General features: G+C 39.4%; 6 protein-coding genes, 4 long non-coding RNA genes, 1 other non-coding gene and 5 pseudogenes across 26 annotated transcripts; 10 read left to right on the forward strand and 6 right to left on the reverse strand.

Annotated features, from left to right (window-relative positions):
- Positions 1-46,502: 46,502 nt before the first annotated feature.
- Positions 46,503-48,127, reverse strand: LOC143656771 (zinc finger protein 280A-like; annotated as a pseudogene).
- A 63,348-nt stretch (positions 48,128-111,475) lies between these two features.
- Positions 111,476-143,296, forward strand: LOC143657898 (uncharacterized). Of its 2 annotated transcripts, none has more exons than XR_013163015.1 (4): positions 111,476-111,581; positions 138,902-139,241; positions 139,916-140,169; positions 143,162-143,296. It is a non-coding gene; the product is annotated as an uncharacterized LOC143657898 (long non-coding RNA). The 2 variants fall into 2 exon arrangements; XR_013163016.1 differs by having other exon boundaries at positions 143,196-143,296.
- On the reverse strand, positions 112,150-145,173 carry LOC143657900 (uncharacterized). Its single transcript, XR_013163018.1, has 4 exons — positions 145,087-145,173; positions 138,109-138,227; positions 112,942-113,071; positions 112,150-112,291 (listed from the first exon to the last, which is right to left on the reverse strand). It is a non-coding gene; the product is annotated as an uncharacterized LOC143657900 (long non-coding RNA).
- LOC143658096 (U1 spliceosomal RNA) lies at positions 145,079-145,242 on the forward strand. The gene has a single exon (XR_013163121.1). It is a non-coding gene; the product is annotated as a U1 spliceosomal RNA (small nuclear RNA).
- LOC143657899 (uncharacterized) lies at positions 145,177-157,967 on the reverse strand. The gene is made up of 3 exons (XR_013163017.1): positions 157,852-157,967; positions 156,665-156,914; positions 145,177-145,239 (listed from the first exon to the last, which is right to left on the reverse strand). It is a non-coding gene; the product is annotated as an uncharacterized LOC143657899 (long non-coding RNA).
- An 86,484-nt stretch (positions 157,968-244,451) lies between these two features.
- On the forward strand, positions 244,452-246,201 carry LOC143657725 (adenosylhomocysteinase pseudogene; annotated as a pseudogene).
- Positions 246,202-252,302: 6,101 nt separating this feature from the next.
- SELENOK (selenoprotein K) lies at positions 252,303-258,571 on the forward strand. Its single transcript, XM_077128980.1, has 4 exons — positions 252,303-252,531; positions 254,819-254,909; positions 257,783-257,866; positions 258,481-258,571. Exons 1-4 carry the CDS (start codon positions 252,513-252,515, stop codon positions 258,569-258,571), a joined length of 285 nt encoding a protein of 94 aa, XP_076985095.1. The 5' UTR covers positions 252,303-252,512.
- Positions 258,572-265,859: 7,288 nt separating this feature from the next.
- Positions 265,860-291,830, forward strand: ACTR8 (actin related protein 8). Of its 2 annotated transcripts, XM_077128990.1 has the most exons (14): positions 265,985-266,098; positions 270,327-270,514; positions 272,035-272,205; positions 274,078-274,188; positions 274,811-274,915; positions 275,191-275,364; positions 280,688-280,781; positions 280,994-281,126; positions 282,630-282,783; positions 283,550-283,645; positions 285,926-286,066; positions 286,993-287,257; positions 288,039-288,202; positions 289,691-291,830. In XM_077128990.1, exons 4-14 carry the CDS (start codon positions 274,117-274,119, stop codon positions 289,832-289,834), a joined length of 1,542 nt encoding a protein of 513 aa, XP_076985105.1. In that variant the 5' UTR covers positions 265,985-266,098; positions 270,327-270,514; positions 272,035-272,205; positions 274,078-274,116; the 3' UTR covers positions 289,835-291,830. The 2 variants fall into 2 exon arrangements, with proteins under 2 accessions (XP_076985104.1, XP_076985105.1); XM_077128989.1 differs by lacking the exon at positions 270,327-270,514 and having other exon boundaries at positions 265,860-266,098.
- On the reverse strand, positions 287,758-307,297 carry IL17RB (interleukin 17 receptor B). The gene is made up of 11 exons (XM_077128998.1): positions 306,980-307,297; positions 305,068-305,092; positions 304,154-304,294; positions 301,401-301,528; positions 300,829-300,955; positions 298,933-298,980; positions 297,296-297,438; positions 296,813-296,878; positions 296,157-296,256; positions 294,947-295,045; positions 287,758-293,755 (listed from the first exon to the last, which is right to left on the reverse strand). Exons 1-11 carry the CDS (start codon positions 307,037-307,039, stop codon positions 293,226-293,228), a joined length of 1,467 nt encoding a protein of 488 aa, XP_076985113.1. The 5' UTR covers positions 307,040-307,297; the 3' UTR covers positions 287,758-293,225.
- A 45-nt stretch (positions 307,298-307,342) lies between these two features.
- Positions 307,343-360,042, forward strand: CHDH (choline dehydrogenase). Of its 2 annotated transcripts, none has more exons than XM_077128996.1 (8): positions 307,343-307,548; positions 349,655-350,417; positions 351,159-351,310; positions 352,152-352,281; positions 353,306-353,440; positions 354,873-355,015; positions 355,586-355,688; positions 356,321-360,041. In XM_077128996.1, exons 2-8 carry the CDS (start codon positions 349,700-349,702, stop codon positions 356,737-356,739), a joined length of 1,800 nt encoding a protein of 599 aa, XP_076985111.1. In that variant the 5' UTR covers positions 307,343-307,548; positions 349,655-349,699; the 3' UTR covers positions 356,740-360,041. The 2 variants fall into 2 exon arrangements, with proteins under 2 accessions (XP_076985111.1, XP_076985112.1); XM_077128997.1 differs by lacking the exon at positions 307,343-307,548 and adding an exon at positions 312,211-312,236 and having other exon boundaries at positions 356,321-360,042.
- Positions 360,043-360,492: 450 nt separating this feature from the next.
- CACNA1D (calcium voltage-gated channel subunit alpha1 D) lies at positions 360,493-773,511 on the reverse strand. Of its 8 annotated transcripts, none has more exons than XM_077128982.1 (47): positions 773,054-773,511; positions 770,722-771,031; positions 766,958-767,063; positions 540,668-540,807; positions 521,979-522,121; positions 517,655-517,807; positions 516,078-516,274; positions 509,357-509,460; positions 471,393-471,562; positions 457,230-457,317; positions 456,888-456,947; positions 455,865-455,891; positions 451,662-451,822; positions 450,430-450,655; positions 450,091-450,298; positions 447,444-447,564; positions 444,254-444,368; positions 443,673-443,742; positions 442,722-442,788; positions 441,812-441,956; positions 438,844-438,973; positions 435,878-435,937; positions 433,183-433,289; positions 431,448-431,535; positions 430,749-430,856; positions 430,604-430,656; positions 429,278-429,424; positions 427,202-427,403; positions 424,962-425,120; positions 423,526-423,636; positions 409,884-409,967; positions 401,609-401,737; positions 399,299-399,364; positions 397,383-397,474; positions 396,293-396,452; positions 395,604-395,731; positions 395,364-395,460; positions 392,810-392,912; positions 391,359-391,460; positions 386,041-386,171; positions 374,030-374,140; positions 372,966-373,333; positions 370,850-370,999; positions 368,285-368,448; positions 365,529-365,650; positions 363,628-363,948; positions 360,493-363,091 (listed from the first exon to the last, which is right to left on the reverse strand). In XM_077128982.1, the coding sequence occupies exons 1-47, from the start codon at positions 773,118-773,120 to the stop codon at positions 362,798-362,800; spliced, it is 6,465 nt and encodes a 2,154-aa protein (XP_076985097.1). In that variant the 5' UTR covers positions 773,121-773,511; the 3' UTR covers positions 360,493-362,797. The 8 variants fall into 8 exon arrangements, with proteins under 8 accessions (XP_076985097.1, XP_076985096.1, XP_076985098.1 ...); XM_077128981.1 differs by having other exon boundaries at positions 441,812-441,959; XM_077128983.1 differs by lacking the exon at positions 409,884-409,967 and having other exon boundaries at positions 441,812-441,959.
- LOC143657726 (ATP-dependent (S)-NAD(P)H-hydrate dehydratase pseudogene) lies at positions 547,775-599,105 on the forward strand (annotated as a pseudogene).
- Positions 773,512-800,388: 26,877 nt separating the features above from the next.
- On the forward strand, positions 800,389-801,592 carry LOC143656772 (DNA primase small subunit pseudogene; annotated as a pseudogene).
- Positions 801,593-873,161: 71,569 nt separating this feature from the next.
- LOC143657901 (uncharacterized) lies at positions 873,162-893,124 on the forward strand. Of its 2 annotated transcripts, none has more exons than XR_013163019.1 (3): positions 873,162-873,701; positions 892,382-892,476; positions 892,955-893,124. It is a non-coding gene; the product is annotated as an uncharacterized LOC143657901 (long non-coding RNA). The 2 variants fall into 2 exon arrangements; XR_013163020.1 differs by lacking the exon at positions 873,162-873,701 and adding an exon at positions 873,982-874,234.
- A 65,139-nt stretch (positions 893,125-958,263) lies between these two features.
- On the reverse strand, positions 958,264-959,139 carry LOC143657903 (trimeric intracellular cation channel type B pseudogene; annotated as a pseudogene).
- Positions 959,140-1,038,181: 79,042 nt separating this feature from the next.
- Positions 1,038,182-1,119,505, forward strand: DCP1A (decapping mRNA 1A). Of its 5 annotated transcripts, XM_077128995.1 has the most exons (11): positions 1,038,808-1,038,917; positions 1,040,408-1,040,528; positions 1,041,393-1,041,433; positions 1,043,881-1,044,008; positions 1,072,457-1,072,523; positions 1,080,403-1,080,541; positions 1,096,402-1,096,515; positions 1,107,810-1,108,574; positions 1,113,404-1,113,469; positions 1,114,657-1,114,875; positions 1,115,568-1,119,505. In XM_077128995.1, exons 4-11 carry the CDS (start codon positions 1,043,927-1,043,929, stop codon positions 1,115,646-1,115,648), a joined length of 1,533 nt encoding a protein of 510 aa, XP_076985110.1. In that variant the 5' UTR covers positions 1,038,808-1,038,917; positions 1,040,408-1,040,528; positions 1,041,393-1,041,433; positions 1,043,881-1,043,926; the 3' UTR covers positions 1,115,649-1,119,505. The 5 variants fall into 5 exon arrangements, with proteins under 5 accessions (XP_076985108.1, XP_076985107.1, XP_076985106.1 ...); XM_077128993.1 differs by lacking the exons at positions 1,038,808-1,038,917; positions 1,040,408-1,040,528 and adding an exon at positions 1,038,182-1,038,258; XM_077128992.1 differs by lacking the exon at positions 1,040,408-1,040,528 and having other exon boundaries at positions 1,038,317-1,038,917; positions 1,096,408-1,096,515.
- The last annotated feature ends 11,497 nt before the right edge of the window (positions 1,119,506-1,131,002 follow it).

Consider the following 1,131,002-nt stretch of genomic DNA (forward strand, 5'->3'; position numbering starts at 1 on the left):
CCCTCTCCTGCTAGCCAAGGGCAGGGGCTATGGTTTAACAGGCTTGTGTGCTCCTCCATCCCTCCCCTGTCCTATTCCAACCCCATGCCCTAACATGAGCTCTGTGTACAGCAAACCCTCACATTTCATCCACTACGATGATTGCGTGTGTGTGTGTGTATGTGTATGGGAGGACTATGTCTCAGTCTAAGGGTGTAACGTGAGTGTGAGTGTGTGAGTGTGAGTACATTGTGGGTGTGTGCATGATTGTGTGGGTGAGTGTATATGTGAGCACTTGTCTGAGTGTATGTGTGTGGCTGGCTGCATGTGTGAGTACACATGTTGAGTGTCTGCATGTGAGTGTGTGTGAGACTATATAGATGAGTGCATGTATATGGCTATGTGCATGAGGGTGCCTGCATGTGTGATCACCCATAACATTTCCATTTCCTTGTCTGAAAAAGCCATCTGTCCTAGAGTAAGGTAGACCTGACATTTGATTGTGGGGATTCCTTTAAACCAATATCTACTCACCACCTTTGCCCTGGAGAACAGTGGCCACACACTCACATGGCCACACTCTCACACGCAGTGATGTAATTTCTTGGCAACCAATCTCTCTGGATAGGAGAAGAATAGAACGATCATATGAAATGTGCAGCCCTTAAATGAACAGTTACAACATATGCTAAGGCAACTATTCTGGCTTCGTTTTACATTCAAAACATCGAGCCAAATGGAGAAAAAAGAAGTATCCATGCATAACACACCTTCTCACTATGTAAATCTAAAGTTGCCTGTTTTATAGAGGGCAGATTGCCTTCTGGATGCTAAGAACGTAAGAAAATGTCTTCCCAGGATTGGATTAGTTTCTTTGGGAATATTTTAAGAAATAGCAAGATTTCTTAGTATCCATCAAATGGAGAATGGTAAAATTAGTCATGGTTGACCATATAATAGAACTTTATGTCGCTGTTATAAAGGAAGAGGCAGACTTCTCTGTGCTGATATGCCTACGTGGCAAGCTGTTTATGATAACTGGAAGCATTAAGTAGGAAAAATAACTGATTGTAGAACAGTATGCATAGTGTGAACCCACTTCTGTTTTTTATTTTAAAGCATAGGTATGGGTGAAGGTAGAATATAGGCATAGTTTTAGATAAGTCACTGCATTGTTTGTGAGTGTGTAAACATGGAACTGGACAATCACAACTAAACTGTTAATGCTGGTCCTCTCAGTCCATTCGGACAGTGCAGGGTCCTCTCATTAGATGACCATTCCCTTCAATCATGATCTCTTCCTGTTACACTCATTGGGAAGGAGTTGACCCCTCATCATATGATAATAGCCTAATTTTTCAAGTATTCTAAATGGCCAAATAAATGTGGCCTTTTCTTCTGTAATAGAGCTTTAATAATCAAATGTTTATGGATAAATGTTTGAAGAAGTATGGGGCCTAAGCACGAACTAACTTAAATAATTAAAGTGCATGTGACAAACTTATTCTCTAGGATATTTTGGTGATTTGAAACTGTATGTACCCCAGAAAAACACGTCCTTCAACCTAATCCATTCCTGTGGGTGTAAACCTATTGTAAGTTGAACCTTTTGATGAGGTTACGTCAGTTAACGATGGGTCTTAATCCTATTACTGTGACCTTTATAAGTGCAATGGAATTCAGACATAGGGGGAAAAAAGCCACAGAGGGAGTAGTCAGAAGCTGAAATCAACAGAACCCAGAAGAGAAGGGAGAGCCCCGAAGAGGCCACCATGTGCCTTGCCATGTGATAAGCTAGGGACCAAAGATAACCAGCAGCCAGCCCCAGAATGCCACAGATTTTGGGGAGAAAGCATCGCCTGACAATGCCTTGATTTGGTCTTTTCCTAACTTCAAAACTATGAGCAAATTAATTACCATTGTTTAAGCTTAACCATTGCATGGTATTTGCTTGAGCAGTCAAGGAAACTAAAATAGATGTGAATTAAAGTGACAATATCATTTAATCCCCAAAATTACAAACCCTTTGCAAATCTTAATTTAAGTAATTCATCTTAGGAAATAATCATGAGCTCAAAAATATTTAGCTGCAAAAGTACTTATTATAACATTGTTTACAATAGAAAAAATAAGAAACAACTTAAGTGCCTAAAAACAAAGTATTGGTTAAAAAATTCATGGTAGACTTATGTAATATTATGCTGCTATTAAAAATACTACTGATGATACCTTAACTAGAAAAATCATAATCATGCAAAAAATAACTCATTCATACATATTTTCATTATAGCAATTCAATGGTCTAAAACAGTTCTTGGCAAACAAAACATAAAATAATGAAAACCTCTTGTGTTTCTTTATCAGTAAAATCGCTGTTTCTCTTTCTCTTTTTTTATTCCATTACTTCTTTTAAATTATAGAAGCAATGTATGAGCATAAGTTTTAGTTTTAAGAAAAGTTCAACCAGTACAGAAAGGTAAAAAATGAGATGTAAAGTCTCCCTCCTCTCCATACGATTATTAGCCATTTCTAGTTTTAGTTCTTCCATGGTTTTCAAAATGACTTTAAATAGTATATTCATATTTGTATATTTTAATTTATTCACTTATTCATCCACTTTGCCATTTTTATGGTGCCCTTCCCATGCGCAGGTGCAGTTACAGATGCTGACAATGAGCAGGAGTGTGAGAGGAGAAGCAGAAATAACCACTGGCATAGCCTAAGTATAAAAATTCTATCTTTAAAAATGTGAAAAGAATAACAAAACTTCCCAAAGAACGTAGAACACTCACCAGAAAAATGTTGCCAGAGAGCAGATGAAAATTCTAACCAAATATTTCACCATGAATTTTAAAAACAGATGAAGCAATCTCCCTCAGAGCTGGAAGACCACAGTGCAGAAATTTAAGAATTGGGGAAACATATTATGAGACAACAGGAGGAGATGAAGCATGAGCTTGCAAAATTCAAGAAAGAATTAGAAGTAAAAGATAAAGCTGCCAAAGAAATAAAGATAAAATTGGAAGGGATATAAGGGATTTAAATACTGCAGAAAACAAAATAAAGGATATTCGGGATAGAAATTATAGAAGCAAACAAAATAGAAAGGAAATAAAGAGTTAAAAAATATTAGCAAGAAAATAAGCAGGCACAGTAGATCCAACATATGCATGATGGTAGAGTTCAAAGAAGGAAACAAATACAATGAGAAGAAAACAAATATTTAAAGATATAATTCAAGAAAATTCCTTGGAAATATAAAAAAAAACGCTTGAGTTTATATATAGAAATGTCATACTGTAGTACAGTAGGGAAAGTTTACTCTAAATGATTAGCTCTCAGACATGTCCTGGAAAAGAAACTGGGCTTTCAAGATAGAGCATCATTTGGGTACCTAAGCAAACAGATCACGTTGCTAATATGGGGGAAATCAGGCTGATTTCAGGTATTTCCATAATAATATTCAAGCCCAAAAGGTAATGGAGCTAGATTTTCGAGGTAAAAAGTCTAGGTCAAGTATTTTATATCAAACCAAACGCACTTTCTTGTGTGAAGGCTACAAACAGTGGTGAACAAGGAAAATTTCACAAATGCAATACAAATGAGATCTTCTTACAAAACTATCAAAAAACGAATTTGGCCAAACAAGAGATGCCTGGAAAAACTATCGCAAAAGGACTAGACGTGAGTGTTGAATGTATTTAACATTAAAACTAAGACCAAACAAATAGGGTGACAAAACAGAAGATAAATGCTATTTATGCCAACAATGTAGAAATGAGGCACCTGAAATATGGGAAGGTAATGGGAGAAAGGAGAAGGGAGGTAGAGAACTTTGCTAATCAGATCCAGCAGAGGGTCAAATGATATCCTTTAAAGACAGTGAATCTTAAAATGTAAGTATTGGCATATTTAATAGTATCAGGGTAAACACCAAAACAGTTAGTATTGTTGCCTAAAATTGGGTGGTGGGACAAGAGAAGAGGAAGGGGAAGAAGAGAAAATGTTAATTTTACATTTGTTCTTAGTAGGTTATTAAATAGATACTGCTCAATGAAATAAGGGACTAAGAATATTTTATAAACTTAAAATTACAAAGAAACTGCTAGAACAAAAATCCAAACCTTTCTAAATAGTGAAAGAACTGCATACTGGGGTGCAAGGGGAGCTCACCGGTAGAATCCTCACCTGCCATGCGGGAGACCAGGTTCGATCCCCAGCCCGTGCACTTCCCACCCCCGCCAAAAAAAAAGAAAAGCATTCACCAAATGGTGCTGCAGTAACAGGATAGTCACATGGAAAGAGAATGAACTGTAACCCTTACCATACACCATGCAAAAAAAAAAAAAGACTGCACACTAAGTGACATAAGCTAGACACAAAAGCACAAATACTGTATAATTCTGCTTATATGAAATATCTATATTAGGCAAAGTCACAACAGACACAGAAAGTAGACACCAGGTTACCAGGGGCAGGGGAGGAGTCGAAAAGGGGGGAGTAAAGTTACTGTTTAACGGGAACAGACTTTCTGATGAAAGTGATGGAAAAGTTTTGGTAACAGATGAAGATGATGGTTGCACACATTGTAAATGTTACAATGCCACTGAACTGTACACTTTAAAATGGTTAAAATGGAACTTCTGAGTTATTACCACAATAAACATTTAAACGTAAATAAATAGAAGAACTACACAGAGAAATCAAAGCAAAAAAAGGGTCATAAATTGAAAGGTTTATTTCAAAAACTACCATATGGACTGAAAAGAGAACATAAAACATTATGAAGAAACTAAGATCAAATACATCGACACATTTTGATGGTTTTAATGCTCCTTTTTAAAATATTTTTGTTTTTGTTTTTTTAATTCTCCTTTTAGAAACTAATTTAATATTGGATTTAATATTGGATAACAAAAAGCAAAACTTAATCTTAACATAGATGCAAAAATATTTTAACAAAATATTAGCAAGTTGAATCCAGCAATATATAAGAAGTGTAAAAACATCATGACTAAGGAAGGTTTATCGCAGGAATGCAAATTGTTAAAAATCAAATAATGGAATTCACCACAATAACAGAATAAAGGAGAAAAACAAGCAAACATGTGATCCTCTTCTGGAAGAAAAAAAAATCAACGAATTTTAAGATATAATTTTGAAAACTAGGAATAGAAGAGAATTTCTCCAATCCGATCAAGGTCATATACCTAAAAACCTACAAACAATGTCATATTAATAGTGAAACATTCAACACATTCCCCTGAGTCTGGGAATAAGGCAAGGAAGGATGTTTACTCTTATCACTTCTATTCAACCTTATAGTAGAATTTGTAGCCAATTCAGTAGGCATTTAAAAGTTTGGGAAAAAAAGAAATAAATTGTTTATTATTTGTATGTGTGTGCATAGAGAACCCTATAGAATACTATATATATATATATATAATAAACTTAGTTTAACTAACAAGTAAACTTAGCAATATCACAGACCCAAAGTTAATATAAAACATCAATTGAGTTTCTATATATGTTACAACAGTTGAAAATGAAATAAAAATACATTTATAATAGCATTAAAAACATCAGATAGGTAGGGATAAATCTAAGAACAGATGTGCAAAACTTCTTTTTTTCTATACTGAAAACAACAAAACATTGTTGAGAGAAATTAAAGAAGATCTAAAAATTAGAGATATACGTCAATATTGTCAAATATCTCCTTGCCCAAAACTTATCTCTAAATTCAAGCATAGACTCAATCAAAATCCCAGAAACTATTTTTACAGAAGTTGACAAGCTGGTTCTAAAATTTATAGGGACATACAAAGAGCCTAGAACAGCCAAAACGATGCTGAAAAAGAATTTGGAGGACTAACACCATCTGACTTTAAACCTACTATGAAGCTACAACCATCAAGACAATATTGCATGGTGTAATCATAGACTAAAGATAAATAGAAGAAATAGAGAGTCCAGAAAATGATACACACTTATGTGGTCAACTGATTTTCAACAAATAATCCAAGATAGTTCAAAGTGGAAAGAATAGTTTGCAACAACTGGATATATGAATGGAAAAAAATGAACCTCAACCCTTGCCTCACACTATACACAAAAATTAACTGAAATGGATTAAATCTAACAGCTAAAATTATAAACCTTCTAGAAGAAAACACAAGATAAAAATCTCTATTACTCTGGTTTGGGCCAAGAATTCTGGGGCAGAACACAGTGAAACACTAAGCATAAAAGAAAATACTGATAATCTGAACTTCGTCAAAATTAAAAATATCTGCTCTTTGAAGGACACCTTAAGAAAATGAAAAGAAAATATCTGACAAAGAACTTGTATTTAGAATATTTAAACATACCTACAACTCATATTAAGAAGATAATTTTAAAAGAGGCAAAAAAATTGAAACTATTTCACCAATGAAGATTTACAGATGACAAATATGTACATGAAAAAGATATCATCATTAATCAAAGGGAAATTGCAAATTTAAAACCACAATGAGATACTATTACACATCCACTAGAATTGTTAAAATTTAAAAGCTAGACAAAAACAAGTTTTGGTGAGAAGATGGAGCAATTGTTATTCTCATGTATTAGTTATGGCAGGATAAAAGAGGACAATCATTTTGGAAAAATTTGGCAATTCCTCCTACATAGACCTAGTTCATGACCCAGCATTTCCACTCCTAGGTAATTACTCACGAAAAATGAAAACAAATGGTCACAATTGTACATGGATGTTCATAGTCCCAAACTAGAATCAATCCAAGGGTCCATCAAGTCATGGATAAATAAACAGTGGCATATTCATATAATGAAATGCACTAAAAATTAACTCCTAATACATGCAGCAAACGTGAGTGAATTTCAAAAACATGCTTGAGTGAGAAAAACTGGACACAAAAGGGTATATACTGTAACAATTCCAAAATATATGAAGTGCAAAAACACATCTGTGAGGACTTCTGGGCCAAGATGGCAGCTTAACAGTGTGCGCATTTTAGTTCATCCTCTAGAACAACTACCAAATAACCAGAAACAGTACAGAACAGCTCCTGGGGCCACATCAGTGACAGGACACGCAGCATACCCCAGTCTGGACCAGCTGGATTGGCTGTGAGCCCCCCCAGAACCATGAGTTCCCCAAACCGTGGTGGCCAGCACCCCTCCCCCACAGGCTGCTTCCCAGAGGGGAAAGGAAAGAGACTTTACCAGCAGCAGGGGCTGAGCCCAACCAAACACCAATTGTGGAATTAATTAACAAATTTTGACTACTAAAAATAGGTCCCCAGCTCAGGTGAACCTGGTCAAAGCAGAGGTCACTCATTTTTGCCCCTGTGCCAAGGGGACAGGGCTGACAGAAAAAGAAGAAAAAAAGAAGGAAACAGAGGTTTTTGTGGCTGTGTTTCTACAAAGGCTTGACTGCCTTTGAATAGAGTGGCAGGGCTTCTCAGCCTGCAACTGCCCCAGGCATAGGCAGAAACAAGCTCGTTTGAGCACTTGTCTGGAGCCTGTGCCTTTCCCAGGGGAGGGGTGAAGCCCAATTCAGGTGGAATCCCTCCCTCAAGGAATTCAGACACGAGGGCTTGGTAATTTGAACCCATTAAAACCAGCCTACAACCTCTTCTCTGTCTCCACCACGTCCCTAGCAGGGAGAGTCTGCCAAAGTTAAAGGTACCACATCAGCTTATGCTGGTGGGACCTGCAGGCAGACAAGTACCACATATTGGGCAGGATAAGAAAAGCAGAGTCCAGAGACTTCACAGGAAAGTCTTTCAACCTGCTGGGTCTCACCCTCAGGGAAAACCATGACTCTTTCCTCCTGATAGGAGGCCAGTTTGGTCTGGGAAAATCTGGCTGGGGTCTATAATACCTAAGTAGACCCTCATAAGTATGGGAGGAAAAAGGCACCACACAACCAGGGCAAGAAAGAAGAAAACAAGAACTGAAAAATTCTCCTCTGTTAAACAAAACTTAAGCTAGAGGTCCAGATAAAGCTGAACTGAATGTCAAAGAACAGATTAACAACAAATTCATCCAGCAAGAAAACCCTAGGTAAAAGAAGTGAAAGCAATCTCCAGAATAAACTAATTAAGGTAATTAAATGCCTAGATGCCTACAAAAAATAACAGATCACACTAGGAAAATTGAAGATATGGCCCAGTCAAAGGACCAAACCAACAATTCAAATGAGATACAGGAGCTGAAACAATTAATTCAGAATATACAAACAGACATGGAAAACCTCATCAGAAACCAAATTAATGAATTGAGGGAGGATATAAAGAAGGCAAAGAATGAACAAAAAGAAGAAATGGAAAGTCTGAAAAAACAAATCACAGAACTTATGGGAATGAAAGGCACAGTAGAAGAGATGAAAAAACAATGGAAACCTACAATGGTGGATTTCTAGAGACAGAACATAGGATTAGTGAACTGGAGGATGGAACATCTGAAATCCAGCAAGAAAAAGAAAATATAGGGAAAAAATGGAAAAATATGAGCAGGGACTCAGTGAATTGAAAGACAATATGGAGAGCATGAATATACGTGTTGTGGGTGTCCCAAAAGGAGAACAGAAGGGAAAAGGAGGAGAAAAACTAATGGAGGAAATTATCACTGAAAATTTCCCAACTCTTATGAAAGACTTAAAATTGCAGATCCAAGACGTGCAGTGTACCCTAAAGAGAATAGATACAGATAGACATACTCCAAGACATTTATTAATCAGAATGTCAGAGGTCAAAGAGAAAAAGAATCTTGAAAGCAGCAAGAGAAAAGCAATCCATCATGTACAAGGGAAGTCCAATAAGACTATGCGTAGATCTCTCAGCAGAAACCATGGAGGTGAGAAGACAGTGGGATGATATATTTAAATTATTAAAAGAGAAAAACTGCCAACCAAGAATTCTATATCCAGCAAAATTGTCCTTCAAAAATGAGGGAGAAGTTAAAACACTTTCAGACAAAAAAATCACCGAGAGAATTTGTGACCAAGAAACCAGCTCTGCAAGAAATACTAAAGGGAGCATTAGAGACAGATATGAAAAGACAGAAGAGAGAGGTGTAGAGAAGAGTGTAGTAAGGAAGACTATGAGTAAAGGTAAAAATAAGGAAAATTAGATATGACATATAAAATCAAGAAGGCAAAATAGTAGAAGAAAGTACTACTCGTGCAGTAATAACACTAAATGTTAATGGATTAAACCCCCCAATCAAAAGACACAGACTGGCAGAATGGATTAAAAAACAGGACCCATCTATATGCTGTCTCTACTCAAAGGACATGAGGACAAGGACAAAACAGACATTTGCACACCAATGTTTATAGCAGCATTATTTATAATTACCAAGAGATGGAAACAGCCAATATGTCCATCAACAGACGGGCAGCTAAACAAACTGTGGCATATACATACAATGGAATATTATGCAGCTGTAAGACAGAATAAAGTTATGAAGTATGTAACAACATGGATGGACCTTAAAGTCATTATGCTGAGTGTGGTTAGCCAAAAACAAAAGGACAAATACTGTATGGTCTCACTGATATGAACTGACATTAGTGAATAACCTTGGAATATTTCGTTGGTAACAGAGACCATCAAGAGATAGAAATAGGGTAAGATAATGGGTGATTGGAGCTGAAGGAATACAGATTGTGCAACAGGACTGAATATAAAAACTCAGAAATGGCAGCACAATACAATTATGTTAAAACACTGAATGAAGTTGAATGTGAGAATGATAGAGGGAGAAGAGCTGGGGGCATAAATGAAATCACAAAGAAAGACGATAAAGATTGAGATGGTATAGTCTAGGAATGCCTAGAGTGTATAATGATAGTGACTAAATGTAGAAATTTTTAAAATGTTTTTGCATGAGGAAGAACAAAGGAATGTCATTACTGCAAGGTGCTGAAAATAGATGGTAACTAATATTTTAAAATTTCAACTTATGTGTAAGACTAAAGCAAAAAATGTTTATTTGGTACAAAATTTATATTTTGACTAGTGCATCTCCTAATATAACTTATGTAGATGGTTGGTTGAACAACATAAGTACATGGAACCTTGGATAGGACATGAGATTTTGTTGGTTTGTCCAGAGTGATGCCCTGATGAATCCCAGAGTGATCTGATCAGTGAGTGGAAAAGTATTTGCCAAGAATGGTGAGAATGGGGGAAAATTCAACTTCTTCAAGTTGAATTCTTGATATTCTCACAAGCAGTGTGGACAACCAAAGCTATAGGCTGAGCCCCCAGTCTTGGGGTTTGTTCCTATGAAACTTAACCCCACAAAGGATAGGTCAAGCCTACTTAAAATTAGGCCTAACAGTCACCCCCAAGAGAACCTCTTTTGTTGCTCAGATGTGGCCTCTCTCTCCAGCCAACACAACAAGCAAATTCACCACCCTCCCCCTGTCTATATGGGACATAACTTCCAAGGGTGTGGATCTTCCTGGCAACGTGGGTCAGAAAACCCAGAATGAGATGAGACTCAGCTTCAAGGGATTGAGAAAACCTTCTCGACCAAAAGGGGGAAGACTGAAATGAGACAAAGTGGCAATGGCTGAGAGATTCCGAACAGAGTGGAGAGGTTATGCTGGAGGTTATTCTTATGCATTAAGTAGATATCACCTTGCTATCCAAGATTTAATGGAGACACTGAAGGGAACTGCCTGAAAATGTAGAGCTGTGTTCCAGTAGCCATGGTTCTTGACGATGATTGTATAATGATAAAGCTTCCACAATGTGACTGTGTGATTGTGAAAACCTTGTACTGATGCTCCTTTTATCTATCTTGCCAACAGATGAGTAGAACGTATGGAATAAAAATAAATAATAGGGGGAACAAATGTTAAAATAAATTTAGTTTGAAATGCTAGTGATCAATGAAAGGGAGTGGTAAAGGGTATGGCATGTAAAAATTTTTTTTCTGTTTTCGTTTTATTTTTCTGTTGTCTTTTTATTTCTTTTTCTGAGTTGATGCAAATGTTCTAAGAAATGATCATGGTGATGAATATGCAACTATGTGATGATATTGTGAATTACTGATTATATATGTAGAACGGAATGAGCATATATTAGGAATGTTTGTGTTTCTTCCTTGTAATATATTTTTTTAATTAATAAAAAAAAAAAAAAACACATCTGTGGTAACCAAAGTCAGAAAATGCTTGCCTCGAGTTGAGGGGGGTGAGGAGCATGGGATAATTGACAAGAAATGTTACAAGAACACTTTCTAGAATGATGCAAATGTTCCAGATCTTCTTTTGAGTGGTGTTTGCATAGGTGAATATTGTTATCAAAACTCATAAGATTCGGTGGGCCACAGTGGCTCAGCAGGCAGAGTTCTTACTTGCAATGCCAGAGACCCAGGGTTGATTCCCAGTGCCTGCCAATGCAGAAAAAAACACCCCATAAGATTGAACATTTAAGATCTGTGCATTTTATTATATGTAAATAACATCTCAATTTAAAAAAATTATGGCCATTAAATTACCTGTATGGTGGTGTTCAGCAATTAAAATGTCATTTTCAAGAGGTAGCAATGAGCTATCTCGCATTATGATAACTGCCTTTTTGTCTTATAACCATTTGTTACTTTATGAAGTCTTCATAAATGTGATCAAATAATAAAAATGACAACTGACAGGGTAGAGAAAACATTTGTAACTCATCTCTCAGACAAAGGGCTAATTGTGCTTATACATAAGAATTCTTAAAAATAGTTCTTAAAATTACCATCAATTATCAAAGTAAAGACAGCTTTATCTATGAGTAAAGTGCTTTTGTGTATGTGGATTTCTCTCTTGGATATAGCTACTTTGTTTCGGGTTTTACTTCCATTTCTATAATCATAGTTTAGAAGGAGGGAAGGAGATGAGAAGGTAAGTTTAGGGAAGGGAAGGAGACAGAGGGAGGGAGGGAGAGAAAGAGTGAGGGAGGTAAGAAGGTTTGGAAGGAAAAAAAAGAAAGATACAGATATGTGAGAAAAAGTACAAAATCTAAATATATTAACATATAAATAATAAGGACTGGAATTAAGGGAGATTTTTTTCTTCTTATAGATTATCTATATATTCTATAATGATCCTATATTACTTTCTACTCATTTATAGGAAATGCTTTCATGCAAATGAAAACTATTTCTGGTGAGCCTATTATATGTATAAGTACTTTAAATAATTTTTGTGGAATTCAATTTCTGAGTTGAAATTTTATTCCTTCAACAGGCAATGCTCTCATTATTCATCTATCCCCACCCACAGAACATGGATGAATTCAGAGAGCTTCATGAACTTTTTACTTATAAATGCTGCATAATTATATATTCCAATAGCAGAGAATATTTTTAAAAGTTCATTTAAATCTTAGAGTTGGAGTTTTCTTCCATACTTTTCACCAGAAATGATACCCATATTATTTATTAAAAAGATGTAGAAATGAATCCACTGGCACTTTATTTGTCCTTTAAGGAGAGCTTTAGACATAACAAGGTCTAAGAGTGGCTTCCAGGAAGCCTCTTGGTTGCTCAAGGTGGCCTCTCCCTCCCTAAACCCAACTCTGCAAGGAAAATTGTTGCCCTCCGGGCCATGTAGTACAAGCCATTAAGCATTGAAAATCTCCCTGGCAACGTGGGGCATGACTCCCAGGGATGAGTCTGACCCTGGCACCATGGGATCCACAATGCCATCTTGACCAAAAGGGGAAAGGAAGTGTAATAAAATAAGCATCAGTGACTAAGAGAGATCAAATCGAGTCAAGAGGCAATTCTGGAGGTGTTCTTACACAAGCTTCAGTTAGCTAGTGCTAATTGCCATGGTTAGCTGAACCCCAACCAACATCACTCCTCTTGACTCTTAAGAACACTGAGGGCTTAAATTGAGACTCTATAAAGCTCTCATGCACTAGGTTTGCCTTCCTGGAAGATATGATTCCCCGAGGGTTCCTAGGCCAGATAAATCCTGAAACTCAGAGGGACCAGACTCTCCAAGATTATCAATTAATTTCATTGAGAAAGTGTGGACACTTTCTAAACATGAAAAAGTCAGAATGGGCATTGTCTAAAGACTGGGAGAAGGATAAAAGGAGAAGGCGGAGGTATAGCAGAGAAAATGGGATTTAACAAATGAGTATAACTGCTGAATCACTATATTAATATCCCTTCTAGCCTTCAGTGTTTTGCAGCAAACTATAAGGAAAAATCTGAGAGTGGAAAGGTAGCCCATGACAAACTTGGGGATCTGTTCTGTAACTATTTGTTGAAGTGTGCTTTGAAAATTATTGCTTTTTTCTTTCTTTGCTTTGTATATGTGTTGTACTTTATAATAAAAACATTTTAAAAGCCTTTATATTATAAATTATTTCAAAGATGCACGAATATAGAGAATTCTTAGTGAACCCCATATTACCATCATCTAGATTTAACAAATATTTTGCCATATTTTCTTCATCTTTGAAAAAAATAAATTTGAGACATTATTACATTTCAGCCCCAAATACTTTAGCATATGTTTCTAATATTTATTTTATATAACCACTAAACCATTTTAACGTCTAATAACATTAACAATAATTTCTTAATGTCCTCTAATATTTTGACCATATTTAAATATACCCCATTTATCCCAAAAATGTATTTGCGGAGTTATTTGTTCAAAGTAGGTTTCACCTAAGGTCCAACTGACCCTTTCATTTCTAAAGTCTAGTTTTTTTAAAATCTAGAACAGTACTTACCATCATCATCACTTTTCAAAAAAATATTTTTGACTTGAAGAAACTTGGTCTTTTATTCCACAAAATATCTTTGACAATTGTTCTAGTTTGCTAGTTGCCAGAATGCAATATACCAGAAACAGAATAGCTTTTAAAAAGGGGAATTTAATAAATTTCTAATTTACAGTTCTAAGGCCAAGAAAATGTCCCAATTAAAGAAAGTCTATAGAAATGTCCAATCTAAGGCATCCAAAGAAAGATATCTTGGTTCAGGAAGGACGATGAAGTTCAAGGTTTCTCTCTCAAGTGACAAGGCACATGGCAAACACAGTCAGGGTTTCTCTCTCATCTGGAAAGGCACGTGGCAAACATGGTATCAAAAGCTAGCTTTCTCTCCTGGCTTCCTGTTTCATGAAGCTCCCTGGGAGGTGTTTTCCTTCTTCATCTCCAAAGGTCGATGGCTGGTGGACTCTCTGCTTCTCACGGATATGTCCCTCCTCTCTGCTCTCTCTGACTCACTCTCATTCTCCAAAATGTTTCCTCTTTTGTAGGATTCCAGTAATCAAGACCCACCCGAATGGGTGGAAACAGGTCTTCACCTAATCCAGTTTAACAACCACTCTTGATTGAGTCACATCTCCAGGGAGATGATCTAATTACAGTTTCATATATACAGTCCTAAATTAGATTAAAAGATTAGAGATTAGAAGAAACAGCTGCCTTTACAAAATGGGATTGGGATTAAAACACGGCTTTTCGAGGGTACATACATTCTTTCAAACCAGCACAATAATTTAAAGAATGACTTGAGAATACCGCCCAAAGAACTCAATGCAAAAATCACCACCTGTAAATATATCAGATTTCTATTTTAACATCTAAATCTTGCAAAATTTGATCTTGGACATTAAGATTTTAGGGGAAGAGGAGGAGAGGAGCGGGTAGGGAAAAATGGGACGTAAGAAAAATATCATGAAACTAGCCTATAGGTAGACTGATCTATATCTCCTCATATTTTGTTATTAAAGCCCTGACTATAGGAAGGAAGCTGCCTTGTCTTTGGAACCTCTTAACCTGGAAGAGATACCACAATTTCCCTTCTGGCCTGGAGGAACACAATCTTAATATAGCTTACAGGAAACCTGACTTGGACTAGTTTTAACAGCCCCGGAAAGAGTTAAAATGTGAAAGAACAGCCCTTTCCCTTTTGGAAGCCTATCTTACCACAGAGATAAAACATTTTAAGCTAATGATGTTTACAGCAAACCAGATCTGGTTGAAGCAATCCACCGGACTCCAGTTAGCAAGTTTCGCTTCTTATAAGGTTCATTTATCTTAGAATGCTCAACGACTAAAAATACACTGACTTCACATTTCTCTGATTTTAAGCTAGAAAATGAGCTCTTCTCCCAGCTGGTTAACTATCTTTAACCCCCCAGGCTGCTACAATATTGTGTGTTAATTCACTGCATTACAAATTCTCTAATATTCAACAACAACAACAACAAACAGACTAATGTTAAAGTAGAAAGAATGTTGCTAGAGAGATTTTTATATGATGCAACTGAGAAAGTCTTCCATGAATAGAAGGAAGAATTCTTAAATCATCCAATATGCAATTATTGAGCATCTATTGAAGGGGTCACGTACCCATCTGTAAAATGGTCACAGGGGCCTGGTACAGGGTGTGGCTTTCTTGCCAGGCCTGGGTCACATGTCCACCCTGAGGTCAGAGGTAGAGTCAACATCATTCAAACCCAATGCTGAGACAGAGCATTCCCCAAGGAAAACCAGAGAGCAGCTGCCAGCAGAAGGGGGCATGGAACCTGTTAGGCAAAATCAACAGATAGGCATCCAAAGAGACAGGGTTAAGTGAAAACAGAGCTCCAAAAACATAGAGAAGTGGTCATTATTGGTTTGTGTCCCCTCTTTCCATCTGAATGCCTGGGTCCCCTTATAGTTTTTAGTTAACGAGGCTCTGCCCTTTTCCCAGTGGTGTACCCTTCTCTTAGGACCCTGGGTTAATGAGGTGGGTTGGTCTATTAGGCAAGCCTACCTCTTCCAGGGAGAAAAACCTTATCACCAACTAAATACATTTCATAAGGACCTTAAGGGAATGACCTTAATGAAAGAGGTTTTTGGTCCCAATCCCTGAAAACATGTCAGAGTCAGCCATCTAGGCTGTTGAGTTTAGCCTTTTTGGGGAGAAAATCATGTATTTCCTGATTTGTTCATTCTAGATGTCAGAAGACAACATAGGAAGCAGTCATCTGACTTTTCAGAAGAAAGATGAAACAAAGGCAAGGAGTTTCAAATCACTAAACAGACCTGCCTCTCCAGCAAAAAGAAATCCCTCTCAGAGCCTTCCTACTCCATTGAGTCTGCTTAGTCCTTGCCTTCTCCTCCCCTCCTGCATGCAGCTCAGAAGCACCAGGAAAGCTGAACAAAAGCATAATACAACACAGAGGTTCCTCAGGCCCTCCCAGAGTCACCTGTCAAAGCTTTCCAGTAAGAGCTACATGTGTGCTGAAATATGTGTGACAAATAATAAAAAGGAAAATAAAACACGGTTTGCAAGTAGATGTGTATATACAGTATTTGTGGAAGCATGGCTTTCCACTTTGGAGATTCTGCTAATCCATCACCATGACACTAATGTTGTAAGAAACAAATCCGTTAGGCGGCGACCATCATTTTTTTAACAGACCACTCTATTTCCAGCAATTGCACTAACAAAATAAGGACATAGCCCAGCCTGCTTGCAGAAGACACAAACTCACAAAGATTTTGCAATTGTTCCCCTATACACTCAGAGCTTGCTCCCAGGAAGTAAAGGTGCAGAAGAAGAGAAATGACGAAAGAACATCCAATATGCAGATTCTTCCAGAGCCTGGCCAATGTCTGCAAGGTGTCAGCTCACCAGGTGCCAAGTTTGCCTTTGTCTTTTATAAAGCTGTGCTCATTTTGCCCAGAAAGGCTCTGTTCAAAAGGGCTGGGTGTATGGCCTTGGATGTCAGGTTATTTAAGATACCAAAACACATGATTTGGATCACATAGGCCAGAGTATGCTTTTAAAACTGCTTGCCAAAGGACACTAAGAGAGAGCTTCCTGGCTCTTTTCTTTTTTTAAGTCTCTCCCGTATTTGTGATCGCACCAAAACGGAATTTCATTCACTCATTTGATGGTTATCTCCTACATGGTGGGAACTGCGTGTGGAGTATGGAGACCCACAAGTTCTTGTCCCTGCTCTCAACAAAAGAGGAAGACACAAACTATCGGCCGTCATAAACATAATTAATTAAGTACAAAACCAGAAATAAGGAGCTAAGGAAACATAAAGGAATAAATGATTTTTATTTTGTAAGTTTTTTTTTTTGGCGCTTGACTTTGAAGGCTAGCCAGGAGTTGAGGTTGTTATTGTCTTCTTTTGCTGTCTTATTTCAAAAGTAATGTATTTATATTGTAGTACTAGATAGTTGGTCAATAAAAAAAAAGATAAAAGAAAAATAAGTTAATGTGGGAAATTATCAAATCTGATAAAACCCCTGCCTGGAAAATCAAATTTTAATTTAAAACAAAGTGCTATTCTTCTGGTGCAGGCCGTGGTCCTTTCCTTGAGTGTGTTCCGTGACAGCGTGCTCACGTACGTAAGACAACGTCCTAGCACACTATGTAAAACATCAAGTTGCAAATTCTTGAACATGCGGGAGGAATTTAGAGATACTTGAGGAGCAATCTGGGTATAAAACCTGCTAGATCTTTACAATTATTTTCCGGTCCTTTAGTTGCTTCATCCACCTATTTCCATAGCATTTTTTTTTAGTGACTACCATTTATCCAGTCTTTCCAAAATATTCAGCCTCATTTTTGTAGAAAGATTAATGGTCTTCATTTTCACCCACTTACTTCCCCAATTTACCTTATATTGAAAAACAGAATTAAACTCATAAATATAATAACCAATGCACCCAGCCTTCAATGAGTTTTAGAGCATACAACTCAACCAGCCACAAGCAGTAAAGTCACCAGCAGCTAAAGCATTCAGGCTGCCACGAGCTTCAGTCAACAATTTTTCCATATGAAATTTGTCAAGTCCAGCAAGTTGATTAAAAGTAATTTTTACCAAATATGGCAAACCTCATTCTATGTAATTTTCTTCGGCTGTTATAACAAATTGCCACAAGCTTAGCAGCTTAGAACGACACTCATTTATTATCTCCCAGTTGTGTAGGTCAAAAGTCCAGTGGGCTCAACAGCGTTCTTTGCTTGGGGTATTACAAGACCAAAATCAAGGTGTCAAAGCCAGCTGCACTCTTGTCTGGAGGCTCTCAGGAAGCATCCACTTCTAGGCTCATTCAGGTTTTGGCCAAATGTGGTTCCCTGCACTTGTAGGCTTCAGGTCCCTGTTTGCTCACTGGCTATTAGCTGGGAACCTCTCTGAGCTCCAAAAGACCACCCAAAGTCCTTGGCGTCTTCAAGCTAGCAATAGTGGGTCAAATTTCCCTCATGCTTCAAATCTATGACTTCTTTTCTACTACCAGAAGAGAAGTAGCAAACTCTTAACTTTCAAAAGGGCTAATGGTCAGGCCCACATGGCTAATCCTATAAAGTCAATTGTGCCATATGCTAGAACACAACCATGGGAGAGACATTTCATCCTATCTTTGGTGCTGGGGATTAGAACATGGAATCGTGGGGGCTACTTTTAGAATTCTATCTATCATTGTAGATAGAATTGAAATGGAGATAGAAGGGAAGAATTTTCCAGGCTAAATGAAGAGCATAAGCAAATGTACAGGGGAATGACTGGGCAGACCCAACTTGGGGAGCAGCAACACTACAACCCCTTTCAGTTCCAGCCATGATGTACCTCACCGTCTATGTTTCCAGATAAAAAATGACAGAAGAAAGTGAGGTAACATGAGAAATCCAACTATGCTAAGATGTCTAAATAATATTTCCATGGGTTGCATCCTAGTACTAGTTTTAAAAATGATGAGCTAAGAATCTAAGAAAGTGGAACCACCTTCTTTCCCCAGAGAATAAGAGCAAATACCTAGAAACAACACCCAGGGAAGAGATATAGTCAAATTATCTTTTCTACTGAAAAAGAATAATGTAATTATATCAAAATATATCCACTTTCTAGCCATTCAGGTAGAAAAAAAGTTTAAATTTTAATTTCAATGCTAAGGATACAGTCAAAATTTGTTAGGACCAGTGTAAATAAGTAAGATCTATTAAAGACGTAAGTTTGAAAGATACAAAATATGATACACGTATGCATGCACTTCATGCCATTTTGGGATCTTTTTCCAAGAAAATAACCCTAACGAAAAAAAATAAAACTATGCAATGAAAATGTATTTTGCAGGAAATATGCTTTAGCAGAAATTGTCATGACACCTTAAGTTTTAAACTAAAATACAAAATTTTACCTATACTACTGTTACAACTTCAAAAATTACTTTAGTGCCTAAACAAGATTTGGGAGAAAATTTTAAAAAATGAAAACCATTTGTTCAAGCAGGATTGTGTGTGAACTTTTTCTTTCATTTTGATTTATATTCATAGTGCTTTAAGGTTGTTTGTGCAATAAATAATAGTGATAGTAAGCTTTAAAAAAATCATATATGAGCTTCTAAAGACTCTGACTTGCTGTGAATGTCACTGCCCTCTCACCAATTTTAAAAGGACCAGGGACAGCTAATCAAACAAAATATAGATTACAAGTCAGGGCCATCGGAAAATGAGCCCTTCCCTCAGAGCCCAGTGTACTGAAGCAGCCCAACAAAGGGGACTCGTTAAGCATGTTTCCCTTCTATGTCTTGTTCATTTTATTTCAGGGCAATAAGCACATGTGGTATTGAAAATCACATCTTCTCCCATGTGGAGCAATGAGGACTACAAGGAGGTGAAGAGAATCAATACAATTCACAATTCCTGGAAAGAGAAAAAAGTTGGCTGTTTGCAAGACTGTGTTGCAGTGGAGAGGGACTAAAACCTCCTTAATCAGTACTGTCATCTAGAGAGTTACAACTTAAAAGAGGTTTTGTATTAAATGAATTCACACATCTAATCTGGACTGGGCAAATGTTAAATTCAACTGCTGGGAAGTGATTTTAAAGCAAACAAACTAAAAATCATCCCATCTAGCCAAAAGCTGAAACAAGTTCACCCGTCCCTCCTGTTGCATAAATTTCATTATTTCCAAATACACAACAGTGTCTACCTCTTCCATTCAAAGATGAAAATCGTTCTGATTCGGTTTTTCTAGGAACTGTCTCTTTTCTTCATAATGGGACTTATGCTACAGGGCCCAAACTCCCCATCTGGAAATTCACGAGCAGACACATTATGGTAGAGACATCATAGCACCCATTAAGGTCAGCACCTGACATGCCTTATCTCTATTGGTTTCTAATTCCCTGTTTTTATTTCCATCTTGGGAGGTAAATATCATGAGGAAATAGTTCTATTACCATATTTTAAATCCCTCCACTAGTCAGCAGCACTCAGGGAAAAGTCATGTCTCCTCTAGTTCTGAGGAATCTATTGCAAATCCTTTAAATTGTCATATTATCCTCTCATTTGCCTCTATTTTAGATAAAAAAAATTAAACTTTCATTCAGAAGCATAATTGTTTTAAAGGATGTCAGGGCTTTGTGTTAAACAAATTTACCTCAGCAAATAGAATGGGGATCTGGAATTTCAATTGGAGAGTTAATGAAATAACTATAACTTGGCTAGGTGAAGGAACCTACATCATCTCATTTATTTAAATGGATTTCTCTCCTTTGTTCAGTTGTCATGTATGTAGTTGTGTTATTTCACCAGTAAATGTCTTAGCTTCACATAATGAATCAGAAAAACATATTTGTTTTAAATCAGACAAGGACTTTCTATATACATGAAAAGGAAAACTAACGTGATTTCCTTCAAAGACGGTGAGAATTTACATATTATGAAAGAAGCAATAATACTAATCTGAATTTCTAATCCTCAAAAGAATCCCCGTGTAATATTAAATTTTGTTCTGAATAACTGAGATAAATTAGTTTAGAGTTATGAGTTGAAGAAAACCAATGCCCAGCCCAGTGCCTGGAAAGCTCCAGGTTGAATGAATGAATAAACAAATGAGCCAATTAACTGTGGTAGGTAACCTTCTAAGGTGGTTCCCAATGATCCCTGCCTCTTGTTATTCACACTCTTCTGTAATCCTTTTCCCTGGAGTGTGGTCTGGATATGTTGTGTCTAATACATAGAATGTGGCAAAAGTGATGGGTTGTCAATTCTGAGATAAGGGTACAAAAGACTTTGACTTCTGTCTTGCTGGTACTCCGGCTCTTATCTTCTTGCCTACTTTGACTAAGCATACTGCCACGTTTTGAACTGCCCTATGGAAAGACCTGCATGGTAAAGAACTAAGGATGTTCCCCAGCCAATAGCCAGGGAGGAGTTAAGGCCCTTAGTCCAACGGCCCATGAGAAACTGAACCCTCCCAATCACCATGTGAGCTCGGAAAGTGGACCCTCCCCCAGTTAGGCCCTGGGATGACTGCCGCCCCACACCTGATAGCAGCCCACGAGAGACCCTGTAATAGTGGACCCAATTAAGCTGCACCCGATTCCTGACCTACCGAAACTATGCCATGATAAATGCTGTTTGTTTTATAAGCCACTGATTTGAGGGTAATTTGTTATGCAGCAGTAGATAACTAATACACTCACCAAATCAATTTATGCATGGCAGATCATCTCACTCATGGACCAATGGAATTGAACTGAGAGTTCAGAAATCAACTCTCTGTTTGTGGCCAACTGATTTTGACAAGAGTGCCAAGTCCACTCAAATGGGAAAGAATAGTCTCTTTAACAAATAGTGTAGGGAAAATTAGATGTCCATATTAAAAAAAAAATGGAGATGCACCCCTACTCATACCATATAAAAAATCAACTCAAAATTGGATCAAAGGGTGCACGGTTATTTCAGTGGTTAGGGTGCATGGGTAGTTCAGTGGTTAAAATGCCCACCTTTCATGCAGGAGACCCAGATTCGATTACCGAACCACGCAACCCCCCAAAAAAGATCGAAGACTTAATTATAAGAAATAGGACTGTAAAATCCTAGAAGAAAACATAGGGAAGCATCTTCAGAACCTTGTGTTAGGCAATCGTTCCTTAGACCTTAAGCCAAAAGCACAAGCAACCAAAGAAAAAATAGATAAATATTTGTGCATCAAAGGACTTTATCATTCAAGTAAAAAGACAATCTAAACAATGGGAAAAAATATTGGTAGCCATATGTATGATAAGGGTTTAATATTCAGAACATATAAAGAAACCCTACAATTCAACTATAAAAAGACAAACAATAAAATAAAAAATGGGCAAAGACTTGAATGCACATTTCTCCAAAGGAAATATACAAATGGCCAAAAAAAGGACTGAAAAGATGCTCAACATCATTAGCTATCAGGGAAATGCAAATCAAAAGCACAATGAAATACCGTTTCACTCCTACTAGAATGGCTACTTTCAAAAAACAGAAAATTACAGATGTTGGAGAGAATGTGGAGAAACAGGAAAACTCATTCATTGTTGGTAGGAATGTAAAATAGTGCAGCCATTGCGGAAGATATTTTGGCCGTTCCTCAGAAAGTTAAGTAAGAATTACCATATGACAGCAATTGCATGGTATATACTCAAAATAATTGAAAACAAGGATCTAAACACATATTTGCACATCGATGTTCATAGCAGCTTTAGCCGTAATTGTCAAAAGATGGAAGCAGCCTAAGTGACCATCAACAGATGAGTGGTGTATATCCATACAATGGAACATTATTCAGCCATTCAAAGGAATGGAATTCTGATACATGTGACAACATGGATGAACCTTGTAGACATCAAGTTGAATGAAGAAAGCCAGACACTATTGTATGATCCTACTGATATGAAATAATTAGACTAAACAAATTCACAGAGTGAGAAGCTAGATATAGGTCACCAGGGGCCAGGGTGGGGGCAGGGAATGGGAAATTAATGCTTAGATTGTACAGAGTTTCTGTTTGGGTTAACAGAAAAGTTTATAATGAACGGTAATACAAAAACTATGACTTTAATTAGCAGCACGGGAATTATATATTTGAAGGTGGCTAAAAAGGGAAAATTTTAGGTTGTATATATGCTACCAAAATAAGGGAGGGCCACAGTGGCTCAGTAGGCAGAATTCTAGCCTGCCATGCCGGAGACCTGGGTTGGATTCCCATGCAAAAATTAAAAATTAAAAAAAAAAAGCAAACCATAGTAGTGTACAAAACCAACAATGAACCTTAATGTAAACCAGGGACTATAGTTAATAGTACAATTATTAAAATGCTCTTTCATCAATTGCAACAAATGTACCAAATTAAAGCAAGGTGTAATTAATAGGGTGCTATATGGGGACACTGTTATTTATGCATGATTTTTCTGTAAACCTACAACTTCTCAAAAATAAAAATAAACAAACTCCGGGGAAAAAAATGAGGCAGAAAACAACAAACCACCAAAAAAAGAAAGAAAGAAACCATGAAGCCCCATCCCTGTCTCTGAACCTAGCTCCGCCCCCACCTCCCCAGCCTCAGGGTAACCGCCTCACTACTTCCAGTTGGGCCAAAGAAATCTTTTCTCCCCCAACCTTGGGGCAAGCGCTGATGCCTTCCCTAAGCCCGGGGATAAAAGGGGCTTAGATCAATGGAGTCCCCACCTCAAAATTAGGTCACCCCTAACCAAACTACATCTGGGAGGAAGGGAAGCGAAACTCCCAAAGGAAAATCCGGGTGATGGTCAATGAGCACCACGTATTTGCTGTGTGAAACAGGCTACCCCTGCCTTCCCTGTGCCTAGGCTTCTTCACCCTGACCCCAGAGGGTGATGCACCTCCTCGGGGCAGGAGGGGAGGGATGGGGTTGCAAGTCACCGCCCTGTGACCGCCACAGCTCAGCAATCGGAGCTGGTGCCCAGCAAGTGCTCGGGAAGACCTCATGCAATTCGAGAACAAATGAATATTCCGAACTGGTTAATAATGTTCCCCTGTATCCTGTCTCAGCATTTTGTGGGATCTTGACCCTCTGCCTCCATCGTTTTAAAAGAGCAGGGATGGTGCTTCCAAACCTCTTAGAGCTGCGCGGAGAGTTCACGCACAAACTCTGCGGGAGCCCCAAAACTGCCCGGGGAGAGGGGCGGGCGCTAACCCGCAGGCTCACTGCTGCCCTCCTGGGGCCCTCTGCCCAGCTCTTCTCCCCGACCTCGAGGCCATGGCCGCTTCTCCACGTGTTTGGACGCTTTGGCGTTTTGCTTGACAGGAATGACGGGGTTTATAATAAAAGCCTGGGGACGGAATGCAGAAGTAGTGGGGCGAGAGTCGCACCATGCCCTGAAGGGAAGAGGTCCCAGATGGCACGGGTTAGAAAAACCATTAACAAGGAAATAAAGGAAACAGCGGGTTCATTAGCAGCAGAGCCGTGACTCGAGATAGGGAGCAGCCGTCCGGGGTCCGCGGCGGTAGACGCAGGCTGCCGGGTTGTCAGCTCGCACCCGGAGGCACCGACCTGGAACGGCTACCTGGGCAGACGGCTGGGGCCGTATAGGACCATCCCTGGCGCACAGCCCTTCCGGTGCCCTTCCCGCCTCGTCATCCCCCTGAGCAGCCCCCAGCCAGGACTTAGAACCCTTAGCTAGGATTGAACGGACACCCTAGCTGCTGCGATCTGCTTCCTGACTGAGCTGACATTCAGGGGCAGAGTGGCATTTGGGAGGCAGGGGAAACCGGTTAAGATCTCAAAAACCAGAGTTAGGCAAAATCTGGCATACAGCTCTTTTCCTTTCTTTCTTTCCAGTGTTTTTCTCATTGTAGCCTCCTTACCTCTGCCTCAAAGCTCCATTAATGCATTTAGTTGGAGGAAGAATTGACCCGAAGAAGCCTCATTGCGTTGCACCCAAGAGAGTAATTGAACTTCCTAATGGTGCTAGGAATCCCCTCAGGGCTCTGCTTTTAACCTGGGAAGAAAGCAGAGTCTTCCACCTTGCTAACCCTCCTCAAAATGTATACCCAAGGAGATCTGTGGGACCTGGACTGCCAGGCTGCCAGCTGTGGGGCCAGGCCTGGGACCTGTGAGCCCTCAGCAACTCCTAACGCGTACCACCTTCCATCAAGTGAGAATTCACCAGAGCCAGGCCCATGCCAGGTGGGCAAAACTACTATTAGGCCCATTTTACAGAGAGGAAAGTGGGCCCAAGAGAGTGAGGGACTCGCCCAAGGTCCCCTATTTAGTAAGCTGTAGAGTTGGTCTGGATCCCCCATCCGTGGATCTCCAAATGCTCTTACACCTGGTCCCATGTTCCTCAAAGATTCTCTTGGTTATCAGCGATTTTAGTCATCACTCAATTTAATGAAATCTGCTATAAACAGAGGGATTATTATTTTCAGTCAATGGCTGTGTTAATCATTCATCTTTTCCAGGCCACTTACAGGCTGTTGGAGCTTCTGGGAGGATACGTTAAAGAAGGTCCTATTTTATTTTGTTGATTCTCCATAGTAGGCATTGGTAAATTTTCCTGTAGGCTAGTACATCTGGGTGTAATCTGGCACTTAACTCTGTGCACTTTACATAAAGATGCATCTGCCCACACTGACGTCAGCACCACGGAAGAGTTTAGAATCATGAAAGCATGCTTCTTCACTTACATTTACTGGTGCAGATTTTGTCTCTTTAAATGTCCTTGGGCTTAAAGCCTTCATAAAGCATTGTAATCTACAGTCACAATGATAATGTATACTTCCTTTTCAAATGTGAGAAATGAGAAAAGTCATAATCATAGATTAGTACTATAGAGTTTTAAATGGAGCATCTGTCCAAACGCGAGATTTAGAGCAACATCTTTACCAATTCTCCAGTTTTCTCCTTCAAGAAAATTTTCCATTCTTGCAAGACCTGCTTATTATGTCAGAAAAAAAATTGCCTTTTTCTTTAGCTGCACTTCTCCTTTGTTTTCCTTAATGATGTGGGTAAAAACCAAATGTACTAATAGAGAAATACCAAGGTCCCATAGAAGCAACAATGAAAGGACTGGCAATCTAAGGTAAAAAATTAAATTAAGAAGATGGCGCTAGGCTGTAATGAACAAACACATTTTTTTCTTGTGTTTACTGAGTATCCATCATGTGCCAGGTCCAGAGCTAGGCACTGGTAAACAAAATAGACACAGTCTATTCTCTAGAATATTCTTCCTAGTTCTTTCTTCCCACTTTGTTGTATAATGTATTTAATAATCCCTTACAGTTCCAAAACAAAAATGGAAACCATCCAACCAGAATACGAAGTGGGAAAAACAGTAGAACTCTCTTGTCTCAAACAAATATCCACTAGGATAGCTCATATCTGGGCAGGGCTTGGGGGCATTTACATAATCAACTGGCAAAATAAGGAGAACTTTCTAGGTTGTTGTTTTAAGTGGCACGTAATTTATACCCAAAAGAAGTGCTCTAATTCATCATTGAGCTCCCCTTCATTGACTATGATGCCAAAGCACACAGTGGTACACAGATAATATTATGTGCCCCAAGTGCCAAATTGGTCCCTCTGGGGCAGGAAAAGCATTTGGAAGCCATATTGAAGGTTGAAATACAATTTTTAGCCAACAAAGCTAGTCTTTCTACTGTGGCAAAAATCACCAATAACCTTAACTTCTCAAAAAAAAAAAGAAAGAAAGAAAACAATTGGCATCACGTCCTCTCCAGATACTCATGCATATGTTACTTTCTGTTTTGTTTTGTTTTCAAGTATCGTGGATTCTGGAAGACCTTCCTGGAAACCTACTTAATAAGCAACTGGTCTTGCATTTATTTATTTTTAAAGCTTGAATTGCCCTAATTCCTCAGCCTTCTGGGACAATCACCCTTTCTTTAATACCCCAGTAAGATGATTTACATTGTCATTCCACAGTTGGCAGCAATTCCAAAGACTTCCCAAGAGATCAAGAACACAGGTCTTTGTCCCTTCTTGGCCAAAGGCAAGCCCTGAGCACTCGTCTCCAGCTCCTTCTCCTCAAGTCTGAGCACAGCCACCTCCCTTTCATTTTCCTAAGCACCGCCAACCCAAGGTTCAGTGTGTAATAGGCTTCATAAAATCTGGAGTGAACAGAGGGCAATTATATCATAGGATGGGAAAAAAATTCTAACTAACTGCTTGATGTTAATAGTTGCTGAAAAGTCATTCACCATCCCCTGATGAAGAATATCTCTTATTGGTTGTAGTCTCCTGGGCTGCAGGGTCACTGTGCCTGGCACTGAACCTATTTCTTTCACCTCCTGGGAGCTCTCCCCTCTCTTTTTATCTCTAGAGGAGTTCTGCTATTCCCCATATAATTCAGAAAGCAATTAAGATATTTTATTTTCTCAAATAACAGTCTTTTCTTCCCTGTTGCCTATTTACTGAAGTCCCTTCAAGAAGAGGCACCTGCTTTTAAAAGTTAAAACCTACAACTTCTGTTTCTAAAAAGTCAATAACTTTCTACACACTCAGTCATTCTGCCCCTCCATATCTCTCTCCCCTTAAAAATGATATTTCTAATATAGATAAATGGTTCTAAAATTGCCATTTATAAGAACTTTCTAGGTACCAGGCACTTAATAAGGCTAATCTCATTTAATCTTTATAACAGCCCTATATGATCACCATTATTCTCTCCCTTTACACATGTTAATTATAATAGGGCTAAGATTTGTTAAGTGGTTACTGCGATCAAGCTCTAGGCTAAGCATTTTTCATGGATTACCTCACGATGGTAGTTAAATTCAGGTGTCAACTTGGCTAGGTGATGGTGCCCAGTTGTTTCGTTGCTGTGGACTTAAATCATCAGCATGTGAATTTCACCTATGGCTGTTACATCTGCGGTGGGCTAAGGGGAGTGCCTTCTGCCATGAGTGATTTAATTTAATTAGCTGGAGGTTTAAAAGTCAGAAGAGAGCTCAGCAAACCTCAGCTCATTGCTCAGAGCCAACACAGGCCCAAACCTTTGGGAATGCAGAAAAGAAACACCCTGGGGAAAGCCATTTGAACCCAAAAGGGAGAGACAGTCAGGGGACACACCATGTACCTTCTCAAGTGACAGAGAAACCCAGATGAAAGCCTGCTACCTTTCCTCTGAGAAACTGTAAATTCATAACTAAATAAACGCCCTCTATAAAAGTCGGTTCATCTCTGATGTATTGTATTCTGGCAGCCTTAGCAAACTAAAACACTGGCTGAATCGTCACAACTCTGTGAGATTGGGACCATTCCCATTCCTATTTCACAGATGAATAAACTGAGGCTCAGAAAGGTGAAATGATGGGTCGGCAGAATTACAAACAAGAATGGAACCCAGGTCCTTGAGACACCTAAGCCTGTGGGTTTTTTCATTCCACTATAGGGCTTTAGTTGACTGAGTTACTGGAATTCCAGAGAATCGTGGGCAATGATCTTGTTCAACTAACCCTGGTGTCTCCAGGGGGGCTTTCAGAGGAGGCCCTCAATAAGCAGTTGTCCAGTGGATGGGATTCTGGTTCTTCAGAGACCACTCTCTTTGAATTCTTCCTGCAGAGACTCGCAAGAGCATCCCTCTTGGTTAAGGGGGATTGTTTCTCACTTTGGACCTTTTCTTGCTTATCAGTAGCATCCCCTGAGATGGTTCAGTTGAGGGAATGCCCATCAATTAAGGAGAAACCTCTTTGCTGAGAGTATGGCATTAAATTTTCATGGGGAGAAAAAGGGATAAATGGTCATTGAGGCTGGAATAAACTAGGCATTTTTTTCTAACAAAACATATAACAGTATCATTCCTGATTTTCCTGGATCTCTTTAAAGTGGGATGGGCTGTAAAATCATGAAAACACTCTGTTGTTCTTGAGAACCCTCTGTTCTCTCCAAAGTCAGCTCTTAGGACCTGCACTTTTCTGTTCCTTCCCTTTCCACACTGTGTCAGGGACCTGGCATCCTAAGCACACTCACGGGAACACCAGTCTGGTACTAAAGAGAAAAGGAAACGCCTTGCCTGCAGCAGGAGACTGGGAAAATGAAGTTCCTGGCTCTCCCAAACCCAGTGGCTGGGTTCCTGGTGGGGACACCTGCTGCTCTGGTGAGACCCAGGAGAAGGGTTTCCTTTTCAGGGAGCATCTGCAGGAAGCATAGAATAGAAACCAGCATGACTCCTTACCTGCCATTCTTGGCAAAGCTACACTCCCTGCCCTTTGGATGGGCAAAAGGAAAGAAAATGCCAGTGCCCAGACAGAGTATAGAGACCTTCTGGAGACCCCAAGTCAGGCTGGCAACATGTGTCACAGAGCTTGAAAATTGTGATTTTATTTGAAGGCAATTCTACTTCAAGAAATTTATTCAAAGGGAATGATTCAGAATGTGCAAAATTTTAGCTATAAGAATATTCATTCACTGCTGTGTTTTTATCAGAGTTGAAACTAAAAACAACCTAAATGTCCAGCAGCAGAAAATTGGTTCAATTTATTTTGGTCCGTCCCTACAGTGGAACACTCAGCACCCATTAGAGCAATAATGTACGGCTCCATTTGTTGATATAGAAAGACATAACATAATGTTAAAATAGGTTGATTAGGTATGGTTCCATTTTGCATGTGTGTGTTAACAAGCAGCATGGTTGTAAGAGTTCGAGTTTTTGTTTCTTCATAATTTTATGTGTGCCATGAAAGTTTTGCAAGCATGGAAAAATTATAATCATGACAAAAATTAATAATCTATACCTATTTTTTTAAAGGCTATTTATGAAGCAACCCAAGGAGAAAGCTCAATCCCAGGAGAGTCCCCTAAAAGGGAAGCCTGTGGCATCTTAAAACCTGAGACTTCACCTGCCAAAATGACAGAAGTCAGATCACTGTTGTACATTGATTCAGATGACATTGAGCTCATCACCCCTCTACTCTTACAATAGTAAAGCACTCCCTCTTCCACCAGACTGCATTGTCAGTAACTTCCCAACCCTCTGCCTGGAGGCCTGGCTCAGGGGTTCTGCTGCCTCATTCTGCAGTGCCATACTCTCTAGGAGGACATTCATCCTTCAAGAATTTACTGAGTGTTCTTCCCATGCAAGGCATCGAGCCAAATACCTAGGATTCAGAGGACAGGAAGATACAAGTTTCATGATCAGGAGAGAAGCCTTCCCAAGCTTCTCCTTGGAGCGAGCGTTCTCTCACTGGAATCCCTCTGGCATATGATCTGCATTTCTTGGGGCCCCTTCCCTTCCCACCTTGTTTCACCTTTATCTTCTGCTTCAAGTCCTCTTGCAATCAGACCATCTGTCCCTTAAGGGCTGCTTCTAAATCTCCCACAGCATGTAACAGAGTGAACGGCACACAGCAGAAGTTTAATAAATATTTATGGACTGAGTGGCTAAATGTAATTACTACCAGAAAAGCATAGTTTATTCTCTTTATTTAGATTTATATGAGTCTGATGTCTGATATCCACTGCCAGTTGGAACTTTAGTTCAGATGCGAGTGACAAAAAATGTAACCCAAATCATCTTAAGCAAAACAGGGAATGTAATGTCTCTCATAACTATAAAGTCTGTCAGCCTAGCTTTAGGCATATGTGCATCCCGGGGCTCAGACAATGCAGAACTTGTCTTTTTCTCTTAACCCTGCTTTACCTATGTTGGCTCCATTCTCGGACAATCTCTTCCCTGTCATACCAGGAAGGCTTCCAGCAGTTCCTCGCATTTACAGGAAAAAGAAAAAAGAGCTCGTCTCTTTTGAAGTCAAAGCAAAAATCTCCAGACTGGCTGATTGGACTTGATTTCTTTAGCTTGGGTCAAGTGCCCATCGTGAACTGATCACTGAGCTTGCGACACTGTGTCCTGACTGACAGGGCCCAGGTCACGTGCTGGCTGCAGCTCATGGACTCGGATTGGGTGACTGGCGATTGCTCCCCCAACTGTACCCAAAGTCCTGATACCACAAAGAGGGAGGATGGAATTGGGGAATAAAACCAATAATACCTACTAAGCTTCGTTTCTGACAGAAAGCACGTCTTGCCTGAATTCCTTGGGCTTAAACTAAACCCATTCTCTTTTAGCACAAGCATCTTTAGTTTCTCCCCCTGCCCAAGCAGGAAAACTGCACCCAAGTTCAAGAAATGGGAAGATATGTCTGTCTCAAACTAAACCTCTTCACTTTAGCCAAATGCCACCCACGGATGGGTGCTTACATCTTCCAGGGCTTAAAGTACCTGTGCATGTGAGGCAATCATTCTCCACTCTACAACCTTTGGCTGCACAGCCTCATCCTCTGGGAGGGGGAAAGCATTAAAAAGCAAATGTCGGGGGTGGGCCGCGGTGGCTCAGCGGGCAAGAGTGCTTGCCTGCCATGCCGGAGGACCCCGGTTCGATTCCCGGCCCCAGCCCATGTAAAAAACAAACAAACAAACAAAAAATAATAAAATAAACAAAATACTTTAAAAAAAAAAAAAGCAAATGTCGGGGCACGCCTACCCCCGTTCTGATTCAGGTGGTCTGGGGGACTCCTCAGGTCACCCATTCTGCTGTGAATGTGGAACAGCAAAGGGGAGACAGCCTTGCATTGCATCAGACAGTGCTGAGGGCAGGACCCTGCTCTGCCACTTACTAACCCTGGGACAGTGGGCAAGTTTACCCATCTCTCTTAGCCTCATTTACCTCATCTGTAAAATGGGAATGATAACCCTACTTTGCAGGGATGCAGTGAGGATTAAACGAGATAAGGGAGATAACACTCTTAGAACAGTGCCTGGCGCTGGTCAATGCTCAAAAAATTCTTCTATGTAGATCCCGAACAACATTGTCCAGGGGCATCTATTGCGCATACGTGCAGAAGCAAACCTTGCTTTGTTCCTGACTAACTTGTGTTTCAAATGCCAAGCACTCATTCCATGCTTCACCAAGGAAGAACAGTTTGTCAGGATGCTTAATTTAAAAAAATCCCTCTTAATATTATCATAATGTGAAAGGATATTTAAAAAAAAGATAGTGCCATGCTCAGATAGCATGAAGTACAAAAGAGACATGCATATGCAAATTAACCTTATAAAAAAGGTACTCCAAAGACACTTTCTGAATAATGAACGTGAATCATGGCAAAGATGTTGGTTACACAAGCCCCCAAATTTCTCAGAAACTTCAAGCATTTGTTTTATATATTGTTGACATGATATAAAAGAAAAGGTCACGGGTGAAACGTAAAAAGATTTTACTGTTTGCGACTGTGTTGCCAGAACAGCCTTCCCCTAGCACAGGAATATCTAGAATAGGGTCTAAATGTCACCAACAGTCTCAAAAGTATTGCAGTGAATTTGCAGAAAACAGGATATAAAGGGCCTTTTCCATTAAAAATGTCCTATGATTTTCAGTGTAGCTTTGGTGGTATTATTGGCAAGGGAGCGATTATAGGAGAACATTGATCAGATGGTGGCAGGAGAAAAGGCTCAGAAGGCATTTGCAGCTGTTTACACATGAAAGGAGTTTTTTTACCTCAAAGAGAAGTGCAGACCAGCCAGCTGAGCTCTCATTGTAGTCATTCTGTTAATTTCTAGAAAGAAAGGAGTTTGAGAAGAATTCTTTGGAGCACTCTTTCCTGCACAAAAATCAGCTTAAAATGATGGTGGCAGCCAGGTCAGAGCTACAGATTCCACTCTGCCTGCTCATCCCACAGTCGCGGACTGATGCTTGCGAGGGCCAGGTGCGGGCTGGGCTCTGCATTACATCAGGAGGTGGGACAGGGCGCTCAGGCTGGTCGAGGTTAGTGGGGCCTGTGGGCGCAGAATACCCACTAGAGGGAGCCTAACTGACTGACGGTCCCAGGGGCTGCCACTGAAATCCGGCCCCGTGTTTGCGTTAAGGCTGGACCTCCCACGGGCTGCTCTCAGCCAGGGACTCAGTGAGGCAGGGCTACTAGTGCTGGCCCATGCCTGGGAGACACAGGAACTCCTCTGACGGCCAGTTTGGGCCTGAGAACTCCCCCACGTCCTTGCCAAACTTGCCTTAGACTGCATGGAGTCCTAGAAGGCTCCCACTCAACCTTCTTTCCCTCTCTTCCTCACTTGAGATCAGACGGGCCTCAGGATCCAATGGCTTTTCCAAGCCTCTCCTGGAGCCCAACCGGTTTTCTTACGCAGGTGTTTCCCATAATTACAATCTCTGCCTATTTAATCCCATCTTGGCACCTGGTTCTCAGAGAACCCACACTGTGTGGCGCCACAGTCAAGGCACAAAACTGAGAAACTGGCAAAAAAATATGAGCCTAAGGAAAACTTTTGGTGTGCCAGGTACTACTGAGTTCTTTTTTTTACAAATGAAAATTTACATGTAAAATATAAACGTCCAAACAACATCTGTAAACAGGCAATGAACAAGAACAGATTTAAAGAAGAAGAAAATCAATAAAAATCTTTCAAAGATTTTGAATTACAAGCATGGCACAAAATAAAAATCAAGACTAGTAGCATTCAAAAATATTAATTTTGGAAAAACAAAAACAAACAAGATATTGCCAAACTAGTAAAGTAGTAATGAAAAGCTATGTTTTACTGGTAAAATAAATTTGAAAATTCATATTATGAGTTACAAAACACTACACTTCTGGGACTTTATCTCAGGAAGTCATTCAAGAGGAGTAAAGGTTTTAGTTTTAATGACAGCATATCACGGAGGTAAAAACAGTGGGCTTTCAAGTTAGACATATTTGAGTTGAAATTCTGGCTCTGATATTTACTACTTATAATATTATGTCAACTATTTAACATAACTAATTTTCAATATCTTCTTCTAAATATTGAAAATAAAAATATCTGATATAAAGTGCTTAGTGTTTAATAAGTGGAAGCCAACTAGTTAAAATTGAAGAATGAGGTCTAATAGATGAATGCTGGAATAAGCAATACCTATTGCTACTACTGAGTTCTTTATGTTAACCCACTGCAGTACAGTTCCTGATACCTCTGAGAAAGGTATTGCTACCATTTCTGTTTTACAGAGGAGGCACAGAGAGGGCAAGCAACTGTGCCCAACTGGTAAATGGTGCTGCTACGGTTTGCACCCAGGCCTGCAAGGTGAGCTAGTACACCATCGTGAAAGCACCACAGTGAGACATGTGCTGTTTGCCATGGCCAGCAACCTTTCCCCTTCATCTGGAAATAGAACCTTTTTTTTCCAAGGGCACCCATTCAATATAGGGCTGACCAGAATGTGCCATCCAGGGCACATGGCACAAGGAGGGTCAATCAGATTTCTCCCCAGGACTCTGCTGTCAGCATTTTCCACTATTGCTCCTAAGTTCATAGACTATGAGGCTTGAGCTGCCAGCAGCCATCATGACCATCACATGGAGAGAGCCCATCCAAGGGATATAAAGAGGGACTGAGCTGTGATAGCATCACTGAGCCAGCCATGCCTGAAACCATCCCATCATGGGATAACATGAAATCTTCTATTATAGGCATCTTTCATTCCTTTTTGTTTGTGCTAATTTGAGCTGGGTTTCGACCACTATAACCAAAAGAGATCAGAATAAGAGAGGTGCTCTTGAGCAAAGATTTTGAAGAACACAGAGCTCCTTCTTTTATAGCCTAAAAGAGGATAAAGGAGAACAAGTAACTGAATGAATAAGAGTGAAGAATTATTCTCTATTCCCACCATAGACTGGCTAAGAGAGAAGGGAAAGATTTCAGTTATGAGCAGTGCAGAGTAACTCCCCTCCTAGTAAGGCTGAGAAACAAGGTAACATATTAACAAGGGAGACAGCAGCTCCATTACTGAAGACACTTAAACAGGATCTTTTATGTTAAAGCACCTGACCCAGTGCTGTTCAGAAAGGAGGTACTCAATCAGGCAGGTCTGAATTTTTTTTCCACTAAAACACTCTGATGTATCTATCATATTACTTTATATTTCTAAATCAAATTAAATCTTACTCCAATTCCCTACTTACTGGGATGATGAGAAATACGGAAAATTCGGTATCTGTCATAATCGAGTCTTCCTCCTAGCGCCCCCTTCCCTCCACCAATGCCACTTGAAGGTTCCAGGTCATATTTGGTCTAGAACATTCAGAGAGGCCCTTCTGGCCTTGTGTCATCACTGGTCACTGCTGCTACACTCAGGTCCAAGCCAGCATGGCCGATGGAAGGCAGAAGATCTTCTATTCCGAGGTCAGGTCTGGGCAGAGGGGTCTTGGGGAATCATGTGCTTGTGGCCCTCTGGGATCACAGTGCAGCCATTCCCTTCTGCAGCTCTGTCATCGCCACAGTGTCCCTAAGGGGAGGGGGCACATCCCATACTGACACATAAGGAACACGATTCCTGAGAGGGAAGCTGGACAGGGGTGATACTTATGGCCTGGGGCCAATCCTGAAGTTAGAAAATAGACCCAAACCACCAAGATCGAAGAACTAGGCAGAGGGAAAGTCCAGGAGGCCCTGAGCCATGGTATGGGACAACCCGCTACCAGCACCTGACTGCTGGACTGTGTAGTGGATGCTGCCCTGTTTCTACCAGTAACCTCTTTACCCTTCTCTGGCTAATGGTATCTCTATTTCTTTCTTGAATTCTCCTCTCCCACTGAAATCCATGTGTTTTTGGTAGAGTTGAATCAACCCCTGATCAGCCTGGTGTCAAATTCCCCTGGCAAGGATGGCTGGTCCAGGAATGGGCTTGGGACCTGTACTAGTTTGCTAGCTGCTGGAATGTAATATACCTGCGATGGAATGGCTTTTAAAAACAGGAATTTAATAAGTTGCTAGTTTACAGTTCTAAGTCCAAGAAAATGTCCCAATTAAAACAAGTCTATAGAAATGTCCAGTCTAAGGCATTCAGGGAAAGATACCTTAGTTCTGGAAGGCCGATGACGTTCAGGGTTTCTCTTGGCTGGAAGGGCCCATGGTGAAGTCTGCTAGCTTTCTCTTCCGGCTTCTTGTTTCCTGAAGCCCCCCCTGGAGGCGTTTCGTCTTCATCTCCAAAAGTCGCTGGCTGGTGGACTCTACTTTGTGGTTCTCTTGGCCTCGTGGCTCTGCTCGGCTCTCCTGTGGCTTTCTCATCATTTTCAAATGTCTCCAAAAAATGTCTCCTTTTTTTTTATAGGATCCCAGTAAACTAATCTAGACCCACCTGGAGTGAGTGGAGACACGTCTCCACCTAATCAAGTTTAATACCCACACGTAACTGAGTCACATCTCCATGGAGATAATAAAATTTTGCAACATGAATAGGGATTAGAAGAAACAGCTGTCTTTACAAAATGGGACTAGGATTAAAATATAGCTTTTTAGGGTACATAAATCCTTTAAAACCAGCATATTCCACCTGCTGGACTCTAAAAAAGACAGATTTTCCCCATATACAAAATACAGTCATTCCATAACAATATCAGAGAATCTTCAACCATTTCAGTAACATTACAAATACAATACAAGGTACAGTATGGGGCTTGTTTGCTGGGTGTTTCTTTCCCTAAAGCTTTCATGGCCATCAAGGAGGTGGGAGCCTGAGAAGGAGCAGCCAGAATTCAGGGGCTCTTTGATATATTTCCTCCGGCATTCTTCAGCAGATTGAGAACCTATAGCCATTGCTACATCTGACCAGAAACCAGGTTAGTGCTTTGGAAGGGATGCAAAATCACAATGATGTTTCTGTAATTCCATCTCATTCCAGTCTTCATCCTGAATTAAACCAGGAGTAAGTGTGGCTGAAGGAAAGCTGTCAAAAAAAGATTGCATTCATGGGCATATTTCTGTTTGCAAAGATGTTTCTGAAGACAAATGAATTCCTGGATGTTTCAAGGGTGTTGCAATCATCTTGCTTAAATTGGAGCAACGAAGTTTCTCTAACAGATAAAATCACTCAGGCAGTTTTCGGGATAGAACTTCAACAGGGGTGCGGAGGGATTTTAACGCAGGACTGGCAGGGCCGGATGGCGGGAGTGCGGCCTTCATTCCACACGAATGGGAGGTAGAGCATCCCAGAGCTCGTGCCTCGGGCCTGCGTTGGCCTTAGACCACTGTGACCCGAGATCCCAGGCGACTCACCACCTGTGAGGCTCCCTGACATCCACAGTGTTTAGGAATTCAAACTCAAACACCCGTCCTCAAGCCGGCCGAGGCATGGTGCGCTCAGGAATTGCGTCACGCAGAGTGTCACACGGACTTCACAAAAATCTATGCTGGTCCCGGAGCCATGTGGGTAATGCTATGTCTAGAAAAAGTGACGACCTCAAGTTGTGGAGGGCCGAGGGTGCGCCACTCTAGGTGTCCACAGCATTTGTTTAGTTTCCAGAGCGTGCTGGGTGCGCACCGCAAGCCGGTTCCATGTTCCACTGCTCCTCCTGTAGTGCTCTCAAGGTTGCATCTCATTTTGCTATTGATTTGCATTGTCCTGATTGGTAATGATGACTAAAATCTTTTCATGTGATCATTGACCATTTGTGTATCTTCTTTGGAGAAAGTCTATTCAATTTCTTTGTCCATCTTTTAATTGGATTATCTGTCCTTTAATTGAATTATATATTCTGGATACTAGTCCTTTATCCAATATGACTTGCAATATTTTCTTACATTCTTTGGGCTTTTCCACTTTCTTGATAGTATTCTTGGAAGCAAAACAAATTTTAATGTTGATGAAGTCTAATAGAACTGTTTTTTCTTTGATGTCTTGTACTTTAGGTGTTATATCTAAGAAACCATTGCCTAATCCATGAGAATGTAAGGGTTCAAGGTCTGTAGGGGGCAGGCCGCAAGCTGGTAAACCAAGGAAGGTCCTCAATGAACTCTCAGTAGAGGCTGGCTGGGCAACCATGGGAATGGATGAGTCCAAAACCTGGAGGGCAGGATGTGAAGCTGGCGACTCCAATGAAGGATCTGGATGAACTCCACAGGAGGTGGCTCACTGGCTGAAGCAGGAAGAGTGACTGTCTCTTCTCAATCCTCCTTAAAAGCTTCTGGTGATTAAATTAAGCTTCACTCATTGCAGAAGACACTCCCCTTAGCTGATTACAAATGCAGTCAGCTGTGGATACAGCCAACCTAATCATGATTTAAGTCCATGAAATGTCCTCATAGGAACAGACAGGCCAGCGCTTGCATGACCAGACAACTGGGCACCACCACCTGGCCAAGTTGACACATGAACCTGACCATGACAGGGCCCAATCCTTGAATCAAGTCAGAGATGTGGTAAGTTTTCTGTGCTAGCTATCAAGTGAGAATGGGCCCTCTTTTCCCATTGGACTTGAATCTTTTGGGGTGCAGAACTAGAGCCATGGGCAGTTATCTTGCCTGAGAAGGAAGCCAACCAAAGGAGAACAGAACTGAGAAAAGTTTACATTATTTGATCCCCTGGGTCCACCTGAGTCTGATGTTAGATGCCACTGTATTTTTCATTTACTTCAGGCAATAAATCCCATTTTATGCTTCAGGCAGGTTGAGGTTGCTTTGCTGCACCTTGCATAGAAAGCCTTTCAGCTGTCCAAGCCTACCATCCCACATTTTGTCCACTGTTTCTATCTTTCCTGCTAGACCTCAAGACCCTGACACTCTAGAAGATCCCAGAGCTCCCTCGTCCTCCTAAAATCTCTCATTCTTGCCTGCAGATAGCCAGAGTCAGGACAAGCCAGCCAGTACCTCTGGGCCCTTCCTGAGACCACCTTCTAGGAACTGGTAGCAACTGACAGCTTTGGCCACCCTGCCTCTGTCTGTGTTTCTCCTCTCAGAAGAGGCTCAGACTCCACACAAAGGCCTGAGGTTCCAGCTGGAGCCAATGACAGGGTCCCCTGGCCAGCTCTAGCGCCCTTCCCTAAGACCCCCCAGGTGTGGGACATGAGGAAGGCAGACCTCAGGCTAGAGCAGCAGACTGTATGGAGGGTCTCAAGGCCCTAAGCTTTTCACTAACAAGGGGCAGGTACGTACAGAGCAGTTTCACCTGTCAGGCTGAGCCCTGATCCTCACAAACAGCCCCTGACGCAGGTGCTATGACTACTCATTCCATTTTACAGATGAGGAAACAAGATTTAGAGAGGAGAGAGATTTGCAAAACTTTCTTGTCCTTTACCTAATCCATTAAAACTGTGTAGCATTGTTATTTTTTTATCTTTTTAAAAAAATCAGTAATATAAATGTACAATTTAAAAATCCAAACAGTAAAAAGAGAGCTTAGAGTGAAATGTCTCCCTGTTCCCCAACCCCAGTTTTTATTAAATACTTGCCAGGTGCCAGACCTTCTGCTAAGCTGTTTCCATTCATTTCATTAAATTCGCACAATAATTCTATGTGGCAATTACCATCATCATCACCATCATCATCATAATCATTTTTGAGGCTGAAGAAGATGGAACAACTTTGCCAAGGTCCCACGACAGACAACAGAGCCGGGCTGCCAACTCTGTCTGCCTCCAACTCCCCTGCCCTCCACCTTTCCTGTCAGGCCAGGCTTTTCCACTGCAGATCCTGTTTGCAGAAGGTCCTCCCAAGCCTCAAGGTCACTTGGCTTCTTTGAGTTTATTTCAGAAATCAAAGCATATTTCTTCCCACTGCATCAGAAAGACCTGTGTGCGTCTCCTGCCATTCCCAGTTTTTTACTCCATGCCCATCTGTGCCCTTCCCCGGTCCAGGCCGGCACCATAGCAAGCCAGCTCAGGGTAAGAGACACATGGTGGCATTCTGAGACTTCCCTCCTTCGTGGCTTGGGGGAAGATAACCATCTTCAGTGATAACTGCGTCCTCTTTAAAGGCTGCCTGGCACTCTGCCATCTGCCATCTCCACCCATTCCAGCAGCCCAGGTGTGGATATGGGAGATCGAAACAGGACAGTTAATTAATATCTCACAGCATCATAAGTAATTCCATCGTGTCCCTCCATGCAGAGGGGGCCAGCAGATGGAATCCTCACATCCCTCTAGCTCACTGTCAGCAGGGCAGGAATGGGACCTCAGCGCAGTCTTCTTGGAAGGGGTGAGACAAAGAGTGGAATTGTTTCCCCTTGAAGCCCAGTTTGGTCTGCCTGCCCTCTGCACTTAGAGCAAGTGGTCAAAACACTGGGGACATTTCTAGTTTCCACCTAGACAGCGCCCCACGTGGGTGAGGAGAGACGGAGAGAGGAGTATCCTGGCTGCTCCCATAATAAATTGTAGAGAGTCAGATAGGAATGCAGTAAAGATAATTCATCTGTGGATGGTGAATCAAGGGTATCTGACTCTAAGGAATAGACTGGTAAACGCTTATTGTAAAGAAATATTAATAAATGGGTGATAAATATAGAATGGGGCCACGCGAACTTGCTTGCTGGTGGAACTGAGCTCCAGGTACATGTTCCCTAACAATGCACCTTCAGGAAGCCCCTCTTTCCCCAGTGCCTAAAGGCAGTGGTTGTGCTGGTAAATGCTTAACAACCAGCCTTGAGCAGTTGCTGGTTTCCAGATACTTTCACCATAGTCAATTTCAAGTTATCAAAGTGAAGTCACTGAATGTGGAGTTGGGAAGAAAAGCACAAAACACACTGTTATATGGTATTTCCACCATCCAAATACAAGTAATAAGTGATGTATTTTGAGACTTTATTTCCTTTGTAATATAATTTGTTTAATTATAAGTAGATATAATTTAATGTTTACTAATGGCTGTGCTTAACAGTTGGGTCACACAAATCCAGAAAATTTAGCAACCAGCTCTTGTGAGCCAGCATGAGGCAGTCTGATGTATTGCACAGGAAAGGAAATTACATTTAACTATTCAAGGAATAGCCTAGTGATGGGAGGTTTAGCATAATGATGTACCAGGGAATGAGGTTGCCCCAGACATACTTCAGTGGGCTATCTGGGTTTGTAATAGTGGAATGGATCCCAGGCCTGGTGAGAAGTGGAATGAGAAGCCTGGCATGGTTGTGGATTCAGCCTAAGCTCTAGAGACCCAACTCTGAACATCTAATACTAGGGAGCACTCCTAATGGCGAGTTTTGTACCAAGACATCTCAGGGGTGAGTTGGCCTCCCTTGGTCCACTCTGCATCGGGGTGTCCATAGTTCAGGCATATTCCTGGTCCAGTTGGTCATGCTGGGAGTTATAGGGATGGTCCTAAGGGATACACACAGCTGAGTGCTAATAACCCGAAGCAGAGTGCCTCTTGGGGCTCTTTCCTCAGACCAGGCTGTGGGCATGGCAGGCCCTTGAAGCTTCGCGAATCTTCTGCTACATCAAAGGCTCCTTCAGCTCATCTCACTGGGGAAATGCTATGCAGACCCACTTGAGGGAGGATTCTGACTCATTTGGTTCCAGAACTAACTTACTTTTTATTGCTAAGTAAATAGATGGTCAGTTGTTGTTAGATGCTCTACATCCTGAAATTCAGACACCTGAGGTAAACACAGGAGAGAAATTCACCATCTTTTAGGTAAAAAGCTAAAGCTACTACTTTCCTTGCTGTCCCCTCTGCCTGATCTGTTGCTTAGCTTCTTCTCCTCCTTTCCCTGCTTGCCTGCAAACTAACTCCCATTCAGTTTCTGAGTACTTTGTAAAATGTGAAAACAGATGACATAGTGCACAAAGCATGGTCTCAATTTTGGTATATACTCACACATGCCACATATACATAGGACTAGAAGAATAAACATGCACCAAGATAGGAGCAGACAAGGGATTTTTTTTTCTTTGTGTGTCTCTGTATTTTCTGTACTAAACATGTATTGATTTTATGAACAAGGAAACAAGTTATTTTGAAGGCTGTCCCTGATTTTCTCTGTGAAGCTTTCTTCTGCATACCATCTCTATCTTACGCATCATCCATAATTATTTGCGCTATAGTGGGTCATAATTGGACATATAAACATCTGTTTTTTCCACTAGATCTGAGTGACCTACCCTAAAAAGGCAATAGCTGGGCAGCCTGTTCCCACCCCACCCCACCCTCAGCATCTGGCCCAATGCCTGGCACAAATAACCATCAGTGAATAACTAGACTAGAACTGGATCAGGCAAAACCCAACATGAAGTCTGCTTCAACCTGCATCAAAGGGATGAAATGGTCAACTTTGACTTTCCCAGAGTATCTATACTGGAATATAGATAATATGATTCTATTGAGGCTACAGACTTGAATTATTTAGACTTTCTCATCTGTGCAACTGTATCAGAGATGAGGAAACTGGGGCCCGGAGAGGTCTAGGAATTTATCCAAATACACAGCAAGTAACTGATGGAGCCAAGAAGAAATCCAGGTTCTTTAAGTCTTAATCTTTTCTTTCTCACCAGCTAAGATTAGAGAGAGAAAGTACAGCGTGATAAATAATGATAACAAAAGTTCACATTTATTGAAAACCTTCTGTGCACCAAGCTCTTTGCTGGGTCTTTTTCTTGTATTATCTTATTTAAGACACACAACAACACCATGAGATAGGTACTATTATCTTTCTCATTTTACTGATGGGAAAACTGAGGTTGGGGAACTCTCCCAAGTTTCCATGGCTGCTCAGGCTTAATCTATCCTGGGTCCAAGCATCTGTGCTATTACTCAATAAGGAAACTGAAAAGCCAGAGCTGGTCAACACAGAGGTGGTGCCTTCAAGGAAGGTACGAGGCCTCTAGAGGTTAAAGATGACCAGATCCAGGGATAGCTGGGGAGCAAGAGGCACTCACACTAAATCATGTGGGTCAGACTCACATTTTTCTGTGACAGAAAAAGCTGAGAGGAGCCAGTAAAGCTCAGCCACATCTCATATTCCTTCCTTCTTGGTGTCTTTCTCCTCTGCCTCATTATTTTGCTTTCCTTTCCTTTCTTATCAGCTTTGCTCCTTTGGCTTCTCTCCTCCCCTCCCCCCAACACGATAGACTGAGGATCTGCTGGGCCCCCCTCATCTCTGGGTTGGAGTGATGGTCTCGCACGGTGTGTATTACTCACCCCTCCCTAGGATGCTGACTCATACCCTTCCATTTCTTACTTCTTCACTTAACACCTGATTCCTTTGTTCTTTTGCCTCGGACTTAGATCTGTTCTGAGCAGCCATCATCATATCTGCCTTTCAAACATCCCAATTCAGTGTCTTTGATGGTGGCTCCCAAGCCCTTCTTTCTTTGATTTAACTGCCCTTCTCTTTTCATCCTCCCCACTGTAAGCTCAAGATTCCGAGAGCCTTTCTCATCTCAACTTCAAATCCTTACCATTTAGGAATCTTTATGATTTTTAGTACAATGGCCAAAACAGAAGCATTTCTAGCATCTCATATAAAGTCATTAAATTTTGCAAAGTTCATAAGAGGGTAAAAAAGTACCCCCCCCTCCCCAGAGATATTTCCTTAGCACAAATTTTTTTTTCTATACTTAGGGACTATTTTAGATCCCTGTGTCCAAGAATGAGGTGTCCTGATGTACTGACAATTTAGCAGACCTGTTTCAAACCCAAGGTCTACCCCTTTCTGGCTGTGTGACCCTAAGTAAGAAGGAGCCTCTCTGTGCTTTAATTTCCTCAACTATGCAATAGGGATAATCATGGCTGCTCTTTAGGACTTGAGATTATGCCTGGCATACAGCAGTTAGGTAAGAACTGCTGCTCTTGGTAAATTCTCATTTCCTAGAAAACCAGCAGTTTATGTTTGAGGACACTAGCTTATGTTTATAGGGCACTTTCCCTTCCATTATCTAACTTAAGCACATATACTCGTCATGGTTCAGCTGTATGCAATAGAATTTATTTCAGGGCATAAAATGACTTACAGAATCACTGGAAACTTAAAGAAAATGACTCTAGTTTAAGTTTTCTAGCATGACAGAGTTGGATTACCCAAGGAACTTCTGCGTTTTCTATGATAAGGAATCACTGGCTGACCTGGAAACTTCCATCAGAACTGCTGGCTCTTGAACCATGCCATCGCTACCATGATCAGATTGCCACCACAGTCAGGAAGTCTCCACTTCTGCTGCCATCTCCATCACTACAGTGCCTGTTACAATTTGCAGCACCGAAATAGGAATGTCCTATACATTTCCTCTTAATCTACACAAAGCAAGTGCTAATCCTGCCACATACACACACACACACACACAGCTTCCAGCCAGAAGCTGCAGAAATATAGCTTCCACCTCCTTTCCACCTTCTGAATCCCACCTGAGTGTTATGTGCTTGAGTGAAGTTGGATCACACTGGAAACCTATCTGCAAGAGAGTCTGAGAAGTGCCATCTTCACCCTTCCAGCTTCTGTAGTGCCAGAAGAGGCACTGCAAGGATGTCCGAATTTCAGAATTCATGTTGAGGGCCAGTCTTCCATTTCCAGAACAGCCTGACAAATGATCTTCTGGTAGAAATCCTCTGATACATCTCCTTGTGCAATTGCTCTTTCCCTGCTGGCAGTACTACATGCTCTGGGAGCTAAGGGAGTTCTTAGAGCACCATCTACTTTTGAAATCTGGCTGTCTCCAAGAACACAGCTTTCCTGCTTATCTATCAGGTAGGAGCTGCTTTATCTCCCAAATCTGATATAGATAACTTCCTTGCTCCTCATTGCCACTTCCAGACCACATCTCCTATCTCCCTTTGAAACTGCCACTCCCATGAAGTCCAGACCAACTTGTCCCATCTGACTCTGTATTAGCAGTATTAGCACCTTGACTGTCTTCCTCTTTAGCTCTGTTTTTTTCATCATTTCAGTCCCTACATGGATGATCATCTAGCACCCTAGCCACTAAAGTTCCTTGACCTCTTCACTTCTGATGTTCTTTCCTTCACCCCAACTCAGCCACCATCCCTCTGCACATCTTGTCATTTCCAGTATCTGCACTAGCTCAAGGTCTCCACTTTATCCATCCTTCTTTCTGAACACCACTCCCTGCGTTTTCAGATCACTTACTCAAAGATACCCACTGTGCTGGTTTGAGGTTGTTATGTACCCCAGAAAAGCCATGTTTTCTTTCCTGGTCCAGTCTTGTGGGGGCAGACCTATTGTTTAGGTTGGAAACTTTGATTGGATTGTTTCATGGAAATGTGACACACCCAGTTGTTGGTGTGACCTTTTGAATTGGATTGTTTCCATGGAGATATGACACACCCATTTGTGGGTGTGACCTTTTAATTAGATGGAGATGTAAATCCACCTATTCAAGGTAGGTCTTGGTTAGTTTACTGGAGTCCTTTAAAAGAGGGAACATTTTGGAGATACCTCAGATGGAAAACAGTTGCAACAGAAGCAACAGAGCCAACACAAAACCCAGACATTTGGAGCTGCAGAAAGAAAATGCCCCCAGGAAAGCTGTTTGATACCAGAAGCCATAGGACCAGCAGACACCAACCGCATGTCTTCCCAGCTGACAGAGGTGTTCTGGACCCATCAGCCTTTCTTGAGTCGATATTTTTCCTTGGATGCCTTAGTTTACACATGTTTATGGCCTTAGAACTGGAATACATTCCCTTTTTACAAGTCATTCCATTTTTGGTATACTGCATTCTGGTAGCTTTAACAAACTAAAACACCCACATTCTTTGAACCCACCCGAACCTCCAGTGCATTGATCCTATTGCTTTTTTTTTGGTTTTTAAAAAGGAAAAGTTTATTAAGTTGCAAGTTTATAGTTCTAAGGCTGAGAAAATGTCAGAGTTAAAGCAAATTCATAACAATGTTCAATTTAAGGCATAAGGGAAAGATACATTGGTTCAAGAAGGCCAATGACATTCAGGGCTTCTCTCTCAACTGAAAAGGCACATGGTGAATATGGCAACATCTGCTAGCTTTCTCTCCTAGCTTTCTGTTTCATAAAGCTCACCAGCAGTGTTTTCCTTCGTCATCTCCAAAGGTCTCTGGCTGCCCCAGCTCTGTGGCTCTGCCCAAAATGTTCCCTCTTAAAGGGCTCCAGTAAGCAACCCCACCTTGAATGGGTGGAGACACAGCTCCATAGAAATCATCTAATCAAAATTTCCCACCCACAATTGGGTGGATCACATCTCCATGGATAATTTAAAAACTCCCTCCCAACAATATTGAATGAGGATTAAGAACATGGCTTTTCTGGAGCCCACTACAGATTCAAATCAGTGTAGGCACTAAATGAGATATTACAACTTCATGAGAATGGTTCCAATTAAAAGATTTGACGGTACCAAGTGTTGGAAAGGATCTGTGTCAATGGAACTCTCAGTATGGCTGGTGGGAATATAAGTTGTTTCAATTACATCTGAAAAAATATTTGATAGTATCTACACGTTATCTGCAGTTCCAGCACTTCTTTTCATAGCTCCGTATACCTGAGAAAAAATGAGTCCACGTGTGCACAAGAATGTTCATAGCAGCTTCATTAAAAAACAAAGAAACAGCCTAAAAGTCCATCAACAGTAAAATGGATACATAAAACAGTGCCATGTTCACTTAATGGAAATCCACCAAACCAAGAAAAGAGTGCATCACTGCTACCCACATCTAGGATGCATCTTACAGACATTATTTAAAAGAAGGCAAAGGCAAGAAGATGTGTGATTGCATTTATTTAGTTACAAAATAGAAGAAACTAATCTATGGGGGTAGAGCTTAGATTAGGTTTTACTTGGGGGAAGGTATCCGGAAGGGAGTATGAAGGAAACTTTGGACTACTTCTTGAAACCAGAAAGCTGAAGAATTGTCAACAGAAAACTCACATTTAATGACAATGCTTGTGACATCTACAGCCAAGATCTACAGATGGCCTAACTTGCGTCTTTCATAACTCCTGTAAGTGGACACAGAATAAAATTGTCAGCCAGAACCCTAGGTACAAGGCAGTCTGGAAAGTCTAGTGTTCATAGCCATTCTCTTTTTTGGTTTTAGCAGGTGACAATCTAGGGTCTGTTATTGTGACTGACGCCAACAGTGATGGATGCCGCATCTCTCGATCCTGGCTGAACTGATGTTTGAATAATAACCTTTGTTTCGGGAAACAATCCTTCCAGTTGCTCTGGCTTTTTAAATGTTCAATGATTTTTTATTCTATGCTCCCTTTTCTCCTTCAAAGTCAAAAACTGCAGCCGACAGTTCGAACACTGGAAAGCTCTCTTGTACCAGTACCGCCAGAAGTGATTCACATATGATACTCCTGTTTTGAAAATTTTCAGACAAAATGGACACAGCAAATTTTTAGTGTTTTCATGGCAGGATCTAAAAGGCATGTCCACATCAGCAAAGGCTGATGATGTGTAATTGCATACCCGGCACGCATAAGGCATCTCACCAGGTTTGTGATTGTCTTTCATGTGTTATAAGAGAAGCCGGTCTGTTTCAAACGACAGTTCACAGATTTTGCAAACAGGGGAGGGTTCCTGGGGGATGCGCACACTTTCAACATGACACTGCAGCTGGAAGGGAGTGGGAAACTGCCGGTGGCAGTGCTGGCAGGTGGTGTGGCCTTCCCAGCTGTCACCCCTCTGCTTCTCAAGCTCCAAATGGTGCTTCATAGACTTCACATTTTTTAGAACTTTCATTCAGCTGAGTCACTTAAAGTTTGTGTGAGTCTTCACTTCTGGCCGCCCATCTCCTTTATGCTGTCCATAGCAAAAATCATGAAGTACCATGATCATATCTCTTTTCTTGGAATCCACAGTCTTGTTCTGACTTGCTAGGCTTGAAAAGTCTGTTTTTGCCAGTCCTTCAAAGCTATTTGCTGTGTCCTGTGTCACAAGATCCAAACATGTGTTGTCATTTGCACATGCCCTTAGAAATAATGTCCCATTCTGAACATGGCTTAATGAGGTAGGAACACCTTTTCAGGGTGTACCGGTGTTCATTGTGGAGAAGACACCTGAAAAAGGTATCTAAAGAATGTTCCCTGGGGGTTCCATCACTGAGTGTAGGCCTTTTGGGGTTTCCACTGTTTACATCAGAAGGGGAAGGTCGCTTTGAATCATGAGGAATTTCATCCTTCCTTTGACAGAATGAGCAGCTCTAACCACACACTGAGTCCATCGTGTGGGCAAATCTGAGGCATTTAGGGGCATGACCTGTGGTGGGGCTCCTTTGGCAACCAGTTTTACCCGAATGCTCCATAATCATAGGAGTATCTGTTGTCCTTGATGCAGGTAGAGAAGCCGGCCAGTTGGCCACTGACCTTGATGATGGAGTCACATGGTTTGCAGGCTTCAATACTTGGTTGGTGGCTTGACCTATGTAACCTTTCCTTTTTGTTGAACCTGAGCCTGGAGTAAACATTTCAAAATGTTTGAAATGATAGCTTTTGCACTCAAAACCATCTTGAGAAAGAGAATTGCAGGGTCTTCACTTTCACATTCTGCCCCAACAAAGATCAGCTCCGCATCTTCATCATCCTGGTGTTTGGAGTCTTCTCCATTCCTCATCTGTGGTGAGGGCTCCTGTTCTTTCTCAGTCAAGAGATGTGCCATTTTACAATTACTTTTGCTTGAGTTAAGCCAGTGGTTCCTTCAACTTCCAGAGCTTTCTTTTTATAAATTGCTACAGGACAGATCCCAGAGTTTGTCATGGGGTACCATATGATCCTCTCAGATTTTTCCTTCTAGCTGCTCCAGAACACTGGAGGCAGTTCCTGAAGTTGCGAGTCCAGGTGATTTGGTGTGGCTCTTCCATCTGTGCCCCAGGGAGGGCAAAATTTTCATCCTCGGAGCAACTTCCCAGGGTCCGCCAAGCCACCACTGCATCTGCAGGACTCTCACCTCCCTCTGCAAAAGGCATCTGCCGATCCAATTGCTTTTGCATTATTCACCATGCCCTTTCTATCTTCACTTCCCTGCTTAGATACTACAGCCCATTGCTACAGTAATTCCTTCCCTCTATCCCTAACTTCCTGACTCTATCCCTTTCATCAAATCATTTTAGCCAATCTTAATTAAACTCAGCTCACCTCCCACTCTGCACCTGAGCAGCTGAATTTTGCTGTAGGGAAATGCACCATATCAACAGGTTTCACTTTAACTATATGTCATGGTCAGGTTCATGTGTCAACTCAGTCAAGTGGTGGTACCTGTTTGCCTGGTTGGGCAAGTGCTGGCCTGTCTGTTGCGATGAGGACATTTCATACAATTAAATCATGATCACATCAACTGCATCCACAGCTGATTCTATTTGTAATCAGCCAAGGGGAGTGTCTTCTGCAATGAGTGATGCTTCATATAATCACTGGAAGCCTTTTAAGGAGGATTCAGAAGAAACAGGCTCTCTTCCTGCTTTGGCCGGCGAGCCTCTCCTGTGGAGTTCGTCCAGACCCTCCATCGAAATCATCGGCTTCACAGCCTGCCCTACAGATTTTGGACTCTGCATTCCCATGGTTATGTGAGACACTTTTATAAATTTTATATTTGCGAGTGTTTCCTGTTGATTCTATTTCTCTAGAGAACCCTAACTAATACAACTTGGTACCAGGAGTGGTTCTTAAGAAACAGAATCTTAAAAATGGGTTTTTATGAATGTATTTCTACTCTGACTGGACTCAAAGGCACTAAGGACTCTGATTCCCATAATCAGAATGACACTCCCAATCCATGGAGTGAGTTGGCAAAAGAGAAAGTCAAAATATCACCATTCAATTCTCCTAATGCTTCGCTTGTATAAAGCCAGGCTCTGGGTGATAATGTTTTCGACACTTTTACAGAGTTTTGTGGAAATAAGAGGTATAGAGATGTTGGCTGGTTGTTGTTAGATACACTGGATACATTAAGGACTGAAAGGGATGGACTTAAAGCTTCAAACGAGAAGCTTAACTGCCATCTGACACGTAGAAGTTTCTATGAATATCCTGAAGGAAAATCTTATTTCCTGTAGCCATAGACTTGAGAGCTCTGAAAATCAGACTCAGAATCTTATTGTTAGAGTAGCAACTTTACAACGTAAACTGAAATCTCAATGTTGCATGGTGTCTGCCGTTAAAGTGAAGGCATTGATTGGAAAGGAGTGAAGACCTCCAGGAAAGACCCTGAAAAATGGGATGGTGACATATGGATTGATAATGATGTCACTGGGGAGGTTGAAACCCTAGGTCATGCTGAGTCTTCTCTAGATAACCCTATAATAGTCTGCCCTGAGGATATAGCCGCCCCATCTCCAGCCTGCTTTGAGGAGTTGGCCACCCAACCTCCTCCTGAAGGGATTAGCCCTAGAGTGATTAATCCTGTTTCACCAGATGAAACTGCAAATGAATGCCCTGAAGCAAATGGCTTGAAAGATATTTCTAATTCTTTTCATGACCCACCCCCATGACCCCTCATTTCTTCCAGACCTATAACTAGACTAAAGTCCCAATAGGCCCCTAAAGGTGAGGTACAAAGTATCACACATGAGGAGGTACGTTATACTCCAAAAGAACTGTGTGAGTTTTCCAATTTATATAGACAGAGATCAGGGGAATATGTGTGGCAATGGATTTTAAGGGTGTGGGATAATGGTGGGAGGAATACAAGGCTGGATCCGGCTGAATTTATTGTTATGGGCCCACTAAGCAGAGATTCTGCATTCAGTGTTATAGCTCACGGTGGAATCCTTAAACACAATGGGGATGACCAGATCCCAAGTTGGCAGAAGCCAGGTGGTAGCACTTAATTACCAAAGACAGGGTAAACGTGGCTATTATAATAGAGAGCAAACTCAAAGCAGGGGTCAAAATTATATGACTCACAGAGATTTGTGGCATTGACTAGTAAATCATGGGGTATCTAGAAATACAATAGAAGGGCAGTCTACTAAATTCTTGTTGGAGCTGTATAAACAAAAGAGTTCTAGGTCAAGTGAACAGAAGTCTAACCTGAATTACAAAAACACAGAGTCATGGCCCCTTAATCAATTTCCAGATTTGAGACAGTTTACAGACCCGGAGCCCCTTGAATGAAGGGGAGGCCAGGTCCCTTTGGGGGAGCACCCTGTTATACCACCACAAATTTATACTGTAATCCTCTGAGCCTTCCCCAAGGAGACCAAAGGCCTTTTACCATGGTAGCTGTGCACTGGGGGAAAAGAAATATCAGACATTTCAGGAATTATTAGACACTTGTTCAGAAGTGACATTAATTCCAGGGGACCCAAAACGTCACTCTGGACCACCAGTCAGAGTGGGGGCTTATGAAGGCCAGGTGATCAATGGAGTTTTAGCTCAGGTCCATCTCACAGTGGGTCCGGTGGGCCCCCGGACCCATCCTGTAGTTATTTCCCCAGTTCCGGAATGTATAATTGGCATAGACATACTGAGCAACTGGCAGAATCCCCACGTTGGCTCTCTAAGTCATGCAGTGAGGGCTATTATGGTGGAAAAGGCCAAGTGGAAGCCACTAGAACTGCCCCTACCTAGCAAAATAGTAAATCAGAAGCAATACTGGATTCCTAGAGGGATTGCAAAGATTACTGCCACTCTTAAGGACTTGAAAGATGCAGGGGTGGTGATTCCCACCACATCCGCATTCAACTCTCCTATTTGGCCTGTGCAGAAAACAGATGGGTCTTGGAGAATGACAGTGGATTATTGTAAGCTCAACCAGGTGGTAACTCCAATTGCAGCTGCTGTTCCAGATGTGGTATCATTGCTTGAGCAAATCAATACATCCCCTGGTACCTGCTATGCAGCTATTGATCTGGCAAATGCTTTTTTCTCAATAGCTATTAGTAAGGACCATCAGAAACAGTTTGCTTTCAGCTGGCAAAGGTCAGCAATATACTTTCACTGTCCTACCTCAGGGATATAGCAACCCTCCAACCCTATGTCATAATCTTGTCCTCAGGGACCTTGATTGTTTCTCCGTCCCCCAAGACATCACACTGGTCCATTATATTGACTATATCATGTTGATTGGACCTAGTGAGCAATAAGTAGCAACTACTCTAGATTTACTATTAAGGCATTTGAGTGTCAGAGGATGGGAGATAAATCCAGCAAAAATACAGGGTCCTTCCACCTCATTGAAATTTCTAGGTGTTCAGTGGTATGGGGCATGTCGAGATATCCCTTCTAAGGTGAAGGATAAGTTGCTGCATCTGGCCCCTCCTATGACCAAAAAAAGAGGCACAATGTCTAGTTGGTCTCTTTGTATCTTGGTGATGATATGTTCCTCATTTGGGTGTGCTACTCCGGCCCATTTATTGAGTGACCGGAAAAGCCGCTAATTTTGAGTGGGGACCTGAACAAGAGGAGGCTCTGAGACAGGTCTAGGCTGCTGTACAAGCTACTCTGCCACTTGGGCCATATGATCCAGAAGATCCAATGGTGCTGGATGTGTCAGTGGCAAATAGAGATGCTGTTTGGAGTCTTTGGCAGGCCCCTATAGGAGAATCACAGCATAGACCCTTAAGAGTTTGGAGTAAAGCCTTACCATCTGCTGCAGATAACTACTCTCCTTTTGAGAAACAGTTTTTAGCCTGCTACTGGGCCTTAGTAGAGACTGAACGCCTGACCATGGACCACCAACTTACCATGAGACCTGAGTTGCCTATCTTGAGCTGGGTGTTGTCAGACCCACCAAGCCATAAAGTTGGGCATGTGCAGCAGCACTCTATTGTAAAATGGAAATGGTATATACGAGATAGAGCCAGAGCAGGTCCTGAAGGCACAAGTAACTTACATGAGGAAGTGGCCCCAAATGCCCATTGTCTCCACTTCTGCCACATTACCTTCTTGTTCCCAGACCAGAGCTTTGGCCTCTTGGGGAGTTCCTTACAGTGAATGGACTAAGGAAGAGAAAACTCAGGCCTGGTTTACAGATGGTTCAGCATGATATGTAGGTACCACCCGAAAGTGGACAGCTACAGCACTACCACCCCATTCTGGGGTGTCCTTGAAGGACAGTGGTGAGGGCAAATCCTCCCAGTGGTCAGAACTTTGAGCAGTGCACCTGGTTCTTCATTTTGCTTGGAAGGAAAACTGGCCAGAGGTGCATTTGTATAACTGACTCATGGGCTGTTGCTGATGGTTTGGCTGGATGGTCAGGGACTTGGAAAGATCATAATTGGAAAATTGGTGACAAAGAGGTCTGGGGAAGAAGTATATGTATAGACCTTTCTGAGTGGGCTAAAAACATGAGCATATCTGTGTCCCATGTGAATGTGCATCAAAGGGTGACTTCAGCAGAGGAAGATTTTAATAATCAAGTGGATAACATGACCTGTTCTGTGGATACCAGTCAGCCTCTCTCCCCAGCAACTCCTGTCATTGCCCAGTGGGCTCATGAATAAAGTGGTCATGGTGGTAGGGATGGAGGTTATGCATGGGCTCAGCAACATGGACTTCCATTCACCAAGGCTGACTTGGCTACAGCCACTGCTGAGTGCCCAATCTGCCAGCAGCAGAGATCCACATTCAGCCCCCAATATGGCACCATTCCCCGAGGTGACCAGCCAGCTACATGGCGGCAGGTTGATTACATTGGACCACTCCCTTCATGGAAGGGGCAGCTATTTGTTCTAACTGGAATAGACACATACTCTGAATATGGGTTTGCTTTCCCTGCACACAATGCTCTACCAAAACTACCATCCGTGGCTTACAGGATGCCTTATCCATCATCATGGTATTCCACATAGCATTGCTTCTGATCAAGGAACACACTTCACAGCAAATGAAGTGCGGGAATGGGCACATGCTCATGGAATTCTCTGGTCTTACCATGTTCCCCATCATCTAGAAGCAGCTGGATTGATAGAACAGTGGAATGGTCTTTTGAAAATTCAATTACAGTGCCAACTAGGTGGCAATACCTTGAAAGCTGGGGTAATGTTCTCCAGGAAGCTGTATATGCTCTGAAGCAGCATCTGCTGTATGGTGCTGTTTCTCCCATAGTCAGGATCCATGGGCCCAGGAACCAAGGGGTGGAAATGGGAGTGGTACCACTCACCATTACCCCTAGTGATCCACTAGGAAAATTTTTGCTTCCTGTCCCTGTGACCCTGAGCTCTGCTGGTCTACAAGTTTTAGTTCCAAAAGGGGGAGTGCTTCCACCAGAAGAAACAACAGTGATTCCATTGACCTGGAATCTAAGACTGCCACCTGGTCACTTTGGGCTACTCATGCCCCTGCATCAACGAACCTAGAAGGGGATTACAATATTGGCTGGGGTGATTGACCCTGACTATCAGGGGGAAATAGGACTGCAACTACACAATGGAGAAGAGTTTTCTTGGAATATAGGAGATTCCCTAAGGCGTCCTTTAGTACTACCATGCCCTTTGATTAAAATCAATGGAAAAAGAAAAAAAAAATCAATGGAAAACTGCAACAACCCAATCCAGGCAGGCCTGCCAATGGCTCTGAAACTTCAGGAATGAAGACTTGGGTCACCCCGCCAAGCAAAGAACCACGGTCAGCTGAAGTCCTTGCTGAGGGTAAAGGGAACATGGAATGGGTAGTGGAAGAAGGTAGTGATAAATATGAACTTCGACCACGTGACCAGTTACAGAAACGAGGACTGTAATGCTGTTTTGTTCATGTTATACTATTTAAGTTGTAAGATATCAAGTTTAAGAATGAATATTACCCAAGGACTTGCACCCTATTCTGGAGAGATTTAATGTGTTTCCAGTTATATGCAGGACAGTTGAGTATTGTTAGATGAAATAAAAAATGTGTGTTTTATTGTTTTTTAGTTAGAAATTAGGTATGGTTTAAGGTGATATGTATAGCTGCCAAGTTGACAAGGGGTGGACTGTCATGGTCAGGTTCATGTGTCAACTTGGCCAAGTAGTGGTACCTGTTTGTCTGGTTGGGCAAGTGCTGGTCTGTCCATTGCAATTTCGTAGAATTAAATCATGATCACATCAGCTGCATCCACAGCTGATTCCATTTATAATCAGCCAAGGGGAGTGTCTTCTGCAATGAGTGATGCTTAATATAATGGCTGGAAGTCTTTTTAGGAGGATTCAGAAGAGACAGGCTCTCTTCCTGCTTTGGCCAGCCAGCCTCTCCTGTGGAGTTCATCCAGACCCTCCATCAGAATCGTCAGCTTCACAGCCTGCCCTGCAGATTTTGGACTCTGCATTCCCATGGTTACATGAGACACTTTTATAAATTTTATATTTGCAAGTGTTTCCTATTGATTCTGTTTCTGTAGAGAAACTTCACTAATACATTATATGACAACAATTTTCTGAATAAACTTGTTTTCCATCACTTGAAAATATCTTCAGAACTTCTCTTTTATAGTTAAACATCCCAATTCTCTATCCTTTCTCCCTCTCAGCTTATGATTACATTCAGAAGCACATTTAAAAGAACACCAATGTTGCTAGCTGGACTCATGGATGCTGCCTTCCTCTTGTTATATGTTTGATCCATTTCTCCTCCTATCTGAACTATTTCCATTTCTTCACATTCTATTAGTTCCTATCTAACTCCCTCCAGTCAGGAAGAATTGCACTGAGTTCACTCTGTCAATGTCACCAGGGGCATCCAACCTGTGCTCACTTACCCATTCTAGGAATGGAATGTTCAACTACCCTTACCCCAGAGAGCCACCAGCTTACCCTGGAGGGTGCTGCCCTGGTTACCTTACCTTAGGAGTACCACTTCTTCCTAAAGGCATTTCGGATTAAACTGGATATCCCAACCCATAGGGTCACACACACAAGCCCCTAATGGGCCTCAGTATCTCAAGAGTACCCTGTATGGGAATAGGGAGAGAAGGACAAAAGTCTGCTCACACTGTCTGAAACCATGCCTACCAGGGACAAATTGTCAAATCAAATGTCCCTATTTGGGCACAGCCATAAAGCTATCTACAAACAGATGGATTTTTAAAATTGGAAGCCCCTGTGACTTCCAGGACAAGAAAAGACTCTGGGGACCATATAATCTAGCCCTCTGATTTTGCAGAGAAAATTCCTGAGTCCCTGAGATGTCAGGAACTTACCCAAGGTCAGGCAAGATGGTCCCTTTTCAGTGGGAAGGACTCCTTCAGCAAATCAAAGCTGACTATTCATGCTAGGAGCCAGTTTAGCATAGGAGTTGTCTTTGGTCAAGTTCCCTAGAAGTGTAGCCTGAGAGGGGATGTGTGTAAAATATCATTTTTTAATGGAGCAATCTCAGTAGAAATCTGTATGGGAGGGAAGAAAATAGAGAGGGAAGGGGAAGAAGTTAAGGGAGGATGTAGTTGAGGGGAAATCTAGCCTAAGCCTGATCCTGTGGGGAGTACTAGAACATAAATTATATCACTGGGCTTAAAACAAGGAAACTGGGCTTTTATACTTCTACCCAAGCTAGTCAGGATAGGGGCCGTTACTCCCAAGTTACCTCCAGGTAAAGTGACTCTAGTTTCTGAAAAGCAATACTCCAAAGAAAGTTTTAGTTAGGAGCGAACAGCAGCAGCACCTGTAGCAGTTGTGGCTTGGGTGCATTAAATGGAAAAAGTAATCCCAGGGGAGAAGGATGGGGCTGGGATGGGATTCAGCATCAGCTGTGTGATCTTGAGCAACTCACTTAACCTCTCTCAAATTCAGTTCCCAAATCTGAAAATCAGGAAAATAATACTCCCTCTTAGGGTTGTTGTGAACATTCCATGAGTTAATGTGTATGAGGTGCTTAGCCCAGCAACTGCATTCAGGAAGTGTTATTGCAATTATTAGTAATTACTATCAATATGATATTACTATAATTATTATAAGTAATTATAATGACAATAAAAATTGATGACTCAAAAAGTGGAACCTATCTGAAGGCATCATCCATCTCTTACTATCCAAAGGGCATGTATCTGTCCACAACTCAGCAATGAAATTAGGATCATCCAAGGAGTAAGTGATATTATTCTATCCACAATGTGGATGTAAATGTGTGCCTTTGGTGCTCCCAGCTCACCACTGAGATAATTAACCAGTAGCAATTACAGTGCACTTGGCAAATTGCAGCTTTGCCCTCTTTGCAAGGGACATGTTTTATTTATACTTCCTCCCTTGTGGCTTGCTGACTGATCACATTCCGAGTCCAGTATTTAAAGGTGAGCTGCTGACACAGACTTTACCTGGGTTTCTTTCAGGGTTCTCACACATTGGGGTCTGAACAAGAAATTTCCCTGTGACTTTATGAACGCAGTCATCCCTCTGGCAATCAACACTTCTGGACAGAACACCATGTCCCCATCCCAGGCATATGTGTGGGGGTTCCTTTGTCAAGTCTCACTGGTGATATGGTGCAATGCCCTGAGCCAGACACCTCCTCTCCTCTGCCAAGTCCTCTCCAACTTCAGAACCGCAGTAAGCCAATACACTTTTAGAATATGGCATTTACAGAAGGCTTTCAAAAATTGGACATTAAAAGTGGAGATCCCAGTAATTCTATTTCTGGGAATCTGTCTGGAGGACTTAACCTGAACTGTGGATTTATGCTGAGATTTATGTGTGAGATAATCATCTAAGCATTACTCAATCTAGCAAGAGATGGGGAAAAAAAGAAAATGTTCTAACAATTTAAAGTTAGATATGGTATGCCCAGACAGTGAGAGAGCAGGCAGAGGTTAAAATAGTATAAACAAAAGGTGTTCAAGGAAACAGGAAAATATTAACCAATGACTTTTCTGTACAAAATGGGTTTCTTCTATATTATTATCCTCAGACCATTTGTATTAATATTTTATTAAGAAGTTTGATATTAATTCTTGGAAACCTAGAGAGTTACTAGCATTTTGACAAACAATACTCTTCATACATACTAACAGTTCAAATATAGAAACATTAATTTCTTAACACAACACCTGTTTGTTCATTAAATGAAATAGAAAAATAGTACCTATGAGAAATACCACAACTTGCCAATATTCTCATTTCACACAATAATTTACAGCCATAGTTGTCTCTTTCTCCATACAAAAGGAGATTTACCTTTATCAGTTGCCAAAGTAAGAAGGTACAGGGTTACCTTATGTCCCCATGAATCTGCCACAATAGTGCGGTAAGTTATCATTTAACCACATGGTATTACAAACTGACAATGACCACATCCCATGTTCCTCCTGCCTCCATCTTCTGACTACCTGAGTATCCCAGGAAGAAGAATGAGCACAGGCAGAGGCCCTGGGGTGGTGACTAGAAAGAGGGGTGGGGGTGAGGGATGTATGGTGCAGGGTGAGGCTGCAGAGGTGGAGAAGGTGGGGAGAGACGACAGTGTGAGGCTGGACACAATGTTGGTTACGTAGTCGGCATCCATCCTCACCTTTCCCAATCGAATTACAGTGCCGTTTAGGTATCTCACCCACCCCACACAGCCTATAGACGATGTAGAAGCTGCTGACACTGCCCTCAACTCCTGGGATGGGTTCTAACAGGTCAGAGCCAATCATATGATTGCTTCCAGATCCCAGGACTAAGCACTGCTGAAGGTGCTGAGGTAGGTATGCAAACCAAACTGGACCAATTGGATCCTCTTTTATTCCATAAATGCTTGAGAGCCTTCTTTTTCCTCTTCCTCAAGGCATAAATAAGGAGCCTGTTGTCCTAATTGCTATTGTCAGCTTTGGGCTGATGCCAACTGGGTGGACAGCAGAAAGGAGAGATGGGAATAACTTCGGTCCTTGAAGACATAGTCATGTCACTACATCAGGCAAGCCTGAAACCTGAGTTACCTCTGGACTTCTTGTATGGGGGATAATAATTTCTTATTGTTCAAGGCAGTTTGAGCCAGATTTTCTGATAATCTCTTCCAAAAGCATCCCAGTGGACACCTTACAGGTGAGGACTGCTGCCTCCATCTAAAGAAGAGCAGCGTTCTGGAACTTGGGCGCTAGTTTGTGAGATTCTAAGCAAAAGGGTCGTGGTACATCGCGCAGCACCGCCACCCAAAACACTCTAATGTGTTTTATTTTCCAGGGCTGCTGTGACAAATACCACACACTGGTTGCTTTAAACAACAGAAATGTATTATTTCACAGTTCTGGAGGCTAGAAATCCAAAATGAAAGTCTTAGTGGGCCATGCTTTCTTCTCCAACGTCTGCAGCATTCTGGTGCTGGCTTCCCTCAATCCTTGGGATTCCTTGGCTTGTATCTTTGCCATCTCATGGTGACCTGCTTCATTCGCTCTCTTCTTACTTCTGGCTTCTCCTATGGTGTCCAATTTTCTTAGCTAATAAGGACTTCAGCCATATAGGAATAAGGCCCATCTGGACTCAGTCTTTTAGTGGGGGGCACGATTCAATCCCCAACATAATGTTCAGTGAAAAATATAGAAGAAAAAATTCCTTCTACATGATCTCAACTGTGTTAAAAAAGAAAATGCATTTAAAGAAAGACTGGTAAGAAAAATATTGTGTTAAGAAATTGCTCCTAAGTGGTGAGATTAATACTGGACTTTTTAGTCTGTTTGGTTTGATTTGATTCTTTATGTTCTTCAGTACCTTCTGCTTTTTCTGCAATTAATATGCTTTACCTCTGTAACTAGATATAAAAGGCAGTAACTGTGTTTTCCATCTAAATTTATGCTACTTAACCAAAAGAGGCTACTTTTATTTTTTTTAAAGCAATGGCCAAAAGAAAACTAAAAGGTAGTGTATCTAACAGTCTATTAGTAACAAAGAAGCATTTCTACTCTTTACGTACTATATTCAGTCAGTTTAGAATTTATCATTGGGTCATATAGAATAAAATATCTTGCGTGCAAGAGTACATCCAATTATCATTTTAAAATCTCCACTTATAAAACAGTTACTGTTTCTCATTTTAAGTCCATTTATATAAAATAGAGACAGTTGAAAAATTTGAGACCCTCAGAGATATCATTTAGCATCTTTGGAAAACAAAATATTTAATTATCATAGCATGAGGTACTTTTAATGGCACATTTCAACTTCGCAGTTGAAAGCTGATTTCTGAGAGGCAAATTAAGTGGCATTTCCACTCACATGCCTTATTTAAATATAAACTATATACATAATTATCCTTGATCCCCACTGTCACTTACAAACAAAATATGAAAGTGAAAATATAAGATATTCATGATCTTTTTTCCCTCAGTAACTACAGTCACCAAAGAAACTATGATTACCAAATAACCCTAAGTGGTTCATGTCTGGTTTGGCAGCCCTATTTGCTGATTTATATCTTCCACAGGATTCAGCTTCCAAAGTTAGCCTTCCTGCTATCAGAGCCACTTCAGGTAAGCTTTATTCCAGAAATGAAATTGGTATTTTTATTAATTGCCTTTAAACACAGAGTTTGCATTTTTATTCTGTCTTTGTTCAATTATGCACTCCTTCCGTTTTTTTCTAAAAGCAATCAACTGACCTTAACTTGTATGCCTCTTTTGCTCTCTAAGACAGCAGGGACAGTTTTAGAGAGGCAACAAAACCAAGCAGACTAACAGAGAACTCAGAAACAGGATTTCTCCTTGCCTGCCCTGCCTCTGCAATGACACTGTGTGTGGGGGGGGTGGGGGTGGGGGTGGACAAAGGAAGAGGTGTTGGGATCAGGGCTTGTATTCGGTAGTTTGGAAGCTGCCAAAATGCAATATCCTAGAAATGGAATGACTTTTAGAAAGGGGAATTTAATAAGTGACAAGTTTACAGTTCTAAGCCTATAAAAATGTCCACACTAAGGCTTCCAGGGAAAGATACCTTAGCTCAAGAAAGGCTGAGGGGTCTGCAACACCTCTGTCAGCTGGGAAGTCACTGGTTGGCATCTGCTGGTCCCTTGTTCCTGGGCTCTGTTGCTTTCAGCCTCTGTTCCTGTGGGGGTTCCTCACTTTGTTTCTCTGGGGCTGGCTTTCATCTCTTGGCTTCTCTTGGCTCTCTCCAGGTTCTGGCTTGTTAAACATCTCATGGTGATGTCTACTGGGCTCCAAGCATCTCCAAACATCCTTGCCTGTGTTCTCCAAGTGTCGGCATCTGTGTCAGTTACTGCTCTGAAGTTTCTGTCGGCTCTGTCATTGTGGAGTCTCTCCAAAGTGGTTCCTCTTATAAAGGATTACAATAAAGTAATCAAGACCCACCTGGAATGGGTAGAGTCACATCTCCACCTAATCAAAAAGTCACACCTACCATTGGGCATGTCACAGCTCCATTGAGATAATCTAATCAATTTCTCCACTCTACAGTGTTGAATCAGGATGAAAAGAAATGGCTCCCCTACAAGATTTGATCAGGATTAAAACCTGGCTTTTCTGGGGCACATAACACTTTCACAAACTGGCATAGGACTGCTCACAAACATTCCGGTTCTCCACCTTTCTGGGCACATGATGGGATTGCACCTCCCTATGTCCTCTGAAATTAAGATGGCTATAGAACATTCCTATGGCCACTGGTTTGTGTAGAGAAGTGATACGTGCAACTTCCAGGCTGAAGCTTAGAGAGCCAAGGCATGAGTCACCTCGCCCCAACCCCCTCTCAGGGAGAGAGAGGAAGCCCATGTCAAGGCTGAGCCTCCATCATGTGACCACAAGGTGCAGAGGTCCCCTCCCACCCAGTATGGGAGAAATGCACCTGTGTTGAGGTAAGCCACTGAGATTTGGAGCTTAGCTGTTACTTAAGCATAATTAAGCCTATACTGATTGTACAGAAAGAAAAAAGAAGGAAAGGAGACCTTAAATGCCTTCAATGGCTTTTCTATGCTCTGGTTGAAGCAGTCATTGCTCATTTGGCAAACTATAAATAATCCTTTTGAAAAAGTACAAAATCATCCCCAAGGTGTTTAAAGGTCATTGTGATATAGTAAAAAATCTAAACCCATATTTAATCAAACGGGGATGAATTTATGGGCACCTATAAACTTTCCAAAGGGAGTTTTAACTTGGGTTTTTCATGTTGATGATAAAAATTTATTAATATGAACATATTCTGAATCACTTGGACAATCACCCTATACCAGGCAATGCCAAGGTCCAAGTTTGCATTCATGTTTATATTTATGTTGGCACCCAGTGGTACGACTTTGTCGAGGGCCACTTAGAGAAGAACCAAGATGGATGTAACACAAAAGCACTACCAACGGAGCTCACAAAAAGCCAATAGGCCAGTGCCTTGCCCTTGAGCGGTGATTTAGTTTCAGAAAAAAAACACGTATCTTTCACATTAAATTAATGTTGTTAATTTGAATTTTATTGCTTGTATTGTTTGGTTTTTAATTTAACTCATAGATTTGGGCATTTGTTTGTTTTATAATTTTATAAAACCTGCAAACATAATTTATTTATAAAATTTATAATTTATTATTAAATAAATTTATTTATTTATTTGTAAATAAATACAAATTCTAAAATAAATGTAGTTTGAAATGCTAGTGATCAATGAAAGCAAGGGGTAAGGGGTATGGTAAGTATAATCTTTTTTTTTTTCCTGTGTTCATTTTATTTCTTTTTCTATTGTCTTTTTATTTCTTTTTCTGAATTAATGCAAATGTTCTAAGAAATGATGAATATGCAACTAAGTGATGATATTGTAAATTACTGATTATGTATGTTGTTTTATTTTGTTTCTTTATTTTTTTAATTAATAAATAAATTGAAAAAAAAAGATTCTGGTTCTGAGATAAACTTTCCTTTAAAAGTCCTCAAACATTGTTTATTTCAGACCATGCTCAAAGTAGTTTTGTTTCTTTAAAGGGGCATATTATTGAGTAATTTGAATTTATTCATCCAAATTTTATCTAAAAGCATCATCTGAACACAAAGAGACATCTATAGGGCTCCATGAATCTCTATCTCGTGTTTCTGACAGTGGAAGCCAGAGAGAGAAAGAAGAAAGAGGCAAGATGTGGTACAAACCAAGACAGAAGCAGAAATGATGAAATAAAGGTATCTGTGGCTCTTTTCAAAGGCTTTTGAAGCAACATATCATGTTTTGCACTGACATCAATGGGAAAGGTCACTTTCACCATCCTTACATACATGACTCTTTGTTATCTCACTAGGGGCAATGATAAATACCACATTAACCTGGTTTTTAAGAACTAGCACATTATCTGCTGAAAACATTGCCCAAAACAGGGTTAAATCAGAGTGTTCCAACCGGACACGTGGTAACTTTTCTTTCAGAAGTCTTCTCTGTTTAGTTTCAATTCAATTAAATATTATTTAAATTATTTATTTTTGCTAGGAGACTAATTTCTCTTTTACTATAATAAGCAATAATTTTATCTCCTGAGTAATGTTTCCTCCCTGCACCTAAAATTGCCCATGCCTGGGGATGTGGCTGGAGAACAAAGAACCAGTGGTGGCTCACAGAACCTGGCAGGAAGTGCCAGAGAAGAGGTGTCCATGGGGACCACGCCGCAAATCCCAACCACCCCAGGCACAATGTGTACTTCAGAGAGGGCCATGCCCACGAACGAACTTAGAAATCGGCACAATGGTGTCCCAACACAGGGTGAGATCAACAGAGGAGCAGAAAAAGAAGATGACCATGAAGGGGATGAAGATGATGTTAGTCTGGATTGTTTCATGAGTTCAAAATCAGGTACCAGTCACTCGGGCAGGGTGGGGGTCGGGGCACAAGTCCAGGGCCATGTATCCTGCCCTCAGTGAGTTTCCAGGCCAGGAAAGGAGGCAAAAGCAAGAAAACACGTATATCATAGGAGAAAAACTAAAGATACTTAGAACAAAGCTTCTCAACCCTTTTGTTGTCTGGCCTAGTTTGAAAGTAGATGTCATCCACAGAGCCTATAGACCCTTGTTCTCTCTTTTGCTGCTGTGTGACTAGTTCATTCATTCATTCATTCATGCATTCATTCATGTAACAGTTAATGATTTGTTGTTGTGCCCACCCTGTGCTAGGCAAGGAGCACCCAGTACTAGCGAAAATACTGGATTTCAGCAGAGCCATTTGAGTAGAAATGCTTCTCGCCCTGTCCACACCCTCTTGCATGCTCATGAAGCAAAATTCTCACACATTTCCCAAATTACACTATCTTTTGGGGGTGGGGAAGTTTTTTATTAAATTAGGCCTTTTACTTCCCTGTTGTAGCAGGTGGTGGGACCTCCAGATTCTGTTTGCTAACATTTCCTCAGTATAGAGCAAATTAACTTCATGTATTGATCAAAATTTCCAGGTTACCTGTAAAGGAATGAGGCCATGCACACCGGCTGAGAACTGCTATTCTAGAAGCACAGGAGGCATTTCTGCCCATAGCTAGTATTCCGGATTTGAAGAGGATTTTTGAAAAATGCATCCTCCAGCTTCTTAAATCCATTCAACTCTGTTTTTTAAAGGTAAAATATAATTTATCTGATCCTGATTTGTTTGCACTTAACTCATCACAATGTTGTTTTGAAAAGCTGATGTACAAAAAGCTTTTTCATCAGCTTCTTGAAGAGCTTTTTCTCTTCAAGGGAAAAAAAAGAGAATCAGATCATGTTTGCCATTGGTAAACAAACTAAAGCCTTGGGAAAAAAAAAGTCAGGTTTTGGTCTAAAGTCTGAACTTACCAGAGGTCAAGGTGGTCTGAAACGTATGTTTACTGCTCCCTCTCTTGGAAAAGAATCAACTGCCTGGCCTTGCAGGCTAAAGCTGGTAAGGTCAGCTCTCTTTGAGCAAACCCTACCAAATGCTCCAGAGCTGAGATGCATGCTTGCTGCAGCCAGTAAACACTCCTACTGATGCTCTCCACAAAAGCCCATATTTTCAGCCTTGTTTTCTCTTTTCTTTTCATGTTGTTTCTCTCTGTGAAAAGATCAAAGCAATGAGGATACTTTTCCCCCACTCAATCAGACAGGAGTTCTTTGAAGTAACTATGTTTTTTCCTTTGGTTTTTTTTTTTTTCCTTTTCTCCTTAGGAAAAAACCTTTATAATCAGAGGCTGACTTTGTAAATTTCCTTAATACTAGAACTTTAACAGGTGCACATATGTCTCAGAAAGCAGAGCCTGCAATATCTCTTTCCTTGGATTTCCCCATCTTGTTTTTTACTTGATGAGAGCCACTGGGTGGATTTTAATGTGCCTGGGATGGATGAGAAATCTAAAGACATAATCCATTCATCAAAAACATAGGAAATAGAAGACATAAGAGTTCAGCTGAAAAGAAAACTAAATCAGGGAATTTTGAAAAGGCATTTGTAGTTACTGCTTAAGGCTGTCTTGAAAAAAATGTATCAAAATAATTTCATGAACAATCATCTCAGAAAGCAAAATGAAGCTGAAAGCTTGTTACTATGGTTCTTGCTTCCACAGGGAATTCAAAAGTTCTCATAAAATATAATGGGATCGTGAATAAAAAGTGATGCAGAAGTCAAGTTGAGCACATTTATTTTCAGGAGCCTTTCAATAGCATATACTGAATAAAACCAGAGATTCTCCAAGAATGAATATTTTTCTAATGGGTGATAAATAATTAATAATAGCAACTAATGTGAATTGAGCATTTTCTGTGGGCCAGCCATTATGCTAAGTGCTTTATGTATGATCTCATTTACTCTTCATATGTACCCTGTCAGGTAGGTGTTTTTATTAGCCTCATTCTGCAGAAGAGAAAAACAAGGCTCAGATACCCAAGGTCAACACAGCTTGAAAGTGGCAGAGCTAGAACCCAATCCCAGGTTTATTTGACCACACAGCCCAAGTTCTTAACCACCCTTAACAGGAACCTGTTACTTATTCTCTTTCAAGGCCCTAGAACTGCTGTGGCTTCTTCAAGGCTGAAGTCACATCAGTCCTGGTTAAGCAAACTGAAGTGATAATCTAACTTGGACAAGATTCCATTTTCACTGCTAATTAACTCAAAGAAAGCAGAATTGATTTACAGAAGTTTCCAGACACTGCCTCAACACTTCTTTTCGTATTGTGGTAAAATAAACCCACTTCCCTTTACTTTTCTCCATCAAAAAGTTAATAAAGTTGTCAAAACCTATCAAATTATACAATTAAAATGTAAGCATTTCATCATATGCAAGTATAACTCAAAAGCGTTGTTTCAAATAAGGATTCTAGAATACTCACTGGGCGGTGCTCCCAAAATGTTTTTTTGGCTTCATCATTTCCTAGATTTCATATCATTAATCGGTTGAACGATGTGAAATTGTCATTGTGCCTGTCAGGACCATAAGGATAAACTTTTAAAACTTTTTTATTAGTGTTAACACATTTGTCCCATGTAATCTGCAGCTATTCACCTATTGTCTTAGCAATGCATTTTGATTTAGATAAAGATTTTTTTTAATAGCAAAAGTGTTAGGTAGATACCATTCCTTTTTTTTCTTCCTTTGTTCTTTCTTCTGACTTTATTTTCCAGGACACCCAGCTGGACTACATTTCCCAGTCTCCTCGCATAAAGGGTAGGGTTGGACTTAGTTCTGGCAATAGAATGTGAGCAGAAGTGATGTGGGCCATAAAACCTCCCACAAGCTATACTCTACTCTTTTCCCTATTCTCAGGTTAGAAGTGATATTTTGAGGCCTTTGGCTGAGGCACAAGATGGAGAAACTTGAGTCTTTGAATAAGAGTGTGAGAAATCATGTGCTAAACCAACACTGTTAGAGGAGCAAGAACTAAACATGTAGTGTTAAGCCACTGAAATATGGGGATTTATTATTGCAACCAATGCTCCTTTTACTATTAGATTTTCCTTCTTTTATTTCTTTCAATAATATTTATTGTGGATTTTCTATGCCCTTCAGAGATTAGTTAATGCACAAAAATTAACCAAGTGGCTCTTCAAGGAAATGCTACAGAACTTTGGAAGTGGATTTTTCAGGGTCACTACAGCAAATTTACTTTTCATTTGTAGAAGATATCAGTTTTCTGCTGCCTGTTATTCATTCACCCCTTTCCTAGGAGCAGCTTTTCCATATTTCCTTTGGGAAACCACCCCTTCTCCATTCTAAGCCATGCGATATAGTTGAAATCCCCAACGTGTGAGTCCTGATTGGTTTGGGCCAACCAGTACATTTTGTCCTTCTGGCTGCAGGGATTGTCCGGTGGAACAAGAGTTGATGAGGAAACATCACTAAATTCTTCTGGTAAAGAAAAAATTTCTCTTCCTCTGCAAAAAGCTAGTGTAAGACACCCTCTCTCTCAACCTATTGAGTGCACTGCAATGATCTCATAGCCCAGAACACTGCAGTCATTTTGCTGCTACCAAAGAGAAACTGATCTGCCAAGATCGCTGTGTGAAGCCAACAAATGAAGGTGTCACTGCATGAGGAAAATCAGAGAAATTGAAAGGAAGAAGTCTTGGAAAACCTCTTCTCATAATCTAGATCAATCCTTATCAGACTTCTAGTTTTCTGGACTTCTCAGTTTTATGAGACTCTTATTCCCTGTCACGGTTAGGGACACGTGTCAACTTGGCCAAGTTGTGGTACCTGTTTATCTGATTGGGCAAGCGCTGGCCTGTCTGTTGCAATGAGGACATTTCATAGGATTAGGTCATGATCACGTCAGCTGAATCCACAGCTGATTCCATTTGTAATCAGCCAAAGGGTGTGTCTTCTGCAATTAGTGATGCTAAATCTAATCATGGGAAGCCTTTTAAGGAGGACTCAGAAGAGACAGGTTCCATTCCTGCTTTGGCTGGTGAGCCTCTCCTGCGGAGTTCATCCAGGCCATCCATTGGAGTCATTGGCTTCGCAGCCTGCCCTGTGGATTTTGGACTCTGCATTCCTGCGGTCATGTGAGACACTTTTATAAATTTTATATTTGCAAGTGTTCCTTGTTGATTCTGTTTCTCTAGAGAACCCTAACTAATACATTCCCTTATTGTTCAACCAACCTGAGTTGATTTTTCAGTCCTAAACTACACAATTTTGCTATTCATGAAGTCATTCATTCATTCATTCTGAGTTTGCCTGAGCAAGGAAAGATACCAGTTAGTATGAAATGGGCCAAAGAAATCACGATATTGAAAATACTTATTGAAATGTGCATATTATTTTCTGCCTTATGAAGAACTTTTTTTTCTCCTTGCACAATTTCTAAAGCTTCCAAACTGAGTCTAACTATATGATCCAATCACTCCTGTAGTGATAATTGAACTTTGGCATTCAGGAAGAATTCAAGCTAGACCACTGCTGATTGTCAAAGAAATCCATCTTTATAGGTTTTGCATTAATTTGTGCATCCTGTATTTTGATACATACTCATTTTGTAAGTTAAGAGCTATAATCATTTTATTCTAACACATCACACCTTCAAATGTACATAGAAAATAACATGTAGGTCGGATTATGCTGCAACCATAAAACATTTTCACCAATTGCTATTGTACTATTGATGAATTATGATTCATTCCACCCAGGACTCAGGCCTCTATGGCCATACATTTAACATTTATTCATTCATACTGAAATTGGGTGGATAAAGATTGATGACTTAGAAAAATAGAAAATTTGACTGCAAAAGGAATATATGATACTCAGCATACCATTTACAGTAGGTTGATTTATGTACCCCATATTCCTGATCTCAATCCGCATTCCTGTGTGTGTGAATTTATTTGTAAATAAGACTGTTTTAGTTTTCTAATGCTGCCAGAATGCAGTATACCATAAACGGGTTGACTTTTATAAAGGGGATTTATTAAGTTACAAGTTTACAGTTCTAAAGCCATAAAAATGTCCAAACTAAGACATCTGGAGAAAGATAACTTGGCTCAAGAAAGGCAGAACACCTCTGTCAGCTGGGAAGGCACATGGCTGGTGTCTTCTGGTCCTTTGGCTTCTGGTTTCAAACAGCTTCCCCAGGGGCATTTTCTTTCTACATCTCCAAATATCTCTGTCTGTATTGGCTCTGAGCTCCTGGCATCTCCTGGGGCTTCTGTATTTCTAAACATCTGCTTCTAAGCTTTCTCTGTCAGCACTCCAAGCATCTCCAATGACTTTGCCTATGTTGGCTCTCAGCCTTTTTCAAAATGGTTCCCTCTTTAAGGACTCTAATAAGAAGATTAAAACCCACCTTGAATGGATGGAGATACATCTCCATAGAAACTACTTAATCAAAAGGTCCCAGCCACAATTGGGTGGGTTACATCTCTATGGAAACAACTCAATCAAAAAGGTCTCAACCAAACAATAGGTCTGCCTCCACAAATGCAGATTACGATTGAAAGAACATGACTTTTCTGGGGTATACAACAGTTTCAAACCAACACAAGGACCTTGTTAAGATTTTTTTCAGTTAAGGTATGGCCCAGCAGAATCAGGGTGGGCTTTAACCCATGTTACTGGACTCCTTTTTAAACAGAAGAAATTTAGATACAGAGAAGTTCACACAGAAAGAAGCCAGAAGCCAGTGGAAACCAGAAGACCATAAAGGAGGAGAGAGAGATTGCCAAATGAAGAGGGCTGAAATGCAAGCTAAGGAATCCCAATGGCTGCAGCAAACCAGCACCAAAATGATGTAGGCTTCAGGAAGAAATCATAGCTATGCCGATGCTTTGATTTTGGACTTTTAGCCTCCAAATCCATAAGCTAATAAACCGTGAACTTGTTTTAACCAACCCATTGTGGGGTATTGTCATAGTAGCCTGGCCAACTAAGACACATTGAATCTGCATCTGCCTTCATTTTGTTTTCATTCAATTCTTCTTCTTCTTCACTCCCGATATAAGTCAATGCTCTTTAGGTGACAAGTGACAAAATAATCAACCCAAAATGATGAGCAAAAGTGAGAGAGAAGGCTGGTTGCAGAGGCTGAGGAACTGAAGGCAGAAAGCTGGAGCCTGGCAAGGAGACATGGAGTCTTGGAGCCCGTGGGAGTGCACTGACAGGAACACGGGACTAGGAAGTAAGCCAGACCGCATTCTTTGGGTGCACTACCCTCACCAGTGCATCCCCATGACCGGTGATTCACCCCATGTCCCACGTATCTGAACCCCATCACCTGCTCCCATTCCCTGCACTCCAGGCGCCCCCACCACACGAGCCCCCAGTGCACATACCTGCCCCACCCCCCCACCCCAAGCGCAGCCCAACCCACCTCTCCTGCACCCTTCCCGAGCACCACCTCCCCCTCCCTGTTCCCTGCAGGCTGTTGCCAACACATGAAGGTTGTGGGCACTAACCTGCATACCTAGGCTACCCCTGCCCCTGCCCATAGTGGCGCACAGCTTCACCCCACCCTCCCTGACCTCAGCGCATCCATTATGGCGCCCTCAGGCCCACGCATGTGCACAGGCCCCCAATCAGTTCATTCAGCTCTGGGAACTGCACTTTACAGCCGTCCTAGAACTGCGCATGCACACAGCCCTCAGTCTCACTTCCCAGCTGTGAGAAAGTGCCGACCTGCACAGCCGGGTCACATCTACCTCCAATCCACTAAGGCGTAATGCTGACCTGCTGCCACAGCTCTATGCACGCACACAAAGGGTCCCATACCTTAGACCAGCACACACCAGGGATATGCCCCCCAGACAGGTGTACCTGCACAGCTACCTCCTCCCTGGCTGCTGGGCACCCACATTCACAAGCATCAGCATAACATCCCCAACCTGTGCCCATACTTGCCCTGAAACAAATCACTGTACTGAAGGCTCCACCCCGTGCCCTGCTCTCTGTTGTACAACCATCCCACAAACACAAGGCCTTAGACTACTGAAAGAAATCAACTCCCAGAGTAAATCAATCATGATATTTACATGCCACAAAGACAGCAGAAGATCATTAAGCATATCACAATGCAGACAGATACAGCCCTGTCTAATGACCAAATTAAAACACATAGGAGACACAGACGTTGGAACAACTAATGAAAGATGTTCATACAACTCTACTTAATAAAATAAGTGGGATGGCAAATGATATAAAGAAGATCAAAAAGATAGTAGAAGAGCACAAAGAGGAATTTGAAAGAATAAATAGAAAAATAGAGGAAATAACAGAGATTAAAGACTCTGTTGACCACATGAAAAACATACTAGAGGCATGCAATACCAGACTTGAAGAGACAGAAGAAAGATTAAGTGATATAGAGACCAGGATAATTGACTTTGAAGACTCAAAACAGCAAATGGCAAAAAAAAGATGGAAAAAATTGAATAAGAACTCAGGGAAATGATAGACAAAACAAAGCATATGAATATAAGAATCATTGGTGTCTCAGAAGGAAAAGAGAGGAGTAAAGGGCTAGGAAGAGTAGTTGAGGAAATAATGGGGGAAAACTTCCCAACCCTTATAAAGGACATAAATATACAAGTCAAAGAAGCCCAAAGAACTTCAAACAGAATAAATCCAAACAGGCCTTCCCCAAGGCACATACTAATCAGTCTGTCAAATGTTGAAGAGAAGCAGAAAATCCTGAAAGTGGCAAGAGAAAAACAATCTACTACATACAAGGGAAACCAAATAAGACTGAGTTCAGACTACTCAACTAGCACCCTGCAGGTGAGAAGGCACTGGTATGATATATTCAAGATCCTGAAAGAGAAAGACCTCCAACCAAGAATTCTGTACCCAGACAAATTGTCCTTCAAAATTGAGGGAAAGATTAAAGTTTTCCCAAAGAAGTCCTGAAAGACTTTGTCAACAAGAGACTGGCCCTACAAGAAATACTAAAAGGAGTTCTGTTGGCTGAAAAAAAGGACAGGAGAGGGAGGCTTGGAGGAGGGGACAGAATTGAAGAGTGCCACTTAGGGTAATTTAAAGAATACAGAGAGAAAGAGAGAAAAGAATATATAGATCTGACAAATAAAATAAAAAGGATAAGATGGTGGAATCAAGAAATGCTTTTTCAGTAATAAATTTGAATGTTAACAGACTACATTTACCAACTTAAAGACACAGATTGGCAGAATGGATTAAGAAACATAATTCAACTATATGCTGCTTACAAGAGACTCATTTTAGACACAAGGATACAAACAGATTGAAAGTGAAAGGATCAAAAAAGATTTTCGATGCAAGTTGTAACCAAAAAAAAGCAGCAGCAGCTATACTAATATTGGACAAAATAGACTTTAAATGTAAAGACATCATAAGAGACTAAGAAGGACACTATATACTAATTAAAGGGTCGATTCATCAAGAAGAATCCAAATCAAGGAGCTCCAAAGTAAAGCTCCTTGAGACAGACATTGGCAAAACTGAAGGGAGCAACAGACGTTTCATATAGTAGGAGACTTCAATACACCATTGTCCTCTATAGATAGAACAACCAGACAGAAGATCAACAAGGAAATAAAGAAGTTAAATAACTTGATAAATGAATTAGAACTAACAGACATATATAGGTCATTGTACCCCAAAGCACAAGCTTGTACATTCTCTCTAGTGCTCATGGAACATTCTCCAGGATAGATCATATGCTGGGGTACAAAACAGGTCTTTATAAATTTTAAAATATTGAAATTATTGAAAGCACTTTCTCTGATCACAATGGGATGAAGCTGTATCTCAAAAAAAAAAAAAAAAAAACAAAAGAACGAGAACATTCACAAATATATGGAGATTAAACTCTCTCTTAAACAACCAGTGGGTCAAAGAAGAAATTGCTAGAGAAATCAGTAGCTATCTGGAGATGAATGAAAATGTGAATACAACTTATCAGAATTTATGGGATGCAGCAAAGGCTATACTGATAGGGAAATTATTGCCTTAAAAGTCTATATTAAAAAACAAGAGAGAACAAAAATCGAGGACTTAACAGCAAACCTGGAGGAACTTGAGAAAGGACCAGCAAACTAACACCAAAGCAAATAGGAGACAAGAAACAACAAAGATTAAAGCAGAGATAAATGAATGGGAGAACAAAAGAACAATAGAAAGAATCAATAAAACCAAAAGTTGGTTCTTTAAGAAAATCAATAAAATTGATGGGCCACTAGCAGGACTGACAAAGAAAAAATAAATGAATAAAATCAGAAATGATAAGGAGTGCATTACCACAGACCCTGAAGAAATAAAAGAAATCATAAGTGGACATGCCAATAAACTAAACAACCTAGATGAAATGACAAATTCCTGGAGACACACAAACAAGCTACACTGACTCAGGAAGAAATAGAAGATCTCAACAAACCAATCACAAGTAAAGAGATTCAATCAGTTATCAAAAATCTTCCTACGAAGAAAAGCCCAGGGCCAGATGACTTCACTGGGGAATATTATCAAACAGTCCAGAAGGAACTAATACCAATCCTGCTCAAACTTTTCCAAAAATGAGGAAAAAAGGAACTCTACCTAACCCATTTTATGAAGTTAATATCAGTTTAATACCAAAACCAGGTAAAGATTTCTTTGCTTTGTATATATGTTATACTATACAATAAAAAAGTTAAAAAAAAAAAAAAAAAAAAGGGAGAGAGAGAGAAGAAGGAGAGGATTTATTGGATGAGGTGATTGAAATATCCTGGGGTAGCTCTGGCTTCAAGTGTGACCAAATCCAGGGACTTATATGGTGCCATCAGATTCTCCCAATCTCACTCTCTCTGTTGGGTCTGTGCTATCTTCTGGGGCCACTCCCAGGCATATTATCTTCATGTGATGGTCCTCGGCAGTTTGCATTCTGATCACGGCTTCAAATAGAGTAGTAAAGTGAGCAGACCCTTCCCCAAAGGCACTGCTTGCTCAAATGCCCATTTCTAAACCAATCACTGTGGCTGGGGGAATGCAATGCTCTGACTGGCCAGGCCTCTATTACTTATATATCTTACGGAGCATGTGGACTAAGAACCAGGCTGCTTCCCTCAGGTATGGGAATGGACACTGGATAGCTATATTAGAGCAATTGACATTAGTTGCCAAAACAAGCAACCCCAAATATGTATGGCTTAACAATACATTGCATTTTTACCATGTAAAATATACTGCAGAGCTTTTTCTCCCCTTGGCAGCCTTCTACCAAGCTCTGACTCAGGAATTCAAGTCTCCTCCACCTTGGGAACACTACTATCCTGGACACAGTCTCCAAAGTTGCTGTGGAAGGGAAAAAGTGAACTGGAAAAGGCACAGCTGCCTTGACCTTGAAGTGACTTGCCAGCCTATTCTTGCATTCACTGGTACTAACTTAGTCTCATGGCCCTACCCAGGTGCAAGGAGACCGGGAAATACAGTTAAGCTCTGTACCTAGGGAGAGGAAACACCTCTCTGCCCTGCCCTCACCATAACCACCAACTTGCAGAAGTTGGCTCTTATCAGTCGTGATGTTGCAGAAATGTGGTGGGTTTTATAGCCAGGTACAGCTGAGTTCAAACTGTATTACTATTTATTTCTAGACTGGGCAAGCAATTAAGCTCTCTGAACCTCAGTTTACTCACCTGCTCAACCTAGAGTAGATATGCAACAAGAGTTAGATTTCTACTTTCTTTTTGTGACTTCCTACTACAATACAGTGATACCTAGGGTTTTCCAAGAGTGACTGATAATTAACCATCTGCAGAGCCAAGGAGTATAATATAATTTTCCCAATTTTTTGTGGTTAAGATACTAAAACAAAATATATATCCAGTGAACTCTGTACTAATTCTAAGGGTAAGAGAAAGTGTCTCTATTTAGAGGTGAATTCACCTTCATATGGTAAACATTTTACTCCAAGAAAATACTTTGCTGATTCAGTAATCATAATTCCTGTTTAAACTTGGCTAGCTAGGCTACAAATGGAAAAACGGAGATAGACTTGCTCCTCTTCCTGTCTTGAGTGAGGCTAATAGTCTCTTCCTGGGAGGAGTGACTCCGGTTTTGCAACCTGTGCCTGATGGACTATCACCTAGCTGGAGGCCTCGACTTTGCCATGTGAACTAGTAAGGCTAACTCCTCAGGTCTTAAATATACACAGTGCGTGACGCTTTAAGCGAACTGTTTGTCCACTTCCTGTCAAAGGAAACTAAGCTATTCGCAAAGGCAGAAACTTGACCTGTCCCAGTAGGACCAGACCAAGAGACCAGCTACTCCAGTGGTCTTTGCTACAGAAGTTTAACCCTGCCCCCAGGAAACCCCCAACCTCAGGACTTTTCTTCCCTTAACTCATCAAGACTTATCTGTTACATGGCTCATTCTTCAGATCTTTGCCAGGCATTCAATCAGCCAATCAACTTGACAGTGTGATTCATGGTTGCCCGTGATAACGTCCAAATGGCACATGTTCCTTTCAAGAAAATAACTGCCTCATCTTATAGCAGTCACATATAAATAGGAGGTGTAACTGTTATTTCTAAATTCTGAGATACTGAGCTATTTGTTTATAACCTGGTCGTTCCCTGAAACTTCGGGTATTTATGTAACACCTGAGACTCAGAGTTAGAACTCTGAAGCTATGAAAGTCAGCAGTACCCCAAATAGGAACTATTTAAAAAGTTGAAAAAGTGATCAGACTTTGAGTAGAGATGTGAATGAAGCTGATCTGGATAGGACTAAGGTATATCAGAATACAGGGTAAAGGATGATATCTTACATATTTTAAAACTTCAACTTCTGTGTGTGACTAAAGGGAGAGATGTTTATTTGGTGCAAAATTTATATTTTACGTAGCACATTGACTAATCTAACTCATATGGTCAGTTTAGTTGAACACTATAAGTACATAGAATCTTGAATAGGGTGTGAGATTTGTTGGTATGTCCAGGTTAGTGTGATACCCCGATATATCCCAGTGTAACATGGGCAGTGAATAAAGACGTATTTGCAAATTACCCTTGGGGGACTGGGGAGAAAGGAGAAAATATCCAACTTCCCCATTTGGAGAATTTCTGATATTCACGCAAACAGTAGAGACAAGCAAATCAATGGGCTGAGCCCTCAATTTTAGGGTTCACCCCTATGAAACTTAATCCTGCAAAGGATAAGCTAAGCTTACTTAAAATTATGCCTGAAAGTCACCCCAAGAGAACCTCTTTTGTTGCTCAGACATGGCCTCTCTCTCTCTCTCTAAGCCAACTTGGCAGGTGAACTCACTGCCCTCCCTCCTAGATGGGACATGACTCCCAGGGGTGTAAATCTCCCTTGCAATGTGGGACAGAAATCCTGGGATGAACTGGGACTCAGCATCAAGGGATGGAGAAAAGTCTTTTTTGACCAAAAGGGGGAAGAGAGAAATGAAATAAAATAAAGTTTCAGTGGCTGAGAAATTTCAGACAACTGAGAGGTTATCCTGGAGGTTATTCTTATGCATTATACAGATATTGCTTTTTAGTTTATGGTATATTGGAATGGCTGGGGGAAGTACCTGAAACTGGTGAGCTGTGTTCCAGTAGCCTTGATTTTTGAAGATGACTATATAAAGATATAACTTTTACAATGTGACATGTGATTGTGAAAACCTTGTGTCTGATGGTCTTTTTATCCAGGGTATGGACATATGAGTAAAAAAATATGGATAAAAAATAAATAGATAATGAGGGGGGACAAAGGGTAAAATAAATTGGGTAGATAGAAATTCTAGTGGTCAATGAGAGGGCAGGGTAAGGGGCAAGGTATGTATGAGTTTTTTCTTTTTATTTCTTTTTCTGGAGTGATGCAAATGTTCAAAAAAATAATCGTGGTGATGAATACACAGCTATGTGATGATATTGTGAGCCATTGATTGTACACCATGTATGGAATATATGTGTGTGAAAATTTCTCAATAAAAATATTTAAGGGCGGTACAATGGTGGCTCAGTGGCAGATTTCTCACCTGCCATGCTGGAGACCCAGGTTTAATTCCCAGTGCCTGCCCATGCAAAAATAATTATATATATATTTAAGATAACAATAACTGCCTCAACATTAAAGAGAATATCTGATAATTCTGGTGACGTAAGTTTGGTTGAAAAGACATTTCTTTGTCCTAGGAATTTTATCAGTTGAGCTTTGGCTAAAAGTATAGATAAATTTGCAAAAAAACAACTGCCTTTTCAGGTGGCCTTGCGACTTGGAGCAGATAATAGTTCTGCAAGGACCATGGCTACAGATCCCAAATTCCTGCATCACTAATAAAGTAAAGGGAAAGCCCATTGACATGATAACTATAATGCTTTTATCACTTTTTGCATTTGATCACCAGATTATATGAAAGATCATTGTAAAGTTTTATTTGACTTGAAAATTTCTACATTTCACGTACACATACTTACAAAAACATTATGGTTTCATCTTCCTAATACAAGCTTTTTCTTAGGAACCCCATTTTTTCCTCCTATTTCCTTTAACTGACCTTCAGAGACTGACCCATAAAAGTGTGCAGGAAGTACATAAAGGTGAAACTGAAAAGAAGCATGTGTTCAGTCTCTATTGGATTACTCTAATACTCTTAACTTCTGCTTTTAAGAGGTGCATAGCTATATTACTACAATGAGGGTATTTCTGTTCAAGATCTTATCTAATAGACCATAATTCAGGGTTTACTGAAAAAAATATATAAGGTAACACTTCCTGGAGGAGCTTAACACCCTCCCACGGGCCCCAAACCTTGGTGATTTGCACACCAAAATCGATCACACATACCTCACTGCTGCCTAATTTCAGTTCCAATCACAGCTGGATCTTACTTGCATTTCATAAATGCTTGAGTAGTGGGGACAGTTCTGAGAAACAGTCCAGCTTAAACTTCTATCAGACTGGTCAGACAGAAGAAAATGGAGCTGCCACCAGTTCTGAGAATTGATCTCTAAAAAGGGCCCTCACTTTTGTCCGAGTTCTGAGGGATGGAATCTCTGTTCAAACCTCTGCCTCGGCTCATACAGTGGAGAGGGTCATGACTGAGGAGTCAAAAGACCCTCAAGTTTGTCTTCTGCTACAAACCAGATGCACTGTGACCTTCTGCAAATTGCTCCCCATGCCTCAGTTTCCCTGTTTAAAAATAAGGTGGGCTGGGGGGCGGGGAGTATGGTCTATTTCAGACTCAACCTTTCTGTTGGTGAGGAGTACAGGGAGAGTTTCTTTTCCAAGAAATAGATGAGAAGAGTGGATCCTCTCACTAGAAAAATGAGAGTCCAGTTACATAGAATTGCTTCAGAATCCCCAAGCAAACTGCTTTCAAAATTTTCCTTCTCCTAATAGAATGACAATAGGACAAATAATTGATTCTTCTTTCCAAAAATCTGACAGTCATCCTGAGTCTTCTCTCGCTCTCATTTTTGCCCCTCCCACCCCCACATCTAATTCACCATGATTTCCAGTCAGTGCTAACAATAAAAAATTGAGCCAAGGTGTCCTTTCCTCTCCACCACCAAATCCAAGCTCCTATAGCATCTCTCACTGGGACGTCTCCCAATTGGACCCCTAATGATCCATTACCCGCCAGCCCCCATGGGGAGCTCCTTCAAACACGTGACTCCTCTGCACCTTGGCGTCCTGTTGCCCAGCTTGATGAAGCTCCGGTCTGACGCACTTGATTACCACTCTCTGCCACATAGCCTCACCCTCTTGCTATCTGTTCCTTGTATTTGCGTAACTCATTCTTGCCTTAATGTCCTTCTGCCTGGACCACTCTGTCCCCATAGCTTCATTCAGCTTTAAGATCTCAGCTCAAATGTCTATCTCCTCCTCTTCGCAGCCCCCACCAGTCACTAACTTCCCATCCACCTGGCCTGTCTTAAGATCTTCACAGTTTTTGTCAATGGACTGGAATGATCTTGTTTGTGCATCACTGCCTCATTTGTATTTGCTTCACTTCTTTCCCTCTTCCCACGATTACCAACAAAACGTAAGTTCTATCAGGAAAGGGTCTGAGGCCTCTCTTCTTCACGCTGTACCCTGGCCATAGTAACTGCTTAATATATATTTGCTGTATTGATTAATTAAATAATAGTGCAATCATTCCTTTGATACTGTGTGATAAAACCAGTAGTCCTATTTTTTAAATATTTTATTTGATTCTCATGAAGACATCAGTAGAATGAAATTAATTTTGCCCCTAGAATTATTTCTCCAGATTAAATTACTCTTATTCCTTTAAGCTTTCTCACCAGCTTTCCTCTCATCCTCTTAATTACATTAATTACCTTCCCTGGAGGTTCTCTAATTTCTCCTTGTCCTTCTGAGAAGCTGAATAACCTTGTTGCTAGCTCGGCCCACTGTGAACTTACAGAGGAGTTAAGGCAATTATTTTGAATGGCAGAGGAGTTAAGAGCTTGGGTTTTTAACCAGACCAATCTTCAGATCTAGCCATTCTGCTGCTCAGTAACCTTGGGTGAGCCCCTTTGTCTGCCTTGATTTCTTCCTTTGTAAAATGGGTATGACAAAAAAACCTTACACGGCTGTAGTGAAGATTCAGTGAGCTTTCTCCTATAAAGCGCTTAGCACAGGGCCTGGTACTCCCTAAAAACCCAGTAAATAGCAACTAGTATTACTAATAATTAAGCTAAAACTATAATCACTTTCAAAAAATAGGAGAGCTATGGAAAGGAACTGTGCTATATAGAGAAGTTGTACTATATGATTTCAGATTTTGAAGGGAAGTAAAAGCAAATGCGGAAAAGGGTTAGTCATTAAAACAGGGGAATTCTTAAGGCCAAGAGCCACAGAAAGCCCAGGACTAAAGCAAGCTCAGAAAAGATGGAGAGAACCCTGCTTTTGCATTCCTCTTGAGATGATCTTCTTGATAGAAGGGCTAAATTCTGAAGGAGAGCCCCAGTCAATGCAGAGCCAGTTGTCAAAGACCACGAGAGGTATTTTTTTTTTTGCCACAGTTTGTTTGTTTTTCTTACTTCCTGGCGTGCAAAGAAATCTGTTGCATATCACTAGCTGGACACAAACTTAAGATACAGACAGCTCAGAGACTAAATTCCAGCATTAACACTTTAAAAATTAAAATGTACAGTATACAACAAAAGATTGCATGACAAACAAAAAATAAAAACAGGAAATGATGGTGTATCCAAAGGAAAAAGATTAAAAAATCCAGAAACTATGAATGAAGAAGACTAGGCCTTGCACATACAGGATAAAGATTTTTTTTAAATGATCTTCAATATACTCAAGGAGATAAAGGAAAACAGAGAGAAAGAACTAAAGAATATCAAGAAAACAATGAACAACCAATAATAGAATCTAAATAAAGAAATATAAATTTTAAAAGGAACCAAAGAGAAATATTGGTGTTGACGATCACAATAACTGCAATGAAAGATTCCCTAGATAGTTTCTGTAGCAGATCAGAGATGGCAGAAGAAAAAATCAGTGACCTTGTAGACAAAGCAATTGAAATAATTCAACCTGAGAAGCAGAAAGTTAAAAAAGAGTTTTAAAAAATTGAACAGAGCTGAAGAGACCTGTAGACACTGTGCCAGTTTCAGAGGATTATGTACCCTAGAAAAGCCATATTTTAATCCTAATTCAATCTTGGGGAAGCAACTGTTTCTTTTAACCCCTATTCAATAATGTAGGGTGGAAACTTGATTAGGTTATCTCCAGAGAGATGTGACTCGCCCAATTGTGTATATGAACTTTTGAGTAGAGGGAGGTGTGAATCCACCCATTCCAAGTGGGTCTTGATTACTTTACTGGAATCCTTTAAAAGAGGAAGCATTTTGGAAAACTCTTGAGATTCTGAGAGAGCAGAGAATGATGACAGAATGATGAGAGCCATGAAGCAGAGAGCCCTTGCCACCAGAGACCTTTGGAGATGAAGAAGGAAAATGCCCCTGGTGAGCTTCATGAAACAAGAAGCCTGGAGAGAAAGCCAGCAGACATCACCATTTTGCTATGTGCATTCCCAGTTGAGAGAGAAACTCTGAACTTCATCGGCCTTTCTTAAGTGAAGGTAGCCTCTTGTTGGTACCTTAATTTGGACATTTTTATAGATTTGCTTTAATTGGGACACTCTCTTGGCCTTAGAGTGTGAACTTGTAACTTAATAAATTCTCCCTTTTAAAAAGCCATTACGTTTCTGGTGCATTGCATTCTGTCAGCTAGAAAACTAGAACAGACACCATCAAGTGCACCTATATACGTATTATAAAGAAGACAGAAAAGGGAAGAAGGAATATTCAAAGGGATAATGGCAGAAAACTTCCCAAATTTAATGAAAGACATGAATATGCACATTCAAGAATTACCCCAAACAGGATAAACTTGAATAGAATCTTGCCTACACACATAGTAGTTAATCTGTTGAATGCCAAGAACAAGGAGAGTTTGGAAAACTGCAAGAGAAAGGCAACATGCTTTGTTCAAAGAAGAGCAAATAAGATTAAGTGCTTATTTCTTTCACAAACCACTGAGGCAAGAAGGCAGAGGGATAAAATATTTCAAAGTGCTGAAAGAAAACAGTTGCCACACAAGAATTTTTAATCCAGTGAGACTGTCTTGCAAAAAATATTGAAGAGATTAAGATAGTCACAGAGAAACAAAAGTTGAGGAAGTTCATCATCACTAAACCTGCCCTACAGGTAATGTTAAAATGAACTATTCATTGGAAGGAAAGGACACTAGGCAGTGGATCAAAGTGGCATAAAGAAATAAAGGTCTTCATAAAGGTAAACATATGGGTAATATATATATGCAAGTAGTAGCATATATTTTTTGGTATTTAACTCCATTTAATACTCCTTATAGGCTTTAAGATGCAAATTTGTAAAATGTGGCAATAAATCGATGGTTTGAGAAAAAATGTATAAATAATTAATTTCAAACAAGTACAACAAAAGATGGGGAGAGGGGCGGGCCGCGGTGGCTCAGCGGGCAAAGTGCTTGCCTGCTATGCCGGAGGACCTCGGTTCGATTCCCGGCCCCAGCCCATGTAACAAAAACGGAGAAACAAAATACAATAAAACAAGAAAATGTTTAAAAAGATGCTTCCCTTTCTTCCTCCTTTCCTTCCTTCTATCCTTCCTTCCTTCTCTCTGTCTTTCCTTTAAAAAAAAAAAAAAAAAAAAAAAAAAAAAGATGGGGAGAGGAAGGGGTATATGAATGGTATAAGTATATATCATTGCAGTTAAGATAGTATCAAACCAAATATGAGTGTTATAGATTTAGGATGTCAAAGTTAAGATCCATGATAACCGCAAAGAAAATAAATGAAAAATTTATACAAAAAAAAAAAGAAGGACCTCAAAATGGTACAATACAAAAAAATCAAATAGATATAGAAGTAAACACTATTAGAAGAATTGAGGGAAAAAAGGTCTAAAGATTTACAAACACCAAACAGTGAAATGGCCAAAGAAAGTCATACATTATCAGTAGTGACTTTAAATGTAAATGGCTTAAATTCTTCAATCAAAAGGCAGAGAATGGCAGAATGGATTTTTTAAAAAAATCACCTGACATTATGCTGTTTACAGAACATTTACTTTAAATGTACATACACAAGTAAGTTGACAGTGAAAGGATGGAAAAAATATACCATAAAATAGTATCCATAAGGGAGCTGGGGTAGTTATATTAATATCAGATAAAATAGATTTTACTTCAAAAGCTGTTATAAAGATATCCTTTAGTTCAACAACAAAAAGAAAGGGAAAAAATGTTTTTAAATGGGCAAAACACTTGAATAGACATTTCTCCAGGGAAGATATAGCAATAGATATAAAGCACATAATAAGATGCTCAACATCATTAGGTATTAGGAAATGCAAATCAAAGCCACAATGAGATGCCATTTCACCCCCACTAGAATGGCTACTTTAAAAAAAATGGAAAATAAGTGTTAGAGAGGATGTACAGAAATAGGAACAATTGCTCATCATTGCTGTGAATGTAAAATGGTGCAGCCACTGTGGAAAACGGTTTAGCAGTTCGTCAGAAAGTTTAGAATTACCTTATGTTGTAATAATCCCACTTTTAAGTATACACCCAAAAGAATTGAAATATCAAACAGTTATTTGCACACCGATACTCACAGTGGCATTATTCACAAGTGACAAAACATTGAAACAACCCTAGTGTCCATCAACAGATGAATGGAAAATAAAATGTAGTATATTCACACAATGGAATATTATGCAGCCATAAAAAGGAATGGAGGGTGCAAGGGTAGTTCAGTGACAGAATTCTCACCTGCCATGCGGGAGACCAGGGTTCGATTCCTGGCCTGTGCACTCCCCCTCCCCCCCCAAAATTCAACATATGGTGCTGTAATAATGGATAGTCACATGGAAAAAGAATGAAATGTGACCGCCACCATACAGCATTCAAAAAAAAAAAAAGGAAGGAGGGGTGCATGGGTAGTTTAGTGTTTAGAATGCCTGCCTTCCATGTGGGAGAGCCAGGTTCAATTCCTGGACCATGCACCCCAAAAAAAGAGGAATGAAGGTCTAATATATGCGGCAACATCGAACCTTAAAGACAACATGTTGAATGAAATAAGACAGACACAAAAGGACAAAGACTGTATGATCTCACTGATTTGCAATAATTAGAATAAGCAAATTCACAGAGCCAGAAATTAGAATACAGATTATCGGGGACCAGGGTGGAGGTAGGGAATGGTGAGTTAATGCTTAATTTGTACAAAATTTTTGTTTTAAACAATGGAAATGTTTTGGTAATGGATGGTGGTGACAGTAGCATTATATGTGAATATAATTACCACTACTGATTTATATACTTTAATGTTGTTGAAAGGGGAAACTTTAGGTTGTATATATGTTATTAGAATTTTTTAAAACACAAGACATACAATGAATGCTAATGTAAACTATGGATTATAGTTAATAGTACAATTATTATAATATACTTCCATTAATTGTAACAAACTACTACACTAATGAAGTGCTAATAATATGGAAAACTGAATGTGTGCAAGGGCACATGGGAACTCTGTATTTTTTGCATGATTTTTCTGTAAATCTGCAACTTATCTAAGTTGAGAAAAATGACAACAAAAAGAACCCTTAACAAAGCAAAGATTAGGAAGGACTATCTAAGCCTGCTACAGAGTGGAACGTATGAAACAGACTTCACTAATTATAGTGTTCACAGTGTAAGTGCAAGTTGAACATGAAATAGAAGCTTGTGCAAGGGGCAAGAAAGTGAAGTGGCCTGAAAGGAAAGAACACACCTTTCATTTGGTGGAAGATAAACTAATTCAGGGATGTCAACCAGGGTTTTACACACCTGCCTTTCCTAATCATAGAGATGCTCAGCCCACTGAGGAGTGCCAGAGTCTTGGCTGTGCTTCCTTCATAGGCCCCAGGAACTCTTCAAAGACACTCTGGGAGCCATCCTTGTTAATGGAAGGCACAGAGCCCCCATTTAGCAAAGAGATTCCAGGAGTGTTACACAAGCACCAAATTCTGAAAGACTATTCTCAGGAGGCTTATACTTACAGCATACATTTCCATTATGACACAGCACCTCTGGGCCAGCTCAAGGCTCCTCCAGGAATGATGCATTACAAATAGAGGTGGGCAGGTCTCAGAAGGCATAGAGATCAAATTCCATCAGGCCATCTACACAGAATACAAAGCAGCCACACACAAAAAAAAAATTGATAAACTGGATTTCTATGTTCTGGCATGGGAAAGCATCCAAATATAATTTTTAGTGACAAAAGCAAGGTGCAAAACTCCCTTTAGGGTTAGGGAGAAATTTTTCTCTCCCCCTTTTCTCCATTCTGTACAAAATGGGAAGGGAAACGACCCTCCCATCTCTCTCTCCATCCCTGACTTACTCCTTCCCAGGAGAGCTGGTGGGCCCCTGGGCCATGATTCCTAGAGGGAAAGTTTTCAGGACCTACTAGGTCTCAGACTGCCTGCTTCCAGGTGTGGCCAGTGTTCGTGCCATCTCTCACACCCTTCCCCTAGGGTTTCTGTCCGCAGACGAGGAATAAGCAGGATAAGAGGAGGTATGGTGAGCCCACCCATGCTGTTCTCTCTCTCTGTGGTCCAGCTCCTCAGTCATCAGAAGAATGGGTCATGCCAGCCCTGCCCCATGTTATGAGCTTTGTCCTTGTAGAAGTAACAGTTATAAACAAAGTATAGGCCCAGGCCGGAGGCAAAAATCTATATCTTATACAATGATGTATAAAAAATACTGTTCAACTTGCAATTATAGAAACATTACCTCCAATTAGCATAATTATCTAATGAGCATTCAAATAGGAAAACTAATTACTACAATCATAGGCTCTCTGATTTGGAAGGAATTTCAAAGTCAGGTATAAAAAGCTCCCCTATCTACCCCTCCCCATTGGTGCAGGAATCCCCTTTATGACAATCCTACCAGGTGGATACTAATTTTGCTTGCACATCTCCACTGAAATAGTAACTTCCATTTCTGGATAACTACAGTTATCAAGAAATCGCGACTCAAGTGGGATGAAAAATTGGCCTCCTTATAACTTCTACTTCTTGGCACAATGTTTGCCCAAATTTTGCCACTGGAGCCCCATAAATGAACCCTCTTTGCATAACTATTCTTCCAATATTTGAAAGGTGAGGTTATGCCCTGTGGCAGACACTCTTGGCTGCCCAGCTGACAACCATTCCTCCTTCCCCTTCTTCCAGGCTAAATGAACAATGATTTTGCTTTGTTATGAGGTGGGGCAGCAATGTGCTTGATGGAAGAAGTCCCCTCCCCCAGCCCTAAGGATCAGGCTAATTAGTCCTTGACATTAAAGAGTCGAGGGGTAGCCCTGCAACACAATCTGGCCACTGAGATATAATGGGAAGCCTGCTAAGAAACTTGTGGAAAAATTTTTGCTTCCTGACAAAAGAGTAATATATTTGAGAAGAGCTTCCTAGCTCTTCCTCTTCCTATTTCTCCCTCCCTTGAACATGGGTGTGTGAGAGCATATTTGGAACTATGGCAATCACCCTGGTACCAAGAGATGACAAGCTAAAGGAAGAAAAGCCAACGTGATGAGGATATAAAACATATATCTAGAAAGAGCTGGGGTCCGGGATAATATCATGAAGCTATTTAGCACTGCTCATTGAGCTTTCTGTAGGTTGTAATGGAAAATGCTTTAACCAATAACATAACTCACAAGAGCTTCTGAAGACTAGGCTTCCTCCACTGAGCATTACGTGACACTTCAGCTCCACCCTCTTGGCCTTTCTCCTCACTACAATCCCTGTTTGTCAGATACGGCAAAGAAAACTCAAAACAAGTGCCCAGTGACATCTACCCAGAACAGAGCTGGGTCCTCCTCCTTCTAAAAACATCCAAATTTCACTAACTTTCTTGGAAGCCATCTCACACCTTAAGGTTGTAATTTACTACAGCTCATGAATTCTTCCCAGACTCTGACTGTGTCCCCTCTCTGCTGTCTGTGTGGCCTTGGTGTTTGGACCCAAATGCTGAACGTTGTATTTATTGCTGTTCTGGTCTGGGTTACATGATTTGACCTGGCTTCCCAGACTGCCAATATTGCTTGGGCTCATTACTCTTTCAGCCAGTCTATTAGCTCCACTTCCGGCCTCATGGCAGTCTGGAAATGTGATCAACATGCCATCAATATACCCTCCCACACAGCTCTAAAAAAGAAAAATAGCACTGAATAAGACAGCAACCAGAGATTAAACTCAAACGCAACACTACAGTTGGTCTGACAATGATAACAGCTCCATGAGGGTCTCCAAAAATACACCAACTTGATATGCATTTGGATTGAACCTTTTCTGGTATTAATGCCAGCAGGAGAAGGCAGAATTCATCCACAGGAGCTAAAAGAGCTGAGGGAGGAATGATTCCGGGAGGTCAGCGCCTCTCATGGGTCATTATTATGGCAGCCTTCTCCATTACGGCAGCCTTCTCCATTATGGCAGACTCTCCATTCTGGGCATCCTATTATTGCCGCTTGTTAGATCATGCGCAGCAAAGCACAAGTGGAAAAAAGAACTCCCAGAGATTTAAGAGCCTTGCTCTGAAAAGGCTGCATTTTCTAGGATGCAGGCATTTGTTCCATGACAATGGAACATACTCATGATTTATAAAAAAAAAAAAAAAAAGACCTGTGATCCTAATAATAATTTTTTTTTTATTCAAGACATAACCAAGGTAAAAAAGAAAAACAAACAAACAAAAAATCCTAGATGAAAGCAAGTATCTATGATTCCAAGATCATGGGGGCTGGTGGGAGAGAGAGAGAAAAAAGAAAAATAAATTCTAGAAAAATAACCAGAATAATTGCTGTTGCATCAACAAAAATCTTTTTGTCTCACCCACTCTTGGGGATTGAATCCTGTCCCCCATAAAGATATAATCAAGTCTTAAATGCTGTTCCTGTGGGTGTGACCCCATTTGTAAATAGGACCTTTGAAGGTGCTGTTCCTGGTTAAGGTATGTTCTCTTTTGTGAACAGAGTCTTTGAAGATGCTATTTTGAATGAGACTCAATTGAATCAGGGTGGGACTTAATCCATACGGCTGGAGGCCTTATAGATGTAGGAATTTCAGGTGCAGTCAGAAGAAGCCAGAGAAGCAAGAAGTCAGCCAAAAACAGAAAGGCAGACACAAGTAGGGAAAGAGCACCATGAGATGGGAAGTAGAGCTGCAAGCTGAGGAGCCCCAAAGACTGTGGCCAGCCAGCACCAGAGTGCTAAGGACGCTGAGGAGAAACCCTGGCCTTGCCAATGCCTTGATATTGGACGTCTAGCCTCTGAAACCACGAGATAAGTCCTGCCGAACTAGCCACTAATGTGAGTGAAGCCGTCACATTAGATACAAATGATTTCTCCAAGCCTTTGACTGACGTGTTAAAGGTGCAAGTTCATGGCTTGATTCCTGGTGCCTGCCCATGCAAAAAAAAAATAATAATAATAAGGTGCAAGTTCACAGAAGACCTTAATAGTGGGTGTCAGTGGGAGGAAACCATCCCTCCTGGCCAGTTCCCACCAAAGCGTGGATAAGCCAGAAGGGGAACCAGGACCCAGACTGCCGCCCGGGTTCACCACGGAAGGTGGTTTAGCCGGACTCACCTCACCGCAGAGAGAGTGACCCTTTCCTAGGACCCCTGTGTAAGGGAGGCGCTCCTGGAGCACGAAGTCGCCTTTCCCCATTTCACACAGCTGTCCTGGATTCAAAGTCGAAGTCTTCAGAAATGATGCTCTCCTTAGAGGTCCTGTCATCCCTCCTCTTCTCTCCATTAACCTGATTCCCTACCAGGTTATTCTCAGTAATTTAGGAAGATGGCAAAATGTCAATGTTATTCATTGCTCATTGAGCATTTTCCACCTGACAGACACAGTTCTAAGCACGTAATGTGTACTGAACTAAGCGAAGGCCAGGCAGGTAGGTATTATTATCGTCCCCAGGTGTTTGAGAAGCCGAGGCCCAGAAAGGCCAGGAAGTCAGAGCAGTCTGAGCTATTTTTTTTTTTTTTTTTTTTTTTTTTTTTTGAGAGGGAGGAAGGGAAGGAAAGACAGAGAGAAGGAAGGAAGGATAGAAGGAAGGAAAGGAAACATCTTCTTGTTTTTATTGTATTTTGTTTGTTTGTTTTTTACATGGGCTGGGGCCGGGAATCGAACCGAGGTCCTCCGGCATGGCAGGCAAGCACTTTGCCCGCTGAGCCACCGCGGCCCGCCCTGAGCTATTTTAAAGACCTTGGTGAACAGCCCTGGCTGGGTTCCCGCCCTTGAGCGGCCAGCGCTCCGGGCTGGGGTGGGTAGAACGTAAGCCAGAGAATAGGTAAGAGTGGTGAAGAAAACGAATGGAGGAGCCTCGCCCAGGGTCACATAACAGTTAATAAATGCTGGGGCAGGCCTGGAACCCAGCTGTCTGATCCAGGGGCTGACCTCTGAGCACCTACAATGTTCTTCTCAAAGAGCTTAGCTGGCACTTCCACCTGGGCTCCTTAGGGGGAGTCAAAGGGAATCATCACATACAAAACAGAATAGGAAAGAATGCATTAAACGTTTCTACAAAAAAAAACCTTTTGATGAATAATAACCAGACAAATGCAAACCCTTTTACCTAAATATTTGGCTTTGGATCCATATTTCTGTAAGATGCAGTTCTAGGACTAGGATTTCTGGTTCAAAGTTTATATAAAAATTCCCCTCAAAAAGAAAGTTATCTGAAATGCAGATTCTTGATATTAAGTGTTAAATTATTCTCCAGAAAGTTCGTACCAATGCCCGGGTCTGCCAGCACCACCCCAGCACTGACTAATAATCATTTATATACATTTTTGACAATTTGATGGGAATAAAAATGTCAGCTTATTGTTGCTTTGATTTGCATTTCCATGATTATTAATAGATTTTTGAAATCTTGATTTTAGATCATTTTTCTCTGGCATTAATCGAGAATCTGGAAAGTCGGGGAGGAAAGCATTCGCAAAGGGGATGAGCACCACACATTTCTAACTTAATTACTACATCAGTACAATGAGCTCTGCACCATGGATCAGGAAATGAGCTTTCATCTGAGACACAGATCACAATCGATGTGTCTTTGCTTCCAAATCACACAGTTGAAGACCCAAGCAGAAGTGTGTCCTAGAAGCAGGCACTGACCCCTAAGAGGCCTCCTGGGTGAAGCCCGTGCCAAGCAGCACTGCCCCAGCTCACAGGAATGCCCATCTTAGTTCTTTAAAGCACAGTAAAGTCTTTAAGAAGAAACAAGAACCATGTCTCCAATTTTCTCTATGGCTAATTTCAGTTGTAGTAACGCAATGATATTTTTCACTTGAATAGCCTTTAAGATTAATTTTGAAAACAGCAGTAACCACCTGGAGACTTATTTATTGTGAGTTTTCAGCACTATACCAGTGGGGGTAAAAAGAAAAATTCTAAAATAACTTCTTATAAAGCTTAAATGAATTTAATTAGACTGCTAACAATGAAAAAAATACTAAATATTAAACCATTGTAGATGTGATTAATTCCATTTGCATTATGCAGAAAGCACAGCTTCTTCATTCTAGTTTCAGGGGTATATATTGTTGCCAGTGGGACAGCTCCTAATAGAGGCAAACCTAGACTCGGTGCCCACAATGAAATCAGTAAGAATTTTGAACAGAAACCACCCCTGCCTGCCTCCCCACACGCCCACTGAGGCACTTCTCCTTCCCTGGGCTCTTCCCTCCGCCTGAAATCCCTTCCCTGCTGTGTTCCACAGCCAGATTCCAAACCTTCCCTGATGCCAGGCCTGGCCTTCCCCCATCCCCCTGGCCCCTCTGGACCCAGGATACACCAGTGCTTTTGATCCATCCTGCCTACCTCTCATTGTAATAGGTACTCAGTAAATATGTGGCCCATCTATTTTTATAGCTTTCTTTTTTTTTGCATGGGCAGGTACTTGGAATTGAACCCGGCTCTCTGGCAAATACATATTTAATCATTCATTCAACAAATATTTATTGAGCACCTGCTATGTGTCAGGCGCTGTTCTGGGTGTCGGGAAACAACAGTGATCAAGACAGACAAATTTTCTGTGCTCAAAGTAAACAGAGACAGATAATAAATACAATAAAACAATAAGTAACACAGTATGAAGGCAATGAAGGATACAGGTAAAACAATAAAGGGGGAACCTGGTGGGGAGGGCCAAGTGGGCATGCAGTTGTCATTTTAAATAGAGTGTCCAGGGACGTCCTCCATGACAAGGTGACTCGGACGACATGAGGGCCCTCCAGGAGGTGCCTGAGGAAAGAGCTTCTCCAGCAGAGGGGAAAGCCAGTGCAAAGGCCCTGGGGTGGGAGTGTGCCTGGTACATCTTGCAAACAGTGAGGAGACCATATGAGCAGAGTGAGGATCCAGGTCACCCGCGGCCTGACAGGGCATCACGGGGATGTGGATCTTACTCTGATGAAAACAGGGTACCTTTGGAGGGTACAGAGCAGAGGAGTGACAGGATTCAACTCATGTCTAACTGTTTTATTGAACTAGAATTCGCATACCACACAATTCACCTATTTAAAGTGTAAAATTAAATGATGTTTAGTTTATTCATAGGGTTGTACAACCATCACCACTCCTAACTCCGAACATTCCCATCCCACAAAGAAATCCTGTACCCATTAACAATCACTTCCCACACCCCCCAAGCCCCTGGCTTTCTGTCACTGTGAACTGGCCTATTCTAAATATTTGATATAAGTGGGCTTTTGCATCTGGCTTCTTTCACTTACCATAAAGATTTCAAAGTTCATCCATGTGGTAGCATGCATAAGAACTTCATTTCGTTTCATGGTTGAATAATAGTCCATTGCATGGATATAGCACTTTTGTTTATCCATTCGTCAACTGATGGGCCTTTGAATTGCTTCCACCTTTTGGCTATTACAAATAATGCTACTATGGCCATTCACAAATGAGTTTTTGTGTGGATATATGTTTTCGAATTCTTTGGGGTATATACCTAGGACTGGAATTACTAGGCCTTATGGTAGCTCTGTGTTTAACATTTTTAGGAGCTGCCAAACTGTTAAATTTGTTAAATTCCTACCAGCAATATTTGAGGTTCTGATTTCTCCACATCCTTTTTTTCAGGGTAGCCATCCTAGGTGTGAAAGTGCTATCTCAGCATGGTTTTGATTTGCATTTCCCTTAACTAATGACATTAAGCATCTTTTCATGTGTTTATTGGCCATTTGTACATCTCCTTTGAAGAAATGTACATTTAGATCCTTTGCCCATTTTTAATTTGATTGTTTGTCTTTTTATAACATGTTTTAAAAGGCTTATTCTGACTACTGTGCTGAGAGAGTGTATACAAAGGATACATATTACTTTTGAGAAGGTAAGAACAAAACGACAAAAGTTATTTTTAGAAAAGCACTGATCTTGGAATCAAAGTTGTTGAGCACAGGTTCTGGCTCCCATACGTGTCACAGATCATCCTTGACCAGGTGTGGATTCTTGAACAGTAAAGGGCCCAGAGAACCAGGTCCTGTCTGAGTCTCAATGTCCTCATCTACAAAATAGGAACACTGAACCCCGATTAGGACATAGTGCTGACAGAAGTTCTCAAAATAAGGAAGCTAGGAAAACTAGGCCTTGCACACCATAGCACAAGGGAGGCACTCTTAAGAACTTCAGAAATATTTGATGATTCTATGGGAACCGGATTATGCCCACTGAGCGCCTGGGACTGAAGGTCTTCTCAAACCAAAGAGGTATAGAATTGGAGTTTTGCGGTTTGTTCATCGTGTTTGATTAATATTGCTCTGGAATTAGATGGTGAATCTGGACTGACCGATACCGAAGGAGAATCATAAAATATAAGGAAAAGTACAAATACCTAAAAGGAGTTTGGATATTTTTAAATGGCTGTTTATATACACATAAAAAAGGAAACTAGAAGGAAATACATGTAGTAGGTAGGGAAAGCTGTTATAACAAAAAGATGCTGCAATATAGTGGCCTGAAGAACAAAGAAATGTATTTCTTTCTCACATAACAGTTTCAAGGCAAGTGGCAAGTTCCCCCCCACACAATCCTTTCTTCCCTTCTTTGCTCCACCCCCACCAGGCACTGTCCTCATGAGCGTGGTTGAAGCTGGGTGGCTGCACATGCAGGTTCCAGCAGCAGAAAGAGAAAAGAGAGGGTGGAGAAGTCAGTTCCCTGTTTCTGACACAAGCACATGATGTCTCACTTAGGCTCGACTCATGTTCCATTCACTCATGTCCCACAGGTAAGAACCACGGCCCCTGTTCACACTGAGGTAAAAGGGAGGCTGGAAAAGGTCATCCAAGTGGGCAGCCGTCTATGAAAACCTTTCTCCTTCTATGGAAAAAGGAAAGAAAGGCTTTTGGTGGACACCTGCAGTCTCTGTCACATGGACCAAAATGCTCACACAACTGTGACTGTGAGGTGGGTTGTCAGGTACTTTTATTTTCTTCTTTACATAGTGTGTATCTGGATTTTCCTAAAATTGTTATATTGCCCTCAAGCAGTATGCAAAACAACAGCTGTGGTTCTAATCACGGGTTATGGATTCAGACTGACTGGATGTAAATCACCCTTACTAACTTGTAAACTTACACCAATGGCTTATCCTTGCTGAATCTTTGTTTTCCCCGGAATGATGAATAGTGTTGGATACCATTAGCATTACCATAACTAGGATGGTGATTATTACTATAAAGCTACCTAATACACAAGTCCTGGTTGTTTTTGGAGCCTCGACTCCCCATGGCCATCTCCTTTTACTTATCTCTCCTTCCTCCTCCTCATTCTCTTAAACTATTTCGTTTATTAAGTAAATGCTCAAGTCCTCTCCCTCTCAACTCTCCCACTCGCATTTTTTATCAACATTCTCCAACCCTGCTTTCTCTTTCACCTCCCTGCACCAAGGATGTCCAAATGTCCAAGGTGGAGGGTGCACCCAATGGCCTGTTTGGAATAGATTTGGTGAACTACTCTCAGGTCCCAGAGGCCATTTAGATCTGGTCTAAAAGGGTGAAACAATGCTCCCACGAGCATCCCTGGGTAGTCTGGAGAGAAGCTAACCCCTGAGCTGGCTTCTTTCCTGCACCCAAGTTACTGGGACTGAACCCATCTCTCTGTCGTCTCTGTGACCCCTCTCTTCTTCCTCTCCTTTCATCCCTACACCCAAACGTGTGCAAGCTTGGAGGAGCACAATTTGAGGAGCCTTTTAAACAGTTCACTTAAGCTATTAAAAGATGATGATTGACCTTGGGAAATGACAACGCAATTGTTTTATTAGATTGCTTGGGGGAAAAAAAAGTTCAAAAGCCTGGCTGTCTTACTACTGATTTCTCAGAGTTCTCCTTACATGCTTCTAAATTTGGATCTCAAAAATTATTGAGCTTGTACTGGAAAAATAAAACCAGAATCTGAAGTCCTGCCAAAGCCCAGACTGACTCTCCAGCTTTCTCCCAAAGCCCTTGGAATGAGAAGACGCCAGGTTGTTAGATTTGGGGGAAGGGAAGTGGAATATGTCATTGTTGGGTTTTGGTGGGGAGAAGGTACATGAGAGAGTTGAAGATTCTCCACTAAACTGACCTCTGTCTTTACAACTCCAAACCAAATGTTTACAGGCGCTCTTGATTGATGGAATGGAGGGTGGAAAATAATACCACAACCAACCTGCTAAAGAAAAACAAGCGATCTAACACATAGTTCTAAGACAAAGGCCCAGAAACAGTTTTTTATTGTTTTCTAATAAGTGTGTGTCCTGGGGGTTGGGGCTAGGCCCTTGTAGAGAGGAAACAGCAGTGAGCTGAAGATACACAAGTATGAAAGTCCATGTACGTTTGGAGGGTATGGGCTGGCCGCGTCTGACAGACAATGAAGGTTCAAACCAAAGGTCCAAAGGCTCCTCATCCACTCTTCCCAAGGGCAATGAGAAGAGAGAACCCTGGACCTCCAAGATCCTGTCACCTCTAGCACTCCATGAAGTTCACTGCATCAGCTTCCATCAGCTTTCCTGAGCACCTCTGCACACCAGCCCCTGCACTTCCCACGCTGTCAGGCCCTCTGTACTCCCCTTCAATCTCACATCAACCCATCCACAGAAGGAGCCCTGGCCCCCAACTCCCAGAAGAAAAGACTGAGATGTGAGGCGAGAAGTGACCTCCCCAAACCACAGAGCTCTGAAGTGACAGTGCCGGCTCACATCCAGTGTGAGGTGTGACCATGCGTGTGTGCATGCACGGGCGTTTACGGGGGAGACCAGGGTGCGTGGCTTCGGTTCATTTTCAATCACCCGATCGCATGTCTCCCTCTTTGCTCCCTCAGCAATTTTTTTCTCTAATATTCAAACCTCGGCACAATCCTCTTTGTGGAGAGTCCTGGCTAACGTTCCCTACCGGAGACCGAAGGAACTGCAGTCTAGGCCCTGAGCCCTCGTCAGGAGCCGTCGGGCCTTGGAGAGTCCCCAAGATGATGACCTGTAATTCAGCTCCCTCCTCCAAGGAAAGGCTAGAGCAAGAGGTGACACACTTGCTGGCATAATGTTGTCAGGCTAAAATCAGATATTTTATGTGGAAGGTGAAGTGTGCAAAGCAATGAATATTTCAGTAAAGTCAAAGAAAAGTGTTGGACGGAGGAACTCTCATTTAGAAGTCTGCATTTGACAGGTTCAGTATTCTGGTTGACTCCTCTTTTCTAAAGCCCATCCCTGTCTTATTTTCATCTCTTCTTCAAAAAACAGGAGGGGGAAAGGGAGGAAAAACATGTTTTCTAATAACATAAATTTAGGGGTTCCGAATTATGCAGCAGAAGCACTTGCAGGAACCCTGGGCTTTGTGTCTCATCTCCCAGGGCTGCACTTCTTTGGCCTGAGCCCTCCAAATGACTTGCTCATTCAAATTGCTAGGGGACTAGGAATGACCTGTGATATCCCTCTCCTGGTCCTTAAAACTGCTTGGAAAAAAAAAACAGCTATTTCCAGAAGTTCTAATGTTGGCTCCAAATAAGAAAGCAGGAATGGACCTAGGAGGACATTCACCTTCCAATTTTGGAGTGTCCTGCAGGTTAGGTAGCCCAGGTCAGCAGGGCAGCCCTGAAGCAATTTCTAAACACAGACCACTGAGGTTCAAATCTGGCTCTTTCACTTCTTTGCTGTGTGACTCTAGACAAATTTACTCAACCCTCCTATACCTCAGTTCCTCCTTTTAAAACGTATCGTGCTACTTTCTTTGTAGGACTGTTTGAGGATTCCGTAAAATAAAATAATTATATGTGCTGAATGCTAGTGGGCAATATTTTTTCTATGCAAATTTCTTTTCTCTGTAGACTCAGGATTCTTCCTGACCCCATCTTCTTTTTCAACTTAATTTAAAGAAATGAAAACTACAACCAGATAGCATTTCTCTCCTATCAGACTGTCAAAATCCACGAGCTTGACAATATAGTCTGTTGGGGAGGCTGTGAAGAAATGGGTACTCTCACTGAGTGCCATTGAGAATGTAAAATAGTACAAAGGGTTGTGAAAATAAAAGGAGGAGAATGTGATAACATTTAGTAAAATTGCACAGGCCCTTATGCTTTGATCCAACAAAATCACTTCTAACAATCTTAGAGATGCACTGGCAAAAATACACAAAAAGACATGAGACATCAACCGATTGCAATGAGGGACCTTTCTTGGATCCAGATTTGCACAAACAAATTGTAATTTAAAAGCCAATCACGGAAAAGTGGTGATGCAATGTGGTGAAACGTGGTTCCTGCATCCTAGTGATGCAGGAACATGGTGTATGCAATATTCCTAAGGAAAAATTATTAATACTTTTAGTGTGATTATGATATTGTGGTTACATTTTTAAGAGTCCTTATCTTTTAGAGATACTTAATTGAAATATTTATGAATGGAATATGATATCTTGGATTTGCTTCAAAACAATGCAGAGGATGAGTGGCTGAGATATACTTAGGGGTTTATTAAGCTGTCCTATTTTTGCATATGTTTTGAAATTTCCATGAAAAAAACTAAAACATTATACAAAAAGTGGGAAGCCCACTTTGATCCTGCCCTAATCCTAGGACCCTGCCCTCTCCCCAGGCAGCCACTTTGCTTCAGTTTGCTCTGAAGCCTTCCGGCTTTTTTCCGGGCATTTAAGTATTACAGATATACCCACATGGGTGAGAGGGTAGTATTTTTTTTTTTTTTGAGGACCGTTTTTTTTTCTATTTATAGTAATAATACCATCCTGCATATATTCTGTCTCCTTGCTTTTTTTCAGCCATATGCCTTGGAAAACTTCTACATCAGCACACAGAGATCTGGTCCTTTCTTCCAACATTACATGGTGTCCCATGGTAAGAATGTACCACAAATTCCCATAAAACAATGAACATTTATGTTGTTTCAATGTTTTGCAATTACAAGCATTGCTGCAATGAACGTTCTTGTATGTATCTCCTCAGGCGGGAGAGATGGTTTCTGTAGGGTAGACAGTAAGAAATAAGGTATTTTCAGCTGATTAGATATTAACCATGCCTTCCATTTACCCTGTCTTCTATCATTAAGATCTCTGAGACTTGGTTTCCTCTTAGTCCATATGGAGCTGCAACAAATGGGAATGCTATTTTTATTATTTCCAGCTTCCCCATTTTTTCATTATTTTGTCCCCAGCTTGCCTTCAGCCTCCTTCACTTCTTAGAGTAATTGCTCTAAGTTCTCACTTCTACCCTGCCTTTCTGATCCAATCAGCTCAGCTCCACCTCTCTGCCCTTCCTCTCTGCCTCTCTGGAAGACCCCTTGCCACGGCCTGTACCTAGCCCCGTCCACCTCTCCAGCCTCATCATATGTCACAAACATTACCCCTGCTCTCAGTCCTCAGTCACACCAGCCTGTTACTCCTCAGATCACTCTGACCCCTCCCATTTTGAGGCTTTGCATGGATTGCTGTAGTGACCTCTACTCTTCCTTTTGCTGTCAGCTTAATCGACACTTCCTAAAGGCACCCATCCCTGACCTCCTGCTCTGGAAGTTCTGGGAACATATCATTTTAGCACTTAGAGCATTTTGTATAATGCATGGATTTTTCAATTAATCTGACCAAGGTCTCTCTCACATCAGACCTGTGAGGACAGAAAATTGAGTGCATTTTTGCCTATTACTGTATACCCAGGATCCAGCACAGTCCCAAGAACATACTAAAGCCTCAATAAATATTGTTGAATAAATGAATGAATAAGTGAAGGAACTATGGAACACCTAGTCACATATGGATAACTCGCTTCATTTGCATATTCTTACTTTTCCCTATTTCGAGCAAGTGATGATTCATCCACAAGGTCCAGTAGCAGAGAAGAGTCAAACATCCAGTGGTGCTGCTGGCCTGGTTCTCTTCACAGTCCTTTGCAGATCTGAAGTTCCATATTTTTTATAAAGCAACAACTCCTTCATGAAGACTCCTCCATCTAGGAAGACACCTCACTGTTGTCTTTCAATTCCTACAGCACCTCACATGGCATGTTTAGTATTTATCTGGTATACGCATCATTCACAGTCATGCCTCCTTGACTACCAAAGCTGTGGTCAGGGTCTAAATCGGAGTTATCTTTGCCTCCCTTGGGCCTAGTGAGTATTGGCATGGCCTCTAATAAGTCTTCAATACCATATCACGGAATGAGAGTGTAAATGAATGAAGGAAGGAATGACTAAAAGGGGCCCTTACATACCAGTTCCATCTAATGGTGGAATCTTAGCTGAGCTCTGGTCTAAGAGGTAGAAGATCCCCAAAAATGTTTCCAGAAGAAAATCCTGGCCCTCCGATTCTTCTCTGCAGTCTACTTCTGGCTGGCTGAAAGGGATCCCTGCCCCTCATTGCTGGGCCTGCCTTTGCCAGCAATTCAGAGCCCGTGAAGGTGTTCTAGAAGCATGGCCATCTTCTCCCTGTGAAGTTCCTTCTTTAATTAGGCTGCTAGAATGCTGAATGCCAAGTTTTTCCTGGGCAAACCCAACAACTTTTTTTGGCTGGCATAACTGTTTTCTTCTTCTTAGTCTCCACTTTTTCCTTCAAAAATTCTTATTTCCTAAATCTTATTGTTTGACTTTTTTTGTATTTTTTTTAATTCTACAAATTAAATTTTAAAAAGAGCTAGATAAATATACCGATTAAAATTTTACATCTGAAGTCTCCACTTTCTGGTTCTAGTCACAGGAATTCAGAAAGAATCTCAAGATTGAAATGACCTCAGGGGTCATTTAATTCTTTCTTCCTCTTCAGAAAACTGCACCATTCTTTGGAAAAATGAGTAATTCTTGGGCTTGGGCATAGAAAATACAAGATGAAAGTGGAACATCTTGGTGTGCCAGAAAGTAAGGAAGTACTCAAAAATTAGAAGGACATGTCAAAATTTGGCCCAGCTTGTAAGAGACAAAGCTGAGATAATTTGAATATTAAAATAAACAATGATGAATAAATAATGATAAAAAAGGAGCATAAGCTACTGAATAAAAGAAGGATGAATAAGTCTAAGTTCAATTAATTAATTAATGCAGAAGTTCTCTTTCTAATGGTAGAAAGACAAATAACAAACATAAAAGGAATGATGGAAGTAGGAAATCACCATTTGGTAACCACCATATCAATGACTTTCAGGTAAGCTTCATCAATGGAGGAAAAATGGTGGGTGAAAATTTGAGGATAATAATATTTAAATAATCTCAAAGTATATCCCCATAAGACAAATATAAATTACCACAGAAAACAACAAGGAAACTTCACAGTAGAAAAACCTGGCAGAAAGCACCTTAAGGAAGAGATCAAAGTTAATATTGTTAGTAATGGGACAAATCAATATCATGCACCTCCTGATATGATGTGCTGAGAAGAATGCAAAATCCCTCAGTGGTATTTCCGCGAAAGAAGTGTAACCTGAATGTAATCATAAGGGAACATAAGAGAGACCCAAACTGAGGACTATGGTTGTCCTGAAATCTGTTGTCTAAAAAAGGATGATTCTACTGTGTGAAGATTATACCTCAATAACATTATTTTGTAAAACAACAACTGGCCTACACTCTTCAAAAATGTCAATGTTATGGGAAACAAAGAAAAACTAGGAATTGTTCTACATCAAAGGAGACTAAATAGACATGACAACTAAATGCAACATAACAATGCAGGATTTTCTTTTGCTATAAAGTACATTTTTGGGACAAAGGGCAAAATCTGAATACGGTCTGTAGATGAAAAATTAATATTGTATGAATGTTCATTTCCTAATTTTGATAACTGTACTATGTTTATAGAAGAGAATAATCTTGCTTTTAAGAAACAGACTCAGGGCGGGCCGCGGTGGCTCAGCGGGCAAAGTGCTTGCCTGCTATGCCGGAGGACCTCGGTTCGATTCCCGGCCCCAGCCCATGTAACAAAAAACGGAAAAACAAAATACAATAAAACAAGAAAATGTTTAAAGATGTTTCCCTTTCTTCCTTCCTTCCTTCCTTCTATCCTTCCTTCCTTCTCTCTGTCTTTCCTTTAAAAAAAAAAAAAAAAAAAAAAAAAAAAGAAACAGACTCAGAAGTATGTAGTGGCAAAAGTGCATCCTATCTTGCCTGCAACTTAAGTTTAAGGAGTAGGTAGGTAGGTAGGTAGATAGATAGACAGATAGACAGACAGACAGACAGACAGACAGACAGACAGACAGACAGACAGATAGATAGATAGATAGAGATAGATAGATAGATAGATAGATAGATAGATAGAAAAAGAAAGAAAGATAGTGTTCTAGTTTGCTAGCTGCCAGAATGCAATATACCAGAAATGGAATGGCATTTAAAAGGGGAATTTAATAAGTTGTGAGTTTACAGTTCTAAGCCCAAGAAAATGTCCCAATTAAAACAAGCCTGTAGAAATGTCCAATCTAAGGCATCCAGGGAAAGATACCTTGGTTCAAGAAGGCCAATGAAGTTCAGGGTCTCTCTCTCAAGTGAGAAGGCACATGGTAAACAAAGTCAGGGTTCCTCTCTCATCTGGAAGGGCACATGGCGAGCACGGCATCAAGTGCTAGCTGCTTCTTCTGGCTTCCTGTTTCATGACACTCCCTAGGAGGTGTTTTCCTTCTTCATCTCCAAAGGTCGCTGGCTCGGGGACTCTCTCCTTCATGGTGCTGTAGCATTCTCTGCTCTCTCCAAATCTCTATCATTCTCCAAAATGTTTCCCCTTTTATAGGACTTCAGAAACTAATCAAGACCCACCCAAATGGGTGGAGACAAGTCATCACCTAATCCAGTTCAACAACCACTCTTGATTAAATCACATCTCCAGGGAGATGATCTAATTACAGTTTCTAACATAAAATACTGAATAGGGATTAGAAGAAACGGCTGCCTTTATAAAATGGGATTAGGATTAAAGCATGGCTTTTCTAGGGTACATACATCATTTCAAACCAACACAGATAGATAGATAGTGTTCTAGTTTCTAGCTGCTGGAATGCAATGTACCAGAAACGGAACGGCTTTAACAAGGGGAATTTAATGAGTTGCTAGTTTACAGTTCTAAGGCCGAGAAAATGTCCCAATTAAAACAAGTCTATAGAAATGTCCAATCAAAACCATCCAGGGAAAGATACCTTGGTTCAAGAAGGCTGATGAAGTTCAAGGTTTCTCTCTCAAGTGAGAAGGCACATGGTGAACACAGTCAGGGCTTCTCTCTCAGCTGGAAGTGCACATGGTGAATACAGTGTCATCTGCTAGCTTTCTCTCCTGGCTTCCTGGTTTCATGAAGCTCCCTGGGAGGCGTTTTCCTTCTTCATTTCCAAAGGTCACTGGCTGGTTGACTCTCTGCTTCATGGTACTGCAGCATTCTCTGCTTTCTCTGAATCTCTCATTCTCCAAAATATTTCCTCTTTTATAGGACTCCAATAAACCAATCAAGACCCACACAAATGGGTGGAGACATGTCGTCCCCTAATCCGGTTTAACAACCATTCTTGACTAAATCACATCATCCAGGGAGATGATCTCATTACAGTTTCAAACATACAGTATTGAATAGAGATTATTCTACCTTTATGAAATGGGATGTATATTAAAACATGGCTTTTCTTAGGGGGCATACTTCCTTTCAAACCAGCATAGATAGATAGATGGATAGATGGATAGCTAGCTAGCTAGATAGATAGATAGATAGATATAGATAGATAGACAGACAGACAGACAGACAGACAGATAGTACTGGGTGAGAGCCCAGACAAGCAAATGGTGACTTAAAAACAGTATGCTTTCATGGTACCCTTTATGGCTCCTCCCATATCTCTTCACCAACTTGGTTCAGAGCTGGCCTGTGCCCCCAGTGTGGGTCCCTGGTCCCAGTCTGGTAGGTAGCAAACTAATCTTTGTGATCATTCTAGGTTGCGTGTATGTCTGAGTCAATCTGTCTGGTGGGAAGCTAAAGGACTGAACCAGGACACATGTCTTAGTCTCACCATCCCAGAACCTATCCTGTGTATAGATGTGGTTCACAGAGATCTTGGACAGAATGCCATAGGAGAAGAGTCAAAGCACACTTGCTTGGGGCAAAGGGCCATCTGCTGTGGGACATACAGTGTGGCATTTGGGACCATAAGAAAACAATGTTTCCTAGAAGAATGGGGATATTTGTAGCCATGTAAAAAATAGGGGAATTGCTAGGGGCATGGGAAAAGATGCATGCACAGAAAAGAGTAGGGAGGACCCTATGCTTTTAAGTCAGGCTGTTCTCTAAACTCATTATTGGGATGGCTAACTTCTAAAGGAGAGCACACACATAAGCTAATTTGCAAAAACTTGATTTGCACAGATGTTTCCTTTGTTGTTTTGTGGGGTTTTTAAAAATTACTTGCTGGGATTCAAGGAAATCTCTCTAATAGCACTATCAGGATACCAGCCTAAGGAGCAGATGCCTCAGTATCTGAATTCTAGGGATAACACATTAAAACATCAACATGTCCAGGTTGCAACAAAAGATTACAAAGCATACAAAGAAACAGGAAATGATGACCCATACAAAGGAGTTGGAGAAGGCATTAGAAGCCATCAAATAGGAGGACCAGATAGGTTTGGTATTTGGAAAATACCAAACAAAAACTTCTAATAAATACTCCTAAATATGCTAAAAGAGGTACAGGAAATCAGGAAAATGATACATGAACACAAAGAAAACATTAATAAAGAGATAGAAAGTATGAAAAGGAACCAAATAGAGCTGAAGACCAGAGCAAGAGGAATAAAAATTTCCTTAGAAAGGTTCAACAGTAAATGGAAGCTGGCAGAAGGAAGAGTCAATGAACTTGAAAACAAGACAATTGAAATTATTCGGTCAGAGGAACAAAAGAGAGAGAGAGAGAGCAACAGAGAGAGAAGAAAGGAAAAATGTGAACCCAGCCTGAGGAACAAGTGTAACACCATCAAGTATACCAATATATACATTGTGAAAGTTCCAGAAGGAGGAGAGAGAATGGGACAGAAAGAATAGCCAAAGAACTAATGGCTAAAACTTGCCAAATTTAATGGAAGACATGAATATACACAACTAAGATGCACAAGCAACTCCAAGCACAATAAACCCAAATAGACCCAAACCAAGATCCACATTTGTCAAACTACCAAATGCCAAATGTAAAGAGAGAATTCTGAAAGCCACAAGAAAGAAACAATGTATCACATGCAAAGGAGCCACAATAAGATTAAGTGCCAATTTCTCATTAGAAACCATAGAAAAAAGAAGTCAATGAGAGCACATATTGAAATGCTGAAAGAAAAAAATTGCCAAGCAAAAATTTTATTCCCAGATAAACAAAAGCTGAGGGAGTTCATCACTACAAGACCAGTCATACAAGAACTGCTAAAGGGAGTTCTTCAGGGACAGGAAAGGACAGTAGATAATAGATCAATGCTACATGAAGAATAAAGATGTCCAATAAAGATAGCAATACAAGCAAATATAAATGTCAGTACCACTGTTTTTTTGTTTGTAACTCTACTTTTTACTTCCTACAGCATCTAAAAGTACATGCATAAAAAATGCATTAAAAAGTAGTGTAAGTCAATGGTTTTGGACTCATAATACATAAATAAGTAATTTGTGACAAAAAAATACATAAAGGTGATGGGACAGAGGGGTACAGAATCATTGTTTGTGTGTGCTATTACAGTTAAGTTGGGATCAAACCAAATAAGATTATAATAGATAAAAGATGTTAAATGTAACATGGCAAACCACAAAGAAAATATCAGGGAAAATATGTACAGAAGGAAATGAGATGGGATTAAGGGTTCACTACAAAAGGTCAACTAAATAATAAAATAGGCAGCAATGAAAGACATGAGGGACAAAAAAGGTAAAAGACTTTAAAACACCAAAGAGTAAAATAGCAGAATAAAGTGCTGCATTATTAGCAATTACTTTAAATGTAAAAGGGTTAAACTCGGCAGTCAAAAATCAGAAGTTGGAAGATAAAAACACATGATCAATTCTATGATGCTTACAAGAGAGACACACTTTAAATTCAAAGGAATTGGCTGAAATTAGGCTAAAAGTGAAAGGATGGAAAAATATTCCATGCAAATAGTAATCAAAAGAGAGCAGCAGTGGTAAGGCTAATATAAGACAAAATAGACTTTAAGTCAAAAAACTATTAAAAGGGACAAAGAAGGGCAATAAATATTGATGAAAGGATCAATTCTTCAGCAAGATATGACTATGCCCCAAAATATATGAAGCAAACATTGACAGATTCGAAGACAGTAATGGAGGGGTCTACATTAATAGGAGCAGACTTCAATATAGCACTTCTAATCATGAGTAGAACATCTACATAGAATATCAATAAGTAAATTGAAGACTTGAATAGTGCTATGAACCTATTAGACCCAGTAGACCTACATAGGGCACTTTATCCAATAACAGGAGTACACATTACTCTCAAGTGTACACAATCATTCTCTAAGATAGATCATATGTTAGGTCACAAAATAGGTCTCAATAAATTTTTACAGACTGCAGTCATACAAAGTATTTTCTCCAACCACAGTGGAAGGAAACTAAAAACTGATAAAGAGGGTGTGGTGGTTTGAAATGATGTATGTACCCTAGAAAAACCAAGCTTTAATCCTAATCCCATTTTATAAAGGCAGCCATTTCTTCTAATCCTTATTCAGTACTGTATATTAGAAACTGTATCAGATCATCTCCCTGGAAATGTGATTTAATCAAGAGTGGGTTTTTTGTTTGTTTGTTTGTTTGTTTGTTTTTATTAATTAAAAAAATTAACTAACACAACATTTAGAAATCATTCCATTCTACATATACAATCAGTAATTCTTAATATCATCACATAGATGCATATTCATCATTTCTTAGTACATTTGCATCGATTCAGAAAAAGAAATAGAAAGACAACAGAAAAAGAAATAAAACGATAATAGAGAGAAAAAATAAAAATAAAAAATAAAACAAAATAAAATAAAAACTATACCTCAGATGCAGCTTCATTCAGTGTTTTAACATAATTACATTACAATTAGGTATTATTGTGCTGTCCATTTCTGAGTTTTTGTATCCAGTCCTGTTGCACAGTCTGTATCCCTTCAGCTTCAATTACCCATTATCTTATCCTATTTCTATCTCCTGATGGTCTCTGTTACCAATGACATATTCCAAGTTTATTCTCGAATGTCGGTTCACATCAGTGGGACCATACAGTATTTGCCCTTGTTTTTGGCTAGTCTCACTCAGCATAATGTTCTCTAGGTCCATCCATGTTATTACATGCTTCATAAGTTTATTCTGTCTTAAAGCTGCATAATATTCCATCGTATGTATATACCACAGTTTGTTTAGCCACTCTTCTGTTGATGGAGATTTTGGCTGTTTCCATCTCTTTGCAATTGTAAACAATGCTGCTATAAACATTGGTGTGCAAATGTCCGTTTGAGTCTTTGCCCTTAAGTCCTCTGAGTAGGTACCTAGCAATGGTATTGCTGGGTCGTATGGCAATTCTATATTCAGCTTTTTGAGGAACCGCCAAACTGCCTTCCACAGCGGTTGCACCATTTGACATTCCCACCAACAGTGGATAAGTGTGCCTCTTTCTCCTCAAGAGTGGTTTTTAAACTGGATTAGCTGGAGGCATATCTCCACCCATTTGGGTGGGTCTTGATTAGTTTCTGAAGTCCTATAAAAGAGGAAACATTTTGGAGAATGAGAGATCCAGAGAGAGCAGAGCAGAACGAAATAGCCACGAGAAGCAGAGTCCACCAGCCAGTGACCTTTAGAGATGAAGAAGGAAAATGCCTCCCAGGGAGCATCATGAAACAGGAAGCCAGGAGAATGACACCGTGCTCGCCATGTGCCCTTTCAGATGAGAGAGGAACCCTGACCAAGTTTACCATGTGCTTTTCCAGATGAGAAAGAAACTCTGACTGTGTTCCCCTTTTAAAAATTCCTCTTTTAAAAAGTCATTCTGTTCCTGGTATACTGCATTCTGGCAGCTAGCAAACTAGAATAGAGGGCGAACTGGAAAATTCACAAATACATGGAAACCAAATGATACACTCTTAATCAATAGTTCAAAGAAGAAATCTCAAGGGAAATGAAAAATACCTTGAGACAAATGAAATGAGAACAAAACATACCAAAAGTTATGGGATACAGAAAAGGCAGTGACAGAGAAATTTATACCTCTAAATGTTCATATTAAAAAAGAAGAAAGATCTCAAATCAATAATCTAATTTCATACCGAGAGGATCTAAAAAGAGTAGCTAACTAAGCCCAAAGTGAACAGAAGGAAGGACATACTAAAGACTAGAGCACAGATGAATGAAATAGAGAATAAAAAAACAATGGAGTAAACTAATCCAAAAGTTGGTTGTTTGAAAAATCCAATAAAATGAATGAACCTTCAGCTAAACTAACAAAGAAAAAAAGAGAGAGGGCAGCAAATAGCAAAAATCAGAAATGAAAGGGTAGACATTATGACTGACCATTCAGAAATAAAAAGAATCAAAAGAGGAAATTTTGAACAATTGTTACCAAAAAATTATACAGTCTAAATGAAATGGACAAATTCCTAAAGACACACACTTCCTAAATAGACCCAAGAAGAAACAGAAGATCTCAACAGACAAATAATAAGTAAAGACATTGATTCAATAATGAAAAACCCCCCAACAAAGAAAATTCCAGGAACAGATGACTTCACTGGGGATTTTATTTATTTATTTATTTATTTATTTATTGTGAAAAATAACATAGATACAAAAAGGCAATACATTTCAAAGCAAACAGCAACAATTAGTTATAGAACAGATTTCAGAGTTTGGTATGGTTACAATTACACAATTTCAGATTTTTACTTCTAGCTGCTCCAAAACACTAGAGACTAAAAGAAATATCAGTGTAATGATTCAGAACTCACACTCATTTGTTAAATCCCACCTTCTTTCTATAACATCACCATCTCCTTTGATCTTTCTCCAACTCTTTAGGGTTACTTGGGCTATGCCCATTCTAACTTTTTTCATGTTGGAAGGGGATGTTAATAATATGGGATAGGGGGATAGAACTAGTTGATGTTCTGGAGAGGCTGACCCCTCTGGGTTTCAGGACTTATTTGGTCCAAGAACCCATCTGGAAATTGTAGGATTCTGAAAAGTAATCATAGTGCATGGAACCTCTGCAGAATCTCAGATAAAGCACAAAGTATTCTTTAGGGTTGGCAGGAATGGTTTTGGTTGAGGTTTGGCAAGCCATGATAGGTAACAATGCCTAGCTTGCATAAGAGTAGCCATTAGAGGAGACTCTCAACTCTATTGAACTCTCTCAGTCACTGATACCCTATTTGATATACTTCTATTTCCCCTTTTAGTTAAGAAGGCATTGTCAATCCCACAGTACTAGGGCCAGGCTCTCCTTGGGAGTCATATCCCACATTTCCAGGGAGACTTTCACCCATGGATGTCATGTCCCACATGGAGGGAAAGTGATGATTTTCCTTGCAGAGTGGGCTTAGGGAGAGAGAGAGGCCATATCTGAGCAACAAAAAAAGGTCCTCTGGAAGTAACTCTTAGGCATAACTATAGGTAGGCTTAGCTTCTCCATCAAACAAATATGTTTCACAAGAGCAAGCTTCAAGATCAAGGGCTTGGCCTACTGACTTGGGAGTTCCTAATGTTTGAGACAGTATCAGGGGTTTCCTCAGTAGTAAAGTTTAATAATTCCATATATTTTTTCCCATCCTTCAAGGGACTTTGCCAATACTTTTTGATCATCTGCTGAATATACATCTGGGATATGTCCAGGCATTGCATTAAACTATACAGAATTACAGGCCCTCATTCCCATTCTGGGCTGCATGTGTTTGGGTTGTTTAAATGACCTATTTCACTGGTGAATTTTAACAAACATTTAAAGAATAATTAAGACAAATTCTGCTCAAACACTTCAAAACAAATTGAACAGAACAAAAGGGAAGACTTCCTAATTCATTCCATGAGGCAGCATCACCCTAATATCAAAGCCAGATAGAAATATTACAGGAAAAGAAAATTACAGACCAATATCCCCTATGAATGTAGACTCAAAAATCTTCAATAAAATACTAACAAACTGAATTCAACTGTAAATCAAAAGGATTATGTACTATAAGCAAGTGGGATTTATTCCAGGAATGTAACAGTAGTCAACATAAGAAAATCAATCAGTGTAATATGCCACATTAATAGAATAAGAAAAAAAATATGGTTATCTCAATTAATGCAGAAAATGCATTTGACAAAATCCGGCACCTCTGCATGACAAAAACATTCCAAAAAATAGGATTCAAACTGAATCGCCTCAATATGATAAAGACATATATGAAAAACCCACAGCTAATATCACACTCAATAGCAAAAGACTGAAATCTTTCCCCCTCAGATTAGGAACAAGACAAGGATGCCCATGATCACTGTTGACATTCAACATTGTACTGAAAGTGCTAAGCAGAACCACTAGGCAAGAAAAAGAAATAAAAAGCATCCATGTTGGAAAGGAAGAAGTAAATTATCCCTACTCACAAATGGCATAAGCCTATGTACAGAAAATCCAAAAGAATCTAAAAGAAACTACTCAAGCTTATAAGTGAATTTAGCAAAGTGGTGAGGTACAAAACCATTATTCAGAATTTAGTGGTATTTCTATATACCTACAATGAACAATCCAAAAATGAAATCAAGAAAACAATTTTCATTTATAATACCAACCAAAAAAATAAAATATCTAGGAATAAATTTTACCAAGGATGTAAAAGAATTGTACACAGAAAACCACGAATCATTACTGAAGGAAATTAAAGACCTAAGCGAATGGAAAGATATTCCATGCCCATAAACTAAAAGACTTGGTATCATTAAGATGTCAATTCTCAAAGCAATTTACAGATTTAACACAATCCAACCGAAATTCTACCAACCTTTCCAGAAATGATAATGCTAATCATCAAATTCACATGGAAAATGAAAGGACCCTGAATAGTAATGACTATCTGAAAAAGAACAAAGAGAACTCACACGTCACAATTTCAAAGCTTATTACTAAGCTACAGTAATCAAAACAGTACGGTATGAGCACAAGACCAGACATATAGACTGAGGGAATAGAAATGCAAGTGCAGGAAAAAACTCACACATCTAACCAATGGATTTCTGACAAGGGAGCCAAATCCACTAAATGGGTAAAGAATAATCTCTTCAGAAAAGTTTGTTGTGAAAACTGGACAGCCATATGCAAAAGTATGAAAGTGGACCTCTACCTCAGACCATATACAAAAATTAACTCAAAATGAGTCGAAGACCTAAATATAAGAATTAAAACTATAAAACTCCTCAGAGAAAACATAGGGAAGCAGTCTCAGTACCTTGTGTTAGGTGGTTTCTTAGACTAAACCAAAAGCAAGAGCAACAGAAGAAAAAATAGATAAATGGGACTTGATAAAAATTTTTAAATGTTGTGCCTCAAAATACTTCATAATGAAAGTAAAAATACAACCTACAGGATGGGAGAAAATATTTAGAAACCAAATATCAGATAAGAGCTTAATATCCAAAATATATAAGGAACTACAACTCAACAAGAAGACAAACAACCTAACAAAAATAGACTGAAGACTTGAATGGACATTTCTCCAAAGAAGATATACAAATGGCCAAAAAACTCATGAAAAGATGCTTAACATCATTAGCCATTAGGAAAATGCAAATCATAACCACAATGAAATACCACCTCCTACCCACCAGTATGGCTACTATTTTTTTTAAAAAGGAAAAGAAGTGGGGCAAGGATGTGGAGAAATCGGAACCCTCATACATTGTTGGTGGGAGTGTGCAATGGTGGTGCCCTTATGGAAAACAGCTTGGCAATTCTTCAGAAAGTTAACTGTAGAATTACCATATGATCTGGTGATCTCACTTCTTCAAAATATGGAAAGTAGGGACTCAAACAGATACTTGTAAAACAATGTTCATAGCAGCTTTATTCACGATAGCGAAAAGGTGAAAGCACCCCAAATGCCCATCAGCAGATGAATGGTTAACAAAATGTGGTATAAACATATACAATGAAATATTACTCAATCTTAAAAAGGAAAGAAATTCTGATACATGCTATGACATGGATGAACCTTGAAGAGATCATTTTGAATTAAATAAGTCAGATACAAAGGCATAAATATTGTATAATTCTACTTATATGAAATAGCCAAATGTGCAAATTCATAGAGACACAAAGCTGAGTACAGGTTACTAGGAACAGGGATGAAAGGGGATGGGGAATTAATAATAGGTATAGGGTTTCTATTTTGGGTGATAGGAAAGTTCTGGTAATGGGTCGTGGTGAGGGTATCGTGACATAGTGAATGGCATGAATTTAACTGAATGGTATTTCACTGAATGTAAGTGATTCAGATGGGAAGGTCTATGTTGTATATATGATTTCACAATTTTTTTTAAAAGAGAAAATGGTAATTAAATACAATACCTGATCTGGTCTGGAACTAATAACGGAGGAGAAAAGGCCCAAGGATATTATTGGAACATACGTAAAAGTTTGAATATAGACTGTAATTTTAGGTTAAGTTTCTTGAACTTGCAACCATACCTAAGGAAATGTACATTAAAATATTACTTATCTTCGGAAATGTAATGGAAGTATTATGTGTTCAAGGAGCATAATGTATATAACCTACACGCAAAGATTTAGAAGAGATGACAGATGATGACAGATAAGATAGAAAGACAGGAAGACAGGTAGATAAAACATTACAACAAATGTGGCAAACCTTTAAAAGTTGGAAGATAGGAGTATTTGGTAGGGGGTATGCTGTATTTCTCTGTCAGGGTTTTGTGTTATTTTTGCAATTGTCTTATAAGTTTGGAATTACTTCAAAACAAAAAGTTTAAAAAAGAAAAAAAGTCTCTAGAAAATTTGAACAGAAACTGGTATCAGCAATTGCCTGATTGTCACCAGGGAAAACTGGAAGGTAGAAAGGCAGGTAAGAGGAAGGTTTTTCATGGTATAGCCTTTTGTATCTTTTGAATTTTGAATAATGCAAATGAATTGCCAATTTTAAAAGTAAATAAATAAAAATCTAAAAGAAAAACTTAAAAAGAAAGGGGAAAGTTTGCACCCAAAACCTCTGCCCTGACAGGTGGGCATATTCCTAAACTTTACAAATTTCAAGGAGAAAACTTGACATCCTCTCTTGGGAGCCTACATTGATTTCCCACAGCACTCACTTCCAGTGAACACGAACGTAAGCCCTTCCACTGTAATATGAACTTACCCCATCTCCACTGTCGTTTCCTCCTCGGCATTACATGCCTCTCCTTCACAGCACAGATTAGTCCTAATCTTACATTGATTTGTGTCATGCTTATGTTCAGGCATCTCTCCTACTGCAACATAAGCTTCAGGAAGGCAGGTATGTATGGCTTTGTGTATGGCTTTGCTGAACACTGTATCCTCAGTGTAGAGTCCAGTGCAATCGAAAATGTGGAGACCTTTGTTCAAAAAGTATTAAGAATTCCAAGATGGTGCCTGTTGAGCATTAAACCAACTGTAAAGTACTTCCGCACATAGGGTCCTGTGCAGCTGCACAAGTCACATGCCCAGGAAGCCAGCCCTGGCCAGCACAGTGTCGGGCTCAGTAGTTGTTAACATAAATGAATAAATGAGTAAATAAAATAGAGGTCTCCTGCAGGCATACTTTCATATTGGTAACTGATATGAGCCTTCATGAACCATCTCTGAATGAGTTCTGGACTGCAGGGGTTGCCAATTCCTACCATGCAGTGGGGATAGTGTTGAGCCTTGAGCACTCCGAGACCCCGCAGCTGCATCTTGGACAGGTCATCCTAGGCTCACAGACCTTCCAAATCCTAATGCAGAGGTACAGCTTCTGCCAGCCTCCCCTCACAGATTCTGCTCTTCCCGTCTCCCCCTCCCCTGCTCTCCTCTTGCGACTCAGTCCTGCTACAGAACTTTCCAGCTGAGCCATAGGAACCCTCTGGGAGCCCCCCACCATTAAAATCCTGGCCATGCCAACTGGGCACTGAGGCAAAGTCACCAAAGCCCTCTTCATTCATGACCTACCTTGCCATTGGTTCCATGGACCATTCGTTCTGGACCTTGAGGAGAGAAATGTTACTATGACAACAGTTGTGGGAGCTGCAAGGATACAGAATATCTACTTTTAAAAAGTCGACTTACCCATATGGCAAATAGACTTCATCAGTTGTTTCTAAATCAACTATCCAAGCAAGGTAGGCTGAGAAGAGAATATTTTTAAAGTGTAACTTGAGATTGTAACACCAGAGCTACCTGTTGAGATATCCAAGATGGAGTACCATAGTGTTGTTGTTTGGTTTTGTTTTATAAAGACAAATGTTATTACAAATTAGCAGTGTGTTCACTGGCTAATGTGAACATGTCCATATGAAAAGGAAACAGAAACCTATGATCAAGGGCTGGTTCTTTCTTCTGAAACTTCCAGCCTTGGTTGGTTCCTATAACAGTCTCCTCAAGCCTGCCTTGTATTTCTAGCTTTTTCTACTGCACCATCCAGCCAAGTCTCAGTGTGTGATAGAAAGAGAATGGGGTTCTTAGGTCTGAATTCCAGCCTTTGGGCCATGTGACCTCAGGCAAGTTATTTCCTCTCTGAGTCCCAGCTCCTTCACTGGAGACTTTCACTTATTCATTCATCCAACCATTCGCAGATGTTTCTTGAGCATCTATTAGGTGCTCAAGACTACCATTAGAGCCTTAAAATAAACACAGATAAAATCAGGCATATCATAAGCCAAATTCTATATAATTAAGGTAGCCATAGAGTTATTATCGGCATGTGCTTTCCCACTTTTTTCACGTGTTCCCAGTATACTCACCTTTCTGTGGTGGCTCCAGAATTCCTACAGGGGGTTAGTTAGAGGGAGTATCTGGTTGGGGTCTAGAGCACATATGGAGAGCAACACTCCTGTTTTAAGAAGATTGTACCAATATGTCAGTTTGGGGGATGCTTGAAGTGCATGCTGAGCACTCTGTTTTCACTTGGGTTATTCATATATGGGGTGACTTGGATAAGGGGTGCAGGAAGGTTATGAATGACCTTAAATCCTATCTGCCTTTGGGGCCCCCAGTCCCCATCATCTCCTACCTAAGTGTCTATTATCTGAACACCCCACAAGTTTCTGAGAGCACTAGAGAGTGAACTGTGACTCTCCTTACCAACTTCCTCCAAAAGTACAACTTTTTTCACTTCCTTACTTAGCTAAAAGCCTGATCCCAGAGAAGAATAAAATGTGCTCTACAGAGAAGAATAAAAAATCTAAACAAAACAGGGTATCAACGCTCTGGGGACATGTACCCAAACTATGTCTCCCTTCCTTAATTTTAGTCTCCCTTCCTAGCGAGGCTTGGAAAAAAATGTGGGACATCATTCTGGTAATCCCTTCTGGACACAATTACATTCCAGCTACTGTTGACAAGGACTTATTTGGTATTTCTCATCTTACCCTGATTGCATTCAAAACTTGATTAGATTCTATTGATTCTGTCATAAAAAAAAATAAAGTCGGCCTGATATTCCCCCTGTAGACTTCCACTTGCTTAATATAAAAATCTCACCTGTGCTGCACTCCAGTGCTGATTCTTTCTCTTTCCCCTCTCAGAGCTGACATCCCCCTTCAGCCTTGTTCAGGGGCTTTAGTTTTTATTGCTGTTGTTTGCTTCTCTATAGGGTTATCTGCTCCCCTAGCTGCCAGAAAGAAAAGGAGAAATATTTCTCCAACTCCCAGAAAGTATCATTTGCCAAAGCTTTTCAATGATTTCTTCTATAGTCACTGGTTCTAAGTGCCTTCCTATTATAAGCAAATTCCCTTAGATGAAGAAAAGTCTGACTGTGACCTGCACTTAGGGTCAGGTACCTTAAGGGTCTCCCTATTCCCACTCTCTATTATGTGGCAAATGCTTTTAAGATCCAACTAAATGTCCCTACTGTGTGAAGTTAAAAGCAGATGAGAAAGAAAAAAGAAGATCAAGCTGAGACCCTAAAATGGATCCATAAATGAGGATCAAGGATACAGCTATAAAGAGCTCATACTGGAAATGATACCTGAGTTTACCCACTTTGTTCCAAATTTCAGTTATTTTTATATCATGTCATGATGTTTTGCCATATCAGAAGAGCAACTGTACTCTAATTTACTTATAATTTTTCTTACAGTCTACTTTTTTCAACCTTCTTTATAATAAACATATTTTTAAAGAAATCTTAAAATCATTACCAAGATCTCTTGCCATTACTAGAAAGTAACTAGATAATTAGATGTACATAGAAATAATAAAAGCATAACAATGGAATTAGATTTTAGCCTGCTGGGACTTTGACCCTAGGGCCTTGCTCTCTCCTTGTCAAAAAGAAATGTTAGAAAACGTTAGGAGTTAAAGAAAATCCAGACTTCCAGTCCTCCAACATGGTGGTATAAGACACTCCAGGGTGCCATTCCCTCACAGAATCTTTGAACTGGAAAAAACTGGTAAAGACATCTATCTCAAAACTCCAGAAAACAGTTCAAGGATGAGTGCCAAATCAAGAATACCCAACTTAAAACCAGTACAAGAAGCTCATGGCATCCATGCTGCTCTTCCCCTGCCCTTCTCTGGTGCAACGTGGAGATAACCTGCCTTCCTACTGAGGGCCCCTCATGCCACTCTGAAGGAGCAAAGTAAACTACATATGCATACTAGGGTAGCTAGCATGCCAATGTCAGTGTGATTTGAAGAAGTGAACCAGGACACTTGTTTCTGGCTTACCCACCCAGAACTTGCCCCACATGCAGAAGCAACTTGCAGACAGCTAAAGCAGTATAAGAAACAGTTAAAACAAAGCAGCCTGGGGCAAAGGACTTCTGCTTTAAGATATATAAGAAGGCACCCTGGGAGGTCTATTTCATAGAAAGTAGAGGGAATTCCTAGGACACTGAGTCTAAGCCCAGGATAAGACATTGGCTCAGAAAAGATGGAAAAGTCCCTGCACTTTGCATTTACCTTGGGTGGATCTTCTTGACAGGAGGACTAAACTTGGCAGGAAAGCACCAGCCAAGAGAGAGCCAATTTTCAAAAACTATGCAAGTCATTTTTTTTGCATTGTTTTGCTTGTTGTTGTTAGCTCCTGCACTCAAGGAAATGTCTATCTGGATACAAACTTAAGGAATTTAAGGAACAGACAGCTCAGGGAATAAATCTCAGAGCTAACACATTAAAATATTAAAATGTCCATGTGCAACAAAAGATAGCAAGATGAGAAACAAGAAATGATGGCCCAACCAAAGGGATAAAACAAAAACCCAAACACTGTCAATTGTTTTTGACCAGACTTTGAACATACAAAGAAAAAGACTTTGAAAATGACCTTTAATATGCCCAACATGAAGAAAGAATCAGAGGATGTCAGGGAAACAATGAATGAACAATATAATAATCTCATTAAAGAGTTAGAAATTTTAAAAAGAAAACAACTGTTCTAGTTTGCTAGCTGCCAGAATGCAATATACCAGAATCAGAATGGCTTTTAAAAAGAGGAATTTAATAAGGTGCTACTTTACAATTTGAAGGCTGAGAAAATGTCCAATTAAAATATGTCTATAGAAATGTCCAATCAAAGGCATCTAGGGAAAGATACATTGGTTCAAGAAGGCCGATGATACTCAGGGTTTCTCTCTCATCTGGAAAGGCCCGAAGTGAACATAGCCACAGTTTCTCTCTTGGCTGGAAGGGCGCATGGCGAGCAAGGCGTCACCTGCTACTTTCACTCCTGGCTTCCTGGTTCATGAAACTCCCCAGGAGGCGTTTTCCTTCTTCATCTCCAAAGGTCACTGGCTTGTGGGCTCTCTGCTTCTCATAGCTATGTCGTTCTTCTCTGTTCTCCCTGAATCTCCTTCTTTCTCCAAAATGTTTCCTCTTTTACAGGACTCCAGAAAATTTATCAAGACCCACCCAAATGGGTGGAGACATGTCGTCACCTAATCCAGTTTAACAACCACTCTTGACTAAATCACATCATCCTGGGAGATGATCTGATTACAGTTTCAAACATACAGTATCGATTAGAAGATTAGATTAGAAGAAGCGGCTGCCTTTACAAAATGGGATTAGGATTAAACATGGCTTTTCTAGGGTACATACATCATTTCAAACCAGCACACCAACCAATGAATCTCATACAAAGAGTTTATAATATCGGAGTATAGGTGGAAAACTACTTTTGCACGCTATGGCTATGTTTATCAGGAAGCATCAACATTACCACAGCAATACCAGGAGTAAATAACTGGGGGGAGGGACAAGAATTAAGAGGAGGTCTGGATTTTCTATTTGGTGAGGGTGTGTTTATCGCTTATTTTTTCTCTTGGGAGCAATGAAAATTGTCTAAATTGAGAGTGTTGATGATTATTCCACTAAGTGAGGATAATGTGAGATAGGGACTGTTGATTTTTCACACTATACATGATGCCCAATAGATGAAAGTGGCTGAAAGATACACTGACTGCAAAGTAGAATGGTGAACTGTAATGTATACATTCAATTAAATATTGTGCCACTATGGAAAGGAACAAAGTTGTGAGGCATGCAATGTTGTGAATGAACCTAAGGGACATTATGTGATGCAAAATAAGCCAGAAGCAAGTGGAAATATTTTATGGTCTCATTTAGAAAATACTCATAAAAAAATTGAGACCTGGATTGTAAGTTCTAATAGCAGTCATGTTTAGTCCGGAGCTGTAATCGTTATTTCTAGATTTTGAAAGGCTGGGCTATATATGTATAACCTGGTATTTCCCTGGAACTTTGGGTACATGTGTTACAACTAAGACTCAGAGTAGGAGTTCTGCAGCTCTGAAAGTCAGCATTGACACATACAACAAATGTTAAAGAAATTGAAAGAGAGATCACACTTCAATTAGAGATAAGAACGAAGCTGATCGGGTTGGGACTAAGGTAAATCAGAATATGGGGTAAGGAGGACATTGTGTGTATTTTTGAACTTCACCCACTGTATGAGACCAAAGGAAGAGAGGTTTACTTTGTCCAAAATCTAAATTCTCTGTAGCACATAATCTAACTCAGCCTGTCTGGATAGATCATTTAAGTAACCCAAACACATGGAGCTAAGAATGGGAATGAGGGCTTGTAATTCTGTATAGCTTTGTGTAATGCCTGGATACATCCAGAGTATGTTGAGCAGAAAATCAAAAAGTATTGGTAAATTCCTTTGAGGGATAGGAGAAAAAATATGGAGCTGTTAAGCTTTACCACTGAGGAAACCCCTAATTCACTCTCAAACATTAGGGACTCCCAAGTCAATGGGCCAAGCCCTTGATCTTGATCCTTGCTCTTGTGAAGCTTATTTATATAGTGGAGAAGCTAAGTCTACATATAGTTATGCCTGAGAGTTACTTCCAGAGGACCTCTTTTGTTGCTCAGATGTGGCCTCTCACTTTCTAAGCCCACCTCTGCAAGGAAAATCATCACCTTCTCTACTACATGGGACATGCCATCCAGGAGTAAAGTCTCCCTGGAAACATGGGATATGACTCCCAAGGATGAACCTGGACCTAGTACTGTAGGATCAACAATGCCTTCCTGACTAAATAGGAAAAAGAATTGTAACAAAAGAAGGTATCATTGTCTGAGAGAGTTCAAATAGAGTTGAGAGGTTATTCTGGAGGTAACTGTTATGCAAGCTTTAGCTAGATATTTCTAGTTATTATGGTTTGCCAAAACCCAACCCAAACCATTCCTGCCCACCCTAAAGAACACCTAGGGCTTTATCTGAAATTCTATAAGGTTCCATGCACTGTGATTACTTTCCAGAAACCTACAACCCCAGATGGGTTCCTAGGCCAGATAAGTCCTGAAACCCAGAGGGCCCAGCCTCTCCAGAACAACAACTAGTTCCATCCCCCATCCCATATTATCAACAGCCCTTTCCAATATAAAAAAAAAGTTAGAATGGGCATAGCTCAAATACCACTAAAGATTGGGAGAAGGATCAAAAGAAAAGGTGGGATTATAACAGAGAAGATAGGATTTAAAAAATAAGTATGACTGCTGAATAATTATATTGATATTTCCTTTAGCCTCCAGTGCCTTGGAGCAGCTAGAAGGAAAAACCTAAAATTGTGGAACTGTAACCCATACCAAACTCTGAAATCTGTCCTATAACTAATTTTTGTAGTGTGCTTTAAAATTTCTTGTTTTTCTGTATGTATGTTATTTTTCACAATTAAAAAAAATCAGAAATTCTGGAGTTGAAGACCACAGTAAATGAAATAAAAATCCCTAGAGGGTTTCAATAGCAGATTAGAACTAGCAGAAGAAAGGATCAGTGAACTCAAAGATGCAACAATTAAAATAATTCAGTCTGAGGAGCAGAAAGAAAAAAGAATGAAAAAAATAAATGAACAGAATCTAAGAGACCCCTGGGACAGCATCAAGTGTACCAATAATTCATTACGGGAATCTCAGAAAGAGAAGAAATAGAGAAAACTTCAGAAATACTATAAAAGATATAGTACAGAAAAAGCTTCCCAAATTTAATGAAAGACATGAATACGCAAATCCAGAAAGCTCTGTGAATACCAAACAGGAGAAACTCGAATGGATCCATGCCCAGACATAGTGTAGTTGTGCTGGTTTGAAAGGATGCATGTACCCTAGAAAAGCCATGTTTTAATCCTAATCCCATTTTGTAAAGGCAGCTGTTTCTTCTAAACCCTATTCAGTATTGAATGTTTGAAACTGTAATTAGATGTAATCAAATGGAGATGTGACTCAATCAAGAGTGGTTGTTAAAACTGGATTATAGAGACATGTCTCCACCCATTTGGGTAATCCTATAAAAGAGGATGTGGGAGATTCTGAGAGAGCAGAATGATGCAGCTGTGAGAAACAGAGAGCCCACAAGCCAGTGACCTTTGGAGATGAAGAAGGAAAACACCTCCTGGGAGCTTCATAAAACAGGAAGGCAGGAGAGAAAGCTAGCAGATGACACTATGTTCGCCACATGCCTTTCCAGATGAGAGAGAAGTCCTGACTGTGTTCGCCATGTGCCTTCTCACTTGAGAGAAAAACCATGAACTTCATCGGTCTTCTTGAACCACGGTATCTTTTCCTGGATGACTTAGATTGGACATTTCTATAGACTTGTTTTAATTGGGACATTTTCTCAGCCTTAGAACTGTAAACTAGCAACTTATTAAATTCCCATTTTTAAAAGCCATTCTGTTTCTGGTATATTGTATTCCGGCAGCTAGCAAACTAGAACAGTAGTCAAGCTATACAATGCCAAGAACAAACAGAGGCTCTAAAAGCTGCAAGAGAAGAGTAACGTGTGTATTCAAGATATCCCCAATGTCTTAATTTCCCAAGATTAAATTCCAATTTCTCATCAGAAACCTTGAAGGCAAGAAGGCAGTGGGATGAGATATTTAAAGTGCTGGGAAAGAATAATTTCCAACCAAGAATTTTATAACTGGCAAGACTTATTAAAAAATGAGGGTGAAATTAAGACATTCTCAGATAAACAAAAGCTGAGGGAACCAGCGGTGGAAGAGGGATGCCTGATGCCTGAACTTGGGAAGCCCCAAGCTGGGCATGTCAAGCCCACTCTGACCTGCCCAGCCATTCCCGCTGTCCAGGTCTGAGCTACAAACACATGCCCACCCACAGAGCCTGGCAGGCCAGTAGTATCAGAGACGTGCCTGCCCTAACAGCAGCCCAGCAGGAGCCTTCCCAAATTCTGCTGCCATGTGCGTTCTGGTTGATTTTATAATGAGACTGTTGAATAGAATCCCCACCACTTACTAAAAAAAAAAAAAACCTAAAGGGAGCCCTTCAGATGAAAGGAAAGGATACTAAACAAACAGTGAACTAAAAAAAGAAATAAAGATCTCTAATAAAGGCAGTCATACAGGTAATTATAAATACCAGTACTAGCGTATTGTATTTTTTCTGTGCATAGCTCCATTTTTTACTTTTTACAAGTTCTAAAATGTAAAGACATGAAAAGTAATGGTAAATCTATGGTTTGGGGCATACAATGTATAAAGATATGATTTGTAACAAATACAACAAAAAAGTAGGGATATGCAAGATTACAGGAAGAGTATTTGAATATGCTATTGAAATTAAGTTGTATCAAAGTGAACATGATTATTATAGATTTAGGATGTTAAATTTAAGCCCCATGGTAAACACACAAAGAATATAGCTGAAATTGTATAAAAAAGGAATAAGATCAAAATTGCATACACTACAAAAAAAATTAATAAATATGAAATAAGCATTTACCTTAATGTACACTATGGATATAGTTAACAGTATTATTATAATATTGTGTCATCAATTTTAACAAGAGTACCACACTAATGCCACACCTTACGTACCACACTTCACGTATGTGTGAGGAGGGAAGTATGGGAAATCTGTACTTTTTGCAGATTTTTCTGTAGAACTACAACTTCTCTAATATAAATAAATAAATAAAAAGATAGTCCTGCACTAACTGAAACTGGCTCCTTAAAAAACAACAGAAGGGAGAGTTCTGGGAAGATGGCAGAATAGGACAGGTCAAGTTTACTCCTGCTTCAAGGAATAGCTAGCTAGTTTCTTGACAGAAAAAAAAGATCAGGAGAGTGATTCCAGGATGTAAGTGACCTGGGAGAGTCTTCTACACCACCTACCTGGCTGAAAAAGCAGAAGAATTGAGATGCAGGGAACCAGAGGCCATCCAGCTAGTGCAAACAGCCTAACACGCTGCTTTCCAAACAGAGGCCCAGAGCCCTCACGAGTGCACAGACAAGGAGACAGGGACTAGGACAGAAGCCAAGCCCGGCTCCTTGAAGGAGCTACCCTCACAGAGCAGCCCCCGCCCCAGGACCGCGACTTCCCCCATACCCCACACACCTGAACCCTGTCACTCACCTCTCCACACAGTACTCCAAGCATCCCCACCCCCACCCCCTTACCCTAAGCGTGTGCAAGCCTGTCCCAGCCCAACCTACCTCTCCTGAAGCAAGAGCAGTCTCACCCCGCCCTCTCAAAACCCGTGCATCCACATCCGGCCCCTCAACCTCCCCCTCCCCCTCCCTACCTTCTGCAGGCCGTCATCTGTGTATCCGGGCTGCAAGAACTTACCTTCATACCTGGGCCAAATCTGCACCCAGCCCATGCAGTTGTGCAACACTGCTCCACCCCCACGCCCAGCACTGCCCACGTGCACATAAGTACCCGGCACCCCACCCCTGTGCACACACATGCACGCAATCATGCCATGCCCCCTTAGCTCTGGGCAAGTGCTTACCTGCGCATCCAGGTCACACCCGCCCCCTAGCCCATGAAATCCTGCTGCCTCTGAGCTCCGCACGAGCACACCAGGGCCCTGCCCCACCCAGATCCGCCCACACCATGGCCTTGCCCCCCAGACACACTCACAGGCACAACCACATCCTCCCCGTCAGGCACAGTGCACGTATCTGTGCACTGACCACTTGACCCCTGTACCCCACCCCCCTTTCCCTGCACATGTATACACCCTTGCCCCACCCCTGCCACAAGTGCCCTTCTCCCACACCTGGCAGGTGCTCTTGTGCACATCTGTGCCACATAGCCCCCATCCTGCACACACGTGCACCCCTACCCCACCCCCTTGCACCTGCGCACTTTCACCAGTGCCCAACCCACCTGACATCACCCACCCCTGACCAATGTCTGGCAATCTTTGTGACCTGTGCCCAGCCCCTACATACTTCAATATCCATGTCACTGCCCCCCTGTACCCATCCTCCTGCACGAGGTCACACCTGTGCCCTGCCCTCCCTGTGCCCTGACTTCTAGCCCTATACCTCACACCCTGACCCCCATGACACATGCACTCCACACACCCACCTGCATCTTGCCCATGTACCAGCCCAGCACATCCGCTCAGCCCCACCATCTGCCTCCTATGTGTCTTCCACATCACACCCTTCCCCTGGTCTCCAAGGTTGCCTGAGCTGCACCTCATCCCCACAGCCCCCGACCACACCTTCACAATCCCGTGACCCACACCCTATGCTCACAGACATCAGCATAGTGTCCCTGACCCATGCATGTACCTACGCTACAACACATCACCACACTATTGTGCCCCTTCCTACGCCCCACATCCTGTTCCACACCCATCCAGCAAGATGCTATAGACCAATTAAAAAGTATACTAGAGACACACAACAGCAGATTTGAATAGGCAAGAGAAAGAATAAGTGAACCAAAGGGGAGGACAACTGATTTCAAACACACAAAAGAGCAAATGACAAAAAAGATGGAAAATTTGAATTGAATCTAGGGAAATGATGGACAAAACAAAGCTCACAACTATAAGAACCATCAGTGTCCCAGAAGGAGAAGAGAAGAGTAAAGGGCTAGGAAGATTAGTGGAGGATATAATGAGGGGAAATTTCACAACTCTTATAAAGGACAAAAACATGCAAATCAAAGAGGCCCAATGAACTCCAAATAGAATAAATCCAAATAGGCCTACCCCAAGGCACACACTAACCAGTCTTTCAATTGTTGGAGAGAAGCAGAAAATCCTGAAAGCGACAAGAAAAAACAACCACATAAGACTGAGTTTGGACTACTCAGCTGGCACTATGGAGGCGAGAAGGCAGTGGTACAATATATTTAAGATTCTGAAAGAGAAAGACTTCCAGCCAAGAATTCTGTACCCAGTCAAATTGTCCTTGAAAACTGAGGGAGAGATTAAAATTTTCACAGACAAACAAAGGCTGAGAAAATATGTCAACAAGAGACCAGCCCTACAAGAAATACTAACGGGAGATCTGCCAGCTGGGAAAAAAAAGGCAGGAGAGGAACATCTGGAGGAAGGCACAGAACTGAGGAGCATGAATAAGGGTATCTTAAAGGATAAAAAGAGAAAGAGGGAAAAGAATATATAGATCTGTCAAATAAAATCCAAAGGATAAGATGGTGGATTCAAGAATTGCCTTTACAGTAATAACTTTGAATGTTAGCAGACTAAACATACCAATTAAAAGATACAAATTGGCAGAATTGATTAAGAAATATAATCCAGCTGTATGCTGCATACAAGAGACTCATGTTAGACACAAGGATACAAATAGATTGAAAGTGAAAGGATGGAAAAAAGATGTTCTATGCAAGCTATAACCAAAAAAAAAACAGGAGTAGCTATACTAATATTGGACAAAATAGACTTTAAATGCAAAGACATCATAAAAGACAAAGAAGGATACTAAATATTAGTAAAAAAGACAATTCACCAAGAAGAAATAATAATCATAAATGTTTATGCTCCCAATCAAGGAATTCCAAAGTACATGAGACAGACATCGGCAAAACTGAAGGGAGTGACAGATGCTTCAACAATAATAGTAGGAGACTTCAATCCACCACACTCCTCTGTAGATAGAACAACCAGACAGACAGAGGATCAACAAGTAAATACAGAACTTAAACAATTTGATAAATGAATTAGACCTAACAGACATATATAGGTCATTACACCCCAAAACACCAGGATATACATATACATTCTTCTCTAGTGCTTATGGAACATTCTCCAGGATAGATCATATGCTGGGACACAAAACAGGTCCTTATAAACTTAAAAACACTGAAATTATTCAAAGCACTTTCTCTGATCACAGTGGAATGAAGCAGGAAACCAATAACCACCAAGGATCGAGAACTTTCACAAATATATGGAGATTAAATAACACACTCTTAAACAATGAATGGGTCAAAGAAGAAATTGCTGGAGAAATAAGTAGCTATCTGGAGACAAATGAAAATGAGAATACAACATATCAGAACTTATGGAATGTGGCAAAGGCTGTGCTGAGAGGAAAATTTATTGCCCTAAATACCTATATAAAAAAAAGAAGAAAGAGCAAAAACTGAGGACTCAACTGCTAAGCTGGAAGAACTTGAGAAAGAACAGCAAACTAACCCCAAAGTAAATGGAAGAGAAATATTAAAAAAAAAAAAAAACTAAAGCCAAGTTAAATGAATAGGAGAACAAAAGAACAAAAGAAAGAATCAATAATATTAAAATTTGGTTCTTCAAGAAAATCAATAAAATCGATGTGCCACTAGCACATCGAAATGAGAGGGGAGTCATTACCACAGACCCTGAAGAAATAAAAAAAAAATCATAAGAGAACACTATGAACAACTATATGCCAACAAACTAGACAACTTAGATGAAATGGGCAAATTCCTGGAAATGCATTAACAAGCTACACTGACTCAAGAAGTGATAGAAGATCTCAACAAACCAATCACAAGTAAAGAGATTCAATCAGTCATCAAAAATCTTCCTACAAAGAAAAGCCCAGGACCAGATGGCTTTACAGGGGAATTTCATCAATCATTCCAAAAAGAATTAACACTAATCCTGCTCAAACTTTTCCCAAAAATTGAGGAAAAAGGAACACTACCTAACTCATTTTATGAAGCTCTTATCACTTTAACACCAAAACCAGGGAAAGATGCTATAAAAAAGAAAACTACAGACCAATCTCCCTAATGAACATAGATGCAGAACTTCTCAACAAAATATTAGCAAATCAAATTCAACAGCCCATTAAAAGAATTATACCACACCCACGTGGGGTTTATACCGAGAAGTGCAAGGATGGTTCAACACAAGAATACCAGTTAATGTAACACAGCACATTAACAAATCAAAAGTGAAAAATCATAAGATCATCTCAATTGATGCTGTAAAAGCATTTGACAAAATTCAACATCCTTTTCTGATAAAACAGTCAAAAAGTAGGAATCAAAAGTAACTTCCTCAATATGATAAGGGCATATATGAAAAACCCATAGCCAGCATCATAGTCAATGGAGAGAGACTGAAAGCCTTCCTCCTAAGATCAGGAACAAAATAAGGATGCCCTTTGTCACCACTATTATTCAACATTGTACTAGAAGTTCAAGTGAGGGCAATCAGGCAGGAAAAAAGAATAAAAGCATCCAAACTGGAAAGGAAGAAGTAAAACTTTCATTATTTGCAGATGACATGATGCTATACTTGGAAAATCCTGAGAAATCTACAACAAAGTTACTTGAGCTAATAAACAAAATTCAGCAAGGTGGAGGGATATAAAATTAAGGTGCAAAAATCAGTAATGTTTCTACATGCAAGCAATGACCTAACTGAGGAGTCAATTAAGAAAAAAATTCCATTCAAAATAGCAATTAAAAGAATCAAGTACCTAGGAATGAACTCAATAAGGGACGTAAAGGAGTTGTAAACAGAAAACTACGTAACATTGCTAAAAGTAATCAAAGAAGATCTAAATATGTGAAAAAGCATTCCCTGCTCATGTATAGATAGGTTAAACATAGTTAAGATGTCAATTCTACCAAATTGATCTACAGTTTCAACTCAGTACTAAATAAAATTCCACAACCTACTTTGAAGACTTGGAAAATTCATCTGTAAGGGAAAGAGATCCCAAATAGCTAAAAGCATCCTAAAAAAGAAGAATGAAGTGGGAGGATTAATACTTTCTGATTTTAAAATTTATCATAAAGCCACAATGGTCAAAACAGCATGGTATGGCACCAAGATAGAAGTATTGACCAATGGAATCGAATTGAGAGTGCAGATGTAGACCACCAAATCTATGGTCAACTGATTTTGGACCAAATTCACTGAACTGGGACAAAACAGTCTTTTCAATAAATGGGCATGTGAAAACTGGGTATCAATAGCCAAAAGAATGAAAGAGAACCCTTACCTCATACCCTATACAAAAATTAACTCAAAGTGGATCAAACACCTAAATATAAGATCTAGTACCACAAAGCTTCTTTTTTGCTAGGCAGCCATCTCAATGGGAGAAAATATTTGGAAATCACACATCTGACAAAGGTTTGATATCCTGTATACATAAAGAAATCATACAATGCAACAACAAAAGAACAAACAACCCAATTACAAAATGGGCTAAAGATATGAATAAGCATTTTTCTGAAGAGCAAGTATAGATAAGCTCAAAAGCACATGAAGGCATGCTCATTCATATTAGCTATAAGGGAAATGCAGATCGAGACTACAATGAGATACCACCTCATACCTATAAGAATGGCTGCTATTAAACAATCAGGAACCTATAAATGTTGGAGAGGATGTGGAGAAATTGGGACACTTATGTACTGCTGGTAGAAATGTATAATGGTTCAGCCACTAGGGAAGACAGGTGGTTCCTCAGAAAACTAAATATCGAGTTGCCCTATGACCTGGCAAAATACCACTACTCAGTATATATCCAGAAGAGCTGAAAGCAGTGACACAGAGATTTGCAGACAATGTTTATAGCAGCATTATTTACAATCACCAAAAGATGGAAACAATCCAAGTGCCCATTAACAGATGAGTGGATTAACAAAATGTGGTATATACATACAATGGAATACCATGCAGCAGTAGATGACATGACGTCCTGAAGCACATGACAAGATGGATGAGCCTTGAGGACATAATGCTGAGTGAAATAAGCCAGATCCAAAAGGATAGATACTCTATGATTCCACTTTTATGACCATGGTAAAGGTAAACTCAGAGGCTTCTAAAACAGAGTATAGGGGACCTAGAGCTATATGGAAGCTTGAGATGGGTGAACAATTAGCTAATGAGGTTGAACTTAATTGTAAGGGAATAGATAGAAGTGAAGGTGGTTCACTAGTGGGTCTGTAAGTAATATTGCCAAATTGAAGGTGAACATGATTGAAAGGGGTTGTATAGACTCCTGTCCCACCGATTAACACTACAAATATAAGTTCTTACATGAACTACAGCAAAGATATGAATCTTGTACAAAGAGTGTATAATTTCGGGGTATGGGGGAAAACGCTATTGCATGCTATAGACTATATTTAACAGGAAAACATCAACTGTACCGCAGCAATACCAGGGGTACATAATAGGGGGAGGGACCAGAGTTAGGGGAAGGTTTGGATTTTCTATTTGGTGAGCATGTGTTTATTGGTTATCTTTCTCTTGGGAACAATGAAATTATCTAAAATTGAAAGTGTAATGGACTGTTGACATTGAACGTTATACATGAGGCCCAGTAGATGGAGATGGATGAAAGATGAACTGTCTGAGGAGTAGATTGGTGAATGATGTTGTATACATATGATTGAACATTGTGCTGTGACAAAAAAGAATGAAGTTGTGAGGCATTCAACGACATGAATGAACCTGTGGGATATTTAGTGAGGGAAAATAAGCCAGAAACAAAAGAGCAAATATTTTATGACCTCATTTAGAAAATAAGTATGCAAAAACTGGGGCCTAAATTATAAGCTCTTATAGCAGTCACATTTAGGCCAGAATGGTAATTGTTATTTCTGGATTTTGAGAGGCTGTTTATATATGTGTAGCCTGGTATTTAGATATAAAATGAAGCCGGCCAAGTCAGGAATAAGGTAATTCAGAATACAGGGGTAAGGAAGACGTTGTCTGTATTTTAGAACTTCAACTGCTCTTTGAGACCAAAGGAAGAAAGGTTTATTTTGTCCAGAACCTAAATTTTCTGTAGCATATAATCTAACTCAACCTGTCCGGATAGAGCATTTAAACCATCCAAACACAGGGAGCTCAGAATAAGTGTAAAACCTTTAAACCTGTATAGCTTAATATGATACCTGGATACATCCCAGAGTATATTAAGCAGATAATCAAAAAGTATTGGCAAAGTCCTTTGAGGGATAAGAAAAAAAATATGGAACTATTAAGCTTTACCACTGGGGAAACCCCTGATACTGTGTCAAACATTATGGATACCCAAATTAATAGACCAAGTCCTTGATCTTGAGAGGCGTGTGTATATAGCAGAGAAGCTTAGCCTACCTATAGGTGTACCTAAAGTCACCTCTAGAGGACCTCTTTTGTTGCTCAGATGTGGCCTAACTCTCTCTAAGCTTAGCTCTGCAAGTGAAACCATTGCCGTCCCTCCTACATGGGACACTACAGCCAGGGTTGAAATTCTCTCCAGTGGCATGGGAGATGACTCCCAGGGATGAGCCTGGCCTTGGCACTGTGGGATCAACAATGCCATCCTGACCAAAATGTGGAAAAGAAGTGTAGCAAATATGGTTATCAGTGGCTGAGAGAGTTCAAATAGAGTCAAGAGGCTTCTCTGGAGATCACTCTTATGCAAGCTTGTGTTAGACATTGCTACCTGACATAACTTGCCAGATCCCAGCCAAAACCATTCCTGCCAATCCTAAAGAATACCTATATATAGGGCATTATATAGGATTCTGCAAAGCTTCTATGTGCTAGGGTAACTTTCCAGAAACCTACAACCTCCAGATGGATCCCTGGACTAGATAAGTCCTGAAGTGCAAAGGGGCCAGCCTCTCCAGGACATCAATGAGTTCCATCCCCCTGTCCCATATTATCAGTAGCCTCTTCCAACATGAATAAGTTAAAATGGGTATAGTCCAAATACTCCTAAAGATTGGGGGGAAGATCAAAGATGATGGTGGAATTATACAGAGAATGTAGGGTTTAACAAATGAGTATGATTGCTGAATCCTTATATTGATATTTTTGCCTTCAGTACTTTTAAGCAGCTAGAGGTAAAAAGCTAAAATTGTGGAATTGTAACCCATGCCAAGCTCTGAAATCTATTCTACAACTAATTGTTGCAATGTACTTTGAAATTTATTGCTTTTTTGTATATATGTTATTTTTCACAAAAACGAGAAGGAGTAGTGTAACAGAGAAAACAGAATTTAACAAATGAGTATAACTGCTGAATCATTGTATTGATTTTCCTTATGTTCTCCAGCGTCTTGGAGAAGCTAGAAAATACCAAAAATCATGGAACTCTAACCCATACCAAACTTTCAAATCTGCTCCAAAACTACTTATTAAAATGTACTTGGAATTTTATTGCTTTTTGTATATATATTTCACAATAAAAAGATGTAAAAAAAAAAAAGCAGGTCCCACATGATTAAAAAAAAAGCTTACTTCCAAAAGTAGAAACCTAATTTATGTAGATATGTATCATGTTATAAAATAATCCTGTAATGAATTAAAAACAAAACAAAACACAGGACTAAACAAGAATTCAAAAGGCATTTACTCTCTTTTCAAGTGATTTATGCTCATAGAACACCACCTAAAAATCATCTCATGAGCCACTTGAAATCCAGCCACACACCCAATGGTGCTCATACTTTGAGAAACAATGAGCTAGGTGTTCACAGAGGGATGCTCCAGAGCAATACAACTACTCCTAATTCTACCCTACTTCAGAAATTGCTCCCATATTTGATGTTTCCTAACCTTCACTTGGGGCTCCATTCCTAAAAACCAAAGTCAGTGCTCAGCAATCCCAGAACATCAGGCTCCTCTTGGGTATCCAGCAGCTGGGCTAAAATTCTTGTCATAGATATCCATGATTAAAAAAATAATCCAGTTCAGCTGCAAAACCATCCCTTACTTCTACCCTTCAACCCCTCCTGTGTCTGTCCTCCCTCCCTCTCCAGACCATTCTTGATTCAACTTAAACTGGAGAATAAAAACATTCATGGGGAATCTGTGCAGACACTACTCCCCGGGAAAACCATGTTTCACGTGGTTTTTAGGATCTTTTAGGGCATTTGCAATGCATTCTTTAGTTATAATACTGTTCATTATGAGAGTCAAAAATGAGAAAAATCTAACTCCTAGCAATAGGGTATTTTTCCTGCAAGCTGTATGGCATCCATACAAAAAAATCCTAGCCAGCCATTAAAAATTATATTTTAGGAATATGCAAATTACATGAGAGACACTTACACCATAGAATCAATTCAAGCAGTCACCATAGTTATGACTATATAGACTAAACATGACCTAAGACTTAAGAACAAGGATTCCTCAGCCTCTTTGGCTTCTGTCAAACATTCCATTAGGTCCTTGGGTTATAGAAAGCATGGATATGCTCAAGGACATTTAAAAACAATAGATTAATCACACTGAAATTTGCTTCTTCCTAATAGATTTCCCAAATCTTTTAATATACTAATACATATCATGATTCTCCAAGAGGAGGTGCTAGAGCAACCCATTTTCTAAATTTATTTAACCACAAGACCTGTCCTGGAGACTACACTCTAGAGAGGTCAGGTAGGTGGATGATTGCAGGCATCAATGGATCAATGTAGAAATCTAGAAAACACAGTCATTCTATATGACTCTCAAAATTATGAGTCACTTTATGGGCTTATTATTTTGCTGAGTTTTCTACAATGACTTTTCTGCCTATGCAACTTAAAAATAAGAAAGCTGTTTTGCCATTGTGTGATTTTTTAAGATGATCGGAGAAGGGATGGAGATAGAAAAGAGAGTTCTCAGAGCTGTCTGTGAGACTGCCTAGAGCATATGCCAATGTGTACTATTACTCTTCTAGAATAATGAAGCAAATTCCCTGGAAGGCTTTCCCATGGTTCCTACTGATCATCAGAGACAACACTGTGTCTTCAACTAGAGTCTAATTATTACCTTTATCATTATCATCAAAGTCAGCTGGTCACTGATAAGCATTTTTATTTCTTTAAACTTTTTATTTGGAAATAATTTCAAACTTACAGGACAGTTGCAAAAATTACAAAAACCCCATACAGAGAACTCCAGCAAACCCTCACCCTACCCCTAGTTACTCAAATCCACAAATTTTAACATTTTGCCACATTTGCCATATCATTTTATCTATCCATCTATACATGTATCTATCTGTCTGTGTGTCTGTGTCTATTTTCAGAACCTCTGAGGGTAGATAGTATGCATCAAGCTCCTTCAACACTTAATACTTTCAGTACATTTCCTAAGAACAAAGATATTCAATTATTTAACTACCTTAAGTACAGTTATCAAGTTCTATATTTAACATTGATAGAAAGCATACCATTTTTTCAATTGTCCCAATAATGTCCTTTTGGGCCTTTTCCCCTCCAGTTTGATTATAATATGTTGTAGTGTGGGTCTATTTGGGTTATCCTGTTTGGGGTTTGTTGAGCATCTTAGGTCTATATATTCATGTCTTTCATTAAATTTGGGGAGTTTTCAGCTATTATTTCTTTGAATATTCTGTCTGCCTCTTTCTCTGTCTCTTTTCCTTCTGGATTCCCACAATGTATATATTGATATGCTTGAAGGTATCTGACAGGTTCCTCAAACTCTGTTCGTTTTCCTTCATTCTTTCTTCTTTCCATCCAAAGACTGAGTGATTTCAACTGTCTTATCTTCAAGTTCCTTGATTCTTCTGCCAACTCCCATCTCCTGTTGAACCCCTCTAGAGAATTTTACATTTCTGTTAGTGTGGACTTCAGCTCTATTTGGTTCTCTTCATAATCTCTGTCTCTTATTGATATTCTCTTCATGTTTGTCTATTGTTTCCCTAATGTGCTTTAGTTCTTTGTTCATGTTTTCCTTTAGCTCTCTAGGCATATTTAGCACAGTTTCTTTTAAAGTCTTTGTCTGATATATCCCTGGGCTAATCCTCCTCATTGGTGGTTTCTAATATTTTAATCTTCTCCTCTGCCGAGCCATCACTTCCTGTTTCTTTATATGTTTTTAATCTTTTGCTGCAACCTAAAAATTTTGACATTTTAATGTTTTCGCTGGAATTTAGACTCTAAAGTGTCTATTTTTTAAGGCCGTAACCAGCTAGTGCTACGACAGAGATTTCCTTGAATGCTAGGAGATAACAAAAATAAAAATTAGGAAAAAAAACAGAACAAAACATGTTTCCCTGCTTGCAGATTGACCTCAGTGAGTGTTCTCCTTCAGAGCTTAGCCATACAATGAGCTTAGAGACTAGCTTAAGACAAAAGTTTACTGCCTTCTCTGTGCATGTGTCTTTCCCTAGGCATGCACACGTGGCCCTAGGAATTACCGCGTTTACACAGATTTGAATATCCCCTTTTTCCTGGGAAACTCACAGCCCAGGGCATTGCCCTGTATGCCCCACAGCCAGCAATTCTTTGCTGCAGGCAACTGTGACTTGACTGTTCTCGTACAGTGTTCTGCAGAAGAGCTGTGTGAGCTGCCTTCTACATGCAGGGCAAGTTCTGGGCAGCAAGCCTGTGACAAGTGTCCTGGTTCAGTCTTTTGGCTGTCATCAGACAGGCTGGCCCAGACATACACATTTCCAGTATGTGCACAAGGGTTACTCTGCTTCCCATGGAACTAGGATCAGGGACTCACGCTGGGAGTAGTGGTATAGGGAAGGGATCAGCCAGGAAACCAGAAGATCGTACCTTTCTTAAGCTACCTTTTTCTTGATTAGGCACTTGCCCTGATCCCTCAATCCTTTAACTGTTTTTCTGGAATTTTGAGAAAGGTGCGTCTGCCAGTCTTGCTGATTGTTCAAAGCTTCTGTGGGGCAGAGGGCAGGGGAAATGAAGCCCCAGAGCTTCTCACACTGCCACCTTGGTCAGAGTGAGCTGTGTAGGCTTCTTTTTTGTTTGTTTGTTTTTGTTTTTGTTATTGAGGTAAAACTCACAAAACCACTTTAAAATAAAATCAACCATTTTAAAGTACAATTAAGTGGCACTTAGTATGTTAATATAATGCTGTGCAACCATCACTCTTCTGTTCCAACTGATAGGCTTTTGATAAGGATACCTAGCACTGTGCCTTTAAATTTTGCCCCTTCCCTTTTCCCAAAATGAATTAATGTGGGCCTCCAAAAGAAATAAACACAGAACAAGGTTAACAAAGCAGAAAATCTGGGCTGAATGATAGAAAGAGAAATATATACCATCCATGAGGTTAATATGATGCTTCTAGATTGAGTGAGTGTCTGTAAGCTTCTTGGTAGCCAAAGCAAAATGGGAAACACAACAATAAATGTCTATTATCAGAAAAGGAAAAGCTTGATATAACTCATAAAAACCAGTGTTTTGGGGGGATGTTAATTATACAAGAAAATTTTCACTTGTACTTCATACATAGAACATTGAGATGCATAATAGGCAATGTCCTTGACAATAATTTTATAACAAATGATGAGGAAGGATTTTCATATGGTTGTTTTTCAATATATATATACTAGATATATTCATAAGTAAATGAACACAGAATGAATAAAAGATACCTCCCCACCAGAGCTCACTTGCATTCTCATTATACTAATCTTTTATAAAGGCAAGTCAGCATGATAGAGCTAAATACCCAGTGAGGATGGCAATAACTGATAAACTCATAAAATCTTTAAAATAGTATCTAAAATGTATGGAAGATATTAAATATTTTAATCAAGTGAAAATATTAGGAAAATCTGTACTAACTCTTGATAGTGCTAATATCTGTTGGAAAACCTTGAGTCTTTGAGTATTACAAATGGCTTTATAATTTTATGGAGCTTTTATGATGAGGTGGTCTCCATTCATCCTCCTAGATATGCATAAACTTGTTAACGCTCAACTTTTTCCTAAGAAAGATTCCCAACGTGTTCCTGGAATAAATCTACTCCCCAGATCATGGAAGTATGAGAGTTAGAGCAGTCACCTGGGCACAGCCTGCCTGATTCTGTGAGCTGAGTTAAAACCTTCTGTTCAACACACCAATTCCTCAGCCATTCTTATCTTAGATTTCAGAAGAGGAAATTCTACAAGCCAACTAGAAGTGTCATGACCTTTCTAGGCTCTAGCCTCAAGACTAAGGCTTAAGAAGAAGTATTTCTCATACTTCTGCACTTCCAGTTGAAGAAAACAGTAAAAGTCCCTAGGGAGAGAGACACAAGATTATCATACAGGGCATGAAAGGCCAGGAAAAAATGCTCAAGAGGTTACACATTGTTCACTTGGGTTGACATTACATATCCTTTTTTTATTTTTAGGGTTTTTCTTTTCTTTTCTACAGTCTCCATTTTCTTCTATAATAAAAAATGACACATAGAGTTTGGTTTTGTTTTAATGAGAAAGAAACAATGATTGAAAGAACAGGTTAAAGTGAGAGGAACGATGCATCCTAGCTCATCTCCTTAGCAGCAGCACCACATTGGGTGACTCCTTTAGTCTCTCACCACTAAACCCAGACAACCAACCCTACCTCACAGGTGAGCTGTGGGGATTAAAGGAGAAGAGGCAGAGCCCAACGGTCAGAATAAGCATGTGCTTATAAGAAAATGAATATATCACAAATGGTAGCTATTAACATTATTAACTGATGCTTTTATTTCGTATAATAACATAAACAGTAGCACAACAGTAATAAAAGGAAGGAAAAATTGTTCATAATCCCATTTCCCAAACAAATCAAACAATTTTCATTTGCCCACAGCCTCTTCTACTCCTTGCCCACACTCCCAACCTGCCTGATTCCTACACTGTTATCATCCTATTGTAAATGCGATTTTGCATTCTGGTTTTTTCCTTCTAACATTATAACACAAGCATTTTTCTGCTACATATGAATCATTAAATGGTCATTTTAAAAGCCATATGTATTCAGGGACAATAAGATGCAGTGACCCTATCTATAGCGTAAGTAGTTTCCTTCATATTTTATAAATTAAAATCCCTTAAGGTAACTGATTTTGGCCTTTGAAGTAACCAAAGTTGGTGTAATAAAACTCCTTTCACAAGGACACAAGCAAACCAGAGCACTTTGGGTGATAATGGAACATAAACCTTTTATAAGCTTTAAAGCTGATGGGTTTCAGTTTGCTACATTGTACAAAGGTTCCTTGGAATATGATATGAGGAATGTACTGCCTTTCTGAATGTGAATACAGAGTCTGCCCTCCAGAACCAAGCCAAGAGTGTCTGAAACCTACAGAACCAGGCAGACCAACTCTGGCAGGCTGACCTCTGCTCTTCCTCCTCCATTTGCACAGGTTTGGACAGGGGAAGGACAAAGTCACAGAAGGAATGGGCTGGGCCAGCCAGAGCAAAGAGGTGAGAGAGTACAGAACCTGATTAGGGAAGAAGGCAGAGCTCACTTAGGCAGGAGCATCAGGTGTGGGTCAGGAAGTAGTAAGGAAAATATGCTGTCAAAACTGGTTGGTCTGGAAAATGGAAAGGCTTGAATTCTGCTAAGAAGCGTGAATGTAATTGGTGGGTACTGGGGAGCCCGAGAGTTGATAAACAGGGACATGGGCCAGCCACAGTGCATAGTTAAAAAGAGACAAGAACAAAGTGGTATGGAAGGAGGGAGAAGAAAATCATTCAGATAGGGTACAGAAGAGAAGGGAATCACCATCTAGAAGATGTGTTCCAGGCTCTATACTACATTCTTTAGTTGTATTCACTAATTCAATTTTCATAACAATCCTCTGATTTGGGTACTGTTATTATAACCCCAGTTTTCCAGATAAAAAACCAAGGTCCAGAATTATTAGGCAACTTGAGTAACTTGCCAAGGTCACAAGCAATAAATGGCAGCCCAGGAAATGCAGGCAGCCTGGCTCATGGGCCTGCCCAGACAGAAGGATGAAATCTGTGATTGCAGGCCAAGTGAGAGTCCATCAGGAGGATGGGGGAGGCGTACCAGGCAAAGGTGACAACACATGCAAAGGTATAGGTACAAAAAGTTGGGGGAAGGTGAAAGTTCCAAAGAAGAAATACACTGGAGAATGAAAACAGATGGGCCAAGGAAAAAAATCTACTTCAAATCTCTGTGATTTGCAATGTGGTGGGGCCAGTGACAAAGGCTGGGAAGCTCCTGTCAGCCTCCTGGTTTCCTGGAATAGCTGCTCCCAGCAGCCTGCACCAGAACTTGGTTTAATTTACTGTGTTATTTAAAGGTGGTAAGGATTATATTGAACGAGGCTGTCTCCATCCCAGCTGACCTCAATGTAGTCATTCATCCTTCTAAAAAATGTGTATTGAGTGCCTCTCCTGTGCCAGGCACTGGCTATACAGAGGTGAGCTGCCTTCCACCCAACACATAACTAGCTTGGACCCAGTGTCTCCATATACTGTATATCAAATCTTTGTTCTGTCTTGGGAAATTTCATCCTACAGAGACATGAGCTCACATAGGCTGCTCCTTGCTGGAAAAGGGTAGGGTTTTACTCACTTGTTGCTGAGAACATATACAGCCAGAATCATTCATTTCCCCTTGATTGTTGCTGCATAGGAGCCAGAGGATGCAAGCTGGCCTTTTCTTGTTACATCCGGAATTCCATAGTCCAAAGCATATGCAAAAAGCCAGCCTCTCCTCCCTCCAGGCCCTTGCTCTATAGGCCACTAAGGGTGGTTTCCATCATGAGCTCTGAAGACTGAACTGCTGGAACCCTGGTTCCTCTAAAGTGTGCTTACTCTGGGAGGACTTACAGGTTCTCTCAGTGGGTATTCTAAAAGGGCAGATATTCAGAGCTCATAGGTTCCATGAAGTGGGACCATCCCATTGGGCCATATCTTGAAAACCACACTGCTCTAAACTTTTATGCAATCTTCCCAATACCCCACAATGTGAACATCCAACTGGCTATTTCTCAAAACTATTGCTTCATTTAGGACTTAGCTCAAGACTCCAGGTGCCCTTTCCAGGACTGGGTTGAACCTGCCCTGAGTGAGGGGAATGCAGAGAATTGCTGAGCCTTTGTATAACCGGCAAATGGTCCAGATACAAAACATGATGAGCAATTATCCCGGAAATTGAGGAGCATTTAGAACAGAAGCAGCGGCAGCAGCAGCAAAGATTTGACTAGCACAGGTTTGCAAAAGGACCTACATCTCTACTCAGGAAAGACTGTCTCTTATGCAATTAAAATGAATCTTCCATCTGTCTAAAAAGCACTTACATAAAGCATCCCTTTTCTCCCCCACCCACATGGGCTTCTCATCTATGCTCAGGTCACGCTTTTTTGGCCATTGTACACCAGGCCAGCAGCTAATGTGTGCATATGATATATAGCCCAGAGCTAACTGCTAAGAAGAGAAGCCCCTTAGAAAATGACTTGCTTTAAACATACAGAGGAGCAATTCTTACTTGGGGAACCTGCTTCCCCCACGTTCATTAGCATATAGTTTCATCTACACCCCTACCATGAGCAGTTTGAAAGCATGATAAAGTCTGAAAATATTTCATATGTATGTCTGTACATACACTCACATAGCGCAAAGAGCTATGAATGGATGAAGAGGTGGTTTTACTGGAAAGGACTCAAATCCTCCCTCTCTCTACCTACACACATGGACAGGCACTCATTTGTCCATTTGAGAAAAGGATACTGAGAGGGCTGTTTCCCAAGATGGACTTTCAATTCCGGCATAATGTTGGTGGCCTTTGTTTGCCACCCACATCCCAGAGGCTTAGGAACCAGCAGAGCAAACCAACTGGTAGAGGCGACAGGGCCTGTCACCCAGAGAGCAGCAGAGATGCTCTTCCAAACCTTTCTGACAGTCTGCCTTCTCAGCTGGCCTCAGGTTCCCACCAGTCCTCCTGCACCCCACCCCTACCCCTCCCCACCCTACCCCCCATCTGTGAGAAGCCACAGGTCAAGGGCATAAGTAAGACAGGGAGGAGATGATCAGCCTGGTCGTGGCAGCCAGTCAAGTGAGAACTCCATCCCAGATCCACCACTTACTAGTTATTTGACCTTGATATAGCTCACGACTTCTTCAAATCTCATTTTCCACTTCTATAAAATGGGGATAGCAATACTCACTCAACAGGTTTTTTGTGGGATTAGAGATAATACATGCAAAAAGCTGACTTCAATAAATAAGTACCTCCACAAATGGTAGCTCCCATAGTATTCAGTATGCTCTGTCCCAGTCTGTGTAATTATCTCTTACTAGACTGTAAGTCCCTTGAAAGCAAGGTTAAAAGCTTATTAATTGCTGTATCTCAGTGAACAAGCATAGTGCTAGGCACATAGAAGGTGTTCAATAAATATTTGTTCTATAATAATTAATTAATTGAGCTCATTGTACCTAATCTGCTAATGGAGAAACCAGCCAAAGGGCTAAGCATTTATTCTCCTTTAGCTTGTAAACATAGTTAACACAAGTTTCATAGCACTTTTGTAAGCATAAATAGTCATGAGTCACATCCATTCAATCAATTCCTCACACAGATTTGACAGCTAGGGATCATAAACCCTATTTCAAGAGAAGGAGAAAGTCAAGTTCAGAGAGGTCATTTCACTTACTCAAGGTCACAGAGTATGGTATTATTATTATTATTGCAATAATAATAATAATAATTCTTCAGCCCTCCCTGTTTCCAAGCCCTTTGTAGTGTCCATTGTTTCTTTTGCCTCTTATCCACCCCACTGGTGAGGACGGGATTCCAGCCGTACGGTTGTGGGGATGGCCAAACACATGATGCCCAGAACTGGACAGATAAGAGTCACAGCAGTTCATTATTCACATATATTTACAGTCCAGGAGGAGGTGGACACTACAGGCCATGAAGGGCCACATGGGGGTTGGACTTGGGAACAGAGTAAATAACCAGAGGCAATGAGAAGCAGGATTTGAAATACAAGAGAGTAGGGTAGCAGGTGTATAAATATCCCTGGTAACGTGGGACCTGACTCCCGGGATGAGCCGGGACCCGGCATCAAGGGATTGAGAGAGTTCTTGTCTAAAAGGAGGAAGAGAAATGAAACAAAATAAAGTCTCAGTAACTGAGAGATTTCAAACAGAGTTGAGAGGTTATCCTGAAGGTTATTTGCATGCATTATGTAGATAACCCTTTTTAGTTTATGGTATATTGGAGTAACTGGAGGGAAGTACCTGAAACTGTTGAGCTTTGTTCCAGTAGCCTTGATTCTTGAATACGATTGTATCGCAATACAATTTCTACAATGTGGCCATCTGATTGGGAAAATCTTGTATCTGATGCTCCTTTTGTCCTGGGTATAGATAGATGAGTAAAAAAAATATGGATAAAAAATAAATAAATAATAGGAGGAAATAAAAGGTAAAAATTGAATAGACCAAAATAATATGGGTCAACGACAGGGAGCGGTAAGGATTATGGGATGTACGAGCTTTTTCTTTTTTCTTTTTATTTCTTTTTCTGGAGTGATGCAAACATTCTAAAAAATGATCATGGTAATAAATATACAACTATGCGATGACATTATGAGCCATTGATAGTACACTATGTGAATGTATTTGTGTGAAGATTTGTCAATAAAAATATTTAAAAAGAGAGAGAGAGCAGGGTAGGTCCTGGTTCCCATGGGCTGATGCGTTTGGTTTGTTTGAATAATTCCATAGGCAGGCAGGGAACAGAAGACTGTTACATGCTACTCAAGGATAAGTACCTGAGCCCCACCCATGATAACATGCAGAAGCAAAGGGACAGGGGAACCTGCGGTTAGGCCACTTTAGGCCCTCTCCATTTCACCAGATGTCAAGGCAACGCTGAATATTGATCCTCAGTTTTAGTCTTTACACTACATCCATCTAACAGTGCATTCAGTCATGTGACTAGCTTTAGCCAATAGGATGTGAGCAAACAGAAGCTTGACAAGTGCTTGTGGGACTTGGCCTATTCTCACTCTTCGTTTGCTGTTCCCAGGAGAACATGCCTGGGCTAGCCTGCTGGAAGATGGAAGATGCATGGCACAGTTAAGACACTCCATCGCACCAGCCTAAGCCATTCTGGACCAGCCGAAATTCAGCTAACCCCTTCAGATATGTGAGTTCGCTCAAGCTAGTCAACAGAACTGCTTAGCTGACCACCCTGAAACGTTAACAATAAATGGTATGCCATGAAAGTTTTTGTGGACCTTGTGACATGGCATTATTGTCATAATAGATAACCAATACACAATGACCAGGAGTTATCTAACCAAGCCTGTCTAACCCCAAAGTCTGTGCTCTTCCCAAGGCAACAGAGTGTTGGATGTCACCTGAAGGTAGGTTCCATATTTGCACAAAACTTTTTAAAAGTTGAGGAAATGTTCTTTTGAGGTTTAGCCATGAGAGAATAGCAGCAACAGCACAAAAAATGAGAAACTTTTTTTTTAAGAACTTGATATTTCGAAAAATGAGCATTGAAGTAGTCATCATAACTTTTTTAGAATTCCTTATGCTATTTTATGGTTTGGGTTTTTTTTTTTTTTTTTTTTTGGTGAGAATTACATCTTGGGAGATGGGTGTGTCCCCACAGTCTGTTGCGGGTTTAGAGCTTCTGAAGGGTCAATATGCTCACCTACTCTGCATTGCAGGGCTGTCAAGAGCCAAAATCTGCATTTATCTGGGGTAGCCACAGCATGGGTAGAGAATAGCATACGAAGGAGCTAAGTGTGTGTGGTGGGGGGTGGGAGGGGTGGAGACTCCAAGTAAGAGGAGATGGGCTTCTGCAGTCTGTTTCCAACTGCTTCTGCCTATGAATCATCTACATCCACACTCCCTCACAACCCTCATGTTACATAAATAATGTACAAAAAGAGCAAATCAAGCTACCACCCAGACAAGCTTGACCTTGAATTGTCATGGTGGAAATAAGAGAAAGGGCTACTTTAGTGAGGGGTGGGCTTTCTCCAGAAGGGCAGGTTTCACTTGGCTTCTTTCTGTACATTACCCACAGCTTTTAAATAGCAGTCACCGTCAAAGCCCAAGCCCTCAGGAAGCAGTCCTCAGTGTCAATTTCTCACCCAGTAAAGTCTTTGAAAAGGAAAACAAAAGTCAGCTTGCATTCCGAGAAGAAAAAGAGGCACAGAGCATCCCAGAGGATTTGGAATGCTGGTAAAATCCAACTTAGGGCGAGGATAGGTGGAAAAGGATGAACACTAAGTAAAAGAGCAAAAATGTAAATACTGGACTGTTCTGTAAAATTTGGAGGTAAGAACCTTTATGCATTTCCTCTCTAGACATTCAAAAGCTATGCAGGAATGTTACTGCCAAATTGAGCTGAATGTGGTCTAAGAAAGTTCCAGCCATTCCCAGACTCTAACTTGCTTACTGGAGATCAGATAAGGAAGTGAGCAGGGAAAAGTGCCAATGTCCAAGTTAGTTAGAATTATCCAGGAGAGAAAAATAGAAGAAGAGGAAGATAAAGAGGGTGCAGAGAAAAGGGAGAAATTTTTACTGAGCATTTACTCTGTGCCAAGCATTATCTCATTCAATCTTCCCAATAGCCCTACAAAGTCATTATTATCATCATTCTTACTTTATAGTTGAAAATACTGACGCGCAGAGAGCTTGAATAACCTACCAGCTAGTATGTATCAGAGCTGGGTCCAGGCTCTCTGACTCAAATCTCATTAGCTTAAGCCAATGGCCCATAGTGACTCTTAAAAAACAGCCTAACCTAAATTCTTACCTTGACACATATTGAAATGTTTCCTATTTGAGAAAGGAATTTTGAGTTGCAAAGTACTTTACTTTGTGTCAATATAGGAAATGGTTTATTCTCAAAACAAAACATTTATTTTTTAAGTAAACTTTATTTAACAGAGTCTTCCTTAGCATGCCTTAAATGAATACCATATGAACTCATTTGGGTAGAAGGGTCCTCCATCCCCAAGTTGAAAACTCTATTAACTTATATGATCCATCCTCTCTGCCTCCCTACCTCCTTCCCTCCTTCCTTCCTTTCCTTCCACAAATACTTGTTGAGTACTTACTAAGTACCAGGCACTAGGCTAATTCCTAAAATGCAACAGATAAGGTATCTGCCCCAGAGGAGCTCACAGTCTGTATCTGGGGCTGTTTAAGTCATCCAGAACTCACAGTCTAATGATGAAATTTTACATGTCAAAAGCAGATTCATGCACAAGAAGAGTAGACTTAGGGTCTTAATAACCAAATGTAATTGTCACTAAATAACCAAATGACTGGCAGATCTCCTAGCATATCATCCACACTACAAAAATAAAAAAATGAAATAGCATTGTTCTCACAACTCACTGCTCCCTCATTTGATTCCAACAGTACAGCCTGCTCCTAAAATAAAACAAAAAGAGTCAAATGTTTCAGCTTTCTAAAATTGGCCTAAAGCCAGTACACTGGGCTTCTGCTATAGAATAAGCAAGACCCTTTCTGTAAACCTATAAATAAATTTCAGCAGATGCTTGAAATCAAAGAGTTCAAAATGGAAAACCAACCCACTGGTCCTCAGAACTCTGGGTGCAGCCTCCTTTCCTGACTACTTTCCAGCTTCAGAAAGCTGTGCTTTGGAAAGCTATTAGTGCAGAAAACAGTATTTCTAAAATGATGGGTTACCCCAGAAAACCCTACCAAAAATGGGTAGCCCCACAGAGAAATGAGTAAGCACTGTGTCCTAGTTCCAAGGTCTCCTCTACTCTGAGGTTTTAAGGGAAGTGAGAGATGAGATCCACTAGACAGGTCGTTTCAGATACTGTGGTGAATGCCCTGCATCTCCATCCCTGTCATTGACCATTCAGAGTGCCAAATTACAAACTGTTATACCAACTTCGCCCTACAACAAGACTAGAACAGACACTGAGCTATCAGTTTTCAGCTCTGGTTTTGCAGTATCACTGGGATTACAGCATATCTAAAAAGTTGGTACATAATTTTCAAAATAAATTAATTCATTTAATATGAAAATACTAAGGAGTCAGCAATGCTTTTAGGAAGAATAGGAGCACAAAGAGACCCAATAATAATTAGAATAACAATAATAATTAGAGTAACAATAATTGGGAATGGAAGCTTCTTAAGGATGGGGGCATTTTCTACCTTGTTCCACTGAATGAAAAAGTAGATGATACTCCTTGTTACTCTATTACAGGTTTATATAATACCCCAATACATCCTAGGGTATTTTGGGCAGAAAACTAAAAAATATATATATTTGCAAAGTCCTCTTGAGGGACTGAGGGAAAAATGTGAAAATATTAAACTTCCCTACCTGGTGAATTCCTGATATTATCTCAAGCATTAGGGACTCCCAATTTAATAAACCAAGTCATTGATCTTAGAGCTTGCCCTTATGAAACTTATTCCTGCAAAGGAGAAGCTAAGCCTACTTGTAATTATGCCTAAGAGAACCTCTTTTGTTGCTCAGGTGAGGCTCTCTCTGTAAGACAACTCTGCAGGTGAACTCACTGCTCTCCCCACTACGTGGGACGTGACTCCCAGGGTATAAATCTCCCTGGCAACATGGGACATGACTCCCAGGAATGAGCTGGGATCTGGCATCATGGGAATGAAAAAGCCTTCTTGACCAAAAGAGAGAAAAAATGAAACAAAATGAAGTTTCGGCGGCTAAGAGATTTTAAATAGAGTTAAGAGGTTATTCTGGGGATTATTCTTATGTATTATATAGATATCCCTTTTTAGTTTCGAGTGTATTTGAATAGCCAGATGGAAATACCTGAAACTGTTGAACTATACTCAAGTAGCCTTGATTCTTGATGATGCTTGTATAACTATATAGCTTGTATGGTGTGACTGTGTGGTTTTGAAAACCTTGTGACTGACACTCCCTTTATCCAGTGTGTGGGCAGATGTGTAAGAAAATAAAGACAAACAAGTAAATAAACAAAAAGGGGAGATAAAGGGTATGGGATGTTTTGGGTGTTATCTTTATTTTTATTTTCAGAGTAATGAAAATGTTCTAAAATTGATTATAATGATGAATGCACAACTATATGATGATACTGTGAGTCAATGATTGTATACGTTGGATGATTGTATGGTATGTGAGTATATCCCAATAAAATTGCATTTTTAAAAAAAGTTGATGATATTCATTGGGAGTGCTTGCCACAAACCAGACTCTGTGCTAAATGCTTCACCCTCATTACATCACTGAAACCTCCCAACCCAAGAACCAGGAATCTGTACAGTCACCTGTCTTTCACAGGGAAACTGAGACTAAGAACATGTATGTTGTTCAGGACGCAGCTGAATGAATGATCCAGATTGTGTGGAACCTAAAGCTTATGCAACTTGAGGATGCCTGCTTTGAGATAAGGAGCACAAAACTACAAATATAAATTTAGGTATGTGTTTTAGCTTCCTGACTTCTAAAATAAATATCATACAATGGTTGATTTAGCCACAGGATTTTGTTGGCACACGGTTTCGGAGGCTAGGAGGCTTGCTTCCTCCTGGGGTCAGTATCTTCTGGCTGACTGGCAACCTGGGGGTTCCTTGGCTTTTCTGTCACATGACAATGCACATTGTGGCATTTTCTCCTTTCTCCTCTTGGTTCCCTTCACTTCTAGCTTCTAGCAGTTTCCTCTCTCTGTGGCTTCTCTCCCTCTCTCTCTGTCTGAATTTTGGTCTGCTTATAAAGGACTCCAATAATCCAGATTAAAGCTCAACTTGAATCAGCCGGGCCTTAACTGAAGTCACCTCTCCAGAAGATTCTATTTACAATGGGTCCAAACCCACAGGGCCAGGGGTTGGGACTTGAAATGCCTTTTGGGAGGCATTTGATGCCATCCCTGAGAGTATATAAGTGAATATTACTCAGAATGGGAAAAAAATTACAACAAATTCCAAATGTAAACGTATTACAAATACCATAAAATTAATAAAAAAAATCATCTTTTATCATCTGCCAACTATTTTAGTTTGCTAATGCTGCCAGAATGCTATTTACCAGAAATGGACTGGTCTTTATAAAGGGAATTTATTTAGTTACAAATTTACAGTTCTTCAAAGGAGGAGCAGCTGGTATTCCTCTGGCTTTCACTGTCACATGGAAAGATGCATAGCCGTCTGCCAGTTTTCCCTCCTGGCTTCTGGGTTCAAACAGTTTTCCCCGGGACAATTCCTTCCTGCATCCCCAAATATCTGGGGCTGAGCTATACTAAACTCTCTTCTGACCTCTCTCTTTTAAGCCTCCAGCTAATTAAATTAAATGTCACTCATGGCAGAAGGCACTCTTGTTAGCCAACCACAGATGTAATTAGCCAAAAATGAAATCTACATGCTGATGATTTAAGTCCACACAACAGAACTGGGCACCATCACCTGGCTAAGTTGACACCCAAACCTATACTAGAGCCCACACACTTCTAATATATATTTTTTTGTTTGTTGGCTCCAGAGTTCTTCTATAAATAAAACAGAAAGATAATTTCTTTCCTCTAGCATTGATCAAAATTTATTTACATTATATCAATAGCTGAAAAGACCTCTTTTACCTTCATGATATTGAGTAAATTCTTGGGATTGCTATCAAATTTGAGGAAAGCTCTATGAAGTTGTTTTCACATCTAGGACATTTCAAGTTTTCCCTCAATAGCTAATCTTGAATCAATATCACTGAGTTGAGTTGTAACACTCAATAATCTGTCTGCTATCAACAGATATCCTCACTATAGTGATGTTACAAATTCATGTTATGTTTGTTCCATGTGAAATTGACAAAGAAATGTAAATATTTCCCCCAATATGCTCATATGATTCATTACACTTCATTAATTGGATTACCAAAAATCCAAAAGCTTTCTCCTTATTGCTAGTCTATATTTCTCTCTTGCTGTAAACAAAGTTTCTTTCTGTTAATTGAATGAGTTTGATATGATCTGGAAAAAAATTGTTAAAATTTGCTTCTCAATGTCTATTGATTATATTGCTCATATTTGTTGCTTCTATTTCATTTTCTATCTTTATGTACTTTTTCTTTCAATTCGTTAATAAATTTAAAGATGCCCCCCAAATTACCATTCACATATATCTAAATTAGTATTTAAATAAAATAAAAACTAAATAAGTTCTCACTTGTTTTATTGAAGAATTCCAGAATGACTGTAGAACTTCATTTAAAATACTTACTTGGCAGGGGAGATAGCATGATCACCAAGGCGGTTTTCCCAGGGTGAGGCTTATCCATTGCACTCCGGATGTGCTGACCCCTGCAATTTCCCCAAATGTGGGAAACTCGACTGCATAATTTGTGGTAGTGAAGGACTGAGTTAACGCTCTCCCCTGAAAAAAAAATGAAAAAAAAAAAATTTCAGTTAAAGTAACATATCACCCTCCCCAGCTTCCCCTTGGCCAGATTCGCAAAATGCCCTTGGTCACTTTAGTGCCACCCTACACAAGGAAGAGGGAGACCAAGAGAAAGTCATAGTGGAAAGAGTGGCCATGTTGGCCACATGGCTAGGGAGGGGAGACCTTGGAATTTAATCAGTAATAGCTTCACAGTAAATTAGCGTCCATGCAGCTGGTGTGTGGTAGAGCTCTAACCCAGAGTTGGTCTGGCTCTCAGCCCTGAGCACCTGACCTTTGCTCTTCATGCTGCCTATCAGAAAAATTAACAAAATACAGTGTGCAACTCCAAGAAAGTCAATCACCCATCCTTCAGCAATGGCCTTCCACGAAGTACCAAAGGAATAGCCAAGGTTCTTTTTGGAAGGTTAGATACATGAGTAAACTTTTCAGAGAATCCTTGGGTTCAAAAGAGCTAAGCTGAAGTCCAAATAGAGTCCTCAGGCAAATTTAAATTCATCAAATACCAAAAATTAAATACAGAAAGAAAACAGAAGTCATTTCTTCATTCCCTGATGCCCTTTGTTTAGAGACGAGCAGCTGGAAGGGCGTGCTGGTCAACCAGGGCCACGGCCAGTCCTCCCTTCTCCCATGTGGTTCCTGCCTCTAAGCACCAGAAAATCTTTGTCACCAAACTGGTCACCTGAGAGCTGTGAACCCCAGCCCTCTAGAAATTGCAAGCCTTCTACTCAATGCTGGAATTGGAGCACATCTGCTCCCCTCCAAAAAGGACAAATAGGATGCCACCCCTTTCAGATATGTAGGGGTGTGTGTGTGTGTGTGTTTAAATCTGGCTCTTTAAATTTTACATATGCTCTGGAAACCACAAACAAATACAATTAACTAAATAAAATTGTTCTACAGCTGAAACATCCATCTTTTCCTCCTACAATTTATTAAAGATATAAATGGAATATATATTCTCCATCTCAGAGTTACCAAAACATGCATTCTGTGTGAAGATTCTCATTATAAATTATTTTGTATCTAAGTTTTAAAAATTATATTCTTAAAATAAGTTCCCCACCTACTCATGCCCCTGGGGAATTCACAGTTCTTGAAGCAGATACAAGTATATGTCTACTTTCAAAAAACACAATCAAGCAAGGGAGTGAAGACATGTACACAAATACCCACAAGGCAATGTAGAAAGTGAGAAGTGGCCAAAGACCAGGCCCGACACAGAGCTACAGGGGTTCAGAAAAAGTATTTTTAAAGGGGGAATGCCAGCAGCATTTAAACAATCTCAGTCATCTAAATTAGAATTGTATTTTTTAAATGGAAAACTAATACAGTTCACAGAACTTGAAAATATCTTTAAAAATCAAAATGAAAAGGAAAGATGACAAAGCACCCTCCTTTTTTTCCCTCCTGTGGGTTACTTTTATACAAAAATTGATATTGTATTTATTCTGTGTAATTGTGCTTCACTAATCAGAGATCCTTTCCTATCATCCTCTCAATTATCTTGTTTTCCTGCCTCATTTGCTTTCTGGTTCCAAACTCTGGCAATATTATCCCACAACATTATCTCAAAGTAAATTTTAACTGAATTTGAAATTCAGAATCATTGATTTTTTTTTAAGTTTAAACAAACAGAAGTAACTGCCAGATACTTCATAAGGATAATCTTCTGAAAGGAGCTGTTAGATGATTTCAAGTAATTCCAGCCTGGAAAGAGAAATGTTAAAGGGCTAGGAATGGGGTATTTTTTAATGAATGTGGAAAAAAAGGCAATAAGCAGAGGAGTAGGGAGCAAGAAATTCTCCCATAGTTAAGGAATTTGACATGATCTTTTTTGATTATTAGTAGGAGAAGAACTTTCCCATGAAACACTTTACAAAGACATTCACTTGGCCTGCAAATCCACTTGGCAGAAACTCGTTCTAAAGTTCACTGAATGGGAAGGCTGTCAGAAAATGAGGGAGCAAAAGATAAAATTCTAAATTAAAAGTTAAATAAAAATTTAACTCTGATGGAGAGAGGGCTCCCCACCTGAGCAGAAATGGGCTGGGCATTAAGGTCTACAGCTGGAAGAAGCACCAACTTCTAAAGTCCCATATCAGCACAATGGGAAAGAACAATATGGTGTAACCTCAGCAACATCAAACAGCCAGTGCAGAGGGAGGTGGAACTATCAGTGAAAAGAGGCGGCAGGCCTGAGGGGGTAGCAGGAGACAACTTGGAGAGAATTCCAGAGCCCTGGGAAGGGAAGGGAAGCGAAGGGAAGGGCTTGAGGGTGTTGGATTCCAAAGACAACAGAGGCGATGGGGACTCAAAGTGAGAGACAGTTGCCATTGCCACTGTCCCCATCTCACCCACATATACACTCCTTGGTTGTCCTTCTCCAAGTTGAGGAAGGATGGAAGAATTTGATGTAATCTGAGCTTTCCTAGGCACCATGTAGTCATATTAATAGGACTCCAATTTCATTGGCTCTCACCCACTCAAAATCCATCTCAGTTACTACTAAGAGACCCCAAGGCCCAACCAAAATCATTCTTGCCAATCCTAAAGAACATCTAAGGCATTATATAAGATTCTACAAAGGTTCCATGCACTAGAATAACTTTCCAGAAACCTACCCTCTCCAGATGGGTCCCAGGACCAGTAAGTCCTGAAATGCAAAGGGGCCAGCCTTTTCAGAACTTCAACTAGTTCCATCCCCCTATCCCATATTATCAACAGCCCCTTCCAACATGAAAAAGCTAGAATGGCCACAGCCCAAATAATCCTAAAAAGTAGGAGAAAGATCAAAGGTGATGATGCAGTTATTCAGAGAAGGTAGGGTTTAACAAACAAGCATGATTGCTGAATCATTACATTGATATTTCCTTTAGTCTCCAGGCTCTTAGAGCAGCTAGAGGCAAAAATCTGAAATTGTGGAATTGTAAGCATAACAAAATATGAAATCTGTTTTACAACTACTTGTTGTGATGTGCTTTGAAATTTATAGCTTTTTTGTATATATGTTATTTATCCAAACAAAAGAAGAAAAAAGAGACAGAGTTGAACAGGGAATATAGGATTTAGCAAATAAGTATGACTGCTGAATCATATTGATATTTCTTTTGGTCTCCAGGTGACTTGGAGCAGCTAGAAGAAAATACAAAAAATCATGGAACTGTAATCCATGCCAAACTTTAAAATCTGTTCAATAACTACTTGTGAGAATGTACTTGGAAATTTATTGGGGTTTTTTTTTTTTGTATATATGTTATATTTCACACACACACAAAATTGCCAAAAAAGAAAAAAAGAGGCAACTTTAAAGAATTTGTTTGCCCTTAGTGAGAAGGTATAAAAGGTTCTTAACTATCTGAGTAATTTGTCTAGGTGACAGAGTCTATATCTTATCAGAGCAATATACTTATCGATATGTATGTTGCCCATCTCCTTCCTTTAGACAGTGCCTTCTCACTGTAAAAAAAAAATTGTCTTTTTAAAATTATGTTAACTTCTCTGTTTAGTTTCAAACTTTCATGTCACCTTGATTACATAAAGAACGACAAAAAAAAGAGACCCCAAGGTGTCTTACTAGAGACACAAACTGCCCCCTGGTGTTCTACTCGGGCCTCTAGTTGACATCCACTCTTTACACAGCTAAGTGAGGGCTGGGACTCAATCCTCTCGTTGCTGCTAGAGCCCTCCACGGGAATGCTGATATCTTTGCCTGGGGTACTGGTTGCAAACATACACCTCTGCTGGGAAGGTCACATTCCCTCGAGTCTTCACTGCATCAAAGCAGTTCTCTGTCCCTCTCTGTGCATCCCTGCGGGTCCAAGCTCTGCCATTCCAGGATTCCTAGGTTGTGGAGTATCACTGCTTGTGCTGCCATGAGCCACAGTTCCTGATGGAAATTATTCTTCAGCTTATGCCTGCAGCCCTCTCCAAAAGGATCAGAGTGGTACAGGGGTCTGGTGGGAGGACTCGTACTTGAAATCATTAGCACGTTGTTCTCTTGTCCTCCCCTGTCCCCACCTCTTCCCAGATGTACAACTTCCTCTCCAAGCAAATCTTTCTTCTGCATGTAATTTACCTCTTGCAAATAGTCACAGACAGGCCACCTGCTCCATCAACTCATCAGACACACCCTGAATCATCAGAATCCCAACCCAGCCTGGGCCTTCTGATCCGTGGGGTGAATTGTCAGTATGACATCTAGTCACTTGGGTTAAATGTGGGACAAGGAGAGAATGTTTCAGAAGGCTCCTATCTGAAATACAGAGTGGACATGAACTCTGGACTGTTTCCAAGACCTAGATATCTCAAAGCTAGTGATGGGGTCTCAGAGTCAGGAAGAATTGAACAAACTAAGCTGCTTGGACATTCCAAAAGATGAAGGAATCAGACAATTCTTTCCAGTACCAATGTAAAAATTTTTATTGTACATTTACTAAGAAAGTTTTGGGTCAAAGCACAGTTTCACATGACGTGCCAGATCTCACCCACATATCACACAAATGTCCAATATATGACCTTCCTGGAGAGTAAACAAAAGCACTAGATTGGTGAATTCCAGAGATGAAATTATTAACACTCTCTTGCTTGTAAACTTGTGGAACCTGCCAGGGCCGGATGAGTAATTGGTAATTGGTATTTATAAACAATCTTCTACATGCCCGGGGTCACCTGGCTGGCTGATGGTGGGACACCCACACACTCCCTCAGAGCCCCCTGAGTGGTTTTCCTGCATCTCTTTGGTTGTTTGGCTGTTTGACCATTTGCCTGAAAGCAGATACAGATTTTAGGGCCTGAGTAGCTCACCACCCATTCCTGTTCCACTCTGTATCGCCCAGATTCTGTTGCTGCTTGTCAAAATTCTATTTCACAGGAACACCCTGAACCAGATTCTTTGGAGTTTTCAGAGATCTGGGATGGAGAGTCGGCTCTGCTGCCAAGACCTCAGAAATAGCACAGAATGAAATCTGCCAGCTTGCAGCTTAAAAAAAAATCAGCTCACCTTTCTCCAGAGAAATTAGCACACAGTAACTGAAAATCATTAGTTCCTATTCATCTGGCATATTGTCCCCCTCGGATACTAAATGGCTCTTCTTGAGGCTGCAACTAACGGACATCTTGACCTCCACCAACCTGTAAGTGACCAACCACATCAGGTCACGAGTACTGAAGGGCTTGAGCAGGGCTGGGAAGCCAGGAGCTGCAGCCCTCCTTTCAGCTCTCCTGCAGACCATCTCACCTCTTTTGCAAGCCCTCTGTTTCTCTGCACCTCCATTTCCCCAGTTCCATTCAAAGCCTAACAAGAAACCTTGGCCCTCTTCTCTATAGGGATGTTAAGCTGCTGTGGGGACTGAGATCTGAACATATTTTAAGGGCAGGAGAGGGGATTGAACAGATCTGGGGTTGATTCCTGACTCAATCACTTGCTACCCTGTGGTTGTAGGAAATACCCATCAGCTACCCACCCGCACTACACACACACACACAACAGAAAAACTTCAGTTAAGAAATAAATCCCTCTAGATTCTGACTCTATAGGGTTACCAGGGGACGGAGTAGGGTAGGGAATGAGGAGTTAATACTTAAATTGTACAAAGTTCCTATTTGGGTTAATCATAAAGTTTTGGTAATGGATGGTGGTGATGGTAGCATAGCATCATGAATGTAATAAACAGCACTGAGTTATATATGTGAATGCAGTTAAAAATTAAGAAAAACAAGCAAATCCATAGTACTGTACAACACAATGAACCCTATTGTAAAGGATGTACTGTAGTTAACAGCACAATTACAAAACTGTTCTTTCATGAATTGTAACAAATGTACCACACTAATGCTAGGTGTTAATAATGGGAACTCTGCATTTATGCATGATTTTCCTGTAAATTTACACCTTCTCTAATAAATCTATTACTGGTTTTGCAGTTGATTTGGGGGTAGAGAGAAGGTGTTCCAAGAGATAAGAGACTACCCAGGCAGAGGGTAGGAGCAGGGATGGCCAAGGAGACTTGCTTTATTTTTCCTACTCTAATATTTGAAAATGTGGTTATTTGCATTGTAAAGGTATCTTTGTAGTATAAAAGAGAATATCAAGCAAGCACCTATACACTTAAACTCTCCAGATCCTACTGGTTAATGTGAATTGGCACATTTCAGAGAGGCAGTATGTATTAAAAGTTGATATGTCAAAGAAGTTTGAATTTTTTGGAAAAGAATATGTTGCTTGATTTTGCAATAACAAAACAAAACAAAAAAGATAATGTGCTCACCTTTGAACTAGCACCATTATGTCCTTGGGATAAATTCTAAGGAAATTATCATAGGTGTATAAAAACATTTAACTAGAAGAAGTATATGATAGCAAAGATATAAGGGAAAAGTTGATGTGGCAAAAACCATTGTTGCTACACAGTAGTCATTTTCCTGTTTTTCTTTAGCAATAGAACTTTGACTCCCCTTCAAAGCCTCCCTTGAAACTGAGTACAGACAATTAAAAGAGGACGGAAGCCTTATATGGGACTTCCAGGGAGACTACTTAAAGGCAGCTGACTTGGCTGGAGAAAACCCCTTGGATTCTTACTTCCTTTCTCCTCCCCACTGCCTAGAATTTGAATGCAGTGGCCAGAGCTCCTGCAGCCATCTTGGGCCAAGAAGTGACCCCAAGGATAGAAGCTATATGAAGGAGCAAAAGGGTAGAGAAGCCTGAGTCCCTGATGATTGCAAAACTAGCCCCAGACTACCCAACTCTGGACTATCTTTACATTAAGGAGAAATAAACATCCATCTTATTTAAGACACTATTATTTGGAGTTTCCTGTAAATACAGCTGAACGTTATTCTAGGTAATACATGGGTATAACAAACTATAATCCAACAGTAGAAAACTATTAAAATAAATCACACGGAATTGACATGGTAAAACTTAAGCAACCATTTAAAATGATATTATACAAAAACATGTTCATGGTACATTGGAGTTTGATAAAGGCAGGTCTAAAAACAATATGTACAAGAGGATCCCATTTCTGAAAGGAAGAAAGAGAAAATTGGTGTTTATGCATAGAAAAAAGGTCTGGAGAGCTATACACCAAAATGTAACAATCATTACCCATGGGTGGTTGGATTATGGTGATTACTTTATGCTTTTTGTAAAGAATCTAATTAATTTCATAAAACAAACATGCATTATGCATGTAATATGCATATGCACTCAAAAAGCAATTCACTTTCAGAATTCACAAAATTCAATTCACTTTGAACAGAAAAAAATACAAAGTAATATTTAACCACTGTTAAGGCAATCCTGCCACATGACATAGGAAGGCGGTGGAGGGGGTCAAGGCTTACTTTTAGGTATATTTACTCTTGCATATCATTAGGGAACCATTAAAGAAATTAAAACTCAGCCCCATAAAATAGCTCCTTTAAAGACCTGAAGGGTTAAAATCAAAGGCACATTATTTTTCAGCAGCCATATGTGTCTCAAGCAAAGGAAAGAGCCCGCAGAGTTGCTTCCAAATGTTCAAAGGACAAGTTTCCAGGTCTGCAGCTGTGGTTTATTAGGAGGCTACATTCAATATCCATAAAAATTTAGCATAACTTATTTGAGAAAACATTAACATGTATTGAAAGCAGATTTAACTTATGGGGAGGCGGTGATCATTCACTGTGGAGCACAAAAATGTAACAGTCTAATAGATATTTTTTCATCTTGGCAGTTCACCTCGGTGGGCCTTCTTCAACTTGGTAGGTATCTTTCACCTCTCTCACCATGGAACTCAATTCCCTGATACACCAGGCAACGGATAACTCTACTCAACTAAAGGAAATTGTCCAGGAGTCCTGTAAGTAGCATGTCACCTCAGCAAAGCCATAATTAAAGGCCTTTGCAGCTTCTATCGCCAGCCTCCTATTTTCAAGGGTTATGAGCTTTTGCTCTAGCATCTCTTCTTTAGCAAACATCAGCAACAGAGCTGGGAGCAAGAACACTTCACTGGCTTCTCTGTACTATGGTCAAATCATTTTTCAGTCATGTGAAAATCAACAAGAAAAGACCGTTGGGGTTTCAAACAGCTTTATGCTCCCATCTGGAGTCCAAAAAAAGGCTCATTTAACTTAACAGAGCCACATATTTCAAACACCTGGTACTTCGTTGGCATTCTGTTGTAAAAAGTTCTTCCAAAACTAGAGCAAAATCTCAGTTATCATTTAACCATTCATCAGTGTGTGTGGTGAGAAATACTCATTATCCACGCTTCAACGTTTCTGATATGGAGCCTAAGATCTATAATCATAATTTACTACCACATCACTACCACCACCTCCACCACCACCAGCACCACCATCGCTATCACAGACTGAGTGCTTACACTTGGTGCTGGGTGCAGACTGAATCATCGCTATCACAGACTGAGTGCTTACACTTGGTGCTGGGTGCAGATTGAATCATTTGCATCCTACGGCAACCTAGTAAGTTAGACACTGTCATCTCCATTTTAAAAATAAGAAAGCAGACATTCAAAGATATTAAGTCACTTGCCCAAATCATACAAGCAAAGATATTAAGTCACTTGCCCGATTCATATGAGCTGGGATTAATATCTAGGTCTGCTTGTCTCTTCATGGCCCAAATTTTCTCTATACACAAAGTATGGTCCCAATTTTATATGGATACAGACATATATCTCATACCCACACACACAGTCTTTTGTTGATTCAGAATGGAAAGAGAATGTCCTTTGAATCAGACAGACTTAGGTTTAAATCCCAGCGCATCACTTTTTAAATCTTAGGTGATCACTTCACCTCTCAAGTTTCAGTTTCTTCATCCATAAAATGGGAATAATAAAATCTACCTTGAGGATGTAAGCATTTGAGTTCAAATGGACAAAATGTTTAGTATGTCTGGCCAGAGTGGGCAGTGGATAAATAGTAACTTTTTCTCCGTGTTATGAAACAGAAGAAGGAGAAGCCCGCATTTAAAAAAAATTTTTATTGATGTAACAACATACAAGCACATACATTCTTAACATATAAACATTCCATACATGGTGTACAATCAATGGCTCACAATATCATCACATAGTTGTATATTCATCACCATAATCATTTCTTAGAACATCTGCATCACTCCAGAAAAAGAAATAAAAAGAAAAAAACCTCATACATATCATACCCCTTACCCCTCCCTCTCATTGACCACTAGTATTTCCATCTACCCAATATATATATATTTTAACATTTGTCTCCCCCATTATTTATTTATTTTTAATCCATATGTTTTATTCATCTGTCCACACCATAGATAAAAGGAGCATCAGACACAAGGTTTTCACAATCACATAGTTACATTATGAAAGTATATCATTATATAATCATCTTCAAGAAACATGGCTACTGGAACACAGCTCTACAGTTTCAGGCACTTCCCTCTAGCCTAATACACCTGAAACTCAAAAGCGGATATCTATATAATGTATAAGAATAACCTCCAGGAAAACCTCTCAACTCTGCTTGAAATCTCTCAGCCACTGACACTTTATTTCATTTCTCTCTTCTCCCTTTGGTTGAGAAGGTTTTCTCAATCTCTTGATGCTGAGTCCCAGTTCATTCTAGGATTTCTGTTCCACGTTGCCAGAGAGGTTTACACCCCTGGGAGTCATGTCCCACGTAGAGAAGAGGTGGGTGGTGAGTTTGCTTGCCATGTTGGCTGAGAGAGAGATAGGTCACATCTGAGCAGCAAAAGAGGGTCTCTGGAGGTGACTCTTAGGCCTAATTTTAAGTAGGTTTAGTCTATCCTTTGCAGAGATAAGTATCATATGAACAAACCCCGAGATTGGGGGCTCAGAAGCCTGCATTTTTGATGCTTAAACATAATGACTTCTTAGGCCCAATTTATAGGTGATAAACAAAAGTAAAGCCATGTCAGGACAGGTCTGGGGAATTTGGATGCCTCAGCAAAAGGGAGATCCATAGTCCACAAGTTTCTGCCCAGGGCAGATATGAGTGGAATGGACACACTCCACTGGCCATCATTAGCTTTCCCTCGTTTTTTTTCTATAGCCAAAGGACTATGAATCAATCAACCGGTTATTTAATAAAGCTCCCTGACTACAAGTGGCTCAAAGCACTAAACAATTAAAATCAATTTACCTGGGGTACAAAGAAATGCTACATCTCCCCAGAAGAGAATGAAAGCCCTTTAAATGCAGAGATTATTTGTTAGTATAGCTGTGGGTCCAAATTGGTTGGAGTCAGCAGAACCACTGATGACTTCAGTAACGTAAACGGAATCCACATGGCCAAGGATCCTTTTCTTTCTTTCCTCCTCCCCCTAAGCTCCAACCAGAGACCAAAATTGCTCCCTGCTCTGAGTTTGTTGCCCTTGAAGAGATGAACAATCAGCATCCAGGGGCTATGATAAGTTGCACCCAGAGGGCACTTCAAGAAATGTGACTTAATGAAGGCAATTAACTTTCCTGATCAATTTTGCTTTGGGTTCATATGCATACAAGGACTTTTATTCCATTTAATAATAATAAGGCTGTTTAACACCATTACTTATTCCTCAGTGTGTCATTTTCGTAATTTTGATCTTTGTCAGTTTTCTCTGACCTTCTTAAAGGACTGCCACAGATGGGTATTCATGTTTTTTTAGAAAGTATGAATGCACATTGAGAGATAAATATACTTGGGATATAAAATTGGCTGCAATCAAAGAGTATCTAATCCATGAACGACAGCCCTAGGTAGAAGCCATCCTAAAAGAGTCCAATTCCCTAAGAGAGTTCAAGTAGAGTCCAGAGGTTATTCTGGAGGCTTATGCAAGCCTCCACTAGATATTGCTAATTGCCAAGGTTTGCCAAACCCCAACCAACATCATTCCTGTTAACCCCAAAGAACACAGGACTCTGTCTGAGATCCTACAAACATTTCATATACTAAGTTTACTTTTCAGAAACCTAAAACCTCCTGATGGTTCCAAAACCAGATAAGTCCTGAAACCCAGAGGGGCCAGCCTCTCCAAGAAACAACCAGTTTCATTCCCCTATCCCATATTGTCAACATCCCTTTTCAACGTGAAAGAAGTTTGAATGGCCATAACCCAAATATCCCTAAAGATTGAGAGAAGGATCAAAGGAGAAGGAGGAATTCTAACAGAGAAGATAGGATTTTAACAAATGAGTATGACTGCTGAATCATTATACTGATATATTTTTTTAGTCTCCAGTGTCTTGGAGCAGCTAGAAGGAAAAACCTAAAATTGCAGAACAGTAATCCATATCAAATTCTGAAATCTGTTCTATAACTACTTGTTACAATGTACTTTGAAATATATTGTTTTTGTATATGCGTTATAATTCACAATAAAAAAGGTTTAAAAAAAGAGTTCAATTCCAACCTGAAATCTAGAGGAGATTTTTTTGTTTACATTTGAAATTATACTTGCTCCAATAATTCCTCTGTATGCAGCATCCTTATCTTGGCTGCTTTCCCACCAGTGAGGCCATGAGAGGGATGAAGGTTGCTACCAGAAGTTGGATGTCCATAACAAGGTCCAGTGCATCATACTTGGCTTTTGCTTCTTTCCAGTAAGTCTTTAAAGGTTCAGACTGCCATTCAGAGCATGTGAATACAACTTCAACCTCCATCTGTAAGTGGAAAATAGTGCATTAAGTAAGTGTCTGCCAATAGTACAGCTTGAACATCAAGTCTGGTGTTTTATTCAACTGTGAAGTTTTCTCAAATGATAATGAGCTGGTTCATGATCACCCTCATTATGTGAATCCAGATTCCTTCAGAAAGAACAGGATAAAAGCTGGGGCTGACAAAACCTATTGATGGGTGGACAGAAGTCCCTGCCCTCAAATTTGAATCTGAAAGGCACATTGGTATGATTGAAATGCTTTGTTCCTAATGTTTTAAGCTGTTCCTTCATCAGACATGTAGAGCTTGCCCTGACTTAATTTGGCTTGAAACAGCATACAGATAGTCTGTATTTTAGGAAAGGCGATAAGCACCCAGGAATGTGTCTGAAATATCACTGCTGAGCTGATTAGAAAATGTACAAAGCTGCCCAGGTCTCCTTTTGAAATTATAATACAATGATTGCCCTCATGCTGGATGCATTGACAGCTTGTAAGCATGAAGAAGAGATTGGAGTTTTTATACCACCTTAGCCATAATTTCTCTAACCAGACAGTTTTTAAGGACAATACCAAGTAAATATTGTTATTTGCAGGGGGGTTATGAACTCTTAAGATTTTTAAAGAGTATGCCATTTTAAAGTTCCTTGATTTTAGGACTTAAATTGTTATGTATGTGCAAACCAAACTATTATTGGAGGTTTTCCATTCATTCATTCACTCAACAAATATTATTTTAATTCAAAATTGTATACACTTAAGATCTATCAAGCACCATTGGTTACTGAGAATAATACAGTTAAGAAGATCATATTCTCTATCCACAAAGCATTGACAATTTTGTGGATGAAAAAGATAATAAACAACTACAGTAGAGAGTGACAAGTGCTGTGACAGAGGTGTATTTGTACAGGGTGTGATAGGGCACATATGAAACACTAACCTATTATGACTGTGAAAAGACAAGTTGGGGGTGGGGAGATCAGGAAACGTTTCCAGAAAAGGATGAAAGCTCAACTGAACCTTGAAGGAAGAGCAGGACTGGCTGTGGGCTCTGCAGGGCTGACAGAGAAGAATTTGAAGAAGGAAGTAAATGATTACGTGGGGCCTGTGAGTCACAGTGGGGGGTGGGGGGGGTGTGGCCAGAGACACAGGAAATCACCTTGACTTATTGCTAATGACTTGGCCTTTATCATGAAGGCCCAGGACATTCAACGATAAGATCTTCATTTTGGAGAGAGGACCCTGGCTGCACTGAGGAGGATAACTAATACAATAATTGAGTCTCTGAGCAGCCAACCCAGATGTCTCAAGGTCCGTGAAATAATGTTTATCCATTACACCTTAGGAGAGTTTGCTCTCTCCCATCTCATTCCTGAGGGTTTTACTTTGAGCTAACTTGCAGGGCAATTCAATTGTCTAGTGCATAGACTATCTGCCATGGAGTGTAGGAAAGGTGGAAATGTCAAGCCTGTAGCAGTAGGAGCAGTAAACCAATTATGGAGTAGTGAGACTGTACTGAGTACTATCTCCTTCAGTTCTCACCACAACCATGTGGGGTAGATGTTATTATCCTCCTCACCAGTCTGGCAAGGAAACTAATTTTTAAGAGTTGGTAGGTGGTGTCAATGGGGCTCAAACTGAGCCAACAGCCATATCCTCATCTGTTATGTTCCCTAGCTGAACAGAAGAGACATCTGGCAGTCTGACCACAACAGAGAGCAGACACCAAATACTGGGTAAAGATGGCAGGTTGAACATACCAACCTAATTTTGTTCCCTCCTGAAATTGCATTAAAATTATTATTAAAAAAGCATAAACCCAAAGAAAAGGAAACAATAACACATAATTTTGAAAGCAAAAAGGCCAAGTAATTTAGCAGCCTCAAGGGCATTCATTTCTAAGTTAGTAGAGGAGAAAGCAGAGAACCAAAGTGATTATATAAGAGAACCTTCATATGAGCAACCAAACCAGCAGCGCCAATGTCCAATTAATAGGATTTCCAGGAAGATAAAACAAAGAAAATGAAAGGGTGAAAATGAAAAAAAAAAAAAAAATTGTTGAAGAACATTTCCTAGAACAAAGAGGGCTGACCAAGTACTCAGCATAATGGATGAAAATAAATTCATATCATGTGACATATCAGAATCCTGGAGTCAAAAAGAAAATCTAATAAGCTCCAGAGATAGAATCAAGTCATAGATAAAGGTTCTAGAACCAGAATGGCTTTAGACCTCTCAAGAGCAACAATGGAAGCTGGAAGATGATGAAACATTCTGAGGAAAATTAGTTCCAACAAAGAATTCTATCCTCAGGCAAATAAGCCTTCAAGTGGGAAAATAAATAAAAACATTTTCATTTTTGACAGAGTCTCATAAAATTTAGGTTCCACACACCTTTTTTTAAAGGAGGCCCCTGGAGGATGTGTTCCATCAAAACAAGGGAGTAAATCTAGAAGGAGGAAGAATGGGATACAGGAAACTAGAATACAGGGGAACAGGAATAAGAGGGAACTAGAATACAGGGGTACTGGAATAAGTGGGAACTAGAATACAGGGGTACTGGAATAAGAGGGAACTAGAATACAGGGGTACTGGAATAAGAGGGAACTAGAGTACAGGGGTACTGGAATAAGACGGTACTAGAATACAGGGGTACAAGAATAAGAGGGAACTAGAATGCAGGGTACCGGAGTAAGAGGGAACTAGAATGCAGGGGTACTGGAGTAAGAGGGAACTAGAATACAGGGGTACAGGAATAAGAGGGAACTAGAATGCAGGGGTACTGGAATAAGAGGGAACTAGAATACAGGGGTACTGGAATAAGAGGGAACTAGAATACAGCAGAACTAGAATAAGAGGGAACAAGAATACAGGGGTACCAGAAGAAGAGGGAACTAGAATACAGGGGTACCAGAATAAGAGGGAACTAGAATACAGGGGTACTGGAATAAGTGGGAACTAGAATACAGGGGTACTGGAATAAGAGGGAACTAGAATACAGGGGTACTGGAATAAGAGGGAACTAGAGTACAGGGGTACTGGAATAAGACGGTACTAGAATACAGGGGTACAGGAATAAGAGGGAACTAGAATGCAGGGTACCGGAGTAAGAGGGAACTAGAATGCAGGGGTACCGGAGTAAGAGGGAACTAGAATACAGGGGAATCGGAATAAGACGGAACTGGAATACAGGGATACGGGAATAAGGGGGAAGCAAAGAGAAGCTCAGGCTGAAGAGAGAGAACACAGGCCCAGCACTAACAGCAGCTGCACCCGGTATAGAAGGCAGCCGATTCCCTAGTGGCATGTCAGAAGGCTCTGCAGAGGCTTCGCGAAGATAAAACTGTTAGAATAGTGTATTTAGGTATACTGAAAGGAGATTTAAAATAGTTCTATACAAAGTATGGTTGGAGGACTGGTGCTGTCCGTGAACTGTTTGTTCTAGGAATTTATTTCTATTGTATTTTATTCAAGTATCCATCTGTAACAGATTAGAAATTTTTTTTTTAAAGCTGCTCTTTCATCACAGATAGTTTAAGATGCATTGATTTAGATAATATATTGAACTGGAAATAAATACACAGAAAACTGAAGCATGTTTAAAAAGAAAAAGACAATTATTAACTTAAGAGAAAGCAAAAAATTTGTGCAGGAAAGAAAAGTAATTATAGTTTTCTACATAATTGAGCTCTGAAGAGCAGATAGAGTCATAATAATGTAAATACTGAATATTGATGTAACTAAAATTATGAAAAATTAGATTGGGGGGATGGGAAGTGAGCCTGTGTAGTAGGGATGGGGAAAGGCAAGAGTTAAACACTCATCTTCCACAGTGGGAAATCAATAGCCAAAGCCTTAGAAGAGATAAGAACAAACAAGTAGTAATGCAAGCACATTATTTACAGATATGGAAGTAAGTTTTAAAAGCCAGCTAAAAAATTTTAAAGTGGCTGCCTCAAGGGAGCCTCAAGGGAAGGGGAAATAGGACCAAGGCAGACTGGGGTCCACTATTTTTCTTAACAAACCTTGAAGAACTTCTCTCTTTAAACTATGTGCCTGTATAACTCTAATAAACATTAAATCTGTAGTCTGGTACCAATTAATGTTGGGGCAAACAATTCTTTATATTTCAATAGGCAGTAAGATCGCCTAGGCCTAGAGATGATTAAAACCTATTACATAACGATATGACAATCAGTGCTTACAGGGGGAGTGTGTTCCCAATAATCTGTTTAAGAAGGCAGTTAAGTGAATAGCACATTTAGAAAAATATCTCTCCAAAGTGGTTGAAGAAAAAATTTAGTGCTTCAAGGGGTAAATCTTCAACCAAGTGGAAAAATATCACTATCTAAACAAAACATTCCATAAAGGTTTGAAGTAGTATAGGGGAAATTAACCTTTAATATCACGCTGCTATTCTGAAGAAAAGGTTTGGAATAGCATAGTGGATCTAGTGATCAGTCTTGACAACTTCAAGTGATTTATATATATATATGCTTGGAGACTAACTTCAGGGGGATAAATTAATCAGTCCTGCACTATAAGTTGGAAGCACAAGGGCTCTTGAATATTCCCTTAGATGTTGTCCATCTACTGTTAGTACGAGCTTTTAAAATATTATGAATCTGCTCTGAACCTCATAAGATTTACAGATGGCAGTATACTATAATCCATATTATTGTAATTAGACATTTTTAAGCATCTAACTGCATCCTAACCACTGGGAAAAACATAAAGAAAGAGACAGTCTTTTCCCAAGGGACAACACTCTAAATAGATGATGGGGTAAATCAAAAGAGAAAGAAAGAAACATATCAGCTTAGAAAGGCAGAACCATTTTCATCCTTGTTTCTTTGGAAGAGATAAGGTGATTTAAAATGTTGAAGAGGGCACATCTTTGTCACAGAGTCATAGAATCACAGAACTTTAGAGCATGAAAGAGCTTTCGAGACCATCTAGGTCATGAATGTTGGGGGTGGGAGGGAGAAGGAGTGAAACCCATAAAGTGTATGTAAATGTTTCCTGCACTTTTCCAAGCAGAGGTTTCTTGGTGTTCATCAGATTATCCAAGAAGCTTGTGAACCTTTGTCTAATCTAACCATCTCATTTGAAGGATTTATATGTTTTAGAGCTAATGGGACTCATATTTCTAGTGTATATTTCTACTTACAAGAAGGCAAGGAAAGCCAGGGGCAGAGACAGAAACTATCCAAGATTCCTACCATAGGAAAGTCAGTAACAAACCAGGGGAGAGAACCTGGCTTCCTCATTCCCTGTCCTGGGTCTCTTCACCCCACCGCAGTTGGCTTTACCCTGCTACATTGGTGTGTTTAGAAATGATCACATGTTTAATTAAATCAGTCACCTATAAAGAGTTCATTTTCAATAAATAGTCAGTGATTTTCCTTAAAACATATTTCTCTCCAGTTGTCCAAGCCAGAAACCCCCATAGTCTCTTTGACTTCTTTCCTCTCTCAACACTGCCTCCTTAACAATCACTCACAAAATGTTAACTGTTCTCTGTCCTAGGTGGCTCTGAAATCACCTCAATTCCCACATTCAAGCCATCACCACTTCTACCTCTGACTGTGATTCCCTCCTAACCTGACTCCTTGAAAAGCTTGTCTAGAAAAATACATAAGGAATTCAGAACCCAGTCAGATGGTTAAGAGATCAGGATAATCCAATCAAGTAGTGAAGGGATTAGCTGCAGAGAAGGTGGTAAGAGTTGAAGGCGGTTAAAAGGAAGAATGATTAATGGTTGTGCTGGTTTGAAACTGTTATATACCCCAGAAAAGCCATGCTCTTTTTTTTTTTGCATGCTGTATGGCAGAGGTCACATTTCATTCTTTTTTCCATGTGAGTATCCCATTATTGCAGCACCATTTGTTGAATATTTGTTTGTTTTCTTTTGTTTGCTTGTTTGTTTGTTTTTGGGAAGTGCATGGACCAGGAATCGAACCCTACTCTCCCACGTGGGGGGCGAAAATTCTACCACTGAACTACCCTTGCACACCTAAAAGCCATATTATTTTAATCCAATCTTGTGGTGGCAGATCTATTGTTGGGTGGGACATTTTGATTAGGTTGTTTCCATTAGATATGACTCTGCCCTTTCAAAGTGGATCTTAATTCATTTGCTGGAGTCCCTTAAGGGAGAGATATTTTGCAAGGAGTTCTCAGAGACAGAAATGCCCCAGGAGGGACAAGCAAGGACACACAGAAGCCCAGAGACATTTTGGAGAGAAGGGCCAGCAGACATTGCCATGTGCCTTTCCATGTGGCAGAGGAACCCTGGATGCCATTGGCTTTTCTTCAGAGTCAAGGTATCTTTCTCTGGATGCCTTAATTCGGACACTTTCATGATGTCAAAACAGTAAATTTATAACCTAATAAATCTTCTTTGTAAAAGCCAATACATTTCCGGTATCTTACATTCCAACAGCATTAGCAAACAGACACAATGGTGAAAGCCTCCCAAAGAAAGTGAAAAGAGTTGGAATAACTCCCAGTGGAAGGCATGAGTGTGGAGGCTACCCGCTAACAACGGGAGAGAGAACCTGGCTCTAAGACACGGCCCAGCCAAGATCCTCAGGGACCTGAGGAGAATCATCCAGGAAGCATGCAACACCAGGCCAGCCACAGCTCAGATATCTGATTGATAGGTAACTATATCATCATCCCAATTTTTTGACCTAGTAACCTTAGCCTGACTAAAGTGGTAAAACAACTCATCTTATTTGAGTAAGTGACTTTAAAACTGAGAAGGTTTTAAAAATAAGTACAATCAGCCTATAATTCAATATTATTAACTTGAAGAATAGGGGTTTTGTAATCATAAAACAATCAGTGTACTTTCAGTATTTAAAAGGTATTAGTTAATAAGGGATATTGGTGAATCTATGTAATTTATTTTAGATTTCTGATTTTTTAAATGTTTGAAAAGCAGTACTAAAATTTGAAAAAGATAAAATTTGCAAGGTTTAAAATTTTGATTTATTATATTTGTAAGAAATACTTCCATGCTTAGGAAGCTGTTGACTGTTAGGATTGTAAGTCTTCCAAATCAGGTGTTTGGAGTGCTTGAAAAAAGTCAAATACATTAAATAAATTTATAAATGCAGTATAATGTGTTTAAGGTAAATTTAACTGGCTGCTTGTATAATTAGCAATAGTTGTTTAAGAGAATTTAATACACATTAACGAAGGTGATTGCTTTTATTTGCAACTTTAATTTAAATACCTGCCATTGTAAATAGTTCTTCTTGATGATAAAAATCCCCCTTCGACATTAACAATCAAATTGTCCTAAGCGCTGGCCTCTCAGGTTCCTCCTCCATCCTGTGCCAGAGCACCTTTCATTCCCTTTCCCTCGGAATTCACTTCAGACTCCTCCATGCAGCCTCTCCTAACTGCCTTGGCCATCTCTGCTGCCTGTCTCTCCCCTCTCTGTGCCTCCCTCTCTATGCTTGGGCCCACACCACATTCCTGTCAGTTCTTTGCACATAAAATCTCTTTCCCATCCCCACTGCCAGACTAACTTCTCTCTGTCCTGCCCATCAGGGCTTAAACATCAGGGCTTAAACATCCCTTCCCTAAGAGAAGCCTTCCGGAGGGCCCGGGCTGGGGTGGGGGTTCCTGGGGAGTGGTCCAGAAGGTGTTTACCATGATACTGTTTATTTCTCATTTCTCTGCCTTGCCCCCATACCACCCCCCAATAGGCAACCCCAGCTGGTAGATCGGTGTCAGGCACATGATAGACATTCAGAAATGAAGCCATCAGTGGAGAAGCCAGAGTTCCTACAGATGGCATACGGTCAGGAACATTAATAGGGCTATACACATGAAAGGGTTTTTACAAGTGCAAAAATCCACGCTACTTCCAAAGAAGGAAAATTATAGTTAGCTATTTCAAATGAACAAACATTTTCTGAGTGCCCCCGAATGCCAGGCCTTAAGCCAAAGGTACCAAGGATGGAAAGAAAATAAGCCGTGAATGAACCCAGCTGTCAACAACCCTGCTGGATATTGGAGACACAGCACAACTAAGATCCTTACTATAATGATAACAGAAATACAAACAAATGATCACAACATATAGAGTACAATAGATCTAATAATAGAACATGCTCAAGGTTTAGAAGCAGCACACATGTTATGCCCACACAAATTATACCTTCCTCTACACATTATATCTTCCTGAAAGAGTGTGTGCAAATTAAGTGTTTGTAAATCAAATCATTTCAATGCCTCAAAGATTCCTCTCTGTTTAAAGAAACCTTGTGGTGATTCTTTAAAATCAATTCCTAATTTAATTCTTTTGTAAATTTGACACTTAAATAGAATAATCTTTTTTTGAAAAGCAGATCACAAATTGGATTACATCCTAAGGAACCAGATGACCATGTCTGGGGAAACACAGTAAACTTTAAGAGGCTTAATTTTCACTCCTTATCTGTATTTAAAAATATTTATTAGAACTGGCTATGTGAGGGCAGTGGGGAAAGGGAAGAGAAAGTGGGGGTGCAGTTTGAAGGCTCCAATGCCTGTCCTCTTAATGCCAGCTCTGGTCCTTACTCTTTGAGTCACCTTGGGGAAAACACTTGTCTTTCCTGATATTGCCTCCCCTCTCACCCTGGGCTGCTGTGAATACCTCAACACCTGTGAGAGAGCTCAGTCAACTACAAAGCACTCCAAAAGCACAAGGGAGTTATGCTGATTTGAAATGATTTATGTACCCTAGAAAAGTCATGTTTTAATCCTAATCCCATTTTATAAAGGTAGTCACTTCTTCTAATCCAAATTCAGTACTGTATGTTGGAAACTTAAATTAGTTTATCTCCATGGAGATGTGACTGAATCAGTGTGGGTATTAAATCTGATTAGGTAAAGACATGTCTCCACCTATTCCAGGTGGGTCTTGATTGGCTTTATCTGAATCCTTTAAAAGAAGAAAAACTTTGGAAAAAGCTAGAGAACAACAAGAGAGAAAGCCATGAGATTCTGTGAGAGCAGAATGCCGCAGAATCCCGAAGCAGAGAGTCCACCAGCAACTTTTGGAGATGAAGAAGAAAAATGCCTCCTCGGGAGCTGGAGAGGAAGCTAGCAGATGATGCCATGTTTGCCATGTGCCCTTCCAGCCGAGAGAGAAACCCTGACCGTATTCGCCATGTGCCTTTCCACTTAAGAGAGAAACCCTGAACTTCATTGGCCTTCTTGAACCGAGGTATCTTTCCCTGGATGCCTTAGATTGGACATATCTATAGACTTGCCTTAATTGGGACATTTCCACAGCCTAAAACTATTAACTTGCAACTTGTTAAATTCCCCTTTTTAAAAGCCTTTCGTTTCTGGTATATCACATTCTGCCAGCTAGCAAACTAGAACAGGAATTCTCCCATTGCTCCTTTTCTGGGGAATTTACATTCAAAAACCTGGTTTCAAAAACAGGCTATAACTTTCCTTAGGGTCTTAAAGTCTAGTAACCAGGAAGCAAACGGTCTTTGTCTCCAGCCTTGTAGCATATTTGCACATGGGAACATCTCACAGGGGAAAGAATGAGACTGGAGACAAATCACCCTTGAGATGTGAGCTCCTTGGGTAGGACTCAAGCAAGGAAACTCTGCCCCTACTCAAAACAGGGATTTCTGGGTGAACAGAGTAGAGCTCTGTTATCCTATAATACGGTGCTTCCTGTAACATGTGCTTGAGTTCCAGCTTCAGGATACCCTGTGCTTCATTACACTGGAACACACAGCACAAGAAATGAAGAAAAAGCAAAACCTTTTTTAATGTGCAATATACTCTGAGGTTTATAGGGACTCTGATGGGCTTCCCTTCCTTCAGATGGACATTTTACAGCAAGCCCTGTCAAATTTCTTTAATGTTATGCAACATCAAATATGGAAGGTACATTTTAACTTTCCAGTTTTCACAGCCTGTCATGAAATGCACTCCATTCATCCATTTTCTCATTCATTCAGTAAAACTCTATAACAATTTACTGTGTGCCAGATGCTGCAAGGTAGAGATGCTGAAGATACAATGGAAGAAAAGAGAGACACAGCCTTCTCCTCCTGGAGCTTACTTTCAGAGTGGGAGACAGACAAAATACAGAAAGCAAGTAAAAATAGCTACCTATTTTAATCCTATGATAAAGAATAATAGGCAAGGCCTTTGTTAGACAGGGTGGTCAAGGACTGCCTCTCTGAGGAAGTGACATTCAGCAGTATTCCTGGACGATGAGAAAAAGCCAGCTTTGTGAAGAACTGGAGAAGGTCCAGCAGGAGAAAGTCTTGAGGCAGGAATAGGAGCAAGCAAGCAATAGGAACTGACCGAAGACCAGTGTGACTGGGGCAAAAGGAACAGAGCAAAGGCATGACTAGGATGAGGATGGGTGTGGAGACATGACAGGAGCCATATCACATGGCCTTATACTCCTGGCAAAGAACCGGAGTGACTAGGAAGCTGCTGAAGAGTCTGACGCAGGAGAATGACATGAGCCAATTTGTGTGTTATGACAACTATGCTGACTGCAGGAAATAGCAAGAATCAGAAGAAGGTACAGCGGAATGGATAGCAATTCCCCAGAATCCTTCTTCTCCTCTTCCTTTGGGGCTCAAAGTCAGACTACATTTCCCAGTCTCCTTAAAAGTTACAAGTGGCCTTTTTATCTTTCTTACCAATGTAATATGAGCAGAAGTGCTTCTTTGAGAGGATTTTGAGCTTTTTAGCAGTGTCTGTACCTTCACCATGTCCTCTTTTCCCTTCTTTCAGTCAATGCAATGATGGGCCCCTACGGAATGATGGAACAACCAGCTGGAAAGAGCCTGAGTCCCTGAATCACCACATGGAGGAAAAATGCCCACTGATCACATGAAGGAAAGAGAAACAACTATCTACTTTGTTTGAAACATTATACGTTTTTGGATATGTTTTTTAAAGCATCTAGAGTTTCCATGGCCAATTCAGGGGCAAGCTTAGAATTAGACCAACTAAGTACCCATATCAATTCAGACTCTTTTGGTTACAAGTGACTTAAGTTACAAGTGACCTAAGCAAAACAGGAATACATTGCCTCACTTATGTAAAAAATCTAGAGGTGGGTCTAATTCCAGACAAACCTTGAACCAGGTTTTAAGAAAGGTCTCCAGAACATCATTCCTTCTCTCCATCACCCAGGTTCCCTCCCTGGGTGTTGGCCTTAAGATGATCTGTTTCTTCCAGATGAATACCAGGAGCTCCAGCCTCACAGCTTCCCAAGGTTGAATCCAGGATTTGTCTTGGTTTGTCATACATTCTATATTAATACTTATGACCAGAGGAATGCATCAGCTAATCAGCTTAGGTTTATGTCATGAGTTCCAGCCTGGGAGCCCCAGACTAAGAATTCAAGAAAGGGCTGTAACAATAGGATAAGGTCAACTGCATATGTCAGAAAAACCCAAATAAAAGTTACATAGGAGAAGTGACATCATCAACATGGCAATGTAAGGCATCCCCCAAAAAAGCCTTGCCAGAGGCTTTTAGTGAATAAAAAAACAAATCCCATTTGCTTAGAAGTCTAGGGGACAGTAGAGACTGGAAATGGACTGAATTGCTGAATTGAAGTAAAAGGAAAATATCGGATAGGAAATTTCCATTCCAGACCTGCCTGGCTTTTCCCATTTCCCTCCACCTAACTTGGTCCCATGCAGCTTGGGAGTCATTCAGAAGCAGACACCCAGGTCTCTCCCACTGCAGACAGAGACTATAGAGCCACTTTTAACATTAAGTTAGAATCCTATGCATATCCAAGCACAAGGACTCATGTCCACATAGACCCAGGGTGGAATGCAAGCTGCTGAGGAGTGCTGCATAGAAGGACTACTGTGCCCTTACTCAACCAAGTTTCTGTTGGCTGAACCACCTAAACCCAAAGCAGATTTTTCTGGACTGACCCACATTTCTGGATTGACCCCACCTGGCTCCCTAGGGTGGGATACCCTAACAGGGAAGAAACTACAGTCATAAGAGCCTCACAGAAAAAAAAAGGGGGGAAGCAGTAAAACTGAACTGCTATAATATAGGACATGTTCCAGAACTGAAAAGTATAAGGAAAATAGGGAACAGAGTGAGGGAGAAAATTTAAGCAAATCATAGGAGCTAGGGAGAAAATTCTGCACAAAAACAAACATAACTGATAAAGATTCCTGGAGAAGTAATACAGGAAGGGAAGCTTTCCCCTGGATGTGAAAAAATTGCACCAAAGATGCAAACTTAAAAACTGTACTGCATAACCAGAGCAAGAATCAGATCAAGAAGAGCTGAGAAAATTGAACAGTTAAACATGTGCTATTCTAAAGGTCTAGAATAAGTTGGAACAAATATCAAAGAAGAGCCTTAACACAAAGCCAATCAACAATAAAACCCTAGACAAGAGAGAGAAACAGATCTTCAGCAGTAACACATCATGATAATCAGATCCCTAGACATCAGCAAAAACTTAAAAACCATACTAAGAAACAGGAAGATATGGCTCAGTCAATTAAAACTTCGGAGGAGACTCAGAAATTGGAACAACTAATCAAAGGTGTTCAGATAAATCTTCCAAATCAATTCAAGGAGATGAAGGAAAATACTGATAAAGAGCTAAAGGATATTAAGAAGACAATGTGTATGCATAAAGAAGAATCTGAAAGTATAAAAGAAACATAGCAGAAATTTATGGGAATGAAAGGCACAATAGCAGAGATTTAAAACCCACTAGATGCATACAATAGCAGATTTGAACAGACAGAAGAAAATATGAGCAAACTAGAAGACAGGACAATGGAAATGGTACAGTCAGAAGAACAGATAGAGAAAAGAATAGAAAAAATTGAGCAGTGTCTCAGGGATTTTAATGACAGTACAAAGTACATAAACATATATGTCATGGGTGTCCCAGAGGAAAAGAGAAGGGAAAGAGGCAAAAAGAATATTTGAGGAAATAATGGCTGAAAATTTTTCCCAATATTATGAAGGCATAAATATACATGCCCAAGAAGCACAACATACTCCAAAAAGAATAAATCCTAATAGTCTACTCTAAGACACATACTACTCAGAATTTCAAATGCCAAAGATAAAGACAGAATTCTGAAAGCAGTAAGAGAAAAGTGATTAGTCTCAATAAGAGTAATGCCAGTTTCTCATCAGAAACCATGGAGGCAAGAGGACAGTGGTGTGATATATTTAAGGTCCTGAAAGAGAAAAACTTCCAGCCCAAAATTCCTTATCTAGCAAAATGCTCCTTCAAAACTGAGAGACAGCTAATAATATTCACATATAAATAGAAACTGATAGTGTCTTACAGCAAATGGCCTACCCTACAAAAATTACTAAAGGGAGTTCTGCAGGCTGAAAGGAAAAGACAGTAGAGAGTGGGTCGGAACAGTGTGAAGAAAAGATCAGCAAGGATAACCAAAAGGGTAAATGCAAAACCCAATAGTACCCCAGGGGTGTGGACCTTACTGACAACGTGGAACAGAAATCCTAGAATGAGCTGGGACTCATCACGAAGGGATTAAGGAAACCTTCTCGACCAAAAGGGGGAAGAGAGAAATGAAACAAAATAAAGTGTCAATGGCTGAGAGATTCCAAACAGAGTCAAGAGGTTATCCTGGAGGTTATTCTTATGCATTAAATAGATATAACCTTTTTAGTTAAGGCATAACAGAGAGGCCTGAAGGAACTGCCTGAAAATTCAGAGCTGTGTTCCAGTAGCCATGTTTCTTCAAGAAAGAATCATCTTCAAGATGATTGTATAATGTTATAGCTTTTACAATGTGACTGTGTGATTGTGAAAACTTTGTGTCTGATGCTTCTTTTATCTACCTTATGGACAGATGAATAAAACATATGGATTAAAAATAAATAAATAATAGAGGGAACAATGTTAAAATAGATTTAGTAGATTGAAATGCTAGTGATCAATGAAAGGGAGGGGTGAGGGGTATGGTATGTATGAATTTTTTTTCTGTTTTCTTTTTATTTCTTTTTCTGAATTGAAGCAAATGTTCTAAGAAATGATCATGATGATGAATATACAACTATGTGATAAAAAAGAATGTTCATATTGTATGTTGATTGGTTTTATCAATAAAAATTTTTTTAAAACCCAATAGTACTGTATCCTTGATATATAACTTGACTCTTTAATTCCAGTAAGAATCAGTATACACTTGAACAAGAATAAGCATATTTCCTGATGGTGGATGTTCAAAATACAAAGTAGTAAAGTGGAACAAAAACAACACAAAGAGGGAAAATAGAAGGATATGGGAGCAGAGAACATGTATGATATTCAAGTTAAGCTGGTATCTTCAAATTGGTAGATTGTAGATGTAGGCTGTGTAATATAAACCCCAAGGTAACCACAAAGAAAGTATTTTAAAAATATACAAAACAAAAATGAGAAAGGGATCAATGAAAAACATCACAAAAGATCAACTATATGGAAAAGATGTTGCAAATACAGGAAAAGAAAGACAAAAAAAATATGGCATATAAAGAACAAAATAACTGAAGTTAAGTACTGCTTTTCCAGTAATAGCGCTGAATATTAATTGATTTAACTACCCAATCAAAAGACACAGATTGGCAAAATGGATTTTTAAAAAAGCATGATCCAGGTGGCTGCCCATGCCAAAAAAACACAAAGAAAAATGTTTGGGCAGTGTGACAGTGGCTCAGTGGCAGAATTCTTGCCTGCCATGCCAGAGACCCAGGTTTGATTCCTGGTGCCTTGCCATGCAGCTAAAAAAAAAAAAAGCATGATCGAATTGTTTTTTACAAGACTCACCTTAGATCCAAAGGTACAAATAGGTGCCAAATGAAAGGTTAGAAAAGATATTTCATGCAAATAATAACCAAAAAAGAACTGGAGTAGCTATACTAATATTGGACAAAATAGACTTTGAATCCAAAGCTGTTATAAGAGACAAAAAAGGGCACTATATATTAATAAAAGGGACAATACACCAAGAAAAAATGACAATCACAAGTATTTATGCACCTAACCAAGCTCACCCAAAATACATAAGACAAACACTGGCAAAACTGAAGGGAGAAAGAGAGACCTCTACAATAATAGTTAGAGAATTCAATACACCACTCTCAACAATCGGTAGAAAAGTGCATGGGTGGTTCAGTGGTAGAATGCTTGCCTTTCATGCAGGAGACCTAGGTTTGATTCCAGGACCATTCACCTAAAAACAACAGATAGAATATCTGGACAGAAGATCAATAAGGAAACAGAGAACTTGAACAATATGATAAATGAACTAGACCTAACAGACACATACAGAACAGCAGAATATACTTTTTTCTCAAGTGCATATGGATCATTCTCCAGGATAGAACACGTTAGGTCACAAAATAAGTCTCAATAAATTTAGAAAGATTGAAATTATACAAGGCATCTTCTCTGACCATAATGGAATGAAGCTGGAAATCAGTAATAAGCAGAGAAATGGAAAATCCACAAAACATATGGAAGTTAAATAATACTCTCTTAAACAACCAGTGAGTAAAGGAAGAACTTACAAGGGGAATAAGTAAATATCTTGAGACAAGTGAAAACGAGAACACAACATATCCAAACTTATGGGATGCATGATGGCAGTGCTGAGTGGGAAATGTATAGCCTGACATTCTTACATTAAATAAAGAAGAAAAAGATAAAATCAAAACTCTAACTGCATACCTAGAGCAACTAGAAAAAGAACAGCAAATACCCACAAAGCAAGAAGAAGTAAAGAAATAACAAAGATTAAAGTAGAAACAAATGAAATCAAGAATATAAAAACAATACAGAGAATCAACAAAACCAAAAGTTGGTTCTTTGAAAAGATCAATAAAATTGGCAAACCTTTAGCTAGACTGAACAAATGATAAAGTGAAAAAATGCAAATGAATAAAATCAGAAATTAAAGGGGGGACATTACTATTGACCCCACAGAAATAAAGAGGATCATAGAGGATATTATGAACAACTGTATGCCAATAAATTAGAAAACTTATATGAAATGGACAAATTCCTATAAACACACAAACAACCTATACTGACTGTAAAAGAAACATAAGACCTCAACAAACCAATCAGTCATCAAAACATCCCAACAAAGAAAAGCCCAGGACCAAATGGCTTCACAGGTCAATTCCACCAATCATTCCAAGAATTAACACTCAAATCCTTCCAAAAAATGGAAGAGGAGGCAACACACCCTAAATGATTCTTTGAGGCCAAAATCACCCTCATACTAAAGCCAGATAAAAGATACTACAAGAGAAGAAAATTATAGACCAATATTTCTTATGAATATAGATGCAAAAATCCTGAACAAAACACTTGCAAATGAAATCTAACAGTATGTCAAAAGAATTGTACACCATGATCAAGTGGGTTTTATGCTAGGTATGCAAGGGTATATAACATAACAAAATCAATTAAACTAACATATCACATTTACAAAACAAAGGGAAAAAACATGATCATCTTGATTGATGACAGAAAAGCTATTTGAAAAAATTCAGCATCCTTTTTTGATAAAAACATTTAAAAACAGAAATAGAAGGAAACTTCCACATGATAACAGTCCTATATGAAAAATCCATTGTTAACATCATACTCTGATGGTGAAAGACCATCAGATCTGAAACAAGACAAGGACGTCCACTATCACCACTGCTCTTCAACATTTCACTGGAAGTTCTATCCAGAGAAGTTAGGCAATAGAAAGAAATAAAAGGCATCAAAAATTGGAAAAGAAGTAAAGCTTTCACTATTTTGCAGATGACATGATTCTATATATAGAAAGTTCTAGAAAATCTACAACAGAGCTACTAGAGCTAAAAAAAACAATTTTGTACAAAATCAGCATGCAAAAATCAGTAGTGTTTCTACACACTAGTAATGAGCAAGTTGAGGAGGAAATCAAGAAAAACATTCACATACAATAGCAACTAAAAGAATCAAATATCTAGGGATAAATTGAATTTGTACACAGAAAAGTACAAAGCATTGATAAAAGAAATCAAAGAAGATCTAAATAAATAGAAGGATGTTCTATGCTCATGGACTGAAAGTCTAAATATCATTAAGGTGTCAATTTTACCCAAAATGATTGACAGATTCAATGCAATTGCAATCAAAATTCTAAAAGCCTACTTTGCAGAAATGGAAAAGACAATTATCAAATTTGTTTGGAAGCATAAAGGGCCCTGAATAGCCAAAAAATAATCTTGAAAAAGAAGAAGTTGGAGGACTCACACTTCCTGACGTTAAAGCATATTACACAGTGACAGCAGTCAAAACAGTATGGTAGGGGCACAAAAATAGGTATATCGACCAATGAAATTGACCTGAGAGTTCAGAAATAGATCCTTACACCTCTTGATTTTTGATTAGGCTCTCAAGTCCACTCAATTAGGAAAGAATAGTCTCTTCAATGAATCATGCTGGGATAACTGGGATATACAAATGCAAAAGAAGGAGAGGACCCCTAACTCATTTCTACATGAAAATTAACTCAAAATGAACCAAAGACTTAAATATAAGAGCCAAGACTATGAAACTCCTAGAAGAAAAGATATAGAAGCATCTTCAGGATCTTGTATTAGGCAATGGTTTCTTAGACTTATCCCCAAAGTACAAGCAACAAAATAAATTAAAAAAAAAAAAAAAAACAGATGAATGGGACTGTCCGAAAATTAAAAACTTTTGTGCCTCATAGGACTTTGTCACCAAAGCGAACCAACAACCTACTTAATGGGAGAAAATATTTGGAAACCACATATCAGATAAGAGTTTAATATCCAGAATACATAAAGAAATTCTATAACTCAACCATAAAAACACAAAGAACACAATTTAAAAATGGACAAAAGACTTGAATAGACATTTCTCTAAAGAGGATATGCAAATGGATAAAAAGCACATGAAAAGATGCTCAACATCACTAGCTATTAGGGAAATGCAAATCAAAATCACAGTGAGATATTATTTCACATCTACTAGAATGGTTATGATTTAAAAAAAGAAAATTAAAAGTGTTGGAGAGAATGTGAAGAAATAGGAACACTCATTCATTACTGATGGGAATATAAAATGGTGCAGTCACTGCGTGAGACAATTTGGGAAATTCCTCAGGAAGCTAAATATGGAATTACCATGTGACCCTGCAATCCCACTACTAGGTATATACCCACAAGAATTGAAAGCAAGGACTCAGACAGATATTTACACACCAATATTCATAGCAGCATTATTCACAATTGCCAGAAAATGGAAGCAACCCAAGTGTCTGTCAATTGATGAATGTGTAAACAAAATGTGGCATATATATATACAATGGAATACTATTCAGCTGTAAAAAGAAATGAAGTCCTGATGCATGCGACAACATGGATGCTTTGAAGATATTCTGCTGCATGAAAAAAGGCAGACACAAAAGGACAAAGATTGTATTATCTTAGTGATATGAATTAATTATAATAGAATTAGAATCTAAAATGGAGGTCCAGACAGGGAATAGAGAAAGGGGTGTTGATGCTTAATTTGTACAGAATTTTGTTTTAGGTTCATTGTAAGGGCTTGGAAATGTATGGTGGTGATGGTAGCACATTATTGTGAGTGTAATTAACAGTGTTAAATTATGTATGTGAATTTAATAGAAGGGGAATTTTGGGTCATGTATGTTACTAGAATAAAAGAAGATAAAACATGGGATTGTGTAACATAGTGAACACTCCTGTGGATGATGGACTGGTATAAATAGTACAAGTATAAGAATGTTCTTTCATGAATTATAAAAAATATACAACACTAATACAAGGTGCTAATAATAGGGTGGTTCAGAGGAAAAAATACACCTGACTTAAACTATGAACTACAGTTAATAGTGCTATTTTAATAGTCTTTCATCAATTGTAACAAAGGTACCACACTAATGCAAAGTGCCAATAATGGGGGTAAATGGAAACACTACTTTTTCATTATTTTCTGTAAACCTACAATTTTTCTAATAATAATAATAATAAGACATATTCCACAGGCCTGTGTATTGGGTGTTTAAAATTAGGTAATCCATGTAAATTGCTTCACACAGTGCCTAGAACATAGAATCTGTCAATATATGATGGCTACTATTGTTAAAAAAAAAAAAGTACAATTATAAAAAAGCGTCCTCATCAATTGTAACAAATGTTCCATACCAACACAAGGTGGGGGTGGTGGGGTGGTGTATGGGAATCTTGTATCTTATGCATGATTGCTCTGTAAACCCACAACTTCTCTAATAAAAAACATTTTTTAAGTGACTTAGTTTATTTCTCTCACACTTGAGAAATTCAAAGGCAAGAAATTCGGTTTGTATGATAGCTTTGTAGTTCAGTCATGGGACTCAAGACTCCTTTAGACTTCCTACTCTACCATCCTGAGATGTGGTGTCTATCCAAAATAGCTGCTAAAGCTCCAGTCCTCATATCTGTATTCGCAGACAGAAAGAGGAAGAAAGAAAGTATAAAAAGTAGTATTGCTTTCAGCTGAATCCGCTTCTTTAAGTTCCCTTTCTGGGGTGTCACCCAAGATTTCTGCTTATATTTCATTGACCGAAAGTTTAGTTACATGGCCTCACCTAAATGCAGAGAAGTCTAGAAAATAAAACTGTCCCAGTGGCAAGTGCCCACGTAAAAATAAGGATTGTATTATTAAAGAAGAAAGAGAGTCCAGATATGGGGTGAGCAAGTTAGAGTCTCTATTACAGGTAGACTCCAGCATAAAAAGGAAAAATGGATGTGCAAAGGGATTGCCAATGTATACTTCAGTCCCTTAGGCCCCTGCTCTCCTGAATGACACTGAGAAAGAGGAACCAGTTGTGAGGCCCCCTCAAACTGGGCAGAGCTAAGGGTGACAGTACCTGGGACATGGAAACCTCAATATATTACTCAAAGTTGTTTGCCATTGAGCCTGGTTTTCTCCCCCAAATGGGTCTGAGGAGATCTTTGCTTAACCTAAACTAGTTCCCTATATCAATACTCTGAGCTTCCCACCTACACTGTGTAGCAAAATTTTATTTGAAATGGGATTTTAAAACTCCCAAATTGACAACGAATCTAGCAAAGAAATGTTGTTTGTAATGCCCTATTTCTTGAGTCATATGTCTACTGCCTACACTGTTTGTCCTGAGCGTTTTCCATAAACTATTGCTTGTCCCTCAATCCACAACTGAGAATCCAGAATGAAAGCTTTAATGGAAGAAGGAAACTCATGCAGATTGTGTACAAATAGCCTAGGGTAATATTATTGTGCCTAGCAATGCCAAGGAAAAGCTATGTTTGGAAGCAATTTATCTTAATAATTAGACAATATGTGACAACTGCTACAAAAGGGACAAGACAATGAATGTTACAGGAGTCCACAAGAAGGACAAATGTCTGTGGATGGCATTGCTCTAGGAAAGAGGGGCTAATACCTGAGTTGTGCCTTGAAGGACAGTTACGGTTCTGACAATGGGGGTGGGAAAGGGTGGGATTGAGTATTTGACCACTGCAGTGGGGGGGCGGGGGATTAAGTATAGGTGTGAAGGTGTGGTAGTATCAATTCTATCCAGGCAGTCCCACACAGACAGTCCATCTACAGCAGAGGGTTTGTGCAAGAGAATAGCAGGAGAAAAATCTTCCACAGTTTCTCTGACTTCCCTGGAGCTTGTGTATGAGCTTGTGAAGATAAATTTCATCTGCACATTGAAGATGATTGTTAATGCTCCTCAAAGAATAATACTTTTAAAGCATGAGTTTTGGTATCATTCAGCTCTGGTTGGGTGAGGCTGGTCAAATGAGGCAATCTCTGTAAGCCTGTTGCCTCAGCTTGAAAAAAATAAACTTCTTCACAGGATTGTGTTTGTATGCATCGAGTACATAGCAAAGTGAGTGGAACTATTTAATCCCCTCCTGTCCACCCCATTGGTGAGGGAGGTACTGCACCCTAGGGCTATGAGGGATGGCTGAACCCACAATACCCAACACTGGACAGATGAGATCAACAGCAGTTCATTAGTCACATAAACTCATAGCCCAAGGAGGAGGGCACAGCACATCACACACAGCCCCAGGAGGTTGCTCTCAGGAATAGAGTGAACAAGCAGGGGCTGCAGGATGCAGGCTTTGTAGAACCAACAGGATGGTGTGCCCCCTAGTTCCTGTAGGAAGATGTGATTGTCTTGTTTGAATAACCCACAGGCTGGCAGGGAACTGAAGCCCTGCTACTCAGGGATAATCAGGAACTGTATTTAGATCCTTTAATAAGAGGATGTTTGGTAGGGAACCTTATCTGCAGCTGCAGAGTAGGAAGGGGAACTTGCAGTTAGACCCTCCTGATTTTACGAGATGTCAGGGCAGCACTTACGCTTGAGCCTTAATTTGAGGCCTTACACCACAGGTAAGTAGTTGTTGCTCAATAAATAATGACTATTATCCAGTACTTACTGGTGCTGCTCATTGACTATCACAGCTCTCCACCAACACACGCTAATATAGTTCTTCCTGGACCTGCAGTTGGGAGGGAACACATGACCACTTTAGCCAATAAGTTGTGAGCAGAAGTGATGTATGTCACTCTCAGGCCAAGCATTTGGTTGCTGATATAGACCTTCTTTCTACCATAGCAACTGTCAAGTTCCACTGGCCAGGATCTCAGAGTGAAGGTGATCATGATGTGGAGCAGAGAATCCAGCCCACCTACTACTTACACGTAATATGAGGGAGGAAAACATCTTGTTTTAAGCCACTCATCACACTAGCCTTTAGAGTTATTTGTTTGCTCTACATGTATTATGCTAATATCAGAAAAGTCCCAAATCAAATATTCACTTGATCCTTTTTCTTATGCCAAAGATGATATTAGTTATTCTGTGTACAGATTGCCTAGTGTATACCAGAAGCTGAACCAGCATCTTTATATACATAATCTCATTTAGCCCCTCCACAAAAAAGAGTGTCATAATCCTAATTTACTAAGGATTCTGAGTTTAAAGAAAGCTAAAATCTACTTAACATGTTTTGTTGTTTTTAATGGAAAGGCCAGAATATAAATCCAAACTATCTGATACCAAATCCCGTGTTCCTTACTCTGTGCCCCAGCACTGCACATAGAACTTGGTCTTCTTTTCCCATCTCAGACCGATTTAAGTCTGGGAAAGGAATAAAGACAAAAGTATTTTATTTATTGAAGCAAAAGTTATTTTGATCTCTGCCTGAAACTTTGAAGAGTTTGGTGCAACTTAAAGATAATACTACATGTGAAGTCAGACATAAACAAGCAGGCAACTAGGAGGGTGGTGGGTCCTTAGTGATATTTGTGAAACCGGCTTCTCCTCCTTTCTATCCCCAACAAATGGAGATCTGATCAGTTGGTTTCACACACTAAGAGGTTACTTGATCCTTTACTGAGCCTGACTCTGGGTCAAGAATTGTACTGAGCACTGGGGAAACAGTGTTGAAACAAGCCAAAACCATTGTCTTCAGGACACTTACAACCCGAAGAATGACTGACAACATATAATCTTTGGTGGTAGCCATTGATTGTACACCATGTATGGAATGTATGTGTGTGAAGATTTCACAATAAAAATATTTTTAAAAATTAAGATTAAAATTAAAAAAAAATCTTTGGTGGTTATAATCTTTGGTGGGGGTGGAGTTACCAGATGATTCTGCAATCCCATCACTCAGTATATACCTGGAGGAACTGAGTGTGGGGACAAGAATGGACATTTGCACACGGGTGTTTATGGAGGCACTGTTCCCAATTCACAATGGATGGAGGTGGCCAAAGGGTACAACAATTGAGGAATGGGAGGGGGTAACTGTGCTATATACATATAAAGGACTACCTAGTGGCTGCAAGAAGGAATGAAGTTGTGAGGCTTGCAACTAGGTAGGTGTAAGACCCTTAAGGACTGTATGTTGAATGAAATGTCAGGAACAGAAAGATAAATATTACCATGCCTCACTCATATGGACTAACTATAATATAAAGCTCAGTGAACTGAAGTCAAGAGCATGGGTTATCAGGTTGGGCTTATTATACAGGGTTCTAGAGTATAAACTCTTACAGTAGTCACATATATTCAGGAGTTGTAACTGTTATTTCTAAATTCTGAGATACTGAGCTGTTTGTATATAATCTGGTCGTTCTGAAACTTTGGGCATTTAAGTGACACCTGAGACTCAGAGTTAGAGCCATGAAAGTCAGTAGTACCCCATATAGGAACTGTTTAAAAAGTTGAAAAAGTGATCAGACTTTGACCAGAGATATGAATGACCCTGATCTGGATAGGACTGGGGTAGATCAGAATACAAAGTAAAAGAAGATATCATTCATATTTTAAAACTTGAACTTCTATGTAAGACCAAAAGGAGAGATGTTTATTTGGCATAAAATTTATATTTTGGGTATTGCATTACCTAATTTAACTTGTATTTGTAATTTAACAGTTTAGTTGAACACCATAAGTACATGAAATCTTGAATAGGCCATGAGATCTCACGGGTTCATCCAGGTTAGTGTGATGACCTGATATATCACAGAGCAATTTGGTAGTGAATAAAGGAGTATTTGCAAAGTTCCCTTGGGGGACTGGGGAGAAAGGAGGAAATATTCAACTTCCTCATTCGGAGAATTCCTGATATTCTCTTAAGCCGTGGGGACAACCAAATTGATAGGCTGAGCCCTCAATCTTGGGGTTTGCCCCTATGAAACTTATTCCTGCAAAGGATAGGCTAAGCCTACTTATAATTATGCTAAAAGTCACCCCAAGAGAACCTCTTTTGTTGCTCAGATGTGGCCTCTCTCTCTAAGCCAACTCTGCAGATGAACTCACTGCCTTCCCCCCTATGTGGGACATGACTTCAGGGAGTGTAAATCTCCCTGGTAATATGGAACAGAACTCCTGGGATTCACTGGGACCCAGCATCAAGGGATAGAGAAAGCCTTCTTGACCACAAAATGGGGAACAGAGAAATGAGACAAAATAAAGTTTCAAAAAAGAAAACAAAAACAAGACAAAATAAAGTTTTTTTCAGTGGCTGAGAGATTTTTGAACAGAATTAAGAGTCTCTCCTGGAGGTTATTCTTATGCATTATATAGATATCCCTTTTTAGTCCATGGTGTATTGGAGTGGCTAGAGGGAACTACCTGAATCTGTTGAGCTGTGTTCCAATAGCCTTGATTCTTGAAGATGACTGTATAATGAGATAGCTTTTACAATGTGACTGTGTGATTGTGAAAACTTGTGTCTGATGCTCCTTTTATCCAAGGTGTGGGCAGATGAGTAAAAAATATGGATAATAAATAATAGGGGGAATAAGAGAGAAAATAAATTACACAGATTGAAATACTAGTGGTCAATGAGAGAGGGATAAGGGGTATGGGATGTGTGAGTTTTTTCTTTTTATTTCCTTTTCTGTAGTGATGCAGATGTTCTAAAAATGATCATGGTGATAAATACACAACTATGTGATGATATTGTGAGCCACTGATTGTACACCATGTATGCACTGTATGTGTGTGAAGATTTGTCAATAAAAATATTTTTTAAAAAAAGCAGGTAGCATACAGAAAAGAATGAAGTCATGAGGCATCCAGCAAGGCAGATGAACCAGGGGGACATTATGTGATGCAAAATAAGCCAAAAACAAAAGTGCAAATATTGAATGGTCTCTTTTAGAAAATACTTATAAGAAAATCGGGTCTAGATTGTTAAGTTCTTATAGCAGACAAATTTAGTCCAGAGTGATAATTGTTACTTCTAGATTTTAAGATGCCATGCTATAAATTTATAACTTGGTACTTCTCTGGAACTTTGGTATCTAAGACCCAGAGTAGGAATTCTGTAGCTCTGAAAGTCAGCATTGCTGTTAAATGAAACATGCAACTGTTAAAGAAACTGAAAAAGAGATCAGGCTTCAATTAGAGATAAGAACGAAGCCCATTGGGTTGGGACCAAGGTAAATCAGAATATAGGGGTAAGGAGGAAATTGTACGTATTTTAGAACTTCACCTACTGTATGAAGCCAAAGGAAGAGAGGTTGATTTTGTCCAAAACCTAAATTTTCTGTAGCAATAATCTAACTCAACCTGTCTGGATAGATCATTTAAACAACCAAAACACATGGAGCCAAGAATGGGAATAAGGGCTTGTAATTCTGTATAGTTTTATATAATGCCTGGATACATCCCAGAGTCTGTTGAGCAGATAATTTAAAAGTATTGGCAAAGTTCTCTGAGGGACGAAAGAAGAAATATGGAACTATTAAGTTTTACCACTGAGGAAACCCCTGATACTGTCTCAAACATTAGGGACTCCCAAGTCAATAGGCCAAGCCCTTCATCTTGATGCTTGCTCTTGTGAAGCTTATTTATGTAGCAGAGAAGCTAAGCCAACATATAGTTATGCCTAAGAGTAACTTCCAGAGGCTCTCTTTAGTTGCTTAAATGCAGCAGCTCTCTCTCTCTCTAAACCCAACCTTGCAAGGAAAAGCATTACCCTTCCCCATATGTGGGACATGACATCCAGGGGTGAAAGTCTCCCTGGCAACATGGGATATGAATCCCAGTGATGAGCCTGGCCCTGGCACCTTGGGATTGACAATGCCTGCCTGACCAAATGAGAGAAAGAATTGTAAAAAAATATTAGTGGCTGAGAGAATTCGAATAGAGTCACGAATCTACTTGGAGGCTACTTTTATGCAAGCTTCAGCTTGATATTGCTATTTGCCACAAACCCCAACCAAAACCATTTCTGCCAACCCTAAAGAACACCTAGGGTTCTATCTGAAACTCTATAAAAGTTCCATGCACTATGATTACTTTCCAAAACCTACAACCTCCAGATGGGTTCCTAGGCCAGATAAGTCCTGAAACCCAGAGGGGCCAGCCTCTCCAGAACATCAAATAGTTCCATCCCTATAACCCATATTATTGACAGCCCTTTCCAACATGAAAAAGTTAGAATGGGCATAGCCCAAATACTTCTAAAGATTAGGAGAAAAGATCACAGGGGAAGGAAGAGTTATAACAGTGAAGATAGGATTTAACAAATGAGTATGACTGCTGAATCACTATGTCAATACTTTAGTTTCCAGTGTCTTAGAGCAGGTAGAAGGAAAAACCTAAAATTGCGGCACTGTAACCCATCTCTGAAATCTGTTCTATAACTACTTGTTACAACATACGTTGAAATTTACTGCTTTTTTTGTATATATTTCACAATAAAAATGTTTTAAAAAAAAAAAGCAGGAGGGGAAATTAGTTTGGCAGTTCCTCAAAAAGTTAAACATAGAACTACTATGTGTCCCAGCAGTCCCACTCCTACGTATACACCAAAAAGAATTGAAAGCGGGAAATCAGATATTTGTACACCAATGTTCATAGCAGCATTATTCATAATAGCCAAAAGGTTAAGAGCAACTCAAGTGTCCATCAACAGATGTGATAGTTTGAAGCTCTATGGAACCCAGAAAAGTATGTTCTTAAAGTTAATCCACCCCTGTGGACCCACTGTAAGTAGGATCATAACTTAAGATGTACTGACCTCATTCAGGGTGGGTCTTACTGCTCTTACTGGAGTCCTTTATAAGAGAATGAAATTCAAAGAGAGAGAAGCATAGAAGCAGGAAGCTGAAAGCCAAGAAGCCAGGAGAAGGGAGAGCCCAGCAGATGCCACCATGTGCCTTACCATGAGATACAAGAGTTCAGGATCACCAGCAGCCAGTCTTCAGGGAGAAAGCATTCTCTGATGATGCCTCGATTTTAACATTTTTCTCAGCTTCGAAACTGTAAGTTTGTAAGATAATAAATCCTCTTTGTAAAAGCCAACCCATTTCTGGTATATTGCTTTTGGCAGCCTAGCAGACTAAAATAACAGATAAATGGATACGCAAAATGAGATACAGTCAAGTAATAGAATATTATTTGGCCGTAAAAAGGAATGAAATTCTGATACATGCTCCAATGTGAATGAGCCTTAGTGACATCAAGTTGAATGAAATAAGCCAGATACAAAAGGACAAATATCGTATGGCTTCATTTAAACAAAATACCTAGAATAAGCAAATTCATAAGACAGAAAGTAGAGTACAGGTTGTCAGGGGCTGGTAGGAGGAATGGTGGGGAGAGAATGGGGAATTAATGCCCATGGGTGCAGAATTTTTGGGGGGTGAAAGAAATGTCTTAGTACTGGATGGTGGTGATGGTGGCACAATATAGAGAATGTAATTAATACCACTGAATTGTACCTGTGAAAGTGGTTAAAATGAGAAATTTATATTACATATATGTTACCACAATAAAAAAAAATTTTTTTTTAAAGGCAGGTAGGAAGTATGCATAACCCCACCATTAAAACATTGCTGCCTTGCCACAAAGGCAGATCAAAACCAGACCAAATTCCAACAGCTGTTCAGCAGTTTTATTACCAGGGAGGAAAAAGTCTCCAGCATGTTTGTGGCCGGGAAGAGGCCGCTTCTGCCCTCTGGTTTGCCAGTGCCTCACAGTAAAAGACCAAAACCCAGTGTCATTAGGACAAGACCCACAAGCTTTGCAATAGGGTTGCATGAGCCGCAAGGCCCAGAGCACAGCAGTTCTGCCAACTGTTGGGCTCCTGTTTCTGACACCTTATCCTGCCAAGGTAGGAAATCTCCTGAATGAACACATATCCTCATGGGAGCTTCATGAGCCAGTACTGTCGCCCAGAGAAGGACCTGTACTTGGGATTTAACACTCTGCAGTCATCATCTTGAAATTTTTAATAATTTTATCTTTAGATTTGTGTTTTTACACAAAGGTATAAGGTGGTCAAAAAATACTTTCCTGCAAAAGACAGTGTTAGCCATTCCATTCTTGTTGTGTAGAAATGATTCCAGTTTTGTAGAAACATATGGATATGTATGTAAAGGTACAGAAAAAGGTTTAGGAAGATACATACCCAGATAGCTATGGATGAGTTACCTCGAATGAGTGATGATTGGTTTGGGGAGTGAGGGGCATGATAGGAATTTACTCCTTTTTTAAGATATATTTTCATTGTTTACATATTTAATAATGATTATACCCTTTGTAGCAATAGTTAAGTCCAGTGACCTTGGAGCCAATTCTGAGAAGAATCAACTTTTGTTTTGTAAATGAGGCAGCACAGAACAGAATAAGAGCCCAGGGTTCAAATCCTACTGCTGCATAATCTTGAGCAGTTACTTTCTCTATTCCTCAGTGTCGTCCTACATAAAATGAGGATAATATTAAGGTCTACTTTATAGACTATGTTAAAAATACATATATTAGACAAGATACTATTTGTGGGAGTTTATTTGAGAAGTTCACAATTCACGAATTAGGCAGCATCTAATCTGCAAGTAAAGGAACTCCACCAAGGGAGTGAAAAGGGGAGCTTATATAGGACACAGAATCAAGAGAGGAAATTTTCTAATAGGCTGATAGTAAGTATCCCTTTCACACAGAGGATACTTACAAAGTGGGGAGCAAATATACGTTGATTAGTATGGTAAGCTTGTTCATTCTGATAAACCAGTAGAAGTACTGGATCAAACTGGTTTATCACTGGGATTTGCTTATCTGCAATTTTCAGGGTGCCCTCCATTGTTTCATTCTCTCAGAGAGCCCTCACAGGTCAATTATTTTTTATCTTCTGGACAATCCTTTCTCAGAAAGCCACGCACGCAGGTACCTATTTTATTTTCCTTACAAGTATGAGTGAAGATTAAATGAGCTAATCCATGTAAAAGACCTGAAACATTGCCCAGTACATAGTGAGTGCTAATAAATGCTATCATTATTAGCGGTAAGACATATAGGAACACACGGTTCTGGAAGCACCGGTCCTTGGGAAGGTGAGGGACATTCTGGGCTTCCTGGAAGTAAAAACCCTCTCTATGGTCAAAGTTACAGCCACGCCTGGAGTGGCCTTAAACGAGGGTTGGGGAATGAGGGGACAATGAGATCACAATCAACTTGCTCTTGGGGGACCACAGAACCCAGTTCATTGGGCTGGCACTTGGCCCATGATCAGAGTGGGCACAGTGTGGGGCAGTTCTGGGGCCTTGGGAGTTGGCCCTTGAAGCTGCCCTGCCCTGGCTCTCCTGGAGATGGAAATTTCACTACCTGGAGCATGACCACCTCACTAGAGAGCTGTAACCTGGCTACCCTTGGCTCAGCCTGGGAAGGAAGAAGGAAGGGTTTCTCCTTTCCTCCAAATTCTGAGAAACCTTGTAAGACCACAGACAGTGGTCACAAGACAGTGACTTGTGCCTTGGCCTCTCCAATGTGCCCTGCACCGGATGAGAGAACTGCCAGACTTCCTCTGTCCTGCAGTGACACCAAGGCTGGTGACAGAAACAGAAGAAAGGAATGCATTCTGAGCCCTTGGACCAAGTCAGCCCTGGGGTTCTTGGAAGAGGGAGGCCCTGGAAAGGGAAGTACTAGATTTTCTCTCAGTATTAGAGCAGTGGGGATGGGAGGCCTAAGTGTTATCCTTCAAGTCATTACTTTGGGTCACTTTTGGGGCCTCAAATTGTAAAGCAGGAGGCCCCAATTTCATAAGTCAAGACACTATTATCCTACTGGGCGATCTGTAGAAAGAGAATGACACTGCTTAAGATAGTGGATTGTGTTTCTCCACTTTCATAAGTCAATTACACATTATGTGTATTCATTCCTTCTTTTCTACCCAGACAATCCGATAGGTGATTGCCTTCTTACCATTATAAGCTCACATAAACATACGCACAAAAATTGACTTGCAAAGAGACACTTTAAAGACAGAACTGGTTTAGAGAGAAAAAAAAATTGCATTCACCACCCACTCCTTGGACTCAGAGGCAGGTGCCAGATGTGCTATGGAGCTGCAGTGCCAGCACTAACAGCATGCTTTCTCTCTGCCCCATAAAGTACCAATAACAAGTCTTTAATCAGAAGCCCTCATCATTCAAGAGGAGGCTAACGCCTTTACAGGCACCTGTGCTTATGGAACCTTTCTGCTCACAATGAATGCCTCTTTCTGTGAAGGGAATTTGGGCTTTATAGAGGGGCTTTCCTGGCAGCAGCAGCAAGAAAAGCCTGTTTGCTGGCTCGAGTACACCCGATTTCTTGCCTACTGTGGGGTTGGAGCTTCTAGAGGATGAATTGTCTTCATGGCCCATTCTCTCCCCAAGCTAAGTACTGACTGTTCTTCTTATTGGGCAGTCCCTGCATCTATTAAGTGCCAGTCCAGTGCTGGCAAAAGGGGTACAACAGTGAGCAAGACCGTTGTAGTTGTTCCCCTCACAGAGCTCAGAGTCTACTTGAGTCACAGGGAATTACAATTAAGTATTTTAGGAGCTTGTGTGCCCTAAAACCAAAATTCATGCACCCACTTCCATATTATAACGATGTCACTGTACAGTAGCTGCCCCTGACAACCAGGTGGCACTGTGTTCATGCCAATGGAATGGAGTAGTGGGGAGGTGGGGGGGGGGACACGACGACACATGTGAAGCCTCCGTGTCAAGGCAGTAAGAGGCAGATATGCCTTCTGGCCCTCTTTCCCCTGCCCCAGCTGGATGCTGAGGCTCCAGAGGATGCCAGAGCTTGGGGCCTTGGATCACCCAGTGCAGAGAACGACATATCAGCCAGGAGCACCTGCAATGGATGGTTTAAATGAGTGAGAAATAGAATTCTATTGTCATTGAAATGTTGGGATTTGTTCCTGCAGCTGACATTTTCCTAACAAATGTAGTAATACAGTTGGAGAAAGCAGAGGAAAGCTATGGAGCACCTTGCAAAGGCACCTAATCTAGTCTGAGGGTCCCCAGGGGATTAATTTCAGGGTTATCACTGGAAACGCAAGTTGACATAGGTCAGCCTTATAGACAAAAGGGTAAAAATAGTTTTCCAAGAGAAAGGAATAGTATGTGCCTGGGCCTGAGGGAAGAAAGGGAAAAAAAAATGGTAAGTTCAAAGATCTTAAACATGTGGACTAAGGCTAGAACAGCAACGGCCAGGAGGAGGAGGAGAAATGGGGAGGGATGAGGCTATGCAGATAACCTTGTGAACCATACTACAAATTTGCAGTTTTATCCTGAGGGGCATGGGAAGCTGCTGACAGCTTTTCAGCAGGGATAAGATTTATGTTTTAGAAAGGTCACCATGACTGCAGTGTGGAGAATGAATTGGAGTGTTCCTGGAAGAACATGTGTTCATTATCTGCTCTTCTGCCAAACATTTACCAGGGCAGTGCCACTGGAAAAATGAGAGTGGCCTTCTGAGGCCTCAGGATCTTTGGAGAAGCAGGTGCTAGGCTGCTGGAGGGCAGCACTAGTGATCTTTGTTTACAACATGTCAGGGTCCTCCGAGGAGGTTTGCATGTGGGAGGGAGCCTGAGATGAGGGCCTCCAATCCTCACAGTGGCTGAGCAGCCCCAGCCAACTGAGCTCATGGGGCATCGGACCATGAAAATGCACTCAGCTCACAGAGGGTACCTTCTGCTCACTAACTCGTCTGGTTCAGGCAATCTTGAGGGTAACAGCATTAAAAACTGGGAGATGACTGTTCCCACACTGGAGAAGCCCAAGAACCACCACCAAACTACACACAACCCCTTGCAATATATCACACAAACCCATGCACCCTTCTTTCCTTCCAGTCTCCTCTGCTATGCCTGACAGGTTCTCCTATTAGAGCTCCCAAATGCAAAAAAGGGAGAATGCACCCTCTTTCCTAGAACATGACGTTCTCTGCAAAGGTCATGGACCTTTCTGGCATACTCTCACTGAAGCTGGGGAAGAACAAACACAACAAACACAACTTTATGCCAGCAGGGGCTCAACTGAGAGGAGGCAATGTTTATTTATGGAGGATTGTTCGTCCATCCATTCCTCTACATATTCTTAATCCCTTGGCTAAACCAGCAATGCCTAAAGAAACAAAAATACATCCTTTTGATCTCCTGTGCAGTGTTCTTACTGAATTATGCTAGAGTTTGATGCTCCAGGCCTCTACTGAAGAATGTGATGAAACACAGACTGAGGAATGTGTCATATCTTCAGGGAGGGTGTTGTTGAGGACTTTGCTCACCAAATTGCACAAGGGTCCTTTTATTGGTGACCCATGGGAGAAATTTCTCTCCTGCTCTAAGTTCCAGGAAGTATTGTGCTGCTTCTGACCAATGGACTTGTGACAAATGAGACTGATCATTTCCCTCTTTTTGAGCTGGTTGCTAAAAAGCTAGGGCCAAATTTGTGGCCACCTCTGGTGAGGGCTCACAGCCTCAGGAAGCATATTTTGTGCCCCTCGTTTCTTTTATCTCCATTCCTTACTTTCTCTTTGCTACAATTTCCTCATTTGCTATTCTTTGCTTTGTCTTGTATTACATGTATTTTTGCAACCCACCTTAAATCCTTTTTGGAACAGGTGTGGGTGGGAGTGAAAATAAATAAATAATAGAACATTAGATCTCTTTTGCCATTGTTTTTTGAAAGCAGCTACTAATGCCCAAAATTCTCTCAAGCAGAACATGGCTCCTGGCAATTAGGAATTGGAAGGAGGGAAGAGAATAATGACAAGTGGTGTAGGTTAGCATAGATAGAAATGATCTTTAGGAGTATTTTCTAATTCTGTTCAATGCATAATTTTTGCAAGCATGATAGAAAGGCTTCCTGTCTATTGGAATTGGTAAAAATAAATGATACCGCAACCAATCCAGCTGGTCATCTAACTTCCAAGAAGTGCCAGCCCTCTGCCCTGACCCTTCTCCTAAAGAAGTTATAGTTCACGTATAGTTTCCTATTGTTGCTGTAACAAAGTACTACAAACTTGTTGGCTTAAAACAACACAAATTTATTATCTCACCATTCCAGGGGTCAGAAATCCCAAATTGGACTCCATGGGCCAAATCTAGGTGCTGACAGGGCTGTGTTCCTCCTGGAGGCTCTAGAGAAGAATCTGTTTCCTTGCCTCTGCCAGCTTCTAGAGGCTACCATATTCCTTGGCTCTTAAACCTCTTTCCTTCATCTTCAAAGTCAGCAATGTTAACTACATTTTCCACATGCTGCCGTTTCTCTGGTTCTGACGTCCTCTTCCACTTCGAAAGACCATTTTGATTTTATTGGGCTCACAGAGATAATCCAGGATATTCCCTTTATCTTAAGGTCAGCTAATTAGGTTCCATCTGCAGCCTAAATTCCCTCTTACCATGCAACATAACACATTCACAAGTTCTGGGGATTAGGATGTAGGCATTACTCTGCCTATATCAGCACCTGCGTCTCAATGAGAAAGTCCCAATATAGTCTCCATTAAGGCATTTAACAAGTTTATACTTCGGAAGCTACTAAAATATATAGATTATCAACAGCCATTTTTAATTTTGTGGCACGTCATTTCAATAATCCAGAAGCATTTCCTGCATATATTTCATCACTGTCACACTAAAGAAAATATCATTCAGTGACATTTATTCATTATTTCCAGTTCACTTATCAAAGGAGAGATCAAAGGCCTCCTGGATTTTCTAAAAGTCTGAAAGATCAACAGACAAGCATGCTTTTCACCAGTATCCAGTTCTCCTTTATTTCCAGGCATCTTACTCCCTTGAAGGTGAACATGGCCACAGGACTTGTAATATAACTGTAAGCTAGGAAGTGGCACTCATCACCTCTACTACATTTCACCAATGAAAGCATTTAATTGTCATTGTTCCAATCTCCAGTCCTCTCTTCCTCTGCCACAGTTATCACAGAAGAGCATGTTAACATAGATGTGGCATAAGATTGACACATCCTGGAGTGATGTGGCGACACATAGAAGACAACTACTCTGGAGAATGGCTCTGATTTACAGCAGATTTTCCATGAGTGAGAACTAAACTCTTGTGTGCTAAGCCAGTGATATTTGAGATTATTTGTTATCATAACATAACATTGTCTACCTTGATCCATACATGATTTATCTCTTTGCTTGTGAGAACATTGATGAACTTACAAACCAAAGATCAGGGGAAAGAACTTTTGGTTAGATGGTTCCTTGCCAAATGCAAGCAAGAGGTTTCAAAGTAATTCCAACGATCTGTGCTTTGGATCTAGAAATCAATTTCATAATAAAGTCTAGTTAAATTTTTATTTTCTTAACTACATTCCTAACAACCATCAGAAGCACCTAATATAGGTACTCTGGACATGGTAGGAATCTGACCAAGATTCGTTGAATAATAGAATGATCTTCATGGCACCTAATATTCAGAAACTGACATGCAAAGTTACCATCAGAAAATGGAAATTTTGCCCTTGTTGCATGAGTCCAACACTGGCCATGAGAGCAAGTAGTTGTTTTACAGTATTTTTATAGTATGGAAAGTCCTGCCTTTCATTGTGTTTTACTGAGTCCATAGTTTATTCCATTTGCAACCCAAACTTCTGCTCAAATCAACATGCTTCCTCCTCTAGGCTTAGGCCTAAATGATTGCATCGACCATATGGAATATTAACTTCATATGCAAATGAGACATTAGTAATCGTTGACTACAGCATGCAACACTTTTGATGAGCAGTGAGCCATTAATTATTTATCAAACACAAGATTAAGAGACAGTTTGGATCAAAAGTTCTGTTGTAAGGAATTTACTTCAATGAAAACTTCTCTAATTTTCAAAATAAAAGAGAATGAATTAGTCAGTCATTACATGACCTTCACTGCCTGAGGAGTTGAAGTGTCCTGGAAACTGCAAATTGGGGTGCCTGCTTCAAACCTCAGGCTGCCAGGCCACCTTAGGGGGCAACGAACAAGAGAGAAGAAGCTGGCAGCTCTTGTAGAAGGACACAGACTGCATACTGAGTGCACTCATGCCCGCATCTGCTGGGCCACATTTATACCTGCAGCACGTCTCAAGTTCGCAAATAGGAAGGACATGCACATTCACACAAAGAGGGTCATCTGAGGCCTGTGGGACCCCAACGGATACAGGGACAGGTGGTTGGTAAGGAAGCAAGCATTGAAAAATGGACCACTTTTTTTACCAACTTCTCTCTGTGTTTCATGTGTTGATTTCACAGTTTGTTTGAATGTCTTTTCCTCATAGTCTAAATAACATCGTGTCAACATCAAGGATGTGCTTGGGGAAAGGTGCCTCATGCCCTGCTCGTCCCCAGGTCTGTTTCTATTCTTATAAAAAGACTGAAGGTGGGCCACAGTGGCTCACCATGCCAGAGACCCGGGTTCAATTCCCGGTGACTGCTCATGCAAGGAAAAAAAAAGAGAGAGAGAGACTGAAAAGAACGCAGCAAAGGGAACACAAAGGAGGTCCTATATCCCTGGGAGTCCAGCTTAGGGGGTACAATGTCATCAGAGTGTAGGCAGAAAAGGCACAAACATACTCCGTAGCTCCCAAGCACCATTTACCTTGACCACACCATAAGAACTGGATCTAAAGTATTTTTATGCCTGTGATTGCTATATGGTATGAGGGCCAGATCTATTTCTCCTTCCCTATTAGATGAATCCAAGTTGTAAAACTACTCAGAAGTAGTAAATAGGGAAGATCTCCAAAAAGATTCCCAGCCACAGATCTCTCCATCTGCCATCAGGCTGGGATATGGTGATGAATTTTCAAGGGGCAGAAAACAACAACTATATTATATGCTGGGAGGGAAGCAAAGAACGAAGGTCAGGAGAAATCTGTTTCAAAACAAATGAAGCTTTCGACACATTCACACTTAGCTGATATGATCCTGCATAAGTGTGAGATCTTTCTGAAATTGTTTGCTTCAAGGAATGCAACTGCATATGTTTAATTATAGAGTTAGTTGTTCAGGCTTTGCTTATATTATATTGAAGCAATGGTTTAAAAAGTTAAAATCTTGCCCGAAAATTAACTTTTTATTTACAAGACATTCGAGTTTAAAACTTGAATTCACTGATCTGGGAACTGAATTGGCTGAACTGGCTAGATGTGTTGTCAACATATTGATAAATCTTAGAAGTTTGAAAGGTTTCTTTCTCTGCTGCAATTGATAGGAGAGGCTACATGGTGCTCGGTATTTAAAGGAATTCAGAGGTCTTGTCTAGGCTCAGTGAAAAAATGTTTGCCAAATGATTAGTGATGCCCATCACGGATCTGGGGTTGAGGAGTCAAGTGGGCCACAGGGTGACAAGCAGAGTCCCCTGTTCCATACATGGTGTCATGTTTCCCTCTTAGAGGCATTAAACCAATAATGATGCATCTGTGGTCGGCAATATTGAGAGAGGATACTGCATTATTATTACATGTAAGGGAATCTTTAATATAAAAACGTTTCAAAATGCATATGTACTATTTAAATTTCTCCATTGAAGAGCAATTTTTTAAGTACATACCTTCCTCAATTATTAAATTATTAAATAAATATGACAAGGAACACAACAGTTTCATTCCCGCCATGCAATGCTAACCATGTGCAAATGCTGACATAATTTCTACAGCTGAACTGGCTGTTTGCTTAACTCGACCTTTTTTTTCTCTAGAAGCTGATGAAGTTGAAGCATTAAAGAACTAGCAAAATTCATAAAAACTGCAAGTCAGAGTCACTCATTTTTTGAGAAGTCAAACATTTAAAAAGAATCTCTTGTAATTATGATGCTATTATAAAAACATTTTAAGAATATGAAAGCACATTAAATCTACTCGAGAACAGACTCAAGAACATAGCCTAATGTCATCTCTTGGAATAAATGTAATATGTCTAAAGTTGCTTCACTTAAAAATAATAAAAATGTCCAAAAATCACATAAGGCATTTTAAAATTAAAAGCCCATACTCAGAGTATGAACAGATGACTTTTGGGGGGCTGCCTTAATAATTAATACCAATTGTCAGGTAAGTAATTGAGATGTGATGAGAGAGGAGTCAAAACGAATAAAAGGCTGTTCTTTGTACAGGTATAAGCTGCGATGGCCTTGCATGAAATCATAAGCATTTTTGTCTACTTCTAATTCCATATATTAAATTGCTTACAGCACTACAAGGGTAGGAAGCACAAATAAAGAAAACAGAGTTAGAAAAATGGGCATTTGATCCTGAACTCCTCCAAAATATTATCAAAAATAATGGCTTCCATTTATTTGGAATCCTAACCATGTGCAACTGAGCTAGGCATTTTATCTATGTTACTGCATTTAACACTCTAACTTATTACCCCCAAATCCCCAAATTAAAGATGAGAAAAATCTCCTGTTCTTCAGAGGCGTACCCCAAATTCCCACAATTATAATAAAAATTGTCTATTAATATCTGAGGACAGAATGCACAGATCTGGGCTCTGTTGGCAACCACTAAAGATGGGAAACAAACACGCAGGCTTGATTTAGACCTAAACCGTCTTGTGCTTGGGCTCCTACTGGGATGCAGAGAACAATTTAATCCCTTTTATGAAATCTCTTCTCAATACACTCAAACACATTTCGATATTCTCTCACTTTCTTCTCCTCAAAGACTAGTAACTGTCATTGTAACCATTTAAATACTCCCAGCCCAAGCTACACAGTTTAGTGTATTCATCCAGACTGTCTTTCAATGTACACATATACCTATATATTTTCCTTTTACAAAATTGAAGTCAGATTATACATAAAGTTATGCAATATGCTTTTTTCATTTACCCATATATGTGTATATTTTTGCATATCAGCAAACATAACCCTACCTTATTCTTTTTAATGGCTGCCTAGAATTTCCCTAAAATAATGTACCTTTATTTAACTATTTTCCCTACTGTTAGTCATTGAACTATTATAAATATGCTGCAAATAGTATAAATATGCTGCAAAATATATTGTTGCATGTGTATGTAATTCGGTAATATAAAGCAAAAGTGCTATTACTGGGCTAGCAAACTTAAATTTTTATAGATACTATCAAATTGATCTCTAAAAGACTTTCATAAACCAATTTCCTCTCTTTTTCTGCATAGTTCCTCTTCCACATTGGAGATGGTCTTTAAACTATGTCTCCCTACCCTCTGCCCTTTTCATCTGCCTTCCTCCTTTTACTTCTGTCTCCTTTCCTCTTTCCTGGTCTACTCTCTGCTGCTGTCTACTCATACCCTGTCATCCTTTTATAACCCTGTTTAACTGACTATAACATGACAAAAATAAAGCATATTTTAAATTTTAACTTATTACCAGTCAAGTTTTGTTTCTACTTGTTAAAAAATCAGGTAATTTTAGCCTTCATATGCTTCTATCAAAAAAAAAAAGAGAGAGAGCGAGAGAGAGAAAACACTAATAAAATAAAACACAACAATTAAGTTATTTTCTCGTGGTCCTTGATCCCAGTGATCCAGGCAGGAAAAAAAGTCCCTCCTCTTTCCCAGATACTTAAATTTAATATGTAAAATGTCAAAATCCCTCCACATGGAAAATTAAAAATTTAGTTGGTGAGGAAGATTTTTTGGTACATGATGCTTGAAGGATCCAGATATTTATATTTTTCAGTTTTTAATTAGATATTCAGTATTGGTAGTTGCAATAATAAAATACATAGGCAACGATCACAGAAAGCAGTTGCAAGAAATATTTTGTCCAACAAACCTTTGGGTAGCAGAACAATGATCGCGGAGAATCTGTTAGGCTTTCATATTTATAGAACCAATATCTCTAAGAACGTGTCTCCACCTGGTCTATCTCTCTGATCTATCTCTCTTTAGGAGCTGGTAAATTTCCCCTGGCTTAACACACAGAAGGCAGCGCAAGGGCTTAGAAGACAATGGAAAACAAATTTGGGGGCTTTCAATTTAATTATCCAGGAAAAGGAAAACTTGGTTTTCTCTTTCTAAAGTAAACACAGTGGAAATAAATATATAGAGCTAATTTAATGGGGAAACAGGGGAAAAAATCTGTGCATCTATATGGTTTGTTAAGAAAAAGCAAAGTTAGGGTTAAGACTTAATAAACAAAAAAAGATTAGATTTCCCTTTAGCCATATAAGGGAAGAGATGGAGAAATTATATGCACATGTATGTTGTGGGGAGATGTTTATGTTCACTGAAAAAGTCTAGAAGGATGCATCCAAATGCCAATAATGGTTACCTCTGGGGATTGGGATTGTAGGTACTTTTTTTTTCATTCTGCTTGTCTGAAATTCTTAATTATTTTCCCAGGGAACCCAGATAACATGTGGTAAAAAAAAAAAATTATAAATTTATGTGTTAGTCAGCTTCTCTAGAAAAACAGAGCCAACAAGAGGGATCTGTAAATGTGAGTTTTGTGTTTTTGGGGGAGGGTGGATTGCCAGTAATCCCAGGTCTCTCTCAGGGAAGGCGAGCATTCTACCACTAAACCACTGTGCACCCTTGTAAATATGAGATTTATAAAGGTGTCTCATGCAATCATGGGAATGGAAGAGTCCAACATCGGCAAGGCAGGCTGTGAAGCTGGTGGTTCTAATGAAGGATCTGGACGAACTCCTCAGGAGAGGCTTGCTGGCTGAAGAAGCAGTGAAAAAGTCTCTCTTCTTCTTTAAAAGTCTTCAACTAATTGGATTATCTCATTGTGGGAGACACGCCTTAGGTGATCGCAGATGTGATCAGCCACAGATGGAATCAACTGACTGATGACTTAATACACCAGCCTTCGGGTTTATCAACCAGCCACAAAATATCCTTACAGGAATGGGCAGGTCAGTGCTTGCCTGACCAGACAATTGGGCATCATCACTTGGCCAAGTTGACACCAGAACATAACCATCACAGTTTACAATATAAAAATCTTTAAAAGAGTCAAGGCATTTTTCTGTAAAATATATCTAGGGTTCTGTCAAACTCCAAATACATGGCATTAACTTGATACATTTTGTTAGAACACAAATTTCCAAACTTTAACAAGTGAAAGATTGTTCACAGAGCCTATACCTAGTGTCATGAAATGGAAAGACATAGATGTGCTAAAGATGATGCTAGTGAAACAATTTGACTGTAGGTATTAATTCACTATTTATATTAGATGGTTATTAAAAAATGGTATTTACTCATTACCCATTCACAAGTTACCAGTCTATAGACTACTAAAATAGTTCCAGTTTGGGGCTATTAAGAATAATACTGCTATGAACACTTGCATGCAGTATTTTTATGGATTTACATTTTCATTTATTTTGGGCAAATAGATACCTAGGAGAAGAACTGCAGTGTTGAATAGTAGTTTAATATTTACCTTTTTGAGAAACTGCAAAAATGTTTCCAAAATGCAGGGTTTATCAAAAGAGTATGATTACTGAATCATATATTGATACTTCTTTTAGTCCCCAATCTCTTAGACCAGCTAGAAGTAAAAGCCTAAAATTATGGAATTGTAATCCTTACTTTGAAATCTGTTCTACAACTAATTTTTGCGATGTGCTTTGAAATTTATTGCTTTTTGGCATATATGTTATTTTTTACCAAAAAAAAAAGAAAAGAAAGCTTATTCTAGCCTCCAGTTTTTTGGAACAGCTAGAAGTAAAAATCTGAAATACTGGAATAGTAACCCATAACAAACTCTGAAATTTGTTCTGTAACTACCTGTTGAAGTGTACATTAAAAATCATTGCTTTTTCTTTCTTTTCTTTGTATGTATATTATATTTAACAATAAAAAACCTGTTAAAAAAATAGGTTAGGTTTAATAAACTCAGCTCTAAATAATGTAAAGGAATAAACCAGAAGGCTGGTGTATTAAGTCATCAGTTAGTTGACTGCATCTGTGGCTGATTACAACTGTGATCACCTGTGCCAGCTTGAAAGGCTGCATGTACCCTAGAAAAGCCATGTTTTAATCTTAATCTCATTTTATAAATCCAGCCATTTCTTCTAATCCCTATTTAGTACTGTATGTTTGAATCTGAGATGTGACTCAATCAAGAGTGGCTGTTAAACCGGGTTAGGTGGAGACGTGTCTTCACCCATTCAGGTGGGTATTGATTAGTTTACTAGAATCCTGTAAAAGAGGAAATGTTTTGGAGAAAACTGTAGATTCTAAGAGAGCAGAGAATGGCATAACCACAAGAAGCAGACAGCCCACCAGTCAGTAACCTTTGGAGATGAAGAAGGAAAACACCTCTCGGGGAGCTTCATGAAAGGAAGCCAGGAGAGAAAGCTAGCAGATGATGCCATGTTTGCCACATATGCCTTTCCAGATGAGAGAGAAACCCTGACCCTGTTTGCCATGTGTCTTCTCACTTGAGAGAGACCCTGAACTTCAGCGGACTTCTTGAACCAAGGCATCCATGGATGCCTTTGACTGAACATTTCTATAGACTCACTTTAATTGGGACATTTTCTCAGCCTTAGAACTGTAAATTAGCAACTTAATAAATTCCCATTTTTAGAAGCCATTAGGTTTCTTAAAAAATGGGTTTTTACAATGGGTTTTCTACCCTGATTAGACTCAGAGGCACCAATGACTGTTTCCAATAATCAAAATGACACGCTGACCACCCATGGGGTAAGTTGGCAAGTGATATACACAAAATACCACCATTAGATTCTGCTAATTGTATGCTTATACAAAGCAAGGCTCTGGGAGAGAGTTTTTTTGACACGTTTCTGGAGTTTTGTGGAATTAAGAGATGATGTTGGCTGGTTGTTGTTAGATATGCTGGGTACAGTGATGAGGGAAAGGGGTGAGCTGAAGGCTTCAAATTTGCAACTTAAGCACTGTATGAATGATGTAAAAGTTTCCATGTTTGCCCTGAAAGAATATCTTATTTCCTGTGGTCACAGATTTGAGATCTCTGAAAACCAGACACAAAGCCTCACTGTGTGAGTAGCAGATTTCCAACGTAAAATAAAATCTCAACCTTGCAGGGTATCTTCTATTAAAGTACAGCCTTTGATTGGAAAATAATGGGATCGTGAAGTGTAGGTGGGGATATATGGCTTGATAATAATGGCAATGGGGAGATGGAACCCTGGAATCTGCTGAACCTTTGCTAGATCAACCTGTAATGAGCTGCCCTGAGGAAAAAGCTTCCTGACCTCCAGCCTGCCCAGAGAATTCTGCCATCCAACCTCCACCTAATGAGATTAACCCTTCAGTGCCTACTAACCCTGTAACCACCTCCCCCAGGGAAACAGCCCTCACCTCTCTGTCTGGAGCAACTGATCCTGCTTCACCAGGTGAAACTGTGATGGAATGCCCTAAGGTAATTGGTTTGAAAGACACTTCTAGTATTTTTCATGACCCACCCCCACCACCTCTCTTTTCTTCAAGACCTATAACTAGATTAAAGTCCCAACAGGCCCCAAAAGGGGAGGTACAAAGTGTGAACCATGAGGAGGCATGCTATACTCCAAAAGAACTGCATGAGTTTTCCAATTTATATAGGCAGAAATCACAGGAATATGTGAGGAAAGGATGTGGTATAATTGTGGAAGGAACATGAAGTTGGATCAGGCTGAGTTAATTGATATGGGTCCACTAAGCAGAGATTCTGCATTCAATGTTGTAGCTTGAGGGGTTAGAAAGGGCATTAACAGTTTGTTTGGATGGTTGGCTGAAACATGGGTCAAAAGGTGTCCAACATTACCTGAGGTCAAAATGCCAGAACTGTCCTGTTATGATGTAGAGAGGAGATCCAGAGATTTAGACTGATTGGAACATTAGAGTAGATTTATCATGGAACCCAGGAATGCCCAGAGGATACATCTTTTACCAGAACCTTGAGAAATAAATTTGTGAGACTAGCTCCATCATTCCTGATGAGCTCTATAGTCGCCCTTCTCTGTAGGTGAGATATTACTGTGAGAACCGCTATCACTTAGTTGGAATCCTTAAACACAATGGGGATGATTGGATCCCAAGTTGGCAGAAGCCATGTGGTGACAGTTAATCACCATGGACAAGGTGGGTGTGAACACCATAATGGACAGCAGACTCAGAGCAGCAGTCAAAAAATCTGATTTGCAGAGACTAGTGGCATTGGCTAGTATATCACGGGGCATCTAGAAGAGCAATAGATGGGCAGTCTACTAAATTCTTGTTTGAGATGTATAAGCAGAAGAGTTCTAGGTCAAATGAACAGAAGTCTAACTTGAATTACAGAAGCAGAAGAGTCATGGCCCCTTAATCAATTCTCAGACTTGAGACAGTTTACAGACCCAGAGCCCCTCAAAAGAGGAGAAGGCCAGGTACTCTTGAGGAAGAACCCTTTTACACTGCCCAAAATGTACACAAACTTCCTCCCAGCCTTCCCCAAGAAGACCTACAGCCTTTCACCAGGGTGACTGTGCATTGGGGAAAAGGAAATGATCAGATATTGGGGGGATTAATAGAGACTGGTTCAGAAGTGACACTAATTCCAGGAGACCCAAAACATCACTCTTGTGCACTGGTTACAGTAGGGGCTTATGGAGGTCAGGTTGTTGATGGAGTTTTAGCTCAGATCCATCTCACAGTGGGTCCAGGGGGTTCCTGGATCAATTCTGTCATCATTTCCCCAGTTCCAGAATGCATAATTGGAATCAATATACTCAGCAACTGGCAGAAACCCCATATTGGTTCTCTAACTCGTGGAGTGGGGGTTATTGTGCTAGTTTGAAATGATATATGTACGCTAGAAAAGCCATGTTTTCATCCTAATCCCATTTTGTAAAGGCAGCTGCTTCTTCTAATCCCTATTCAGCATTGTATGTTTGAAACTGTAGTTAGATCATCTTCCTGGAGGTGAGATTTAATCAAGAGTGGTTGTTAAGCTGGATTAACTAGAGGCATGTCTCCATCATTTGGGTTTTGATTAGTTTCTGAAGTCCTATAAAAGAGGAAACATTTTGGAGAATGAGAGTGATTCAGAGAGAGCAGAATAGAACGACATAGCCAGAGAAGCAGAGTCTACCAGTCAGTGACCTTTGGAGATGAAGAAGGAAAATGCCTCCCAGGGAGCTTCATGAAACAGGAAGCCAGGAGAAGTAGCTAGCAGATGATGCCGTGTTCACCATGTGCCCTTCCAGATGAGAGAGGAACTCTGTGTTCACCATGTGCCATTCCACTTGAGAAAGAAATCCTGAACTTCATTGGCCTTCTTGAACCAAGGTATCTTTCCTGGATGCCTTAGATTGAACATTTCTATAGACTTGCTTTAATCGGGACATTTTCTCAGCCTTAGAACTGTAAACTAGTAATTTATTAAATTCCCATTTTAAAAAGCCATTCTGTTTCTGGTATATTGCATTCTGGCAGCTAGTAAACTACAACAGTTATTATGATAGGAAAGGCCAAGTGGAAGCCACTAGAACTGCCCCTACCTAGCAAAATAGTGAATCTGAAGCAATACTATATTCCTGGAGGGATTACAGAGATTAGTGCCACTCTTAAGTACTTGAAGGATGCAGTTCTCATTCAACTCTCCTATTTGGCCTGTGCAGAAAACAGAGGGGTCTTGGAGGATGACAGCGGATAATCATAAACTTAACCAAGTGGTGACTCCAAATACAGTTGCTGTTCCAGATGTGGTACCATTGCTTGAGCATATCAATACATTCCCTGATATGTGGTAAGCAGCTATTGAACTGGAAAATGCTTTTTTCTCAATAGCTGTCAGTAAGGAACACCAGAAACATTTTGTATTCAGCTGGCAAGCCCAGCAGTATATCTTCACTGTCCTGCCTCAGGGGTATATCAACTTTCCAGCCCTATGCTACAATCTTGTCTGCAGGGGCCTTGATTGTTTCTCCCTCTCACAAGACATCACACTGTTCCATTATACTGATGATATCATGCTGATTGGACCTAGTGAGTGAGAAGTAGCAACTACTCTAGAATTATTGGTAAGGCAGTTACATGCCAGGGAATGGGAGATAAATCCAGCAAAAATACAGGGGACTTCCACCTCAGTGAAATTTCTAGGCATCCAGTGGTGGGGTATGTTGAAATATCCCTTCTAAGATTAAGGATAAACTACTGCGTCTGGCCCTTCCTATGACCAAAAAAGAGGCACAGTGCCTAGTTGGCCTCTTTGGATTTTTGAAGCAACATGTTCCTTGTTTGGGTGTGCTACTCCAGCCCATTTTCCAAGTGACCAGAAAAGCTTCTAGTTTTGAGTGGGAGACTAGAACAAGAAGAGGCTGTGTGACTTGTCCAGGTGGCTATGCAAACTGCTTTGCCACTCGGGCCATATGATCCAGCAGATCCAATGGTGCTGGAAGTGTCAGTGGCAAATAGGGATGCTGTCTGGAGCCTTTGCAGGCCCCTATAGAAAGCCCCTATAGGAGAATCACAATGCAGACCCTTAGGATTTTGGAGCAAAGCCTTACCATCTGCTGCAGATAATTACTCTTCTTTTGAGAAGCTTTTAGCCTGCTACTGGGCCTTAGTAGAGACTGAATGTTTAACCATGGGCCACCAATTTGCCATGAGACTTGAGTCGTCTATTAGGAGCTGGGTGTTGTCTGACCCACCAAACCATAAAGTTGGGTGTGCACAGCAGCACTCCATCATAAAATGGAAATGGTATTTAAGAGCTAGGGCTTGAGGAGGACCTGAAGGCACAAGTAAGTTACGTGAGGAAGTGACCCAAATGTCCACGGCCCCCACTCCTGCCACATTACCATCTCTTTTCCAGACCAGAGCTATGGCCTCTTGGGGAGAGTTCCTTATAGACATTTGACTAAGGAAGAGAAAGCTCAGACCTGGTTTACAAATGGTTTTGCATGATATGTAGGGACCAACCAGAAATGGACAGCTGTAGCACCTCAGCTCCTTTCTGGGATGTCCTTAAAGAATAGTGATGAGGGGAAATCCTCTCAGTGGGTGGAACTTAGAGCAGTGTACCTGGTTGTTCATTTTGCTTGGAAGGAGAACTGGCCAGAGGTGCATTTGTATACTGATTCATGGGCTGTTGCTACTGATTTGGCTAGATGGTCAGGGACTTGGAAGGAACATGATTATAAAATTAGTGACAAAGAGGTCTGGGAAAGAGGTATGTGTACAGACCTTTCTGATTGGGCAAAGAACATGAAGATATTTGTTTCCATGTTAATGCTCACCAGAGGGTGACTTTAGCAGAGGAAGGTTTTAATAATCAAGTGGATAAGATGACCTGTCCTGTGGATACAAGTCATCCTCTTTCCTCAGCCACTCCTGCCATTGCCTGATGGACTCATGAACAAAGTGGGCATGGTGGTAGGGATGGAAGTTATGCATGAGCTCAGCAACATGGATTTCCACTTGCCAAGGCCAACCTCGCTACAGCCACTGCTGAGTGCCCACTCTGCCAGCAGCAGACACCCACACTATGTCCCCGAAATGGTACCATTTCCCGAGGTGATCAGCCTGCTACCTAATGGCAGGGTTGATTACATTGGACCACTTCCATCATAGAAGGGGCAGCAATTTGTTTTAACTGGAATAGACACATTTTCCAGATAAGAGTTTGCCTTCCCTGCACACAATGCTTCTGCAAAAACTACCATCTGTGGACTTAACAGAATGCCTTATCCACTATCATGATATTCCAAACAGCATTGCTTTTGATCAAGGAACCCACTTCATAGCAAATGAAATGCAGGAATGGGCACATGCTCATGGAATTCTCTGGTCTTACCATGTTCCCCATCATCCAGAGGTAGCTGCGTTGATAGAATGGTAGAATGGCCTTTTGAAGACACAATTACAGTGCCAACTAGGTGGCAGTACCTTACAGGGCTGGGGTGATGTTCTCCAGGAGGCTGTGTATGCTCTGAATCAGTGTCCACTCTATAGTGCTCTTTCTCCCATAGCCAAGATCCATGAGTCCAGGAATCAAGGGGTGGAAATGAGAGTAGCACAACTCACTATAACCCTGAGTAATCCATTAGGAAAATTTTTGCTTCCTGTCCCTGAAACCTTAAAGTCTGCTGGTCTGCAGATCTTAGTTTCAAAAGGAGGAATGCTCCTACCAGGAGACAGCAATGATTCCACTGGACTGGAAGATAAGATTGCCACCTGGCCACTTTTGGCTTCTCATGCCACTGAATCATCAGACATGAAAGGGGATTACTGTTCTGTCTGGGGTGATTGATCCTGACTATTGAGGGGAAAAAGGACTGCAACTACACAATGAAATTAAAGAAGAGTTTTCCAGGAGATCCCGTAGGGCATCTCCTAGTACTACTTTGCCCTGTGATTAAAGTCAATGGAAAACTCCAACTACCCAATCCAGGCAGGACTATAATGGCCCAGAAACTTCGGGAATGAAGGTTTGGGTTATCCTACCTGGCAAAGAACCATGGCCAGCTGAGTGCTTGCTTAGGGTAAAGGGAACATGGAAAGGCTAGTAGAAGGTAGTGATAAATATGAACTATGACCACATAACCAGTTATAAAAACAAAGACTGTGATTGTATGAATATCTCTTCCCTATTTTGTTATGAGTATGTTTGCATTTGTACATAAGCAAAATATCTTGCTTTCTTCTTATCATATGACAGAAGTTGTATTGTTCATGCTATAGTTTTTAAGTCATAGGATATGAAATTTAAGAGTGATTGTTACTCAAGGACTTGCACCCTATTCTGGAAAGATGTAGTGCGTTTCCAATCGTACACAGGACAGTTGAGTATTGTTACACAAAACTATGTCTGTTATTGTGTTCTATTAGGAAATTAAGTGTGTTTCAAGGTGATGTGAATAGCTCCCAAGTGGACAAGGAGTGGACTCTGATGGTTAGGTTCTGGTGTCAACTCGGCCAAGTGATGATTCCCAGCTGTCTGATCAGGCAAACACTGGCCTGACCATTGCTGAAAGGATATTTCATATTAACATAGGATAAACCAGAAGGCTGGTGTATTAGGTCATCAGTCAGTTGATTGCATCTGTGGCTGATTACATTTGTGATCAACTAAGGTGTGTCTCCCACCAACAAGGTAATCCAATCAGTTGAAGATTGTGGGGTTGTACAGATTCTTCATTGGAGCTGCCAGCTTCACAGCCTGCCCTGCAGATTTTGGACTTTCCCATTCCCATGGTTGTGTGAGACACCTTTATAAATCTTATATTTACAGATATCGCCTATTGGTTTTGTTTCTCTAGAGAACCCTGACTAATACAACATCTATTCAGATCATTCATTTCCTCTTGAGTCTGTTTCAGTAATTTGTGTATTTCTAGGAATTTGACATTTCATCTAAGTTGTCAAATTCGTTGACCTAATGTTGTTCATCAAAGTCACAAGATGAATGTAAGGAATGAATATGGGATTTAAACAAAAAAGGTTTAATCCAAGCCCTCAACCTTTACTGCTATGCCTTCTGCTTCCCAGTCATTCATTTATGATTCAGTGTGCTAATCCAGAAATCAGGCATAAAATAACAGCCATAAAGAAGTTAATTCATTCTAGTTCTCAGAAGGAGCAACAGCAATGACATAACTCATTAATCAGGGACATGATTTTTTAAATAAATTGCATTATGTATTTTTAAAATGGAACCTCCTGGTTTTACAACCCTTTGTAGATGTTCCCAGATGTGGCTTCTTGACTGTGCTGTGAGGTCGCAAAGCCCATTCTTGGAATAGTTTGTGAACACTGCTAGGATCCTTGCACCAAATGGGTGCCAATATAACAGAAACAGACTGTAAATATAGTTTGTCTGATAGTGATCATTGCCTGTGACAGTAGTTCTGCTGGTATGAAACTGTTATGTACCCCAGAAAAGCTATGTTCTTTTAATCCTAATCTAATTTTATGGGGGCAGACCTATTGTAGGGTGGGGCCTCTGGATTAGCTTGTTGCCATGGAGATCCGACACACCCAATAGTGGATGTGACCTTTTGATTATATTATTTCCATGGAGATGTGGCCCTGCTCATTTAAAGTGGGTTTTAACTAGCTTAATGGAATCCTTTAAGAGGGAAACATTTTGGAGAAAGCTCAGACACAGACATTTGGAGATGCTTGGAGAACCAACATAGAGAGCAAAAAGAGATGAAATTCCTGGAGAACCTCAGTGAGGGGCACACAGATGCTTGGAAGGCCACGGCAATCAGAATCTGAAAGCAACAAAACCAGGAGCAAAGGGCCAGCAGATGTTGCCATATGCCTTCCCAAGCTGACAGAGAAACCCCACATGCTGCCTTTCTTAAGAGAAGGTATCCTCTTGTTGGTTTCTTAATTTGGACATTTTCATGGCCTTAGAATTGTAACTTGTAATTTAATACATCCCCGTTATAAAAGACAATCTATTTCTGGTATATTGCATTCCAGCATCATTAGCAGACCCAAACAGTACCTTTACATGAGCAGTGGATGCTCTTTTTTATAATGGTTTTGTTATTATCCTTAGCTTAAATAGAAAAACTATACTAGCAAATAAACAGAAAATGCAGAATTCTAGAATTTTATAGCCAAGACTTTGGAGAGCATCTAACCTAACCAATACGTCTTCTTATAAGTAGAGAAAATGGAAACCTAAGATGGCAGTAACTTTAGCCAACGTCATAGAGCCAGTTGGTGGTAGGGCTTTCATCGGCATGTAGTCAGGTCACTTTGGGAGTGAAAGAATAGAAATGTCTAAGAATCTTGAACCTGTGGTCATATTATCAGGTTAAGGAGCATGTGCATTTTTGGCATTTTACGTACTTATAGTGTTTAAGATAATTTAGCCTAATTTAGTAAGAGGTCAGCCTGTGACTCTAATTTTAAATGTATAATTGATTTAGACTTGTGATTTTAAGTTGAAATCTTAATAGGGTTATAAACAGAACTGAATTAATTGAAATGAACTAAAGGTGTACCATATTTGTAAGTTTAATGTATTAGATTTACAAGTTATTTAAATACTCAAGAAGGTTTGTTAAATAAGACAATTACAGTAATTAAAAGGGAATTGAGTATATTACATTTATAAAAGCAGTTTTAAAGGACTTTTACTAAATTTATAAGTAGTACCAAACATTAATTAAAGTTTCCTTAAAAGTGACTGTCATAATTTGCTGGGCTTACAAACAAAATAGTAAAATTTTTAATCTAAAGTAAAAAGCTTAAGAAAGACAAGAGTTTTTTGTTAAGTTCTAACTTTAATAAATCAAAGGCTAATTTTAAATCAAAGTAAAAATAATCTCTTGTGTACAAGAACTATCATTGAGGACCTTAAAATATCACATTTAACAAGCTGGAGCAGAATGTCTCATAGGTAAGAAATACTATCTTCAGTAGGCATGTACGGTGTGCCTACTGTGTGTCAGACAGATACCAGGCCAACTCCCAAACACCGAGGACCTCACAGGCTCATGATGCCACATGAGGAGGTTATAGCTAAATTGTACAGAAATTAGTCAGGCAAGCAAAGGTATTAAGTTCCTCAGCAGACTCCATAAAATAAGACAAAGCTACTGAGACAGGACAGTATTTTCTTTACATTTTTTATTTTGAAATACTTTCAAACTTATAGGACAGTTAAAAAAACAATACAAACCCCATACCAAGAATTCCTACATATCCCCATCTCTCCTCTCCCCCCAGATACCCAGATCCACCAATTTTAACATTTTGCCACATTCGTTTTATCAGTTAAATTATCTATCCATTATCAATGAAGTTTCTGGACACTTGGATATAGGTTATACACATCATGCTCCTTGAACACTTAATATTGCTATGCACATTTCTTAAGAACAAGGTCATTTACTTATGTGACCATCTTAAGTGCAGTTATCAAGCTCAAGAAATCTTACATTGGTATAAAGGTTACAGTTGATATTTCAATTTTTGCATATGTCCCATTATTTCCCCATTTGTATCTTTTCTCCTCCCTCAGATCCCATCCAGGACCATGTATTGCAATTAATTCTCATTGTTTCTTTAGTTGCTCTTTTTTTCTAATTGTGAGAACATATGTACAACATAAACTCTCCCATCTCAATCACACCCAAACATACCATTCAATGGGATCAGTCATAGTCACAATGTTGCAGTACCCTCACCACCTTCCATTACTAAAACTTACCCATCTCCCCAAACAGAAACGCTATACCTATTATGCACTATGCGTTGATAACCCCATCCCTCTACCCTGGCAACCTGTACTCTACTTTCTGGCTCTATAAGCTTGCATATTCTACAATATTTTCTTTGTAATTACAATGCGGCTTAAATCTGACATCCTAAATCTATAACAATTTTGTTTGCTTTGATATCAACTTGACTCAACAGTATACACAAACTATGTTCCTTAACCTTTCACCCCCCACACCTTTATGTACTTCTTATGTACTTTCTTGTCAGAAATTACGTGGCACTGCTTCTCTCCTATGTCTAAAAATTCTCTTTATCTTTGGCATTAAACAGTTTGATAATAAAATGCCATGACGTGGGTCTATTTGGGTTTATCCTGTTTGGAGATCATTAAGCACTTTAGATGTATATATTCATGACTTGCATTAAATTTGGGAAGTTTTCAGCCATTACATCTTTGAATATTCTCTCTGTCCCTTTCTCACTTTTTCTTTTGAGATTCCCACAACGCGTATATTGGTATGTTTAACAGTATTCCACAGGTTCCTTGGGTTCTGTTCACTTTTCTTTCTTCTTTCTTCTTTCCATCCCACAGACTGGATCATTTCAATTATCTTATCTTCAAGTTCTCTGATTCTTCTGTCAGTTCCTGTTTACTGTTGAACCCCTGTAGGGAAGTACTATAGTCTACAGCTCTATTCGGTTCCTTTTCATAATTTTCATCCCTCTATTGATATTCTCTTTGTGTTTATCTATCGTTTCCTGATGTCCTTTAGTTGTCTTTGTTATCATTTAGTTCTTTGAACACATTTAGGAGTTTTTTAAAAAAGTGTTTGTCTAGCATGTCCCATATCTGGTCCTCCTTATTGATGGCTTCTAATGCTTTAATCTTCTCCTTTTCCTGGGCCATAGCTTTCTATTTCTTTGTATGTTGTAATCTTTTCTTGAAACCTGGACATTTTATATTTTAATGTGTTATCACTGGAATTTGGACTTTAAGGTATCCTTAGTTTGTAACAAGCTAGTATTATGACAGAGCTTTCCTTAAATCCCAGGAGCTAACAACAAAGAGAAGAAAGATGGGGAAATAAGAAGTTTTGAAGATTGACCTTAGGGCTTATCTCATATAAGGAATTTAGAGAATAGCTCCAGGCAAAGGCATAGGGGGCCTCCTTAACCCTTTCTGTGCTTGCCTCTTGTCGAGGGCATTTGCCTGGCCCAAAAGTCCTCTGTTTACAAGGTTCCACATGTCCCCTCTTCTGTAGGAAACATTCTTTCCCAGTTCTGGGCACTGCATTGTATGGCCTACCGTCAGCAATCTCTTGTCCCAGGAAGTCATGACTTGACTACTCTCCCACAGCATTCTTTAGGAGTGCCTTGTGAGCCTCCTTCAACAGGCAAGGCAATTCTTGGACAGCGAGTCCCTAAGACTACCTCCGTGTAGATCTGGCCAGACACACATGCTCCAAGTGTGTGCACAAGGGTTGCGAGAGGACCAGGGATCCACTCTGGGAGCATAGGCCACTCCCATGCCAAGCCCATAAAGGGTTGGGGAGAGGCCAGCCAGGGTACCACAAGATCCTGCCACTTTTAAGTGGTCTTTTTCTTGATTCAGTGCTCCCTCTGTTACTACAGGCCTTAGACTGTTCTCTGGAGCTTTGAGAAAGAGGTTTCTACCAGTTTTCACTGGTCATTCAAAGCTATTGAGGGGTAATGGAGCCCTGAAGCATCTCACTCTGCCATCTTGATTGAAGACCATAATAGTATTGTGAAATAACAGAATACAACAAATATAAAGGTCAATACTTGGCTTTTGAGTTTCAAAAGCCTATACATAAATTAGTTAAAAGATCTGGAAGAATGCATAGTGGAAGAAGCCTGTGCAAGACTAGAAAAAAATTCCATGGACTGGTGGGAAGAAGGAAGTGGTAAAGAAAGGAAGCAAAACAAAAAATCATTTCTGAGCCAAAGTCCTAGTGAAAGGAGAACAAACCTCTCAAAGATAATATTGGACATTTGAGAGAGAGAGGAAACCTGTAAACCTATCCCCAGGGAGCCCAGAGGTAGCAAGATCCAGAGTTCCCCGGGTCCTGTGTGATGAGGTGTGTCCAGGCAGAAAGGTCAAGGTACCCTTGCCAAGTGCTTTAGAAGTAGCAACATGATCCCATGTGCCCCTGAAGAACACAGAAGTGGAATTTCCCCCAGCGGAGTGGTCCTGTATCTATCTAGGGACCTTAAGGTAGTCCCAGAATTCATACTTTTCAGATCAAAAAAAAAAAAAAAACACCAAGGCTCAGAACTAAATAACATGTGCAAGAACACACAGCTCATCAGTGTCACCAGGGCTTGAATGCATTCACCTAAACCATATGCTATACTGCTATCCATTAAAATATATATAATAGTTATTACCTATGCATGCCATTTTCTTGAGAGATGGATGAGGTAGAGACCTGTCTCCATGCTTTGTAGCATGCAGAGAATGGCAGCAAGCCAAAAGCAAGAACCCAAGCAGAGAAAAAGATAATTCAAGTCCTGACTCAGCATTGTTCTTGATGACAGGCTAATGGAAGCTACAAAACACAGCCAAGAAAATTCTTTTCTTTTTTTCTCCCTTTGCTGAATAGCAACTGGCTATTTGAGGGTCATTTAAAGGCCCTGGCATGTACATGTCTTTAACAGTAAGCCCCAAGCTGCCCTTGGGCCCTTCTTAGCATCCCATCCCTCACTCCACCTGCTTCTGGGGAGAGAACCCTGCAAGAGGCAAGTGAATGTTGTTACCTTAAAAATTAAGATAAACCAGAGCATGTTGTTAAATGGGAAAAAAAATTACAAAAAGTGCATGCACTATGTGTATGTGAATATATTTGCATAGAGAATGGTCTCTCTCTCTGGGTTATAGAATGATAGATAATTCTTTTAGCATGAGGGTTGTAGAGCTGAATGGCTAAGGATTAAGCTCCTGAACCGGGTGACCTGAGTTTGGATCCTGGTACTGCCATTCACTGGCTAAGGTAACTTTCGGAGTTCCAATTTTCTCATTTGTGATATGAGTAATAACAGAATACACTTGTAGTGACTTGGAGCTATGGATCCCAGAAAAACAAGTTCTTAAATTAATCCATTCCTGGGGGTATGGACCCATTGTAAATAAAACCTCTTCAAGATGTTACTTCAGTTAAGGTATGGACCAAATGAATCAGGTTGAGCTTTAATCTGGATTACTAGAGTCCTTTATAAGCAGCATAAAAGTCAGGCAGAGAGAGAAAAGCCAAAGGGAGCAGCCAGAAGATGAAAGTCAATTGAACTTGAAAGAGAAAAGAGAAGCCAGGGGAGGCTGCCTGTGCCTTGAGCATGTGAAAGAAAAGCCAAGAACCAAGGGTTGCCAGCAGCCAGTCCCAGAATGCTACAGTCTTCTGGGAGAATGCATCACCTTGATGATGCCTTGATTTTGGACTTCTCCTAACCTTTAAACTGTAAGCCAATAAATTCCCATTGTCTAAGCCAAGCCACTGCATGGTATTTACTTTAGAAACCAGGAAACTAAAACACTGTCCCACAGGGTTATTGTAAGGATCACATCAAATAATCCCTGAGAGGTTCTCAGTTCTCAGTGTATTGCTTGGCACATAGTGAAGACTCAATTATCATATGCAGGGAATACCTCCACCTTCTTCCATAGGCCATAATCCAGCTTCCTGGTTTCATGCCCACATTAAAGACACTACCTGGCCCATACCTGCACTTTGTATAGACAGAAACTGAGGCTGAAGGAAGGAATGGGACTTGCCTAGAATCCTAGAACCACCAAATGGATCTCCATTAGAACACAGGACACCAATAATCATTCCACTGCTCTCTCTACCCATTCAGGGACTTCTCAACTAGTTTAGGCCAACGGCGGCTGGTACCAGGAGCATGCTGTTCATTGGGGTATCCCATTGTCACTTATCAGTCCCCTCAGGCTCGGCGCATTCAGACAGAGGAAATCTGCTTAGAAATAGCCATGGTCAAGGAAGTCCCCCAAAATTCTATCAGATATCTCTAATATGAAAGGATTTCTGTGTTCCACCCAAATAAGGCACTGATAACTCAGAGAAAGAACTGCAGGAGCTATTGCATTCTTGTCATGTCACAAGTATATATTCTAATGAGAAATATTATATCAGATAGAGTAGATCAAATTTAGAAACAGAATTTTATGTCATCTCAGTGTAAAAGTCTGTTTTACTTTGAGTCACATAAGTATCTTACCAGGAGAAATAGAACTGCATGAACTCATTTCTGATGACCCTGCATACATCTCCCTTTGAACCCTTGCACAGGGTTTGGAAAAAACAACAAGATAAGACTATGACGGTGCCTACAAGTTCTTACTATGGAAGCAGACAGATATTGGCTTAAATGCCTTCTTCTCCACTTGCTGTGTGACTGTGGACAAGTTACCTAACTTCTCTGAGTCTCTGTTTCGTTGACTGAAAGATGAGAAGAATCATGAGAACTCAGAGTTTATATAAGAATCATAAAAGTCAATCCATATAAACAGCCGAGCTCACAATAAGATCAAATAAATGATGGTCCCTTCCTTACTCAGAAAATTATTCTAAAATCAATTAGCAATTTCTGTTTAAGCTTTATAAATTCAGCTTCATGGTGATTTGTCTAAGAGGAGAAAGTATTGGGCCCTGAAATTATCCAGACCTGGGTTTAAATCCATATCTTTCATTTACTGTCTTGCAACCTTGGGCAAGCTACTTTTAGTTTCCTCAAGTGTAAACTGGAACTTAACATCGCAACTAACACAACTAAATGGGGTTAAAGATAAAGCTTATAAAGTGCTTGGACTGATTCCTAACATTTAAAAATTGTTGACTATTTTGGTTTTGTTCCTCTTTTCCTAAGAATTATTCATGTAATTGCCTCACACCTTTCCTTCAATTTATGCCTGAAGTCTTAGCCACAAATTTTGATTCTTTTGCATTCCACAGCATGGTGCATTTCCATTGCAACAATTTAATACATGTAAAGCTTGGACAAAAAAAAAAATATGGAAATGTTTGTTTGGATAAATGTAAGAAACTGACATGAAAATAAGAGCCAAACCGATTCTTCATATTAAAAGCACCCTGACCCAGCCTAAGACAGCTCAAAGGGTCCATCTGCAGACTAAAATGTACCTCTCACAAATGTGTCTGTTAGAAAATTACTTTGTAGTCTGCTCAGAAAGAGTAGGTCTGCAAAGTCCCTGGCAGCTCAATTAAGTGTGTGTGGGGAGGGGATTAATGCTTATTATGTACTATGTGTCAAGGGCTACATTTACATTCTCTCACTCTGAAGTGTGCCAGTGTAGCCTGTGTGCATCACAACTATACCATGTACAGTGGGGGTTCTATTCTGTTGTGTTCTTTTTAAACATTTCACTGAGCACTTAACATATACTAACTCGTGCTGGTTTGAAAGGATGTATAGACCCTAGAAAAGCCATGTTTTAATCAAAATCCCATTTTGTAAAGGCAGAATAATCCCTGTTCAATACTGTATGTTTGAAACTGTAATCAGATCATCTCCCTGGAGATGTGATTTAATCAAAAGTGGTTGTTAAACTGGATTAGGTGACAACATGTCTCCACCCATTTGGGTGGGTCTTGATAAGTTTCTGGAGTCCTATAAAAGAGGAAACATTTTGGAGAATGAAGGAAATTTGCAGACAGCAGAGAATGCTGCAGCACCATGAACAGAGTCCATCAGTCAGCGCTTTGGAGTTGAAGAAGGAAAATGTCTCCCAGGGAGCTTCATGAAACAGGAAGCCAGGAGAGAAAGCTAGCAGATGACACTATACTCGCCATGTGCCCTTCCAGCCAAGGGAGAAACCATGACTGTGTTCACCATGTGCCTTCTCAGAAAAGAGAGAAACCCTGAACTTCATCAGCCTTCTTGAGCCAAGGTATCTTTCCCTGGATGCCTTTGATTGGACATTTCTATAGACTTGTTTTAATTGGGACATTTTCTCAACCTTAGAACTCTAAACTAGCAACTTATTAAATTCCCCTTTTAAAAGCCATTCCGTTTCTGGTATATTGCATTCCGGCAGCTAGCAAACTAGAACACTCATCCAGTCCTCCCAATAACCCTTTGAAGTAGGAATATCATCATTTATTAAAAAGGACAGAGACTCAGAGAAGTCAAGTCAATTTGCCTTGGGTAAAACAGCAAATAAGTAGTAGAAGTAGAATTTAAACTCCCAAACTAAATTATTCTTATCAATGGGAAGCTTATCCTGGTGTAAAGCTGCAGCACCAAAGTGAATTAAGGATGTGCAGGCTACACTGTGGGAGTATTAGGTCTTAGACTGCCAAAGACATTATTGGTTTTTTGGGGGGAAGGGAAATCTGACTATTATAAATATTAATTACTAGACTAGGTCACAAATTAAAAATGTAAAAGATGTAAATAATAAGCGCCTTCTATCCCTGCCCGCAACAGTCAGTATCTTGCCCTGGAGGTAAGCAATGCTATTTGTTTCTTGGGTACCTTTCCTGAGATTTCTTATGCATTTACAAGCAGATAAATAAATCAATAAATACACACACATGGTAACATATTATACATGCATTTCTATACCTTGTTCTTTCATAGGTTCCTGTACATGGAGATCACTCCCTATTAGTACTTAGAGAGCTTCCTCATTCCCAGAGATGGCTGCTAAGGATTTCATTGTGTAATCTGCCCTTGATTGAACAGTTAGGTTGTTTCCAGTCTTTTACTGTTACAAACAATGTAGGAGTAAAAAAACTCTGTATATAGATCATTTTTCATAGTTGAGAGTATTTCTGGTAATATTTGGAAGTGGAATTACTGGGATAAATAGGATGTGCAGTTGATTGCTATTGCCTTATTGCCTTCCCAGATTTCAAAATGAGTAATCCCTAGCACTCTTATTTATGAGTGTGTGGACATGTTTAATAAAAGGCTTCCTAAGATTCCAACCACTTAACTGCATGATCTGAGGTGCTGCAACTGGTAGAAAGGGTAACTTTCAGCCATAACTCATAATTTTAAATTTTTATTTTCATTAAAATGATATTTCCCACTGATTGGCTATTAGTAAAGGTTCAAAACTGGAACATACAATTTTTTATTAATAAAACCTATAATTGCTTTATGTTGGGGTGCTGCCCAAGCACCACCTACGGTCAGCCGACATCAAGTAATGTGAATGGTGCTCTCTAGAGTTGTGCACAACTGTACCTGCCAATTCTGGCTCTGCCTAAGATTTCATTTAGGGGGGAAGTCTAGAGGGAGGAGTGTTCTATTTAGGGTAAAACATTTTTGAGACCCACTCTAAGTTAGAAGCCAACAGTTACTTTATAAAGGCTGCCTGATGCTAAAGAAGATGGCTAAATCCCAATTCTCCCTTTGAATGCTTACAAACTCCCAGGACATTTTTTACAGCAACCTCAGACGACCCAGCTGAAATGAAACTCAAACCTTGTATCAAAAGGAAGGTGAGGTGTCAGTGGCATCCTTGTTTTGTCAAAGAGCAGAGCACAAGAGGTAATCACTGCACCGCCAGCTTCCTGACAGCTAGATGTTAAATTATTTTGGATGGTGGTACCCAAGAAGATCTGTCTTAGAGATGGAAGGGGTCAGTCTTGTGGATCTAAGCTTCATTAAATTTAGATACCAAACACAAGTGTTTATCACTCATTCTGTGAGATAGGCTGATTTAGCTGTGCTTTACTTTCCACCAAGCATCCCTGTATCCTAAATTAGATTTGAGATCAAGCTGATATACACTGGCCTGGCTCTGGGAGGTTGAATGTTCAAGGAATACAAAGAATCTTTTATACCACCAGCACTACTGCTTGGCATCTGGGGTGTTGGAAATGAAATGCTGTAGAGGCTGCCACATTCACTTCTCTCTTTCTCTGGCATCTTATCTTCACCCTCACAGAGGAGCGACCACAAAAGAGGCACTAGGAAGAAGAAGGGTGTTAAAGGATCATGTCTAATCCCGAGCAACCACAAGATCTCAGCTCTAGTGATAAAGGGATCGAGCTGTAATCCAACCTCTCAATAAAAAGATTTAATATTCTGAGGGAAAGGATCCACTCAGGCAGGCAGGGTCATTAGCTGATTTAATTCAACCAGGTTTTGTTTGTATGTTTTAACTGATACAGTAAGTGACTTTAAGCTCTTCTCTGCTTGGGTTTCCAGGGCTGATAGAATTTTAACAGTGAATGAATAAGGCAATTCCCTCTGTGGTCTGATTATGTGAGATTTTCATATCTTAAAGATACAATTTATCCCCAGCAGGTCCACAAACTAGTCAGGGTAATCGGCAGGGCTGCTGGGCGTCTGGGGTGAACTGGGGTACAGCAGATGGCACCCGGCAGGGCTCTGGGGGTTACCGTGTACAGTCTAGCTTTAATCTTTCATGCCGAAGGTGGGCCAGGCCCTCCTCACTCCAGGAGCCGCCGCTCTGCCTCTCCTCGCCTCGCCTTGCACAGCAGCCGGTGAGCACCTTGAGCTCGCCCTGGACGCTGCCCTCGTCAAACCTCTTGCCCTGGTAGCAGTGCTTGTGGTAGTCATGGATCTTCTGGCGGAAGTTGGCCAGAAGCTTGTGGAAGGACATGTACTGCTCTTCCTGCTTGCACTGCAAACGTGGGGGGAGGTTGGTGGGGGGTGGCAGCAGTCAGCCGCCGCCTCAGGGAGGGCCCTGGCCACCCTGGGACAAGCTGGTCTAATAAAACAAACAGGATACCCAGGAGTTAGGATTTCAGGTAAAGCGCTTGTACCGGGGTTTGGTGGAGTATATCACATTTCTTGCTGTTTATCTGAGACGCAAAAACAAAAAACATATGATTTATTAAATAAGCTAATTATATATAATTTAATGTACTGCTAACCTAAACACAACCATTTGTCTAGATTCTAGAAGATTTCCCTTCTTTGCTGTGTAGTGTGGCGGCACCTAGTGGGAGAATGAAGGGTCGCAGCCAAGCAGGAACCTGAAAACATTTATTTTTGGTGACTTGCTTTCATAAAGGTTATGGAGACTGCACCTTTGGGTGGGCAGAACTGCTCTTTGGGTGGGCCAGGACATCAGATCCAATTTAAAAACTCTTGCATGTTCCCTCCATTGCTGATGATAATTGTATACTTATCTCCTTTTTAAAGCTGTGTGACCAGAATAAAGCAGAGAAATAAAGAGAAGTTAATAAACTGTTCTGTCCCCCAAAACTTCTTCCATAGAAATTTTTAGGCCTGATAGAAGCCTGAAGATAACCAGAGACTGAAATGACTGTGATAATTAAAATAAGCGGTTACTTTTGTATAAATAGGCTTTGCCTGTCTGTGACTGTCCAGGTGGTTTAAGAAAGGGCAGACTCTAGTTTGTAAACTCTTATAGCAGTCACATTTAGTCCTGAGTAGTAATTGCTATTTCTGTTTGTCTTTTTTTTTTTTTTACATGAGCAGGCACCAGGAATCAAACCCAGGTCTCTGGAATGGCAGGGGAGAATTCTGCCACTGAGCCACCATCGCACTGCCCTATTTCTGGGTTTTGAGAGGCTGTTTATATATATATACAATCTATTATTTAGAGATAAGGATGAAATCAATCAGGTTGGAATTAAGGTAATTCACAATACAGGGGTACAGAAGACATTGTCGATGTTTAGAACCTCATCTACTCTTTCAGACCAAAGGAAGAAAGATTTATTTTGTCCAGAACCTAAATATTTTGCAGCACATAATCTAACTCAACCTGTCTGGATAGAGAATTTAAACAATCCAAATACAGGGAGCCCAGAATAAGAATGAGGGCCTTTAATCCTGTCTAGCTTAATGTAATGTCTGTATACATCACAGAGTATATTAAGCAGATAACCAAAAAGTATTGGCAAAGTCCCTTGAGGGATGGGAGAAAAAATATGGAACTATTAAAGTATACCACTGGGGGAACCCCTGATAACTGTGTCAAACATTAGGGCCACCCAAATCAATAGGCCAACCCCTTGATATTGAGGCTTGCTCTTGTGAAGCTTATCGAAGTAGCAGAGAAGCTTAGCCTATCTATAGCTATGCCTAAAAGTTATTCCTGGAGGACCTCTTTTTTTGCTCAGATGTGTCCTCTCTCTCTCTGAGTCCAGCTCTGCAAGTGAAACCATTGCCCTCCCCCCTACATGAGAAATGATACCCAGGGGTGAACGTCGCCCTGGAGATGAGCCTGGCCCTGGCACCGTGGGATCAACAATGCCGTCCTGACCAAGAGGGGGAAAAGAAATGTAACTAATAAGGTATTAGTGGCAGAGAGAGTTCAAATAGAGTCAAGAGGCTATTCTGAAGGTCATTCTTACGCAAGCTTCAGTTAGATATTGTTACCTATTATAACCTGCCAAACCCCAACCAACCCCAGTTAGACATTGTTACCTATTATAACCAGCCAATCCTAAAGAACAACTAAGGCAATATTTAAGATTCTACAAAGGTTCCATGAACTTGGGTAAATTTCCAGAAACCTACAACCTCCAGATGGGTCCCTGGACCAGATAAGTCCTGAAATACAGAGGGGCCAGCCTCTCCAGAACATCAACTATTTCCATCCCCCATCCCATATTATCAACAGCCCCTTCCAACATGAAAAAGTTAGAATGAGCATAGCCCAAATACCGCAAAAGAGTAGGAGAAAGATCAAAGGTATGATGGAGTTATGAGAGAAGGTAGGGTTTAACAAATGAGTATGATTGCTGAATCATTATATTGATATTTCTTTTAGTCTCTAGTACCTTAGAGCAGCTAGAGGTAAAAACCTAAAATTGTGGAATTGTAACCCATACCAAACTCTGAAATCTGTTCTACAATTAATTATTGTGAAGTGCTTTGAAATTTATTGCTTTTGTGTACATATGTTATTTTTCACAAAAAAGAATTAAAAAGTTGATTGTGATGATAAATCCACAGCTATATGATGATATTGTGAACTAGTGATTGCATACTTTGGATGATTATACAGTTTGTGAATATATAATATATATCAATAAAAATAATTCAAAAAATTTTATATGTAACAAATCCAGTATATATTTTAATATTAATTTCTTGAATTTAGGGTAAAAGAGCATTACAGAATTTTTTAAAATTTTACTATGTTGCTCATCTCATTTTCAGTTGGCATAATTGCAGTGTTTAACAATTTATCTTGAAACAGTAATAACGGTGTTAAATAAGTTTTTATTAATGTTAGTTTCCTAAAATGTTTTCCCCAGGTTCCCTCCTTTAAATGTATTTCAGCAATGTTTTGTAGTTTTCAGGCTACAAATAATGCACCTCCTTGGTTAAATTTCTTCCTAAGTATTTTGTTATTTTGATGCTATTATAAAAAAAGCGGTTTTATTTTAAAAAACAAGTGTTAAAAAAAAGGCAGACTAGGAAAGAACCTACTAAGTCTGATACTAGGGAAGTTGAAAAGACTTCTCAGCCCCCAAATGTTTCCTTCCTCATTGACTTCAGTGACCAAATTCCCACCATTTTGTAGTTCATTCTTTTGGGTCTTGAAAACGTTCTATGGCCCTTAACAAACACACACCTTAGCAGACAAATGACCTGACAACAGTTTTAAGTCTTACTAACATTCTGAGAAAGGAAAATGAATTAAAACTGAGACCAAATTAGAGAAGCTGGAAAGGGAATTTATAGCAACTTGCTGAGATCTAGGCTTTGACGAAGAGAGAGCAAAAGCAGCTGTGGGAACGACAGAGCCCAGGAGGGAAGAAATGGGAATTGAATTGGGAGGAAAAGCAGAAAGAATCTAGGATACCTTTGTGACCCTCAAAGTCTTACACAGGCTGTGGATTTAAGAACTCCAAGGTAATTTATGAAAAACCTCCCTCAGTAACTTTTGCTAAGTCCAAACTACTCATCTGAGCCTTTTAATCTTTTTATAATAATCAGAAAAATCTGCCCTGTCCTACCTCATGAGGCTATTATGGCCTCAGAAACAAATGTCTAAGTCTCATGGAGGAAATGTCCAGGACAATGTTTGAGTAAGAAGCCAGAAAACTTAAGGGCACAAAGCATGTGCATGTATCAAACATTCAATAACACGTTTTAAAAACAGAACTAAAATGGAAAGAAGGGACTCCTCAAAACTAGTTTCAAGAAAAAGCAAGGATAAATCAGAAACAGTTGTAGTCTTGAGACCCCGACCATTTCAAAATGTTTTAGGGAAATAAGATCACAGATTACTGCTAATTTAATTGCAGTTCCATGCTTGGGAAAGAAAATGAGTGACCCAACTTAGGTTTGGTTAGTGACCTAACCAAACAACCTTTGGTTAGGTCACTGCAGCCAGAGGAGTATGTTCATATAAAATAAATGACTACCACACCCACCCTGGAGAAGAGAAGTGGCTTATCTGGGAATAGGAGCAACCAAGAGTTTCTTCAGTTAAAATGACTAATTTGGGAGAAACACTTTTTATTTTGGTGAAGAATGTTTCTGATCAAAGCCCCTAATGCAGCAATTTAAACCTATTTCTTTCTGCCACACTCTCAGGGACTATGAGTGACTTGGGAGTCTGAACTGAGGAAGCTGGTTATTTTAGTGCTAAATATTCTAGCTAAAGTAGAATTATATTCCTTCTACATCATTCTCCTGGCACATCATGATGGTCTGAGATAGAGATAGAAATCAAACTGAGACCCTGGTCAGGGCAGGGCAGTGTTTTGGAGTTGCACAAACTTGAACTGATCATTTCTTTATTTCTTTGAATCAATTTAACCTTTTTGCAGGCACATAGGCTATTAGGTGGCAAGGGTGGAACAATGTTTAAATCAAAGAATATTTTGTTGAGATTGGGTATTCTCCTTTGCATGTTACTCATCATTATGTCCAAAGATATTCAAAGGCCTTCATGAAACTTCAGGTTATACAGTATAGGTCTAACCTATACAGTCATACAGTACACTGATCTGTGTTTGTCTTTGTCAACCAAGGACATACTCCTTGTGGTAGAGGATTGCTCAAAAATATTCAATCCCTATACCCCCACCCTCAACCTCCACGAAAGGAGCATATTTCCTTGCCTACTGATACTTTCAGTAACCTGTTTTAGACAATAGAATGTTGGCAGACCTAAAGCAAGCCTAGCTTGAAATGTGATTATATATTTGTGCTTGCCCTCTTTTATCTCTGTCATGACTATGAGAGGAGCTTCTCCTGGGCCGTAACTGCCTCTTGATCCTGGGGCTCAGAATGAACACATATGGAGCAGACCTGAGGTTAACCTCTAGTGTGAAGCTGAGCCCAGCTGGACCCTGAGCTTGAAGGGACCAATCTTGATATGTCCCATATGTTGGACGTAGCAGACAAAGATTTTTAAGGACTCTTATAACTATGTTAAAGTAGGAAAAGAAAATATGTTTCAAATGAAAGAAAAGATGGGAAATCTCAGCAGAGAAATAAAAATCATGAAAAGAATCAAACGGAAATTCTAGAAGTGAAAATTACAAAATCTGAAATAAAAAAATTTACTGTACAGCTTAACAGAAGAATGGAAATGACAAGAGTAAGGTTATTAAGACAAAATTAAGTGTCAGCAGCTGAGAGATTTCAAATAGGGTTGAGAGGTTATCCTGGACATTATTCTTATGCATTATATAGATAACCCATTTTTAGTTTAAATGTATTAGAGAGGCTAGAAGGAAGTGCCTCAAACTGTAGAGCTGTGTTCCAGTAGCCTTGTTTCTTTAGGATTGTACAATGATACAGCTTTCACAAAGTGACTCTGTGATTGTGCAAACCTTGTTCTGATGCTCCTTTTATCTATGGTATGGACAGATGAGTAAAAAATATGGATTAAAAATAAACAAATAGGGTGGGCCATGCTGGAGACCCAGGTTCAATTCCTGGTGCCTACCCATGCAAAATATATAAATACATAAACAAACAAACAAATAAATAAATAATAGGGGGAACAAATGTTAAAATAAATTGGGTAGAGGGAAATATTAGTGGTCAGTGAGAGGGAGGGGCAAGGGGTATGGTATGTATGAGTTTTTTCTTTTTTTATTTTTTTTCTGGACTGATATAAATATTCTGAAAAATGATCATGGTGATGAATATACAACTATGGAATGATATTGTAAGCCACTGATTGCACACCACGTATGGAATGTTCATACGTTAAGAATGTTTGTGTTGTATGTTGATTGGTTTTATTAATAAAAATTTTTTTTAAAAAGTAAGGTTAAGTGAAGTTGATGAGAGAGTAAAATATACATAATCTAAAAAATCAGATATCTAAAGATTCAGGGGAAAAAACCAGTCCAGAGCCTCAGGGACCAATAACAAAAGGTCTTGAATATGTGCAATTGGACTGAGTTCTAGAAGAAAGGGAGAAAGAATGGGACAGAAAAAAATATTTAAAGAAATAAGTAAAAAAAAATTCCCAAATTTGTTGAAAGAAATAAATGTACAGATTCAAGAAGCTCAGCAGACTCCACACAGGAAAGAATTTTTTTTAAAGACCACACCTAAATACATCATAGTCAAACTGTTGAATATCAAAAGTAAAGTGAAAATCTTAAAGCAATAAGACAAAAACAATTAAAATGATCTTGACTTCTTATCACAAATAATGGCACTCAGAGGTCAGGAGAACAACATCATTAAAATGCTGAAAGAACAAAACCATCCACCCAGAATTCTATATTCAGTGAAAATTCACTTCAAGAATAAAGGTAAAATGAAACAAACCTAAGATAAAGACAAAAGAAACCTAATATAATGTATTACTAGCAGACGTGCACTGTAGGAGATGTTAAAGGAAATTATTCAAGCTGAAAGGAAGTGATGCTATATGGAAAAGTGAATCTTCAGGGAGGAATAAGCAGAATCAAAAATTATAAATATACAGCTAAATATGACAAAGGATTTTTCTTCCTAATTTCTTAAAATAAAAGTGAATATTTAAGAAAAACATAAAACTTTATGTTGGAATTTATTACTTATATAAATGTGCTACTTCTATAAAAAAATAAATAAAATTTTTTTTAAATGTGCTACTTCTGACAACTATAACCTAAAAGATGAGGGGAATTAAATGGACCATAGAGGTGCAAGAATTCTCCATTTCAAGTGAAAAGATACAATATTAATGCTAAATAGATGGTGAAGCCAGGGATATATATTGTAATCCCTAGAACAAACACTAAGAAAATAATGCAGAGAGATAAAACTAAAAAGCTAACTGAAATTCTAAAAAAGTATTCAAATTTTGTAAAGGTAAGAAAAGAGAACCAGAGGACCAAAAAAAAATAAAGAGGGGACAGAAAGAAAACAAAAAGCAGAATGGTAGACATAAATCCAATCATATTGGAAATTACATTAAATGTTAATGGTCTAAATTTGTTCTACCCAAAATAGTAGCCACTAGCCACATATGGTTATTTAAATATAAATTGAAATTAAAATTAAATAAGATTAAAAATCCAAGTCCTTAATCAAACTAGCCACATTTTAATAGCTCAGTAACTACACATGACTGGAGGATACCAAATTATACATCACAGATATAGAAGAACATTTCCATTATTTCAGAAAGTACTGTTAGTTGGCCTAAACCCACTGATAAAAGCTAGAGATTGTCATAAAGGATAAAACTTCATTTTCCAACAGTACACTGTCTATAAGAGAAGCACTTTAAATATAAAGATACAGATAGAAATAAATGATTAGAAAAAGACATACCATGCAAACAGTAAGTACAAGAAGTCTGGAGTAGCTATATTAATATCAGAAAAAGTAGAAAAAGAGTATTATCAGTGGTAAAAAGTAACATTTCATAATGTTTAAAAGCTCAGTTCATCAGGATGACATAATCATACATATGTATGTGCGTAATAATGGAACTTCAAAATACATGAGGTAAAGATTGACAAAATTAAAGGGAAAAATAAACAACTCCACAATCATAGTTCAAATAAAGGTATAGAAGATCTCACCAACATTATCCTCCACTTTGACCTAATTGATATTTAGAGACTAAGCCCAACAATTGCAGAATACATATGGTTTATAATTGTAAATGATACATGCATTAGGATATACCAGATGCAGGGCCATAAACAAAATCTCAATAAATTTAAAAGAACTGAAATGATACATAATTCATTCACTAATTCCAATGGATGTAAATAACAAATAAATAAAAATAAGAAATCTAAAACATGCCCAAAGATTTAGAAGTTAAACAACGATTTGGGATACAGCTAAAGCAATGCTTAAAGGAAAATTTATAGCTTTAAATGCTATGATAGAAAAGAAGAAAGATCTAAAATCAATGGTTCCAACTGAAGAAGCTAGGGAAAGAAGAGCAAAGAAAACACAAAGTAAGCATAAGGAAGAAATTAATAAAGAGCAGAAATAAATGAATCAAAAAGAAATAATGCAGAAAGTTAAAAAAATGATAATTTGGTTCTTTGAAAGGATCAACAAAATGGATAAACTCATAGCTAGACTAATCAAGACAACAAGAGAGCATGCAAATTACCAAAACCAGGAATGTGAGACATTAAGGAATACTAAGGAAATGTTATGAACAAATTTACCCCAATAATTTGACAAATTAGATGAAAAAGAAAAATTCCTTTAAAAATGCAGCATATCAAAAAAAAAAAAAGGGTGGGCCATGGTGGCTCAGCAGGCAGAGTTCTCGCCTGTCATGCTGGAGACCCAGGTTCAATTCCTGGTGCCTACCCATTAAAAAATAAAATACAGCATATCCAAATGTTCTAAAAATGATCATGGTGAAGAATACTGAACTATTTGATGATATATTGATTGTATAACATGGTTGACTGTATGTGTGTGTGTATTTCTCAATAAAAATATTTTTAAAAATTCATATGACTGGGTGGGTCACGGTGGCTCAGCAGGCAAGAATGCTTGCCTGGAATGCCAGAGGACCCGGGTTTGATTCCCGGTGCCTGCCCATGTATTAAAAAAAAAAAAAATCATATGACTAAAATACGACCCAGCAATCTCTCTTCTCAGAATTTATACTACAGAAATGTGCAATGATGTATGCACAAGGATCTTCATTGTAACATTGTTGCAACAGCAAAAAACAGAAGCAACTGGAAAATTTAGCAATAGATGAAAGGTTTAGTAACATATGGTATACATGTAACTGAATGCTCTATCAATAACATATGCTTAGTTTCATCCCATGCAAAGTATTTGGGATGTCCCAAACGAATATACCAAAAAACATTCTCAGTGTATACATTAATATAACAAGATGGAGACTATCTTAGTCTTTTATTAGAGGGAGAGACTTTTCTATAGTACAATCCCTCATATGGCATCTTAGGCTGGGTGTGTCCTTATGTGACATGCATGTTGAATGGCACCAAGAGTCCTCTGTATGAGATCTTAAAAGAAATTTATAATTTAGAAGAAATAAAAGTCATCCCAGAGCCCTAAAAAACAAACAAACAAAAAAAACCTAGCATATAAAAATGATCAGAAGACAAAACAGAAAATATAAATAGTCCTATATCTATTAAAGAAACTGAATTTATTATCTAAAATTTTCCCATACATGACTCCCAGGAACGAGCCAGGCTCATTCTGTAGAAGCCGGAAGCTGAAGCAATGAAACTCAGGAGAGAAAGACCAGCAGACCTGCCTTGCTATCTGACTAGGAGTCCAAGCTTGCTAGAAACCAGTTTTCAGAGAAGGTATCATCTGTTGACACCTAAACCCCCATTGTTAAAGGCCAGTCCATTTCTGGTATATTGCATTTTGTCAGTTTTACCAAACCAAAACAGGAACCCTGACCATGCCCCCAACCCCACCAAAGAAAAAAATACACCAAAGAAAAGTAAATTATAAACTAACATCCTTCATGAAAATAGATAAGAAAATCTTACAAAATATTAGAGGAAATCAAATTCATCAATATATACAAGAATAAACATCATGCTCAAGCACAATTTATCTCAATATTAAAAGTTGTTATACTTAACAAAAATAAATTCATGCAATGCACATAATGAAGAAAGTCTATGCAATAACTGCAACAGAAATAGAAAGAACAGTTGACAAAATCCAATTCATGGTAAAAACTTTCAACACATTAAGAATAGAATGAAACTTCCTCAATCAGATAAAGGCATCCATAAAAATCCTATCGCTAATAGCATTCTCAATGGTGAAATGCATTCCTCTTAAAACTGTGAACAAAGTAGGGATCTCTCTCCTAGCCAGATCTAGTCACCAATGTACAGAGGTTCTAGCCAGTGAAATTAGGCAAGAAAAAGAAAGTAACATACATAGATTGAAAAGGAAAAAATAAAATTGTCTTTATTTACAAGTGACAACTTTGTTGACATAGGAAATTCCAAGGAGTCTACAAAATAACTACTAGGACTAATAAGTGAATTTAGCAAGGTCACTGAATACAAGGTTAATATTCAAAAATCAATTGTATTTTTACATACAAAGAGGAAACTACTGGAAAATAAAATTTTAAAAAATTTATTAACAATAGTATCAAAACATAAAATACTTAACAAATTTAACAACATACATGTAAGACATCTATACTGAAAATTATGGTACATTCTGAGAGAATTCAAAGAAGACCTAAATAAATGGAGAGATATATACCATTTTATGGATTGTAAACCTCCATATTATTAAGATGCTAATTCTCCCCAAGTTGATCTACATATTTAAAGCAATTTCAGTCATAATCCCAGAAGAAATTTTGTAGAAAGTGATAGGCTGATTCTAAAATTTATATAGAAATACAAAGGACCTAGAATATCAAAAGAAATCTGAAAAAAGAACAAAGTTGGACATTTAAAATGCATCAAAAAATTAAAAGATCAATGGATGGATAGAGGGATTGATGGAGAGATATGTTATAAAGCAAATGCAATAAAGTTTTAATGGTAGAAGCCAGGTGGTGGATTTAAGGGCATTTCTTGTAAAATTCTTTTGACTTTCCTTTATATTTGAAAATGTTGATAGTAAAACAGTGGAAAAAAGTCTATTTGGGGGTCTTTGGGGCAGGACCAAAAAACAGAAGCAACTGGAAAATTTAGCAATGGATGAAAGATTTAGTAACATATGTTATCCATGTAACTGAATGCTATGTAAATAACATATGCTTAGCTTATACCACACAACACAGAGCAAAAACTTGCTAAAAATCCTCTACTCATTTATTTCCTAAATCCCACACTTACCTTGTCATTTGAATATCTATTATTCTTCTATTATGTAGGGAAATGTATCTTATTTTTCCAGTAAAAAGGGAGCTATCAAAGGCAGAGTTAGATGTAAATACAAAGGCCTAGGGCAAGTGACAAACTGCATTCCTTATTTGTAATCACAAGGTGTTCCTGATTGTAATGGAAATTAGATAGATAGACAGGTAGATAGGTAGATACATAGGTAGGTAGGTAGGTAAGTAGGTAGATAGATAGATAGATAGATAGATAGATAGATAGATAGATAGATAGATAGATAGATAGATAGATGATAGAATGATAGGTAGGTAGATAGATATAGATCTTTAGACTTGGTTTCAAATGACTACAGGTTATTCCCAGAAATCAAATTAACCTTCAAAAGATGGGATCATTCCACCACTAAGAAAATCTGAATTAATATGATGAAAGCCAAGTAAGATATTACCAAAGAAAAGTTTCAAACATGTCACACACACTAATGAATTATCGTTAGAATAGTGTAAAACCTCACAAGAAAAGGATTTTGAAAAGGACAATATCCATTTGGAGGTAATGTTCAAAGAACCCTCTAAATCAATTGCACTTTTTCACATTCTGGCCTAAAACAATAATGGATGTTCATAATGATTAACCTGTGTTATCAAGATTAAATTCCTAACATACTGTTCACCACAAAACATGATATATAACCTTAAAACACAGAATTACATAATACAAATATTCTCATAAAAAAAAACATATTGAAGCACATAGAATGAAATGTGAAAGTTCTCCTATCTGCCCCTTAGTCCTGCTCCATGACCTCCAGAGAGATGTCAACCTATATCCGTGGCCCCCGAGTCATGCTCATATATACATGTATGAAACAACATTCACCTTCCACAGTCCCCACGCTACAGCTAGGCCTCATCACAGGCATTTCAACATAAGATTCAGTTATCTTAATCACAGCACTAAAATGTCAAATTCTCCCACAAGAAAAGTTCCCTCAGCAACTTTGACAATAATCTCTGTACATTTGAAAGGATCTGACAAGCCCTTGCACCCCCATCTCCAAAAATATACAGAGGATCTCTGGGTTGATTTAGGAATGCAGGAGACTCAGATATAACAATAGGTTTCCGAAGCCCAATTCACTTGAGCACATCCACAAATCCCCTGAACATCAAAGGACCCGGAAAGAGGAGAGTTAAATGTTCATTGTTAGAACTGACCAGATATGTCTTGCAATCAGTTGAAACTAGCTAATTTCTTCTAGGTCCACTGTCTGTCTACTCCATTCTGAGGAATGTAGTAAAAGATAAGCCACAATTTAATAAAAGCATCACAAAGAGATTCCACAAGGCTGGGAGGCTTCTCTTTCTCTCTCTCTAAGCAAGTTTTCACACAGGCTGTGAAAAGTAGACAGAAGCTTTCAAAATTAAATGATTTCATAGCAAATATACCAAGTTTATGATTAAAAGTCAACAGATTACACTTTTGCTGCTCTACAGATGGTTTTCTAGGCAGTCATTCTATTTTGTAAGCTGTTATCCAGTAGCTTTTGATATTTCAAAAGGATAGATGGGATCCATTTCCTTTCAAATGTGGCAGTGTTCAATTTAGCCACATTAAGCAACACACACTTCAGTCTGCAAAGCACTGTGAAAAAGATGGTTTACAGAGCCCAGCTCTGTTCCAGGTGGCTCTGCAGAGAACCAGGAAGTGCATATGCCCTGAAGCCTTTGATGAGTACTAAGCAGAACCACATCAAAAGTGAGATTTCTTCTGAACAAGGTACAGGCATCATGTCGCAAGACTCACTTTAAATAATGGAAAGAAATGAGGGAAATTAGAACTCCATTAAGAAAAGATGTATATATAGAATTAATCTATAAATTATTGGGAACTTTAAAAATGGCAAAATACAAATATTCACATTTCTATAGTTTTCTATGTATTTGTTAAAAAAAAAACTGGTTGGCTTTTAAAAATCATGAAAGTAATTTAAAACCTGTAAAGCTCTCTCTAGTGAAATATATTCAAGATGAGACATTTCTTTTACTCTTTTCCTTTGGAGCCTATTATAAACATAATCAGATACAGTAAAATCACAGTTTTGAGATAGTTTATAGTGCCTCACAAACAGTTGATGCACAATAAATGTGCTAATTTGAATTTAACTCTATCATAACTTTAATAATGCATCTGCTAAATAATGGATCCCTTGGAACAAAGAAGGTTCCAACTGACTATAAGATACTTTATGTCTCCAACTTTTCAGACAAACATGAATAATTTGAATGCACTGGCCTGTGAATCTTTATACTATAGAGCAGAAGGGTTAAATGTGACCAAAATTACCAAAACTTTTTCTACCAAGCTAATTAAATGAGACCAGGTGAGAGACATTTTGTTCTTGTAACCCATGTTGAAGATGCATACTGCTACTTAATCCATGCAAAAATGCTGGTCACAAATGAATTTCTGGCTAACAGCCATTAAAGGAAGGAAGGAGAAAAGAAGGGAGGGAATAATTAACTGAGCCACAAAACTTTATTCAGTGACTGTCTAGGCGTGGCCTTAGCATAAAATGGCAATCTTGTCCTATTACCATGTTACACAATAACATATACTTTCTGTATTTTTCAAATTTTCTCTAGTCAATATATTACTTATTTTTACATTTTAGTCATAGAATCTTTATTTTATACATTTGCGTCACGGCAAAACCATCAGTCCCATATATCATGGTGATCTGTACACCCTGACCCATTATGTTTACATAAATTCCCCGACTGTTAATGTTAAAAAAAAATTACTGAAAAGTCTTCTACATGCAAATTTAACCTGAAAAGCAAAATAATACTTTTAAGTCTGCAAGACCTGCCCTAAATGAAAGTTAATTCTAGATTCAAAATCTTTGACCTCTTTTGAAATCATATGACTAGACAAATTCTATTTACAATCCGCCAAAGTTAAAATAAGTTTCTTACTCCCTGTGCAGACAAGGTTTGTATATTCTTTTGTAACAATATATTTAATGCATTACATTTTAAAAAATTGAGATACAAGGCACATACTATAAAATTTACCCTTTTAAAGGTGTATAATTTATTGGTTTTTAGTATATTCACAAGGTTGTACAACCATCATCACCATCTGTGCTAGTTTGAAAATATTATGTACCCCAGAAAAGCCATAGCTTAATCCTGATCCAATCTTGTGGGAGCAGCTGTTTCTTTAAATCCTGATTTAGTACTGTAGGTTGGAAACTTATTAGATTATCTCCACAGAGATGTGACACACCCAATTGTGGGTGTGACTTTTTTATTAGATGGTGATGTGACTCCACCCATTCAAGGTGGGTCTTGATTAGTTTACTGGAATCCTTTAAAAGGAAACATTTTGGAGAGAGTGAGAAACAACAGAAGGCTGAGAGCCAACAGAAACTTCAGAGCTCAGAGCTGACACATATGCCGATTCTTGGAGAATGGAGATACAGATGTATGGGGATGCTCAGAGCTCAGCAGATATTAAACAAGCCAGAACCTGGAAAGAGTCAAGGGAAGCCAAGACACAAAAGCCAGCCCCAGAGAAGTAAAGTGAGGAACCTCCACAGAAACAGAGGCTGGAAGCAATGGCACCCAGGAGCAAGGGACCAGCAGATGCCAGCCATGTGACTTCCCAGCTGACAGAGCTGTTCTTCCTGACCCATCGGCCTTCCTTGAATTAAGGTATGTGTCCCTGGATACCTTAGTTTGGACAATTTTACAGGATTAAAACTGTAAACATGTAACTTATTAAATTCCCCTTTTTAAAAAACATTCCAGTTCTGATTTATCACATTCTGGCAGCTTGCAAACTAATACACCATCTAACTACAGCATATTTTCACCATCCCAAAAAGAAACCCTGTACCCATTAACAGTCATTCCCCATTCTTCTCCAGCTCCTGGCAACCACGAATCTACTTTCTGTCTCTGCAGATTTGCCTATTCTGCACATGTGATAGAAATGGAATCATAAAATATGTGACCTTTTGTGTTTTCTTTCACTTAGCAAATTGTTTTCAAGGTTCAACCATGTTGTAACATGTATGAGAACTTCATTCCTTTCAATGGTCACATAATGCTCCACTGTACGTATAAACCATATTTTGTTTATCCATTCATCAGTCAATGGCCACTGGATTGTTTCTGCTTTTTCACTATTATGAATAATGCTGCTTTGAGCACTCATGTGCAAGTCTTTACATGGACATATGTTTTTAATTATTTTGAGTACATATCTAGGAGTAGAATTTCTGGATCATATGGTAACTCTATGTTTAAGAATTTGAGGAACTGCAAAACTGTTTTTCAAAGTGGCTGTACCATTTTGTATTTCCACTAGCAATATATAAGGGTTCTGATTTCTCTGTATATTGCCAGAGCTTGTTATTGTCCATCTTCTTTATTGTAGCCATCTTAGTAAGTATGAAGTAGTACTTCATTGTGGCTTTGATTTGCATTTACCTAATTGCTGATGATGTTGAACACTTTTCATGTGCTTATTGGCCTTTTGTTTATCATTGTTAAATGTCTATTGTATACCTTCTTTGGACAAATGTCTATGTCCTTTGCCCGTTTTTCTAAATTGGGTTCCTTGTCTTTATTATTGAGCTGTAGGAGTTCATTATATTTTAGATACCAAGTCCCTTATCAGATATATGATTTGCAATTTTTTTCTCCCATTCTCTGGGTTGTCTTCACTCTCTTGATAGTATCCTTTGATGTACAAAGTTTTTCATTTTAATAAAGTTCAATTTACCTATATTTTTCTTTGGTTCCGTGTGCTTTAGGTGTCATATCTAAGAAACCATTGCCAAATCCAAGGTCATGAATATTTACACCAAAGTTTTCATCTAAGAGTTTTAATAGTTTTAGCCTTTATATTTAGGTCTATAATCCATTTTGCATTAATTTTTGTATAAGGTGTGTGGTAGGGGTCTAACTTCATTCTTCTGCATGTGGCTATCAATTCCATTTGTTGAAAAGACCATTTCTTTCCCATTAAATTGTGTTGGCAGTTGTTGAAAATCAGTTGTCCATAGATGTATAGCTTTATTTCTGAACTCTCAATTCTATTCCATTGATCTTTATGTCTATCCTTATGCCAGTACCACATTATCTTGATCATTATTACTTTGTATTAGTCTTTGAAATCAGGAGGTGAAAATCTCCCAATTTTTTCTTCTTTTTCAAAATTGCTTTGGCTCTTCTGTGTCCCCTGAATTTCCATATGAATTACAGGATCAGATTGTCAACTTTTGTAAAAAAATAGAAAAGTAATTTAGGACTTTAAGAGAGATTGTGTTGAATCTGTAAATCAATTTGGGAAGTATTGCCATCTTAGCAATATTAAGTCTTCCAGTTTGTGAACATGGAATTGCCTTTCAATTAATTTAGGCATTCTTTCATTTCTATCAATGTGTATTTTTTTGTATGCTGTGTGGCGGGGTCACATTTCAGCCTTTTTTCATATGAGTATTCCATTATCACAGCACCATTTGTTGAATTTTTGTTTGTTTATTTGTTTGTGCTTTGTCTGTTTGCTTGTTTGTTTTGGGGGAGAAGTGCATGGGCTGGCAATTGAACCTAGGCCTCCGCATGGCAGGTGAGAATTCTATCACTGAATTACCCTTGCACCCCCACTATCAATGATATTTTGTAGTTTTCAGTGTACAACTCTTGTGTTTCTTTTTAAAAATTTATTCTTAATTATTTTATCCTTTTTGATGCTATTGTAAATGGAATTGTTTTCTTAACTTCATTTTTGGGTTGTTCATTATGAGTGTTCATAAATACAATTGATTTTGTACACAGATCTCACATCTCACAACTTTATTGTATTCATTGATTATCTTAATACTTTTGTGCGTTTGGATTCTTAGGATTTTCTATATACAAGATCATGTTATCTGTAAATAGAGATAATTTTACTTCTTCCTTTCTGTGATTGTTTGGAGCTGTATGTACCCCATGACAAAAGATATGTCCTTAAACATGTGAGTGTGAAACTACAGCATGTAGGACATTTTGATGAGGATACTTCAGTTACAGTATAGCCCACCTCAATATGGATGGATCTTAATCTTATTACTGAATCCCTTATAAGCAGAGTGAAATTCACACACAGAGAGTGAAAGCTGCTCAAGGAGCAGCCAGAAGTTGTACATCAATGGAACCCAGAAGAGAAGGGTGAGACAAGGAGATGCCACCATGTACCTTGCCATGACAAGCTAAAGACCAAGGATCACCAGCAGTCAGCCGCAGGATGCCACAGACTTTGGGGAGAAAACATGCCTTGATTTAGATTTTTTTCCTAACCTCAAAAACTTGAATAAATAAATTCCCATTGTCTAATCCAAACCATTGCATGGGATTTGCGTGAACTGCCTAGGAAATGAAAATATTTTCCAATCTGGATGCTTTTTATTTCTTTTCCTTGACTAATTACCCTGGCTAGAACTTCTAATATAATGTTGAACAGAAGTGGTGGGAGTGACCGTCCTTGTTTTGTTCCTGGTCTTAGGGGGTAAGCATTCAGTGTTTCACCATTAAGTATGATGTTGACTGTGTTTTTTTGTAGATGCCATTTATTAGGTTGAGGAAGTTCCTTTCTATTTCTAGTTTGTTGGATATTTTTATCATGAAAGGGTGGATTTTTCAAGTGCGTTTTCTGCAGCTATTAAGATGATCATGTGGGGTTTTTTTTGTCCTTTATTCTGTTAATATGATATATTACATTGATTATTTTATATTTTAAACCAACCTTGCTTTGCTAGGATAAATCTAAATTGGTCATGGTGTTTAATCTTTTTTATATGTCACTGGATTCAGTTAGTATTTTGTTGAGAATTTTTGTATCTATATTCATCAGGGATAATTTATTAAACTCCCCTTTTTAAAATCTGTTCCAGTTCTGATATCTGCTAACTTTTTAAAATCTGTTCCATTCTCGCAGCTTGCAAACTAATACACCATGATATATATTAAAGATAAAGAGAATGGATATTATTTTAAAAAAGAGATAGAGAAAGAATAAACAAGACATGTCTTACAGATAGAAAAGGATGGGAAGTCCAAGACATAAGTTAATGGATCATGCCACCTCCAGACTGACAGCTGTATCATCCACTGGTGATATCCATTATGGTCCCATTATGAACCCACTGTGCTCTGCCCAAAAGATGCACATATAAACCATTGCTGCTCAAAAGGCTGATTTGCAAATTAAGCAACTGGTCAAACCCCTGTATCTCTCTGACAGAGAAGCATGTTGAATCCATTTTCTTATTGTCAAATCTGGTTCTCATAACAACACCATCAGTGGGAAAACTGATAGGTCAGAGAGACAGAGAGGGGAATGAAAAAGAATGAGAAGGAAGGAAAACATATAAATATTAAGTAACAAAGGATTCAGTAGTGTGGTCCTTCCACCCTTGCATCCTGTCCTAAACTGATATACCAACTCCATTTCTTTCCCCTTGCCTTTCACTGTGTTTTAAATCAATTCAATAAACCATGTGATTTGAGTATCTTAATTTGGTCTGTAAGTCATTCTATTCTATGACCTATAGAACAGTGTGCCTGGTAGTGTACAAGAGGCTTCTTCTGTATCAAGGTAACTTTCCATACAACAGAGACAAGAAGACTGGTGTTTGACTCCTGTATGGAAAGCCTAAAAAGTGAGGGATGGTTTGGATAGCCATCTTAAGGACAGGAATGAAGAAATACCTGCTGCGTTGGACTTGGCCTGGCACTCCCTGATTTTTTCAGGCAAAGGATATTCAGAGAGCTGGCACTGCGTTGACCTAAGTCCTGTTAAGAAGGCTGCCTAGTAAAGGGAACTCAGCAGAAAAGGCTTGAGGTAAACTGTGGACTACCAAGAACTAAGGAGGGAGTTATGAGTAAACCAAGAGCAGCAGATACTTTGACCTGATCAAGAGTACTATTTGTGATACATCCCAGCAACTGAGAAAATTTCCAAAGTACCCACAAAAGCCAGGTCCAGAAAGCACAAGTGTAAATTATGAATGGAAAATACCATGGGATAAAACCTCTTCCCATCCCCTTAACTCCCCCTCCCATCCCCGGAGGGCTCAGAAACTACAGTAAGCCAACTGGAGGAGGTAGAGTAGAAATGCTAGCAGGGGAGGGGAGAAGCACCTAGCCATAGTCACTTTCTGCTATAGCAAGTCTCAGCTGAGGAAGGGAGAAGCATTAACTTTAAATCAAGATGAGGAGTTTTGACTATTACTTAGGATTAAACATTCTAATTATTAAATTGAAATAGTGTGTGACCTAAGAGAAACCAGAGAAGTCATGGGGCTTGCCCAAGTTTTCACTGAGTGTGGAAGAATTAGCCCACTAAATAGAATGTAAAGGAGCAGTGGGAGATGTTAAAATCATTAAATACAACCCACAAGTCTTGTTTGTTCAACACAATAAATAGTTACACGTGGAAAGTGTTTAGAACAGTACCAGGCACATACTAAGTGCTAAATAAATGTTAGCTAAGATTATTATCTGTCCCATTGCCTAGAATGATGACTTTTACACAGTTAAGAGCCTAATAAATGTCAAATGAAATTAAATTCATAGTAGGAGTAATTGAATATATCAATGAACTTTAAGGTTGAGATCAAAAATTCAAGTGCCCAAACTTTTTGAAGCTGTCTCTTGAAATCTACACCTCGTTAAGAAGGATGGGTAAAAAGCCCTGAAGCACCTAGGTATTTTTTTTCTGGCCCCTATCATAAAAATCAGGCAAACTCTTCTCAAATAGACCTCACATCATCTAGAGGATCAAAGAAAACTATTTCCTTTATTGGTCTTAGACTTCAAAAATAATTCCTTTATCCCTAAAGCTGAAATTCTGCCTATTTGGGAGTGAGAGCTGAAGAAAAAAGATTGCCCATAGAGGGTATACAAGAGTATGCTTGATGGGCTTGTGTGGGACAACCTCCCCAGATTTCCTTGGCCCTTTATAGCCTAGGCATACTCTGGGGTATCGGCAGGTCTTCTCTCCACTGTTTTAGAAGACAGCTCGTGTTTTGTATTTTGCTATACACATGCTTAAAATAAATTACTTATGAAATACTGTGCCAGTTTGAAAGGATTTATTTACCCTAGAAAAGCCATGTTTTAATCCTAATCAGTTTTGTGGGAGCAATGGTTTATTCCAATCCCTATTCAGCACTATAGGTTGGAAACTTGATTAGGTCATCTCCAAGGAAATGTGACTCAATCAATCATTGGGATTAAACTTGATTAGATGGAGATGTGTCTCCAACCACCCTACATGGGTCTTGATGAGTTTACTGGAATCCTATAAAAGAGGAGACATTTTCTGGAGAGTATGCCTTCCGAGAATGATGAGAAAGCCACAGCAAAGCCAAGGAGAGCCACGAGGCTGAGAGAACCACAGAGTCCACCAGCCAGTGACCTGAATGGAGATTCTGAATGAGCAGAGGACAGAATGACAAAGCCATGAGAAGCAGAGAGTCTATCAGCCAGTGACCTTTGGAGCTGAAGGAGGAAAATGCCTCCCAGGAAGCTTCATGAAGCAAGGCCTGGAGAGAAAGTGAACAGATGCCGCCATGTTTGCCATGAGCCCTTCTAGCTGAGAGAGAAATACTGAACATCATTGGCCTTCTTGAACCAAGGTATCTTTTCCTGGATGCCTTAGTTTGGACATTTCTATAGACCTGTTTTAATTTGCACAATTTCACAGTCTTATTAAATTCCCATTTTTAAAAAGCCATTCCATTTTTGGTATATTGAATTCCAGCAGCTATCAAACTAGAACACATACTATTTGCAAAGAGTGCCTTCCAGGTGTGAGGCAAAAATCATTGATTTGAACTCTAGTCTCTTCCCTTAAAAATAAGACTCAGTTGTCACAATGTATTTTTTATGCCTTCTGAATGCTATTAAAGGAAGACAGGCCAGACCAAACATGCACACAGAAAATGTTTTTGTGGTAACACATATACAACACAAACTTTCCCATTTTAACCATTTATATGTGTACAATTCAGTGATATCACTTGCATTCAAAATATTGTGCCACTATTACCACTATTAGTTTCTAATCACCCCAAACAGAAACTCTGTATCCATTATACAATAACTCTCCATCCCCACCCCGTTCTTGACCCCTACTTTATGTGTCTATGAATTTGCTTATTCTAGTTATTTCATCTAAGTGAAACTGTACAATATTTGTCCAATTATGTCTGGCTTATTTCACTCAACATGACATCTTCAAGCTTTATTCATGTTGTAGCATGTATTAGAATTTCATTCCTTTTTTAAGGACTGAATAATAATCCATTATATGGATATACCACAATTTGTTTATCCATTTATCTGTTGATAGACACTTTCATTAACCTTCCTTTTGGCAATTGTGAACAATGCTGCTGTGAACATCGGAGTACAAATATCAGGCTTGTTTTTCTTTATTTGTTTTGAGGATTTCTTTGGTGGGCTTTTTTTTTGCCATCATACCAAATTTCATAAATTTTCTTGATTCACAGGTCATTCTTTTATCATTTCATTAAATGTTGGTAATCAACAACAGTTCTGCTACCTAAAAGAGGGCTGAAGATCTATAAAGGTCCATAGCCCTATTTAGAACTTTTTTTTTTTAGTGGTATTGTGATGGTTAGGTTCTGGTGTCAACTTGGCCAAATGATTATGCCCAGCAGCCCAAGCACTGTCTGTCCATTGCCGCAAGGATATTTTGTGGCTGGTTGATAAACTGGAAGGCTGGTGTATTAAGTCATCAGTCAGTTGACTGCATCTGTGGCTGATCACATCTCTGATCAACTAAGGCATACCTCCCACAAATGATAATCCAATCAGTTGAAGGCTTTTAAGGAAGATAGAGATTTTTTTCACTTTTTCTTCAACCAGCGAGCCTCTCCTGTGGAGTTTGTCCAGACCCTTTCTCAGAGCAGCCAGCTTCACAGCCTGCCCTACAGATTTTGGACTCTTTCACTCCCATGATTGTGACCCCTTTATAAATCATATTTACAGATCTCTCCTGTTGGTTCTGTTTCCCTAGAGAACCCTGACTAACACAGGTATGATAGGAGTAGCTGAAGGTTTTTATTCAGTAATTCTGCCAATAGGTCATTCACAAAATTTGAATGCACAGACTTCATTTGGTTTGTTCAGTATGGTCAGTAGTCAGGACTATTTTGGGCTAACTGGAAAGGAATTTGTAACTGTTTACTTGATTCTTAATAAACTTTATTCATACTTAAGGAAACCCAAAAACAGTGGTGGAATAACTTACTTGAATGGTGTGCTCATGGGTAACTATGTGTACCTATGCAATCAGGCAAAACCAAAGACACCTTTATGAAACAAAACTGCCTTTAAAATGTATTCCAAAAGTTAACAAATACTTAAATACTTTGGCTATTAATTTTTTATCACTTTGGCTAGAAAAAAATATTTTTAAGAATTGAAACCATTAAAAGAAAACAGAAACCCTTCAAATGAAACTAGAGGGGAATTCAGTTTCTAACAAATGTAACTTTGAAAAATTGACATTTATTTCTAATTACAAAAGGAATATATGTTTATTATAGAAAAACTGGGAACAATAGAAAAGCACAAAGAAAAAAATTTACAGCTCCCATAATCTCACTTTTTGTAAATTTCCATATACATACATTTCCTTATTTTTACATTATCATACTGTATATACTGTTTCATATCTGCTTCTTTCACTTACTATATATCATGAATGGTTTTGCATTATTTTAATTACAGTATGCTACTGTATTCCATAACTTAGCCAATCCCTCCATTGTTGCACTGTTACATGGCTTCCATTTTTTTCATTACATATAACACTGGGATAAATATCCTTGCACATAAATCTGTTTGAAATCTCACATTGTTTCTTTAGAATAAATTCTAGAAATGGAATTGCTGGCTTAAGGATATGAAGAATTTCAAGGATTATGATGAAAAATATAACTTAGCAGGGTTTCTTTGGAATTTTACATTTCTAAAATCAATTTTAGATTTTAGACTCAATTGAAAGGGCTAGAGGCATTTTCCCACATGGGAACAGCCCCAAGGTTGAGCTGCTAAATACTTGGTTAGCCTAATAAATTCCAGTGCGAACTGTTTATGCTGCCACCTCTGCTGTCTGAGTAATAGCTCTCTGCCTTGTGTGCCAGCCCTGTTAGCAGCCTCTACATCTGCTTCCCTCCCATGCCAGCCAGCTGACTGTGGCACAGGAACCAGAGAGACTGAACAGGTAGGTATCCAAAGTAGCTATATCATTTCCACTTGCTTCCCCTCTTTCTGCACATATGGTCCCCAACATACTTGTGAAGCATCTCAATCTGAACATGAAAGACTAAGTGCTGCTAAGGAGTAGCAAAATACATTCAAAAGGAATGAAAAAGTAATATCAAGACAACACTTTATCAGTTGCCAGATTCTATTTTCAGAGTCTATACTATACTTCCCATTGAAAACACGTTACATTGCAAAAGAGATGAATTATTGATAATTGTGAAAGATTTTTTAAGTTGAAACCACACTTGCCCTTGGGTGATACTTACTGAGATGTATGCATTATACAGTTAGTAAGAAAAAATAATGTTGAAGTATCAGCATCAGCTTCTCTCATCATTTAGTTTGGGCCACAGCCCTAATCTCCCTAACAGTGTCCTTTCAAGCCTAGTTGATAATCCCTCTCATAAACAGTCATCTCTCTGGACCACAAAGAAAGAACGTTTCCCTAAGAGACTAGAAAATAAATAAATTTTCATTGAACCTGTATTGAAAGGACAGAGAGTGTCAAACCAAAGTAAGGTTTTATTAAACTTTTTAGATGTGTAAAGGTTAAAAATGGTATATTTATCTGCAAAACTACTTTTTAATTACCCACACATTCTAGTTTACTGCTTGAAACTATCCTTTCTGTTTCCAAATCATTATATGTTTTGTATACATTAGAAAAATAGTGGTTGTTTTGGAAAATTTATATATTAATAATTGAACTTTTAAAGTCAAATGCAAAATAGCCGTTAATCTAACCCTGATCCACATAGTCATGTTGATTTGATTAAATATAGGTATCAACTTCCACTTATGTTTTGAAGGATTATGTAATTTATACAAACCTTCTGAGGACAACTGAAAAAATCTGGACAAACTAATAGGAAAGAAAAACCATTCTACCAGCATTAAATAGTTAATAAGAGAGTAAGAAATTGCTATGCCAAGATACAAGAGAAAAATGGTTATGCTGGAAGAATGGAAACTGTTCTTCATGGAACAGTCATGGACATTATGGATATTATAGACAGGCACTACATTAAAACAGACAAAAATGATCCAGGACCATCAAATGCTCCACCCCAAACCATTTACTAAGTAAGAATAATAAATTATAAATTTCTTAAAATTACAAGGGCAGACATCTATATTCTCATTTTTCAAGGTATAAAGCTCAATGTTATTTTCATGTCTATGATCATAGGAATAGAATGCACACTTCTGTTCCACTTAGGTCCTACTTAGGTACCTAGTGATAAAATTTAGAAAGAAACACATTTTTTTGGTACTATAAAATATAATTCTAAAAATACTAAAAAATTTGCTTTTAATGATGAGTCAATGCCCCTAGGCTAGAAGGCAACCAATTCCTAAATCTCTGGTAGTTTTATTTTTAAAATCTGGGCTAGTGTTTCTTTCCATCTACCATTAAAACAGTTTCTATTACAGTTACCAAGATTAATGAAACTGGATCATGAATTTAAAAGGTTAACAATTATAATTGGAATAACATTTCTCTTCCTGTAATGGAACCACAGGTTGAGATCTAGATATCCCTTATTTATTTAAAGACACTGTTTAAATTCCGGTTTACCAATGAAATTGATGATGTAATTAACTTTGCGATATACCTTAGAGACTAAAGATGAAATCACAAATTTTATAATCATAGTCTACAAGGAAGACAGCATTGTGAATTTTTATGACCATTTTCTCATTTTGATGAAGAAATTTAGTTCAGGGAGTTAAAGGGACTTTTAGAGCAATATAACCATCAACTGAGCTGAAGAGATGAGATGCTTATTGGCTCAAAAAGATAAGCCCCTGATTTGTACAGTATGTCTAGTTTGAAGCTATATGATTTAAAAGAAATGGAAAAAAAATAGGTGTTGCTGTGGAAAGCACAATAAAGAACATCAAGTAGGAAACTGAGTCAATTAATGAGCTAAGATTTATGAGCCTAAGTGAAAAATAAAACTGCAATAAGTGTATGAACACATGAAAGTTTAATAAAAAAAAATACAAATGCCATCTATTTTCCATATTCCCTAAAGATAGTATTGAGGGCATCCTATTGTTTTGAGGTAACCCAGAATTTCTTAACCATACATTGTAAACACTACCCCTCTCCAACTCCCAAACCATGTGGTTTAAGTGGGATTGACTCCAAGTACCCCCTGGAGGTAGGCCCTGCCAGGATTACCATTCAGACTAGCTCATCTCTCTGGTCAAGGGATTGTTGTAGAGATGGGAAGCTTAGGGGATGCTTAGGGGAATTTTGCTGGGTTGTCTAGAAAAGAAGGAAAGAGTGGTAGCTATTTTACAACTCAGCAAAAAAACTGAGACATGTATTTAAACAGTCTCCAAGAACCACCACCCATCCTATACCAGCAGTACCATGTCAAATTATATCCTTTTATTGTAATATCCCTTCTTATCTGTGGTGAGGCAGAACAGCACAGATGTTAAGAGCACAAACTCTAGAGCCAGACTCTTGGTCTGTCTTCCCTTCTTACAAACTGTGTGACCTTGACAAGTTCCTAGAGTGTGAGCTTCCTCATACACAAAATGGGAATGATAATAGAACCTACTTAATAAGATCGAGGTTTAAATGAATTAATACATGAAAAGCACTTGGTACAGTTTCTGGCACAGGGTAAATGCCATATAAATGATAGCTATTATTATTGTGGTGTTGTTTTGAAGATAAATGAATTCATAAATGTAAAGTGCTTAGACTAGTGCCTGACACACGGTAAATTCTGTATAAATATTATTCATTATTAATGCTATAAATCCATTCAACAAATATTTATCGAGTGCCTTTTCCGTGCCAGGCCATAATGTCTACATTCTATTAGACCACTGCTGTCCATTAGAAATGTAATGTGAATCACACATAAATGCAAGTCACATATGTAATTTTAAATGTTTTCATAGCCACATTAAAAAATTAAAATGAAACAGGTAAAATTAACTTTAAAAATATTTTTTATTTAACCCAATATCCAAAATATTATAATTTCAACATGTGATCAACATTTAAAAATTATTCATTCAATATATTTTTTTCTCATTCTAAGTCTTTGAAATTGGTGTGTATTTTGCATAAACAGCACATCTAGTTCAGACTAGCTACATCTCAAGTGCTCAATAGCTACTTGTGGCTAGTAGCTAATGTAGTTCTTGACATCAAAGAAGGTTAGGGAGAGATGGGAAATTTTATCTTTGTCACCACCCTACCGTGCTACTAATTGTGTAAATCTTTTAAATCTACAAAGTGCTTTTACATATTAATTCATTTGATAGGAATAAGCCTTGCCTGGTAGAATGGGTTAGATTTTAACAGGTGGAGAAAATTCCGTTCAAGAGGAACCATATGAGCGGAAGGAACAGGACAGGAAAACAAGGGGTCTGTTAAGGAATTAAAAGCCAGAGAGATAAATTTAAGAAGATATATCATAACATCTTCAAAAATCCTATTTAGAAGTGGGTTCATATCCACAGGGGTTAGGACTTGAACATGTCTTTCTGGGGGATATGATTCAATCCACAAGATGATTTCCATTTTAAGACTGCTTTTAGCTGCAGCATGAAAAAATGATTCAGGCAAGTAAAGACATTAGCTGGGATTTCTCTTAGAAGGTGATAATGGCATGATCTATGGTAATGGTAGTAGGGATGTACAAAAGTGGAATAATTTAAGAATTTGTGCTTGGAAGCTAGAGTATCTGAATGCAAATTCTAGCTCTACAACTTTTTAGTGATGTAACGTTGTTTGTCTCAGTTTCAACTGTAAAAAAAGATAACAGGATCAAGCCTACAATGTTGGGATGAGGTTTAAGTAACACAAAGTCCTTAGCACAGTAGCTAGTATGTAGTATAAAATTGGTTATGATTATTTAATACTACAATTGATAGGAGTTGCTGATAGGCTGGATATATGGAGATAAGAAAGGAAAGGAACTGATCATGAATCCAGGGTGTCTGATTTGAACAAATGAGTTGAAGGTGAGGCCATTTGCTGACATGGGGGAATACAGGGTATGCTAGTTTGAGGCAGTTGTGTGCCCTAGAAAAGCCATGTTTTTTAATCCTCATTCAATATTGTGGGATGGGATCTTTTTGATTAAGTTGTTTCCATGGAGATATGACACAACTACCACCCAACTGTGGGTGGGAACTTTTGATTAGATAGTTTCCATGGAGATGTACCTCCACCCATTCAAGGTAGAGTCACTTACTAGAGTTCTTTAAGAGGGAACCATTTTGGAAACCAGAAGAAAAAACAGCCGATAAAGACTGAGATGGCATAATCTAAGAATACCTAGCGTGTACAATGATAGTGACTAAATGTACAAATTAAAAAATGCTTTTGCATGAGGAAGAACAAAGGAATGTCAATATTACAGGGTGTTGAAAATAGATGGTAATTCATATTTTAAAACTTTAACTTATGTGTGAGACTAAAGCAAAAAAATGTTTATTTCGTACAGAATTTCTATTTTGACTAGTGCATTTCCTAATATAATTTATATGGACAGTTTAACCGAACACCAGAAGTAAAAGGAACCCTGACTAGGGCATGAAATTTTATAGGTTTGCCCAGAGTGATGCCCTGATAAATCCCAGAGTGATTTGAACAGTGAATAAAAATGTATTTGCAAAGTCCCCTTGGGGGAATGGCAAGAAAGGGGAAAAATTCAACTTCCCCATCTGGAGAAGGCCTGATATTCTCACAAGCAGTGAGGACAACAAAATCAATAGGCTGAGCCCTCAATCTTGGGGTTTGTTTCAATGAAACTTATTCCCGCAAAGGATAGATAGGCTAAGCCTATTCAAAATTAGGCCCAGAGAACCTCTTTTGTTGCTCAAATGTGGCCTCCCAGCCAACATGGCAAGCAAACTCACTGCCCTCTCCCTCTCTATGTGCAACATGACTTCAGGGGTGTAAACCTCCCTGGCAACATGGGACAGAAATCCTAGATTGAGCTGGGACTCAGCATCAAGGGAACGAGAAAACTTTCTCAACAGAAAGGGGGAAGAGAGAAATGAAACTATAATAAAGTGTTAGTGGCTGAGAGATTTCAGAGTGGGGAGGTTATCCTGGAGGTTATTCTTACACATTCTATAGATATCCCCTTTTAAGTTTAATGTGTTTTAGAGAAACTAGAGGGAAGTGCCAGAAACTGCAGAGCTGTATTCCAGTAACCATGTTCCTTTAAAATGATTGTATAAGGTGGGCCATGGTGGCTCAGCAGGCAAGAATGCTTGCCTGCCATGCCAGAGGACCTGGGTTTGATTCCCAGTGCCTGCCCATGTAAAGAAAAAAAAAAGATGATTGTATAATGATATAGCTTTTGCAATGTGCCTGTGTTTGTGAAAACCTTGTTTTGATGCTCTTATCTACAGTATGGACAGATGAGCAAAAAATATGGATTAAAAATAAATAAATAATAGGGGGGACAAACGTTAAAATAAAATGGGTAGAGGGAAATACTAGTGGTCAATGAGAGGGAGGGGCAAGGGGTATGGTATGTATGAGTTTCTCCTTTTTTCTTTTTATTTCTTTTTCTGGAGTGATGGAAATGTTCTAAAAAATGGTCATGGTGATGAATATACAACTATGTGATGGAAAAAAAAGGGGGGGGGAACCATTTTGGAAAAAGCTTCAGAGCCCATACAGCCAGAGACCTTCAAAGATGAAGATAGACAATGCCCCTGGGGAAGCTTTTTGAAATGAGAGGCCAGGAGAGAAAGCTAGCACATGTCCTATGTCTTCCCAGATGACAGAGGTGTTCCTGACCCATTGGCCTCTCTTAAGCCAAGGTATCTTTCTCTGGATGCCTTAGTTTGGACATTTTCATAGCTTTAGAACTGTAAACTTGCAACTTAATAAATTCCCCAACAGGATCCTGAAGATGCCTGCCATCAATGTCAAAGACTCTGTCACCAAGAGCAAGTCTGACAACAGCTATGGCTGCAGGGAATCCCTCATAGATGGCATCAAGCAGGCCACAGATGTGATGATTGTGAGCAAGGTGGCAGTGGTGGTGGGCTATGGTGACATGGGCAAGGGCTGTGCCCAGGCCCTCAGGGGTTTCAGGCCCCATTTCATCATCACTGAGATCGACTCCATCAATGCATTGCAGGCTAGGGCTATGAGGTGTCCACCATGGATGAGGCCTGTAAGGAGGGCAATATCTTTGTTAATACCACAGCTATATCAACATTTTCCTTGGCTGGCACTTTGAGCAAATGAGGGATGATGCCATCGTATGTAACACTGGACACTTTGACATGGACATTGATGTCAAGTGGCTCAATGAGAATGCTGTGGAGAAAATGAATATCAAGTCCAGGTGGGGTGCTATTGGCTGAACAATGTTTGCCGCATCATCCTGCTAGCTGAGGGTGGACTGGTCTACCTGGGCTGCACCATGGGCCATCCTAGCTTCGTGATAAACAACTCCTTTACCAACCAGGTGTTGACATATATTGAGCTGTGAACCCAGCCAGTCAAGTACCCCATCAGATCTACTTCCTGCCCAAGAAGCTGTATGAGGCAGTCACCAAAGCCCATGTGGGCAATGAATGTGAAGTTGACCAAGTTGACAGAGAAGCAGGCCCAGTACCTGGGCATGTCCTGTGATGGCCCCTTCAAACTTGATCACTACCGCTACTGAGAGCCAGGCCTTTGCCCTTTGCCTTCCAGCTGGCATCCCTGCCCAGGCCCCATCTCTCCTCCCAAAAACAAATGGCACGAACTTTGAAATTGGTATGAAAGTATACCTACTGATTCCGTGGGGCTGCTCACTCAGACTTTGACTTCTACTACATCCTCATACTGTTTGAAATGTGGCAGGAGCGTTGAGAAACCCTCAAGCCCTGGTCACAATAGAGGTGCACGGGAGATAGGGAACCATGAGCTCAGGGGTCTTGGAATTGCTCATTTAGTCAGTCCTTTGGCTGGAAGTTAGCATCAGTGGTCTAAAGCCAATGAATTTTACCATCTAGGTCTTCACCTGGCCTTATGGACTTTATGTGCTTGGTTTACAAGTTCACTAGTTCTTCAGCTAATGACAGATGAAGAAAAGCAGTCTTGAAGGACAGGGAGGAACTGTTGGAATTTGAATGCTTCTAAGAACCTGGTTTAGTGCTAGGCATTCTCTTAAACCTCAGAATAATGACTATGGTACTTTGAATCCCCATTTTACAGGGATAAAAATATACTGTTAAGGGGACAAGAGAAGTGATAGCCAGAGGTTGAGAGGAGCCCCAAAAAATGTAAAAGCAGGCAAAGGACTGCCACCACCTTGTAACATGATGGTTCCTATCACAACCCTGGGCCAAAAAGAAATTAATCTGGTTTATAATGTGTTATAAGATAGTAGAAAGGTAGGTAAATAAAAATTCTGGTACCTAAAAAAAAAAAAAAAGAAAGAAAGAAAAAGTCATTCAATTTCTGGTATATTGCATTTCAGCAACTTGAGCAAACTAAAACCCAGGGATATGAATAGATTTGGGGGAAGGGGCATAAAAAATTCTGGTTGTAATATCATAAGCCAGAGTACAAAGTGTTAAAGATAGTGAGTGGCTGGAAATCCAGCAAAAGGAGAAGTGCAGAAGAAGAAGAATACATGGTCCCATAAAAATGTTATAAGGACAAAGTTTTTAGTTTTATAGAAAAGACTTCAGTGTGTTTATGGGAGAAACAGAGAGAAATAGATTTCATATGTTGATAGGAAACTTCTTGTTGGGTGCCCTAAATTCAGTAAATAAAGAGGAAAGTTTCTAGTGCTGAGGACTTGAGAAGAGTAAAAAAGGTATGGAACACATTAGCCCACCCTCCAAGGAGAGTGGCACTGGAAATGGAGATCAACCATGTGGGCAATGAATCAATCAATCAGGTCTACATAATGAAGCCTCAGTGAAAACTCTAGACATGGAGAAACACCAAACGTGTTTCTGGCATCTATGTTGTCCAATTCATCATAGAAGAGTTGCTTACTTCCTATCCACACTGAAAAGAACCTTAAAGGACATAACTCCCAACTCAGACAGTTTATTAGTTTTTATGGAGTTTTTACTCATCAGGCTATGAAGCCAAGAAAAACTGCAGCTTTGCCCTTCCAAGTTCCCCAGGACCTTGCTCCCAAAAGGGGAGGAAGATGAACATATTTGCATCAGGAATCTAGCTTTCAAAGGAACAAACCCCATACCAGGGGGATCTTTTGCCAGCATTCCAGGGAGTTTTGCTACCAAGAGACACCTGGGCCCCATGAAGCTCTGCATCAGCTCCAGAAGCTCTACTGACTATGGCCAAAGCCAGAGACCCATACCTAGGACCATGTCAGTCCCCGGGTACTTGCAGTGCTCTGAGAATGAACCCCAGCTTATGACATCATGCATGGTCATGGCCCTTTCCACCTTTTAATCTTACTGTGGTAGTCAGATTTAGTTGTCAACTTGGCCAGGTGAAGGTGCCTAGCTATACTTCTATGGACATAAGCCAATGGCTTGTGAACCTCATCTGTTGCTGATTACATATGCAGTCGGCTAGGAGGCATGCCTGCTGCAATGAATGATGTTTGATTTAATGGGCTGGTGCTTAAATGAGAGAGCGCAATACAGCACAGCCCAAGCAGCTCAGCATACCTCATTTCAGCACACGCAGCTCAGCCCAGGCCTTTGGAGATGCAGAAAGGAGTCACCCTGGGGAAAGATGTTGGAACCCAGAGGCCTGGAGAGAAGGCCAGCAGAGATCACCCTGTGCCGTCCCACATAAGAACCTCAGTTGAAAGTTAGCTGCCTTTCCTCTGAAGAACTATACGTTAACTAAATAAATCCCCTTTTATTGAAAGCCAATCCATCTCTGATGTGTTGCATTCTGGCAGCTAGCAAACTAGAACACTTACCTATTACCATTCTTCCTCACACTCTAAGGCAGGTCTTTGCTTAGATTGTTACCTTAGAAATGTTTCTTTTTAGTCATCTTTCAGGTCTCAAATGCAATATCTCATAAAAGTGTTCACTGCCCCCAAAGGCTGCTGAAAACCCCACCCCTAAACCCCAGTAAACTGTCATAATACCATATCGTAGCACTTACTGCACTGTATTAAAATTGTTTGGTAGTCTTACATGTTCCTTCAGGCGAAACTATGCCTCTCTGTTCATAACCACCCCTACCAGCTAAGGGTTGGAACAAAGTAGGGGCTCAATAAACATAAAGCATCACTAACAAATTATTTCTTATAAGACCCAAACTGTTAGAATAAATGAACATTTTCTCTTTTTTTAAAAGCCTGCCAATTTTTCCATATGTTTGAGATTATTACCATGAAGAAATTTGCACTACATTTCTGTTCAGCATTCACAATTAATCCCTTAGAAAACATTAAGAATCATTTGCAACCAGAATGATTTCTGGCTAAATTGTCCCTGATACTCTGCTTGCTGAAAACTACTAAAGAAAAGGCAATGTCCAAAGGCAATTGGGCACGTTGAATATACTAAAATCATATGCGGTTTTCACAAGTATGCAGGTAGATGTCATTTAAAAGTGAACTGTACTACTTTTTAACACTGATTTGTCCTTCACAAGAGTCATACAAAGATGATAATTGATAAGGTGTTTGGAGGGACATATTTGTTGTTCATCTTAAATACATAAAGTGATTTAAAATACTAAATCCAAACTGACTCAGACAACTAACTTCTTTTGAATCAATTTTGAATTATGGCTTGTTTCAGAAGGAAAATGTACCCAATCATTTTTTTTTCATGTCAGAAGAAGAGTACAATAAATCAATGCAAACTAAACAAAACATTTTTTCTCAATTTATTGAATACTATATACCTTCATTAAATAGCTGTATCTGCTATTAAACTTATTTTTCTTCCTGGGTATACTATAAATTCAAGCTGTAAGAGAAGATTAGCATAAAAACAAACATGCATTTCATGACCTAGTGAAAGCAAAGTCCTTAAACTCCTACATTAATTTCAAGCGCTTCCTATATTAGCTATCTTCTGATGGGTTACAAATTGCACCAAATTTAGCAGTTTGAAACAACAAACATTAATCTCATCCAAGACAGAAGCTGCAGCCCTCCATAGGCTAATCTTGGAAGTGGCATCCCACCCATAACTTCTGCTGTATTCTGCTCCTCATAAATCACTAAATCCAGCCCAAGCTCAAGGGAAAAAAATGTTTTTAAACCATCACACTTCTTCGTAGAATGAGCCCCAAACTCCTTAGCAACCCCAAAGAATTACTCATGATCTTGAACCTTCCCTACAATTCCAGCTTTGACACTTATATTCCCTCAAATGAACCCTATGCTGCACCATACCACCTTTACTCTTCCTTTTCTGAACTAAATCCTAAGGCCTATGTACTTTTTATAAATGTTTTTTATTGTTAAATATAACATATATACAAAGAAAAGAACAAAAAACCATGATTTTCAAAGTACACTTCAACAAGTAGCTACAGAATAGATTTCAGAGTTTGCTATGGGTTATCATTCCACTATTCTACATTTTTCCCTTCTAGCTGCTCCAAAACACTGAAGGCTAGAAGAAATTTTTTTCTTTTTTGTGAAAAAAACATATATACAAAAAAGCAATAAATTTCAGAGTACATCACAACAATTAGTTGTAGAACATATTTCAGAGTTTGGTATGGGTTACAATTCCACCATTATAGGTATTTATTTCCAGCTGCTCTAAGTTACAGAAGACTAAAAGAAATATCAATATAATGATTCAGCAATCATACTACTTTGTTGAGCCCTACCTTCTCTGTAAAACCAGGCCTATGTAGTTTTGCAAATAATGTTCCTGCTACTTTATATACCCTTCCTCTCTGTCTGCCTGGCCTACTCTTACTTGTTGTTTTAGATTCAGATTTAGCATTACCTCTGGGGAGATTTCTCCTAGGCAAAATTCCTCTAGTGTTAAGATGGTGCACAGAAAAACAAGTAGTGAAAATATTAACAATGAATTGGTCGCTTATAAATTAACACTCATTCAAACATCCCTCCTCAATAGAGTCATACAACATGAATACAATGCACATCAATTACATGGTGAAACTGCACATTTTGCAAAAGATCCAAGATTTCATGAAGCCCACGGAAGTAATTTTGGAGAAAGGTTGTATCACCTGCAAAGTCACTGACAAACTAGAATCCAACAGATCAGTTAACAACTGAAAAACAGCAGACAAGAAAGTAGACAAGAAAAATGACAGCATAGAGATCTTGAAATAAAATAATCTGAAATCAAAGGATTAAGAAAGGTCCTTGGAAAAATTAATGGACACCTCTACTGTTTCGGCAAAAATTACCTTCTGATTGTGGTTCAATAATTTCAAAGGAAGTGAAAAATAAGTTGTCTTATGCACTTTGGGCGAGTGGGGAGGGGACGCTCCCTAAATATTAACCAAAAATGTTTATTCTAGGAATTAAAACACACTTACAATTTTAATTAACATTGTTAATATAAGATATAATTACTTCAAAAATATAGTTTTCAACTCATTTTAGCTAAAATGATTAGGAACAACCTCTCAGAGATGAAACGGGGCTGGAGAACCGAATAAAAAGGAAGCAGCCATTGGGGCTCCACGCAAAATGAACAGCCAAGTAAAATGACCCGGAGACAGAAATGACAATCAAATTCAAGGAACAGAAAATAGTTCGGTGGGTAGAGTAGAGTAAATATCCATCAGCACACGGCATCTGGTTCATATCTACTGAATGATTCATATCATATCTACTGAATGATTAAGAGATGTCTTCTTATTCGTGTTACCGCTACAATGCCGGAGTGCAATAGCCATCAAGAAAAAAGCGGAGAACGGTCTGACGCTACAGCACTGACTTTTTCACTGTTGTCTCATAAATGTGACTTAAAACTTCATTCTCTTCCGGTGAAAGAAGAGCAGCAATAGTGGATAAAAAGAGAATGGATACATACAGGTGGGGCATAGCTATGTAAACTCCCTAAGGCGTGACAATAATATTCCTTAAGGGAGGTTACCGCCTTAGCTCAAAGGGCACTTATCTCTTGTCAAATCTCACAACCTCCACACCCTCAAACATCAATACTTTTAGTTTTTTTTTTTTAAAAGATTGCAGGAAATATTTTGAAAACTTAAAAATAAGCCAATATTGGGAAAAAATATGTTCTTCAGAAAAATGCCAGTGACATGGTATTAGAGACAGATATGGCTAAAAAAAAACTGATTATATATGTGAATATGTACCAAGAATAATAATTCTACTTAAGTTATTTTTAATGTTCAGATATGATGAAATAAAGATTTTCAGTATTTTGATTTAACATATACAAATACTTGTTTATTTTTCTTTGAAAGAATTTCATTTTTTCTAAAAAAGAACTATTTTAATGGCCCATCCATATATCAAAACTAATTTAACATTCACTATATAAATAGTTTTATAATTATATAAGTTATTTGAGCAGAGGCTGGTTTGACAATAAATTATTCCTTTACCCTACTAATAGCTACCATTTACCAAGTACTTATTCTTTATCTGGCACTGTGCCTGATTTTTTTTTTTCTACCGGCGGTTCTTCCCACTTCGCACACATTAGCTTTGCCTAACTCCTAGCATGGCCTTACTAAGGAACTAAAAACGTATTTCTCACAGAGAGGCTAACACGCCGACCGGCGTAAATCAGAAAGGAAACAGGAAGTTGCGCACTTACAGGACGACGGCCAACCGTCACATCCGGCCACTTGCAGGGCGGCCTCCCCGTTACCAGTAGTGCCTGTGTGACGAGGCCAAAACGCCCGTCGGGGGCGTGTCCTCCGCAGGAGCCAATGGCCGCTGCCCACCTGTTTCTTCCGTCACTGTTCGTCTTATTTTGCCTTGTGACGTTGAGGAGACAGCCGGTCAGTAGAAACTGACTCCGAGTAGGTGAGACCCGTCGGTCGCTCCGGAAACGAGGAGGGAGTGGAAAGATGGTTTACATCTCGAATGGTGAGTTGAAGGGGCAGCGGGTAGTGTCTCCACCGGTCTGCGCCCAGCGGCCAGGTGGAGCCGCACGCTAGGCCTCCCTTGCCTGCGGCGCGTCAGCTTTTAGTCAGTCCCTAAAGCTGCTGGCTGGGCCAGGGGTTCCCAGGTGACGACGGTGCCGGATTCCCGTCGCCCACAAGTTGAGCATAGGGGAGAGCAGCATCCTCGCCTTCGTGTTTGAATCTTGCTAAAATTGTAATTCCTCTTGGGCGTCCATGCCCTTAACTAATATTGGCAGTGATAGTATCATTTACGTAGCGCTTATGCCTCGGGGATTGTTTAGCTTATCAACTCGTTCAGCCTTTAGAACAACCCCGTTCGGGTATTTTTATCATCTCTTTTGCGGGTGGAGTAGTTTAAGTGAGAAGAGGTTATGTAACTTTCCTAGGATCACAAAGGTAGTTTATGGTACATTCCAGATTCAATTTAGGTAGGCTGGTTTCAGTCTTGGCTGTAACCAACTATACTACCGCTTTCTGTAATGTGTAAGAAGTCCAAGCCGAACGAGGCTGAATGGTAGATGAGAACTTTGGATGGGCCTTTTCCCCAGGAGACGGTAGTGAGAGTCATAGGTGCACTTTTTGTCCCAGTTTCAGGGAGTACAGGAAGAACCACCGTTCCCTCTAAGAGCAAGTCAATTATTCCAGAAATAGATACTCTGGGAGAGACTTAATTCGGTGATTCCACGGGGAAAATGATTGTAAAAGAAAGACAGCATGCCGAGTCAGAACAATGCTAGAACTACTTGTAGACTGCTTGACGCAGGTGAAATTCCTTGAGGTCAGTCTTAACAAGTAGCTCCTGGGTCCCTGGAACTAGGTCCTGGTTCTATTTGAATCATGTGCTTAGCTCCAGAGATAATTGAGCTAGTCGTTGGGAAGTTTTCTGACTGAATGCACTTGGCATTTCTTTTCAAGATCTCCTTTATCACCTTCCTTGTCTCCCACTTAAAATTTTTTGAAATAATAGATGGGCGCCAAAGAAAGGCATTCAAGGGTCTCCAGTTTTGAGCACTTACAGTGTTATAACACAAGTTTAGATTGTGTTATAAAATTTGTGGTTGAGGCTGAAGGCTTCTATTCTTATATTTGTATAGTTTTTTTTTTACTTTTTACATGGGCAGGCACCGGGAATTGAACCCGGGTCTCCAGCATGGCAGGCGAGAACTCTGCATGCTGACCCACAGTGGCCTGCCCTCTACAGTGTTTTATTATGTATGTATTACAATGTATGAGCTATAGATTCTTTAGACTCACAAAGGAAAAATTGATGGGTTCTAGTCAGGTCCATCTTCTTAGATAGTACTGTATTTTTCAGCACTTCATAGTTGACAAAACACCTTTCTGGCAAATGAGTTTTTTCTACAGTCCTATATGATGGCAAGCCCTGCAATACTTTTTTCCAAAGAAGAAAAATCAGCATAAAGAAGCAGAGTTAGTAAGCAGCAGAACCGACCCATATTCTTCTGACTTTATGTGTAGCCCTTTTATCTCAATGGCTCTGTGAGAATTGAGGTCCAAGTGGATACCTGAAAATAAACTGGTTGAGGAAAGAGGGAAAGTAAATCCCTGTGAAGGGAAGCTAGAGGTGAGCATGGTGAAGCCCTTGGTATAGTAAAGAGCAGAGGTAGTTGACAGACAGTTGTTCTTCCCCAAAATATTCTTCCCTCTTGATTTGCAAGACTGAAACTCTTGAGTACTAACTATACCTGTTGTAGCATCTGTTAGTTTAAGTGGTTTGAAAAATAGATCCAGCTTTACAACACCCTGGTCATTTTAGTGAAAAACAAGCCAAATTCCCTTCAGTACTTAGAGCACAGATTCTTTGATTTATAAAAAAAAATTGTCATATTGATTCGAAAATGTTGTAAGAGTGTGTATATACAGTCTTTTTATACAGCCAAGAGACTTTGCAAGTGAAAAGAAATACCCTGAGACATTTATGTGTAAAGCATTCCTTCATATTCACCCATCCCATTTGTTTCCTCAAAATACTTTAACAGAATGAAGTCACCCAGCAAAATTGCAAACTATAGGTAGGCACTTGACATATTAAAGGAATGACCCCTAGAACATAGAGCATTACTTCCTTGAACCCGCTTTAAAATGATTTGCACATAATCGATCTTTCCTTCTGTTGATCATTTGGTACAAGTTGAAGCCTGAGTCTATGATTGTTACCTGACTAATTAAGTGCAGTGCATCTTCTGTCAGGGATTTGTAGCACTAACTGAAGTTTATTCTTGTTGTAGGACAAGTGTTGGACAGCCGGAGTCAGTCCCCATGGAGATTATCTCTGATAACAGATTTCTTTTGGGGAATAGCCGAATTTGTTGTTTTGTTGTAAGTATAAATAGTGCTCTTAACAGCCCTAATATTCATGCTGACAAGAGTCATTAAGTATATTATGTTGGGTATCTTAAACAAGCTCAGCTTTCCTGCAGCACTTTTTTTTTTTTGCACAGGCAGGCACTGGTCCTGTAGCATTTTTAATGAAATTTTTGTTGTTCATAGCTTTACTAAGAGAAATCAAGACTTTTATAGTTGTAATGCCACTGTCAAACATCTTATGATCATGAATCTGTATTAGTTGTGTTTGTAAGCTTGCTCATATGTTAGCCTTGGTGTTAACCATATTAACCTGCAGCTGTGGAACCAGGTCTACCCATTCTCTACTATTCCTGGCTTTGGTGTGTGTTTGTAACTTTTATTCCAGATAATGCAACAAGTAAGTAAATAAAGGGGGAGAAATTATATCTTGATAATATGCTCCCAAGTAGTATATATATATTTTTTAATGAAGGGTTCATTAAGGTTAATGACACAGGAGACAAAATTTAAACTTGTCCATAATTTCAAGCAATTCTTAGTTAAATACATTTTTTGGTCTTTCCCATTTGTTTTATGAAAATTGTCGTCACCTACCAACAAGCTTAATCATCCTAAGGTTGAATATAAATTTTAGTGTCTTCTGGGGGCAAAGAACTACAGGGTTACAAAGTTCAGGGAGACAGTCCCTTCAGTGACTTTAAAAGCCTTGATGTTACAAATGAAATCAGAAGGAAAGATAGACAATAAAGACTGAGATGGTATAATCTAGGAATGCCTACAGTTTACAATGATAGTGGCTAAATGTACAAATTTAAAAATGTTTTGCGTGAGGAAGAACAAAGGAATGTCACTAATGCAGGGTGTTGAAAATAGATGGTAATTACTATTTTAAAACTTTAATGTGTGAGACTAAAGCAAAAAATGTTTATTTGGTACAAAATTTATATTTCGACTAGTGCGTTTTCTAATATAACTTATGTGGACAGCTTAATTGAACACCATAAGTACATGGAACTTGAGTAGGGCATGAGATTTTGTAGGTTTGTCCAGAGTGATGCCTCAATAAATCTGAGAAAGAATTGAACAGTGAATAAAAAAGTATTTGCAAAGTCCCGTTGGGGGAATGGTGAGAAAGGGGGAAAATTCAACTTCCCCAAGTGGAGAATTCTTGATATTCTCACAAGCAATGGGGACAACCAAAGCAATAGGCTGAGCCCCCCAATCTTGGGGTTTGTTCATATGAAACTTAACCCCACAAAGGATCGGCTGAGCCTACTTAAAATTCGGCCTAAGAGTCGCCCCAAGAGAACCTCTTTTGTAGCTCACATGTGGCCTCTCTTGCCCAACATAACAAGCAAACTCACTGCCCTCCCCCTGTCTACATTGGACATGACTCCCAGGGGTGTGGACCTTCCTGACAACGTGGAACAGAAATCCTAGAATGAGCTGGGACTCAGTACCAAGGGATTGAGAAAACCTTCTGGACCAAGAGGGGAAAGAGAGAAATGAGACAAAGTGCCAATGGCTGAGAGATTCCAAACAGAGTTGAGAGGTTATCCTGGAGGTTATTCTTACGCATTAAATAGATATCACCTTTTTAGTTAAGGCGTACAGAGAGGCTGGAGGGAACTGCCTGAAGATGTAGAGCTGTGTTCTAGTAGCTGTGTTTCTTAAAGATGATTGTATAATGATATAGCTTTTGCATGTGACTGTGTGATTGTGAAAACCATGTGTCTGATGCTTTTATCTACCTTATGAACAGATGAGTAAAACATATGGATTACAAATAAATAATAAGGGGAACAAATGTTAAAATAAATTTAGTAGATTGAAATACTAGTGATAATGAAAGGGAGGGGTAAGGGGTATGCTATGTGTGAATTTTTTTCTGTTTTCTTTTTCTTTTTCTGAATTGATGCAAATGTTCTAAAAAATGATCATGATGAATATACAGCTATGTAATGAAAAAAGAATGTTCATATTGTATGTTGATTGGTTTTATTAATAAAAATTAAAAAAAAAGAAAAAAAAATCTTCATGTTACAGGTAGGAGTGATTGTGGGAGGTAAACATCAGAGGAAATTATTCCAAGTAGAAGAAACCACGTGAAGGGTGGCATAAAAGCTTAGTGTTCGAGTGGGAGGGAGAGGCATGTGAGTAGCGTAGGGTTTTGAATATCTAGTGTGGACACTGCACTTACTTGATTATAGCTATGGTTTAGAAAGATTAATCTGATGATAACACAAGTTAGAAAAGGTAGAATGTAAAATGGTAGATGTGGTTCCATAGAAAAATACAGCAGGGTTAAAGAAAGGCCCTGATTTCAGTTTCCCACTGCAGAACTTCTTTAAAGTCTCCTACAGATTTTACCTACTCCATATTGCTTATCAAAAATCATGTTTTAAGTTAGTTAAAACCTTCTTCTGTAAACAATAAAGAAAGTCCATTTAAAGAGATTTCAAAAGGCTCTGTACCTATGGCACACCACCCTTGCCCTTCCCTTCTCAAGGTAATATTAGGTAGGGTCTTGCAGGGGGTTTGCAAGGAAGTCAATGTGAGATACTGAATAACAGACTCTAGAACTTGACAACTGATTTAGAGTGGGGGATGGGAGTTGGGGGTGACTCTGGTTTCAGGCTCTTTTCTTTTTTTATTTAGCAAATAAAAGGACAAAGGACAGTGATTTGGCATTAATATAACACACTGTGATTTAGTTATATGCTTGTGCTAGAAAGCGATGTCCAGTTGGCTGCAAGATATATGGGTTTGGCTTTTCTTAGGTTTAGACATCCTCTCACAGAAATTATAATTGAAACCTTGGAAATAGATTTTAGGTTATTGTTAAAAGAGGTACCTACATTGTTTGTCTCTGTTTCTTGTTTCAGTTTCAAAACTCTGCTTCAGCAAGATGTGAAAAAAAGAAGAGGCTATGGAAACTCATCTGATTCCAGATATGATGATGGAAGAGGGTATCAACTGAAATACCTATTATACTTATAGTTAGGCATATGGAAATTTAAAGTTTAAATCCTGCTTCATAAAATTAATATATAACTAAATTAAAAGTGAAGCCTCTAAAAAAAAAAAACTGAAGCCTCTGATTTGGTATTCAGTTAAACTGGCAAAGCTAAAATATACATCAAATAACAACAGGGAAAAGGCTAAAATAGAGGATGAAAACTGATGGCAATATTAAAATATGGAGATTTCACTTTAGAATCTACATTTCTGACGTCTGACAAAAAATTCAGAAAATCAGGCTGATCAGGAAATCTGAGCTGAGCTAGTATTTGCCCATGGCAGGAATTAGCTGGAGTGAGTTTCAGTTGGGCATTTACAGGAAGTGCTGTGCAGGTCATCACAATCCTTGCTGGCTCTCAATGTATGTTATGTGTCTGGTCCCTGTTAAGTGTTTGAATATCTTAACACTTGACTCCTGACCAAAATGGTAGTTCCTGTTTTAAATAGTATTTTAGGATGATATTCTGGGTATTGAAAAAATAAAGGCTGTATTTGAGTGTTTAATAGGATCCGGTTGAAGTTTGTCTACTAAACTATAGATAATATTGTTTTCTTTTATCAGGCCACCAGGAAACCCTCCCCGAAGAATGGGTCGAATCAATCATCTGCGTGGACCTAGTCCTCCTCCAATGGCTGGTGGATGAGGAAGGTAAATTAAAATTTGAAATTATTTCGCAAGGGTTTTATTTTACTTCCTAGGGTCTCTAGGAAAATTTTCTTTAGGAAAACAGAAATTGCCCAATATTATATAATTTTTATAAGTAAAAAATATTTATATCTTAACCCTTGAAAAATGTATTGGCTTTATTATCAAAATGCTTTTTCGATACAAACATTTAATGATTGTTGGATTTTTTTTCTAACAGATCCAAATTAACAACTAGTAACTAATAATAACTTTTTGTTTTAGGTAAATGTCTGCTCTAAAAAGCAGACAATTGAACATGCACATTCACAGCGGAAGGAAACCATTAAGAACAGGAGGGCAGACCATGCTGGACAAATAGAGGAATGTGTGTGTCTAAACAAGAATTGCTCTGTGTCCTCACACAGATGAGTGAGGTCGTGCTGGGAATTCCCTCTGCAGGGATCTGGCAGGACTGACATGCAGTTCTATAAATGCACATGTTTTGTCTCATCTTTTTGTATAGTTTATTAAAGTATTAATATAGTTTTAATAAGTAAATATTTTTAGGTTGCAAAACCAACTCTTCATCTTTATATAATTAAAACACATAAACTTCGAATCTGAAGAAAATAAATAAAAGACTGTATTCGGTACTCTGTCAGCTTTTTCGACTTCTGAAATACTGTTCATTGTTAATCTGTTATTTATAAGCAAATCACATTGTATTTTTTTCATAGTATGCATATAGTATTTGTGCTCTTGAATTCATTTTTATCTTGAAACATTTTTGTCCCATGAATCTTTAATACAACATGTCTGATTGGCTATCAAATATAATTAATAGGGTATTTATAATGCCATAACCAAGAAACTGACCTACAAAGTGAAGATTTGTTACCTATTTGATTAAGATTTGATTCTTTAAAATCTTGGACTTCAGTGCTGTCTTGACAAATTTTGATTCCAAACTCTTGCTTAAGATACTGCTTATGGCCTTAAACTCCATCTGAATGCTGGTAACTCTTATCTCACATTCTTCCACTAGAATGGAAGCATAATGAGGTTAGGGATTTTGTCTTGTTTATCCCAGTGCTTTGAACAATGACTATACCTAACAGGCACTGAAATATTTATTGGAAAGATTGATGATACAGATGCATCTATTTCAGTGTTTAACAGACTTTCAAAACAAAATTTTCAGATGAAAACCTTTTTAAATGCTGACCAACTGAGATAGGTAGATGATACCTCTGTTATTCAGTAACTGTAAAGGTTCAGTAAAGTTTAGTAAGTACTCAAACTGTATGACCAGTAATGACAAAATCATTCTATCAAACCTCCACCTAACATGTAGAAGGCCATAGCAAATCTCTGGATGACAGCCTAGTTACTGATGGCTTCCTTGTGCATGTGACCCATGATCCTGTTCCACCCCCCAGGGCTTGCTTCAGGACTCTATCCTCAAGGCTTATTCTAGAGCTCCTGGCTGCATTTGACATTAAGCTGTCCCTAACATGTCCCTGCATGTTAGATAGACTTTTATAGAACGTAGCCTCTCGGGTAGCTTATGTTCAAATCTTTATCACTCAGTAGCTTGTAATCTTGAGTGAGTTATGTCATTCTTTCCCAGTTTACTCACCTATTAAATCATTTTTACATCAAAGAGTTCTTAACTGTAGTATTTTATCAACAGTGTTTATCAGGCACATACCATGTGTTTAAGTTAACAGTGGGGAATAAGACAAAGTCCCTCTTCTGGTGGAGCTTACATTTTAGTGTATAAGAGCATGAGTGGACAGATAAGATAGATTAATCCATGCTTCAAGCAAATAGAATGATGAGTGAATGACTGAGGAACGCCTATCTGAAGTGACATTTCAGTTGAAACTTAAACAATTGAGAATGAACCAGCCATAGGGAAAACATCCAAGGCAAAAGGAGCAAGTGCAAAGACCCAACAATGGGAGGGGCTTAGCATATCTGGGAAACTAAAGAAAGCAAGGATAGCTGGAAATGCCAAGAGAGGGTGTTTTATTTTTCTGCTAACACAAATACCATACAATGGATTGGCTTAACGGGAATGTACTGGCTCACGGTTTTGAGTCTAGGAGAAATAAAAAATTTAGGCATCAGCACAGCAGTGCTTCCAAAGACTAGCATTCTGGGGTTGGCTGTCAGCGATTTGTGATACTTGGCTTTGCCCTCACGTGGTAATACACGGCATTTTCTCCTTTCTCTTCTGCATTCCATTGCCTTCTGCCATGTCCAGTGTCCCTTTGCTTTAAAGGCCTTCAGCCACATTGTATTAAGGCCCACGCTTATTCGTTTGGGCACATCTAACATCCTTCAAAAGTTCTATTTACAAATGGGTTCACACCCACAGGACCAGGGGTTGAGACCTGACCATGCCTTGGGGGACATAATTCAGTCCCCAAAAGAGGGGAAGAATGGTTTGAAGGAAACTTAGAAATGTAAGCAGGAACTAGATTAAGTATGGCCTTATAGGTGCAGGTAATTTAGATTTTGGTGTGAGCTTATACAACATAAATCTACCCATCCCAAGCCCTCCCAAACATCCCTTTCGGTGAAATTCATCACATTCACACTGCAATATCCTCACCATCATCCATTACTAGAACTTTTCCTTTACCCCAAACAGAAAACCACTCATTTTGCATTAACTCCCCATTGTACCTGACCCCACTCCAAACAACTAGTACTCTACTTTCTGTCTATAAGTTTGCATCTTCTCTAGTATTTTCTTTGGGGTTACCTCGGGGCTTAAATTTAACATCCAAAATCTATAACAATCTCATTTCCTTTGAAATCAACTTAATTTCAGTAGCATACATAAGCTATGCTCTTATACTTCTCTTCCCCCCCACCTTTACGTAGTTTTTGTCACAAATTCCATGTTTATACATTGAGCCCACACCATTGATTTATCATAACATTTTATGCATTTGCCTTTTAGATCCTATAGCAAATAAAAAAATTGAATTACAAAGAAAAAATACAATACTATAGCATTTATATTTACCAATGACTTGATTTTTAACAAAGATCTTTGTTTCTTCATGTGGCTTCAGTCAATTATCTGATACCCTTTCCTTTCAACCTGCAGAACTTCCTTTCAGGAATTTTTGTACAGCCAATCTAGTGGTGACAGTTCCCTCAAGTTTTTGTTTATCTGGGAATGTCTTTATCCCTTCCTCATGCTTGAAAGATAATTTTGCCAGATATAGAACTCTTGGTTGGTTATTTTTTGCTTTTAGCACTTCAAATATGCCTTCTCACTGCCTTCTTGTTTCCATGGTTTCCAATGAGAAATCAGCACTTAATCTTATTGAGGCTCCCTTGTATGTGGCATGTTGCTTCTTGCAGTTTTCAGAGTTCTACCTTTGGCATTCAGCAGTGATTATAACATGGCATGGTGTGGGTCTATTTGGGTTTATTCTGTTTGGAGTTCATTGCGCATCTTGGATGTTTATATTCATGTCTCTTAAATTTGGGGAAATTTCAGCCATTATTTCTTTGAATATCCTCTCTGCCCCTTTCTCACTTCTGAATTCCCATAGTACATATATTGGTATGCTTGATGGTGTCCCACAGCTTCCTCAGGCTCTGTTCATTTTTCTTCTTTCTTCTTTCTGCTCCTAAGACTGGATGATTTAAATTGTCTCATCTTTAAGTTCACTTTCTTTTTCTTCTGCCAGCGCCCATCAGCTGTTGAAGTTTCCTAGAGAATTTTTCATTTCTGTTACTGTGCTCTTCAGTTGTTTCATTCCTGTTCATAATTTCCATTTCTCTATTGGTATTCTCTTTGTGTTTATCATTTTCCTGATTTGCTTTCGTTCTTTCTCCATATTTCCCTCTTCAGCATATTTAGGATCATCTTTTTTTTAATTTTTATTATATAACATAACATATATGAAGCAAAGAATGAAAAAAGCAATGGTTTTCAAAACATACTTCAACAAGTAGTTACAGGACAGATTCTAGAGTTTGTCATGGGCTACATATCATCATCTCAGATTGTTCCTTCTAGCTGTTCCAGAACACTGGAGGCTAGAAGGAATAAATATTTTTTTATCATCACAATCAACTTTTCTTTTTTGTGAAAATAACATATATACAAAACAATACATTTCAAAGCACATTGCCACATTAGTTGTAGATCAGATGTCAGAGTTTTTACTTCTAGCTGCTCTAAGATACTTAAGTTTTTGCTTTTAGTTGCTCCAAGATACTGGAAACTAAAAGAAATATCAATATAATAATTCATCAGTCATAATCATTTGTTAAACCCTACCTTCTCTGTATAACTCCACCATTACCTTTGATCTTTCTCCCACTCTTTAGGGGTGTTAGGGCTATGCCCATTCTAACTTTTTCATGTTGGAAGGGACTGTCTATAATATGGGGTAGGGAGATCGAACTAGCTGATATTCTGGAGAGACTGGCCCTTCTAGTTTTCAGGATTTATCTTGTCCAGGGACCTATCTAGAGGTTGTAAGTTTCTGAAAAGTTATTTAGTGCATGGAACCTTTGTAGAATCTTACATATTGCCCTAGGTGTTCTTCAGGATTGGCTGGAATGGTTTTGGATGGGAGTTGGCAAGTTATGATAGGCAGCAATGTCTAACTGAAGCTTGCATAAGAGTGACCTCCAGTATAGCCTTTTGACTCTACTTGAACTCTCAGCCACTGATAACTTATTAGTTACACTTCTTTTCCCCCTTTCGATCAGGATGGCATTGTTCATCCCATGGCGCCAGGGCCAGACACATCCGTAGGGGTCATCTCCCATGCTGCCAGGGAGACTTTCACCCTTGGATGTCATGTAGGACCATCTTTTAAAAGTTTATTTTGGAATATTCCAGGTCTGATCCTCCTCAATGATGATTTCTAATGCTTTAATCTTCCCCTTTGTCTGGGCCACTGCTTTTTGTTTCTTTGTATATTTTGTAATCTTTTGTGGAAACCTGAACATTATTGCTGGAATTTAGACTCTGAGGTATCTGTTCCTCAGGTGTACATCCAGCTAGTATTATGACAGAGCTTTCCTAGAATGCCAGAAGCTATCAAAAAAGGAGAAAAAGAAAACCCTTCCCCAGTCTTTTCAGATTGACCTGTGCAAGAGCTCTCCTTCACAGTTTAACTATACAATGAGTTTAGAAAATAACTTCAGGCCAAAGTGTAGTAGGGTTCTCCCTGGTTCTTCCTGCATATGTGCATCATTGGGCCTAGGAATTAACTCATTTGCATGGATATGAATGTCCCCTCTCTCCTAGGAAACAGTTTCCTGACTGGGGTTGTTTGAAGTTGTATGTACCCCAGAAAAACATTTTTTTAAATCTAATCCATTCTTGTGATGTGAACCCATGGTAAGTAGGCTCTTTTAATGAGGTTACGTTAATTAAGGTTTAAACCAGCCCAATCAGGATGGGTCTGAATCCTATTACTGGAGTCCTTTATATATGGAATGATATTCAGACATAGGGAAAGAAAGCCATAGGGAGCAGCCAGAAGCTAAAATTCAAGGGAACCCAGAAGAGAATGGAGAAGCCAGGAGAGGCCACTATGTGCATTGCCATGTGACAGAGGAGCTAAGGACCAAGGATCACCAGCAGCCAGCCCCAAAATATCACAATCTTTGAGAAGAAAGCATTGCCCTGATGATGCTTGATTAAGATATTTTCTCAGCCACAAAACTGTGAAATAATAAATTCTCATTGTTTAACTTGACCCATTTCATGGTATTTGAGCAGTCCAGGAAACAAAACACTTATGGTCCACAGCACTGCACTGTATGTTTTAAAGCCAAGCAATCTCTTGCTTCAAGCAGCCATGACTTGCCTGTTCTCCCATGGCATTCTGCAATAGAGCTCTGTTGGCAGCCTTCTACATACAAGGGCAAGTTCTGGAGCCGCGAGTCCTTCAATCTGCCACCATACAAATTGGACCAGACATAAATGCTGCCAGTATGTGCTTGAGGGTTACTTTGCTCTCTCCAGGACCAGGACCAGGACCAGGGATCCACCCTGGGATTGTGGGCCAGCTCCGTGCCAAGCTGGTGAGGGATGAAGGAGGGTCCTGCCACAGTCCCATGAGATCCTACTGCTTTTGGGTAGCCTTTTTCTTAATTGAGCATTCTCCTTGTTATTGTAGTCCTTTAACTCTTCTGGGGGCATGAGAAAGGTATTTCTGCCACTTCTTGCTGGTTGTTCAAACTTCTGTAGGTGGACAGAGCCATGAAGCTTCACACTCTGCCATCTTGATCAGGGCCAGTTTCATATTTAAAAAAAAAAAAATAACACTTGGGCAACTGTCTGAAGAACAGATCATGGGAGGACAAGACTGAGGTAGGGAAACGAGGTTATTGTGATCATCCTGGGGAGACGACAGTGGCTTGGACTAGGTAATGACAATATGGATGGAGAGAATAGATGAATTCAAGATATATTTGAGAAAGAGGTAACTTAGGCCGTGCTGATGGATTGAATGTAGAAGATATGGACAACAGAAAAATCAAATGACATTTACTGAGATGGTGAAGATGGTAGTAGGATTTTGGGGGGTGGGGATGGGAAGATCAGGGATCCCATTTTTGGCATATTTAAGTTTGCCATACATGTAAAAGTCCAAGCGGGGGGCGGGCCGCGGTGGCTCAGCGGGCGGGGTGCTTGCCTGCTATGCCGGAGGACCTCGGTTCGAGTCCCGGCCCCAGCCCATGTAACAAAAACGGAGAAACAGAATACAATAAAAAAAAAAACAAGAAAATGTTTAAAAAAAGATGTTTCCCTTTCTTCCTTCCTTCCTTCCTTCTCTCTGTCTTTCCTTTGGAAAAAAAAAAAAAAAAAAAAAAAAAAAAAGTCCAAGCGGAGATCTAAATATGTAGTTGCTTGGAGTTTGGATCTCAGGGAGAGGTTTAAGCTGTACAAGGAGACTTTTGGAAGTAATCTCCCTATTTAAAACCATGAGACTGGGTCAAATCATCCAAGGTGTGTGTAGGGAGGGGACTTAACCCCAGAGTATCCCAACACCAGAGGCTGGACAGAGAAAGCATGACAAGTGAGTTATGAGAACCAATTTTATGTATGGTAACTGGGAGGCCAGAAGAGATATGTGTGGAGACGAAATTAGATTATGCTAATTATACGCCGACCCACAGTGAAAGCTCAAAAAAGAAAAAGAAAGATTAACATTTATATATTATTTTTAGGATATCTTTCAGCTAGGACTAGCCACAGCAACTCCGCGCCCCGCCCTCCCTGATTTCCCGGAATGCTCTGGTGGGGCGACTCCAGCGGCGGCCATTTTAACTGAGGGCAGCCTCCGCCAAGGCCCCGCCCAAGCGGTGGCCCTTCCTTTCTGGAGATTGTGGCGCCGGCCCTGAAGCAAGAAACTGGTGGGCGTCGGCGGCCACGATGACCCAGGCAGAGAAGGGGGACGCAGAGAACGGGAAGGAGAAGAGCGGGGAGAAGGAGAAGGAGCAGCGCGGTGTGAAACGGCCCATCGTGCCCGCTCTGGTGCCGGAGTCGCTGCAGGAGGTGAGGGGCGGGGGGGCGGGTCTCAGTCTCTCGCCAGTGCGAGAGTCGCGGAGCTCGACGGGTACGCGGGAGGCCCGGCGACTGTTGAAGAGGTTCTGGTTCCAGGTCCTCCTGGGTGGTGCGAAGGGGTGCTTGCCTGGATGCAGAAGGCGAGGAAGCGCGGCGAATTGCCCACCACGCGGGGTCGCTCGCAGGCAGCAGCGGTGGAAGACCAGCGCACAGATACTGTATTTCGGAGCTGTGTGAGCTCGAGCAAGGGCTTCACCTCTCCAAGCCGGCTTCTCCGGTCAGAAAAAAAGAACAGAAAATCACCCAGAGCCCAAATTGCAGTGAGGTTTAAATGAGCGCAGATAATGAGCTTCGGACGGGGTCCCTCCAAGAGATTCGGGCTTTTGTTAAAGGAATCTCAAGTTTAAAAGCAAGGAAGAGGGAGACGTTTGCCTAAATAGAAATTAAGAGTTTGGGGGTCAAAAAAGAGAACAGTATTAAATCCCAAACTAACCAGAAAAGGAATATTTGCAGTAGCATGACAGACAAAAAGTAAATAAATAGCCCTACTAATGTATATATTTAGAAAAACTCTTAGAAATCATTGAAGGAACCACCAGCGTTCCAGTAGGAAAACGGGCAAAGGCCATGTACAATTCAGAGGAGAAATAAGGAGGCATTAAATGCTCGTGATTTCATGTTTTGGTTGTTTCTTTGCTAGCTTCTTCATGGCTAGATGGGGTAATGATAGTATCTGCCTGGTAGGCAGCTGCCAAATACAGAGCATAGAGCTAGGCACATAGTAAGCCCTCAGCGCATTTATGTTGCGCAGGTTTCCACCCACCTAATGAGTGGACAAACTGGATAGTCTAAAAGGGCCTCGCCAGTGCCCACCTGCTAAGATTCCCTCACTCTTACTGGGGTAGGGTGACATACTGGAGCATATTGTAGAAAGGGCTAGTGCAGAGGGCCAGAGGTGTCTTGGCCACATTGTATTGGCTTCTCAGCTGCTAAAATAAATACCGTACAGTGGGTTGGCTTAGCAACAGGAGTTTATTGCCTTATGGTTTCAGAGGCTTAAAGACTTGCATCTTCCTGGGGTCAGTGTCCTCTGGCCAGTTGACAGTCTTTGGGGTTCCCTGGCATTTCCATCACATAGCCATGCACACGGTGGTGTTTTCTTCTTTCTCTTCCATGTTCTGTTGCCTTCCAGCTTTTGACTGCTCCCGTGGTTTCTCTTACATCCTTTGCTTATAAGGACTTCAGCCGTTTGGAAAGGAAGGCCCATCCTTATTCAGTTGGGTACACCTTAACTGATAACATCTTCAAAGATCCACTTTATAGATGGGTTCACACCATAGGACCAGGGTTTGGAATTTGAACTTGCCTTTTATGGAGGGCGTGATTCAGCCCCCAACACATACATAGTGGATATCTCTCCAGCCCTGATGGTCAGGGATAGTTTCTCCAATGGAGATGACTCTGGCCTGAGCCCTGAAAAATGAATAGGAGTTAATTACCTAAAAGGAGGGAGGAATCTTGGAGGGAGAACAGCATGGAAGAGCAGGATAGGTTGTGAAGTTTGGAGGCATACCTGCTGTATCAGGATGTCTGGAATTGAAGAGGAGGGAGCAAGAGGGGAGAATGGAGATTTTAGTGTGGGCCATATAAGGACTGTATAAACCAAAAAGTTTGGCCTATCTTGAAGCCAGTGGAAAACCTTGGAAGATTTTACTCTCTGATTGTTCTAGTTTGCTAGCTGCCGGAATGCAACACACCAGGGACAGATTGGCTTTTAATAAAAGGGGATTTATTTCATTTGTTGTTCAGAGGAAAGGCCGTTAACTTTCATCTGAGGTTTTCTTACGTGGGAAGGCTCAGGGTAATCTCTGCTGGCCTTCTCTCCAGGCCTCTGGGTTCCAACAACTTTCCCTGGGGTGATTCCTTTCTGCATCTCCAAGGGCCTGGGCTGAGCTGAGCTGCGAGTGCTGAGATGAGGTATGCCGAGCTGCTTGGGCTGTGCTACCTTGCACTCTCTCATTTAAGCACCAGCCAATTAAGTCAAATGCCATTCATTGCAGCAGGCACGCCTCCTAGCTGACTGCAGATGTAATTAGGAACAGATGAGGTTCATGTACCATTGGCTCGTGTCCCCAGCAACAGACTAGGTACCTTCACCTGGCCAAGTTGATAACTGAATCTAACTACCATATATCCACCCCTTGTCAACTTGGCAACTACACACATCACCTTAAGCAATATTAAGGTGCAAAAAATTCTCTTCTGGCTGTAGACCTGTGAATCTCAAAACAAATTGTCTGATGCCAATATGCAAAGGAGGGACAGTCACAAGATCCATAGAGAGAAATTGGAAGGAAAACCTTCAGGGCAAGCACCATTAGATTTCAAAGCCTGAAAGTCATTTATCCTTCAGTTTTAGAAAGCGGCAGTCCCACCCTTTCCAAGAGCCTATGCAGTGGCTCGCCTCTTTCCAAATCAACCTCGGGGAACATTGAGGAGACCACCTTTTTCTCAGCTCCACTGTCTCCAGGCATCAGGGCCACACCTGGGCTCTCAGCCATTTCCGGGGCACACACTCAGTGCTCCATGTGGTGGCAGCAAGTCTCTCCCCAGTTCCCCAAGGAGCGTGCTGTACCTTCTCCAAAGCCTGAGGCTGCACAGCTCTTCCACTGCAACAAGGTGGGAGGTTCATCTTCACCCTTCAGGGTAAACTCACCCTCTCCATGTATATGGGTGAGTCCACTCTCCTGGCATAGGTGTCTTGACTTCAGACCCAAACTTCCATGGTTCTCATTCTGCAAACTCCGATTTGTCCCTTTTGTGTCCCCCTTTGTCCAGACCGGCAGTGGTTCCATTTACACCAACAGTCTCTTCAAGCACTCCAGGACTTCTTCATCATTCTCTTCACAGTTCCTCCAAAATCTTCCCCTTAGCCATTCAGAAAACCATTCCAGTATATGTGGTATTTGCAAACCACACCCCACTCTCCGGTACCAAATCTGTTCTAGTTTGCTAGCTGCCGGAATGCAATATACCAGAAATGGAATGGCTTTTAAAAACGGGAATTTAATGAATTGCTACTTTACAGTCGAAGGCCAAGAAAATGTCCCAATTAAAGCAAGTCTATAGAAATGTCCTATCAAGGCATCCAGGGAAAGATACCTTGGTTCAAGAAGGCCAATGAAGTTCAGGATTTCTCTCGGCTGGAAGGGCACATGGCGAACACAACATCATCTGCTAGCTTTCTCTTCTGGCTTCCTGTTTCCTGAAGCTCCCTAGGAGGCATTTTCCTTCTTCATCTCCAAAGGTCGCTGGCTCGTGGACTCTCTGCTTCGCGGTGCTGCAGCATTCTCTGCTCTCTCTGAATCTCTCATTCTCCAAAATGTTTCCTCTTTTGTAGGACTTCAGAAACTAATCAAGACCCACCCAAATGGGTGGAGACATGTCGTCACCTAATCCAGCTTAACAACCACTCTTGACTAAATCACATCATCCAGGGAGATGATCTGATTACAGTTTCAAACATACAGTATTGAATAGGGATTATTCTACCTTTATGAAATGGGATTTTGATTAAAACATGGCTTTTCTATACTTCCTTTCAAACCAGCACAATGATTAAGAGCTAACCTTCACCGAGTGCTTACTTTGGTCAGTTCTGAGCCTTTTGATTAACCCACTAAACTTCACAGTAATACTATCAAGTAGGAACTTCATCTAGAGCAAGAAAGTGGCACACCTGAATTTGAAGCCAGATCTGTGAATTCAGGGCCTGGGCCTTTAAACGCTGTAACAATGTTTCTTTACCTTCTATCAGATATGTAACACCCTTTGGTTTTTCCATATCCTCTATGGCATCTGTATTGTTATTTACTTAATAACTTTTTTTTTTTTTTAGCATGGGTAGGCTTATCAAACCCAGGTCTCCAGCATGGCAGGAGAGAATTCTGCCACTGAGCCACCATTGCACCACCCTACTTAATAACTTTTTTACTCAATCTTATCTTAAGCAATAATATCCAAGAAATGATGTGTGGAGTGTACTTTTCTAGTTTCTTTCCTAATATACATTAAAATAAATAGGTAAATCATTTAAAACATTTCTCACTTTGGGAAACTGCATTTTCTGCCCTGTGTGCCATTAATGAGGCTGATAGAAGCAGCCTCATCTAGTTATCCTGGTCTGTTGGACAAATGTTCTTTCCTTTGCCTGTCGTAGCACAAAAGAAGGTTGGGAAGTACTGTTCAGTACCCATGCCACAGGAGAGTGATGCCGTCATCATTGAGCAAATACCTTTTGAGCATCTGTGTGCTGTGCGCTGGATAGAGTAGTAAACAAGAAGAGGTGGTCCCTTCTCACATGAAGTTCATTGTCTGTTGGGAAGGCTGGCAACAAATAATTGAGTGGTGAGTGTCATGAAAAGAAAAGGGATGCCTGAAGGTTATATTATAGGAGAACCATCAGTCTGATAACATGTAACTTTAAACCTGAAGGGAGGACTATGATTTAGGTCGGAGGAGAAAGAACATTGCAGGCAAAGGGAATAACCTGTGTGAAGGTCCAGGGAATCAGCATGGTGAGTTAAGGCCTCAAGAGAGATCCAAGTTGGATGGATCTAGAGTGAGGCTTAGGGGTTGGCGGGGTCTGGATCTTGAAGGGTTCTGGACTTGATGTTATTGGGAAGCCATGGAAATGGTTTAAATGGAGGCCTGCCGGGCAGACACAACTGTAGCTCAAGAGTGGGGTAGAGTAAGTTTTAAGGAAGGAATCTGGCTGGAGTGGTTCTCAGCTGAGGGATCCCTGTTGTAAGAGGGATTATTAAAATTCTTCCCTTCCACACTCCCTACTGAAACTCTGAGCCCCTCAACAAGTGTATGGAAGTTCCTCAAGTGATCAGATTATACTGAGAACTTTTTAGCTAAAGCAGTTATCTTTAAAAGTAAACTCACAGTCATTACTCTGCTTATTAGTCCTTGCTTACCTCCCAAGAATGGATTTTTCAAAATTAAGGGTCCAGACTGATTATAAAGTACGTTGAAGTTTTCTGACTTATTGGGATGGAATTGTGAACTCTGACTTTTAACCCCAACCTCTTGCCAGATCATGTAAGTAGCACAGAACCAACAAACAGAGGAGATTTTTCAAAAACAATGGCCAAGATAATGTATTAACACACTCTGAAGTGGTTGATGTATAAAACTTTACTTTCTAGCTTTACAAAGTAATAGTTTTATTCTTATATTAATTTCTTCCCTGATTCCTTCAGCCAGTGGTTAATCAGGCTTGAGTGATTATACTGATCACCCCAGGAGATTTAAAAATTGCAGATTCGTAGGCTCTTTCTATCTGGAGATTTTGAGCCAGAAAATTTGTAGTGAAGGCTTCGGATCTATTTTTACAAAACTGTAGGTGATTCAGATTTAAGGACAGGTTTGGAAACCACTGTCTTGGACTGTGTTCCATTAGCACTTAGCACATCATCAGTCATAGTACTCCCCACACACTTTTATTCCTTGCTTAATTGTCTTCCTTATTAAATGGAAAGTGCTGTCATGGTAGGGTCTTAGTCTTTCCTGGTTACCAGGTACCCACAGTACCTGGCACATAAATACCCAATTACCCAATAATTATATGTTGGTTTGCATTGGATACTTTTGGTTTCGTTCATGTAAACAAATATTTGCTGGGCTTCCTACCATAGGTCAGACCTTAGAAGCACAGATTAACAATGAATTTGCTTTCAGACAGAGAGCTGTCGTTGAATACCTTTCAGAATACTCCCTTTCCTGAATTATTTTGATACTTTTGAGTCTGCCAGTCATTACAGGAAACTAACTTCATAGTTTAACCTGTTACCTATATGTGATTTAACTTATTACCTGCTTATTATTTACTCTGGTCATGCTCTTGTGTTTTCTACTTGCAGCAAATTCAGAGCAACTTCATCGTTGTCATACATCCAGGCTCAACTACTTTGAGGATTGGTCGAGCCACGGACACACTTCCTGCCAGCATCCCTCACATCATTGCACGAAGACACAAGCAACAAGGGCAGCCTCTATACAAGGACAACTGGCTGTTGAGGGAGGGACTAAATGTAAGTCAGAATTGGAGAACCTGGAGAGGAATCCCAAAGTTGTTTCTCTGGGAAGGCTTAGAATCTTTAATAAACATTTTCATAAAACATCATTCAGTGTTACAAATACCATTTTTCATCTGAGCTAGTGATTTTAGATGTAAAGAATTAATTATCTTGTTTTTTAAAAAGTAATTTTTTCTTAATCCTTTGATGAATTTGGTGATGATCAAGGTGATCTTTAATAGAAGATAGAGAATTGGCACTCAGGTAAAATGATACATTAGGTCGTTATCAACTGACTACCACATCTCCTCTTCCAGCTTTTAAATTGAGCTTACATTTTCAATCCATTAGCAGATTGAATTGCTGTAATAAGCACTAATTACATTCTTAGATCACATCATAATTTAAAGACAAAAAATAAATCTATCTCCTTGGGGTAAACTTTTACGATATCCTATTGTGGGTAGCAGTTTAAGGAAAGTTTTTCGTGGTAGGTGTTAAAATGTGTATTCCGTCATAATCCAAGTTTAGTTTTCAAATTTTAAAACAAGGATATTTCAAGAACTTGGCAGTTTCTAAAATTCTAATACGATATTAGAACTTTAGGGTTTTGATTTTTAGCATATCTAGCAGACTACTTAAGTATCATTTGATACTTGAAGAGTTTAAATCCCATTAGACCTTTAGATTTTAATATTCTGCTATAGGGAATACATCTCAGAAATAAAATTCTAAAGAAAACGAAGTAACATTTCTACAGAGATGTTCTAGTTTGCTAGCTGCTGGAATGCAATATACCAGAAACGGAATGGCTTTTAACAAGGGGAATTTAATGAGTTGCTAGTCTACAGATCTAAGGCCAAGAAAATGTCTCAATTAAAACAAGTCTATAGAAATGTCCAATCAAAGGCATCCAGGGAAAGATACCTTGGTTCAAGAAGGCCGATGAAGTTCAGGGTCTCTCTCTCAAGTGAGACGGCACATGGCGAACACAGTCAGGGCTTCTCTCTCATCTGGAAGGGCACATGGCGAATACGGTTTCATCTGCTAGCTTTGTCTCCTGGCTTCCTGTTTCATGAAGCTCCCCCGGAGGCGTTTTCCTTCTTCATCTCCAAAGGTCGCTGGCTGGTGGACTCTGCTTCGTGGTGCTGCAGCATTCTCTGCTCTCTCTGAATCTCTTATTCTCCAAAATGTTTCCTCTTTCATAGGACTTCAGAAACTAATCAAGACCCACTCAAATGGGTGGAGACATGCCATCCCCTAATCCAGTTTAACAACCATTCTTAACTAAATCACATCAACCAGGGAGATGATCTCATTACAGTTTCAAACATAAAGTATTGAATAGAGATTATTCTACCTTTATGAAATGGGATTTATATTAAAACATGGCTTTTCTTAGGGGGCATACTTCCTTTCAAACCAGCACAAGAGATATTTAGGGATGTGTTCTTTGCAATATCAAAATAACTTGAATGCTTTTTGATTAAACATGATGAAGTATATGAAAGAATGTGTTACAGAATTGTGAACATGAGAACTATATAGATGTAAGGAACAGTCTCTATGAAATACTTTGTAAATATAAAGTAGCTGTACACTTTGATTAGTGCTATGGACATTTTTATCACTCAGAAGTCACTTGAGGTTGTAGATTTTTGCAAGTAGTTCGTTTACTGTGAGAGTTTCTTTTTGGTTTTTTTATCTGTAAATCATAAAAGATTACTTGGAATTCTCAAGAATAGTACATATGACAAATGACTAAGGAAATGCTACTGGTTGATGAGGGAACATTTCCTTTTATGGATTAAATTAATAGTTTGCCAAATTGCTTTTTCTTTTCACTAAATCCTCCATATTGCTCATCTTCTTTTCTTTTTTCCCCAGAAACCTGAAAGTAATGAACAAAGACAAAATGGTCTTAAAATGGTAGATCAAGCAATATGGTCCAAAAAGATGTCAAATGGTGCAAGACGGATTCCTGTGTCCCCTGAACAGGTTCAGTCTCAATTCTTCCTTCAGATTTATCCTTTTACCACTTCTTTTACATCATAATGTCATTCATGTGGTCTCTTTGGGTCATGAAATACAAGATAGGATTTTCTTCACCAAAAAAAACACAAATTAAAGAATATCTGAATCGAGTCATAAGTGCCTAGGCAAGCCAAATAATTTATAAGGTATTGTTTCTTTGAGGCAAGTTGATGAATGTTTACACTTTAAAAACTGAATTTAATATAACTAGATGTATAGTTTCAGGATCTTGGTAGGAAGCTGTACTTTTACTATATCCTTTAATATGATAAGCCAATATGAAGTATTAGGAATGGGTGGGAGTCTTAAAAAGTTGTATCCAGTTTTAAGCAGAGTTTGGTATTAACTTTATACTGACTGTGAACCAGAGTCTAGTTGTTAAAATCATGGGAAATAACAAAATTGTGAAAAAGGAATGATAATCCTTTTGTGATCAGTCTAATATTTTACCACGTATTTTGGATTTGTGATTAAAATTTGCCACTCTTTCTGATCTATGATAAAAGGGAACTCTTATATCATACTATGTGCTCCCCATTTTTTCTTTGCATAAATTCATAAAAGTTTTTACGCTCTTTCTTTTCAGGCACGCTCGTACAACAAGCAGATGCGACCTGCAATTTTAGATCACTGTTCTGGAAATAAGTGGACAAATACATCTCATCACCCTGAGTATTTGGTAGGAGAAGAGGTAGGAAACTTCTTTATAGTGAAATGGAAGAAGAGAAACTTGACGTGGTTCTTAAATTCATTTACTTTGCTGTCCAGTTCTAGTTTCCTATTATTCCTGCTTTGAGGATTAGATGTTCACACTGGCTCCTGAAATTTTAGATTCTCTACTCTCAACATTTAGAGTGTTCACCAAATGTTAATAATAATTTCTTGCCTGAGATTTTTGAATGTGAATCCAAAAAATCCTGAGAGAAAAGCTTTAACAGTGTGTTTCTTCCTCTTTCCTTTTTCTAGGCCTTGTATGTTAATCCATTGGACTGTTATAATATTCACTGGCCTATCAGAAGAGGTCAGCTAAATATTCACTCAGGACCTGGGGGCTCCCTTACAGCTGTTCTGGCAGACATTGAAGTGATATGGTCTCATGCAATACAAAAATATTTGGAAATCCCACTGAAAGATCTAAAGGTGAGCTAAAATTCCCAGTTATTTGGATTGTCTTTAAGATTCTTGGTTAATAAAAGAATACAGGTACTTCTAGGAAGATGGCCAACTAGAGTGGCTCGAGATTAGCCCTGCTCCACGGAAAGGTTTGAGAGGGGACAGAAGGGTGACTGAGGCAGTGATTAGGAGTGCGGCTGACCTGGGAGAGCCTTCTGCACCACATGGGGCAGCCTTGTTGCAGAGGCCGAGGAACTGAGAGGCAGAAAGCTGGAGCCTGGCATGGAGGCATGGCGCTGCGGAGCCTGTGGGAGTGCCCAGACTGGAGTGCAAAACTAGGAATTAAGCCAGGCCGTGTTCCTTGGGTGTGCTACCCTCACCAGCACAGCCCCGTGACTGGAGCTGGATCACACTGCCCCCAAACCACTAAGGCATAATGCCGACCTGCTGTCAGAGCTCTACGCATACTCACAAAGGGCCCCATGCCTTAGACCAGTGCACACCGCGGTTACGCCCCCCAGACTGGTACATACCCACAGTTACATCCTCCCTGGCCGCTGAGTGCCTGTTCACAAGCATCAGCATAACATTTCCAACCCTCATAAAGGACGTAAATATACAAGTCAAAGAAGCTCAAGAAACTCCAAACAGTAAAGCCAAATAGGCCTTTCCCAAGGCACATACTGCTCTGTCTGTCAAATGTTGAAGAGAAATGGAAAAACCTGAAAGTGGCAAGAGAAAACAATTTACTACATACAAAGGAAATCAAGTAAGAATGAGTTCAGACTACTCAACTGGCACCCTGGAGGCAAGAAGGCAGTGGTTTGATATATTCAAGTTCCTGAAAGAAAGAGACCTCCAGCCAAAAATTCTGTACCCAGCCAAATTGTCCTTCAAAACTGAGGGAGAGATTAAAGTTTTCACAGACAAAAAAGTCCTGAAAATTTGCCAACGAGAGACTGGCCCTACGAGAAATACTAAACATAGTTGTGCCAGTTGAAAACAAAAAGACAGGAGAGGAAGGTTTGGAGAAGGGCACAGAGTTGAAGAATACCACTAAGGGTAATTTAAAGAATACAAAGAGAAAGAGGGAAAAGATACAGATCTGACAAATAAAATAAAGAAGATGGTGGAATCAAGAAATGCATTTTCAGTAATAACTTTGTTAACAGACTAAACTTACCAATTAAAAGATAGATTGGCAGAATGGATTGAGAAACATAATCCAGCTATATACTGCTTACAAGAGACTTATCTTGGACACAAGGATACAAATAGATTGAAATAATGGAAAAAGATTTTCCACGCAAGTTGTAACCAAAAGAAAGCAGGAGTCACTATAATAATATCAGACAAGATAGACTTTAAATGCAAAGATGTCACAGACAAAAGAAGGACACTATATACTAATTAAAGGCTCAATTCACCAAGAAGATTTAACAATCATAAATGTTTATGCTCCCAATCAAGTAGCTCCAAAGTACATGAGACAGACATTGGCAAAACTGAAGGGAGCAATAGATGCTTCAACAACAATAGTAGGAGACTTCAATATACCACTCTCCTCTATAGATAGAACAAGCAGACAGAAGATCAACAAGGAAAGAGAGAAGTTAAATAACTTGATAAATGAATTAGACCTAACAGACAAATATATGACAGACCCAAAGCACAAGGCTATACATTCTTCTATAGTGCTCATGGAACATTCCCCAGGATAGATGATATGCTGGCAGACAAAACAGATCTTCATAAATTTAAAAATTTAAAAATATTGTAATTATTCAAAGCACTTTCTCTGATCACAATGGGATGAAGTTAGATCTCAAAACCACCAAAGAATGAGAACATTCACAAATACATGGAAATTAAGTAACACACTCTTAAACAACCAGTGGGTCAAAGAAGAAATTGCTAGAGAAATCAGTAGCTATTTGGAGCTGAATGAAAATGAGAATACAAATTATCAGAACTTATGGGATGTGGCAAAGGCTGTGCTGAGAGGGAAATTTATTGCCTTAAATGCCTACATTAAAAAACAAGAAAGAGCAAAAATCGAGGACTTAACAGTACACCCGAAGGAACTTGAGAAAGAACAGCAAACTAACTCCAAAGCAAATAGAAAAAGAGAAACAACAAAGATTAAAGCAGAGATAAATGAATGGGAGAACAAAAGAACACTAGAATCAATAGACCAAAAGTTGGTTCTTTGAGAAAAATCAATAAAATTGATGAGTCACTAGGAAGACTGACAAAGAAAAAAAGAGAGGATGCAAATAAACAAAATCAGAAATGAAAAGGGGTGCATTACCACAGACCCTGAAGAAATAAATCATAAGAGGATGTTATGATATGCCAACAAATTGGACAACTCAAATGAAATAGACAAATTCCTGGAGACAAACAAGCTGCAGTGACTCAGGAAGAAATAGAAGATCTCAACAAACCAATCACAAGTAAAGAGATTCAATGAGTCATCAAAAATCTTCCTGCAAAGAAAAGCCCAGAGCCAGATGGCTTCACGGGAATTTTATCACATATTCCGGAAAGAACTAATACCAATTCTACTCAAACTTTTCCAAAAATTTGAGAAAAAAGGAACTCTACCTAACTCATTTTATGAAGCTAATATCATTTTAATACCAAAACCGGGTAAAGATGCTGTAAGAAAGAAAGAAAAAGTACAGGCCAACTCCCTAATAAAGATAGATGCAAAAATTCTCAACAAAATATTAGCAGTCAAATCCAACAGCACGTTAAAGAAATTATACACCATGAGCAAGTGGGGCTTATACCAGGAATGCAAGGAAGAAAATCCATTAATGTAATACAGCACATTAGAAATCAAAAGGGAAAAGTCACATGATCACCTCGATTAATGCTGAAAAAGCATTCTACAAAATTCAACATCTTTTTCTGATAAAAGCACTCCAAAAGATAGGAATCAAAGGTAGCTACCTCAGTATGCTAAAGGGAATATATGAAAAACCAGTAGCCAGCATTGTACCCAATGGAGAGAGACCGAAAGCCTTCCCCCTAAGATCAGGTACAAGGCAAGGATGCCCACTGGCACCACTGTTATTCAACATTGTGCTAGAAGTTTTAGCTAGAGCAATCAGGCAGGACAAAGAAATAAAGGACATCCAAATTGGAAAGGAAGAAGTAAAACTCATTTGCAGATGATATGATACTCTACTTGGAAGATCCTGAGAAATGTACAGTAAAGTTACTTGAGATAATAAGTTCAGCAAGGTGGCAGGATATAAGATTAATGTGCAAAAATCAGTAACATTTCTATACACAAGCACTGAGCCGAGAAGTCAGTGAAGGAAAAAATTCCATTCAAAATAGCAACTAAAAGAATCCAGTACTTAGGAATGAACTTATCTAGGTATGTAAAGGACATGTACACAGAAAACTACATAACATTGCTAAAAGAAATCAAAGGAGATCTAAATAGGTGGAAAGACATTCCCTGCTCATGGATAGGAAGGCTAAATATAGTTGTCAATTCTGCCCAAGTTGATCTACAGATCTGATACAGTACCAATCAAAATTCCAAAAACCTACTTTGAAGGTTTGGAAAAGCTAACTGCCAAATTCATCTGGAAGCACAAGAGACCCCAAATAGCTAAAAGCTTCCTAAAAAAGAAGAACAAAGTGGGAGGATTAGCACTCCCTGACTTTAAAACCTATTATAAAGCCACATTGGTCAAAACAGCATGGTACTGGCACAAAGACAGAAGCATTGACCAATGGAATCGAATTGAGAGTGCAGAAATAGACCACCACATCTATGGTCAACTGATTTTGGACAGGGCCCCCAAATCCTCTGAACTGGGACAGAATAGTCTTTTCAATAATTGGGCATGGAAGAACTGGATATCAATAACCAAGAGAATGAAAGGAGGACTTCTGTCTTATACCCTACACAAAAATTAACTCAAAGTGGATCAAACACCTAAATATAAGAACTAGCACCATAAAGCTTCTAGAAGAAAATGTAGGGAAACATCTTCAAGACCTAGAATAGGAGGTAGCTTCCTAAACTTTACACCCAAAGCCCAAGCAACAAAAGAAAAAATAGATAAACAGGAGCTCCTGAAAATCAAATGCTTCTGCACCTCAAAAGACTATGTCAAAAAGGTGAAGAGGCGTCTAACTCCATGGGAGAAACTATTTGGAAATCACATATCAGACAAAGGTTTGATTTCCTGTGTATACAAAGAAATCATACAACTCAACAACAAAAGAACAAACAATCCAGTTATAAAATGGGGTAAAGATATGAATAGGCATTTATCTGAAGAGGAAATAACAGATGCCTCAAAAGCACATGAAGGGATGCTCATTTTCACTGGCTATGGGGAAATGCAGATCAAGACTACAATGAGATACTGTGCTTTGAAATTTATACCTTTTTTGTATTTATGTTATTGTTCACAAAAGAAGAAGGAAAAAAAGTTGATTGTGATGATAAAAAAGTATTTAAGCCCTCTAGCCTCCTATATTCTGGAGCAGCTAGAAGGGAAAATATGAGAGGATCGTATGGTAGCCCATGACAAGCTCTGGGATCGATCCTGTAACTACTTGTTGAAGAGTGCTTTGAAAACTATTGCTTTTTTATTTCTTTGCTTTGTCTATATGTTATAGTATGCATATAGTTAAAAAAAATATCGGTAGGTGAAAAATGTTATCTCAATGTTGTACCTAATTATAATCCTTTAAATAGTTCTGAAGTTAAGCATATTTCCATTTGCCTATTGGCCATTTGTATTAATCTTTTTCCTGTGCCCATATTTCTGTTAGGTAATATTTTTGTTGTTGTTGACTTGAAGATTATGTTGTATATTAGACTAATCAAAAGGAATTTATTGAATTACTAAAAAAAAGAATACATTACTGAGTTATTTGTAATATAGTTTACTTCTTAAAGCATCCTTGGCTTTAAGGTGTTGAGGTCATTTTTTCTTCTTTGCTTAATTCTTCCCCTCTGGTGATTTTCTTGCTGTTTCTTTGGAGTCTCCACGTACTGCTCTGAAATCAGCAAGTAGTGGCAAAGCAAAACTGGAAGATGCTCATTCATGTTTATGCTTTTTCCTAGTCCTTACTGAATACATCGGTTGTCTCATTTTTGATTTCTCAAGTTTTAAATGATTTAAAAAAAAAACAAACTTCCACATTTTCTTTCTTCATAAAATCCAGAGGATAGCAGAGAGAGAGATTTAAGCTTTTATTCTGGGCCTTTAGCTGCTACTCCTTTGAGGGGATCATCTCTGGAGATTGTGGGTAGTGAGATCTGTTTTGACTGGAATCGAGTGTTACCTTTTTTCTCTATTTCCTTTTTTAGTATTATAGATGTATCTTGTTAATTCCGGATATTTATAATAAACAGCATGTGAAAGAACTAGTGAATATGATCTTAATGAAGATGGGCTTTTCAGGTATGTTTTAAATTCCAATGAAATATACTTTAAATGAATTTTTCTTTTTTAGTGACAGAGTTCATCTAACTCACTTTAGATGATAAGTGCTTATTCTGACATTTCGAAGATGTTCAGATGCTTGCCCAGAGGTTTTTAGACTCATGGCTGTAGTTGACTGTTTAAGGATCTTTGCTGCTCCCAGTGACGGTTCTCTGCCTTTTCTCTTTGAGGAATTGTGGTCCATCAGGAGTCTGTGTGTGCCACCTTTGGAAGTGGTTTAAGCAGCACGTGCATTGTAGATGTTGGGGACCAGAAGACAAGCATATGCTGTGTGGAGGATGGGGTCTCTCATCGGAACACTCGGTAGGGAACCTGGGAGGTGGCATTCCCTATCTCTCTCCCCTCACAGGTTGTTCGACTATAAAGCAACACAAATTAGAAAGATATATAAGAAATTACATATGCAAAACTTTAGCATAGGGAACCAGCAAGACTGGGGAAGTGAAAATTCTACAAGACTCTTTAAACATACGGCTCTAAGCCTTCCTGTTGGAACTCTGTAATATAAGTTTGCATCAGTGGCTCTTGTAAGTCCTAATGTGTGTTGTGTCCTATGTGTGGCTCCCCACATAGTAAGCCTATACATTTAGCATCATGTCTTTTGCTGTAGCCTGGCTTAAAGATTCCAAAGACACACTCACAACAAGCTTTATTTAGGCAAGTCAGGCAGGAGAAATGGATTTTCAGGTCCACATTTTCTAGCTAGCTGGTGTTTTGAGTATTTGCTTTTCTTGTTACAATGTTCTGTGAGTGACAAGTAACTTTATGGTGGCCACGTCCATTAATGATGTCATCACTGATATAAGCATTAATAAAATAGCCAACAGGAGCAGGTTTGCTGCCTGTCCTTCATGAAGTGAGCCTAGTACAGGTGTGAGCACCCTCAGATACCATACCTACAGTTTCTCTACAGCCTTTTGTACTCCTGAGTGACAAGTAACTTTATGGTGGCCACGTCCATTAATGATGTCATCACTGATATAAGCATTAATAAAATAGCCAACAGGAGCAGGTTTGCTGCCTGTCCTTCATGAAGTGAGCCTAGTACAGGTGTGAGCACCCTCAGATACCATACCTACAGTTTCTCTACAGCCTTTTGTACTCCTGAGATGGCTGCTTCCTGCTCCTCAGGATGCTTTAAATCTTCTGTCCCTCACATTAAGTAGTCTGTCTGAATACAGAAGCAAATTTAAAGAGGGTCCAAGCAGTCCATGTAAAAGTTTTAATCTGCTGCCTCGCACCTATACTTACAATGCATTATAAAACCCAGTATGATTTTAGCTCATCCATTATTTGAATTATCTAAAGCTAGTGGTTCTACATTGTGGAGAAAATGTTGGATCCAGGTACCTCACCATTAAAAATAATATAACAGTATTCTTTCCAAGTCATAAAAACATTCACTTAGTAGATAGAGTTTTCTCTAAGCTTTTATTCTGTACGTTTGTCTTATGGTATCAGTGCCCGCCACCTTTATATGCTAGTGTGTGTAGATAACCAAACAACATTAATATGGTAAACATTAATTATTGACTTGGAAGCAAGTTGGATTTATAAAAGTGTGTTTCTGGTTTCTTAGATACTTATTGCAAATAGCATGATCACTTCTAGGTGACTCTGTACTGATTTTAGCTAAAGTTCCCTCACTCCTTCCCTCTCAAGCCATCCAGTTTGTCCTTTCATTCTGTGATTTATTCTTCCAGCGAACATTTTTTGAGATGCACTGTGGCTAATTAACTCCTTGGAATACCTTTTGTACCCTTTTAACTGACAGATGAACAATTTGTCCTTTTCTTTTAACTCTAGGCTCTGTCTGGCATATGGGGGATCTGATGTGTCAAGATGTTTTTATTGGCTAATGCAGCGAGCTGGGTTCCCTTACAGAGAATGCCAGTTAGCAAATAAAATGGATTGCCTTCTTCTGCAACACCTTAAAGAAACTTTTTGTCATTTAGATCAGGTGGGAGCAATATCATCACTGCTGATTTTTTTTTTCCAGGAAAATTTTAAGTTAAAAATTTAGCAATATTATGCCACCCTTTCATGCCCAGCTAATAAAAGCCTTGAAGCTGAAACTCTTAAGGAGTGAATTTCCAGTAAAGGCAGAACAGTAAGGATGTGTCCCAGGCTCTGGAAAGCATTGTTATTTTAGGAAAGATTGTTTAGCAGTGCCTCTTTTCTTAGGAGTCTGATCATTCTGGTAAAAGATGAAGGTAAATCTAATAACAGGTAAATATGTAGGTACAGATATTTAATAAAATGGCATAATTTGGAACATAGTATTTTCTTAATATCATAATAGAAAAGAAAACATTTAATCATCACTGTATATGGATTGCCACATTTTTATACTTTTTGTTTTGGAAGTTGTTTTTTCCCCTCCATTCTCAGTAATATGGTTTTGAATTAAAAGAAACTGAAAAACATAGAAACGTCAGTAACATTCCCAATTAGTGAAGAGAATTTGCTTATTGATTGGGTGCTTAGTTTGTGTCAGTGTGTATATTGATAACGAAAAAAGCATGGAAATACAAATTGTGGAAATTTCTGTACTGTTCTGTAAGGAAGAAGGTATAATTGTTTTATTAAGTTACAGTGAAAGGGGTAGAAAGTTGTAGGGTACCTTTTTATATGTTATGTTTAGATGGTGAGAAGCTTAAATGTACTTTGAAGAGTTTATATGTACTTTTACTGATTCACTGATTGCATCTTTTTCCTGGCATCAGGACATTTCTGGGCTTCAGGACCATGAGTTCCAGATTCGACATCCAGATTCCCCAGCTCTACTTTACCAGTTTCGATTAGGAGATGAAAAACTTCAGGTAACATATGTGTGTGTATTTCTGTGAGTAGAAGGAAATCCAACAGGTTCAGTAAAACTGCGAGAATAAAACTTTCTGGAAGCCTTATGAGGTCAGGATATGAAATGGTAGTAGATTATCTACTAAACCAGTTTAAACCAGTGATACGGTTTAGGTTAAACAAACTTGTGACTATCTTTTTATTTTTAATTAGCCACTATGTGATTAGTTATTTAGAGAGACAGGCACTATTCTTATTAAGAAATTGTAAATTGCTAGGCACTTATTTTTTTAACATTTTTTTTATTGTGAAATATAACTTATATATATAAAAAAGCAATACATTTCCAAATACGTTTCAACAAGTAGTTATAGAGCAGATTTTAAAGTTTGGTATTGGTTTCAGTTCTACAATTTTTCGTCTTCTAGCTGCTCTAAGACCCTGGAGACCAACAGAAATATCAAGATAATGATTTCAGGAGTCATATGCATTTGTTAAATCCTATCTTCTCTATTATACATCTCCTCTTTAAATAACATATATATAAAAGCAATAATTTTCAAAGTACATTGCAACAATTAGTTGTAGAACAGATTTCAGAGTTTGGTATGGTATTCCATAATTTTAAGTTTTTACTTCTAACTGCTCTAAGGTACTGGAGGCTAATAGAAGTGTCAGTATAAAATGATTCAGCACTCATACTCACTTGTTAAACCGGATCTTCTCTGTATAACTGCACCATCATCTTTGATCTCTCTCCGCTCTTTAGGGGTATTTGGGCTATGCCCATTCTGACTTTTTAATGCTGAAACCAGCTGTTGGTAATATGGGATGGGGGGATGGAACTAGTTGATGTTCTGGAAGGGCTGGTGTTCTAGTTTGCTAGCTGCCAGAATGCAATCTACCAGAAATGGAATGGTTTTTAAAAAGGGGAATTTAATAAGTTGCTAGTTTATAGTTCTAAGGCCGAGAAAATACCCAAATTAAAACAAGTCTATAGAAAGGTCCAATCTGAGGCATCCAGGGAAAGATACCTTGGCTCAGGAAGGCCGATGAAGTTCAGGGTTTCTCTCTCAAGCGAGAAGGCACATGGCAAACACGGTTAGCATTTCTCTCTCACCCGGAAAGACATGTGGCAAGCATGGCGTCATCTGCCAGCTTTCTTTCCTGGCTTCCTGTTTCATGAAGCTCCCTGGGAGGCATTTTCCTTCTTCATTGCCAAAGGTCGCTGGCTGCTGGACTCTCAGCTTCTCATGGCTATGCCATTCTGCTCTCTCAGAATCTCTTAACTTTCTTCAAAATGTTCCCTCTTTTATAGGATTCCAGTAAACCAATCAAGACCCACACAGAATGGGTGGAGATGTCTCTAATCAAGTTTAATACCCACAATTCATTGGGCCGTATCTCCTTGGTGATAACTTAATCAAGTTTCTGACCTTTAGTGCTGAATAGGGATTAGAAGAAACTTTTGCTTTTACAAAATGGGATTATGATTAAAACATGGCTTTTCTAGGGTACATACCTTTTCAAACCGGCACAGCTGGCCTTTCTGAATTTCAGGACTTATCTGGTCCAGGGACCCATCTGGAGGTTGTAGGTTTTGGAAAGTTACTGTAGTGCATGAAAAATTTGTAGAATCTTATATAATGCCCTAAGTATTCTTTAGGATGGGCAGGAATGGCCTTGGTTGGGGCTTGGCAACTTATGATAGGTAGCAATGTCTAACTGAAGCATGTGTAAGAGTGACCTCCAGTATAGCCTTTTGACTCTATCTTAACTCTCTCAGCCACTGACACCTTACCTGTTACACTTGTTTTCCCCCTTTTTTGTCAGTATGACACCATTGATCCCACGGTTCCAGGGCCAGGTCCATCCCTGGGAGTCATCTCCCATGCTGCCAGGGAGACTTTCATCCCTGGATGTTATGTCATGGCAATGGTTTCACTTGCAGAGCTGGGCTCAGAGAAAGAGAGGCCACATCCAGACAACAAAAGAGGTCCTCCAGACGTGACTCTTAGGCTTACCTATAGGTAGGCTAAGCTTCTCTGCCACATACACAAGCTTTGCAAGAACCAGCACTAGGCACTTATTTTACAGTTGCTTTGAGATTTCTCTCACATGGAGTCCTATCATTCATTCGGTTGTATGATGAGTGAGTCTTCCTTCTGGCCCATCAGGCACTGGGCCAGACTTCTAGCATTTCGTCTGCCAGTTTTGCTTTTGGAAGAACAAAATTTCATGACTCAGTTATTGCAGGAGGCAGTATCTTTTGTTAATTGCTCTTTTCCTTCCATACACAGGCCCCAATGGCTTTGTTTTACCCAGCAACTTTTGGAATTGTTGGACAGAAAATGACCACTTTGCAGCACAGATCTCAGGGTGATCCCGAGGATCCTCATGATGAGCATTACCTGCTGGCCACTCAGAGCAAGCAGGAACAGGTCTGCAGTGTGGGAGGAGACAGTTTGCCCTGCAAGAGAAGTTTGTCCACAATTAATGGATCATTGTAGTCATTGCAATCTTAAAGCATACTGACAGTGATGCTATTTTTAGAGCTATAAATCAAATGAAGTCACAATTTAAAATCTGGATGGCATTTTATTATTCATATAAAGGCATTAATCCATTTTTCAGAATACCAGTTCACACTTCTAAAAGTTGATTTAATGAAGAACTTCTCTTTTGGTGTATATTATTTACTTGCATTATCTACTTTTGAATATTTACCCAGTAAAAAGTAAAATTGCACCTATTTTTAAATTATACTATGAAAATGTGTGGTTTAGGCAAAGAGTTAAATTAGATTCCTTTGTCCAAAGCTGATCCCAATAATAGGATGTCCAATGCAGGGACACAAATTGAAGCTCTTCAAAACTAATGAAATATTAGCAGCTTATGATAGACAGTAGAAGGTGGCTGTAAATTTTTTCTAGTGTTTATTTCTGTTCCAGAGGTAAGCATGAGGTGATTAGGTAAGGTTGAAAATGGGTATTCAATAACAGCCCCTGGCCCATGAATCCCACCAAAATACTCCACTTAAGTACTCAGATTAAGGGGGAAAAAGTCCTTCTCCATTGATATTCCAATTTTAAAATCCAACCCATAATAGCAGGGTTCTGAGATTTCACCCTTCCTCCTGGTGACTGCTTTGGACTTGTCAGACCATACTCACCTGTTATCTGGGAGCGGGTGTTGGGCAGATATTGCATACTATGGTGTACAATTTCCTCCCTGCATCACAGTGACAGATTTTTGCTTTTTAGTCCTGTATAAAGTGGAGTAGGAGGGGTGGGATCCGGCTAGAGGACATGAACAGTGTTGTCGTAGTCATGCTATCTACTTGATCATCTTTTTGATTGATTTAAAGTCTGCAAAAGCTACTGCCGACCGAAAGTCTTTATCCAAACCCATCGGATTTGAAGGGGATCTCCGTGGCCAGGCCTCTGATCTTCCAGAACGACTCCATGCCCAGGAGGTGGATTTGGGACCCTCTCAGGGAGACTGCCTGATGGCTGGCAATGATTCCGAGGAGGCCCTCACCGCACTGGTGTCCAGGAAGACTGCCATCTCGCTGTTTGAAGGGAAAGCCCTGGGCCTGGACAAAGCCATCCTTCACAGCATAGACTGTTGTTGTAAGCACGTGTACGGGGACTAGAAGGTAGAAATTAGATGGACTCAGGCTAGAGTATAGTTATGCAGTGTAGCATAGTCATTCAAAAACTTTTGAGGACCTACTTTGTGCTTGTATTGCCAGGTGTTGGGACAGTAGTGAGGAAATAGAACTGGTCCCTGGCCTTGTTGATCCTGTAACCTAGTAGAAGACACCAAAATAAGTCAAATGATCACATAAACATGAAAATACAATCTTGGCTGCTAACTGTGAGTGCTTCTAATTGAGGGATTTAATAAAGGATTTTTACTATTGGGGCGATGTGAAGAGTTGGAGGGACTTCCTTGAGGAAGAGAGAAATCTAAGGGACAGATGAGGGTTAGCCGGTCCCAGGTAGGGGTGGCACTCCACGTAGAAGTAGCTGCCTATAGAGAGCAGTATAGTGGGAAGGAATGAATTCTGTGTGGAGGCTGGTGTGGCTGGGTGCAGAGAGCTGAGGGAAGTAGAAGGGAGGAGGGAGACATACATAAGTGACTGAGTGCTGTATCATTTTGGACTTGGTAGACCCCTTTAAAAATGTGTTCTTAGTGCTAAGAGCAGGGCTTATGGGAAGAGTTAGGTAGGGGCAACATGGTCATTTGTGTTTTGCAAGTTTACTCTGAAGCGTTGAGGATGGTTTGGTTCTTTGAGATGATCCTTGAGAAGGCTGTTGTAGTTGTCCAAGTAGGAGATGATTGTGGCTTGATCTATGGTGGAGGTAAATATGAAGAAAAATTGTGCAAAGAGTATCACTATCTTTTCAGCATCTGATGATACCAAAAAGAAGATGTATAGTTCTGTCCTGGTGGTGGGAGGTGGTTTGATGTTTCATAAAGCTCAAGAATTTCTGCAGCACAGAATTCTCAACAAAATGCCACCTTCATTCAGGCGAATTATTGAAAATGTGGATGTGATAACAAGGCCTAAGGTATGTTGTTTCATGGTGCATTTCAGACTGTATACAAATAAAATTACATTGATTCTTTCTAATTATAATGCATGTGGACAGATGCAGTCCTGGGAAGCATGGACTTGTGTCTGGGAAGTTCTTAAAGGCTTGGGTCAAGTAAGAAAATTCCTTCCAGTGAGTCACAGATAGGGTGGCAGGAACTCTGGACTGGGAAACTGGATTCCTGGGTTTATCCCATTTTGCTTTTCAAATTAGCAAGACTGACTGACCCTTTTGTAAAAGAACCAGGTGGGGTAAGAGGAAGACTGATTGGTTTCTCATTCTTTGTCTGGTCAGAACAACTCCTTTTTTTTATTTTTAATTTTTTTATTAGAGAAGTTGTGGGTTTACAGAACAATCATGCATAAAATACAGGATTCCCATACATCATTCCACCACCATCACTTTCATTGGTGTAGCAAGTTTGTTACAGTTGCTGATAACTTTTTCTTGTAATTCTGTTTTTTAACAGTAGTTACATTTGTTAGAATTGATGAAGGATTATTAAAGTAGTACTATAAGTATTGGCCTTAGTTTATGTAGGGGTATTTTTCCTCTATATTGCTGACCTATTATTATTATTATTATTTTTCACGCATGTCTTCATTTTATTACTCTTCTGCCTATACACTGGATAAAGGGCGTGTCATCATAAGGTTTTTACAGTCACACAATCACATGATAAAAGCTATTTGGTTATACCATCCTTATCAAAGATCAAGGCTACTGGATTAGCATTTAACAATTTCAGGTATTTCCTTCTGGCTATTCCGATACACTAGAAACTGAAAAGAAATATCCATATAAAGACTCAGTAGTCAAAATCATTTGTTAAATCCTAATTTCTCAGTTATACCTTCTCCCTCTCATTTGATCTTTCTCTGAGTTTTCAGGGTTATCTGGGCACTGACCATTTTAACGTCTTCATGCTGGAAAGGGGTTTCAACCTTGTGGGGTAGAGGAATGAACCTGGTTGATAGAAGAGCCCTATTTTTATCTGTTTTTCATAAGGATCAACTGCTGGTCTGTGGCAAGATGACCTTTAAGGACTTCTTTGGCTTGAACTATCCTTCTGATGAAAGAGACATAAACCCAGGAATTTAGAAACAGATTATGTCTATTTTATTAAATTTTACTGACTGTTCCTAGACAACGGCCTATTAATTTTAATACTAAGGGAATAATTGTGGGGATATATTTAGTCCACTCAAATTTCAAAATGTGATTTTCTTATATACATTTCTGGCTCTGGGGCCTGGATAGTAGATAAAAGTAGCATCTTCAGTCATAAAAATTTTAAAAATTATTAGTTGATACGGAAAGATGTGTGTAGTTCCATGGGTCCTACTGTCTTTAATACGGGATACTCAGCAGTTTTGTTTTCCCCCTTTCCCCAAATTCAAGTAGAAATTAAGTATATATTTGGACTCATCTACTTATGCTGAAATATCCTTATCACTTCTCTAGGACATGGATCCCCGGCTGATTGCCTGGAAAGGAGGAGCAGTGTTGGCTTGTTTGGATACCACACAGGAACTGTGGATTTATCAGCGAGAATGGCAGCGCTTTGGTGTCCGCATGTTACGAGAGCGAGCTGCTTTTGTCTGGTGAGACTGGGAGAAAAAGTCACTGTTGAAGACCAAAAAATAAGCCTCATAGTATAAAAGATTCTTAGAGAATATATGTCTTAATTTTATTGACCTAGATGCCTAAGGTTCATGGAAAATAAATGAATTATAAGTTTTGTTGAGGACATGACATTGGTTTGAAATTGGAAGCTGCTTTTGTAGTCAGGGCATTTGAGAATAAATATACACTTACTTTTCAGTTGTAAACTTTCCTGCTCCTTTCTCAGGATCTTATAAACTCCCCATGCTGTAAAATGTTGCTGTTGAATGGTTCTCACATGGTGAAACCCTTAGTTTAAGTTGTCTTCTAAGTATCAACAGGTGTCTTGTGGCCACGAGGGTGTGACTTGTACCTTAATTATAAAAAGTACTCTGGTTCTTTTCCCTTTTCCCCCTTGCCTATTATAGCAGAATTAGATTCTAAGGTCATTGGGGTTGTGTGTACATATAATATGACTTGTGTCCTCTTGGGATTCCAAATAGGAAAAAATGTTTTCCTCTCCCCTTTTACCCTTTAATTTTCTACTGGATGGTAAAAAAAAGGGGGGGGCCTTTTAGGTCTAGATTTCCCAAAGCAAAGACTTACATCTGGGCATGGCTAGCTTTTGTCACCTGGCATGCTCTAGGGTGGGCCTGAGGAAAGCAAAGAGTTATTATTTGACCAAAACAGAACAAATGCTGACAAGGACATTTTGTTTCCTTCCTAAAGCCAAATAAAAAGAATAATCTGCAAATGCATACATTTAGTATAAGTGTGATTTAGTATAATTTACAGAGTTGTTAACTTGTGCTGTACAGATAAACCAGTTAACTATGCTTAGAATTATTACTGACTTAATGATTAAACCCTAAATTTCTCTTGATCTGAAAAAACAAGTGAAAGCTTTTGGAGTCCGTTGTGTTCAGTATAAGTCAGTTGACCTTAACCTGTGGACAATGTGAAGCAAAGTCAAAGCTGCCATCACCCATGGTTGAGGCCTTGGCAAGGCCTTCTGAGCCCCGGGCAAGAGGATGAGAGTGCATTGTCCTGAGACAGGAGCCAGTTAGGGAGCACAGCTTGGGGCTCAGAGGGCTGGGAGGAGCAGGAGTGTGTCTGATGCCAACCACACTTGCCATGCTGCCCTTCGAAGTGGTGAAGAGGATTGGAGAAAGATAGGAGCAGGGTCAGGGAAGAAATGGAGGTTAAGAATGGACTAGAAAAGGAAGATTATCAGAAATCTTAGAGCAAGGGAAAATGCTGGTACTAGAATATTTTATATTAGTACGAGTGCTCTACATGTTTGCTTAGTAGGTAAGGAACAAAGATGAGCCCACCCAAATGATTTTAACTTGCTAATGCCATTTAGTATGTGTGCCTTCAATTTGAAAATTGCATGTCTTTTACTTTTTAATATTTCCTCACAAAATAAATTTATACATTGATTTTATTTTTTTTATATTTCTAGCTGTCTCAACACAATTTGCTATTGGCTACCTATAACAAAAGTGTAATGTTTATCTATTTATAATAGTTTTTTACATAACAACATGTTGTTCTTGTTAACTGGTAAATGCTGATTCAGTGGAAGTTGGTTTCTGGTCCACCTTTTGACATAAGCCGCATCCGCCTTTTATTACCAGCACTTACAGCATGTGAAAAAACTGATCCTGGCAAGTGAATGAGACTGATGTTAAACACATTGCCTCAGCCTTTACTATAGATCTTCTTATGAAGCTGAGCACAGTGGGTTTTCACTGAATGCTTCTTTATTCTGGTTTTTAATTTTACTGATAAGACATGTATTAGGAGTGGCATGGTCCTTTAAAGATAATCTGCAAATGCGTACATTTTAAGTCATCCATCTAAAACTGACCTACCTTCTATAGCAGAATCAGTATTCCTAGGAAAATACATATGTTAACATAAATACATTTTCATGACCTCTGTATTAAGAAAAAGATACTTTAGAAAAATAAAAGTTGAAACACTTAAAACCCCACACTTCTGTGTGTACTGTGACTCTATGGTAATTTCTGTTTGTTTTTGTTTTTTGCTTAAGTAAATCATTACAATAACTTATAAAAAGCTGAATCACTTCACGAGGGGTAATTTTCAATTTACGAAGTATTGTTTTTGGAAAATAAGAAATTGGGTAATAACTGAGAAACACTGAGATGTCTGACAGTGATCTCTATTAGGTAATTTCTGATACAAGTAGACATCAGGCCTGCAGTTAATGCATTATGGTATTCATGTTCAAGTCACCTGTACAAGAGTCAGGTAGACCATGAACCTAGTCTGGAGAGTAAATGTCCAAGGCAATTACCAGATAAGGGTTTGTGATGGCTGGGTTCAGGTGTCAGCTTGGCCAGTAATGGTGCCCAGTTGTCTAGTAAGGCAAGCAGTGGCTGTTACTGTAAGGACATTCTGTGGCTGGCTGATAAATCAGAAGGCTGGTATATTAAGTCATCAGCCAGTTGACTGCATCTGTGACTGATTACATCTATGATCAACTATGGGTGTGTCTTCCACAAATCTTAAGAATCCAATCAGTTGAAGCCTTTTAAGGGAGAAGAGAGCATTTTCACTGTTTCTTCAGCCAGTGTGCCTCTCCTGTGGGATTTGTCTAGACCCGCCATTAGAGTCGCCAGCCCCGCAGCCTGCCGTATGGATCTTGGACTCTTATGTCCCACAACTGCATGAAACACTTTTATAAATCTCATAAGTTACAGATATGTCCTCTTGGTTCTCTCAAGAGAACCCTGAATAGAGGGTTACGTAACACACTAGGTCATCTGGTCCGTAAGGTGGGTTCGGCTTGTTGTCCCTACTTTTATTATCTTAAAGGTAAAGATTTTTGCATGTAACAGAGAGTATTTTATGTAGTAAGTGAATTAGCGAGTAAATTTTAGGTAGCGAGCAATGAATAAAACTTTGTATTCACCAATTAACCTTATAGAACTACATAATTCTACCTATAATGCACTGCCTGGACTATTCAAGACTAAACATTTGGCTGGAAGATGCTTTATCATTGCATTGTCAGAATGGTTGTGGTTTTCTATTATGGTTATTCTTGATTTTTAGGTATAAAATTGATTTGGTTTTATAATTATAAATTTAGTTTCAATTCTTTAGGTAATGCTAACAGTTTTATTGGCCTGAAATTTTTAATTATGGGATTAAGGCATGTGTAGTCTGTTTTGAATCTTTCATATTCTTATTGCTAGAGCAGAACTATACATAATCCTCCCTACTAAAAGCCTGCACTGTAAACTTAATTAACACAAATGCTTTTTTCCCCCTGGAATGGGAGAATTAGTAGCATAGGAAAGCATCAAGGGCTCTTGCTTCTTACAGTGGGCTAACAGCAGCTCTAGCAGTTGTGTCAGCCTTATGAGCTGTTACCTCCTGACACATGTTGCTTGATGTGAAGTTCTTTGCGGAAAGCAGTGACATCCTTCATGAGGTGGTATGTGGGGCAGACATTGAGAGCGCTGTAATTGTCTTTGATATCAACCTTTCCAAAATACACCACCAGGTATTTGTGCAGATGAGTATGGCTTCTTAGATCGCTGCAGAAGAGATTAAAGGCAAGGGGGAACAGGTCTTGGGAGTTCTCACTAGGGCTGCCCTGGCTCTTGCTGCAGGCACCATCACACATGGCACTGGCATGATTGGACAAAAGGAAGATTACTTTCTCTGCTGCTTTCCTCTGAGTGGCAAGCCACTGCACTGGGCCCATCTCGGCTATTTTCTTTTTCTGCCATTTTTCAAGGATGACCTCGCCTCTGCAATGGTTTTGAAGGAATTCAGTGAAGTAACAAACTGTGTGATGGAAACATATTTCAGATGGGTAAACCACAAGAACCTTAATAGGGGGCAGTTGTGTGGTAGTAGAAAAGGAAGTTGTCTTGATCCTTTCTGTGGAGGGAGAAAAGCATGTGTTATCTGTGAACAGCAAACAGGCTGTTTTCTCTGCAGGCTCTCACTGTAGTCTAAACCATTGCTGGTAAAGGATCCCTCACTAGAGACTATTTGCTGAGTACCAAGGACCTTGTTGCTGCCAAGCAGGGAGGAGGATATCTCTTTTAAACACATCACCTTGAAACACTGATGCTTAAACCTTTAAACCTTAAAGATGTTTTAAGATGTGTTTTCTAACTCCCTTTCACAAAATCAGCTCTCAGTGAAGCCATAAATTTTCAAATAAATTCACAGAAAGTTTAGGTTTAAGATACTTGTTTTAGTGGGTTGTTGTAACTTTAACATTTTTAGTTCTCTTATATAAACAGAAATACTTTGATCTCTGCACTTCACATCACATTTTGATTTGGGTCAACTCGGTAGTTGTACCATCTTCTACCTGCAGGTGGCAGAGTTCCTTTATTGTTCTGTAAAGTTAAACAGTGCCCCATTTCAACCCCTGCAACTTATCTCTGAAATTCTGCCCTATACTGTATAAGCAAACTATATATGAAACATTCTCTAAATATAAATCTTACATTTACTGAATGGCTTTCTTAGCTTAGGACACTGTATCAATGTTGTATCTGACAATGTCACAAATGACTCAAAGGGTGCATTCATATTTTCTTTAACACATGGAAAAGAAGAGCAGGGGTTTTTAATGGGCCTGCCACTAGCTGTGTGTCTATATAAGTACTCCAGTTTCTGTGTTCAAATGTTCAGTGCTTTTGAGTTGGCAAGGACTTTCGTGTGTATATGAATCCAAACTAATGTTCTTATTCCTTACAAGAACTATTTTTTAGAAGTAGGGACTAACATAAAGTACCTATCACAGGTAAAATGCAGCTTGTCATTATCAATCTTATGCCCTTTTCACTTCTTTGTTACGTGTCTCAATGGTAGAATAAAATAAGTGTTAGTCACAGATCTGGAGGACCTAATCCCTGCAAGAACTTGGTGTCCTTGGCAGATGTGATTCAGTCTTTATCACATCAGTCTTTTCGGGGCACTCTAAGGCATTAAATAAATGCAGTCTAACTGGAAAAGCCAAAATGTGACTGTTTCTGGAGGAATTCCTTTTTAAAAAAACTCAATGTGTTATTTCCTCATTAAGGTTTCTTTAAAGAGTTGAATTCTAACCCTTACCGTGCCTCCACAACAGCAAGATCCCCATTCCCAGGACCCACGTGGCCACCAGCAGAGCCGGGAGGAGCAGAGGCAGCCAGCCTCTAGACATGCTTCCATCTGGGGAAAACACTGACTCTCAGCAAAACAGAAACAAATTCATCTCCAGTTTGAAAACTTACATTTTCACTCTATATTTAACTTCATATTTTAGACCCTTTAAAACCAAAGATCAGTAGATCTCTAGGAGGTCTGTGGATAATGTGTTTTCTGTAGTGTCCCCATCTTTCCTGCGATTCTCCGAAGGGATGTGGGACCCAGGAGACTAGGAACAGTCCTCTGAAATCACCTTGACACCGTACACATGCACAGGCATTTTCAAGGCGGTAACCAGTTAGTACTTAGTTTTGTTCTTTGATAAATTAATAATATTTTGTAAAAAAAAATGTAATTTTTAAAACATATATCGTCTACATAGTCGGCATTTCAAAGGATGTTTTGTTGGACTGACTTGCAACCTCAGAAATGTCAAAGATCAGGAAAGCTCACAGAAGTGCACACAAACAAGTCGGAGTTATTAGGCACTGGGTTGGCTTCAGTTTGTTTGAGGTTCTAAGAATAACACTTTCCCACTTTTGACCCCATCCCTGGGTTAGCTCTAGAAACATTTCAGTTGTCTATTTGCAGTGAAACAACTAATTGAAACATCTCTAAGTCCAGAGACATTTTTCTAGAACGTGTGTTCTCCAGCATCAGTTAGCCACGTCTTTTGATATCAGTATTCCTAATTTATTTATCCAAATAACAAATACTGTGACCATATCAAGTCACAGTAACCACTAGGCCTGGGCTACTGAGGATGGTAAGAGAATCAAATGGGGATGCAGTGAACTGCCTCTTCCCTTACATACCCAGCCTTCTACGCCACTGACCTTAGGGCAGTTCCTTGTGGCACTTTGAACATCCACTTTGCACTGGTTTTTTTTTTCTTACTTGTGTATATCCTGCTTTGTAAATAAACAAAGCCTTCATTCTTGTTCTGATGATATTGTTCTGTGGGACAGCAGGAACATCCTCTCCTGCATCCCAGTTCAGCACACGCAGTAGGGACTCTCCCTCCCTCGGATTCCCCACGTGGACTATGCTGTCACAGACTGAACAGGATCAGAGAAGGTGAGCGGTGCGTGCCCTGAGCCTCTCTGATCGTCCTTTGAAAATGACTGGTACTTACTGTTATCCAGAGGGACAGGCACACTGGAATGCGGGCAAAGCACAACAGTTCCTTTGCGTCGAATGCAGTCATTGCCGCAAGTACGGAAATATGGAGTCAACTAAGGAAGAAATGAGAGGCTCAGAAAATTCACACTTCCTGAGTAAGGATTCTAACAGTATTTCTACTGAAATTTCTCTTCCGTTTTTTATGGTTTCAACAATTCCCTCCCCACCCCACCCCCTGCCCTAGCATTTTTTTTTTCTTTTTTTGCGTGGGCAGGCACTGGGAATCGAACCTGGGTCTCCAGCATGGCAGACGAGAGCTCTACCTGCTGAGCCACTGTGGCCCGCCCTGCCCTAGCATTTTAATAGGATATTTTTAACTTGGTCGCAGTTCTGTAACAAAGCCCTAAAATCCAAACCAGTGAACTATAATTGAAATACCCAAGATGCCTGGGTGGCTTTAATGGGTATAGATTTCTGTTTTGGGTGGTGAAAAAGTTTTGATAATGGATGGTGGTAAATGTAATTGATACCACTGAATTGTACACTTAATAGTTAAAATGGGAAATCTGATGGCAAATATATGACCACAAAAAATTTTAATAAAGCAATAAATGATGGAGCAGTCTTCTAGAGTCCCTCCCCTTCCCAAAGAACCTCATTACCCTTTACCTGTACCACAGCACCTTCACTTTCCCCAGTCACTGGAATCACCACTGAAGTTCGAGTTATTTTGTTCTGGTGCAGATGAGTGAGACAAAATCAAGAATTATGAACCATATGAGTGAGCAGATCAAAGACTGCCAATGCCCAAGAAGCCACACTTTTAATTCATTAGGCTATATGTGAATAAGGATTCATTTCACATTCTGAAACTTTGACCGTTGTTTGGTTTTAGATTCACAATGACATTTCCAAGGATGCCCACGGGGACTTATTTTTATCATTCAAATGAATCAAAGTAGCACAGCATGTATGAACAGTGTACAATTAGTCCTGTGTTCTCTCAAAACTAAATGAGGAAAATCTGAATTCCTTGGGCATTCAGGGAATGCCCAGGGAGAATGCCCAGGGAATCTGTTTTTCTTCAACAAGGTAAGGAAAGCTGGAGGCTGAGGGTAGGGGTAATATTAAGGGAACAAGAAGCAGAAATACCTCCAATACATTAGAAAACCCAATAACGATGCCTTTTTGGATGAGAGCCATGTATCTGTTTCCAAGAGCACTGGTTGTAAAATTCACTTCTACAGTGTTTTCATTCTTCTTACAAGCAGTGATGTTTGGATCCCACAAACTTCCTATGAGTCAAGAGAATCTCATGGATGAAGTTGCTAACTTCATTTAAATCCCCAAATGGCTTTATAAGAACAAACAAAAAGTTCTGAGGCACACATCCAAGAGTACACTGGGGCTATTACACAGCACACTTATCATTGTTCCCAGAATCTCAAAAGTACCTGCTCCCAAGAATAGTTGGGGGTCCCCCAGTCACTGCTTTGCTAAAAATAGCTTCCCTGGATTGAGGGTGTTGGAGGCACAAGATTATGTTCTACTACTCACTTCTATTTTCAACATCCATTTTGAGTTAAGGGCTGGGGTCTTTGCTTTCTCCTTCCCAGGCTGGGAAGAAGGAACCAGAGGTTAAGCATGTCTAAAGTTACAGAGCAAGTGAATTCAGTATCAGAACTATAATCACTACTAGAACATTCCAGGTTCCATGAGCTTTAGTAATCAAACTGTTCTGCCAGCTTTACTGTACATGATGATAAAAAGAAATGCCACATAGCTTAGAGGATACCATCATAGGTCAACTCTGTCAGTGAGAGTCAGTTGTTTCATTCATGTAACTTGCAAATAAGGATGAGGGTTATTTCCTGGAAAATGATATATGAAAGCGTGAATTATTCTCTCCACCTAGGAGCCCATTTCAGTCCATAGCTCAGAACTGTCTTCAGGAGTTGAGGTGAGGATTGACTCAAGGCCTTCAGACCTCCTCATGCCCTCAGGGTCTTCCACATTCCTACTGTCCTCTCTCAGTGAGGGGCAAGAGAAGAAGCAAAGTGCTCCAAGTCTGCCAACAAGCAGATGCAGGGTACAGCTGTCTGATAGGGTACAAAGGGATGCCTTGTGGGGTGGGGATGCAGTTGCCTAAAAGATTGGGACTGATGAATTAGCATCCTAAGAATATATCACCCAGAGGTTTTTACAAATCCTTGGAAATTGGACACTTGAGACTGATTATCCTGAGGAGCTTAACTTAAAAATTCAAGGGTTGGGTCCTAATAGTCTAGAACATGAGAGGCAAACCCCTCTGAGGACCCAGTTGTGCGCATGCTTCTAGGCCATTAACTCCAGCTAACACTCCCATTTTGGATGTCTGCTAATCCAAACAGGGTTTCTGGGGTCCCTGGGGGCTGGTGTCTGAGTTAGTGGAAGGGCTTGTAGAGTCCTGGCCAGTCAGGAAGGGCCTATAACCAGCATTAATGTAATGCAGTTTTGGCTAAAATGTTAGTTTGACCAAGAGGGGAGGTATGGTTTTAGGTGATATTTGTTCTGCTACATAAACCTCCCTAAGAGTCTATCCTTCCCTACAAGGGCTGCCTAATTCAGGGAGCGAAGCACTAGACAGGGAGTCAAGTGCCTGGGTGCTTCTCCCACCTTCACTGTCAGTGACTTTGATGGACCTCCCCTCCCCTCCCTGTTCTAGGCCTCAGTAATAAGCTGGACTGAGTTGTCCTGGCTCAAACTATGATTTTCTTTTTAGAACAAAAGTAGACACTGTATTTGCTTACCTGCCTGGATGCACTTTTTTTTGTATTTCATTATGTGGTCTAGGCAGCCTAGAAATTTGAATGAAAGTTTTTACATTTCAGAAAAAGGAATCTCTGATCCAGCCCCATACCTTGCCAACAAGTGCACACACACACATATATATGCTTACCACACCTAGAATGAGTTAGCAAAACATTCCAGATGTGAGCTAAGATAGTAAATTTTAAAAGGACACCAATATTTTACTGTTAAACAGAAGGTTATCTGTCCCTGAAGTGATACCCAGAGTCTAATTTGAATACAACCTTTATCAAAACAGTATTTATAATCCCCAAGGAAAGGATCAGGAGACTGAGAGCCAGCCATCCTTTAAACATGAGGTTTGGTAATAGATGCAGATATTCCCCTTCCAGGAGGTAGTGATTAATTCACAATCTCCCCCCACTCACCCCAGGGTGGGGTAGACTTAGTGACTTGTTTTCAAACAGTAGAGTTGGGAAACGGAAACCAGGTAAGTTTAGCATAGAGAGAACTGGCAGATAACACCTTATCACCAGTGATATCGAGTGGACATATGTCCCCTTATAGGACATGATGATAAAGACATGTCCCCTCCATTGCATTCTTACCCAAAACCCATAACCCCAGTATAAGCATGAAACAAACATGAGACAAAGCGAGACTGGGGGACACTGTACAGGATGCCTGGCCAGTCCTCCTCAAGACTGTCAAGGTCAGGAAAAACAAGGAGGGACTGAGCAACTGTTACGGATCAGACAAGACTAAAGAGACACAATGACAAAATGCATTATGGTTCTTTGGATTGGATCCTGGGCTGGAAAGAGTGCGTTAATTGAAAAACAGGTGAAATATAATAAAGTCTGGAGACTAGTTAATGATAGCCATGTGAGTTCTTAGTTTTGACAGATGTAGAATGTTAACTTCAATGGGAACTAAGTAAGAAATATATGAGAACTCTCTTACCAACTTTCCAACTTTTCTGTAAATACAAAATTATGTCAAAATAAAAGGTTTATTTTAATAAAAATGAAGTTGGGTCTCATGATGAAAGCTGGAAACTTTTATTTATTGTTTAGCGAAACACCCTGGACCACAATCAAAGAATAAAATGAATTTGGCTTTGATACTGTGCCTGAGAGAGGAGAGGGACTGGGGTTGGGAGCAGCAGAGCCAGCCTAGATCGGGTATGGAGAGGCCTGCTGGTGCCAGACCCTGCGGAGCTGTCAAGGGCATTTTCCTGTCTCATCCTCACTGCAGCCATGAGTGACACTGCAGGTGAGATAGTAGAGAACTGATCCTGTGACAGAGAGCACATAAAACGAAAACAAAAACATTCAACTCAGCACCAAGCTGCCTCTCACGGACAGCTCAGAGGGTGAGCCTACTGGAGTCTGTAGATCCTGACAGGTCCAGCCTCAAGCTTAACAGCTTGTTAACAACACAGCCTGCCAGAAAGCCAAGACTGGAATAAACTTTTTGCATGAATGTCATAATGAGTAGCTAAAGTGCACTGATCAAGAAGGACCCGAGTTTGAATGCCAGCTTTACCCTTACTATGTGTGTAACCCAGGACAAGTTACCTAACCTCTCAATTTCTTCATCTGTAAAATGGGCCATCCTAACCTTGGGGGTGCTGGGATGCTTAAATGAGATGGTGCATGTCAAGTACTTGAGCATAGTGCCTGGCAGGCAGGAATGGAGAATGGGCTTTAATCCTCACATCTGTTCTGTGAGTGAGGTGTGGTTTCTGTTGTGTCTGTATTGCAGATGAGGAAACCAAGACTCAGCAAGGCCAACACCTTATCCAGGGTTTCCTGGGCTCTCGGTACCTAAATACATACCCCAAACAAGTGTCCCAACAAGACAGAGAATAACAGAAGAGTGAGGAAGTTTACCTGGAGAGGTGAAATTCACAGACATGGAAGGACCATCTTCATTCATATTTGCAGTAGGGATGTTATGGGCTCCAATGAGATAGAGGGTGTTTAGATCTACAGGAAAGCCTATGTAGGAGAATGTCCACTGAAAGGCAAAGCAAGGAACCCCTGAATTTCCAAAACACTGTGCAATGCAGAAACAGTACCTGTGCTTGTTGCCCTTTTCATGTGTGATTTCTTTCCTTATCCTTCTGTTGAAACTTCTTATGTCTCTAGGCAATGTCTACTTAGGGAATGGACCCCTCACATTTTGCAAATGAAACACACAGAATCAGAAAAGTGCAAAATTTTAGAACCAGTATTTAATTTAAGTCCAACTCCCTTTACCTTGCTTATGGGTAAACTGAGGCCCAGAGATGCTGGCTTGCCAAAGGCACCCAGCAAAGAAGTGGCAAAAACTGGGACTGGAACCCAGGCATCCTGCTCCATCTGCGCTGCTCACCAGCCTGTTTGTACAGGACATCACCCATGCTCCCCAACAAAGGGGCTGGCTTTCAATGACAACTAGTCAAGTGCCTGAGAGTGCTTACTTTTCCACCAGAGGGTCTGGTCTGACTCTGGAAGGCATCTGTGTAATTGCACCTCACACAGCTGTAGGACTGGAAGTTGCTTTTGCCCGTCACACAAATCTTGGTGGCTTTCAACAAGCGGATGCTGGCTGTGGAGACAGGCAAGAGGGAAGTGGTTTATTTAGCACTTACTATGTGGCAGACTTGATGCAAGACATTTTACTTGCCTCATTGCAGCTCAAAACAGCCCTAGAAGGCAGACACTATTATTATTACATTTATAAGAGAAGTTGTGGGTTTAAAGAACAATTATGAATAAAATACAGGATCCCCACATACCACATTATTATTAACCCCTTGCATTGGCAAGATATATTTGTTAAAACTGATGAAAGCACATTTTTATAATTGTACTATTAACTAATAGCCCATAGCTTAACTAAAGTTTACTGCTTGTATTGTGCAGTTCCATGGATTTTTAAAAAAATTTATTCTAGAGACATATATACTAGCTAAAATTTCCCTTTTTAAACCACATTCAGATACATATAATTCAGGGCTGCTAATTATGTTCACAATAGTGTGATACCATCATCACCATCTAGTACCAAAACTTATCCACTGTCCCCAGTAGAAACTTGGTTCATTTTTAGCCTTAAATCCCTATTTGCTGCTCCCCTATTCCCAACCCTGGGAACCTATATTCTAGATTCTGATTCTATGAGTTTGCTTATTCCAATTATTACTATATCAATGAGATCAAAACAATATTTGTCCTATTGTGTCTGGCTTATTTCACTCAATGTGATGTCTTCAAGATTCATCCATGTTGTCACATGTATCAGAACTTTGTTCCTTTTTTATGCTGAATAATATTCCATTGTTTATATCTACCACAATGTTTTTATCCATTCATCAGTTGATGGACACTTTTGGCAATTGTGAATAATGCCACTAAGAACAGTGGTCTGTAAATATTTGTTCAAGTCTCTGCTTTCAATTATTTGGGGTACAGACTTAGAAGTGGGATTGCCAGATTATATGGTAACTCTACACTAGCTTTCTGAGGAACTGCCAAACTGTCTTTCACAGCGGCTGCCCTGATTTTACATTCCCGCCAGCAATGAATGAATGTTCCTATTTCTCCACATCTTCTCCCACACTTGTAATTTTTTTCTAATAGTAGCCATTCTCGTGGGTATGAAGTAGTATCTCACTGTGGTTTTGATTTGCCTTTCCCTGATGGCTAATGGTGTGGAGCATCTTTTCATGTGCTTTTTGCCACTCATATATCTTCTCGATACTTGAATAGATAAATGTCTATTCAAGTACTCTGCCCATTTTTAATTGGGTTGTTTGTCGGTGATGTTGAGTTGAAGGAGGTAGGGAAGCTCACCCTCCCCTTTCCACATTTTCTATCAGTTTACAGACAGGGAAATTGAGACTCCAGAGTTTTGCCTAAGCTTATAAAAGCTGATTAATAACAGATGAATATAAATTCCAAAGTCCAAGCTGCTTCCTTGTCACATTTGAGCCTGAATTTTACAGGGGCCCTGCAAAGGTGACTCTAGCTCTGTACCATTCGAGGTCCTGAGAGGAACAGGCCTGTCTGAGAGAAACTGCAAAAACCTTCCAGAATGTCATCGCTAAGCCATGCCAGTTTTGACTGCACCTTTATCTATGCTGATCCTTCTCCGTGGAATACCCCTTCTTTCCATTCCCTCCCTCTCAGAGTTTTACTTCTTCAATGCTTAACTCACACACCACACCTTATAACTACAGCTAACAAATACAAAAGCTCACACTGCCAGGTAAGGGACCAAACACCTTATGTATCATCTTGTTTGAAATGGTCTTGCCAGGACCCTCCCCTGCTCCTCCCTGCCCCTCAGATGGAACACAGCCTCCTTGTGGGGTTCCCCTGACACTGGCCCCGCGTCTGCCTTCCCCATCCCTCAGAGAACCTACTGGGAAGAGACTGTGAGTAATCCATCTCTCTGTGGCTGAATTTTAGCAGATGAAAGCCACAAACATGAGTTTCAGGATCCCAGGATTGACTCATCGAAAGGAATCACAAGTTGCCTTGTGCATAATTTGGGGAAAATGCCAAGCCTTTCATGAAGTCATATGGGAAATGGAAAAGTAATCTGCTACGTGAGCAACTGCTTTTTCTAAGCCTGGAAGAACCATCTCTAGCATTGCCCTTTTTTATTTCCATAAATTATTAACAGACAGAAAAGTATGCAGATCATAAACATACCACTTGAAAAATTTTCATGGCCATGTAACTCTAGTCAGAAACAGAGTATTCCAACCACCCCATGAGACCCCTCATGCTTCTTCTCAGTCACTCCCCAATTCCCCAGAGGAACCACCATTCTGACCTCTGTCACTGCTTAGATTAGTTGTGCCTGCACATTCTGTAAATAGATTATGTGATAGGTATGACTACAGGTATGTATATAGATATATGTGCATGAACTCTTTGGCATTGGCTTCTTAGGTTTGTGAGATCTGTTCATGCTGTGGTGTATAGCTATATATTGTGCATTCTCATTGCTGTAAAGGATTCCATTTTGTGTCTCCATTCTACCTTTGGTGGGCATTTGAGTGCTTTCCAGTTTTGGGCTATCATGGGTATACCATGAACATTCTGGTATGTGGCTTTTGGTGTAAATTTTTTGGGTATATGCCAAAGAGTAGGATTAATGGGTCACATAGTCTGCATTCATTCTGCTTTAGCACTTTAGGACTTATCTTTGATGCAAACTTACCATCTGCCCGGAGTATCCAACTTATGTTCATCAAAATTGAATAGTCCTCTGTTGCAATGCTGGTTTTAACAAGTTGCACTTGGAGGTCCCTCAAGTCTCCTGGGGTCAGAGCGTGTTGGACCATCCATTCTGGAGATGGCCCTAGGAAAAGGCAAGACCCATGACACTCCCCTTCCAGGCCTGGCTTGATGCCATCTCCTCCAACTGACCTGCCCTGTTCTGTCCACTATTTACAATACACCACTCTTTCTTTTCTCTGCTAAGGCAGGCTAACCATTTCTTGGTACTCATTGATTTACAGCCAGGGTAGCTGCTGACCTAAAAGATATTCTTAATGTGTTTGTGTGGATATGGGTATGTGAGTGTATGTATTTAGTGTATTTGAATGTTTATGAGATTCAGTCCTGCCTTCCTCATGCTTCAGCCCTGGATTCCAGCCAACTGCCTCACATGGTCCCCAAGTACCCACTGCCTAGTCTTTACTGATGCTACTTCTTCTCCAGCTCACCCTCCCCTATCTACATTTCCTGGGCAGAAGCCCACTCTTCTCCCATTCATCACATCTCAAAGACACTGTCTTCTATAAAATCTTTGTTTCCTTTTCTCAACTGTAAGTGACCTCCCTCCCACACTATTTGATCTCCCTCTGTAGTGTGGTAGCTTGTCTTTCCATCTTGCATGATTCCAGACCTTCCTTTGCCCCCTTACTGGCCAGAAGGCCAGTCCATCTGAACCACCCGGTTATTCCTGAGAGTTTTGCCTTGGGCAGATGGAGGCTTCATCTGCATCCACTAACAAAGCAACGGCTCACCCTGGGCCTGGCTGCCAATGACCTGCTGCCTGGATTCAGGCAGCCTACAAGTCTAACTGCTTTCAGTGGAAAGCCCCAAATACCTGTTCGCTAAGGCACCTACCAGTTTCAGAGCCACACTGAATAGTCTGCAAGTGAGAAAGAAACCAAGCGTTATGTTGAATGCCAACAAACCACAAGCCTTCTTTGCCAAATTAGACAAACCGTGATCTTTTTCCTTAATGCATAAACAAGCAACAAACTTTCAAAGAAAAGATGAGCGATTCCATTTCACAGTTGGGCTTAAACTAAGCTGCCCATTGTAGGGCCCCACTAATTTTTTTTTTTTAACCCCCAACCATATTTCTCATACAATGCTCCTTGGACCACTAACTCCAGACCTGGACCTGCGGAGCAGGAATCTCTGAGGAAGGGCCCACAATGTGCATTTTCAGCAGCGCTGAATGAACCTGGGCAGCGTGAAAACTGAAAAACGCAGCTCTGAACCAACAATACCTTCAGAGACTCAAGTGTTACAGCCAGACCTCGTTTTGTGGAAATACACATTATTGTTAGTACACCTCATCTATAAGCCCCCCCAGTTAAAGACCAAAGGTGGGTCCCCACCCTTCTCTAGGCCTTGGCTTTCTTTGCCATAAGCAGGATTGACTCTGGACCATCATGAAGATCCCTTATCACTTTAATATTTAACTGTAAGTTTCAGAACAGTCTGGAATATTTGCTGAGTTTCCCCAGGTTAAAGACTGGCTGTGCTAAAATGAATAGAAGAAAGCTATATAAATGCAGTCCATAGTGCCTTCCTCAGGTTCTTTAAAATAGTCCTTTTCTGATACAGAAAGACTCAGCTATTCAGAAAATCATATGCAATTGTGTCTTTTTAAAAGAGTTTTCAACAAAATAAATACGTATATACAGCATCCAAGAAAGGCCTGTACTAAACCTTTTGGAGTTAACGGCTTACATTTTTCATAAGAAAAAATAATTAGTACTTTGGTTTTAGAAAAAAAATACTGAACCTAAAATGTATAACTTTCAGGTAGCAGCAAGTTCCAGCAACAAGACTCATCATGATAAATTGGCTGGCTCTGGAATCTGACCCTTCTCTGCGTCAACATTTCCAAACACCTTTTTAAAAGGGATAGCATCAAAAAGTTTTTAAACAAATCGCCACCAAACTAGGTGCCTAGTTATTGTTAAAGGGTTGATAAGACAAGTGTTAGCAAGAATCAAAGCAATAGCTCTAAACTCTGTGCACAGAGTTCAAACTGTTTGCCTTATAGCAACTAAGGCAAAGGGAACAAGTTCATACTCTGGTGGAAAAGAATAAATGGGCCTTCAAACTCAAAGGGCAAGGAAAGTAGCTGAAGACCTCAGGGGTACTGAATAGGATTTGTCTATCCATAACCATCAACAAGTAACCACCACACTTTTATGCCACATATAATGCTACCAGACCAGGGCTGTGATTTCTTAATGCTTTTTTGAGGATGAGTTTTTCGGTCTTTAGTGACCCAGAAGATTCTCTCAATCCTTCAGGGAATTGGGGAAGAAAGGAAACCTACCTAAGGTTTATAAAGCAACAGGGCAGAAAAGGCAGGTGGTAATGCACAGGTGGTTTTTTAAGCCCAGTAGGTGAGCAGACCCCAAGACTCAAAACGTTACAATACCGAGCAGCGCTATGTGCCAGGCTCCCGCCACTGCCTTCCGGGCTGTCTTTCCTCACGAGACCTGGTGACTTAGGTGCTACTTCTACTTTTTTAGATGAGGACATCGAGGCTTGAGTAAAATAACTGAATCAAGAGCATCTGATCTCAGGTCTGTCTGATTCCCGCTGGGGCCAGCAGGCACGTGAAGGTCTGAAACCCGTTGAGAGAGCCCAAGGGGGGTGCAGACCTGCCTCCTCCAGACCGCCCTCCACGAAAGCTCCGGGGCAACGTGGGCTGGAGGATCCAGCGCCTACAGGGTCCAGGCCTGAGGACCAGCGGCTGGGGACACGGGTGACGGTGGGAGCTTACCGGCTCTGGGGTCGCGGCGTCCCAGCACAACGCGGCCAGGCTCAGCAGCGCGAGCGACATCGCGGGGCCACCGCCAGCTACCCGCCGTTCTCTTAACCCGACGCCCGGGGCCGCCCCCTCAGCGCTCTGCCTCCCACCGCCCGAGGAGGGAGCCGGCCCGCTCACCCCCTCACTCCTCTGGGGTGCGGAACTTCGGCGTGCCCCCCTCGCCTGCTGGTCGCCGAGAGACAGCTCGGGGTCCTTCGCGGGAAGAGCGCGGGCAGCAGCGGCGCCTGGAGAGCCCCGCGCACACGTGCGCACAGCGAGCCAGGTGCGCCCGCTGCACCCACGCCTCGGGCTCTCGCGCGTCCCGCCCCGCGCCCCGGCGGATCCCCTTGGGTCCCCCGTCCCTGCCCCGGGGGCCGACAGTGTCCGCGCGGCCCGAAGTCCCCCTCCCGCCCCCGAACTGCGCGCGGTAGGCCGGCGCCGCCAGTTAAAGTGTAGCCGGGCGGCCGCCTCCTTCGCGCGCCTCCCGCCCCTCCTCCTCCACAGCTGCCGACTCTCCGGGCGCTCGGGCCGAGCTGCGGAGGGTGAGTAGAGCCGGACGCGCCCCGACCCCAGGCCCGACCCGTCCCTCAGCGGTGCCGCCCGCGCATGGATCCCCGCCACGCATGGCCCGAGGGCCTCAGTCCAGGGGCCCCTGCGGCCTTGGGGCGGAGGTTTGGTGGTCGGAAGGACCCGGGCGGGGTTTACTCAAACGTTCGAACCCCGGAAACAAAAGGGGTGGGACGAGGGTAGCTCAAGCTTCGTTGAGTTCTACGGAGAAAGTTAGTTTTTCGCAGGAATTAAGTTGTTGGGCATTATCAGAGTAATAGAAATCCCCTTTCCCACCCCCTGGTTTTCTGGTAAATGTGAATTTCCACATAACGAGGTCTGGCTGTAACACTTGAGTCTCCGAAGGCATTGTTGGTTCGGAGCTGCGTTTTTCAGTTTTCACTCTGCCCAGGTTTACTCAGCACTGCTGAAAATGCAAATTCTGGGCCCGCCCTGAGAGATTCCTGCTCCTCAGGTCAAGGTCTGGAGTGAGTGGTCCAAGGGACATTGTGTGAGAAATATGGTTTGGGGAAGGTTAAAAAAAGAAAAATTAGTTGGGCTATGGTAGAATCACAGAGCCAGGAGCTCACTTGCTTCAGCCCCCTCCTTTTACATGCGGCAGGGTTGGGGGTGCCCAACTCAGGGTCACTGACCCTTGTAGGCAGGTGAGCTCCATTCCACAGATGAGAAGACTGAGACCTAGGGAGGAATGTGGATGTATAGATGGAGCCAACCGCTGGGGAGAGATTGCACTGAGTTCCACAGTGGGTGTTTGGGATTGGGGCCTTACTGTGTGCCAGGGCTGGCCCATCTGCCTGTTCCCACCTGCACAGGGGCTCTGCCACACGCAGCAGAGTAGTGGGCAGCTGTCCAGAGGATTGGGCTGGTTCCTGATGGAGGAAGGTGCCTCACAGTCCAGAGCCCTTGACTCCACTGAGTTACTTTTGGGCCTTCTGGTCTCTTAGGTCAGTTTTAGTTCTAATCAATCTGTCTTTCTGCTCAGCATGCATATACCTGCTGGATGCCAGGCATCCTGCCAGTTACCAGAGGTGCAAAGGTGGACAACATTGGGGCGCTGGCCAACAGGCACTCTTGGGCTGCAGGGTTGGCAGTGAGAAGTCTGTTGAGGGCACATGCAGCCTGTCACGGAAGGGCAGATAGGACAGCCTCATCTGCCAGCCTGAGACTGTGAACTTTGTCTTTTGGTGCTGCGGAACCACGGAGGGGTTTAAGTTGTGGCCAATTTTCAGTTTTAGAAAGGCCCATCTAGTGCTGGCTTTTGGAGCTGTGCGCCACAGCCGGCTCTACTGGGGTGAGCTGGGGGCTGTTGAGTGTGAGTGAGGGCTTTGGGGACAACTAGGGACCCCGAGGTGAGGCATAGAGACACAGTTTGTGAATCAGCCTTTTATGGGGTCAGTTGAAACCCCAGTGGGCAGTGGAGCCAAGAGGACAGGCCTCTGGAGGAGGAGGGCTTCAGTGAGTTTAGGACTAAAAGAGACTGCCCTGGGGAAAACCTTGGGGTGAGGGAGTGGCCCTTGGGGCACAGATCAGGGTAGCCTCTGGATCAGGTTGTGGCTGTCAGGGGTGGCCTTGGCAAGAGGTGGTGGGCTGGGCATGGAAGAAGGTGGGCTCAGAGATGGGGACTGTGATTTTGTTTTAAGAGAAAACTCTGGTGAGTGAAGGAGAGAGGAGGGTGAGGTGAGGATAGTGGGAAGGGTCCCCTGCTGCCCTGTCCGGGATTGAGGGTGTGTGAGCACAAAGGTGATACTGAACAGGCCTTTTGGGGCTGGTGCCAATGGCCACCTCTGCAGACATGGCTGTGGGATGGATCTAGGCTGTGCAGAGGGCCCTGCACCCACTGCCACTGTTCTTGGTGGACAAACAGGGTGTTCCTGTCTCCTTACTGGGTTTTTGCATTGCTCAGAAAGACCACCAAGTGTCTCTAGTGAGAGGTCCTTGTTGACTTAAACATGCAGCCTCCCAAGGTGGCCTGCTGGAAGAGACACAATTTGTTTGAATATCCAAACCTAAGAACATTGTGGCTTTATAAATTGGAGGGAGGAGCACTGTGGGTTGGGAGATATCCTCTCTCTCTGTGACCTTGGGCAAGTCACTTCCCTTTTCAGAGCCTCAGTTACCTTTTCTATAAAACAGGGCTGGTGAGACAGGTTACTGGCAATAGCTAAATGAGGGAAGTGGTCTTTGGGATGTTCTGCCCTTCACTTGGCAGTTGTGGTTTCTGAAAGAGCCACCCAGTGCAGGGTACCTTCATGTCTAGGGTGCTTAGTAGGTGTTAAATGTTTGAGTGAATGAATGAATGAATGCATACCTTCACCCAAGGCTTAATCCTAAACCTGCCCACCTAGGAGAGCTAGTTTGAGCTTCCTCCTCTTCCTCCTTGGGTGGGGTGATGGCAGGCCCCTACTCAAGTCTTGAGAACTGTTCTGCCCCATATCCGAGCCTGTGGCCCCAGTTGCCCTGAGACAAGTTCTGTGCTGTTGCCCAGGGTCAAGGTACCTGGGTTCCAGATGCCTAGATCTGCTACTCTGTGGGTGAGTCTCTTCATCCCTTGGAGCCTCAGTTTCCCCATCATGAACATGAAGCTGACATCGACCCTGCCTGCTTGGTAGGGCTGTTGAGAAAGTCTGAGGAGATAGGAGATGAGGAAACAAGGTGGAGAATTTGAAAGTGCTGCATAAATTTAGGGGCAGGGAAGCAGGACAATAAAAAACATAATTATTGTCTCTATGACCCAAATCAGGAAATTTCCTTGGACTCGAGAGTAATGACAATCCCCATTTCTGTCATTTTATTCAGAACTTTGTTTCTCTGCCCAACCCATCCATGAGAGAACAAGGCAAACAGGGTCGTTGACCTGTCCTGGGCAAGGCCCAGCCTCCTCTCACACAGGTGGAATTTTCCACTTCCTTTTGCAAATATTAATCAAGGCTCTCTGGCTGGTCAACAGTGAACTTATTGTCTCATGAAGAGCAAGCTTGTCTGGCAAATACTGACTGCCTACAAGTCTCCTGAGCTGGGAGAGGAGGCAGTTGGGAATACTTCCGCCCTCAGTACCCGCCCTGACCCCTGTGTCCTCCTTTAGCTGATAGGTCAGGGTCAACATTAAGGAGAGACTCTGAAGCCATACCAGGGCTTGTACCTCCCTGTTCCCAGCAAACATTTACCCTTCCCCAGTGAGGGGGGCCTGGCCCGGAACAGCCCACAGAGGTGGGCCACGGTGTTAGCTCAGTGCCCATACCACTCCTGCCAGTTCCTAGGACTGAACCCCTGTGAGGTTACCACCCGTGTATCTTGGCCATAGCTGTGGTCTTGTGGCCTGCTTAGCCCCTGGTGCTTGCCGGTGACCTTCATGTGTGTCATCACATTGGGGCCTTTCAGATAATCCAGAGCACAAAGAAGGCAGGTGCTGCTGTAAAGAGGCTGATGGAGTCTGCCCTACGGGGAGGGGAGGATTATTTGGGATCTCAGGAAGGCAGCAGTTAGCATAGGGTGGGCGTGCATGGCAGGGCTCTGTATTGGTGAAATGATTTTGGTTAATGGTATCTTAATTGCTTTGTCGTTAATAGTATTATTCTTGGTGTAGTTGCAGCATTATTACCCGTACTTTAAGGATGAGGAAACAGGCAGAGGAGGCTCTTGAGGGGGGTGAGCTGAGAAGAAATGAATCCAGCCCATGCTATGAACATGAAATTATCATGTGCTCTTGACTCTGCACTTCTAATCTTTGAGATGTGATTTTACCTATTATTTCGTTTTGCCCTCAGAACACATCTTCAAAACAGGCATCCCAGTTCTCATTTTATAGATGAGGAAATCAAGGACCAGGGATGCTAACTGACCGGCTGGCTGAGGGTCACACCAGATGGCTGCCTTAAACTTGTCCTAGCTCCTAATTTATTTCTGCCCTTTAGTTGAGTAACACAGGCACTCCCAGTTGATACAAAGCAGTTGGAGTTTTTAGACAGCTCACTTAGGGCCTTCTGCAGTTAAACTGATCCAGGAGTTTGAAAGGGAGATGGTAGCTGGCATGTGAATGGAAACTGGCTGTTTAGAAATAAGGCTATCGGGCTGGGAAGCCTCCACAGTGCACACTAAGTGCCAGGGCACTAAAGAACCGAGAACCCATGGGGCTCCGGATGTGGTGGGCACTCGGCACCTATGCCCGGGCCTTGCTGGTGTTTGCAGGGGGCACTTCCCCTCATCAGTGGACTTAAAAATCAAACCACCTCTGCAGCACTGCTGCAAAAAGAAGCACTGCTTCTAGTAGGCTGCCTGTGCTGATGGGTTTGTGATCTCCAGGACATCACCATGGGACGATAGCAGTGCTTCTCAAACTCTCTGTGGTGAAGGACCGCTTGTCTCTTTTTAGAATTAAATCTGTCAGGGGTCGGTACTTTAAAAAAAATACAGTAAAAATTATTTGTCAGAATAAAAACCAAAACATACAAAATTTAAGCCCATATATTTTATTACTAGTATGCATGAGCTTGCTCTGTCAAATTGCTGTAAAAGTTTGTAACTCTTACTTTCAATTTCTGTGGTTTTCAGTCATTGTTAGAAGCCGTGCTGGGGCGGGCCGGGTTCCGCAGACTGCCTGGTGTCCTGCCGTGTGTGGTGAGGTCTGTGTGTGGTGTGGTGTCTTTCATTGGGATTTTAACAAGTGGTTTGTACCTTCAAGAGGAAGCTGGTAACAAGCATTTGCAGAACACCCCAGTTTTTCTGGCATCATTTTAAACTCCTCACTCTAGGCCAGGCCCCCCGAATGGAGGGCCTGCCACTCTGGTTCTCTCCCTCACCCCCTGCAGTAAGGATATTTGAGATGTCAAACCAACAACAGCCACAAAATCTTTTTCTTATAGAACAATTGAAACGTGTTCAGAATTAGCCGGAAAAGATTATCAGGCCCCACGACCCCGTCATGCAGCTTCAGGGGGATCTCCTGGTTCCATCTGCTCTACCAAATCCCAAATAGCATATTTCTTCTGTCGGTTTTTCTGAATGTATTTTCTCTTTTTAGCAACACAACCACAGGACTCTTATCATATCTGGAAAAATAAACAGTTATTTCTTCACATCCTCAAATATTTAGTCAGTGTGCAGACACCCCAGTTCCAAGTCCGCGTACTGTGGTTGGTGGATGCATATCCTATTTTATTCTTTATCTGGTAGGTTTCCCCTCTGCCTCTCCTTTATCTATTTGTTTTTTTCCTTGAATTTATTGTTGAAGAAGCTTGCAGGGTTTCCCTCATCCTGGATTCTGTCGACTGCACCCTCAGTGTCTTTTATCCTATTGCTCTGACTGCTGACTCTCCTGTGAATTGGTGGATGGGTCTGGAAGCACCGTCAGGTTCTTGTTTGAATTTTGCCACAAAGATGTAGGTGGTGTCGCAGTCTCTCATTCTGTCCCCTGGGGAGATTTTAAGGAGACCGTGTTACTTTCAAATGGCAGGCCGGCAGTTACAGGTGCCAGGACTCTTTTTTTTCCCTCTTTGCACTCCGGGTTAGGTGAGGCCACCACGGGGGTGTGTCCAGAGCTGGGGGGGGGGGGGCAGGGAGCGGGGGTAGGGTGCGAGAGGGTGACACAGGGGAGAAGGGAGTGCAGACTCTCTTCTGGGGAGCCTCAGAAATCGGTGTGTGGCCTCTGAGGCCTCTGGGGCCAGTGCCCACAGGACACCCACGGAAAGCCCCACCCTGAGCCGCACAGCGGGGTTTTGGGTGCTGCTTTGTCATGGCTCGGACTTGGCAGCCTGTGGCGCGTCCTGGCCAGCCTGCCCCGCCCACGTCCCACCTCAGCCACCTCTGCGGATGGGTCCAAAGGACAAGGGCCCTGCAGGCTGCAGGGGTGCAGGAACCCGTGCGCCTGTGTCCACGCATCTGGGAGTTGGGTCTGCAGGGCCTGGTGGTATCAGATAATTCGTTATTTCAAGAGAAGAGAGCATCAAATGCCCAATCTCTACCCTCTTTCTATCTCCTGATAACCTTTGTTCTCAAGTTTAACTCTCAAAGTTTGCTCATTAACGTTACCTCATATTAGTGAGACCATACAGTATTTGTCCTTTTATTTCTGGCTAGTTTATACTCAACATAATGTCCTCAGGGTTCATCCATGTCGTTGCATGTGTCATGACTTTATTCTATCTTACAGCTGCGTAATATTCCATCATATGTATATACCATAGTTTATCTACTTGTTCGTGGACGGGCATTTGGGCTGTTTCCATCTCTTGGCAATTATAGATAATGCTGCTGTAAACATCAGTGCACAAATAGCTGTTTGTGTCCCTGCCTTCAGTCCCTCTGAATATACACCTCATAATGGGATTGCTGGACCATGTGGCAGCTCTATACTTGGCTTCCTTAGGAACCGCCAAACTGTCTTAAGAGCAGTTACACCATTCTGCCCAACAGTGAATAACTGTGCCTCTTTCTCCATTATTTCCATTATTTCCAGCACTTGAAGTTTTTCTGTTTTGTTTTTTGATAATGGCCATTCTAATCGGTTTGAGAAGATACCTCATTGTGGTTTTGATTTGCATTTGCCTAATACCAAGTGAAGTTGAGCCTCTTTTCATATGCCTTTTAGCCATTTGCATTTCTACTTTGTTGTTTTATTTAAAATTAAACTTTTGTTGTTGTTGTTTGTTTGTTTGTTTTGCATGGGCAGGCACCAGGAATCGAACCCAGCTCTCTGGCATGGCAGGTGAAAACTCTACCACTGAGCCACCATGGCCTGCCCACTTTGGAAAAGTTTCTGTCTGTGTCTTTTGCCCATTTTTTAATAGGGTTGTTTATCTTTTTGATGTTGAGTTAGAGGACATCTTTAATATTCTGGATATTAAGCCTATATCTGATATGTAGTTTACAAATATTGTGTTGCATTGCATAGGCTGCCTTTTTACTTTCCTGACAGAGTCCTTTGATATGCAAAAATGTTCAATTTTGAGGAAATCCTATTTATTTCTTCTTTCATTGCTCATGCTTTGGGTGTAAGGTCTAGGAACTTACCAACTATTACAAGATCTTTAAGATTTTTCCTTACATTTTCTTTTTAAAATTTTATGATCTTAGCTCTAATGTTTAGGTCTTTGATCATTTTGAGTTAATTTTTGTATTAAAAATTAATTAAATGTTGACTTGACTACCTTATCAAAGATCATTTGTCCATAAATGCGAGGGTCTATTTCTGAACACCTAATTTGATTCCATTGGTTAGTATATATATTTATGTCAGTACCATGCTGTTTTGACCACTGTAGCTTTGCAATATGTTTTTTTTTTGTATGCTCTATATCGGGGTCACATTTCATTATTTTTCCATATGAGTATCCTGTTATTGCAGCACCATTTGTTAAATTTCTGTTTGGTTGGTTGGTTTTTTGTTTGTTTTTGCTTATTTGTGTTTTTTTTTTTGTTGGGGGGGAGTGCATGGATCGGGAATTGAGTCCAGGTCTCCTGCATGGCAGGCAAGAATTCTACCACTGAACTATCCTTGCACCCCCTGCAATATGCTTTTAAATCAGATAGTGTGAAAACTCCCACTTTATTCCTCTTTCTCAAGACATTTTTAAGTATTTGGGGCACCCTGCGCTTCCCTGTAAATTTGGTTATTGGTTATTCTGTTTCTGCAAAATAAGTTGTTGGGGTTTTAATTGGTATCGAAAAATCAATTTGGGTAAAATTGACATCTTAACTATGTTTAGTCTTCCAATCCATGCACACAGTATATTCTTCCATTTATTTAGGTCTTCTTTGATTTCTTTTATCAATTTCTTGTAGTTTTCTGTGTATAGGTTTTTGGCCCTGGTAAATTTATTTCTGAATATTTGATTCCTTTGATTGCTGTTGTAAATTGAATTTTTTTCTTGATTTCCTTCTCAGATTACTCATTACTAGTGTGTAGAAACACTTCTGATGTTTGCATGTTGACTTTGTACGCTGCCACTTTGCTATACTTATTAGCTTAGTAGCTTTACTATAGATTTTTCAGGATTTTCTACATATAGTTTCATGTCATCTGAAAATAGTGAGTTTTATGTCTTCCTTTCCAATTTGGATGCCTTTTATTTATTTATTTTTTTCTGGCCTAATTGCTGTAGCTAGAACTTCCAGCACAATGTTGAGTAACAGTAGTGACATTGGGTGTCCTTGTCTTGTTCCTGATCTTAGAGGGAAAGCTTTCAGTCTTTCTCGTTGAGTGTGATATAGCTGTGGGTTTTCCATATATTCCCTTTATCACATTGAGGAAGTTCCCTTCTATTCCTATCCTTTAGTATTTTCATCAAGAAAGGATGTTGACTTTTTCTTCATCTTTTGAGATTATCATGTAGTTTTCTGCTTCCATTTATTGATGTGGTATATTACATTAATTGATTTTCTTATGTTGAACTAGCCTTGCATACCTGGAATGAATCCCACTTGGTCATGGTGTATAATTATTTTAATGTGCTGCTGGATTCAGTTTGCAAATATTTTGTTGAGGATTTTTGCCTCTAAATTCATTAAAAAGATTGGTCTGTAATTTTCTTTTCTTATAGTATCTTTACCTGGCTTTGGTATTAGGGTGATGTTGGCTTCATAGAATGAGTTAGGTAGCTTTCCTTCCTTTTTAATTTTTTTTTTTTTTTTTTTTTTGAAGAATTTGAGCAGGGTTGGCACTAATTCATCGTTGAATGCTTGGTAGAATTCACATGTGAAGCTATCTAGTCCTGGACTTTTCTTTTTGGAAAAGCTTTTTGATGACTGATTCAATCTCTTTTCTTGTGATTGGTTTGTTGAGGTCTTTTGTTTCTTCATGAGTCAGAGTTGGCTGTTTTTGCTTTTCTAGGAAGTTGTCCATTTCATCTACGTTATCTAGTTTATTCGCATATAGTAACTCTTAGTTGCCTTTGTGTTTTTCCTGCCTAGCGGGTGATGTTTGTCAGTCCACAGCTCCCCTCAGGCATAAAGTGGTGAAGAGCCTTTAATTCTCAGCCTGCCAGGGCCATGGTTGAGACAGAGGCTGATGTGGAAGGCAAGCTTAAACTGTGTCTGATTCCCAGACCCTAGGGTATGAATTCTCTGAATGAGAGCCACCATTTGACCTGGGACACCCTTCCCACCCCCTTTTCTGGCACACTCTTTCCACTCCCTTTTCTTGGGGAAGGGATGCCCTTTAGGGAATTATCTCCTTCACTTGACTATTACTTTGTCTCTCAGACCTATCTTAACTCTTCCCTTGCTTGAGTCAGGGCTGACAAAAGTGAAAATGCCTGAGGCTTTCTCTAATGAGCTCCTTAGAATAGTTAGAAAAAAAATCACTCTTTGGAGCCAGTCCCCAGTCACCAAAGTTTGCCAGTCAAGAGCCAGATTTGGTATCTGGCTCTGTTTACCCCTTTTCTTGGGGCAGAGTCCTTTTCCATTATTCTGAGCTTGGCCAATTCCAAAAGCCTTTGTCATTTTGTTTGTTTCCATTAGTACCACCTCTTCTGTGTCAGGAGAGACCTCAGGATTCCTTTCCTGCTTGCTTTTGGTGTATCTGTACTCAGAGCTTGTATTCAGCAGTCCACATTTGTTCATTAAAACTGCATTTGTGGGCGGGCCGCGGTGGCTCAGCGGGCAAAGTGCTTGCCTGCTATGCCGGAGGACCTCGGTTCGATTCCCGGCCCCAGCCCATGTAACAAAAACGGAGAAACAGAATACAATAAAACAAGAAAATGTTTAAAAATGTTTCCCTTTCTTCCTTCCTTCCTTCCTTCTATCCTTCCTTCCTTCTCTCTGTCTTTCCTTTAAAAAAAAAAAAAAAAAAAAAAACTGCATTTGGAGCTTGAGGGAGCTGCATTCCCTTGCTCCTAGTAGAAACTTTCTATTTCCCACAGGGAAGTGTCTCTAACACAACCTGTGGTGCCAGTGGGGGACGGACACCAACCTCTGCTATTTTGGAGCTTTACTTCCAGTTCTGCATTGTGGTCTTAGCCCTTCCACCCGTTCCAGACTGGTGTACGATGTCTGTCCAGTGACGGATGTCCCCCAAACAGTTGTTCCAGACAGTTCCTAGCTGTTCCAGACAGATCTAGCGCTCTAGAAGACAAACTAAATCCCACGCCTCCCTGTGCCACCACCTTGCCTTGCCTTCCCTTTTACACAGTTCTAATTTTGCTTCTTCCCTAGGAAACAGTTTCCTCCTGGTCCGAGGCACTGCACTGCATGTGCTACGGCAGCAATCCCTTGTCCCAGGCAGCATGACTTGGCCGTTCTGCCACATTGTTCTATAGGAGAGCTCAGTGAGCTGCCATCTGCCACAAGGCAAGTTCTGGGAGGGTGAGTCCCTCAGGCCACCAGCAGAGACGCTGACCCAGACACACATGCCTCCAGTATGTTCATGACCGCTGCTCTGCTCTCTCCGGCACCAGGACTAAGGCTCTGCACTGGTAGCATAGGCCAGCTCTGTGCCAGCCAAGCTAGTGAGGGCGTGAGTGGGGCTAGCCAGGGGCCATGAGATCCTACCACTTTTAAGTAACATTTTCTTTTTTAATTTGATTTGGTGCTTGCCCTATTACTTCAGTTCTTTAACTGTTTTCAGGAGTTTTGAGACAAATGTTTCTGCCCATTTTTGAGCCTTGAAGTGTCTTGCTAGGACATGTTGTTCAGGGTGAGGCCAACAAGTATGCTTTTTATACTATGTTCAGTACCGTGTTTTTCACTTTTTTGTGCTTCTTTTTTTTGGTGATTTTGCTGTTTAAAATGGCCCCCAAGCATGGTACTAAAGTATTGTCTAATGCTCCTAAGGGCAAGGTGGCTGTCATCAGTCTTGTGGAAAAAAATAGGTGTGTTAGGTAAGTTTCATTCAGGCATGGAGTTCAGTGTCGACCATCAGTTCAACATTAATGAAGCAACAATACATAGTAAATAAACTCTTTACATAGAAACACATGAAAGGTTATTGTTCTAGTTTGCAAGCTGCTGGAATGCAATATACCTGAAAGGGAATGGCTTTTAAAAGAAGGGGATTTATTAAGTTGTAGTTTTACAGTTTTGAGGCTGTTAAAGTGTCCTAATTAAGGCAAGGCTATTAAAATGTCCAAATTAAGGCATCCAGAGAGAAATATCTTGGTTCAAGAAAGCCAGTGATGTTCTGGGTTCTTCTCTCAACTGGAAAGGCAACTGCTAACTTTCTCTCCAGGCTTCCTCACTGGCTTCCCTATGGCTCTGTCCATTCTCTTGGCTGTTGGTCCTGGTGGGCCTAAAGCTTTTTCCAAAATGGTTCCCTCTTAAAGGGCTCCAGTAAGCAACCCCACCTTGAATCAAAAGTTACTATCCCACAATTGGATGGGTCATATCTCCATGGAAACAGTAAAAAGGATTCCACCCAGCAATATTGAATGAGGATTAAAGGACTAAGCTTTTCTGGGGTGCGTAATAGCTTCAAACCAGCACAGTTATGTGTTAATCAATGATGGGAATGCTGTGACTATATACCCGCAGGTCCCTAACCTTGTATTTCCCCTGCAGGCAATTCAGTATTTGCTAATTCAGTGATCCTGGGAGTTTTAGAATATATAACTACCTGGATAATGAGAATGGATTGTAAGTACAATAAAGTGCCCTGCACGGTGAATTATTTTTTATGGTGGTAACATAATATATATCATAAAATTTGCCATTTTAACCACTTAAATGTACAATTTAGAGGTATTAGTTATATTTAATATTGTGCTTACTGTCACCACTGTCCATTACCAAAACTTTTCCATCACCCCTAAGAGAAATTCTGTATGGATTAAGTATTAACTCCCCATTCCCTACCCTACCTTGCTCCTGGTAACCTGTATTCTAGTTTCTTCCTCTGTGAATTTGCTTATTCTAATCATTTCATGTCATTGAGATTATACAGTATTTGTCTTTTTTTGTCTGGTTTATTTCACTTAACTTGATATCTTCAGGATTCGTCCATGTTGTAGCATGTGTCAAAACTTCATTCTTTTTTTATGACTGAGTAATATTCCATTGTATGTATATGCTACCTTTTGTTTATCTGTTGTTCTGTTGATGGACACGGGTTGCTTCCTTCATGTGGCTATTTTGAATAATGCTGCTATGATCATCGGTGTGCAAATATCTGTTTGAATCCCTGTTTTCAATAATTTTGGGTTTATATCCAGAGTTGGGATTGCTGATTCTATCTTTAACATTTTAGGAACCATCAAACTGTTTTCCATAGAGGCTCTGCCATTTTACATCTCACGAGCAATGTATGAGGGTCACAGTTTCTTCAAGTCTTTGCCAATACTTGTTATTGTCCGTTTTTTGTTTTCTGTTTCTTATTTTAATAGCCATCCCTAGTGGGTGTGAAGTGGTATCTCATTGTGGTTTTGATTGGCATTTCCCTAATGGCTAATGATGTTGAGTGTCTTTTCATGTGCTTGTTGACCATTTGTATATCTTCTTTGGAGAAATAGCTATTCATTTTTAATTGAATTGCTTTTTGTTGTTGTTGAGTGGTAGGAATTCTTTATACATTCTGGATATTAAACCTTTATCAGATATGTATTTTCCAAATGTTTTCTCCCATGCTGAAGATTATCTTTTCACTTTCTTGATAATGTCTTTTGATGAACAAAAGTTTGTAATTTTGATGAAGTTTAGTTTATCTTTTCTTTTGTTGTCTCATGGTTTTGCCTAATACAAGGTCTTGAAGGCATTTCTCTTTTGTTTTCTTGTGTTTACTGGTTTTTGCTCCTATAATTAGGTCTTTGATCCATTTTTGAGTTAATATTTATATATGATGTGAGTTAGGGGATGAATTTCATTCTTTTGCAAATGGATATCCAGTTTTCTCAGCACCATTTATTGAAGAGACTATGTTTTCCACATTGAAGGGACATGGCACCTTTGTTGAAAATTAGTTGGCCATAGATGTATGGGTTTATTTTTGGACTCTTATTTTTATTCCATGGTTCTATGTGTATATCCTTATACCAGTACTGTTTTTTGGGGGGTGGGGTCAGGGATGGGGTGCATGGTTCAAGAATCAAACCTGGGTCTTGCGCATGAAGAGTTCAGTTCTACCAATAAACTACCTGTGTACCCTGCCAGTATTATTTGATTACTCTAGCTTTGTAGTAAGCTTTGAAGTCAGAATGTGAGTTCTCCAACTTTGTTCTTTTCCAAGAATGTTTTGTCTATTTTGTGCCTCTATTTAATTCCATATGAATATGAGGGTTGGCTTTTTCCATTTCTGAAAAAAAATGGCTGTTGATTTTTTTGATAGGCATAGCACTGAGTCTAGTTATTCCTTTGGGTAGTATTGATATCTTAACAATATTAAGTCTTCTAATAATTGACCATGGGATGGTCTTCTTTGATTTCTTCTAATTCTTCTTCTGATTACTTAGGTTTTCTTTAGTTTCTTTCAGCAATGTTTTACAGTTTTCAGTGTAAGCATTGTGGATTTTTATCTACATATGTGCTGAGGTACCCACTTCCAGATCAGCATATAGAAAGTTCCCTGTTCCCCTCCTAGGTGGTGCCGTCTGTCTGTCTTGGCACAGATGTATGAGCTCAGCATCTCACAGCCCTGACTGCCCAGGAATGAGCCCTGGGCCATGTGCAGTCCCACCCTCCTCATTTGTACTTCAGCCAATGGTACAGTCTTGGGCCAGTCTCAATGCCCAGTGCTGGGCATGAGGTGGGGACAAGGCTGCAGAGCCCCTCAGCTGGGGAGGTGGACCTTCAATAGTTCATCTCACTGTTAATTTGTTGATGTCCTAGTAAGTGGTACAAAGGAGACATCCCAGGATTGATGTGGCCAGGGAACAAGGAAGGCTCCCTGAAGGAATAGCCCTTGAACTGGGCCTAAGGGAGGGTAGAGGAGTGAGTCAGATAGAAGGAGGTTGAGAGGTGTACCTGGAAGAGGGAGCAGCACTGGTGCAAAGGCCCTCTGTGCCCAGAGAGTAAGACTGAGGATAGAAATGAGAGGTGATGGGTAGGGGCAGGGGCAGGGGCCAGGCCAAGTGGGGCTTCTAAGAAGGAGGGGCTGTGGGGGCCATAAGGAAGCTCAGCCCTTTGTCTTGGGGAGAGTGGGATGGCCAGGGCTGCACTTGAGGGGGTGCAGTGACGTTCCTTTGGGAGATGGAGGCGTCTGACCAGGTCACACAGTGGATGAACTGGCACTATGTCTTGGTCCAGCCAGGTCTCACCTCTCTGATGAGATCCTTCCTACCAGGGCCACCAGCATACATTCACCTATGCCCACCACAGGGCCAGGCAGTTAGATGGTTGTGCTGTTGGGGAAGCTTTGCCAGGCTTCTGGAAAGTGGCCGAACCTTTGCCACCTTATTGATCTGCAGATTCTAACATGGGCCCTCAGCTGCTGGCTACCTTTCTATGGGCCTGACTGGGGCTGCTATGATAGGTATAGAAAGAGGTTGGAGAGGTGTACCTGGAGGAAGGAGCAACGTGGTGCAAAGGCCCTCAGTGCCCAGAGAGTAAGACTGTGGGTAGAAATGAGAGGTGATAGGTAGGCCGGCGTCCAGCCAGGTCTCTACACAGGGCAAGGGCTCAACCCCTCAGAGCTTGTTGTGTTTTCCGCTCTGTGATATGGGGCTGGTGGTGATGGTGATGGCGATGGTGATGAAGACACCCCACCCAGTGTCTTTGAGGAGATGAAATGTCCTAACACAGGTTACCCCGTGCGGGTTAGCTGCTCCTATATTTGGTGCTGTGATTAGAACTCAAACTGGTTCCATGATGTCATGGAGCTGTGTGATCAGACAAAGGCAGTCTCAGAACATTACCCTTTTTACCTGCACGCAGCCCAGCCCAGCAGGTAGGCAGCCTTGTCCGAGGTTTTACAGAAACTGGAGGAGCTAGGACAGGCAGACCAGGTCAAAGGCAAGCGACTGCCCTGAGTCCTCCATTTCAGAATGACCCCTAAAGATTCCCAGACAGGAAAGGAAGGCCATGGCCCCCACCCTACTTTTTAAGCTCCCTTGGTGGGATGGCAGCTCCTCCCTGGCCTGTGGGTGTGGTGTCGGGTGTGCGCGTGCTAGTGGGAGGGTGGGGCTGGCTCTCATGGGAGACCAGGCCTGAGCCAGGGCCCTGTCTGGCTGCAGGAACTCAGGATCAGGCCTTGAACTCAGGAGGTGCTTTGTGTTGGGGTCTACCCAAGCTGCGTCTGTGGTAATAGGGCTACATGGTCATGGTCACTTTTAAAATGGACTAACAGGATCCTTCTGTGTGGATGGACTTGAGCAGCCACCACTTGGTGGGCAGTGATGTTAAACAATTTTTTTGTCCGCGTAAACAACATGGGCATCGGCCTCTGCACAGCTTTCCTGTTGTGCAGCACGCACTTTGGGTTAAATTCCTAGAAGGTGGATTGCTGAGGCAAAGGTTGCCGCACCTTAAACATTCCGATGTATCTGTTATGTTCTCAAAGGTTTCTGTGCTCACCAGCAGCGCAGAGCAGAACTGTCATTCGTCTTTGGCCTTGCCCCTGCCTGAGCTCAGAGGTTGAAGCAGTGAAATAGGTACATGCACTGCCCAGGATTGCCCAGTCCCTTCTCCAAAGACCCATCGTCTCTGCTTGGGTAGCCCAGTAAAATAAAGCCAGGGCTTTGGTGACCCAGAGAATCAGAGCTTAGCACAGGATGCTGCCCCGACTAGAAAAGGACTAAGAAAGCACTCCCCCCACCCCCCAACACACACCAAGACATCGTGAGGAAGGAAGAGTTGAGTTGTGAACTCTGTTCAAAGAGTCATTTATTTCAGAAAGTTCTATCGGTTCCCTGGCTGTGTGACCCTGGAGACACATTGTGTTTTGAATTGGTGGGTAAGCTATTTATTCTGGTAATCATTACTTAGCAATTTGCTTGACCAAAACTAGACACTTGTTATGCAATGAGTCACAAGCTCAAAATGACATGGAAATCTGTCTTGTCACCAAGACAATCTGTACCCTGACCACAGAATATCATTTGGCACATCTTTCAGTACCAGTCTTCAACTACTGATTTGCATTAAAAATGCAAATTGTCAGTTGATGCTCCAGGGGACTGTGGTGTTGAATGCCACAAGTAGTAACCAGTAGGACAGGGCCTCCTACGCTTGTTACCCCTCATTCAGTATTGTCTCTGTATGTGACCCCACCCCCACCCCGCCACCCTGCATCCATCACTTGTTTCCCAGACTGAGGTGCTACAGGGAGGGTGCTGGCTGCCCAGATGGTAGGTGTGGTTGGGTATGCTGCCTCTGTGCTCCAGGAAGGTCTGTGTGACATGAGGGTCTTCTCCCCATAACTGGAATAGAGCAAGTGGAAACCTCCTCTCCCTTGTGCAAACTATACAAGTAGTTGGCTGGGCCAAGGTTGCCCAGCCAAGGTTGGATCCAGGAAATGGGGTGTTTTTGGGGTATAAGTACCCAGGGTCAGAGAGAACCCTTGTATGCCACCCTCCCTTCAACCCCCAACACATGCTAAGAACCCCCTTCCTCCCAATACCAAAATAAACACATGTGCTATCCTTCTGTCTCTTATCCCATAACCTATCACCCCCCCATACTGCCAATGCCAGGAGCTTCTTCCTACCCCAGGCAAACCAGGGAAGTGGGAAAGGGCTGCTTCTCTGTGATTCCTGCCCTCTCTGCACTAGGGGCTCAAGGAGGTCCCTTTGGGTAATGGGCTTCTCCCTCTTCTGCCCCCCTTTCCCCACCTCTCCCCTTCTGCTTATTCCCATTGTACCATACATGTATATAGGGCTCCCACCTTCCCACACACTAAGGGCCCTCCAGAGCCAGGAGCCCAGTGACTCATCTCCGCTCCCTACCAGCTGAGGCTTGGTGGGCTTCTGAGGGGTGGGTGGTGGGTACCCCTTGCAGCAATTGGATGGGTCTTGGGGGCAAGGCAGTGTTGCTTTGAGGTAGGACCCTAGCCTGGGCCTGGGCTCTGGGACTGCTGGGGAGAGGAGGAAGCCCACCACACCCCTCATCCACAGGAGAGTGCTGGGACAGGCACTCCGAGAAGGATAAGTGTGTGGAAAAGTGCCCCGGGTTCTCCCAGCTCCTTTATTTAGCAGATTCCTGGCGAGGAGGCAGAGGCATTGGAGAGAGTTTACTGTTATCAAGGGGGGGGGGGGGGTCAGAAATGCCCCCGGTTTAGTCCTACCCCTGCCCAGGTACCAGAGAGATTAGGGCCTAGTTCAGGACCAGAGCCAGAACCTTGAGGACAATTAAAGGTCCCCTCCATTTTGGAAGATGAGATGGAACTGTGATAGAAGTTGGGGTCTGTGCAGTGATTGGGGGTTAAGGAGGGTAAATGACCTGCCACCCTTCTAGGAAGGAAAAGTCTGTCTTAACTTCTTCTACCAGAGGCTTTGTGCCTCTTGGTGAAACCACCCAGATCACCTGCTAATCTTGTCTTTAATTATTATCCATTATTTCAATTAGTTCAAATATATCAATAAAAGTATATAACAAGCATGCATGTGCCCATCACCTAGATTAAGAATTAAAACATGAAAGGTACAAATGAATGCCACCCTACTCAGAGGTAACTCATCTTGCATTACTTTATACATTTTTCACATGTGGGTGTGATTAAATTGCATCTTTTAAACTTTATATATGATAGTGTCACTCAGGCCATCACCTCCGTAGTTTGCATTTTATATTCTGAATGTACTTTTAGTATTCATCCATTTTGATGTGAGGTGCTATGGTTCTTTCATTTCCATTGCTTGTGTGGGGTCCGTTATATGACTGTACCACAACTATTATTCTAGTTCCTTTGAATCTTTATGTAAAAATTTCTAAAAAAAAAAAAAAAAAAAAGCCTGCTGAGATTTGATTGGGCTTATATTGAGTCTATAGATCAATTTGGGGAGGATTGATGTTAATAATATTGGAGCTTCCTATTTGTAACATGGATCTCTCCATTTATTGAAATTATCTTTAGTTCTCTCAACAATGGTTTGTAGTTTTCAGTGTAGAAGTCTTAGAACATATTTTGTTAAATTTACTCTTATGTATTTCATACTTTCGTAAATGGTATTGTTGTGCCTTATGTTTGCCTATGGCGGGTGGGATCAACGTCCCATCACCCAGAATTGGTTTGAATATCAAGACTGGTGAGATGATACATGCACCAAGAGGGTGTGAAAGGTTCATTATCACCATACAGGGATTTCCTGAGGGAGCAGGGCAGCTACCTGAGAAGGTCCCGGATGACTGGAGTGAAGGGAAGGGCAAGTAGCTCTGGTTTCTGTTGTGGTTAGAGAGTGGGGCCAGGGTGAGGGTTCCTGATTAGGCCAGGATTTGCATGATTTGAATGCACGCCAGTGACACCAAGCATAGGAGTGCCTGGGCTTTCTTATCACTTGCCCAGATAGGGGACAAGAGGGGAAGAGGGAGAGGTGGGGCTTGAAAGCTGCCAATAGACCAACATCAAAAATGAAGTCAGACCCTTTTTATTATGTTTTTTCTTTTTTTTAAATTTATTGTGTTTTAAAATTAAAAACAATCATTTATCCCAAAAAAATACAACTGACTTTTATATATCAATCTCATATCTTCACCTGTTGATTCACTTATTAAACCCATTTTTTTTTTGTAAATTCCTTGGGATTTTCTATTATGTAATTATGTCTTCTGCAAAGGCATTTATAATTCTTTCTTTCCAATCTATGTGTCTTCTACTTTTATTTTTAAATTAATTAATTAACCTTATTTCACTGTTATAATCTCCAGTACAATGTTGAATAAAAGTGGTGAGTGAACATCCTTGCCTTGTTTCTACCTTAGGGGGAAAGCTTTCAATCTTTCACCATTAAGTACGAATTTAGCTGTAGGTGTATCATAGATGCTATTTACCAGGAAGTTGCTTTCCACTCCTTATTTACACAGAAATTTTATTAATGATGTGGAATATTGTCCAATGCTTTCTGGATTTAAGTGATCATATGATTTTTTTTTTCTGTTAATTACACTGATTGATTGTTCAGTGTTCACTTAGCCTTGCATTCCTGGGATAAACCTCAGTTATTATGTATTATCCTTTCTGTATGTTGCTTAGTTAGATTTGCTAAAATTTTGATATGGAGATTTATATATTTGTTCATGAGAGATATTGGTCTGAAACTTTCTTTTCTTGTGATATCTTTTTCTGGTTTGGGTATCAGTGTGATGCTGTTTTCAAAAAGTGAATTGGGGAGTGATTCCTACTTATTTTGTGTACAATTGGCATTAGTTCATCTTAAATGTTGAGTAGATTTTACCAATGAAGATGTGAATTTCAACTGTTGGAAGAATTTTTATTATTAATTTAATTTCTTTAACGATATACAGCTATTTAGGTTATCTAGTTCTTTTTGTTGTTGTTGATTTAAAAATATATATTTTTATTGACAAATCTTCACACACATACAGTCCATACATAGTGTGCAATCAGTGGCTCACAATATCATCACATAGTTGTGCATTCATCACCATGATCATTTTTAAAACATTTGCATTGCTCCAGAAAAAGGAATAAAAAGAAAAAAGAAAAAACTCATACATCCCATATCCCTTATCCCTCCTTCTCATTGACCACTAGTATTTAAATCTACCATTTTATTTTATCCATTATCTCCCCTATTATTTTTTATCCATTTTTTTTTTTTACTCATCTGTCCATACCCTGGATAAAAGAAGCATTGGACACAAGGCTTTTACAATCACACAGTCATATTATAAAAGCTATATCATTAAACAGTCATCTTCAAGAATCAAGGCTAATGGAACACAGCTCAACAGTTTTAGGTACTTCCCTCTAGTCACTCCAATACACCATAAACCAAGAAGGGATATCTATATAATGCATAAGAATAATCACCAGAATAATCTCAATTCAGCAGCCTCTCAGCCATTGAAACTTTATTTTGTCTCATTTCTCTCTTCCCCCTTTTGGTCAAGAAGCTTTCTCAGTCTCTTGATGCCAGGTCCCAGCAAATCCTCGGAGTTCTGTTCTATGTTGCCAGCGAAATTTACACCCCTGGGAGTCATGTCCCCGGTAGGGAGGAGGGCGGTGAGTTCACCTGCTGAGGTGATAGAAAGGACACATTTGAGCAACAAAAGAGGTTCTCAGGGGGTGACTCTTAGGCATAATAATAGGCTTAGCTTATCCTTTGCAAGAATAAGTTTCATAGGGGCAAACCCCAAGATTGAGGGCTCAACTTATTGCTTTGGTTGTCCCTACTGCTTGTGAGAACATCAGGAATTCTCTAAATGGAGAAGTTGAGTATTTCCTCCTTTCTCCCCAGTCCCCCAAGGGGACTTTGCAAATACTTTTTTATTCACTGCCCAAATTACTCTGGGATATATCGGCGCATCATACTAACCTGAACAAACCAATAAAATCTCAAGCCCTTTTCAACATCATGCACTTATAGTGTTCAGCTAAACTGACCATACAAGTTAAATTAGGTAATGCACTACCCAAAATATAAATTTTGTACCAAGTAAACATCTCTCCCTTTGGTTGCACATGGAAGTTGAAGGTTTAAAATGTGTATGATATCATCCTTTACCTTGATTTACCTTGGTCCTATCCATATCAGCTTCATTTGTATCTCTAGTTGACATCTGATCCCTTTTTCAACTTTTTAACAGTTCCTGAATGGGGTACTGCTGCCTTTCAGAGCTTCAGAGCTCTAACTCTAAGTCTTAGGTATCACATAAATGCCCAAAGTTTCCGGGAGCGACCAGGTTATAAACAAACAGCTCAGTATCTCAGAATTTAGAAATAACAGTTATAACTCCTGAATATATGTGACTGCTGTAAGAACTTACAATCTAGAACCCTTTACAATAGGCCCCAACCTGATAACTCAGGCTCTTGACTTCAGTTCACTGAGTTTTTATACTATGGGTAGTCCATATGAGTGAGGCATGATAATATTCTTGTCAGCTTTGATAGTTTGCGTCTTTCAAGAAATGATCCCTATCATATATATTATCAAGTATATTGATATAAAGATAGTATAACATATATACAAAGTAAAGAAATTAAAAAAAGCAATAGTTTTTAAAGCACGCTTCAACAAGTGGTTACAGGACAGATCCCAGAGTTTGTCATAGGCTATATACAATCCTCTCATATTTTTCCTTCTAGCTGCTCCAGAATGTAGGAAGCTAGAGGGCTTAAATACTTTTTTATCATCACAATCGAATTTTTCCCCTTCTTTTTTGGTGAAAAATAACATATATATAAAAAAGGCACAAATTTCAAAGCACAGCACCGCAATTAGTTGTAGAACATATTTCAGACATTGACATGGGTTACAATTTCACAATTTTATGTTTTTTTAAAATTTATTTATTAATTTAAAAAATTAAGAACAAACAAAAACATAAACATATCATTCCGTTCTACATAATCAGTAATTTTCAATATCATCACATAGTTGCATATTCATCATTTCTTAGAACATCATTTCTTAGAACATTTGCATCAATTCAGAAAAAGAAATAAAAAGACAACAGAAAAAGAAATAAAACGATAACAGAGAAAAAAAAAAGATTATACATACCATACCCTTTACCCCTCGCTTTCATTTATCACTAGCATTTCAAACTAAATTTATTTTAACATTTGTTCCCCCTATTATTTATTTTAATTCCGTATGTTCTACTCGTCTGTTGACATGGTAGATAAAAGGAGCATCAGACACAAGGTTTTCACAATCACACAGTCACAGTGTGAAAGCTGTATCATTATTCAGTCATCATCAAGAAACATGGCTACTGGAACACAGCTCTACATTTTCAGGCAGTTCCCTCCAGCCTCTCCACTACATCTTGGATAACAAGGTAATATCTACTTAATGCGTAAGAATAACCTCCAGGATACTCTCTCGAATCTGTTTGGAATCTCTCAGCCATTGACACTTTGTCTCATTTCACTCTTCGCCCTTTCAGTCGAGAAGGTTTTCTCAATCCTTTAATGCTGAGTCTCAGCTCATTCTAGGGTTTTTCTCAATCCCTTGGTGCTGAGTCTCAGCTCATTCCAGGATTTCTGTCCCATGTTGTCAGGAAGGTGCACACCCCTGGGAGTCATGTCCTACGTAGACAGGGGGTGGTGAGTTTGCTTGTTGTGTTGGCTGGAGAGAGAGGCCACATCTGAGAAGAAAAGAGGCTCTCTTGGGGGTGACTCTTAGGACTAAATTTTAAGTAGACTTGACCTATCCTTTTTGTAGTTCAGTTTCATATGAACAAACCCCAAGACTGGGGGCTCAGCCTATAGCTTTAGTTGTCCACACTGCTTGTGAGAATATCAAGAATTCAACTTGGGGAAGTTGAATTTCTCCCCATTCTCACCATTAATTACCAAATAGATGGTAATTAATATTTTAAAATTTCACCTTATGTGTGAGACTAAAGCAAGAAATATTTATTTGGCACAAAATTTATATTTTGAGTAGTGCATTTCCTAATATAACTTATGTAGACAGTTTGATTGAACACCAAAAGTACTTGGAATCTTGGGTAGGACATGAGTTTTGTTGAGTAATGACATACTTTTGTTCTTCCTCATGCACAAACATTTTTAAAATTTGTACATTTGGTCACTATTATTATACACTCCAGGCATTCCTAGCTTATACCATCTCAGTCTTTATCGTCTATCTTTCTTTCTGATTTCATTTATGCCCCCAGCCCTCCTCCCTCTATCATTCTCACATGCAGTTTCATTCAGTGTTTTAACAGAATTGTAATACAGTTAGGTAGTATTGTGCTGTCCATTTCTGAGTTTTTATACTTAGTCCTGTTGCACAATCTGTATCCCTTCAGCTCCAATTATCCAATATCTTACCCTATTTATATCTCCTGATGGTCTCTGTTACCAACGAAATATTCCAAGTTTATTCACTAATGTCAGTTCATATCAGTGAGACCATACAGTATTTGTCCTTTTGTTTTTGGCTAATCTCACTCAGCATAATGTTCTCAAGGTCCATCCATGTTGTTATATACTTCATAACTTTATTCTGTCTTAAAGCTGCATAATATTCCATCATATGTATATACCACAGTTTGTTTAGCCACTCGTCTGTTGATGGACATTTTGGCTGTTTCCATCTCTTGGTAATTGTAAATAATACTGCTATAAACATTGGTGTGCAAATGTCCATTTGTGTCTTTGCCCTTATGTCCTTTGAGTATTGTTGGGTCATATGGCAATTCTATATTCAGCTTTTTGAGGAACTGCCAAACTGCCTTCCACAGTGGTTGCACCATTTGACATTCCCACCAACAGTGGATAAGTGTGCCTCCTTCTCCGCATCCTCTCCAACACTTGTCATTTTCTGTTTTGTTGATAATGGCCATTCTTGTGGGTGTGAGATGATATCTCATTGTGGTTTTGATTTGCATTTCTCTAATGGCCAGGGAATTTGAGCATCTGTTCATGTGCCTTTTGGCCATTTGTATTTCCTCTTTAGAGAAGTGTCTGTTCAAGTCTTTTTCCCATTTTGTAATTGGATTGGCTTTTTGTTGTTGAGTTAAACAATCTCTTTATAAATTCTGGATACTAGACCTTTATCTGATATGTCGTTTCCAAATATTGTCTCCCATTGTGTAGGCTGCCTTTTTACTTTCTTGATGAAGTTCTTTGATGCGCAAAAGTGTTTAATTTTGAGGAGTTCCCAATTATTTATTTACTTCTTCAGTGCTCTTGCTTTGGGTGTAAGGTGTATAAAACCACCCCCCAAGTATAAGATTTATAAGATATTTCCCTACATTTTCCTCTAACTGTTTTATGGTCTTAGACCTAATGTTTAGATCTTTGATCCATTTTGAGTTAATTTTTGTATAGGGTGTGAGATATGGGTCCTCATTCATTCTTTTGCATGTAGATATACAGTTCTCTAGGCACCATTTATTGAAGAGACTGTTCTGTCCCAGGTTGAGTTGGCTTGACTGCCCTGTCAAAGATCAGTTGTCCATAGAACAATTCATCGAACACTCTATTTGATTCCATTGGTCAATATATCTATCTTTATGCCAGTACCATGCTGTTTTGACCACTGTAGCTTCATAATATGCCTTAAATTCAGGCAGCGTGAGACCTCCAGCTTCATTTTTTTTCCTCAGGATACTTTTAGCAATTCGGGGCAGTCTGCCCTTCCAGATAAATTTGCTTATTGGTTTTTCTATCTCTGAAAAGTAAGTTGTTGGGATTTTGATTGGTATTGCATTGAATCTGTAAATCAATTAGGTAGAATTGACATCTTAACTATATTTAGTCTTCCAGTCCGTGAACACGGTATGCCCTTCCCTCTATTTAGGTCTTCTGTGATTTCTTTTAACAATTTCTTGTAGTTTTCTTTGTATAGGTCTTTTGTTTCTTTAGTTAAATTTATTCCTAAATATTTTATTCTTTTGGTTGCAATTTTAAATGGAATTCATTTCTTGATTTCCCCCTCAGCTTGTTCATTGCTAGTGTATAGAAACACTACAGATTTTTGAATGTTGATCTTGTAACCTGCTACTTTGCTGTACTCATTTATAAGCTCTAGTAGTTTTGCTGTGGATTTTTCAGGGTTTTCAACGTATAGTATCATATCATCTGCAAACAGTGATAGTTTTACTTCTTCCTTTCCAATTTTGATGCCTTGTATTTCTTTTTCTTTTCTATTTGCTCTGGCTAGAACCTCCAACACAATGTTGAATAACAGTGGTGATAGTGGACATCCTTGTCTTGTTCCTGAACTTAGGGGAAAAGTTTTCAGTTTTTCCCCATTGAGGATGATATTAGCTGTGGGTTTTTCATGTATTCCCTTTATCACTTTAAGGAAGTTCCCTTCTATTTCTATCCTTTGAAGTGTTTTCAAGAGAAAAGGATGTTGAATTTTGTCAAATGCCTTCTCTGCATCAATCGAGATGATCATGTGATTTTTCTGCTTTGATTTGTTGATATGGTGTATTACATTAATTAATTTTCTTATGTTGAACCATCCTTGCATATCTGGGATGAATCCTACTTGGTCATGATGTATAATTCTTTTAATGTGTGGCTGGATTCTATTTGCTAGAATTTTGTTGAGAATTTTTGCATCTATATTCATTAGAGAGATTGGTCTGTAATTTTCTTTTTTTGTAATATCTTTGTCTGGTTTTGGTATGAGGGTGATGTTGGCTTCGTAGAATGAATTAGGTAGCTTTCCCTCCTCTTCAATTTTTTTGAAAAGTTTGAGTAGGATTGTTACTAATTCTTTCTGGAACGTTTGGTAGAATTCACATGTGAAGCCATCTGGTCCTGGACTTTTCTTTTTGGGAAGCTTCTTAATGACTGATTCAATTTCTTTACTTGTAATTGGTTTGTTGAGGTTGTCTATTTCTTCTTTAGTCAAAGTTGGTTGTTCATGCCTTTCTAGGGAGTTGTCCATTTCATCTACATTGTTGTATTTATTAGCATAAAGTTGTTCATAGTATCCTGTTATTACTTCCTTTATTTCTGTGGGGCCAGTGGTTATGTCTCCTCTTCCATTTCTGATCTTATTTGCATCCTCTCTCTCTTCTTTTTGTCAGTCTTGCTAAGGGCCCATCAATCGTATTGATTTTCTCATAGAACCAACTTCTGGTTTTATTGATTTTCTCAATTGTTTTCATGTTCTCAATTTCATTGATTTCTGCTCTAATCTTTGTTATTTCTTTCCTTTTGCTTGCTTTGGGGTTAGTTTGCTGTTCTTTCTGTAGTTCTTCCAAGTGAACAGTTAATTCCTCAATTTTTGCTCTTTCTTCTTTTTTGATATAGGCATTTAGGGCAATCAGTTTCCCTCTTAGCACTGCCTTTGCTGCATCCCATAAGTTTTGGTATGTTCTGTATTCATTTTCATTTGCCTCGAGATATTTACTGATTTCTCTTGTAACTTCTTCCTTGACCCACTGGTTGTTTAAGAGTGTGTTGTTGAACCTCCACATTATTTGTGAATTTTCTGGTGCTCTGCCTATTATTGATTTCCAACTTCATTCCTTTATGACCTGACAAAGTGTTGTGTATGATTTCAATCTTTTTAAACTTATTGAGACTTGTTTTGTGACCCAGCATATGGTCTATCTTTGAGAATGATCCATGAGCACTTGAGAAAAAGGTGTATCCTGCTGTTGTGGGGTATAATGTCCTATAAATGTCTGTTAAGTCTAGCTCATTTATTGTACATTCAAATTCTCTGTTTCTTTATTGATCCTCTGTCTAGATGTTCTGTCCATTGATGGGAGTGGGGAATTGAAGTCTCCAACTATTATGGTAGATGTGTCTATTTCTCTTTTCAGTGTTTGCCACATGTATTTTGAAGCATTCTGGTTTGGTGCATAAATATTTATGATTGTTATGTCTTCATGCTGAATTGTTCCTTTTATTAGTAGATAGTATCCTTCTTTGTCTCTTTTAACTGTTTTACATTTGAAGTCTAATTTGTTGGATATTAGTATAGCTACTCCTGCTCTTTTCTGGCTGTTATTTGCATGAAATATCTTTTCCCAACCTTTCACTTTCAACCTATGTTTATCTTCGGGTCTAAGATGTGTTTCCTGTAGACAGCATATAGATGGGTCCTGTTTTTTAATCCATTCTGCCAGTCTGTGTCTTTTGATTGGGGAGATCAATCCATTAACATTTAGTGTTATCACTATATGGGTAGTACTTTCTTCTACCATTTTGCCTTTTGGATTTTATATGTCATATCTAATTTCCCTTCTTTTTACCTTTACTCTTAGTCTTCCTTTCTACATTCTTCTCCACACCTCTCTCTTTTGTCTTTTAATATCTGTCTCTAGTGCTCCCTTTAGTATTTCTTGCAGAGCTGGTCTCTTGGTCACAAATTCTCTCAGTGATTTTTTTGTCTGAAAATGTTTTAATTTCTCCCTCATTTTTTTTATTAATTAAAGAAAAAAAAGAAATTAACACAACATTTAGAAATCATTCCTTTCTACATATGCAATCAGTAATTCTTAACATCATCACATAGATGCATGATCATCATTTCTTAGTACATTTGCATCGATTTAGGAAAAGAACTAGCAAAACAACAGAAAAAGATATAGAATGTTAATATAGAGAAAAAAATAAAAAATAATAATAATAAAAAAAAGAAAAGGAAAAAGAAAAAAACAAAAGACACAAACAAACAACAACAAAAAAAACTATAGCTCAGATGCAGCTTCATTCAGTGTTTTAACATAATTACATTACAATTAGGTAGTATTGTGCTGTCCATTTTTGAGTTTTTGTATCTAGTCCTGTTGCACAGTCTGTATCCCTTCAGCTCCAATTACCCATTATCTTACCCTGTTTCTAACTCCTGCTGGTCTTTGTTACCAATGACATATTCCAAGTTTATTCTCGAATGTCGGTTCACATCAGTGGGACCATACAGTATTTGTCCTTTAGTTTTTGGCTAGACTCACTCAGCATAATGTTCTCTAGGTCCATCCATGTTATTACATGCTTCATAAGTTTATTCTGTCTTAAAGCTGCATAATATTCCATCGTATGTATATACCACAGTTTGTTTAGCCACTCGTCTGTTGATGGACATTTTGGCTGTTTCCATGTCTTTGCAATTGTAAATAATGCTGCTATAAACATTGGTGTGCAAATGTCTCCCTCATTTTTGAAGGGCAGTTTTGCTGGGTATAGAATTCGTGGATGGCAGTTTTTCTGTTTTAATAATTTAAATATATCATCCTACTGTCTTCTCGCCTCCATGGTTTCTGCTGAGAAATCTACGCATAGTCCTATTGGGTTTCCCTTGTATGTGATGGATTGCTTTTCTCTTGCTGCTTTCAAGATCCTCTCTTTCTCTTTGACCTCTGACATTCTGATTAGTAAGTGTCTTGGAGTATGTCTATTTGGATCTATTCTCTTTGGGGTACGTTGCACTTCTTGGATCTGTAATTTTAAGTCTTTCATAAGAGTTGGGAAATTTTCAGTGATAATTTCCTCCATTAGTTTTTCTCCTCCTTTTCCCTTCTCTCTCCTTCTGGGACACCCACAACATGTATAATCGTGAGCTTCCTATTGTCATTTACAATGGAAGTCCCTGAGTCCCTGCTCATATTTTTCTGTATATTTTCTTTTTCTTGCTGGATTTCAGATGTTCCATCCTCCAGTTTACTAATACTTTGTTATGCCTCTTGAAATCTACCATTGTAGGTTTCCATTGTTTTTTTCATCTCTTCTACTGTGCTTTTCATTCCCATGAGTTCTGTGATTTGTTTTTTCAGACTTTCTATTTCTCCTTTTTGTTCATTCCTTGCCTTCTTTATATCCTCCCTCAATTCATTGATTTGGTTTTTGATGAGGTTTCCCATGTCTGTTCGTATATTCTGAATTAATTGTTTCAGCTCCTGTATCTCATTTGAATTGTTGGTTTGTTCCTTTGACTGTGCCATATCTTCAATTTTCCTAGTGTGATTTGTTATTTTTTGCTGGTGTCTAGACATTTAATTATCTTAATTAGTTTATTCTGGAGATTGCTTTCACTTCTTTTACCTAGGGTTTTCTTGCTGGATGAATTTGTTGTCTATCTGTTCTTTGACATTCAGTTCAGCTTTTTCTGGACCTCTAGCTTAGGTTTTGTTTAACAGAGGAGAATTTTTCAGTTCTTGTTTTCTTGTGTCTCGCCCTGCTTGTATGGTGCCTTTTTTCCCCCCACCCTTAGGAGGGTCTACGTAGGTATATACCCCATCTGGGTTTTCCCGGACCAAACTGGCCTCCTATCAGGGGGAAGAAGTCACCTGCATCAGTTTTCCCTGAGGGTGAGACCCAGCAGATTGAAAGACTTTCCTGTGAAGTCTCTGGACTCTGTTTTTCTTATCCTGCCCAGTGTGTGGCGCTTATCTGCCTGCATGTCCCACCAGCATAAGATGATGCGGTACCTTTAACTTTGGCAGATCTCCCTGCTGGGGGCATGGTGGAGATAGAGGAGAGGTTGTAGGCCGATTTTAATGGCTTCAAATTACCAAGCTCTGATGTCTGAATTCCTTGAAGGAGGGATTCCACCTGAGTTGGGCTTCACCCCTCGCCTGGGGAAGGCACTGGCTTGAGACAAGCCCTGCAACGAGCTTGTTTCTGCCTATGCCTGGGGCAGTTGCAGCCTGAGAAGCCCTGCCACTGAATCCAGAGGCAGTCAAGCCTTTGTAGAAACACAGCCACAAAAACCTGTTTCTTTTCTTTTTTTCTTTTTCCCTTAGCCCAATGAGCGACGTCTGCTTTGACCAAGTTCACCTGAGCTGGGGGCCTATTTTTAGTAGTCAGATTTGTTAATTAATGCCACAACTGGTGTTTGGTTGTGCTCAGCACCTGCTGCTGGTAAAGTCTCTTTCCTTTCCCCTCTGGGAAGCCTGTGGGGGAGGGGCACTGGCTGCTGTGGTTTGGGGAACTCACGGTTCTGGGGGGGCTCGCAGCTGGTCCAGAGTGGGGCATGCTGTGTGTCCGGTCACTGATGTGGCTCCAGGAGCTGTTCTGTACTGTTTTTGGTTATTTAGTAGTTGTTCTAGAGGACGAACTAAAACGTGCACATTGCTAAGCTGCCATCTTGGCCCCTATTCTATAACCCTTTTTAAAGTCTATAGGATATGCAGCAATATCCCCTCTGTCATTACTGATATTGGTAATTTGTGTTCCCTCTCTTCTTTGTTTGACTAGAGGTTTATTAATTTTATTGATTATTTTAAAGACCACTTTTTTTTATTAATTTTTTCTACTTTAAAAATATCTTTTCAATTTTATTGTTTTCTGCTATGTTTAGTACTTCCTTTCTTCTCTTTACTTTGGGAGTAATTTGCTCTTTTTTCCAGATTTTGTAAGATGAAAATGTAAACCATAAATTTGAGATCTGACTTAAAAAATTTTTTCATTATGGTAACATATATGTCACATAAATATTCTTATTTTAACTGTTTTAGAGTATACAATTCAGTGGGATTAATTACCTTTGCATTGTTGTGCTACCATCACCACTATTTATAACCAAAACTTTTTCATCCCCCTAAACAGAAACTCTGTACCCATTAAACAATAATTCATTTGCCCTACCCCTAAGTGCTGATAACCTCTAATCTACTTTCTGTCTCTATTAATTTGCTTATTCTAGCTATTTCATATAAGTAAAGTTATGTAATATGTGTCTCACTTTTCTAATATAAGCCTTTTAATGGTATACATTTCCCTCCAAGCATTGGTTTACCTGGATTCCACAAATTTTGATATACTGTATTTTTATTTTCAGTTCATAAATTTGCTGATTTCCCTTGTGATTTCTTCATTGACTCCTGGGTAATTTAGAGGTGGGCTAAATTGTTTGGGGGTTTTAGGGGTATCTTTTTTCCTTTCCTTTTTTTTTTTTTTTTGCATGGGCAGGTACTGGGTCTCCAGCATGGCAGGTGAGAACTCTGCCACTGAGCCACTATTGCTTGCCCTCTTCTTTATTTTTAACTTACTTTTTATTGTGGTAACTATACATATATATACACATTTATGTAAGATAAAATTTGCCATTTTGACCATTTTCAAATGTATAATTTCCTACCTCTCATTTTTTGTGTTGTTATACATTTTAATGCTACATATATTATAAACCTTACAGTATATTTTATTATTTTTGCATTACACAGTTATCTTTAGGCTGAATAATGGCCCCTTATGATGCTCATGTTCTCAACACAAGACCCTGTGGATATGTTACCTTATATAGAAAAAGGGGTGTTGCAGCTGTGATGGGGAGGGTAGCCTGGGTAATCCAGGTGGGCCCGATGATGTAATCACACATATCCTTACAGAAAGAGGCAGAGGGAGATGCTATGATGGAAGTAGGATATGTGACCACAGAAGCAAGAAATTGGAGTAATGTGAGGAAGGGTCACAAGGCATGAATACAGGTGACTTCCAGAAGCTAGAAAAGGAAATGGATTCCTGAGAAACCAAACCTGTAACACCGTAACTTTAGCCCAGCGGAACTGATTTAATAAGACTTAGGGTCTCCAGAATTGTTAGAGAATACATTTGTGTTGTGTAGTAGTTAGGTTCAGGTGTCAGCTTGCCAGGCGAAGGTGTCTAGAGCTATTGCTGTGGACATGAGCCAATGGCGTGTGAACCTCATCTGCTGCTGATTACATCTGTAGTCGGCTAGGAGGCGTGCCTGCTGCAGTAAATGATGTTTGATTTAATTGGCTGGTGCTTAAATGAGAGAGGTCAACGTAGCACAGCCAAGCAGCTCAGCATACCTCATTTCAGCAATCGCAGCTCAGCCCTGGCCTTTGGAGATGCAGAAAGGAATCATCCCGGAGAAAGATGTTGGAACCCAGAGGCCTGGAGAGAAGGCCAGCAGAGATCATCCTGTGCCTTCCCACTTAAGAAGGAACCTCAATTGAAAATTGGTTGCTTTTTCTCTGAAGAACTAACGAAATAAATCCCCTTTTGTTGAAAGCCAATCTGTCTCTGGTGTGTTGCATTCCGGCAGCTAGCAAATTAGAACATGTTCCTTTAAGCCACCAAGTGTGTGGAGATTTGTTACAGCGGGCACAGTAAACTAATAAACCCACAATTTTTACCATTTCCGTTGCTTTTCATTTCTTTGTATGGATCCAGATTTCTGTTTGGTATCATGACCTTTTGCCTGAAGTACTTACTTCCTTTAACATATCTTGCTGTGCAGGTTTCTTGCCAATACATTTTCTCAGCTTTTCTTTTTTCTGAAGATACTTTATTTCCCCTTCATTTTTTTAAACATTTTTTTAAAAAATAATTTCAACTGACAGGACAGTTGCAAAAATAATATAAAAGCTATATAGTGAACTCTAATATACGCCCACCCCCAGATATCCAGATCTGCTAACTTTTAACATTTTTGCCATTTGTTTTTTCTCCCTTTCTTCCCTTCCCTTCCCCTCCTTCCCTCCCTCCCTTCTTCCTTCCTTCCACCCATCCATCTATCTTCTAGGCTTTTGAGACTATGTTGTACATCTTGTGCTCCTTGAAGACGTACTACTTTAGTACATTTCCTAAGAATAAGGATATTCACTTATGAAACCATCTTAGGTACAGTTACAAGTTCAAGAAATTTAACATGATAGAAAGCTTAAAGTCTATATTTTCCAGTTCTTTCATATGTTCCAATAATGTCCTTTTGGGCCTCTTCTCCTCCATTATTAGACCCAGTCAAGCATTATGCATTGCATTGCATTGTCGTTGTCTCTTGAATAGCCCTTTTTAAAAGCTGTGGAAACATATATACATTGTAGACTTTCTCATCTCAACCTCTCCCAAGCATACCATTCAGTAGGATTCATCACATGTACCACATCTGCACTTCCCTCACCACCAGCCTTCCTTAGACCTTTCCTGTCACCCCAAACAGAAACCGTAAACTCATTATTCAGTATATTCATGAAGTTTCCATTCCCCATCCCCCTGCCTGATAACCTCTACTGTACTTTTTGTCTCTATGAATTTGCGTATTCTGTTTTTTAATAGTGGAATCACAAAATATCCATCCCTTTGTATCTGACTGACTTCTTCATTTAACACGATTATCTTCAAGGTTCATCCTTCTAGTAGCATGTATCAGAAATACATTCCTTTTTAAGGTTGAATAATATTCCGTTGTATGTTTATACCACATTTTGTTTGTCCATTCATCTCCTGATGGACATTTGAGTTGCTTCCACCTTTTGCCTGTTGTGAAAACTGCTGCTGTGAACACTGATGTGCACGTATCTGTCCAAGTTCCTGCTTTCAGTTCCATATCGTATATGCCTGGAAGTGGGATTGCTGGGCCATATGGTAGTTCTATATTTAACTTTCTAAGAAAGCACCAAATTACTTTCCGTAGAGATTGTACCATTTTAAATTCCCACCAACAGTGTACCAAGGTTCTGATTTGTCCTTGAAAGCTCTTGTTTTTTTTTAAATATAGCTTTTTTTTTTTTAATATAGCCATTACAGTGGGTATGAGATAGTATCTCATTCTGGTTTTGATTTGCATTTCCCATATGATTAATGATGTTGACCATCTGTGCTGGTTTGAAAGGATGCATGTACCCTAGAAAAGCCATGTTTTAATCCTAATCCCATTTTGTAAAGGCAGCTGTCTCTTCTAATCCCTATTCAGCACTGTATGTTTGAAACTTTGATTAGATCATCTCCCTGGAGTGATTCAATCAAGAGTGGTTGTTAAACTGGATTAGGTGGAGACTTGTCTCCACCCATTCTAGGTGGGTCTCAGTTACTTTACTGGAATCCTATAGAAGAGAGATTCGGAGAGAGCAGAGAAGAACGACAGAGCCACGAGAAAGCCATAACAGAACGCCACAGAACCACGAGGCAGAGAGTCCACCAGTCAGTGACTTGGAGATGAAGAAGGAACATGCCTCTTGGGGAGCTGGAGAGGAAGCTAGCAGATGATGCTGTGTTCGCCACATGCCTTTCCGGATAAGAGAGAAGCCCTGACCATGTTCATCACATGCCTTCTCACTTGAAAGAGAAACCCTGAACTTCATCGGCCTACTTGAATCATGGTATCTTTCCCTGGATACCTTAGATTTGACATTTCTATAGACTTGTTTTAATTGGGACATTTTCTCAGTCTTAGAACTATAAATTAGCAACTTATTAAATTCCCCTTTTTAAAAGCCATTCCATTTCTGGTATATTGCATTTGACAGCTAGCAAACTTGAACACCATCTTTTCATGTGCTTATTGGCTACTTGTGTCTCTTCTCTGGAGAAATGTTTATTCAAGTTCTTTGCCCTTTTTTTTTTTTTGGCAGTTTTATTGAGATATATTCATTCACACACCATACAAAACACCCAGTGTATACAAGTAGTGGCTCACAGTATCATCACATAGTTGTGCATTCATCACCACCATCAGTTTTAGAACATTTTCATTATTCCAGAAAAGAAATAAGAATAAAAAATAAAACCCAAATCCTCCCATACTCCTTATCCCCCCACCATTGTTCACCCATAGTATTGGTGTGGTACATTTGTTACTGCTGATGAAAGAACTATGAAATAGTAAGTTGACTCTAGTCCATAGTTTGTAATAGATACATTTTCCCCATATACCCCCCTCTAATATTAACTTAGTGTAATAGTGTCATACATTTGTTCTATTTCATGAAAGAACTTTTTAATATTTTTTATATTTGTATACTTAATCATGTTCATAGTCCGCCACAAGATTCACTGTGTTAAACATTCCTACGTTTTGACCTCCAACTTTCCTTCTAGTGACATACATGACTCTAAACTTTCCCTTTCCACCACATTCACACACTATTAGAACTATTAATTATTCTCAAAATAATGTGCCACCATCACCTCTACCCATTTCCAAATGTTTAAGTTCAACCCAGTTAAACAGTCTCCCCATATTAAGCAGCTGCTCCCCATTCTTTAGTCTCATTCTATATCCTGGTAACCTACTGTTTTGGTTTGCTAAAGCTGTCAGAATGCATATACCAGAAATGGAATGGCTTTTATAATGTATATTTATTAAGTTACAAGTGTACAATTCTAAGGCCTTAAAAATGTCCAAAGTAAGGCATCCAGAAGAAAAATACCTTGACTATAAAGAAATGGCCCAATAGCATTCGGGTTTCCTCTGTCACATGGGAAGGCACATGGCTGGGTCTGCTGATCCCTGTTCCCAGTTCTGTTGCTTCCAGCTGCTGATTCCAGTGGCCTCCTCTCTATGCGTCTGTGGGTCCTTAGTTGCCCCTGGGCAAAACTCTGGGTTTCATCTCTTAGTTTAGCATCTCCTGGGGCTGGAGATTTCTTCTGTTCAGGTTCTGGGTATTTCTGTGAGTCCTTACTTAGCACCTGGGCTGTTTCTGTCTCGATCTCCAAATGTCTGTGGCTGTGTTGGCTTTCTCAGCTCCTGGCATCTCCTGGGGCTTCTGTATTTCTAAAAGCTGAGTCTAAGCTTTCTCCTAAATGTTTCCCTGTGTGGGCTCTTTTAAGGACTCCACTAAACTAATCAAGACCTACCTCGAATGGGCAGAGACACATCTCCATCTAATCAAAGGTCACACCTACAATTGAGTGGGCCATATCTCCATGGAAACAACCTAATTAAAAGGTCCAACCTTGCAATATTGAATCAAGATTAGAACAAGGCTTTTCTGGGGTACATATGACACTTTCAAACCAGCATACCTATATTCTGTATTTTATGTCTATGAGTTTACATATTTTTTAAATTTTTTTATTGTATAGTATGACATATATACAAAGCAAAGATATGAAAAAGCAATAGTTTTAAAAGCACTCTTCAACAAGTAGTTACAGGACAGATCCCAGAATTTGTCATAGACTACCATACTATCCTCTCAAATTTTTCCTTCTAGCTGCTCCAGAATATAGAAGGCTAGAAGGCTTAAATTTTTTTATCATCACAATCAATTTTTTCCTTCTTTTTTTGTGAAAAATAGCATATATACAAAAAAAAAGCTATAAATTTCAAAGCACAGAACCACAATTAGTTGCAGAACATGTTTCAGAGTTTGGCATGGATTACAATTCCACACTTTTAGGTTTTTACTTCTAGAATAGTAGAGACTAAAAGAGATATCAATTTAATGATTTAGCATTCATATTCATTTGTTAAATCCTATCTTCTCTGTATAACTCTGCCATCACCTTTGATCCTTCCATCTTCTCTTTAGGGGTGTTTGGGTTATGGCCATTCTAAATTTTTCGCGTTGGAAGGGTCTGTCACCAATATGGGGTAGGTAGATGGAACTATCTGATGTTCTGGAGAGGCTGAGCTAGGTTTCAGGACTTATCTGGAACAGGGGCCCATCTGGAGGTTGTAGGTTTCTGGAAAGTTACTGTAGCACATGGAACCCTTGTGGAACCTTATATATTGCCCTAGGTGTTCTTTAGGATTGGCTGGAATGGTCCTGTTTGAGGGTTGGCAGGTTATGATAGGTAGCAAGGTCTAACTGAAGCTTGCATAAGAGCAACCTCCAGAGTAGCCTCTCGACTCTATCTGAACTCTCTCTGCCACTGATACTTTATTAGTTACACTTCTTTTCCCCCTTTTGGTCCAGATGTAATTGTTGATCCCATGGTGCCAGGTCTGGATTCATCCCTGGGAGTCCTCGCCCATGTTGCCAGGGAGACTTTTACCTCTGGATGTCATGTCCCATGTAAGGGGTAGGGCAATGATTTCACTTGCAGAATTGGGCTTAGAGAGACTGAGGCCACATCTGAGCAACAACAGAGGTCCTCCAGAAGTAACTGTCAGGCATGCCTATAGGTAGTCTAAGCTTCTCTGCTACCTACATAAGCTTCACAAGAATAAGCCTCATGGTCGAGGGCTTGGCCTATTGATTTGGATGTCCCTGAAGTATGACACAGTATCAGGGGATTCCCTGATGGTAAGATTTAATAGTTCCATATTCTTTCTCCCATTCCTCAGGGGACTTTGCCAATACTTTTTGATTATCTGCTTAATATACTCTAGCATGTATCCAGGCATTACAATAATCTATACAGGATTAAAGGGCTTCTTTCTTATTCTGGGTTCCCTGTGTTTCAATTGTTCAAATGAGTTATTATGAGTTTACATATTATAATTAGTTCATATTATTGAGATCATACAATATTTGTCTTTTTGTATCTATCTTATTTCACTTAACATAATGTCCTAAAGGTTCATCCATGTTTTAGTGTGCCTCAGGACTTCATTCCTTCTTACTGCTGAATAACATTCCATCATTTGTGTATACCACATTTTGTTTATCCATCATCTGTTGATGGTCACTTGGATTGTTTCCATCTGTGCCAGTTTGAATCTGTTGTGTACCCCCAGAAAAGCCCAGTTCTTTAATCCTCATTCAATATTGCTTTTTTATTGTTCCCATGGAGATGTGCCCCACACAAATGTGGCTGGTAACTTTTGATTAGATGGCTTCCATGGTGATGGGTCTCCACCCATTCAAGGCAGGGTTGGTTACTGGTGCCCTTTAAGAAGAAACCATTTTGGAGAAAGCTCAGAGCCAACAGAGCCCACACAGCCAGAGAACTTTGGACATCCAGAAGGAAAATGCCCCCAGGGAAGCCTTATAAAATGAGGAGAGAAAGCTAGCAGACATCACCACGTGCCCTATCAACTGAGAGAGAAACCCCGAACTTTAGTGACCCTTTCTTTGAAGATAAGGTATCTTTCTCTGGATTTGGATATTTTCATGGCCTTAGAATTGTGAACTTGCAACTTAGTAAATTCCCTTTTTAAAAGCCTTCCCATTTCTGGTATATTGCATTCCAGCAGCTTACAATCTAAAACACCATCCTTTGGCAATTGTGAATATTGCTGTTGTGAACATTGGTGTGCAAATGTCTGTTCATGTCCCTGCTTTCAAATCTTCTGCATATATTTTGAGTAGCAGGATTGCCAGATCAGTAAGGCAGATCTATACTTAGCTTCCTGAGGAACCATCAAACCAACTTCCACAGCAGCTGTACCATTTTACATTCCCACCAGCAGTGAATGAGTGTTCCTATAGCGGCCATTCTGGTAGGTGTGAGATGAAATCTCAATGTGGTTTTGATTTACTTTTCCCTAGTAGCTAGTGAAGATGAGCATTTTTTCGTGTGCTTTTTAGCCATCCATATTTCCTCTTTGGAAAAATGTTCCATTCATATCTTTTGCCCATTTTTAAATTGGGCTGTTTATCTTTTTATTGTTCAGTTGTAGGATTTATTTATATATTCTGGATATCAAGCCCTTATCAGTTCTGTGGTTTCCAAATATTTTCTCCCATTGAGTCAGCTGCCTTTTCACGCTTTTGACAAAGTCCTTTGAAGAACAGAAATATTCAGTTTTGAGAAGGTCCTATTTACCTATTTTTCTTTTATTGCTTTTGCAACAAAATTCCTATTACTAAATCTTGAAGATATATCCCTATATTTTCTTCTAGGAGTTTTTTGGTCCTGGCTCCTATAGTCAGGTCTTTGATCCATTTTTAATTACTTTTTATTAATTATAAATATATAGTTTATAGTTATAGGGAATGAGATATGTATATGGCATGAGATAGGGGTCCTCTTTCATTCTTTTGGATATGGATATCCAGTTCCCAACACCATTTTTTGAAAAGACCGATCTATCCTAGTTGAGTGGATTTGGGAGCCTTGTCAAAAATCAATTGACCATAGATATGAGGGTCTATTTCTTAACTCTCAATTCAATTTCATTGATCAATATTTTGTCTGTCTTTCTGACAGTACCATGCAGTTTTGACCACTCTGGCTTTACTATATGCTTTAAAGTTAGGAAGCATGAGTCCTCCAATTTCATTCTCCTTTTTCAAGATGTTTTTGGCTATTCAAGGCCCCTTACTCTTCCAGATAAATTTGATAATTAGCTTTTCATATCTGTAAAGTAGTCTGTTGAAATTTTATTGGTATTGCATTGACTCTGTAGATCAATTTGGGTAGAACTAACATCTCAACAACATTTAGCTTTCCAATCCATGAACACAGTATGTCTTTCCATTTATTTAGGTCTTCTTAGATTTCTTTTAGCAATGTTTTATACTTTTCTGTGTATAGGTCCTTTACATCTGTGTTAGTTTGCAAGCTTTCAGAATACAATATACCAGAACTGGAACAGCTTTTATAAAGCGGAATTTAATAAGTTACAGTTCTAAGGAAGTGAAAGTGTCCAAATTAAGGCACCAACAAGAAGTTACTTTAATTCAAGGAAAGTCCATGGGTTAGCAACACCTTTGTCAGTTGGGTAGCCACATGGCTGGCATCTGTCTCTTCAAGTTCTGGCTTGCTCAGCATCTCATGGTAACATCTGCTGGGGTCCAAGCATCTCCAGATGTCCATGTCTCTGTTCTCTACATGTCTGCATCTGTGTGTCAGCTCTGCCGTGAAGTTTCTGTCAGCTCTGAGGCTTCTGTCGTTTCTCTAGGTTCTGTCATTGGCCCTGAAGTTTCTGTTGGCTCTGTCATTTCTGTCACTTCTCTGGGGCTGGCTTTCATCTCTTGGCTTCCCTTGGCTCTCTCTCCAAAGTGTTTCCTCTTTTAAAGGATTCCAGTAAGCTAATCAAGACCCACCTGGATTGGGTGGAGTCACATTTTATCTGATCAAAGTTAATAATACCCACAAATGGGTGTGTCACTTCTCCCTGGAGAAAATCTATTCAGAAGATTCCAACCTACAATATTGAATCAGGATTAAAAGAAATGGCTGCTCCTATAAGATTGGACCAGGATTAAAACATGGCTTTTCTGGGGGTACATAATATTTTCAAACCGGCACAACATTTTTAGTTGTTTATCCCTAGATATTTAATTCTTTTAGTTGCTCTTGTAAATGGAATTTTTTTATTGATTACTTCTTTGGATAGTGTATTATTTAGTGTATAGAAACCCTATTGATTTTTGCTTGTTGATTTTGTATCCCTCCACTTTATTGAATTAGTTTATTAGCTCAAGTAGCTTTGTCGTAGCTTCTTCGGAATTTTCTAAATATAGGCTCATGTTATCTGCAAACAGCGAAAGTTTTCCTTCCTCCTTTCTGATTTGGATGCCTTTTATTTCTTTTTCTTGGTTACTCTAGCTAGAACTTTAGCATAGTGTTGAATAGTGGCGGTGACAGTGGGCAATCCTTGTCTTGTTCCCGATCTTAGGGGGAAAGCTTTCAGTCTCTCACCATTAAGTATGATGCTGGCTGTGGTTTTTTCATATATGCGCGTCATCATGTTGAGGAAGTTTCCTTTGATTTCTGCTTTTTGAAGTGTTTTTATCAAGAAAGGATACTGGATTTTGTCAAATGCCTTTTCTGCGTCAATTGAGATGATCTTATGGTTTTTCTCTTTTGTTTTGTTGATGTGGTGAATTACATTGATTTTCTTGTGTTAAACCACCTTTGCCTTTGCTCATTTTTCAACTGGGTTATTCTCTTTTTGTTGCTGAGTTGTAGGTATTGTTTATATGTTCTGGATATTAAACCCCTATCAGATACATGGTTTCCAATAATTTTCTCCCATTCTGTTTTTTTTTCATTTTCTTGATAATGTCTTTTGATGCACAAAAGTTTGTAATTTTGATGAAGTCCAGTTTGTTTCTGTTGGTGGTATTGCTCATGTTTTGGTGTCATGTCTAAGAATCCATGGCCTAATAAAGGGCCTGAAGCTGTTTCCCTGTTTTCTACAGGTTTTATAGTTTCAACTCATAGTTAGGCCTTTCATCCTTTTGAGTTAATTTTTGTATATGGTGTGAGAAAGAGGTCCACTTTCATTCTTCTGCATGTGATACCCAGTTTTCTCAGGACCATTTGTTGAAGAGACTGTTATTTCCCCATCGATTGTACTTGGCTCCCTTGTGAAAAATCAGTTGGCCATAGATGTGTGGATTTGTTTTTGTACTCTTAGTTCTGTTCCATTGGTGTATATGTCTGGACTTGGGCCACTACCATGCCATTTAGATTATAGTTGCTTTGTAATAAGTTTAGAAATCAGGAAGTGTGAGTCCTTCGTTCTTTTTCAAGATTGTTTTAGCTATTCAGGGTCCCTTGTCCTTCTTATGAATTTGATGATTAGCTTTTTCATTTCTTGAAAGGCGTTGAAATTTTGATTGTAATTGTGTTAATCACTTTGGGTAGTATTGACATCTTGACCATATTCAGTCTTCCAGTCCCTGAGCATGGAATATCTTTTCATTTACTTAGGTTTTCTATAATTCCTTGCAGTAATGATTTGTAGTTCTCTGTGTATATATCATTTACATCCCTGGTTAAATTTATTCTTAGAGATGTTTCTCTTTTAGTTTCTACTGTAAATGGAATTGTTTTCTTGATTTCCATTTTACATTGTTCATTGCTGGTGCACTGATTTTTGAGTATTGATCTTGTACTCTGCCATTTTGATGAACTCAATTATTAGCTTTCTTATAGGTTTCTTGGTTTTTTTTGTGGTTTCTCAGTTCTCCTCCTCCACCTTCTGTCTGGGGCAGGCCCTGTGTGTCTGAACCTCATGGGTGAGACTTTTTTCAGATAGTCTGTGTCAGTGAGAGGTCTTGATGGGATATGCTGATTTCTACATTTGTGGTATTGATGTGATCATTGTTGGTATGAGTCATCCAAAAGCTATTGTCATTTTTGCTTAACTCCATTTCTCTAAAGTGTGATCTTTGAAGATTGTAGGTCTGACCCCATCCGCTACCTGAAATCCTTCAGTGCTCCCATGTCATCAGGTCAGAGGCTTTGAGCTCTGCAGTCTGTCTCTCATCCTGACCTTTCTACAGTTCCTTATTTAAGTCTTGTCCATATCCTGCAACCCTCCAGACCATTAGTTCCTCGAGGGTAGAGGGCTTGTTCTCTGCATATTGCCAGAGATATAAACAGTACCTGACATGTGGTAGGTGCTCAGCTAGTCTTGAATGGATGGGTCAATGAGTGCAAATGCCCTGCTTTCTCTCTCTACTTGGAGAAAGCCCCTCCCTTACCTCCTTTCCGTCCCAGACTCCAGGTTCAGGCCTTTCTGAGGACACCATGTTTGGGAAGGGCCTCTCTCCTACTCCCCCACCCCCCTGCTTATCCATCCTGGCACAGATCTCACAGTACTGAAATTTCTGATTATCCATCTGCCTCCTAGTTCCCAGGGCAGAATGTGTGGCTGGGCTTACCTCATCCAGCCCTTGGTGGGCACTTGGCAAGCATGCAGTAGATCCTTGTTGACCAGCATGACACTCAGGGCTTTGCTTGATTCTGCACATGTATGTCAGGATATTTAAACCTGCGTTTTTGTATATATGTTATTTTTCACAAAAAAAAAAAAAAAGAGAGAAGGAGGAGTATAAAGAGAAGATAGGATTTAACAAATGAGTATGACTGCTGAATCATTATATTGATACTTCTTTTGGCCTCCAGTGTCTTGGAGAGCTAGAAGAAAAAATGAAAAATTGTAGAACTGTAACCCATACCAAACTTTAAAATCTGTTCTATAGCTGCTTGTTAAAATGCACTTGGAATTTTATTCCTTTTTTGTATATATATTTCACAATTTAAAAAACATAAAAAGATATTTAAAGCCCTCTTTCCCGTTTTAGGAGAAGGGAGTCATTCTTTAGTATCTGCGGACTTGGGTCTGAAGCATGTGGTGCGTGCTGCGAGGCTGGAGGTGCAGGCGCATTGCCCCCCCTGGAGCCCTGGTTCGCGGGGCTCTGGGGCAGGGGCGGCCCCCGGGCCTCCGGGCTCTGGTCAGCGTGGGCCCCAGGAGCGGGGAGGAGTACAGCTACGTGGTGGTGGGCGCAGGCTCCGCGGGCTGTGTGCTGGCCCACAGGCTCACGGAGGAGCCCACGGAGCGCCTGCTGCTGCTGGAGGCTGGGCCCAAGGATGTTCTTGCCGGGAGCAAGCGGCTCTTGTGGAAGATCCACATGCCCGCGGCCCTCGTGGCCAACCTGTGCGACGATAAGTACAACTGGTTCTACCACACGGAGCCGCAGCCAGGCCTGGACGGCCGCGTGCTGTACTGGCCGCGGGGCCGAGTCTGGGGCGGCTCCTCGTCGCTCAACGCCATGGTGTACATCCGCGGCCACGCCGAGGACTATGACCGCTGGCACCGCCAAGGCGCCGTGGGCTGGGATTATGAGCACTGCCTGCCCTACTTCCGCAAGGCGCAGGGCCACGAGCTGGGCGCCAGCACGTACCGCGGCAGCGAAGGCCCACTGCGCGTGTCCCGGGGCAAGAGCAACCACCCACTGCACCGGGCATTCCTGGAGGCAGCTCAGCAAGCCGGCTATCCCCTCACTGAGGACATGAACGGCTTCCAGCAAGAAGGCTTTGGCTGGATGGATATGACCATCCATGAAGGTAGTGTGGACGCCCCTCCCTTTCTCCCAGGTTCTTCGTAGCACAGACCCTTTCCTACTAGCCTGGCTATGGTGAGCAGGTTTGGACAAATCGCAGCTGCCATCCGTTGGTGGCGGGGGTGGGGGCGGGTGGGGTGGGGGGAGAATGTGACAGTTGTACGCCTTACAGGCCACAGAATGCAACCCAAAGCCTGTGAGAAATGATGTAGGGGTGCTGACACCTTGGGCTTTCTCTGGATCCCTGTCAGTGTGGGTAATGGAGTGTCAGCTCTCTGATCAAAGAGCCCAAAGTCCCCCAGAGACTTAAAGATAGGGAAACCGAGGCACAGGGAATAGCAAGGAACATGTGACCCTGTTTTTCCATCTCCTTGGCTCCTCCTTTCTAGACCTGGGTGTTGTCCCTCTGAGGCACAGAGCTCTTGGGGCACTGCTCACAGCAGGACAGAGGCAAGCCCAGGGTGCCCCCATGGCTTCTGCCGGCCTCTTCAGAGTTTTCCTGGCCTTCATGTGATCCTCTCGAGGGTGCAGGATATTTTGTCACTTATGTTCAGGTGATCCCAGACAGATGAGCATTTTGGTCTTTTGGTCTCAGCTTTACTTTGAAGACAGGGTTTGCAAGGTCAGATGAAAGGCAAATTCTCTTTCTCCTACCCTTTCTGTGGTCCTCCTGCCCCAGGTCCCCGGGGAATGAAGAGGGTCTGTGCCTTTTTTTTGGCACTGATTCCTTTGCTTTGTCCTGTAGGCAAGCGCTGGAGCGCAGCCTCTGCCTACCTGCACCCTGCGCTGAGCCGCCCCAATCTGAAGGCCAAGACTCAGACGTTTGTGAACAGGGTGCTGTTTGAAGGCACCCGAGCTGTGGGTGTGGAATATGTCAAGAACGGCCAGAGCCACAGGGTGAGTGAATTACAGGAGGGGTGGGGACGGGCTCAGAAACGCATAGGTGGTGGCCCTGGCAGTTGTGTGCAATGTGGGCAGAAGTGACACCCTCCTCTCCCAGCCCCAGCCACACACTCTTGCCCAGTCAGCACTGAGGCTCATCCCCATGACAAGGAGTGAGCAGCTGACGGTGCTGATGCAGTAGGTCATCCCTGTGCCTTCAGGAGGTGGGTGGCCGCCAGAGGTCAGGAAGCCCCTGCCCAGCCACCTGCAGAACAGGTGCTCCCCCAGAGCATCCCTGACACCTTCCACCTCTTTTCAAGGCACTGACCTCACAGAGATTTATAGTTCTATATTAGAGGTTTTACAGCTCATAAACATGATCACACCTTGTATTTCTCCATGTGCCTTGTTCCACTTGGTAGATTGTTGTGTGCCTCATGTGTCCATCTGTCTCACTGCTTGCTTTATTTAAACCACTCATTTGAGTGCCTGTTTTCATTGATCTCATTTAAGCGCCACAATTCTGTTTTTAAGACCATTTTTACTCTCTGGCTATTGCAGGATATAATAGTGTGTGTGCCACACAGTTTATCATCACACACCATAGCTGTGTGCAGGTGGCTTTCAGAGAGCAACACAGTGAACATCCTCCTCCTTGCCCTTGGGAATTGGGAGCCAGGATCTTGATTGGCAGCTGTGTTCCAGACCCCCATGCCAGTGCTACGTGAGGCCGCGCTCTCGCAGTTCTGTGTAGTGGGTGGGAGCCAGTTCCTGTCATGAGTCAGGAGAACAGCTGGCTTTTTATGGAGGGACTTGTGAACATCCTGTGACCTGGTCGACCATCTTGTTGTTCCAGGCTTACGCCAGCAAGGAGGTGATTCTAAGTGGAGGTGCCATCAACTCACCGCAGCTGCTCATGCTTTCAGGCATTGGCAATGCAGATGACCTCAAGAAACTGGGCATCCCCGTGGTATGCCACCTTCCTGGTGAGCTCCCTTCTTCACTGCCCTACAGAGGCCATTTCTGCTTGAGGGGATTTAACTGGCCCTGCTCAATAAAATATTTACTTCATTTTGTTTGTATGGAGTGGGGACGGACAAGAGATGATGCTCTCTGGAGCCATTCTGTTCTTCCCAAAAGAGCAGGCTGGTTTACCCATGCCTCCCAGGACACACTTTCCCCTGGGAGCATGTGGCTGCTATGTTTTTCCATTCCCCGGCCTCTAATCCCACTTAGATGCCAGGCCCCCTAGTAGGGAGTATCTTACCATACAGCCCCTAGGTCAGCCTGGACGTGTTAACAGGGCAGCTGTATGGTGAGAGGGGCCAGACCTTTGTGCTTTTCATCCACAGGACTCACCAGCTGCCCTGAGCACCAGAGATGCCAACTCAATGATCCAGCACATGCTTTTAGTATTAAGTCAATCCTTCCACACATACAATCTATTTTATAAATTGTCTTTAATGCCCGTAAGGGTCTGGCTCTTTATAACCGGAGTATCCAGAGAGCCAAGCCTTTTGCACATAGGCTGCGTCATTAGAGGCTTCTGAAAGTGTCCCTCCCTGACTGTGACCTGCCCAACATCCCCTGTAGCTTGTATGAGCTCAAGCAGGGTCTGCACAGCACAGCTTGGCCTCTTCCCTGCTTCCCAGGCTGGGGGAGGAGTGCGCTGTCATTCCATCTGCAGTCAGCCATTCAGCAACTGCTCACTGAGCCATGCCTGCTGCAGGTGTGGGCCCACCCACCTAATTGTGCACGTATGGCTGATGGAGGGAACCTGGGTGGTTGCAGATGCTGCCTTTCTGAGCAGCATCCATAACCACTTTGTGAGTGACAAAGGTAGAGGGCTTTGGCAGCACCTGAGAGAGGTGTCCTTGGGAGGCAGCCTTATACTGAGACCTGGGGGAAGACAGGAGCTGGCCCAGCACCTAAGTGGATGTGGGAGTATTTTAAAACCAGGGGGATGTTGAGAAGCCCCCTTTGGTTGCCATTTCTCCTTCTCCGTTTCAGGAGTTGGCCAGAATCTTCAAGACCACCTGGAAGTTTACATTCAGCAGGAGTGCACCCGCCCCATCACCCTCCATTCAGCACAGAAGCCCTTGCGGATGGCCCAGATCGGTCTGGAGTGGCTCTGGAAGTTCACAGGTGCGCGTGCCCATCAGTGACTGTGGTAGAGACCATCTGGGGAAGATGGCCTTCTTTTGAGGTGCCATGCGAGGTTTGAAACTGAGCTATGCCATTTATCTCCAATCTTAGAATCATCAGTTTTCCTGTCTATAAAATGGGATACACAGTTCCTGCTTGATGTGATAACATATATAAAGAGCTTAGCAAAGGGCCTGCTCTTCCTTACTTTGGGATGGCCGTATGCCTGGACACAATCTGGGGTACAAATAGCTAGGAGAAAAAGCCCAGAGGGGACATTCTTGGTGCTGGACTACAGAATCAGCATCCATTTTTCAGCATTTTCATTTTTTCCTAGTTGAATCTCTAAGCACTGCCTAGGCTAGGAATATTGCTTTAGAGCCATAATCATTCATTCAACATGTATTTCTCACACCTATATGCTGTGTACTGTGCTAGATGATAAGAGCCAACAAGGTCAGTCCCCTAGGGGAGTGTACACACTAATAGGAAAAACAGAGAGACAAAATAAACAATTTAAAACATGCTAAGGTTTAAGTGCAATGAAGGAAATATCAAGATGCTAAGATCGAGAATGGGAGGAGGGGACTGAGTGGCAGGCAGAATATGTACCAAGACCTCAGAGGTAGGCATCTGGTGTATCTGAGGGAGGCTGGGACACAGCAGAGAGGACAGGTGGGAGAAGGGGCTGGAAGCTTGACTGTGGTAGAGCCAGTTGCATATTGAGAGTGGGCAGCAGGAGGGACCAGAGAAGGGCTGGGGAGACCACCAAGGAGGTACTCGATCTGCTCCTGGATTGAGACAGGTTGTGGTACAGGTAAGGGTGGTAAGGATGAGGGGATGGAATGATAGATTTTGGAACTGAAGTTGATGAAGACTTTCTGATGGGTCAAATGGTGGGAGGTTGGTAATGAGGAAGAAGGAGGAGTGAGGGATAACTCAAGTTTCTGACTTCAGCTGGTTAGTGAAAGGAACTGGTTGAAGGTGGAGGCTCATGAGGAGCAGAGTCTGGGCTTGATGGGTTGGGGATGCCCGTGAAACCTTTAGGTCTCCCAGGTAAGTAGTAGTAGTGGATTCAGGGAAGAGGACAAAGCTAAAGACCCACATTGGGTATGTAGCAGATATTTAAAGCTATGCTAATGATCATGGTGATAAGTGCACAACTATGTGATGATATTGTGAGCCACTGATTATATACTTTGGATGGACTATACTTGGTATAAAGATACCTCAATAAAAATATATATTTTAAACAACATGCTGCTAGATGAGCCCATCCTAGGGGAAAGAGGCTAGAGAACAGGGCTTGGGTCTAAGCATAGAATAAGGACAGGAAGAGGAGGAGCTGTCCGGAAGAGAGGAGGAGACCAGGAGTGAATGGCCCCACCTCACATGCCCTTTCTGTTACGCCTTGTCCTCTTTTGATCTTCAGGGGATGGAGCCACGTCCCATCTAGAAACAGGTGGGTTCATTAGGAGCCAGCCTGGGGTCCCCCACCCCGACATACAGTTCCATTTCCTGCCATCCCAAGTGATTGATCATGGGCGGGTCCCACCACAGCAGGAGGCTTACCAGGTGAGCAGGGGTCTCATCTCCAGGGGACACCTCTTTTTCACTGTGCTCTAAGAGAAGGTGTTATCTTCTTATTGGGCATCATTCTTTCCACTGCAGCAGAGGCCTCAGGTGGTAGATGCGGAAGCCTGTCTGGCACCTTCCAGTTGCTCTGTGTGTTGGAGTGGGGAGGGGGGAACAAGGGAGGAATCTCCCCTAGGAAGGGCCATGAGTGGTGTGAGTCACTCTGCACGGTACGTGGAAAGGTAAGACCCCACTCGGGGCAGCTGTTCTAGAAATGGACAAATGAGGTAGATCTGGCCCTGGGATTGTCAACCCTGAAAGTTTTGAATAGTGGCGTCTAAAGCAAGGAGGAAGGAGCAATTCTTTCTGTCTGGGCTGTCATAGAGGTAGCTTCTGTGAAAGGGTGAGTAAGATATAGCAAATGCTAAATGTGTCTGCTCTTAACTGACTATGGATGTAGAGTCTGCAGGAAACCCCAGGGCCTTTGCGAGCTGCTGAGTCAGTGGGGCTGGTGGTGGCTACTGTGGATGTCTCTGGAGGTACTGTCACTGCTTATTCTGGTTCTTCCAGTTGCATGTGGGGACCATGCGGGGTACCAGTGTGGGTTGGCTCAAGCTGAGAACTACCAACCCCAAGGACCACCCTGTGATCCAGCCCAACTATTTGTCCACAGGTAATTCACCAGCCTCCTTCATCTTCCCCCACCCTGGTCTTGCTAGGTCATTCACTGAACGAATGCAACCCTTCATAGGGTTCATATCTGTTCTAGAATCTTACCCGGAACCACATTTTCTGAGACAAAGTCACTCCCTCCCCTCTTCTCTATCATTTTAGGCTTTAAACTTGCATATGCTGCTATGTAGTATCCTGGATCACTCAAAGTAAAATCCTGGGATTTCATTTTTACATGGTAGGTGAGATTTACAGCTTTCAGAATAACCTATCAGAAGATACAGAGAGATCTGGCTGTATACATGCCAGGTCTATATACATAGCTCACATAGCATTTTTCCTACTGTTACTCTCTGAACATTCTTTAAAAGGGAATTGCATTCCTGGACCTATCTCTTTGCATGCAGCAAAAATGAGAGCTCGTTTTTGGGTAGGTTTTGCAGTTGGCCTGGCATCTTAGCAGAAGTCTCACTGTCTGTTGGTAGCTGACAAGCAAGTTGGAGGCTTGGCCTCCTTAGCCACGTCCCCTTAGACAGTTTATCGAGCCTCTTCATGCCACGGGTCTTCCAGCAAATCCAGTATAGTAAAAAAAAAAAAAAAAAAAGAGTCTCACCTGTTTCTTCTCCTTGACAGAAACTGACATTGTGGACTTCCGCCTGTGTGTGAAGCTTTCCAGAGAAATTTTTGCACAGAAAGCCCTGGCACCATTCCGGGGGAAAGAGCTCCAGCCAGGAAGCCACGTGCAGTCTGATAAAGAGATAGATGCCTTTGTGCGAGCTAAAGGGGACAGCGCTTACCACCCCTCATGCACGTGTAAGATGGGCCAGCCCTCCGACCCCACTGCTGTAGTGGATCCCCAGACCAGAGTTCTTGGGGTAGAAAACCTGAGGGTCATTGATGCCTCCATCATGCCCAGCGTGGTCAGTGGCAACCTGAATGCCCCCACGATCATGATGGCAGAGAAAGCCGCTGACATTATTAAAGGGCAACCTGCACTCTGGGACAAGGATGTCCCTGTCTATAAGCCCAGAACCCTGGACACCCAGCGTTAAGGCAGCTGCCTGGAGAACGACCAGAGAACGTCCTGCTAAGAGGTCAGCCATGAAGGCCAGCAGAGCCCTTCCTTCAAATGCTGTTCCAGAAACTGGCCAGAACATCAGGGCCTCGGTGGTACCTACTTAGTGACTGAGAATTAGATGATTTCTTAGGAGTGGAGACCAGTACTGCTCAGTGAATAAAGTTATTTTCTCCTAGAATTTCCCTGGGGCCCTTTGGAGAGGGCCAGTGTTCAGTGTCCTCCTCGAGGAAACAGCGGGGAGGGGAGGGCAGTAAAGGAGGCAGGTTCACTCCTTGGATGTCCTGTCTCCGGCTCAGGTTCCTGGCTTCCTGCTCACTTCCTTGGGCCTGGTCAGACTTGAGGGAACTGGCTCCTTCCCAGGCCTCTTGAGGCAACCCCTGTGAGAGCTGGGTTCTAGGCACAGAGGCTGGGTTTACCATGGAAGGGACAGCACACATTTCAGGCTGTAAACTTTGTTTTACACAGAGGGAAGTCACACCAGTGACTTCAACAGTGTCCCTGTTTAAGAGGGGAGACTCACCGCTGGTAGGAAAACAATCTTTTCCTTTCCCTTCCACTTCCTGATTTTACCTCAGGATGAGGCAGGAACTCGTTCTCAGCTGGGTCACTCCGAGAGGGTTGTGGCCCAACTCCTCAGATGCTCTGGCTCTTTATGAACATAACTCCACTGGGAGGTTTTCCGGACCTTGTTAAAGGAGAGGCGTCTGGAGGGAATGCCACTTGGTTTTCACTACCGTAGGCTTCATAATTTAGGGTTTTAAAGGCTTCCTGTTACCAGGACACCTGAGAAAGCCCACACCCCAGAGCCGCCCTCCATTCCCAGGCAGCTGCCCCCGCCCGCCCTCCAGCCCCAGGGAGGCTCCCCAGCAGCCTCGGGAAGCAGAGCACCAGTGCCTTCCCAGTGCTTCCTGGGTAAGACTGGCTCCTTTTTTTTCCCTGGACATGCACAGGAGCAGACCAGATGGAGCTGAGGCAAACTATATATCTTGATCCTGTAAAAATGTAGTCGAGCAAAAGAAAAATAAATTGGCCAAGATTTCTGTTTTGGGGGAAACTAAACAAAAAACAGATCTGGGAGGCATTTAAAATGGCCCTTTGATCTTTAAGCTTCTTGTAATTCAATAATGTAAGCCAGTTACTTATTTTTGAACCGAGATACCTTATCAAGACTTTCATACAAGGTAATGAAAAGTAAATGCATTTTGAATTGATTTTTCTGAAGATATCCAAAGCCACCATCTATGGCACGGAAGGAAAGAATTGCCATATGGAAACTTGCAATGCTGGGCTCAGAGTAAAGAGAGGAGAAAAATGGGGTACTGAGAAAATTCACCTGGGACTGGGGTATATTGAGGGCCTTCGCAAACACCCGGGAGACCTGACAGCTGAAACTTATGTTTCTGAGAAAACTCTTCTGCCAGAAAATGGAAAATCTCACTTTACTTCCTTGTAGAAGTTTAAGCAGCTCTTGTTTAATCTTTCCTGTTTATCTTGCTTTACTTTCTGTTCCAAGGGAAGGTCAAGAAACTTAGTTCTAATCTGCTAAGAGGTTTATTTCTCCTAGAGGTCCCTCACCTGCCCACTAGCAGCAGCCACTGGGCACCAGAGCTCAGGCCCTTGTGTCTCCATGTAGAGGGAGGGCCTGCCAGTGGCTCTGAGGGCCACCCCCCACCGCCATCAAAGAAGGCTTGTCGATTCAGAGACGCAGTAAGAAGTCGTGTGACTGTGAAGGTGGGGAGGGTCTTCCCAGGCCTGACTTTGTTGTACTGACTCTCCTTTTCTGGTGCTGATATGGCAAGTGATGCTGTAATTTTAGATTTCCCATCTCTAGGTCCTATGATAGTCATAGTCTCTGTCACAATAGCTGATCAGGTACAGTGGCTATATTTTAAGATAGACAAAATTAAATTTGATAAAAAGAGCCCATCTGGTGTACTGCTTGATTAAATCCAGGCCCCTCTCTGACTTCTGGTTCATATGATCACATGATTAGCCATACACAGAAATACATTTCAAAGAGAAGACCGAGTGTCATATCCACCGAAGTCAAAGTCGAAAACTCTGCTGTTGGCTGTAGGGGTTCAGAGACAGATCTGAATGTTAGCGTGTACAACAGTTATTTCATCTCCAGAGCCTTGGGCAGAGGGAACCATTACTAATCTCCACAAAACAGCAGTGGCTCACATCAAAACAGGGCTGTCTCAAAGTTCTGCCATGAGAGGAAACTTTGACCTCCGAAAGAGGGCTGGTGGCAGAGGGAGCCAGAATGTGGGGCAAGCTCTGACTGAGGTTGGGGAAGACAAGGACTGTGCAGGGAAGCAAGAGCTGCTAGGCTGGGTGCCAGCAGGCCCCATAGCACTCAGTCTTGCGAGGAATTGGGCAGACTTTGTCCGTTAAGCTCTTTAGCAAAAAGCCTGCAATACTTAAGACTGGAAGTATTGGAAACAATGGAAAGATTAACAGAAACCTGTATATGCACCTTGTACAGAGTCCAAGATAATGCTGACAGAGGGCTTTGGGGAGCACTGACCCCTCTAAAGAAGCATTAGCTAGAATGCTCTGAGGGATAAGGGCCGGAGCATGCAGGTGGATGGGAGCACCTATGAGCACCTGCGAGCTTGGCCAGGCGATGGCAGTTCTCAGAAGCAGAAGCTCAAGGGGGCACCTTCCCATACGGCCTTTCTGCGTCCCGTACCGGCTGGAGGAACGATGATTTCCATAAATCCATGTGGCTTCTCTAGCCAAACCATGTCCTCACCCCAAAGGCTATTCATATTTCCACGGACAGATCAACTTGATATCAGATCTAATACATAGATTATTTTTCTTTCAAAAGCAAAAACAAAACATGTACACCTTGCCCGGCAACACAGGCAGTTACCTTATCGTCTCACCACAGGCTGGGCATCTGCAAGATTGTTCCTCTGATGCTTGGTCCTGTGTCTGAAGCTCAGGCCCCAGGCTTGCACCTCATTCTTTCCTGACTCATAATTACCAGTTGGGGAGGATAAAAAGAAACATCAGTTTAGAGAAATAAAATATTTTCTGACAAATGGTGGCTGGGCTGGGGTCTGTTCTTTGGTGGTGGGGTGGGCTCCTGAGGAGGTGGGCCTCTGAACATGGCATCACCTCTATCATTAACCAGATTTTAAAACAAATCAACTGCCTGTCATAACATTAAATACCTCCATAGGGAAAAAAGAAAGGTATTGTTAAAGACGCTCAAGACTTCAAAATAAATAAATGCAACATAAAATGAACTTTCTTGGAAACTGCTCTCGTTTCTTTTACAAAACTGGGCGGTGCATGTACAGTCACCCAGTTCACCTGATTCCCGGAGCAAGCAGAACCCAGGCTGCACATCGAGAGGTTTTGGTGCCTTCACCTCTTGGCCTTCAGGCAATTCTGAAACATCTTAAAATTAACCTGGGAAACACAGCAGACCAAGTGGGGGTCCTATGGTCCGGATGGAAATGAGGCCAGCACGCTGATCAGAGGCGGCATGTTAGTAAGGAGCTCCCTGTCGGCTGGTAGTTAGCTGCCATTTCCATTTTGTGATATAATGAAAAATACAAGATACTACTGTTAACTGGACATATCAAAATGGTTTTTTTGGGGGGGGAGGAGGGAGGACACAAGAGGGGAAAAGCGAAAAAAGAGACATTTAATCTGAAAACTTTCCTAAGACAAAGGAAAAAAAAAACATGCTTTACAACTTCAAATTTTTCTTAGAAAGAAAAATTTAATATTAGATGAGAGGTTGAATCAGGATTAATGAAAAGCAGATATTAGGAGTAGTACTGCCTGTAGAAATGCCAGTAAAGGAGTGACTTTGGAAAAGATTACCTCTGCCAGAGAATGCAGAGTCTTGGCATGGCAGTTCTGGCCTGACTGTGTTAAGCCACACAATAAGACCAACACCCGGTGAGAGACACAGAGTCCAGGATAACGTTGACAGTGGTTTAGCCCTTGAGGAGAAACAGTGCTCGCGGCAGCTGGCGTTAAGTTACCATTGGCATCAAAGGAGCCCCGAGGATAAGAAGAAAATCTACTTAATTACAAAACTGCCCTCACACAGTGTTCCTTCTGAAGCTCTCGCTGGCAAAACCCAGCTCTTTGCAAGGAGAGCTCCTAAACATAATAAAATTATTAACACAGTTTTATTCTGAAGAACATTTTGCCTTTTAATAAAAAAGGATATATGTCAGGAAATAGTCATTTACAAACCTTGAAATGTTTTTGCCTGTATCTGGAGTAAGAATGTCTTAAGAAGAGGTTTGTAAGGTCTTCATAACAAAGTGTCATTATTTACAAAAAAACGTTAACAGGTTATCTACGTAATATTTAAAAACTGGAATCAAAAATTGCTACCTGTCTTTTTGATGGCAGGGAATCCCTGCCAGGGTAACTTGACAAAGTCAGCATATTTCTGTTAACAGAAAAGGAAGCTTTGACAGTTCTAATTATCCAAAAGTGGGTTTCCATCAGGAAGTACAATCAAAGTGTGAGTGCATTCTAATGAAAACTTCAGCCCTCATTCGATTGCATATAAAAGCCCTCAAAGAGAACACACAGTACAGCAACATTTTGTAAAAAGGCAACGACATGACTTGTACAGACCTGAACATTCTAGTCCTGTGGATCATCATATTTGCTCATTTTGTGGCCCACCCCCCCCCCCACCTCCCCTATTTCTTAACACAAGCAGCATCACCAGTCCCCAGGGACGCGTTTCATTCACCTGTGCAATTCTGCATCAGAGATGTAAAACTGTCCTGTATGGGAAGCTGAGAAAACCAAAATTAGGACTACCACAGGGTCAAAGTAACCAGCTTGACCTACTCCACTATTAACTTATCAGAGGGTTATTAAAATAAAACCTAGCGAAAAAAACAATTCCAAGCCATGGTGGATCAAAAGGTACCACATCAAATCATAGAACTCCTGCCCAAATAAAAGACTGCAAATAGTCATCTGGTATATCTTGTGTAAAGATAGATTTATAATGACTCAAAATATTTTAGAAAAATCTCTGTAGTGTCAAGTTCTTTTGAACTCAAAATTTGATCCCCAAAAGATTTTCACTGAATAAACACAAATTGGCTCTATTTCCTCTACTTATGTATAGCCCAAGTAAAAATACTAATAATTTCTAGATTTCTGAGGGGACTACAATAATCAGGACCCATAGATATTGCTGCAATTCAAATACGGTACAATAATTACAAAATATAGAACATCTCTTTACAAATACAAATGATAGTATATTACAAGTCATGTACAGTAATCTATAATTGTTAAACAAACTAGTGTATCTAAGTGTACCTGGATGCGAGTGCATTGTTATTCCAGTTTACAGTTGCCCTTAACATAACAGAAACCATCCAAGTGATATTCTTTTAAGTAAACTGGTGTTACGTAACAGAAAACCTTGTTTGTAAGGTCCTACTCCCCTCTCGTAATGACCGCTGGTAGGCTGATTCTGATACACACACGATATCAGAATAGCGAAACAGGAAGCAGTGTATTGTGGGGGAAAGGGTTTAAAAATGGATATGCTGGGCCCAGTGAATGTCTGATATGCTAGACTGATGGCTGAGGTAATGACACAGGTGTGGTGATCGTCATCACCTTTAACCTTCCCCCATGGTGCCTGCGGGTGGGTGTGCATGGGTGAGTGTCCCTGTTTGCACACATCCACAGCAGTGTGTGTCTGGACACACAGGCGAGGCTTGCCTGGCCTCCTCCTCTCCAATCCCCTCTGCATGGCTGCGCCTGCTGTTCCCCAAAATGGCCTCCTGAGGGGTGGCCGCAGCCGGGGCCAAAGGCGTGCAGCACTGCTGCGCACGGCCACGCAGTGCCTGTTCTCTACCGGGTTTATGGCTTCCTTGAGGCATGACATCATGTGTACAAAAGTCTAACTGAATATTTACTCCAAACTAGTGCCTAAACTTTCCTAAATATGAGGCACTTTTTTATCTGGCCCTCCTCTGCCCGACCTGTGGCTAGAGCCAGTCTGCACTTGCCAGGTGCTATAAGGTAGTAATACATATCATCTCATCTGCCAGGTCCTCCTCGTATCGCCCAGGGTCTGGCTCTTCGTCACTGTAACCAGGTCCGAAGTCATGTAGCTCATAGTCCTGCTGGTGTGAGATGGGGCCCACATCCCCATTGGCTCGGGGACTCATGCTCCCATTAAGCAGATTGCTGGCTGCACTCTCCATCTCGTCGATGGTTAGGTCACAGGCATCGGCAATTTCATATTTTGTCACCGACACAAATTTTGGGTCCCTTGCATATTGTCCTAAGCCTTCTGATATCAGGACCTGTACAGGAAAGAGGGCCAATGGCATGAATGCATTATAAAGCTTTGAGTGGAAAATATGGCAGAAATATCAACTCAAGCACTAACTGCATGATGCGCTTTGGGGATTCAGGCTAATCATGTTCACCAGATTTCATACATGACAGCTAAATGGAAATGGAAATGGCTTTGGATCTGAAAATGTTCCAGAGCTCAAAACTAGACACGGTACAACAAAAGTGGAACCTACTGGGGAAATACTTCTGTATAAATGAGTATTTGCAGCAACAGCATATGTAATGCTCTTACACCTAATTTATGAGAATCAGCAGTGGGGGCCAGTTTTTACATTCATGTTTTAAGCAACATTCACCTGCATGGCTTTTTTTCTCCTGGATTAGCCAAGCTCATGCTAAGAGTAGGAGTTGCCAAGATTTGAACTGAGGTGATCTGGCCCCAGAGCCTGCTCTCCCTCCTCTCCCACTGTGTGTGGTTCTCCAGGATGACCCCTTGCTGTCGCATGAAGCCTGCCCTACCCTGGCTGAGAGCTGTACTCACTGCCTCTACCAGGCTGTCTGCACTCCGCTGCTTGTCGCTGTTTTTGTTGCGGAAGCTGCCAGGGACAGTCAGGCTGGCTGGTGTGAAGGTCCGGTAGGAGATATCGGGCTCGTCTGTGTACCAGGAGCTGCGGTGCAGGGATGGCAGGCTGCCATTGACCTGGTCCAGGGACTCTGGCTGCTCCACCTGGATCAGGGGGGTATAGCAGGGCATCCAGTCCCGGTATGGAGGGGTTGCTGGAGGGGTGGCCCATGACCTGGTCGAGTGACTGGGCGAGTACTTCTGGGCTTTGCTTGAATCGAGGCCTGCAACTGCCATGATCTGAGGAGAGGGAGGGAAATGGAGAGAGATTAGAGTTCAGACATCCAACCCCCATGCTTCCTTAAAATAGAGTAAGCATGCAGCACTGTTCCATAGGAGCAGCCTCGAACAAGGGGCTTAAAAGGCATGAGCACAATGGAGAAAACTGACAGCAAAAAGATGGCTTTCTAGCAGACTGTGTTTTCATTTACCCAAAATCCATAATGTGTTTCCTGTGGCTGTTCCCAAGTAGAAATCAGTTGCTAATTCAAGAAATTGTTTCAAAGTGGTGAAGAATCAGGAAAGACATATAAGCTGTGGTGCATGAACATACCACTCAGTTAACTCTGGGTTAAATATTCAAGAACGTTCAGTGAAAACTAATAATGCCCAAAACTCATAGCAAAACACAGCTGGTTGTTTTTATTTGAGTGTAACTTGGCACATAACCAGCATTCTGTCCTTTCTAAAGTACTGGTTACAGTCCCACTTCTTGTACCTACAATTCCATCCTGACAAACCCTCCTTGGGACTCCCCCTCTGCAGAGAGGGACGCAGAAACCCTAAGTAAGCAACAGAGGTCCACGGCCAAATAGGAAGCTGCAACCATCCAAGAGAGGCAGTCGAGCAGGTAAGATCTAGGCCTCATCAAGATGGAGCAGGAGAGGGAAAGGTATTTTCTCATGTGTGTCCCCTGTCTCCATGCCAGCATATCACTGTGGTCCATGGCAATTGATGGCCTATGCTTTCCAAAGTTTTTTCCTACCAGGAACCAGGACAGAAATAAAAATGAACAGAAAAGTGAAGTATCTCAGAGATACATCAGAAGAAAATCTGATGGCACTGAGTGTTCTTGTGCTTAGAAACCTGGGCTGAACAAATGCAGGAAGGCCTGGCTCTGCAGTGCTCACAATGGATGGGGGGGGTGTCATTTTACAATTAGGCTCTCCCTGAGCCCCCACCTCCCCATACAATTGAATAACATCTCTGCTGTGGGGTTTTCAGAAAGAAAAAAAGTGTCCTACTTTTGTCCTTGAGGCCAAGCCCCGGTGAGTAGCTCTGGCCCCAGCCTGCTTCCATCCAGTGCCCTCAGTGCTGATAGGTCTTTTTCCTTAGACCACACTGACCTCATAGGCAGGGTGGAGGGCCGCTCATCCTCCAGACCCCAAGGCTCTGCCTGCAGAGTGCTCTGTAAATGTGTTTTAGTGATAGTTTCTCAGAGCAAATACAGGACAGCATTGATTGTCTGGAATCAGTTAAACAACTACCACTCACTGGGTCACAGGTTGCACCAGGTCTGTCTTCAATGCAAGGAGAGATGTGGAAAAATAGACAGTGTACTTAAGTGGACAGGTCCAAGCTCTGGAAGTTGCAGCCTTGATTCAAATGCCAATTTGGCCACTCAGCTGGTGTGGACTCAGGCATGTTACATATCCTCTGATGCTTTATTCATGTGTAAAATAGGGTTTGTAACTACCTATTGGCAGGGTTGTTCCAAGGGTTAAACCAGACTGTGTAGGAAGGTCTCCTTCTGTCCTGGAGCTGGCAGCCAAGGGCAAGAGAGTATCTGGATGCAGCCTTGGGGGGGTGGGCTGACTCACCTGCTGCTGCATCAGGTGCAGAGGCAGGGCCGTGCGGTGGGGGAAGGCGGGAGACAGCGGGGCTTCCTCCTGGCTGCTCTGCCTGCGCAAGCACTCAAAGTTGAAGGAGGACCTCCGGTGGGCTAAGAAGTCAGAGCACATCATTCAGTTGGGGAGTATATACTCTGTCAGGACCCAGGGCTCACAGAATTAGGTCGGCCCACTGGACACTGAGCAGGGGGGCCCCAAGAAGTAAGCAATACGTCCAAGAAAAAGGATTATGTAGCGAGGTCTCAAAACTTTGGGAAGGGAGAATGAAGACATTAGAAGGCCCAACCCAGGAATGTTTTTAAAAGTGCAAGGTTATAACTTTTAAATGCTTGGTCTGCTCTCAGGAGGAGGGGCTAAAGACATCCCAGAGGGCATGGTTTTCTAACTCCAAAGCCCCTGGTCCTAAATGAAATGGGGAACACATGTTAGTTCAAGAACACAATGCCATCCTAGAATTCTGCAAACATTTCCTGACTGCCCCCTTTTTCACCGTCTGGAAACCCCGAGTCTCCCGGACTGCAATCAGCACCTTGCTGGTGCTCCAAGTCTACACCTTGGGTTTAAAGGGAGTCACTTGCTACCTGCCTTGTTCAGTTCAATCAGGTAATAAGCCAATAATTTTGTTGGGAAACATCCTGCTTCTCTAACAACAAGAGAAGCAACAAGAATAAAAGATTACCTCAGTCTGTAAAGGAGACAGCCGTCCTATGAACAGCTGTTTCCTGTGGAGGGTGATAAGATAGGTTGAGTGATAGCAAGTCTAAATTCTGGGCCCCTAAGCCAGAATTCTGGACCATGGCCAGAGGCCTCCTCCAAGGGTCGTCCCCCTCCCCCGGCCCCCTCCTCACGGGGTCTAGTGCTGCAGAAGCTGCTTTGGGGAGCCTCACCTAGACTGCGAGGTGGTGGTTGAGTAATTTCAATAGCTCCTTACTTGAACTCTGCTTTCTAAGCTCACAGGCTCATGCCCCAGTAAAACTCTTGCATGCCCCCAATTCTTGTGTTAGGAAACCTCAGGGACTATCCCTGGTCGGCCTCCCTGGCATTGTAGGACTGTATAGAAGGCTCTAGAAACTGGGCTCTGTGAGGGGCCTGCTCTACAGTGCATAAAGACCAGGCTGAGCTTCCTCAGACACTTCCTAAAGGCGAGAAGCAAGACAGATAAGCAGTCCTGGTCTCTCGGGCCCAAGGCACATTGGCATAGACTGGTGTTTCCTCGTGGGTGAGAATGCTGTCATCATCAGAGAACTTTCCGTAAGCACCACATAGGGGCCTGGTTTAACAGTGTACTAAGGAGGATGGGCCTCTTTTATTAGCACAATTCCTAGGATCAGGAGCCGGGGTCCAGAGGCTCAGAGCTGGGAAAGGGAAACAACATTTCTCATTTGTACAGTGCTTTTTAGCTTCTAATATGAGTCATGTACATTCATCATCTTGTTTGCTTTGCACAACAATTCTGGAGGAGGAAGTAATTCTGCTGTAGCTGACAGTCAAGCCAGAGGAGTTCAATATTCTTGTTGTCCAACGTTGGGGCTGATGGACAGCAAAGCAAAATCCCTTACAAATAAAAAGGGCAGTCACTCCTGTCTGCTCAGGCCCCTCGCCATCATCAGGACAGTGCCTGGGGACACTGATGTGGCTACTGGGTGGGCCAGGTGGGATAATGAGCAAAGGCAGAGGTCCAAGGAAGGCAGAGAACCTCACCTTACAACAGTCACGGCCTCTGCCTGGCCTCATTATACATGCTTCATCTAGTATTTATGGGGAACAGAATTGCTGCATTTAGCAGCATGTGTTTGAGGCTGAGCAAATAAATATTAACCAAGGAAATGGGTCTGCTTACCCTCCCCATGACAGCTGGAGTGAGGTGGGGGCCTGGGTGCCACCAACCAAGCTCTTATTATATATGTAGTTGACAGACTCAGGAGCCAATGCATCTCCACTATTTTTGATTACTGATTAGAGTCCTGTTCAATAATATGCTTCATTCCTCAAGAAAATCCAAAATGGACATTGCTTAACCATCATCAAAATGCCCACATCAAGTAGGGGTCACTGCTGCCTTTCTCCTGACAGCACTAGGTTCACTTCAGCTAAGAGGAAAACCAGGCTGGGGAGCAGTCAGCTCCTACCCCTTTCTCAGCAGTATGGGGTTCCCCTGGGCCCAGAATGGGAAATACCTATTCTAGAGGCCAAAAGCTGCCCTATGAACAGAGCCTGGCAGACCTCAGGCAAAGATGAGAGGGAGGGAAGATGGAGAGATAAGAAAGGCAGGAATAACCTCTGGTGAGGAACTGGGAAGAGATGGACACAAAGAATTCCTAGAGGTCCCACAGAGGCATGGAGTCTTGTAAGTCCAGCTCGCTCTGCTCATGAGCCCATCCTTCCACCTCCCAAGATTACCCCAGCTGTGAGGGGGAGTTGACAGCAACAGAGGTACATGCCTTGCCTATCTCTCAGGATGGATGAGGCTCAAAGGCAAGAACATACACAAAAGCCCTTTATCAGATATACAGTTTTAGAGCCACACAGTGCTGGGGTGGTCTAAGCTCTCACAGTGGGTATGGATAAGAAAGAAAGAAAAGCTGATACAGTCTCCCAACCGGGGGGGGGGACCTGGTCAAGAGAACTTGAGATGCCTGGCCTGGTACTTTCCCTGGGGAGTGGGCAAGGGAGCAGGCATGCTGTTTCCTGGGAAGCTTCACCCAAAATGAAAAATCTGGCCTCACATGTTGGGGTGGGAGGTAGGAGGCGTCTTCGTGGAGATCTCCGTGAATCATAGCAAACGGGTGAGTCATCGTCCTCCAAGCAGCCTTGGGGGTGATGGTAGCCTTGGGGCCTCTCAAAGTCCAGGCTGCTTCCTGGGTATCTACTGTAGTAGTCATAATTTTGCCTAGCAATCAAAAAAGGCCAAAAGAAAGTGAAGGGCACACATAAGATTCTAATCAACAAGTCCTACCTCTTGATTCTGACAGACACTCATCTGCAGTCCTCCTCCCACCTCCCTTAGATACTGTTAGACTGAGAACAAAGCGATCCTCAGCTTCATGGAAGATTCTAGATGGAGGCAAGGGTCTTGACAGGAAGGCTGAGGACTGGAGGTCTGTGATAGTGATATGCTGGCAGTTTCTGAGAGCCTCAGAACATAGTCAAATGTGGATTCCAGATGCCCTGTAAGCTTCACTATCATTGCTCATGTCTTCACTGAGAACCTCTCTCCTGAGAGTGCCTGCCTCTTTCAGGTGCTGGGCTGGGCACCAGGGACACAAAGATGCATGAAATACGATCCCCTCTCTCAAGGAGCTTAGATAATACTCCAACATGCACACACCCCCACACCCAGGTTGTCTAAGGCAAACTAGAAAAGGTTAGTCCTAGAAGGCAGTAGCTCATGGTGGGTTCTACGAGTTTGGGGACTAGTAGTAATGAGGTTTCAATTCCAGCAGGAAAATGAAAAGCAAGACTACAGAGCAGGCCCTTGAAGAGATAGCAGAATTAGGCCATGCAAATATGGGATAAGGGCGTTCAAATGGTGAACATGGTATAAGCAAAGGTCCTGAAGAAGGAAATATAGTATATCTGGCTCAGAATCAGTGGTTACATCTGCCTGGAAGTCAGGCATTGGAGGGAGGTTGATGAAAGAATAGCTGGAGAGGCAGACATGGGTCAGACTGTGGAAGATTTGGACCATGAAGCTAATGCTTCTTAAAAGCTCAGATGCCAGCAGCGACTTCAGTACATTACCACTTCCTTTATAGTAGACTCCCCCTCTGTGGTTTACAGAGATAAGGGTAGTAGGTGACTTCTGTCCCCCTGTATTGTCCCCTATGTATCCTGAAAGCAAAGTGCCCATTTAACCCTAAACATTTTTTCTGCAGGACTGAAGTTGGGAAAGGCACTTCCACCGAGATGTCACTCTGACCTCTTGTTCCCTTCATCCAGGAGAGAGACTCTGGTAAGCTTCATTAAGATCCCAACCACAACCTTCCTGGCAATGTGGGACAGAAATCCTAGAATGAGCTGGAATTTAGCATCAAGGGACTGAGAAAATCTTCTGGACCAAAAGGGGGAAGAGCGAAACGAGACAAAATAAAGTGTCAGTGGCTGAGAGATTCCAGAGTCAAGAGGTTATCCTGGAGGTTATTCTTACGCATTAAACATATATCACCTTGTTAGTCAAGTTACTATGGAGAGGCTGGAGGCAACTGCCTGAAAATGTGGAGCTGTGCTCCGGTGGCCATGTTTCTTGAAGATAATTGTATGATGATATGGTTGTCGCAGTGTGACTGTGTGGTTGTGAGAGCCTTGTGTCTGATGCTCCTTTTGTCTACCTTATCAATGAACAAGTAAAACAGATGGATTAAAAATAAATAAATAATAGGGGGACAAATGTTAAAATAAATTTAGTAGATTGAAATGCTGGTGATCGGTGAAGGGGAGGGATAAGGGGTATGGTATGTATGAATTTTTTTCTGTCTTCTTTTTATTGCTTTTTCTGAATTGATGCAGATGTTCTAGGAAATGATCATGACAATGAAAATACAACTATGTGATGATAGTGTGAGTTATTGATTATATAACAAGAATGGAATGCTCATATGATAAGAATTTTTATGTTTGTATGTGGTTATATAATATAAATAAAAAATAAATAAATTAAAAAAAGAAAGTGAGGGGTAAGGCGAATGGTATGTATGAATTTTTTTCTGTTGTCTTTTTATTTCTTTTTCTGAATTGATGCAAATGTTCTAAGAAGTGATCATGATGATGAATAAGCAACTATGTGATGATATTGTGAATTACTGATTATATAACAAGAATGGAATGATCATATTGTAAGAATGTTTGTGTTTCTTTGTTGTCATTTTTTTTTAATTTTTTAAATTAATAAAAAAAAAAAAACTAAAAAAAAAAAAGATCCCAACCACAGCTAATGGTTGGCTAAGCTGCTATGCAAACAGACTGCTCAGTGATAATGAAATAAAACCTGATCTCTTTGGACAGGAACTTGATAGCCATGAAGTAGGCCCAGCTCACTTTTCTGAAGCCTTTTAAAGACATCAAAGGCCTCTGGTGGCAATAAGTCAACATGTTAGAAAGAACAGATTCTCCTCTGCCTCTCTCTAGTCCCATTTCTCTTACTTTCTCTGGTCTGAGTCTGTGCTTCTGTTTTGCATTTCAGGAGAATCCAAGCACAGCTATAGGTAGCCCTCGGCTTAATGAGTAGGTAGAGCATAAGGGGCTGGAAATGTGGAGGCCTCTTAACTTTTAGGCCAAGCCATAGAGCAGCTTACCTGCTTCTGGTTGGTGAACTGTCATCCTCATAGCACTCCTCACTACTGAAATACTCCTGCTCTCCCAAGCAGCGGGAGTCCCTAAAGTAGCCTTGTATCTCTGGGTCTTCCCGGCAAATAGTTGGGAGCTGCTCATCTCCTGAGTCAGACCTGGAGTTGAGAGACAGGATCTGAGAGCCTAGGCAGACAGCAGACGGTTCGTGCCAAAAGGCACCAGCTTGTGGCTGGCATCATTGCCTCAGGTACTCCTGCTTCTCTCTGTGTGTACCTTCCTCCAGTGGGATGGAACCACCCAGGCCTCTGGCACTGGGGCCATGAGTATGGCAGCCAGAATGAGTGGGGGTTTCTCAGGACCCTGCACAATGCTAGTGACAAACCACTGAGCCCATAAGCCTTAGTCAAAGGAGTAAATGTGATTTGGATAACAGCAAGGAAAATCGACCCAGTGATCCCTCTGCAACCCCTCTCCTTCCTGCTCACCCCCACCCAGTGTGACTTCAGAAAATGGAACAAAGAGACTCCTTTACTACCGACTTTCTATTATATCAAAACTCAAGTGAGGTGAAAGAGGTGTTGGACAGTGTCACAGGGAACTAACGTGGAGGTTGTTTGTCAGATTTTCAAAGGTTATCCTGACCCAGGACTGTCACAATATCTTCCTAAAACCCAGCTTGTCCTGGGCCCAATTTTTAAGACTGGCCCAGTGACATCAACCCTCTTAAAGGACTGCTCTCTCTCTTACCACCCTTCTCTGGTCCAAGATGCTCCTGATTTCAGTTGATGTAATTAAACTGAATGACCCAGCTTCCTAGCCCCAACAAAGGACCATTCCTCCAACAACTCAACTCAGTTCCACAAATGTGGAGAAAAATATACAGTGCTTACGTCAAGGGCTGTAGAAGAGGTCAAGGAGAACTGGTTCCTGTTTCTCAGGAAGTTTGGGTTACGCATTTGCTAAACCCCTTCAACCCCTAATCCCCCCAAACACTACAAGAAGCTTGACTCTAAAGAGAAGGTAGGAGGGAGGTACCCAGGACAATGCAACTGCCCCATGAGGGGCACAGTGGGCTCTCACAGCACAGCATGAGGCCTGCGGGAACCAGTCCGTGGCGCACACCTGGCAGATGATTATTAGTCCTTGGTACTGAGTCTGCAAATAAGAATCTGAAAGTTCCTTCACTTAGAAAGAAGCAACTACCTCCAACACCTGAGTTTACCACCCTTAGTTATTATAACCTGTTAGGTCAGTTGGCTCAAAGGAAATTTTCTCCTTCTTCAGCATTCAAAAAGATCAGCTTCTAACACTTATAATAGCACCCATTTAATACATAAACATAGGCAATAAACACATACCTAATGTAAGTCTCATAATAGCGGGTTCTATCCAGGAAAGCACAAAATAGGAGGGAGGGAGAAGATAAAAGTTAAATATTTCCGACAAAATTTAAAATGTAGGTATCAGGCTACCTTCTAGAATAGGGGTCAGCAAACCAGAGTTCATGGGCTAAATACAACTGCCAGCTGTTTCTGTATGGCCCATGAGCAAAAATGTTCTTACATTTTTACTGGATTGAAAAACAAAACAGAACAAAAAATATTTCATCATTTTCATCATTTGAATATATGAAATTCAAACCTCAGTGTCCATAAATAAAGTTTTATTGGAACACAGCCACACCCATTCATTTACATATCATCCCTGTCTGCTTTCTCACTAAAATAGCAGAGTTGAGTAGTTGCAATGGAGACCACATGGTCCTTAAAACCTCAAGTATTTCCTCTCTGATCTTTATAGAAAAAGTTTGCCAATCCTTGACCCAGGGTATGGCAGCACAACTGGGGAGCTGATGATTTTGCACCTACTGCTGTTTCAAGGGGCACCACATACAGCAGTGTATGAGATGGCAGGTAGCTCTTTATCCATTAAGTTCATCCCGTGGCTAGTGCTTGAAGAGGCCACAACCTCAGGAGCACTTTGCAGATTCTAATGGAAATGACTACAGGGAATTGCCTCCAAGTGTCAAATCAGGAAAGAGAAAGAATAGCCTTGCTCTACGGGCTGGATGAGACACAGGCAAATACTACATTACCAAGTGCAAACACATTCAAAGGTTACCTTTTAATACTGGACCTTCTTTGAGGCTCACGATCATGCTTGTGAGAGGAATGATGCCCATTTTCAGACACATGCTCAAGGTTCCCAATGCTGGGCCGCTTTCCATGGGCAGCTTTGGACATATTGGCATTATTGAGATTGGCATTTGTTGAGTTGGGAACTTGCTTTCCTATGGAATTATGGTTATGATGGTTATGACACACCGAATTTCCTGCTGGAGGAAACAGCGGTTTCTCAGTATCACTTGCAGATGGAACTGAAGGCCTTTGGACATGCAGGGGACGGTGGGTAGTATTGGTCTGCTGAAGGGAATCTCTCCTATCACTATTAACATGATTGACATGGTTTCCAAGCAGGGCACCATTTCTCTGCAAAATAATGGGAGACAACACCAGGTAATTTAACAAGTATTTGATGCAGGCTAGCTTTGTTAGGTAATCTTTTCTAATAACAACAAATTCTAAGCTCCATAGGATCCCTGTAAAACAATCCATCTGTCTGAAGGATCGGGGTGAATGTGTTGGTGTGGCATTTGGTCCTCCCTGAAATAAGGAATGTTACCGAATCCTGAGCTAGGGAGCAAATTCTTGGCTGCCACTGGAGTATATTCTTCTGGTCTCTCCACGTTAAAGTGACTCGTACCTATCTGGACTGGTTGGCGGCACCAAAGACTGAGCAACAGGCATGCTCCCTGGGCTGTGGGGCTGAGGGCTGGCAGGCTGATCAAAGAGCTGGCCCAGGGAAGAAAAGGGAGTGGTGCGGACAGCAGTTGGGAGGGCCCAGGTTGCTCATCAATACCCGGCCAGTGCCTGGAATCAAGCTCCCCAGAAGCTGAGAGTATAAGGCAGTGAGGCAAGCTCAGAAAGGAGCAGACTTGCCCTAGAAGGGGCACTGGCGAATGGGGAGGGTATGTCTGGAGGGTGGGGCCTGGTGTGCAAGCCCCTCTAGGCCCTGGGGTTGGTTTGCATTCTCCAGGTTCTTCTGTGGCTCATTAACTGCCCAAACTCAACTCCTGCCCCACTACTTGCAGGTGGCCACTATGTAGCTAGGCATGGAATAATTACTTTGAACACATCTTCTTCTCCTTTTGTTTCTTCAGGCTCATCATCTTGCAAATCACATGATATAGCACGTCGGATTTCTGGCCCAATGTCATGAAGTGTCCTTAATCCTGCCTAGATCAATGAAAATGGCAGAACAAGTTAGACAGCATGTGTACTCTGGACCCAGCCTGGGTCTTGGCTTTGCTCCTGCATGATTCAGCTGTGGGAGAGGAAGCTTTCTCCACAGGGAAATCCAGGGAACTGACTGCTTGGTTGAATGTGGTGTGAGGAGTTCACCAGAGTGGTCAGGATGGTCCCAGGCTGGAAGTCTTGAGGCCTTCAACCCAGTAACTTCCTTTGCAAATGCCCCCACTTACATAACATTGCCTGGCTGTGAGTATCTGGACACCATGGTTCTGGAGGCAGTACTGGGGTCTGCCAGGGCCAAAAGCCCATGCCCTGGTCTAAATAACATCCTTCGGGGGATCACCCGAAGAGCACCATCTCCCCAAGCCCTGTACAGTGCAAACAGCACAGCCTGGCTATTCTAAAAGAAGGGTAACAAAGACTCCATGGTGGTATCCAGGATGAGGAAGTCTAGATACAGGTGCCAGAGGAATACCTAGACCAAGGAGCCATCAGAGCCACCAACTCTGCTGAAAAGCCATGGGGATGAGGTAGTGACACCACACACTGCAGCCACCCACACACTCAGGACCATGATGGGATGGGCTGACAGGCACACACCTAGGCACTGTGTGGTACTCCGCCTCCACAGCCATTCAGGGAGCCCTGGACCGCAGCCTGTGCTCAGGCTGAGAACTCTCCAACAGTGGGGGTCATCCTCTTGAAGACTATATGATTTGAAAATAGCTCCTCAACTTAGAAGGCAGTGCAAGACCCCACCAGTTTCCTCCAGGTCCTTAGGCACATTCTGCATCTCCCCAAGGACCTCATCCTGCCTTCCTCACCCTGGGACCCTGCTCTTTTGGGAAATGGCCCACCCCCTCTGAAGGCTGGGAGGAGCCCTTCCCTTGTTCACAGCTTTGTCAGGAAATATTCCAGGGTGCATATGGACTGTTTGTGGGGGAAGGTGTGGTAGCTGGCTCTAATAAATATTTTGGCCACCAATTTGAAGAAAACTAGTATGCTGACTTAAAGATTAACAGAGACAGTACAGCTCCTTTCTCTTTTTTGACAAAAAACCCTGCATCTGAAAAAAGCATTTTCTTTGTGCTCCACAGGCAGGCATCTTCTCACTGACTGATAGCCTGTCTGCAAGTCAGCTGCGCTAAAGGTTTGGAGAATGGTCAGTCAAAGACAATTTTTATGCAGGTCTGCAAAGGAGAACTGAACCAAGAGGCAGGTCCTCAGTAGCGAGGCCACCTTTCTCTCCTTCCTCCACAACCCCTGGGAGTGGGTGGGCAGCTAAACTGATAAAGCATGACAACCATACCTGAGACACACAGTGGAACTGACACTCAGCACTGGGTGTGAGGAGGGGGCAGAAGGGCAGCTTGCCAGAACCAGAAGGACTGGGCTCCACTGCCATGAGAATGCTCAGAACTGGTCTGCTGCAGATGCCCATATGGTGATGTTAAGTTAGAACATAAAGTTGTACGGGAACTTCCCAAGAGGCTCTTATAAAAACGGCCTGATCCATGAAAGCACCCAGCCTATGAGATGATGCCATTAAAAATGGCACCCTAGGTTATGTCTGCTTTGAACCATTCTTTGAATAGAGGAGTAGTACAGGTCTTGACATTTCATGAACTATGGGAGTGAATGAACTGCCAGTAGTTAAAGCTTTAAGCTTCAAGGTGAGAATTCTATGGTCTCGTGGAGGGAAGGAAGTCGCCCCTGGACCAGACCCATAACAGCTCTTTGTGTGGGTGATGAGGCTGCTCCTCACTCTCCAGCACTTCTGATCAAAGGCACAAGACATACACACACACACACTCACGCACAAGCACACACATGACCCCTCTCTGGATCTTGCATCTAGAATATTAGCACTTGGGGAATCATTCGGCTCTAAGGAAGATCCACTTGCTATTTTCATGGTAACATCAGAAGCCAAATCTGTCATGTTTTAAAAGCTCTTACACAGCAGAACTGCAGGCACGTGAAGAAAGGTCATACCCAGCAGTACTAAATGATCTGCGGTTCACGCAGAATTTTCTAGGATACATTTATCAAGGAAAAACAGACTAAGCAAGGGTTTGGTAGTATCTGATTTTGGATCAATTGGAAAGAATGGTTTGTTACAGATTGAAGGCCCCCAAACAAGAAGAGACAAAGTTGGAGACACCTGCTGTCTCTACAGAATTAACATAGTTATGATGTACTAAGTCACCACTTCCATGTAAATTATGCACAGTAATCCATGTGACAAGGCAGTATGGCCAGGAACCTTTTCGAGTTAAACAACAACAGATACTCCTAGTTGCTGTCATTCAACTAATTGGACTAGGCCTGATTAAAAGAAATAGAAAACTATTTATTTGGATAATTTTTAACATCATCCTTTGTTGACCGGTTGACATTTCACTGAAATACACATGTAACATAATCGCATAATAAAAACAAAAACTGTCTCCAGCAAGTCTTCAATGATACACAAGATTTGAATTCAGTTGGCAGGATGATGCAGTGGATAGACAAAGGGCAGGTCACTGGTTTGCAACAGAAATCATGGGAAAAGATTGGGAGGTGGCCCGCAATGCCACTTCCAAAGACAAATAAGGACAACACATTTATTAGAGAGACATCAAAGCGGGAGAGAAAGCATCACTCCTCCCAGACACAAAAGCAGAGGTTTAGAAATCATGACTCTATTTTGCTTGTTCCACAGAGAAGAAAACACACCTTTTATGCCAAGGAGTGACTTTGCTCTTCACGTGTAATGTCAAGAAGGTGGAGGATGCTGGGGAAGGAAAGGGGGAGGAAAGGGGGAGGAAAGGGGGAGGAAAGGGGGAGGAAAGGGGGAGGAAAGGGGAGGAAAGGGGAAAGTGTCTGCCACAGCTGGGAGTTGAGGAAAATAGATGTTCCCAAACTTAAACTGAAATGAAGCTTAAGCACAGCACCCTGAATTTATTACATATCACCAAACATGATAACAAAATTTTTCTAGCACATGTATCAAGCTAAAAGGTAGCTTAGTCTGCTCCAAAAATTTCATAGGCACAAATTCCTATTCCAAAAACTTCTGAAAACAATCTTCAACTCTTGAAAAAATTACTTTTTTTCACAGCGCTAAAAAGGAATATTTTCCCTTGAAATAAACACTTCACAATCATAGAATTCTCTATGCTTTTATATTTCATATCTGTATCCACCTCTATCAGCAAAATACTACTTCGATTTAAAATGTGGTCATTAGCACTTAAACCAATGCACTTAAAGCCATATAAAGTCATTCCATTAACATCACAGTAGTATTATGGTTTTAAATAAACACAGAATTGCTATAAAATATAAACATTATTGACTTGTAACATGTCCAATCTTATAAAATACTAAACAGAATCAAGCCTTGTTTCTGGTCAATTTTAAAATGCTAGATGTTATCATTAATATTCTTTAAAAAAGAAATATTGGCGCTTTGCCTATAGAATGCTGCTTTAGATTTTAGACACCATTTAATTGAAATTTTATAGATATTAATTCTAATGAATATTAAGTCACCTAAAAATAAACACTCATAAAATCTTTCTAAACCTTTCTGAAAAGCAATAGCATAAAATTATGATATTTTAACATCAAATATGAACATTTATTTGCTTTCCTTTCTCTTGCCCACTATTATAGGGTGTTTTTAAGTTTTTCCTACCTGGATGCATTTGAAATGCTTTTGCAGCCTGTTTCCCTAAGTGAGCTCCATCAGACACACCAGTCACCCACCAGCTCCACACCACCACAGCAAGCAGGTACAAACACCTGAAAAACCCTCAGGGACCTACACTGTAACAGTGAAGGTAAGAGATGCAAGCCTCGAGTCTGGACTGGGCCAGGCCATTCATTTTCAGGATGTGAGCTCCTGGCTTTCCGTCTCCAGTCAGAGGACACTACACTGGCAGACGTTCTCCACTGCAGGCAGGTTTCACTCAGCCAAGGCTGGCTCTGCATATCGTTATCTTGTTAATCACAAGTTCTGGTTAACCCTTTAGCAGGATTCAGTCCATACCCAATTAGAAGGGATAATTTTAGACTAGCTCCATTAGAAGAAAGAACTGGAGATTAGATACTTATAGAATAAACCTTTTCATGTACAAGCTGTCCTTTGCCGCCTACATGCGCACACACACACACACACACAGACACACCTCTTATGTTATCATTGTTTTCCTCCAGAGAAAATGTAATGGTGTGGCCTTTTTGTCCATTGTGAGCAGGCCTTGTGTTATGTATAAAGGATGAGAATGATGATCACAGCACTGCGTTAGTCACCCACAGTGATTCTGGTCCTCCCTGCAGTTAGCTGTAATGACGTCCCACGAGTTACCCTCCTAGGCTCTCCCATGGCTGCACTCAACTGTATAAATTAAGTTGTCACCATCACTTTGAAAAATAGAAGAAACGTTAAATAAATTACCTAAAGTAATACATGACCTTTCCCTACAAGGCAACTCAACAGCTATCTCTTTTTGCTCCATCCTAATTCTTAGTGGTAATTTTACACCAGAATCAAAAGAAATTCTTGCCAGTTTCCTGATTAAATAGAGTATTACTTAAAATCTGGGCTCAGCAGAAGCTGCAGATCACAGTTTATATTCTCAAAACATCTTTATATCTGTCATTATGGTCTTCCATGGGTCATTTCACTAGCTCCTGGGAGGAAAGGAGGACCGAGACTACCTGTCCAAACTGGTCAGAAGCTCAGCTACGACTCTGACCCCGAGCCTGCTCCTCCCATAATGCCATGCTGGCCTGCCTCTCCCATGCTCCCAACTCGACCACCACTAAGAGAAAGTTGTTGCACCTACCAGTAAAGAATGCTAAATCATGTACTCACTCGCCTATAAACGGGACCATGGGGTGCCATTAATCAAAGTCAACCTTCTTTTGAGGGACCAAGCAGAGCTTATTTTTCACTAAACCAAAATGGAAATGACAAACGCTCATGAGTTACCAGTAGACTGACCTGAGGCTTGGTATACATTCGTAGTTTCAAGTGTGCCACTCTAAGGAACTAAGATTTTTAAAAGCACTTTCTGAGATCATGCACTAATTTAGACCGTTATCCCTCCATATTAGCATAAGTAATGAGACACGGGTGATACAACTGTCAGCCTGAATTAAGTGGTACAACACAGGGGCACAGGCAACTCCATGTCTACGTGGGTGGGTTGGGGTTGGGAAAGGAAGGAAAAGTTCAAGTTAAAAACAGTGCTATTAGATGGGGAACTTCGTCAAGGGAGATCAAACAAAGGCTTCAGCACCCTCTTCCTTTAAGAGAGATTGTGGATTATTCCCCTGGAACAGTGATTCTCAAAATGTGGTCCAGGGATCCTGGGGATCCAGATGACACCGTCAGGGGTTTCCAAGGTCAGTGTGAGTTTTACACTACTACTAGGATGTTCTTTGTCTTTTACACTCTCATTCTCCCATGAGAACATGGTGGAGTTATTGAAAGGCTACTTGACATGGGATGATGACATCACTAGTATCCTTGTGCTGTTCATTCTGTTTTAAAAAATTTCTCCATTTTAATTTCTAAGACAGTAGATCTTGATACACAGGGGTCCTTGACACATTTTAAGAGCATAAAAGGGTGCTACAACCAAAAGGCTTGAGAACCACTGTCCTAGACCAACCCCTCCTCAGACAGGCAGCACTATCTTTCCCTCAGGCACCTGACTCTTCACCCCATCTGGGATTCCTCTGATTCTGCTCACCCTCCTCTACTTCTGGGATGCAATGTTCTTCATGTGTGTTCCATAATCTAGCCCTCAGTCCTTATTGGGTTGCCTTCACTGCTCCTTAGGATGATGTGCCCATCCATGACCCTAAACAGCTACCTTTCTTAAATCGAAGGCACACCAAAGAAAACAAATTCATCCAGGTACTGCCCACCTCGGAATTGTTAGAAAGTTGTAGCAAACTCCTTCCTGTGGATAAATGGCTCATGATACATTAGGGGTAATGTATCTAGGCAGTCAGTCTACCTAGGTAGTGTAGGTAGGTCAGATCACTTGAAATGGTGAGCCACTGGGGCCAAAGGGCAAACTTCCATAGGCAAAAAAGACTTCACTCAGAAAGACCTGAAGACTGGGAGTGACTGTGTTAGCCGTACATAAGATGGGCCTGTAGGAAGTACACTTCCCATTAGTGAAACAATTTCTATCCTATACCTGGTCTCCAGGACTCCCTGAATTGCCAGGATGCTTGGAAGAGCTCTTATTACAGCCAGGAACAAGGCTTCTACAAATTCTGCTGGCTTTCTCTTCTCCTATCTCTTCACTTGATTCTCCACTCTCCCTTACACACATATACACATATACACACACACACAGCCTACAGTCTGCAGAAAACAGGGCAAGAGAAAAAGACTCAAAAGCCAACTTTCTTCTAGACAGTTCAGAGATGTCAGATTCTTCCCCATGACATTTGCATTAAAGTTACTTTTGAATATTGATTGAAAAACCCAAATTGGTCAGTTGCAATATCTTGAGCTCAGAGTCAGTGTATAGACCTTTGCATCACCCCCCTGGAATTGGCTGAGAATTTCAGATCGGACAATTTGACATTTATAGGCAAGTAACTAAGCTCATCAATTAACTTGTTGAGTGAAAATCTACAATTCTTAAGATGTGAAAATGCAACCTGTAAAGGTACCTCTGTTTACATCTTTATGCATTTTCTAATCGTCTTGAAAAGGGGACAATTCTCTTTCTCAATGGACAACTACCATACAGAACAGAAAAGAGATAAAAGAAAAATAAGAATTTCTTAAAGTTCTGGTAGTAAACAGGCATATAGTATTATTATTGTTGTAGTCTTAATAAGAAGCATTTATACGTTCCAAGTGCTTTACAATCACTTAGCTATTCCTCACAACAGCCCTGTGAGGTAGGTCGACATTATTACCCCCATTTTACAGATGGGGAAACTGAGGCACAGAGAGGTTAAGTGTCTTGCCCAAGACCACACAGCAAATGAATGCTGGGGCTGGGATTAGAACCCAGGTTCCCTGACTCCCAGTGTCCTTGAAACTAAACCACACTGCTTCCAAAGAGGCATCCCGAGACTGGCTTAGAGCACGAATTAAAGACGGACAATGTTAGATGAGGTTTGGGTGTGGTGGTATTTCCTGTGGACACATTAAGATGGAACCTGAGGTGCTGCCTGGATTGGTTTGGCATGCGGGTACATGTGTTAGTTAAATGAGTATATCTGAGCTTCCTGTCCTGTCCATTTCTCAGTGCATCCTGAACTGGGTTACTTGTAGAGACCAGGAGCCAGATGAGCAGGAGGGCATGGTGCACTGGCATATAAAAGAAACTGTCAACTCAGCGCCAAAGGTCCTGCCAGTCTGTGGAAGTTCGGGCAAACTAGGGATGCAGGACTTTGGAACGGAGTCAGCTGCCCACCTTAGGCAGGTCTGCTTAATCTTTTTATTATAATTCTTTTCTTTTTTTTTTTTTTTTTAACTGGCCAGCATCAGGATGTTGTGTTCATTCCATTTTTCTGTGGGGCAGCTGTCCCCCTCCTTTGCTCTCTCTCACTCTTTCCCTTTCTCTGAGTCTCTGCTTGGAAGGCAAAACTGTTAAGCCTTGTATGTTCCCTTTCATGAAAATGAGCCACCGTGAGCAGCATCCGTGACAGGCGGCCATGGCTCCTGATGGGCCACAGCCCGCTTCCACCTTCTGGAGGAGTACTTTGCTTGGAAGGGGTCTCCCTGGGACCTTGGGTTTGCTTTTTCCTGCATTTCTCCTGAAATGCTGTTTCAGTAGATATAAGCCCACTTGAGACTTTTCCCTTTCAAGGCCTTAGCCACAAACGCCTTCCGACTAACGAGCTTGGTGCTGTAGCTCAGGCAGAAAATTCTAAAGCATCCGTTCAAGCATCTGAAACAAATGAATCAGCCAGTGAAATCTCATCTGTTAGCATCTGTTCTCCTCTTAGATTTTAAAAAAAAGCCTTTTTATGGTTTTAGATGGAATCATGCTTAAAAAAATAGAAAAATATCTTCCTGCATTTTAGACTAAGGTGACTAGATAGAAGATGTTTGGTACTGTCAGTTAAATGTCTGTGGAGTGTCCTGTTTTCCTCTCACATCAAGTCACATGAAGGAAAGAGCCATTTGCTTCTTTCGTACACCCATATTTTCACTTAATCGCCTACATCACCATCTGTTGACGGGGGCAGGGGATTTAAAATGACACACTCTAACAACCTAATTATTTATAGCTAGAAATAATGGTCTCCTCCTTAAACCCAACTTCCAAACAAGTTTTTTTTTAAAAAACTCTATGAAGTTTTACTCTCATGAAGATCAGCAGGGACAGAGTCTCCTCAGATTCCATCAGAGTGCAAGCTTTTGCATAAAGGAAATTCTTGAATGTTGCAAAAAAGAAATGAACAAATTTTTTCCACTTAGGGATCTTTCCTTTTTCTTATCCATGATATTGGACTCATTCATATACGGATCTTGCCTAGAATATCCTCATCTGGAAGGTATGATGGGACGGTCAGTGTGCATTAATATTTGCTGTGAAGGGGACTGAAAGGTTTCATGGCTGCATAGCTGTGCTCCTTTTTATTTGCTCCTCATGGAAATTTGCAGGTCACTTGGATGCAGCAACAATGGATGAAGAGCAAATGCTGAGTCAAACTAAAGTGAATATGTCATGTAGGGGATGGATGGAAAAAAAAAAAAAGCCTGAAACAGCTTCTCTCTCTTTCCCCCTTTGTAGAGGTACACAAGAGAAGTTCGGTTTTAATGATGAAGATGGATGGACAGATGGATACTACACACTCATCCAAATCACAGAGCTCAGAGGACACCAGAGGCTGAGCTACTCCCCACACATGGAGTCAGGAGTTCCTCTAGTCATTCCCCTTCATAAAGAAGGCAACACTGCAGCTGGTAGAATAAAGGAAATCAGATGGTTCCCAGCGGGTTGAAAATCATAGTTTATCCATGTGTCCTTGCAAACCATCCCATGGTTGGATACAGAGAATGTGAGCCAGTTCTGAAACCTGTTCAGACAGACTGCATGCTACGCAGCACAAGCACACACATGCCTACATCTTCTGTGCTCACACTAGGCTGCCCACTCTCCACTCTCCATTAGCAGTCAGTCTGTTAACCATGGGGGCGCTCCTGTCAAGGGAGAAGGTCACCCCGCTTCTCAACAGGCCAGGCTCATTTTCAGGGGCTTTGTTGAGGATCTGCATACCTGTCCTAGTTAGTGTTGGTTCGTTTCTCCCATTGCCATTTGACCCCATTCCCCTAACTGCTATATTTTCATGTACTACTCCATCACACAGAGAAGAGCCTTTCTCTACTAATTAAATGCACAGTAATAAATCACATTTAAAGCCATTGCTATAGCAGAGAAAGCCAAAAATGTAATTAGAATTATCCTTCAAGGAGACAAAAATTTTCTATTTTTAATGTTTGTTTCAGAATTAAATGCATTTTCAGAATCTGTCAAGATTATGAACACAATTTTTTCAACTGTGTACTCAACATAAATTATAGACATAGTCTCAACTCCCAACGGAACCACATTTGTATTTCACCAAGGAAATAAGGTTCTTTCTATAAACATGAAAATGAAAAACATTTAGAAGAAAAAACCTCAACGTTATTTTAACGCAATGTAAAAATAAGTCTTTTAATCCATGACCCATAAATGTGGTTTTAGTACCATGTAACCCTTCAATTTAAGCCTCTGTGAGCCCTATATATGAACTGTGCAAATTATTTAGCCATGAGTTGTTTTTGCATGTTCTACAACATCAAAAAACTAGATCCAGCCACCACAGCAAAGACTTAAGCAAACACTTAAGCTATCTAATTAGGAAGTCTTGGGAGTTCAGAAAAGTATAACCCTGCATCTAGGTGGTCATCATACCTGCCTTTCACAGAAAAAGAGAAGTATCTCATAACACAGAGCTAACTTTATTGATGTAAATTTTGACACAAGCCATTGATGAAAGAATATATTCCCCCTCCAGAAAATTCATCAACTTCCAATGCAACCAGCTGGGATCCTAGAATGGCCAGCAGTTCCATGTAAGTAAAGGGTACCACTTAACTCTGAAATCTGACCAGCCCTAGTCCTCCAGACCCAAGGACTTTAGGGAAGAGCCTTCAGGAACATATTAATCACTCTTTCTCATACCCAATTTGGCCATGCTGCTTTCAAGAACATATGGACCAAATACCTATTCTGATTTACAAGCGTATTTTTTTCCAGTTTGCCCTGTCTTTCTAGGGCTAGTTGTGATCCGTCCTGGGATCCAGGAGGATTGTGCATTTGCAAACTGGTTTGGCCACAGGTGAAAGAGCTTTACTAACAGATTCTATAACCTGAGGTCGCAATCAGCTGTTTAATTGAACCTGTGATTCACTGAGCTACCTTTAGGATAGGTGATCAGAGAAAGATCAGAAATTGTCTTCAGTCAGATTCAATATCCACCCTTCTTCCCATGTATGCCTCTTCCCCCAGCCCCTGCAGCTGTCCAGGCAGAGCAGAGGTTTCATCATGAATCCACAGGTCATCAACTAATCATGTACATGCGCGCTTGCACTCACTCATGCGTTCATTTGTTTCAATCATAGTCATAGTTGTACTCTCTCAGCAAGATCAGAGAGAAGCCTTGACTTTGGTAACCATTATCATTTTGAACACAAAACAATACTAGCAAAAAAAGTGAATAACTGTTCCACAGTGAACCTACAAGGTCAAATTTAAGGCATATGGTGATAGTAAGGACATAATTTTAGGGTAAGTAAACTAAAAAGGAAAAAACACTTATCATATTCAGGATGGATTTAAAGCACTTTGGTTAGCAGAGATGACAGGGCTTTCAAGCGGTTTGACCAGTTGTTTCTAACAGATTGCTGACCTCTGAAGTTGTCTTTTTGGGGGTTCTTAGCATCTTTCCCCATTCCCACTTTATCCTGCTTTCTCTATCTCCAGCACTCACAGACCACCCTTTCCAGCCCATCTTCCTGCAGGTCTCTACTGCGATCCCCTTTCTTCCACATTCACCTGGTTCCCATCAGAGCCATGGGCTTACTATTCTCATTCTATACCCCTTGAATGCACAAGTCCTTGTTGGGACCAGAGGTCCCTGAAAACTACATCTACACTCCAGGGGCCCAGGGCAGGGCCAGGGAGGGAGGGGGGTGAGGGAACAGGGGCTAGCCCGGGTGCAAAATAGCAGCATTTGCACAAGCAAGCCTCACAGCCATCAGAAGACAACCTACAGAGAGACAGACACACCATACATTCATTCATACACACACACACACATACACACACGGTACACACTAGGAGGTGATGGATGTTACTGAAATGGACCGAAAACCAACAAGCAGTGGGGTAAGAAACAAACAGAAACAAAAACAAAGCACTTGCGTTCAGATGGAGAGCTGTTCACTGGGCGGCTAGAACCATTAAGCCCGGGGGCCATGGGGAATGCCCCAACCTTGGCAGGGCAGCCAGACTTCAGTGTGAGTGCCCGCCTAGAGGACACCACCTTTGGAGAAGACTGTAGGAGACAGGATAGAAAGGGCAGGGTCTTTCCTGCCAGGGGTGTGCCTGCCGTGGTTGTCCTGGGGGGGGGGGGGGAGGGCCACCACAAGGCCAGTAGCAGATTTGGGGCATGACAGATAAAACAAGTACTTACCTCGTGGCCCAGAAATGCTAGTCCACATTTTGGGGAGTATGCAGTATCTCAGTTTAAACAAAATCCTTGCAGTACTGCTCAACCATGAATAGTCAGCTCTCTAATTTCAAATAAGCTTGCAAAATTGTTAGTGAAAAGAGAGAGGATAAAAAACAACAATTCACCTGTAGGGCAATTGTGGTGTTCTTCGCAGGGTATTTTCCCACCAGTCCTTGTTCTTTCCGTTTCTTGAATTTCCTAAAGTAGTCCTGTATCAGGAAAGTGGCATAGAACTTCCCCACGGTTACCTCATCATCTAAACGGAGAGACCAGACACAGCTCTCCCAAATCAGCACATTTGGACCAAGAGCCTAAACACGCACTTCTGGCTGGGGGCAGGGCAGGGCTGGGGCGGGGCAGGGTGGGGCAGTGCAGAACGCACTAGACGCTCTGCTTACAACATGGGAGACAAAATCTAGCAAAAAGCAAGGATTTGCAAAGCAGTTAAGGCTCAAAATTAGAGTCAGTTAAATGCATCGATACTCAAAATTACAGAAAATAATACAGGTGTAATGAGTTTAACAGAGCAGCATATTAGTAAATCTATGAAATGCTGTCTTAGTTAATTAGTTAAAGCAAAAATTACAAAAGAGAAAAGGCTTCCCAGGCCATATTTTCGCTCCTGTATGTAGGGATTTTGCATGTAAAATTATATAATTTACATATAAAATTCTGTGTAACATCAAGGGCAATTAGCCACCTAAATCCCAATGCTTCAAGATAAAGACAAGAAACTTCAGTAAAGTTCATACAAGTTCAGAAGGACAGAAAGGTCACTGCCAAATCCAGATTTTCATAAACTCACTTATTCTCTGCCGATCACCTCCAAAACCCTTTCTTGGTTTGTAATTCAGTACTGCTTGTTTTCTGCCCTGCAGTGACAGTTCCAACTAACCTCAAAGTTAAGCTGGACTAATTTCTGCTATGTTCAGAAACAACCCCAACACATATCATTGGGGAATGGGAACTTTGCTGGCAATCTTACAGGTGATGCATGAGGCAGAATAGAGGTTCTGGCTGTCTCATGGTAAACCACTTTAGAAGTGTAAAATGTGTCCCCAGGGTCTTCATAAGCCTTCCTCTCCCAAAGATGCTCTCTGCCAGAACTGCAGTGTGCTGCAGTCTCCTGAGTGTAAAGCTCAAGGCCACTTCAGCAGCCTACCCCCCACAGCATTTTGCTTCAGTGCTAGGGATGAGGGACCACGTCAGAGACTTACAGAGGCAGAAGGAGGAATATCCTCAAGATAGCTAAACTTCTGACAGGCTGCCCTTGTGAGAGATACATGTTGATCTCAGACAGGGGCCCAATCTCTCTGCTCTTGTGGTCTCATCTGTCAGAGGGGCACAGTAGGAGAATCAGCCTCTCGGAGTAGCTGTGAGAACCGTAAGAGAGGAGGTATATAAAGCCTTCAGAAAGGGTCATCCTATGTCCAAGTGCTGGTGACTGTGAGCCATCAGTCACGGCTATTTTACAACCTGTCGACACTGGTATCCTTGAAATAGATCCTAGCACACAACAGTTGGGGTAATGGGCGGTATTAGGACTTCACTAGTGAACCCTCCATGCCCATGTATGAGGTGCCTCTGACTTTACTTAGTCCCTGCCTAGAGTCCACTTGTCTGCTCAAGGCTGCTTCACTCAACTTCCTTGTCAGAAGCTACTCAGTATGATGGTGTGAAAAGGATGGTTTGGAGTGGTTTTAGCTCAGAGAAGTGTGTTATGTTCCTTCCAAACCCAAATTGGGCAAGTCCTGAAGTACACAGGGACCACCAATGTGAACTTCAGGCTTATGTGACATACACCTGATCCCTAGTCAGTCTCAGAGTGGCCTAAACACAATCTAATGATGCATGTTCATACGGAAGAAGGTGAAACATAAACAGAGAACATCCCAGTCTTGACATTTCACCTTGAGCTTCACTCTCAAGCTTCTGTCCATTTTGCCCAGGATGTGGTTCTAGCTACCAGCTATTATTAGGTCAGAAGAATTCTATCTTATGGGCTCTGAGATGGTGGATCCTCTCACCCTCTTTTACAAATGGAGAGAAGTGAGATGACTTTACCAGATTGGTAGAGCTGGGTTCTGAGTCCAGGGCACTGCTGCTCCTGAGACTGGCTCTTCTCCTCCACAGTACCTCTCTGAGGGATGGCCAAGGCCACTTTCTTCTTTGGAGTTGCCTCTCCCAGAGTGTAGGTCTACCTCTCCATTGGGACTACCTAATCCACAGGAAGTGGACTAACTGATGACCGACTTGCGGATCCCGGGGAACTCGGAGGTATCTTCTCCTGGAGTGCCACTGCCTTTTCTAAGGCTAGTGTTCCAGGTCTTCTCCACGGGTCCCCAGGAAAGGCACTGGCTCTGTCTGCAGAAGACATACCTCACTGGGCCTTGGGATACTTCTAGCAAATGCAGGCTTAGGAATTGTTACCTCCCTTCAGCCAGGATTATGCTTGTTGAGAGGACCTGCAGGAGGGTCTCAGCTCTCCCTGGCCCAGAACCTAGGGTGGCAGCATACTTAGTGCAGAGGATAACCAGAGGTGACTCCAGATCAGGGGCAGGCCCACTTAGGGCCAGTATTCAAGCACCACTTGGTCTTCTCTACTGAGATACTGAGCTCATTGGGAGACTGGACCCTAGGAAGAGCTGTTAAGAACAAGAGAAGTCAAAACTATAGCAGGATAGAAAAGGAAGGACGAGAAGAAAGGAGACAAGAATGCTGTGCAGGCTTTTGGCCTCAGGACTGGAGAGAGAGAGAGAGAGAGAGTGTGTCAGTTCTGTGTGCTCCTCAGGACAAAGCTGTAAAACATCCAGGTCAAGGAATGAAGACCCAAAGACAAGGAGAATCTCTGGGGGAGGAGTGAGGATTTCTCACAGGAAAGAGAAAGCATCCCTCAAATGGTAGAAGACTGAAGAATGGAGGTGAGAACATAAGCTAAGATTCAGAGACAGGAATTGAGACAGCTCAGTACTGATCACAGACAGAGCAATAGGCTATTCCTGCAGCCACAGGTCCCGGGACCACTGAGAGTGGAGAACTCATATTTCGTGGTTCATTCCTTAGTAACACCTAATTATCAAGTTCATGATGTCCCGGGGACACCCAAGATCACCTCCATATCAGCAAAAGCCTCCTAAGGCAAGCATCCTATCCTGCTCTGTCACCAGGGTTCAAAGGGGCTCCCTGGGCACATCACATCTACCAGTCCAAGGTGTTGGGGAGAGGCTGGCCTGCTCAGCTTGCTGTCCTTTGACCAGGCTACAGTGCGCAGGACAACTAACCTCTCAGACTTGGGTGTTTACTCTGTGAGCTGTATGCATATTGAGATTTTCTAAGTGTGTGCAAAGTTCAGAACTAGTGACCTGTTAGAAGAAAAAAAGGAAATACAAGAGAAGAAAATGACAAAGGCCAGATACTAAAATCCTACCCTGTAATTGTTAAGAGAGTCTGTTCAACATTCAGAGATGCCTAAAAGTCATTGCCTTTTGAATGTCTTTGGTGATAACAGTGCTTATGTGAGATTCAACCTGGATAAACATTATCCTATATATTAGGCACATAAATAAAAAATTGACACTGAACTTCTGGAGCATTCCATTTCTGCTAAGGCCCTGTTTCTTTTTTCTTGGGTATTACCGTGTCTGTTGCTGCAATTTTGGAATACAGCGACACTTATCTTAAACTAGTTTGTTTAAAGAAATACAGAGAAAAATTCAGGTCCAGTTATTGGACCAAGAAAGCTGAAGAATACGTAGCTTTTATTAGACATCTAACAGAACTGAAAGTTGCCCTGCTTTTCAAAGGAAGAGAGCTTAGATGATGAGCCAAATTCTGGACTTTTTTCTGACAAAGTTAACAGAAATGAAACTTCACAGTAATGTAAATGACTCTCCTAGTGTTTCCCACAAGGATGGACATTAATGTAGCAAGTTAGAGTGGAGGTAATGAAGGGACGTATCCAGGGAAGTACACGGTGAGCAAGGGAGGAGCTAGGGCCCTCCAGACAGTGTAAGGAAGGTTTACATAGACAGGCACAGCCCGCTATTCTGAAGCATGCATCTGTATTTCAAGAAACATTGTAGGGGAATACAGTTGGCAAGAGATAACTCTGATTCCATGCCACCACCCTAAAACAGAATTGCTTCAGAATATTCTGAAAGACTGAGAGTTGAAAGGAATGGAGGCTGCAGAAAAAGCTCAAGCACATTGTTACAACAATTTTTTTTTAAGTAATTTATCTAAGCCATGCAAGCACTTGGGAGTGCAGCTAAAAGGAAAATAACTAAAACCAAAATGTTGTTTTAAATGTGCAGTATCAGTTCTCCTGTGGAGAGCCAGGTTTCTCCAGGTGGAAGGTTTGTTTTGTTTTGTTTCCCCTTTATCATTTCTTTTCTGGGCCATCTTTCCCAGCTTTGAGCCAGTGGCTGTGCCAGCTAAGAGTGGCTCCCTCCAGCGACAAAAGCTCACATTGCTTCTCGCTTCATGCTGAGAAGCAGAGCTGGCCAGCATGCTGCTCTCTCTGCCCCACAAGGGCCAGAGGTTGTCACCTTCTCAGAGGGAACGGCCTTGGCCACCGTCCTGGCCCGAGGTTCCAGAGTCGACATCCAAACCTGAGCCGTTCAATCTCGAAAGCTGCAGGGGCAGTGACACTATAAAAGTTCTGCTGGTTACAAAACAAACCATATGCTAATAATGTGCCCAGAGCTAGGGATGGCTAAAATGCGGGGTGAACCGATCCTGCACCTTTAAAACTTGAAAATGAAACAGTAGAAAAACAACCACCTTAACATCTAAGTCCATGTGTATTTAAACAAAAAGGGAAAAACATTACATATTTTATATATATACATCTTATATATATATAAAATCTGAAAAAAGTTTAGTCAGTTATTTTATGATAAATAACAAAAAGAAATAAACATGCCTGTTAGTTCATTCTCTACTCTAAATTCTAATTAAAGAGATGTTTTTCGTGTGTGTGTGTGTGTGTGTGTGTATACACACATAGAGGCAAATCCAGACTTGATAATAACATTTTAAAATACTATTTCTTGAAAGATCTATTTTCATGAGAAGTCTCAACAATATTGCTGAAGGATAAATAGAAGCTCATTTTTTAAACATTCCATTTTGGATGTAAAAGAATACAGGCTTCTCCTTTTGAGGTAGTAAGCTTGTTCTCAAACATTAATTCTTCTACCAACATGAAAACTCCGCTCAAGCTACCTGGGTCTTGGTTTCCTTCCCAAATGAAGCCTCTCCTTTGTCTAGAACAGTCTTCATATTACCCCAAATAATTACATCAAATGGCAAGAGCAGCTGTTGGCCTTAATGCCCTGGATGATACAGAAAGCATCTCATAAAAGCCCTCTGGACTTTCCGGAAATACTATCTTTACAACCAATGCCTTGTCTGAGAACTGCTTAGGAAACATTGCACTGACCACCAGCTGGAGGGACAACTTGGTCAAGTAGCTTCATGCTGGTTTTCTTCCAGATTTTCTTTATCACAGCTCGGAGTTCTTCATTAGCTTGTTCCAGGTTTCCTGAATTCAAAACGCAGAAGGGGAAAACAAGCTTTGTTTCTTATACCCACCCCTCCGCTCTGTTCTCACCATGGCTACCCCCACCCCAGCCTGAACCTGGCTCTCCACAGTCAGGGTCATACACACTTCCTACATTCCACAAATAGTTATCAAGACCTCCCAGTGGGATAGTCACTCCACTGAGGAAACAATGATTGTTTCACCCCAGAATTCAAGACCTACTGCAACCTGATCCCGTCTTACTCTTCCTTAGCCAAGACCTACTTGTTTCCCACTGGCTCACAACGTAAAATGCCTTCTTTTCTGGCTTTTCCAGATCCTGCCTCCATCACTAAAGATCCAGGCTAAATTCCAGATGATTAAGACTTCTTTGAATTCCTCCAACACGTACATACCTGGTCTTTGCATGGGTTGGTGTCTCACACATACATGTTTTGTTTTCTCAATTAACATGTTATATATTAAGACTACCCCACCTCTGTTTCCCTTACTGATGCCTGCTGGCCCAGGACCAGCTACAGATGAGTCCAGTGTGAGTAGTCATGTTAGTTAGGCTTTGAAAAGACTGGCTTTCTGATAGATTCACCCTGAGCTCTGATACTGTGAGAAAGCAGTTGTCCACAGACACTCCACATGCCCCTTGCTGCCAATTTTTCCTTCTCCTCCGTCAAGTGCTTCAGAGTGAGCCCCTGTCATGGTCTCCAATTCTACCCCTCCCAATCAATCCTCAACCTGCAGCAACCTACTTTCCATTCCACCACTCAAGTGACCAATGAGCCCAACCCAACATCTATTTCCAGTGCTTGTTTTACCAGGTTTTTAGCCAGGGTCGAACGCGGCCATGAAGACCACTCTGGGTTGATCTCTCAGCCAGGAAGATACTGTCTAACACAAGTGTCGCCTATGTGTTAGGCACTGTGTAGGTTCTTCTGCAGACATCATTTCGCCTAATGCTCAGGACTTGCCCTGTTGTAGGTAGGCCTATTTCCTTTTCATAGATAAGGAACTACAGCTCAGAACAGCAAAATTTCTTGCTGAAGGTCACACAATTATTAAGTAGCAGCCAGAGTGAACTCATTTGTGATGGTTCTATCTCTGCCCTGACCCCCCACCTATTTGTCTGGTTATATAACAGAGTGGTATGAGTCACCCCAAACTTTATGGGAAAAGATGAAGCACAAAAGGAGGGAAGGAACGAAGGAGGAAGGGGATAGTATAATTCTCATTACGCGCACCGCCCCCTTCACCAGGGCTCTTCTTTGGCAAGAAAAGGCTGACATGGGAGAATGCAAAGTGGGAGATACCATCTCCTCCTTCTTCTACCACCTGTCCTTCCAGGGAATACTTACCTTCAGTTTTGATTTTAAGAGCAGTTCGAACCAAGGCAAAGAGGGTTGCATTAAACATGACTGTTCCATCACTGTTGAGAGGCATGTTCATGGCAACTAATCTCTGTAAACAAAAAGAAAAGCTTCTTAATAGAATGTGAATAATTGATGACAGCATCTCCCTTTTCAATGTTTGTTCTCTGTTTATCCCTTATCTCTTTGCTAATCAACCCTCACTTCAATAGCTATTTGGGGAGCACCTACCATCTGGGGGGCTCTGAAATGATTAAGATCAAAGCTTTAGTCATGAAACATAAATGCTGGCATTTGGGTAGTATGTTTTGTTTGTTTTTCTTTAAACAGTTAAACCTCATTGTACAATCAGTCTTCTCCCTTTTTTATTAACCAGCTCTCTGAGACTTGGAGTCAGGCCTCCATTCTGGGCACATCCTTAAGGCTGTTGTGAGGGGTATATGAGATACAACAGGCCAGACATAGGGCCTGGGACTTGGGATCTTACCCAGTGGTGTCCATCACTACTTCTAATACAGGAGTGTCCCTCCAGGAACCTTTCTTCTAGTAAGACTATCCTGCACTGTTTTGTATGAGTTACCAGTTTTCTCTGAGAGTTTAGTGTTTCATAGTAGAATCCACATTTCCCACTTACATCTCTCCTGTTTCCTCTAACACCAGCAACAAGAGTCAGAGGGAACGTGAGTGAGTGACTCATTCTCTCTGGGCCCCAGTCACCTCATCTGTAAATGCAGTTGGCCCTGCCCACAGGGATTAAAGGAGATTATGGATTTTAAGATTTTAAATCTTAAAATTTTAAGATTTTAGCCCTGTGCCCAGCACCTGGTAAAAGCTAAATAAATAGTTACTGTTATTATTTTTATTGTCGTCTGACAGGATGTCCAAAGAGAAAGATTTTTTGTTGTTGTTTTTATCCTTCTATTAATGGACTGGGATTTTGCATTCTCATGGCACATCCACGTAAATTCTTAGTCCTCTTACAGAGCATCCCTTATCCAGAACAAGCACAGGCAGCCAGAAAGCCCTGGGCATTTATTCAGTTTTCCCGGCAAGTTCCTGAGTCAGCAAAATAGACCACTCCTTTTCTTGAGGACATTTAGATCCTTTACATAAAAGAATTAAAAAATCCAAACACAATAAGATATCAATGAATTGGAACCCATCTTTTTATTGTAAAACAGAAAAGAGTGATGATACCAGGAAATTTATGAAAAGGGCCAATGTCAGTAGTTTATTCTCAGTAGCTACATCCATCATCTAGCCTGATGAGAAAAAAAAAGATGTAGGCGAGGACCCTGGGGACTTGCCCTGGGCCTTCTGGGTTTTCAGGGCAGGGTGCAATCAATTTGCTTCAGAAGATTTCCTTAAAAGACCAAAATACATTTTAGAGTCTGCTCTGTTTGTTACCTTAGGTTCTACCTAGAGCTGGTTCAGCAACCCTAGAGTGGTAAAACCCCTGAGGGTTCCAGGGAAGAGGGCACCAGCTGCTACGCATTCTGGCTGGTATTCTAAAAGGTGGAGTTTCAATAGGCAGAGCTAACACTGAGCCTTTGAGAAGGGAAATCTTTTTCAAGGTGTTTCACTAGGAGCTCTATGAAAAGAAAACAAATCTTAAGGACGGTTCCTATAGAGCATGGCCAGGTGTGAAAACTATAGAAAATGAGATGGGGTAGGAGAAATGGACCCATCCCCAAGAGGCGAGAGCCTGGTGTTAGGCTCTCAGTGTTCCGAGCACTTACAAAGAAAAGGGGCCCCCATGCCCTATGGATGCCCCAAAGTTCTGGTAGCAGAGGCTGTGTGAACCACAGCTTCATCATGTATACCATCACCCAAGCTAGGAAACATAGTCTCCTCTCGTTCTTCCCTCCTGTCATCTAGGTCACCTAGCCCTTTATATTCTACCTCTACTCCCTCTTCCACTGCCACCATTCAGGTTCTTGTCATTTCAGACTGAGAGAACTACAAGAGCCCTCCTGGTTGGATATCCTGCCTTCACTCTACTTCTACCTTGTTAACAGAGTCAACTTTCTAAAAGGGAACTATGTCTGTGTTCTTTCCCCGGTGTCCCTCCATCATCCATGGACTCAGCATGGAATAAAAAGGTTCCTCACAACTAGGCTCAGCTTGAGCCTATGGCCCTCCACCACTTTCTCTTGTGTTCTACCACATGAAACAACTCACCATGTGCCCACGCGACATCAATTCTCCTGCCTCCACACCTGGACTCCCTTTCTGGAATGCCCTTTCCTCCTACTTCCCTTTCTGGACCTGATTCAAATGTCATCTTTCCCACCATCTACCCAAAGACACATTAACTCCTTTCCTATTATCATTGTTGGCTGACAGGGTTATGGATTTGAGTTAAGATTTGGATAAGAGTTATGGATTTGAGAGGTCCTCAAAGGTAGGAGCCACGTATTGTTCATCTCTGCACCCCCAGCACCTGGCAGAGGGCTTGGCAGAGAGCCACTTAGTAAATGTTTGTTGAATAAAGCAGTGAGCCTCCCAGAGAGAGGCTGTGATAGGCAAATGGGACACTTACCTTACATGCGACTCGGTGTGGGCATAATTTCCCAAACCCCAGGGGAGGCTGGATGCGTCGGAGCAGAGTGACCACATCAAGGTGCTTTATCCGTCCCCTGGAAGCAAAGTCCAGCATGAGGTCCAGGATAATACTGCTGGCCTGGCCTTTCAGACCATCCCACCTTCCACAAAAATCGCAGCCAACATTCCAAAGCAGCCCGCCCAAGCCAGTCGGAATTCCTTTCACCTTTCAACCTACTTTGCCTCAGGGTCATATTCTGACCATATTCTTTTGAATTCATCTAAATGGTGAGGCCCCAAAATAGACCAGTCCCGGGTCAAATAATCAAAATTGTCCATGATCACAGCCACAAACAGATTGATGATCTGGAAAAAAAAAAAAAACAACAACTGAGAAGGAGGGAGCTTCAGCTGCAGTGGGCTGGACTGGGTTAGGCCCTAGTAAATGTTTCCCAATTATATGGGCCACAACACATTTAAACCCATTTCCCCAAGAGAGGTCATAAAAACTTTCCTTCTGGAGAACATTTAAGAAAAAGGCAGGCTTCTAGTTTCTCAACTGAGCTCTGGTATCATCCCGGGGGAGAAGAAAGTGATGGCCTTTTGAAGCACATTGCAGTTTATAACTTCATTGCCACCAAATAACTTATACTTTTTAAAAGCCCGCTTTGAAATTTTAAAAAAGGAACCAGCAGCCCTAAGAAGCTAGAGTGGTAACTACTCCAAACCTTTTTAACCCTAAAACCTGTTTACATCAAAGATAGGGATGATGCCTGATTAAACAGAAATCTCTGACCACACAGGGGAATCTGGAGTACTCATCAGCATAAACTAATCCCGTGGTAATTTGTCAGGGCATCATCATTGAGTCCACAATGCTGCACCCACATCTCTAAATTGAGAGGAGAAACGATTTTGATTACTTACCAGAAATGCACAGAGCATATAAAAACTGATGAAGTAAACGATGGCAAAGCTGCTCCCACACGTGTACTCCTCCCCAGGATTGTAATCCGACTCTGGGTCACAGAGCTTCCCGGGGAGGCAGGCCAGCATGATCTCCTGCCAGGCCTCACCAGTTGCACACCTTTTTCAGATTAAAAGAAAGAAAGGACTTCAACGTGGGTGGGAAAGATTGGAGGCTTGGACGTCTTTTGGGGGAGGGTGGTGTCTTATTGCAAAACCTAGGTAACTTGGGGAAAAAGCCAGTTTGACTTAGTGAAAATCTGAAAGTCTTACTTATTTTCAGAAGCAACATATTTCAATAACAGAAGATGCTACTACAATTCCTTATGCTTTATAACAATAATCTGAAACAACATACCAATTCTTTCTGTATAAATGGATGCCTGCCTTTGTGTCTTTTTTAAACACTTAATTTACAACCTCTTCTTTGACCATTATTAACATTATTTTAAATGTTCTAACGTGACAACCTGATTAGATCCCTGTTCAATTTTGTTGCAAACGATTTCTAACTTTGTTTGTGACATGTTCAAAAACTACTTCCACAATTTTCTAGGTAGTTCTCTCACTTGGAGGAATCTTGTTTACAGAATTAATAGCTTAGAGTTAAAAACAATCCCATAAAATCTGAAATTACACATTTTATGATGTTCTCCATTGGTTTTGTAAAAGACCTCAATGTTCCTGCTAAATTTCAATTTTCCAGGTTATGAGTAAGTGTGTGTCCCCACGGATAAACATAAATTCTATGATTTTGCTAGTGGCCTTAGTAGACCTGCTAGCTCCCAAATGGATCTTTAAACCAGCTGTAATCTAAATAAATGACCGCAGAAGTTTTAACAATCAAGTGAAATTCTCTGGGATTGAAATGCTGGGATCTCTGTTTAAAAGTACAAAAACAAACAAAACCAAAAACCCACCGTGATCTAAAGGAAAAGGCCACATTGCTTTAATAACAGGCAGCCTCTGTCACCCTGGACAGTTGTAAGGCTGCCCCAGAGCCCAGAGCTGGAGAGACTGAACCCCCCTGCCCAGGAGCACTGACTGTCACCTGAACAGCAGCAGCACCGCCTGAGGAAATGTCTGGAAGTTGTTGTTCCTGTTAATCTGGTTGTTATCTCTCATGGCAACTTTCCCAAACATCTGTGCACAGAAAATATTAGGAAAAAAACAGATTTGTCAAACACAAAATCCCACATCAATGGGGTCTGGCATCTCACTCATCAAGGATCAGTGCGGCATGACCCTGTGCCGGGTGCTGTGGAGCGGCACACAGGGAACGTGGTACTCAAGAGAGGCACAGCTGTACTTCCCAGGGGTTCCCTAACCTGAGGGAGAGACAAAGTGGTAACAGGGTAGGGTCAACCTGGCAAGATGAGCGCTAGGATGGCCCAGCCGTGCAGAGAAGCATATAATTGGTTCATTTCTCCAAGACTGGGGGCAATGGGGTGGGGAACTGGGTCCTGAAAGCTCCCAGGCTGAAGTGACATTTATACCAAGAACTGAAGGATAAGTAGAAGTTAGTCAGGTGAAAAGGTGATGAAGAGCGTCTGAGGCAGAGGGGATACCCATCAGCAAGGAGCAGAGGCCAGGCAGCATAGGTATTTCAGAAATAAGAAGAATACAGGTGGAAGGAAGATAGGAAAAATCCAGCTGGAGAGAAGGGCTGGGCCCAGTGTGCTGGGGATTGAGAGCCACAGTAGGGAGATGAGGTTTGACTTTAAGGGCAACGGGAAGTTAGTAAACAATCTTACTGATTGGACTTGTAGAATGAGATTGACATTTTAGACCAGCCTGATGTCTGGCAAATGCCTCCTGAGTGAATCTGTGGTTTGCAATGCAGTTTGCAGCTCTCTCAGACACCTCTTTTTAATATAAGAATTCAATGTCAAAAAAGTGTGTTTCAGGGCATAAAGTAACACATGGCCCTTAACAGAACACACATAACAAGGGCTGAAGTATGTTGCCTCTTATTTTAGAACTCTTGATAAGAATGCCCGCATGACTTGCAAAGGTTTCTATGCCTTCAGAATAAAAAATAAGTGCAGCCATTTCTCTGCCTCTAGAATCACTTCACCTCATTTTCACTCACATCCCTCCCTTATCTGAAAGAAAGCATCTTGAACAAGTGAAGAATTTGGCAAAGATTTCACGGAGTTGAGAGGTGCATGCTACTCTCCAACTGCTGCTACTCATGGAGCCAACCCTCATTCACACACTTCATGTTGGGGCCCTGAGGGCCTGGATTCAGTTATTAATGAGTCCCAGTTCTTTTCCCAATCCCAGGAGTGACCCGCCACCTCTCAACCACTAGACCAGGAACATGAAAAGGTCTGGTTTCATGTCTCTTTAATATGAGAAATAGGGAGGCAAAATAATGGTTCCAGTTCATTCCCAGCCATGATAACGGGAAATACTTTGTTTAAGTAGGATTCTCCTTTGGTTATGATAAAACATAATTCTTCAAAATATAAACAGGTTTTGGTATCACTAAATTTCTTCTTACTAACATCAGTGTAGAATATACAACACCCAGGTGGACAGTGGTAGCTTCTTCTAGAACTCCGTTTCCTGTTCTGTTGGGCCTCACACCATCTGCCACTGTTCTATGTGAACATGGCTCAAATCAGCTGTGGCTTTTCTCAACCAGTTGACTCTCCCAGCATTCAGGTTAAGGTGGGTGGTAACACCCAAACCAGCTTTTCCTGGCACCTTCCAACTTTTCCATGAACTTTTCCCCATCTGCTCATCTTATTAAAGTGATCTTTTGAGCTGAGCATAAGCTCTTGCCTCTGGAGCACTCTCCTAAGGAGCCACATCATTCTCATCTCTGTGAGAATATCTTCAGTATCCAAGGTATTTGGTTTAAAAAATCATGAGCTTGATTGTCCATTTCATGTGGCTAAAGTATATGTTGTCATAGATTTTGAGCTACTCAGCAAAGGGGTGGAGGTGGCTGGAGCTTACCTGCATGCCGATAACTGCATAGATGAAAAACAACATGGCTATGAGAAGGGCGACATATGGGAGTGCCTAGAAGGGAGAAAGCATTTGGCTCAGCACTGGCCTCCTGCCCCCATTATTCCTCAAGAGCAGACTGAGAAGACCCACACGGAGGCCACACGTTTCTTTTCCTTTCCATGTCTCATACTGAAAGGACACAAGCAGTCAGGAAGAACTTTCAAAATCCCATATCTTACCCCCACAGCACAAGTGTTTTCATTCCTGAGTATGCCATTCACAGCTGCAGTCAGGATGCACTTACCACAGTCACTAACATGGTGTCCTAAGCTTTTCTCAGCATAACCTAATGATTTTCAAAGTTATCATCAGATTCCTCTGGTAAATTATCATAGTCCTTCCAAAAATTCTGGATATTTAGATAACTTCCACTTTTATTTGTGGAGGGCTATGGTAGAAATGTTGGAAAGGAACATCTTTATGTAAAATCACCTTGCTTCTGCTCAAGTATTTCATTGGGGTAAAGTTCTTGGGAATGGGAAATACTGGGTAAGAGGGGAGGAACCACTTTCTGGCTGTTGCTGTAGAATTCAAGACACTTCTCTTAAAAGGCACACTTTCTCAAAGAACCATAAAGTTGGGGGGCTGGGCCAACGAAGAAAATGAGGTATGTGGGTGGTCTCCTGGCCTGGGCTCTCCTCGGTAACACCAACACAGGCATATGTGCCTGATCAGACGCTGCTCCTTCAATCCTATGCTCCTCAACTTCTTTTCTACCTCATCACACATGACTGAAGACATTCATATGCATGGTGCACACCTCCAGGGGATGCCCAGAGCATTGCACTTAATTCCTAGTACTCACACTTAAAGCATCCACTTCCTCTTCTGTCTGTGAAATGTTATCTGAAACTCAGTGGCTGACAAACCTGTGAAAATTATGTCACATCCCAATTTATGCCGTGAAAGCTGTACTGGTTACTGCAGTTTCACAGCATTAGTTTTAGTCTTTCCTTGCTATATCCATATGTATTCTATTCCTAGATTACCAAATGTTTAAGGTCTTTGTTGCCACAGTTCCTCAGTTTTTATGAACTGCTATTCTGTAGTATGAGTACATCTTCCCTACTGGGATCAAATCTAAAAAAAAAGTTTTATAATTTCTTTAAACAAATGGCATTATAGTTATTAGAATGAATTCACTCCATTTTACAGCAGTTCGCTTACATACGTGTGTATTTTAATATTACCAATTGTGATTTCATTCCTTACAGCTGACCCAAACTCACCAGTGAGGACCTTGTTCTACTCTGCCAACCACTGCTCCATCCTCCTTCCTCAGAGCCTATTCTCAATTCCTCCTACAATCTCATTCTCCTCCATTAGTGCTGGTAATTTTCCTTCTTTGAATTTTTATCTTTACCCTTTACACCCATCCCCTCTCCTCTCTACCTGTTAAAATCCTATCCATTGTGGAAAATACATACTTGGATATTGACACAGGTTACTTCAGGGGTAGGTGAAGGGCCAATTTGAACACTTATCTTTGGATAACTTTGTAACAATAAATGATCACTTATTACTTATGAATTAAAAATAATAAAACAAAGAAATGAAGATTCATGATTTACTTCCTAATGTTTGTGAATATACACAAATTTCCTACAGGGGTGCACCATTTAACAAGAATGTGTACTACCCACTATGAATTCAATCCAGAAGACTAGGGGTAGGGTACTGAAAGGTACAGGAGAATATTGTACTAGAAATAGCCTAGTACCAGGCTGCACCAGTCAGGAGAATCAAAGGTGATGACTGAGGCCTGGTTATACCCAAATGCTACGAATGCCATGATCCTTTCAGGCAGTGGACAACCCAGACACTGATGATAGTGTGCTAACCCAGGGGAAGTAGTCTCTGATTCATATCTAGCCAACAAACAAGACTGCTGCAACCTTCTAAGGAGAAGTATCTTAAAGAGAGTTGGCTTCCAGAGAGGCTGCTATCCCTCACTTTCTCAGACATCATCCTTCACCACTGGGCACCCGAAGGAGGGGTGTAGGTCAGCATCTTTAGAAAATGCTGCAGTCGGCTCAGTTATGTGTCCTGACTGCTTTTTGTTCTATTTCTTTTAGGCAAGTAATACTATTTGATATACGCAAGTAACGTTGGGCTGGGTCTCTTCAGCATTCCATTCTCTACTGACTAGGTCCATACAATGCCTGTGCAGCAGGGAGTCTGGGACATTCAGGACAGGGGACAGTCAATGACTTACATCTGATCTTCAAAGACAGAGGCCCTTGGAATGGCTCTTACCTGAAAGGACTTAATAAATGTCCACAGTAACGTTCGGATGCCTTCACCCCTGCTGAGAAGCTTCACCAATCGCATCACTCGGAAAAGACGGAAAAAGGTGATGGAGATTCTATTGCTCTCTTCCGAGTTCTGAAGGGTTATCATGGAGAGGTCAAACCCAATGGAAAGCAGAACATGCAACACTTTCAGAAAAACAGCAACAGATGCAAAGGTGATAGAAGTAAGAATTGAAGATATGTTTCTAGGGCCTTTTCACCTTGAAAAGCATGATATGAAAGGAAAAGTTACATGCTAACAACACAGGGCTTGAAAACTGTGTCCACACAGCACATGCATGTCCACGTGTTCTACTGTGTTAAGAGGAGAACGCTGGGTTGGTCAAGAGTACTGGACACTGATGATGAACGCAAACCACTGCAGACACTGTTCTGGAAGGACAATCATGGAGAATACAGAAAAACCAGTGGAAAACTTGACATGGTCAAATAATAAATTCAAGGAAAAGGCCCAGCCCCTGGGGACTAGTCACTGATCTTACCCCAGGTGCAGCAGTTGGGACAGGGACATTTTCACTTTCAGTTGGCTTTAAGAAATCAAAGATTGAAAAGTATATTAATGAACTGGGAAAGAAGCAGTAGTTTAAAGAGGACATTCCCCCTTTTTAAAAACAGTTGCTATCTTAGGACAACACATCTGCTCTCTCCCTGGTAAAATGCCAGTGGCATTGCTTAGAACTGGACTCAAGAGTAGGCAACCACTGACATGGGCACAGACACGCTACTTTCTAATTTGCATACAAGGGTATGATGTTTCAAGGATGACAGGCATCTAGTAGGAGATAATGCTGAAGAACTCTGTTGTCCCTAAAATTTAAATGCAGAGTGTGATTCTGCTTCCTGTGGGGAATACTGGTTCTCCTCCCCTAGTCAGGGCTTTGGGTCTTCGGAAATGACTGGCTGTGTGTGTGGCAGGTTACTCTTGATTCTGAGGAACAGAATGTCTCTAGCAAACAGGGTGAACAGAACCTTTGGCCAACAAGACTTTCTTCCCATGAGACCAAATGCCTGGTCAGCACACATTCAATGATGCTGTCTCTGGCTATTCTACTGTGGAGTTGGATGAACTGAGTCTGTCCTAGCAGGAGGGATGCTGGGTTCTCTACAGAAGACTTCATTGTCCAATCTACAGGCCAGAATGCATTCAAAGAAAAGAAAGCTCAGGTCTGTATAACTCTCCAGAAGAAACAGCTTGGGACCATCTTGGCCTGGGCTTCAGCAGTTTTGCCTCATCTGAGGTCTGACTGGGCTCCTGCCACTTGGGTTCAGGATGTGGAATCTGTGATTATGGTACATACCTCTATTGCAGCATTCATCAGCTCACATAAACCTGCCTCTCCCCTCAGACTGTGAGGGCGGGGGTCTTGCCTTATTCCACTTAGGGCCCAGCACGATATTTGACACTTACTGAATGTTCAATAAATGTTAAAGAGTATGCAAAGAGTTTGTAAGCAAACTCTAACAAAATACTAGGAGGAATCTTTAAATTAAACAGCAAGGGATGAATAAGGAGTCAGGAAAATGATGTCCTCCTTTCCCTTCGGTGGTGTCACCATCACCAAAGTATCTGGAATATTTGGCAACTGACAAAGAGTAATAAGGCTCTTTCTGGTTAATGGCCCAGAACTGCTGATTGTACTCCAGGGCTCCTAAGGATGTGTGCATGCATGGACTATATGCAGAGCTGATGGGTTATCCTGTTCTAGGAATTACAGGGACAATAAGAGCTCAGTTCTAAAGTCTCATTCACTTCAAAGACTGCCTCTTCAGACTGAATATAACATTCTATGAACTCACAGAAACTAAGAGGTTTGGGAAAACCATAGAACAATTGAAATTCAGCAAAGTGACCAGGAATGTAAAACTAACAGACTTCAGCTGGGATGCTCCACAATACCTCTGTAAAAGCCCTGGGTCACTACTATTTCCCTCTTCTACTATCTTACCTCAAAACAAAGAACCTCTCCTTAAAGGGACAGATGATGATTTTTAGCTTGAGTTTTAACAAATGAAGGAACTAATTTCCCAAAGTTCTTGTCTCCAGCACTATTTCCCGAAGGACTATGCATAGGGAGGTTTCACTCTTGCCTATACAACAAGAGTGTGAAGGTGTGCATGTGATTGAGAGAAAGAGAAACATGTTTATGCATACCTCCGCCTGCCTATGCTCAAAGGGCCAGAGAGTGTGCATAAGACAGAACATTTCACAGTTATACTTTTGAAATGTCTATACTTGTGTCAGGCCAGCACAGAGAATAAGGAAAGCTTTTGGCTGGGTACTTTTTTTGGTCACAATTTGGCTCAAGTTCCTTCTGCCCCAAGCCTGACAGTCCACCCACAAGCTCCTTCCTTATAGTATGTGAAAGCTGACAGCCAAACTGACTTTTGAAGTGTAGAACTCTTTTTCAACTGATATCTTTGAAATATGACAAATCATGGGCAATGAACTTCAAACAATGGGTATGTTTTCAAAAAAGAAAAAGAAAAGGAGGAAACAGCATTCATGAGGTACCATAACATGCAAGAAGGGAAAGAAAAAGCAAATAGCACACCAACCTGCATGCACCCCAGCATGGCCAGCAATACCTACCCCCACTACCACGTGCCACATCAGAGAGGGAGGATTGCTTCAGGGGAGGGGAGGGTGGAGTTGGCAGTATTGGGAGACAGTGCACGTTGCCAAAATATCTTACAAACTGGAAGGACCCTAAGGATGACTTTACTCCACACTACAAATGCCGGCCAAGTGGAAAGTTCAAGCCACTGGCTTTCCACCTGGGCTGCCACTGAAACTGCCCAGGGAATCTTGAACCAAACCTGATGCCTAGATTCCACCTCAAAGTTTCTTATCTAATTGATCTGGGATATACCAGGACATTGGGAACGGAAAAAGTTCCCAGGTGATTCTAATGTGAGATTAGAGCTGAGAACTGCTGTCCTAGGTCAGTAAAGCTGGACTAAGTCTTCAGCTGGTTGCCCATGCCAGTTTAGGTCTGGTATGGCCGCACAGCATGGGGTCCCTAGACAAGCCCACTCAGGCTGTTTTGGTTAAGAAGTGGATTCTTTTGGGGTCATTGAAAGTTCAGTATTCTGATGGTGCTTTGCCATCCTCTAAATATGTTAGACTCTATCCCCTTCTTTCTTCAATGGATAGAGGTAGCTTGGAAACAAAGAGAAGTGGGAAAAGGTGGAAGTGGAGCATCAGTGAGCTGAAACTTTGCTGGGTTCAACGGCAGACCATATCCAAGCACAGGACATCCCTAGAGAACTTGAGATTAGGTTAGGGTTCATTCCCCAGGTAGCTTTACTACAGACAGCTATTAAGTTCTGGGTGATCAATTTTCAAAAGAGAGAATTCCCATGTCATCTGAGAGCTTGGACTAGATGATTTTAGTAGCTCTTTCCAACACTGAGATGCCATGTTCTTCAGTTAGGAACCCCTACAGGGAGATGGCTTCTTGGCTTCAGGAGGACTTGGCTATATCATAGCAGGGTCTAGAAGGTTCCTCAGATAGCTGGGGTTCTCCTGATGTTCCCTTTAGTCCTATCCGATGGGGATCCTGAGCAGACTCTTTAGATCCAGACTCTGAGTCAACCCCTGCAACTATGGAAGCCAAAGCAGCCCTGAATTTTCCAAGGCAAGTCAAAAGGATTATTGCACTTTCTACAATAAATTCCATCTTTGCCTGGAATTGCTGAGTAGATGCTGTTTTCAATTCAGATGGGAACTGAAAAACACCCAAAAAGAGTTAGGTCAGTTCCCCTGAGGCATCCTGGAGAAGCCAGTCTTTGGTGGGATGACACTACCAGAGCTTCCCACTGACCTGGCATGTAGCACCTCTGGGAGGGAGGGCCTCTGGGGCTTGCTGGGCCTGGACCCACAGATCAGTGCCTTGATGACCTGGCTCCTGTCATAAGGAATGGCAGGGCCTGCACAATCTGACCATTCAGACTAAAGTTTCATTTAATCTAAGGCGGAATGAATCTGCTGGCTGCCTGGTCCAAAATGGGTATTTGACAAGTTAGGGACAATTTTTGGGTTCCTGGGAGTGGGCCCTCTACAGAGTTTTTTATAATTCTTCAATTAGTAATAACAAAGCAGACATGGCTTCTAAATAAGTATTTTGCCTCCTAGGCTATAATGATAATAAGAAAAGTCTAAATGTCAGAGATAGACGTTTCCAACATTAGGAAGAGTTTGTTGCCGGGTCATTTTATCATTAAGGAATAAGCAGGCAACTAAAAGAGAACATATAAAGTGAGCCTGCCAGTCGTCATCTGACATTTTAGCAACCTGTTCACGTCATGACCACATGTGATGAAGAAAAGTCCTCGAGAGCTATCAAACCATGAACTGGAGGGGGAGGGGAACGGGTGGACCAGAGGGGACTGCAGGATGGAGAGAGCTGGGTGAGCATGCAAGCAGGACAGTGGAAAGGGCCATCCAAAGTGTTTTTGTAAAGAATACAAACACAAGCTTTCTTCCTCATTTCCAGGCCAGATAATGCATTCTTGGAGACTATGTTGGCAAGTCATAGAGACAAGTGTGACTGACCAACATCTCCTGGCTCAGGCCCAAGGCTGAAGAAAACAAAGTATGGAATGGGAAACAATTTAGATGACCATGACCAGTCCTTAGCACATCCTGTGAAACTCAGTGAAAACCGAGAGTGGGTGAGCCAAAAACAAGTATGCAGTCTTTAGAAGTGGTTTTGCTTTAACAATGACTTCACCGTATATATGTTTTTATATACTTGCCGCTACAATTTTCTAAAAATAAAACCAATATGAAAATCAATTAGGCAACAGAAAAGAAAGATCAACAGAGGTTTGGGCAGAGAGCACAGCAGATTAAATAATGCAAATAATAACAATTTACGGCAGCTAAAAACAGCCAACAATGGACTGAGGGTGTTCATAGTTAGCTGACTCGGGAGCCCAGGAGGCAAAGCTACCAAGGCATGCAGTGGATACTGCTCCCGTGGAAAACCATGCACATATGTGGACAGGGGGTTCAGGAATCAACAGGTTTACTTTTCTGTATTTATACCTTCAGAGGTTAAAGATACTTAGTCTTTTTTTTCATCTTTGTACCTCCCCAAAGATGAAAAACCCAGAGTCAATTAGATGCCATATAAATGCATGTTTGAAAGACTGAATAAATGAGAATGTGATCTTAAGCATTCCCTCCGTGCTGAGACCCATTGTTTGGAAAGGATTCAGCACAGAAAACCTGAGATCCCCTAAGATGGTATTCTACTGGTCTGGAATGGAAAGCTGACATTGCTGCTGGCTGAGGAGTTCAGTCTCTAACTACATCCGACCAGGGGAAAGGTTGCTAACTGAAAAAACAGTATGATTTTGAAAGTCTAATTAAGGGACAGGAATAGGCTCAATGAAAGTCTATTTCAGATAGATACACAATGTCAGTTGCTAATGTGAAAATTTAGCATGTGCTTTTATAGACCTGCCACACTGAGGAAGGGTGAAAGAGGACAACACTGAAACGCTAACGAGCAAGGCTGGGCCAGAGGGAACAGGCGCAGTGGGCATCTCTTACAGCAGGAGGAGCAGGGCCAACCCCCAGCACACCGTGAGGCAATCGGGAAGATGGGCAGCGCTGTCCCTGAGCATACCAGTGCCACATGTGACAGCGAGCAGGTACATTAGGCATTAGAGAGCTGGGCTGTCCTTTTGGTGGACAAGCCCTTGGCCACATCCTGGTACCCAGAAACTAAGCATTTACACCTACCACTGGCACAACACAGTAAGCACCAAGCCCTCCGGGAGACCTGCTGAAATTATAGTCTATTTTTCTTCCACTTTCATTATACACCGTCTCTGACTTACATAAGGGCCATTCCAGAATTTTCATAGAAGTACACTTTGATGTAGATTGCAAGCACTTTACACTGCAAGATGATTAAACAGGCAGATGTCTGGCCATAAACACTTGGAAAAGAGCCTATGGTGGCCAATTAGGGTCCTGCTGTTCTCCCATCAGCATCAGATTATTTTATAGTCAGCATAATATATACGCTATGAAACACAACAATTTTATAGTTGACTTATGAAATACTTCACATAAAGTGAAATTTACATAAGTCTGATCTTATGGAGGCTGGGGGATGTATGTGTGATGGTTTAGTAAAATAACATTTTAGTATCTTGTTGTGGCATAAATTAGGATAGGATAAGGCTTAAATCACACCCTCACAGACATGGTAATGTCTTATAGTCCATTCCACTTATTATAACAAGAAAAACCTACATTTGCAATCTTATCCTTGTATTGCCCTAACAGTGAGCTTATTAGCAGGTATTTTGAAAATATCCATACCATTTTATCATTACAACATATCTAGAAAGAAGGGAGGGCCAGTATTGCTCACCCTACTTGATACATGAGAAAACTGAGGCCCAGGTAAAACAAGTTTGCTTTGAACTGTAGCTGCCAGGCCTCAAGTTTGTCAGGGCTAGTGGTGGTCCCACTATTCTACAATCCAGAATCAGCTTGCCCCCCAAACTGGTGGCATAAAGGGATTTCAACGTTCTTGTATTTGATGCTGAATGACTGGGCACCAGGATGGACCTTACAGTCCTGCACTTGTCAGTCAGGTAAAGCATGGTGGTCCCTCCCAGGCATGGGAGGAGGAGGGGTGGACTGGCAAAGAGGAGCAGAAAGCCAACACTGCACACAGTCCCTCCCCATGCACTGCTCCTCCCTGGGAAGGGATTTACACAGACTGGGCACACACACACACTGGACACCATTAAGATGTACTGATGAACTGCTGACAGATCCTGTTTATAGGGCCATTCTGTCTGCCACAGGCCCTTCTGGTCTAGGCATATATCAGACTCGAGAGGAGCCAGGTGGGAGGTGATGAGCTTCTTTCTTCAGCTTCTTAATTTTAAAAGGGTGCTTCTTGAGGAGGGTCTGTCCACCTTCCATGCTACTACTATACCTTTCTCTTATCAAATAGTTCAATTGGATATAACAAAGGAATATCACACCAGGCCCTCCTTTATCTGGCACCTAGCAGGCAGATGTTCGGGGCAGCCTTCTAATCTGCATTACACTTTGGGGAGCTAGAATATACGGTTTTTACCAGTGTCACTGGATGGATTCAGAGAAGACACAGGATGCAGGTGAGGCACCCAGTAGCAGCCACCACATGCTCACAGCACAGCTGTGAGGTTTTTTCCTGTGTCTTCACAGCACTACTGTGAGCACAATGGGCACCTACTATGAACTCCATCTTACAGCTGGAAAAACTGAGGCACAAAGCAGTCAGGTGACCAGCCAAGGTCACACAGCCAGTGACTGATAATGTCCGCATATTCACACAATTAATTCCTAGCTAGCTCTTAAGACTTTAATAAGACCTTTTGTAAAAAAATATTTAGTTCCAAAATGCAAATTTCAATCCTATTTTCTTTTCCTTACTCTCTTTTGAGGGATGGGCGAGGGAGGAGACACCACAAATTATTCTTAGTCTTTCAAAAAAACCCTTTGTCTGAATTTCTAAATTGTATAGAGATTTGTAGGAAAGGGTTCTAGTCTCTTCTATGTTAGACTTAACGAAAACAGTTACATTATAGGACACAAAGTTTGCTACTTACATTCACTTCAGTTATAGCAATATCAACGACGCTACCAACAACAATTAAGGCATCAAAAGTATTCCATGCATCAGTGAAATAGTGCTGTTAGGGCAAGCATTCAGAAGACACAGAGGAGAGGAAGTGCAACAGAAAAAAAGAAGAAAAGGACAGTGTTACAAACGGGGAGCATTCTAGCATTATGCTACCCGGCTACCTGAAAAATATGCCCTAAAACAAATATTTTATAGATATGCCAGTATGGGTATTACTCCTGACACACAAATAAAAACAATTAGAGACACCCTATCTAGTCTTGCCTATTGGTGATTTGGGTAAATGCTGCAAAAAGTCAGTTCTCCAAAAGGTGATCTGCATCTAAAAAGGCCTTAGGATGACTCCACCTAATTTTCTCAATAAGAACATCTACCTTTGAACATTTGCCTCTTTTCCACAGCTTTCCTTAGGAAGTTCCTAGTTTTAAATTCAGTGAAATTGAGATCTGTGACTTGTCCAGGTGATGACACTGCAGGGCAGGGAGCAGAATGTGCACAGACAGAGAGAGGAAAAGAGGACACAGATGCAGAGGGCGCCACGGCCAGGTGTATACTCACGTCAGCTTCGCTGAGGGCCACGTCTATAATGCTGCCGATTACGATGAGTGAGTCAAACGTGTTCCAGGCGTCACTAAAATACCCCTGAACAGAGCAGGCAGGGGCAGACGTTTATGAGTACGTATGAGTGAAACATCATACGGACCATATGGGGACGCATCCAAGTCCCTGCAGCACCCATGGCAACCAGGTGGGGTAGGAAAGCCAAAGGGGAGGCAACAATACTGTCCACTGGTGGAAAGGGACACAGAGGGCGTGGGGTGGCTGTGTACCCACATAAGTGAGAGAGGGCACTCGCCCACATGCACACGCACGCGCGCACACACACACACACACACACACACACACACACACACACACACACACCACAGACCCATGGTCCTGAACAGCACCAAACCAAATGGAACGTGTGCAGGACAGATGGAGACATTTTGGCAATCCTGTCTGGGTACCCAGAGGGAATGACCCCAAGTCCTCACAAGAGTAAGGCTCTCCCACTCTTTTCAAGGACTCCCACTCACCTCACTTATCTTTTTCCCACTTAAAGAGCCCTGTGAAAGGCATTTCATATGCTCTCACTTTACAAATGAATCAATATGTCACCCTTAAAACAAACCAGCAACTTGTCTCCTCCATTACCTGTTCAACAAGCATTCCAAAGTGTGACAGGATGACCAAGGGACTTCCAAGAGCTCTCGGTCTAACAGGGACATAGACATACAGGTAACAGCTCACAGGAACACAGGTGCAGGGATGCATCCATGTCTCAGGTACAGAGTGGGGCAGAGGAACTCATTCTGGGCTATGGAGATGGGAGCAGGGAAGGCAGGGCAGGCTTTATAGGAGAAAAGAGAACTGAAGGATGAAAAGGCTGTTCAAGGGTTCCCTACTTCCCTGGGAGAAGCCCTAAATTACAAGTAGGTCCAAGGGCTCCTTGCTATCCTTGGGAGAAGTGCTAAATCACCAACAGTCTCCTTCTTTTACTTTGACTCTTGCTCTCTTCTCCCACCAGCCATACAGGACTCCTTTTTATGTCTTAAAAACACCACCAGGTTCTTCCCCACTTCCTGATACTGCTGCACTCACCACCCTAACTCTATCTGTTCAAATTTTATCCCTCCTTTAAGTCCAGACCAAATGTCAGCTCCTTGATGGAACCTTCTCAGACTCTCCTGATTTCCCACCTCCATCATCTTGACTCTGTCTCACGTATCAGCCACTGACTTTTGTGTCTTTGTGGCAAGTCTACCAGGCTGAAAACCCTCTAAAAATGAGGACTGTGCTGTTTATTCTGTCCCACTATGACCCCAACCCAATATCCAGCCCAGGGCCTCGAACCCTGTTATCACTTGACACAGTGGGATGTCTGTTTCTTCTACCAGCAGGTACCTTACTGGTCACTTGGTTTTACCTGGCTTTTATTTATTCTGGCCCTCATATTTTATATCAAATCTGAATATACAGCATCCCTAAGACTGATTTATAAATCCATATACACGACATATATGTCATATGTTTTACATCTTCTGGGCTCAGCACAGTAGGTGCTAAATTAGTGCCTGTTGTCTCCTGACATCTTCGGGAAGCCCTTGATCAAAGGTTATTGAAGAGCAGTACTGAAAACAGAGCCAGGAGGCTTTTGGTTGCAAGGGAAGGACCCTCAAGGTCAACTACTCTGTCTATAAACCAACTGCTCCTTTTCAAAAAGCCAGAATATGTTTCAGAAACAAAAATTCAGGTCAGAATTATATAAAAAAGGGGCCCAGCACGCTTACAACCTAGGTGCATTTAGTGCTGTTTGAAGAAAACTAGCACAGAAGGTTCTTTGAAGTGTCAGAGCCCATAACCTGTGAGCGAATGCAGGTCCAGAGGAAGTCACTGCAGAGCCCCAACCTTCTGTGACACATAGAAAACGTGGATATGCTGGTTTTTCTAATAACTGAAGCAGGAACATTTATTCTAGTTACTGTTAATCACGCTGGGTACATTTATGGGGGGGGGTATAACATTCTGATTGGTGTTTCCTTTTTAAAAATGTCATCTTAAATAACGTAAGATTTTCTTATCTAACTACTGTGTTTTCTGACCCACTTGTAACCTCTTTCCTTCTCTCTTACAGTCACAGTGCCTCTCTCATATTTCGCCCATGCTGGCTGCTACTTTCTAGATCCCTATCTCAGCCATCTAACAGCTAAGCAAAAGGAAAGACATCTAACAGCCTTCACCAATTTTGATGATCTGTGTATAAAAGTCTAATGGGAAGACCTATTTAAAAAGCACCACATTTCACATCTTCTAAATTTTCTTCTCATGATTCCTGACTCTTGGCTGGGAAAATTGAGGAAATATGGATTGTCTTTGATATTTAGGCTACAGCTATTCAAATACTGGTCAGAGATGAGATAAAGAGCTTATACCAGGACATAAACAAACTGCTTCCTTCATGAACAAACTGCTTCCTTCATCAAGAAAGTCTTATAAACAAAAGTCACCTGAATCTAACATATACTTACTGTTGCAACTCCTGTACCTCAGTTATAAGCATGCTGGGCCCTCTTTCATATTATTTATGTTATCGTGGATGAGTAGCCAGTTTGCTCACTGGCAGCCATATCACAGACTATACTTCAAGGGGCAGAGCTTGCCCTTTTCTTCATGGATTTGATGAAAACTCAAAGTAGAAGAGAGTGTGGTGATTCTCTCCCCCTCCTCTAGAAAGGGAATTTATGCCTCACTCAAATGCCTGGTCATCAGTAGCAGCTAGACCTCCAGAGTACTAATAGAGTGGTAAGAGACCAAGTGTTCTGCCTTCTCTTCTGCTATGGTACATGATCCTATCAGAGGACAAACTCACCACCACTTGTGCACTGGATGCCAGCTTTTCTCATCTACTTTGGGACTTTATTCCTAAACAGATCCCTTCTCCCTCAAGAATTATAAATTTTCCCAACTCTGAGTCTTTCACAACTATTCTCTACTAAGACAATTATGACTCACTGTGGTGCACAAATCATTTTAAATTGCTATAACAGAGACTTAATACCTCTTTAAGGTCACAGAAACCTTGGCAATCTTTTAAACTCTCTTTAGAAAACTTTTTACACTCAAAAAATTGTGGCTAAATCCAAGAAGGTTCATGGACCAAAGGCTGACACCCCTAATATAATCAACAGTAGGCTAGAATTGGTGCAGATGGCCGAAATAACAGGCTATGACCAGGTGGCTCTGCAAGGGGTCCAGGGGAGGCAGAAAATGCCAGTCTAGCCTTTCTTCCCACACACAGTTTCCTTGTTTATAGCCTTCTATTTAATATAATCATTGTCAAGTGAGCATGATTCAGTTCCCCTATGCTTTTTCTACAAAGTCACACAGTGTTTGGGTAACCAGAAGATAAGATATGGGCTCCTAGCATCTCCTGTCTCCATGACCTCTCTCTTATCCTATGATGAAGGTTCTCCTATCACTGAATTCAGAGGCCAAGACCCTCAAGTAGAATCAGCAGTCAAATCTGTATGATTTTTTGTCCATCCATGCCTGCATGAAAAGACCAAATGAGTCACATACATTGACATCTATTACTCAGAAATATTTCTGACTCCAGAAATTTAAATCATAAATCAGACTAATATGGGCTTTAGGAAGCTCCATTATCTGTAAGAACACCATTCTGATCACTGATTCCTATCTTGTTCAGATTGTGGGCTCCTGGAAGGCAGTGCCTGTGCCCTGACTATTCCTGGATCCCCAGAGTTGGCACACGCTTGGCACATGGAAGGAGAACAACGTTTATGGACTGGTCAGAAATAGGAAGCAAGAAAAGTAGCCTGATTATCTTTTTGTTACTGAAATATCTCTGTTTGTTACCTGAATTATCTCTATCTGCACATCTGACAAAGGCTGTACAAATTACCTGTCTTTTACCTGGGCAACTGATCAATTATCACCTTCTGCCAGGGACTGTGTGGGTAATATTTGACCCAAATGATGATCCATACTGCCAAATTTTGGTAGAAATTGTAACTGATGGCTTTCTTACATGCAAAAGGACAAAACAGCTGAAGGAATTACTGTCTTTACAGTAATATCACTTAATGTTAATGATTAAGCCCCCCAATCAAAAGACACGGGACGGAGCGGTGCGACGAGACCCGGGTTTGATTCCCGGTGCCTGCCCATGTGAAAAAGAAAAAAAGACACAGGTTGGCAGAATGGATAAAAAAGCATGATAAAACTATATATGTTCTTTACAGGAGATTCATCTTAGACCCAAAGACACAAACAATTTGAAAGATAAAGGGTGGAAAAAGATATCCATGCAATTATTAACGGAAAAAGAGCAGGGGTAGCTATACTAATATCAGACAAAATAGAATTTAAGTCAAAAGACAAAGAAGAACACTATCTGTTAATAATAAAAGGGGCAATTCATCAAGAAGAAATAATAATCATAAATATTTATGTGTCTAGCCACAATGCCAAAAAATACATGAGGTAAATAGTGGCAAAACTGATAGGAGAAACAGACATCTCTACAATAATAGTTGGAAACTTCAATCTACCACTCTCCTCAAAAGATAGAACATCTAGATGGAAGATCAGTAAGGAAACAGAGAGCTTGAAAAGCATGATAAAGTGAACTAGACCTAACAGACATATACAAGATACTGTACACTCAAACAGCAGGAGCTACATTCTTCTCAAGGGTACATGGATCATTCTCGTGGACAGACCACATGTTGGGTCACAAAACAAGTCTCAATAAATTTAGAAAGACTGAAATCATACAAAGCATCTTCTCTGACCATAATGGAACGAAGCAGGAAATCAACAGCAGACAGAAAAGTGGAAAACCCACAAAGATTTGGAAGTTAAATAATATTCTCTTAAGATTGAAGAAGGAATTACAAAGGAAATCAGTAAATACCCTGAGATAAATGAAAACTAGAACACAACCTAACAAAACTTACAGGATGCAGCAAAAGCAGTGCTGAGAGGGAAATATACAGTGCTAAAAGGTTACACTAAAAAGAAGAAAGAGCTAAAATCAGAGACCTAATTGCAAATCTGGAGGAACTAGTGAAAGAACAACAATTAACCCCAAAGCATACAGAAGGAATAAAATAAAGATTACAGCAGAAAAAAGAGAAATTGAGACTAAAAAGAGAATAGAGAAAATTTTAAAAACCGAAAGCTGGTTTTTGATCAACAGAATTGACAAAGCCTTAGCTAGAATGACAAAGAAACACAGATGATGCAAATAAATAAGACCAGAAATGAGAAGGGGAACATTACTACTGACCACACAGAAATAAAAAGGATCATAAGAGGAAATTGTGAACAACTGTATGCCAACAAATCAGATAACCTAGATGAAATGGACAAATTCTTAGAAATACACAAACTACCTACACTGACTCTCTACAAGAAAAAGGAAACTTCAATAGACCAGTTACAAGTAAAGAGATTAAATCAGCCATAGAAAACCTCCCAGCAATGAAAAGCCCAAACCAGATGGCTTCACAGGTGAATTCTACCAATCATTTCACACAGAATTACTACCAATCAGCTCAATCTCTTGCGAAAAATTGAAGAGGGGGGAAAATTTCCTAACTCATCTATGAGGCCAACATCACCCTAACACTAAAACCAGATAAAGATACTACAAGAAAAGAAAACTACAGACCAATTTCTCTAATGAATATAGATGCAGAAATCCTCAACAAAATACTAGCACATTGAATCCAATAACACATCAAAAGAATTATACACTATGATCAAGTGGGTTTTATCCCAGGGACGCAAGGTAGCTCAACATAAGAAAATCAACTAATGTAATGCATAATACAACAACAAAACAAAGGGGGAAAAGCACATGATTATCTCAACTGACACAGAAAAGGCATTTGACAAAATTCAGCATCCTTTCTTGATAAACACAATTAGAAAAAGAGGAATAGAAGGGAACTTCCTCAACTAGGATAAAGGGCATATGAAAAACCTTCAGCTAACATATTCAAAGGTGGAACTCTGAAATCTTTCCCTCTAAGATATGGAACAATACAAGGATGTCTGTTCTCACCATTGTTAGTCTACATACCATTGGATGTTATAGTCAGAGCAATTACACAAAAAAAGAAATAAAAGGCATCCAAATTGGAAGGAAAGAAGTAAAATTTTCACTACTTGCAGATGATATGATCCTATATATATACATAAAGTTATGGAATAGCAACAACAAAGCTACTAAAGCTAATAAATTAATTCAGCAAAGTGGTGGAGTACAGATCAACACACAAAATATCAGTAGCATTTCTATACACTAGTCATGAACATTCTGAGGAGGAATTAAGAAAAAATTTCATTTACAAGTGCAACTAAAATAATCAAATATCTAGAAATAAATAAATAAATAACCAAGGATGTAACAGACTTGGTACACAAAAAACTACACACAAAAAAACTACAAAACATTGCTAAAAGAAATCAATGAAGACCTAAATAAATGGAAAGAAATTCATGTTCATGGACTGGGAGACTAAATATTGTTAAGATGTCAATTCTGCCCAAAATGATTGACAGAATCAATGCAATCCTATCAAAATTCCAACAGCCTACTGTGCAGATATGAAAAAAAAAAACAATTATTATATTTGGAAAGGTAAAGGGCCCCAAATAGACAAAAACATCTTGAAAAAGATGAACGAAGTTGGAGGACTCACACTTTTTTATTTTAAAGCATAATATAAAGCCAAGTGGTGAAAACAGCATAGTACTGGCAAAAGGATAGATATATAGACAAACAGAATTGAGAGTCCAGAAATAAACCCTCACATCTATGGCCAAACTCAGGTCTCCGGCATGACAGGCGAGAACTCTGCCACTGAGCCACCGTGGTCTGCCCTATGGCCAATTGATTTTGACAAGGCTGTTAAGTTCACTCAATTGGGAAAAAAATAGTCTCTTCAACAAATAGTGCTGGGATAACTGAATATCTATATCTCAAATAATGAAAGAGGATCCCTACCTCACATCTCATACAAAAATGAACTTAATGGTAGAGTCCCTTGAGGATCCAAAGGGGGAAAAAATAAATATGGAACTAGTAAACTCTCCCATTTGGGAAACCTTGAGTACCCTCTTGACCACTGGAGACTCCCAAGAAAATAGGCTAAAACCCCAATTTTGAAGCTTACCCTTATGAAATGTTATTTTTGTAGTGGAGAAGCTAAGACTACCTATAACAAGGCCTAAGAGTTGCTTCCAGGAAATCTCTTTTGCTGCTCAGATGCGGCCTCTCTCTCTCTCTCTAAGCCCAACTCTGCAAGGAAAATCATTACCTTCCCCCCTACATGGGTCAGGACATACAGGGGTGAAAATTTACCTGACAACAGGGGGTGTTGACTCCCTGGAATGAATCTGACTCTAGCACTGTGGGATAGACAAGGCTTTCTGAACCAAAAAAATAAGGATTGGTGACTACGAGAGATCAAATAGAGTCAAGAGGCTATTCTGGATGCTACTCTTATGCAAACTTCAGTTAGATAGCGCTAATTGCCCAATCAACATCACTTCTGTTGACTTCTAAGAACATTTAGGGTTTGAACTGAGACTCTATAAAGGTTTCATGCACTAGTTTTGCTTTCCTGGAATATATAATTCCTAAAGGGTTCTTAGGTCAGATAAATTCTGAAACTCAGGAGGACCAGCCTCTCCAAGATTATCAATTAATTTTATCCCTCTATCCTTGAGTGTGGACACCCTTCTCAACATGAAAAAGTCAGAACGGGCATTGCCCAAGATCCGTATAGATTGGGAGGAGGATTAAAGGAGAAAGAGGAGGCATAACAGAAAATGGGATTTAACAAATGAGTATGGCTGCTAAATCACTATGTTAATATTCCTTTTAGCCTCCAGTATTTTGGAGCATCTAGAAGGAAAAATCTGAGATGGTGGAGTGGTAGCTCAAGAAAAACTCAGGCATCTGTTCTGTAACTACTTATTGAAGTGTGCTTTGAAAATTAATGCTTTTTTCTTTCTTTGCTTTGTATATATGCTATATTTTACAATAAAAAAAAGTTTAAAAATTAACTCAGAATGGATCAAAGACTGAATATAAAAGCCAAGACTATAAAACTCCTAGAAGAAAATGTAGGAGTTGCATCTTCAGGATCTTGTGTTAGGCAATGATTTCTTACACTTTCACCCTAAGGACAAGCAACAAAAGAAAAAATAAATAAATGGGACCTCCTCAAAATTAAAAACATTTGTGTATCAAAGGACAGTCAAGAAAAGAAGATACCCCCTACTCAATGGGAGAAAATATTTAGAAACCACATATTCAATAAGAGTTTAATATTCAAGATATATAAAGAAATTCCACAACTCAACAACAAAAAGACAAACAACTTAATTTAAAAATGAGAAGACTTGAATAGACATTTCTACAAAAAGGACATACAAATGGCTAAAAAGCACATGAAAAGAGGCTCAACATCACTAGCTATTAGGGAAATGGAATTCAAAACCACAATGAGATATCATTTCATACCCACTAGAACAACTCTGATTTAAAAAAAAAATTTCAAGAGTTAGAGAGGATATAGAAGAATTAGAACACTCATTTATTGCTGATGGGAAGGTAAAATGGTACAGATGCTGTGTAAGACAGTTTGGTAATTCCTCAGGAAGCTAAGTATGGAATTACCATATGACCTGGCTGTCCTGCTACTACATATATACCCCAAAGAATTGAAAGCAGGGACTCGAACAGACATTTGCACACTGATGTTCACAGTGGCATTATTTGTAATTGTCAAAAAAAATGGAAGTAGCCCATATCTATTAACTGATGTATGGATAAACAAAACGAGGTACATACATACAAAGGAATTCTATTCAGCTGTAAAAATGAATGAAGTCCTGATGCATGTGACACATGAACTTTGAGGACATTAGGCTGAGTGAAATAAGACAGACACAAAAGGACAAATATTGTATGATATCACTGATAAGATCTAATTATAATAAGCAAACTAAGAGACAGAATCTAGAATATAGGTTACCAAGGTGGAGAATGGGAAGCTGATTCTTAATTTGTACAGAATATCTACTTAGGTTGACTGTAAAGGTTTGGAAACAGGTGGTGATGATGGTAGCGCATTGCTGGAGTATAATTAACAGCACTCACTTATGTATGTGAACGTTGTTGAAAGGGGAAGTTTTGGGTCAAGTATGCTAGAGAGTGAAAATTAAAAGATAAAACATGGGACTGTACAACACAGTAAACTCTGTCATGGACAATGGGGTGGGGTTAATAGTAAAGTATAAGAATATTTCTTCATGAATTATAATAGATGTATGACTATTATAAGGTGTTAACAGGTTTGTATATGGGAAAAATACACCTAATATAAATTATGGGCTATAGTTAACAGTACTATTTCAATATTCTTTCACCAACTGTAACAAAGGTACCACACTAATGCAAAGTGTCAACAATGGGGGGTATATGGGAATGTCATATTTTTTACATGACTTTTCTGTAAACCTGTAGCTCCTCTAATTAAAATAATAATAATAAAAACATTATGCAAAGTGAAATAAAACAGACACAAAGTACTACATATTGAATGATTCCATTTATATAAAATGTAAATATAAATAAATCTATAATGACAGAAATAGATTAGTGGTTATGTAGGGCTGGGAAAGAATAGAGGGATTGAGATGTGACTGCTAAGGGGTTTGGGGTTTTTCTTTTTGGAGTAACGAGAATGTTCTAAAATTGGCTGTGGTCATGAATGCACAAATCTGAATATACTAAAAACTATTGATTCTATAGGTTGGATGGGTTGTATGGTATGTGACTATAGCTCAATAAAACTGCTTTTAAAAATAAAAAGAAGAGCACAAGCTTTGGGTTTACAAAGGGAGTGAATGAAGGATGAGTGGGAAGAGGCTGAGGCCAGAGGCAAGCAGATCATTTAGAAAGCAGTCACAGTAACTCAGGAGTGAGGAGGGTGGTACAGGTTTGGATGACCTGAGGGTGACCACTGAAGCCTTAGGCATGTGTGTATTTTACAAGGTGAGACAAGAAGAGGACCAGGAGAAAGCTCTGAGAAACCCCATGCGGAAGGGGCAGGCCAAGGGCATGGAACCTGTGAATGACGTAAAGTTCTAGTTAAGGACCAGAATATCTGGCCTCAAGTATTATTCGATATTAAAATAAATCATCTAGAATATATATGATGACTAAAGAATTGGGGGAAAAAAACAGTATTAAACTTACTTTCTAGAAGGTAGAGAATGTACTGTAGGAAGATCGCTGGGATTTTATGAAGAAGTCTTATTCCTGCCCAGGCCTCTGGGAACAGGAATGCTTCCCTGGGAGGCAGACAGGACCCGACGACCCTGTGCCCTCTGTGTACCATCTCTGTACAGAAGCATGGGGCAGCACCTACACGCTTTCTTCTTACCCAAAACCAACTTTTTCCAAGCCCAACCATCCAGGGCTGTAAATTAGAAAGTTTCAGGATAAAACCAAGACAAAGTACTTTAAGGACTAAGACTCAGAAACAAAGCATATTCACTAGAGAGAGGCCCCAGTCAAGGCCCAGAACACATGCCAAACAAAACACCAGTAGGTGTTAGTAGGACGAGAAGGGAACCTCAAAGAGACCAGGCCCTTCCCAGATTCCATAACAGGGCTCTTTATACCTGCCAGAGCTGGTATTTTAGAAAAGGCCCTTCTTCCTGGGTCTCCCTCCCTAGAGCAAGAGATTCATTGGGGAATTCCAGCAGCTTCCCCCGGGGGTACTGGAGGAAAAGGCAAGGGACTGGGCTTATCCTTTATACAAAATACGGCCAGCTTTTCCAAACTCTATGAGGGCACAGCCAATTCCCAGTTGAAAGCACAACCTACACTGACTACACAACCTAGAGTATACAAGGTCAATTCTCAACTGGTGGATTTTCCCTTGGGAAGCTGATACCATAAACTAAACGGCTCGCTTTTCCCTAATTCTTTTTCTCTTTGGTTTCTCATCATCTTCTGCTCCTGCCTGACTGGCACTCACAGACAACTCTCCCCATGAAGTGAGTCAGCTTCCTCCCCTATGGAAGCTCTCAACTCTGTTTCCTACCTTTGTTCCCCACCCTTCCTACTCATAGATGCCAGATAATCGCACTTCACTGTGCCTTACACACCATTTTTCCTCTAAATGTTCTTTGTAGGAGGCCCCACTCCCCAATTAGGTAATATGAAAAGAGTATTCATGGCTGGGTGTCTCAACATTTTTAAACTCTTTTCCCCTGAAATGCCTTCTCATCTACAAGTAAGGATTTTGTCTGACTTTACATTTTGTATTTGTTTTACAAAATAACTTCAACCATGTCTCTCCTAACAGAGATGCTGATAACTCCTTCTCGCACATATGCCCCACGGAGTGAAGAACACTGCCCCAAGGCCGGCCAGTTACAAAGCTCCTCACAACAGAGAAAGACTTTCTTGAGAAGAGACTGATTGGCTACAGTTTCTCAATACTTTGTCCTATGTGGCCATCCCCTTAGAAGATACTACCCCCTGCAGCTTTTACAACATTGTTCCTTAGCCTGGCTTCCCCACTGCTTAGGAAGGGAATGGGAGTGTGTCACTAATTTCTATCAGAAAGACCACTCACTTAACCTTGGTTTGTGAGCACTAAAAAGGAGAATGAGGGAAAAAGACAGAAAGGGTTTTAAGAAGGGCTATGCTTTGTGGTGAATTGAGTCTTCTCCTTTCCTCAGGGCATACTGTAACATAAAATCTATCTACCCCGGTTCTAGAGAATATAGCCACAGTACCCTTCAACTGTATGGAGATGCTGCTATTCTAAAATTTCTCTCAATTGTCATCTGAGATTCTCCCATGCTTCCAAAATATCTTGCTGAGCAAAACTACAAAGCAGAACAATTTCTAATGGAAATTACCCACTTAAAAATTCTGATCTGTCACTACAGATTATAAATCAACTATGCATTTCCCCTTGGTATGACTGGTCTGTTTTTATGTCACTGAACTCTCCTAGATTTGGTATCAGCAATTTTCTGGACAAAGCAGTGTGCTATGAGTTACTGAGGCAATAAACTGCTAGAGGGTTCGTATACATATATTCATATACACGCGCACACGCAGGCACACACACACACACACCATGGGTAAGTGTGCTTTCTCCTCAGCCTAGAACAAACTTTCAAAAACTCCAGAGCTTAATTAACAGGAAAGGGGAGACATGGCCCAGGGTGTTTGGAAACATTTCTGCTGTATTCCCAAGTACTTTCAGTACTTTTACTTTGTAACCTTTTCCATCAGTACAGACAAATATTGTTCAAAGGAGTAAAGGAGAGAGGGAAGCAAACCAAATTCTTAAAAGGATATTAAGATGAATTTGGAAAAGGAAGAAATGTTTATGTACGCAGATATGGACAAGTCACAGTAAATAACATCTGGCTGGCCATGCACAAAGTGCCAAATTCGACCCCACTGCAATCACCCCAATTAATCACTTACAAGTGTCCTTTCTTTTTGGTCCACAAAGATCTGATAAAGATCGCACAGAAATTAATTCAAATTAAAGAACGGAACATTTTTTGAATTAGAATTCTGTGTAATTGTGTAGGGAGTACGAGTAACCATGCATTTAATAATCTATGTATTATTTAGTGTTATCGGATACCTTACACACAGGTAAGCAAATAACAGGGTCATTGATCACTGTCATTCTCTAAATTTGATGGTTTGGGGCTTTGTTATAAAAGAAACTGAGGGACAAACGTCCCATAGCTCAGTCAGGATTTGCTCCTCTGTTTAGGGTTTTAGCATGAGGAACCACTTTAGGGGATGTCATTGCTTGATGATGATGATGATGGCAGTGGTGGTGACAGTAGTTGTAACTGATACTTCCACAGCACAGTACTACATTCCAGGCACTCTTCTAAGACCGCAGATAAATTCTTTACTCCTCACAACAACCCTCTGGAATAGGACTATTAATATTCTCATTTTACAGTATGATGCAATATGCCAAGTAGTCTAAAAAAGTTCAACAAATTCTGCATATTGCTTTGTTTTAAAGTCAGGTGACATTCTTCTGAATCTTGGTTTCTCATTTTATATGGCTGTGAGAGGACTGTAGCCAGTGTTAGACTCTTCCATAAAAGGTGAAAAGGATACCGTAGACCAAGAACAAATAATGCCTGAGTCTTTATGCTGGAAATCTGAAAGTGAAATCAGGGTCTAATTCTTTCTGATGGGTATGTTAAAACATTTTCTTCAGTGCTCAACTAATGAGACAGGTTTCCCTGAAACAGCATGAAACATGCTATTGTAGAAACAGAAAAACAGATTTCAAAGTCATCTCTATTCTACAAATTCCCAATTCATTCTTCCCTACTTCTTCTTCTCAAAATTATACTTATGAGGTTTTGCAGATTTATTTCCTCCTACATATTTAGATGCCGTAATGAGGTTTTGCCATTCTGAGGTGATAACCCAGTTAGCGGCCAGAACAACTCAGTACAATTCCGTAACATGAGACTAACACGAAGCGGGTGCTGCCCCGGGTGATTCAGCAGTAGCCTTTTAAAAGCAGGCTCAGCAACTCACCTTAGGTTTAAATGCGATGACTTTCAAAACCATCTCGACGGTGAAGACCCCAGTGAAGACCATGTTTAGGATGTCCATGGCATCGTTAAACATCTTGGACTGCTCATAGTGCTGTGGGTGAAGAGAGAGCACAATTCTCTAATGCTCGTTCCATCAACTCTGCCATGATTTCACAGACCTCCAAAGGAAACTGCCTCAGCCCCCGAAACTCCTGCAGGTGTTCTGTGCTGGCAAATGGAGGTAATGTCGACCAGTCCAGCACCCTCTGCGAACGACTCGCCAGGCACTGAGAGGGCACGTGACTCACCCCCTACAAAGTGCAGGCGGTGTTTGGCAAGGTGAGGAAGAATACGGAAATTATGATGTAAGGATGAAGGGGAAAAAGACAGAAATTTTCTCTGCTCAGGATAAAGGGAATTTATCCTTTTTTCTAGAATGGTTTACATTTGGGGCCTTGGCCAAGGCACAATACAGTTATTGTCAAAATGTCAATGAATAAAGGCAGAATTTCGTTAGGGAAAAATTTTATGTCACTCAGGTCTATGGTCAATAAAAGGTAGTACTACCTTGAATGCACTCCTTTCCCAAGCACAAAACACTATCGGTGCACGGCCCTTTTCATTCATAAGGAATTCTTAAATTTAAGAAAAGTGCCAGAAAATGTATCCTTGACTAACCTTAGACCACTGTGGGGGGTGATCAGATTTTTCCAAGTTCTTAAAGTCAGTAGGAAAACTGGATCTATACATGGTGTCTGTGTCTTTTCCTACTATAACATCTACTAGAAAGCATAACTTCTGAAAATGTCCACTGCGAATTTTGCACTGTAATCTGACTTGGCCAATTAAAGTTAAGTTGCATTTCTTGCCCCCAGTAGTAAGCAAGAAGTAACTGAAATGTGGGTCAAACTCAATACTTCCTCAGTTGGAAAATTCCCCACCATGAGGACAGGAATGTGACTTATGTTTATGTCTGACAGGAATTATCCAGCTGAAGACATCTCTGAGTTAGGTACCACAGATACTCTCATTTCACCAATAAAGAAAGGAAGCCTCAGGGCATTTAAATAATGTTCTCAAGGTTAGGGCAGCTGGTAAGGAGTGGAGTCAGGATTGAAACCTCTATCTCCCCTCAACCACTACTTTTGCCACAGGAGACCCATAAGAAATGTTTACAGAATTGAATGCCACACTCAGGCTCCACAAAAACATTATCTACAGTGGTGCTGAACAGTTTTTTTAGACAAAACAGCAATCTTAAACTCCTACCATGACAAGTGTTAATTAGGATGGAACTCTGGCAAACCTGTAGCCCAAATCCATCAAAAAATCAAAACCGGCCTCTTGCAAGTAAGGTGGCATTCCACCTTCAGAATTTGGGGTGTGGGACTGTGCAGAAGGCCCAGACTTGATCCTCAAAGCTGTCTCCATTTTTACCTGCATGGCCAAGCAGAGTGTGTTGAGCATGATGAGGACAAACATCACGTACTCGAAAGGCGAGGAGTTTACCACATACCAGAATTTATACTGGTAGGGGTTTTTGGGAATATATCTTCGCAAGGGACGGGCTTTCAAAGCGTATTCAACACATTGACGCTGCAATGGCAGAAAAGAGAAAAACAGGGTTCTGAGTACTGCTGTGGAGAGAAGACAGTTTCTGCTTTGAAAAGCCCAATGAAACACCTATTGCGAAGGGACCACGGATGAAACTACTATGAACAACCATCCTTCCTCCCACTGGCACTGCTCTGAGTCACTCTGACCAAAGGCTCCACCTCCACTGCTTCATCAGAACCTCACAGCAAAATCGAGAGTCAACAGAGCACCCGCTTTGCCTCCATCTTACTGGTTAAAAAACATAAGGTTCAGAGTATTTAACTGTCTTGCTTGAGGTCCTGGAGTGATTAAGAGGAGGAGTGACCACTTGACCCAGGCCTGTATCTCCTTTTCCTCTAGACCAATAGACTATGCCTGTGGTTCTCATGCCTGTACTGTCCTCCAGGAAAAGAAGTAATGAGAGTCTCAGGAACCCCCAGGAACCAGACTTGTTAGACTGACTTACTGGGACTGGCAGCACCCTGCCTATTCCTGACTGACATGAGGCATCTCTCAGAACATGCTGGTCATAAACGTCTCATTGTGAGCTACTGACGTATCTATCTGGGAGCTTTTGAAACTGGGACCTAGTTGTGCTAATCTCAGAATACCCTAGTATATGGTCAGTAATGACAGCTGAAGTGAAGTTAGGTCGTGGCCCAGTCAGAGCGTTCTCTTCCCCACTCACACTGGAGTCTGAGGCTGTTTCATTCTTTACAGTAAACCCAGAAGGTCTTCCAGTCCTGAGAACCCTCAGCTCAGCATCAGGGACCTACTTGCTTTAGACCCTAGTCCTGCCACCCACTCTCTGGTTTTCACTCTGGTTCTGATTTTAGGCTGGTGCCTTATACTTGGGACCTGGTCCTGCTCTGACCTCATATGCTGACTCCAGGGACCACCAACTTGAGCTGTTATAGAGCACACACTTATACTCCTGGCTCTTCCTGGTGTCTGAGGCCTGTGCCTTGCTCTGACACCTGTCTTCTAGGACCACTAAGAACCTGGGCCAGACTTCCCTCTGTTCCTAATGCCCTCTGCATGGATATCCTGATCACTCAAAGCAATATCTTCCTACAAACCAAGATAGCATCATCCTCCAGTTTCCCCTAGTAGATTCAACTGCAGTGCGAGACAGACTGATCATACCATGGCCATTTCCCTTCAGGAAGCTCAGGTTAGCAGATCGTTCCTGCTTACTATGTCATCATCAAAACAAAGATGTTACTGATAGAGTACCTAGGGAAACTCCTGAGAACAAAAACAGCACTGACTTACTATAGTGCTGGAAGGAACTCTCAATCTCAAGATAAGGGAGCAAGCCTCAGAGAGCATCAGGGATGCTCCCAAAGTGCATCATCACATAACCAGGTGATTTTTAAAAAGAAGGGCTTTTAAAAAATCAAATTGGCTAAAACAAGGTGCTGGGTAAAGAGAGAATGATGTCAGTGTAATCTCAGTCCCAAATTAACAGCAACTTTCCCTGAGGTGGTGCCATAGGGTATTTCCCCCTAAGTCAGTGATTCTCAACCAGGGAGATTTTGTCCTCCAGGAGACATTTGACAATGTCGGGAAATGTTTTTGATTGTCCCAACTCAGGGAGGGAAACTACTGGCATCTAGGGATGTTGCTAAACATCTTACAAAGTACAAAAACTTAACCACTCTGAAATGTCAATAGTTCCAAGGTAAGAAACTCTGCTCTAAGTGGATATAAATGATAGTCCCCCAGTAAGGAATTTGGATGTTTAAGTGGGTATTTTCTGGTCACTATCCATAGCACCCCTCAAGATTCTGAGCTGTCACTAATGGAACATGACCTTGGAAAGTGGCTTAAGCCTTCTTTGAGTTCTTACCCACAGGTCTGGAGATGGATTTTATAATTATAAACTCTTATCTTTACCCAGGAAACTAACTCTCAGCAGTGATGACCCAAAAAATGGCTGAGTACCCTATGAACAGGGCCCAAGTATCAGGGACAGACAACAGGTATTATCCTTCTCGGTGCATGGGGGAAACCAGCCAAAGGCAGGGTCCTTCCCTCCTGCTTGAGGGACAGAATCCCAAACATCGTGTGACTTTAACCTGATTTTTGTCCAGCTCACAGTTCTTATACTCTTTTTCTCCCTGCTCCTGAAAGGTAACGATGACAAAGCCCACAAAGATGTTCATCATAAAGAAAGCCACGATGATGATGTAGATGATGAAGAAGATGGAGATCTCCACGCGGTAGTTGTAAACTGGGCCAATGTTTTCTCCGTTTGAATCAATGGCTTTATACAGTAACCTGGAGAGCAGAAAAACGCAGTGAGCGCCTCTTAATCCCAGTCAGCCCCAGCAGCTCAGCCCTGAGAGGTCTCCCTCTTCTGAACACTTCCCATGAACAGTGACTGTCAAACACCTTGCTGAGGGCCCATTCCAAGGCCCCTAAACAAAAGCCAGGCCTCTGGGGCATCCCCCTTAATGTCAGGTCACATCAGCCTGGTACCTGGAAGGAGAGCACCTGGGGTATGTTAGTTGGTTGACTGTTTTGATGACTGAAGACCAAAAGATTTGAAACTATTCAATAATCCTACTTTATATTACCAATAGAAGAAGAATATCACGGGTAAGACTGTGGTGGAAGTGAAAACTGTATACACAACTAGCAAAGACAAACAAGCAACCAATTAGGATATCTCCAAAGAATTAGGAGAGGTTCCCCAAACTTAAATTTAAATACATACCAAAAATAAAGTCAAATATATGGCAAGAAGAACTCTTAGCAGGAGAAGAGATGTAACTGTGACAACCTTGAATTCCATTTACTCCCATTCAGATGCTGATTCAACACATTTGGGACACCCACCCCATGAGTGACACTGTGCTAGACACTTACACATCCTCTCACTTAATCCTCGCATCCACTGGAAAGGCAGACATTACTATCACCTTCATCTTACACACACTCAGAGAGGAAACTAAGTGCCCAAGTCATACATTCTTTCAGTGGCAGAGCTGGGAGTTGAACCCAGTTTTTCTGAATCCCAAGTCCCATGTTTGTTTCATTACCCCTCAGCTGCTGCCCTGATTCACTCAAACACAGTATTCAAAACCTGAGGCTGCAGCCAATGTCTCTGTAGGGAGAAGAGTTTTACTCCATGGCTCTCTTCCCTCCAAGACCAATTTCTTAACAGACAATCCCTGCTAAACTGTCTTTTTACTCCACAGGAATTCCTGTAAATAATCCTGAGCCTCACATGCATCCACAGAGTTCCATGAGCCTGAGAGGAGGCGCCTTATGTACATGTGCATGTTCTATAGCAGGAGCTGGGGGTGGGTGGGGTGGGGTGGGGGCCTCAAAGGTTAAGGGCAATGCAAAGAAAGGTATAAAAGACTCTCCCTTGTGTATTCTACCTTCCTCCTTTCTGCTTTTCTTACTTTATCTATCAAAATTCTTGTCATTCTCCAAGATCTTATTCAGCACATCTATGACACACCAGGTTCTCTTGCCTGGTATCACCATCTGACACCCTGACTAGATCTGGGCTCTCTGCAGGGAGGAATCATGTTCAGACAATTCTGTTTTTTTGCTACAGTGCCTAATACAGCATGTTGCATGGAACAGGTATCAGCAGCACGCTGTATGAAAGAGTGAGTTCATCAGTGAACTGGCAGCAATCCATGTCTGGAAATATATCAGTACTCAGAGTGAATGAATGACTGAATGAATGGCTTGGGACATAATTAAGACTCTCTATGGGAACAATGGAATGGCAGCTTTACTGATATGACTACCAATGGGAATTTGCATCACAAATGCTTCTTCTACTCCCTATTCCCATCCAGAGAAGCTCCCTGGGAGCCAGCTGAGACAATTCTCTGCCTGGAGCCTATTCTATCCCTGCTTCAAAATTTCAGAGACCTGCCAGGTGGCCATAAGGGTTAATCATTTGCTAATAAGATAGATGAGACCTGTGGGTCAAGAAGTGCTTAATAAGTGGTCCAAAGTTTTAAGAATCACAGGGAAAGCCTGTGACTGTGGAAACAAGAAGAAATAGAACTCATTCCAGGAAAGATGGTTCAGCTCAGGGTCTCCAGAGAAGCAAGATGGAAGAAAAGGAAGCAGAGAGAAGCCTTGTCCCCAGAGCCTCCCCAGAAGACTACATTCTCTATACTTACGCAGGCCAACCCTCAAATGTGGAGACTGTGAAAAGCGCCATCATAGCAGAAAGGACATTGTCAAAGTTGAAGTCACTATTTTGCCAGATCCTCTCACGAACCACGGGATTATCAACCTCCCCATCCTTGTAGAGGATGAAAAGCCCCCTAATGAGGAAAGAGAAGTGTGGGTCATCCTGGCTTCACATATGAAAGGTGAAATAACATTAAATCAGTTCCATCTGGCCTAATCTCTGTCTCCACACACTGCCACACTCTGTGTGCCCATCTACTCTAGGTGTATTTTCCAGAACAACAAGGTAGATTCCCAGCATATCCCTGTCCACAAATGAAAACTGCACAATAGTAAATATTTCCCATATGCGATGGGCTCAAAGTGTATTCTGAAAAATCAAAAGCTTCAGCAATGGAGAATTCCATAAGCTCTGGAGAATAAGCCCAGGTGTACTCTTGTCTGCATTTTAGTTTTAATCAAATTCCCTCTTTTAACACAAACAATACTCCTAATTTTCTTTCCAAGAGAATTCTATACTTTCTGGCACACAACATTTCTCATAGAATTTCATTTCTGGAAGGAACCAAAGAGATAAAATCCAATATTTTTCTTTTACAGATGAAGAAGCAGAGACATCGAGAGGGAAGGAAGAGTGTCTCCACATTGCTACCCACTGCTCAACTCCAGGGGTGCCAGCTGCCCACAGCCTGTGTGATGGAGCCTCTGGAGTTACCCAGTCCACAGTCTACTTTGTAATTTGTGTTCTTTGCACCATCCCATCTGCTTACAAAAAAACACACAAACTAACATAAGGGGTGCAAACAGGCCTCAGTTACCTCTCTGAAAAGACAGAGGCAGGGACTTCTACACAGTCGCAAGAATTTAGGCAATGGTTTCTGTGTCTGTTTTATGTTCTTCTGGATTTCTATTAATAAGAGGTATGAATATTTACCACCCTATTTCTCCTCTGCCTGCTCTTGTGAATGGGAATATGCCTGAACTGTGGGTGTCAGGAGCAAGAGCAGAGAGGAAACCTGGAAAATCTGTCAGAAGAGGGCAGCCAGCTCTGATCACATAGGAGTCTAGTTTCAAGTTCTGATTTGGGGAGAAACCACCTATATTGTTATAGGAGGATTTTTTTGGGATAGTTCATAATTGTTAGGTCAGTTTTCTCTAGATTTAGATTCCATACCAAACATCAAAAGACATCTATCCAGTATAAGCTGTCCTCCCCTCCATGACAAAACCTTCTGAAATGTTAGCATAAGCAAATCCTTGGAATTTTCTATTTGTTCTTCCAATTTTTCTACCCTCACTTCTAAGGCACTCACCTGCATTCTTCAGGGTTACTTTTGGCTTCATCTGTGCAGCGATAGAACTTTCCCTGAGTACAAAACAAATAAACGGACACAGTCAGTAGCCCTCTCTCTAAACAAATCAACTGAGAGTGTATGCTTGAAGGCGTTTTCCCTTCACCTTGAACAACTGGACCCCGATGCAGGCAAACATGAATTGGAGAAGGGTGGTGACGATCATGATGTTGCCGATTGTCCGGATGGCCACAAAGACACACTGGACAACATGCTGGGAAGAGAAGAGTGGAGAGAGGAGGGAGGAGCATTACTTTCCCTTGTTATTTTAGCCATGAGGGAAACTAAGGTTCTTCAATACCAGGCAAGAGTTTCAATATTCTTATATGATTTTCCAATTTTTCAATGTCTTGTACTTTGCTTTTTAGGTACTTATCTGCAAGAACTTCACAGTATACCTAAGAGGAACACTCTGTAAGTGGGCCCCTCCTTGGTTTCCTCCAAAACAGTTAGTTTTTCAGGATAAATGCCATGGGGTGTAGCACTGCCTGGCATACAGACCCAAAGGTTCCCCCTAGCCCATAAAGGAAAATACAACCCCCCTGGCCTTTGTACAACATGCATGAGAACAAATTTAAAGACTAAAATAAAGGCAAAGAAACATTATTAATCATAAAAAGTAAATTAACAGCAATAAGATAAACATTTCTTCATAAAAATAAAATAAATAATAATTTAAAAATCCTATCAGTACTCTTTTCAAATGTATAACTCACTTTAAAATTCATCAGGCCTCAGAAAGTCTGTAATTATAACAGCTAACCCCAATCTAAGAAAACCCAGACTGGAGGAGAAGAATCAAAACCTTAAGTCCTTTAGCCCTGTTGATCGCCCTTAGGGGCCTCAGGACCCTTAAGACCCTCAGAATCTTCACAACAGAGATGGCACTGGATCTAAGGAAAGAGCAGAGAAAAAGTAGAGTGTGTTATGATTGCATAAAATACTTTGAGGTTAATTTTTTCACTTGAACTTCATCTTAATGCCAGTACACATCTTGCAAAGGACCTACGTGGAACTGAGCTAATCTCTCCCATGGCTTATATACCAGTCTTACCAGTCGTCTGCTTCTAATCCTCGACAGTACTTCCTAAGTTGGTGTGTGGGCTCTCACAGAGGCCCCAATTTAACACAGCTAACCTTGGCAGAGATACAATTATGAATTTCCTTTTGTACTTTACACTTAATGTAAACACTAGGTAGTACTTGGGTTTTAGGCTTCAGATCTTGGGGTTTGTTTAAGCTAGGAAACCTACTGTAGTATTTGGGACTCTGTGGCCTTCAAGGAGTTCACAGTCCAGTGGAAGAGATGGGCAACTGAAATCCAGTGTGGTAACATATGATAACAGGGGTAAATAGAGTATACTCTGCTACAACTTTGGGATATAGCTTGGAAGGTCACCTAGGAGGATGAGGTCCAGGTGAGTCCCAAAGGAGGACTAGGGGTTATCTAGACAAAAGAGAAAGGGTATGCAGGCTGAGGTAGTAGCATGTACAAAGGCCCTAGATAAGAGTGAATGTAGCACATCTGCAGCCTTGCAAACGGTTCAGTGTGGCTGAAGCACATGCCCAGGAGGAAGTGAGCAAGGGCTGCAGCTCACAAAGACAAGCATAGCCTGGGAGTTTATAGGAGCTGCAGAGATACCAGTGACAATGTCCTTCTAAGCTATGACTACATGGCTCCCTCCCTCTAGGAAACAATCAGGAGATGAAGTGGACTAACACAGAGGCCTGTTTTAGGCAGGATCCCTGGTGTTCTGAAGCTATGCCTTTAGCTTAGAAGTCATATGCATGTGCTCATATAGGGGGTACTGACAGTCAGTATCTGAGCAGAGGCACTTATACACCAGCAGGAAAGCAAGGTCACATCTGGATGTTCTCACTGGAGCTGTTACACAAGAACCCTGGATATGGCAGGCAGGCAGTGTTCAGTCATGGAGAGTCCCCACCAGAAATCCCTAAATGCTGTGGAAAGGAACTGGGGGCCTGATTTTCAGCCTCAGCTTCCACCCAGCTGAAAAATTTTAGAGGCCAAAGGAAAAGGTTCATAGTAGATGCTGCATCCTGGAGATCAAGAGATGTCTTGAATGTCCAAGCTAAAAGAGCCCTGGGATGTTGTTTAGTCCTGACCCTTCCTCTATAGAAGGGAAACTGAGATCTGAGTGGGAAAGATGCTTTCAAGGTCCTGAGCCAGTTCCTGAAAGAACCCACGCCAGAAACTGGCTTTCTTTCCTCTTAGTCAGTCAAAAACTCTTTTACCCTGTTGAAAGTAAATGTCACAGAGAGCAATAAACACAACTTAGCAGTTGGAACGAAAAGAAAAGAGAGATGCAAGAAAACATGCATGGTTTAAATGCTTAATTTCTACAAATTAAGGATCCCTGGATAACTAAATGCAATCTCAAAACAGTGCCCTTTATGACTCATGCTGGAATTCCTTATGAAACCATCCTACCAACAGTCCTGGGAACAAATGAATGAATGAATGAATGAACAAACACACATGCATGCACACATACATACACACACACCAGAATACTCACTGAATCCCAAATGACACCAGAGACACCCCAACAACCAGCATATCCAGCAAATTGAAGTAGTTCCTGCAGAATGCCCCTTTGTGGAGGAAAGCTCCAAAAGTCGTCATCTATAAGCAGAATCATGAGTGATTTATTGTTTTTTTCTCTCCAGAGGAAAGGAAACCTGAGCTCTTTACAAAATCTTCAGGAAAGAATGACTATACTAACAAGGTACATTAGGAAATCAGAAATGTAAACCAACAGTGTTCAGCAGCCAACTAATTTGCCCAAACAAAAGTGAGAAAGGGGCAGCTTTATTTCAGATATATCTTAAAAGAGACCGATTTAGACTTTATTACGATGACAGATTTCAAATACAAATACATCATTAGCATGTCTAAAGAGCCCCAGTTCAGGAGAGAGTCCATATGACTATGTTGTCAGAATGTAATCACTTCCCAGACAATGCAGCTTTCCCACAAAAATGTCAGCTCCTGCCCAATCTTCCCAGTATAGGTTAGAAAGAGAGCTAGAGCCCCAAGTACTCACTGGTTCTATTTACAAAGAAACCAGCATTTTCCCACATTAGCCCTTTCTTGCTTCTAAAGGTCCTTAGTGATCCATGCATTTTAAACTGCATCTCCAAGTCCACTTACCCTACCATGTGCAAAGTGTGGCTACGAAGCTGTCATACAGAGTCTCACCTAAGTCAGTTTCAGTGCTTTTAGTGACATGCCATGTGTAACTGGAGTAGATACTATAGATACCCCAATGAGATTTCTACTGGCTATGAAAAAACAGTCAGAGTTCACTATTTATGTTTTTAAAAAGGAGGGGAAGGGCTCAGATAAGTACAGGAAAGGAGAGGCAATTACACTGAACGAAATGCTACTGCCAATATTCAGCCATGTTTGACCTACAAGAATAACAATTTCATATGGTTTAGCCAAATAACCAAATAGCCCTCTAATCTTTCCAAGGCCACCAGGAACCACCACTTTAGACGTTAGATGTTTTTTGGTGAATTTCCATTTTCTGAATCCTTCTTCTACCTTATTTTCCATTCTCTGAAAATACCTTTAAAATGGAGAATGGTTGACAAGATTTAAGTCACTGAGACTAATATACAGAAATTAAAAAGCAACCATTTTTTTAAACAATTCTGTCACTCATTTATCCCAAAGCCCAAGAGTAAGCTATATTCATTTAGCAACCTAAAAAGGTGGAAAGTAAAATAAAAGCTCAATTAACCAGGCTAACAGACTAAGCAGAATATTTCTCCATTCAGTTTGCAGAGGAGAAGGTATTTTACACCCCCCCCCCTCAAAAAAGCAGCAACTGGTCTTAGGAGCAAGTGAAAGCAGAACGTCCCTGCACCCTAATCTCCATGCATTCTAACAGTCAGTCCTTATATGAAGGCCACTGTTAGAATGTGGTCATTAATCACGTGCATGATTTGACTTAGGAGGAAACTTTCAGTCAAATTCACTGGCTTAAAGGCAGAAAAATGAGCTCGAATTTTTAGAAGATTTATAACAAAGATTTAAACAGGGATTGGTTAGTTGACTGATTTTGTGCTAACATTTTTGTTAACAACACAACTAAATACCCCATTCCCTGGCAATGCTAATTGAGGCTTAATTTTATAGAAGATTTTATAAAGAGCCCAAGTTTCCCAGTGGTCTAGATAAAACACATTTTTCCTGAGATGTTCACACAAAAATTCAAAATGGTTTAAAGAAAATGGTGGTGGAAAGTCTTAACTTCCCAGGCTGTCACCGTGCGAAGAGCCACGACTGTCCTGACAATTCTCATGGGCCACAGTTCCCCAGTAGCGCAATGACCCACACCTCGTTGTACTCAGCTAGGCACAGGGGTTTCTGAGCTCTCTGTTGCTGGTTTCCAGAACTGTGAGTAGTTAAGAAATGAACTCAGCCATAGGACAGTCTTCACAATCAGTACACAAACTACATGCGGTAAAAAGCAACTGTGGCTCATGCATGGGCAGTACATTAAGGTCGCCCTGTCCGAAGCATACTCTTTCCCTTTCTGTAAATGTAAGCCCATCCATTAAAACCGACATAAGATATACTAACACAAATACACTGAAGTTATCTTGCAAGTTCCATTGCAAGAAAATAGTGTCTTACTATTTTAGGCCACTGAAAACATAATTCAGTGAGAGAAATGAAAAAAAGATATATGCTCCTTACATAGGAAAAATGTTTCTCCTCTGACTGTGATGCCAGGAAGGGTGAAAGAAAGTTCACACATAGCGACATATCTGTTATCAATTGGCAAACATTAGAGGATATAAAAACAAAAAGGAACAAAATATAACTCCCAATCACTACCATAAGCAAAGGTAGTACTACATGCATTCAAAGGTTAAAAAGAAACAGCAAAAACAAGTAGGGATGGTTACAGAAAAATTCTTCAGTTAAAAAAAAAAAACGTTTAGCTTGATAACAGAAGGCAAAAAATGAAAATAAAAAGTCAAAAGCACTTCAAGCTTTTTTCCTGTGTGCCACACACAAGAATAGGTCCTTTAAGCACACTTCTGTGTAACCTGTTACCTTCAAAATGATCTCAAATGCAAAAGTACCAGTGAAGACATAATCTGCGTAACCTAGCATCTGGAAAGTAAACAAAGAATTGCAACTATTATTGCTACAGCTGCTTTAAAATACATGAGGATCAATGAAAAATTCATTACCTTTAACAGGATTTCGACAGTAAAGATGGCTGTGAAAGCATAGTCAAAGTAACCCAGTATCTGCAAGGCACAACATGTGGAAATGAGAAAAAGGCATCCAGACAACTTTGACATGGGCAGAACCTGTGTGTCAGAGACCAGCTCTTCTGGGATAACTCTGCCACTCTGGAGTTAAGTGCAGAAATCCTTACATGTGCTCCACATTCATCTGATTACAGCTCCTCTTCATGACCAAAAAAGAGCATTTTGTAATACTTACCTCCTTTAGTCACTCAGTCTATCTTGGACAGACAGAGGCTCATTTCTAAAAGTGCTTTATTAATAGCCTCTTCTCATCAGAGCACTATATCTACAATATTCCTTGTGGTTCTAGATAAATTAGACATATATATTTTGGATTTATAACTGCTTTTTTGGCTGAATGAAGTATGCTGTCACCCAGCTGAACTTTAGATTGGTTGAGAAACGTAAAAAAAAAGATATTAGCAGCATCAAATGGAATCAGAAGCTTCCACATGCCCTATCGCATTTCAGCCCATTTAATTAGGGGGGAAACACTTCCTCCACTGATGTGCTGGGTTGGCTAAGCTTGCAAGGAACAGCTTATTATCAGCTTCCTCCTGCCCGTTGCTCTGATCTAATGCTTTCTCTTCCAACGGTTTTTTACCTATATGGGCTCACTCAGATAACTGGCTGCTTTGGCCTTTGAATTAACAGTCCAGGCTACTCTACTGGCATTCCTGAAAATACCAACTATTATCCAACTGACAGAGCTCTGCTAATCCCTTCTGGGGTCTCTGCTTCTCCTCAGGGCTGGGGTTGGGGGTTGAGGGGAAGGTAAGTCAACGGCAAGAAGTTTGACCATTCAAGTGGGCTGTTCGCAGGGAGATGTTCATCTCCATGACAACCATGTCCTATGGCTGTGAAAGAACTGAAGAGGTCAGAGCCAGGGAGAATCTGGAGACCACCCAGGCCAACTCCATTCATTTAACAGAAGTGGATGCTGCGAATAAAGTGGGGGATACTAGCTTAGGACATACAGCAAGCCATAGGTATTGCTGAGCAAGGAGCTGAGCCTTTGAAGTTTGGTCTAGAGCCACGGGGCACTCTTGTTTTAAGTAGGTGATCCACCCGAGGGTAATGCTTTACTGCTTCTGTTACAATAAAGTGAGGAGCTCTGCTTCAAAGTCCAGCTCTCTACTGACAACAGTCTCTCTTCAGAGGGTATTCATTTTCCAAACTGCCTCTGGTTCTGGATTTATAAATTTTGTTTGAACACTTCTCCATATTGCTGTTTCTGGCTAGGCAATGAAAGGCATTTTCCAGGACACTATCAGGACCCTTTCACTTTCTCTTTATTCCTTTGCTAGGTCACATCAAAATTATTAACATTGAAAGCACTTGGGGCAGCAAGGAAAGACACTGCTGCCTACGGTCCACAACTCAACCTGGTGCCTGGGGGTCAAAGTTCTTTGACTTAAGTAGTTCTTATCTTCCATTATCTTTTTTTGACTAAGAATTCAGCTAAGGTTATCAAAAAACATAGCAGTATTTTAAAATTAATATTCATCATATATGTACATTATTAAAAACAATATTCTTGGGGAGAAGCAGCAGGGAGATAACTAATTGAGAAATGATTACAATAAAAAATAAGAACATGAGGTCCCAATGTAAATTAACTCCTTGTCAATCTAACCCAATAGACTAGCTCCTAACTTAGGTGTCACGTAGGTTCCAAACAGTCAGAAGTCGTGTCCTTGTATGTCTCATTTTTATGATGGAACTCAGTGATACAGAGGTTTTTGTTCTATTTGCATGTTTAGATAGGATGGCCTCAGGAATCTCTAACAAAAGCCTTAATCTGGAAATACAACCTAAGACAGGCTCAAGGAACTTCATCTCTCCATCATTACCAACAAGGTGCTTTAGGGGGAAATTCTTTTCATCTTCTTCATAGCAGAGCATGTATTTCATCAATCTGATAAATTGGAATTGCCAGGCTTCAAAACCAAAAACACTAGAAATGGAAAGAAACAGCATAAGGGCTTGGCTGCCAGGACAGAAATTCTAGAGGCACTGCTCTGGTCATTTTATTTAATCCTCAAGTCTTTAAAAGCAAAGCCTGATGGCCTCACAAACTTGCTAGGCTTCCTTCTCCTTGGAGGGTTTCTTGATAATAACCTGAAATTGCCCTATAATGTCTAGGCCATAGAGCCAACAGGCTACCGGCCTTCTAAAACTTCTTGCCTTTGGGTTTTCTCAGTGTTGAATTAGCTGAAACTGCTAAGACAGGACAGCTCGGCAAGAGCTACTTTATGTACAAGTTTCTTTCCAACGTGGATGCAGTGCAAGGACATCCCTGACTGACAAAACTGAATTAAAAGAAATCTTAACCCTCTACTTGTTTTCTTAGCATAGCCACCTTTTGCCCACCAAAACATACAGTTGTACCTCTCTATAAAATCACTCAACAGCCTATTATTTCACTAAGTTGCCTTTCTCTTCAGGAATGGACCCAAGTAGCTTTGTGAATTTAAGTCCACATAAGATATGTCTTCCCCAACCTCAAATAAGAGCTCCTAAACATGTTGACAACCTGGTTTCAATTTTACTTTTTCTCCCTGCCGAATGCTTCCACTGGGCAGAAATCTTAAAATGGGTGTGGGTGTGAATTTGACTGGGGAAGGAAAAAGAACCAAAATGTTGGCAGTAAGATGTGAAGAGGAAGAGAAACAGGGGCCATGAATACAAAATAAATTACTGCAGAATGTTTAAAATGAAGAGTTCAAAATAATAGTTCAATAAAGATTTGTACAGATAAAACCAAACCTTTCTGACACAAACCTCAAGCATAAAATGTTGCAAGACGAACGAGAAGCCTCCTCTAGCTTTTAGCTTCACAGGCCTCCAAAGGCCCTATCTTGGTGATAAGCCCTCCCACCTCTCCTCTCTCAGTGGCTTACCGTGTTCCGGAAGGAGTGGCTGCGGATGGGGTCCTCAGCAGCGAGGGCAGCACTGCTCAGCATGATGAAGACCAGAATGAGGTTAGTGAAGATGTGGTGATTGATGAGCTTGTGGCAGCCAACGCGGATCCTGCGGGGGAAAAGCCACTTCATGGACATATTCCCAGACAAAGCCCAGACAGGCTGGAGCCTTCAGCATGCTGGGGTCCTTAACAGTGGGGCCACTCTGTGGTGAGAGATCAGGCAGAGGGGAGCCGTCTGCTCTGCTGCCCATGCCCCTACCCAGGCAACTCTGAATTATCTGACCATTAGTCCCGTGAAACCCATGGATAGCAGTCCCTGAGGGTCAGTGGTACAGCTAGCTCTGGGCTAGGTACTTTCAGAGACTATTTCATTCACTCATTAAAATTGGGGATTATTGCCCTTCTAAACAGGGGGGCAACTGAGACTTAAGGATGTAAAGAAAATTTCTCAAGTTGGCACAGCTAGGAAGGACCAGGGAATTGCCAACCCAGGTCTGTCTTTCTCTGAAGTTTTTCCACTATAACATAAAGCCCAATTACTTATTTTCCCTGCTTCTAGAAAAAAACTGAGGTTAGATCTCATCTCAATAGTCCAAAAGAATGAAACAAATCCTTTTCTTGTACTGCAATTTGGCTGTATTAAAATATGATTTGCAATAAGCTAGGCTTCGTGAAACATGGTATATGGAAAGAGTCTGTCACAAATGTAATTTTTTACATTTTGGAGCTGGTCCATAACAATCATTCCTCAGAAAGCTAAATGAAAGTGACAACATTTTTTACTAAAATGGAAGAGTCTTATTGCACTACATGACAGAACTCAGTTCTGAGGTCCTGTGAAGGGAGAGAAGATAGCACATGCCCAGCACCCCATCTAACAATGGCTCTGTGGACCATCAGAACCCATTCTTGCTGTTCCTTGGTGTCCCAGCAGGCTTGTAAGTGACTGAGTATCTTTAATGTCAGTACCTGACTTCAGAATTCAAAGATTAATTTTTTTGCCCATAGAATACATGTAGGTTTTTCCTTTGAGAAGATACTTTTTCATCTTTAAAACTGGGGTTACACTTGAACTTACTGCCCTCACCCCCTAAAGGGGACATGACTCCTAGAGGTGTAAATTTCCCCAGCAACATGGGACAGGACTCCTGGGATAAACTAGGACCCAGCATCATTGGAATGAGAAAGGCTTCTTGACCAAAAGGGGGAGCAGAGAAATGAGACAAAATAAAGAGTCAGTGGCTGAGCGTTCAGAGTTGACAATTATCCTGGAGGTTATTCTTGTGCATCACATAGATATTCCGTTTTAGTTTCCGGTGTATTGAAGTGGCTAGAGGGAAATACCTGGAACTGCTGAACTGTATTCCAGTAGCCTTAATTCTTGAAGATGATTATATAACTATATAGCTTTCACAGTGTGACTGTGTGATTGTGAAAACCTTGTGGCTGATGCTCCTTTTATCCAGGGCATGGACAGATGAGTAAGAAAATAAGGATAAAAATAAATAAATAATGGGGGGTGGGGATAAAGGGTAAAAAAATGGGTGGATTGAAATACTAGTGCTTAATGAAAGGGAGGGATAAGGGATGTATGAGCTTTTCCTTTCTTTTTATCTCTTTTTCTGGAGTGATGCAAATGTTCTAAAAATGATTATAATGATGAATGTACAACTGTGTGATGATATTGTGAGCCACTGAATGTACATCATGTATGGACTGTATGTGTGTGAAGATTTCTTAATTAAAGAAAAAAAGAAAAGCACTATGAGCAACTTAAAAAACAAACAGACAAAAACTGGAGTCAATTTTATATGAAAATGACCCCCTGACTTCAAATTCCCCTTTTAGGGATTGCTTAATACTTAATGTCGGAATGCACCCCCTGGAATGCTTGCTAGCAGTTAGCAGCTGAGTATGGGAAGGATCTTCCAAGGTAGTGAGGGCAGGAGTGCTCACAGATTTTAAGGTAAACAACCTGTTCTTTAACATATGTATATACAGTGAGCTTCAGGTATCAGTAACATTGGTTTAATAGCCTTTTGCTTTTAAAGGGACAGCCAAACTCATTACAGGGATGAGCTATAAAAACTATCATCAAATCTTCAAGTCTCTAAGGACCCCAGAATGCCTTGCTTCCCACCTTGTTTCCTCAGCCTGTGAATTATACAGAGTTCTCTGACAGCCAAGAATACTTTCTAAGTTCTAGAAACCTTTCCAGGAGTCATTTATTCCCCCTTGGCATTTCACTCAATCCCAGATGATTTAAAATCTAGAAACCTGCTAGTAAATAAACTTCTTACCCTTACAGTATTTGTATTTAACATGTTTCTTGTATCTTATCATTTTAATACTGAAATGCCATTTCAAGAAGAATTTCAAAGAGCTGAATTAAATAGTTGCAATTTATAAAATATTGTTAAGCAGTATTACTTTATTATCATACCATTCAATAAGGAGAAAAATGATCAACTAAACTGGGTCTCAGGATGAAGCTGCTGGACAGAACTTGGACCCCAAATTCTCATACCACAAAGCATCCTGACAGAAGATCTACTCCTTAAGAGAGGGTTTATGGGGTGGGAAATACTGCCTTAGTGATAGTCCAGACAACACAACATCAGTGGACCCACTGGACTCTCTTGATAAGCACAAGGCTATTTCGCCACTGCTGACCCCAGTGCACAGTTCCAGGTGGGAGAAAACTCTGGAATGGCACTCCTCCCAGAATCTAGTCCCACCCTTGTCCCTTCATCCAGAAAGAAGGCTAAGAAGACATGAACAGGAAGGAAAGGCAAGGCTGAAGCAGGAGAGGGACGGGAGGGGATTTGGAGGGGACTTGCTCAGGATCGGAAGGGGGCTGTGAGCTGCCTTTTCTCATTCCATCCCCAGCCACCTTCAAACAAGTAGGTAGGGTCACAGATGAGAAGCAGAAGGAATGTATTTACGGGTTGGTCTTGCTAAGAATGAAGAAAGCACTTCCTTCTGGGATGGGAGCGATTTTCTCCTTCATGTTTAACTCTGAGATTCTGCGCGGACGGGGACCAGCTGGAACCTCAGGTTCATCCTCCTCCTCCTCTTCTTCCTCGTCACCTACTTTAAATGAAATACATTTTTAACAGGTATAAACAAAGTATGCATCTGAGTTTGAATTATTTCTCTCACTTTCACACTAAAATTTGGCTTAAACATTTATATTCATCTGCTTATAATTATCGAAACCTTCCTGCTTCTTCGGCATGTGGACTGAATGTACATGGGAAGGGTGGGGGTGGAGGACAGAAGGGGTAGGGAAAGGCTGAGAAGTGTTCTTAACTGGTGTGCGTTTGGTCATGGGAATGAGGCTTCCCACCAGTTCAAGGTCTGACCACAGATAAAAGGTGGCAGCAGTAGGATTCTCACTGCCCTCCTCCTAGCACTGGCTATTTCCCAGGTAACCTTCCTACTCAGCCTCACTCCAACAGAAGTGTGGAGGACTTCAGGGTTACATATGATTAGTGCCTCACACTCCCCCAGTTCCACACAGTGCCACCAAATTAGCCAATTCAGGGAGAGACACCGGTCAGGTGAGTTATAACAACTGGTTGTCTTCTAAGAGTTTTCTCAGTGTATATTGGGCTTGCCTGATCTACCCATACTTTTCTTCCTGATACTGAGAATTTGGGTTATGCATGCTGCCTGGGACCAAGAAGAAGCAGAGCTAACTGGTCCACAAGGGGATGAGACCCGTGACGTGAAGGGCCTCAGAAGCCCAGCGTGCACCCTAGCTAGGCAAATCAGCGGCTGACACAGCACGGTGGAAAAGCCACACAGCGCATAAGTCGGTAGTCCGTCCGTCATGAGCCTCTGCCACCATACCTGGCACATCACAAGGCGGGTAGGGGTCCTTGTCCTCATCTTCTTCTCCATAGTCATCAATTGTAACCTAGGATGACAGAGATGTCTCGGGAAGAGGGGAACCTCTGACTTAACTGAGCTTCAGAGGATCAAAGTGAAGAATCAACCCTGCTGTTCAACACAGGAAAGAAAAGTTCCCTCCAAAGTGTGTGTCTATCTGAGGGAGAGCAGCCCAGGTATATGTCCCCAGATGGTGATTTTACTTAGGACAGCCTGAGGAAAGAGTACAGACGAGGAGAACAATGGGGTATAAGCCCTACCCAGTCATGGCTAACCAACACTATCCAAATATCCAGTCTCCCCTATCCTGGCGCTTATCATACACACCACATGACAACTGCATTTTAGTTTCTTGTCTCCCTACTAGACTGTGAGCTCCATGAAGGTAGAAACCATTGATCTTGTTCATTCCTGAATTCCCAGTGCCTGATACACAGTAGCCACTCAGTAAATATTTACCAACCTCAATGAACAAACAAACAAATGAAAAACCCAGAGCTGACATAAGGGGGGAACAGCTCAACAGTGTAACCCTGAGGCCCTGGTCCACCTGATTTGAGATCACCTCTGTGAAGAGACATCAATTAACAGAGCCTGATTAGAATCTCCACTCAAGATGCTAACATGATGTTGCCTACAGGTAAGGTCTGACCATACAATTCTAATACGAAAAAAATAAGTGGTCAAGCCAGTTCAATATTTATCACACTCGTTCTCTCGAAAAATATTGATTAACAACCAGAAGACTGCTTAAATCAATCATACCTCTGCTGGAAAACCAGCATCTACATGGTGTGCCATATTCTCACACCAAAATATCACACAGGGCACTTTCATGGTGTAAATGGTATATTAAGGGAGATACTAACAGAATCATTTTGAAATAAGAGAGGAGTAGTTTAGAACAAATACCTTGTTGTCACTGTTAGCTATCTGGTTGGCTTCTGGCTTGTTGTTCTTTTTATTCTCTAGGCTCTCTTTTCTAAAGAGAAAAGAACATGAGGAACCAAATAACCATATTGCTATGTATAAAAATGCTAATCAGGATTCTGAATCAACAGTGCCCTGATGAAGGACAGAATTTAATTGGAAACAACACTGACAGAAAGAATTTAGAATGACCCAAACTCAGAGCTTCCTGTTAATTTCAGTGCAATGGATTCATTATACAGATCTTATTAAAATTCTCATCCAAAAGCTAATCAGCATTGAATGCATCATTTATTTTATGACACCAAAATTAACTGCAGCAATTCTTTAAGCATGGGAAAGTGCAACTCCCACTCTCAGCTCTAAGGGAGTGAGAGCCAAGAGCCTGGCTCCTGCCCAAGACTCCATTCTCTTTGGTCTGCCCTACACAGTCCTCATGATCACCACAGAGAAGCAACATGGGGGCTGGAGTTCTCTGGAGTGTGTGTGACTCCAGCAGCAGCAGACCTGCCTTGGCTGTGGACAGCCCCCTGAGCAAACACCTCTGGTGAAAATGGCATTACCTGGCAATCTTCTTCCTTTCTTTTTCTTCAGCTTCCTCCTTCTGAGCAGTATTCAAGCTTTCAGCATCAGCCAAATTGTCCACAGCGATGGCCAAGAAGACATTCAGTAGAATATCTAATTTGAAAATTTTAAGGGAACAACACATTTCCAAATGCAACTACATCACGGTCAACAATGCCAAAGTTGCACTTCTCTGCATTTCGGGAAGCACTGGTAGCAGCTGGCTGTCCCTAGTGCTTTATTTACTTGGTAAAGCCAGAGGACCACAGCTACAAGGAACGCTGGTTTTCAAGAAAACTAAAAACCTGTAGAAGTCAGTCTAGAAAGAAGCAAAATTAAAAATCACTAAAGCCAATGAAAACCTACAAACATTCAACATGTCCCTATATGCATGCATGTACATATATCTATTTATAGCTATGATATATACATATCATATAGATTGTATAGAACAAGCTATAACATAACATAGCCTTACCAGAAAGTTGTGTGCTGTTGTGTTGTTTCCTTGAAAACAAACATACTGTAACATATATATCCAGGGTAGTGTTGCCTCTTTCAAAATAGACCCCTTTACCTTGAACAAGATAATTGGAGGCATTCTCATTTGAAATGTCCTTCAGAGTTTGTGCATAAATCATTTATTCATTCACTCCACAAACATACACTGACTATATGTAGCATGCTTGATTTACTGCCAGATGCTGCTGGACTATTCTTCTGATACTTCCCACTGAGGCTAAACCTTTGACTGATGTGGTTGAATTTCATTTCGGCAAACAGTAAAGAGTTAGGTGATTGAAAAAGTTGGTATTAGGTTGTTTTTTTTTTTTCTATGAAGTTGTAATGTGGTTTTCTTTAATTTTTTTTAGTATTCTGAATAACGTTCCCAAATCAGAAGATGCTTATTTCTGATTCATCAGCATTTAAGCACATTTCTGAGAAGGACAGGGGTCAGTGGGTAGCATGTCAAAGATGACCCCTTCTCTGACTAGGGCTTCTCTTTGGCAGCTGTACTGCCATCTGTCTGTCCAGAAGACAGCTGGAAGACCAAGACTCTGAGACAGGAGAGACACATCACTGTCCCACATAGTCTCTGCAATCAAATCTCAGGTGGGCTGCTGAACTCATAATCAAACATAACCTAACAAGGGACTGATGATGAAATATCTGAGAGGGAATACTGTGCTTGACTAATCTATTTAAGTCTTTAAAGAGGATAGAAACTTGAGAGATTTATAGTTAGGCTTTTAAAATACCTTTGATACACTAGACTATTTTTTAAATGGGGCTGCTATGAGCCTGGGGAAGCAATTTCTCCTGAGCTGGGAAATGGCTTGGTAACATGCATGCCTCTGGATGGACACAGGGAAACTGTGCCTCAGACAGGGATCAGTGCAGGGACTACCTTTATTGAGCATTCCCATTAATGATCTCAATGGAGAAATGTGACATCGCCTGCTCTGCAATAACACTAAACTCTTTTGGATAAGGGAAAGCAAATCCAGGGTAACAAACACAGGATACTTAGCCTAAGCTTATAACAGATGGTTTTCAAGAAGAGTAAATATCATCCGCATTTAGAAGCATTACCAGACCCTCCTAAATAATGATATTATCTGGAATTCATTCAAAAAGATCTACCAAGCACCTTCAAAGTGCCAGGTACTATTCTGGGCATGGAGGAGATGGGAGGAAACATAATTGGAGTCTCAGTTCCCAAGAAACATTCATTCCGGTTGGGAAAGATGGAACATTATCAACTATTTAAGTATTTCAGATAGTGATATGTGCTACAAAGAAAAACAACATACAATAGGATAGAGAGCAGACAGGGAATACTCTACTGTGGCCAAGAGAGTCAATCATGGGGATAGCAGAAAAAAAAATACTGACCATTCACTCACCAAGGCCTCACTATATATACAAGATCCTGGAGTATCTTGAATGATATGAAGAAGAAAAAGAAAAGATCCCTGACTCAAGAAAGATATAATCTTGAGTAACCAAGAAGAACAACCAAGAAGTGCTCAACTCAGATTTCAGTATATGACAGACTTACATGTGGTTAAAGATACAGTCTGATGGGCACTCAGAGGTGGAAGAGCTCATCTTTGGGTAGGAGACAGGGCAGTAATGGCTCCCTGGAGGAAAGGGCATTAGAGCTGGGATGAGGGACCAGTAGGATTTATATATGTTGAGACAGGCATTTCCATAGAATACTTTCCAACACACAGCATTGTCCTTCCAGAAAACCAGAGCAGGTCTGTACTGGGGTTTTCACACCAAAGAAAAGTCATTAAAGACCAAGAGAAGATTAAGGGTAATATAGCTAAATCTGGGATTCCTGAGGAGAAGAATCCAGATTAGGAGTCTTTAAAATGGGAGGGTGAAGACTGAGAGGTGATATTCAGGTATTTGTACACTAACTCATTCAACAAACATTTACTGTGGGCCTCCTTATGTTAGGTCCTGTGCTAGGCATGGAGGATAGAGAGCGAGATCAAACAGACTCAAACAAAAGTTACAGGACCATGAAGAGTCTGACTGAGGGAAATACAGACTTGAGAGTCAATTCTGGTAGTCTAGAATTAGAAGGTAACTCTTGGCAGGGAAAAGGGTAAAACACATTGGCAAAAAGTTACTCAGTGTGACAGGGCAGCTAACCAACGGACACGACCCCCAAAGATGTTCAAATTAGCAAAGAACAATTACTTTATAGGAATCTTAAGTCTTAATGAAGACACAGCTGTATCCCTAACCTCCCAGGGAAGATGACATGGAGAATAATCTGTATTGCCCTATGTATCTCTTGGGGCACATGGAGGAGATGCAACACTGAGCTGGATGACCACTGGTACTAGCACGGGAGCTGTCTCATGCTCTTTCTCCCTGACTTCCTTTCATTTAGCCAGCTTTCATTTCTCAAAACCTAACTGGAACTCTGCTTACACTGTACCATTCCCCCAGCTATACTGAAGGTGAGCAGATATTCAGATGGAAAGGCTAGGGCATTTACCTCCCCACCACGACAGCAACCACTACCAGAACTATAGGGACATTCACAGAAAGAAAAACAAAAAAAAACAAGAACAAAACCCTGGTCTTCTCTTTACAGACCAAGAGAAGATTAAGAGGAAAAGAGCTAAATCTGGATCCCAGAGCAGAAGAATTCAACTCGAAGGATACAGTTACCACAGATAAAGAGGATGATGAAGTAGATGCAGACGATCATTCCTGAGGACGAAGGACCTCCATAAGCCATAATGCCATCATACATCACCGCATTCCAGTCTTCACCTGTCAGAATCTAAGAAGCCAAAACTTGTATCAGTTTGACAGCTGACAGTGCCACAAGTCACAGATGCTGTCCCAGGGTTCCTCGGCAGCTGCCTAAACCTGGTTTAAGCTGCCTTAAGCAGTCCATTGTACACTGAGCAAATCCATCTGCCATTGCACAGGGTTTTCAATATATTATTTTTAATTACACAAATATGAGTTACTCCTCATGAAAAAAATCTAACATTACATATAAGATTTATGTATCTTAGACATATGCATCACCCACCCATTTTTAACCCCCTCCCCAGAGAGCATGCTGTTGGTGTATTACTCTCAAGACATTTATCAATGCATTTACTTACATATACACATATCTAGAGTAAACAGGCAGATGGTATCCTCTCTGACTTTTTGAACATAAAAAGGATATTATGCTACACGAATTTTCCTGTAACTTGTTTTTATTTAATAATTTACTCTGAAAACAATTGTTGGTAGGTTCATCTCATTCTTTTTAACTGCTGCATGGTATTTCACATAGTAAATGAAATGGAAATTTAGAATTACATTTAGGAGTTTAGAAGCAGGGAATTCTAAATGCCTTGTGTAAATTCACAAACCATCTCATGAATAGATGCTATTACTACCTAAAATTTCACATTTAATCTTCTTTAATGATGATACTTAATAATTCAAACTATCATGAAATAGAATCAGACGAACATGGACAACGATATAAAAATGCCCCATCTTTCAGATAAGGAGCACAACTTTATCTCCATCTGGCCTAGATATTTTAAAAATTTAAATTGTCATGGATCACGACCAAGCAGAAAAATGAGCAAATAATTTGAAAAGATTAAGCAATTCACAGAAGAACAATTATAAATGACTCTTGGCTATATGAAAAGATATCCAACTTCACTCATGATAAGAGAAATACTAATTAAAACTATAATGAGATACCACTTCCACTCATCAGACATGCAACTATCAGAAAGTTGGAAAACCCACCATGGAGGAAAGGTAATGAGGCAACAGGCATTTTTCACATTGCTAGTGGAGTTTCAATTAACATAACCTTAAAGAGAGAGTTCTTTGTCAATGGGGTCTAAGTTTAAAATGGACATACCTCTTAAATCAATAATTTTGCTTCTGGGAATTTATCATATATTCTCATACATGGACCATTTGATGCTCATTCATCAGTCCTGTTAAAATGAGTACTAACTTGGATATGACCTAAATATTCATCAGTAGGAGACTAGTTACGTGAGTTATGTTACATCCACACCCCAGAATTTATACAGTCCTTAAAAGGAAGAGGCAAATTTTTATGGACGAATAAGGAGGGCTTTTAATGACACTTTAAGTGGTAAAAGCAAGGTGCAAAACAGTCTGTAGAATTAGCTACCATTTGTGTAACTTTATCTGCAGGTAGGCAGGTAGATAGGTAGGTTGATTATATCTAGGAACAAATATACAACAAACTGCTTAATGGTGATTGTTTCCTAGAAGAGAAAATGAGTAGCTGGGGTGGAGGGAAATTCGTTTGTCACTTTATATCCTTTTGTAACATATGAATTTTGTACCACAGTTATGTGTTATCAATGAATGACTAAATGGTTGTTTTAAAAGAATTAAGATAGGAAAAAAGAACAACTGAATGGCCAATGAATCTTAGATATTCTGGTCTCTCATTTTTTCAGAAAAGGATAGGTGACTCATCTAATATCAAAGAACTGAGTATAGAAAGTGTTACCATGGAACCCAAAGTCCATTGTCCTCCCCACCATGCCACCCTGCCTCTCCGGCAGGACTATGATGCACTGACATCATGGCATATGTCAAAGACAGATGGTTCTTTTAAACTCATCTGCCAGGCTCTACCTAAGGTGGGGGCTCAGCTCACAATATAAGAGGGAGAAAGAACAGCTAAGCTCAGAGGCAGGTGTAGTGGGGAAAATGACATTGCTCTGAGCAGCAGAGTGGTCTGTGCATCTCTGAGACACTGTGGCTTCTTTCTCAGCCCAGGGCCAGCAAAGCTCTATCAGCACAGGTGTCCTCAGAATCTCTGACCATTCTCTTTACAACAAAAAAGAGCAACAGAGGGCTGATTCCTCTGCCTATACGCCAAAGTATTAGGACTTTAGAATTCACTTCTTTGCATAAATCAACTATAACCAGGATTATAAAACTTGTCTGCAATTAGAAATTAGGTAAGAATAAAAAGAGGATTTTAGAGCCTATCTTACAGAAACCTCAGAAAGCTCACAAAATCAAACAAAAGTTTTTGGTTCATCACTTTGTTATATGTCTGGTTGTCTTAAAAAAAAAAAAACAGAGAACAAGAGAGTTAATTTAATGAAATCACATCACAAAGTTAACTGGAAAATAATGCAAAAGGAATAACTTAAATGGCCAAAAGTTACCAGACTATTATTAGGGCAGAGATTACCAATAAAAAATGGATTTTCTTTTCTTACTGAGTTATAGACAGATAATAAGGTATACTTATGCTGCTCATAAAGGGGAGGGAAAAGGGAGAACTCACCTGGAATACTGTTAAAAGTGCTTGAGGGAAATTGTCAAAGGTGCTCCGCTTGGTTTGTGTTTCATCAAAATTAAACTTGCCGCCAAACAACTGCATCCCAAGCAAGGAGAAGATGATAATGAAGAGAAAAAGCAGAAGCAGCAGTGAAGCAATGGACTTCATAGAGTTTAACAAGGATGCCACCAAGTTGCTCAGAGAGGTCCAGTGCCTGCAAACCACAATGAGGGCATGAGCACAAAACATCCCAGGTAGGACTGAGCAAAGAACATTACTTGACCAGGGGATGTGGTTGACCACCACCTCATTAGAAAATACCTTCCGCGAGATATGTTTTCTTACCTGGTCACTTTGAAAATCCTTAGAAGTCGCACACACCGAAACACAGAGATCCCCAGGGGTGACATGATTTCCAGTTCTACTAAGATTGTTTCGGTAATTCCGCCACACACCACAAAGCAGTCAAACCGATTAAAAAGAGAGACGAAATATGCCTGGAGGCCCAAGCTGTACATTTTTACCAACATCTCACAAGTGAACAGAGCCAAGAGGACTTTGTTAGCAATATCTGGAAAGACAAAGAGAGCACACATTCTTGGGATGTCACTGTGGGTGACACCCAGACATGCTGTTTCTCCTCACACCTCCTCATACTTCCCTCCTTATCAGTCCTCACAGGAAACACCACCTTCTCAATCATGCCTGCATCTCTGTTTGCAGAGAATCCATTATAATATCTTAGCCCTGGGCAGAAATGTGGCATTCATGTGTATAGTCTATTTTTCTGTCAGGTTCTAGTACTGCTTTCACCATTACCTGGATGTGTGACCCTGGAAAAATTACTTTATTTCTTTGGGCCTCAGTCTCATTGACTATAAAATGGGGAGGAGACGTTTATTGCCTAATCTCTGAAGCTTTCTAGGCCTAAATGTCTATGAGTCTGCATTTAGACCATCATATCATATTACAGTTTTTATTTAATCACATAAGAAAAGACCCGTCTGGTCTTGCTGAGAGCACTATAATATAAGGAATAGCCTAAAGACATAATTTTTAACAGCAGAAAATACCACCAAGCAGGATGGAAAGTTAGATGGAAACAAACTGACTTGATGTAAGGGACTGAACCTGTCAAATCCAGAATGGGCTGTCTCAGGAAATGAGCTCCTCCCACAAACAGTTAGAGTATTTAAGGCAGGGGAACAATAATCAGTTGTCAAGAATATAATAGAAGAGGATAAAGCGTCCCTTGGGGGCAGGGAGAAAGGATATGAAGTCCCTTTCAACTCCAAGATTTCTTGATCTTAGGTTGTCACAAATTAGGACAGTGAGATCGTGTTGGCGCTAATCAACTTCAAAGTGTTACACAATGCAGCACGGATGGCATCCCAACTCCAGGCACACAAGGAGGAAAGCTGCCAGTGTTTGGACTGTTCCTGTCTTCTTTCGAGTTAGTCTTCAGGAGAAATGCTCCTATACTTTATTAAACATCGCTCAGATAAGACTAAACTGCAGTAGGCCAGCCTTAGGAATCTTTAAAATTCAGAACAAAAGAGAAGAGCTACTGCTTGTACCTTGAATCTGTGTCAACCAGTCAGGCTGGTTGTAGTGCTCAGAGGAAATAGTTAATGTGTTCAGAAACACCAGGACAATAACCAGCCAGTAAAACGTGACAGACTTCACTGCAGCCCTACATCTTCTTCGATTGAATCGATTCCAGCGACGCCAACGTCGGCTGAAAGAGAAGCAAACGTTACTGCCTGGAACACCACATAGAGCAGCTAAATGTCCAATAAACATTACTGAGAGATGATCTGGTTTTCACTCTGGAGGTTTAGACTGGGATGGAGACGCAGGAAGGAAAGAAGAGAACAAATGGCATAGAAATGAAAGGAGCTCGCAATATAAAATTATGTCAGTCTTAAAATTCAATCTTTAAAAGTATAATATTGAATTGATCATGCTATTTCCTATCTAGTCTTAGAAAACTAGAATGTGTCATATGCAACCATGAAATAGGTTAGAAAATCTAAATATTTATTGATTCATATGCAGACTCAAAGCTATACTTGCACGTTTATGCAGGTCATATACCCATCATATGGGACATGGATCTGTGCGTGCTGTCAGTGCAGAAAGCCATTTAGCTTACTCCCCAGCATCTCAGTTACCACCAAGAATTTATCAGGCAGCAAAGTGCTCCCAAACCAGTTTTCTTTTTAGGACACCTTTCAATCCATTGTTAAATCTTTGAGTTTCCGCTGGAACCTGGCACTTGTCAAAGCTGAATAGGACATGAGTCTTCATACTGAGTCATTAGGTACACTTTCTAACTTGTGATGCTGAAAATATACCTTTAGGAAAACAGCCAATATTGAATCATGTTTTCATAAAAATAAAATGAGCTGAGTCAAACAGACAAGTAGCATGTCCTCCACCTACTTTCAGTTCCTGTTTGTAATTAGGGAAAATATTCCCTCCCTTAGCCTGTTTCTCGTGGAAAATGTTCCCTGCCACAAGGAGATGGTTCGGTAAAGCATGCCACTAGCTGCTGCTCTGTGCCCTGGGTCCCAGGGAAGGACCAGCTAAGTGGTGATGCCAGTCCTCTCCAGACTGTGATCACTGATGGGGATGGGGTGGCACTTCTTCTAGAGGCCTGAGTCAAGAAGAATCTGCAGACTGTGTCCAAGCTGCTGAGTTGCTATGCTAAAAAAAAAAACAAACCCACAAAACTGCAACCCAGAAATCATGCAAAGGAAGAATTCTGCTAACTCTTCACCAAGACCTGGAACAAGCAAGATACATTTTATGATTGCTCTTGTTTTGTGGTTTCCAATGGTAATAGCAGTCAGAAACAAGATGATCACTGTGAAAAATTCTACTGAGGACACTAAAGGCTCTGTTTTATTTGAGGCTGGTTTTCTTCTATGATACATGATTCAGCACACATAAGCAAGGTGTCCTGAACAAAACTCACTTGGGGGTGCTGCAGTGACAAATTACATGTGTCACCCAAATCGATGAGACCTCATTGTCTCATTCCTGAATCCTACTGCACTCCCTATCTCGCCCCTCACAGGGTTTTAAGCAGCCAGGCCTGTTCTTTCACGAGACCAGTGTTTCAAAGCACTGACGTTATACCAGGACCCATGCCACGAACTGGGTATATGGAGATGAAGAAGGCATGGTCCTATGGCCCCTACCTTGAACAGTACATTAGGGGTATGGCAAATCAACAACTATAAATACACATGGTATGCTGTTCTCAGGTGCAGGGTACAGGAGCAAAGAGAAGGGAACCACAGATGGTGTTTGAAGAGTCAGGGGAGGCTTCTCCAAAAAGTTGACATTTGGGCTGAATCTGTGAGAGAGTTACTCTCTCAGAGTTATCTCTGAGAGAAAGGATGAAGGACAGTCTGTCCAAAGAAGACTGTATGGCCAGAAGTAGTGAGGTGGGGAGCAACGGAGTAAGTGATATGTCTGAAAACTGAGAAGTCCAGTACAGCTACTAAATGGGGGATATGGGAGAGTATCAAAAGATGAGGCAGAAGGTCAGGGAGGGGCTAAATAAGAAAGAATTTATATATACCCTCTGACAAGAGGGAACCATGGAAAGACTTTCAATTTTTTAAGTAACGATTATTGAGATATAATTTACATATAGCAAAATTTACCCTTTCTACTTATATTGTTTTATAACTACCATCCCAATCAAGATATAGAGTATTTCTATCACTCAGAAAAGTTCCTTTATGACCATTTGTAGTTAATGAACTCTCCTCACCACCAGCTCCTGACAACTACTGATTTGTTTACTGTGCTTCAGTTTTGCTTTTTTCCAAAATGTCACATAGATGGAATCACACATCACATAGCCTTTTGAGACTGGCTTCTTTCATTTAGCAAAATAATTTTGAGATTCATTGTATTGCTGCATGTATCAGTTGTCTGTTTCTTTTTGTTGCTGAGTAGTATTCCCCAGTGTGACTGCAACAGCTTGTTTAACCATTAAGCATCTGATGGCTATTTGAGTTATTTCTACTTTAGGGCAATTATGAATAAAGCTGCTAGAAACAATCACATAAAGGATTTTTTTGTATAGACATATGTTTCCATTTATCTTAGATAAATACCTTAAGAAGAGGGTTTGCTGGGTCATACGGCAAATATATATTTAATTTTATAAGAAATTGGCAAATTGTTTTTAAAAATCATTGTGTCCAGTACTGAATGGTGCATGAATGTGGTGGGAAGGGGAAGTTTTCAGAGGAAAGGGGAAATTTCATGTCACCAGAAAGAAAGCTGGAAGTTAAAAGTTGGGAATGTGTAACAGTGAATCTTGTGGTGGACAACATCTGTGATTAACTGTACAAATATTAAAAAGTTCTTTCATAAACTAGAACAAATGTATGACACTAATACAAGCAGCTAATAATAGACCCACTGCAAACTATGGACTATAGTTAACAGTAATTTAATACTCTTTCATTAACAGTAACAAACATATTGCACCAATTCTATGGGTCAGTAATGGGGGGGAGGAGTATGTCAAGATTTGGGTTTCCTTTTTTATTTTTATTTCTCTAATGGAGTAACAAAAATGTTCTAAAATTGGTCACGGGCTTCTATGCAAAACTATGTGAGGATATTGTGAGCCAGTGATTGTACACTTCAGATGATTTATATGGTATGTGAATATAGGTCAATAAAACTGCATTAAAATAAAAATTGCTATGTCATTTGACATTTCACCAGAAATGTATGTGTATTCCCACTGTTCTGTATCCTTGTCAGAACTTGGTATTGTCAGATTTTTTAATTTGATAAATTCTAAAAGGTATACAAAGGTATCTTACTTGTGATTTTAATTTGCCTTTTCCTAATGACCAATGGTATTGAGCGTCTTTTCAGCTGCTTATTTGCCATCTGTATTTCTTCTTTTGTGATGTGCTGTTCAAATCTTTTGCCCATTTTTTATTGTGTTGCTGTTTTTCTTATTTTTGACACTATTCTTTATATGTTCTTGATACTGTCCTTTAACAATAAGTATGTTATAAATATTTTTCTTCCAGTCTGTGGCTTATCTCTTTTCTTAACAGTATCTTTCAAAGATCAGAAGTTTCCATTTTGATGAAACAGAATCTATTTATGTTTTCTGTTATGGACAGTGCTTTTGATGTTGTATCTAAGAAATCTTTGTCTAACTCATGGTCACACAGATTTTTTCCCTGTTTTCTTCTAGAATTGTAATAGCTTTAGGTTTTTAAATTTAGGGCTATGTCCAGTTCAAGTTAATTATTGTGTATGGTGGTAATATGTTATTATTATTGAAAATAACATTTATATGGAAAAGTACACCAATCATAGTCATCTGAATTAACAAATTTTTATCAACTTGAACATGTACCTGCACCCACCCAGATCAAGAAACAGAACATTATGAGTACGCTCAAAAACCTCTTAAACCCCCTCCTATGGAAAGCTTTTCAGCAGAAAAGTGACAAGAAATATCTTAGAGAAATGACTCAGAGAGATGTATGAAGGACTGGTGGGAAACACAACTGTTTGTTACTGTGTTTTGATTTGTTTGTTTTGCAAGGAGACCTTCAGCATCTGCTTCCCAAGGCAGGTGCTTAATTTTTAATGGACTGATCTTCAACATTAATGTTACAACCTATATAGTAAAAATCAAGTCAGAACAATTCTACATAAAATTCAGAAGTTTTAGAAGGGAGGAAACAACACACAGTCTAAAGAAAAAGTAGGAAAATACTCACCTGAGCTTTGATTTTGAGATGGCTTGGCTGAAAGAAAAACAAAGAGATTCACATTAGGAAGTCCTAAACATAATATCCTTCAATATTGCAGCTGAGGTACCACAAAATTCATGCACAGAAGCTTGGACTTAGCATTCCCAGGTTACTGCAGAAGGCCAGCTGGGTTAAGAGAAGAGCAGAAAGCAAGGACTTCTAGGGCCAGGTTGAGCAGTCTTGAGGGTCCAGACAAGAAAAGACTGTGTGGCCCTGGCAAATGGGGGTGATGCTAGGGGCTCTTTATCCCTACCCCATGTTTCCCAAACTGAAACTCAGCCACTCATCTCAACAACAGCACCTGTTGTTACTATAGCAAAAGGAACACTGGACAAGGAATGAGAAGACACAGGTTAAAATCCTCGCCCTGTTGTCACTACCTGAGTGACCATATGCAAGCAGAATACCTTTTTGAGCCTCAGTGTTGTCATCTATAAAGTGGGGAAGACAAACCTACTCCATGCCCACTTCACAATTGTTATAGGAGGGCTGAGCAAGAATGTAAAGGCAAAATCATTTTGTTAACTATTGAGCATTCTGCTCATAACATATCATTTTTATGAAACTTTGTCAAGGAGAAAATTCAGTTCTCTTGGAAACTACACCTGGACTTTACAGAAATAAGACCTAAAGGATACCAGCAAGAAGCAAACAAAACAAAACTATCCAGAGGCTCCCCTAAAGCAGGTAGCACAAGGCACATTCCATATGACTGGTAACCATGCCACTACAGCCCAGATCATCTACAAAAAAGCCAATGGATATTAATGTGATGGTGTCCTCCTTTGTCAGGAGAGGGTGGTGCAGTGCTCCCAAAGAAGTGCCATGAGCAAAGGAGGGCAGGGCCTCAATATCCAGCCACTATGTATGAGGTTGGAAAATCCCATGAGTGAAGGAAAACTTAAATATGCAGCACATTCTAGTCAGCAGCTGTGCCATTCAAAAGCACTGATGCCAAAACCACACTTTAAGGAAAATCAGGCCTTTTACCCCCACCGCCGACACCCAGAAGGCCCAGTCTTGGCCACGCCTCTTCTTTTCCACCAGCACCTAATGAACACAGTGGAATTGCTAGATTAGCTGGTTTGTTCTTCAGCAGACTCCACCTCAGCAGGAGGAATTACTTTAAGAAAAGGCATGCAATGTGCTGGGGAGACCGAGTGACTTGGGATAGGAGAAAGAATGCTGAGGAGTACAGAGTGAGCTCACCCCCCTCTCTTGTACCTAAAACCATGGCTCCAGGTTTCCATGGAAAACTTGGGTGTCTTCATCACCATTTCCTTTTCTAAGAAGATATGAAGAAAAAGGAGGACAAATGGCATCTATACTCACCAGAGGGTTCCACAGCAGCCCTGGTTCTCGCCTTCACCACTTACATTCTCTGTGTTCACGGACTCAGTCTCACTGGTAGGCATGCTAGCTGTAGGGGGGAAGAAAATACTTTAGACAGCTCGCTGGAGGCACTATAGATAGACCTGGGAGCAGTGCAGATACAGAACTCTCTGGGAACTTGGGAGGAAGGTAATGTAGAGCTCCTCAGGGGCTTGGCCAGAAAAAGTATGTAAAGAGAAGTGAGGCATCTCCTACAGTACCAGAGTTTTGCTTCTGTGACATCTGCCAAGAAAGCCCACAGACACCTTCACCAGAAGAAAATTCTATCCATCCTTTCTCAAGAAAAGAAACCTAGGGGTCTAACTGAGTCCTGTCACTGTGCCTGGCAACAGCTTATCCTCCTAATTTTCAGATTAGGAGGATATTGAGACACTGAGACAACACCAAAACATCTCGGTAACAGTCATATCTTTGCTTTCCTCAACAAGCAGTCTCTAGAAAATCTGTGAGTAGCGTTACTATTTCATAAATAAATTCCTATTTTAAATATGCTTGAAGGAGAAGAAGTATTGTGGGTGGCATACACAAAATCTTTTTTAAAAATCTAAGGACTGGGCAAGCCACGGTGGCTCAGCAGGCAAGAATGCTCGCCTGCTATGCCAGAGGACCCAGGTTCGATTCCTGGTGCCTGCCCATGTTAAAAAAAAAATAAAAAAATCTAAGGACTTTACTCATTTTTAACTACTTTATCTGAAGTTCATGTTCTCTGAGCTGGTGAAACTGATATGCAGAAGACATTTACAAATAGCCTGGCACTAAAGTGCCAAGGAAATATCGTCTTAAGAGTAGAAGAAGAGGAAGGGGAAGGTTTCCTCCAAACCAGTGACCAGAGGGCAGAGCTGCCTGTAGTCCCAGGGCCACTGGGGTCCCTGGGCATGTCTCACTTCTCCACAGCAGGATCCTGAGCAGGTTAAGTGGAGGAAATGTAGAAATGTGTCCACTAGGGTCTGGAAGTTCAGGTACACACACCTTTACCCACCTACCCACAGCTACCATATGGCACATGGCATTTTTCTTATCCATTTGACTCAACCCGATACACATGACACACATGTGCAGAGATCAGGCAGTGAAGCAGTGAAGGAGGTATGGGTGCTCAAAGAGGAACAAGGTACCGCACCTATCTAGGAGGACCAGTGGGAGAGGCACCCCCCAGCAGATTTCAATGAACTGCAAAAAGTGCTACCAGAAGGTTCTGTGCAAGGAATTCCAGAAGCAGAGAGTAAGGAATTACTAATTCTGCTGTGAGGGTAGGAGAGGAGGTCACTGAACATTGAAATGGTACAGAGCCCCATAAGCACATGCATTTCTCTTCCCTTAGGCGTAATTCTGAATTGTAGCAACTGTTTTTATAGATCTTTTTGGTGTCAATAGGAAGACCTTTGCAAGGATGCTTCTAGTTTCACTGGTATGGTGCTCAAGTGTTATGGTGAAGATTTTGAGGGCAAACCCAGGCTTGGAGGGAAAAGGCATTGGAATCAATTAGCCATCTACACAGCTGCACATCTGCTGCCCCTGCTCAGGTGAGAGACACAATAAAATTATTGCAAGGATGAAGGTGGACCTGACTGGAGGAGCCCAGAGACCTGAGGGTACCAAAAAAGAATATCCCTTTCCTTTTGTTAGTAGCCAAGGAACTGAGCCCACCTGGGTGGGAGCGATAGCCATGTCCAGGAAAGTTGAAGTAGATTTCAAAAGTAAAGACCAAATGAATAAAACTACAGAATTATATTACACTACTGGTGTTCTTCTAGAGTAATCATTTTAATTTTTCCTTAGTTAAGTCAAAACACACCAACTTCAAATCTTGGTTCACTTTTTTACCATTCCATGCAAAAAAACAGTCAAACAAAAACAAACCCCAAACCACCATAATCCAATATGTAAAAACCTTTAACAAAAAACTCCATTAAAATGCACACACACACACACACACACAAGAGGAAGCTACTCATGCATTTCTCCTTTCCATGACTGTTCCATGCTCTGACTGTAGCAAAGAGACGACAGGATTGTAAAACTCAATGAAGTTCATTGCTATGCGCGTTCCTCTCACTGGGTTACCCTTCTCTTCAGATACAGGTAAAAAAATGGGAGACCCTTGGGTGGCCGATAAAAATGAGGTAAGGCACATGTAGTTCTGGGTCCACAGTGTTCTGTGATCAGCGAGGCTCATAAATGTTAACTCATACTATTATCACCAAAAAGCCCTTCTGGAGCTCCCTGAAAGAAAAGCAACCCTCCACCGTAGGTCCAAACCCTATGTCACTGTACCCTGACCATGTGTATTGCCCCATGTACGTATCTAATGTGAATAATCTTTCTTCTGAATCAACTTTGGCTACCACTCTTGGTGTGTATGTTTTCTGTCTTAAACTTAGCTATTATCATCTAATTCAGTAAATCTACATTAGCGTGATGTCGCCAGGGCTGAGGAGGTGGAATGGAGAGGTAAAGAAGAGAAAGAGGACAGTGACTATGCTAGAATTTGGTGGCCTCATTTGGCCCTGGAAATGAACCTTGATCTAGTCCCTGAATCTGAGCATGGGAATCAAGCTCTAATTGGGGCCCTGGCAACCTCTCTTTCCAGTCCAGCCTCTTGCTCCCTATCACAGATCAGCATTTCCTTTTCCAACAGTACATAAAAAAATCAAGCCCAGGGGGCATAACCAAAGCGCTCATTTGCATATTACAACATTTTACCTTACACTTACACCACATATATCTTCTCTTTTTGAATGTTAATAACTTGATATGAATTTTACTTTACTTGGCCCCAGTAGTATCTCATCTACATTTAAAAAAATCAAGACATATAAATATAGACTCACAGATTACTAGAACTGACAGAGAACGTCTGAGATTACGTGAACAAACTGTGATTCCACAGATGAGAAAAACTGAATGACCTGCCTTAGGACACGGTTCAGACATGACAAAGCTGCGATGATAACCCAATTCTACTGATTTCCATCCAGCATTCTTTCCACCATACCACCCCACACCTGTGGTTTTGGCATATTCTACTTAAAACTCCACAAATCAGCAAATTCCAAAAGCAAGCATATCTATTATCCATCACAGTTGGTTTGCTAGTATGATAACACGAGCTCATAGAAACCTGGCATATTGCCAGACTACATTCGGGAGAGAAACCCGGTATTAGGAATAATACGAAAATCAAGCTTCTATGGTGATTACTGGGATTTTATAAAAATCCCAAAAGAAAAGGTTACAACAGCCCACATAAGTAAGTTCATGAGGAAATTACTAGAGCCCGTGCCCTTCTTCCTAAGTGGCTGCTGTAGCATCATGGCTGCCCATTCAGGAAGACCACCTCATCCCCTTCAGCAGTGATTCAGTGTTACTTGCTGACAAGTGGCAAGGCCTCATCAGGGGTTCAGGCAGAGAGAGGTCTCAGACCCCACCAGCTCACCTGCAGGTATCAGTCCCTCTTTTGCAGAAGTAAACCAGGGCAGGGAGCTACATGTGGAAAATCTCTAACTCCTTTACCCTGATACATTCCAAGGAATCTTAGGACTTTATTGGAAAAATTTTGTTTTATAAATTAAAAAAAAAACTATTTTCAGTGATTTTGGGCACAATGTGGAACTAAGACAAATCTGTCACCTGTAATGGGATGCTGATTTTTTCCTAAGATTTGCTTGCTCAAAATCTGGAAATGCTCAGGGCCTGTGTTCTGCAGTCTACTCAAGGCACTGAGATTTCTGGGGAGAGCTCTGAGGCTTAGAGTGTGATGCACTGAGAAGCCCTATATGCTGCTGTTGGTCAGGAGGTAAAGTGGATCGTAGCCAAGCACATCGTGGGCTGCAGCCTGCCTGGGCAGCCCGAGATGGGCCACTATTTGGAGCACTCCATGTGGATGATGGGTCGCATTTTTCTTCAGCATCTTGTACTGGTTCTGGGTGCCACCATGGCAATGCCATACAAACAAACCAGGGGAAATACAGCGTTTCTCAGGTCAGTACAACTAATAGTTTTTCACCAATTTGCAGTTTTTCACCAATGTGCAAAGGTTTCTCTACTCTCATTCTGAAGAACAATATACTTTTCAACCATGCACATATACACACGGAGACACACACACACATGGTGAATGAGACTTCGCGTGGGTTCAAGTAGGCAGCCCCAAAATTATTTTCACCATTAAGAGGCATATCAAAATCTGCCTTCTATGATGGAGGCTAACATGGTTATAGATTCTAGACAAGATGTCAGGAAAGCTCAGTCCTCATCCTTAGGTGCTGTGGGGTCAAGCCCCCTCTTACTCTGTGGGCTGATTAACTTGATCTATTCAGAGATGCTAGGCAATATCATCTCTAAAATCCATTTACTTCTGACCTGCAAACTGTCTGGTTTTACCACCAGCATCAAGGGGGTTTCCCTGTGTTCTACCAGTTCTTCAAGGAGAGAAGGGATCAAGAAATATGCAAAGTTCCTGCCTGCCATCTCGCAGGAGGCTTAGACAGGAGTTCATTAGCCTGCCCAGGAGATATTATTTCAGAATGCCCTGGGAAATAGAACACATCACAGGAGCGAGCTTGAGTCAGCCAAAGGCCACCTGGATCCTGTAATCAAGACAATCCAAAGGGATGCTACATACTAATCTGAGCCTAAAGTCTCCTTAGCCTCTTTCTGCAACCTTTCATACCAACCGCTTTGTTCACAGATGTCCTGGGTCTCTATAAGCCTCATACCTCTGTTCTCCACTGGACAGGCTTTCCTGTACACTCAGGGATTTCTTTTCGTTTTTCTTCCATGTCCCAACAGCCTAAACCTTCTCATTTTCCCCTTTCAAAGTGGTGGGGATATAAGATTGGACAAATGAGCAGTGCAAGATGTAATGTGCCTGCCAAATCCAAAAAGGTCTCAGCCAACTCCTGAAGGAATTTTAGTGTGCTCGTGGTGACATGCTTGGCTGACACAGGATAACAGACTCTCACAGTAAAGAGGCCAAATCTTAGAAAAGGAGGGTCAAGGCCAGACCAAGGTTTCTATGTCTAAAGCAAAAATTATGCTAAGACAATAACTACAACTATTTCTGTATAACCCAGTGATACAGATTATGCAACATTCAAGCAAGTGTCCCTGCCATACACCTTACTAGCAGCTTCAGGGCCCTTCTTTAGAGTCACTGGGTATTTTAGTCAATAATAGACTATTCCCACTCAAAGTAGAGCTTCCTGAAAATATTTGGTTGCTACCTATCCCTGAAGATCGCAGAAGGCTAAATGAGAAGTCACAAAAATTCCTTAAAAGTCACAAGGTCCAAGTCCCAATTCAAGAGGTTGAAGGAAGGGTTTCTTCTCTTCTGGGGACAAGAATCATTCATATTCCTATGGTGTATTCCTAAGCCAATTTTTGAAAACATTTTTCTTATGTCCATGACATGGCCCACATTCTTGTGTAAACTTTCAGGAAGCTTTTCTTCATAAATTCTCTGTAAATACTGTGGCTAAATAAGTCTGCCCCATCTGTCCTTAACTCATTGCCCAACCACAGTCAAGCTCCCGCTGCTCCTCTCCAGGCTACACTGTCCTCTCCGAATGACAAGGGAATGTATCTGACAATCTCTCTGTTCCTTTCCGCTTTAGGCCTTCTGCTGAGACAAGGACTCTAATACAACCTGCATTCAGACCATCTGTGGACTGTCCAAGCCCGATTTCCACACCCTCTGAGGTCAACATTCTCAGGGGTAGCAGACTCCACATCAAAGAATACAGTGCAATGCATCGTTTTTGTTCTTTTAGCAGTTGGCTTTGTATCTCTGCAGTTTGAATCTCTTCAGAGACCTCTCTCCAGATTTGTCCAACCAGGGATGATTTGGTGGCAGAAAATAGGTCAGCTGTGCCAGTGTGCACAGGCAAAGCTTTGTGCTGCTGATTAAACCACGGTGGTAACTTCAGCAGGGCAGGCAGGAAGCCAGTTGTTCACATAACTACTTGCATGAGAATGGACCTAACTGTTAACTGCAGAGTTTCTGAAAAGGGACTATGCTTGGTATTATTTTATAGCTTGAAACTTAACTATGTGTCACATTAACCCCCTTCCTTAGACCCCCTAGCAAAAGGCAAGTGCTCAAAAACTCTTGCTGAAGTATATTTTCACTTCATTCTTGAAACTGCCACTACTAGTATTAGTATGCACCTGGGCAAAACAGCTAGAGACTGGAAGATCAAAAGGGAATTTGAAAAATGCAACCTGGAAAAAATCAATCAAATAGCATTAATGGACTTTCTAAACACTTTAGATTAGAAAACATTATTTGGGAAAAAGTATTTAAAAAGTGTATCTTTCAGTCTAAGAATATTCATTTTCTGAACTGGGTCAGCTGTTTCTTTAAAAGGTACAGTGCAAACAAAGAAGAAACTGCTTGGTAAACACACACATTTGGGGGGAAAACAAGAAGAAAACAACTTGCCCAAGTTTCAGAGAAATCAAGCAATTAAAACGTAGGCATCTTACAAATACATCACACTGGCACATGCACTTCACACAATGCCCAAGTGAAAGGAAAAGGCATTGCAGATCTTGGAAACAGAGTCTTCAAAGAGAAGTTCAATTGCAGTAATTTACCGTGATCTTTAGCCCTGCGTTGGCGAAAGCAGCAAAACTTCCTTTTCTTCTTATCCTCTTTTAGCAAGTCAGCCACTGTAACCCCTTCAGGTTGAACACAGGCAATTTCATTATGATATAGAAGAGTACAACAAAAGCAATGCAAATAAAGGACCAAGATGTCAAGGTCAGACAGCTAGATACAGTAAGTCCCAATGTGAACTCAAGAGGCTCCACATCAATGGGTCCTGACACACAAAACCTGGAACTGTCCTCTTCCCAAGTAGAAATCCTCAGTTTAGGAACTGAACGGTAGAGACCTTTATACAAAATGCTCTTCTCTGAGAATCTATCCTAAATAAGCAACTCACCTGAGACAAAGGTTTCCACTATTTTGCCTTCCATCAAAGATGGATGTTCGGGAATGGGTATTTTGAGGGGAGTCAGGATCTTTGGTACTGACTGGCTATGTGGGTCTGGCCAGCATGGCTATATGGGACAGAATAATGTAGATGAAAAAGATGGGCTCTGAACTCTGACAGATGAGGTCCTAACCCCAGCCCGGACACTTACTGGCTGGATGGCCTTGGCCAGTCCTCAGCTGTAAAAAGTTTATAATAGTTGTATCTGTATTTCAGAGGGCTATTGTAAGAAGTAAATATGACAATATAAGCAACATGTTCTGCTTTCACAAGGCATAGTATACACACTCGACATTTGTCAACTACTATGTCATCATGACTACTGTGACCCGCCTATGATCACTAGGTCACAAGCAAAATATCTCCAAACCCTTTCTAGCTCTGTGATTCCAAGATCACTGCAAGTTAGACAATTTTTGGAGTAGAGACCATACACTACAGGGATGGGGGACTGTAGAGGCAGTGTGGGGCAGCACAAGGAACACTGAAGTGCTGGAATGAGCAAAGGTCTGGGGAAATGGGCACTTACACTATTGGAAGGAATGTAAACTTTGGCACAACATTCACTAAAATGGGTATCTTCTTTGACCTAACAAAACCCTTTCTTGTAACCGCTCCTATAAGAGAGTGAGTGAGTACAAGTGTGCAGAGACAAGTGTCTTTGTAGGGAATCAGTACAGCATGATGGCTAAAGTGCACTCTGGCAGAAATAGGGTTCAGACCCCAGCTTTGATGCTTAATAATCATGCATCTTGGGAAGTCACTTAACTTCCTTGTGTTTCAGTTTCCTCATCTGTTCAGTGATTGTCTCACAGAGTGGTGTGAGGAATAATAAATGAATGCATTTACAGTCCATTCAACAGTGTCTGACATGTATGACGCACTTACTAAATATACTTTTCTACATTCTTTCATTCAACAAACAACCTTTGAGTGTCACATGCATGACAAACGCTGTATGAGGTACCAGTGACACAACAGAGAGCAGAAGCAGACCCTGTTCCTGTCCCCATGGAGCTCATAATCTCATGGGAGAGAAAGACATTAATCAGATAATCACACAAACAAGCATAAAACCACAATTCTGACAACTGCTATCGAGTAGAGGTTTATGTGCTATAGCATATATAATTCATTGCAGCAATTTTTATAGTGGCAATTTATTGAAAATAGTCAAAATGTTGTTAAAAGGCATATAAAGAAATCTACAGCAAATGGTTAAGTGAAAGCCAAGTTGCAGAACCATCTGTGCTGGGTCATCTTATGGTGGGAATCTATATTCATGTTGTCTGTGCAAAATCTCTGTTCTTATGTGCATTGAATGAGACCTGAAAGAATATGACCCAACTACCAAGTCTTTCCCCTCTAAGGAGAGGAAGGGGAGAATTTTATCTTACTTTATGTCCTTTGATATTATATAAGTCATTCATAGTGAACAAGTATTGCAATTAAAATATATTTTAAAACAAGAATAACAAATAAACCCTGATTTGGAAATTCCCAAACCTGGCTAGTACTTGCTCCTTCTCATGTCCATGATGGGGCAAGATCCCTAAAACCCAATCCCACCAGCTCTTTTGAGGTTTAAGGCAATAAAAGATGTGGAAGTGCCTTTGTATACTACCCAGGGTAAGCGAGCATTCCCTGCACTTCCCAATGAGAAGGAATCAGCTGCCAACTCTAGTGCTGGGTCCTCCCCACCAGCCTTCCTAGCTGCAGTACTTTCAGCTGCCTCTCCAGAGAAGGTAGTTGATCTGGACATATGTTTACCATATGCCACTGCTTGCTTTACAGCTTTTAACTGAATATTTTCAATTTTGAACTTATGCTCTGAGGTGACTTAATTGTGACAGAAGCAGTTTTGTAAATCAAATTTTAAAAACATAACCTTTCTAAACAGGACCAGCAAATTGCCCTGTCCTATGCTTGCAAACAGCATGCCATCATTGGTTTTCTGCCCAGCCCCAAATCAAACATCCCCATATAAGGCATCTGGATAGCATGTGCAAAAGGGAGGAGGTGGCCACAGCAACCTTGTGCACTGAGACTTGGACAGGCCTAGTCCTAGTGGGAACTCTGTAGGGGCAATGAGCCTAGCCTCCAGAACCACTGACGAAAGAGAGGGCAGCGAGGTGCTCCTTGTGGTAAGAGCTGGAGTTGGACGTATTCCTTCCCTTTCTTTGGGTATCCAGTATCCCTACCTGCAGGGATTATTGATCACTAATAGTTCCTGCAGTCACACTGCCATGCTTTTCTGGACAGAATTTTAGAATGAGCCCCCTTGTAAAATCATTTCATCATTTTTAGAGCTTTTTATTTTTTTTAAGACTAATTGCTGACAATGAGAAGGGCTTAAAATAGAATTTTAGGCTCCCAGAATTTAATGGCCCTAGAAAACTTCATTGTTAACTCAGAAGCAGCTGCATATGCCTAAAAAAATCACTCTGATATTTGGCAGGCTTTCTTCAGGAACTTGAAGCTCAGCAAAATGTTATATAAATTATTTTTAAAATTTCCCCAAAGCTTGAGAACTAACTTCAAAGGGAATTTTGCTCATTCAATTAATTGGATTAGCAGCAAATTTACAGAACTGACATTTTAAATAGCCTATGAATGCACGAAGTTAGACCCACCCATCACTGCAGCCACCAGACAGCTCAGTTAGAGACCTGATTGCAGTTCCTTTTATCTGCTCTCAAGTAAAAGCCTGGAACATTGCGATATTCAACTGTTGACAGCATTTAGGACTCAGGAGTTCCCAACAATGGCTTCACATTAGAACCTCTTGGGAGCTTTAAAAAAATAGCCATGGCTGAGTCCTACTCCAGACCAAGAGTCTTGGAGGGTAAAGTCCAGTAGCAGTAATTTTCATGGTCCTCAAGTGATTTTAATATACAGACAGAGTAGGGGGACCACAGATGCAGGCAGTGACATTTTGTAGATCAGAGAGAAAAGATAACATGAGTGAATCCTCAAGAACTTGGTTTGACATTTGTCCTTTGACAAGCACCCACAACTAGAAATGGTCTTCAAAAGCCAAAAAACTGAACTACCATTGCATGAAAATGACTGTGTCAACAGGCTTGTTTTCCATCAATATTTGAGAATCTTATAGCTTCTGAACAAAACAGTGTAGGGAAGTGGCAGTAAAAGGGGTCCTCAATCTGAGACTGGTTAGTGGTCTGCTGAAATCTGAAAAAAATATTCCGTATAAGTCGTTTTACTCAAATCTGATGACAATAACAACAGTAGTACTATAGCTACAATGACTTCTATTGGTAATGGAACATTTAATCCTCACGAGACAACTTTATCTCTGCCTTGCAGTAAAAAACTGGGTAATCTAACACTAAAGCCCAAATTTCAAATCACAAAACTCAATCATAGCTTATTCTGAAGAAGGGACATCAAAATGCCATCCAGCCTAAGCCCTTGGCTCCTGTCGATGGACACATGGGCATCTGTTGCTATTAGTGACTTTCTATAACCCCCTTTGCTCATTCTGGTAGAGGGTCAGCCATCAGGAAGGGCTTCTCATACTGTCACTTAATTCCTCTATATCTGTGAGGAAATGGCCCAAAACATATCAATGAACCAGTTTAAAAGGGCAGTCTATTGATTTAGCAAGCTTAGCTAGTGGGGATAAAGTCAGGAGCCCTGGGAAGTATACTATGCCCTACCCCAGAGATAACACAGGAGCAGACTTGTGACATATCTTAAGTAGCTGGGAAATACGACCATCATATTGCTGGCATGAGCTATGCCCACACTTGCATTTCCTCATCTCCTGCTAATTCAGATACACAGAGGCATCTGTTGTTGTGATAGCTACAGACAACATAAAGGATTGCCTAGTATACCTGAGAGCACCTAAGTAACTAGCTATGTATGGTTACCAACAACTGTCTATCTGATGAGAAGGACCATGTAAACCCTTGTTAAAATCTCCCCCCATGGTTTTCTGGTTATGACAAGAAGAAAAGGGCTCACGGCCCCAGGAGGTGTCAGGGAAACCCTGACAGTGTTACCGTTGCTGGGAGGTCTGGGATGCTGAGGTCTATGTACAGGAAGGTTCACCTCCCCATTGGGGTTCTCTTCTTGAATCTATTAAATCTCCGTGTGCTTGCAGAGTCAAAAAATTATCTTTATTTAAGCTCTAATCATCAAGGCTCTGGAAATCTGATGACTCAGGGAACACTTACTGTGGGCCTCACTCTACAGGAAACTCCAGCATCTGGCAAAATGAGTTCAATAAAGAACAAGGGTGCACCAAAAAAATATCTGCTATTCTGGATCAAACAAGCCAGGTAATAATTTTTAGTCACTGAGCCAGGTAATAATTTTTAGTCACACATTACTGTATGTAACAGAAACCATAATGGTAATGTTCCAAAGATACAGCTTTATGGGGTTTGGAGCCCCAGTTGCAAATTTAATTCTGAAGATCCATGACTTTTAAAGGAGCTTTATTTCTTTCCTTGGCTTTATTGCTAAATAATGTATTTAAGGGTTTGAATATTTTGAGCTTCTGTACTTTGTTCATACCATTTCCTCATCCTGAAAAGGCCCTGCCACTTTCTGCAGCTCATCTCTTAGAACCCAGTGGGACTATCACTTCTTCCAGGGAGTCTTCATTGCATTCCCACTCACCCACTCCCACCAGCACTGATTGTGCCCTTCTTGGTTCCCATAACATGATGTTGGGCCTCAATTACAGTAACAGCTTCTCTAATCTATTTTATAATAAGGTACCACTTCTCTATCTTCCTTCCTTGGCAAACTCTCTAAAAGGTAGAGGCATTGATTTTGTCATCATCTGATCAGTTCTTAAGACAATGGTAGGACATAGAAAATCTAGAACTGAGAGAAAACAGTGAACCTTCAGGACTACCAGAAGACATTCCTTCAAGTCTCATGAAAATTCTTAACTCTTAAATCACAGACCAAAAACACAATTCCAGACTCTGTAACTGATGTTAGCAACACTAGAACATAGTTATCAGTCTATTTCTAGAGATGAAGCAATAAAGAGATGAAAGGACATCATCCTGAAAGATGGCCTCAGCTCCTATAGGACACATCTAAACCAACAAAGAAAGGTGCTCTGCTCAGAAGAAGGGACAACACTTTTGCTGGTTTACACATAATATATTACATCCTGGGCTGAGGAAAGGTGAGGCAGATGGCTGGCAGACCTTCAAAGGTCAGCATCAAAGTTGTAGCTTGGGCATGAAGAAGAAAAGTACAGTGCAGATATCCCCAAACTATGCCTAAATGGCTTGCTGACAATACTGGCAAGTGCAGAAGCTCTGAGGAAGGTCAGGGGATTCAGGTTGGCCCAAATGTCCAAGGGCAAGCTGTGCTGAGAAAGCACAGACACTCTTCCTTTTAGGTTTTTCTACCTAGGGGGCAGATCACCAAGTCTGGAATTCAAGTGAATGCCCATCTAGAACCCCCAACCTCATATAGTTGACAGTAGACTCCATAATCCTCAGTTGGTGAGCCCCTAAGCTAACTCAGGGCCTCTTCTCTGAACCATCACTGGGCGGAGGCCTGGGAAGAAGCAAGGAAGTGGAGAAGAAGAGAAAGGCCTATATTTCACTGGCTTCTCCCACAAGTACACAGGTTTAGGCCAATTGCATGCATCAGAAATAACAGAAAAACTCACTCCCTGTGGAAGCACAGACTCACAGAGTTCAGGCTAGAAGAAAGGTAAAAGTCATTTTGGTAAAAAATTCCTTCCATCATGGGTCTCTCAGTCTCTGCTTTCACACTCCATTGCCTACAAGAAGCACAAATTTGCCTCCCCATCCTTCCCACTTCATCTCACTAAGGCCTGCATTCCCCTCATGCTCCAGCCAAATGAGACAACCCACTGTTTCCTTCCTGGGCCTTGCATGCGTTCCCTTCCAGGTCCACATTCATGGCATTCTCTTTGATCACAATGCTTTCTTTACTACTGTATTGTGACATACCTCAGCCCCATCCATCTTCAAGGACAAGGACAAATGCCCCACAGCTCCCTTCTGGATCACTGCAGCCAGCTCTTCCTCCTCTCAACTCCCACAGCACTCTGTCTGCCTCTCTTGTGTCTCCTCATGATGCATTTATTTGCATGTAGGCATGACTTTTGCTAGAAGGGAGCAAATCTCCCAAGGGGACAAACCATGATCTCTCCATGTCAAGATTTCTCCTAGTATCTAGCATCAGGCTTGCTGAATTAATGAGTGACTACATGGTGTCTCAGGTACTCTGCACAAGTCAGGATTTGCTTAGTTCTACAAAGTAGGACCCAACTCAGTTTCCCAGGCTCCTTAATGGATGTGTGCCCTTGAAATATGTTCTCTGCCCTTCCTATTAATGGTTCAATGTTTGGAACAAATCGTAAACATCTTAGTCAAATCCAATTTCGACTTTTACCTGAGGCACAGATAGGGAAGAGTAAGAGCCTTTCTGCAGGGTAAGTATGGTAAGAGAGACACTTCAATTGATAATGGCAATTAATCCCTATGGTTGAGAGAACATCAGGCCCTACCTGCTGCAGGACAGTGCTCAAGGATGCCTAGTGTCACAGTGTGGGGCACTGGGTGGTTGGAATCCAAAGCAGCCATCACTGAATCACATGCCTCTTAACTGCCTGAAATGACGAACTGGAATCTTCTCAGCCTCTGATGGCCAAGCATTTGGCTTCCTTTGGAAGGCAGTACAAGGGTCAAGAGGGACTCTGTTCTTCAAATACCTGCCTAATAAAACTGAAGGAAACCACAATTTCCTCTCATGTAGCACTAGATGAATACTTGTCTTTACGTATCCTCTGCATTCACAGGAACAGGCTCACTGAATTCTCGAGGCAAACCATGAATATGGCCTTACTCAACTACAAAGCCACATTATTTCTAAATGTGAATCTAAATCCCAAACTTCAGCCCAAAATTCAGTCAGGTTAAATGCACTTGTTCTCTTATATGTGCAGAAGGAACCTGATGGCTGAGAAGAAGTCATTCATCTCACAGACTGGACCAGAGGTGAGAAATGCCTACTCTTGAAGAGGTCCTGAATTGCACACAAGGTCTTTCTAGTCAGGAGTAGGATGGAAACTACATACTATTTCGTTTGCCTTCCTCTCCAGCTTCTTCCTCATTCTCAGGATCAATATCTTCTGCCTGGGTAATCCAATCCAAGTAGCCCTTTAGATCCTCTTCTAGCTGCTGCTTCTCCCGGAGCTTCTGGAAATCTCCTCGCGCTTTAGCTTTCTCTCTTTCCTTTGAAAATTCTCTGAGGAAGGCAAACAGAACAACCACGTGTCAGGACATCCTCAGAGACCTGTATCATAAGCCATCTGCCCTGCTGCACAACAGTCTTGTGGCAGGACATATAGCACTGAGTATAGTCACATTAGCACATCAACAGGAACCACACACGTGTACAGGACATATGACAGTGCCTTCCTAAGCAAGACTGTGGGTGTCAGAGTTGCAGAGACCACACCAACACACATGCATCATTTCTAAGAAAATGAACGCTCTTCAGGATGACAGCAGTCCCCAAAAGCCTAGGCCCGAAAGACCTTGTGCTGTCATGGTGGGCCTCTTGACACCTGAACTCAGAGATGTCTTGCCTCCTCCAGAGCTTCCTAAGACACCCACCATCACAATTCAAAGACAAAGGGCCCAAGAGGGCTAAGAGAGGGTGGTCGAAGATAGCATCAAGTTTAGGGCTTCTTCAATACTTTTGGGTAAAATTTTGCATTCATATTGTGTACTGACTCCTTTGTCCAAGCCAGGAGCCCTGAGGGTCCTTTCCCCTGCCCACACTAGGTCCCCTCCCCACCATCTGCAGGGTCACAACAGAGCATTGGACAGGGTCAGGGCAGTTCTCCCTAGATCTCCTTTCCCAGATAGGAAAATAAATACTGACGTATTTTTCTCAGCCCTTGTTTTTTGCATGATCTTTCCCTTGAAAGTCTTCCCTGCAGGAGGGGAAGAGGCAGTAGAGTTTGTTGCCCACTTATGAGAACATCTGCCATGGAAAGGCTTTGGCAGATGTGTAAATGTCCCTAACTGCTGTTTACTCTACTTTCATGTCTGCAATACTGTATCTATGCATACATTTAAAAATCCCACATTTGTTCAGGCAAGCCTGAGAGTCACGTGGATGATTACCCAGTTTTCATATACAAGGGACCATCTGCATTTTCAACCATGAATTGCTAAAGGAGCCAAGATATATGAGTTATGAATTTAGTAAAGTACAGTTAAAAAGCTGCTAAGAAAGCAGGTTAAGAGTACAGGCAGTGCAGCTTCTACACACAGGCCCCTAAATTCTGGGCGGTTACCTCTTGTCTTCCTTCCCACCTTCCTTCCAATCCAAAGTCAGCATATCTCCCTTTCAAGGACCTCATTAACCCAACCTAACTGACAAACAGGGAAAGACATACTTACATAAAGCCAACCTCCTATTCTCTTACTTCCCTCTTATTCCTCAACTCCCGGCTGTTGAAACACTCGACAGATATTTGAACACCCAGTGACACTGACGCTTCAGGTAAGAAATTGGAATCACTGCCAAAGTACCACACTCTGCCCACATTTAGAAGAGAGTCCACTCATTGCTTCTAAACTACTCAACTTTCAAATACCCAGAACCTATTCACTGGCTCTGGGAGGACTAATCTGTCTATACTTTCACCCTATGGGAACTGAGAAGGAGTGAGACAAAGCTGCTGGGCATTTGGCTCACAGGGGAGCCAACTCCAATGGAGTGCAAAGAGTGAACCCACGTACTGAGGTATTTCCTCTTGGGGAGAATATCTTCCTATCTCAAAAAAAAGAAGGGACTTTGCAGGCAGGATCTTGCTGCTCAAGTAAACCACACCCTGGAAATGATTTGGGGCTTCTAGACCCCTTAAATCACTTTCCTGAGCAACAACAGGAGAGCTTTGAGTGCTGTGTTAAAATGACAAAGCATTATATAATGTTTTATTAAATGCAATGTAAAGAACAAGTAAGTAGGCCTTCAATTCTATTATTTACCAGAAAAGTATCCTAGTACAAGTCTTTTTGCATGCTTTGATTCTGAACTAGTACCAGTAAAACAAAGCTCTTAATTTTAGACAGCTCTGAATGGCCTAATACTTATTAGCAAGCACATATACCATTTACTGATTTGGATAGAACTGGAGATTTACAAGGCATAAATCTCCCCCTGTCAGCTATGACACAGGGTGGGGTAAAGGACACAGGAAGGGGCAGTCATTGTGATAAACCCAGGTGCCCCCTTGGTCCTCCAAGACCCATACTGGGCTCTATGTCTGAAGACCTGTTTTCCAGGTACAGCTCTGACACTTTTCTTTTCTGAGCTTCAGTTTCCTCTCCTGCAAAATATATCTGGTCTACTGTTTCCCAGGGATTAAATAAAATATTAAATATGGTAATACTGTGAAAAATTACAAAACACTGTAAAAGTATAAAACTTAAAAATAAAATAATATTAGTTGTTAAATCTAGACTTAAGAAAAAGCTAAAAAGGCAACTGTAGGTGCTTTCTCAAATACCAGAGAGAAAAAATCCGGGAGTAACTCTCAAAGGGCTCTAAACTACCAGGACTGCATCAGAGTTTGGGAGACACACAGAGGCATGATGGGATCCTAGGGCTCCGAGTGACTCCAAGATGCCAGCAATACTATTAATGCTGTATCATTATCTGCTCAGTGAAAAGCAACCCATTCCCATTTCAAAAATCTTCAGTTCCAAGAAATCTCACTTCTGCCTACCATAACTTGTAACAACCTTAATGAATAATGGAAAACAGACAGTTATTTCATTTTGTGTAGTAATTTGTCATATTCTAGAAGCCCATTACTAAGGGATTAAATAATTGTCATTACAAACATTTTACAAAGCTGTTGATAGAAACTTGTAGACTTTTATAAGTACCTAAAATCTACTCTTTACAGATGAAAGAATGCAAAATAAGGGAACATGTATATTTGTGCAATGTATATGAAGGATAATGGAGAAAACAAGGGATGAGGATGAACTAAGCAGAAGAGATAAAAGATGGAGTGATACTTTTAAATATATCTTTTTCTATAGTTTTTTTGTTTAGAGCCATGTTAATATTGTAAGTGTGTATAAATTTGTGTGTGTGTGGGAATGCCAAAACTGAAAGCAAATTGAGATAAATGATTCTGATTGTATTTCAAATGGGTATCATAAACAAACTGAAGGGGAAAAACAAAACTAATTCAAGTAGTTTATGAACATTTGGCTGTGAAGCTTTAGTCTTAGGCAGGATTAAAGTATGAGAACCACAAAAAAAAACTGAACTCTTTTTAGTAGGTTTGGTTCTTTCCTAGAGATTTGGCAGAAACTATTTTAGATGTCATAGAAAACTGAACAAACTAGTACATATGTTAATGTTGTTGAGAGCTAGGATTCTCACTGCAGAAGAAGAGACAGAAAATATGGATTGGAGAAACACTAGGAAGAACTCCCTGGGGATAGACTGGAATCAAAGATATTGGTATGAACTCACAATTTCTAAAAGAAGTAAAGTATGTGTATGTATAAGCATACACTTCTAACTCTGTCTGTTAAAAGCAAAGACACCCTAAAAGCTATGACCATACCTGGAACCCAGACCTTGGTCTCTGGCAACAGTCTCCATTAAAAGGAAGCAGGGGTCTTCATAAAAAATGGCTGATTCAAGGTAGGTAAAAGATGAAGAAAGCAAGGAAGAGCAAAGAAAAAAAAAGAGGATGCGGCATGACACAAGGACACAGGAGCCAGAAGAGGGTCTCCCACTGGTCAAATCTGCGACAATTTGAACACCAAAATAATTAAGGTCAGTAATGAATTAGAAACTTAATTGAGAGACAGATAAATGGAGGACAAAGGAGAGCACTTCTTTATAGTCAAATTTTGTGTGCTAAATGGTAAATATGGAGGGAGCACTGGGTTGGAAAATCATTGTTTTGAAAACATCACAGTAAAGATTGGTTCAGGCAAGAATCATCATGCATGTTAAATCTAGGAGGAATCTGTGACGGGAAGCAGAATATTTGCATTAAAGCATTTCACTATGTATTGTTTATTAAGCGCTTGGGGAAAAAATAGGTTGTATACAGTGGTTAATCAAACTTTACATCAATGAGAAACAGATGGGCATCATCTGTCTCCAGATAACACGTTCTGAGAAAGGCACCATATCACTCATGTAGTGTTCCATCTGGGAATGCATAACCTGAATCAAATCATGAAGAAACATCATATAAACCTCTCCAAAACAGAATATACTGTACTCTTCAAAAACGTCAATGTCAAAAAAAAAAAGCTATAGAAACACTCAAGGTTAATTGAGACTAAAGAGACAGTAAAACTAAATGCAATACTTAATCTAGGTTGGATCTTGTACTAAGGGAAGAAATAATGCTAGAAAGAACATTATCTGGCCAATTAACAAAATTGGAATATAGATATAGAATATGGATAAAAGTTGTGTATCAATGGTAAATTTACAGAAGCTGATAAACTATACTACGGTTATGCAAAAGAATATCCCTACTTTTAGGAAATACATGCTGAAGTTTTTAAGGGTAACAGGCCATGATGTATACAACCTACTCTCAAATTGTTCAGAAAAATCAGATTCATAGATGGATAGATAGATAGATAGATGAAAAAACAGATGTTTTGGGTAAAGGGTACACAGATTGTTGACTGTGCTATTCTTATTCTTTCAACTTTACAACTTTCCTAAATGCTTGATATTATTTCCAAATAGAAACGTTTCTAAGTGCTTAGAAAAATGTAACTGTACTAATCAAATGCAAAATTATTTAATTACATATTCATTTTGGCTTACCAGCTAGACTGTAAACTCCTGTGGGAATGGGCAACATGGTCCATTTCTTTCGTATTTCTTTCTACACCTCTGTTTCACCCAGGGTGCCTCCCTTCAAGTAGACACACAGGATGGCCGTGTACACAACAAATGCACACAACAAAATAAGTCCTACTCCTAAAGAGACCAGAATGTGGCAGAAAGCCCATGATCCATGGGAAATAACTGTGCTAGAGCCCAGATATACCACCTGAAGTAGCCCCACCAACTTGCTATTTTTCCTTATCACTTACAGGCCTTGCGTGGTGGATTTTCTATCTTTAGGTTGTTATAAAATCTTCCCTCCAGAGCTCTTTTTTCAAGGAGCAATTATTCAGTAAGGAATCTTCCTGGGAGCCTGACATAACAACCATCTTATGCTGGCAGGTCTGCACCGAAGCAGCTAAAGTAGTTGCAGCTAGAGCATTTTATCAAGGCTTGCTGCTCTTTGTTTCAGGTCACGATTACAGGCCTGGACCTCATCGTGGTGCTGTCCTGCTCAAATGTCTCATGATTCCTCACTACTGCTCCTGAGAATCAAGGCCAAACAACTCAGCCAAACACTTCAGGCCTTCTAGGCTTCTTCCATCTGCTGTGCCAGCTTTATGTTCCCCTTCTCATAAACATACACCCTGTAATTTGACCTTACTCTTCTCAATTCCTCAATCTTCTGAGCATTTGTCCACAGTATTCCACCTACTTGGGTAGACTCTTCCCATCCTTGAATTCCAGCTCACTTTTCAAGACCCAGTTCAAGTTTCACGTTTTTGGTGACACTTTCCCTGGCTCCCCTGCCAAACAGTCTGACTTCCTCTGAACTGTGAAAGTTTCTCATTGATATGAAGTTTGATTAACCACTGTATACAACCTATTTTTTCCCCAAGCACTTACTAAACAATATATAGCAAGCAATACATAGCACAGCAAGACAAAGAAACATGTGTGTCCCCTAACCCCTAACAATGCGGTAGCCTCCTCATTGCTGTATCCTTGACAGCCACTAGCATAATGCCTTACCCTTTCCTCTCTGGCTAGTGCCTGTTGTAAGACAGAAACTATCGCTAGCCTAATTATACAGAAACCGAGGAAACTGAGGCTCCAGGATGCTGAGTACACAAGCTCATCTTACTCCTGAACCCATATTCAAGGTTTGCCTCAACATGGGTAAACCAAAGACAGAAGCAGGATGCAGAGGAAAAAGAGCATGTAGAAGTAGAAGCATGAAGATATGAGGGTTGAAAAACAGGTTAAAGTCAGTCTGTGAGGGGTCTTAAATAAAATCTGAGGCAGTTGGCACAATATGGCTAACACTACTGAATTATGCGGGTGATTGTGGTTGAAAGGGGTAATTCAAGGGAAAGTATGTCACTAGATGGAAAGTTAAAGGATAAAACGGGACTGTAGGATAGCCATCAGAACCAACACAGCACATGCAGCCAGAGACCCTTGTTGATGACGAAGGTAAACCCCCCCAGGGGAGCTTCATGAAACAAGAAGCCAGGTCAGAAAGCTGGCAGTTGTCACCATGTGCCCTCCCAGCTGAAAGATAAACTCCAAACTTCATTGGCCTTTCTTGAGTGAAGGCAACCTCTTGTTGGTGCCTTAATATGGGCATTTTCACAGCCTTAGAACTATAAATTTGCAACTTAATAAATTCCTCTTTTTAAAAGCCAAAAAAAAGGGGAGGGGTGTAGGGGGCTGCACGAAACACTGAATCCTGTGATGGGCAATGACCGTGATTAACTGTACAAATTTAAAAAGGTATGTCACTATCACAAGGAGTTTATTAATAGAGTAGTATATGGGGGAAAATGCACCTACTGCAAACTATGGACCACATTTAACAAAAATGTCTTAATATTCTTTCATCAACAGTAACAAAAGTACTACACCAATGCTAAGGGTCAACAAGGGGTACATAAAGGTAATGGAGTGTGAGTGTGTGTGTGTGTTTGAGTAACAAAAACGTTTTGAAATTGATTTTAGTGAGGAATGTACAACTATGTGATGATACTGTGAAACACTCATTGTACACTTTGGGTAGACTGTATAAACTGTGATTATATTTCAATAAAAATGCTGGAAAAAAAGATTAATAAAAACTACCAAAAAAAAAAATCTGAGACACTTGGATTGCTTTCTTGTAGGCGATGAAGGACCCACAGACGTTTTATAGGAGCGTCATTTGCAACTGTGTTTTATAGGAGTTATGTGTGAAGATGACATCGAAATAGGGAGAAAATGGTGGCAGGGAGGCCAGAGGCATTCAGTAAACACTGGGTGATGGGCTGGATTTGGCAACAATTAAAATGTGAGTCAAAAATAACATGGTTCTAGTAAAAAGTACCAATTTTCTTACACTACTATTTGTGCCTGGTGACCCCTGACAACCTACATGCTATAGTCACGTTCACTTCTGCCTTCTCATGCTGGTTCCCCGGGTCTGGCATACCCAGCTCTTCTCTGCTAACATGGTCCTTCTTTCTCAGGGCTAGATGATACTTCATGTGCCTTGTAAACATTGCTTGCCTTAGAGTTCACGAAAGAATGAGCAGGATGGTCAGGGGCCAGGCAGGACGAACAAGGGGTGAGACAGGGAAGAGATGCTGCAGAAGAGCCATATTCCTGATCCTCATGCCCTTCAAGGTTGTCATGTGAAAGAGGAATCAGACTTGCAGTGTGGTCCCAGGAGGTAGGTGAAGTTTTAAGTTTTAAGAATGCACGATATAAGGAAGTGTTTTCTAATAGTTCTAGCTGAGCAAGATGAAATGGGTTGCCTTGGAAGAGGCAATAGGTTCCCTAGAGAGATGTAGACAGGAACCTTTGGTAGAGGTAAAGGGACAAAAGCCTGGGCAGGGAAGCAGGAGCAGTAGATGTTTGTGATGGTTTGAAAGGATGTATGTCTGCTAGAAAAGCCATGTTTTAATCTAAATTCCATTTCATAAAGGCAGAATAATCCCTATTCAATACCATATGTTTGAAACTGTAATCCGATCATCTCCATGGAGATGTGATTTAATGAAGAGTAGTTGTTAAACTGGATTAGGTCATGACATGTCTCCACCCATTTGGGTGGGTCTTGATAAGTTTCTGGAGTCCTATAAAAGAGGAAACATTTTGGAGAATGAAGGAGATCCAGAGAGAGCAGAGAATGCTGCAGCAGCACAAAGCAGAAAGTCCATCAGCCAGTGCTTTGGAGATGAAGAAGGAAAATGCCTCCCACGGAGCTTCATGAAACAGGAAGTCAGGAGAAGAAGCTAGCAGATGACGCTGTGTTCACCATGTGCCCTTCCACATGAGAGAGAAACCCTGATCGTGTTCACCATATGCCCTTCCACTTGAGAGAGAAACCCTGAACTTCATCGGCTTTCTTGAACCAAGGTATCTTTCCCTGGATGCCTTAGATTGGACATTTCTATAGACTTGTTTTCATTGGGACATTTTCTCAGCCTTAGCCCTTGTTTTTTGCATGATCTTTCCCTTGAAAGTAAAATAGCAACTTATTAAATTCCCCTTTTAAAAGCCATTCCGTTTCTGGTATATTGCATTCCAGCAGCTAGCAAACTAGAACGATGTTCTAAAGACACAGGCCCCATGTAATATCCCCTCTGCCCCAGTAGCATGTGGCAACACACTGCCCTGCACCATGTTCAATCCTTGTTGAAACATTAGTCTCCCCAGCTTTCTCTGTGGCTCAAAAGAAAGCAGGAAAATTGACTGTGGTAAATTAGCCCCTTCCTCATTTCCTGCTCCTTTCTCTGGACACCAGTCTAGCACCCTCTTTTAGATCTTGCAGCCAAGAACCTTTGGTGGTATCAGCATTCAAGAAGCATAAAGGATGAAAGAGGTCAGAAAAAATGGTTGAAAGGGGGTGCTGACACTTACTTGCTCACACAGCCCCAATAAAGGCCTTAGGACAGGGAGGATAAACAGAGCAGAACAAGCCAAAGCCTCTGAAACAAGCACAGACTGAGCCTACTGCTGCCTTCAGCAGTCCTTCATCCTTGACTGCACCTGCTCCAGGCCCCATCAGATAACTAACAGCCGTGAGCCTGAGCAGTTGGGGGAACTGACTTTGAACCCTGTAAGAGAGCCCACGTTTATACCATATTCCCTTTCTCTAGTAAAACCATGAATAAATCTTTTATTTAGAATCCTCAAAGTATCTTTATATTCAATTGTCCCACAGGCTCCTCAAAATGCCTGTGTGGGATAGCCAGAACAAAGATTTTTCATGCCTATATCACAAAGGCCAAAACTAAGGCTCAGTAAGGTAAAACTTATTGAGAGGGACAGAGCAGAAAGCATCTGCTTACCAACACATTCTGATGTGCTTCCACAGCCCCAACCCAGGAATAGAAAAGTAACAGCACCCTTTCTGCTCATCTTCCCACCTGCCATCCCTCACTCCTCAGGAAGCACTGCTCCAGGGAAAGAATCTCTACCCAGTATCAGCCAGCCTTCCCATCTGGAACCTGAGGAGACTCTCAGGGCTTGGGCACAGGATCTATGCTACAAAAAGCACCCCAAATCTTGACATTCCCCAGAATTTTCAGGCCCTGACATCCTGAGATCTGGCAGTCCTGGCTCAGCTAACACTACTGCAGAGAAAACACTTAGCCTGAAGGAAACCATTGCATACAAATGGAAATGCAGATTAAATATGACTAACATAAATGCAAACAGATAACAAATGGCCCTGAAAATAAATGGGCTCCTAGAAATCATCTTGATTTAGAGAAAAGACTTCTCTTGGGCTGTAATGTTACTTGTTTTAACCAGACTCATAAAAATAAAATTTAGGTAAACTTAAATGCTTTGGAATTTACAGACACACCTGCGCACGCACACACAGAGAAAATGCAAATACATCTCCAATAAGAGAGCTTCCATCTTTTGGGGAGACAACCATTTTCAAAGTAGGTGTTTCCTAGCTTTTAATGACTAGGTTGAGCCATGAGCAGAACACAGAAATTTGTAGGTGAGCAAATCTGTACAGACCAGACCACAGGAACTATCTACCTCTGGCACTTAAACTCTGATAGAGGAGTGAGACAGGGATGAAGTGAATAAATATATGATCTATCTGGTCTTCTTTAATCTCTTCTGCTTCCTTTCTGACCACTTCCTCCACCAAGCTCCAGCAATCCTAAAGTTCACTCAGTTCTCCAAGGCAATGAGCTTTCTTTCAGCTCCTAGCCATTGTGAATGCTGATCCCTTAGGTAAGACTCAACCACTCTTCCAGTCACCACCCTGCTTGCTCAGGTCAGCATTAAGGACATTTCTCTAATACCCACTCAGTCCCCTGGATTAGAGAGCTGCTTTTGTAGAATTTATTGCATGACCCCGGAATTGGGTATTTAATATTTTCTTTTACCCACTAGACGGTAAGCTTTGTATACCAATTCCTTATCACAAATCTTGGCCCATAATAGTTCCTTGCTAAGAGTCAGTTAAACGAATGAATAAATACACTTTTATAGGCTTGGGTTTTACGTTAATGATGATCATGTGAAAGACATGGACATGTGGGTTCTGCAATGGATGTATCTAGCCACATCTAAAACTGTACTCATCATGGCATTAAAAAATAAATAACCAGAACAGTCCTGTACAAGTCTAAAAATAACCCATAAGAGTAAAGTATCTCAGACATCTTAGAATGATACATACTTTCCTTTCAGCTCCTTGTTTCAGGCAAAAGAGCTGCTTTCTCTCTTTGAAAGGCTAGCTCTTTCCTTTCTACCAAAGACATCCCAATGCTTCTAGTAGAAAATTTTTCCCAATGACAAGAATCCATGCTAAAGTTACAGATTTTTGTTTCAATCTGTTTTTAAGAGGTATGCACATTTTAAGAGGCATGCTTCAAAAAAAAATCAGCTCTCTTTCTGACATCACTTTGTCTGAAATACATCACTCAATCAAATGTGCCAAACTACCATCATCACATCATTTTATGACAGACTTCAAACACTGCCTGCTACTGAAGAAGCCCACACCTTGCTAGACTTGGCAGATTCCAGTTTTTAAAGGAAAATGTGTATCTGAAGTCTACTTGGGAGGGTGGTAGAATCATTAAAAATAAATATGTTTAAAGGAACCAGGAAGCTCAGGGCATGTCCTACTTAGGTACCAGCACAGTTTACTGTGTTAAGGTCCTTGTTAAGCTGCCTGAAACGGACTGACAGCTTTATTTGCTGGGGTGGCTTCAGGGTGCAGATGAGCAACATGAGCCCAAGGAAAAGCTGGAGCTAAGCCCCCCTATTGGGGTGCCCCCAACGTATCATTTAGAAAGTTCAGTCAAAATCCCATTCACTGACCATGGAAAATGCAAGCCACCGGATAAGTGGTGCTAAGAGAAGTTCTTCATTGAAAGGCAGAATGGTGGGAGGTGCCTATCTCACTTAGCTGAGCAAGAAGGGACGAGCATCATATTACAGGGATTCAGAGGGGTCCAAAAGGACTACTTGAGCTAGAATGTGCCCTTTTCTTCAGTAACTGAGAGAGAAAAATAGAAAACAAATACTCCGAAGTTTCAGTGTTCCACTATTCCACTTTGCTCTGAGTTATTAGTTTGGGGGGAAAAAAAGTAACTGATAAAGTATGAAGAACAGAGCAGCTCAGGATGTATCAGCACAGACAGAGTCTGAGTGGATGGGATTCCGCAAGGCCTGGGGGTTCCTTCTCACCAGACACAGAAAAGGGCTTCCAGCTGATGAGAAAAGCAGCATAGGCCCTGGAGACAAATCTAGATTCAATTCTTAACTTTACCACTAACTAGCTATGTGACTTTAAGATAACTGATAAACCGCCCTAAGCTTTGCTTTCCTCACCGAGGCAAAGAACACTGACTTCACTAGAGTAACAGAAGAGAATGAACGAAATAATCTATATAACATGTCCAGTCCAATGCCTAGGATATATCCTAACTGCTATATTAAGAATAATTATGCACAATAAAGGAAAAATCTCTCACAATCGTCATCTCAGGATTGACAATCAAATGCATACATCTCTCCTCATCTGAGCAGCACTGGCCCACACTGTCTCCCATGTCCACTCTCTTCATTTCCTTCCCACCACTGCACACCCCAGCCAGGACTTCCCTCATCTTAAATCCACCCCACTGCCACAGCCTTCAGCTCCAGGGCTCTCCATTATACCTGTAAGCCATAGCCTTACCTTCCAGGTCCAGCTCCACCAACACACCTGTTCTCTTTTCCCATTGCTCACTGGTCAGCACAGAGTGCCCCTCTAGCCACGTGCGTCATGCACAACAGTCCTTCTTCTCATCATCCTTACAAATCCTGTCCTTCCTCCAATGCCCTGTTTGACTTCAGCTTCCTTACAAGAAAGAACCTTTCCTTGCGCTCCCAGAGCATTTTCCTAGGTACAATTTTGATGCTAAATTTACTCGACTGATAGTCGATGAGGGAGTGGGTGCAAGTGCTAGAATTCTATAGAGACCCTGAAGTTCCTCAGCAAGTTTATGCAGACCTATTCAAAAGTAAAAACTGATGATTACAGGACAGGTGGGCCTTTGGGTACAGCACAACACTGGGCAGGTGGTGTATTCTTACTCATCTAATTCAGATGCAGAGAAAGCCTCTCTGATTCAAGAGCTAAAAAAGCCCCAAACAAACTTAAACCAAGATTTATTTAAAAGCAGAGTTTCAAGGAAATGATCTTGTTCTGAATGACAATCAGACTTAAAGAAATCATTTTAACAAAGGAAACCCCTGATACTAACTCAAACATTAGGGACTCCCAAGTCAATAGGCCAAGCTCTTGAACTTGAGGAATGATATTATGAAGCTTAATTCTGTAGCAGAGAAGCTAAGCCTACCTAGAGCTATGCCTAAGAGCTAATTCCAGAAAATCTTTGTTGTTGCTCAGATGTGGCCTCTGTCTCTCTAAACCCAATTCTGCAAGGAAAATCATTACCCTCCTCACTAAATGGGATATGACATTCAGGGGTGAAAGCCTCCTGGATAACGTGGGGTATAATTCCCAGCGATGAGTCTGGCCCTGATACCATGGGATCCCCAATGCCTTTCTGACCAAAAAGCGGAAAAGAAGTATAATAAAATAAGGCATCAGTGGCTAAGAGAGATCCCATAGAGTCAAGAGGCTATTCTGGAGGCTACTCTTAGGTAAATTTCAGCTAGATATTGCTACTTATCACAGTTTGCCAACCCCCAACCAAAACCATTCCTGTTAACCATCAAGAACACCTAAGGCTCTCTTTGAGATTCTACAATGTTTCATGAACTAAGATTACTTTCCAGAAACCTACAGCCTCCAGATGGTTTCTCAGCCAGAGAAGTCCCGAAACCCAGATGGGACAGCCTCTCCAAGAACATCAATTAGTTCTATCCCTCTATCCCATATTGCAACACCCTTTATCAACATGAAGAACTTAGAATGGGAATACCCAAATGTCCTTCAAGATTGGGAGAACGATCTAAGGAGAAGGAGGAATTATAACAGAGAAGTTAGGATTTAACAAATGAGTAAGACTACTGAATCATTACATTGATAACTTCTTTTTAGTCTCCAGTGTCTTGGAGCTAGAAGGAAAACCTGAAACTGTGGAATTGTAACCCATACCAAACTCTGAAATCTGTTCCATAACTACTCATTACAATGTACTTCGAAATGTATTGCTTTTTTGTGTATATATTTCATGATAAAAAATGTTAAAACGAAAAAGAAAAAAAAAAAAATCAGGTTAGTGCTTCAAGGTCTACTCCAGGCCCTGGAAAGATGTGGGCCACTGGAGAAAAATACCAGCAAGCAAATGTTCAGAGTGCACATTAAGGCCTTTCAAACTCACAGAAATTCTCTCTGCGAAGGGCCCACAATGAAGCTAATATTGAACACATTTCATATTTAGAAAGGCCCTTCCAGTTTACCAAGTTCCTTTCCATTCATTTCTCTCCTTGGTTCTTAGGACTGCTCTGTGAGGAAAATTATATGGGAGATGGGGCTATTCAATTTAAGGGATGAGAAAATCTTGGCTTGGAGAAGTGAATTACACAGATTGAAGTCACATCTCTAGTAAATATGGAACCAGGACCAGAGCCAGGATTTCTGATGTCTGAGTTTGTGCTGTTCCCACTAAAATATGTAACAAACAAATAATTACAGCAGCTAGTAACCCTCTCTGCCAAAGCAGCCACCTTAGGATGGGGCAATACAGAGATTAAAGCCATGCGCACTGCCATTATCCCAGGCTGGGTGGGCAGTAAGCCCACATTCCCAGAAATAACCAATACCATAGGCTGTCTCTGAGACTGAAGTTTCTGGCATCCCCAGACCTTTCAGGTCGACTGAGCCCAGACCACAGCCATGAGAAGATGAGTGAGCCAGGGCCTCTGGTATCCGAGGGCCACCACTCATCAGAAGACTTTACCACCATCAAAGCCTATCCTCTCTTCGTTGATGCCTCTGTCACTGCTCAAAATTTAAGCCACATGCTCAGTTCCTAAACACCAGTACCTAGTGCACTGTCATCCCTGTGTTACCCTGAACTATCTAGTCACTGATTCAGCCTTCTCCTCATGCTTCCCCCACTCCTCAGCCCTCCCCGTGAACTCTGGAATTGCTGCTCCATCAGCAACAAGTTCTTCTTTACTCTCAATCCCTTCAAAGGGATCCCACAACCTCCTTGCTTTAACTGAAATCTGGGTTACACTGAAGTTCATTACTTTGCTTCCCTTACAGCCCTTACAAACCCCACCTATCTCAGGTTCTCAAGGTGGGGTTTGAAAGGACTCTGCCACTTTCTCCTTTACCCTCAGTAGTTAATCATGTCTCTGGCTTCAGAAAAACTAGGAACTCCCATCAGGCATGAATACTCCCAACTTCCCACTACTGAACCAAACTTATATCTGCCCCATCTTCTCTTCCTAGCCCTTCATTGCAAAGAAGTGTAAAGCACCTTCCCCTAATACTACCTGTCTTCCGACATCTTACTGAGTTTTCCAATCCATGAATATCATATATACTTTCATTTATCGAGGACTTCTTAAATTTCCTTCAGTAAGTTTTGTGTAGAGGTCTTGCGCATCTTTCATTAAATGTATTCACAGGATCTTGATATATTTTATAGTAATTTCTTTAACCTTCCATGTCTCTACTTAAAATTTTGAACATATGGAAAAACAGATGACTGTTTTTACATCCTTTCCTGCTAATTGTAATATCTGTGTGAGTTCTGGGTTCCTTTCAATTGAATGACTAAATCTCACTATAGGTCATGTTTTCCTGCTTCTTTGCATGCCTGGTAATCTTCGACTGAATGCCAGATACTGTAAATTTTACTATACTGGGTGCTAGATATTTTTGCATTCTATAAATATTCCTGAGCTTTGTTAACCACTTGGATCAAGCAGCTTGATCCTGTTAAGACTTGCTTTAATGATATTTTAGGTGGGTCAAGAATAGTGCACAGTTTAAAGCTAATAATTCCTCACTACTGAGGCAAAAACTTTCTGAACACTCTACCAAATGCCTAATGAATTACAGGTTTTAACAGCCTAGGTGGCAGGAATAGACACTATTCCTGGCCACACGCGAGCACTGAACACCGTCTCTCTAATCCATTTAAATGTTTCTTTCTCCAAGCTTGGGTCGTTTCCTCATACACATGCTCTGAAAAGTGCTCTACTGAATACTCCTTTCCTCATCTCTGGAATTCTCTTTCTACACAGTTCTCTCTTTGCTCACAGTTCGTCCTGCATCCTCTAGCTACCTGTCTCCACAGACTCTTAACTCAGTCTGCTCAGCTTGCTGTGGCCTAGAAATTCTTCCACATCATTAAGCTGGAACAACCATAGGGCTCATTTCATTTATTTCTTGTTTCTCAGAGGTCTCTGTCCTTCATTGCCTGATAACCACGCAGTGAAAACTATTGTTTCTATATATGGTCAGTTTTGGTTTTGGTGGTAGTGATGTTCCAGGTGGTAGGGTAAATCCAGACCCTGATTATATCTATCTCTCTTAATTCTGTTTTAATGGTATTTTAAAATAAACTTTATTGAGATATAATTCATAAACAATAAAATGCACACAATTTAAGCATACAGTATGATTACAGCAGAAACCCATAGAAACACACAATCAAGAAAAAGATTTCTATCAATTCCAAAAAGTTCTCTCATTCTCCTTCCTAGTCATCTCCTCCTTAGAAAACCAATGAACTGATTTCTATCAATACAGATTACAAGCATACCTTATTTTATTGTGCTTTGTACATGTTGCATATTTTACAAATTTACATATTTGTGACAATCCACCATCGAGCAAGTCTATTGGTGACATTTTTCCAATGACATGTGCTTACTTCATATCATATTTTAATTAAGACATGTACATTGTTTTTTAAGACATAATGCTATCGCATTACACTACAGTATAGTGTAAACATTTTTATATGCTCCAGGAAACCAAAAAAGTGGGGGGACCCATTTTAATTGCAATGTTTTGCTTTGCTGTGGTGGTATGGGAATGCACCTGCAGTTTTCTCCAAGGTATGCCTAGAGTTGTGCCTATTTCAGAATTTCATATAAATGGAATCACACTATGTATTCTCTTTTGTGTCTGCCTTCTTTCCCTCAGCAAAATATTTTTGAGCTCCACTGATAATGCTGTGATCAGTAGTTCATTCCTTTTTTATTGCTGAATAGCATTCCAGTGTCTGGATGTACCACAATTTATTACTGACCTGTTGACAGGCATTTGTTTTTTTTCTAGTTTGGAGAATTGTGACTAGAACTCTATGACTATTCATGTTTAAGTCTTTTTATCGACATACGTTTTCATTTATCTTGGGTAAATACCCAGAATGGAACTGCTAGGCCATATGGTAAGTATATGTTTAACTTTATGAGATAAACTGCCAAACTATTTTCCAAGTGGTTATACCATTTTAAGCTTCAATAAGCACTGTATGAGTGTTTCAGGTGCTCTATAGCCTTGCTGACGCTTGTTATTGTCAGTCTTTTTGATTTTAGCTATTTTATTACATATATAGTGTTATCTTGTTGTGGTTTAAACTTGCATTATATCAATATTGAACATCTTAACATATATTTTTTAGCCATTTGCATGTATTCTTTTAAGTACCTGTTCAAGTCTTTTGCCAATTAATCTTATTATTTAGTTGTAAGAGTGCGTTATATATTCTGTCATATATACATATTGCGAACATTTTCTCCTGGTCTATGGCTTCCCTTTTCAGTTTCTTACAGTTTTGTTTTGTTTTGTTTACTTTTAAGAGCAGATATCTTTAGAAAACATTTAAATTTTGACCTTTTAATTAGATCAATGAACCATTCCAAGTTAATGTTTCTATCTGGTTTGACCTAAACATCAAGGTACATTTTTTTTTCACAGAGATAATCCAGTTGTTTCCGCATCATTTCCCTGACAAGATTATCCTTTCTCCATTAAACTATGTTAGCACCTTGTCAAAAAGCAATTGATCATCTATATGTTTTTCTGGATACTCTGTTCTGTTCAATTCTGCATGTCTATCTTCATGCCGAAGCCACACTGTAGCTACTGGAGCTTATGGTAAGTCTTATCAGGTAGTGTAAGTTCTCCAACTTTGTACTTCTTTGTTAAAATTGTTTTGATTATTATGGAGCCTTTGCAATTCCACAGAAATTTCCAATAAAAAGAAAGCCTGTGAAGATTTTTGAATGGGACAGCATTGGATATTAGATCTGTTTGAGGGAAATGGATGTCTTAAAAATAGTGAGTTTTCCAATACATTAGCATCGTATATTTTCATTCATTTAGATAATTTTAATATTACTCATCAGTGTTTTATAGTGTTCAGTCTAGAGGTTTTATGTATCTTTTCTTATATTTATTTCTACCTATTTTAAGTTTTTAAGGCTATTGTAAACATTTTTTAAAATTTCACTTTCCACAGGCTTGCAGCTTATATATCTTGATAAAATTGATTTTTGTACACTGATTTTGTATTTCTTGAAGTTGCTAGATACACCTTACTACTTTCCAGCTGGAGTTTGGTTGATTCTCACTGAGATTTTCTATATGGACAATCATGTTGTCTATAAACAGAAATAGCATATTACTCACTTTTTCCCAATCTTTATGCCCTTTAAATATCTTTTCCTTTCCTTAATGTACTAGACAGTACTTCCAGTATAATGCTGAATAAAAGGGGTAAGAATGGAATGCTTACCTTGCTACCAATCTTAGGAGGAAAGCATGTAGTCTTTCATCATTAAGTAGTTTTATGTAAATTACCTTTTTAAGGTTGAAGAAGTTCCCTTATATTCCTAGTTTCCTGAGCGTTTTTAAAATTATGAATGGCAACAGAATATTGTCAGTTGCTTTTTTTGCATTTATTATTTTTATCCTTTTTGCTGTTCATATGGTAAATTACACTGTTTGATTTTCCAAAGGCGAGCCAACCTTGGATTTCTGTTATAGATTCCACATGATCATGGGATACTATTCTTTTCATATTGTTAGATTCAATTTGCTAATATTTAATTGAGAATTTTCTCATCTATATTAATGAAGAACATTGTTCCATAGTTTTCTCATAATATCTCTATTAGGTTTTGGTATCAAGGTTATATTGGCCTTATAAAATGATTTGTGGCATGTTCTCTCCTTCTCTACTTTTTTAATGAGCTTTTCTAGGGACAGTATTATTTCTTTCTAAAATGGTTGTGGAAGCTACTTCTGACTCCATCTAGATTTCTAGTTTTCTTTGAGGGAAGGTTTTTGAACCTTCCCTCAAAGAAAATGGATTTTGAATTCCATTTAAAAAGTTGATATAGAGTGCTTCAGATTTTTAATTTCTTCTTGAGTTAGTTCTCATAAGTTGTATCTTTCAAGAAATTTGCCCATTTCTCCCAAGTTGAATTTGTCATAAAATTGTTTATACCATTCTCTTGTTATTTTAATGTCTGTAATATCTGTAGTGATGTACATTATTTCACTTCAAATACTGGTAATTTGTAATTTGTTCTTTTTTCACTTACTAGGAGTTTATTAATTTTATCAAGCTTTCAAAGAAGTTTTGAATATTTTAACTTTGTTAATATCACCTACTACTTAGTTGTTTTCTATTGACGTCTCATTATTATTTCTTATTTTCTATCAGCTTTGATTTAATTTACTCTTCTTTTTAAGATGGAAATGTAGATTACTGATTTTAAACCTTTCTTCTTTTCTAGTTTAAGTATTTTAAAAATTATTTTCATTGAGAAATAGCCACATACGTACAGTACAACCATATTATACAATTGATAGTTTACTATGTCATCAAATAGCTGTACATTCATCACCATGGTTATTTTTAGAACATTTGCATCATTCCAAAAAAGAAAGAAAAAGAGAAAGAACTCATAATCCCATAGCACTCACCCCTCCTCTCATTGACCCACATATTTCAATCTATCCAATTTTTACTATTTATCTCCCCTTATTATTTATTTTTCATCCTTTTTTAAAAAACTCATCTGTTCATACTTTGGACAAAAGGAGCATCAGACATAGGGTTTTCACAATCACAAAGTCACGGTGTAAAAGCCAAATAGTTATACAGTCTTCTTCATGAATCAGGGCTACTGGACCACGGTTCAACAGTTTCAGGTACTTCCCTCTAGCCACTCCAATACACCATAAACTAAAAAGGGATATTTATATAACACATGAGAATAACCTCCAGGATAATCTCCCGACTCTGTTTGAAATGTCTCAGCCACTGAGACTTAATTTTGTCTCATTTCTCTCTTCCCCCTTTGGTCAAGAAGGCTTTCTCATTCCCATGATACCAGGTCCAGCTGCATTCTCGGGAGTCAGGTCCGCTTTGCCAAGGAGATTCACACCCCTGGGAGCCATGTCCCAGGTAGGGGCAAGGGCAGAAAGCTTACCTGCCAAGTTGGCTTACAGAGAGATGCCACATCTGAGCAACAAAAGAGGCTCTCTGATATTACCTATTTTATAGGTATTTAAAGCTATAAATTTCCCTTTAGCACTGCTTTAGATGGACTACACAAATTCTGATATTTTCATTATCAGTTTAAATATTTTTAATTTTTATTGTCATTACAGGTTATTCAGAGATGTATTATTTAGTTTCCGAACATTTGAGGGGTTTTCTAGACAGTCTATGTTATTGATTTCTATATTTAATCTACTACAATTAGAGATAATATACCTTTCAATCTTTTGAAACTGAGCAAGATTTTTTTTGTTAAAATGCAGATATGGTCCATCTTGGTAAATGTCCCATGTGCCCTTGAAAGAATGCATATTCTGCAGTTATCAGATATAGTTGTTCTGTAAATATCAATTAGGTCAAGTTGGTAGATAACATTTAAATGTTATCTATTCTTGCCTTTTATCTTCTTGTTCTAGCAACTATTGAAAGACAACTGAAAGAATTTGCAGCCATTGCGGATTGTGGATATATCGATATCTCTACTCAATTTCAACAGTTTTTGATTCAGGTATTTTAAAGCTATTATTAGGTATACATTTAGGATCACTGTGTCTTCTTGATGTATTATCCCTTTTATGATTATGAAATGTCTCATCTCTGAAATATAACTGTGTCTAGAAATACCACTTGTATTGAAGTGGTTTTAATATAGTTGCTGCGGCTTTATATTGATTAGTGTTTGCATGGCATGTTATTTCCCATCCTTACTTTTAAGCTATCTATGTCTTTATATTTTTAGTATAAAGTTCAGTAATAAAGTTCAGTCTTGCATTTTTATTAAGTCTGACAATTTTTGTCTTTTAATTAAAATGTGCCCATTTTTCATTTATTGCAATTATTAATGTGGTTGGATTTATGTCGACCATATTGCTATTTGTTTTGCTATCTGTCCCATATATTCTTTGCTCCTTTTCTTACTCTTTTCCTGCCTTCTTTCGGTTAACTGAGTAATTATTGAGTGTGCTGGTTTGAAAGGATGTATGTACCCTAGAAAAGCCATGTTTTAATCCTAATCCCATTTTCTAAAGGCAGCCGTTTCTTCTAATCCCTATTCAGTATTGCATGTTTGAAACTGTGATCACATCATCTCCCTGGAGATGTGATTTAATCAAGAGTGGATGTTAAACTGGATTAGGTAGAGGCGCGTCTCCACCCTTTGGGTGGGTCTTGATTAGTTTACTAGAGTCCTATAAAAGAGAAAGCATTTGGAGAATGCAAGAGATTCAGAGAGAGCCAAGAATGCTGCAGCACCATGAAGCCCAGAGTCCATCAGCCAGAGACCTTTGGAGATGAAGAAGGAAAACGTCTCCCGGGGAGTTTCATGAAACAGGAAGCCAGGAGAGAAAGCTACCAGGTGATACTGTGCTTGCCACATGCCCTTCCAGCTGAGAGAGAGGCCCTGACTGTGTTTGCCATGTGCCTTCTCACTTGAGAGAGAAACCCTGAACTTCATCGACCTTCTTAAACCAAGGAATCTTTCCCTGGATGCCTTAGATTGGACATTTCTATAGACTTGTTTTAATTGGGACATTTTCTTGGCCTTAGAACTGTAAACTAGCAACTTATTAAATTCCTCTTTTTAAAAAGCCATTCCGTTTCTGGTATATTGCATTCTGGCAGCTAGCAAACTAGAACACTAAGCATTCCATTTTATCTCTTCTTTTGACTTTTATGATGTACCATTTGGTCTTTTATTTTAACCATTGCTCTAGAGATTATTATATGCATCCTTAACAGTCTACCATGAATTCATATTAAATTATGTCATATATAATGTAAGGATTTTACAACAGTAAAGTTCTATTTAGCATCCTATCTTTTGTGCTACTGTTGTCACATATTTTACTGCTACATATGCTATAGTCATAACACCTCAGTATGATTTTTACTTTAAACATTTATCTTTTAAAGAAATTCAGAAATGAGAAAAATTCTTTTATACTTCCCATGTTACCATTTTGGGCCCTCTTCATCTTTTAAAATGTGTTATTATTTTCTTTTAACCTGAAGAACTTCCTGTAATGTTTCTTGTAGTACAGATTCGATGGCAACAACTTGCTTTGGTGGCTTTTGCTTTTTAGAAAAATTCCTTTATTTTGCCTTAATTTTTGAAGAGTATTTTCACTGGAAACAGAAGTCAAATTTTTTTCTTTCAGCGCTTGAAAGATGTCATTGCATTGTCTTTGGCTTGTACTGTCTCTAAAAATAAGTCAGCAGTATTTCTCATTATTTTACTCCAGTCATTTCCCACTGGTTTCTTTTGCTGAGCTTCTTGGATCTGTGAACTTAGCTTTCATAAACTTGCCATGTTTTTACCATTATTCCTTTAAATATTTTTCTTCCTAAATCCTTCTTTCCTTTTCTCCTGAGATTCCAATTTCAAGTATAGCATGTTGCTTATTACTGTTCTAAAGATCACAAAGCTTTTACTGATCTTTCCTATAGTGTCCAATTTATTGTTTTTTGTTTGCTTCAGATACTGTATTCTTTAGTTCAAAACTTTCTATTCTGTTTTTTATAGTTTCTACTTCTCTGTCAAGATTTATGATCTGTTGCTATATGAGTTTAAATCCTTGAACAGATTTATACCTGTTTCAAATCTTTAACTGTTGATTGCAACATCTCTGTCATCTCTGGATATGTTTCTATTGACCCTCCTCATTAATTACAGATCTTGCTTTCCTGACTCTTTTCACGTCTTGTAACTTTTGATTCTGTGGGGAAACATCTAGGGTAAGTTCGGATTTGGGTGTCTTCCTTCAAAGAGTGCTGAATTTTATTCTGGCCAGTGTTCAATTTATTGGCCATTTGCCCTGATCCTTTTGAAGCATATTCTTGAGCTTGATCAGGACAGGTCTAAAGCAGCATTCACTCTAGGGTAGAGTAGCCCCAGCCTCCCTGAGGTTTCCACTGAGTAGTGAATGCATTCATAAAGTTCAATCTGCTCCAGCTCGTCGGAAGTCTTCTGTGAGACTTCTGGTAGCTCATGCCTCAATAAGCCTCACCTGGAACACAAACAGCTTAGTATATGGTCAAAGATTTAAGGAACCCCTATTCAGATTTCTGGACACTTGTCTTCAGTTAGACTTTCCTGACAATTCCAGCTGTATCAGCATCCCTAGACTCTTCTGTGCTTCCTCAGCAGAGAGGTTACTGTGCTCTGCTGAGATCTGACTCCCTGTATCACAATTTTAAAAATGTCTCCAGGTAGAAAGCCAAGTTGTGGGGCTTATCTCATGTGTTTCCCTCCTCTTAGGGATCCCAGTTCTGTGCTACCTACTTCCATTTTCTGAAAACAGTTGTTTCACATATTTTGTCCAGTTTTATAGTTGTTTTTGGTGAAAGGCCAGTCTAATATTTATTACTAGACTATGGTTGCAAGCAGATTACCACAGTCTTCAATTGATCTCCCCACATCCAATCTTGTATCTATCCAGTTCATTCAAACTACAGTAGCCAGAATTATTTTCATATGTAGACTTTTCTAAAATTGTATTAAGAAAAAATTCAAACATTCAAAAAAATAGGAAAAAAATTATACAGTGAACACCCATGTACCTACCACCTAGATTCCACAGTTAACATCTGCTACATTTTTTTTATTACAAATCTATCCACCCATCCACCTAATAATTCATCTTATTTTCTTAATCTTTTTAAGTTGCAGATATCAGAACACAGAATACTTATTACAAAACAAATTTAAAGCACATAATTTCCTACTTAAAATTTATCAGTGGGTTCGATTCCTAGCCCATGCACTTCCCCCACCCCCCCAAAAATTTTTTTTAAAAATTCATCAATGGTTTTCCCTACCCTTCAGCTAATAACCAAACATCTGTGACATGGTATAAGAGGCTTTATGTGATCTGGGGTCTACTGACCCCTCCAGTCTCTTCTCTAACCTCCTCTCCCAGCTCCCTTGGTTTCTGCTACCTGGTTTTATTCAACTCCTCCAAAGTCCTCTGTTCCTTGTTATTGTAGGATCTTTGCATGGGTTTTTCCCTTGACTGGAACACTGTATGACTATACATTAATTCTTTACTGCCTCCAGGATGCTTCCATTCACCTTCTAAATATCAAGTGCGTCCATTAAGCAGTCTCACCACACTATGTAATTTTCCTTCAAAACTTTTATAAAAGTCTTTAATTATAATTTTCGCCTCCCTCAATTAGATATAAGCTTCATGAAGACAGGAACTCTTGTTTTGTCTCACTGTTGTAACGCCAGTGCCTAGTAAGGTGCTTGGCTAATATTTCTACTACTGTGAAGGCACTCAAAAATATTCATGAAACGAATAATCATTCTTTCTTAAGAAGTCTAAGAGAAAAAAATAATAAACTGGATTTTTTGCTTCTTATTAGCCTATTGGATTGGACCCAATCAAGTCAAGTGGTACAGAAATCTTTAGGGCTCAGCTATAAATATTGTCTCCAAGCCAAGCACAGTTGCCCTATCCCAGGGAGTTGAGGAATAAATTCATTCAGAAAACTCTCTAAAGGCAGAGAATCCACAATTTTTCACTCCTCTTCTACACAGACCAATCTAAACGCTCATAATACTGTGTACCAATGTCCTTATTCTGTTCTCATGTATACAGCTCTGAGTCTGAGTTATGTTTTGGCTTTTATCCAGAGAAAATATCTTTTTAACAATGAGTATCTTCAAGGGTTTAAAAAGAGAAAATGCCCAACAACTCATCTGTGCCTCACTCCCATGCTCCCAGGTCACCTATAAGGGTAGTAATGACTTTGCTTTGTGGAGACTTTGAGTGCTGTCTCATATGGGGTGGAGGGTACTTATGTCTTGGGTGTACATATTTACTGAAATTTAAAGTGAAAATCAAGGAAAGGAACAACTGCTGAACTTCAATAAAGAAGAGTTCCCTGTACTATAGACACACCAGTCTTCATACTCTGAGCTACCCTGCTACACCAATAATGTTTAATCTCTTTAAGCCATTCTACCAGTATGGAAAACAATATTGCATCAAAAAAAAGACTGGCATAAGGTTGGTGGAGGGAATCATCGATATACTTCTCACAAGAAATTCAATTATTAAATTCATAAACATCCTTTTCATTGTAGAAGTGAAGACAACTGTTAATGTCACCAATTGAAAAGGGAACAGAGGGAAATTATAGTTTTAATTTTGACCATTAAAAAACCAGATGCTCTATAAAGAACTGGGTCTATGCATGAAAACACTGTTATGAATTTTCCTCCCTCAGGATTTGGAATCCACAAACTGGGGACTGCTGCGCAGCACTCATGCCCTCATGAATCTCTGTCCTTCTCCTAAATTTCTTACCAACAAACCAGAGGATGAGTGGGAGGAAGGCTGCTGACAGAGCAGTTTATTTAGTGTACACACAGCACTCCATCGGCAAAACGGGCGCCCAGGAGGGCACAGGTGGCCAGAGGTGCCTTCTGGGTCTTCAGACATCTTTGCTGTGCTCTATAAGGAAGAACTTGGTCAGGAGCAGATGACAGACACAGCAGACAAGTCAAAGAGCACGAATGAATCTGCTGCTAGTGCCTAGCTGCTATCCACTACTGTTGCCAGGGAAACAGGCTTCAACTTGATGGAAACAAGCATCAGCGAAAACTTTCACTTACCTGTTTTCACCAATCCAAACAGCTATTTCTATGGAAACAGTAACTGGAGTAGCAGCAGAGAGGTTACCACTGACTCATTAATGTCAGCTGTGGCTACCAGCCTCTGTACATCAGTAACCATGGTGACAACACCACCAGAATTCAGCTGCCAGCTACCCCCAACAGCCTTATAACTCTGTAACAAGGAAGTTCAGGATTTAACATTATATATTAATGTTTAGTTTCATTCTCTATTAGAAAAAGGAAATTTAACATTCTTCCATTTAAACTGAATCAGGGCTTAATTTCTTGTCCTACAAAAGCCAAATCATGTTGCAGTCACTAAGGTACCCTGGGTCTCTCTAGTACCCTGACCTCACCATTCAACCCCATTCACAGCCTCACCTCAAAGTTCAAGAAAAAGGACATCCAACTGTGCGGACAAATCTTTCATATATTAGCCTAGTCAAATCAAAGGCAAATCCAGCTAAATGTAAGGCAATAGTAAATATTTTTCTATAAGTGATTATTAAAGGTGTCTTTGGCATTCTGGCAGTTTGATCACCACTAATTACACACAGGAATTTTTTTTTTAATCATAATTATTATTTTATTAACAATGCTATAACAACGGAATGTTTTTCTCCTCCTAATATAGGCACCTCACATACATTAACTCGTTTATTATTTATTTTTTTATTAACGGAAAGAAATAAAAAAAGAAAAAAAAATAAAAATAAAAAAAAGAAATTAACACAACATTTAGAAATCATACCGTTCTACATATGCACTCAGTAATTCTTAACATCATCACATAGATGCATGATCATCATTTCTTAGTACATTTGCATCGGTTTAGAGGAACTAGCAACACAACAGAAAAAGATATAAAATGTTAATATAGAGAAAAGAAATAAATGTAGTAATGATAGTAAAAAACAACAACAAAAAAACCCTATAGCTCAGATGCAGCTTCATTCAGTATTTTAACATGATTACTTTACAATTAGGTATTATTGTGCTGTCCATTTTTGAGTTTTTGTATCTAGTCCTGTTGCACAGTCTGTATCCCTTCCGCTCCAATTACCCATTATCTTACCCTGTTTCTAACTCCTGCTGGACTCTGTTACCAATGACATATTTCAAGTTTATTCTCGAATGTCCATTCACATCAGTGGGACCATACAGTATTTGTCCTTTAGTTTTTGGCTGGACTCACTCAGCATAATATTCTCTAGGCCCATCCATGTTATTACATGCCTCATAAGTTTATCTTGTCTTAAAGCTGCATAATATTCCATCATATGTATATACCACAGTTTGTTTAGCCATTCTTCTGTTGATGGACATTATGGCTGTTTCCATCTCTTTGCAATTGTAAATAACGCTGCTATAAACATTGGTGTGCAAATGTCCGTTTGTGTCTTTGCCCTTAAGTCCTTTGAGTAGATACCTAGCAATGGTATTGCTGGGTCGTATGGCAATTCTATATTCAGCTTTTTGAGGAACCGCCAAACTGCCTTCCACAGTGGTTGCACCATTTGACATTCGCACCAACAGTGGATAAGTGTGCCTCTTTCTCCACATCCTCTCCAGCACTTGTCATTTTCTGTTTTGTTGATAATGGCCATTCTGGTGGGTGTGAGATGATATCTCATTGTGGTTTTGATTTGCATTTCTCTAATGGCCAGGGACATTGAGCATTTCTTCATGTGCCTCTTGGCCATCCATATTTTCTCTTCTGGTAGGTGTCTGTTCAAGTCTTTTTCCCATTTTGTAATTGGGTTGGCTGTCTTTTTGTTGTTGAGTTGAACAATCTCTTTATATATTCTGGATACTAGACCTTTATCTGATATGTCATTTCCAAATATTGTCTCCCATTGTGTAGGCTGTCTTTCTACTTTCTTGATGAAGTTCTTTGATGCACAAAAGTGTTTAATTTTGAGGAGCTCCCATATATTTATTTCTTTCTTCAGTGCTCTTGCTTTAGGTTTAAGGTCCATAAAACCACCTCCAGTTGTAAGATTCATAAGATATCTCCCAACATTTTCCTCTAACTGTTTTATGGTCTTAGACCTAATGTTTAGATCTTTGATCCATTTTGAGTTAACTTTTGTATAGGGTGTGAGATGCGGGTCTTCTTTCATTCATTTACATATGGATATCCAGTTCTCTAGGCACCATTTATTGAAGAGACTGTTCTGTCCCAGGTGAGTTGGCTTGACTGCCTTATCAAAGATCAAATGTCCATAGATGAGAGGGTCTATATCTGAGCACTCTATTCGATTCCATTGGTCGATATATCTATCTTTATGCCAATACCATGCTGTTTTGACCACTGTGGCTTCATAATATGCCTTAAAGTCCGGCATTGCGAGACCTCCAGCATCGTTTTTTTTCCTCAAGATGTTTTTAGCAATTTGGGGCACCCTGCCCTTCCAGATAAATTTGCTTATTGGTTTTTCTAATTCTGAAAAATAAGTTGTTGGGATTTTGATTGGTATTGCATTGAATCTGTAGATCAATTTAGGTAGGATTGACATCTTAACTATATTTAGTCTTCCAATCCATGAACACGGTATGCCCTTCCATCTATTTAGGTCTTCTGTGATTTCTTTTATCAGTTTTTTGTAGTTTTCTTTATATAGGTTTTTTGTCTCTTTGGTTAAATTTATTCCTAGGTATTTTATTCTTTTAGTTGCGATTGTAAATGGGATTCGTTTCTTGATTTCCCCCTCAGCTTGCTCATTACTAGTGTATAGAAAAGCTACAGATTTTTGAATGTTGATCTTGTAGCCTGCTACTTTGCTGTACTCATTTATTAGCTCTAGTAGTTTTGTTGTGGATTTTTCCGGGTTTTCGACGTATAGTATCATATCGTCTGCAAACATTGATAGTTTTACTTCTTCCTTTCCAATTTTGATGCCTTGTATTTCTTTTTCTTGTCTAATTGCTTTGGCTAGAACTTCTAACACAATGTTGAATAACAGTGGTGATAGTGGACATCCTTGTCTTGTTCCTGATCTTAGGGGGAAAGTTTTCAATTTTTCCCCATTGAGGATGATATTAGCTGTGGGTTTTTCATATATTCCCTCTATCATTTTAAGGAAGTTCCCTTGTATTCCTATCCTTTGAAGTGTTTTCAACAGGAAAGGATGTTGAATCTTGTCAAATGCCTTCTCTGCATCAATTGAGATGATCATGTGATTTTTCTGCTTTGATTTGTTGATGTGGTGTATTACATTAATTGATTTTCTTATGTTGAACCATCCTTGCATACCTGGGATGAATCCTACTTGGTCATGATGTATAATTCTTTTAATGTGTTGTTGGATACGATTTGCTAGAATTTTATTGAGGATTTTTGCATCTGTATTCATTAGAGAGATTGGTCTGTAGTTTTCTTTTTTTGTAATATCTTTGCCTGGTTTTGGTATGAGGGTGATGTTGGCTTCATAGAATGAATTAGGTAGTTTTCCCTCCACTTCAATTTTTTTAAAGAGTTTGAGGAGAGTTGGTAGTAATTCTTTCTGGAATGTTTGATAGAATTCACATGTGAAGCCGTCTGGTCCTGGACTTTTCTTTTTAGGGAGCTTTTGAATGACTAATTCAATCTCTTTACTTGTGATTGGTTTGTTAAGGTCATCTATTTCTTCTTGAGTCAAAGTTGGTTGTTCATGTCTTTCCAGGAACCCGTCCATTTCATCTAAATTGTTGTATTTATTAGCGTAAAGTTGTTCATAGTATCCTGTTATTACCTCCTTTATTTCTGTGAGGTCAGTAGTTATGTCTCCTCTTCCATTTCTGATCTTATTTATTTGCATCCTCTCTCTTCTTCTTTTTGTCAATCTTGCTAAGGGCCCATCAATCTTATTGATTTTCTCATAGAACCAACTTCTGGTCTTATTGATTTTCTCTATTGTTTTCATGTTTTCAATTTCATTTATTTCTGCTCTAATCTTTGTTATTTCTTTCCTTTTGCTTGCTTTGGGATTAGTTTGCTGTTCTTTCTCCAGTTCTTCCAAGTGGACAGTTAATTCCTGCATTTTTGCCTTTTCTTCTTTTCTGATAAAGGCATTTAGAGCAATAAATTTCCCTCTTAGCACTGCCTTTGCTGCGTCCCATAAGTTTTGATATGTTGTGTTTTCATTTTCATTCGCCTCTAGGTATTTACTAATTTCTCTTGCAATTTCTTCTTTGACCCACTTGTTGTTTAAGAGTGTGTTGTTGAGCCTCCATGTATTTGTGAATTTTCTGGCACTCCGCCTATTATTGATTTCCAACTTCATTCCTTTATGATCTGAGAAAGTGTTGTGTATGATTTCAATCTTTTTAAATATGTTAAGACTTGCTTTGTGACCCAGCATATGGTCTATCTTTGAGAATGATCCATGAGCACTTGAAAAAAAGGTGTATCCTGCTGTTGTGGGATGTAATGTCCTATAAATGTCTGTTAAGTCTAGCTCATTTATAGTAATATTCAGATTCTCTATTTCTTTATTGATCCTCTGTCTAGATGTTCTGTCCATTGATGAGAGTGGTGAATTGAAGTCTCCAACTATTATGGTATATGTGTCTATTTCCCTTTTCAGTGTTTGCAGTGTATTCCTCATGTATTTGGGGGCATTCTGGTTCGGTGCATAAATATTTATGATTGTTATGTCTTCTTGTTTAATTGTTCCTTTTATTAGTATATAGTGTCCTTCTTTGTCTCTTTTAACTGTTTTACATTTGAAGTCTAATTTGTTGGATATTAGTATAGCTACTCCTGCTCTTCTCTGGTTGTTATTTGCATGAAATATCTTTTCCCAACCTCTCACTTTCAACCTATATTTATCTTTGGGTCTAAGATGCGTTTCCTGTAGACAGCATATAGAAGGATCCTGTTTTTTAATCCATTCTGCCAGTCTATGTTTTTTGATTGGGGAATTCAGTCCATTAACATTTAGAGTTATTACTATTTGGATAATATTTTCCTCTACCATTTTGTCTTTTGTATTATATATATCATATCTGACTTTCCTTATTTCTACACTCTTCTCCATACCTCTCTCTTCTGTCTTTTCGGTTCTGACTCTAGTGCTCCCTTTAGTATTTTTTGCAGAGCTGGTCTCTTGGTCACAAATTCTCTCAGTGACTTTTTGTCTGAGAATGTTTTAATTTCTCCCTCATTTTTGAAGGACAATTTTGCTGGATATAGGAGTCTTGGTTGGCAGTTTTTCTCTTTTAGTAACTTAAATATATCATCCCACTGTCTTCTAGCCTCCATGGTTTCTGCTGAGAAATCTACACATAGTCTTATTGGGTTTCCCTTGTATGTGATGGATTGCTTCTCTCTCGCTGCTTTCAAGATCCTCTCTTTCTCTTTGACCTCTGACATTCTAACTAATAAGTGTCTTGGGGAACGCCTATTTGGGTCTAATTTCTTTGGGGTGCGCTGCACTTCTTGGATCTGTAATTTTAGGTCTTTCATAAGAGTTGGGAAATTTTCAGTGATAATTTCTTCCATTAGTTTTTCTCCTCCTTTTCCCTTCTCTTCTCCTTCGGGACACGCACAACACGTATATTTGTGCAGTTCATATTGTCCTTGAGTTCCCTGATACCCTGTTCGAATTTTTCCATTCTTTTCCGGATAGTTTCTGTTTCTTTTTGGAATTCAGATGTTGTATCCTCCAAATCACTAATTCTATCTTCTTTCTCTTTAAATCTATCATTGTAGGTATCCATTGTTTTTTTCCATCTTTTCTACTTTATCCTTCACTTCCATAAGCTCTGTGATTTGTTTTTTCAGTTTTTCTATTTCTTCTTTATGTTCAGCCCATGTCTTCTTCATGTCCTCCCTCAATTTATCGATTTCGTTTTTGAAGAGGTTTTCCATTTCTGTTCGTATATTCAGCATTAGTTATTTCAGCTCCTGTATCTCATTTGAACTATTGGTTTGTTCCTTTGACTGGGCCATATTTTCAATTTTCTGAGCGTGATCCGTTTTCTTCTGCTGGCGTCTGGGCATTTAGTCAGATTTCCCTGAGTGTTGGACCCCACAGGTTGTAAGATTTTTCTGTGAAATCTCTGGGTTCTGTTTTTCTTATCCTGCCCAGTAGGTGGCGCTCGTGGCACACGTTTGTCTACGGGATCCACCAGTAAAAGTTGCTGTGGGTCCTTTAACTCTAGAAAACTCTCGCCATAGGGGAGGTTTGGCAGCCGAAGCTTCTTGGAAGAGTGCCAGCCGGCCCGGGGGTCCGAACGCGGGGAGGGTCGCCGGCCGCCGCAGCACATGAGAGCGCCCGACCAAATTTCCTAGTCGGCCCGGGGCGCCAAGCGTGGCAGAAGGGCGCCAGCTGTCGCAGCCCGGGAGAGTGCACTGTTCCCAGGCGGACCGGGGAGTCACGTGTTTGGAAGGGACCCCCTGGTCACTGTTCTCCGCAGTCTGGGGATTTCTGACCCAACTCTTTCAGTTGGTCCGGGGGGCCTCGCGTGGTGGGGACGCCAGCTGCCGCGGCCTGAGGGGACCGCCTGCCCAATTCTGCCAGCTGGCCTGGGAAGGAGGAAGGGAGGGACTCCGGCCACTTGCTGTCCCGCCCAGGAAAGCCCGCGTCCCTCGGTGTTCTCACCGGAGCTGGTTCTCCCAGACAGTCAGCCATTCCAGGATGGGATACGCTGTCCCTTTGATCTCCGTCGTGGCTCCGGGAGCTGCTCTTTATTGTCTCCACTCCCCCAGTAGCTGTTCTGGAGGAGGAAAGGTGAGGGCGGCAAGGCTGTCGAGGCTGGTGGCGGAGGAGCCGGTGAAGGCGGGGGAAGAGGGCACCGTGGTGGTTGGAGAGCCGCCGGAGCAGGAGGGGGAAGAGGGGAGAACGCGGTGGGCCGGCGGAGAAAGAGAGGGGAGAAGGAGGGCGGGCGGGTCGGCTGCTGCGGGGCGTCAGCGCCGCGCAGCGGGCCGGCGGAGAAAACAGGAATTTTTTTTTAATCCTCTGAACTATCTACCTTGAGCCCACCACTGCCCCTTTGCTATTATGCCTTCTTAGTCATTTGTCAAAAACTCTCTGTTGGCCAAGATACGAAATTAACTAAGTCGGTATGTTTTTATTCTGTAATATAGTGGTAACAAATCACACTATAGCCTTGTTATCTCATGGCATCAACAATATCCCTTTCAATTTTGTAAGCAATCTGATTACTCTCCTAAGATGTAGATATGCCATACGTGTAGGTATAAAAGAAAAATTCATTTTCTATCATCAGATGCTTGTAAGGTGCTGAATGAGAGAGAAATTCAATCCCAGCCATGAATACTTTCTAAGAATGTCTATTCCTAGGGGCTATGTCTACATTAAGAAAATAGTCACAAGCAAAACAACTACCATCTACCTAGTGTGTTTCATCCATTGAGCTAATATTCAAGAAGTGGAAATCAGAGACAATCTCTGATGACCATGCCTCATAATGCTGTTGATTTGGATGGACCATGGTGCAAATTATGATGCTCCAAACCTGATTCCACTGTGTAAAATTCTGACATAATACATCATATAGCAGTATAAGTTCCATCACCACCTCCCTTCTCCCCTCTCTCTAAAATAACATTTACAAAAAGGTTTTATAAAAGTAGCCATGACTGACTCATTCTCTAGGGTTTGGTATTTGATGTACCCAGAATGGGGTGCAGGAAGCTCTCAAAAGTGAGATTCAAAAAGATGATCTGTTTTGAAAACGACCCTCGCTTTTCTATACTACTTCACCTCACCCATGTTCAAAACTTCTGAAGTTAAGGTAAACAAGCCTCTAATAATATAAAATTAGATTAAAGTTTTAAAAAGATACCTGTTACCTTGTAGATCTAGACCTTACTGGGACATAGAGTATATAAATTAATTTAGAGTCGAAAGATTTTGAATTTATTGACACAGACTGGGTTTACATTCGACTTTATATCATACAAGCTGACTCATTGAGAACATTTATCTTCTAACAATATACAAGGCATGCCTAGGAAAAAATATTTAAAATATTTTTCATACATTGTGGCAAAAATAAAGCTTCGAATTATAAGCTAATTATAAATGTTTTTAATCTATTCTTTAAAGCAAGCTTAAGAGGTAATTTATGTAGTAATGTCCTTTCATAATTGTTGGTTTATATCATTACATATGTACATTTATGTCATAAAACACTTAAAATATTATGCTCTGACTTTTCAGTAATTCTGGAGTACTATGGCCAATTATTATTAATTACTTCAAAAGAACTTTTCTTGCATCAAATCCCATTTTATATACTCTTATTTAAGCTACCATTTTAACAATGACTAAGTACTCTACTTTTTTAGTTCCCTGAATCCTCACAAGACTCTCTGATCTTGATTCTATTATGAGCTCCATTTCATAGATGAGGAAAGCAAGCCTCAAAGAGGAGCAAGGATTCAAGTCCTGGTCATCTGTCTCTAAGTCCAGTATATTTAACCACTATCTTACAGAAATGCTATTCTCTTCCCTTTGTACAAAAAAATCACTGTCAAATATAATTTTAGCAACAACAATTTAGTCTGCACAATACTTCACAGCTGACAAAGAACTTATCACCCTCCTCTGTCACTTCTTGGGTGGCACAGAGTGTAGTACTGGTGTGTGTATGAATCATGTTTCTCTCCATCATTTCCTGAGAAATTAAAAAAAAAAATGCTACACTTGTAAGATTTCCAGAGACCTCTTGGTTGCTCCTACTTTCCAGGGAGGGGAGTGGGAGGAAGTCAAAAGTATTAAGATAGGGTTATTTGTTAAAAGGACAAAATCCTTTATTCATTTTTCAAAGAACTACTATATTCATCAGCCAAATGAAGCAAACCACCCCATGAGGGAGCCAGTACAACAGGAAACTTTCCTTGGGGACAAGGAAGCTGAGGTTCAGGATGATTACATGAAGTCTTAAAGAGTTAGTATGTGACACCGGTGTTCCTTTCCAATCCACCAATCCCTTCTCAGGGTCTAAACCACATCTAGGGAACCTAGAGAGTCCAGGACATTGGTCATCACTGCTGCCAAGTGTGGGTCTGGAAAGCAAAGAAGCAAGCACTGATTACAGAGCTTACCTACCAGGGCCACCTTTTGTTCCCTTGGGAATCTACAGTGATTCTAAAAAAACAAAGCACTGAAGCACCAATTTATCCTCTTTACTGCCTATTTACTGATGAAACCTCAAAAGGAACAAGGAGTTAAAAGATCAATTTTAAAAGAGAGAAACCACCATGCTTCTAAAAAGCTAGCATGAGAAGATGAGACACAGTCTGAATTGTACACTTAAATGAAACATTCTTCCCCATTCCTGGGCATAATGGGGCCACCTCCTCGATGATAATGTTAAATTGCAGCATTACGTATAGACAGTCTCAGCTACTCCTACAGAACACTTTTCATCACCATTATGTTCAATCCTTGGCTACTCAGAGGGTACAGTTTATAAACTTCATACTCACCTTGAGAAAAAAGAGCCTACTACAAAACCAGATTCTTCCAAAGAATTAGTCTCACAATATTTTAAAAATATATAAACACCAAATCAAATATGCAGGTTAAAGTCAGTACAAGAATACAATACGATGGCATGGCCATATGAAAAAGGAAGGACCCAAGAAGCATAAACAAATATTTCAAAATGGTTAAGAGACGTAAGGACACGCAGCATCATCTGACGTTTCTCCATTAGAAGGCAATGGTATGGTCTTGAGTTAAGTTTCTAAAATGGGAGCCTTTTAATTTAGTGCTTTTGGGATTACATTTATAGTGGTCTGATCGTCCCTAATGGACTACACAAGATTAGTCATCTTCCTTTTAATATTTAAGTCCTTCTGGTCCTGCAACATCTTTGGTGCTCCCTAAAAAAAAAAATGTGAATAATCTTAAGGTCAAAAAAAAAATTAAATTTGCTTTAACAAGGAAATAAATACAAATGACCTATTTTGTTGTTGTTGCTATTGTTGCTTTGGTGGTAGAGAGTAAAACGGGAGAACAGGGCAGAGAAGGGAAGGGGATTATTAGGAGGAGGTGGCAAGATGCCAGTCCCTCATTGGTCTCTCCTGCTAGACACTTCTTCATCTTTCCAGATCCAGGTCACAGACTCATGGCTTTCTGGCCCCTAGAGTCTATACCTCTGCTTTAGCATGTGCCATAGTGAGCTGTTTAAACGACAGATTCCTCCATTAGACAATGACTTCTTGAACACAAGACCTCTGTGTTTTAGACATCTTCACACTCCTACCCTCTGGCCCAGAGCTGAGCACACAAGAGGAACCAAGAAAAGGCTGGCAAAATTAGCAAGCATGACAAAGAGGCTCTGCTTTGTAAAATGGTTCTTCCTTTACACAAAGTGCCCCTCACCATTTCCTACCTTAAGTCTTATTTGTGGTCTTACTGGTGGAGAAGTGCCAGGGTGCAGCCATAGAAGCTGAAGCACCAGCATGAACTGATGGTTAAAATACTGGGAAGTCATGTATTTTATTTTTTAATTATGTGACATGTGCATTCTCCCTTGTAAGGGATCTAGTTTTGTTTTGATATAAAATATTTTTAAATTTCTTATTAGTTAAATTATTTTTTCCTAAAATGTATTTTCAATAAGCTGATTGTTTGTTCCATGAGGGTGTGTGCCTTCTTCTAATCCTACAGCTTTGAGTACCCCCATAAGTTAGCATATTTAACCCCTACCATTATAAGAGGAGCCTCTGCTCCCATCTTTCTTTTTTTTTCTGGGACCTCATGATATGGATCTTATATCTGCTTCATCTTGGTAGAGTGATGGTTCTGCACGGGGAAGCTAACAGATAAGGCATGTCACTGCCACTATTAAATTTAGGGGTTTCCATGGCCTCAGTCAGTTTAGCAGGGTTTGGGAGGCATGGAATGCCAAGAAATTCACAACAGAATTGTGTTAACCTTGTATGGGCAGTTCCTGTGGCAAAATCAAATGTGAAGTTGTTTCTCCAGGGATGAATTCCACCCTCCACACTAATCTAAGGTGTTAGAAATCCATCAAGAGGAAGGCACTTCTAAAGTTTTAAGTAAAAGAGCATGAGGCTTGATGGGCAATGGTGGCTCAGTGGCAGAGTTCTCGCCTAACATGCAGGGACCCAGGTTCGATTCCCGGTGCCTGCCCATGTTAAAAAGAAAAAGAAAAAAGAGTATGAGGCTTTAGGAGTCATTTATCTACAGAAGGCAGCTTTGGTGGAGAAGAGTTATATCACTGCATCTCCAACTCATTCCCAGCCCTGACACTCTTCTCACTGAGGGACACTAGCTCCTGGGTCTTTTTTAAATACAAGTTTCACAAGGGAGCCTGCATCCATGGTATAAAACTAACCACACTCAAGAAGAATTCAAAATGCGTTGTCCTTTGAAAACAGACAGAGCAGGTTTAAAGGAAGATAAGAAAGCTCTGCTTTCTGCTCTAAAAAAGGCAGAATTTAGAAAAACACGATAAAGTTCTCTCCTCTGACTCAGCACATATGAAGACATCACTTCCCCAAAATACAGCTTTAGAAAGAGTAAGATAAAGTCAGTGAGTTGTAGATAAAGTCACTTGGGATCAAGTCTGTCAACAAGTATTTCCTGAGGATGTCTGGGTTCAGTGTAGTGAGGCAGGCTCCTCTGGGAAAGATGGGCACTTCCTGGACCTCCAGCGGGGCCTACCTAAGCAACGGTGCTATGCAGGGTCTGCTTCTGAGCCCAGTTACCCCTCAGCTCCTTTCTCTGGGATAATCCCCTTTGTGGATGGGCTAAGGAATAGTGAGGCTGCAGAGCTATCCAAAGGGGCTCTGGGAGGACATCATCAGCTCCAGGCAGGGGCAGAGCCCTGTTAACATGACGGGTCATCTTCTGGAACCAGTCTCGGCTGCACTTCCTTTAATGATGGCCAATGCCCTTCACAGAGATGGGGTATTAAACAATAGGAAATTTTTTAAAATGGTGACTGATTGGTGAGAACTATGATAAGGCCATAGAAACAAAAGCTCAAAAGGTGATCATCCTGCATTAAAGATTCTACAAGTCAAGATTAAAACTGATTTAGAGGGAAAATTCTCTTAGTAACAGAAGCAGAAAACCAAGCTAATAAATGATCCTGATCTGAAAGATGTGAGATTTTGAAATTGTTCCGTATTATATACTAATCTAAGGCTTATTTCTCCTTCACAAAAAATCTGAAACACCACTGGAAATATTTCTGATGCATTATGGGTGATTTAAAATGTCCAGGTCATGGAAACAAAACCACACGAGAAAAGGCCCCTTCCTGAGAGAGACCAAGGCTGGGAATCCTTGTAATCAACTGTAAGCCACTTTACATATTTGCATACTAATACAATTGGTGACAGGCTTCAGGGAAGCATTTTCATTTAATTAATAGTGCTTGGCAAGCATCAGAAACACAGAAACTCACAGACAGGTACAGGCAGAAAGAATCACATTTCAATCCAAAAGCAACACATTGAGGGGACATCAGAGTCCAAATGCATGCAAAGAAGCCGTCAGGGAGCAGCTGGGAGACACGCAGAGCCGCCTTACATGTGGCAGCAGGAGAATGTGCAACACGAATCCAACTGCTTACCCACTAAGGACACCAAGAACCAGGTTAAGGACGAAAAATGAGCCAAGGATGATCAGACTAACAAAATACACCCATGGCCATTCCCATCCTATCGCATCATTTACCTGTAAAATGTAAGGAGATCAATTATCAGTTAACCATTTACTAAAGAGCAGAGCCCCAGTTGCAGCTGCAAGACCACTCAACGCTTTGGCTAAAGGTTAGTGCTCCTAGAACAGGAACTGGGCCTAGGGCCTTTCACTTTTTTCTTAAAATAAAGACAAATTCTGCTGCTGAAATCTATCCAAAACCTGGTCTGGACCAGCTCATTTAGCTACTGTTTTGTACAAATTAATCTGCATTAGACTTGGATCCAGACCAATAAAGCAATTATAAATGTAACTCATTTTAGGACAGACAAAAGGGCAAGCGGAAGAAACTATTTAAATCCCAAACAACAATGTTGATTAATTTCTGGCCAATAATCTTTCTACAGCTTTCTTTCATGGAGGCTGGTGAGGTTCCAGGAAACAGCTTGATTTGGGAAGCCTCAGCAGAAAAGAAAACATCTCAGAAGACATATAAAGTGTTTGGCATCCACCCAGCAGCTCCCATCTAGCAAAGCCTGTGTGGTCTTGGCAACTGTCCTCAGGACTCTGCTTTCAAGATGAAAGAGGTGTAGCTTACCCGCTCAATACACCAAGTACAAGATTTAGTACGAAAAATGACCCAAAGATGACGAGACTGACAAAATACACCCAGGGCAATTCAAATCCCATAGCATCATTCATCTGCAAGAAATAAGATGGTCTCATAGAAGTGGGTTAATAAGAAAATCTAATAAGGAGAAAGGGTCACATTAGAGACAGCATTCTATACATTTAATTAAACATTTACTTAGATTCAAATCAGAGACAACAGTAGCCAAATCAGAGACAACATTAGCCAATGCACATTCACTACATATTCCTAACACACACACACACAAGCACACAAACATACACACACACACAGAAGAGTCATCAAGGTTTTTAGGCCAAATTGGAGCACAGTTTGACCACAGGTAGGGAAATGAGCTGAGATTTTGCTTTCTCTCACAGGAAACTGCCTTTGATATAAATGATTTTCAGGTAGAGGAGAAAAACTAGTGCTTAGCTAGAATCCATTTTCCACTCTGCCCAAGTTGTTAATAATTTTTCTTATTTCTAAAATTTGTGATGGTGGAAAAGTCTTAATTATAGAGGCAAAATAGCAACATTTGACTCTATAAATTCTTTTCTTTAAAAAAACTTAAAATAGTAACTTTCAACTGGAAGCCAACCTTTCTGAAAAACCTACCCAACCTTAAATCTAGATTATCTGTGTCTAAGTACAGGCATAGCTAAAGCCATGCAAAAAAAGGGAAAAATGTTCAGAGGTCACCTAGCTGACACATACCCAGAAGTGGTTTTGAAATGGAAATTTTCCTAACTGCACCCACAGAAAGGACCCAGGAGAAGGAAGGAAGCTCTTATTCGACACACCTAACTTGGATTTAGCTGACCCATGTCAGAAGAGCTGATGGGATTACAGGTGAGGAGGAACCCCATGCCCCTGCTTCTAGGATCAGCTCAAGCAGCACAGTCAGACCTGGACTCCCTAACAGATACTCTCAAGGGAGGTTAGATACAGAGCACCTTAAAAGCTGGAGTAAGCAAGTGCTTTAAGGTTCACAGATGGATGGAAGCTCCCAGCAGCACAACTATCATTCTTAAAATGGGCAAACATCTCTCCCAGGAGGAAGGGTTCATCAAGGACCAATTGGGGGAATGAATGAATGACCCAGACCTGACTTTGTTGAAACACCCAAAATCTTCAGGTAATGTGAATTATATATACTCTGGGAAGATTCATGTCCCTTGCCTTGCAGGTGAAATCCCTTAGACCGTTTCAAAAGCTCCACCTTAATCATGTGCTTTCCTGCACATTATCTGGCTCCAGGTTTTACCTTTACAGAATGAGATGTGTGCATTTTACTAGGTTTGCTCCACGCAGCAGCCAAACAGGAAGGGAGAACGTTAAAAAAAATGCCTAACATCTGTTGCTCAAGTCTAGGGAGAGGGCACTAAATCCCTCATGAAACACCTGTTTGGCCACATGAAAATTGATGTGCTTAATAGAATTCATAACAGTCTGCACGTTTTACATTGCCAATTAGAGTAATGAATGAGCCTGGGCCATGGCTGCAATTGTTGGTCTAATTAAGTTGGATAAACTAATTTGAGCAGGAAGGCAGAGGGTAATTCTTTCAAAGCAACTATACCACTGAACTTACTTTAAAACCCATACGCATAGAAAATACAGGCTGTCTGGTGTAGTGGCCAGAGCCCAGCCTGGATTCAGGACCTGTGCCAGAGACCCCTCTGGGCCTGTTTTGTTCTCTGCTGGAAGAGGAAAGCAGGCTGCAGAGGAGAGGGTGGTCAACAGGATGAGAGAAGGATGTGTATAGCCAGAGCTCACGTTGTGAAACCTCACTGTTCTACACTCTGGGCAAAGTCAGTTGGCAAAGCCATCTGCTTTACCTCTCCTCATTCAGGTTTCAGTCTCCTGTTCTGGAGAGTGGCTCTAGTATCAGCTGCCTGCTCCATTTGGAAGACAAAAATTGGGCTGACAAAAAAAAGAAGGCCTTGATGTCTTAGGAGTAGGTGGTTTTCCACAGACACACATTTGCTCAAATCAGAAGTATCACCTGGGACAACAGCTGGGTGGTGGAGGAAAGGCTGGAGCTAAACTAAGGCCACAGGAGAATAGCTCAAAGTGTTTATTGCAGAGGAGGGGGGTGGATAGAAACAAACTGTGAACTTTAAGAACAATCTTTCTTCCAGCCAAACCTTCTCACCCCAAATTTCTTTAACTTTTCCAGTATTTCTTTAACTTTTCCACACACATAAGGAAAAGCCATAAATGGCAATGTGTTCCAAAAATTATTCACATGAAAATGAACTGTGGGATTCTGTCTGCATGGTTTTTATCAGTGGTCCAGAAATCAGCATGAACTGAACCAGTTCAATTAGATTAAGTTTTGTTTTACATTATATCAAAGTCATCATGTGGTGACACTTAGTGTCCAGGAAATAATATTCTATTTAGCTTCAGTTTTCCTTTATTTTAAAGGTTAAACTGCATTCATGGCTCAAATTAAATGATAATGTAAGGTTTTTGTTTTTTTATTTTTAATTGTTGAAAAGTATTGGGGACTTGGTATACTGGTTGAAGCTTGTCTGAGCTAGGAATAAGAAGGGACACAGAAAGGCAAGCCCTTGGATGAGTAGCTATAGAAGAATTTCCCAGGTGCCATGAATGAAGACACTTCTCTTAGGATTTGACAGCCAGCACCTCCATAGGTGTGAAGTTTACTCATTAAGAAAAGGGCCTGGTGTAAGACAAGATGCGATGGTGATTTGTACAGTTAGCTCTCTCCTGAAACCAATAATATTTTAATCACTTTACTACATTTGAAAACTTGTCTTCTGAGTTGAAAACAAACAAACAAACCTGGATCATCTAGTCTAATCTTGCATCTTGTAGACAAGAAAATTAATGCTCAGAGAGGTTCAATGACCTATCCAATGGTCACACAACCAGCTCTATCCAGCCTTAATGCTCTTTCTTTGTACTAAATCCTACTGCCTTTGTGGACATCAAATATGTATAAATCAAATGAGAGTTTATTTTAATGGAACTCACTTTGTGAAAGAGCTCTACAATTTTTTTCCATCATAAATTAATAATCCCATCCACCAAATATCCAAATGGTTCTTTGTGTGCCTTTTTTGCATATTAGAGCCATTGTACTTTCCTTCTTAAAACTCTCTCAGGTACTTACCAGGCACACTTGAAAATTAAAGCATAAATGAGCTTGAGAACACTGACTGCATATAAACTTGACTAGAGGCAAAACAATCCCCAGCAAAGACTTTGTCCACCATATGCAAACCCCTAAAGGATTGAGAAATTTGCTTGCAATCAATATTTACAATCTAATATCCTTACTTATCTTCCAAGATATTTCCTTTATGCCCTGGTTATGGATGAGAACAGATATTCAAGCATGGCCCATCTACACTAATGAGACAATGGGACTGGTACATTTGAAGAATGGTAACAGTCACTAGCATTTGCTAAGCACGTGATTTGGGCCAGATACTATGCAGGAGTATGGATGTACTGTTTGAACACAGCTGTGGCTCCCAGCCTTCCATGGCCCATAAAATAGTAAGAAAACTTGGCACCTCTGCTCCTGTCCAGCTCTATGACGAGTTAATAAATGCAATGAATAAGTAAAAAAAGGAATCTTTATATGCTTCAGAGTAAGATCATAGTGAACACTCTAGAAGACATTACTTAGCTGCCCCCTAGTGTTCTGGATGGGTTCACAAATCTCTGACAAGTGGAAGAATGCAAAAGTGCTGGGTTCTAGTCTAGACGAAGGGATTGCCAAACTATGACCCACTGCCTGCTTTTGTATGGCTCTTGAACTAAGAATGGTTTTTACATTTTTAAGTGATCGAAAAAATTCAAAATAATAATAATATTCTGTGGCATGTGAAAATTATACAAAATCTAAACTTCAGTGTCCCTAAACAAGGTTTCATTTGGAATAGAGCTATATTCATTCATTTATGTATTGTCTATGGCTGCTTTTGTGCGACAGTAGCCGAATGTGTAACTGTGATAAAGATCATATGGCCTGCAAGGTCAGAAATACTTGCTACCTGGTCCTTTATAGGAAAAGTATGCTGACTTGTATTCTAAACCAGGAATCACAACTACGTTCTGCACAACATCTGGGGATATTAAGTGGCCTCTCTATATCCCACGGTCTCTATATTCAAAGTCCCAGACCTTCTAAAAAGGAATATATACTGGGATAATATTTATTAATTACTTTGAGTTCCTCTATCAGAATAAAGCTGTTATACAATACATATGGAATATAATTATCATATTTCCACATTATTAAATGGGAGATAATAATGTTAATAATAAAGATAAAAATTGTATCATCCTAAGTAATGCTTAAAGGTTCCTCAGGGAAGCAAGTAGAAAGTTTTCTTCTGGGTACATGGAGTTTTCCCTTCTTTAATTTCACACTCTCAGAGTTTTTACTTGCATAACAATAGGAAAACTGTCTTTAGAGAGTCAGTGTGCAAAAATATAACATAAAGTATAAAACTGTCCGTTAGCCAAGGCATATTGGATCAGCAGTTGACAATTTACTATGACAACAGAGAGAAAAACAAAGCTGACAGGAGTCACACATTTTTATTTTAAAAAAAAAGTTTGTTTTGGGGGGAAGAATCAGAGTTTGGGCTATTTGGATTGGTTCATCCAATATAATCTCCTTCTTCCTCTTTATGAACAGGAACTGTTTATGAATATAAATAACAGATGTGCATACCCACACAGACACTCACACCCACACTCTCATCTGACAATAAGAAAAAAGAGGGGAAAAGAGAGAAACAAGATATACCATGTTGGCGATGCTTAAAGTTCATCAAACTAGACTCACATTTTGGGGACTAAAGATAAAAATATAGCTTCTTTGCACAACATTGAATATATAGGGACCTGCATAATCCTGAAAGCATAGTTTTCACTGGTGAAGGGAAGCAGAAACCTATTTATAACCATTATATGCTATATATCCTCTTAAATTATAGAGTACTATGAAGCTATATAAAATACTGCAATTTTACAAACTGTCAGAAGCTACTCCTCAATTTGCAGGCCCACTAACTAGAGGCTGCCTATTCAAGAAATACGTTACTAATAATCACCTTCTAACAAGTCATTTGGACTTGGATTTAGGCTCAAAATCTACACGTTAAATGATTTTCCCAGCAACTCCGTAACATGGAAAACAATTTTCAGATTTTGGTGAGCCTTCTAAAAGCCTACCAAACAGACAAAGAAATCCAGCTCTGGAAAATGGTTGTTAAACTACCATACTTTATTTATAGCAAACCCTTCTGGCTCTGTTAGGAATAAGAGGAATTAGACCCTTCAAAAGTAACTGAGAGGGTGTCCAACTGTTTTCATGGCAAGTTGGATGGGTTCACCAGCCCCAGAAGTTTGGCATGCCATTTCTACCCTCTCTTCCAGTCTTCTATGGCTCCAAAGAGAAAGAAGAGAGCTAAGGACTTATGCTGGGCTGATTTATAGTAATGCAAAGGGGAAGTATTATAATAAGGGACAAATTAATTTTGGGTTTAAGGTTGTACTAAGGTATGGCAAGCATGAAGAGGATCCAGTTTATTTTCCCAATAATTGTTCTTTAGGATTGATTAGTAGCAGCCCAGCTTAATATTTAAACAATCTATTTTAGCTATTGAAAATCTAGGAGCTTAATCTGGGAAATGACCCTCTGGTTCTCCTAGAGTTTAATCAGGACAGCCCTAGCTTTCTGGGGTTCCTCTAAATGGGACTATTGAGCACACTATGCAACAATTCCTCAGTCAGCATTGGGAAGCAGAGAACTAAAAAGCCAGAAGCCAACATCATGCAGCAGCTTTCCAGAACTGAAACTAAGGCTCCTGAGGGGACAGGATGATAAGGGCTGCTAAGTGAAGGGTCTGGTTCACTTCCTAAAGAACTTACTTCCAGGGTCTCTTTTTCAGTCAATTCACCAATAGTTTCTAGCTAATAAAACACTTTCATCCAAGGAGAAAATATTCCACATTCTCCTCAAACCACTTACCCAGTAAAGCACGTCTGTCCAACCCTCCATGGTGATGCACTGAAACACGGTGAGCATGGCAAAGGCAAAGTTATCAAAGTTGGTGATGCCGCCATTTGGGCCAACCCAGCCACTCCTACACTCCGTGCCATTGGCGGTACACTGGCGTCCATTCCCTGAGAACGCACATGGTGCTGGGTCCTCTTCAGCTACTATATCTGCAAACAGAGCAAGAAGGCTTCACTATTCAGGAGAGGGACATCAGGAAACCCAAGCCAGTGGGCACTGAAGAACCCTTGCCAGAGCCTGGAATGCTCTACCTCCCCAACTATGCTGTCTCAGAATCCTACTTAGTCCTTTAAAGTTCAGTTCAACTACTCCTTCCTCAGTGGAATTTTCCTTGTTTTCTTTAGTGAGAATTCATTACTCTGTCCTCTGAACCCATGTTTATAGCACCTTTTATTTATTTATCTGTTTATTTATTTTTTAAACATAACATACAAAGTCTTACCATATGATCATTCCATTCTTGATATATAATCAATAACTCATAATATCATCACATGTTGTATATTCATCATCATGATCATTTCTTAGAACATTTGCATGAATTCAGAAAAAGAAATAAAAAGAAAAAAGAAAAAAATTCATACATACCATACCCCTCACCCCTCCCTTTCACTGATCACTAGGATTTCAATCTACTAAATTTATTTTAACATTTGTTCCCCCTATTATTTATTTATTTTTAAGACACACATTTTAATCATCTGTCCATAAGAGATAAAAGGAGCATTGGACACAAGGTTTTCACAATCACACAGTCACACTGTGAAAGCTGTATCATTATACAATCATCTTCAAGAAACATGGCTACTGGAACACAGCTCTACATTTTCAGGCACTTCCCTCCAGCCTCTCCATTATATCTTAACTAAAAAGGTGATATCTATATAATGCGTAAGAATAACCTCCAGGATAACCTCTCGATTCTATTTGAAATCTCTTAGCCATTGACACTTTATTTTGTCTCATTTCTCTCTTCCCCTTTTTGGTCGAGAAGGTTTTCTCAATCCCTTGATGCTCAGTCTCAGCTCATTCCAGGATTTCTGTCCCACGTTGCCAGGAAGGTCCACACCCCTGGGAGTCATGTCCCACATAGACTGTGGGAGGGCAGTGAGTTTGCTTGTTGTCTTGGCTGAGAGAGAGAGGCCACATCTGAGCAACAAAAGAGGTTCTCTGGGGGTGACCCATAGGCCTAATTTTAAGTAGGCCTAGCCTATTCTTTGCAGGGATAAGTTTCATATGAACAAACCCCAAGATTGAGGGCTCAGCTACAGCACCTTTCTTAAGCTTATTGATTTGCCTCATGTTCTTGTTTTGGGGACCCCTGATCTTACTTGCCAGGGCACACTGTAAAGAAGATTAAATTCTCCTTTATTCTGGATACAATTCACACTAAGAGATGACTCAATAGACTTTCTGGTATATTTGGCTTTTTCCCATCTCATTTTGTTTAATATGTTGCCAAAACCACAGAGGTTTTGGGAAAAACAAATTTTTCTAATGTTAGGTTAGCTACCATTTTCATTACTCACCTGAGTCAGCAAAAAAACATGTTTTGTGCATTTTTCCAATAAAAAGTTCCAATCCTATAATAGCATAGATTATGATTACAAATAATACCAAAAGGGCTATGTGAAGGAGGGGAACCATGGCTTTTATAATGGAGTTCAGGACAACTTGTAAACCTAGAAAAGAGAAAAAGAAGTTTGAGAGCCAGGAAGATAACTTCAATGATATGTTACAAAGATATATTCCTAAACTTTTAATTACCACTAAGCCTGGTTGTAAGATGAGCTAAAAAAGGAACCTTAAAGATCATCTAATACAAGTTCCACACCTGACAGATGGAAAAACCAAGGCCTTGATAAGGGACTGCCAAATATCAAAGTTAGTAATTCATTTATAGTTCGTTCATTCACTCAACAAAGTCCCTAGAACATCTACCATGTGGAAAGCATAAGTTTTAGTGCTTTGGAAAATACGAAGATATGTTATATAAAATGCCTTCTGTCAAAGAGATTGTATTCTAGAAAGAGGCATAAGAATTAAGTACAAGTAAGTTTACTCTAAGATTGCATATATCATAAACTATTGGGTAATATCAAACAGTTAAAACTAGAGAGGGAAAGTTACCATTTCTGGGTAGGGAAATGAAAGAGGACTCTGAAGCAGTTTCACTCTGGGCAGGGCCTGAAGGCCGGGTAGGACACATTGCCACAGAGGACCATAGGAAAAAGTTACTTCAGGCAGAGAGAACAATGTACCAAAGGCATGGAAGTGAGCAAGGAAAACGTGGGTTTGGGAGTGGTCAGCCTTGACGGGAATCATATAGTGGAAAAGAATATTAGGAAGGAAAAGTAGATTGCATCCAAGTAGTTTAGGGTTTTGAATTTATGTTACAGAGCCAGACCTTGGTCCATCAGCAAAAGGCAACCACTTGAGAAAGACAGAGTAGCAGCAGGCAAGACGGAGCAAGTTCTGGAGTGCAGGGGCTCTCCAGGTAATCAGGATGAGAATCAGGTTAAATTCATATCTCAGCAACTGAGTTTGGACAGAGCAAGTGAGGGACCTGTGGAGTACTCCAATCATTTCTGCCAGGGTCATGACACAAATCATGGTACCTGAACAAAAATAAGCATGTGAAAAGGACACTCTCCTGGAATGATGCAGGTAGGAGAGGAGGGCTGAAAAAGGAGAGAGGTAAGAGTGGCTTTGGATGCACTTTGAACACCAGCATAATAGCAAAATGAAAATGTCTGGTAGCTGAAATATGGGCCAGAGAGCTGAGGGAGGGAAATGAAAACCTGAAAGCTATTCACAGAGCAACACTCAGAGCCATGATATGGGTAAGGCTGCCAAGAAAGAAGAAAAGAGATAACAGAAAAAGAGGTGCTGGGGCAACATTCAGGTTACGATTAGGTGGAAGGAAGCAGGAGATGAAGGAAGAGTGGTCAGTAGGACACCACAACACATACCAGAATCCAGGCTGCTTGATTCCCGTGTTTGTTATCCCACATTCTCCCACTACTCCTTCTGCTCTGCATGAGGTTTACTTTTTTCTCTTTTTTCTTGTCCTTTCCCTCCCCATTGTCTCTCCCTTCTTCAAACTGCCCCTTTTCTGGTATATTCTCACTTCCCCAGTATATATTCAAAGAAAGAAAGAATATAAGAAGCTGAGACATGTAAATGAATTAGAAAATTGGAATACACTAAGCAAAGAGAGGGATATTTACCAAGAGTAAAAAGAAAGGTTCACTATGATAAGAAGTACACGGGAAGAGGTAGGGACAGGATGGGGAGGGAATAATGACAAGAGGATTTCAGACTGAAGAATATCCTGTCTTTCCAAGACCTTCATTATAACCAGAAGCCTGGATGCTGCCTTTGGATATTTAAAGGTTCAAATGGTTTCTTTTGAAAAGAATGATCAATTGGGATGATTTTTTAATGTTTCTGCCTCCTATAAGGAATAAATGGAAAAGAAAATATCTGCTCCAATCTACTTAGGTTTTTGTTTTAAGACATGGATGGTCCATCCAAAATCAACATCCAAAAATTAGCTCTTCTAAATTCTTTGGCCATGAGCCATATGTTTAACTAATATTTTTATGTTTAGAGTAACAATATTTCAGATGGGTCAAATTTATGAGATGAAGCTGTCTAGTTATATTTTAAATGTGAACATGTACACTTTCATTTTGTTAGGCTCTTGCGTATATAATCAATGTGCACAGCAGGTTGATGCTTTTGTCACGGGCCACTAGTCTAGAAGGCAGTGGAACGTAACAGAAAGAACACTGGGCAGGAAGGAGGAGACCATGGATGTGATCACTTGGCCACCTCTAGCTGTGAGAACTTGCACAAGCCACTCTATCTTAACAGGCCTCAGTTTCCTCATCTAAAAGATGATGCAGATGGACCAGATGATCTTTAAGGGTCTTCCTCACATTGAGGCCTATAGGACTCTGAGAAACATTTATCACCTAACTGAAGGGGGGTGGTTAGGAACCCCACAAATGTCTGAAATACTACGTTGTGAAACACATTTCACTGAATGGATATACACATATATACACCCACACATGCACACACAAAGTCATGTCTCATAGAACACCATGAACTCTCTTTTAGAAGAGACTACACATTCTTAGATAACTATAAATACTCAAATATTCCCAAGAAATTTAAACAATTTCAGGTACTCAAGAAGAAATCGCCAGATCATAGCTGCCAACCAGCCCTAGAAACAGGATGTCACAGAAACCCCGATTTCCCTGCCCCAAAAGCCCATTTGGGTTTGATGAAAAACTTGGATGTTACCCAACAGGGAAGTTAAAATATGGGCTTAAAGTCCTCATATAAGACTGTGATCCCCCTTTCTCCTTGCTGACTTCTGGGAGAGTGAGATGCAGCTCTCTGCCAAATTCCAAACAGTGATTTTTTGGGGGGGAGGAAAGGAAGAAATACTCATTTTAAAACTCACTGTCAAGAGTTTCTAGGAGCCCTGTGCTAGTTAATTCATAAAAACTTCATTAACCAATGGAGCCAAAATATCATATATGAGTCCTGAGAATTTGAACCAGCCAGAAACTTGCATGTACTTTGTCTGCTCACAGAATATATCACAGGCAGGCTGTCCTGTCATTTGCTCGTTGGGGGAAAAAAAGATGACATGGTTACTTTGAAATTAGATTAAGCTATAACAACTAAATCTGGAAGAGCATATTTACTCACTGAACTTCTCATTTAATTACATTACACTTAACAAAGCCAGTAATTTTCAAAGCACTTCTATTTTTGCAATTACTTCCAGACAGTTCTGTGGTTTTTGACTTGTGCTGATCTTTTTCAATGAAAATAAATGAAGCATCTGGAAAAACAAGTGTGCATAAAACACTAGTTCCTACATATTAAAATGTTAAATTTGGGAATGCTTTTTGTTTCCCAGAGAATTGTTGGTATATTCTGAGCATTAACAACGTTAATACAATTTTATGAAGAACTTCCGGAGAAGCAAAAAAAAAGATCTGTGCTCTTCTGATGGTCTTATGAGTTGTAAAAAACAGGCACATCTGCAGTGCCATATCCTTCTTCCAGTTGTGTGAAGGCAATAATCTCAGAAAGACTCTTCCCTGGAAAGGTGTTAAGACTTCTACCTTCTGAGATCCCCAACAAAGGGAGGTCAAACCCGGCAGATTCCAGTGGAAAAAAACCCACCTTCTTTATAGAAGAGTCCCATGGCTCCCGGTTAGGGCATAGACAGGGCATCTGTCCCAACCAATACGGCGCTCAACTTTCCCTGGAAGTGTGACACTAGGAACCAAGGAGCAAACTAGGGGCTGCCACTGACTAGTATACCTTATCTATGGATGAGGAAACTGATATATTCACCTCTTCTTTGAGAGCTCAAGAGGCACAATTCCTAGTAGTGGTAGAACTAAGCAGTTTTCAGAAGTCCAGCCCCCTGTTGCTCTTTGAGAAAAGGCAGTCAGTATACCCCCCTGACACCCTCATCTACATAACCCATCACTTTCAGGGGGGCAAGCCTGGGAATGAGGAGGAGATGATGGCAGCATATTGTCTTAGAAGAACTGAACTCAAGGTCTCATGCCACTATTTATTTATTAGTCTCTCTGAAAGAGAAACATATCACATCTACAAAATCAAAAGGATGACAATTGCTACCTGCTCCCCTTCTCAGTTTACAAAGTATTTTGTAAACTGTAAAGGCCTACATGGTTACCTGCTGAGCCCCTGACTGGTAAACAGCAACTCAGCTTGTAGCATATAATTTTGCCTCCCACCCAGAAAGAAAAATCAGCAAACTCCTCACTCTAGGAAACAAAAAGTGCTTACTGGGCACTCCTGATACTAGTCGAAGTGGTCGTAACACTCGAAAGGCTCGGAGGGCTTTGACATCAAAGCCCCCTGATTTGCCACTAGAGTGATTACCGCCTTCTGTTTCTTTGGTTAATTGTTCCAAAATTACACTAAACAATCTGAAAGAAGAACAGAGGAAGAAATGTTAGAGTCTGTCACCCAGGAAAACGAAACAGGACGATCATGGTAGTTATTTCTGTACAAGGGCTAATTCCTTATGGCTGCTGCTTAAATAAAAGGAAAGCAAAGCAAAAGCAGGAATGGGCTTTGAAATTTGAACATGATTCTACATCTAAAATGACTTAGAACAGGGATTAATGTCATCTGTTTTCATGTCAAAAGAGCAGCCTAAAGTAAGTCATCTCCTACAGAAGAAAAGATTCATCAGGAATCCAATGGAGACAAGTGGAATTTCCCAAACAGAAATAACAACAATGATAATCACAGAGCTACCATTTCTTGAGAGCTCCCCAGGTGCTAAAGTACTTTATATACATTCTCTCTATTCTTACAAAATGTTACATAGCAGAAATTATTATTAACACCATTTACAGATAAGGGAAAAAACTTGATGAGCTCAATTAACTTATCCAAGATTACACAAGCAGTGGTGAAGTGACAATGAGTCGAAGACTGTTAACCCCACTAGAATGTAGGCTCCACAAGGGCAGAAATTTTAAGATTTTGTTTATTGTAGTATCTCCAGTGCTTAAAATAGTCCCTATCCAAGGAAGTACTCAAAAATATTTCATGAATAAATCAACGAATAAATATTGTCTTCAAAATCCCAAAACTTAATGGATATGCTATTTCATTTCTAATACAGTCACGGACTTGCTATTATTTTGGCAACACTGAAACCTCTCCTCACCCCCTAACCCCCACTTTTCAACCTCATAGGGATATCCTCAAGGAGAATAATGTAAATCATAGATGCTAAGAAGCTCTGAAGAGGCTAAAAGCAATAACCTATGGTAAGGTATTAATATTATTTCCTCTTTTGAAATGTTAATGATATTGTATCTGGCAGCCATGGTAAATTCTTTTACTATCAGATGGGTTTTTTGGATAAAGCTATTTTCATGCAATCTGTTCAGTTGACAGTTATTTTTGCTTCTTCAAATAAATATTTATTCTTTGGAATTGTTGCCTATTTTTCAGAACAAACATAAGTTTGCCCATTTCAAATAGAATCATCTCTGGCCAATCAGATTGTAGAAATTATTGGCCCAGGAACAAAGAAAAGGTTTCTAAACTTTAATTAGCAGCCAAAACAGAAAATCTGCCCTCAGTGGCATGCCTCTGGATCACTGAGAAATTAACTCCATAAAATACAGGGTGGTCTGATTGTAGTCCTGATTGGGCATAGCCATGTCATCCTGGGATATTTGTAGATCATCCATTTGTTCTCATAAAAGTACAGCAATTAGGAATAGTACAGTGATGGAAAATAACTAGGTCTCTACTTTTTCAAGGCTTCATAAGGTGGGTCCCTAGTTATGATGGGGAAACTATATCAAACTTATGACAGGTTTCTTTCATTAGCACAGCATTTTAATGACTATAAGCCCCTGTAGCAAGGCTAAAGTTTGAAGTCTTCCCTTCACAACAAGTTCACAGCTTCACAAACACACACACACACAAAGGGTAAAAGAAATTTCAAACTTCTGAAATGTGGCAGCCACAGGCATTTTTATCCTAAAGGGTTAGGGAAATAATTTAGACAAATGGTGACTTAAGATTGCTTTAAAAGTACCAGTGATTTTCAACGTACACTTGATGGTCTTTTATCCCCATTTTTTATCAATGCCCTTGAAAACAAGTGAACACTATCTCTATCCCATTACAGAGAAGCCAGGGTCAGAAAGAGTCGTTGGTGCTGCTGTTACATTTATAAGTAGCTTGTTTCTGTTTATTGTTGACTATATCACAGTGAGTTTATCCATTCACCTTTGATGAATACTTGGATTGTTTCCAGTTTTTCTCTAGTATGAATACAGCTGCTATGAACAGTAATGTACGTTCCAGTTTGCTAGCTGCTGCAAAGCAATATACCAGAAACAGAATGGCTTTTAAAAAGGGAAATTCATTAAGGTGCAGATTTACAGTTTTAAGGCTGTGAAATTGTCCCAATTAAAGCAAGTCTATAGAAATGTCCAATCTAAGGCATCCAGGGACAGATAACTTGGTTCAAGAATGCCAATGACGTTCAGGGTTTCTCTCTCAACTGGAAAGGCACATGGTGAACATGTCAGCATCTGCTAGCTTTCTCTCCCGGCTTCTTGTTTCATGCAGCTCCACCGGGGGCGCTTTCCTTCTTCATCTCCAAAGGTCTCTGGCTGCGTGGGCTCTCTTCGTGGCTCTCGTCATTCTAAAGGGGCTCTCTCCAAAATGTTTCCTGTTTTAAAGAATTCTAAACTAATCAAGACCCACCTGGAATGGGTGGAGTCACAACTCCTTGGAAGTCATCTAATCAAAAGTTACCACCCACAGTTGGGTTGGTTACATCTCCATGGCAACAATCAAAAGCAACCAGCCAGCAATAATGAATGAGGATTAAAGGAAATGCTCTGGGGTCCACCACAGATTCAGAACAGCACAATGTACAAGTCCCTTGGTGGACATGTGTTTTCATTTCTTTTGGGTAAATACCTAAGAGGAAAATTGGTACTAAGGACATATGGGAAATATATGTTTAACATTATAAGAAACTGGTGAAATGTTTTCCAAAGTGGTTGTACCGTTTTCCATTTCTACAAGCAATGTATGAGAGTTCTAGTTGTTTCACATCCTGGTTAACAGTCTTTTTTGCATTTAGTAATACTAGTGGGTGTTTGCTGCTATGTTATTGTGGCTTTAATTTGCATTTCTAACAACTAATGATGTTGAGCATCTTTTCACATGTTTGTTGACCATTCACACATATATTTTCTTTTGTGAAGATCTGTTCAAGTCTTTTGCTCATTTATTTATTGGGTTGTTTGCCTTCTTTTTGAGTTTTAAGAGCTCTTTACAAATTCTGAATACAAGTCCTTTGTCAGTTATATGTATTGAGAATATTCTTTCCCAGGCTGTGGCTTGCTTTTCATTCTCTTCCCATCATCTTCTGAAGAAAAGTTTTCAATTTTGATAAAAGCCAGTTTTACAATTATTATGGTCAGTACTTTTGTGTCTAAGAAACCTTTACCTACCTACCCCAAGGTCAAAAGCATTTCCTCTTGAAAACATTTAGGTGTTTTACATTTAGGTCTATTAAGTTTTATTTGTATACAGTATCATCTGAAAATAAAGATTCTCTTTTTCCCATGTAAACTGTTGTTCCAGCATCATGTATTAAAAATTTTCCTCAACCCACTGAATTATGAAGGCACCTTCGCCTAAAATCAATTGATCACATAAGTGCATGTGTATTTCTACACTCCCTACTCTGCTTCATCAATCTATATGTCTATTCCTTAGGCCAATACCATTATCTTGACTTCTGTAATTTTAAAGCAAGCCTTAAAACTGCGTAGCATAATTCCTTCAGCTTTGTTCTTAAAGATTTATTTGGCTATTCTAAAGCCTCTCTAATTCCTGTATAAATTTCAGAAAAAGCTCATCAATTTCTACAAAAATCTCACTGGGATTTAACTTGTTATTATCTTCAATCTATAGATCAATTTGAGGAAGAATGACATCCTAACAATATGTCTTCCAGTCCATAATATGGTACAATACTCCATTTATTTAAGTCTTCTCTAATTACTCTCAGCAAGGCTGTTTAATTTTTAGTGCAATATTTTGTTAAATTTATCCCAAAATATTCCATGTTTTTGATGTTGTAGCAAATGGTAGGTAATCTTTTTAAATTTCACTTTCTAATTGTTCATGGCTAATATAATGATACATATGATTTTTCTATTTATCTTTTATTCAGAAACATTGCTAAATTCGTTCAGAGAACATAACTTCGTATGATTTCAATCCATGTAAACTGAGACTTGTTTTCTATCCCAGAATTATGTCTCCCTTGGTGAATGTTACATATGTATATGAAAAGAATGCATATTCTGCTTGTGTTGGATGGAGTGTTCTATAACTGTCAATTAATTCAAATTGATCAGTGATATTGTTGAAGTCTTCTATATCCTGATTTTTTTCTCTAAATGCTGTTTTTCTATCAATTACAGAAAATAAAGTACTAAAATGCACAACTATAGTTGTGGATTTGTTTACTCCTTTCAGTTCTGTTTTTGCTTCACTTATTTTGAAGCTCTGTTATTAGGTAAATAAACATTTAGTAATGTTACATCCTCTTGAAAAAGACTCCTTTATCATTATGGAAGATATTTCTCTATCCCTGATAGTATTTCTTGCCCTGAAGTACACTTTGTCAAATATTATCTACTTTCCTTTTGTTAAGTTTTTACATGGTATATTTTTTGTTCTTTTACTTTTAATTTACCTGTATATTTATATTTAGAATAAATTTCTTGTACACACTATAGTCTTGGATCATAGTTTTTTAATACAACTGATAGTTGCTGGATTTTAATCTAGGTTTAGCTGGGGTTTTTAAAAAATATTTTTATTGGCATCTTCACACATTCACACCAAGCATGGTGTACAATCAATGGCTCACAAAATCATCACAAACTTCTATATTCATCACCATGATCATTTTCAGAACATTTACATCACTTCAAAAAAAAAAAGAAAAAGAAAAAACTCATACATTCCATTCCCGTTATCCCTCCCTCTCATTGAACACTAGTATTTCAAACGTCCCTATTTATTTTACCCCTTTTCCCCCCTATTACTTATTTATTTTAATCCATATTTTTTTACTCATCTGTCCATACCCTGGATAAAAGGAGCGACAGACACAAGATTTTCACAATCACACAGTCACATTGTAAAAGTCATATCATTATACAATTGTCTTCAAGAACCAAGGCCACTAGAACACAGCTCAACACTTTCAGGTACTTCCCTCCAGCCTCTCCAATACACCATAAATTAAAAAGGGTTATGTACAAAATGCATAAGAATAACCTGCAGGATAATCTCTTGACTCTGTTTGCAATCTCACAGCCACTCAAACTTTATTTTGTATCTTTTCTCTCTTTCCCCCTTTGATTAAGAAGGATTTATCAATGCCATGATGCCAGGTCCTGGCTCATCCCAGGAGTTCTGTCCCATGTAGTCAGGGAGAGATTTACACCCCTGGGAGTCATGTCCCATGTAGCGAGGAGGGCAGTGAGTTCACCTGCAGAGTTGGCTTAGAGCAAAAGGCCACATCTGAGCAACAAAAGAGATTCTCTGGGGTAATTTTTAAGCCTAATTCTAAGTAAGCTTAGCCTATCCTTTGCAGGAATAAGTTTCATAGTGGCAAACACCAAGATTAAGGGCTCAGCCTATTGATTTGGTTGGTCCCAATGTTTGCAAGAATATCAAGAATGATCTAAATGGAGAAGTTGAATATTTCCTCCTTTCTCCCCAGACCCTCAAAGGGACTTTGCAAATACTTCTTTATTCCCTGCCAAATTGCTCTGGGATATATCAGGGCATCAAACTAACCTGGACAAACCAACAAGATCTCTAGCTCTATTCAAGATTCCATGTACTTATGGTGTTCAACTAAACTGACCATATAAGTTAAATTAGGAAATGCACTACCTAAAATATAAATTTTGCACCAAATAAACATCTCTCCCTTTAGTCTCACAGACAAGTTGAAGTTTTAAAATATGGATCATATCATCCTTTATTCTGTATTCTGATCTACCTCAGCCCTATCCAGATCAGTTTCATTCATATCTCTAGTCAAAATCTGATCCTTTTTTCAACTTTTCTAACAGTTTCTGTTTGGAATAGCACTGAGTTCTAACTCTGAGTCTCAGGTGTCATATAAATACCCGAAGTTTCTAGGAATGCCCAGGTTATATACAAACAGCTCAGTATCTCAGAATTTAGAAATAACAGTTAAAATGCCTGAATATATGTGACTGCTGTAAGAGCTTATAATCTAAGACCGTTTACAATAGGCCCCAACATGACAACCCATGCTCTCGACTTTCAAGTCACCAAGTTTTTATATTATAGCTAGTCCTCATGATTGAGGCATGAAAATATTTGCCTTTTTGTTTCGACATTTCATTCAATATGCAATCCTTAAGATTCATTCACCTAATTGCACATCACAACTCTCTTTGCTGTCACTCAGTAGTCTGTTATATGTATACATCACAGTCCCTTCTAACTTCCCTCAGTCATTGTACCCTTAGGTCACCTCCATCCAATGTGAATCGAGAACACTGTTGCCATAAACACCAATGTGCAAATGTCCATTCGTGTTCCCACACGCAGTTCCTCCGGGTACATGCTGAGCAATGTAGGGTTGTAGGATCATATGGCAACCCCGCCCCTAGCCTCCTGTGGAACCACCACATTGTCCTCCTAGGAGCTGTACCTCTTAGTTTCCCTAGTGACAGTGAATAGGTACATCTCTTTCACCACATTTTTTTCTAGCACTTGTTTCTCTCTATTCATTTCTAAAGAGTTTTATTTGAACGTCATATAATACAACCTAAATAAAGAGGCATGCTTTCGCTTCCGTTATCTACAGGAAGACACTTCCTTTTCTTTCACAAAGAATCTATACCCCTCCCCCATACTCCCTGCCTGTTGACATTTAATTTTGGCATAATACCTTTGTTACATTCAGTGGAAGCTACAATGTTACTGTTCACAACAGACCCTAGCTTGCATTAATTGTACTTCCCCCCCCATACCATCCATTTTCAACACTTTGCAATATTGACATTCATTAATTCTCCCTCATGCAAAAACGTTTTTATATTTGTACATTCAATCACCATCAAAGTTCACTCTAGGCATTTCTAAGTTATACTGTCTCAGTCTCTATCCTATCTTTCCTTCTGGTTTCATACGTGCTCCCAGCCCTTCTCACTCAACCATATTTACATTCAGCTTTATTCAGTGTACTTAAATTATTGTACTACAATCGGTAATATTGTGCTATCCATCTCTGAATTTTTACACTCAGTCCTGTAGCACAATATGTATTTATTGAGCACCAAATTCCCAATCTCTGCCCTATTTCTATCTTCTGTGTTCTTAACGTCAATTCTCCAAGTATACTCATTAATGTTAGATCATATTAGTGAGACCATATGGTATTTGTCTTTTTGTTCCTGGCTAATTTCATTCAGCATAATGTTCTCAAGGTTAATCCACATTGTTAAGTCTCATGATTTGATTCTGTCTTACAGCTGCATAGTATTCCATCATATGTGTATACCACAGCTTGTTTAGCCACTCCTCCATTGACAGACATGTGAGCTGTTTCCATCTCTTGACAATTGGAAATAATGCTGCTATAAACGTCAGTGTGCAAATGTCCGTTTGCGTCCTTGCCTTCAGTTCCTCTGAATATATGCCTACCAATGGGATTCCTGGATCATATGGCAAGTCTATAGTTAGCTTCATGAGGAACCGCCAAACTTCCTTTCAGAGCAGTTGTACCATTTTATATTCCCACCAACAGTGGATAAGTGTGCCTCTTTCTCCACATCCTCTCTAGCACTTGTCATTTTCTGTTTTTTGATAACGGCCATTCTAGTGGGTGTCAAATGATATCTCATTGTGGCTTTCATTGCATTTCCCTAATAGCCAATGAAGTTGAGCCTTGTCGTGTGCCTTTTAGCTATTGGTATTTCTTCTTCTGAGAAGTGTCTGTTGATGTCTTTTGCCCATTTTTTAACTGGGTTCTTTGCGTTTTTGTTCTCGAGTTGAAGAATCCTTTATATATTACGAATACTAAACCCTTATCTAATACGCAGTTCCCAAATACTGTCTCCCATTGCACAGGATACCTTTTTACGTTCCTGACAAAGTTCTTTGATGCACAAAAATGCTTAATTTTGAGGAGATCCCATTTATCTATTTCTTTTTACAATGCTCATGCTTTGGGTATACGGTCTAGGAAACTGCATCTTATTACAAGTTTTATGAGGTATTTCCCTACACTTTCTTCTAACAGTTTTATGGTCTTAGCTCTAATGTTTACGTGTTCCATCCATTTTGAGTTAATTTTTGTACAGGGTATAAGATATGGATTATTTTCACTCTTTTGCATATGGACAACCAGTTCTCCAAACACCATATGAAAGAGGTTGTTCTGTCCCAGATGGGTTGGTTTGACTGCCTTATCCAAAGATTAGCTGTCCACAGATGAGAGGATCTATTTCTGAATATCCAATATGATTCCATGATCGGTATCTCTATCTTTATGTCAGTCCATGCTGTTTTAGTATAGCTTCATAAAATGCTTTAAAGTCAGGCAGTGTGAGACCTCCCACTTCATTTTTCTTTCTCAAGATATTTTTAGCTATTTGGGACACCCTGTCTAACCCAATAAACTTTCTTTTTTTTTCATTTCTTGAAAGCAAATTGTTAGGGTTTTAACTGGTATTGCATTGAACCTAAAAATCAGTTTGGGTAGAACTGACATCTTAACCATACTTAGTTTTCCAATCCATGAACACAGTATGCCCTCCTATTTATTTGGGTCTTCCATGATTTCTTTTAGCAATTTCTTATAGTTTTCTAAGTATAGGTCTTTTATATTCGTATTTAAATTTATTCCTAAATATCTGATTCTTTTGGTTGCTATTTTAAATGGATTTTTTTTCTTTATTTCCTCCTCAGATTGCTCATCACTAGTGTACAGAAACACTACTGCTTTTGTGGTGTTGATTTTGCACCCTGCCACTTAGCTGTATTCATTTATTAGCTCTAGTAGCTTTGCTGTACATTTTTTGCTAGTATCATTGCATCTGCAAACATTCAGAGTTTTACGTCTCTTCCATTCCAATTCAAATGCCTTTCTTTCTCTTGTCTAAATGCTCTGGCTAGAACTTCCAGCACAATGTCGACTAACAATGGTGACAGTGGCCATTGTTGTCTTGTTCTTGATCTTAGGGGGAAAGCTTTCAGTCTTTCCCCAATAAGGATGTTAGCTGTGGGTTTTTCATATATCCTCTTTAACATGTTGAAAGGAGTTATCTTCTATTCCTATTTTTTGAAGTGTGTTCATCAAGAAAGGTTGTTTAATTTTGTCAAATGCCTCTTCTGTATCAACTGAGATGATTAGATGGTTTTTCTGCTTTGATTTGCCGATATGGTGTATTACAGTAATTTATTTTCTTATGTTGAACCAGCCTTGCATACCTGGGATAAACCTCACTTGGCCGTGGTGTATAAGTCTTTTAATGTGCTGCTGGATTGGATTTGCAAGTATTTTATTGAGGATTTTTGCATCTATATTCATTAAAGAGATTGGTCTGTTTTTCTTTTCTTGTAGTATCTTTGTCTGGCTTTGGTATTAGGGTGATGTTGGCTTAATATAATGAGTTAGGTAGTTTTCCTTCTCTTCAATTTTTTTGATGAGTTTGAGCAGGATTGGTACTAATTCTGTCTTGAATACTTAGTAGAATTCACATGTGAAGCCACCTGGTCCTGGACTTTCATTTTTGAGAGCTTCTTTTTTCTTAACTTCTTTTTATTGTGAAATATAACACATATACAAAAAGCAATAAATTTCAAAGTACATCATAGCAATTAGTTGTAGAACAGATTTCAGAGTTTGGTAGGGGTTACAATTCCACAATTTTAGGTTTTTATTTCTAGCTGCTCTAAGGTACTGGAGGCTAAAAGAAATATCAATATAATGATGCAGCCCTCATACTCATTTCTTAAACCCGACCTTCTCTATATAACTCCACCATCACCTTTGATCTTTCTCCCACTCTTTAGGGGTATTTGGGCTATGCCCATTTTAACTTTTTCACGTTGGAAGAGGCTGTTAATCATATGGGACAGGTGGGTGGAACTAGTTGATGTTGTGGAAAGGCTGGCCCCACTGCATTTCAGGATTTATCTGGTCCAGGGACCCATTTGGAGGTTGCAGTTTTCTGGAGAGTTAACTTCATGCATGGAACCTTTGCAGAATCTTATATAATGCCCTAGATATTCTTTAGGATTGGCAGGAATGGTTTTGGTTGGGGTTTGCCAAGTTAGGATAGTAGCAATGTCTAACTGAAGCTTGCATAAGAGTGACCTGCAGTGTAGTCTCTCGACTCTATTTGAACCCTCTCAGCCACTGATTCCTTATTTATTACACTTTTTCCAGTTTTTTTCAGGATGGGATTGTTGATTCCATGGTGCCAAGGCCAGGCTCATCCCTGGGAGTCATCTCCCATGTCTCCAGGGTGACTTTTATCCCTGGACATCATGTTCCATATAAGGGGTAGGGCAATGATTTCACTTGCAGAGTGGGCTTAGAGAGAGAGAAGCTACATTTGAGCAACAAGAGAGATCCTCTGAAGGTGACTCTTAGACACACCTATAGGTACGTTAAGCTTCTTTGCTACAGACATAACCTTCACAAGGGGACACCTCAAGATCAAGGGTTTGGCCTAGTGTTTTGGATGTACCTTAATGTTTGACACAGCATCTGGGGTTTCCCCAGTGGTAAAGTTTAATAGTTTCATAATTTTTCTCTCATCCTTCAAGGGACTTTGCTAATATATATTTTTTTATCTGCTTAGTATATTTTGGGATGTATCCAGGCATTAATTTAAACTATACAGGATTAAAGGTCTCAATCTTATTCTGAGCTCCCTGTGTTTGGATTGTTTAAATGATCTCTCCAGACAGGTTGAGTTAGGTTATGTGTTACAGAAAATTTAGGTTCTGGACAAAATAAACCTTTCTTCCTTTGGTCTCAAAAAAGTAGGTGAAGTTCTAAAAGAAAGGTAATGTCTTCCTTCCCCCTGTATTATAAGTTACCTTAATCCTGACTTGATTGGCTTCATTCTTATCTCTAAATACCAGGTTATACATAAATAAAAGAGCCCTTCAAAATCTAGAAATAACAATAACCACTCTGGACTAAATGTGACTGCTATGATCTATAATCTAGGCCCCAGTTTTCTTATAAGTATTTTCTAAATGAGATCATATAATATTTGCTCTTTTGTTTCTGACTAGTTTTGCCTCACCACATCCCACAGGTTCATTCAAATCACTGCATGCCTCACAACTTCGCTCCTTTTTTGTAGCAGCACAATGTTCGATCCTAAGTATACACTATCATTTTCCAGTCTACTTCTCAGTCAGTGCATCTTTCAGCAACCTCCATCTACTGGGCCTCGTGTGTAACATCCAAAGTCCACAGTCCATCAATTTTAGATAATTTCATCATTCCCAAGATAAAGATAGCCAAAAAAAACACAACTGAACAAACAGAAAATCTAAACCTCACCCTAACTTTTGTACCTCCCCCTATTATGTACCCCTGGTATTGCTAAGTTCTATTGATGTTTTCCTGTTAAACACAGCCCATAGCATGCAATAGCATTTTTACCCGATACCCCGAAATTATACACTCTTTTCACGCCTTGTTCATGCAAGAACATCTTCATATTTGTAATTGGTGGGACACATGAATCTATACAACCCCTTTCAATCATGTTCACCTTCAATATGGTAATATTACTTATAAACCTACTAGTGAACCACCTTCACTTCCATTTATTCTCTTACAATTAATTTAACTCATTAGCTAACTGTTCACCCATCTGTCTGCATTGTTATATGGTTAGGGATCTTTTGTTGTCTTCCGGGCATTTAAGTATCTTTATAGGGTTAACTTTGGAAGTTGATTTCCTTCAGTAGGCTAAAGCTTTGTATTTGCGGGATGGGTATGGAACAGGATGCAGGGCATGGGGAGGAGCACAACAGTGCAATGAAGAGTTGGTGCAAGTATATGCACGGGTTGGGGGCTCTATGCTGCTGCCTGTGAGCATGGGGTGCAGGCTGCAGGGTTGCAGAGGTGCAGTGCAGGGGCCGTGGAGGTGGGGTGCAGCTCAGGCAGACCCTGGAGCACCAGAGGAGGGTGTGGCGTGGGAGAAGGGGGAGGCAGGGTACGGGTGCCCACTTGCAGGGCAGAGTCCATGTAGCACAGATGCACACAAATGTCCCTGCCAGGTGTGGGAGAAGGGCACTTGTGCCATGGGGTGGGGCAAGGGTGCACGTGTAAGGGGCAGGGGTGTTGGGGTGCAGGGGTCAAGAGGTCAGGGCACAGATATGTGCGTGCCTGGCAGGGAGGATGTGACTGTGCCAGTGTGCATGGGTTTAGTGGGTAGAGAACTGGTATGCATGAGCGCAGAGCTCAGGGGCAGTGGGGTGGGACTGTGCTTGAATGGACTGGGGGCGGGTGTGGCCCAGATGCATGTGTCAGTGATTACCCAGAGCTGAGCGAGCACGATGTGCATGGGCACGTGCACCTGCATGTGTCTAGGTGGCCAGAATCTGATGTACGAGGTAGAGCTCAGGGTGGGCTGGGCGGGGCTCAGCGACTGTATGGGCTGGGTGTGGGTGTGGCCCAGGTATGAAGGTGAGCACCTGCAGCCTGGATGCACTGGTGACTGCCTGCAGGGGGCAGGGAGCAGAAGTGGGGGTTGAGGTCTGGACATGGGTACTTGGATCTCAGAGAGGGCACAGCGAGACCATGCCCTTGCACAGGAGAGGTGGGTCAGGCTGGGACAGGGTGGGGGTGTGGGTGGGAATGAGCAGGGAGGAGAGACGGGATGAGGGGGTGGTTGGACTGTGATGGGACTATGAGTGACCGGCTTCAGGTGTGTGGGGTGTCGGAGGAGACATGGGTCGCAGGGCGGGGGCAGGGGTGGAGGCGGTGCCTGCGAGGGTAGTACTTTTAAGAAATATGGTTTTGCTTACTTCTTCATCTTTATCTCCCTGCCTGTGCACTCCCGACAGCTCTGGGTCTCCATTTGGAAAAGGGTGCGCTAGGCTGTGTGCACTAGCTAGAAGGTCTCAGGTTCTCTGCATCTCAGTTCTTTTGCTTTTTCAACCAAGGCCTCTCTATGTGGTATTGAAGACACTCCAGGTCACTTACACCCTGGAATCGCTCTCCCAATCATTCTTCTGTCACTTCTCTAGCTCTTTTGGGGAGTTTCTTGATGATTCTGATTCAATCTCTTTACTTGTGATTGATTTGTTGAGATTTTCTATTTCTTCTTGGGTCAATGTTGGTTGTTCATGCCTTTCTAGCAAGTCATTCATCTCACTTACATTGTCTAATTTATTAGTATATAGTTGTTAACAGTACCCTCTTATTACCTTCATTTCTGCAGGCTCAATAGTTATGCTTCCTCTTCCATTTCTAGTTTTATTAATTTGCATCTTTCTCTCTCTCTCTTTTTTTTTTTTTCGGTCAACCTACATAAGGGTCCATCAGTTTTACTGATTTTCTCAAAGAACCAACTTCTGGTGGCTTTGTTGAATTTCTCATTTTCATATTCTCAATTTAATTTATTTCTGCTCTTTGTTACTTCTTTCCTTTTGTTTGCTTTTGAGTTAGCTTGCTGTTTTTTTCTCTAGTTCTTCCACGTAAACATTTAATTTCTGTTCTTTCTTTTTTATTATAGGCATTTAAGGCAATAAATTTCCCTCTCAGCACTGCCTTTGCTGAATCCCATAAATTTTGATACGTTGTGGTTCCATCTTCATTTGCCTCAAGATATTTACTGATGTCTCTTTTAATTTCTTCCTTGATCCACTGGTTGTTTAAGACTATTATTTAAATTTGTGAATTTTCTGGCCCTCTGCCTATTACTGATTTCCAACTTCATTCCATTATGATGCAAGAAAATGTTCTGTATGATTTCAGTTTTTTTTAATTTATTGAGACTTGCTTTGTGTCCCAGCATATGGTCTATCCTTGAGAATGATCCATGAACACTTGAGAAAAATGTGTATCCTGCTTTTGTACGGTGTAATGTTCTGTAAATGTCTGTTAAGTCTAGTTCATTTGTTGCATTATTCAAATCTCTGTTTCCTTATTGATCCTCTGTCTAGACGTTCTATCCATTGATGAGAGCAGGGAATTGAAGTCCCCAACTATTATGGTAGAGGTGTCTACCTCTCCCTTCAGTGTTGTCAGTGTTTGCCTCATGTATTTTGGAGCATGCTGGCTTGGTGCATAAATATTTATGATTGTTATGTTTTCTTTTGAATTGCTCCTTCTATTAGTACATAGGGTCTTTCTTTGCCTCTTTTAATTGTTTTACATTTGAAGTCTAATTTGTTGGCTATTAGTATGGCTACTCCTGTTCCTTTCTGATTGTTGTTTGCACGAAATATCTTATCCCAACCTTTCACTTTCAACGTATTTTTGTCCTTGGGTCTAAAGTGAGTCTCCTGGAAGCAGTACACAGATGGGTCCTGTTTTTTAGAGAAGTAAAGGAAGAAAGGAAGGAAAAAGAAGGAAAGGAAAAGGAAAAGGAAAAGAAAAGCCACCACTCTCTCAGTTTTTGCTTACTGTTCTGGTTTTGGTAATAAGAACAAGATCTAAAGGCAACTGCTAAGGACTCTGAGGACATGGCAGAAGGCTACCCCTAAACCCTTTGAGTGCTCTGCCTTCCCACCATCTCCAAGATTCAAAGATAATTTTTATTCTGACACTGCCGTGAAAACACATGCAATCAACTATAGGACTGCGTATTTCATCTTCAACAAAAAGGATTATCTCAGAGACCAATGAAAAGTATTAGACCAAGCTCTCTGAGGCACCAGCTACTAATGATATTTCTTAAATAACTTTGGAAGCGTACCACTGGACAGAATCAAGATTTCCAGAATTCTAGTGAAGAGGCAGATAGGTTAACAAGGTTGCTAATACAAGAACAAGTAAAACAAGAATTAAGTACCTAGAATTAAATGAACTGATAAAGAAATATTGTAGTTCTGTTTAGATTAATGCTGGTGCTTTACTATGCTATTTTCTAGACACCTTATTCTTTTCCCTACCTATAACTCATGAAACACTCATCTTTATCTCCCGGCCTGAACAATCCAGAATTTGGAAACTCATCGAATACTGTTATCTTTGCGGCAATATAATTATTCACATAGATATTATCAGAATCTGTCCTCCGTCATAACAGGAAATAAAAGGAGACACTGGTAATTAAAAAAAATTTCATATGGAAGGAAAATTGGCCCCAAATAGCCAAACACATGTTGAGAAATAAGAACAAAGTTGGAAGATTCATACTTCCCAATTTCAAAACTTATTACAAATTAACAGTAACCAAAATAATGTGGGAGTGGCACAAAGACAGATTATAGATACATGGAATAGAATTGAGAGTTCAGAAACAAAATCACATTATCTATGCTCAAATGACTTTCAATGAGGATGCCAAGTCCACTCAGCGGGGAAAGACTAGACTCTTCAACATATACTGGGAAAACTGGATATCCACATGCAAAAGAATGGACCCTACCTCATACCAAATACAAAAATTAACTCAAAGTAGATGAATAATCTAAATATAAGTGCTTAAATTACATAAAAGAAGAAAACAGAGGGTAATGTCATCAGGAATATATTAGGCAATGGATTCTTAGACCTTACACCAAAAGCTCAAGCAACAAAAGGAAAAAGGAGAAAAACTGGATCTCATCAAAATGAAAAACTTGGGCAAAGAACATTTATCAAGAAGGTGAAAAGACAAACACAGAACAGGAGAAAATATTTGGAAACCATATGTGCTGGTTTGAAGCTGGTTCTCTACACTGGAAAAGTTATATTCTTCTAATCCAATACTGTGGGGGCAGACCTAGGGGTGGGTGGGACCTTTCAATTAGATTATTTCCATGGAGATGTGATTCCACCCACTCAAGGTGGGCCTTAATTAGTTTTACTGAAGTCCTTAAAAGAGCTTATGAAAGAGAGAGAGAGCTCAAAGCCAACAGAAAGCAGAAAGATGAAACCAGGACACAGACGTTTGGAGATGCTAAGTTAAAAGATGAAATTCAGAGTTCTCCCCAGAGAAGCCAAATGAGAAAGCTCAGAGAGAAGGCCACTGGAACCAGGAGTTGAAAGCAATGAAACCCAGAACCAAAGGGCCAGTAGAGGTTGCCACGTGCCTTCCCACATGACAGAGAGACCCAGACACAATCAGCCTTTCTTGTGTGGGATATCTCCTTGTTGGTGCCTTCATTTGGACATTTTCATGGCCTCAGAATTGTACATTTGTAACTTAATAAATCCTCTTTGTAAAAGTCAATCCATTTCTGGTATACTACATTCTGGCAGCTTTAGCAAACCCTAACACTGTGTATCTGAGAAGGGTTTAATATCCAGAATATATAAATAGTAGCTACAACTCAATAACAAGAAGACAAATAACCCAATTAAAAAATGGGCAAAGGACCGAAATGACACTTCTCCAAAAACACACAAATAGCCAACAAGCATAGGAAAAGATGTTCAACATAGTTAGCCGTTAGGGAAGTGCAAATAAAAACCAAATGAGTTATCACTTCATGCCCACCAGTATGGTTATTATTAATAGAAAAAAAAAGAGAGAAAAGAACAAGTATTGGCAAGATTGAAGAAAAATAGGAACCATAAGACATTGTTAGTGGGAATGTAAAATGATGCAGCCACTGTGGAAAATGGTTTGGCAGTTATTCAGAAAGTTAAGAACAGAATTAACACGTGATCCAGCAACCCCACCTTCTAGGTATATATCCAAAAGAACTCGAACAGATATTTGTATACCATGTTCACAGAAGCTTTATTCACAGTAGCCAAAAAGTGAAAGCAGCTCAACTGTTCATCAACAGATGAAAGGATAAACAAAATGTAACATATGCATACAATGGAATTTATATAGCCTTATAAAGGCATGAAACTTAAAGACATCAATTAAGTGAAGTAAGCTAAACACAAAAGAACTACTGTATGATTTCACTTACTTGAAATAACTAGAATATGCAAATTCATGGAGAGAGAAAACAAATTACTGGTTACCAGAGGTGGGCTAGAGGAGGAATAGGATATTCCCCTATAGAGTTTTAATTTCGGGTTATGAAAATGTTTAGGTAATGGATGGTGGTGACGGTAGCACCACATTGTGAATGCAATTAATACTACTGAATAGTATGCTTGGAAGTGGTTGAGATGGGAAATTTTATGTCATATATATGTTACCACAATTTAAAAAGAATACGACATCAGATAAAATTCTTTATCAATGTGACATAAAAAAGCAGGCAGTGAACCAGATTTGGTCTGCAGGACAGTCTGACAACACATGCTCTTGAATTTACAATATACATCTTTAACTGACCACAGAGTACCTTCCAGTAATACTGTATCACTCCCTCTACTGTATGAGAACTCTTCAATAGAATGTGACTAGTGCCCTGTTTCTGTCATTTGTGCTACTGTTGTCATATATTTTACTTCTAACAGAAGCCAAAAACCTCATCATACATTGTTATTATTTTGCTTTAAATGATCAATTGTCTCTAAAGAGAATTTAAAATGAGAAAACATGTTTTTGTATTTACTCATATATGTCCCCTTTCTGGTACTCTTCATTTCTTTGGTGTAGATTCAAATTTCTATCTGGTATCATTTTCCTTCAGCCTGAAGAATTTCCTTTAATGTATCTTGATGGGCAGTTCTACTGTTGATGAATTCTCTCAGGTTTGGTTTGAATGAAAAAAATTTTCATTTTGAGTTCAATTTTGAAATATATTTTCATTGAATAAGAATCCTAGGTTGCAATTTTCCTGAAGTACTTTAAGATGCCTCTTGAATATCTTCTGGCTTGCTAACGAGAAGTCTGTAATACCTTTTTTCTCTGTCTGCTTTTAAGAGTTTCCTTTTACCTTTGGTTGTTAAAAATTTTATGATGATGTAACCTTGGTGTGATTTTTCTTCATGCCTATTTTGCTTGGGCTTCACTGAGTGTCTCGGATTTGTGAGTATATTTTTTTCATCATATTTGGAAAATTTGGGACCATTATATTGGCAATTTTTTTTTATCTCTCTTCTCTTTCTGGGACTTAAAATACACGTTAGACTACTTGATATTGCTCCAGAAGTAACTGAGGTGCTGTAGATTTTTTCTCCATCATTATTTTTCCTATTATTGCTATGTCTTCAAGTTCCCCGATTTTTTTTCCTTCTATTGCCTAACCTGCTGTTAAGCCAATTCAATGAATTTTTCATTTCAGATATTATATTTTTCAGATCTCAAAGTTTCATTTGTTTTTTTTTTTTTCTGTCTTATTTCATTTCACGTCAGATATCTGGCATTAAATTTTGTTATTTAAAATGGGATAGTAGCATGCCGGAGTATTTCCCACAAGACAGCAGAAAAAATGTATAGCCTTGCTCAAGGAATTTTAAATACCAGAGTACACCATCATGCACGTTTTGTTACTCCTTCCTTCCTTCCTCCTTCTTCCCTCCCACCCTTCTTCTTCTTCCTTCCACTTAACAAAGTGCAAAGTATTGAAAGCGCTGCTCATTTGACTCTTATCAGTGACAGAACTGACCTATTTGTGGAGCTGAACACATTGCTGAAGAGGGGAAAACAATCTCTGCCGAGAGATTAATAGCAACATCACCGGTCTTAAAAGAACTCCTGGCAGGTTTCTGCTGTGCTCACGAGCATAAAAGAGGAGCCATATTTCCTCAAACGCTGTGTTAACTATTTTCCCCCAGTGCCCATTTTCCAAATAAACATTTCCCCAAAATAGAAGTGACTTACCCTACTATTACTATAACAAAATCCAGTAAATTCCATCCATTCCTAACATAAGCATTAGGATGTAGCAATAATCCGTATGCTATAATCTTCAAAAAGGTCTCGACTGTAAAAATAATCAGGAAGGCATATTCTACTTTTTCCTGCAATGAGAAATAATGAAACAAAAAAAAGGAAGAAAAAGAAGAAAAGAAAAGAGAGAGATATTAAATCAACATCTCAGAGATCTAAGCATTTTTCTCTAAGCAAAGTTTTATTATGAAAAATGAACAATTATACTGCACCTGGGACAGGAAGGCATTTTAATTCTAGTACTGAATTTCTCATAAGCAACTAAGTATGAAACACTTTTCATTCCAATCCTGAATGATTGCATTTTGCCACCTGCTCTGATGCATGTGCAATGAGTCTGCCTAGGACATAATGAACAGGTTTGTTACTTGCACACATTTGCAAAACACAGCATGTTTTCTTCCTGAGATTGCTAAATCAGGTCGAGAAAAATACAAGGGTGCAACACAGATTCCAACAGTGGCTCTGAACAGAATGTCCTTTGGGAGAAATGAAGATACATCGGTTCTGACCCTTTCTTCCTCTTGGATTTATGTCTGACTTGTAAGTCACAGTCAGCTTTGTCACACAGCAACAAGGTGACCCTGAGCAAGTTCCTCTTCTTATCTAGACATAAGTTTCCTTATCTGCACAGTAAGGAGTTGAATTCAGGTTGGCAAACAGATTGCCTGCTTGTGGTCATGCCACCTCTCCACAGCCAGCACGGCTCCTTGATCACCATGCATCTTCTCAGGGACCTAGACTCAGCCTAGCAGTTATCTCCATTAGATTGTCATACACCCCCAGGCTACATGAGTTTTAGAACCTTTCCAGTTCCAACTCAGGCAACTCCATAAGCTATGGAAAACACATCAATCAGCAGTCTAAAAATTTTGACTCTTCCTCTTTGGTAAAGGTTTCTTTACAGCTTCAGTTTCAATAGAAATATGGACTAACTAGGTATGTAATTAATTTCACAGGGAGAATTCCTTGGCAAAGAAACTACTTAATAACAAAATGAAATCCAATATGATATGAGTCATAAAGTCCTCTACCACTTTTAATTAACAATAATATTAATTCTACTCTGTAGTACCTGAGAAAAGTTGCCAATACTTTAGGGAAATGGAAGGTACAGAATTCACTTAAGATATATAGTTCAAGGGGTCAAATATATTTGAATCAGGAAATATTAGTGACACCTCTTTTGCATGACAGGCACTTTACCAGGAGCTGGAATCAGAAAAACATCCTTACTGTGGCCCTTGTGCTTGAAAAGTTTAGTCTGGGGTGGGTTGGGGGGTGTCAAATGTGCACACAGAGGATGTCCTAAGAGTCCCAAGGGGGTTAAATGGTAAAGAACAATTCTGTGTTTTGAGCCCTCTAAAGAGGCCAAAGGGATTTGTTAGTTCATGTTTTCCCATGTCCTTCCTTTTCACAAATGATTACAAAACCAGAAGAAGGGATTTTGCTGTGTTATATATGACTGCTATTTTAGGCATGTTTCTATTAATGCAATTCATGTGGTTTTTTGTTTAAGGAATTTTAAGTTTCCAAAGACAAAAAACACTTTTAAAAATAGGCATTTTAGGATAAGTTCTACAGTCTGACCCCCTGCAAAACTGTCACCTGCTCTTTGTTTGCAGTAGCTCCAATGCACTTTAGGTTTAAATATCAATTCTGCCTAAGCCACCCCAGAGCTAGCCCTCTCCTGCCACCTCTAAGTGCCTGGAGTATCCCCGGCTGAACCTCTCCATCTTGCTACTGTATCTTTCCTCTTTACCACCAGGGGAGCCATCCAGTCATTCTAGTCTATCTCAGCCTCCATTCCCATTCTCCACTCCTCACTTGGTCAGGCCCAAAAGGTGAGGTCATCAGATCCCAGAGCACTCTGTCACTTCTAAACTCAACGGCTCCTGTCACTTCTAAACCTTCCCTCCAGAGCTCCCTTTAATTAGTTTCACAGCCATTTAATAAATTCTTTTTCTGTGTGAGTTAGCCAGAGTCGTTGTGCTTATAATTTTAAAAGACCAGCCCATCCCCAACCTTTATACTCATACGTCCTCCACCCCTTCAATTAGGTTTTAGTCTTCGCCTGGCTCATCTTCTGCCCCAGGAAACTCACCTGGCTGCCAAGATGTCCCATGGCCATCACATTACTCCCTTCACACAGTCAGGCCCTCCAGGCTGGGTAGAGATGCTATAATGTGCTTTAAGGACAGTGAGTATAACCCTGTTATACTATACAACAGACCTGCAAGTATCCTTTGTTTAATTTCTCCATTTTCTGTAAATTTCACAAGAGCAGGGCCCTGTCTTTCTGGCCACTGCCACATCCCCATATGGAGTGCTCCCCCAGAGCAGGCACACAATAACTATACGTTGGATGAATAATCATATATTCACACTACTGTGGATAATCTTAAGCAATAGGGATGAGAGATCCAGAGAGGCTTCAATGAGACAGTGACATTAATTCTGAAAGGTAAAACAGAAAGTAATCCTGTCACTTTAACTAGAAGCAAAAATCCCTGAAAATACCAATCCACTGTGCTCAAATTAGACCCTGATTCCAAATGTGGACCAACAATATGTTTTTGAGACTAAGAGTTCTAAGGGAACCAGATAAGCTAAAAGCAGCACACTGACTTTACAATTCCTCTTCCCTTTTTATCCCTTCTGTTTTATTTACTAGGCCAAACCAAAAAAGAAAAGGCTTTCATTGCCATCAATATGCATAGCAGTTACATCCCTACGTCAAGACAGCACTATACTTCACAGTAGAAAAACAAGCAGAGAACAGAGAGTACGCCTATCAAACACAGCTTATTTTTCTTTTTTGGCTTTTATTTACATGTAATTATGCCATAATAATACAAGGGCTATTGGTATAGCTAAATTGTTTAGGGTTCTTTGCTCACTCCCCCATCCTCCTTCTTGCCCTCTTTCTCCTCCTTTTTAAAAATTTGGTTTCTCTTTCCAAAATCTTTAGTGAAGTACCTGATGGAATTGATTATAAAAAGAAATAAACCTTGCTTTAACCAGCTCTGCTAGTGACACCACTGCCTTCCTCCCACTACGTGGGACATGACACCTAGGGATAAAAGTTTTCCTGGTGGCATGGGAGATGATCCCCAGGGACGAGCCTGGCCCTGGCACCATGGGATCAACAATGCCATCCTGACCAAAAAGGGGGAAAGAAGTGTAACAAATAAGATATCAGTGGCTGAGAGAGTTCAAATAGAGTCAAGAGGTTACATTGGAGGTCACTCTTATGCATGCCTCAGTTAGACATTGCTACCTATCATAACTTGTCAACCCCCAAACAAAACCATTCCTGCCAATCCTAAAGGACACCTAGGACATTATATAAGAGTCTGTAAAGGCTCCAAGCACCAAAGTAACTCTCCAAAACCTACAACCTCCAGATGGGTCCCTGGACCAGAAAAGTCCTGAAATGCAGGGAGGGTAGCCCTTCCAGAACATCAATTAGTTCCATCTCCCTATCCCATATGATCAATAGCCCCTTCCAACTTGAAAAAGTTAGAATGGGAATAGCCCAAATACCCTTAAAGAGTGGGAGAAAGATCAAACGTGATGGTGGAGTTATACAGAGAAGGTGGGGTTTAACAAATGAGTATGAGTGCTGAATCATTCATTATACTGATAGTTCTTTTAGCCTCCAGTATCTTACAATAGCTAGATATAGAAACATAAAATTGTGGAATTGTAACCCAAATCAAACTCTGAAATCTATTCTACAACTAATTGTTGCGATGTACTTTGAAATTTATTGCTTTTATGTGCATACGTTATTTAAAGAGGAGAAGTATAACAGAGAAGATAGGATTTAACAAATGAGTATGACTACTGAATCATTATATTGATATTTCTGTTGGTCTCCAGTGTCTTGGAACAGTTAGAAGAAAAAACAAAAATCATGGAACTGTAATCCATACCAAACTTTAAAATCTGTTCTATAACTACTTGTTAAAATGCACTTGGAAATTTATTACTTTTTTGTATATATGTTATATTTCACAATAAAAAATTTTTAAATAAAACCTTGCTTTAATGTGATTCTTGATTTCAAGATTCTACTACAAGGCAAACTGATCACTGTCTGATTAACAGAACAGAATAGTTTGCCTAGAAGCCAGTGCCATCCTATTTCCTAGTGTTGCCACTGAAACAGACTTCTGTGAAACAAGTACACTTCCACATTGAGCAAATGTAGGGTTTGGAAAAATCTTACAAAACAACATAATCAGGGAAAGTGAAGGCAATCGTTTGCTTTACAAAAGGATTGTTCATTTGAGAAAAGAATCCTGAATTAGTAATATGAAAATGGAGGAAAAACAAAGTCAGGTTGCTAACTGGGCAAGATGGGAATGTGCACCCAGCTGAAAGAGCCTGGTAAGATGTGGGATAGGGAAGACACCTAGGTCTATGGCCAAGATGGACAAGGGCAAATAGGAAGAAACAACTGCAAGAGTCAAAGAATGTGGTGGTTAAAAGAGAGGCATCAGGAACCCTTAAGAACCAGATGTAAAATGAGGAATCGCTTCTATATGAGCCCTGGACAGGGGCTGTACCTTAAAAGCCTCACCTCAGGCTAAATAAAAAGAGCAAATGATTCCGGCCTCTCAATCTCACTCCATTTGCCAAGCTAGAGGCATGTGCTGCTGGGCTGGCACCACCCACCAGCAGGAATTTCTTCTCACTGGCAGGAAAGCTTGGGTTGGCAAGTTTCCTTTTAAGTAACCATGAATTCCTCCTAACCAGAGATTTATGTGTGGGTGAAAGGAGCGCACAAGGCTCCAAGCGACCAGAGAAATAAAGGCTCAAAATCTAATTCTGAATCCTCATTAATCTTTGTTAAAATTTCACCAAACAAGAGAGTCTAAATACCAAGAGCCTCTAAACCATTCAGTTCCATATACAACCTTGAGAAACAGAAACCCCGTCAACTAGCAGGGGGTGGGAGAAACAATTGTACTTGAATCCTTAATTGTACTTGGTTCCTTCCTCTTTATTCTCAGTGATCCTTCTACCAGTGCTGTGGTATGAACATTCGCCCACCTGCCTCTCTATCCATCCATCCGTCACTGAGCATCTGGGTTCTCCTTAGTAGAACCTCATCCTTATCCTTATAGAGCTCCCAGCCTGCTGTGGAAGGTCAACAAAGGCTTGATGCAGCCAAGTACGACTCATCTCTTTTCTTTCGCTCATCCACCCACACAGGCCCATAGGAATGGCTTTCCTGGCAGTAGCTGTTCCCTTTCTACCCATCCACCTCCTCATATAGCCCTTCTGTGCCACATCATACTGTGAGGGCTCTCTGTCAGTAGGAATCACTAGTCTTTGCAACTCCAGCATCTCAGACCACGTCAGCACACATAAGGTACTCAGTAGGCACTAATAGGAGGTAGAGAAGAAGAATGGGAGGGAATAAAGCAACAAAGCTAGACATAAAAAAGAGTTATGAATTGTGATGATAGTATATATATCAAAAAGCAAACCAGTTTGGTATGTATCTTTCTAAGTTGCCTTAAATCCTTTCTAGAATAAACCTGGTAGTAAGAAAATGGTGAAACTGCTGAGGAAATAGCTGATCTTAACATATCATCTGACCAGCTTTTTCAATCCCAACTTTAGTCCCCTGGTTAAGGTCCTCATCCTCCTCTAGCTTCCTCTTCCAACTGTCCTACTTCTCTTCTGTGACAGCCCTCCACTTCAGATCATGGGCCAACCTGGGGTATGCCACACATGCTGGATGCTTTTCCACCTTCATGCCTCTGCCCATCTGCTTCACCAACCTAGCATGCCTGCCCCCATGTATGTAAACATCCCTCTTCACACAGTTAAGCACACAATTCTGTGATATGGGGCTAATAATCAGCACACCATGGTTGAATAGAAAGCACACAGGGCTTGGAGCCATAATATCTGTTTTCTGCTAGCCCCAGCTTAACACTGATTCATTCTGTTGCTCTAGTCCACAGTGGAATCTATCTCTTTTTCCAGAACTGTTGTTCCTGCCTCATTTTTCATCAGACAAAGATCTACTTAGCCTTCAAGACTCAACTTGAATGATAATTTCCAAATAAAACCTTTGTTGACTTCCCAAACAAAATTAGAGACCACTGATAAATTCTGCAAACATAGATCTAGACACAGTGGAAATTTTAAGTTTTTAAAGTTAGCTCTTCAATATTTGTCTCAACCAATAATTGATCATTTCTAAGGTCAGAGTCCATTTCTATTCCCTGTATCATGGTATTCTCAAGGTTTGCCATAAAAATAAGTACTCAATGTTCATAAATCAATAAATAAATGCATCAAATTAAAGTTTTTGACCAAGCATTATTGAACATCCTTTCCTGCTAAGAAATTCTATTATACAAGGGCCTCCTTGATTTTGCCCTGTTGCAAGAAAACTTCCATGATTAAATGCCAGTGAAAAACCTCCTAACAACCTTCTCTCTAATGCTGTCCTCTTTGCTCAAGAAGGTAGACCAGGGGTATTCCAGCCAGAAAGAGAATCACACACAAAGGCTGACTATACAAAGCAATAAGAGGTTTGTAGTGGATGGAGCACAAGATATGAGGGATGGGTGAGAAAAAACAGGTGATACTACAGGGGCAGACTTGAAGGAAACCATGAAGGCCTCAAATGCCATGCTTTGGCTCCAGTTCTCATCTGTAAAATGAGCCAGATGATCTCTTTCAGCTGTAAAACTGCAATTCTCAATGACCTGATGAGCAAAGTCCAAATACAAACTCACTGGTGAGGTTCTATAAGGGCCATGAGATTGCCAGGAAGACAGTCAACCAAGAGACTCAAGGGGCAAGAGCAGGTGTTGTTTCTTCGGGTGGCTGGGCCACCTGAGGTCACTGCAGAGTGGCACATTCAGACCAGGTTTACTGAGAAATGCTCACACTCTCTGCCTTATACATTTCAGGAGACAAATTCAGGGAACCATGGGACTACTATTACATGTCTTCAAAAAGCCAATTCAACCTCTAGTAAAACTCTGGCTGGTGAACCATGGGACGATGACCAGTAGGCAGGACTATGCTCAGACCTGCCTGGATGTAAACAGAAGTAATTCTTTCCCCCTGCAGGTATTAATGAAGCATTTCTAAGAGGGCCTCCAGTGAATAGTTTATCCCAGATTTACATTAATAAACTGGCTAGAATAGTCAATTTGCCTTCATCTTTCTTTACTTGTTTTAAAAGTACACATTTTAGATGGTATTTGTGTCCCCTGCATCAAATTCTAGTCTCTACAACTATGCAACCTTGCTTAGTCTCTCTGATTCTTAGCTTCCTCATCTATAAAACAGAGATGATCATCTTTGCTCTGCCTACCAAAGTTATGGTGATACGATCAGATTAAGGGAAAAGTTAGAAAGAGCTCTGCAAACTGTAAAATATTTCATAATCAAAGGATCATCACTTTGGCATGAAGGCTTATCTAGAATGAGGACACTGAGGCAAGATAGCTCTCCCAGACCCGGTGAAGCAGGAAACGTCTTCTCTCTGTGAGCAGAGTCCTAGTAAGAAGATTTGGAACTTCTCCAAGAAGGTTTCTCCTGAGATCCCACATTAGTCCAATGATTCCAATGACTGACCAACAGGCAGGTCAGGACCTCCACCCAGCATGTCATAAAGAACATGTCTAGAGATGACAAACGAAAGAGGCCAATAAGGGTGTCCTGACCAATGGATCTGTGGAGACCAGCTTCAAAGATATTCAGACTGAGGGAAGAGGAGCAGCATCATTCCTGAGGTCTGAGAGTCTGATGGGGAACTCTCTCTGGTTTGAGTCCCAAAATAGTGTCTAGATGTAGCTTCCTCACTCACCAGCATAGTAGAAGCAGCTGCTGCTTTACTCAAATACTCAAAGTTGGGTAACTGTGGTCTTTGTCACTCAGCACAACACCCTAACTTTCCTCCAGGTATTCCTTTCTTACTCTCAGTCCAGGTACTACAGGAGTATGCATATGGCCTAGGTTACTGTTATGCCAAGGATAGGCATATGACCCCACCCCAGCCAAACAGGATCAATGAGAGCTCATCTTGAGATTTTCATTTCAGCAACAAGATAGGAAGTTCTGTCATAGCCTGAACTTCGTCTGAGAGGCTATAATCCGGAAGTTTCTAGATGGGACATGAAAGGGAAGGACCAACACCAAGGCAAGCCAAGTCCCCCAACTGGGAAGAGACTGAGACAGAGACAGTCAAATTCAGACAGAGGCAAGCTCTTGGCCTTGCTGTCACTGAAGGTGTCACTTGATCAAGCTAAGTCTGAATCCAAAATCTCCCCACACCTTGGGGTTTTTTCAGGTTCAAAATCGAACAAATTAAACTGCAACAGGAGCCCTAGCTAATACACTGGTTCATACTGGGTACATGGGACTGTCAATTCCCTTGGAAATGGGTGTTATAGTTGGCAGAAAATCCCTTCTTCACCCATCTTCACCTCTAAAGTTCTGCCTATCAAGCTTGGCAGTTTAGGTACCCTATTTCAATTGAATTCAATAACATTTTCTGGGTATCTACTCGGTACTAGGTACGGTCCTAAGTACCAAAGACTCAACAATGATTCAGACACTGTTCATGTCCTTAAGGAAACAGAAGATGCACATATAAAAATTTCAAGACAAAGCAGACAACTATCAAAGATTAAGCAGGGTCCTGGGGCTCTCCTGTGGGGAAACAGAGAAACTAATTGTACCTAGAGTATTTGGGGAAGCTTCTTTAAAAGCACAGGACTATATCATTTCTAAATTTCTTCATCTGACATCCCAATGTCTACATTCTACCTACCAATAACTAACAATGCCTGTTATAGCACCACCATGTGCAAGCCCACTGCCCTACCTGGTTTGCCTTCCTCCTCCACATTTTCCTCTGCTCCAGTCCATCAGTTCCCACAAGGTCTCCCATATACATCATACTCACTAGAACCTCTGCTCCTTGGGATTGCTCTTCTCTATGACTGAAAGTTCTTCTGGTTATTTATCTAAATCCTGCTCCACCCTTTTAAGGGAAGAGTAGGGAGTTTCATTTTCTTTAAGCATTATTTGGACCCCTCTTTTGAAAGCATGATGTGCTTAGGAGAATAGACAAATGATCACCACATGCCTGCTGCCTCTGCTCTCCACCCATTCATTTAGCAGACGTCACTCACCACTTATCAGTCAATACTCTTTTCTACTGTGCCCTACCGTAGCTTCACGTGTTGCTCCAGTCAGGCATCATCCATTGACTGGAGAAGGTATACAAGTTGAAACTGTTCGCCATACCAGAGTTAAAAGTTGTCCTACATGTTTTCATATTTAATCATGAAAGTAAATTATATCAACAAACATTTGTTGAGTATCAACTATACACAAGGACATGAAAGAGAACAAAAGAAGATCAAGGTACTGTCTGTTTCTTGGATCTCTTAGTCTAGTTTGGAAGATGAATCTATTGATATGTTGTCTTGTATTATTTGTAGATAGGGTCTTAAAGGCAAGAGTCACTTCATCTCTCTTTGCAGGATCCCCTCATAGTACCAAACATATAACTTAGTCTCAATATATACCAGGTTGCCACCATCCACACCAAAGGAAAAACAAAGCCATGTTCCCAAGTCTGCATTTCTATGTACCAAGACCAGAGATCTTGCTACACCATCAGACAGCCCAGAATTTCATTTCACCATTTCCTACTGAGAATTACAAAGTTCTGCTATCTCCCTAAACCATGTCAGGCTTTATATTCCATCCTGAGAGCTAAGATCAAGTTAGATAGCAATCAAGTCTTGTCATCTTACATGGGGCTGGTCACAGTAGCAGGCTTTCTTCCTGGGAATCTATGGGACCCATGCCATGTGACAAATGTCAAACACCCTTTATCTTAGAAAAGAACTTCTTTCTTAGAATTGGTGAGTGTGGTAGTTAGATTCAGGTGTCAACTTCGCTAGGTGAAGGTGTCTAGTTCTATCACTGTGGACATAAGCCAATGGCATCTGAACCTCATCTGTTCCTGATTACATCTGCAGTCAGCTAGGAGGCGTGCCTGCTGCAATGAATGATGTTTGACTTAATTGGCTGGTGCTTAAATGAGAAACTCAACATAATACAGCCAAAGCAGCTCAGCATACCTCATCTCAGCACTTGCACCTCAGTCCAGGACTTTGGAGATGCAGAAAGAAATCACCCGGGGGAAAGTTGTTGGAACCCAGAGGCCTAGAGAGAAGGCCAGCAGAGATCACCCTGTGCCTTCCCATGTAAGAAAGAACCTCAGTTGAAAGTTAACTGCCTTTTCTCTGAAGAACTAACGAAATAAATCCCCTTTTATTAAAAGCCAATTGTCTCTGGTGTATTGCATTCTGGCAGCTAGCAAACTAGAACAGTTAGTTTACATGATACAAGCCAAATGTTCCAACACATCTACATCTGTGCCAGTTTGAATCTGTGGAGTACCCCAGAAAAGCCATGTCCTTTAATTCTCATTCAATATTGCTGGATGGGAGCTTTTTGATTATCCATGAAGATGTAAATCACCACAATTGTGGGTGGTAACTTCTGATTAGATTGTTTCCGCTGAGGTGCGTCTCTATCCATTCAAGGTGGGGTTGCTTCCTGGAGCCCTTAAGAGGGAACCATTTTGAAAAAAAGCTTTAGAGCCACAAGAACCCATGCAACCAGATACCTTTGGAGATGAAGGAAAACGCCCAGGGGAGTCTCATGAAACAAGAAGCCTGGAGAGTAACCTAGCAGATCTCACCATGTTCGTCATTGCCTTTCCAGTTGAGAAAGAAACCCCGAACGTCACTGGCCTTCTTGAACCAAGTCATCTTTCCCTGAATCCTGAGACTGGATATTTCTTCAGTCTTGCTGTAACTTGGGCTTTTTCACGGGCTTAGAACTATAAACTAGCAACTTAATAAATTCCCCTTTTTAAAAGCTGTTCTGTTTCTGGGATATCGCATTCCAGCAGCTTGCAAACTAGAATATTCTTGGCTGAAAAGTGAGAAATGAGCAATCATTTCAAAATGGCAGGAATCAGTTTAAACATTTTCATTTTGACAAGAAGGGAATGTTTCCTTTGCTTCAATAACAGATCTAAAGAAAAGCTTTACAAATAGGCATGTTGTTAAACTAACATCTGAATTATAAATGAAACCTCATTTTGTTTCACTGATGCTCACTCTTATTCCTGTAAACTTACTTGCACACCTACATACAGCAAATGGGGTTTAATGAAACACTTTGGAATCTCTTATATCAGTCAATTATCCAAGCTACAGTGTAAAATCGGCAGAAAAGTGATTATTATTTACATTTCATATATGAGGTTCACCGACATTGAGCTATTTCTGGTCACAGTCAACAGGAACAATTAAGAACAGCAACAGTGCACTCTGATTTAAAGAGACCTGAGGACATCTACCTCATGGAAAAAGCCACAACTCCACCCTAACCCCACACCTGTCAAATCACACCTGGGATTCTACCCTGTCTCACCTAAGTCAAACCAAGATGATATCAGCCATGTGAAGGACCCCTGAGAAAGTCAGAGTCATCTAGCCACCTTCCACTGAGCAGTGGAGTCACCCTGTCATAGCCACTAACCGTAAATGTATCTGTACCCTGGGGAGGAGGCAGCTCCCATGTGAAGATGTTTGCTGAGCTGCTACCACAAGGTAGTCACTGTGCTAGGAAGCACTTTTCCCTTGAATAGCGGAAACAGAGTCACTTACTGGTTGTATGGACTCAGGCAAGTGATCTTATCTCTCCTCGCCACTGCTTCTTCATTGTAAAATGAAAACAGTAAGAGCAGAAACTGCCCAGGTTTGTTGTTATGCGTAAATGAAGAAAGTGCATGTAAATCACATGGCTCAGAGTCTGAGCATAGTAAATTCTCATGGAATGTCTGCTATTATTATTGTGTCCTTGTAACAATTCTCTGCACTGCCCTGGCCACCACCCAGCACAGTGCCTGGCACATGGTAACTACAAAATATTTACTATGTTAATACAAAGACAATATACTGAATTCGAATTCACTGCTGACTCTGTAGGTCTAAACATTGCCAAGTGTGGACATCTCCGCACTCAGTTAGGGCTGAGCCACTTTGAGCAAAATGCAATTACACATTCCTTTTGCTGGTCTGCCCAGCAAATCAAGACAGAACAAGTATTAATCAGGAGGTTAAAAAAAAGGGTCCGGCTCCCTAGGCCTTGTGCTACCCCCTCCCTTCATTGTAAAGGTAAAGGAACGGATATCTGCAGGTCAGGGTGGGAATCAGGCCATCACCTCACCAGATGTTAAACTCCAGCATAAAAATTATCTTGGGGATGAACAACCCTAATTTACGGATAACTTTTACCCAGTGAATATGCAGAGGAACATAGATACATAGTAATTTTTCTCTAAATAAATTTATAAATCAAAGTTTTAAAATATTTAAATTGTGGAGTCTATAACTAAGATAAAGTGTTTGATACATTTATTCAGAACATGCATAACTCTATGCCTACAATTTATCACTGCTTTAGTATTAGTAAATAAGACTAAATTAATCAAAAGAGATATTGGGAGGTTTAAAAACCAGGCATTACCCAACTGTTGCCTAGAAGCAGAAATCAATATATAAGTCAACAACTGAACAGAACTGAGGTCTTTGCAAACCCACTATGAGATGGAGAACATCTAGTAAGTTCCACTTCAATCCCAACATCACTTTTATAGAACTAATTTTGTCAATTCAATCTCACCCTCATCCATTACTTAGCACCTCCCAGAGGTTGGAAGGGAGGTTCTGCCACCATTTCCCAAATTCGGAATTCACACTAGCTTTTTACAAATAATTCCAGTCCTAAGAAACCTGATGCACAGCATTTAGTAAAAGTACATCTATTTTCATCAAACTCATGCTTCAGATGATATGCATGTGTATGTTCGTGAGTTCAAATGTAAAATGCATTTATTACTGTTGACCAAGCTTTTTTTAAAAAGTTGAAAAATGTAGCTCTAGATGCCAATAATCTGGACCGACCAATGGACCCCACTGGGGATAAAAATCAACTCTCACACATACTCTCTCTATTCCTACACACTCATGTACACAAAACCTTAAGTAAAAAGATATTTAAAGAGCCCCTATGTGCAGAACCAATCACCCAAGAAGCATATCCAATGAGGAGAATGAGCCAATCTAGAAAGTGAAGGAGATGGAGGCAAATTTCCTGTGGTTGCTTTCTAGAAGAATCGAATCTCCAGATAAAGAAATAGAAACACAGGCCAGAGTCAGACAGGGAGTTCCCTGCCCATCCTATGAGATCAAAGCAGGGCAAATATTTGGTGTCAGCTATCTCTAGGGTCATCTGGAGAAGAAAGAGAAAAGAATGGGTGGGATCAACATGATACTTTACATGAAAAGGAGAAATTCATGTCTGCAATGGGGCATGGAGGCAGAAGGTAGAGTGGGGTGGGGAAGAGCACCAAACTGAAGGCTTTGATTCACCGATCCAGAGTACCCAAACTGGAAGGCACTCCAGAGACCCAATGATACTTTCCTTTAGTAGACAGATAAACTGAGACCGGGAGAGAGAGGGAGAGAGAAAGGGAAAGTGCAAGGGCAGCACTAGCATACTGAGCCCTTAGATGCAGGAAAAGAAACAACAAACACCTGGGAGGTAGATAAAGGAAGAAATGTGCCTGCCCACCTTTGCTGAGCCACCTCAGGCATAAAGAAAACAACTGGGACAGGAAGTGAAACCACACCTCCATTAGCCCTTAAGCTTGGGGCAGCAGGTCAGATATGAGCAGGGTAGGGCAGCCCAAAGGCAACTAAAGACATGGACCATGGGCCCCACTCAAGGCAGGAGCTTGCAGGCCAAGGAGAACGCAGAGAAGCTGTGCATCTCATGTGTCCTCAGATAGGAATGGGGCTACCTGCTGTCAGGTACAGGAACACTTATTAGCTGGGAAGACGAGTGTCTGAGTAAGAGGCATCTGTAATTCAGAGTGAAATGGGGAGAGAGAAGTGGCTCCTGTCACCAAGCTACTTTATGGAAGAGGTGGTCAGCCAAGGATAAAAGTCCCTCTGCAGCCTAGACAGGTTCTACAGAACCTGAGGCTGTACTTTTTAAAACATGCTTTCATGTCTTCATTCACCAAATGAGAGGAATTCTTCCTTCAGCTTTCTTGTGACAAACTGAAAAGCCCTACCAAAAGAACAGTCTTTTAAGGAAGCACAAGAATGCCATTCAGACAGCAGCGGGGATAAACAAAACATGTTCAAATTCCAGTTCCTTCCCTTCCCTAAGTAAAAGCATTTAAATTCTCCACGCAGCCTTTCAATGGGGACAATATCATCAACTCTGTAGCATTAAGGATTAATGCAGATGGTGGGAAATCCCTGGCACATGGCTTGTATTCAGTAAAGTGACTACTACCACTTTATTATTATTGCATTATAAATGTTACACAGAAAAATATTCACAAATTCTGGGGGTAAGAGTTGGGGTGGTGGGGGGGGGAGGGGAGGATCTCTTACAAATCAGGGAATGGAAGATTCTGGGAAGTAAAAATCATCCCACTCAGTTTCACTTTACATTACTATAACACTAAAGCTCAAAGAGGAAAATTAAGCACCCTACCTTCCCACGTTTGCATCCTATGACAAAAAAAGAGTATTGAAGGCTCAGAAGACACACATATGATAGCAAATAAACAACTCATTAACGTCTTGTTTGGCTAGCTGAAAGCTCAAAACGACATCCATCCTGCTAATTCAGGCATGGGCAGATGCCTTTTTAATGGTTTCATAATCACTGAGATCAATCATCATTCTAATAATGACTAGTGTTGGAAAATGCAACAGACTTAACCACAACTGCCTCAATTCAAAATTCATTACCACTTGGTGACCTACTGAAATCATTATGAAGCATAAATGTACCTTCTGAGGGGATTGTCAAGCTACTTAATTTCTACACTCTGCTTTTGAAAGCTGCCAATATAGTTCACTTTCTGTAGTCACTCACTTATCTATGAATTTAGTCTTCAGGCATTCTCATATCATTAGAATAACTTTGAAACATTTAAACATAATGAACCTACGAAAGTTTAAATAGTTAAATAGATGCTATTGTCTAAATATCTGGTTTATTATTTATCAAACATTTTAGTGAGTTAGGATAAAATGGAGCAAACAAATACAGGTTTTCCTTTAATTACAGTAGAGTTGGTGAATCAGACCTCAAATGTCTGGAAATTACTACTTTCTACAACTTGTGATTCTGTTCAAATGCCAGACTTCAAAAACCCAAATGCAGAACAAAGAGTTCCCTGTAACATCCAGTCTTGCCTTTTTCATAGACCAAACACAAGCAAGTACAAAGAGACAAAAGTATGATGTATTGGCTTGTTAATGCTGCTGTAAAGCAATATAGCAGAAATGGAATGATATTTAAAAAGGGAATGTATTAAGTTGCAAATTTACAGTTTTAAGGCCATAGAAATATCCAACTAAGGCAGCCAGAGAAAGATACCTTAACTCGAAGAAAGACCAATGTCTGTCATATGGGAAGACACGTGGCTGGCATCTAATGGTCCTTGCTCCTGGTTCTGTTGCTTCTAGCTTCTGTGCCAGTGGTTTCCTCTCTAAGCATCTGTGGGCCTTCACTGAGCTTCTCCTGGACACAATTCTGGGTTCTGGCTTGCTTATCATCTCATGGGTAGGTACATGGTGACGTCTGCTGGACTCTGCTCGTGTCCAGGTACCTGCTCTCTCTGTTGGCATTCCAAGCATCTCCAAACATACTGTCTCTATCAGCTCTGAAGCAACCATCCTCCAAGAGTCTGCATCTGAAATCTCTCCAGAATGTTTCTCTTTTTAAAGGACTCTAGTAAACTAATCAAGATCTGCCCCTTAGGTCACATCTCCATCTAATCAAAAGGCCACACCCACAACTAAGTGTGTCATAGTTCCATTGAATTAATCTAACCAACCAACCAAATTCACACCTACAACTGGGTGTGTCACATCTCTACAGAAACAATCCAAAATTTCCCACCCTAAAAAATAAGTCTGGCTCCACGAGACTGGATCAGGATTAAAATATGGCTTTTTGGGGTGCATAATAGTTTCAAATTAGCACATGTGGGTTCTGAAAAAAAACCACCTCCATGGAGCCTATACACCACTGGTCGGCTACTGACTTTTAAACAATCAGACATCCATTAAACCGAGATGAGATAAACTGAGACCTAGCCAGATGACTTCCACACCACTGTCTGGTCAAAGCTGGGTAGGATAGTGAATTTGGAGTCAAAGTGTCTGGGTTCAAAATCTCTATTTGGCCAAGCTATATAACCTTGAGCAATCACTTCACCCTTCTGAGTCTTAGTTTCCCAGTTAGTGAAAGGAATGTACTACAGTTAAAAGGGATAAAGGAAATAATGTGCAATGTCCGGCACACAGTGTGCACACAATAAACAGTTGTTACTATTATAGTGGAAATTGAAAGTAGAAGTTCAAGTCTTGATCTCTTTTCTGAAATAGGAGAAGCTCTCTAAACTGATTTCTTTTTAACCAACTCATCAGATGAACTGTCATACTGTTATTCTGAAATGCCATGCCATATCGAAATCTCATGGCTCTTAGGATAATTTCTAGAAAGCTTAAACATTGTTTGTTCCCAGCATGTTGCTAGTTGTGTGTTTACCAAGAGAGTTGAGTTTGTTATATTTGTGCCTAAGTTTATGTCCCTCTATAATTAACATTAATTATTCTTATTGTAACTACTTAACTTAATTGCATACTACTTCAAATGATGAAATATGAATACAGAAAAAGAAATTGTTTCCACAAAAATTAGGCTGAATCTTTATGTTGTTTAAGGTTTTGTTGCTGAATTAGAAGTGGGTGAGATGACAGCAAAAAATAAGGCAAAGAAATCAAACTTTTGGAATTGCTCTTATCTTTCTTTGCACATGTCTTATGTTCGTGTTCTAGTTTTAAATAAAATGCAACTGGAAATTGGGGATGCATTAATAGGTGTACTTTATACCAAAAGAAAACAGACACTTTGATCAGCAGATGCATAAAGACTCAGAGAAAGTCTTTGGCTCTATTTTAAAGGATTGGCAAATAAATGTCCAGCCTTACATTCTAAGTTAAAACAGTCTTTAAGATGGGTTTATATCTTTTTGAAAGAATTTTCCTACAATTAACTGACTTTTTAGAATAGCCAATCAATCAGATCAGATTTAAGGACAAGAACACTAGGATCCTAGAAAGACAAACCAGCATTCACTTTATTCTCATTTCCAATCTGAGGTCTAGCACTTGATCGTATTTGCCATGAGTTTGTCTCTAATAACTGGAAAACGATGTGCAAGTGTACTGATCAGTAAGCAGTGCAATATGTATTTAAACAAATACATATGGCTCTTAATGAACAACTTTTGAATGCACTACCTAGGTACTTAAGCTTGCTGTTGGCAAATTTTTCAAACTGGCATGCTATGTCACCAACTTCTGTTCTCTTAGTGTTCCAGAGTGGGGAAAAATATTTGGAATGTGTGTAGTGTGTGTGTGTGCATGTGCGTACTGTGTGAGCAGTAGCATGTGCTGGAAGAAGAAAAAAAGAGGAAACGTGAGAATGAGGGAGAAAGTGAGGGAGAGAAGGTACTTTAGCAAGAATGAGCTGCCCAGCACCATACATGGAAAAGGAGGAGACTGGTAGAAATTCATAACTGGTTAGAGTTCTCTAGAAAATTACCCAGTCTGGCTAGACTACTAATTTCTGACTTTAACCAAAACTTCATTTAAATTGTCAGGAGTTTTTTTCATTCTATATTTTATCCTATGTCCAATACAAAGTTCCTAAGGATCTACTGTGTGGGAGGTAGAGTGAAGAAATGCAATAAGGTTCTTTCTCAGGATCCTGTGTAAATTTCTGCAGTTGTGATCACTTTCTTAAATTCATCCTAAAGGTCAGCCCAACCTTCTATCCATGTTAATGACAGGCTGGAGAAGCCCTGGGCTAGTGTGAAGGTAATCAAGGAAACAGAGTTACCTTCTTGTGCTAAATTAGACTACTGGTGACAAAACTTGTACTTCTCACTAGACCAGGGATAGGCAAATTATGACCTGACAGGCTAGATTTTTGTAAATCAAGTTTCACTGCAAAATAGTCACACCCGTTCATTTATGTAATGTCTATGACCACTTCTGCACTGTAACAGGAGAGATGAGTAGCTGCAGCAGAGACCGCATGACCCACAGAGACTAAAATATGTAATATGTGGCCATTTTTACAAAAAGTTTGCTGACCCCTATTCTAGACCCTTAGTGTCCCTGAGATATAATGCTCTCAGCTTTCACTTCTCTACTAAAAAAAGAAAAGGAAGAGACTATGATTTCCTACCCTACTACTTCTTATAAGATGAATGCTGTAATATTTTTGCTTAATAACTAAAATAAGTGTAGAATCTAAGCAAAAATCTTTGCAAACACAAACATTTTTAAAAACAGGTTCTGACAATCTTTCCACACTGCTTCCAGTGAAAACTTACAGGCACTAAAATTACAGTGACCACTGAGGCTTGTCAAAATGTACACACGAACAGTCACATATGGTGCTTAGCTTTGTTTGGAGGTACACACTACAATTCTGGATTGCAGGCACAAAGAAACTGCTACTTAGGGAATATTTGTTAAAAGACCTTGAAGGACCTGATCCCTCATTATTCCCAAAGAAGCTTTCAGTTTTACTCTGTATTTAACTAAACTTCCTTCGAGACTATAAAAAAAAACCAATAGCCACTGTGAAAATGAGTTAAAATAATAGTTTCTGCAAAATACTTTAAGTGCCATGGCATTTATCCTTTAGAACTGGGTTAGGGAGTACTATAATTTGATCTGTCAGCACTGATGTAAGCATATAGCAGATCCAGAACAGTGTGTGTCAACTCTCTAAGGTTTGGGGGAAGGGAGACTGCAATAGCCTTACATCCATCCTTCTACAAGAACTTACCCTCAGACTTTGATAAATAAAACTATCAAAAACAGAACGCCAAAATCTTGATAAGTCAGCCCCAAAGGCCATATTTAATACTTGTGCATATATTTGTATTAGAATAAGGCAAGGCTGTCTGGATTAGGATAGAAATTTTCATTTTGCACATAACAATAAATTGGATGTGAGGTTTCCTACTACTCAGCTTTTAGAGAACTGGGCTCCCTGCTGAAAATAAATATAAGTACTTCATTTTCTAAGAAATCAACAACTGGGACTAGACCCCAGATCTCTACAATCAACTACCTCCTTCTTACCTCCATGTCACCAGTCTACCTGAAGCCTGAGGAGAGGACAGTGAGAGCATCAGATTGTCAACCCTGGGGAAAGTGCAGTGTTGGGGAGGAGAGATGCAAGAGAGAGATCCCCCTTCCTAAATCCAAGTAACAGGGACTCAAAAGAATCACAAAGAATGCTCATGCTTACAAAAAGGAGAAACTAGTAACCTCATCACCCAGGGGACTCTTTGCTTCAGCAATAGTACTAAACTGCCCACTACTCCACTTCCCTAAGCAGAGAAAAGCAAAGTGGAGCGAGATGTCAAGGGAGGGAAAAATCCAGTCATATCAAGCTAGGTAAAAAGATATTTACCCTTTCACTGCCATCCCTCCTCCCCTTCCTCAAAACTGGAAGAGTTAGAGCTCATAGGTACTGGGGGGAGGTGAGGAGGAAAAGGACATAGAGGAGAAGAGCAGATCATGCTTCCTTCCTACAGTGGCAGAAGAGAAGCCTTAAATTATTTATAATATTTAAGTTTAATAACTGAAAACAACTAGAAAGATATGACTCTATCGAAGATGTTTGGAAAAAGAAAAGGGAGAATCAGCACGGCAAATGTGAAAGCAGTAATTAGAAATGTGAAACCATTTTATGCTGTAAATTGAGATTTCTTAAGAAACCAGGAAAATACAGATGGGTAAACTGAGGCTTGGAAAGAGAAGGGAACATACTCTACATCATAAACCAAGATGGCTGGTAAGCTGAAAATAAAACGCCAGTCACCAGTCTCCTTCTTTCCCCTGGCCAATGATACTTCAGTGTGGCTCTATTCATGTTTGTTTTACAAAAAAAAAAAAAATCAGAGGAACTCGCTCAAGGCCTTGGGCCAAGATTATAGGTCTTCCGTCCTGGAGAGCTTGTTCTAGAGCTCCCTCTGTACTTCTTCATTTTACCACTCAGTCTTTCCCTTTTTCCCACCTTTTATGCAAATTCGCTCCATCATCTAGCATACCTACCTAATTTTCCCCAGGTTCTGATCTTTAAAAACCTTGCTATACAGCTGGGTCCCTAATGCTTAAGTCCCAGTCACAATTCTGAGCTATTCCAGAACAAGGCAACCAGCAGATGACTCCAGACTCAGCTTTTCTGGGACTTAGTCATCAACACCTTCTCTCCATCCTTAAAACCAAGAGGGAGTATGCAAGGGCAGCACTGGCCAGCCCAACCCCACCAAGCTAGGCCAGTGAGTGTCCAGACATGGAAACTTCTCTGATGAGCCCCATTTTTAATCAGAAGGATATAGTGAGATTTAGACCCTTTTGTTCCAGAATTTCACCAATTCTGGGAATCTTGTTGATTCCTGCTTCTAAGCTTATCTAGAGAAAACAAAAGCAGCAGAACTACAGATAAAACAGTTCCTCTTTCCTCAGCCCTGGGCTTAGTATGTGAAGTTTCTCAGTTGGCTCTCCTCCTGCTCCGGAGGCAGGCAGCTGGAACAGATGACCTCCACATATCTCCCAGTTCTCTCTCAGCATATCTTTTGAACCTCTGCTATACCTAATTAGCCCACTCACCCAATAACACATCATCGGAGAACCAGTCGTTCCACAAAATGATATATTTTCTTAATCTGTTGAAAACCCATAAATGGATTTGAAAGTAAAATAAAAATCTGAGTGGAAATGGATTATAGTTTATAGTTTTAGCAAATTCCTTTTGTCTACACCTGACAGGCAGGCATTAAACAACTGTAAGTAAAATAAAATGGCCACCTGTATTGGGTGTTGTCAGGAAAAGGCCTCTTTCTGAGAAGGGCTTTTCCAGAAGACAAAACAAGTGATCTGACCTGCATGGGTTTTCCTAGAAAATGCAAGACAGTCTACAGCGTTGCTGATAAGCTACACCTGGGGTGATAAAACAGTTTTGGTCCAGTAGAGATAGTTACCAGATTGGACAAGCATATCATACTAATTAATATATGTCTGTTGACCACTTTGTAAGATGCACCCCATAGGTAAAATGGAAACTTAGTAGTATCCAATGAGAACATTTCCTCACTTGCTTCCATGTATACTCTACATGAGTCTCCCCTTTTCACTTCCTCAGAGGAGCTTCCTTTCACTTTCTGGATGGGATGCTACTCAAATTCATAAATTGCTCAATAAAGCTGCATCATCCTAAACTGCATGAAAAGATTATTTTTTACCATAGCTAATGAACAAATAATTGAATGTATGTCTTCCCTCCTCCTAAAGTGACTACAGGACTTTATGCCTATAAACCTGGCAAAGAATGGGAGCTGTTTGTGGGGTGATATAGAGGTAGATTTAGGTTCCAAGTCCAGTACGCTCCTAAATCCAGGAGGTGCAGACATTTCTGGAAAATGAACAGTGCCACTGTAGCTCAAATATCCACAGCTAAAAAGCAATAAGAGAGCAAGAAAATCATCCTCAAGAAAAGAGCAAGAGACCCGTTTATGTGGGTGCTATTGGAAATCAGATCTATATTGTCAAAGGAAAAGTACAGGAGACATGGTGGCGTCACCTCCATTAACTCATTTATACCTAGATGGCTCTTCCAAATGTACAGTGGGTAGATGAGGGAGTCTATCCCCCCAGCATCAGTACCTGCTGTCTCATTGTCCTTTGGGTTACTTCGTTTAACAAACGTCACACAGCACACACCTGATGCTGGGACTTTGAGACCCAGAGAAGAATAAGACCTGGTCTTTGCTTCTTTGATGCTCTGTACTCAGCATACACTAGCGTACTGAGCTCTGTCTACTGCCAGTTATTCAGAGGCAGGTTAAGCCCTCTTTATTCAGGGCCGAGAACAATGGAAGAAATATGTCAGCTACCGTGACACTCCTTTACAGACTATCTCTCTCCTTTCCTCCATCCTTTCCTGTCTTAGTTTCCTAGGATGCTTAAGCAAATACAATGAAATGGGTAGGATTAAACAATGGGAATTTATTTGTACATGGTTTTGAGGCTGGGAAAATGTCTGAATCAAGGCATCACGAAGGCAAGATACTTTCTCCCCAAAGACTGTGGTATTCTAGGACTGGCTGCCTCCCTGTATTCCTTGGTTTCTCTGTCTCATGACAAGGCACAAGGCAGCATCTCCTGGTCTTTTCCTTTTCTTCCACATTCCAATTCAGCTTCTTGCCTCCTGTGGCTTTCTCTCCAATATCTGTCTCAGTTTCATTCTTTAATAAAAGGTAATAGAATTAAGGCCCATCCTGACTGAGCTGTTTGCACCTTAACTGAAGTAGCTACATGATACTAGGGATACTACGTTCTACTTACAATGGGTTCACATTCACAAGTACAGATTAAATCCAAGAACTTGTTTTTCTGGAATACATATAACTTCAGACCACCATACTTCCTTTCTCTCCTTCCATGCATATACCGGTTTTCTAAAGCCCCTAATCTGTCAATGCTATTTTTTACTAATATCAAAAGGTTGAGCCTCTTAGAGTTTCTTACTGCATCAATAAGGCATGCATCTGTATGAGGTCCCTGTACAATTCTGCTGGTGCCACCTGGACCATTTTTACCGTGGGCCTATCACCTGGGAAACTCGCTGCCCATCAAAGATATTCTATTTCTAATTATTGATTCCATCAAGGCTATAGTTCAAGAATTGAGAGATATGTTGGAGAATCAAAGAAACTGCTGTATTAATAAGGGGTTTGTGGGGACACAGCAGAATACCACCTTTGGGGTATTTCCTAAATAAAAAGCCACATAACAGGAGGTAAACACAAAGAGAACACAATTTCCATACAGATATTACAGTTGACTGTGGGCAGGGAAAGGAAGAATAAAGGCCTCCCCCTAAAACAAGAACTACCTGGCTTAAAAAGGCTGCGTCTTAAATTAGCACAAAAGTGGGGAAGGGGTTGGTAGGAAGGAAGAGTCAGCCTCACTAGGCAGAAGGTTGAGGTTTGCTTTCTTCTTTTCATTAACATCGAAAACCTAACTAGCCAATAAACTGAATCTACTTTCTTCCTGTTTTCCTTTACTGTACCTATTATTATACAGACTAGTTCAAAAATTAAGTTCACTGCAAATGAAAATGATGAAAGTATTACTTCTGACTTCATTCCAAGTAAACAAAACAAAAAAAAAAGGAAAGAGTGTTGATATAATCTCCATCCTCAGTTCCACTCTATGATTATCTACAGTGGTTTACAACTTCCCCTGCCCACAAAAGCTTACCCTGGGAATAATGCATAACTTGAACAATGTATCTGACATTTTTGGCAAACGTTCTGAAACAAAATGAATAACCATTTCAGCTCCTGCACATGATATCCACCATTGCACTATGGGTGGATAACTTTCATCAGAGGGAAAAAGACGACCTAGTTCATCTTTTTATAAATCTCTGTCAAAAATCCAGAACTTTGTTCTGACCATGAAGTATGCATCAAATTATTCAATGAACTCCCTCTATCACTATTTCCTAATCTCTTTTACATTCTTTATTCTCCAAATGACAGGGAAACAACTGTCAAATCCTTTCCCCATTTTAAAAACTGATCTGCTTACCTTTTCATTATTCAGTTACACAAATGTCTTATATGTTTTGGATATGTCCTTCATCAGACACACTTTGGAAACATTCTCTGCCAGTTGGTGGCCTGCTTATTCATTTTTGTAGCAGCATCGTTTGATGAACATGAGTTTTTAATTCTGATGATGTATACTGCACCAATTCTTTTCTTTTATGAGAATTGCTCACAGTGTCCTGTCTTAGAAACCATTGCTTATACCTAAATCCTTTTTTTCTTCACATGAGCATATTTAACTCATTTATACTTATCCCCTTAATTTTTGGCATCTCGTTCCTCTCCCAAGGCATCTCTTGAGCAGCACAAGTTTGGCTTTTCGTAACACCACTCTTCCCTCTCCCTCCCAACCCCAACAACCTCTGCTTTGGCAGAAGGAAAAGCTGGAAAAACAGGTAGGGCTGGCTCTGGACACTAAAATGACCTCTATGAAACTCTCTCTGACTTAGTTCTGGGATAAAAACTTTGAAAAGAAAATAAAGACACTTAGTCAAAACAAGGGCCACCTATATTTGGCCTCCAATAGAGGTCACAGAGAGATAGGCTGAGGGAGACGCAGACATAATCGCATGTATACTGATTTACATGAATTCACATCTCACTTATTCTGTTCTTCTCCTTTACTTGCATTTGAAGGTGTCTGTCATAATATTTAAAGATTTGTTTTCATTTGTAATAAAAGAATATCCTCCAAGCTTTTACTTACTTGGAGCAGGTGTGATGCAAAAGAGGAAGTTAAGTTTAAAACTAGTGTTTGAGGTTTTATATACAATTTCGTATTCTCTTCCTAATTTAGGAAATGCCTTTCTTGGTCCAGGTATTCCTGGGGACTATGGCCCCAACCTGCCCTCAGGGAATGGGAGCATTTCCACCACCCATGGCTTCTTCCTCAGGCCTCAGAGCTCCCACTTGACGCACCCCCCCCACCCCCCTTGCCTCTCTCTCTCCTTTCCTCCCTGGCTTCACTTACTGCCTTTCAAACAGCAGAGGTATCTTGTAGAAGCCATCCCAAACCAGTCCTTTCTATTGTACAAATCTTGCAAATCCGCTTATGTAAGAAATACATCCCCAAAATTTACGATGCAAACCAAATTCTTAAACAAATCTATGATTGCAAATGCTCCTGGGGAGTTATCAGTTGAATGGAATATTCCCACACCATAAAAGTACAAATTTTGTTCCTTTGAGTTTTCTTCTGGAGTTTTGCTTTAAAATGGGGATGAGACCTAAATTGAAATGGTTGAAATTAACAAGAACCTTCTCAAAAAAGCCACACCTCCTCTTTCAGGGCCCTCTGATTATACTGCCCATCGAACGAACTCTAACCAGACCTCTCAGAGCCTTGATTTCTCTATTTGTGAAGAGAGGGAGGCTGTGTCAGGCCCTTTCTGAGCATCATGAATCTACCATTTATCTTAGTGTATCATATTTTATTGTGTTCTATTTGTAATGCTATTTAATTTTTCATACATTTTTTCATAGCACTTAACAATTTGTAACTATCTCGATTATTTTGTATTTCCCGTTTAATTGTCTTTGCCTGTTGACTAGAAGTTTAAGAAACATTTTCTCTGCCTATTTCACCACTGTACTAGCAAATCTTAGCACACTCTCAAGCATAAAGGAGGCAATCAATAATATTTGTTCTTGTGTCCTATGCACTGCAGTAATTTTATAGATTTCCTGTAGGAAGGCAACAGGTCTTCAGCTTCTTCTGCACCTGTCCAGTACTTTACACACTTGCTCGTGAAAGAGATCAAAAGAAAGCCTTCTAGACTTCCAGGAAAATGGCCGAATAGAGTAGCCTGAGTTCAGCCCTACTCCACAGAAAAGTTAGAGAAGGAACAGGAGGACGACTGAGACAGTAATTCAAGAGTGCAAATGACCCGGGAGAGCCTCTGCAACACATACGGAGACCCTGGTTGCAAAGGCCCAGGAACTAAGAAGCAAAAAGCTGGAGCCCGGTGCAGAGGCATGGAGCCTGCTGGAGTGCAAGGGCAGGGAGCTGGGGACTAGAAAGTAAGCCAGGCCATGTTCCTTGAACACGCTCCCCTCACCAGCACAGCCCCAAGACCCATGACTCACCCCACACCCCAAGCACCCAAACTCTGTCATCCGCTCTCATTCCCCTTGCTCCAAGCGACCCCACCCTACCAGCCTCAGCACGCATACCCGCCCCACACCCCCATCCCACGTGCAGGCGAACCCACCTCTCTTGGACCCCTCCCGAGCATTACCTCCCCCTCCCACTCCCTGCAGGCCACTGCCAGCGCATAAAGGCTATGGGTGCTGACGTCCATGCCCAGGCTATCCCACCCCTTGTCCATATGTCACACAGCTTCACCTCGCCTACCCTGAAATCTGTGCATCAGTTTAGGGCACTCCTAGACCTGCGCATGTTCATGGCCCTCAGTCATGCTTCCCAGCTCTGAGAAAGTGCTGATCTGTGCTGCCGGGTCACATGCGCCTGCAACACACGAAGGCATAACACCAACCTGCTGCCACAGCTCTATGCATGTGCACAAAGGGCGCCACGCCCTACCAGTGCACACCAGGGTTATACCCTCCCATAACAAAGCTTGCAGCATCCACACAGCTACATCCTCCCTGGTTGCTGGGTACCCACAGTCAGTATAACATCTCCAACCTGCACCTATAACTGCACTGAAATGTATCACCACACTGTTGTGCCCCTCCCTGTAACCTGCTCCCTGCTGCACATCCATCCCACAAACACAAGGCCCTAGACTACGGAAAGAAATCAACTCCAAGTAAATCAATCAAGATATTTACATGTGATAAAAACAACAGAAGATCACTCAGCATATCACGATGTGGACAGATATAGCCCTGCCTAATGACTAAATTAAAACACCACAGGAGACACAGACATTGGAACTACTAATCAAAGATGTTCATATAACTCTACTTAACAAAATAAGTGGGATGGCAAACGACATAAAGGAGATCAAGAAGACAGTACAAAAGCATAGACAGGAATCTGAAAGAATAGAAAAATAGCAAATATCACAGAGGTTAAAGACTCTGTGGACCAAATAAAAAACATTCTAGAGGCACACAACAACAGATTTGAAGAGACAGAAGAAAAAATAAGTGACAGAGAGGACAGGATAACTAACTTCAAATACTCAAAACAGCAAATGACAAAAAAGATGGGAAAATTTGAATTGGATCTCAGGGAAAGGATAGACAAAAGAAGGCACACAAATATAAGAATCATTGGTGTCCCAGAAGGAGAAGAGAGGAATAAAGAGCTAGGAGAGTAGTTGAGGATATAATGGGGGAAAACTTCCCAACCCATATAAAGGACATAAACACACAAGTCAAAGAAGTCCAGAAAACTCCAAACTAAATAAATTCAAGTAGGCCTTCTCCAAGATACATACTACTCATGCTTTGAAATGGTGAAGAGAAGCAGAAAATTGTGAAAGCAGTAAGAGAAAAACAATCTACTACATGCAAATGAAACCACATAAGATTGAGTTCAGACTACTCGACTAGAACCACGGAGGCGAGAAGGCGTGGTATGATATTTTTAAGATCCTGAAAGAGAAAGACTTCCAGCCAAGAATTCTGTACCCAGCCAAACTGTCCTTCAAAACTGAGGAAGAGATAAAAGATTTCACAGACAAACAAGTCCTGAAAGAATCTGTCAACAAGAGACTGACCCTACAAGAAATATTAAAAAGAGTTCTGCAGGCTGAAAAAAACAAAAAGACAGGCAAGGGAGGTCTGGAGGAGGGCACAGAACTAAAGGGCACCAGTAAGGGCAACTTAAAGGATAAAAAGAGGGAGAGGGAAAAGAATATATAGATGTGACAAATAAAATAAAAAAGATAAGATGGTGGATTCAAGAAACACCTTTTCAGTAATAACTCTGAATGTTAAAGTATTAAAACTTACCATTAAAAAACAGAGATTGGGAGAATGGATTAAGAAATATAATCCAGCTATATATATGATGCTAAAAGAGACTCATTTTATTTATTTTTTATTAATTAAAAAAAATTACAAGAAAGAAACAAACATTCCCAACACATACACTCAGCAATTCACAATATCATCACATAGTTGCATATTCATCATGATCATTTCCCAGAACATTTGCATCAATTCAGAAAAAGAAATAAAAAGACAACAGAAAAATATAACAAAAACAGAAAAAAAAATTTACATGCCATACCCCTTACCTCTCCCTTTCATTGATCACTAGCATTTCAGACTAAATTTATTTTAACATTTGTTCCCCCTATTATTTATTTTTATTCCATATGTTCTACTCATCTGTCGACAAGGTACATAAAAGGAGCATCAGACACAAGGCTTTCACAATCACACAGTCGCACTGTGAAAGCTATATCATTATACATTCATCATCAAGAAACATGGCTACTGAAACACAGCTCTACATTTTCAGGCAGTTCCCTCCAGCCTCTCCATTACATCTTGGATAACAAGGTAATATCGCCTTAATGAGTAAGAATAACCTCCAGGATAACCTCTCGACTCTGTTCGGAATCTCTCAGCCATTGACACTTTGTCTCATTTCACTCTTCCCCCTTTCAGTCGAGAAGGTTTTCTCAATCCCTTGATGTTGGGTCTCAGCTCATTCTAGGATTTCTGTCTCACGTTGCCAGGAAGATCCACACCCCTGGGAGTCAAGTTCCACGTAGACAGGGGAAGGGTGGTGAGTTTGCTTGCTGTGTTGGCAACAAAGAGGTTCTCTTGGGGGTGACTCTTAGGCCTAATTTTAAATAGGCTTGACCTATCCCCTGTGGGGTTAAGTTGCATATGAACAAACCCCAAGACTTGGGGCTCAGCCTACAGCTTTGGTTGTCCACACTGCTTGTGAGAATATCAAGAATTCAACTTGGGGAAGTTGATTTTTCCCCCATTCTCATCATTCCCTGAAGGGGACTTTGCAAACACTTTTCCACTCACTGATCAAATCATTCTGTGATTCATCAGGGCATCACCTGGACAAACCAACAAAAGCTCATGTCCTACCCAAAGTTTCATGTACTTAAGGTATTCAACCAACCATCTACATAAGTTATATTAGGAGATGCACTAGTCAAAATATAAATTTGTACCAAATAAATATTTTTTGCTTTAGTCTCACACATAAGTTGAAATTTTAAAATATTAATTACCATCTATTTTCAGCACACTGCAGTAACGACATTCATTTGTTCTTCCTCATGCAAAAACATTTTTTAAATTTGTACATTTAGTCATCATTATACACTCTAGGCATTCCTAGATTATACCATCTCAATCTTTATTGTCTATCTTTCTTTGTGATTTCATTTATGCCTCAGCCCTCCTCCCTCTATCATTCTCATATGCAGCTTCATTCAGTGTTTTAACATAATTGTATTACAGTTAGGTAGTATTGTGCTGTCCATTTCTGAGTTTTTATATTCAGGCCTGTTGCACAATCTGTATCCCTTCAGCTCCAATTACCCAATATCTTACCTTATTTCTATCTCCTGATGGTCTCTGTTACCAACGAAATATTTCAAGTTTATTCACTAATGTCAGTTCATATCAGTGAGACCATACAGTATTTGTCCTTTTGTTTCTGGCTAATCACACTCAGCATAATGTCCTTAAGGTCCATTCATGTTGTTACATACTTCATAACTTTATTCTGCCTTACAACTGCATAATATTCCATTGTATGTATATGCCACAGTTTGTTTAGCCACCCATCTGTTGATGGACATTTTGGCTACTTCCATCTCTTGGTAATTGTAAATAATGCTGCTATAAACATTGGTGTGCAAATGTCTGTTTGTGTCCTTGCCCTCATGCCCTCTGAGTAGAGACAGCATATAGATGGGTCCTGTTTTTTAATCCATTCTGCCAGACTATGTCTTTTGATTGGGGAGTTTAATCCATTGACATTCAGTGTTATTACTGCATGGGTAGTACTTTCTTCTACTATTTTGCCTTCTGGATTTTATATGTCATATCTAATTTTCCTTCTTTTTACCTTTACTCATAGTCTTCCTTTCTACACTCTTCTCCACACCTCTCTCTTCTGTCTTCGTATCTGTCTCTAGTGCTTCCTTTAGTATTTCTTGCAGAGCTGGTCTCTTGGTCACAAATTCTCTCAGTGATTTTTTGTCCGAAAATGTTTTAATTTCTCCCTCATTTTTGAAGGACAATTTTGCTGGATATAGAATTCTTCATTGGCATTTTTTCTCTTTTAATAATTTAAATATATCATCCCACAGTCTTCTTGCCTCCATGGTTTCTGCTGAGAGATCTACACATAGTCTTATTGGGCTTCCCTTGTATGTGATGGATTGCTTTTCTCTTGCTGCTTTCAAGATTCTCTCTTTCTCTTTGACCTCTGACATTCTGATTAGTAAGTGTCTTAGAGTATGTCTATTTGGATCTATTCTCTTTGGGGTACGCTGTACTTCTTGGATCTGTAATTTTAAGTCTTTCATAAGAGTTGGGAAATTTTCAGTGATAATTAGTTTTTCTCCTCCTTTTCCCTTCTCCTCTCCTTCTGGGATACTCATAACACATATATTTGTGCGCTTTATATTGTCTTTCAATTCCCTGAGTCCCTGCTCATAGTTTTTCATTTTTTCCCCTATATTTTCTTTTTCTTGCTGGATTTCAGATGTTCCATTCTCCAATTCACTAATCCTATGTTCTGTCTCTCAAAATCTACCATTGTAGGTTTCCATTGTTTTTTTCAAAAAGAGACTCATTTTAGACAAGAGTTGTATTAGTTAGGGTCTCTGGAGAAACAGAATTAACAGGGGATACTCGCGAATACAAAATTTATAAAAGTGTCTCAGGAAGAGCCTGTCTCTTCTGAATCCTCCTTAAAAGGCTTCCAGTGATCAGATTAAGCATTACTCATTGCAGAAGACACTCTCCTTTGGCTGATTACAAATGGAATCAACTGTGGATGTAACTGACATGATCATGATTTAATTCTATGAAATGTCCTCATTGCAACAGACAGGCCAGCACTTGCCTAATCAGACAAACAGGTACCACCACTTGGCCAAGTTGACACATGAACCTGACCATGACACAAGGATACAAATAGGGTGAAAGTGAAAGGATAGAAAAAGATTTTCCACACAAGTTGTAACCAAAAGAAAGAAGGAGGAGCTACACTAATATCACATACAATAGACTTTAAATGTAAAGATATCATAAGAAACAAAGGACACTATATACTAATTAAAGAATTAATTCATGAAGAAGATATAACAATCATAAACGTTTATGCTCCCAATCAAGGAGATTTAAAGTACATGAGACAGATATTAGTAAAACTGAAGGGAGCAATAGCTGTTTTAACAGTAATAGTAGTAGACTTCAATATACCACTCTTCTCTATAGATAGAACAACCAGACAGAAGATCAGCAAGAAAACAGAGAGTTAAATAACTTGATAAATGAATTAGAACTAACAGATATATATAGGTCATTGCACCCCAAAACACAAGAATACACATTCTTCTCTAGTACTCATGGAACATTCTACAGGATAGATCATATGCTGGGACAAAAAACATGTCTTTATGAATTTAAAAACACTGAAACTATTCAGAGCACTTTCTCTGATCACAATGGAATGAAGCTGGATCTCAATAACCACCAAAGAACAAGAACATTTAAAAAAAATATGGAGATTAAATAACATACTCTAAAACAACCAGTGGGTCAAAGAAGAAATTGCTAGAGAAATCAGCAGCTACTCAGAGACAAACGAAAAAGAGAATACAACTTATCAGAACTTACGGGATGCAGCAAAGGCTGTGCTGAGAGTGAAATTTATTGTCCTAAATGCCTGCATTAAAAAAGAAGAGCAAAAATTGAGAACTTAACAGCTCACCTAGAGGAACTTGAGAAAGAACAGTAAACTAACCAAAGCAAATAGAAAAAGAGAAACAACAAAGATTAAAGCAGAGATAAATGAATGGGAGAACAAAAGAACAATGGAAAGAATCAATAAAAACGAAAGTTGGTTGTTTGAGAAAAATCAATAAAATCGATGGACTACTAGCAACAGAGACGAAGAAAAAAAGAGAGAGGATGCAAATAAACAAAATCTGAAAGGAGAAGGGGTGTGTAACCACAGACTCTGAAGAAATAAAAGAAATCATAAGAGGGTACTATGAACAACTATATGCCAACAAACTAGACAACTTAGATGAAATAGACAAATTCCTGGAAACACACAAACAAGCTACATTGACTCAGGAAGAAACAGAAGATCTCAACAAACCAATCACAAATAAAGAGATTCAATCAGTCTTCAAAAATCATCCTACAAAGAAATGCCCAGGGCAAGATGGCTTCACAGGGGAATTTTAAAGAGTGTTTAAGTCCAGGGTACAGGGGGAAAACTGATATTGCCTGTTATGAGCTATGTTTCCAAGTAGAAAATCTAAACCTCCTCTTAACTCTTGTCCCTCACCCCATTATTTATCTCTGCTGTTGCTGTGGTAGTGCTGATGGTTTACTATGGAATGAGATGGGTGAACAGTTCGTTAATGAGGTTGAACTCCAATGTAAGGGAATAGATAGAAGCGAAGGTGGTTCTCTAGGGGGTCTATGAGCAGTACTAGCATACTAAGGATGAACAAGATTGAAAGGAGTTGTATAGACCTATTAACACTAGAAATATGAATTAGTTCTTGCAAGAATCACTTCAAAGATATGATTCATGTACAAAGAGTGTTTAAGTCCAGAGTACAGGGGGAAAACTGCTATTGCATGCTATGAGCTATGTTCAAAAGGAAACCATCAGCACTACCACAGCAACAGCAGAGAAAAATAATAGGAGGAGGGACAAGAGTTAAGAGGAAGTTTAGATTTCCTATTTGGTAAGGGTGTGTTTATTGGTTTTGTTTCTCTTGGGAACAATGAAATTACCTAAAATTGAGAATGATGATGGACTGTGGACTTGGGGCCTTCTACATGATGCCTGGTGAACGTAGGTGGTTGAAGGATGCACTAACCGAGTAGATTGGCAAACGATGGTGTATGCTTATGAACAAAGGTTGTGCTGCTACAAAAAGGAACAAAGTCGTGAGGTATGCAACGGTGTGGATGAACATGTGGGACATTTGGTGAGGCAAAATAAGCCAGAAACAAAAGAATAACAATGGTATGGTCTCCTTTAGAAAACACTTACTAGAAAATGGGGGCCTAGACTGTAAACTTTTAGAGCAAATACATTAAGTCCGGAGCGGTGATTATTACTTCTAGATTTCTAGGGGCTGTTTTATATATATATATAACCTGAAATTTAAGATAAAAACGAAGCCTGATCAGGTTAGGGTGAAAGTAATTCAGAACATAGGGATAAGGAAGACAATGTCTGTATTTTAGAACCACACAAACTCTTTGAGACCAAAGGAAGAAAGGTTTATTTGGTCTGGAACTGAAATTTTCTATAGTGTATAATATAACTCAACCTATCTGTAGAGCTCATTTGAACAAATGAAACACAGGGAGCCCAGAACAAGAAAGAGGTCCTTTAATCCTGTATAGATTACTGTAATACCTGAATACATCCTAGAGTATATTAAGCAGATAATAAAAAAGTATTGGCAAAGTCCCTTGAGCGATGGAGAAAGAATATGGAACTTAAAATTAAATCTTACCATCAGGGAATCCCCTGATACTGTGTCAAACTTTAGGGACACACAAATCAATAGGCCATGCCCTCGATCATGAGGCTTACTCTTGTGAAGCTTATGTAGGTAGCAGAGCAGCTAAGACTACCTATAGGTATGCCTAAGAGTTACTTCTGGAGGACCTCTGTTGTTGTTCAGATGTGGTCTCACTGTCTAAGCTTAACTGTGCAAGTGAAATCATTGCCCCCCCACCCCAACATGGGACATGACATCCAGGGGTGAAAGTCTCCCTGGCAACATTGGAGATGACTCCCAGGGATGAATCCAGCCCTGGCACCATGGGATCAACAATTCCATCCTGAACAAAAGGGGGAAAAGAAGTATAATTAATATAATAAAATATTATATTAATATAATATAATAATATCAGTGGCAGAGAAAGGTTGGAGTTGAGAGGCTACTCTGGAGGTTGCTCTTATGTAGGCTTTGGGTGGACCTTGTTGCCTATCATGACCTGCCAACCCCCAACTGGGATCATTCCAGCCAATCTTAAAGAACAACTAGGGCAAGATATGAGATTCCCCATGGGTTCCAGGCACTAGAGTAACTTTCCAGAAACCTATAATCTCCAGATGGGTCCCTGGTCCAGATAAGTCCTGAAACCTAGCCCAGTCTCTCCAGAACATCAGATAGTTTCATCTCCCTACCCCATATTAGTGACAGACCCTTCCAATATGAGAAAATTAGAATTGCCATAGCCCAAACAACCCCAAAGAGAGGTATGGAAAGATCAAAGGTGATGGTGGAATTATACATAGAAGATAGGATTTAACAAATGAATTTGAATGCTGAATCATTAAATTGATGTCTCTTTTAGTCTCCAGTATTTTAGATCAGGTGGAAGTAAAAACCTAAAATTGTGAAATTGTAATCCATGTCAAACTCTGAAATATGTTCTACAACTAATTGTGGTGCTGTGCTTTGAAATTAATAACTTTTTCGTATATATGCTATTGTTCACATAAAAAGTTGATTGTGATGATAAAAATGTATTTAAGCCCTCTAGTTTCCTATATTCTGGAGAAGCTAAAAGAAAAATTCTGAGAAGATCATGACAAACTCTGGGATCTGTCCTGTAACTACCTATTGAAGAGCACTTTGAAAACTACTAGGTTTTTATTTCTTTGCTTTGTATATATGTTATACTAAACAATAAAAAAGGGAAAAAAAGAAAAAGCCTTCCACTCTGGACTAATAGGCCTATAGAAGCATCATCCACTGGTCTTCCAATCCAGGATTCAAATCCAGAGAAGAAGAAACAAGCAAGGAACAAAGCCAGTTGGGACGGGAAAAAGGATATTCCACTTAGAGCCAGAAGATGTGGGCTTGAGTCCCAGGGCTTGTAAAATGAGGGTGGTAATATAATAATACCTCCCTTAGCCATGTGTTTCAGTTCGTTAAAGCTGCTAGAATGCAGTATACCAGTAATGGAACGGCTTTTAAAAAGTAAATTTATTAAGTTGCAAGTTTATAGTTCTAAGGCTGTGCAAATATCCAAATGAAGGCACCAACTTCTTCACTAAAGAAAGGCTGATACTGTCCAGAACACCTCTGTCAACTGGGAAATCATGTTTCTGGCATCTGTGAATTTTCTCTCCTCATTTCATAAGGTTTCCCCAGGGGCATTTTTCTTCTGCTTCTCCAAAGATCTCTGGCTGTGTGGGCTCTGTCAGCACTCTAGCTTTTTCCAAAATGGTTCCCTCTTAAAGGGTTTCAGTAAGCAACCCCACCTTGATAGGGTGGAGATACATCTCCATGGAAAGCACTAAATCAAAAGGTACCACCCACACTGGGTTAGTCACATCTCCATGGTAACAATCTAAAAGATCTCACCCAGTAATACCGAATGAGGATTAAAGAACATGGCTTTTCTAGGGTACACAACATTTTTAAACTGGCAAAGGGCCAAATCAATTTGTATTGGTGAAGATGCTTGGTAAATGTACATCCATCTAAGATGCTGGTTATCATTTCCAGCAGCACATAGCCCCAAGCATGTTACCAATGTTTCACAAAGGTTTGTTGAATTGATTTTTTAAAAAAACCTGAAACTATGATCTTCACAGAGTAAGTGAATGGGGGAAGAACAGAGAATTTTCCACAACTAACTAAAATTCTGTATACTAATTTTCTGAGGACCAAGAGAGATAAGGCATGAGGAAATTCAAAATTTAATTCAACCTCTTTTTACTGAGGCTTAATCTACAAATAGCATTGTGCAAGGTTGAGAGGTTGTAGAGTTGGGAGAGAATATGAAAATAAAAAGCAAGGGGTGGGTACCAGTTCTATTGGTGTGGTTTCTGCTTCCTGACTGAACATGATTGACATACGTGGTATCTGCTTTGATACCACGTTTGTCAATGCTGGTGAAACTGACTCGACACCAACACAAGAGAGATGACGACGCGAGGCCTACAAACTGTTATTTGCAAAGGGCCATATACATATTACCTCACATATGTGAGATCTGTGCACACCATTGCCCAAAGGATCCAACAAATGGCCTATGCGGAAAACCATAGGGGTTCTGGGTGAATATGGGTGTATGCAGCCGCAACATGGGTCTGGTGAATGGTCGTGAGAAGTAACATGAGAAAAGCATTTGGGGGTCAGACCATCTCAAGGGCCTTAAAGGACATGTTCAGAGGTTTTATCCTGTAGCCAATCAGTAACAGAGGTCTCAGTCAGTGGAGAGGCAGCAAGGTATGGGGCCCGCTATCAGAACTCTCTTTTGACTCTGACTAGGCCATAGCAACAGCAGCAGCAGCAAATTTGGCTGCCAGGGAAGTCTTTCAGCATCAGCACAAATCAAAGCTGTCCACAGACTGAAGTGCTCCTGCAAAGCCCAGCTAGCCCTGGGCCATCTGAGGACAGCTCAGCTACATGCTGTGTGTAGTCCAGCAACCACCTGGGCGACCTTGTGGCCAGTAGTCCTGTCAGGATTTTCAAGCTCTCACCTCTCCACCTAATAGTTCTCCAAAAGCACAACTGAGGTAAAGACACACACTGGTGCTGTGCAGCGGCCAGGAGACTTCAAGCCTGACAAGACAGAAACTGCAGACCACAAGACCAGCAGGAGCCATGAAGATCCAACTTTTTCATTTACTGGGGAGATCCCTGGGACTGAGAGCTGCCCAAGATTACCCAAGTCAGAGGTCCAGCCAATGTTAGGGTTCGGGTCATCTGATCTACAGACTGACTGAGAACCTACAATGTGCCTGGCCTATCCTAGCTGCTGGGGGCAAAAGAGTGAAAAAGACAGACAGGCACTCTTGTTAGGGAGCCTGAGTTCTGTCTCCAAACGAAACATTTTTCCCAGCACAGGGAGGTGTCTCCCTCATGTCTCTCCCAGTTAGGGGTTCACCTGTGTGAATACCTTCTCCCCAGCACCCTCCATTGAGTACCAGAGTCACCTATTTCAGCTCAGTGCCTAGCACTGAGATAGGCTTGGACCTAACAGTGAATAATTCTATTAGCTGACCATCTATAGTCCTTGCTAGGTATAGCTAATGACTGACTCTACAACTGGACTAAGTTATCTACTTTTCTTCAACTATAAAATAGGATAATGATTGCTATAATCAACACCTAACACTTACTGTACACTTACTGTGAGGCAGCCATTATGTTTACAGGCATTGTGTCATTTCAGTTGTCATAATAACTCTAAACCTTATACAACTGGAAATGTTACCCTGGGTTTTACAGATGAGGAAACTGAGGCTTGAAAGGTAAAGGGAAAAAAAACAGTGTCACACAAAATTGGTAAATCTATTACTACAAAGCCTGTACTCTTGGTCTAAACACTAAATTGCCCCTCCCTGAGTTCCTCGAAGACCATCCCACTGCCATACCCTGCCACCCACCCATCCCCGTTAGAATCAGTGGGCTTTTGGGAGAGTCAGAGGAGGAAATGGAGAAGAGAACATCCTGTAAACTCTGTAAGCACACACACTGCGCAAGGAAGGGGGAAGTGGCTGTTTCTGTGAGGCAACAGTCACTACACATGGCTGGTCCTGATGATGTCATTTAAGTGCTGGACCTTGAGGGATATGCATGATTTGTTTAAGCAGAAAGGAAGGGAGAGGGCAGTTTAGGAGGTGTGCTAGGGTAGTTAGGAATTATATGGAAAAAAAAGCCTAGAGGCTGAAATAGGGGTTTAAGACAAAGTTAATTTGTCCCAACTATACTCAGGAGGACTTATGACAACAAGCCCTGCTTTTCCCCCGCATTTAGTGTCTGCCTACACAGAAACCCACCAACATATTCTCCTTCTTCAACTCCATAAACCTGGATCCCAGAAGAGATGTTTAAAGAATAAAAAAAAAAAAGGAAAGGCAAAGCTGGCAGATTCCAAATTTCAGGCCTCCTGTCTCATTTCCTATAGGCTGTGGCACAGTACTCATTTGCATGGTTGATTGGATAACCAATTATACAGTGGAATATTTCTAGGTCTTCATATCAAAAACAAAACAGGGAGAACTCAATGTATTTCCTCGTAGGCCTGCTTCAACTGCTAAAGCCCAGCAACAGGCAAGACTGAGTTTGGAGAAAGAAACTGGAATGGCTGTCTCCTCATTAAATCTAGTTCAGTCCAGAGCAGTATGCATTTGCCTAAAAAGAGAGTGCGTGTATATATGTGCGCCTCTGTGTAGTGGGGGAGTTAAGAGAGAGAGGAAAGATACAGACTAGAAATGTCAAACTCCTCCATATTCCTTTTCCGGCCCTTCTTCTAAAATGCTGCACCTTACCCTCCCCCATAAATAGGTCCTAACTGACTTCCACAAAAATGAGCACTGGTCCTAAGAGTCCTGGAGCAGAGACATAATACTGGAAGGCCAATATAACTTCCTTAAATCCAAGAGGATTGAAGTCAAGCCCTGGACACTGACAATGATTATAACAGAACGCACTATACCTTGACACCACATGCACCCACAACCCTTACAATTGACAATTCACTTTTATCTACACTGCCCCCCACTTGATCTCACAACAAACCTGCAAGGTCACTAGAACAAGAACACATTACAAGTGGAAAGTTCTTAATAGGATCATCAAGTCCAAACCTCCCATTCTTCAGATGCGAACTCACTGGTCCAGAGACAGGAAAGGGCTTACCTAAGGTTGTACATCAAGGCATGGAAGAAAGTAAATAAGATAAGCAAGTGTGAGGTTCAACAAAGCAGCTGTAACAAAAACACAGAAACTGCAGGAAATCTGATGTCAGTTAACTATCAAGGAGAACTGTCAATGCCCTGTTCCCCTGAAGCAACTGGCCTAACAAATGTGAAGTGTCTTCCTAAAGACTTAGTTATGGCACCAATGGGGCAAAATACCCTGAAAGGATGGGCTTCTGTTTTATAAGATGCCGTATATGCTTTTAGTTAGAAACCATTATATGGTACAGTCTCTCCAACAGCCCAAACACATGGGTCTGGAATTTAAGGTGTAGAAGTAAACTGGTTCCTAAAAACCCACTCACAAAAGTTTTGATTCCCATCTCAGCAACTTTGAGCCTTGGTCCCCAGGGGGGAAGCTTAAGCTTGGACTAAGCTGTGTACTTGTTTCCAACAAGTACGATGGGTTCAATGAATTTGAACGTAAGACACCCACTTGGACATTCTGGACCCCTTATGCCCTGAACTAACCCCTGAAAAAAAGGGGTTAATCTATTGGCTTTAGTGATGGGTTCTGATTATCAAGGGGAAATTGGGTAGCTTCTACATGATGGAGGCAAGGAGGATTATATCTAGAACCCAGAGGATACTGTGGGGGTCTCTTTTACTACTTCCATGATCAATAGTAAATAATGGTTAATGGAAAACTATAGCAATTAAACAGAAAGAACTTGAAGACTCAGACTTCAGGAATGAAGGTTCTGGGTCACTCTATCAGATAAAGAATCCCAACCAGCTGAGGTTACGGATGAGAACAATGGAAATACAGAATGGGTAGTAGAAAAAAGAAGCTATCAATGTCAATTATGCTCTTGTAACCAATTAAGGAAATAAGGCTCATAGTAGCTTTGCACATTTCCCATTTGCTTGCTATATGTGTATTTTTTTGTATATGTTAATCATTTTCTTCATCTCTGTCCTTTCCATTTTATTTTATATACAAATTGTTGGAAGCTAACTTAGTTAACTTGTTGTAAGTATAAATTTACTCTTAAAAGTAACTGAATATTCAATGGCACTGTGACTGAATTTGAGAAGTGTGCTGGTTTGAAATTGCTATGTACCCCAGAAAAGCCAAGTTCCCTTAATCCTGATCCAATCTTGTGGGGGCAGACCCATTGTTTAGGGTGGAACTTTTTTATTACGTTATTTTCATGAAGAGGTGACACACCCAATTGTGGGTGTGACCTTCTGATTAAATGCAAATACAACTCTGCCCATTCAAGGTAGGTCTTGATTAGTTTACTGGAGTCCATAAAAGAGCTAACACAGAAAAATATTTTGGAGAAAGCTTGGACACAGATGTTTGGAAATACAGAAGCCCCGGGAGGCACCAGTTGCTGAGAGAGCCAACAGTGCTAGACAAGAACCAGAGCCCAGCACATGTCACCATGTGCCTTTCCATGAGATGCTAAGCTAAGAGATGAAATTCAATGTTTTTCCCCAGAGCAGCTAAGTTAGGACCTAAAGACATTTAGAGAGGAAGCCACTGGAATCAGAAGCTGGAAGCAACAAAACCTGGAACATGCCTTCCCATGTGAAAGACATCAGCCTTTCTTCAGAGTTAAGGTATCTTTCTCTGGATGCTTTAGTGTAGACATTTTTAAGGCCTTAGAACTATAAACTTGTAACTTAATAAATACCCTTTAAAAGCCATTCCATTTCTGGTATACTGAATTCTGGCAGCATTAGCAAACTAAAACAAGGATTACTGAATATAGCCAGGGAGGGATACAACAACTTTAGGGCAGTGTGTCTCATTTTGGGGAATGGGTAAGAACTTTTTCACTTGTAAGAAACTTAGCTTGTCATCCTAAATAGAAACGGAGTTGTTGTGTTGAACAGGAGTTCAAATATAGGGAGGCTGAATAGCCAAAAGAATGGACTATGCCAGTCCCAGATCATTTCAGTTTCTTTGGCTGCTCAAGCAAATGCTCTGCAATGGATTGGCTTACAACAGTGGGAATTTAATGGCTCACAGTTTTGAGGCTAGAAGAATTCTAAATCAAGTTCCAAATCAATTTCAATGGTGAACTTTCTCATCAAGGCGAAGCTTTCTTCCAGAAGTCTGATGTTCTGGGGCTGGCTGCTGGTAATCCTTGGTCCTTGGCTTCTCTGTCATATGGCAATGCACATGACAGCCTCTCCTGTCCTTCTCTTCTGGGTTCCGTTGATGTTCAGCTTCTGACTGGTCTCTTTGTGGCTTTTTCTCTTCCAGTCTGAGTTTCATTCTGCTTATAAAGAACTCTAGTAATAGGATTAAGACCCACCCTGACTGAGCTCGGCCACACTTTAACTGAAGTAACCTCATCAAAAAGTCTTACCCACAGCGGGTTCACACCCATTAAGTTTAAGAATATGCTTTTCTGAGGTACATCTCTCCAAACCACCATACAAATTAATGCCTCTCAGCTTCAAACTCACCCTTTTTGCCTACTCTATAAAAAATAGACCTGGGACTTTTAAGTATTTTCCTGTGTCAACTGAAATGATGCTAAGTTTTGTCATTAAAGGATGCTGGAAAGAAACTAAAGAAAAGGTTTTGTCTCCCTGGTTCCAGTGAGAAGTGCCAATGGCTTCTCCAGTACCCAGCTCCTACAGCATATGAGGTTTTTCCAGCAACTGCCCCCTGGAGAGTGTGGTGTACAGCAGCACACAGTAACCAGCACTTTCTCCAGTACCCCTATTCCCTATCTCAAGCAGTTTCAAAATGAAAGTGCCTCTAGTGCAACATCTCCCCATGAACAGCTTTCTTCAGCACCCTAGATGGCAGATTTCTAACAAATTCCAGAGGGCAGACTTCCAGCAAGTTTCCCCATCACAGCACCACAGGAACTTCTCCATATCCAGTGAAACCAAAGTGACTCTTTTTTTGCCATTCAGTGAACCATGGCTGAGCACTTTCCAATAAAATCTACATCTCAGTCCTGAGAAGGTGTCCTCTTTGAGTGCTGTATTTCAGCCCTAACAGCAGTGGCTGCCCCCAATCATTTGCTATTCTTACCTTCTTTAGAGTTTCCTCTACTTCTTACTAGCCAATTCCTCATTAATCTAATCCTATTATAGTTAATGATTCCTTATATTAAACTTTACCTGTTCAAATTGCTGTGTAATTTCTGTCTTCTGCTTGGAGACAAAAACTGATACAGCAAGTGTGAGATTTAATAATCTAGCCATAACAAAAAAAAAAAAAAGGAAGAAGAAGAAGAAGCAGCAGGAAACCTTATGTAAAGAATTGTTAAAAAGTGAGAGGTAGTAGATTCTTAGTACAAGCAGGGGCTGGATGATAACTTTACAGGGATATTCAATCAGACTAGAAGACATTTCCACCCGGGGTTATTCAAGTCCCTATGATGAAGGAATTCACAGTGATCTCATAAACACCTGACACTCACAACAAGTCTTAAGGTTTTTCAAATAGCTCTCACATACTGTTTTATTTGAATCCACACCCACAAAAAGAACTATACAGGAAATGGATGACTATGCTAATTATACAAATAAGGAAAATGAAGCAGATGCTGAAGGGTTTAAGTGTATTGTCTCAAGTCACAACAAATCAATTTCCCTCATGTATAAATACATAAAAATCCTTAATAAAATATTAGCAAATCAAATTCAACACTATATAAAAAGGGTAGTCCACTATGATTAAGCAAGGTTTATTCCAAGGATATCAAGGTTATTTTAACATTTGAAAATTAATATAATTGACTATGTTAATAGACTGAAAAAAAAAACCCATATGGTCATTTCAATAGATAAAGAAAATGCATTTGGAAGAATTCAACACTCATTAATGGAAAAAACAAAACAAAAACTCCCCTGGCAAATAGGAATAGAAGGAAATGTCCTCAATGTGAAAAGAACATCTACAACAAAACTACAGAATATATAATATTTAATGGTGAAACAATGAATGCCTTCCCTGAAGATCAGAGATAAGGTAAGGTTTCCACTGTTACTACTCCTATTCAACACTATAATGGAGATTGCAAAAAATGCAATGAGGCAAGAAAAAGAAATTAAAAGCCTAAGATTTGGAAAGGAAGAAATAAAACTATCTTTAGTCACAGAAGACATGATGCATGCGAAGAAAATCCTAAGGAACTTATAGAAAAATTACTAGAGTTTATCAAGGTCATAGGTTACAAATTAATGTACATGAATTACTTTTATTTCTGTATACTAGCAACGAACAATTGAAAATATGAATAACAAATACCATTTACAATAGCATCAGAAGCCATAAAATACAAATAGATCTATTTGTCAAAACATGTTCAAGATATAAAACTGAAAATTGTGAAGTATTTTTGAGAAACATTAAATCAGATCTAAGTAAATGATGAGAAGTATACACATTCATGGACCACAAAATTCAATACCGTTAAGATGTTAATTTTTCCTACATTGATCTATATAGATTTAATACAAGAGTACTCAAAATCCCAGCAAGATTTATTTACAAAAATTGATGAGCTAATTCTATATTTATATGTGTATATATAAATACAAAGGACCTTGTATAGTTAAATCATATCTACTTAATAAAAGGAAGAACAAAGCTGGAGAACTTATAATACCTGATTTAGAGACATACTAAATTATATAATCAAGACAGTGTGGTACTGACATAAGAACACACATATAGATCAATGGATCAGAACAGAGTCCAAAAATAAACCCACATATATATAGTTAATTGATTTGACAAAGGGGCCAATAGGTAAAGAATAGTCTTTTTAACAAATGGTGCTGGAACAACTGGAATTTATATTGAAAAAATGACTTCCAAAGACACCATTAAGGACATGAAAAGGTGAGCTGTAAGTCATGTGAAAATATCCACAAAACAGATCTTATAAAAAGTTGTATTGGGCAGGTCACAGCGGCTCTGCAGGCAGAATTCTTCCCTGCCATGCTGGAGACCTGGGTTTGATTTCCGTGTGCCTGCCCAAGCAAAAAAACAAACAACAACAACAAAAAAAAACAACTTGTATCCAGAATATTTTAAAAACTCTTACAACTCAAGAGGACAACTCAATAAAAAATGCACAAAAGGTATGAACATACACATCACACTGAAAGAATCAAAGACAACATGGAAATTAAAGCTGTACTGACATACTACTACATACCCACAAGAAAGGCTAAAATAAAAAATGTCTGACAATATCAAGTATGGGTGAGGATATGGTGGAACTGGAATTCACCAAAACTGATGGCAATGTACAATTTTACAATCCATTTAGAATACAGCTCAGCAATTTCTTATAAAGTTAAATATATACTTAACATAATATCAGTTTTTTATTGCTGCAGTAACAAATTACGACAAACTCTGTAGCTTAAAACAACATAAATTAATTATCTCATATTTCTCTGTGTCAGATGTCCAGTATGCTTGGCTGGTTTATCTGCTCTGGGTCTCATAAAGTCAAAATCAGGGTGTCAGGGAGCTTAGGTTCTTATTTGGAAGGCTTAGGAGAAAATCTGCTTCCAGACTCCTTCAGAGTGTTGTCAGAATTCAGCTGCATACAGTTGTAGGACTGAGGTCCCCCCCTCCTTGACTCTTAGCCAGGGTCACCCTCATCTTCTAGAAGCTGACTGCAAATTGCCTGGCTCATGGCCTCCTTCCTTCATCTTCAAAGCTAGTAACAATAAGTTGAATCCTTCCCACTCTTTGAATCTCTCTGACTTCCTCTGCCTTTTCTTCATCTGCATCTCTCTGACTCTTCTGCCCTCTTCTTATTTTAAGGGTATATGTAATTAAACTGGGCCCATCCATTTAATCAAGGATAATCTCCCTATTTTAAAGTCAGGTGATTAGCAACCTTAAGTCATTTGCAAAGTTCCTTTCCATGTAATATAACATAGTCAAAGGTGTATTACCCCAGACACAAAGACCATGGGGGTCAAAATCCTGCCTATCACACCATATGACCCAGTAACTCCAATCTTTGCTATTTTACCCAAGAATAATAAAAACATGTGTCCATACAAAGCCTTGAACAAAAATGTTCATAGTAGCTTTATTTGAAGCAGTCAAAAACTAGAAACAACCCAAGTGTTCAACAGCAGTTAAGGGGATAAACAAATGTTGGGATATACATACACTGAAATAACAGCAAGTAATTCAAAGGACAAACTTTGGACAGACACAAAAGAATACACTCTGCAGTATTTCATTTACATGAAACTCTAAGGAACAGAAATCTAATCTATAACAGTAAAATGTGGATCGATATTTGTCTTGGTCAAGAATTGGGGTGGGAACTGAGTAGGTAGAGAGACATGAGTAAACCTTATGGTGTAATGGAAATAATCTGTATCTTGACTGGGCTGGTGGTTACATAGGCATATACATATATCAAAACACATCAATCTGGGCGAGCCATGGTGGCTCAGCAGGCAGAGTTCTCGCCTGCCACGCCGGAGACCCAGGTTCGATTCCCGGTGCCTGCCCATGTAGAAAACAGAAAAACCCACATCAATGTGTCCACTTAAAGACGTACTTTTTATTGTATTTATCTCAATTAAGATGATTTTTTAAAAACCGTGTAATTATTCTTTCCTCAAGCACTTTAAGGACTCAGACCCCAAATTATACGTATCAGAGGTACAGAAAGTCCACAGTCTCTGGCCTGTGCTGTGACCCAGATCCCAGGCACCTGTTATTTCCAAGTTTTCCTGGTTTTTTACCTCCCAGGGTCAAGGCCACCAAAGCTGCCAACTCCCACTAAGGTGTGTGGGCAATGATGTAGCTAAATGTAGCTCACCATAACTGAGAATAAGTTATGCTGTCACATTTGCTATGTCTCGTCCGGAGTCTAACAGGCTGCTCACATTAATTGTAACTGACACCTCCTCCCTCTGTCATGGGAATCCAGCCCCATTGCAGAGGTTTCTTTACTCTGGGCTCAAGTAACCCCATCTGGACCTCTGGATCTGTTTCTTTTTACTTTTTGTTTAAAAGAAAAATGACTAACATGGTTAAAACATAAAAAGGGACTCCCATACCAACTTGTTGGTGTTTCCTTGACTTTTCCTTTGGGTCCATTTAAGAAGTTGGAAAGAGGAGAAACAAACAGGCTCAGTGGCCCATCTCCCCAGGGCTAGGCTCAGAGAATGACTAGGACAGCTCTGGGAAGAGAAGGCAGATAAGTTAGGAAAGCACAATTTCTTCTTCCCAAATGGCACAACCCTGCAAGCCATGGCCTCTAGGGGAAATGTCTTACAGCTCTGGAAATTGGCAGTACAACACCATGCCACATGGTCTTGTCACCTTTATTTGATTTTTAATGCCTCTTTGGGCTAGGTTTTCTTGTCTTTGGAAGGGGAGAATAGACCTGCCTCAAAAGAATTCTGTGAACATTAAATTAAATCATATTGGTAAAAGTTTTATTTGAAAATCAGAACTGGTGTATGATGCTTTTGCTTTAAATTCTGTATTGCCATGTTTTAAGGTGAGCCATACTTTCTCTGGTTTGTCACAAAGCCCACTAATCTAACTGTAGTATTCCCTCACTTTTGCTACTTGTCTGGCTCCTCCTGAAGGCATTATAGTTCACAATCCTTATTAAAGAAACTATAAAATGTAACATGCTCTGCATAGAAGTTATTCATATTATTGATAACCAATTACCTATGTTTCAGTATGCTGATCAATTAGACAACTTAAATTCTTTTGGGTTCCTTCTTTGTCTGAACAATTCCTATAGAACCTAGGAGCCTACCATTCATTTGGGTACATAATCATTTATTGTGTTCCTGGAAAGACAAGTACTTTAAAGGGGTAGAAATTTATACCCATCTATCTCCCCCAATTTACATAAGTGCCAGGCATGTGGGGAGTCCTCCATGGTAGCTTCACAGTGTATGGTACCTTCTGACGTCTGGAAGGATCTGCCTATCTGGAGTTGTGGTTCTCAGCTCGAGAACTGCTATGTGGTATAGTATATGCCATTTATTTCTAACACTACAGTATCTAAATCTATGAATAGTCTACAAGACTTTTTTTCAAATCAGGTGGATTCAGGGTTACCGCTTTTATGATGTCACCCTTGCTTACTGCGGTATGGCATGCTTTCTTGCATAGGAGAAGAAGGGTTAAAGTTATAGCATGAACTCTGGAAACTAAGCATAACCAGTGGCCTAACTGCAATAGTCCACAGTGAGAAATTATTACAGACACACTATTAAAAGCTGAAATAATCAGGAATTACTGCAATGCTTTGCTCTTAATAGATCTTAGGAATTGTCTACACTGTTACATTTCAGATCATCAAACTGAAGTGCTGTTAAATGTTTCAACATCTTTAGATCAGAGGCTCTGCCCCCTGGTAGCAAGTACTTGCATCTCCACTCAGGGACAGAGCCAGCTCTTTCCTACAAATATCAAAGGGCATGTTGTGTTCACATCATAGACAATGCTTCTATATTTGTGAATGGCACATTATGGGTAGCAAAGCACTTGCATATCCATCATCTCATCAAATTCGTATGGTACCCTGGGCTCTATATAAGACTCTATAATGAAGTTTCACTTAGTATTTTATTTTTTTCAGAAATTTAAGACCTCCATATTGTTTCTATGTCAGATAAATCCTGAAATCCAGAAGAACCAGTCTCTCCAAGAATATCAACCAGTTTCATTCCTCTACCCCATAAGGTTCTATGCCATTCCAGTTCAAAGAAATTAAGTCACTGCTCAGATATCCCTGAAGATTGAGAGAATGATCAAATAAGAAAGAGGAGATATAACTCAGAAATTAGGATTTAACAAATGGTTATGTCTACTGACTCACTGTATAGCTATTTCTTTTAGTTTGTAGTATATTAAAATAGCCAGAAGGAAATACCTGAAATTGTTGATCTATAATCCAGAAACCCTGATCTTTGATAATGATTGCAGTATATAGCTTCTATAATGTGACCATGTAATTGTAAAAATTTTGTGACTGACGTCCCTTTACCAGTGTCTGGACAGATAAGTAATCAGATAAAGACATGAATAATAATAATAATAATAATAATAATAATAATAGGCTGGGAATATGGGGGAAAAATACCCCTCAGTAAACTATAGACAATTGTTACAGTGCTACTTTAAGAATCTTTCATCAATTGTAACAAATATAAATATTGCTAAAAAAAAAAAAGAATTAAAAAAAAAGTCATCAATTGTAACAAACTCTCCACACCAATGCAAGTGTTGGTGGTGGGTGGTAGGTGGGAATCTGTATCTTATGCATGATTGTTCTCTAAACCTACAACTTCTCTAATAAGAATTTTTTTAATTAAAAAAAATAAAACCTCATGGTAGCTCTGAAAATAGGCATGTATAACTTCATTTTATAACCTAGAGTAACAAAACCAAAGTAGCTGATAGATCACACTGACCCATACTGGCATCTCATCTAACTTTTATGATTTCTTCATTAAGAAGCTTTAAAGGACTTTTTAGCCACAGGGAGAAGCAGGGAATAGGGGCATGAGAAGGTGTTCAATGACTCTTTGAAAAGCTCTCCAATTTCAATCTTTCTTCTTTTTAACAATGCCAGCCCCTCCTTTTATTTAGCCCATAGTTCACAAGCCTTTCCCAGACTAATGAGTTTAGAATGACTCTATACTGAGCTCACGCCTCATCTAATGACCAGTCATTCAAATGCATTCTAGCCTGTTCCTCTAACTGCAGCTTCTGTTTCTGCAAAATTCTATACCACGGACCATTTTATCTGCATATTCACACGTGGGAATCCACTGTGCCAATCACAAACTAGGATACATAAACTACTCACTTCCAAATCACTTTTCACTTACTCTTGCATCCTATTTCTCACCCACTTAGCATACTCCATCATTATTTTGCCCCATGGCAAGGAAACTAGCCAGCCAGAAAAACTGACTTCAATAAGAAACAGAACAAGAATCTCTGAGGTAGGCTTCAGGTGTCTTTAGAAGTCCAGAACTTCTCTCAGACAAACCTGCCTCTGTAGCCTTTCCCACATGACTTGATGAAAATTTATTTAAATGCAGATATCTGCTATCAGATCACCCAGGTAGAGGCTCTCAAACATTGGTTGACACTCTCATTGCACTGGAATTGCCTGGAGAGCTTTCCGCTAAAAAAAAAAAAAAAATTATTTCCTAGGTCCACCCTTCCCCATGTCCTTCATAATTCTGATCTGTTAGTCTGGAAAGCAAGCAGGGAATAGGTATTTTTAAGTTCCCCAGGGGGGTTTAATGCACAGCCAAATTGGGTATCATTGCTCTGGGGAGCTCGTGGTGGCAGGCTCTTCCCAAATCACCAATTTTATTGTTGCTCCATGAATTGGGGTTATCAGCTACAATTTAGGATAGAACATTCCATTTCTTCACTTTTTGTCACTAAGAATATTCAGAAGGTATTTTACTACCTACAAAGCATTCTCATTTAACTTAGAGAATCAAATGATGTAATAATATAATATCATCTATAATAATACAATATCATCTATTATATATGTTCCAGGAACTATCCTAAAAGCTCTGTATGTGAAAAGTCATTAAAAAACCCTCATAGGGTACATTTATTATCTTTCATTTTACAGATGAGGAACCTAAGGCCCAGAGATGTTAAGAAACTCATCCAAGGTCTCACAGTTAGCAGCAGAGCTAGGATATAAAGCCCAGCAGTTTGCCTTCAGAAACCTAACTTTCAACTGCTCTGCTCCATGGTCTTTCAGAGCAAACATGAATATAATTCCCACTGTAAAGAGTTTATGTGACGGGCCCAAGTTCATCAAAATATTTGGAACAATTCCTCAATGAAGAAATAAACTGTTCTACCACGTGTCATCTGAGGTCTCTCCGAAAACTCAAGATGAAAAACCACAATCAAGAATACAATTCCATTATGTCTAAATATGTGCTTCCCAACCAATTCTCCCAGCATCACGGCTCTAGGGAGCCTACTGTGCTACATGCTCAAAGGGGACATAACATAATTCAACTGCATTTCATTGCCCAAGAGACTCACTGGTCAGCTAGAGAGAAAGAACTTGTCAAAATTGCACCAGTTAAACAATCAGATGAGTATTTTAGAAATGGAAGGGCCTGTAAAAACCATCAAATCAAGAAACAGCAAAATATTCCATCTCACACAGCAACTTTAATCTGGTGACAGCTGCCTGAAATACTGTGTTGAGAAGCTTTCTGACTTGGCAAAGGAAAAAAAAAGGAGAAAAGTAAGAAAGAACGGAGGGACTGTGTGTAAAAAACCTTAAGAAGAAGAGGGGAGAGGAAAGGGAAGAAGGAGTAAGAGAGGAAAATGGGGACGAAAAAGTGTTTACACTGTTCTGTAGTGAATAAGGCAGCATGATTGAATGTTCAATAAAAGTAAGAATCAACAGGGTCTAAGTGAAAGTCTGAGGTGGTGGTGGGGGAACAGTTAATACCTAAAGAATACATATGCATATCACATAAGGATCAATGTAATTTGTAAACTTTACTCAATCAGACTAAAATTCTTCACAGAATTTGGGGTTTGAAGCCAAATATCAGAGGTGTTTTCATACTACAATTTATAGTTATTTTGCTGTCTCTACTGTTATGATCATATGAACATTCATTAACAACAAGAACCATATCTTTTTCCCTTTGCCTCCTCCCATGCAATAATTTTACACTAATTAGCGAATGAATAGTAAATCCCATAGTGTAAATAGGTACAAAATGTTACAAAAGTCAAACCTTCAACATCTATTCAACAGATACTAATTGAAAGGTGGTCTAGTTTAGTGGTTAGAAGCCCTGACAATGGATTCACGAACAGCAAAGATTCAAATCCCTGTTCTGCCATTCACTAGCTGCATGTCCTTAAGCACATTACCCTTGGCATCTCAGTTACCCTGTCTATTCCTATCTCTTGGGTCACTGTAAAAATTAAGAGATGTTACATTTAAAGTGCCTAAAAGAGAAGCATTTCTGAGAAGGAATGAAATAAAGTTTAGGACATGGACAAATGAAATAGAAAATAAAAAACAGAAAAGACAACAAAATCAAAAGTTGGTTCTTTCAAAAGATTAATAAAATCGATAAACCTTTAGCTAGACTGACAAAGAAAAAAGAAAGCAGACACAAATAACTAAAATCAGAAATGAAAGGAAGACACATTACTTTCAAGCCCAGAGAAATAAAAAATACTATAATAGGATACTATGAACAACTGTACGCAAACAAATTAGATAATCTAAATGACATGGACAAATTCCTAGAAACAAACAACCTACCTATACTGACTCAGGAAGAACCAGAGGACCTCAACAGACAAATTATAAGTAAGGAAATTGAATCAGTCATTAAAAACCTCCCAACAAAGAAAGCCTAGATCAGATAGCATCACTGGTGAATTGTACCAATATCACTCAAATGCTTTCCAAAAAAACTGAAGAAGAGGGAACACTTTCTAACTCATTCTATGAAGCTAACATCACCCTAACACCAAAATCAGAAAAAGATGTTACTAGAAAAGAATATTCAAGTCAATATCCTTTATAAAAATAGAGGTAAAAACCTTCAACAAAACATTAGCAAACAAAATCCAACAGCATATTGAAAGAATTATACACCATGTGTGCTGATCTGAAAGCATTATGCACCCTAGAAAAGCTATGTTTTAATCCTGATCCAATCTTGTGGGAGCATCCTTTTCTTTCAATCCCTATTCGATAATGTAGGTTGGAATCGTTTGATTAGATTATTTTCATGGTGATGTGATGCACACACAATTGTGGGTATTAACTTTTTTATTAGATGGAGAAGTTACTCCATTCTTCCAGGTAGGTCTTGATTAGTTTACTGGAATCCTTTAAAATCCTTTAAAAGAGAAAGCATTTTGGAGAAAGCTTGAGAATGAAAGCTTTGGAGAGAGCCAAGAGAATCACAAGAGCCCACGTAGCCAGAGACCTCTGGAGATGAAGAAGGAAAACACCCCTGGGGAGCTTCATGAAACAATAAGCCTGGAGAGAAAAGTAGCAGATGTTACCATGTTCACCATGTGTGTTCCCATTTGAGAGAGAAACTCTGAACTTCATTGGCCTTTCTTGACTGAAGGTAAGTAACCTCTTCTTGGTGTCTTAATTTGGACATTTTTATAGACTTGCTTTAACTGGGACATATTTACAGCCTTAGAACTGTAAGCTTGCAACTTATTAAATTCCCCTATTTAAAAGCCATTCTGTTTTCTGGTATATCACATTCCAGCAGCTAGCAAACTAGGACTCCATAATCGAGTGGAATTTATCCCAGGTATGCAAGGATGGTTCAAAATAATAATAATAATAAACCACATTAAAAGAATGAAGGGGGGAAAAAAGGTGATCATCTCAATTGATGCAGAAAAGGCATGTGACAAAACTAGTACCTCTTCTTTATAAAAACATTCAGAAAACTAGGAACAGAAGGAAACATCCTAAACACGATGAAAGGCATGTGTGAAAAACCCACAGCTAACATACTCAATGATGAAAGACTGAAAGCTTTCTCCACAAGAAAAGGAACAAGATAAGTATGCCTACTGTCGGCACAGTTAATCACATCATAGTAGAAGGTCTAAACAAAGCAATTAGGCAAGAAGAAGAAGTAAAATACATCCACATTGGAAAGGAAGAAATAAAACTTTCCCCATTTGTGGATGACATGATCCTACATAAAGAAAATTCTAAAAAATCCACAACAATCCTAATAGAGCTAATAAATTTAGCAAAATGGTGGGATATAAAATCAACACCCCCAAATCAGTACTGTTCTATACACTAGTAACAATCTGAACAATGAATTAAGAAAAATGAATTCCATTTACAATAATAACCAAAAGACTCAAATATTTAGGAATAAATTTAACCAAGGATGTAAAGGCTTATATACAAAAAAATGTAAAACACTGCTGAAAGAAATCAAAGACATAAATAAATGGAAGGATATTTCATGTCCTTGGATTAGAAGACAAAATACTGACTACATGTTAATTCTACCCAAATTAATTTAAAGTCAATGCTGTATAAATCAAAATTCCAATAGCCTTCCTTGCAGAAATGGAAAAGTCAATCATCAAATTTATAAAGAAGAGTAGGAGGCCCCAAATAGTTAAAACCATATTGAAAAAGAAGAAAGTATGAAAATGGCCAATATATACATGAAAAGATGCTCAATGTCATTAGGCATGAGGGAAATGTAAATCAAAACTATGAAATGCCATTTGTCACCCACTAGAATGACCACCTATTAAAGAAATGGAAAATATCAAGTGTTGGAGAAGATATGGAGAAATGGGAACATTAGTTCATTGTTGGTGAGAATGTAAAAGGGTGTTGCCACTATGGAAAACTGTTCAGTGGCTCCTCAGAAAGCTAATTACAAATTATCATATGACTCAGCAATCCCACTTCTAGGTATATACCCAAACGAATTGAAAGCAGGGACTCAAATAGATATCTGCATACTGATGTTCACAGGTGCATTATTCAAAATCGTCAAAAGACGGAAATAATCCAAGAGTCCATCAACCGGTACATGGTGGTATATACACATAATAGATTATTCAAACATAAAAAGGGAATGAAGTTTATCAATGTCTACAGGGATGAACCCAGTAGACCTGTTGAGTGAAATAATTCAAACACAAAAGGACAAATATTGTATGATCTCACTTATATGACATAATTAGAATATGCAAATTCACAAACAGAAACTAGAATACAGGTTACTGGGGCAAGGGTAGAGTTAGTAACTGGGGTGCTTATGCCTAATTGGCACAAAGTTTTTCTTTGGGACAATGGTAAAGTTTCAGTATTACGTAGTTATGATGGTAGTTCAACATTGTGAATGTAATTAACACCACTGAATTGAATATTTCAATGTGGTTATATGTATGTTACCAGAATAAACTTTTTGAAAAACTACAGAATTGTACAGCATAATGTAAACTTCTGACTACAGGTAATAGAAAATTATAATAATATTGTTTCATAAATTATAACAAAATTCCCACAGTAATGCAAAGTGTTAATAAAAAGAAAACTGTTTGTACTGTGGGAACTCTGTACTTTCTGTATAATTTTTCTGTATATACATATAACGTCTCTTAAAAAAAAACTGGCACATAGTAAGAGCTCCAATAATGTTAATGATACAGCTAATGATAATATTTTTATTACACTTCTACCAGATGCCAAGACCTCTGCTATGAGCCAGAGATACAAACAGTGAACAAGAGAGAGACTGTCTACCCACAACAAGTTTACAGTTTACTAGAGGATCAAAAAAAAAAAAAAAGAACAAACAATTATAATACCATATGATGGAAAAAGCCCCATGCAATCAGAGCCCTCAAAAGGGCACCCAATCAAGATCTGTCAGAAAAGCAAGTGAAGAACAACAAAAGATCAGGTATTAGGGAAAGTGTGCTCCAGGTGGAGGGAAATGGACTTCAGCTGAACCAAAAAGAGCACTAGGTTACAAACAGGTAAAAGAGAAGATGCTCCAAGGCAGTTGTTCTTGTATTTTGGGGGCCATATACTCTGTGAGACTGAAAACAAAAACTCCTTTCCTCAAAAGAGAGGTACAGACAGAGAATGCTGCCCACAGAAGCCCCAAAATCTAGCAGTGAGCAAAAAGTAAGGAACAGATGCTGGAAATTGGAGTCTCAAAACTCAACTCAAGCCTTCCTGCCCCACAGCCCTTAATGCCAGACCAACTACTGATCTTCAACAGAAGCAACTATTTAACAGATTCTAGGACTCTCCCCTAGGAAAAAAGAAACAGAGTCATCAAATGCTTCTTTGTATCAATCAATGAGGAAGCTGAAAGAAGAAAGAAATAAAAGTTCTGTTTTCCCCATGAGACAGAAAGTACCTTAAAACTGAGAATTCCTAAAAGGGTAAGATAAGAACTATATGATACAAGCTGGCCAAACGAAGAGCTGAAACTTGTGTTGGGTGGTTGGTAGGACTGTCAGTTTTGCCAAGGACAGGTGGCCTGGCCAAGGGTATACCCAGGCTACTTAGTTTGATTTCACCAAGCTGGCTCTGGTATTTCTCTGTACATTAGTATCTGAAGAATTTTTGAAGACCGAGAAACCAATTTCTTCCATGCCTGGGTAATTCCAAAACAACAAAACAGATTGCTTCATCTAGCTGTAAATAAGCATGAGAAATTTCAGCCTGATTAGTTTTTCTAAACATATAAAAGTCTGAAGGCAGGCTTTCAGAATTAGGACAAACATCTTAACCCTGGTTATACTGCACTAAGATGGCAGGCAGGCCTCCTTGTGCCTAAGGTGGCTGCTAGTGAAGTCAAGGGAAGAGTGGACAGGAGACTTTTTTTGGAAAAAGCTTTGGAGCCCACGCAGCCAGAGATTTTTGGAGATGAAGTAAAATGCCCCTGGGGGGAGCTTCATGAAACAAGAAGCCAAGAGGAAAGCTAACAGGCTTCGCCATGTGCCCTTCCAGATGAAAAACCCTGAACTTCACCGGCCTTTCTGGAGTGAAGATAACCATTCTTGGTGCCTTAATTTGGACATTTTCATAGCTTTGCCTTAATTTGGACATTTTCACAGCCTTAGAACTGTAAACTTGCAATTTAATAAATTCCCCTTCTTAAAAGCTGTTCTGTTTCTGGCATATAGCATCTGGCAGCTTGCAAACTAGAACATTATTTAAGTCTCCAACCACAGAACATAGATTAAATGGAACAGCCATATTAATGAAATACCAATTAGTCAATAAGAAGGGTATAAAAGAGCAGGCAACATTCCTAAACACGTTCACAACACAGTGTTTCGTTTCGAATGAGTTCATTTTGATAAAAGATACCTGACTTGGCCTCTCTCTCTCTCTTCTGTAAGCCCTACTTTGCAACAAAATCATTGCCCTCCCCACTATGTGGGACATGGCATTCAGGGGTGAAAGTCTCTCGGGCGGTGTGGGAGATGATTTCCAGGGATGAGCCTAGCCCTGGTACTGTGGGATCAAAAATGCCATCCTGACAAAAGGGGGGAAAAAAGTCTAATAAATAAGGTATCAGTGGGTGAGACAGTTCAAACAGAGTCAAGAGGCTACTCTAGAAGGTCATTCTAACAAGCTTCAGTTACACATTGCTACCTATCATAGCTTGTCAAAGCCTAGCAAAAACCATTCCTACCAATCCTAAAGAACACCTAGGGCAATATATAAGATTCTACAAAGGTTCCATACACTAGGGTAACCATCCAGAAACCTATAACCTCCAGATGGGTCCCTGGACCAGATAAGAACTGAAATGCAGAGGCGCCGGCCCTTCCAGAGCATCAACTTGTTCCATCCCTCTATCCCATATTATCAATAACCCCTTTCAACATAAAAAAGTTAGAATGGGTATAGCCCAAATACCTCTAAAAAAGTGGGAAAAAGATAAAAGGTGATGGTGGACTTATACAGAGAAGGTAGGGTTTAACAAATGAGTATGATTGCTGAATCATTATATTGATAGCTCTTTTAGTCTCCAGTATCTCTGTGCAGCTATAAGTAAAAACCTAAATTTGTGGAACTATAACCCATACCAAACTCTGAAATCTATTCTACAACTAATTGTTTTGATGTAGCTTGAAATGTATTGTTTTTTTAATATATATATGTTATTTTTCACAAAAAGAAAAAGTAAATTATGATAATAAATTTATAGAAAATAAAATTTAAAAAGATACTTGACTGTATTTGTATCTATATTGTCTATATATTCTGAATTCAACATATATTACCTTAAAATATTTTAAGCTACTGTGAAAATAATAATACAGGAGGAGCTGCCTCCACTCTTTTGCCTCAGGAGAACCTAATATATAAATAAGTGAAAGATTCCTTTCCTTGGAAAACTACTTAACATTCAATTTACACATAGCTTTTATCAGGAACACACCAGTGGTATTAAAAAAAAAGGACACATAGTTAACATTAAAATTTGACCATCCCAAACTTATTTACTGCCTTCAGCCTTATGGGCTGATCTGTAGTGCCTTCAAGAACATTTAATGGAGTAGTGGTGGAGGGGCAACATGGGGAGAGCAGCCAACCCAGAAGGAGCGTCCGATGGTTGCAGGTCAACACTTGGGAGGTTTAGGCCTGCGTCAGCCACAGGTTTCCAGCCTATAGGCTAGTTTTTTGTTTGTTTGTTTGTTTTGTTTTGTTTTGTTTGCATGGGCAGGCACTGGGAATTGAACCTGGGTCTCGGGCACGGCAGGTCAGAAATCTGCCACTGAGCCACCATCGTACCACCCTACAGGCTAATTTTTGAAAGAGCATTTTCACTACATAAAGAACATTGGATAGAGGATATGGAAAATAGTTTTCAGTTGCTCTTCTAGTTTGCTAGCTGCCAGAATGCGATATACCAGAAACGGAATGGCTTTTAAAAAGAGGAGTTTTATAAGTTACAAGTTTACAGTTCTAAGGCTGTGAAAATGTCCAAGTTAAGGCATCCAGGGAAAGATACCTTGGTTCAAGAAGTTCGATGAAGTTTAGGGTTTCTCTCTCAGCTGGAAGGACACATGAGGAAGTTTGCTAGCTTTCTCTCCTGGTTTCTTGTTTCACAGAGCTCCCCAAGGGGCATTTTCCATCTTCATCTCCAAAGGTCTCTGGCTACATGGGCTCTAAAGCTTTTTCCAAAATGGTTCGCTCTTAAAAGGCTCCAGTAAGAAAACCCCACCTTGAATGGGTAGAGACACATCTCCATGGAAACCATCTAATCAAAAGTTACCACCCACAATTGAGTGGGTCACATCTGCGTGGATAATCAAAAAGCTCCCACTCAGCAATATTGAATGAGGATAAAAGGACATGGCTTTTCTGGGGTACACAACAGATTCAAATCAGCACAATTGGCAAGAAATATATTATACCTCCTCTAACTACCAAAAAGCACAAAGGACAAGATGGAAGAATAGGGACAGGTGGAGGCTGTCAAGAGTACATCAGAGCCCCATATTTTGCAGCAGTCTCAGCTCTCAAAGTGGATGATTTATCTCATGTGTTCTATACCAAGGAGGCCATACCCATGATTAGGTCACACAGCCTGAAATAGACTGTTCAATGAGTACTGGCATTTTAGAAAAACCAAAGGCCAAGGGTCACCCTGTTGTCACTGATGTGGATGGATTGTGGATTGCTCGGCCATTCTTACTCCCAACTACATGGAGTTCAGCAGATTCTATGAAGCTGTGCTTAGACATATTATAGACAATAATGATAATCAGGGATCTGTCTCGAGACTCAGCAAAGCCCTAGGGAATCTGACACCTGTCCAGAAAGGATAGAGATTTGATTTCAGATGGTCAAAAGATGATCATGTGTACTCGAGAAGGAGGCAATCACAGGTGTGCTGGGCAAGAAGATCTGTCAGGCTCTCTGTTGTCCTGGTGCACTGGGCACGTCTTGCTGGACTGAGAAAACAAGCGGTTTAAATCTTCTGTTCTTGGTGTCTGCTCTCTCACAAGGCAATGCAACAGCCAAGCCTTTCAGAAGTAATAACACACCATGACCATCACTAACTTGATCGCTGAAGTTGAAACGGTACTCAAAAACCTTTCTGAAACCTGAGCCAAGTGCAAACGGGATAAAAACTGGCACCACTGGTAGAGGGAAACTGTATTTAAAATGGAAGAAATAGATATTTATGTACGTGATAAATTATTTAAATACTCCAGCAGCACAAGCTGGTTGGTAGTTTTTTTTAATCTAGAATAAACTTGTTAAGGTAGAGTCTTTTAAAGGATTTGGAATATAATAAATTTTTAGCTAAAACAATACATAGCCGGAGATGTTACAATGCAACTCTTAAAAGTATTCCTGAACTTTTCTTAGTTTCTCACCAATAACTGAGAAAAAATGAAGTGAAATCACATGAAAATGAAAAACTATTTTACTAGCTCAATTGAATTTCTTGACTTGCCCAAGATAAGTAGCTATTTTCAGTCTTTCTGTACTTTTTCTTCTCATTCTCTCCATTGATGCTCAATTTTTCTTTTAGTTATTGTGCAAGGAGTACTCTTACTGGCTATGCCTCTCAAAGGGATCAGTTGTTTTCATCTATCTATGTGGATAACAAGCTTTTGTGTGGGCTTTTTAAAAATTGATTTCCACCAAGGGATTTGGCATTCTTTTTTCAGCTCATTTTGTTTTTTAAAAGGTAATTAGCTTGAAAATGTCTGGGAAGAAATACTAAGCATTAGTTGTTTTGGTTAACTTACTGAAGTACTTCAGAATAAAGTAATAAATGTGACCTTGGAAATTATTTGAGAGGCAATATGGGAACATCAGAATAAGGAAACTTAATCTGACACTGACACTTAAAGTGGACTGGTGGTCCATTTCAGACCGAAAGGCTGCCTGAAATGCTGTCTGAAATTCCTCTCAGATCTTACACTTTGTTTTCCATTTCTGAGTGCACATAAGTACATGATGTGGCCAACAAGCATCAGTAAAATAAATATGACTTTAAAGTATATCAGTGGGATGGTTGCAGTCCCATTGTTTCTCATGTGGTCAGATCATCATATTATCTTGGAAAAAAAGCAGACTAAGTTAAACTTGACCATGCTGTTCTTGCTCATCTGGAAGACTTCAAGCTTACTCTATCTGGCGTGGTGATAGTACTGAGGACACCCAGGAAGAAACACTAAATGGCATTATTACACCTACTTATGAAACAAGGTAGCAGTGTTCATCTGCTGTGAAAGTGGGTCTGTACTCAGAAATATTTACAATCTATAAAGAAAGTGATTTCTGAAATTTTAGTAATTGGGAATGTTTTACTGTACCTCACTTAGCTCAGTTGTTTTGTATGGACGATTTTCTTATGCTGTCTGTTTTTTAAAATGGTCTGACATTTATTTTCTAGGGCTATTCTCCAATGTGATTTGGTACCTAATGCATGCACCTGTGTGTACTTTTTTATATTTTTAGTAATGCTTTTCTACAAAAAATGTGAAACCTGTATAGTTCAATTAAAAATACTTTTACACTCAATGATTAATGTTTTGGATGATTCAAACTCTCTCACCATACACTGATTTTTACTTTCTTTAAAACTAGGCATCAATTTTAGGACTAAAAAAAATTGCTACTCTTATTTCACATTTAACTTTAGAAGCTTTACTATCTACATATGAACCTCTCTGGAAAAGCTGGCAATGGATTATTTTTTTTTTCCTTTGAGGAATTAACATCTGAACCCTGGTAAATATCTTTTTAAACTATTTTTATTGAGAAACATCCACATATGTACAGTCCAACCCTATTAAACAATCAGTGGCTCATGATATCATCACACAGGTGTGTATTCTTCACCATGATCATTTTTAGAACATTTCTGTCACTCAAAACGAAATAAAAAGAAAAAAAACAGAACTCATACATGCCACACCCCTTACTCCTCCCTCTCACTGACCCACAGAATTTCAATCTACCCAATTTTTACCCTTTATCTCCTTCTATTATTTATTTATTTTTTATCTTTATTTTTTTTAATTCATCTGTCCATACCCTGGATAAAAGAAGCACCAGACACAAGGTTTTCAAAGTCACATGGTCACACTGTAAAAGCTATATAGTAAATCAAGTCTTCTTCAAGAATGAAGGCTACTGGAACATAATTCAACAGTTTCAAGGACTTCCCTTTAGACACTTCAATACACCATAAACTAAAAAGAGATACTTATATAATGTGTAAGAATAACTTCCAGGATAATCTCCCTCCTCTGAAATCTCTCAGCCACTGAAACTTTATTTTGTCCCATTTTTCTCTTCCCCCTTTTGGTCAAGAATGCTTTCTCATTCCCATGAGGCCAGCTTCCAGCTCATCCCCGGGAGTCAGGCAGCCACATTACCAGGGAGATTTACATCCCTGGAAGTCAGGTCCCACATAGGAAAGAGGGCAGTGAGTCTACCTGCTAAGTGGTTTAGAGAAAGAGAGGTCACATCTGAACAACAAAAGAGGCTCCCTGGAGGTGACTCTTAGGCACGATTATCAGTGGGCTTAGCCTCTCCTCTGCAGGAGTACGCTTCAGAGGGGCAAACCCCAAGATTGAGAGTTCAGCCTATTGAATCGGTTGTCCCCACTACTTGTAAGAGTATCAGCAATTCCCCAGTTGGGGAAGTTTAATATCCCTCCTTTCTCCCCAGTCTCCCAAGGGAACTTTGCAAATATTTCTTTACTCTCTGCCTAAATCACTCTGGGATATATCAGGACATCACACTAATATGTAGTTCTGTTCAAGATTCAATGTAATTACAGTTGAACCCTGGTAAATATTAAAAGAAAAAGAGCTGATTTATTTAAATATAGACTTGTGTATTTCTTTCTAAATTAGTTAGAAACCACCTTTCAACCCTCTTAAGTGAGAACACTGTCAGATACTACGGAGGATAAAAATAAGTGAGCCTGTATACACATGAAATTTATGTTTTTCACAATGCATACCAATAATGTTACAAGTAAGTAAATTAAAGAATAACCTTGAAACATGGCCAGTCTTTACATAGGAAATAAAAATAGCAAAAGCACATAACACACACAAAGAACAACATTTAATGGTATAAACTTTCTCAGCTGTTGCAAGTTAAGTACATTTGGACTCATTTTTGCTAAATTCTGGTTCTACATCTGAGTGCCCAAGACCAGCCTGAGTGTTTTAGGGGACAAAGACACCGCATATATTTTTTCTTCTTTTAACATATGAGCAGTGGCAGAAAAAAATGAAGAAACATGAAGTTCTTTGTTCTTTTGTCCACCTTAAGAGTCTGACTCCTTCTGAGTCAGATTTGAGGTCAAATCTAAGAGTAGATAATAGTTCTTAGGGAACAATTTTACCCTAAAATAACGCCCGTGGATTACAGAAAGAAGTGATGACCGCCCGTTTAGAGAGTGAACACAATGAGGCCCAGAAAGGCCCCCCAGACGGCGTGGCTGTTCAGTCAGAGGCTACGCCAAGCCCCAGGCTCTCAGCATCCAGGTCTATGCATGTCCCTCGCCACCAGCTGCACTCCAACCTTTCTTGATTAACTAAAAGTTCAATCATTTTCTCATCCAGCTAGTCCCAAGGGCTGACTGCATAAATCCTCTGAAATAAGACTTGGGTTTCATGTAGGAGCAGTACAAGAATAAAAGGGAAATGCAGGCCCAAATTTAGTATAATAGGTCAAATAAGGCTTTTCCTCAAACCCCCTTCAATAAAATGTAATCCAAAAACAACGTTGAAATCTATGAGGGAACCAGAAGCTAACACCTATTAATTGCTTATTAGTTATTAATTATTAATGTTTAATATTGAAATTTTACTTCCATTACTCTTACTGTCAGCAGAGTAATTTCCAATCAGAATTTGATGAGAGAGGAGCTATTAGGACAAAATATCCTGACAGTTCTCTAGAAAAAAGTATCCCTAAATAAGAGGAAATAATAAATATCAAACTGCCAGAAAGAGACAATGCTGGAAGAAAATAATAGTAATTGTTGATTACCGAGCACCACCTTTCCCAGACTTAGAGCTTCACATTAAGGCCCCCAACGCACTGAAAGCAAACTTGTGAATCTGACATAAGCCACTGGTGCTACACTCATGTCGAAGGAAGAGAAACAGCGGCCCCTGTGCACTCTACATAGGGCTGCCAGAATTCATGAAATCACCTGGGCAACTTGTATTCCTTGGCTGGTTAGCAGCATAAGAGCTAGCACTAGATTGTCGGTATTTTTTTATTGAAGAAACGAGAAAGGAGTTAAAAATATGAAGTCCAGAATGACAGCAACATTTCCAGCAACAGCCAGCAGTAGAGGCTCCTCTCCTTTGGTCAAAAAGGAGACTCCAAACAGGCAGAGTGTAGCAGAGCCACAGTAGAGTTCAGGATTTTGGATTCCAAGAGATATGTAATCAACTCCAGCTCCACCACTTCTGGTGCTATAATCTTGAGCAAATAAATGCTCAGACCTCTGTGCTTCCATTTTCTCATCTATAGCATGCATGAGCTGCTCTCTTTAAACTGCAACTATTCTTTCTTTTTTTCCCAATTTATCAACTTCCAACATAATTCATAATTTATTTAGTTATTCTGTTTATGGTTTATAATCTGTCTCACCTGCAGAATGCAAATTCCAAAATGGCAGTCTTATTCACTGCTGTCTTTTCAATCCTCAAACAGTATTTGCCACAGAGTGGGTACTCAAATACCTGTTGAATGAATGAGAAGGGAAAAAAAAACACCGAACACTCTAAAATGGGGGCAAAAGATTTTATCTGTCTGCCGCGATGGCTCAGTGGTAGAATTCTTGCCTGTGATGCCGGAGACCAGGTTCAATTCCCGGAGCCGGTCCACGCCAAAAAAAAAAAAAAAAAATTATCTATCTGAAGGCTAAGAACTGGGCCACATGATTTGTTTGAGTTCCTCTGAGTTCTAAGGTCCATTAAATAAGATAGCAAACCTGGAATTTTCTTGAAAAGTGGAAAAAGAGAAGATAAAAATGTACAATTACAGAATATCTAAATGTGTCCAGTGCTTTCTTTATTATACCATTTAAATGATTTTCACAACCATCTGAGAGGCAGTTTAGAATTATCATTACTCGGTTTACTACAAGTGTGTTTTCCCCAATGTGACGCAGTAAGAAAATGACGATGAGAAAGTCATTACTTAGGGCTCCCATCTCCCAGGAGCATTTCTCCTTACACTGGAGTTCTTTCTCCTCAAACTTCCAGGCACACATACCACACTCTTGTACACACATGGCAGAGGTTATTATTTCAGAGTGAGAAAGCAGCAGTGCCCAAAGGGTAGAGGACCATGCTGAAAATCACGTGGTGAGCTTGTTTCATGGCTGGGGTTGGAAGCCAGGTGCCTAGTCCAAATCTCCTTCCTCACTGCTGTATGGCCTTCTCTCCTCTCTGCCAGAAGAGATGTGTTTCTGTAGTGCACATGCTACTAAGGCTCTTGGTGCCCATGGATCTTGGCCCCATTCTCCACATTCTTTTTGTATCTAAAGAAACAAGTGGTTAAAAGGCCTTCTTTCTTCAATGATAACAAAACCCTATAACTGAAAAGAAACCCCAGGAGACCAAGAAGGCTTATATTCTTGTCAGCCTGGGCTGCTGACAACAGGTACCACCATTTAATAATACATTTTACCAAACATTGCCTCCTGCCCATCCCATCTGTAGAATCCTCCCTATGGGCACATACCAAAAAATGCCTTTAGAGTTAAATGAGCACGTGTCCTGCCTCCACAATTAGATTGTAAACTCCTTGAAGGCAGGAACCATGAGAAACACTTTGAGAGTAAGAATTCAGATTCTTTCTCTGAATCTCCCTTGCTACAATTTCAACTCCATTTTAAACAAACGGAACCATGGCAAGCAGGTGTCACTGGAAGCCAGAGTCACAATGGAATTGATGGCTGAAGGCAGGCAAGCAAGGGTCCAAGACAACAGTGGGTCTACCCTGAGTCAGTGGGTTATACCATGAAAAACAGCTGCAGGCACTGGATAGCTCCTAGGGCCAGCTGAGGACTTAGAACAATCTGAAGGTTCTTCCTGCTCCTCAGGGGGCTCCACCATAATCCAGGATTTCAGATATGACTCCATACTGTGGGGGACTCTAGAGGGGTGTTCTAGTTTGCTAGCTGCCGGAATGCAATATACCAGAAACGGAACGGCTTTTAACAAGGGGAATTTAATGAGTTGCTAGTTTACAGATCTAAGGCCGAGAAAATGTCCCAATTAAAACAAGTCTATAGAAATGTCCAATCAAAGGCATCTGGGGAAAGATACCTTGGTTCAAGAAGGCCGATGAAGTTCAGGGTTTCTCTCTCATCTGGAAAGGCACATGGCGAACGCAGTCAGGGCTTCTCTCTCGGCTGGAAGGGCACATGGCAGACACGGCGTCATCTGCTAGCTTACTCTCCTGGCTTCTGGTTTCATGAAGCTCCCCGGGAGGCATTTCCCTTCTTCATCTCCAAAGGTCGCTGGCTGGTGGACTCTCTGCTTTGTAGTGTTGCAGCATTCTCTGCTCTCTCTGAATCTCTCATTCTCCAAAATGTTTCCTCTTTTATAGGACTTCAGAAACTAATCAAGACCCACTCAGATGGGTGGAGACATGTCATCCCCTAATCCAGTTTAACAACCGTTCTTAACTAAATCTCATCAAACAGGGAGATGATCCCATCACAGTCCCAAATACACAGTATTGAATAGAGACTATTCTACCTTTAAGAAATGGGATCCATATTAAAACATGGCTTTTCTTAGGGGGCATACTTCCCTTCAAACCAGCACAAGGGGTGAGGTGGGAAGGACTATCCTTTTCTTCACACCTTGGTTCAAATTCAGGTGTGTTCACCCCTTTTCTTCCAAATAAGGAGGAAGGATTAAGCCCAGGATCCAAATACTGGCTCAGAAAATACAGCAGATTTTTAGTATTCACCTCAAATCCCTTCAAACCTCTATTCCTTGTGTCCTCCTATGGCTGTGTCCTTTGCATTCTACAGTGAGAAGGAGGTTGAGGGGGAGCAAGTTGAGCTGGCTGTCATGCTTATAACTATTAACTCAAAGATGGACCGAAACTAAAAAGTTTAAACTCCTTATTAAACAGCTACTATATAGTAATTGTATTAAACTAATACACCATTTTAACAGTTAAACAATTAGCTTCACTAAACTACACAAGCAGTGAACAACTTGGAAGAAATACAAATTGAAACTTGAGGAAAGAAATCAACAGAAAAACAACAATAGGGCATTAAAGTTGCAAAGGAGTAAACTACCATGCATAATTCCAGATCAACAGAGAAATCGAAGATGACCTAATTTTCACAGTTTGGTTAGCCGGGAAAGAAATGATAAGAAAATCTCCGTGTCTCAAGGGACTTCATGCTTTGATCAGAAATATTCACGTCTTGGTCAAGGAGACAAAAAGAGCTTAGTAAAAGAGGATCTCCAGTATCCATGTCAACATCTAACACATAAACACACACACACACACACACACACACACACACACACGTTTGTGGGATGGCACTAGAAAGTAGAAAAGTAAGAAGGGTGCAATGAGACTGCTGTTCTCTTCTGCAGGAAAAGAATAGTAAAGACTAGCTCTCCTTTAGTTCCGTAAGGATACTTTCTGCCTCAAAGCTTTCACATCTTCCTTCTGTCTGGAGAATTCTGTCCCCAGAGACCCATGTGACCTGACTACCCTATCAGGTACTATGCTATCACCTCATTTTATTTCCTTCAAAAGGTTGGGTCCCTTTTTTTTTTTTTTTTTTAACTTTTTGGGGTCCCTTTTGAAGGGAGAAAAAATTTTCTTGGTTTACTTATTTACTCTCTGTCTTCCCCAGTAAAATGCAAGTTCCTAAATGGGGCCTACTCACCATGTATCTCCAGTACCAAGAACAATGCCTGCTACATAGTAAGTGCTCAGTAAACATTTCTTGAAGTGACTGGATTAACTAATGCGGAAAGCATGGCCTTACAAACCTGGGATTTGACTTCTCATCTTGAGTTAGGTCTCAGTAAGCCCAGAGGATTTAAGTGACTTTGTCCCCATTCACAAATAAAGCTTGAGGTAGCCACACTTTAGACCAGTTCTGGTTACTTGAAATACTTTAAAGTAATTATATGTCTTAACGTTCTTCTCCAAGTTCTGTCACTAATAGGAACCAGACTTCACACCTATGGATGAGGCCCCTCATGCTGAAGGGAGGCCCCCATTCCTGGGGCCTTTAAACATACTAAAAAGCACACACATTCCCTACCCCTCACATACTCCTAGTGAGACTTTTCCAGACCTGGTGGGTTCTGTCATTGAACTTACTTTCTGTCCTTCCTTCTTTTAAGACTCCACTTTACTTACATCTTTATTCAAACCTTCTAAGAAAAGCACCAGCTCCCTGAAGAACAGACTCCAACACCATCATGTCTAACCAAAGCTCTTGAAAAACTGGCTGGGATTATAGCTGAAACTACTGGTGATCCAGCTGCTGAGGCAGAATAGAAGGCCGTTCTCCATCGTGTGGCAGGCAAAGCATTTTCTTCTACCCACCTAACCGAGCTTAAAAAGAAGAAGTTCCAACTGTTTGGGTAGCCTCGGAGCACTATTTTTCTCATATTTCAAGGATGAAAAATAGCCACTGGCCTTTCCTCTCTCTCTTCTTTCCCTCCTTTGTTCTTCCTGACAATTCTGGCAATCGACACAGAGAGGGTACCATATCCTTATATAGATGGCTACAGTCAAACAATATTCTCATCACAATCAAATGTTCAAGTGCATTTGGGACTAAAGGGAGCACACTGGGCATGATGTATTTCTTCAAACTGTTTACCACTTACACAACTACCATGAGGGAGAAAAGCAGGAAGCATTTTGCAGAGTTACTCAATCTCACTTGTGCTATATTTATTCTTTTTTGCTTACCATTTAGGCCTGAAACAATTTCCAGAAAAGAAACATGGAAGCAAGAACCATCAACTGAAATTTGGGGGATACAAAGGTCCCTATTTCTCATCCCACCGCTATTCCTTCTTGGGAATATGATGTTTCAAAACTCTTTTCCTTTTCTATGCACAGGGACACAGATTCAAAACAGTGGCTTTCATTCAAATGAACTGCTTTTGGGTCACACCTGCTTCAATTCCTTCTCTTATCTTCATCTGTCTTAGTTTTTCCAGATCATGAGAAAGGCATAAATTTATTACTTCTGAACTAAATATTATAGTCACTTTTGAAAACTTCTAGCCCAAAAGTTTACCCCAAGATCTTACGCATAGCAACAATTCAATAAAATTTTGGCTGAATGAACCAAATGAACCTTACCCACACAGCAATTAGGCAAACGCTCCTCTAATAAAATACAAGTATTTTATTCCCTCCTCCTACCAATGAATTTGTTAGTTTCATTTCTTTCAGCTCATGAGAGAGCTGATGTGACATTACCTAAATCAGACTGTATCCCTCCTCTCCAAAAAAACTCTCAAATAGCTCCCCACGTAAATCAGAATAAAATTCAAAGTACTTAATGGAGCCTGGAAGGCCCTACACAATCCGGCCTTGCATAATTCTCTGCCCCAGCTCCTTCTACTCTCCCTTTCCTTACTTCATTCCAATCAAACACACACCATTGCTGTTTTCCCAAGACAACATGCACACTTCTATTTCAGGGCCTTGACTCTTGCTATCCCCAAATACACTTTCCCTGGATATCCATTAGGGTATGATCTCTCATTTCTTTAAGATCTCTGCTCAATTACCACTTCATCAAAGGAGCCTTTCCTGGCCACCCAATGTATACTAGTATTACCCTTCTCCTCTTCTCTCCCTCACTCTATTTGTCTCCCCCAACTAGAATGTAGGTTCCATCTATGTTCGTGTATGTGTGTGTGTGTTTACTGTCTATCTGTTTCCACTAGAATATAGTTGCACAAGAACAGGAACTCTGCCTGCTTAGTTAGCTGATCCTCTTTGGCAGTCAGATTAGAGACTGTCACACAGTGGGTAGGTGCTTGGTAACTCCTATTGAACTACTAAATGAATGAGTGCAGTGTAAAGAAGAATCAGGTATCCCTGAAAAGGAGCAGGAAGAAAAGAGGGTCTCCCATTCAACTTTGCATGAAATTGGTAATAAAACATGCTAAGTGGCATGGGGTCACAAGGTATACCTGATATCCAGGTATTAATAAGTTGACACCAAAACTAGGTCAACTGGTTATCTCCTTCAATCAACAAGCTTTTCCTGAATGCCTAAGAAGAACTGAGTTTTTCTATGCTTTGTGCAGTTCTCAAGGAAGAGGAAACATCCCTCTTGTCTTCAAAAGTTTATAATTTTAGAATTAAAAAGGTAACAAATTAGGGCAAATCAATACAGCACACAGTAGACACAGCAATACATACAGGATCTCAACACAGTCAATGAAGGCGCTCTGAAGGACATCTGTGAAGGTGGTATTAAAGGAAGATAAGGGGGCTCACGGAAAGAAGTGGAGTGTTTCAGACATAAAGAAAAACTACATGAAGAGCCACTTGTTTAGGGCAAGGGAACAGAGTGAAAATGATAGCATAGTGATACTAAGAGGGGTAGATCTAAGGGACACAGGAATAAGGAAGTATTATATATATATGGAAAGGGTTCAAAAGTCAGAGTCCAACGTCTTTACAAAATGTTCATTTCAATATATAAATGCTTATAGAAAACCTATATGCAAAATCCACAAAGAACAAGGAAGTAGAGCCTTATATACCTCATAGAGTGCAGAGAACAGTTCACAACATTTCCCACATGCTCAGCAGGTGCCTTGAATGCCTCTATATACTCCACACTTGCATCAACTCGTTAATCCCCTCAGCAGAGGAGGTTAGTATTATTATTATTTTATAGATGGGTAAACTAAGGCTCTGAGTGGTTACATGACCCAAGGTGATCCAGGTCTAGATGATGACACCAGGATTTAACATGAGCAATTTGGTCCAAAGCCCATACCCTCCACTAATACTCTGTACCACATCTCCAGACAGCAGACCTTTTAATGATGATAACCATATTTTGTGAATTAAAAATGAGGATATTCAAGACAAAAGATTTTTTCATTGCTTCTGAGTATGAGAGACAGTCTGGGAGATGGACCTTAAATGCCAAAGTAATAGGAATTCTGGGACACTTTATGGGCACGGAGGACCAAAAGGTTCTGAAATCACGTTTTCTCTATAAAACGTGGGTCATGTCTTGAACAGAAAAGTACAAAAAATAACAAGTGACAATCTTAAATATAGGAAGACTACACAGAAAGATCTCAACTAGGTAGTCAGGGAAGGCTGCCCTAAGAAGTAGCATATGAACTTAAACCCAAAGAAGCAGCATATAGTAGACACATGAAGAAATGGGGGGAGAACAATTGAGGAAGAGGGATCAGAATATAAAAAGGCCTGAGGTGGGGGGTGAAAGTCTGGTGGGCAACATGGAACCTGACTTCCAGGGATGAGCCTGGCCCTGGCACTGTGGGATCAACAATACCTTCGAGACCAAAAGGGGGAAAAGAAATGTAACAAAATAAGGTATCAGTGGCTAAGATAGTTCAAACAGTCTAGAGTCTATTTTGGAGGTTATCTTATACAAGCTTCAGTTAGAAATTGCTACTTACCATGTTGTGCCAAACCCCAATCAATATCATTCCTGTTAACCCTAAAAAAAACACCTAGGGCTCTATCAGAGATTATACAAAAAGTTTCACACACTAAGATTACTTCGGTCCCCAGTCTAGATAAGTTCTAAAACCCAGAGGGGACAGCCTCTCCAAGAACATCAACTAGTTCCATTCTATTGACAAAAAAAACCCTTTCCATCATGAAAAACTTAGAATGATCATAGCCCAAATATCCCTAAAGATTCGGAGAAAGATCAAAGGAGAAGGAGGTGTTACAACAGAGAAAAGAGGATATAATTAATAAGTATGACTGCTGAATCATTATATTGATATTTCTTTTTAGTCTCCAGTTTCTCGGAGCAGCTAGAAGGAAAAACTTGAAATTGTGGAACTGTAACTCATACCAAACTTTTAAACATGTTCTATAACTACTTGCTACAATGTATTTCAAAAGTCATTGCTTTTTATATTTATATATATGTTATATTTCATAATAAAAGATGTTAAAAAAAGTCTGAGATGGGAAGAAGCTTGACTCAATACAGGAACAGGGAAAAGGCTAAGGTGACAGAAGAGTCAGGAATAAGGAGCAGTGGCATAAGCTGAGGCTGGAAGGAAAGGTAAGGGTAGAACAATTAGCCCAGGTAAATCCCCTGGGATTCACCCAGGGCTGGGAAATTACTGGGCAAGTATAATGCAAAGGGCACAGAAGAAAAACATTAGGGAAGTGGTCTGCAAGGGCTTGAAAAGATAAGACTGTAAAATGGCTAAGGAAGTCTGCAAGGATTACAAATGACGGAGAGCAATTGTCTGGAGGCAATGCCACACAGGCAAGCTAGAAGGGGGCAGTACAGGCAATAGTGGGTAGGGAGATGCCGAGTCAGAGGTTAAACGCTGGAATGGTTATTCATGATTATGAGCTCCAAGGTATGAGAATGGGGAGGGGGGTGGGTAGGGGAAGCAGAAGGGCCATACAAATGAGAGGCTAGAGTGCTGGACGGGACCATTCACACAGTTTAGCCAAAATAGTGGATAAGAAAGTTACAAGCTAGTTGCAAGGGTCATTGGTGAACCAAGGGGACATTCTGGGCAATCTACTACATACAAGGGAAACCAAATAAGACTGAATTCAGACTACTCAACTGGCACTATGGAGGTGAGAAGGCAATGATATAATATACTTAAGGTCCTGAAAGACAAAGACTTCCAGCCAAGAATTCTGTACCCAGCCAAATTGTCCTTCAAAACTCGGGATGAGATTAAAATTTTCACAAACGAACAATCCTGAAAGAATCTGTCAACAGCAGACCAGCCCTAAAAAAAATACTAAAGGCAGTTCTGTCAGTTGAAAAAAAAACGACAGGAGAGGGAGGACTGGAAGAGTGCACAGAATTGAAGAATACCAGTAAAGGCAACTTAAAGTATAAAAAGAGATAGAGGGAAAAGAATATATAGATATTGACAAAGCAAAATCCAAAGGATAAGACAGTGGATTCAAGAAATGCTTTTATAATAATAACTTTGAATGTTAATGGACAAAACTCACCTATTAAAAGATACAGACTGGCAGAACGGATTAAGAAATATAATCCAGATATACGCTGCTTACAAGAGACTCATCTTACATAAGGATACAAATAGATTGAAAGCGAAAGGATGGAAAAAGACGTTCCACACAAGTTATAACCAAAAGAAAGCAGGAGTAGCTATACTAATACTGGACAAAATAGACTTTAAATGTAAAAACATCATAAGAGACAAAGAAGGACACTATATATTAATAAAAGGGACAATTCACCAAGAAGAAATAAGATCATAGATGTTTATGCTCCCAATCAAGAAGTTCCAAGTACATGAGACAGACACTGGGAAAATTGAAGGGACTGTTAGATGTTTTAACAATAATAGTAGGAAACTTCAATGCACCATTCCCCTCTATAGTTAAACAACCAGACAGAGGATCAGCAAGGAAATAGAGAAGGTAAACTACTTGAGGCAGAGGCGGGCCAAGATGGCAGCTTAGCAATGTGCGCGCTTTAGTTCGCCTCCAGAAAAATTACTAAATAACCAGAAACAGTACAGAACAGTTCCCGGAGCCACGAAAGTGACTGGACACACAGTGTGCCCCAGTCTGGACCAGCTGGACCGGCTGCAAGCCTCCAGAACAGTGAGTTCCCCAAGCTGCGGTGCCCGGCGCCCCTCCCCCACAGGCGGCTTTCCGGAGGGAAAGGAAAGAGACTCTAACAGTGCCAGGGACTGAGTCCAACCAAACACCAATTGTGGCATTAATAAACAAATTCTGACTACTAAAAATAGGCCTCCAGCTCAGGAGAAACTGGTCAAGGCAGAGGTCGCTTATTGGGCTAACTGAAAAAGAGGAAAGGGGATGAAACAGGTTTTTGTGGCTGTTTCCACAGAGGCTTGGCTGCCTCTGGATTCAGTGGTGGGACTACTCGGGCTGCAAATGTCCCAGGAATAGGCAGAAACAGACTGCTTTCAGGGCTATATTCCACGTGTGCCTTCCCCAAGGGAGGGGTAACGCCCAACTTAGGTGGAATCCCTCTCTCAAGGAATTCAGACCCCAGGGCTCGGCAATTTGAAGCCATTAAAACCAGCCTATAACCTCTCCTCTGTCTCCACCATGCCCCCAGCAGGGAGAGCCTTCCAAAGTTAAAGGAGCCACAACATCTTTCACTGGTGGGACCCACAGACAGTCAAGCGCCACATACTGGGCAGCATAAGAAAAACAGAGCCCAGAGACTTCACAGGAAAGTCTTTCAACCTACTGGGTCTCACCCTCAGGGAAAACTGATGCAGGTGACTCCTTCCCCCTGATAGGAGGCCAGTTTAGTCCGGGAAAACCCGGCTTGACTCTGTAATACCTATGTAGACCCTCCTAAGGGTGAGGAGGGAAAAGGCACCTTACAAGCAGGACAAGAAACAAGAAAACAAGAACTGAAAAATTACCCTCTGTTAAACAAAACTTAAGCTAGAGACCCAGAAAAAGCTGAACTGAAAGTCAAAGAACAGGTAGACAACAAACTCATCTAGCAAGAAAACCCTAGGTAAGTTAAGTGAAAGCAATCTCCAGAATAAACTAATTAAGGTAATTAAATGTCCAGACGCCAGCAAAAAATAACAAATCACACCAGGAAAATTGAAGATATGGCCCAGTCAAAGGAAAAAACCAATAGTTCAAATGAGATACAAGAGCTGAAACAACTAATTCAGAATATATGAACAGAAATGGAAAACCTCATCAAAAACCAAATCAATGAATTGAGGGAGGACATGAAGAAGGCAAGGAATGAACAAAAAGAAGAAATGGAAAGTATGAAAAAACAAATCACAGAACTTATGGGAATGAAAGATACAGTAGAAGGGATAAAAAAACAGTGGAAACCTACAATGGTAGATTTCAAGAGACAGAGGTTAGGATTAGTGAACTGGAGGATGGAACATCTGAAATCCAAAAAGAAACAGAAACTATAGGGAAAAGAATGGAAAAATATGAGCAGGGACTCAGGGAATAGAATGATAATATGAAGCTCACAAATATACGTGCTATGGGTGTCCCGGAATGAGAAGAGAAGGGAAAAGGAGGAGAAAAACTAATGGAAGGAATTATCACTGAAAATTTCCCAACTCCTATGAAAGACCTAAAATTACAGATCCAAGAAGTGCAGTGCACCCCAAAGAGAATAGATTCAAATAGACATTCTCCAAGACACTTACTAGTAGTCACAATGTCAGAGGTCAAAAGAAAGAGAGGATCTTGAAAGCAGCAAGAGAAAAACAATCCATCACATACAAGGGAAACCCAATAAGACGACGTGTAGATTTCTCAGGAGAAACCATGGAGGCAAGAAGACAGTGGGATGATATATTTAAATTACTAAAAGAGAAAAACTGCCAACCAAGAATTCTATATCCAGCAAAATTGTCCTTCAAAAATGAGGGAGAAATTAAAACATTTTCAGGCAAAAAATCACTGAGAGAATTTGTGACAAAGAGACCAGCTCTGCAAGAAACACTAAAGGGAGCACTAGAGTCAGATACGAAAAGACAGAAGAGAGAGGTTTGGAGAAGAGTGCAGAAAGAAGGAAAATTAGATATGACATATAAAATACAAAAGGCAAAATGGTAGAGGAAAGTACTACCCAAACAGTAATAACACTAAATGTTAATGGACTGAACTCCCAAATCAAAAGACACAGACTGGCAGAATGGATTAAAAAACAGGATCCTTCTATATGCTGTCTACAGGAAACACATCTTAGAGCCAAAGATAAACATAGGTTGAAGGTGAAAGGTTGGGAAAAGATATTTCATGCAAATAACAACCATAAAAGAGCAGAAGTAGCTATACTAATATCCAAAAATTAGACTTCAAATGTAAAACAGTTAAAAGAGACAAAGAAGGACACTATATACTAATAAAAGGAACAATTAAACAAGAAGACATAACAATCATAAATATTTACGCACCGAACCAGAATGCCCCAAAATACGTGAGGCAAACACTGCAAATACTGAAATGGGAAATAGACACATCTACCATAATAGTTGGAGACTTCAATTCACCACTCTCATCAATGGACAGAACATCTAGACAGAGGATAATAAAGAAACAGAGAACTTGAATATTACAAATAAATGAGCTAGACTTAACAGATATTTATAGGACATTACACCCCACAACAACAGGATACACCTTTATCTCAAGTGCTCATGGATCATTCTCAAAGATAGACCATATGCTGGGTCACAAAGTAAGTCTCAACAAATTTAAAAAGATTGAAATCATACACAACAATTTCTCAGATCATAAAGGAATGAAGTTGGAAATCAATAATGGGCAGAGTGCCAGAAAATTCACAAATATGTGGAGGCTCAACAACACACTCGTAAACAACCAGTGAGTCAAGGAAGAAATTACAAGAGAAATCAGTAAATATCTCGAGGCGAATGAAAATGAAAACACAACATATCAAAACTTATGGGATGCAGCAAAGGCAGTGCTAAGAGGGAAATTTATTGCCCTAAATGCCTATATCAAAAAAGAAGAATGGGCAAAAATTCGGGAAATAATTGTCCACTTGGAAGAACAGGAGAAAGAACAGCAAACTAACCCCAAAGCAAGCAAAAGGAAAGAAATAACAAAGATTAGAGCAGAAATAAATGAAACTGAAAACATGAAAACAATTGAGAAAATCAATAAGACCAGAAGTTGGTTCTATGAGAAAATCAATAAGATTGATGGGCCCTTAGCAAGACTGACAAAAAGAAGGAGAGGACTCAAATAAATAAGATCAGAAATGGAAGAGACATAACCACTGACCTCACAGAAATAAAGGAGGTAATAACAGGATACTATAAACAACTTTATGCTAATAAATACAACAATGTAGATGAAATGGACAAGTTCCTAGAAAGGCATGAACAGCCAACTTTGACTCAGGAAGAAATAGATGACCTCAACAAACCAATCACAAGTAAAGAAATTGAATCAGTCATTCAAAAGCTTCCTAAAAAGAAAAGTCCAGGACCAGATGGCTTCACATGTGAATTCTACCAAACATTCCAGAAAGAATTAGTACCAACCCTGCTCAAACTCTTCAAAAAAAACTGAAGTGGAGGGAAAGCTACCTAATTCATTCTATGAAGCCAACAACACCCTCATACCAAAACCAGGCAAAGATATTACAAAAAAAGAAAACTACAGACCAATCTCTCTAATGAATATAGATGCAAAAATCCTCAATAAAATTCTAGCAAATCGAATCCAACAACACATTAAAAGAATTATACATCATGACCAAGTAGCATTCATCCCAGGTATGCAAGAATGGTTCAACATAAGAAAATCAATTAATGTAATACACCATATCAACAAATCAAAGCAGAAAAATCACATGATCATCTCAATTGATGCAGAGAAGGCATTTGACAAGATTCAACATCCTTTCCTGTTGAAAACACTTCAAAGGATAGGAATACAAGGGAATTTCCTTAAAATGTTAAAGGGAATATATGAAAAACCCACAGCTAATATCATCCTCAATGGGGAAAAACTGAAAACTTACCCCTAAGATCAGGAACAAGACAAGGATGTCCATTATCACCACTGTTATTCAACATCATGTTGGAAGTTCTAGCCAGAGCAATTAGGCAAGAAAAAGAAATACAAGGCATCAAAATTGGAAAGGAAGAAGTAAAACTATCACTGTTTGCAGATGTAATGATACTATATGTTGAAAACCCTGAAAAATCCACAGCAAAACTACTAGAGCTAATAAACAAGTACAGCAAAGTGGCAGGTTACAAGATCAACATTCAAAAATCTGTAGTGTTTCTATACACTAGTAATGAACAATCTGAGGGGGAATCAAGAAACGAATTCCATTTACAATTGCAACTAAAAGAATAAAATACTTAGGAATAAATTTAACTAAAGAAACAAAAGACCTATACAAAGAAAACTACAAGAAACTGTTAAAAGAAATCACAGAAGACCTAAATAAATGGAAGGGCATACCGTGTTCATGGATTGGAAGACTAAATATAGTTAAGATGTCAGTTCTACCTAAATTGATTTACAGATTCAACGCAATACCAGTCAAAATCCCAACAACTTACTTTTCAGTAATAGAAAAACCAATAAGCAAATTTATCTGGAAGGGCAGGGTGCCCCGAATTGCTAAAAGTATCTTGAGGAAAAAAAACGAAGCTGGAGGTCTCACGTTGCCTGACTTTAAGACACATCATGGAGCCACGGTAGTCAAAAAAGCATGGTACTGGCATAAAGATAGATATATTGACCAATGGAATCGAATAGAGTGCTCAGATATAGACCCTCTCATCTATGGACATTTGATCTTTGATAAAGCAGTCAAGCCAACTCAACTGGGACAGAACAGTCTCTTCAATAAATGGTGCCTAGAGAACTGGATATCCATATGCAAAAGAATGAAAGAGGACTCGTATCTCACACCCCATACAAAAGTTAACTCAAAATGGATCAAAGATCTAAACATTAGGTCTAAGACCATAAAACAGTTAGAGGAAAATGTAGGGAGATATCTTATGAATCTTATAATTGGAGGCGGTTTTATGGACTTTACACCTAAAGCAAGAGCACTGAAGAGAGAAATAAATAAATGGGACTCCTCAAAATTAAACACTTTAGTACATCAAAGAACTTCATCAAGAAAGTAAAAAGACAGCCTACACAATAGGAGACAATATTTGGAAATGACATATCAGATAAAGGTCTAGTATCCAGAATTTATAAAGAGATTGTTCAACTCAACAACAAAAATACAGCCAATCCAGTTACAAAATGGGAAAAAGACTTAAAAAGACACTTCTCAGAAGAGGAAATACAAATGGCCAAAAGGCACAGGAAGAGATGCTCAATGTCCCTGGCCATCAGAGAAATGCAAATCAAAACCACAATGAGATGTCATCTCACACCCACCAGAATGGCCATTATCAACAAAACAGAAAGTGACAGGTGCTAGAGAGGATGTGGAGAAAGAGGCACACTTATTCACTGTTGGTGGGAATGTCAAATGGTGTAAGCACCGTAGAAGGCAGTTTGGCGGTTCCTCAAAAAGATGAATATTGAATTGCCATATGACCCAGCAATACCATTGCTAGGTATCTACTCAGAGGACTTAAGGGCAAAGACACAAACTGACATTTTCACACCCGTGTTTATAGCAGCATTATTTACAATTGCAAGGAGATGGAAACAGCCAAAATGTCCATCAACAGACAAGTGGCTGTTGTATATGTGGTATATACATACGATGGAATATTATGCAGCTCTAAGACAGAATAAACTTAGGAAGTATGTAACAACATGGATGGACCTAGAGAACATTATGCTGAGTGAGACTAGCCAAAAACTAAAGGAGAAATACTGTATGGTCTCACTGATATGAACTGACATTAGTGAATAAACTTGGAATATGTCATTGGTAACAGAGACCATCAGGGGATAGAAATATGGTAAGATAGTGGGTAACTGGAGCTGAAGGGATACAGACTGTGCAACAGGACTGGATACAAAAACTCAGAAATGGACAGCACAATACTACCTAAATGTAATGTAATTATGTTAAAACACTGAATGAAGCTGCATGTGAGAATGATAGAGGGAGGAGGGCTGGGGACATAAACGAAATCAGAAAGAAAGATAGATGTTATAGATCGAGATGGTATAATCTAGGAATGCCTAGAGTATATAATAATAGTGAAATGTACAATGTACAAATTTCAAAAATGTTTTGGCATGAGGAAGAACAAAGGAATGTCATTATTGTAGGGTGCTGAAAACAGATGATAATTAATACTTTAAAATGTCACCTTATGTGTGAGACTAAAGCAAAAAACGTTTATTTGTTACAAAATTTAGATTTTGACTAGAGCATTTCCTAATATAACTCATGTCGATAGTTTGATTGAATGTCATAAGTACTTGGAATCTCAGGTAGCACATCAGATTTTGTTGGTTTGTCCAGAGTGATCCTCCGATGAATCCCAGAATGATTTGATCAGTACCTGGAAAAGTATTTGCAAGCCCCCTTCAGGGAATGGTGAGAGTGGGGAGAAATTCAACTTCTCCAAGTTGAATTCTTGATATTCTCACAAGCAGTGTGGACAACCAAAGCTATAGCCTGAGCCCCCAGTCTTGGGGTTTGTTCACATGAAACTCAACCCCAGAAAGGATAGGTCAAGTCTACTTAAAATTTAGGCCTAAGAGTCACCCCCAAGAGAGCCTCTTTTGTTGCTCAGATGTGGCCCCTCTCTCCAGCCAACACAACGAGCAATCTCACTACCCTCCCCCTCTCTGCATGGGACATGACTTCTAAGGGTGTGGACCTTCTTGGCAACGTGGGACAGAGATCCTGGAATGAGCTGAGACTCAGCATCAAGGGACTGAGAAAACCCCTAGAATGAGCTGAGAATTAACATCAAGGGATTGAGAGAAATTTCTCACCCAAAAGGGGGAAGAGTAAAATGAGACAAAGTGTCAATGGCTGAGAGATTCCAAACAGAGTCGAGAGGTTATCCTGGAGGTTATTCTTATGCATTAAGTAGATATCACCTTGTTGTCCAAGATGTAGTGGAGAGGCTGGAGGGAATTGCCTGAAAATGTAGTGCTGTGTTCCAGTAACCACGTTTCTTGATGATGATTGAACAATGATATAGCTTTCACAATGAGACTCTGTGAATGTGAAAACCTTATGTCTGATGCTCCCTTTAGCTATAGTCCCTTTAGCTACTATATCAACAGAAGAGTAGAACATATGGAATAAAAATAAATAATAGGGAGAACAAATGTTAAAATAAATTCAGTTTGAAATAGTGGTAAATGAAAGTGAGGGGTAAGGGGTATGGTATGTATAGTCTTTTTTTCTCTATTATCATTTTATTTCTTTTTCTGTTGTCTTTTTATTTCTTTTTCTAAATCGAGGCAAATGTACTAAGAAATTATGAATATGCAACTATGTGATGATATTAAGAATTACTGATTGTATATGTAGAATGGAATGATATCTAAATGTTTTGTTTGTTAATTTTTTTTAATTAATAAAAAAAGTTAAAAAAAAAAAAACTTGATAACTGAATTAGACGTAATAGACATATATAGGTCATTACACCCCAAAACACCAGGATATACATTCTCCTCTAGTGCTCATGGAACATTCTCCAGGATAATCATACCCTGAGGCACAAAGCAGGGCTTTATAAAATCAAAAACATCAAAATTTTTCAAAGCACCTTCTCTGATCACATGTTATGAAGCTGGATATCAATAACAACCAAAGAATAAGAACTTTCACGAATATATGGCGATTGAATAACACGCTCTTAAACAACCAGTGGGTCAAAGAAGAAATTGCAAAAGAAATCAGTAGCTATCTGGAAACAAATGAAAATAAGAATACAACATATCAGAACTTATGGGATGCGGTAAAGGCTCTGTTGAGAGGCCTTAAATGTCTATATTAAAAAACAAGAAAGAGCAAAAACCGAGGACTTAACTGTTCACCTGGAGGAACTTGAGAAAGAACACTAACCCTAAAGCAAACAGAAGAGGAGAAATAACAAAGATTACAGCGGAGTTAAATGAACAGGAGAAAAAATGAACAATAGAGAGAATCAATAAAACCAAAAGTCGATTCTTTGAGAAAATCAATAAAACCAATGAACCACTCACAAGGCTGACAAAAAAGAGAGAAAGAGAGAGAGGATACAAATAAACAAAATCAGAAATGCGAGGGGGGGGGTCATTGCCACAGACCCTGAAGAAATAAAAGAAATCATAAGAGGATATTATGAACAACTATATGCCAACAAACTAGACAACTTAGATGAAATGGGCAAATTGCTGGAAACAAACAAACAAGCTACACTGACTCAGGAAGAAACAGAAGATCTCAACAAACCAATCACAAGTAAAGAGATTCAACCAGTCTTCAAAAATGGTCCTACAAAGAAATGCCCAGGGCCAGATGGCTTCACAGGGGAATTTTATCAAACATTCCAGAAAGAACAAACAAATACCAATCCTGCTGAAACGTTTCCAGAAAACTGAGGAAACAGGAACACTACCTAACTCATTTTATGAAACATTGCTTAAATACCAAAACCAAGTAAAGATGCTGAAAGAAAGGAAAATTCTAGATCAATCTCCCTAATGAACACAGATGCAAAAAATCTCAACAAAATACTAGCAAACCAAATCCAACAGCACATTAAAAGAATTATATACTATGACCAAGAGGGGTTTATACCAGGAATGCAAAGAATGGTTCAACACAAGAAAATCAATTAACGTAATAGAGCACATTAACAAATCAAAAGGGAAAAATCACATCATCTAGACTGATGCTGAAAAAGCATTTGACAAAATTCAACATCCTTTTCTGATAAAAACACCTCAAAAGATATGAATCAAAGGTAACTTCCTCAATATGATAAAGGGCATTTATGAAAAACCCATAGCCAGCACCGTACTCAATGGAGAAACTGAAAGCTTTCCCCCAAGATCAGGAACGAGACAAGGATACCCTTTGTCATCACTATTATTCAACATTGTACTAAAAATTTTATCTAGAGCAATCAAGCAGGACAAAGAAATAAAAGACATCCAAATTGGAAAGGAAAAAGTAAAACTCTCATTATTTGCAGATGACATGATACTATACTTGGAAAATCCTGAGAAATATACAACAAAGTTACTTGAGCTAATAAATATATCCAGCAAGGTGGCTGGATATAAAATTAATGTGCATAAATCAGTAACATTTCTATATACAAGCAATGACCTAATTGGGGAGTCAGCTAAGGAAAAAATTCCATTCAAAATAGCAACTAAAAGAATCAAGTACCCAAGAATGAACTTAACTAGGTACATAAAGGACTTCTAAACAAAAACTACATAACATTGCTAAAAGAAATCAAAGAAGTTACGTCCTTGCACATGGATAGGAAGGTTAAATATAGTTAAGATGTCAGTTCTACCCAAATTGATCTAAAAATTTAATGCAGTACCAATCAAAAGTCTAACAACCTACTTTGAAGACTTGAAAAAGCTAGTTACCCAATTCATTTGGAAGGGAAAGGGACTTCAAATAGCTAAAAGCATTCTAAAAAGGAAGAATAAATGGGAGGATTAGAACTTCTAGATTGAAAACTTATTATAAAGTGGTCAGAACACCATGGTACTGGCACAAAGACAGCGGTACTGACCAACGGAATCGAATTGACGGTGCAGAAAGAGACCACCAAATCTATGGTCAACTGATTTTTTAACAAGGGCCCCAAATCCACTGAACTGGGATAAAACAGTCTTTCAGTAAATGAGCATGGGAAAGCTGTTTATCAATAGCCAAAAGAATGGGACCCTTACTTTATATGCTATACAAAAAATTAACTCAAAGAGGATCAAGCACCTAAGTATAAGAACTAGTACCATAAAGCTTCTTAAAGAAAATGTAGGGAAACATCTTCAAGACCTGGAAATAGAAGGTAGCTTCTTAAACATTATACTCAAAGCACAAGCAACAAAAGAATAAAAATAGATAAATGGGAACTCCTCAAAATCAAATGTTTCTGCACCTCAAAAGACTTCGTCAAAAAGGTGAAGAGGCAGCAACTCAATGGGAGAAAATACTTGGAAATCACACAAGAGATGTTTTGATATCCTGTATATGCAAAGAAATTATACAATTCAACAACAAAAGAACAAACAATCCGATTATAAAATGGGCTAAAGAAATGAATAGATATTTTTCTGAAGAGCAAATACAGATGGCTCAAAAGCACATGAAGAGATGCTCATTTTCATTAACTATAAGGGAAATGCAGATCAAGACTACAATGAGATACTACCTCACACCTATAAGAATGGCTGTTATTAAACAAACCGGAAACTACAAATGTTGGAGAGGATGTGGAGAAATTGGGACACTTATCCACGGCTGGTGGGTATGTATAATTGTATAGCTGCTATGGAAGACAGTTTGATGGTTCTTTAAGGAAACTAAATATCGAGTTCCCCTTTGACACAACAATAGCACTACTTGGTATACACCCAGAAGAGCTGAAAGCAGTGACACAAGCAGACATTTGCACACTGATGTTCACAGCAGCATTATTTACAATCGCCAAAAGGTGGAAACAATTCAAGTGCCCATCAACAGACCAGGGGATTAACAAAATGTGATATATACATATGATGGAATATTATGCAGTAGTAAGAGGAAATGACATCCTGAAGCACATGACAAGATGGGTGAGCCCTGAGGACATAATGCTGAGTGAAATAAGTCAGACACAAAAGGATAGATAATGCATGATTCCATTTTCATGACCATGGTAAAGGTAAAATCAGAGGCTTATAATACAGAACATAGGGGACTTAGAGATACATAGAAGCTAGAGATGGGTTAGCTTATGAGGTTGAACTCCAACGTAAGGAGTTCAGAAGTAGAAGTAAAGGTGGTTGTCTAGTAGGTCTATAATTAATATTACCATATTGAAGGGAAACATGGTTTAAAGGGTTTGTATAGACCTATAGGTCTCACTGATTAACACAATAAATATAAATAAGCTCTTGCATGAACTACTTCAAAGATATGATTCTTGTAGAAAGAGTGTTAAAGTTCAGGGTATGGGGGAAAACTGCTATTGGCCAGCAACACCAGGGGTAAATAATGGGAGGAGGGACAAGACTTAAGAGGAGGTTTAGATTTCCTATTTGGTGATGGTGTGTTTATTGGTCATCTTTCTCTTGGGAACAATGAAATAGTCTAAAATTGAGAATGTTGATTGATTTGGATTTTGGACATTATACATGAGGCCTAATGAATACAGGTGGCTGAAGGATGAACGGACTGAGAAGTAGATTGGCAAACAATGGTGTATACATATGATTGAATACTGTGCTGCTACAAAAGGGAACAAACTTGTGTGGGAGGCAACATTGTGAATGAACACGTAGGACAGTGGGTAATGAAAACCATGCCAGAAACAAGAGAACAATTATTGTATGGTCTCCCTTAGAAAATGCTTATAAGAAAACAGGGGCCTAGATTGTAAACTCTTACAGCAGTCACATTTAGTCCAGAGTGGTAATCATTATTTCTGGATTTAAGAGGCTGTTTTATGTATATATAATGTGATATTCAGAGATAAGAATGAAGGCAATCAGGTCAGGATTAAGGTAATTTATAGCACAGGGGTAAGGAAGACATTGTCTATATTTTAGAACTTCACCTACTCTTTGAAACCAAAGGAAGAAAGGTTTATTTTGTTCAGAACCTAAATGTGCTGTAGCACATAATCTAACTCAACCTGACTAGATAGCTCATTCAAACAATCAAAACACAGGGAGCCCAGAATAAAAATGAGGGCATTTAATCCTGTATAGCTTAATGTAATTCCTGGATACATCCCAGAATACATTAAGCAGATAATCAAAAGGGATTGGCAAAGTTCCCTGAGGGATGGGAGAAAAAATATGGAACTATTAAACCTTACCTGATATCATTCTTAACCCTGTATTCCGATGTACTTTAGTCCTATCCAGATCAGGTTCATTCATTTCTCTACTCCATGTCGGATCACTTTTTCAACTTTTTAAACAATTCCTTTATGGGGTACTGCTAATTTTCATAGCTTTAGAGCTCTAACTCTGAGGAAAGAGAAGTAAATCATCACATACAAGAGTAGCCCTATAAGACTATGTGTGGATTTCTCAGCAGAAACCATGCAGGTAAGAAGTCAGTGGTATGATACATATATGATTCTAAAAGAGAAAAACTGCCAATCAATAATTTTTTTTTGGCATGGAAGGCACCAGGAAACAAACATGGCAATCAAGAATTTTATATCCACCAAAACTATCCTTCAAAAATGAGGGGGAGATTAAAATACCTTCAGACAAACAATCACTGAGAGAACTAGTGACAAAAGAGACTGGCTCTGCAAGAAATACTAAAGGGAGCACTAAAGGCAGAGAGCAAAAGGCAGAAGAGAGAGTAGAAATGAAGACTACCAACAAAGGTAAAAAGAGGGAAAAAAATTAGATATTACTTATAAAATCCAACAGACAAAATGGTAGAAGAAAGTTCTGCTCTACAGGAATGATTTTAAATGTTAATGGATTAAATTCTCCAATCAAAAAACAAAGACTGGTAAAATGGATTAAAAAAACAGGACCCAAATATATGCTGTCTACAGGAGACTCATTTTAGACCCCAGAACAAAATTAAGTTGAAAGTGAAAGATACTTCATGAAATAATAATCAGAAAAGAGCAGGAGTTGCTATACTAATATCTGATAAATTAGATTTCAAATGTAAAACAATTAAAAGCAACAAAGAATTGGCAATGTGGGACAGAACTCCTAGAATGAGCTGGGACTGAGCATCAAGGGATTGAGAAAACCTTCTCGAATGAAAGGGAGAAGAGAGAAATGAGACAAAATAAAGAGTTAGTGGCTGAGAGATTTCAAATAGCACTGAGAGGTTATTCTGGATGTTATTCTTATGCATTATATAGATATCCCTTTTTTAGTTTAAGGTGTATTAGAGAGGTTAGAGGGAAGTACCTGAAACTGCAGAGCTGTGTTCCAGTAGCCATGTTTCTTTAACATGACTGAATAACGATACAGCTTTCGCAAGTGACTCTGTGATTGTGAAAACCTTGTTCTGATGCTCCTTTTATCTATGGTATGGACAGATAAGTAAAAAATATGGATTAAAAATAAATAAATAATGGGGGAACAATGTTAAAATAAATTGGGTAAAGGGAAATACTAGTGGTCAATGAGAGGGGGGTAAGGGGTATGGTATGTATGAGTTTGTTCTTTTTTCTTTTTATTTCTTTTTTTGGGATGATGTAAATGTTCTGAGAAACGATCATGATGATGAATACACAACTATGTGATGATACTTTGAGCCACTGATTGTATACCAAATACGGAATGTTTATATGTTAAGAATGTTCGTGTTGTATGTTGATTGACTTCATTAATAGAAATTTTTAAAAAAGAGACAAAGAATGATACTATGTATTAATAAAAGGAACAATTCAACAAGAAGTCATACAATCATAAATATTTATGCACTGAGGCAAAGTGCTTAGAGAACTGGTATTCATATGCAAAAGAATGAAAGAAGAACCATATCTCACACCCTATACAAAAATTAACTGAAAACGGATCAAAGACCTAAACATAAGAGCTAAGACCATAAAACTTTTAGAAGAAAATGTAGGGAAATATCTTATAAAACTTGTAATAGGAGGCGGTTTCCTAGACCTTATACCCAAAGCATGAACATTGAAAAAAAGAAACATGGGAAGTCCTCAAAGTTAAACACTTTTATACATCAAAGAACTCTGTCAAGAAGGTAAAAAGGCAGCCTATGCAAAGGGTGACAATATTTCGAAACCAAATATCAGATAAAGGTTTAGTATTCAGAATACATAAAGAGATTCTTCAACAGCAAAAAAGACAAACAACCCAAATCAAAAATGGGCAAAAGAAAACAATAAAAAATAAAATTTTAAAAATGGGCAAAAGACATGAAAAGACACTTCTCAGAAGAGGAAATACAAATGGCTAAAAGGCACATGAAAAGATGCTCAATTTCTCTGGCTATCAGGAAAATGCAAATCAAAACCACAATGAGATATCATCTCATACCACTAGAATGGCCATTATCCAAAAAGGATAAAAAAAAAAAAAAAAAGAACAGAAAACAAGTGCTGGAGAGGATGTGATAAAAGAGGTACACTAATCCACTATTGGGGGAATGTAAAATGGTACAACTGCTCTGAAAGTCAGTTTGGCAGTTCTTCAGGAAGTTAAGTAAAGAATTGTCATAGGATCCGGCAATCCCACTATAAGGTATATATTCAGAGGACCTGAGGGCAAGGATATAGATGAACATTTGCATACTAATGTTTATAAGCAGCATTATTTATGATTGCCAAGGGATGTAAACAGCCCAAATGTTCATCAACAGATGAGTGGCTCAACAAACTGTGCTATGTACATACGATGGAATATTACACAGCTGTAAGACAGAATAAATTCATGAAGCATGTAACAACGCGGATGAACCTTGAGGACATTGTGCTGAGTGAAATTAGCCAGAAACAAAAGGACAAATACTATATGGTCTCACTAATGAACTAACATTAATGAGCGAACTTGGATAACTTCAGTTAAGAACACAGGTTATCAGAAGATCAAAATAGAGTAGAGATTGGACAATTGGTGCTGAAGGAATACAGGTTGTGCAACAGGAATGATTGTAAAAATTCAGAAGTGCATAGCCTAATTATACCACAATAACATTAAGTATACTGAATGAGGCTGAATGTGAGCATGATTGAGGGATAAGGGTTGGCACACATATGAAACCAGAATGAAAGATAGATGATGAAGACTGAAATGGTATAATTTAGGAATGCCTAGAGTGGACAATGATAGTGATTAAATGTACAGAAAAAAAAGTTTTTGCAAGAGGGAGAACAAATGAATGTCAACATTTCAGGTGTTGAAAATAAATGGTATATGGGAAAAAGTACAATCATTGCAAACTAGGGTCTATAGTCAACAGTAACATTGTAATATGCTTTCACTGAATGTAACAAAGGCATTATGCCCAACTAAATGTCACCCCAGGTGGGGGTGGGGCATGGGGGAGGAGTATGGATTTTTTTGTGGAAGAATAGGAAATGTCTTCATATAGATTACTGTCACAAAGGCATGTCGATACACTTAGGTTGGATTGTATGATGCGTGAATAAAATTGTTTTAAAATGAACAGAGAGGAACAAGTGCTAGAGAAAAGACAGAGAGAGATACCTATTCACTGTTGGTAGGGAAACTGAGAGGCACAGTCCCTTGGAGGGCAGTGTGGTGGTTCCACAGGAGGCTAGGGGTGGGGTTGCCATATGATCCTGAAACCCCGTTGCTCAGTACATACCTGGATGAACTGAGTGTGCGGACAGTAATGGGCATTGCACACTGGTGTTTAGGGCAGCAGTGTTCACAATCCACAGTGGATGAGGTGGCCTAAGGGTACAAGGACTAAGGAATGGAACAGGGAAGTATGCTATATACATACAATGGACTTGAGTGGCCTCAAGAGGGAATGCAGTTATGAGGCATGCAACTAGGTGTATGAACCTTAAGGACTGTATGTTGAATGAAATATCAGGAACAAAAACGACAAATAGTATCATGCTTCAATCATATGGACTATACAATTAAACCTTGGTGAACTGAAGTCAAGAACATGGGTTATCAGGCTGGGGCCTATTGTAAATGGTCCTAGATGTAAGTTCTTACAGCAGTCAGGAGCTGTAACTGTTATTTCTAAATTCTGAGATACCGAGCTGTTTGTTTATAACCTGGTCGTTACCAGAAATTTCGGATATTTATGTGACTCCTGAGCCTCCAAGTTAGAGCTCTGAAGCTGTGAGTCAACACTATCCCATGCAGGAACTGTTTAAAAAGTTGAAAAAGTGATCAGATTTTGAGTAGAGGTATGAATGAAGCTTATCTGGATAGGACTAAGGTAAATCAGAATACCAGGTAAAGGAGGTTATCATTCATATTTTAAAACTTCAACTTCTGTGTAAGGTCAAAGGACTCTCCCTACATTTATCTGGTGTAAAATTTATATTTAGGGTAATGCATTTCCTAATTTGATTTGTCTGGTCAGTTTAGCTGAAAAGCATAAGTACATGAAATCTTGAATAAGGTGTGAGATCTTGTTGGTTTGTCCGAGTTAATGTGATGCCCTGATGTATACCAGAGTAATTTGAGTAATGGATAAAGAAGTATTTGCAAGTTCCCCTTGGGGGACAGGGGAGAAAGGAGGAAATATTCAGCTCCCCCACTTGGAAAATTTCTGATATTCTCACAAGCAGTGGAAACACCAAATCTATAGGCTGAGCTCTCAATCTTGGGGTTTACCCTTATAAAATTCATTCCTGCAGAGGACAGGGTAAGCCTACTTAAAATTAGGCCTAAGAGTCACCTCCAGAGTTAACTCTTGTCATTTGTTACTCAGATGTGGCCTCTCTCTCTAAGCCAATGTGGGAGGTGAACTCACTGCCCTCCCCCTACAGGGAACACGACTCCCAGGGGTATAAATCTCCCTGGCTATGTGGGACAGAAATCCCAGGATGAGCCAGGACACACCATCAGGGGACTGAAAGCCTTCTTGACCAAAATGGTGAAGAGGGAAATGAGACAAAATAAAATTTCAGTGGCTGAGAGATAAAAAACAGAGTTGAGAGGTTATCCTGGAGGTTATGCTTACGCATTATGTAGATATTGTTTTTTAGTTTATGGAGTATTGGAGTGGCTGGAGGGAAGTACCTGAAACTGTTGAGCTGTGTTCCAGTAGCCTTGACTTTTGAAGATGACTGTATAAAGATATAACTTTTACAACGCAACTATGGGATTGTGAAAACCTTTGTGTCTGTTGCTCCTTTTATCCAGGATATGGACAGATGATTAAAAAAATATGGATAAAAAAATAAACTAATGTGGGGGACGAAGGGTAAAATAAAGTGCATAGATGGAAATGCTGGTGATCAATGAGGGAAGGGTAAGGGGTATGGTACGTATGAGTTTTTTCTTCTTTCTTTTCATATCTTTTTCTGAAGTGAAGCAAATTCTTAAAAATGGTCATGGTGATGAATACATAACTATGCGATAAGACTGTGAGCCACTGATTGTATATCATGTATGGAATGTATGTGTTAGAAAATTTATCAATAAAAATACTTTTTAAAAAAGAAAGAGGATGGGCAGGTCACAGTGGCCCAGCAGGAAGAGTTCTCGCCTACCATGCCAGAGACCCAGGTGCGAATCCCGATGCCTGCTCATGCAGGGAAAAAAAAAAAAGGTACAGATGTCCTCTCATCAACTCCCATCCATTTTTTCTAAATATCATTCCTCCTTTAATAATCTCTCAATTTATAAATTATGCTAATGAGGAAGAGACTCATAAACAACATTAATAATGAAACACAAGACATGGACTCCTTTGATAAAATATTTATTCAATGTTTAATTAAACTGCAGAAAAAAATAGTAATTTCTGCATGAATTAAACCCTAAAGATTTGATGAATTAAAGAATCACACATTTGCTTCAATTTGGAGGCTTCAGTAAATATAGCTGCAGCATTATACAAAATGGAAATGTACACAAAGTGCCAAACAAATGAAAGGTGCTCCTCAAAAAATGTAAATATGACAAAGTATTGAGACCTTTTCTCTTATTTTTCTACTTGAAGAGATCTTTACTTTTTTCACAAAAGAGATCAGAATCTATTTGAGCTATGGATGGCTCAACTCAATAAGTCATGAGAACTAAAAAAAATTCCAATTTTCAGAATGATTCTTAAGGATTATTAAATAACTTTAAGGTCAGGAAGTATCTGGTGAAAAGTTCATACCTCAAAATCTAAAAGGTAAAAAAAAAAAAGCTAGCCTAGCATGTAGCACTGGGAATGCACTCACATGGGTCTTAGCTGGGCTGACCTCTGTGGACCCTGCTGTGCTCGGGTTCTCTAACTCTGCCAAGAGACAATGTAACACTGAAACAAGGGCACAAAGCTACTGGTCACCTCCATAAATTCAATGCATTGTCAGGAACTCTGTGAAGCACTTCTCTTCTCTACTATCCCAGTCAGAGGGAGCATCTCCCTTCCCTGAACTCGCCACCACATCATACATACCTCAAAGTAGAGCTCAGCCTCGGTTGAATTAGCTGTATAATATCTACCCATCTATTAGGCTACAGTCCTTTGGCTTTAAACAGCATCATGTTTATGGCCCTGGTGGCAAGCAAGAAAGAAGGCACAGAGGGCACTCAAAGAACACTGATAAATGAGTCGGTGACTGAGTGCTTGCTCCATCTGCCTCACTGAGGTAGGGGGGTCATTTGAAATCCAGAGAAGGTAATGCTTTAAGTGATTCAGGGAAAGATGCCACCAACCAAGTCTAGAGTTCTTTTTGAGACAGCCAATTGTTTGTCTCAAAAAGAATAAAAAGTCATAAAAATGTTTGTACCCTATAACTGAAGCAGGCAATATCTGGGGTATTTATCCCAAAGAACTAACTCAAATATATCAGAATTATTTCTAATTGTAAAAGGCACCAGAGGCCATCTAGCCCTTCTCTTTCCCCTTCTGCTCCGGCGGCGCTCCCGCCGCCATCTATCCCTCCTCTTCCTCTTTCTCCACCGGCAGCGCTCCCGCCGTCATCTTGCCCTTCTCTTTCTCCTTCTGCTTTGGCGGCACTCCATCCGCCATCTTATCCTTCCCTTTCTCCTCCTACTCCAGCGGCTCTCCAACCACCACCGTGCCCTCTTCCGCCTTTACCGCTTCCTCCGCCACCGTCCTCGACAGCCTTGCCATCCTCACCTTTCCTCCTCCAGAACAGCTACTAGGGGAGTAGAAACGATACAGAACAGCTCCCGGAGCCACGACAGAGATCAAAAAAACAGCGTACCCCATCCTGGAACAGCTGACTGGCTGGGAGAACCCGCTCCGGGAAATCTGACTAAATGCCCAGACGCCAGCAGAAGATAACAGATCACGCTCAGAAAATTCAAAATATGGCCCACTCAAAGGAACAAATAATAGTTCAAATGAGATACAGGAGCTGAGACAACTAATGCTGAATATACGAACAGAAATGGAAAACCTCTTCAAAAACGAAATCAATAAATTGAGGGAGGACATGAAGAAGACATGGGTTGAACAAAAAGAAGAAATAGAAAAACTGAAAAAACAAATCACAGAACTTATGGAAGTGAAGGATAAAGTAGAGAAGATGGAAAAAACAATGGACACCTGCAATGATAGATTTAAAGAGACAGAAGATAGAACTAGTGATTTGGAGCATGGAACATCTGAATTCCAAAAAGAAACAGAAACTATCTGGAAAAGAATGGAAAAATTTGAACAGGGTATCAGGGAACTCAAGGACAATATGAACCGCACAAATATACGTGTTGTGGGTGTCCCAGAAGGAGAAGAGAAGGGAAAAGGAGGAGAAAAACTAATGGAAGAAATTATCACTGAAAATTTCCCAACTCTTATGAAAGACCTAAAATTACAGATCCAAGAAGTGCAGCGCACCCCAAAGAGAATAGACCCAAATAGGCGTTCTTCAAGACACTTACTAGTTAGAATGTCAGAGGTCAAAGAGAAAGAGAAGATCTTGAAAGCAGCAAGAGAAAAACAATCCATCACATACAAGGGAAACCCAATAAGAGTATGTGTAGATTTCTCAGCAGAAACCATGGAAGCTAGAAGACAGTGGGATGATATATTTAAATTACTAAAAGAGAAAAACTGCCAACCAAGACTCCTATATCCAGCAAAATTGTCCTTCAAAAATGAGGGAGAAATTAAAACATTCTCAGACAAAAAGTCACTGAGAGAATTTGTGACCAAGAGACCAGCTCTGCAAGAAATACTAAAGGGAGCACTAGAGTCAGATACGAAAAGACAGAAGAGAGAGGTATGGAGAAGAGTGTAGAAAGAAGGAAAGTCAGATATGATATATATAATACAAAAGGCAAAATGGTAGAGGAAAATACTATCCAAACAGTAATACCACTGTTAATGGACTGAACTCCCCAATCAAAAGACATAGATTGGCAGAATGGATTAAAAAAACAGGATCCTTCTATATGCTGTCTACAGGAAATACATCTTAGACCCAAATATAAACATAGGTTGAAAGTGAAAGGTTGGGAAAAGATATTTCATGCAAATAACAACCAGAAAAGAGCAGGAGTAGCTATACTAATATCCAACAAATTAGACTTCAAATGTAAAACAGTTAAAAGAGACAAAGAAGGACACTATCTACTAATAAAAGGAACAATTAAACAAGAAGACATAACAATCATAAATATTTATGCACCGAACCAGAATGCCCCAAAATACGTGAGGAATACACTGCAAACGCTGAAAAGGGAAATAGACACATATACCATAATACTTGGAGACTTCAATTCACCACTCTCATCAATGGACAGAACATCTAGACAGAGGATCAATAAAGAAATAGAGAATCTGAATATTACTATAAATGAGCTAGACTTAACAGACATTTATAGGACATTACATCCCACAACAGCAGGATACACCTTTTTCTCAAGTGCTCATGGATCATTCTCAAAGATAGACCATATGCTGGGTCATAAAGCAAGTCTTAACAAATTTAAAGAGCTTGAAATCATACACAACACTTTCTCAGATCATAAAGGAGTGAAGTTGGAAATCAATAACAGGCAGAGTGCCAGAAAATTCACAAATACGTGGAGGCTCAACAACACACCCTTAAACAACCAGTGGGTCAAAGAAGAAATTGCAAGACAAATTAGTAAATACCGCGAGGCGAATGAAAATGAAGACACAACATATCAAAACTTATGGGACGCAACAAGGCAGTGCTAAGAGGGAAATTTATTGCCCTAAATGCCTATATCAGAAAAGAAGAAAAGGCAAAAATGCAGGAATTAACTGTCCACTTGGAAGAACAGGAGAAAGAACAGCAAACTAATCCCAAAGCAAGCAAAAGGAAAGAAATAACAAAGATTAGAGCAGAAATAAATGAAATTGAAAACATGAAAACAATAGAGAAAATGAATAAGACCAGAAGTTGGTTCTATGAGAAAATCAATAAGATTGATGGGCCCTTAGCAAGATTGACAAAAAGAAGAAGAGAGAGGAGGCAAATAAATAAGATCAGAAATGGAAGAGGAGACATAACCACTGACCTCACAGAAATAAAGGAGGTAATAACAGGATACTATGAACAACTTCACGCTAATAAATACAACAATTTAGATGAAATGGACGGGTTCCTGGAAAGACATGAACAACCAACTTTGACTCAGGAAGAAATAGATGACCTCAACAAACCAATCACAAGTAAAGAAATTGAATCAGTCATTCAAAAGCTTCCTAAAAAGAAAAGTCCAGGACCAGACGGCTTCACATGTGAATTCTATCAAACATTTCAGAAAGAATTAGTACCAACTCTCCTCAAACTCTTTAAAAAAATCGAAGTGGAGGGAAAACTACCTAATTCATTCTATGAAGCCAACATCACCCTCATACCAAAACCAGGCAAAGATATTACAAAAAAAGAAAACTACAGACCAATCCCTCTAATGAATATAGATGCAAAAATCCTCAATAAAATTCTAGCAAATCATATCCAACAACACATTAAAAGAATTATACATCATGACCAAGTAGGATTCATCCCAGGTATGCAAGGATGGTTCAACATAAGAAAATCAATTAATGTAATACACCACATCAACAAATCAAAGCAGAAAAATCACATGATCATCTCAATTGATGCAGAGAAGGCATTTGACAAGATTCAACATCCTTTCCTGTTGAAAACACTTCAAAGACAGGAATACAAGGGAACTTCCTTAAAATAATAGAGGGAATATATGAAAAACCCACAGTTAATATCATCCTCAATGGGGAAAAATTGAAAACTTTCCCCCTAAGATCGGGAACAAGACAAGGATGTCCACTATCACCACTATTATTCAACATTGTGTTGGAGGTTCTAGCCAGAGCAATTAGACAAGAAAAAGAAATACAAGGCATCAAAATTGGAAAGGAAGAAGTAAAACTATCACTGTTTGCAGACAATATGATACTATACGTCGAAAACCCGGAAAAATCCACAACAAAACTACTAGAGCTAATAATTGAGTACAGCAAAGTAGCAGGTTACAAGATCAACATTCAAAAATCTGTAGCATTTCTATACACTAGTAATGAACAAGCGGAGGGGGAAATCAAGAAACAAATCCCATTTACAATCGCAACTAAAAGAATAAAATACCTAGGAATAAATTTAACTAAAGAGACAAAAAACCTATATAAAGAAAACTACAAAAAACTGCTAAAAGAAATCACAGAAGACCTAAATAGATGGAAGGGCATACCGTGTTCATGGATTGGAAGACTAAATATAGTTAAGATGTCAATCCTACCTAAATTGATCTACAGATTCAATGCAATACCAATCAAAATCCCAACAACTTATTTTTCAGAAATAGAAAAACCAATAAGCAAATTTATCTGGAAGGGCAGGGTGCCCCGAATTGCTAAAAACATCTTGAGGAAAAAAAACGAAGCTGGAGGTCTCACGCTGCCTGGCTTTAAAGCATATTATGAAGCCACAGTGGTCAAAACAGCATGGTATTGGCATAAAGATAGATATATCAACCAATGGAATCGAATAGAGTGCTCAGATATAGACCCTCTCATCTATGGACATTTGATCTTTGAGAAGGCAGTCAAGCCAACTCAACTGGGACAGAACAGTCTCTTCAATAAATGGTGCCTAGAGAACTGGATATCCATATGCAAAAGAACGAAAGAAGACCCGTATCTCACACCCTATACAAAAGTTAACTCAAAATGGATCAAAGATCTAAACATTAGGTCTAAGACCATAAAACAGTTAGAGGAACATGTAGGGAGATATCTTATGAAACTTACAATTGGAGGCGGTTTTATGGACCTTAAACCTAAAGCAAGAACACTGAAGAAGGAAATAAATAAATGGGAGCTCCTCAAAATTAAACACTTTTGTGCATCAAAGAACTTCATCAAGAAAGTAGAAAGACAGCCTACACAATGGGAGACAATATTTGGAAATGACATATCAGATAAAGGTCTAGTATCCAGAATTTATAAAGAGATTGTTCAACTCAACAACAAAAAGACAGCCAACCCAATTACAAAATGGGAAAAAGACTTGAACAGACACCTCTCAGAAGAGGAAATGCAAATGGCCAAAAGGCCCATGAAGAGATGCTCAATGTCCCTGGCCATTAGAGAAATGCAAATCAAAACCACAATGAGATATCATCTCACACCTACCAGAATGGCCATTATCAACAAAACAGAAAATGACAAGTGCTGGAGAGGATGTGGAGAAAGAGGCACACTTATCCACTGTTGGTGGGAATGTCAAATAGTGCAACCACTGTGGAAGGCAGTTTGGCGGTTCCTCAAAAAGCTGAATATAGAATTGCCATACGACCCAGCAATACCATTGCTGGGTATCTACTCAAAGGACTTAAGGGCAAAGACACAAACGGACATTTGCACACCAATGTTTATAGCAGCGTTATTTACAATTGCAAAGAGATGGAAACAGCCAAAATGTCCATCAACAGAAGAGTGGGTAAACAAACTGTGGTATATACATACGATGGAATATTATGCAGCTTTAAGACAGGATAAACTTATGAAGCATGTAATAACATGGATGGACCTAGAGAACATTATGCTGAGTGAGTCTAGCCAAAAACTAAAGGACAAATACTGTATGGTCCCACTGATGTGAACCGACATTTGAGAATAAACTTGGAATATGTCATTGGTAACAGAGTCCAGCAGGAGCTAGAAACAGGGTAAGATAATGGGTAATTGGAGCTGAAGGGATACAGACTGTGCAACAGGACTAGATACAAAAACTCAAAAATGGACAGCACAATAATACCTAATTGTAAAGTAATCATGTTAAAACACTGAATGAAGCTGCATCTGAGCTATAGGTTTTTGCTTTTTTTACTATTATTATTACTTTTATTTTTTTCTCTATATTAACATTCTATATCTTTTTCTGTTGTGTTGCTAGTTCCTCTAAACCGATGCAAATGTACTAAGAAACGATGATCATGCATCTATGTGATGATGTTAAGAATTACTGATTGCATATGTAGAATGGTATGATTTCTAAATGCTGGGTTAATTTCTTTTTTTCCGTTAATTAATAATAAAAAAAAAAGGCACCAGAAGGATGTAATTAAGTAAATCTTGGTAGAACAACTTGGTGGAATGAATATACATGGCCATAAAAAAGCATCACTACTGAGTCCATGAACTAGGATTTCTTCAATCAAGTATTAGTTATTAAATTAACAACACTCAGAAAGCATATTATGTTCACTTATTGGTTTCACTCACCTACTGCATTTTCCTTTTGCATTGCAGTCTTCCCTGAGACCTGAGGAATAGCCTTTTTAAATTAACCTTCGAGCATGGTTATAATTTTCTTAAATCGATTATAAATTTCACAAAGTTAACAACAATACTGTCTTGTTCACCACTGCATCCACAGCACAATACCTTAGTATACTCAGAACACAGTGCCACGGTACACTTAGTAGTTATCTAAAAATGCTGACTTACTGGCTGATTGCTTAAAGGATCTTGGTTCAGCTTAATCATTCACCAACTGGAAAATGACCTTGGGCAAGTACCTTATCTTCTCTAGGTCTTAATGTTCTCTTCTATAAGATGGAAATATTTAATATCAGTTTATCTAATTCATAGTATTGCTGGAGTGACAAATAAGAGAACAGAAGCAAAAAGAGCCTCAGATATTTGAAGTTCATGACAAAAATGTTAAGAATTATTATCATAACTGTTGGTTTTATAATACTAGCAAGTAGCCTACAGCTCTTGTGGCCTACAGTGACTTTAAAAAACTGAAGTGGATTAATTTTGCACTGGTATTTTTTATGATATCCATTCTTATCACTGTAGTCAGCCTAGAGTATCACAAAAATTAGGTGTGGAATCTCTGCCTCAGAGAATAAAAAAATGAGGTAGCAGACAAGGAGTCTACTGATAAACTAACAGGATACATTTTCTTGGGAGTAAGAGCTATCTGTCTTACAAGTGGGAAAAAATTTAAAACAAAAACAACAGAGGGGTGGGGGGCAAGGGTAGTTTAGCGGCAGAATTCTAGACTGCATGCACGAGATCTGGGTTCGATTCCCGACCAGTGCACTTCCCCAAAACAAGCTAACAAAGAAAGAAAAAATAAACAAAAATTCAACAAATGGTGCTGCAATAACAGGATACTCACATGGAAAAAGAATGAAATGGGACCCCGGGCATATAGCATACCAAAAGAAAAAAGAAAAAAAACTAGAATAGAAGTGAAGAAGACTCACTGGAAAAATCTACTCATCTACTTTTCTTTGCATGGATTCCTCTGGCTTAATGCACTCACCATTGGGTTGTCTCCCCAGCCGAGGAGGAACTGAAAACTTTTCCCTCACATCAACAAGGGGCCTCACTATGCCGTGAGGATGCTCAGGAAAATCCACTTTCCAATGTTTTCCAGAGGAGTGAGCTTTCTAGCCTTTTATATACAACTGAGATACAACTCAGATACAACTGAGATCCTAGACACAGTGTGGGTGTTACATTTTTCCTGAATCATAGCTGGAACTACTTAACTGAACAAGGAAGGCCCCAAGGATCTGGAAAGAAGAAGAAACTCCTGGAAGCAGGGTCTCTGGATGGGTGCTCTGATGAATTCCTGGGATGTGACAGAGTTGAATGTTTTCATCTATGCTTCCTCACAATCATGCCTGCGTGGGTTTCCTCTTCTGTGGAAAAGGATAACAATGCCTGCCCTGCCTCTCTCACTGGGCAGCAGTCAAGGTTATACAGAGGGAAGAAAACATACGTTTCAAAAGGCAAAGCCCTAAATGTATGGGCTGGGTAGTGCAGTGGCCATTCTCTTCTAGAAGGCACAGAACAACTGCTGGCAGGTTGGCTCTGAGAAGGCATTACACTGAGACTCGGACCCCAGCCCCAGTGGGAAACTGAGCTTCCCCACTCAGGTCTTCACTCTCTCCTGCTTGAATCAGGTGTTCAATTCACGTGACACCAATAAAAGCATGTTAGGGGGGAGATAGAAGCACAAAGTAGGCTTTGATACTGCTGTGATGAAAATAGGTCAGCCTGCTTTAAGATTCAAACCTGGCCTCAACCCAGTCTGGGTTTTTTTTGTTGTTGTTGTTGTTTTTAACTTTTTTTTAAAGGTAATCACAATTCTTCTGGCATTAAGACTGCAAGTGGGCCAGCCATATCTGCTAAGAAGCAAGTACAAATTTATGCCACACACTGTTGATGAATGCCCCAGCCTGACTCCAGAACCTTAGACCCCTATGTGCAAATCTGCCTCAGATGACAGGTTTGGAAGGCATGCTGACCCAAAGGCCTCTTTGGGCAGGCAGGAAGTTGTGTCTCACCAGAGTCATCGCCCTCATATTCCACCTTTCCATTTCTATTAATTAAACTTAATTTATGAAACAGGCATTTCAGCAGAAACCTAGGTGCGATTAGATGAAGGCATGTGAAGACGGCAGTTCTGACCCACACTAAAAATGAATTAGAAAAAAAAAAAATTAGTAGCTTAATTGACATATCCCTTTCCTAAGAGAAAAAGGAGGAGGAGGAGGAAGAGCAGTGGTGGCGGCAGTGTCAGATAGAGAAAAAGCACGAATTGGCTTTTCACTTTTCAGGAAAGCCTCAAGCACAGATACACTTTTAGGGTTGTTGCCTAATGAGGCATTAATTTTTTTCCACATCCTTCCCCTTTCTCTCACCATTCTGGGCTTCCAAACCAGAACCAAGAGCCTCTAATAGAGACATCTTTGCAAAAGGGCAAGCAGGAAGGCAGGAATGCTTTGCAAAAACACTTTCTTTAATGCCTTTCATTAAGAAAATACCTAGCTAGGACTATGGTTCCAGGAATCCAAAAATCAACAAATCTTTTAATTTTCAAGAAGACTGAGGAAATGCATGACATAGTTTTGGCCTTTGGGAAGCTTTAAGTTATGCTATAGAACAAATCCCCTAATATACTTTGAACAATGAGAAAGCAATGAAAGATAAGTTCTATTAGAGCAGTGTGATGGTTAAACATATGTGTCAACTTCACTAGGTTATGGTATACAGTTGCTTGGTCAAGCAAGCACTGGCCCGATTATGGATTTTAATCAGTTGATTGCATCTATGATGGATTACATCTACAATTAACAAAGTTTGACTTCAGCAATGAGAAATACCATCAATCAGATGAAGGCCTTAAAGGGAGAACTGATGACTTCAACAGTCAGAAAGAAGCATGGTTATCTCTACATCAGCCAGAAAGCTTCTGCTGGGGAATTCACAGGAACTTCATCAGAGTTCCCAACTTGTGGCCTGCCTTACAGAATTTAGATTTTCTCAGGGTCACACGAACCAGTGCCTATAATAAATCTCATATATATCCAGTATGGGCTGAGATGGAGACAGTGAGCAGATACACAGATTCCACCCTCAAGGAGATTTTTGACCAGAAAGGTATAAACACAAACAGTTACGCTGCGTGGTAGCACTTAAGTATCATAAGAAACCTTGATTCACCTGGAGAACCTTGACTAATACAAGCAAGGACTGAGTTTTCTTTCTGCATTCCTGCCTTAGGGCCCGTAAATATTAAGTGATGAAGGGAGAGACCGATGGATAGGCAGATGAATGGGAAAGGCTAGAAATGCAGTAAGACGTTAAGATGGAAATGAGTGGTGTATCCAATTCTTAAAGGTTCCACAGGTTTTAGATAATAGAAAGAAAAGAAATGGGGGCATCCCAGAAGGGAAGAAGCAGAAGCATCAGTCTGATCACCTCTCCTCCCCCCACCCCACCCAGCCAACAAACATCTCAAAGTTTCTTATGACATATATGTGCTACCAAGTATTATAGTTGTTTGTGTTTATTCCTTCCTGGTCCAAAATCTCCTTAAGGGTAGGATCTGTATATCTGAACACTATCTCCATCTCAGCATATACTGGACACTCATTAATGAGCAAGTGGATTAATGAGAATAACTTACCTAGAGAAGAGTATGTGAGAATAGTAAGAGGGGTGTCTAGATCACACCTGGAGAAGGACATGTCTAACTTGACCCATCACCCCAAAATACTGCACACCACACCTGCTGTCTTTCCAAAAGGCCTGATGCCTTTGACAGCAGGGAAATCAAATGCTCTCCTTGTGCTTTTCTAATATGGAAAAAATGCTTTGCAAAACTGTGAAGGGGCCTGCTCGTCTCCCTTGATTCTCACCCACTGTGTTACAAAGCAGCCAGAAGGGAAAACAAATGACTCGGCACCAATGAGCACCGTGGAGCTCCCTGGTGAGCCAGAAACTTACAAATCAATTTGACAAAATATCAAGACACCTGTCAGTATCCCTACTCTGTGCTGGACACCTGACATCCACCTGGCAGAGCTCCAAATAATACAGTGCAGACTCACACAAGCAAAAAGCTCCTAAGAAGGTTACTAACTTATGGTTTTACAGCTATGGGAGTTCTTATTAAGAGGAAAATAAGCTGCTGCTAGCACATGTCTTTTCCGAATCAAGGAGAAAGCTAAATGAGATTTCCAAGCATGCCTCCTTTCTTTTGTGGCAAATTCCGTTGTTGTCTTATTTTAAGAAATTACCATAGCCATCCCAACCTTCAGCAATCACCACCCTGATCAATCAGAAGCCATCAACATCAAGGCAAGACTTTTCCACCAGCAAAAAAATTACGATTCGCTGAAGGCTCCGATAACAGCATTATTTCTTTAACATTTTTTATATGAAATATAACATATATATTATAAAGCAATAAATTTCAAAGTAAATTTTAAAAAGTAGTTACAGAACAGATTTTGAAGTTTGGTATGGGTAACAGTTTCACAATTTCAGGTTTTTCTTACTAGTTGCATCAAGACACTGGAGATTAAAAAGAACTATCAATATAATGATTCAGTAGTCATGCTCATTTATTAAATCCTAACTTCTCTGTTATAACTCCTTCTCCTTTGATCCTTTTCCCAATCTTTAGGGATATTTGGATTATGCCCATTCTAATTCTTTTCATTCTAACTGAAAAGGGATGTCAACAATACACGGTAGGGGGATGGAACTGGCTGATGTTCTTGGAGAGATGGCACCTCTGAGTTTCAGGACTTATCTGGCCTAGGAACCATCTGAAGAGTTTAGGTTTCTGAAAAGTAAACTTGGTGCATGCAGCTTTTGCAGGATAGAACTCTGGGTGTTCTTTAGGATTAACAGTAATGATGTTGGTTGGGGATTGCATGCCTCCCTTTGAACAGGTGGAGAGATACATTTGGTTCCTGCCCTATATCTGGAGGTCACGGGGCTTAAGAGCTCTTTTGAGTAAAAACAGTTCAGACTCCATTTGGCAGGTGCTGGACAGACAACTCCAGCCCTTCTTCAGCCTGCTGGCAGCATGTGCCAAAGTTTGTCCACGGTGCTATGTGGAGGGAGGGGTCAGGTAGAGACCAATAGAGGGACTTGCATTAGAAATGTCTGTCCCACACAGGGTTGGCCTCAGGATCTAGAGGCAGCAAATTGGTTTGAAAGATCTTACTCTATCACAAATCAATGTACATGTGGATTTATGTCCACATGAAGGCTATTTTATTGCCTAAAAAATAATGAGTGTCAAAGACTAAGTACTAGGCACAAGGGCAACCGAAAGGAATGAGATACAGTCCTGCTCAACAGAGGAAAGCAGTCTAAGGAGTCTAAGGAGTGAACAGTCTCTGAGAATAGTGAAGCCTTTAAAGTCGAATGACACTTTCCCAATAAACCCTACAGGCTTTGAAAGAGTTTTTTTTAACTAAATTATAAAAATAATCCACATGCCAACTTCCTTCCTCCTTGACTTTAAGGTATATATCCTTTCAAGGAACAGATACCTCAGAAAACTGTAGGAAAAAGGTACACATACATACAAAACCGTGCACACAATTTCAGGGAGTTTCTATATCACCTGAAACCCACCAAAGGTCCAAAGGAGTCCACAGACTAGGGTTAAGAGCTCCCTCCCAAAACAAAGTTAGTACACCAACTTGCCAGCTATGTGCACCAACCAGGAAGAGAAACATGGGGGAGTTCTTGGGAGATGAGGTGTTCCCCGAGTCATGGTCTGCTAAAGCCTAAGTTTCAACTTGCCTCAGTTGAGCTCCCAGGTACCCGATTCCTACCACTCCTTCTTGGCTGCCCTCACCTAGCCATTCACCCCTGACCTTTCTCATCTTATACTCTTTCCTCTGCATGGAATGTTTTACTCTGCAACCTGCATATGTTAAATCCTAATCATCCTTTCCAAGTCAAGTTCAAATGCCTTCCTTTAAAAGCCCAGCCTGCTGCCCCTTTCCCTAAGCCCAATAATCACGAGTAAGGCCTCTTGACACTGAGTATCCAGAGCACTTTCTCTGCCCCTCTCTTGGGATCTCCAGTCACTTCCCAAATAGAGTTAGAATTTTTCTCTCTATATGTCATTTCTGTATTTAGACTCAGGTCCTTACGGATAGGGGTTTTACGTATACTTCACTGCTGATCTTCCACATTATGGCCTACCTGAGGGCCTTAAATATGAAATGTTTGCTAGTCTGAATGAAAGCTTACTCAGTAAGATAACCAAAGAAAGAAGGGGATTTACATATTGGTGAGAGTGTAAGTGGAGAACCTCATATATAAAGGAGGACCCCTTTCTACTGTGTGTAAGAGGCCAAGCAAGAAAAGAGATGTTTTGGGATATTCAAATTAAAAAACAGAGGGAATATAAGCATATATTACCGTGTAGGGAATTTTAAAGTGTGCAGAATAAAGCGGGCAGAGTCTGTGCACACAATACAAATGATGATAACCAGGATAAGGCCCCAAATGTAGGCGGAAACAGAAATTAGATCAAAGGCTTCACCAAAGACATCAAGATATCCAGACTATCCCGGGAGACAGCAGTAATCACAAACATAGACACACAGGCAAAATTCCCCAACTATTGGCTTCTCTGCTAAAATGAACAACCTAATGGGCCTTTGTGCATCTGTACTTTAACTCATTAACAGGGAGTAGGGGTAGGAGAAGAGATCACAGGCAGGGTTTTGTGTTTCAGCTCTGCCACTGTCCAACCCTGGGATCTTGGGTCCCTTTTCCTTCCTGGGCCTCAATTTTCCAGTCTTTAAAGTAGATTATATTGTAACTCAGAATCTTTCCAGCTCTTCAGTTCTAGAAACATATGAAGCATCTGTCAAACACCTGCTCTGTCTCACAACAGACTATACCCTGAGGAATTTACAGAAGTGTTAAGACAAGGCTCTTTCTTCTCCTAGAACTGATTATCTACTTGGGAAAATGAGATATAAAGATAAATGATAGGTGACTGAAATCATACCATGCGTATATTTGCATATGTGTGCACATATAGTATGTGTGTATATACATGCCTAGGAAAGGTATTAAGAAAAATCCTCCACAAGATTAATACTGGTTACCACTGCATTATCTCTTATGGATAACTATTGTTTTTCTTATTTACACTTCTGTGTGATTTCCAAATTTTCTACACTTAAAATTTATCATATTTATTTAGGTAAGTTATAGCTACCAGTTCTCAGAGTAGAGTTGGAAAGAGGTAATATATATTAAATGCACATTCAACATAACAGAGGATTTCATCATGCTCTTGTGACAAGAATGAGCCCTCACATGTGTTCAAGATTCAACTTTTCCCAAGCATTCTACATCCATTCATTCTTTTGAGCCACCTAACAACCCTCAGAATAAGCAGAGTAGCAATTAGTAGCCCCATTTTACAGAGCAGGACTCCGATGACAGGTCCAGACAGGGTACCTGGTCTACTTCCCACAGTCTTCAGACCAATTAAGGAGATAAATCTGGAGGAATCCAGGTCTTCGAACTCCTAGTAAGTGCCATTTTCACATATACTACCCTTACTAAACTTTATTTCCTGAATAAATACTGAATGACCATACATGGCAATCACTATGTTAGGCATTGGAGTAACCAAAACAAATAGAAAGACCTTAAGGACTAAAAGAACTTGGATGGAGACATTCACAAATGACTATTTTATAAGTCAACATCTACTGTAATGATAAATCACTACAATGTAATAAGCCAGGCGTATCCACTTCACTTATACATTCATTCAACAGATATTTTTGTTAAATACTGACTACATGCCAGGCACTATGCTAGGAATTGGGATGGGAAATACATGGTGAAAAAATGGAAATGATCCCTGCCTTCACAGTTCTTGGTACCAAAAAGAGCCAAGTGAAGGAGTGAAGGTGTTTCAGTAAAAAGTTGTCCCTGCATGTAGAAGAGGGCACAATTCATTTTTACAGATAAGAACGTTTCTTTCTTCAAATAGGTAAGAAGAAAAAAAAGATTAATTCTACTGCTTATTTATTTATTCACCCAACAAACAAGTATCTATTACATACAAGGTAAGATACTTAGTACCATGGGAAACAGAAAAGATCTGCTTAATAGTTTACCAAATACTTCCTCTATTTGCAATGCTAGGTATTGTGAGAGACACTCCTAACTTACCAGTGCTTAACACTGGACTGAGTGGTATCACCACTGGTGTAACAGGAGTATCAAGATAAAATTTAATCACTGAAGGCAAAAGAGCAAAGCAATGAAAACTCTTGATTTTTCATCTCACTAACTTTATTACCTCCCATTTTGTGACACCAAGTATTGCTCTATAACCATCTCATAAAGGAAACAGATATAATCTTCATTTTTAAAGGATCACATATCTGGATGATACCAAATTACTTCTTTCATAGAAAAATATGCAGAAGTTAGAGTGAGTCATTTTGGATGATCAGTTGTAGGGCAAGATCAGGACAGCAGAAAGAGCTACACTGGCACTTTCTACCTACCTGAAGCCCATTTTTGATAAACATTTCTCCACATGACATCAAGTATTGTTCTACAACCATTTCATAAAGGAAACAGATATAGTAATTAAATGAAGAAAAGCTGAATTTACCTAATGAGCAAAATCTTTAAACTCTTCATAAGTCTCACCCTGGTCCCTTCTGGCCCTGGGCTGCCTTCTCAATTTCAAGATGTCCCACCCAGCACAGCATCTGGGACACGTACAGCACAGTCTTGACCTTGTATCCTTGGAACAAAAGTGTTTTGCTTGTCTATACAAGACAGGAAACAGAATACAGTATTAAGGGATCAGACTTGACAAGTCAAAGCACACTTCCTTCCCACCCTGCTACTCAGTTTGCTAAGACATGACCAGTCAGCAGCTAGATGAGACCCTAAGTTAAATTTCAGGCAAACTTTAATTTACTTGAAGGGTGTTCTAGAAAATCATCAGGTAAATTCACAGTTTTTCTTCATTTAATTTCTATGTTAACTGAGCAGGGGGAAGTAAATTTCCTCATTAATCTTTGGAAAAGACAAAATAACCACTTCCAAAATTTCAGAAAGGATATCATTTTCTAAATGATAAGGTTTTTTGATTCACATGTCATGCACAAGGCATCTTTAACTGGAGTGCCCCTATAATAACAAGATCTTTCAAGTGAAAGAAAACAAAATAGAAAACTACTTAGGAAAATGTTTCAAAATTAAATAAGGAAAGAGAATTGGATTCTGATTAGCTGAAGTTCAAGTTGTGTTTGACTGTTTTAACGTGATTGCTTGGTCCATCTGTTTGATTCCAGAATGTTTTAGAACGTCTTTTCTGGTTATTCCACATTCACTGAATGAGCCTGCCAATGTCATCTTTAGCTTACTATTCTGAGTAAAAATATTAAGACAGTCTTCTAAATTTAATTGGAAAAACCAGCACTCTTCACTGGAAATTGCCTGCAGGTCTGAACATAAGAAGTCTCCTAGATAGAAAGCCGAAGGCTGACTCGGGCTCTTCCCTGCCCCTAACTCTTTACATTCAGTCAGCTGCACTGGCCAGGCCAGAGTGGGTCAAATGTATTTCCTCTCCAGCCTCAATATACAGGGTCCTTCTGTAGGCCCTTATTATTTCTTTCCAAAACTATGCAAACAGCTTTCCAACTACTGTCCAACCTCTGACCGCACACTCTTCTTCACTCCAGCTGCACATGTACTAAGCCACAGCTCAGAATGGTCTGTATGTCTACTCCTGACAGGACTGGCTATATAATTTGCAGGGCCTAGGGTGAAACGAAAATGCAGGGCCCCTTTTTAAAAAAGTATTAAGAATTTCAAGACAATGACAGCTGAGCATTAAACCAAGCACAGGGCCCTGCATGGCCCTTCACAGCTGCATAGGTTGCATGTTCTTGAAGTTGGCCCTGTCTCCCACACTCAAACCTTCATGACCAAACTTCTGAGCCTGGCAAATAAGGCCCTCCCTACTCCATTTTATTTCTACTTCATGAACCTCATGCAAAAATACCGTTTCACAGATTCATCTTTCATCATACACCTTTATACCTTAGGAATATCATCAGGAATCAGAGTTGACCATTCCCTCCTCCATGCCTTCTTTGAACTCTATACAGACATCTGTCTAAGAACCCACGAGCCTTTTTGACATTAGTCCCCTACTAGAGCAACGAACTACAATTTGTTTTTGAGTGTCAGTGTCAAGTGCAGAGTCTGGCACAGAGTAAACCCCAAGAATGAATGAATTAGCTCATTCCTCCTCATCTCTGGTTGCCCACTCCCTCTCTCTACTTAGTCTTGCTCCCTACCAGCCTATGCCTATAAAACCACCTCTCTTCTTCAAAGCACAGCTCATACACCAAGTCCTCCATCAAGCCATCCTCTGTTCTCCCAGTTAGCTAGGATCCTGCTTTACTATGCATTCCCTAAAGACCCCCACTTCTCTTATAGCACTTTCCCATATTCTACTTTACCTCACAGGATCTACACACTTGACCTACCAACCAAACCAACCGGGCTGTAGACAACCCTGGAAAGAGGGGTGTTCTTGTTTGTCTGCCTTCCCTACAGAACTCACAGGGAGCCTTATATATAGTCGGTTCTCTGTGAATAATTGTTGACAGGATAACAGAAAATGAGTAAACGAAATTTCTTCCTACCATGCCCCAAACCCCTTAAGACAGATTTTTTCAAAATACTTCAATGTTAAAGGTAAGTAAAATTAAAAGTTTATAGAAGTATCAAAGATAGAATGTATCTTAATATTTCAAAGAGACTGCTTTGGAACCAACATAAAGAAGTTATATTTCTCAGGTAGCAAACTGAGGAATGAGAGAGGGTGGGTTCCATTTACCAGAAATCCTAAATGCCAGGCACTGCACAAGGTTCTTTCTTTTGCATCACCTCACAGTCTGTGCTAAGGTAGCCACTTTTGTTGTTTCATGATGCTATTTATTCTCCATACCACTTCTGGTGAAAGAATCCTCTGTGGAGAATCCCTTCCTCATGTAATCTGGGTAGGGGTGACTCCATCCTCTGGCCACTCATTGCAAATTCAGAAAACTCCATTCCTCCTGACCACAGTGTGCAGGACAAGAAGAGACCTGCTCCAAGCTAAGCACTCAGAGACCTCTACGGATTCCCCTTGATTTTTTCTGTCCTTTTTGGCTGAGATTGCTGAGCCAGTGGGATATGAATTTGGGACTTACAACCATATCTGAGAAGAAAGCCAAGCAGAGACAAATATTGCTGAGAGACAAAGAAAGAAATAGCCCCTCATGGTACAGTTTGAGCCACTGGAATCTCGTGATGGCTGAAACCCCAGTGGCATGCCTCACTTTCTGGTTACATGGGCTGATAACTCCCGTTTCGTACAAATCCATTTGAACCGGGCTTCTGTCACTTGCAATTTAGAGAGTCCAAATGAGGATCATTACTCTTACCTTTCAGATAAGGAAGCCCAGCCTTAGGGAGATTTGGCAAAGTGCCCCAGGCCCCATACAGTGGGGTCAAAAATCAAACCCAGGACTCTCTGAAGCCCACATGTCACTATTCTAAGATGGGAACTACCTTTCAAAGGCTTTACAGTTCTGAGAGACTCTATAACAAGACAAAGGTAGAGAAAATATCAATACAATTTAAAGTAATATGCGCTTAGAAAGTTCTAAAATAAACACGTAGGTGAACAATGGAAGCATTTATCAATTCTACTTAGAGAATCATATGAATAAGGTATGAAAAGTAAATGGAAAAAGGACTGCAATCCTTTGATGACATGTAAATTCTGACTTCTTGCTTCTTAGATGGGCCATTTATTGTCCAGATGGTAAAGGCCAAAAACAAAAACTGCTATGAAAACAATTTAGACAAATCTATATGTAGTATGAATAATGGCTCCATAATAGTTTATTAAAGAAAATAATACAGACAAGAAGAACTTCGTGACTTCAAACAAATCAATCCACTGCCTGAGTAGTAATTTCCTCATTTGTAAACCAGGGACTTGCACTTAGGTGATCTCTAAGGCTCTTTCAGAAGTTCCCCACACCTATTCTTTTAGAGTACATTTGTCAAGCAGGCCTGAGTCAGATATCAGTAAGGGACCAGCTATGGTCTGGAGTACCCCTGTCAAAGTGGAACAGCTGGGGACAGCCACAATCACTGTCACACAGGCCATGCTTTTTTTCACAATTAGCCTTTGCAATGAAGTTCCTTGTTTTATGTGAAAAGTCAGTTAAGTTGGGACACCCTAAAAAGAAAAAGTTACTTTCCTATTTAGGATTCATGTTTCATTTAAATCCACACCTGCAGCTGCAGTTCCTCTAAAGAAGTAAAACTATCACCATGTGAAGAAGACAATCACGGTCCTTCTTCTTTCAGCAATGCCACCTCCATCTCAGCCTCTCTGCCAATAGAAAGCACCTCATAATTTAAAATAAAAGGCCTGCATAAAACTGTAATCTCTAGACTACACACTCCCAGCTAGTATAACCAATTATAATTGCTACAGTTTACAAGTAAGCAATGAGGGAATTGGGCAAGAGATCAATATATGACAACTTCCTCCAGCCTTCCTACAGTTTCTGTCCTTGCCACATAACCTAATATATTAGTTTGGTTTTCAGTAGATGAGAAAAGTATATATGAATGGTGCTGTCTTCTCTCTCTCTAAAGCCTAACTCCTTTTCCTTCTCTCCCATAAAAATCCATCACATCAAATACATCACCAGAGAGAAACCCACAGCCAAAGGTTGCCATCATGGGCCCATTTTAAAAAAAAAAGAGTAAGACATACTGAGGGCACTAATGGTGAAAATACTTCCCCGCAACAATCTTGGTCCTAAACTTGGTCCTGCCCTACCATCTTAAGAACCCCTGTCTTGATCCAAAGTCCACAAAGTACCACACACCCAAAATCACAAGTGGCACATAGGACATGACATAGAGATAATAAGCTGTGTTCACAGGGAGCGGTGAGGAGATCATCAGATTTGCACAGGCTCCCCCAGAGGTTCCCCTGAGGGTCATTCACTTGTCCCTGGCTTGGATCAACCTGTAATACGTCATCACAGGCACAGTCTGACTCATTCTTCAATATCCAGCTCCAATCTCACTTTTTCCAGGAAGTCTTCCCTGACCAAATACATTTAGCATTTGCTAATCTCTCCATCTTTAAAAATAACAGTACTTTGTCCTGATCATTTGGCACTGAGCACATATTACCCAGAGGTATATATAAGACTGCATTTTACACTTAAGATTTGGTTCTTGAATTATCATTTAACAGTGTGTGTGAATGTATGTGTGCTTGCATGTATTGTCTCAACCTCTTTGTTCAACTTCTGTTGCGGTAGGGCAATTTACAGTCCTTCTTCACCAAGATAGATACAATCAATAAAAAATTATCATGAATGTGGCCATGCTGATATTACGGGTCAAAGCCAAAAGGTTCCTTCAAGATATTTTTTAGGCTTAGGGTGAGTTTATATTTAGTGGTATCACCTGTATTGTAGCCATCACTCAGGGCAATCAATATAGGAGGAGTTCAGGTAAGTAAGTGTCTCTGGGTCAAAGACAAGCAACCAACAAATACTTATTGAGCACTCACTGTATACTTTGGAATTATGCTCAGTGTACATATAAAAGCATTTTAGAAAGAGCATCATTCACAAAATGAGTTCTTTTCACATTAATTAGGAGATTCAATTCCTCCAGGGTATTCTATCACTAAGCAATCTAGTTAAGCAAATTTTATTGAAGGCAGTCCTTGAACTTTGTCATAAAATGAATTCCTGAAAAAGGCTCTAGTAAATTGAAATGTAATTCAAATCTATTTTTACCTCAGAAACAGTGTTATATTAGACAATTACGTTCTTGACCAAAGATACTTAAAAGGAAAAGCTCCAAAACTTTTATTTCAGAAATTTTAGAATTACAAGCAATCCTAAAGATCATCTATACAGCTAAGAACAAGAATTTCTAATAATTCTCATTTTTAACATCTATTATATGCCAGAAATTATGATAAATGCATTCCATATATTCAGCAATTCTCCCAAGAGTTCTATAAAGCAAATAACATTTCACTTTAGAAATAAGAAAACTAAGGCATAGAATTGCTACATTTTGACTAAGGCTATGCAGCTTTTTAGTGGCACAGCAAGAATTTGGACTCAGAGGCATCTGAGGCATCTGGCTGTATAGTCGGGAATCTTTCTACAACCCCAAATGGCCTCCACAAATCAATCATAAAGAATATATTTAATGCTGCATATTAAACAGATGTGTTTATCAGTTAACCAAGGTTATAGAGAAACAATCATATTATTTTACCAAATGGATTTATTAAGATATTTCCAAGACAAGAACTATCTATGAAGGACTAGAGTATCAACAGGGACAGGGAGAGATAAGAGGGAATGAGAACTGTGATTTATTAAAGTTATCACTACATATCAATCCTGAACATATTCATTCATTCAACAAATATACATTAAGCACCTATATCATATGCCAGGCACTATTCTAGGTGCTATAGATAAGGCAGTAAGGAAAAAGTCCTCCTGTGGAATTTACATCCTACTAGAGAGCACAGAGATGACAACCAACAACTGACAAAAATATCTACAGCTTGTCAAGCAGTGTTAAGTCCTTTGAGGAAAAGGACTTGGACAAGGCATGCCTCTACAAGGACAAGAGGATATATGAGACTGGAGCACAGAAGGAAGGTCTGAGCTGGAGATGAATGAGATATTAACTTCTAGATGTCTTTAAACCCTGTGAGTTTAAAGTTAAAACTGGGTAAGATCACTGATGGAGTAAACACTGATGGAAACAAGAGGAGGCTCAATGGCTGTACCCCGGAATACTCCAACATGAAGAGATCCAGGAAGAATCAGAGAGGAAACAACTGGCAAGGTAGGGGGAAAAACCAAAAGAGCATATTGTCCTGGATGCAACGCGACATGCAAGGGAAAAAGATGGCCTTAGCAAAGTGGTAGCACGGATGGTTCATCAATGTTAACAGGGGAGACAGTAGCACCTGTGAACAGAAATGTACGCAGTGGGTGGATATAGTACTAACATAAGTTCTTTATTGGTGGCGTCAATTTTCTCAGGGAAATGAGAAACAAGGCCATTGGCTGGGAGAGTAAGGATGGGAAGGAAGTACTGGAGATTTGAGGAGAGAGGAGAAAATATGTAATGTTCATCTATGGATTAAAAAGAGAGGATGGACTTGATAAATACAGTACCAATACCAAAGGCATTAAAGTGCATGCTTGAGATCAATGATCACTTTAAAGGACACTACTCATGATGATAACTGCATGATGTTTCCAGCGAAACTCAGCTGAATGAGTGCAGGTACAGAACAGGTGAATAGTTGCAGTTAATCAAACTTTGGGTCTTGTCAAACTGAGGCTAAATTAGGGTAAATGATCCACTCAGGGTCACAGGCTGGGTCTTCTGACTCTTAGTCCAGTGATCTGCCTACCGTGCCATGATACTTTCAGTCATAAAGAAAATCAGAAGTTCTCATTCTCTAGGAATTCCTGCTGCAAACCTGCCCTGCAAAATCATTACAACCTTTAACTCTTGCTTCTATCTTAGCACCATCCTGGCCCAATCTCAAGGAATGTATACAAAATAAATGCCTACAACCTCATGGAGATGAACTCATCAAGCAAACAAATATTTTATTAGGAAGTTGTTCTGAATTGTCAAAGACACTTGGCTTTGCTTATTTTTTATGAATACTGAGTTTTCTATCAGTGGTGTGTTGTCCATCCTTGATCTCTTACATTAATCCTAGAGCAGAGGTTCTGATTACTCTGTAATCAAATAGTTGAGGCTTGAACTCTTTTGGGGAAAGTAGCAGGAAAACAGCTCTAGTTTGGAAGGTGTCTGGATTCTTTAAGTCCACAGGGTACCTTTAAATGAAATAAAATTAAAGCACTAATGTACTCAGGGGAGGCTTTGAAGTCTGAATGTTTATAAACTCCCCAGTGAGGGGATGGGAACATATCTCTCTAATCCCTTTTGTCCAACATCACAGCATATCAGGTGAGCAACAAAGGATCTTTCCCAATAAGAAAGTTTGTTTCCTATAGATCCTGTATAGCCATTGTAAACAACTCCCATAATTCTAAACTATAATGTTGGACATTAATCATCATCATCATCACAAATTTCATGTAAGCCAAAGTTAGCTTCAACAATGAATTATCAGTAAACATTTAACGAGTAGATACTAAAAGCCAGGCACTATACTAGGTACTGGAGATATTGTAATGAGTAAGAAAGACTGGTCCTTTCTATGATCAAGATGATAGTCAACGGAATTCTCTAATACAAAACTCAAGAAAAATACATACAGGAATTCAGAATGAAAATGCTACTTCAGCCGGAAGTTTGCATAAGAAATTACAATGCTTCCTCCACCTTGAGGAAGACAATTCCTACCTGCATCCCTTGTTAACAAATCACTAACAAGTCTACTACAAGCAAAGTAGCATGCAAAGCTCTTGATTCCTGGAGAAAGTGTAAATGACAGGGGAAAAAAATTTAAGACAGGCCTTGTCACAAGGACCTTAGTGTGCGATGGAAGAAACAACCTTGGAAAGAGCTACCTAAATGGTACAAGTGTTCTAACAGAGAAGCAAGCAAAATGCCATGGAAGCTCTCAGGAAAGAACCTACTGGTTCATAGTGGGGCACAAGTTTGCTCCAGTGGCACTATCTCTGCCCTTCTCCTTTTAGCAAGCAGCTTCATTCATTCAATAAATAGTTACCAAGTAGCTCTTGAGTCCTAGGCTTAGGCCAGCACTGCCCTAAGCATTTCACTGCTAGTGAAGTGGACCAAGTCCCAGTCCTTGTGTGTGTGTGTGTGTGTGTGTGTGCGCGTGCGCATGCCCACATGCGTGCGTGCGTGCCTGCATGCGCACGTTGGAGGTAAGGGCAGCAATTAGCACAGCATGTCAGGCTGTGATAAAGCAGACTAAGTGGGTCACAATGAAGTGCAGGGCAAGAAGAAGGGTGGATGTTGTTATTTTTATAGGATGATCAGCAAAGATCTCTCTGGGATGAAAACATTTGAACAGAGACTCGAGTGATTACAAGTGAATCAAAAAAACATATGTGGGGAAGTATATTCCAGGTAGAGAGAAGAGCAGGGAAAAGTCTGAAGTGAGAGTGTGCTTCGCATTTTGAAGAATAGAAAAGAAATGACTGTGTCTTCAGCTAAATGAAAAGAAGACATCAGTAAAACAAAAGATGAGGGGGAGCAGCACTGGCAGATCTCATACACAGGCCAAATTAAGACCTTTCTAAGGCCTGAAGACTAGAAAGACTTCAGACTGTCACATTTTACTTAAGGCAATGTTTCTCCATTACCTAGGAGTTCTCAGCTTCAAAAAGAAAGAGGAATTATAAATTTTTTACAAAGCCTAATCATATTACACTTTGACCAACCAGGCTGTGAAAGGCTATGATGCAAAGTACTGCTGTTATTTGAAAGGCGGCTGTTATTTGCAGCATAAACTACATTTCCTACAAAAAAGGAGGGTCTTAGAGAATAGTCTGTGCCTGAATAGGGATAATACACATTCTATGAGCTATTACTCTAAGATCTGGGGAGCAGAAACATTCCAGGAGGAGACTCTATGTATTCTAGCTCAAATTCCTCTAATACAATCAAGACAACATTAAACAACAAACTGTGTATCAGCCATTTAAGTCCAAATAGGTGCAGCTGTTAAGACAATTTAATCACAGAAGATGCAATATTTTGTATTTCAAATTATGGAATCATACTACATAAGGTTCCAAATACCTGTTTGTTGAAAACACTTCAATTTTGAAGTTATTCAGCATGTGTTCCAGAATTAGCAATGTATCTGAACTTATTCTGAAGAGAATATTAATGTGCAAAATCTTTCCTTTCCCTTTCCCCTCTACTTAACAAGATTCAAAAGTCTTTTGCAGGTAAGCATTTGAGAAGATTTATGCAGGGAGAATAAGGCCATTTAAATGAAGTTGTGTCTCCTTAACATTTTTTTTTTTTGTATGCTGTGTGGCAGGGTCACATTTCATTATTTTTCCACGTGAGTATCCTGTTATTACAGAATGCGCTAGTTTGAAAGGATGTATGTCCCCTAGAAAAGCCATGTTTTAATCTAAATCCCATTTCATAAAGGCAGAATAATCCCTATTCAATACTGTATGTTTGAAACTGTAATCAGATCATCTCCCTGGAGATGTGATTTAATCAAGAGTGGTTGTTAAACTTGGATTAGGTGACGACATGTCTCCACCCATTTGGATGGATCTTGATAAGTTTCTGGAGTCCTATAAAACAGGAAACATTTTGGAGAATGAAAGAGATTCAGAGAGAGCAGAGCAGAACATAGCCACGAGATGCAGAGTCCACCAGCGAGCAACCTCTGGAGATGAAGGAGGAAAATGTCTCCCAGGGAGCTTCATGAACCAGGAAGCCAGGAGAAGAAGCTAGCAGATGACACCATGTTCGCCATGTGCCCTTCCAGATGAGAGAGGAATCCTAATCGTGTTCACCATGTGCCTTTCCAGATGAGAGAGAAACCGTGACTGTGTTCACAATGTGCCTTCTCATTTGAGAGAGAAACCCTGAACTTTATCGGCCTTCTTGAACCTGGATGCCTTAGACTGGACATATCTATAGATTTGTTTTAATTGGGACATTTTCTTGGCCTTAGAACCGTAAATTAAAAACTTATTAAATTCCCCTTTTTAAAAGCCATTCCGTTTCAGATGTATTTCATTCTGGCAGCTAGCAAACTAGAACACAGCACCATTTGAACTTTTGTTCAGCTGGTTGGCTTTTCATTTGTTTGTTTTTTGGGAAGTGCATGGACCAGGAATCAAACCCTGGTCCAGTTCAATGTAGCACAGCCTAAGCAGCTCAGCATCTGGCATGGCAGGTGAGAATTCTACCACTGAACTATCCTTGCACCCCCGTATCACTTAGCAAACAAGCAAATCCAGTAGCAATGACAAACATTTTTCAGAAGCCCAATATGTGGATATATTACTGTGGTAGTTAGATTCAGTTGTCAACTTGGGCAGGTGAAGGTACCTAATCTGTTGCTGTGGACATGAGCCAATGGTACGTGAAACTCATCTGTTGCTAATTACATCTGCAGTCAGCTAAGAGGTGTGCTTGCTATAACAAATGATGTTTGATTTAATTGGCTGGTGCTTAAATGAGAGAGTTCAATGTAGCACAGCCTAAGCAGCTCATCATCCCTCATCTCAGCACTTGCAGCTCAGCCTTTGGAGACAGAGAAGTTGTTGGAACCCAGAGGCCTGGAGAGAAGACCAGCAGAGACCACCCTGTGCCTTCCCACATAAGAAAGAACCTCAACTGAAAGTTAGCTGCCTTTCCTCTGCAAACTAATGAAATAAATCCCCTTTTATTAAAAGCCAATCCAACTCTGATGTGTTGCATTCCGGCAGCTAGCAAACTAGAACAATTACTACAATCAAAAATTCTCTGGTCATTTTGCTTTCAAAGAGTGAGAACCTTTCTAAGATATTTTTGATGAAGAAGCAAAGGGTAGAAGGACTTGCCTTAACAGATATCAAGAGTTATAAAAAGCCATAGTAATTAACACAGTGTAGTACCAATATAAATACAGACGAATTCACCACTGGAAAAAAAACAGAGAATCCAGAAATAGTCTCAGGATAAGGAAATCTGATTTGTTATAGAACTTCTATTGTAGAGAACTGGGGGAAAGGTTATTTAGACTTTTAAATAATCTGTACTGGAATAATCAGCTATCTATATGGAAAAAAATCAAACTATAAAATGATAAAAAAAAAATCAAACTAGACCCCAACCTCTCCCAAATACAAAAGCTACTACAGAGGAAATTACAAAAATAAGTGTTGGTGGAGAATTGTGGGAAGATGGCAAAGGAGGAAGTTCTAGGAATCAGTCACTACCCCAGAATAAATGCTTCACCAGCAGGAACTGTCTGAATCAACGATTCTGAAACTCCGAAATCCACAGGCCACTGCAGCATCCAGGGAAGTATGGGAACAAGGACCTGGTAAACTGTAGAAATACCAGTGAACTCTCTGTCACCATTTCCCACGCTCAAGGGAAGCAGAGTGGAGTATGCCCCCTGACCAGAGAGATACATAAAAACTTAGTTTCACAAGACCTGGTAGGAGGGGTATCCAGGTGCTGATCACCACTTTCAATGAGCTACTTCAGACTGCTGGAAGCCTAAATCTGAGGGAGACATCATTCCAATCTGCCCCAGACAAAACCACTGGAGGAGATTTAAAGATGATTCACATCCTCAGAGCTGTGGAGGACATTTGAAGGGCTACTCTTGCAGGCAGCGTAAGTGTAAGTCTAGAAAGCACAGCTTTTATGAGATGTGGAAACAGAACCTAATGCCCTTCCTGGACCCTCCTTCATCCTTTTCCCAGGGCAGCCTGGAGCCAGCAATCTTTGCTGGTCTCTTGCCTTGTTCTGGGAGGGAAAGACTGACTTGGAAAACTCCTCTCTGGTGTGCCTCTTCTCACAGAATGTGACATATGGGCAAAAGCAGCCTGAGACAAAAAAAAAAGCACTGTAAGAAACAAATGAAGTAAGTTACCTCAGACAAAGGCTTGCCCACTTTAAATACTGAAGTAGAACACCTGAAAGAGGGAGGTCTGTTTCCTGAGAAATAGAGGGGGCATTTAAACTCCTATAAACATGGAGAACTCCTAAGGCCACTAGGAACCACATGCCCAGGATAAGACACGGGTCCAGAAAAGACCTGAACTTTGTATTTGCCTTGATCTGACCTTCTTGATGGGAGGGCTGAACAGTGGTGGAAAGCACCAGCCAACAGAAAGCAAATTTACAAAGATGGCTAAAGGTCTTTTTGCATAGGTTTGCTTGGTTTTGGTAGTTCCTAACTTTCAAGAACATCTCTGTCATATCACTAGCTGGATATGAACTACAAACTCAAGAAACAGGCATCTCACGGAATAAATCCCAGCATTAACACTTGAAAATATTAAAATGTACAGTGTGTAACAAATGATTACATGTGAAAGCCAAGATAGGCCAACAGCCAGGTTTCTTGCACCAAACAGTTAGCAGAGCTGTGAATGCAAAAAAGTTCTTGAAGGAAAGTAAAAGTAGTACTTCAGTGAACACACAACAAATGATAAGAAAATAAAACAGCCTTATTGCTGATATGGAGAAAGTTTTAGTGGTTTGGATAAAAGATCAGAGCAGCACAACGTCCCTTTAAGCCAAAGCCTAACCCAGAGCAAAGCCCTAACTCTCTTCAATTCCATGAAGGCCACTTTAAGAGAGTGGAAGGAGTCACAGAATAAAAGTGCAAAGCTAGCAGAGGTTGGTCCATGAGATCTAAGGAAAGAAGCCATCTTCATTACAAATAAAAGTGCAAGGTGAAGCAACAAATTAGCATGCAGAAGCTGCAGCAAGTTATCAAAGAGATCTAGCTAAAGATAATGGATGAAAGTGGCTACACTTAACAACAGATTTTAATTTACCATTCTAAGAATTCTAAGGTCCTTAACAATTACACTAAATAGACTCTGCCTGTGCTCTTTAAATGGAACAACAAAGCCTGGATAACAGCACCACCTGTTTACAACTTGGTTTACTGAATATTTTAAGCCCACTATTGACACCTACTGCTCAGAAAAAAAAAAGATTCCTTTCAAAATATTATTGCTCATTGACAATGCACCTGATCATCCAAGAACTCTGATGGAGATGTACAATAAAATTAATGAGGTTTTCATGTTTGGTAACACAACATTCATTATATAGCCCATGGATCAAATAGTCATTTCTACTTTTTTACAGACAAAAGCTAAGAGAAAATGTCAACAAGAGACCAGCTCTACAAGAAATACTAAGGGAGTTATGCCAGCTGAAAAGAAAGACAGGAGAGGGAGACCTGGAAGAGGGCACAGAATTGAGGAGAACCAGTAAGGATAACCTAAAGGATAAAAAGAGAAAGAAGGAAAAGAACATATAGATCTGACAAATAAAATCCAAGGGATCAGACACTGGATTTAAGAAATGCCTTTACAATAATAATTGTGAATGTTAACAGACTAAACTTACCAATTAAAAGATACAAATTGGCAGAATGGATTAAGAAATATAATTCAGCTATATGCTGCTTACAAGAGACTCATCTTAGACACAAGGATACAAATAGATTGAAAGTGAAAGAAAAGTAAAAGATGTTCCATGAAAACTGTAACCAAAAAAAAAGCAGTAGTAGTTATATTACTATCAGACAAAATAGACTTTAAATGTAAAGACATCATAAGAGACAAAGAAAGACACTATGTATTAGTAAAAGGGGCAATTCACCAAGAAGAAACAAAATCATAAATATCTATGCTCCCAATTGAGGAGCTCAAAAGCATGAGACAGACATTGACAAAACTGAAGGGAGTAATAGCACCTCAACAATAACAGTAGGAGACTTCAATATACCACTCTCCTCTATAGATAGAACAACCAGACAGAGGATCAACGAGGAAATAGAGAACTTAATTTGATAAATGAATTAGACCTAACAGAAACATATAGGTTATTACACTCCAAAACACCAGGACATACATTCTTGTCTAGTGCCTGATTTCCTATTTTATAGGCAAGGAGACTGAGACCCAGAGAAATGAAGAGAATTGCCAGGATTCATGGAATCAATCACAAACATGCCTGGACTAGAACACAGTGTCCTGAGTACCAGGACCTTCCCTGATCTATAAAGCTGCTGTTGAAACCTCCTGTACAGAGACAAGTCAAAAAAGAGAAAGGAGTTTGCACCATGCTAAAGTATAAGAGCAACAGCTTTTGTGTTGGATTAGCCTCAGTACAAACTGCACTTTAATCATGACTTGGATGACATGCTTAGTAGTCCTCTCTGTAACTCAGTTTTTTTCATCCTTAAAATGATGGGCATTTACCTTACAGAGTAACATGCAAATGAATTGATACAAAACATGTAAAAGGCCTTCTCTCCCCAACCTAAGAAATAGAAAAGATCAAGAAGCAACTCGGGTTTGCAGGTTTCATCTATGAACACACTGAAGTATTTCTGGAACCTTTGACACTTTCCTACTTTTGTTTCTCTGTAATGAGTAAAACGCACCACTTATAAACAAGAAATGTTGTTGGTCAGAGTCATAGAGACATCCATGGCATAAACGAGAGCATCAGGGAAAAGATGGAAAATATCAAAAGGCATAAAATTCGCGTCATCAGAGTCCCAGAAGAAAAGAAGAAACAGTGTGATACAGAAAAAAATATCTTAATATTGGCTGAAAAATTCCTATAATTGGCAAAAGACACACACTTACATTTTAAAGAAGTTTAGCAACCCCCCAAATATGATGAGCTCAAAGAAATCCATATTCAGACACATCATAAAATGCTGAGAACTAAAAACAAAGAAAAACTCTTGAAAACAGCCATAGAAAAACAACATATAACATATAGAGAACAATGATTTGAATGACATGGGCTTCTTAGAAGAGACCATGATGAAAGAAGTGGAATAACACTTTTAAAGTACTAAAAGAAAATAACTGTTTACAAAAAAAAAATTTGTATGCAGCAAAAAAAAAAAAAAAAATCCTTTAAGAATGAAGGTAAAAGATCTTCTCAGAGGAATCAAAACTAAGAGTCTTCACTGCCAGAAGACATACTGTCAAAGAAATCTTGCCAAGAAATCAGAAAACTTATATGAAATGAACAAATTCTTAGAAAGAGGCAGCTACCAGACTGACAAAAGAAAAAACAGAAATACAGACTAGACCTATAGTAAATAAACATATTGAATCAGTAATCAAAAACTTCCCAAAGAAAAGCCCGGTACCATATGGCATAACTGATGAAGTCTACCAAACGTTTAAAGAACTAACACTAATCCTTCCCAAACTGTTTCAAAAGAAAGTGAAAGTTAGGGAATATTTTCCATCTATTCTATAGGGCCTGTATCACCTGATACTAAAACCAGACAAAAACATCACAAGGACAGACACCTATATACCATGAAGTCTTATGAATACAGGTACAAAAATCCTCAACAAGATACAAGCAACAATCTATGAAATGGAAGTAACAATATATAATGATGAGTATATACCATGAGCAAGTAAGATTTACCCTAAGACTGCAAGTTTAGCTTAACATATGAAAATCAACATAAAATGTCATACTAATAAAATAAAGAACAAAACCACATGACAATCCCAACAGAAGCAGAAAAATCATTTCACAAAATCCAAAACCCTTTCATAGTGAAAATGCTTAAACAAAGCATAAAAGGAAACTTTTTCCATGAGATCAAGGCCATCTAAGAAAAACTCATAGCTAACATCATACTTAATGTTGAAAGACTGAACGCTTTCCTCCTAATATCAAGAATATTAAATGAATTTAAACAGAAAGCTAAAAAAGACCAATAATCCAAAGGAAGGCAAGAAGGGGAAAACAGAGGAGCGAAAAGGAACTACAATAACAAAACAGTTTTGAAAAGTAGGAATACAGTTGGAGAACTCAAACCACCCAATATTTTCAAAAATTTGTATTGTGATACCATAAAAAAAATTGTGATTTTAACTACTTTCGAATATCAATTCAGTAGTATTAATTACATTCACAATCTGATGCCACCATCACTATCACCCACTACCAAACATTTATCATCACCACAAAAAGAAACTCTGCACCCACTAAGAATTAACTCCATAGACCCATCCCATCTCCAACCCCTTGTAACCTGTAATTGGCTTCTATTTCTGTGAATTTGTTATTCTAGGTATTTCACATAAGTGAAATCATAAAGTATCTGTCCTTTTGTGTTTGGCTTATTTCACTCAGCATGATATCTTCAAGTTCACCCACGGTGTAGCATGTATCAGAACATTATTTCTTTTTATGGCTGACTAACACTGCACTGTATAGATGGACCACATTCTGCTTATTCATTCATTTGTTGATAGACACTTGAGTTCCTTTCACCTTTGCTCTACTGTGAATAATGCAATGCTGACCACTGGTATGCAAATATCTGTTCGATACTTGCTTTCAATTCTTTCGGGAATATACTAGGAGTGGAATTGCCAGATCATATGGTAGTTTTATGCTTATCTTTCTGTTTCCTGCAGTGGCTGCACTATTTTACATCCCACCAGAAATACAAGAGGATTCCAATTTCTCTGCATCCTCATCAATACTTGATGGTAAGATATGACAGCTATAAAAGGACAGATACTATATGATTACAGTTTTATGAAATACTTAAGAGTAAGAAAATACATCAGCACAGAAAGCAGATTACATTACCTTGGTCTGGAGGTGTGGGGGTTGTGGGGGTGGGAATACCAAGTAAATGTGTATTGGGTTCAGAGTTTCTGATTGGGGTAATGGAAACATTCTGGTAATGAGAGGTGGTGATGGTAATACAATACTGGGAATGTAATTAATATCAATTAATTGGACAAATGAAAGTAAATATAATGAGACATTTTGTGTTCATATGTTTTAACAATTTTTAAAAAAGTCAAGGGCAGTTTACTATTTCATTCCCCACTAACAGAACCCCTTCTCATTCATATTCAGAATGCAAATGTCATCAAACTCAACTGAATCCAGGGTTCTAGAATCTTAATTAGATATTGAAATCAACAAAATATTTATTGATTGCTTACTGGGTGCAAGGCCATTTGCTGTTTCCCGAGATGTTACAAAGGGATAACATCACCTACCATCATGTTTTATCTTCTGTCAGTGAAAGCCACATACACGGTGATTTGAGAGAAGAAATAAAGGACAACTTAACTCCTATCCTCGAGTAGGTTTGAACATACCTAAAGAGGGAAGGTTAATACATCTGAAAAAGACCTAGGAAGTGAAAAGGAATCCAATAGGAATCTATTCAATGGCTATCTTGTTCATGAACAGAAAAACAGCAGCATGATGGATCAAGTCTCTATGATTTATCAGGGCAGTTTCATAGAAAAGTTTAGTTTGGTGGTGGTTCCTCCTGCTCTGTTTTTTGGAAGAGACTGAGCAGGATTGGTTATTAAGTCCACTTGGAACGATTGGTAGAATTCAACGGGGAATCCATTTTGTCCCGGGCTTTTCTTTGTTGGGAGATTTTGATGATTGATTTCATCTCTTTGCTTGTTGGTCTGAGAAAGTCTTCTATTTCTTATACAGTCAGTGTGCTGGCATGAAATGATTATGTACCCCAGCAAAGCCATGTCCTTCAATCCTCATTCAATATTGCTGGGTGGGAACATTTTGATTGTTCCCATGGAGATATGACCCACCAATTGTGAGTGGTAAATTTTGATTAGATGATTTCCATGGAGGTGTGTCTCCACCCATTGAAGGTGGAGTTGCTTACTGGAATCCTTTAAAAGAGGAAACATTTTGGAGAGAGCCCCTTTTGCAGACTATGAGAAAGCCAGCAGATGCCACCATGTTCACCAAGTGCCCTTCCAGCTGAGAAAGAAACGTTGAATGTCATCGGCCTTCTTGAACCAAGGCATCTTTCCCTGGATGCCTTAAATTGGACATTTCTATAGGCTTGTTTTAATTGGGACATTTTCTCAGCCTTACAACTGTAAAATTGTAACTTATTAAATTCCCCCTTTTAAATGTCATTCCATTTCTGGCATATTGCATCTGGCAGCTAGTAAACTAGAACATGGGCCATACCTATTTAGGGTAGGAAACTTTTACTGGAATGTTTCCATGGAGTTGTGACACACTCAGCTGTGTGTGTGACCTGTGGTTAGATTACTTCCATGGAGATGTGACACACCCAACCATGGCTGTGGCCTTTTGATCAGATGGAGATGTGAGTCCACCCATTCCAGGTGGGTCCTGATTAGCTTACTAGAGTTCTTTAAAAGGGGAAACATTTTTGGGAAATCTCAGATGCAGATGCTTGGACAACAGTTACTTCTGAGCTTACAGAGTGTGCTGGTTTGAAATGATGTATGTACCCTAGAAAAGCCATGTTTTAATCCTAATCCCATTTTGGAAAGAAAGCCGTTTCTTCTAATTCCTATTCAGGATTGTATGTTTGAAACTGTAATTAGATCATTTCCCTGGAGATGTGATGTAATCGAGAGTAATTGTTAAGCCTGATTAGGTAATGACATGTCTCCACCCATTCGGGTGGGTCTTGATTAGTTTCTGAAGTCCTATAAAAGAGCAAACATTTTGGAGAATGAGAGATTCAGAGTGAGCAGAGCAGAACGACATAGTCACAAGAAGCAGAAGCCACCAGCCAGTGACCCTTAGAAATGTGGAAGGAAAACGCCTCCCGGGGAGCTCCATGAAAGAGAAAGCCAGGAGAAGAAGCTAGCAGATGATGCTGTGTTTGCCATGTGCCCTTCCAAATGAGAGAGGAACCCTGACTATGCTCACCATGTGCCCTTCCAGATGAGAGAGGAACCCTGACTATGCTCACCATGTGCCCTTCTACTTGAGAGAGAATCTGTGAACTTCATCAGCCTTCTTGAACCAAGGTATCTTTTCCTGGATCCCTTAAATTAGACATTTCTATAGACTTGTTTTAATTGGGACATTTTCTCACCTTAGAACTGTAAACTAGCAAGATATTAAATTCCGCTTTTTAAAAGCCATTCCATTTCTGGTATATTGCATTCCAGCAGCTAGCAAACTAGAACACAGAGATACAGATGATTGGAGATGCTTGGAGTATTGACAAAGAGAGTAGACGCCTAGACATGGTTAGAGACCAGCATACATCACCATGTGCCTTCCCATGAGATGATAAGCAAGCCAGAATCCAGAGTTGTGTTTCAGAGGAACTAAGCGAAGGCCCATAGATATTTAGACAGGAAACTACTGGCATCAGAAGATGGAAGCAATGGAATTGGGAACAAGGACCAGCAGGTGGCAGCTACGTGCATTCCCATGTGCCAGATATCAGCCTTTTCTGAGTCAAGGTAACGTTTTGTGGATGCCTTAATTTGGTCATTTTTCTGGCGTTAGAACTGCAAACTTGTAACATAATAAATTCCCTTAATAAAAGCCATTCTATTTCTGGTATTTTACCTTCTAGCAGCTTTAGCAAACTAATACAGATTTTGGTGCCAGAAGAGGGGTGCTGCTGTGGTTTGCAAATATAAACAGGTTGGAATAGCTTTTTTTTTCTTTTCTTTCTTTCTTTTTTTTTTTTTTTAAACATGGGCAGGCACCAGGAATTGAACCTGGGTCCTCTGGCATGGCAGGCAAGCGTTCTTGCCTGCTGAGCCACCATGGCCTGCCCAGGAATAGCTTTTTTTAAAAAAAAAAAAGAGGAAGATTCTGGAAGACCTGTGAGGAGCTTGATAGAGAAAGCATAGAATTCACTGAAGAGACTATTGGCAGAAATGTGGACTCTAAAGTTACCTCTGACGAGGCTTTACACAGAAATAAGAAATGTTGTTATTGAAAACTGGAAGGAAGGCGATCCTTGCTTTAAAGCACACAGAATTTGGCAAAATTGTGTACTGCTGTTATATGAAAGTTAGAATTTAAAGGCAACAGCCCCGGATACTTAGCTGAGGAAATTTTCAAACTCAATGTGGCAAAAGCAGACTGCTTGCTCCATGCAGCTTATAGTAAAAAGTGACAGGAAAGAGATAAGTTGAGAACTGAACTCTGGGGTACAAAGAAACAGAAACTGATTGTCTGGAAAATTCTGGGCCTCCAGGAAGGGCAGCCTCAAAGAATAGGGCCCCACATGAGGATTTAACCAAACATGGAGGCAGTCAGCCATTATAGGACAAGCAAGGATTGGAGATGAACTTATCTAGAAAGGATCTGTGGAAAGTCCTACTATCTGATGGGCACGATCCCTGCATATTGCACAGAAAACCAACAAGACCATGGAATCTGTATAAATAGAACCACTGCCATTCTTGACTAAAAGGAACAGAATAGAGACCAATGGAAGGAAAAATGACTTCAGAGGCAGAACTATGTAAGCTAAGGCCTAGAGCCAGGAAATCTTGGTCCAGGAGAGCAGACCCACCCATACACATGGAGAGAGTAGGTTTGTGCCAGAAGCAGAGGACAGAACTTCCACTTCACTGCTCAGGAAGAGTTTGCTGTCCCAGACCTCAGCGAGGGTGGAACACATAAACTAGGGATTGAGGAGAGCCTAGCTGTTACCCACTGTTCTGGAAGGGTTGAGCATATGCCCAGAGATGACAGAGATTCTGGGTGTTTCCCCAAAGCTTGGAGAGGGGGAGATGCAAGAAAGATATGAGAAACACACCCCAACACTGCAACCCATATTAGTTAGGGTTCTCTAGAGAAACAGAATCAACAGGGAACACTCACAAATATAAAATTTATAGAAGTGTCTCTCTCACATGACCGTGTAAACACAGAGTCCAAAATCTGCAGGGCTGGCTGTGAAGCCAATGATTCCAATGGAGGGACTGAACGAACTCCATAAGAGAGGCTTGCCAGTCAAAGCAGGAAGAGAGCCTGTCTCTTCTGAATCCTACTTAAAAGGCTTCCAGTGATTAGACTGAGCATCACTCATTGCAGAAGATACTCCCCTTGGCTGATAACAAATAGAATCAGCTATGGATGCAGCCGACATGATCATGATTTAATTCTATGAAATGTTCTCATTGCAACAAACAGGCCAGCACTTGCCCAAACAGACAAACAGGTACCACCACTTGGCCAAGTTGACACATGAACCTGACCATGACAGTCCACCCCTTGTCAACTTGGCAGCTATACATATCACCTTAAACCATACCTAATTTCTAAATAAGAAACATTAAAACACACATTTTTCCTTTCTCCTAACAATACTCAACTGCCCTGCATATAACTGGAAACATATTAACGCTCTCCAGAATAGGGTGCAAGCACTTGGGTAATATTCATTCTTAAACTTGATATCTTACAACTTAAATAGTATAACATAAACCAAACAGCATCACAATCCTTGTCTCTGTAACTGATCACGTGGTCGTAGTTCCTATTTATCACTACCTTCTTCCACTACCCATTCCATGTTCCCTTTACCCTCAGGAAGCACTTCAGCTGGCCATGGTTCTTTGCCTGGTGGGGTGACCCAAACCTTCATTGCTGAAGTTTCAGACCCACTGGTAGTCTTGCCTGGATTGGGCTGTTGCAGTTTTCCATTGATTTTAATCACAGGACATGGTAGTACTAAAAGATGCCCTAGGGGATCTCCTAATATATTCCAAGAAAACTCTTCTTTACCTCCATTGTGTAGTTGCAGTCTTATTTCCCTCTGATAGTCAGGGTCAATCGCCCCAGACAATAATGTAATCCCCTTCTTGGCTTGTTGATCCAGGGGCATGAGTAGCCCAAAGTGACCAGGTAGCAGTCTTAGATTCCAGTTCAATGGACTCATTGTTGTTTCTCCTGGAGGAAGCACCCCCCCTTTTGGAACTAAAACTTGTAGACCAGCAGAGCTCAAGGTCACAGGGACAAGAAGCAAAAATTTTCCTAGTGGATCACTAGGGGTAATAGTGAGTGGTATCACTTCCATTTCCATTCCTTGGTTCCTGGACCCATGGATCCTGGCTATGGGAGAAAAAGCACCCTACAGCGGACACTGATTCAGAGCATACACAGCTTCCTGGAGAATATACCTCAGCATACAGTCCTACCTAGTTGGCACCATAATTAAGTTTTCAAAATGCCATTCCACCGTTCCATCAATCCAGCTGCTTCTGGATGATGGGGAACATGTTAAGACCAGAGAATTCCATAAGCATGTACTCACTCCCACACTTCATTTGCTGTGAAGTGTGTTCCTTCATCAGAAGCAATGCTATGTGGAATACCATGACAATGGATAAGGCATTCTGAAAGCCCATGGATGGTAGTTTTGGCATAAGCATTGCATGCAGGGAAAGCAAACCCACATCCAGAGTATGTGTCTATTCCAGTTAGAACAAATCATTGCCCCTTCCATACGGGAGTGGTCCAATGTAATCAACCTGTCACCATATAGTGGGCTGGTCACCTCGGGAAATGGTGCCATATCGGGGGCTGAGTGTGGGTCTCTCCTGCTGGCAGACTGGGCACTCAGCAGTGGCTGTAGCCTAGTCAGCCTTGGTGAGTGAAAGTCCATGCTGCTGAGCCCATGCATAACCTCCATCCCTACCAACATGACCACGTTGTTCATGAGCCCATTGGGCAATGACAGGAGTTGCTGGGGAAAGAGGCTGACTGGTATCCACAAAACAGGTCATCTTATCCACTTTATTAAAACCTTCCTCTGCTGAAGTCACCCTCTGGTGCGCATTCACATGGGACACAAATATGTTCATGTTTTACCCCACTCAGAAAGGTCTATCCACATACTTCTTCCCCACACCTCTCTGTCACCAATTTTCCAATTATGATCTTTCCAAGAACCTGACCATCCAGCCAAACCATTGGCAACAGCCCATGAGTCAGTATACAAATACTCCTCTGGCAAGTTCTTCTTCCAAGCAAAATGAACAACCAGGTGCACTGTTTGAAGTTCTGTCCACTGGGAGGAATTTCCCTCACCACCGTCCTTCAAGGACACACCAGAAAGGGTTGTAGTGCTGCAGTTGACCACTTCTGGGTGGTACTTGCATATCGTGCTGAACCATCTGTAAACCAGGCCCGAGTTTTCTCTTCCTCAGTCAATTCACTGTAAGGAACTCCCCAAGAGGCCATAGCTCTGGTCTGGGAAAGAGAAGGTAATGTGGCAGGAGTGGAGACTATGGGCATTTGGGTCACTTCTTCATGTAACTTACTCGTGCCTTCAGGACCTGCTCTGGTCCTATCTCGTATATACCATTTCCAATTTAAAATGGAGTGCTGCTGCGCACGCCGAACTTTATGGCTTGGTGGGTCAGACAACGCCCAACTCATAACAGGCAACTCAGGTCTCATGGTAACTTGGTGGCCCATGGTTAAGTGTTCAGTCTCTACTAAGGCCCAGTAGCAGGCCAAAAGCTGTTTCTCAAAAGGAGAGTAGTTATCTGCAGCAGATGGTAAGGGTTTGCTCCAAAATTCTAAGGGTCTGTGCTGTGATTCTACTATAGGGGCCTGCCAAAGGCTCCAGACAGCATCTCTATTTGCCACTGACACTTCCAGCACCACTGGATCTGCTGGATCATACGGCCCAAGTGGCAGAGCAGCTTGTACAGCAGCCTGGACCTGTCGCAGAGCCTCCTCTTGTTCAGATCCCCACTGAAGATTAGCAGCTTTTCTGGTTACTCGATAAATGGGCCAGAGTAGTATACCCAAATGAGTAATATGTTGTCGTGAAAATCCAAAGAGACCAACTAGGCGTTGTGTCTCTTTTTTGGTTGTAGGAGGGGCCAGATGTAGCAACTTATCCTTCACCTTAGAAGGAATATTTCAACATGCCCCATACCACTGGACAGCTAGAAATTTCACTGAGGTGGAAGGCCCCTGTATTTTTGTTGGATTTATCTCCCATCCTCTGACATGCAAATGCCTTACTAGTAAGTCTAGAGTAGTTGCTACTTCTTGTTCACTAGGTCCAATCAACATGATATCATCAGTATAATGGACCAGTGTGATGTCTTGCAGGAGGGAGGAACGATCAAGGTCCTTGTGGACAAGATTATGACATAGGCCTGGAGAACTGATATACCCCTGAGGTAGGACAGTGAAAGTATACTGCTGACCTTGCCAGCTGAAAGCAAACTATTTCTGGTAGTTCTTACTAATAGCTATTGAGAAAAAAGCATTTGCCAGATCAATAGCTGAATACCAGGTACCAGGGGATATACTGATTTGCTCAAGCAATGATACCACATCTGGAACAGCAGATGCAATTGGAGTTACCAGCTGGTTGAGCTTACGATAATCCACTGCCATCCTCCAAGACCCATGTGTTTTCTGCACAGGCCAAATAGGAGAGTTGAATGTGGATGTGGTGGGAATCACCACCTCTGCATCCTTCAAGTCCTTAAGAGTGGCAGTAATCTCTACAATCCCTCCAGGAATCCAGTATTGCTTATGATTTACTATTTTGCTAGGTAGGGGCAGTTCTAGTGGCTTCCACTTCTCCTTTCCCACCATAATAGCCCTCACTGCATGAGTTAGAGAGCCAATGTGGGGATTCTGCCCGTTGCTCAGTATGTCTATACCAATTATACATTCTGGAACTGGGGAAATAACTACAGAATGGGTCCAGGGGCCCACTGGACCCACTGTGAGATGGACCTTAGCTAAAACTCCATCGATCACCTGGTCTCCATAAGCCCCCACTCTGACTGGTCGACCAGAGTGATGTTTTGAGTCCCCTAGAATTAATGTCATTTCTGAACTAGTGTCTAATAATCCCCCAAATATCTGATCAGTTCCTTTTCCCCAATGCACAGTTACTCTGGTAAACGGGGTCAGTCTCCTTGGCAAAGGCTTGGAGGAAGATTAACAATATAAATTTGTGGCAGTGTAATAGGGTTCTCCCCCAAAGGGACCTGGCCTCCCCTTCATTCAGCGGTCTCTGGGCCTGTAAACTGTCTCAAGTCTGGAAATTGATTAAGGGGCCATGACTCTGTGTTTTTGTAATTCAGGTTAGATTTCTGTTCATTGACCTAGAACTCTTTTGTTTATACAGCTCAAACAAGAATTTAGTAGACTGCCCTTCTATTGTATTTCTAGGTACCCCATGATTTACTAGCCAATGCCACAAATCTCTGTGAGTCATATAATTTTGACTCCTGCTTTGAGTTTGCTGTCTATTATAATAACCACGTCTACCCTGTCTTTGGCGATTAAGTTCTGCCATCTGGCTTCTGCCAACTCAGGATCCCATCATCCCCATTGTGTTTAAGGATTCCAGCTCAGTGACAGCAGTTCCTACAGTAATATCAGACCTACAGAGAAGTACAATCACAGAGCTCTACAGGGATGATAGTGCTACTCTCACAAATTTATTTTTCACTGTTCTGGTAAAAGGTGCATCCTCTGGACTTTCCTAGGGTATAAGAGCCGGCTTTGCATGATAAATCCACTCTAACATTCCAATCTCTCTAAGCCTCTGGATCCCCTCATCTACATTATACCAGGGCAGTTCTGGCATTTCAACTTCAGGTAACGTCAGCCACCTTTTTATCTATGTTTCAACCAACCATCCAAACAAACTGTTCATACCTTTTCTAATCGCTCGAGCTATAATATTGAATGCTAAATCTCTGCTTAGTGGGCCCATATCAATAAATTCAGCCTGATCCAGCCTTATATTCCTCCCACCATTATCCCACACTCTTAAAATCCATTGCCACACATATTCCCCTGATTTCTGTCTATATAAATTGGAAAACTCACACAGTTCTTTTGGAGTATAATGTACCTCCTCATGTGTGATAATCTGTACCTCACCTTAAGGGGTCTGCTGGGACTTTAGTCTAGTTATAGGTCTAGAAGAAATGAGGAGTGGTGGGGGTGGGTTATAAAAAGAATTAGAAATATCTTCCAAGCCATTTGCTTGAAGGTATTCATTTGCAGTTTCATCTGGCAAAACAGGATTAATCACTCTAGGGCTAATTCCTTCAGGAGGAGGATGGGTGGCCAATTCCTCAAGGCAGGCTGGAGGTGGGGTGGCTGTGTCCTCAGGGAAGACTATTACAGGGTTATCTAGAGAAGACTCAGCATGACCTAGGGTTTCAACCTCACCCCTGACATCATTATCAATCCATATGTCATCCCATTTTTCAGAGTCCCACTTCTTTCCAATCAATGCCCTCACTTTAATGGCAGATGCCATGCAACACTGAGATTTCAGCTTACATGTAAAGTTGCTACTCTAACAATAAGATTCTGGGTCTGATTTTCAGAGATCTCAAGTCTACAGCTATAGGAAATAAGATTTTCCTTCAGGATACTCAGAAAATTCTACATCTGTCAGATGGTGCTTAAGCTTCTTGTTTGAAGCCTTAAGCCCATCCCTTTCATTCTTTAATGTAGCCAGTGTATCAACAACCAGCCAACATTTCCATACCTCTTATTTCCACAAAACTCCATAATGGTGTCAAAAACATTATCCCCCAGAGCCTGGCTTCATACAAGTGAAGCATTAGGAGAACTGAATGGTGATATTTTGACTATCTCCTCTGCCAACTCACTCCATGGATTGAGAGTGTCATTCTGATTATGGGAATCAGAGTCCTGCCTTTGAGTCAAGTCAGAGTACAAAACCCATTTTTAAGATTCTATTTCTTAAGAACCACTCCTGGTACCAAGTTATATTAGTTAAGGTTCTCTAGAGAAACAAAATTAACAGGGAACATTTGCAAATATAAAATTTATAAAAGTGTCTCATGTGACCATGGGAACGCAAAGTCCAAAATCCACAGGGCAGGCTGTGAAGTTGACAATTCTGATGGAGGGTCTGGACAAACTCCACAATAGAGGCTTGCCAGCCAAAGCAGGAAGAGAGCCTGTCTCTTCTGAATCCTCCTTAAAAGGCTTCCAGTGATTAGAATGAGCATCACTCATTGCAGAAGACACACCCCTTGGCTGATTACAAATGGAATCAGCTGTGGATGGAGCTGACATGATCATGATCTAATTCTATGAAATGTCCTCATTGCAACAGACAGGCCAGCACTTGCCCAGACAGACAAACAGGTACCACTACTTGGCCAAGTTGATACATGAACCTGACCATGACACAACCCTTACCCCAGCCTTTGGAGAAAGAAGGGCAACTGCATAGGCCCTTGGAGAGGATGGGACTGCCACTTTCCAAAGCTCCAAGGACAGGTGACTCTCAGACTTTGAAATCCAATGGAATTTGCTCTGCAGGTTTTCGGAACTGTTTGGGTCTGGTGACCTGTTTGATTTCTCCCTATGGCAATGGAAACACATATCCTATGACTATCCCTTCTTTGTATATTGGCAGCAGATAACTTGTTCTGAGTTTCACAGGTCCAGAATCACAGGAGGAATACTTGCCTTAGAACAGACCATGCCTGTAACTGACTTTGATAAGATTTTATATAGCTTTTGACTTTGTATAGTATTTGTTCTATTACTAAAATGGGGCTTTTGTGATATTGTGATGGAGTGAATGTAGCTTGCATATGGAAAGAACATGCTCTTTTTGGGGTCCAGAGGGTGGAATGTGCCGGTCTGAAACTATTATGTATTATGCATCCCAGAAAAGCCATGTTTTAATCCTAACCCAATCTTGTGGGTCCAGACCTATTGTTTAAGGTGGAAAACTTTGATCGGAAGATTCCCATAGGAGACGTGGCACACCCAGTTGTAGGTGTGACATTTTGGTTAGATTACCTCCATGGATATGTGACACACTCAATTTTGAGCATCTTTTGATTAGATGGAGATGTGAATCCATGTCTTCAAGGTGGGTCTTGATTACTAGATTACTAAAATCCTTTAAAAGGGGAAACAGTTTAGAGAAAACTCAGATGCAGATGCTTGGAGAACAGTTGCTTCAGACATGGATGTTTGAGCGGTTTGGAGAAAGCAGATGCCTGGACACAGGCAGAGCCCAGCAGACATCACCACGTGCTTTCCTATGAGATGTTAAGCAAGCCAGAATAGTTGTGTCCTGGAGGAACTTAGTGAAGGCCCACACATGCTTTTTTTGTTTGTTATCAATTTCATTTATTTCTACTCTAATTTTTGTTATTCCTTTCCTTCTGCTTGCTTTGGGGTTAATTTGCTGTTCTTTTTCTAGTTCCCAAGTGTGCAGTTAGGGTTTTGATTTTAGCTCTTTCTTCTTTATAACGTAAGCCTTGAGGGCTATAAATTTCCCTCTCAGCACGGCCTTCACTGCATTCCATAAGTTCTGGTATGCTGGGTTCTAGCTTCATTCACCTCAAGTTATTGACTAATTGCCCTTGCAATTTTTTCTTTGACTCACTGACTGTGTAAGAGAATGTTATTTAACTTTCATATCTTTATGTGTTTTCCAGTTCTCTGCCTGTTATTGATTTCCAGCTTCATCCCATTATGGTCATTTTTTTGTATGATTTCAATCTTCCTAAATTTATTGAGACTTGTTTTGTGACCCAACATGTGGAATATCCTGGATAATGATCCATGTGCACTTGAGAAGAATGTATATTGTGTCTGGGTTGGGTGAAGAGTTCTATAAATGTCTATTAGGTCTATGCAGTTTGCAGTATCATTCAAGTCTTGTATTTCCTCACTGATCTTCCGACTATATGTTCCATTCATTACTGAAGGTGGTATGTTAAAGTCTCCTACTATTAATGTAGAAATGTCAATTTCTCCTTTTAATTTCATCAGTATTTGCTTCATATATTTTGGGGCTCAGCTCTTAGATGCATATATATTAGTAACTGTTACATCTTTTTTAATTCTCCCCTTTATCACTATATAATGACTGCATTTGTCCCTCACAACTGTTTTCTTAAAACAGTTTTATTCACTCACTATACAATCCATCCAAAGTGTGCAATCAACAGCCCTCAGTATGATCATAGACTTGTGTATTCCTTATCACAATCAATTTGAGAACATTTTCGCTGCTCCAAAAAGAAAAATCCCATGCCCCTTATGGCCCTCTATTGTTGACACTTAACACTGGTAAGGTGCCTGTTCTAGTTTACTAGCTGCCAGAATATGATATACCAGAAACAGAACAGCTTTTTAAAAGAGGAATTTATTAAGTTGCGAGTTTACAGCTCCAAAGCCATAAAAATGTCCAAATTAAAGCAATGTCCAATCTAAGTCATCCAGGGAAAGATACCTTGTTCAAGAAGGCTGATGACATTCAGGGTTTCTCTCTCAGCTGGAAGAGCACATGGTGAACATGGCAATGTCTGCTATCTTTCTCTCCAGGCTATCTGTTTCATGATGCTCCCCCAGGGGCATTTTCCTTCTTCATCTCTGAAGTTTTCTGGCTTCAAGGTCCCTTATGGTTCTCATTGCTCTGAAGCTTTTTCCAAAATGTTTCCTCTTTTTAAAGGATTCCAGTAAACTAATCAAGACCCACCCAGAATGGGTGGAATCACATCTCCCTTTAATCAAAGGTTAATACCGGCAATCAGGGTGTCAGATCTTTGTGGAAGTAATCTAATCAAGTCCAACCTACAGTGCTGAATAGGGATTAAAAGAAACAGCTGCCTTCACAAGATGGATCAGGATTAAAACATGGCTTTTCTAGGGAACATAATCCTTTCAAACCAGCACAGTACCTTTGTTACAACTGGTAAAGGAATATTAAAATATTACTGTTAACTATAGTCCATAGTTTGCATTACAGGTATTTTTCCCATACACCCGCCCTATTATTAAAAACTTTGTAATAGTACACATTTTTCTAGTTCATGGAAGGACATTCTTACATTTGTACTATTAACCATAGCCATCATTCATAACAAGGTTCACTATGTTATACAGTGCCATGTTTTATCCTCTAGCTTTCCTTCTCGTGACATGCAAGAACCTAAACTTCACCTCTCAACCACAATCACACCTATCCATTTCCAAACATTTATAATCAATCTTATTAAAAATTCTGTACAAATTAAGCATCAGCTCCCCATTCTCTATCCTCATTTAGCTCCTCAAAACTGTACTCTTTTAACTGTAAATCTCAAAATGCGGTTTTAGAAAAACTTATTGTGTATTACTCCCAGGATGTATCACAATAGGTCACAAATAGTAGATACATCACTTTTCATTTACACATACAATGAACAAGCACATAAACATGTAAGCCAATGACTCATGGCAATAGCCCTGAATGGGTACAAGATGAAAGTTGGATTGTACTCAGCAACAGTGTAGGTTTCTGTTCTGGTTTGCTAGGTGCTAGAATGCAATATACCAAAAATGGAATGGCTTTTTTAAAAGGGAGAATTTAATAAGCTACATGTTTACAGTTCTTAGGCCATGAAAATGTCCCAATTAAAGCAAGTCTATAGAAATGTCCAATCTAAGGCATCCAGGGAAAGATACCTCGATTCAAGAAGGCTGATAAAATTCAGGGTTTCTCTCTCGAGTGGAAAGGCACACAGCAAACATGGCATTGTCTGCTAGGTTCTTCTCCAGGTCTCTTGATTCTTTAAGCTCCCCCACCTTCATGAAGCAAGAGAATGTTTTGGAAAAAAGCAGTCTCCTTTAACTCCAAAAGTTACTGGCTGGTGGACTCTGCTTCGTGGCTCTCGTCATTCTGTCACCCTTCTCTGCTCTCTCAGAATCTCCAAAGGTTGCTGGCTGGTGGGCTCTGTGGTTCTCTCAGCCTCACGGCTCTGCTCGGCTCTGCTGTGGCTTTCTCCTTGTTCTCAAAAGGCATTCACTCCAAAAAAGAAAAATCCCATGCCCCTTATGGCCCTCTATTGTTGACACTCAAGCATTGGTATAGTACCTTTTCTGGTTTGCTAGAATAAAAAATGTCTCCTCTTTTATAGGATCCCAGTAAACTAATCAAGGCTCACGCAGAATGGGTAGAGACACATCTCCATCTATTCAAGTCTAATACCCACAACTGATTGAGTCACATCTTTGTGGAAATAACATAATCAAGTTTCCAACCTATAGTGCTAAATAGGGATTAGAAGAAACCATTGTTCCCACAAGATTGATTAGAATTAAAACATGGCTTTTCTAGGATACATAAATCTTTTCAAAATGGCACAGCTTCTTTACTCATTCCCCCTCCACTCACATCAGCCTGGCTGGATATTAGACTTAGGAATCTGGGTGACTTCCTCTGAAACTTCCTTGGGGAAGTTTTAGAAAATACTGGTTCCTCAGGATGGAGGGCAAACTGGGTCATTCAAACTTAAACTTGCCCAACTCCAAAACCAACCAATTCTCTGGAAAGTCACCATGTGACCTTGGCCAAGGAAAATCACTCACATCTGTGCTATTTAAGTGTATATCAGCACTAAACTGAGGGAGAGCATGTTTTTCTGGATTGAACTCTGGCACCCTGGGGCTTAGACCCAAGGCAAATGTATTTCCTCAACTATGAAAACAATCATCTGATTAAAAAAAAAACAGCCAAAATAAGTGAACAGATTTATATGTTCATCGGTTTAAGATGTTTTTTGGCATAAAATCCGCAAAGAATGTAGCTTTAAAGAAAATCTGGCAGACAATTAGGCCCTAAACACTTTGCCTTGATACCTTTTAAAACATTTTAAACAGGAATGATTCATCACTATAATTTTATTTATTTCAAAGGGAGCTGACAGAACATATTTCTATCCTCAAGGTTATAATTGCTCATTTAAATCTAAAATGACTGCAAAGAAGACTGAAAACCAACCAATCACAAAGAACAAATGAAAAATTACGCAACATTCTAAAACTATGTTACATGTCCCTGTTTCAAGAAACTTCAAAATGAACCATGAAATAAACATCTTTTCAAAAAAGAAGTTGGCTGTTAACAAGCCACCTCATTCCCCAAGTGGATTATAAGGGAAAACTTTACAGCTTGTTAAAAGTCAAGGAATGCAGAGTGAGCAATCACATAGCCTCTAGGGGTGCCACATATGGCTTTAAGGGAACAAACCTTAGTCCTGGAAGAGAAATCTGGATATGGGGTGAAGGAGAAAACTACGCTGTTCAGTCCTGCCTCATGGTTCCAGGGTGGTTTAACCCCTTTGCACTGTCCCATCCAGGGTACGGTATCTCAGCAGTCAGGGATTACAGAAAGAGTTCCTGAAGACCAGCCAGCCCCACTGCTCCCTTTTGCCCTCACCATATGAAAAGCATCCCCAGCTCTCCTCACTCTCTCCCAGCAGGGCCTTCCATGGGAGCCAGCACCGAAAGAGAGACGGCACTTTTTGATGAGAGGATGTCCAGAACAGGTCAAAACCACACACCACCTCTTTCCTCCCAGCAGTTCTACAGGAGTTTGAGCAGGTGCACTTTTACTCTTCCTTGTTTCCAACTGAAATCTGGTCCACCTTAATTCCTTTATTCTACTTTCATCCCATTTAGATACATAAAATTGCTCAGGAGAAAAAATAATCCTTTGAGTATTTGGAGGAAAGAGGACTTCTCCCCTGTGCTCTCCAGTTTCCCAAGGTTAAAAAGACAAAGGGGAGCAGATAGTACAAGAATGAAAAATCTCACTAACGGAAAAATCTACATTTAGAATTTATGATCAGTTAATCTGAAATGGTCTACGTATTACTTTTGTGCCATCTACAAAGAGAATGTTTGATATTTATAACAATGATCAAGCATGATGGAGAAAATATCAGGTTAGGTTCCAAGCAGTCTACTCAAGAAGCATAAAATTTCCTTTCAAAATGGATTTTTTAAAATAAGGAAAAACTGAGTTGCTTAAAACAGATAAAATTAAGCTTCAACACTAGAAAATTCAGTTATCTGGAAGAATGCATTCAGTGAAGGAACATAGTCAAGGTGTGTTTTCTTTTTCAGCTATTTTTTGCACCATCAACTAACCATTCACTAAGCCAGTGTATTTAACGTAACTCGTTCTATACATTCTGCCAAATGACCTTTCAGGAGAAGAGGAAGAGCAAAGAAAATACATAAGGCACAATGAATCAAAAAAGCAAGAGAGAAAGAACAAAAACAAAGCACAGAGAAATTTGCAAATTGTGTCAGCTCTAATCCCTGACAGAAGGAAAAGAAACTTTCGTTATTTAATGAGGCTAGACCATCCTTCCACGCATCTGTGAAATCTGGGGCAATCCTCCTCAGACTGAAGCTCTTTGAAGCTCTTTTTTTCTGGAACTACCCGCAGAAATGCAACATCCATGGTCTCTCACTGCTGAGTAATACATAAGGCTTCAGGCAGGCGGCATCCTAACTGGAGGACCCATCTGAAGAGCTGTCTCAGGATTTCCCAGGAGGAAAGAGAAAATAAGGCAAAGCCCAAGAAAAGAGGACCTCGCCTCTCTCCATCTGACCTCTTCATGTCCTAAGGCTGCAGAGAAGAAAGAGGCCGAATGACAATACAATGATTTTTTTTTTAAATCTTCCTCCCCCACTGTCTGTGGGCTTCAAAAGAGAGCCATATTTGACTTGTTAACAACATTTCTAATACCCAGCAGAGGGCCTCGCTTACAGCTGCCCTCAGTAAATAGCTACCAAGAAAGTGAATGGAGGACATGTAGGGAAAGCAGTCTGATCCTGACCTTTCATGTTCGAGCAGTCGTAACATCTGAACTACAAGCTCAGGTGTTGCAGCTGCTATGGCAGCCATAGCCCTCACGCTGCCTTTGAACAGCTCAGAAGGAACTCTAGTGCAGGATGACCTGGCTGAAGAGGCCCAATACGCAATATCTGACTTCTTGTGAACACTGTCATTTTTCAAAGAAGCTCTCCTTCCTCCGTCCACGGACCTTACATATTTCTCACCCTCTACAAACAAGGAGAAGCCCGGTTTGTATCAGTCATCATTCCAAAAAGCACTGATTCACACTGCTGCTGCCTGTTTTCCCTGCTTCTATAACTGCTTCACAAGAAGGGTGCATGAGTTTGAAAGTGATAAACCACAGAGCATATGCAGGAAAAGAATTACCTCACACACATTAGAAATAAACTGGACTTTCACTGTTGCCTCCTCTCAATCTCTTACCCCCACTTTGTTTTATCCATTGCCCTGACTCCCAACTGCTTTTAAAAATAAAATAAAATGCCCAGATCTGGCCATATGTCTCAAACAAATTTTTATATGCTAACAAACAGGGTTATTTTAAGGTAAGTCTTTACAAACCCTTTCATTTTTCCCTGAGCCCTATGTTACTTTATTTTCTCACTTATAAATAAAGAACACCATGATCCTTTCAAGCCATCAGAAGCCCATAAATTACTGTCCTATATGACAATTCTAGCCTGAAGCTTCCCTGGGAACTATTTCTCATGAAACCCTTACCCAACTTATCTAAGAATTCCCTTGAGGCTTGGTTTGATGACGAGGGCATAAACCCAATCAAGGCACATTCATATTAAATATATTCATTTTATAAGAGGTGCATCCATATTATACACTGTGTTAGTTAGATTCAACTGTCAACTTGGCCAGGTGAGCATACCCAGTTTAGTTGCTGCGGTTGTTAATTACATCTGCAGTCGGCTAGGAGGTGTGTCTGCTGCAATGAGTGATGTTTGACTTAATTGGCTGGTGCTTAAATGAGAGAACGCAAGGTAGCACAGCCTAAGCAGCTCGGCATTCCTCATCTCAGCACTCGCAGCTCAGCGAGGCCTTTGGAGATGGAGAAAAAAGTCACCCCGGGGAAAGTTGTTGGAACCCAGGGGCCTGGAGAGAAGACCAGCAGAGACCATCCTGTGCCTTCCACGTAAGAAAGAGCCTCAGTGGAAAGCAGCTGCCTTTCCTCTGAAGAATTAACAAAATAAATCCCCTTTTATTAAAAGCCAATCCATCTCTGGTGTGTCGCATTCCGGCAGCTAGCAAACTAGAACATACACCTTAATTTTCTAGAATATATTCTCTCACAAACTCTGAAGCCTTGCAAGGATAAATCCTTAAATGTCTCCAAGGCTGCTTCCTCATCTGGGAAAATGATAGGAATAATCATTGCCCTGTGAATGTTATGGGACAGGTCAAACAAGGAAATATTTTGAGGACTACATTGAATTCAAAAAGACACACTTTAAAACTACAGAATTATAGAAATATAATAATGGATAGAATCTAAGAGATCATTTAAAACCACCACATCATCTCACTGTTGAGGAAACTGAAACCCAAAAAGGTAAGGTGACTAGCCTAAGATCTCATAGCATGGTTTTCTTTATCAACAAAACAGAAGAATAAAATACTGCTTTCAAGCCTTAATATCTATCTTTGCTCCTCAGTGAGAACTGGGAAATATTAGCCATTATTTATTGAGCACTTACTCTATGTCACACACTGTGGTACATGCTTTATGTGCCTTATCACATTTAATCACTGCAGCAACTTCCAAGTCTAGGAAGTAGGTATTGTTAGTGACCCCACATTCTACAAATGAGAGACTAAGCAATTTGCCAGGCACACAACTAGAAAGTAGCATAACTGAGATTAGAATTTAAATCTGTAAAACACCAGGAACCCAAGCCATTAACCAATGTGCCTCACTACCTCAAACATTCCATTCACTATTTCAACCTTTACATTTAAATATGCCATATACATGTGAAATGAATATTGATCCATAAGACAGGGCTCTTCTTTTGATATTAATACACATGGGCTCCTAATCCCCCCTGGAAAGAGGCACAACATGCAGGTGGCCCGCACCAATGGTCAGGCCATTAGTAGATGACTCTCTGGGTAAAGTCCCATCTGATTTTTCCCTCAACTAGATCCTCCAGGATGGGAGAATCTTGCGTCCTTTTCATATATAGTTCATGGAACTTTCTCTCCCCTATTTGCAGATTTTCAATTGCATGCGAGCCAGTCCCAGTCCCATGTGTCTCAGGTAGCCTTCCCTTCTGCTTCCAGCCATCCCCTTCTGCCCACCAACCACCTCACTCCTGTACGAAATCCCAAATAGTTGTTAGTCCGGCACTGTTCTGTGCTATACTGTATACTTTCTACAACTGTACGTGCTGGAGAATATGCACCCTTACAGATTCTTTATTTCATAGGAAAGACAGTATAATAGTTGGGAGAGTGGGGAGGAAGGTGGGAACATTCTCGGACAGTACCAACTTGTCAAGTCTGTATCCTCCCTGCTCCCTTTACCAAATCCTAGCCCTTGAAACATCCTGATTTTTGACTTGTATGTCCTCAGTCCTAAGGTCTTTTAATGAATTAGTAATGGCTTTCATTCATGGGCTGGCAGAGGTTGGGTGGATATAAAAATAAATCAGAAGGTATTTTTAAAAAAGCAGACTAGAAGGTAATACATAAAAATTACCCAGAAAGGCATCTCTGTGGTAGAACTATGGGTAATTTTTATTTTCTTCTTTGTGCTTTCTCTTGTCTTTTAATTTGTATTAATATTAAGACAATATTAAAAATTCCATGTTCTCACTTCTCTCAAAGAACGTTCATACTCTAGTGCTGGACATATCTAGGCCTGAATCTATCACTTAACAGCCATTGGACCTGGGTAAGTTACCCGATTACTCTGATTCTCGTTTTCCTCATCTATTAAATGAGATGAGTGCCTCCCTCTTCAAACCAACCACCAAGATAATGACACTTCTCAGACTACTATGAGGTTTTTTTCCTGCTTTTATAACAACTTAAAAATTTACAGGCCTAGTACCCTATGAACTATCAATAAATGTTTGTCTCAGTCGAAGTACTCTATTCCCTGGTATTCTCAAAGTGTGTTACAGACAGGCCACAGCAAGAACTCACAAAATACGCATCGATTCCTGAGTATATACTGTACACATACCCAAAGAGAGGGTCTCAAATCCTACACATCTGCAGAATAAAAAATATTAAATCAACTGCAAACGCTCAAATTCTCCACTCCCTTCCCAGCTCCTGACAGCAAATAAAATAAAATACCTGAAATAAAAGAGGTAGAGGGGAGTACCCTTTAAAACCTCTATCAGCTTTGAGTTAAAAGGATTAGAGGAAGTGGTTAATGGGGAGTTTTGTTTTGTTTGTCCCTAGACAAAAGCTAATAATGTTGGCTCCCTTTTTAAAGAGCCTCTGAACAGCACTGACTCATATTTAGTGATGAAAGGAATAACAATAAGTTACTTTTCCATATGTTGGTAAGTAACCTGACCATTTCACTTATATTTAAGTGGCATCTGTTTTAGGACTCTTCCTCCAGAACTGTGAATTCTATATCACACATTCTTTAAAGTAACCACAGAACTCATAGGAAACCTTGATGAGCCAGCTGAAGAAAAGGAGCTGCTTTGATTTTTTAAGAACATTTTAACAGCGTTACTGGGATAATTCACATCATATATAATTCATCCATTTAAAGAATAGAGTTCAATGATTTTATATATTCACAGATATGTGCAACTATCAAGTCAATTTTAGAGCATTTCTCATTACCTCCTAAAGAACCTCCCATGCCCTTTAGCAAGCCCTCCTTTATTCCCACAGGTGTAAACAACTACTAATCTACTTTCTGTCCTTACAGATTTCCCTATTCTAGACTTTCATATGAATGGAATCATATAACATGCCATCTTTTGTAAGTGGCTCAGCTTCTTTGATTTAAATGATGTTCTAAAGAGAGCAATACACAAATAACAGTAAAAGCCCACTACACAAAAATATTTCATAAACTCCTCTATGAGAGGGTAAGCTGCTTGATGATGAACAGTAAATCTCATCCTCAATCCTCCACATTCTCCACAGCATTTACTATTCCCTAGAACACAGTTAGGTAGTTCAGGAAGTGTTTGGTGCAAAAACAGATATAAAGGAACAAGGGGGGGGGGGGGGAAAGCATTTCAATTTGAATAAAACCAAAGATTCAAAAGGCTGGTGAGAGTCCTTGCTTTGAAGAGAATGATACTCAGGAACCCAACAGTTCTCAAGTTAGTTGTCACAAAGAACACCCACAGTGATTAGAAAAGGCTTCTCTGTGCTGACTTTATAATGCAGTTAAGCATCTGCTTGCCTCCCTGTTCCTTATCATATACATTATAGAAACTCAGAACCCTCCCATGAAAATTGCTCCAAACTAGAGTCTGGCTAAGGGTACAGTAACAATTTCTTTCTTTGAAACACAGGGAATGGTATGTTTCAATCTTTTTAAAACACTCATACTACAATTAATACAGATCTAAAATCACTTTATATTCAGATAATTTCTCTGGATATGACCAGTTAGATATTCTAATTCAGTCTATATGAACTGCTGATATTTTTACATGTATTAACTCAGAGTAATTTGGTAATATTTATCAATATATAAAACAGCCAAATTGTTTGACCCAGTGATTCCACTGCTAAGAATTTGCTTTATATACATAGTCACACAATTAGGCCAAAATTATGTTTTTTTCAGCACCATTTTATAGGAAATAAAACTGGGAACAGCCTTAATTCCATCAGTGAACTATTACATCACCATTACAAACAAAAAAGTGAATTAGTATTTGATGTGGAAAGACCACCAAAATAAAACTTCATGTGAAAAAGTAAGATTCAGAACAGTATAACAGTATCATTCCTTTTTTGTAGGTTTTTAAAGGGGAGTGTATGTAGAAAAGCTAAGCTATAAAGCTTATCAAAAATAAGATCTTATATACTTTTAACATACAACACTTTACATCTTTACTATATGTCCTAATCAAACTCGGGGTAGAGGACTATTTCCTAAAACAAGATATAAAAAGCACAAGAACTTGTGTTAATCAAAAAACACTATAAAGTGAAAAGATAAGCCACAGAATGAGAAAAGATAGTTACAAGACATGCAACCAATGATATGTGATACACATACAAATGCCTACAAATCAGTAAGACAAAAACAACCAAAAACTTGGACAGAAATTCATAAAGGAAAAAATCCAAACAGTCAGTTAAACATTAAAAAAGATTTTTAATTTTCACTGGTAATCTGGGAAAACCAAACTAAACACCGTGAGAAACGACCTCCCATCAACAGACTGGCAAAAATGTCAAGTTCAACAATTGCAGATGTAGGCAACAATGTGAAAACAACAGGAACACTCATACACTATTCATGAGCGAAACAATTGGTACAACTTTTTGGAAAGAAGATAAACATGCCTTTAAACACAGAAATTCTATTACTATGTTGATATTCTTCAGAAATGCACACACATGTACACCAGGACAGGTACAAGGATAGTCCTAGCAACATGTGGGGTAGGCGGGGGGGAGGGGGGGGGGGCACATGATGTGCATGGGCCAGGAATCAAACCCAGGTCTCCTGCATGGCAGGCAAGCACTCAACCACTGAATCACCCATGTATCCCTTAGCAGCATTTTTTAAAAGCTCAAAATAAGAAACAATTCAGATGTGATTAATTGCAGAACAGATTTAAAAAATTGTGCTCTACTCATTCAACAGAATATCTTTTTGCAAAGAAAATGACTATAGCTACATGTAAAAATATGACTGAATTTTACAATGCTGAATAAAAGAAGAGAAAAGGAATACATGCAGTATGATCCAATTGTACAAAATTTAAAAACAGTCAAAACCGAGATATACTGTTTAGGAATGAATATATAAATAATAAAACAAAAGAAAAACAAGGAAGTGATTACCATAAAAGCTGAGAAAGTAGTTATGCTGAGGGCAAGAGGGAGAGAACTGTAATCAGAAAAGGACCCACTAGGTGGCTTCTTAGCATTTGCCATGGTCTATTTTTTGACAGGAATGGTGATTACATGGGTGTTGTATTTTATGTGTTCTCTTTATGTATTGTCTTACTGTAAAAAGCTGTTTGTTTTATGGATATGTACCTCTAAATCCAGATTGTAATCTTGAAATATTATTTCACACACACAAAAAGAAGCGGAACTCCTTGGAGAAATGGTTGCTTCCAGATCTGGGGCAATAAATGTATAAAATGAATCTAGAACATCTTGTTATACCAGATCTAAGACAACTAGGGTGTGTGAAAAGGATTCAGAAATCAGTGTGAAAAGGCTCACACTAGTCAAAAATGGGACATTTTGAACATGAATAACTTCAAAGGATTAAAACACATTAAATATGTTTAAACCTATAATACTTTAAAAACAATAACAAGAAATCCATACCAGTTACTATTAAAGGATGCTAATAAGTCAACACATTACTTTGAAAAGCAGTATATATAGGAAAAAATCAAATATTTCAGTCACAAATGACAAAGGAATGATAGAATCAGACTATCACCATTTTATAATCCATAATAAATGAATGGATTTAGGAATTAAACATCAATGAGAACTAACATCACCAAAAAAAACAGACAATCAGTTTTTTAGTGCCTCCCTTTGGAAGAATTCACCATGACATGTGAATTAAGCTAGTGAGGAAGAGGAAGATGAGGAGGAAAAAGCCTGGAGATCCAACTACCAATTTATAGGAACTTCAGAGGACAGAGGAACATGTTAAGTGACACCACAGGGAAGTGGCCTCTGTATAACAAATAACTCCATTTCTTTGAAAAATAAGTGGCAAAGAGAAAAAAAGAGATGTAGAGTAACCTGCTGGTAAAAAACTGACAAATGACAACAGCCAATCACAATGTGTGAATGTTATCTGGATCTTATTTCAAAGAAAGAGAAAATAAACTATGACATTTAAAAGACAATGGGGGGCGGGCCACAGTGGCTCAGCAGGCAAGAATGCTTGCCTGCCATGCCAGAGGACATGAGTTCGATTCCCAGTGCCTGCCCATGTAAAAAAAATAAAAAAATAAAATTTAAAAAAAAATAAAAAATAAAAAAAAAAAAAAGACAATGAGGGTCTTCTGGGGAAGATGGCAGAGAAGGGAGCTAAAGGACACACTCCTCCTACAAAAACAGCTAGTGAACAGGCAAAAACTGTCTGAATCAATGGTCTGGGGCTCCAGGGACCAGGGGAGCACTGAACAGCACCCAGGAAAGAGCAGAACTGAGAAGCTACAGCAAAAACTGAGTGAACTGCTACTGCAGCAATGGCTGGCACTCATCAGACAGCTCCCATCAGACACCTTCAAGGATATGGTCTGGCATGGGCTAGATGTCCTAACAAAGAGAGGTACTGAGGGTCTTCCTCGCCAGGAACAAGGAGGGTGGTGGGAAGAAACACAGTCGAGTGCTGAGCATGGCTTCCGATCAGTGAGTTTGCACTATTGGGTTCTGGCTCTGAATCATGGTTCTAGCCTGCCTGGACTAGGGATCCCTGCAGGCATTGTTTTAACACCATCTGGGGAAGGGTGAAAAAATGTACTTCCTGCTTAGGGGTGTAAGAAAAGGTTTGCTGAAGGGTGCTATCTGATGGGCATCTAATTACAGCTTAGGGAAGGCAAAAAACAAAAACAAAAACAAAAACCTGGCTTTTTGAAATCTTTCCTGACCATCTCCCTTTTCTGAAATGGTCTATGTCCCCTTTGTGAGTCCCTGGCCATGCTCTGATCACTTCAGCACAGGCAAGTCTAAAGATTCAGAACAAGGTTAACCAAGTATCAAAGAAGAGTCTTAACACAAAGCCAATCAACAATAAAACTCTAGGCAAGGGAAAAAACTAACCATCAGAGTAAAGATGCCTGTACATCAGCAAAAAATCACAAGCCATACTAGGAAACAGGAATACATGGCCCAGCCAAAGGAACAAATTAAAAAGTCAGAGGAGAAAAATTTGGAATATCTAATTAAAGATGTTCAAACAAATCTCCTAAATCAATTCAAGGTGATAAAGGAAATTTGGCTAAAGAGCTAAAGTATATTAAGAAGATGTTGGGTGAGCACAAAAAAGAATTTGAAAGCAGGCAAAGAAAAGTAACAACTTATAGAAATGAAAGGCACAATAGATGAGATTAAACATATACTAGAGGAATATAACATATATCTACAGGCAGAAGAAAGATCAGTGAATTAGAAGACAGAGTATCTCAAATCTTGCAGACAAAGAACACAGAGAAAAAAGAATGGAAAAAATTGAACAAGTTCTCCGAGAATTAAATGACAGCATGAAGCGCACCAACATATGTGTCATGGGTGTACCAGAGAGAGAAGAGACGGGGAAAAAGCCTGATAAAGATACTACAAAAAGAAAATTACAGACCAATAGCTCTAATGAATATAGATGCGAATATCCTCAACAAAATACTTGCAAATCAAATCCAAAAGGATATTAAAAAAAATTATACACCATGATCAAGTAGGTTTTAACCCAAATATGCAACAGTAGTTCAACACAAGATAATCAATTAATGTAATACACCATATTAACAAACTGAAGGGGGTTATCTTGATTGTGGTAGAAAATGCAACTGACAAAAGTTCACATCCCTTCTTGATAAAAACACTGTGAAAGGCAGAGTCAAAAGAAACTTCTTCCAACATGATAAACAGCATATATGAAAAACCACAGTTAACATCATATTCAATGGTGAAAAACTGAAACCTTCCCTTCTCAGATTAGGAACAAGATAAGGATGCTCACTGTTACCACTGTTATTCAACATTGTGCTAGAAGTTCTAACTAAAACAGCTGGCAAGAAAAAGAAATTAAAAGGTGCCCGAATTGGAAAGGAAGAAGTAAAACTTTCACTATCTGCAGATGACAATATTCTATATTTGGACAGTCCCAAAAAGTTTACAACAAACCTACTAGTACTAATAAACAAGTTCAACAAAGTGGCAGGATACAAGATCAACAGACAAAAAAATCAGTAGTATTTCCATATGGTAGTAATGAGCAATCTGAGGAAGAACGTGAGAAAAAAAATTTCCATTTACAATGACAACTAAAAGAATCAAGTATCTAGGAATAAATCTAACCAAGGATGTAAAGGGTCTGTATATAGAATACTACAAAACATTGCTAAAAGAAATCAAAGGCTTATATAAAAGGACATTGCATGTTCATGATTGGAAGACTAAATATCATCAAGATGTCACTTCTACCCAAAAGAATTGACAGATTCAATAAAATTCCAATCAAAATTCCAATATCCTACTATGAAGAAACGGAAAAGCCAAATCACAAATTTATTTGGGAGGGCAAGGGGCCCTGAATTGTCAAAAATACCTTGGAAAAGAAGAACAAAATTGGAGGATTCATACTTTCTCTATTTAAAAGGTTATTACAAAGCTACAATGGTCAAAATAGCATGGTACTGGCATAACGATAGACATACTGCTCAAAGGAATCAAACTGAGAGTGCAGACAGACCCTCACATCTGTGGCCAATTGATTTTTGAACAAGGCTGCCAAGTCCACTCAACTGGGACAGAACAGTCTCTTCCACAAACAGTGCTGAGAGAATTGGATATCCATATGTGAAAGAATGAAACCAGACCTCTATCTCAAATCTTATACAAAAATTAACTCAAAATGGATCAGAGACCTAAATATACAAGCCCAAAACAGAAAATTCCCAGAAGAAAATGTAGGGAAGTGTCTTGAAGATCTTGTGATAGGCAATGGTTTCTTTGATTTTATACCTAAAGCACAAGCAGCAAAAGAAATCTCAAAACTGAACACTTTTGTGCTTCAAAGGACTTTGTCAAGAAAGTGAAAAGGCAGCCTACTCAATGGAAGAAAATATTCGGAAACCACATACCCAGTAGGGGCTTAATATCCAGAATATATAAAGAAATCCTACAACTCAACAATAAAAATACATACAACCCAATTTTAAAATGGACAAAAGACTTAAATAAACATTTTTCCAAAGGGGAAATACAAACGGCTAAAAAAGCACATGAAAAGATGCTCAACTTTACAAGCTATCAAGGAGATGCAAATCAAAACCACAACGAGATATTTCATACATACTAGAATGGCCACTATTAAACAAACAGAAAACTACAAGTGTTGGAGAGAATATGGAAAAATAGGAAAATTTATTTATTGCTGGTGGGAATGCAGAATAGTCCAGCTGCTGTGGAAGGAAATTTGGCAGTTCCTCAGAAAGCTGAATATAGAATTGGCATATGATCCCACAATCCTGCTACGAGGTATACTTAGAACTGAAAGCAGGGATGTGAACAGACATCTTCACACTGATATTCACAGCAGCGCTATTCACAATTGCCAAAAGATGGAAATTGCCCAAGTGTCCATCAACCAATAAATGGATAAACACAATGTGGTATATACATAGGATGGAATATTATTCGGCTGTAAGAAGGAATGAAGTCTTCATTCATGTGACAACCTGAATAAACATTTGAGAACATTATGTTGAGTGAAATAAGCCAGACAACAAAAGGACAATTGTTATATGACCTCACTAATATGAATTAATTATAATGAGAAAACTCAGGGAGTTCATATTTAGAATGTTGGTTACAAGGAGCTAGAATGAGGGCAGAAAATGGAAAACTGATGCTTAGCTTATGCATAATACTAACAAAGTGGGTTGCAAATGTTTGGAGATAGAGGCAATGATAGCACATTATTATGAGTGTAAATAGCAGCACAGCACTGAACTGTTTGCATGATTGTGGCTGAAAGGGGAAGTTCAGGATTGTGTATGTCATAGAAGGAAAGCAAGAGGTTGGAATATGGGACTCTATAACATAGTGAGCCCTGCTGTGGATGATGAATACAGTTAATAGTACAAATATAAGAATATTCTTCCATGAACTAGAAGGAATATACAGCACTATTACAAGATATTAGTAATAGAGTGTATATGGGGAAAATATACTTAAAGCAAACTACGGACTATAGCCCACAGTAACATTTTAATAATCTTTCAATTATAACAAAGGTAGCACACCAAGGCTGTGTCAATAATAGGGGGGTATAAGGCCTATGGAGTTTCTCTTTTTATAGCTATAAAAATGTTCTAAAATTGTGGTGATGAATGCACAAATCTGTGATTATACTGAGAGCCACTGACTGTACACTTTGGAAGGGCTGTATGGTATGTGACTAGAATTGCTTTAAAAAAAAAAAAGACAACTGTGAAGAAAAAAAGAGACAACTGTGAAAAAAAGAAAAAGATAACTATAAGTAATACCTAGTGCTCAAATTTACATTAAGGAATTACTAATATTTTTTAAGGTATATTAGTGGTTTGTGGTTATGTTTTTAAAAAGAGTCATTGTCTCAGAAATATTTAGAGTATTTATAGATGAAATGATGTACCTGGGATTTGCTTCAAAATATTAAGGGAGGAAAAGAAAATAAAAATAAAAAATAATATGGGAGGGGGAGGAGATGAGGACATAGATGGACCAAAACTGTCCAGGAGTTGATGAGGGTGAAGCTGAATGATGGACACAATGGGTTCATTATGCTTATGTGTTTTATGTTGCATGGATTTGAAATATTTCATAATAAAAGGTTAAAATTCAACCTAGAAGTATTCTGCCAATAATTTAAACATATTAAGAGAAGCTTTTTTTAAAAAAAGATATACATATGCATCTCGGTATAACCTTAAAATATTTAGAGTGTTAAGTACTAAACTATTGACAGTGTGTCCATGGGTAGAAAAATTCAGATGGATAAAATGTAGAAGGCAAGTTTTTACTTTATTTTGTACCCTCTTACACTATGTGAAAAAGAAATCTTAGGGGAGGGCCACAGTGGTTCAGCAGGCAAGAATGTTTGCCTGACATGCCAGAGGACCCGGGTTCACTTCCTGGTACCTGCCCATGTTCAAAAAAAAAAAGAAATCTTAACATGTATATTTATTAGTTTTATTATCAAGTAGGTTAAAAGGGCAGTCTGTGTAGTGCAATTAATGGGCTATGTTTGATTTTCCTTCTTTATATTTTCCTTATTAATAAAATATAAAAAATAAAAGATAAAAATAAAATGAGAGGAGAGTTCCAAGAAGATGCCTGACTAGAGTAGCTTGAGATTGGGCTGCTCTACCGAAAAGTTAGAGAAGGGGCAGAAAGTCCCTTCTGAGAAGAAGTGACTGAGGCAGCAATTCGAGAGTGCGGCCCACCTGGGAGAGCCTTCTGCACCACATGTGGCAGCTATGCTTGTAGAGGCCACAGAACTGAGAGGCAGAAAGCTGGAGCCTGGTGTGAAAGTGTGGAGCCTGCGGGAGTGCAAGGATGGGAGCACAGGACTAGAAAGGAAGCCAAGCCACATTCTTTGGGCGTGCTACCCTCACCATCACAGCCCTGTTACCAGCAACTCACCCCACACCCCATGCACCTGAACCCCATCACCCGCTTCCATTCCCCGCACTCCAGGCGCCCCCACCACACCAGCCCCCAGTGCACATGCCTGCCCCACACCCCCACCCCAAATGTAGCCCAACCCACCTCTCCTGCACCCCTCCAAAGCACTACCTCCCCCTCCCTGTTCCCTGCAGGCTGTTGCCAGCACATAAAGGCTGAGGACACTAACCTCCATTCCTAGGCTACCCCTGAATCCAGTGACCACAGTGTCGTAAAACCTCACCCTGCCCTTCCTGAGCTCAGAGCATCCATTTACGGTACACCCAGGCCCACTCATGTGCACGGGCCCCCAATCACATCATTCAGCTCTGGGAACCACACTTGACAACAGTCCTAGAACCGTAAATGCACACAGCCCTCAGCCTCACTAACCAGCTCTGAGAAAGTGCTGACCTGCGCAGCCAGGTCACATCTACCCCGAATCCATGAAGGCGTAACGCTGACCTGCTGCCACAGTGCTACTCATGCGCACAAAGGGCTCTGTGCCTTAGACCAGCACACACCAGGGTTATGAACCCCAGACCACTGCACCCACACAGCTACATACTCCCTACAAACTGGGTGCCCACGTTCACAAGCATCAGGGTAATATTCCCAACCAGCACCCACACCTGCCCTGAAACAAACCACCGCACTGAGTGCCCCATCCCGTGCCCTGCCTACTTTACAACCATTCCGTAAACACAAGGCTTTAGACTACTGAGAGAAATCAACTCCCAAAGTAAATCAATCAAGATATTTACATGCCATAAAGACAGCAGAAGATCACTAAGCATATCACAATGCAGACAGATAAAGCCCTGCCTAATGACCAAATTAAAACACCAGAGGAGACACAGATGTTGGAACAGCTAATCAAAGATGTTCATACAACTCTACTTAATAAAATAAGTGGGATATCAAATGACATAAAGGAGATCAAGAAGACAGTAGAAGAGCACAAGGAGTAATTTGAAGAGATTAAAGACTCTGTTGACCAAATAAAAAACATACTAAAGTCACACAACACGAGATTTGAAGAGACAGAGGAAAGAATAAGTGATATAGAAGATAGGATAATTGACTTTGAAGACTCAAAACACAAAACAGCAAATGGCAAAAAAAAGGTAGAAAAAATTGAATGGGAACTCAGGGAATTGATAGATAAAACAAAGCGTGCAAATACAAGAATCACTGCTGTCCCAGATGGAGAAAACAGTGAAGGATTGGGAAGAGTAGTTGAGGATATAATGGGGGAAAACTTCCCAACCCTCCAAAAGGACATAAATATCCAAGTCAAAGAAGCCCAAAGAACTCTAAACAGAATAAATCCAAATAGGCCTTCCCAAGGCACATACTAATCAGTCTGTCAAATGCTGAAGAGAGGCAGAAAATCCTGAAAGTGGCAAGAGAAAAACAATCTACTACATATGCAGAAAATCAAATAAGACTGAGTTTATAGACTACTCAACTAGCACCCTGGAGGCAAGAAGGCAGAGGCATGATATATTCAAAATCCTGAAAGAGAAAGACTTCCAGCCAAGAACTCTGACCCAGCCAAACTGCCCTTCAAAACTGAGGCCGAGATTAAAACTTTCCCAGACAAAGAAGTCCTGAAACAATTTGTCAACAAGAGACTGGCCATATAAGAAATACTGCAAGGAGTTCTGTTGGCTGAAAAAAAAAGACAGAAGGAGGTATGGAGGAGGGCAGAGAATCGAAGAGTAGCTCTAAGGGTAATTTAAAGAACACAGAGAGAAAGAGGAGGAAAGAGTATATAGATCTGACAGATAAAATAAAAAAGATAGGATAGTACAATCAAGAAACAACTTTTCAGTAATAACTCTGAATGTTAACAGACTAAATTTACCAATTAAAAGATACAGAGTGGTAGAATGGATTAAGAAACATAATCCAGCTATATGCTGCTTACAAGAGACTCATCTTAGAAACAATGATACAAATAGACTGAAAGTGAAAGGATGGAAAAAGATTTTCCACACAAGTTGTAACCAAAAGAGAGTAGGAGGGGCTATAAATATCAGAAAAAGTAGACTTTAAATGTAAAGACATCATAAGAGACAAAGAAGGTCACTATATCCTAATTAAAGGGTCAATTCACCAAGAAGATACAACAATCATAAATGTTTATGCTCCCAATCAAGGAGTTCCAAAGCACATGAGACAGACATTGGCAAAACTGAAGGGAGCAATATATGTTTTAACAATAAAAATAGGAGACTTCAATATACCACTCTCCTCTATAGATAGAAAAACCAAACAGAAGATCAACAAGGAAACAGAGAAGTTAAATAACTTGATAAATGAATTAGACTTAACAGACATATATAGGTCATTGCACCCCAAAGCACAAGGTTATACATTCTGCTCTAGTGCTCACAGATCATTCTCCAGGATAGATCATATGCTGATGCACAAAACAGGTCTTTATAAATTTTAAAATATTGAAATTATTCAAAGCACTTTCTCTTATCACAATGGGATGAAGCTGGATCTCAATAACCACCAAAGACATCACAAATATATGGAGATTAAATAACACATTCTTAAACAACCAGTGGGTTAAAGAAAAAATTGCTAGAGAAATCAATAGCTATCTGGTGAAGAATGAAAATGAGAGTACAACTTATCAGAACTTATGGGATGCGGCAAAGTCTGTACTGAGAGGGAAATTTATTGTCCTAAATGCCTATATTAAAAACAAGAAAGAGCAAAAATTGAGAACTTGACAGCACACCTGGAGGAACTTGAGAAAGAACAGCAAACTAACCCCAAAACTAACAGAAGAAAAGAAATAACAAAGATTAAAGCAGAGATAAATGAATGGCAGAACAAAAGAAAAATAGAAAGAATCAATATAACCAAAAGTTGGTTCTTTAAGAAAACCAATAAAACTGATGGGCGACTAGCAAGACCGACAAAGCAAAAAAGAGAGAGGATGCAATCAAAAAATTAGAAATGAGAAAAGGGGTGTGTTACAACAGACCCTGAAGAAATAAAAGAAATCATAAGAGGATACTATAAACAACTATATGCCATCAAACTAGACAACTTACATGAATGGACAAATTTCTGGAGACACACAAGCAAGCTACACTGACTCAGAAAGAAATAGAACATCTCAACAAACCAATCACAAGTAAAGAGATTCAATCAGTCAACAAAAACCTTCCTACAAAGAAAAGCCCAAGGCCAAATGGCTTCACAGAGGAATATTATCAAACATTCCAGAAAGAACTAATCCCAATCCTGCTCAAACTTTTTCAAAAAATTGAGGAAAAAGGAACTCTACCTAACTCATTTTATGATGCTAATATCATTTTAATACCAAAACTGTTAAAAATGCTATAAGCAAGGAAAATGACAGGCCAATCTCCCCAATGAACTTGGATGCAAAAACTCTCAATAAAATATTAGCAAATCAAATCCAACAACACATTAAAAGAATTGTACACCATGACCAAGTGAGGTTTATATCAGGAATGCAAGGATGATTCAACACAAGAAAATCAATTAATGTAATACAGCACATTAGCAAATCAAAAGTGAAAAATCACATGATCATCTCCATTGATGTTGAAAAGTATTCAACAAAATTCCGCATCCTTTTCTGATAAAAACACTCCAAAAGATAGGAATCAAAGGTAACTACCTCAATACGATAAAGGAAATATATGAAAAACTGATAGCCAGCATTGTACTCAATGGAGAGAGACTGAAAGCCTTTCCCCTAAGATCAGGTACAAGACAAGGATGCCCACTGTCACCACCATTATTCAACATTGTGCTAGAAGTTCTAGCGAGAGCAATCAGCAGAACAAAGAAATAAAAGGCATCCAAATTAGAAAGGAAGAAGTAAAACTTTCATTATTTGCAGAAGATATGATACTATACTTGGAAGATCCTGAGAAATCTACAGCAAAGTTACTTAAGCTAATAAACAAATTCACCAAGGTAGCAGAATATAAAATTAATGTGCAAAAATCAGTAACATTTCTATACACAAGCAAGGAGCTAGCTCAGGAGTTAGTTAAGGAAAAAATTCCATTCAAAACAGCAACTAAAAGAATCAAATACTTGGGTGCACAGGTAGTTCAGTGGTTAGAATGCCCACCTTTCATGTGGGAGACCTGGGTTCCATTCCCAGAGTGACACCAACCCCACACACACAAAAAAAACAATCAAATACTTAGGAATGAACTTAACTAGGGACATAAAGGACTTGTACACAGAAAATTACATAACACTGCTAAGGAGATCTAAATGGGTGGAAAGATATTCTCTGTTCATGGATAAGAAGGCTAAATATAGTTAAGAAGTCAATTCTTTACAAATTGATCTACAGATTCAACACAGTACCAATCAAAATTCTAACAACCGTGTCTGCCCATGCAAAAAAAAAAAAAAAAAATTTCTAACAACCTACTTTGAAGATTTGGAAACGCTAACTACCAAATTCATCTGGAAGGGAAAGAGACCGCGAACAGCTAAAAGCATCCTAAAAAAGAAGAACACAAGTGGGAGAATTAACACTCCCTGACTTTATAACCTATTACAAAGCAACAGTGGTGAAAACAGCATGGTACTGGCACAAAGATTGAAGCACTGACCAATGGAATCGAATCAAAAATGCAGAAATAGACCACCAAATATGTGGTCAACTGTTTTTTGACAAGGCTATCAAATCCTCTAAACTGGGACAAAATAGCCTTTTCAGTAATTGGGCATGGAAGAACTGGGTATCAATAGCCAAGAGAATGAAAGAGGAACACTATCTTACACCCTCACAAAAACTAACGCAAAGTGGATCAAACACCTAAATATAAGAATTAACACCATAAAGCTTCTAGAAGAAAATGTAGGGAAGCAACTTCAAGACCTAGTAATATGAGGTAGCTTCCCAAACTTTACACCCAAAGCACAAGCAACAAAAGAAAAAATGGATAAACGGGAACGCTTCAAAATCAAATGATTCTGCACATCAAAAGACTGTGTCAAAAAGGTGAAGAGGCAGCTAACCCAATGGAAGAAAATATTTGGAAATCACATATCAAAGGTTTGATTTCCTGTATATACAAATAAATCACATAACTCAACAATAAAAGCACAAACAATCCAATTATAAAATGGGCTAAAGATGTGAATGGACATTTTTCTGAAGACCAAATGCAGATGGTTCAAAAGCACATGAAAAGATGCTCATTTTCACTGGCTATAAGGTTAATGCAGATCAAGACTACAATGAGATAACCACCTCACACCTATAAGAAGGCTGCTGTTAGGCAAACAGGAAACTATGGAAGACTGTTTGGCGGTTCCCTAGGAAACTAAATATCAAGTATATACCCAGAAGAGCTGAAAGCTATGACACAAACTGACATTTGCACACCGATGTTCATAGTAGCATTATTCACAATCTTCCAAAAAAACAAACCAAATACCCATCAACAGACGAGTACAGCGGGCGGGCCATGGTGGCTCAGCAGGTAGGAATGCTTGCCTGCGATGCCAGAGGACCCGGGTTCGATTCCCAGTGCCTGCCCATGTAATAAAAAAAAAAAAAAAAACAGACGAGTAGATCAACAAAATGTGGTATATACATACAATAGAATATTATGCAGCAGTAAGACAAAAGGACATCCTGAAGCACATGACAAGATGGATGAGCCTTGAGGACATAATGCTGGGTGAAATCAGCCAGACACAAAAGGACAGATATTATATGATTCCACTTTTATGACCAGCATAAACGTATAATCAGAGGCTTATAATACAGAATATATGGGACTTAGAGATACATAGAAGCTAAAGATGGGTGAACCATTAGCTAATGAGGTTGAACTCCACTGTAAGGGAATAAATAGAAGTGAAGGTGATTCTCTAGTGGGTCTACAAGTAATATCACTATACTGAAGATGAACAAGATTGAAAGGGGTTGTATAGACCTATGTATCCCAATGATTAACACTAGAAATATGAATGAGTCCTCGTAAGGAGTACTTCAAAGATATGTTTCTTGTATAAAGAGTGTTTAAGTCCAGGGGACAGGGGTAAAATGGCTGTTGCATGCTGTAAGCTATGTTCAAAAGGAAACCATCAGCACTACCACAACAACAGTAGAAGTAAATAATGGGGGGAGGGACACGAGTTAAGAGGAGGTTTAGACTTCCTGTTTGGCGAGGGTGTGTTTATTGGTTTTCTGCCTCTTGGGAACAATGAAATTATCTAAAATTGAGAATGTTGATGGACTGTGGACTTTGGCCCTTCTACATGATGCCAGATGAATGCAGGTGGCTGAAGGATGCACTGACAGAGAAGGAGATTGGCAAACGATGGTGTATACTTATGAATGAAGGTTGTGCTGTTACAAAAAGGAACAATGTTGTGAGGCATGCAACGATGTGAATGAACATGTGGGACATTTGGTGAGACAAAATAAGCCGGAAACAAAAAAACAACAATGGTGTGGTCACCTTTAGAAAATGCTTATATGAAAACAGGGATCCAGAAAGTAAGCTTTTAGAGCAGAAACATTAAGTCTAGAGTGGTGATTAATATTTCTGGATTCTGAGAGGCTGTTTTATATATATAACCTGATATTTAAAGATAAGAACAAAGCTGAATAGGTTGGGGTTAAAGTAATTCAGAACACAGGGGTAAGGAAGACAGTGTTTATATTTTAGAACTGCACATACTCTTTGAGAACAATGGAAGAAAGGTTTATTTGGTCTGGAACTGAAATTTTCTGTAGTGCATAAACTAATTCAACCTATCTGTATAGCTTATTTGAACAACTGAAACACAGGAAGCACAGAATAAGAAAGAGGTCCTTTAATCTTGTATAGATTATTGTAATGTCTGGAAACATCCTAGAGTATATTAAGCAGATAATAAAAAAGTATTGGCAAAGTCCCCTGAGGGATGGAAGAACGAACATGGAACTATTAAACCTTACCATCAGGGAATCCCCTGATACTGTGTCAAACTTTAGGGATACCCAAATCAATAGGCCAAGCCCTCGATCATGAGGCTTACTCTTGTGAAACTTATGTAGGTAGCATAGAAGCTTAGACTACCTATAGGTATGCCTAAGAGTTACTTCTGGAGGACCTCTGTTGTGGCTCAGATGTTGCCTCAGTCTCTCTAAGCCCAACTCTGCAAGTGAAATCATTGCCCTCCCCACTACGTGGGACATGACATCCAGGGGTGAAAGTCTCCCTGGCGACGTGGGAGATGACTCCTAGGGATGAATCCTGAGCCGGCACCATGGGATCAACAATTCCCTCTTGACCAAAACGGGGAAAGGAAGTAATTAATAAAGTATCAGTGGCAGAGAGAGTTCAAATAGAGTCGATAGGCTACTCTGGAGGTGGCTCTTATGCAAGCTTCAGGTAGACCTTGCTTCCTATCATAACCTGCCAACTCCCACCCAGGACCCATTTCAACCAATCCTAATGGGCACCTAGGGCAATATATAACATTCCACAAGGGCTCCAGGCGCTAGAGTAACTTTCCAGAAACCTACAACCTCCAAATGGGTCACTGGTCCAGATAAGTCCTGAAATCTAGTCCAGCCTCTCCAGAACATCAGATAGTTCCATCTCCCTGCCCCATATTAGTGACAGACCCTTCCAACAGCAAAAATTTAGAATCACCATAGCCCAAACAACCCCAAAGAGAGGATGGAAAGATCAAAGGTGATGGTGGAATTATACATAGAAGATAGGATTTAACAAATGAATATGAATGCTGAGTCATTAAATTGATATCTCATTTAGTCTCCAGTATTTTAGACTAGGTAGAAGTAAAAACCTAAAATTGTGAAATTGTAACCCATGTCAATGTCTGAAATATGTTCTACAACTAATTATGGTGCTGTGCTTTGAAATTTATAGCTATTTTGTATATATGTTATTTTTCACAAAAAAAGAAGGAAAAAAAGTCAATTGTGATGATAAAAAAAGTATTTAAGTCCTCTAGCCTCCTGCATTCTGTCTGGAGCAGCTAGAAGGAAAAATATGAGAGGATCGTATGGTAGCCCATGATAAACTCTGGGAACTGTCCTGTAACGATTTGTTGAACAGTGCTTTGAAAACTTCTGCTTTTTCATTTCTTTGCTTTGTATATAAGTTTTACTATACAATATAAACTTTAAAAAAATAAAATGAAGCTTTAAGGCTGAACTTCAAAAAGAAGTATTATATCAATTAATAAATATTAAAACTAAAATTCCTCACCATCTAGCTAGGGACTGGCAAACGTTTTCTGAAAAATGCCAACAACTAAAATTCTAGGCAGCTACTCAACTCTGCCATTGCACTACAGAAGAAGCCATACACAATATGTTATCAAATTGGTGTGGCTGTGTTCCAATAAAAATTTATAGGCACTGAAATATGAATTTTATATCATTTTCACATGTCACAAAATATAATTATTGTTTGGATTACTTTTAATTCACTTAAAAATGTAAAACATCATGCTCAGTTCATGCACTAAATAAAAACAGACAGCAAGCCAGGTTTGGTCAGTAGGTTCACAGTTGCCAAATCCTGGTCTAGACAGTTTCTCATGCCACCTGGATCCTTTCATCTTAGAGATATCAGACTATATAGATTGTTTTCTATTCTTACATCTTTTAACCTGGTATTTACCATGCATTTCAACAATGTTTCTGTGAAAAATCAGAACCATATGTTAATAGGAGTGTTTGCAGTTATTTCATCAGAGATAGAATCTATTTTCTCAGTTAAAAAAAAAAAGTGAATGGTCAAGAAGACATGGATTTACTTCAACTCAAGCTACATTCAACTTAAAAACAACCAGAGTAAGAGAAAAATCTCTTAACCCCTTCTGTTATTAATTACATGATTTAAGCTTCAAAATTATTTGCAAAAAAAGAAAAAAGAAAAGGAAAATCAAAGCTTTTCAAGCTCTTTTTAGAACTATGAGTACTTTCATAATTTCCATGAAAACAATATAGTTAAGACCCTAAAAGCACTGGTGTCCAAAGAAGCACAAACAGCATGTGGTATTTTAGGTCCAGGCACACATTACAAAAAAAAAAAAAAAACCCAAAAGGCAAAAAAAAAAAAAAAAAATACCCAGAGCTTCATTAGGCCTTCAAGAGAGAGACTTATCAGTCACTAATATTTATTCAACATAAATTTCTCTCATTTGATCTTCATGAGTACATTTAAGGAAGGAGATTCTATTACCTTTAGAGAGCGAAGAAAACTAGAGAATGAATGATATAATTATAGAATAATTATGCTATAAAACTCAAGACACTAAATTTAATCCAGTGTTCTTTATATTTGATATCCTAATAAACTTGACCAAATTATCTAAGTTTAAAATGCAGTTCTCTTCTGGAAAAGGAATTAAAATTTGTGGTTCAGAACACATCAAGATCTTCTAATATAACTGCCCCGGCTTTCATCTAACTTTTATGGCTGATGAAACAATATTTCAAGTAATTAGTTTACTTCCCACTAGTTGGCTTTCTGTAACCTCAAAAGAAACAACATGTTCTAATTCCACTCAGCAGAAAACATTCAGAAGATACATCCAATTCTGAGTTCTAATTTATAGCACTGCCTGCAAGCCTTTTCTACATGGGAGGTAATGCCTATCAGTCAATATTCTCCCACAGACCAGAAGGCTAGAATTCTAAGCCAAAAATGGAGTTTTAGTTACCTTTAAATGGAAGTGACAAGCAAAAACCACATAATGTATTGTAACGCTAGATCCTCTATTTCTTGTCAGTCCACTCCCAAAGCCTCATAGAGGGGCTGGTTTCCTTACCACTCATATGGTCAGGGGGATTACTTGGGACTCAAAGTCAAAGCTAGGCTCTGATTGCTCTTGCCTGCCTACCTTTGCATCAGCAAAGTACTCAGGGGAGGATGTCAAGCCTCCAAGTTACAAATTATTACAGTGCTGCCTTATTAGAAAGGTAGTAGGACGGACAATAAGGATGAAATTCTACTTCTTTACTTGTTTATATGTGCAGCCACTTGTGTGAACACTCTTTTGGGGTCCTTCCCAGTCACCCAGCTATCTGTGCAAGCAGACAGACTGGAATTTAATGGGAAGAAATGGTAAGAGCCTGTTTCTGGGTAATTTGTGTCAGAGAGAAAAACAAACACAAAGAAACAGAGAGACACACAAAGAGCAAAGAGATACAAACACAACAAGTCACAGAGAGAGACTCAGAGACAGAAACCCAGAGCAGACAGGCACAGAGACAGAGAGAGAATCAATGAGGTGCATAATAAACATCCTGAGAGGGAATCGGCAGAACTGGATATTTGCAGATAGGATTCATCCCTGTGCATATAACCGAATCTCTTACTAATATATATATATATATATATATATATATATATATATATATATATATATATAAAGTGGCATATGGATATTCAAAGAAACATATATTGAATTATGCCAACTGGTGCTCATGATTTAGATGAACAGATGTGTGGAGTAAAAAGAAATGGTGAACACATAAATGTGACAGAAAGTAAAAAATAAAGGGGCTGAATGAGAGTGGAAGGGGAAGGGGTCAAAAGAAATGGAGGTGGCTGAGGGAGATAAGGAACGAGGAAACAGGATCAGGTCCTGGAATAGGCAAAATACATCAATGGAGAAGGAGAGTCAGAAGTGCCCAAGACTGAAAAACACACACCAACCATCTTCCCACTACCACAAAATGCAGAGATTATACAGATTCAGTCCTATCCCCACCCCCAAGGATTGCAGAGGGAGCACAGGAAAAGTGAGCACAAGCCCTAATGATGCTATGGATATACAAGGTTCGAAAAGATAAAATTAGAAAAGATAAAGCTTAAGCCAGCAATTTGGAAAGAAAAGAGAAATCAGTTGAATTACAAGAAGGAATAAATAGCCATGAGGACAGGAGGAGGGAGGGGTGCCAGCCTTATACTACCCTCACCACACCCCTGCACCATCATCTCCCCTACCTCCCCCGCACAGACACACAACTTCTAGAAATAACTCAGGTATTTCTGGGGTCATGCCAATAGGCCGAGAGATCCTGGCACTTTTGCTTGTAAATCCAAATATATGGAATTACTGTGAAGGGTCCAAGAAGTCTTTCACAGACTAGGGAACACATCTAGAAATGGAAATTCTGCTCTCCAACATTGTCCCCAGGATAAGTGATCTCTTGGTTTCTATAGGGTCCTTGGTTCCTACACTAGAGCTGCACACAACTACAAGTCTCTTCAATATTATCCTTTTGAAATTTGTTGCCTATACGATGTTTATATCATATTTGGAATTCTTAACGACATCATCATCAGGTGACTAAAAATATATCATTCATATTAGTGTTATATAGTGGATGCCAAATACTTATTAGTCTTATAAATAAAAGCTTCTTCTAAAGCTAGGCCAAAAAAAAAGGGCCAGTGACACACTATAACTATGCTCAAAATCCCCCTTCCCATTTTCAAATGGAGTTAGCCAGGAGATGCACAAGCTCAGTGCCTCCTACCAGCTCAGTGCCTCCTACCAACACAGCCCTGGAGGAGGCAGGTTTGGGACTCCTGGGAAGCTGGGGCAGACCTAACACAAAGAAGAAAGAGGGATGTGGTTCCCACAACTTCCAGTAATCACAGATCTGCCTGCAAAGACAAAACTGAAGATTACCCACTAGTACTTTCTTAATCAGGAAAACCATTTATATTAAGAAAAATTTTTCTCTAATACTTAACCTCAGATAAGAAGATAGAAAAATGAGCTGTACAGATTATTTATAAGGAATAACATGAAAAGGCTTTGAGTACAAAACTTGTACCAAACTTTTTAAACTGAAGTCACCCAAATCTATTTTCCATTTGCCTGATGGCCCTTATCCTAGAGAAATTCCAAAATAATTTAAGGTGATATACAATAAAGGACACAGAAACTGTAAGACTATAAAAATTAAAAAAGAAAAAAATCACATAAAAAAATGTGGACAACATACACTGAAAACCTTTGCCAATCCAGCAACTATAATTAATCAATAAATTTAGCTCTAAGCTTTTCTGGAGCCAAAACAAAAAAGAAAACATAATGGGGATAAAACAGATATATTAACAAATCCTATAGAGAGGTATCTCAAAAGGAACCTGGCTAAGACATCAAAAGAAGTTTGATCTAATAAAGAGCTGGGGTTGGCTCCAGGCTTGTCCTGGTGTCAATGCCACCAGAACAAAAACCTTCTCATAACTCTAGACAAGTTCAGTCAAGGGTCCCAGGAAAAAGGCGAATGGACCAGACTCAAGCCTGGTGCTGCATATCAGCTCCTCCACTTTAATGATGTGATACATCAGATATAAAGTCACACAAGCTAGGTAACAGCAGAGAAGTAACCAAAATCTAAGTTTGCAACATTCTATTCCAGATACTCAGAGCCTTTCCACACCTCCCAGCTGTAAAAGTTTCCACCTCATCAAACTTAAGAATACATATTCCAACAAATTTTAAAATTTTTGAAAAAAAACGCAATAACCATGAAAGAAGCAAAAAAGCAAAAGCCCATTTAACAATATCGTAACGAAAATCTCAAATGCTAGCCAATGGGCCACTTATTGTAAAAATCAAGCAATGTGATAATATGAAATGTACATGACATTAAGTATTCAAGGGTATGATGTATATATAAAACCTATATTTGAAGGTTTATAAATGGACAGATAGAATGATATGACAAATGTGACAAAATGCTAAAATTGCTGGATCTGAGCATCTTGGGATACTGGAGTTCTCTGTATGGAGCTATTATTTTTGCAACTGTCCTGTAAGTTTGAAAGCATTTCAAAATAAAAAGTTTAAAATTTAAAAATTCTAGTGTTACAAAAGAGTGCTTAAAAATGCTAATCTTTACCCATCTCTTCATTGTCTTCCTTACCCTGAAATGCCCTCTTTATACTTGGCTACAAATTTTACACACATCCTCAACGTAGCCTCTTGGTGCCTCAGTTTTCTTCCCAGTAGAACAGAAAAAAAAAGTTTATTGGCCTACAGATACAGGACTGCTGGAGACAGTGTTTTACAAGAGAAGTTACTCCATACATGGAGCTTAAAGTCTCACCACTTCCAGAAAGCATCTTCTCCACATTTCCTCCCACCCTTAGTTATTTAGTATCCAATCTCCACACAAACACAGAATAAGATACTCACTGACTTCTTGTGGCCTTCACTACCTCTTAGGTATTGTTTTAGTGGCTTTTGTCATAATGGGACTAGTTCATGTCTGCACTGGTTAAACAGCATGAAATATGCCTTTGTAAAATTTCAATAATTTTAAGTGTACAAATCTGAACCGTGCGATACTTACTTTCCCATGGCTATAAACGATTAAAGTCATCCCTATTTGCAATGTAAATAATACACTGGGAGAGTATTTACTGAATTCCTATGATGTGTAAGGCCCTATGAGAACCTCTGGTTTAGAACAACTAGAGACTTGTTTTAAATTGCCATGAGAGCTTCTGCCACGTGCCAGACATTGAACACGTATTTTCTTAAACTCTAACCACCACCACGCAAGGCAAGTTTCAACATTCTTCTTTTAAAAAGAAATAAAAGGAAGACCAGAAAGATTAACCTGCTTAAGACTACACAGCTTGGGATCTAGTCCTGGGAATATCTGGACATAAAGAATACTGGCCAGAGGAGCCTCAATAGAAGAAAGTTGAGTCACAGAAATGAAAAGGGGAAATTAACTTTAAAATGGGTGTTTCAGTTTGCTGCTGTCAGAATACAATATACCAGAAATGGATTGGCTTTTACAAAAGGGATTTATTAGGTTACAAATTTACAGTTCTATGGCCATGAAAATGTCAAGATTAAGGCATCAACAAAAGGATACCTTCACTCAAGAAAAGCCAATCCCATCCAGGTTTTTTTTTGTCACATGGGAAGGCACACAGTGACATGTGCTGGTCCTTCTCTCCTGGGTTGGTTTCAAAATGGCTCTGTTGGCTCCTGTGGGTCCTTCCTTAGCATCTCCCAGGGCGTTCTGTCTCCAAGTGCCTGTTCTCTATGTCAGCTCTCCAAGTATCTATGCTTTCTCCTAAAGATAGAGAGACCTTATAGGACTCCAGCAACTGGATTAAGACTCACCCTGAATGAGGAGGGTCATACCTCCATGGAAACAACCTAATCAACAATAGGTCTCCCCCTGCAAGACTGAATCAGAAGAACATGGCTTTTCTGGAGTCCGTAACAGTTTCAAGCCAGCACAATGAATGTGATGAGAAAAATTCCTTAGAGAAGAAGATATCCACTGTAGAAAATCTTATCATATAGAATGAAAGGAAAGAAAATAAGGCCATAATCCAGGGGGTCAAGACGTAGAATTCAAGCCCCAAAATAATTTAACTTTATTTGGGCCTAAATATTTGCTCTGATAATATCATTATAACCTAAATTTTTCTGGTTGTTTTAAATACATTTCTTATTTTGCAGTACAAAAACAATTTTTGCTCCTGTCTCCAAATAACTGAAATCTACCTGCGAACGTCAAGGAAAAAAATAGGCTTCCATTTTATGTCACTCTTTTTTAATAAGATCTAAAAACTCTGCTGGTATAAACCCTGTCCTCTCAATTAAGGGTCTATTAAACTATACACATGCAAAAAGTATATCCTAAAGGAAAGGAAGGGTAGGAACTAAGCAGTAAGAAGTACTCCTGAAGGAGGCTTAACTTCAAGAACGCATTTGGATGAGTAGAGAGCAAGGAAGGAGGGACACTCTATGCTGAGGGCACATTATATGTGAATATGGAAATGGTCACTCCCAAGACCCTTTCTATAATGATCCCCCAGAGGACGAAATGAGACTGCTGAAGGTGGCAGAACAAAGACCAGGCCTGTGTCTTCTCAGCACTCATACTACCCCATGGACATCCTGTAAACTCAGCTCACCACCTAGGGAAACAGCGACAAGAGGAGGGCGGGGAAACATGTCAAGCAGAGGTTACCAGTTGCTCCTGGCTATGTTGTGGTCCCTGCTTACAGGTGCCAGGCTTTGTCCATATCACACTTAGATTCCTTGGCCTTTCGAAAAAAAATAGGGAAGAAGACACTTCTAAATTATGTGGGGGCTGAACCCTCCCAGAGGTAACATCCTTCAGCTTTCAGGGGATAATGAAGAACACAACAATACTGCTGAATAGTGTAGGACATTTGTCTAAACATGTCACGCAGAAGACAGAGGTTTAGAAGTTGGCACGTTCCTTCACGTATCGCAACACACACACGTGAAACACTTCCAAAAGGATTCTCTTTTCCCTGTGTTATTCCTGGATATCTTGCCTGTGAACTACGACTATGGAAACTGGGATGGCTGCTCCCTATTCCCCTCCCACTGCTTATTTAACACAAGACTTCTAATTCACCAAAATTGATTCGACACTAAACCTCTGCTCTGAGTTAGACTGAAATTACAATCTTTACTTTTGAATTTAAAGTCTCCCCAAAAGAGAAATCACAGCAACAGTGGTTACCTAGAAGGTCATCAATACCAATGAAAAACAATATTCTTATTTTATCTGACGCCATGTAGCCACCCTTATGTAAAATAACTCAACAGGTGAAAATATTAACTGACTTTTCTGCATATAAGCTTTTATATGGGAGAAAAACAACTTAGGGCAGAAAGAGTGACATAAAATATTTGAGTCTAAAGCCTAAGACTCAAATATTAACACATAATAAAATCTTACTAATTGAATGCTGCATAAATTACAAATAAATGGCAAAGAGATGGGTAATTCATTTCCCCAGTGATAACAGAATATTTGCTACTAAAATATAATTAGAATTTTAGCATAAGGGAGGGTATAAGCTGTTCAATCCACTTAAGCTAAAATATTTTCCTGTACCTGGATATATTACTTCATACACAAATATGCTATTCTATATATATCTTGAATGTTAATAAAAAGATATTCTTAGCTGATTGTTAAAACAATTCCACCTCCTTTACCTAATTAGTCATCATCATACACACTTAAAGTAAGAAAAGTAGAATTCAGCTGCAGGTCATGGTGGAGTAAATGTTACCAGACTACTACCCATTTTATGAAGTCAACATAACCCTAATACCAAAACCAGAGAGAGATACTACGAAAAAAGAAAATTACAAACTCAATATCCTTCAAGAAAATAAATGCAAAGCTTCACATCAAAACATTAGGAAATCAAATCCAGCAATATATAAAAAGGATAACAGAACAGAACAAAGTAGGGTTTATTCTAGGAATGCAAAGAAGTTGGCTTAAAATTCAAAATTCAGTGAAATTCCACTTACATAAAATAACTAGAGCATGCAAATTATTAGAGACAGAAAGTCAAAAACAGGTTAGGGAGGAAGGGAGATTGCAGGGTAGGAGGGAACTAGGAGTTAATGCATAATGGGCCGAAGATTTTTGTTCAAAGTGACAAAAAGTTTTAATAATGGATGGTGGTGAGGGAAGCACAGCGTCGTGAATGTGACTAATCCCACGGAATTGCATTCTTGGGAGTAACTGAGACGGAAATTTTCTGTCTTATATTAAGTTGCCATAATTTAAAGAGGGAGATTGACTAAAGAGACAATGACAAGTAAATGCAATACAAGATCCTGGACTGGCTGTAGTAAAAGAAGGGAAAAGACTCAAAAGGATGTTGCTGAGACAACTGAAAAAAATGGAATATAGACTGTATGCTCTATATCAGCATTAAATTTCTTGAACTTGATAACTGTATTCATGTGGCCACATGAGTGTATATCCCTAGTCTCAGGAAACATAAATGGAAGCATTAAGTGTTCAAGGAGCATAATGCATGCAACCTATCCTTCAGTAGACAGACAGAGACAGAGAGAGGGAGAGGGAGAAAGAAAGAAAGAAAAAGGACTATATTTTCAGAATGATAGCACTCACAGAAAATCCTAGAGAATCTTCAAAACAAATACTGGGACTAGTAAGTGAATTTGGAAAGGTAACAGAATACAAAGCCAATATTTAAAATTAAGCATGTTTCCATACACTAGCAATAAACAACCAGAAGATTAATTTTTTAAATCCCATTTACAATAGCATAGAAAAGATAAAATATTAGAGATAAATGTAATGGAATATGTGTAGGCTCTCTACGCTAATAATACTGCTGAGAGAAATTAGAGAATATCTGTAAATGGAGGGATACGCTATGTATGGTGACTAGAAGACTCAATATTGTTAAGATGCCCTTCTCTCTAAATTGATCTATGGATTCAACATCATCTCAATCAAACTCCAAGTAGGCTGTTTTGTGGAAATTGATTAAGCTGATTCTAAAATTTTTATGGAAAAGCAAAGGACCTAGAATAACCAATACAATCTTGGGGGATGGAGGGACAGGGCAAAAATTGGTGAACTTGTACTATCTCACTTTAAAACTTTCAACAATAAAACTTCAGTAATCAAAACAGCACAGAAATGGCAACAAGATAAACAAATAGGTCAGTGGAACAGAAACCAGAGTCTAGAAACACAACCAAATTTATATGGTCAATTGATTTTCAACAAAGATACCAAAGTAATCCAATGGGGACAGGAAAGTGTTTTCAACGAATGTTGCTGGAATAACTGATACCCGTGGGGATAGCCCTGACTAATTATTACCTCACACCAGACAAAAAAATAATTCAAAATGGACCACAGACCAAAATGTAAATGGTGAAACAATAAAGCTTCTAGAAGAGAAAGCAGGAGAATATCTTTATAACCTTTCTTAGGACCAGCAAGTATTACCCATAAAAGAAAAAGTCAAAAACTGATTTCAAAGTTAAAAGTAGTAAAATCATATTTCTTTTCAAATATTCTATAATTCAAATGCAAGTCTCCTTTTAGTTATTACTGTGATTTAGCATGGTCTGGCTGTGCACATATGAGAACATTCTATCTCTGGAAGGAAAGGAGCCAAGTGTTGTATGGATCACATTTATTTAACATTATTGAAAAATATATCCACATATAGCTAAAGCTCTACCTTCTCCAAGTTAAAGCACCACAGTTCAACAAAATAGGGAATGATTCTTCACGGTTTGTTGAAAGACAAAAAAAAAAAAGAAAGAAAGAAAGGAACAAATGAGAATAGAGAGGGGACTTACAAGGAAAATAAGTAATAAGAAACAAAGAAAAAAGTGGCTGCCAATGAAGTTGAGTTTTATAAGGTCTCTTACAACCACTTACATTACATGTGAGGGAATTTTTCCAAGATCAGGAAGAGATAGTTGATTTAGAATATCAGCAAAAATATTCACAGACCCTATCACACACTCATTCAAATGTTATCCATTAGACTCGACGTTAAAGCCAGCAGTCAGTACAGTGTCAAAGCTAAAGACCTGAGGTTAGGAGATAACGACTGACATCAGATAAAGAAAGGATGTGCAACACCAGCAGCTTCCAGTTCTAGAGAAGTTCTCTCTTAAGGTATGTCTGCTTTCTTTGGCCTTTACATGAGTTCATTTCACAATAGTTCTAGGGCATCTCTGTTATCTCAGAGTGCCCAAGGTTTCTCATAACCTTTTTATTCCTGGAAAATTCACAAGCCACTCTTAACTGCAGAAAACCTGTATTTTGGGCATTATATTATGAAAGAAGCCAGACACACACACTGTATGATTCCATTTATTTAAAGCTCATGAACAAGTAAAACTTAACTGATGCTGATATAGGTCAAAATAGTGATTACTTGGCTGAGGGTCTGAGGAAGTGGGATGGGCAAGAACACAAAGGAACCCTCTGAAGTGATGGAAATGCTCTATATTTTGATCTGGGTAGTGGTTACATGAGTACATACATGTAAAAATTCATCACTTAGTTGCACACTTCATATCTGTACACTTTACGCCCCTCACGGTATATATAGCATACCTCAAAAGCATTTATTTTTAAAAAAATCTATGCTTTGGTCTCAGGTACTTAGTGTGTTCTGCTACAGAGGATGCTTTACAGAGATATCTATAGACCTTTAGAGTAAAGGTCTGAGTCAAGGCTTTGTGGATCTTCACAGAATATAGTACATGTCAGTTCCTGGTATATCATGAACCCAATAACCTGGATTTGGTGTCATCCCTCAGATATTTCTTACCTACCCTAAAACTGCCTATCAACTGTTAAATGTGCCCCAGGGGAACTGACTTTTACGGGTTCTTATGACCATGACACTGATACATAAACAAGAGGGCACACACATAGACACTGCTGCCAATGCTTTTGACTATTCTGGTCTACATTTTCAAATGTCTTGTAATAGAGGCCTATCCAAAAGACTTATATAATAATATTAAAAAGTTCTAACAATAGCTGCTGAGCACACTCAATTTTTCTCAATGTAATTAATACCATCATCATTATCGAGTTCTGTAAATACAACCAGTGCACAATGCCCTAAGGAGGGGAGTAAAGGAAGAAATGGGCCAAAAGTTAACAGACTAAGAATTTAGGGTTTAACTATCTTTCATAAAAGTCCAGGCTTATGTAGGCAAGTTTTTCAGGTTCTAATTAGGAAGCTACTGAATATAACTTTGAGGTGTTGTAAACCTGAATTACATTATTTCTTACAACACAAACTGAGCTAATTTGTTTTAATGGAAGGAGAGGTTTGCAATACATTACCAATAAATCAGGCCAATGAACAAAGATGGAGGTAAAAGGACAACCATTTGTTTTTGTTTTTGTTTTTGTTTTTGTTTTTTTCATTAAATGAATTCAAAGCAACGTCTTTTGAAGTACTACAATATATGGCTCTCCAGTCAAATCCATTTGAAATTTTGGTAGATATCTGAAAAATTCAATGAATCATACTAGAAAGGCAAATCCACACAAGAGCAGCAAAATATAACAATGGGCATGGGATACCTGAGAAAACCCTGAGCGTACACTTTTCCCAACCACTATTACCTTCGATAGGTCATTGATCCCACTAAGCCTTGAGTTTTCTTATCTATAAAATGGGAATTATGATTCCTGCTTTGCTTCATTTGAGGTATATGATAGGGATTAAATGAGAGAATGAACACAAAAGTACTCTGTAAAAGTGTTGTACCCTCTGAGGGCTATGAAGCTTGAAAATTTTCTAACATCCCACCCTTAATGAAGATGCATCTCTCAAACTCTTAATGGGGTTGGACAGTGGAGGAAAGATTTTCATAGGTTTATGGAATGTTAAAGCTAAAGCAAACTTCAAAGTGATTATATGGCAGTATACCCTACTCATTTGACAGTTTAGGAAATAATACTGATAGTCACCTCTATGGACTGTTTACTATGTTGGAACACTGCGTTTTACTCACATCACCTTATTTATTTCTATCAACAACTCTGCCAGGTGGTCACTGCTTTACAGATAAAAAACCTAATACTCAGTGATGAAGTCAGGATGTTAAACCGGGGTCTCTAAAGCCCATACCACTCCCCACTATGCTACCCTTCTGTATATGCAGAATGACAAAAACACGTTTACCTAAGAAACATGGCCAGGTGGAGGGGGCACCACTGCATCAAACTATCCTTATTTACCCTTATGAATTTGAAAACGCTAATCACCAAAAAAAATATCTAAAACTGGAGTCAAGGTCCTAACGCTCACCTGAAATAAGTATACCCCCACCCTAGGCCAGAACAAAGTTTGTTGTCAGAGGAGACAAGATTTGGTGTCTAACTCTATCCTTTAGGTAAAAAAAACACATGGTACACAAAAACCCACCTGGTAACAAGATGCTATATACTCATGATGGAATAAATTCTAACTCAAGGGCATGCCAGCAGAGAATACAGCCCCAGGCCTAGCCTGCCCTAACAATGGATCAGGCCAGAATTCAAGTCTGATACTGTTACCTTTCCCTAGTAGTCAATACCTCAATTTCCCTCTACTCTCAATCCAGGGGTTTAGGGTAGAGGTGGCTCCAACCTGAATTCAGTGTGAAGCACATGACCTGGGTTTAAGTCCATTAGAACTTTACATGTCCCCAGCTATGTGACTCGTTCAGGATGTAGGCATGATCCAATCTGAGCCAATGAAATGAAACAAGACTCTATTACTGGGACAAAGAGTCTCACACTATCTTTTGCTGGAAGGTGATAGAAGGATGTAGCCCAGAACAGCTGGCAGCCATCCTGCAATTTCAAGGAAAAGGTATGTCTGAGAATGGAGTCAATGCATGGGAAGAAGAGCCAGGATGGGAGAGAGAAACCAGATCCTGATGACATCACTTGAACCTCTACACTGACTCCAGATTTATCTCTGTAGTCAGTTATACGAGTAAATAAATTCCTCTTTTACTTAAGCCAGTGTGTGCTGGGTTTGAGCCTAAGCGGCCAAAGGAACCCTGATTAACAGGCTCACTAAGGACCATCCATTCTCTACTGGACTGTAAATTTCTTGCAATAAGGAACTGACTTCTGACTCACTCGGAAGATCTCAGTCAGCATTCAGTGAATCAGGCTGATTCTCGGTATATTAAGATGCTCCAAATACACAGGGATTATATAGGTTAGCTCCAGGCTTTGCAGAACAAAACATACACCAAAGAAGAAAATAGCAAAAACCTGCAAAGTGTTATAGTGATCATTTAACCCTTAGTTCTAGCTTATTCCTGCTGTTTTCCCCACCTCCCTGGCTTCCAACTGCCATGTTTTTTTTTTGTTGTTGTTGTTGTTGTTGTTTTATTTTATTTGTTTATTTATTTTGGGGTGCATGGTCCGGGAATCGAACCCGGGTCTCCCTCATGGAAGGTGGGCATTCCAACCACTAAACTACCCGGGCACCCCTGCCATGTTTTATATAGCCTATTACTGACACTTCACATTTGGATCCTCTCCTCAGTAAAACAGTCTTGGAACAACACAGGTATGAGTTCATACTCTGATTCAACTTTTCTCTCATACATAAATAGAGATAATATGGTATTATTTTCAAGATGTCAATAATACACAGAAACCCCTTATAGGACTTATCCTCATTCATGAAACCAAGTTTCTTACTTTTTTTGCTCAGAAGTGCAAAGCAATAACTATGAATTAGAGGCAAAAGTGAGACCTGTATACTGAGAATAGAATATACCCTGTGGCTCATTCCTGGGAGAAAAGGAATAAGAGCCAAGCACTTAATGTTCAGTCCAGCCATGGTCCTTACTGGCTCAAGTGAGGAGAAGACAGACCAATTTCTCCTTTACTACCTACAACAGAAGTTTTCAAAGATTTTTTCTCCAAATGATATCTTTTGGGAAGGGAGAGGTGGGGGGGGAGGAAGGGGGGAAGAGAGCTGCTCTGTGGGAAAACACAATTCTGCTCTCCTTAGCCTCTCCCTGCAACCCCGGCCCTGAGGTACCTCCGAAGGACCTCAAGTTCTGCATAATAGTTTGAAAACAGAGGTGTGCCGCAGTGTCGTTTCTCTGCTTCTCAGAAGATATGAAAATCAAGTAAGTGGCAATTAATACACAGTTGAAATTCATGTCTCAAGTGAGTGTTTAAAACCATTTCCATTTTCCTTTGCTGAAAAGGCCAAATATCCACAGGCTATGCGAAAAAGAAAACAAAGGCAATGTTCCAAGTTATTCAGCCTGAAAATTTACCCTGCTCCAAACAGAGAAACTTAATCCCTGGTAAAAGTTGAACAAGGAATTAATTAAATCAAACTCAAAGAGAGGCTTCAAAGGCCAGGTGGGCAAGTCCTCTATACTGGGTCACATCCCTGCTTCAAGATCTCCTCCCTAGAGCTCTGTCCCTAAAAACTAAACTAAAAGTACTCCAACTGAGCCTAAAATACTTTCAATCTCTTTTAAAGATTTTCATAAATCTCTGTAAACTGTGTTTCTAGTGCTAAATTGGTATATAAATTTATCTTGTAGCTTTATGTGCTGGCACAGTAGTCACCATTAAGCTTGTGTTTGAAAAGAACCGTTTTCTACCTATTGAGGAAAAAGCAGAAAACTTTAACTATTAAACAATATAGTCTATGTTTATGGCATGGAATTGCTTTCACAATTCTGTGCTTGCTCCCTTATTTCTCTGGGAATCCTTCCTGGGATGTCCTGTTGGGCTATGTCTACCCACTACCCAATTCAGCAAAAGAGTAAACATTACATTCTCAACCTTTTAATGTAGAGATTAAAAGTTCACCAGCTCTTACAAAGCTCAAAAGCAAAATGGGCAACTCCCCCTGAAATGGACAAAAAAAAATGTATCCCATTTCTTCGGATCACTATTTCCAAACTGGAGTTGACAAAGTTTCAGAGCCACAAGAAGGGAAACCTCAGAAACCCATCAAAAAGGAAGTTTTCCTGAAAAAGAGAAATTCCACAGACATTAACTAAATGACCATTTGATGCCAGTCCCTAAATGGCAACAGAAGATGGCACTGTCCTTGTCCTCAAGAATCTCAGTCTGGTGGAAAAAGCTGACCTTCTAAAAAATAACAACTCTCTCTGTTTTCCAGCACCTACTTTAAAGTCAAGGGCATATTTTCATGCAGAAAATAGATCCCAGAGATAAACTGGAAAGAAGAAATGAAAACCCTGAATGCTCTTAGCTTAATAGAAAGCTTTTCTTAAGGTTTCTTAATACTTCCTAGTTATGAGAGTAGCAAAGGAAAACTTGAAAGCAGGACCTTGTGTCTAGTTTTGGGTTAAAGAAACTAATATCTAACCTTGGATAATGTTGCTTTGTTTGTTTGTGTGTGTGCTTTAAGTAACTGTCCCTTGTGTAAATGAAGATATACAATGTGGGATTTTGGAGTGTGCATAACGTAAAGTGCCAGAGGACCTGGGGTCTCAGTTTTGCCACCAGGAATTTGCAGTAACCTGGGGTGAGTCACATCTCCCCTTGAGATATTCCTTAGGCTCACCTCTGATCTAACATTCTAGCTTGATACAACCAGCATCTTCCATCACTAAGACATGGTAGGACATCCTTTTAAATAAAGCACTTCTTTCAATGTTCTTTTTGTAGCTCTGGTGACCTTGGGATCAATATCACAGATGGCCCCCAGGATTACAAATACCTGAAGAAGAGGCAACCATGACACAGGGCACTAAGCAGACCTAGGCCAGAATCTCTTATGCCACTGTCTCAGAATCCTCCTGATTCATCCTGCCATCACTTAGCAATCTTACAAATTCTTGGAACCAGTTATCTCAAAAAGGAAGCATCTAACCAAAAGGTCACTTTTGCAGCCAAAAGAAATAAACTTGAGTTCTTCAACCTACTCCCTTTGTCCAAAGGGCAGATCAATTTATTTATTTATTCATTTTTATGAGTTGGTCCTTCCAAGAAAGAACGCATTCCTCTCAAGCATTTTTAAGCAATATTTCTGCAAGTAACATCTCTCAGCTGAAGTAAGGAAAGACAGTGGTCTCCTTACTGGCACCCAAGCCCTGAAACTACTCAAAAGAAGTGTCTCTGCCAGCAGGGCCCACAGACCAACTACTATGAGTAAGGGGGCTTGCCAAGAAGCCCAGAGACAACTACATAAATAGACAGTCTGAGTGGCAGATGAATGAGGAACATACGGAGGATGGATCAAAGCTGTGAGCCCAGGGCACAGGCTCAGGAGTATGGGCAAAATGCCAAGTAAGTTGGGGACACAAATCTCTCTAGGCCAGCACTGTCCAACAAAACTTGCTGCAATGATGGAAATGATCCATAAATATGCATCTAATGAATTAACCACTAGTCATTTAGTTGAGCCATTCAAGGTACACTTGAAATGTACCTTGTGTGACTAAAAAACTGAAGATAAATTGTATGTAATTTTAATTAATTCAAATTCTAATAGTCACATGTAACTAATGAGCACCATTTTAGATGGTACCGTTCTAGGCTATTCTCTCAAATATTGTATCCTCTAAAAGAAATGACTAAATTTCTGAAAGGACCATTCTCTAACTATTTTAAAACAAATGAACTATGGGAAGGGGCATTCAGGTCAGTCCCATCTATAAGGAGAGCAACGTAAGAAGTTTGTGTGCTTCAAGAGGGACCAGAATGGCTCAAAGTCTACCAGTTCTCTTTCCCTACACACATGCCCCTACCCTGCCCAGCTTCAGCAGCAATGTCATAGAAACGAGAATGCCCAAAGATGAAAGACAGGAGACTCAAACTCCAGCCTTGATAGTTTTGGGTCTGTGACCCTGAACAAGGACCCTCCTCTCTGAATCCCAGGGCTTCCTATCACCAGCAAAGAGAATTGGAACAGAAAACCTTGAAAGCTATAAGATTCTAAGATAAGAATGGACGTGTCACTTCACAAAATTTAAAACTTTTATGCTTCAAATGACACCATCAAGAAAATAAAAGACAATCTACAGAATGGAAGAAAATGTTTGCAAATGATATGCCTGATAAGGGACTGTGCACGCAGAATATATAAAGAAACTTTACAACTCAATACTAAAAAACAAATAACCCAGTTTAAAAATGGGCAAAGGATCTGCAGAGACATTTCTCCAAAGAAGACATACAAGTGGACAATAAGCACATGAAAAGATGCTCAACATCATTAATCATTGGGAAATAAAATCAAAACCAAGTGGTACCACTTCCCATCCACTAGGATGGCTATAACAAAAGAGACAGACAGTAGCAAGTATACTGGCAAGGATATGGAGAAATTGGAACCCTTGCACACTGCTGAAAGGAATGCAAAATGGTGCAGCTGCTTTGGAAAACAGTTTGGCAGTTCCTCAAAATATTAAACATAAAGTGACCATGTGGCCCAGTAATTCTACTCACAATATACACCCAAAAGAACTGATGCACTAAGTTCACACAAAAGGTGGTACACATCGATGTTCATAGCAAGAATTATTCATAACAGCCAAAAAGTGGAAACAACTCAAACGTCCATCAAGTGATGAAGGAATAAATAAAATGTGATATATCTATACAATGAAGTATTATTCAGCCATGAAGAGGAATCAAGTACTGATACGTGCCTACAACATGGATGAACACTGAAAACATTACGATAAGTGAAATACACAAAAAAGCCACATATTATACAATTCCGTTTATATGAAATGTACAGAGTAAGCAAATGCATACAGACAGAAAGCAGATTACTGGTTGCCTAAGCTGGGGACAGAGGGAGAAGTAAGAGGGTTATGAAGAGTGACTACTAGTAGGGATGGAATTTCTTTTGGGGGTGACAAAAATGTTCAAAAATTGATTTTGGCAATAGTTGCACAGCTCTATGAATATAGTAAAAACAGATAAATTATACAGTTTAAATTGATAAATTGTATGGTATGTGAATTACATCTCAATAAGTTTGCTACAAAAAAAGAATGTATATGCCATTATCCCATCTACTTAGTGAAGACCAATTAATTTTGTTACATATTGTCTCCAGGTCCCAATGCCAAGTAACAGTGACCAGTGGTGATCATCTGAATCTAACTAAAAATACTGACTTAGTCACAGATGTTTCACTTATAAACAAAGGGGCTATATTTAAAGAAGTCTTTGCTGTCTTCTACAGCATCACACACAGCAAGGGTGGAACTCTCTCTGTTATAGCTAAGATTAAAATGTCTAACCTTCCTGGTATCAAAATGCTTTTTTAGAAAAAGCAAGCAAGCAAGAAAGAAAACACCAGGAGCCCTAATGGGATATGAAGTAATTTTGTCTACTTTTGTAAATCACCAAATATGACAATTGTGAATGTTACAATTACATCTGTTCCCAAGGACTCCGAAGGCCCTGGCAAGGGTCATGCATGTATCATCACACTGCAGAGCCCCCAAAACCACGTCACTTGCCTAGGGAATGAGGTAGGCCAGGAGCACAATATCCAACTTACTCATTTTCCTGAGGCCAAAGGCTAAAGAGAAAAGCCAACATGGAAGAATTCTTGACACAAGGATAAAGTCAGACCAGATGAGACTGTAGACTTAGAAAATGTGACTACAAGGTAGTAAGGTAGTTTTGTTTAAAAAACATACCAGAATCATGCAAGTAAGTATAGTTCCCTTCAAAAGGAAGCTGCACACATAATTGTGATAACACTGCCATTCCTCCAAACATTTCCAAAATTCTGATTTAAGACCTTCTTCAGAGCCCATGACACAGTCCTCTCAAGATTCTCAAAGATAAGAAAACTTGGTTCTCTGAAGAGAGATTTTATTTTCCTACAAATAATCAAGAGTTTCTTTAAGAAAAGACTGATGAACAAGGTCAGTGATCAACCCAGATCACCCCACTTTTAGTCAGAAGCAAGGCTAAATGAAAAGTATAAATTACCTCTGAAAGCAGGTCCAAAGACAAGCATTCCAGCATCACTGGGGTAAGGGTGTAGGCCTCAGAATGACTCTGAAGGGTGCACTATTGTTTTGGTTGTGCAAATTCTGATGTTTCATTAAACAATCACAATCTCACTTAATCCACTTCCATGATTTTTGCTCCTAGGGTGGAGGGACCATCAATGCATGTTAAGAAAATAGTCAAAGCAATTAAATCAATTTCTGGGGGCCTGATGTAGATACAGCAATGCTTCATTAAATGGTCAATTATTTACTGAATGTACTTCATGCCAGGAGATGTGGAGGATTAGGAAACAGGGAAGGCTGAGGCCCTACCCACAAACAGTTAAGATTCTAGTTAAAAATAATGAGAAATCAGCTAAGACTGAACACAGCAAGCCCAGGGTTCAGATGACAAGGCTGCTTCCACCTCAGGGGACAAGCCCATCAAGTTCTACAGAGAACACGCCAATTTCACTGCCCCAGCTTTATTTAGCACACTGCATGCAAAGCCAGGACAGAAAGGAAGATGTCAAGGCCCACACATCAGGGCCTCCAGCCTAGGATGACTATACAGCTTCAGACCAGGACCAAATCCATTACTTCAGTTTTTCATCATGGACAAAATGAAGAAAGATTAAGGAACAGGGTGAAGATGGGACACATTCAAAGAACAAAGTAATATATTAACTATGTTCAGTTCACACTTAAAACCCAGGAAATATAGTTTTCTGGCCTGGGTTACAAGCCTATTCATTATTAGCCAAAATTGTTTGTGGTTTGCACTTTACAAACATGATGAATTCCATAAATCTCAAGGAGTTCAAAGAAGTCAAGACTTCAAACAACAGCTGGCCTTTGAAAAACATAAAGCAGCTCCTCTCTGGAGTCTTGGAGGACTAGGGGAATCTCAAGTTCTAATTCTGATTGTTTTTTTCAGTCTTTCTCTATGCCAACCTTCTTTCCACTCCCCTATCCTCTCCCCAACGTCCTAAACATAATCACTGCCTGCTGCATTGATAGGTGTGCCTTTTTTTCTGTGTGGGGGCCCAGATATAGTACTGGCATTCTGGGGAGAATAGACAGATCTGGGACTCAAGGTCTTGCTCTCTCAAGGGATTAGAGGAAAAGGTGAGGCCCAAGTCCTCCCCTTGGAAGTCCTCTTTCATCAGACAGTAATAATAAAATAATACCTTACATATGCATGCTGCTTTCTAGATTATAAAACATGCTCACACATGTTATCCCATTTGATTTTGACTCCCATGGAAATCTTATAAAGCAGATAATATCCCTATTTTATGATCTAAGAGCAAAATGGGGTTCTCACAGCACTAAAGTTACAGAACAGGAAATCAAAGCCCAATCACATGACTCAAATTCAATTATTTCCCTCATACTCCTCATGCACACTGCTGGGTACAGTGCTAACCACAGGTCCAGTTTATAATCTTATGGACTTATTCCCTCAGAAAAGAACCAGTTTATTTAACTCCTTTGAGCTTTACGTTCCTATGTACTACAAAACAGTGACACCAGTAACTACTGTATGACTTGCTGAGAAGACCAGATAAGAAAACATACAGAAAATGCTTAGCTTGGTACCTGAAATCAAAGGCAACAAGTCATAAGACACAGAGGGGAGCATATAATCATATGAAAAATAAACGTGGTCATATATATCAACCCAAGAACCTACAAACTGACTTGGTTTTTCTGCTTTCAGTCACCGAAGACTGAACACAGGGCTCTCTGCTGCTGGAAATGCTGACCTCAGCACCTCTACAGGAACAGAAGGCGGTCTTTCCGCTTCAGCACCACACATTCAGGCTGTCCCCACCAGGCTCCCAGGCAGCTCTTTCTGCTGCAAGGAAATCCTGAATCAAGATGAGGAGAAAGAAAATGGACTTTTCACCTCCATGGACTGAATCAAGATGAGGAGAAAAAGGAAAAACATCATAGGCCAAAGGAAGAGATGTTTATCTGAGGCAAAATTTATGTTTTCTATAGCACACTATCTAATTTTATTTGAATGGTTTATTCAAACACCTTAATTATATGGAATCTTGAATAGGGAGTGAGATCTTAATGGTTTGTTCAAGATAATGTGATACCCTAATAAATCTCAGAGTACTCTGGGCAGAAAACAAAAATGTATTTGCAAAGTCCCCTTGGGGACTAGGGAAAAAAGTGGAAATGTTAAACTTTCCTACCTGGGGAATTTCTGATAGTCTCACAAGCATTGGGGACTACCAATTTAATAGGCCAAGTCCTTGATCTTGGGACTTGTCCTTATGAAACTTATTCCTGCAGAGAAGCTATGCCTACTCATGAGTATGCCTAAGAGTCACTCCCAGAGAACCTCCTTCGCTGCTCAGCTGTAGCCTCTCTCTACGCCAACTCAGCAGTAAACTCTCTGTCCTGCCTGCATCAGGCATGACTCCCAGGGGTGTACATCTCCCTGGCAACATGGGATAGGACTCCTGGGTATGAGTCTGGACCTGGCATTGTGGGATTGAGAAAGTCTTTTTGACCAAGAAGGGAATGAAAAATGAAACAAAAGAAAGTTTCAGTGGTTGAGAGACTTCAAATAGAGTTGACAGAGCATTCTGGAGGTTATTCTTATGCATTATATAAATATGCCTTTTTAGGTTTTAGTGTATTAGAACAGCCAGAAGGAAATACCTGAAACTGCTGAAATGTAATCCAATAGCCTTGATTCTTGAAGATGATTGTGTATCTATACAGCTTTTACAGTGTGACTGTTTGATTATGAAAACCTTGTGACTGACACCCCCTTTACCCAGTGCATGAGTAAAAAAATAAAGAAAAAAAATAATGGGGGGAGATATAGGGTATGGGATATTTTGGGTGTTCTTTTTATTTTTATTCTTTTTTTTTTGGAGTAACGTAAATATTCAAAAATTGATTGTGAGGATGAATGCACAATTATATGACGATACTGTTAACCAATGAGTGTAAACTCTGGATGATTATATGGTGTGTGAATATATCTCAAAGAAACTGCATTTTTTTTTTTTTTTTTTTTTTTTTTTTTTAAACATTTTCTTGTTTTATTGTATTCTGTTTCTCCGTTTTTGTTACATGGGCTGGGGCCGGGAATCGAACCGAGGTCCTCCGGCATAGCAGGCAAGCACTTTGCCCGCTGAGCCACCGCGGCCCACCCCACAAAGAAACTGCATTTTGAAAAATAATGCAATGCTGAGAAAGAAAGAAAAAAAAACATATCATGGGCCAAAAAAACGTGATACTTAAGGAGAGCAGAAAGATTTAACAGGCATGACCTGTGACTGTGATTTTTAAAAGCTCTACAGCACCCTGAGGGAGGAAGCAGGAAGATAGGTAAGTAAGGTTTCCCCAATGCTCACACACTGCCAAACCCAAAACTTCACCAGAAGGTAGAATGCACTTGCTGGGATCATTCTTAACCAACTGTATCTTTTAGTAAACTAGGGCTCACCCGCGGAATTCTCACAACAACACATGCTAAGGGAATATCATTCCCTATTTTACAAGCAAAGAAGCTAAGAACAAGGTGGGTAAAATCATCTGCTCAGTCACAAAACTAGTCCGCAGCAAACCTGGGACCCAAGTCCAGGTCTGTCTTCCTCCAAAGTCTCTGTTCTCCTACGGACGCCCACACTGAAGAGCAGTAAGTTAGATCTTTCAAGTCCTGAAAGCCCCAAGGTAAGACTTGACGCGTAAGAAAGTTAATAGTACAGCACTTATAGTTCACAGAAGGTTCCTTTACAAAATCATTTTCAATCTTTTCAATAGGTGAGGCAAGTGTAATAATAATAATAATAATAATCCCTTCCATCTTACAGGTGAGGAACTACATGGCAAAGAAGAAAGAGCATTAACCTGGGTTTTGGCGACTCCTAGCTCTGACAAATCACGTCCATCTGTAAGCCTCAGTCTCCCAACCGTACGACGTGCACGGTGGACTCTGTGATGCCCAGGAACGCAGCCGCTTCCTTGCAGTTTGATCTTGAACAGCCCCACACCTCAGCTGCCTCATCTGCAAAATGTGAGCAATACTCACAATTTTTGACATCAAACAATATGAAGGAAACACCATTTAGTCTGTGTATGACTACACAGGCAGTAATGATTAGCATCATTATTCCAGTTCTAGGGATTGCCCAATCTTCCTTTCTAAGAGCATAGCAGTCAGCCCAGAGTTACCCTGACATCTGTTTTGTTTCTCTTAGCTCTTGCTTTCTTTCCTCTTCTGAGGAACATTTAGTCAAGAGATGCCCAGGAGTCTCCCCAACCTGGGACAAGAGGATTCCAGGTTAGCTGAGAAACAGGTCAAGTGGATTCCAGCTTAGCTGAGAAAGCGGCATGTCTGACACTACCAAGCCTCATGAGCTTTGGATTTTTTCACCCTAAGCCAAGGATAACTCACTTTACAGGAGCAGGCTTCGGTTTTCCTCGCTATGGTATAGTCAGATCCTGGCCATGAAATTAGGCACCTTTCCTTCTTCATGTTCCAAGGGAAATAAACAAGCTTTTCCTGTTCTTTAAATAAAGATGGGGTATCATTCAAGACTGGGTCCTAATATGACCAGCTGGAGAACTATGAGTTCACTCTCCTACCAGGCCCACGCAATTACATCTTTGTGACGACACCCTCTGTGACTACTGTCATCTATACTGTAGGCTATTCGGTGGGTCACATGGAATGGATCTGTTCAGTGAAAACATCTTCCTTAAAATGGCCTCAAAAAGCAAACCCCCAATGTTGTGAACTGTCTGGGAAACTTTTCTGATGTTTTCCTCAGTTTGCTACTCTCTCACAGGTGCCTGGGAGCAAGTCAGTCAGTTAGTCTCTGGGAGCCTCAGTTTCTCCATCTATACAGCTGAGAACAGCAAGACCTACCTCATACTCACAGGGCTGTCATGAGGCTTAAGGACAAGTTAAACTCCTGGATCACAGTAACACTGATAACCCACATTACCGAATGTTTTCCTGGAGCCAGGGTTTGATCCACACCTTTTAGTGCTTTATTTTCTCTTTTACAGAAGAGGAATAGACTCAGAAAGGAAGGTCACCTGCCCCAGTTACGCAGCCAGTGAACGGCAAAGCTGGGGACTGAGCCCAGATGTGTCTGATTCCAAAGCGGTAACCTTAACTGTTTAACGAACAAACTCCCAGTGCAAAATACCTCGGCTGAAACTAAAAGATCTCCCAGACTTACCATTCACAAGTAAACACTTTTCAAGGAATTAAAATGCAATAAAAGTCTACTTAATGCCCAAATTTAAACCCCTACTAATCATTCCCATTTTAATTTGATGATTCAGAAGGTACTTCAGAAGGTCAGCAGAGGACTGCGGGTTGCATAAACCTCTGCCCTAGTTCTCTCCAACCACAACCCCTCATTCTCACCTGCGAGCCCAGAAAGCCTCTGAATGGTGGGAACGAGGTGGTATGGAAACAATCCCCAATGCTAGCTTGCAAGATCTAACCAAAATCATGACCATGGAGTCTGCCATGACAGACTTAAGGTCCTAAAGTCTGCTCTCTAGGCTCTGCCTCTTGGCCAGTGAGTCCTCCGTCTCATGCTTAGATGACATCAGCCTGTGAACCTTAACTTCATGACCTAGTGATTGAGCGTGGTCTCATCATTCTGAAAGAGCAGCTGTGAATCTTGACCCTGCCAATTACTGGGAGCTTGATCTTACAAAAGCAATTTAACCACTCCCAACCCATTTTCTCACGTGTAATTTAAGATTTTAACAGTACCTTCCTCATAAATTTATGGTGAGGATTAAATTATTTATATAAAGCCCATGTAGCCCATTAAATGTTACCCATCAGCCAGTAACAAAGGCAATTATCTCTGTGTTACTAGTTATGGTAAAAAAGACATGCCATACTAACCACACTAAAGATAACTAAGGAAAGATCTGCTACATTTGTTAACCAGCTCTGCTGATTCTCTCCTGCCCTACTACATCCACTAGCTAGTGTCCTGACTATTTCCATAAAATAAGGCAGTCCACAGCCAAATAATTTCTGCATGCTGGTAATACAACGAAGAAAGTAAGAAAATAATTTACACAGTTAAATGGGGGCAAAGGAATGACTGAAAAAATCTGTTAGATGATATACAAAGAAAAAAATTCACATAATTCAAAGGTGACACAATGGCCAGCTTGCTTTAAAGACATAATCTTTAGCCAATTGATTTTCCAGATGTCACTACTACCTCTGGTGTTCTCAGACCCTGCTCCTGGTTAGATGGGAAGTGCTTCGCTTCAAACGAGATTCAGAGCTGTAACTGGAGTCACTGGGGAGAAAACAAACTGGGAGACAGAAGCCCTGGCCAAAGTGGTTCCTCTCTCACTGCATAATCTGGGGAAGTCATGTCACTGCTGGGTCTAAACAGATCCATCTGAAGGTCTCTGGGGTCTTTTCCAATCCCAACCTCATCTGGTCTGTGATTCACATTCAGTACCATTCAGGGTAAATCAAAACCAGCCCATCTAACCTACTGTGGCCCTATCTGGCTTTAATGACATCATTTGGTTATTCTTTGACCAACCTGAAATATACACAGTTTTCATTTTGCCACCAAAGATTTGTCTACTCTGACCTTACTAGTGCTATCCCATTTGACTTTCTATAAAAAGATTTACTAAATGCTCCTCTTTACCAAATTCCTGCTGAGTATCTTCGCTTTCCTGCATTCCAACTTAGAATTTTAAAAGTTTAATTTATACTCCTACCAGATAAGAATTCTAAAAGAGTCCACCATTAATTTGTATTTCCATAATTCAAAATCTGTGAAAGCCCAAAGAGAAGTTCACTTCGCATTACCACAAAAAAGGGATTAAAGGGCTAATTACTAGTATAAAAGGGCAGTATTTTGTTCATTCAATCTGTTTTTATATAATTTAGAAGCAACTATTTAAATATAAATAGAATTTCGTTATATCCCATTGTTATCTGTTTACAGAAGAAGATTCAGGGGTATCTTCTTTTTAAAATACTCTCCATTTCCTTAGTTTTTACATTACAGTAAAATAATAAAGCATCTATTCAAAAAAAAATTTTTTTTTCATTTTTAATCCTCTAGTATTTTTATTTAAACCAAATTAGGACAGTGTTGAAATGTGTCTAATGGACAATATTTTACTCATAATAAATGCTGAAAAGTGTTTTATGAATGATTATATGATAGCTATGTTAATACATTTTTAATCTTCTCAGCTTTAATGCTATATTAATTTATATAATCAAAAAACAAAGTTCTTATAGAGAAGTGCCTTCATTATATCACAGTTGAATACTGTACCCTAATCTTTTAGAAAGTATGAATCCGGAGACCATCTGCTTGCACAGCATTTCTGACTCTTACAAAAGCACAGCTGAAAACATGATTCACTGTGCCTCAACATTGTATCTTATACAAGGATCCAGACTGTAGATTCCTCCTTGGATTTAGTGCCTAGAAACTGCTCCTTTGACTGAAAGTGTTCTGTTTCCCTTTGTTAAGAGGATAAAACTCAGGGTAAGAAGAAAGAGGAGGGGCCAAGATGGCGGCTTAGTGAGGGGTGGGATTTTGTTCCTCCTCCGAGCAGCTAGTAAATAGCAGGAACAGTAAAGAACAACTGCTGTGGACACATCAGTGACCGGACACACAGCGTACCCCAGTCTGGACCAGCTGTACCGACGGTGAGCCCCCCCAGAACCGTGAGTTCCCCAACCCACGGTGGCCAGCGCCCCTCCACCCCAGGCTGCTTCCCAGAGGGGAAAGGAGAGAGACTTTACTAGTAGCAGGGGCTGAGCACAACCAAGCTCCAATTGTGGAATTAATTAACATATTCTGACTACTAAAAATAGATCCCCAGCTCAGCTGAACCTGGAGTAAAAGCTGAGGTTGCTGGGTTTTGCCCCGGCACAGAGGAGGCAGGGCTGACAGAAAAAAGAAAAAAAACAGGTGTTTTGGATCAGACAGCACATAATACTTGAAAGGGTCTGTGCCCTGAAGGAAAGGAGGGGGCACATAGGATATGGAGATACACACAGCAATGTACCAATTTAAGCTCTTGATTGGCAAACCTGAGGAACAGGGGCCCCTGCTCGGAAAAGGATTTTTCTTTTTCTTTTTTTTGTGGCTGTGAATCCTCGGCTTGACTACTCTTTGGATACAGCTGCAAGGCTTCTCGGGCTCCAACTGCCCCAGGCACAGGCAGAATTAAGCTTGTTTGAATGTATGTCTGGAGCTATGCCTTCCCTAGGAGAGGGGTGGGGCCCAGCTCAGGTGGAATCCATACCTCAAGGAATTCAGACCTCAGGGTTAGGAAAACTGAACCGACTAAAGCCAGCCTACAACTTTTCCTCTGTCTCAACCACACCACCAGCAGGGAGAGTCCACTGTAGTTAAAAGTACCATATCACCTTATGCTGGTGGGACCTGCAGGCAGAAAAGTGCCACATACTGAGCAGGATAGGAAAAATGTAGAGTCCAGAGGTTTCAGAGGAAAGCCTTTCAACCTGCTGGGTCTCACCCTCAGGGAAAACTGATGCAGGTGACTCTTTACTTCTAAGAGGAGGCCAGTCTGGTCTAGGAAAATCAAACTGGGGTCTATAATAACTAAGCAGACCCTCCTGAGGGGAAAAAAAAAAGGCACCAGACAGGCAGGGTATGAAACCAGAAAACAAGAACTGAAAAATTCTAATCTGTTAAATAATATTTATGCACTGAGTCAGAATGCTCCAAAATACATGAGGCAAACACTGAAAAGAGAAATAGACTTCACTTCCCCACTCTCATCAATGGACAGAACATCTAGACAGAGGATCAATAAAGAAATAGAGAATCTGAAAAACACAATAAATGAGCCTGACTTAACAGACATTTATAGAACATTACACCTCACAACAGCAGGATACACCCTTTTCTCAAGTGCTCATGGATCATTCTCAAGGATAGACCATATGCTGGGTCACAAAGCAAGTCTCAAATTTAAAAAGATTGAAATCATACACAACACTTTCTCAGATCATAAAGGAATGAAGTTGGAAATCAATGGTAAGCAAAATGCCAGAAAATTCACAAATATATGGAGGCTCAACAACACACTCTTAAACAACCAGTGGGTTAAGGAAGAAATTACAAGAGAAATCAGTAAACATCTCAAGGCAAATGAAAATGAAAACACAACATATCAAAATTTATGGGATGCAGCAAAGGCACTGGTAAGAAGGAAATTAATTGCCCTAAATGCCTATATCAAAAAAGAAGAGCAAAAATTGAGGAATTAACTGTCCACTTGGAGGAACTGGAGGAATAACAGCAAATTAACCCCAAAGCAAGCAAGAGGAAAGAAATAATGAAGATTAGACTAAAAATAAATGAAATTGACAACATGAGAACAATGGAGAAAATCAGCAAAACCAGAAGTTGGTTCTAAGAGAAAATCAGTAAGATTGATAGACCCTTAGTGAGGCTGGCAAAAAGAAGACAGAGGATGCAAATAAATAAAATCAGAAATGGAAGAGGAGAAATAACTAGTGACACTGTAGAAATAAAGAAGATAATCAGTGGATATTATCAACAACTTTATGCTAATGAACTAGACAATCTAGATGAAATGGACAACTTCCTAGAAAGGCATGAACAACCAATATTGACTCAAGAAGAAATAGACAACCTTAACAAACCAATCACAACTAAAGAAATTGAATAAGTCATTAAGAAGCTCTCCAAAAAAGAAAAGTCAAGGACCAGATGTCTTCACATGTGAATTCTACCAAACATTCAAGAAAGAATTAGTACCAATCCTGCTCAAACTCTTCAAAAAAGTAGAAGAGGAGGGAAGGATACCTAACTTATTCTATGAGGCCAACATCACCCTGATATTAAAGCCAGACAAAGATATTACAAGAAAAGAAAATTACAGACCAATCTCGCTAATGAATATAGATGCAAAAATCCTCAGTAAAATTCTTGCAAAGCGAATCCAGCAGCACAATAAAAGAATTATACACCATGACCAAGTAGGATTCATCCCAGGTATGCAAGGATGGTTCAAAATAAGCAAATCAATTAATGTAATTGTGCCAGTCTGAATCTGTGCTGGAATTCAGAAAAACCATGCCCTTTAATCTTCATTCAATATTGCTTGGTGGGAGCATTTTGATTGTTTCCATGAAGATGTGACCCTCCCAATTGTGGGTGGTAACTTTGATTAGATGATTTTCATGGAGGTGTGTCTCCACCCACTGAAGGTGGAGTTGTTTGCTGGAATCCTTTCAAAAAGGAAACATTTTGGAGAAAGTCCCTTTTTGGTAGAGCCACGTGAAAGCCAGCAGATGCTGCCATGTTCGCCATGTGCCCTTCCAGCTGAGAGAGAAACGTTGAACGTCACTGGCCTTCTTGAACCAAGGTATCGTTCCCTGGATGCCTTAAATTGGACATGCCTATGTACTTGTTTCAACTGGGACATTTCCTCGGCCTTGGAACTGTAAACTAGCAACTCATTAAATTCCCCCTTTTAAAAGCCATTCCGTTTCTGGTATATTGCATTCGGGCAGCTAGCAAACTAAAACAGTAATACACCATATCAACAAATCAAAGCAGAAAAACCACATGAGCATCTCAATTGATGCAGAAAAAGCATTTGACAAAATTCAACAACATTTCCTGTTGAAAACACTTCAAAGGATAGGAATACAAGGGAATTTCCTGAAAATGATACAGGGAATATATGAAAAACCCACAGCTAAAATCATCCTCAATGGGAAAAAACTGAAAACTTTCCCCCTAAGATCAGGAACAAGACAAGGATGTCCACTATCACCATTGTTATTCAACATTGTGTTAGAAATTCTAGCCAGAGCAAATAGACAAGAAAAAGAAATACAAGGCATCAAAATTGGAATGGGAGAAGTAAAACTCTCACTATTTGCAGATGATATGATACTATATGTAGAACACCCCCAAAAATCCACAGCAAAACTACTAGAGCTAATAAATGAATACAACAAAGTGGCAGGTTACAAGATCAACACTCAAATATCTGTAGTGTTTCTATACACAAGTAATGAACAATCTGAGGGGGAATCAAGAAAAAAATTCCATTTACAATTGCAACCAAAAGAATAAAATATTTAGGAATACATTTAACTAAAGATAAAAGAAATTGTTAAAAGAAATCACAGAAGATCTAAATAAATGGAAGGGCATAGTGTTCATGGATTGGAAGACAAAATATAGTTAAGATGTCATTTCTACCTAAATTGATTTATAGATCCAATGTGATACAAATGAAAATCCCAAAAACTTACTTTTCAGAAACAGAAAAACCAATTACCAAATTTATCTAGAAGAACAGGGTGCTCCAAATAGCTAAAAATATAATGAAAAAGAAAAACAAAGTCGGAGGTCTCACGCTACCTGATTTTAAGGCATATTAAAAAGCTACAGTTGTCAAAACAGCATAGCACTACATAAAGACAGATATAGTTATCAATGGAATATAATAGAGTGTTGAGATATAGACCCTCTCATCTATGGATAATTGATTTTGATAAGGCAGTCAAGCTAACTCACCTGGAACAGAACAGTATCCTCAATAAATGGTGCCTAGAGAACCGGATATCCATATGCAAAAGAATGAAACAGGACCCATATCTCACACCCTACACAAAAGTTAATTCAAAATGGATCAAAGACCTAAACATTAGATCTAAGGCCATAAAACTGTTAGAAGAAAATGTTGGGAAATATCTTATAAATCTTATAATAGGAGGTGGTTTCCTAGACCTTACACTGAAAGCAAAAGCACTGAAGAAAGAAAGAAATGGGAACTCCTCAAAATTAAACACTTTTGTGCATCAGAGAACTTCATCAAGAAAGTAAAAACACAGCTTACACAATAGGGGACAATATTTGGAAACAATATATCAGATAAAGGTCTAGTATCCAGAATATATAAAGAGATTGCTCAACTCAACAATAAAAAGACAGATAACCCAATTACAAAATGGGCAAAAGACTTGAACAGACACTTCTCAGAAGAGGAAATACAAATGGCCAAAAGGCACATGAAAAGATGCTCAACTTCCCCGGCTATTAGGGAAACGCAAATCAATACAACAATGAGATATCATCTCACACCCACCAGGATGGCCATTATCAATGAAACACAAAACGACAAGTGCTGGAGAGGATGTGGAGAAAGAGGCACACTTATCCACTGTTGGTGGGAATGTCAAATGACACAACCACAGTGGAAGGCAGTTTGGTGGTTCCTCAGGAAGCTAAGTATAGAATTGCCACATGACCCGGCAATACCACTGGTAGGTATCTACTCAGAGGGCATGAGGGCAAGGACACAAATGGAAATTTGCACATCAATTTTTATAGCAGCATTATTTACAAATGCGAAGAGATGGAAACAGCCAAAATGTCCATCATCAGAAGAATGGCTAAACAAGCTGTGGTATATACATATGATGAAATATGATGCAGCTCTAAGACAGAATAAAGTTATGAAGTGTGTAACAACAGGGATGGTCCTTAAGGACATTATAATGAGTGAGATTAGCCAGAAACAAAAGGACAAATACTGCATGGTCTCACTGATAGGAAGTAACATTAATGAATGAACTTGGATAATTTCAGTTAGGAACAGAGGTCATCAAGAGATAGAAATAGGCTAGATATTGGGTAATTGGAGCTGAAGGGATACAGACTGTGCAACAGGACTGATAGTAAAAATTCAGAAATGGATAAGCACAATCTACCTGATTGTAGCACAATAATGTTAGAATACTGAATGAAGCTGAATGTGAGAATGACAGAGGGAGGAGGCCTGGGGGCACAAATGAAATCAGAAGGAAAGATATACAATAAAGACTGAGATGGTAAAATCTAGGAATGCCTAGAGTGTATAATGATAGGGACTAAATATACAAATTTAAAAACGTTTTTGCATGAGGAAGAACAAAGTAATGTCAATACTGCAGGGTGCTGAAAATAGATGGTAATTAATATCTTGAAACTTTAACTTATATGTGAGACTAAAGCAAAAAATGTTTATTTGGCACAAAATTTATATTTTCACTACTGCATTTCCTTATATAATTTATGTGGACAGCTTAATTGAACACCATAAGTACATGGAACCTTGAGTACGGCATGAGATTTTGTAGGTTTGTCCAGAGTGATGCCCCAATAAATCCCAGAGTGATTTGAACAGTGAATAAAAAAGCATTTGCAAAGTCCCCTTGGGGGAATAGTGAGAAAGGGGTAAAACTCAACTTCCCCAAGTGGAGAATTCTTGATATCCTTACAAGCAGTGGGGACAACCAAAGCAATAGGTGGAGCCCCCAATCGGGGGGTTTGTTCATATGAAACTTAACCCCACAAAGAATAGGCCATGCCTACTTAAAATTATGCCTAAGAGCCACCCCCAAAGAACCTCTTTTGTTGCTCAGATGTGGGCTCTCTCTCTGAGCCAACATGACAAGCAAACTCACTGCCCTCCCCTTCTCTATGTGGGACATGACTCCCAGGGGTGTGGACCTTCCTGGCAACATGGGACAGAAATCCTAGATGAGCTGGGACTCAGCATCAAGGGATTGAGAAAACCTTCTCAACCAAAAGGGGGAAGAACGAATGAGACAAAATAAAGTGTCAATGGCTGAGAGATTCCAAACGGAGTCAAGAGGTTATCCTGGAAGTTATTCTTACGCATTATTTAGAGATCACCTTTTTAGTTAAGGAGTAATGGAGAGGCTGGAGGGAATGGCCTGAAAATGTAGAGCTGTGTTCCTGTAGCCATATTTCTTGAAGATGATTATATAATGATACAGCTTTCACAATCTGTGTGATTGTGAAAACCTTGTGTCTGATGCTCCTTTTATCTACCTTATCAAGAGATGAGTAAAACATATGGATTAAAAATAAATAAATAATAGGGAGAACAACTGTTAAAATAAATCTAGTAGACTGAAATACTAGTGATCAATGAAAGGGAGGGGTAAGAGGTATGGTATGTATGAATTTTTTTTCTGTTTTCTTTTTATTTTTCTGAATTGATGCAAATGTTCTAAGAAATGATAAAGATGATGAAGAGACAAAAAATGTACTTGGAAATTTATTGCTTTTTTGTATATATGTCATATTTCACAATAAAAAGTGGTTAAAAAAAAAAAAAGGATAAAGCCCTTGTAAGCTAGGATGTATTCTCTTCTGCCATAGCTGCTGGGAAACCTATAGGCCAATTCAGTGCCCAGGTGTACAATGAGTTCACCTTGAGTACCATGGCAGGACTACTTTGTTCCAATTTCCAATTGTCCTATTTTTCTTCAAGTTACATTTTCTAAGCCACTTCAGAGCTTCTGGAAGTAGAAGGGGCAAAAATATATATATAAATACAATAATAATAGCAAGATTTTACTGTGTGTGAAAATAAAATAGTTAATAATCAAAGAACACAGGACAGCAGAAACACCAAATTGGATATTTTTGGTCCCCTACTAATATGGAAACTATTTACCTAATTGCTACCCAGAATGAATATTTACACTGAAAAACTACAGTACCCATGTGTGAGGCACCCAAAGCAAGGGAAAGAATAACAAGCTTCAGAGCCTTTTATCTGGGTCAGTTGGTTTAAAAGAGATTACAAAATCCAGCACTCAGTATTGGTGGACTTTCTGCTCTAACCAGATGTCCACCAGCTCCAAGAAGAGAAATTGTACCCTATCTCAAGATACCCCTTCGTATAACCTAAGATAAAGGATAAATGAGGTAACCCATTACAGTTAAATGACTGCTTGTCTCAATGAGATATGATGTGGGAGTATAAATTGGTACAGGCTTAGTAAAGAACAATATGGCAGTAAATACGGAAATTGAAAATGCACATATCCTACAACCCAGAGGGTTTACTTCCAGGTACTTAATCCAAAGAAATGTTTTATATGCACAGAGAATCATCTACAAGAACATTCAATACAGCGCTGTTTGAAATAGCAAAATCTTAGAAAGTAACCTCAATGCTCATCAGAAAGAGAACAATCAAATAAACAATGGAGCATTCACACACAAAATATTTTATGGCAATTAGGAAACTGTTAGATCTCTATATACTGAGATGGAAAGATCTGGAAGACATATCAAGTGGGAAAAGGAAGCCATATTATGCATATATTATGGTTTTACTTGCATAGAGGTTAAAAAATTCTAAATATATATTTTAAGGCATATATTTTTAATGCACAGATTATATATACATACACACTCTCATCCAGTGAAAAACAATTGAAAAATCACACCAAACTTATAACTATAATTGGAAGAAGTTGGGTTGTAAAGGATCTGCCACCTGTATTGTTTTAATTGCTGGAAGAATGTATTCATGTATTATTTACGTAGACTATAAATTATTTATTGTAAGAATGCAAAATATGAAAAATTAAGAAGGCTAGTCTCTGAACCCACATTACGATTTTTCCTTAATGAAAAGGTGGCAGCAGCATGATTAACTCAGCAGCAAGAATGGCTTAAAGTCAGGGACACAGTAGCCTGGTATGCTCTGCATAGTAGATACTCTATATATAAACTCTCGTAAACACAGGTGCTTACAGCTCTAAAAAAAAAAATGCCCGTGAATCTACACTGTGCTAGCCTTCTCCATGGACACATAACAGGCACACAGGGTCAGCCTCTCATAAGATGACTGAGCTGAGAAAGAAAAAGAATGTGAGCCTCTTAGCAGCCTGCTTTGAATCCCCAGGCAAAGCTTACCAAAGAGATCTCTTGTACCTTTCTCCCTTCCTCATTCCCAGGCTGGGTTCTTCATGGCCTTGGCTTCCACCTCTATCTCTGAGCAGACTGTAGCCCACCTTCTCTCTCTCAGGTCAGCCTCCCCCAATTCCCTCCAGCCTGATTCACACATTCACTCAATTCAATAATTTCAACAGATTTCTAAAGTTACCATTCAGCCAGCACAATAGAAGAAATAAAATAGCAAAATTAACTGTTCGAGGTTCTAGGGAAGATGACATTTCTCCCAGCCTGGGCAGTGTCTAGGGCCCTGCTTAGTGAGATGTGCCAAAAGGCCTCAACTTGTAAGGTGTCTGTCTGCAAGAACGATGCACATACCCCCACGCACCTGCTTTTCTCCCAGCTCTCAGATCTACAGACTGACAGAAAGACACACACACACACAATTGTGACTGTGTATAGGGCTCAATCACCTAAAGTAGCTCCTCCTCCATCTCCATCTTGAGTTCTTCTCACTGTTTCTTCCTCCCCACCACCCATTCCTGGCTTTGCATGCCCAGCCAAATAACATTCCTGCCCACAAGAACCTCAGCAGGAAGAAAACCACTCTCACTTGAATTAAAAAGGGAAGCACAACATTGTGAATGTAATTAACACCACTGAATTGTATATTTGAAAGTGGTTAAAATGGGAAAGTTTATGTTGTATATATGTTACCAGTGTTAAAAGAAATAAAATAAAATATAGTTACCATGGCTAAGAGATTTAAAATGGAGTCAGAAAGTCATTCTGGCATTCTTAGGCAAGTCTCAGCAAGATATCACAAAACGCCAAAGAATGCAACGCCTCCAACAACAGTGTTCCTCAAAATCCCAAGGACATTTAGACCACAAAACAATCCACGAGATAAAGAACCTCAGCTAGCTATCTAAAGTGAATGACAATGAGAGTACCTCAAATATATGCCAACTACAAACAACCTGTGTAATCTTTTCCTTTAAAAATCTGAAAATGACAAGACAAGATACGTTTTCGGTTGTCACCTGAATCTATGCTTCCCAAATCACAATTCTAAGACCTCAAATAAATGTCTTTATTGGCTTGCAGCTTCATTTGTTTTTTCTAGGTTGACGTTACATGGTGTCAGTAGTGGGACCCAAAGTGACCACGGCCCTGACTCCAGGGCAGTTGTTGGATTCGAGCACGGTACTGGCCAGAGCCCCTTGAGCTCTTCTGTCTCCCCAACAGCCCTGGGTTCCTGTTCGTGAACCCTCTCAGCTCTGAACCATCTCTTTTGGGTTGAGGCTGTAGTCTTTATTTGGGTGACTTCTGGTAATGGCCAACTTGAACTCTGGTTCTTTGGTTTTGGCTGGGATCAGGAGCCCAGTTTGTGAACTTCAGTATTTTCGGTTTGGGCTAGTGACAGTTCTGTTCTGGTTTGGGCTTGTGGTAAAAGCCCTTTTTGTGTTTGCCCTTTTTAGCATACAAGAAAAATTTCCTTGTCTGGTGAGTGCCCAAATGGGACTTAAAAAATTCCCACTTTGGCAATGAGCTCTTATCAGTGGAGGGACACCTACATAACAATCAATTTGACCTCTATTCTGACTATGAGCATCAAATTATTATTTTGGTGGAACTTTTAAATGCTATTAAGTGCCCACTACCTTTTTATGAGAAGAACAAGACTCCTAAGAAAGGATAAGGTGGTCAAAGAAGGGCTAGACTGACACAAGGCCGTCCACCACCCTCAAGCTAATTTCCATGCAACTAGGGACATGTGGTCACAAGGCACACAATTAGAGAGCACAGGCCGTCCACCAGGTAAAACAAGCATCCCCTGAAAGGCATACTGTAAAACACCATGCTTGCCCTAAACTCAGACAATTCCCCTCAGGTTTAGCTTTAGGATTTATAACCAGAACTAACTAAAAGAATGGGTTCCAATCCACCTGAGAAATTTACTGGTGTACCGTCATCTAGCACACCAGTTGGTTTCATGTATAAAAATTATGGTCTTGCCTCATGTAAAATCTTATCCCACTAGACCTAGCATATGAGAGAAAATCTTGACTTGTGATGGCCACAATGAAGATCTTTTGATGTGCCTAAATTGCTATATTTGCACACTAATAGAAAATAGCGGCTCTAAAACCAAGCAATCTAAATGAGATACTTATTTTAATTAGTAACTGGAAGCTCCCAAACGTATAATTCTGGAACTGCCTCTCTTCAACAAATACTAAATTAACAAAAACTAGCAAAGATTTATATAATAAGCACATTATCAAGACTGAAAAGTTAACTGGAACCCCTGGCTCTGACTGTTTTCTCTTTTAAACCCGTCCTATTTTCCTCCTCATTGTAGCCTAGCCGAACTGTCCTTTACAGAGGTAAGATTTCCCCAATTCTACTGAAGACATAGTAAATTTTGTAAAAGAATTCAACCTTATCATTCAGATAGATGTAAAGGTCTCAGACCTTTACCAATTAAATTACATGACTGCTAGAGAAGAACATGCCAAAATCTGGATAAACAAAGCTAACTGGAAAAAAAAAATCCCTTAAATAATTTCTCAAAATGAAGAGCTACTGACAGAACTGAAGCATTCAGGCTAAAGAACTTCATAAAGTCATAAATAAGTTCATTCCTGAAGTTTTTCCTCCAGATTATTGACTGGAGAAAAATCCAACAATGTACTCCAAAATCCAATGAGCCCATATATGAATATTATAACAGGCTAAAAAAAAAGACAAAAACTTTAAACAATACTCAGGTCTTGACCATATTACTATGAAACCCTTACACTACTTAATTCTATTTTTGTTAATGGCCTCTCAGAAGAACTAACCACTGTAAATTGAGCCACAATGGAACCTAATAATTTAATAAATCTTACAGATCAATTAGATCACACCTTTTAAAATGCTGAGAAAAAGAAATCCTCCCAAGCTAAAATAGCAACTAAATAAGGCTCCAATAAATCCTTTAGGCATCAGGGTGAAGTAAATTAGTACTTATAATTACTGTAAATAAACTTACTGGAAAACAGACTGCCCAAAACGTCCCAAAACAGCAGCAACCCCCTCCCCCCCATGCTCTCCATTCTATAAGAGAGCAAAGTGCCTTTCAATGGGACTATTAGGGTTACCCTGGGAAACTGCAGAAGCTTTTCCAATTGTCCAAGTCATAATTTTAGGTGAAATGAATCTTACAACTGGAAACAAGGGCACATAGGCTCTAATAGATACTAGGGCCATTTTGTCTGTCTTAAATCCCACTGCTCTCATTAACCTCCTCCCCAGAGTAAAGAAACAATTCAAATGATAGGAGTCTCCTACAAACCCACAACCATCTCTAATTCCCCCAATTCCCTTTCAATTAGGATGCTTACAAGGCACTCATCAATTTTGTTAGACCCATATATCCTAACTCTGGGAAGAGATTTCCTTGGATTATTCCAAATATACATATCTTTCTCTCAAAAGGGGGAAATTAAAATCAGATTCAACTGATCGAGATAAAGAATCAAAGAAATAAAATCTAAATTCCATTCTCTTTTAGGTACTATTCCAATCCATTTAGCCACATTCTGTCCCATGTATCCCTCCCCCCAGGGCTTTCTCCTAGACCCTGACCAAATCCAAATCATTCTCTCCTCCCAAGACCAAATGAAAATTAAGAACATTTTTAGGCCTTGTAGGATATTATAAAAATTGGATTCCTAGATTTTATTTGATGGCTCAATTAAGTTTGCTGTTTAAACCTTGTTTAAAGCTAAGCAAACTGAGCCCCTTATTTGGAATGAAACTAGCCAAAATTCCTTCAAGGAAATAAAGCATAGTCTGCTCAGCACTCCCATTCTAAAACATCCTAATTACAAATTACTTTTTTTTTTTTTCCCTTTATCCAGGAATGCCTTAAGGTTTCCTTATACAAAAGCATAGAGATTGATATAAACCTCGAATATTATAGCCAGCAACTGGAAGCCACAGCCAAGGGACTTCCCTTGTAATTTTGTTGCAATGGCAAAATTTTAGATTCAACTGAAGAACTGATTATTGTATCTCCATGAACTATTTATGTCCCTCATTCTGCTGAAGTCCTCTCTACCAACAGATTAATTTCTTTTGAAATTCTCTTACTTTCCCCTCCCAATGTCATCTTTGTTCACTGTCATGACCTTAAATCTGTTACTTTACTTGCTACTATTTCTGACGAAACTCCCCACTCCTGCAAAGCTTTAACTAACCCATGTGCAGCTAAATTAGAAGGTACTGGTTCTGGGATTCATATTTCTCATTTAAAGAAAGATTCAAGCCCTGCCTAGAAATCCACTCCTACTGGGGACCTAAACCTCAAAATTACCAAGGATGAGAAGTAGACAGCATCTGATGTAGACAACTATCCCAAGACTCACAACCAGGCCTGTATACTTCATACTCACTTAATGGTGATCTTAGGCTTAAGTAACCCAGAAGTAGACAGCATCTGATATGAACAAAGAACCAACACCAGAGCTTACTTTCATCAAATTGAAATGAACTCAGTAACATCTGCTGTAATCTTCATTATAATCCTATTAGTTCTCATTCACATTTTTTCCTCCCTTACCTTTCTTTGTACCCCAGTCCATCTCTGCCCCCTCACAATGAATCTTACCCCTTTTAAATTCATTCTCGCCATCACCCCTCTCTTCCAGATCCCTTGCCATTAATAATCATTTTTTCCAGCCATACAAAAAGCTGCTGATCTAGGAAATCTATCAAATTGCTGGGTCTGTGCTAATTTAGATACCATAGAATTGCTACAGTCATTGGCCAGCCTCATAGGCACTTATTTGTCTAAATTTCAGATCTTGGGGAGACTAGATTTGCAACATAAGTCAAACCTTGCTAATCCTTTTTATTTTACAGTCATTACAATGTCTTTTATTGGCTGTCTCATCTCCAGAATAACAGCCACAACTACCTCTCAGTTTATGCTAATGAGCCAAACCCTTAATTTTGAAGCTTGCATTTATGAAACTCAACCTAATTATAATTAATCCCTAAGAGTCACCCCTCAAAACCTCATTGCTGCTCAACTGTGGTCCTTTTCTAAGTCAAATTCTATGAGCCACTGTTGAGCCCTGCCCCACGTCCCACATCCTGCCTCACATTTGTCCTGCAAATACAAAGCTTCAGACTACTGAAAGAAATCATCTTCCAAATTAACCCTATCAAAATATTTACATGCCTCAAAGGCAACAGAAGATCACTAAGTATATGAAGATGCAGACAGATAAGGCCCAGCCTAATGACCAAAACCCGGAAAACACCGGAAGAGACAAAGACTTTGGAACAACTAATCAAAGATGTTCATATAACACTACTAAATAAAATCAGTGGGATAGATAATGATATAAAGGAGGTTAAGAAGACATTAGAAGAGCATAAAAAAGAAGTTCAAAGAATAAACAGAAAAATAGTAGATATCACAGAGATTAAAGATGCCCAAATCAAAAACATACTAGAGACACACAACAGCAGATTTGAAGAGGCAGAAACAAAAAGAATAAGCAAACTGGAGGACAGGACAACTGATTTTGAATACACAATAGAGAAAATGACAAAAAAGATGGAAAAATTTAAACTGGATCTCAGGGAAATCATGGGCAAAACAGAGCGCACAAATATAAGAATCATTGGTATCCCACAAGGAGAAGACAAGAGTAAAGAACTAGGAAGTTTAGTTGAGGATATAATAGGGCAAAACATCCCAGCTGTTCTAGTTTGCAAGCTGCTGGAACACAATATACCAGAAATGGGACAGCTTTCAAAAAGGGGAATTTACTGAATTGAAAGTTTACAGTTCTAATGCCGTGAAAATGTCCAAATTAAGGCACCAGCAAGAGGTTACCTTCACTTAAGAGAGGCCGATGAAGTTCAGGGTTTCTCTCTCAGCTGGAAGGGCACGTGGCGAAGTCACCTAGCTTTCTCTCCAGGCTTCTTGTTTCATGAAACTCCCCGGGGGGGGTGGGGGGGGGGGGGCAGGGCATTTTCCTTCTTCATCTCCAAAGGTCTCTGGCTGCATAGGCTCTAAAGCTTTTTCCATATTGGTTCCCTCTTAAAGGGCTCCAGTAAGCAACTCCACCTTGAATGGATAGAGACACATCTCCATGGAAAACATCTAATCAGTTACCACCCACGACTGGGCTGGTCACATCTCCACAGGAACAATCAAAAAGCTCCCACCCAGCATAGTGAATGATGATTAAAGGACATGGCTTTTCTGGGGTACATAAGAGATTCAAACAGGCATACCAACCTTTATAAAAGACACAAATATGCAAATCAAAGAAGCCCAACGACCTCCAAACAGAATAAATCCAAACAGGCATACCCCAAGACACATACTAATCAGTCTGTCAAATGTTGAAGAGAAGCAGAAAATCCTGAAAGCGGCAAGAGAAAACAATCTGCTACATACAAGGGAAACCACATAAGACTGAGTTTGGACTACTCAACTGGCACTAGGGAGGTGAGAAGGCAGTGGTATTATATATTTAAAATCCTGAAAGAAAAAGACTTCCATCCAAACTGTCCTTCAAAACTAAGTGTGAGACTAAAATTTTCACAGACAAATGCTGAGACAATCTGTCAACATGAGACCGACGCTACAAGAAATACTAAAGGGATTTCTGCCAGTTGAAAAAAAAGACAGGAGAGGGAGGTCTGGAAGAGGGCATAGAATTGAAGAGTACCACTAAGGGTAACTTACAGGATAAAGAGAAAGAGGAAAAAGAATACAAAATCTGAAAAATAAAATACAAAGGAGAAGATGGTGGATTCAAGTAATGCCTTTATAGTAATAACTTTGAATGTTAACGGACTAAACTTATCAATTAAAAGATACAAATCGGCAGAATGGATTAAGAAATATAATCCAGCTATATGCTGCTTATAAGAAACTCAGACACAAAGATACAAACAGACTGAAAGTAAAAGGATGGAAAAAGATGTTCCATGCAACCTGTAACCAAAAGAAAGCAGGAGTAGCTATGCTAATATCATATAAAATAGACTTTAAATGTAAAGACATCAGAAGAGATAAAGAAAGGACACTATATATTAATAAAAGGGACAATTCACCAAGAAGAAATAACAATCATAAATGCTTATGCTCCTAATCAAGGGGCTCCAAAGAACACGAAACAAACACTGGCAAAACTTAAGGGAGTGACAGACATCTCAACAATAATAGTATGAAACTTCAATACACCACTCTCCTCTACAGATAGAACAACTAGACAGAGGATCAATGAGGAAACTGAGAACTTAAACAATTTCATAAATGAATTAGACCTAACAGACATATATAGTTCGTTACACCCCGAAACACCAGGATACAGATTCTACTCTAATACTTATGGAACATTCTCCAGGATAGATTATATGCTGTGGCATAAAACTGGACTTTGTAAATTTAAAAACATTGAAATTATTAAAAGCACTTTCTCTGATCACAATGGAATGAAGCTGGTTATCAATAACCACCAAAGAACAAAAACTTCCACAAATAGATGGAGGTTAAATAATACACTCTTAAATAATCAGTGGGTCAAAGAAGAAATCACTAGAAAAATTGGTAGGTATCTATAGACAAATGAAAATGAGAATACAACATATCAGAATTTATGGGGTGCAGCAAAGGCTGTACTGAGAGGGAAATTTATTACCCTAAATGCCTATACTAAAAAAGAAGAAAGTGCAAAAATCAAGGGCTTAACTGCTCACCTGGAGGAACTTGAGAAACAAACTAACCCCAAAGCAAATAAAAGAAGAGAAATAATAAAGATTAAAGCAGAGATAAATGAAAGGGAGAACAAACGAACAACAGAAAGAATCAATAAAACCAAAAGTTAGTCCTTTGAGAAAATCAATAAAATCAATGGACCACAAACAAGGCTGACAAAGAAAAAGAGAGACAAGACGTAAACAAACAAAATCAGAAATGAGACAGGGGTTGTTACCATAGACCCTGAAGAAATTTAAAAAACATCATAAGAGGATAGTAAGAACAACTACATACACCAACAAACTAGACAACTTTTTAGATGAAATGGACAAATTCCTGGAAACATACAAACAAGCTACACTGACTCAAGAAGAAACAGAAGATCTCAACAAACCAATCACAAGTAAAGAGTTTCAATCAGTCATCAAAAATCTTCCTACAAAGAAGAGCCCAGGGCCAGACTGCTTCACAGGGGAATTTTATCAAACATTCCAAAAAGAACAAACACCAATCCTGCTCAAACTGTTCCAAAAAATTGAGGAAAAAGGAACTCTACCTAACTCACTTTATGAAGCTAATATCATTGTAACACCAAAACTGGGTAAAGATGCTATAAGAAAGGAAAATTATAGGTCAATCTCTCTGATGAACATAGATGCAAAAATTCTCAACAAAATACTAGCAAATTGAATCCAACAACCACTAAAAGGATTATACATCATGACCAAGTGGGGTTTATACCAGGAATTCAAGGATGGGTCAACACAAGGAAATCAATTAACATATCACAGCACATTAACAAATCAAAAGGAAAAAAAAATCACATGACCATCTCAATTGATGCCAAAAAGGCATTCAACAAAATTCAACATCCTTTTCTGATAAAAATACTTCAAAAGGTAGGAATCAAAGGTAACTTCCTACATATGATAAAGGGCATATGTGACAAACACATAGCCACCATCATACCCAATGGTGAAAGGCTGAAAGCTTTAGTCCAAATCAGGAATGAGACAAGGATGTCCTCTGTCACCACTATTATTCAACATTGTACTAGAAAGTTCTAGTTAGAGCAATCAGGCAATAAAAAGAAACAAAAGGCATCCAAATTGGGGGCAATGCAACAGTGGCTCTAAAATTGAAAGTGCTGATGGACTATTGGCTTCAGACATTATACATGAAGCCCAGTAAATGGAAACAGATGAAGAACACACTGAGTGAGAAGTAGACTGACGAACTATGGTGTATATTTATGACTGAATATTGCGCTGCTCCAAAAAGGAGCAAAGTCACAACTTTTTCATGCAACACTGTGACTGAGCAAATATTGTATGGTCTCATTTCTAACAACAATTTTCTAGTCTTCATTAGAAAATACTTATAAGAAAATAGAGGCCTAGATTGTAAGCTTTTATACCAGTCACACTTAGTCCAGAACTGTGCCAGCTTGAAAGGATGTGTGTACCCTAGAAAAGCCATCTTTTAATCCTAATTCCATTTTGTAAAGGCAGTCATTTCTTCTAATCCCTATTCAGTACTGTATGTTTGAAACTTTAACTACATTATCTACCTGGAGATGTGAATCGATCAAAAGTGACTGTTAAACTGGATTAGGTGGAGATGCGTTTCCACCATTCCAAGTGCATCTTGATTAGTTTACCGGAAGCCTATGAAAAAGGAAATATTATGGAGAATGGAGGAGATTCTGAGAGTGCAGAGAATGACATAGCCATAAGAAGTAGAGAGTCTACCAGCCAGCAAACTTTGGAGATGAAGAAGGAAAATGCCCCCCAAGGAGCTTCATGAAACAGGAAGCCAGGAGAGAAAGCTAGCAGATGATGCTGTGTTTGCCATGTGCTTTTCCCACTGAGAGAGAAACCCTGACTCTGTTTGTCATGGGCCTTCTCACTTGAGAGAGAAATCCTGAACTTCATCGGTCTTCCTGAACCAAGGTATCTTTCCCTGCATGCCTTACATAGAACATTTCTATAGATTTGTTTTAATTGGGACATTTTCTCAGCCTTAGAACTGTAAACTTCCAACTTATTAAACTCCCCTTTTTAAAAGCCATTCCGTTTCTGGTATATCGTATTGTATTCTAGCAGCTAGCAAACTAGAACAGGAATGATAATTGTTATTTCTGGATTTTAAGAGGCTGTTTTATATATGTATAACCTGGTATTTACAGATAAGAATGAAGCCAATCAGGTCAGGATTAAGGTAATTCATAATATGGGGTAAGGAAGATATTGTCTGTATTTTAGAACCTCATCTATTTTTTGAGACCAAAGGAAAAAAAGGTTTATTTTGCCCAGAGGCTAAATTTTCTGTAGAACATAATCTAATTCAACCTATCTGGATAGATCATTTAAACAATGCAAACACAGGGAGCCCAGAATAAAAACGAAGGTCTTTAATCCTGTATAGCTTAATGTAATGTCTGGATACATTCCACAGTATATTAAGCAGATAATCGAAAAGTTTTGGCAAAGTTCCTTGAGGGATAGGAGAAAAAATATGGAACTATTTAAACTTTATCACCAGGGAAACCCCTGATACTGTGTCAAACTTTAGGAAACCCAAATTAACAGGCCAAGCCTTTGATCTTAAGGCTTGCTCTGGTGAAGCTTATGTATGTAACTGAGAAGCTTAGCCTACCTATAGGTAATGCCTAAGAGTCACTTGTGGAGGACCTCTTTTATTTCTCAGATATGACCTTTCTCTCTCTCTCTAAGCCCAACCCTGTAAGTGAAATCATTGCCGTACCCCCTACGTGGGACATGACATATCTCCAGGGGTGAAAGTCTCTCTGGTGGCATGGGAGATGACTCCTAGGGATAAGCCTGGCCCCTGGCACCGTGGGAGATGACTCCCATGGATGAGCCTGACTTTGGCACCAGGGGAACAACAATGCCATCCTGACCAAAAGAGGGAAAAGAAGTGTAACAATAAGGTATCAGTGGTTGAGAGAGTGCAAATAGAGTTAAGAGGCTACTCTGGAGGTCACTCTTACACAACCTTCATTTAGACACTGCTACCTATTATAGCTTGCCAAACCCAACCAAAACCATTCCTACCAATCCTAAAGAATACCTAGGGCATTATATAAGATTCTACAAAGGTTTCAAGCAATAAGGTAAGTTTCCAGAAACCTAAAACCTCCAGATGGATCCCTGGACCACATAAGTCCTGAAATGCAGAGGGGCCAGCCTCTCAAGAACATGAACTAGTTTCATCCCCCTACCCCATACTATTGACAGTACCTTCCAACATGAAAAGTGAGAATGGGCGTAGCCCAAATACCCCTAAAGAGTGGGAGAAGGATCAAAGGTGATGGTGGAGTTATACAGAGAAGATAAGGTTTAACAAATGAGTATGATTGCTGAAATCATTATATTGATATCTCCTTAGTGTCCAGTATCTTAGAGCAGCTAGAAGTAAAAACCTAAACTGTGGAATTGTAACCCATACCAAACTTTGAAATCTGTTCTACAACTAGTTGTTGCAATATGCTTTGAAATTTATTGCTTTTTTGTATATACGTTATTTTTCACACAAAAATAAAAAGGTCGGTTGATAAATGTACACCTATATGAAGATATTGTGAACCATTTACGGTACACTTTGGATGATTACATGGTATGTGAATATATAATATATATCAATAAAAATTTTTAAAAATTTAAAAACAAAGCACACCTTATGCTATCATCTTGAAGAAAAAGAAAAAACCTCAAGGACATCCAGACCATAAAATAAACCACAAGATAAAGAACTCAGTTAACTACTAACCTGAATGACAATCAGTGTATCCTAACTATTCACAACCACAAACAACTTGTGTAATATTCTTATTTTCCTTTTAAAAGCTTTGCCTAGAAATGCCAAGATGGGAAGCAATCTGGGTTGCAACCTGAATCTGTGCTCCCTAAATTGCAATTCTAAGACACCAAATAAATGTCTTTATTGCCTTGAAGCTTAATTTGTTATTATCTAGGTTGACACCAGAATAAAAATGTATATTAAAAAAAAAAACAGGGCGGGCCGCGGTGGCTCAGCGGGCAAAGTGCTTGCCTGCTATGCCGGAGGACCTCGGTTCGATTCCCGGCCCCAGCCCATGTAACAAAAACGGAGAAACAGAATACAATAAAAACAAGAAAATGTTTAAAAAAAAAAAAAAAAAAAACAGAACTGTCAAAATAAAAATAGGTGGTTGGGTGGTACACCCTCTGCCACTTGCCTTATTTCAATCCAATGGGCAGGACAGGACTTGAGGGCTGCGTTCTGAGACTGCTGAGAGCAGAGAAGGCCAGGAGCCTGAGCACCCATCATCCCACCTGCACACTTCCCCACAGTGTAGCCATCCACTCAACAGTAACATTATACACAGTCCTTTGTCTAGGACCACTATGGGAGTTCTAGAGGCACTGTAATTTCTTTAGGAATTTTCCTTGGTGAGGAGCTGTTGGGTTTGTTTTGGAGTTTTTCCCTACCACCAGTATTTAATGAGACTTAACTCTGTCTCTACTGCTGGGCAAGTATCTGGAACTTCTCACATTATACAGTTAAATATGGAGAGAGGACTCTGATTAAACAAATAATAATAGGGAAGGTTAAAGAAAGGGGACTACCCACAAATTTGTTAAAGGAGTCCCTGCTTCTCACAAAGTCATGCTTAAATATTGACCTTAAGCTAACATTAAGGAAGGAATGCATTTCTCCACCTGCTCTCCTCCAAAAGAGCTGAAGAGGAGAAGAGGATGTACGTTTAAGGCAGTGTGGAGGTGAGTCAGACTCCAGCTTCAGAAACCTGAGAGGTGAGGTAGAGAGACAGAATCATGATGATACCTTTTAATCCCCCTTTCCAGCAGTGTCTGCTACAATTTCTACCTCTACACTTTTAGAGTTAGCTGGGCTAATAAATTACACACAAACGCATGACATACACGCAGTTTACTGTCAGCTAAACAAATCTGAGTTCTGTTTTGGCAACTTGTAACCCAGAGAGTTCTGGTTAATCTACCACATAGTTCTAATATACCAAAATATTCTCACTTTAAAGTAAGGATGCCTTATCAGACAAGGTCTAAAAGCAGGGAGATTCCACTGTGTAAGGCGTGATTAAAAAACAAGTATAAAACCTGTTTGTTTCAACAAACAAACCAAATAAGTGAAGAACCCTTCGGAACTATGTTCAGGGAACTATGATAGCAGCAAATCTGAACTCTTTAAAAGCTGGGTTTGATTTCTGGAAAACAATCAACACATAATAAAAATAATGTCTGTTCCACATTGCTACCTACCATAACTTGCCAAACCCCAACCAACACCATTCCCACCAATTCTAAAGATCACGTAGGGCATTATAAAAGATTCTACAAAAGTTCCAAGCAATAGGGTAACTTTCAGAAACCTAAAACCTCCAGATGGATCCCTGGACCACATAAGTCCCAAAATGCAGAGGGGCCAGTCTCTCAAGAACATCAACAGTTTCATCCCCCTACCCCATATTATTGGCAGTACCTTCCAACATGAAAAGTTAGAATGGCATAGACCAAATACCCCTAAAGGTGATGGTGGAGTTATACAGAGAAGATAGGGTTTAACAAATGAGTATGATTGCTGAAATCATTATATTGATATTCCTTTTAGTCTCCAGTATCTTAGAGCAGTTAGAAGTAAAAACCTAAAATTGTGGAATTGTAACCCATACCAAACGCTGAAATCTGTTCTACAGCTAATTGTTGAGATGTGCTTTGAAATTTATTGCTTTTTTTTTCTATATATATGTTATTTTTCATGGAAAAAGAAAAAAAAAGAATTGTGCTTTGTAGGATGTTGGCTTGAAGACTGACTTCAAGGTCCTTTTTGGTAATTTAAATATGTAAAGTATGCAGCAAGTGTTTTTGTTATGGAAAAAGAGAGCACTTTTCCCCCTAAAGTAAAATAACTGATTGTTGCAGAACGAGAAATAGGAATGTGCAGGACAAAAGGGATGGATACAGAAAGTTGTAGAAGTCTTGTTGGACGTGAATTTTATTGATTCTGGTTAAGGTTAGCTAAGATTTTACAGTTTTATAACACTTTTAATAGTTTTCTCATCAGATGTACTGTTTTGTGACACAAGAATTTGGTTTTCACTCTGTTAAAATGGCAATGCTTTCTTGGATGGTTTGCTCTTAGTGAGAAGCTATAAAAGGCTCTTAACCATCTGAGTAATCTACCTAGATGATAAAGATTCTATGTCTTATCAGACCAATATAATTATTGATATGTATGTTGACCATCTCTTTCCTTATTGTTTGGACAATGCCTGCTCACTTTAAAAAAAATTGTCTTTAAAATCCTATTAACTCCTCTATTTACTTTTAAGCTTGTATGTCACCTTGATTAAATAAATAAACAAAAAATTAGCTACAGGAAAAAAAAATGTAATGTCTTTTCCATAAAGATCAAGCTAGGTAACCTGTTCTTTATCAAAATGAGGTAAGAAAACAAAAGAGATGCAGTAACTTGATTAGCGCATAAACTAGTGCACACTTTATTACTAAGAAACCAACTTGGGGTAAAGTTTTACTACACAAGTCCAGCTGCTCTGGTCATTTTACTGCTCTCATTCCATCAATCCTTACATGAAATGTGACACTCCACACGTTCAACCAAATGCAATTATTTACAATTATTGCTAATGTTCAACAATGAACACAAAAGCCAGCTTATGGTTTAGGGATTCAAAAAGTATCAATAAATACAAAAAAGTCTTTCTTCTCTCCTGCTTCGGGTATAAAGAATTGAATTTGCCAAGAAAGAAATATACAATCCTGAAATTAAAAGCAAATTCTGATAGGTATTTTCTGGGATTCTCACTAATACTGGACAATGAAAGGTAGCCTCTCAGACGAACATTAATCATTAGCCAACTGTTGAAAATTAACTAATGATCCATTAAAGACATACCATGGAGCCCCTGTATGATCATTCATTTATTTATTTACTCATTCACCATACATATCCTGAAGTGCTTACCATGCACCAGACACAAGGTTATGTTCACAAAGTACAGAAACAAATCAGACTCCAGTCTTAGCCGCGAGGAACTCATGTTCTAGATTCATCCAAAATCATTAAGATTCTCAACCAAAAAGCCAGGATCCAAACCCAGGCTGTCAGACTCCAAAGCCCTTTGTGCAGAACCATCACACATCAAACCATTTCCCAGTAATAGCTACAAAACAAGACAGAAAGGAAACGTCTATAGAGAGTTTACCATGTCAATGGGAATACAGTGCAATTATTTACACTTAGGCAGGTGGGGGTGGGAAGTGAACACCGGACAAGGATCACAGCAAGCTTAATGGAGGAGGCAGCATATGTGCTGTCCTAGAAGAAGTGACAGAATCTAAGCATGCAGAAATAAAAATGTACAATTAAAAGACAATAGAGGAAAGACACAATGTAGATGAGGTACAGAACTAACACCCACTAAGTGGCTAAATCCAACGAAACAGGTTAGGAAATTATGTTTCATATATCACAATGCACCCTACTATGTGCAAAAACCGTGAGATGCTAAATTATATGACCACCATGCACACCCAAAGAACTTGCTTAAACCCAAGTTAACACTGTACACTGGGATCTCAGCCATGGAGGTGGGTAAGCAATCTAGGAGACTGTCTCATGGCAGTCCTAGCCATTATAAGGCAACCAGTCCCCCTGACAAGAGACCAGCACTGTTCACCAGAGATGTTATCATCACTCTGCCACTCTGAGTCCTGGAACCAAAGCACAGAATGTGCTAGACTGCTTAGCTCTGAAACCTGGTGCTTGGAGCTCCTTCAGTAAGAGCTACATGAGAAAAAGACCCTAAGCGTCTCAGGGATAAATGTTTATAACTCCCACCTGTGCTGGTCTGACACTGTTATGTACCCCAGAAAAGCCATGTTCTTTTAATCTTACTTCAATATTGTGGGGGCAGACCTATTGTTTGGGTGGGACCTTTTGACTAGGCTGTTCCCAAGGAGATGTGACTCCGCCCATTTCAAGGTGAGTCTTAATCCGCTTAATGGACTCCGTTAAGAGGGAACCATTTTGGAAAAAGCTCAGAGCAGACAGAAAGAGACATTTGAAGATGCTGAAAGAATACACCCCCAGGGAAGCCATCTGAAATTCGAAGCTGGGAGAGAAACCCAGCAGACACTGCCACATGCCTTCCCATGTGACACAGAAACTCCAAACACCATCGGCCTTTAGTTCAGTTAAGGTATCTTTCCCTGAATGCCTTAGTTGGGACAATTTTATGGTCTCAGAATTTTAAACATGTAAGTTAATAAATCCCTTTTATAAAAGCCAGCCCATTTCTGGGATATTGCATTCTGCAGCTTTACCAAACTAAAATATCATCCACTCCCAGCCAAGGACCCACAAGAAATAGTAATTGATCCACAGAGGACATGCCATCTGTTCTAGTTTGCTAGCTGCTGGAATGCAGTATACCAGAAACAGAATGACTTTTAAAAGGCAGAATTTAATAAGTTGCTAGTTTACAGTTCTAAAGCTGAGAAAATGTCCCAATTAAAACAAGTCTACAGAAATGTCCAATTTAAGGTAGCCAGGGAAAGATACCTTGGTTCAAGAAGGCCTACTACGTTCAACGTTTCTCTCTTAGCTGCAAGGACACATGGCAAACATAGCGGCATCTGCTGGCTTTCTCGTGGTTCTACCAAAAGGGAATCTCTCTAAAATGTTTCCTTTTTTAAAGGATTCTAGTAAGCAACTCCACCTTCAGTGGGTGGAGACACACCTCCACGGAAATCATCTAATAAAAAAGTTACTATCCACAATTGGGTGGGTCCCATCTTCATGGAAACAATCAAAATGCTCCCACTCAGCAATACTGAATGAGGATTAAAGGGCGTGGCTTTTCTGGGGTCCACTACAGATTCAAACTGGCACACCACCCAATGGCCCAGAGGAGAATATGAGGCCACTTCTCTTGAGAGAGCTGTACACTTGGTAATCATCAACAACACATATTTACTGAGCATCTACCACACACTATCACTCCAGGTACTTTTACAGATTTAAAAATGGTTCATTTCAAATTGTATTCTGAAGACACTTGACATCTTAAAGGAAAAATAAGATGAGCATATAAACAACTGAAATCTAGGATAAATATGCAAAGTGACATGAGAAAGGTTCAGATAAAGCTGATAATCTGATGCAGTCACAAAAATTTCCATGGAAGAGATATATTTGAGATGAGTCTTGAATAGCTTTAAGGACAGCAACATGTGAAGATACAGTGGTAGGAAGAGAGAGAGGCATTTCAGATGGAGGAAGCAATGGATGGAAAAACCAGGAAGCAGGGCCCTGCCCTGATCAAGATGGCAGAATAAGATATTCAGGGCTCTATTTGCAACAGAAACTTTGAACAACTAGCAAGAACTGGCAGAACATCTTTCTCAAAGCTCCAGAAAATGGTTAAAGGACTGCAGTAATCGCAATAACAGCACAAGCAACAAATCAACTTAAAAACAGTTGAATCTCACTGAACTATTTGTATATAACCTGGTTGTTCCCAGAAGCTTCTGGTATTTATGTGACACCCAAGACTCAGAGTTAGAGCTCTGAAGCTATCCTATGAAAGTCAGCACTATCCTATACAGGAACTGTTTAAAAAGTTGAAAAAGGGATCAGAATTCTAGTAGAGATATGAAGGAAGCTGATCTGGATAGGACTAAGGTAGAGCAGAATATGGGGTAAAGGATGATATCATCCACATTTTAAAACTTTAAGTTCTATATGACACCAAAGGAAGAGATGTTTACTTTGTGCAAAATGTATATTTTAGGTAGTACATTATCTACTTTAATTTGTATGTCATTTTAGTTGAACACCACAAGCACATGGAATCTTGAATAGGGTGTGAGATCTTGTTGGCTTGTCCAGGTTAATGTCATGTCCCAATATATCCCAGAATAATTTGGGCAGTGAATAAAGTATTTGCAAAGAACCCTTGCGGGACTGGAGAGAAAGGAAGAAATCTTCAACTTCCCCATTTGGAGTTCTGATTTCTCACAAGGAGTGGGGACAACCAAATTCATAGGCTGAGCCCTCAATCTTAGGGTTCACCCTATGAAACTTATCATCAAGGGATTGTAAAAGTCTTTTTGACCAAAACAGGGAAGAGAGAAATGAGACAAGACAGAATTTCAGTGGCTGAGAGATTTCAAGCAGAGTCAAGAGGTTATCCTGGAGGTTATTCTTCTGCACTATATAGATATCCCTTTTTAGCTTATGGTATATCGGAGTGGCTGAAAGGAAGTACCTGAAACTGTTGAGCTGTGTTCCAATAGCCTTGATTCCTGAAGATGATTGTATAAAGATACAACTTTTACACTGTGACTGTGTGATTGTGAAAACTCTCTGTCTGATGTTTCTTTTATCCAGGATATGGACAGATGAGTAAAAAAATATGGACAAAAATAAATAAATAAATAATAGGAGGGAGAAGGAGTAAAATAAATTGGGTAGACAGAAATACTAATGGACAATGAGAGGGAGGGGTTAGGGGTATGGTATGCATGAGTTCTTTTCTTTTTATTTTTTTTCTGGAATGATGCAAATGTTCTAAAAAATTATCATGATGATAAATACACAACTATGTGATGATACTATGAGCCAGTGATTGTACAACATGTATGGAATGTATGTGTGTGAAGATAATTAATAAAAATATTTTTAAAAACAGCAGTAGGATCTCATGGCAACCCGGCTGGCCCAACCCGTATTCCCTTGTTGGCTCAGCACAGAACCTCCCCACATTCCCAGTGCAGGCCCCTGTCCTGGTCTTCAGGGAGCAGAGTAACTCTCCTGCATATACTGGAAACATGAATGCTGGCTAAATCTCTCTGGTGGAAGCCTGAGCAATTGAACCAGGACACCATTGCAGACTGCAGGAACAGCATTCCAAAACTTGCCCTGTAGAAGGCGGATCCCAGATCTCTCCTACAAAATGCTGGGGGAACAGTCATGACATGCTGCCTGAGGCAAGGAATTGCAAGCTGTGGGACATATACGGCAGTGCCTGGAACCGAGAGGAAACTATTTCCTAGGAATAGAGCTGCACCAAATGCATGTGCAAAAAGGATCAGGGAAGTCCTTATGCTTTGGCCTCAAGCTATTCTCTAAACTTCTTATACAGATAAGCCCTGAAGGAGAGCACTGGCACAGATCAATCTGCACAGACTGCTAAAGGTGTTTCCTTTTCTTCCTTTTTTTCCTTTTATTAGCTCCTGGCCTTCATCAAAAGCTCCATCATAACACTACCTGGAAATAAGCTTAAGGAACAGAAGCCTCAGAGTCTAAATTCCAGTGATAGGACTTCCGGAGAAGATAGCGGCTTAGTAAGACCCGCGGATCTTAGTTCCTCCTCCAGAACAGCTGCTAGGGGAGTAGAAACGATACAGAACAGTTCCCGGAGCCACGACAGAGATCAAAAAGACAGCATACCCAATCCTGGAACAGCTGACTGGCTGAGAGAACCCGCTCCGGTGAGATTGCTGAGGGGCGCGGGCTTCCCCAGGCGGGGCGGCAAGTGGCCAGAGTCCCTCCCTTCCTCCTTCCCAGGCCAGCTGGCAGAATTGGGCAGGAGGTCCCCTCAAGATGCGGCGGTTGGCGCCCCCACCACGCACGGCCCCCCGGACCAACTGAGAGAATTGGATCGGAAATCCCCAGACCACGGAGAACGGTGACCAGGGGGCTCCCATCCAAACACGTTGACTCCCCAGTCTGGCTGGGAACGGTGCACTCTCCCGGGCCGCGGCGGCTGGCGCCCTCCCGCCACGCTTGGCACCCCAGGCCGACTAGGAAATTCGGACGGGCGCTCTCCCGGGCTGTGGAGGCCAGCGACCCTCACCGCGTTCGGACCCCCGGCCCAGATGGCACTCTTTCAGGCTGCTTCGGCTGGCGAACCTGCCCCACGGCGAGAGTTTTCCAAAGTTAAAGGACCCACAGCACCTTTTACTGGTGGGACCCACAGACAAACGAGTGCCACGAGCGCCACCTACTGGGCAGGATAAGAAAAACAGAACCCAGAGATTTCACAGAAAAATCTTTCAACCTGTTGGGTCCAACACCCAGGGAAATCTGAATAAATGCCCAGACGCCAGCAGAAGATAACGGATCACGCTCAGAAAATTGAAAATATGGCCCAGTTAAAGGAACAAACCAATAGTTCAAATGAGATACAGGAGCTGAAACAACTAATGCTGAATATACAAACAGAAATGGAAAACCTCTTCAAAAACGAAATCGATAAATTGAGGGAGGACATGAAGAAGACATGGGCTGAACAAAAAGAAGAAATAGAAAAACTGAAAAAACAAATCACAGAACTCATGGAAGTGAAGGATAAAGTAGAAAAGATGGAAAAAACAATGGATACCTACAATGATAGATTTAAACAGACAGAAGATAGAATTAGTGATTTGGAGGATGGAACATCTGAATTCCAAAAAGAAACAGAAACTATCCGGAAAAGAATGGAAAAATTTGAACAGGGTATCAGGGAACTCAAGGACAATATGAACCGCACAAATATACGTGTTGTGGGTGTCCCAGAAGGAGAAGAGAAGGGAAAAGGAGGAGAAAAACTAATGGAAGAAATTATCACTGAAAATTTCCCAACTCTTATGAAAGACCTAAAATTACAGATCCAAGAAGTGCAGCACAACCCAAAGAGATTACACCCAAATAGGCGTTCTCCAAGACACTTACTAGTTAGAATGTTAGAGGTCAAAGAGAAAGAGAGGGTCTTGAAAGCAGCAAGAGAAAAACAATCCATCACATACAAGGGAAACCCAATAAGACTATGTGTAGATTTCTCAGCAGAAACATGGAAGCTAGAAGACAGTGGGATGATATATTTAAATTACTAAAAGAGAAAAACTGCCAACCAAGACTTCTATATCCAGCAAAATTGTCCTTCAAAAATGAGGGAGAAATTAAAACATTCTCAGACAAAAAGTCACTGAGAGAATTTGTGACCAAGAGACCAGCTCTGCAAGAAATACTAAAGGGAGCACTAGAGTCAGATATGAAAAGACAGAAGAGAGAGGTATGGAGAAGAGTGTAGAAAGAAGGAAAGTCAGATATGATATATATAATACAAAAGCCAAAATGGTAGAGGAAAATATTATCCAAACAGTAATAACACTAAATGTTAATGGACTGAATTCCCCAATCAAAAGACATAGACTGGCAGAATGGATTAAAAAACAGGACCCTTCTATATGCTGTCTACAGGAAACACATCTTAGACCCAAAGATAAACATAGGTTGAAAGTGAAAGGTTGGGAAAAGATATTTCATGCAAATAACAACCAGAAAAGAGCAGGAGTGGCTATACTGATATCCAACAAATTAGACTTCAAATGTAAAACAGTTAAAAGAGACAAAGAAGGACACTATATACTAATAAAAGGAACAATTAAACAAGAAGACATAACAATCATAAATATTTACGCACCGAACCAGAATGCCCCAAAATACGTGAGGAATACACTGCAAACACTGAAAAGAGAAATAGACACATATACCATAATAGTTGGAGACGTCAATTCACCATTCTCATCAATGGAGAGAACATCTAGAAAGAGGATCAATAAAGAAATAGAGAATCTGAATATTACTATAAATGAGCTAAACTTAACAGACATCTATAGGACATTACATCCCACAACAGCAGGATACACCTTTTTCTCAAGTGCTCATGGATCATTCTCAAAGACAGACCATATGCTGGATCACAAAGCATGTCTTAACAAATTTAAAAAGATTGAAATCATACACAACACTTTCTCGGATCATAAAGGAATGAAGTTGGAAATCAATAATAGGCGGAGTGCCAGAAAATTCACAAATACGTGGAGGCTCAACAACACACTCTTAAACAACCAGTGGGTCAAAGAAGAAATTGCAAGAGAAATTAGTAAATACCTCGAGGCAAATGAAAATGAAAACACAACATATCAAAACTTATGGGACGCAGCAAAGGCAGTGCTAAGAGGGAAATTTATTGCCCTAAATGCCTATATCAGAAAAGAAGAAAAGGCAAAAATGGAGGAATTAACTGTCCACTTGGAAGAACTGAAGAAAGAACAGCAAACTAACCCCAAAGCAAGCAAAAGGAAAGAAATAACAAAGATTAGAGCAGAAATAAGTGAAATTGAAAACATGAAAACAATAGAGAAAATCAATAAGACCAGAAGTTGGTTCTATGAGAAAATCAATAAGATTGATGGGCCCTTAGCAAGATTGAGAAAAAGAAGAAGAGAGAGGATGCAAATAAATAAGATCAGAAATGGAAGAGGAGACATAACTACTAACCTCACAGAAATAAAGGAGGAATAACAGGATACTATGAACAACTTTACGCTAACAAATACAACAATTTAGAGGAAATGGACGGGTTCCTGGAAAGACATGAACAACCAACTTTGACTCAAGAAGAAATAGATGACCTCAACAAACCAATCACAAGTAAAGAAATTGAATTAGTCATTCAAAAGCTTTCTAAAAAGAAAAGTCCAGGACCAGACGGCTTCACATGTGAATTCTATCAAACATTCCAGAAAGAATTACTACCAACTCTCCTCAAACTCCTCAAAAAAATCGAAGTGGAGGTAAAACTACCTAATTCATTCTATGAAGCCAACATCACCCTCATACCAAAACCAGGCAAAGATATTACAAAAAAAGAAAACTACAGACCAATCTCTCTAACGAATATAGATGCAAAAATCCTCAATAAAATTCTAGCAAATCGTATCCAACAACACATTAAAAAAATTATACATCATGACCAAGTAGGATTCATCCCAGGTAGCAAGGATGGTTCAACATAACAAAATCAATTAATGTAATACACCATATCAACAAATCAAAGCAGATAAATCACATGATCATCTCAATTGATGCAGAGAAGGCATTTGACAAGATTCAACATCCTTTCCTGTTGAAAACACTTCAAAAGATAGGAATACAAGCGAACTTCCTTAAAATGATAGAGGGAATATATGAAAAACCCACAGCTAATATCATCCTCAATGGGGAAAAATTGAAAACTTACCCCCTAAGATCGGGAACAAGACAAGGATGTCCACTATCACCACTATTATTCAACATTGTGTTGGAGGTTCTAGCCAGAGCAATTAGACAAGAAAAAGAAATACAAGGCATCAAAATTGGAAAGGAAGAAGTAAAACTATCACTGTTTGCAGATGTAATGATACTATACATCGAAAACCCAGAAAAATCCACAACAAAACTACCAGAGCTAATAACTGAGTACAGCAAAGTAGCAGGTTACAAGATCAACATTCAAAAATCTGTAGCATTTCTATACACTAGTAATGAACAAGTTGAGGGGGAAATCAAGAAACGAATCCCATTTACAATTGCAACTAAAAGAATATAATACCTAGGAATAAATTTAACTAAAGAGACAAAAAACCTATATAAAGAAAACTACAAAAAACTGCTAAAAGAAATCACAGAACCTAAATAGATGGAAGGGCATACCGTGTTCATGGATTGGAAGACTAAATATAATTAAGATGTCAATCCTACCTAAATTGATCTACAGATTCAATGCAATACCAATCAAAATCCCAACAACTTATTTTTCAGAAATAGAAAAACCAATAAGCAAATTTATCTGGAAGGGCAGGGTGCCCCGAATTGCTAAAAACATCTTGAGGGGAAAAAACGAAGCTGGAGGTCTCACGATGCCGGACTTTAAGGCATATTATGAAGCCACAGTGGTCAAAACAGCATGGTATTGGCATAAAGATAGATATATCGACCAATGGTATCGAATAGAGTGCTCAGATATAGACCTTCTCATCTATGGACATTTGATCTTTGATAAGGCAGTCAAGCCAACTCACCTGGGACAGAACAGTCTCTTCAATAAATGGTGCCTAGAGAACTGGATATCCATATGCAAAAGAATGAAAGAAGACCCATATCTCACACCCTACACAAAAGTTTACTCAAAATGGATCAAAGATCTAAACATAAGGTCTAAGACCATGAAACAGTTAGAGGAAAATGTAGGGAGATATCTTATGAATCTTACAATTGGAGGCGGTTTTATGGACCTTAAACATAAAGCAAGAGCACTGAAGTAGGAAATAAATAAATGGGAGCTCCTCAAAATTAAACACTTTTGTGCATCAAAGAACTTCATCAAGAAAGTAGAAAGACAGCCTACACAATGGGAGACAATATTTGGATATGACATATCAGATAAAGGTCTAGTATCCAGAATTTATAAAGAGATTGTCCAACTCAACAACAAAAAGACAGCCAACCCAATTACAAAATGGGAAAAAGACTTGAACAGACACCTACCAGAAGAGGAAATACAAATGGCCAAAAGGCACATGAAGAGATGCTCAATGTCCCTGGCCATTAGAGAAATGCAAATCAAAACCACAATGAGATATCATCTCACACCCACCAGAATGGCCATTATCAACAAAACAGAAAATGACAAGTGCTGGAGAGGATGCGGAGAAAGAGGCACACTTATCCACTGTTGGTGGGAATGTCAAATGGTGCAACCACTGTGGAAGGCAGTTTGGCGGTTCCTCAGAAAGCTGAATATAGAATTGCCATATGACCCAGCAATACCATTGCTGGGTATCTACTCAAAGGACTTAAGGGCAAAGACACAAACGGACATTTGCACACCAATGTTTATAGCAGCATTATTTACAATTGCAAAGAGATGGAAACAGTCAAAATGTCCATCAACAGAAGAATGGCTAAACAAACTGTGGTATATACATACGATGGACTATTATGCAGCTTTAAGACAGAATAAACTTATGAAGCATGTAATAACATGGATGGACCTAGAGAACATTATGCTGAGTGAGTCTAGCCAAAAACTAAAGGACAAATACTGTATGGTCCCACTGATGTGAACCGACATTCGAGAATAAACTTGGAATATGTCATTGGTAACAGAGACCAGCAGGAGTTAGAAACAGGGTAAGATAATGGGTAATTGGAGCTGAAGGGATACAGACTGTGCAACAGGACTAGATACAAAAACTCAAAAATGGACAGCACAATAATACCTAATTGTAAAGTAATCATGTTAAAACACTGAATGAAGCTGCATCTGAGCTATAGGTTTTTGTTTTTTTGTTTGTTTGTTTGGTTGGTTGGTTTTGTCTGTCTGGTTGTTTGTTTTTCTTTTTTTTTTTACTATTATTAATTTTTTTTCTCTATATTAACATTCTATATCTTTTTCTGTTGTGTTGCTAGTTCTTCTAAATCGATGCAAATGTACTAAGAAACAATGATCATGCATCTATGTGATGATGTTAAGAATTACTGATTGCATATGTAGAATGGTATGATTTCTAAATGTTGGGTTAATTTCTTTTTTTCCGTTAATTAATAAAAAAAAAAACTAAATTCCAGTGATAGCACATTAAATATCAAAATGTCCAGGTTTCAACAAAAGATTACAAAACCTGCAAAGAAATAGGAATCAATGGCCCAGACAAAGAAGATTAAAGTAAGAGAAATCATCAATGAGGAAAAACAAACCTGGGACATTCCCAAGACTTTTTTAAAAATGGCCCTGAATATGTTAAAGAGATAAAGGAAATCATGAACAAAAAACTAAAGAAAATCAGGAAAATGACAGATGAACACAAAGAGAACATAAAAAGAGAAATGGAAATCATGAGAAGTAACAAAACAGAGCTGAAGACCCCATGTGGTAGTTAGGTTCAGGTGTCAACTTGGCCAGGTTCTACTGCTATGGATGTGAGTCAATGGCATGTGAACCTCCTCTGTTGCTGATTACATCTACAGTCAGCTAGGAGGTGTGCCTGCTGCATTGAATGATGTTTGATTTCGTTGCCTAGAAGCTTAAATGAGAGAGCTCAATGTAGCACAGCCCAAGCAGCTCAGCATATCTCATCTCAGCACTTGCAGCTCAGCCCAGGCCTTTAGAAATGCAGAAAGGAATCATCCCAGGGAAAGTTGGTGGAACCCAGAGGCCTAGGAAGAAGGCCAGCAGAGATAGCCCTGTGCCTTCCCATGTAAGAAAGAACCTCAGTTGAAAGTTACCTGCCTTTCTTCTGAAGATCTATACATTAACTAAATAAATCCCCTTTTATTGAAAGCCAATTCATCTCTGGCATGTTGCACTCTGGCAGCTTTGGTAGACTAGAACACCATAGTAACAGAAATTTAAAATTCTCCAGAGGGATTCAAAAGCAAATTGGAGTTGGCAGAAGAAAGAATCAGTGAACTTGAAGGTAAGACAGCTGAAATCATCCAGTCCAGTCTGAGGAGGAGAAAGAAGAAAGAATGAAGAAAAGTGAACAGAGACTAAGGAACCTGCCATACACCTTCAATTATACCAATGTATACACTGTGTGAGTCCCAGGAAAAGAAAGAGAGAAAGGGCCAGAGACACTATTCAAAGAAAAAAAATGGCTGAAAACTTTCCAAATTTAATGAAAGACAGAAATATATACATCCAAGACACTCAATCAACTCTATTCAATTCAAATAGAATAAACTGAAACTGACTCACACTGCAACATATTATAATCAAACTGTCAAGTGCCAAAGTTAAAGAGAGAATTCTGAAAGCTGCAAGAGAGAAACAAGGCACCATGTTCAAGGGAGCCTCAATAAGATTAAGTGCCAAATTCTCACTGGAAACCAGGAAGGCAAGAAGGCAGTGGGATGATATATTTAAAGTGCTGAAAGCAAAAAGTGCCAATCAAATATTCTAATCTGGTATAACTGTCCTTCAAAAATGAAAGAGAGATTAAGATATTCCTAGATAAACAAAAACTGAGAGATTTTATCACCACTAGACTAGTCTTAAAAGAGATGCTAAAAAGGTTCTTGACTTAAAGAAGAATAGACAATAGATCCAAAAAAAAAGATCTCTCCTAAGTATAATGACATAGGTAAATATAAATGTCCATACTATTCTATTTTTGGCTTCTAACACCATTTCTTACTTCCTAATAAAAGGATCTAAAAGGCAAACGCATAGAATGTAATGATAAATCAGTGGCTTGGAATCCGTATTGTATAAGCATGTAATTGGTGACAAGACCTACATAAGGAGGCAGGACAGAGGATTATAGGAAGATAGTCTGTGTACAATACTGAAGTTACATTGTTATCAAAGCAAATGAGATTGTTATAGATTTAGGATGTTAAATGTAAGCCCTATGGTTCCTACAAGAAAATGTCAGAGACCACACAAGCTCACAGAGATAGAAGGAAGAACAGAGGTTATGGGACAGCAGGGACAATGGTTGCGTTAATGCACACCATGCAGAGAATTTCTGTTTGGGGTGATGGGCAAGTTTTAGTAATGGAAAGTGGTGAAGGTACCACAATATTGTGAATATAACAAATCCTACTGAATGGTATGCTTGCGGGGGGGGGGGGGGTTGGGATGGGAAATTTTATGTTGTATATATGTTTCCACAATTAAAAAGAGAGAGCAACTAAAAAGACAATGACAATTAAATGCAACACATGATCTTCAATGGGATCTAACAAGAGAGGAGAAAAGGCTCAAAAGGACATTATTGAGGGTGGGTCATGGTGGCTCAACAGGCAGAGTTCTCGCCTGCCATGCTGGAGACCTGGATTCGACTCCCATGCCTACCCATCCAAAAAAAAAGAAAAAAAAGGACATTATTGGGACATATTAAAAATTGCAATTTTTATATCAATGTTATATAAGCTTTATATCAGTGTTAAGTTTTTTTGAACTTGATAACAGCACTTAAGTGATTATATAAGTGATTATCCTTGTTCTTAGGAAATATGCATGGTAGCATTAAGTATTCAAGAGCATGATATATACACTCTACACTGAAGCATACAGAAAATGGACTGATGGACAAGTGCATGGGTAGGAGAGAGGGAAGAATGGAAGAAGGGATTGAGGGAAGGATGGAAGGAGGATGGGATAGAAGATAAATACATAGAATGATACAACAAATGTGGCAAAATGTGAAAACTGGTGGATCTGGGTATCTGGGGAGATAGGTATATGTTGGAGTTATCTGTATGTGATGTGTACTATTTTTGTACCTCTCCTGTAAGTTTGAAAGAATTTCATAATTAAAAGTTTAAAAATGAAAACATTTTTTAAGTGAGAGGTAGACAAGTTGGGAAGAGTTGTTTGGGAACTTCTGGTGAACAAATGGGTAGGTTTGTGAAGGTAAAGAGATGGGGATAAACCAAAAAAGCTTTAAAAATAAAAAAGGTAGAACCAGATCAGGGAAAACCTAGTCTTGGAGTCTGGTCTTTCCTTGGTGGGCTATAGGTAGCCACTGAAATCTCAAGATCCCTTCTCTAGTAAAAGTCACCTGACAGTGGTGTGAAATGTAGATTAAGGAAGGAAAGCCCTGGAGCTGGAATTGACAGCCTAAATGGAGAGAAAAGGAAGACATGAGGGATTCTGTAGAGGTAAAATGTTATCATGCCTAAAAACATAAACACATGAGTGTCAACAAGATGAGAAAAAGGTAGGTGAGATAAAAAATGATCTACAGAAACAAGACTTAGTAAAACTTGTCATTCAGTTTAGAAGGCATTTACTGAGTACCCAGGCTGAGCCAGAAATCTGACCAGATAAAGGGAGAGAAAGGCATGAGTTTCTGCCATCCAATCACTTAGGGCTGGTTTAGAGACAAGAGGAGGGCACAGTCATTAGCAAATATCAAGAGAAGGTCTGTAAGAGCAGATGAGGATTCCTCTTTTGGACCCTTCTAACCTGAGGCAGTTCAGCACTACAGGAAGAAGTAGGCTGGGGAAGGGATAGAAACTGAAAGTTTCCTTAGAAACTGGAGTTTGAGAAAACAAAATAACATGCTTTTCTTCCACAAAACACATTTTCCAACACAGTGAAATATAATAGTTGTAATCATTCCCACTCTGACACCTGATACAGAAGTGCTCTTCCCCTCGCTGTTAAGAAAATAAAATAAATTATACACTCTTTCAATAAGCAGAACTGAGGAAATACTGCTACTGACAGAACTAAAAGGGATAATACTGTGGGAAGTGAGTTGTACTGTTTCCATGGCATCAGTCCACTGATGCCTGCCCCTGTAAGTCCAGAAATGAAAGCTGCATAGAAACCTGAGATTGTTTATATAAAAAAAAAGAAATCTAACCCTGGGAAAACTTGCTGCCCCCAGGGTAGTCTTCAAGTCCCCAGCTGGGTGAGTTACATACAACCCAGACCAAACATATAACCAATAGGAACGGTCACATTTCTTATCCAACAAAAGCAATAATTTCAATACAAATGACATTCAACAGGCAGAAACAGCTTCCACAAAACTGGCCCCGAATCACACACTAAGTGCTTGACATATGTGCTTTACACAGAGCTATCAGGCAAAGGAAATCATCAGCTCCCTGCATGTGCAGAGCTTTGCAACCCCTATCAGTCTATGCCCTTTGTTTTACCATTCACATTAATTGAAAGGTACTTACTACAGATGAAAAATAAGCTTCGTTCAGCTGCCTCTAAACTTACTCCAAAAATAGAACAATCACTTTGGTAAAAAATGGGTCAGATGTATTTAAAAAAAAAACAGCTCCCTAGTGGGAGGACTGACATGGCTTGGGACCTTGCTAATAGTCAAGGGAAGTCCACAAAGATCGTCCCTTCCCACAGTGGAAAGGAAATATTTAAAGAGTCAAGCAGAGTATAAGTTCTGGCCATGTGACCATTCAAAAGAAAGTAAGGCACAGACTTGAATGCCATGAGTTTCAATATCCTAAATGAAAAAGTCAAAGAAATACACCCTGGTTTTCAGAAGGCTTGCTAACCAATAATAAACACCTTCCCGCTACTCAAAAAAAAAAAAGTCTAGTGTTTAAGAATTGTTAAGGAAAGACCTACTGAGGAAGAGTTGAAAGGGGGAAAAGAAATTTCTCCATTTCCTGGAACATTTTACTTCCTCACTTCTTGGCTGAGAAATTCAAATGGTCTAACAGCAGTTATAAATAGTGCCCTGAATTTCCCAGGGAAAAATCAGAGTATTAATTGGTTTACACGTGCTGCTACATTAATTATTCCGTTGATCTGAATTTATCTGCCTTTCTGAAAGTTATTTATTTTCTAAGTTTGTTTCATCATGTTCTCTTGAGCTACAAAAGCAACAAACTGGGTCACCATACACGTTGTTAAATTTGGTAACAAGGCTGACACCATCTGTGGCCTGGGCTATGATGATCTATCTTCACTGATGGAGATACTATTTTGACTTTTCTTTCAAAAAGATAATCTAATGTCACATGTATACAACCAAATCAAAAGTTATTTTAAAATATCCTAAGTTATGCAAAGAATCTTCAACACAACATAAATATATACTAACAGTAAGCATGTATAGGTGTATCCAACTTCCATTCACACTTGTATTTCAGTAGCAATATCTAAAAGTTTCTTTTTAATTTTCTAGAAATCAAACTACAAAAGTCCATACCTGAACAGACTCAAGTTACAACTGAAATATGCCACAAAATTTTAAATATAACATGAAATCCTATACATAAACCATCATGGTTAAATTCACAACAGCATAACAACAAGAAGCAGAACTCTCCCCACACTAGTCTTGCTTTAACAACCTCATTTAGTAAATAACATCCAGCCCTACTAAAATACAGCCTCAATGTGAAAAGCTAAAAACAAAGGAACAAGGTAAAAGACGAGAAAGCAACAACTCCAAAATCAAGGGAGTGTCCTGTTACCCAACACTGGCTTCCTCTAATTCTAAAAGGATTGATTCTTACAAGAAAGATGCTTCAGCACCAGAAAAACCCTGAAATAACTTCTGAATCATCAAAAAAAGATTACTAGATGTAAGAGGTAAAAACAATCCTAGTGATCTTCTCGTCCAATTCCCTTAACTGACAGATGGTTCAATGGCAATTCAGAAAAGTGATGGGAATGCCCCCAAACACAATTAGTTGGCACCCAAGTGGGGCAAGAACACAGGCCCGATCTAGTTGCTCTTCAGTGCCTTTTTTTTTTTTTTAACTATATTAGCCTTAGCCTTTCCCCCAAAAAAGTTCCATATAACAGTGGTTCCATGATGTTAAAAGTGTTCTGCCAAGAAAATGTTTAAAAGTGTCCATGGGCAATTACTTTTAGGGACTAGTTGAGTTAAACAAAAAGATACTTGTTTCTTAACCGCAGACTTTCCCAGAGCTTTTCCTAAGCTAATGTACACTGTAAACCTTTAGGAGGTTAATAAAGTACATGGAAGTATCCAAATTTATTTAACCAGAGTCGCTTTATCTTGAGGCATTTCATAGAACTAGGAGTAGGAACTTTAATTATATACTATATTAGTCTTCAATATGATGTTCTATGTAAATTTATTAGTTTCGCTGTATTTTACATCTCTAAACAAGGATAGTTCATAAACAAAATCTATGATAAATCCCTACTTATCAGAATAATGACCAAAGAACCCCTACTCCCAAACAATATTGGACTTAAAAAAAAAAAAAAAAAAGCTGGTATCAGGAAAGGAATGGTAGATAGCAAAAGCCTCTGTGGAAAGAAAAGTTATTTTTAAAATCTGCTACAAACCTCTTCCATAAAAAGTTCACATCTATTTACACAAGAATCATGACTTTAAACACTTTCATTCAGTATAAATTTGAGAACAGAGGTCCAAAAAATAAATTAAAAAACCACTGTTGCAAAGCTCCAAGAAACATCACATGCATGACTATAAATCTCAGGCCAAAAAAGTCAGCGGCTAATTTAAGTATAGAGGCAAATGACAGCCACGCATCAGGACAAGCAGGAATTCGAAGAACACTTACCAAGTTATGATTTGTTGAATTAGAATCATCTTCAGGGAATGGGATGTAAATAGCTAAGGCCACACAATTGGCAAAAATAGCCAATAATATAAATATGTCAAATGGTCTGAAAAATTTTGTTAAGGTACATACATATTAAGCAAACATAAATCATCTCTGTGATCACTTTCCCAGCCACACCACTTTTGAATTGCTTTTAAAATAAAAGTGACATACACAAATAACTCAGACAGACTGTTGTGACTACCAGGTTTCAGCAAAACCGTCAGTGGTCATCTCACAGTAGATCTGCCTAGCAAGTGACCTCTCCATGTCCTTTCCTTCTGCTGCAAGGGTCACGTTACACTCATACTTCTGCTGTACATTTTATGCTAAAACCTAAAAGTAATTCCAATTAGGCCATTGTGTGAACCAGGATTCTCTGTCTTGTTTTAAAAAAGACACGGGCCTTAGAAAGCTAAATTCCTGGCTATTGTAGACACAGAGGAGTCATCATGGGACAAGTACCTCCCACAGATCCTAGCCTCAAATTGTTAGAGCCATTTTCTTGAGGACTATTCTTGACTGGGTTGGTGTGAATCTCCTGTCTGGATAAAGGCGGGTCAAGTCACTAAGCTTTCTCCGTTCTACTAGTGACTCTTCTGTGGAATATTCTAATACCTCAAACATTATAATAAGCAAGCCAAGCTTCAGCTCCTTCTTCTGCATTCCTTATGAGAGAAATCAATAGCTATGACTTTTTCAGTTTAGAGCTGGACTGGAGCTCAGTTTATAACGTATTATTACTGTGTTCAACTTATAAACAAATTAAATAAAAAGTCACAAGAAATCAGCACCAGATATTTTCAAAGTACTATTAAACAATTCTAAGTCTGGGGGGGTCTGTTTGAAAGAATCACTTTAAGATCAGCCTTCAACAGATACTTGATTAAATGTTCTGGTATTATTAAAAGACTGTCAAAACTGTCAATACAAAATTTGATAACTGCCAAAATGACTGTTATTCTCTTTTTGGTTTTCACACTTTCCAAATGTGAGGTTTCAAGAGCAACCAACCTAATTTTCAATTCTTGGACTTGATTTTACAAAAGGGTGTCTCCCATACACTCACCCCCAAAAGGCAAGGCTATCATACATTGGTTTGACTAAATATCTTGGGATACTAAGGATCTTAGGACATCAACAGACTATTCTCCAGCTGTCTTGATACCTTTCTGGGAATCAAAAAATGCTGAAGAAAACAAATACCCCATAGCTCTCTGGAGATGCTTTGGTTTCATAAAACCTCAGTCCCTTGAGAATCTTCAATAATCTTTGATATAATGAGATGAACAACATTATTCCCTAACTGATTTTGGTGGGTTTATTTTTAAGCCACTTAGCTTTAATTCATTTTTACTCTTTCAACTCATCTAGCATGATAGTCTTTTCCAGAGATCCAACTTTAAAACAATCCACTTTAAGCATTTCAGAATCCCCTTTTTGCTTTTCCTTTTGGCAATTTCCCACTGAAAAAGTCCATTGCACCAATTTTATTCTCTATAAAAACACATTGTTTCTCCCCTCCTGCACACCACCATCCTTTCTTTTTAATTTACCAGTACCTAAATGATAAACCAGCAAATACAAGAAATACCAATACTATTCAGGAAGGTCAAGTAAAGATATATTTTCTTCTTTGGGTTGGCCCAGTTTTGGATACTGCCAAAAGAATTTTACAAGCCAAGCAGAACAGAGCAATAGAAAAATAGGTGGGTTTGATCCTAACCATTCCTTCTGAAATAAAAACAATCCTCACTCCCCTAAGGTGCAGGACACTATGCGTTGCCTGCCTGCAAAAACAAATTAGGCTCTCACTCTCCCAGTGCTAACTGGAACTGACAATGCTGGCTTTAGGAGGGTTTCTATAACCTACTTCCTGAATTATAAGGAAACTGTCATTTAGAAAAACAAAAGATCATATATTGTTTAAGAATCTATTCTACACACTATTCCATTTGTAGGTAGGTTTCTCCTTGAATTGGCAGCCACATTCCCTAATTCCTGTACATATGTGTCTGGCAATGCAGGAAAGGGAGACAGCAGCATGATCCAGTAATTTACTCTGCACACACAAATTCCTATATACAAATTACTGTGCACAAAGAGAAACAGCATCAGGTTTCCCACTCCACTCTACATAAAAGTAATGACCCCACTAAGAGGTCTCTGCATATTCAGAGTGATGTCAAGCCAACCTAAGAGGGAAGAGATCTTTAAAAAGTACAACCACAACGTGACTCCAGGGATACCAATGAAGCATGTCCAGATTCACCTACCTCCCTCCTACAATGACAGTAGGATTCTGTCTTCAGACTAGAGAAGAACTTAAAGAGAAAACAGACAAATACAACCCCAGCAATGTGAGAGACACCATAATTCACTCTAGAAAAGAGATATCTGTTCCAAAAAGAAAAAGCACATGAAAAACTCCCAAATTCTACTCTAACATTTGGCTGCTCTCTACAAAACCTTTTTAGATAGGTACCCTCATTCTAATTCCTGTCCATAAGCGGAGAGTATAGCCACAGAAGACAAAGGGCATCCAATGAGCTGTCTAGCTAGGTACTCAAATTACATCCTTCCCACTTAGCATGGCCCCTCCACCCTTCTGGGGGTAGTTGGGGGAGAAGCTCTATATTCTTGCTCTCTCCCATGGTTAGGAACTGTTCTAAGGCCCCTGTCAGCCCCAAATACACTTCTGGGAAGGAAATGTTTTATTTTACTCAGACCAATGAATCATCTGACTAATTAGAAAGTCATCTGCTCAAAAAGAAGGCCTCAGTTCACCTTACCTTAAGGAGGGCAGTGGCTGGAGCTTGGTCTCCAGATTTTGGGAAGGGGATACACAGGCAGATACACAATAATTTTCCAAGATCTGGGACATATCAACCACACTGGGACATTTGGAGTTCAGTTTAAAAATACAAAGGAGACACCCAGAAATGTAACTTCAGTCCAAGGACAGACAGAATTTTTTTATAAAGGCAGCAACTGCAAATTCCTCCAGTGAAAGGGCTGTTCTATAACTCATAAGGGCTCAGGGAGGAGAGGCACATGCAAAATTTCTCCCTATACACACTCCCTCATGCTCACATTTCAAACGCTTTTTTGGAACCTGTCGAAAGGAAATTCCAGAAAGTCATAGCATTGATCAACAAAAGAAAGTATTCCTTCCCCTCTGAACAATTAGAATCACCAAATGTCTGAGCTAGGAGCAGCCTCAGCATTAATCGGAGTTGCAGGGCCAAATTCCAAAACATCAGAATGAGAAGATTCTATTAAAGGTCAAAAATGTATTCAATTCCAGAGAATCTCATGCAGTCTTTTTTTTTTTTTTTCAAATTGGCATGCTTTAACTGCAATAGGTTCAAAGCCCAAAAACAACTGTGGATTTAAAAACTAACAATTTAGCATTAAATAATCAAAGGTTAGTTTCATATTTCAATTATCTAATACTCTGAAGTTTCAGACTGTCACTCTCTTCCACCACTATTGTCTACACAACAGACATACATACCCCAATGGGCTAAATATACCCTCATAGCCACCCTTCTGCAATCCAGAGATATGAAGGTAAATACAACGAAAGCCCTCACATACAGCTTCTTTTGCTCGCATTTCAGACTACTACCACTTTGTAAGAGTCTTTCAGAGAGCAAATCCTTTTAAAGAACAAATGAAAAAGAGAAAATTAGAAAGATAAATACCCAAAAAAAGGATACTTCCATTCCACTATACTAATGCAGGCTCTTCGGATGGGGTTATTGAGTGATAAACAGAAAAGGGCCCGGGCAGGTCGGCTGTTAGACGAGTTACCCTGTTTTTTGCTCTTGGCGTATTGCTGACGTTTTCTTTGGGAGAGAGATCCTACAGGTGGGGGTGCAGAAGTGTTCATAGTTTGGGCAGCCTTGGCCTGTCTTGCAGCATCAATTGCAGCTTGCCAAGACAAGACAGTTTGCTTGGAGCTATTCGGCTGAGAAGTTGGTCCTTCACCAGAAAGAGGGAGTCTGGTGCCTCTTGCATAGTTTGTCTCTGGGGAGAAGGAGAAAAAGCAATAAAAACAATGAGAATCCAGAGTCTGGAAAAAAGCAAAGTTTGTTACCCATCAAAAACAGGGGGCATAAGTCCCATGTCCCCATTTTGAACCTCATGTCCTATAGTTCACAAGTAGGGTCAGCCAGAGCAGCAAGAGAAGTCCACGTGCTCTGCCCTCCCTGAGTGTTAGTCAAACAGGATCACTGGTACATGACAGCTAAAATTAGTACTTCTCTACATCCATGTCTTCACAAGGAGTCTTTCAGTGCATTTCCTCTGATAAACTGAGGTCATCTCTACATATATTTCATTTTCTCTTCCTAGTCGTAAAACCATGTATGTCTAAGGAGTTAACAGATACGTACAATCGTTTTTCTCTAAAATAACTACCACCACCACACAGAAAAACGGTCAGGGCCAATAATTCTATAGTGGATCATATTCAGGATATTACACAAACATCTCTCCACAGCCACAACTGTAACTCTTTCAGTGTAAAAAAAAATCCTCCACTGACACCGGGCAATACCAAAAGCCCCATAACAAATACCTAGATTATGCACTGACACTTTCTGCAAATGAAAATTCATGATGCTTGGGACTCATTTCCTCCACAGGCTTCTGAAAACAGAAAACATCTTCAGGGCTCTTTTTGCATTTTAAATTGCAGCAACAGCAGCCAAGTCAGCCTCCAGAGACAGACAAGGCAGTCAGTCATTTTGCACCCCTATACCTAGGACAGACAGACTGGATTATACCAGAAGTCCCAAAGGTCTAAAACGGAAATCATCTCAGTGTAGCCTGCATTCTAGTGCTCACAACGCAGAGTCCAAAGAGGGCCTGTGCAAGAAGTCCACACCAGCTTTGGGTCTACCCGGGAAGGAGATGGTGCAGGAATTTTTCCCTTTCAGCCAAAATCTACTTACTAAGGCAGAAGTCAAAGTGTGAGAGGTGGCAGAGAAAAAAAGATAGAAGGATGGGTGTTTGAAAAAACAATAATTGTTAAGTGAAGAACAAGGGAGAGTTAAAGCAGCATAGATATGCCTGCCCAGGAGCAGGCGGGCAACAAAAAGTGGAGTCCAGGGATAAGTCGTACCTAGCCCTTCCTTGGGGAGCACGCAGCACCCAAGAAGGCTGTGAGCCGGCAGGGAAGAGGTGTGTGTGTGTGCGCGCGCGCGCGCGCACACGCGCGCACACGAGCGCGTGTGCCCGCAACCTCCAAGAAGTGGGGGAGGGTTGACCAGGAACTGCTCTAGCCTCCCCAGACCCATCACGAGCTGGTATGGAAACTGCACGTGGTCCCCGGGCCCAGGCAGGGAAGAGGAGCCCCACAGCGGCAGAGACTCTCCGGGCATTGCTAGGTTACCAGTGTGTTCACAGCCGGCGCTGGGAGTGGGAATACACTCTCCACCCGTCCCTCCCCCCGATTCCGATATACGGCCTCATCCCCCGCCCACCGCAAAAGAAGGGGTGTGCTTCACCCACCCGCGCGAAGGGTGAAACCGGACAATCCTAGAATTTTCCGAATGCCACCAGAGACCTTCTTCCTGGCCAACCAGGGGGCGGGGGAGGACAGAAAGGGGAGAAGAGACTGGAAACGGGGCTCCGGCTGAAGACTAAAACCATAACCCCAACACACACACACACACACACACACACACACACACACGACACCTTCCATCGCTCGGGTGCGCTGGAGGAAAGTTGAGCCCGAGGACACAACTAAAATCACCTGGCTCGCCGCCCCTCCAGCTTCAGGGCACTCACACACTCAACGGGCGCCCCCACCCACAAATGCAGAATTAACTGACTCTCTGGGCCTGAAGGGGAGAACGGAGTTCCGGCTGTCACGCATCTCCCGGTTCTCTATAGATGATAACAAGCTAGCAGCATCCTCGCCATCCCCGCCAACCACCTCAACCCACCCCGCGCATCAAAGACAGAGTGAGGAGAGGGTGGAAGACGAGGACCATGACAGGATTCGATTTAGCAGCGGGTGCCCAGGCTCTGATTGCTCACCGTTCGCTTGGTCCGCTTGCTGCTGCCGTTGATGCTGCATTTTTTTCATCATCATCATCATCATCATCCACGAACATTTATTGGGCGCCTATTGTGTGCAGGGCACTATGCTAGGCGTTGGGGCGGAGGAGGAATGGGGAAGGGGATTACGAATAGCTGGAAACCGCGGTCCCTGCCCTTATTTCTCGATTCAGCAGGGGGTGGGGAGGGATGGGGACAAATAACAAAAAATAAGGATAATTTATATTTTTAAAAAATACGCTAGCCACCCACGCTCCCTCTTCTTTAAAAAATGGAGCAAAATAAACTTTTTTAAAAAATAAAACCAGACGTATATATTATCTTAGTAATATATACATGTAATTTTTTGCTGCAAAGAAAATTGGCTTGGTCCTCTCCTCTAGCGGAGAGGTGCCGCGGAGATGCCGGTCCCGCTGCTAGGGCAGCTCGGAGCGTCCCCCATGCCAGCACCTCCCACCCGCCGCGGTGCCCGCTGCCCGCCGCCGTCGCCCGCGCCGCCGCTGGCTCAAGACCTCGGGCAGCCGGACCTCACATCCGGGGACGGGGGCGCTCGCAGGCTCTCTCGCTCGCTCCGCGCCCGCCGCGCCGCGCCGTGCCGCACGCCAGCTTCGCCCTAGCGACGCTGCGCGCCCGCCGCCGCCGTCCCCCTCCCTCCCCCTCCAGCCCGAGCCTCCCACTGGCCACGCCGCGCTCCAGCTGTGGGCTCCCGGACTCGGGGATCTCGCCGCACTACCCGCGCTGTCGGGGTGGCTGCCGCGTGGGACTTAGGGTTCTGCCACCCAGGCCTGGGTCGGATGACCTGCGGGAGCCAGAGGGTTAAGCGCGCTTCAGACGCGACCGCTAGGTTAACTCCCTCCTCGCCGCTCCCAACCCCTCATTTCACCCAAAGAGGCGGGCGGGGCTTGTGGATCCCGCCGCGGCGGTGTGCGGTTTAACCGCCCCTCCCCCTGCCCTTATTCGTAGCGGAATGGGGGCTGGTAGTGGAGTGGATGTTTGGACGTTTGCGAACTGCCTTGTTCTCTGCGTTGGCCTCCGTCTCAGCACACCTGGAAGGAGACCCCGCCCCCTGAGAGCACAGGTGCAAGAGGATGGTCGTCGTTGCGGGGCTCTGCCTGGCTCCCTTACAGCTCCAGAGCCGGACAGGCGCACCCACTTTCCTCCGGCTCTTTCTGGTTAAGGGGGTGGAGAAGGGGGAGAAGCCCGGCTTTCTGGAGAGCACTCACTGCCCCAGGTAACCGCAACTTTGAAACTAACGGGGTTCTAGGGCGCACGGTTCCCTCCCCCACCCACCCACAAACACACACTGGCGCTTGCTTTGCCGGCTCTGGCACTCACTGCCTTGGGCTCAGAGGCGATTGAGGGAAGGCGGTAGCTCGCTCGCTTGCGCATTAAATGCGCTTCTTTGAAGGCAGTAGGAAGTAGAAGCCAAGATCTTTCAAACCGCAGTGTTGCTTAAAGAAATAGGTAATGTTGCTGAAACTGCTGACTTCCCTCTAGGAAGTAAGGAAAAAGTAGTTTGATTTATACCTTCATTGTCTCATATTTGAAGTGAGGTGGGAGTTGCAAATGGCAGGTCCTGCCCAGGGGGAAAAATACTGTATCTAGTGGAACTGATGTTTTTCATTTAGCTTTGTGCTGTCATAGAAGGGCCTCTGCTTTGTTACTTCACAGATTTGGAACTATTTGCTTTTGTTCCGATCTACATGTTCCTTCTGTGTTTTGGAACATTTCAGCATAGTGTCTTCAAAGGAAAAAATAAAGGAGAAAATCTCAGCATGAATTAAGAAAATAAATGTTTATAGGAAGGTGCTTCTTGGCCAAGGAAGACACACACTGGGCATCCTCAATTGTTGGGGAATACCTGGGGAAGTACCCTCAAGGGTGGGAGGCACCTGAGAGACACTCTGAATTGCTGGGGGGCAGGGGGCACTTGTAGTGGAGACCAGACAGATTTCCTGAGAGGATCCTGACTGGAAAGAAGAAAACAACCAGGCGATCTGTCTTTTTTCCTTTCCTTTTCTTCACTGTTTTGGAGAGGAGGAGAGGCAGAGGTATAGTCCTATGGCCTAGTAGTAATATAAAACTGACCTGGACCACCTCACTTAATCTAAGTCACCTTACCTCAGCTAAATCCAAAGCTGAAGGGATAGAAAATGGACCCTTTCAAAGAATCTACCTTCCAAGGATCCCCTGAGTCCAAAAGCATGTATGAAAATCACAAGTACACTTGTCACTTTCAGAACTCTAGGACTAAAGCCTTTCCTCTTGAGACCTTTTCTATAAAATAGCACCCTGATCTTTGCTCACAATTCAATTCAGTTCAACCAACATTCATGAAGCACCTGTTAAAAACCAGGGTCTGGGCTTAGTATTGTCAAGACAAATCTAGGGCACAGCTACTCTCTCAGGACAATCTTGTGGAGGAAAAAAAGTGTGTATACATCTCTAATACCATGCAGAACATAAAAGCTATAACAGGTATGCAGAAAGTACTATACAAATATCAAAGAGACTACTTAGGGAAGTCTGAGAATGTTTTTTATTTAATTGCTTCTTTAAAAATGAGTAATTTTATAGGGCAGCAATGGGCTAAAATGAAAGTTCTGGAGAAAAGGAATAAGAGTGAAGGCATGAGAGCATTCAGAATGCAGTGCCAGATGTGTTTGACAATAAGCAGGAGAGCAGTGTGGTTGAGGTGCAGGTTGCCTGAGCTGAGGAGAGGAGGGAGGCTGGAAAGATTACAGACCCAGTAAAAGATTTTTGTGCTTGCTAAGGAGACCAGATTCATACTCTCTGCAATAGGACTCAGTGAAGGTTTTTAGGCTGAAAAGTGGCATCATTAAAATTGTGACTCGGGTCTCTGGATTTTACACTTTAGATCCTAATGAATTTATAGAATTAGAGTTTTTAAGGATTTTTCATCCTAGCTTCTGAATAAGTCTCATTTTGCAATGTCTCCAGCAGCTTTTTGAGGGACTTGATTCAGCTCCACTGCTCTGGATGCTTTGGCTCATTGAGTAATTTAAATATTCATACTGCTATGTTAATGTGAATTACAAATAAATGAATAATAAAGGCTAATGCTTTTTAAAGGCTTCCTATGTGCCAGACACTAGTATAAGTATAAGCTAGTGTCTAGTATAATTTTCTGGGGTACATGGTGGTTTTGAACCATGTACCCCAGAAAAACATGTTCTTAAAGTTAATCCATTCCTGTGACCTTGTATCCATTGTAAATAGGACATTTTAATGAGGTTACCTCAATTAAGGCGTGGCCCAACTCAATCAGGATGGTTCTTAATCCTATTGATGGAGAATAAATTTCAGAAAAAGCCACAGAAAGCAAAAAGCTGAAAGTCAATGGAACAGGAAAGAGAAGAGAGAGGCCAGGAGAGGCAACAATGTATACTACCCTGTGACAGAGGGGCCAAGAACCAAGGATCACCAGTAGCCAGTTCTAGAATGCCAGCATTGGGGAAGAAAGCAACACCTTCATGATATCTTGATTTGGACTTCTCCTAGCCTCAAAACCATAAGCCAATAAATTCCTGTTGTTTAAGCCAACCCATTGAATTGTATTTGCTTAAACAATGAGAAAACGAATGCAGTACTTTACATGTACTAACTCAATTAATTCTCATAAAAAGCCTATGAGACCAAAAAAAAAAAAAAAAAGAGTTTAAGGGTGCATGGATGGTTCAGTGGTAGAATGCTCACCTTCCATGTGGGTGGGAGACCCAGGTCTGATTCTTGGACCATGCGCCCCCCCCCCCCCCCCCCCCCCCCCCCAGTAAAAGCCTATGAGAAAAAGAAAAAGCCTAAGAGAAAAGTACTATTAATATCCTCATTTTATAGATGACAAAGCCAAGGTACCAAGGAGTTAAATAACTGGCCTAAAACCACACAAAACTACTTAATGATTTAGACAATAAAACAGAAAAAGACAAGAATAAACTATTTCATCTCTAAATCAGCCACATGTGATAAGACTCAATTATGTCACTGGAACACCGTTACGTGGTATTAATCAGCATGTCCATATGAAACATTCCTATTTAAACGCACTGAGCTAACATTTTATAAATGGTTACTGTACTGGTTTGAGGCTGTTGTATACCCCAGAAAAGCCATGTTCTTTTTCCTAGTCCATCTTGTGGGGTCAGACTTACTGTTTGGGCAGGATCTTTTTGATTAAGGTGTTTCCATTGAGATGTAACCCACCCAATTATAGGTGGGACCTTTTGATGAGGTGGTTTCCATGGAGATATGTCTCCGCCTATTCAAGGTGGGTCTTAATCCACTTACTGGAATCCTTTAAGAGGTAACCATTTTGGGAAAAGGTCAGAGCCAACACAAACAGAGACATTTGGAGATGCAGAAAGAAAACGCCTTCTGGGAACCTGTTTGAAACCCGAAGCCAAAGGACCACATTCTCATGTGACAGAGAGAGGTCTTTCTTGAGTCAGGATATCTTTTTCTGGATGCCTTAGTTTGGACACTTTTATGGCCTTAGAACTTTTTTTTTTTTAACTTTTTTTTATTAATTAAAAAAATTAACAAAACATTAAGATATCATTCCATTCTACATATACAATAGTAATTCTTAATATCACATAGTTTCATATTCATCATTTCTTAGTACATTTGCATCAATTTAGAAAAAGAAATAAAATGATAATAGAGGAAAAAAAAGACTATACATACCATATCCCTTACCCCTCGCTTTCATTTACCACTAGCATTTCAAACTGAATTTATTTTAACATTTGTTCCCCCTATTATTAATTTTTATTCCATATGTTCTACTCTTCTGTTGATATAGTAGCTAAAAGGAGCATCAGACATAAGGTTTTCACATTCACAGAGTCTCATTGTGAAAGCTATATCATTGTTCAATCATCATCAAGAAACATGGCTACTGGAACACAGCACTACATTTTCAGGCAATTCCCTCCAGCCTCTCCACTACATCTTGAACAACAAGGTGATATCTACTTAATGCGTAAGAATAACCTCCAGGATAACCTCTCGACTCTGGAATCTCTCAGCCATTGACACTTTGTCTCATTGGCCTTAGAACTTTAAACTTATAATTTAATAAATCCCCTTTATAAAAGCTAATCAATTTCTGTTATATTGCATTCTGGCAGCATTAACAAACTAACACAATTACCCTGCATGATTTCACCTCATATGTTTTGCTGATGCCTCAGTCCAGAACCACACCACCTCACACCCCTGGATCATTAACTGGGCACCACATCTACTTTCCTCTTTTAATCCATCTTGTGAACACTATGTCACCATGTGAACACTAAAACACAATGCCACGACCCGAAACAAAAAGTACTGGTGGTGTCCCTTCCATGTCCAATCTAAACTCCCCTGACAAGCTTTGAATCTTACTATTTTGTACCAGTCACCTTCACTGTGATCAGCAGTATCCTCATTAGGCTGTGAACATGCTGTGCTCATTTCCGACTCTCTGCCTTGGCTCATATTTATTCAATAATGTGAAACCCCTGCCTTGCTAAACTCTGAAGCTTCCCTATTTAACAAGGCCCTGGTCCAGTCCCCACTTCCTCCAAGAAGCCTTCTCTGATTAGTACAGATGTTCATGCATGCCCCACTTCTCCTGGCCCCTGCCACCTCCCCTTCCCAAAGGCCTACAGCATCTAGTTTGTCCTTTGATTACATATCTTCTTGTGTCTTGTTTGATTGCTTCTTAGCAATAAGTCCTGTCTCTCCACCCACAGTGCAGCCTCATAGGCAAGGACTTATCTCCTTAGCCCCCTCCTTAATTGCCAAGTGTTATGCTCACAGCAGCCACTAAATACTCTGATTAATCTGAACAGGATCATGAAAGCCCACAGACATAACTAGAAATTGTCAGCCAATATTGACAAGTCCCATAAAGTTTATTACAGCACACTTGGCCTTCAGATGGTAAGAATGTAAAACAGAAGGGACGTTGGGTCCTTTACCCTCCAGGAATTCTAATTAAGGAAGACATATCCTAAAGGTAATTGTATAGAAAGCTATAATCAGAATGTATCCTTAAACACACAGGGAATTTGGGTCTAAATGAATTTCTCCATCCATAGGCGTTTGTGCTATGAAGATAGCCCTGATCTGCGAACATGTGGAACTGGTGGGTAAAAGGAACAGAGACATGTGTTCCAGTGGCATGCACAAAGTGGGAGGCAGAAAAGCCCAGAACGTGTAGAAATCAGTAAATGCACAGAAGTTAGGCTAGGATCTGGGGCAGTAGGGAGATAGTGATAATGAATGAGGTTACAAAGACAGGTTGGAGTCAGATCATAGAAAGTCTTGAATGTCCAGCTCACAAGTCTGAGTGTTATCCTGTAAGTTAGTAGTTCTTGAACTTTTTGTTCTCAGCACCTTTTACACTCTTGAAAAATTATGGGAGAATCCACAGAGCTTTTGCTTATGTAGATTATATCTATTTATATTTATCCTATTCAAAATAAAACCTGAGAACATTTCTTAAATTATTAATTCATTAAAAAATAATAAGCCCATTATATGGTCATTTGGAAAATATTGGTTCATTGAGTTGTGGAGATTTTTCCAAATATTGATGTATTTCATTATAAAATATCAAAAACGCACATTAATATCACCAGCAAGCACATCAAAAAAGTCTTTAAATATTGTGAAGCTGTCAAGCTCTTGGTGATAAAGAGTTTTCTAAAATTCTAAATTTTCACTTGAAAGCTCAAATTTTAAAATTGGCACAAATACTGTCAAGTTTTTCTTTGAAGTGACTAGTTCACTTTTTAATATTCAAGAAAATATCTACCAAATACCTAAGTTTGAATAACCAGAGTTTGTTTGCCCATAATAAATGGAGTTCCATGAAAAAGGAACCCACTGAGCTTCACAACTCAAACCATCACACAAGTGCGATAATCATTAGATGCAGAAATACTTTATACATAACTCCCAATTTGTCATGCAGAATAATAAAGACACCTACCTGGGGGTAAAAATTTAATAAAATTAATTTTTTTTGTTTCATCAAGGACATTCTTTAAGTGAAAATGACAATCTTTTCTACTGCAACTGCATGGCAAAAAATAATATACTGATCACCAGTACAATTTGGTTTCACTGTCATGCTAACACACCAAAAGTTGTAACCACCTATTATTTTGAGCCATCGATGCAAATGTCAGTACAGTGGGAAAGGCAAATAAAATATAGTTTTTACCCTAAGAACCCCTTGAAAGGGTATCTGAGACCCTTTCAAGGTATCTGTGTATGGTTGCTAGATAAAATACAAGCTGCCCAAATAGCATGTGGAGAATGGTTACACTAAAAAAAAATTATAGTTGTTAATCTGAATTCAAATTCAATTGAACATCTTATATTTTTAATTCCCATAACTGGCAAACTTATCCCTCTGAGGGGTTCAAACACCACACTTTGAAAACAGCTGCTCAAGGCCATTGTGAGACATGAAAATAGATCTGACCCCACTGGGTAGGATGTATCAGAGGGTGGAAAGATTTGTAGGGTGTAGGAAATTCTGATGAATCAATTAAGACGTTGCTTCATAACCTGCAGTTCTTAAGAGGGGCAATGCTATTCTAAGCATGGGCAGGGAAAACAGAAAACCCTGCAAAAGGCACCTTCCATCCTAGTTTATAAATGTCCAAAGAAGAGTGGGGCCCCTATTGCTTGATGCTTACAAGCTCCCCTCCCCCAATCACTAGCCTCCCACCACCATCAAGAGTTCTCGAATATAACTGTCTTATATCCCATCCAGCACAATTTAAAATCCTGGGAGTCCAGCTGGTCTTTATCCTTCATCAAGTAACTGTTCACTTGAAGAGCAAGATTTATATTTCACAGCAGTCTAATTCCAGTTCTTTTAACCAGTTCATTCCCATTACCCTTGACCCAGTCCTTAAAGCTTTTCCTTCATTCTCTGATGCACCACGTCCTCTCCATACACCTCCTGGTGCCGGTATCTAGGATGTAGTCATACCCCACTTATCCACACTGACTGAGGAAGGCACTGAAGGGGACAAGTCTTAAGTTTCTCTAACTCTGAAATAAATTTTATTATAAAACATAATCTTCTAAGCATTCTTAACATTCTAATATGGTTTACTGAAGAACCTGGACTTTGGAGCCAGGAATATCTGGGCTCAAATACTGGGGCTGCCAACTATACACTACCTATGTTGACTTCTTTGGGGCTTCAGTTTCCTCGCTTTTAAAATTGGGATAATATCACTCATCTTACTGATTTATTGTGAAGATTAAAAATAATATTGTAGAGCCTCTGACACATACCATCAAGCTGAATCATAAAATTTATTCGAAATTAACTAAACGTACACAATTGAGCACAGGGGAAGGGAGGGAGCCGTTTAAATGGTGCTGGCAGAAATGAATCTGGTTGGTGTTAGTTTTTGCCTTCATGCCCTGACTTTAGAAGTACCGCCCTTAGGATACAATTCATTGTAGTGGCTCTCCTTTTTTTTTTTCAAATTGTGATCATTTATTTTTTATTAGACATTATTTTGGTTTGGGGTTACATAGAACAGAGATCTGTTTAAGTAGAGTATTTCTCCATTAAATATAGCAGAGATTCATATCCAAATTGCTATACTGTGATTTTTCTACCTACAAAACTTAATAAACAAACACGTGTATGTGAAGATAAATGAAGCATTAGCTACCCAATAATTCCGAAGCTATTTGGAGGTATATACAGCGCTTTTCAGGTCAAATCAAGCAGAAAATCTTTATTAATAAGGAAACTAACATATTAAAAGGAGAATTTTTCCCTTGGAGAATGGTAAGTCTGAATAATTACTCTTGAATTGAAACCCAGATGAATGAATTCTCACAGATACTGTTACAACATGACCATTAAAAAGGGTACATCTCTCAGTACTGTCTTAAATGTACTTGAATCATTGGTGGCTCTCTCTTTTTACAACAATCTGTCATTCATTATAATCCCAAAGCAATAAAATGCAGTGGACTTGACTTTTAGTGGTCTTTGTATTTTGCTTAATTTTAATTTCTGGTGTATACCTTAGTATTTAAGATTCAACAGTCAATACTGATAACTGCTCACCCCGCCTCGCCCCACCCCCCACTGCTCCAAGCAGATAAAATAGAAGGACAGTGATAATAGTAAAATAGATATGTACACATATGCATGTGAGTACAGCCCCATGACATGAAAATGGACACACACACAGCACATCATCAATGGGTTTAGTCAGCACTACTGCACAGCCACCTCCATGTTAAAAGCATTTGCCGCTGCCCACTGCTATGCCCCACGAGGAGAGCTGTCTGCCCCTGGGCCAGCAGGGACCTTGCTCTGCGCACTGGCCTTGCCCAGGGCCTTGCCTTTCTCCCTGCATCTGGGACTGGCCAGCCCCTTGCACCCCCACCTCCATATCTCTGGGTCCTCTGCATCTTCTCAGGACTTGCGCCTGCACCACTGCCCAGTGGAGTTATGGCCAAGGCTGGCTCCCAGGTCTGTTCCACACTGTGGGTAGAGCAGTGGTCAAACAATGCCCACCCCCAACCAACTCTGCCTCCCCCAGGACTCCTTTCCAGGGAAGATGCCACCAGTAATAACCACGAGAAGAGGTATGGGGAGCATTTGCTGGCCAGTGAAAATAAAACTGGTACATAAACACAACATGATGGAAAAATAACACCAGTCTGCATCTTCTCAACCACAGAAGCAAATTTATGAGGACAGGAAGTTGTTTGGGAAATCCAAAATGTCAACAAATGTCAGAAACATTATAGTTTCTTTTTTTTTCTTCTTCTTCTTCAGAGCACTTGTTTAAATATTTGATTCGCAAAACAAAAACTGAGCTGGCACTTACTATATGTGGACCTGTTTGCTTTTCTTACTACTTAAAAATATCTAAGTCACAAATCCTTGGTACTGACATACTTTTCAACTTTTAAATCAATATTTTTGGGAAGCACTAAATAGGAAATCACAAAGATATTACAGATCTTTAAATCCCCAATTTTGCTAATAAAACCTTAAAAATAAGCAACTCAGATCTTGAGTGCTACATGCCCCTTGGATTCCCTTTGCTTTACAAAGTAGAGGGTACTTAGCTAATTTAGGAACATTTTCTTTTTGTTTGACAAAAATGCAATATGAAAGTGCAGTAACCTCTCAGCTTCATGATGATGATCATAAATGAATGTTAAAAATTGGGAACTGGACTGTGGGTTTGAAAATTTGATAAAGTAGCCAGATCTTTATATTTCCTAAGTTATTGGAAAATACACACAGAAAAACATGCAACTTTTTAAAAGCCTCCAATTTTAGAAACCGTTATAAATGAAAAGGAACATTGTAGGAGCCAAAAAAACTTATTCAAAGATGACTCATTACACAAACTTGGATAACTTACTAAGGATTATCTGTCTCATGCTTTAATAACCAGGTTGGCACTACATAGCATCCAAAATATGGAACTTTCTATTTGTCAGTTTTATCTTTTTTTAGGTTGCTATTTTTAACGTGTGTTTATAATATACTGACGACATCTCAGTCAATCATATATTGAGCAAAATAATCACCATGGCAGGGAGACACATGGTAGTCGTTACTGTCAACACGTCTATAAAACTGAATAAATATTTGTTAGTGTTCCATTTTGATAAATACAAGGAACACATGCGGCCAAAAGTAAAACATTTTAAGAGCCCTATAATGTTTCAAAGACTGACACTACTTTATGGCAAGTAACAAAGAATGACAGGGTGTAGAGAGGAGTTTTGCAAACACAATTAACTGTTCATTGTTACACTACATCTTGAACAGCTAGACATTTGGCAATGTGGCAGAGTAACCAAATGGCTAAAAGGCCAAAGATTAGACACCATGTCCCATAGAGCTAAATGCCTAAGTGGTATAAAGGGTCTTTCAGGATTCTTAACTTTCTGCCCACAGCTTGCTTTCCCTTTCCTTCAGAAGGCTTCTCCCTGGCTTCCTTTTCCAGCTCCTTCTGCTTAATTGGGTTCCTTTCATCACTCATATACTTATTGGAAATTTCTTCCCTCCAGTCCCTTTACTTCCTCCTCCAAATATTTCTTCATAAATCTCAAAAATACCCCAATTACCATAACTCACTATAGAATGCTGAAGGCAGGTGACCATGACAGGGAATTTAATAAAAAGAATTCTTCAGGAAGAGTCAGAAGATCGAGCTTCTCATTTTTGCCACATTCAGCTGCCATCCTAGAATTCTATAATGGTTCAACTTAGAACTAGATAAAGAACTGAAAGAGAGGCTCAGAATCCCAGTACTGCTTGCTCCTCACTGGCTGTGCGAATTTCAGGAGTCATAGACTTTATGAACCTGCTTCTTCCTCTATGAGGTACCTACCTCATGAGGTCACAAATTGTATGAAGACCATCGGAGATCAGTATGGGAAAGCATCTTCTAAATTTTAAAGCACAAAACCTGTGGTTCTCAAAGTGCAGTTCCCACAACAGCTGGATGAGCATCACCTGAGAACTTGTTAGAAATGCAAATTATTCAACTCACCCCAGACTTAATCCGAAACTCTGGAGGTAGAGCCTGATAATCTGTATTATAACAGATCCTCTATGTGATTTTGATTCATGCTAAAACGTGAAGACCCTGAACTATAAGATGAATTGCTTTTCATATTTCATCTGTTTGTTGCTTTGTACGGTTCTGAATAAATTTTGCACATATAAAGAATGTGAATGCCCTTGTGTTGCAACGGTACTTACTGTGTGAAGAACATAATAGCTTACTCTCTTCTGTGTTTTTCACAAAATCCCTACAAAGTAATGCAATTGGTTCTATTTCACAGACTCTCATAGCATTTACAACGTGGAACATTTATTTTATGACATCTTTGTGGGCTGTGAAATATTCTACCACAAGCCAGCCCAATAACATCACAGAAGCCTATGTAGTAGAGTTCTAAGGGTACCAGAATGATCAGATTCTCCATTTCTCCATTCAGTTCACTGATGCCATAAATTTCATTATTACAGCTTAAAGCTTCAGTTCTCCACCTGAAATGCCAATATCCCTGGAAATATCACCTCTTTACTTCTCTCATAAGAGAGAAGAAAGGAAGAGAACATAGGCACATTGTTCTCAGGAAGTAGGAAGCCCTAATTTGGGAAGAATACCCTAAAGGAGGTAATTAGGATCACTATATGCAACTTCCTTCACAGCTTTCCCAGAAGATTCGTGACCCTAGCACATCTTGCACACAGGTGTGCACTGTGGGTGCATAAAAACCTTAAGAATTAACTAAGCAGTCTCAGACTGAAGGAAAAAGACCATGACAGTGATAGAACCAAATGGGCAGAGTCCTCTTTTTTATAATGGAAAAGAAAATAGGAAAGAGATGAAAAAGAAAATTATCATGGAAATGATTCTTCCAATTTCATTCAATCCTCTTGCTTAACTATCTATACATTTGACATACTAGCACCTCGTTTTAAAAAAGCGTTGTTTTTATACTGCACCTTATACTTTACAAAGCACTCCCACATACAATATTTCATTTGCTTATCTCAATGTTACAAGGAAGATAAAACTCCTTATTTTACCAAGGAGGAAATTTGTGCAAGGCCACACTGCCAGCTGTGGCAGAGCTTAAGTTCTAAACCATTTATATTAAAGTAACTACTGATAATGAAGAATTTTTCTGTCATTTTGCTATTTGTTCTTTGTAAGTCATATCTTTTTTGTCTCTCAGTTCTTCTATTAATGTATACTTTCATGTATGTTTGACTTTTTGTGGTGTACCATTTTGAGTCACTTCTCATTTCCTTCTGTATATATATATATATATATATATATATATATATATATAGATAGATAGATAGATAGATATTTTCTTTGTGGTAGTGTTGGGAATTGAATCATGTCCCCTGCAAAAGGCATGTTCAGGTCCCATCCCCTGGTCGTGTGGGTGTGCATGGACTAGAAACAGGATCTTTTAAAGATGTTACTTCAATTAAGGTGTGGCATACCTGAATCAGATTGGGCTTTAATCATATTACTGGATTCCTTTATAAGCATAACACAATTCAGACAGAGAAAAAGAAAGCAGTCCCACTACTTTCGACTGGGAAGCAATTGGAAACTGGAAATCAAAAGAACATGGAAGAAAAAGAAGATGCCACCATGTGCATTGCTTTCTGATGGAAAAGCCATTTGATGGAAAAGCCATGTGATTGTTGCCAGCCAGCCGGAAGATACCAACCCTTGGAGGAAGCAAGGCTTCTAGCCTCTGAAACCAATAAATTCCTGTTGTTAAGTCAATCTATTGTATGGTATTTGTTTTAGCAGTCAGGAAACTGACAACTTTCATAGAGTTTAAACTTAACATCCTAAATCTGTAACAATCATGGTTTATTTTATATCAACTTAAATAGCCTGCACAAACACTGTTCTTATACCCCTCCATACCCTCACCTTTCTTTTACACTTGTTACAAATTATGTCTTTATGAACTGTGGGTTCAAAACCATAGATTTATCATTATTTTTTATTATTTGCATTTTAGAACCTATAGGAAATAAAAAGTGGAGTTGCATACCAAATATACAATAGAATAGTGCTGGCATTTATAATTACCCACATGGTGGCCTTTATTGGAGATCTTTATGTCTCTATGCCATTTTCATTCCATTGTCTAGTGTCTTTTCCATTCAGTCTGAAGAACTTCCTTTAGTATTGTTTGTAGGGCTGTTCTAATGGTGACCAACTCCCTCAGCTTTTGTTTATCTGGGGATGTCTTAATCTCTCCCAGATTTTTTGAAAGAAAATGTTACCAGATACAGAATTATTGGTTGACAATTATTTTCCTTTAGTACTTTAATTATTTTGTCCCACTGCCTTTCCCCTCCATGGTTTCTGATAATAGATCCACACTTAATCTTATTGGGACTCCCTTATACATAATATGTTGCTTTTATCTTACACCTTTCAGAACTCTCTCCTTTTCCATGCCATTTAATAGATTGACTACAGTGTGCCTGTGTATGGTTCCTTTCATGTTTATCTTGTTTGGGGGTTGTTGGGTTCTTGAATGTGTACATTCACATCTTTTGTTAAATTGAGGAAATTTTCTGCCAGTATTTCTTTGAATATTCCTTCTATCCTTACTCTTTCTTCTCCTCTGGGACTCCAGTATGATTATATTGGTACACTTTATGTTGTCCCACAGGTCTCTCAGGTTCTGTTCATTTGTTTTCATCCTTTTGTTCCTTTTGCTCCTCAGCCTGAATCATTCCAATTGTCTTATTTTTTAGTTCACTGATTCTTTCTTCTGCTAACTCTAACCCTCCAGGGAATTTTTTATTTCCATTTTTATGGTTTCTAACTCTAGTATTTCTGTTATTTCCTTAACATCTCTACCTCTTAATTGAGATTTTCATATTGTTCATTCATGTTTTTACTGATATTCATCAGTTATTTCTCTGTATTTTCCTTTACTTATATGAGCATGTGCTAGTTTGAAATTACGTACCCCAGAAAAACCATGTTTTCTTTCCTAATCCAATCTTGTGGAGGCAGACCTATTATTTAGGGTGGAAACTTTTGAAATTGTTTCTATGGAGATGTGACACACCCAATTTTGGGTGTGACGTTTCATTAGATGGAGATGTGACTCTAGCCATTCAAGGTGGGTCTTGAATAGTTTACTGGAATTCTTTAAAAGGAGAAACATTTTAGAGGAAGCTCAGATGCCTGGAGAACAGTTGCTTCAGAAGTAACATAGACACAGATATTTGGAGATTCTTGGAGCACCAAAGGAAATGCTTGGAGTGCTGACAAAGGGAGTAGATGCCTAGGCACGGATGTCTGGGGATGCAGAGCCCAGAAGATGTTGCCATGGGCCTTCCCAAGAGATGCTAAACAAGCCAGAAGGTTTCACAGGGGTTGAGATCCATTTAAAACTGGAAGCTGGGAGAGGATGCAGATGCCAGACACATGCCTTCCCATGTGACAGACACCGGTCTTTCTTGAGTCAAGGTATCTTTATCTGGATGCCTTAGTTTGGACATTTTTATGGCCTTAGAACTGTTAGCTTATAATTTAATAAATCCCCTTCATTAAGCCAACCTATTCCTGGTATATTGCATTCTGGTAGCATTAGCAAACTAAGACTGAGCATACTGAAGATCATTTTTTTAAAAGTCTTTTGTTAGTATATACAAAGTCTGATATTCCTCACTGATGGTTTCTGAAGTTTTATCTTGTCTCTTTGGATTTGCCATCATTTTATGTTTCATTGTTTCTCTTGTAATTTTTTGTCAAACACTGGACATATTAATTTTTTAATGTGTTAACTCTGGAATTTAGTTTCTAAGTTGTCTGTTCCTTAAGTTTGTATTGAGCTAGTGAGATTATAGATGCCAGGAACTAACAAAAACAAACACCACTGCAGAAAATACCTGTCACCACTTTTTAAAATTAGCTTTGTGTTAGCTGGTGCTCTCTGTCATAGTTTAGCCCTTCTATCAAAAATATCAGCCTGAAGCAAGAGTTCAGGGTCCTCTCCATCTTTTCTGAGCATTCATTCTTCCATTTATAGGAATCCAAATGCCCCCAATACTCCCTATGAAATAGACTCCTCCTTGCCCCAAGTCCTCTATTATACATCTTGAAGCCAGTAATCATTTGCTCCAGACCACCTTAATTTAATTGTTTCTTATACTACTGTAGCTGTGAGTAAACTGCTTCTGCCTACAAGGCAATTTCTGGGTGAGCAAGTCAGAGATGAGTGTCCTGGTTCTGTCCTTCATGCTGCCACCTGATAGATTAGCACTTACATACAAGCACCCCAGTATGCACAAAAGAGCTACTCTGCTCAACTCTCTGAAGGACAGGGCCAGGGACCCATAATAAGAGTGCAAGCTAACAACACAACATAACAGAGAGGAGTTGAGGGAGGGACCAGCAAAGGCACTATGAGCTTCTTCTATCATTTCTAAGTTGTATTTTCTGATTCAGCACTCATACAATAACTTCTGAGGAAGATGGTTCTGTCAGTTTTTGCTAATTGTTCAAAGATTCTGTTGGGGGACAAAACCCTGGAACGTCTTATATAGACATTTTGGTGTACTAGAAGTTCAGAGCTTAGATTTTTAAGCTGGTTTTCCAACTCCAAATCCAGTAGTCTTTCTACTACACACTTCTTTCACCTTGGTATCTGTTTTCTAACTGGTTTGCACCTTAATGCTGAGAAGAATCATGGCTGGTCAACAGCATCACTGGTCAATCCCCACAGACCCTTAAAGAGAATACTAGGCCCATAGTGCCCTAACACAGAGCATGAATCCCAGGCTCCCATCATTCAAGCATGTTCCTAATTTGTTCCCAATGTTTACCTGCTCACTGCTTTCAGAGCGCAAGAGCTTAATGACTTCACAGATGAACAACATTGTTAGCCATGAAAAAGGATTGGGCTAAACAAAATTGCATCCCCAAAATATTACTGCATAAGTGTGTAGATGAGTCAAAGAGTTGGTAGGGGAACTTCACCCAGGCCAAGCCTTTCAGGTAATGAACTCCACAGAGCTCTTCAGGATAGGCCAGGGCCTGGTCCATCTCTAACTCAAAGTGAAGGATTACTGAGGCCAAGCTGAAAAGACACTGCTTGCACTCTTACTTGACTCATGCATAGAACTTTGGCCTAATGTTTATCTAAAATCATTCCCATCTGTTCTAGTTTGCTAGCTGCTGGGATGCAACACACCATAAATAGATTGGCTTTTAATAAAAGGGGATTTGTTTTGTTAGTTCTTCAGAGGAAAAGCAGCTAACTTTCATCTGAGTTTCTTTGTTACCTGGGATGGCTCAGGGTAATCTCTGCTGGCCTTCTCTCCAGGCCTCTGGGTTCCAACAACGTTCCCTGGGGTGATTCCTTTCTGCATCTCCAAAGGCCTGGGCTGAGCTGCAAGTGCTGAGATGGGGTATGCCAAGCTGCTTGGGTTGTGCTACGTTGAGCACTCTCATTTAAGCACCAGCAAACTAAGTCAAACGTCATTCATTGTAGCAGGCACACCTCCTAGCCGACTGCAGATGTAATCAGCAACAGATGAGGTTCATGTACCATTGGCTCATGTCCACAGCAACAGAACTAGGCACATTCACCTGGCCAAGTTGACAACTGAATCTAATTACCACACCATCTACAACTGTAACAGAAACACAAACTCAAACAAAAAGCCTTAATTCTGTTACCTGGTCAGTCTGTACTATTTACATAACTCCAACTCCTACCTCTATAATAATGGATTCCAAATTCATATTTCTTGTCCTGTCCTTTAACCTGAGCTCCAGTGACACACCTCCTAATGTCTCCCAGATGTTGTCACCATCAAATCTAAGTGGAAAGTTATAAAACCAAACTAAGTTCCTCTACAAACCAACTCCCCACAGCAAATTCTAGCCCAACCATTTCCTTAACTATCAAGACTCAACATGATGGAACTGTCTTCTCCCTCATTCTGTATATTTAGTTTGTCAACACTAATTTCTGTTTCTTGCTTAAACTCTTCATACTGCTGCCTGACCAATCTTTATTAATTTTATTTCACTGTGGTATTCCTTGATCTAATATTTTCACTCTTGCTTTAGAGCCACAAAAAAGAGTAATTATTGGTGACTTCCTGGAAGATGGCGGCTTAGTAAGACGCGCGGATCTTAGTTTCTTCTCCAGGACAGCTACTAGGGGAGTAGAAACGATACAGAAAGCGCCCAAAGCCACAACAGAGATAAAAAAGACAGCGTACCCCATCTTGGAACGGCTGGCTGGCTGAGAGAAGCAGCTCGGGTGAGATCGCCGAGGCGCGCGGGTGGCGCTCCCTTCCCCCTTCCCGGGCCGGCTGGGAGAATTGGAGAGGTGGTCCCCTGAAACCAAGGCGGCTGGTGCCCACACCACGCGCAGCCCCCCGGACCAACTGAGAGAATTGGATCAGAAACCCCCAGGCCGTGGAGAACGGTGACGGGTGGAGGAGGCCCCTTCCAAACCCGTGACTCCCGGGGAACGTGCACTCTCCCGGGCGGGCCGCTGCCGCTGGTGCCCTCCCGCCACGCTTGTCGCCCAGGGCCGACTAGGAAATTCGGACGGGCTCTTTCCCGGGCTGCGGCGACCAGCAACCCTCCCTGCGTTCGGACCCAGGGCCGGCTCAAGCTGCTTCGGCTAGCGAACCCCCCGGACGGCGAGAGTTTTCCAAAGTTAAAGGTCCCACAGCACCTTTTACTGGTGGGACCCGCAGACAAACGTGTGCCACGAGCGCCACCTACTGGGCAGGATAAGAAAAACAGAACCCAGAGATTTCACAGGAAAATCTTCCAAACTTTTGGATCCAATACCCAGGGAAATCTGTCTAAATGCGCAGACGCCAACAGAAGATAACGGATCACGCTCAAATAATTGAAAATATGGCCCAGTCAAAGGAACAAACCAATAGTTCAAATGAGATACAGGAGCTGAGACAACTAATGCTAAACATACGAACAGAAATGGAAAACCTCTTCAAAAACGAAATCGATAAATTGAGGGAGGACATGAAGAGGACATGGGCTGAACATAAAGAAGAAATAGAAAAACTGAAAAAACAAATCACAGAACTTATGGAAGTGAAGGACAAAGTAGAAAAGATAGAAAAAACAATGGATACCTACAATGATAGATTCAAAGAGACAGAAGATAGAATTAGTGATTTGGAGGATGGAACATCTGAATTCCAAAAAGAAACAGAAACTATCGGGAAAAGAATGGAAAAATTTGAACAGGGTATCAGGGAACTCAAGGACAATATGAACCGCACAAATATACGTGTTGTGGGTGTCCCAGAAGGAGAAGAGAAGGGAAAAGGAGGAGAAAAACTAATGGAAGAAATTTTCACTGAAAATTTCCCAACTCTTATGAAAGACCTAAAATTACAGATCCAAGAAGTGCAGCGCACCCCAAAGAGATTAGACCCAAATAGGCGTTCTCCAAGACACTTACTAGTTAGAATGTCAGAGGTCAAAGAGAAAGAGAGGATCTTGAAAGCAGCAAGAGAAAAACAATCCATCACATACAAGGGAAACCCAATAAGACTATGTGTAGATTTCTCAGCAGAAACCATGGAGGCTAGAAGACAGTGGGATGATATATTTAAATTACTAAAAGAGAAAAACTGCCAACCAAGAATCCTATATCCAGCAAAATTGTCCTTCAAAAATGAGGGAGAAATTAAAACATTCTCAGACAAAAAGTCACTGAGAGAATTTGTGACCAAGAGACCAGCTCTGCAAGAAATACTAAAGGGAGCACTAGAGTCAGAACCGAAAAGACAGAAGAGAGAGGTATGGAGAAGAGTGTAGAAAGAAGGAAAGTCAGATATGATATATATAATACAAAAGGCAAAATGGTAGAGGAAAATATTATCCAAACAGTAATAACACTAAATGTTAATGGACTGAATTCCCCAATCAAAAGACATAGATTGGCAGAATGGATTAAAAAACAGGATCCTTCTATATGCTGTCTACAGGAAACACATCTTAGACCCAAAGATAAACATAGGTTGAAAGTGAAAGGTTGGGAAAAGATATTTCATGCAAATAACAACCAGAAAATAGCAGGAGTGGCTATACTAATATCCAACAAATTAGACTTCAAATGTAAAACAGTTAAAAGAGACAAAGAAGGACACTATATACTAATAAAAGGAACAATTAAACAAGAAGAAATAACAATCATAAATATTTATGCACCGAACCAGAATGCCCCAAAATACGTGAGGAATACACTGCAAACACTGAAAAGGGAAATAGACACAAATACCATAATAGTTGGAGACTTCAATTCCCCACTCTCATCAATGGACAGAACATCTAGACAGAGGATCAATAAAGAAATAGAGAATCTGAATATTACTATAAAGGAGCTAGACTTAACAGACATTTATAGGACATTACATCCCACAACAGCAGGATACACCTTTTTCTCAAGTGCTCATGGATTATTCTCAAAGATAGACCATATGCTGGGTCACAAAGCAAGTCTTAACAAATTTAAAAAGATTGAAATCATACACAACACTTTCTCGGATCATAAAGGAATGAAGTTGGAAATCAATAATAGGCGGAATGCCAGAAAATTCACAAATACGTGGAGGCTCAACAACACACTCTTAAACAACCAGTGGGTCAAAGAAGAAATTGCAAGAGAAATTAGTAAATACCTCGAGGCAAATGAAAATGAAAACACAACATATCAAAACTTATGGGATGCAGCAAAGGCAGTGCTAAGAGGGAAATTTATTGCCCTAAATGCCTATATCAGAAAAGAAGAAAAGGCAAAAATGCAGGAATTAACTGTTCAATTGGAAGAACTGGAGAAAGAACAGCAAACTAATCCCAAAGCAAGCAAAAGGAAAGAAATAACAAAGATCAGAGCAGAAATAAATGAAATTGAAAATATGAAAACAATAGAGAAAATCAATAAGACCAGAAGTTGGTTCTATGAGAAAATCAATAAGATTGATGGGCCCTTATCAAGATTGACAAAAAGAAGAAGAGAGAGGATGCAAATAAATAAGATCAGAAATGGAAGAGGAGACATAACTACTGACCTCACAGAAATAAAGGAGGTAATAACAGGATACTATGAACAACTTTATGCTAATAAATACAACAATTTAGATGAAATGGACGGATTCCTGGAAAGACATGAACAACCAACTTTGACTCAAGAAGACATAGACGACCTCAACAAACCAATCACAAGTAAAGAAATTGAATTAGTCATTCAAAAGCTTCCTAAAAAGAAAAGTCCAGGACCAGATGGCATCACATGTGAATTCTACCAAATGTTCCAGAAAGAATTAGTACCAATTCTCCTCAAACTCTTCAAAAAAATCGAAGTGGAGGGAAAACTGCCTAATTCATTCTATGAAGCCAACATCACCCTCATACCAAAACCAGGCAAAGATATTACAAAAAAAGAAAACTACAGACCAATCTCTCTAATGAATACAGATGCAAAAATCCTCAATAAAATTCTAGCAAATCGTATCCAACAACACATTAAAAGAATTATACATCATGACCAAGTAGGATTCATCCCAGGTATGCAAGGATGGTTCAACATAAGAAAATCAATTAATGTAATACACCATATCAACAAATCAAAGCAGATAAATCACATGATCATCTCAATTGATGCAGAGAAGGCATTCGACAAGATTCAACATCCTTTCCTGTTGAAAACACTTCAAAAGATAGGAATACAAGGGAACTTCCTTAAAATGATAGAGGGAATATATGAAAAACCCACAGCTAATATCATCCTCAATGGGGAAAAATTGAAAACTTTCCCCCTAAGATCAGGAACAAGACAAGGATGTCCACTATCACCACTATTATTCAACATTGTGTTGGAGGTTCTAGCCAGAGCAATTAGACAAGAAAAAGAAATACAAGGCATCAAAATTGGAAAGGAAGAAGTAAAACTATCACTGTTTGCAGACGATATGATACTATACGTCGAAAACCCGGAAAAATCCACAACAAAACTACTAGAGCTAATAACTGAGTACAGCAAAGTAGCAGGTTACAAGATCAACATTCAAAAATCTGTAGCATTTCTATACACTAGTAATGAACAAGCTGAGGGGGAAATCAAGAAACGAATCCCATTTACAATTGCAACTAAAAGAATAAAATACCTAGGAATAAATTTAACTAAAGAGACAAAAAACCTATATAAAGAAAACTACAAAAAACTGCTAAAAGAAATCACAGAAGACCTAAATAGATGGAAGGGCATACCGTGTTCATGGATTGGAAGACTAAATATAGTTAAGATGTCAATCCTACCTAAATTGATTTACAGATTCAATGCAATACCAATCAAAATCCCAACAACTTATTTTTCAGAAATAGAAAAACGAATAAGCAAATTTATCTGGAAGGGCAGGGTGCCCCGAATTGCTAAAAGCATCTTGAGGAAAAAAAACGAAGCTGGAGGTCTCGCGCTGCCTGACTTTAAGGCATATTATGAAGCCACAGTGGTCAAAACAGCATGGTATTGGCATAAAGATAGATATATTGACCAATGGAATCGAATAGAGTGCTCAGATATAGACCCTCTCATCTATGGACATTTGATCTTTGATAAGGCAGTCAAGCCAACTCACCTGGGACAGAACAGTCTCTTCAATAAATGGTGCCTAGAGAACTGGATATCCATATGCAAAAGAATGAAAGAAGATCCATCTCTCACACCCTATACAAAAGTTAACTCAAAATGGATCAAAGATCTAAACATTAGGTCTAAGACCATAAAACAGTTAGAGGAGAATGTTGGGAGATATCTTATGGATCTTACAACTGGAGGCGGTTTTATGGACCTCACACCTAAAGCAAGAGCACTGAAGAAGGAAATAAATAAATGGGAGCTCCTCAAAATTAAACACTTTTGTGCATCAAAGAACTTCATCAAGAAAGTAGAAAGACAGCCTTCACAATGGGAGACAATATTTGGAAATGATATATCAGACAAAGATCTAGTATCCAGAATTTATAAAGAGATTGTTCATCTCAACAACAAAAAGACAGCCAACCCAATTACAAAATGGGAAAAAGACTTGAACAGACACCTATCAGAAGAGGAAATACAAATGGCCAAAAGGCACATGAAGAGATGCTCAATGTCCCTGGCCAGTAGAGAAATGCAAATCAAAACCACAATGAGATATCATCTCACACCCACCAGAATGGCCATTATCAACAAAACAGAAAATGACAAGTGCTGGAGAGGATGCGGAGAAAGAGGCACACTTATGCACTGTTGGTGGGAATGTCAAATGGTGCAACCACTGTGGAAGGCAGTTTGGCGGTTCCTCAAAAAGCTGAATATAGAATTGCCATACGACCCAGCAATACCATTGCTGGGAATATACTCAAAGGACTTAAGGGCAAAGACACAAACGGACATTTGCACACCAATGTTTATAGCAGCGTTATTTACAATTGCAAAGAGATGGAAACAGCCGAAATCTCCATCAACAGAAGAGTGGCTAAACAAACTGTGGTATATACATACGATGGAATACTATGCAGCTTTAAGACAGGATAAACTTATGAAGCATGTAATAACATGGATGGACCTAGAGAACATTATGCTGAGTGAGTCTAGCCAAAAACTAAAGGACAAATACTGTATGGTCCCACTGATGTGAACCGACATTCGAGAATAAATTTGGAATATGTCCTTGATAACAGAGTCCAGCAGGAGGTAGAAACAGGGTAAGATAATGGCCAATTGGAGTTGAAGGGATACAGACGGTGTAACAGGACTAGATACAAAAACTCAAAAATGGACAGCACAATAATACCTAATTGTAAAGTAATCATGTTAAAACACTGAATGAAGCTGCATCTGAGCTATAGGTTTTTGTTTTGTTTTGTTTTGTTTTGTTTTGATTTTACTATTATTACTTTTATTTTTTTCTCTATATTAACATTCTATATCTTTTTCGGTTATGTTGCTAGTTCTTCTAAACCAGTGCATATGTACTAAGAAATGATGATCATGCATCTATGTGATGATGTTAAGAATTAATGAATGCATATGTAGAATGGTATGATCTTTAAATGTTGGGTTAATTCCTTTTTTTCCGTTAATTAAAAAAAAAAAAAAGAGAAGGGATAATTGGAGCTGAAGGGATACAGACTGTACAACGGGACTGGATATAAAAACTCAGAAATGGACAGCACAATATTACCCAATTGTAATGCAATTATGTTAAAACACTGAATGAAGCTGCATGTGAGGTATAGGTTTTTTTTTTTTCTCTTTCTATTATTGTTTTAATTCTTATTCTGTTGTCTTTTTATTTCTTTTTCTAAATCGATGCAAATGTACTAAGAAATGATGAATATGCAACTATGTGATGTTATTAAGAATTACTGATTGTACATGTAGATTGGAATGATTTCTAATTGTTTTGTTAATTCTTTTTTTTAATTAATAATAAAAAAAAATGAAAAAAAAAAAAGAGTAATTATTAATCCCAAATACTCATTAGAGCTTTTTAAAAATCTCAGTGTCTAAGCCCCATCCCCAGAAATTCTAATTTGGGTAGCCCAAGGTGGAGCCAGTCATCATTATCACTGAGAATCACTATTCTTAACAACAGCACTTCTCAAACTTTAAGGTATATATGAATTACTGTCAGCTCTTGTTAAAATGCAGATTCAGATTCAGTAGGGCTGAGGTGTGCCTGAGATTCTGCATTTGTAACAAGCCCCCAGGTAATGCCAATATTCCTATTTCTCAGACCACACTTTGAGTATCAAGGTCCTAGAACTCTACCACTGACAGCAGGAAAAAAACCAACAGAGACATGAAATCTTGGCACACTGTAACTGCTGGCAAGTTATATTCCCTTTCTGAAAAATTCCCTAAATGGTGAAAGTCTGCCTGCTAAAGACTAAATTATATAAGTAGTGTTCTTTTTAAGTCATTTATTTTATCTTTAAAACATCTTTAGAAATATGGTCCAGTAGAGTGATCCTATGGACATGTAAGGGAAATGGTAACAAACAAAATGCAGACATGCCAGTAACTAAGGCTATTCTCATTAAAATTAAGAGGAACTTGATGATCTAGCTGTCCCCTCCAACTTTTTACTCACTACCAATTTTACAGATGAGGAATCTGAGGCCCCACATAACCCAAATATATATAGTAGCTACCCCACATACCCAAATGTATAGTAGCAGATTCAAGATTAGAGTCAGGACCAAAGTTCAGGTTTCTTCCCTTCCTTCCTCCCTTCCTCCCTCTCTCCCTTCATTCTTTCTGTCTTTCCCTCAATAATCAAGTAACATTTATTTTGGAATGAGAAGATTTTAATTCTTCCAAAGATAGCATCTCTCTAAGTGTTTAAGAAGAGCCCTTATTGTACTAAACAAACAATGTGTTAATGTTTTGTGACTAGCTGGTCTGGATAAACCTCAGGAAACATGTTCAATAGCAAGATGTTACCAAGATGGCAAACTGCAGGGTAGAACTTTCTATCCATAGCAGAACAGGGTCCCTATTACCCAGTTTAAGTCACCTGATGATCCTGCTGAAACAAAGTTCAACTTTTTACCCCTACTAAAAAGTCCCCTACAATCTGGCCTCAACCTAATCTTCCATCATCCCTTACTGGTTCACTCTGCATTCCACTTAAACTCGTTTCTCATACATACTTTATGCCACAGTTTATTCTTAAACCACCATGAGTTCATGTGCACATGATTAAATCTGGCACCTTCTGAGATCTTGAACTTTGGAATTCTGCTGAGCAATTGATCAATCTGAAAATGGGTCCGGACCTCACAATGGGTCTACCCTTCAAGGGACTGTGGTCATGATCTTTCCACAATAAAAGCACTTTCCTTTTCTCTTCTGGCTTCTTAATGCCACCTCAGGTGAATTTCCATTGTGTGGAGCCAAACAATTGTCATGCTGTGGCCAAAAGATGAAGAAGCAACAGGGAGCTGATTGTCTGCCCTCTGACAAGACTGAGCAGCAGAGGTGGCCTAGTAGCATAGAGAAGGAGTGGCCTGCCCAGGGATGATCTTATCTTCTCCTGTGGGGCTGTAAAGTTTGAGGGAATAGAAAGGTGATGGTGTGGCAACAAAGCCTTCAACATATTCCGCGGCAGCAGATCATTCTCTATTCTGTTTTACTCCCCAAATTGGACTCTCTCAGGAGTCAACAAAGCCTTCCCCCTCACTTTTTTTTAATTAGACAAGTTGTAGGTTAACAGAAAACTCATGCATAAAATATGAAGTTCCTATATACCACCTTATTAATAACAAGTATATTAGGGTGGTACATTTGTTACAGTTGTACTATTAACTATAGCCTATCAGTTACAATAGGAGTCACTGTTTATGTTGTACCAGGAGAGTTTAAAATATTCAGATAAACAGAAATTGAGAGAGTCTGTCAGCAAAAGACTAGCCCTACAAGAATTAATAAAGGGGCGGGCCGCGGTGGCTCAGCGGGCAAGAGTGCTTGCCTGCCATGCCGGAGGACCCCGGTTCGATTCCCGGCTCCAGCCCATGTAAAAAACAAACAAACAAACAAAATATAATAAAACAAGAAAATGTTTAAAGATGTTTCCCTTTCTTCCTCCCTTCCTTCCTTCCATCCTTCCTTCCTTCTCTGTCTTTCCTTCCCTTCCTCCCTCTCTCTTTAAAAAAAAAAAAAAAAAAAAGAATTAATAAAGGGAGTTCTGCAGGTTGAAAGGAAAAACAGGAGAAAGTGGATGGAGTAATGTGAAGAAATGAAGATCTTCAGTAAGTGTAATTAAAAGGGTACATGCAAAACCCAGTGGTACTGTATCTTCAATATACAACTCTGTTCTTTAATACATATAAGAGTCAGAATACAATGGAACAAGAAAGAAGCATTTTGTCTGATAATGGACAAAAGTGAAGTAAAAAGAGGTAATGTAGGACAAAAACAACATAAACAGGGGAAACACAAGGATATGGGACCACAGAACGTGTATGCTGTTGAGGATAAGTTGACATATCTTCAAATTAGTAGATTACAGATGTAGGTTGTATAATACAAACCCCAGGGTAACCACGCAGAAAACATTTTAAAAATAAAAGAAACAGCAATGAAAAAGGGATGAGTCAGATCACAAAAGATCAATTATACAGAAAAGGAGTTTTCAATAAGGAAAAGAGGAAAAAAATTTATGACATACAAAAATCAAAGGACACCTGCCTGTGCACCAGGCCCCATGCATCCCCACAGCCGCCCCCATCCACCTCCCACTGCACCCTACCTCTGGTTCCCCATGCCACACCCTGCTCCTGCACTACAAGGCATGCCTGCAATGCACCCCATTCTCATGGTCCACGTACTGTACCTCCACAACCCTGCGCCCCACACCGCATGCTCACAGGCACCAATGCAGTCTATACCTGCGTTGCAACCCATTACCACCCATTGTGCCCCACCCAACGCCCTGCATCCTGTACCACATCCATCACACAAATACAAAGCTTTAGACTATTGAAGGAAATCACCTTCCAAAGTAACCCTATCAAGATATTTACGTGCCTCGAAGGCAAAAGACAATCAACAAGCATATCAAGATGCGGACAGATAAAGCACAACCTAATGATCAAATTAAAACACTGGAGAAGACACAGACTTTGGAACAACTAATCAAAGATATTCATATAACTCTACTAAATAAAATCAATGGGATGGCTAATGGCATAAAGGAGATCAAGAAGACACTAGAAGTGTACTATTGCTGGCTCAACTATGGTGGAGTGATAAATTATTTCAACACCATGAATTTTCATTCACTTTGAAAGATGATATTTACATTTGCTACCAATCCTTCAACAACCAGAGTGAGCTGGAAACGGAGATACAGAAAAGGAATCCATATATGACTGACATAAGTGCAGTGTATTCCCACAGACCTAGTCAATACAATACCATGAAGCTGGGAGCTTTCCAGTCTCAGGGAAAAGAGCTGGTGTTTGACATTGATATGACAGACTATGATGATGTGAGGAGATGTTGTAGTTCTGCAGACATATGTTCTAAGTGTTGGACCCTCATGACAATAGCCATCCACATCATCGAGCAAGCGTTGAAGGAGGACTTGAATTTAAGCATCGTCTCTGGGTATTTTCTGGAAGGAGAGGCATTCATTGTTGGGTCTGTGAGGAATCAGTTAGAAATTTGTCCTCCCCAGGATGTTCTGGGATAGTTGAGTATTTGAGTCTTCTAGAGGGTGGTCAAGAAATTAAAAAGAAAATTCACCTTGGTGAATTTAAGTCTATAAGCACAATTAAAAATACTTTGAAGACTGTGCCTTGGTCAACCAAGATATTCTTGAAAATAAATCAAGCTGGGATAAGATTATAGCTCTGGCTCATGAAACCATTCATGAGGAACTTCACCAAGGTTTCCAAAAGCATCACAGTTCACTTCAGCATTGGGAGTATCTGAAGTAGCCAGCAGATGCCAGAATATCAAAAATAACAAATGTGGGTTCTGGCTGGAATGGTAAATTATATTCCAGTACTGTTTTCCACAGCTGAATATCAATGTTAGCAAAAGACCCAATAATTTACTGAAGAGCCCTTTTAGTAGTCTTCCTAAAATAGGTGGCATTTCTGTTTCCTATTGATTTACAGAATGTGAATTAGTCTGATCCACTTTCTGTTCCAATCATAAGCTCTATCTGCCATGAACTGGATACCATTTCCACTAATGAAGAGGAAAAAGAGAATAAAGCTAAGTCTGACATCAAATACAGAACCAGAGATTATAAGAAGACTGGTCTAGCTCCTTATGTGAAAATTTTTTAACAATTTCTTGAAAACCTGGACAAATACCAAAAAAGTTGAACTTCTCAAGAAGAGTGATTTACAGAAAGATTTTTGTAGATAACTCCCCTCAAACCAATATGTCTATCTTCTACCTTCAACCAAAGACCAAATACTTCAAGAGCCATTTAATAAATATGGCATAACCATGAATGTATCTTAATGTTCAAAGTAAAATTTCCTTTTCTTGGGAAATAATTACGCTGAAAAGATTCCTTGAGACCACTGATGAGAGAGTATAAGCATTCTTAGAAAGAACACTAAAAAGAAGAATAAATGATGGTTGGATTTCAGATAAGATTTGTAAAATTTAATAATATATAAAGATAATTCTAAGATTTCTGATATAAATATGCCATTCAACCAAGTACTGTAAATAGAGTAAGTAATAACATATCCAAGACTTTCCTCTCAGCTCAACGTAACCTCCAATTTCTGGATGAGTTAAGGTTTTGTCCTTAATTCTTAGTCTCTTAAATTAACTATCCCTGGATTGTATAACTAGTCACTTCTGTTTTCTTATTAATGTTGTTATTGGTTAGACCACACCCCACTGCCCATATTTTAAAAATCATTTTAAATAAAGGATCTAAACTTGCCAAAACTTCAATTCAAAAAATATCAATTACTAGATTAACAATATTCGGACTTAATATAGTGTTTTTTACAACTGTTGCAATTGTAGCTCCTAGCATTTTCCATCAGACAGCAATTAGAATAATCATAAAGAAGCAGCTTAGAAAAATAACCGTCTTTACCAACATAAAATCACTCTATTTGTCAAAACACATTTTTATATATCTAGATGGAATACTTAAAGTTTCATTTCTTTATATTTGGTTTTGTGTGATAGAGCAAAACAGTTTTTCTAATTTACATTCTATCCTTTGAGAAACATTGAGAAACAAGCTATTAGACCAGTGCTTTCCTTTGACTTAAAATTTTCCTTCCTTTGTACTTCCTTTAACATTGTTTCCTCTATAATCTTTTTAAATTTTATCTTTAATAAATTTTATAAAATTTTATAAAACCCTCTTTAGTGCAGTCAATATGCTGCAATACATTGCATTCCTTTCTCTTTTGTAAGGTTTTTTAAGAAAAAAATATTAAAGACTACTGTGCAAAATGCCTCACTAAAAAACACTAGAAGAGCATAAAGAGGAATTTGAAAGAATAAATAGAAAAATAGCAGATATCGCAGAAATTAAAGATGCTTCAGACCAAATCAAAACTACACTACAGACACACAACAGCAGATATGAAGAGCCAGAAGAAAGAATAAATGAACTAGAGAACAGGAAAACTGATTGCAAACACACAAAAGAGCAAATGGCAAAAAAAAAAAAAAAAGGAAAAATTTGAACTGGATCTCAGGGAAATGATGGACAAAACAAAGCACATAAATATAAGAGTCAATGGTGTCCCAGAAGGAGAACAGTAAAGGGCTAGGAAAATTAGTTGGGGACATAGTAGGGGAAAACTTCCCAACCCTTACAAAGGACATAAATATGCAAATCAAAGAAGTCCAGCAAACTCCAAATAGAATAAATCCAAACAGGCTAACTCCAAGACACATAGTAAACAGTCTGTCAAATGTTGAAGAGAAGCAGAAAATCCTGAAAGTGGCCAGAGAAAAGCAATCTATTACATACAAAGGAAAGCACATAAGACTGAGTTTGGAGTACTCAACTGGCACTATGGAGGCAAGAAAGCAGTGGTATGATATACTTAAGATCCTGAAAAAGAAAGACTTCAAGCCAAGAATTCTGTACCTAGCCAAATTGACCTCCAAGACGGAGGGAGAGATTAAAATTTTCATAGACAAACAAATGTTGAAAGACTGTCAAGAAAAAAACCCAGCCTTACAAGAAGTACTACACAGAGTACTGCTGGCTGAAAAAAAAAAAAAAGACAGGAGAGGGAGGTCTAGAGGAGGGCACAGAGTTGAAAAGTACCAGTAAGGATAATTTAAAGGATAAAATGAGAAAGAGGAAAAAGAATATATAGATCTGACTAATAAAATGCAAAGGATAACATGGTGGATTCAAGAAATGCCTTTTCAGTAATAACTTTGAATGTTAATGGATTAAATTTACCAACTAAAAGACAGAGACTTGCAGAGTGGATTAAGAAATATGATCCAGCTATATGCTGCTTACAAGAAACCCATCTTAGCCACAAGGATACAAATAGATTGAAAGTGAAAGGATGGGAAAACATCTTCCAAGCAGGCTGTAAACAAAGAAAGCAGGAGTAGCTATACTACCATCAGACAAAATAGATTTTAAATGTAAACACAACACAAGAGACAAAGAAGGATAAAAGTGACAATTCACCAAGAAGAAATAACAATCATAAATGTTTATGCTCCCAATCAGGGACCTCCAAAGGACATGAGACAAACATTGGCAAAACTGAAGGGAGCAACAGACGTTTCAACAATAACAGTAGTAAATTTCAATACTCCACTCTACTCTATAGATAGAACCAGACAGAGGGTCAGCAAGGAAATAGAGACGGTAAACAATTTGATAAATGAATTAGACCTAACAGACATGCATAGGTCATTACACCCCAAAACCCCAGATATACATTCTTCTTTAGTGTACATGGAACATTCTCCAGAATAGATCATATCCTGAGGCACAAAACTGGTCTTTATAAATTTAAAAGCATTGAAATTATTAAAAACACTTTCTCTGACCACAATGGAATGAAGCTGATATCAATAAGCACCAAAGAATCAGAACTTTCACAAATATATGGAGATTAAATAAAACATTCTTAAACAACCAGCAGGTCAAAGAAGAAATTGTTAGAGCAATCAGTAGCTATCTGGAGATGAATGAAAATGAGAATACAACAAATCAGAACTTATGGGATGCAAATGTGCTGAGAGGGAAATTTATTGCCCTAAATGCCTATATTAAAAAGAAGAAAGTACAAAAATTGAGGACTTAACTGCTCACTGGAAGGACTTCAGGAAGTCCTTCTCAAGAAGGACTTGAGAAAGGAACTTGAGAAAGAACAGCAAATTAATCCCAAAGCAAATAGAAGAAGAAAAATAACAAAGATTACAGTAGAGCTAAACGAAGGGAAAACAAAATAACAATAGAAAGAATCAATAAAACCAAAAGTTGGTTCTTTGAGAAAATCAATAAAATCATCGGACCACTAGCAAGGCTACAAAGAAAAAAAGAGAGAGAATATAAATCAACAAAATCAGAAATGAGAGGGAGGTCATTACCACAGACCCTGAAGACAGAAGAAATCACAAGAGGATACTATGAACAATTATACATCAACGAACTTGAAAATTTAGATGAAATGGCCAAATTCCTGGAACATGAGAACAAACTACACTAACTCAAAAAGAAGTAGAAGATCTCAACAAACCAATCACAAGTAAAGAGATTCAATCAGTCATCCAAAGTCTTCCTACAAAGAAAATCTCAGGGTCAGATGGCTTCACAGGGGAATTTCATCAAACATTCCAAAAAGAACTAAAACTCAAACTTTAAAAAAAAATAAACTGAAGAAAAAGAAAAACTACCTAACTTATTTTATTTATTTATTTATTTATTTATTTATTTATTTATTTATATTAATTAAAGAAAAAAAAAGAAATTAACTCAACATTTAGAAATCATTCCATTCTACATATGGAATCAGTAATTCTTAACAACATCACATAGATGCATGATCATCATTTCTTAGTACATTTGCATCGATTTAGAAGAAGAACTAGCAAAACAACAGAAAAAGATATAGAATGTTAATATAGAGAAAAAAATAATAATAGTAGTACAAAAAAAAAGACAAAAAACAAACAGACAGACCAAAAAAAAAACCTATAGCTCAGATGCAGCTTCATTCAGTGTTTTAACATGATAACTTTACAATTAGGTATTATTATGCTGTCCATTTTTGAGTTTTTTTTATCTAGTCCTGTTGCACAGTCTGTATCCTTTCAGCTCCAATTACCCATTATCTTACCCTGTTTCTAACTCCTGCTGGACTCTGTTATCAATGACATATTCCAAGTTTATTCTCGAATGTCGGTTCACATCAGTGGGACCATACAGTATTTGTCCTTTAGTTTTTGGCTAGACTCACTCAGCATAATGTTCTCTAGGTCCATCCATGTTATTACATGCTTCATAAGTTTATTCTGTCTTAAAGCTGCATAATATTCCATCGTATGTATATACCACAGTTTGTTTAGCCACTCGTCTGTTGATGGACATTTTGGCTGTTTCCATCTCTTTGCAATTGTAAATAACGCTGCTATAAACATTGGTGTGCAAATGTCCGTTTGTGTCTTTGCCCTTAAGTCCTTTGAGTAGATACCCAGCAATGGTATTGCTGGGTCATATGGCAATTCTATATTCAGCTTTTTGAGGAACCGCCAAACTGCCTTCCACAGTGGTTGCACCATTTGACATTCCCACCAACAGTGCATAAGTGTGCCTCTTTCTCCGCATCCTCTCCAGCACTTGTCATTTTCTGTTTTGTTGATAATGGCCATTCTGGTGGGTGTGAGATGATATCTCATTGTGGTTTTGATTTGCATTTCTCTAATGACCAGGGACATTGAGCATCTCTTCATGTGCCTTTAGGCCATTTGTATTTCCTCTTCTGAGAGGTGTCTGTTCAAGTCTTTTTCCCATTTTGTAATTGGGTTGGATGTCTTTTTGTTGTTGAGTTGGACAATCTCTTTATAAATTCTGGATACTAGATCTTTGTCTGATATGTCATTTCCAAATATTGTCTCCCATTGTGTAGGCTGTCTTTCTACTTTCTTGATGAAGTTCTTTGATGCACAAAAGTGTTTAATTTTGAGGAGCTCCCATTTATTTATTTCCTTCTTCAGTGCTCTTGCTTTAGGTTTAAGGTCCATAAAACTGCCTCCAATTGTAAGTTTCATAAGATATCTCCCTACATTTTCCTCTAACTGTTTTATGATCTTAGACCTAATGTTTAGATCTTTGATCCATTTTGAGTTAACTTTTGTATAGGGTGTGAGAGATGGATCTTCTTTCATTCTTTTGCATATGGATATCCAGTTCTCTAGGCACCATTTATTGAAGAGACTGTTCTGTCCCAGGTGAGTTGGCTTGACTGCCTTCTCAAAGATCAAATGTCCATAGATGAGAGGGTCTATACCTGAGCACTCTATTCGATTCCATTGGTCGATATATCTATCTTTATGCCAATACCATGCTGCTTTGACCACTGTGGCTTCATAATATGCCTTAAAGTCAGGCAGCACGAGACCTCCAGCTTCGTTTTTTTTCCTAGAGATGTTTTTAGCAATTCAGGGCACCCTGCCTTCCAGATAAATTTGCTACTTGGTTTTTCTATTTCTGAAAAATAAGTTGTTGGGATTTTGATTGGTATTGCATTGAATCTGTAAATCAATTTAGGTAGGATTGACATCTTAACTATATTTAGTCTTCCAATCCATGAACACGGTATGCCCTTCCATCTATTTAGGTCTTCTGTGATTTCTTTTAGCAGTTTTTTGTAGTTTTCTTTATACAGGTTTTTTGTCTCTTTAGTTAAATTTATTCCTAGGTATTTTATTCTTTTAGTTGCAATTGTAAATGGGATTCGTTTCTTGATTTCCCCCTCAGCTTGTTCATTACTAGTGTATAGAAATGCTACAGATTTTTGAATGTTGATCTTGTAACCTGCTACTTTGCTGTACTCAGTTATTAGCTCTAGTAGTTTTGTTGTGGATTTTTCCGGGTTTTCGACGTATAGTATCATATTGTCTGCAAACAGTGATAGTTTTACTTCTTCCTTTCCAATTTTGATGCCTTGTATTTCTTTTTCTTGTCTAATTGCTCTGGCTAGAACCTCCAACACAATGTTGAATAATAGTGGTGATAGTGAACATCCTTGTCTTGTTCCTGATCTTAGGGGGTAAGTTTTCAATTTTTCCCCATTGAGGATGATATTAGCTGTGGGTTTTTCATATATTCCCTCTATCATTTTAAGGAAGTTCCCTTGTATTCCTATCTTTTGAAGTGTTTTCAACAGGAAAGGATGTTGAATCTTGTCAAATGCCTTCTCTGCATCAATTGAGATGATCATGTGATTTATCTGCTTTGATTTGTTGATATGGTGTATTACATTAATTGATTTTCTTATGTTGAACCATCCTTGCATACCTGGGATGAATCCTACTTGGTCATGATGTATAATTCTTTTAATGTGTTGTTGGATACGATTTGCTAGAATTTTATTGAGGATTTTTGCATCTATATTCATTAGAGAGATTGGTCTGTAGTTTTCTTTTTTTGTAATATCTTTGCCTGGTTTTGGTATGAGGGTGATGTTGGCTTCATAGAATGAATTAGGTAGTTTTCCCTCCACTTCAATTTTTTTGAAGAGTTTGAGAAAAGTTGGTACTAGTTCTTTCTGGAATGTTTGATAGAATTCACATGTGAAGCCGTCTGGTCCTGGACTTTTCTTTTTGGGAAGCTTTTGAATGACTAATTCAATTTCTTTACTTGTGATTGGTTTGTTGAGGTCATCTATTTCTTCTTGAGTCCAAGTTGGTTGTTCATGTCTTTCCAGGAACCCGTCCATTTCATCTAAATTGTTGTATTTATTAGCGTAAAGTTGTTCATAGTATCCTGTTATTACCTCCTTTATTTCTGTGAGGTCAGTGGTTATGTCTCCTCTTCCATTTCTGATCTTATTTATTTGCATCCTCTCTTTTCTTCTTTTTGTCAATCTTGCTAAGGGCCCATCAATCTTATTGATTTTCTCATAGAACCAACTTCTGGTCTTATTGATTTTCTCTATTGTTTTCATGTTTTCAATTTCATTTATTTCTGCTCTAATCTTTGTTATTTCTTTCCTTTTGCTTGCTTTGGGATTAGTTTGCTGTTCTTTCTGGTTCTTCCAAGTGGACAGTTAATTCCTGAATTTTTGCCTTTTCTTCTTTTCTGATATAGGCATTTAGGGCAATAAATTTCCCTTTTAGCACAGCCTTTGCTGCGTCCCATAAGTTTTGATGTGTTGTGTTTTCGTTTTCATTCGCCTCTAGGTATTTACTAATTTCTCTTGCAATTTCTTCTTTGACCCACTGGTTGTTTAAGAGTGTGTTGTTGAGCCTCCATGTATTTGTGAATTTTCTGGCACCCCACCTATTATTGATTTCCAACTTCATTCCTTTATGATCTGAGAAAGTGTTGTGTATGATTTCAATCTTTATAAATTTGTTAAGACTTGCTTTGTGACCCAGCATACGGTCTATCTTTGAGAATGATCCATGAGCACTTGAGAAAAAGGTGTATCCTGCTGTTGTGGGATGTAATGTCCTATAAATATCTGTTAAGTCTAGCTCATTTATAGTAATATTCAGATTCTCTATTTCTTTATTGATCCTCTGTCTAGATGTTCTGTCCATTGATGAGAGTGGTGAATTGAAGTCTCCAACTATTATGGTATATGTGTCTATTTCCCTTTTCAGTGTTTGCAGTGTATTCCTCACGTATTTTGGGGCATTCTGGTTTGGTGCATAAATATTTATGATTGTTATGTCTTCTTGTTTAATTGTTCCTTTTATTAGTAGATAGAGTCCTTCTTTGTCTCTTTTAACTGTTTCACATTTGAAGTCTAATTTGTTGGATATTAGCATAGCTACTCCTGCTCTTTTCTGGTTGTTATTTGCATGAAATATCTTTTCCCAATCTTTCACTTTCAACCTATGTTTATCTTTGGGTCTAAGATGTGTTTCCTGTAGACAGCATATAGAAGGATCCTGTTTTTTAATCCATTCTGCCAGTCTATGTCTTTTGATTGGGGAATTCAGTCCATTAACATTTAGTGCTATTACTGTTTGGATAATATTTTCCTCTACCATTTTGCCTTTTGTATTATATATATCATATCTGACTTTCCTTCTTTCTACACTCTTCTCCATACCTCTCTCTTCTGTCTTTTCATATCTGACTCTAGTGCTCCCTTTAGTATTTCTTGAAGAGCTGGTCTCTTGGTCACAAATTCTCTCAGTGACTTTTTGTCTGAGAATGTTTTTTTTTTCTTTTTTTTTCTTTTTTTATTAATTAAAAAAAGAATTAACAAAACAATTAGAAATCATTCCAATCTACATGTACAATCAGTAATTCTTTTTTTTATTAATTAAAAAAAGAATTAACAAAACAATTAGAAATCATTCCAATCTACATGTACAATCAGTAATTCTTAATAACATCACATAGTTGCATATTCATCATTTCTTAGTACATTTGCATCGATTTAGAAAAAGAAATAAAAAGACAACAGAATAAGAATTAAAACAATAATAGAAATAAAAAACAAAAACAAACAAAAAAAAAACAAAAACAAAAAACCTATACCTCACATGCAACTTCATTCAGTGTTTTAACATAATTGCATTACAATTGGGTAGTATTGTGCTGTCCATTTCTGAGTTTTTATATCCAGTCCTGTTGTACAGTCTGTATCCCTTCAGCTCCAATTATCCCTTCTCTTTTTTTTTTTAAAGAAATTAACCCAACATTTAGAGATCATACCATTCTACATATGCAATCATTAATTCTTAACATCATCACATAGATGCATGATCATCATTTCTTAGTACATATGCATTGGTTTAGAAGAACTAGCAACATAACCGAAAAAGATATAGAATGTTAATATAGAGAAAAAAATAAAAGTAATAATAGTAAAATCAAAACAAAACAAAACAAAACAAAACAAAAACCTATAGCTCAGATGCAGCTTCATTCAGTGTTTTAACATGATTACTTTACAATTAGGTATTATTGTGCTGTCCATTTTTGAGTTTTTGTATCTAGTCCTGTTACACCGTCTGTATCCCTTCAACTCCAATTGGCCATTATCTTACCCTGTTTCTACCTCCTGCTGGACTCTGTTATCAAGGACATATTCCAAATTTATTCTCGAATGTCTGTTCACATCAGTGGGACCATACAGTATTTGTCCTTTAGTTTTTGGCTAGACTCACTCAGCATAATGTTCTCTAGGTCCATCCATGTTATTACATGCTTCATAAGTTTATCCTGTCTTAAAGCTGCATAGTATTCCATCGTATGTATATACCACAGTTTGTCTGAGAATGTTTTAATTTCTCCCTCATTTTTGAAGGACAATTTTGCTGGATATAGGAGTTTTCGTTGGCAATTTTTCTCTTTTAGTAATTTAAATATATCATCCCACTGTCTTCTAGCTTCCATGGTTTCTGCTGAGAAATCTACACATAGTCTTATTGGGTTTCCCTTGTATGTGATGGATTGTTTTTCTCTTGCTGCTTTCAAGATCCTCTCTTTCTCTTTCACCTCTGGCATTCTAACTAGTAAGTGTCTTGGAGCACGCCTATTTGGGTGTAATCTCTTTGGGGTGTGCTGCACTTCTTGGATCTGTAATTTTAGGTCTTTCATAAGAGTTGGGAAATTTTCAGTGATAATTTCTTCCATTAGTTTTTCTCCTCCTTTTCCCTTCTCTTCTCCTTCTGGGACACCCACAACACGTATATTTGTGCGGTTCATATTGTCCTTGAGTTCTCTCATACCCTGTTCAAATTTTTCCATTCTTTTCCTGATAGTTTCTGTTTCTTTTTGGAATTCAGATGTTCCATCCTCCAAATCACTAATTCTATCTTCTGTCTCTTTAAATCTATCATTGTAGATATCCATTGTTTTTTCCATCTTTTCTACTTTATCCTTCACTTCCATTAGTTCTGTGATTTGTTTTTTCAGTTTTTCTATTTCTTCTTTTTGTTCAGCCCATGTCTTCTTCATGTCCTCCCTCAATTTATTGATTTCATTTTTGAAGAGGTGTTCAATTTCTGTTCGAATATTCAGCATTAGTTGTCTCAGCCCCTGTATCTCATTTGAACTATTGGTTTGCTCCTTTGACTGGGCCATATTTTCAATTTTCTGAGCGTGATCTGTTATCTTCTGCTGGCGTCTGGGCATTTAGTCAGATTTCCCTGGGTGTTGGACCCAACAGGTTGAAAGATTTTTCTGTGAAATCTCTGGGTTCTGTTTTTCTTATCCTGCCCAGTAGGTGGCGCTTGTGGCACACGTTTGTCTGCAGGTCCCACCAGTAAAAGGTGCTGTAGGTCCTTTAACTTTGGAAAACGCTCGCCGTGGGGGAGTTTCGCCAGCCGAAGCGGCTTGGAAGAGTGCCAGCCGGCCCGGGGATCCGAACGCGGGGAGGGTCGCCGGCCACCACAGCCCGGGAGAGCGCCCGTCTGAATCTCCTAGTCGGCCCGGGGCGCCAAGCGCGGCGGGAGGGCGCCAGCCGCCATGGCCCGGGAGAGTGCACCATTCCCAGCCGGACCGGGAAGTCATGTGTCTGGAAGGGACCCCGGTCACCGTTCTCCGCAGCCTGGGGATCTCCAATCCAATTCTCCCAGTTGGTCCGGGGGGCCGCGCGTCAGGGTGTCGCCAGCCGCCGCAGCTTGAGGGGACTGCCTGTCCACTTCTCCCAGCTGACCCGGGAAGGAGGAAGGGAGGGACTCTGGCTGCTTGCCGCCCCGGCCCAGGGAAGCCCGCGCCCCTCGGCGATCTCACCGGAGTGGGTTCTCCCAGCCAGTCAGCCATTCCAGGATGGGGTACGCTGTCTTTTTGATCTCTGTCGTGGCTCCGGGAGCTGTTCTGCATCGTTTCTACTCCCCTAGTAGCTGTTCTCCCTAACTTAGTTTTATGAAGCTAACATCACTTTAATAACCAAACTGGGTAAAGATGGTAAAAGAAAGGAAAACTACAGACCAATCTCCCTAATGAACATAGATGCAAAAATTCTCAACAAAATATTTGTAAAATGAATCCAACATAGATTTAAAGAATTATACACCACAGCCAATTGGGGTTTATACCAGGAATGCAAGGATAGTTCAACACAAGAAAATCAATTAATGTAATACAGCACATTGACAAATCAAAAGGGAAAAATCACATGATCATCTTAATTGATGCCAAAAAAGCATTTGACAAAATTCAACATCCTTTTCTGATAAAAACACTTCAAAAGGTAGGAATCAAAGTAACTTCCTCAATATGATAAAGGGCAAATGTGACAAACTGATAGCCAGCATTGTACTCAATGAAGAGAGATTGAAAGCCTTCCCCCTACTATCAGTATTTACCCAGGAGAGCTGAAAGCACTAACACAAACAGGCATTTGTTCACCGATATGCATAGCAGCATTATTCACAATTGCCAAAAGATGGAAACAATCCAAGGCTCTTGAGTGGAAATATACATAGGATGGAATATTATTCAGCAGTAAGATGAAATGATGTCCCGAAGCACATGACAAGATGGATGATCCTTGAGGACATAATACTGAGTGAAATAAGACAGACACAAAAGGATAGATACTGTATGAGTCCACTTTTATGGCCATGGTAAAGGTAATATCAGTGACTTATCATACAGAATATAGGGGACCTAGAGATACACAGAAGCTAGAGATGGGTGAACAGTTAGCTAATGTGGTTGAACTTAAATATAAGGGAAAAGATGAAGGCAGTTCACTGGTGGGTCTATAAGTAATTACCATATTGAAGGTGAACATGATTGGAAGGGGTTGTATAGACCCATGTGTCCCACTGATTAATGCTACAAATACAAATAAGTTCTTGCATGAACTACTGCAAAGGTATGAATCTTGTACAAGGAATGTATAAGTTTGGTTATAGGGGAAAACTGCTATTGCATGCCATGGGCTGTTTTTAACAGAAAATATCAACCATACCACAGCAACACCAGGGATAAATAGTTGGGGGAGGGACAAGAATTAAGAAGAGGTTTGGATTTTCTATTTGGTGAGGGTATGTTTATTGGTTATTTTTCTCTTGGGAACAATGATATTATGTAAAGTTGAGAGTATTGATGGACTATTAACTTTGGACATTATACATGATGCCCAATGAATGGAGGTGGCCAAAGGATGCACTGACTGAGAAGTAGATTGGCCAATGAAGGTGTATACATACAATCAAATAGTGTACTGCTACAAAACAGGAACAAAGCTGTGAGGCATGTGACATTGTGAATCAACCTGTGGGACATTTGGTGAGGCAAACCAGAAACAAAAGAGCAAATATTGTATGGTCTCATTTAGAAAACACTTATATGAAAACAAGGCCTTAGATTATAAGCTCTTATAGCAGTCACATTTAGTTCAGAATGGTAATTGTTATTTATGGATTTTGCGAGGCTGTTTTATATATATATATAACCTGGTATTTAGATATAAGAATGAAGCCGATCAGGTCAGGATTAATGTAATTCATAATACAGGGGTAAGGAAGACATTGTCTGTATTTTAGAACCTCATCTACTCTTTGAGACCAAAGGAAGAGAAGTTTATTTTGTCCAGACCCTAAATTTTCTATAGCACACAATCTAACTCAACCTGTCTGAATAGATAATTTAAACAATCCAAACACAGGGAGCCCAGAATAAGAATGAAGGCCTTTAATACTGTACAGTTTAATGTAATGCTCTGGATACATTCCAGAGTATATTAAGCAGATAATAAAAAAATTTTGGCAAAGTCCCTTGAGGGATGGGAGAAAAAATTATGGATCTATTAAACTTTACCACCGGGGAAATCCCCAATACTGTTTCAGACATTAGGAACACCCAAATAAATAGGCCAAGCCCCTGATCTTGAGGCTTGCTCTTGTGAAGCTTATGTATGTAGCTGAGAAGCGTGGCCTACCGATAGGTAATACCTAACAGTCACTTCTGGATGACCTCTTTTGTTTCTCAGATATGACCTCTCTCTCTCTAAGCCCAACTCTACAAGTGAAATCATTGCCCTACCCCCTAACATGGGACATGACAACCAAGGTTGAAAGTCTCCCTGGCAATGTGGGAGATGACTCCCAGGGATGAGCCTGGCCCTGGCACTGTGGGATCAACAATGTTATCCTGACAAAAAGGGGAAAAGAAAGTGTAACAATAAGGTACCAGTGGCTGAGAGAGTTCAAATAGAGTTGAGAAGCTACTCTGGAGGTCACTCTTATGCGAACTTCAGTCAGACATTGCTACCTATCATAACTTGCCAAACCTCAACGAAAATCATTCCTGCCAATCCTAAAGAATACCCAAGGCATTATATAAGATTCCAAGCAATAGGGTAACTTTCCAGAAACCTACAACCTCCAGATGGATCCCTGGACCAGATAAGTCCTGAAATGCAGAGTGGCCAGCCTCTCCAGAACATCAACTAGTTCCATCCCCCTATTCCATATTATCGACAGTCCCTTCCAACATGAAAAAATTAGAATGGATTAGAATGGACATAGCCCAAATAATCCTAAAGAGTGGGAAAATGATCAAAGGTGATGGTGGAGTTATACAAAGAAGGTAGTGTTTAACAAATGAGTGTGAGTGCTGAATCACTATGCTGATATTTCTTTTAGTCTCCAGTATCTTAGAGTAGGTAGAAATAAAAACCTAAAACTGTGGAATTGTAACCCATATCTAACTCAGAGATCTGTTCTACAACTAATTATTGTGATGTACCTTGAAATTTATTACTTTTATGTATATATGCTATTCAAAGAGAAGAAGGGATATGACAGAGAAGATAGGATTTAACAAATGAGTATGACTGCTGAATCATTATATTAATATTTCTGTTGGTCTCCAGTGTCTTGGAGGAGCTAAAAGAAAAAATGAGAAATCATGGAACTATAACCCATACCAAACTTTAAAATATACTTGGAAATTTATTACTTTTTTTGTATATATGTTATATTTCACAATAAAAAAAAGTTTAAAAATAGTATCAGGAAATGAAAGAAATAAAAAACATTCCTGCCAACCCTAAAGAAGACCTAGGGCATTATATAAGATTCTACAAGGTTCCATGCACTACGGTAACTTTCCAGAAACCTACAACCTCCAGATGGATCCCTGGACCAAATAAGTACTGAAAACAGAGGGGCCAGACTCTCCAGAACATCAACGTGTTCCATCCCCCATCCCATATTATCGACAGCTCCTTCCAATATGAAAAAGTTAGAATACCTCTAACGAGTGGGAGAAAGATCAAAAGTGATGGTGAAGTTATACAGAGATGGTAGCGTTTAACAAATGAGTATGAATGCTGAATCATTATATTAATACTTCTATTAGTCTCCAGTATCTTAGAGCAGCTAGAAATAAAAACCTAAAACTGTGGAATTGTAACCCACACCAAACTCAGAAATCTGTTCAACAACTAATTGCTGCAATGCGCTTTGAAATTTATTGATTTTTTGTATATATTTTATTTTTCACACACAAAAAAGTCAATTGTGATGATAAATGCACACCTATATGATGATATTGTGAATCACTGATTCTACACGTTGGATAATTACATGGTATATGAGCAATAAAAATTTTAAAATAAAGCCAAGAGTGGGGATAAAGGAAAGAAATTATAGTTTGCATTATTAGGTTAAATCATTTATTTTATTAAAATTAATTTCACCTAAAAAAAAGGATAAGGACGCTAAAAGAAATATCATGCAAGCACTAATAATAAGAACTCTTGGTTGATCCGATTAATATCAGTCCAAATAAGCTCAAGATAAGAAGTATTATCAAAGATAAAGAATATTTCATATTGACAAATGGGTCAACTCATCATAAGGCATAAAAATTATAAGTAAATATGCAATAACAGAGCTTCAAAATACATAAACAAAAACAAAGAACCAAAGAGAGAAATAAATCTGCAATTGTAGTTGTAAATTTAACACACCTCGCTCAATAATTGACAACTAGATTTTTTAAAAATCAGAATAATGGACAAAAAGTAAATAATGCTATCAACTACCTTACCCTAATTGATGTTTACAGAACACAAAGAACAACGGCAGAATGCACATTGTTTTGAAATGCACATTGAATGTTCATTCAGAGAGAACATACACTGAGCAGTAAAAAAAAGTCTCAAAATTCAAAAAGACTGAAATTTTGCAGAATGTTTCTGACCACAATATAATTAAATTAGAAATCAATAAGATATGTGCCAAAAGTCCCACACATTTGGAAATTAAACAGCACACTTCCAAACAACCTATGTGTCAAAGAAGAAATCACAAGGGAAACCAGAACATATTTTGAACTGAATGAAATTTTAAAACATCAAATTTTATGGGATGCAGCTAATACAGTGCCTAAAGGAAAATGTTCAGTGCTCATTGCTTATATTAGAAAAGAAGAAAGGCTTAAATCAATGATCTAAATTTCAACCTTAATAGGCTAGAGGAGGAGGAGCAATATAAACCCAAAACATGTAGAAGGAAGGAAATAATACATTTATGAGCCAAAATCAACAATAGAGAAAAACTGAGAATCTGGTTTTTGAAAAGTTTAAGGACTTATAGAAAGATAATGCATAAAATTGAGGCACCAGGAGATAGTAGTATAAATATTATATTTCTAAATACGGAGAACAATCCAAGAGAGAAGAAGAGTTAAGAAGTAGTTACGTCTGGGGATCAGACCAGAAGGTATGGTCACCAGGGATTATTATTTTTGTAAGCCTTTTACCACAATTTAACTTTTGAATGTATGCTTATTTTTACTTTGTTAAAAATAAAAATTTTTAAAGAATAAAAGAACACATACAGAAGATTTTTCTTCTCTCCAACCTTCAACATGGAAAAATATGGCCCAGTTTTGCATAAACATCCACATTTTCAGCACCTATATAAATCACTGTTATGTGCTTTGGGATAACAGATATGCATACACATGGTTTCAGTTCTTGAAAAACTTTTAAAGTGGCAAGGGAGAAAGAAATAGAAATTCAAAAAATTAATAGTATTTATTACTCTGATTAATCAGACAAGTAGTATGACTAGCCAGTGTTACAGGAATTGAGAAGCTGACAGTGAGCACCAAAGACTAGAGAGAATGGAGAAAGCATCACTGAGGACAGGAGGAAGACAAGATCTCATGACCATGTCTTATTTATTAGCCCATTCACTTTCTTCACAATGTCAGATAGCTCCACTCTGTCTCTCTGCTCGTTCTGCCAATATTCTTGCACTATCTTTTCAGCTGTGTTCCAGTGAACAAGCCAGTCTCAGATCACCCTCACCAAAACCATTAATGATAAAATCATGAAAAATCACCCATAATAGCAATATTAATGACAAAGATGGTTTATATGCATATAGTCCTTTAGAGACCACACAATTTATTTCATTCACCCTCATAAATCTGTGTAGTAGACAAGAAATTATTACACCCATTTTACAAATAAAGGATCAGGAGTCTCAGAGAAGTTAAGTGAAAACCCTAATATCTCACAGCAAGTAAATGGCACATTGGGATAAAAATGTGTACCATATGACTGACTCCAGGGTTGGTAGATAAACTGAATCTATAGAAAACAAACTGGCATAATTCTATGTATGCTTCAGTCCAGAAAGGTAAGAAATTGAAAGAAAGGGAAAAAATCTTATTCCTAAATTTTTATCTCATCAAAGAGCATTTGAAATGAAGTAGAGGAGTCAGGATATTAATAACATGCTTTGGAATAACCATGATGTACAGCATTCTTTGAATCTAACTAAAGGCAAATAAGGTTGATGGAAGTAGTAATGATTAGAAAATACCCTAAGGGAGGGAAGTAAAGAAAACTGCAAAAAAAACTGAACTTAAGTAATATGCTGAATTCTGAAAAATAAAAGGGAAGGAATATCTAGGAATTAGCAAGCAGTCTCTCGCAGACCTTGGAGGAAAAACAGAACACAAGTACGCTCCCAGCTGGATACAGAGAATTAAATGAGTTCTCCAACTGAACGGATCTCAAGGGAGAGCAAAAATAAAAAACCAGAAATATCAACACCTCTCTAGAAAACAAAAGGCAATGAGCCCTGACTCAGCAACAACGTTTAAGCCTGGATAGTATGGCCAGAAAAGAGCTCCTTGATGATTCTAATACTGCCCTCAACCACCTAAAATAGGTGCAAAACCAAACAAACAAAAGCAGAAAACGTCTGAGCAAATTCCCAAAGGAATTGTGAGCTATGGGATATTTACCAAGATTTAAACCGCAACATTAGTAATACCATGTAACAGTCATTTGGCTCTTTGGAATTGACCAAGCACTTCCACATGAATTAATACAGTCTTTATCCTGTTTGATGAGGAAACTGAGAAAAGTAGAACAAGTCATCTGAGTATCATAAAGCTATTTAATATTAGAACTGAAACTAAAATTCAGATCTTTGGAATCTCAGTTCACTTTCAAATGAAAGAAAAAGTCTAAAAAGTTTTTACTTTTTTCAAAGTAAAAAAAAATTCTCTAAGCCCAGAATTCAGCTTCTCTAAGCATTTAGACAGATCCATTTTAATTTGAAGATTAATTAGACCCTGTATAATCTGACTCATTACATACACAAGCCATAAGAATAGTTGAAAAAATGAACTGGAATACATAGAGAAAAACTAGATGGGCATAGAATTCTCATGCATTTGAGGAAATGAAGGTTTTACAGGCCAGGTGAATTCCTAGAGGAGAGAGAGAAAGTGAAGACAGCACTTTAGGGAGCTAAATATTTCTATTCACTTCAAAATCATTCAGAGAGCCCTAACATGACCAGAATTTACCTATAAGGTTAAACGCTAAGCAATATAATCCAGAGGCTCACAGGTATCAGAGTCAGTTAAGCAAAAAGCTTACCTCCTGCACCTCAGCTCCTCTTTTGCATCTCTTTAGAGCAATTTTCCCTCAAACCCACCCACCCATCACTGTCTGCAGGCCCTCTCCCTCAATGTACTCTTCTCTCAAAAAAGACTCTAGTCTCAGTCATTTACATTTTAGCATGTATTTAAGGCTTTATATTATCTTTCCCCAGGAGTTTGCACTTTAAGTCTTTTCTTTAATAAAAGAAAAATACTATATTAGTGAAAAGAATTTCAAAATTAGACATGCTAAGGAACCTCTGCTCCCCTCACAACAGATATGTGCACTCCGGTTAAAGAAGCTTCTTGCTGCCCCTAAAATCAAAACCATATCAAGATAATTCGAAGAAATACCTGTACAGGCGCTCTCTTTGGCATTAAAAACAATGAACCAGACAATTACAAAGAAGAAAAAAGTAGGTTTAGAAATAATACACAACAAAACCTCTGTAATCGTTCTGCATTCTGGCGGTGCCTGCTTATTCCCTAATCATCCTGCCAAACACAAACATCAAAAATAGTCAGATTTATTCTCCATCATGAAATCTATTCTCCATCACTTCTCCTCTGGCCTTCTTACAAAATCTAACACTGTATCTGCTAGTAAGAAAATGCATAACGGTATACCTAGTTAAATAGCTCTAGTTCTTTGGTATGGAATTTCATTTTTGTCTTTCCATGTGTAACTTGAGATCCTTAGGCTGTTCCTCTCATGTATGTGTTTAATCCTTCCTATGGGCTCAGCATTATTTCAAATGCCAAATATAAGAATCTAGAGTATAGTTGGGAAGACACAGACCACAGTGAAATGAATGCCAAACAAAACAGAAGAGTGTATTGTCCTCTTTCTTCATCTTCTAATTTCAAATGATTCTTCACTCCACTGCAGCAGCCTACCTACACTTGTGATGACACCTTGGACTTTATCGTCTCTCTCTCTCTCTCTCTCACAAACACACACACACTCACACACACACACACACACACACACACGCACACGCACACACACACGCACACTCCCTTCTATTTTTCCAAATTCAAAAATGACAAACTTCATCTCCAACCTTCTATTCTTCTGGTCTACTTGCTCAAACACCCCAACCAAAGCAATTCTTCAACATCATTTTGGAACTGCAATGCATTTTCTTACATCTATCAACCTTTCTCTCTCTCTCTCTCCCCCTCTCCACTTCCCTCCTTACAGTCTTTGCATTTCATGTCCCACCATTATAATCACTTCCTTGTATATCCCCTCAACCCTCTAGCCCCTCTTTCCCTCTACTGTAGTACTCCCCTTACAAACCTCAGTGCTGCTTGGATATATTCAGGCATCTTTCTTCACCAAACCTGCCCCTGAATAACTGAAGTTGGCTCAAGAAACTCCACAAACATGCAGAAAGATTTCTGTTTAAATTCATGATCTCCAACCTCAAATGGCTCTCAAAACTATGGAAATTCCATTATATATCTATTTAATCTTGCATTTATACTCTTTAAGGGGGTTCCAGACCTTCTTCTGCCTTCAGACCATCTACTGTCCGTCTTCCTTACTTTCAGCTAATGATCTTGCCTGATTTTTGAGAAACCAAAAGCCTTCTGATGAGAATCCCTTTATCACTCCACCACTAAATCCAGTAACCTACCTATACCTGAATTCCTCTTCTCCTTATTCTCTGTTAAGACGGGGTAAGTGTCTTTCCTACTTGACCCATCCTTCAATTTGGGCCCTGGACCCTTACCTTCTCTTCTTCTCAAATATATCCCTCCATCATTGTTCTCTCCCTTGTTACTAAATCATTCTCAACAGCATATAAAAATTCTAGTATGCCTATCCTAAAAGCAAAAAAGAAACCATCAAACAAAAAAATTTTAAAAAGCAAAATTTCCTTGACACCATATCCCCATCCAATGCCACCCTATTTCTCTGCTTTCTTTCACAGTATAACATCTACATAAACTGGTCACCTCATGCTATTCTCATTTTCTCAGCTCTCACTTACTCATTCATCATCCCACTTCAGGTAAAATTTATGCTCAATACTGTACCTACTCAAAGACTCACAAATAGCTAAATCCAATAGCTATTCTCTCCTCATCTTGCTCAAAGTCTTATGCAACTAATCACTCCCTCTTTCTTAAAATACGCCTCTTTCTTGGCTGAAAGATACCATCCCTGCTTGCTTTTCCATATTTCTCTTAGCCTGTTCCTTTTAAACCTCCTTCACAGGTTCCTCCTCTTTATCTGATATCTAAATATAGGTGCATCACAGGACTCAGTCCTGGATCTTTTTCCTTCCCCAGTTACACTCTCTAGGTATTTTCAATCAATCTATAGCTGAAAGTGCTATGGGACTCCCAATATCTATGCCCTATTCCTTCTACAACAAGAGAACAATTTTCAGTTGATCGTATGGTTACCTAGAATAAAAACTGCATTCCTAGTTTTCCGTTCAGTTAGGTTTGGTCAAGTGATTTTTTTCTGACAATAAGAAATAAGTGAAAGTCATGTGTGAAACTCATTTAAATGAAAGTGAGGGCATGGCCTTCATTTCTTTTCTCCAACACACTGGCTGGAACTGCAGATATACTGAAGATATGATGGAGGGGCTAGGGTGGTCTAGAGTAGCCTCCCTGAGCCATGAAGTGGAACTACATGGTGAGGATGGTCAAGAGCCCAGCTAATAGCGTGGAAAGAGACTGCATTCCTGATGATTGAGAAACTGCCATATTAGCCCTGGATCATCTATCCATATATCATTACATATTATATTAGAGGGAAATAAAATTCTATCCTGTTTAAACAACTGTTATTTGGGGTTCTTGGTTATGTGCAGTCAAATAAAATACTAACTAATATACTATCCTCATTGCTTTATCTATCTACTAACGGTAACTCCCAAATTTAGATCTACAGAACCCCTCTTCTGACTCTAAAAACTTACGCCTAATTACCAACTTGATATTTGCACTTGCAGAAGGAAGCATAACACCTGGTAGACTTCATATGCCACATCTAGGAACACTGTATCAACCCATTTTCTAAGTGTTATGGAAGGCTTCATGTTTAAGCCTTCCAGAGTAGAAAGGGTGATACATTCAGCTGTTAATTGGACCATCCAGCCTGGCAGATACTATGATTCTAGAGGTATCTTAGGTAACATGGAGGGTTTATGGTAAACACCTATAGGAGAATCACAGCAAAAATACCAAGGATTTGGGAGCAAAATTATCTGTAGCAGAGAACTATACACCATTTGAAAATCACCTTCTAGTGTACTACTTGACTGTGAGAGAGATGAAGTGTTTGGCTATAAGATGTCAAATAACCATGTGGTCCAATTTGCCCATCATGAACTAGATTCTGTCAGGCCCAGCAAGTTATAACATAGGATGGGCTTAACAGTGACACATCATAAGTCTTGAGTACTACATCCAGGATTGGGCATTAGTAGATGCAGAGGGCACAAATAAGCTGAATGAAGTAGGTAGTCCAGATCCTATATTATCTATCAATATTGCAAAACATTTCCCCTCAACTCACACCTATGACACCTGGGAGGTCCTTTGTGACCAGCGACAGAGGAGGAAAAAGACAGAGTATGGTTACAGACACAGTGACTTGATATATGCGTGTAAATAAAAACTGGACTGCTGCTGCACTCTGGGGAGACACTGAAAGATATCAGTGATGTGTGTTTGCTTGGTCATCCACTTTATGTGGAAAGAGAAGTGGCCTGAACTAAGACTATACATAGACCTTTGGGCAGGTGAATGGTTTGACTGGTTAGTCAGGGGCATGACAGAAGAAAGTGTGGAAGATCAAGGACAAGAAATTTTGGGGAAGAGGCATAGATAGACTGATGAGGAAGAGCACAGTATGAAAACTACTATATTACATATTTATGCTCACCAGGCAATATCCACCACAGAAAAGGCATTAAACAAGTAGACAGAATGCAGCCAACTGAAATCAGCCAGTGTCTGTCACTGGCTACCCCAGGGTTGGTACAATAGGCTCGCGAATGGAGTATACATGGTTCAGGGATACTGCATGGGTTCTCATGCTTCTGACACTGTGAAATATTTAACATGTTAACAACAGTGACAAACTCTAAGTGTCCAATACAGTATCATTTTTTGAGAAGCCAACCAGTCACCTGTTTTCAAGTTGATTACATTGAACCATTCCACCTGAAAAGCACAACAATTCATATTGTCAAGATTTGACAGTTTACCTTTGAATTTCTTCCCTAAGAAGCCTCAACCAGCACCCAAGAGCTTACAGAGTGTTCAGTCCACCAATACAGGTTGCTGCATAATACTGCATTAAATTTTATGCAAAGGAAGTGATGCAGTAGGGCACATGATCATGAGATCTGACAATCCTATCACGTTCTTCAACTCTCCAGGAGCTATCACATTGAGAGATGAAGGTTACGTGCCAGGTTGGAGATGATACCTACAGGGTATATACTTAAGTATATATCTAAATCAATAGTCATCATTCTGTGCTGTATCCCCAAAAGGAAGAATGTATGACTGGGAACCAAGTGATAGAAGTAGGAGTATTCTCACTTACTATCTTCCCCAGTGACTTCTTAGGGAAATTTGTGTTTCTTCTCCCTGAAACTTCAGTCTCTGTGAATCTAGAAGTTCTGTTTCCCATAGGAGTAAAATTTCCACCAAGTTACACACAAGAATCCCATTAAACTTTAAGCTACACTGCCACTGAGTCACTTCGAGTTTCTTGGGCAGGCAAGAAAAGCCATCAATACTGACATGGGTATTTGATCTTGCTCATCAGGAGGAGCTGTTATTACACAACAGGGACAGGGCACACAGGTGATCCACTGGTGGTTCTCCTGGTATTCCCTGCCAAAATGATGATGCGGACCTAGACTTTAAATCTTCTGGGATGACCACGTACTTGGACTTTACCGTGTAATGTGGCACCCAAGATGGGGCAAGATGATGGCATAATGAGATATGGAAATTAGTTCATCCTCCAAAGCACCTAGTAAATAGCCAGGAACACTACAGAACAATTGCTAGGGGAAAAACAGAAGTTGGCTATTTGAGAAAATTAATAAAACCAATGAACCCTTAGCTAGGTTGACAGAAAGAGAGAGAGAGAGGATGCAAATAAATAAAATCAAAAATGGAAGAGGAGACATAACCACTGACACTGCAGAAATAAAAGACATAATGAGAAGATACTACGCGCAATTGCATGCTAATAAACTAGACAATGTAGATAAAATGGGCAACTTCCTAGAAAGGCATGAACAACCAACATTGACTCAAGAAGAAATAGAAGACCTCAACAAACCAATCACAAGTAAAGAAACTGATTCAGTCATCAGAAGCTCCCAAAAAAGAAAAGTCCAGAACCAGGCGGCTTCACATGTGAATTCTACCAAGCATTCAAGAAAGAATTAGTGCCAATCCTGCTCAAATTCTTCAAAAAATAGAAAAGGAGGCAAAGCTACCTAATTCATTCTATGAAGCCAACATCACCCTAATACTAAAGCCAGACAAAGATACTACAAATAAAAGAAAATTACAGACCAATCTCTTTAATTAATATAGAAACAAAACTCATCAGCAAAATACTTGCAAATTGATTCCAGCAGCACATTAAAAGAATAATACACCATGATCAAGTGGAATTTATCTGAGGTATGTAAGGCTGGTTCAATATAAGAAAATCAAATAATGTAATACATCACATCAACAATTCAAAGCAGAAAAAACATATGACCATCTCAACTGATGCAGAAAAGGCATTTGACAAAATTCAACATCCTTTCTTGATGAAAACACTTCAAATGATAGGTATAGAAGGAAACTTCATAAACATGATAAACGGAATATCTGAAAAACCCACAGCTAACCACATCCTCACTGAGGAAAGACTGAAAGCATTCCCTCTAAGATCAGAATAAAACAAGGATACCACTGTCACCACTGTTAATCAATATTGTGCTAGAAGTTCTAGCCAGAATAATTAGACAAGAAAAAGAAATAGAATTGGAAAGGAAGAAGTAAAACTCTCACTGTTTGCAGATGACATGATACTATATGTCGAAAATCCGAAAAAACTACAGCAAAGCTACAAGAGTTAATAAATGAGTACAGCAAAGTGGCATTGTACAAGATCAACACCCAAAAATTGTTTCTGTACACTAGTGATGAGTAATCTGAGGAGGAAATGAAGTAAAAAATTCCAATGACAATAGCAACCAGAAGAATAAAATATTTAGGTATAATTTAAGTAAGGATACAAAAGACCTACACAAAAAAACTATAAGAAATTGCTAAAAGAAATCATGGAGGCCCTAAATAAATGGAAAGGCACACTGTGTTCATGGATTGAAAGACTAAATACAGTTTAGATGTCAATTCTACCCAAATTGATTTATAGATTAAATGCAATATCAATTAAAATCCCAACAACTTACTTTTCAGAAATAGAAAAAACAATAACCAAATTTATTTGGAAGATCAGCGTGCCTCAAATGATTAAAAATATCCTGAGAAAGAAAATGCAGTTGGGCGGTTGGAGACTACCAGACTTTAAAGCATATTACGAAGCTACAGTGGTCAAAACAGCATGATACTGGCAGAAAGATAGATATACTGACTAATGGAATTGAATTGAGTGTTCAGAAATAGATCCTCTCATGTATGGACAACTGATCTTTGATACAACTGTTAAGCCACCTAGGACAGATCAGCCTCTTCAATAAGTGGTGCTTGGAGAACTGGATATCCATATGCAAAAGAATGAAAAAGGATCCATATATCACACTCTATTCAAAAATTAACTCAAAATGGATCAAAGGCCTAAACATTAGAGCTAAGACCATAAAACTTTTAGAAGAAAACGTAGGGAAATATCTTATAAATCTTTTAACTGGAGGCAGTTTCCTAGACTTTACAGCCAAAGCACAAGCAATGAAAACAGAAATAGATAAGCAGGATCTCCTCAAAATTAAACATTTCTGTGTATCAGAGAACTTTATCAGGAAAGTAAAAAGAAAGACTATGCAATGGGAGACAATATTTGGAAACCACTTATCAGAACAGGGTTTAGTATCCAGAATATATAAAGAGATGCTTCAGCTCAACAACAAAATGACAACACAATTAAACAATGGGCAAAAGACATGGACAGACACTTCTCAGAAGAGAAAATGCAAATAGCCAAAAGGCACATGAAAAGATGCTCAACTTGATTGGTTGTTTGGGAGATGCAAATCAAAACCACAATGAGATATCAGCCAACACCCACTAGAATAGCTATTATCAAAAAAAAAATGACAAGTGCTGGAGTGTGGAAAAAGAGGCACACTTATCCACTGTTGGTGGGGATATAAAATACTACAGCGACTGTGGAATGCAGTTTGGCAGTTTCTCAGAAAGCTAAGTATAGAATTGCCATATGATCCAGCAATTCCATTAGTAGGTCTATATTCAGAGGACCCAACGGCAAGGACAAAAATGGACATTTGCACACCAAAGTTTATAGCAGCATTATTTATGATTACCAAGAAATGGGAACAATCCAAATGTCCTTCAAAGGACTTTTCGCTAAACAAGTTGTGGTATATACATACGATGGAATATTACACAGCTGTAAAACAGAATAAAGTCATGAACCATGTAGAAACGTGAGTGAACCTTGAGGGCATTATGGTGAGTGAAATTAGCCAGAAACAAAAGGACAAATACTGTATGGTCTCACTAATATGAATTTACATTAATGAGTGAACTTCAAGTGTTGAAGTTAAGAACACAGGTCATCAGGAGAGAGAAAGAGGGTACAGATTGGGCACAATACATATTGTGCAACAGGACTCACTGTAAAAATCCAGAAATAGATGGCACAATACTACCTGATTGTAGCATAATAATATAAGTACACTGAATGAAGCTGAATGAGTGTATGGTTGAGGGAGAAGGGCTGGGGGTGTGTATGAATCCAGAAGGAAAGATAGAGGATAAAGACTGAGAAGGTATAATTTAGGAATGACTAAAGTAGATAATGATGGTGATTAAATTTACAAATAAAAAATGTTTTTGCATGAGGGAGAATAAATGAATGTCAACACTGCAAGGTGTTGAGGAAAGTGCCTGAAACTGTAGGGTTGTGTTCCAGTAGCCATGTTTCTTGAAGACGAATGTATAATGATATAGTTTTCACAATGTGACTGTGTGATTGTGAAAATTTTGTGTCTGATGCTCCTTTTAACTATGGTATGAACATATGAGTAAAAAATATGGATTAAAAATAAATAAATAATAGGAGGAACAAATGTCAAAATAAATTGAGTAGATTGAAATACTACTGATCAATGAAAGGACTGGTAAGGGATATAGAAAAAAATAGGGGGAACAAAGGTTAAAATATATTGGGTAGATGGAAATACTAGTGGTCAATGAGAGGGAGGGGTAAAGGGTATGGTATATACGAATTTTTTATTTTTTTTAATTTCTTTTTCTGGAATGATGCAAATGTTCTAAAAAATAATCATGGTGATGAATATACTACTATGTGATGATATTGTGAGCTATTGATTGTACATCATATATGAAATGTTTGTACGTTAAGAGTGCTCGTGTTTGTATGTTGTTTTGGTTTGACAATAAAAATAAAATAAAAACATTGCAAAGTGTTGAAAATTGATGGTATACAGGAAAAAGTGCAATCAATGCAAGCTAGGGTCTATAGTCAACAGTAACATCGTAACATGCTTCCACTGAATGTAACAAAGGCATTATGCCAAAACTAAATGTCAATAGGCGAGGGTATGGGGGAAGGATAAGGATTCTTTGTGGAAGAAAAGGAAATGTCTTCATATAGATTATGGTGGCGAAGGCATGTCTATACACTTAGGTTGGATTATATGATGTGCAAATAAAACTGTTTAAAAATGAACAGAGAGAAAATATGGAGAAAGAAATGTGCCTATTTGCTTGCTGATAGAAAAACTAGAGGTGTAGTCCCTTGGAGGGCAGTGTGGTGATTCAACAGGAGGCTAGCAGTGGGGTTGTCATATGATCCTACAACCCTGTTGTTGCTCAGTATATACCTGGAGGAACTGAGTGTGGGGACATGAATGGACATTTGAACACTGGTGTATACAGCAGCACTGTTCATGATTCACAATGGATGGAGGGGGCCTAAGGCTACAAGGACTAAGAGAAGGAAGGGGGAACTATGGTGTATACACACAACAGACTGCTGAGCAACTGCAAGAAGGAATAAAGCTGTGAGGTATGCAACTAGGTGAATGCAACCTTAAGGACTATATGTTGACTGAAATGTAAGAAACAAAAAAACTAATATTATCATGCCTCATTCATATAGACTGACTATAATATACAAACTTGGTGGATTGAAGTCTAGAACATGAGTTATAAGGTTGGGGCCTATTTAAAGATTCCTAGATGGTAAGCTCTTACAGCAATCGTATATATTCAGGAGTTGTAACTGTTATTTCTAAAATCTGAGATACTGAGCCGTTTGTATATAACCTGGTTGATCCCAGGAACTTTGGGTATTTATGTGACACCTGAGACTCAGAGTTAGAGCCCTGAAGCTATGATAGTCAGCAGTACCCTATAGAGGAACTGTTTAAAAAGTTGAAAAAGGGATCTGACTTCAAGTAGAGATATGAATGAAGCTAATCTAGATAAGACTAAGGTAAATCAGAATACAGAGTAAAGGATGATGTCCATAGTTTAAAACTTCAAGTTCTGTGTGAAACCAAAAAGAGAGATGTTTATTTTGTGCAAAGTTTATATTTTGTGTAGCACATTACCTAATTTATCTTGTATGGTCAGTTTAGTTGAACACCATAAGTGCAAGGGATGTTAAATAAGGTGTGAGAAGTTGTTGGTTTGTCCAGATTAGTGTGATACCCCGATATACCCCAGAGTAATCTGGGCAAGGAATAAAAAAGTATTTCCAAAGTCCCCTTGGGAGACTGGGGAGAAAGGAGGAAATATCCAACTTCCCCATTTGCAGAATTCCTGATATTCTCGCAAGCAATGGGGACAACCCTCGACCTTGGGGTTCACCTCTATGAAACTTATTCCTGCAAAGGATAGGCTAAGCCTACTTAAAATTAGGCCTAAGAGTCATCCCAGAGAACTTCTTTTGTTGCTCAGATATGGCCTCACTCTCTCTAAGCCAACTCAGCAGGTGAACTTACTGCCTTCCCTCCTATGTGGGACATGACTTCTAGGGGTGTTAATCACCCTGGCAATGTGGGATAGAAGGCCTAGGATGAGCCAGGACCTAGTATCAAGAGATTGAGAAAGCCTTCTTGACCAAACTGGGGAAGAGAGAAATGAGACAAAATGAAGTTTCAGTGGCTGAGAGATTTCAAACAACTGAGAGGTTATCCTGGAGGTTATTCTTATGCAATATATAGATATCCCTTGTTAGTTTATGGTCTACTGGAGTGGCTAGAAGGAAGTACCTGAAACTGTTGAGCTGTGTTCCAGTAGTCTAGATTCTTGAAGACAATTCTATAAATATAAATATATAATGTTTTCAATGTGACTCTGTGATTATAAAAAACTTGTCTCTGATGCTCTTTATATCCAGGGTATAGAAAGATGAATAAAAATATGGATTAAGGGCGGGCCGCGGTGGCTCAGCGGGCAAAGTGCTTGCCTGCCATGCCGGAGGACCTCGGTTCGATTCCCGGCCCCAGCCCATGTAAAAAACAAACAAAACAAACAAAATACAATAAAACAAGAAAATGTTTAAAGATGTTTCCCTTTCTTCCTCCCTTCCTTCCTTCCATCCTTCCTTCCTTCTCTCTGTCTTTCCTTCCCTTCCTCCCTCTCTCTTAAAAAAAAAAAAAAAAAAAAAAAATATGGATTAAAAAATAAGTAATGGGGGGACAAATGGCAAAATAAATTGGGTAGATGGAAACACTAGTGGTCAATGAGAGGGAAGGGTAAGGTGTATGGTATGTATGAGTTTTTCTTTTTTCTCTTTATTTCTTTTTCTGGAGTGATGCAAATGTTCTAAAAAATGATCATGGTGATGAATACACAGCTATGTGATGATATTGTGAGCCACTGATTGTACATTAGGTATGGACTGTATTTGTGTGAAGATTTCTCAGTAAAAATACATTTTTAAAAAATATAGCACCTAAATCAACCTATGTGCTAGACAAGCATAAGGAGAACTTCAAATGCGTACAGAGAAAGGAGACAGTATCATCTGCAGTCTTGAGATCAGTTGCAGAAGAGGGATCATTTCATCCCACTAACTCTCCAGAAAAAAGGCCAATCAGATTCCTTGAGATTTCTTCCCAGGTGAAGTGAACTTACTATACAAAACAACAGGATCCAAATGATACAAGGAGAAGACTGTAATGGATGCTATGGGGCACAACCCAGATGCCCTCCTTCAGAATCAAGGTTTTCATTTCCCCAGTCACAGTGAGTGTTGCCTTTAGTCAGCTCACAGATAAATCCTCGCTGGGAATTTTCCTCAGCTGAAGATAATCACCTCCCTTAAGGCTACGTGTCCTTCCTGAGCGGCAGTTCACATCCAGTGATTTGTCAATGATTGTATAAAAAGGCCCCAGTTCTCTTGTCTCTTATTGAGAACAACTTTGAAGATTCATGCCAAATCCAGAACTACCTATAGAATGAACTGAGACCTCTGTTGCAACTGTATTATAAGTCAACTTTCATTTGCCCAATTCTGCTACCGTAAGGCATTGTCCGCATGAGTAGTCACCAGTACTCCTTCTGCACACAAATCTTCAGCTCTGAGTCTGTCTCCTGGGGAATCCAACTTAAGACAAATTTGTTCAAACTACCCTTTTATTATCTTTTTAAAAACTGTAGTCTCTGTAGAAGGTCCTTTTTTTCCCCTTCCATTTCTGTCTTTCTTTTTCTCTTGATCAGCCTTGCCCAGTATTAGTCTTTTATGAGAATCTGCAGTTAGCAACCTTGGTCGTTTCTACTGCACAGTTTTTGTTTTTGTTTTTTTTCTACTTCATTTATTTTGCCCCTTTATTTCCCTTCTCTTTCTTTTTCTAACTTCTTGAGTTGAATGCTCAACTCATTGACTTTCCACTTTCCTTATTTTCTAATATAGTTATTTGAAGTAATAATTTCCCTTGTGGCTTTAACTGCATCCCACAAGGTTTGATATATTTATTATCATTCAGTTAACTCTATTTTCTAATTTTCAATGTGATTTCTTCTTTGACTCCTAAGTTATTTTGAAGTATATTTCTTAATTTCCAAACATATGGAAATTAAGTTACATTTTTAGAATTGTAATCTAGTTACATTTTTAGATTTCTTATTTAATGGCATAATAATCCAAGCATACTCTATGTTTTTGAGCCTTTGAAAGTTGAAACTTGTTTTATGTGCCAGGATATGGTCAATTATTTATGTGTTCTAGGCATACTTGAAAAGACTTTATTCTGCAGAGGTTGTGTCTGGTGATCTACATATATATTTTTTCATTAAGTCAAAGTTCATTAATTGGTGTTTGTGGATTTCTTTATTTCCCCTTGTGCGTTTGTCAATTTGTGCTTTACATATTTTAAAGCTATATTATTAGGGCATATATGTTTAGAATTGGTATCTATTTTTTAAGAATTGAATTTTTTTCTTTATGAAAAGAATTTTATTTAATCTACTAATGCTTTCTTTGCCTTAAAGTCCATTTTATTGTTATTAATATAAATACATCAGCTTTGTTTTTACATCTATTTGCATGACGTAACTTTTTCCAACCTATTATTTTCAATTTTTCTGTGTCTCAATGTTTTAGATGTGTGTCCTCAAAACAGTATATAGTTTGCTCTTTAAATTAATAATTCAGTCCTACAACCAGTGTGTTTTAATTGATATATTTACTTTATTTACATTTAATTTAATTAATTACCTATTTGGATTTAAAACCTTCATTTTATTTATTTGTCCTATTTATCCTGTGTTCCTTTTTCTTTCCTTTCTTGTCTTTTTTTAATTCTCTTTAGAGGTTTGAATATATAAAACATTTTTACCATTCTCTTAGTGATTGTCTTCAATATTGCTATATACATTTTGATTTATACAGCCCATTATTAAATGGCATTCTCACCTTCTGTACCATACAGGGACCTTTAGAAATATTCCCTCAGCTTATATTTAAATACTGTCATGTGTTTTAATTATATGTGTATATTTAAACACAACAAAACATTATTATTTTGGTTTTAATCAGTCAGTATTCATTTAGACTTTGCCACATATTCACCTTTTTCAATTCTTTTCATTTTTTTTTCTATTTCTGACCCTCCATCTGGGATTGTATCCCTTCTGTCTGAATTATTTCCATTATGGTCAGTGGGGTGGTGACAAAGTTCTTAGTTTTTGTTTGTAGATGTCTTAATTTCATCTTCATTTTGGAGGATTTATCACTGGGTATAGAGCTCTCATTTAGCAGTTTGGTTTTTTTTAATCTCTTTGAAGATGTTATTCCATTGTCTTCTGGCATTCATTGTTTCTTCTGAGAAGTCAATTATCAGACTACTTATTGCCTTCTTTGAAAGTAATCTTTCATTTATTTTCTGCCTGTGTTTAAGGTTTTTCTCTTTTGTCTCTGGATTTTTGGAGTTTTATTATAATGTGTGTAGGTGTGGATTTTTTAAAAACTCATTATCTGTGGAGTTATAGGGTTCTTGGAATATATGATTTGCTAATTTTCTTTGGTTTCAAAAAGTTCTCAGCTATTAGCTATTCAAATATTGTTTTTCCCCATTCTTTTTCTTCTTATTATTCTGGGCTTCAATTGTACATTGTATCATTTAGGGTCCCAGTGGAAGGAGAAAGTATATTCAAAGAGTTATTCAAGAAAATTTAATGAAGTGGTTATATATGGAGTTGTGGGGCAGTTTTTAAAAACGAACAAGCAATAGAGAATTGTTATAGGACTAGCAACAGCAGGAAGATATTTATCACTTTCAGGCATGAAGAGTGAAAGGGAGGAAATAGTTTTACAGAACTTAGGGAGTTCTAATGAGAGCCTGAGCCCCAGAAAAAAGTCTTCCAACAGGATCTGCAATGGTAGGTGGAGTATTTCAGACAATGCCAGAACTACAGCCCTGCAGGAAGAAAATGGAGAGATTAAACACTCCTATCACTCCATCTGTTCTACAATATCTTTATGCAGCAATGTGGGTCCAATCAGGAAATTAAAAACACACTATAGTTTAAACAGGGTAAGTTGAATAATATAGAGAATTATTAACTATCATAAAAGGTAACTATAAGATATAAGGAAACTCTACATGGTAACCTAGACCTGAAGAAAAACAAAGTTGGAAGGGATCCAGACCTCATGGAAGAAAGTGTGATTTGGCTACTGGATAGCAGAGAAGTTCACCTACTCAGAGGTCTGGAATTGCTAGGCAAACAATAGGTCATCCTCCGGTGTGCAGGCAGGGGAGTAGGTAATTAGCAACTAGTGGCATGGGCATACAGCAAAAGTATGGGAGCCTCTGAACCACAAACAACTGCATGGAGGCCACATGGGCATTTTCCAAAGAAGTATTGTAGGTGGGTGCATGCAGGCTACATAGATCTTCTAATGAAGTCCTGCAGACAGCTGTGTACAAGCTGTACAAAGACTTGGTTTCTATGTTAATGAGGCAGCCAGACTGAGGCCTCAAGGGTCATAGAGAGACTATATTCTGAGTCTGTGGGGGAGAAATACAGGAAGCCCATTCTTCCTGCAATGTTCCTCCAGCACCCTCTACAAAAAAAGCTTAACACTGCTCAATTTAAATGCTACAGGAATTTGGTTCTTCATCACAGAGAATATATTGAAGACTGCATTCAGATCTGTGTGACTACAGACATATTTGATCATGCTTTCCATGACCAACTCCTACTGGAAGCATGTAGGCAAGTAAATCTTGGTAAGCCAGTCCATAGGGGTCAGCATCCTGTAACACAATGTAGCTATAGAAAGAAGAATGCATCTGCAGTGAAAAACAACAAATGATCAGCACATGTGTATGTTTTAACCTCTCGTTGAATCTTGTGTCTTTTACCTCTCCTCTCTTTTCTGCCCTTTTAGCTCTTCATGCATCATTGTGGGATTTTCTTCTCGCCTATATTCCAAGTCACTAATTTCTCTTCAGCTGGATCTAATCTGCTATTAAAACATCCATTGAATTCCAGTTCTTGTATTTGGATTTTTCAGTTCTGGAATTTCTATTTGGCCCATTTTCATAGTTTCTAGTTCACCATCGAAATTCTCAAACTTGCCCTTTACCCTCTTGAACACAGTAAACCTAGTTATTTAAACGTGTTGTGTCTAATGATTCTCATATACTGTTCTCCTGTAGTTCTGTTTCTTTTGTCTGTTGATTATTATTCATATTGTCTCTTTATTTTCCTGGTTGTTTTTCAAGTATGTTCTGGATGTTCTAGTTCCAAAATCTCACATAAAAAGAATTTGAAGCCTAGGATGATGTCATCTTCATCCAAAGAAGATTATATTTGCTTCAGTCAGGTGCCTAGAACACAAACGATTCAGGATCACCGATAATCAATTTCAAGGATCAAAAAATTAGAACTGAGTTGTCATCCTTAGAAGATCCTGTTTACTTGCAGTTCATATTTATTCCCTGGAGGCAGCCCTTCAGGGTTCCTACACAAAGCAAAGGGTTTTTAGCAGGGCATTTACTTTTGAAAGTTTGCACTCCATTTCCTATTCCCCTATTACTACAAGGCTATTAAAACCACCATTCAACCTTTTAGCTGCCCCCTTTAGAATGAACCAACACTCCCAGGGGAAACACTTCCAAATGCTGGGCTTACTTCCCTGAGTCTTTAATCTTTCACAGATTACTCCCTTAGAAGTCTTCCAATGCCTTCAACAGAGTTTTTAAGAATTTTATCCAGCTTTTCTAGTTTACCTCTAATTAGTTCTTTGTTCATGGAACTGTATTTTGAGTGTGATTTTTTTCTACTGTCCCGGAATTGTAATTAAAGATGAAAATTGAAGACAACTGCTAAATAACCCAATATCCTACAAAGAGACACTAGGGAGCTGCCAACAACAAGACCTTCCCTCAATATTTAATAAATCATATATATATACTATTTGTGGAAAACTGTGGAAAGTAGAATAGCCCAAGCATTCAGTCTTGTGGGGAGTGCAGTGTTAACGGTTAAAGATTACTTCCTATACTCCCTGTGAGGAAGGTATGAAGATATACCTCTGAACCCAAACTGAGAAGTCTCAGACTAACTTCCTGAGACTGTAGCACCTCACTTTTTAAAAAACTTTTTTTTATTGTATAATATAACATATATACAAAGCAAAGAAAGAAAAAGGCAATAATTTTCAAAGCACTCTTCAATAAGTAGTTACAGGACAGATCCCAGAGTTTCTCACGGGCTCATCTTCTCAGATTTTTCCTTCTAGCTGTTCCAGAATATAGGAGGCATAAAGGAATATTTTTGTATCACCCAATCTACTCTTTTTTCTTTTTTTGTAAAAAATTATATATATACAAAAAAACAATAAATTTCAAAGCACAGCACAATTAGTTGTAGAACAGATTTCAGAGTTTGGTATGGGTGACAATTCCACAATTTTAGGTTTTTACTATTAGCTGCTCTAAGATACTGGAGACTAAAAGAAAAACCAATTTAATGATTCAGCTATCATATTTGTTTGTTAAACCCTACCTTCTCTGTATAACTTCACCATCATCTTTGATCTTTCTATCTCATTCTTTAGGTATAGCACCTCACTTTTTAGCTAGATGCTTGCTAAGGTGCTGAATTAGCTTGGTATTACTCTAAGACCTCCATGTGGAGAATTCTTGAAAAAGCTTAACTTGTGTATCGTCGATTTTTGTGGTGTATGTGAACACACAATTGGAAAACACCTGCTCCCGGCCCAGAGACTGTTGAGTACAGGAGGCCCACTGTAGTAGTCAATGACAGCAGGGTTTGAGTGGGCCATGGTATTGAGAAGAAAACAGGAGCAACCCTCTGTCCATCCCAATCCTCAGTAACCTTCTAAAAGAATGAAAGAGGATTTAAGCAGTTTCCATGGTTCTATTATAATGAGAAAGGAAGTGATATCCCACTTGGAGAGGGTATTGTAGGCATGAATCACAAGTGGGGTCTTAGGAAAACACAACGAACTCTTCATGAAGTAGTTTTCAGTAACAGGGAAAGCCCCCTCAGAAAACCATATGCACAATCTATGGGGACCATTATTACATCAGCAGAGGTCACTAGCATCAACTGAACCAAACTGAAAAAGAGCAAGGCCACCAATGTCTGGCCAGTTCAGTTAAGATAACCCTTGCCTCTATCAAGCCCCAAAGAAGTGAGGGTGGAAGGGGTGAAAGTAGAACATACCTCACTCTGAGTCCTCCAAGCTAGAAGTACAGCATGTACTCGAGGGAGGGGTTCTCTTTAAATAAGAAGTCAGTTGGAATTTTAAGCTTGACTGGACTGCATTTTAATCATTCACATTAACTGGAAATTTATAGGATATGCCAAGCAAACTCTAAGAAACGGGAAATTGAGAGAACAAAGTTGAAAGTGGACATTATAAAAAAAAACTATATTCAAATGAATTGAGAATCCTTAATGAGCTGTTTATTCTCATTACTTCTTTATTATGTCTCTCCCACTACTTTGTAATAACCTGGACAGCAGGAATAAACATGTTTGTTTTGTTCAGCTAACACCTAGTAAGGCACCTGGCCCAAAGCAGTTACTAAAACATAGATGTAGCTGTTATGCATTGAAATGGATGACAAATTGTACGCAGAGGCTGTAAAATGTGAAAGCTGAAGGAACACAATAAGCATACCAGTGAACAGAAAAGCCTTCATGGGATCTGAAATGCTTCTAAATTTCTCTTCTTTCTCCTCAGAGGGCAAGATAGACCCTCTTTATTTTCAGCTATAACTTCTCAGTTATATGTAGCTACATAAACAAGTTGTTCAAAAAGCTTTATACGATATATGAGAATTCTTCAAAAATATTACAGCATTGTTCCCAAAAGATTCATCAGTCAAGGAATCACTATGTATTAAACTTCTCCTGAGCACTTAGTGTTGTGCTGAGCACCTTTCAGTAACTAAATCTCCGTGTGAAGGTCCAAGACAGACTAAGTTAATACTGAATTCACCACTACAACCAAGAGTATTGCAATGGTATGCTAGGATGATTTGTTTTATATTTAGATGAAAGTGAACTAGAATTAATAATATTTATGAAAATGTTATTATCATCCCAAACCTGCCCCTATATGTAACCTGTAAGTACCATAACCTCTGCCACATTCCTCCAAGAATATTAAAGAGACACTGCATATACCAAGGCAAGTCAGAGAAATAAAAGATCTGGAATATGGACGCTCCAAAGTGATCAATATGGATATTTGACTATGGTCATTACAATCTTCTCAACAAAGAAACCTCAAGTATTTGTAACTTATATAGAATCTGAGAATGTCAACATATTTTTAATTACTCCATGTCAATATATTTTTAATTACTATTTTCTGACACTTATCTATGATGATCTCTCTCCCTATCTACCTACACCATATGCAATAGATATTGAACTACCTTGAATTGTTCACTCAATCATAACTGCCTTAGGACCATGTTCCTCATATAACAACTTGCACAATAAGATGCTCTTTCTATGTATATGGGAGGGGTGCAAGTGGTAGAAGTCTCGCTTGCCATGCAGGAGACCTGGGTTCGATTCCTGGCCCATACACTCAAAAAAATTTTTTTTCAACAAATGGCACTGCAATTATGAGATATTCACATGGAAAAAGAATGAAATGTGATCCCTACAACACAGCATATAAAAATATATATATGGGAGATGGGGGGAGGAAATACAGAGTTGTGTAGTCTGTGTCGGTCTCTGAGTATTTAAAAAAGTTTCTCTGGAGCAAAATCAGAGAATACAAATAGATACTACTTATCCTCTCTTTAATAATGGAGGTGGAGACAGAGCTAGGAGAGAGAAAGAACAAAAAGAATAGGAGAAAGGAAAACACACATGGACACGTAACCTGTGTTTGTTATCCTGGCTCTTGCTTCCTCCAAGGACTAGAGGTATATTCTCTAAGAACTTACAAAACTACCAAGACCGCAAATCAGGTAGCTGCATGCAGGCCAAGCATAAAAGTTTATTGTGATGATTATTTCCTGAGCATTTCCTAATATCCATTTTATGTAGTGAAAAGTTTAGATACATGAACTGACATCTTCACTAGGTAAGTAATCTTTCCCTTAATTAAACTTTTCTAGCATTAATAACTACTGATAGTGTAGGGCATGTCATCAAGCATACTCTGAAAGTCCTACAAACTGGAGAATTTTCTGATGAAATGAACAAATCGGTTTTACGTGAATACGTATTTTTCCAAACTTGGTCAAGTATAATCCTTTCTTAAAAGCCTGGCAGATTACTGGAAAAGGCAGTTCTTTTAAAGTACATACAAAGATTATTTTGGAAAGCTGAAAAGTGAAGGCTTATAAGTCTAAAGGAAAGTAATTAGCTGCCTTGAAAAGGAGTAACTTCTTCATACTTTTCCACATGTATCTACAGGAGTAGTAGGTATACAAGAAAGGAAGCAGATGTTTTCTTTTTAACTAATTTGTCTACCATAATTTGGCACTTTCTAGTCCATATAACACTCATCTTGTGAACCTTAAGAATCTTTTTAAATAGTTTAAAAGAAATTAAATGGTTTCTAATTTAGCAATGCTTTAAAAAGTTTTCTTAAGAGAAAGGTAATACATATTAGCCTTGTTTTTATCATTTAATATATTGTTAGCACTTTCTCATGTCTTAAAAAGATCTGTCTGCAAAATTCTAATGACTGTACCATACTTTATTTTCCTGTGGTTTCTCCAATTCTGACATATAAATAGTAATATGATTAACACAACTACTTTTATTTTTGCCCAAGTTTCTGATTATTCCCTTAAGATGGAGTCATGGAATGGCAATTACAGGGTTAAAATGTTTGAATTCTCTATAGGTAACTCTCGCAGCTCCCTCTAATCTCATTTAACACTTGGATTGCCTTTAAACTTTTTCTTATTGTTCACTTTTAATACACAACTAAGCTACTTCTGATAATATTCTCCATCAATATTTTTAGACTTTAAGCCTATCCCTTATACATCCAGATGATTTATATAAATATTCAGTATCAAGATGGTCTTCTCCTCCCAAAGCCAAAACAAGGAAGAAAAGATACAGAAACTCTAAATAAGGTCAAAAAACGGCTGGAGGAAAGCTTAACAGAACAGAAAAAGGTCAACCTTGCGGGCATACCAAAGAAGACACCAGTGAAAGAAAAGCCAATTCACTCTCAAGAACTCTAGAAGAGCTCAGGAAATGTGAATAAAATATCAGAAGGCAGAGGTGAGCCACAGACAGCAGGTAATCCCCCAGATCTAATCCTCCACCTGACATATTAAACTATCTCCCTTTCTACAGGAGACAGAAGGTCTCTGGAGACACTGAGCCAAAAAAGATAAAAGTCTAAAGGACAAGAGTCTGGGGTTAGAAGCGGGGTTGAGGATTGCTCAGAAAGAGCAACATTAACATCTAGACAATAAAGTGAAACACTGTATACTGAAAAGGAAAACCCACCCTCTCCCACTGCATAGCTCCAGAGTAATAGCAGCTAGGCTTCTTACATTCTTTGTGCAAGAGATCAGCTGATATTTTCTTGGAGACACAATATGACACATCAAAGACCTGGTATTTGTGAGTCTCCAACAAAAAAGTCAGTCAGCCACCCAACTGTCCTATTGTTAAGGCCATTAGGCAACAATCCTGCACATTTGTTCAATAAATATTTATGAAATGACTACTGTATTAGTTAGGGTTCTATAGAGAAACAGAATCAACAGGAAATATCTGTAAATATAAAATTTATAAAAATGTCTCATGTGGCTAGAGGGAACAGCCTGAAAATGTAGAGCTGTGTTCCAGTAGCCACGTTTCTTGAAGATGATTGTATAATGATATAGCTTTTGCAATGTGACTGTGTGATTGTGAAAACCTTGTGTCTGATGCTCCTTTTATCTACCTTATTAACAGATGAGTAAAACATATAGACTAAAAATAAATAAATAATAGGGGGAACAAATGTTAAAATACATTTAGTAGATTGAAATGCTGGTGATTGGTGAGGGGGAGGGGGTATGGTATTTATGAATTTTTTCTTTTTTCCTTTTATTTCTTTTTCTGGATTGATGCAAATGTTCTGAGAGGTGATCATGGTGATGAATATACAACTACGTGATGATATTTTGAGTTATTGATTATATACCAAGAATGGAATGATCACATGGTAAGAATGTTCGTGTTTGTATGTTGTTATGTTTAAAAAAAAAAATTAAAACAAAAAAGAAAAGTGTCTCATGTAACCATGGGAACATAGAGTCCAAAATCCGTAAGGCAGGCTGTGGAGCTGATAACTCCAATGGAGAGTCTGGACGAACTTCACAGGAGAGGTTCACCGGCTGAAGCAGGAAGAGAGCCTGTCTCTTCTGAATCCTCCTTAAAAGGCTTCCAGTGATTAGATTGAGCATCACTCATTGCAGAAGACACTTCCCTTGGCTGATTATAAATGGAATCAGCTGTGGATGCAGCCAATGTAATCATAATTTAATTCTATGAAATGTCCTCATAGCAACAGATAGGCCAGCACTTGCCCAACCAGACAAATGGGCACCACCACCTGGCCAAGTTGACACATGAACCTGACCATGACAACTACTTCGTTTTAAGTAAAAGCAATTCATCAGTACACAAAACAGACAGAAATCCCTACCATCATCAAGCTTTCAATTTAGTAGAGGATAATAAACAATAAACAGAACAAATAATAAAATATATGGGGAAAAGTGAAGCTGAAAAGAGGAATAGGAAATACCAATAATTCTAAATAAAGTGTTCAGGGAAGGACCCTCTGAGAAGCAACACCTGAATACAGACTTGAAGGAAGTGAAAAAGTGAGCCAAGTGGATATCTGGAGAAGAGATCTCCAGGCAGAGGTAACAAAAAGTTCAAAAGCCTTAAAGCCTGAGCCTGACTAACATGTTGGAATAACAGCAAGAAGATTCCTGGGGTTACCTGAAATATTTCAGACAAAAACTTTAAAAAAAATATTCCTAAATATGCTCAATGCACTAAAGCAAAATATGGACAAAGAACTAAAGGAAATCAGAAAAACAATAGATGGATTCAAAGAGAATACCAACAGGGATGGAAATTATGAAGAGGATCCAAACAGTGCTGAATATCAAAGTAAGAGAACTCCTAGACGAGTTCAATAGCAGTTTGGACCTTGCTGGAGGAAGAATCTATGAACCTGAAGATAAGATTTTTATTTAAATAATCCTGTCTAAGGAGCAGAAAGAGGAAAGAATGAAGAAAAGTGAACAGAGCTTGAGGAATCCATGGGATATATCAAACATACTGATGTATGCATTTTGGGATTCCAGAAGGAGAAAAAGAAAGGGGCAGAGACAATAGTCAAAGAAATAATGGCTGAAAAGTTCCCAAATTTAACAGGAGATATAAATATATACATCCAAGATGTTCAGCAAACTGCAATCAGGATAAAGTCAAGTTGACCCACACCATACCATGTTATAATCAAACTGTCAAATGCCAAAGATAGAGAATTCTGAAAGCTGCGTGAGAAGCAATGTGTCATGTACAAGGGAGCCTCAATAAGATAAAGGGCTGATTTGTCACCTGAAACCATGAAGTCCAGAAGGCAACTGGAAGACATATTTAAAAGTTCTGAAAGGAAAAAAAAAAGCCAACCAAAAATTCTGTATCCAGTAAAACTGTCTTTCAAACATGAAAGTGGAATTAAGACATTCCCAGATAAAGAAAGCTGAGGGACTTTGTCGCCTCTCAATCAGCCCTACAAGAAATGTTAAAAGGAGCTCTGCAAGTTAGAAGGAAAACACACTAGAAAACTGACCGGAATCACATGAAGAAATAAAGATGTTTGGTAAAGATAATGACCTGGGTAAATAGAAATACCAGTACTACTGAATTGTTTATTTGTATCTCTACTTTTTACTTTCCACAAGATTTAAAAGGCAAATTCATAAAATATAATGATAAATCAATGGTTTGAATGACAAATGTGCAAATATGTAATCTGTGACAAGAACTACATAAAGATAGCAAGATGGAAATTATAGGAACATAGTTTACACATACTATTGAAGTTAAGTTGGTATGTTACAGATTTAGGATGTTAATCACAAAGAAAACATCAGAGAATATGAATACTCATAGAAACAGATAGTAGAGTACAGGTTACCAGAATTAGGGAGTTCAGGCAATAAGGAGTTAATGGAAAGTGAGTGTATGGTTTCTGTTTGAGGTGTAGGGAAAGTTGTAGTAATGGGTTGTGGTAAGGGTACTGCAACATTGTGAATATAATTAATCCCACTGAATGATAAACTTTGAGGGGTTGGGATTGGGTAGATTTATGTTGTAAATATGTTTCCACAGTTTAAAATAAAAGGAAAGAGAAACTAAAGAGATAATGACAAGTAAATACAATACATGATACTGCTTGGGGCCTACGAATGGAGATAAAAAGGCTCAAAATGACATTACTGGGACATAAGAAAAAATTAAAATATGGAATGTAAGTTGTACATAAATGCTAAATTTCTTGAATTTGATAACTGTATTTAAGGTGATTGCATAAGTGAATATCCTTGTTCATAGGAAATGTACATGGACATATTATGCGTTCAAGGAGCATGATGTTCTCAAACATTCAGAAGATAGGTAGAGAGATACAGCAAATGTGACAAAATGTTAAAATTGATGGACCTGGGTATCTGGAGGCAGGGATAGAACGGTACTATGTTGGAGTTCTCTGTATGGGGTTTGTATTATTTTTGCAACTGTCCTACAAGTTTGAAATTACTTCAGAATAAGTTTTTCTTAAATAAAGATGATGGGATGTCACTCGCATGATTATGTTACATTACATGATTCTGTCTTGATAACAGACTCATTCTAGTCTTTCTCCGCTTGCTGGCTCGAAGAAACAAGCTTTCCTTAAATCCTCCAAATGCAAGGAATGCTACCATGACCACACCAGCAAGAAAGCAGATTCTTTTCTAGTCAAGCCCGAAGGTGAGAATCTAACCCTGACTGCTGCCTTAATTGAAGCCTTGTGATACTTTAAGCAGATAACCCAGCTAAGCCTTCCTGGACTTCTAAACTATAGAAAGTATGATATGATAAAGGTGTGTTGTTTTAAGCCACTAAATTTGTGCTAACTTGTTAAACAGCATAGAAAATGAATACACCATTGCCAGGACTTATATAGTTATTGGAGGGTTTGGAGCAGAAGTGATATAATATGACTTACATCTTTTAAAGATCACTCTAGCCTCTGTTTTGAGAATAGTCTTGAAGGGACAAGAATGGAAACAGGACAAATTAGGAGAATATGGAAATAATCTAGTCTAGAGATGAAGGTGGTTTGGAACAAGATGGTTCAGGCAAAGGTGATGAGAACTGGCTGGATTCTAGATATGTTGTCAGATACACAAACAGTTCTATTCATCCTTAAATAGGAACAGACAGCCTAGGACCATCAGACATTTGAGAAATATTAGAAATATTTCTAATATGGTAAGATAAAATAAATGCAACAGAAAAAGAACTCAGGGAAAAAACCAGACAACTCAAGGAGCAGAGGAAAACTCATTAAAATTCCCAGAAAACAATGGTGGCTCAGTGGCAGAATTTTCACCACCATGCCAGAGACCCCAGGTTTGATTCCCAGAGCCTTCCCAGGCCAAAAAAAAAATCCCAGAAAAATAAGAAAGAATACTTCATCCTTGAAATAAAAGTATATTATTTAAAAATTTGGAAGTAAAAATCCAAGAATAAAAAAGAATTCTTCAAAATTAAAAATATATCAATTTTAAAATCTAGGAAAATCTCCTTGAAAGTAGAAGTAGAACAAAAGGACTAAGAAATGGACAATAAAAAAAAAAAAAAAAAAAGAAAAGAAAAGAAGGGCGGGCCGCGGTGGCTCAGCGGGCAAGAGTGCTTGCCTGCCGTGCCGGAGGACCCCGGTTCGATTCCCGGCCCCAGCCCATGTAAAAAACAAACAAACAAACAAAATATAATAAAACAAGAAAATGTTTAAAAATGTTTCCCTTTCTTCCTCCCTTCCTTCCTTCCATCCTTCCTTCCTTCTCTGTCTTTCCTTCCTTTCCTCCCTCAAAAAAAAAAAAAAAAAAAAAGAAGATATTAGCAACAATCCAGGAGGTCTGACTTCTAAATAATAGTTCCAGAAAGAGGGAACAGAGAAAACCGTGAGAAGAAATAACACAGGAAAAATCCCCTAAACGAAAGGACATGATCCTCCAGCCTGAAAATGCCCGCCCACCAAGTGTTCAATCCAGTGACTATCAAACAACACATATCAAGCAAAATACTGTCAATTTTCAAAAAAATTAGAGTTAAATAAAAGATCCTAAAAACATCCAGAGAGAAAAACAGGTAACCTACAAAGAACTGGAAGTCAAATAGTATCAGACTTCTCAGCAACATTGAAGCTGTCAGAAAACATTGGAACAATGCCAACAATCAAGAGTGAAACATATGAAAAGTTTTTTTTTAATATGAAAGTTTCTAAAGATTTATCTCCCATATACCCTTTTTCAGAAAATTACTAGAGGATACAGTTCACCAAAATATAGGCACAAACCAAGAAAAAAGAAAGATATGACAGCCAAGAATCAGAGGATTGAACACAGAAGAAAGATGAAGCATCTGCTCAGGATGATGGCAAAGAAAATACCTAGGAAACAGTTGTGCAGCAGTCCTAGAGAATGATAGGTCTAAATTGGAAGAGAATGATAGAAAGCTCCAGAAGGGCTGCCTCCAGGAAATAAAAACATTAAACGGAAAGCTAAACTGGGCATATATTATAATTGAAGGTCAGTAAAAATGTCTAAAAATGACTTGAGATAGTAGCATATACCATTACTTTTTTAATAGAAAGAAAAACCTGAAGAAATGGCTAACGATGTAGATGGTGGTTGCCTCTTGGATTGGAAGACGTCAGGTCACTGCTGTTTGTTGTTATTAGCTTTACTTGAATTTTTTAAAGATATGCATATATTACTTTGCCGGTAATAAAAATTACTTCTAAAAATTTATGTTATCACCCAGAGTAAGTACTATATGTAATATAATGTGAGAAGCCTTGGGAAGGCTCCCAGCCCTACTCCCCTCATTCTCAACATTAAAGATTAATGCCATGGTCAGGTTCATGTGTCACCTTGGCCGGGCGGTGGCGCCTGGTTGTCTGTTTGGGCAAGTGCTGGCCTGTCTGCTGCTATGAGGACATTTCATGGACTTAAATCATGATTATGATGACTGCATCCACAGTGATTGCATTTGTAATCAGCTAAGGGGAGTATCTTCTGCAATGAGTGCTGCTTAATCTAATCACTGGAAGGATTTTAAGAAGGATTCAGAAGAGACAGTCACTCTTCCTGCTTTAGCTGGCAAGCCTTTCCATGGAGTTCATTCAGACCCTTCATCAGAGTCACCAGCTTTATAGCCTGTCCTACAGATTTTGGACTCTTCCATTTCCACGGCTGTCCAGCCAGCCTCTCCTGAGAGTTCACTGAGGAACTTCATCGGAGTTACCAGTTTGTGGCCTGCCCTACAGACCTTGATTCTACATTACCATGGTTACGTGAGACCCTTTATATCTATGGATATCTCCTGCTGATTCTGTTTCTCTAGAGAACCCTAGCTAACACATGTAGTATTACAGAATACTGGACAAAGCCAGATTTATCATGAAGCTGATGAAGCTTAAACTTGCACAGGCCCCTTTCAATGCCCTGCAACGGAATTTATGAAATGTGTTTGTATATAAATACACACACATACATTAGTTTGTTTACAGGTCATCTGAGAAGTAAAATATTTCAAACACCTGAACTTCATCTCATTTCACCTTGACATCTATCTCATCACTCTTCTTCTAGAACTGAGTACCATCATTTTGGGAATCTGGATGAGGGGAAGTTGAATTGTAGATACGTTCAGTTTTGCTTTAATGGACTATGTTTATATGGTTCACAGTCATTCTGTGTAGTTAAATTTTTGCTTTCACTTCCAATGTAGGGATGGCTTCCACGAATACTCATACTCACTATGCTGGCTCACCTGGACTCTATCATGACATGAAGATCGTGTCATGATATGAAGTTGTGCTGTGGCACCCAGCACTGAAAGTATGTGGATAGTGGAGGAAAAACAAGGTTTGAAACGCAATTATCTAGAAGCTAGTCTATGGAAAATTCTTCTACTTAACAGACATGTAAAACTGTGAATGAAGGATAAAGTTTTTATGGGGCCAAGTTAAAAGAGTTCTTTCCTAAAATAAATACACTTGATAATAAAGCACATATAACCATAAACACCCTTTTTTTTCTCTTTAATTTGTGGGAATCACATAAAATAGAATTTATCAAATTCTTGTCTTTAAATTTCCTGTTGATCTAACAAGACATGTCCTTCATGAGAATAATATAAAATTCATTTTAAGCTACTAAAATGAGAACATGAATGACAAACTGGTTAGTAACGACTGTCAATACAAAGAATACTTAAGACTGGTCACTGTACAAACTTTTTTTAATCTGACAACTTATATATGAAAAGAAGCCTTAGAGTTTAAATGTAAAAAAACAAGAAATTTTCCCAAATTTGATAACAATCCTAAAAATTTATATGATAACCAATAATGAGCTGTGAAGCTAAAAGAAACTTATCTAAATTATTCCAAATTTTGATTAATCATGCTAAAGGAAAATTGAATTATCTTTTTCTTGCCTCTAGAGAAAATGATATGCACTGTCATTTAAAGAGACAAAGTATGCAGCCAAAAATATAAAGGAAAGCTATTATAGAGGTATGTTAATTAATTAATTAAATTAATTTTAGGCAGTTAAAATATTATAGTAATATGATATTTATGATATTTATCAGCTTTTTAAAATGTGTATTTGTTGCAGTTTCTTTTCTCATTATAAATAAATGCCCACTTCATACCCAACTTTCTATTTATAATTTTGATTCTTTTTTTAAAGAGGGGCCCCCAAATTGAATAGACTTTGGGCCCATGAGAACCTTATTTGCTCTTGGTAGAGCCTATACAGATTTAGAATATCATCTGGTTCAGTAATTCTCAATTCTCTCCTTCCCTAGAGAGGTGTTTTTGTTGTTATCCCAATAATTTGAGGAGAACCTACTAGCATTTAGTGGTTAGTGATAAGGGATACTTGACATCCTGTAATGTGGAGGACAGTTCCACTTAAACTTCTCCTTTGACTTCCTAATGCTGATCACATAGGAGAAAAGCATATTTTTAATGCTCTGAGCTCTTTTACATTAAGCACATGGTATTTTTTGCACAGTTTTAATATATACCGATTTTTTTTTAGAAAAGCAACCAAGAGCAACTACTTTATTTTGTTTAGAATTTTACCAAAAATTGTTCACCATTTCAGAAAAACTACATCACTGACAGCAATGCTATTTCATTGCATTTGATAGCAAAAAGTGACAAATAAGGGCCAATTTACATACTCATGGTTATGGCATTTGTAGCTGTCATATTTATAGCAACTCTACCTATACCTGCAAGCATCTGACTACTATGTCTTCTGGTCTGGGTGCACCTGAGTGTTTATCTATTGAAATACAAATTGCTTTATGTAAAATACATTCCTTTTGTTTCCTTTTTATGTTAAAGTTAAGGTATTAAGTTGATTTTTAAGTATGTGTATAAGTAACTCATATTATCTCTGAATTTCCTATCAGTATAGTAAAAGGGGATTTTTAAATTAAAGGGGGCACACTGGGTCTGATAAAAAAACACTAAATATGTTTAACTGTCTCATTTTGCAAATAAAGAAATTGAGGCTATGCCCACTTCAATTTATCCAGGTTACAAAGTCTATCAATAACAGTGCTGGACTAGAACCCAGTGCCCCTATTTCTATCCCTTAGGGCCCATACCTCTGGACCAAGCAATTTTCCAGCATTCTCAGAGAAATTAAGAAACTGACACCAATAGAAATATTACAGAACAGGTAAGTAAAATAAGTTATGACCCAACATTAATAGTATTACCTTATTCTTTTCACATGACCCAGAATTTGAGAGAAGCTTCCTGTCTGGATCAGGCACTGGGAAGTGTGTCAAAGTGGTGAAGGTTTAATAGAAAGAAGGTAGAGAGAAGCAGTGGCAAAAATGTGCCAAAGACAAAAATGTGCCCCAGTTTTGCTCTTTTGCTAAATGTTAATCCTGAAAGTAATCCTACAAGAAAAGACATTTTGTTTGCCATGACCACTGCATTCATTCCATCTATGCAAAGTCTTAGCACATATCAACCCAGAATGGGGGAAAGAATGTAACATCACTAGTCTTAAGGATTTTCCTAGAATAGTTACCATGACTATGACATTTGAAAGGAAGCATATAATTGGAGTCAACTGCAACTATTTTGATTTGGGTTAATAACACCAATTTCCAAGATATATAGGCTCTTGTCTGGATTGAAGTACAACAAATTAGCTGACTTTTCAAAAAAGTCCAGAACTCTACCCTGAAAAAGGAAAACAGGGTCGTTCAAAAAACCCAAGGAGCGACAATAAGGATGAAGAAGATGCCAGATCTGCCATTCAAGCATGAGTAACTCAATTCAGATACATTTTCATGAATCAGAAAAACTAACATAAAATTATCTTTAATAGATAATATTAAACATGCTTGACTCTTTTGTTCACCTACAACTATTATCCCCCAAACCAGCTCTGTCCAGTGCCTTCTCTATTTCCATACCGGGTACCACCATTCTTATGAGCTCAAAATCTCAGACTACTCTTCATCCCTCAGTGGTAGAATTCTTGCCTGCCATGCAGGAGACTGGGTTCAATTCCCAGCCCATGCACTTCCCAAAACAAACAAGCAAAATCCAACAAATGGTGTTGCATTTACTCACATGGAAAAAGAATGAAATGTGACTCCCACCATAGAGCATACAAAAAAAAGAGGATAGACAACAGAAATTCATCCATGAAGACGACCATGGAAGAAAGGATTAATATGGCCCATATTTTCAAACTTCAACCTCTGTGCGAGACCAAAGGTAGAGAGGTTTATTTGGTACAAAATTTATATTTTGAGCACATGATCCAATTTAACTTGTATGGTCAGTTTACTTGAACACCATACTTACATGGAATCTTGAATAAGGCATGAGATCTTATTAGTGTGATGCGCCAATATATCCCAGAGTAATTTGGGGATAGAATATAAAAGTATTTGCAATGTCCCCTTGGGGGACTGGGGAGAGAGGAGGAAATATTCAACCTCTCCATCTGAGGAATTTCTGATATTCTCACAAGCAGTGGGGACAAACAGTTCGGTGGGCTGTACCCTCAATCTTGGGGCTTGCCCCACTGAAGCTTATTCCTCAAAAGGAGAGGTTAAACCTACTTATAATTATGCCTAAGAGTCACCCCTAGAGAATCTCTTTTGTTGCTCAGATGTGGCCTCTCTCTCTAAGACAATGTGGCAGGTGAACTCACTGCCCTCCCCTCTATGCAGGACATGACTCCCAGGGGTGTAAATCTCTCTGGATACATGAACCGAACTCCCAGAAATGAGCCAGGACCTGGCATCATTGGAATGAAAAAGCCTTCTTGACCAAAAGGGTGAAGAGAAAAATGAGGCAAAATAAATTCTCAGTGGCTGAGAGATTTCAAATTTCAGTGGCTGAGAGAGTCAAGAGGTTATCCTGGAGTTTATTCTTACACATCATATAGATAACCCTTTTAAGTTTATGGTGTATTGGAGTGTGTAGAGGGAAGAACCTGAAACTGTTGCACTGTGTCCCAGTAGCCCTAATTCTTGAAGATGACTGTATAACTATATAGCTTTTACAATGTGACTTTGTGATTGTGAAAACCTTGTGTCTGATGCTCCTTTTATCCATGGATAAACAGATGAGTTTTTAAAAAAAAAGAGATAAAAAATAAATAAATAATAGGAGGAGACAAAGCATAAAAATTGGGTAGATTGAAATACTGTGGGTCAATGAGAGGGAAGGATTAGGGGTATGGGGATTATGAGTTCTTTCACTTTTTTATTTCCTTTTCTGGAGTGATGCAAATGTTCTAAAAATGATCATAGTGAAGAATACACAACTATGTAATGATATTGTGACCCACTGATTATATATTACTGTTGGACTGTATATGTGTGGATATTTCTTAATAGAAATATTTTTTTAAAATTTTAAAAACCACTGAAGGAAGCAGGGTGGCAGAATACTAATAATGCAATATTGTTTTGGTATCTCACACCAAAACAATCTATCTCTAGAAAATATTGACAAAAATTTTTCTATCTCTAGAAAATATTGACAAAACATTTCTCTTCATGATTCTGACTGAGTATATAGCTCATGGGTTCATTTCTTATGTGGACTAGTTATTCTCCCTTTGCTCCTGGTCACAGATTTTAAACATAACCCCAACAAGTTAGCCAGCAAATGTGTACCTTACATCTCAGGGAGACCAGGTCAGAAAAATTAAAACAGCTCAACTCTAATTTAAGTTCAATTTTTGAGAAAATATCTAAAACATGAGAAAATATCTAAAACATGAGTTCTATAGATGGTAAACCATCATATCAGATTCTTATGTAGAAAGACAGTATAAAGGCCAGGAAATCATCCCTGTCATCTGGATGTCACACTTTCCAGATCTCCAGCAGATGCTACTTCCTGTCTCAAGTAGTCCAGTCCTAGTCTTACTGAGGAGGATTGCAGTGGAGGTTGTGAGGGGCATATCCCTAACTATTTTACAGCACACTCATCATTCACTCCTCTTCTTTTCCCTTCCAGCTCTAAAACTCTATAACTGTAGACTGCTTTCAATTAGAGCTACACAATTTTACCTTCAATTAGAAGCTATTATACTTTTAACGTATGCATGTTAATCTCATCTCCACTTACTATAAATTAAAATTTTTAAATGAAGGATTATCTTCAAATGTCTATAAAAATATCAGGCATAAGTTCTGGAAAACAGTTTGGCAGTTCCTCAAAAACTAAATATGACAGCAATTTCACTACTAAGTATATATCCAAGAGAACTGAAAACATTTGTTCACACAAAAAATTTGCACACAGATATTCATAACAACATTATTCATAACAGCCAAAAGGTGGAAACAACCTGTGGTGATTTGAAGCTGTTATGTACCCCAGAAAAGACCATGTTCTTTTAATCCATTCCCATGAGTACAGACCTATTGTGGGTAGCACCTATTTTATCAAATTATCTCAACCGAGAATTGATGGCCCCATCAATTCAAGGTGGGTCTTAATCCCCTTACTGGAGTCTTTTTAAGAGGACAAAGAGGACAAAGAAAAAATGACAGATTGCTCAGAGAAGCCCCAGAAAAGCTGAGAGACAAAGACATACCCACAGACGCTGAAAGAGGAAGCCACTGAAGCCAGAAGCTGAAGCAATAAAACCTAAGAGATAAGGACCAGCAGACACCAACTGTATGCCTTCCCATTTGAAGGCAGCTGGTGTCCCAGATGCCTACAGCCTATCTTCAGGGAAGGTATCCTGTCCTAATTTGACTTTTTCATGGCCTTAGAACCATAAATTTGTAAACTAATAAATCCCCATTTTAAAAGGCAACCCATTTCAGTGGTGCATTCCAGCCGCTTCAGCAAACCAAAACACAACCCAAATGTCAATCAAGAGATGAATGGATAAGAATGTTTGGGGTACCCATATAATGGAAAAGTGTTCAGTCAGAAAGAGGAATGAGGGGGCAAGATGGTGGTATAGTGAGGTATGGAATTTAGTTTACTCTCAGAGCAACTAGTAATTAGCCAGGAAATGTATGGACATCAGTGACACATATCATACACCAGTTTGGAACAGAAGGAATGGCTGAGATCCCACGCAGAGGTGGGTGTCCCTCCCCCATGGGCACTGTAGGCTGGTTCCCTGAGGGAAAAGGAAATAGTCTAGCAAAGAAGTTAGCTCAACCAAGATCCAATGGTGGAATTAATTAACATGTTCTCACTACTGAAAACAGGACCCAAGCTCAAATAAACCTGGAGTAAGCACTAAAGGAACCAGGAATTTTCACTCTGGCAAAGATGGGACAGGGCTGACAGAAATAAATAAATAAACAAACAAACCAGAGGCTTTTTTAGTTGGACAGCAAAAATTACTAGAAAAGGGTTGGACCCTAAGAAAAGGGGAGCACATAGAGCCTGGGGACACAGACTCACATACCAACTCCAGCTCGTGATTGACAAATCTGAGGAGTAGGTATCCCCACTCTGAAAAGGATTTCTTTCTTTTTTTTCCTTTTAATTTCTTATAGCTCATTAGATATAACTGTAAGCACACTAAAGCCCCAGCACTGCCCCAGGCAAGGGCAGAATAAAGGCATGTCTGAGAGACAAAGTAAATAGGTGAAAGGGGCAATTTCCTAAAGGGTGTACCTTCCCCAAGAAAAGGGGGGTAGGGAACAGCTCAAGTAGGTGCCCTTCTTCAGGGAATTCAGACCCCAGGGGCTGGAAAACAGAAACAATTAAAGCCTGTCTACTACCTCTTCCTGGGTCTCAACATCGCACTTGACAGGGAAAGGCTGCTGAAATTAAAGACGCTACATCATTTTCAGCTGGTGGGAAGCTGTGAGCTGAGAAGTCCTAGATGCTGGGCAGGAAAGGAAAAGCACAGAGACTAGAGGTTTCATCGGAAAGACTGACAACTTGCTGGATCTCACCCTCAAGGAAAAGAATGGAAAAGAATGAAAGAGGATCCATATCTCATACCCCTATACAAAAATTAACTCAAAATGGATCGAAGACCTAAACATTAAAGTTAAGACCATAAGACATTTAAAAGAAAATGTAGGGCTCACTTGCCAGCTCTGAGAAAGTGCTCACCTGCGCAGCTGTGTCACATCTGCCCCCAATACATGAAGGTTTAACTCCGACCTGCTGCCACAGCTCTATGCATGCACACAAAGGGTCCCATGCCTTAGACCAGCACATACCATGATTATGCCCCCCAGAAACTGATGCAACCACGCAGATACATCCTCCTGGCCACTGGGCACCCATGTTCACAAGCATCAGCATAACATCCCCAACCTGTGGCCATACCGTTCCTGAAACAAATCACCGGACTGAGTGCTCCACCCCATGCCATGCTCCCTGCTGTATGACCATCCCACAGACACAAGGCCTTAGACTACTGAAAGAAATCAATTCCCAAAGTAAATCAAACAAGATATTTACATGCAATAAAGACAGCAGATGATCACTACGCATATCACAATGCAGACAGATATAGCCCTGCCTAATGATCAAACTAAAACACCAGAGGAGACACAGCCATTGGAACAACTAATCAAAGATGTTCATACAACTCTACTTAATAAAATAAGTGGGATAGCAAATGACATAAATGAAATCAAGAAGACAGCAGAAGAGCACAAAGAAGAATTTGAAAGAACAAATAGAAAAATAGCAGAAATCACAGAGATTAAAGACTCTATTGACCAAATTAAAAAACATACTAGAGACACACAACACCAGATTTGAAGAGACAGAAGAAAGAATGAGTGATATAGAGGGCAGGAAAATTAACTTTGAAGATTCAAAACAGCAAATGGCAAAAAAGATGGAAAAAATTGAATGGGAACTCAGGGAATTGATTGTTCTAGTTTGCTAGCTGCAGGAATGCAATATAACAGAAATGGAATGGCTTTTAAAAAGGGGAATTTAATAAGTTGCTAGTTTACAGTTCTAAGGCCGAGAAAATGTCCCAATTAAAACAAGTCTATAGAAATGCCCAATCAAAGACATCCAGGGAAAGATACCTTGGCTCAAGAAGGCCAATGAAGTTCTCTCTCAAGTGGAAGGGCACATGGTGAACACAGTCAGGGCTTCTCTCTTAGCTGGAAGGGCAAGTGGCAAACACGGCATCATCTGCTAGCTTTCCCTCCTGACTTCTGGTTTCATGAAGCTCCCTGGGAGGCGTTTTCCTTCTTCATCTCTAAAGGTCACTGGTTGGTGGACTCTCTGATTCATGGTGCTGCAGCATTCTCTGCTCTCTCTGAGTCTCTTTCATTCTCCAAAATGTTTCCTCTTTTATAGGACTCCAGAAATTTATCGAGACCCACCCAAATGGGTGGAGACATGTCATCACCTAATCCAGCTTAACAACCACTCATGATTAAATCACATCTCCAGGGAGAATATCTGATTACAGTTTCAAACATACAGTATTGAATAGGGATTATTCTACCTTTATGAAATGGGATTTTGATTAAAACATGGCTTTTCTAGGGAGCATACATCCTTTCAAACAAGCACATTGATAGACAAAACAAAGCATAAAATTATAAAAATCATTGGTGTCCCAGAAGGAGAAGAGAGGAGTAAAAGGCTAGGAAGAGCAGTTAAAGATATAATGGGGGAAAACTTCCCAATCCTCATAAAGGACATAAATATATAAGTCAAAGAAGCACAAAGAACTCCAAACAGAATAAATTCAAATAGGTCTTCCCTAAGGCACATACTAATCAGTCTGTCAAATGTTGAAGAGAAGCAGAGAATCCTGAAAGGAGCAAGAGAAAAACAATCTACTACATATGAGGGATATCAAATAAGACTGAGTTCAGATTACTCAACTAGCACCCTGGAAGTGAGAAGACAGTGGTATGATATATTCAAGATCCTGAAAGAGAGAGACTTCCAGCCAAGAATTCTGTACCTATCCAAATTGTCCTTCAAAACTGAGGCATAGATTAAAGTTTTCACAGACAAAGAAGTCCTGAAAGAATTTGTCAACAAGAAGGCAGTCATACAAGAAATACTAAAAGGAGTTCTGCCAGCTGAAAAAAAAGAGACAGGAGAGGGGACTCTGGAGGTAGGCACAGAGTCAAAGAGTACCACTAAGGATAATTTAAATAACACAGAGAGAATGAAGGAAAAGAATATATAGATCTCACAAATAAAATAAAAAAGGTAAGATGGTGGAATCAAGAAACGCCTTTTCAGTAATAACTTTAATGGACTAAACTTACCAATGAAAAGATACAGATTGGTAGAATGGATTAAGAAACATAATCCAGCTATATGCTACTTACAAGAGACTTATCTTAGACATGAGGATGCAAACAGATTGAAAGTGAAAGGATGAAAAAGATTTTCCACTCAAGTTGTAACCAAAAGAAAGCAGGAGTAGCTATACGAATACAGACAAAAAATAATTTAAATGCAAAGATATCAAAAGAGACAAAGAAGAAAACTGTATACTAATTCAAGGGTCAATTTACCAAGAAGATTTAACAATCATAAATGTTAATCCTCCCAATCAAGGAGCTCCAAAGTACATGAGACAGACATTGGTAAAAGTGAAGGAAGTAATACATGTTTCAACAATAAAAGTATGAGACTTCAATGCACTACTCTCCTTTATAGATACAACAACCAGATAGAAGATCAACAAGGAAGCAGAGAAGTTAAATAACTTGATAAATGAATTAGACCTAGCAGTCATATTAGGTCATTGAACCACAAAGCACAAAATTATACATTCTTTCTCTAGTACTTATGGAACACTCTCCAGGGTAGATCTTATGTTGGAGGACAAATCAGGTTTTATAAAGTTTAAAATATTGAAATTATTCAAAGCACTTTCTCCAGTCACAATGGAATGAAGCTGAATCTCAATAATGACCAAAGAATGAAAACATTCACAAATATATGGAGATTAAATAACACTCTTAAACAACCAGTGGGTCAAAGGAGAAATTGCTAGAGAAATCAGTATCTATCTGGAGATGAATGAAATTGAGAATACAACTTATCAGAACTTATGGAATGCAGCAAAGGCTGTGCTGAGAGGGAAATTAATTGCCTTAAATGCCTATATTTAAAAAAAAAAGAGCAAAAATCAAGGACTTAACAGTAAACCTGGAAGAACTGAGAAAGAACAAACTAACCTCAAAGCAAATAGGAGAAGAGAAATAAGAAGGATTAAAGCAGAGATAAATGAATGGGAGGACAAAAGAACAATAGAAAGAATCAATAAAACCAAATACTGGTTCTTTGAGAAAATCAATAAAATTAATGGGTCACTAGCAAGACTGATAAAGAAAAAAAGAGAGAGGATGCAAATAAACAAAAAAAGAAATGAGAAGGATTGTGTTACCACAATCTTGAAGAAACAAAAGAAATCATAAGACTATACCATGAACAACTATGTGCCAACAAACTAGACAATTTAGATGAAATGGACAAATTCCTGGAGACACACAAACAAGCTACACTGACTCAGGAAGAAATAGAAGATCTCAACAAACCAATCACAAGTATAGAGATTCAATCAGTCATCAAAAATCTTCCTACAAAGAAAAGCCCAGGGCCAGATGGCTTCACAAGGGAATTATATCAAACATTCCAGAAAGAACTAACACCATTCCAGCTCACATTTTTCAAAAAAACTGAGAAAAAAGGAACTCTACCTAACTCATTTTATGATGCTAATATCATTTTAATACCAAAACTGGGTAAAGATGCTATAAGAAAGGAAAACGACAGGCCAATCTCCCTAATGAACACAGATACAAAAATTCTCAATAAAATATTAGAAAATTGAATCCAACAGCACATTAGAAGAATTATAAACCATGACCAAGTGGGATTAATACCAGGAATGCAAGGATGGTTCAACACAAGAAAATCAATTAATGTAATACAGCACATTAACAAATCAAAAGGGAAAATCACATGAGCATCTCAATTGATGTTGAAAAAGCACTCAACAAAATTCAGCATCCTTTTCTGATAAAAACACTTCAAAAGATAGGAATCAAAGGTAACTACCTCAATATGATAAAGGGAATATATGAAAAACTGAGAGCCAGCATCATATTCAATGGACAGAGAGACTGAAAGCCTTCCCCCTAAGATCAAGACAAGGATGCTCACTGTCAACCACTACTATTCAACATTGTGGAGAAGTTCTAGCTAGAGCAATCAGGCAGGACAAAGAAATAAAAGGCATCCAAATTAAAAAAGAAGAAGTAAAACTTTCATTATTTGCAGAAGATATGATTGGAAGATCCTGAGAAATCTATAGCAAAGTTACTTGAGCTAATAAACAAATTCAGCAAGGTGGCAGGATATAAAACCAATGTGCAAAAATCAGTAACATTTCTATACACAAGCAATGAGCTAGCTCAGGAGTCAGTTAAGGAAAAATTCCATTCAAAATAGCAACTAAAAGAACCAAATACTTAGGAATGAACTTAATTAAGGATGTAAAGGACTTGTACACAGAAAACTACACAACATTGCTAAAAGAAATCAAAGGAGATCTAAATAGGTGGAAAGACATTCCCTGCTCCTGGATAGGAAGGTAAATATAGTTAAGATGTCAATTCTCCCCAAACTGATCTACAGATTCAACACAGTACCAATCAAAATTCCAACAACCTACTTTGAAGATTTGGAAAAACTAACTACCAAATAAATCTGGAAGGGAAAGAGACCCCTAATAGTTAAAAGCATCCTAAAAAAAGAAGAACAAAGTGGGGGGACAAACACTCCCTGACTTTAAGCCCTACGATAAAGCCACAGTGGTCAAAACAGCATGGTACTGGCACAAAGACAGAAGTATTTACCAATGGAATTGAATTGAGAGTACAGAAATAGACCATCAAATCAATGGTCAACTGATTTTTGACAAGGCCTCCAATCCTCTGAAATACGAAATAGTCTTTTCAATAATTAAGTATAGAGTTGGATATCAATAGCCAAGAGAATGAAAGAGGACTCCTATCTTACACTCTTCACAAAAATTAACTCAAAGTGGATCAAACTCCTAAATATAAGAACCAACATCATGCAGCTTCTAGAAGAAAATGTAGGGAAATATCTTCAAGACCAAGTAACAGGAGATAGCTTCCTAAACTTTATACCCAAAGTACAAGCAACAAAAGAAAAAATAGATAAATGGGAACTCTTCAAAATCAAATGCTTCTGCACTTCAAAAGATTTTGTCAAAAAGGTGAAGAGGTAGCCAACTTAATGGGAGAAAATATTTGGAAATCACATATCAGACAAAGGTTTGATTTCCTGTATATACAAAGAAATCATACAACTCAACACCAAAAGAACAAACAAGCCAATTATTCAATGGGCTAAAGATATGAATAGGCATTTTTCTGAAGAACAAATACAGATGGCTCAAAAGCACATGAAGAGATGCTCATTTTCACTGGCTATAAGGGAAATGCAGATCAAGACTACAACGAGATACCACCTCTCACCTATAAGAATGGCTGCTATTAAACAAACAGGAAATTATAAATGTTGGAGAGGATGTGGAAAAACTGTGACACTTATGCACGGCTGGTGGAAATGTATAATGGTACAGCCACTATGGAAGACTGTTTGGCAGTTCCTTAGGAAACTAAATATCGAGTTCCCCAATGACCCAGCGAAGGAACTACTTGATATATACCCAGAAGAGCTGAAAGCAACAACACAAACAAACATTTGCACACCAATGTTGATAGCAGCATTATTCACAATTGCCAAAAGATGGAAACAAACCAAATGCCCATCAACAGATGAGTGGATCAACAAAATGTGGTATATACACATGATGGAATATTATGCAGCAGTAAGACAAAAGGACGTCCTGAAACACAAGACAAGATGCATGAGGCTTGAGGACATAATGCTGGGCAAAATTAGCCAGACACAAAAGGACAGATACTGTAAGATTCCACTTTTATGACCAGCATAAAGGTATAATCAGAGATTTATAATACAAAATGTAGGGAACTTAGAGATACATAGATGCTACAGATGGGTGAACTGTTAGCTAATGAGGTTGAACTCCAATGTAAGGGAATAGATAGGAGCGAAGGTAATTCTCTAGTGGATCTAGAAGTAATATTACCATATTGAAGACGAACAAAATTGAAGGGGTTGTATAGACCTACACGTCCCAATGACTCACACTAGAAATATGAATGAGTTCTTGTAAGAATTACTCCAGAGATATGATTCTTGTATAAAGAGTGTCTAAGGCTAGGGTACAGGGGCAAACTGCTATTGAATGCTATGAGCTATGTTCAAAAGGAAACCATCAGCTCTACCACAGCAATAGCAGAGGTAAATAATGGGGGGAGAGACGAGAGTTAAGAGGAGGTTTAGATTTCCTATTTGGTGAGGGTATGTTTATTGGTTTTCTGTCTCTTGGTAACAATGAAATTATCTAAAATTGAGAATGTGATGGACTGTGGACTTTGGGCCCTCTACATGATGTCTGATGAATGCAGGTGGCTGAAGGATGCACTGATGGAGAAGTAGATTGGTGAACGATGGTGTATACCTATGAACGATGGTTGTGCAGCTACAAAAAGGAACAATGTCATGAGGCATGCAATGACATGAATGAACACGTGCGACATTTAGTGAGACAAAATAAGCCAGAAACAAAAAATAACAATGGTATTGTCACCTTTAGAAAATGCTTATAAGAAAACAGGGGCCTAGATTGTAAGCTTAGAGATACATTAAGTCCGGAGTGGTGATTAATATTTCTGGATTTTGTGAGGCTGTTTATATATATATATATATATAACCTGATATTTAGAGATAAGAACAAAGCCGAACAGGTTGGGGTTAAAGTAATTCAGAAAATAGGGGTAAGGAAAACAGTGCCTACATTTTAGAACCACACATACTCTTTGAGACCAATCGAAGAAAGGTTTGTTTGATCTGGAACTGAAATTTTCTGTAGTGCATAATCTAATTCAACCTATCTGTATAGCTCATTTGAACAACTGAAACACAGGAAGCCCAGAATATGAAAGAGGTCCTTTAATCCTGTATAGATTATTGTAATGCCTGGAAACAGCCTAGTGTATATTAAGCAGATAATTTAAAAAGTATTGGCAATGTCCCCTGAGGGAAGGGAGAAAGAATATGGAACTATTAAACCTTACCATCTAGGAATCCCCTGATACTGTGTCAAACTTTAGGGATACTCCAATCAATAGGCCATGCCCTTGATCATGAGGCTTACTCTTGTGAAGTTTATGTACATAGCATAGAAGCTTAGACTACCTATAAGCATGCCTAAGAATTACTCCTGGAGGACCTCTGTTGTTGCTCAGATGTGGTCCCAGAATCTCTAAGCCCAATTCTGCAAGTGAAATCATTGCCCTCCCCCCCTACATGGGACATGACATCCGGGGGTGAAAGTCTCCCTGGTAACATAGGAGAGGACTCCCAGGAATGAATCCAGACCTGGCACTGTTGATCTGGATCAATGTAAATTGTTGACCTAATTACAATTACATCCTGACCTAAAGGGGGAAAAGAAGTGTAATAAAGTATCAGTGGCAGAGAGAGTTCAAATAGAGTCGAGAGGCTACTCTGGAGGTTGCTCTTATACAAGCTCCAGGTAGACCTTGCTACCTATCATAACCTGCCAACTCCCACCCAGAACCATTCCAGCCAATCCTAAAGAACACCTACTGCAATATATAACATTCCACAAGGGGTCCAGGCGCTAGAGTAACTTTCCAGAAACCTACAACCTCCAGATGGGTCCCTGGTTCAGATAAGTCCTGAAACCTAGCCCAGCCTCTCCAGAACATCAGATAGTTCCATCTACCTACCCCATATTAGTGATAGACCCTTCCAATACCAAAGATTTAGAATTGCCATAGCCCAACCAACCCCAAAGAGAGGTATGGAAAGATCAAAGGTGATGGTGGAATTATACATAGAAGATAGAACTTAACAAATGAATATGAATACAGAATCATTAAATTGATATCTCGTTTAATCTCCAGTATTTTAGATCAGCTAGAAGTAAAAACCTAAAATTGTGAAATTGTAACCCATGTCAAAGTCTAAAATACGTTCTACAACTAATTGTGGTGCTGTGCTTTGAAATTTATAGCTTTTTTTGTATATGTGTTATTGTTCACAAAAAAAGAAGGTAAAAAAGTGGATTGTGGTGATAAAGTTTTTAAGCTAGCCTCCTATATTCTGGAGCAGCTAGAAGGGAAAGTATGAGAGGATCATATGGTAGCCCATGACAAATTCTGGGATCTGCCCTGTAACTACGTGTTCAAGAGTGCTTTGAAAACTATTGCTTTTTTATTTCTTTGCTTTGTATATATGAAATACTATACAATAAAAAAGTTAAAAAAGAAAAACCATTATGACAACTGAAATAAGTCCAGCATAAAAAGAAAAATGTTATGTGATTAATTTTATATGAAATATCTAGAATAGGTAAATTCATAAAGACAGACAATAGATTACAGATTAATGGAGTATGGGCTATAATGTAGTGCTATTGGTAAACAGATGCAGAGTTTCTCTTTTGTGTGATGAAAAAGTTTTGGTAACGGATGTTGGTGATGGTTGCACAGCATTGTGAGTGTAATCAATACCAGTGAATTATATTTTTTAAATGGGGAAAAAAAACAATTTTGGGGAAAAAAAAGAAAATGTAGGGAAATATCTTATAAATCTTGTAATAGGAGGTGGTTTCCTGACCTTACACCCAAATCACCAGCAATGAAAAAAGAAATAGATAAATGGGATCTTCTCAAAATTAAACACTTTTGTGCATCAGAGAACTTTGTCAGGAAAGTAAAAAGACAGACTAAGCAAAGGGAAACAATATTTGGAAACCACATATCAGATCAGGGTTTAATATCCAAAATATATAAAGAGGTTCTACAACTCAACAACAAAAAGACAAACAATCCAATTTTTTTGCCAATTAAAAATGGGCAAAAGACATGAACAGAGACTTCAGAAGAGGAAATACAAAGAGAAAAGGCACATGAAAACATGCTCAACTTCACTGGCTATTGGGGAAATGCAAATCAAAACCACGAGATATCACCTGACATCCACTAGAATGGCCATTATAAAAAAAAAAAAAACAGAAAATGACAAGTGCTGGAGAGGACATACAGAAAGAGGCACACTTATCTTCTGTTGGTGGGGATGTAAAATGGGGTAACTGCTCTGGAAGGCAGTTTGGCAGTTTCTCAGAAAGCTAAGTATCAAATTGCTATATGATCCAGGAATCCCATTAGTAGGTATATATTCAGAGGAATTGAAGGAAAAGACGCAAATGGACATTTTCACACCAATGTTTATTGCAGCACTATTTGCAATTACCAAGAGATATAAACACCCCAAATGTCCATCAACAGACAAGTGGTTAAACAAGCTGTGGAATATATATATGATGGAATATTATGCAGCTGTAAGACAGAATAAAGTCATGAAGCATGTAACAATGTGGATGAACTTGAGGACATTATGCTGAATGAAATTAGCCAGAAACAAAGGACAAATACTGTATGGTCTCCCTAATATGAACTAACATTAATGAGCGAACTTCGAGAATTAAAAGTTGAGAACACAGGATATCAGGAGATAGAAAGAGGGTAGAGATCAGGCATTTGATGCTACAGGACTACAGAACGTTCAATAGGATTAACTGTATAGATCTAGATATGGATAGTACAATATTTTTTCACGGCAGCAAAAAATTGAAAGTGCACTGAACAAAGATGAGTGTGAGTATGGCTAAGGAAAGAGGAAGGTTAGGGGCACGTATGACACAGAAGGAAAGATAAAAGATAAAGACTTGACTGCATAACTTCACAAAATCTAAAGTGATTTTAGATGGTGATTAAACGTACAAATATAAAAACGTTTTGCATGAGGGAGAAGAAATGAATGTCACAGTGCAAAGTGTTGAAAATGGGATGGTGTACAGGGGAAAAAAATACAATCAATGCAAGCTAGGGTCTATAGTCAACAGTAATACAGTAATAAACTTACACTGAATACAACAAAGACATTATACCAAAACTAAATGTCAACGAGCAGGGGTTGTGGGGAAGGGGTACGGATTCTTTGCAGAAGCAAAAAAAAAATGTCTTCATATAGATTATGGTGGTGAAGGCATGGCTACTTACTTAGGTTAGATAATGTGTGAATAAAACTGTTTAAAAATGAACAGAGAGAAACAAGTTCTAGAGAAAATGTGGAAAATGAACTGTACCTATTCACTGTTGGTACAGAAGCTGAGAGGTGGAGCTCCTCTGGAGGGCAGTGTTGTGGTTCCACAGGAGACTAGGGTGGGGTTGCCATATGACCTTGCAACCCTGTTGCTAGGTATACCTGGAGGAACTGAGAGTGGGGACAGGAATGAATATTTGCACACTAGTGTTTATGGGGGCAGTGTTCACGATTCACAACAGATGGAGGTGGCCTAAGGGTACAACAATTGAAGAACAGCAGGGGGAACTGTTTTACATACAACAGACTACTCAGTGGCTGTAAGAAGAAATGAAGTTGTGAGGCATGTAATCGTTGACCCTTAAGGACAGGATGGTGATTGAAATGTCAGAAATAGAAAGACAAATATTATCTTGCCTCATTCATATGGACTAACTATAACATAAAATCTTGGTGAATTGTAGTCGAGCACATGGGTTATCAGGTTGAGGCCTATTGTAAAGGTCCTAGATTGTAAGTTCTTATAGCAGTCACATATATTTAGGAGCTGTAACTGACATTTCTAAATTCTGAGATGTTGAGCTATTTGTATATAACCTGGTCGTTCCCTGAAACTTCGGGTATTTATGTGACACCCATGACTCAGAATTACAGCTCTGAAGCTATGAAAGTCAGCATTACCCCATTCAGCAACTGTTAAGAAAGCTGAAAAAGTGATCAGACTTCAACTAGAGATATGAATGAAGCCGATCTGGATAGAACTAAGATAAATCAGAATACAGGGTAAAGGATGATATAGCCCATATATTCAGACTTTAATTTCTTTACGAGGACAAAGGAAGAGAGGTTTATTTGGTACAAAATTTATCTTTTGGGTAGCACATTATCCAATTTAACTAGTATGGTCAGTTTACTTGAACACTATAATCACAAGGAACCTTGAATAGGGCATGGATCTTGTTGGTTTGTACAGGTTAGTGTGATGCCCTAATATATCTCAGAATAATTTGGACAGAGAATAAAAAGGTAGTTGCAAAGTCCCAGTGGGGGACTTGAGAGAAAGGAGGAAATATTCAACCTCCCTATCCGGGGAATTCCTGATATTCTCACATGCAGTAGGGACAACCAACTCAATAGGCTGAGCCCTCAATCTTGAGACTCACCCCTGAAAAGCTTCTTCCTCCAAGGGAGAAACTAAGCCTACTTCTTATTATGCATAACTGTAACAGGCAGAGAACCTCTTTTGTTGCTCAGATGTGGCCTCTCTCTGTAAGCCAACTTGGCAGGTGAACTCACAGTCCTCACTCCTATGCAGGACATGACTCCCAGAGGTGTAAATCTCCCTGGCAATATGGGACCTGAACCCAGGGATGAGCCAGGACCTGATATCATGGAATTGAGAAAGCCTTCTTGACCAAAAGGACAAAGAGAGAAATGAGACAAAATAGTTTCCATACCTGAGAGATTTCAAAGTCAAGAGGTTATCCTGGAGGTAATTCTTATGCATTATATAGATATCCGTTTTTAGTCTATGCTGTATTGGAGTAACTAAAGAGAAGTACTTAAAACTGTTGAACTGTGTTCCAGTTCCCATGATTCCTGAAGACTATTGTGTAATTATATAGCTTTTACAATGTGACCGTGTGATTGCGAAAACCTTTTGTCTGATGCTCCTTTTATTTAGGATATGGACAGATAAGTAAAAGAAATAAGGATAAAAATTAAATAAATAATAGGTGGGATAAAAGGTAAAAAATTGGGTAGTTTGAAATACAGGTGGTCAATTCGAAGGAGGGGTAAGGGGTATGGGATGCATGACCTTTCTTTCTTTTTATTTATTTTTCTGGAGTGATGCAAATGTTCTAAAAATGATAACGGTGAAGAATACACAACTATGTGATGATATGGTCAGCCATTGATTGTATAATATGGTTGGACTGTATGTGTGTGAAGATTTCTCAATAAAAATATTTTTAAAAAAAGAAGGAATGAAATACGGATTCATGCTATGGTGATAGTGGTGATAGTTGTACAACTTTGTAAGTATACTAAAGACTACTGAATTTTAAACTTTAAAAAAGTGAATTGTAGGAGTGTGAGGGTAGTTCAGTGGTAGAATTGAACAGGGTGAGGGAGACCCATGTTCAATTTCCAGCCCATGCACCTACCAAAAAACAAACAAAATTTCAATAAAAGGCGCTGCAATAACAGGATACTCACAAGGGAAAAGAATGAAATGTGACCCCTGCCATACAACATATCAAAAGTTTGTTTTTGTTTCAGTTTGTTTAAGCTTCTAGAATGCAATATACTAGAAATGAGTTGGCTTTTTCAATGGGGATTTATTAGTTTGCAAATTTACAGTTTAAGGCCATGGAAATGTCCAAATTAAGGCATAAAAAGGGAAATACCTTCTTTGGGGAAAGGCTTCTGGCATCTGGGGTTCCTCTGTCATAAGGGAAGACAGATGGTGAAATCTACTGGTCTTTCTCTGACTTCTGGTTTCAATGGCTTTGTCTCTCAACTTCCCAGGGGCTTTTTCTCTCTCGGCTTCTCCAAGGCAAACTCTGGATTTCACATCTCAGCTTCTCTAAGCTCTCTGAGTTTCATCTGCCTTTTGTCCTCTCATAAAGGACTCCAGCAAGGAGATTAAGTCCCACCTTGAACGGGCTGGGTTACATCTCTCTGAAAACAACCCAATCAAAAGGTCCCACCCAACAATAGGTCTGCGTTCACAGGGATGGATTAATAGAACATGGCCTTTTATGCGATACATAACAGCTTCAAACCAGCACACGCTAAAACATGGATGGACACTGAAAGCATGCTAAGTGAAAGAAGCCAGACACAAGGCCACACATTGATTATTCAGTTTATATGAAATACCCAGAATAAATAACACTGTAGTAACAGAAAGTACACTAGTAGTTTCCAGAGACTAGTAGGAGGGGGTATGGGAGAGTCACTGATAATGGATATGGGATTTCTTTATGGGAGATGAGAATGTTCTGAAAGTAGACAGTGGTGACAGTTGTACAACTTTGTAAGTATACCAAAGACTACTGAATTTTAAACTTTAAAAAAGTGAATTGTAGGAGTGTGAGGGTAGTTCAGTGGTAGAATTGAACAGGGTGAGGGAGACCCATGTTCAATTTCCAGCCCATGCACCTCCCAAAAAAAAACAAAAATTCAATAAAAGGCACTGCAATAACAGGATACTCACAAGGAAAAAGAATGAAATGTGACCCCTGCCATACAACATATCAAAAAAAGTGAAGTGTATGATATTTAAATTATGTCTTAATTTTTTAAAATATTGGGCACATAGAAGAATAGCATTTGAAAGTGAAGTTTCCAGAAATATTTAAAGGGTGAGGACAGAAATGATGTTTCATGTCTTTGATACAATTTTTCCTTCCTATTACCATGTTATGAGCTAGAGACCTTTTCCACTCCTGAACTCTTCCCTAAGAGAGGCTTGTGGTAGCCATGAAACCCACCACTCAGGTCCCTGCTACAGCGAATGTAATTGATTGATGGCCCCAGCTGCCACTCCTCTAGATTTGCCACAGCATTTGCACCAGGTTTCCACTGGCTGCACCCAACCAATGTCTGAGTGTGGCAGGGGTACGAAGGTCAGCTTATTCCAGCAAGACACAGACTCCTCCAACAGGCAACTTTGGCTTGAGGACTCCCCAGGAATCTGGCATCTCTATGAAGTTTAATCATAACTCTCCTCTGCAAGCCAGACCTGATGATAGGAAAGGTGACCACAGAGCTGGGCTCAATAATATCCATAGGGATGATGAGACCCAAAGTAATAGAAGCCAGAGAACAACCAAGGGGGCTTGATACACAGGTGGGTATGGAAATGGTTAATAGAGTATAGAGTACTTAGGGATAAAATAGGTGGGATAAGGATGCTACTTAACATCTACAAACAACAAAAAAAAGCAAAATTGGAGGAGAAAAAGGCTAAGGACACTCACCCCAATAAAAAGTTACCTTTCCTTACTCAGTTTCCAGACCCAAGGCAATTTTTAGATTTGGAACCCACTGACTAAAACAGGTGGCCACATTCCTAGGACCTGCAACAATGCAGCAAATATATACTATGATTTCCCTAGCCCTTCCCCAAACAACCTCAGCAGGTTGTTACTCAGGTGACTATATAGTGGGGATAGGGAAATTTCCACACTTTTTTGAAAATTATTGGACACAGTCCAGTTGAGACCTAGAGACCCAAAGCATAACATGGCCCCCATGTTATTACCTTATGGGGGGAAGCATGTAATAACTAGAGTCCTGATTATTTATAGTCCAATCATAGTGCTCCTATGAATACACCCAGTGGTCAATTTTCCTAGTACCTGAATGTATAATTGGAAACTGAGCCCCCAAAGCCAAGAGAATAAATAAAAAACAATTATCACTTGGGGGGAAGCAAGAATGAAGTCGAGATTAGCACACCATTAAAGACCTAAAGGATCTAAGACCTACCATATTTCAATTCAGTTTACTAGTCTGGCCACTGCAGAAACTGAATGGATTCTAGAGAATGACTGTAGACTGCCACAAGCTCAACCAAGTGCAGCCCTGATTATAGCTGCTGTGCTGGATGTAGCAGTTTTGCTAGAGAAGGTTAATAAGGCCTCAACTATATGATATATGGCCAGCGATTTGGTAAATGCATTATTCCATTTTAAGTAGGAAAGAGCATCTGAAATAGTTTGCATTCACATAGCACCAATGACAATATTCATTTACAATTCTGCCTCAGAGTGATGGTAACTCTCCTATCTTGTGTCCTGATATAGTCTGAAGAGATATGATCTACCTGAACACCCCACAAAACATCACACCAATCCATTACATCAAAGATGTCATGCTGAGACAGGACAAGCAAAAGGTAGCTACTATGTTGGAGGCTTTGGTAAGATACATGTGCTGCAGGAAGCAAGAGATAAATTTCATGAAGCTTCAAGAACCTGCCACTTCATAGAAGTTTTGAGGGGTCCAATGGTCAGAGGCTTGCCAGAATATCTCTTCCAAAATAAAAGAAAAAGTGCTACATTTTTCATTCCTTACCACAAAGAAAAAAAAAACTGCCTGATAGACCTCTTTGGGTACTGGAGACAACACATTCCACACTTAGGAATATGGCCCAAACCCATACACCACATGGCATGGACCATGTGGCTCCAAGACCAACTGCTTCAGCTTTCATGGAGCCCAGAGCAGGAAAGGACTAGAGAGCAAGTACAGGAGAGCGCAGTACAAACAATCACACTACTTTGGCCATCCAACCCAGGAGACCCTATTGTATACAGGATTTAATGGTGGGGGCAAAAAGATGCATTGTGGAGTTTATGGCAAGACTCAATGGGAGAACCCCAACATAGGCCTCTGTTATTCTAGAGAAAGGCCATGTCATCTGCAGTAGAGAATTTTATGCCTTGTGAAAACCACCTCTTGGTGTGGTACTAAACCCTGTTAGAGATAGAATGCTTGACTATGGGGTAACTAAATGACCATACATCTGCAACTGCCCAATAAGTGCTATATTCTATTGGACCTACCAGGTCATAAAGTGGGACAGGACCAGCAGCAGTCTACCATAAGATGTAAATGGTACATCTACAACTGAGCCTGATCACGAACAAACAGCACAAGTAAGCTGCATGAGCAGGTATTCCAGACCCCCAGGTTACTCACCACAGTTGAATCAGTGAACCTCTCCCAGCTTGCACCAAGCCATATGGGAGGTCCTATACAACCAGTGAAAGATCAAGAAAAGGCCTAAGTTTTTTTTACAAACTGTCAGTTCTATATGTGTGTACAATACAAAAATGGACTTAACCTTGAAAGACACTGGAGAGGGAAAATCTTCCTAATGGGGGGGTATTATGAGCAATGCACTTGATCTTTCACTTTGGGTAGAAGAAGAAGTGGCCTGAGGTAAAAATAAATAAAATTTTCTTGGCAGTGGCCAACGGCCTGGCCATTTATTCAGGGGCCTAAAAGGGAGTCTGGAGTAGTACCTCCTGGTACTCCATTGACTCACTGTAACTGTACACAGATATGTGCAGCAACACCAAGGCTGAGAATCCTTGGGCTGAGGGTTTGAGTCATGCTCCAGTAAGCCGCCTTAACCTGCCAAGGTTATGGTCGAGTATGAGGAATAGTTTAGAAAGGATAGTGGAGGAGAGAAAGGATGAGTTGTGGCCCTAAGACTGTAACATTGAACACTGTAGCTCGTCCACTAACCTCCCTCTTTTAAGTTTCTCCTGAGGAAGAAAGCTTAATGGGAATCATGAAGGGGCTGCTTCTTGGACCTGTGTAGGGAAGATGTATGCAGAGCAAATGGTGGACAGTTGTGGCCATGAAAATGTACAGCTCCGATCTCCTGCTATGGGACATGCAACTGACTGATCAATGTCTAAACACAGTGGGGTATTAAGGCAGGCTCACTCCAGTGCGATGCAGGAGTCCTCCAATGCAAAACTGACTTGAGGACTCTCCACTGGCCTGGCTGAACATTTTTTTGAACTGTGCTGCAGTTTAAGACTTTTTACCCAAACCTGTTTTCTTCCCTTTTTTCTTCCACAAGACCTGCTTCATGGTCTGAAAGCTCTCTCTGCCTTCTCCTGTTCCTTTTCCCCAAGAAATATCTTGCATGTTCAATCCCATCTGGAGCCTGCTTCTCAATGGATTCAAATTAACACAGGCTACATTTTAGTTGGGATCTGTGAGCGAAGAATAACTTTGTGAACAAGTCATTTGTGGATGCAGAGGATTTTTATCATTTCTCACTCTGCTCAAAATAGGAGTCATTATTACCTCCTGTCAGAAGTTGAGGAGTGATTGAGTATAGTGCACTAGCTATAATCTGAAACACTAGAGATAATGAATGAGATAAATTTTGAAACTTCATTTTGTCAGTTTTCTTTATCTACTCAATTTCTACTGAACAGACAGAGAGCAGTGCAATTACCTGCACAATTCCTTAATGTTGAGTTGGTTTGAAGCTGTTATGTACCCCAGAAAAGACATGTTCTTTTACTTGATCCAATCTTGGGGGGCAGCCGTGTTTCTTTTAATCCTGATTCAATATTGTGGGGTATAAACTTTGATTTGATTGTTTCCATGGAGATGTGACACACCCAGTTGTGGGTGGGATCTTTTGATTAGATGGAGATGTAACTCCTTCCATTCAAGGTGTGTCTTCATTAGTTTAATAGATCCTTTAAAGGGGGAAATATTTTGGAGAAACCTCAGATGCTTGGAGAACAACTACTTTAGAATTGACAGAGATACAGACATTTGGAGATGCTTGGAGTGCCAACAGAGAGAGCAGATGCCCAGACACAGACATTTGGAGATGCAGAGCCCAGCAGACATCGTCATGTGCCTTCCCATGAGATGTTAAGTAAGTTAGAACCAGAGTTGTGCCCCAGAGGAGTTACATGAAGGTCGACAGACACTTAGAGAAGAAAACACTGGAATCAGAAGCTGGAAGCAATGGAACTGGGAACAAGGGCCAGCAGACACCAGCCATGTGCCTTCCCATATGACACTGGCCTTCCTTGAGTCAAAGCATTTTTCTCTAGATGCCTTAGTTTGGAGATTTTTATGGCCTTACAACTAAACCTATAACTTAATAAATTCCTTTTATAAAAGCCAACCCATTTCTGGTATATTGCATTCTATCAGCATTAGCAAACCAAAACACACACACTGCCAGTAGTGCTAGGATTTGGAGACTACTGAAGGACTCTGGGTTTCAGCAGAATTCAGTAGATTTGAACTAAACATAGATGATGTGGTATCTAACTAGAAAAACAGGAAAGCCCCTTTGTTGCCATAAGAGAACCCATTACTTACTATAGGCAAGCTTTCCATCAGAGAAGGCCAGTGAGCAACAGTCTACTGAACCTATCTAACCACTGATGCAAGTGTCAATGGTAGAGCCAGGACTGCTCAGCATATTTTTAACATTCTCACATATCTCCTTCCTGGGTCCCAGCTCTTCACATCTAGAGGCTCTTCCATATAGCCTAAGGTGCAAATGAATGATAAATTAATATACTGCCTTTCTCAAGAATTTAACACTCTAAAATGACTTCTGGTGAAATGAAAATTTTAAATGTAAGGAAGCTCTTTTGGAAAAGGGGATCCTTCCATCATCTAGCCCTTGTAACAGGTACATGCATATGAAACAAAGCTAGATTGGCTAAAGCTTCAAAACCAAAGATCACTTTCAAATACACTGTCTATGGCTAAGATCTTCAAAACAAAAGACAAGCAGGGCATGGATTGCCATTCCATTTTATAGAGAAGGAAAGGGGTTCAAAGGTCAAGTGATTTGCTCAAAACTACAGGGTCAGGTTATGCTTTTCTCACTTCCTACCAGCTTACCTTAAAGAGCATTTAAGTCCTTTAAGTTTATTACTTACTCTTTACTGTTCTAACAATCACATCTATTTTATCACAAAAAGGTAGATAGTGTCAGGAGATGTAAAAAAAAAATCATAACTAGTGACTGTATTGGATGATATCATGCTCCAGTCTGATTTCCTTTCACGACTGAAAGTTACCCCTAACTACTTGCTGAATGTCACCTTGCCAAGGTCATGGCTCCTTACCCAAGTCGCATCCAGTAACTCACTGACACTGAGTTTAAAGGTTCAGCCCTCTTGCCCCAACTTGGGACAACTCTGAAGAGTCATCACATCCCAGTTTCTAATCTGAGGCCTCCATTAAGACTGCATTTCAGCTCAACTTCTTCCTTTCTCTTTCACAGGTTTTGATCCTAAGAGCACTCCCTAAGATTTATATCCCCTGTATAAGAATCTTCAGTTGGTAACCAGAGTAGTTTGCGAAAGCAGATACTGAGTTGGAACTTGGGAACTGGATTACCCAACACACAGCTGGCAGTAGGTGGTACAAGTTAGCAGTGCAATTGTTAAAAATTTTACCTGAGGTGAACTGAGATGGTATAGTGGTAGAAAGAAAGGCATTAGCTAGTGTGATGTATCATGCACTTGAGAAATCTAGGTGAAACATCATAAGGAAAATGATATTGGGTAGCTATTGCTAAAAGCAATTGAGATTGTGGAAAAAGATAATGAAAGCTGACAGTGATTAAACATCAACTAAAGGCTGAGTGTGAACACAAGATGATCTCTTTCATTGCATATAAAGAGGCTCTCATAACCTACAATGGGATGGCAGAAAAAAGCTGTTCTGAGGGTCAGGCTCAGGACTTAATAAAAGCAGCTAAACTCCAAAGAAGACTAAACTCCCAACCAAGGCAAGTTTGCTATGCCAAGGACAAGATACTAGATGGGAAAGAATGGGACTGTGACACATGGGATGGGACATCTGGGTACAGCCACCTGCAGATGTTGAATCCCTATATTTTCCTGAATATTCTAAGCTTGCAGAAGTGTCCCACTCCTTCCTATGAGAGGCTAACATGTCTGTCTTGCTTGAAGATGATGCAGAGACTTTTCCCCAGCAAAACAACATGTGGACTACTTAGGATTTGTCTTTACCTCCCCTCCTGGTCACTAGGCATAATAATGCTTAAGTCACAACATAACCATCTATGTAATAGTAAACAATAAACTTAAAGACTAAATGCTCCTTAAGTTTAGGCAAGCTAGCAGGGAGTAAGAAAAGCAGGATCTGGCCCTGTGACCTCAAAAAGAGGAAGGAGACTACAGGATGTATGCAGCATGAACCAGCATGAGTCAGACGAGGACACATGAGGGTGGATACTGAGGGTGCCTGATAAAGGACAGATCATAAGGTTAAATAATGGAGAGTTCATCACTCTGGGAACAGTCTCCCAGGATACATGATATAACAATCTTGGCAAGGATTCCAGAAGATGGTGTGAACACATTACTAGGCTGACTCCTAAAAGCACAGAAAAGGTGATAGATCACACTGAGTAAAGTAGAAACACAATAATTTCCATAGGAGATAGTGGAAGAAAGGATGAAAAGCATGGAGAGGAGGGGTGCTAGAGTGGATAAACCATGAAAGGCCAGAAAACACACTTGAGGACTTTGTTACACGGAAGGGCCCAGAAGACACACCAGTCACTAAAGTAACAAAATGCATCAGCATCACTAAGACGTTCAATAGTGGCTGATCTGTGAATGATGGCACCAAAGGTAGGATATGCCATTACAGATCTGGGCTTACTGACAGCAAGGAGGAGGAGGATGATTAGACCTTTCCCTACCCACTCCCCACCAACCCCAACAAAAGGAGGTTAAGTGGCAATATTTAACTGATAGGGTGCAGATGGACATAATTACTGCAATGAGTGGAAACTTTGGAGGGGCATTTAAGGGGGCCTGAAGCACAGTTATGGAGATGATTAAGAGAACGCAGCACTAATAGCTAAAAATACTTTGAGAAAGAAAAATGAAGTGGGAGGTCTCACACTACTGGACATTAAAGCATATTATTAGGCTACAGTGGTCAAAACAGCATGGTACTGGCATAAAGATAGATATACTGACCAATGGAATCCAATGGAGTGTTCAGATATAGGCCCTCTCTTCTATGGACATTTGATCTTTGATAAGGTAGTCAAGCCAACCCACCTGGTACAGAGCAGCCTCTTCAATAAATGGTGCTTGGAGAACTGGATATCCAAATGCAAAGGAATGACATAGGATCCATATCTCACACATTAGAGGTAAGATCATAAAACTTTTAGAAGAAAATGTAGGGAAATTTACATACAACAGAATATTATGCAGCTGTAAGACAGCATAAAGTCCTGAAGCATGTAACAACATGGATGAAACTTGAGGATATTATGCTGATTGAAATTAGCCAGAAACAAAAGGGCAAATACTGTATGGTCTTAACTAATATGAACTTACATTGAGGAGAATTGAAGTTAAGAACACAGGTTATCAGGATATAGAGATTGACCACTTGGAGCTGAAGGAATACAGATTGTGCAACAGGATCGATTGTAAAAATCCAGACATGGATAGCACAATACTACCTGATTGTAGAACAATAATATAATTACTGAATGAAGCTGAACATGAGTATGATGGAAGAAGAAGGGCTGGGGGCATGTATGAATCCAGAGGGAAAGATAGAGGATAAAGACTAAAATGGTAAAATTTAGGAAAGAATGGTAAAATTTAGAGTGGACAATGATGATGATTAAATGTACAAATAAAAAAAAAGTTTTTGCCGGTGCCTGCCCATGCAAAACAAAAACAAAAACAAACAAACAAAAAAACCCTACTATAAAAAAAACATTTTTACATGAGGGAAAACGAATGCATGTCAATAGTGCATGGTGTTCAGATGGTATAGAGGAAAAAGTGCAATCAATGCAAGTTTAGGTCTATAGTCAACAGTAACACTGTAATATGTTTCCACCAAATGTAACAAAGGCATTATGCCAAAACTAAACATTAACAGCGGGTGGCACAGCGAAGGGATATTGGTTCTTTGTGGAAGAAAAGGAAATGTCTTCATATAGCTTATGGTGATGAAGGCATGTTGATACACTTAGGTTGGACTGTATGATGTGTGAATAAAACTGTTTAAAAATGTACACAGAGAAATAAGTGCTGGAGAAAATGTAGAGAAAGAGATGTACCTATTCACTGTTCGTAGGGAAACTGAGAGGTGCAGCCCTTTAGAGGGCAGTATGGTGGTTCCATTGGAGGCTAGGGTTGGAGTTGCCATATGATCCTGAAACCCTGTTGTTCAGTATATACCTGGAGGAACCATAAATGGACATTTACACACTGGTGTCTATGGTGGCAGTGTTTGTAATCCACAATGGATGAAGGTGGCCTAAGGGTTCAATGACTGAGGAATGGAAAGGGGAACTATGAAGTATACATACAATGGACTACTGACCTGGCCACAAGAAGGAATGAAGTTCTGAGGCATGTAATTAGGTGAATGAACCTTAAGAACTGTATATTGAAGGAAATGTCAGAAACAAAACACAAATACTATCATGCCTCACTTACTATATTATGGACCAACTATAATATAAAAATTTGGTGAACTGAAGTCGAGACCATATGCTATCAGGTTGGGGCCTCCTGTAAAGAATCCTAGATTGTAAGCTTTTATAGCAGTCGTATATATTCAGGAGTTGTAACTGTTATTTTTAAATTCTGAGATACTGAGCTGTTCGTTTATAACCTGGTCGTTCCCTGAAACTTCAGGTATTTATGTGACACCTGAGACTCAGATTTAGAGCTATGAAGCTATGAAAGTCAGCAGTACCCCATACAGGAACTGTTTAAAAAGTTTAAAAAGGGTTCTGACTTCGAGTAGAGATACGAATGAAGCTGATATGGATAGGACTAAAGTAAATCAGAATACAGGGTAAAGGACGATATCTCCCATATTTTAAAACTTCAACTTCTGTGTGAGACCAAAGGGAGAGATTTCTTTTTTTTTTGCTGTAAAATTTGTATTTTGGATAGTGCATTTCCTAATATAACTTGTATGGTCAGTTTAGCTGAACACCATAAGTACATGGAATCTTGTATAGAATGTGAGACTTTGTTGGTTTGTCCAGATTAGTATGATGCCCTGATATATCCCAGAGTGATATGGGCAGTGAATAAAGAAGTATTTGCAAAGTCCCCTTGGGGGATTGGGGAGGAAGAAGGAAATATTGAACTTCTCCATTTGGAGAATTTCTGATATTCTTGTAAGCAGTGGAAACAACCAAATCAATAGGCTGAGCCTTTGATCTTGGGGTTTGCACCTATGAATCTTATTCCTGCAATGGTTAGGCTAAGCCTTCTTAAAATTAGGCCTAAGAGTCACCCCCAGAGAATTCTTTCGTTGTTCAGATGTGCCTTCTCTCTCTAAGCTAATGCAGCAAGTGAACTCACTGCCCTCCCCCTCTACGTGGGACATGACTCCCAGGGTGTAAATCTCCCTGGCAGTGTGGGATAAAAACCTCAGCATGAAGTGAGACCCAGTATCAAGGGATTGGGAAAGACTTTTTATCAAAAGGGGAAAGAGAGAAATGAGACGACATAAAATTTCAGTGGCTGAGAGATTTCAAACAGAGTCAAAAGGTTATCCTGGAGGTTATTCTTATGCATTATATAGACATCCCTTTTTAGTTTATGGTGTATTTAAGTGGCTAGAGGGAAGTACCTGAAACTGTTGAACTGTGTTCCAGTAGCCTAGATTCTTGAAGGCAATTGTATAACAATATAATTTTTACAATGTGACTATGTGATTGTGAAAACCTTGTCTCTGATGCTCCTTTTATCCAGGGTATGGACAGATGAGTAAAAATTATGGGTAAAAATAAACAAATAATAGGGGAGACAAAGGTTAAAATAAATTAGGTAGATGGAAATATTAGTGGTCAATGAGGAGGAGGGGTAAAAGGTATGTATGCGTTTTTCTTTTTTCTTTTCATTTCTTTTTCTGGAGCGATGCAAATGTTCTAAAAAATAATCATGGTGATGAAGACACAACTATGTGATGATATTGTGAGCCACTGATTGTACACCATGTGTGGCATATTTATAAGTTAAGATTTATCAATAAAAATACTTTTAAACAAGAGAGCACAGCATTAAACTATCTCTATGCAGAAGAAAAAGAAGCTTCTGCAGGTGGTGGCCCTGGTGCTGGCGTTGCTGGTCGTCCTGCCAACCTGGTCTCTGGGCACTATACCACCAGTGGCAGTCTGATGGCACCCCAGGAGGATCCCAGCAGGTGTGGCCCCAAAGGCCCAACAGAGCTCACTCAGTCATCAAAAGAAAACCGTTTTGGGCAGAAGCTGAATGGACTGGGAGGCCATCAGGAGGGATGCTCAGCATGTAGGAAATGGAAAACAAGGGAAACCTCACCCTTAACCAAAGCTGAGAGAGTAAAACAGGCATAAGGAGAAAATGGATTTAATATCTACATTAGTGATAAAATCTCACTGAATTGCCCTCTCCCTAATATCCAACACCCAATGTGAGTTTAATATCTGTTATCTTCAGGGATCTAAGGATTTCACCCCTGGCTCTTAAGAATTAATTAAAGGCACAGGCACATGAAGCATTGCTGGAAAAGAGAGGATCCCTCCTGTTTCACTGGAACTTTATGCCAACATTCACGTGATCAGTTTCTCCTAGAATTTGCAGTCTCCCAGAAGAGCCAGTCCCCTCTCACTTTTCACGTAGTAGAACATGTAACCTCTACATTGCCCCTTTTGCTCTGCCTCACAAGGGACTTCAGACCTAAATTTAGAGGACAATTGCAGTGACGGCATGGCATTTAAAAATTTTTATTTTAGCTATCCTGCGTACCTAGATATTTATACCTTTGTTATAAGTTATTTCAACATTTTGAGGAAAGAAATAGAATGACTACAAAGATAACAACTATGGCTAACGTTCTCGTGAACATGTGATATGTGTTTGTATGTATTATCTCAGTTAATACTCTCAAGGTTCCGATGAGGTAGGTCCTATACTGATGCTCATTTTATAGATGAGGAACTGAGGCTTAATGGAATTTTGCAACTTGCCTAAAGTCATACAGTGACTAAAAAGTGGAGCCAGGCCGTAGACACCCATTATACCAAAAACCATACTCTAGACCATGGGCTATATTATCTCCCTGTACAATTTAAATAATGGTTGTTGTGGTTGTGATGGTGATTTTCTCGTAAAGCAGTGGTTCTCAAACTTGATGTGCATCAGAATCACACAGAAGGCTGTTAAAAAGGGTATTTGGCCTCGCCACATAGTTCCTGATTCATTAGGTCTGGAGCAGGGTCTGAGAACTCGCATTTTGAACAAGCTCCCAGGTTATGGTGGTGCTGCTGGTTATGGGACTACACTTTGAGAACCACTACAATAAACCATTTCAAAATTGCTTCTACATAAAGGCAGTACTGGGTACCACTGGAGTGTAAAGAGTTTTGCTCAGTGACTAAAAAGATGGAGCCAAGAAGATAAGAAGAGCTAATATTTACTAAGTGCTTACTGTCTGCCAGGCATTATGCTAAGCCAGTGGTTCTCCTAGTGTAGTTTCCAGACCAGTAACATCAGTATCTGGGAGCTCATTGGAAGTGCAAATCCTCAGGCCCTAGTCCAGATTTATCAAATCAAAACCCCCAAGGCAGGGCAGGAAGGAGCCACTATCTGTGTTTTTTTGTTCTGTTTTGCTTTGTTTTTCAATCTGTGTTTTAATAAGCCCTCCAAGGGATTCTGAGGCACATTCGTGGTTCAGAACCACTGTTCTAAGCATTTTAAATGCATGAACTAGCCAAACCTCTCCAAAACCCTATGAGGGTAGGTACCATTTCAATCACCATTTCACAGACAAGGAAGTGAGGCACAAAAAGTTAAATAATTTGTGTAAGATGGCAAAGCTGGTAAGAGGGGAAGTCAGATTTGAATCCAGAGAGTCTGGCTCTAGTGCCCAGACTGCAATTGTCCTCTAAATTCAGTTGTTAACTACTGAACCAGAAGGATTTTTCCTCCTATCAGAACTCAGTCAGTAGAATGCAGTGATAAAGAATCAATCTTGCAAGCATGTTTGACTACTTAAAGGATGCTCCATTACCACCTGTAGTTCCTGTAGCACTACCCTGAGGCTGGCATTGTAGATGAAGAAACCCAGACCCACAGAGCTTGGGGAAGACTTGCCCCAAGTTGCACAGCTGGGGATCCCCACCTAAAAGATGTGCTGCTCATTACTCCATAGAGCAACTGTTAAGGAAGCTGAAAAAGAGATCAGACTTGAACTAGAGATATGAAGTTGATCTGGTTGGGACTAAGATAAATCAGAATATAGGATAAAGGACGATATTGCCTGTATTCTAAAACTTCACCTTCTGTGTGAGACCAAAGAAGAGATGTGTATTTTGTCCAAAATTTATATTTTGTGTAGTACACAATCTAACTTAAACTGGCCAGTTCATTTAAACATCCTAAACACATGGAGCCTAGAATAGGGAATGAGATCTTGTAATTCTGTGTAGCTTAATGTTATACCCTGATACATTCCAGAGTATGTTGGGCAGATAATTAAAAGTATTTGCTAAGTTCCTTGAGAACTGGAGAAAAAATATGGATCTATTAAACTTCCACACTTGGGAAATTCCCAATATTTTCTCAAGCATTAGGGACTCCCAAGTTAAGAGGCCAAGTCCTTGATCATGAGGTTTGCTCTTATGAAATTTATTTCTGTAACACAGAGGCTAAACCTACCTATAATTATATCCAAGAGTCACTTCCAAAGAAACTCTTGTTGCTCAGGTGTGGTCTCTCCCTCTCTAAGCCGAACTCAGCAAATAAACTCATTATCCTCCCCTCTACATGGGACATGACTTCTAGGGGTTTAAATCTCCCTGGGAAAGTGGGACATGATGCCCAGGAATGAGCTTGGCCCTGGCATCATGGGACTGACAATGCCTTCTTGAACAAAATCGGGGAAAGAAATGTAACAAAATACGGTATCAGTAGCTAAGAGATTTCAAATAGAGACTAGAGTCTGTTCTGGAGGTTACTCTATGCAATCTTCAGCCAGATATGGCAAAATACCATGGTACACTGTATTAGCTAGGGTTCTCTAGAGAAGCAGAATCAGCAGGAAATAATCATGGATATAAAATTTATAAAAGTGTCTCATGTAACCGTGGGTACGTAGAATCCAAAGTTCACAGGGCAGGATGTGAAGCTGATGACTCCGATGAAGGGTGTGAATGAACTCCAGAGGAGAGGCTCATTGGCAAAAGCAGGAAGAGAAACTGTCTCTTCTGAATCTTCCTTAAAAGGCTTCCAGTGATTAGATTAAGCATCACTCATTGCAGAAGACATGCCTCTTGGCTGATTACAAATGGAATCAGCTGTGGATGTAGCCAACATGATCATGATTTAATTCTATGAAATGTCCTCATAGCAACAGACAGGCCAGCACTTGCCCAACCAGACAAATGGGCACCACCACCTGGCCAAGTTGACACATGAACCTGACCATGATATACACCAAGCCCAACCAACAGTATTCCTGAAAACCCTAAAAATATGGAACTATTAAACTTCACCACCAGGAAACCCCCTGATACTATGTCAAACATTAGGGATACCCAAATCAATAGGCCAAACCTTGATCTTGAGGGTTGCTCTTATAAAGTTTATGTATGTACCAGATAAGTTCAGCCTACCTATAGGTATGCCTAAGAGTTGCTTCTGGAGGACTTCTTTTGTTGCTCAGTTGTGGCATTTCTCTCTCTCATTGTAAGCCCAACCCTGCAACTGAAATCATTGCCCTACTCCCTACACGGGACATGACATCCAGGGGTGAAAGTCTCCCTGGCAACGTGGGAGATGATTCCCAGGAATGAGCCTGGCCCTGGAACCATGAGATCAAAAATGCCATCCTGACCAAAAGGGGAAAAGAAGTATAACAAATAAGGTATCAGTGGCTGAGAGAGTTTAAATAGAATCGAGAGGCTACTCTGGAGGTCACTCTTATGCAAGCTTTAGTTAGACATTGCTAACTACCATAACTTGCTAAATCCCAACCAAAACCATTCCTGCCAGTCCTAAAGGATACCTAAGGCATTATATAAGATTCTACAAAGCTCCCATATGCTAGGGTAACTTTCCAGAAACCTACAATCTCCAGATGGGTTACTGGACCAAATAAGTCCTGAAATGCAGAGAGGCCAGCCTCTTCAGAACATCAACTAGTTCCATCTCCCTTACCCATATTATCAACAGCCCCTTCCAGTATGAAAAGGTTAGAATAGGCATAGCCCAAATACTCCCAAAGAGTGGGAGAAAGATCAAAGGCAATGGTAGAGTTATACAGAGAAGGTAGGGTTTAACAAACAAGTATGTTGATATTTCTTCTACTATTCAGTATCTTAGAGTGGCTAGAAATTAAAAACTAAAATTATGGAATTGTAACCCATACTAAACTCTGAAATACGTTCTACAACTAATTGTTGCTAAGTGTTTTGAAATTTATTGCTTTTTTATACATATGTTATTTTTCACAAAAAAAAGGAAAAAATAAAAAAACTTCACCTGCCCTCCTGGCCCAAGTATGGACAACAGACACCAACTTTGCCCTGCAGTTGTCAAAGATGAAAAGGGCAAAGTGAAAGAGTCTTAGAATCTTAAGAAGAATGTGTGAGCTCGGAAGCAGAAGAAAAGAAGAAACTAGGAAAAGCAGGAGAGAATGTGGGGTCTTGTCTACCCCCATGAAGTCTCCTTTCTGTCTTTCCCAGACCTAAAAGTATCTCATCCCCCCAGCACCCTGTGTGCCTATTCTTGTATTGTTCGTTAGTCCTTCGAATTGTAACTAACTAATAAAGAGCCTCTTCTAACCAAAAGAAAAGGGCCCTATCTGAGGCTCTATAAAAGTTTCACTCACTAAGTTCATTTTTCAGAAATCTAAAATCTCCAAATTATTCCTATGCCAGATAAGCCCTGATACCCAGAGGTACCAGTCTCTCCAACATCAACCATTGGCATCCCTCTTCTCCATAATGTCAGCACCTCTTTTCAACATGAAGAAGCTAGAATGGTCATTGCCCAAAATATCCCTAAAAATGAGAGAGAGAAGTTATAACAGAGAAAATAAGATTTAACAGTGAGTATGACTAGTGAATCATTATATCGATATTTCTTTTTAGTTTCCAGTGTTTAAGAGTAGCTAGAAGGAAGTACTTGAAATTGTGGAAATATAACAATATTTCAATATAACAAACTTGAAATTTGTTCTATAACTACTTGTTAAAATGTACTTTGAAATTTATCACTCTTTTGCATATATATTTCACAATAAAAATGTTTTTTTAAAAAACTATCCTTACGCATAGATGACATGATACTATATAGAGAAAATCCAGAAAAATCTATAATAAAGCTACTAAAATTAATAAACAAGTTCAGCAAAGTGTGGGGTACAAGAACAATATACAAAAGCCAGTAGTGTTTTCCTTAGCCCCACAAAGGATAGGTCAAGCCTACTTAAAATTAGGCCTAAGAGTCACCCCCAAGAGAACCTCTTTTGTTGCTCAGATGTGGCCTCTCTCTCCAGCTAACACAACAAGCAAACTCACCACCCTCCCCCTGTCTACATGGGACATGACTCCCAGGAGTGTGGACCTTCCTGCCAACGTGGGACAGAAATCCTAGAATGAGCTGGGAGTCAGCATCACGGAATTGAGAAAACCTTCTTGACCAAAAGGGGGAAGAGTGAAATGAGACAAAATAAAATGTCAATGGATGAGAGATTTCAAACACTCAAGAGGTTATCCTGGAGGTTACTCTTATGGATAATATAGATACCACCTTTTTAGTTAAGGTGTAATGGAGAGGCTGGAGGGAACTGCCTGAAAATGTAGAGCTGTGTTCCAGTACCCATGTTTCTTGAAGATGATCATATAATGATACAGCTTTTGCAATGTGACTGTGTGATTGTGAAAACCATGTGTCTGATGCTCCTTTTACCTACCTTATTGACAGATGAGTAAAATATATGGATTAAAAATAAATAAAAAATAGGGGGAACAAATGTAAAAATATATTTAATAGATTAAAAAAAGAAAAATAAATAAAACAGTGTTGTGATGGCACAATGAAAGACATATAAACCGATGTAACAGAATTTAGAGTGCAGAAATAAAACCCATATATCTATTGCCAACTGGTTTTCAACAAGGGTGCCAAACCCACTAGGTGAAAAACATAGTCTCTTCAACAAATTCTCTGTAGAAAACTGGATATCCAAGAATGAAACTGGACCCCTGCCTCACACTATATATAAAAATTAACTCAAAGTGGATCAACAAACCAAATATAAGAACCCAAATTATAAAACTCCTAGAAGAAAACATAGGGAAACATCTTCAGGATCTTGTGTTGAACAATGATTTCTTAGACTTTATACAAAAGCAAGAGCAACTCTAAGTCCAACTGTGCAAGTGAAATCAATGCCCTCCCTCCTACGTGGGACATGACAACCAAAGGAGAAAGTCTCCCTGGCGATATGGGAGATACTCCCAGGGATGAGCCTGGCCCTGACCCTGTGGAATCAACAATGCTGTCCTGGCCAAAAAGGGTAAAAGAAGGGTAAAAATAAGGTATCAGTGGTAGAGAGAGTTCAAATAGAGTCAAGAGGCTACTCTGGAGGTCACTCTTACGCAGTTTCAGTTAGACATTGCTACCTACCATAACTTGACAAACCTGAGCCAAAACCATTCCTGCCAATCCTAAAGAACACCTAGGGCATTACATAAGTTTCTGCCCTAGTGAAAGTTTATACTAGGGTAACTTTCCAGAAACTTACAACCTCCAGATGCATTCCTGGACCAGATAAGTCCTGAAATGCAGAGGGGCCAGCCTCTCTAGAACATCAACTAATTTCATCCCCCTACCCCATATTATGAACAGCCCCTTTCAATATGAAAAAGTGGGCATAGTCCAAATACCCCTTCAGAGTGGGAGAAAGATCAAAGGTGGTAGTAGAGTTATACAAAGAAGGTAGGGCTTAACAAAAAAAGGCCAAATACCACTTAAGAGTGGGAGAAAGATCAAAGGTGATAGTAGAGTTATACAGAGAAGGTAGGGCTTAACAAATGAGTATGATTGCTGAATTATTATATTGATATTTCTTCTAGCCTCCAGTATCTTGGAGCAGCTGGAAGTGAAAATCTAAAATTGTGGAACCGTAACCCATACCAAACTCTGAAATCTGTTCTACAGCTGATTGTTGCAAAGCACTTTGACATTTATAGCTTTTTTGTATATATGTTTCTTTCACAAAAAAGAAGAAAAAAGTCAATTGTGATGATAAATGCACAGCTATAAGAAAAAAAATAAAGGAATTCCAGTCCAAAAAATAAAGTTACAGGGGCTAAGAAAAAATAAAAATTTTTAAAGTATGAGCAACGAAAGAAAAAAAAATAGATGAATGGGACTTATTCAAAATTTAAAACTTTTGGCATCAAAGGGCATTCTAAAGAAAGTGAAAAGACATCCAACAGAATGGATTAAAATATTTTGAAACCATCTATCTGATAAGGGTTTAACATCCAGAATATATAAAGAATTCCTACAATTCAACATTAAAAAGACAAACAACCCAATGTTAAAGATGGGCAAATAATTTGAACAGACATTTCTCCAAAGAAAATATACAAATGACCAATAAGCACATGAAAAGATGTTCAACATCATTAATTTTAAGGGAAATGCAAATCAAAACTATGAGATACCACCTCACATCCACTAGAATGGTTTGCATTTTAAAAACAGAAAATAACAAGTGCTTATAAGGATGTGAAGAAATAGAAACACTCATTCACTGTTGGTAGGAATTTAAAACAGTTCAGCTATAGTGGAAAGCACTTTTGTGATTCCTCAAAAACTGACATATAGAACTACCACATGATCCAGCAATTCCACTTTAAGTTATATATTCAAAAAAATTGAAAGCAGTGACTCAAACAGGTATTTGTACAACCACGTTCATAGCAGCATTATTCATAATAATCAAAAGGTAGAAGCAACCCAAATGTCCATTAACAGATGAATGGATAAATAAAATTTGGTAGAAATATACAGTGGACTTTTATTATGCCATAAAAAGGAATGAAGCTCTAAGTGGTGCAATGGTGGCTCAGTGGCAGAATTCTTGCCTGCCGTGCTGGAGACCCCAGTTCGATTCCTGGAGGCTGCCCATGCCAAAAAAAAGGAATGAAGCTCTGATACATGCTACTACATGGTTGAATCCCATACATCACGTTGACTAAAATAAGCCAGACACAAAAGGACAGATATTATATGATTCCAGTTATACGACACAGTTCAAGTATGCAAATTCGTAGAGACAGAATGTAGACTACAGGTGTGCTGGCTTGAAAGGATGATGTACTCTAGAAAAGCCATGTTTTAATCCTGATCCAATCTTGTGGGGGCAACCATTTCTCTTAATCCCTATTCAACATTACAGGTTGGAAACTTGATTAGATTATCCCTACGGAGCTGTGACACACCTAATTGTAGGTATTAACCTTTGATTAGATGGAGATGTGACTCCACCCATTTGAAGTGGGTCTTGATTAGTTCACTGGAATTCTTTAAACAAGGAAACATTTTGGAGAGAGAGTGTCCCTTGAGAATGACGAGATACCGAGAGAGCAGAACCACAACAGGGTGACTAGAATGACGAGAGCCAGAGCCCATGCAACCAGAGACCTTTGGAGATGAAGAAGGAATGTGCCCCTGGGAGATCTTCATGAAACAAGAAGCTTGGGGAGAAAACAAGGAGACGCTGCCATGTTCTCCATGTGCCTTTCTAGTTGAGAGGGAAACCCTCAACTTCATTAGCCTTCTTGAACCAGGTATCTTTCCCTGATACCTTAGATTAGACATTTTTAAGGACTTGCTTTATTTGGGACATTTCCTTGGCCTCAGATTTATAAACTAGCAATTTACTAATTCTCCTCTTTAAAAACCATTCCAGTTCCAGTATATCATATTCCGGCAGCTAGCAAACTAGAACAACAGGTTACCAGGGCAGAAGGGAGGGAGAATAGGGAGTTAATGCATAATGGGTGCAGGATTTCTATTGGGGATTAAGGAGAAGTTCTGATAATGGATGTAGTGAAGGAAGCACAACAATGTGAATGTGATTAATCACACTGAATAGTATGTTTGGATGTGGTTGAGATGGGAAAGTTCATGTTGTATATAAAAGTCCACAATTTAAAAAGAAAAACAAAAGAGAAAATAACAACTAAATGCAATATATGATCCTGGATTGGATCTAATAATGCAGGATAAAATGCCCAAAGGACATAATTGGAACATATGAAAAATTTGAAATGCAGATTGTAAGCTTTATATTAATGTCAAATTCTTAAACTTGGTAAATGTACTTAAGGTGGTTCCATAGCTGATATTCTTATTCTTGTGGAAACTAAATGGATGTATTAAGTGTTAGAGGAGCATGATGTATACATCCTACCCTCAAATGTTTAAAAAACAGATGAAAGATAGGTAGAAAGATAGAGAGAGAGAGAGATGATAGATGGATAAATGATGATGACAATGATAGATAGATAGACAGATAGATAGATAGATAGATAGATAGATAGATAGATAGATAAGTAGATACGCACAGACAGATAGATGATAAAATGATACAGCAAATGTGGCACAGTGGGTATCTGGGTGGGGGGTATGTTGGTGTTCTCTGTATGGTTTTGTACTATTTTTGCAAATGTCCTGTAATACTTTATTTCAAAATTGAAAGTTTATTTAGACAAGAGAGGAATCACAGCATCCATAGGAACAAAATAAATAGGAAGTCAACAAGGGTATTACTCAACATGTAAAATCAAAAGGAATTAAGGATAGATAATCAGGAGGCTGCAAGCCAGTGTCTCAATAAAACGTCATGGCTGTTATAGTTTGCAAGCTGCCAGAATGTGATATACCAGAAACAGAGCAACTTTTAAAGAGGGGAATTTATTGAGTTGCAAGTTTACATGTTCCAAGGCCGTGAAAATGTCCAAATTAAAGCAAGTCTATAGATGCGTCCAATTTAAGGCATCCAGGGAAAGATACTTTGGTTCAAGAAGTCAGTGATGTACAGAATTTCTCTCTTAACTGGAAAGGCACATGGTGAACATGACGACGTCTGTCAGCTTTCTCTCTAAGCTTCTTGTTTCATGCAGTCCACCCAGGGTTGTTTTCCTTCTTCATCTCCAAAGATCTCTAGCTGCATAGGCTCTAAAGATTTTTCCAAAATGGTTCCCTCTTAAAGGGCTCCAGTTAAGCAACCTCACCCTGAATGGGTGGAGACATGTTTCCATGGAAACCATCTAATGAAAATCTACCACCCACAATTGGGTGTGTCACATCTCCATGGGAACAATCAAAAGCTCCCACCCACCAATACTGAGTGAGAATTAAAGGACATGGCTTTTCTGAGGTTCACCAAAGATTCAAACTGAAACATGATCCCTTGTCAAACTTCTGATTCTCAGCCAATTTTCAGACACAGAAATTATTGCCTGAAGCAGAACCCAGAAACCCAACTGGAAGGATCCTGTAACACCATGCCATGTGTACACAATAAGGTTTTCCCATGTTTCATTCCCTAAAAAGGCCTACAGTCATTTACTCACTAATCATTTATGGGAAAGAAGATTACTCAAAAGGAGTTTTTGGACATAGGGTCTAAACTGACATTAATTTCCAGAGATGTAAAGCAGCATCAAGCCCCCCTTTTGGAGGAGATCATATGGGGCTTAGGTGAAAAATGGGGTCCTGGCCCAGGTCCTGTCCACAGAAGATCCAATGGGTCTGAAACCCATAGTGTGGTCGTTTCTCTGATACCCAAATGTATAACTGGAAGGACATATTAGTATTTGGCTGAACCTCTATATTGGTTCCTTGACCTGTGGAGTAAGAACTTTCAAAGAGGAGAAGGCTGAGTAAAAACCTCTGAAACTATCATACTCCTACAAACCAAGATGGTAAATCTAAAACAATATTGCATCCAGGTGGAATGGCAAAAATTACTGCCACTCTTAAAGATAAAAAGAATACAGAGATGGAGGGCCCCACCGTGTCTTCATTTAATTCATAGTCTGGCTCTTGGAAAAAAACAGGCATATCCTGGAAGATGAAAATACACAACTATCAATTCAATCAAGTGATATCTTCAATTGCAGCTGCTACGCCAGCTATGCTATCTTTCGTACAGCACATTAGCATGGCCTCAGGTATGTGGTATAATTTGGCAATTAGATTTTTTTCTATCCCTATCAGGAAAGATGACCAGAAATAGTTGAAATTCACATAGAACAAACAACAGTATATATTTATAGTCTTGCCCCAGTACTATATTAACTCTCCCACCCTGTATCATAATACAGTCTGAGGAATCCTGTTGTAGCTGAAAACCTCACAGAACATCATGCTAGTCCTCTATATAGATGACAAATAGCATACTGGTCCTGTATATGGATAACTAATATGCTGATCAGATCAGATGGGCAAAAAGTTATAAGTATATTGGAGCACTGGGTAAGACATATGCTCTCCAGAGGGTGGGAGATAAACTCTGTAAAGATTTAGGACCTGATAACATCAATTAAATCAATGATCTGGCCATGCCAGGATATCCCTCCAAAATTAAGAACATACGATTGCATCTATTACCTCTCACTAAAAAGAAGGAAACACAGTACCTGGTAGGTCTTTGGCTTCAAGAAGCAACAGAATACTACTTTAACCCACGTACCAGGTGACAAGAAAGGCTGCCAGAATTGAGTGGATCCAGGCAAGGTAAGGGCTCTACAGCAAATTCAGGCTGCAAAGGAAGTAGCTCTCCCTCTTGGTCCATACAACTTAGCAGGCCTTATGGTGTCAAAGGTATTATAGTGGGAAAAGACATCATAAGAAGTTTATCGAAAGCCAAAATGGGAAAATAACCAATAGCCTAGAGTTGTGGAACAAGGCTGTGCCATATGCAACAGAGAATTACACCTCTTTTGAAAACAGCTCCTGATGTGCTTCTGATCCTGATAGAATGGTGTTCTAGTTTGCTAGCTGCTGGGATGCAATATACCAGAAACAGGACAGCTTTTAAAAGGGAAATTTAATAAATTGCAAGTTTACAGTTCTAAGGCCGAGAAGATGTCCCAATTAAAACAACTCTATAAAAATGTCCAACCTAAGCCTTCCAGGAAAAGATACCTTGATTCAAGAAGGACGAGGAAGTTCAGGGTTTCTCTCTCAAGTGAGAAGGCACATAGCAAACACAGTCAGAGCTTCTCTCTCAGCTGGAAGGGCACATGGTGAACATGGAGTCAACTGCTAGCTTTCTCTCCTGGCTTCCAGTTTCATGAAGCTCCCTGGGAGGCACTTTCATGACCTTCTTCATCTCCAAAGGTCGCTGGCTCGTGGACTCTCTGCTTCATGGTGCTGCAGCGTTCTCTTCTCTCTCCAAATCCCCCATTCTCCAAAATGTTTCCTCTTTTATAGGACTCCAGAAACTTATCAAGACCCACCCAAATGAGAGGAGATATGTCGTCACCTAATCCAGTTTAACAACTACTCTTGATTAAATCACATCTACAGGGAGATGATCTGATTACAGTTTCAAACATACAGTATTGAATAGGGATTATTCTGCCTTTATGAAATGGGATTTAGATTAAAACATGGCTTTTCTAGGGGACATACATCCTTTCAAACCAGCACAAATGGAGTGCCCAGTCATGGGATATCAAATGACCATACATCTAGAACAATCTGTAATGAGCCAGAATTTTGTCAGACCAACTAAATTATAAGGGCAGTAGGACCAGGAGAAATTCATTGAAATATGGAGACTTCCAACCTGCTGTTACAAATCTACATTGTGTTTTTCATCTTTTCACCTCATATGGAGGTGGTAAATCCAGGACTGAGCACAAGCAGGACAAGAGATCATGAGCAGGTATCCCGGACTCCGATGTCATACAATATTATTATGTCAGTTCTTATCCCTCATCTCTGTGGCTTCATATGGGGGCTGGGGGTGGTGGTGGTTATGATTAGATGATGAAAGAGGAAAAGGCCCGAGCTTGCTTCTCTGATGGGTCACATCAATATATGAATGCAAGACAAAAAGGGATTGCACTTCAACCTCATTCAGAGGTAGTCTTAAAAGACAGTGGTGGGAGGAATACTCCCAATGGGCTGAGCTTTGGGTGGTACCCTAGGCCATCCAATGTGCATGGAAAGAAAAATGACCTGAGGCTAGACTATAAACAAGCTCATGGCAGTGGCAAATGGTCAGGATCCAGAATGAAAAAGTGTGGAAGATTAAGGACAAGGAATTGAGACCCTGACTTAAGGAGTGGGGACTGAGTCCATCCATGACTTATCAGGGGGGCATGAAATGTAGAGATATTAATTTTGCACATAAACACCTACCTGAGAGCATATACCACTGAAAAGGAACTCCAAGTATAGAAAGTGACTCAGACGATTGATGTTAGCCAACTTCTGTCATTGTTCACCAAGTGATGAACACACATGAACAGAAGAGCCATGTGTGTTCAAAGGACACATATGAACAGAAGACCCATAATGACGGATGTTGGTTTTGAATGGGTCCAAACTATGGACTCCCATTTACCAAGGCTGATCTAGCTACAGCCACTGCCCATGTCCAACCTGCCAGTGACAAAGACCAACTTTGAGTCTCCAATGCATTAGGCCTTAAGAAGACAAACCAGCCACTCGGTGACAAATTGATTATGCTGGGCCTCTTCCACTTAGAATGAATACCAATTCATTTTTGACAGGTATGACTCCACTTACCATCATTTCCAATGACTTACTAGGAGAATCTGTGCTTCCCACCCCTGCAACACGGTGCTCTGTGGGTTTAGAATTCCTGGATCCCAAAGGGGAACACTCTAGGGAACACAGAAAGAGTCCCATTGAACTACAAGCTACATTGCTGCCTGGACATTATAAGCAGGGAAGAATATATTTGGTACCAAAGGTATTATTAGGTATTCCCTATTCCTACAGGTATTCTCTTGCCCTATTTTAATGGACAATAAATGAACAGGTGCAGCAATCACAGCCCAAGAAGAGCATGGCTAACAGGGGCTCAGGCTCTTCAGGGATGAGGGTTTGGGTAGATCACTTCACCAACAGAGATGAAGGCTGAAGGTGAGAAGAATCTAGAATGGGTTGGAGAGGAAGAAGACAGTGAGCTTCACTTGAAGATCCAGGACCAGCTATAGTAACAAAGACTGTAGTTCATCCCACTAACCTCAGGAAGATAGGCCAATTGCAATCCTGGAGGAGATTCTCCTAGAACTTACAAAGAAGAGGATCTAAGCAGCTCAAGAATTAGACTGATAAGCACAGAAATGGAACACCCATATTCCCCTTCAGAAGATATGGAATTACATTGCAGTTGAGTGCTGTCAGCAGAAAGCCCTCAGCTATCAGTCCCTGCCCCACACGTACTCCCACCAACCTGGACTTTTTTGGCTGTAGAGAGCTACCCCACCCAAGGTCTACCTTCTTACTGGGGCAGCCCATATCCAGTGATTATCAGTGGGAGATATAAAGGCCCAGCCCCCTCACTCTACCTCAGGACAACAGCCTCACAACTTCTTGTCTGGTTGTCTGGGTCATCCTCTGAGATTGTATCAAAGGTCAATGTTTCCCTATACCTAATCCTGCTTCCTTCCCTTCCCTTTTACAAGTGTTGCTCCCAAAAGCACTCCCTAATAAAGCTCCTGAATGCTAATCTAGGTCACAGAATCTTCTTTTCTGTGAACATAACCTGCAACAGTAACTAAGCAAGAGGGAGACCTGAGTTGTGATTGAGAAATAAATATGACCCCACTACTATCATAGTCTTGGAATCTACATGCAGACAGAATTAGAGAACACTTGTTAATAGTTTTAAAACTTTTGGGGTGGGGAAGGCTAAAGGCCCTTTTGAGATTCTGATGAATGCTCTGGACTCTTTCCCCCCAAAATACATGTGTGTGAGTGTGTGTGTAATATGCATACATAGACACATATGCGTCAAATATTGCATGAATTTCAGGTAGTTCATGGAATATGTGAAGACAACAAATTAAGAATTCCCAACTTACATTATCTCCAACAGACCTAAAGTTTTTGAAATTGAAACATTATTTCCATAATGAGACATACTGTAATACAAATGTTCAATAAATGCTTGATGTTTTGGTGTGATTTCAGGAATAAGGTGATGAACTGAGCCTAAAGCAATATTTTCTCTTTATTTGTTCCCCCCATTATCCACCCACAAGCAGTGGTGACTGCCTGAAACTCTACCACTGCACATCTTTATGTCTTCAGCTGAAAACTTTGCTCCACTTAAATAAAGATCCTCCAGAAAGATGCCAAAGTAAGTTATCATAAATCAATTTACCCTAGCATGAATCAATTCTCATTCAATCTTGAACAATGGGGCTGCTTAGAAGTAAGGGAGAGCTATAAAAAGGGCATTGAATACCAGAAAGGACTCAATAATTGGGTTGGGGATAGCTGAACAAAAGAGAAATTCTGGGAAATTAGTTTAGACTTTACCAGCTTCAGCTCTTTTGCATTGGAAGATTAGTTCTGCACTCAAAACAATGTTATGCCAAACGTAAACTCAGAAAAATTACAGTAGTCCCAAATTGTGCCTGACAAAAATATATAATTACTCTATAAAATTATTCTTAGAGCAAAACAAAAATCTTACTATAACAGAGCCGCTCTATTAATATAACAGATTCTATATTAAATTTAATTTCCTATGAGGTACGGAATGATCTTTTTGAGGCCATATGATTTTTATCTGCCACTTTTATTTTATTTGCTCCCCTTGATTTTTTCTTCAGGCCCCCAGATGAGTGAGCCTAAATAGTGAAAGCATTACACAGGGCCTCAGATCAAGGAGCTAATTCTGATTTGGACATCCTCTGGGTAAGGAAGAAGGCACGTGCATAACACAGACCTTACTTGCAAGCCTCCTGGCCTTCTTTATAAATGGACTACAATGTAATGAATTCTGGACTACAGGCAAAAGATCTGGTTTGAAGTCCCAGTCCAGCATTTACAAACTGAATTCTTAGACAAATTATTTTACCTATATGTCCCCTAAAATAAGAATATTACTTGCCCTAACCAATAGGATTGTGTAAGAACCAAATGAGAAAATACCTGTGAAAGCATTTTATAATCTGGTATGCATGAAAATTCAGGTAAGTTTTATTTCTATTGTGTCTGAGCATACCTCTCAGTCTCCTCTTCAACTCAACCTTCAAGGGCTACCGCTTCCTTTGAAATCTTTCTAATATCTCCTGCCCTCTTTATCTGAATTTCCTCCAGGTTTCTGCTCTATGTATAATCCCACACAATTCTGCACTTATATACTATCTTGTGCTATTTATCATTTCATGTATATTAGCCTTCTCTGCAATTTGAAAGCAAATTCATTATAAACAAAGACCACATCACATATTCTTAAATCTCTTTTATTTAACTGAAAATATGATAGGTCTACAACAAATAGGCAATTGATTTAAAATACATATTGAAGAATAAAGGCAAAAAAATAACCAAGTAAATACTGAATGAGAATAATAACAAGGTAAGAAGACTTGCTCACCAGATATCAAAACTTAGAAAGTCATAGTAATTAAGGTAATGTTTATTGGCATATGGACAGATAAAATAACCAATGGAACAGAATGAAGATAGCCTGAAACAGCTAATGAATAAATAGAAATGCAATATATGTCAGAACTGACATATTACACAGGGAAAAGATAGACTAGTCAATAAATGGTGTGGGACAACTAGTTATCCATATGGAAAAAAAATTAGTTGGATTCCTACCTTATACTATGTGTAAAAATCAATTCCAGATACATAAAGACAACTGGGAAAGGCAAACTTAAATGTTTAGAATAAATTATCTTTATGACTTTGGTGAAGGGGATAGCGTTCCTAAAGTAGATGTGTGTTCTGCATGTACCCCAGAAAAATATGTTCTTAAAGTTAATCCATTCCTGTGGGTGTGAACCCATTGTAAGTAGTACCTTTCGATGAGGTTTACTTCAGTTAAGGTGTGTGTGGCCCAGCCCAATCAGGATGGGTCTTACTCCTATTATTGGAGTCCCTCATTAGCAGAATGAATTCAGACATGAGACAAAGAAAGCTACAAGAAGCCAGAAGCTAGAACCAACAGAAAAGAAGGGAAAGGCCAGGAGCTGTCACAATGTGCCTTGCCATCTGAGAGAAGAGTTAAGCTCTGCCAGCAGCCCGTCCCAGAACACCAGTCTTCACGAAGCAACCACCACCCTGATATGACCTTGATTTGGACTTTCTTTTAGCCTCAAAATGATTATCTAATAAATTCCAATAGTTTCAGCCCACTTACTTCATGGTATTTGCTTGAGCAGCCTAGGAAACTGTAACAGATGGTAAAAGTGGTGACTATTTTTAAAAACTTAAAATTTTTACTACACTAAAATTAATAACTTCTATTCCTCAAGAAATCATAAAGAATATGAAAAGGCATGCCACAAACGAAGAGATGGTATTTGTAACATATAAAATTAGCAAAGGGCCTGTGTCCAGACTATATAAAGAATAATAAGAAGGGTGGGCAATGATGGCTCAGTGGCAGAATTCTTGCCTGCCATGCTAGAGACCTGGGTTTGTTGCCCAGAGCCTGCCCATGCCTGAAAAAAAAAAAGAATAATAAGAAAAAAGACAACTCAGAAGCCTTGACAAGAACTTCAGGAATCAGAGTTTTGGAATTTGAGTCCTTCCAAGTTAGGTGGGTTTGGGGCAGGTTTGCTACAGATCTATGGGCATTCCACAGATCTATTGTCAGAAAGCATAAAATGAATCCTACACAAATTCAGGTTTATCAGCCAGTAACTGAACTGCCTGCTAAAATGAAAATCATCACTCTTCAGCTAAAAATAACAAAACCCATAGTTGCTATAATGTATCATCATCAATGTCCAGTACACAATTCAAAATTATCAGACACATATTTAGGCCTCTGTGGCTGAAAGTGTGTAGGTAAGATGAGCACTGCTGACTGAGTTCCAGCCTGGAGTCTCACATTTTCAAAGCTGGCAGCCACAGAGCCAGGGTTAGAAATGCTGAAAATGAATTTCATGCAGTGTGCAGTTTGACTCAGCCTAGCCATGGCATCTGGAATGCACCTCTAGGAGCTGAGTAAGCTGCCTCCTTGTTGCAGGCCCCAAACCCATGAAATGATAAAGGGAGATAAGGAAACCCAGATTGAACCACTCAAGTTTACTCAAATCCAGTGTCCCATCAGAGCCATTTCTTCAACTTTGGCCTCACAACCATTATCTAATAAATTCCCATTGTTTAAACCCACTTACTTGGGCGACCCAGGATTGCCAGCAGCAGGTTTCTTTGACACAGACGTGATATTTCAAGGATACCACCAAGCACAGTAGGAAAACAACATGAAGTAAGACCTAGACTTCAGGGTTTCAGTGAGTCCTTGTAGCTCCCCTGTCACTAGCTCTACTGAGCGGTTTGAAAATTGCTTAGAGCAGTTGGAATAGTATTGCTAAACTTTTTTGAGAGTGAGGTTGATGAGGAAGCATGCCTGTTCCATATGGAATTACTTTCTATGCAAAACTGTAAAAATGTATACAGTGCCTGAAGACAAAAAGGTGAAAATAAAGAAATTCAACAAGCTACCCTCAAAGCCCTCCATTCTCAGTTACTATCTGCTTATTTGTGAAGCATTTACAGAATATAATTAAAATGCACAACAAAACAGGCTTATACTTTTTGCAGTACACAGCTACATAAGCTGCTTCTTTATGAAAAGGAAAAAGTAGCAAACACTGTACTATCTGAATTCAGTACAGAAGAACCAGACATATGGAAAAGAACCAGATCCACCCATAACCAGAATCAACTTCTTTTGCATACTGTAACTGCTTCTTCTCCACCTCCTGCTGCTGATATGAGCCCTCTACACCCTTGCGTCCATAACTCACTCACTTCAACCCCTCTTTACATCCCTTGTATTAAGTTACCTTCACTTTAAAAAAAAAAAAGTAAAATCCTATATTTACTGCAGCATTTCTCTCTTTATAGAAATTTAACAGGTCTCTTAAGCTGTACTCATTTTTATAAGGATTTTTTATGGTTTATGGTTTTTGTTAGTGCTCTGGCAAATCTACATAGATTTTGAATGGTTCATCCCAGTCGTATTTTCATATTTTCCCCTCAAACTCTGTTATTTTTAATGTGCAATTTTGCAGAAGATGAGGCTGGTTTTTTTTTTTTCAATTTTTTAGGAGCACATACATGACTCTTTAACAGAAATTTTTGTACCTTGAATATTTTCTGCAAATGAAAAAGCAATCAAGCAAAAATGAGCTGAAGGACAAGGAAATCATATAAAAAATATTGGTGGTAGATCCTAGGTAAACATAGAGACATTGATATATTTGTTGTAAATTTGGAACCAATTTATTCTTATACAATTTCCCATGTATACTGCAATACTAACAAAACAGTAACCAAATACTAACAAAATAGTAATCGAAGATGTGTAATAGAAAACAACAGTTGCTTGTCCTTCACCTTTACCCTCTGTGCTCTTTCCCAAAATGTTTTTTGAAAGGGTTTATTCACCTCTTTTTGTTTTCTTTCTTTTGCTTGTTTCCACATTTCTAAATTACATGAAAAACTATTCATTGAATCAATGATTATGAAATCATTTTTTGGTAATATCACTAGTTCTGAAGATTAATTTGCATTTCTTACAATTAATGTTTTCATGGCATATCTTTTTCCACCCTTTTACTTTCAAATTATCTGTTTTTATATTGAAAATATATCCCTGTAGGTTAGTTCTTGTTTTCTAATCCATTTTGGTAATCAATATCTTTTGAGCATTTAACTCATATTTAATGTAATGATTGATGTAGTTGGGTTTGAGTATACTACCTTGTCATTTTTTGTTCGTTTCCTGTGTTCTTTGTTCTGTTGATTCCCTGTGCTGTGTTCTTTAGGATTACTTGAATACTTTAAAAACATTCCATTTAATTTCCTTGATTATTTTTATATCTGTATTTTTATGCTACTTTTTAATGATTTCACTGTTGATTATAACATGTATCTTTAAACTCTCACCATTTCCAGTGAATTATGTCATGTTTATAACATACTTTCTAACAGTATACATCTTTTAATCCTTCTCCTGCAATTTCTGCTATTGTATTTTATAATATTATAATAAAATATTTTACTATTACACAAAAAATTATTAAACATACAAAAAATACAGTAAAATATGACCTGGATTTGATCCAGATGTATTTAACATACAAGACTTTAAAGAGCTATAATGGGGATGTGCAAAGACTTAAAGGAGCATGTGGTCTTAAAGAGTGAACAGACAGGGAATCTCTGCAGTGAAATGGAAATTTTTTAATGATCCCAAACTATAGAATTGAAAATGGAAACTGTAGGACTGAAAAGAACAATGACAGAAATGAAAATTTTCGTGGATGGGCATGATAGAAGAAGAAAGGGTCAGCAAACTTGAAAACAGACAAATAAAAATTATTCACTACTATAAACAGACAGGGGAAAAGCCTCAAAAAATGCAAACTAAGACTCAAGAATTTATAGAATAATGTCAAATGGCCTCAAGTGCATGTAAAGAAAGTCTCTGCAACTAAAAGAAAACAGGGGCCTAGACTGTAAGCTCTTGTAGCAATCACATTTTGTCCAGAGTGGTAATTAGTATTTCTGGATTTTTAGAGGCTGTTTTATATATGTCTAACCTTGTATTGAGAGATAAAAAACAAAGGCAATCAGGTCAGGATTAAGGTAATTCAGAACATAGGGGTAAGGAAGATATTGTGTATATTTCAGAACCTTACCTACTCTGAGAGACCAAAGGAAGAAAGGTTTATTTTGTCCAGAACCTAAATTTTCTGTAGCACATAATCTGATTCAACCTGTCTAGATAGCTCATTTAAACAACTAAACACAGGGAGCACAGAATAAAAATGAGGGCCTTTAATCCTGTATTATATGAGCTTAATGTAATGCCTGGATATATCCCAGAATATATTAAGTAGATAATAAAAAAGTATTGACAAAGTTCCTTGAGGGATGGGAGAAAAAATATGGAACTATTTTGTGATAGGTAGCACTGTCTAACTGAAGTTTGCATAAGAGTAACCTCCAAGATCAAGAGGAAACCCTTGATACTGGATCAAACATTAGGGACACCCAAATCAATAGGCCAAGCCCTTATCTTGAGGCTTGCTCTTGTGAAACTTATGTATGCAGTGGAGTAGTTTAGCCTACCTATAGGTAATGCCTAAGAGTTACTTCTGGAGGACGTCTTTTGTTGCTCAGATATGGGCTCACTCTCTCTAAGCCCAAATCTGTAAGGAAAATCATTGCCCTCCTCCCTACATGGAGCATCACATCTAGGGGTGGTCTCCCTGGTGATGTGGGAGATGACTCCCAGGGATGAGTTTGGTCCTGGCACCATGGGATCAACAATGCCATTCTGACCAAAAGCGGGGAAAGAAGTTTAACAAATAAGCTATCAGTGGCTGAGAGAGTTCAAATGGAGTCAAGAGGCTACTCGGGAGGTTACTCTTATGCAAACTTCAGTTAGACAGTGCTACCTATCACAGCTTGCCAAACCCCAACCAAAATAATTTCAGCCAATCCTAAAGAACACCTAGGGCAATATATAAGATTCTACAAAGGTTCCATGCACTAGGATACTCTTCTAGAAACTTACAACCTCCAGATAAGTCCCTGGACCTGATAAGCCATCTCCCTACCCCTTATTATTGACAGCCTGTGCCAGTTTGAAAGGATATATGTACCCTAGAAAAGCCATGTTTTAATCTGAATCCCATTATGTAAAGGCAGCCATTTCTTCTAATCCCTATTCAGTACTGTATGTTTGGAACTGTATTTAGATCAACTCCCTCGAGATGTGACTCAAGCAAGAGTGGTTGTTAAGCTGGACTAGGTGGAGATGTGTGTCCACCCATTTGGGTGGGTCTTGATTGGTTTTACTGGAAGCCTTTAAAAGAAGAAGCACTTTGGAAAAAGCTGGAGAATAACAAGAGAGAAAGCCATGAGATTTGGAGAGAGCAGAGCAGAACAACATAGCACAAGAAGCAGAATCCATCAACCAGTGGCCTTTAGAGATGAAGAAGGAAAATGCCTCCTGGGGAGCTTCATGAAACAAGAAGCCAGAAGAGAAAGTTAGCAGATGATGCCATGTTTGCCACGTGCCTTTCCAGATGAGAGAGAAAACCTGACTGTGTTTGCCATGTGACTTCTCACTTGAGAGAGAAACCCTGAACTTTGCCTTCTTGAACCAAGGTATCTTTCCCTGAATGCCTTAGATTGGACATTTCTATAGACTTGCTTTAATTGGGACATTTTTTCAGCCTTAGAACTATAGACTAGCAACTTGTTAAATGCCCCTTTTTAAAAGCCATTCCGTTTCAGGTACATTGCATTCCAGCAGCTACCAAACTAGAACACAAACCCTTCCAACATGAAAAAGTTAGAATGGCTATACCCCAAATACCCCTAAAGAGTGGGAGAAAGATCAAAGGTGATGGTGGACTTATACAGAGAAGGTCGGGTTTAATAAATGAGTATGATTGCTGAATCATTATATTGATATTTCTTTTAGCCTCCAGTATCTTAGAGCAGCTATATGTAAAAACCTAAAATTGTTGAATTGTAACCCATACCAAACTCTGAAGTCTGTTCTACAAACAATTGTTGTGCTATGCTTTGAAATTTACTGCTTTTTTGTATATATGTTATTTTTCGGGGAAAAAAACTTGATTGCAATGATTAAAAAAAATATTTATTCTTTCTAGCCTCCAATGTTCTGGAGCAACTACAAGGAAAAATATGAGATGATGGTATGATAGCCCATGACAAACTCTGGGATCTGTCCTGTAACTACTTTTTGAAGAGTGCTTTGAAAATTATTGCTTTTTTCTTCCTTTGCTTTGTATATATGTTACATTACACAATTTTTTAATAAACCCCCAGAAGAAGAGTAAAAGTGGAAGAGAAAAAAATTGAGGAAAAAATGGTCAAAAATTTTTCCAAATTTAAATTTTAAAACTGACTCAAAAGATAAATACAAATAGGAGAAACACAAAAAATTCAACTTAGGCCCATTATTAATATGTCTTTATTTGAAACTAAAGAGAAAATCTTTAAAGCAGTCAGTGAGGAGGTGGGGGGAACATATTACATACAGGGGACTAATAATATGAATAATAGCTGACTGCTCATCATAAACAATGGAAGCCTCCAGATAAGTCTCTGGACCTGATAAGCCATCTCCTTAAGCCTTATTATTGACAGCCTGTGCCAGTTTGAAATGATATATGTACCCTAGAAAAGCCATGTTTTAATACGAATTCCATTATGTAAATGGGATTCGGATTAAATCCGAATATAGACTAGCAACTTGTTAAATTCCCCTTTTTAAAAGCCATTCCGTTTCTGGTATATTGCATTCCAGTGAATGACATAGGGTAAAGTACTGAAAGTGAGATGACATAGGTAAAGTACTGAAAGAAAAAACTTGTCAACCCATAATTCTGTATACAACAAAATTTTCCTTAAAAAAAAAAAGGTGGGGGTGTGTAAAGATACTTTCAGGTAAACAAAAACAATTAATTTGGTGCCAGTAGAACTGAATTTCTTACAAGAAATTCTAAAGGATATTCTTTAGGATGAAGGGAAATGATTCCAGAAGCAAACCTAAAATGATGAGAAAAAAATGAAGAGTACCAGAAAAGATAAGAAGGTAAATATAAAAAGCTATCTTTTTCTTCAAGTACAACTGATTTTTAAAGAAAAAATAAAAACATTGTAGTGTTTCTAATGAATATAAAATAAAATTTTTAGGATAACAGTGCAAAGGGAGGGCAGACAAATAGAATATACCAGTATATTCTTAGTTTGCCAAGCTGCCATGACAAATATCACACAACGGGTTGCTTAAACAATGGGAATTTATTATCTCATGGTTTCAAAGTCTAGAAGGCTTGCTTCCTCCTGGGATCACTGGCATTCTGGTGCTGGCTTGCCAGCAATCCTTGCAGTTTCTTGGTTTTATCTCTGCTTCCTTTCATATGCTGATATCCTCTCCTCTCCTCTTGCTCTTCTGGTTTCTGCTGACTTCTGGCTTCTGGCTCCTTCCTATGACTTTCTCTTCAGAAGGTCCCCAGTAATCTGGATTAAGATTCATACTGCTTCAATTCATCACACCTTAACTAAAAATAACATCTTCAAAAGGTCCTTTTTACAATGGATTCACGCCCACAGGGACGTGGATTAAGATTAAGAGCATGTCTCAACAATTGGGGTATACAATTCAACCTATCACATAAGGTCATTAAATTTGGGAAGTAGGAAGTATCAGGTTTAACACTTGTAATATGAAGTGGGGCAATACTGCATATAAACAGACCTTGATAAGTTACGGACATATATCATTAGCCCTGGAGCAACCACAAAAATCCATAATAGAAAAAAGTATAACTAAAAAGAAATAACAGACAAACAAATGAACGAAAGGCTAAAACAAACCAGGGGCGGAGTTCCGGATCAAGAGGGCGGCTTAACAACGTGCGCGTTTTAGTTCGTCCTCCAGAACAACGGCTAAATAACTAGAAACAGTACAGAACAGCTCCTGGGGCCAAATCAATGACCAGACACACAGCGTACCCCAGTCTGGACCACCTGGACCGGCTGCGAGCACCCCCCAAAACCGTGAGTTCCCAAAGCTGCGGCGGCCAGCACCCCTCCCCCACAGGCCACTTCCCAGAGGGGAAAAGAAAGGACTTTACCAGCAGCAGTGACTGGGCACAATCAAACGCCAATTGTGGAACTAATTAACAAATTCTGACTACTAAAAATAGGCCCCAGCTTAGGTGAACCCGATCAAAGTGGAGGTTGCTCATTTTTGCCCCGGCACCAAGGGGGCAGGACTGACAGAAAAAGGGGGAAAAAAAAGAAGGAAACAGGTTTTTGTGGCTGTGTATCTACAAAGGCTTGACTGCCTCTGGATACAGCGGCAGGACTTTTCAGGCTGCAACTGCCCCAGGCATAGGCAGAAGTGAGCTCTTTTGGGGGCTTATCTGGAGCCTGTGCCTTCCCCAGGGGAGGGGTGAAGGCCCACCCAGGTGGAATCCCTCCATCAAGGAATTCAGACACCAGGGCTTGGTAATTTGAAGCCATTAAAACCAGCCTACAACCTCTCCTCTGTCTCCAACAACCCCCCAGCCAAAGTTAAAGGTACCGCATCATCTTATGCTGGTGGGACCTGCAGTCAGACAAGCGCCACATACTGGGCAGGATAAGAAAAACAGAGTCCAGAAACTTCACAGGAAAGTATTTCAACCTGCTGGGTCTCATGCTCAGGGAAAACCGACGCAGGTGACTCTTTCCTCCTGATAGGAGGCCAGTTTGGTCTGGGAAAATCTGGCTGGGGTCTATAATATCTAAGCAGACCCTCCTAAGTGTGTGTGGGGGAAAGGTACCACACAAGCAGGGCAAGAAACAAGAAAACAAGAACTGAAAAATTCTCCTCTGTTAAACAAAACGTAAGCTAAAGGTTCAGATAAAGCTGAACAGAATGTCAAAGAACAGATAGACAACAAATTCATCCAGCAAGAAAACCCTAGATAAAAGAAGTGAAAGCAATCTCCAGAATAAACTAATTAAGGTAATTAAATGCCTAGACACCAGCAAAAAATAATAGATCACACTAAGGAAATTGAAGATATGGCCCAGTCAAAGGAACAAACCAACAATTGAAATGACATACAGGAGCTGAAACAACTAATTCAGAATATACGAACAGACATGGAAAACCTCATCAAAAACCAAATCAATGAATTGAGCAAGGATATAAAAAAGGCGAGGAATGAACAAAAAGAAGAAATGGAAAGTCTGAAAACACAAATCACAGAACTTATGGGAATGAAAGACACAGTAGAAGAGATGAAAAAAACAATGGAAACCTACAATGGTAGATTTCGAGAGGCAGAACATAGGATTAATGAACCGGAGGACAGAACATCTGAAATCCAACAAGAAACAGAAACTATAGGGAAAAAAATGGAAAAATATGAGCAGGGACTCAGGGAATTGAAAGACAATATGAAGCGCATGAATATACGTGTTGTGGGTGTCCCAGAAGGAGAAGAGAAGGGAAAAGGAGGAGAAAAACTAATGGAGGAAATTATCACTGAAAATTTCCCAACTCTTATGAAAGACTTAAAATTACAGATCCAAGAAGTGCAGCGTACCCCAAAGAGAACAGATCCAAATAGACATACTCCAAGACATTTAATAATCAGAATGTCAGAGGTCAAAGAAAAAGAGAGGATCTTGAAAGCAGCAAGAGAAAAGCAATCCATCACATACAAGGGAAGCCCAATAAGACTATGCGCAGATCTCTCAGCAGAAACCATGGAGGCGAGAAGACAGTGGTATAATATATTCAAATTATTAAAAGAGAAAAACTGCCAACCAAGAATTCTATATCTAGCAAAATTGTCCTTCAAAAATGAGGGAGAAATTAAAACATTTTCAGACAAAAAAATCACTGACAGAATTTGTGACCAAGAGACCAGCTCTGCAAGAAGTACTAAAGGGAACACTAGAGACAGATACGAAGACAGAAGAGAGAGGTGTGGAGAAGAGTGTAGAAAGGAAGACTTTGAGTAAAGGTAAAAAGAAGGAAAATTAGTTCCAGAGAAGATGGCGGCTTAGTAAGACGCGCGGGTCTTAGTTCCTCCTTCAGAAAAGCAACTAAAGAAACAGAAACAATACGAAACAGCTCCTGGAGTCACGACAGAGACCAAAAAGACAGCGTACCCCATTCTGGAACGGCTGAACAGGCAGGGAGAATCCGCTGCGGTGAGATACCCGAGGGGCGCACGTTTTCCCGGCTGGGGCGGCTGGCGACTGGGGTCCCCTCCACGCACGTGGCTCCCCGGTCTGACTGGATAGCAGGGCCCTCCCGTCACGCTTGGCGTGTGGGGCCAGCTGGGCAATTTGGACCGGCACTCCCCCAAGCCGCGGCGGCCAGCGATCCCCGCCTCCACGCGCGGTTTCCCGGGCCGACTGCCCCACAGACAGACGAGTGCCACGAGCGCCACCTACTGGGCAGGAAAAGAAAAATAGAGCCCAGAGATTTCACAGAAAAACCTTTCAACCAGCTGGGTCCCACACCCAGGGAAATCTGATCAAATGCCCAGACACCAGCAGAAAATAATGGATGATGCTCGGAAAATTGAAGATATGGCCCAGTCAAAGGAACAAACCAATAGTTCAAATGAGATACAGGAGCTGAGACAACTAATGCTGAATATACGAACAGAAATGGAAAAACTCTTCAAAAACCAAATCAATAAATTGAGGGAGGACATGAAGAAGACATGGGCTGAACAAAAAGAAGAAATAGAAAATCTGAAAAAACAAATCACAGAACTTATGGGAGTGAAGGACAAAGAAGAAAAAATGGAAAAAACAATGGATACCTACAATGGTAGATCAAAAGAGACAGAAGCTACAATTAGTGAACTGGAGGATGGAACATCTGAATTCCAAAAAGAAACAGAAACTATAGGGAAAAGAATGGAAAAACTTGAGCAGGGGATCAGGGAACCGAATGACAATATGAAGCGCACAAATATACGTGTTGTGGGTGTCCCAGAAGGAGAAGAGAAGGGAAAAGGAGGAGAAAAACTAATGGAAGAAATTATCACTGAAAATTTCCCAACTCTTATGAAAGACCTAAAATTACAGATCCAAGAAGTGCAGCGCACTCCAAAGAGAATAGACCCAAATAGGCGTTCTCCAAGACATTTACTAGTTAGAATGTCAGAGGTCAAAGAGAAAGAGAGGATCTTGAAAGCAGCAAGAGAAAAACAATCCGTCACATACAAGGGAAACCCAATAAGACTATGTGTCGATTTCTCAGCAGAAACCATGGAAGCTAGAAGACAGTGGGATGATATATTTAAATTACTAAAAGAGAAAAGCTGCCAACCAAGACTCCTATATCCAGCAAAATTGTCCTTCAAAAATGAAGGAGAAATTAAAACATTTATAGACAAAAAGTCACTGAGAGAATTTGTGACCAAGAGACCAGCTCTGCAAGAAATACTAAAGGGAGCACTAGAGTCAGATACGAAAAGACAGAAGAGAGAGGTATGGAGTAAAGTGTAGAAAGAAGGAAAATCAGATATGATATATATATATAATACAAAAGCCAAAATGGTAGAGGAAAATATTATCCAAACAGTAATAACACTAAAAGTTAATGGACTGAATTTCCCAATCAAAAGACATAGAATGGCAGAATGGATTACGACCCAGCAATACCACTGCTAGGTATCTACTCAAAGGACTTAAGGGCAAAGACACAGACGGACATTTGCACACCAGTGTTTATAGCAGCATTATCTACAATTGCAAAGAGATGGAAACAGCCAAAATGTCCATCAACAGACGAGTGGCTAAACAAACTATGGCGTATACCTACGATGGAATATTATGCAGCTTTAAGACAGACTAAACTTATGAAGCATGTAATAACATGGATGGACCTAGAGAACATTATGCTGAGTGAGTCTAGCCAAAAACTAAAGGACAAATACTGTATGGTCCCACTGATGTGAACCGACATTCGAGAATCAGCTTGGAATATATCATTGGTAACAGAGACCAGCAGGAGTTAGAAACAGGGTAAGATAATGGGTAATTGGAGCTGAAGGGATACAGACTGTGCAACAGGACTAGATACAAAAACTCAAAAATGGACAGCACAATAATACCTAAGTGTAATGTAACTAGGTTGGAACACTGAATGAAGCTGCACCTGAAATATGGTTTTTTGTTTGTTTGTTTGTGTTTGTATCTTTTGTTTTTGTTTTTTTCTTTTTCCTTTTTATATATATATATTTTTATTAGTATTATTATTTTAATTCTCTTCTCTATATTAACATTCTATATCTTTTTCTGTTGTTTTGCTAGTTCTTTTCCTAAATCGATGCAAATGTACTAAGAAATGATGATCATACATCTATGTGATGATACTAAGAATTACTGAGTGCATGTGTAGAATGGAATGATTTCTAAATGCTGTGTTAATTTCTTTTCTTTTTTTTTGATTAATAAAAAAAATTAAAAAAAAAAGAAGGAAAATTAGATATGACATATAAAATCCAGAAGGCAAAATAGTAGAAGAAAGTACTACCCATGCAGTAATAACACTGAATGTTAATGGATTAAACTCTCCAATCAAAAGACATAGTCTGGTAGAATGGTTTAAAAAACAGGACCCATGTATATGCTGTCTCTACTCAAAGGTCACGAGGCCAAGGACACAAATGGACATTTACATGTTTATAGCAGCATTATTAACAATTACCAAGTGATGGAAGCAGCATTATTAACAATTACCAAGTGATGGAAACAGTCAAATGTCCATCAACAGACAGTTGACTAAACAAACTGTGACATTTACATAAGATGGAATATTATGCAGCTGTAAGACAGAATAAAGTTATGAAGTATGTAACAACATGAATGGACCTTAAGGACATTATGCTGAGTGTGATTAGCCAGAAACAAAAGGACAAATACTGTATGGTCTCACTGATATGAACTGACGTTAGTGAATAAACTTAGAATATTTCATTGGTAACAGAGACCATCACGAGATAGAAATAGGGTGAGATATTGGGTGATTGGAGCTGAAGGGATACAGATTGTGCAACAGGACTGAATATAAATCTCAGATATGGACAGCACAATACTACCTAACAGTAATGTAATTATGTTAAAACACTGAATGAACCTGCATGTGAGAATGATAGAGGGAGGAGGACTGGGGACATAAATGAAATCAGAAAGAAAGATAGATGGTAAAGATCGAGATGGTATAATCTAGGAATGCCTAGAGTGTATAATAATAGTGAAATGTACAATGTACAAATTTAAGAAATGTTTTTGCCTGAGGAAGGACAAAGGAATGTCATTATTGCAGGGTGTTGAAAATAGATGATAATTAATACTTTAAAATGTCATCTTATGTGTGAGACTAAAGCAAAAAATGTTTATTTGTTACAAAATTTATATTTTGACTAGAGCATTTCCTAATATAACTCATGTAGATAGCTTGATTGAATGTCATAAGTACTTGGAATCTCAGGTAGCACATGAGATTTTGCTGGTTTGTCCAGAGTGATGCCCCGATGAATCCCAGAGTGATTTGATCAGTGACTGGAAAAGTATTTGCAAGCCCCCTTCGGGGAATGGTGAGAGTGGGGAGAAATTCAACTTCCCCAAGTTGAATTCTTGATATTCTCACAAGCAGTGTGGACAACCAAAGCTATAGGCTGAGCTCCCAGGCTTGGGGTTTGTTCACATGAAACTTAACCCCTCAAGAGATAGGTCAAGTCTACTTAAAATTTAGGCCTAAGAGTCACCCCCAAGAGAGCCTCTTTTGTTGCTCAGATGTGGCCTCTCTCTCCAGCCAACACAACGAGCAGTCTCACCACCCTCCCCCTCTCTGCATGGGACATGACTCCTAGGGGTGTGCACCTTCCTGGCAATGTGGGACGGGGATCCTCGGAATGAGCTGAGACTCAGAGTCAAGGGACTGAGAAAACCCTAGAATGAGCTTAGAATTAACATCAGGAGATTGAGAGAACCTTCTCGACCAAAAGGGGGAAGAGGGAAAGTAGACAAAGTGTCAATGGCTGAGAGATTCCAGAGTTGAGAGGTTATTCTGGAGGTTATTCTTATGCATTAAGTAGATATCACCTTGTTGTTCAAGATGTAGTGGAGAGGCTGGAGGGAACTGCCTGAAAATGTAGAGCTGTGTTCCAGTAGCCATGTTTCTTGATGATGATTGAACAATGATATAGCTTTCACAATGAGAGCCTGCGAATGTGAAAACCTTGTGTCTGATGCTCCTTTTAGCTACTACATCAGCAGAAGAGTAGAACATATGGAATAAAAATAAATAATAGGGAGAACAAATGTTAAAATAAATTTAGTTTGAAATGCTAGTGGTAAATGAAAGCGAGGGGTAAGGGGTATGGTATGTATAATCTTTTTTTTCTCTGTTATTGTTTTATTTTTTTTTCTGTTGTCTTTTTATTTCTTTTTCTAAATTGATGCAAATGTTCTAAGAAATGATGAATATGCAACTATGTGATGATATTAAGAATTACCGATTGTATATGTAGAATGGAATGATTTCTTAATGTTTTGTTTGTTAATTTTTTTTAATTAATAAAAAAAGTTAAAACAAACCAGGGCTGATACTCAGCTGTTAGGCACAAGTGTGAAATACTGAGTGTGAAAAATCCTCCATATTGGTTTAATATTTTAAAAAACATTTTTACCACTACTTCTGGGAAAATGTTAGAACCTAGAGCCATGAGGAGACCCTGCCACTTTCAGAAATACTGCTCCAGACATTGAAGGGGGAGACTGATTCTGCATTCACAGAATAAGAATTTCTTATTAACAGAATAAGAAATATGAATGGTAAATAAACAGTGTAAATAGGGTAATGAAATAGGCTAAAATGCCATGATAACATGCCATTTTAAACCTACAAAATTAGCAAAAGTTAAGAGGTCTGGTAACCCCAAGGAAATAAATCAAGGAGAATTCTTTGATGTACTGGAAGGACTGAAAGGTACAATTAACTTCAGAAAATAATTTGGCAACATTTTGCAAGCCTGAAAATGTGCATAGCTTACAAACTAACAATTCTACTAGATATAAGCCTCTAACAACCATGACCCAACCAAGAAATCAGAAAACACGTAAGTATTTTTAACATAGGTGAATTAGTAAGGGGAATTGTTTCCACAGGTAATGGAACACCTGAGAAACCAGTTTAGTAAGGCAGCTAAAAGATTAGCAACAGCAGACAGCTACCAGCACCTTCAAGCTAGGCAGACATTGGGAAATCCTGTAGGGCAAATCCAGTCCAACAACAGTTTGTGAAAATAAAGTTTTATTGGAACACAGCCAAGCCTGTGGCAGGGTATAGAAGTTGCAACAAAGACCGTATGACCTACCAAGCCTAACATATTTACTATCTGGCCATTTATATGAAAAATTTAATAATCTCCAGGCTTGAGCAACAAAGGGAAGAAGCAGTGTTACTAAAATGCAGACAACAGTTACCTAAAAGAAGCTTGAACTGCAATGGGCCTGTCTAGAACCTAGAGCCAGGAGGAGACCCTGCCACTTTCAGAAATACTGCTCAAGACATCAAAGGGGGAGATTGATCCCTCCAATCTCACCCCAGTGTCTCTCACTGGCTAAACCCAACTGACACAAGAACTGGAAGACACAGACTGCAGGGGTCAGCCCCCTACAATACAAAGCAAAGCAACAGAAAGAGAGAAATGGAGCTGAAAGTAAATCAAACCAAGAACTAGAAAAGCACCTTGGAGAAACTCATACATCTGCACCAGGAGACATGGACAAGCTGTTCTAGCAGCTTTGTTAGTAATAGCAATGAACTGGAAGTAACTTACATCCTTTAACAGGAGAATGGTTTCAAACACTGATATACTTGCAAAATGAGATATTACAAAGCAGTGAAAATTAATGAACTACAACTACATACCTTAGCATTTGAATTTGAGAAAAAAAATGCTAAGTGAAAAAATCAAGGTACCAACAAAATTAAAGTACGATACAACTCATCTAAAGTTCAAAAAATACAAAACTAAAATATTACATTGTTTACAGATATATCCCTATGTATTAAACTACAAAGAAAAGCAAAGAAATAATAAAAAGAATTCAGGATAGTAGTTGCTGGGGTGGAGGAAGGGAAGTATAGAGATAAAATTTAGGAAAAATGCAAAGATAGATTCAATAGTATTAGTTATGTTTTATTATTAACTTGGGTTTTGGCTTCATTGGTATTTATTTTACTATTAAGCTTCATAACTTACATATATATTATATATTCTTTTGTATGTATCAAATATTTTATGACATTATCTTTAAATTTTAAAAAAGTGTGTCTAAATACACATTAATTTTTTCAGTCGTGTCCTTACATGTTTCTAGGCCTTACACACTGACTTGGATTTCCCAACATGAGAATTCTTTTTCAGATTAAAGGCTTTGTCCCAAGAATACCCTTGTTACCAGAATAGCCGCCAGGGTCACCCTAATCATAATTATAATATAGACAAAATGTTTTAAGAATATCACTCTCCCTTAAGATATGAGAAAAAGAAATGTACAGATACAATTTAGAAGAAAGATAGAAAACAGGAAAAGAGAAAATCATTTCCATAGAAGGCCACCATATACTATATTCTGTTGTAGAGACTCAGGAGCCTAGAACTTAGTTGCAGAAAGGAGACACAGTACAATACAATGTATGCCAGTTTGAAAGGAAGTATGTAGCCTAGAAAAGCCATGTTTTAATCCTAATTCCATTTTGTAAAGGCAGCCGTTTCTTCCAATCCCTATTCAATTGGAAACTTTAATTAGATTATTTCCCTGGAGATGTGACTCAATTAAAAGTGGTTGTTAAACTGGAATAGGTGAAGACGTGTCTCTACCCATTCTAGGTGGGTCTTGATTAGTTTACTGGAATTCTGTAAAAGAGGAAACATTTTGGAGAAAGTGGGAGATTCAGAAAGAGCAGAGAAGAATGACAGAGCCACAAAGTCACAACAGAGAACACCACAGAATCAAGAAGCAGACAGTCCACCAGCCAAGGACTTTTGAAGATGAAGAAGAAAAATGCCTCCTGGGGAGCTGGAGAGAAAGCTAGCAGATGACGTCATGTTCACCATGTGCCGTTCCAGCCAAAAGAGAAATCCTGACTGTGTTTGCCATGTGCCTTTCCACTTGAGAGAGAAACCCTGAACTTTATCAGCCTTCTTGAATCAAGGTATCTTTCCCTGGATGCCTAAGACATTTCTATAGACTTGCTTTAATTGGGATATTTTGTCAGCCTTAGAACTGTAAACTAGCAACTTATTAAATTCCCCTTTTTAAAACCCATTCCATTTCTGGTATATTACATTCCAGCAGCTAGCAAACTAGAACACTATGTGACATGACAGTCTAGAGAGGGGGTTCTCTAGGAAAGAGGTGGGAGAGATCAGGAGTGGCTGGGATGGTGAAGGAAAACTTCATAAAAGGGGAGGAGACCATGAGCACTTTGAAGGTTGATGAAATTCCTTCATGTCCTGGCACCCAGGTTCCCCAATTTAGTCAGTGACTTACTATGTAATCTTGAGCAGGCCAAGTCAATTATCTGCTTTCAATGCATGTTTAGGAGAAAAATACTCAGTAAAGTGGAGTAGGCAGGCAGAAATTGAATCAACTGTTCTGGAGCTCTGGATAGCAGGGGGTTCTGGGCAACATCCAGGCATAGTGCAGGACAAAGAGATTGAGAAACCTGGGCAGCGACTATGAATAATTCTGTCTACCACTGCTGGTACCCATCCCCCACCTCTGAGGCAAGTACTACTGGGAGGTCCTACTTGGTAAGCTGCTATGGACTGGAATGGCCATGGGGGCCTACTGCCCCAAATACAGAAAAGCACACAACCCAGTACTGACCTAGTTATTAGCCACTGAATTTAAACCGCTGGATACTGCTGTTCTAGCCCATCCTGGTCATGTGCCAATACACCATTATTTTAACCACCTCAGAGGCAAAACTGGCATAGGGCAAAAAATAGCTTATCTTGATAGGGTTGAGGGGAATAGTCTGCCAAAGAGCACCATCTTCTGGAAAGAATAGGAATGTGCGCTTGTAGGAAAATGCCAAAAAGGAGATTTGGGCAGGTCAGAAAAGTGCAACCTCAGGAAATACTAGGAAAAAAAGTATTCTGGGTCCTTTCTAAACCTCTTCTCAGGGCCCTTTGCATCTGGTCTGCATTCCTGCATGGGTACCTGGCCCTGTTTTGGTTGAGAAATACCGACAAACCAACTATAAAGAAGAGCCTTAACAGAAGCCCAATCAGCAACAAATTCCTATGCAAGAGAGAGAAAACAATCTTCACAATACATCCAACAAAATAATCCAATGCCCAGAGATGAGCAAGCCATACTGAGATACAGGAGATATGGCCCAGTAGAAAGAACAAATTTAAAAGGTGGAGAAAATACAGAATTTGGAACCACAAATCAAAGATGTTCAATAAAAGGAAATGGCTAAAGAGATATAGGATATTAAGACAACACTGGGTGAGCATAAAAAGAATTTGAAAGTGCACAAAGAAAAATAATGGACATTATGGGAATGAAATGCACAATAGATGAAATTAAAAATACACTAGAAGGTGGTGCAATGGTGGTTCAGTGGCAGAATTCTCGCCTGCCATGCCAGAGACCCAGGTTTGATTTCCAGAACCTGCACAAGCCAATAAAAATACACTAGAGACCAGAGACAATGTAGATTTGAAGAGGCAGAAGAAAGAATCTGTGAGCTAGAAGACAGAGCATTGAAATTCAAACAGACAAAAGCACAGAGAGAGAAAAGAATGGAAAAATTTGAGCAGGGTTTCAGGAAAATAATTGACAACATAAAGCACCCAAATATACAATGATAGGTGTCCCAGAAGGGGAAGAGAAGGGGAAAGGGGCAGAAAGAATATTTGAGGAAACAATGGCTGAAATTTTTCCAACTCATAAAAAAGACATAAATATGAATGTTCAAGAAGCATATTGTGCTCCAAACAGAATAAATCCAAACATAACAACTCCAAGACACAAAATAATCAGACTGTCAAATGGCAAAGATAAAGAGAGAATTCTGAAAGCAGCAAGAGAAAAGCAATTCACCATATACAAGGAATGCCAAATAAGTCTTAAGTGTCAATTTCTCATTAGAAAACACGTAAGTGAGAAGGTATGTACTATATTTAAGATATTGAAAGAGGCAAATTGTCAACCAGAATTATTTATCTAGTAAAAAAATAAGGGAGAGTTTAAAAAATTCACAGATAACAAAAGCTGAGAGAGTTCATTAACAAGAGACCTGCCCTACAATAAATATTAAAGGCAGTTCTGCAGGCCGAAAAGAAAAGACAGGAGAGAGAGACTTGGAGGAGAGTGTAGAAATGAAGTGTAACAGTAAGGGTTACTAAAAAGATAGAGAAAAAAGTAGACGTGCCAAATAAAAGTCAATGCTTGAAATAAGTACCGCCTTTCCAGTAATAACATTGAATGCTAATGGATTAAACTTCCGAATAAAACACACAAATTGGCAGAATGGATAAAAAATATAATCCATCTATATGCTGTTACAAGAGACTCATTTTAAACCCAAGGATACAAATAAGCTAAAAGCAAAAGCCTGGATAAAGATATTTCACGCAAACAGTAACAAAAAGAGAGCTAGGCAGATGTGGCCTCTTTGTCTAGGACAACTCAGCACGTGAACTCACAGAAGGCCTCCCAGGGATGTAAATCTCCCAGGCAACGTGGGACAGAAAGCCTTGGATAAGCCAGGACCTGGCATCAAGAGTTTGACAAAGTCTTCTTGACCAAAAGGGAAAAGAGAGAAATAAGACAAAATAAAGTGTCAGTGGTTGAGAGATTTCAAACAGAGTAGAGAAGTTATCCTGGAGGTTATTCTTATGCATTATATAGATATCTCTTTTCAGTTTATGTTATATTGGAGTGACTAGAGAGAAGTACCTGAAACTGTAGAACTGTGTTTCAGTAGCCTGGATTCTTGGAGACAATTGTATAAAGATGTAACATTTACAATGTGACTGCGTGATTGTGAGAACCTTGTGTCTGATACTCCTTATATCCAGGGTATGGACATATGAGTAAAAAATATGGATATAAATAAATAAATAAATAATGGGGGAGAAAAGGGTAAAATTAACTGTGTAGATAAGCACACTAGTGGTCAATGAGAGGGAGGGATAAGGTGTATGGTATGTATCAGCTTTTAATTTTTTCTTTTTATTTCTTTTTCTGGAGTGATGCAAATGTTCTAAAAATTATCATGGTGATGAATACACAACTATGTGACGATATTGTGAGCCACTTATTGTGCACCATGTATAGAAAGTATGTGTGTGAAGGTTTTTCTCAAAAAAAAAAATCAAGGAAAAAAGAGACCTAGGGTAGCTAAACTAGTATCAGACAAAATAGACTTTAAATGCAAAAATAAATGTTATAAGAGACAAAGAAAGGCATTATATATTAATAAAAGAGGCAAGTCACCAAGAAGAAATAACAATTATAACTATCTATGCTCTTAACCAAGGTGCCACAAAGTACCTGAGGCAAATCCTGGCAAAAAATGCAGGTAGCAATAGACAACATTACAATAAAAGTTAGAGATTTCAATACACCATTCAAATCAATAGAGGGAACATCTGAACTGAGGCTCAATAAAGAAACAGAGAATCTAAATAATATGATAAATGAACTATACCTAACACACTTATATAGAACATTGTACCCCCAAACAGCAGAATGTACATTCTTCTCAAGTGCTTATGGATCATTCTTCAGTTGAGATTGTATTTTGGGTCACAAAACACATCTTAATAAATTTTAAAAGACTGAAATTACATAAAGCACTTTCTCTAATAATAACAGAACAAAGTAGGAAATCAATCACAGGCAGAGAACTGAAAAATTTATAAATATATGGAGGTTAAATAACATACCCACTGAATAAACAATCCGTGGGTAAAAGAAAAAACTTAAAGAGGAATCACTAAATATCTTGAGACAAATAACGAGAACACAATATATCAAAACTTCAACAGCCCAATCACAAGCAAAAAGTTTGAATCAGTCATCAAAAACTTTCCAGCAAGAAAATTCCAGGACTAGATGGCTTCACAGATGAATTCTACCAATCATTCCAAGAAGAATTAACATCAGTCCTGTTTAAACTCTTCCAAAAAATTTGAAGAGGAGGGAATACTACCAACCTCATTCCATGAAGACAACATCACACTAATAGCAAAATCTGATAAAAATACTACAGGAAAAGAAAATCACAGGCCAATCTTTCTAATGAACATAGATGTAAAAATCCTTAACATAATAAATAAGAATGCATATGAAAACCAACAGTGCATTAAAAGAATTATACACCATGATCACCAGCAGTGTATGAGTGTTCCAATTTCTCCACATCCTCTCCAACGCATCCAACCCAATCTGGGTTTTATTCCAGATATGCAAAGGTGGTAAAACACAAGAAAATCAATTATGTAACAAACCACATTAACAAATTAAAGGGGAAAAACCACATGATCATCTCGATTGATACAGAAAAGGCATTTGATAAAATACAGCATCCTTTCTTGACAAAAGCACTTCAAAAGATGGGAATTGAGGAAACTTCCTTACATTATACTCAATGGTGAGAGACTGAAAACCTTCCCTCTAAGATTGGAAACAAAACAAGGATGTCGAATGTCACCACTGTTATTCAATGTTGTGCTAGAAGCTCTAGCTAGAGCAATTAGGCAAGAAAAAGAAATAAAAGATATCCAAATCAGAAGGAAAGAAGTAAAACTTTCATTATTTGCAGACAACATGATTTGAAATGGTGGGAAACTAGATCAACACACAAAAATTAATAGCATTTCTATACAGTATTAATGAGCTATCCAAGGAGGAGATCAAGAAAAAAAATCTGTTTACAATAGCTACTAAAAGAATCTAGGAATAAACTTAACCAAGGATGTAAAGGGCCTATATTCAGAAAACTACACAACATTGCTAAAAGTATTCAAAGAAAAACCTAAATAAATGGGAGAAAATTTTGTGTTCATGGAGCGGAAGACTAAATATCATTACAATATCAATTTTACCCAAAATGATTTACATATCCAATGCAATTCCGATCAAAATTCCAATAGCCTACTTTGCATAAATGGAAAAGCCAATTATAAAATTTATTAGGAAGGGTAAAGGGCCCCAAATAGGCAAAAATATCTTGAAAAAGAAGAATGAAGTTGGGAAACTCACAATTCCTGACTTTAAAGCATATTACAAAGCTACATTGTCAAAAACAGCTTGGCACTGGCACAAGGTTAGATATAGTGACCAATGAGATCTAACTGAGAGTTCAGAAATAGACCGTCACATCTATGGTCTATTGATTTTTCACAAGGCTGCCAAGTGCACTCATCTGGGATAAAACAGTCTCTTCAACAAATGGTGCTGAGAGAACTGGATATCCAAATGGAAAAGATTGAAAGAGGACCCCTATCTCAAACCTTACACAAAAATTAACTCAAAATGGGACACAGACCTAAATATAAGTGCCAAGACCATAAAACTCCTAGAATAAAATGTAGGGAAACATCTTCAAGACAAGCAATGGTTTTTTAGACTTTATACCCAAAACATAAGCAATGAAAGAAAAAAATAGATTAAATGGGACCTCCTCAAAACTGAATACTTTTGTGCTTTTAAGGACTCTGTCAAGAAGGTAAAAAGGCAGCCTACTCAATGGGAGAAAATACTTGGAAACCACATATACAATAAGAGTTTAATATACAGAGTATATAAAAAAAAATCCTTCAAATCAACAATAAAAAGACAAACAACCCAATTAAAAATGGGCAGAAAACTTGAGTAGACATTTTCTGAAAGGTGAAACATAAATGGCTAAAAAGTACATGAAAAGATGCTCAACTCTGGGCAGACTACGGTGGCTCAGTGGCAGAGTTCTCACCTGCCATGCCAGAGACTCAGGTTCAATTCCCGGTACCGGCCCATGTATTAAAAAAAAAAAAAAGGATGCTCAAATTCATTAGTTATCAGGGAAATACAAATCAAAACTACAATGAGATATGAATTCACACCTACTAGAATGGCCACTATTAAACAAAGAGAAAACCACAAGTGTTGGAGAGGAGGTGGAGAAATGGGAATACTCATTCACTGCTGGTGGGAATGTAAAATGATGCAGCCACTGTGGAAGACAGTTTGGCAGTTACTCAGGAAGTTAAGTTCCAAATTGCTGTATGATCCAGCAATCTGGCTACTAGGTATACACCCAGAAGAAATTAAATCAGGGACGTGAACAGACATTCTCACACTGATGTACATAGCAGAATTATTCACAATTGCCAAAAGATGGTAGCAACCCACCTTTGGTCCATCAACCAAAGAATGGATAAGCAAAATGTTGCATAAACATATGAAGGAATATTATATTATAATCTACCATATAATTATTATTATATATTATAATATTATTCAGCTATAAAAAGAAATGAAGTTCTGAAGCATGTGACAACATGGATGAACTCTGAGGACATTAGGTTGAGTGAAATAAGCCAGACACAAAAGGGCAAATATTGCATGATCTCACTAACATGAACTAAATATAATGAGCAAACTCATGGAGTTATTTTCTAGAATATAGTTTACTAGAAGACAGAATAAGGATAGAAAATGAGGAATTGGTGCTTAATTTGTGCAGAATTTTTTAATGAGGTTGACTGCAAATGTTTGAAAATGGATGGGGGTGATGGTAGCATATTACTGCAAGTGTACATAATAGTGCTGACTCGTGGGTGTGGATTGTGGTTGAAAGCAGAAGTTAGGGTTATGTATATAACCAAAAAGAAAGTTACAAGATGAAATAAGTGACTATATAACACAACAAGCCATGTTGTGGATGATGAAGGTGGTTAATAGAATGTTCTTCCAAGAGCTGGAAAAAATATACACCATCATTACAAGGTGTTAATAATAGGATGGTATATGGGGAAAATATACATAATGCAAACTATGGACTATGGTTAACAGTAATAGCTTAATGCTCTTCCATCAGCTATAATAAAGGGACCACAATGAAGTTGTGTCAATAATTGGGGATATAGAACTATGGTTATTCTTTTTGGAGCTTTGAAACTGTTTTAAAATTGATTGTGGCAGTATAATCTTTTTATACTTCTGATATATATCACAATTAGTTTTATAATTATGATAGCTACTGACTATACACTTTGGATGAATTGTATGGTGTGTGAATAAAATTGTATTGAAAAAAAGCATATGAATCAAATAGCTCAGGTAGCCTACAGGTATAAATTCTATCTATTGATTAAATAAGACACAATACTATTTAGTGTACAGAAAAGAGAAATAGAAAGAAAACAAAGACAATGCACTATCCTAAGTTACTTAATTTTATTATAAATTTTCTATACTTACATGTTTCCTAAATTATGTGACCTCAAAAATCTATTTCGTACAACACAAGGAGAGAACCTTAATGTAACATTAATATAAATTATGGACTGTAGTTAATAGTATAATTATAATAATACTGTTTCATCAATTATAACAAAGGAACCATGCTAACACAAAATGTTAATTAAAAAAATACCCTTGCCCTGCCCCAGTCAAGATGGTGGAGTGAGAAGTGCCAAGGCTCCGTTCCCCCACAGAAGCACTGAGCTACCAGCAAGGCTGGCAGAAACATGTTTCTCAAAGTTACAGAAAGAAGTTAATTGATTGTAGTAACATGGTCAGTACCTAGGCAAGAAAAAGACTATTTAAAAACAGTGGGTTCTCCTGGTGCTTTGAAGGCCCTTCTCACATTGTCTTACTAGCTCAGTACAGAGCCAGCCTACACTTGCAGTGCAGGTCCCTAGTCCTGGTTCCAGAGGGAGGAGAGTAACCCTCACGCACATACTAGGAGCATGATTATCTGGCCCAATCTCTCTGGTGGTTGCCTGTGGGACGGAACAAGGACACTTGTAGGTTTGCCATCCCAGAACTTTCCCTGCATGTAAAAGGAAGTGCACAGAGCTCACCTACAGAACACCGTGCGAGGGCAGTCAGGTTGTGGCTGTCTGGGGCAAGGAATTGGTGGCTGTGGGGCATAAAGTACAGTGCCCAGGACTGTGAGGAAGTACTGTTTCCTATGGAAGAGGGGATATTTGTATAAATGGGGGAATACCTATGGCTATACATGCATGCCCAAGACAGGATATATGTGCAGAAAGACAAGGGAGGATCCTATGCTTTGGCTTCAAGCTATTCTCTAAACTAATTGTATGGAAAGGCTTTAAAGGAAAACACTTGTACAGATCAATCTGCAAAGACTGGGAAAGGTGATTTCTTTTTTTTCCTTTTTTTTTTTATTTTTTGGTTAGCTCCTTGCATTTAAGGAAAGCTTTGTCATAACACTAGCTGGATATAAGCATAAGAAACAGATACCTCAGAATCTAAATCCCAGCAATAACACATTAAAATACAAAAATGTCTACTTAACAGGTGAATATCCTTGATCTTATGATATGCACATGGCAGTATTAAGGAGCATGATGTGTACAACCTACACTCAAATGTTCAGAAAAAAGAATGATAGATAAAGGATAGATAGATAGATAGATGATAGATAGATAGATGATAGACAGATATAGATGATAGATAGAATGATACAGCAAATATGGCAAAATGTTAAAACTGGTGGACCTGAGTGTCTATGTGATAGGAGTTTGTTGGAGGTTTGTGCCTGGAGCTTATAAATATTTTTGGAATTGTCCTATAAGTTAGAAATCATTTCAAAATAAAAAGTGAAAAAAAAATACTCTGTAATCACTTCAAACTCAATGGAAGTGTCACAATTATCTCTAGAAACATGTACTCTTGAGTAGCAATATACTTTAAGTCCTCCAAAGTGAAGTTTCAGCTATGACTTAGAAGTGGGTGGAAAACCAAGAGACAGCTAAACTCTCCTGCCCAAGAAATAAAGAGAAGTTTGGGAATGAGGTAGAGTTAAGAAGTAAGAAACAGGAAAGTGGTAGAGAAGGGTAGGGGCAGAACAATGTAATAGGAGGCATGGTGATACCCACAGAGAAACCTTGGCAAACAATAGGGGTCTCTGATAAGCACTTAAAAATTTTTGTCATGTAGTTCTAAATTTGTTACATTTGAGTATGACATTTTGGGAAAGCACTGAAAAGGAACTGTGCTCTATTTCTACGTAAGCATCAAGCACAGACAAGAACATTATGAAGGAGCTAAGACATGGGTGATATCTAGAGTTCAGACGAACAAGATCTTAGATCTGGATATGACCATAAGCACCCAGAAACTCACAGACCAGATGGGAGATAGGGAAGAGGTCAGATTTTGTACATGTGCAAGGGAAAGATATTCTCAGTTGCAAAAAATAACAACAACAAAATGTTCATTTGTGATACGTGAACTAAAGAGGCATCATTGAAAATCTAGCTGCTTTTTTCTTAAATAACATAGACACCATGAGACTATAACCTGGAGTAACTTATTGCTACAAACAGTAATAACATACACAGTAGACACAAAGTACACACTACCTGGATAGGAACAACAAAAAAGGAAAGAAAAGTATAAATCTTCTACAGAGATGACATACTTAAAATGGCAGATTGAGGAACATCATAGATATGGGGTTTTTTTTAATATTTTTACTGATAAATCTTCACACACATACACTCCATACATGGTATACAACCAATGTCTCACAATATCATCACATAGTTGTGTATTTGTCACCATGATCATTTTTTACATTTGCATGACTTCAGAAAAAGAAATAAAAAGGAAAAAGAAAAATATCCTGCATACCATACTCCTAACCCCTCCCTCTCACTGCCAGCTTGTATTTCCATCTATGCAGTTTATTTTACCCCTTGTCCCCTCTATTACTTATTATCCACTTTTTTCCTTTCCTTTTTTTTTATATGCTACGTGACGGGTCACATTTCTTTTTCCATGTGAGTATCCCATTACTGCAGCACGATTTGTTGAATTGTTTGTTTTTGTTGGTTTCTTTCTTTGGGAAGTACATGGGCTAGGAATAAAACCTGGGTCTCCCAGAGAAGGGAGGCAATATTCAACTTCCCCATTTGGAGGATTTCTGATGTCCTAGCAAGCACTGGGGACAACCAGATTGGTGGGCCAAGCCCTCGACTGTGGGAGTCGCCCCTATGGAGCTTATTTCTGCAGGGGATAGGCTAAATGTGTACGAGTTTCTTTTTTTTTCTCTTTTTCGTTTCTTTTTCTGGAGTGATGCAAATATTCAAAAACAGTGATCATGGTGATCAGTGCACAGCTGTGTAATGATATTGTAAGCCACTGATTGTACATCATGTATGCAATGTTTGTATGGTAAGGATATTTGTATGTTTGTACACAGTTGTATCAATAAAAACATTGGGAAAAAAAAAAGGAATCGAGTCTACTGGAACACAGCTCAACAGTTTCAGGTACTTCTGACAGTCACTCCAATACACCATGAACTAAAAAAGGGATATCTATATACTGCATAAGAATAATCTTCAGTATTTCAACTCTCCTTGAAATCTCAGCCCCTGAAACTTTATTTTGTCTCATTTCTCTCTTTCCCCTTTTGCTCAAGAAGGTGCTCACAATTCCTTGATGCTGTGTCCTGGGTGATCCCAGAATTTTGGTCCCACATTGCCAGGGAGATTTATACCCCTGGGAGTCATGTCCCACATAGAGGGGGAGGGCAGTGAGTTCATATGCCAAGTTCACTTTGAGAGAAGCCACATCTGAGCAACAAAAGAGGATCTCTGGGGGTGACTCTTAGGCCTAGTTTTAAGTAGACTTACCCTATCCTTTGCAGGAACACGTTTCAAAGGGGCAAACCCAAAGAGTGGGGACTCATCCTATTGATTTAGACGTCCCCAGTGCTTGTGAGAATATCAGAAAGTCTCCAAACAGGGAAGTTGAATATTTCCTCTTTTCTCCTCAGTCCCCCAAAGGGACTTTGCAAATACTTTATTCTGGGATATATCACGGCATCACACTAACCTGGACAAACAAAAAAAATCATGCCCTATTCAAGATTACACGTACTTATGGTGTTCAACTAAACTGAACATGCAAGTTAAATTAGAAAATGTACTACCAAAAATATAAATTTTGCACCAAATAAACATCTCTCCCTTTGGCCTCACACAGAAATTGAAGTTTTAAAATATGGATGATATAGTTTGAGGGGCCAAGATGGCAGCTTAGCAATGTGTGCATTTTAGTTTGTCCTCCAGAACAACTACTAAATAACCAGAAAGAGTACAGAACAGCTTCTGGAGACACATCAGTGACCAGACACACAGCGTACCCCAGTCTGGACCAGCTGGATTGGCTGCGAGCCTCCCCAGAACCGTGAGTACCCCAAGTCGCGGCAGCTGGTGCCCCTTCCCCACAGGCTGCTTCCCAGAGGGGAAAGGAAACAGACTTTAACAGCAGCAGGGGCTGAGCCAACCAAATACCAACTGTGGCATTAATTAACAAATTCTGACTACTAAAAATAGGCCCCAAGCTCAGGTGAACCTGGTCAAAGCGAGGTCACTCATTGGGCTGACAGAAAAGGAAAGAAAGCAAAGAAACAGAGGTTTTTGTGGCTCTTTCTACAAAGCCTTGACTGCATTTGGATATAGCTGCAGGGCTTCTCAGGCTGTAGCTGCCCCAGGCATAGGCAGAAACAAGCCCATTTCAGGGCTTGTCTGGAGCCTGTGCCTTCCGCAGGGAAGGGGTGAAGCCCAACTCAGGTGGAATCCCTCCCTCAAGGAATTCAGACACCAGGGTTTGGTAATTTGAAGCCATTAAAACCAGCCTACAACCTCTCCTCTGTCTCACCACACCGCCAGCAGGGAGAGTCTACCAAAGTTAAAGGTACCGCATCATCTTACGCTGGTGGGACATGTAGGCAGACAAGCACCATATACCGGGAAAGATAAGAAAAACAGACCCCAGAGACATCACAGGAAAGTCTTTCAACCTGCTGGGTCTCACCCTCAGGGAAAACAGACACAGGTAACTCTTTCCCCCTGATAGGATGCCAGTTTGCTCTGGGAAAATCCGGCCGGGATCTATACTACCTATGTAGACCCTCCTAAGGGTTGGGGCGGGGGGGGGGGGGGGAAGGTACCATACAAGCAGGGCAAGAAACAAGAAAATAAGAACTGAAAAATTATCCTCTGTTAAGCAAAACTTAAGCTAGAGGTCCAGAAAAAGCTGAACTGAATGTCATAGAACAGATAGACACCAAATTCATCCAGCAAGAAAACTCTAGGTAAAAGAAGTGAAAGCAATCTCCAGAATAAACTAGCTAAGATAATTAAATGTTGAGACACCAGCAAAAAATAACAAATCACACTAGGAAAATTGAAGATATGGCCCAGTCAAAGGAACAAACCAACAATTCAAATGAGATACAGGAGCTGAAAAAATTAATTCAGAACATACGAACAGACATGGAAAACCTCATCAAAAATCAAATCAGTGAATTTGAGGGAGGATATAAAGAAGGCAAGGAATGAACAAAAAGAAGAAATGGAAAGTCTGAAAAAACGAATCACAAAACTCATGGGAATGAAAGGCACAGTAGAAGAGATGAAAAAAAAACAATGGAAATCTACAATGGTAGATTTTGAGAGGCAGAACATAGGATTAGTGAACTGGAGGATGGAGCATCTGTATCTAAGAAGAAAAAGAAACTATAGGGGGAAAAATGAAAAAATATGAGCAGGGATTCAGGGAACTGAATGACAATATGAAGCGCATGAATATACATGGTGTGGGTGTCCCAGAAGGAGAAGAGAAGGGAAAAGGAAGAGAAAAACTAATGGAGGAAATTATCACTGAAAATTTCCCAACTCTTATGAAAGACTTAAAATTACAGATCCAAGAACTGCAGCGTACCCCAAAGAGAATAGATCCAAATACACGTACTCCAAGACACTTACTAATCATAATGTCAAGGTCAAAGAGAAAGAGAGGATCTTGAAAGTAGCAAGAGAAAAGCAATCCATCACATACAGGGGAAACCCAATACAACTATGCATAGATTTCTCAGTATAAACAATGGAGGCGAGAAGACAGTGGGATGATATATTTAAATTACTAAAAGAGAAAAACAACCAACCAAGAATTCTAAATCCAGCAAAATTGTCCTTCAAAAATGAGGGAGAAATTAAAACATTTTCAGACAAAAAAATCACTGACAGAATTTGTGACCAAGAGACCAGCTCTGCAAGAAATACTAAAGGGAGCACTAGAGACAGATACGAAAAGACAAAGGAGAGAGGTGTGGAGAAGAGTGTAGAAAGGAAGACTATGAGTAAAGGTAAAAAGAAGGAAAATTAGATATGACATAAAATCCAAAAGGCAAAATGGCAGAAGAAAGTACTACCCGTACAGTGATCACTCTAAATGTTAATGGATTGATCTCCCCAATCAAAGGACACAGAATGGCAGAATGGATTTAAAAACAGGACCCATCTATACGCTGTCTACAGGAAACACATCTTAGACCCAAAGATAAACATAGGTTGAAAGTGAAAGGTTGGGAAAAGATATTTCATGCAAATAACAACCAGAAAAGAGCAGGAGTAGCTATACAAATATCCAACAAATTAGGCTTCAAATGTAAAACAGTTAAAAGAGACAAAGAAGGATACTATGTACTAATAAAAGGAACAATTCAGCACAAAGACATATCATAAATATTTATGCACCGAACCAGAATGCTCTAAAATACATGTGGCAAACACTGAAAAGAGAAACAGACACATCTACAATAATAGTTGGAGACTTCAATTCCCCACTCTCATCAATGGACAGAACATCTAGACAGAGGATCAATAAAGAAACAGAGAATTTGAATAATACAATAAATAAGCTAAACTTAACAGACATTATAGAACATGACACCCCAAAACAGCAGGATACACCTTTTTCTCAAGTGCTCATGGATCATTCGCAAAGACAGACCATATGCTGGGACACAAAGCAAGTCTCAACAAATTTAAAAAGACTGAAATCATACAAAACAGTTTCTCAGATCATAAAGTAATGAAGTTGGAAATCAATAATAGGCAGAGTGCCAATAAATTCACAAATATATGGAGGCCCAACAACACAATCTTAAACAACAAGTGCATCAAGGAATAAATTACAAGAGAAATCAGTAAATATCTCGAGGCAAATGAAAATGAAAACACAACATATCAAAACTTATGGGACGCAGCAAAGGCAGTGCTAAGAGGGAAATTTATTGCCCTAAATGCCTATATCAAAAAAGAAGAAAAGGCAAAAATCGAGGAATTAACTGTCTACTTGGAAGAATTAGAGAAAGAACAGCAAACTAACTCCAAAGCAAGAAAGAGAAATAACAAAGATTAGAGCAGAAATAAATGAAATTGAGAACATGAAAACATTGAGAAAATCAATAAAACCAGAAGTTGGTTCTATGAGAAAATCAATAAGATTGATGGGCCTTTAGCAAGATTGACAAAAAGAAGAAGAGAGAGGATGCAAATAAATAAGATCAGAAATGGAAGAGGAGACATAACTACTGACCCCACAGAAATAAAGGAAGTAATGACAGGATACTATGAACAACTTTATGCTAATAAACACAACAATGTAGATGAAATGCACAACTTCCTAGAAAGGCATGAACAACCAACTTTGACTCAAGAAGAAATAGACAACCTCAGCAAACCAATCACAAGTAAAGAAATTGAATCAGTCATTAAGAAGCTCCCCAAAAAGAAAAGTCCAAGACCAGATGGTTTCACATATGAATTCTACCAAACATTCCAGAAAGAATTAGTACCAATCCTGCTAAAACTCTTTCAAAAAATTGAAGAGGAAGGAAAACTACCTAATTCATTCTATGAAGCCAACATCGCGCTCATACCAAAGCCAGACAGAGATATTACAAAAAAGGAAAACTACAGACCAATCTCTCTAATGAATACAGATGCAAAAATCTTCAACAAAATTCTAGCAAATCGAATCCAGCAACACATTAAAAGAATTATACATCACGACCAAGTAGGATTCATCCCAGGTATGCAAGGATGGTTCAACATTAGAAAATCAATTAATGTAATACACCATATCAACAAATCAAAGCAGAAAAATCACACGATCATCTCGATTGCTGCAGAAAAGACATGTGACAAAATTCAACATCCTTTCCTCTTGAAAATACTTCAAAGGATAGGAATAGAAGGGAATGTCCTTAGAATGATAAAGGGAATATATGAAAAACCCAAAGCTTATATCATCCTCAATGGGGAAAAACTGAAAACTTTCCCCCTAAGATCAGGAACAAGACAAGGATGTCCACTATCACCACTGTTATTCAACATTGTGTTGGAAGTTCTAGCCAGAGCAATTAGACAAGAAAAAGAAATACAAGGCATCAAAATTAAATAGGAAGAAGTAAAACTCTCACTGTTTGCAGATGATGTGATACTATATGTTGAAAACCCTGAAAAATCAACAGCAAAACTACTAGAGCTAATAAACGAGTGCAGCAAAGTGTCAGGGTACAAAATCAACACTCAAAAATCTGTAGTGTTTCTATCCACTAGTAATGAACAATCTGAGGGGGAAATCAAGAAACGAATTCCATTTACAATTACAACCAAAAAATAAAATATTTAGGAATAAATTTAACTAAGAGACAAAAGACCTATACAAAGTAAACTACAAGAAATTGTTAAAGGAAATCACAGAAGACCTAAATAGATGGAAGGGCATACCGTGTTCATGGATTGGAAGACTAAATATGGTTAAGATGTCAATTCTACCTAAATTGATTTACAGATTTAATGCAATACCAATAAAAATCCCAACAACTTACTTTTCATAAATAGAGAAACCAATAAGCAAATTTATCTGGAAGGGCGGGGTGCCCCAAATTGCTAAAAGTATCGTGAGGAAAAAACTGAAGTCGGAGGTCTCACACTGCCTGACTTTAAGGCATATTATGAAGCTACAGTGATCAAAGCAGCATGGTACTGGCATAAAGATAGATATATTGACCACTGGAATTGAATAGAGTGTTCAGATATAGACCCTCTCATCTATGGACATTTGATCTTTGATAAGGCAGCCAAGTCAACTCACCTGGGACAGAACAGTTTCTTCAATAAATGGTGCCTAGAGAACTGGATATCCATATGCAAAAGAATGAAAGAGGACCCATACCTCACCCCCTATACAAAAGTTAACTCAAAATGGACCAAAGACCTAACCATTAGGTCTAAGACCATAAAACAGTTAGAGGAAAAATGTAGGGAAATGTCTTATAAATCTTATACTTGGAGGCGGTTTTATAGACCTTACACTGAAAGGAAGAGCACTGAAGAAAGAAAGAAAGAAATGGGAACTCCTCAAAATTAAACGCTTTTGTGCATCAAAGAACTTCATCAAGAAAGTAAAAAGATGGCCTACATAAAGGGAGACAATATTTGGAAATGACATATCAGATAAAGGTCTAGTATCCAGAATTTATAAACAGATTGTTCAACTCAACAACAAAAAGACAGCCAATCCAATTACAAAATGGGGAAAAGACTTGAACAGACACTTCTCAGAAGAGGAAATACAAATGGCCAAAAGGCACATGAAGAGATGCTCAATGTCCCTGGCCATTAGAGAAATGCAAATCAAAACCACAATGAGATAACATCTCACACCTACCAGAATGGCCATTATCAACAAAACAGAAAATGACAAGTGCTGGAGAGGATGTTGAGAAAGAGGCACACTTATTCACTGTTGGTGGGAATGTCAAATGGGGCAGATGCTGTGGAAGGCAGTCTGGCGGTTCCTCAAAAAGCTGAATATAGAATTGCCATATTACCATTGCTTGGTATCTACTCAAAGGACATAAGCACAAAGACACAAACGGACATTTGCACACCAATGTTTATAGCAGCATTATTTACAATTGCAAAGAGATGGAAACAGCCAAAATGTCCATCAACAGACGAGTGGCTAAACAAACTGTGGTATATACATACGATGGAATATTATGCAGCTATAAGACAGAATAAAGTTATGAAGTATGTAATAACATGGATGGACCTTGAGAACATTATGCTGAGTGAGATTAGTCAAAAACAAAAGGACAGATACTGTATGGTCTCACTGATGTGAACTGACATTAGTGAATAAACTTGGAATATTTCATTGGTAACAGAGACCACCAGGAGGTAGAAATAGGGTAAGATATTGGGTAATTGGAGCTAAAGGGATACAGATTGTGCAACAGGACTGAATATAAAAACTCAGAAATGGACAGCACAATACTACATAACTGTAATACCATTATGTTAAAACACTGAATAAAGCTGCATGTAAGAATGATAGAGGGAGGAGTGCTGGGGGCATAAATGAAATCAGAAAGAAAGATAGACAATAAAGACTGAGATGGTATAATCTAGGAGTGCCTACAGTGTATATAATAGTGACCCAATGTACAAATTTAAAAAATTGTTTTTGCATGAGGAAGAACAGGAATATCATTACAGCACAGTGTTGATAACTGATAGTAATTAATATTTAAAATTTTTAACTTATGTGTGAGACTAAAGCAAAAAAATGTTTATTTGGTACAAAATTTATATTTTGACTAGTGAATTTCCTAATATAACTTATGTAGACAGCTTAACTGAACACCATAAGTACCTAGTACCTTGAGAAGGTCATGAGATTTTGTTGGTTTGTCCAGAGTTATGCTCCGATGAATCCCAGAGTGATTCGATCAGTGAGTGGAAAAGTATTTGCAAAGTTCCCTTCAGGGAATGGTGAGAACGGGGAGAGATTCAACTTCCCCAAGTTGAATTCTTGATATTCTCACAAGCAGTGTGGACAACCAAAGCTATAGCCTGAGCCCCCAGTCTTGGGGTTTGTTCATATGAAACTTAACCCCACAAAGGATAAGTCAAGTCTACTTAAAATTTAGGTCTAAGAGTCACCCCCAAGAGAGCCTCTTTTGTTGCTCAGATGTGGCCTCTCTCTCCAGCCAATACAACAAGCAAACTCACCACCCTCCCCCTGTCTACATGTGACAGGGGTGTGGACCTTCCTGGCAACGTGGGACAGAAATTGTAGAATGAGCTGAGACTCAGCATCAAGGGATTGAGAAAACCTTCTCGACCAAAAGGGGGAAGAGGAAAATGAGACAAAGTGTCAATGGCTGAGAGATTCCAAACAGAGTCGAGAGGTTATCCTGGAGGTTATTCTTATGCATTAAGTATATATCACCTTGTGATCCAAGATGTAATGGAGAGGCTGGAGGGAACTGTCTGAAAATGTAGAGCTGTGTTTCAGTAGCCATGTTTCTTGAGGATGATTGAATAATGACATAGCTTTCACAATGTGACTGTGTGATTGTGAAAACCTTGTGTCTGATGCCCCTTATATCTACTTTGTCAACAGGCGAGTAGAACATATGGAATAAAAATAAATAATAGGGGGAACAAATGTTAAAATAAATTTAGTTTGAAATACTAGCAATCAATGAAAGCAAGGGGTAAGGAGTATGGTATGTATAATCTTTTTTTTCTGTTTTCATTTTATTTCTTTTTCTGTTGTCTTTTTATTTCTTTTTCTGAATTGATGCAAATGTTCTAAGAAATGATGAATATGCAATTAAGTGATGATATTGTGAATTACTGATTATATACATAGAATGGAATGATCACATGTTAATGTTTTAGTTCATTTGTTAAAATTTTTTAAATTAATAAATAAATGAAAAAATATATATGGATGATATCACCCTCTACCATGTATTCTGATTTACCTTAGTCCTATCCAGATCAGCTTCATTCATATCTCTATTCGAAGTCTGATCCCTTTTTCAACTTTTTCAACTCCTGTATAGGGTACTGCTAACTTTTCATAACTTAAGTGCCCTAACTCTGAGTCTCAGGTATCACATAAATACTTGAAGTTTCTGGGAACTACCAGGTTATAAACAAACAGCTCAGTATCTCAGAATTTAGAAATAACAGTTACAACTTGTATAATATGTGACTGCTGTAAGAGCTTACAATCTAGGATCCTTTACAATAGACCTCAACCTGATAACTCATGTTCTTGACTGCAGTTCACTGAGTTTTTATATTATAGTTAGATCATATGATTAAGGCATGATATTTGTCTTTTTGCTCCTGACATTTCATTCAACAAACAGTCCTTAAGATTCATACACCTAGTTGCATGCCTCATGAATTCATTCCCTCCTGAGGCTGCTCAGTAGTCCACTGAATGTATAAACCATTGTTCCCCTTCAATTTCTTAGTTATTATACCCTTAGGCCACCTCTCTCTGCCATAGACACCAGTGTGCAAATGTCCATTCATGTTCCCACACTCAGTTCCTCCACGTACATACTAAGCAATAGTGTTGAAGGATCATATGGCAACCCCACCCCCAGCCTCCTGTGGAATCATCACACTGCCCTCCAAAGGACTGCATCTCTCAGTTTCCCTACCAACAGTGAATAGCTACATATTTTTCCTCACATTTCCTCTACCACTTGTTTCTCTCTGTTCATTTTTAAACATTTTATTCACACATCATACAATCCATCCTAAGTGTATAGACCTGCCTTCACCACCATTATCTACATGAAGACACCTCTCCTCCCCCATGTCTCCCACCTGTTGACATTTAGTTTTGACATATGCCTTTGTTACATTCAGTGGAAGCATATTACGTTACTGATGACTATAGACCCTACCTTGCATTAATTGTACTTTTTCCTGTATACCATTTTCAACACTCTGCAATATTGACATTCATTTGTTTTTCCTCCTGCAAAAACTTTTTTTATCTGTACATTTAATCATCATCATTGTTCACTCTAAGCATTCCTAAATTTTACTGTCTTAGTCTTTATCCTCTATCTTTCTTTCTGGTTTCATACGTACCCCAGCCCTTCTCCCTCAATCATACTCACATTCAGCTTCATTTGTGTACTTACATTATTGTACACATTCAGGTAATATTGTGCTACCCATGTCTAGATTTTTACAATCAGTCCTGCTGCATAATCTGTATTCCTTCAGCACCAATTGCCCAATCACTACCATATTCCTATCTCCTGACAACCTGTGTTCTGAACTGAAATTCTCCAAGTTGCCTCATTAATGTTAGTTCATATTAATGAGATCATACAGCATTTGTCCTTTTGTTTCTAGTTAATTTCACTCAGTACAATGTCCTCAAGGTCCATCCATGTTGTTATAAGCTCCAAGACTTAATACTGTCTTACAGCTATATAATATTCCATGAGATGTATATACCAGTTTGTTTAGCCTTTCAAGCTATTCATCCGTTGATGGAACTTTAGGTTGTTTCCATCTCTTGGCAATTCTGAATAATGCTGATATAAACATTGGTGTGCAAACATCCATCTGCGTCCTTGCCCTCAGGTCCTCTGAATATATACCTAGTAACGGGATTGCTGGATCATACAGCAATTCTATACTTAGCTTCCTGACAAACCACAAACTGCCTTCCAGAGGGGTTGTAACATGTTACATTCCCACCAACAGTGGATAAATGTGCCTCTTTCTCCACATTCTCTCTGGCACTTGTTGTTTTCTGTTCTTTTGATAACAGCCATTCTCGTGGATGTCAGGTGATATTTCATTGTGGTTTTGATTTGCATTTGCCTAACAGCAGTGAAGTTCAGCATCTTTTTATGTGCTTTTAGACATTTGTATTTCCTCTTCTGAGAAATGTTTGCTCATATCTTTTGCCCATTATTTAATTGGGTGTTTGTCTTTTTGTTTTTGAGTTGAACAATCTCTTTATATATCTGGATACTAAATCCTTATCTGATATGTGGTTTCCAAATATTATGCCTTTTTACTTTCTTGACAAAGTTCTTCGATGCACAAAATGTTTAATTTTGAGGAGATCCCATTATCTACTTCTTTTTTCAGGGCTCATGCTTTGGGTGGAAGGTCTGGGAAACTGCCTCCAGTGAAAAGATGTATAAGATATTTCCCTATATTTTCTCCTAAAACTTTTATGGTCTTAGTTCTAATGTACAGGTCTTTGATCCATTTTTAGTTAATTTTTATATAGGGTGTGAGATATGGATGCTGTTTCATTCTTTTGCATATGGATATCCAGTTCTCCAAGGACCATTTATTAAAGAGGCTGCTCTGTCCCAGGTTGGGTTGGCTTGACAGCCTTATCAAAGATCAATTGTCTATAGAGGGCAGGGTCTATTTCTCAACAATCAATTTGATTTCATTGGTCAGTATATCTATATTTATGCCAGTACCATGCTGTTTTGACCACTGTAGCTTCATAATATGCTTTAAAGTCAGGTAGTGTAAGAGCTCCCACTTCATTTCTTTCTCAAGATATTTTTAGCTATTTGGGGTACTCCTCCCTTCCAAATAAATTTGGCTATTGGTTTTTCTATTTCTGCACAATAAGTTTTTGTGATTTGAATTGATATTGCATTGACTTTATAAATCAATTTGGGTAGAACTGACATCTTCACTATATTTAGTCTTCCAATTCATGAACATGGCATGCACTTCCATTTATTTACATCTTCCACGATTTCTTTTAGCAATTTCTTGTAGCTTCTGTGTACAGGTCTTTTGTATCCTTAGTTAAATTTATTCCTAAATATTTGATTCTTTTGGTTGCTGTTGTAAATGGATTTTTTTCTTTATTTCCTCCTCAGATTGTTCATTATTAGTGTGTAGAAATACTGTTGATTTGGGGGTGTTGACCTTGTACCCTGTCACTTTGCTCTACTAATGAACATTATTAGCTCTAGTAGTTTTGCTGTAGATTTTTTTTGAATTTTAGACATATAGTATTATGTCTCAAACATGAGAATTTTACTTATTTTCTAATTTAGATGCCTTTTATTTCTTTCTTTCTTTCTTCTTCTTCTTCTTTTTTTTTTTTTGTCTAATTGCTCTGGCTAGAACTTCCAACATAAAGTTGAACAACAATGGTGACAGCGGGCATCCTTGTCTTATTCCTGATCTCAGAGGAAAAGTTTTCAGTCTTTCTCCATTGAGTATGATGTTAGCTGTGGGTTTTCCATGCATTTCCTTTATCATGTTGAGGAAGTTCCCTTCTACTTTTATCCTTTGAAGTGTTTTCATCAAGAAAGGACATTGGATTTTGTCAAATGCCTTTGCTGTATCAGTTGAGATGATCATGTGGTTTTCTGCTTTGATTTGCTGATATGGTGTATTACATTAATTGATTTTCTTATGGTGCACCATCCTTGCATACCTGGAATAAATCCCACTTGGTCATGATGTATAATTCTTTTGCTACTGGATTTGATTTACAAGTATTTTGTTGAGGATTTTTGCACCTATATTAATTATAGATATTGATCCGTGATTTTCATTTCTTGTACTTTGTATTTGGCTTTGGTATTAGGGTAATGTTGGTTTTATAGAATCAAGCCTCTTCAATTTCTTTGAAGAGTTTGAGCAGGATTGATACTAATTCTTTCCTGAATGTGTGGAAGAATTCAAATGTGAAGCCATTTTGTCATGGACTTTTCTTTTGGGGGAGCTTCTTTTTTAAAATTTTTTTATTGAGAAATCTTCACACACATACTTTCTATACATGGTGAGCAATCAATGGGTCACAATACCACATAGTTGTGTATTCCTTACCATGATCATTTTTTGCAACATTTACATCACTCCAGAAAAAGAAATATAAAGGAAAAACAACAAATTCATATATACCATACACCTCACCCCTCCCTCTCACTGAGAGGGGAACCACTATTGTTTCCATCTGTGCTGGTTTGAAATGATGTATGTACCCTAGAAAAGCCATGTTTTAATCCTATTCCATTTTGTAAAGGCAGCCGTTTCTTGTAATCCCTATTCAGTATTGTATGTTTGAAACTGTAATTAGATCTTCTCCCTGGAGATATGATTTAATCAAGAGTGGTTGTTAAGCTGGATTAGGTAGAGGCATGTCTCCACCCATTTGGGTGGGTCTTGATTAGTTTCTGGAGTCCTATAAAAGATGAAACATTTTGGAAAAAGAAAGAGATTCAGAGAGAGCAGAGCAAAATCACATAGCCAGGAGAAGCAGAATCCACCAGCCAGCGACCTTTGGAGATGAAGAAGGAAAATGCCTCCCAGGGAGCTTCATGAAACAGGAAGCCAGGAGAAGAAGCTAGCAGACGACGCTGTGTTCGCCATGTCCCCTTCCAGATGAGAGAGGAACCCTGACTATGTTCACCATGTGCTTTTCCAGATGAGAAAGAAACTCTGACTGTGTTCACCATGTGCCCTTCCACTTGAGAGAGAAACCCTGAATTTCATCGGCCTTCTTGAACCAAAATATCTTTCCCTGGATGCCTTAGATTGGACATTTCTATAGACTTGTTTTAATTGGGACATATTCTTGGCCTTAGAACTGTAAATTAGCAATGTATTAAATCCCCCTTTTTAAAAGCCATTCTGTTTCTGGCATATTGCATTCCGGCAGCCAGCAAACCAGAACACCATCTACCCAATTTATTTTACCATTTGTTCCCTTCTATTATTTATTTATTTATTTCTATCCATATTTTGTACTCATCTGTCCATACCCTGGATAAAAGGAGCATCGGACACAAGGTTCTCACAATCACACAGTCACATTGTAAACATTATATCTTTATACAATCGTCTTCAAGAATCTAGGCTATTGGAACACAGCTCTACAGTTTCAGGTACTTCCCTCTAGCAACTCCAATATAACATAAACTGAAAAGGGATATCTATATAATGCATAAGAATAATCTCCAGGATAATCTCTCGACTCTATTTGAAACCCCTCAGCCACTGACACTTTATTTTGTCTCATTTCTCTCTTTCCCCTTTTGGTCAAGAAGGGCTTCTCAGTCTCTTGATGCTATGTCCTGGCTTATCTCAGGCTTTCTGTCCCATGTTGCCAGGCAGATTTATACTCCTTGGAGTCAAATCCCATGTAGGAGGGAAGGCAGAGAATTCATGTGCTGAGTTGGCTTAAAGAGAGAGGCCACATCTGAGCAACAAAAAAGGTTCTCTAAGGGTGATTCTTAGGTCTTTTTAAAGTACACTTTGCCTATCCATTGCAGGAATAAGTTTCATAGGGGCAAACCCCAAGATCGAGGGCTCAACCTATTGATTTGGTTGTCCCCACTGCTTGTGAGAGTATTAGAAATTCTCCAAATAGAGAAGTTGAATAATTCCTCCTTTCTCCCCATTCCCCCGAGGAGACTCTGCAAATACTTCTTTATTCACCATCCAAATCACTCTGGGATTAATGGGGGCATAATAATAACTTGGAAAAAACAACAAAATCCCACTTCCTAGTCAAGATTCCATGTACTTATGTTGTTCACCTAAACTGGCCATACAAATTAAATTAGAAAATGCACTAACCAAAACATGAATTTTGCACCAAGTAAACATCTCTCCCTTTAGTCTCACCCAGAAGTTGAGGTTTTAAAATAAATATGGATGATATCATCTTTTACCCAGTCTTTCTGGTACACCTTAGTCCTAACCAGATCAGCTTATTGAAATCTGATCTTTGGGAGCAATCACAAATCTCTATTTGTGATTGGTTTGTTGAGGTCATCTATTCTCGAGTCAATGTTAGTTGTCAATATCTTTCCAGAAGCCGTCCATTTCATTTATATTGTCTAGCTTATTAGCATATAGCTGCTCATAGTATCCTCTCATTACCTTTATTTCTGCAGGCTCAGTGGTTATGTCTCCTTTTCTTTTTCTGAATTTTCCAGCCCTCTGCCTGTTATTGATTTCCAACTTCATTCCATTATGATCTGAGAAACCGTTTTTAAATGTAAAACAATCTTTTTAAATTTATTGAGATTTGCTTTGTAACCCAGTGTGTGGTCTATCCTTGAGAATGATCCATGAGCACTTGAGAAAAAGGTGCTATTGTGGGGTGTAATGTTCTGCAAATGTCTATTAAGTCTAGTTCATTTATCGTACTATTCAAATTCTGTTTCTTTATTGATCCTCTGTCTAGATGTTCTATCCAATAATGAGAATGGGGAATTGAAGTCTCCAACTATTATGGTAGAGGTGTCTATTTCTCCCTTCAATATGATCAGTGTTTGTTTTATCTCGTGAACTTTGGAGCACCCTGGCTCAGTGAATAAAATTTATGATTGTTATGTATTCTCGTTGAATTGTTCCTTTTATTAAGACATAGTATCCTTCTTTATCTCTTCTAATTGCTTCACATTTGAAGTCTAATATGTCAGATATTAGTATAGCTACTTCTGCTCTTTTCTGATTGTTGTTTGCATGAAATATCTTTTCCCAAACTTTTCTTTCAACCTATTTTTGTCCTTGGGTCTAAAATGAGTCTCCTGTAGAAAGCATACAGATGGGTCCTGTTTTTTAATCCATTCTGCCAGTCCATGTCTTTTGATTGGGGAGTTTAATCCATCAACATTTAATGTTATTACCATAAAGGCAGTACTTTCCTCTACCATTTTATCTTTTGGATTTTATTTGTCATATCTAATTGTTTTTCTCTTTTTACCTTTACTGATAGTCTTTATTTCTACACTTTTCCTTAGGCCTTTATCTCCTGCATTTTCCTATCAGCCTGAGGTGCTCCCTTTGGTGTTTCTTGCAGAGCCAGTCTCTTAGTCATAAATTCTCTCAGTGATTGTTTGTCTGAAAATATTTTAATCTTTCCCTCATTTTCCCCCCTCATTTTTGAAGTACAATTTTGTTGGATACAGAAATCTTGGTCGGCAGTTTTTCTCTTTCAGAATCTTAAATATATCATACCAGTGCCTTCTTGCCTCTATGGTGTCTGCTGAGAAATCTACACATAGTTTTATTGGGCTTCCCTTCTTTGTGATGGATTGCTTTTCTCTTGCTGCTTTCAAAATCCTTTCTCTTTGGACTCCGCAGAGGCGCTGCCATTGCAGCCACGGGACCCGCTGAGGCCGCATTCCTGGTGGTTGCCCAGGTGGCCTCCGGCTGCCGCGGGGGCCTCCCACTGGGGCCTGACGAAACCGAGACCAGGCACCGGAGCAGGAGGCGGGAAGCGCCCGAGAGGCCGGGGTTCCTGCACCATGGTGGGAGCCTGGGGACAGCGCCGTGAAAGGGATGAACATATCAATGAAAAAAAGAAACTTGGCAGAAGGAAACCTATCAGTAAAGAAGAATTTGCCCTAACCAGTAGATCCCAAAGAATGCATGAATGATCCAAGGACAGGTGAAAGCCAAAATGAGGAGTCACCAGATATAAATAATTTTTTTTATCAGGAGAATGAAGAGTTCACTAAGTGAACATCATCCTTACTTCCACTCCATGCACGATACATGAATTCAAAATACCCCATTACTAATGACAAACTTTGTCAGCAACAAAAATCTACATAAAATGGAGAAATTCTTGACTCTGTTCACAATGCCTTGACTAAAGAAGGCTTTACCAACAGTGCTAAAAGAATGAAAAGCTTCAAACTTGGGAAAATATTTGCAAACCCCATATCTGCCCAAGTACTAATATCCAAAATATACAAAGAATGCTCAAAACTCAATAATAAAATTGGGAGGGGGTGGGTGTGGGGCATATTTGGGAACTCTGTATTTTCCACATGAATTTTTTATAAGCCTACAACTGCTCAAATAAAAAATGGAAAAAAAAATACTTGATAATAAGAAAACAATCCATCCAATTAAAAAATGAGCAATGGAGAGAGATCAACAAGAGAGAAAGCCACAAGATTCTGAGAGAGCAGAGAATGCCACAGAACCACAAAGCAGAGAGTCCACCAGCCTATGACTTTTGGAGATGAAGAAGGAAAATGCCTCCTGGAGAGCTTCATGAAAGAAGAGACCTGGAGAGAAAGCTAATAGATGATGCCATGCTCGCCATGTGCCCTTCTAGATGAGAAAAAAATGTTGAACCTCATCAGCCTTCTTGAACCAGGGTATTTTTCCTGGATGCCTTAGATTGGACGTCTCTATAGACTTGCTTTAATTGGGACATTTTCTCAGCCTTAGAACTGTAAATTAGCAATTTATTAAATTCCCCTTTTTAAAAGCCATTCTGTTTCTGGTATATCACATTCTGGCAGCTAGCAAACTAGAACAGCTAGCAAACAGGTACCAGAGGAGTGGAGTGCTGCTGCGGTTTGCAAATACCAAACACGTTGGAAGGGCTTTTTAAATGGATAAGGGGAAGATTATGGAGGGCTGTGAAGAGCTTGATAGAGAAGGCCTGGAATGCTCTGAAGAGACTGTTGGTAGAAATGTGGACTCTAAAGATAGTTCTGATAGGGCCTTGGACAAAGATGAGGCACATGTTATTGTAAACCAGAAGGAAGGCGATCCTTGTTTTAACATGGCAGATAATCTGGCAAAATTAACTAGTGGCTTTGGCTGGAAGACAGATTTTAAAAGCCATGAACTTGGATATTTAACAGAAGAGATTTCCAGATTAAATGTGGAAAGTGCAGCCTGGTTTCTCTGCTCAGCTTATAATGAAATGCGACAGGAAAGAGATAAGCTGAGAACTGAACTCTTGGATACAAAGAAACCAGAAATTAATGTTCTGGAAAATTCTGGGCTTCCAGGAGACCCCAGAGAATAGTTCTCTACATGAAGATTTAACCAAATGTGGAACCAGACAACCATTTCAGTGAAAGCCATGATTGAACATAGAGTTATCCAGGAAGGATTTTGGGGAACTCCTTATGTCTGATGAGTATGATCCAAGGCTACTGCATAGACAATCCAATGAGAGTGTTGCAGGATCTGTATAAAGAGAACCACTGCAGTCAGGACTGAGAGGGACAGAGAATGGACACATTGGAGGAAAAATAATTCCAGAGGCAAAACCATGGAGGCTGGGGTCTGAAGTCAAGAAACCTCAGACCAGGAGAGTGGAGCCATCCAACACATGGAGAGGGTGAGTTTGCCCCAAAGGCAGAGGATGGGCCTTCCACCTCATTGCAGTGGAAGAGTCATGCTGCCTCAAGCCTTGGAGAGGGTGGAGCACATTCCTTGGGGGTTGGGGAGGGCCTGGCTGCCACCACATGAAGGGATGAGCATGTGCCCCGGAGATGGCAGAGAACCTGGGTGCAGCCCCCATCCTTGGAGAGGGTGATGCCTAGAAAAAGGTTGTCTCCCCAGTGTTCCCCAAAGTTGCATTCAGAGAGAGGCAAGCCACTGTGTAGGCCCTTGGAAAGGGTGCGACTGCTGCTTTCTAAAGCCCAGAAAATAAATGACTCCAAGACTTTGAAATTTAATGCACTTGGCCCTGCAGGTTTTCGAAACTGCTTGGATCTGGTGTCTCCTATATTCCTTCCTCCCTATGGAAATGGGTATATGTATCCTATGACTATTCCTCCTTTGTATGTTGGTAGTAAATAACTTATTTTGAGTTTTCACAGGTCCAGAGCCAGAGGAGAACTTTGCTTTAGGACAGACCATGCCTGTAACTAACTTTGAGCTTTTGTACTGGTTTTAACCTTGCATTGTATTTGTAATGTTACTGAAATGTTTTAAGGTTCTCTGATATTGTTATGGAATGAATTGTATTTTGTATGTGGGGAAAACATGCTTTTTTTAGGGTCCAGAGGGTGGAATGTGCTGGTTTGAAAAGATTTATGTACCCTAGAAAAGCATGTTTTAATCCTAATCAACTTTGTGAGAGCAATGGTTTCTTCTAATCCCTATTAGTACTGTATGTTAGAAACTTTAATTAGTTTATCTCCATGGAGATGTGACTCAATCAAATGGGGGTATTAAACTTGATTAGTTGGAGACGTGTCTCCACCCATTCCAGCTGGGTCTTGACTGGTTTTACTGGAATCCTTTAAAAGAAGAAGCACTTTGGATAAAGCTAGAGAACAACAAGAGAGAAAGCCATGAGATTTTGAAAGAGCAGAGACCGCCACAGAACCACGAAGCAGAGAGTCCACCAGCCAGTGACTTTTGGAGATGAAGAAGGAAAATGCTTCCCAGAGAGCTTCATGAAACAAAATACCTGGAGAGAAAGCCAGCACATACTGCCATGTTCACCATGTGCCCTTCCAGCTGAGAGAGAAACGCTGAACATCATTGGCCTTCTTGAACCAAAGTATCTTTCCCTGAATGCCTTAGACTGGATATTTCTATAGACTTGCTTTAACTGGGACATTTACTCAGTTTTAGAACTGTAAAATAGCAACTTATTAAATTCCCCTTTTTAAAAGCAAAAAAAAAAAAAAAAGAGCAATGGACTTGAACAGTCACTTAACCAAAGAAGACACAAGATGAAAGTTGAAAAGATGCTCAACAACATTGGCTACTGGGGGAATGCAAATTAAAATACACACCTATTAGAATGGCTGAAATAAAAAAATATTAGCAATACCAAATGCTGGTGATGATATAGTGTGATGGGAACTTTCTATACATTGCTAATGGCAATGCAGAGTGACATAACACTCTAAAAAATAGCTTGACAGCTAATTATAAATTTAAGTCTATACCAACCATAAGACCCAGCAATTCCATTTCTGGATATTGTTTCATGCATCAAAAATTTGTTCCTTTTATTCCTGAGTACTATTTCACTGGGTAAGCAAATTGTATATCCACACAATGGAATAGTACCCAGCAATAAAAAGGGAAGAACTACTGATACATGCAGTGACTTGTATGAATTTCAAAGGCATTATGACTTGTGAACGAAGTCAGTCTCAAAAGATTACTTATTACAGTTAATAAAAGCAACTGATTTTCACCTAAAAAATATTACTTATTATGTGATTCCATTTATATGGCATTCTCAAAAATATAAAACTGTAGTACCAGAGAATAGATCAGTGGTTGCCAAGGAGTAGAGTAGGTGAAAGGTGTGGCTATAAAAAGTACAGAACATTGCCATGTGATGGGAAAGCCAAACGATCAAGGATTGCAGGCCAGACAGAATGTTAACAACCCCTGTATGAAACCTTACACCTCAAACGTGAGTCCAACCCAAGAACTTGAAGTCATTTCTTTGGAGACAGAAAACTGTCCTTGATGTAACAGATTGACTGTTATGTGCATCAGACAGAGAACCCCACAGGTGACTCTGATGGGATTGGGCCCCTAAGAAGTAAGGAGTCCAACTGCCTGAAGTTCCAGAGCCCTAGAAGTACAGACAAAAAACCATCGTGGTTGCAGTTAGAAGAATTGGCAGCAATAGATGAGCAGGAGATCTCTGTAAATAGATGACTGCCTTTGGCAATACTGAGGGGTCCGCAGTGAGAAGGTAGAAATTAAATCAGGTTCCTTTTTTGCCACCCTTGTCCAGAAATGGAAGTCCCATTGCTCTTTCTGCTCCATGTATCACAGCAAGTCTTAAGCTCCAGTTCTTCATATGATGTTTTTCCTGGAGGACAGCAACCCATTCCCCCTATGCTAAAGTGACACAGGAAGATAATTGGAGTGCTAAAAGCAATTAGAGTTTACATCCACGTTGTCCTGACTATTAAATGGATCTATTCAGCATGGACACACATCAACTTCTTTACAGTGGAATGAGTTTGGACACAGATTATTCACAGGGCCTGTGCATCTTCCTCCTACTGCAATAAAACATATCTTCAAGATTGGAGAAAAGGAATGAGCCATTTTTTCTCCCTCTTGGAAATGTTAGCAGAAATAAAACTATTAATAGATGCTGTAGCTAATTCCAAGAAACTGCAAATCAGAGATTAAATAATGTCCTGAAGAGAAAAAGCTGGAATGGAAGGAGGAGAGGGGGTGAGATCCCTGGTCCCTCAGTTACATTAGATAAAGGCAAATTGAAGGACACTGGCTGATCGCAGGATTGACAATTGGTAAAACTGGGGGAGGAGGGATTCTTGTCTTAATGGGGAGATTCTTGTCTTCAACAAAGTAACTATCCACCTATTTCCTGACAGCTATTCTAATGGGAAGATTTGTATGGTTGTTGTTGTTTTTAAATAGTAATCAAGATGATTTTAAATGGGATTTAGATGCCATAGTGGTATAGCTGAGCCTGAAGGGGACAAATGGACTTTGTGAACAAACAATTGTGTTTTGTGATAAAAGAAACAGAACTGGGAGGTCTTTGGATATATTTACAATTTGAGATTGGGGCCCTGTTTTACTGCCACAGAGGATGTATTATATCAAGAAGGATTAAAATATATTTAAATCTTGTACCTGGAATATTAGAAATGAATAAATGTCCTCAACTATTTTCCCTATTTAAAAAAAGAGAGAGAGAGAGACAGTAGGAGGGAGATTTTGGGGAGTAATGGCACCATTCTGTATTCTGATTGTGATAGTAGCTACATGATGGTGACTCCAGGTATTAAAATACATGAAACAGAATACAAAAAGAAAAAGTCAATTTTACTATATTATAATTAAAAAAATAAAATTGTAAAAAAAAAATCCTTTCTCTTTGATATCTGACATCCTGATTAATAAGCATCTTGGAGTATGTCTATTTGGATCTATTCTGTTTGGGGTATGCTGTACTTCTTGGATCTGTAATTTTAGGTCTTTCATAAGAAATGGGAAATTTTCAGTGATTATTTCTTCCATTAGTCTTTCTCCTCCTTTTCCCTTCTCTTCTCCCAGAACACATATATTCATGTGCTTCATGTTGCCATTCAATTCCCTGAGACCCTGGAATTATTTTTCCATTCCCTATATTTTCTATTGTGTGTCAGATTTCAGATGTCCAGTCCTCTAGTTCACTAATCTTTTCTTCTGCCCCTTCAAATCTTTTGTTGTACATTTCCATTGTTTTCTCATCTCTTCTATTGTGCCTTTCATTCTCATAAGTTCTGCGATTCATTTTTCCAAACTTTTGAGTTCTTATTTTTGTTCACCAAAGTCTTCTTTATATCCTCCCTCAACTTGCTGATTTGTTTATGAGATTTTCCATGTCTGTTCAAACATCCTGAATTAATTATTTCAACTCCTGTATCTCATTTGAAGTGCTGGTTTGTTCTTTTGACTTGAAATATCTTTGATTCTTCTAGTATGACTTGTTGTCTTTTGCTGGCATTTACGCATTTGATTTCTTTAATTAGTTTATTCTGGAGGTTTTCACTCTTTAATTTAGGATTTTCTGGCTGGATGGCTTTGTTCTCTGTGTGTTCTTGACATTCAGTTCAACTTATTCTAGAATAGGTTCTATTTAACAGATCAGACTTTTTCAGTTCTTGTTTCTTGCCCTATTTGGAACTTTTTTTTTTGAGGAGGGTCTCCTCAGATATTATAGGCCCTAGTCAGATTTTCCCCATGTCTCAGGAGGAAAGAGTAGCCAGCATCAGTTTTCTTTGGGTGTGAGACCCACCAGGTTGACAGACTTTCCTATGAAGCCCTTAGACTCTGTGTTTTTCCTATCCTGCCCAGCATGTGGCACTTGTCTGCCCACAGCTTTCCACCAGGGCAAAGTGATATGGTGCCTTTAATTTCAGCAGACTCTCCTTGCCAGAGGCATGGTTGAGACAGAAGTGAGGTTGTAGGATGGCTTTAATTGCTTCAGTTTTCCAGTCCCTTGGGACTGAATTCCTTGAAAGAGGGATTCCATTTGGGTTGGGCCCCACCTTTTGCTTGGGGAAGATAAACCCTTTAGGGAATTAACTCCTTTCACCTAATTACATTGTCTCTCAGAAAACCTTAATTCCACCCATGCCTGGGGCAGTACTGGAGCCTCACAGTGCTTCCAGTTCTATATAATGAGTGGTTAAGGAGTAGGGAAAAAAGCCTTTACAAAGCCAAACCCCTGCTCCTAAGGTTTGTCAATCAGGAGTTTAAGTTGACACATTGCTCTATGTATCTCCAGCTTCTATGTGCCCACTTCTCTTGAGGTCCAGCTCTTTTCCAGTATTTTGTGCTGTCTGACTCAAAAGGCCCCTGGTTTTGTTTTGTTTCCATCGGCCCCACTCCCTCTCTGCCAGGGCAAAAACTCTTAGATTCTTTAGTGCTTATTCCAGGTTTATCTGTGCTGGGGCCTATTTTCAGTAGTCAAAATTTCTTAATTAATTCTGTAATAGGAGTTTGGTTGAGCTAACCCCTGCTGCTAGTAAATTCTATTTCCTTTCCCCTAAGTAACCAGACTGTCATGCTCATGGGGAGGAGTGCCAGCCTCTGCATCTTGGGGAACTTGCAGTTCTGTGTGGGGTCTCAGCTGTTCCACCTGGTCCAGATTGGTGTACACTGTGTGTCCCATCACTGATGTTCCATCAGCAGCTCTTCTGTACCATTCCTGGCTACTTACTAGCTGCTTTGGAGGACAAATTAAATTCCTCACCTCACTAAGCAGCCATCTTGCCCTCCTCTCCCTTAGATATATTTTTAAAGCCTGTTTTTTAAAGACTGGTTTCCTTCTAGTTTTCTGAAAGTTCTATGAATTCAGATTTTCATATATTAGACATTTAAAAACAGAATATAACAATTCCTTTAAGATTCTACTAAATCCTCAAAAATTGTAACATGACTTTGACAGGTCTCTATCATATATGCAGAACAAATATGAAATGTAAAATAAGATTTAAAATTATATCTTTTTAAATTTATAATGCAATAGGTATTGAGAGCTTCGGTGTGATTTCCAACTTTAAAAGCAGGTTCTCTTGTCTGAGAGAAAGAAGAAATTAAGGAGGTTTAAAATATAGAAAACAAGTTATTTTAACATGTTATTTTAAAAAATCCATCTTTGATGGAATAAAGTATCTGTTGCATATTCTCTCAGTAAACCTCAGGGGTTTGATCACAAAGAACCAAATAAACAAAAGACAAAAGTTAAGGAATTCAAAATGACCGCACTAAATTTCACAGCTGCAAAACCAGCTAGTTCGAAGAAATGGCAGAAGTCTTCACGCTCTCTCACAGAGAAAAGGTAGATCCAGTCCCCTAGATAGGCTGGAGCCATTTGATGACTGCTGACCATATTATATAGGAAATGGCTCATATAGGGGTGCCCTTGGGGATGATGATCCAAAGAAGAAGAAAAGGAGATACCAGTAATGGATCTTCTGTAATCTGACTCCATCCTTTAAAGTTAATATGATGGGTAATAAAAAGGACTGACCCTCCTGGAAAATGACAAAAACCAACAATCACAGACATTTGTATATTGATTTCCCTGAGACCTCCACAGGTTTTCACATGAATAATCTCATTTATAATCCAGCCATTCCTATGATGAGACTGCTGAGTCTCCCTTATGAGTCTGGTATATTTCCCATGTTGTAGAAGAGGAAATGAAAGAGAGAAAGTACATGGTTTCCTCAAAGCCACATAGGATTTGTACTGAGTGGATGATCTCTGGAGGATATTAGAAGAACTGGCTCCAGAGTACATGGAAGACCCATAGTTAAGTCATTTGATGCCTCCAGATTATACCCTCAAATCTAGTTAAGTCTATATAATAGTTGTTATATAATTTTTTTTTTTTTTTTTAGGGAGGAAGGGAAGGAAAGACAGAGAGAAGGAAGGAAGGATGGAAGGAAGGAAGGGAGGAAGAAAGGGAAACATCTTTAAACATTTTCTTGTTTTATTATATTTTGTTTGTTTGTTTGTTTTTTACATGGGCTGGGGCCGGGAATCGAACCGGGGTCCTCCGGCATAGCAGGCAAGCACTCTTGCCCGCTGAGCCACCGCGGCCCGCCCATAATTTTTAATTCATAGCAATGTAATTCTGAAGACAATAGTGAAAATGGTTCTTCAAAGAAGTAATATGCAATATTACTATGCAAAGAAGTAATATTAAAAGTAATATTTAATAATAATGAAACCAAGCACTTATATATGTTTACTATGTACAAGGTACTAGTTTAAGTGCTTTTCATATATTGCTTCACTTAATACTCAGCTTTGGTGAAGGTATTATTATTATTATCTTTATCTTTCAAGGGAAGAAACTGAAAAACAGAGAAGCTAAGTAACCAAGGTCATTTGGCTGATAAGGGAAAGACCTGGGATTCAAATCAAGGAAGTCTGACTCCAGAATATTCATTACCTTCCTATGGTGCCTCTCAATAATAATATTTATAATAATCCAAAGTGAGACTCCTGGAATAACCTACAAAAACTGGGAATGGTTCCGAGAAGATAGCTAACTAGAGTATCTTGAGATCAGCCCTGCTCCACAGAAAAGTTACAGAAGGGACAGGAGGGCGACTGAGGGGGTGATTCGGGCGTGTGGCTGGCCTAGGAAAGCCTTCTGCACCACATGGGGCAGCCCTAGTTGCAGAAGTCGAGGAATTGAGAGGCAGAAAACTGGAGCCTAGCATGGAGGCACAGAGCCATAGAGCTCACAGGAGTGCATGGACAGGAGCACAGGACTAGGAAGTAAGCCAGGCCATGTTCCTTGGGAGCGCTACCCTCACCAGCACAGCCCCATGACCACTGACTCACCCCACATCTCACATACCTGAACCCAGTTGCCCACTCCCATTCTCCACGCTCCAGACATCCCACCCCACCAGCCCCCAGTGCACATACCTGCCCCACACCCCCACCCCAAATGCAGCCCAAGCCACCTCTCTGGCACCCCTCCTGAGCACTACCTGCTCCTCGCTGTTCCCTCCAGGCAGTTGCCAGCACATAAAGGCTGTGGACAATGACCTCCATACGTAGGCTACACCTGTCCCCCTGCCCACTGTGTTGCACGACCTCACTTTGGCCCCCTCTGAACTCTGCACATTAGCATCTGTTTATGACACTCCCAAGCCCATGCATGCACACGGCTACCAATCACATCATTCAGCTCTGGGAACTGTACTTTACAGTAGTCCAAGAACCATGCATGCACACGACCCTGAGCCTCACTTCCCAGCTCTAAGAAAGTACCATCCTATGCAATTGCGTCACATCTGCTCCCAATCCATGAAGGCATAATGCCGACCTGCTGCCATAGTTCTACACATGTAGACTAAGGGCCCCAGGCCTTACACCAGTGCACAACAGGGTTACATATCCCAAACCTGTTTACCCACACAGCTACATCCTCCCTGGCCACTAGCACACAGGTTCACAAGCATCAGCATAACATGCCCAACCTGTGCTTATAACTGCCCTGAAACAAATCACCATACTGAGTGCCCCACCCCATGCCCTGCTCCTTGCTGTACAACTATCCTGCAAGTGGAAGGCCTTAGACTACTGAAAGAAATCGACTCCCAAAGTAAATCAATCATCCCATGAAGACAGCAGAAGATCTCTAAGCTTATCATAATGCAGACAGCTATAGTCCTGCCTAATGACCAAACTAAAACACCAGAGGAGACACAGACATTGGAACAACTAATCAAAGATGTTCATACAACTCCACTTAATAAAATAAGTGGGATAGCAAATGACATAAAGGAGATCAAGTAGATAATAGAAGAACATAAAGAGGAATTTGAAAGAATAAATAGAAAAATAGCAGATATCACAGAGATTAAATATTCTGTTGACCAAATAAAAAGCATACTAGAGGCACACAACACCAGATTTGAAGAGATAGAAGAAAGAATAAGTGATATAGAGGACAGGATAATTGACTTCAAAGACTCAAAACCGCAAATGGCAAAAAAGATGGAAAAAACTGAATTGGAACTCATGAAAATGAGACCAAAAGAAGCGTGCAAATATATGAATCATTGGTGTCCCAGAAGGAGAAGAGAGGAGTAAAGGGCTAGGAAGAGTAGTGGAGGATATAATGGGGGAGAACCCCAACCCTCACAAAGGACATAAATATACAAGTAAAAGAAGCCCAACGAACTCCAAACAGAATAAATCCAATTAGGCCTTCCCCAAGGCACATACTAATCAGTCTGGCAAATGTTGAATAGAAGGAGAAAATCCTGAAAGTGGCAAGAGAAAAACAATCTACTTCATACAAGGGAAATCAAATAACAATGACTTCAAACTACTCTTGCACTCCGAAGGTGAGAAAGCAGTGGCATCATATATTCAAGATCCTGAAAGAGAAAGACTTCCAGCCAAAAATTCTGTACCCAGCCAAACTGTCCCATAAAACTGAGGGAGAGATTAAAGTTTTCACAGACAAAGAAGTCCTGAAAGAATCTGTCAACAAGAGACTGGCCCTACAAGAAATACTAAAAGGTGTTCTGCCAGCTGAAAAAAAAAAGACAGGAAAGGGGGCTCTGGAGGAGGGCACAGAATTGAAGAGTACCACTAAGGGTAATTAGAAAAAAATATATACATCTGACAAATAAAATTTTAAAAATAATATGATGGCATCAAGAAATGTCTTTTCAGTAATAACTTGAATGTTAACAGACTGAACTCATCAATTTAAAGATTCAGATTGGCAGAATGGATTAAGAAATATAATCCAGCTATATTTTGCTCACAAGAGACTCATCTTAGACACAAGGATACAAATAGATTGAGGTGAAAGCATAAAAAAAGACTTTCCATGCAAGTTGTAACCAAAACAAAGCAGGATTAGCTATAGTAACATTGGGAAAAAATAGACTTTAAATGTAAAGACAGCATAAGAGACAAAGAAGGACATTATATGCTAATCAAAGGGTCAATTCACCAAGAAGACACAACAATCATAAATGTTTATGCTCCCAATCAAGGAGTTCCAAAGCACATGTGGCAGACACTGGTGAAACTGAAGGGAGCGATAGATATTTCAACAATAATAGTAGGAGGCTTCGATACACCACTCTCCTCTATAGATAGAAGAACCAGAAGTTCAAGGAAATAGAGAAGTCAAATAACTTGACAAATGAATTAGACCTAACAGATATATATAGGTCATTGCACCCCAAAGCACAAGGATGTATATTATTCTCTAGTGTTATATATATATATATTATTCTCTATATTATTCTCCAAGATAGAGCATATGCTGGGGCACAAAGCAGGTGTTTATAAATGTAAAAACACTGAAATTATTCAAACCACTTTCTCTGATCACAATGGGATGAAGCTGGATCTCAATAACCACCAAAGAACGAGATCATTCACAAATATATGAAGATTAAATAACATACTCTTAAACAACCAGAGGGTCAAAGAAGAAATTGCTAGAGAAATCAGCAGCTATGTGGAGATGAATGACAATGAGAATACAACTTATGAGAACTTACAGGATGCGGCAAAGGCTGTACTGAGAGGGAAATTTATTGCCCTAAATAACTATATTTAAAAACAAGAAAGAGCAAAAATTGAGGACTTAGCACACCTGGAGGAACTTGAGAAAGAACAACAAACTAACCCCAAAGTAAATAGAAGAAGAGAAATAACAAAGATTAAAGGAGAGATGAATGGGAGAACAAAAGAACAACAGAAGGAATCAATAAAACCGAAAGTTGTTTTTTTTGAGAAAATCAATAAAATTGATGGGCCATTAGCAATACTGACAAAGAAAAAAAAAAGAGAGAGAGAGCATGCAAATAAACAAAATCAGAAATCAGAAGGGGTGCGTTACCACAGACCCTGAAGAAATAAAAGAAATCCTAAGAGGATTATGAGCAACTATACACTAACAAACTAGACAACTTACATGAAATGGATAAATTCCTAGAGACACACAAACAAACTACGCTGACTCAGGAAGAAACAGAGGATCTGAACAAACTAACCACAAGTAAAGAATTCAATCAGTCATTAAAAATCTTCCTACACTTTTTCTCCGCCGGCCCGCCGCGCGGCGCCCACGCCCCGCAGCAGCCGAGCCGCCCGCCCTCCTTCTCGCCTCTCTTTCTCTGCCGGCCCGCCGCGCGGCGCCCACGCCCCGCAGCAGCCGAGCCGCCCGCCCTCCTTCTCCCCTCTCTTTCTCCGCCGGCCCGCCGCGCGGCGCCCACGCCCCACAGCAGCCGAGCCGCCCGCCCTCCTTCTCCCCTCTCCTCCCCGTCCTGCTCCGGCTGCTCTCCAACCACCACGGTGCCCTCTTCCCCCACCTTCATCGTGCTCCTCCGCCACCAGCCTCGACAGCCTTGCCGCCCTCACCTTTCCTCCTCCAGAACAGCTACTGGGGGAGTGGAGATAATACAGAGCAGCTCCCGGAGCCACGAGGGAGATCAAAGGGACAGCGTACCCCATCCTGGAACGGCTGACTATCTGGGAGAACCAGCTCCGGTGAGATCACCAAGGGGCACGGGCTTTCCTGGGTGGGACGGCAAGCGACCGGAGTCCCTCCCTTCCACCTTCCTGGGCAAGCTGGTAGAATTGGACAGGCGGTCCCCTTAGGCCGCGGCGGCTGGTGCCCCCACCACACGAGGCCCCCCCGGAACAACTGAGATAGTTGGGTCGGAAATCCCCAGACTGCGGAGAACAGTGACCGGGGGATTCCTTCCAAACACGTGACTTCCCCGTCGGCTGGGAACAGTGTACTCTCCCGGGCTGCGACAGCTGGCGCCCTCCCGCCACGCTTGGTGCCCCGGGCCGACTGGCTAATTTGGCCGGACGCTCTCCTGTGCTGCGACGGCCGGCGACCCTCCCCGCGTTTGGAACCCCGGGCCGGCTGGCATTCTTCCAAGACGCTTCGGTTGCCGAACCTCCCCTACGGCGAGAGTTTTCCAGAGTTGAGGGACCCACAGCAACTTTCGCTGGTGGAACCCGCAGACAGGCGTGTGCCACGAGCGCCACCTACTGGGCAGGATAGGAAGAACAGAACCCAGAGATTGCACAGAAAAATCTTTCAACCTGTGGGGTCGAACACCCGGGGAAATCTGACTAAATGCCCAGATGCCAGCAGAAGATAACGGATCACGCTCAGAAAATTGAACATATGGCCCAGTCAAACGAAGAAACCAATAGTTCAAATGAGATACAGGAGCTGAAACAACTAATGCTGAATATACGAACAGAAATGGAAAACCTCTTCAAAAACGAAATTGATAAATTGAGGGAGGACATGAAGAAGACATGGGCTGAACATAAAGAAGAAATAGAAAAACTGAAAAAACAAATCACAGAACTTATGGAAGTGAAAGATAAAGTAGAAAAGATGGAAAAAACAATGGATACCTACAATGACAGACTTAAAGAAACAGAAGATAGAATTAGTGATTTGGAGGATGAAACATCTGAATTCCAAAAAGAAACAGAAACTATCCGGAAAAGAATGGAAAAATTTGAACAAGGTATCAGGGAACTCAAGGACAATGTGAACCGTACAAATATACGTGTAGTGGGTATCCCAGAAGGAGAAGAGAAGGGAAAAGGAGGAGAAAAACTAATGGAAGAAATTATCACTGAAAATTTCCCAACTCTTATGAAAGACCTAAAATTACAGATCCAAGAAGTGCAGCGCACCCCAAAGAGATTAGACACAAATAGGCGTTCCCCAAGACACTTACTAGTTAGAATGTCAGAGGTCAAAGAGAAAGAGAGGATCTTGAAGGCAGCGAGAGAAAAACAATCCGGCACATACAAGGGAAACCCAATAAGACTATGTGTAGATTTCTCAGCAGAAACCATGGAAGCTAGAAGACAGTGGGATGATATATTTAAGTTACTAAAAGAGAAAAACTGCCAGCCAAGACTCCTATATCCAGCAAAATTGTCCTTCAAAAATGAGGGAGAAATTAAAACATTCTCAGACAAAAAGTCACTAAGAGAATTTGTGACCAAGAGACCAGCTCTGTAAGAAATACTAAAGGAAGCACTAGAGTCAGATACAAAAAGACAGAAGAGAGAGACATGGAGAAAAGTGTAGAAAGAAGGAAAGTCAGATATGATATATATAATACAAAAGGCAAAATGGTAGAGGAAAATATTATCCAAACAGTAATAACTCTAAATGTCAATGGACTGAATTCCCTAATTAAAAGACATAGACTGGCAGAATGGATTAAAAAACAGGATCCTTCTATATGCTGTCTACAGGAAACACATCTTAGACCCAAAGATAAATATAGGTTGAAAGTGAAAGGTTGGGAAAAGATATTTCATGCAAACAACAACCAGAAAAGAGCAGGAGTGGCTATACTAATATCCAACAAATTAGACTTCAAATGTAAAACAGTTAAAAGAGACAAAGAAGGACACTATATACTATTAAAAGGAACAATTAAGCAAGAAGACATAACAATCATAAATATTTATGCACTGAACCAGAATGCCCCAAAATACGTGAGGAATACACTGCAAACACTGAAGAGGGAAATAGACACATATACCATAATAGTTGGAGACTTCAATTCACCACTCTCAGCAATGGACAGAACATCTACACAGAGGATCAATAAAGAAATAGAGAACCTGAATATTACTATAAATGAACTTGACTTAACAGACATTTATAGGACATTACATCCCACAACAGCAGGATACACCTTTTTTTCAAGTGCTCATGGATCATTCTCAAAGATAGACCATATGCTGGGTCACAAAGCAAGTCTTAACAAATTTAAAAATATTGAAATCATACACAACACTTTCTCGGATCATAAAGGAATGAAGTTGGAAATCAATAATAGGCAGAGGGCCAGAAAATTCATAAATACATGGAGGCTCAACAACACACTCTTAAACAACAAATGGATCAAAGAAGAAATTGCAAGAGAAATTAGTAAATACCTAGAGGCAAATGAAAATGAAGACACAACATATCAAAACTTATGGGACGCAGCAAAGGCAGTGCTAAGAGGGAAATTTATTGCCCTAAATGCCTTTATCAGAAAAGAAGAAAAGGCAAAAATGCAGGAATTAACTGTCCACTTGGAAGAACTGGAGAAAGAACAGCAAACTAATCCCAAAGCAAGCAAAAGGAAAGAAATAACAAAGATTAGAGCAGAAATAAATGAAATTGAAAACATGAAAACAATAGAGAAAATCAATAAGACCAGAAGTTGGTTCTATGAGAAAATCAACAAGATTGATGGGCCCTTAGCAAGATTGACAAAAAGAAGAAGAGAGAGGATGCAAATAAATAAGATTAGAAATGAAAGAGGAGACATAACTACTGACCTCACAGAAATAAAGGAGGTAATAACAGGATACTATGAACAACTTTATGCTAATAAATACAACAATTTAGAAGAAATGGACAGGTTCCTGGAAAGACATGAACAACCAACTTTGACTCAAGAAGAAATAGACGACCTCAACAAACCAATCACAAGTAAAGAGATTGAATTAGTTATTCAAAAGCTCCCTAAAAAGAAAAGTCCAGGACCAGACGGCTTTACATGTGAATTCTATCAAACATTCCAGAAAGAATTAGTACCTACTCTCCTCAAACTCTTCAACATAATCGAAGTGGAGGGAAAACTACCTAATTCATTCTACGAAGCCAACATCACCCTCATACCAAAACCAGGCAAAGATATTACAAAAAAAGAAAACTACAGACCAATCTCTCTAATGAATACAGATGCAAAAATCCTCAATAAAATTCTAGCAAATCGTATCCAACAACACATTAAAAGAATTATACATCATGACCAAGTAGGATTCATCCCAGGTATGCAAGGATGGTTCAACATAAGAAAATCAATTAATGTAATACACCATATCAACAAATCAAAGCAGAAAAATCACATGATCATCTCAATTGATGCAGAGAAGGCATTTGACAAGATTCAACATCCTTTCCTGCTGAAAACACTTCAAAAGATAGGAATACAAGGGAACTTCCTTAAAATGATAGAGGGAATATACGAAAAACCCACAGCTAATATCATCCTCAATGGGGAAAAATTGAAAACTTTCCCCCTAAGATCAGGAACAAGACAAGGATGTCCACTATCACCACTATTATTCAACATTGTGTTGGAAGTTCTAGCCAGAGCAATTAGGCAAGAAAAAGAAATACAAGGCATCAAAATTGGAAAGGAAGAAGTAAAACTATCACTGTTTGCAGACGATATGATACTATATGTAGAAAACCCAGAAAAATCCTCAACAAAATTACTAGAGCTAATAAATGAGTACAGCAAAGTAGCAGGCTACAAGATCAACATTCAAAAATCTGTAGCTTTTCTATACACTAGTAATGAACAAGCTGAGGCGGAAATCAAGAAACGAATCCCATTTACAATTGCAACTAAAAGAATAAAATACCTAGGAATAAATTTAACCAAAGAGACAAAAAACCTATATAAAGAAAACTACAAAAAACTGTTAAAAGAAATCACAGAAGACCTAAATAGATGGAAGGGCATACCGTGTTCATGGATTGGAAGACTAAATATAGTTAAGATGTCAATCCTACCTAAATTGATTTACAGATTCAATGCAATACCAATCAAAATTCCAACAACTTATTTTTCAGAAATAGAAAAACCAATAAGCAAATTTATCTGGAAGGGCAGGGTGCCCCGAATTGCTAAAAACATCTTGAGGAAAAAAAACGAAGCTGGAGGTCTCGCGCTGCCTGACTTTAAGGCATATTATGAAGCCACAGTGGTCAAAACAGCATGGTATTGGCATAAAGATAGATATATCGACCAATGGAATCGAATAGAGTGCTCAGATGTAGACCCTCTCATCTATGGACATTTGATCTTTGATAAGGCAGTCAAGCCAACTCACCTGGGACAGAACAGTCTCTTCAATAAATGGTGCCTAGAGAACTGGATATCCATATGCAAAAGAATGAAAGAAGACCCATCTCTCACACCCTATACAAAAGTTAACTCAAAATGGATCAAAGATCTAAACATTAGGTCTAAGACCATAAAACAGTTAGAGGAAAATGTTGGGAGATATCTTATGGATCTTACAACTGGAGGTGGTTTTATGGACCTTAAACCTAAAGCAAGAACACTGAAGAAGGAAATAAATAAATGGGAGCTCCTCAAAATTAAACACTTTTGTGCATCAGAGAACTTCATCAAGAAAGTAGAAAGACAGCCTACACAATGGGAGACAATATTTGGAAACGACATATTAGATAAAGGTCTAGTATCCAGAATTTATAAAGAGATTATTCAACTCAACAACAAAAAGACAGCCAACCCAATTACAAAATGGGAAAAAGACTTAAACAGACACCTACCAGAAGAAGAAATACGGATGGCCAAGAGGCACATGAAGAGATGCTCAATGTCCCTGGCCATTAGAGAAATGCAAATCAAAACCACAATGAGATATCATCTCACACCCACCAGAATGGCCATTATCAACAAAACAGAAAATGACAAGTGCTGGAGAGGATGCGGAGAAAGAGGCACACTTATCCACTGTTGGTGGGAATGTCAAAGGGTGCAACCACTGTGGAAGGCAGTTTGGCGGTTCCTCAAAAAGCTGAATATAGAATTGCCATACGACCCAGCAATACCATTGCTAGGTATCTATTCAAAGGACTTAAGGGCAAAGACACAAATGGACATTTGCACACCAATGTTTATAGCAGCGTTATTTACAATTGCAAAGAGATGGAAACAGCCAAAATCTCCATCAACAGAAGAGTGGCTAAACAAACTGTGGTATATACATACGATGGAATATTATGTAGCTTTAAGACAAGATAAACTTATGAACCATGTAATAACATGGATGGACCTAGAGAATATTATGCTGAGTGAATCCAGCCAAAAACTAAAGGACAAATACTGTATGGTCCCACTGATGTGAACGGACATTCGAGAATAAACTTGAAATATGTCATTGGTAACAGAGTTCAGCAGGAGTTAGAAACAGGGTAAGACAATGGGTAATTGAAGCTGAAGGGATACAGACTGTGCAACAGGACTAGATACAAAAACTCAAAAATGGACAGCACAATAATACCTAATTGTAAAGTAATCATGTTAAAATACTGAATGAAGCTGCATCTGAGCTATAGGGTTTTTTTTGTTTTTGTTTGCTTGTTGGTTTGTTTGTTGTTGTTGTTTTTTACTATTACTACTACTTTTATTTCTTTTCTTTATATTAACATTTTATATCTTTTTCTGTTGTGTTGCTAGTTCCTCTAAACCGATGCAAATGTACTAAGAAACAATGATCATGCATCTATGTGATGATGTTAAGAATTACTGAGTGCATATGTAGAATGGTATGATTTCTAAATGTTGTGTTAATTTCTTTTTTTTTTTCTTTCCGTTAATAAAAAAATTAAAAAAAAAAAAATCTTCCTACAAAGAAAAGCCTAGAGCCAGATGACTTCACAGAGGAATTTTATCAAACATTCCATAAAGAACTAACATCAATCCTGCTCAAATTTTTCCAAAAAATTAAGGGAAAAGACACTCTACTTAACTCATTTTATGGACTAATATCATTTTTTAGTGCTAAGTAACTTATTTTATTTTAATAAGTCTGTCATTACTACAAGCATTTCAACAGTTAAACTTTAAAGATAAGTCAATACTTAAAACATGTTAATTCTGAGAAGTCATATTTTAACTATAACAGTATCAAATATAACATAGAAGTTAAATATTAAATGCTTTCCATCACCATATTTTTTATTAATTAAAAAATTGACAACAAACAAAACATTAAGATATTCCATTCTACATATACAATCAGTAATTCGTAATAACATCACATAGTTGCATATTCATCATTTCTTAGAACATTTGCATTGATTTAGAAAAAGAAGTAAAATGATAACAGAGAAAAAAGATTATACATATTTATACTATATTAATATTTATATTAAACTTTGTAGCACTCTAAGACTACCAAAGTTCCCTCAAAAAAACCTTTTTTTTTTTGCTTTTTAACAAGCAAAAGTATAGTACCTGCTGGTAATTATAGCTGTTAAAAAAATTTTTTCTAATTTTTTTTTTAACATGGGCAGGCACCGGGAATCAAACCCGGGTCCTCTGGCCTGGCAGGAAAGCATTCTTGCCTGCTCAGCCACCGTGGCCCACCCAAAAAAAAAATTTTTTTAATAAAATAAATTTTATAAAATAACTTCTAACTTCAATGTGATTTGACTACTTCTAAGCTACCATGAAATGCCTGGTATTTCCTAACTCTTTGCAGGTAGTAGGTTCAGGGTCTTGAAGAAGAAATCATATTACAGAGTTTTAAGGTTGCAGCGGGACTTTTGAACCACAAAAGAAACAAAACCTGGCAATACTTAGTTCTCTTCCTTGTGTGTTTTGGTTTCCTTTTGCCAAAGAGGAACCAAATTGAATGTAATCATTTTTCATTCAAACAGACCAATCTCTGAGGCCTTAATTTATTTCTTCCTAGTTAGCTGGTTACTATCGGCTGTCCAAGGACAATTCCCATTTATAGCTGAGCATTTTCACATAAAGATAATTATTTTTAATTTAGCAAAATTAATAATACATGAACATGTAGATTAAATTATAACATAACCACATGCAAACTAGTGAGAGACATTCAACTAGAAGTTGAAAAAGTACTCATTGATGGGGAAATTTTTAAATTGAGATGATACTTTTTATTGAATTATTAAAATAACTACCACTATTGCATTCAGAGAAACTAAGATCAAAGAAAAGTTAAAAATATTTGAAACGCTGAAAATATTATTTCTTCTACAACTAAAACAAATGTGTTTTAAGGAGAGAGGAAAAAATAAGCTTCTAAATGAAAAACACGACAAAACATGGGATTAGTAATTTATTAAACATTACACCCCTGATTTTCTTTTGAGGAAAAAAAAAGCACAGTAGTTTTTTAAACAAGGGCAAAAAACAGGCTTCATATCAAGGCATACTAAAATCTGTTCTCACTGAAAAATAATATCACTATTAAAAAATTTTATTAAATTTCAGATATTTTCCATTTAATGTGGACAAAATACAATGTTTATATCTGAAATATAAACTAATAATTGTTTTTCATTCACAATATAAAGTGTTTTAGGAAAAGTTTATACTTTTCAGTGCTCAAAATTAAATAGGAATTGTTTTCCATATCTAGGAAATAATAATGGTAAAGTGAAGTACATGTTTAATTCTGCTGACTAAAGCTCAAATAGATTTGAATAGAAAACGTATGAAAATACTTAAAAAAAAGAAACAAAAAATTTTTAATTTTTGTTATTTTGCAATGATGTTAGGTTTACTTTTTCTAAAGACTCCAGCTTTATTTTATCAATATAAAACTATTAAAATAATCACAATAGAATCTTTTATACTTAACTTAGAAAAATAATTTCACATGATACATTCACAGCACTCAAGAATTACAATTTAGAAAGGGGCAGTCTCCTTGAAACAGAAAGAAGTTCTTTCTTCCTTTTTGTCACCTCCATTCTTTACATATAATCTTTATTTCACTTCATTTATACAGAAATATTATCACAATCTGACAAGCAAATAAGAAAAACTTTTTTGTTCCCTTCTGGAGCTCACCAAGTTAATTTACTCAGTCTTCTTAGCGTGTTTCTTTTTAACTTTATCTGAAGCACCAATGGGTAGATTTTGAAGTAGATGAACCAGTGCCATTGAAAGATGATTTAATTTCACTTTTCTTTTCACATGATAAAAACTGTTGCTGCCTGCCAAAAAGCATCCGAACCAACATATCCTCAAAAGAAGCAAAAGGTGAAACAGAAGTCTTTGTGAGCATCATGGTTATCTCTGTGGCCACAAGAAAGACGGTATAAAAGAACATAAGATTATGCTTTTATATTGACAGATTCCTGGTGTGCTGGAATGTGAAGATAACTGACCCCAACAGGGTCACCTTGGCAGGGTAAGACAATTACAGCCATTTTTCGGTTTCTGGTTTCCAACTTCCTTTTACCAATTGTTTAAAATTCATTACAATGGTACCACCGGCACCTCAGGCCCATCCAACAGCTATCATGACTATCCAGCCATTTATGCAATAGCTACTAGCGTGGGTGACTTCACCTACTATTGTTCAAGTTCTGATTACTTCCTTGGTTCCTGCAGCCAAGAGTTGAACAGGTACGAAAGAATAGCCCTGGCAAACTAGGTCACATGGACAAAAATATATAATATACCCAATTGAAGATGCCAGTAATATATTAGTGTGGTCTCCAAGAAATCTCAAAGGAGGCTCTGCAAGCAGTACACAGGATAAAATTTCTCCACCAAAACAGTGGAGCATAGCAGTAAACCAGCTTGAAAGAGGATTCCTCAATGCTACTTCCTCTGCTCATGGCTGGTGCTTCAGTGCCATGTGGGACATCAGATAGTAGGCAATGTCAAAAAGGGAAACATGGACGTTCAGGAGAAGGCAAGAGTCATTGCATCTCATGCAGAGTCCATGACTACCACTAACCACAGTGGCCAAGACTGTGACAGTGGCCTGAAGCTAATATCATTTTAATACCAAAACTGGGTAAAGATTCAATAAGAAAGGACAACTATAGACCAAACTCCCTAATAAACATAGGTGCAAAAATTCTCAATAAAATATTAGCAAATTGAATCTAACAGCACATTAAAAGAATTATACACCATGACCAAGTGGGATTTATACCAAGAATGCAAGGATGGTTCAACACAAGAAAATCAATTAATATAATACAGCACATTAACTAATCAAAGGGAAAAATCACATGATTATCTCGATTGATGCAGAAAAAGCATTTAACAAAATTCAGCATCCTTTTCTGATAAAAACACTCCAAAAGATAGAAATCAAAGTTAACTACCTCAATATGATAAAGAGAATATATGAAAAACTGATAGCCAGCATGGTACTCAATGGAGAGAGACTGAAAGCTTTCCCCTTAATATCAGGTAGAAGACAAAGATGCCCATTGTCATCACTATTATTCAAAATTGTGCTAGAAATCCTAGCTAGAGCAATCAGGCATAACAAAGAAATAAAAGGTATCTAAATTGGAAAGGAAGAAGTAAAATGCTCATTATTTGCAGATGATATGATATTATACTTGGAAGATCCTGAGAAATCTACAGCAAAGGTACTTGAACTAATAAACAAATTCAGCAAGGTGGCAAGATATAAAAGTTAATGTGCAAAAATCAGTACCATTTCTATTCACAGCAATGACCTAGCTGAGGAGTCAGTTAAGGAAAAAATTCAATTCAAAATAACAACTAAAAGAGTCAAATACTTAGGAATGAACTTAACTAGGGATGTAGAGGACTCATACATTGAAAACTACGTAACATTGCTAAAAGAAATCAAAGGAGATCTAAATAGGTGGAAAGACATTCCCTGCTTGTGGATAGTAAGGCTAAATATAGTTAAGAAGTCAATTCTCCCCAAATTGATCTACAGATTCAACACAGTACCAATCAAATTTTCAACAACCTACTTTGAAGATTTGGAAAAGCTAACTACCAAATTCATCTGGAAGGGAAAGTGACCCTAAATAACTAAAAGGATTCCTAAAAAAAGAAGAACAAAGTGAGAAGATTAACACTCCCTGACTTTAAAACCTACTATAAAGCCACAGTGGTCAAAACAGCATGGTACTGGCACAAAGACAGAAGCATTGACAAATGGAATCGAACTGAGAGTGCAGAAACAGACCACCAAATCTATGGTCAACTCATTTTTGACCCCCAAATCCTCTGAAATGGGACAAAATAGTCTTTTCAAAAATTGGGCATGGAAGAACTGAATATCAATAGCCAAAAGAATGAAAGAGGACCCCTATCTTGTACCCTACACAAAAATTAACTCACAGTAGATCAAACACCTAAATATAAGAACTAGCATCATAAAGCTTCTAGAAGAAAATGTAGGGAAACAACTTCAAGACCTAGTAATAGGAAGTAGCTTCCTAAACTTTACACCCAAAGCACAAGCAACAAAAGAAAAAATGGATAAATGGGAACTCTTCAAAATCAAATGCTTCTGCACCTCAAAAGACTTTGTCAAAAAGGTGAAGAGGCAGCTAACTCAATGGAAGAAAATATTTTGAAATCATATATCAAAGGTTTGATTTCCTGTATATACAAAGAAATCACACAACTCAACAATAAAAAAACAAAAAATCCAATTATAAAATGGGCTAAAGATATGAATAGACATTTTTCTGAAGAGCAAATATAGATGGCTCAAAAGCACACAAAGAGATGCTCACTTTCACTGGCTATAAGGGTAATGCAGATCAAGACTACAATGAGATACCACCTCACACCTATAAGAAGGATGCTATTAGACAAACAGGAAACTATAAGTGTTGGAGAGGATATGGAGAAACTGGGACATTTATGCACTGCTGGTGGGATTGTATAACGGAGCAGCCACTATGGAAGACTGTTTGGCAGTTCCTTATGAAACTGAATATCCAGTTGCCCTATGATGCAGCAGTAGCACTATTTGGTATATACCCAGAAGAACTGAAAGCAATGACACAAACAGACATTTGCACACCGATGTTCATAGCAGCATTATTCACAATTGCCAAAAGATGGAAACAAACAAAATGCCCATCAACAGATGAGTGGGTCAACAAAATGTGGTATAAACATATGATGGAATATTATGTCTCAGTAAGACAAAATGATGTCCTGAAACACATGACAAGATGGACGAGCCTTGAGGACCTAATGCTGAGTGAAATTAGCCCGACACAAAAGGACAGATACTGTATGATTCCACTTTTATGACCAGCATAAAGGTATAATCAGAGACTTATAATACAGAATATAGGGCACTCAGAGATACATAGAAGCTAGAGATGGGTGAACCATTAGCTAATGAAGTTGAACTCCAAAGTAAGGGAATAGATAGGAGTGACGGTAATTCTCTAGTGGGTCTAGAAGTAATATTACCATATAGAAGAAGAACAAGATTGAAAGGGGTTGTACAGACCTACGTGTCCCACTGACTCACGTTAGAAATATGAATGAGTTCTTGTAAGAATTACTTCAAAGTGGTTAATCCAGGGTACAGGGGGGAAACTGCCATTGAATGCTATGAGCTATGTTGAAAATGAAATAATCAGCACTACCACAGCAACAGCAGAGGTAAATAATGGAGTGAGGGACAAGAGTGAAGAGGAGGCTTAGATTTCCTATTTGGTGAGGGTGTGTTTATTAGTTTTCCATCTCTTGGGAACAATGAAATTATCTAAAATTGAGAATGTTGATGGACTGTGGACTTTGGGCCCTCTACATGATGCCCAATGAATGCAGGTGGCTGAAGGATGCACTGATGGAGAAGAATGGCAAGCGATGGTGTATACTTATGAACGATGGTTGTGCTGCTATAAAAAGGAACAATGTCATGAGGCAAGCAATGACATGAATCAACATGTAGGACATTTGGTAAGACCTTTAGAAAATGCTTATAAGAAAACAGCTAAATTGTAAGCTTTTAGAGGCACATTAAGTCTAGAGTGGTGATTAATATTTCTGGATTTTGTGAGGCTGTTTTATATATATAACCTGATATTTAGAGATAAAAGCAAAGCCGAACAGGTTGGGATTAAAGTAATTCAGAAAATAGGGGCAAGGAAGACAGTGCCTATATTTTAGAACCTCACATACACTTTGAGATCAATGGAAGAAAGGTTTATTTGATCTGGAACTGAAATTTTCTGTAGTGCATAATCTAATTCAACCTATCTGTATAGCTCATTTGAGCAACTGAAACACAGGGAGCCCAGAATAAGAAAGAGGTCCTTTAATCCTGTATAGATTATTGCAATGCCTGGAAACATCCTAGAGTATATTAACCAGATAATCAAAAAGTATTGGCAAAGGCCCCCAAGGGATGGGAGGAAAATATGTAACTATTAAATCTTACCACCAGGGAATCCCTTGATAGTATCAAATTTTAGGGACACCCAAATCAATAGGCCATGCCCTCGATCATGAGGCTTACTCTTGTGAAGCTTATGTAAGTAGCATAGAAGCTTAGACTATCTATAGTCATGCCTAAGAGTTACTTCTGGAGGACCTCTGTTGTTACTGAAAATGTGGCCTCAGTCTCTCTAAGCCCAACTCTGAAAGTGAAATCATTGTCCTCCCCACTATGTGGGACATGACATCCAGGGGTGAAGGTCTCCCTGGTGGCGTGGGAGATGACTCCCAGGAATGAGTCTGGCCCTGGCACCATGGGACCAACAATGCCATCCTGACCAAAAGGGGGAAAAGAATTATAACTAATAAAGTAAAAGTGGCTGAGAGAGTTCAAATAGAGTCGAGAGGATACTCTAGAGGTCACTCTTAGGCAAGTTTCAGTTAGACATTACTACCTATCAAAACTTGCCAAAACCCAACTAAAACCATTTGAACCAATCCTAAAGAATACCTAGGGCAATAAATAAGATTCTACAAAGGTTCCATGTACTAGGGGTTTCTGTATATATGTTATTTATCACAAAAAAGAAAAAAAGTCAATTGTAATGATAAAAAAAAATTTTTTTTTCTTCTAGCCTTCTATATTCTGGAGGAATTAGAAAGAAAAATCTGAGATGATGGTATTTGTAGTCCATGATAAACTCTGGGATATGTCCTGTAACTACTTGTTGAAGAGTGCTCTGAAAATTATTGCTTTTTTCTTTCTTTGCTTTGTGTATATATTATACAATTTTTTTAAAAGTTTAAAATAAAAAAAAAAAACAAGAACACAATTTGCTCTAGGGTTACTCATTACACTGAAATGCATTCCTTTCTTCCACACTAAGAATCCTGATTCTCAAGAATAAAGGGAACAAAAGATTTAGAATATATCATCATTTTTGTTTTAACCTATAATAAATGTATGACATTCTCAATAATAATTCTACCACAGCCAATTATAATTAGAGAAAATATTTTAAAAATATTTTTCTTAGACTAACCTCATTCTCTCCATTTTTAAAATAGTTGTACTAGATCTAGGTTGATAGATGGCATAACCTTTACATTTTATAATCTCACTTTTTTAATCCTTATTTAGTCTTTGTTCTACAAGCAACATGTATTCCATGCTTTCTACTACTACTTGGGTCTCTCTAATCTTTTTGGTGTTGTGAAGCTTAATCTTCAGTAGAAACCTTAAGAAGGGCCTATCAGAACAATATTCCGAGTTCTTGCATGCTGATTACAGTTTGTTCCAAACCCACAGTTATAAAATATTTTGCTCACATTTTCTTTCCTTGAGTAGCTTAAATATGTTACTCCACTTTCCTCTGGCGTAACACTTTGCTTTCAGAAATGCCTGATAATATCTAATTTTTTTTCCATCATAAGTCATATGCTATTTGTGCCCAAAGGAGCGAAGGTTTTCTTTTTCTTTAAACTCCAGCAATTCTTCTAGAATACGTCCTTGTATTGATAGTTCTGGATCAATATATTTAGGTGCATGGTCTATTCCTGGAATCTGCAATAAAAACATTCCAGGAAATATTTTTTAAAAGTTTGCTTGAATTTAGTTTTTCCTACCTGTTCGGTTTCCCTTTCTTTGGTCTTCTTGCTCCCCAGGGACTCCTCCTGTCCATATTTCAGCTCTTTCTTATTTTTATTATTTTTGTCACTTCTCTCAAATCCTTTGTATTTCATTTCCATTTTTATATTTTTCTTTTTACTGTCTATATTTCTTCAGGCATCATTTGTTGTGCCTATTCATTCCAGAACTCTTTCTAATTTGGTCCTCACTTCTAAAATGACTTTTTCTCTAATATCTAGTTTCTTTTTGGAATTCTGTCAACTCATTTAAAAGTTTTCTAACTCTGATGAATGATATTTTTTCTGTCTTTTATAATTTTCTTAGTGTCTTTTATGTTCTTTTGAACAGTATTTAACTATTTTTACAGAATGGCTTTCTGGAGTGTTTTCATTGTCATATATTCCTTTAATTTTTTTGGGTGGGGTACACGGTCTAGAAATCGAACCCGGGTCTTCCACATGGAAGGTGAGCATTCTACCACTGAGCCACCTATGCACCCCTGTCTTATACTCCTTTAATTTTTCCATGAAAACATTGAGGCCCGCACAGTAGTTACCCATACACGATCACTTTTTTTTTTTTTTTTTTGGTATGCTGTATGGCAGGGGTCACATTTCATTCTTTTTCCATCTGAGTATCCCATTATTGCAGCACCATTCATTGAATTTTTGTTTTTTTGTTTTCTGTTTTTTGTTGTTTCTTGTTTGTTTGTTTGGGAACATGCACAGGCCAGGAATTGAGCCCAGGTCTCCGGCATGGCAGGCAGGAATTCTACCACTGAACTACCCTTGCACCTCCTCACATTCACTTTCAGAAATATAAAAAACAGCTCACATTTTAAGAGAAATTTTATTCTAGTGTTCCTTTGGAGAATAGGAGGAGAAGTGGTTAACAAAACCAACCAATTAACAATAAACCTGACTCCCATAGAGAAGCTATGCTTACTCCAGAGACTATTCTTTTCAGGTACTTTCTTTTGTCTTTCATACTACTAACGCAAATAAATTATGAATGTACAGGGAAGAAACTGTACCAAGTAACCCGTTTTCAAAAAAGTCCTAGTGTGTATAAATAAAATGGACTACTGAGAGGCCACAAGAAGGAATGAAGTTGTGAGGCATGCAAATGGATGAATGAAGCTTAAGAGCTGTATGTTGAATGAAATGTCAGAAACCAAAAAGATAATTACCATGCCTCAATCATATGGACTGACTATAATATAAAAATTTGGTGACCTAAAGTTGAGAACAAGGGATAAAATGTTGGATATATTGTAAAGGGTCCTAGATTGTAAGCTCTTACACAGTTATATATATTCAGAAGGTATAACTGTAGATTCTAAATTCTATACTGAGCTATTTGTATATAACAGGGTCTTTCTGGGAAAGAAACTTCAGTTATTTATGTGACACTTTGAACTCAGAGTTAGAGCTCTAAAGCTACAGAAGTCAGCAGTACCCAATACAGGAACTGTTCAAAAAGTTGAAAAAGTGACCAGACACTGAATGAATGGATGAATGAATGAAGCTGATCTGGTTAGGACTAAGGTATATCAGAGAACTGGGTAAAGGATGATATCATCCATGTTTTAAAACTTCAACTTCTGTGTGAGGCTAAAGGGAGAGCTGTTTATTTGATGCAAAATTTATATTTTAGGTAGTACATTTCCTAGTTTAACTTGTATGGTCAGTTTAATTGAACACCATAAGTACATGGAATCTTGACTAGGAAGTGAGATTTTGTTGGTTTGTCCAGGTTAGTGTGATGCCCCAATAAATCCCAGAGTGATTTTGGCAGTGAATAAAGAAGCATTTGCAAAGTCCCCTTGGGGGAATGGGGAGAAAGGGGAAATATTCAACTTCCCCATTTGGAGAATTTCTGATATTCTCGCAAGTATGGGGACAACCAAATCAACAGGCCGAGCCCTTGAGCTTGGGGTTTGCCCCTATGAAACTTATTCAAGGAAATGATAGGCTAAGCCTACTTAAAATTAGGCCTAAGAGTCACCCCTAGAGAACTTCTTTTGTTGCTCAGATGTGGCCTCTCTCTCTAAGCCAACACGGCAAATGAACTCACAGCCCTCCTCCCCTATGTAGGACATGACTCCCAGGGGTTTAAATCTCCCTGGCAACATGGGACAGAAATCCTGGGATGAGCAGGCACTCAGCATCAAGAAATTAAGAAAGACTTCTTGACCAAAAGGGGGAAGAGAAAAATGAGACAAAGTTTCAGTGGCTGAGAGATTTCAGAGTCAAGAGGTTATCCTGGAGATTATTCTTATGCATTATATAGATATCCCCTTTTTAGTTTATGGTTTATTGGAGTGGCTAGAGGGAGGTACCTGAAACTGTAAACCTATATTTCAGTAGCCTTGTTTCTTGAAGATAATTATATAATGATATCGTTTTTACAATGTGACTGTGATTGTGAGAGCCTTGTGTCTGATGCTCCTTTTATTCAGGGTATGGACAGATGAATAAAACATATAGATAAAAAAATAAATAATAGGGGGAACAAAGGTTAAAATAAATTGAGTAGACTGAGATACTAATGCTCAGTAAGAGGGAGGTGTGCTGGTTTGAAAGGATGTATGTTCCCTAGAAAAGCCATGCTTTAATCAAAATCTCATTTCGTAAAGTCAGAATAATCCCTATTCAATATTGTATGTTTGAATCTGCAATTAGATTATCTCCCTGGAGATGTAACCCAATCAAGAGTGGTTGTTAAGACATGTCTCCACCCATTTGGGGTGGGTCTTGATTGGTTTACTTAAGTCCTATAAAAGAGGAAACATTGTGGAGAATGGGAGATTCGGAGAGAGCAGAGAATGTTGCAGCACCATGAAGCAGAGAGTCCACGAGCCAGCAACCTTTAGAGATGAAGAAGGAAAACGCCTCCCAGAGAGCTTCATGAAATGGGCAGCTGGAAGACAAAGCTAGCAGATGACACCATGTTCACCATGTGCCCTTCCAGCTGAGAGAGAGAAGCCCTGACTGTGTTTGCTATGTGCCTTCTCGGATGAGAGAGAAACCCTGAACTTCATCGGCCTTCTTGAGCCAAGGTATCTTTCCCTGGATGCCTCTGATTGGACATTTCTATAGACTTGTTTTAATTGGATATTTTCTCGGCCTTAGAACTATAAACTAGCAACTTATTCAATTCCCCTTTTAAAAAACCATTCCGTTTCTGGTATATTGCATTCTGGCAGCTAGCAAACTAGAACAGAGGGGTAAGGTGTATGGTATGTATGCATTTTTTCTTTTTTATTTATTTTGGTGGAATGATACAAATATTCAAAAAATGATTATGGTGATGAATACACAACTATGTGATGATATTGTGAGCAATTGATTGTAAACCATGTATGGATTATTCGTAGGTCAAGAATGTTTGTGTATTGTTTTTACAATAAAAATATTTTTAAAAAATGCCTAGTAAGTCCTATTTAATCTCTTCTTTAATATCAGCTCAGCTTCTGCTTTTGCAGCACTCCTTACAGAAATGAATCATCTTTGGCTTCTCTGTGAATCAAAGAGAGAAATCAATGACATACTGAATTAATATAAAAAGGAATTTCAAATGCAGGCACCATCGAACACCAACATGGAGAATAAACCACTGCCTTAATTGAAATATTTGATCAATTGTTTGATGTCAAGCAGTATTATTTAATTAGATATTTGTCTTGCTTCCCATTAAAGGACAGATTGCCATACTTTACGGGAGAATAAACCAATAAAATACAACTCTTCCCACAATCTGAACTCTAGTTTCAGCTTTAAAATGCAAGTTGTCTCCCTCAGATAGTTTCTATTTTCTTTAGATTGGTAAAAAAAAAAAACAGTTATTTAACTAAATGCCTATGAAAAAATAACTATCTTTACATAGGAGTACAAAAAAACCCAAGCACTCCTTTTGATTAAAGGACACAACTATCTTAGCATTTACATATAAAAAAGAATTTGAATAACTTGGATGACTAAAGCTGAAAATCTTACCTTATTTCTTACCACTTAAACAGAGCCTCTAAAGTCTAGAAAAATCTTTATAGACTTGTTCCAGATATATTTTCCTATACATTGCCCACCTCCCACCCAAGTTTCAGTCATGCTCACTCCCAAGAAGTAATAAAGGTTGTGGCCCTGTCCTCCAGCTATTAGGAACTAAGTAATGCATAATAGAATCACCAGAAATGTTAAGTTATGACTTGCAAAGGAAAAAGAAAGGAACACTGGAGAAAAGGTAGAGGAACTAGAAAGAGAAAAATGGAAATGGAGTAGCAGAGCTGGGCAAAGGGAGAGAAAGAAAAGTTTGGGAATCACAGACAATCACCTCTAGCTTTTTAAAGACTCCTGTCATGATTGTCACTACCACCATCACACGGAACCATCATTTATTTTGCACTTCCTATTGTACCAAGTACTGTATATGGTTCTTTACATGTATCCTCTCAATTTCCTCTGTCAACAACCCCTTGTAACTTGTACATGAATGTTGACAGCAGCATTATTCACAATAACCAAAAATTGGATATAACCCAACTGTCTGCCAACTTTTGAAAGGGTAAATTAAATGAGGTATATCCATACAATGGGATATTATTCAACAGTAAAAGAACTAAAATACTAATACATGTTACAACACAGATGAACTATGAAAACAACATGCTAAATGAAAGAAGCTAGTCACAAAAGACCACAAATTGCATGATTTCATGTATATCAGTGGTGCAGAACTTACAAGTCTACAAAGACAGAAAGAAGATTAGTGGCTGCATAGAGTTGGAAGCATTAGGGAAAATGTGGTGTGACTACTAATAGATATGGGGTTTCATTGCAGAGTGATTAAAAAGTTCTGGGATTGCTTCTGATGATGGCTGTACACTTTAAATGGGCGAATGGTAGAGCATGTGAATTATATCTTAGTAAAGTGTGCCTTTTTTAAAAAAACGGATTGCATATATTGGTCATTCGTTGGAAAAGGAGCCCAAGATTGATTTGCATAAGCAAAACAACCAGCCCATTTCAGAGACATTTAAGGAGCCCTAAAAATAAGATAGAAAAAAATCATCCTAGAGAGTGGCATCAACAAAATGACAGTGTAACACATCCCTGAGAATATTTCCCCTTAGACGTAGTTAAATAAAGTGACAGATTCAACTCTACTGTCTAGAGGACAATAGAGACTGGAGAAAAGACTCCACAAATGCTGAATCAAGGGAAACACACACACACACATATACATATACACAACGAAATAGAATAACACAGACTTGCCAGTCCAGATCACAACTCCACACTCAGACCCACACAGTTTAAGATGCACACAGAAGGAGCACTCTAGTCTGGGCACTTACTGCAGTGACTGCTGACCTACAGAGTCAATCATGGCAGCAACTTAGAGTCCTACATACGTTCAATTACAGAGTCCCAAGGCCATGTAGTTGCAAGGTGGGGCCCTAGTGGTTGGTGTGTGTGAGAATACAAAGCTATCCTCTGAAAAACAGAATGATGCATGGCCAAACAATTGGCAAGCTGAGAGAGTGCACATAACAAATGACTGGCACACAGGAAGCGTGCACCAAAACAATTTGCACACTGGGAGTGCGCACCTAAACAAACAAACATAAAAAAAGGTATTTTTAAAAACGGAACCACCCAGCACTTTGGTTAGGATCCCCAAAAACAGAAGTTACCAGAGACAGAAAGGCTGTTTGAAAAGGGGAAACTGAGACATTGTATGGCAGAGATGATTCAAAGCTTAAAGCTGGAGTGAAAAGGCAGCCTAGAGTACAGAAAAGGAGTTCAGCAAATAATAGCACCTGGGGAGGAAAATCTGTATAAAATCAAAGAGACAGCCCCGGACTCCCAGGATAAGATCAAAGGAAAATAAACCTTTTCCAGGAGGGGAAATAGTCACACAGAAAAGGATAATCATAACAGTTCTTATATATGCTCAGGGCAAGAAGCAGGTAGAGAAAGACCTGAGAAAATCCAAACCGTTACACACAGGCTGCCATTAAGGTTCAGGATAAACTGAATCAAGCATTGAAGAAGCACCTTAGCACATAACCAATCTATACTATAACCCTAGGCAAGAAAGACCAACAGACTTCCAGAGTTAATACATCAAAGGAATCAAACACCCAGACATCAACATAAGATCACAAACCACACTAAGAAAGAGTAAGAAATGGCTCAGTCAACAGAATAATTTAAAACCTCAGAGGAAACTCTGACAGAGAAACAACTATTCAAAGATATTCAGTCAAATCTTCTAAATTAATTCAAGGAACTAAAGGAAAATATAGAAATAAATAAATTTGGATGTGGAGCTAAAGAATATATGGAAGATGATTTGTGAACAAAAAGAAGAGTTAGAAGTTTAAAAAGGAACATGACAGAATTAATGGGGATGAAAACATACAATAATGGAAATTAAAAATATACTAGAAGTATTCAACAACAGATTTGAACAGGCAAAAGAAAGAATTAGCAAACTAGAAGCCAGGACAATTGAAATTATACTGTCAGAAGAGCAGACAGAGAAAAAAAATTTTAAGTAAGCAGAGCCTAAGAGACCTGTGGGACAAGATGGAGCATACCAAATTACACATTATGGAAGTCCTAGAAGGGGAAGAGAAAGAAAAGCAGGTAGATAGAATATCTGAGGAAACAATGGCTTAAAGACATAAATAATACTGTCAAAGAAGCACAACAAATTCCAACAGGATAAACCCAATACACCTACTCCAAGACACAAAATAATCAAAATGTAAAATGCCAAAGATAAAGAATTTTGAAAAGTCAGGAAAAAAGTGATTTGTCATATACAAGAGATCCTCATTAAGACTAAGTACCAATTTCTCATCAGAGACCATGGAGACAAGAAGACAGTGGTATAACATATGTAAGGTTCTGAAAGAGAAAAACTGCCAGCCAAGAATTATATATCCAGAAAAACTTTCTTTCAAAAATGAGGGACACATGGCTGAGAGATTCCAAACAGAGTCGAGAGGTTATTCTGGAGGTTATTCTTATGCATTAAATAGATAGCACCTTGTTAGCCAAGATGTAATGGAGAGGCTGGAGGGAACTGCCTGAAAATGTAGAGCTGTGTTCCAGTAGCCATGTTTCTTGAAGATAATTGCATAATGATATAGCTTTCACGATGCGACTGTGTGATTGTGAAAACCTTGTGTCTGATGCTCCTTTTATCTACCTTATCAACAGACAAGTAAACAGAATAAAAATAAATAATAGGGAGAACAAATGTTAAAATAAATTGAGCAGGTTGAAATGCTAGTGATCAATGAAAGGGAGGGGAAAGGGGTATGGTATTATGAATTTTTTTCTGTTGTCTTTTTATTTCTTTTTCTGAATTGATGCAAATGTTCTAAGAAATGACCATGATGAATACGCAACTATGTGATGATATTGTGAATTACTGATTATATATGTAGAACAGAATGAACATATGTTAAGAATGTTTTGTTTGTGCTTGTTTGTTGTTACATATTTTTTTAATTTAAAAATTAATAAAAATAAATAAATAAATGAGGGACACTACAACAGATCAATATGCAAAGATAGGAAAACTTATTCTTCCCCTTCCCTTTTTTTTCTGCTAGCTCCTGGCATTCAAGCAAAGCTCTGCCATAATACTAGGTGAATACAAATTCAGGAATAGTTGCCTCAGAGTCTAATTTCCAGCAATAACACATTCAAATATAAAAATGCCACCGTTTAAAAAAATTACAAAATATACAAAGAAATAGAAGTGATGACCCAGGTAAAGGAACAGACTAAAGCTCTACAAACCATCAATGAGGAGGATGAGACCTGAAACATACAAGACAAAAACATTTTTTAAATGGTTCTAAATATGCTTAAAAAGCTAAAAGAAAACATGGACAACCAATAAAAGACATCAGGAACACAAAGAAAATAAGAATAGAGATAGAATTTATGAAAAGGAACCAAACAGAGCTGAAGACCACAGTAACAGAAATTGAAAATTCCCTAGAGAAGTGCAACAGCAGACTGGGGCAAGCAGAAGAAAGAATCAGTGAACCTGATGATAAGCAATTGAAGTTATTGAGTTTGAAGACAGGAAGAATGAAGAAAAGCTAACAGAGCCTGAAGAATCTATGGGACACCATTAAGCATAACAAAATACACATTGTGGGAGTCTCAGAAGGAAAGCAAAGAGAAAAAGAGCAGAAAAATATTCAAAGAAATAACGGCTGAAAAATTCCCAAATTTCATGAAAGACATGAATATACACATCCAAGATGCTTGATGAACTCCAAACAGGTTAAACCCAAACAGACCCATAACAAACATCACATTATAATCAAACTATCAAATGACAGAGTTCTAGTTTGCTAGCTGCTGGAATGCAACACACCAGAGATAGATTGGCTTTTGATAAAAGGGGATATATTTTGTGAGTTCTTCAGAGGAAAGGCAGCTAACTTTCAACTGAGGTTCTTTCTTACGTGGGAAGGCACAGGATGGTTTCTGCTGGCCTTCTCTCCAGGCCTCTGGGTTCCAAAACCTTTCCCTGGGGTGATTTCTTTCTGCATCTCCAAAGGCCTAGGCTGAGCTGCAAGTGCTGGGATGAAGTATGCTGAGCTGCTTGGGCTGTGCTACGTTGAGCTCTCTCATTTAAGCACCAGCCAATTAAATCAAACATCATTCATTACAGCAGGCACGCCTCCTAGCTGACTGCAGATGTGATGAGCAACAGATGAGGTTCATGTACCATTGTCTCATTCCACAGCAACAGAACTAGGTACCTTCACCTGGCCAAGCTGACAACTGAATCTAACTACCACACAGAGATAAAGAGAGAATTCTGAAAGGTGCAAAAGAGAAGCAGTATGTCACATGCAAAGGAGCCTCAATAAGATTAAATGCTGGTTTCCTGTCAGAAACCATGCAGGCAAGAAGACAGAGAGATGACATATTTAATGTGATAAAATGCCAACAAAAATTCTGTATCCAGAAATATTGTTTTTCAAAAATGAGAAAGTACTTATTACATTTCCAAATAAACAAAAGCTGTTGGAACTCATCACCACTAGGATAGCTCTACAAGAGGTGTTAAAGGGAGTTATGCAGGTTGAAAGGAAAAGACACAAACCTAAATGAAGAAGTAAAGACTTATGGCAATGCTAACAATATAGGTAAATATAAATGCCACCAATATTGTATTTTTGGTGTGTAAATCCACTTTTTGCTTCCTAAAAGATAGAAAAGCCAAATGCTTAAAATATAATGAGTAATCAGTTATCTTGAATTCATAATGTATAAACATGTAATTTGTTATAAGAACTACATAAAGGTGGAGGTATATTATTTGTGTTTACCACTGAAGTTAAACTAGCATCAAAACAAATGAGACTGTTATATACATAGGATGTTAAATTTAAGCCCCATGGAAACTATGAAGAAAATACCAGAGAATATGCAAGCTCTTAGAGACAGAAATTAAGTATAGGTTGCCAGCATGCAGAGTAGGGAAAATGGGGAATTAATGCCTAATGGGTGCAGGATTTCTGTTTGGGGAGATAAGAAAGTTTTCGTAATGGATGGTGGTGAAGGTACAGTGCCATTGCAAACATGATTAATCCCACTGAATGGTACACCTGGCAGGGTTGAGAAGAGTAAGGTTACGTTATATGTTTCCACAATTTAAAAAAGGAGCCATTAAAGAGATAATAATTAAATACAATAAATGATCCTGTACAAGACCTAACAAAGGAGGAGAAAAGGCTTAAAAGGGCATTACTGGGGCAAAGGGAAAAAATGGAATATAGACTGTCAATTGTTTTATAATCAATGTTAAATTTCTTGAACAGGACAAATTTGGTCTTAGGAAATATACCTGGCAGTATTAAGCAGTGAAGAGCGTTATGTACACAACCTAGACTGAAATTGATGAATCTGGGTATCTGGGGGTATAGCAGTATGTTGAAGTTCTCTGTTTGGGTTTTGTATCATTTTTGCAACTATCTTTTAAGTTTGAAAGTATTTAAAAATAAAAAAATTATATTTATATTTCCTCCTTGCCCAGGGGCGGAAATAAAACAAAACAGTCTTAATATACTAAAAAATAAAATAAAAATTTAAAAATGAGAGAGAGTTCAAGAAGTTTGTGGATAATCAAAAGCTGCAAAAGTTTGTTACCAAAAGACCTTCCCTATAAGAAATGATAAAGGGAATTCTTCAGGTTGAAAGAAAAGGACAGGAGATAGTAGCTTAGAGCATTATGAAGAAGTAAAGAATTCCAGGAAAGGTAATTATATGGGTGAATACAAAACCTAAAAGCATGGTATCCTCAGTATGTAACTCTATCCTTTATTTCCTATAATATTTAGAATACAGTTGAAGAAGAAATAGTCATATTTCCACATTATGGACATGCAAAATATAAAGAGATAAAGTATGACAAAAACATCATAAAGATGGATCTAATGGTACATTAAAAAATTATACACTAAAAGAAAAGATTAAAAAGACAAAAAGCTAAATAAATAAATAAATAAATAAAAACACCACAATCAAGTGAGATTTAACCCAGGTAGGCAAAGGTGATTCAACATCAGAAAATCAATTAATGTAATATATCACAAAATACAACAAAATAAAAAACACATGATCATCTCAACTGACATAGAAAAGGCATTTGACAAAATTCAGCACCCCTTCCTGATAAAAACATTCAGGAAAGAAGAATAGAAGGCACTATCCTGAACATGATAAAGGGTATATGTAAAAAACCCACAGATAGATAAAAGTGGAATCAGACTTCCTGATCAAGAGGGCGGCTTAACAACGTGCGCATTTTAGTTCGTCCTCCAGAACAACTACTAAATAACCAGAAACAGTACAGAATAGCTCCTGGGGCCACGTCAGTGACCAGACACACAGCGTACCCTAGTCTGGCCCAGCTGGACTGGCTGCAAGCACCCCCCAGAACCGTGAGTTCCCAAAGCCGCGGCGGCCAGCACCCCTCCCCCACAGGCTGCTTTCACAGAGGGGAAAGGAAAGGACTTTACCAGCAGCAGGGACTGGGCACAATCAAACGCCAATTGTGGAACTAATTAACAAATTCTGACTACTAAAAATAGGCCCCCAGCTTAGGTGAACCTGATCAAAGTGGAGGTTGCTCATTTTTGTCCCAGCGCCAAGGGGGCAGGACTGACAGAAAAAGGGGGGGAAAAAAAAGAAGGAAACAGAGGTTTTTGTGGCTGTGTATCTACAAAGCCTTGACTGCCTCTGGATACAGCGGCAGCACTTTTCAGGCTGCAACTGCCCCAGGCATAGGCAGAAGTGAGCTCTTTTGGGGGCCTGTCTGGAGCCTGTGCCTTCCCCAGGGGAGGGGTGAAGCCCAACTCAGGTGGAATCCCTCCATCAAGGAATTCAGACACCAGGGATTGGTAATTTGAAGCCATTAAAACCAGCCTACAACCTGTCCTCTGTCTCCACCATGCCCCCAGCAGGGAGAGTCTGCCAAAGTTAAAGGTACCACATCACCTTATGCTGGTGGGACCTGCAGTCAGACAAGCGCCACACACAGGGCAGGATAAGAAAAACAGAGTCCAGACACTTCACAGGAAAGTCTTTCAACCTGCTGGGTCTCACCCTCAGGGAAAACGGACACAGGTGACTCTTTCCTCCTGATAGGAGGCCAGTTTGGTTTGGGAAAATCTGGCTGATGTATATAATATCTAAGTAGACCCTCCTAAGTGTGTGTGAGGGAAAGACACCACACAAGCAGGGCAAGAAACAAGAAAACAAGAACTGAAAAATTCTCCTCTGTTAAACAAAACTTAAGCTAAAGGTCCAGATAAAGCTGAACAGAATGTCAAAGAACAGATAGACAACAAATTCATCCAGCAAGAAAACCCTAGATAAAAGAAGTGAAAGCAATCTACAGAATAAACTAATTAAGGTAATTAAATGCCTAGACACCTGCAAAAAATAACAGATCACACTAGGAAAATTGAAGATATGGCCCAGTCAAAGGAACAAACCAACAATTCAAATGACATACAGGAGCTGAAACAATTACTTCAGAATGTACGAACAGACATGGAAAACCTCATCAAAAACCTAATCAATGAATTGAGGGAGGATATAAAGAAGGCAAGGAAAGAACAAAAAGAAGAAAATTAAAGTCTGAAAATACAAATCACAGAACTTATGGGAATGAAAGACACAGTAGAAGAGATGAAAAAAACAATGGAAACCTACAATGGTAGATTTCGAGAGACAGAACATAGGATTTCAAAACTGGAAGACGGAACATCTGAAATCCAACAAGAAACAGAAACTATAGGAAAAAAAATGGAAAAATATGAGCAGGGACTCAGGGAATTGAAAGACAATATGAAGCGCATGAATATACGTGTTGTGGGTGTCCCAGAAGGAGAGGAGAAGGGAAAAGGAGGAGAAAAACTAATGGAGGAAATTATCACTGAAAATTTCCCAACTCTTATGAAAGACTTAAAATTACAGATCCAAGAAGTGCAGCGTACCCCAAAGAGAATAGATCCAAATAGACATACTCCAAGACACTTACTAATCAGAATGTCAGAGGCCAAAGAGAAAGAGAGGATCTTGAAAGCAGCAAGAAAAAAGCAATCCATCACATACAAGGGAAGCCTAATAAGACTATGCGCAGATCTCTCAGCAGAAACCATGGAGGCGAGAAGACGGTGGGATAATATATTTAAATTATTAAAAGAGAAAACTGCCAGCCAAGAATTCTATATCCAGCAAAATTGTCCTTCAAAAATGAGGGAGAAATTAAAACATTTTCAGACAAAAAATCACTGAGAGAATTTGTGACCAAGAGACCAGCTCTGCAAGAAATACTAAAGGGAACACTAGAGACAGATATGAAGACAGAAGAGAGAGGTGTGGAGAAGAGTGTAGAAAGGAAGACTATGAGTAAAGGTAAAAAGAAGGAAAATTAGATATGACATATAAAATCCAGAAGGCAAAATAGTAGAAGAAAGTACTACCCATGCAGTAATAACACTGAATGTTAATGGATTAAACTCTCCAATCAAAAGACATAGTCTCGTAGAATGGATTGAAAAACAGGACCCATGTATATGCTGTCTCTACTCAAAGGACACGAGGCCAAGGACACAAATGGACATTTATACACCAATGTTTATAGCAGCATTATTAACAATTACCAAGAGATGGAAACAGCCAAAATGTCCATCAACAGACAATTGACTAAACAAACTGTGACATTTACATAAAATGGAATATTATGCAGCTGTAAGACAGAATAAAGTTATGAAGTATGTAACAACATGAATGGACCTTAAGGACATTATGCTGAGTGTGATTAGCCAAAAACAAAAGGACAAATACTGTATGGTCTCACTGATATGAACTGACATTAGTGAATAAACTTGGAATATTTCCTTGGTAACAGAGACCATCAGGAGATAGAAATAGGGTGAGATATTGGGTAATTGGAGCTGAAGGGATACAGATCATGCAACAGGACTGAATATAAAAACTCAGAAATGGACAGCACAATACTACCTAACTGTAATGTAATTATGTTAAAACACAGAATGAAGCTGCATGTGAGAATGATAGAGGGAGGAGGGCTGGGGACATAAATGAAATCAGAAAGAAAGATAGATGGTAAAGATCGAGATGGAATAGTCTAGGAATGTCTAGAGTGTATAATAATAGTGAAATGTACAATGTACAATTTTAAAAATGTTTTTGCATGAGGAAGAACAAAGGAATGTCATTATTGCAGGGTGCTGAAAATAGATGGTAATTAATATTTTAAAATGTCACCTTATGTGTGAGACTAAAGCAAAAAATGCTTATTTGTTACAAAATTTATATTTTGACCAGAGCATTTCCTAATACATGTAGATAGCTTGATTGAATGTCATAAGTACTTGGAATCTCAGGTAGGACATGAGATTTTGCTGGTTTGTCCAGAGTGATGCCTCGATGAATCCCAGAGTGATTTGATCAGTGACTGGAAAAGTATTTGCAAGCCCCCTTCAGGGAATGGTGAGAGTGGGGAGAAATTCAACTCCCCCAAGTTGAATTCTTGATATTCTCACAAGCAGTGTGGACAACCAAAGCTATAGGCTGAGCCCCCAGTCTTGGGGTTTGTTCATAGGAAACTTAACCCCTCAAAGGATAGGTCAAGTCTACTTAAAATTTAGGCCTAAGAGTCACCCCCAAGAGAGCCTCTTTTGTTGCTCAGATGTGGACTTTCTCTCCAGCCAACATGACGAGCAGTCTCACCACCCTCCCCCTCTCTGCGTAGGACATGACTCCCAGGGGTGTGGACCTTCCTGGCAACTTGGGATAGAGATCCTGGAATGAGCTGAGACTCAGCATCAAGGGACTGAGAAAACCCTAGAATGAGCTTAGAATTAACATCAGGGGATTGAGAGAACCTTCTCGACCAAAGGGGGAAGAGTGAAATGAGACTAAGTGTCAATGGCTGAGGGATTCCAAACATAGTTGAGAGGTTATCCTGGAGGTTATTCTTACGCATTAAGTAGATATCACCTTGTTGTTCAAGATGTAGTGGAGAGGCTGGAGGGAACTGCCTGAAAATGTAGAGCTGTGTTCCAGTAGCCATGTTTCTTGATGATGATTGAACAATGATATAGCTTTCACAATGAAACTCTGTGAATGTGAAAACCTTGTGTCTGATGCTCCTTTTAGCTACTACATCAGCAGAAGAGTAGAACATATGGAATAAAAATAAATAATAGGGGGAACAAATGTTAAAATAAATTTAGTTTGAAATGCTAGTGATAAATGAAAGCGAGGGGTAAAGGGTATGGTATGTATAATCTTTTTTTTTCTCTGTTATCGTTTTATTTCCTTTTCTGTTGTCTTTTTATTTCTTTTTCTGAATTAATGCAAATGTTCTAAGAAATGATGAATATGCAACTATGTGATGATATGAAGAATTACTGATTGTATATGTAGAATGGAATATCTTAATGTTTTGTTAATTTTTTTAATTAATAAAAAAAGTTAAAAAACAAAAAAAACACAGATACACTCAGACTCAGTGGTGAAAGACTGAACACTTTTCCCCTAAGCTCACTGTCCTGGTTTGAAACTGTTATGCACCTCAGAGAAGCCACATTCTTTTAATCCTAACCCAGGTTTGCAGGGGCAGCCAGGTTCTTTTAATCCTGATCCAATATTGTAGGGTTGGACCTTGTGATTAGGTTGTCCCATGGAGATATGATACACCCAACTGTGGATGGGACCTTTTGATTAGATGGAGATATGACTCCACCCATTCAAGGTGGGTCTTAATTAATTTATTGGAGTCTTCAAGAGAGCTCACAGAGGGAGAAAACAGACATCTGGAGATGCCTGGAGTGCTGACAGAGATGTTCAGAAAAGCCAAATGCAACTTCAGACACAGACACTTAAAAAGAAGAATTTCTGGCCCCAGAAGATGCTAAATTAAGAGATAAAACCCAGAGATCTGCTCTGGAGAAGCTAAGTAAGGGCCCACAGATGCTTGGAGAGAAAACCACTGGAATCAGAAGCAGGAAACAATGGACCAGGAGCAAGGACCTCAGACCCCAGCCATGTGCCATCCCACATGACAGACATCAATTTTTCTTCAGAGTCAAACTATCTTTCTCTGGATAAATTCATTTGAACATTTTTATGGCCTTAAAACTATAAATACATAACTTAATAACCCCCCTTGATAAAAGCCAACCCATTTCTGGCATATTGTATTCCGGCAGCATTAGCAAACCAAAACACTCAGGAACAAGACAAGAATGCCCATTGTCAACACGTTATTCAAAATTGTACTGGCAGTTCTAGGCAAAAAAAATAAATAAAAGGCAAATAGGAAAGGGAGAAGTAAAACTCTTCCTATTGGCAGATGTCATGATACTATACATAGAGAATCCTGTAAACGACACAAAAAGTTACTAGAGCTAATAAAGGAATTCTGCAAAGTAGCAGGGTACAAGATAAGCCCATAAAAATCAGGGTGCTTATACACTGGTAATGAAAAATCCAGAGAAGAAATCAAGAAAAAATCCATTTATAATAGCAACTAAAAGAATCAAATGTCTAGGAATAAATTTAATGAAGGAAGTAAAGGAAAGTACATGGAAAATTAAAGAAGATCTAAATAATTGGAAGAACATTCCATGTTCACAGATTGGAAGACTACATATTGTTATGATGTAATTCTACTGTATTATTTGCCAAATGCAGCTGGAATGCAATATACCAGAGATGGAATGTTTTCTTAAAGGGGAATTTACTAAGTTACAAGTTAACAATACTAAGGCCATAAAAATGTCCAAAGCAAGGCATGCAGAGAAAGACAACTTGACTGAAGAAAGACTGATGTCTGTCACATGAGAAGGCACAAAGTTGATGTCTGTTGGTCCTTGATCCTGGTTCTATAGCTTACAGCTTCTGATGCCAGTGAGTTCCTCTCTAAGCATCTGAGAGCCTTTACTTAGCTCCTCTGAGACACAACTCTGGGTTCAGGCTTGCTTAGCATCTCAGGGAAAGGCACATGGCAATGTCTGCTGATCTCTGCATCTCCAAATGTTCATGTCTAGGAATCTGCTCTCTCTCTGTCAACACTCCAAGCATTTCCAAATGTCTGCAACTCTGTCAGCACTTAACCCTATCCAAAATAGTTTCCCTTTTTAAAGGACTCCAGTAAACTAATCAAGACCCACTTTAAATGGATAGAGGCACATCCTCATCTAATCAAAGGCCACACCCACAATTGGGTGTGTTCCTCTCCATGGAAGTGATCTAATCAAGAGTTCCACTCTACAATACTGAATCAGGATTAAGAAAATTTATGGTTTTTCTGGGGTACATAACAGTTTCAAATTGTCACATCTACCCAAAGTTATACACAGATTAAACACAATTCCAATAAAAATTCCAACAGACTTCTTCACAGAAATGAACAAGCAAATGATCACATTTATATAGAGGTTCAATTCCAAGCCCATCCACTAAAAAAAAAAAAAAAAAATCAACAAATGGTGCTAACAGGACATTCTCATGGAAAACAATAAAATGTGACCCCACAAATACAGCATACATAAAAAAGAAAAAAATTTATATGGAAGGGTGAGCAGCCCCACATGGTCAAAACCATTTTGAAAATGAAGATCAAAGTTGAAGAGCTCACACTTTCTGATTTTAAAACGTATTAAAGAGCTACAGTAATCAATACAGAATGTTACTGGCACAAAGTCAGACATTTAAACCAATAGAATCAAACAGAGGGTTCAGAAATAAACCCTTAGACCTTTGGCCAATTGATTTTTTCCAAGGATGCCAAGTCCATTCAGTGCAGATAGAATAGCATCTTCAACAAACAGTGCTAGAACTGGATAGACATATGCAGCAGAATAAAGGTGGGCCCCTACCTCATACCACATGCAAAAATTAACTCAAAATGGATCAAACACCTAAATATAAGAACTAAAATTATAAAAATCTCAGGAGAAAATATAGGGAAAGAACTTCAGGACCTTGTATTAGGGAGTGTTTTCTTAGACTTTACACCAAAAGCACAAGCTACAAAAGAAAAACCAGATAAATAGGATCTCACCAAAATTTAAAATTTTTGTACTTCAAAAGACTTTATCAAGAAAATGAAAAGACAACCAATAGAATGGGAGAAAATATTTGGAAATCATCAATCTGAAAAGGGTTTACTATCAGACTATCTTCAAAACACCTGCAACTCAACTACAAAAAGACAATTAAAAATGGGCAAAATTTGCTCTGATAAATTCCAGAGTGATGTGGGTAGTGAATAAAGAAGGATTTGCAAAGTCCCCTTGGGAGAATGGAGAGAAAGGGGGAAATATTCAACTTCCCCATTTGGAGAATTTCTGATTATTCTACCAAGCAGTACGGACAAACAAATCAATAGGCTGAGCCCTCAATCTTGGAGTTTGTTCCTATGAAACCTATTCCTGCACAAGATAGGCTAAGTCTACTTAAAATTAAGCATAAGAGTCACCCCCAAAAAAAACTCTTTTGTTGCTCGGATGTGGGCTCTCTCTCTCTCTCTCTCTCTCTCTCTCTCTCTAAGATGACATGGCAAATGAATTCACTGCCCTGCCCTTCTACATGGGACATGACTCCCAGGGGTGTAAATCTTCCTGGCAATTTGGGAGAGAAATCCTAAGATAAGATGAGACCCAGCATCAAGGAATCAAGAAAATCTTTCTGACCAAAAGGGGGAGGAAAGAAATGAGACAAAATAAAGTGTCAGTGGTTGAGAGATTTCAAACAGAGTTGAAAGGTTATCCTGGAGGTTATTCTTACTTATTATACAGATAACCCCTTTTTAGTTTATGGTGTATTGGAGTGGCTAAAGGGAAGGACCTGAAACTGTAGAGCTGTGTTCCAGTAGCCTTGTTTCTTGAAGATGATTGTATAATGATATGGCTTTTACAATGTGACTGTGTGATTATGAAAACCTTGTGTCTGATACTTTTTTTTCTCTAAGGTATGGGCAGATGAGTAAAAAATATGGGTAACAATAAACAAATAATAGGGGGAACAAAGGGTAAAATAAATTGGGTAGATGGAAATACTAGTAGTCAATGAGAGGGAGGGATAAGGAATATGGTATGTATTAGTTTTTTCTTTTTTATTTCTTTTTCTGGAGTAATGCAAATGTTCAACAAATGATCATGAAGATGAATACATAACTATGTGATGATACTGTGAGCCACTGATTGCACACCATGCATGGAATGTTTGTATGTTAAGAATATTTGTATGTTTGCATGTTGTTTTATCAATAAAAATATTTTTTAGGGTGGGCCACAGTGGCTCAGTAGTCAGAGTTCTCGTCTGCCAAGCTGGAGACCTAGGTTCAATTCCTGGTGCCTGCCCATGGAAGCAATATATATATACATATAGTTTTATATATATATATATATATATATAGTTTTAAAGGGGCAAAAGACTCTAATAAAAATTTCTCTAAATAAGATATACAAATAGCCAATAGATACATGAAAAGATGCTGAACATCATTAGCCATTAGGATAATGCAAATCAAAACCACAATGCAGTATCATCTTATCCTTTAGAATGTCTACTATTTAAACAAACAGAAAATAACACATGTTGGAAAGGATGTGAGAAACAGGAACTCTCCTACATTGTTGGTAGGAATGTAAAATGGTACAGCTACTATGGAAAAGCTTGGCAATTCCTCAGAAAGTTAAGTATAGAATTACCATATGATTCAACAATTCCACTTATTGGAAAATAACCAAAAGAACTAAAAGCCAGGACTCAAAACAGATACTTGCACATTGATATTCTTAGCACCATTATTTGCAATGGCCAAAAGGTGAAAGCAACCCAAGTATCTATCAACAGATGAATGGATAAATAAAATGTAGTATACACATACAATGGAATATTACTTGGCTATAAAAAGGAACATAGCTCTGATGCATGGATGAACCTTGAAGGTATGTTGACTGAAATAAGCTAGATACAAAAGCACAAATACCGTATGATCTCAATTATTTGAAATAAGCAAAATATACAAATTCATAAAGTCAAAAACTAGAATAAAAGTTACCAGGAGCCAGGCGAGGGAAGGGAATAGGGATTTAATGTTTCATTGATGCAGAGTTTCAGTTTGGGGTAATGGAAAAGTTTTGGCTATAGATGATAGTGATGGAGATACAATTTTGAAAATGTAATTAACACCACTGAATTGTATATTTGAAATGGGATAAGAAGGGAACTTTCAGATTGTATAAAAGTTACCATAACATATACACAACAGAAAGTATTAACTCTAATGTTAACAGTGAGCTAAAGTTAATGGAATAACTAAAATAATACTGTTTCATCATTTTAACAAAAGTACCACACTAATGCAAAATATTAATAATAGGTAAACCATGTGAGAAGGGGCTTTCTGTACTTTCTCATAATTTTTCTGTAATCCTACAACTGCTCTAATAAAAAAAAAAATTCTCCCCACCTGTGCTGGCTACCAGGGCCTGACTTCTAGCATTCTTCACTAAGTAGCTGGTAACTTTGAATAAGCAAAATATTGAAATATGGGGAACACAAAATCTGGTGTTACTGAAAAAGACACCATGTGCACACTGCGTTGTAGGTAACTGCATTTGTAAATTCTCTGTTTCTTCAATCTCCACCTAATCACCAAGTACTGGAGAATCTATCTCCTGAACTCTTCTCCTATCTATTTCCTTTTCTCCATTTCCACCACCAATGGCTTGACTCAGGCCTCCAGTACTTCCTGATCACTATAATTGGCTCCTAACCTAGTCTCTTTGCCACCACTCTATGCTCTGTTCCAGAGTGATCTTTTAAAAATGAAGGTTCTATTATTCAGCATCTACCATGTTCCAGAAACTGTTCTGAATATCATGGATACAGCCATGAGCACTGCAAACAGAGCCCTTCATGGAGCTTACAATTTGATACAAGCAAATAAATAAGTAAATATATATATAATATATATAAAAGAAGGTTTTAGTGTACAATTACCCTGCCTGAAAACCCTTCCCCTTTTTCTTGTAGAATGAGTCAAGTTTGCTTGACGTGCCATGCAGGACCCTTGGTGACCTAGTTCCTACCTACTTCTCTAGCTTTAGTTCTGTCCAACATTCATCCAGAAGAGACACCCTTACCACCAGTGGCATGAGACCGGAATGCTGGCAGTCCTTTACATGTGCCACGATTTCTCACATCTGTGCCTCTGCAAACACTATTCCCTCCACAGAACTGCCTTTCCTCCCCTTCTTCCTACTGTAAATGCCTAGTCCAAAGGCAGTTCATCTGGTTGCCTCTAGGGTGGTAGGCAGGGGTTGGAATATGCTCACTTTTTCTTTCTGTTTCTTTTAAAGAGCTTATACCAAAATGCACATGTTCCAGAATGTGGGGGACACCCTTCCAATGTGATGTGAGAGTTGTCTGTTTATCCTCCTCCAGCTTCAAATAAATGGTTCTGAACAAAGACATTTAGAGGCCATTCCCACTGTGAACGTTAGTCCTATTGAATGATCAACACGAATGATGACAGATCAATTTTTCAGGAAAGCTTCCCTGCATCTTATTTAGAGAAATTCAACTTTAATCTCTTTAAAACACATGTCTAAGTGAGCTTTATCGTCCCTATAATTAACTTAATTTAGATAAATGTTAGCCTCCAGAAAATTTACATTATAAACTTGGCTATGGCTGAATGCTTCAAGAAGGCCCTTAATGTGCTGCAGAAATCACTGAAATTTTAACAAGCATTGACAACTTAGCAGGTGCTGCAGAAGAGAGAAGAATCCCAAAAAGAACTGCACTACACAAGACATCTCTATTCTATCTGATCAAGGTTATATTCTTGCCACTCTCGTACCTATATTTACTGACCAGAGTCATAGCCTAAGCCTAGGTAGATTGTGAAATTTCACTACATTTTATACTCTTCCTCTCCTGCCTTCCTATTCAGTATCTCTCCCCATGAAAATCTCTGCCAAGAAAGAACACAGACAGGTCTACTCAGAGGTAAAACTAACTGCTGATAGATTCATTTTCTCTCATTAGTAGCTCCAAAAACTATATATAAAAAAAAAACCCACAAAAACAACTTTTAAGTTTGATGGAAACGCATTTGATAGTACACCCTGACCTGAACTGACAGGAGGCTCTTTGTAGTTTTTATTCTATTTAGTGTAAATATTCATCATTGTCTGCTTATGGAGAGCTGCTCCAGACCCTGTTGGCAGTATCAAATGATGTACAGTATATGCAATGCACCACCTTTCTAAAATAAAAAAAAGTATGAATTCTAAAATATATCTGACACCAGTAATTTTAGATAAACTCACTAGAGCTCACTAGAATACCAATTGGATCAATTTGTAGTGAGTGTCCACAATGATAATTCTGGTGTTAGGTGGAAAGAGTCAGCAACATGGTAGCTCCTAGGTGTCTGCCACTGAGGACAGAGCAGGAAGTGGGGTACACCTGCCCTGAAGTACTCTCCTGGATTCAGAATATCATTTCTTTTAGGGGGTTTACATTCCAGAAGACCCAATTCACAGGTCAGCTGTGACTTTACTCTTGAAGTGGAAACAATTATTAGGACATGACTAGGACACACTCACTGCCTCAGAGGAAAGGCTTCAATGCAGAGTTCTGAGAGAATTTTCACAGTCCTTCCCCTAGAAACAGTATTTTAGAATGACTATGGCTGTCTGTCCTCTCCAAGGCCTCAAGTCAATTCAGTGAATTCTGAACCTGGTTTAATCACCTCCGTTTGTTGATAACATGAGCACATATCTGGAGGTTAAGAGAATATTTACTTATTACAGAAGTATAACTAATATGCAGAACAGTGCTCATATCTTAAGTGCACCAGAGGATGAATTTTCACAGACTGAACACATCCATGCAACCAGCATCCAGAGCAAGAAACAGAACATCCCTAGCCATGCAGAACCCTCCCATAGGTTTCCTTCAAGTCATTACCATCTCCTCCCATCGCCAAGGGCAAACACAATCCTAACTTCTAAGAGTCTCGTTTTCCCAGCTGAATTTTTAAATTAAATTCATCTAATATTTTGCCATTTTGTTGATCTACTCGTCAGTTGATGAATATTTGGGTTGTTTCCACTTTTTTAGTACTATGAATATTGCTACTATGAGAATTCTTGTGCAAGTTCTTATGTGAACATATTTTTCAATTATATTGTGTTCCACCTAGGAGTGGAATTGCAGGTCAAGTGTTTAACTTTGTGAGGAATTGCCAAATTGTTTTCCAGACTGGCTGCACCTTTTATATTCGCACCAGCAGTATATGATGGTTCCAATTTCTCCACATCCTTACCAACACGTTTTCTTCTATTTGGGATTTTTAATGCAATTTTATAGAGATATATTCACATACCATATAACCATACAAAGTGTATAATCAATGGTTTGCAATATCATCATATAGTTGTGCATTCATCACCACAATTTTTGAACACTTTCATTACTCCAAAAAAAATACATAGAAGAATAAAAATAAGGATGAAAAAGAATAACCAAAGCATCCATATTCTTTGTCTCCTCCCATTATTTATTTCTTTACTCATCTGTCCATACACTGGATAAAGTATCAGTCACAAGGTTTTCACAATCACACAGTCACACTGTAAAAGATATATAGTTATACAAGAAGAATCAAGGCTACTAGAATATAACTCAACAGTTTCAAGTATGTCCTTCTAGCTATTCTAATACACTAGAAACTAAACAGGGATATCTATGTAATGCATAAGAATAATCTCCATAATGACTTTTCAACTCTATTTAAAACCTCTAAGCCACTGAAATTTATTGTGTTTCATTTCTCTTCTCCCTTTCGGTCAAGAAGTTTTTCTCAATTCCACGATGCCAGCTCTAGGCTCATTTCCAGGAGTCCTGTCCCACATTGCCAGGGAGATTTCTACCCCTGAGAATCATGTCCTATGTAGCAGGGGAGGCCATTAAGTTTACCTGCAGATGTTGGTTTTGAGAGAGAGGCCACATCTGAGCAACAAAAGAGGTTCTCTGGGGTGACTCTTTGGCATCATTATAAATAGTCTTAGCTTCTCCTTTGCAGGAATAAGTTTCATAAGGGCAAGCCCCAAGATCAAGGGCTCGGCCTATTAAATTTGCAGTCCCTCATGGTTGCAAAAATATCAAGAATTCCCCAGGTGGGGGCATGTAATATTTCTACTCTTTCCCCCAGTCCTTCAAGGGGACTTTGCAAATATTTATTCTCTGCCTAGATTACTCTTGGATGTGTCGGGGCATCACACCAACCCGTACAAACCAACAAGATCTCATTCCCTATTCAAGGTTGCATGTAATTATGGTGTTTGAATAAATTGACCATACAAGTTAAATTAGATAGTATGCTATAGAAAATATAAATTTCGCACCAAATAAACATCTCTTTCTTTGGTCTTATGCAGAAGTTGGACTTCTAAAACATCCTTTATGCTTTAGTCTGATTTACCTTAGTTCTAACCAGATCTGCTTCATTCATATCTCTAATTGAAGTCTGATCTCTTTTTTCAGCTTTTTAAACAGTTGTTGTGTGGGATAGTACTGACTTTCATAGCTGCAGAACTCTAGCTCTGAGTCTCATGTGTCACACAGATACCCAAAGTTCCAGAGACTGACCAGGTTATGAACAAAGAGCTCAGTATCTCAGAATTTAGAAATAACCATTACAACTCAGGAACAGATGTGACTGCCGTAAGAGCTTACAATTTAGGAACCTTTACAATAAGCCTTCCCCTGATAACCTATGTTCTCCAATTCAATTCTCAGAGTTTACACATTATAGATAGTCCATATTAGTGAGGCATTATAATGTTTGTCTTTTTGTTTCTGGTTTATTTCACCCAACATACCGTCCTCAAGGTCCATTCACCTAGCTGCATGCCTCATACCTTCATTCCTTCTTGCAGCTGCTCAATAGTCCATTGTATGTATACTATTTGTGCTTTTTTTAAAACCATTATTATTATAGTAATCCTGATCAGTGAGAAGTGGTATCTCACTGTGGTTATGATTTACATTTCCCTAAACCTAATGATGTTGAGCATCTTTTCATGTGCTTATTGACCATATGCATATATCATCTTTGGAGAAATGTCTATTCAGATCCTGTGCCTACTGTAAATTGGATTTTTTCTTTTTATTGCCAAATTGTGACAATTCTTCATATATTCTGGATACTAGTCTATTATCAGATATATAATTTACAAATATATATTTTTCCATTCTGTGGGTTGTCCTTTCACTTTCAATGCACTTTTTAAGTATTAATGAAGTTCAATTTATCTATTTTTACTTTTACTGTTTGTGCTTTGGTGTCATATTTAAGAAACTGTTGCCTAATCTGATGTCATAAAGATTTACACTTGCTTCCTACTGGAACTTTATAATTTTGCAAAATGCCATTTGAATAGATGATGTGTCATTTATGTAAGATGACTATTCTACCAGATCTATTTTATTATAAAGGTCACAAAAATATAAAGAAAATATGAAGACTATGTTTTAGTTCTATCTTCTAAAGAATAATGGTTAAGAATGTAGTCACTCTGATTGTAAAAACTCAGAAATGGACAGCACAATACCACCTAACTATAATACAATTATGTTAAAACACTGAATGAAGCTGAATATGAGAATGATAGAGGGAGGAGGGCTGGGAGCACAAATGAAATCAGAAAGAAAGATAGACAATAAAGACTGAGATGGTATAATCTAGGAATGCCTAGAGTGTATAATGATAGCAACTAAATGTACAAGTTTTAAAAATTGTTTTCGCATCAGGAAGAACATAGGAATGTCATTACTGCAGGGTGTTGAAAATTGATAGTAATTAATATTTTAAATTTTTAACTTATGTGTGAGACTAAAGCAAAAAATGTTTATCTGGTACAAATTTATATTTTGACCAGGGCATTTCCTAATATAACTTATGTAGACAGCTTAATTGAACACCATAAGTACATAGAACCTTGAGTAGGGCATGAGATTTTGTTGGTTTGTCCAGAGTGATGCCTTGATAAATCCCAGAGCAATTTGAACAGTGAATAAAAAAGTATTTGCAAAGTCCCCTTTGGGAGAAAATTCAATTTCTCCAAGTTGAATTCTTGATATTCTCACAAGCAGTGTGGACAACCAAAGCTATAGGCTGAGGCCCCAATCTTGGAGTTTGTTCATATGACACTTAGCCCCACAAAGGATAGGCCACGCCTACTTAAAATTAGGCCTAAGTGTCACCCCCAAGAGAATCTCTTTTGTTGCTCAGATGTTACCTCTCTCTCCAGTCAAAACAACAAGCAAACTCACTCTCCTCCCCCTCTCTCCATGGGACATGACTCCCATGGGTGTGGACCTTCCTGGCAATGTGGGAGAGAAATCCTAGAATGAGCTGAGACTCAGCATCAAGGGATTGAGAAAAACCCTAGAATGAGCTGAGACTCAACATCAAGGGATTGAGAAAACCTTCTCGACCAAAAGGAGGAAAAGTGAAATGAGACAAAATAAAGCGTCAATGGCTGAGAGATTCCAAACAGAGTCGACAAGTTATCCTGGTGGTTATTCTTATGCTTTTAATAGATATCATCTTGCTAGTCAAGATGTAATGGAGAGGCTGGAGGGAACTGCCTGAAAATGTAGAGCTTGTGTTCCAGTAGCCATGGTTCTTGAAGATAATTGTATAATGATATGGCTTTCACAATGTGACTGTGATTGTGAAAACCTTGTGTCTGACGCTCCTTTTATCTACCTTATTGATAGACAAGTAAAACATATGGAATAAAAATAAATAATAGGGGGAACAAATGTTAAAATGAACTTAGATTGAAATGCTAGTGATCAAGGAAAGGGAGGGGTAAAGGTATGGTATGTATGAATTTTTTTCTGTTGTCTTTTTATTTCTTTTTCTGAATTGAGGCAAATATTCTAAGAAATGATCATGATGATGAATATGCAACTATGTGATGATACTGTGAATTACTGATTATATATGTAGAACGGAATGATCACATGTTAAGAATGTTTGTGTTTCTTTCGTCATTTTTTTAATTTAAAAATTAATAAAAATTTTTTTTTAAAAGAATGTAGTCATTGGCCAGATCCTGATCAAGATGGCAGAGTAAGGCAGTCAGGGCTGTGTCTACTCACAGAAGCTTTAAACAACCAGCAAGAAGTGGCAGAAACATCTTTCTTAAAGCTCAAAAAAATAGTTAAAGGATTGCAGTAACTGAGTAGGCACCAACCCAAGAAATAGACTATTTAAAAGCAGTAGGAAGGGTGCACAGGTGGTCCAGTGGTAGAATGGTCGCCTTCCATGCAGGAGACCCGGGTTCAATTCCCAGGCCACGTACACACACACACACACACACACAAAAGCAGTAGGAGCTCCTGGCACCCTACTCTGCCCTTCCACACCCGTCACCTGCTCAGTGTTGATCTGGCCTGCACTCCCAGTGTGGATCCCTGGTTCTGGTTCCCAAGGGAGCACAGTAATACTCGTGCACATATTGGGAACATTTATGCCTGAACCAATCTGTCTATTGGTGGCCTGAGGGGCTTACTATCCCAGAACAAGCCCTGTTTTTAGAAGGTGACTCACTGAGCTCCCCTACAGCACACTGTGGAAGAGCAGTCAAGCAGCTACTGGGTCAAGGGATTGCTGACTATAGGCTGTATAGGGCAGAGCTTGGGACTGTGGGGAAACCATATCCTAGGAAAGAGGGAACATTTGTATCCATGCAAACAGGGAGTTCCTAGGGCCACAAGAACACGATAAAGATAGAGGCATGCACAGAAAAGATCAGGGAGGCCCCTACACTTTGGCTTGAATCTATTCTCCAAAGTCATTGTATGGATAAGCCCTGATGAGGACTCACACTGGTCAATCTGCAAAGTCTGGAAAAAGTGTTCTCTTTATTCCATCTTTCCTTCTTTTTTTGTTTCCATTGGCTCCTAGCATTTAAGGAATGCCTGTCATAACACTAGCTGGATACAAGCTTAAGAAACAGAAGCTTCAGAGTCTAAATTTCAGTGATAACAATTAATATACCAAAATGTCCAGATTTCAACAAAAGGTTGCAAAAGATACAAAGAAACAGGAAGCAATGGCCCATGCAAAGGAGATTAAAGCTTCAGAAACTATCAATGAGGAGGACCAGATCTGGGACATTCCAAAGACTTTTAAAAAATGGTCCTAAATATGCTCAAAGATCTAAATAAAGGAAAACATTGACCAAAAAAATGAAGGAAACCAGGAAAATAACAAATGAACACGAAGAGACTATCAATAGAGACACTGAAATTATAAAAAGGAAAGAAACAGAGCTGAACACCACAGTATCAGAAATTAAAAGTTCCCTAGAGGTGTTCAATAGCAGATTGTAGATGGCAGAAGAATCAGTGAATGTAAAGATAATTGGAATCATCCAGTCTGAGTAACAGAAAGAGGAAAGAATGAAGAAAAGTGAACAGAATACCAATATATGTATTGTGGGAGTCCCAGAAGAAAAAGAAAGAGAGAAGGGGGCAGAGATAGTATTCAAATAAATAATGGCTGAAAACTTTCCAAATTTAACAAGACTGGAATGTACACATATAAGATGCTCAACCAACTCCCATAGGATGAACCCAAATAGATCCATATCATGTCATGTTATAATCAAACTGTCAAATGCCGAAGATAAAGACAGAATTCTGGAGGCCACAAGAGAGAAGCAACATGTCATATACAGGGGAAACATAGTAAAGTTAAGTGCCGATTTCTTGCTGGAAACCATGGAGATAAGATGGCAGTGGAAAGATGTATTTAAAGTGCTGAAAGGAAAAAAAAAAAGCCAAGCAAGAATTCTGTATTCAGCAAAACTTTCTTTCAAAAATGAGGGAGACAAAAAAAAGAAAAAGAAGATAATAAACAAATAAAATTAAATAAAGAAAAAAAAATGAGGGAGAGGGCAGGCAATGGTGGCACAGTGGCAGAGTTCTTGCCTGCCATGTAGGAAACCCTGGTTTGAGTCCCAGTGCCTGCCCATGCCAAACAAAACAACAACAACAACAAAAAAAAAAAAAAACGAGGGCAAGAGTAAGATATTCCTAGATAAACAAAGTTGAGAGACTTCATCACCACTAGACTAGCCCTACAATAAATGCTAAAGGGAGTTCTACAGGTCAAAAGAAAAAGACACTAGACATTTGACTGAAGCCACATGAAGAAACAAAGATCTCTGGCAAAGATAATGACATGGATAAATATAAATACCAGTACCATTGTATTTTTTATTTGTAACTCCATTTTTTACCTCCTACGGATCTAAAAGGCAAATGCATAAAATGTCACAATAAATCAATAGTGTTAGACTCATAATGTATAAATAGGTAATTTGTGACAAGAACTACATAAAGATGGGAGGATGGAGGAGTATGAGAACACAGCTTATATATGTTATTGAGTTATTAAGTGGGAATTAAAGCAAATGAGATTGTTATAGATATAGCATACTAAATTTAGGTCCCAAGATAACCACAAAGAAAATATCAGAGAATATGCAAACTCATAGAGACAAAAAATAGAGTACAATTTGTTGGGGGGGTGGGCAGGAGCAATGAGAATTACTGGAAAAATAAGTGTAGGGTTTCTGCTTAGGGTAAAGGGAAAGTTCTACTAATGGATGGTGATGAGGGCATTACAACATTGTGAATGTGATTAATCCCACAAAATGGTATACCTGGGAGGGGGTTGGATGGGAAGATTTATAGTGTGTGTGTGTATGTATATATATATGTTTCCACAATTTAAAAAAGAGAGAATCTACAGACATATTGGCAATTAATTGCAAGATACTAGGTGGAATCTAAGAATGGAGGAGAAAAGGCTAAAAAGGACATTATTGAGACATAAGAAAAAATTGGAATATAGAATGTAAGCTTTATATCAATGTTAAAGTTCTTGAACTTAATAACTGCACTTGAAATAACTGCACATAAGTGAATATCCTTGTTCACAGGAATGTATAGTATTATGTGTTCAAGGAGTATGATTGTGCAATTGCTCTCAAATGTTCAGAAGATAGGCAGGTAGATAGATGATTAGATAGATAGATAGATAGATAGATAGATAGATAGATAGATAGATAGATAAATAGATAGATAGATAGAGATAGATAGATAGATAGATAGAGATAGATGATAGAATGATATACCAAAGGTAGCAAAACATTTAAATTGGTAGATCTGGGTACCTAGGGGATGGAGGTATGTTGGATTCTCTGTATGGGGGTAGTATTATTTTTCCAACTGTCCCATTAAGTTTGAAATTATTTCAAAATAAAAAGTTTAAAAATGAAACAAAATGTAGAAAAAATGAAATTGGAGGCCCAAAAAACAATGTAGACACTGGGGTCAATTTCAGTTTCAATTTCTAGTCATCAAGTCCAAGGATATCCACTGGAGATTTTGTGTCTGACCTGACTGAAAATGAGTGTCCCAAATTACATGTGTGTTCTCATTCTGCTACTAGAAATCATTAATGTGGAAAAAATCAGAAAACTTTGTATATGCTGATAGTCACATATCCCCAAAGCCATAGAGAATCAAAGGACATATGAGTGACAGGAAAGTGTCCATCTATCTAACATTGAAAATATGTATTTAAGCCTGAAAAAAAATTCCAGCTACCTAATCTTTCTAATCCTCAATTTTTCCTCTGTAATATGGAGATGGCAACATTGCCTACCTCAAAGGTTATAAGGATTCGATGTGATAATGAAAAGAAATAACAGCATCTGTCACAGTGTACTCAACAAATGTTAGCTATTATTACTTTTATTATTTTTAGTGTACATTAAAATTGTGTTTGTACATACTTCTTGTAAAATAGCATATTCTTTAGGGCCTTCTTTGTTCCCTCTTGTCCATAGAAGGATAAAAGATCTATACAATCAAATAACGCATTGTGCTAAAGATAAATAGCCTTAGGAGAAATTTAATTAATCAATCAATTAGATTAATTAATCAGATTAATTAAAGAGATGAACTGGAAACTTTAGCATGGTTAAAGACCAAGAAATGTTTATTTTTCCATCTCTTGGGTAATATTCTGGTAACCTGTCCACTGAGCTTTCTGAGTCAACTTTTTCAAGATATCAATTTAACACTTACCTAAACATTTCCTTATTTACTGGGGAAGCAGCCCAATGTATCAGAAACAGTAAGAATTAGGAATCCTGAGTTTGGACTCTGATTGCCACTAACCTTGTGACCCTGAGATTTGCTTTATTTCTCTGGCTCTTGGTGTTCTATTTGTTAAAGAGAAACAGAGAGAAAGAAAGAGAGATGAGGTACATCAGGGAGTATTGGGGGCTTCCAATTTTTATGTCTACAATTGTTTGGAACTACATTTAGAATCGCTTTTCATCGCCATTGGCAGCAAGCAGGATTGCTCAAGCCAGTTTTCAAATTATCTGTGTGTACTGACCATTGTGATAGCATACTATCAGATTTGGCTTTGGGAAGTAATCCTTAGCCCAAAAAATAATCTTCCTTTTCTTGCTTGGCATCTTTACCCAAAAGCCAAGTATACATATACCTGAAGAGAAGGAAGACTCTGTGCTAGGCTCATAGATGGGCATAAATGTTGACTTCCCAAGGATGCTGTATGAGATCAAACAGGAAGAAGTGCTGACTAAATGTCCAGTAGGGATCACTATGAACCATAGCTCAGAAGAGTTTTAGGAAGGAAGCAAAAGGTCCCTACCATTTCACAGAAGGTACAGCTGGCCAGCTTACATCCAACAGAAGGCAACCAAAATAATGTTTAAAGTTTCTGTTCTTGCCACTTATCTCTGACACGGAAAAAAGTACTTAGATATGTATTCTCTCATTCAGTAAATACATACTGAGAGTCTACAATGTGACAAGTACTGTTCTAGACTCTGGGGATACAGAAGGGAACAAACTCAGGAAACTTACTTTCTAGTGGGAAGACATGCAATAGATAAGCAAGTAGGTTCATATATACATATATTATATATTTTGTATACATCTGTTAAATGGTTTGGAAAAATAGAGAAACTGGCATCGGGAATTGGGGAAGTGGGTGGGGTTCAAGTTGCTATTTTAAATACAGTGGTTAGAGTTGGCTACATTGAGTAGGTGACATATAAGAACAACTGAAAGAAATGAGGAGCCCCTGTGAAACTTATTCCTGCAAAGGATAGGATAAGCCTACTTAAAATTATGCCTAAGAGTCACCCCCAGAGAACCTCTTTTGTTGCTAAGATATGACCTCTCTAAGTCAACTCAGCATGTGAACACAATGACTTCCCTCCTACATGGGACATCACTCCCAGGGATGTAAATTTCTCTGGCAACATGGGACAGAAGTCCCAGGATGACATAGGACCCAGCATGAAGGAATTGAGAAAACCTTCTTGACCAAAAGGGGAAAGAGAGAAATGAGAGCAAACAAAGTGTCAATGGCTAAGAGATTTCAAACAGAGTCGAGTGTTTATCCTGGAGGTTATTCTTATGCATATATAGATATCTCTTTTTAGTTTATGGTGTATTGCCGTGGGTAGAGGGAAGTAGCTGAAACCACTGAGCTGTGATCTAGTAGCCTAGATTCTCAAAGACGATTGTATAAACATATAATGTTTACATGTGATTGTGTGATTGTGAGAACCTTGTGTTGGATGCTCCTTATATCCAGGGTATGGACAGATAAGTAAAAAACATAGATAAAAATAAATAAATAAATAAATAATAGGGGAGAAAAAGGGTAAAATAAATTGGGTAGACGGAAACACTACTGGTCAATGAGAGGGAGGGGTAAGGTATATGGTATGTATGAGTTTTTTCTTTGTTCTTTTTCTTTCTTTTCTGGAGTGATGCAAATGTTCTAAAAAATAATCATGGTGATGAATACACAACAATGTGATGATATTGTGAGCCACTGACTGTGCACAATTATAGAAAGTATGTGTGAAGATTTTTCTCAATAAAAGAAGTAAGGAATTGACAAATAAAAAAAGGAAGGAAGAGCATTCTGGGTAGAAAGAACAGTAAGTGCAAAGGCCTTGAAGTAGGAACATATGTGTTGTATATGAGGTATAACAAGGAAGCCATTGTGACTGAACCAAACAACTCAAGAAAGAGAGTAGCAGGAGGTAGATGTGATGGGATGGGAGGGCACATCATTAAGGGCTTGTGGGATATACTAAAGACTTTGGATTTTATGCTCAGCAACATAGGGAGCTACTGAAATTTTGAGCAGAAGAGGGGCAAGATCTGACTTATGTTTCAAAATTCTTTAGAGGGTCAGTAGCAGGGACAGCAATGAGGAATTTATTGCAAATATCTAAATAAGAGGTGATGGGGATTAGACAAGGGTGGCGGCTCTGAAAGTAATAAGAAGAAGCTGAATTCTGAATGTATTTTGAATGAAAAGTCAACAGGATTTGCTGATAGATGCAATATGGAGGGTGAGAAAAAAACAGTGGTCAGGATGATGGCAAGTTGTTTGGGTCTGAGCAACTGGAATGAAGGAGTTTTTCATTTCCTGACAGAGAGAAGACAGTTGGAAGAGCAATGGTGGGCAAGAGGGTCCAGAATCTCAGCAATTCAACTTTGGACATGTTGATATTGCAACACCTATTACATATCCAAGAAGAAACAAGTGTATATAACTCTGGAATTCAGAAGAAACGTCCTGGGTAGGGATGCAAAGATAGGAGGTGATGGCATATATATGGAATTTGATCCCATGAGGTGGGACAAGAGCCCCGAGGGAATGAGCATGTAAAGAAAAGAGGTTTGATGTCTAAGCCCTAGGGCTCACTAACATTAAGAGGATGGGAAGATAAGGAGGAAGCATCAAGGAAAACTGAGAGAGGTGCAGCCAGTAAAGTAGGAGAAGCTTAAAAGCGAGGGTATCTCCGAAGTCACATGAGAGAAGATGCTGATAGTGAAGGTGAGGACTCGTGATTCAGGCTACAACATGGATGGAACTTTATGGTAAGTGAAACAAGCTAGACACAAAAGCTATATGTTGTCTGATTCAATTTATATGAAATATCCAGAATAGGAAAATCCATAAAACCAAAAAGTAAACCAGTATTTGCCAGGAGCAGGGGGAGAGAGGCAACAGAAAGTGATTGCTAATGGGGATGAGGTTTCTTTGTGGAGTAAAGAAAATATCCTGGAATTAGAAAGTGGTGATGACTGTACAACTTTGTGAATGTACTAAACACACACATACATACAAACACACAATTGTATACTTTAAAAGGGTGAATATTATGGTCTGTTCTAGTTTGCTAGCTATCGGAATGCAATATACCAGAAACAGAATGTATTTTATAAGGGGGAATTTATTAAGTTGCAATTTACAGTTCTAAGTTGTAAAAATGTCCAAATTAAAGCAAGTATATAGAAATGTCCAAATTAAGGCACCAAGAAGAGGTTACCTTCACTCAAGAAAGGTCAGTGAAGTTCAGGATTTCTCTGTCAGCTGGAAGGCCTATACTGAACATGGCGACATCTGCTACCTTTTTCTCCAGGCTTCTTGTTTCATGAAGCTCTTCCCATGGGCTCTGATAGTTCTCGAGGCTATCTCATTGTTCTAAAAGGCCCTCTCTCCAAAATGCTTACTCTTTTAAAGGATTCCAATAACTACTCAAGACCCACCTGGAATGGGTGGCGTCACATCTCCCTCTATTCAAAAGTTAATACCTGTAGGTCTTGGCCAAGATGGTGGCTTAACGAGGTGTGGGATTTAGTTCCTCCTCCAGAGCAGCTAACAAATAGCCAGGAATAGTACAGAACAACTGCTGCAGCCACATCAGTGACCAGACACATAGCGTACCCCAGTCTGGACCAGCTGGACTGGCTGTGAAACCCTGCAGAACCATGAGTTACCCAAGCTGTGGTGGCCGGTGACCCTCCCCCACAGGGGGCTTCCCAGAGGGGAAAGAAAAGGGAGTTTACCAGCAGCAGGGGCTGAGTGCAACAAAACTCCAGTTGTGGAATTAATTAACAAATTCTGACTACTAAAAATAGGCCCCCAACTCAGCTCAGCTGAACCTCCAGTAAAAGCAGAGGCTGCTGGCTTTTGCCCCAGCAGAGGGGAGGCAGGGCTGACAGAAAAGGAGAAAAAAAAAAAAAACCAAAACAGGTTTTTCTGGATTTGAAAAGGTCTGGGCCCTGAAGGAAAGGAGGGGTCACATCAGATTGGAGATACACAGAGCAGCATAGCAACTTAAGCTCTTTATTGGCAAACCCGAGGAACTGGGGTCCTGCTCTAAAAAGGATTTTTGTCTTTCCTTTTGGTGACTGTGTTTCTACAGCATGACTGCTCTTTAAATACAGCTGCAAGGCTTCTCAGGCTTCACTGCCCCAGGCATAGGCAGAATTAAGGTTGCTTGAGTGTTTGTCTGGAGCCTGTGCCTTTCCCAGGAGAGGGGTGGGGCCCAACTCAGGTGGAATTCCTCCCTCAAGGAAATCAGAACCCAGCGTCTGGAAAAGTGAAGCAATTAAAACCAGACTACAACCTCTCCTCTGTCTCTACCACTCCCCCAGCAGGGAGAGTCTGCTGAAGTTAAAGGTACCGCATCACCTTATGCTGGTGGGACCTGCAGGAGAAGTGCCACATATTGGGCAGGACAGGAAAAATGGAGAGGCCAGAGGTTTCCTAGGAAAGCCTTTCAATCTTCTGGGTCTCATCCTCAGGGAAAACTGACACAGGTGACTCTTTCCTTCTGACAGGAGGTCAGTTTGGTCTGGAAAAATCTGGCTGGGGTCTACAGTACCTAAGTAGACCCTCCTAAGGTGGGAAAATAGTCATCACAGAGGCAGGGCAAGAAACAATAAAACAAGAACTGAAAAATTCTGATCTGTTAAACAAAAGCTATGCTAGAGGTCACCAATAAGCTGAACTGAATGTCAAAGAACAGATAGACAACAGTCATCAAGCAAGAAAATCCTAGGTAAAAAAAAGTGAAAACAATCTCCAGGATAAACTAATTAAGGTAATTAAATGTCTAGACGTCAACAAAACATAAAGACTCATACTAGGAAAACTGAAGATAGGGCCCAGTCAAAGGAACAAACCAACAATTCAAATGAGATACAGGAGTCGAAACAATTAATTCAGATTATTCAAACAGACATGGAAAACCTGATCAAAAATCAAATCAGTGAATTGAGGGAAGATATAAAGAAGGCAAGGAATGGAAAAAAAGAAGAAATCGAAAGTCTGAAAAAACAAATCACAGAACTTATAGGAATGAAGGGCACAGTAGAAGAGATGAAAAAAACAATGGAAACCTATAATGTCAGCGTTCAAGAGGCAGAAGATAGGATTAGTGAACTGGAGGATGGGACACCAATAAGCAAAAGAAAATATATGGAAAAGAATGGAAAAATATGAGCAGGGACTCAGGGAATTGAATGACAACATGAAGCTCATGAATATACATGTTGTGGGTGTCCCAGAAGGACAAGAGAAGGGAAAAGGAGGAGAAAAACTAATGGAGGAAATTATTACTGAAAATTTCCCAACTCTTATGTAAGACTTAAAATTACAGATCCAACAAGTGCAGCATACTCCAAACAGAACTGATCCAATAGACATACTCCAAGACACTTACTAATCAGAATGTCAGGTGACAAAGAGAAAGAGAGAATCTTGAAAGCAGTAAAAGAAAAGCAATCCATCACATACAAGGGAAGCCCAATAAGACTATGCATAGATTTCTCAGCAGAAACCATGGAGGCAAGAAGAGAGTGGGATGATATATTTAAATTACTAAAAGACAAAAACTGCCAACCAAGAAGCAGCAAAACTGTATTCAGAAATGAGGGAGAAATTAAAACCTTTTTAGACAAAAAATCACTGAGAATTGGCCAAGAGCAGCTCTGCAGGAAATATTAAAGGGAGCACTAGCGACAGATACAAAAAGACAGGAGAGAGAGGTGTGGAGAAGAGTGTAGAAATGACAACTATCAGTAAAGGTAAAAAGAAGGAAAATTAGATATGATGTAAAAAATCCAAAATGCAAAATGGTAGAAGAAAGTACTGCCCATACAATAATAACACTCAATGTTAACGGATTAAACTCCCCAATAAAAAGACAAAGACTGGCAGAATGGATAAAAAACAGGACTCATCTATGTGCTGACTAGAGGAAACGCATTTTAGACCCAAGGATAAATATAGGGTGAATGGTTGGGAAAAGATATTTCATGCAAATAACAATCAGAAAAGAGCAGGGGTAGCTATACTAATATCCAACAAATTAGACTTCAAATGTTAAACAGTAAAAAGAGACAAAGAAGGACACTATGTATTAATAAAAGGAGCAATTCAACAAAAAGATATAGCAATCATAAATATTTATGCACCAAGCCAGAATGCTCCAAAATACATGAGGCAAACACTGAAAAGAGAAATAAACACATCTACCATAATAGTTGGAAATTTCAGTTCCCCACTGTCATCAATGGACAGAACATCTAGACACAGGATCAATAAAGAAACACAGAATTTGAATAATACAATAAATGGGCTAGAATTAGACATTTATAGAACATTACACCCCACTACAGCAGGATATGCCTTTTTCTCAAGTGTTCATGGATCATTCTTAAGGATAGACCATATGCTGGGTCACAAAGCATGTCTCAATAAATTTAAAGATTGAAATCATACAAAACACTTTCTCAGATCATAAAAGAATGAAGGTAGAAATTAATAATAGGCAGAGTGCTAGAAAATTCGCAAATATATGGAGGCTCAACAACACACTCTTAAACAACTAGTGGGTCAAGGAAGAAATTACAAGAGAAATCAGTAAACATCTCAAGGCAAATGAAAATGAAAACACAACATATCAAAATTGATGGGATGCAGCAAAGGCAGTGCTAAGAGGGAAATTTATTGCCCTAAATGCCTATATCAAAAAAGAAGAAAGAGCAAAAATTGAGGAATTAACTGTCCATTTGGAAGAACTAGAGAAAGAACAGCAAACTAACTCCACAGCAAGCCAAAGGAAAGAAATAATGAAGATTAGAGCAGAAATAAATGAAATTGACAACATGAAAACAATCGAGAAAAATCAACAAACCCAGAAGTTGGTTCTATGAGAAAATCAGTAAGATTGATGGACCCTTAGTGAGATTTACAAAAAGAAGAAGAGAGAGGGTGCAAATAAATAAAATCAGAAATGGAAGAGGAGACATAACCACTGCCCCAAAGAAATAAAGGAAGTAATGAGAGGATACTATGAACAACTTTATGCTAATTAACTAGGCAATGTAGATGAAATAGACAACTTCCTAGAAAGGCATGAACAGCCAACATTAACTCGAGAAGAAATAGATGACCTCAACAAAACAATCACAAGTAAAGAAAGTGAATTAATCATTAAGAAGCTCCCCAAAAAGAAAAGTCCAGGACAAGATGGCTTTACATGTGAATTCTACCAAACATTAAAGAAAGAATTAGTACCAATCCTGCTCAAAATCTTCAAAAAAACTGAAAGGAAGGAAAGATAACTAACTCATTCTACAAAGCCAATATCACCCTCATACCAAAACCAGGCAAAGATATTACAAAAATAGGAAACTACAGACCAATCTCTCTAATGAAGATAGATGCAAAAATCCTCAACAAAATGCTTGCAAATCAAATCCAGCAGCATATTAAAAGAAGTATACACCATGACCAAGAAGGATTCATCCCAGGTATGCAAGGATGGTTCGACATAAGAAAATCAATTAATGTAATACACCATATCAACAAATCAAAACACAAAAACCACATGAGCATCTTGACTAATGCAGAAAAGGCATTTGACAAAATTCAACATCCTTTCCTGTTGAAAACACTTTAAAGGATAGGAATACAAGGGAACTTACTTAGAATGATAAAGGGAATATATGAAAAAACCCACAGCTAAAATCATCCTCAGTGGGGAAAACTTTCCCCCTAAGATCAGGAAGAAGACAAGGTGTCCACTATCACAACTGTTATTCAACATTGTGTTGGAAGTTCTAACCAGAGCAAAGAGACAAGAAAAAGAAATACAAGACATCAAAACTAGAAAGGAAGAAATAAAACTCTCACTGTTTGCAAATGATATGATACTATATGTTGAAAACCCCCAAAATCCACAGCAAAACTAGTAGAGCTAATAAATGAGTACAGCAAAGTGACAGGTTACAAGATCAACACTCAATAATCTGTAGTGTATCTATAAACTAGTAATGAACAATCTGAGGGGGACACCATGAAAAAAATTCCATTTACAATTGCAACCAAAAGAATAAAATATTCAGGAATAAATTTAACTAAAGAGACAAAAGACCTATACAGAGAAAACTACAAGAAATTGTTAAAAGAAATCACAGAAGACCTAAATAAATGGAAGGGCATACCGTATTAATGGATTGGAAGACTAAATATAGTCAAGACATCAATTCTACCTAAACTAATTTACAGATTCAATGCAATACCAATTAAAATCCCCAAAACTTACTTTTCAGAAATAGAAAAACCAATAACCAAATTTATCTGAAAGGGCAGGGTGCCCCAAATAGCTAAAAGTATCCTGAGAAAGAAAAATGAAGTTGGAGGTCTCATGCTACCTGACTTTAAGGCATATTACAAAGCTACAGTGGTCAAAACTGTACTGTATATAGACAGATATATGGGTATAAAGATAGATATGGTACTGGCATAATGACCAATGGAATTGAACAGAGTGTTCATATATAGACCCTCTCATCTATGAACGAATGATCTTTGAGCCAATTCACCTGGGACAGAACAGTCTCTTGTGCCTAGAGAATTGGATATCCACATGCAAAAGAATGAAAGAGGATCCATATCTCACACTCTATACAAAAATTAGCTCAAAATGGATCAAATACCTAAATATTAGATCTAAGACCATAAAACTGTCAGAAGAAAATGTAGGGAAATATTTTATAAATCTTGTAACAGGAGGTGGTTTCCTAGACCTTATACCCAGAGCACAAGCATTGAAGAAAGAAAGAAAGAAATGGGGACTCCACAAAATTAAACATTTTTGTGCATCAAAGAACTTTGTCAAGAAAGTAAAAAGCGGGCGGGCCGCGGTGGCTCAGCGGGCAAAGTGCTTGCCTGCTATGCCGGAGGACCTCGGTTCGATTCCCGGCCCCAGCCCATGTAACAAAAACGGAGAAACAGAATACAATAAAACAAGAAAATGTTTAAAAATGTTTCCCTTTCTTCCTTCCTTCCTTCTATCCTTCCTTCCTTCTCTCTGTCTTTCCTTTAAAAAAAAAAAAAAAAAAAAAAAAAAGAAAGTAAAAAGCCTACACAATGGGAGACAATATTTGGAAATGATAAATCAGATAAAGGTCTAGTATCCAGAGTATATAAAGAGATGGCTCAATTCAACAACAAAAAGACAGACAACCCAGTTACAAAATGGACAAAAGACCTGAACAGACACTTCTCAGAAGAGGAAATACAAATGGCCAAAAGGCACATGAAAAGATGCTCAACTTCCCTGGTTATTAGGGGAAAACAAAGCCACAATGAGATATCATCTCACACCCACCAGAATGGCCATTATGAATAAAACAGAAAACAGCAAGTACTGGATATGGAGAATGAGGCACACTTATCCACCATTGGTGGGAATGTCAAATAGTACAACCGCCGTGGAAGGCAGTTTGGTAGTTCCTCAGGAAGCTAAGTATAGATTTGCCATATGACCCAGCAATACCATTGCTAGGTATCTACTCAGAGGACATGAGGGCAAAGACACAAATGGACATTTGCACAACGATGTTTATCGCAGCATTTACAATTGCCAAGAGATGGCAACAGCCCAAGTGTCCATCAACAGAAGAATGCCTAAACAAGCTGTGGTATATACATACGATGGAATATTATGCAGCTGTAAAACAGAATAAAGTTATGAAATATGTAACAACATGGATGGACCTTAAGGACATTATGCTGAGTGAGATTAGCCAGAAACAAAGGCACAAACACTGTATGGTCTCACTGATATGAACTAACATTAATGAATGAACTTGGATAATTTCACTTAAGAACAGAGGTCATCAGGAAATAGAAATAGGGTAGATATTGGGTAATTAGAACTGAAGGAATACAGATTGTGCAACAGTACTGATTGTAAAAATTCAGAAATGGATAGCACCAAACTGCCTAACTGTAATACAATAATGTTAGAACACTGAATGAAGCTGAATGTGAGAATGATAGAGGGAGGAGGCCTGGGGACACAAATGAAATCAGAAGGAAAGATATACAACAAAGACTGAGATGGTATAATCTAGGAATGCCTAGAGTATATAAGGATAATGACTAAATGTACAAATTTAAAAATATTTTGCATAAGGAAAGACAAAGGAATGTCAATAATGCAGGCTGTTGAAAATAGATGGCAATTAATATTTTAAAATTTATGTTTAAGAAGCAAAAAATATTTATTTGGTACAAAATTTATATTTTGACTAGTGCATTTCCTAATATAACTTATATGGACAGCTTAATTGAACACCATAAGTACATGGAACCTTAAGTAGGGCATGAGATTTTGTAGGTTTGTCCAGAGTGATGCCTTGATAAATCCCAGAAGGATTTGAACAGTGAATAAAAAAGTATTTACAGAGTCCCCTTGGGGGGATGGTGAGAAAGGGGGAAAATTCAGCTTCCCCAAGTGGAGAATTCTTGATATTCTCACAAGCAGTGTGGACAACCAAAGCTATAGGCTGAGCCCCCAGTCCTGGGGTTTGTTCATATGAAACTTAACCCCACAAAGGATAGGCCATGCCTACTTAAAATTAAGCCTAAGAGTCACCCCCCAAGAGAACCTCTTTTGTGGCTCAGATGTGGCCTCTCTCTCTAGCCAACACAAGAAGCAAACTTATTGCCCTCCCCCCCTCTCCATGGGACATGACTCCCAGGGGTGTGGACCTTCCTGGGAATGTGGGACAGAAATCCTGGAATGAGCTGGGACTCAGCATGAGAAAACCTTCTCAACCAAAAGGGGGAAGAGTGAAATGAGACAAAATAAAGTGTCAATGGCTGAGAGCTTCCAAACAGAGTTGAGAGGTTATCCTGGATGTTATTCTTACGCATTAAATAGATATCATCTTTTTAGTTAAGGCATAATAGAGAAGTTGGAGGAAACGGCCTGAAAATGTAGAGCTGTGTTCCAGTAGCCATGTTTCTTGAAAATGATTGTATAATGATGTTGCTTTCGCAATGTGACTGTGTGACTGCGAAAACATTCTGTCTGATGCTTCTTTTATCTACCTTATGGACAGATGAGTAAAACATATGGATTAAAAATAAATAAATAATAGTGGGAACAAAGGTTAAAATAAATTTAGTAGATTGAAATGCTAGTGATCATGAAAGGGAGGGGTAGGGGTATGGTATGTAGGAATTTTTTCTGTTTTCTTTTTATTTATTTTTCTGAGTTGATGCAAATGTTCTAAGAAATGATCATGATGATGTATATACAACTAAATGATGAAAAAAGAATGTTCAAATTGTATGTTGATTGGTTTATTAATAAAATTTTTTTTAAAAGTTCATACCCACAATTGGGTAAGTCACATCTCCATGGAGATAACCTAATCAAGTTTCAACATACAGTGCTGATCAGGGTTTGAAAGAATAGCTGCTCCACAAGATTGGATTGGGATTAAGGCATCACTTTTCTAGGATACATAAATTCTTTCAAATGAGCACATGGTCTATGCATTATACTTCAATAAAATTTCTCATAATAAAAGATGAGGACTGGGCATTCCGGGAAGATGGCAAAATAGATCAAGGGTAGATCAAGATCAGCCCTGCTCCAAGGAAAAGGCAGCCCTGGATGCAAAAGCAAGGAACTGAGAGGAAGAGAACTAGAGCCAAATGCAGAAGACTGGAGCCCACAGAAGTGCAAGCACAGGGAGACAGGGACTAGGAAGTAAGCCAAGCCATGTTCTTAAACATGCTACCCTCACCAGTGCAGCCCCATGACTCATGACTCACTGCACACTCCACACACCTGAACCCCGTTACCCACCCCACACCCCACACTCCAAGCACCCCTGCCCCTCCAACCCCCAGAATGTGTACCCATCCCACACCCCCACCCCAATCCACCTCTCCTGAACTTCCCCCAAGCACTACCTCCCCTTCTCTGCTCCCTACAGGCTGCCACCAGTGCATGAAGGCTGTGGGCCCTTACCTCCATACCCAGGCTACACCTGCCCCCAACCCATACAGTCACAAAGCCCCACTGTAAACATCAATTTACGGCACTCCTAGACCCACTCAGGCGCATGGCCTGCAGTCAGCCCCCTCAGCTCTGGAAACATCAGTTTATGGCACTCTTAGACCCATGCATGCACACAGCCCCCAGTCACACCAGCCCAGCTCTGGGAAAGTGCTGACCTGTGCAGCTGAATCACATCTGCCCCCAGCCTGTGCAGGCATAATGCTGACCCACTGTGATAGCTATGCACATATGTACAAAGGGACCCATGCCCTAGACCAGCACACATCAGGGTTACACCCTGTTCTAGTTTGCTAGCTGCCGGAATGCAACACACCAGAGATGGATTGGCTTTTAATAAAAGGGGATTTATTTTGTTGGTTCTTCAGAGGAAAGGCAGCTAACTTTCCACTGAGGTTCTTTCTTATATGGAAGGCACAGGATGGTCTATCTGGTCTTCTCTCCAGGCCCCTCGGTTCAAACAACTTTCCCCGGGGTGACTTCTTTCTGCATCTCCAAAGGCCTGGGCTGAGCTGCGAGTGCTGAGATGAGGAATGCCAAGCTGCTAGGTTGTGCTACATTGCATTCTCTCATTTAAGCACCAATTAAGTCAAATGTCACTCATTGCAGCAGACACGCCTCCTAGCCGTCTGCAGATGTAATTAGCAACAAATGAGATTCACGTACCATTGGCTTGTGTCCGCAGCAACAGAACTAGGTATGTTCACCTGGCCAAGTTGGCAACTGAATCTAACTAACACACACACCCACCCAGACCCAAACAACCTCACAGCTACAACCTCCCTGGCCACTGGGCACCCACGTTCACAGGCACCAGCATAGCATCCCCAACCTGTGCCTATACCTGCACTGCAAAGCGTCACTTCACTGTTGTGTCCCACCCTGTGCCCTGCATCCTGCTACACATCCATCCCACAAACACAAGGCATTGGACAACTGAAGGAAATCAACTTCCAAAGTAAATCAATGAAGATATTTACATGCAATGAAAATAACAGAAGATCACTAAGCATATCACAATGCAGACAGATATAGCCCAGCCTAACAACCAAATTAAAACACCAGAAGAGAGGCGGACAATAGAACAACTAATCAAAGATATTCATATAACTCTAATAAATAAAATAAGTATGATGGATAATGACATAAAGGAGATTAAGAAGACAGGAGAAGAGTATAAAGAAGAATTTGAAAAATAAATAGAAAAATAGCAGATATCACAGAGATTAAGGCTTCTATTGACCAAATAAAAACATATTAGAGACACACAACAGCAGATCTGAAGAGGCAGAAGAAAGAATAAGTGATACAGAGGTCAGGATAACTGATTTTGAACACTCAAAACAGCAAATAGCAAAAAAGATGGAAAATTTTGAATTGGATCTCAGGAAAATAATGGATAAAACAAAGTGGACAGATATAAGAATCACTGGTGTCCCAGAAGGAGAAGAGAGGAGTACAGGGCTAGGAAGAATAAATGAGGATAATAATGGGCAGAAGCTTCCCAACCCTCAGAAAGGACAAAAATAGACAAGTCAAAGAAGCCCAATAAAGTCCAAACAGAATAAATCCATATAGGCCTTCCCCAAGACACATACTAATCAGTCTGTCAAATGTTGAAGAGAAGCAGAAAATCCTGAAAGTAGCAAAAGAAAAACAATCTACTACATACAAGGGAAACCACATAAGGCTGAGTTCAGACTACTCAACCAGCACTATGGAGGCAAAAAGGTAATGGTATGGGAGGGGCCAAGATGGAGGTTTAGCAATGTGCACATTTTAGTTCGTCCTCCAGAACAACTACTAAATAACCAGAAACAGTACAGAACAGCTCCCAGAGCCACGTCAGTGACCGGACACACAGTGTACCCCAGTCTGGACCAGATAGACCGGCTGCGAGCCTCCCCTGAACCGTGAGCTCCCCAAGCCGAAGCGGCAGGCGCCCAGCACCCCTCCCCCACAGGTGGCTTCCCAGAGGGAAAGGAAAGAGACTCTAACAGCAACAGGGGTTGAGTCCAACCAAACACCAATTGAGGCATTAATTAACAAATTCTGACTACTAAAAATAGACACCCAGCTCAGGAGAACCTGGTCAAGGTGGAGGTCACTCATTGGGCTAATGGAAAAAGAGGAAAGGGGAGGAAACGGAGGTTTTTGTGGCAGTGTTTCTACGGAGACTTGGATGCCTCTGGATTCAGCAGCGGGACTTTGCGGCTGCAACTGCCTCGGGCATAGGCAGAAACTGACTGCTTTCAGGGTTTTCTCCCACCTGTGCCTTCCCCAGGGGAGGGGTGAAGCCCAACCCAGGTGGAAACCCTCCCTCAAGGAAATCAGAACCCAGGGCTTGGCAATTTGAAGCCATTAAAACCAGCTTACAACCTCTCCTCTGTCTCCACCACGCCCCCAGCAGGGAGAGACTGTTAAAGTTAAAGGTGCTGCAACATCTTTTGCTGGTGGGACCCGCAGGCAGACAAGTGCTACTTACTGTGCAGGATAAGAAAAACAGGGCCCAGAGATTTCACAGGAAAGTGTTTTAACCTGCTGGGTCTCACCCTCAGGGAAAACTGATGCAGGTGACTCCTTCCCCTGATAGGAGGCCAGTTTATTCTGGGAAAACCCGACTGGAGTCTATAATACCTACGTAGACCCTCCTAAGGGTGGAGAGGGAAAAGGCACCATACAAACAGGCAAGAAACAAGAAAACAAGAACTGAAAAATTATCCTCTGTTAAACAAAACCTAAGCTAGATGTTCAGAAAAAGCTGAACTGAAGGTCAAAGAACAGATAGACAACAAATTCATCTAGCAAGAAAACCCTAGGTAAGAGAAGTGAAAGCAATCTCCAGCATAAACTAATTAAGGTAATTAAATGTCTAGACGCCAGCAAAAAATAACAAATCACACTAGGAAAATTGAAGATATGGCCCAGTCAAAGGAACAAACCAATAGTTCAAACGAGATAGAAGAGCTGAAACAACTAATTCAGAATATATGAACAGACATGGAAAACCTCATCAAAAACCAAATCAATGAATTGAGGGAGGATATGAAGAAGGCAAGGAATGAACAAAAAGAAGAAATGGAAAGTCTTAAAAAACAAATCACAGAACTTATGGGAATGAAAAGTACAGTAGAAGAGATGAAAAAACAATGGGAACCTACAACAGTAGATCTCAAGAGACAGAGGTTAGGATTAGTGAACTGGAGGATGGAACATCTGAAATCTGACAAGAAATACAAACTATAGGGAAAAAATGGAAAAATATGAGCAGGGACTCAGAGAATTGAATGATAATATGAAGCACACAAATATACATGTTGTGCAGGTCCCAGAAGGAGAACAGAAGGGAAAAGGAGGAGAAAAACTAATGGAAGAAATTATCACTGAAAATTTTCCAACTCTTATGAAACACCTAAAATTACAGATCCAAGAAGTGCAGCGTACCCCAAAGAGAACAGATCCAAACAGACGTTCTCCAAGACACTTACTAGTCCGAATGTCAGAGGTCAAAGAAAAGAGAGGATCTTGAAAGCACAAGAGAAAAGCATCCATCACATACAAGGGAAACCCAATAAGACTGTGTAGATTTCTCAGCAGAAACGATGGAGGCAAGAAGACAGTGGGATGATATATTTAAATTACTAAAAGACAAAAACTGCCAACCAAGAATTCTATACCCAGCAAAATTGTCCTTCAAAAATGAGGGAGAAATTAAAACATTTTCAGACAAAAAATCACTGAGTGAATTTATGACCAAGAGACCAGCTCTGCAAGAAATACTAAAGGGAGCACTAGCGACAGATACGAAAGACAGAAGAAAGAGGTGTGGAGAAGAGTGTAGAAAGAAGGAAAAATTAGATATGACATATAAAATACAAAAGACAAAATGGTAGAAGAAAGTACTACCCATACAGTAATAACACTAAATGTTAATGGATTGAACTCCCCAATCAAAAGACTGGCAGAATGGATTAAAAAACAGGATCCTTCTATATGCTGTCTATAGGAAACACATCTTAGACCCAAAAATAAACATAGGTTGAAAGTGAAAGGTTGGGAAAAAGATATTTCATGCAAATAACAACCAGAAAAGAGCAGGAGTAGCTATACTAATATTCAACAAATTAGACTTCACATACAAAATATTTAAAAGAGACAAAGAAGGATACTATGTACTAATAAAAGGAACAATTCAACATGAAGACATAACAATCATAAATATTTATGCACCGAACCAGAATGCCCCAGAATATGTGAGGCAGACACTGAAAAAGGAAATAGACACATCTACCATAATAGCTGGAGACTTCAATTCCCCACTCTCATCAATGGACAGAACATCTAGACAGAGGATCAATAAAGAAACAGAGAATTTGAATATTACAATAAATGAGTTAGACTTAACAGACATTTATACGACAGTACACCCCACAACAGCAGGATACACCTTTTTCTCAAGTGCTCATGGACCATTCTCAAAGATAGACCATATGCTGGGTCATGAAGCAAGTCTCAACAAATTTAAAAAGATTGAAATCATACAAAACACTTTCTCAGATCATAAAGGAATGAAGTTGGAAATCAATAATAGGCGGAGCACCAGAAAATTCACAAATATGTGGAGGCTCAACAACACACTCTTAAACAACCAGTGGGTCAAGGAAGAAATTACAAGAGAAATCAGTAAATATCTCGAGGCAAATGAAAATGAAAACACAACACATCAAAACTTACGGGACACAGCAAAAGCAGTGCTAAGAGGGAAATTTATTGCCCTAAATGCCTATATCAAAAAAGAAGAAAAGGCAAAAATCGAGGAATTAACTGTCCACTTGGAAGAACTAGAGAAATAATAGCAAACTAACCCCAAAGCAAGTAAAAAGAAAAGAAATAACAAAGATTAGAGCAGAAATAAATGAAATTGAGAACATGAAAACAATTGAGAAAATCAGTAAAACCAGAAGTTGGTTCTATGAGAAAATCAATAAGATTGATGGGTCCTTAGTAAGATTGACAAAAAGAAGAAGAGAGAGGATGGAAATAAATAAGATCAGAAATGGAAGAGGAGACATAACCACTGACCTCACAGAAATAAAGGAGGTAATAACAGGATACTATGAACAACTTTATGCTAATAAATACAATAATGTAGATGAAATGGACAACTTCCTAGAAAGGCATGAACAACCAACTTTGACTCAAAAAGAAATAGATGACTTCAACAAACCAATCACAAGTAAAGAAATTGAATCAGTTATTTAAAAGCTTCCCAAAAAGAAAATTCCAGGACCAGACGGCTTCACATGTGAATTCTACCAAACATTCCAGAAAGAATTAGTACCAAATCCTGCTCAAACTTTTAAAAAAAATTGAAGAGGATGGAAAGCTATCTAATTCATTCTATGAAGCCAACATCACCCTCATACCAAAACCAGGCAAAGATATTACAAAAAAAGAAAACTACAGACCAATCTCTCTAATGAATATAGATGCAAAAATCCTCAATAAAATTCTAGCAAATCAAATCCAGCAACACATTAAAAAAAATTATACATCATGACAAAGTAGGATTCATCCCAGCTATGCAAGGATGGTTCGACATAAGAAAATCAATTAATGTAATACACCATATCAACAAATCAAAGCAGAAAAATCACATGATCATCTCAATTGATACAGAGAAGGCATTTGACAAAATTCAACATCGTTTCCTGTTGAAAACACTTCAAAGGATAGGAATACAAGGGAACTTCCTTAAAATGATAAAGGGAATATATGAAAAACCCACAGCTTATATCATCCTCAATGGGGAAAAACTGAGAACTTTCCCCCTAAGATCAGGAACAAGACAAGGATGTCCACTATCACTACTGTTATTCAACATTGTGTTGGAAGTTCTAGCCAGAGCAATTACACAAGAAAAAGAAATACAAGGCATCAAAATTGGAAAGGAAGAAGTAAAACTCTCACTGTTTGCAGATGATATGATACTATATGTTGAAAACCCTGAAAAATCCACAGCACGACTACTAGAGCTAATAAACGAGTACAGCAAAGTGGCAGGGTACAAGATCGACATTCAAAAATCTGTAGTGTTTCTATACACTAGTAATGAACAATCTGAGGGGGAAATCAAGAAACGAATTCCATTTACAATTGCAGCTAAAAGAATAAAATACTTAGGAATAAATTTAACTAAAGAGACAAAAGACCTATACAAAGAAAACTACAAGAAACTGTTAAAAGAAATCACAGAAGACCTAAATAGATGGAAAGGCATACCGTGTTCATGGATTGGAAGACTAAATATAGTTAAGATGTCAATTCTACCTAAATTGATTTACAGATTCAATGCAATACCAATCAAAAATCCTAACAACTTACTTTTCAGAAATAGAGAAACCAATAAGCAAATTTATCTGGAAGGGCAGGGTGCCCCAAATTGCTACAAGTATCTTGAGGAAAAAAAACGAAGCTGGAGGTCTCACACTGCCTGACTTAAAGTCATATTATGAAGCCACAGTGGTCAAAACAGCATGGTATTGGCATAAAGATAGATATATCGACCAATGGAATCGAATAGAGTGTTCAGATATAGACCCTCTCATCTATGGAAATTTGATCTTTGATAAGGCAGTTAAGCCAACTCACCTGGGACAGAACAGTTTCTTCAATAAATGGTGCCTAGAGAACTGGATATCCATATGCAAAAGAATGAAAGAGGATCCGTACCTCACACCCTATACAAAAGTTAACTCAAAATGAATCAAAGATCTAAACATTAGGTCTAAGACCATAAAACAGTTAGAGGAAAAATGTAGGGAACTATCTTATAAATCTTATACTTGGAGGCAGTTTTATAGACCTTACACTGAAATAAGAGCACTGAAGAAAGAAATAAATAAATGGAAACTCCTCAAAATTAAACACTTTTGTGCATCAAAGAACTTCATCAAGAAAGTAAAAAGACAGCCTACACAACAGGAGACAATATTTGGAAACGACATATCAGATAAAGGCCTAGTATCCAGAATTTATAAAGAGATTGTTCAACTCAACAACAAAAAGACAGCCAATCAATCCAAGAACAAAATGGGGAAAAAACTTGAACAGACACTTCTCAGAAGAGGAAATACAAATGGCCAAAAGGCACATGAAGAGATGCTCAACTTCCCTGGCCATTAGAGAAATGCAAATCAAAACCACAATGAGATATCATCTCACACCCACCAGAATGGCCATTATCAACAAACAGAAAATGACAAGTGCTGGAGAGGATGCGGAGAAAGAGGCACACTTATTCACTGTTGATGGGAATGTCAAATTGTGCAACCGCTATGGAAAGCAGTTTGGCGGTTTCTCAAAAAGCTGAATATAGAATTGCCATATGACCCAGCAATACCATTGCTACGTATCTACTCAGAGGACATGGGGGCAAGGACACAAATAGACATTTGCACACCAATGTTTACAGCAGCATTATTTACAATTGCAAAGAGATGGAAACAGCCAAAATGTCCATCAACAGACGAGTGGCTAAACAAACTGTGGTATATACATACGATGGAATATTATGCAGCTTTAAGACAGAATAAAGCTATGAAGTATGTAACAACATGGATGGACCTTGAGAACATTATGTTGAGTGAGACTAGCCAAAAACAAAAGGACAGATACTGTATGGTCTCACTGATATGAACTGACATTAGTGAATAAACTTGGAATATTTCATTGGTAACAGAGACCACCAGGAGATAGAAATAGGGTAAGATATTGGGTAATTGGAGCTGAAGGGATACAGACTGTGCAACAGGACTGGATACAAAAACTCAGAAATAGGCAGCACAATACTACCTAACTGTAATACCATTATGTTAAAACACTGAATGAAGCTGCATATGAGAATGATAGAGGGAGGAGGGCTGGGGACATAAATGAAATCAGAAAGGAAGATAGATGTTAAAGATTGAGATGGTATAATCTAGGAATGCCTAGAGGGTATAATAATAGTGAAATGTACAATGTACAATTTTAAAAATGTTTTTGCATGAGGAAGAACAAAGGAATGTCATTATTACAGGGTGCTGAAAATAGATGGCAATTAATATGTTAAAATGTCACCTTATGTGTGAGACTAAAGCAAAAAATGTTTATTTGTTACAAAATTTATATTTTGACTAGTGCATTTCCAATATGACTTATGTAGACAGTTTGATCGAATGCCGTAAGTACTTGGAATCTCAGGTAGGACATGAGATTTTGCTGGTTTGTTCAGAGTGATGCCCCGATGAATCCCAGAATGATTCGATCAGTGCATGGAAAAGTATTTGCAAAGCCCCCTTCAGGGAATGGTGAGAACGGGGAGAAATTCAACTTTCCGAAGTTGAATTCTTGATATTCTCACAAGCAGGGTGGACAACCAAAGCTATAGGCTGAGCCCCCAGTCTTGGGGTTTGTTCATTTGAAACTTAACCCCACAAAAGTCTACTTAAAATTTAGGCCTAAGAGTCACCCCCAAGAGAGCCTCTCTTGTTGCTCAGATGTGGCCTCTCTCTCCAGCCAGCACAACGAGCAGTCTCACCACCCTACCCCTCTCTACGTGGGACATGACTCCCAGAGGTGTGGACCTTCCTGGCAATGTGGGTCAGAGATCTTGGAATGAACGGAGACTCAGCATCAAGGGATTGAGAAAAACCCTAGAATGAGCTGAGACTTAGCATCAAGGGATTGAGAAAACCTTCTCGACCAAAAGGGGGAAGAGTAAAATGAGACAAAGTGTCAATGGCTGAGAGATTCCAAACAGAGTTGAGAGGTTATCCTGGAGGTTATTCTTATGCATCAAGTAGATATCGTCTTGTTATTCAAGATGTAATGGAGAGGCTGGAGGGAACTGCCTGAAAATGCAGAGTTGTGTTCCAGTAGCTATGTTTCTTGAGGATGACTGAATAATGATACAGCTGTCACAACGTGACTGTGTGATTGTGAAAACCTTGTGTCTGATGCCCCTTTTATCTACCTTGTCAACAGAGGAGTAGAACATATGGAATAAAATATATAACGGGGGAACAAATGCTAAAATAAATTTAGTTTAAAATGCTAGTGATCAATGAAAGCGAGGGGTAAGGGATATGGTAGGTATAATCTTTTTTTTTCTTTCCTGTGTTTGTTTTATTTCTTTTTCTGAATTGATGCAAATGTTCTAAGAAATGATGAATATGTAATTAAGTGATGATATTGTGAATTACTGATTATGTATGTTGATGTTGTATTTTGTTTCTTAATTTTTAATATAATAAATAAATTATTTTTTATTTAATAAATAAATTTTTAATTTAATAAATAAATTTTTTTAATGTAATGTATGATATTTTTAAGATCCTGAAACAGAAAGACTTCCAGCCAAGAATTCTGTACCCAGTCCTTCAAAACTGAGGGAGAGATTAAAATTTCCACAGCCAAACAAATCCTAACAGAATTTTTCAACAAGAGACCAATCCTACCAGAAATACTAAAAGGAGTTCCACTGGTTGAAAAAAAAAGACAGGAGAGGGAGGTCGGGAGGAGAGCACAGAATTCAAGAATACCACTAAGGGTAACTTAAAGGATAAAAAGAGAAAGAGGGGAAAGACTATATAGATCTGGCAAATAAAATAAAAAAAGGTAAGATGGTGAATTCAAGAAATGCCTTTTCAGTAATAACTTTGAATGTTAACAAACTAAATTTAACAATTAAAAGATGCAAATGGCAGAATGGATTAAGAAATATAATCCAGAGCGGGCGGGCCACGGTGTCTCAGCAGGTAAGAATGCTTGCCTGCCATGCCCGAGAACCCGGGTTCGATTCCTGGTGCCTGCCCATGTTAAAAAAAAAAAAAAGAAAAGAAATATAATCCAACTATACTCTGCTTACATGAGACTCATCTTAGACACAAGGATACAAATATTGAAAGTGAAAGGATGAAAAAAGATTTTCCACGCAAGTTGTGACCAAAAGAAAGCAGGAATATTTTTAATAATATTGGACAAAAAAAAGACTTTAAATGTAAAGACATCATAAGAGACGAAGAAGAATACTATATATTAATTAAAAGGACAATTCCCTTTGCACACATGTGCATTGCGAAGAAATAAAGTCATAAATGTTTATGCTCCCAATCAAGGAGCTCCAAAGTACATGAAACAGACATTGGCAAAACTGAAGGGAGCAATAGATGTTTCAACAACAATAGTAAGAGGCTTCAATACACCACTCTCCCTTATAGACAGAATATAAACAAGGAATCAGAGAAGTTAAAAAACTTGATAAATGAATTAGACCAAACAGACATATAAGATCATTACACCCCAAAACACAAAGATATACATTTTTCTCTAGTGCTCATGGAACATTCTCCAGGATACATCATATGCTGGGATACAAAAAAAAAAGGTCTTTATAAACTTAAAAATACTGAAATTTTTCAAACCACTTTCTCTCACCACAATGGAATGAAGCTGGATCTCAATAACCACCAAAGAATGAGAACAGTCACAAATATACGGAGATTAAATAACACACTCTTAAACAACCAGTGGATCAAAGAAGAAATTGCTAGAGAAATCAGTAGCTATCTGGAGATGAAGGAAAATGAGAATACAACATATCAGAACTTATGGGATGCGGCAAAGGCTGTGCTGAGAGAGAAATTTATTGCCCTAAATGCCTATATTAAAAAAGAAGAAAGAGCAAAAATCAAGGCCTTAACTACTCACCTGGAGGAACTTGAGAAAGAACAGCAATTAACCCCAAAGCAAATAGAAGAAGAAAAATAACAAAGGTTAAAGCAGAGTTAAATGAATGGAAGAACAAAAGAAAGAATCAATAAAACCAAAAGTTGGCTCTTTGAGAAAATCAATAAAATTCATGGGCCACTAACAAGACTGACAAAGAATAAAAGAGAGAGGATGCAAATAAACAAAATCAGAAATGAGAAGGGGTGCATTACCACTGACCCCTTCTGACTCTGAAGAAATAAAAGAAATCATAAGACTATACCATGAACAACTATATGACAACAAACTAGACAACTCAGAAGAAATTGACAAATTTTTGGAAACACACAAACAAGCTACACTGACTCAGGAAGAAATAGAGGGTCTCAACAAACCAATCACAAGTAAAGAGATTCAATCAATCATCAAAAATCTTCCTATAAAGAAAAGTCCAGGGCCAGATGGCTTCACAGGAAAATATTATCAAACATTCCAAAAAGAATTAACATGAATTCTACTCAAACTTTTCCAAAAAATGAAGGAAAAAGGAACTCAACCTAACTCATTTTATGAAGCTAATATCATTTTAATACCAAAGCCAGGTAAAGATGCTATAAGGAAGGAAAACTACAAGCCAATCTCCCTACTGAACATAGATACAAAAACTCTCAACAAAATATTGGCAAATTGAATCCAACAACATATTAAAAGAATTATACACCACAACCAAGTGGGGTTATACCAGGAATGCAAGGATGGTTCAATACAAGAAAATCAATTAATGTAATACAGCACATTAACAAATCGAAAGGGAAAAATCACATGACCATCTTGATTGATGCTGAAAAAGCATTTAAAAAAATTCAACATCCTTTTTTGATAAAAACACTTCAAAAGATACAAATCAAAGGTGACTACCTCAATATGAAAAAGGGAATATATGAAAAACCAATGGCCAGCATTTTACTCAATGGAGAGAGACTGAAAACTTTCCCCCTAAGATCGGGAATGAGACAAGGATGGCACCGTCACCCCTATTATTCAACATTGTGCTAGAAGTTTTCACTAGAGCAATCAAGCAGGATAAAGAAATAAAAGGCATTCAAGTTGGAAAGGAAGAAGTAAAACTTGCATTATTTGCAGTTGAAGTAAAACTTGCATTATTTACAGTTGACATGATACTATACTTGGAAAATCCTGAGAAATCTACAGCAAAGTTACATGAGCTAATAAACAAACATAGCAAGATGGCAGGACATAAAATTAATGTGCAAAAATCAGTAACGTAATTCTTAATATCATCACATAGTTGCATATTCATCATTTCTTAGTACATTTGCATCGATTTAGAAAAAGAAATAAAAAGACAACAGAATAAGAAATAAAATGATAATAGAGAGAAAAAAAAATCAGTAATGTTTCAATACACAAGCAATGTCCTAGCTGAGGAGTAAAGGGAAAAAATCCATTCAAAAATAGCAACCAAAAGAATCGAGTACTTAGGAATGAACTTAACTAGGGATGTAAAAGATTAATACACAGAAAGCTACATAACATTGCTAAAAGAAATCAAAGGAGATCTAAATAGGAGGAAAGACATTCCATTTTCATGGGTAGGAAGGCTAAATACAGATAAGATGTCAATATTACCCAAACTGATCTACAGATTCAATGCAGTTCCAATCAAAATCCCAGCAACTTATTTTGAAGACTTGGAAAAGCTAGTTACCAAATTCATCTGGAAGTGAAAGAGACCCTGAATAGCTAAAAGCATCCTAAAAAAGACAAAGTTGGAGAATTAACACTCCCGGACTTTAAAACCTATTATAAAGCCACAGTTGTCAAAACAGCATAATACTGGCACAAAGATAGAAGTATTGACCAATGGAATTGAATCGAGAATGCAGAAATATACCACCAAATCTATGCTCAACTGATTTCTGATGAGGCCTCCAAATCCTCTGAACTGTGACAAAATGGGCATGGGAGAACTGGATATTAAAAGCCAAAAGAATGAAAGAGGACCCTTACCTTATACCCTAAACAAAAATTAACTCAAAATGGATCAAACACCTAAATATAAGAATTAGCACCATAAAGCTTCTAGAAGAAAATGTAGGGAAACATCTTCAAAACCTAGTAATAGGAGGTAACTTCCTAAATTTTACACCCAAAGCACAAGCAACAAAAGAAAAAATAGATAAATGGGAACACCTCAAAATCAAATGCTTCTGCACCTCAAAAGATTTTTGTCAAAAGGTGAAGAGGCAGCCAACACAATGGGAGAAAATATTTGGAAATCACATATTGAACAAAGGTTTCATATCCTGTAACACAAAGAAATCATACAACTCAACAACAAAAGAACAAACAACCCAATTATAAAATAAGCTAAAGATATGAATAGGCATTTTTCTGAAGAGCAAATATAGATGGCTCAAAAGCACATGAAGAGATGTTCATTTTCATTGGCTTTAAGGGAAATGTCGATCAAGACTACAATGAGATACCACCTCACACTTATAAGAATGGCTGCTATTAAACAAACAGGAAACAATAAATGTTGGAGAGGATGTAGAGAAATTGGGATATTTATGCACTGCTGGTGGGAATGTATAATGGTGCAGCCACTTTGGAAGACTGTTTGGCAGTTCCTTAGGAAACTAAATGTCGAGTTGCCCTATGACCCAGCAATAGCACTACTTGGTATATACCCAGAAGAGCTGAAATCAATGACACAAACAGACATTTTGTACACCGAAGTTCATAACAGTATTATTCACAATCGCCAAAAGATGGAAACAATCCAAGGCCCATCAACTGATGAGTGGTTTAACAAAATGTGGTATATACATACAATGGAATACTATGCAGCAGTAAGACAAATTGATGTCCTGAAGCATATGACAAGATGAATGTGCGTTGAGGACATAAAGCTGAGTGAAATAAGCCCAACACAAAAGGACAGATTCTGTATGATTCCGCTCTTATGACTATGGTAAAGATAAAATCAGAGGCTTATAATACAGTATATAGGGGACTTAGAGATACATAGAAGCTAGCGATGGCTGAACGGTTAAGTAATGAGGTTGAACTCCAATGTAAGGGAATAGATAGAAGTGAAGGAGCTTCTCTAGTGGGTCTATAAGTAATATTACCATATTGAAGATAAGCAAGATTGAAATGAGTTGGTTAGACCTATGTGTCCCACTGATTAACACTAGAAATACACATTCGTTCTTACAAGAACTACTTCAAAGGTATGATTCATGTACAAAGAATATATAAGTCCAGGGTACAGGGTAGGAAACTGCCATTGCATGCCTAGGGCTATGTTTAAAAGGAATACATCAGCACTACCACAGAAACAGCAGAGTAAATCATTTAAAATCTTTTCTGAATTACAAATGTTTTCCTCACATTATTTAACAATGTACACAGTTTAAAAATAAGTAAATAAAATTAATTCAAACCTTAAAAAGGAAAATAGAGTTACTATGGCTAAGAGATTTGAAATGTAAGCAGGAGACCATTCTGGAGATTGCTTTAGGCAGACAGAGATCACAAACAGCCATAGTATGCAAAGCCTCAAGCAACCGTGTTCCTCCAAACCACAAGGACATCCGGACTCCGTAAAGCAAACCACAAGGAAAAAGAATCCAGTAAACTTCTAACCTGAAGGACAGCTGGAGGACCCCAAAAATCCACCAACTACACACAATTTATCTAATCTTCTTTTTAAGAACCTTGTCTGGAAATACCAAGACAGAACACAATTTGCATTGCTACCTGAATCTGTGCTCCCCAATTGCAATTCTAGGACCCCAAATAAAGGCCCCTATTGCCTTAAGAAAAAAAAAAGGTTAGGACTCAGGATTGACTACTGAATTTAGCAATGTGAAAGTCACTGATAACATTGACAAGAATGGTGAGGGTTATTAAGGTGGGTTTGGGAAAATTTGAGCATCAATAAGGGATACTGACTGCAATGGACTGAAACACAATTCATATGTTTAAATACATGATTTCATAAATATATTTGAAAAAAATTACAAAAAAGAACTCAAAATCAAATTGGAGAGTACTAGGGAACGACTTATAATAAAGAAACTAGTAAATAAAGAAAACAATAATTTATCTTGCCCTTTCTATACAAACTGTACCACTGTGTAAATAAATAGTAGATGAAGGTAAATTTCTCTTTTACAAGGCACCCCAGCTAGTAAATAAAAAGAAAAGGATCAAATTAGAATATCACCACTTTGGAACCCCTAATGAACTCAGGAATCTAGGCCTCAATCATCAAGAGCTACTAATATTTCTAAAAGAGAGATAAACAGATTTTATAAGCCTGCTAATGGAAAAACACATTACCACCCAAAGTCAATCTGCCGTGACCTCCTGCCCTAAATCAAACCTGTATCTGCTCAAACCTCTAGATTTAGCTATTAACTAAATACAAAAGGACAGAAAAACTATGCTACAGCAATATAATCAGCAAAATTCAGACTGAAAAAAGCTCAAGATTTTTTCCATGGTTTCTTCAACAAACAAATTACTCTTGGGGCTAAAAGAGAGGGTAAGAATGTATGTGTTTGTATGTGGTTATGCTTCATAAATAAAAAAATAAAATAAAATAAAAACCAAAAAAAAAGAGAGAGAGAGATTAACAACTGCAATGAATGGACCTTCTTTGAATCCTGTTGAACAAATTACAGTTGGGGGGAAAAGCGAAGGAAAGAGATATAACAATTGCAATGTGGACCTTATTTGAATCCTGTTTCAAACAATGAAAAAAAAATGAAACTGGAAATTTCAACATTGTATATATTTGATGGTACTGAAGGGTTATTCAAATTTAAGGTGTGATAATGATATGGTGGTTATGGTAAAAGACTCTTTTTCTTTCTTTTTAGTAAAGAAGTTGTAGGTTTACAGAAAAATCATCCATAAAATGCAGCGTTTCCAGATAATCTGATTGTTAACCCCTTGCTTTTGTGGTACATCTATTAAATTCCATTAAAGAACATTTTATAATTGTACTATTAGCTACAGTCCATTGTTTACAATAGGATTCACTGTTTGTATTCGATAGTCCCGTTTCTTTTCTTTTTACTCTAGTAACATATATACAACCTAAAAGTTCCCCCTTTTAACCATATTCAAATATATAATTGAGTATTGTTAATTATGTTCACAATATTGTGCTACCATCACCGTCATCCATTACCAAAACCTTATGATCAACCCAAGTAGAAACTCTGTATGATTTAAGCATGAAAGCTCCATTCCGTATTCCCATCCTGCCCCCTGGTAACCTATATTCTAGATTTTGACTCTATGATTTTGTTTATTCTAAGTATTTCATATCAGTAAGGTCATACAATATCTGTCCTTTTGTGTCTGACTTATTTTTCAACGTGACGTCTTCAAGGTTGCCTTTACCTTTTAATAATACAGATATTTATGGATAAAATTATATAATACATGGAATTTACTTCAAAATATAGGAAAGAAGTAAGTAGAGATGTAGATGAAACAAAATTGACTATGACTTATAATTGTTAAAGCTACGTGAAGAGTATCTGGGGGGTTATTACACGATTTACTCTATTTTTATATGAGCTTAATACCCACAATAATAATTAATAATGTAGATATAGAGAATGGGGGAGAGGACCTGGAGAGAGGTAATCAAGACTACTGTTTTGCAGAACCAGTAAAGGAAAGTAGAGAAATGGGGTCGCAATTAGAAAAAAATGTGGGGTCACAGGAGACTTGTCTTAAAATGGAAGAAATTCACAAAGGCTTGTATTCTGAGGAGAATGGTCCAGTAGAAAGAGGAGGGATTTGGGAGAAGAGATAACTGTTGGAGCAATGTTCTAGTGCAGGCATTACATAGTTATCTGCAAATAAATCCAGTAACCAGGTCTCACTAACATAATGCCAGGGACAGCTTTCTGAGAGAAGAAAACCATCCCTGAGTTTGTTCTATTTAGAGGAACTGAAGAAGTGAATCAAGGTTACTTCATCATCCTTGGTGGAGCATCTTCCTGAAAACACCCTTCTTTCTATGATCAGGCCTTAAATTGAACATGATTACTCTTCATTAATTAATAATAAACCCACGTAACACCTTCATATCACCCCTTTCTAAAAGGTATTTCATTTTCATTTTTAAAAGTATTTTTAGTTTTTAAAGAGTAAATAAAGGAGAAAAAAAAAGCCCTTAATCATACTGCCCAAATATGCCATTAATATTTTTAATAGAAGTAATAAATTGAAAAACAGAAGTCTCCCTCCCTACTTCTGGTTTTATTCCTTGAAGATAACCACAGTTTTATTTCTAGTAAATAAAATGCATATACCAGCATTTATTGTTTGAATAAACATTCATATGCAAAAAACATCCTGCTATAACTCCTATTCTGCACCCTGCTTTCCATACTTAATAATATATTTGGCGATCTTTATCGGTATATTTATTTTAATAGCTATAGTGCACTTTTTAAAAAGAACTTTGCTGTCTAGCATATCTTGGTATCATTGAAACACAATGAGAACGGAATGTCTCTATTTTGCGATAACAAAATTGACTCAAAGTAAGATAAATGACATGTCCAAGGTCTCAGGAGTTGGAAGCTGAGGAAATAGTGGATGCCAGATTCCTTTCACTCCCTGGACCACAGTGCCTCCCAGTGGCATTTCAAATGCTTCCATCCAAACACTTGGTCCAAACACTCCACTATTTCTTCGGAAAATTTTCATTTGAATTAACACCATCCCAAACCATAAGATAAAGTGTCACTTTTTAAATCTTTTTTTTAAATCTTTGCATTGATATTTAAAATTCTAAATAGAATGTCAAGTTGCATATCTTTCAATATCAAACATTCTGAGCCTTCAATGTGAAAAGAGAAGATATGGATACTCAGAGAACACATTCTTATTTAGTACAAAGCACCAAGTATTTTTAAGGATTTGTGGTTCCTAATAGGTGGGTAAGAAGACAGACCTTTTTGAGAATATGATAAAAGTTAGCAATCCTCTTTTGAGAAAAAAGCAGACACAAAAAATCTTACTTTTAATACCAGGGTCTACCAGAATTTCTAAAGGTCATCCAGAGGCCCCCACATTAAAACTACTGTAATAATGAGTTAATCTCCTGATTCTGCAAAACCCAGGTTGCATTTTAAGCAGTGTTACAGCAGACTTTTAATCCACTCTAACTTTTAACACTTACCCTAAATCTACTCAGCCTGACTGATTATTTAGGGATATCTCAGTATAAGCACAACTATCACAAACAATCTGAAAACCATAAAATAGTTTGTTTCAGATTTTTAAAAATAGAACAGAATTAAAGTTTCCACCGGGAAAAAAAGTTATTCAATAAAATATATATTTAAAATAAGAATTGACCTGGTTTATACAGTAATAACTTGATGCTCAGAATTCACTTACCACTGAAAACAAAACAAAAAGCCACATTTTGAACAAGGTGGGGAGGGGCAAAGAGGATATGGTTTCCTCAGAAAATCAATTAATCTTTACCTTCCAAAATATAATGAACCTCAGGGGCAAACTAAGTTTTCCTTTTAGCTTTGGGGTAGACAAAAAGCACTCCCCACAGAAAATTCTTTCTTCTACCACTTCTTAAATCCTCTATTCTAAATAGGAATATTTTTTTCTAAGGTGTCTTAGGACATCACCTTTTTAGGAAGGCATTGGCCCCACTGAAATGGAGTGTGCATATAGCACCATGATTAAATAAGAATAATATACTATATCAAGTTTTACTTTACACAGGAAAAATGCCCTTGAATTTTCCTTTTCTGACAGGGTTCCACCCCATGTTGCAGTCCAAAAGGCCATTCTGGACTGAATGGACTAATGTTTAGTCTGTTGCCTAAACATTAAATGGTTATTTTCAAAAATGACTCTTTTTCCCCCGCCATTTAAGGACAAATTTGGCAAATAACTGGGGTAAAAAGAGAGAAAGATGGTGGTAGCGATAACATTATTGCCTTGCTCAAAGATCTTCCCTTCCCCATCCCAACACCAACCCTACACTCATCTCCTAAAGAAAAACACCTACCTGAGTCCACCCTCTACTGAGTCACCAAGCGTTCAAACAAGAAATAGGGAACAAAGTTGAAATATGTTGATCTTGCTGTGTGGTAGACCCAGATGAAGTAAATCCTTGGAGCCACAAAGTTCCTCCCTTCTATTGTGAATAGCAGATGTTAAAATAGGTGGTTTTACATTTTTGTTTGTTTTGCCTCAGATCTATTTCTCCGACCGGCAATATTTTTTCATTTGTTGTTATTGTTCTTGTTATTTAAATTCAATAGAAACCCTAGAGTATAGGTCTCATAGTTGTATACTTGATTCACCCTGGAATTACATTTAGCTTGTAATGGGATGTTATTTAGCTTCCTGGGTGGACCGTGATAAGACAGTTTTCTAGGCTCCAAAACCAGATTCTCACCATTCATGGTCACTGTTTCCCAATAAAATATTTTCATTAATTAAATAGAGCACAGAAAGCCATTTCTCCCTCTCTAGTTGCTAGTCGTGGACAGGCTTAAACAATACATCTGCCCCATTTGATTGCACTATTATAAGATCTTAGTTAGACTCCCGGGAAAATATATGTAAGAAGAATTACTATAGCTCCAAACTAGATAAACTCACTGGGAAATTTCTGATTACCTAGCAGCAGGTACTTGTCCTCAACTAAGAAAAAAAAATACCCTCACCTTATCATATATGCCTGGCCTCAGCAATTTTCCATTCTAAACTCTGCTTTCCTGTAATCTGGCATGTGCTTAAGGGCTCTTTGGAATTGTGGATGGCAATGTACCAGAAAGTGTGAATCATGGGGCTACTATCCATTTTCCAGACAGGATGAGGGGGGTCTTTGGGCCACCAGAGGGGCCAGGTTTGGGCTTCGAAAACGGCTGAATCAAATTTCAAAGACAAGCATTTCAGCAAAGATACCAATACTTTGCTTGCTGCCAGGATCTAGGATGGTTACTCCCTACTCATAAAACAATTGGCTATATATGAAGATGGAAGAAAACCTTGTTATTGATTGAGCCTTTACTATGGGTAAGACTATATTAATTTGCCCACATTTTTTCACTATTCTATCCATAAGTCTGGGAGGTAGAATCAAACAGATGGATAATCTTCATATCTCTTTTCAGATGAGAAAACAGATCCAGAAAAGTTAAAAGGCTTCTCCCACGGTGGATCAGGTATCAAGTGGTAGAGCCAACACCGGAGTCCTGGTGTAACTTTCAGATTTAGAATGCTCATATGTTGAGTGTCTTAAAGTTATCTATTAGATACTGCTTTAGCATATTACTGCTACAGGGAAAGAAAGAAGAATATTCCTTGTTCCAAGAAATACTACTCCAGATTATAACCCCTAAAAGGATCCATATGCTTTTTCTTGAAACAAAAATATATATTAAAAAATGGGACTTGGGATCTTCTCCCCTCTTCCCAACCTATCATAATTCTATTCATTCACCAAAGCGCAATCCCAGTTCTGCCTTCTCCATTATGGTTTCTCTAACTGTTCTTCATCTGAACACTTAGCCCTGACTATCAGTACCATTTATATTGCTAGTTTCGGCTCTTCTCATTTAACTTCTCAACTCCTAATAACCTGATGGAAATTCTAATCAATAGAGAAATGGTAAGAAGAAAAAAAAGGAAAGATCCTGGGTGGTTCATAGACTGAATAAGCTCCTGAGATATCCAGTGTTGACTCTGTTACAAGAAGCATTGAGGCCTCATTGCACCTCACCTGCCGAGTAGGGGAAGCTAGGAACACATCTTCTAAATACCATTCCTATGGCAGTGAATGTAGTGAACTGTTCACAGTGAAGGAGCAGGAGATGAAGAAGCCAAATAAGGCAAGCTCCAGCCACAAAATTAAAAGCTTGGTTAATCATAAATGTCTTCCAAAAATAGTCCCCAAATTTTTTATGCCACCTAATAAAATTTTATGGATATCAGAATTTTTAAGTGTTTTTCCTTTCTTGCTTCACAACCCAGTTTTATTACCTTATTAGCAAAAAAATCTTTCACACTTTCCTAACACATCCACCATGAAAGCTGCCAGTGGCGTAGCTCAGGTAAAATACATATTACCTGCCAATGGCCCTCTAGACCTTCATTAGTATTTTAGCATTTATTTATAGGGGCTGAGATCCCAGAAGCATCCACAGGACAGAGAGGTGGAACAGCCTTGTGGGATGAACACTATGGTGATAGGTGCTGCCTCCTGCTCTACGGAGACAATCTCGGTCACTTCATTTATTCAAGTGCCCATTTTTGCCTAAATAAAATAAGTATAGATATCCTTGTTCTGCCCACATCACTGGATTAAGTATTAAAGGAAGTAATACGCATGGATGCTCTATATAAGAGAGCACATTAAAGATCAAAGTACCAGACGCACAGTGCTTTGGTCATCATGGCAGTTTTGATGCAGCTTATCAATTTTCTTAGCCATGTATCAAGCCCTGGAACTGTAGGCCAAAATTGCCTGTCATTTAATCCTATACAAAATTAAACTGCCTAAAAACTTATGGGAAAAAATACTACTGAGTCCTCAAAGGTTTATTACTTCTATTTTCAGTTTCTAAAAAAAAGTATTTTCATGCACCATACATACATTTGATGGTGATGGTTTTAAATAAAAACTGGACAGAAGATGAAAATAAAATCACGTTTGTGCTTTTCCTTCAGCTTTTAAAATTCCATTTTCTCCTCATCTGTGTTTTGGGAGACAGGTGACCCCAAAGCAAGAGGTGATGATGAGGCTGCTGCCATGGCCACAACCATGAACCTGTGCATTAGGCCGTTTGCTCTGCTCTCCTCTGCTCAATTATGGAATACTGAGGTCTAACAGATGCAGCCTATCCCATATTTTCATTAAAAGTCATTTCTCCTTTGTTTCACCACATTAATACAGTTGTCATCCAACACACTAAAAAGAATGATGTTGGCTTTGCCTCTGAAACCAACTTCGCACTATCGGTCTCCACTTTGAAAAGACAAAAAACAAACACTTCTCCTTTTTTATTGTCAGTGATAACACCCTCTTAAAAAGATCTTTCAAGTAAATATCAGGAAAGATTATGCTATTCAAAACTTTAAGAAAATCAGTCAACTTTTGGGAGAAGAAAATAATTTTTTTTTAAGTCAACTTTGGGGGGAAAAAAGATTCCTTGCTTATTTTGAGGCACAGCAAAATATGACATTAAGGTGGCCTGTAAATTTGATACAACAGGTGTATTTCTAGCAAATACAAGCTACAAGGCTCTGTGTCCTTGGTGTGATAGGCCTTTCAACAGATCTCCTGTCTGCTTTCTATACATAAAGTAGCTTAAACCTCAAGGATTCGCTGACTAAAGAGTTTAAGAATATTATTCACATATATTATATTAATATAAACTGTGGATGGGCATTTTTTTTTCTTTAAAGTCTTGGGTTTGGTAGATTACTTTAAATGCAAGAATCTGTAGAAAGCAGAAAATGCCTGGATTATTAGTAAACATACTACATTACCTTTAGGGATCCACAAGGCTATTTAGCTCAAAAACAAATAAATGAAAAACATGAAATTGTGTATGAGTCCATGCATTTCATTATTGAAGAATGAAAAGCTATCAATGGTAAATAAAGATAGGAAAGGAGTCACTAAATAAAAAAAGCAAAAAACATTCTATAGGGTGGACAATAGTGGCGCAGTGGCAGATTTCTTGCCTGCCATGCTGGAGACCCGGGTTTGATTCCAGGTGCCTGCCCACGAGAAAAAAAAAAAAAATCTATATGAAAGCATCCATTTTGGTCATCAATACTTAGGAAATATATGATTTTTTAAAACATTTTTAAATAAAAAGCCCCAATTCTCCCCCACAACCCCTTAAAATTAAGTTAGATGTATCACTAGACTACTTACATTATTTTCCAACATTTTCCTACATATCATACACAAGTACACATCCTTTAAAATAATCTTACACATGCAAAAAAAAAAAAAAAGACATAGAAATGTCCAAAAGAAACATTAACAAATAGTAGACACAGCTCTTGAACAAGCAGTTTGGCAACGTTTGCTGCTGGAAGATTTCATATAAAATACTGTATTTTTCATATAATTTTACCCAGAAAGACATTTATATTGTATGATGTTTTAATGGTGTCTTTTATTTTGCTTGTACTTTTCCATAATCTATATAAAATAAACTACAAATATACAAACTATACAAAACAAGATTCCATTTGTTTCACATTTTAACATTACCTTTCTATACCATATGCCTCTGGATTTTCAGTAAAAAATCTTTGGGCTTGTAAATCTTCACCTTTGTCAAAAGATAGTTTCTAGAGCTTCAGAAAGTTGTCATGCTAATACAATCACAAAATGAAATACCATAGAGTAGCTTAGGAAGACATAAGAGAGCAGGTATTTTATTACATTTCTGTACCAGATCATTGTTTCTACGAGATAATACATAAATTTTTAATCCTTCCAGTATTCTTAAGCAATGTAAAAAGGATTGCTCTTGACCTGGTTCAACTTCTTCTATCATAGCAGTGGCAACAATTTTATTGTGCAAGAAAAATTGGCTTTCTATTATCTTTTAGGTAAATGCTTATTGAATGGCAAAGCAAAATTTATGCCTTCTCTTTAGATAATGAGTATTGAGCTCTCCTTCAAGCCCAGACATTACCCAGAGCAGGTAATATTTCTTAAATTCAAGGCAGTAAGCAACATACAGATGACTGAATGGTTTTATATATTGTGACAGTTCATCTCCATTAACTTACAGAGTTTCAGCAAATCAGAATGATTTTTAATATATCCTACTTAACATCAATTGCTGTGTTTTAAGTGTAATAGAGATAGACTTTTTAAATACTTGGACCTTCAGGATAAATGAATTCAAGTTATTCCACAAATCATATGAGTGGTTTATACAAGAAAGATTCCCAATGAATCCTAGGTCGGCCTTGCTTTAGTACATTTTTTTTTTTTTTTTTTTGGTGCATGTCCGGTAATCAAACCCGGGCCTCCCGCATGAAAGGCAGACATTCTAACCACTGAACTACCTAGGCTTTGTTTTGAGTAGACCGTATTTGCTTTACGTAGACCAAATTAAGACAATGTGCAAACAGAAAAACAGAAAGTGACTGAATCCTTTAAGTATATACACTGGTTTACCTCTAAGTGAAGGGGTACATAATAATTCATTCTTAAGATTGTTTCCATGCAAATTCAACCCATAAGCATTCAGCAGTTTATCAATATACCCAGCTACTGAATAATCAAATTTCATATTTGAAGCAATTTAAATTAATTAAATGAATTAAATGCTTATGTAAGAATGATTACAATATTAACTTTACCAGCTAAATAAATATTAGCAAATGAATAACGGTAATATAAAACTAGAAGCATCCAAGAACTAAAACTGGGAAGAGGCATAAAAAGTCTACAGTACTACTGGACCATGGGTACTTCTAATATTTTCACATTAATTTAGAGAGTCAACAAAGAAGGTCTCAGGTTCAGAGCTGACACAGAAGACACGCCTTTAATCAAACTCTTCTTATTGAATCTGCCTAAGAAGTACTTGTATTTTAGTAAACCTGAGGTGAAAAGAGAGGAAGAATTAAAGGAATTCTGAGAGTATATGCAGAAAAACATTCATGGAGAACTGTACTTTAAATGACAGCCTCCCATTTTGACTTAGCGGGCATGATGCAATTACAAAATCAATTACCTAATGGTATAGGCAAAAACAGTTTTGGTCTTTAGCCACTCTGTGACTCTGCAAATTTGTTCCTGTAAGTTATTGTAAATGCAGAGCACTGGCTGGAGTTCTCTAAAAAAAACAGTGACTTATTGTCAAAGCACAAAGCAGTGTGTTCTGGTAAATCATATGCTTAATTTTCATTCTATTTCAGGAGACTGAAGTTTTATTGCTGACTTTTTAACTGGAGCAACATAATTACATGAGATAGGTAGGATGTGGTAACAAAGAGACCCCTAAGTTACATTTCTCTCTAATTCAACAGCGTCTACTTCTCATTCGCATAATAGTCTGAGAAAGATACCCCTGGTCAGCAGGCAGCTTTCTTCCACATAGTGATTCCAGAGTCCAAGATCTTTCCACCCTGTGGCTCTCCCATTCCAAAGAGCTTGCCCTTGCCTTTACCCAGCCAGTAGCAGGCAAAAAGGAATGTGTGGAGAGGCCACCTGCTTGGTAAACTCTCAGCCTGGAGATAGCACACAGCACTTCCATTAACATTCCATTGGCCAGAATTGGGTCATAGGGCCATACCTAACCACATCTAAGCTTGGGAAATGAAGACTAACTGTGTGTCCAAGGCAAAAGAAAAGGATAAAAGGAATTTTGGTGAAGAGCAAATATCTCTGCCAAAGGCAAGTCAACTAATTTCCTGTGCCTCTGGGCTCCTTCATTACAAATGGGTGACAATTATTTATAAATCAATACCAATCTTAACAGAACGTAAATATCTACACCTACCTAACACTTTGAGTTCCATGTATAAGCACTGTGTCCATTGAATATATTGATATTGTTAATGCCACTGTTATGCTATTGTTACTTAATATATTATACTGGGTTAAGTAACAGTAAACAACAAAGAACTTTCTACCTAAGAACATTATCAAGAAAGGTATACTACAGGCAATCTTGCCTGGAAATAAAGGAACGAACTGGTGTTCTCATCTCATGTTCTTTTATTCGAGTTAGGTTACACCAGATGAAACCAGCTATTTCTTTCTGGCTGGTTGGAGGCTGTAGTATTTTTGCTGTAGAAATGACCAACTAAATTAGTCCACCTATTAGAAATGTAATTCTAGAAAACATTTAGCATTTTTAAAAATGCTTTTATAAAGTAATATTTTAAAATATAGAAATTTGAAACCTTTCTGGAGAAACTGAAGAAAAGAATTACCATCTTAAGTATCTGATAAGGACCAAGTAATGAGTTTTATATGAAATCCATAACCTTTTGAATATCAAGCATGTAAAATAAATATCGATGATGAAAAAGCAGCACAAGGATAATGTTTCATTTATGTGTTGCCAGTGTAATTTAAGAGTTTATCAGGTAAGATACATGATCTGCCTAGAAGCCAAGGCTAGAAGGTACTAATACCAACCCAGCAAATTAACCATTACATGACCCTAGGAAAATTAATTTAACTTTGGTTTCGCTACCTAAAAAGGCAAATAGTAATAAGCTGATACTTTTCCTAGAATAAATCTTAAAAATCAGAGAGAGAGAGACAGAGAGAGGAAGTCAGACATGGGGAAAGCTGCAAGATTGAAAAGTTGCTGAATATAGTTCTGGGCTATACTAAACTTAAAACAATGTGCTTGCTTTAGGAAGCATGGAACCTAAGAATCAAAATATACTAATACAAGCAAATCAGACATCATTATTTTTTCGCACTTATGACAACCAAATTCTTTGTTAGATGTAGAGTTGCAACATCCATCCCTTTTTTAGTGTATGTGATTAATTCAACAAATATGTATTAGGCCTGGCCTCTGTGCCAGGTACTGCTGTAGGCACTGGGAATGTGATGGTAAATAAGACAGACATGGTCTCCACGTTCACTGAGCTGGTAAGACAAACAAAAGATAAACAATTAAAATAATAACAACTTGCAGATAAACTGTGAAGGAAGTAAGGAAATGCACCATAAGTATATCAGAGGGTTATCAAAGGAAAAAAGTTCCAGAAGGGGGAACAGCAAGTGCAAAGGCCCTGAGGCAAGAATGGTTTGGCAATCGTATAAGGAACAACAAGGAGGCCAGCGGGTACGGAATAACTGAGGGACAATTCATAAAAAAATAGGACAGCCATCAGGAGGCCAGACCAAGCAGTGTATTACAGGCCGTGACCAAGACTTTGAACTTTACTGAGGAGAAACTGGAAGCCTGTGATAATTGACAAAGTTACACAGCTGGCAGATTTGGAAGAAAACACTGATCACCTGACTTGAATTCCACTGTCCTTTTCACTAGACTCCATAGTTTTAAATGGCAAGTTTTATTTCTTACCACAAAGCCTCCCAGAGTGGCAGAGAAGAAGTGGATTGATTGGCTTTTTAGGCTATCATTTTTATAACTATTTTTAATTTTAAAAAACATGAACATACATGGTACACAACTCAAAAGTGACCAAGGGTTATTCACTGCAGAGTAAACCTCCCTCCACATCTGACCCTAGCCATCCACTTCCTCTCCCCTTCCTCAACTCTCTTGCATGGATTTAAAGGAGTTGGGTTTTAAGACAAAATTCATTCAGTGAATTTACTGAGGGTCTACTTTATGTGATAGGTGCTGGAGACCTAACAGGCGAAAATACAGTCTTTGCCTTCTCAGAGCTAATTGTCTAAAAGACACAAGAAAGACCTTAAGGCCCAATTCACAAACATAAGGCAAAATTAGGCCTCAAGGTAAATGAGGATGGTTTTCAATTCCAAAATATTCACTTCGTCTTTAATATATCTAAGAGCTACAGCAGTAAAGGGCATGAAAGTCAATATTAACATGTTCGGGGCCATGCAAACATGCTTTGTGAAGTGACTTTTTATTCAAAATATGAAAACCCCCTAAAATAGCTGGGTATTCTTCACTAGTCTAACACAACCAAAAATAGTAAATAAAAAGAAAATGTCATATTTTAAGAAATTCGTGTGAGAAAAAAAGTATTCTGTTTCAGATATGCCTTTTGAAATTTGTACCAGTGAATGTATTACCTATTCAAAAAATACACATTTGTAAAAAAATAGGATACAGATTCGTGAAACCCTTGATTGAAGGCAGGTAAAAGGGTATAGGGCAACTGCTTCTTGTCACTGTGAGGAAGAAAGGCAACTTGGGAGTAGCGGAAAGGAACCTAGGGTAGAAGGCAGGGGCCCTGAGATTCTATCACTGGATGCCTTCTGATTAGTGTGTCACTTTGAGCCAATGATTTCTCCTCTAGGGCCTCAATTAAATAATCTGTCAGTCATTATGCTGAGTGAGATTAGCCAGAAACAAAAGGACAAATACTGTATGGTCTCACAGATATGAACTGACATTAATGAATGAACTTGAAGAATTTCAGTTAAGAGCAGAGGTCACTAGGAGCTAGAAACAGGATAGATGTTGGGTAACTGGAGCTGAAGGGATACAGACTGTGCAACAGGACTGATTGTAAAAATTCAGAAATGGATAGCACAATACTACCTGATCGAAGCACAATAATGTTAGTACACTGAATGAAGCTGAATGTGAGAATGATAGAGGGAGAAGGGCTGGGGGCACAAATGAAACCAGAAGGAAAGATACACGATAAAAACTGAGATGGTATAATCTAGGAATACCTAGAGTGTATAATGATAGTGACTAAATGTACAAATTTTAAAAAGTTTTTGCATGAGGAAGAACAAAGGAATGTCAATATTGCAGGGTACTGAAAATAGGTGGTCATTCATATTTTAAAACTTCAACTTCTGTGTAAGACTAAAGCAAAAAAATGTTTATTTGGTACAAAATTTATATTTTGACTAGCACATTTCCTAATATAACCTATATAGACAGGTTAATTGAACACCATAAGTACATGGAACCTTGAATAGGGCATGAGATTTTGTAGGTTTGTCCAATGTGATGCCCCAAGAAATTACAGAGTAATTTAACAGTGAATAAAAAAGTACTTGCGAAGTCCCCTTGGGGGAATGGTGAGAAAGAGCAGAAATTCAACTTCCCCATTTGGAGAATTCCTGATATTGTCGCAAGCAGTCGGGACAACCAAATCAATAGGCTGAGTCCTCAATCTTGGGGTCTGTTCATATGAAGCTTATCCCCACAAAGGATAGGCTAAACCTACTTAAAATTAGGCCTAGGAGTCACCCCCAGAGAACCTCTTTTGTTGCTCAGATGTGGCTTCTCTCTCGCAACCAACATGGCAAGCAAACTCACTGCCCTCCCCGTCTCTACCTAGGGCATAACTCCCAGGGGTGTAAACCTTCCTGGCAACGTGGGAAAGAAATCCTAGAATGAGCTGAGACTCAGCATCAAGGGATTGAGAAAACCTTCCCGACCAAAAGGGGGAAGAGAGAAATGAGACAAAATAAAGGGTCAGTGGCTGAGAGATTTCAGAGTCAAGAGGTTATCCTGGAGGTTATTCTTACACATTATATAGATATCCCAATCTAATTTAAGGTGTATTACAGAGGCTAGAGGGAAGTGCCTGAAACTGCAGAGCTGTGTTCCAGTAGCCATGTCTTAAAGATGATTGTATAATGATAGAGCTTTCACAATGTGGCTATGTGATGGTGAAAACCTGTGTCTAAAGCTCCTTTTATCTATGGTATGGACAAATGAGTAAAAAATATGAATTAAAAATAAATAAATAATGGGAACAAATGTTAAAACTAATTGAGTTGATTGAAATACTAGTGATCAATGAAAGGGAGTGGTAAGGGGTTGTGCTGGTTTGAAAGGAAGCATGCCCCCTAAGAAAAAGCCATGTTTTAATACAAATCCCATTTCATAAAGGTAGAATAATCTCTATTCAATACTGTATGTTTGAAACTGTAATGAGATCATTGCCCTGGTTGATGTGATTTAGTCAAGAATGGTTGTTAAACTGGATTAGGGGATGACAGTCTCCACCCATTTGAGTGGGTCTTGATTGGTTTACTGGAGTCCTATAAAAGAGAAAACATTTTGGAGAAAGAGATTGAGAGAGAGCAGAGAATGCTGCAGCACCACAAAGCAGAGAGTCCACGAGCCATCGACCCTTGGAGATGAAGAAGGAAAATGCCTCCCAGGGAGCTTCATGAAACAGGAAGCCAGGAGAGAAAGTGGAGATTGATGCCTTGCTTGCCATGTGCCCTTCCAGCCAAGAGAGAAACTGACTGTGTTCGCCATGTGCCTTTCCAGATGAGAGAGAAACCCTGAACTTCATCGACCTTCTTGAACCAAGGTATCCTTCCCTGGATGCCTTTAATTGGTCATTTCTATAGACCTGTTTTAATTGGACATTTTCTCAGCCTTAGAACTATAAACTAGCAACTCATTAAATTTCCCTTGTTAAAAGCCATTCCATTTCTGTTATATTGCATTCCAGCAGCTAGCAAACTAGAACAGGGGTATAGAAAAAAAGTAGGGGGAACAAAGGTTAAAATATATTGGGTAGATGGAAATATTAGGGGTCAATGGAAGGGAGGAGTAAGGGGTATGATACTATGATTTTTTTCTTTTTTCTTCTTATTTCTGTTTCTGGAGTGATGCAAACGTTCTAAAAAATGATCATGGTGATGAATATACTACTATGTGATGGTATTGTGAGGCACTGATTGTACACCATGTATGGAATGTTTGTATGTTAAGAATGTTCGTGTTTGTACATTGTTTTGGCTTGTCAATTAAAAAAAATAAATAACACTAATAATCTGTCAGTGAGGATGACCACATTTTCCCCAACTCAGCACTGAGCTGTTAAATGAAATGAAAGGGAGTCCTTACCTTTCTTCACTGGCACTCCAATGCAAACATCATTTCTTCCATGAAGCCTTCTTATATTGCCAGGCTAGATGGAGTTAGTGGCTCCATCCTCTGTGTTTCAGAAAAGTCTCTAGCATTAATTATCCCTGTTTCCTTGCTTTGTTCTACTTCTTTCATTTCTCCCACACCCAGGAGGTTGTCAATAGACTTTGGAGCTCCCAAGGGAGCCAGTCCACAACTGGGAGTTCAATAAATACTTGCTTAATGAAGGGTGACTGAGCGATACTCTCCTTGGCCTCATCTGTGCTTCTTATATGATTTTGTACAGAATGTAAGACATAGAGCCTCTTTCGATTAATACATACTCCTAGGATGTAAAATCATAAACACATACATATTTTATAGTGTTATTTTAATGAAATTATGGATTTTTAAAATTTCGAATGTTTTGCTTAACTCTGTTAGCGTATCTTTTAAAATTTAAGAAAAAATGTTGCTTTTAAACAAGTCTGTGGGGACAAGAGCTCACTGTGGTCTCTGGACTTAGTTTTACTTTTTCACTATCAACAACATCTGCCTCTTTAAAATGCCTCAGAATTTTCAACAGATATTTGCCAAAACAATGAGTGGTATTTTTAATCCTTTTAAATGATGCACAACTCAGGCCTTCATGGGGCCCTTCCAGGACCGGATAGAAATATTTACGCGAGACTCAGACAAGAGAAAAGAGGAAGCGAAAGTGGGCAGCAATAAAAACGTCTATGAAGTTTCAGGTGAGTTACTTTTTTCAAATATCTCCTTCAGAAAACAGCAGATTGTAAACGGTGACGATCTGGTGAGATTTGGGGTAATTTTCGGGGTCTCCCGCGTCCCCTGTCTTTCGGTGCTTTCTAAACGTGTGGCGTCCCCCATTCTCGCTGCTGCGTCCCTCGCGCGAGAGCCGGAGGCGGGCTGGGGTGAGTCTCGGATCCCCTCCGGCAGGAACCCTGAAACGCGCAGGAACCCCGGATCTTGGTGCAGGGACGTTTATGCTCGCGGAAAAGAACCGCCCGGGAATCCGGCCGCGAGTTCAGACGCTGTACAGCGGACGTCGGTCGGGCTGGGCAGGGAGAACCTGAACATGCCGGAACCTGGCAGCCGAAGTGCGCGGGCAGCGGAACACAGTGATTGCACCCCGCAACACCACAATTAGATGCGGAAGTCGAAGGTACTGACGCACCTGGGGAACTTTGCCTCGATGGCACCTTCCGGTCCTCGACTCCGCCCCCACCGGAGGGGCTCGGCTCCGGGATTCAAGATGGAGTCGCTGAGTCGAGCTGGGCAGGAGATGAGCCTGGCGGCTCTGAAGCGACACGACCCCTATATCACCAGCATCGCAGACCTCACGGGACAGGTTGCTCTATACACCTTCTGCCCCAAGGCCAACCAGTGGGTGAGTGTAGTCCGGCCACGGAAAACGGCCGCTCGGCCGCCACCGACTCTTAAAGGGGCCGCGCGGGCCGCCATAGTGGTGGGGGGTCGAGGGGGTGCGATAAGGGAGGTGAGGGTGGCGTGAGCTAGGTCAGGGACTAGTGAAGTTCGCGATCGGAGCCGAAATCGTGTCAGGACCTCCTGGGGCTGTGGGGAGAGGAGCGAGGAAAGTAGGCCCAAGACATCCCGGGGAAAAGAAGCTGGAGGGAAGGGTTAGCGCAGGGTCGAGTTCCTTTGGGTCAGGGCCGGGGTCGTGGTCAGCCTGTCTTCTTTGAGGATGTGTGGGGTGATAGAAGACCAGTGGAATCAGAGGGGTACCTGAAAGCTTGTCTCTGAGGCTTTAAGGGATATTAAGTAATTTACGTATACTTGATACATAAACACCCCTTTCCTATTCACAACATGCAAAAATGGAAGTCCCCTCTGCAAAGGACATTTAGATTTAAAGCTTGAAATCCAGTTAGTTTCAATTCTTGGAAGAGGAGAGTAGGAGTGAGTCCGGATTTAATGCAACTATACTGTATTTCCAAAGTTTGGGGAAAGATTTCAAGACAAGAAAAGGGCTCCATGTTATCTGGGTCGCCTTGAGACTTTTGGAGCGCCTGTAAATATGTTTAGTTCCAGCTGTGAGATGCTGGTGATGTCACCTCTGAGTGCTCCTGTCAGATTAAGTACATTTTGACTTCTTTGTACGGGAGAAGGTCCGAAAGGTTGCATTCAATCTGTTAACTGACCTTTCTTCGCCTCTGCTTGAAGTTTGTAGTTTAATTATTTGTTTTCTTCTAATTGATCGACTCAGTTATAGACTTGAAACTTAGAAAAAGTTTGTGTTTCTTACAAACATCTGTAGCTGACATTCATATCTTCAAATAAAAATAAGACCCTACACTAACAAAAATCTGAAGGATTATCACTGTAATATGCCCCTTACAGTATAGTACTGCTGCATGGATTATAGTTACCAGTAATTTTGTGAAAATCATTTGGCAGTTGACAATTTTAAACAGTTAATTGGGAAGAAGAGAGTTTTCAAAATCTTGCTTTAGTTTATTTTATTTCATGCACCTTCTGGAAGGGATGGAGGTTGTTCTTTTTGCCTCAAAGAACAAAATTCTAGTCCCCCCCCCCCCCCAAGGAGTAGTTGTTGTAGACATTGCCTTAGTTTGAATTGTTGTGAATCATTTTTCTTTTCTTAGCCTGCGTATAAATTTGTGGTCGGGTGCAAATGTGAATCGTGGACAAATGGTGAAGACTTGGGGCTGGAATTTTTCATTAACGAACTTTTATTTCTAGTCTTCACAAAGATTTTCAGTACTTTGAAATTTTAATTGTGGATTTCTGTTTTAAATATGAAATACAAACTATAATAACCTGGATTTAAAAATAAGCTGCCATTGTTTATTGGAATCATGGCACACGGAATATAACCAAAATCTTTTCTTTGTTTACTAGTAGGTCGTAACTTGCACAATGGAGTAAATGAGCAAGTTTTCTTTTACTGTAAGACAGTAAAAAAAATCCTTGAGAAAATTCATGATGATTTAAGCTAGGACAAAACTGGAAAAAAATCAAGGTGATAAATTTTTTTATCCCAAAAAATTCAGTTTGGTGTGACTAATATGTAAAGTTTTTCTAATAATTTGTTGATTACATTAAAATATTTAATTTAACCTGCATTGTGAACTGCAGACTTATATGGTTATTTTTTGTTTAAACACTGTAACTGTGTTTAAAACCAAAATACACTCTTGTCCAAGCAAATGAAGATAGTAATGAGTTGTACTTCCTTAAAACATTTTCACTTTAAGCTAAAGAAAATTTTAGATTATTTGTTAGAGGTATAATTACATCATAGTCTCAATATTCATCATTGTTCAACAAAGTTCTAAGAATAGCAAACTGTGTTTCACAGTAATTCTTAACTAACCAGGAGATTTGTTGCTCATGAAAATATATCAAAATCTCCCAATAATGAAACAAAGTATCCTATAAACTAAAAAAGTTCTCTTTTTTTCTAGCTTTGATAAACTGTAAAAGTGAAGAACTCCTGTACACAGGACCTTGGCTTTAAGATGAAGAAATCTGGCTAAAATATTTTGGCTAAAATGTTTACCTAAAAAAATTATAGAAGTGAAAACTAATTCTATTATATTCTTCTTTAAAAGCTAAAAAAGAAAAAATGCTGCAGAAACAGACTTGTTGCTAGATGAACATTGCTTATTGCATCAATCACATTGAAAGAATACATACGAAACTGGTGACCGTATTTGGTGGAATGAGAAGGAGACTTATTTCACTTGTCCAAAAGTGGTTAATTTTTTAATAAATAAAGTAGTTTATCTGAAACATGAAGTGTTGCTTCCCTGTTGGGGCTCTTTGGGGTTGGATTATGAGAAGGGGGGGAGACAACTACTAATTGACTCATTGTCTGTTATAGGAGAAGACTGATATAGAAGGGACCTTATTTGTATATCGAAGGTAAGCTTTTGTTTTAAAAATATTGTTTTCTAAAAATCTAGTGATTGGGGTGCACGGGTAGTTCAGTGGTAGAATTCTGGCCTTCCATGGAGGAGACCCGGGTTCCATTCCCCACCCATACACTCAAAAAAAAATTTTTTTTTTGAGCAAATGGTGCCGCAAGAACGGGATATTCACATGGAAAAGAATGAAGGGTGACCTTCTTCCCCCCCCACACACAGCATACCAAAAAAAAAAAAAAAAAACCTAATGGTTAACACTGTCATATGAAATAGTTCAACTCTTGTACAGTTTTCTTTGGAAACTTACTATTTGTCCCTTCAAATTTTCACCCAGCCATAGCTGTGAAATTCTCACCTAGTCACCTCCATTTTCTGAGCTTTCCTGTGATTGAGAATAAACAGAACCAGAACTTATTTAGGAGCCTAGCAAAACCTCTCAAATAGAAAGCATTTTCTGTTACTTAATGAATCTTTAAAAAGATGCCTCCCTTCTCCTCATCTCCCCATATTGGAAAAAAAAGGAAAGAAAAATGGTATATAGTTAAGAAAAATGTAATACATAGCCTGGTTCTATAAAATAATGTAGTTGAGAGGTCAGCACCTCTGTTCTGAGTTTACTAATAGACAGGTTTGTCCTCTATGATTCTAATTCTGCCCTCTTTCCCTCTTACCTCTAAAGTTCTGGATGTGTACAGTATCTTTGGTAATTGTACTTTTAGTTTGCTTTAGAGTTCTTTAGAAAGGTTTTCTATAGAAAGCAATAATTATCTTAAAGGTGTTCAGTTTGTAAATTGCAACTTTTTAAAGTTGTTAGAAACTAGTTTCCTTTTCTTTTTTTTTTCCATATATGTTGTTTTTTAAGAATTTCCTTTCTATATTGATGATAATTTAAAAGAACTTGTTGGTTCCTAAATTTTGGTAAAAACTTTGAGATCTCATCCAAACACATCTTTTTCTTCCTTTAAATATAAGTGCTTTGATTTATATCAAGCTCTTCCTTCTTAGATACTTTGTTCCCTCTTAATCATCATTCTTCCTTTTTTTAAAAATGACTTTATGCTTCACCTACTTCATTGATATTTCATTACTTGTATAAATCTTTTATATATAGAAAAGCATAAAGGAATACTTCAACTGTTGTTAGAACCTTGATATTTATAGTATTTGGAAAGTACTTTCTTGATTTTATTATTATAATGCAGATCCACTGATTGTAGAAAATAAGAGATTTGCTATAGCAAGTAACTTAGTAAAATTCATGGGAGCTTACATGGTATTCAGTCAAATAAAAGAAGACAAAAAAATCTCTCTGGGAAATGTGAAAACGTTTTATGTACTTTGGATAAAGAATACCAGGATTTCAGAATATTACTTTTGCAGAAACTATTTTGTATACAAGGAGCCTTGGTTTGGAGTCAGAAAACCTGAAGCTGTAACTCTGGGCACAGACCTTAATTGTTCTGAACTTGTTTCCTAATATGTAAAATAGGGTTCTCATATCTCGCCTGTGTAGTTAACAGCAAATTGAATGAGAAAACTATGAAGTACTATATGTGTCAGGAGTGTCTAAAATTGTGTGCTGAATCCCCCTGATGTAGGAACCCAAAAACATTTATTATTGTAGGATTCAAGGCATTATCCATCTAATTCAGGAAGACCATGTAAATACCTGTTTGTGCAAGAAAAATAGTTATTGTACTGGTGGACAGCCGTTATTATAACCATCCTCTACCATATTTTAAATAAATAATGCTTTCATTTGGCATATATTAAATTATTGTATGTCTGTTCTAAGTTCCTGGGCTACATCAGTGAAAAAATAAGATAAAAATCTCCATCTACATGGAATTTCTGGAGGACTGGGAGGTAGAAAAGACAATAAATATGTATTTTTAATTCTAATTCTACTGGGGGAGAAAAGCAGTAAATATAAAAATAAGTGGTATGGAAAAAGAGAGAAGAGGATTTAGAGGTATTGAACTTGGGAGTTTCACCATTAAATAGGGTAGGTCAGCTAGACCTCATTGAGAAGGTGACCTTGAACAAAAGCTTGGAGGAGATGAGATAGTTATACAGATTCTGGGGAGCAGTTTAGGCAGAGGCCTTCAGGTGGAAGGATTGTTTTAGTGAAAGTGTGGCTAGAGCAGGAAGAATAAGGAAAGAGGTATAGGAGATGAGGTTAGAGGGAGGCAGATCAGGTAGGGTGTTCATAGCATTAGGAAAGACTTTGGCCCTTACTCTTAGAGACTGAGTTCTCCAAGAGTTCTGAACAGAGTAGGAACATAACTTAAGTTTCCTGTTTATATAACTGCTTGAAATATTCATAATGTACCAAAGTATTCATTTTGTTTGAAATGAAAAAGAAATAGATAGCATTTCAATAAATTAAGTAAATAATGACTACAGATTACTTTTCTGTTTTTTTTTCCTTCTATTAAATCTAAGGTCAGCTTCACCTTACCATGGTTTTACCATTGTGAATCGACTGAATATGCACAATCTAGTTGAACCAGTGAATAAAGATTTGGAATTTCAGCTCCATGAACCATTTCTTCTATATAGAAATGCAAGCTGTGAGTAGAATTGTTTTACAATTTAAAAGTTAATTTTTAATTGACTTTAGTTTCTATCAGCACATTATTTTTAGAATAAAATAATGTAATCTATACTTTGTTTTTTTTTTATTAGAAATGAGTCTCTTTAAAAAAAATGAAACCTTTATACATGATTCTGGACTAGATCTAATAATCAAAGAGAAAATGACCAAAAGGGCATTATTGGCATATACAAAAAAAATTAGAATATATACTGTTAGCTTTATATCAATGCTAAATTCAAACCTGGTAGTTGTATTTAAGGTGGTTACATAAGTGAATTTCCTTGTTCTTAGGGAAACTATATGGAATAGTAAGTGTTCAAGGAGCATGATGATTTAATGTACTCTCAAGTCTAGGAGGTAGGTGGATGGGTGGAAAGAAAGAAAGGGAGAGAGAGAGGTAGAGAGGAAGAAAAGAAGGAAAGAAAAAGATGTAGCAAGATGGATCTGAGTATCTGTGGGGGACATGTTAGAGTTCTCTGTGGGTTATGTATTATTTCTGCAACTATCTTCTAAGTTTGAAATTATTTCAAAATAAAAAGTTTTAATTTTAAACCAGTTTCTAAAATTGGAAACTCTCTTTGACATGTAATATGTTATTTTAGTTAACTATACTGTTCCATTTAATATCATATTCCTGTTGTTTTATGAAAATTAGTTTCATTCTTTTGTTTTTGTTGTGACACTGAATTACTTGTTGCCCATGACCCTGAGAAACAGAACTTAGTTTGGGAGACAAAAGATGGAGATAGGTACTGACTTACCATCAAGAAAATGTCTATGCATTGAATAAATGTGTTTTCCAATCTGTTTGTTTAGTTGAGTATCAACCGGTACCAGCGCTATGCCAGGGGCTATTGTGCCTCAATGTTAATGATATAATAACTTATATGGGGTAAGCAGGCAGTTAAGTTGACAGAGACTTAGAGGTGAGTGACAGGTATTCAGTTGGAAAGTTAGAATTATAGCCCTTTCTTCTCCTTCCTAGTCCTGGGTCCTTCCAGGCATTTTACAGGCTCTAATAATGATTGGGTATGGTCAGCAGTGCTAGAGTGGCCGTTTGAAAAAATATAGTACTAAAAGTTCTACTTGGTTCCTACATTTCAGTATGGGTGCAAAAGATCAGAGGACAGCCAGTTTGTTTGGTATTGTTAGGAATACCAAAACTGGTAATGGTAGCAAGTGATTGCAGTATAGCTACTGTCTTAGGAAACTGGAGAAACGTTGCTTCTAATTTAAAAAGTAGAAAGTACTGTATTTTAATTTCACTTGACCTAGAGGTAGGTGGTATGTGAGTAAAGGAGCTGTCTTCAGTGTCAAATATAAAAACTTCTAGAAATTGTATTCTTTTAATTCCCTGAAAGAGAACTAACAAGGTCTGTTTTCAAGCTGGAAGCCCCAAATTCTCCCTACCTCACTTTTAAGTATCTAATTGAAATAGGATCTCTCTCTTCACTTCTCAGTAAATTGCCCAGGTGATTACCTCTCTGAGATTTAAAATTTTGTGGATATAGTAGAAAAGTCTTTTTAATACCTATAAATTTAGGTGGAATTTTAAAAGCTAATGCTCCATTTTTAATGAAATTAGAATAACTTCAGATGACTGTTCCTCTTTGTGTTCAATATTCCATTAAATGAGAAATGCTACAAAAGAATAGAGATAATAATTTTTTAATTGAAATTGGCTTAAGTTTTCTCTTTAGTGTCTGGAAACTAGATATTGCTCCTAGGGAAAGTAGTTCCCTAGTAGTTAAAAGTAGTCAGTGGGGAAATTTATCAAGGCCCATGGACCTAATTACCACTTAGAGTAAGCCTGAAGTGAGTGATACTGTATTTCACAGTAAGTAAAGGTTCCTGTGAAGTTAGAGTTTTAAAACATTGCAAATATAATTGAACTATGATAAATCAGAAATTTTAACTAATCAGAGCTTAAATTATCTAGAAATATTTCTGTAATCCATGTGTGGATAAAATATTTCTAGATAATGAAGGCAAAATATAAGAAAACAGGCTGGTGTTAGGTTTTGTTTTCTGAAAATCTAGCAAATATCTAGAATGTAGCCTGGAGTCGCTATCAAAGTCTCATTGTTTTGTAACCTTAATGCCACTATAGTATCATAAATTAATTTATTATAATTATAAGACTTTAAATATTAGGAGTATTTATTATGTTAATTAGAATAGTCTTTAGCAGAAAAGTGAATAGATGCATTTTATTTTAGGAAGATATCAACAAGGACTGAAACAGAAGTTTCCTTAGTTGAACAGAAAACTCACCCAAGTCATTACATTCCCTGATTAATTGAGGCACTGAATGATCTCCTAAGGCCCATCCGGTTTCTACTGTTGCTAATTGGAAATTCAAGAGCACATCGGCTTGTTTCGGATTAAAGAAGAGAGGGCATGAAATGTCAAGAACAACAATGTGGGTGTGTTAGAAATAGACTAGGATAAAAGCCTGGGAAAAATGGAGTATGTAAAGGAATACTGTATCTGGGAAAAATAACCAGACAGCATGAAATGATTTTTTGAGTTTTAAAATCTCTCTTGAGTATGTTTTGTCTATCTAGTCTTAAAAAGTAGAAAATGGTCTGTCAATTCAGCAAGCTGCTGACTAGTTTAGAGATTTATTCTTTAAATAAAAAGGTAATTAGTCCCTGTGCATACAGGTAATTATGCCTGATTCTGTATCTGCTCTATAGTCATTCCCTTGTGGAAAATATATCACCACAATCCCTGACCCATTTAACATAAATTATACCTTAAGGCCCAGCTTTTTTCTTCAAACCAATTCTTCGAGTTAATGTAATAAAAAAATGGAAATAGAACTTTTTTACAGTTCTAATTTTTTTTCTTTTTCTCTGTTTATACAAAATTCCATCCCCCACTCCTCCCCGAAATGTAAACTCTTAAGAGAGAAAATGCTTACATTAACCAGGAGCTTAGGTTTGGTGACTGTTTCAAATCTTTCAGAAGCAGTTTATTTTTATTCTGTGCAAGAACATTTTGCATTTTAACAACCACAAGACCCCAGTGGGATTACAATGAGGGGTGTGGCGGCTGCAGGCTCTGTAGTTACTAAGCAACAATGATGTTCCCAGCACCTTATTCCTAATTCCCACTTTACGCATGAGGAAAGGAGGCTCAGAGAAGTTAAGAAACTTACTCAAGAGCCATAATTGTAAGAGACGCAAAATATCGTAGTATCGCAAAGTGACAGAGACAGAATTCAAATCTAAGTCTGTTAAGCTTCACAGCCAGTATTCTTTACACAACAATAAATGTCTTACTTCATCAATCCACATTCTAGAGTAGTGCATGATGGTATGGTTCTACATCACCATTATCTGATATGGTAGCCACCAGCCACATATGACTATTGAGTACTTGAAATGTGACTAGTATGACTGAGGAACTGAATTTTTTATCTTAATTTTAATCAATTTAAATTTAAATAGCCATATGTGGTTCGTGGTAACTGCAGCAGAGGTCTAGAGCATGAATCTGTGCTCTAGCATTCCCTTGGCTGTGCCATACCTTAGGTGAACAAACACTTGGGAAGCTTTGGATATACTTCCCATTTAGTCATTCCTTTTTGAAATATAGAAATGATTTCTAGATATAGAGACTGCAGAAAATATCCCTGAGGGTGGCTTTGCCATGTTAACACTTGGCATGTAATTTAGTTTGCAGACAAGAATTCTCTTCTAGAGAATATATGAATGCATTTTGTCAGACATTCACAAAAAATTAATTATTATGGATGTGTATCCACTTGGACTCAAGCCAAATAGGCTTTTTATTGAAAGACTATTATCCAGGTTATCTTGTTAACCCATCCCTTCTGATCAGCATCATGGTCAAGCTGGAAGTTTTTTGTTTCTCTTTACAGATATTATTTTCAAATTTTTTAAGTGCCTTTGCCTGAGGTATGATAAAACAAAAAAAATGTATATTAAAAATGAGAAATCTGGGGGTGCAAGGGTAATTCAGTGGTAGAATTTTCACCTGCCATGTGAGAGACCCAGGTTTGATTCCTGGTTCATGCACTTCTCCAAAAAACAAACAAGCAAAACAAACAAACAAATAAAAATTCAACAGATGGTGGTGCAATAACAGGATACTCGCATGGGAAAATAATGAAATTGTGACCCCATCATACCGCATACCAAAAAAAGAAGAAATCCCACTACTATGCTTTGAGGGAACAAAATGTTTTAAGCCCTCTACTGGAGCAGTTCTAATCAGAGTGGTACCTAGTGTTAATTTTATCAGAATACTGAATTTGGCTACCAAATTCTGAATTTTATCAGAATACATAGCACCCTCCTGGTTAAAACTTTATGTAATAATATGATGATGCTTCAATCTATGAACACTTCTTCCTAAAAAACATTGGTAGTAGGTTGTTTTTGTTTGCTTTTTTTTTTTCTTGTCTGTGATTGGTTTCAAAACAGTTCTTTTGTTGTGTAAAGATATGCTTTGCCATCAGGCTACTGATTTGTTTTCATTGGTAAACGGAATCCATTTTACTAACTTAATGGTTATGAAACCATTCTTAGGAGACTCTTAAATATCTAGGATTTCTGTGACATAGGCACATCAAAGAAAATACCCTTCAACAGATCCTCGCCCTACAAACATTTAAAATGTTAAGTGCGTGGCTTAGCCATAACGGGAGTAGAGGACATTTCCGATGGGTCAACTACAAAGCAAAAACTGAAAACCAAAGTGGGAAGCACATGAGGTACATCAGGCAAATATTAATCGAAAAAAGTTTCATACTTGATACATTATAACGCAAAAAAAGCATCACAAGGATAAAAGTCACCACATAGTAATAAAAGGAATAAATTAACTGTTAGAAGACAAAGCAATTCTGAACTGGCATACACCTAGTATATGTCAAAATTGAAATATAAAAATCCATAATTATACTGTGAGATTTTAACATGCCCCCTTGATAATTGACAGATATTACAGACAGTTTAGTAAAGTCACAGACTATCTAAACAATATAGTTAACAAGCTTGATCTAAATAGACATGTAAAGAGCCCTCCTTCCAAGGGGTTGAAAGGATAGTTCAGTGGTAGAATTCTTGCCTGCCATGTGGGAGACCCGGGTTCGGTTCCCAGCCCATGCACTTCCCAGAAACAAAACAAACAAACAAAAAGCAAAAGTTCAACAAATGGTACTGCAATAACTTGATACTCACATGGAAAAAGAATGAATTGTGACCCTGCCATACAGCATACGAAAAGAAAGAGAGAGAAAAACCTCCTTCCAGCAGTTTGAGAGTTTGCATTTTTTTCAAGCGTGTATTAGAAATTTTACAAAAATTACCACATGTAGACCACAAACTAAGACTGACCACATAGCAGAATACCAGTATTACAGAGACCATGTTCTTTGACCTTAGTGCAGTTAAGCTAGAAATAAATATAACATATAATCAAAATAACCCATAGATATAGAAATTTGAAATTATTCTTTTAAATAACTCAAGTCAAAACAAGTTAAAATAAAAAATAGAAAAATTTAGAAGTAAATGTTAATAGGAAATTTTATATATCAAACTTGTAGGCTCCTGCCAAAGTTATATTTAGTGGGATGTCTATAATCTTAATTATGCTTAGGTTAGAAAAGAAGAATGAATTAATGAATCAAGCATCCAGCCCAAAGAGTTAGGGAGGACAAAAGATAAAACTGAGTAAAGTTGAAGGAAAATAAAGATGAGTAGAAACTAATGCAATAAAATAGAGTAGACGGGCAAAACAGAATAACTTGTTTCTGTAACTTGATTGATCTAACAAAAAGAGTCAGAGGAGGCCCAATAGGCAATGTTAGGAATTAAAAATATGTGCAACTATAGGTAGGGAACATACATTTACAAAAAGAAAACCACAACAGGGAACTTTTTTGCCTATAAGTTTAAAACCTAGATGATGTGGACAATTCCTGAGAAAAACATGCAGTGTAACAAAATTTAGGAATAAGCAGCTCTGAATGGTCTTACAATTTCTATTATAAAATAATTGACTTGCTAATTTAAAATCTCTCCCATCACGTCCAATGAGAATGTTATATTCAGTAAATAGACCTAGGACAGTTCTCTATATGGAGACCAGCTTCTGAAAAACCAGATATGGAATTTATACTTCTCTGATGTTATCATCACAGCAAATTTACTGATCTCTACAGGCCATTCTTCTATGTTGAATTTATCCACCATTCCTTCATCACTCATTTGTGAGCACCTACTATAAGCAGCATACCTTACTAAGTATTTTTGTTAGAAGGTGAAATATTTTCCCCAAGGTAAGTGTCAGTAGTCCTTTGATATCCCCTTCTGTGGACACCTCTAGAAATGAAATTAATAACCTTGGATCTGTTTATCAGTATATCTACTTTATTGTCACTTAATTTTGGAATGCCCCAAGAATATTCTATAAGGTTGGGTTTTGAGCCATTTTTTTTTTTTTAGTCTAAACCTTGATATGTGAAAAGCAAAACTTTTTTTTTCTCTTTTTTTGTAGCTAGAGGGCCTGCAATATAATCTGTGAAATTGAAAATATTAAGATAAAGCTTTGTAGTACTATCAAGCCCTGCAAAATCAATTCTGGCATTAAAGAGTTTTTTTTTGCAATGACCATTTCACCATTGCCTTCTACTTTGTTTTTAACCAGTATGATTAATTAACCAGGTGCATGCCTTCATTCAGTCATATTTAATGAGTATCTGTCATTTGCCAAGCACTTTACCAGGTACTATATGGTATAAACTAAAACTGCTATGTGCTTTTTAAGAATTTAATTTTACTTTTAGTCCTTTAGACTCTGTTGTGTTTTCTTAGAAAATTATAAGCTCTAATTAAAGTGTGTTAGAGCTTCTAATGTCAGAACTCTGCCTTCCGGTTAAGGGTCAAGATTTTTAGTGAAATATGCCATTTCCTTAAGCCCAGAGCTATGCAGGTTTATTTTCAAAATAACCCCGTTTATGGATGTTAAAGAGTAATGATTTAAGGCCTGTGATTTGAGAGTTATCAATTTAAATTTGAATGATTAGGTTAATAATAGTGAAAATCTAATCTTCCAGAGAGACAGAGGGTATGTGCATGCTTTTTCCCCCCTGGTGTTTTGCACCAGGAGAGCTCTTTTTGTTTTCCGAAAGAACAAGTATATCCAGAATTTTATTTTTACCTTGACATTTTTAAACAGTAACAAGTTTATGTAAAACACTTTCAGAATAATTTTACATAGGTAAAGTCTAATCTGAAATTTCCTGAAGGAAATATTAATGCCCTACTAGTACAATATATTACTCTTTAGTCTGCTTAACAGGAGACAGTTATCACAGCAAGTACAATTGAAAATAATACTATTGCTATTTAATATTTTAAAGAACTTACCTCCAAAGGCCTGCGAGAAGTACCCCTTTGTGTCTGCTTCACTTATAACTTTGCCTTTATAGCGGGCGTCAGTCTCTTGATAGAGAGCATTTTTAATTAAAATTAGATCACTAGAAAAAGTAGAGAGATTCATTTCCATAGTGTTGAAAATGCAGCTGCCAAATGAAAAGTTTTAGTAATTGAAATATTATGGTGTGTGCTTTTTTGTTCCTCTGCTTGTCCTTTCTCAGCTCAAGGGCAAGACTCTGAACAGTAGAGATGATAGGTGACTATAGACTTTGATGTGGATCTTCAGGCTTAAAGCACAGTGCAGGAAATTTCCTTCCAGGATAAATTATGACTTCTTCAGTCATAAAATGTAAGTTTACCTCCACACTGAAGCAGAAAATTTATAAACAGTAGGAGAGTTCCACAGTTTGTTCTTTGTGAACTTTGATTTCAGAACAGTGCTTCTTACTCAGCCTGAGGAAAAGCCGCCAGTCTTCCACCATCAGCTGCAGCACTGATGTGATTGGTATGATTCTCTAATCAGTGAAGGAGAAAGGGTCTGTGGCAACTGCATTAGTCAGGCCTTTCTGGGCCAAGATAAGGAAAGAGACTTGCTGTTGCCACATTTGTATATTGAAGAGGTAAAAACACCATAAAAACAGAGAGTGGCTTAGACTCCAAGGCTGACCCGGTGACACTATTAAGTCAGATGTTTTAAAAATGTGTTTTGCTTTCCGTATTGTTATAGGCTGCTGCCTATTTTAGTAGAACCTCTACTAGGGACCTGTTTAGCAACACTGTGAGGTCTTGAACATTTCCTTTTGCTTCACTAATGATTACTGACTTTTTTTCCCCCAATATAGTATCAATTTTTTCTTGCCCCATGATCTTAATTGTAAAGATTTAAAAATTTAAATAATGCATCATTCATCTCTTTTGGATAATTGTTATGATAAGTATTTAATATTTTAATGTTTTTTCTTTTGAAAATTCAGAAAGGAAAACAACACTTATAGCTAAATGGCAGAATTTTTCTTTTATTTGTAAGAAATTTGTTCTTAACATGTATGTATATAGGTTTTCACTGTGTTTACACAGTTAAACCTCTTTAGTCTGGTTAACAGGAGACAGTTACCACAGCAAGTACAATTGAAAATAATACTATTTTATTATTAAATATAAACACAAATTGAAACACAGAATTATCACTAGTCCAAAGAACTCAAGTCACTCGAGAGCAGGCAGAATAAACCTCAAGAATTTACTCTGAACCTGAGGTTCAGCACCCTGGAACATCCAGGCAGATCTGAACTCCTTGCAAAGTCATTGCTTCCAGACTTGCTCGCCTTTTTCTTTTTAGTTCAAGAAAGTCATAAGAAAGCATTTGTTGCCAACATTTAAAAATTAGGATATTTTATAAACACATACACACACAGAGAACTGGATTTCTAGCTTTTCTCATGAGAACATGGCACTGGCCACAAGTACTTGTGTTTCTGTGAACAATTAAGAGTTAACCCGGCCCTAAGAGTCCATTAACAAATGAATATTAGCTGTAAAAAGGGATGAAGTCCTGATACACTCTATAATATAAACAAACCTTGTAGACATCATGTTGAGTGAAATAAGCTAGATACAAAAGGGCAAATATTGTAGGATATCACTGATGAAATAATCAGTATAAGTAAATTCATAGAGTCAGAAACTAGAATACAAGTCCGACCAGGGGCTGAAGTAGGGATAGGGAATGAGAAGTTAATGCTTAATTGGTATGGGGTTTTGGTTTGTGGTGATGGGAAAGTTTTAGTAATGGATAATGGTGATGGTAGCACAACATTCTGAATGTAATTAACACCACTGAATTACATATTTGAATGAGATCAAAAAAGGTAAATTTTAAGTTGTATATAAGTTACTAGAATAAAATTTTTTGAAAGCTATAGGTCTGTACAACACAGTGAACCCTAATGTAAACTATGGACTATAATAGTATTATTATAATTATGTTTCATCAATTGTAATAAAAATACTGCCGTAATGCAAAGTGTTAATTGTAAGGAAAATTGTGCATGTGACGAGGGTTGTATGGGAACGCTATACTTGCTGCATGATTTTCCTGTAAACCAACCACTTCCCTAACCAAAAAAAGTCACATGATTTAAAAAAAAAAAAAAGAATCAGCCACAGTTCGGGTGGTACATACCTGCCACTGCCCATCACTGATTTTACCATTCCTTGAGGTCTCATACTCCTGTGGGCATCAGAGTTTACCCTGATTTGGATGATCACTTGGTAAACTGGTGGAAAATATGTAGGAGAGGAGTTATGGAGAGGAGAAGACGTAGTTCTTACACCACTGTCCGTCGTAACTATTCCCCAGAGCCCTGATTGTAGATTTCTGGAAGGTAACAGAACTCAACTCCATGCAGGTCAAGGGTCATAACTTTCCAGCCTTTTGTTCTTTCCTCTGGTACATAGAATATGATAATATTTCTATGGGACATTGGAGTGAATGGAGCACTGATAGGGGTTGGGGAGCGTTTTGGCATACACATAATTATTTGCAGCACACACTTTTAGGAATCTCTACCTTAGGGAGTGGTAAGTACTGGCTATAAATCCTAACAACAAAGGTAAAACCCTAGTGAGTTTATTTGGAGCTGCCTATCATTTAAGAATAAAAATTTTATAAATAGAAATAGTCAGTTGTGATATTGTTGAGTTTATTTTCCTAATTCCTAAAGAAGTTCAGAGGTTATTTCATGTATCTGGCTCCTATACTGAGATTACTGAGCTAAAAGAGGGGCTATGGAAGCACTTTTGCTGGTAAATATTTTCTAGATTTGATTTAATTTAGAAAAGAGTACCAAATCTTAAAATTATAAACTGAAGAGCTTGTAGAATAGCATCTTAAAATTACCTGGCCGGCGTCTTTTGACCAGTGTTATGTAAACAGATAACATAATTTTAGAAATTAGACTCTTTCTACAATGCTAGTGTTCAGTAGTGTCTGAACTGGTAAGCTTCTAAGTTAACCACATATATTTACCATCCATGCTTATGGGTACACAGCATCTCCTCACCTGCCTAAGTGTTTGCCACCTACCACAGTCTCTTGTTGTAATCCCAGGTCAGTCAGTGTTTAACTCCATACCCTTTTTTCTGTGTGTATGGGTTTTCCTGTTCCACTCCCACAGCCTTTCTCCTCTTACTCTTTCCCAACCCTTTGATGTTCGTGGGAGCCACAGACTTATGCTTGTCTTAAAGGAAATGATGGGTCAAGGCAGACAGAGACATTTGCTTTTTTACTTGCCAGGGCAAACTTAGGTTTATGTAATCGATTCCATTTTTAAATTACTCTTAGAATTATTACAGTCTTCCCTATGTCTAGAGTAAGTGTTGGCTATGTTCAAAGCCTATTTTCTTGATTTTGTTTCCTGGTATAGAGGATTTTTGTCAGTGTCATCTTTAGAGCCTTCATAACTCTCAGCAAAAGGCTTTTATTAAGCCCCTTTTTCTGCTTGGTACCATATAAAGAAAATCTCCAGCCTCTTTATATCCTTTTAGAAAGCAGGCCAGATCTAAATAATCAAAACGATAACGTGTGCATGAAAGTGATTTCCAACTCTGTTTTTGTAACATTTCACAGAATCTTTAGAAATCTCAAGAGATTTTAGAAAGTTTCCTAATTAATTTGGATTTTCTTGATCTTATGTGTGCTGTGTACCGCTCAAGATAAAAAGGAGAATAAAGTGTAGAATCAAGTCATAATAGGCTGTTGGGTCTTCAGACAGGGCTCACTGAGGAAATGGAAAACTCCTGCCTTACAGCTTTGAAAAGTTTCTCCATATTTGATAGTCCTTTATATACCTTTGATCTTTGTCATTGGTCTTAGTCTTGATATTTTCAAAAGAAAAAGACCTTCATTTCAAAAGCCAGGGAAACATTTAATTTTAAATATTCTTATCTGCATCTAGCTATTTTTTTCCACAGAAGTACAACCTAAAGGCAATTAAATATCCTGTCACACCCTGTGACGTTTCATTGACTTGCTTATACAACGTGACTTACTTGGGTCAAGCTATTAGTGGTCCTGCTGTATAGTGGTTGTCCAGTAACTATTTGTTCTCGTTTGTCTTGTGAAAAGCCATTCACAAAACAGAGTACCATCATTACTTACCATGGTAAAATGATGTTTCACCAAATCCTTAATCCCATGTGGTATAGTTAATCAGGAAAAATTATTTCAGGGTATTTCAGCAACTGATTTGTTGGCAGAATGTGTTGGGCCTTAAGAGTGTAAGTTCTCTTAAAAGAAGAACACTTAGCCTTGGGTTAAAGACAAAGTCCTCTACGGTTTTAGCTATCTGGCGAACTTGTCTGTCTTTCTTCACAAGTGACAATGACATGCTCAATGGAGCTCCCCTAACCTTCTTGCCAGTTGCCTGTACAGAACATTTGATATGTTGGCAGACAGAGCTGATTCTTGGATGCGTGTCTGAACCTCTACAGGTCTGTTTTTGGCAGAATCGAGTGTGACTCTTATCCTTTACCCATTAAGCTATCATTATGGCTTCCTTATCTTTATTTCTTCTGCAAAATGCCTTTGGTAGTGTTTGGCTCTTTTTTGGCAGTTTATTTGATAATGTAGAAGACTGGAAGCCATGTGTCTTGTTTCTAAATTATGTGTTTCTTCAGAGGAAAAAGGGAGGACTTAAGATTTGTCATAATAAGTTAACACCAAAATGGAGTTATTCTGATTATCAATATAGAGTTCTTTGCTAAATTCAGTTTAGAATCCCCTATGATAAAAAAACTTATGTGCCTCTGTTTGACACTTAAAAATTTCTGTGCTCCTCTCTTGAACCTCATGCGTTGCATATCATAAACTTTTTCTCATCACTGTAAGTTGTATGAATATGTGCAAATATGTATTAAATAAATACACATTTAGTTTATTAGGTCAGAACCAGAACCTTTTTGCATTTGCACATTTTTTTGTATGGGATGTTCATTAGAAAACACTGATTGTGTGTAATTGCCATATATGGAATCTTTTCACTTACTTTAAATACTTCATAATTATCTACCCTATAACAAGAATGATTCTGCTCTCCTCCCATTGAGATATCAAAGCTAAGTTTATCTTATGTCATGTAAAATATTCTGAAGTACTTGTTCCTCAGTAGGCTTTGATTCCATTTGAAGCATTGATAACATTTTGAAATTCTGTTACAGAAGTGATACTGTGTTTCTGAATGTGGGCAGCTTTTCACAGCAGGCTGGAGGCTTAGAGACTGAATAACCTGGGTGCCTCAGCATGGTGCAGTCACCTGGAACCTTTGTGGTCTGCAGAGCATGAGGCCAGACATGGGTTCTACTGTCATTTAAGCTGGGTTGTGATTAGAGATGTTTCCTGCTAGAGAAACCCCATAATAAACAGGATAGGGGGAAACACACTTGTTCATGATCTTCATTCATTAAAATAAAGCCACTCTCCATATCAATAATGTTTTAACTGACTCTACAATGACAATTAAAAGTTTAATCAAATTAAACTTTTATTTCCATCGAAATGGAACTTTTAAAGTTGTGATTTTCCATGAAGATTTTGTGGCATAATGGCCTTGATTCAGGGTGAAGAAGATAATTTGCCATTAAAATAGTTCTTATTAATTGTGACTTTCATTATAAAGTTCAAATATTAGTTTAAAAAAAGAGGTTTTTAATTCATTTAAAATTTTTTGGAGGGGTTCTATCCATATTTTTTATTATTTTTTTTTTATTAACGGAAAGAAAAAAAAAAGAAATTAACACAACATTTAGAAATCATACCATTCTACATATGCACTCAGTAATTCTTAACATCATCACATACATGCATGATCATCGTTTCTTAGTACATTTGCATTGCTTTAGAGGAACTAGCAACACAACAGAAAAAGATATAAAATGTTAATATAGAGAAAAGAAATAAAAGTAGTAATAATAGTAAAAGAAAAACAAAAAAAAAACCCTATAGCTCAGATGCAGCTTCATTCAGTGTTTTAACATGATTACTTTACAATTAGGTATTATTCTGCTGTCCATTTTTGAGTTTTTGTCTCTAGTCCTGTTGCACAGTCTGTATCCCTTCAGCTTCAATTACTCATTATCTTACCCTGTTTCTAACTCCTGCTGGACTCTGTTACCAATGACATATTTCAAGTTTATTCTCGAATGTCCATTCACATCAGTGGGACCATACAGTATTTGTCCTTTAGTTTTTGGCTGGACTCACTCAGCATAATATTCTCTAGATCCATCCATGTTATTACATGGTTCATAAGTTTATCTTGTCTTAAAGCTGCATAATATTCCATCGTATGTATATACCACAGTTTGTTTAGCCATTCTTCTGTTGATGGACATTTTGGCTGTTTCCATCTCTTTGCAATTGTAAATAATGCTGCTATAAACATTGGTGTACAAATGTCCGTTTGTGTCTTTGCCCTTAAGTCCTTTGAGTAGATACCTAGCAATGGTATTGCTGGGTCGTATGGCAATTCTATATTCAGCTTTTTGAGGAACCGCCAAACTGCCTTCCACAGTGGTTGCACCATTTGACATTCCCACCAACAGTGGATAAGTGTGCCTCTTTCTCCGCATCCTCTCCAGCACTTGTCATTTTCTGTTTTGTTGATAATGGCCATTCTGGTGGGTGTGAGATGATATCTCATTGTGGTTTTGATTTGCATTTCTCTAATGGCCAGGGACATTGAGCATCTCTTCATGTGCCTTTTGGCCATTTGTATTTCCTCTTCTGGTAGGTGTCTGTTCAAGTCTTTTTCCCATTTTGTAATTGGGTTGGCTGTCTTTTTGTTGTTGAGTTGAACAATCTCTTTATAAATTCTGGATACTAGACCTTTATCTGATATGTCGTTTCCAAATATCGTCTCCCACTGTGTAGGCTGTCTTTCTACTTTCTTGATGAGGTTCTTCGATGCACAAAAATGTTTAATTTTGAGGAGCTCCCATTTATTTATTTCTTTCTTCAGTGCTCTTGCTTTAGGTTTAAGGTCCATAAAACCGCCTCCAGTTGTAAGATTCATAAGATATCTCCCTACATTTTTCTCTAACTGTTTTATGGTCTTAGACCTAATGTTTAGATCTTTGATCCATTTTGAGTTAACTTTTGTATAAGGTGTGAGATACAGGTCTTCTTTCATTCTTTTACATATGGATATCCAGTTCTCTAGGCACCGTTTATTGAAGAGACTGTTCTGTCCCAGGTGAGTTGGCTTGACTGCCTTATCAAAGATCAAATGTCCATAGATGAGAGGGTCTATACCTGAGCACTCTATTCGATTCCATTGGTCGATATATCTATCTTTATGCCAATACCATGCTGTTTTGACCACTGTGGCTTCATAATATGCCTTAAAGTCCGGCATCGCGAGACCTCCAGCTTCGTTTTTTTTCCTCAAGATGTTTTTAGCAATTCGGGGCAACCTGCCCTTCCAGATAAATTTGCTTATTGGTTTTTCTAATTCTGAAAAATAAGTTGTTGGGATTTTGATTGGTATTGCATTGAATCTGTAGATGAGTTTAGGTAGGATTGACATCTTAATTATATTTAGTCTTCCAATCCATGAACACGGTATGCCCTTCCATCTATTTAGGTCTTCTGTGATTTCTTTTAGCAGTTTTTTGTAGTTTTCTTTATATAGGTTTTTTGTCTCTTTGGTTAAATTTATTCCTAGGTATTTTATTCTTTTAGTTGCGATTGTAAATGGGATTCGTTTCTTGATTTCCCCCTCAGCTTGTTCATTACTAGTGTATAGAAAAGCTACAGATTTTTTAATGTTGATCTTGTAGACTGCTACTTTGCTGTACTCATTTATTAGATCTAGTAATTTTGTTGTGCATTTTTCTGGGTTTTCTACATATAGTATCATATCGTCTGCAAACAGTGATAGTTTTACTTCTTCCTTTCCAATTTTGATGCCTTGTATTTCTTTTTCTTGTCTAATTGCTTTGGCTAGAACTTCCAACACAATGTTGAATAATCGTGGTGATAGTGGACATCCTTGTCTTGTTCCTGATCTTAGGGGGAAAGTTTTCAATTTTTCCCCATTGAGGATGATATTAACTTTGGGTTTTTCATATATTCCCTCTATCATTTTAAGGAAGTTCCCTTGTATTCCTATCTTTTGAAGTGTTTTCAACAGGAAAGGATGTTGAATCTTGTCGAATGCCTTCTCTGCATCAATTGAGATGATCATGTGATTTTTCTGCTTTGATTTGTTGATGTGGTGTATTACATTAATTGATTTTCTTATGTTGAACCATCCTTGCATACCTGGGATGAATCCTACTTGGTCATGATGTATAATTCTTTTAATGTGTTGTTGGATACGATTTGCTAGAATTTTATTGAGGATTTTTGCATCTATATTCATTAGAGAGATTGGTCTGTAGTTTTCTTTTTTTGTAATATCTTTGCCTGGTTTTGGTATGAGGGTGATGTTGGCTTCATAGAATGAATTAGGTAGTTTTCCCTCCACTTTGATTATTTTGAAGAGTTTGAGGAGAGTTGGTAGTAATTCTTTCTGGAATGTTTGATAGAATTCACATGTGAAACCGTCTGGTCCTGGACTTTTCTTTTTAGGGAGCTTTTGAATGAGTAATTCAGTCTCTTTACTTGTGATTGGTTTGTTGAGGTCATCTATTTCTTCTTGGGTCAAAGTTGGTTGTTCATGTCTTTCCAGGAACCGTCCATTTCATCTAAATTGTTGTATTTATTAGCGTAAAGTTGTTCATAGTATCCTGTTATTACCTCCTTTATTTCTGTGAGGTCAGTAGTTATGTCTCCTCTTCCATTTCTGATCTTATTTATTTACATCCTCTCTCTTCTTCTTTTTGTCAATCTTGCTAAGGCCCCATCAATCTTATTGATTTTCTCATAGAACCAACTTCTGGCCTTATTGATTTTCTCTATTGTTTTCATGTTTTCAATTTCATTTATTTCTGCTCTAATCTTTGTTATTTCTTTCCTTTTGCTTGCTTTGGGATTAGTTTGCTGTTCTTTCTCCAGTTCTTCCAAGTGGACAGTTAATTCCTGCATTTTTGCCTTTTCTTCTTTTCTGATAAAGGCATTCAGGGCAATAAATTTCCCTCTTAGCACTGCCTTTGCTGCGTCCCATAAGTTTTGATATGTTGTGTTTTCATTTTCATTCGCCTCTAGGTATTTACTAATTTCTCTTGCAATTTCTTCTTTGACCCACTTGTTGTTTAAGAGTGTGTTGTTGAGCCTCCATGTATTTGTGAATTTTCTGGCACTCCGTCTATTATTGATTTCCAGCTTCACTCCTTTATGATCTGAGAAAGTGTTGTGTATGATTTCAATCTTTTTAAATTTGTTAAGACTTGCTTTGTGACCCAGCATATGGTCTATCTTTGAGAATGATCCATGAGCACTTGAGAAAAAGGTGTATCCTGCTGTTGTGGGATGTAATGTCCTATAAATGTCTGTTAAGTCTAGCCCATTTATAGTAATATTCAGATTCTCTATTTCTTTATTGATTCTCTGTGTAGATGTTCTGTCCATTGATGAGAGTGGTAAATTGAAGTCTCCAACTATTATGGTATATGTGTCAATTTCCCTTTTCAGTGTTTGCAGTGTATTCCTCACGTATTTTGGGGCATTCTGGTTCGGTGCATAAATATTTATGATTGTTATGTCTTCTTGTTTAATTGTTCCTTTTATTAGTAGATAGTATCCTTCTTTGTCTCCTTTAACTGTTTTACATTTGAAGTCTAATTTGTTGGATATTAGTATAGCCACTCCTGCTCTTTTCTGGTTGTTATTTGCATGAAATATCTTTTCCCAACCTTTCACTTTCAACGTATATTTATCTTTGGGTCTAAGATGTGTTTCCTGTAGACAGCATATAGAAGGATCCTGTTTTTTAATCCATTCTGCCAGTCTATGTCTTTTGATTGGGGAATTCAGTCCATTAACATTTAGAGTTATTACTGTTTGGATAATATTTTCCTCTACCATTTTGCCTTTTGTATTATATATATCATATCTGATTTTCCTTATTTCTACACTCTTCTCCATGTCTCTCTCTTCTGTCTTTTTGTATCTGACTCTAGTGCTCCCTTTAGTATTTCTTGCAGAGCTGGTCTCTTGGTCACAAATTCTCTCAGTGACTTTTTGTCTGGGAATGTTTTAATTTCTCCCTCATTTTTGAAGGACAATTTTACTGGATATAGGAGTCTTGGTTGGCAATTTTTCTCTTTTAATAACTTAAATATATCATCCCACTGTCTTCTAGCTTCCATGGTTTCTGCTGAGAAATCTACACATAGTCTTATTGGGTTTCCCTTGTATGTGATGGATTGCTTCTCTCTCGCAGCTTTCAAGATCCTCTCTTTCTCTTTGACCTCTGACATTCTAACTAGTAAGTGTCTTGGAGAACGCCTATTTGGATCTGATCTCTTTGGGGTGCGCTGCACTTCTTGGATCTGTAATTTTAGGTCTTTCATAAGAGTTGGGAAATTTTCAGTGATAATTTCTTCCATTAGTTTTTCTCCTCCTTTTCCCTTCTCTTCTCCTTCTGGGACACCCACAACACGTATATTTGTGCAATTCACATTGTCCTTGAGTTCCCTGATACCCTGTTCAAATTTTTCCATTCTTTTCCGGATAGTTTCTGTTTCTTTTTGGAATTCAGATGTTCCATCCTCCAAATCACTAATTCTATCTTCTGTCTCTTTAAATCTATCATTGTAGGTATCCATTGTTTTTTCCATCTTTTCTACTTTATCCTTCACTTCCATAAGCTCTGTTATTTGTTTTTTCAGTTTTTCTATTCTTTTTGATCAGCCCATGTCTTCTTCATGTCCTCCCTCAATTTATCGATTTCGTTTTTGAAGAGGTTTTCCATTTCTGTTCGTATATTCAGCATTAGTTGTTTCAGCTCCTGTATCTCATTTGAACTGTTGGTTTGTTCCTTTGACTGGGCCATATTTTCAATTTTCTGAGTGTGATCCGTTATCTTCTGCTGGCGTCTGGGCATTTAGTCAGATTTCCCTGGGTGTTGGACCCCACAGGTTGAAAGATTTTTCTGTGAAATCTCTGGGTTCTTTTTTTCTTATCCTGCCTAGTAGGTGGCACTCGTGGCACACGTTTGTCTACGGGTTCCACCAGTGAAAGTTGCTGTGGGTCCTTTAACTCCGGAAAACTCTCGCCGTAGGGAAGGTTCGGCAGCCGAAGCGTCTTGGAAGAGTGCCAGCCGGCCCGGGGGTCCGAACGCGGGGAGGGTTGCCGGCCGCCGCAGCACGGGAGAGCGCCCGACCGAATTTCCTAGTCGGCCCGGGGCACCAAGCGTGGCAGGAGGGCACCAGCTGTCGCAGCCTGGGAGAGTGCACTGTTCCCAGCCGGACCGGGGAGTCACATGTTTGGAAGGGACCCCCCGGTCACCGTTCTCCGCAGTCTGGGGATTTCCGACCCAACTCTCTCAGTTGGTCTGGGGGGCCTCGCGTGGTGGGGGCGCCAGCCGCCGCGGCCCAAGGGGACCGCCTGCCCAATTCTGGCAGCTGGCCTGGGAAGGAGGAAGGGAGGGACTCCGGCCACTTGCCCTCCCGCCCGGGAAAGCCCGCGCCCCTCGGTGATCTCACCAGAGCTGGTTCTCCCAGACAGTCAGCCGTTCCAGGATGGGGTACACCATCCCTTTGATCTCCGTTGTGGCTCTGGGAGCTGCTCTGTATTGTCTCCAGTCCCCCAGTAGCTGTTCTGGAGGAGGAAAGGTGAGGGTGGCAATGCTGTCGAGGCCGGTGGCGGAGGAGCCGGTGAAGGCGGAAGAGGGCACGGTGGTGGTTGGAGAGCCGCCGGAGCAGGAGGAGAAAGGGAAGGATAAGATGGCGGATGGAGCGCCGCTGGAGCAGAAGGGGGCAGAGGGGAGAGGAGGGCGGGCGGGCCAGCTGCTGAAGGGCGTGGGCGCCGCGCACCAGGCCGGCGGACAAAGAGGGGAGAGGAGGGTGGGCGGGCCGGCTGCTGTGGGGCGTGGGCGCCACGTGCCGGTCCGGCGGACAAAGAGGGGAGAGGAGGGCGGGCGGGCCGGCTGCTGCGGGGCGTGGGCCTCATTTAAAATTTTAAACACTAGCAGTTGTATTTTCTATATGTCATATCGTTTTAGTGTATAATTTCCAACTTATTTTATTTATAAGCTTTTATGTGTTGTTTCAGTCTTCAAATATAACTGAAGTGCCCGCCAGCTTTCTTTTTCCATGAAAAATTTAATGTGATTTCAATTAATGAGGAAATGAGTGTGTAATGGCAATATTCCTGACCTGGGAATGAGAAGACCTGAATTCTAGTTAGAGTTCTGAGACTGATTTTCCCTTTGATTTATTAATAAATTACTTAGTCTCTCCTTGAGCCTCACTTTTCCATTCATAAACCAAGACAGCATCAACTTGTTTCTCCTTGCTAAGTTCAACTATAACCTAGAAAAAATGTAAGAGATAATCAAAGGAAAATGGTGAACAGTGGAAAGGAAAAGATGATCCGGCTAGGGACCCATGCCTGGAGGAAAAACATAGCAGTGGATATATTACAGTCCCCTACTCGATAGAAGAAGGTGACTGAGGACCAGTATATCTCAACCCACAACCTAGCAAGAGAAGACAGCCCAAATAGGTTCATTTCTCCCCAGATGAAATGGGAGTCATGTCAACAACACCTATCCCAGCAAAACCAAGGCCAGCAGGAATCATTGAAAGTCCTGCTAACAGTATGTGGCAGTCAAGGGAATTTGCTCTCTCCCTGCCATGAAAGGTAAGGAGGAATAGCAAAGGGAGGGTCGCGTCACTACAGGCCTGCCTGTCCTGGAAATCGTTCTTCATTCCTGCAGGCCAGTGATTCCATTCCCCCATGGGATACCAGGCATCCCAGCCACAGGTAACTTCTTCACACCTCTACAAGCAATGGCAGAACTCCACTAAATTCCCAGCTCAGGAAAGTAGAAAGTGAAGAGCAGAATAAACCAAAAGTAAGCAGAAGGAAGGAAATAATAAAAATAGGAGCTTAAATCAATGAAATTGAAAATAAGAAAAGAGAAAATTAATTAAATAAAAAGCTAGTTCGTTGGGGAAAAAAATCAATAAAATTGATAAACATTTAGCAAGATAGACAAAAATGATAGCACTGGTACAAATTACCAGTATTAGAAATGAAGTAGATATCACCTCAGATCCATTTTAATACAGCTGTTAAAAGAATACTAAGGGAACGGCATGAACAACACTCAAAATTTAGCAACTTAGAAAAAATGGACCAATTCCTTGAAAGCCACAAAAATACCAAAGCTCATCCAAGATTAATATATAATGTGAATAGTCCTATAACCATTAAAGAAATTTAATTCATAATTTGAAACTTCCAAAAAAGAAATTTCCAGGCCAATTGGCTTTCAGTCTCTTCCAGAAAATAAAAGAGGAGGAACCTTCCCCTGATACCAAAATAAGACAAAGCTACCTAACTGTAATACAATAATGTTAGAACACTGAATGAAGCTGAATGTGAGAATGATAGAGGGAGGAGGCCTGGGGGCACAAAGGAAATCAGAAGGAAAGATATACGATAAAGACTGAGATGGTATAATCTAGGAATGACTAGAATGTATAATGATAGTAACTAAATGTACAAATTTAAAAATGCTTTTGCATGATGATGAACAAAGGAATGTCAATACTGCAGGGTGTTAAAAATAGATGGTAATTAATATTTTTAAATTTTAACTTATGTGTAAGACTAAAGCAAAAAATGTTTCTTTGGTACAAAGTGAATATTTTGACTAGTGCAGTTCTTAATGTAACTTATGTGGACAGCTTAATTGAGCGCCATAAGTACATGTAACCTTGGCTAGGGCATGAGATTTTGTAGATTTGTCTACAGTGATGCCTTGATAAATCCCAGAGTGATTTGAACAGTGAATAAAAAAGTATTTGCAAAGTCTCCTTGGGGAGAATGGTGAGAAAGGGGGGAAATTCAGCTTCCTCAAATGGAGAATTCTTGATATTCTCACAAGCAGTGGGGACAATCAAAGCAATAGGCAGAGCCCCCAATCTTGGGGTTTGTTCATATGAAACTTAACCCCTCAAAAGATAGGCTAAGCCTACTTAAAATTAGTCCTAAGGGTCACCCCCAAGAGAACCTCTTTTGTTGCTCAGATGTGGCCTCTCTCTCTCAGCCAACACAACAAGCACACTCACTGCCCTCCCACTCTCTCCATGGGACATGACTCCCAGGGGTGTGGACCTTCCTTTTTTGCAACATGGGACAGAAATCCTAGAATGAGCTGGGACTCACCATCAAAGGATTGAGAAAACCTTCTCAACCAAAAAGGGGGAGAGTGAAATGAGACAAAGTGTCAATGGCTGAGAGATTCCAAACAGAGTCGAGAGGTTATCCGAGAGATTGTTCTTACACATTAAATAGATATCACCTTGTTAGTCAAGATGTATGGAGAGGCTGGAGGGAACTGCCTGAAAATGTAGAGCTGTGTTCCAGTAGCCATGTTTCTTGAAGATGATTGTATAATGATACAGCTTTCACAATGTGACTGTGGGATTGTGAAAACCTTGTGTCTGATGCTCCTTCTATCTATCTTTTCAACAGATGAGTTAAAACATATGGATTAAAAATAAGTAAATATTAGGGAGAACAAATGTTAAAATAAATTTAGTAGATTGAAATGCTGGTGATCAATGAAAGGGGGGGGTAAGGGGTATGGTATGTGTGAATTTTTTTCTGTTTTCATTTTATTTCTTTTCTGAATTGATACAAATGTTCTAAGAAATGATCATGATGATGAATATAAACTATGTGATGATATTGTGAATTACTGATTATATATGTAAAATGGAATGATCACATGGTAAGAATGTTTGTGTTTGTTATGTTTTAAAAAATTTTAATTAATTAAAAAATAATAAAAGGCTATATATGGTAGTTTGGAATTATATACCCACAAAAACATGTTCTTAAACTTAATCCATTCCTGTGGGTATAAACCCATTATAAGTAGGATCTTTTGATGAGGTTTTTTCAGTTAAGATATGGCCCAGCTCAATTAGAATGAAGATTAATCCTGTTACTGGAATCCTTTATAAGCAGAATGCAGTTCAGACAGAGAAAGAAAACACCAGGGGAAGGAAGAGTCTAAAGATCAGTGGAACCCAGGAGAGGCCACAGTGTACATTGCTGTGTGACAGAGGAGCCGAGGACTGAGGATGTCCAGCTGGCAGCCCCAGAATGCCAGCCTTTGGAAAGAAAGCATCACCTTAATGATGCTTGGATTTGGAATCTAACCTCATAGCCTGAGCCATTAAGTTCCCATTGTTTAAGGCAACCCATTATATGATATTTGCTTGGGCAGCCAAGAAACAAAAACACAGTACCAAAAAAAAACACCCTGTAGGCCATTCTGTCTTATGAATTTAGCCACAAAAATCCTCAACCAAATATTAGCAAATCAAATCTCACAACATATCAAAAAAGAATTATGTACTATCACCAAGTGGGATTTATTCCAGATTTGAAAATCTGGCTCAATATCAAAAATTGATGAATATATACACCATTATACACTGCTGATAATGGAAAAGAAAAGCGCTCATATGGTAATATCATTGTGGTATTAGCAGAAGAATGACACATAAAGAAACAGGACAGTATAGAAAACCAAGAAATAGACCCACACAAGTATGCCTAATTGATATTTGACAAAGATAGGAAAGCAAGTCAATAGAGGAAGGGTAGCATTTTCAACAAATGATGCTGGAACAGTTGGACTAAAATTTGAACCTTAACCTGAACCTCATACTTTATGTGAAAATTAACTCAAAATGGATCATGGACTTACTTGTAAAACCTTAAACCCTTTAGAAAATAAAGCATAGGCAGAAAATCTTCAGAAACTGGGACTAAGCAAAGAGTTCTTAGACTTGACACCAAGAATGCACTTCATAGAAGGAAAATTTAATAAATTGGACCATATCAAAATTAAAAATTTTTGCCCTGGGACGACCTTATTTAGAAGATGAAACAACAATCAATCGATTGGGAGAAAATAGTTTCAAACCATGTATCTAACAAAGGACTGGTATCTCAGATATATGAAGAACTCTCAAAACTTAACATTAAAAAGGTCACTTAGAAGGAGCATAAGACATGAACAAACATTTTACTGAAGAGAATATGCAGATAGCAAAAAAGCACATGAAAAGAGGTTCAACATCATTAGCTATTAGGGAAATGCAAATTAAAGCCACCATAAGATATAATCATACACCTATCAGAATGACTAAAATTAAAAACAGAGACAGCAAATGTTGGCAAATATATTGAGAAACTGAATTACCCATACGTTGTTGGTAGGAATGTGAAATGGTGCAGCCGTTCTGGAAAACAGTTCAGCAGTTTCTTATTAAATACCCAACTACCATATGACACAGCTTTTACACTTTTGGGCGTTTAACCCAAGGAAATGAAAACTTATGTTCACACTAAAACCTGTACACACACACACGCTTGAAAGTGGGTCACACTTCATTCTAATTTCCAGACTTGGGAAGCCTTTTAACCTATGAGGGTAAGGAAAAGGAACTGGGTATCTTATAGAACCACAGCTCAGTCTTACGTGAGCAAAAAAGCACAAAGGTCCCTGAAGACTGACATGATGTACTGAGGAACCATGTCTTCCCAGAGCAGAAAAATGAGAACACCCCTGTGGCCCCAAGATAGTTGTGGGTAGGTGGGGAGCCCACCCAGGACAGGTGCTAAAGACAGGAAAGGACTTCAATTTGATTTCACAAGAAAACTGTCTTGCCTTTGAGCTCTGCTTATCCTAATATTCTCAGAAAGCAGGTTATTCCTAGAGATGGAAACAAATCTCTCCCTTTTCCCATGAAATGATTTGATCCATACGCACATTTCAGAAGCAGCTGTTGAAGGCAACCTGGAAAGAACTCAGTAGCTCATTCAAGATTCCTGGCACCTCTGACAAGTGAACTCACTGCCCTCTCTCCTACATGGGACATGACTCCCAGGGGTATAAATCTCCCTGGCAATGTGGGACAGAAATCCCGGGATGAGCCAGGACCTGGCATCAAGGAATTGAGAAAACCTTCTCAACCTAAAGAGGGAAGAGAGAAATGAGACAAAATAAAGTGTCAGTGACTGAGAGATTTCAGACAGAGTTGAGAGGTTATCCTGAAGGTTGTATAGATACCCCGTTTTAGTTTATGGTGTATTGGAGTGGCTAGAGGGAAGTACCTGAAACTGTAGAGCTGTGTTCCAGTAGCCATGTTTCTTACAGATGATTGTATAGTGATACAGCTTTTACAATATTACTGTGTGATTGTGAAAACCTGGGTATGGACAGATGGATAAAAAATAATAGGGGGAACAAAGGTTAAAATATATTAAGTAGATTGAAATACTAGTAGTCAATGAGAGAGAGGGGTATGGGGTATGGGATATGTGAAATTTTTCCTTTTTTATTTCTTTGCTGCAGTGGCGCAAATGTCCAAAAAATTAATGGTGATGAATACACAGCTATGTGATGATATTGTGAGCCATGTAATATGGTTGGGCTGTCTGTGTGAAGATTTCTCAATATTAAAAAAAAAAAAAATGTAGGCCCAACCCTTGATCATGAGGCTTGCTCTTTTTTTAATTAAAAAAAATAAAGAAACACAATAAAACAACATGCATAATCAGTAATTCACAATATCATCACTTCTTATCATCATTTCTTAGAACATTTTCATTAATTCAGAAAAAGAAATAAAAAGACAATAGAAAAGAAATAAAACGAACACGGGAAAGAAAAAAAAAAGATTATACCTACCATACCCCTTACCCCTTGCTTTCATTGATCACTAGCATTTAAACTAAATTTATTTTAGCATTTGTTCCCCCTATTATTTATTTTTATTCCAAATGTTCTACTCCTTTGTTGACAAGGTAGATAAAAGGAGCATCAGACACAAGGTTTTCACAATCACACAGTCACATTGTGAAAGCTGTATCATTATTCAGTCATCCTAAAGAAACATGGCTACTGGAACACAGCTCTACATTTTCAGACAGTTCCCTCCAGCCTCTCCATTACATCTTGAATAACAAGATGATATCTACTTGATGCATAAGAGTAACCTCCAGGATAACCTCTCGACTCTGTTTGGAATCTCTCAGCCATTGACACTTTGTCTCATTTCCCTCTTCCCCCTTTTGGTCCAGAAGGTTTTCTCAATCCCTTGATGCTAAGTCTCAGCTCATTCTAGGGTTTTTCTCAATCCCTTGAGGCTGAGTCTCCGTTCATTCCAAGATCTCTGTCCCACGCTGCCAGGAAGGTCCACACCTCTGGGAGTCATGTCCCATGTAGACAGGGGGAGGATGGTGAGACTGCTCGTTGTGTTGGCTGGAGAGAGGGGCCACATCTGAACAACAAAAGAGGCTCTCTTGGGGGTGACTCTTAGGCCTAAATTTTAAGTAGACTTGACCTATCCTTTGTGGGGTTAAGTTTCATATGAACAACCCCCAAGACTGGGGGCTCTGCCTATAGCTTTGGTTGTCCACACTGCTTGTGAGAATATCAAGAATTCAACTTGGGAAAGTTGAATTTCTCACCGTTCTCACCACTCCCCAAAGGGGGATTTGCAGATTCTTTTCCACTCACTGATTGAATCACTCTGGGATTCATTGGGGCGTCACTTTGGACAAACCAGCAAAATCTCATGTTCTACCTGAGATTCCAAGTACTTATGGCGTTTAGTCAAACTATCTACATAAGTTATATTAGTTGTACTAGTCAAAATATAAATTTTGTAAGTAATAAACATTTTTTGCTTTAGTCTCACACAGAAGGTGACATTTTAAAATATTAATTACCATCTATTTTCAGTACCGTGCAATAATGACATTCCTTTGTTCTTCCTTATGCAAAAGCATTTTTTAAATTGTACATTGTACATTTCACTATTATTATACACTCTAAGCATTCCTAGATTATACCGTCTCAATCTTTAACGTCTATCTTTCTGATTTCATTTGTAAGGCTTGCTCTTTTGAAACTTATTTATGTAACAAGAGAAGCCGAGCCTAACTACAGTTCTACCTAAGAGTTAATTCCAGAAGGACCTCTTCTGTTGTTCAGATGTGCCCTCTCTCTCTAAGCCCAACTCTGCAAGTAAAATCATTACTCTCCCCCTTTTGTGGAACATGACATCCAGAGGTGAAAGTTTCCCTGGCAACATGGGATATAAATCCCAGGGATAAGACTGGCCCTGGCACTGTGGGATCAACAATGCCTCCCTGACCAAATGGGGGAATAGAATTGAAACAAAAAAAGGTGTCAGTGGCTGAGAATGTTCATATAGAGTCAAGAGACTATCCTAATAGGTACTCTCATACATGTTTCAGCTAGATATTTTATTTACAGTGGTTTGCCAAACCCCAACCAAAACCATTTCTGCCAACCCTAAGGAATACCTAGGGCTCTATCTGAGATTCTACAAAGGTTCCATGCACTATGATTTCTTTTCAGAAACCTACGACTTCTATATGGGTTCCTTGGCCAGATAAGTCCTGAAACCCAGAGGGGCCAACCTTACCAGAGTATTCACTAGTTCCATCCCCTTATCCCATTTATTGACAGTCCTTTCTTCCAACATGAAAAAATTAGAATGAGCATAGTCCAAATACCCCTAACCATTAGAAGAAAGATCAAAGAAGAAGGAGGAGTTACAACAGAAAAGATAGGATTTAACTGCACAGTAATTATATCGATGTTTCTTTTAGTCTCCAGTGGCTTGAGCAGCTGGAAGGAAAAACCTAAAATTGTGGATCTGTAACCTTTACCCAACTCTGAAATCTGTTCTATAACTGCTTGCTAAAATGTACTTCGAAATTTATTCTTTTTTTGTATGTGTGTTATATTTAACAATGAAAAATAATCCTTTAGGGAAAAAGAAAAGCATAATGATACCTGCCCTTCCTTTGCCAAAGTCATTGCAAATATCAGCCTTTGTAAAGGATGAGCCATGAGACTGCCCTGGTGGGGGTGGGTACACATGTTAGCAGTCAGCTGCTTCCAACCATGTGTTTATTGGACTTAATATATTCAATATTTTTGCCCTCCTTTATCCAAAAAGTATTTACAGTAGCTTTTTTGTATTATCATTGTTAGTAATAAAGTTCATTTATCTGTGTTTTTGAGGGTTTTCTTTGTTCTGGTCACTTTAGTGGGAGTAGAAAATGATAGGAAAAGCAGTGATCAACTGAGCTCCATCCCATCACTTCCATTTCATCTGTGAAGAAGATGATCATAGAATAGGTCTAGAATTGTATTTGGTTGTTTTTGTTTGTTTGTTTTTAGCATATGTGCAGGCTCTGGGAACCGAACCCCGGTCTCCAGCATGGTAGGTGAGAACTCTGCCACTGAGCCACCATTGCCTTCCCTGTATTTGTTTTTGCAGCTTTATTTTTGTTGTAACACAATTCTAATTCCAGATTTTAGGTATTCTTAAAGACTCAAAATGTTGGCATTTGATTAGCCAGTTTACTTCGTTGTCGTTGATTAAGACTTTTTTTCACATTTTTATATCAGTTTGTAGCACAGCATACAATCATTGTTGAGTCTTAGTTTAATTGGCAGCATTTTTTCTTCCTTGATGATACTTTAAATAATGCTGTATTTTATATCTAGTGGCAACTTAGGTTTGATGGAGTCTAATAAGAACGTCTAAAACAAACTTATTTTTGCACTTTTCAACTGAATAATTTACCTATATTGATTTTATAAAACAGAATTAGGGAGGGGGGAGGGATTCTTTCCCCTCAAAAGGAACTGTTAACAGTTTAAAGGTCCGCTGATAAATTCAGTGATATTCCATGGTGATAATACATTATTTGCATAGACCCAAATGTTGAAACCTTATTTCCCCTCATTTTTTTTTTCCTTTATTTTTCAAGTGTCAATATACAGTATCTGGTTTTATGACAAGAATGACTGCCACCGCATAGCCAAACTCATGGCCGAGTAAGTATTTGTATTACTCCATAGATTTAATTAATGGTATATGAAAGATGAAAAATGACTTTTCTCCTACTTCTCTTTTTAAAGAGTCTACTATCTTATGTGTCATCCTGTGGCTTCCTATTTATCAAAAACCTGGAAGACAAAAAAGCTTAAATTTAAAATCATATGTAATCCTTTACTCCCAGCATTAGCATTTCAGTCTGTTTCTTTCCAGTCTTTTTTTCTGTGTTCATTAGGTCAATGCATGTAGTTTGTTTTTTTACAAAAGTTAAATCAAACTGTTCATCCTACTTTTTATGTCAACAGCATTGTTTCAGGGCTTAAATAGTCCTCTATAGTATTTGTAACAATTGCATTGTATCCTCTTCTAAGAACAGATCATAATTTAGACACAGCCTTGCTGTTGAACATGTGGGTTAGGTGCTAAGCTCTTCAGCTCCAGAGGATATCAACTACGTCCAGTGTGTACAGCTTGACCACTAAATACAGTCTCTCTGATTTAGGGTCCGTCCATACTTTCATTGTAACAAATGGTGCTGTGGTAGCCCGATAGAAAATTCCTGTATATGTATCTATGGTTAATTCCATTAAGTTTACTTGTTTTTTACACAGACTCTAGATTTAGCAGTCCTCCAACCCCACTATAAAATTGTGTTCCAGAAGTTTATACGTCAGCATCTTGGGATTTGAAAAGTAATTTCCATTGATTTAATGTTCTGAAGGGTGACTTGCTGTCCTTTCTCAAGCTAACATGGAGAACCAGCTCTTCATGTGGCTTATTTGTGTTGCTGATTCTGCCAGTCTGGGTTCTGGAAGCCCAGGACCAACTTGGGGCTAGTTAGAAGAACCTGTGTTGGTAAAGAACTCTGGTCAAATGCTAAAATAGAGTATTTTCTTGAGTACTTCTGTTCCCCTTTCAGTTTTGCCTGCTCCTCCTCAGAAAGGTGTACCTCTCTTCTCCCTCTGTCAAATCAAAAGTACCTTTTTTCTCAAGCAAGGTATTTGTCTACATGTTTGGAAGAAAACTATTTTTATGTTTTCAAACAGTTCAACTTTAAACTAATTTCTGTAAATAGAGTAACTCACAATCCACAGTTCCAGATTTCTTTGCATTTTTAAAGAAGTTCACATGGCTAAGGCCAAATAACAGTCCAGAACTACTAACCAGTTTCCAGTTTGTTGTGTGTTCTCTTCTAGCTGTGAGCTTGCAGAGCAGGCCATGTTTATAAATGTGTGCACTACTGAGGGAATTATTCCAAATACACTTATAATCACTCAAATTTCAGAGTGTATTAGCTCTCTAAAGAAACCACACTTTCTTTTTAGAACACCTTTTTTTTTGATAAGATAAAAACCTTTTAAACAAAGCGATTTATTTTTGTAACATTCTGGTTTTGAGATATGGGGTGAGGTTTTTTTGTAGTTGTGAAGGTGGCAGAGAAGGCAACTTCTGGTTATTTAGAACACATGAATTTATTCTTGGTTATCCAGAAATTCAGAATATTTTTTTAAATATCTAACTTTGTTGTATAGTAATATAGTCCCTTTTTCCTGCAAATTCTTAATATTTGGGCCATGACTGGGCAAACCTGGCTTTTGTAGCTCGTAACAGATACTCAAAGGAAAGCATTTTGAACTTTTTTCTCTATCAGGTACCCTTAATGCATGATAATGAAGCTGGAGACTGACAGCCTAACTGAAAATTTTGTATTGAATTCAAATTGGGATGGAGTAGAGGCAAGAAACAGAGGGGAAAAGAACAGCATTCAAGGTTCTTTCACTAGAAATGACCCAAAGAGGGACATTTGCTTAAGATTTTTCAGCTTGTTTAACTAGAAGCTGGGAAGAATTGAAAGTGATTAGAAAGTACCCTCCTGAAACTGTTGAAAATTGAGTTTCAATTTCTCCTATTTACGGCTAGAGAAAATATCTTATATGTTTAACAGTAACTTTGTGGTAACCTTCTAGTCATCAGAAATAAAATGACTACTTTATCATTCTTGGCTATAAGTCTTCCATCACATAGCTTGTGTATACTGTATATATTTTTCACAAACTAACCTCTGCTAACCAAAAATATAGGTAAAATTCTCTTTGGCATATTGTGCCTGTAAGTAAATGTGCCTTTCAGTGCTCGTTCTGTTATATTCAGTTCTCTTTATCACTATTTTGACAGCTGCACTATAATAAAAAATTCTCAAATTCAAAAAAAAATTTTTTATTCTGGAAGATGTTTATAAAAACTGAGAAGTTACATAGAAAAGTGAGTGAGCCTCCAGAGTTTCTAGACCTGTGCTCTCTAAATTTAGAAATTGTTTTTGAGACATGGCAATGGCAAAGTTAAAAATCCACTAAACTTGGAAAATGTTGAGTCTCCTTATGGAGAAAATTCAGTCTGCCAGAAACCATTCATAACACTAATGCTTTTTGATGGTTTAAACACATTGAGTGTAAAATTTGGAGAACTTGTGAAAGTGAGCTTTATTGCTAGTCTTATAGTCTCCGGGAAATAATTGGGTGTTTGAGAGGAAGGGTGACAGACAAGGTCTTTGTCCATAGATTTTGAATTAGTTCTAGAGTCTATACCTTACTCAGCAGGCCAGTCCGACAGCTTCTGCTTTCAGCAGAATGTTCAAACAATGGCTGGGGCCACATCAGTGAACAGACACTCAGCGTATACCAGTCTGGACAAGCTGGACCAACTGTGATCCTACCCAGAACTGGGAGTTCCCCAGGCCACTGAGGCCAGCACCCCTCCCCCACAGACTGGTTCCCAAAGGGGAAAGGAAAGAGACTTTACTAGTCGCAAGGGGCTGAGCACAACCAAGCGCCAATTGTGGAATTAATTAACAAATTCTGACTACTAAAAATAGGCCCCCAGCTCAGCTGAACCTTGAGTAAAAGCTAAGGTTGCTGGTTTTTGCCCCGGTGCAGAGGGAGCAGGGCTGATGGAAAAAGAAAAAAAAAAAACAGTTTTTTTTTTTTAATTGGACAGCACAAAATATATGAAAAGGTCTGGACCCTGAAGGAAAGGAGGGGGCACATAGGACCTGGAGATACACAGAGCAATATACCAACTTAAACTCTTGATTGCCAAACCCAAGGAACAGGGGTCCTGCTCTGAAAAGGATTTTTTTTTTTTCATTTCTTTTTTGTGGCTTTGTTTCTGTGGCTTGACTGCTCTTTGGATACAACTGCAAGGCTTCTCAGGCTCCAACTGCCCCAGGCAAGGGCGGAATTAACCTTGTCTGAGAGCTTATCTGGAAGCTGTGCCTTCCCCAGGAGAAAGATGTGACCCAGCTCAGGTAGAATCCCTCCCTCAAGGAATTTAGACCCCAGGGTCTGGAAAACTGAGGCAGTTAAAGCCAGCCTACACCCTCTCCTCTGTCTCAACCACACTCCCAGCAGAGAGAGCATGCTGTAGTTAAAGGAACTGCATCACTTTATACTGGTAGGACCTGCAGGCGGACAAGTGCCATGTGCTAGGTAGAATACAAAATATGCAGTCTGGAGGTCTCATGGGAAAGTCTTTCAACCTGCTGGGTCTTGCCTGCTGGGAAAACTGATGCAGGTGACTCTTTCCTCCTGAGAGAAGGCCAGCTTGGTCTGGGAAATCTGACTAGGGTCTATAATACCTAAGTAGACCCTCCTAAGGGGTAAAAAAAAAAAAAAAAAAAAAAAAAAAAAGGCACCATACAGGCAGGGTAAGAAACAATAAAACAAGAACTGAAAAATTCTAATCTGTTAAACAAAACCTAAGCTAGAGGTCTAGAATAAGCTGAACTGAATGTCAAAGAACAGATAGACAGCAAAGTCATCCAGCAAGAAAATCCTAGGTAAAAGAAAGTGAAAACAATCTCCAGAATAATTTAATTAAATGTCTAGATGGCAGCAAAAAAAATAACGAATCATACTAGGAAAATTGAAGATAGGGCCCAGTCAAAGGAACAAACCAACAATTCAAATGAGATACAGGAGTTGAAACAATTAATTCAGAATGTTCAAACAAACATGGAAAACCTCATCAAAAATCGAATCATTGAGTTGAGGGAGGATGTAAAGAAGCCAAGGGGTGAGCAAAAAGAAAAAATTGAAAGTCTGAAAAAACAAATCACAGACATTATGGGGATGAAAGGCATAGTAAAAGAGATTTTAAAAAACAATAGAAACCTACAAGGTCAAGAGGCAGAAGATAGGATTAGCAAACTGGAGGATGGGACATCAAAAATCCAACAAGCAAAAAAAGAATGTAAAAATATGAGCAGGGACTTAGGAAATTGAATGACAACATGAAGCGCACGAATATACATGTTGTGGGTGTCCCAGGAGGAGAAGAGAAGGGAAAAGGAGGAGAAAAACTAATAGAGGAAATTATCAATGAAAATTTCCCAACTCTATGAATGACTTAAAATTATAGATCCAAGAAGTGCAGCATACCCCAAAGAGAATAGATCCAAATAGCTGTACTCCAAGACACTTATTAAGCAGAATGTCAGATGTCAAAGAGAGAGACTCTTGAAAACATCAAGAGAAAAACAATCCATCACATACAAGAGAAGTCCAATAAAACTGTGAGTAGATTTCTGAGCAGAAACCGTGGAGGCAAGAACACCATAGTATGATATATTTAAGATACTAAAAGAGAAAAACTTCCAGTCAAGAATTCTATATCTAGCAAAATTATCCTTCAAAAATGAGGGAGAAATTAAACCTCTTCAGACAAAAAATCAGTGAGAGAATCTGTGACCAAAAGACTGGCTCAGCAAGAAATACTAAAGAGAGCACTAAAGACAGATATGAAAAGACAGGAGAGAGAGAGAGAGAAGAGTGTAGAAATAAAGATTATCAGTAAAGTTAAAAGAAAAATTAAATATGACATATAAAATCCAAAAGGCAAAATGGCAGAAGAAAATACTGTCCTTACAGTAATAACATTAAATGTTAATGGATTAAATTCCCCAATCAAAAGACATAGACTGGCAGAATGGATTAAGAAACAGGACCCATATATATGCTGTCTACAGGAGATGCATTTTAGACCCAAGGATAAGCATAGATTGAAAGTGAAAAGTTGGGAAAAGATATTTCATGCAAGCAGCAATCAGAAAAGAGCAGGAGTAGCTGCTATACTAATATCCAGCAAATGAGACTTAAGATGTAAAACAATTAAAAGAGAAAAAGAAGGACACTATATATTAATAAAAGGGACAAATCAACAAGAAGACATAACAGTCATAAATATTTACACACCGAGCTAGAGTACTCCAAAATACATGAGGCAAACACTGAAAAGAAAAATATACACATCTACCATAATAGTTGGAGACTTCATTTCCCGCAGTGGACAGAATGTCTAGACAAAGGATCAATAAAGAAACAGAATTTAAATAATACAATAAACAAACTAGACTTAACAAACCTTTAAAGAACATTACACCCTACAACAGCAGGATACACCTTTTTCTTAAATGCTCATGGATCATTCTCAAGAATGGACCATATGCTGGGTCACAAAGCAAGTTTCAACACATTTAAAAAGATTGATATCATGCAAAACACTTTCTCAGATCATAAAGGAATGAAGGCGAAAATCAATAATAGCCAGAGGGCCAGAAAATTCACAAATATATGGAGACTCAACAACACACTCTTAAACAACCCATGGGTCAAGGAAGAAATTACAAGAGAAATATATCTCGAGGCAAATGAAAATGAAAACACAACGTATCAAAATTTATGGGATGCAGCAAAGACAATGCTAAGAGGGAAATTTATTGCACTAAATGCATATATCAAAAAAGAATAAAGAGCAAAAATTGTGAAATTAACTGTCCATTTGGAAGAACTAGAGAAAAAACAGCAAACTAACCCGAAAGCAAGCAAAAGGAAAGAAATACTGAAAATTAGAGCAGAAATAAATGAAATTGAGAACATGAAAACAATCAAGAAAATCAGCAAAACCAAAAGTTGGTTCTATGAGAAAATCAGTAAGATTGATGGATCCTTAGCAAGGTTGACAAAAAGAAGAAGAAAGAGCATGCAAATAAAATCAGAAATGAAAAAAGAGACATAACCACTGACCCCACAGAAATAAAGGAGGTAACAGAGGATACTGTGAACAATTTTATGCTAATAAACTAGACAATGTAGATAAAATGCACAACTTCCTAGAAAGACATAACAGCTAACATTGACTCAAGAAGAAATAGATGACATCAACAAACCAATCACAAGTAAAGAAATTGAATTAGTCATTAAGAAGCTCCCCAAAAAGAAAAGTCCAGGACCAGATGGCATCACATATAAATTCTGCCAGACATTCAAGAAAGAATTCGTAACAATCCTGCTCAAACTCTTCAAAAGAAATAATCAGTGCATTTCTCTCTAGTCTCTTTTTTCTTTCAAACAGGTCTATTGGGACAATGTAGTATTTATTTTCCAAGATTTGATTACCAGTATATAAAATAAATAAATTACATTTCCATTTTATTTGATCCCTATTGCACATGCCAGTCTTCTCTCAGTCTACCATAATGTCCATGATTCTATATTTGTTTTAGAGAAAATAATCCTATTAAAAGCTGTAAGATTCTACAGAAACTACATATTACCTTAAAGCGGAATTTTCTTAACAGAATCCTGCTTCGGGGAAAGATTCTCTGGTCAGATAAAGCTTGGGAAACTACAAGATCTTGAAGAATCACAATATACTTTAGCATGTTAAAAACTGAGAATGGTTCTGCTGTAGAGATATCTGTTCTACATAGTTTAAGCCATTGTTTTCAAGTAAAACAACCCATCTGTGCCCCTTCTCCTCCAACTAATAACCCCTCCACCTGAGTTCTGGCAGTGAACAGACACTGAGTGGCCTTTTCTTTTCCTCTTCCTCTATTCCACAAAAATAAACCTTTCGTTACTGAAATGTTTTGCTTGTCATCATCACTGTCTAGAAAGCTCTTGGTTAAGGCAAGTTATAGCTTTGTCTGTAACATCCCGTGGCATGTAATCCCATTCAGTACAATTAGAACTGAAACTTGAATGAATCCTTTTTTAAAAAGTCAGTTGTCTTATTAAAATTTATTATTTTTTTGCAAGTGATTTCAAGCTTGAAGAAAATTTAAGAAACAATGTAACAAATATCCATGTGCTCAACACCCAACTTTTGGTTTCTAACATTTTACTATAATTGCTCCAGATCTTTGTATGCAGTTGGGAGGGGATATCCTAAGAAATGAAACCTCACAGATAGATTTGAATACCCCAGCCTTGTCTGTCACTGACGTTCTTAACCTGTGACTTTTCTTCCTTTATGTATTTTCAAATAAAGAATTGGCTCACATCAGCACCAATCAAAACAGAGAGCATTCCCATGAGCACTCCTGAGCTTTGTCAACTACTTAAGAATTTTTAAGGGGGAGAATAGGGAGACCTTTTGTTTGCTTTTAGAGTTATCAATAACTTTCAATGATTTTCCAAGACCTCTGAAAAACTGATTGCTAAGAAACTAATCTTTCATGTTCCTTGCCAATCCATTCTCAAATTTATTTCACCAATTACTTTGACTGATTTTGATACTCCTCTAGGGAAAAATATGAGATACCTTCACAGAGTTAATATAACTTACCTCCACCCAACCCCTAAGAAACAGTTCTTTATTTTTTGTCCTACTAAAGGTGCAGTATCTTGATTGGCACTGTTATAAATGAGACAGTGAAATGGCAAGTTATATATTCCTGGGATGAAATAACCCAGGCTCTGTGTTTGTACTGTAAGGAAAATGTCACCTTGTAATGCATCCTTGGAAGATAGACACTAAGATAATTCTCAGGTTTAATTTTGTGTAACAAGCCTTTTCTAAAACTTCATTCTCCTCCTCTAGTGTTGTAGAAGAGGAAACACGGCGATCCCAGCAGGCTGCTCGGGATAAGCAAAGTCCCAACCAGGCCAATGGCTGCAGTGACCACAGGCCCATCGACATCCTGGAGATGCTGAGCAGAGCCAAGGATGAATATGAGAGGGTGAGATTGTAGGTGCTGACCAGGGAAAACTGGAAGGGGAGGATGAGGCCTGAAGGGAGGTCATGGATGGGGACATCACCTCCAGGACCCGCAGAAGTATTTGTTTAAACAGAAAGCAAGTGTTACAGTTTTAAGCCTAAAAGATAAAATAAATCTGTTTGTCAGAATACATGATTTTGGCAGGAAAAAGCGTGCTCTTTTTTTCTCTTCCTGTACAGTTATTATGGAAGAAAATAGATTTGGGGTGCTGAAGTTAGACTGCTACAGGTAGTTCTAGAAAAGCTTGATGCCTCTTCATTCCTGCGGTCTCTGTTAGGGTATTCACTTGGCTTAGGAATTTGTGAAGATAGCTGCACCTTTGATGTTGAAAAGTATTCTGATCATTTATATCCCATAATATTAAAAGACATTTATGGTCTCTAATTGGTGATGGGAACACAGTCTTATTTAAAGAATTTTACCCAAATGGGAAGCTTTTCTGAAATTCAGTTTTTTCTTCCTCTTCTCGTTACACTTTAACTTTTAAATTGACATAATATTTTCCCCCAAAAGCTGTATAAAATTAAAATCATAGTGCATTTCTTAATTTATTCAACATGTATTTGAGAATTGTCTACCTTGTGCTAAGCACTCTAATTTTCAAAATATTGAAGAAAAAAAAGCTGTCACCTTACTCTTCACTGAATGTTAGGTTAATTGCTTTTCTTTCATTTCTTATTTAATCATCCCCTCAATAAAATTTAAAGGAGCAGAGAGAGGGGCCAAGATGGCAGCTAAGCAAGGTGTGGGATTTAGTTCGTCCTCCAGAGCAGCTAATAAATAGCCAGACACAATACAGAACAACTGCTGGGACCACATCAGTGACTGAGCACACAGTGTACCCCAGTCTGGACCAGCTGCAAGCCCTGTAGAACCGTGAGTCCCCCAAGCCATGGCAGCTGGCTTCCCTCCCTCACAGGCTGTTTCCCAGAGGGGAAAGGAAAGGGACTTTACCAGCAGGAGGGGCTGAGCGCAACCAAACTCCAATTGCGGATTTAACAAATTCTGACTACTAGAAATAGGCTCCAAGATCAGCTGAACCTTAAGTAAAAGCAGAGGTTGCTGCATTTTTGCCCTGGCGCAGAGGAGGTAGGGCTGACAGAAAAAGGAAAAAAAAAACAAAGATGTGTTTTTGGATTTGAAAATGTCTGGGACCTGAAGGAAAGCAGGGGACACGTAGGACTTGAAGATACAGAGAACAACGTATCAACTTAAGCTCTTGACTGGCAAACCCAAGAAACAGGGTTCCGGCTCTGAAAAGGATTTCTCTCTTTCATTTTCATGGATGGGTTTCTGTGGTTTGACTGCTCTTCGGATACAGCTGCAAGGCTTCTCAGGCTCCACTGCCCCAGGCATAGGCAGAATTAAGCTTGTTTGAGTGTCTGTCTGAGCCTGTGCCTTCCCCAGGACAGGGGTGGGACCCAGATCAGGTGGAATCCCTCCTTCGAGGAGTTCAGACCCCAGGGTCTGGAAAAGTGAAGCGATTAAAACCGGACTACAACCTCTCCTCTGTCTGCACCACGCCCCCGCAGGGAGAGTCTGCTGAAGTTAAAGGTACCTCATCACCTTATGCTGGTGGGACCTGCAGGCAGTCAAGTGCCACATACTGGGCAGGATAGGAAAAATGTGGAGTCCAGAGGTTTCCTAGGAAAGTCTTTCAATCTGCTGGGTCTCACCCTCCGGGAAAATTGACACAGGTGACTCTTTCCTTCTGACAAGAGGCCAGTTTGATCTGGGAAAATCTGGCTGGGGTCTATAGTACCTAAGTAGGCCCTCCTAAGGGGGGAAAAAGTCACCATACTTGCAGGGCAAAAAACAATAAAACAACTGAAAAATTCTGATGTGTTAAACAAAACCTAAGCTAGAGGTCACCAATAAGCTGAACTGAATGTCAAAGAACAGATAGACAACAAAGTCATCCAGCAAGAAAATCCTAGGTTAAAAAAAGAGTGAAAATAATCTCCAGAATAAACTAATTAGGGTAATTAAATGCCTAGACACCAGCAAAAAATTGAAGATAGGGCCCAGTCAAAGGAACAAACCAATAATTCCAGTGAGACACAGGAGTTGAAACAGTCAATTCAGATTGTTCTAACAGACCTGGAAAACCTCATCAAAAATCAAATCAGGGTCCAAGATGGCAGCTTAGTAAGGTGCACGCGTCTTAGTTCCTCCTCCAGAACAACTACTAAATAACCAGAAACAGTGCAGAACAGCTCCCGGGGCCACGGCAGGGATCGGACACGCAGTGTTCCCCAGTCTGAATTGGCTGGTCCGGCTGCAAGAATCCGCTGCGCAGGAAGAGCCTTTCAAAGTTAAAGAAGCCACAACATCTTTTGCTGGTGGGACCCACAGACAGACAGACGCCACATACTGGGCAGGATAAGAAAAACAGAGCCCAGAGACTTCACAGGAAAGTCTTTCAACCTGCTGGGTCTCACACTCAGGGAAATCTGATTAAATGTCCAGACGCCAGCAAAAAATAACAAATCACACCAGGAAAATTGAAGATATGGCCCAGTCAAAGGAACAAGCCAATAGTTCAAATGAGATACAGGAGCTGAGACAACTAATTCTGAATATACGAACAGAAATAGAAAACCTCTTCAAAAACCAAATCAATAAATTGAGGGAGGACATGAAGAAGGCATGGACTGAACAAAAAGAAGAAATGGAAAGTCTGAAAAAACAAATCACAGAACTTATGGGAATGAAAGATACAGTAGAAGAGATGAAAAAAACAATGGAAACCTACAATGGTAGATTTCAAGAGACAGAGGTTAGAATTAGTGAACTGGAGGATGGAACATCTGAAATCCAAAAAGAAACAGAAACTATAGGGAAAAGAATGAAAAAATTTGAGCAGGGGCTCAGGGAATTGAATGATAATATGAAGCGCACAAATATACGTGTTGTGGGTGTCCCAGAAGGAGAAGAGAAGGGAAAAGGAGGAGAAAAACTAATGGAAGAAATTATCACTGAAAATTTCCCAACTCTTATGAAAGACCTAAAATTACAGATCCAAGAAGTGCAGCACACCCCAAAGAGAATAGATCCAAATAGACGTTCTCCAAGACACTTACTAGTTAGAATGTCAGAGGTCAAAGAGAAAGAGAGGATCTTGAAAGCAGCAATAGAAAAGCAATCCATCACATACAAGGGAAACCCAAAAATCAAATCAGTGAATTGAGGGAAAATATAAAGAAGGCAAGGAATAAACAAAAAGAAGAAATTAAAAGCCTGAAAAAACAAATCACAGAACTTATGGGAATGAAAGGCGCAGTAGAAGAGATGAAAAAACAATGCAAACCTACAGTGTCAGATTTCAAGAGACAGAAGATAGGATTAGCGAACTGAAGGACAGCACATCTGAAATCCAACAAGCAAAAGAAAATATATGGAAAAGACTGGAAAAATATGAGCAGGGACTCAGGGAGTTGAATGACAACATGAAGCACATGAATATACATATTGTGGATGTCCCAGAAGGAGAAGAGAAGGGAAAAGGAGGAGAAAAACTAATGGAAATTATCACTGAAGATTTCCCAACTCTCATGAAAGACTTAAAATTACAGATCCAAGAAGTGCAGCGTACCCCAAAGAGAATATATACAAATAGACATACTCCAAGACACTTACTAATCAGAATGTCAGATGTCAAAGAGAAAGAGAGAATCTTGAAAGCAGCAAGTGAAAAGCAATCCATCACATTCAAGGGAAGCCCAATAAGACTATGAGTAGATTTCTCAGCAGAAACCATGGAGACAAGAAGACAGTGGGATGATATATTTAAATTCCTAAAAGAGAAAAACTGCCAACCAAGAATTCTGTATACAGCAAAATTCCCCTTCACAAATGAGGGGGAAATTAAAACATTTTCAGGCAAGAAGTCACTGAGAGAATTTGTGACCAAGAGACTGACTCTGCAAGAACTATTAAAGGGAGCACTAGAGACAGATTTGAAAAGACAGAAGAGAGAGGTGTGGAGAAGAGTGTACAAATGAAGACCATTTGTAAAGGTAAAAGAAGGAAAATTAGTTATGACATATAAAATTCAAAAGATGAAATGGTAGAAGAAAGTACCACCCGTACAGTAATAACACTAAATGTTAATGGATTAAATTCCCCAATCAAAAGAGGTAGACTGACAGAATGCATTAAAAAACAGGACCCATCTATATGCTGTCTACAGGAAACACATCTTAGACCCAAGGATAAACATAGGTTAAAAGTGAAAGGTTGGGAAAAGATATTTCATGCAAATAACCATCAGGAAAGAGCAGGAGTAGCTATACTAATATCCAACAAATTAGACTTCAAATGTAAAACAGTTAAAAGAGACAAAGAAGGATACTATGTACTAATAAAAGCAACAATTCAACACGAACACATAACAATCATAAATATTTATGCACTGAACCAGAATGCTCCAAAATACATGAGCAAACACTGAAAAATGAACTGGACATATGTACCATAATATTTGGAAATTTCAATTCCCCACTCTCATCAGTGGACAGAACATCTAGACAGAGGATCAGTAAAGAAACAGAGAAATTGAATAATACAATAAATGAGCTAGACTTAACAGACACTTATAGAACATTATACCCGGCAACAGCAGGATATACCTTTTTCTCAAGTGCTCGTGGATCATTCTGAAGGATAGACCATATGCTGAATCACAAAGCAAGTCTCAATACATTTAAAAAGATTGAAATCATACAAAACACTTTCTCAGATCATAAAGGAATGAAGGCGGAAATCAATAATAGGCAGAGTGCCAAAAAATTCACAAATATATGGAGACTGAACAACACGCTCTCAAGCAACCAGTGGGTAGAGGAAGAAATTACAAGAGAAATCAGTAAATACCTCAAGGCAAATGAAAATGAAAACATGACATATCAAAATTTATGGGATGTAGAAACGCAGTGCTAAGAGGGAAATTTATTGCACTAAATGCATATATCAAAAAAGAAGAAAGAGCAGAAATTGTGAAATTAACTGTCCACTTGGAAGAATTAGAGAAAGAACAGCAAACTAACCTGAAAGCAAGTGAAAGGAAAGAAATACTGAAAATTAGAGCAGAAATAAATGAAATTGAGAACATGAAAACAATCAAGAAAATCAACAAAACCAGATGTTGGTTCTATGAGAAAAACTGTAAGATTGATGGATCCTTAGCAGGGTTGACAAAAGAAGAAGAAAGAGCATGCAAATAAATAAAATCAGAAATGGAAGAGGAGACATAACCACTGACCCCGCAGAAATAAAGGAGGTAATCAGAGGATACTATGAACAACTTTATGGTTATAAACTTGACAGTGTAGATGAAATGGACAACTTCCTAGAAAGACATGAACAACCAACACTGACTCAAGAAGAAATAGACAACCTCAACAAACCAATCACAAGTAAAGAAATTGAATAAGTCATTAAGAAGCTCTCCAAAAAGAAAAGTCCAGGACCAGATGGCTTCACATGTGAATTCTACCAAACATTCCAGAAAAAATTAGTACCAATCCTGCTAAAACTCTTCAGAAAAATTGAAGAGGAGGGGAAGCTACCTAACTCATTCTACAAAGCCAGCATCACCCTCATACCAAAGCCAGGCAAAGATATTACATAAAAAGAAAGCTACAGACCAATCTCTCTTATGAATATAGATGCAAAAATCCTCAACAAAATTCTTGCAAATCGAATCCAGCAGCATATTAAAAGAAATATACACCATGACCAAGTAGGAGTCATCCCACGTATACTAGGGTAGTTCAACATAAGGAAATCAATTAATGTAATATACCATGTCAGCAACTCAAAGCAGAAAAACCACATGAACATCTCGATTGATGCAGGAAAGGCATTTGACAAAATTCAACATCCTTTCCTCTTGAAAACACTTCAAAGGATAAGAATACAAGGGAACTTCCTCAACATGATAAAGGGAATATATGAAAAACCCACAGCTAACATCATCCTCTATGGAGAAAAACTGAAAACTTTTCCCCTAAGATCAGGAATTAGACAAGAATGTCCACTATCACCGCTGTTATTCAACATTGTGTTACAAGTTCTAGCCAGAGCAATTAGACAAGAAAAAGAAATACAAGGCATCAAAACTGGAAAGGAAGAAGTCAAACTCTCACTGTTTGCAGATGATATGATACTATATGTTGAAAACCCCGAAAAATCCACAGGAAAACTAGTAGAGCTAATAAATGAGTATAGCAAAGTGGCAGATTACAAGATCAACGCTCAAAAATCTGTAATGTTTCTATACACTAGTAATGAACAGTCTGAGGGGTAAATCATGAAAAAAATCCCATTTACAATTGCAACCAAAAGAATAAAATATTTAGGAATAAATTTGACTCTTTTAAAGAGACAAAAGACCTATATAGAGAAAACTATAAGAAATTCTTTTTAAAAAAATTGCAGAAGACCAGAATAAATGGAGGGGCATACCATGTTCATGAATTAGAAGACTAAATATAGTTAAGATGTCAGTTCTACCTAAATTGATTCACAGATATATGCAATACAAGTTAAAATCCCAAAAACTTGAGATTGTTCAACTCAACAGTAAAAAGACAACCCAATTCCAAAATGGGCAAAAGACTTAAACAGACACTTCTCAGAAGAGGAAATGCAAATGGCCAAAACGCACATGAAAGGATCCTCAACTTCCCCGGCTATAAGAAGATGCAAATCAAAACCACAGTCCCACCAGAGTGGCCATTATCAATAAAACAAAACGACAAGTGCTATGTGGAGAAAGAAGCATACTTATCCACTGTTGGTCGGGATGACAAATTGTACAACTGCCGTGTAAGGCAGTTTGGTGGTTCCTCAGGAAGCTAAGTATAGAATTGCCATATGATCCGCCAGTACCATTGCTAGGTATCTACTCAGAGGACATAAGGGCAAAGACACAAACGGACATTTGCACACCAGTGTTTATAGCAGCATTATTTACAATTGCCAAGAGATGGAAACAGCCCAAATGTCCATTGACAGAAGAGTTTCTAAACACGCTGTGGTATATAGATATGATGGAATATTATGCAGCTTTAAGACAGAATAAAGTTATGAAGTAAGTAACAGCATAGATGGACCTTAAGGACACTATGCTGAGTGAAATAATAGCCAGAAATAAAAGGACGAATACTGTATGGTCTCACTGATATGAACTAACATTAATGAATGAACTTGGATAATTTCACTTAACGGAGGTCATCAGGAGATAGAAATAGGGTAGATAGTGGGTAGTTGGAACTGAAGGGATACAGATTGTGCAACGGGACTGATTGTAAAAATTCAGAAATGGATAGCACAATACTACCTAACTGTGATGCAATAATGTTAGAACCCTGAATGAAGCTCAATGTGAGAATGATAGAGGGTAGAGGCCTGGGGGCACAAATAAAATCAGAAGGAAAGATACATGATAAAGACTGAGATGTCCCAAAGACTATTTGGGACACGACTCCCAGGGGTTTGGACCTTCTTGGCAATGTGAGACAGAAATCTTAGAATGAGCAGAAACTCGGCATCAAGGGATTGAGAAAACCTCGACCAAAAGGGGGAAGAGCAACTGAGACAAAATGAAGTGTCAATGGCTGAGAGATTCCAAACAGAGTCGAGAGGCTGTAGGGAACTGCTTGAAAAATGTAGAGCTGTATTCCAGTAGCCATGTTTCTTGAAGATGATTGTATAATGATACAGCTTTTGCAGTGTGACTGTGTGATTGTGAAAACCTTGTGTCTGATGTGTATTTTACCTACCTTCTGAACAGATGAGTCAAACATATGGATTAAAAAATAAATAATCAGGGGAATAAATGTTTAAGTAAATTTAGTAGATTGAATGCTAGTGATCAAGGAAATGGAGGAGTAAGGGGTATGGTTATGTATGATTTTTTTTCTGTTTTTTTATTTCTTTTTCTGAGTTGATGCAGATCTTTTAGGAAATGATCATAATGATGAATATACAACTATGTGATGTAAAAAAAAAGAATCTTCATACTGTATGTTCATTTGGTTTTATTAATAAAAATTTTTAAAAAGTTGAAGGAGCAAAACTTGTACAGCACTATCTAGGACCATATTGCCCAAACAGTTCTGTTATGACACTAGCTTTCACATTACTAACAGATGATCCTTGGGAAAAGTTCCTTGGTCAAATGAGTTTGGCTCCTCCATTCCTCACCCTCTTGGGTCTTCACAGGGGTCACAACCATGAGGGGTTCCAGGTAAATAAAGCAGTAACTGTAGTTCCCAGATTAATCTGACCATCCCAAAAATGGGACCATTTTTTCATTTACTACCCATTAACGTCTCAAGAATGTGGAGTTCAGGGAACATTCTGGGAAATGTCAGGAAAAGCTCTCTGAAAGGTAATTTTCTCCACCTATAGTTACCCGTCCCAGTCAGAATGGCAGTGTGAGATAATGCTTCAGTGGTCTTTCCCCTCACCAAAAAAAATTTTGACCAACCGCCAAGAATTAGCAGAAACATCTTTATCAAAGCTCCAGAAAACAGTCAAAGGACTACAGTGTTAAGGCAAGCACCAAATCAAGAAAAAGGCTACTTAAAAGTAGTAAGAGCTCATGATGCCCCAACTCCTCTTTACCTTACCCCTAACCAACTCAGTGTCCAGTTGGCCTGCACTTCTAGTGGAGATCCTGGGTCCCAAAGCGAATGGGAGCCAAGTAGCCCTCATGGACATACTGGGAGCATGTGTGTCTGGCTCAGTCTGTCTGGTGATGGCCTGAGGGACTCACTGTCCTAAAACTTGTTTTGCATGTTGAAGGTGGCTCATGGATCTCTCCCACAGAGTGCTGTAGAGAGCAGTCAAGTCCTGTTACATGAAGCAAACCTGTTGGCCATGGGACCTACAGTGTAGTGCCTGGGACCATGAGAAATTGTTCCCTAGGGAAGAGGGGATATTTCTATTTGTGTATATGGACGAATTCTTAGGGCCACACATACATACCCAAGATATATGCGTGTGAGGAAAGGATCAGGGGAGTCCCCCTGTGCTTGAACAGTGTTTTCTTTGTTTTTTTCTTTGGCATTCAAAGAAAGTTCTGTCATAGCACTAATTAGATATAAGCTTGAGGAACCGATTCCTCAGTCTTCATTACAGGATGAAATATTAAAATGTAAAAATATCCAACTTTCAACAAAAGATTATAAAATGTACAAATAAATAGGAAAAGATGGCCCAGGGAAGGGATAGTTTTAAAGCATTGGAAACATCTGTGAGGAAGACCATACCAGACAAAGACTAAGAAAGGGTGGTTCTAAGTATGCTCAAAGAGCTAAAGGAATATGAATGCAAAGAGAATATTGATAGAGAGATGGAAGTTATGAAAAGGAACCAAACAAAGCTGAAGACAAAAGTAACAGAAATTTAAAATTCCCTTGTGGATTCAACAGAAAATTGAAGCTGGCAAAAGAAAGAATCAGAGAATTGAAGATAAGATGATTGAAATCGTTCATTCTAAGGAGCAGAGAAAAGAAAGTAAGCAGAGCCTGAGAAGCCTGAGGGTCATCAGACATACCAATAGACAAATGTTGAAGAAGAAGAAAGAAAGAGACGGAGAGAATATTCAAAGGAAAGAACTTCCTGAATTTAATGATATACTTGAATGTATACATCCAAGACACTCAGTGAAGTCCAAACAAGATTGACTCAAACAGACCCACATTGTGACATATTATAGCCAAACTGTCAAATGTTAAAGATAAAAGAGAATTCCTAATTCCTCAAGAGAGAAACAACTTGTCCAGTAAAATTAAGTGCCAATATCTGACCAGAAACCATGGAGGCCAGAAGGCAGTGAGGTGACATACTTAAAATGTAGAAGGTAAGCCCAGACCAGCAGAGGTAGCAGCCGGGGCAGCCACAGCCTGCCTTGCCCCTACCCCACCCCTGTTGTTCCACCCCCAGCATCCTGCCCTTCCCCACTTCCCCTTCCCACCCACTTCCCTTTTCCCCACAATCGCCTCATGCCTGCAATTTTGGCTTTCCCCCCCATCAGTGACCAAAGACTTGACCTCCCAGCTCCTCAGCATACTGCTTGACATGGACACTGGTATGATTAAAGGTAGATTAAATGTTCTTCTCACTGTGTGGCTACTTGTGTGCGGAAAGGAAGTTGCCGGTATCATTGAAAAGAAAGGAGATTCAGTTAAGAAGCCTAAAGACAGTTGTGCACAAATCACCATCTCAGAAGGGAATTTCCCTGAGAGAATTATCACTTTGGCTAGACCCACTAATGCCATCTTTAAAGCCTTTGCTATGATCATAGACATACCGAAGAGGACATCAGCAGCTCTGTGACCAATAAATTTCACAGCTGCCAGTAGATCCCCAGTCACCCTGAGAGTGAGGCTGGTGGTTCCTACTAGTCAGTGTGACTCTCTCATTGGGAAAGGTAGTTGCAAGATCAAGGAAATATGAGAATATAGGGACTCAGGTGCAGGTGGCAGGGGATATGCTCCTCAACTCAACTGAGCAGGCCATCACTATTGCTGCATTCCATCACTGAGTGTGTCAAACAGATCTGTATGGTCATTTCCCTCACCAGAAATCATTACTGTTTTATGTGGCTTCAATCTCTTATCTACTGTCCTTTCCTTTCAACCTGTAGTCTCTTCCTCTTGTAGGACAGGTGTAGCAATCACGACTCCAACTTTTTTTTATCAGATAATGTCTGAATCATTCTTGTAATTCAGTATAACTAGATATGGAATTCTTGGCTGATAATTTCTTACCTTCTACATTTTTTTTTCCAGTCCATCTTTTAATTTTTTTTTTTTGAAAAATTCCTGACATTACAGAACTAAACTGAAATGTATTAATATTCCACTCTTACATTTCCATGACAAACAAAAAGAAAATTCAGGAGCCAAAATGAAATAAAACAAAAACAGGGGAAAGCTTATAAAACTAAATATGGATCTCAGTATTAACAACTGAACAGAGAAAGGAATTAAAATAAAACACCTTAATTGAAAAATCACGAGTGGATGATAAAATGTGTAGAAACTGAAAATTTACAAACTATTTAAAACTTGGAATTGCCTGACTGTTCAAAAACCGCACAGATGGATCATGAGTGATGGTGAACAGCATAAAGGGATTATGGATGAATCTGCATTGCTTAGCTGCTCCCCATGCTCCCATCTTTGAGGAAAGCCTGACGTTGATTAGATTTGAGCCAGGCTAATGCTGGCAGCAGATCCAGTGATGGTAACCTGCCTATCAGTAGATTCTTTGCAGTTTTGATAAGTGCCCTAGACATCTGACAGATCTCACTGATTTTGGTGTCTTGATGCCTGACTATGCAGCAAATCAAATCATTTGGAAAGGTGAGTTCATGAGAAGTAGTCTGAGCATATGTATCCAAACCTGTACTGAATCCAGTGTTACCATGTATCATAGGAAAATGAGACTGTTGCATCGCCAACTGGTGCAGCTTGGTCAATCTGGCCATTGAATGGCATTGAATGGCATAGGCCTCTAGAGGTGGCCCCTCCAGATCTGGGTTAAGGCACATGGATGGGGTGGTGTGGGAAAAGCTCACACTGTCACTGCCTGTGCTGTACCTGTCCTGACCACCTGCAAAGATGACCAGAGAACTGAATGTCCTGGGCCGGTACGAAGTCATCATGCCTTTTGGGGGGGACTCCAACACAGTGATGACTGGATAAAAGTGTCACACAGGACAGAAATTGTAGGTGCTGCACACTAGAGTAGACGCTGTCTGCTAGGTGGCCTGGCCTACATCTCAAGCTGAGAAACACACAGCCGCAAAAGAAAAGGAAGTTAAGCCTTGTTTTTGTGAACAAAGCTGTAAAGGAACTCTAGGGTCAAGTTGGCAATCTTAACAATCTGACATGATTTCAAAATTATAAAACATTACAAAATAAAAATATAGCTAGTGCATTAATTTCTGTTGTAAAAAAATTTTCCACAATGTGGAATAAATAAAATTTTGTTTGTAGTTAGATTAAAACCTTTTGGGATTTAGTTGAATCTTTGTTATTTACTTTATATCTCCCTTATCCAGAGTGTATAATATCATGACTGAAATTCCATACTTTGGAGTAGGGCATTTAAAGGAATTAAAAACTGTTTGAAAATAAAATCTCTCTTAAATAGGCATGTTCTTGTTAGGTGCTAAAGTTTCTTTTAACCAACTTTCCCTTTTTTTACTGTAGAGAAAGGTTTCTGAGGTGCTTCAGAAAGACATAGGAGATAATTCTAGACTTGGGGGGAGTGGGAGGAGCAGTGTTTGGTTGGTTGGTTGGTTGGTTTCAGTTTAGTTACAAAAAATAGAGGCCAGTTTTTCTCTTAATAAGTAGGAACTGTTATTTTTCCTACTATGTAAGCAATACATATTAATTATAAAACATTTTATATTCAGTAATTACAATGAACAAAAATAAGGAAAAAATAATTCTACCACCTAGAAATAATCACTGCTAATACCTTATGTGTCCTTCCAAAAATATGCATGTGTATCCTAGTGTATGTGGTATGTTTGTAATGTTCTTTTTGTAAGCCATTTTTTCCCATAAAACGATATATTTTTATTGACAGTAACTATATATCTTTCCCAGTGATTTTCAAGTTATCACCACAAGGATTCTCCAGAGGTGAATTGAGGGATTAGCCAAGAAGGCAGATTTTGGGCTTCATCTCCCACTTGAACTGAAGCATTTCTCTTCATTATGTACCTTATTATTACCCGTCTAACAGGGAACCCCTGTGAGGTTTCATTTTAGGAGAAAGAAAGGTTTTTAGAAAGTAATATGATGCTACTAGCTGTGCTGTATCTTTCCTTCCATGATTAATATAAATGATACCCTAGGTTTTTCTAATTATATCTATTAAGAATACAGTATATCCTTGTTGCTGAATCTTCACGTCCTAACGCACTAATTTTTTCATAATGTAAGTTACTTGATCAAAGGATTTTGACAATTTTAAGGTTTTTACCAAATATTGTAAAAAAAATTACCCCCCAGAAACTTTGTCTGTGATGTTCTGTTTTCCCCAATCCTTACAAACACTGTATAAAATTACCAAACATTTTTAAAACCTTCCAAGATAGGCCCTGCACAACTGTAAAAAAAATTTTGAAATTCTTTGCAACTTTTAAAGAATGAACAAGTCTCACAGCTTGTGTTTAAATTGGGCATGGCAAACTCAGATGCCCCACACACCAAGTTGATCATCATTAAAAAAAAGTGACAGTGGAACAGTAGCAAACTGACACTTTGCTCCTTGTGTAAAAGGGTCGGCTGCGGCTCACCTCCAGTCGGTACCTGACAGATGAGCTAGAATTACCAAGTAATCCAGTTTCTCTCTGAAAATGACAAATCTCAATTTTTATGTGAAACTCAGCTTTTTAAATGTTTCTCAGTGTTAACACCTTCTGTTTTAAGAACTTGTTTGAGTGGTGTTTTGAATTTTTGTTTTCTGTAATATGATGTGATTCTAAACATTCCCCTTAATGTGTTATTGGTTGATGGTGATGTGGCACAAAGAGAGGTATGTTACAACATTATGATATTCCATAGATGTTCACAGACTATTCAAATGAGTAACTGAATAAATGGTATTCTAAAATGATATAAGGATTAAGTCATTTAATAGAAAAAATGCTTATTAACCAGTAGATTAACATCTAAGTACGTATTTCTGTGCTAAGCACATATTGTATGATACCAGGAAAATCTCTCTCTTTCTGGACTGTTGTTGAAACTTTTTTTTAATATAGTCTTGTTTCTTGAGTTTCCAAACTGTTTTTAGTGTCTTTTATAACATGGGTAACACTCACCAAATAGCCCATAAATACCTTAGTTGCTGGAAACTGGTAATCATTTTTTGAGGATTCTTTATTTTTTTCAAACCCATACAACAGTTGGAAAAAAAACAAAAATAAAGAACACCAATGCCCCCTCCCCAGGTACCCAGATTTACTCACTTTTAACTTTGTGCCTTTGTTATATCATTCTATCTGTCTTTTAAACCTTTGAGAGTAGGTTTATATATTATGCTCTTTGAACACTTAATATTAACATGTATGTTTCCTAAGAACAAGGATATTCACTTATGCAACCCCGTACCAGTTACCAAGTTCAAAAATTTAATATTGATATAAAACATATAATCTATATTCCAGTTTTTTTCATTTTTTCAGTAATGACATCTCTCCATTATTAGATCCAGAATCATCTTGTATTGTATTTGTCAGTATCTCTTTCGTCCCTTTTTAATTGTGGAAACATATTCAACATAAAATTTACTATCTCAGCCAATCCCAAACATACAGTTCAGTGGGATTAATCACATTCACAGTGTTGCACAACCCTTACCACCATTCATTGCAAAACTTTTCCATCACCATAAACAGAAACTGTGGACCGTTATGTATTATCTCCCCATTTGCCCTCCCTCCCATCCCTGGTAACCTGTGCTCTACTTTCTGTCTCCATGAATTAGCATAGTCTAATTATTTCATATAAGTGGTATAATTATACCACAACTGTCCATTAGGTCTGGCTTATTTCACTTAACATGTTGCCTTCAGGGTTCATCCATGTAATAACACGTATCAGAACTTCATTCCTTTTTATTGCTAAATAATATTCCATTATAGGTATTCACCGCATATTGTTTATCCATTCAACTTTGATAGGCATTTGCTTCTGCTATGAACTTGATATATGAGGAGTCTTTTTAAGAAGAAAAATATTTTCATTTTTGGTGTCATACAAGTTAGCAGGAATTTTTAAATACTTTACAACTATTTTGTCATCTGTGATAATATGTTTAATTTATCAGAATATATGCTGATTTCAACAAATGGTGTTAAAGCCGTTGACGTGCATCTGCAAAAAAATCAAGTTATACAAAAATCAACTCAAAATGAATAGATCATAGATCTATATATAAATGTAAAACTGTGAAATTTATGAAAGAAAAAATGTATGGCCCAGCAGTACCACTCATAGTTATTTACTGTAGAGAAATGCGGCTTTTGTCCCCACACACAAAAATCTGTACACACATTTTTAAGGAGCTATATTCATAGTCACCAAAAACTGGAAACTTTTGTCCTGTGGGTTGAAATGAACCGTGATACAGTCATACTGTAGAATACTACTAAACAATAAAAAAGAATGTTGATACAGTACAACAGCTTGGATGAATCTGAAAGGCAATATGCTAAGTGAATGAAGCCAGTCTCAAAGATTATATACTATATGATTTCATTTCTATGGCATTCTCAAGGAGACAGTACTGTGGTGATGGAGAACAGAGCTGTGGCTCCCGGGAGCGGAGGAATGTGTGTGGGCGGCAGGGTGGGGGCAAGACTAAAATAGGACAGCATGAGGGAGTTTTATGAGGGGATAGAACTGTTTTGTATCCTGATTGTGTGATGGTTACACAATTGTAACTGTATACACACAAAAAAAGTTACTTTTACTGTTTGTTAATTTTTAGAATAAATTAGAAAAAAAATAGAAATGAATATATGATAACGTTAGCAACTTTTCCTTAAAAGGATGATAAAAATAATTTTGCTAACACTGTCTAAAGTCAGGTGCTCAGCTCTCTAGAAATTTTATTATGAAAGTTATTTGCATAAGAATCCAAGGCAAATGTTTTTAGAAATTTTTTGCTAGTTTTTTAAAAATAACATTTCTAATACCCTCAAATGCTGTTTTGTGAGCCAAATAGTAGCAATTTTTTTCATGTGATGTACTGTTTCTTTTCTTTCTTTCTTTTTTTTTAAGAATCAGATGGGTGACTCAAATATCTCTAGCCCTGGGTTACAGCCAAGCACTCAGCTCTCCAATCTGGGAAGCACCGAGACTCTAGAAGAAACACTCTCTGGGTCACAAGATAAGGTTTGTACAGCTATATGCCTAGCTTTGTCCAAGTTAACAAAACAATGACTAATATTTTACAAAGATTTTAATGCAGCGCAAGTTTGATTTGTCACATCTTTCAAGGTACATGCATGCCACAAGAAAACGACATCTACCCTTTTCCTGCTCCACAGAATCAACACTTCAGGTTTTGAGGGAGCCTCTTTTCTGAGCTCCCAGTTTTTACCCTTGCCGTTCCCTTACTTATTCTTTTTTTTTTTTAACAGAATGGTAGGCAGTTTGCAGAAAACACAGAGTTCTCATTATACCCCCCCAAACACACACACACTGCATGCAGTTTTCCCTATTAACAACATTTTGTGTCTGTAGTACCTCTATTACAGTTGATAAAACAATTTTATTGTAATTATACTATTAACTGTAGTTCGTAGTTTACATTAGGATTCACTCTGTGTTGTACAGTTCTGTTTTTCAGGTTAAGTTTTTATTCTGGTAACATACAAACAACTTGAAATTTCTAAATTTATCTGCTTTCAGTTATACAGTTCTTGGTGTTAATTACATTTACAATGTTTTGCCACCATCACCACTGTCCATTACCAAAGCTTTCCCATTATTCCCAAAAGAAACTGTACCTGTTAAGGATTAGCTCCCTATTCCTATCCCCATTCTTGTATGTGTATGTCTGTGGTAACCTATATATAGTGCAAAATTTCCATTTTAATCATTTTCATGTGTACAATTCAGTGATATTAGCTTTACCTATGCTTAACCCAGCACCTAGAATCCTAGTATATCATAAGTCATCATGATATTCTTCTGCTTAAAATCCTCCAATGGTATCCCATCTCAATCAGTAAACCAGGATTGTGGCAGTGGCCTATGAGGCCATACCAGACCGCTCTACCCTTTGGCCTCATCTCCCACACGTACTTGGCACCAGCCTCATTGGCTTACATGCACTTACTTCTTCAGATGTGCCGCATATGCTCCTGCCTCAGGCCTGATCTTTGCACTAGCCATTATCTTAGCCTGGAATACTTTCCTCCAAGATGCATTCTTCATATAAGTGAGAACTTCTTCTGACCACCCTATTTAAAATAACAGTCCCCTAACCCCCATTCTTGTATTCCTGCTCTGCTTTATTTTCTTCCTAAAACTTCTCACAAGTTAACATGGTTTGTGTTTTTCTTATTTATTTGTTGTCTTCCCCCCACCAGAATGTAAGCTCCATAATAGTAAGTTTTGACTGCTTTGTCATTGCTTATGTCTTCAGCTACTAACATTTTAAGTTTTTGTTATATGAATGCTCTTTATAACTGATGACCTAATAAGCATATTTTTCATGATCAAGGCCCATAATTTTTATATTAAACTTTTATTTTTAGATGATTGTAGATTCATATACAATAGGGAAAAATAACTCAAGGAGACCCGATGTACAATTTAACGATTTCCCGCTAGTAACTTTTTTTTTTTAACTTTTTCATTGTATAGTATACATGTATACAAAGCAAAGAAATAAAAAAGCAATAGTTTTCAAAGCACTCTTCAACAGGTAATTACAGGACAGACCTCAGAGTTTATCATAGGCTGCCATACAATCCTCTCATATTTTTCCTTCTAGCTGCTCCAGAATACAGGAGGCTAGAAGGCTTATGTTTTTATCATCACAATTGACTTTTTTCTTTCTTTTCTTTTTTGTGAAAAATAGCATATATACAAAACAGCAATAAATTTCAAAGCACAGCACCACAATTAATTACAGAATGTATTTCAGAGTTTGACATGAGTTACGTTCCACAATTTTAGGTTTTTACTTCTAGCTGCTCTAAGATCCTAGAGACTAAAAGAGATACCATTTGAATGATTTAGCATTCATATTCATTTATTAAATCATACCTTCTCTGTATAACTCCACCATCACCTTTAATCTTTAGGGTGTTTGGGCTATGACCATTCTAACTTTTTCATGTTGGAAGGATCTGTCACTAATATGGAGTAGGGAGATAGAACTATCTTGATGTTCTGGAGAGGCTGGGCCCTCTAGTTTTCAGGACTTAACTGGTCCAGGGATACATCTGGAGGTTGTAGGTGTCTAGAAAGTTACTCTAGTGCATGGAACCCTTGTGGAGTCTTACATATCGCCCTAGGTGTTCTTTAGGATTGGCTGGAATGGTCCTGGTTGGGGTTTGGCAGGTTATGATAGGTAGCAAGGTCTAACTGAAGCTTGCCTAAGAGCAGCCTCCAGAGTAGCCTCTCGACTCTATTTGAACTCTTTCTGCCACTGATACTTTACTAGTTACAGTTTTTTTTTTCCCTCTGGTCAGGATGGAATTGTTGATTCCCACGGTGCCAGGGCCAGATTCATCCCTGGGAGTCATCTCCCACATCGCTAGGGAGACTTTCACCCCTGGATGTCGTGTCCCACTAGCAGGGAGGGCAATAGTTTCACTTGTAGAGTTGACTTAGCCCACTGGTAATATTTTGCAAAATATAGCACAATATTACAACCAGGATAATGACCTTGATACAATGCGCTAATCTTCAGATTTCCCATTTTACTTGCATTCGTTTGTGTGAGAATGAATGCAAGTGTGTAATTATCCATCACCACAGTCAAGATACAGAATATTCAGAATATTTTCATCACTACAAGGATTATTTGTGTTACCCTTTTTATAGTGACAACTCACTTCCTTCATATCTTCCCTGCCCTCTCTTCCCCACCCCTGTCATCAAACACTGAACATTCTCTGGGAGTGTTTGAAACACTAAACATTCTCTAAGTTAATAATTTTGTCATTTTGTGAATATTATATAAATTAAAGCATGTAATATATAACCTTTTTGGATTGGCTTTCTTCATTCAGCATAATTTCTAGAGATTCCAAATTGTTGTGTGAATCAGTAGTTCATTCCCTTTTATTACCAAATGATATTGAATAATATGGAAGTACCACAGTTTGTTTAACCATTAAGCCACTGAAGGTCATCTCGGCTGTTTCCAGTTTGGGGCTATTACAAATAAAACTGTGAACATTCATATATAGGTTTTTGTGTGAATAGAAATTTCCATTTCTTTTGGATAAATGCTCAGTAGTGCAGTTGCTAGACCATACAGTAATTGCATTTTTAGTTTCAAAAGAAACTAAACTTTGGGAAAAAACTGCTGAACAGTTTTCCATAGTGACTATAACATTTTTCATTCCCATCAGCAGTGTATTTTAAGTAGATTTTTTAAACAAGATTGTTATTACATTCCCATGTTCCAGTTATACAGTGTTCAGATTTAGGATCCTGAAAGTCAAACATATTGTAAGTGATGCTATGTAAAATTTAATTTTTAAAAAATACATGTTTTTTTTCTGTTTTGTTTTTTTTTTAAGCAAATGCTTAACTTCTGGTCTGGTTTATCAGCTGTGGATGTTCAGTAGGCCAGTCGCTTCCCCTTTCTAAATCATGATTTCTCAAGGAAATCCTTATTTCCCTTATCTGAATCATGGAGTTAAAGGTTCTTACACTACCTAACTCACAAAAGTTGTGAGATCCAAATGAAGAAATGGACAAAAAAAGAAATGCCTTAAGAACCATAAAACACTGTCCATTAAGAGAAGTGTGAATAATGGGGTGCACAAACCATAGATACTCAGCCTTTTGACAGAAATACTGGTGATGAATCCATGGACAGGTAGAATTCATTGTGGGCAGCTAGGTAGGTGACCCATCTAATCCCAGTAGTATTTTTTTTGTTGTTATTCCTTCATTTCCCACTTATTTTTTTAAAAATACCTTCATCGTGGTTACATATATACAACATAGATTGTCCCATTCTTACCACTTTCATGTGTAGAAGTCAGTGATATTAATTACATGGTCAATATTATGTTACCATCACCAAAACTTTTCATTCACCCTGAACAGAAACAGTATACCCATTAAGCATTAACTCCCCATTCCTACTATGCATCCAGCTGCTGATAACCTCTAATCTTTCTATCTATAAATTTACACATTCTAAGTATCCCATTAAGTGAAATCATAAAAATATTTGTCCTACGTGTCTGGCTATTTCACTCAACATGATGTCTTCAGGGTTCATCCATGTAATAACATGTTTATCAGTACTACATTCATTTTTATGACTGAAGAGTATTCCCTTGTATGTACATACTACTATTGCTGTTAATTTTTCTTTCATTTTTTTTAAAGTAGTTTTATTCACACACCATACTGTCCATCCAAAGTGTACAATCAGTGGCTCTCAATATAGTCACAAGAGTTCTGTTTTCATCACCATAGTCAATTTTAGAACACTTTTATTGCTCCAAAAGAAAAACACCATACCTCTGAACTCTTCTGTTGTCAAAACGTGGCATTGGGGTGGTATATTCATTACAGTTGATGGAAAAAATAGTACTATAGTAATATAATATAATAAAATTATGGTCTTTAGTTTCCATTAGGTGTATTTTTTCCCATGTACCATTCTAGTATTAATACCCTGTAATAATGATATACATTTGTTCAAGTTCATGGAAGAACATTCCTGTAATTGTACTCTTAACTACTTTAATCCTCCACAGCAGGGTTCACCGTGTTACATAGTTCCACATTTCATGCTCTAGCTTTCCATCTAGTGGCATACATTACCCTAAACTTCTCCTTTCAACAACAATCATACACCTAATTCAGCACTGTTACTTATATTCAGTAATGTGCTGCCATCACCTCTATTCATTTCCAAACGTTTACAAGCAACCTTCTTAAAAATTCTGAACAAATTAAGAATCAGCTCCCTATTTTCTACCCTCAGTCTATCTCTGGTAACCTGTACTCTAGATATTAACTCCATGAGTCTGTTCATTATAATTAGTTCATGTTAGTGAGATCATACCATATTTTGTCCTTTTGAGTCCAGCTTATTTCACTCAACGTAATGTCCTCAGAATTCATCCATGTTGTTGCATGCATCAGGACTTCATTTTCTTACAACTGAATAAGTTGTATACCACATCTTGTTTATCATTTAATGGACACTTGGGTTGTTTACATCTCGTATATGTATACCACATTTTGTTTATCCATTGATCAGTTGATGGACACTTAGGTTTTTCCCATCTTTTGGCAATTATGAATAATGCTGCTATGAACTTCAGTGTACAAATGTCTGTTTGGATCCCTATTTCCAGTTTTCTGAGTATATGATATATAATAGCAGGATTCCTTTAGTAATGCTGCCATCTAATGCAGAGAAGCAAATAATGCTGTCAAGCCTTAATATTGTTAAATTCCATTTCAGTTTCATAATTCACGCCCTGTGGGACTGCTTCCCTGTTGTTTGGCTTGGTTGGATTTTGGTTTTGGTTTTGGTTTTGGTTTTGGTTTTGGTTTGGCTTGGTTTGGCTTTTGGTTCCTGTAGTCTAGAATAGTACCTACCTTATAGTTTATATTATGCCCAGTCCAGTGACAAGGTCAGAAATCTGACATGGATGTTATAAATCCAGACAGAAATATGAAATTCTGTAAACAGCAATAGCTGTGAAGTGAGGAAGGAACTAAGTAAAGCTTGTTACAGTATATTACAATTCTGTGCACTATATATACTGTTACTCTCTGTGACTCTCATTTCCTAAGGGAAATAATCAGACCAACACTTGATTTGAGAGGCATTACAAAACCTAGCATATTCAAACATGAGGAAAGTATAAAATTTTCTTTTATTTTTTGTGGTTTATGGAAGACAAATCCATGAATAATTATGCCCAACCATGGAAGAATGCATCCATTTTTTTCTTACCATAGACAAAGAGGAAGTGTAGGAAGTATACTGTCAAATCCAGAGACCCATCAGGAAGTCTTTGGGGGCTTGTGTGGAGAGGCATGCTCTGCTCACCAGGCTCTTGTGACTATAATTCAGCCAGTACAGTCTTTCCAAAAACTGATGCATTTTGACTTGTAGCCACCTCTTAATTATTTAAGCCTTATCTGCACCTCTGATTTCCACAGGTAAATAGCACCATCCAATTGATTCATAGCCTAAAATCTGCTTAATTAACATCTCAGCACAGGAGTATAAGGTTAAGAATGTGGGCTATGTTGCTAGAACTTGATTGGAGTCTGATTCTGTCAGTGTGCTTGGGCATCATCTATATAATAATAAAATCATGCTTAGTATAGAGTAATGAATGTAAAAATCTTAGTATGGGGCCACCTACACAATTAGCACTCTGTCTATGATAACCTGCTACTGCCATCGCAACTTCATTTATTCCTTCTTACATGTGAGAAGACCTCTGAAACATTAATTCGTTACCACCCGCTCTATTCCCAAGGTCTGAGAAATTGTTCCTAGTCTGGCGAAGTTGTCTGGCAAAGTTGTAGGGAAAGAGCAGGAAGTAGATACGTGTGTAAATGTTGATGTGTGTGTGTGTGCACATTATTATATATATATAAAACAATGTGTGGTGATCAAGATCCTCATAATTTTTATTAATAAGATTTAGTGTGGCTTTCCTATACTTTATTTTTTTACCAAGGAATCTTGACCATTTTGTTATAAATATAACATGTATAGAAAGAAATTATTTCTATGCTTATCAGTAGACAGTTGCTGCCAGTGATCCAAAAGTGAATGTCTCAGGCGGGCCACAGTGGCTCATCAGGCAGAGTTCTCAGCTGCTATGCTGAAGACCCGGGTTTGATTCCCGGTGCCTGCCCATGTGAAAAAATAAATAAAATTAATTGAATGTCTTAGTTCAGCAAGGGAAATAGAACCTGTGCATCTCACTACAATTATATATGACCTGGACAAAGGGAACACAAATTCTGTCCCAAGTGAAAATTCGTTGTCTGTGTTGACTTATATTTAGTACATTTGAAACATTACCAGTGGGGTTTAAACGACAAACAGCTGTGCCCTGGATAATTCCTTGCATCAGAGAATGGCAGGGTTATTTTTTTTAATCTTGTGAAAGCAGTCATTTCTTTTTTTCTTTTTTACTTTTTCATTGTATAGTATAATGTATACAAAGCAAAGACATTTTTTAAAAAAGCAGTATTTTCAATGCACTCTCCAACACGTAGTTATAAGACAGATCCCAGAGTTTGTCATGGGCTACCATACGATCCTCTCAGATTTTTCCATCTAGCTAGCTGCTCCAGAATGTAGGAGGCTAGAAAAGGCCTACATGTTTTTTATCAGCACAATCAACTTTTTTCCTTTCTTTTTCGTGAAAAATAACATATGTTCAAAAAAGCAATACATTTTAAAGCACAGCACCACAAATTAGTTGAACATATTTCAGAGTTTGGCATGAGTTTAACAGTTCCACAATTTCAGATTTTTACTTGCACCTGCTCTAAGATACTGGAGACTAAAGGAGATATCAATTAATGAGTCAACAATCATATTCATTTGTTAAATCCTATCTTCTCTGTATAACTCCACCATCACCTTTGATCTTTCTATCCCTCCTTTTTGTGGTGTTTGGGCTATAGCCATTCTAGCTTTTTCATGTTGGAAGGGTCTGTCTCTAATATGGGGTAGGGAGATGGAACTGATGTTCTGGAGAGGCTGGGCCCTCTAGTTTTCAGGACTTAACTAGTCCAGGAATATATCTGGAGGTTGTAGGTTTCTGGAAAGTTACTCCAGTGCATGGAACCCTTGTGAAATCATATATTGCCCTAGGTGTTCTTTAGGATTGGCTGGAATGGTCCCGGTTGGGGTTTGACAAGTTCTGCTAGGTAGCAAAGTCTACCTGAAGCTTATGTAAGAGCAACCTCCAGAGTAGCCTCTTGACTCTATTTGGACTCTCTCTACCACTGATACTTTATTAGTTAAACTTCCTTTCCCCCTTTTGGTTAGACAGGGTCATTTTTAATAGCCCAGCCATGGTGGGCTATAAAATCACTAAGTGATTTTGTTAATATTTTGTATTATGGAGGTGTGATAATTCTAGAAGGACTCAACGAGTTTTTTTTAATATCCCAACAGATGTTATTTGTCATTTTTTTTTAAAGTATCCAAGCACAAATTTTCCATGATCACTGTTAAGACTATATGGTGTTCATATAATAATAATAATCGCCTATTCCCATTTATTGAATACTTTTGGGGCACCAGACATTAGATTCAGAATTTTATTTTCACAATAGCCCTATGAGGTAATTACAGTGATCCCAGTTTTTCAGATGAAGAAGCTAAATAGAAAGATTATGTAATTTTCTCAGGTAACACAGCTAGAAATTGAACCTAGGTGTCTTTGATTCTAGACTCTTAGCTTTACAGTTTTTGAGAAGTAAAAATGGGAGGATATAGAGCCATATAAGATCTCCTGCATTTCTTTACATCCACAGTTTGTGAATATGTTATTAGTGCCTTATATTTGAAGTGAGATTCTAAATGTGGAAAATCTGTTAAAGTGTTAGAAAGTTTTGTGACAAGACAGTCTTACTGGGTCACTGTACAAAATTATTGACAGGGACTAAATTTGCTGTTTGGAAATTCTTCAACTTAAAAGCCATTTGTCACATTAACTTGTCAAGATATGTTAGCTTTTTAAATATTAATAGAATTATCTTTATTGACTATTTTCTAAGATATATTGGTTGAGCAAGCAGTTACATTCTTTTACAACTTGAGGAGGCGGCTGCCTTTTCCTCTGCAACAGTTATTTCAAATTGCCCTGCCACCCCTCACCTGGCAAATGATGCTATCCCAATACCAGAGAGACAATACAAAATGTACTCCCTTACCTTTTGTGCCTCCTGTCTGCCATATAAATTCTCCTGTGTTCTTAGTTCTTGTGCTAGCCTCCTTTCCCTGTTGTCTGTCATGAGTCCCTCCTTGACAAAAGGGATTCCTTTCCATCCATCCTATCCCTTAAGTGCACTGCTCTGCAGGTGAGCTCCCTCTCTCCTGGTATGCTAACCTTTCTCCCGCGGGAGACCTTTGGGAGAGAATATTGTTGAGCCTCTGCTGTGTACTTAATTGAATCTGTTACTGGGTGGGGGTGCCATTGCTCAGACAGGCAAGTCCAGGCAAAAAGGAGGGCATAGATCAGGGAATAAATGGAAAGACAGTCTTGGAGGAACTCAGTCTCTACTGTTGTTAGAATGAGAGCTAATGTTGAACATATACATTGTGTGTGTTGAGTTCAGTACATTTAAGCCTCACAATGACCCTCCCTACTTTATGAGGAGCTGAGACTCAGTGAGGTGACTGACATTCCCCAGTTTACAGGGCTAGAAAGGAGCAGAGCCTGGTTGCCCTTGGTACTGCTTGAGGCTCCTCCCCTTTATGGTCCCTGCCATCCTTGTCTTGTCCCTGCAGTCATCTGACAGAATATCTTTGCTCCTATGACTTCTGTTATTATTTGTGTGTTTTAACAACTTCCAAATCAGTACTTCCGAATCACTTTCTGCAAATTCCAGATCCCAGGCACCACCACCTAACAGATTCATTAAGTACTCATTTGCCAGGTGAGGGGTGGCAGGGCAGTTTGAAATAACTGTTGCAGAGGAAAAGGCAGCCACCTCCTCAGGTTGTTAAAGACCTCCAGAATGTTCAAAACTGACCTCGTCTTCCCCTCCCTTCATCAACCCTAAGGACCTTCCTGGTCTTGCCTGCCCAAGCAACAGCACCACCACCCAGTACTCAGAAATGAGAGTGTCTCTTAGCTCCCATCCCCCAACTGGCTTGCCTGCAACTCTTTCCCATTCTAACTCCCCAGTTTTCATCCTCTTCTCTCCCAAGACTTAAGTCCCGACTCCATTGTTTCCCTGTTGGATGCCTGTACTACCCTCAGTCTCACCCCTCCAATCTGTCCTTTACATGGCCACCAAGTTGCACATCCTAAAATACAAAGCTATGAGTCATTCCTTGATTGTGCTGCATTGCCCTCCAGTTCACATCCCATAATGTGTCTCAAGACATTCTGTGATCTGATCAGTGCTTCTCTCTTCTCTCCATTGCTTTCTCCTCCTCCTCCTCAACTTCTCTGACCCTGCCCTGCTGAGATACTTGTAACTCTCAGAGTGGTTGTGTTCTCCAGCCAACTCATCCCACCCCTCCCTTCACAGCTTAAGGTCCTTGCTCCTTCCTGGGTGCCTCCTTTCTTCCCATGCAGCCTGCAGCTTTGCCTTTGGAGAGCCCTTAGCTCTAGTTGTCCCTCCTTGCCTCTTTTACTCACTCCTACCCATTATAGCATGATACCTGGAATCTGTTATAATCATTTAATTATTTAAATCAGTAATTATGTAACCAACAGAACAAACATTTGCCTAGAGAAAACTATGTTTCCTGTAGAAATGTGACCGTGCTATAGTGCTATCATTATTATACTTCAGACATAGTGTACCTTGGGACCCTTATACTTTCTGGATTTTCCTACAGTTCCTGTGTTTCAGTGATATCTTTTCCCATAGAAACATATATCTAAACAACTAAACAGTCCACACACTTGAGGAATAAAATCTTAAGTTGGGACTGCCTGTGTGTTTTTATGTTTGTCTCAATAGAATGTTAGCTTTGTGGGTAGGTCTCTTTTTGTTACTCCCCATTATGAACCCTGGACCCATGTCAGAAGAAGGGCTGGCACTCTGAGTGCTTTGTAAATAAAGGTTAAATAAATATGGCAATAGTGCTTGAAGGTGGAGGAATGCTTGCAAGTGGAAAGCATGCATATTTTTCCTTTAAATAGTTGCAGTGTTGTCAATAATCGAATCTACTAAACTATTATGTAAATTTTAAATTGTCAGTTATAATGTTTTGCTTACATTATCTTAAGGATTCTGTGATTTGGGGGTAGCGAGGGAGATTCACCTACTGTAAAAGATAATGTCAAATTTAGTTTCTGGTATTTGGGACCCAGTCCTCAAGGTACAGTGGCTAGTTTTTTATCAATAGAAATAAAGGTAGGATCATTCATCTCTGTTCTCTCAATTGTCATTATCCTACATGTATTACTGACATGGGACAACTAGGCACAATTAGTTTTGTGAAAAGGCAGTCGCCCCTTCCTTTGCCTTATATCCATCAGCGAAGGAAAAAGATGAATTCTAACATTGCTGCCTGGAGTCCCTAAAATTTGAATTTTATTATGAATGCAGATTTCTATCAATCTGCTTGGGCAGACTAGATACACCTTGGCCTTTAACCCCTAGTATTTTTTTTTCAGTTTGTTCCAATCCCTTATTTTCCAACTCCATCCATCCTTGCTTCTGCAAACTATTTTGGTGATGGTACAGAAATTTTGTTACACTGGCTTACAAGAGATTTCTTTCATTTGGTGGTTTGATTTGTTTTTCAGTCTGCTCCATCTGGACACAAACATCTGACAGTGGAAGAATTATTTGGAACCTCTTTGCCAAAAGAACAGCCTGCAGTTATAGGCTTTGATTCAGAAGATGTAGAGAAGCTGCCAGGAGATGCCTCCCAGAAAGAGCCCAGCCCATTCCTACCTTTTTCCTTTGAACAGTCAGGAGGGTCCCTTCGGTCAGAAAACCTGGTTGTACAGTCTGCTGCCCAACACTCAATCCAACCTGAAGTCACCACCCCAGTGCTTATCACTCCTGCCTCCATCACCCAGTCTCATGAAAAGCATGCCCCAAGCTACACGATCCCATTGAGCCCTGTTCTCAGTCCTACTCTGCCAGCAGAAGCCCCTACTACACAGATTCCCCCCAACTTACCTCGAAACAACACTATGATGCAGGCAGTAAAGACCACGCCTAGACAGAGGTCTCCACTCCTGAATCAACCGGTCCCTGAGCTAAGCCACACTGCTCTGATTGCCAACCACAGCCCCTTCAGGACCCCCTTGAATGTGACAAGCACAGCTGGTACATCCCTCCCAAGCGTTGATCTTCTCCAGAAACTCAGGTTGACCCCACAGCATGACCAAATACAGACACAGTCGATTGGGAAAGGTGCAATGGCATCCAGTTTTCCTCCAGCAGCTGGCCAGCTGGCTACACCTGAAAGCTTCATAGAACATCCCTCTAAAACAGGAGCAGCAGCAGCAAGAGCAGCGGCGTCAGCCTCTCTGAGTAACTTGGTGCTTGTTCCCCTTCAGGTACTTGTAGAAGGGTCGGGTGGACAAGGTGGGTGACTATAACTGGATGGAATGAAATTGTGTAGATCTGTTTTAAACAACATCAGTCAGGGTAGTTTTAAAAAGGCAACTGCTAAGTGCACCAGGGGCTATATATAAGAGGTAAGAAATCCTGTAGTGAACAGCCAAATAATTAGTAAATGGTGTTGCAAGTTCAATTCCATTTCACAAAACTAATTTACCCAATAAAAACTAAGAAGCCATACAGGTATTTTAGGATTTTTTTGTTTTGTTTTTCATTATTTAGGTTATTTTCTTAGTTTCTGTAATTAAACCTATGTAGATAAGACCTTACATATTTAATACACTTCATTAGCCCTGTATAAATGGAAAAAAAATAAGTTTAACGTTTCTAGACCAATATGGCTGTTAATTTATTCAATGCTGTCTCAACATGGTACAACTGGAATACTTTTTCCAAAGTTTATAGCATAGCTAAAGTTTCCAAAAATTCAAATTTTATATATATATATATATATATATATAAAGACCAGTAGCAGGGCAGGCAACGGTGGCTCAATGGCAGAATTCTCACTTGCCATGCCAGAGACCTGGTTTCAATTTCCAGAACCTGCCCATACCAAAAAGAAAAGACTAATAGTATATATATATATTATATACAAAGACCAATAGCAGCAACAGCTTTTCCAGCTTCTAGAGTCATCTGAATAAAATTACAGAGCCATCCAGCAGACTCCATTTAAAAAAAGAAAAGAAAAATTCCAGAAAACAAGATCTGTTACTGTTATGTTATTTGGTACCATGTTTGTTTTGTTTTTGCCTGACAGTTTTAAGCGTCCTCATTTGACTTGAGATCATATATCAAAATTATCCAAGCTTTGTTTCATTCCCAATTCCTCAGTACTTCCATTCAATGTCTATTTTGTGCCAGGCACATTAGGGTTCCCATAAGAACATCCCAGATTTAGAGGTGTGAGGTCAAATAAAGCTTCTCAGTAAAATTGTTATTTAATCCAAGATCCAAAATTCAGTAGATATTAGCCAGATCTTTCCTAGAGATGAGAAGAGTGTTTTGAGGCACAAAGAATGTAATGTGTGCAAAGGCCTGGAGATGAAAGGACACTTGAAGAACTTAAAAAACTAGTGCAGGTAGAGTTAGTGGAGCCCTCTATTTGGGGGAGTGAACAGGTGTATTTGTTAAGACGTAATAAGAAACTTAACAGTATATCAGGTCTGAAGGGTAAAGAAGAGGTTTGTCCTTCACAATAATATATAAGGTTAGTGAATTTACAGATGAGATAACTCAGAAAATTAAACATCGCACAAGTAAAAAGGAAGTGAAATCTGCACTTCAGTAGTATCAGCTTCCTTTTTGGATTTTAGTTTCATGCCTTTTAATAGTAATAATAATAATCCCCAATCTTAATATTTTTCCAAATAGTAATTGTACATCATCTTTTGGTTAATATAATATTTGTTGTATTCCTTTGAAATTTTGTGCAGAAACACTATCTTCATTACATCCTTATATTATCATTCTTTGTCCATTTCTGAGGTAGTAGTTTAAGAAGGAATTTATTTCTGCAGCATAAGGAGAGAAAATGTGCAGTTCAACAGTTAGGTATCGTGCACCTGCTGCTACTATTCATTTGCTCCAGAGGTGCAAACAGTTACTTCTATAGTTTTGGGGGATCCTGATAGAACACTGCCCTCAGTAGATTGTGACCTCTGGGAAGAGGATTCTATGCTCTAGCTTACCTCCTGGCAGGGGAAGTTTACATGCGTAGACATTTCTATTTACTTGGTAGTGTCTTGGTTTAAGGTCCAGGTCTTCAGTGAATTCTAATGTAATTGCTCTGCAATAATAAGTTCTTTCTCTCCCAATGAATGAGGAAAAAAATTACTACATAGAAGTGTGACTCTGAATACCAAAGTCTGTTTAGTGCTTCCTGTCCAAAGTTTAAATCACCTTGTCAAAACTCTCAAGCTGCTAGGATCTCATCACTATAAAACTCAGCAGCACAAGTGTGCCTAGGCTCCGTTGTCATTCAACATTGTACTTGAAGTTCTAGCCAAAGCAATTAGGTAAAAAAAAAAGGAATAAAGGCATCCTGATTGGAAAGGAAGAAGTAACACTCTGTTTGCAGATGACATGATCCTACCTATAGAAAGTCCTGAAGAATCTACAGCAAAGCTACTAGAGCTAATAGACTAATTTAGCAGTGTGGTGGGGTACAAGATCAACATGCGAATATCAGTTATGTTTTGTTTTGTTATGTTTTATTACATGGGCAGGCACTGGGAAAAGAACCCAGGTCTCCAACATGACAGACAAGAACTCTGCCACTGAGCCACCATTGCCCACCCTAGTAGTGTGTTTTATACACTAGTAATAAACAGTCTGAGGAGGAAATTAAGAAAAAAAATTCAATTTATAATTACAGCTAAAAGATTCATGTATCTAGGAATAAATCTATCCAAGGATTTAAAGGACTTATACATGAAAAATAACAAAACATTGCTAGAAGAAATCAAAGAGAACCTAAATCAGTGGAAGGCCATTCCACATTCATGATTAAAAACTAAATATCGTTAAGATGTCAGTTCTACTAAAAACAATGTACAAATTAAATAAAATCCAATCAGAATTCCAACAGCTTTCTTTGCAGAAATGAAAAAGCCAGTCATCAAATTTATTTGAAAAAGGTAAGAGGTCGGTATAGCCAAAACCATCTTTAAAAAGAATGAAATATGTTAAAATCTTAATCTGCATTCCTGTGGGTGCGATCCCATTTGTAAATAGAATTTTTTGAAGCTATTTTATCAGTTAACATGTAGCGAAACAATCAGGGTGGGCCTTAATCCATATGACTGGAGGCCTTTTTAAAGAGAGGAAATTCGGATACAGTCAAGCACAGGGAGCTACAGGAAGAAGCCAGTGAAACCAGAAGAGCAGACACAGGAGAAGAAGATGGCCATGTGAAGGGAGGCAGTAATGCCAACAAGAAATCCAAAAGATTGAAGCAGTCCAACACTAGAATCCTACAGTCTTTGGAAAGAAAGCATGGCCTTGATTTTGGACCTCTAGCCACCCATAACGTAAACAAATAAATTCCTGTTGTTAAGCAAAAAGAAAAAAAAGAGTGAAGTTGAAAGACTCAAGCTTCCCAATTTTAAAACTTATTACAAAGCCACAGTAGACAAAACAATATGGTACTGGTACGAGGACCAGATGCATAGACCAATGGAATCAAATTGACACTATAGAACTAGACCTTCACATTTCTGTCCAGTTAATATTGACAAGAGTGCCAAGTTTGCTTAATTGGAATCAGTCCCTTCAATAAAAAGTGCTGGGAAAACTGGGTATCTGTATGCAAAAGAGTGAAGGCAGACCTCTATCTCACACCATATACAAAAATTCAAAATGAATCAAACACCTAAGAAAAACCAGGGCTATAAAACACATAAAAGAAAATGTAAGGAAGCCTTTCCAGGATCTTGTGTTAGGCAATGGTTTCTTAGCAAAAGCACAGTCAGCAAAAGAAAAAATAAGTGGGACCTCATCAAAATTAAAGTCCTTTTGTGCATCAAAGGACTTTATCATGAAAGTAAAACAATATTACCTACATAATGGGAGAAAATATTTGGAAACCACATATCCGGTAAGTGTTTAATATTCAGAATATATATATTTTTTAAATCCTACAACTCAAGAGTAAAAAGACTTGAATATGCATTTCTCCAAAGGAGATATATATAAATGAAAACATCATTAGCCACTAGAGAAATGAAAATCAAAACCACAATGAGATACCACTTAACAGTCACTAGAATGGCTACTATTTAAAAAATGAAAAATACGTTTTGAAGATGTGTGCAAACAGGAATACTCATTCATTGTTGGTGGGAACATAAAATAGTGTAGCCATTGTAGATAATAGTTTGGTGATTCCTCAGAAAGTTAAGTATAAAAGTACCATATGACCCAGCAATCCCAATTCTAAGTTTATACTCAAAAGTATTGAAAGCAGGGACTCAAACAGATATTTGTACAGACCACTATTTATAGCTGCATTATTTACAATTGCTAAAAGATGGAAGCAATTCAAGTTTGTGTACCACAAAATACAGTATATACATACAATAGAATATTATGCGTCCATGAAAAGGAACGAACTTCTGATACATGGGACAGCATGAATGAACCTTGAAGACATGTTGAGTGAAATAAGCCAGACACAAAAGGACAAATATTGTATGTACTGACTGATAAGAAATAACAGAACAACCAAATTCAGACAATCAGAAACTAGAATATAGGTTACATGGGTAGGGAATGGACAGTTAAAGCTTAACTGGTACAGAATTTCTTTTTGATGTGATAGAGAAATTTTGGTAATAGATAGTGATGGTGGTAGTACAATATTGAGAATGTAGTTAGCACCTCTGAATTATTTATCTGGGTGGGGTTAACGTGGGGAATTTTAGGTTGTATGTATGTTAACCAAAATAAAAAAAATTAAAATGTGCCCGGGCTGCCCCCAGCTCTGATGAAGACAAGGGTTTTAGCTTTTTTCTTAGAGATCACTTCAAGGACTTACACATACCACTTTTCTCTGGGGAGTTGAGGAACAAGACTGTCCTAAACTTTGGGATGAAGTCATTAGTCATGTTATCGTAAGTTCCTGTCAGCCTCTTTCCCCCAGGAATCTAGAAACTCATTTGAAGCGTCCTTATTGCTAAATTAGATTTTTCACCAGTAACAAAAAAGTATTCCTAGTAGAAACCTGCTCCATCTGTTCATCTTTTCTTTTTAAATATTTCAGTCTATGCAGCAAAACCAAGACCCTGAAGTGTTTGCCCAGCCTAAGGTGTTATCCAGTGCCATCCCGGTAAGCACTCCCTTTTTCTGAAGAATACATTATGTATTTTTAAGTTCTGCTGGATATGAAGTAAAGCATTATCTTAGTGAAAAGTTTTAGCTTTCAAGCGTAGACTATCTCAGATACCCACTTCTGCGCCAGGTTGCCCAGCTCAGAGTTCACTGCTGTGGGCTCTGTAGGCCTGGATTCATCTGTCTGTATGGATCCCTGACTACACAAGGGCAAGGTTGGACACAGAGTGGGCACTCACTCGAGTTTGTGAATGGGCAGCTGCTGATAAGAGAGCACGTCAGTCTGGTTTCTGTACGTAGAAAATCTTTTTGCCTTGTAAGAGCTGGTGTATTGGTCAGAGTTTTCTAGAGAAGAGAACCAACCGGAGATATCTGTAAATATGAGATTAATAAAAGTTTCTCAAACAACCTTGGGGATGCAAGAGTCCAGAATCTGTAGGGCAGGCCGAGAGGCTGGCAACTGCAGTGAGGGTCTCGAACTCCACAGGAGAGGCACTTGGCTGCTGAAGAAGAGAGAAAAATTCTCTTTTTTCCCTTAAAAGTCTTCAGTTGGTTGGAACAAACCTAGCTGATTGGATTACCTTGTTGGTGAAAGACCTACCCTTAGTTGATCACAAGGTATAATCAGCCACAGATGCAGTAAACTGATGATTTACTAAATCAGCCATTTGGTTTGGCACCCAGCCGCAAAATATCCTTGGAGTAATGGTTAGGCTATGCTTGCCTGACCAGACAGCTGAGCACCATCACCTGCCAAGTTGACACATGAACCTAACCATTACAGTCCCCCTCTTGTCAACTTGGCAGCTATACACAGCACCTTAAACTATACTTATTCTCTAAGTAGGACACAGTAACAGACATATGTTTCACTTAACAGTACTCAACTGTCCTGTGTACAACTGGAAATGCACTAAAACCTCTCCAGAATGCAAGTCCTTAAGTAACATTCACTCTTAAACTTGATACCTTGACACAAATGGGCTCTTCATCCTTTAGCTAACAGAAGCTTCATAACCAGATATAAAATGTGTAATGGTTCCTACTGAATGTTGTTTACCTTCACCCAACAGCTAGCATTTGTCTCTGCATTCCAGTCCCATTGCCTTTATCAGGTGTTCTTTACTCTGGGCCCGACTGCTGGCTTCTGCACTCTGGTGTACAATGACCATTGTTCCCCCGCAGGTTGCAGGCTCCCCGCTGGTTACCACAACCCCCACAACAGTGTCTTCAGTCCTGCTGTCCCCAAGTGTTTTCCAGCAGACAGCTTCAAGGTCCACAGACCTTGAGAGGAAAACTAATTCCCCTTCTCCTCTAACTGTTGGAACATCACAAAATCAGAGAAAGCCTTCCATTATCCTCAGCAAGTCTCAGCTCCAGGATACATTAATACATCTAATAAAGGTATGTAGGATATCAAAACTTCTCCCCAGAAAAGCAGTTCATAGAGTAAATTCAGAAGACTAGCTTTTAGTAATGTTTCTATCTTCATGAGAATATACTCCTAGTAGAAAAATATCTGAAAGAATTAACTCTAAAATATGAATCATGGTTGGTTGTCTCTGGGTGGTGGGATTATTTAGGTAATTAGTAATTAGTTATACAAATCATTTACACAATTTTTTTCCTAAACTGCTGTCAAGAAAGTAAGTTAATGAGTTTGTCTTAGTTTTCCAGGCTGCTGTGACAAATGATAGGAATTTACTATCCTATCAGTTTCAGAGGCCACAGACTTACTTCCTCTTGGGGTCAATAGCCTTCTGGTGGGAAGTCTTTGAGTTACTTGGCTTTTCTGTTACATGGTACTGCCTTCTCATTTGTCTTCTGGTTCCAGTGACTTGCGGCTTCTGGCCGCTCCCGGTGCCTTTTATTATATGGCCTTCTTTATAAAGCTTACAGTAATAGAATTAAAACCCTTTTTGATTCAATTTGGCCATACATTACTAAAAATAACATATTCAGCGATTCTATTTAAAAATGTGGGTTCACACCTGCAGGTGCAGGGTTTAGGACCTGAGCACAACTCTTGTGAGGGGCATGATTCAATCTCCAACAAAGGTAAATGTGACATTCCAGACTCTCACAATCTTTTCCAGAATGATTCCAGCTTCCTCAGTACGCTTCATGAAGTCTACTTGCAAGTTCTGACCAAGAACAAAGACAACCTCAACCTATGACTGGAACAAAATACAGCTGAAGACAGTGTGTCGACCTCAGAAACAAATAGGCCTCATCATGGAAACTTCGAAACACTGAGTTTTGAGAATCCTGAAATTGAGCCTATGAGAAAGAGACTCATTCCTTAAGAATGTTTTCCATGTGACGTTCTCAGTGATAATGGAGGTTTCACTGTGAAACAGCACCAGCAGATCTTTATTTTAATTGAGGGGGGGTAGGGGATTGGAGACCATTTATGTTATATGGGTGTTTTCATCAGATGTAAGCAACTATGTAAAATAAGGAGTCTGATTTTTAAGTTGCTTTCACTTTTGAGGATTTAGGGAGTAGTAATCACCAGCCTTTACAGCAGTCAAAATTCAGCCCCTCATCTCCACCTGCCACCCCACCCCACCCCCGATAATGGGCTTTGCAGGGCATTAGGCTGATGGTCAAGTTCTGAACAGAGTAGAAGTCAACTTCAAGATAGCATCAAATTTTAAACAGCAGAAGTTTCAGCTGAGAAATGAGAACTAATTTGTTCAAGTAAAGTATGTTTTAGATGAATGCCCCCATTTGGGCCTTACAAGTAGTTCTAAAATTTCTTAATCATGTTTTGTTTTAAGTGTCCCCCATTCCTGCCTTGCAGCAGGCTCCCATCACCATGTTACCATTTCATTCAGGCCCTGATCTGGGCCCTTTTAGGCCCTGTGGTGGTGCCGGAGCAGGCATGTTATACCTTTGGGACAAAGACTGTGGTTGGTAAAGCTTGAATCTTATCAGAAATCTTCATTTTAAGTTAAACTCTCCAGTGATTTTGAAAGTGTTAAGTTTCTATGTGAAGCAAAGCCTTATTTTCTTTTCTATCTAAATACCCGTTAAAAGTCATTGTTGATTATTTTTCTTAACACTTTGACAAAAGGACCAATGGACCGATGTGACAAAGCCATTCTGGTTCCATTCCTTGAGAGTATTGAGACTAGTTTTTAAACTATGCAGAAAAGGGAGCTGTTATTCACACTGCCCTTACTTTGTTGTAGAATATGGATTTTTTTTTAAAGTGTGAAATTCAGAACTTTACCAATGTATTCCTAGGCTGTGAGTGCTTTTCCAGCCCAAAGTGTGAAAATATGTAAAGATGCTTTGTTATGCTGCTATTGATCTGCCATGATTTATATTTATTCTTTTATGGCATGTAATGGTGATTAGTAAAATTTTAATGTAGATTTTGATTTATTTCAGCAATAGTAATTTTAAGATATCCTTTGAATGAAAGTGTCTTCGTTTCTATGATACAGGTCATTTTGTAGTATTTAACCAATTAAGATGCACTGCTTACTTTTCTGAGCACTATTTAATGATGGGGTAGAAACCCAATCTGCTCAACCAGCTAGCATAAGGATTAGCTGTGAATAATGCTGACAGATGTGATTATTCCTTGGGAATGATCATTAAAGCTTTAATGGTAACTCAATCATAAGTCCATAGATTTTTCTAGCTGAAATTTAGAAAATTACTTGTAAATTACATATTTGTTTTAGTTTGGTCTTAGTTGTTTTAGCATAAAGAATACTTTGACTGGCTTTTGTTAATCTAAATACGCTTCTTGAACAACTTTTCTGCTTCTCAATTAAGTGTCTTCTATTGCTGTATACCTAGTCATGTGTGAATTGTGCAGAATTCAGGGAAGCTTCTAAATTCTTATATTCAATTAGGAATAGTTTTTAAAGATAGTGTGTAAATTCAGCAACCAAAATGAATTGTTCGTGCATCATCCGGGAAAGAGAAAGTTATAGTAAGAGAAAGAATTGCTGACACAGGAGATGGTTTGTCATCTCATTTGGCTTTGGTAAAAAGAAGAATCGGGATTCTTGTTATAGTAGATATTCAAGATGAAATGATGGTTTAGAATAAGAATATCTTAAAGGGGATCTATAATCAAATCTGTTAATTTTCACCTTTTAATCCAAGGAATGAATATGGTAGACAGTAAAGAGAATCTATTGTAAGGTTTCCCTAGAGTGAAACTAAATTTTTAAGTGCCCAAGTCATGGAGACTTGAAAAGGGTAAACCTGTTTCAACTCCCAAATTTGTATATTCCAAGCATTTGCTTAAAATTCCGAAGCCAAAAGTTCACGGTCATGATTACCAGGAATGCAGGCCAGACCAAGTCCCTAGAGAAGCCAGGCCAAACCTGGATAGTTGCAATTGAATGACCCTGGTGCAAAGGTCATGGTTCAGTTGCCTTATTCCTCTATCAGGCTTACTATCCAGAACCTCATGCTAGCTTAGGTTGCATGTTTACATTGCTGCAGTTTCTTTACTGAATCTTAGTTTAAAACCTTAGTTCAATCAAAATGGACACCAAAAAGGAGATGCTTCCTGCTGGGTTTTGCAGAACCCTAGAAGTCCTGCATTCAGGCCTCTCTGTCTAGACCCTGGGGTCTGGGTGCAGGTTCTGGGGATGAGCAGCCTAGAGCTTAGAGTGGAGGTGTTTCTGGGCATCGCCAGTGGGTGGACTCTGTTTTTTTTATTGTTGTTGTTACTGTAATGTCTTTGAATGGACTCACACCTCCCAGACAGCCTTGTTCTCTTAAAGCAGAAGCTTCTCTTCATTGTGCATCTCTTGAGAGATTTGTAAGGGTATGAAGATTGGCCTAATTGATTTCGAATCCTAAATTTTCAAGCGATTGTCAGTGTCAGGAGAAGCATTCATGCTGTTTGCATGTGGAGTGCCCACAGCTTACCTTCAAAGCTTATGAGTAGCTCTCACAGGGGGTGGTGATTAAGAACCCAAGGTGACCTGGATCCTTCTTGGCCAGAGGACACACAGGCTTTAGTTTAGAATACATTTGAATGGATTTTGCATGTCAAGCATTTGTTCTTTTTCTGGCCTATGTTTTCTTGTAAAAATTATAAATCCCATCAAACTCTCTACTAGTTAAATATTTTTAAACCATGAAGCTTTATTACTCTCCTCTCCAAAGAATGTAGCTTGAAATTTTCTCATTTCGTAGTAGAGGCTGCAGCTATCATTGTATTACTAATAATGCAATGTGAAATTTCAGAAGGTGCCTAACTTCTTCAAAAACAAAGTCAGTCATCATACTGTGATTCAAAACATGGAAATACGGAGGAATGAATGGTGGCACAGGCACGCGTGGTTTCAGTCCATGTGAATGAAGTGAACTGAGGAATCACAGGGATGTGTCTTGCATACTTGCTGCACATTTGCTGTTGAACACATATTTCTTACCAACCTTTGCGTTTTTTTAGTTGTGTTCAAAGTACCTTCTGGAGCCAGTAATGCCCTGTGTTTTTGAGTCTAAATTTTCAAAATCTAAAGAAAGTAAAGCAACTTACACTGGGCTTTCTAAAAGCCATACTTGAGAACATTTCCCTGAGTGAACTAGGGCCTTGAGGAGCCTGATTTTCAGCAAATTCAACAGTAGAGATGTGTGCAATGTTTCACTCAGTTTTGTATTTAACATCTTCATTAAAAATGCTAAGATGCAATATCGTTCACATTGAAGTGGGGAAAATGAAAATGGTATTTCCCTTTTACCTGTATGATTCCTTAAGAAATGTGTTTTTTAAATGTGTTCTAAATGGTTTTTTTATTCTGATACTGCTTCAGTGTACCAGATTTCTCAACTCCCTCAAATGTGGAGCTCAGAAGTTCTGGAATTACAGCAAGAGTTTTGTTCCATGAGTGCAGTACTGCATCATTAACATTTTTAATGGTATGGATTTTATACCATCCGTGTATGTTTGCAAATATTAAGTTATTACATGTTTTAAAATGAGCATTTTTCATCCTAAATTTTATATGTTTGCAAATATATTTTTTTAATAAAATTTCAAAACCAAGTTTTAGCACCTACTAAATTTTCATTGTGTTTTTATTTAATTTGTAGAAATATGAACTTTTGAATGTGTTGCTACACTTTGCCAGAGCCTCATTCTGGTGAGATGGGTTGGGGTGAGGAAACAAAACCAATAAAGAAAACACACATCCACCCACTCCCAGGCTGTTCATATTGACAGGATCGGAGACCACACCGATTCTTAGATCTGTAGCCTCTGAATACTAGTGCCCATTAAATCACTGAACACTTCTCTTCCCAATAGCTGGCATTAAATGTATAACTTATGGGTGGACTTCTAAGCAACTTTACTTCCTCTCTAAGGTCTCCCCAATAGAGAGTGCAATTCTACTGATCATGCCCAAAACACTTTTATAGAAGACTTTGCAGTCCAGGTCATTTCCCAGATCCACTCAATTAATGTTTATTGAGCTCTTATGTGCCAGGTATCTTACATGAAAAAGGTGGAAGGAGACGAAGGAAGGTTTAATACTCCACGACAGTCACCTGCCCACGCTTAAGCTCACAATTCAGCCTTCTCAGAATGAAACTGATGGAGAGTGATGATTTGAAATCAGCCTTCTAGAACCCGAGAATGTGGTGGCATCCTTAGAAGACTAAGAGGAATTGATTGCAGGACAAAATTGGATACACTGTAATGGATCCTGCTGGACTGGAATATACATAATTAGCCCTTAAAGCACAGACTCTTGTAACTTTTTAACAAGTTTAAAAGTAAAGTTCATTATGGAAAATAGAGAAAAATTTAAGGAAAAAAAATCATACCTCTTCCTAGTAATCATAACTGATATTTTAATATATTTCCAAAGGAAATTCTCCAAAATATTAGCTATTCCTGCCTGCCTTCTTAGAATGAAACATATGCTAACCCTTGCTTTATGACTGACTTTATTTTTATATACACACACATTGCACACCAGTCATCAGTAATGCTACATGCTTATTCAGTGTTTATAAATTGCTTTCCAATTATTTTCTTGATCTTCACAACCCATTTTAGCAAGAAGGAAGTTGAATTTCAGACTGAAGGAGATAACAAGGTTGCATTTTTAAACCAATGGTGGATTCAGGACCTGGAACCAAGCAGACTAGAGAGCAGGTTTAGAATTCCTTTCTTAATTCTTGGCTCCTTTATGCGTTATCCTAGACTGCATTAGATAGTTACTGTAGGTCATTCGCGTTACCACTGTTTATTAAATGCCAGAGTGATCTACTTCCTATTTGCTTTTCTTCATGTCATGACCTAGGAAACCAGGCTCATAGGGATTTCATGGGAAAGTAGGGTCATTAGGTCTTCAACAAGAACCATAGAGTTTTCAGTATGAAATGGGAGGGGTTTGGGGTTCCTTAGTTGTTCATAATGATGTTTTCATTCACTATTTACAGATCCTGGTTCAGAGAATACGTGTTGCTAAAACTTTGAACTCTGAATGAAGAATGTGTGAATAAGGGAGTGTTGCGATTTCTGAGAAGCAGTGTTCATCTCAGAGAGCTATCAGAAGCCAGTCCAGTTCCTCCAACTGGATGAGAAGCTGACACAGAGCAGCCACTTTGACTCTGTGAAGAAAGCCTACCTTTAGCTGAAGCTAGGTCCTTGGAAGGCAGAAGGAAGCAGCAGCAAGAAACAGCAGCTGAATTAAACAAACCCTGAGGGCCATACTATACTTCCGTTATTTAAGTGTGAATTGGATTATCTATTATATGCAACAAAAAATGTCCTAATGAGTTTCTAAAGGGTTGGATAAATTCAAGATTCCAAACCTTAGAGTTTGTTAAATGGAGTCGGGTAAGAAGATAGCTGCCATGCTCACACATAGCATATAGGAAATCCGCTCTGGCAGGACGGTCCAGGATCCAAGACCCATTTAAGCCTTATGCTCATCTATTTTTTTTTTCTTCTTTTGTTTCTTTTTTTACTATTATTTTTTTCTTACACTCGTCTATTTTTCAGATTCACCAGGCTAAATTAGCCAAAATTAAAGACAACTCGTATGAGATTTCTTATAACCAAGAGGGAGAATAGCTTGGGAGGAGGTGACACAATGTTGTAACAGTCACATCATGTCACTGAGTTCAGCAAACATTTGTTTCGGATGAACTTGAATAAATTGAAGTGCAATTCCAAAAGTAATCATAACTGACATCTGTCGAGCACTGCGTACTCATTTAACCCTCTCCACACTCCAGAGAGGAGATTATTCAGAGTGCAGCCTCGGGAAAGGGCCACATAACACACCACCAACATGCACATGACACGGCCCCAAAAGGAGAAGGACACTGGCTGTGGTTTGACTGATAGCAGTCCATCAGTCTGAAAAGGGACCATGAGACGAAATGTGGAGCCAAAAAGGTGGCCACAGTCCATACACATTGCTATATTCTTGTCAGATCCTTGACACTATGGAAAAAGGGTCTGGCACTCCCTGAGCCCTGGCAAGGCTCTAAGGTATCCTCAGCAAACCAGCCCACCCCGACCCCTCACTTTCTGTGGAGGTTCTCAGAGTGTTGACAGTGGTGCCCTGACTTCTGAAGCAGGTAAAGGACCTGGGCCCCTACAAGTTTAACCATCAAGCCCCATTTTGTTATTTCTATCTCTGATGTGTCCCTGAAATGGCCCCTCCCAGGCGTCTCAGGCAGGGGTCTTCCCTCTGAATAGAACTGGCTAACACCCTCTTCCTCACCCTACCGGCATTGAGAGGCTTCCCCGACTTCCATTGGCCCCACTGGCCCTTCAGTCAGGAAACGGGACTCTGGCAGTTGGGTGTAGGCAGTAGCCTGCATTTCACATGTGGTCCTCGCAGGCACCTGGCTCCTTAAATAAATATTTTGTAATTTCCCCTATATCCTCCTGGTCCAGAATTTTGTAGAGAATGTAACCCATGCCTACACAATTTTAAAATAATACCCTGATTGTGATATAAAGGACAATTGGGATAATTTATAACGGAATGTTCCATATTAAGTGTGTAAATGCTTGGCCATCACCACACAAATTCTCAAAATGCCCCCATGACTACTGGACCCTGACATCTCTTGCCACCGCATTCCCCCCCCCCCAAAAAAAATCACTGCTCTCCCACAAAGAGATGGCAGGACAGGGCCTGTCCGGGACGGAACACCCTGGGAGTCAGCCGGCCCCAGCCCCCAGCCCTCAGCTCTCTGCATCCTCACCCCTGTCCCAGCACAGCCTGCAGCTCCTAGCTCTCATCAGCGCATGGCCCTGACCCTCCTGGGCTCCTGCCCGAAGGAGACTGAAGATCTATTTACACTCCAGCCCAAGATGGCAAGGTGATTAAGAAATGTTCCAGGAGAACTTTGGAGCCTTTAAATGAAGGGGCAGATTGCCATGCATGGCTGCTGGCTCAGCGCCATGTGCTGATCACCAGCACATCCCCAGGCTGTGTCTTAGGGAGAGGGTGAGAGAAAGCTGGACAGGCAGCCAGTTGGGAGAAAAGAGAGACACACACAGCCTTGCTAGGCCCCCTCATCTTACCCTTGTGTTTGGAGATCTGGCTCAACAGTACCTCCCCCGACCCCACTCTACACACACACACACACACACACACACACACACACACACTCCCCATTAAACTGTGCGCTCCCCAAAGAATCAGCACTGCTTGAACCACTTTATACCTGCGGTGTGGAAAGAGTAGAGGCACAAGTCACTATTTGTTGAAAAAAGTAATTTCATCCTTACAATTACCTGGGAGACATGCTTTCCCATTTTGTAGACAAGGAAATTGGTGATTAAGTACTCGGCCTAAGGCAATCAGCCCAAATTCATCCAGTTAAAGAGGAGCAGAGGTATGAGTTGAATCGGATTTATGCATATCATTTCTCTCTCTGGGTTTGTGGAACCTGGAGAAAGCTTCTGGACCCCTGGAGAATTCGGACAAGCACTTTGAAGTGAGATGGCACTGATCCCTTTGACAGGGCAATTGATAGGTTCCAGGACCTGCTTCCTCTGTGGTGATTACTCACTGACCCCTCACAGGTGTGGCTCCCAGAGGACTTTCTCAATCCTGCATGAGAAGAGGGCAAGAGAGGCTCAGAGGCATCCTTCCAGAACACTAGCCAGGTGGGGAAACTGAGGCCCAGATTGGGAGAAGGGAGGTAAACCCGGCCTTCTTTTCCCCCTCCACAGCTAGCACTTTGGAAAGATGTAGCTGCTTCCAATTCAGAGTTTGTAAATGTGAGATGTGTTCATGGCTTCAACTCTCCCCTCACCCACACCAGCTAGATATATCAAAACTTGCTGTCCATGGTCACTTCCTCCTTGGAGCCTTCCCTGATCTGCAGCCTTCAGCAGGCAATTCTTTGAGCAGATTCCAGGACAGTGCCTTATAGACATACTACCCCTGAAGGGGCCCATGACCACCTTAGAAACAAGAACCGACCCAGCGTCACCTTTCTCTGGAGCATCTGGCCACAGGGTCCAGCACACAGGCAGGCAAATGAACAAACAAACGAACCAGTGAACAAATGCATTGATGTATGAACCCAGGGATCAGCGACTGGCAGAAACCATTTCCCTGTCCTGACTAAGTGACCAACAGCAGCAGCACAGTGACACAGAGCAAACGCTTTTCCGAGACCTCCTCTGAGTCACCCCAACACAGGCAGCACCCAACCCAATGGGTGCTGTCGCTCATTCTGGAGGTGGGTGTGGAGAGAGAGATAAACAAGCGCCATTGTACGCAGGGGCCCAACTAACCTGGGCTCAGGTTTTACAAACGTCTTCCCTGAACGTCTCACCTGGCCTTGAGCGGGAGGCACTGCTGACGTTGCTGAGGAGGAGCCTGGCTCCGAGCTGTTGGGCAACGTCCTGCTCAGTAACTCCTCTCAGGCCTCTCTCCAGGGCTCTTCAGCCCGACCCCAAATAACCATTCATTTCAGCTATTCAACAACAAACCCAGGAGAAAATCCCCTTCATCTCTCCATAAAACAAAACAAAAACTCTAATCTATAATATCCTTGGGAACAAAATAGCCACTTCCACCAACCCTGCCTTCCCCAGGGAAACCCAGAAAAGAGGCGCTGGGTGGAAAATCTCTCCCTACTACCCCCTTCAGACTGCAGGATGGGACCCTGAAAACGCCTTGCCCCACAGTGGTAGCTCCAGGTTCCCAGCCCAGCGGGGCGCCTGCACCCGAGGAGGTGCAAGGCTGACCCCAGCAGGCCTACGTTGCTGAGATCTGGCTCCACGACTCAAATTGCAAGCTACAATGACTAGGCATCTTTTCTTTATGCGCAAGCAAAGCAGGCCTGGTGGTGGCGCTTGCCATTCAGGAGCGCCAGGTCTCTCCAGCCTCAGGCTTTCCGGGGTGACTCAGGGGGTCACGGGCTGGTCCTGGGATTTGTCAGGAACAGGCAGTGTCCTGCCTGCGATGGCAACCAGACAAAAGCTCTCTCTCCCAGAAGCACAGCCTGGCTGGAGAGAGAGCATATGCATTCTTTGGTGTAGAATAAAAGCAGAAGCAACGCAAACATCCGCCCTCTAAACCAGTGACAGTGCTGGAGTAGGAAAGCCCCGCGGCCCTGCATGAGGAAAGGTCTAAGACGCACAGTGATCTAAGATAAAGCAGGTATGAAGCAAGGCACACAGAGCGTTCTTGGCTTTATTTAAATCATTTATATACATGGGTACAATTTTTTGAAGATTGCAAGGAAATAACCAAAAATGTTACCAGCGTTGATCTCTGGATGGAGAGATTATGGGAGATTTAAGCTCTCTTCTTTGTGTTTTTATCAATCAGGGTTCACCTAGAGAAATGGAAGCAGTAGACAAGAGAAATGTATTGCAAGGAACTGGCGTGCTCTATGTTGGGATGTGTCTAGGCAAGTCTGAACTCTGCAGGGCAGGCGGTCAGGAAGGGTGGGCCAGACTCGGGCATGGGGTGACCGAAGTTGCTGTCCAGCAGAAGTTTTTTCTTCTAAAAGCTTTTGACTGCCTGCATCAGACACACCCAGATTATCTAGGATGATCTCGTTTACTCAGCCTCAAGGACAATTGTACTCACATCTTCAAAACACCTTTACAACACCTAGGTTAGGGTTTGATTAAGTAACTGGGAACAGCAGCCTGTTTTTCTTCATTTTTCAAATTTCCTACAAGGATCTCGTGTTATATGTTTTTACAAAGCAATAGATGACAAAACCATGAGATACTATTTTGCGTCCATTAGAAGAGACAAAATTAAAATTAAATTAAATTAAGACAGGTAATAACAAGTGTGGGTGAGGATGTGGGGAAGTTGGAACCCTCCTACATTGCTGGTGTGAAGGTAAAATGCGCAGCCGCTTAGGGAAACAGACCAGCAGGGAAACAGAGTTACCATGTGACCCAGCAATTCTGCTTCTAGGAAGAGCTGAAGAGAATTGAAAACATACGTCCATGCAAAAATTTTTTTGCATGACTGTTTATAACAGCATTATTCGTAATAGTCCAAAAGTGGAAACAACGCAAATGTCTGACTGACACGTAGATAAGCCAACTGTGGTATATCTATACAATGGAATATTATTCAACAATTAAAAGGAATGAATTATTGCTTTTTTTCTTTCTTTTCTTTGTATATATTTATTTCACAATAAAAAATATTTAAAAAGGAATTAATTACTGATATATGCTATAATATGGATGAAACTTGAAAATATCATGCTAAGCAAAAAAAAAGTCAGCCAGATACAAGGCTACGTATGAGATCCATTTGTATGAACTATCCAAAACAGGTAAATCTATAGAGAGAGAAAGTAGGTTTGTGGTTGACAAGGACTGGGAGGAGGGGGAAATGGAGAGTCACTTCTAATAGGTAATAGCGTATCTGAAATTTTCTAAATGTAGATGAAAATTTTCTAAAATTAGATCTTGTCAATGATTGCACAATTCTGTGAGTATAATAACAACTGAATTGTACATGTTAAAAGAGCATATTGTGTATGTGAATTACATTTCAATAAAGCTGTGATTTTTTTTTAAAGGCAGCAAATGAGAAAGGAAGGAGAAGAGGGAGCTGTGCTCTATGCACGGGCTGGCTCCCAGCAGAGACGGGGAGTTGTGAGGGTATCTCCAGTCTCCAGTTGCCCTTTCCCCACCTCGACCTTCCCCCTTTGAAGCCCTTGCCTGGTGCCTAAGGCCCCAGAATCTGCAGATGTCCTGGCAAAAGTGAGCTGCAGAACTCCTCTCAAAATTCTCTCCTCTCTCTGATCTTCCCTTTGCTCACACACCGAAGTGGTTCGATACCTCCTGCACCACTGCCAGGAAAAGCTCCCAGGACGGTGAGAACAGGTTTCCAGCCCTGCTGAGCCTAGAGGAGGCTGTGCCCCCCAGGCAGAGAGTGGTCCCTCCCACTCACCCACAGGACCTGGCACTAAGCATGCACTCAACCTATATGCCAATGTGTGTTGCCAGAATGAGCCCATTTTACAGATGTGAGGAAACGAGACCCAGAGAAGGGATTTGCCTTTGACCACGCAGGTCTCTAAGTCCTTCCCTCTATTCTCTCTTCTGAGCACATTCCAGGACCTCTCCAGTTAGAGGCAAAGGTGACTGAGTAGCAGAACCAGACTTTCTAGAGAGCTCTTTGCCAAATAAAGAGCTTTAGAAGGGTTGCCATGCCAGACCCAGTTATTTCCAATTTAGAACACTCAGAGATAACCTGCCAGGCAGTCAGGGATTTAGGCGCCAAAATGTTAATTGCTGGGTAATATATAGTGGTAAAAAGCCAGCAAGAATATGGAATAAAAATAAAAAATAAAAAATAAAATAAACTAATAGGGGGAACAAATGTTAAAATAAATTTAGTTTGAAATGCTAATGAAAGCGAGGGGTAAAGGGTAAGGTATGTATAATCTTTTTTTTTTCTGTTTTCGTTTTATTTCTTTTTCTGTTGTCTTTTTATTTCTTTTTCTGAATTGATGCAAATTTTCTAAGAAATGATGAATATGTAACTAAGTGATGATATTGTGAATTACTGATTATATATGTTAATGTTTTAGTTCGTTTGTTAAATTTTGTTTAATTAATAAATAAATTTAAAAAAAAAAAAGCTGACAAGAGCCCAAATGCCCACTACTAGGGGAAGGTTAGAGGATAATACATGGCTATTAAAAAGCATGGCTATAAAAAAAATGTTGAAGAACCTTTAAATAATGGGAAAAAGTAGCAGAAAATGGTATATTTGGTATAATCCCAACACTGTAAAAAAAAGAACCCACTAATATAACAATAGCAAGGATATATTGAACAATAATTCTACCTGTTTTTTACCCCGCTTAACCACTTGAGGCATACCCCTCCAGCTGCATTTTCCAGCCCCCAACCCCTGACCCTGTTTTATTTTCTTCCTAGGAATTATAATAAATGAATAGTCGTCAAATGAGCAAAAGGCTTTCATCGTGGTTATCTTTGGCTAGTAGGATTATATGTGATTTTAGTTTATTTTCAAATTTTCTGTACTTTACAATGAGCATGCTTTACTTCTATAATCAGAAAAGAAGTATTAAAAACAGAAACAATATATGTCAAGGCAAAAGAAACAGAGAGGGGCAGGCCACGGAGGCTCAGCAGGCAAGAATACTCACCTGCCATGCCAGAGGACCTGGGTTCGATTTCCGGTGCCTGCCCATGTTAAGAAAAAAAAAGAAAGAAAGAAACAGAGAGGCGCAGTGAGTGACTCAAACAGTGTGTGATCTCGCCTTCTTGAGGGCAACATTGTCAAGAGGCAGTCACAGAAGAACAGTGCTTCTGGAAGATAATTTCATGCTGTGGAAGAAGACATGGCTTTACCCAAAGACAATTAACCAACTATAAGCCATGGGCACTGACGGACGCAGACCGGATCAAACTCCCATGAGGACTCACCCAGGCCCCATCAGGTCGTAAGCCCTGGGGTGGGAGTCTGCATCCTGAGGATGCAGATTGGAGTGTTGGCTCCATTACAACCCGGTGCCTGGGGCCCCCAGTGCCCAGCCCAGGCGTGCCCAGAACCCTGCCAACGCGATGCCCAGCACTGTCACTCAGGAATGCAGCTGCTTGAGGTCCTTCACGCCTCATCGGAGCCTGCTCGGGAGACGTGCAGGGGCACATCAGGATAGCTCCACACTGATGTCCGTGTGGGGAGCAAAGCAAGGGCAGGAGGAGCCCATGCCGCTGAGCAGCCACCGCCTGGGGGTTTGCTCCAGAACCAAAAACATCCAAGACAGCAGCCTGGCTTATGAAAACCAGGGGCAGCCTTATATAATCATAGGAAATCAAGAGATAGAGTGTATTCATAAATCACCACATCTCTCCAACCTCCAGAGCCTTGTTTTTCAAAATGGAATTTTGTTTTGCTTTTCTTTCTGATGATAGAAGTTAAACATGTTCATTACAACTAAAATCCAACAAAAGAGAAATGCAGAAAATAGAAACCGGAGGTCCCCAACTGGCCCACTCCCCAATATCCTGAGCTGCCCCTTGATTCTACTCCATAAACAGCACATCGTGGACATCTTTCCACCACAGATATAAACACTTTACCTGCCATCCCTCACTCTGTCGAATGGGACACCGGGCAAGGCATTGAATCCAGGTTTGTTCAGTTCGGAACCCAAGATCCTAATGCGCTCACCAGTATTTCCTTCTGGAGGCACGCAAAACAGAACTGATTATCGTTCTCTTAGAAATGCAGAGTTCCAGATCCCTGGCCAGAGATTCTGATTCAGAAGGTGAGGTGTGGGGTCCAGGCATCTGCATTTCTAACAATGCCTCAAGCAGCTCTTACGATGTAGCTAGCTAGAGGACCATCACATCTGGTTGCCAGAACCGTTAAGAAGCTCCATTTCCCCTGGGCCCTTCCGTTTGCTGTCCCCATGCTGCCATACTTTACAAGATGTGGATCTTGATGGTAAAGCAGTTTCACCACAGCTAACTGAGTAACCCCATTTCTCAGGAGGCCTGGTCCCCTCCTCCCCTGACCTCCACCACCATGTGGGCATCCTCATAAGTGACACTTGTCTCAGGGTCATCTCCCATGCACAGAGTTCCTAGTTGAAGGGTGTGAGTGTTGTGGAGGCCTTCATTGTGGGAGCCAGGGCCTTCATGTCCTTTGCTGCCCAAGGCTGAGTGGCAAAGGAGCTGTAGCTGGGCTCTGCCCTGTCTTAGCTAAGGCGTGCAGGCTGTATAAGCAGGCCAAGGAGATGCCATGGTAATGCCAACCAACACGTGCCAGGCAGGGGAAAAGATATATGATTTTCTAGGGTACGTACACCTTCAAACTACCACAGACAATAGGAAGGCCAGTGTGGCTGGAGTGGGGTCAGGAGTGGGGGGCATTGAAGAGTGAAAGGGGAGAAAGGTCAGAGGGGCAGAGTATGCATGTCATGGCAGGGTCTGTATTTTATTTAAAGGGTAGAGGGAAACCAATGGGGCTTAAGCTAGAGAGCAATAGTATTTCTTTCTAGCAGCCCTGGGGAGAGGGCATAGAAGGCTGAAAGAGGATGAAGGGGAGGGGAGAAAGGTGGCAGTGAGAATCCAGGTGGGAAGATATGGCCGGCAGGAACCCCAAGATGAGAAGAAGCTGCCCCTATGGTCTGAGTCCTGTGCCACCATCAAAGACCAGGGTGGGTACAGGGTGGCAAGGATTACTCCTTTTGAACAGATGGGAAAATTGAGGCTTGGCATAGGAACCCACTGTCCTAAGGCCACAGAGGTGGAAGTTACAGTGCTTTTGAAGATTCTCTTGAGGGTGTGTCCTCTCTCACCTGACTATAAGTAGCCTAAGGGCAGAGGCAGCACCTGGCGGGCCTCTGATGATGGCACACCATAGGGACGCCTCCTTCTCATCCCAGCCTGCCACCCTCGCCAGTTGAATGCTGACACAGCCAGCCTCAGGTGGGCAGGCCTCTGAGGGGTAGGCCAGCAGGAGCACGGTGCTCAGAGAATCCACAGCTGGAGTCTGACCAGGCATCTAGGAGTCAGGCCAGAAAGGAGTGGCCTGGCCTGACCGGGCTCTGCTTCTTCCTCCTGGGCCAGCTCCCTCCCCTGTGAGGGGACTCACTCACATTCAGTCCATTGTCACCCATGACCCAGAGCTGAGTGCAGGCTGTGCAGGGGACGTAGACAGGCCCTGTCCACTGGTGCCTCTCCCAACTGTCTCAGGACCTCAGCATCAGGCAGACCTGGCTTAGATCTTTGATTGTCACCAATTTGAGGGGCTGGCCTTCACCTCTCCCCTGTAAAAAAGAATTTCCCCCTCTGTAAATAGGCATCTTAACAGTGTGGGCTTCCCAGGGCCCGTGTGTGTGTGGATGACAGTCCCTTCCCTACCCCATCTCAGGGCAACCTTACTTCCTAGGAGGTGTGGGGTCTGCTCACAGAGGAGGTGACATTCCTTTCTCTACACACCTGGAAGCAAATCCCATCATCTCTAAGAGTCAGCAGTGTTCCTAGGCCCAAATAAGGCACAAAGGGCCTGCCCTTAGTAATTACTCAACTAAGATAA

This window comes from Tamandua tetradactyla, chromosome 15 (assembly GCF_023851605.1).
Source record: "Tamandua tetradactyla isolate mTamTet1 chromosome 15, mTamTet1.pri, whole genome shotgun sequence".
Taxonomy (NCBI): domain Eukaryota; kingdom Metazoa; phylum Chordata; class Mammalia; order Pilosa; family Myrmecophagidae; genus Tamandua; species Tamandua tetradactyla.

What these genes read in the sequence shown, in the direction of transcription:
- ACTR8 (XM_077128989.1), top strand. Translation starts at nt 265,976, where the DNA reads ATGACCCAGGCAGAGAAGGGGGACGCAGAGAACGGGAAGGAGAAGAGC. An exon ending in AGTATTTGGTAGGAGAAGAG is followed by an intron (nt 274,916 to 275,190) that starts GTAGGAAACTTC and finishes TCCTTTTTCTAG; the next exon opens with GCCTTGTATGTTAATCCATT. An exon ending in CTCAGAGCAAGCAGGAACAG is followed by an intron (nt 286,067 to 286,992) that starts GTCTGCAGTGTG and finishes ATTGATTTAAAG; the next exon opens with TCTGCAAAAGCTACTGCCGA.
- IL17RB (XM_077128998.1), bottom strand. Translation starts at nt 307,039, where the DNA reads ATGTCGCTCGCGCTGCTGAGCCTGGCCGCGTTGTGCTGGGACGCCGCG. An exon ending in ACGCCGCGACCCCAGAGCCG is followed by an intron (nt 305,093 to 306,979) that starts GTAAGCTCCCAC and finishes TCTCACTTGCAG; the next exon opens with ACTATTCAGTGTGGCTCTGA. An exon ending in CCAGACCCTCTGGTGGAAAA is followed by an intron (nt 300,956 to 301,400) that starts GTAAGCACTCTC and finishes TTTGCCTTTCAG; the next exon opens with TGGACATTCTCCTACATAGG.
- CHDH (XM_077128996.1), top strand. Translation starts at nt 349,700, where the DNA reads ATGTGGTGCGTGCTGCGAGGCTGGAGGTGCAGGCGCATTGCCCCCCCT. An exon ending in CGTGGTATGCCACCTTCCTG is followed by an intron (nt 352,282 to 353,305) that starts GTGAGCTCCCTT and finishes TCTCCGTTTCAG; the next exon opens with GAGTTGGCCAGAATCTTCAA. An exon ending in GTGGCTCTGGAAGTTCACAG is followed by an intron (nt 353,441 to 354,872) that starts GTGCGCGTGCCC and finishes TTTGATCTTCAG; the next exon opens with GGGATGGAGCCACGTCCCAT.
- CACNA1D (XM_077128981.1), bottom strand. Translation starts at nt 773,120, where the DNA reads ATGATGATGATGATGATGATGAAAAAAATGCAGCATCAACGGCAGCAG. An exon ending in ACACCACAATTGCCCTACAG is followed by an intron (nt 374,141 to 386,040) that starts GTGAATTGTTGT and finishes TCATTGATCTAG; the next exon opens with GCAGGATTAAGGACACTTCA. An exon ending in AGAAGGTCCAGTATTAAAAG is followed by an intron (nt 371,000 to 372,965) that starts GTAACCTTTGAA and finishes TCTCAACTCCAG; the next exon opens with GTCTGACTCAGGAGATGAGC.
- DCP1A (XM_077128991.1), top strand. Translation starts at nt 1,038,678, where the DNA reads ATGCGGAAGTCGAAGGTACTGACGCACCTGGGGAACTTTGCCTCGATG. An exon ending in GCCCCAAGGCCAACCAGTGG is followed by an intron (nt 1,038,918 to 1,041,392) that starts GTGAGTGTAGTC and finishes TGTCTGTTATAG; the next exon opens with GAGAAGACTGATATAGAAGG. An exon ending in CCAAGGATGAATATGAGAGG is followed by an intron (nt 1,080,542 to 1,096,401) that starts GTGAGATTGTAG and finishes TTTTTTTTTAAG; the next exon opens with AATCAGATGGGTGACTCAAA.